The 1,153,433-nt window shown below is 36.6% G+C and overlaps 1 protein-coding gene, 5 long non-coding RNA genes, 2 other non-coding genes and 1 pseudogene across 22 annotated transcripts; 3 read left to right on the top strand and 6 right to left on the bottom strand.

The window, feature by feature from the left end:
• Window positions 1-148,281: 148,281 nt before the first annotated feature.
• Window positions 148,282-155,083, bottom strand: LOC134481508 (uncharacterized). The gene is made up of 2 exons (XR_010057048.1): window positions 154,944-155,083; window positions 148,282-153,151 (listed from the first exon to the last, which is right to left on the bottom strand). It is a non-coding gene; the product is annotated as an uncharacterized LOC134481508 (long non-coding RNA).
• Window positions 155,084-155,743: 660 nt separating this feature from the next.
• Window positions 155,744-588,661, top strand: Brinp3 (BMP/retinoic acid inducible neural specific 3). 4 transcript variants are annotated; one of them, NM_173121.2, is made up of 8 exons: window positions 155,744-156,132; window positions 177,188-177,473; window positions 357,512-357,702; window positions 387,064-387,254; window positions 439,973-440,078; window positions 454,013-454,249; window positions 521,159-521,381; window positions 587,191-588,602. In NM_173121.2, the coding sequence occupies exons 2-8, from the start codon at window positions 177,238-177,240 to the stop codon at window positions 588,305-588,307; spliced, it is 2,301 nt and encodes a 766-aa protein (NP_775144.1). In that variant the 5' UTR covers window positions 155,744-156,132; window positions 177,188-177,237; the 3' UTR covers window positions 588,308-588,602. The 4 variants fall into 4 exon arrangements, with proteins under 4 accessions (NP_775144.1, XP_017454169.1, XP_017454171.1 ...); XM_017598680.3 differs by lacking the exon at window positions 155,744-156,132 and adding an exon at window positions 157,281-157,822 and having other exon boundaries at window positions 587,191-588,661; XM_017598682.3 differs by lacking the exon at window positions 155,744-156,132 and adding an exon at window positions 158,077-159,146 and having other exon boundaries at window positions 587,191-588,661.
• Window positions 190,685-190,791, top strand: LOC120096447 (U6 spliceosomal RNA). The gene has a single exon (XR_005492853.1). It is a non-coding gene; the product is annotated as a U6 spliceosomal RNA (small nuclear RNA).
• LOC120096403 (U2 spliceosomal RNA) lies at window positions 432,612-432,794 on the bottom strand. Its single transcript, XR_005492830.1, has one exon. It is a non-coding gene; the product is annotated as a U2 spliceosomal RNA (small nuclear RNA).
• On the bottom strand, window positions 562,198-618,356 carry LOC120096273 (uncharacterized). 2 transcript variants are annotated; one of them, XR_005492529.2, is made up of 4 exons: window positions 616,288-618,356; window positions 614,761-614,928; window positions 563,929-564,076; window positions 562,198-563,365 (listed from the first exon to the last, which is right to left on the bottom strand). It is a non-coding gene; the product is annotated as an uncharacterized LOC120096273 (long non-coding RNA). The 2 variants fall into 2 exon arrangements; XR_010057047.1 differs by lacking the exons at window positions 562,198-563,365; window positions 563,929-564,076 and adding an exon at window positions 600,592-602,983.
• A 12,329-nt stretch (window positions 618,357-630,685) lies between these two features.
• On the bottom strand, window positions 630,686-738,017 carry LOC134481509 (uncharacterized). Its single transcript, XR_010057049.1, has 3 exons — window positions 737,922-738,017; window positions 717,111-717,174; window positions 630,686-630,867 (listed from the first exon to the last, which is right to left on the bottom strand). It is a non-coding gene; the product is annotated as an uncharacterized LOC134481509 (long non-coding RNA).
• A 65,692-nt stretch (window positions 738,018-803,709) lies between these two features.
• On the bottom strand, window positions 803,710-906,557 carry LOC134481510 (uncharacterized). 10 transcript variants are annotated; one of them, XR_010057058.1, is made up of 5 exons: window positions 906,259-906,535; window positions 905,993-906,122; window positions 883,388-883,474; window positions 851,132-851,206; window positions 803,710-803,764 (listed from the first exon to the last, which is right to left on the bottom strand). It is a non-coding gene; the product is annotated as an uncharacterized LOC134481510 (long non-coding RNA). The 10 variants fall into 10 exon arrangements; XR_010057056.1 differs by lacking the exon at window positions 803,710-803,764 and having other exon boundaries at window positions 850,936-851,206; window positions 906,053-906,122; window positions 906,310-906,557; XR_010057055.1 differs by lacking the exon at window positions 803,710-803,764 and having other exon boundaries at window positions 850,936-851,206; window positions 906,310-906,557.
• Window positions 864,236-891,574, top strand: LOC120096274 (uncharacterized). 2 transcript variants are annotated; one of them, XR_010057060.1, is made up of 4 exons: window positions 864,236-864,546; window positions 873,225-873,439; window positions 883,449-883,756; window positions 891,117-891,574. It is a non-coding gene; the product is annotated as an uncharacterized LOC120096274 (long non-coding RNA). The 2 variants fall into 2 exon arrangements; XR_005492530.2 differs by lacking the exon at window positions 873,225-873,439.
• Window positions 906,558-1,038,162: 131,605 nt separating the features above from the next.
• On the bottom strand, window positions 1,038,163-1,041,219 carry Arpc1b-ps1 (actin related protein 2/3 complex, subunit 1B, pseudogene 1; annotated as a pseudogene).
• Between the last annotated feature and the right edge of the window lie 112,214 nt (window positions 1,041,220-1,153,433).

Consider the following 1,153,433-nt stretch of genomic DNA (forward strand, 5'->3'; position numbering starts at 1 on the left):
TACACATAAGCAGAGAATCAAAGAGTGGTTCTGATATGAAGGAAGGGATGGGAGATGTAGGTGGTGTAGACTCACAAGAAAGCAGATGTGCAATATCAGAAGGTCTAGAGATCCAGTGAACAATATGAGAAATTGAAATAAGAAAATGTCACTTATTTTGATATTCCTGCTAAGTTCCTTCTTGCTATAACAGACAACAAATACATGCAATTATCTAGTTTGAAGGGCATAGTAGTTAGTTCATTATTAGTATTTTGTCACTATTTTGAAGGGAGTTGCCAAATATTTAACCAATACTGGTTTGAACAGGTTCTTTTTTCTATAATAAGAAATAAATGTATTTAACATATGAAAGTGTAAACAACTTCTCTAATTTGCATCATCACCCTATACGTGGCTAAACTTAACAAAGTTTAATTGAACTGCATGAGCAACAAAACACATTGTGGATAATAATCCAGTCTTGACAGAGCTCTCTTTTATTAATAACATGGTATCATGAACTAAGAGTTGTTTTTTTCTCAACAGAAATTAAGTATAGAAACTATAATTCTGCATTTTCTGTAAACTTTGTGTAATAATAGATTTCTTCATTTTTTCATAGTTATTCATTTATATTAAATGGATGCTGATGTATCTAAAATTACTATACCAATAAAAAGCATAACCATACTTGAATATATTATAGATTCTAGTGAGTATAATTGAAACCAAATTTCATTAAAGTTAAATTAAGTATTCCAAAGAAACACTGAAGCAAATTAATATACAGACCATGCCCTTGAAATATTGATAACTCTATAGATACTCAAGTGGCAGCACATTCTCATGAAGATATTATTCTTCTTTACTAAGTGCTTAAAATTTAATTTTCTATTCTGCCCTGTTAATTATTGATAGCAAGAAGCTCTCATTCTGTAATGCATATATGCAAACATGTATACTCAGAGCTTCATCTAGAAAAGAACACTGTATAATTTATTTCATTTAATATTTCTTACCACTCATCTACAAAGCCTTGAAAACACAATGGTCTGTTACATAAGATGTTCTCAATTGCATCAAAATCTTCTGAACTTAACGCTAACTTAATAGATGGAAGTTTTTAATTGATACTGAGAACTTACCCCAATACTTATAGTTAGAGTTGTCTTCAATCATAGAGAATAACCTACCATTGTTATTTTCCTAAACAAATATAATTTATAACTTTATTCTAAACATTTTATCTGCCAGTAAATATGGATATGACTCATTAACAAAGCTTTTGATTTTAGTAGTCGGCTGTTATAAAAATCTACAATAATTTAAAATTCAGAGGATGCATGAACTTTGGGTACAGAGCCTCAATTAGTATATCTACAATGCAATCTTTATAAATAAGATGTGGGAAATGAGGTAGAAGTGATAGAAAAATTTTAAGAACCATAAGACCATACCTGTTGTTTGACTTACTTTCTAGACGCAAAAGAAAGAGGAATCCATGAAATCTTAATAATTGGGTACTTAACTCTGACCTAGGTCCTCTGCATACATGTTATTTTGTCTGCATACATGCTTGGTGTTTCTGTCAGACTCCTAACAGTGGTGTGGAGGATGTTTCTGACTCTTTTGCCTGCTCTTGGGACCCTTTTTCTCCTACTGGGTTGTTTCATCCAGCCTAGAAATGAGGAGTTGTGCCTAATTTTATTGTATCTTGTTATGCTATGATCTACTGATATCCTTGGGAGGTCTGTTCCTTTTTGAAGGGAAATGGAGGGAGGAGGACTGGATCTGAGGGAAAAGGGAAGAGGAGAAAAGAGAGGGAGGAGGGAGGGGAAACTGTGGCAGGGAGGGATTGAAAACAAAAGGTAAGAAAAAACTGAAAATCACAATATAAAGATAAAGAATCCAAAAGAAAAAAAAAGAATAAAATAAACCATCAAGCAAGAGAAAAAAAGAAAAGAAAAGAAAAAAAAACAAAACAAAAACAAAAAACAGACACTCATAATGACAGCAGTAACCTACCAAGTTGGAGGCAATTTTGAAGTGTTACAGGCAATCGATAGAGACAGAGAGGAATAATAAGTTTTATTTAAGAACAAAGCTTATAATTTATTTCTTTGTATTTACAAGCATGGTTGAGAGTTTTATAAAATTCTTTTACAAGTATTTTGTTATTTATATCCATGAGATTTTTCAAAGCAGAGAAAGGGAAAATCATGATATGATAGAATAAATTAGTGATAACAAATATTTTTAGCATACAAAATGGAACTGCATGTACAATTTGTCTTATAAAGTTTCTATTGCTGTGAAAAAACACCATGACCAAAGCAACTTGGAGAAGAAAGGATTATCTGCCTTAAAATTCTCCATTGTTAAGACAAGTCAGAAAATGAATTTAAGACAGGAACCTGGAGGCAGGAACTGAAGCAGAGGCCATGCAGGAATGCTAGTCCATAGGGTGCTTCCTAGGATTCTTCAGCCTGATCTCTTATAAGAGGCAGCACCACTTACCCAGGGGTGGAATCACCTACAGTGGGCTGAGCCCTCCTACATCAACAGCTTTTCAAAAATAATAATAATAATATCCATAGACTTACCCACAATCTTTTTCCAGGTGACTCTAGCTTCTACAAAGTTGAAATAAACAAATAAAAACAAAACAAAAACAAACAAACAAGCAAAATGCTAACCAGGACACTAAAGAAGGGGAAAGATTATTAATTGGAAAAAGAATGTACACAGCAGCCATATTGGCAAGATTTCATCCTGACATTAGAAATTTGAGTTTAACGTCAATTCCAAAAAATTTTATTCCTGTAGAAATATTATGTTAAGAAAGGCTGGAATATACTAGGAAAATGAAAAAAAATTCCAAAATGAGAAGCTGTTTCTTATGTTTGAAGTAAATAAGAAAATGTGCAGATCCAAGTATCTCAGAATCCTCAACATCGGGGCTGCTGAAAAGAAAGATCAAGGATTTATAGCCATCCTGTAGCATAGGAAAGATCATGTTTTAAATACTAATCACAAAGCCAAAAGATATTTAATTATTATCTATACACTTTAGTCTTTCACGTTTAAATTTCATTTTATGGAAAGTGTCGATGCAGTCCACGGAACTTTTACAGAGCACGGATGAAATAAATGTCTTTAATACTATTTATCTAACCTCATTCAGTATAAATAAGGGTCAATCAAATGAATTGATATTTATGTCATTTTAAAGGCACTTTAACATTATTTAACTCAGCACTTCAACCAGTGGTGATATTTTTTTTAATGTAAGTTCACCTCACTATTTTCACTTTTTGCAATGTACTGAGAAAATGAGTTTGGGGGCCTCATTTTCAAGAATTACTTAAATTTGCCGTAAAGGCTGTGAATATGAATCTAAACCTTAACTGCCGCCCCACTTTTCCTGATAAACACATCTTGCTCAAAAACAGAATTTTAAAGTAGTTTTAAAGAGTTTTAAAGCCAATAGTTCTGTATAATTTTTCCGTGCACAACATGGACTGGATCTGTATATTTTACTGCCTTTGTCTGCTATGGCCATCGGGTTGGTGGTTATTTCACCTGTATTCATAGCACATAAACAAACCCATCGTATGATGAAAGGTAGCTTGCCGCACCAGAAATATGGAAGAAGATAATACTCGAGAGTCAAAGTACACTTCAAGAAATACAGCTTCCCTGTGCAAATCGTGCCCCCGATAAAGGTTTCCTTTTTTATCAAAGGTGCTTACCATAAATGTTCAGTTCATCCCTGCCTCCTTCTCTGTAATTCTTTGGCTGTGTCTTTTTTGGAATAACTCAAACTGAGAGGCCTAACTCAGGTGACATTTTCTCCTTTTAAAATGTTAAACCAAAGAATAGAAGTACTTCATGCATAAAATATATGATGTTCTCAAAGGTTTAATACATCGTTGCAGCTTTGACTTATTTCAATATATTAATAACCCCTTCCTTTTCTGGTTGATATTTTCTATATAATTAGAATGAAGTTTCAAAGGAATGCATTACTTTAATGAAAAATTCAGGTTACATCTGCAGAGTTTAGGAAAATAATTCTTTTGTAATTACATTTATTTGGTATATGGAGGTTTTATCTCATTGTATGTCTGCATAACACTTGTGTGCCTTTGTCTTGTGAAAGTCAGAGGAGGAGTGAAATTCCCTGTACCTGGAGTGACAGACAATGCTGAGCCACCATGTGGTGACTGGAAATTGAACCTACATCCTCTGGAAGAGCACCTTTTAGCTACTGTGCTGTATCTTCAGATTCATGACACAAATCTTCATAGGTACATATTAGAACCATGAAATTATGATATGCTGTTAATTTATAAATGGGCATATTTAAAGGAGCTATCCCTCAAACATTTGGATAATCCCCACTATCAGAAAATAAACAATAATATTAATGATGTAGGTTGTATAAGATCCTTAATATTTATTATGAATCCACAGCTAGAAACCTTTTTTTTTATATAGTCTTTATTTTGAAGCTAATTTGAGATTACTCAAGATGTAGCTATACTATTCCTGGGCATACATGCAAAAGATGTTCCATTTTATCCAAAAGGACAATAACTCTATTCATAGCATGCATTCATAAGAGCCAGCGTTTTAGTTATGGTTTTATTTCTGTGAAGAGACAACTATAGCTATGCCATGTCTTATAAAGAACATTTAATTTGGGCTAGCTTACACTTTCAGAAGTATAGACCATCATCATCATGGTGGGAAGCTCAGTACCTTGCAGACAGACGTGGTGCTGAAGGAGGTGAGAGCTCTACATCTTGATCCTCAGGCAGCAGAGAGAGAATATTCCTCACTGGCCACTGCTCTAATATTTCATATCTAAAACCCAACCTCCACAGTGTTAAACTTTGTCCAACAAGGTCACGCCTCCTAATAGTGGCAGCCCCTATAGCTATGCATTAAAACACAAGAATATATGTGGGCTATCTCTACTTTTACCAAAGCCAGACACAAGAAACACCCTAGATGTTATTCAACCAATTATTGGATAAAGAAAATGTGAAATATTTACACAATGAATTATTCTTATTCAGGACATGGACATCATGAAACTTGAAGACAAATGGATGGAACAAGAAAAATAATCATTCTGAGTGAAGTAACCCAGACTCAGCAAGACAAAAATGATATGGACATTAGCAAAAGAGTGAAAGATAACCACAGATACAGAAAGGTCAAATAATAATGAGGACACAAGGGGAGTTGACTCATGTATCTTTCTGGGAATGGAAAATTGAACAGGTTTATTTTGTGTGTGGACTGGGAGCCAGTGGCAGGGAGTATTGAGAATACTAGGTAAAATGATTGGAATTGTGGGTGGAAGGCATTTCCGGGGATAGAAACCTAGTGCAATGGAAACTTCTAGGTATCCACAAGGGTGACTATAGAGAAGACTCCTGGTAATAGGGACTACAGAGCCTGAACAGGCCATCCACTGTAATCAAGCTATGTTCCCAGTAGAAGAATTAGAACACCAACCCAGGAACAAAATCTGGGTGAAATAAATAAAAGAATTGAAGAGTCAGGTAGTTTGTTCTACTCTACTTTGACAGGATTCCAGCATGATTTATGCACATGAATTGAGTCACTGCTTCTCCACAGGCTTTGGAATTTGAACACTTGATTGTAAGTTGGTAGCCTGTTTGGAAAAGAACCCTTAGCCTACCACACCTTGCTGGAAGAAGTGTATCAATGGGGCAGGTTTTTGAAGGATTATATTTAACTCTCATTCCTTGTTTCTTCTCTCAGCTTCCTGTGCTTATGAGATGTGATCAGGCAATAGCACCAATAGCTAACCCACCAAAGTGCCATGCATTACCTGGCATATACTTCTGGGCAGAACCGCAGTCTGGTGCAATCCCTAGATTATAGCCATTCTGTGATCTGCCCAATCCCCATACTTAACCCACATCACACAGCGTCTACATTGGTCATGTCTTCTTAGTACTGGCTGTACTGGAGCCAGCCTTCCAAGCTTGATCATGCACATACTGTATATCTGCCCAGTCTGATCAGTTTATTTTATTCTTTATTTATATAATTATTACACTTTTCATCAAGAAAATATGCTTGGTGTTTCGAGTTGCAGAATAAAACCAGAAGGCCAAATTCACCACTTCATTCACAGAAGTACTTGTTTCTCTTAATGTTACCTTAAGCTTATATATTATGTCACTGTTTATTTCAGAGACACAGAAACAAATGATCAACAGGTACGTGTTTATCTATATGTAACTATTGCATCCTACTTAATTCATACCACATCACCAGATATTCCGGTCTACTCATGTAGTATGTGAGAGCCTATTGCTGTTCCTTAAAATACATGGCATAGAATAGTGCACACTCTATAATCTTTGATAATTAAATTTATACTTTCCAATAACATACATTTAATAATATCATACTTTATACATCTTCAAATATCAGCACCTACAACAATGCATATGGTGTTATGTTACAGGTATTAAATTATAATATGTTTTCAATCATTTTTCAGTATCATAGAATATTTCTTACATTCTATATGTATCATAGATGTAAGTACAAACTCACATACATTGTCTTTCATCACTCTCAGTGTGATAAAACAAATATTAAAGACATAAATAAGAAAACACACAGAGCTCTACAGTACTAAAAACATATATCACCATTTTATTTGATTCAAGGTAAAGGAGATTAAAATTATTACTATATTACGATTAATATGGAAATACTTAGCAGGAGAGTGGGTTTTTTTTTGAGTTAAGATATTTAAAATGAGATAAGCCACTATGCTAAATAATTAGAGAAAGAAGAGAACTAGAGGTGGGGGGGATGCAAATTTCACAAAATAGAGAAGGTATTTAACAGATTTTTTTCCAGAATAACAGAGCACTGGTGGAGTGATGAGAGATAAGAAAGAGTATTAGGGTCACTTAAGAGTATACATTTGTGAAAAGTTATGTACAAGCTATACATCTTTATTTTATCTTTAATACAGTGGACAAAAATCACTCTCACAGGCACTCCCTATTCCACATACATATCTGCCTGAACATGTGACAACACATTTACATTATTTTAGGTCAGTTTCTTTGTTAATTATGAATTACAAGAAGGCTAAAATAGAAAAACAATTATATCCGGAATTTAGAAACTATTCTGATAATTATTTTGTTGGTAACTATTTAACTGACATTCTACCAATCAAATACATATTCTTATGAAAATATTGACATTTGCTAGATGAATACACAAATCTAAATCATTTAGTACAAACTTAAAGTTTTTGAAATTATAACAGTCTTCGAATCTCTCTTTATTATTATTTATAAAGTATCTAGCTTAGTTTGATTCTATTTGCCCACTTAATACAACACATTTTAATAAATAGCTTACATTCATAATATAATAAACTATATGCTATAAATACAATCCATTTTACAAAATAAACTACAAAATGTAAATTATTAATCATGTTACCCCAATCTATAAGTTTAAAAATGATACCTAGTTTGTTTGGTCTATTTCATTGATTATAAAAGTAATCTCAGGAGCAAAATTTTAAGTCATAAGACAAGCTATGTGGGGAACAGTTTCTCTGAAATAAGTAATCAGCATATATATATAATCAAAAGAACAGTTCTTGCTTTTAATTTTCATTCTGTATAAATAGCAGTATGAAATTAGCACACTGGGAACTCAGACATCACTAACATGACCCTCCAATGACTATAAACACTTCACAGAGAGATATAGCTTTATACTAATTACTTTTTCAATGAGCAACATTATCAGAAAAGCATTTCCATTAATATTTCACCTTGAAGATCAAAATGAAAATTGTATTCACATAACACTTTCCCATAAATGTTTCTGTTTACACGACATCCATTATTTTCTTTCTGAATAAGCAGATTCACTGCCATTAGCTTGCCTTAGCTGTGAATATATTTCAGTTCAGCACATAGGAGCAGGAAGTAAGATGCCTGGAACATAGCCATAGTGTGATTTTGTCCTCTGTTAGATGTATCTTTTATTTAGAAAAAAAATAGATCAATTGCTGACTTGAGAGAACCATGTAAAGAGAATAAAATTGTTTTGCAACTCAGCTTCAAACAGCACTGATAGTATTAACAGAAAATTGAATATACGCACACTCATCTTTTTTCTTTCTTAATTGTAGTGAATTTGTACCATTCTGTTACTGCTTTCAAATTATCTGGAGTGAATTTCATAAAACTGAAACATTTAGCTATGTTATATGTGAGCAAGTAGGTTGAACATTTCATAAGTCAAATTTCATATAAGTTGAATTCTACTTTGTCTTGTCATTTAACATAAGCTACATTTGTATTATACATATATTATTTTACAGTTTATATTAAAGCTAGTAGTGATAGTTAGTTTGAAATGTCAAAACAATCTAGAAGCCACCTGGGAAAACTCTCAATGATGGGTTGCTTGGTTTTGAATGGCCTGTAAGCATCCCTGATAGGGACATGTTTTGGATGGATTAATTGAGGGGTGGCAGGGACCCACCCTGAATGTAGGCTGCACAATATTGTTAGAAGGCACTGGATTGTAAAACACCAAAACTTGAAGGCATATGCATATGTGTCCATCATCTTTCTTTCTGCTCTTTACTGTGGATGTGTCTAGATGTTTTAGGGTTTGTTCCTTCATTTTTCCCTTGAAGTCAGACTGTAACCTAATGTATCAGCGACTTTTGTGCTGTGATAAAATGCCATAACCAAGGTAACGTAGTAGAAAAATGTTATTTGGTTTATTATTCCAGAAATGTAGAACTCCACTATGGTGCAAGTGTCAGGAATACTGTCAGGATCAGGAAAATTAGAACTTAGATCACAGGAAGCAGAGAGTGTGAACTGGAAGTGTCATGAAGCTTTTAATCTCAAATTCAGTCATATACTTTTTCCAGGTGTGCTGCTCCAGGCATACCTTCCAATACAGTGTCACCATCTGGGATTCAAGTATTCAAATACAAAGGGCTATCAATGAAAATTTGTATTCAAATCATTATACAAAGAATTGGGAGTCATCTTTTCCAGTATATTTTACCATACCAACTGAATTGAAACTAAAATTCTACTTGGTTTAATACATAGGAAAAATCTCAGAGCACAATAAGAAAAAGAGAGTTTGCTTGCCCTGCCATCCCCAATAGCCTACTGGGACCCTAAGACCTGAGGGTTGGGTCAGAAGCAACATGCTTAGAAACTTCCCCCAACAATTCCTTCCCAATTGGGTCCAAGTGGGGCACAGCCAACCTAGGTGACTTTTGGACTGTGCCATGACCTCCATTTTTTAGCTTAAAACAAAATCAGAAATGAAACAAGGTTCATAACAAGAGACACTGAGGAAACCCAAAGGATTAGTTAAGTCTTACATTTAAAGCCTCTCCTCCACAAAATTGAAAAAAAAATTAAATGACATGGATGATCTCTTTGATAGAGTCCACTTTACAAAATTATATAAAGATCACATAAACAATAAAAACAATCCTATAATTCCTAAGGAAATATAAGGAATCAGTAAAAGGCACACACACAGAAAAAAAAAAATTCCCAGGGTCAGATGATTTAGAAACAGAAGGAGCATTGCTAAGCTCACTATATAAAGATACAGTCAACCAGACACATAAACCACAGAAAAACTCAACAAAGAAACAAGATTTCAGACCAATTTTTTTGTGAATATCAATGCAAAAATATTCAATAAAATACAAATTTAATCCAAGAACACAATCGAAAACATCATTTGCTTTAATCACATAGTTTCATCCAGGGATGTATGGGTGAAATATATGAAAATCCATCAATGTAATTACCTCATGAACAAAGTGAAAGAAAAGAAAACACATGATCATCTCATGGGATGTTGAAACAGCCTTTGACAAAGTTCAGCATCCCTTGATGTTAAAAGTTTCAGAGTGATCAGGGAGACAAGGCACATACCTAAGCATAGTAAAGGCATGTACAGCAAGTCAATAGCAAACATCAAATTAAATGGAGAGAAACTTAAAGCAATTCCACTAAGGAATTTAATAAGGGAAAAGACAAGGCTGTGTACTCTCATATCTCTTCAATAAAGTAATTGAAGTTCTAGTCAGAGAAATAATAAATTTACATATATATATACATATACATATATATATATGTAAATAAATAAAGGTAAAATAAGTTACAAATGAAGTAAAATTATCATTATTTGTAGATTATACATGATAGTTTGTACTTGTGACACCCAAAATTCTACAGGAGTACTTCACAGCTGATAAACTTCTTAAGTGACTGGATATGAAATTAACTAAAAGAAAAAGTAGCCCTCCTTTATACAAATGAATAATGGGATGAATAAGAAATCAGGAAACAACACTCTTCACAACAGCCACAAACAATATAAAATATCTTGAGTGGACTCTAACCAAAAAAGTGAAACAAGTTCTTTAAAAGGGGAACAAGAATACCCTTGGCAGGGAAGAGAGAGGCAAAGATTAAAACAGAGACTGAAGGAACACCCATTTAGAGCCTGCCCCACATGTGGCCCATACATATACAACCACCCAATTAGACAAGATGGATGAAGCAAAGAAGTGCAGACCGACAGGAGCCGGATGTAGATCGCTCCTGAGAGACACAGCCAGAATACAGCAAATACAGAGGCGAATGCCAGCAGCAAACCATTGAACTGAGAATAGGACCCCCGTTGAAGGAATCAGAGAAAGAACTGGAAGAGCTTGAAGGGGCTCGAGACCCCATATGTACAACAATGCCAAGCATCCAAAGCTTCCAGGGACTAAGCCACTACCTTAAGACTATACATGGACTGACCCCGGACTCTAACCTCATAGGTAGCAATGAATATCCTAGTAAGAGCACCAGTGGAAGGGGAAGCCCTGGGTCCTTCTAAGACTGAACCCCCAGTGAACTAGACTGTTGGGGGGAGGGCGGCAATGGGGGGAAGGTTGGGAGGGGAACACCCATAAAGAAGGGGAGGGGGAGGAGTATGTTTGCCCAGAAACCGGGAAAGGGAATAACACTCGAAATGTATATAAGAAATACTCAAGTTAATAATAAAAAAAAAAAAAGTGAAACAAGAACTTCAAATTTCTGTAAAAAGAAACTTCAGAAGATATCTAAAGATGAAAGGATCTCCTATGCTTAAGAATCAGCTGGATAAAAAACAGGGAAAATGGCCATCTTACCAGAAGCAATCCACAGATTCAATGCATTGCCCATCAAAATTCCAACACAATTCTTTACAGACCTCGACAGAACAATGCTCAACTTCATACTGAAAAATTAAAAACCCAAGATACCTAAAGCAATCCAAAAAAAGAACTTCTAAAGGTATCACCATCCCTGATCTCAAGCAGTACTACAGAGCAATAGTAATAAAAATTGCATGGTGTTCCTATAGAAAAAGACAGGTTGATCAATGGAATCAAACTGAAGACCATAAAACAAACCTGCACACCTATGGACGCTTAATATTTGACTACGCAGCTTAACCATATGATAGAAAAAGACAGCATCTTCAACAAATGATGCTGGTATAAGTAGATGTTTGCATATTAGAAGAATGCAAATAGATCCATATTTATCACCATGAAAAACCACTAATCTAATGGGTCAGTTGAGGACACCAAGCCTTGGCTGTGAAACGCGAATGAATGCATGCAATGTAGACAGTTCTTATGGCAAGGTCTGAAGAATTAGGTCTTGACACGGCAAGGACCAGTGGGGATGGGATATTCATGTAGAATCTCTTGGCCTTTCCTAAAGGAATTCTTGGTTCACTTTTGTTTTACATTTTCATTCTTTTTTTTTTCTTTTCTTTTTTTTTATTAACTTGAGTATTTCTTATATACATTTCGAGTGTTATTCCCTTTCCCGGTTTCCGGGCAAACATCCCCCTCCCCCCTCCCTTTCCTTATGGGTGTTCCCCTCCCAACCCTCCCCCCATTGCCGCCCTCCCCCCATAGTCTAGTTCACTGGGGGTTCAGTCTTAGCAGGACCCAGGGCTTCCCCTTCCACTGGTGCTCTTACTAGGATATTCATTGCTACCTATGGGGTCAGAGTCCAGGGACAGTCCATGTATAGTCTTTAGGTAGTGGCTTAGTCCCTGGAAGCTCTGGTTGCTTGACATTGTTGTACTTTTGGGGTCTCGAGCCCCTTCAAGCTCTTCCAGTTCTTTCTCTGATTCCTTCAACAGGGGCCTATTCTCAGTTCAGTGGTTTGCTGCTGGCATTCGCCTCTGTATTTGCTGTATTCTGGCTGTGTCTCTCAGGAGCGATCTACATCCGGTTCCTGTAGGCCTGCACTTCTTTGCTTCGTCCATCTTCTCTAATTGGGAGGCTGTATATGTATGGGCCACATGTGGGGCAGGCTCTGAATGGGTGTTCCTTCAGTCTCTGTTTTAATCTTTGCCTCTCCCTTCCCTGCCAAGGGTATTCTTTTTCCTCATTTAAAGAAGGAGTGAAGCATTCACATTTTGATCATCTGTCTTGAGTTTCGTTTGTTCTAGGGATCTAGGGTAATTCAAGCATTTGGGCTAATAGCCACTTATCAATGAGTGCAAACCATGTATGTCTTTCTGTGAATGGGTTAGCTCACTCAGGATGATATTTTCCAGTTCCAACCATTTGCCTACGAATTTCATAAACTCGTTGTTTTTGATAGCTGAGTAATATTCCATTGTGTAGATGTACCACATTTTCTGAATCCATTCCTCTGTTGAAGGGCACCTGGGTTCTTTCCAGTTTCTGGCTATTATAAATAAGGCTGCGATGAACATAGTGGAGCACGTGTCTCTTTTGTATGTTGAGGAATCTTTTGGGTATATGCCCAAGAGAGGTATAGCTGGATCCTCAGGCAGTTCAATGTCCAATTTTCTGAGGAACCTCCAGACTGATTTCCAGAATGGTTTTACCAGTCTGCAATCCCACCAACAATGGAGGAGTGTTCCTCTTTCTCCACATCCTCGCCAGCATCTGCTGTCACCTGAGTTTTTGATCTTAGCCATTCTCACTGGTGTGAGGTGAAATCTCAGGGTTGTTTTGATTTGCATTTCCCTTATGACTAAAGATGTTGAACATTTCTTTAGGTGTTTCTCAGCCATTCGGCATTCCTCAGCTGTGAATTCTTTGTTTAGCTCTGAACCCCATTTTTTAATAGGGTTATTTGTTTCCCTGCGGTCTAACTTCTTGAATTCTTTGTATATTTTGGATATAAGGCCTCTATCTGTTGTAGGATTGGTAAAGATCTTTTCCCAATCTGTTGGTTGCTGTTTTGTCCTAACCACAGTGTCCTTTGCCTTACAGAAGCTTTGCAGTTTTATGAGATCCCATTTGTCGATTCTTGATCTTAGAGCGTAAGCCATTGGTGTTTTTTTCAGGAAATTTTTCCAGTGCCCATGTGTTCCAGATGCTTCCCTAGTTTTTCTTCTATTAGTTTGAGTGTGTCTGGTTTGATGTGGAGGTCCTTGATCCACTTGGACTTAAGCTTTGTACAGGGTGATAAGGATGGATCGATCTGCATTCTTCTACATGTTGCCCTCCAGTTGAACCAGCACCATTTGCTGAAAATGCTATCTTTTTTCCATTGGATGGTTTTGGCCCCTTTGTCAAAAATCAAGTGACCATAGGTGTGTGGGTTCATTTCTGGGTCTTCAATTCTATTCCATTGGTCTATCTGTCTGTCTCTGTACCAATACCATGCTGTTTTTATCACTATTGCTCTGTAATACTGCTTGAGTTCAGGGATTTTTTGTTATTCCAGATGAATTTGCAAATTGTTCTGTCTAACTCTTTCAAGATTGGAATGGTATTTTGATGGGGATTGCATTGAATCTGTAGATTGCTTTTGGTAAAATGGCCATTTTTACTATATTAATCCTGCCAATCCATGAGCATGGGAGATCTTTCCATCTTCTGAGGTCTTCTTCAATTTCTTTCCTCAGTGTTTTGAAGTTCTTATTGTACAGATCTTTTACTTTCTTGGTTAAAGTCACACCAAGGTACTTTATATTATTTGGGTCTATTATGAAGGGTGTCGTTTCCCTAATTTCTTTCTCGGCTTGTTTCTCTTTTGTATAGAGGAAGGCAACTGATTTATTTGAGTTAATTTTATACCCAGCCACTTTGCTGAAGTTGTTTATCAGCTTTAGTAGTTCTCTGGTGGAACTTTTGGGATCACTTAAATATACTATCATGTCATCTGCAAATAGTGATATTTTGACCTCTTCTTTTCCGATCTGTATCCCCTTAATCTCCTTTTGTTTTCTGATTGCTCTGGCTAGAACTTCAAGAACTATATTGAATAAGTAGGGAGAGAGTGGGCAGCCTTGTCTAGTCCCGGATTTTAGTGGGATTGCTTCAAGTTTCTCTCCATTTAGTTTAATGTTAGCAACTGGTTTGCTGTATATGGCTTTTACTATGTTTAGGTATGGGCCTTGAATTCCTATACTTTCCAGGACTTTTATCATGAAGGGGTGTTGAATTTTGTCAAATGCTTTCTCAGCATCTAATGAAATGATCATGTGGTTCTGTTCTTTCAGTTTGTTTATATAATGGATCACGTTGATGGTTTTCCGTATATTAAACCATCCCTGCATGCCTGGGATGAAGCCTACTTGATCATGGTGGATGATTGTTTTGATGTGCTCTTGAATTCGGTTTGCCAGAATTTTATTGAGTATTTTTGCGTCGATATTCATAAGGGAAATTGGTCTGAATTTCTCTTTCTTTGTTGTGTCTTTGTGTGGTTTAGGTATAAGTGTAATTGTGGCTTCGTAGAAGGAATTCGGTAGTGCTCCATCTGTTTCAATTTTGTGGAATAGTTTGGATAATATTGGTCTGAGGTCTTCTATGAAGGTTTGATAGAATTCTGCACTAAACCCATCTGGACCTGGGCTCTTTTTGGTTGGGAGACCTTTAATGACTGCTTCTATTTCCTTAGGAGTTATGGGGTTGTTTAACTGGTTTATCTGTTCCTGATTTAACTTCGATAACTGGTATCTGTCTAGGAAATTGTCCATTTCCTGAAGATTTTCACGTTTTGTTGAATATAGGTTTTTATAGTAAGATCTGATGATTTTTTGAATTTCCTCTGAATCTGTAGTTATGTCTCCCTTTTCGTTTCTGATTTTGTTAATTTGGACGCACTCTCTGTGTCCTCTCGTTAGTCTGGCTAAGGGTTTATCTATCTTGTTGATTTTCTCAAAGAACCAGCTTTTGGTTCTGTTGATTCTTTCTATGGTCCTTTTTGTTTCTACTTGGTTGATTTCAGCTCTGAGTTTGATTATTTCCTGCCTTCTACTCCTCCTGGGTGTATTTGCTTCTTTTTGTTCTATAGCTTTTAGGTGTGCTGTCAAGCTGCTGACATATGCTCTTTCCTGTTTCTTTCTGCAGGCACTCAGCGCTATGAGTTTTCCTCTTAGCACAGCCTTCATTGTGTCCCATAAGTTTGGGTATGTTGTACCTTCATTTTCATTAAATTCTAAAAAGTTTTTAATTTCTTTCTTTATTTCTTCCTTGACCAGGTTATCATTGAGTAGAGCATTGTTCAATTTCCACGTATATGTGGGCATTCTTCCCTTATTGTTATTGAAGACCAGTTTTAGGCCGTGGTGGTCCCATAGCACGCATGGGATTATTTCTATCTTTCTGTACCTGTTGAGGCCCGTTTTTTGACCAATTATATGGTCAACTTTGGAGAAAGTGCCATGAGGAGCTGAGAAGAAGGTATATCCTTTTGCTTTAGGATAGAATGTTCTATAAATATCCGTTAAGTCCATTTGGCTCATGACTTCTCTTAGTCTGTCGACATCACTGTTTAATTTCTGTTTCCATGATCTGTCCATTGATGAGAGTGGGGTGTTGAAATCTCCCACTATTATTGTGTGAGGTGCAATGTGTGTTTTGAGCTTTAGTAAGGTTTCTTTTACGTATGTAGGTGCCCTTGTATTTGGGGCATAGATATTTAGGATTGAGAGTTCATCTTGGTGGATTTTTCCTTTGATGAATATGAAGTGTCCTTCCTTATCTTTTTTGATGACTTTTAGTTGGAAATTGATTTTATTTGATATTAGAATAGCTACTCCAGCTTGCTTCTTCTGACCATTTGCTTGGAAACTTGTTTTCCAGCCTTTCACTCTGAGGTAGTATCTGTCTTTGTCTCTGAGGTGTGTTTCCTGTAGGCAGCAGAATGCAGGGTCCTCGTTGCGTATCCAGTTTGTTAATCTATTTCTTTTTATTGGTGAGTTGAGGCCATTGATATTGAGAGATATTAAGGAATAGTGATTATTGCTTCCTGTTATATTCATATTTGGATGTAAGGTTATGTTTGTGTTCTTTCATTCTCTTTGTTTTGTTGCCAAGACGATTAGTTTCTTGCTTCTTCTAGGGTATAGCTTGCCTCCTTATGTTGGGCTTTACCATTTATTATCCTTTGTAGTGCTTGATTTGTAGAAAGATATTGTGTAAATTTGGTTTTGTCATGGAATATCTTGGTTTCTCCATCATTGTTAATTGAGAGTTTTGCTGGATACAGTAACCTGGGCTGGCATTTGTGTTCTCTTAGGGTCTGTATGACATCTGTTCAGGATCTTCTGGCCTTCATAGTTTCTGGCGAGAAGTCTGGTGTGATTCTGATAGGTCTGCCTTTATATGTTACTTGACCTTTTTCCCTTACTGCTTTTAATATTCTTTCTTTATTTTGTGCGTTTGGTGTTTTGACAATTATGTGACAGGAGGTGTTTCTTTTCTGGTCCAATCTATTTGGAGTTCTGTAGGCTTCTTGTATGCCTATGGGTATCTCTTTTTTTAGGTTAGGGAAGTTTTCTTTTATGATTTTGTTGAAGATATTTACTGGTCCTTTGAGCTGGGAGTCTTCACTCTCTTCTATACCTATTATCCTTAGGTTTGATCTTCTCACTGAGTCCTGGATTTCCTGTATGTTTTGGACCAGTAGCTTTTTCCGCTTTACATTATCCTTGACAGTTGAGTCAATGATCTCTATGGAATCTTCTGCTCCTGAGATTCTCTCTTCCATCTCTTGTATTCTGTTGGTGAAGCTTGTATCTACAGCTCCTTGTCTCTTCTTTTAGTTTTCTATATCCAGGGCTGTTTCCCTGTGTTCTTTCTTGATTGCTTCTATTTCCATCCTCAATTCCTTCAACTGTTTGATTGTGCTTTCCTGGAATTCTTTCAGGGATTTTTGTGTCTCCTCTCGATGGGCTTCTGCTTTTTTATTTATGTTTTCCTGGAATTCTTTCAGGCATTTTTGCGATTCCTCTCTGTAGGCTTCTACTTGTTCTCTAAGGGAGTTCTTCACATCTTTCTTGAAGTCCTCCAGCATCATGATCAAAAATGATTTTGAAACTAGATCTTGCTTTTCTGGTGTGTTTGGATATTCCATGTTTGTTTTGATGGGAGAATTGGGCTCTGATGGTGCCATGTAGTCTTGGTTTCTGTTGCTTGGGTTCCTGCGCTTGCCTCTCGCCATCAGATTATCTCTAGTGTTACTTTGTTCTGCTATTTCTGACAGTGGCTAGACTGTCCTATAAGCTTGTGTGTCAGGAGTGCTGTAGACCTGTTTTCCTCTCTTTCAGTCAGTTATGGGGACAGAGTGTTCTGCTTTCGGGCGTGTAGTTTTTCCTCTCTACAGGTCTTCAGCTGTTCCTGTGGGCCTGTGTCTTGAGTTCACCAGGCAGCTTTCTTGCAGCCGAAAATTTGGTCTTACCTGTGGTCCTGAGGCTCAAGTTCGCTCGTGGGGTGCAGCCCACGGGCTCTCTGCAGCGGCAGCAACCAGGAAGACCTGTGCCGCCGTTTCCGGGAGCTTCAGTGCACCAGGGTTCCAGATGGTCTTTGGCTTTTTCCTCTGGCGTCCGAGATGTGTGTGCAGGGAGCAGTCTCTTCTGGTTTCCCAGGCTTGTCTGCCTCTCTGAAGGTTTAGCTCTCCCTCCCACGGGATTTGGGTGCAGAGAACTGTATATCCGGTCTGTTTCCTTCAGGTTCCGGTGGTGTCTCAGGCAGGGGTCCTGCCGCTCCTGGGCCCTCCCCCACGGGAGCCCAGAGGCCTTATACAGTTTCCTCTTGGGCCAGGGATGTAGGCAGGGGTGAGCAGTGTTGGTGGTCTCTTCCGCTCTGCAGCCTCAGGAGTGCCCACCTGACCAGGAGGTTGGGTCTCTCTCTCACTGGGTCTGGGAGCAGAGAGCTGCTTCGGGCCGGGATCTTACATTTTCATTCTTAACACTGTGATTGGAAGTCTTTACTTCTACTTTGTGACATACATATCCCCACAATCAGAGAAAGAAAGCTTAGGTTGTGGTTTATCCTTCTTTGTCACTAAGGATCATGGAAGTGGAATAAATCAATATTCCACTGTTAAGAATGGTGTGTGTTTGAGACAACACAAGGCCCTGGTTTAGGTACATCAGCTAATATGCTGATGTTCTCTTCCAATGGAATCTTAGTTCTAATAATTTTGCTCACGAACCTGTTCCAAATAACACTTGGTTACTTTTCAATGCAATCTATTTTCCAGTTTCTTTTAGCTGTGTTTCTAATATGCCCAAATGTAAAAGGTTTTTAACAATAAGCACATTAACCAATTCTTCATCAATATGGAAAATATGTGATATAATTAAATTGTCTCACGGTTTTGAAGTTTTCAGTCCTAAATCATTATACTCCATTGTTTTAGGCAATCTACAGAAACGATCTGTAGAATACATAGTATAGAAATACTGGGAAGAAATAAAAAATTAGAAAGGTCTTGTTGGATTGTTAGTTCCAAGACTTAATGGGAACATTCAGAGGAGATCTAAGCAAGGACCAAAAACTGACTAATGTTACTAATTTCCTGTCAGCCCTTTGCATTAGAAGAATTAAGGATATGGGGAGATGCCAGATGCAAATAGTTAAATGAGAATTCCCTTGTTAGGTAGTTTATCATCTTTCTATACTATAACTATAATTGGTACCAACCACGGTCACTCAGTTATGTACCATTGCACTGAGTTAGATATTAACTGATGAACCTATGCTTTCTATCTCTTGCTATAGTTCATGGGTTGATAGGAAACCTTAGAGGTTGAGTGAAGGAAGGGAAAGAGAATAATGTGCACATTATTGTCAAGCATAGGAAGTTCTTGAAAGAGATAGTACATGAGAAAATGGAGAAAAAAACATGTAAAACCTTTTCAGGTGTTACAAATTAGATGTGTAAATAAAGGTGACCTGAATTGTCTCACTACCAGAGTGTGAACTCCACCCCTTGGCCAATGTCTTCTTTTGCCTATTCCATACATCCTTCTTTATGTTCTGAGCCCCACCATGGCTGGACTCAGGCAAATCAAAGATCACAACCTAAAACCAGACACTCTAAATATAATAGAAAAGAAAGTGGGGAATTGCCTTGAGTGCATTGGTACAAGAAACAACTTTCTGAACAGAATACCAATAATTCAGGTACTAAGATCATAATATAACATACAGTTAACATAAATGGGACCTCAGGAAACTGAAAAGCATCTGGAAGACAAAGGACACAGTCAATAGGGCAAAACAGCAGCCTACAGACTGAGAAAATGCCGTCACCAACTCTATATCAGACAAAGAGATAATATCCAAAATTTACAAATAATTCAAGAATTAGACTCCTGTAAAAAAATAACCCAATTTTAAAATTGGGTACAGAGCTAAACAGAGAAATCTCAACTGAGGAATCTCAAATGGGTGAGATGCATTTAAAGGGCACCAAGGGGAGGAGAATCCCCATGGTCCTATCAAGGTTGGACCTCCCAGTGCAGGAGAGTGTCTAGGCAGGGAGGCAGGAAGGGATGGGTGGTTGGGTAGGGTAAATAGGATAACATTTAAAATGTAAATTAAAAAATCCAGTAAAAAAAAGAAATGTTCAAAATCCTTAGTCACTATGGAAATGCAAATCAACACAACTCTGAAGTTCTATCTTAAATCCATCATAATGGCTAAGATCAAAAAGTCAAGAGATAGCACAGGCTGTGGAGAAAGTGGAATGAGGGAAACACTCTTACACTCTTACTAATGGAGTGCAATCTTGTACAACCACTCTGAAAATATATTTGGTCAACTCAGAAAATTAGGAATATTTCTAATTAAAGACCCAGCCATAACAAAAACTCCTGGACAGGTACACCCAAGATACTCCACCATACTACAAGGATGCTTTCTGTACTAAGTTCTCAAAATACTAAACAAACAAAAACAGTCAAAAGAATAGTATCTGGGAGATGAAGGTAGAAATACTACAGTAGAAAATTAAAAATACATGCTTTGTAGTTCTTTTCTTTCTTTTTATTAAGATTTTGTGCATTTAGTATTTTGATTATTGTGTGACAGGAGGATTTTATTTTCTGGTCCAGTCTATTTGGTGTTCTGCAGGCTTCTTGGTACATTTATGGCCATCTTTTTCTTAAGTAAGAGATTTCTTCAATGATTTTGTTGAAGATATTTTCTGGCTCTTTCAACTGGGGATCTTTACTCTCATCTATTTATATTATTCTTAGGTTTGGTCTTTTCATTGTGTCTGGAATTTCCTGCATGTTTTGGATTAGGGACTTTTTCACTTGTATTTTTTGACCACTCTGTCAATATCTTTTATGGTGTCTTTGACACCTGAGATTTTCTACCTCTTGTATTCTGTTGGTGATGCATGCATCTGTAGCTTCTGATCTCTTTGATAGGTTTTTCATCTCCAGAGTTGCCTCAATTTGTGATTTCTTTAATATTTCTACTTCCATTTTTATGTCTTGGATAGTTTTGTTCAATTTCTTCATCTGATTGTGTATTCCTGTATTTCATTAAAGGATTTACGTGTTTCCTCTTCAAGGTCTGCTATTTGTTTGTCTGTGTTTTCCTGTATTTTTTAAGGGAGTTATTTATATCCTTTTTGAAGTCCTCTATCATCTTCATGAGATGGGTTTTTGTGTCAGAATCTTGTTTTTCAGGTGTTAGGGTATCCAGGGCTTGCTGTGGTTAGAGAACTAGGCTCTGGTAGTGCCAAATTATATTGACATCTGTTGCTTTTGTTCTTGTGTTTGCGCTTCACCATCTGGTTGTCTCTGGTATTAACTTGCCTGGTTTTCTCTGCTGGAAGTCCATTCATTATGGGAGGTAGAGCTCTATTACCTGGGTTAAAGCAGGGATCTTTGGAGGCAAACAGTGCTGTCTCTGATTAGGGGAGGCTTCCTAAATCCCTGCTTAGAACAGGCTTCCTGTGACCATGGTTATTGCAAATCTTCTAGGAGACAAGCATTCTGTGCTTTGTAAGAGAGGGGCAGGTGTGCCTGACTGGCCAGAGAAGAGTGGCTGATAGGAACAAAGATGGGGCTCTGGCAGACAGGACATGTTCTGAATCACATGAGCTCTGTGGTGGTTCCAGCTGGGAAAGGTATTAGAGAAAGGGAATCTGACCTGTGTCCCTGAATACAGCAGATCTCCTGGGAGACAGCAGGCTGTGGGGTATGGATGAAGGGCCTGATTCCATTTCATAAACCTTTCTTTATTATGATTATGGTTATTCTGGAAATTATGTGACAATTATAAAAACAAAATGGCAAGGACTTTCTCTACCATTGGCCAATAAAAATAACAGCCTGTTAGAAGCAAATCACATGTTTCAGAAAAACCAAACAAAAACAAACATAAAACTCTTGATGGTCTTCAGAGAAAAAATGAAGAATTTCAAGACTTCCACTATTATAATGAGAAAAATATCACAGTATGTTAGGGTGTTAAAGAATGTCCTGTCCCCATTTACTCTGTAGTGTCAGGAATAAAAATACCTACAAAAATTACCCAGTGTGGCTTTTAAAAAAGCTGTTCGTGAGTACACACACATACACACACACACACACACACACACACACACACACATGCAGCAGTAATTAGTGAAAAAGAAATCATACATATGGAAGTCAGTAAGGCTTATGAGAGTTTTTGGCTGGGGGAAATAGAAAATGATATAATATTATTATAATTCCATAACTAAAAGAGTTAATTTAAACAGAAGTAAGTTTAAGGTTTAAATATATGATTGATTGTATATAGCAATTGATCATACTTAAGCCTATCATTCCAATTACTGTGTGGTCATACCTTCCATGTATTCTTCATCAGCATTTTTATAATTCAGTTTTTCTACCATAGGTCTTTTATACTCCTCTTTTTCCATCATTACCCTTCTCACCATATTCAGATATTCATTAAAGTACTTTTTATTCTTGGACTACTAAGTGCCATAAATATGCCCCCATATCTGACATCAATAAATAGCACAGTCAAATAGCATGTCTAAGTTAAGAAAGGCTTTATGTACATATTTGGGTTATATATGGCGATTGATACTTGGTTGAAAAAATAAGCAAGCATTAAGGACACCAAAATTTTTAAAACAAGTGAAGATAATAAAGGTTTATGAGAGATGAATTATATCTTCACAAATCTATTGGATTAAATGGCCATTAGTTTTATATCACAGTTTTTGTAAGCAGAAGATTATAAGTGGATAAGTATAAGCTAAAATCTCCATGCAGTTGAAATCTAAGAGACTTAAGAAATTTTGTCTTTGTCTCCATCATATTTCTTCTATATGATCTTCCTTATCCAGTACCAGGAATATTTACAGTCATGGTGGTCTCAGAAGCATTTTCATGGAGTTCAGGTTTCTGTGTCAAATTTTCTTGGCCAGAAACAGATGACTCAAAGTCTGTTAGATCTTTACTATAATACAATGTGTTCTGTAATCACGAGAAGCTTAACTCTTAATATGAGGACTGTAAAAATAATACTGGAAAAGATACTGGGGGGAGTGCTTGGGGATTTAGCTCAGTGGTAGAGCGCTTGCCTAGCAAGCGCAAGGCCCTGGGTTCGGTCCTCAGCTCTGGAAAAAAAAAAAGATACTGGGCTCTATTTTGTGTTATTAGTGTTTTGGAATATTTTTTCTTTTCTATCAAGAATATGTTTTAAAGGCTAGTGAGTGTCTAGAGTCATAGAAAATTCAAAATCTTCTAAATATAATTTTTTTCTAAAAGTACATGATTTAAGTGAAGCTTAAATTGTAACTGATATGGTATTAAATAACAACAATAATTACTAATAAAACAAAACACCCATGAACATATAATGTTGCAAAATTGCCTGCCTCTAATTTTTTTGCCACTGGAACTCAAATTAAATAAAAATGAGGAATACTGAAAAATGAAGTACTATGATATTCTCAGAGTTGATTTATCACTGGAATCACTATTACCTGACTAATGGGCAGAGTGTGGATAATTGGATGGAGTGATTTGTGTCCTTGGTAGAAAAGGATAGATCATCTGAAGTTTCCATTGTAATACTTAAAAGTCATATTGTTAATAACGTATGCACTGTGTATGTCAGATTGCAGTTGGACACAGATAATTCAAATGATGTGAAGACCAATTGAGTATAGGAAGAGAAAATGCATACTGGCATAACACAGTGACATTTTTAGATAAACAGGTTCTGAAAGTTATTTAAAATTTTCATATTCAGTGCCTTCTGAGGAGACTGTGAGGATATTCTTTCAGAATACTTTACTATTAAACTCTAGCTCAAGTAAGTCCTTGTTATGTGGGTTCTTTTTCAATATACATTTTATCATGTAATTGATGTTATATGTAATGTTATTTCTATAATTCCTTTATATTTTTAACCTTTGTTATATATTTAGTGATTTGACAGTAAGTATTATGAACCAATCTTATACAGACAGATATTACATTACTGTTGTTTAAGAATTTCTCTGATTAACACTATTAATAAGTTATTTATTACTTTTCTAGCTTTCTCCACACTGTGATATAATCATCAAAACAATGAAATACCTTTTTTCATTATGATAGAGGCTATCTAATAGTAAAATAGGGTCATTTAATGTATCAGAAAATTGCCTGAATTTTAAATAATTGTGTTTGAAATATATAATGCCATCTCTTTCAATTTCAAACATTCTGAGATAAATTCTTCAGATAAATACTTACTTTAATTTTTTTATCCAAAGAAACCTATGTGGAGAGTTTAAAGGCTATATTACTATTCACTAAACAAGAGACTCAGGTATTCTATATTATCCTTCTTTAGTTTATTTTTTATTACTTTTCTTCCCACCTTCCTCCTTCCATTTCTCCATCAGTGTGCACTCTTTCTTCCCAGTTCTTACATTATTTTTTGCCTGTTCCTCCCCCTCTTTCTTCTCTCTTTCTCTACTTTTCAGCCTCTCATTATAATATTGTTCATAACAGATTTATAATATAGATTGTGTTAAAGCAATCACTTCCTCTGGAGCCTCAGAAGAGAGAACTACATTACTAATTCTCACCAATATAATTTTAAGAGAAGCAGATCTTGAAGCTGTTTGAAGTGTACACCAGTAGTATTATTCTGTTGTGATACCTGAGAAATGGTATTGGCAAAATTTAAAAAAAATTGATCCATAAACATAAATCAATTTTAAAAGATGCTTAAATTTGTTTTAACAAAAATCAACAAGTATTTTTTACATTATGAGCCCTTTGATTTAATATAAAAAGTATTAGAAATTTGCATTTATTTTTTCAAATCCTTAAATTCTAACAAATATTTAAATTCTAAATCTTTCAAATTCTGGAGCCATGCTTAAGAATGTAGTCTTATGAATAAAATGTAAAGAGCAAAAGGAATATTGCTAGTGGGGGGAAGGCAGAGATGGTTAGCCTTCATTAAATCATTACTGAACTTAAGAATCAAACAGAAAATATAACTATTGTGGCTACATGAATAAGTTTTCCGAGAGGTTTCACTGCAGGGACAAACAGGTTGGGAAATAAAAATTTCCTCTCATTTCTTTTCAGACACTTAATGCTACAATGGTAGCAAGGAGTTTCTTCTTGGGTTTTAGTTTCCCTAATAAAAGAATATAATGATGGACTCAGAAGGATTCTCAAGGACAATTTTATTGAGGTTTGAAAGAAAAGCAATAGGACAAGCAAATTGTAAATCTTGGCAGCTCCCAGGAGATGGATAAGAATAAGACATGCTTTTTGAATTAGGGTCGAAGATAGCTAGCATGCTCAATAATAGAGGCTGACAAGCAGATGCATGGTGATAATTGTGATGAGGAGCTTTTGAGAGTGAGTAAGAAAGCCGACAGTGTCAGAGGAAGCACACTCTTAGTTTGAGATGATATAATAAAAGAGAAAGGAAGACAGAAAAAAAAAAAGATAGTTGTGCTTTTTGAGTTAAAATGCAGAAAGCAAGAAAGCTTAGTAATATGCTGGTGAAATCATTAAAAATGTTGCGTGAAAGGAAGGCTAACATTATGTTTGAAGGGGATCATTATTTCTTCCATCCTTTTCATAGGACTCCAGGTGAATTAGCTTTCCTGTAGGATTTCTGTAAGATAAGTATTGAGGTTTGGTCGTACTGTCTATTATATGCAAATTGTGGGTACCCAAGACCTGGGAACTGTATTTAGATCTATGTGAACCTGCCATGAAATTATTTCTGATTGGTAAATAAAGATGCTGACAGCCAATACTAGGCAGAAGAGACATAGGTGGGGTTTAAGTTTCCCTGGCTTTGGGTCAGAGGAAAAGAGAACCACCAAAGGTTAGTACTGATAAAGACATGGCCCTAAAGGCTGACCAATTGCAGTTAAGAGCTGACCACATATAACATAGTAAGTAATAACATAGGGTTATCAATAGGAAAATAGATTCTACTAGCGCAGAGGTTAGGAATCTGCTCTTGTGCTGCTTAAGGTTTTTTGCAAATATGAAGGTTGAATGTGTCTTTTATTCAGGAATTAAACAGTCAAAAGAGGGACAAAATCCTTGGCTTAGGAGTCTCCATTTGTACCCAGAGCTAAATCTGTTCCCTAGCACTCCGGACCCATAACATGTCCAGAAAAATCTCGTCTCCCATGAGTGCTCTCATTCCTAAGATCACAGGCTCATAGGCCCACAGAAGGAACAAACTCCAGACAGAGACAGCAAGGCCAACTAACACCACAGACAACTGGATGGCAAGAGGAAAGTACAAGAAAATAAGCAAGAGAAACAAAGACTACTTGACCTCATCAGAACATAGTTCTCCAGTGACAGAGAGTTTTGGACAATGCAACACACCAGAAAAGCAATATTTGGATTTAAAAATCACATCTCGGGTTGGGGATTTAGCTCAGTGGTAGAGCGCTTGCCTAGCAAGAGCAAGGCCCTGGGTTCAGTCCCCAGCTCCGAAAAAAAGAAAAGGAAAAAAAAAAAGAAAAAGAAAAAATCACATCTCATGATGATGATGATAGAAAACTCTAAGAAGGACATAATTAAATACCTTAAAGAAATACTGAAGAACACAGTAAACAAGTAGAAGCATTAAAGAGAAAACACAAAAATCCTTTAAAGAGTTAAAGGAAAACACAAGCAAATAAGTAAAGGAATAGAACAAAATTATCCAGCATCTAAAAATGGAAATAGAAACAATAAAGAAATCACAAAGAAAAATAACTTTGGAAAAATAATTGCAATCATCACCAAGAGAATAGAAGAATAGAAATGAGAATCACACTTGTGGAAGATATCATAGAAAACATTGTCACAGCAGTACAAAAAAAAAAATCAAAATGCAAAAACTCCTAACCCAAACATTCAGGAAATCCAGGACACAATAAGGAGACCAAAACTAAGGATAAAATGTATAAAAGAGTACTAAGATTTGCAACATAAAGGACCAGTAAATATCTTCAACAAAATTATAGAAGAAAACTTCCCAAGCCTAAAGAAAGTGAGGCCCATAAACATATAAGCAGCCTACAGAACTCTAAATTGATTGGACCAGAATAAAGAATCCTCCCTTCATATAATAGTCAAAACACTAAATATGCAAAACAAAGAAAGAATATTAAGAGCAGTAGGAGGAAATGTCAAATAACATATAAAGGCAGACCTATCAGAATTACACCAGAGTTCTCATCAGAGACTATAAAAGCTAGAAGATCCTTGGCAGATATCATACAGAAACTAATAGACCACAAATGACAATCCAGGCAAATCACTACAATATCCAGCAAAACACTCAATTACCGTAGATGAAGATAGTCCATGACAAAACAAAATTTACACATTAACTTTCCATACATCCAGGCTTATATGGAATAATGAATGGAAATCCACCCCAAAGAGGAAAAGTACACCCTAGAAAATCCAGAAAGTAATTTTCTTTCAACAAACAAACCAGAAGATAGCCATGCAAACACAATTTTACATTTAACAACAAAAATAACAGGAAACAACAATCACCGTTCCTTAATATTTATCAACATCAATGGACTCAATTCCCAAATAAAAAGAAATAGACTAACAGACTGGATACAAAAACAGGAACCAGCATTTTGCTGCATACAGGAAACACCTCACTGACAAAGACAGAAACTGCCTCAGAGTAAGAGCCTGGAAAAAGTAGTCCAAGCCAATGGCCTCAAGAGACAAGGTAGAGTAGGTACTTTAAAATCAAATAAAATCAACTTTCAACCAAAAGCTATCAAAAAAGATAAGGTAGGATATTTCAAATTCATCAAAGGAAAAATCTACCAAGATGAACTCTCAATCCTGAATACCTATGCTCCAAATGCAAGGGCACTTACATTCATAAAAGAAACCTTACTAAAGCTCAAAACACACATTGAACCTCACACAATAATAGTAGAAGATATCAACACTCCACTCTCATCAATGTAGAGATCACAGAAACAGAAACAAACAAACAAACAAACAAAAAGACACAAAGAAACTAACCATAGTTATGAACCAAATGGACTTAAGAAATATTTATAGAATATTTCATCCTAAAAAACAGAATATTCTTTCTTCTCAGCACCTCAACGTAGCTTCCCCAAAACTGACCTTATAATTGGTCAGAAAACAGGCCTCAACAGATAGAAGAAGATTGAAATAATACCATGTATCCTATCAGATCACAATGGACTAAGACTGGTTGTCAATAACAACAAAAATGACAGAAATTCACATAAACATAGAATCTGAACAATGATAACTTGGTCAATGAAGAAATAAAAAAGCAAGTTAAAAACATTTTAGAATTTAATGAAAATGAAGGCACAATATACCAAAAATGATGACACACAATGAAAGCGGTGCTAAGAGGAAACTTATAGCTCTGAATACCTACAAAAAGAAACTGAAGAGAGCATATACTAGCTGCTTGACACCACACCTAAAAGATCTAGATCAAAAAGAAGCAAATGCACCTAAGAGAAGTAGACTGCAGGAAATAATCAAACTCAGGGCTGAAATCAACCAAGTAGAAACAAAAAGAATGATACAAAGAATCAACAAAACCAGAAGCTGGTTCTTTGAGAAAATCAACAAGATAGATAAACCCTTAGCCAGACTAACCAGAGGCCACAAAGAGAGTATCCAAATTCACAATATCAGAAATAAAAGGAGAGACATAACAACATAATCTGAGGAAATTCAAAAAATCATCAGATCCTACTATAAAGGCTTGTAATTAACAACATTGGAATATCTGGATGAAATGGAGAGTTTTCTAGACAAATACCATGTACCAAAGTTAAATCAGGCTCACACGAACCATGTATAATGTCCCATAACTCCTAAAGAAATAGAAGAATTATAAACGTCTGCCAAACAAAATACCTCAGGACTAGATGTAAGTTTAGTGAAGGACTCTATCAGACCTTCATAGAAGATCTAACACCAATACTCTCAAACTATTCAACAAAATAGAAACAGAAGTAACACTAGTCCCAAAATTATTCTTTGAGGCCACAATTACTCTTATACCTAAACCACACAAATATCCAACATAGAAAGAATAATGCAGACCAATTTTCCTTATGAATATCAATGCAAAATTACTAAATAAAATTCTGCAAACCTAATCCAAGAATACATCAAACAGTCATTCATCATGATCAAGGGATGCAGGAATAGTGCAATATACAGAAATGCATCAACACAATCCACTGTATAAACAAATTCAATGTAATAAAACCACATAATTTTCTAATTAGATGCTGAGGAAGCATTTTACAAATTTCAACACCCCTTCATGTTAACAGTCTTGGAAAGATCAGGAATTCAAGGCCCATGCCTAAACATAGCAAAAGCAATATATAGCAAGCAAGTAGCCAACAAGCTAAATGGAAGGAAACCTGAAGTAATTCCACTAAAATCAGGGGCTACACTATGCTGCCCACTCTGTCCTTATCTATTCAAAATAGTACTTGAAATCTTAGCCAGAACAATTAGAGGACAATGGGAGGTCAAAGGGATACAAATTGGAAAGGAATAAATCAAAATACCACTATTTGAAGTTGGTATGATAGTATATTAAGTGACCCAAAAACTCCAGCAAAGAACTCCTAAGCCTGATTAAAAAAAAAAAAGAAAAAAACTTCAGAAGAGTGGCCAGATATAAAATTAACTCAAATATATCAGTAGCCTTCCTCTACTCAAATGATAAACAAGCTGAGAAAGAAGTAAGGGAAATGACACCCTTCAAAATAGTCAAATAACACAAAGTACCTTGGTGTACCTCTAACCAAGCAAATGAAAGATCTGTATAACAAGAACTTCCAGTCTCTGAAGAAAGAATTTGGAGAATATCTTAGAAGGTTGAAAGATCTCCCATGCTCATGGAATGACAGGATTAATATTGTAAAAATCCCTATTTTCTCAACAGCAATCTACAGAATCAATGCAATCCCCGTCAAAATTCCAAATCAATTCTTCATTCAGTTAGAAAGAGGAATTTGCAAGTTCATTTGGAATAACAAAAAACCCAGGATATAGGAAACTATTCTCAACAATGAAAGAACTTCTGGAGGGATCACTATCTTTGACTCTAAGCTGTATTACAGAGGAAGAGTGAACTGGATAGTATTGGTACAGAGACAGGAAGGTACATCAGTGGAAGAGAATTGAAGACCCAAAAGTGAACCCACATACCTTTGGTCACTTGGCCTTCAACAAAGCTGATAAAACCATCCAGTGGAAAAAGATAGCATTTTCAACAAGTATTGCTTGTTCAACTGGAGGTCAGCATTTAGAAGATTGCTAATTGATCCATTCTTATCACCTTGTGCAAAGCTCAAGTCCAAGTGGTTCTAGGACCTCCATATAAAACCAGATAAACTCAAAGCAACAGAAGAGAAAGTGGGGAACATCCTTGAAAACATGGGCACTTCAGAAAATTTTCTGAAGAGAACACCAATGGCTTACACTCTATGATCAACAATCGACACAATGGACTTCATAAAATTGAAAAGCTTCTGTAAGGCTATGGACATTGTCGTTAGGACAAAATGGCAACCAAGAAATTGGGAAAACATCTTTGCCAATTCTTCATCCAATGGATATAAGAACTCAAAAATTAAACTCCACAGAATCAAATAATCCTATTAAAAATATTGTACAGAGCCAAAAAATAATAAGAAGCATTCTCAACTGAGAAATATTGAATGGCTGAAAATCACCTAAAGAAATGTTCAACATCCTTAGTCATCAGGGAAATGCAAATCAAAATAACCCTGAGATTCTACATCACACCAGTCAGAATGGCTAAGGTAAAAAACTCAGGTGATAAAACATGCTGGGAGGGTGTGGAGAAAGAGGAACACTCCTTCATAGTTGGTGGGATTGCAAGTTGATACAACTACGCTGGAAATCAGTCTGGAGGTCCTCTGAAAATTGAATAATTGACTACCTGAGGACCAAGCTATACCACTCCTGGGCATATGCCCAAAAGATACTCCAACATGTAACAAGGAAACATGCTCCACAATGTTCATAGGAGCCAGAAGTTGGAACATACCTAGGTGTCCTTCAACAAAGGAATGGATACAGAAAATGTGGTATATCTACACACTGGCATGCTGCAAAGCTCTTAAAAAACAATGACTTCTAGTAAGAGCACCAGTGGAAGGGGAAGCCCTGGGTCCTGCTAAGACTGAACCCCCAGTGAACTAGTCTATGGGGAGAGGGCGGCAATGGGGGGAGGGTTGGGAAGGGAACACCCATAAGGAAGGGGAGGGGGGAGGGGGATGTTTGCCCGGAAACCGGGAAAGGGAATAACACTCGAAATGTATATAAGAAATACTCAAGTTAATAAAAAAAAATTAAAAAAAAAAAAAAACAATGACTTCGTGAAATCCTTAGGCTACCAGATGAAACTAGAAAATATCATCCTGCCTGAGGTAATCCAGTCACAAAAGAACACACATTGTGGAAAGAAACAGACCGGATAAACAGTTCTCTGCACCCAAATCCCGTGGGAGGGAGAGCTAAACCTTCAGAGAGGCAGACAAGCCTGGGAAACCAGAAGAGACTGCTCCCTGCACACACATCTCGGAGGCCAGAGAAAAAAGCCAAAGACCATCTGGAACCCTGGTGCACTGAAGCTCCCAGAAGGGGCGGCACAGGTCTCCCTGGTTGCTGCCGCTGCAGAGAGCCCCTGGGCAGCACCCCACGAGCGAACCTGAGCCTCGGGACCACAGGTAAGACCAAATTTTCTGCTGCAAGAAAGCTGCCTGGTGAGCTTGGGACACGGAAGCAGAATTTCTCTAGGAGGCACGGTCTGTGTTTACCAGAAGTCCCACACCCGCAGATCCCGGCCCGCAGCAGCTCTCTGCTCCCAGACCCGGTGAGAGAGAGACCCAACCGCCTGGTCAGGTGGGCACTCCTGAGGCTGCAGAGCGGAAGAGACCACCAACACTGCTCACCCCTGCCTACATCCCTGGCCCAAGAGGAAATTGTATAAGGCCTCTGGGCTCCCGTGGGGGAGGGCCCAGGAGCGGCAGGACTTCTGCGCCTGAGACACCGCCGGAACCTGAAAGAAACAGACCGGATAAACAGTTCTCTGCACCCAAATCCCGTGGGAGGGAGAGCTAAACCTTCAGAGAGGCAGACAAGCCTGGGAAACCAGAAGAGACTGCTCCCTGCACACACATCTTGGACGCCAGAGGAAAAAGCCAAAGACCATCTGGAACCCTGGTGCACTGAAGCTCCCAGAAGGGGCGGCACAGGTCTTCCTGGTTGCTGCCGCTGCAGAGAGCCCCTGGGCAGCACCCCACGAGCGAACCTGAGCCTCGGGACCACAGGTAAGACCAAATTTTCTGCTGCAAGAAAGCTGCCTGGTGAGCTTGGGACACGGAAGCAGAATTTCTCTAGGAGGCACGGTCTGTGTTTACCAGAAGTCCCACACCCGCGGATCCCGGCCCGCAGCAGCTCTCTGCTCCCAGACCCGGTGAGAGAGAGACCCAACCGCCTGGTCAGGTGGGCACTCCTGAGGCTGCAGAGCGGAAGAGACCACCAACACTGCTCACCCCTGCCTACATCCCTGGCCCAAGAGGAAACTGTATAAGGCCTCTGGGCTCCCGTGGGGGAGGGCCCAGGAGCGGCAGGACTTCTGCGCCTGAGACACCGCCGGAACCTGAAAGAAACAGACCGGATAAACAGTTCTCTGCACCCAAATCCCGTGGGAGGGAGAGCTAAACCTTCAGAGAGGCAGACAAGCCTGGGAAACCAGAAGAGACTGCTCCCTGCACACACATCTCGGACGCCAGAGGAAAAAGCCAAAGACCATCTGGAACCCTGGTGCACTGAAGCTCCCAGAAGGGGCGGCACAGGTCTTCCTGGTTGCTGCCGCTGCAGAGAGCCCCTGGGCAGCACCCCACGAGCGAACCTGAGCCTCGAGACCACAGGTAAGACCAAATTTTCTGCTGCAAGAAAGCTGCCTGGTGTAAGACACCAGGCTCAAGACACAGGCCCACAGGAACAGCTGAAGACCTGTAGAGAGGAAAAACTACACGCCGGAAAGCAGAACACACTGTCCCCATAACTGACTGAAAGAGAGGAAAACAGGTCTACAGCACTCCTGACACACAGGCTTATAGGTCAGTCTAGCCACTGTCAGAAATAGCAGAACAAAGTAACACTAGAGATAATCTGATGGCGAGAGGCAAGCGCAGGAACCCAAGCAACAGAAACCAAGACTGCATGCCATCATCGGAGCCCAATTCTCCCGCCAAAACAAACATGGAATATCCAAACACACCAGAAAAGCAAGATCTAGTTTCAAAATCATATTTGATCATGATGCTGGAGGACTTCAAGAAAGACATGAACACACTTAGGGAAACACAGGAAATCATTAATAAACAAGTAGAGGCCTACAGAGAGGAATGGCAAAAATCCCTGAAAGAATTCCAGGAAAACACAATCAAACAGATGAAGGAATTAAAAATGGAAATAGAAGCAATCAAGAAAGAACACATGGAAACAACCCTGGATATAGAAAACCAAAAGAAGAGACAAGGAGCTGTAGATACAAGCTTCACCAACAGAATACAAGAGATGGAAGAGAGAATCTCAGGAGCAGAAGATTCCATAGAAATCATTGACTCAACTGTCAAAGATAATGTAAAGCGGAAAAAGCTACTGGTCCAAAACATACAGGAAATCCAGGACTCAATGAGAAGATCAAACCTAAGGATAATAGGTATAGAAGAGAGTGAAGACTCCCAGCTCAAAGGACCAGTAAATATCTTCAACAAAATCATAGAAGAAAACTTCCCTAACCTAAAAAAAGAGATACCCATAGGCATACAAGAAGCCTACAGAACTCCAAATAGATTGGACCAGAAAAGAAACACCTCCCGTCACATAATTGTCAAAACACCAAACGCACAAAATAAAGAAAGAATATTAAAAGCAGTAAGGGAAAAAGGTCAAGTAACATATAAAGGGAGACCTATCAGAATCACACCAGACTTCTCGCCAGAAACTATGAAGGCCAGAAGATCCTGGACTGATGTCATACAGACCCTAAGAGAACACAAATGCCAGCCCAGGTTACTGTATCCAGCAAAACTCTCAATTAACATTGATGGAGAAACCAAGATATTCCATGACAAAACCAAATTTACACAATATCTTTCTACAAATCAAGCACTACAAAGGATAATAAATGGTAAAGCCCAACATAAGGAGGCAAGCTATACCCTAGAAGAAGCAAGAAACTAATCGTCTTGGCAACAAAACAAAGAGAATGAAAGCACACAAACATAACCTCACATCCAAATATGAATATAAAGGGAAACAATAATCACTATTCCTTAATATCTCTCAATATCAATGGCCTCAACTCCCCAATAAAAAGACATAGATTAACAAACTGGATACGCAACGAGGACCCTGCATTCTGCTGCCTACAGGAAACACACCTCAGAGACAAAGACAGACACTACCTCAGAGTGAAAGGCTGGAAAACAACTTTCCAAGCAAATGGTCAGAAGAAGCAAGCTGGAGTAGCCATTCTAATATCAAATAAAATCAATTTCCAACTAAAAGTCATCAAAAAAGATAAGGAAGGACACTTCATATTCATCAAAGGAAAAATCCACCAAGATGAACTCTCAATCCTAAATATCTATGCCCCAAATACAAGGGCACCTACATACGTAAAAGAAACCTTACTAAAGCTCAAAACACACATTGCACCTCACACAATAATAGTGGGAGATTTCAACACCCCACTCTCATCAATGGACAGATCATGGAAACAGAAATTAAACAGTGATGTCGACAGACTAAGAGAAGTCATGAGCCAAATGGACTTAACGGATATTTATAGAACATTCTATCCTAAAGCAAAAGGATATACCTTCTTCTCAGCTCCTCATGGTACTTTCTCCAAAGTTGACCATATAATTGGTCAAAAAACGGGCCTCAACAGGTACAGAAAGATAGAAATAATCCCATGCGTGCTATCGGACCACCACGGCCTAAAACTGGTCTTCAATAACAATGAGGGAAGAATGCCCACATATACGTGGAAATTGAACAATGCTCTACTCAATGATAACCTGGTCAAGGAAGAAATAAAGAAAGAAATTAAAAACTTTTTAGAATTTAATGAAAATGAAGATACAACATACTCAAACTTATGGGACACAATGAAAGCTGTGCTAAGAGGAAAACTCATAGCGCTGAGTGCCTGCAGAAAGAAACAGGAAAGAGCATATGTCAGCAGCTTGACAGCACACCTAAAAGCTCTAGAACAAAAAGAAGCAAATACACCCAGGAGGAGTAGAAGGCAGGAAATAATCAAACTCAGAGCTGAAATCAACCAAGTAGAAACAAAAAGGACCATAGAAAGAATCAACAGGAACAAAAGTTGGTTCTTTGAGAAAATCAACAAGATAGATAAACCCTTAGCCAGACTAACGAGAGGACACAGAGAGTGCGTCCAAATTAACAAAATCAGAAATGAAAAGGGAGACATAACTACAGATTCAGAGGAAATTCAAAAAATCATCAGATCTTACTATAAAAACCTATATTCAACAAAATTTGAAAATCTTCAGGAAATGGACAATTTCCTAGACAGATACCAGGTATCAAAGTTAAATCAGGAACAGATAAACCAGTTAAACAACCCCATAACTCCTAAGGAAATAGAAGCAGTCATTAAAGGTCTCCCAACCAAAAAGAGCCCAGGTCCAGATGGGTTTAGTGCAGAATTCTATCAAACCTTCATAGAAGACCTCATACCAATATTATCCAAACTATTCCACAAAATTGAAACAGATGGAGCCCTACCGAATTCCTTCTACGAATCTACAATTACTCTTATACCTAAACCACACAAAGACACAACAAAGAAAGAGAACTTCAGACCAATTTCCCTTATGAATATCGACGCAAAAATACTCAATAAAATTCTGGCAAACCGAATTCAAGAGCACATCAAAACAATCATCCACCATGATCAAGTAGGCTTCATCCCAGGCATGCAGGGATGGTTTAATATACGGAAAACCATCAACGGGATCCATTATATAAACAAACTGAAAGAACAGAACCACATGATCATTTCATTAGATGCTGAGAAAGCATTTGACAAAATTCAACACCCCTTCATGATAAAAGTCCTGGAAAGAATAGGAATTCAAGGCCCATACCTAAACATAGTAAAAGCCATATACAGCAAACCAGTTGCTAACATTAAACTAAATGGAGAGAAACTTGAAGCAATCCCACTAAAATCAGGGACTAGACAAGGCTGCCCACTCTCTCCCTACTTATTCAATATAGTTCTTGAAGTTCTAGCCAGAGCAATCAGACAACAAAAGGAGATAAAAGGGATACAGATCGGAAAAGAAGAGGTCAAAATATCACTATTTGCAGATGATATGATAGTATATTTAAGTGATCCCAAAAGTTCCACCAGAGAACTACTAAAGCTGATAAACAACTTCAGCAAAGTGGCTGGGTATAAAATTAACTCAAATAAATCAGTTGCCTTCCTCTATACAAAAGAGAAACAAGCCGAGAAAGAAATTAGGGAAACGACACCCTTCATAATAGACCCAAATAATATAAAGTACCTCGGTGTGACTTTAACCAAGCAAGTAAAAGATCTGTACAATAAGAACTTCAAGACACTGAAGAAAGAAATTGAAGAAGACCTCAGAAGATGGAAAGATCTCCCATGCTCATGGATTGGCAGGATTAATATAGTAAAAATGGCCATTTTACCAAAAGCAATCTACAGATTCAATGCAATCCCCATCAAAATACCAATCCAATTCTTCAAAGAGTTAGACAGAACAATTTGCAAATTCATCTGGAATAACAAAAAGCCCAGGATAGCTAAAGCTATCCTCAACAATAAAAGGACTTCAGGGGGAATCACTATCCCTGAACTCAAGCAGTACTACAGAGCAATAGTCATAAAAACTGCATGGTATTGGTACAGAGACAGACAGATAGACCAATGGAATAGAATTGAAGACCCAGAAATGAACCCACACACCTATGGTCACTTGATTTTTGACAAAGGAGCCAAAACCATCCAATGGAAAAAAGATAGCATTTTCAGCAAATGGTGCTGGTTCAACTGGAGGGCAACATGTAGAAGAATGCAGATCGATCCATGCTTATCACCCTGTACAAAGCTTAAGTCGAAGTGGATCAAGGACCTCCACATCAAACCAGACACGCTCAAACTAATAGAAGAAAAACTAGGGAAGCATCTGGAACACATGGGCACTGGAAAAAATTTCCTGAACAAAACACCAATGGCTTATGCTCTAAGATCAAGAATTGACAAATGGGATCTCATAAAACTGCAAAGCTTCTGTAAGGCAAAGGACACTGTGGTTAGGACAAAACGGCAACCAACAGATTGGGAAAAGATCTTTACCAACCCTACAACAGATAGAGGCCTTATATCCAAAATATACAAAGAACTCAAGAAGTTAGACCGCAGGGAAACAAATAACCCTATTAAAAAATGGGGTTCAGAGCTAAACAAAGAATTCACAGCTGAGGAATGCCGAATGGCTGAGAAACACCTAAAGAAATGTTCAACATCTTTAGTCATAAGGGAAATGCAAATCAAAACAACCCTGAGATTTCACCTCACACCAGTGCGATTGGCTAAGATCAAAAACTCAGGTGACAGCAGATGCTGGCGAGGTTGTGGAGAAAGAGGAACACTCCTCCATTGTTGGTGGGATTGCAGACTGGTAAAACCATTCTGGAAATCAGTCTGGAGGTTCCTCAGAAAATTGGACATTGAACTGCCTGAGGATCCAGCTATACCTCTCTTGGGCATATACCCAAAAGATGCCTCAACATATAAAAGAGACACGTGCTCCACTATGTTCATCGCAGCCTTATTTATAATAGCCAGAAAATGGAAAGAACCCAGATGCCCTCCAACAGAGGAATGGATACAGAAAATGTGGTACATCTACACAATGGAATACTACTCAGCTATCAAAAACAACGAGTTTATGAAATTCGTAGGCAAATGGTTGGAACTGGAAAATATCATCCTGAGTGAACTAACCCAATCACAGAAAGACATACATGGTATGCACTCATTGATAAGTGGCTATTAGCCCAAATGCTTGAATTACCCTAGATCCCTAGAACAAACGAAACTCAAGACGGATGATCAAAATGTGAATGCTTCACTTCTTCTTTAAATGAGGAAAAAGAATACCCTTGGCAGGGAAGGGAGAGGCAAAGATTAAAACAGAGACTGAAGGAACACCCATTCAGAGCCTGTCCCACATTTGGCCCATACATATACAGCCACCCAATTGGACTAGATGGATGAAGCAAAGAAGTGCAGACCGACAGGAGCCGGATGTAGATCGCTCCTGAGAGACACAGCCAGAATACAGCAAATACAGAGGCGAATGCCAGCAGCAAACCACTGAACTGAGAATAGGTCCCCTATTGAAGGAATCAGAGAAAGAACTGGAAGAGCTTGAAGGGGCTCGAGACCCCAAAAGTACAACAATGCCAAGCAACCAGAGCTTCCAGGGACTAAGCCACTACCTAAAGACTATACATGGACTGACCCTGGACTCTGACCCCATAGGTAGCAATGAATATCCTAGTAAGAGCACCAGTGGAAGGGGAAGCCCTGGGTCCTGCTAAGACTGAACCCCCAGTGAACTAGTCTATGGGGAGAGGGCGGCAATGGGGGGAGGGTTGGGAAGGGAACACCCATAAGGAAGGGGAGGGGGGAGGGGGATGTTTGCCCGGAAACCGGGAAAGGGAATAACACTCGAAATGTATATAAGAAATACTCAAGTTATTAAAAAAAAAAAAAAAGAACACACATTGTATGAACTTACTGATAAATGGATATTAGCCCAAAAGCTTGGAATACCCCAGAAACAATTCACAGAACATATGAAGCTACTGAAGAAGAAGATCTAAATGTGGATGCATCAGTCCTACTTAGAATGGAGAACAAAATATTTATGGGAGGAAATACAAGGAAAATGAGTGGGGCAAAGTCTGAAGAAAAGGCCATCCAGAGACTGCCCCACCTGGGGATCCATCCAATATGCAGCCACTAATGCCAGTCACTATTATTGATCCTTGCTGACAGGAACTGGATATGATGTCTCCTGAGAGGCTTTGACAGGACCTTATTGATACAGATTGTGATGCTTGTAGTTAACTATTAGACTGAGTATGGGAACCCTAATGGAGGAGTTAGAGAAAGGTCTGGAGGAGCTAATGCTGTTTGCAATTGCATAGGAAGAGCAGCAATATCAACTATCCAGCACCTCCCCCCAGAACTCCCAGGGACTAAACCACCAACCAAAGAGTACATATGGAGGGACCCATGGCTCCAGAATCATATGTACCAGAGAATGGAATTCTCTGGCATCAACAGGAGAAGAAGTCCTTGGTCCTTGGAAGACTCTTTTCCCCAGTGTAGGGGAATGCCAATGTGCTGAGGTGGGAATGGATTTTGAGAGGGGGACTTTCCTCACAGAAGCACGCATATCTAGGATGGGAGATGGGGGATCTTGGAATGGGGTATCATTTGAAATGTAAATACATAAACGATTCCCAAAAAAATCAAAAAATACATTGGGTCAAGTGTAGCAGAGGATGGCCTTGTTGGGCATCAATGCCTGGAAAAGTCCTTGGTCCTGCCCAAGTTTGATGCCCTAATGTAGGGGAATGTCAGGGCAGGGAGGCAGGGAGGGGTGGGAGGATGGGGAAACCTACTCATAGAAGCAGGGGGCAGGGGGAGGGTATAGGAGTTTTATGGACGAAGGGAAACTGGGAAAAAGGAGAACATTTGAAATGTAAATAAAACAAATATCTAATTTTAAAAAACGAAAATCATCTGAGTTACCCTTGGACAATGGGAACAAAATGTGAAGTAACTATTGCTTGCAGTAGTGTGGAAAAGTTATGGACACCTTAGCTTTACTCTGCCTCTTGCATTCTTCCTCATGGTTGATTTTCCTTTTTATTTATTTTTTTGTTGTTGTTTGTTGTTGCTCTTGGTGTTTTGTTTTTGTTTTCATATGAGCTGCTTTGTCTATATATGTGTTGAAGTTAGAGGATGAAAACCATAATCAGGATATATTATATGCAAAAATCCATTTTAAGTAGGAAAAATAAAAAGATAGTAAAATATTTTAAATTAAAAACAACAATGTATGTTTATGGGCATCTCTTTCTTTAGGTTAGGGAAGTTTTCTTCTATGATTTTGTTGAAGATATTTACTGATCCTTTGAGCTGGGAGTCTTCACTCACTTCTATACCTATTATCCTTAAGTTTGATCTTCTCATTGAGTCCTGGATTTCCTGTATGTTTTGGAGCAGTAGCTTTTTCCGTTTTACATTACCTTTGACCGTTGTGTCAATGATTTCTATGGAAACTTCTGCTCCTGAGATTCTCTTTTCTATCTCTTGTATTCTGTTTGTGATGTTTGTATCTAAGGCTCCTTGTCTCTTCCTTTGGTTTTCTATATCCAGGGTTGTATCCCTGTGTCCTTTCTTTATTGCTTCTATTTCCATTTTTAATTCCTTCACCTGTTTGATTGTGTTTTCCTGGAATTCTTTCAGGGATTTCTGTGATTCTTCTCTATAGGCTTCTACTTGATTATTTATGTTTTTCTGCATTTCTCTAAGGTAGTTCTTCATGTCTTTCTTGAAGTCCTCCAGCATCATGATCAAATGTGATTTTAAATCTAGATTTTGCTTTTCTGGTATGCTTGGATATTCAGTATTTGATTTGGTGGGAGAATTGGGCTCCGATGATACCATGTAGTCTTGGTTTCTGTTGCTTGGGTTCCTGGGCTTGCCTCTTGCCATCAGGTTGTCTATGGTGTTACCTTGTTCTGCTATTTCTGGCAGTGACTAGACTGTCCTATAGGCCTGTGTGTCAGGAGTGCTGTAGACCTGTTTTCTTGTTTTCTTTCAGCCAGTTATGGGAACAGAGTGTTCTGCTTTCGGGCCTGTAGTCTTTCCTGTGTACTGGTCTTCAGCTGTTCCTGTTGCCCTGTGTTCTGAGTCCACCAGGCTGGTCGCTTGGAGCCAAAAAGTTGGTCTTACCTGTGGTCCCTTGGCTCAAGTTGCTCTGGGGGACTGCTTTTGAGCTCTCCATGAGGGAGGCAACCAGGAGGGCCTGCACTGCCTTTTCCCAGGGCCCCTGTGCACAAGGGTCCCAGATGGTGTTAGGTGTTTTCCTCTTGAGTCAGAAATGTGGGCAGGGTGTAGTCTCTTCTGACTTCCCAGGCATGTCTGCCCCTCTGAAGGTTTAGCTCTCCCTCCCACGGGATTTGGGTGCAGAGAACTGTTGACCAGTTCCCTTCAGGTCCGGGCGGTGTCTGGACTGCAGGGGATCTGCTGTTCCATATACACTTTCCAGAGGCCATATACAGTTTCCTGTTGGGCCAGGGATGTGGACAGGGGTGGGCAGTATTGGTCGTCTCTTCCGCTCTGCAGTCTATACATGGACTGACCCTGTCTCCAACCTCATAGGTAACAATGAATAGCCTAGTAAGAGCACCAGTGGAAGGGGAAGCCCTTGGTCCTGCCAAGACTGAACCCCCAGTGAACGTGATTGTTGAAGGGAGGGTGGTAATGGGGGGAGGATGAGGAGGGGAAGCCCATATAGGGGATGTGGAGGGGTTAGGTGGATGTTGGCCCGGAAACCAGGAAGGGGAATAACAATCAAAATGTAAATAAGAAATACTCAAGTTAATAAAAATTAAAAAATAAATAAATAAATAAATAATGTTATAAAATAAACAATGTAATTTCCATAAAATTTCAGTACTCTCTTGCACAGTATTCAAAGAAATGAATGCAGAAATGTATTTGGAAACACAAAAGAACATATATACTGAAAGTAAATTTCTCTCTAGCATTTATTTTTTTTTATTAACTTGAGTATTTCTTATATACATTTCGAGTGTTATTCCCTTTCCCGGTTTCCGGGCAAACATCCCCCTCCCCCCTCCCCTTCCTTATGGGTGTTCCCCTCCCAACCCTCCCCCCATTGCCGCCCTCCCCCCATAGACTAGTTCACTCTAGCATTTATTTTAAACCTATTATTTTTATTTATTTTCTTGAGAATGCCAGGTAAGATAGTTTGATATTCTTTTGCCTACCCCAATTTCTCCCAGATCCTCACTCACCTCCCAAACCATTCAACTTCATCTTTTTTTGCCTGATTAAACCAAAACCAGAAGAAGATTTTTCATTAATTGAGGTTCAAAAAATGCCCTGGTTTCAATTTTTCATACAGTATTTTACAGTTAAGCCTATCCAGTTATAATGCTACATTTTCTAGTATTACCCAGAAAGAAAAGTGAGGTACAATAAAAAGCCAACCATGAGGGGCAGACTCATCCTCAAAAACACCCAAGGATGTTAATCCTTGTAACATTATCCCCTCAAGAATTGATATCCAAGAGTCATGTAGATGTGTTAAAAGGAGGCATAAAAGCATTCAGCATCTCTACTCTAGCTGATTTTCAGGGCTTAGAGGTAGATCATCGTTTGGGCTACATTGTTGCAGGACCATCTGAGTGTTGATTCAGTATAAATCAGAGGAGATTAATTTAAGATAGCAATTGAGAACACAGCATCCAAGGATGAATGGCAGAGATCCAATACTAAAGCTGTTCAACAAGGCCATGAGTTTCTTTTTTTTTTTTTTTTTTTTTAATCTCTGGCTGAGATTTGGTACAATGTTTCCAAAAAGCTAAAAAAAAATAGATATAACAGAAATTTTCAAAGTGGTAAAATAATGTTACTAATGTTACTCATATGAAAAGATAAGTACAGATTAGAGACTGAGAGACTTACACAGTTAGGAATGAACTTATAAATGAGAATAGTCAAGGGCTCCATCTACTCTTTGGGACTTTCTTGGACAATATTCAAGAGAAAGAGAAGTTTAGTTATAAAATAAGGGTGGCTCTAAATTTTAAGTGATTAATTAAATCATATAATGATTTTGTGTTGTACATGTCATATCACTTCCAAAAATGCACCTGAGTTGAATTATGTGCACTGAATCATATATCCACATCTAGTGGTACATAAATCATTTTCTTTGTAGATTCAATTGAAGGACGCTGAATACCTTTCACTGTAAACACTTAAAAGTAGTTTGAACCTGAATACATTGGGAATACACTGGAAGCACATGTGTAAAACTGATTATTGTTTGTGGTTGAAAAACATATATATTATTAATGAGAAGATTTGGCTGTGTAGTCCTATACAGTTTGAGGTTCAAGCAGATTCTGAAGTTTCTAGGTATATTGCTTCAATAGAAGTGTGTGTGTGTGTGTGTGCATAGTGTATGCAGATAAAAGATGTAGGCTTCCAAATTCATTTTTGAAAGGGGATAGTTTGGTGTACACAATCAAAACAAAACACGGTCCGAATATATTAAGGTATTTATTCTCTATATTTCTGCTGTTTTTTGGACTGAAAGCTTGGTCATTTTCTGAAGTACTGTATTCAAGATAGCTACATAAAAGAATAAGAAAGATAATGAGACATTAGACCAGAAACTAAAGAGTATAAATTTTTCTGCCTTTTACATAAAATATGGGATAGGCACAATATATTTCTAGGTTCTGAACAAAGACATGTTGAGAATGGTCATTTTGAGGAGCCTGCCCACAACTGCGCATGCAGTTTCATTTTCTGTTTTCGTAATTAAAAGAATACAGAATGATGAACAAATAATTAGTGGAGAGGGGGTGAGGGAGGGAGGGAAAGAGGGAGGAAGGGAGAAAGACAGACAGAGAGAGAGAGAGAGAGAGAGAGAGAGAGAGAGGGAGAGAGAGAGAGATTTAATGAAGGCTAAGAAAGACTGTTCAAGGTTATATTTTTATCATTAATAAATTAAATTTTTGATCCAGAAGTCATCCTGAGACCGGAGGACAGTCTGCCACCTCTACACACCTCTGCCCACATCGCAGGATGAAGGCACAGTGCCTCTGGACCCAGGGATATAGGAACAGACAGCTGCTGCTACCTGTGGTTCCTGTCTGGGTGCAGGACCCAACTGAACCTGCCAAACAGCCCCCTGAACCCAAATCCTGTGATGGGGAGGGCTGGACCCTCAGAAGTGTGGATACTCCTGAGAAGTCAGAGGAGACTACCCTCTGCCCACAGTCCAGACCCAAAAAGAAATCAAATAGTGCTAACTGTGCCCACTGGGTGCAAAGACCTATGAGCAATCAAGTACAGAACCTTTGAGTTCCGCCCGTGCCTACAGCTGGAAGACAGTCTCCAGGAGCACCAACATAGATGAGAGCAGAGGTAAGACCCACTTTTCTGCTACCAAGTGACCTGCCTGGTGGATTCAGGATACACAGAGGCAGAAGTCCTCTGGGTCAGGGCACTTCCTGTTTCTGACTCTGCCTGGAAGTGAACTGATACCATTCCACAGTTCCCTGCACCCAAATTCGTGGGGAAGAGAGCAATCCACACAAAGGGCAGACATCCTGAGACTACAGGACAGACTGCCAACTCTGCACATCTCTGCTGACATCCCTGGTTCAAGGGGAAACTGCACAGTGCCTCTGGCCACAGGGATGTAGGAACAGAGAGCCACAGGTACCCATGGTTCTGTTCTGTGGCCAGGAACAAACTGAACCAGCCAAACCGCTCCCTGCACCCAACTCCTCTGGGGGAGACAGCTGGACCCTGAAAAATGTGAATCCTCCTGAGAAGTCAGAGGAGAATACCCTCTGATGACAGTCCAGATCCAAGAGGGAATCACATAGTGCCAACTGTGAACTGTGTGCAAGGATCTACGAACAATCAGGGGCAGGACCCTTTGATTCCTGCCAATGCTTAGCTCTGGAAGATAGTCTCCAGGAGCTTCAACACACAGGAAATCAGAACACCTGTTCTCAGGAAAGACTGAAAGAAAACTGGAAAACAGTTCTACAGGAGTGCTGACACACAGCCTACAGCAGGGTCAAGTCACTCTCAGAAACAGCAAGGCAAGCAAACACCAGAGACAACCCAATGGCTAGAGGCAAGCACAGGAAGCTAAGCAACACAAACCAAGACTATTTGGTATCATCAGAGACCAGTTCTCCCACCAAAGAAAATATTGGATATACAAACACACGAGAAAAGCAAGATTTAGATCTAAAATCACATTTTTTGATAATGATGGAGGACTTTTCGAAAGACATAAAGAACTCTCTTAAAGAAATTCAGGAAAACACAAGTAAACAAGTAGATGCCCTAAAAGAGGAAACACAAAAATCCCTGAAAGAATTCCAGGAAAACACAATCAAACAGGTGAATGAATCGAAAATGGAAATAGGAGCAATAAAGAAGGCACAAAGGGAAACAACCCTGGATATAGAAAACCTAAGAAAGAGACAAGGAGCAGTAGATACAAGAATCAAAAACAGAACATAAGAGATAGAAGAAAAAATCTCAGGGATAGAAGATATCATAGAAAACATCGACAAAACTGGCAAAGATAATGTAAAAAACAAAAAGCTCCTAGCCCAAAACATACAGGAAATCCAGGACACAATGAGAAGATCAAATTTAAGGATAATAGGAATAGAAGAAAGTAAAGATTCCCAAATTAAAGGACCAGTAAATATAGTCAACAAAATTATAGAAGAAAACTTCCCTAATCTAAAGAAAGAGATGCCCATAAACATACAAGAAGCCTACAGAACTCCAAATAGATTGGACTAGAAGAGAAATTCCTCCTGTCACATAATAGGCAAAACATCAAATGCACAAAAAAAAGAGAGAATATTAAAAGCAGTAAGGGCAAAATGGCAAGAGACATATAAGGGCAGACTTATCAGAATTACACCAGACTTATCACCATAGACTATGAAAGCCAGAAGATCCTGGACAGAGGTCATACATACCCTAAGAGAACACAAATGTCAGCCCAAGTTACTGTATCCAGCAAAACTCTCAGTTAACATAGAAGGAAAAACCAAGATATTCCATGACAAAACCAAATTTAAACAATATCTTTCTACAAATCCAGCCCTACAAATGATAATAGATGGAAAACTCCAATACGAGGAGAGAAACTACAACATACAGAAAGCAAGAATATAATTTCCTTACAATGAAACCAAAAAGAGACAAACAAACATAACTGCACCTTTAACAACAAAAATAACAGGAAGCAACAATTACAATTCCTTAATATCTCTCAACATCAACAGACTCAATTCCCCAATAAAAAGACATAGACTAACAGACTGGATACATAAAGAGGACCCAGCATTTTGCTGCATGCAGGAAACACATCTCAGAGACAAAGACAGACACTACCTCAGAATAAATGGCTGGAAAACAACTTTCCAAGCAAATGGCTGAAAAAAAAACAAGCTTGAGTTGACATGCTAATATCAAATAAAATTGACTTCCAACCAAAAGTCATTAAAAAAGATAAGGAAGTACACTTCATATTCAACTAAGAAAAAAATCCACCAAGATGAACTCTCAATTCTAAATATTTATGCTCCAAATGCAAGGGCACCTACATTCATAAAAGAAACCTTACTAAAGCTCAAAGTACACATTGTACCTCACAAAATAAAAGTTGCAGATCTCAATACCTCATACTAATCAATGGACAGATCATGGAAACAGAAATTAAACAGAAACATAGAGAGACTGACAGAAGTTATTAACCAAATGGATTTAACAGATATTTATAGAACATTCCATCCTAAATCAAAAGGGTATACCTTCTTCTCAACACCGCATAGAATCTTCTGCAAAATTGAGCATATAATGGGTCACAAAGCAGCCTCAAGTGATATAGGAAGATAGAAACAAACCATCCTATCAGATTATCACGCACTAAGACTTGTCTTCAATAACAATAATGACAGAAAGCCCACATATACACGCAAGTTGAACAATGCTCTACTCAATGACAACTTGGTCAAGGAACAAAATAAAGAAAGAAATTAAAGACTTCTTAGAATTTAATGAAAATGAAGATACAACGTTCCCAAACATATGGGACACAATGAAAGCAGCACTAAGAGAAAAACTCATAGCTCTGAATGATTGCAAAAGGAAACAGGATAGAATATATGCCAGCAGCTTGACAGCACACCTAAAAGCTCTAGACCAAAAAGAAATAAATAAAGCCAAGAGGAGTAGAAGTCAGGAAATAATCAAACTCATGGCTGAAATCAACAAAGTAGAAATGAAAAGGACTATACAAAGATTCAACAGAATCAGAAACTGGTTCTTTGAGAAAATCAACAAGATAGATATAGCCTTTGCAAGACTAACCAGAGATCACAGAGGGAGAATCCAAATTAACAAAATCAGAAATGAAAAGGGAGACATAATGACAGAATCTGAATAAATTTTAGAAAAGGATCAGATCCTACTACAAAAGCATATATTCAACAAAACTGGAAATTTTGGAGGAAATGGACAATTTTCTACAGAGATACCAGGTACCAAAAGTTAAATCATTAACAAATAATTCATTTAAACAACCTCATAATTCCTAAAGAAATAGAAGCAGTTATTAAGAGTCTGCCAACCCAAAAGAGCCCAGGACCAAATGGGTTCAGTGCAGAATTCTGTAAGATGTTCATAGAAGACCTCATAACAATTCTGTCCAAACCATTCCACAAAATAGAAACAGAGGGAGCACTACCAAATTCCTTCTATGAAGCCACAATTAGTCTTATACCAAAACCACAGAAAGACAAAACAAAGAAAAAGAATTTCTGACAAATTTCCTTCTGAATATTGACACAAAATAATCAAAAAACCAGGCAAGTTAATATACCAGAGACAACCAGATGGTGAAGCGCAAACACAAGAACAAAAGCAACAGATGTCAATATAATTTGGCACTACCAGAGCCCAGTTCTCTAACCACAGCAAGCCCTGGATACCCTAACACCTGAAAAACAAGATTCTGACATAAAAACCCATCTCATGAAGATGATAGAGGACTTCAAAAAGGATATAAATAACTCCCTTAAAAAATACAGGAAAACACAGACAAACAAATAGCAGACCTTAAAGAGGAAACACGTAAATCCTTTAACGAAATACAGGAATACACAATCAGATGAAGAAATTGAACAAAACTATTCAAGACATAAAAATGGAAGTAGAAATATTAAAGAAATCACAAATTGAGGCAACTCTGGAGATGAAAAACCTATCAAAGAGATCAGAAGCTACAGATGCTTGTGTCCAAATCCAAGAACACATCAAAATGATCATCCATCATGATCAAGTAGGCTTCATCCCAAGAATGCAGGGATGGTTTAATATATGAAAATCCATCAATGCAATCCACTACATAAACGAACTCAAACAAAAGATCTAAATGATCATTTCATTAAATGATGAGAGAGCATTTGACAAAATTAAACACCACTCCATGATAAAAGTCCTGGAAAGATCAGGAATTCAAGGCCCATATCTGATCATAGTAAAAGCAATATACAGCAAACCAGTAGCTAGCATCAAACTAAATGGAGAGAAACTGGTAGCAATCCCACTAAAATCAGGGACTAAACAAGGCTGCCCACTCTCTCCCTACTTATTCAACATAGTACTTGAAGTCCTAGCCAGAGCAATCGGACATCGAGCAAACCACTTGCTAACATTAAACTAAATGCAGAGAAACTTGAAGCAATCGCACTAAAATCCGGGACTAGATAAGGCTGCCCACTCTCTCCCTACTTACTCAATATAGTTATTGAAATTCTAGTCAGAGCAATCAGACAACAAAAGGAGGTCAAGGGGATACAGATCGGAAAAGAAGAAGTCAAAATATTACTTTTTGCAGATGATATGATAGTATATTTAAGCAATCCCAAAAGTTCCACCACAGAACTACTAAAGCTGATAAACAACTTCAGCAAAGTGGCTGGGTATAAAATTAACTCAAGTAAATCAGTAGCCTTCCTCTACACAAAGCAGAAATAAGCTGAGAAAGAAATTAGGGAAATGACACCGTTCACAATAGTCCCAAATAATATAAAATAACTTGGTGTGACTTTAACCAAGCAAGTAAAAGATCTGTACAATAAGAACTTCAAGCCTCTGAAGAAAGAAATTGAAGACCTCAGAAGATGGAAAGATCTCCCATGCTCATGGATTGCCAGGATTAATATAGTAAAAATGGCCATTTTACCAAAAGTGATCTACAGATTCAATGCAATCTCCATCAAAATAACAATCCAATTCTTCAAAGAGTTAGACAACAATTTGCAAATTCATCTGGAATAACAAAAATCCCAGGATAGCTAAAACTATCCTCAACAATAAAAGGACTTCAGGGGAAATCACTATCCCTGAACTCAAGTAGTATTATGGAGCAATAGTGATAAAAACTACATGGTATTGTCACAGACACAGACAGATAGACCAATGGAAAAGAATTGAAGACCCAGAAATGAATCCACACACCTATGGGCACTTGATTTTTGACAAAGGAGCCAAAACCATCCAATGGAAAAAAGAAAGCATTTTCAGAAAATGGTGCTTGTTCAACTGGACATCAACATGCAGAAGAATGCAGATCAATCCATGCTTATCACCCTGTACAAAGCTTAAGTCCAAGTGGATCAAGGACATCCACATCAAGCCAGATACACTCAAACTAATAGAAGAAAAAGTGAGGAAGCATCTTGAACACATGGGCACTGGAGAAAATTTCCTGAACAAAACACCAATGGCTTACGCTCTAAGATCAAGAATCGACAAATGGGCGCTCATAAAACTGCAAAGCTTCTGTAAGGCAAAGGACACTGTTGTTAGGACAAAATGGCAACCAACAGATTGGGGGAAAGATATTTACCAATCCTACAACAGATAGAGGGCTTATATCCAAAATATACAAAGAACTCAAGAAGTTAGACCGCAGGGAGACAAATAACCCTATTAAAAAATGGGGTTCAGAGCTAAACAAAGAATTCACAACTGAGAAATGCTGAATGACTGAGAAACACCTAAAGAAATGTTCAACATCTTTAGTCCTAAGGAAAATGCAAATCAAAACAACCCTGAGATTTCACCTCACACCAGTCAGAATGGCTAAGATCAAAAACTCAGGTGAAAGCAAATGCTGGTGAGGATGTGGAGAAAGAGGAACACTCCTCCATTGTTGGTGGGATTGCAGACTGGTACAACCATTCTGGAAATCAGTCTGGAGGTTCCTCAGAAAATTGGACATTGAACTGCCTGAGGATCCAGCTATACCTCTCTTGGGAATATACCCAAAAGATGTCCCAACATATAAAAAAGACACGTGCTCCACTATGTTCATCGCAGCCTTATTTATAATAGCCAGAAGCTGGAAAGAACCCAGATGCCCTTCAACAGAGGAATGGATACAGAAAATGTGCTACATCTACACAGTGGAATAATATTCAGCTATCAAAAACAACGAGTTTATGAAATTCATAGGCAAATGGAGGCAACTGGAAAATATCATCCTGTGTGAGGTAACCCAATCACAGAAAAACACACATGGTATGCACTCATTGATAAGTGGCTATTAGGAAATTACCCTAGATGCACAGAACATATGAAACTCAAGGTGGATGATCAAAATGCGAATGCTTCACTCCTTCTTTAAAAGGGGAACAATAATATCCTTGGCAGGGAATAGGGAGGCAAAGATTAAAACAGAGCCAGAAGGATACCCATTCAGAACCTGCCCCACATGTGGCCCATACATATACAGCCACCCAATTAGACAAGATGGATGAAGCAAAGAAGTGCAGGCTGACAGGAACTGGATGTAGATCTCTCCTGAGAGACGCAGCCAGAATACAGCAAAAACATAGGCGAATGCCAGCAGCAAACCACTGAACTGAGAACAGAACCCCCATTGAAGGAATCAGAGGAAGGACTGGAAGAGCTTGACGTTGCTTGAGACCCCATATGAACAACAATGCTAAGCAGCCAGATCTTCCAGGGACTAAGCCACTACCCAAAGACTATACATGGACTGACCCTGGGCTCCAACCTCATAGGTAGCAATGAATAGCCTAGTAAGAGCACCAGTGGAAGGGGAAGCCCTTGGTCCTGCTAAGACTGAACCCCCAGTGAATGTGATTGTTGAGGGGAGGGTGGTAATTGGGGGAGGATAGGGAGTGGAACACCCATATAGAAGGGGAGGTGGAAGGGTTAGGGGGTTGTTGGCCCGGAAACCGGGAAAAGGAATAACAATCAAAATGTAAATAAGAAATACTCAAGTTAATAAAGAAAAAAAGAAAAAAATCTCTAAGATCAAGAATCAATAAGTGGGACCTCATAAAATTGGAAAGCTGATGTACGGCAAAAAACACTGTCATTAGGATAAAACAGCAACCTACAGATTGGTAAAAGAACTTTACCAATCCTACCACAGCTATTATCCAATATTTATAAAGAACTCAGAAGGTAGAGAACAAATAGCCAATTAACCCTATTAAAATGGGGTACAGCGCTAAAGGAAGAATTCTCAGCTGAGGAATATAGAATGGCTGAAAAGTACCTAACAAAATGTTCAACATCCTTAGTCATCAGAGAAATGCAAATCAAAACAATCCTGAAATTCCACCTCACACAAGTAAGAATGGTTAAGATTAAAAACTCAGGTGATAACAGATGCTGGCAAGTATGTAGAGAAAGAAGAACACTCCTCCATTGTTGCAAGCTGGTATAACCACTCTGGAGATCAGTCTGGAGGTTTCTTAGAAAATTGGACATAGTGCTACCTGAGGATCAGCTATACCATTCCTGGGCATATACACAAATTATGTTACTATGTCATATAAAGACACATTCTCCACTATGTTTTTAGAACCCTTATTTATAATAGCCAGAAGCTGGAAAGAACCCAGATCCCCTTCAACAGAAGAATGAATAAAGAAAGTGTGATACATCTAAATAATGGAGTGTTAATCAGTTATCAAAAATAATGACTAGATGAAATTCACAGGCAAAAGGATGGAACCAAAAAATATCATCCTGAGTGAGGTAACCCAATCAAACTCGCACAAACACACACACACACACACACACACACACACACACACACACACACACACACACACAAAACAAGACAAAAAAAAAACAAAAAATAATCCCACACATGGTATGCACTCGCTGGTAAGTGGATATTAGCCCAATTACCCAAAATACAATCCACAGACCACATGAAGCTCAAGAAAAAGGATGACCAAAGTGTGGATGCCTCAGCCCTTCTTAAAAGGGGGAACAAAAATATTCACAGCAGGGAATATGGAGACAAAGTTTGAAGCAGAGACTGAAGGAATGGCCATTTAGAGCCAGTCACACCTAGATGTATATATACAGCCACCAAATCTAGACAATATTGATGAAGCCAAGAAGTGAATGCTGACAGGAAAGTGATATAGCTGTCTCCTGAGAGGCTCTGAGAGATTGTGACAAATAAAGCAGTGAATGCTAGCAGCAAACCATTGAACTGAGAATGGGGTCCCCACTAGTGGAATTAGAGAAAGTTTTGAAGTAGTTGAAAGGGCTTGCAACCCTATAAGAACAATACCAACCAACCAGAGCTCCCAGGTATTAAACCAATACCCAAAGACTACAAATGGACAGACCCATGGCTCCAGCTGCATACGTAGCAAGGAAAGGCCTTGATGAGCACCAATGGTAGGAGAAGACCTTGGTCCTGCCAAGGCTGGACTCCCCAGTGTAGGAATATGTCAGGATGGGGATGCGGGAAAGGGATGAGGTAGTTGGGGAGGGGATACACTTATGGAAGAAGGAGAGGGGAATGGGATAGTGGGTTTTTGGACTGGGAACTGGGAAAAGGAATAACATTTGAAATTTAAATAAAAGATACCCATTAAAAAAAAGAAACTTGAAAATGACAAGTGAGAGGGAAGTAAAAAGAGCTCACATTACAAAGGTAAAATGAAAGTACCCACTAGAGGAAGAGCTCAGACTTATTAGAAGAACGTTTATTCTCCAGATTTCTTATAGATCATATTATTAGAACATTGTAAATGAGGGGAATTCCAGAAATGTGTCACAATCTATGAATAATAAGACTTTCCATCATTCAGTGGGATTTCAGATGATGTCATGACAACAAATAGAGGATAGAAACAGAATATTGTTCGAATTGTTACTGATACTGAATTGATAAAGCATCGAAGAGCTACACATGGTCTCCACCAGTCCTGTTGGTCCCAACCACTCCTGAGTGGCCTGTCCACCCTGCTTCAGTTACAAGAGTTGCCCTAAAGTGACACAGATCACCAATGAAATAAGGCCCCAGTCACCAGGCTGATAACTTCTTCCTTATTGCGTGTAGAATAAAATCAACTAAGATTTTATATGAAAATAACATAATGCCAATTATTCATCATAAATTTAATTCATAACATTATTCTCCTTTCATTAAAAGCATAAGAGGAAAGTCAAGTATTATAGTAACTTGTCTTTAAAGAAATGTTTCCACTAAAATGACTATTTAATGATTTTATTTCATGATAATAAGATGAAATTTAATTAATATTTGTAAAAACTAATGTGACATATTTTAAAGATAATATGCAAATACATCTGGTAAGTTACTTATCTTCATAGGCCAACATCAAATGAAAAAAATTCGATAGTAAAAATATCTAGAAGGATAAATAATGACTGTTTGAGGTACAAAACACTTATTTTCAGACACATCTATCTTTTAGAATTTCTATAGTCATGGAGTACTTCATGGTTCTATTACTAGTTTAAAATTTTTTCTATTAGTAATTGACAACATAAATTTGCATTTGCCTTTTATGAACTAATTGAAGTTTCAAGAAATATATTTTATATTTAAGGGTTATAGCTTGTTTATGGTTATATATGATGTAAGAAATCAAAAAGAAAATATTAATTCAAATGATTATAAGCAAGTAGTTGATATGTCCTTCTATGTAGATTAAAGAAAATGTTATATATTTCTAAGATAATGCTGCATTTGTCTTACATTAATTCCACTTAATAATTTTTCCTTATAAAATAGCAATCTAATCAAATAGTGGTTTCACACAAAACTCAAAATGAAAATAAATCAAGTTCCTTCGGATACACTTTGCAAATCATTATTTTTATAAACTAACCTAGACAAATTGTACAGGCTTAGCACTGGAAGAAATATTTCCATTTGAGCTACTACAAGAGACACACATAATATATTCTCACAATATTTTTATTCTCTTACTTTGTTAGCTTTCAGCATTTGAAGATTTATACTACAGAGCACACTACAACTTTTTATATTCTCAGTACAGCAGTGGCAGACAGGGATTTCAAAAATCTTCGAAACATGCTTGAATGAAAGCAGAATGCAAAGAACATAAGTAGTTAGACTTAAAAGAACAGTATACTGACTAAGCCAGTAAAGAATTGTTGCCTAGTCTTCCTGGCCCATACTTCATGATGTCCTGGGGTGAAAAATAAATAGCAAATCACAAAAAAATTGTGAGTATAGCTCTCAAGTGTTACCTCCCACTTTTCAGCACAGATCTTGATAATGAATATATGTATTCTACCCATCTTTAACCCTAGATCTAAATATTATATAAATACTTACAAAGTAAGTCATGTCTTATCCCATCAATTTAAAACTTGACCCTTTCTCTTAGGATCACTTTCATTCTCTCTCTCTCTCTCTCTCTCTCTCTCTCTCTCTCTCTCTCTCTCTCTCTCTCTCTCCATGTGTGTATAGAACAGGATTATCTGTCTATCCATCGGGCTCCCTGGCCATCTATTTATCTACCAATCTACCTACCTATGAAATTTTAAGAGTAACCAATTGGAATCACTTACAGGGGGTAGAAAGCAGTTAGTCTAAAAAATTGTATATCCAATCAGGAGAGACAGAAGAAATCTGGATACTTGGTTCAAGAAACTAGAAGAATCAGAAAGAGAGAAGACCACATCTCCCCTCTACCTCCCATGATTATGTTGTTTAGGATTGAAGAATCTACACTTTGGTCTTCCTTCTTCTTGAGCTTCATCTGTTTTGTGAGTTGTATTGTCAGCGCTCCAAGCTTTTTGCCTTAATATCTATTTATCAGTTAGTATATACCTTGTGTGTTCTTTTGTGACTGGTTAACCTCACTCAGGATGATATTATTCCATCCATTTCATGAAGTCATTCTATTAAAGGGGGTGGAGGGAAAAAGGGGGACAGGACCAAGTGTGCGAGGAGACAGAGATGATCAGAGAGTCAGGAAATTGAATAGAGGTGTGCAGCAGTGGGAGATGGGGAACTGGGGGTAGCCACCAGAAAGTCCCAGATGCCGGGAAAGCAGGAGGCACCCAGTATCAATCAGGGCTAAGATTAGCTTGAAACACCTTACAAAGGGGAGAGAGAATCTATAGAGACCATATCTAGAGGTTAGGCATTGCCACTGCTTGAGGGATGGAGACATCTAACCTTCTCGAAATTTTAATTTGCTCCTGTCTAAAGAAAATGCAAGGACAAAGAGTGGAGCAGACATTGTAGGAAAGGCCATCCAGAGATTACACCACCAAACCCAAACACTATTGCCTAGGTCAAGACATGCTTGCTGATATAGCTGTCTTATGAGAGGCTATGCTAAAGCCTGACCAATACACAGGCAGATGCTTGCAGACAATCATTAGAATAAACACAGGGATCCCAAAGGAGGAGTTAGGGAAAATACTGAAAGAGCTGAAGGGGTTTGTAACCCCATAGGAAGAACAACATTACCAAACAACCAGACCCTCCAGAGTTCCCAGGGACTAAACCAACAACCAAAGAGTTATCATGAACGGACACATGTTTCCAGCTGCACATGAAGCAGAGGATGGCCTTATTTGTCATCAATGGAAAGGGATGGCCTTGGTCTTATGAAAGCTTGATGACCCAGTGTAGAGGAAGGCCAGGGTGGTGAGTGGGTAGTGGGTGGATGGGTGGGGGATCATCATCCTAGATGCAATGGGGAGGGGGATGGAATAGGGGGTTCATGAGGGGGAAACTGGAAGGGGGGATAACATTTGAAACGTAAATGAATAAAATAACCAATAAAAATAAAGGAAGGAAGAAAGGAAGAGAGAGAGAGAGAGAGAGAGAGAGAGAGGGAGGGAGGGAGGGAGGGAGGGAGGAAGGAAGGAAGGAAGGAAGGAAGGAAGAAAGAAAGAAAGAAAGAAAGAAAGAAAGAAAGAAAGAAAGAAAGAAAAAGAAAGAAAGAGAGACCAGCAATCTGATCTTTGCCAATGGCTGAAGATTTGGAAGGTATCGACCATAAAGGAGAATAATTAGAATGGTGGCTCAGGATATGTCAGGATTAATTTGTTCTCATCTAGAATTTGAGGATGTGATAATAATAGAAACATTATAAAAATACACAATTCTTCAATGTTGAAGATAAAATATATTTGCTGTTCAATCTCATTGGAAGACTGAAAGAGGTAGATTAGAGTGTTCATGAGAGACTATACTGTTTATAGTTGCAATTGCTCAGACACAATGGTGACTGTATTCTCTTTTTATTTAATTTCCTTTAGATAATAAGGCTAGGATTTAGTACTCCCCACATTCAGAACATGACCTCTCTAAACCCAATGCTATTCCACATTAGAAACACTCTTGAAGTAGTATTTGGAAATATGTTTTATTCAATCTCTTTCATATCTCTCAATACTGTCAAGTTGACCATCAATATTAATCATCGTAACTGTTTTCTTCAAAAATTTTCCTGAAGTCTGTGAAAGAAAGCCCCTGTCCTTTTCCCGACAATATGAGTTTTTTAAGTCCTATCTAGAAAAGCATAGAGAAATGCCACAATAACAATAAAATCATGAAATGATACTATAACAACATTAGTATGCCTAAGGCAATTATGTTTTCTTTTTGCCATTTATTATACCGTTATGGCTTCTTTCACTTCTCATGAGAATTTATTATATTTAAGGATTTAATGCTGCTATTTTCTATAAAAATAAACTTTGGGGGAATTGCTAGTGACTTATGGAAGAAGCAACATTGGCCTTTACCACAGCAAGCAGCATAATTAGTGATCCATCACAAGGCATTGGCCTTAGAAATACATAAAGATAAGGCTTTTCGAAATACTAAGATAAAATATGTGATAAGTTAAGAATTTTATACATGACCAAGGAAAATACAAACTCCTGAGTAGTTGGAGGTATGAACAAAGAATTAAGGCAGAGACAAATCATATTGGAACACATATGACAAGAGGGAGCATTGAGCTATCTTATTCATTTGCTATCCTAAGTGGCATTTTTTATCTATTCATAAGTGATTGTATGATTTTTGTCCTTGTAAAATATCATTAAAATATTTATGAGTTTTATTGGATTAAAAATTTCTTATCAGGGTATGTTAATTGTACTCAATTTTTTCTAAAAGTATACTTTATTAATTATTTACATTGATTACCACTAAAGATAGAAATAAAAATGTAAGGATTGAAGTCATCTATGACATACTCACATGCATATATTTTTATATAATATATTATCAAAGACTAGTAATATATTTATCTCAAAAACTTTATTACTTTACTTAGAGTTGATGGCAATGTCTTTACCACCCAAGTCAATACTTCCCAGAAAACAATGTTCATTGCTCATTATGTTGCCCATGCAGTATATCTTGCATCATGTGCTAACATCATACAAAGAATCGAGGGAAATCAAAAGAAATTCAGACAGTGAATATGGGTGAGCAAAAGTAATATTGTGAGAGATTCAATTATTCATAGATAATTTGGATAGAACTTTGGGCTGATATTACCTGGAGGTTAACTGCCAATCATAGTGCTTGTTAGAGATTACACTACATACGTAGGAAGGTCACTTGGACGTTAGAACAATCACTCCTCTTTCTTCACGCCTTTAATTCTTAACAAGTCTAGGAATGTATATTAAGATCATTAATTCGTTATATAAAAAATAGAGGTTTAATATCAATTATGGTTCTACGAATGAGAAAAAATTAAGTTGATTTCAACTCTATATTGTTAGGTAACCATTGTCTTCAAAGTTAAATTCATGACATAAGACATGAAAATGTGTTTGGATTAGTACATATTATTGGGTGACTCTGAGTTACAAATAATGCATAAGGAGAGGAGTAAGCATGATTCTCCTGGGAGTTATTTAATCAAGAACGAGTACATATTTTAATTCTCAACTTCATGCTCCCTGGGCCTTTCATCTGTTTATCTCTTTCTATGATTAACTGCCTATAGTATGTTATGTGTATTTATCCTGTCTGTTATACTAGCTGTGCGTCTGTGTGGTAAGAGTGGTGTCTGTCTGTCCCTAACAAAGGGTTTCTCCCTATTTTAGTGAGCAACATAGAAAATATCATATGGGGAAAGAATGAGATACAGAAATATTTAAGATTTAATAATAAGGAATAAAGTCACTGTCTCCTCAGGATCCCAACTGACCTCAGAAATAAGCATCATTTTTTATGAGTCAATATCCTTAAAGGATTTTCTTCAATCTTTTCGAAAGATTTCAGGAAGGTGCTATTATCTTCTGTATTTACTGTTTTTTAGTAAATGATACACAAGTATAACTGAATCAATGGCCTAGAAGAGCACATAATTTCCAAGGAAAATTAAGGGGTTCTTCAGATTGTTCTTTTAGAAATATAGAAGTATGTTAAAGAAACATTTTGAGTACATAGTAGGTTAGCATTCCTACGTTTTAAATGACTTCAACATGTATTAAGATTTGTGACTCTGAGATGTATCAAAATTTTCAGTCTTTTAGAACACGAGAGCTGTTTCCAAAATAGTGTATTGCCACAGTCATTGGCAGAAATTGTGACATTTAAAAAACACTTTAATTTTAATAATAATTTTTAAATGATCATTTTCAACATGAAAATTTATCAAATTATATTCATATCTAAAATTTAATGAAAAACGAATTGGACACCAAATTAAATGGAAAACTCAAAACACTTTGATTTTCAAGAAAAAAAGTAATTTTTCATTACATATTAATATAGATTATTTTTAAAATATTGTAAGAATAATAAAATCACATGTATACTTAGTTTCGAGAACTATGTAGAAGTGTTCTGATAGTATCCAAAGCTTAAACAGAATGAAATGCAAAGCCCTTCTATGGAAAACCAAAATTTTCAAAGATTTTATTCTAGAAAAAGTAGTTTTGATCTGCTTTAGTCCCAGGATCTAGAGGCTTAGCCAAGAGGCAGTGGGATCAAAGCCTGTCTCCCTGCACTATTTCAAAAAGAGAATGGTTAATCATATTTACTAAAAGTGGGGGGAAAGACCACAAAAGTATATCTCAGACTGGTGCAGATGAAACCTTCGAATGGACTTTGGAAGAAATGATGTATTTTCATGCAGTTTTTAGAATGAGCATGTCTTACTGAATTATTTTGATATTCTTTAAAAAGAAATGATGACTATAGTTCAGTTTTATATAACTATTTGAAATGATTTTAGCATAAAATCTTTTTCATGTATGCAAATATTTTTCAATTTTTTTCATGTTTAAATAAATGTTTTAATTCAAATCCAGACAGAATATAGTTTTCTAATAAAATATTTAATGATAGGGACACTTACACTTATAAATATTTGAATTTAAGATCGGGTAAAATTTCCTTTCATTTTAATTGTCAATGTCAGTAAATTATATAATATGCAATATTTAAACTTCAGTAATTCTTAGTCATTATTGTTGTGTATTTGTAAAGAATTATAATCTTCTTATGGCAACAAGTTAAGTAATTAATCCTTTTCTGTTTCCTAAGCTAATTTATATATGATGAAAATCATAGCAACAAAGTGCATTTTAATTTCAATCTATAATTAATGCTGATATTACTACTAAATTGAAATTTCCATTACATTTCTAATGAATGAATGGTAATATGTAATGATTTAAATATTAGTCCAAGTGTATCATAAGGTGTTTGAATAGAACTAGAATGTTACATTTATGCATTTATTACAATTTTGATGTACTTTATTTTAGTTAACTCTTCATTTTTCTGTATCCTGTGGGTGTGGATGTTTATCAGATAAATAATTTGTCTTTTTGTCAATATGTGTTTTTCTTTTTTTCCCTCATGATTCTTTTATTCTCTCTCTCTCTCATAAAAATATTTTTCATCATTATCAATTAGATGCTAATTTAAACAAGAGTAAGATATTATTTTATACTTTAGGGAGAACTAATATGATTCACTTATGAAGACAAAATAAAGTGAACTCCTGTATATTGTTAATGCCACTATCAGCGGTAGTTTGGAGAGTACGAAGAGGAGGAGGAGGAGGAGGAGGAGGAGGAGGAGGAGGAGGAGGAGGAAGAGAGACAGAGACAGAGACAGAGACAGAGAGACACAGAGACAGAGACAGAGACAGAGAGATAGAGAAATCGAGAGACACAGGGAGATACAGAGAGAGACAGAGTGAGACAAAGCGGCCGACACAGACAGATTCAAAGTCAAAGACAGTCAAAGACAGAGATACAAGAATCTTGGAACCCTCTCTAAAGGAGATGTCTATCAACTCTTTTCCCTAGGAGCTCTAGGAACCCTGCCAAAAAAGAAGATGCAAAAGCAGTAGAGGGTACAGAGAAGAAGGACAGATGTGACCAAGAGAACAGGGGCCTCTAGAACAACTGAGAGTTCATTTGAAGTCAGATACTGAAGCAGCAGGAAGCATGCTCATAGTCTACATCCAAGCAGCAGCAGGGCACACTTGGGTCTGTCTCCAGTATTCAGCACATATGCTGTAGCTTTAAGTTTAGTAATTTCATGGAAAGCCAGAATGTGTAAATGAGTGAAGTCTCTGATTCTTGTGCCTTTTCTTGAGACTCTTTAACATTTATGTTGGCTTTTCCTGTCCAAATTTGATATGATAGCTTTCAGTTTATCTTAATATATTTTATTTTGTTTGGCTTCATTGTTTCTTAGGAGCTTGGTTTTTGTTGTTGCTGTTGTCATTTTATTTTGTTTGACTTCCTAATGAGAGACATAAAGTGAGTGGGTCAGGATGGGAGAGGAGGTGGGAAGAAACTAGGAGGAGTAGAGCAAAGGGAGTTGTGTTCGAATTGCATTGTACTAGAAAAGAATCTGTAGGAGAAAGTGAGCCAAGCAGGCCCAGCCACAATGCTGGTGCATGTACCTCTAAGCCAACCTAGAATCTGCCTGCATGGCTGATGCTAGATCAGTCAGTGACGAGCCAATGAGAAAAGAGAAAGCCACATCTGGCTACTTGAGAGACAATGAGATGTTAGGAGCGGGTATAAAATTTTCTCCAGTTCCTCAGTCTGCTTTTGCCTCTTGTCTGACTCCTGATGCCTGTGTCATTGGTTCTGAACCATCCTATTCCGTCACCCAAGAGTCTTGTTCTGGGTCTCAAGCAACATCAGTCTATATTTAATAAAAGGGGAAAAAGCCTTCTTGGGGATTAAGAAAAGAGAAAATGTGCTACAGAAATACTGAACAGAAAATGACCATGTGATTCACTAGTCTTACCCTTGAATTTACAACCACAGGGTGTGAAATAAACCTGTTGAAGAGACTACCATGTTTAATGACATATATTCAAAACAGCCAACAAACGAAATCAACCTTACATTTTAGTAGTAGATAAATGGAGAAAATGTATATATTTATATAATTACTATGTAAATTATAATGTTTGGTCTCAGGGTTAATATGAGAGATTAAAAATGAAATCAAGGAATTTGAGTTTACCTCTGACGGTGTCTAGAAACATTTGGACATTTTTGCCAAGTGCTGACAATAAAATTGACATTGTTTATGAATATATTGTTACTCGATAAATTGATTTTGTGGAAAGACACAAACATACATTCATATTTCTGATATGAAGTTTACTCATGTATAATTTTTGTGTACTTGTATTATCAGATATTAAAAAGCTATTAAAATATGTAATTGTATTTTTAAAATATGCTTTTCATTGCATTCTATAAGTGTGTGCACCTCATCTTTTAATAAAAAGACAATTCCTTTTAATAGTAAAAGTACCTAAAAATAAGACATTGTCCTTTTGCATATATGATGGCTACTAATTTGATGAAACATTTTTGTTGGTCTCTAGTAACAAGTTTTGTCTTAGAGTATACTATGTCTAATAAAGATAGCAACTCTTTTATGTCTGTACTATTTTGTTTACATTATGCTCCAATATTAAACAATCCTCTAAATATAGTAAGCATTTTGGATTTCTAGCAAAATCTCATTAATTTAATTTTCTAATGTGCACAGTCAAGCTTTCAACTTGAACAAATTTAGCATAGGGGTACATGTAAAAGTGAATGTGCCTTTACACTAATTTATCAATTTTTATCTTGCTAGATTCTATAAATTTTACTTCAATAAAAATTTCAGTGCATTATTTTACATTTAGCTTTATTTTGGCACAATTGTCAAGTGTTAAATTTATTAGTTATTTTATTAGTTATAAATTATTTTTATTAGCATTATAATAATTGTTTAATCTAGAATGAGTTATTTCTCATATACTATAGTAACGATTTTAACTACTGTTTTAGCATATATCCCTAGCATTGTAAAATATATGCTTTTAAACATATAGAGGCATGTAAATATACTTGTATTCTGTCTATATTATTGTGTGAGGTGTTACCTCTTTGGTATAATTTTACCTGTGATTCAGTTACAACATATATCACTTCACCCTCATAGTGAGGAATTTTTTCAGTATTTTTCAGAGTTTGAAAAATATTAATATGAGTATGTTTTCCATTTGAGAATGGTTTTATTTAAATTTTATTCTTAAATAACAAGAAAAAAATTTTTTTACAGAAAGCTTCTCTGTAAGGCAAAGGATATAGTCCATAGGACAAATTGGAAACCTATAGATTGGGGAAAAAAATCTTCCCTACTCCCACATCCAATAAAATGCTAATATCAAAAATATATAAAGAACTCAAGAAGTTAACCACCAAAAAAACCCAAACAACCCAATCAAAAAAATGGAGTGTAAAGCTAAACAGAGAATTTACAACAGAGAAATCTCAAATGGCTGAGAAGCACTTAAATAAATACATAATGTTCTTAGTGATCAGGGAAATAAAAATCAAAACTACCCTGAGACTCCACCTTTCATGAATCATAATGGCTAAGATCAAAAACTCAGGGGACAGCAGATGCTGGCGAGGATGTGGAGAAAGAGGAACACTCCTCCATTGTTGGTGGGATTGCAGACTGGTACAACCACTCTGGAAATCAGTCTGGAGGTTCCTCAGAAAATTGGACATAGTACTTACTGAGGACCCAGCTATACCACTCTTGAGCATATACTCACAAGACGATCCACCATGCCACAGGGGCACATGTTATACTATGTTCATAGAGGCTTTCTTTGGAATATCCAGAAGGTGGAAACAACACAGAATTCCCACAACAGAAGAATGAATACAGAAAATGTGGTTCATTTTCACACTGGAATACTGCTCAGCTATTAAGAAAGAGAACATCCTGAGTTTTGCAGGTAAATGGATAGAACTAGAAAATATCATCCTGGGTGAGGAAACTGAGACCCAAAAGCACATGCATGGTAGGTACTCAGTAATAGGTGGATACTAGCCATAAAAAAATAGAGAATACCCAAGATACAGTCCACAGAACTCAGAAAGTTCAACAAGCTGAAGGGCCCAAGTGAGGATGCCTCAGTCCCACTTGGGAGGGAGAAGAAAGCAACCACAAGTGTGTGTGTGTGGGGGGGGAGATCTGGGAGAAAAATGGGATTAGGGGAAGGGAACATAATCTGATATTGGTGGGGAAAGAGAACTGAAACCCCGAGGGCCAAAAGAAAAAATAGAAACAGGCAATCTCAGGAGGAAGGATGTGAGGGGGACCCTCCTGAAAGTACCAGAGACATGGGAGGTAAAAGATTCTCAGGACTTAAAGGGAGGGGCCTTAGACAAAATGCCCTACATGGGGGAGAGGAAACTTGTAGAGACCACCTCCAGGAGAAAGAAGGGCATCAAGTGAGGGATGGAGATGTCATCCCACAGTCAAAAACTCTGACACATAATTTTTCCTGTCTGAAAGAACTGCAGGGGCAAAAATGGAGTAGAGCCTGAGGAAAAGGAGGTCCAGCGACAGGCCCAAAGTGGATCCAGTTCAAGAGGCCCCAAGGCCTGACACCACTTCTAAGGCTATAGAGTACTCACAAAAAGGAGTCTAACATTAGTGTCCTTCGAAAGTCCCATAAGGAAGCTGAAAGAGTCAGATTCAGATATTTACCAACCAATGGACAGAATCTGGTGATCCCTATGGCTGAATTAGGGAGAGGCTGGGAGAAGCTGAAAAGGAGGGCAACCCTGTAGGAAGATCAGCAGTCTCAATTAACCTGGCCACCTGAGATCTCTCAGACACTTGACCACCAACCAGGCAGCATACTCCAGCTCATATGAGGCCCCCAAAGCATATACAGCAAAAGACTGCCTGCTGGGTCTGGGTTTAGTCAGAGAAAATGCACCTAACCCTGGAAAGACTAGTGGCTCTTGGAAGTGAGGAGGTCTGGGGGAGTGGGTAGGTGAGGGTGGGGAGACATCCTTCTGGAGACTGGGCAAGGGGGTGGAGGTAGAGGGGAGGGAGGAGGAATACAGAACAATCAGAGGGTGGACCAAGAGTGGGATAAAATCAGGAGTGTAAAAAAAAAGATTAAATACAAATTTTTATAAAGAATTTTTTTTTACAAAGTACAGAATGGTTATTGTTCTTCCAACATGTCAAGTATATAATTTCCCAACTTTTTTTTAAGTATCCATCTATTTTGTTCATGTTTCTCATTCCTGAGTCTGTAAGTCTGGCTTCTTTTTCTTTATCCTCCAGGTGTTTTACTATAGTACTAATATTTTCTTTGAAAACCTCATACATGAACACTGTATTTACCTAATATGCCTTAATTGCTTTGTCCTCTCACCTCAGTTTTTGATTTGTTTCTTTATTACTATGTCATGTATATACATAGAAAAATTAACTGTATATTAAACCATAGCTGCATAGTTTATGTATACATATTTTATATTTACATTTATGTACATCGTATATGTCATGCTAAGTTCACTTAGCTTTACTCCTATGTACATGTCCAGCACTAGCCACTTATCTTGGGCAACCTATGCAGGAGTATGTCCTGAGAGAAAAATGATTCCCTTCATCAGCAGTTCTTATCAACCACATCTACTTTGTTGATTATACATCTACAATTATGGGATTAATGTGAAAAATGCTTTACCGACTCTATAATAACTATTAAACCATTGTTTAACTTTGTAACTACTAAACTTAGCCATGGTTATGAAGGTTGTTGCTTTCCTTAAGTTGTCAGTAAACTGCACAACAGTGCTTGTCTGTCAGTTATTTAACATTTCTGTGACTTTTCAAGTTATTCTAATTGAGTTCCAGCTTTTCTCCTTCAAGGTTGTCCCTGAATATGCATATCTCTTGCTTAGTCAATTAAGTCTTCTTACAAGAAGCTTGAACTTTGGTGACACTTTGAAGAGTCTGCAAAGTTTACTTAGCTCTCCCTCTCATTTATTCTTGCTAAGTATCTATTGTCTCAACAGACTTTGTATAGTTTGCTAGCCAGACAGTAATATATGGAAGTCATTGCTCAAGTTTATTTTTTATTTCCACATTATCAAATTTTTAAACAGCTTCTGAGACTGCACACTTCAGTTAGTAAGGCAGCAGGTGTGATGGTTTGAGTGTGCATAGCCTACGGCGTGGCACTATTTGGAGGTATGGCCTTGTTGTAGTAGGTGTGTCATAGTGGGTGTGGGCTACAAAACCCTCATCCTAGCTGCCTGAAAGTCAGTCTTCCACCAGCAGCTACAGATGAAGAGTTAGAACTCTCAGCTCTCAAACATGCCTGCCTAGATGCTGTTGCCATACTCCCACCTTGATGATAATGGACTGAACCTCTTTACCTGTAAGTCAGCCACAATGTAATGTTCTTTATAAGACTTGCCTTGGTCATGGTGTCTGTTCAAAGCAGTATAACCCCAAACTTAGACAGCAGGTTTAATGTTTTTCTCTGCCCACTAAGTCATCCCAGATTTTATTTGTTGAAACTCTATTTCCCAGATGAAGCTAGGTCGGCTTGCTTCAAAATACTGCTAGATTTTATCTTCATGCTGTGAAGGAGGGGCTTCCATCAAGGAGTTAGTGGAAGTAAGGAGAAGTAAGCCAAGGAACACATAGTTCTGAAAGGTGTTTTTCACATAGTTGTGAAAGAGTGAAACAATGCACGGTCTTCTTCAGTAAAAGATAAGTGAGTTTTCAGTGACACCAGAAAGATATTCTTTTCCATTTTCTTCACTTTTTATGTTGAGTATGTTTTTTATTTACATTTCAAATATTATCACCATTCCAGTTTCCCATCCATAAACCTCCAACCTCATCCCCCCTTTTTGTATGAGGGTGTTCCCCTACCCAACCACCAACCCCTTCCCGACTCCCCACCCTGACATTACCCTACACTGGGTGTTCCAGACTTGGCAGGACCAAGGGCTTCTCCTATCATTGGTGCCCAAAAAGGCCATCCTATGCTACATATGTAGCTGGAGTCATGAGTCTGTCTATATGTTCTCTTAGGATAGTGGTTTAGTTCCTGAGAGCTCTGGTTGGTGCCCACCCTGACATTACACTGGGGGGGGGGTCCAGACTTGGCAGGACCAAGGGCTTTTCCTATCATTGACGCCCAAAAAGGCCGTCCTATGCTACATATGCAGCTGGAGTCATGAATCTGTCTATATGTTCTCTTAGGATAGTGGTTTAGTTCCTGAGAGCTCTGGTTGGTTGGTATTTTTGTTCCTATGGGGTTCAAGCTTCTTCAGCTCCTTCAATCCTTTCTTTAACTCTTTCAATGAGGAACCTGTTTGAAGTTGAATGGTTTGCTGCAAGCATCCGCCTCTGTATTTGTCATAGTCTGGCAGAGCCTCTGAAGAGACAGTTATATCAGGCTCCTGTGAGTATGCATTTTTTTTTTTTTTGGCATCAGCAATACTGTCTGAGATTGGCGGCTGGATCCCTAGGTAGGACAGGCTTTGAATATATTCCTTCAATACCTGCTCCAAACTTTTTCTCCTCCTCCTATGAATATTTTTGTTCCCTTTTTTAGAAGGTCTGCAGCATCTGCACTTTGTTTGTCCTTCTTCTTCTTCTTCTTCTTCTTCTTCTTCTTCTTCTTCTTCTTCTTCTTCTTCTTCTTCTTCTTCTTCTTCTTCTTCTTCTTCTTCTTCTTTTTATTAACTTGAGTATTTCTTATATACATTTTGTGTGTTATTCCCTTTCCCGGTTTCCGGGCAAACATCCCCCTCCCCCCTCCCCTTCCTTATGGGTGTTCCCCTCCCAACCCTCCACCCATTGCCGCCCTCCCCCCCCATAGTCTAGTTCACTGGGGGTTCAGTCTTAGCAGGACCCAGGGCTTCCCCTTCCACTGGTGCTCTTACTAGGATATTCATTGCTACCTATGGGGTCAGAGTCCAGGGACAGTCCATGTATAGTCTTTAGGTAGTGGCTTAGTCACTGGAAGCTCTGGTTGCTTGACATTGTTGTACATATGGGGTCTCGAGCCCCTTTAAGCTCTTCCAGTTCTTTCTCAGATTCGTTCAACGGGGGACCTATTCTCAGTTCAGTGGTTTGCTGCTGGCATTCGCCTCTGTATTTGCTTTATTCTGGCTGTGTCTCTCAGGAGCGATCTACATCCGGCTCCTGTCGGTCTGCACTTCTTTGCTTCATCCATCTTGTCTAATTAGGTGGCTGTTTATGTATGGGCCACATGTGGGACAGGCTCTGAATGGGTGTTCCTTCAGTCTCTATTTTAATCTTTGCCTCTCCCTTCCCTGCCAAGGGTATTCTTTTTCCTCATTTAAAGAAGGAGTGAAGCATTCACATTTTGATCATCCGTCTTGAGTTTCGTTTGTTCTAGGGATCAAGGGTAATTCAAGCATTTGGGCTAATAGCCACTTATCAATGAGTGCATACCATGTATGTCTTTCTGTGATTGGGTTAGCTCACTCAGGATGATATTTTCCAGTTCCAACCATTTGCCTACGAATTTCATAAACTCATTGTTTTTGATAGCTGAGTAATATTCCATTGTGTAGATGTACCACATTTTCTGTATCCATTCCTCTGTTGAAGGGCATCTGGGTTCTTTCCAGTTTCTGGCTATTATAAATAAGGCTGCAATGAACATAGGGGAGCACGTGTCTCTTTTATATGTTGAGGAATCTTTTGGGTATATGCCCAAGAGAGGTATAGCTGGATCCTCAGGCAGTTCAATGTCCAATTTTCTGAGGAACCTCCAGACTGATTTCCAGAATGGTTGTACCAGTCTGCAATCCCACCAACAATGGAGGAGTGTTCCTCTTTCTCCACATCCTCGCCAGCATCTACTGTCACCTGAGTTTTTGATCTTAGCCATTCTCACTGGTGTGAGGTGAAATATCAGGGTTGTTTTGATTTGCATTTCCCTTAGGACTAAAGATGTTGAACATTTCTTTAGGTGTTTCTCAGCCATTCGGCATTCCTCAGCTGTGAATTCTTTGTTTAGCTCTGAACCCCATTTTTAATAGGGTTATTTGTTTCCCTGCGGTCTAACTTCTTGAGTTCTTTGTATATTTTGGATATAAGGCCTCTATCTGTTGTAGGATTGGTAAAGATCTTTTCCCAATCTGTTGGTTGCCGTTTTGTCCTAACCACAGTGTCCTTTGCCTTACAGAAGCTTTGCAGTTTTATGAGATCCCACTTGTTGATTCTTGATCTTAGAGCGTAAGCCATTGGTGTTTTGTTCAGGAAATTTTTTCCAGTGCCCATGTGTTCCAGATGCTTCCCTAGTTTTTCTTCTATTAGTTTGAGTGTGTCTGGTTTGATGTGGAGGTCCTTGATCCACTTGGACTTAAGCTTTGTACAGGGTGATAAGCATGGATCGATCTGCATTCTTCTACATGTTGACCTCCAGTTGAACCAGCACCATTTGCTGAAAATGCTATCTTTTTTCCATTGGATGGTTTTGGCTCCTTTGTCAAAAATCAAGTGACCATAGGTGTGTGGGTTCATTTCTGGGTCTTCAATTCTATTCCATTGGTCTATCTGTCTGTCTCTGTACCAATACCATGCAGTGTTTATGAGTATTGCTCTGTAATACTGCTTGAGTTCAGGGATAGTTATTCCCCCTGAAGTCCTTTTATTGTTGAGGATAGCTTTAGCTATCCTGGGTTTTTTGTTATTCCAGATGAATTTGCAAATTGTTCTGTCTAACTCTTTGAAGAATTGGATTGGTATTTTGATGGGGATTGCATTGAATCTGTAGATTGCTTTTGGTAAAATGGCCATTTTTACTATATTAATCCTGCCAATCCATGAGCATGGGAGATCTTTCCATCTTCTGAGGTCTTCTTCAATTTCTTTCCTCAGTGTCTTGAAGTTCTTATTGTACAGGTCTTTTACTTGCTTGGTTAAAGTCACACCGAGGTACTTTCTATTATTTGGGTGTATTATGAAGGGTGTCGTTTCCCTAATTTCTTTCTCAGCTTGTTTCTCTTTTGTATAGAGGAAAGCAACTGATTTATTTGAGTTAATTTTATACCCAGCCACTTTGCTGAAGTTGTTTATCAGCTTTAGTAGTTCTCTGGTGGAACTTTTTGGATCACTTAAATATACTATCATATCATCTGCAAATAGTGATATTTTGACCTCTTCTTTTCCGATCTGTATCCCCTTGATCTCTTTTTGTTTTCTGATTGCTCTGGCTAGAACTTCAAGAACTATATTGAATAAGTAGGGAGAGAGTGGTCAGCCTTGTCTAGTTCCTGATTTGAGTGGGATTGCTTCAAGTTTCTCTCCATTTAGTTTAATGTTAGCAACTGGTTTGCTGTATATGGCTTTTACTATGTTTAGGTATGGGCCTTGAATTCCTATTCTTTCCAGGACTTTTATCATGAAGGGGTGTTGAATTTTGTCCAATGCTTTCTCAGCATCTAATGAAATGATCATGTGGTTCTGTTCTTTCAGTTTGTTTATATAATGGATCACGTTGATGGTTTTCCGTATATTAAACCATCCCTGCATGCCTGGGATGAAGCCTACTTGATCATGGTGGATGATTGTTTTGATGTGCTCTTGAATTCGGTTTGCCAGAATTTTATTGAGTATTTTTGCGTCGATATTCATAAGGGAAATTGGTCTGAAGTTCTCTTTCTTTGTTGTGTCTTTGTGTGGTTTAGGTAAAAGAGTAATTGTGGCTTCGTAGAAGGTATTCGGTAGTGCTCCATCTGTTTCAATTTTGTGGAATAGTTTGGATAATATTGGTATGAGGTCTTCTATGAAGGTTTGATAGAATTTTGCACTAAACCCGTCTGGACCTGGGCTCTTTTTGGTTGGGAGACCTTTAATGACTGCTTCTATTTCCTTAGGAGTTATGGGGTTGTTTAACTGGTTTATCTGTTCCTGATTTAACTTCGATACCTGGTATCTGTCTAGGAAATTGTCCATTTCCTGAAGATTTTCACGTTTTGTTGAATATAGGTTTTTATAGTAAGATCTGATGATTTTTTGAATTTCCTCTGAATCTGTAGTTATGTCTCCCTTTTCATTTCTGATTTTGTTAATTTGGATGCACTCTCTGTGTCCTCTCGTTAGTCTGGCTAAGGGTTTATCTATCTTGTTAATTTTCTCAAAGAACCAACTTTTGGTTTTGTTGATTCTTTCTATGGTCCTTTTTGTTTCTACTTGGTTGATTTCAGCTCTGAGTTTGATTATTTCCTGCCTTCGACTCCTCCTGGGTGTATTTGCTTCTTTTTGTTCTAGAGCTTTTAGGTGTGCTGTCAAGCTGCTGACATATGCTCTTTCCTGTTTCTTTCTGCAGGCACTCAGCGCTATGAGTTTTCCTCTTAGCACAGCTTTCATTGTGTCCCATAAGTTTGGGTATGTTGTACCTTCATTTTCATTAAATTCTAAAAAGTTTTTAATTTCTTTCTTTATTTCTTCCTTGACCAGGTTATGTTTGTCCTTCTTCTTTAGCTTCATGTGGTCTGTATATTGGGTAATCTGAGCTTTTGGACTATTGTCCACTTAACAGAGAGTGCATACCATATGTGTTGTTTTGTGATTGGGTTATCTTACACAGGATGATATTTACTGGTTGAATCCATTTTCCTATGACTTTCGTGAAGTCATTGTTTTAATAGCTGAGTAGTATTCCACTGTGTAAATGTACCATATTTTCTGTATCCATTCCTCTGTTGAAGGACAGCTGGGTTCCTTCCAGCTTCGGACTGTTATAAATAAGGCTACTATGAACACAATGGAGCATCTGTCCTTGTTATATGTTGGAGCATATTTTGGGTATATGCTCAGGAGAGGTATAGCTGGGTCCTCAAGTAGTACTATGTCCAATTTCTGAGGAATCTCCAGGCTGATTTCCAAAGTGGTGCTACCAACTTTCAATTCCACCAACAAAGGAGGAGTGTGCTCCTCATTCTCCACATCCTCGCCAGCATCTGTTGTTACTTGGTTTTTGATCTTAGCCATTCTGATCACAGTGAGGTGGAATCTCAGGGTTGTTTTGATTTGCATTTCTCTATTGATTTAAGATGCTGAACATTTCTTTTTTTTTTTTTTTTGGTTCTTTTTTTCGGAGCTGGGGACCGAACCCAGGGCCTTGCGCTTCCTAGGCAAGCGCTCTACCACTGAGCTAAATCCCCAACCCCTGAACATTTCTTTAGGTACTTCTAATCCACCCGATATTTCTCAGCTGAGAATTCTTTGTTTAGTTCTGTACCCCATTTGTTAATAGGGTCATCTGACTCTCTGATGTCTAACTTCTTGAATTCTTTGAATATATTGAATATTAACTCTCTGTGGGAGATAGGATTGGTAAAGATCTTGTCCCAATCTGATGGTAGCCATTTTATCCTAATGATAGTGTCCTTTGCCTAACAGAAGCTTTGCAGTTTTATGAGGTCCCATTTGTTGATTTTTGGTCTTAGAGCATAAGCCATTGGTGTTGGGTTTAGAAATTTTTTCCAAGTACCCATGCATTCGAGGCTCTTCCCCACTTTTTCTTCTATTAGTTTGAGTATATAGTTTGAGTACATTTGTTTTTTTTTTTTTTTCTTTTTCTTGGAGCTGGGAACCGAACTCAGAGCCTTGCGCTTGCTAGGTAAGCACTCTACCACTGAGCTAAATCCCCAACCCTGATTATATTTGGTTTTATGTGGAGGTCTTTGACCACTTGGACTTGAGCTTTGTACAGGGTGATAAGAATGCATAGATTTCCATTCGTCTACATGTAGACCTCCACTTGAAGCAGCACCATTTGTTGAAAATACTATTACTATCTTTTTTCCACTGGATGGTTTTAGCTCCTTTATCCAAGATAAAGTGATCATGTGTATGTGTTCATTTTAGATCTTAAATTCTATTCCATTAATCTACCTACCTGTCTTTGTACCAATGCCACACAGTTTATTGTTCTGTAATACAGCTTGAGGTCAGGGATGGTGATTCACCCAGAAGTTCTTTTATAGTTGAGGATAGTTTTCCTCATCCTGTTTTTTTTAATTTTTTTTGTTTTTGTTTTGTTTTTGTTATTCTGAATGATTTGCAAATTGTTCTTTCTAACTCTATAAAGAACTGAGTTGGAATTTTGATCAGGACTGCATTGAATCTGTAGATTGCTTTGGCTAGAGGGTCATATTTAAAATATTAATCCTGTCAATCCATGAGCATGAGAGATCATTCCATTTTCTAAGATCTTCTTCAAATTCTTTCTTCAGAGACTAGAAGTTCTTGTCATACAAATATTTCACATGCTTTGTTAAAGTCACACAGACGTATTTTATATTACTTATTACTATTGTGAAGGGTGTCATTCCCTAATTTCTTTCTCACCCTGTTTATACTTTGAGTAGAGGAAGGCTACTGATTTCCTTGAGTTAATTTTATATTAGCCAGTTTACTGCAGTTGTTTAGGAGGCCTATTAGTTCTCTGGTGGAACTTTGGGGTCACTTAAGTATACTACCATATCAACTGCAAAGAGTGATATTTTGAGTTCTTCCTTTCCAATTCGTATCCCTTTGATCTCCGTTTTTTGTCTGAATCCCCTGGCTAGAAATTTGAGTACTATATTGAGTAAGTAGGGAGAGTGTGGGCAGCCTTACCTAGTCCTGGATTTTAGTGGGATTTCTTCAAGTTTCTCTCTATTTTGTTTTATGTTGGCTATTGGTTTGCTGTATATTGCTTTTACTATGTTACATATGGGCCTTGAATTCGAGATCTTTCCAAGACTTTTAACATGAAGGAGTGTTGAAATTTGTCAAATTATATCTCAGCATGATCATGTGGATTTTTTCTTTGAGTTTGATTACAGTAGAATATGTTGATAGATTTCTGTATATTGAACCATCCCTGCATCCCTGGCATGAAGTTTGCTTGATCAGGATTGCTGATTGTTTTGATGTGTCCTTTGATTAGGTTTCTGAGAATTTTATCGATTTTTTTGTGGATGTCATAAGGTAAATTGGTCTGAAGTTCTCTTTCTTTGTTGGGTGTTTGAGTGTTTTAGGCATAAGCATAATTGTTGCTTCATAGAAAGAACCATGTATTGTTCCTTCTGTTTATATTTTGTGGATTATTTTTAAATGTATTGTTATTATGTCTTCTATGAACATCTGATAGAAATCTGCACTAAATTCAGCTGGTCCTGGCCTTTTTCTTTAAGAGACTTTTAATAAATTCTTCTATAACTGTAGGAGTTATAGGATTGTTTAGATGGTTTATCTGTTCCTGATTTAACTTTGATACCTGTTATCTGTCTAGAAAATTATCCATTTCCTCAAGATTTCCCAATTTTTTTGAATATAGGCTTTTGTACTAGGATCTGAAGTTTTTTGAATTTCCTCAGTTTCCGTTGTTATGTCTTTCTTTTCATTTCTGATTTTTTTAATTTGGACACTCTGTGCCCTCTGGTCAGTCTGGCTAAGGGTTATTCTAGCTTGTTGATTTTCTCAAACAACCAGCTCCTGGTTTTGTTGATTCTTTTTATCATTCTTTTTGTTTCTACTTGGTAGATTTCAGCCTTGGATTGATTATTTCCTGCCATCTACTTCTTTTGGGTGTATTTGCTTCTTTTTGTTCTAGCGTTTTTAGGTGTGCTGTCAAGCTGCTTCTGTATGTTAACTCCAGTTTCTTTTTGGAGACACTCAGAGCTATGAGTTTTCCTCTTATCACTGATTCTTTGGGTCTTATGAATTTGGGTATGTTTAGCTTCATTTTCATTAAATTCTAAAAAGTCTTTAATTCCTTTCTTTATTTCCTCCTTGGCCATGTTATCATTGAGTAGAGCTTTTTACAATCTCCATTTGTATATGGATTTTCTGTCATTTTTTATTGTTATTGAAGAATAGCCTTTGTCCATGGTGATCCAATAGAATGCATGAGATTATTTCAAATCATCTTGTATCTGTTGAGGCTTGTTTTGTGACTGATTATATGATCAATTTTGGAGAAGGTACCATAAGGTGCTGAGAAGAAAATATATTCTTTTGTTTTGGGGTGAAAAACTCTATAAATATCTGTTAAATCCTTTGCTTCATGACTTCTGTTAGTTTCTCTATGTCTCTGCTTAGTTTCTGTTTCCATGATCTGTCCATTGATTAGAGTGGGGTGTTGAAATCTCTCACTATTAGTGTGTGAGGTACAATGTGTGCTTTGAGCTTTAGTAAGGTTTCTTTTAGGAATGTAGGTGTCCTTGCATTTGGACCATAAATACTCAGGATTGAGAGTTTATCTTTGTGGATTTTTCCTTTAAGTAGAAATAAGTATCCTCCTTTATCTTTTTTGATAACTTTTGACTGAAGTTGATATTTTTAATATTAGAATGGCTACTCCAGCTTGTTTCATTATATTATTTGCTTGGGAAATTGTTTTTCAGACGTTTTCTCTGAGGTAGTGGCTGCTTTTGACACTGAGGTGTGTTTCCTGTATACAGAAGATTGCTGGTTCCTCTTTATATACCCAGTCTGTTAGTCTATGTCTTTTCATTGAGGAATTGAGACCATTGATTATAAGAGATGTAAGGAATAGTGATTATTGTTTCCTGTATTTTTTGTTCTTAGAGGTGAACTTAGGTGTTTGTGTCTCTCTTCTTTCATGTTTGTTGCAAGAAGATTACTTTCTGGCTTTTTCTAGGGTTTATTTTCCTTCCTGGTTTTGGAGCTTTCCATCTTTTATACTTTGTAGGGCATGAATTGTAGAAAGATATTATGTAAATTTTGTTTTGTCATGGAATATCTTGGTTTCTCCATCTATGTTAATTAAGAGTTTTGCTGGATATCTTAGCCTTGGTTGGAACTTGTTTTCTCTTAGTGTCTGTATGACATCTGCCCAGGATCTTCTGGTGCTCATAGTCTCTGGTGAGAAGTCTGGTGTAATTCTGATAGGTCTGCCTATATATGTTACTTGAACTTTTTCCCTTACTCCTTTAATTTTATTTGTTTTGTGTGTCTGGTATTGTTTTGACTACTATATGAGAGCAGCAATTTCTTTTCTGGTCCAATCTATTTGGAGTTCTGTAGGCTTCTTGTATGTTTATTGGCATCTCTTTCTTTAGGTTAAGGAAGTTTTCTTACATGATTTTGTTAAAGATATTACTGGCCTTTAAGTTGGGAGTCTTCCCTCTCTACTATTCTCATTATCCTTAGGTTTGACCTTCTCATTGTGTCCTGAATTTCCTGGATATTTTGGGTTAGGAGCTTTATGTGTTTTACATTTATATTTATATCTTGTTGGTGATGACATCTATGACTCCTGATCATTTTTCTAGGTTTTCTATCTGCAGGGTTGTTTCCCTTTGTTATTTCTTTATTATTTCTATTTCTTTTTTTAGATCCTGGATGATTTTGTCCATTTCCTTCACCTATTTGGTTGTGTTTTCTTGTAATTATTTTAGGAATTTTTGTGTTCCTTCTTTAAGGACTTTTATTTCTTTACCTATATTGTCCTGTATTTCTTTAAGGGTGTTATTTTATGTCCTTCTTAAAGTACTCTATCATCATCATGTGATGTGATTTTAAATCCAAATCTTGTGTTTCCAGTGTGTTCGGATATATAGTATTTTCTTTGGTGGAAGAACTAGATTCTGATGATGCCAAATTGTCATGGTTTCTGTTCCTTAGGTTCCTATGCTTGCCTATAGACATCTGGTTGTCTCTGGTGTTAACTGGTCTTGTTGTCTCTGACACTGGCTTGACACTCCTTTAAGCCTGTGTGTCAGCACTCTTGGAGACCAGCTTTCTCCCAGTTGGATCTGGGTACAGAGATCTGTGTTTCAGAATCGGCTCTGGGTGAAAGTGAAAACTGGAAGGTTCCTGTCTCAGACTGCTCCTGGGTTCCTGTGTCCTGAGGGCTCCAGCATGTCCCATGAAGCAGAAGTGGTTTACCTCTGCCCTCAGGTGTGTCAGAGCTCCTGGATACTGGCTTTCAGCTCTGGGTGAAGGCAGAGAACTGAAATCTCCTGTCTCTGACTGCTCCTAGTTCTTGTGTCCAGAGGACTCTAGGTGAGTTCCTCTTGGTCCAGGAATGTGAGCAGAAGTGGTGTTCTCCCCTGAGCTCTGAAAGTCTGAGAGTCCAGCTCTCTACCCCATGGAATTTGGGTACAGAGAGTTTTGGGATAAGGTCAGCTCCAGGTTATTTTAGGGGACACTCATCAACTTTATTATGCCCACACCATCACGTGATTTTGAACTGTGTGCTTCTGGATGTTTTCATTGTTGCAAGGATATGATTTCAGACTTGCAGTTGGAAAGCATTGCATATGGTTTATTATTATTATTATTATTATTATTATTATTATTATTATTAATTTACATCCCTAATACTGCCCCCTTGCGGTTCCCCCATAACAGAGTCCCTTCCCCTGTCCTCCCTTTCATTCTCCTCTCAGGGGCATGTTATGCCTCTGGGTATCCCCCTACCCATGTGCATCACTGTGTATATTTTACTTCGTGTTTTTTTTTAAGACACCTGATAAAAGTCTCCATGGAAACTTTATTTTAATAATAGCTCTTGAATCAAATAATCACATGTCAATTTTTGCCTATTACCATCAGAATATAAATGAGTGCTTATTAATAGATATCTTAATCCTTTTTATATATGCTATCCTATTGAAAAGTAGGTATTACATCTCCCATGAGAGACTGAGTTAGATACATCTATGGGAAGTTATGGTCAAATTATTCCAGAGCTGTTATAAAACAGGATTTGTTTGCTTGTTAAATGGTCATAATATCCTCAAGTTTTCCTTATTTCAAATGAAGTATGTCAGCAATAAGTAAAGGACAGATTAAAAATGAATGTTTTCTATTTTGCAGGTTGATTTTTAAGACAAAACAACCTTGGATGGACTACAAATAGAAAAGAAAGATATTCATAATAAAATTTATTCATGTAAAAGCGAGCATAACATATTGTACAAAGAAAGAGCATTTCAAAGGGGGAAAATATACTAAACATGAGTTTTTCAGGATCTGAGCCAACATGATGAAAGCCACAAGTAAGAAAGACTAGGTAAGACACAATGACACATAATTTGGTACTTATACGATTGTATGATGTTTCACTAAATGAATAATATGAATATACATGAAACTTTAAGCTATAAAACTACTGCAAGTAAAAACTGAAGAAATACTGAGTGTAGGCTATGATTCATTTTAAACAACTTCAAAAGCACGGACCAATAATTAAAATAAATACCCACATGGTATCATAAATAGCTAAGCAGTTTCTGCACAGAGAAGGAAACAATGGATAGACTGTAGAGTCAGATATGAAATGGGGTGGCATGTTTCCTTAGTATGTACCTGACTAGGGTTGAGGTGCAAAGGATAAGAAGAACTGAAACCCAAAAAGTAGGCTGGGAAGTAGACCAGTTTATATAGTGTCTGCCTAGCAGGTATGAAGCACTAGGTTTGATCTCTAGTTCCAGGTAAGCCACACCATACTCAGTTACATTGTGAATTTCACTCTATCCTGGCTTATGGGAAAAAAATGACTGTAAAGGCAAAAACACTAGTGAATAAAAGTGTTAATTATAGTTTATCCCATTCAGAAAAATTCCGACGAGGAAGGATTCAATTCAAAAGAGAGAAGACACTGAACAGGGCAGCAAAGAGACTATAAGGCTTTCTCGAGTATAGGAAACCAAGTACTTTTAAATATTTTTAATGAAATCAAGAGAAAAACTGTGAATCTTGATGGGCACGAATTCAATCAAGCTGTGATAACCAGCTGGGCAGAAGGAACAGGCATGACTATGCAAGGCAAAATAAAAAGTGTTTGAAAGAAGTCTAGCCAGGAAGAGCATTGCTGCATGCTAAACCTAGATGAAAATCAAAGCATAAAAATAATTAGAAATTCCCACTATGGATACAGATCTATATGTTTCCTCTTAAAATAATATTCTTCACTGTTATCCATCAATGAAGACTTGGTATAATTTTTTTTAAATTAGAATGTTTCAATGCAGTCATTAGTTAATATAATGTATTCTTTGGGATTTGCCAAAATATCTTTCACAAAATAATAGACTTTTAGATCTATTTTATCATCTATGATTTCTTTCATGGTCCGGGAAACACAAACACACACACACACACACACACACACACACACACGCACACACACATATATAATATATATATGTATATATATATGCAAGAGAGCTTACTACCATCACATTCTTAAATCATAATTCTTAAATATATTCTGAAACTTCCTCATACCCTTAGATTAAGTGTATTTCTTACCATTGTCAAAGAAGCTTTTTATTTCAGAAATAAACAACATTTCAGAAAATAAACTGGTCTTCATAATTCAGAAATCCACAGAGTATGGGTAGCCTTGCCCCAGTGAATACATGTACATAGAAATGTATATTTAAATTGATATTAGACAATAAAATTTCAGGCTTTATTCCCACATAATAAAAAATAAAAGAATTAAAATAAATTGATACTACTTGGTCTCTTATCCAATCAGATTAATCATATTAAGGTCTTTTCTATGATAAAAATCAATGCAGAGTAATAGAAGCAAATTTAAAGCATCAATAATCAGTTAAAATGAATAGTTATAGGCAGAAATATGTAAAATATTAAATAGGTCATTTGGTGTTAGATACAGTTATTGAAGTAAAATCGAAAATTCAGACACAGACATATGTTTTTATGGTTCAACAGCAGATGGATATCAGAAAGATCTCTATGGACAGGAGAAAGTTTTTGATTAAATAATGATGGGATATTCCTGTGAGGGAAATAATTATAGAAGCATTTCTAACTGAAATACTGTAATATTTAAGGCAGCATTATATGACTTGTTAATGTATGTCTTTATGACTTTGGGGTAAACAAAGTTTCTTAAAAATATTTAAAGCATACATGGTAGCAATATAATTATAATACATGTGCAAACAATTTTAAACTATGTAGTAGCTAGCCACCATGACTGAATGAAAGAAAGTGATCCCACCCTGATTCCTACTAGGGGCTCCCAAAGAGCAGCTCATGACCCAGATGTAAGACTGGGACCCTCCAGTTTTCATGTTCTCTCAAGACTCAGGACTAGTCCATACTGCCGGGGGAAACTAAGTCCATACTCCTGACCCAGCTGTCAAAGACATCAAACTGTAGACAGCAAGCAGAATACCTAGAACACAGGCCGTCACTCCAAACACCAGAAAAACAGGAAATCCAGATTCTCAACTGACGCTACGAATTACCTCCTCCTGTACATTGTAAACACTTCTGCTGAAAGAACAAAGGTTACGGGTGATGTGTGCCACCAACAACCTAAATCTATATATAAAATGTGAATACAGAAATTAAAACATGGACAATTCAATCAACATGGAAACCAATAATAGCATGTCTAAAAAAAAAAATTTCAAAGCCTACGGTAATGGCCACTAATGAAAATTACATGGAAGAAAATCCAGAAAAAGAAGGCAAAGAATGATTTTACCAAAGTCAAGTAACTCAAAATACCCAGGGAATGGAAACAGCCCAGATACCCTTCAAGTGATCAATGAATACAAAGAAATATTATTCATCTCTTAACAATGAGATTATTAAATTTGCAGGTAAGTGGATGCAGCTAGAAAAAATATTCTGAGTAAGGTAACCAGACTCGGACTCATGATCCTTATTTGATCTAATGTCCCTATACTGCAACCCCCAACTCCAGTCGGCACCCTTTGCTACCTGATATGCCATGTTTGCCAGGAAGCCACACAGACTACCTTTCGTCTGTCTCTATTACCCCCTGATCCCAGTATAATTACCAGCTTTTCAGCAGAACACCAGTTGCAGCCTTCTTTGTCTTCTGCTCTCATTTACTGTAGATCCCAAAAATCTTCTCCTTCTAACCTCCCTCCTCCCACTTGTTGCTTGATCCAAGTCACCAACTCCAGCGGACGTTCTTGGTAACACCCAGACCACTCCTGACAGAGAAGCAGGTAAGCTGCCTGTGGATTTTTTCCCTTTCATTCTGATCCTAGACCTTACTCCTTAGTTTCATCCTCAGTACCATAACAGATTTTCAAAGGTACGGTGGTTTCTTAGGCTTGTCCCAGGGAGAGCATTAGAATGTTGGCCTTGTTGGAGTAAGTATAGCCTTGTTGAAGTAAGTGTGTCACTGTGGGTGTACACTTTAAGAAACTCATCCTAGCTGTCTGGATGTCAGTATTCTGCTAGCAGCCTTTAGATGAACATGTAGAATTCTCAGTTCTCCCTGCACCATGCCTGCCTGGATGTTGCTATGTTCTCACCTTGATAATAATGGATCCCTGCTACCTGCCCCTACAACCTGCCCAAACATCTTTATTATTCTTCTAAGAACTGTCACACTTCCTGCAATCCCTGATGGACCAGAGTCCAGTAGAACACATTTGTCCCCTGCTCCACCTCACCATCCATGGTCTGACTTACCCAGACATCTGATAACCCCAAATAAAGCAGCACACACGTTATTTAGCACATATAAATAATACATTAACCTGGAGAACACAGATATAACTATTAGGGACAATAAGAATATTGCCAGCAAACCAATAAAAAGTATTGAAAAAGGTATGGTTGAGTATTTAAGTGGAAAGGAAACCAAAATATTAATAATGAAAATTTTATATTACTAAACACAAAAACTATGAGTCACTCACTAAGAGCGTGTGTATAAAAATGTGTACCGTCATAGGTAATTACAATATATGAACAAAGAGGTATGTACATTGATTTAGGTTTTGTAATCATATGTTTAGCAAGGTTGGCACGTGTTATAGGTTATATTTTGTCAGCATGCCATAAACAGGAGTTACTAGGAAAGAATGAATTTCAACTGAGGAATTTGCATGCTGGTCTGTCAGCATAGATGTTGTACATTGTCCTGACTGATGATTGATTTGAGAGGGTCCAGTCCCACTGTGTGCTGTGACTAAATATGTCATCCTGAGGCCTGTGAGAATGTTGGCTCAGTATAAGAGAGCGACCAAAATCGTAAATAGCATCTCTCTTCAGCCATTGTTTGAATCCTTAACTCCATGTTCCTGTTTTGATTTCCTGCCCTGGATTCTTCAGTAAGAGACTGCATCCTGTAAGTGGAATAAATCCTTTCTTCCAAACTTTTTTTCCAGTCATGGTGCTTTTAAGCAGTATAGAGGAAACTGGGGCTATAAAAAAAGAAAAACATTCTCCCCACCACCCATATCCTGGCAGCTGCATATTTCCATTCAGTCCCTTAGCCCTTTGGCTTCTGTCCTACCTTTCTGCATACCTGATCCTTCTCTTCTTTTCCCCTGCTTTTTTTCTCTCCCATCCAGGTCCCTCCCTCCCTTTGGCTCCCATGACTATTTTGTTCTCCCTCTCAGTAGGATTGAAGCATCTTCACTTGGGCCTTCCTTCTTATTTAACTTCTTAGGGTCTGTGGAAGGTATCATGGGTATTTTGTACTTTTTCACTAATATCTACTTATCAGTGAGTACCTATCATACATGCCCTTTCGGTCTGGGTTATCTCACTCAGAATATTTTCAAGTCCCACCCATTTGTCTGCAAAATTCATGATGTCCTCTTTTTTAACAGCTGAACTTTATTCTAGTGTGTCAATGAAGCACATTTTCTTCATTCTCCATTCCTCAGTTCAGGGACATCTAGGTTACTTCCAGCTTCTGATTATTATGAATAAGGCTGCTTTGAACACAGTGGTGCATGTGTTCTTGAAGCATGATAGAGAATCCTTTGGGTATATTCCCAGGAGCAGTATAGCTGTAACTTCAGGTAGAACTATTTTCAATTTTCTAAGGAATACCAGATTGATTTCCAGAGTAGTTGTACCAGTTTGCAATCTCATCAGCTACAGAGGTATATTCCACTTTCTCCACATCCTTGCCAGAATGTGCTGTCACTTAAATTTTTGATCTCAGCTATCCTGCTTGGTATAAGTGGAATATCAGGATCGTTTCGACTTGCATTTCCCCGATGACCAAGGATGTTGAACATTTCTTTCAATGTTTCTCAGCCATTCCTCAATTGAGAATTTTCTATTTAGCTGCATGTCCAATTTTTAATTAGGTTATTTGATTTTTTGGAGGTTAACTTCTTGAGTTCTTTATATATTTTTGATATTAGCTCTCTAACAAATGTAGGGGGAGTGATAGGGTTTGGGGAGACCCTCCAGAAAGTTCCAGAGACCTGGTATGGGGGAGGATCCCAGAACTCAATGTAGGTGACCTTAGCTAAAATGCTCTTCATTGGGGAGATAGAACCTGAAGAGACAACCTTCAGTAGTTACACAGGGCCCCCAGTAGAGGGATGGAGACACTAACATACCTTCAAAATTTTTTGACTCAAAATTGTTCATGTCTAAAATATAGACAGGGATGATAATGGATCAAATTCTAAAGGATTGACTGACAGTGACCGGTCCGACTTGGGATACATCCCATGGTCCAACAACCAATGATGCACACTGTTGCTGATGCTATGTTTTGCTTGCAGATAGGACCCTAACATGGCTGTCCTCTGAGAGGCTCTACCAGCAGCAGACTGACTAATACAGGTGCATATTTTTACAGTCCACCATTAGACTGAGGTAAAAAAATCCCAATGGATGAGTTAGCAGAATGATTGAAGGAACTAAAGGGGATGTCAAGCCCATAAGAAAACCAATAACGTCAAGTAATTTTGACTCCTGGAGCTCCCAGAATATAAGCCATCAACCAAAGGACATACACAATCTCATCCAAGGCCTTCAGAACATATGTAGCAGACAACTGCTTGATTGGGCTTCAGTTGGAGAAGATGTGGCTAATCCTTGATTTCCTAGGGAAGGCGGATGGGGGTTTGGGGGTTCACCCTATCAGAGGTGATAGGGGAAGAAATTTGGGAGGAGGGACTGATAGGTGGGCAAAATTCTGGATGTAAATAAATAAAATAATTAAAAATTTAAAAATTTCACACTTGATATGTACTAAATTTCCCTACTTGGTAAAAGTTTAAGTAGCTGATGAAGCCATAATTACATATTCAGATTTTAAATAAATATATCTTCAGATTTTAACTAAAATGTCAAGATCTGGGAGTAGCCTCAACTGAAAGTCTGAAACTTCCTCATGAAATTGTGTTAAGCCATTTTGATAGATAATAACATTTGTAGAGTTGAAAAAAATGATGTCACAATTTTCAGAACACTTTGACATATCCCCCTCAAGTTCCTCAAGGTGGGGGTATAGGAAACTCTGATCACATGTCTTGACATTGGACTCCCTAATGAATTAATTTGAATCAATAAATGATTTAGCCAGGGTGATATATTTCAAGATTTCATGGTGTTACTTATCATTTTGGGGTTGAATTTGTCCTTTACTCCATTAAATTAGGTTATGCTTTCACAGCCATTATTCACAAAACCACAGGGTGGGCTTGGTAGATATTTATGTTATACACATGAATGTCATTTTATATGTTTTCAATGGATTTGATGAAACTGTTTATGATTAATAAAACGGACTTTTTTAAAACATCAAACCCCTCCCCCGAAAAAAAAAACAAAAACAGAAAACAAACAAAGAAAAAGATAAAAAAAAGAGAGGAAGTAAAAGAAAACTGCCCTTATGTCAAATCCAGATAGGTTACCTATCTTGGTAAGTAGGTGTGCAAACAGACAGAAGACAGTTATTGAATTTATGCTGAATTTACTGAATTGTTATAAGTTTCCAATTCTTATAGTATCAAGATTTGGTGGAGATTTAAAGGGAAGAACAGAATTCAAATATATCTGGTGGGAGCATAAATTAGAAAATAATTTTGGAAAATAATACATTATGTAATAAAACAGAATATCCTCTAAAAGGAAAACTATTCTCAGCAAAATGACATTTTTGCCAATAGTCTTAGAAATATATTTATCATTATCTCGAAGCAATAAATATTTATTAAATACCTCAATCCAACATTGCATGTTATATATCTTAGAAAGACTTTTCACATATGCACAACACACATAAACAAGAAAATTCAAACCATCATGGCTTTCAGAAGTAAAATGCAAAAGTAGTTCATATGTTTATTGATAAAAGAATTGACAAGCAAAAATGACGTATTAATAATATTTAATTCACTGTATCATAAACATCTATATGAAAGTTGGAATTTGTACGATTAAGTTTTGCAATCCTAATGCTCTGAAATTAACAAGTTTCAGAGATGTAATATTATAATTTTAAATTTTTGTAACGTAAGCAAACTATAAAATATCATGCTTAGAAATATATGTGTGCATATACGTATATTAAATACATATATATTATAGGGGCATACACACATCTAACATTTTATAAAAGAATATAAAGTTCCAAGCCATGGAATTCAGATTTTAGGAAATGCAGAGAAAGATTAGAGGCATACCCATTGGATTCTCACTTAATAATTTATTAAGGCCTTAAATTCCCATTCTTAATCTAAGACGTAGTTATATTGATGAATCACTTTTAATTGTGATTGCACCCCATGTCTTTTTAAGGAGTACACTCAATATAGCCATGGTATAAATGAATAAGATTGGTGACAGAAAAAAAATTAACTAGGAGAGTAACTTCAGTTTTGGCTACAGTGAATTCAAATTTGCCCTGTGCACCTCCATTTGTATTTCAGCCCAAGAAATGTGCCCACTGTGTTTTAGCACAATAATCTTGGCTCTAATGCTCTCTTTGTGCAATACCATGACTTTCAACTATGTCTTCTGACTACCTATATACTACATACAATTTGAGGATAGTTTTCTGAGCAATGTAGCAGCAAAGCAATGTGTTTGAGCTGTGATGCACATGTCTACACTCCTGGAGTTCATGTTTATTTCTGATTTGAATGTTTTGAACTGCCATTCTTTCTGGTTAAGGCTCCCAGCGAAATGTCCTTTCTGTTTAATTTTGTTTTGTTTTGTTTCATTTTGTTTGTTTGTTTTATTGAGATGTAGTATCAATAATTTTGATGACATTTTGCAGTAGGCTAGAAGGTGACATGGCTTGGGGATGTTCTTCTTGATGTTGTGGGAAATGGTGCTTTGCCTGACAATAGACATTTATATCTTGCCACTGGTTTAATAATGCCTTTCCTATTAGTACTTTATTTACTTTTCCGCAAATCATTCAAAAGTATTATGAGGCAGAGCATTTATTTGTCGTTGTCAATTTTATCCTAACGTAATTCCCTCTATTTTGCTGATGGTTTTTATGATGATGCCAAGTATTTGTACTTACTGTTTGGCAGTATCACTGAGTCTTCAGAAATAAAGTCAATTGTCTAAATTGCTCTATAATTGTTTCAAAATAATAAAATGAATCTATACTTTTCCCTCCTAGACTTATAGCAGAATTTTACATTCAGTTACGTGAAACAGAGATATTTTCACATTATAGAAAGTATAAGAATTATATATGTAAAACCCTTGGTCCTGCCAAGGATGGACCCCCAGTGTAGGGGAATGTGTTTGTGTGTGTGTGTGTGTGTGTATTTTAATTGTAATAATAAAGTTATTAAAAATCTTATTTCTTCGCAAAATAAATAAACATATATTTAAAGGAGCCCTAGAGCCACTTTTAGAACAGAGAATGCATGCCATGCTCTTTTTCCATTTTCTTTTCTTCTGTTTTTTGCGTGGTGAGGGGGCATAAAAATCTCTTACAGACCTATACAACATATAATGCAGTGTTCTTTCTCAAGTATAAAACAATATTAATTACCTCTTTAGATAATCCTACTAGGAATGCCATATATAGTATTGCTATATGGTAGGTCCCCACTCCCCCAACACAGCTGAAATCACAGCTGTGTTACCACTTTCCTTTACCTCAATAAAATCTTTCAAGCATTTTATCATTACTAACAATGTGATGAATATCACAGAGGAAGCTAACTGGCCTCCAAACCACTGTTGTGTTTAGTGTGCTTGTGTTATGCTAAATTTATCTCTAAGGAACCCTGTCAATTAACTGAATTCTTCAGAGCAGGGATGACTTTTCTAAAGTGTGCCTTTAAAAAAAAAAAACTGTTCAAAAGAAAGGGCTATGAATCATTGCTCTTATCTTTCTTCATGCTTGTTTTCATGAGGACTATGAAACATTGCAAATCCTTTCAGAAAATGTCTATGTTCTTTACTGCTATACTTCACCAATACATTGTCTCTACATGCAGAGTGAAAGGAAGTACAAATTAAGCCTAGGCTCGTTAGGTATAATTAGACACCACCATAACAGCAATAGTCATTTAGCCTCCAGTTTATACAGCCTAAAGTACAGGTTATCAAAGTCTGAGCAATCAATCTCCAACAAATTTACATAATGCAGTGCAAGATAAATTCAGACAGTTTTGTGCACTGTTAAATGCAGTTATTAAAGAAATAGGCTTACCTGTATTAGCTGTCTCCAAGTATTCTGAGAAATATTACTGCTAATATATTTTTCATTTAATTTTGGGTTCCTTTAACTAAGAACTACCTAAAACTGAAAGCAGAATTTTCTGGAAACTATTAACACTATAGAAAACTACAAATCCTTCAATTTTTAGCTTTTACTTTTGGGGTACTTTCAGACTCAACTACTTGAGTAGTTTATACATTATACTTTATGCATTATTTCAACAGCCGTTGTCCATGTTTCATCAAAATAGTCTCCCAACTTCCCTGAGTATTTTAAACATGCTCCTTAACTCTGATATAGTTTGCTTATAATTCCAGCATATTTTAAGGACCTTCCTTGGAATCCAAAGTACTTGGTGGTGGGTGGTGTGGGTTAGAAACCTGGTGTAATTTAGAGACTGGAAACATCATTTAACCATAAAGTATATGTTATGTTTATTTTTAAGAAAAGGAAAGAAGGAATAAGTTTGATGGATGTGTGGTAAGGTATGTGTGGGGTAAGGTGCTGCTTCTGCGGGCCACAAAAGGACCAGTCACAGGACAGTTTAGTATAGAGTAGAGTTTATTCAGGGCATGGGCAGAGGAGTAAAAAAAAAAGGTAGTAGAGACAAAGGAAGAGAGAGAAAGAGAGGGAGGGAGGGGAGGGAGGAGAGAAAGGGGGAAAGGAGGAGAGGAGAGGAGGGGAGGGGAGAGGAGAGGAGAGGAGAGGAGAGGAGAGGAGAAGAGAAGAGAAGAGAAGAGAAGAGAAGAGAAGAGAAGAGAAGAGAAGAGAAGAGAAGAGAAGAGAAGAGAAGAGAAGAGAAGAATAGAGGAGTAGAGGCCAGCAAGGGGCAAGGAGCAGGTGGGGAGAAGGGGTAAGGGAATGGGGAGAGAAGTGGAAGGGACAAGAAGGCAAAAAAGAGAGGCGGGAGCGAGCAGCCCCTTTTATAGTGAGTTTGGCACATCTGTATGTTGCCAGGTAACTGGGTGGTGGAGCGTAGACAAATGCTAACGGTGTAGGCTTTGGAATAGGGAATCAAGCACATCTAGATTCTGATGGGCATGTCTAAACAAAGATTTTAGTAGCAATATGTGAACTTTATATCTAAATTCCATTTTTCATTGATTCACCTCTATGCTCTAAGGAAATTGTCTATTTTTCGTTAGCATCACCAAACATAAACAAAATCAAGAGTTTGTTCTTGAGTTGGGGATCTCTGATTGTTAAATGAAAAGCCCTTTTCCTCGTGTTCTGCTAACAAGGGGCACTCCACATTCTGCAACTGGCAACCAGAAAGAGGTACTTCTGTGAGCTTATGCCTACACTTGACCTGACTTCATTCCGAGTGTTTTGTATTTATCAGTGGACAATGGACTGCAAATGTAGGGTTTTGGTTGGTTTTTTTTTTTTTGATTTTTTTCTCCATCTTTATTAAATTGAGCAGTTCTTATTTACATTTCAAATGTTATTCCCTTCCCCGGTTTCTAGGCCAACATCCCCCTAACCCTTTCCCCTCCCCTTCTATGTGGGTGTTCCCCTCCCCATCCTTCCCCCATTACCGCCCTCACGCCAACAATCCTGTTCATTTGGGGTCCAAACTTGGCAGGGCCCCTTCCACTGGTGCCCCTATTAGGCATTCATTGCTACCTATTAATTTGGAGCCCAGGGTCAGTCTATGTATAGTCTTTGGGTAGTGGCTTAGTAGCTGGAAGCTCTGGTTGGTTGGCATTGTTGTTCATATGGGGTTTCAAGCCCCTTCAGCTCTTTCAGTCCTTTTTCTGATTCCTTCAACGGGGGTCCTGTTCTCAGTTCAGTGGTTTGTTGCTGGCATTCCCCTATGTATTTGACATATTCTGGCTGTGACTCTCAAGAGATATAAGTCCGGTTCTGGTCAGCCTACAGCTCTTTGTTTCATCCACCCTTGTTTATGTATGGGCCACATGTGGGGCAGGCTCTGAATGGGCGTTTCTTCTGCCTCTGCCACTTTGCCTCCCTATCCCCTACTAAGAGTATTTTTGTTCCTCTTTTGAAGGAGTGAAGCATCTGCATACAGATTCAATGCATTCCCCAACCAATGCAATTCCAATCCAATTCTTCCAATTGATCTAATGACAGATCAATTTGCAAATTCATTTGGAATAACAAGAAACCCAGGAGAGTTAAAACTATCCTCAACAATAAAAGGACTTCTGGACGAATCACTATCCCTGAACTCAAGCAGTATTACAGAGCAATAGTGAAAATAAACTGTATGGTATTTGTACAGAGACAGGCACATAGACCAGTGGAATAGAATTGAAGACCCAGAAATGAACCCACACACCTATGGTCACTTGATTTTTGACAAAGGAGCCAAAAACATCCAATTGTAAAAAATAGCATTTTCAGCAAATGGTGCTGGTTCAACTGGAGGTCAGCATGTAGAAGAATGCAGATCAATCCATGCTTATCACCCTGTACAAAGATTAAGTCCAAGTGGATCAAGGACCTCCACATCAAACCAGATACACTCAAACTAATAGAAGAAAAAGTGGGGAACCACATAGAACACATGGGCACTTGTAAAAATTTCCTGAACAAAACACCAATGGATTTTGGTCTAATATCTAGAATTGACAAATAGGATCTCATAAAGATACAAAGTTTCTGCAAGGCAAAAGATACGGTTGTTAGGACAAAACAGCAACCAACAGATTGGGGAAAGATATTCACCAATCCTACAACAGATAGAGGGTTTATATCAAAAATATACAAAGAACTCATGAAGTTAGACTGTAGGAAGACAAATAACCATATTTAAAAATGGGTTTCAGAGCTAAACAAAGAATTCGAAGCTGAGGAATGCCAAATGGCTGAGAAGCACATAAAGAAATGTTCAACATCTTTAGTCATAAGGGAAATGCATATCAAAACAACCCTGAGATTCCACCTCACACCAGTGAGAATGGCTAAGATCAAAAACTCAGGTGACAGCAGATGCTGGCGAGGATGTGGAAAAAGAGGAACACTCCTCCATTGTTGGTGGGATTGCAGACTGGTACAACCATTCTGGAAATCTGTCTGGAGGTTTCTCAGAACATTGGACATTGCACTACCTGAGTACCCAGCTATACCTCTCTTGGTCATATACCCAAAAGATGCCCCAACATACAACAAAGACACATGCTCCACTATGTTCATAGCAGCCTTATTTATAAAAAAGCTGGAAAGAAGCCTGATGCCCCTCAACAGAGGAATGGATACAGAAAATGTGGTACATCTACACAATGGAATACTACTCAGCTCTCAAAAACAATGACTTAATGGAATTCATAGGCCAATGGATGGAACTGGAAAATATCATCCTGAGTGAGGTAACCCAATCACGGGAAAACACACATGGTATGCACTCATTGATAAGTGGATATTAGCCCAAATGCTTGCATTACCCAAGATGCACAGAACACATGAAACTCAAGGATGACAAAAATGCAAATGTAGTTTATATTGAAATGTTTTTTCTTAAGTAAGCCATGGAAAATAAAGATATAGCACTCTTGGAACACTGTCACTTCTCCTGCAACCTCCTTCATGTCTTCTGGAAACTCTTTGCTGGTGAGCAGAGAGTTCTGGGGCTTAACACGTTCCATTTAAGCTTACGATAATATTACACTTGTCCTTTCAAAAAAAAACCTTCACCTTTTGGTAATCATCAAGTTAATTTTATCTAAGTACAAGCCTAAAGCCTTATTGAAAAAAGTCTGCGTAGATTTTGAATGTAATCATGATCATATATTTGCTTCATGGTTTTCATCTCTTGAAGATTATCATTTGGTTCTGAATTAAGTTCTGTTTATAGGAGCCTTTTGTGCAATCTTGACTCTCATTTAACTCTTCTGTCTCTTTCTTTCACCATGGTTCATTTCGTTTTTATGACTTTTCCTCAATTGAGACACACCACAGTGATAAGAATGTAAGCAAATGCAACTACTGGAGAAATAAATGTTTGAATACATGTATATATGTTTGCCTAAGAAGATCAGAGATCAAAATATACCTTCGTTTTCACTATGTCTAGTCTAGTGAGGAATGGGGTATCATGTGTGGTTGAGGGTTTAACAGGAGTCTATTGCACTGCATCAAATATATTATTTATGATAGCGGTTGCTCTAGAGATAACATACTGATAGAAAAAGTCCTGAATAAAAAATTTATAAGACAAAGTTCTAAAATTTGAAATATATATTTAAAGATTTCTTTCATTATTTCAGCTAGAGAAGAAACATAAATTCTCTTGAATTGTTGGTGATTATTTACATGAATATCAATGTCTATTTAGATAGTTCAAATCCTGTACCAAGTAATTTATGAATTTTAAGGTAATTACAATGTAGTGATGGCCCATGTAAGTGTGGTAGATACACATGTAACAGAAACATATGGTGAATGAATGAATTTTTGGTCTCACAACTTCCTGTTATGATTGTTATTTGAAAATAATTTAGAATTAAGGTAAATCTAATTAAAAGTGTAGCCATATAGTTATAAACATACTTAAGACAAAAACATTAGACAATATTTTCTCTTGACTTAGATAATTCATGAAGCTGAGTTTATTAGTTATTAGGAATTTATTTTTATTGAGATTGAAATAACTTTCTTTTAAGACATAAAAAGAATTGTACTGTAGGAAAAAGTAAAGGAGTATAGTTCCAAACTCACCATGTCACATATCTCACATATCAACAAAAACAAAGATACATACACATGAAGAGAGAGAGAGAGAGGGAAGGAGGGAGGGAGGAAGGGAGGGGGAGAGAGAGAGAGAAAGAGAGAGAGAGAGAGAGAGAGAGAGAGAGACTTAGGGATGAAAGCATCCATAAGAAGTACAGACACACACCAATACATACACACTAACACTGTTGCATACTAAACAGAAAAATCAGGCATAGATACAATCAGACACACAAACGACACTGATATACCAGCCAAATATAGACACATACACTAATGCACTCATATATAGTAAGGCTTAGTTTGTATTTTTATACTCAGAGCTTTAAAAACGGAAAGTTTTGGAAACATATTTTTAAATTCAAACATATGCTGTGAATCTTTTTCAAATACAGAAGATGGCTGCTTCTTATCCTTATTTAAGTTCCCAAATAGCTTTGTAATACATTTTAAGCTACTGGAATTATACAACATATTGCCAGTAACAGGTGTGGAATGTCCTATATTGTCTTTCATGTTTTTATATTCCATATAAATATAGCTTAAATAAAGCCCTAATATGTATGTGAAAATTGTTTTAAGAATGTTAAAACTATGACAATAAAGGCAGATAAATAGAATACCTTAAACAAAAGTCTGGTATCCAGGGCCCTTAGGTAACTAATGCCACATATCTGAAACTCTACACTTTAAATTTTTAAGTTTTGTTGAATACTGTATAAAGGGTTTCCTTATTTTTACTAATTTACTCTAACCCTGCCTTATAATGTTTTACATACTAATTGTTAATAAAAGAATTAAATGGATATAATTTAGTCACATATTCCTGTCGGTTTTTCTAAGACACTAAAATGAAGAATCCAAGTAAAGCTTTATGTCCTTTCCAGAAGGTAAAGTACAAAAAGACTTAGTTACATGTCAGAGATTTCTGAGCCTGATGGTGTAATTTGATAGAGCCGTTCCTTCATGGGACCAAGTGTTCTACTATCTTTTCCTGTGTGCAAATAATTTAATGTGGGTCCCTCTATTTGTTCTTACCTGATATAGGAGGAAGCTTCTCTTGTGATGGCTGATACTGATCTGCGAGTATAGAAGGTAGAAGTCATAATAGAAGGGAGAGTCAATTTGGATGAAAGACACCAAGCCTGTAGGACATTGAAACTTCACTGGCATGACCTGGGCTCACAAATGTTTAAGCCAGTTGGTGTACCATTGTTGAGAGGGAAAGTAGATACAATCCCTGATCCCTAAACCAGAAACTATCTCTCACTTATAACCACCTACAAAGGGAAAATTAGTTTTCTATAATTCTCGCTGGGAATGCATATCACACTTAAGGACAGGGCCCACACCCAGCAGTAGATGGTCAAAATAAACTTAATTGTTTGGAGGACTCTCCCCACTCACCATACTTTCTCAGTCTGTTTGTTTGGTTTGGGTTTTGTTCAGTTGTTTGTTTATGGTTTTTGTTAGTGTTGTTTCTTGTTGGCTTGTTAGTTTTCATTTGTTTGTTTATTTTCCTTACAGATTTTGAACATATATTTAATATATAAATAAACAGACCATGACTAATATTAATTTCCTGATCATCTCCATTGTTCTGCTGCCACCTTTGATTCAAGTTTACTAGAAAACTTTTATGGAATTTTGAGAATTACTACAGTATTACCAGACCAGCCATTAAGTGTTCAAAAAAATCTATATTTTATTTCTAATAGTAAGATGAAGTGGCTGTTTTAATGAATGCTTACTAAATTAGCTTCCTCCTGACTTTCAAAATGAACACATCCTTCACCAACATTTCTCTAGTGCCTGTAAATAAATTTAACTTCTGCTGTTAATGCAATCATTCCTAGTTATTCTTCAGACGATTACAACACTATTTCCTACTAATAGTACATAACATCATTAAACTTATTATACGAGATAGCATGATATCATCTTATGTAGATCACAGCTTTAAAGTATTTATTTAAAGTTAAAGTTGTATAGAATTCAAAAACCTTTTCATTCTGTTCTGATCGTAAGTTAAGGGTAGTGTGTGTATGTGTGTGTGTGTGTGTGTTTGTGTTTGTGTGTGTGTGTTTGTGTGTGTGTTTGTGTGTGTGTATGTGTTGTGTGTTGTGTGTGTATGTGTGTATGTTAATGTGCATGCACTAGTGTGTACATGTATGTGGGAGTGTGTGTGGGCAATCCATCCTATTCCTCTACTCTTCTCTAATGTATTTTTTGCTATAAGGAAGAAACAATGTCTGTTCTTAAGTTAAACACCTGGATTACAGTAGACTGACTGGCCACCGGGTTCTAGCCCTTACTGTATCTAAACTTTCAAATTCCCGAGATTATATGTACACACCAGCAAGCTATACCATTTATGAGCATGGTGGGCAAACTGTCTTCATGTTTGTAATGCAAGCACTCTTTGAATGAGCTGTCTACCTAACTCACAGCTCCTTCTCTTTTGTTTTATATTGTATATTCTAAAATAAATTATTATGCATTCTGTAAATTTGAATTAAGATTTTCCTTTGCAGAGGATACAAGTTATTTTATCAGAGAGAAGAAAAAAAAAGAAAACCTCTAACAAAGATAGCTTAATTTTTTAACCTTATCATCTCAAACTTATACTAATCTAACCACTATTAGCATTTAATACACAAAACAGGTAAATGTAAATGTCTGTCCACAGATATGTTATTGTTATAAAATTTTCATATTTAATTAGGTACATAATAAGTATTATATACAATCTAAAATTTATGATAGATGACTTAAGTGCAAAGAAAAATATGTAATTTAAATAAATTATTTTATCAATGTGGCTACTATCTTAATTACAATTTGGTATATTAAAAGGAACTTAAAATCAGAATCCTTTCTCCCAAAGTTCTATGTAAATCATTACAATAATACCTAAGATATTTATTTGTAAAATTTAAGGAAAAAGCTATTTTACACATGCAGTCCAAGATTAACAAGAGTTCCAGTGTCATAAGCTGTAAAAAGAAATGGTTACATGAAAATTTTAAACACTGTATGTCAACAATCACATGTGGTTTTGTATGGTTTGCACATGTGAGTGTGTTCACAAGTGTATGTGATACATGGTGATTTGCATATGCTTGTCCCATTCAGTGGCTGAGACCACTTGTTGTCTCCTTTTGATTTCCTCATTGTTACTTTAAAAGACAGTTTCTCTTTCTGAATCTTGAGCCCACTGAACTACTTGGCTGATGAAGATAGTGAGTCACCCATCTCAATTACCCAGGTCTATGGTTATAGATACTCCAATTCAGTACCCAGATGTTATGTGGAAATTTGGTATGCAAACTCAGATTCTCATTCATAAATCCATGACGAGTCTTATTAACTAGCCATCTACCCATGTCCACAAATTAAACCATTTTAGAATAAACAATAAGTCAAAAAAGGTGCTTTTCAAGTCAGTGGAAAAGCACTAATATTTATAAAATGGAATTTTTAAGCTGGAAAGAAAGATGTCTTGAAAACTTGACAAAGAATATAAAACTCACAAAGGAAAATTTCTACTAATATTGTATATATAGAAAGAAGCTGGTATCCGATGGGGGATAATAAAATGAAAGTTCCAGTCTGTACTTATTACTTACTAAAGGTCATGAAAATTATATTTCTTTTTCTTAAAGCAGGCAGACAAGCAAATCAAATATCTCATTTCTGGTTAGTGCTGAAATGAGGAATAAGTCAGCAAAGACCACTCACTGAATGATGGGAAGAAAGGAGCTTTCTTTAGCTTTTCTTAGAAACAGCATTTCCGGAGAAATAAAATTTAAGCAAACACTCCATGAAATGAATCGTTGAGTCATATAGTGAAGGGAAGACTGAGGTATGGAAAGACAGTGGCTGAATGTCTTGGCATATTAACCAGCTGTGAGGGGCAGCAAGAAAGTCGGTGAGTCAGACTAGGAAAGTTTCACAGAGGGCTTTAAGCGGAGGCCTTGAACAGAACTTTTAATTTGAACACCTATAGTGTTTAGAGCTGGAAAATAAGAAGGCAATTGAATATATTGCTATTTGAAAAGAAATAAAAAGTAACCGATAAGTATTTTGTGTGTGGTATGTAGCAAGTACAGAATTAATTTTACTCTTATAATCTATGGCTGCTTAACATGTGTTTTTACGAGTCTGGGAAAGGTGAAAGGGACGAGAACCACATTGGTAGTTAAGGTGTAGTAGATCAGGGAGGGAGTTCAGTGGGATTGAGAAGAAATGGCTGAGCTTTAGTTTGCACAAGATATTTTACTACAGTGAGAATATATCCGTTTTTTAAGTTTAAAACAACCAAAATGAATGTGAAAACAATATAAATATTTATACAATATTTCGGTTGAACAATGAATACAGCAATATACCAACATTAAAAATTACCATTCAGCCTCAGATAGAATTGAGAGAATAAAAAAATAAATGGTTTTTATTGCTGAATGTTAAATTAAATAATTAGATTGTATTTTAAGTACTCGTGTAAGTACTGGAATATAAAACCATTTAGAAGAATACAGTTGATATCCAAACATTCTTGAATCATCTGAAGCTTCAGCTTGGTTAAAAAATTCTTGGTTTTCTCCCATTAATACCAGGAGTTTGTTTTGAAAACTTGAAAATTCCTCATAAATACTATCTTCTTTCATTAGTTTTAAATAGGATGTCATCCATCTGACTCATAGGATTGATACAAGGACTCATTAGATAGTGTTTATGCAATATTTTGAAGATTAAAATGTTAAGTATTATTATGGTTATTACTTCCCCAGTGACTCATATGTGTTCCTAACGGAATTGATCTATTATTTGGCTGACAATCAACATTTCAAATCTTCAAGCCGCTGAAGGGAGCTTGACTCTTTAGCAGACGCAGCCTAAAATAGTTTTCTTTGAAACATCCTCTGTAATCAGAACTCTGCGAACTAAATCTCCCTCAATCTAATATCACCCTCGAAGATTACTCAATCAGAACTCAAGTACTCTAAATTATTTCTCCAGTGATTAATTCATTTTGTCTAATAAATACTTCTTTAGCATAATGCCTATGGAATTATGATCAGAACTTTTCAAAAAGATTTGAAAAGAAAACTTTGAATTCTAAAGCTATCATTTAAGAAGATAAAACATTTTTGATTGCATTACTAAATATATATTTTCAAAAAAGTATTCAAACAATTGAGAGAGACATGCTGTCTAATAAGGCCATATAGGTAGAAAAGCCCTTGGTCCTGTGAAGGCTGGTTTCCCCAGTGTAGGGGAATGTCAGGGTGTTGAGTTTGGTGTGGGTGGGTGGGAGTGGGAGCATCCTCATAGACGCAGGGGGAGGGGGAGGTTGTGTGGGAGATGGGGAAAGGGGATAATATTTAAAATGTAAATACATAATATATCCAAGAAAAATAAAATTAAAAAAGAACAGAAATGCTGTCTGCATTTCCAGTGATGAGTATATCCCCAAGTAACTTTTGTCATCAATTCTTGAGGTTATTTAAAAACATACAATGATTACATCAGAACTTTCAGTTATTGCTGCTTTCAGTTCTCTTTCTCTTCTCTTTCTCTGTCACCTGTCTCTGTCTGTATGTTTCTCTCTCTCTCTCACTCTCTCTCACTCTCTCTCTCTCTCTCTTTCTCTCTCTCTCTCTCTCTCTGTGTGTGTGTGTGTGTGTGTGTGTGTGTGTGTGTGTGTGTGTGTGTGATTATACTATATGCGGGGCAACAGTGAATAAACCCAAGACTTCAGAATTTATGGAAGGATGGATTCTTCAAACGCTGAACCTTTTCTGAGGGAAACATTGTTTAAATGATGTGTTTAAGAATATTTTACAGCATATACAAATGAAATAAGACTATAAAATGAGATTTTACAAAACTGGCAAAAATAATAAAGGCATTATAAGTCATCTGTATTGCCTAAGGTTAGGTATTATTTATAACAAATTTATATGCTGGGAGTTTATGAAAATTTGAATAAATCACAAAGTAAATGCAATTTCAAGATACAAGATGATTTCCTCTTTCAAGATGACAAAAAATAGTATAAATAAACCAGTTAAAAATTTTAATATCCCAGGAGCGGCAGGACCCCTGTGCCTGAGACACCACCAGAACCTGAAGGAAACAGACCGGATAAACAGTTCTCTGCACCCAAATCCCGTGGGAGGGAGAGCTGAACCTTCAGACAGGCAGACAAGCCTGGGAAACCAGAAGAGACTGCTCTCTGCACACACATCTCGGACGCCAGAGGAAAAAGCCAAAGACCATCTGGAACCCTGGTGCACTGAAGCTCCCGGAAACGGCAGCACAGGTCTTCCTGGTTGCTGCCACTGCAGAGAGCCCCTGGGCAGCACCCCACGAGCGAACTTGAGTCCCGGGACCACAGGTAAGACTAACTTTTCTGCTGCAAGAAAGCTGCCTGGTGAGCTTGGGACACACGGAAGCAGAATTCCTCTAGGACCGGGCACGTTCTGTGTTTACCGGAAGTCCCACACCCGCGGATCCCGGCCCGCAGCAGCTCTCTGCCCCCAGACCCTGTGAGAGAGAGACCCAACCGCCTGGTCAGGTGGGCACTCCTGAGGCTGCAGAGCGGAAGAGACCACCAACACTGCTCACCCCTGCCCACATCCCTAGCCCAAGAGAAACTGTATAAGGCCTCTGGGCTCCCGTGGGGGAGGGCCCAGGAGCGGCAGGACCCCTGCCTGAGACACCGCTGGAACCTGAGGGAAACAGACCAGATAAACAGTTCTCTGCACCCAAATCCCGTGGGAGGGAGAGCTGAACCTTCAGAGAGGCAGACAAGCCTGGGAAACCAGAAGAGACTGCTCCCTGCACACACATCTCGGACGCCAGAGGAAAAAGCCAAAGACCATCTGGAACCCTGGTGCACTGAAGCTCCCGGAAACGGCGGCACAGGTCTTCCTGGTTGCTGCCGCTGCAGAGAGCATGTGGGCAGCACCCCACGAGCGAACTTGAGCCTCGGGACCACAGGTAAGACCAAATTTTGTGCTGCAAGAAAGCTGCCCTGGTGAACTCAAGACACAGGCAACAGCTGAAGACCTGTAGAGAGGAAAAACTACACGCCCGAAAGCAGAACACTCTGTCCCCATAACTGACTGAAAGAGAGGAAAACAGGTCTACAGCACTCCTGACACACAGGCTTATAGGACAGTCTAGCCACTGTCAGAAATAGCAGAACAAAGTAACACTAGAGATAATCTGATGGCGAGAGGCAAGCACAGGAACCCAAGCAACAGAAACCAAGACTACATGGCACCATCAGAGCCCAATTCTCCCATCAAAACAAACATGGAATATCCAAACACACCAGGAAAGCAAGATCTAGTTTCAAAATCATTTTTGATCATGATGCTGGAGGACTTCAAGAAAGACGTGAAGAACTCCCTTAGAGAACAAGTAGAAGCCTACAGAGAGGAATCGCAAAAATGCCTGAAAGAATAGCAAAAATCCCTGAAAGAATTCCAGGAAAACATAAATAAACAAGTAGAAGCCCATAGAGAGGAGACACAAAGATCCCTGAAAGAATTCCAGGAAAACATAAATAAACAAGTAGAAGCCCATAGAGAGGAGACACAAAAATCCCTGAAAGAATTCCAGGAAAACATAAATAAACAAGTAGAAGCCCATAGAGAGGAGACACAAAAATCCCTGAAAGAATTCCAGGAAAACACAATCAAACAGTTGAAGGAATTAAAAATGGAAATAGAAGCAATCAAGAAAGAACACATGGAAACAAACCTGGATATAGAAAACCAAAAGAAGAGACAAGGAGCTGTAGATACAAGCTTCACCAACAGAATACAAGAGATGGAAGAGAGAATCTCAGGAGCAGAAGATTCCATAGAAATCATTGACTCAACTGTCAAAGATAATGTAAAGCAGAAAAAGCTACTGGTCCAAAACATACAGGAAATCCAGGACTCAATGAGAAGATCAAACCTAAGGATAGTAGGTATAGAAGAGAGTGAAGACTCCCAGCTCAAAGGACCAGTAAATATCTTCAACAAAATCATAGAAGAAAACTTCCCTAACCTAAAAAAAGAGATACCCATAGACATACAAGAAGCCTACAGAACTCCAAATAGATGGACCAGAAAAGAAACACCTCCCGTCACATAATTGTCAAAACACCAAACACACAAAGTAAAGAAAGAATATTAAAATCAGTAAGGGAAAAAGGTCAAGTAACATATAAAGGGAGACCTATCAGAATCACACCAGACTTCTCGCCAGAAACTATGAAGGCCAGAAGATCCTGGACTGATGTCATACAGACCCTAAGAGAACACAAATGCCAGCCCAGGTTACTGTATCCAGCAAAACTCTCAATAAACATTGATGGAGAAACCAAGATATTCCATGACAAAACCAAATTTACACAATATCTTTCTACAAATTCAGCACTACAAAGGATAATAAATGGTAAAGCCCAACATAAGGAGGCAAGGTATACCCTAGAAGAAGCAAGAAACTAATCGTCTTGGCAACAAAACAAAGAGAATGAAAGCACACAACCATAACCTCACATCCAAATATGAATATAACGGGAAGCAATAATCACTATTCCTTAATATCTCTCAATATCAATGGCCTCAACTCCCCAATAAAAAGACATAGATTAACAAACTGGATACGCAACGAGGACCCTGCATTCTGCTGCCTACAGGAAACACACCTCAGAGACAAAGACAGACACTACCTCAGAGTGAAAGGCTGGAAAACAACTTTCCAAGCAAATGGTCAGAAGAAGCAAGCTGGAGTAGCCATTCTAATATCAAATAAAATCAATTTCCAACTAAAAGTCATCAAAAAAGATAAGGAAGGACACTTCATATTCATCAAAGGAAAAATCCATCAAGATGAACTCTCAATCCTAAATATCTATGCCCCAAATACAAGGGCACCTATGTACGTAAAAGAAACCTTACTAAAGCTCAAAACACACATTGCACCTCACACAATAATAGTGGGAGATTTCAACACCCCACTCTCATCAATGGACAGATCATGGAAACAGAAATTAAACAGTGATGTCGACAGACTAACAGAAGTCATGAGCCAAATGGACTTAACGGATATTTATAGAACATTCTATCCTAAAGCAAAAGGATATATCTTCTTCTCAGCTCCTCATGGTACTTTCTCCAAAATTGACCATATAATTGGTCAAAAAACGGGCCTCAACAGGCACAGAAAGATAGAAATAATCCCATGCGTGCTATCGGACCACCACGGCCTAAAACTGGTCTTCAATAACAATAAGGGAAGAATGCCCACATATACGTGGAAATTGAACAATGCTCTACTCAATGATAACCTAGTCAAGGAAGAAATAAAGAAAGAAATTAAAAACTTTTTAGAATTTAATGAAAATGAAGATACAACATACCCAAACTTATGGGACACAATGAAAGCTGTGCTAAGAGGAAAACTCATAGCGCTGAGTGCCTGCAGAAAGAAACAGGAAAGAGCATATGTCAGCAGCTTGACAGCACACCTAAAAGCTCTAGAACAAAAAGAAGCAAATACACCCAGGAGGAGTAGAAGGCAGGAAATAATCAAACTCAGAGCTGAAATCAACCAAGTAGAAACAAAAAGGACCATAGAAAGAATCAACAGAACCAAAAGTTGGTTCTTTGAGAAAATCAACAAGATAGATAAACCCTTAGCCAGACTAACGAGAGGACACAGAGAGTGCGTCCAAATTAACAAAATCAGAAATGAAAAGGGAGACATAACTACAGATTCAGAGGAAATTCAAAAAATCATCAGATCTTACTATAAAAACCTATATTCAACAAAATTTGAAAATCTTCAGGAAATGGACAATTTCCTAGACAGATACCAGGTATGGAAGTTAAATCAGGAACAGATAAACCAGTTAAACAACCCCATGACTCCTAAGGAAATAGAAGCAGTCATTAAAGGTCTCCCAACCAAAAAGAGCCCAGGTCCAGACGGGTTTAGTGCAGAATTCTATCAGACCTTCATAGAAGGCCTCATACCAATATTATCCAAACTATTCCACAAAATTGAAACAGATGGAGCACTACCGAATTCCTTCTACGAAGCCACAATTACTCTTATACCTAAACCACACAAAGACACAACAAAGAAAGAGAATTTCAGACCAATTTCCCTTATGAATATCGACGCAAAAATAATCAATAAAATGCTGGCAAACCGAATTCAAGAGCACATCAAAACAATCATCCACCATGATCAAGTAGGCTTCATCCCAGGCATGCAGGGATGGTTTAATATACGGAAAACCATCAACATGATCCATTATATAAACAAACTGAAAGAACAGAACCACATGATCATTTCATTAGATGCTGAGAAAGCATTTGACAAAATTCAACACCCCTTCATGATAAAAGTCCTGGAAAGAATAGGAATTCAAGGCCCATACCTAAACATAGTAAAAGCCATATACAGCAAACCAGTTGCTAACATTAAACTAAATGGAGAGAAACTTGAAGCAATCCCACTAAAATCAGGGACTAGACAAGGCTGCCCACTCTCTCCCTACTTATTCAATATAGTTCTTGAAGTTCTAGCCAGAGCAATCAGACAACAAAAGGAGATCAAGGGGATACAGATCGGAAAAGAAGAGGTCAAAATATCACTATTTGCAGATGACATGATAGTATATTTAAGTGATCCCAAAAGTTCCACCAGAGAACTACTAAAGCTGATAAACAACTTCAGCAAAGTGGCTGGGTATAAAATTAACTCAAATAAATCAGTTGCCTTCCTCTATACAAAAGAGAAACAAGCCGAGAAAGAAATTAGGGAAACGACACCCTTCATAATAGACCCAAATAATATAAAGTACCTCGGTGTGACTTTAACCAAGCAAGTAAAAGATCTGTACAATAAGAACTTCAAGACACTGAGGAAAGAAATTGAAGAAGACCTCAGAAGATGGAAAGATCTCCCATGCTCATGGATTGGCAGGATTAATATAGTAAAAATGGCCATTTTACCAAAAGCAATCTACAGATTCAATGCAATCCCCATCAAAATACCAATCCAATTCTTCAAAGAGTTAGACAGAACAATTTGCAAATTCATCTGGAATAACAAAAAACCCAGGATAGCTAAAGCTATCCTCAACAATAAAAGGACTTCAGGGGGAATCACTATCCCTGAACTCAAGCAGTATTACAGAGCAATAGTGATAAAAACTGCATGGTATTGGTACAGAGACAGACAGATAGACCAATGTAATAGAATTGAAGACCCAGAAATGAACCCACACACCTATGGTCACTTGATTTTTGACAAAGGAGCCAAAACCATCCAATGGAAAAAAGATAGCATTTTCAGCAAATGGTTCTGGTTCAACTGGAGGGCAACATGTAGAAGAATGCAGATCGATCCATCCTTATCACCCTGTACAAAGCTTAAGTCCAAGTGGATCAAGGACCTCCACATCAAACCAGACACACTCAAACTAATAGAAGAATAACTAGGGAAGCATCTGGAACACATGGGCACTGGAAAAAATTTCCTGAACAACACACCAATGGCTTATGCTCTAAGATCAAGAATCGACAAATGGGATCTCATAAAACTGCAAAGCTTCTGTAAGGCAAAGGACACTGTGGTTAGGACAAAACGGCAACCAACAGATTGGGAAAAGATCTTTACCAATCCTACAACAGATAGAGGCCTTATATCCAAAATATACAAAGAACTCAAGAAGTTAGACCGCAGGGAAACAAATAACCCTATTAAAAAATGGGGTTCAGAGCTAAACAAAGAATTCACAGCTGAGGAATGCCAAATGGCTGAGAAACACCTAAAGAAATGTTCAACATCTTTAGTCATAAGGGAAATGCAAATCAAAACAACCCTGAGATTTCACCTCACACCAGTGAGAATGGCTAAGATCAAAAACTCAGGTGACAGCAGATGCTGGCGAGGATGTGGAGAAAGAGGAACACTCCTCCATTGTTGGTGGGATTGCAGACTGGTACAACCATTCTGGAAATCAGTCTGGAGGTTCCTCAGAAAATTGGACATTGAACTGCCTGAGGATCCAGCTATACCTCTCTTGGGCATATACCCAAAAGATGCCTCAACATATAAAAGAGACACGTGCTCCACTATGTTCATCGCAGCCTTATTTATAATAGCCAGAAGCTGGAAAGAACCCAGATGCCCTTCAACAGAGGAATGGATACAGAAAATGTGGTACATCTACACAATGGAATATTACTCAGCTATCAAAAACAACGAGTTTATGAAATTCGTAGGCAAATGGTTGGAACTGGAAAATACCATCCTGAGTGAGCTAACCCAATCACAGAAAGACATACATGGTATGCACTCATTGATAAGTGGCTATTAGCCCAAATGCTTGAATTACCCTAGATCCCTAGAACAAACGAAACTCAAGACGGATGATCAAAATGTGAATGCTTCACTCCTTCTTTAAATGAGGAAAAAGAATACCCTTGGCAGGGAAGGGAGAGGCAAAGATTAAAAAAGAGACTAAAGGAACATCCATTCAGAGCCTGCCCCACATGTGGCCCATACATATACAGCCACCCAATTAGACAAGATGGATGAAGCAAAGAAGTGCAGACGACAGGAGCCGGATGTAGATCGCTCCTGAGAGACACAGCCAGAATACAGCAAATACAGAGGCGAATGCCAGCAGCAAACCACTGAACTGAGAATAGGTCCCCCGTTGAAGGAATCAGAGAAAGAACTGGAAGAGCTTGAAGGGGCTCGAGACCCCAAAAGTACAACAATGCCAAGCAACCAGAGCTTCCAGGGACTAAGCCACTACCTAAATACTATACATGGACTGACCCTGGACTCTGACTCCATAGGTAGCAATGAATATCCTAGTAAGAGCACCAGTGGAAGGGGAAGTTCTGGGTCCTGCTAAGACTGAACCCCCAGTGAACTAGACTATGGGGGGAGGGCGGCAATGGGGGGAGGGTTGGGAGGGGAACACCCATAAGGAAGGGGAGGGGGGAGGGGGATGTTTGCTCGGAAACCGGGAAAGGGAATAACATAAGGAAATGTATATAAGAAATACTCAAGTTAATTAAAAAAATGTAAAAAAAAAAACCAAATTGGTCTGAAGTTCTCAAAAAAATTTAATATCTACTATTTCCAATAATTCGAATTTATTTTAAGAATATCAATGCATTGCTTATAATAATGTTTTGGTTGAGATCCTGAGGATTGCACTTAAAATTTGAGAAAAGACACATGTCCATTGCCATCACCATTACCACCTTTCCTTTAAATTTGACTCATAAAGATTTTCACAAAATTATCTTAAAATTACTTTAAACTTGTATATACATCATGGCAAGCAACTGTCAAAAGAGTCTTTCCACTTAATCCAGTATCACTGCTTTTCGCATGGTCTCTGGCATTCCTCAATTCATTTGCTCAAGTTTATAGACCTTATGTTCTACATTTGTGATGCAATAGGCTTCACTCTGACATTATGCAGTTTAAAAAAATATGTAATCCAATTTTATCTGACATTATCTTTTAATAAAATCTATTTGTACATTGGCATTTAATTGAGCAAATAGAACGGACACATTTTTCTTTTATAAAGTTTTATAGATACTAATTTTGAATTTCTATTGTAAAAGAGTGATGGTAACAAAGCTTGCTTAAAAATCACTAATTTAAAAGAAATATATGAGGTTTCATAAATCCAGATGTGACTTACAATTATATTATTTTATTTTAACCTTCTCAATGAAATTAGGGAGGGTGACACTGAGACAGCACAAGAGGGAATGACACTTTGCTACAAACATGGTCACCTAATTTTTATCACTAGAGCTACACTGCAGAAGAGAACTGACTTCTACAAAGGTAACTTCTGACCTTTATACTTGCACTGTCATGCACGCATCCATTTAGGAGTGTGCGTGTGTGTGTGTGTGTGTGTGTGTGTGTGTGTGTGTGTGTGTGTGTGTGTTTGCGTGTGCTTTATTTGTTTACCTACCTGTCATTTGATAGACATCAAGGCTCTTTAACTATTATGAAGAGACAGGAAATGATTATGGCCAAACAAGTTTCACTGTAGTAGAATACTGACCCCTTTGAGTATATATGTAAGTCAAGAAATTGTATAACTGGATCATGTGGTAACAAATTTTTAGAGATTTTTGCTTTCCCACAGTGTTTACCACTAACTGTAAATATGAATTCTCCTTCCCCAGATGCTCTACAACATTTTTTATCAGTAACTTTTCTCTTTTTTCTTTATTTAAATGGCTACTTTATAACTACATTTCAAATGTTATCCTGTTTCCTGGTTTCCGGGACATAAGCCCCATAGCCCATCCCCTCCCCTTCTTCTATAAGGGTGTTTTCTTCCCCAACCACCAGTACTTCCCATACCCCTCAATATTTCCCTACACTGGGGGGGGGCAGAATTGGCAGGATCAAGGGCTTCTCCTTCCATTGGCGTACAACAAGGCCATCCTCTGCTACATATACAGGTCAGTCCATATGTAGGTTTTTGGTAGTGGTTTAGTCCCTGGGTGCTCTGGTTGGGTGGCATTGTTGTTGTTTTGGGGTTGCAAACCCCTTCAGCTCTCTCAATCCTTTCTTTAATTCTTCCAACAGGGATCCTGTTCTTAGGTAAATAAATGGTTTGCTGCTAACATTCACCTCTGTATTTGACAATCTCTGACTGTGCCTCTCAGGAGACAGCTAAATCTGAGTTCTGTCAGCATGCACTTCTTAGCTTCATTAATCTTAGCTAGTTTTGGTGGCTGGAAATATATGGGCTGAATGCCCATGTGGGGAAGGGTCTGAATGACTGTTCCTTCAGTCTCTGCTCAAAACTTTGCCTCCATATCCCTTCCTATGAATATTTTTGTTTCCCCTTTTAAGGAGTGGATCATCCGTACTTTGGACATACTTCTTCAGTTTCTAGCTGTCTGTGGATTGTATCTTGGGTAATTCAAGCTTTTGGGCACTCATCAGTGAGTGCATAGCACGAGTGCTTTTCTGTGATTGGGTTATCTCATTTAGGATGATATTTTCTAGTTCAATCCATTTGCCTATGAATTTCATGAAGTCATTGTTTTTGATAGCTGAGTAGTACAACATTGTATATATGTACCACATATTCTTTATTCATTCCTCTGTTAAAGGGCATCTGGTTTTTTTCCAGATTTTGGCTATTTTAAATAAGGCTGCTATGAACATAGTGGAGCATATGTCTTTGTTGTATGTTGCAGCATTTTAGGGTGTATGCCCAGGAAAGGTATAGCTCAGTCCTCAGGTAATGCAATGTCCAATTTTCTGAGGAAATTCCAGACTGAATTCCATGGTGGTTGTACCAGTTTGAAATTCCACCAACAATGGAAGAGTGTTCCTCTTTCTCCACATTTTGTTATTGAAGAACAGCCTTAGAGTGTGGTGGTTTATCAAATCACCAAGATGCATGGGATAATTTCAGTCTTCTTGTATCTGTTGAAGCCGGTTTTGTGACCGATTACATGGTCAGTTTTGGAGAAGGTACCATAAGGTGCTGAGGAGAAGTTATATTCTTCAGTTTTAGGATGAAATGTTCTATAAATCTGTTAAATCCATTTGATTCATAATTTCTGTTAGTTTCTCTATGTCTCTGTTTAATTTCTGTTTCCATGATCTGTCCATTGATGAGAGTGGGGTGTTGAAATCTCCTGCTCTTATTGTGTGAGGTGCAATGTCAGCCCTAAGCTTTAGTAAGGTTCCTTTATGTATGTAGGTGCCTTTGCATTTAGAGTATAGATATTTAGGATTGAGAGTTCATCTTTGTGGATTTTTTCCTTAGATGAATATGAAGTGTCCTTCCTTATCTTTTTTAATGACCTTTGGTTGAAAGTCAATTTTATTTGATATTAGAATGGCAACTCCAGCTTATTTCTTTAGGCCATTTGTTTGGAAAGTTGTTTTCCATCTATTTACTCTGAGGTGGTGTCTGTCATTGTTCCTGAGGTGTTTTTCCTGCATGCAGCAAAATGTTGGGTCCTCTTTACCTATCCAGTCTATTAGTCTATGTCTTTTTATTGGGGAATTGAGTCTGTTGATGTTGAGAAATATTAAGGAATAATGATTGTCACTTCTTGTTATTTTTATTGTTAGAGGTGGAATTATGTTTGTTTGTCTCTCTTTTGGTTTCAATGCAAGGAAATTATATTCTTGCTTTCTGTATGTTGTAGTTTCTCTCTTTGTGTTGGAGTTTTCCATCTATTATCCTTTGTAGGGATGGGTTTGGTTTTGTTATGGAAGATCTTGATCTTTCCATCTATGTTAATTGAGAGTTTTGTTGGATACAGTAACTTGGGCTGGCATCTCTGTTCTCTTAGGGTCTGTATGACATCTGTCCAGGATCTTCTGGCTTTCATAGTCTCTGGTAAGAAGTCTGGTGTAATTCTTATAGGTCTGCCTTCATATGTCACTTGACCTTTATATGTCACTTACTGCTTTTAATATTCTTTCTTTTTTGTGTGTGTTTGGTGTTTTGACTATTATGTGACAGGAGGAGTTTCTTTTCTGGTCCAATATGTTTGGAGTTCTGTAGGCTTCTTGTATGTTTATGGTCATCTCTTTCTTTAGATTAGGGAAGTTTTCTTCTATAATTTTGTTGAAGATATTTACTGGACATTTATGTTGGGAGTCTTCACTTTCTTCTATACCTATTATCCTTAGGTTTGATCTTCTCATTTTGTTTTGGATTTCCTGTATGTTTTGGGGTAAGAGCTTTTTGCATTTTACATTATCTTTGATGGATGTGTCAATGTTTTTTATGGTATCTTCTGCCCCTAAGATTCTCTCTTTTATTTCTTGTATTCTGTTGGTGATGCTTCTATTTATGACTCCTTGTCTCTTCCTTAGGTTTTCTATCTTCAGGGTTGTCTCCCTTTCTGCTTTCTTTATTGTTTCTATTTCCATTTTTAAATCCTGGACAGTTCTGTTCAATTCCTTCACCTGTTTGGTTGTGTTTTCCTGTAATTCTTTCAAGGATTTTTGTGTTTTCTCTTTAATGGCTTCTATTTGTTTACTTGCATGGTCCTGCATTTCTTTAAGATAGTTATTTATGTCCTTCTTAAAGTCCTCCATCATTATCATAAAATGTGATTTTAAATCTGAGTCTTGCTTTTCTAGTATGTTTGTATATCCAATATTTTCTTTGGTAGGAGAACTGGGCTCTGATGATGCCAAGTAGTCTTGGCTTATGTTGCTTAGCTTCCTGTGCTTGCCTCTAGCCATTGAGCTGTCTCTGGTGTTTGCTTGTCTTGCTGTTTCTGAGAGTGACTGGACCCACCTGTAGGCCTGTGTGTCAGCATCCTGTAGAACTGTTTTCCCATTTCCTTTCATGCTTTTCTGAGAACAGGTGCTCTGATTTCAGGTGTGTAGGTGGTCCTTGTGACTGTCTTTCAGCTGTAGGTGCAGGCAGGAACCAGAAGTGTCCTGCCACTGACCACTCCTAGGTCCTTGCACCCAGGGGGGACAGTTGGCAATTCCCTTTTCAGTCTGGAATGTGGGCAGAGGGTAGTTTCCTATGATTTCTCAGGAGCGTCCACACTTCTGTGTGTCCAGCTCTCTCCCACACAGGATTTGGGTGCAGGGAGCAGTTTGGCTGGTTCAGTTCAGTCCTGGGCTCAGACCAGAACCGCAGGTATTGGTGGTTGACTGTTCCTATATTCCTGTATCCAGAGGCACTGTGCAGTTTCCCCTTGGACCAGGGATGTGGGCAGAAGTGTGTAGAAGTGGCAGTCTGACTTGTGGTCTCAGGATGTCTGCACTTCTGAGTGTTCAGCTCTCTTCCCAAAGTGATTTGGGTTCAGGTAACTGTGGGGTGGTATCAGTTTTCTTCCGTGCAAAGCCAGAAACAGGAAGTGACCTGATGACTTCTGCCTCTGTGTGTCCTGAATCCACCAGGCAGGTCACTTGGAGCAGAAAAGTGGGTCTTACATCTGCTCTCAGGTATGTAGGTGCTCCTGGTGTCTGTCTTTCAGCTCTAAGCACAGGCAGGAATCCAATATCTTTTTAAGAGGTAAATTTAATGAAATATGCAAGAATTTGGTGTGGTGACAATGAAAATTAAAAATGAAAATATAATTATAATTCCAAACTTGAAAGAATGAGAACAACACTGGAGTTCCATATGTACTTGAAACATCTTTAGTCATATCTAATATTGCTTTTAAAATCTCATAATCAAAACACCACCTGATTTGAGAAAGTACAGCCATTCCAAGTATCCCAGCACTCATTACTTTAAATGAGCAACAGAGTCAGAGGATTTATATTCCCCTTTATCTGTAGTTATTTATAATCACATACAACAAACATATTCCTAGGTGTAATTATCTATTCATGACTCATATGATAACAAAAAGCTAGACAAGATCTTAATGAAATTACAGTAACACATCAGCAGATTCTGTGGGCTTTCTACTTTCTTCTGTACATATATTGTGGGAAAAGAAAGAGTGCCTTTCATATTTTACTCTAGTAAATCTTTTTTTACACGGTGTGTGTGTGTGTGTGTGTGTGTGTGTGTGTGTGTGTGTGTGTGTGTGATGGTTTACATATGCATGGCGCACAAAAAGGCAGGATTAAAAGGTGTGACCCTGTTGGAGTAGGTGTGTCACTGTGAGTGTGGTATAAGATTCATTATAGCTGCTTGGAAGTCAGTATTCTGCTAGCAGTCTCCAGATGACAATGTAGAACTCTTCACTCTGCCTGCAACATGCCTGGCTAGATGCTGCCCTGCTCCCACTTTGATGATGATGGGCTGAAATCTCTGAACCTGTAAGCCAGCCTTTATAATGTTGTCCTTTAAAAGACTTCCCTTTGTCTATTCACAGACAGTGTGTGTGTGTGTGTGTGTGTGTGTATGTGTGTGTGCGTGTGTGTGTGTGCAGTGCTATGGGTATATGTACATATCTATACACAGATGCCATGCCACATGTTGGTCAGAGTACATTTTGCAGGAGTCAATACTCTGCTTCCAGGAGTCAGACTCAGGCTCTTCTGTCTGATGACAAATGTCCTTGTCCATTGAGTCCTTATGGCAGACATAAATAATAACAACAACAACAACAACAACAATAATAATAATAAACAATAGTAATAATAACAACAACAACAATAATAATAATAGTAATAACAATAACATCAACAACAAAAACAATAATAGTAATAAAATAATAATGATAATAATAATAATAATAATAATAATAATAATGTCTTTGTTCCACTCCCTTTGGATCTTTGTTTTTGTGTATGCAACTGGTCAGAGTGCTACAGAACACAGTTGTCCCCATTTTCTATACTTCTATTGGTTGTTTCAAATATAGCTGGGTCACTCCATTTTAATCTAATATAATTCTGCTTAAATTACTTTAGACACACTTCTTTCTCAAATATTATATGGTATCCCAAATTGTGTGCTATTACCAATTATTTATTAGAATAGATTTTAAGCTACTACCAGGCACATAAATATTACTATGACATTCACAAATATATATTTATTTACTTTCCAATTTCTTAAGGTTCAAAATAACCCTAAGATTTATGAGGAGGAGAAATAAAATGGGGTTATTTTGATGATTTTTTCCCCAGAGAAGTGGAAAACAAGCCATTTTAAAACAGCATGTGAGCTACCTTATCATACAGCTTACAATTTCTGCTGCCTCTTTTATTTGCATGTTACTAAAAAAATTATTTCTGTAGATTGCAGACTATATGTTACCATGCCCACTTTTGAAATGGTACTTAGGTAGTCATGTAAATTCTTAAAAGAGGAAATATTTTTAAAAGATATTTAATTTTGGCTGTCCTAACTGTAATTTTTGAAATTCACCCTTGACATCTATTCTAAATCTAGCATGCACATTTTTTCATCATGTCAAAACATTTTCTGTATTTCAGAGAAGAAACATGACTTATTTTATTGTTGTTTCTGTCTAAAAACAAATATAAGTAATAACACAAATCCATGCTGTTTTGCAAGTATGGGCAAGGCTCAGAGAAGAGCAACTTAGCAGGCATTTGTAGAAAGCAGATTTCCAGGAAGCCACTTCAGCTAGTCTCCACATACCCTATCAGTTCAGAACCCTGGCCATGTTTGTTCTCTTAAATACTGGTATAAATCTGTAACAGCTCAGGAGCATAGGTATCAAAGCCCAGAGGGCAGCAATGTATTGCTCTGACAGTGCAAACAAAAGGAACAACATTAAGGTTTGTGCAAAGAATTCTGTGAGTTCTTGCAAATCCCCCCACAGTTACTTGTCACAAAGTCCACAAATGTATGGCCAGAAACAAGTTTATCTAGAACTAAATCAGTTACTTATTGCTCCCTCAGGTATCGGTCTGAAATGTTATAGTCTAATTTTAATACTCACTTGTGACCAAAATATTGTCTCAGGAGTTCCATTTAAAATTGAGCTACAAATGATGGATGTGTGTGTGTGTGTGTGTGTGTGTGTGTGTGTGTGTGTGTGTGTTAAAACTTGTCTATGGGGCTTTAGACTCAGAACTAATTTATTTTCCTTTTCTATTTTTCTAAAAGACTCTAAAACCATTGTAAGACTGTAGTTTTTTTCCTTTACTTCAAGTTGAAGACACTTGCTTTCTAAGAATAATATAAACTAAATGCTATCTTTAACAGCAGCAGTGAACAGATACCATTGTCAAAAGTTTAGGTGGCAGAAGAGAAGACTATATGGATTTAGGAATTCACAGGCTCTTTTCATAAGGCCCACTGAGAGATTAACACATAGCAATGATGAATGGACTGAATTTGGACTTAGTATTTGAGCACAAGGAATGAGAAGTTTAAATTTGAATAATGTGCTCACAGGAAGAAATTTCTCATGCCTTTTGTGTAAATCTATAATTTTACATGTATTTTATTGTATCACTTGGGAGTTTTATGCATAAGTACTGTACTTATATCATTTACGTGATAATCTATGGCATTTCCAACTCACCTGGTGCCTCCAACTCCTAAATTCATGAATTCATGACCTCTTCTTTTGTACCTATTTTCTTAATGTATATGTGTATGTGTGTGTGTATTTGTGTGTATGTGTGTGTCTGTGCATGTGTAAATATTGCTGAATCCATATAGTGTTGCCTATATGTGTATGACTATGTTCAATGATGACAACTTTGGATTGAGTAACGTGTAGAAGGATGAACTTTCTCTTTTTCTCTATCATATCAACTCTTAATTGAATATACTCTTTTAACTTAAGAATGGGATGGATTGGTATTTACCATGTTCATTTTGTAATGTTAACTATTGTTTTATTGGGCAGTCATTTTGTCCTTGAGACTTCAGCTTCTTTCTTCTGATCTTTTCTGTGGTTTACATTTCTCCATCTAACACTCAGGGAGATAATTCTAACAACCCAGGGCCATGGAATACTGTTCTGTGCAATCTTCAAATGAAGCACATCTCAATTTCTCAAAGTAATCTTTACTTATTCTACACCACCCCATTCATATCATTGTTGCTTCTCTACATTGTATACATGGCATAAAATTAGCTAAATTATTTCTAGCTAATTGTGTTCACCATATTCTGTGTTCATTATTGTCAATAAAGTTGTTAGAAAAAATACATCATTTATATCATTACATCAAAATCTGATCACTTTCAGTTATCAAAGGTTATTTATATTTGACCTTGTGGAAAACAATCCCAATGTTGGGAGGGTAGGGAAGGGGGTTGGAGAGCATGATCATATGTGGTATTTAGAGAGGGAAATTTAGTAGGTTAAAAAGGAAATGACATGAAATTTTCAAAAATTTAATAAAATGCTTGAAAAACCTATAGAGGAACATTAGAGTTCATGTTTTTTGGTAAAACTATTATTAGAAGTTCATGCATCCTATGTGATATATGCATAAATAGCTCATATAAATATTACAGATTGTTTTCTGTTTGGTGTTCATGAACAAACACAACTTAGGTAGGAAAAGGTTTATTTCTCCTTATATATTACAATGCATCATGGAGGGAAGTCAAAGGAGTAACTTAAAATGAGAGCTTGAAGCAGAGGTTATAGATGATGTGTGTATTAATTTATGATAGTAGTCTTTTTTATTTAATTTTATTTATCTACAACCCTATGGCACTTGGCCCTTTCTCCTCTCTCTACACTCAAGGCAGTTTTTCTCTATGAAAAAAAAAATGTTCAAAAATTAAAGACCCAATGGAATTGTATTTTCCATATATTCATATTACTTAGCTTCTGAAAAAGATTTCTATTCTCAGTGTTATCAAAAGATAATGTTCCTAACTTTCCAGACACTTGAGGTCCCAGGGAGTGAGGAGATCTGATGGGGTGGTGTGGGTGGGGTGGGGACATCCTCTTGGAGCCAGGGGAGGAGGTATGGAATGTAGAACAGTCAGAGGGTAGACCAGGAGGTGGATAAAGCCTGGATTGTAAAAACAGAATAAATAAAAAGAGAAAATGCAATATTTCTGTATTTTGGCCATCTTTAGTCTTTCTCTTTCCTCTGTAGTAACAAATTGTTTCATTTTCTTATACGACAGGTTCTTCCCATTACTAGGTTCAGTGTCGTTTGTAATGGTTAGTATATTGTATGCTGAAGGCTTCTATAGTTTTTTGTGTTAAAAACTGGACTGCGGGCCTGTTATACAGTTACAAGTTCTCATAAAATTTGGGAAGTGATATATAGTAGGGGGTAACTAAGTAATCAGGGGCATAACCTTGAATACATCATATTCTCAACTGGTATGTCTACCTATCTATCACCTATGTATCATCTATCTATCTCTTTCTCTTTCTACGTTTCTCTTTTCCTCTGCGTTTTTGTAGCAATTAATGAACAACTATACTTCACCATTCACTTTGTATTATGGTATCATACTTAGCCACCAGCTCCTCATACACTGAAGTCAAAGAACCATGGACATAACTGATTATTTTATGAGCTCAAAACAATCTTCTATTTGTTTAAATTGTTTTTTTTATATTACCACAAAAACAGAAAGCTAAAATAACACATTAAGTCTAGAGTTATACTGTCATTGTTTGGATTAATTTAGATAATTGTTGTCTCTCTCACCTTGCCTAGGTTAATAGGTCAGTATTTTCCTAAAGTAAATTGCAAAAATTGTGTCTACCACCATAATGTTTCAGGAGACTAATTAATTTATGAGAAACATTGAAATATATTCAATAGAATGGAACAATTACAATGATTGAATATTATAGTCACTATTTTTAATTAGACATTTATTTTAAATATCAGTTGAATTTCTTTCCTTCATATCTGTTCTTGATATTAACATCTCTGCTTTTTAGATCATTCTTTATCATAATTATCAAACTTATACATGAGTAACAATACTATAATTGATAATGCCAATACATTTTAAATTTTACTTGTCTGTACTTTAACATATTTAATAATCCTTCTCTCCTTTTTCCTTTTTCTTTCCTCAGTCTTCAAATATTACCAATTTTTAGTTATTCAATATTCTTCTTAATTTAAGTGAACAAGACAAAAAGTTTGTTTATCCTTGTTTTGTAGATGCTATTGATTAAAATATTCCCAATTTGGCAATAAAAGAAATATTAAGTGAGGTGCTGATTTCCTAGAAAACAGGATTTGATTGATTGATACTTAGAAGATGAAGGGTTACTGTTATTCTATTTGAAAACTTCAAAGGACATTCAGTTGTATTGTTACTTTTCTGAACATTACTTTTATTAGGATGCTGATGACAAAAATATAATGTTTCCAATAATCCTGTTAAATCCATTGTTATCAAATAATTACAATTTCTAAAAATTTCAGGGAAGTTTGTAAAAAGGGTCAGGTAGTAAAGATACTTGCAGCAAAGCCCAGTGAGCAGTGTTTGATCTCATTAATCCACAACAGTTAATCCCAACTCACTCAAATTGAACTTTAAACTCCACACAAGTGCCATTGCTTATGTGGGATTCTGCCTCATTTCATGTCAGAACCACACACTAATTATAGTTAATTAATTAACTAATTGAAGAGAATTGGGGATTTAGCAGACATTGCTACTTCATCTGATTACTATATGTATTAATTTATATTGATAACAAAGTTCCCAAAGTCTATGATATAATCATGATCATAAATAATACATCATAACATAAATATCTCAAGAAACATTTTCAATAAAATAAGACAATACCAAACAAACTATCATAATATCACCAAAGCAGAAGCAGTCAACAGCACTGACCACTGTTTTTCTTCCTAAATATTTATTTCTACATGTTTTTTGTCTCATTCTATCTTTAAATGCTCAGATATATGCTAGATCGAGCTTCAGGACCCTAGTGGGGGAGCTGGTGGAAGGACTGGTGAAGCTGAGGGAAATTGTAATCCCATAGGAGGAATAACATCAACTGACCAGACCACCCCATGCTCTCAGGGATTAGATGGCCAACAAAGGAGTGTACAGGGATGGATCCATGGCTCAAAATACATAGATAGCAGAGGATGGCCTTATCTGACATCACTGGGAAAAGAGGCCCTTGGTCCTGTGGAAGTTTGATGTCCCAGCATAGGGGGATGCTGGAAGAGTGGAGCAGGAGAGGGAGATTGTGAGGTTGGGGGCTTATTGAGGGGTAACCTGAAAGTGGGATTTCATTTGAAATGTAAATTGAATGAATTATTAATAAACAATAAAATATAAATATAAAAATATTCAGAAATATTTTCAATGTGATAAACAGAATCATATTTTAATTAATGTATAACATGTAACTTTCCTTTGCTACATAATTTCTGCATAAAATGTTACATTATTAATAAAATAATAATTTCTAATTTCTACTTTCTCATTCCCTATACAAACCCATTGGACTGTGTGATAAGTGCTTTCTTCTAGAATACTTTAGATATTCTTGTTTCTATTTTCATACATCTTTCAAATATGTTTATTATTCCCACAATCAATATTTGTTTGGATTCCTCTCTTGATTGTGTTTCTATTCTTGGAAGTTTCTATTAATGATTTCATGCTTTCATTTGTTGGCATTTTCCTAGTGCTATAAAAGGTATTCAGACTGTCTCTCCTGGTTAAATATGTTTGAGGATATTTTCAAATATGTGCATATTTCTAAATTGTGTATTGTAAGGAATCACATATTTTTGTTCAGGTATTTTTCATTTATTTAACTTTTTGCACCAGATTTGATATGTGAGAACTGTGTTGATCCTCATCATGTTTATCCCTTCCTAACCTTTCTCTATCCCTTATGTGCTTATGACTGAATGACTGATGGGTTTTCTTTAGTAAGACAGACTCTTCTATTCTCAGCAACTATTGATTTCCTGTAGCTCTTCATCTAGTTGTGGGACCAGTGAAATTTTCTCATCTCTGCTAGCATGTAGACTGGTGCTGTCATTACACAGGCCTTGTTTAGTAAACCATATTGATGAATTTCACAGTACATTGTCTCGGCCCTGTCCCAAAAACTCAATTAGGTTTTTCTCTAGTGCCCTGACTCTTACACTCTTTCCACTGTCTCTTCCAAAATGTTCCCTGCTCATTAGATATTGAAGTTGTCTTATAGATGCACTGTGTGAACTGGGGACTCAGTACCTCTTGATCACTTATTATTTGTATATTGAGCAGTTGCATATCTCTGAGTTAGCTTTTGTTTGATGAAAAAAGAAGCTTCTGTGATGAGGTATGAGAGCAATACTTATTTGTAGGGATCATATTAGTGTATTGAAAACACAGTTAGAAACTGTGTTTGGGTGCTGGAGAGATGGCTCAGCAGATAAGGGCACTGCTTGCTCTGCTAGAGGACCCAGGTTCAATTCCTAGCTCCCACGCGGCTGCTTCCCACTGTCTGTAACCTCAGCTCCAGAGGATCGACCTTTATACAGACATACATGCAGAAAAACACTAATGTATATAAAATTAAAAATAAATAAATTAAATTTAAAAAAGAAATTGTTTGGTTTAGAAAGTGTGTTCAGTGGTTTTATCATATTCTCTTTCTCAAATATACATATCTCTTTTAACTTTCTTTCCCTTCCTTCCTTCCTTCCTTCCTCCCTTCCTTCCTTCCTTCCTTCCTTCCTTCATTCCCTTTCTTATTTCCCTTTCTCCTTTTTGCTACTTGTTTCTACTTCCTCTCCCTCTCTTCAGGTGTAGCAGACTGTGGAATCTCTGTTACATTCCTCAAGAATGCTAAATATTAGTTTTTTTTTAATAAAAGGAAATGTTAACCATGGTTTATTTCTATGCAGTTTAGTTTTCTCTGAATATTCCTCATAAACTTTATAGCCTAACTACCTCTTTAATGTTCTTGAAGGGGGAATAATGTTACTATTTATAGATTTTTCTCATTGTTCATATCAGGAATGCTGGACTCAGTTATGTAGCTAATCCTCACTGAGAGATGTCTTCAGTACATTCATCATCTGGATAAGTTCAACCAACTTTATGCACGTGGATAAGGATTTAGAAGCTGTTGCTTTTAGAAGCTATAAAAGTATTTTAAAATATTTATTTCATATTTTTGTATGATTATTTTTTATGATCTATTAGGCATTTCCTCACTATACAGTATTATACTCTAAAGAAACATGTGTGATTGATCGTTCCTCATAAAACACGTTTTCTTTAATGACTTCTCACACATTGAATGTGCCTCTAAACAGAAGTCATTGCAGGCCTTAGAAGTTTCCACCTCAAACTCCATATTACAGTTTCTGAAGACTTAGTCTAGTTTAGTTTTATTTCACATATCATGGAACTAAGTTTAATATCCCATAGAGGGTTAACCCCTTGGGATTCATAAATCTTGGACGTGCTTGCTTTTTCTCATTCTCGGTAATGCTTAGTTTTTCTATGTTTACAAACTCCCTATTGTTAGATATATCAGCGTCTTCCAGAACTTATTTTCTGCTTCTATTTCCAGCTGGTAAGCTTTGGTCTTCATCAAACTGTCTCATTATTTCCATGTTGTATACAACACAACTCTCCTTGCTTTGGAGTAGAGAATATCTTAATATAGTGTTCAGTTAAATTATCCAGTAATAAAATAAATGTAGTGGAAAAAAGATTCAGTGTATAAATTAGCTACTATGTTCATTGTGCAACTCTCAGAAGCACACATGTAAAGTTCGGTTTTTGTAGCACTTTGCACACTGGTAACAAAATAGTTTTTTTTTCCAAAACTGAATTGTCAGGTGATTATACTCATTTGTTCTGCATAAATGATGCATTTCCAAATTAAATCTCACATGGATTTGTTTAAAGGTAATTCAAAACTGACTTGTATTAAAAATCTCACCAAATTCAGTGACGGAGGGTAGTTCATTGAATGTATAAATAAAATTAGCAAATGTGAAAGAGAAGATATCAGTGCTCCCTAAAGTATTCTTAAAAGCATTGGTTAAAAAAATGTTGCAAAGGCTTTAGTTATTTCACTATTCAGTTACAAAATTATATGGATTGTTCCCTCTGAATTACGAGAACAGATATGAACTGCCACAATAATTATAAACAACTTTATAAATAAACTGAACTTAAACAGTATTAGTATGATATATTATGTTGTATAATCTATCTAAAGAGTAATTTAAAAGTAACTGTAACTGGATTTATTTGGTTTTTATGTGCCCTGGTCTCTCTGTTTGTCTCTCTTGCCTATTACACATAAGAATACATTTCTTTGCCTATGTGCATTCCTTTTTCTCTCACATCCAAGACTATATAGTCTATCTATTCATTTTATTATCTTAGTTAATACATGGCATTTTTTACTTTAAAATCATCTCTGATGTTGCCTGAGTCAAATCCATTGTATCAACTTATCTTATGCAGACTATACATACTAGTTATATAATGTTCTTAATACTTATAAAGGTGATTTATTAATTATATTATTAACACCTTACTTTTATTCTAAAAGTATTTCTGATTGAGGGAAAGTATAGTCTTTTCTCTTTGCTTTAAAAATACAAGAAATATATTTCAATATAAACTGTTTTTCTGCTTCGTGTACAAAAAGCTAACATTCTGAATATAAGATATTTATGAAGAGGCACGGCAACGATTAAGTGATATATTCTTTCAGTATAGAAGGCTCTGTGTGCATCCATTACTATAAAGCTCTGCATAGACTATAAATTCAGGAAGCACAGCAGAGAGAAAAGAGACCCCACAGTGATTCAACCAACCCTGGCCGTTAATTGTGTGCTCTAAGTGGCATATTGGGAATCTTAGGAAGTTTCTTTGCCACATAGGCAAAAGAAGATGATTGGAACAATAAGATGCAAGATGAGAAAGTGCTGCTACCCTGTGAAGTCAAGTGACAAGAACATTGTGATTGACTGTGTGCAGGGCCACTGTTAAATTGAGCAGAATCAAGACTGACAGAAAACTCTGAGGTTGGCAATCAGTAAGTCACATTTTGTTACATGCACGAGGACCAGAATATATTTTATGAAACATATAGTGAAGGAAAATGAGGGCTATGGTGGGGAAGGAGAAACCGTATTACAGAAGTATTTCAAAGTTAAGTTTGCCATGCTTTGGGATAAGTGAAAAAACAGTATGAATGCTAATGACAAAATATTCTACAGCTGGTAAAAGGTAACAGTTAACATATTAAGATAATATTATGAGAAAAATGAAAAAATCCCTAATCTACAACTCAAGTCATTAAGTAATCAAATGGAACATTTTTTGCTCTCTTTTTTTCACTTTCTCTGTCTTTCTCCTTGTGACAGTGAGTGTTGTGATCAGCACTAGCGTCAGACATACTATGTAGCCAAAGATGATTTTGAATTCTTAGCCACAATTTTTGAATTCCCTGAAACCTTCCAATAAAAGATTTCATATATGTGAGAACAGGATTTACTGTCAAAAAAGGGATAAAATGAATATGAAAAGTGACTTATGTCATTATGTTATTGAATATGGACTTAAAGGGGTATATGTAAGCCACAGTGCAAGGCCATTTCAACAAGAAAAAGAAAATTCAATGCTACACAGTATATGATATTCAGAACATCTTAAAGAGTTGGAATTAGTGAAGCACAAGCACCAGAATGTTTGTATTAGTTGGCATTATTCTAGCATTAATAAAACTACAAATCAACATTTTGCTAATATACACATAAAATACTGTATAGATTTTAACAAATCTATATTAAACCAAATTTTAAATCAAATTTTAACAGTGCAAGAAAATGATGATACGCCATCATGTATCAGTGCTTACTCTAGAGATGTAAAAGTAGTTTATATTCAAAACTCAGTGTCATTACCTTGTAAGGAGAATACGGAAGGAAATGTCTCTGACTCAGTGACTGAATTTTTGTCTAGAATGATGATCATGGCTCTGTTTTTAAACCTCAACATCATGAAATTGACAGAAGAATGATATGTGTATATATTGTAGAGGCAGAAAAATCACTGGAACAAATTCACCATCTTATGAACTATTCTTATCTCTGGCAACAGAACTTCTCTAATTTGATGATGGCAAATATAAAATATCTGGAACGAATAACTAATAATATTTGCTTTAAAGTGATGAGTCAACTATGATTTGTCATACCATTAAAATGTAGCATTGACTCTAACTAATACAATAAGACAACAGGAATAAAAAGAAATGCTGTATATATACAAATAGGAAGTAAAGATCATTCAAAGATGACACATGTGTATAGAAAGTAATAATTATCTTTGTGAAATTTTGTAGTGAATGTAATAAGATCACAAGAACAAAGGCAAAACATTAAATTCAATGTACATTAAAAATAAAATCTAAATGTAAATAAGAATGTGTATTTTAATTAAAATAATACAAGAAGATAAAAAAGGGACATTTACATCTTTCATTTGTAGAAGGTAAATCTCACAAGCATGTGGAGCTTAATAAAGAAGAAGGACTATGAAACACTGAGAAAGGATATCAAGGAGGAGGTTATGGAGTAGAAGTTTGAAGCAGGTAGAGGAAGTGTCAATGGAGATTCACTACATTTATTAATGTGAAATACACATGTATATATAAATATCAGAACTATTACACTAATAACGTGTGCAGTACTAGAAACTTGCAGGTATAGTGATGGAAAGCAAACATGCACACTGAGTCAGTTAACTCAGATCCAGAACTGAGCATAGCGTGTTCTCTCATGTAGGGAGATCCTCTCTTAAAATTTTAGTGTTGTGGATTTTACTTTGAACACCTATAGAAGTCAGGGAACAAGAAAAGAATAAGGAAAGATGTCTTAAGGAGGGCAAGATGGTAGCAGGCACATAGTGTGATGATCGAATGAACACTGGACATGAGAATGTTCAAGTAGAGCTTCGGGACATCGATGGAAATGGACAAGCTAGAGAGGAGCAGCTAATCATAGTAAGTGATCTATGTAAAAGTCACATGGAAGCCTACTGCTCTGTAAGCCAATTAAAGTTTATGTCCAAATAATCAGTTATAAAGGAGATAGTATAAGTAGTAGGATGATGCTATGGCTCAAAATCACTATGTATTAAACAAAATTTCCAGTGCCAGGTGTCACGTGCTTCCTTATAGACTGTTGAAGCCCCACTGAATTCTTTCTCAGGAAGGCATCAGTGGCACTCAAAACAATACAGGCTGTTGTAATTCAGTTAATTGCTCATCAGGACTAAAAGATGAAATCTTGTCGCTGAAGACAAGAAACACCATGATTGAAAGACACAGAGAAAGAAGGCTAGAACAGAACTGTAAGGATCTTCCTTGCTGGCTAGCCTTCATAGTTCCAGAAAATGCTATGTAGGCTACTGTAGCAGAAAGGGCATCAGCAGTTAACTAACACTGAATTATATGAGCTACTGTATAAACTTGCCAGACAAGATGTGCTCACTGATAAATAGTGGGATAGCCCATGTAGGATTAAAAACATACTACTCTTTGATTAGATTTAAGACCATATGCATAGAAGGTAATATATGCAGGGTACTCTAAACCCAATTAAAAAACAAAAAAAACAAACAAACAAACCCAGACAAACCTAAGGCTGGCAACCATGGGACTTAGGTCAGAAAGAAATATTGCTTATTAGCCAAATAACACCAAACTACAGTCTAAATATTTTGCTTATAGCCATAGAAATGACACTCTCATACTTAATTAGAAACGTTTCTCTTCTGAGTTAATGGCAGAGAATACAGATGACATAGCATCCCAAGAGGCTCAGGTTAGAGTGTTTAGTGCTAACAAAGGACATTTATACACTATTTTTGTTTGTTCGTTTGTTTAAAAATGCTCAAGAAACATTGTAAAATAAGGGAAAAGAACATAATGGTATGAATCATGATAATGGTTTTAAAATAGTAGTTTTAGCATGACACAACCATTGCAAAGGACCAAAATATTTGCCTAAACTGTCCTCCAGTAGGATGAACCTTATGCACAAGACTAATCATGGATTCAACAGCTAATCATGGATTAAGGAGGGGCTAATGAGGCCAGACTTCTCCCCATTGAACTCTTCACTGGTGGATTCAGAGTGTGGGAGGCTATAATTACTTGGAGGTCTGTGCCAAATGGTGAACCCACCAGGTTCTAGTGAATAGTTTCAAATCTGTAGACACACAGAGAGTCTTAACTAAAATCAGCAGGTCAGTAAACTAAACGAAAAGGGGATCTGTAATATTCTGTATCGGAGCCCAATCACAAAAGAACACACATGATATGCACTCACTGATAAGTGGATATTAGCCCAAAAGCTTGGATTACCCAAGATCCAATTTACAAACCACATGCAGCTCAAGAAGGTCAAAATGTGGATGCTTCAGTACTTCTTAGAAGGGGGAACAAAATACTCACAGGAGGAAACTGAGAGACAAAGAGTAAAGCAAAGACAGAAGGAAAGTTCATACAGAGACTGCCACACATGGGGATCCATCCCACATGCAGTCACAAACTCAGTATCTACTGGGGATGCCAAGAGGTACAAGATGACAGGAGCCTGATATAGCTGTCTCCTGAGAGGCTCTGCTAGAGCCAGACAAATACAGAGCAGATGCTCTCAGCTAACCATGGGACTAAGCACGTGATCCCCAAGGGAGGAGTTAGAGAAAGGATTGAAGGAGCTGTAGGGGTTTGCAACCCGCTAGGAAGAACAATATCAACCAACGAGACACCCCAGAGCTCCCAGGGACTAAACCACCAACCAAAGAGTACACATGGAGAGACCCATGGCTCCAGCTGCATGAGTAGCAGAGGATGGCCTTGTTGGGCAACAATGAAAAGAGAGACCCTTGGTCTTGTGAAGGCTTGATGCACCAGTATAGGGCAATGCCAAGGCAAGAGGGGGACAGGAGGGAGTGGGAGTTTGGGTGAGGGAGCACCCTCAAGGAGGCAGGGTGTGGGTGGATGGGATGGGGGTTTCTGAAGGGGAAACCAGGAACAGAGATGATATTTGAAATGAGGATAAAGGAAATAGCCAATAAAATTAAAAAATATATTCTTCATGGGTTTGAGAGTGTTGGGGGTGATATACATAGTATAGTAAATAATTTCCAGTATGTATCTATGAAACTTTCAAAAAACAAATGTAGTCAATAAACATATTCTTTAGTGAAAAGTTACGAACAAAACGAATTGAGTTTCAGTGTGAAAAGTAATATGAGTCCTAGTAAATACCATTATGTGAGGAGAAAATACTCAGTCACATAAAGAGAGATACTGCCAAATCTCATTAACATGTGAAGTTAACAATGGTGTCGAAGAAGCAAAAGTTGAGTCCTCATTACCAGAATTTGGGATGGTATGGAGGCGGGAGCAGAGGACAGAGAGAACATAGGTCACACGTGTGCAAGAGCAAGTTCATTGGGAAACATTTTCTAATTGTTCTATTGCACATCATGATAACTATGAATGGCAATGAGTGAACTGTAACAGATAGTCAGGTTGATTTTGAATGTTCTCTATGAAAAAATATAATGATGTGATAGATCCCTCAATCTGTTCCAATAATGATACATCAGAGTAGATTGCTACAGCACTTAGATATGTAAAACTATTATGTATAAATTGAAAATTAAAACTTATTTATGAATGACTTTATGAAATTCATAGGCAAATGGATGGAACTGGAAAATATCATCCTGAGTGAGGTAACCCAATCACAGAAAAACACACATGGTATGCACTCATTGATAAGTGGCTATTAGCCAAATGCTTGAATTACCCAAGATGAACAGAACACATGAAAATCAAGAAGGATGACCAAAATGTGAATGCTTCGCTCCTTCTTTTTTTTTTTTTTTTTTTTTTTTTTTTTTTTTTTTTTTTTTTTTTATTTACTTGAGTATTTCTTATATACATTTCGAGTGTTATTCCCTTTCCCGGTTTCCGGGCAAACATCCCCCTCCCCCCTCCCCTTCCTTATGGGTGTTCCCCTCCCAACCCTCCCCCCATTGCCGCCCTCCCCCCATAGTTAACTGGGGGTTCAGTCTTAGCAGGACCCAGGGCTTCCCCTTCCACTGGTGCTCTTACTAGGATATTCATTGCTACCTATGGGGTCAGAGTCCAGGGTCAGTCCATGTATAGTCTTTAGGTAGTGGCTTAGTCCCTGGAAGCTCTGGTTGCTTGGCATTGTTGTACTTTTGGGGTCTCGAGCCCCTTCAAGCTCTTCCAGTTCTTTCTCTGATTCCTTCAATAGGGGACCTATTCTCAGTTCAGTGGTTTGCTGCTGGCATTCGCCTCTGTATTTGCTGTATTCTGGCTGTGTCTCTCAGGAGCGATCTACATCCAGCTCCTGTAGGCCTGCACTTCTTTGCTTCATCCATCTTGTCTAATTGGGTGGCTGTATATGTATGGGCCACATGTGGGGCAGGCTCTGAATGGGTGTTCCTTCAGTCTCTGTTTTAATCTTTGCCTCTCCCTTCCCTGCCAAGGGTATTCTTTTTCCTCATTTAAAGAAGGAGTGAAGCATTCACATTTTGATCATCCGTCTTGAGTTTCGTTTGTTCTAGGGATCTAGGGTAATTCAAGCATTTGGGCTAATAGCCACTTATCAATGAGTGCATACCATGTATGTCTTTCTGTGATTGGGTTAGCTCACTCAGGATGATATTTTCCAGTTCCAACCATTTGCCTACGAATTTCATAAACTCGTTGTTTTTGATAGCTGAGTAATATTCCATTGTGTAGATGTACCACATTTTCTGTATCCATTCCTCTGTTGAAGGGCATCTGGGTTCTTCTTTAAAAGGGGAACAAGAATACCCTTGGGAGGGAATAGGGAGGCAAAGTTTAGAACAGAGGCAGAAGGAACACCCATTCAGAGCCTGTCCCACATGTGGCCCATACATATACAGCCACCCAATTAGACAAGATGGATGAAGCAAAGAAGTGCAGACCGACAGGAACTGGATGTAGATCTCTCCTGAAAGACACAACCAGAATATAGCAAATACATAGGCAAATGACATCTTTAAACCACTGAACTGAGAACGGAACCCCCGTTGAAGGAATCTTAGAAAGGACTAAAAGAGCTTGAAGGGGCTTGAGACTCCATATGACGAACATTGCCAACCAACCAGAGCTTCCAGGGACTAAGCCACTACCCAGAGACTATGCATGGACTGACCCTGGACTCTGACCTCATAGGTAGCAATGAATAGCCTAGTAAGAGCACCAGTGGAAGGGGAAGCCCTTGGTCCTGCCAAGACTGAACCCCCAGTGAACGTGATTGTTGGGGGGAGGGTGGTAATGGGGGGGAGGATGGGGAGGGGAACACCCATAGCGAAAGGGAGGGGAGGGGTTAGGGGAACTTTGGCCTGGAAACTGGGAAAGGGAATAACTATCAAAATGTATATAAGAAATTCCCAAGTTAATAAAGATGAAAAAAATTATGTGAAAAAAGTAAAAATGCAGTATAGTTGTACACGCAAAACTACATATATAAAGTTTTAAAGAAAATAGAATGTTTGGTAAACAATTATATAAAAATTGAATTTTAAAACCTTTTTATTGGATTTTTTCAAATTTATTTAAATTTTTATTGGATTTTTTTATTTATATTTTAAATGTTATCCCCTTTCCCGGTTTCCCATCCATAAACCCCCTATCCCACCCTCCCTCCCCCTGCTTCTTTGAAGGTGTTACCCCACCACCACCTACCCCTTCCCTTACCTCCCTGACATTCCCCTACACTAGGGGGTCGAGCCTTGGCAGGACCAAGGACTTCTCCCATTGGTGCCCAACAAGGCCATCCTCAGCTACATACGCAGCTGGAGACATGTGTACTCTTTGGATGGTTGTTCAAACTCTGGGAGCTCTGGTTGGTTGAGACCCTGGGAGCTCTGGTTGGTTGGTATTGTTGTTCATATATGGTTGCAAACCCCTTCAGCTCCTTCAGTCCTTTCCCTAACTCCTCCAAAGGGAATCCAGTTCTCAGTTCAATGGTTTACTGCGAGCATCTGCCTCTGTATTTGTTATGCTCTGGCTGAGCCTCTCAGGTGACAGCTGTATCAGGTACCTGTTTAAAACCTTGAATTATCGAGGAAACAATGACATTAACCATTAGGAAAATTGTAAAGACTGGAATGCATGGGGGTGTTTGCTTATTATTGGTAAGTTCTGTACCTTCTTAGGAAATCATCTTTGGTCGCTCAGCAGCTTCACATCTGGACTGTAGAAACATTTTTCATAATTTAGTTTAAAAACATGAATATACAAATGGAAAGATTTACACATCCTAAGACATGAAAGTTATTATTCATAACAGGTGTCAGATGATTGCTTTTCATAGTGATGGGATATGTTCTGAATGTCTGTGTTGGTAGTAATTACTGTGTGTGTGTGTGTGTGTGTGTGTGTGTGTTTATGTGAAATTCATGTGTAGCCTTATATTTTACCTTTATTAGAATGTATGGTTAAATGAGCATATTTTAATATGTACAAAAAATGTTTAAAGTTCATTAGTACCTTTATCCAATGATAATTTATTCTGAAGAAGTCATAAAGAATATTTTAAGTCTTGATAAAACAATGCTGTTACTATGTACTTAAAACAGAAGGAACCCAAACAACATGTAAAATATTATAAAATCCTTGCGGAATTAGCAATAGAGTTAGGAAAAGGAATAAATTTCAAGCAGAGAAGAGTAATAATTCAACAGGCTTTTATTCCGTGCTAAACCTTGTCCAGGGCACTAAAATAGGTTTTGGATACACAAATTCTCAAAATAAGTAAATGCTTATATACTTGTCATTGATTAATTCCATGCCAAAATTACCTTTAGAATAAAAAAAAGTTTTATTCTATTGTTGCATTATACTATACATTATATTTAAAGCTGTATGATATATCCCCTTATATAGGGAAAATTACATATTTAATAAAAGTGCTAGCTTTTGAGGGTGTTCAATTATGTTAAATCATAATTAAACCTGATAACTTTTACCACAGCAGCAGCTTTAGCTTTGAGTGTCTCTTTGCACAGCAGCATTAAAAACTAACAAGGTATAAAATCATGCATGTTCAAAATGAATTTACTGGGCAGAGATTCAAAATCAATAGCAGGAGTAAGGTGTGTTTCCATTAGTATCCTACTTACACAGTGCATCATTGCCCTTACATCCTGTCCCCACACATGAAAACAAACCAAGAAGGACCGGAGCATAGAACAAAACACAAGAGGCCCTTGCCAAGAAATTTGCTGGAAGTTCCTAGCCAAAGATACATATTAACCTTGTTATATGAAAGTATGAAATATTATAAGCAATTAATACTAGGAATGATTGTATATACTTTAAAAGGGCAATATGTAATCCCAGAGGGCAATACTGCTAATCATAGGTTACATACACACAGCAAGTATTTATTGTTGAACATTAAGTATGCAGTTGCTGTCATTCACTATGGCCGCCCTAAATTGGCATTTCATCTGTTTCTGTCTGCTGGAAATGAAACAGGAAAGATACAAGAAGTATTCCTTAAGGCCTTCATCTGCAGAGATCTAGAAGAATCTATAAACTTCAGTCCATATACTCAGGGTATTTAAACACTTCAGATTAAAATTTCAAGATAATTGATTTATTCAGAAGAGCACAGGAGGAAATGAAATTAAGTAGCTCTTCCCTTTTTCCTTCCTTTTTCCCATTCCTCATACAAACATCTTTTCCATTCCTTCATAAAATTTTCTCTCCAAACAGAACAAAAAAAGTGACATCTGCCTTCTTCTCTTTCATATGTTAATACACTTAAATTCTATAAGATGCATATTAGGGTATCATTCAAAAGGTAGTATATTTTTCCTATATCTATATGAATTTATTGCATAAAGATAAGTACAAGGATAGTAGAAAAATACAAAAAGACTAAGGAAAAATATTCTATATCAGTTCCATTAATATCAATAAAAGTATTAAAAATACTTAAGGGGTATTACAGTAACTAGAGTTATTTCAAGCCTTCTCATTTAATCGTATCAGTGAAAGAGTCTTGCTACCTTGCCAATTATTGATCTAATATGTGCTGACCTCTTCAAAACAAAGTTGTCTCAGGAACTTCAGAAAAACTGGGCATAGCTTAGTGTTGTGAATTTCAGTACTAATAAAGAAAAAGACATCTGGGCTTCTAATTACACTAGTCAGAGGCTTCTACTTTATTGAGTGTATACAGACTGATGTGGTAGGATGAAGGCTAGGTTCTCTGTTCTGCTGATTTATCTTGACTCCATCATACTAAATGCTACTGTTTGTAGTCACACCCTCCAAAATGAGGCATGGTATTTTGGAGGAAATCTTCCTAAGACTCAGGATATTCTAAAGGTGGCTCATTTAAACTCAGGAAGGAAATAGCTCACCAGTCAGAAATCCATGAGATATATCATACTCTCAGTTTTCTTCCCTTTTAGGCCTTTATTTAGGCAAGGAAGGAGATTCTCTAACCAGTGGATATGTTTGCAAATCAGGCAAATATTTTCATGAGTGAAAATCCATGGTAGCCTGTACTTTCAGTAAGGAATCTGCCTGTGAGTTAAAAATGCTCCCAATAAATTGTAACTCTTACTTATATTCATACAAACACACACACACACACACACACACACACACACACACACACACACACGATGAAAGCCTGATTTGAATTGATCCTTTGAAAAGTTAAATAAAACACATTAAAATTAAAATCCAAAGAAGGGATGCATGAGTAGTATCATTATAAGACTTTTGAAGTTACAACTGTGGTTAGGTTGTAGAAAAATTGCTTTAGATGCAAGCGGGAGATCTGTGCATATTCTAAGTGAGAAACACTGATGGTTTGGGTTGATGGTATTGGGTTACAATGTAAGAGATGTTATCACACTGAGTTGTTTATTTCATAGATGCACCTGGTAGCTATTAAAGAGAAAAAAATGATTCAAGTTTGATTCATATAGCTATATAGATAATAATAGTGTAACTGATATGTGAACACTTAAAGGTAATTAAGGCTTGAAAAAAACAAATGATGGTTTCAGTTTTGAGTTTACTATCTTGCAGGAATTTATGACTTTGTCCTAACAGGATACAGTACATGGGCATTCCTTACCTTGAGTCAAAACTACCAAGGGAGGTTGAAGACAGTAGCATGCACTTTCCAGTAAGTAGTTAATAGGATTTCCTCACGTAGGCATTAGAAACAACTGTGACTCCTTGAAACAGAAGAGTGAATCTATTGGAAGGATCCTATTAGCTCAAGGATTCTTTAATGTAGCATTTAATCAAACTCAAAATAATATATAAAAATGATAATAAAAAGATGTTGAAACTAAAACAAATATTACACCAAGGACCAGAAAGTACACCCAGTGTGGTGACAATATTGATACCCTACTGCTTTGCTCACTACCCATTTGACCTGCTCTACCTCAGCACATCTGATGTTTGCTCTTGCTAAAGTTTCTTCTGTGACTACTGCTACCTAAACTGAAAATGAGATGCTACTGCTGTGTTTGTTGCTAACTCAAAAATGAATCCCTGACTGTGTGTGGTGATTTGTGTTTCTAGTTGGAAATTTAAATCACTAGGTGTGTGCATCTGATTACCCACCTAAAACATATGCTGTGCTGGAATCAATCAACTCTACAGCTTTTCTGAGTCCAAATCAGTGCTTTTCAGGGAGGATTCTTCACCCATGGAAATGGATTTCCAACAACAAGCAACCAATATTTCAACAATTTAGCATTATATGTATTACACTAAGTATATGAGAGATTTAAAATAAAACTCTAAAGGAGGAGGGATAGCAGAAGAAAATGAGAATAATACAATCTATTTAGAAGTCACTTCACTTGATATGTATGAGTCAGAAATTGTCTCAGGTAGGAAGACAGAGTTGGAACTCTTTTCCATTATTGTCCCTACACAACAAGGTAGAATTTGTTGACTAACTTAATGGACTGAGCACTCTTTCCTTATGATTTTCTTAATAATTGTATATGATACTTAAGAGCACTTGAGTTGTTTTCTTTATGGATACTCTTTTAAACATCATTTACTCTTAAAAGAGAGAATGTAGTGAAGACTGATGAAGTAAGCATTCAAGGTCATTAATCTTAAATATTAGAGAAAATTATTGTTCATTGGAAGATCCATAAACATTCTGCTAAAACGTTGCACATATCACATATGTTGATATTTTGGAGAAATGGCTTTAAAAAAGGCGTGTAATGATCAGAAGTGCTTAGACACATTCAACAAAATTAATCTTGTATATGAAATAAAAAGAGGATTTAGAGGATGTGGAGAATCAGGTGGAAAAGGAACCCGATGATGATGATGACAAAATACAGACGAGCATTTCTGTCCATCACGTAAAGGCACAGGAAGAAGAGACGTGACATGAACAACCCTAGAAGAAAATTCTTACCAGTACCTGTTCAAACTGCCTCCTTAAAATTATGTATTTTTCAGACCTACAATATTTGTTGTTTAAACCCCACATGCTATGGTAATTTGCTATACCATCCCCATTCCATTCACCCACTAATATATTTTTTTTTACTTTTACCCAAATTTATTCTCTTGGTTGTTTCAAAATGTAAAAATACATAGCATTGTACAAACTCTTATTGAATAGTGGAGGAAATCCTACATCCTTAGCTATGTTATATGAAATACAGGAGGATCACGATGGCTGCAGACTTTTGTTGCATGAAAGAATAAAAACGACCTGTTGCCTGAGTTAGGGTTTCTATTGCTGCAAGGAAACATCATGATCACAAAGCAAATTGGGGAAAGTGGGAGTTATTTGACTTACACGCTGCTTTTCATTATTGAAGGAATTCAGCACATAAACTAAACAGAGTGGGATCGTGGAGGCAGGAGCTGATGCTGAAGCCAAGGGCTCATGCTTCTTACTGGCTTTCTTCTGGTGGCTTGCTCAACCTCCTTTTTTATAGAGTCCAGAACTACTTGTCCAGTGATGGCATCACCCAAAATGGCATGATCACTAATTGAGACAATACTTTACTGCTGGATTTTATGGAAGCATTTCAATTGAGGCGCCCTCCTTTCTAATTTCTCAAAACTAGCCAGTACACCTGTATTTAAAATGTGTTATGATTGGAACACAGACAAATAAATAACTATCTTTGTTTAATCTTAATGTAACAATGAAATCATGTTTACTACTTTCTATGGGCCAATTATTTACTGACAAGAAATTGTAATGTTGATATTTAGGAAGTTTTTTAATATTCATACTCAGTAGTTTAATCACCATGAACCCATTAAAATATCAAATTCTTTTCAATGTGCATGTATCAAATTGCATATAGATGTATGTCTGTCCATTGACATTTCATGCATTTTTCCTATAATTAGTCAAGAAAATACCAACTCATACCCTATAATAATGTATTAGATTTAATGAAGAAATATCAAGTTTCTCCAATTCCCCAAATCTTTTAAATACATATTTGATGAATTTAGTATATATTTTTTAATATTTTGCTAATGAGATGGCTTATTGGTTAAGAGAACTGGATACTATTTCAGAGGATCTGAGGTCAGTTCATAGCACTTACATGGTAGTTCACAACTGTATGTACTCCAGTTCTAAGAATATTACTCATTCATGTGTGGTACATAGTCAAACTCCTTGGAAAGAATAAAAGCCAAAATAAATTAAATAATTAATAAAATTGAGTAATTAATATTCATTTGTTTACTGCTGTTTAACTAAAAAGTTGTCATATTATGTGATAGAAATGTCTATGGCTTATTATAAATATCTATTATGGTTTTATTTAAGGATCTTGTTTTCAGTATATTAATGTAATCAAAATATGATGGAATGTGAAAGAAATTTAATGCATTTATTGGTGTATTTAATTATGAAAGGTATGAGGCCTCCAATGTTACCCTCATAAACTATTTATAATAAAGTTTTATGTCATATTTAGAATTAAATTAAGTATGAAAAAATAAAGAAGCTAAAACACAGAATTACAAATAACACATGGTAAATACCTACTTTTATGTTTATTATATTTGAGAAAATAATGTCTTCATTTAAAAACTAGAAGCTTATTTACTTTACAATAGATACTAAAAAAATTTGCTGTTATTAGTAATTTAAGTGTTTAATTATCTATATTATTTTACAACATAAAAGCATGAATAGTTACAGAATTTCAATTATAATTTGAAGAACTCAATTAGAGTTGATGAAAGTGACTAATTAGATTGGATAATCATCATACATTTTTGAGCTGAATATTTGGTATGGAAATTGAAGGACAACTGCAAAAGAATTTTGAGAGAATGAAAGAAAATATGGCTACAATTCAAATTTCTTTCAACATTTACAAGTTAGTATCAATCAGCAACATCCTACAGTTGTATAAGGAACTCACAATCATCTGTCCATGAATATCTTTCAGTATTCTGAAAAAGAGACAACATGATACTATTCATTCAGAAATCTTTTTAATGATTACATGAAGAGTGGATTTTATTTTATTTTAATTGAACTATGGGGAAATGGGGGTGAACAGATACTAGAAATGGTTGGAGTACAGTGTTAATTTTGTATACATTTCATTATAAAGGCTGTTACAGTGCAAAAGATTTCCGAATAGAAAGGTATGTGGACTCTGGAAGGTAAGAAAAGAGGAAGTGTAAAGACACATATTTGGAGGTAAGTAGGAGCAAATAAGTAGACAGAAAATAAAATTTCAAGAAGTTGTTCTAAGCACATATAAATTCAATAAATAGACCATAGAAGAATTATAGCTAAGGAAATGGAAAGGTGGCTCAGTAGATAAGCCCAGTGCCTGCTCTTAAGGCAGACCTGGGTAGGTTTGGAAACACCCATATGAACGCTCACATCCATCCATAGCTCCACATTCAAGGTATCTGATGTCTTTTCTGGCCTCTACAAACACAAGGCACATTCACAAATGTGAAGGAAAACACTTTACACATAGAATTTAAGAATAATTAAAAAATAACTCAGCCCCAAACCTGATTGCATGAGAATGAACTATACTCTATCTTAATCACTGATCAAATGATGTTTTATCTTAAAGGCTACATTGTAGTTAAAGAAAGAGTATTATATTAAGTATTGCTAGCTATTCAAAGACAATGCAGATCAAGAATTAGCCACTGGACAGATTATATATCCTCTAAGTCCTACTACTCATGTGTAGTATTCTTTCCCACTGTCACCAACAAAACTTAACTATTAATCAACCACTGATAATTTTCCTGACTTTGTAGTTTGTGGTTTCCAAAATGGCATGTGTTTGCAATCAAAGAGTGTATCGTTCTCACTAAGTGGAATTCATTTAGATTTTCTCCATATATTATTTAATGTGGTGGCCCACTCATTTGCTCACTGTGTTGCATAGTGTTAGCTCGAGATAGTATTTTTCTAAATTCGCTTTTTTGAAGGATATCTTCCGTGCTGCCAAATTGTCGCAATTGAGAAAAATAAGCTCCTTGTGAAAATACCAAAGGATGTCATTGTTTAACTCAATGACAAAACTGTACTAAATTTCCTGAGAATTTGCCAAACTGTTGTCCGAAATGCCTGTCATTTTGCATACTCACCAGCAAAAAAAGAAAAAATAACTCATTTATTATACATTCTCTTATAATTTGCTTTTGTTTTACTTTAATTCAGCTTTTGTAACAGAGGTGCTTATGTTTAATGACCTCTTAATTTGCATTTCTCTAACAGGGTAAGGCAGAGCTATTTTCTTTTCTTACTCTCTTTCTTAGGACAAGTTGATTTTATTTATTTATTTTTTTTTTTATCTTTCACAATGTGCAATGGCAAATGCCGTAAAATTACAGGGAAAACTCGGCAGGCACAATGAACTGAAATTAGTGATATCCTGGAGCTCAAAACTAATCAGCAGCAGCCAGAGGAAAGGTGAGACAAACTGGACTTGCCACAGAGCAGTTTCCCTCTATCCCTCTACACTCTGAAGTCGCTACTTTTGTTTCACACATTCAAGCTCAGGGCTATTGATTTCTCTTCTCCCATGGCAGCTTGCACAGCACCTTCTGATACTATGAGAGCTAATCCTCAGGGAAGTGGCTCCTTGGTCAGTTCCAGCCAGATTTCTCCAAGTTATGTCTCCAAAGTATGCAGCGTCCATATTAGAGGGACTTTGTGTCAAGTTCTGAGAGGCATCCAAGGACAATAACAAGGATATTTATTTGTTTACAGTGTCTCCAGACTTCTCTAAACAATAACTTAAATAGAGTTTCACCATGCTAGGCCCTGGTGCTTTTGTTAGGGAGTCTACTGCACTTGAGGGGAGCATTTTCATCCCAAGTGTCATGATTTCATGTAAGTTATTCATATGTATAGAGACGCACATGCATGTGTTTTAAATAAAATTGAAACAATGCAGCTTTTTTTTACAGTCAGGTTTAGTGTTCTTCATCCCAATTGTCTTTCCTTCCCTTTATGTTGCCTTTCTGCCCTCCACCCTAGATAAAGCCCCTCTCTCCCTTGTCCATTCCTCACTTTACAGCACTGATTATCTAATTGCCTCTCTAGAGACCCATTGATCCCATTCTGTGTGACTGGTATCTGTTTTTATTCCAGTTGATGCACTACCATCTAAAGACTCAGAACTATGGTCTACAGATAAACAAACAAAAATCATGTGCTATTTGTTGTGTTTTCACCATCAGCATATCTTCCCGTTCTAACCATTCACATACAGGATTCATGGTTATATTTTTCTTGACAGTTGAATGAAATCCCATTGTGTATTTGTGCTATATTTTCATTGGCCATTTTTTATTGGATATTTTTTATTTACATTTCAAATGTTAGCCACTATTCCAGTTTCCTGTCCATAAACTCCCTCTCCCATCCCCCTGCCCCTTCTTCTATAAGGGTGTTCTCCCACCCAACTACCCACTGCTTCTTGCTTTCTGCCCTAACATCCCCTTACATTGGGAGGTGGGGGTGGGGGTCCAGCCATGGCAGGACAAAGGGCTTCTCCTTTCATTGGTGCCCAACAAGGCCATCCTCTGCTACACATGCAGCTGCAGCCATGGGTTTGTCCATGTGTATTCTTTGTATGGTGGTTTAGTCCCTGCGAGCTCTGGTTGATTTGGTATTGTTGTTCTTATGGGTTGCAAACCCATTCAGCTCCTTCAATCCTTTCTCTAACTCCTCCAATGGGTAAGCCATTCTCAGTTCAATGGTTTGCTGAGAGCATTTGCCTCTGTGTTTGTCATGCTCTGGCAGAACCTCTCAGGAGACTGCTGTATCAGGCTCCTGCCAGCCTGCACTTCTTGGCATCAACAATATTGTCTGGGTTTGGTGGCTGTATTTATTAATTGAATAACATTTGTGTCATTCCAATTACTAGGTATTGTGAAGACAGAGGCAATAAATGTGGCTGAATAAGAATGTAAGGAGTTGAATGTTGACTCTTTTGGACATATAACCAGGAGTGATAGAGGGGCATGATGATCTGCTTTTACCTTTTTTTTTTTTTTCCGGAGCTGGGGACCGAACCCAGGGCCTTTGAGAACGACGTTCAGAGGACAGGACTGAGAACGACTTAACAGGACTCTCGATTCTGAAGAACCCAGCATCAAACACTATTTTGTCAGCTGCCGTTGGTATCTCTGGAACTGCAGCCTGGGCTTGTGCTTCCTGCCGCAGCCGGTCTTTCATTGCTGCGTTCTTTATGGCGGCGAGACGACTCCTAGCTGCCGTTCGTCCGTCTTCGTCCTGCTTTGCTTTGCTTGTTTTACCAGGCACAATTTTTTTCCGGACGACTTTTTTGCTTGGATTATTGTTGTCTTTCCATCCAGACTCCTCGAGTTTCATCAGGTTGTTGAACTTTTGGGTTACATCATCGACCTGAAAACTAACCATATCCCAGAATCCATCCAGACCTGTACAGGTGGTCTCCTTTTCCCCGCGTTTATATTCACAATTATCCACCAGTCCTTCGAACTGTCTGAATCTCTCCATGATAAGGAGTCTTGTTTGACCAACCGCTGTCCGGATAAGATCTTTAGCATCATCGGGAATGTCCAGTTCTAGCTTCTTCTCCCAGTCCAGGCAGTGTGAGTTTAGTCTGTCAGTTTCTGATTGGAGAATTTTTCTGAAATACGGCACGCCGTGCTGCGGCTGACCCGTCTGACTGTCACCTGCTTCAGATGATGTGATTCCTTTCACTGAGCTAAATCCCCAACCCAAGCTTTTACCTTTTTGGAAATCGTCCACACTCATAATCATAGTAGTTACCAAATTTGCAATTTTACCAATGGTAAGGGAGGACTCCCCTTTCTATGCAAATCAAAAAAGCAAAAAACAAAAACAAAGCAAAACAAAAAACTCTCTCATTTTTCATCCAAGTAGCTTCTTTCTGTAGCAGATAGATGCTACTACAACTATCCTGAACTGTTTCTTGTTGGAAAGGCCATAGAACATAGAAGAGATCTTACTAGGACCCCTGTTAAACAATAAAGTTTCCAACTGTGTTCTAATTATCTATTGTCTATTGCTATTGCTATATCCAAAGACTATATAGCTCAAACTGCATGAAAGAAATTTATTTTTACAACAAATGAAGGACATCACAGAAATCCACTGATCAAAATGCATAAAATTAGGGATATACCTAGTCCCAGCTCCAAAAAAATGCTGGGTATTGTGTGTATGTATGTATGTATGTATGTATATATATATATATATATATATATATATATATGAAGAGAGATCATGAATTTGAGAGGGAGGGAGTAAATACAAGGGGTGGGAATAAGTGCTAAGATGGAAAGAAACATTATTAAAGCTCAAAACACATATTAGAATCTAAAGTGTAATAGTGGGGGGACTTCAACACCCTACTTGGAGCAGGTCATTGAAAAACAAAATCAGCAGAGACACAGTGAAAATAACAGACAATATAAATGAAGTGATCTAACAGATATCCATAGAACCTTTCACCCAAAACAATATTCTTTCCTCTCCACTCCACAAAGAACCTTCTCCTAAATTCCTAATATAATTGGCCACAAAGCAGGCTTCAATAGATACAAGAAGATTGAAATAGCCCTTTGTATCTTATCAGATGATTATGGTTTAAGGCTGGACTTCAACAACAGACAAAACAAAAAGCCCACATACTAATGGAAATTGAGTAACGCTGTATTTAATAATCACTTGGTCAGGGAAGAAATAAAGAAAGAAATTAAAAAAACTATAGAATTCAAAGAAAATGAAGCCACATCATACCCAACCATGGGACACAATGAAAGCAGTGCTGAGAGGTAAGTTCATAGCAGTAAGTGCTTTCATAACGCAATGTAACAACACACCTGAAAGGTCTAGAGCGAAAAGAAGCAAGCACATCAAGGAAAGGTAGGTGCCAGGAAATAGCCAAAGAAGAGCTGAAATCAATTAATTAGAGACAAAGAAAACAATACAAGTAATCAACAAAACCAAGTGCAGGTTATTTCAGAAAATCAACAACATAGAAAATCCTCAGGAAAACTAACTAAAAGGAACAGAGACAGTATCCAAATTTACCAAATCAGAAATGAAAAGGAAAACATAACAACAGAAGCTGAAGAAATTTGAAAAATCATCAAGTCTTACTTCAACAGGCTGTACTTCACAAATAGCTAAATCTAAACAATGTGGATTATTTTCTAGTCAGATACCAGAAAATTGGAAATAGTTTTACCTAAAGACCCAGGTGCACTGCTCCTGGCCATGTACCCCAAAGGTGCTCTGCCAAGTCCTGCATTGCCATGGTAGGGACGGGATGATGTGGACACAGCTCCTTGGACAGAGCCAGCAGGCCGTGTTTAGATAGAAAATTATTTTTTACTTCATGTTCTTCCTTCAGGAAATATTCTCCCCACCAAAGTTGTAGGAAATGTTCTCCCTGCCATGGTAAATGACTCCATGATAATTAGAAACAGCACAAGTCTGGGAGTTGAGGGTTTGTCTAATGTCTCACCAAAATGATAGAGTGCTTTGACCTTCAGGACAGTCCTTAAAACACAGAGTGGGGATCTAAAACCATGAGTTCAAAATGTATTATTTCTCAACTCTGCGAACTATAATGCTTAGTGTGAATTAGTTGAGAGGCTTCTTGTACCTAAAAAAATCAGAGACACTATAAGCCATCTTGTCAGAAAGATGCAAAAACTGGCAAATCCAAAGGCAGGCAGATTCCTGAATTCAAGATCACCCTGGGATAGAGGGAATTTAGGTCCTGGAGTGATCATAGTGGTAATCTTAGAATGGAATCCCACGTAGCTAAATTTATAGAAGCTAGTAGATGCCTGAAATCATTTGCAGTGTTAAAAAAAAAAGTATTTGCTGTCAAGGGTCCAAGGTCATGTGATGCTGATTCATGGTATAATCAAAAGGAATCTGGGTAGTGACTGAATTGATATGTAAATACAAGACTGAGCTTTTGGTCTTCAAAAGATGAGCTATCCAGGGAGTTTTTAGAACAGCAAGAAAAAGTGGTCTGGAGCAGAACACAAAGAGAAAGAGAAAGAGAGGTCTGGAAAATCTGTCTCAAGCAGAGCGTAGGCCATTAGTTTTAAACCCACAATTTGACTTCCAGTTGTTTGTTTCTTGTTCCATGACATCCCTTCCTTCAGGATCCCCTCTGGAAGCTGAAGCTGTCCCTTGGCAATGCTCCATAATACCATAAGGACACATGTTCCACTTATGTTCATAGCAGCTTTACTCATAATAGCCACAAAGTGGAAACAATGCAGATGTCCCTCAACTGAAGAATAGAAGCAGAAAACATGGTTCACTTACACAACGGAATATCAGTTAGCTGTTAAAATCAAGGATATCATGAATTTTCCATTCAAATGGATGGAACTATTAAATACCATCCTGAGTCCCAAAAGGACATGCATGGTATGTACTCATTGATAAGTTGAATAGCCAGAATAAAGTACAGAATACCCCTGATGCACGACACAGAAGTTCCCAAGCAAGGATGCTTGAATCTCATTTAGAAGGAGCAATAAAATAGTCAAAGGAGGCAGAGGGAGGAAGGGAACTAGTGGAAGAGTGGATGGGGAGGGAAATGGTCAGTATCAGGTGTCAGGAGCGACAGGAGAGAGAGTTGGATGGATAGGAGAATGAATGGAAATCTCCAGCTGCCTGAGGGTAAGGAGATGGTGAGAATTTCTAAGAAGCACCAGAAACCTGGTGTGAGTGAGACTCCCTTGAATCAATTCAGGTGAACTTAGCTGATAAAACTAAGAGTGGGGACATGAAACCATAAGAAGCCACTTTCTGTAGCCAGGCAGGACTCCCAGTGGAGGATAAGGACACCAAACCACCCACAAAACTTTCAACCCAAAATTCGTCCTGTCTAAAAGCAATGCAGGCACGTAGAAGGAGCAGAGATTGAAGGACAGACCTACTAATTTCCAGCCCAATTTGAGACCCATTGCATGGTCAAGCACCAAAATCCCTGACACTATTAATGATAATCTGTTATGGTCAAGACAGGAGCCTGGCAAAACTATCCTCTGAGAGGGTCTACCCAGCAGCCGACTGAAACAGATACTCATAGCCAAACATTGCAAGGAAGTCAACAGCTCTCATGGAAGAGTTGGGGTAAGGATTGAGGGCCCTGAATAGGAAGGGAACTCCACAGGAAGACCGACAGAATCAACTAGCCTGGACCCTTGTTAGTTCTCAGTGACTGAGCCATCAACCAGAGAGCACACATGGGCTGGACCAAGGTTCCTGGCGATTAAGGCTGCCTTGTCTGGCAGCAGTGGGATAGGTTGCATATAACCCTATAGAGACTTGATGTGTGTGCCAGGGTGCTCACTCTCTCAGAACAGGAGGGAATGAAATATGGGGAAGGGGTTCTATAAAGGGCAGACTGGAAGGAGAGACAAAGGTTTTGACGAAAGTAAATGAATTAATTAAAATTTTAAAAATTAACAAAGAAAGAAATCGGTACTATAATATACCATATAAAATAAACTGAATAACACGATGGAAAGAATACTAATATAGTACTCAGTATTAAAGACCCAGAAGATGATACATGAATTAAACAGAATCTAGCCCAGCAACATGCATGTGATATATTTTCTTATTTCTTATTGTCTGTTATAATGATATAAATGCATCTTTCATAAATAGAATGTTAGATGAAAATACTGACATCACTCAGAAAATACATGAGGACATAGATGCTTAAAGGGGCTGAGGTTCCTTTAAAATGGGCATCATAAAGACTGGGAAGCCTTTTAAAATTTAGCTACTTTCTTATAAACAGTTACTTCATATTATGGAAGTCCCAAGCCTCTATCTGAGTCTTTTTTAAGTTACAGATTAAATTCCTGAGATCCTTGGTGAAGGACCAGTAGCAAACTACTTCTTTGTGTAAATACCAGGCTTACATCCTTTGAGTTCATAGGTGGATAGTTTTCCATTTTTCACCATAAAACATGAAGACTGGATAATATATAAATTGATCACTAGTAATGTAGAAGAGGTAGGAAGTCAGCTACCATTTATTGTACCTGGATTCGTTGCTGCTTATAAGAAGGCTTAGTAGTTTTGTGACCATGTATGTAGATGGTAAATGAGGATAAATTGTTTGAAACACAAGCCAGCTCAGTTATGCATTATGTATGAGGTTGATCAATACTGTATGGCAAATGATGGCTCCTGTAATGTGATTCTGATGGAAGGCCACCACAGGAAAGGGGCACAGACTTCTCTTTCCAACCACCTGCCATTCTGTACGTTGATCTCATCTGGACATTAGAAAAGCCAGATTCAGCATGGTGGCTGCCATGACTGGAGATGGAGCCTAACAGGCTTCTTCCTCTGCTGAGTTACTTACTTGGACTTTTACCAATCACCATCTGCTTCCCAAAGAAGAGCTGGGGAACTTGACTTCCAAACAGAGGAGCTACAGGCATTTATATGAGCATTAAAATTGTTTTTTTAAAGAAAATAACAAGTATTTTTAAAAAAATAATGTCACTTTCTCAATGAAACCTGTAAGTTCCCTTTTGGCATTGATTAATTCAAGTAAAAGAACAAAGAAAACCAGAAGATTCGATCACGTTTTTTAAAAAAATTCTAAACAATTTCTAATAGCATCTATTTTTTTCCACTTTTGTTTTGTATCAGAAGTAAAAATCACTCCAACTGCATATGTAAGAGGATGGCCTTGTTGGACACCAATGGAAGGAGAAGCTCTTGGTCCTGCATTTGCAATGTTAGACCCCCAGTGTAGGGGAATGTCGGAGGGGGGCAGGAAGGGGGAATGGATGGGGAAGGGAACACCCTTATAGAAGAAGGGGAGGAGGAAGGGATAGGGGCCTTATGTCCAGAAAACTGGCAAAGGGAATAACATTTAAAATATAAATAAAAAATCCAATAAAAATAAAATAAACACTAATGACTCAAAAAAAGTGTACATCATGCTCTTAAACATCTTTTTAAATGTTTTTTTGTAACTCTAAACACATTCAAAGAGCAGCTCATCCAAAAATGTTTTTCTTCCAAATTTCACAGCACATGTTGTCAGTATTTGATAATAACAAGTACATCTGCTTTAGGAAGCTGTCAACAATGTTCTACCAAATCTTACAAGACACAAACTACCTCCTATTTCTGCATTTGCTTATTTTATAACACATGAAATAAGTCACCAGTTTCGTAGAACATGTTGGGAAAGAAAGAAGTGGGGTTCACTTTTGATTTTCTTCTGACCTCCCAGCAGAGTTACTTTATATCAAATAACACATTTTCAGGTATTTGTTGCATGATTTGTGATTGCACTTAAATTTCAAGAAGGATGTCTTAAAGAGTACACTCTTGAAATGACTGCAAGACTTAGGATTCTTAGCTAAAGAAGGCTGCAAATTCTCAACAACATTCTTTCATAATGATCATGTGACCTTATGCCTATCAAGAATAATAACATTGGGTGGAGATGATTCCCAAGCATTCTTCAAACATGAAATTTTTTATGCAAATATGAATTGTATAACTTTGTGAACATTTTTTTAGATTGCTTTGCTATATGAACTTATTTAACCTAGCTTCCCAGTAAATTCTGTGCTATGTACCAAATTCTCCCATACTCTTTTGTTTTTGTTTCTTTACTATTATTAACTTCAAGCATATTACTATTATTAACTTCAAGTTATCCTAGATTTTACCCCCTGTCTTTTGATTAAAAACTATATTTTCTATATGACTCCATAATTCTGTAGATTAGAATCAAATAAGTCTTCTTGTCTATGAACACATAAGGTATTTCATACATTTAAAGAGTCAGGAGAGGTACCTCCTTATAGACCAAACTCTTGATATTTGGAAGGGTCAAACACTGGAGTCTGCAATATAAGATCTTCATTTTTCTTTGTCTTTCCATTGAGAGGTGTCGAGTTCCTATCCAAGAGTACTCTATTAGACTTCAGATCCCCTGCCACACTTTTACTTATTTATTATTTTCTTTTTAAACTTTTTTAATATCAGTACACTGTAGCTGTCTTCAGACACACCAGAAGAGGGCACCAGATCTCATTACAGACGGTTGTGAGCCACCATGTGGTTGCTGGAAATTGAACTCAGTGCCTCTGGAAGAACAGTCAGTGCTCTTAACCACTGAGCCATCTCTCCAGCCTGATGCTTGTAATCTTAAACCTTTGTTGCCTGCCACACTTTTAGATGTCTACATTCCTTTGTTCTTTTTTTCAGCTTTTCATCTTTTGGTTCATAGCCAAAGAAAAAGTTTAATTTCTTCTTTCAGTCTTTGGTAAGGTCTCTGTTATCCATCTTAACTCCATTGTAGGCCATGATGTGTCTGAGGAAAGCACAACATGAATTTATGGGCAGAAAAAAGAAACCACTATTCTACCAATCATGTTTGGTGAAGTCTTTATTTAAGTCATTTGTCTAGTTTCGTTTTTTTTAATGGTTGCCGAGTTTTATATGATAGATGTATATTTTAATACCAAGTATTTGGAAAAATTATCTCTAAGTCTTTTGCCATTGTTCTACTTCTTAACTATCCTTTGCTATAAAGGGGTTTTTAATATTAATGATGTTCAACTTACCATTTTTTCAGGAAATATTTATCAGTTATATCAAAAATATTTTCTAAACTCAAGATCATCTAAATATTTTATATGCTGTTTTCTCATATTTTTATAGATTATGCTTTTATGTAAAGTCATACATCTACTTTGAGAAAGTTTTGTGAAATCTATAGTGTCGATATCTAGATTAACTTTGTGAGTACATTTGTTCACTGTTGGTGTATTAGCATGTGGATACCTAGCTGAATAATACAAAGGAATTTTGTGAGAACGATCAGGGAAAACAGATACACATTTGTTTAAAAAGTAAATATCCATATAGTCTATTAGTTTATAGAATGATCTGGTCTCCTTTGTTACCTACTTGCCTCTTTTATTAAACCTTCTGCCTTATTCACAGAAGATCTGTGAATTCCTCCCTTTATATTAAATATGAAATCCAATGATTCAATCATTTAGAAAAATACTTTGGAGTGATCAAATCAACATACCATGTTGCTTTCTTTATGTTGCCTTTATCTTCCCAGATTTAAGATCAACTCTACTGTTCAGCATTCTTTGTAGCAATGTGTGGCCTGTTGGGAAACTGTGCAATTTAAGATTAAAATCTACAATGTCTAGACACAGTTCCTCTGAGCTTGGCACAAAGTAGAGTTCTCCCTTTTTCCAATACAGTTTTCCGTTCTCTGAACTTGTCTGAGGAGCAGGACATCCCCCACCACAAAATACTCTCTCTCTCTCTCTCTCTCTCTCTCTCTCTCTCTCTCTCTCTCTCTCTCTCTCTCTCTCTTTCTCCCTGGGGAAGGTCGTGTAACCCCTTGGCCCCTTGGCAAGCTTAAATTCAATTTCCTCTTACCCAATAAGAACTCACCCATCAAGTGATCAAGTGCCTGGGATTCCTGAAATGCCTGCCTATCTGTGCATATGAGGCTTTCACAGCAAGTTAAGCTCCAGCCACAGGTTTTACATTCACTCTGAAAAACCCTTCCCACTCTCCAAGGTTCATATAAAGCCCTTGGTAATCCTGGAAAACGTGTAATAATCCAGCTACTTTACTCAAGATTGTTTAAAAGACCTGTTTCATTGTGTATCATCTGAAAAGAGAACTGTAACACTAAAATCCTCAGAACACTCCACTACTCACCCACTCACTCACACAAGTCTTGGACCTAGATCCTGCAGATGCCACCTGTTTCTAACTTTGCTTCATGCTTCCAGTTTTGTGGCAGCATACCTAGAAACATTCAGAGAGGAGAAAAAGTCTCTGAACCGCAGCTGGTCCACAACATGCATACTACAGTGGTCCTGTGAATATTCTGTTAGTGGACTTTGAATGTCCATAAAATCTCCTAAGAGATGTGCCTACATTTGCCAAATTCAGCCCAAAAAGTTTAAAAACTTGTTACCGTGCTGAGTCATGAGAGGATACCTTTTTGGATCACTGAAGCCATGTGAATTAGAACACTAAAGCCTTTCTAGAAACTTATCTGAATTCTGTGAAATAAAAAAGTAAAACTTTATTTTGAGTTCTTATTTATAGCATTCACATTATGTAGAAAATAGCTTCTATTCTATCTACTTCAAATATTTCTTGTTAAGGTCTAAGAAATTTCAAGCTATGGTTTAAAATGATGTGTAAAGAAATTCAAATCTTTACAGAAGAAGTGATATTTGATTCTAAGGTAATTATTTTCTCTAATCATTAATAGAATGGTTTCGATAATATTTGTAGTCTACTTAGTGTCTTTCTCACTAATTGTCTCACTTGGCCATTTCTTCCACCCCCTAGGAAGCCCTTGGCCCACTAATAACATCAACTTTTGTACTTTTGTTTGTTTCTTAAAAATGGATTATTAAAGAAGTAGGTGTAATATAGAGTGGAGGAAAAATTGTTCATATTTATTATTTACTTACCTTACTCCTCAACTAGAGCTAAAATACTACAAATTATTTTTATGCCCTTGAAACACTAAAACCTCTACAGGAGGTTATTCATAGGCAATATTGAATAAATGATGAATAAATATTTGTCAAATAGCCTTTTAGACTTATTCTTTCTTCCATAAATATGGAATCAATTTTACATTTTCTTTAGAAGATAATTCTCTATAAATTCATTGTTTTTCCACAGAACCAAAACTAGATATTAATTTTAAAGGAATAATTTCCATCATCCTAGAAGATATCTATTTCTTGAGAAAAGAAAGTAGAAGCATTAAGGAGACTTAGAGCTACCAAGAGAATTAGCAATCAAGTACTACAGCTTCTCCTTATTTTCATTAAAGAGGGTAAAGGCCTTCAGAGTTCATAAGACACTATAATTAATGATGCATCCTAATTAAGTAAATGTTCAGTTAGCTTTCTTGATTGTATACTGTAAAAAGTATAAGAAGAACAGGATCAAATAGCTTTAGGACACCCTATTCATGAAAATTACTACCCCTACTCCCACCACACACACTGTCTGCCATTCTCTTGTGTCCTCATTTTTGATGTCCTTCCTTCCATTCTCCCTTCCTTTATTACTTTTTTATACTTGTTAAATATTAACAGCATCTGCATAGAATCTATTTTACTTAGTGTCTTTTCTTCATCCTGTGTCTGCTAATTTCCAAACAGCCTTGAATGATTTGAACACAAATCTGTCCTTCTCTCTCTTTATCTCCTCTCTCTTTCTCTGCCTCACATCTTAGTATATTTATCTGCTATATGGATAGTTCTTTGAACATTAATAAAAATGTATGCTAACTAGTATATTTGAAATAAATTCATGCAATCTTATATGCTCTTATCTATTCAATTTGTAGAAAATAGTGTTTTGGTTCGGTTTGGTTCTTGTGTGTGTGTGTGTGTGTTTGTTTTGTCTTCCAAAATCTAAATGGGCCCATTGCTTCTAGAAACTCTAAAATTGTTCTTCCTTTCATTTCCAGATTCCAGCATGTTCTCAATCAGAATGACCTGGCTTACCTAACTCCAAAATCAGTGTACCCATTATACTTTTATACTTTCTTTTCTGATTCATACACGGCGCCCTTTCCCCACCCCGCCCTCTGAGGTTTCCAATTAGAAACGATATAGCCGATACATTACAAGGTGCATGTTATAAAGTTTGGAAAACTACTTTGGTCATGAAACAGCATTCGCATTTTTGAGATTTAGGATCTGCATATTTTAAAGTACATATGCATAAAAGAACCTTAAGAAGTTTGGTTCATCATTTTTGTAATATTTCTATATTTGTTTTTGTTACCTTGTATATCATACAATTATATTTATAGGTAGCCGGAATTTGCCTATTTGTATTATTCCCTATGTAATGATTATGTTTTAGCCATAACACTACTGAGTAGTTAGGAGTAGTTAAATAGCTGATTTAAGAAGATAAAATTTGTCAATCTCATAAACCCCAAATAGCAAAAATGTTGCATAAACTAGTTTTAAAATTCAGATCATTATGGGTTGGGGATTTGGCTCAGCGGTAGAGCGCTTGCCTAGGAAGCGCAAGGCCCTGGGTTCGGTCCCCAGCTCCGAAAAAAAAAGAAAAAGAAAAAATTCAGATCATTATATTACAGTATTTTATTTTTCTATGAAAATATTTTATTTCCTAGAAGCAAATGAATAATTTATAGGTAAAGAACACGCTAATGTTATTAACAAAAATCGCTGAAAATTAATAATTTTAAATTTTTCTTTTTAAAACTGGGAGAAATGCAATATGGTGTATAAAAATAACTCAGTCAGGGCTGAGGAACTGGTGCACTGGTAATCAGTGCATAATGGTTTTACAGACATCCTAAGTCTATTACTAGTATCAGACTGGAAACAATGACATGAATCTCAAGTTTTAGGGTAATCCAGAGCATCTGGAATCTATGATCATACACACACACACACACACACACACACACACACACACACACAATTACAAAATCAAAAATAATTAAAGTAAAAATTAAACAATTCATTGATATCTCAGTAATATTTTTATTTTAGAGATTATAATTACAATATTTCTTCCTCAAAAGGAAAACCCAATGTAGTACCTTCTTGCTTTTATTTTCAAACTCATAGCTTCTCTTTTCAAAAACTGTTATTTCACAAATTTATAATTTTGTTTGCACATGTAATGTTTAAATACAACCCTCTCTGTATGTACAATGTTTTCAGGGCTGACCGTCAATATTTGATAACCAATTGGTATGCTCTTCCCTGGGGAAAGACTTTTGTTCCTGCTCTCAGCAACCCTTTATTGATTGCTGTTCTAGTAAAGGGTTGAGGACTAGAGGGCTTTCACTGTCACACTAGTATATCTAGAGGTCTTGTTATAGACTGGTTTGACTGTGTAATTCACACATTGAAATAAAATTTCTAGTGTGATTGCTCTTGGAGAGCCAGTCATTGTAGATTGTGGTCAATTGAATTAAGGAGTAATGTTGTCTTTTATCCTTCTGTTTTTCTACTTTGCTTTCTAAGTGTGTGTGTGTCTGTGTGTCTGTGTGTGTGTGTGTGTATGCATGTGTTTGTGTGTGTGTTTATGTATCTGTGTCTGTGTCTGTATCTGTGTGCGCCTGCCAATGGGAAAGTTAGGTAAGCAATCAGTAAGACTTCTACTGCAAACCAGAAAGAAGAGCCCTCCCAAGGACCATATCATAGATTACTTCACCTGGGGCTTTTAGTCCATATGATGAGAAAAATAAAGTTCTGTTGTCTGAGACTTCCAACATAACATGTTTTATCACAGCATCCTGAAAAGACAGCTTAAGCCAGAAGTTAATAAATAATTTTCGTTTTTTTTTTTCTGGGGCTGGGGACCGAACCCAGGACCTTGCGCTTCCTAGGTAAGCGCTCTACCACTGAGCCAAATCCCCAACCCCTAATAAATGATTTTCAATTTCCTTATACCTTACTTCTCCATATTTTAAAGATTTATTCATTTATTATATGCAAGTACACTGTAGCTGTCTTCAGATACACCAGAAGAGGGCATCAGATCTCTTTACAGATGGTTGTGAGCCACCATGTGGTTGCTGGGAATTGAACTCAGGACCTTTGGAAGAGTAGTTGGGTGCTCTTAACCCCTGAGCCATCTCTCCAGCCCTACTTCTCCATTTTTAAATAAGCATGTGCTTTGCTTCAAAGAATGGTAAAAAAAAATCAAGTTAATAACATGCCTAATAACACATTAATAATCCAGAGTTGCTTATGAAGTTTGACATTTCTAATTTGGATCACTGGGTAATGGATAACAAATACTGTAAAATTATTTTGAAATATAATGCTTCATTCACTAACTGTGTTTGTAAATAAATAGGAAAATTAAATACAAGCTTTATTTAAAATGGTGGAGAGTTTAGTGAACTAGTTAGTTGCAGCCTTTAGGAAAACATTACTGAGCTTTTTCTCTACATTGAGTACTGTGCTAGATATTAGGAATATAGAAGGAGGACAATAGAAAGATCATGAAGGAAACTCAATTTGGATTTGTCTTGTCCCAATGTTGAAACAGAAGTTGACAGAATCTTATTGGAAATACGGTCAGCTCTATACTAATTACATGAATATTGCAAACCCATAGGAAGAACAAAGATATCAACCAACCAGACCCACCAGAGCAACCAGGGACTAAACCAAAAACCAAAGAGTACACATAGAGTGACCCATGACTCCAGATGCATATGTAGCAGTGGATGGCCTTGTCAGGCATTAGTGGGAGGAGAGGCACTTGGTCCTGTGAAGGCTTGATGCCTCAGTGTAGTGCATTGCCAGGGCAGGGAGGCAGGAGGGAGTCGGTGGGTGGGGAAGCACCTTCATAGAAATAGTGGGAGAGGGGATGGGATAAGGGGTTTCTGGAGGGGAAACCGAGGAAAGGGGATAACATTTGAAATTTAAATTAAAAAAATATCCAATTAAAAAAAAAGACTTGGTATGAGCACACAAACACATCCAGCATTGCAAACTCTACTTAACAATTGTTTGTAACAGATTTTCCATAAGTCATAGATAATATTTTTAGCTAAAATATTTTAATTTGGTAAGGGAGTAGCTTGGACATTTAAAAAGAGGGATTGCAACCCCATAGGAAAAACAACATCAGCTGGCCAGACCACCAGTGCTCCCAGGGAATAGACCACCAGGGAGGGAGGGATCCATGGCTCCAGATATGTAGGTAGTAGAGAATGGCCTTGCCTGACATCAATGGGTGGAAAGGCCCTTGGTCCTGTGAAGGTTTGATGCCCCAGAGTAAGGGGATGCTGGAGGGGTGGTACAGGAGAGGGTAGGTGGCTGGGGAAGCACCTTCATGGAGATAAAGTGGAAAGGAGGTTGTGGGATGGGGGGGGTTGTGAAGGGGTAACCAGGAAGTGGGATAGCATCTGAAAAATGTTTAGATTTCATTTTGTTATTTTTTTTGCTGTTGCTGTTGCTGTTGTTCCTATATATTTTATAAGAAACATTTGGCAAATAGATTTTGATACTCATATTCACTCCAGGCTTGCTGAATAAATGAATATGTAAATAATTGCATAAAATGTTCCAATCTTGACATACATAAAAGATGAAAATAAATTTTTATTGATTTCTGCTTTTTAGAAAATTAAGCAATTTTAAATGACTTAAGTTTTGGTGTTTTGTTATAAATTGGAAAGTTTCTAATTATTTTAATGAAATATGTAACATTCTACATGTTTTGATTATGGGGCCATATATCTTTTATATGAGGATTTTAGATTGTGTTTCTCTTTACAAAAGTCCCATCTTCTATGTAGATTGGAAATTTAATAAGTAAATTAGATGCGACTTAATGGAGTATTATATTGCATCTAGCTTGCCTTTCCACAGTTTTTGGTGTGAGGCTGAAATAGTCCAAAGATAGAACAACACATAGATAGAACATAGAACAGATAGAAAATTGGAGGCACTCCATGATTAATCAGGATTATGATATTAAATATTTTCTCTTCCTATGGAGGATGGTGGAAGAGTGTCTATACCATAAGCTGGAGCAGAAATATAAATAGTAGCTTCCTAAATATTCTGACATAGCTAGCTGCACATCATTGGTCTTTGTAGTGTTTTTCCTTCCTTCCACGGATTCTCTATCTTAATCTCAAATGATGCCTCCTATAAGGACTACCGAAGGATTTAATTAATATAGAATTCAGAGTAGCTGAAAAGCCCAGGAAACTGCAGGTCATATCTCTTAGATCACTAGTTGGCATATGCTGATAATAACCATGTCACCTATAGTTCTTAACTTCTCCGTTAGTGTGAGAGAACAGACTAAATTATCTTTATGAACTAGCTAGTTCCAAAGCATCTTTGACTTGAGATTCAAATTCACTGAATCAGGTTATTTAACAGCACCTTGATCTTATAGAATTAAATGTGAAGATTGGAGTACACAGAGGCACCAAGGCAACTTTGGATACTTTCAATGTGAAAGCTCTGAAGACAAAGTAAACAGCACAGATACTAAAGTGAATGAATTTCAATACCACAGTGAGGACAAATATGCATGCATAAATATGTGTCAAATATGGCTTTTTCATATGCAAGCAATAATATATATGTATATATTCAGTATACATATACATATATACATATACATATATACAACTTTTCCTTAATGGGTTCCTTCTTTTATGTTTTATTATAAATTAGATTTAATATAAATATTTTTCTGAGATATAGATATTTTCTATATAAGCAAACTGCAACTTGATTTCTGTAACTAAATATTTATTTTGAGAGCAATGGGGAGATAGCACAGCAGAGTGAATTTTTACCACCAAGCCCCAAAGTTGAGGCCAATCTTTGAACCCTACATGATGGAAAAAAGTTACTCCCCTTGTGAACTTCTGTACACACACACACACATACACACACACACACACACTGTAAAAAGAGTTAAAAGAATATGAATATGTTTTTCTGGGATGGGTGGGGGGCTGCTGAACAGCAAACCCAGACACAGAGATGCAGGTATTTGCATAAGATGCTCTAAGGCTACATTGCATCTCAAGCACTAACTCCTTTGAATATTGTTTTGGAAGTTTTTTTAGTGAGGTAATAAGAGAAATGTGTTGATTTGTACATATGAAGGAAGATAAGACAAAAAGGCAAAGAACACCCTTCCCTAGCAGGAAGTCCACTAAATATACAGCTTCAGATGAGCACCTCGAAATGGACGAAGCTACCTTCTCAGCTTGAAATTAAAATATCTTACCTTCTCAAGGCATTGTAAAAAATACACTTGCTCTGAAGCCAGAAGACAGGGGATACAATGTCTATGACATTACATGAGGGTATAGTTAAGTAATCATATAGTTTAATATCGTATTCAAGCATGTGCATGAATTAATGATCATTGGAAAATTATAAAACTTTTCTAAAATTTCTAAGACTCATAAAATGAATCTTTCTTCTGTCCTTTAAAAAAATTTAAGAACATTACACACACACACACACACACACACACACATACACACACCACATACACACTGTTTGCTTGTTGAGTCAAGGTATTACTATATAGTCTAAGCTTGCCTCAGATCTACACAACTACAAATACAGAATACAACAGTGCATCACTGTGGATGCCTATAAAATGAAACTTTGTTTCAATTGTCTGACAAAAGTCAGACTGGGTCCTAAATAAACAGCACATTCCTCTTAACTGTCAGTTGGGTAAGTGCCCTTGCACAACATTCTGTGGTTCTCAGTATGGACTGCACAGAACACAGTTGTTAAGCTCTATTGGTAGTGAACGTATCTCGTATCTCAAGGTGTGGATATCAGCTCTTTCTGTGGCCTTGGGTCCTCTTGGCAGAATTTGTCAGCCTCTGTAATAAACACAGAGAGACACAGAAATAATCCATCTTGTTAGAAAATGAGACACCAAAGAAATTTTCTACCTCGTCAGAACATTCAGCACAGCCTGCATCCTAAAAAGGAAAGGGAAAGTTCTATCACCATGTCCTTACTAAATTTTTGCCTTTAACAGTCTTTGACAGTAATACACACGATAGATACTTGAGCACACCTATTTCAGTTTGCTTCTGTTTCATGGCACATAGCTCTCTTTCTTTATGTTATAGTACTGACGTCTACAGTGATGGTTATCATAAAAGAAATTCGGCTTTAATCAATAGAATTTTAGTATATATTTCTGTTGAGGCACCAGTCTTCACAGTTGCATAAGACATGCATATTGACACTAATTAGCTTGTCTTTCATTATTGAGGTTTGGAGACAGGGTACTACACTAGGATTAACAACAGAGGAAAAAATTAATATATATGTTTTTGCCAGTGAAAGGTAATTCAAAATTGCAGTGCTTTTTATTTGATAGCATCCTGGGATGTTTTGGAACCAAAATAGTCAGCTTGCACTCTTAATCCAAGTTCATGCCAGTTTCAAGACTTGTTATCCTCCACAGTTAGCAGAATGAAATAACAGTACCATCAAGAGCAGCTCAGCAACTTCACAAGTTTGTACATGCCCTCCCTTCAAGGTAACCATTCACAAGTGTAGGTGCTGGAGACTCTTGGCAAGCAGAAAGCTTCATCCTGGCCAGCAAATATTCACTTGGGACAGTGGGACAGATATAGGAATTGGAACTAAGATTGCACACTTGATAAAAGGTTTCTAGTGTCATCTTTCCAGTAAAACATTAAAAGATAACCAATATCGTTATTGCTATCGCCGGAACAGTACTCGTTTTCAAACAGAGTGTACTCATAGTATATTTAATATGAGCTGCTATCCCAAAATTCACTTCATCTCCAGAAAATAAAGAGTTAAAAGTGAGATGGATCCTTAAGAAACCGAAGATACTTTACCTGTGAGTATTTTTATACAAGATAGGAAGGACCTTAAAGTGTTGCTATTGTTTCCAAAACGACCCCCCCCCCCGACCAATCCCCCCTTTAACTTCACATTTGCAGGCTTCTACTCTCCCAGGAAAGAGGAAAAGAAAATTTCCAGTGACCCAGCTCCTCCGTGATTTACATACAGAAAGGATATAAATGAATGGAGTGGGGGATGGGTCCCTGAGAAGCAATTTGTTGCCTTTTCAACCGCAGAAAACAAGATTACTTATGAAGAACATTTTTATCCTCGGTAAATGATTAACCCTTCCACCATTCAACAACTCGGTTTCTACAACAAATAAATCGATTTCCAGGTTACCTTCTCTTCCCATTTCTAAAACAGACAGATACATAATTTGTAAGCTTCAGCAAGACTGAGCTGGAATCCTTGGTTAAAGATTCTAGTACCTGACTGTACTCTCTACACACCTTCTGGGTCATTCATAGAATTTCTAAAGATAAGGACCCAGAATCCTCCCAAAGAAAACATGTTTAGCAGGGAGGTGATCGTCATTCCGTGGAATAAATAAATAAATAAATAAATAAATAAATAAATACAGAAATAAATCGGTTACAGTTTTATCAGCCTCAGTGAGTCAAGTTCCCCGGTGGCCGTAGATTTCAGAGAGAAGAGAGGAGAGGAGGAGAGGAGGAGAGAGGGAAGGAAGCAGGGAAAGAAAGGTTGAGGAATAGGTTTAGAGAGAGAACGGGGAAGGGGGTTGGTCACAGAAAGGAAAACGAGAAGAGATCAGGCTAATCTTACCCAATCGATCCAGTGATCAGGTGATCGTTTATGCGGTATCAGGACACGAAAATGGCTCGACAATGCAATCCACAACAAAGCTATTTCTTTCTCTAGTTTAGCTCGATAACTGCTGGAATCAAATTCAAGGCAGACATGGCACAGCCGGCCACTGGTGCACCCCTCCTACCCTATCCCCAAGGGACCAGGGACAGTTCTCAGACTGCCCTAAAATCTAGCTTCTTGGAGCATGGTCTCTGCGCAGGGGCTCAGGACTGAAAGCAATTGCCTTAATCGCAGGCAGCATGATTTAACAAGGAAATGGGACCTAGGAGGGCTGCTGCCGCCTAGGTACCCCATCACCCACTTCTGGGTCCTCTTGCTAACCCTCCAAAGCGTAGCGTCCTCGAAAACTCTGAGTGACTACGACCTTCAACCATTCACCTCCCAGCCCCTGCCTATGCAAAAATCGCGGAGGATTAGATCAAAGCAATGGGACCGGTCCTGCTGGTTTATTTGGGGTGTGTGTTATGTCAGATTGTCTTACTATGCCTGGATCAGTTTCTGCAAGGGAAGCGATTCCAGGCAAGTGCTAGTGAAATGCACTGATGGAATACTATTAATCCTAATGATAACGTTCTCAGCGCAGGTAAACTCTGAAAAGAACTGTGAGTGGGAAGATCCTGCAGGATTTCCGAAGCGGTGCTCTCCTGAATTCTCATTGGATCATCCCTCCCCAGCAGCCTAAATCAGTGCTGCCGCTCTCTGAGGATGACTACAGCCTAGCTCACTAGTTGTCTACTCCCTATTTCCAACAGACCCTTTCACCTCTCTTTGCAGATCTGTTTGTCTTATCCATCCCGTTCTCTTGGGTTACTCAGCTTCTGCCTTTTCTCACTGTGTGGGGACGTGCAGTTAAGTAAATTTGTTCGCCTGAGGACCATAATAGGAAAGGTTCCCACGGTTACCCATTCTCAGTTAAAAAAAAAAAAAAGCACTTTAACATTTTTGCCTCCTTTACTTTTGGGTTCTTGGCCCCTTCAGTAAGTGGCTTTCACTTGATTAGATGCCACCAGGAACTACTGGGTGTTTCCAACTCCTAGTGTCCTGCAGCTTACAAATCTACACTGCTCTGGAAGATCATGGGATGTCTCCTTGAATTGTGGATGTATTTCTCTTACAGTCATCTGGCTTCATTGAGTTTCCTCCGGTAAGTGTTTCTTTACATATGATGAATAATATACTACTTGTGTTATTTTTTTTATTTTTAAAAATAAGCATAAGCACTACTTTTTCTTCAACCTCTCTCTCTCTCTCTCTCTCTCTCTCTCTCTCTCTCTCTCTCTCTCTCTCATTCTGTCTGTCTTTATACAGTTACTTTCAGATTGCAAATACCTATGTGTGTGACCATTGGTACATGCTGTAACTAGTAAGATGTAGCCTGTAAAATAACGTGCCCCAATACTTCCTTAAAAAATAAAGAAAAAAGAAAATCCCCAACTATATACAAGTTTCTATCAGGTAATGTGGACATTACCTCCCAATAATGTACCCCTCCTGGAACACAGCATAGTATCATTTGAAGAGGTATTTTTTTCTATTACTCTATGAAAATGCTTCAAGGAGAGCTATTTCTGAAGGAGAACTGGTTATTTATGGGTTTGGGAAAGTTCACTAGTCTCAGTGACGTTCAGAAGCTGGTCCAGGTCAGCATGTGTTCATCCCATCCTAAACAACTGAATGGTTGAGGGAGGACTTTGGTTAAGTGTGTCTATTGATTTAGTAGGATCCTAAATACTATCATCGCACTCTATGACAAGGAAGAAGAGTCCGAGTTTTGAGGGCATCGTTCTTTATACCATATCCAAATTGTACCTGGGCACATTATTTTGGTCATCGTGGTTCCTGTCTGGGCAGCATTTTGCAATGCATTTAGGTTTTGTGAATTATGCTGGGAACAGTTAATTGGTCAGGGAGGTCTCCCTTCAGATGAAGAGAGCTATCAGAAGCCACTGATTATCTGGGTTCTAATACATTGAAATTCAGGGAGGGACTTTACATGAAAAATGTAATTGCCTCTCTCTTCACACTTGCCCACCCCTGCCCTCAGTTTTTAATAAGTATGTTAATATGCTCGCTGTGTTGGGCTTTTATGAACATTTCTATGGGCTTTAACTGATGATCCTTCTCATTCCACCGAGTTGCTTTGAGGATCATTTAAATGTTGGATTTTACTTTACATATGGCCAAGAGTTTGGTAATTACCAATCACAAACATGCACACGTCCATAATCTGTAAAGCACAAAATTTTGCCCAATCTCCCTTTACTTGGGTGGATGGAGATGAGGATATATTGTTCAAGCTTCTCCTTCCTAAGTTATTTTTAAGGGGGGGGTGTTCTTTTTAATTTCTGGGAAAGAACTGTTCCAGTCATTGATGGCTGACGCGACAATCTAGGCAATGATTTCTTTCTTTTTAATTCAAAAGCCTTTAAAGCTTCCAGACATAAAAGTACTCCAGCTGCAGCATCGCACCATCCCCCTCCCCCGACTCAGATTCCAGGGCTTTCCCCCTTGCTTCCCACCGAGTAGGAGAGGAATTGGGGCTCACACAGTGATCTGCACCTCTTGGCGTCCCTCACCCAGCGCTAGTCTACCTGCTGCCTTTGCCAGTTCGGTCCGTCCTGCCTGAGAAGCCAGGGCCATTAGCGTCCGTGACTTCATTTGAAGAAAAGAGGCTTTGGTGTAATTCGCCAATTCAAATACCCTCTCTAGAGGACTACTGCTGTTGCGCAGGGGTGGAGGGAGAGAGAGAGAGGAAGGAGAAAACTTTCAGTGCAGTCAGACCTTTTTCTGCTTAATCAGTGTGACACAGTGAGGCACAGACGTTCGCTGTCTAGGTAAGTGCGTTTTGCTGTGTTAGAACCCGGAGCTCAGCCTTCTGTGAGGGAAATTGACAAGAGAGACAGGCTCTTGCAGCCAAGAATGCTTTAACCAGAGGGCTAGCAACAGGCGAGTGTGTCTGGAGATTTCGCGGCCGCCCTAGGCTACATCTAAGCCTCCTGGGTTCTGGGGACGTGGAGGGCAAAGCTCCTAGTAGCCAGGCTGGTCCAGGGCTCAGTGGTGGTGCGGGAGCATGAGGGTGGGGATGGAGTCCCCGACCCGCTGGCGCAGGCAACGCTCTGCCCTCACCCCTGCGGCTCGCGGTGGACATTTGCAGCCTATGAGAGTGAGGTTTGCAAGGGTTTTCCACCTTCCACAACGTCGAATGTCCAGTTTTCCTGGGCTCCTAAACCTCTTCTGTGAGAAAGAAAGACTTGCTTTTTCTGTAATCTCTTACCACGGTTCTGTGTTGCAATGTCTTTATTATTTTCCTGAGCTGAATCTAAGCACAGAGCGCGATGCTTCCCCCGGATACTTGTTTTTAAAGCCCCGATCATTGTTATCTGTCTGTTTAGTAGACCTCAGGATAGCTGAAGGACTTTTTTTTAGAACAGTGGTTAAGTATTACTAACCATCACTATTGCCTTTCCTTCCTTCACTAACTCACAGAATCCGGAGGGCGACCGGGTGAAGTGAGTTGGATTTCAACTTGGAGCCAGGGATTGGAATGCTATATTATCCGCAGTCTGAGAGGCTCAGGTGCTACACGCTTTTGTTAAAGCCACTGTAAAGTTCTCTCTTTATTTTGCTCACCCCCTTTCCCTGGAGGTGGAGTTGAGAAAAGAAGACCCATTTCTGGGCTCTCTGCTCCGGTGCTGACCACCAGGGAGGGGGTGGCGCTTTTGGGCTGCGGGTTTCTGCAGCTTCTGTAGCCAAACAGGAGAAGAGAGTTGAAGTCTTTGATGGCTGGTCTAGTCCCTAAGAGTTGAAGCTGAAAGCCTTGTACTTTCCTGTAGGTTCAGAACGTGATCAGTTTCTCCAGCAGAGCAGGGACCTCTTTGTAAAGGGAGCCTTGGTGTGGAGATTCAGGGTAGGTTCTACTTGTACGGGTAAAATGCACTTTCTCTTCTGTGTGAGCTGTCAAACAGCTGTTGGAAAAGAGGAGGAGGTGACCCGGGTTACAGATTAACCCTAGCATTCCTTGCAGAGGATAGCCAGACAAATGTGTGTAAGCAAGGAAGAAAACCCCAAGCTGTAAAGCTGTCACAGCAGTGTGGAGACAGATGATTCAGAATTTGGGGACTTTTTCTTTGATTTGCTTGTCGTCATGCAGTTAACCAGGTAAGGACTAAATGTCTATGTGATATCAGCAACCTTAAGTCTGGTTTTGACCTATTCGGACCTACAGAAGACATGCATTTTTTTAGTTGGTTCTAAGATCCATAACTTCTTCATATTCGCATTCATGAGTATATTTAATATCATTCAGTGATTCAATGTGCATTCATTTAAATGTTTAATGTGACTTTATTTAAATGTAAAACTGTGCTACAAAAAAATCATAAAATGGACCTAGGGGAGAGGCAGTGATTGGGAAGATAGAGAATTAGAGGAAGGGGTGGGTAGTCATAATGAGTTATGGAAGTGGCATTTGCAGAAATGCCTTATACCATGTCTTTTGCTGAGGTCACAAACCTTCCTATACAGAGGGCAAATGGAGAACTATTGAAGGCCTCTTGAACTGAAAAAGTAATTGTGACACCTTGAGAGTATTTTTTGTGGACACCCTTATGCTATCTTCTCAAGCTTGAAAACAAAGATGCTCGGGTATTGTATTAAATTGATTTGTAAAATTGGAGGAGGAAGAGGAGATTACCCAGAGGCACGCTTTTACATGAACCCCAGATACACATATGTTTAAGTCTAAGAAAAATAACTGAAAAACTGAAAAGGGGGGTTATGGAAACACACCCAAAATGAACTTCCTTTATTTTTATTCAAAGTTTGGTAGATATGTAGATTGAGCAATTAATAGATTTCTTCCACTATCATGTTTAACTCAATTAAAACAATAAATCTGCATGGTCTAAAGTGTTTTTTTAAATTATTATTACTGTCCTTATTTTGTTATATTCTGGCTATAGTTGAAGGAGCTGAGAATTTGCAGATATTGAAGCACGAACCCAACAAATTAATAAGACACCATCATAAAACCATACCAGTTGCTAATAGCATTTTGTCTAGTAAATTATCTTTACAATATCTGTGGAAATAACTTTAGTGCTTACATTTATTGACGTGGACTTCTGAATCAATATTTTTTTCTGCTTGTGAGGCTCACAGATAAAATATTGAATAAGTAAGAATAATTGCTACTTTCGGTTGGAAAACTGCAAAGTTATAGTACTTTTCTTAGTTTGAAGCAAATGGTAGTTTTTACCACACAAGAGAAAGCCATCAACACATTTCAATTTGCCAATTTTTTTTTTGCATTTTAGCCTTTGGAGTTTGTTGTAAAAGAAAAATACTTATTATGTCTCTATGTGGATGTTTTCATCTGTATTCAACTTTAAATTGATGGGGAATATACTTATATGAAATATTGTTTAAGTCATAATCTAGCAGTGAAATATACAGGGTATCATTCAAGGATCAATTTCATTTACTTTTGACCAGATTAGGTATTATTTCATCCTCTCATAGGCTATCTTGTTTTAAGAAAAAGTAACATAATTGTATAAATATATGATTTATAAGTTATAGTACCTGTTGATTGTTTTCAACAGAAATGATTGGTGTACAACAGCTAAGTAGATCAAGTCTAAGTCGAAAGAGGTCTTTATATTAAGGTGTAGATAGGCCAACCTATGATATAAACATGCACATACCACCCTTACAATTAAGACTGGTGTGTTATTAAATGCAGTATAATTGTTTTCTCAAATAGTTCTTCACAGAAGTCTTCTGCAAGAGGGAGAAGAAACATAGTTGGGGACTTTTATAACTTTTATTTCTTACTGTTAGAGATTATTTTCTTATTATTTTTCAAATGTGAAGACACTGGTTAGAGCAGGAATCAAAACATTTTATTAATATAGAATATTGAACTTAATATCGAAATATTTCCAGCATAAATGTGACTATGATAACAGTATGTGACAAGATTAACATAAATCTATTTTTTATAAAAGAAAAGCCCGTGTGTGTTTGTAATTATGTTCAGGATTTAGGATCAGTGATATAATTTTCAAAGACTCTTTCCATTATCTTGCTTCCCCTCTGAAGAGGAAGTTCACAGGAAAGGTTGATTGTTGGTAGACTTTCTCCTGTATCTCCACTTTAGTTCTACCTCACTTATATTGTCCTAAGAAGACTTGTTCCCATCAGTTTTAATTTATTTTTCTCACTTCTCACAAGAATAAGAGAGAGGAGAGAATGCTTTCTAAAGGCATGCCAAGATAAAATTGAGAGAAATTAAAGGCAAACATGTTGCACAAATATCACGATTCATCCACTCAAAAGATTTCCACAGCTTTGAATTTCTAAGTCTCAACATAGTGTTATAACTTCCTAAGAACAAAGGCTGACTTCAGTATTTTAATGTGACTATGAAGTAGTCCAGGTCTATGGTGTACCAACTGAGTTTTACTATTATTCCCCTTTTAAAGAGTAAAATACCAAAATTGTTGAGGCCCCACAGCTATGGCTTCATTGACAGCATATTTACCTGGGATTTTATATTTTTATAAAAGTCAGACACTTTTAGAAAATGAGGCTTTTAATTGACTGCCTTCTTGCTGTCAATTAATGAAAGAAAATGCTGATTCTTAGTGGATTTATATTTATTCGTTTGATAATGTTCATCCTCAAATGAAATAAAAAGTATTTTCATATAATAATATTAAAGTAGGAAAAACTAAAAATTGAATTTATAGTCTCTTTTATATATTAATAGTTTACTAAGATGAAGGCAGATGACACCTAACAGTCAGTGCATTAATTTAGTAACTACTTGGTGAATTTCTCTTAGACAACTTGGAGTATTTTTCTGAACAGTATTACAATATATAATTCTGCATATTATATTATTTTATGACTTTGACATTTAAATTCCCATTGATGGAAAAAGATAGAAATACTATTTTCTGTTTTAATATTTTTGTTTTTAATAACTCATGTTAATTGCTTAAATGATAAAAAAGTATAACAATGTTTATTCTGTTCTATGAAAAAGAATTGAGTCTCTGAAGTTGAAATTTAATCTGAGTACTAATGGACTTTCCATTCAATCAATACCTGAAAGGTTTAGTTAGAAATAGTTCATGGCTTTCTTAATGGTACCAAGTGGCAAAAATAACCCCTCACAATGGTCTTCAAATATAATTGACATTTACACTTTCAGGCTCTTATATCTTTTTCAAGACTATTTGGTGATCCATAAAGAATATTTGTATTCAATTTCTACCAAATATTTCTATCTTATTGAAAGGGTTTCACTGACAATTATTTTATGTTATGAATCTACTGTTCTTAATAAAGTTTAAAGTAAATAAGGGAAAGAGTTTTCAAGTGGCTACTAATTTATATTCAAAGTAACAAATTTTCATTCTTTAACAAATGACATAAGCACAATTGTGGTCCAGTAACAATTTTATTTTTCACAAGGATTAATTTACATAAATAATACATTTGATGGATGTGTTACATTACTACATATTTCAGGATGAAATTAGTGTGTTGTTTAGATGTTTATTTTCAATTAATAAAATAGAAATTGAGATGCAGAAAGTGACATATAATCTACTTACTTGAGAATACACCTATTCTAAATCTATTATTTTCGATCTTAATTTATTATTTGTAAAAGTTTATTATGCCTACAGTTTAAAATACACTTATCTGTAGTCTGACCTATTTTATAAATTATTTTAAGTATTGTTTTAATGTATAAACCCTAATTTGCCCAGATGCCTTAAGAGCACCCAAAGTATAAAAAATTCTCCTTAATAGTCAATAAAGGAACTATCATATTATAGTTCCAGCAAATTAAATCTATAAAATACACATTTATTGATTGGATTAATAAATATATGAACATTACATTCAAATGCATTATAGCACTATGCTATGTAAGAATTATTCTCTCATAATGGTGTGTTTCATTTAAATTCCATTATAGATTTACTGTGAAGAAATACAGATAGACTTATTCTTCCTGAATTCTATATCAGCCAACCTCATCAGGATTGAGCTAGTTTTTATTAACTTTTCTGGACTCCTGCATCTTGTTAATTTTCAAATCTATCTCTAGAATATTACACTATTAAAAAACAATCTAGCCTTGGAAAGAACAGAACTGAGTAAGCATACACTTTAGACTGCTCAGTTTCAAAGAGTGGCCAGTATGTAACTTATATTTTTTTCTGTAGATTCACTTTAATATTCAAACAGAAATTTTATTTAAAATATGTTGCATGATATTCACAAACATAAGCTATTTTGGGGAAATATGTGTTTGAATATTATAGGTTTATTTAGCTGTCATATTTAAATATCACGTTTTTAATTGTTGTATTGTTGGTGGTGGTGATCTTTTGTCCCTTTTTTTTGCCTTAAATCCCCTAATTCAGGAAGCCAAAGCTAGGGGATCACTGTGACTTCAAAGCTAGGTAGCCTAGGATACACACAGTTTTACCCCAGTTTCAGATATGAACTGAGACCACGTCTGAGAAAATAAAACTAAATAAAGCAAAATAAATCAGGTTTATTCTAGTTGTTTATTATTGTGTAAAATTGGATACATGTACACTTTGAATGCAGGAATCTTTGTGGCTAATACAAGATGTACTAATTAACACAAGGCCTTCTATCACGGTTAATGTAAATATATAACACAACTAATGCAATTGGGAAGAGTTTGGGGTAGGTGATGAACTCAAGAGTCTATTGTGTCTTTAATGCGTAAAACTCCTCATGGTTTAAAACATAAGCTCTGAAATATAAACTCTGTAAATGCATATGGAAAAATGAAAAATAAACATTTAAGTACGAAATTCTTCTTCAACGGTTATGCCAATCACTTCAGTTTTATAAAAAAAGCCATGAAAAGTTGAATAAATGATCTTAAAAATGTGTGGCTTTCTCAACATTTTTTTGGATACCAACAAGCATCTTGGTATGTAAAGAAATTCAAGTTTACTCATTTCATTAAAATCGAATAGTTCTAACTTACAGTAATAATGTCTTATTCTCTGTCCCAACAGTTGTTAATATGCAAAGGCATAATTACAGTGTATTTCAAGAGTGTTATAGTGTTTGTAATTATATTATAGAATAATAAGAAGAATCAGTTTCCCCCAAATCATGTAGTATGTAATATAAATAAAAGTCAATTCACAGTGGCAATAGTAGCAAAAAGCAGATTCGTGTTGGTTACTGCTAATATTGCTCAAAAGGGAAGTTTTAATATAATGCCTTAACTTGTTTTTAGGTTTTTATTTTTTTTTTTTAATGGGGCTGGGGACCGAACCCAGGACCTTGCGCTTCCTAGGTAAGCGCTCTACCACTGAGCCAAATCCCCAACCCCGAATGCCTTAACTTGTATTTCAAAAATATACATCTGGCTCCAAAGATAGGGCTCAATATTTAAGAACATTTGCTACTCTTGAAGAGAAACTTGATTCAGTTTACAGCACACACACTCTGTCTCACAAGTATCTGTAACTACAGTTTAATGCGATCTGGTGCATTCTTCTGGCCTCTGTTACATGTAAATAAAACAATAATACAAGTAAAATAAACATTAAACATTAATAACTCGAATCCCCAACTAAAATATTATGATAGGATTTGTTTTGCCAACTCATAGAATGAATTCATTTCAAAGGTATCAGCCCACCATTCAAAGTCAATCCAAGATTAAATCTATCTGACTTGTTTCAAAATGTGAAAAAAGATAAGTGATTCCCATGAATGAGGACAGAGATTTAGAATACATAATGAAGAAAAAGATTCCTAGTGTATTGTTCGAAGAGCACCTAATGCAATTTTTAGAATTAATATTAAGCATTTTGTTTATTAAGTATCTTTTATACTTAACAGTGAGTTAATACATTTCTGGTTCTATACACTTTCTGCTCTCCTCTCCTTTCCATTATAACAATCCATTTCCACAAGTTTACCACAAAGAGAAGATTGCCATTATTTTAAATATAAAACACCTTTATTGAAGTACTATTTTTGAATAGTAAACTACATATTGGAAACAAATTTATTCATGTTTTATAATGACAGCAAACTTTAATATGGTGGGTTTATTTTGCATTTTTTAATCCAAACATAACCGTTGTAAGATTTAACATGTCATTGTTGAATTCATTTAAAAGATATAAAAATTTCCGGTGTGTTGAGCATAGGCTGGCATGAGAGCCAAAGACCACTACTGCCTTTATTGCATTTAAACCCATCCAGACTACAGCTAACTGAAGAATCAATTCTGATTTCAAGGAAGAGGCAGCTGCTCCCAAGAACTGTTTTGATGACCTATTAAAATACTTGTTTATCTTCAACGATCCCTAGTGTATAAGCCAAACAGAAATTTAATCTACCCATCCATCTTATACATGGCCATTTCATCACAAAACTGGTCAAAATTGGCTGACTATTTTTATTTATTGATATAACTTATTCATTAAAAAGTAGTTATTACTAAGTTAGACCTCCAGTAAGCATGGTTAAATACATTTATCTGTGACTATAATTGTGAAACAATTTCTGTTATGTTCTATCAAGTTGACTTCCAAATTACCGCTCACTGCATAACAACATAACAGAAGTATCTAATGGTAACTTCTCTATAATCATTAGACATGATTTTGTATACTTTGTTTTCTGTTTTCTGAATTTTCTTCAAATATTTGATGATTATTAAAATATGGAAGTTATCATATATACATATATTGTATGTAATGGAAATTTACATCGATTTTCTATTAATATTTACTGTATCATCATTAAAACCTAGTAACAGTTAAACTATTAGAGATCTTGAATAAATATTTGCAGTGTTGTTCTTGAAAATATCAAATTTTTCATTTTGAGGAACAGTATGCAAACAGATGTTTTTTATTAAAAAAAACTTAATTTCAGCTCAATATATTACTAACATCTGGTGATGTGAGACTATTTTATTAGCTAGTATGTTTGTCAACTAGGTCAGATACACTAGGGTTAGTGAAAAGTAAAAATATGTGCATTGCTTTTTGTCATGTAGGTGTTCAGAAGGTACTGGAGAGCACTAGATAAATTTTAAATATGAAATCCTGAATTAGTTTGCTCAGTGAAGATAGTCTCTGCTGCTTTTGTTTTTGATTCTTAACCAAGACTCTGTATTGTCAAGTTTTTATTGTGTGCATGAAGTCTTAGAAGTACAACAGAAGGGGCTGGGGATTTAGCTCAGTGGTAGAGCGCTTACCTAGGAAGCACAAGGCCCTGGGTTCGGTCCCCAGCTCCGAAAAAAAAAAAAAAAAAAGAACCAAAAAAAAAAAAAAAAAAAGAAGTACAACAGAAACATGGCTGATCTAAGTGATCTAAGAAATGGTAAGGCAGAGGATTACAAGTCTTTGTTTTCTGAAGTATTCTCAGTGCTCCTTAATCCATTAGAAGAGGTGTGATGCTTGCTTACCCATTTCATTGTTATGACTGTCCAATTCTGATATTGCAAATATATCTCTCTTTAAAGAGGATGACTTTTTAATGTTTCTTTACAGGGAAAACTCAATTGAAATATATATATATATATATTTCTATCATGTATATTAAAAGAAATAGTTAAAGAAACTTGAGAAAAAAAGTGTTAGAATTCTAACTTTACATGATTTCATTTAGTACACTTTTCAAAAGCATTCTAGATTTCTTGAATCAAGAACGTTTTAATTAGTAGCTCATTTAGTTTAATAAGTAAAATAAATGAAATACTCACAAGGACTTTCTTCATAAATTTTTTATTATAGCTAAGTATTATATGCGACATTCTGTAAGGACCTTCACCCTGTGGGATCCTGTTGTTGATAATAAAGGTATGCCAGAAGAAGAAAAATTCTCAGATCCATATTTCATGCTGTGTAAAATATCTTGGAATTACTCTGTGGAATCAGTGGAATCTGTAAATAGGAAAAAGAGAAATGTGGGCGCTAACAAATACATTGTGAATACTACATACTTAACTTTCTTTTACGTGGACAACAATTATCTGAAAGTTTTATCTGAAAACAATTGTCTTTAATTTGAAGGAGTTCTTCTACAACCTGAATAATGGTGATCCACTCAACATTTTTAAAAGCCAGATATTCCTTGAAAGTTAATTAAATTTAATATTTTTATGTATGTAGCCATTGAACACATTATTATTTACATTTTTAACAAAATAATTTCTAATTATGCAGTGACCTTTCTTTTGCAGATTTGGTAAACTCTGAGGTATTCTTGGTCCTTTGCAACACAAAAAATATTGTCTATTCAGTGACCCAATTCTAAAGTTTTCTGGCTGCATTTCCGTGTAGTTAGTCTATTACTAGTAGGATTTAGTTTAAAATAATAATTATTTCTTTTGCTGAACAAATTTATAGTAATTATTTTGCAAATTGTTTTAAAGTAACACTATTTTTAAAGCATTTCAAAATCTTTGCTGAATGACCATTGAGAATGCTAGTCATGAAAGTAAGAGCAAAATGATAATTATCTTTTGAGTTTCATAGATACTGGTAAAATACATTGCAGGAAAACATTACATAAACTTAGCCAAACTCCTCAAATTTCCATCAAAGTGACATTTATGGGACAAATTATTTCATTGATAATTTATTTTGATAAAAGTACAAAGATATGACTTTTAAGATGTAAGACTCCAAGAAAGGATAAATGGTAAAACCACCTTGAATCTTAATGTCTGCAATTGTTACTTCCACTCTGTTCCTGCACATATATTCTTTTAACCTTTATCTTAAATTGTCTTCTGTTTCACTGTTCTGATACTAGAATATATTAATTTTAATATATTACCAGTTGATTCTAAAGTTCTTCATGACACTTGTTAAAAAATGGTAAGGTATTACACAAGGGCTCTTTTAATGGGATTTTATAGTAAGAAAGTAATGTTTGATTCAGTTCTTAATAGAACAAAAAAAACCCCAGAGGATTGTGGTAGGTGAGTCAGTGGATGGTAAAGGAGCAGCGGGATGATCAGATGAAAGATGTTTGCTTAAAACATTCTTCAATGTTCGTCCATAGTGATGAGACATCACATGGAAAGTCCAAGACTAGGAACCCAGACATAAATATACTTTCCCTCTATGGAAAGTCCGGATTCTGCGAAAGTATAGGTAGCCCACAATGCTTGCAGAAAGGAAAGTATCAAACATAATGTAAGGACCTATAGAAATACATTTCAGAGAAGGCAGACTGGAGTCAGATCCAGAAAAATATCTTTATCACAGCATTCCTCATATTTCTTTAGTTTAAAAAAAGCAAGTCATTTAATTTTATGTGTATGACCGTTTTACCTGCATGGGTATGTATATACACTTCATGCATTTCTGGAGCTCATGGAAGTAGGAGAGGGCCTCAGATCATCTTGAGCCAGAGTTATCAGTGGCAAAGGGTCACTATGTGTCCTGAGAACAAATCCCACATTCTCTGGCAACAGTAACTCAGACTTGTAATAACTAGAATCCTCAACTACTCTTTTAAAATTAGAATTGAGTCCAATTAAATCAAAATTATTTTCTTAACATCTATTTCTGAACAGATTTCATTTGACTGTTGTTCTGTAGCTCCTTATGATTCCATTATTAATTTTACTATTTTTAATATGCTCAACCATGCTGAAACACCCATTATTTAAGGTATCTGGTAGCACAAATGGCTTTCACACTTTGTGTTTGTAAGACCATTTTCTCATGTGCAGGACACTGTTAAGGAATGAAACACACCTTCTCTTCATTCTTCCTAATCAGTCCTACCATTAGGCAACGGCATTTAATGCCCTCTTTATTGGTAGGACAAGATTGTATTGACAGGATCAAGCAGGAGATTACTTCCCTCTGCAGCATGTACTTCCCACAGGAATACTCACCCTCATTAGGACGGAAAGCACTTAGAGCTGTAATTCAGAGGCACTGTGTTGCCTTCTGAGTTAAAATAAATAAGTAGTAAGGGCCCTCTGGAAAATCGACGCTTACCAAAGGTAAATATATAAGATACACCCTTATATAGGCAGCTTCAACCTATACAATGTGAGTAAAGTGAGAAAATTCATATTCTAAAGTGGATGGGAGAAACACCAGTTAAGGACTTATAAAAATACAATCTAGAGAAGCTAGACCGGAGTCAGATCTAGAAGAGTATCTTTCTCACAGAATGTACAAATGCAGAATAATATAGAACTTGTAGATTAAACAGAGTGGGAATCTCTAGCATCAGAAGACACAGTGAACTAGTCTATAAAGTTGGGGGAAAGAGTCAAAGTCAGCATATCATCTAAAAATTTACTATGTGCAAAATAGCATGTACAGGGTTAGGAGTCACAGGGTGAGCTAAGCAAATGCTGACAAGAGTCTGTATGAGGAATAGATGAGAAACTCTATGAAAAGGCTATCGCCAGAATGCTGAAAATGTTTAAAGACTCCTGAAGAATCAATCTTGTATATCCTCAATTTATCAATCTAGTATATTCTTAATATTAATATTTGTAACTTATGTTAAATATATTTGCTAAAGAAAGTTATCATTTTATGCCAAAGGAATTTTAATTTCAATGTTCTGTCCTGATAGTTTTATTTGGTCCACAAATTACGAGTCTAGTTACCTTGATGACTATTGGGACAGCTTTCTGTTTGCGATTTATAGCTCTTCTGCTTTAAAATTTCACAAATACATTCCAATTTTTGAAAAACTTTATCAATGCAAAACAAATTAAAATTTTCTGTAGTTCTCATTTATGTCAAAGATACTGGAATCATTAGTGTTAGAATATGCCCACTTCTACATATTACTGTGTGATACTTCTAAGAAAATCACACAGATCAAGCGATCATTCTACACACCCACTAAAATGAAGAGAAGAAGGTAGTCCTGTATGTGTGTAAAATGTTGTAAAAGAGAAAAGATTATAACATATTCATAAATTCATTGTGTTAATAAAATGAAAATAATCTAGTTTATTTCACCAGTTTACAGTTCATCACCTTTCAAAAATCTCATATCCAGTATAAGTAAAAACAATTTTAGGGTATTTTAAGTCCAAACACTATCATTAGTATTTCACTAAAGCAGTAAATAAATGTAACCTCACAAACCACTAAGACACAAAAACAAATGCCAGCAAGCACACACATGTAGAAGAAAAAGCAACATGCACATACACAGAGAAACTTGCCACTTTATGCTTGTATAGGCATGTGGTTTTCAAATTTTAACATTTCTCAGTATTTGCCCCAACGCTGATTCATTTATTACAAACCTCATTTTTATAAAGAATACTCTGAGAAGTACTAACCCATACCACATTGTATATTTTCCCAAGAGGAAAATAAGAGAATATTATGTCATATGAGACAGTTCAGAAATTGTTAATTTGGCTGAGAAAACTCTGTAAGGAGCACAGTATTTCGTCAGTCCAATTTTTTTTTTCTCCTCCTTAATTATCAAGTTTATTCCAAGTTATCGATCCTTATAAACTTTCAAAGGAAAAGGAATGTTAAGCTTTCAAGTTTCACTCCTTGTTTTATTATTGTCGAAGTTAAGAGTGGCAACACAGTGGAATATGCATGCAGAGCCTCACTGAGATCTATTCTTGGTTGTTCTTGAAAATAATCTGTTTGATGGTAACACCTGTTTTTTTTAATCAATAGAAATTATAAGGAAAATGGCATAGTCAAAATGTTTCTTGTGTTCTCGGATCATGATAACATTCCAGATCTTGATATGCCTCTAAGATGGTGTTGTTTGGAATATTTGATCACTTTTATACTTGTATCAATGATTTTTAATACCAAGACTGTTTTGCTTGTGGCTGAAGTTGTGTGTGTCTTCTCTGCAGTTAAAAGACCTTCCTGATATAGCGAGGAACTAGGTTCAGAATAGAAATATTCCTGTAGTATATTCCTCGTCAGAGAAGCAGTATTCCTAGTCACGAGTGACCTACAGCCATCTACAAATTATCACATTTTGCACATTGTAGATGTGAGCATTCTAGACAGATCATAATACTCATCTGTATGGCTTTCTAGATTATGAGCTATATACCACATTGAAATTAAGCAATCTCTGTTCGGGAACATCATTGAAATATTAGAGCTAAATATATCATTCTTAATTCATTATTCATTTCTTATGAAGTTATATACTTAACAGACATTTGTTTCTGAGTCACTGTTTATATAATATCCAAAAATTAAACTACATTTACGTATTATATAAACTATTTAATTCTTAGAATGTTATAGATACATTATTTGACTCTACATTTTAAACATCTTCTATAAGTGAATATATTTTGTAAACATGTGTTTTTTTAAATCAATATATCACTCGAAGGTCTGTATATTTATTTTATATTTTCTGCAAACTTTCACATTGCTAAGCATAGAAGCAAACGCTGTGGAATAGTGAGCTTTAAAAGCTTCTCTAGGGCCTTCAATAATATGTGATCTTTCCCTGGCCTTTTACTGTTCCTTAAAATTTATGACTCTGTATGTGAGTTGGGCAGCAAGGTGTAGGGGAGAGAGAAAGAGAGAATGCGTGAGTGAAAGATGTATTTATTATACCGTACTTTCAACTCTCCTTGGGTTTTCCCATGGTTGAAGTTAAGTAGGAAAGTTTGATGGTATTATTTTGTGAAAATATTTTGTGTATGAGCAAAAGTCAACCTTAATGAAAAAATATATTTTATATGGAGAAATTATATAGTTGCCATGTTGTTTCCAAAATAATAGTTATTACTTAGCATCTTGTAAGTTGATGAAAAATACATTGCAGTGTCAAAGATGATACTCTTGGATATGGCCCACCAGTTGATAAAAGAAAACAAACAAAGAAACAAACAAACAAACAAACAAATCCACACGTTCAATCGGTGTTACCAGTATGTTCGCTGGAACATGCTTAACCTTAAAGAAAACTGAATCCTTCCCCTCCCACACTCTTTCCATAAGCCATTGCAGAGAATCATACTCTGGCCTCCTTATTAAAACTTTTTTTAAAAATTGGATATATATTTTTATTTTACATTTCAAATGTTATCCCCTTTCCCAATTTCCTTTCTGGTAACCCACTATCCCACCTAATTCTATGACAGTGCTCCCCCACCCTCCCACCCACCCACCCACCCACCCAGTCATTCCTGCCTCCTGCCCTGACATCCTTCTATACTGCGGCATCAAGCTTTTAAGACTTCTCTTCGATGGCTTCCTGCCCAGGCTATTCATTTGGAGAAAGGGAGGGTCATCAAAGAAGCCTTCTATGTCCCTCTTTCTCAACTGTGAGTCTGCAATCATTGATAAGAGTGCAAAAGTAGCTTCCTTGATGAGAAATCCTTAACATTGGGTTTTATATTCGTACTTTCAGTCATATTAGAAATTCAATATTAATATCATGTAAAATGCTTATGGTATTTAAATTTTGTGAATTTCTTTTTTTTAAATTATTTATTTTTATTAGTTAATCATTTTTTCACAGTCCAGACTTCATCCCCTACCTGGTCTGTCCCTACTCCTGACCGGTCCCCAACCCATACCTTCACCCCCCTTCCCCTGTCTCCAAGATATCCCCACCCTACTCCCTGGGGTCTCAAGTCTCTTGAGATTTAGGTTAGACGAGGCGGTCATCTGTTGTTGCATGGTTGGTGCCTCAGTGTCTTAGATATCTACGGGGTTCTGGTGAGTTGACACTGCTGGTCTTTCCCTGGGACCGCTCTCCTCCTCAGCTTCTTCCAGCTTTTCTCCAATTCAACCACAGGAGTCCCTGGCTTCTGTCCATTGGTTGGGTGCTCATATCTGCATCTGACTCTGCCAGCTGCTTGTTGGCCCTCTCCGGGGCAGCCATGTTAGGCTCTGGAAGCACATTACAGCATCAGAAAGGGTCAGGCTTGGGGCCTGTCCTAGAGCTGGATCCCAATTTGGTCCTGTCATTGGACAACTTTTCTCTTGTGCTCTTCTCATTTTTTGACCCTGAAGTTCCTTCAGACAGGAACAATTTTGGGTCAGAGCTTTTGACGGTGGGATGGCAACCCCATCCCTCCATTTGATGTCCTGTCTTTCTTTCTGCTGGAGTTGGACTCTACTACTTATGCCTCCCCACTGTAGAGTACTTCATCCAAGATTCCTCCCTTTGAGTCGTGAGAGTTTCTCCCCTCCCAGGTCTTTGGTACATTCTAGACAGTCCCCCCACCAAATACCTCGTGAGGTTGCCTGTTTCCATTCTTTCTGCCGGCCCTCAGGGCTTCTGTACTGTTCCCCACCACACTCCATCTCACGTACAGTACCCGACCATGTTCCCCTCCTCACCTCCCTATCCCCTCTCCTACCCAGATCCCGCTGTCCCTGTCACTGCACCACCCCACCCCAGTAAGTCCATTCTTCTCCATCCCACGTGGGATTGAGGCATCTCACTTGGGTCCTTCAGCTTTTCAACCTTCCTGAGTCCTGTGGGTTGTGTCCTGAGTATTCTGAGCTTTTGTGGCTAATATCCACTTTTTAGTGAGTACATACCGTGCACGTCCTTTGGGGTCTGTATGCATTTTATATCCTTATTTTACATAAACTTAAGGTATTGAAAATGGAAGCAGGATCACAGAGAGCTAAGGAGGAATTGTTAGTGTCTACTTGAATGTCTGTAATAGGCAGTATAGTATTTATTATTATTATTATTATTATTATTATTATTATTACTATTCATTATGCCACATATCATTTTAACACGTTTTGCAGCATAGATTTTTTAAAAGCTTTGAGATTTTGCAAATATATTTAGAACACATAACTGTCAACATACAGTATTATATGAAAATGTAATTTATAAGAGTCTTACAGGTAATACATATTTTTTAAAAAGTGAGAGTTTCAGTATATACTTCTTTTTTGTTATAGAAAGGACATCTTAACAATATGAACTATAAAAATACATATCACACTATAATGCAGTCTTTTTCAATTTGATTTTTATGTTATCTTCTCTTTTTCTTCATTTTATTTTATTGTTCTCTTTTCCAAAAACAAAAGCAAACAAAAGAACCCAAAAACAATTAAAGGTTCTAGAAAACATTGTGCATCAACAATTGACAATTTTTTTTCCATTTTTAGTCAGTTAGTTTCATAGTTTTTCACAGTGAGGTCAAGATCACTTTACAGCTTTTTTTAAATCTAAGGAAGAAACTTGATTATTACCTTATTGATTTTTTGATTATTGGATCCTGAAATAGTCCATCTACTGTAATACATTTATTCTCAGATATTATCTGCAACTGTCCCAGAAAACAAAGGGCAAAGCAGCACTATGTAATACTTTGGAAACTAAGTCATAAAGACATATTTTATAGAAGGATTGGTGTGGTCTAACATTCAGTCTAATAGGGAAAGGTCAGTGAGGTGTGCCCAGCTCAAGTGAGGAAACCAAGGCACAATGGCAGCTTCAGAACTTACGAAGATGTTGCCACGGCCATCATGAATTAAAGCCAGGTCCTTTTACTAAACCTGGACTGCCCAGATGCTGGAAAATGTTTCTTGAAGAAGTTGAGCATTAATTTTTGGTGCTTTCATAGTATCATTTTTCAAGTTATTAGTCACTCAAATCATTTTTGTTTATATATTTTCAGCAGATTTGTCACAAGTATAATTGTTAATCAGAAGGCTCTGAAAGAAAGTGAAACTATAGATTCTTTCAAATCAAAATAATTTCCTTTCATATTAGATATTAAATACACATTCAAAACAAATAATATCTTTAAATGTATGTTCTGAGTTCATTTGAGAAATACAAATTCTTATTGGGAAATTTAAAAATCCAATTCTTTTTAAAAATAGAGTAGAAAGTCATGAATGCTTGCCATAGATGAAAAATATTTGTTTATACCAGGAATATTACACCATATACTACAAACTAATGAATGCAGATTAACAGCAAAGTAATTAAGATATATTCCCCATATAAGTGAGATAATGTGTAAATACATTAATTTTACCCAAGACATTTGGAAGTTGTGAACTGATTGATTTGACAGTGATGTCTATAAATTAGCAATTACTATGAAATAATTCACGTATGTTCCTACCTCTATCATACCCTGTAAGACCTAGTAATGAACTGCTTTAAAAGTACTTCTATGTGATAATTTTCTATGGTTACAAAAGGGTTTTTCTTAATTAGCAGAATGGAGCTATTTAATGAGATTGGGAAAGTCAGCATATTTTGTAGACACATCTGTAGAGTTCACTATTGTGATCCAGGTCAGGTGGTTTTGTTATTGCTATTAGATATTTTTAGTTACAAATTATTGCTAAATAGCTCTTTTATCAAAGCAGCTTAAGATTAAAAGAAAATATGGGGAGATGCAGCTAGAAGAGTAAATTAAGACTATCAAATTCCCATTTCAAGGAAAAAGACACACAAGCAATTAAACAGTACTTTACTCACTATTATGAATTTTGGTTATGTTATGAAAAGTTCTTCTGGCTAAAATTTTTGCACCAAAACTTTCTATTCATGGCAATGTGAACTCTTTATAATGTCATTTAAAAAAATAGATGAGAAAGAAAACCAAATTCAGGTAGAATATGTTGTGTTTAATACATAGGCATTATGCACTATCTGCATCCTGGCATGAAATTATTTGTAGGATTACACACTGTGGGTAATATCTGGGAATATATGTCTCTTATTTTATTCTTGGATGGGTATAATATAATGTATTTAGTTTCAAAGTTTGTGAATATTCTATATTATTTAGTTACTGTGTTCACAAGAACTATATACATTTATATATGGCTAAGACACCATATATACGTGGATCTTTTAAATCCTCAAAAAAGAATGCAATTATAATTTTCCCAGCGATAAAGACAAAGGTTTAAGTAAATATGAAAAATATATTTCTGTACTAATGATTTCCCTTCTTATTCTATCATAAACATTGACCTATCTGCTATTATCTTTCTATATACACATGCTTGATCGTGTACAGATTGTGTATTACTGTTTTCTGAGTAATTATTTTATTCCAAATTTATAGATTATTTACATATTATCTGAATAATTTATTTCAAATGCATTTCTCAAAACAGCTAAAATAGCTAGGTTTAGTGGTACACACACTAAAGAAACAAGAGACAGAGACAGACAGAGCTGGAGGCCAGCCTGTTCTACATAGATTTTTGTCTCGAAAACAAAACAAACAAAAGCAGATCCCCTGAAGTAATTATGAGAGCTGGTTATGGCTCAATCAGCTGAATTGTATTCACTCTCAAAACTAACTAACTAACTAACTAACTAACTAGCTAACTAACTAACTAACCAACCAACTAACTAGCTAACAGCTTAAGCCAGGAATGGTAGCATGCACATACAAAAACCCAGCACTCTTATGAAGAGAAGAAAGACAGAGAGGGGAAATCCAAAAAACCCCTAGGCAAGTCTTACCCGCATTTGTACAGAATAGCCTACCTTAAAAAAAGTGGAAGGCATTAAGAACACATATTTGCGGTTGTCTTCAAAGTTCACACTTGCACGTTGGCTCATGTATATGTGTATTCAGACACATTAATGCCACACACACATATACACACTATATCTATCTACATCTAGCATATATCTATATCTATATCTATGTATCTATATATTTATGTTTATATATAAAACAAACATATAAAATAAATTTAAAATAAAATATCAAATATACCTATTGTCAAAACTTATGTGCTCATTTATCTGCTTCATTTAATATAAATTTTATATAATTTTATATAATAATAAACAGATATAATTTTTGTTATATAGAATTTTTGCAAATACGTTAGCAGAAAAATAAATATTTACTCAAGTTTATTATTGCTTAAGACATTTAATGAATAATCCACTGGATGGCATTGTTATGACATGGCCTGTAATTTACTTAATAATTTTACTTTCTATTGAAGTAGAAATTTAGATACAAAGTATAAAAAATATATAGCCCTGAAACAAAAGTTAACTGATTTTCTTCTTATTCAAGTCTGCTATCCTTTAATTAAAAAACATTTTAAGATGCTATCTAAGATAAGAAAAGCTTGCCAGCTCAGCAGCTCGGCTGATGTGTTCTCTTGCAGGGTAACTAATTGCTTGTGTTTTCTGTCTAGGTGTTGAAGGAAAGCTGAGAGGATGAAGGCTCTAAGTCCCCAGTGGAAGCATGATATGGCGGCGCAGAGCTGGTGCTGAATTGTCCTCTCTGATGGCTCTATGGGAGTGGATAGTACTGAGTCTTCATTGCTGGGTTTTAGCGGTTGCTGCTGTCTCTGACCAGCATGCCACAAGCCCCTTCGACTGGCTCCTCTCTGATAAGGGACCCTTCCATCGCTCACAGGAGTACACAGATTTTGTGGACAGAAGCCGACAGGGATTTAGCACAAGATACAAGATATACAGGTATGAAGGGAAGGCAATTACATATACCACACTTGGAGGCTGTATGTAAATAAGGGCTGTTCCAATGGAAAGTTACAGAAGGGTCACCGATGAGTAATGTCCACAGTAATGCTTTTTTACCATTTAAAATTGTTCTTGTAGGTGTGAAAAGTTATTAGAAAAAAATGGGTATCTGGATATGTAACTCTTTCCAATTTGAATATATAAGCCAGTTGTCTTGCAAGCCACTTCTTATTATATAGCCTGTACTTTTTAAATTACTTAAAAAACACTTTTATTAGTTTATGGCACACTTCTTCCCCCAAACGGGAATCAAATCTTGTACTTGTCACTGAGAAATTTTGTCAATTTATCCTTGTTTACAAGAAAGTAATAGTATAGTCTTAAACTTGAAGAAAAAGCAAAAGTATTAATATAAAAGAACACCAGACAGATGGATATGATAGCAAACAAAACAAAAAAGTCTCAGATGTGTTCGCTAACATTTACCATTTTTTTTCTAAATCTGAAGTCTAAGTATGCTTAGACAAAAGAAAGTCATATATTGAAACAAGCAAGAGCTTTTTATTCCCACACAGCCCAGAGATTCCTTTGAACAGATGATGTACTAGGGGTCACTTTAGTGAATTATGTCATATCCTTATTTGCCATTAAGAATGTTTATGGCAATTATTGCTTTGGATTGTTTCTTTGAGGAAGACTTGGTAATTCCCAATTCTTTGCATTTATGAAGAATAAAATTTAGCTTATCATGTTTTCTGTCTGTGACTACCCAGAAAATGTTCTATAAATATTTTATTTTATCCAGTATGTGCACCAGAGGGCAGTGTGTTTCAGGTCTGTGCATAGTCTTTTATATAGAATTAAGAAAAAATTTATAAACCTTATTTGCAGATCAGAGTTGCAGAAGATCAAAGTATACACGAGTTCCATTTATTTTTTTAATTTTCCCTTAAAAAATTGCCTTAGATCACAGAAAGTACTAGCATGTCTAAAAACAGGAAAAAAGCCTTATTCTGAACCTTTAAGCAAAGTGACATGTATTAAAAACCTTCTGTCTAAATTTATCAGACCAGAAAGGGCGTGGGATTTCTGGATACGCATTTTTTGAATATTTTCTGGTTTAAGAAGCTCCCCTTAAGAAACTCTGCTGGATATTAAGACTGTGAATGTGTAACATTTGAGCAATACAAGATTTTTGACAGACAGGCAGACTGCCAAAGGAGCATTGGCCTGTGTTGTACTGGGGTCTCTCTCTGGAAATCTAAGTTATCTTATGTGTTTGTTTTGGTGCCTTGGCCTCTTGGCTAATCATGTGTGAATTGCAGACTCTTTCTACATGTTTCTTAAGGTTTTGAGTTGACTCAAAATCATTATTTGGGTCATGACATTTAAAAACATAAAAGAAAGAAAACTTTTGGAGTGTCTCTGCAAGGCTCATGTACTGTTTGGTCTTTGGGAAATTTAAAATGATTTTTGGTTTATCTTCCTCATGTATTTTGTGTGTGTGTGTGTGTGTGTGTGTGTGTGTGTGTGTGTGTGTGTGTGTGTGTGTCTTAAATAGCATGTTTAGATGATAAGTAGATGTAAAAACATGAAGGTTTAAAATCCACCTGTTTCTGAGCTGGGTTACAGTGTTTTAAATGCCTTTGTTCTTTTCTAATGATGCAATTGTCATTGATAATTGCCTTGAAATAAAAAAATACAACCCTTTCACTGGAGATTTTCAGTGTTGGTGAGAAGAGGTACTTAATTGGTCAAACAGTATTTCTTTATGTAGAAAGGTTGCCCTATAACTCTCCAGACAATGTTGTAGATGCAAACATTTATTTTGAAGAAATTCTTGAAAGAGTAGACAATCATAGAATTAGGTACTAGAATAACTTTATAGAGGTTGTCCTTATTTTTCTTAAAAGTCAGTTTTAGAGGTTGGGCAGTGGGGCACATGCCTTTATTCCAGAACTCAGAAGGCAGAGGGGGAGGCAAATCTTAGCGTTCAAGGCTAGTCAGGGTCCACAGAGCAAGCACCAGTACTACACAGAGAAACCGTGTCTTGAAAAAAAAATGTTACAATGACTTTTTAAATTTTCGCATATATTTGCCATAAATACTGATATGGAAATTATAGATATTAACAACACAGATGGAAAATTAATATATTCCACATTAGCTACTTGGCTTATCATTTTAAAGACCATATGATTTTCTAAAGTAATCAGCCATATCTACTATTGCTGATGACTGCCATAAAATCCTTCATGTGGCATGTTATATTGCCAAATCTTCTGGAAGGCATTAGCTCTGCATTTAGAACGTATTAAGCATGTTAACATAATTAGGTCAAGTCTCTTTCAGTTGTCTTCCCTCATTTCAGCTCCTTTTCTGGAAGCATATCTTTTCTTTCACTTCAAATACTAGAGCAAGATGAGATTATTAAAGATCACTGGTTTCACATACCCCAAAACAATATTAAAATGTTTTCTCCCATTTCAAAAAGGCATAGTTATTTTTCATAAAAAGGGCCTCAGTCTACATTTATTTTAAAACCAGCCAATTTAAAGATCTATTAAATTTTATTTCTGGAAATTATGGGAGCAGTGTCTCACTGCAGACATGTAGCTCTCTCTTTGTTGTAGAACTCCCTTGGCTGTGTAGTAACAATGCAAATAACTTCCTTCTGCCATGTTAGGAATAAAACTTTACAAGTGTAAAGTGGTAGATATTTGTATTACAACTGCTCACTGTATAATATTAACTGCAAAACCTTTGTTATCTATTATTACACTTTACTTCAATGGTTTGCCAATTTTTTTGTTTACTAAATTGGACATGTCTGAAAGGAAAAGGAAGTGCATGAGAACTGATACTGAAGATTCTATGCACGACTCCAAAAGTCCTTTATGGCTTAGAATATAGAAAGATATAGAATATTAATATGGATACGTCTGTTCTTTGGTTGTAAGTTAGAAATAAGAGTTTTAAACCATCTTTCATGCTTACATATGGTTTGAAGTAAGAACATACAGAATTAAAAGGTAAAGTAAGAGTCTTTGGACTTTCAGCTCCAGTGGACCAAGAACCAATTCCAAGCATTTACATGGTGGCTCACAATCAACCATAGTTCTAGTTCAAAAGAATCCAATACCATTTATGACCTCTGTTGGCACAACATTAGCATGTGATACGTAGGCACAGCTAAGCAGAGCACCCACAAAAATACACATAAAATAAAGTTAACTAAATCTTAAAAATAATGAAAATAAGTAATAAAACCAATTACACTGTAGAAATGTTTGCCTGTAAAACATAAAGTAGAAATATAATTACTTGGTTTTTAATAGCAACTTAACTGCATAGTTATATGGTAAAGATCTCTAAGGCAGTGAGTCCAGGAGTATTTGCAACACCAGTGCATCAATTTAACAAGGTAAATTGATAAATCTCCATTAATCAACTTAACAGCTTATAAGAAGCTAAAATAAGGACTTTTTCATATCAATAATGCCAGTCTGATGTCTCTTTTGAACCATTCCTGTGTGTTTCAAGCTCACATCCCTCAGAAATTTTGTTCCTATAATAGAAACATTACACAGAGTTAAAACTTTGAATATGGTTTTTAAAAGTTCTTTTCAATTTCCTTATCTGTTTCTTTAGTAAACCACCTGCAGAAATAAACTGTGATGGTATGTAGATGGTTTTCATAGAATTCAAAATAAGTTAGATAAGCAAAACTATTATAATTTTTATTTTTTGCTTTCTGAGAGGAATTGTTCAAAGAATGCTGTACATCTAACAGTAGAAAAAAATTCATTCTGTGCTTTACTGTTTTTAACCAACTTCCTGAATAAATTCTTAAAAGGGATCTGACTAAATCTATTAATAAATACAAATAAATTATCTTGTATTTTTTTCCTGAAGTTTAAATGCAAATAAAGCAATGATGCCTGCCCAAAACAGCCTCACCGAATCATATCACGTACATTAAAGAGTATAGATATAAGTACTGTCTATCTTGAATGTCCTTGCTTGTATGCTGTTTATATAAATCCATATGTACATATAAATGTACATACATGTATATCATACATATACATATATCATACTACACATTCATTTTGTTACACATATTTAGATAAAATAATTTAGAAGAAAAAAATCTTGCAGTGGTTAGCTCTCTGGAAATTATGTACACATACATGGCTACTTCATATTTCACAGATTATGTAGCCAATGTGGGTGGGTGATTAATTAAACAAATAATTCTTTGTTAGAAGTATGATTACATAAACGTAAGTCCAATATATTGTATTAATCTGTGCATAAATATATATTCTCATAATAAAACAACATTTATTAAAACAACAAAAATTCCAGATGAATAATTTGTAATAATTTGTCTTTATAATATTGGGAAACTTAAGGATATCTTAGATCATGAGGCAATACACTCATATCTAGTTATCACTCAGGAACAATGACATTGACATGAATATAGCAAATATTAATGGCAGGTTGTGCTTTATGAGAAAATTTTAAGTGAAGGGAATACAATACATTTATACATAATATGATTAAACAAAAACTAGCAGCTTGTTAGGAACATTAAAATTGTTATTACTTATGCTGAAATGAGAAAATCTAAGATAATGATAAAAACATGAAGTCATTGTTTTTAATAGCTAAGAAGTATTCCATTGTGTAGATGTACCACATTTTCTGTATCCATTACTATGTTGAAGGGCATCTGGGTTTTTTCCAGCTTCTGCCTATTATAAATAAGGCTGCTATGACAAGAGTGGAGAGTGTGTCCTTGTTATATTTCGGGACATCTTTTGGGTATATGCCCAGGAGTGGTATAGCTGGGTCCTCAGGTAGTTTGAATTTAATCATTCCACTCTTTTACATCTCGAATGATATCCTCCTTTGCAGTTACTCCTCAATAAACCCACATCCCACATCTGCCCTCTCCTCCTTACCCTTTGCCTCTCTGAGGGTGCTCTCTCACCCACCAACCTACTCCTGCCCCACCACTCCTGTCTTAACCATTTGGTCAAGAGTGGCAGACAGGAAGGCAAATCAAATCCACTAGCGAGTGTCATCATTGCCTTCAGGTGCCTACATGCTCAGAAAAGCTGTCAGGTGCTGCATAAAAAGGGACGCAGTCTTCCCTTGTCTGTGGACCGAATTTGTGAAGGAGTCACACTGCAATGACTTCTTCATCATATACATAGGAAAATGATATTCACATCAATAAAAGGACACATGAATCTGATAATTATACCATATGCAATATTGTGAAATATGTTATTTGTAAAGAAATTTATTTATATTTTAATTGATTTTTGTCATGTTCCTTTACATGTTAAATCTGGAAAGTCTAGGAGGAAACACATGAGTAGTGATATTAAGCATTATTTCTCAGTGAGATGGAGATATGGGTCTATGGATAAGGTCCTTGCTTTATAGACAGTAAGAACTCTGTTCTAATGCTCAACATCCGGGGAAATCCAGATATGGCATTGTATTTTCAAATCCTCAGTAAGAGACCCTATCTCAAAAAATAAACAGGAGATTGATAGAAGAAAGTAAATTATGTCAAATTCTGGACAGTACATGTTGAGAGGCTGCATGTGTAAGCACATCCTTCTACATGCATCTAAACACAAAATACACCAAATACATATACAAATACACCTGTGCACAGACACATACACACATAAAGTGTCTCCATTTATATCTTAGCAACATGTAGGTTGTGACAAAATTCACTTTATGAAACCTAATGCAGAGAAATAAAATCAGGCAATAACACAGTTGTATTTGTAGTCTACAAATATTTGGGTGGATACCCTAGTTACTGAAGGAAGTAAGAAAAAAATCTTTTACCATGGCAAGCAAAGGAATCTTAAAACCCAGTGGTAGGGTACACTTGTTTATATTCATTATATACAAACCCAGATGTTCCTTAACTATTAAACACACTTAGAAGTATAGCATTGCATTTTAAAGTTTTCAAAATGCTACTCTAAAGATGAATAGTTATCAATATACAAAAATTAATTTTAAGAAAATCAGTTAGTTGCTCTGAATTTCGAAAGTTCTAGAATACTTGGCAGCAAATAACATTTTATTTCAGTAATAATGGAAATTCAAAAATCTTTGAAAGCTTAGTAAAATAACTAAAACTAATCCATAAAAGTTTAGACATCAAACAATTTTTGTTGAGTAATAGTGATGTTACTGTACTTGTACAAAAAAGAAAAATGAGCCCTAGTGAAGTTAATTTCCCAGTTTCCAATAACTGTAAATGGAATTATAAGACTCTATCAAGATTATGATAATAAATAATTATAATAATACAAATAATTACAATAAAGAGGATCTGTTCCTGATTTAACATTAACTCTTTGTGAATGTAATCAAGTTTTATTTCAAATCAGGGACTTCTATAAAATACCTTAGAAGTCTTTTAGAAAAGGAAAATCTATTTTTGCGTTGTGTGGTTGTTTTCTTTCACATGTGGTGGCACTAAGTGCACGATAAAATGATACTGAATCCCATGTCACAAGTCATTCCCTGATGGCATGTACCCATAGGGCTTTCTTATTCTCGGATATCACTGCCACCTAAGCAATCTGCTAACTCGTATCAATCAGAATGCAGAAACTGATTTTATCTTCATTTTTCTCTTTGTACTTCCATTCCTTGAGCAAGCCAATAATTTTCCTGTCAGAGACGTCAACTTTACATTTACATCTGCCTGACTTAGAACGCAAAGCTCATCTCAGCGAAATATCCTTTGTCTTAATGATAAGCACGTTTTAGTTTTTCTCCTACCCTTTGGGATTAATCAGTTCTGTTAATGCAGATTGCTGAGATGATGGCTTCCTTGTTTTTTTCCTATTTTATTATACTTTTTTAACCACATCTGTGAATTAACTACTCAATTTCATATATATATATATATATATATTCAATGTTAAGATCAATATTTCTGTAATAAATGCATAATGCGAAGACATAAGACTGTGTAGATCAGTATTTTACCTCAAGTCAATTTCTGTGTGTAATGTCTGCACTTGCTTGTCTTTTACAAGTATTTTAAGTATTTTATAAATACTTCTTTCATAATAACGTAAGAGTTGTATACGCTGCCATGTTCCTGTCTGTTTGCTCCAAAACCTGTTACTTTTCTTGGTATCTCCAAGTCTTTTGTTTCTTATATATGGTTTTTCAGTGGTTTTCATATAATGAAAGCTATTGGACTTAGTGGTTGATTTTCTGTAAATAATTTCATTAGTCTGAAGCACACAGCACACTGCAGTGATAAATTATGGACATTCTAGGCAGAGTTTTACCTATAAGTAAACACAATTGCTGAGCACATTTATACAGTGAATCTACCAGTAAGATTAAATCATGTGATTTACCTCAAATTTTGTTATTTAATCTTAATTCAGAAATTGACTCTACCTAGACATTCATACTGTCAACATGCATTGGAGATGTTAGTATAATTCCATTTAAGAATAAATTCATTAATTCAAGACGTTAAGGATTATAGTTGGATTTCTAAAGAGTATATTCTTAAATTTGAGTGTAAATTAAGTTCATTATTATATTTAAGAATATGCTTTTTAGATAACTAGTTAAATCTTAAGGGTTTTTATTTTAAAATTGTATTCATATATTTTGCTATTGAGATGAAAACGTGTAAAAAATATTGCCAGTTCATGTGGTTAATTTACACGTGGTTAGTACTCATGAACTGGGAAGGAACAATTGCAACTTTAGTATTAAGTAAATAAGTTGATTATTTGGTGTGTCTGGTTGCATGTCAACATTATCCCTGATTCTCACAGTCTATAGTTACTGTTTTCCAAGTTAAATAGCCCAAATCATCACTGTTGTCTTTCATCATCACTAGTCTGAGTCTTTCAAGAAGGGGAGGGGGAGGGGTTAGAGGATGTTGGCCTGGAAACCGGAAAAGGGAATAACATTCGAAATGAAAATAAGAAATACTCGGTTGGGGATTTAGTTCAGTGGTAGAGCGCTTGCCTAGCAAGGGCAAGGCCCTGGGTTCCTTCCTCAGCTTCGGGGGCGGGGGGGGGGGAGGGGAACAGACAAAATAACAAGAAATACTCAAGTTAATAAAAAAAAGGGATACTAATCTTTATATTTTGAAATGGGTAGTACTCAAGAACTTACTGAATTTTGTTAGTCTGCACACACTCTTCTTGTATGTTCACTTTCTTTTCCACATTTTTGAAAATAGTTTTTTTTGTTGTTGTTGTTCCTTTAAAAACAATTGCAAGAGGCAGGAAGAATAGCTAGGCCAAAGACTTGCATGTCCTTTCTCCAGCTGAGATTTCCCTGGCTGCTCACTTAAATAGATATTAACAGCTCACTAATTAAACTACCTCTTCTGTCAGCCTGAAATTAGCAACAGCTTAAAAAAAATAGCAAAGGCTCCACTTTCCTGAGTCTGTTGTGCTGTCTTATCCTAAAGACACACACAGCTATTATTGAAAAACAAGCTAGAAAATTAGACTTAAATAAACACACTGGATTAAAATGAGTTAAAATGTTTCTTTACAAAATGCAATCATTCAAAGACTGACTGCAACATATAAAGTGATGTTTTGATATAATACTAAATTCAACATTAAAAAGGGATTTTTTTGTTTCCTTTCAATTTTGAACACAGAATATTTATTATAAGAAATTAATTTTTATTAGACATGACCTCTCATCAATATTTTCTGAATCTTTGCTTTTATCATATAATTCATTGAAATTTATTTTATTTTTATTAATTGATATTGTGCATAAAATGCTATGCATTTATTTTGGGCATATCTCCCGTATAATAAAAAAAGCAGAGGTAACTGTCAATAGATCATAGAGCTAGCTAACTGGCTTTATAGAAGTGTTTATCGTTGACAATGCTTCATCCCTGTGTGCTTTCTTCCCCAGCTAGCACACATGCTAGGAACTAAGGAAACTCCCTATAATTACTTCTTGTGGCTTTGCATTCAAGCCAAATCGATCCGTTTATCTTTTTGACAGAATCAAATTCATATTACTGACATCCAAGAAAATTTCACTCTTTGTGAAAGGTGAAAGTTCAAAACTGTGAAGTAGGAAAAACTTAAAACTTTAACCGTAGCTCCAATACCAAATTATTTTGAGCTTTGTTTGACATGAAAATGAATTTTGTGAAATATAAAGCTTAATAGATTGACCTGATTTCTCTAGTTTACTTCTAATGCATCTTTTACCAAGTAAACTCATAACTGCTTCTAAAATTAGAACTATAAAACACATGAATAAAAATGATTAAGTCTATTGAATGGCAAAATTAGTTTTAGTGAAGTTAATAGAGTTATTTTCATTGCAAATTGTACAGTAATCAGACCCCGAACACACAAATAGGTCAGATTTTTCGTAGTGTGTTTTATGTGAACGTTTTCTTTTAATAAAAGACTTCTTGGGAAGAAACTTTGGACATTACACACCAAGTAATAAGAATCAATGGGAGCAAATGAAAGAAAAACCTTATTTATGTATGTCATAGTTTTGTCAAATCCAAACTTTCACACACAAGTATTTGATGTTTAAAATTTGCAGAGTGTAGACATGCATAGCCATGCACGTAATAAAGTGGTAGTGTCTTAGACTCAGGTGTTTCCTCATGACTGGTGAGTTCCCTTGGAGACTTGTAGAATCACTCTCTCATTCATCCTACACCCAGCTTATCCACAGACCTGCTTTACTTTACTATACCTTATTTTGAGTTTGTAAAGCTCTCCTACTAAAGTAATCTTACCGAATATACTTTCTCTTTATCCTGTCTTCTTTTCCTCATAAATTTAAACTAGCATTCCTTCCTGTTATATATTCAATGACTTGTTAGTTTTTAATTCTGACTAGCATTTTATTATAGCTTTATTCACTCATGAATTCATAAAACTTGATTTGAGATGCCCACTCCTCCCTTACTGCTACCGTGTTACTCATGCACTCAACTCAAAACACGAGTGATAAAGAGATTCTATGGTAACAATAAATTCTATTCAGTGCAATGCAGAACAAAATAAAAAAAAATCCCTGCGAGATTTCTGTTTCATGACAGAAGGACAAGAGATTGCAGGGGTTACAAGAAGCTGAAATCATGACTGGTCTTGCACTTTGGAATCTGATAATTGTATACCTGAGACTGTGATGGTGTTCTTGGCACTTTATTTATTCTTGGTTTCACTATGCTAAAAGCTAGCAGTGTTTAACTTACATTACGTCTTCAGGAGAAACCTTTCTTCATTCTTACTGGGGCCCTTCTCCCTCACTGTACACAATGTTCTCCTCATATACACAAATGGATCAGCCTCATGTGTACCTTGCCCAGAACTGATGCTCTCATACTGGTTAAAAGGTACAGAATCTCATTTATGTCAACATATGTCCACATGAAAGTCATCTCAGTGGTTTTAATATTAAGGATTTAATGGTAAATAAAATAAAGATGTAATTTAAAAAAATATTGAGTGGTTAAGTGTATGTATGTGTTCCATAAGAATATAGGACCCTTTGAAAGTTGGAAGAGTGTATTTGATCCCCTGGACTTAAAGCTATGAGTAGTTGTAAACCACTGTGTGGGTGCTTACTCTTCTTCCAAAGCAGTAAATGTTCTTACTAACTGACCAATTTCTCCAGCCCCCTAAGAACTTTATATTTAAAAAAGAAACCAAGACAATTTCTTTAAAGAAAGGATGGATTTTGATAGTAAAATATGAGTCTCTACAAAGTCTGGATCATTATCTTTTTTTTTAACATTTATTTATTTATTATGTATACGTCATACACCTTTCTGCCTCCATGTATGCCTGCAGGCCAGAAGAGGGCACCAGACCTGATTATAGATGGTTGTGAGCCACCATGTGGTTGCTGGGAATTGAACTCAGGACCTCTGGAAGAACAGACAGTGCTCTTACCTCTGAGTCATCTCTCCAGTCCTGATCATTATCTTTTTGAAAGCAATTAAGAGAATATTGACTCAGGTGACATTGATGAGGAAGCATTTTGGCTTAGTTTACACTGACAAAGAGAAGAAAATAACAACAGAAAAATAAAAAAAGAGACATTTTGAAAAGATCAGGTCATAATTAAATAACTGAAAAATGCTAAAATGATATATGGAATGCTCTATCATATGGGCTCATAATAAAAATAATTTTTTCATACTCTTGTTTCAAGCAACTGAAGACTATGCTTCAGTTACACAATGATCAATTGGTAATTCTGTAATGAAGCTTGAATTTGAGAAGGAAAGATTAATTTGGATTCTCTCATTTTAGCATTTAAATGTACTATGAAAATTTTCCAAGGAAATTTTATATATAGCTAGATCTATATATACTAAAACATAATTTTAATATATACATTATTATATTAAAATCATATTATATATAAAAATATTTATTAGGTGTGTGTGTATTCACATGGCCCATGATCTTCATTTTAACGTTACATTAATAAGCATATTATAAAACTTAAAAGGATAAATTCTAACAAAACTAATTTTCCAGTATTCAGCCTTGATCTATTTTTGCTATCCAAGTTTCTATTAATATAATTGAAAAGATGACTTTGGTAGCCCATGTATTTTGAACATTTAAAGAGCATACCAACAAGACATTAAAATTTTGAGTTTGCACAAAGAAGAACTTCAGGCTAGGATGTATAAAGCTTTGTTACAAGAAGAGGTTTAATTAAAGGTTTAATACAACAACTGTGTTAAAACAAATCAATCAGTAAACATACAAATACATAAACTACTTGAATCTTTTCAAAGTTTATAAGTATTTGAGCCTTGATTTGTTTAATACTGACTTCTATATAAAGCACGTGAAAATGAGTGCAAAGCTGACTTTGTTGTCTTAGAAGGAAGTGTTGCCGATGCTTCCTTTCTCTTTCATAAGCAAACCCTAGGGATTCTGTAATGGTAAACATTGTTATTTGATGCTTAAGTTCCAAAGTCTTTTCTGGGATTACAAAATGACATTTATAGTGATATTAATATTGCTGTAGGATCTCTGTGTACAATAATTTAATGCCTCATAAGACTGTGCTCTTGGTCAAGTATTCCCTAGAGGATTAAATAAAATGTCTAAGGTATTTAGTTTATTTAATAAGCTATACCACAAAACCTTAAATATTTTCACTGTAATGTATCAATGTGAATGTCTTCTGAAGAAACCAATTTAAGTTACTTGGGAAGTTTATTTTTCTTCTTTAAATAGTAGCATAAAAACATCACAGCAAACATTTAAAAGCTATTTTCAAAGGCATTAATTTTCCTGAAGTCTCTAAGCAGGCGTCAGGATGTTTTGCCCTACAGGAAGGCTGGTATTATAAGAATTATGCTAACTTGTATTACTTACTTGATAATCTGCCAGTAGGGTGTAAGACTGTAGACAACCTGAGAACAAATGTAGTTCTCATCTGTTATTATGGTTCCAGGGTAGAGGATAAGGTCATGGACATAACATATGCTCAATAAACACTCAAACAAGCTTCTAAACTTCCAGTAGGTGGCACTGTGCATCTAGGGTTCAGTAATCTCAACTCATCCTTGGTAATAGCATCTCAATCCACTAAATCTCAGGGTCTACTTTCCTTGTATGATTTCCTATTGAATAGACTGTAGTGTCCTCGATTTGAGTTTTTGCTGTTATTCCATTATGAAGGATGTGTTATTCAGATAATTTTACATAACCTTAGAAAATTGTAGTACTGTAACTATTCATTAAATATTTTGAATTTCCTATTATCAATCTATGAGTTTATAAGGTTAATATGGCAAATGAGAGCTGTTTTCAGATAATTTACCTTATCTCAGTAGGAATGTTGTTTTATATAAGGAAATCATAGTATTTACCATCCAAAGGAAAAGTCGTTATACACATAATAGTTCGTTATTTATAGGATTGTTTCTTTAATAATCAGTACAACTGTAGAAATGTATCCCTTTTCTCCTTTAGCACACAAATCTGAAATCAATAGGTCAGTGTTGTGTTTTTCTCATTCCATGAACCCTTAATCATCATTTGTTTAAACAAAAATAGGAAAATAAAGGCCCTAATATGTATACAAAATTTAAAAGTTACCTTGTAAAGAGGGTAGAAAACTGACTTCAGAGAAAGTTATAAGGAGTGCTCGCTTAAGCAGCACATATACTAAACTTGGAAAGATACAGAGAAGATTAGCATGGCCCTTGCGCAAGGATGACACGCAAATTCGTGAAACGTTCTCTTTTTCTCTTTTTAAAGAATGTTATAAGGAGAAAATGCACAAATATTCTTTCCATCATTAAAGGGGAAAATAAGTTCCAACTAGTTTAAAGGAAAAGTCGAAAAAAATACTGAAACTAAAAAATAAATTTATTATTAGTCTACTCTATTGTGATAAGAAAAATTTCCATTCCATAAAACCTCTCCCACATTCTTTTTATTTAAATCACTGTATTATTTGCATTTCAAGTAATATCCCGCTTCCCAGTTACCCCTCCAGAAACCCCCATCCTGCCTTCCCTTCCCCTTTGCTTCTATGCCGGTGCTTCTCCATCCACCCACTCACTCCTGCCTCACCTACCCTACAGCCATAAACCTCTACAGGACTAAGGGCCTCCCATCCTGTTGATGTCAGATAAGGCCATCCTCTGATACAAATGTATCTAGAGCCATGGATCCCTCCACGTATATTTTTGGTTTGTGGTTTAGTCTCTGGGAGCTGTGGGCAGTCCAGTTAGGTCTTCCTATGGTGTTGCAACCCTTTCAGCTCCTTCAGTCCTTTCCCTAACTTTTCTACTAGGGTCCCAGGCTCAAACCAAGGGTTGTCAGTGAGTATCAGCATCAGTATTAGTCAGGCTCTCATGAAGTAGCCACACCAGGCTCCTGTCAACAAGTGCTTCTTGGCACCAACAATAGTGTCACGGTTTGGTGTCTGCAGAACCTCTCCCACATTTGTCACCATTGTCTAAAACTACAGGACTGTATAACTTCTCAAATGCTGTGGAAGGAATATGACCTTCGATGTCCTTAAATGATTAGATAAATTGTTTTAGAGACCCAGGAAGGTAGCCGCCATCTCTTTAAATGTCCAAGTTAAATTAATGCTTTCTTCTAAAATACATGGGATAGTATTAAAAGTTTATAATCTGCCTATGTGATTCACTTTTTAAATTATTGGAAATTATTGACTTGGAAGAAGGAGAGAGAAGAAAATAGAACAGTAGAGTTGCTATTTCTACCAATATATACAGAGTTTATGAAAGCTGACAATGATAGATTTGTAGTAGTTTATGCCAACTGAAAAGTGTAGCTTAGAGTAAACTTAATCTTCTTGACCATTTTAACTCTACCGGAACATGATCCATCAGTTTTAGCCATTAAAAAGTATTCCAGTTAGAACTGGAAAGATGACTCAATGGTTAAAAGAATGTCCTTTTATTCCATGGAGGCACAATTTGTTTTCAATACTGGTTAGGTAGCTTGTGACTACTGCAACTCATTCTTCAGTGTTTCCATGGCTCTGGCCTCCTTGTGCAGCTGCATAAATGTACACACACTCTCACACAGACACATCTACATAACACAATTAAAATACAAAATAAACATTATAAATCAATTAACGTAAGAATTGTCTTTTGCACCCTAAGCATATGATTTAATGCACCCTTTGTTGGAATTTCTTGAAGTGAGGTCATTCTGCCTGTCTGCCTGGCAGTTTCAGGCATTTCTAAAAGATGGATTAAACTGGACTTCAGCTGAGGAACCCTAAAAGAGATTAACACTCCCATCCTGTGGAGATGCAAACTTTAATTCAATCCCACCTGCTACAATGGGCCGTATAACTGCAGGCTAAAGCAGATAATTCTTATTTCAAGAATGTTAGGCTGATGCCACAGGCTCTTCCACAGTAAAATTGTAGACTCTGAGACCAGCGTATTGCTCTTGAAGTTGTGTGTTTGTAACAAATGGAAGCGAAGGCTCAGTAATTAAAAGGGCCTATTGGTTTTGTATGCATGCAGATCATGGGGCTTTAGCCATTCAGAAGAACCCAGAATGAGAGTAGCAAAGTTTTCAATTGGTTTGTCAGATGCACATTGTGGTTCGTAAGAGTGTGTTATTTTGGAAATAGACAGCAACTAGAAATTTTATGATTTTCACTTGCAATAAAATACTGTGATCTCTGCTTTTTAGATGGGAACTAAGCTCAGTGAGTCATAATATGACTTATGAATGAGACTAGAAATACAATGACATCACAGGTTCTATTTGTTTCTTTACAATGCTTTGTGACTTACAAACTTGCCTTTTGGAGTTTTTATTTTAGAGTGTAGCAATCCTAATGTTTTTCTGTGCATATTTGAATGTGCTTTACCACTGTGTTCTCTTCCATTTTCATTACTGTCCTCCCTAATTGGTATTTTTTGGTAAAACTGAATTTTCACCAAGGTGCTTCTGTTTATGGCCAAATTGTGTTATTTATTTTCAATTATTGGATGAATATAGATACACATTTGGAAAAATTCTTAATACTGCATGTTTGCATTAATTTGATTTCTACTATTAGAACAAAGACAGGAACACTAAAAATACTGTAGTTTATTAAAGAGTTTTCAAAAATGCCTGTCTTTATTTTATTTACAGAGTTCTTTTTGGGTAGAAAATGAATCAATTTTGTACAGTTTAATAATCTATTAAAGTAATTATCATAAAATAACACTCAGATGTAATTTCTATATAAACTGTTACCTTTAAACTTGGATTTAAATATTTGGTTCCAAACTATACTTATAGAAAGTCAATTATACTTTTGGAACCAGTCAATTAAGCAGTGCTCATTATTTCAGTCTATCTGTCAAGTTTAGGCAATAATTTCTCCTTTTTTCAGTGTTATCTCTATTTTATATAATATTCCAATCAAGAAATATAGTATACTTTCCAAAATGTCTCTACTAATAGTTAAAGCACAGCATTAATTCATAACATTTTATCAATTATTCACTTCTCATAGTTTGTAATAATTACCATGTTACCAATGGTTCAATGAAATAGTACAAATCATAAATAATTTTGTAGACATACAGAAGTCATGTTAAATTTATTTCAATACAATACATTTGAGTTGTTCACATCCCTGGCACCTCCATTTTTTATAAATTATTCAGTAAGTTTGAACAAATGCAGTGTACAGATATTCTCCAATGGAAAGGAAAACATTTGAATTCTTGTTTCAAAAAGCTATGGCACATTTTGTCATACTTCAACATTCTACACTAATAAAATGTGAAATGTCATTGTTGCTTTTGAATGTGATGGTTTTTAAATGTCACTAAAAATGTAAGTTGTCCCTATATAAAGCTTGAAAATGCAAAGTTTTGATAAAACTTTGGTGAAAATAAGAGTATATAAGATACTCTAATGTGCTTTAGCATTACAGTTCTTACATGGTCATAATACCTGTATTTTCTCTCCCTTGAGAAGTGACCTTCTGACCTTTCTCTTCTGTCCTAAAGACATTCAGCCCTTACACAAACCTTCCCTCATTTCTAAGAAATGTAAGAACTGTTAGACTGTCAGTTTGGATGGAGGCCATTTCCTACTTAAATTTTTGTCAGTTAAACTTGACATTGATGTGAGTCCTAGTTTCCCTAAATCCTGGTTTGGAAAGAAGTCAGCGTTCAACTGGGTTGGTATTTGGATCAGTTACCATATTGCCCCCCTTTCCTCACTGAGCCATGCCACACCACAAGTTATTTAAAGGAACTTCTACCAAAATGACTAATGAGTGTTATGACTTTTATTTTAATTAAATAATTAATTTAGCGGGAAGCTTGAACTTGTTCTGCTCCTGCCTCAGTGTCTTGACTACTGGAATTACAGATATGTATGACTTCACCTGGCCTGACGACTTTAGGAGTTTAAAATGCTTTCTTTCTGTAATTTACCTAACCTTGATAAAAGAGAACTTTGAAGTAAATATCTATGTCGAATAATAATGAACTTATTCATCATGAAGCAAAAGGGAAACGATCAGGCTTGAGTGAAGTCAGTTTTCATTAGAATTTTCCTAACACTCTAATCTATAGGATATTTTTTCAATGAGAAAAAAAATACAGTCTCACTCAATAAGACTGTGGTAATTGATTCTGAAGATTATCATAAATATCATGAAAATAAAAATGCCTAATATTTTTTAAAGACCGGTACACACAATTCATATTAATGTAGTTGATATAAAGTAAGTTTATGCCCTATGTTGAACCTCAAGAGACAAATGTTGATTTGACTTAATTCTGCACGTGATCTATTTTGAAAATCCAGTGCATTCAATTTCGTTAACAATATGGAAGTAACTGAACATGTGTTAATTAAAACTCTAAATTTTCATTATTTCCTTGTTACTTTAGTAACTCAAAAGCTTGAACAAATTATTTAAACTCATTCACTGCTTCCTTTGTCACCAGTTAGTGGACAGGATGGTATTATCTGCCTTAGAGCTTTCTTAGGATGATTCAACAAAATAACATTTGTCAGAAAACAATTGAATGACGAAAAGCCATAACTTGTTGTAATTGTAAGTTCAACTTGCCATCTTACATGATAAGTGCTGCTCTTTATAGTAAGGTTATGTTTCCTTCTGTACTGACACTGCCATTGACCCCTTTACTCGTCTAATGCTTTTTAGACTCTTCTACTCTCTTTTACCTTATTAATGGATATCCCATTTTGGAAGAAACCATTTAGATACAGGGTCTTGTTTCTAATCACAGTTATGATCCTCTTGAGATTCTGAAGAAAGCCTTAAACTGTTCTAGTCTGATGTAGTAGCCAACAGTTCTAATTTCAGCATAATTTTATGAAGATTGCTGCAAGTCAAAGACCAGTCTGAGTTATATAGTTATTTCTAGGATGGGTAATTACAAAGCAAGATTCTGTCTCAAAACCACAAAACACAGTATCAAGATATTTACCAATCCTACATCCGATAGAGGGCTAATATCCAATATATACAAAGAACTCAAGTATTAGACTCCAGAGAATGAAATAACCCTTTTAAAAAAATGGGCTACAGAGCCAGACAAAGAATCAACTGAGGAATATCGTATGGCCAAGAAACACCTAAAGAAATGTTCAACATCCTTAGTCATCAGGGAGATGCAAATCAAAACAACCCTGAGATTTCACGTCACACCGGTGAGAATGGCTAAGATAAAAAACTCAGGTGACAGCAGATGCTGGCGAGGATGTGGAGAAAGAGGAACACTCCTCCATTGTTGGTGGGATTGCAGACTGGTACAACCATTCTGGAAATCAGTCTGGAGGTTCCTCAGAAAATTGGACATAGTACTACCTGAGGACCCAGCTATACCTCTCCTGGGCATATACTAAAAAGATACTCCAACATATACCAAGTTCACATGCTCCACTATGTTCATAGTATCCTTATTTATAATACCCAGAAGTTGGAAAGGACCCAGATGCCCTTCGACAGAGTAATTGTTACAGAAAATGTGGTACATCAACGGAATGGAGTGTGACTCAGCTATTAAAGAAATGACTTCGTGAAATTCATAGGCAGATGGATGGAACTAGAAGACATCATCCTGAGTGAGGTAACCCAATCACAAAACAACCAAATGTGGTATGCACTCACTGATAAGCAGATATTAGCCCAAAAGCTCAGAATACCCAAGATACAATTTACACACCACATGAAGCTCAAGAAGAAGGATGACCAAAGTGTGGATGCTTCAGTCCTTCTTAGAAGCTGGGAACAAAACTACTCACAGGAGGAAATACAGAGACAAAGTTTGTAGCAGAGACTTAAAAGCCATCCAGAGACTGCTCCACACAGGGATGCATCCCATATAGAGCCACCAAACCCAGATAACATTGTGGTTGGCAAGAACTACATGCTAACAGAAATCTGATACAGCTGAGAGGCTCTGCCAGAGCTTTACAAATACAGAGATAGATGGTCGCAGCCAATCACTGAACTGAGAACAGGGTCTCCAGTGGAGGAATTAGAGAAAGGACTGAAATAGCTGAAAGGGTTTGCAAACTAAGAAAAATACAATATCGACCTAAGAGACCTCCCACAGCTCCCAAGGATTAAACCAGCATCCCAAGAGAACACAGGGATTGACGTGTGGCTTCATCCACATTTGTAACAGAGCATGGCCTTGTTGGGCATCAGTGGGAGGAGAGGGCCTTAGTCCTGTCAAGGCGTAATGCCCCAGTGTAGGGGAACGTCAGGGCAGGGAGGTGGGAGAGACTGGGTTGGTGGGTCAGTGAGCATCATCATAGAAGCAGAGGGGTGGGATGGGACAGTGGATTTTTGGAATCACAGAACATGGGATAATATTTAAAATGTAAATTAAAAAGGGAATAAAACACAATAGTACTTTTGTGTTTCATTATTACCCAACCTGAATATATATTGACATTCATGTGAGAACAAGACCCAAATTAAAGTCTAAGCGAGTATAATACAAAAGAAGCCAATGAAAACTGAGAGAATTAAGGGAATCAAGTTTGAAAATGGCACATTAGGGTATGAGTTAATGATACCATGTGCATTCATTCTTAAAAACTCATCTTTCCCTGTCTTAGAAATCAACCTTCTGGGAATCAGAGAAAGGTCTGGAAGAGCTTGAAGGGGTTCGAGACCTCATATGAACAACAATGCCAACCAACCAGAGCTTCCAGGGATTAAGACACTACCCAAAGACTATACATGGACTGACCCTGAGCTCCAACCTCATAGGTAGCAATGAATAGCCTAGTAATAGCACCAGTGGAAAGGGCAGCCCTTGGTCCTGCCAAGTCTGAACCCCCAGTGAACGTGATTGTTGGGGGGAGGGTGATAATGGGGGGAGGATGGGGAGGGGAAGCCCATATAGAAGGGGAGGAGGAGGGGTTAGGGGGATGTTGGCCCAGAAACCAGGAAAGGGAATAACAATTGAAATGTAAAATAGAAATATCCAAGTTAATAAAGATGGAGAAAAAAATTTAAAAAAAAAGAAAGAAAGAAATCAACCTTCTGAAAGCTGGAATTTATCAGAGATCTGAGATGTACTATAAAGTCTCAAACCTCTCATGTAATTTAGATCTTCTACTTCTCTGATGTCATTTGATTGTTTTTATGTAAATGGGTTTCATGTGCTTTTATAGATGATAGCTTTAGTTGCCATTCTCCATGGGTGGAGATATAAACAAAAATGAAGTATGATATTTAAAGACACATAATACGGAATGATTATGGGATCATCATATTCAAGATATTCTATGATTTGTATAGCTCTCACAGAAGAGTAATTTTGTTTTTACACTTATTTATTTGCATTTGTCTATGTGAATCTGCTTGTGCCTCCAGCCACACATGTATGTGGAGATACTTTCACCAAGCAGGACACCAAGTGGGATTAAAATCAATCCATCATGCTGAGAGGCATGTGCCCTTACTTGTTGTGACATACGTATTACATGACACATTAATACATTAAGCTTTGTATTGTTCAATGGCGTCTTTATAGATTTGTTTCTTGTTTTCCTAATTTTCAGTTTGTCTTTGGATTAACTTCCAAAAAGGTTTTGTTAAAGTGAAAGAATAATTAGACTATTTTTTTTTACTTCTGTACCTCAAAATATTTCAGTCTCACAATAAAAATATGATTTAGGTCATTGCCACAGGGATTTTTTTCTTTGTCTTCTAGTTACTATATGAGCTCCAAACCCATTGTTGTTTGAATTGCACACACTGTACTATTTCAGAGGTTTCACAATTTTTATGTCCTAGTCTGACTGCCCTTTGTATATTTTGCAGTTTTCATGTTGCATATGAAGTATCAGCATAGCAACATCTCAACATCTCACTAGTTTCCACATAAGGGTACCACCTTAGACTTCTACATCACCATTCCCCTCTAATTAATCTTCTCAGTGATTTTTTCTCTTATCTGCACATAAATGACATTTGGGTGATCAGAAGGCCATCATTTGTATATTCTTAAGCTGTATACAGGAAATTTTGGCCTACTTTAAACTTATTAATAGATTTTGTCTAAAGGCTATAATGTAAAGCAGATAAATTGGTTTCCAATTCATAAAAAATATTTAATGTATTGTTTAGTTCTACCATGAATTTTAAATATGGTTTAAAATAGATTTTTGTGACTTTGAACCTCTAGTTTATGTTGTTTGATTTTAATAAATTCACAGTGAACGTCTAGTAAAATGTCTTAAGCTATATTTGAGAAAATTTTATTCACAAAAATTTGAATTTTAGATACTAGAGTGCAAATTTAGAAGAATGATTTTTAAAATTACACCTCAAGGGATAATTGAGTCTTTAGATAATCTCTAGAAAATCCCTTGATAAAAGGTGATGGCAAAACAAAGCAAACAGTGACTTGTGGATGAATTAATGTTCAGATGGAGAAAGTATATTTCTTGAGAAAGTTGCATCTCTTTTTGGAATTGAATTAATGAAATTATCTAAAACAGAATATATAATTGCTACTTTGATTACTTTGAAATAATAAATAATGAAAGAAATGGGGAAAAGCACTTTTAATCTCCAACCTGGTATTAGGGACAACACTCAAAGGCATTTGGTGATATATTTTCCAGGAGAATGACAATTTAAATCAGGAGAAAAAATGAGGTTCTCCTTTTGTGATGTGTCTGGATGGACAAAAACCCAGGAGAGTATACATAAAGCCAAGGACAAAACAAGAACCTGGTGAGAGTAGGTTCAAGTGTGTTTAGAATAGTTATCAACAACAACAACAACAACAAACAAAAACATATGTTGTAAAATCTTTCAATAACTTGAATGTTCCTCAGCTGTACATGCTGAAATAAATATAATTTGTGAATTATTTAGTCAAGACTAATTAGAGTGACTAGTGGGAGAGTAGTCAATAAACATAAAATCCATACCACAAGATCCATCAAACTTACTCTTCCAGGGATAATCCATGGTTTCCTATGTATTATGTTTATTGACTACTATACAGCATGTGTACTCAAAATCCATACCACAAGATCCATCAAACTTACTCTTCCAGGGATAATCCATGGTTTCCTATGTATTGAGTATACATGCTGTAACAAGGAGTTGAATAGTGGAAACAATTCCTAACATCCTTTGCAAAAACAAATCTTACTGTAAAAGGTAAAGAGACAAACCAACACAAATCATTTTAAAGAAAAGATATATTTTCAGGCATAAGTTATTAAGAGTAAAAAGACATTCTTTTTCAAAAAGGAAAGAATTTCTGGTCACAAAAATGTTATTTTGACGCAGAAGATAATTATCCATGGCTGATGTAAGACATGGGTTTAAAACATCACCACGCTTTCAGAATACAATTTGGAGTGATAGATACCAAAATTCAGAAGGGTGAATTTTACTTGAGATTTTCCCCAGGGAATATTCATGCAGTGGGCAGCACAATTGTCCACTGTCAAGTTACTTACAAGAACCATATAGAGAACACTCTATACTAATTTTGGTACAGACTTGCTTTCTCAGCTCACAGAATTTTAGTCTACATAATAGAAAACCCTTAACCTCTAGGGCCTAATAATTTAGAACTGTAAGTAAGAATTACAATACAAGGCAACTTAAATCTGCATAGCTCAGATGCAAAGATAAACGAGTTAGCTGGCAGGAAATTCAATATCTTAGAGTATCTTCTATTGTTCCAGGGTCCACTTGGCATTTCCTATGGAGCATACCCTTTAATTTTCATATTCACCAAAGAAATATCTATTATTTAGATACCGTGAAGGAAGATGGGAAGTTGTGAAATAACTTGATCATAATAGAGTACTTCAAAGTACAGAGCTTCACACAAAACAGGCATTTAGAAGCTGCTTTTGAGAATTGTGTTGACTCCTAACGTGGATTCCTAAGGGGGGAAAACAGAACTTCAGCAATGAAAATCTGCATCCTGAAGAATAACAGGTCCCGACACTCTAATTTACCATTTAAAAATAGATGATCGTTTTCCACAACTAGATATAAGACAATGATGTGTTCATGATGAGGATAGCAGGCATGTTAATACTTCTTAGGCATAACACGATTGAGTAACACATAAAACATTTTATTACTCAGTTCTTTGTGACTATAGTGAATACATCTGCTTTTCCACTTTCTTTGTTTCTTTAATTCGTACACTGGAAACAGGTGGCTGAGCCTTGTCTGTTTGGGTTGTGGGAGCATACTGTTTTGACTTACATAACTTCATTAACATTCTAACAATTTTATTTTTAACAAATTGCTTAATAACTATACCTCTTAATGATAGTTAATAAAAATTATGCCTAAGAATAATTCTATTTTCTGGAAGGAATTTGGTACACTTTATATCTTTTCTTGTAGTGTAATTTTTACATGGATATATTTTTAATTTAATTAATATATTAAACATAATTAAGTAAGAGTCTGTAACAGGCATGAGATGTAAGGATCACAAAACCTTGGTGGGATAAAAAAATCAAGCACACATTACTTATATTAGAACACTAATGTTGCCACAGCAACAAGGACATTTCATTTTTTTAGACTTTAATTTTATGTGGTTGTCTGCAGGATTAAAATATAAAATAGGGATATTTTATTTGTTCCTGTAGAAACAAGCATGAACCTTAAGCCGTTTTCATTTTCATCACCATAGCATATTTCCCAATTAAGAGATACATAGAGGCTTTTACAGTCTTCACACTGACCTGTATTCCTCTTTATCTTCAAGTCCTGTAATGATATATCAATATACAATTTCAGAACTTTTATGCATTGCTAGACACTGCACATGCCAAAGCATTTAAAGTTTTGCTGATTAAAAATAAAATTCTGGGCTTTTTATTATTTATTGGCTTTTCATGGGAGTGAGATTTATTGGCTTCCTGTTGAAATGAATACTGTTAGAGAGGAAAATTTTATTGCAATGATTTTGTTTGAGCCATTTACCTTTCAGGAAGGCACAAATCAACATTGTTTGGGTCTAATGGTTATTGATTTGGAAATAATTCTAACAAGTATACTTCGTTAAGGTCAAAGAAAGGTTTTGCCAACTTAGCTGTTGTACAACGTTATATGTTGCCTCAGCCTCTTTCTACAGAATCTATTTAACTTAACTCAGTTTATAGTTCATGTTCCTGGGACAGAAGTGAAATTAAAACCCTTTTAATACTATTTGATATTTCTTGGGAAGTAAGCTAAGATTTCTCAGAGTAAAAATGAGTGCCATTCTTTGCTAATCAACAGCTCAGTCATTTTTTTAAACAGACTGGTGCATCCTTAGTAGCAGTCTTAATCTTATTGTCTATACTGTGGGAATAAACTGATCAGTAGAGAGTACAGAAGGGAAGCCTGGCACCTTGTTTATGGGAACGAACATAAGCTAATTTGATATACCATCTTTGTTGGCTTCATAAGCTATTGACTACTAGCAAGCTTCTCTTATTATTTTTTTCATTTGCAGTTATTTGACATGTCAGTTTTGCTTGTGTCCGTCCTCAATCTGATTCTTATTTATCATTGTAGTTTTTTTTTTATTAACTTGAGTATTTCTTATATACATTTCGAGTGTTATTCCCTTTCCCGGTTTCCGGGCAAACATCCCCCTCCCCCCTCCCCTTCCTTATGGGTGTTCCCCTCCCAACCCTCCCCCCATTGCCGCCCTCCCCCCATGGACTAGTTCACTGGGGGTTCAGTCTTAGCAGGACCCAGGGCTTCCCCTTCCACTGGTGCTCTTACTAGGATATTCATTGCTACCTATGGGGTCAGAGTCCAGGGTCAGTCCATGTATAGTCTTTAGGTAGTGGCTTAGTCCCTGGAAGCTCTGGTTGCTTGGCATTGTTGTACTTTTGGGGTCTCGAGCCCCTTCAAGCTCTTCCAGTTCTTTCTTTGATTCCTTCAATAGAGGACCTATTCTCAGTTCAGTGGTTTGCTGCTGGCATTCGCCTCTGTATTTGCTGTATTCTGGCTGTGTCTCTCAGGAGCGATCTACATCCGGCTCCTGTCGGTCTGCACTTCTTTGCTTCATCCATCTTGTCTAATTGGGTGGCTGTATATGTACCCTAGATCATTGTAGTTTCTTGTTCCCTTGAAGTTTTCTCTCAGCTTATCCATCTTCCCTTTAATTGAAATCCTCTTTTGACTCTCTGGTTTTCTTACCTGCACACTGTTTTAAAAACACGTGGCCACGGTGCATATTCCTTCCCACCAACTGGCACAGTACTTACAGTTTTTTCCAATGTTATGGAAAATATATGTACTTCTGGGAGATGATCTTCTAAATAGAATATCTTTAATATAGATTTAACTGTAAATTCAGATAATGATAGAGCTTCTCTACAATAGATTTTAAATATCCTAAATTCTTTAAAATCAAAATGATTCCATGCTTATAACCAGTAAAAACAACTGCCTTTAGTATCACTCAATTCTCCTATGGACAGCAGGGAGACAGGATGTTGGGCAGAGTTCCTGCCCTACAAAACATTTAAAAAATGGCTATTTTATTTATTTGCATTTCAAATGATATTTCCTTTCCAGGTTTCCTATACAAGGCCACTATCCCATCCCTCCTCCCCTGCTTCTATGAGGGTGCTCCTCTACCCACCCACCCAATCACTCCCGCCTCACCGCCCTGACATTCCTCTACACTGGGGCATCAGGCCTTCACAGGACCAAGGGCCTCCCCTCCCATTGAGGCTACATAAGAACCCTTTAACCCCTTCAGTTTAATTCAGGAATTTCCGGATGGTACAGAGGTGAGATGTTATAGCAAACCAATATATAGATAAGAACCATTTATGTGACTATACACACATAAGAAAAATGCATGATATAGTTCACAGAGTAAGAATTAAATAGGCTAAATGTTTTCAACATAAAATAATAAAAAGTGTTTAAAGTAATAGATTTATTTGGACTAAATTAAACATTGAACAGTGCAGACTTCTATCGAAAGATCAAATGGTGCCCAATGTATATGCATGTTTTTATTAATAGGTAAGCTTCCTTTCACTTTAAAGAAACAATCTATGTACTTCAAATATTTGTCATCATAAATTACTAGCAATGTTCTTCCCCATTTTTCTTGGCTCTGTTGTCCTTAATACAATTCCTCTCTTCCTGTTCTTAAACAGCCCTGGTCAGCATCAATTTGCATTTCAAGGCTTAGGGTTTATGAGCGGATGTAGAAAAATAGGAATGAAAATCATAAGAATATGAAGAGTTTACATGTACACACTTTAACAATGTATATAGTGATATAGTCATATTCAAAAATCAGTCAATAAATACAGACTGAAACTACATTAGCATAAGCATAATATATTGTCAACATTGTATTACAATAATAATATGTTATTAAACCTTCATGGGACAACAATATTTTCTTTAAAATAAAACTGTTCTAGTAGTAATTTAATAAAAATAAAGTCCTTAGAATTAAATCTGTTACTGTGAGATAAGTGTGTATGGTTTGTGTACTGGAAGAGTGCTATTTTGATATTTTAAAATCTAACAAAGAAACCTGTAAAGAAGAACACGAATGAACACATTAAATTATTAGATGGCTTAATCTATAAGAAAAGTTCTATTATATAACATAAATAGGCACAAAGGATTATATGCTTAAAGGACTACAGAGTTTTCCTTCTCAAAATGTCAAATGTTGAAAAAGCACAATAATTTGAGATTCTTGGGTGTAGCTTACTTATCTGATGTCAATGTTACAAGACTTAGGAAGGGACATTTAACACTTTATGTCTATGTATATTGTATGTATTTGTAAGGTAGAAAAAGTATTACCTCTTTAGCACTATGTTAAGTTAATGTAATTCAGTCTGCGTGGTAGATTGGGCTTTTCACAATTCTAGAGTACAGAACTATGGATCTACGCTAGCTTGTTTTTGTTGTTGTTGTTGTTGTTGTTAGAATTTTATATTGATTGAAACATATCATTTGAAAAAGATGGGGTACACTTCCAGAAGTAAGAATCTACCACTGTCCAAATAAAAGCATAGAAAAATATTTAGTCCTTCATAACTAACACACTGCTCAAACACCTTTTCATTGCTCACATGTCACCCTATGGGAAGTTGCAACAATCTTAATTATGAAACCCTTCTCATCTTGGGGGGACCACCAGGGATGAGAAATGTTTTGAATGTAAGTAAAAGCAATATTAATTTTAAAAAAGCAGGAGGAAGAATCTTGTCATCCGGGGAGAAGTCATATAGAACAAAATAATTTCTTCATTTTTTTTCTCATTACCTGTCTAGGTCCAAATTCAAGCTTCTTGCTGTTAAAAAAAATCTGATACAAAGTTCTAGGTTTTCTGGGATTGAAATCAATATAGAATTTGAAATGCAAAATGTGAGGATATACTGGATTTTAAATATGATAATAATGCCAATGTTTTTGTTTTATTTTGAAAATCACCATTATTTTTAAATATGAGATGTTGATGGAATTTTATATGTGCAAGCTATTTGAATTATCCCTAATACTTTTATAAATAGCAATAATAATAATAGCATAAATAATAATATATATGTAATATAAATAATAAATGATAATAATTTATAACTATTGAATTTTTTAATTGGATATATTTTTATTTGCATTTCAAATGTTATTCCCTTTCCCGGTTTCCCAGACATCTCCCTCCCCTTCTTGTATAAGGGTGTTCCCCTCGTCTTCTTTGATAAGGGTGTTTTCCTCTCCAACCACCTCCCTTTAGTCCCCAAACATTCCCCTACACTGGGGGGTTCAGCCTTGGCTGGAACAATGGCTTCTCCTTTCACTGATGCCCAACAAGGCCATCCTCTGCTACATATGCAGCTGGAGCCAATGAGTTAGTCTATGTATATAGTCTTTGGGTAGTGGTTTAGTCCCTTGGAACTCTGGTTGGTTGGCATTGTTGTTCTTACAGGGGTGCAAACCCCTTCAGTTCTTTCAATCCTTTCTCTAATTCCTCCAAAGGGGACCCCGTTCTTAGTTCAATGGTTTGCTGCTAGCATCTGCCTCTCTATTTGACATGCTCTGGCTGTGGTTCTCAGGAGACAGCTATATACAGTTCCTGTCAGCATGGACTTCTTAGCTTCATCAATTATTATCTAGTTTGGTGACTATATACACACACACACACACACACACACACACACGCACGCACACACACGCACGCACACACACGCGCACGCACACACACACACACACACACACACACACACACACACACACATATATATCTGTTCTGTATACCCATATGGGGCAGGCTCTGAATGGTCATGCCTTCAGTCTCTGTTCCAAACTTTACCTCCATCTCCTATCCTATGAGTAATTTTGTTCTTTCTTTTAAGTAGGACTGAAGCATCCACACTTTGGTTGTCCTTCTTCATGATGTCTGTGGATTGTATTTTGGGCAATTTGAGCTTTTGGGCTAATATCCACTTATCAGTGAGTGCATACCATGTGTGTTTTTCTGTGACTGAATTTTTAAATGATTTAATGATATAGAACCATGCTTTTGTTTTTGAGATTCATAGGTAATTAGAATGTTATGATAGGTTGAGTTCTAGATTATAAAGGTTCCAACTATGTGGCATCTCTGCACTGAAAATGACTAATCAATTAGGTTTCAAAGATCAGTAGCATGTGAATGGCTACAGGTATAAATAACATTTAATACTCTAGTTATAACCTCATTTAACTCTTGAATTCTACCATAAATATAATGATGGCTTTTACTCCTCTGATTGGAAAACTTTTATAAAATAGGTTTAATAATTCACCCAAGACATATATTATTTAGCCACCAAATTGGAACACAGATAGTCCTTTCTTGAAATGTTAGTGATTCAGGAAAACAAAGACAAGAAAGGGAAACTTTTCTTGAAAAGAGAACTGATTGGGCATCTTACTGATAAACCTTTTAGAAACAATCGGCAAGGTTTTAGTAGCTAAAAGAGAGAAATGAATGCGGATAGCATTCCTAGCACACTATCAAGGAAAACTAGTCACAGAAAATCTAAGATTTTGAATAATAATATACTCATTATTTCATAGTCATGCCCACTTTTTCTCTCTGGAAATCCATTCATTAGTACATTTTACAAATGAAGGTAGAGTTCATGGAAACTGAATGATTCGTTCAGAAGCAGAGACCAATGGACAGTAGTGCCTGGACTACAGACCTGCATACCCAGATGGCAAGATCACCGGGAAAGGCTTTCACACCATTGCTGCTTTGAAAATCAGAGTGTTAGCTTTTGTTTGCAAGTCTGGAGTAACAGGACACAATCCTCACATTTACTCTCTAAGTCCTCAGGACTTTACCTGCATTTGAAGCTTCTAGATGAAGTAACATTTTCTATCAATGGAACTAATTTAATTCTTTGTTTAGGTGAAGATTTTGTTTAAATATATTGGTGATGAATTTAAAATTATCCAAGTATTTTATGCAAATCGTTGATACCTAATGTTTGCCATAGTTTTAGAAACAACCTACAAAAATTATTAAATTTTTATGTTTTAAAAGATTCATTTCCATGAATTGACCCTGTCTGCTAATAAAATTCCTCATTTAATCAAATTTAAGCAAATTAGACATATTTATTATATGGTCATATATTATAGTGGTCAGAGCACTGAATTTTATCTATTTCTATAAGCACATGTTTTAACATTTAACATAGCATCATAGTCACCACTGAAAAATATATGAAGCAAATTTATGTAAATTTTAACATAATAGCGCATGTATTAATTTTTTAATATTATTTTTAAAGTCTTATACATTAAACAGCTCAACCATCATAGATGAACTATACAATTTGACCAGAACCCTATTTATATCCTTCCTTGTTTTCTTTTTTTGCCTTTTAGGATGTATCAACTCCTAGTAATAACAATTTTTAAAATGTACCAGGCAATGCATATTAAAGTAATTTCAGAGTAGACCACATTATTTTACAGTCATTGTGCACAAATATAAATTTAAAATCTTTAAAAGAAAATTCACTCAAATACCCTCCAGAAATTTAGGTGGATAAGATACTCATTATCCTATCATTACAATTGTATGCACCACGGAAATGGGGGATTTGTGGTGAGAATTGCAGCAGAGAGTGGAGAACCTGTGAAAGAAGTCATATTGGATTACAATGGGAATACCTTCTTTTCCAGTTGTAATTAATATTGGGTCAGAGGTTTGTGCAGTTGCCAGCAGAATAGTTAGCACCAGGATGCTAAGCATTCTTCCCTGCATACTGAGGGAGAGTACTGCAGCGATTACATTCGCCAAGGTTATATTGCAGAGACATCACAGCTCTACTCTCAAGGGGTTTCACAGAACAAGCTCATTCTGACCTCCTTATGATATCCAAAATAGAAATTTTAGATTGTGGAAAGTTAGAAATCCCACTGCAAGGCCCACTTTGCTAACATCCTTGTTCAACCACAGTGAAATAGAAAATCTCAGCTTTTTTGCCTGTACCCTTGTAGGAGGTAGCTCTTTTCACCAGGGTAAACCGTGGTTGTGGGAGCTTCTCCTTTTTTGAACTGCAAAATAGGTGATCTTTCAAAGACACTTAATAAAATTAGAGCATTGGAGTTTCCATTTTTTTTCTAAACAGAAGGGAACAAAAAAGAAATAAACCTGGGGAAATTGCTAGGCATGTGGAAAATTTGTACATTAAGAAGTAACACTTAATGTGAGTTGTGACACTTTTGTGAAGTGTGGTTTTATTGAAAGAGAACAATGCATGGATCATTTTGGCTAGTCCTAGATTATAAATAAACTGATTTTAAAGATTTGACTAGCCTTCTTCTAGTAAGGATTTAAGAAATTTTACTGCACTGCCTTTCATTTGTAATTTAATTTTTTATTTTGCCCATATGCAATCAGCATTTGCATCCTTCCAAGCATGGATGCTCTCTAATTTTTAGACACATTCCAAATGCACATTGTAGGATATAACACAGGGAGCTCTTGATGAAGGTGATTTTCAGGGACAACTGGATATATATAGTTGTAGACAAATGATTGACAGAATATTTCATGTCAGTAGATTGGATAAGACTTGGAATACTCAATGTGTCCATTGTTGCTTTAAGATACTAACACATGTTCCTCCTTGAAAAGATTTCGTTTGGAAGACATGGCCACCTGGGGGACCATCTGCTTGCTTACTGAATCTTATTTAAGATTCACAGATAGATTCATTTTTTATAATGAATCTACTTTCGCCTTGAAATTTGGTTTGCTTGAAAACATATACCAACACAGCTGATATTTGTTTAACCTCTCAAGAGGAACAAATTATTTTAAAAGACAGACTGTTACTGTCAGTGGTGTGGAACATAGTGTTTCTTACTGTTGCCCTGGGTAGCCTCAAGAGCTCCCTCACTCTATTATGAAACCCAGCTTAGGCCAAATCAGGATTCATTGCTTGGACACAGAAAATAATTTCACGACTACTATAAAGAGAACATTTAAAAGAATGCCAGCAGCAAACCACTGAACTGAGAATAGGTCCCCTATTGAAGGAATCAGAGAAAGAACTGGAAGAGCTTGAAGGGGCTCGAGACCCCAAAAGTACAACAATGCCAAGCAACCAGAGCTTCCAGGGACTAAGCCACTACCTAAAGACTATACATGGACTGACCCTGGACTCTGACCCCATAGGTAGCAATGAATATCCTAGTAAGAGCACCAGTGGAAGGGGAAGCCCTTGGTCCTGCTAAGACTGAACCCCCAGTGAACTAGTCTATGGGGGGAGGGCGGCAATGGGGGGAGGGTTGGGAGGGGAACACCCATAAGGAAGGGGAGGGGGGAGGGGGATGTTTGCCCGGAAACCGGGAAAGGGAATAACACTCGAAATGTATATAAGAAATACTCAAGTTAATAAAAAAAAAGACATTTTAATAATGTTCTTAAACACATGGGTCTGGAAAAAGTCAAACACCAACAGAGTATACTCAAATGTGAGTATATACATCCTAAGAGATTTATATGGCCAAGTAATTATGCACACCAACTATTTCTATGGCCCTTAAATTATGTATCAAAAACTTACTAGTACATGTTTTTGTTGGTATTTTTTCCATCTCTTTTGGTAATTAGGTTTATAGTTCATAGTTTTATCTGGGGATGATTTAGATAGTACTATAGCATGATCACGTATAACAAATAAATGTTGTAGAAGGTGCTGAATAAATATCCTTTCACATGAACAGGGATTTCCCAGATAATTTTAGTAAGAAAGGAGAAGAGTCCTTAAATTATTGTTAATTATGCTGGAATTCTTGCCTGACTGCTGTTCACAGGCTTTAACAGCCCCCAGTGTAAGTAAGGTTCCTTTCCATTGTCATGTCTCAATATGTTCTTGTCTTTTCTATCCCGCTTTACATCTAAGTGATATAAACTTACTAATTGGAAGTGATATATTTTCTAAAATGTGATTTTATTCTCTTGTAGTTAATGTTAGTGAATGTTTCAATTTGTGTCATTTTGCTATCAGTTTGCTGTCAGAAATTTTTTCTTATCAGTTCATTGAGCATTTAATGTGTGCACATGTTTGTGTGGGTATATGTATGACTGTATATTTGTATGTGTGGGTGTATGCATGTGTATATTTAAATGTATTTATGAGCATCATCAGTAAGAAAATGATACTGAGAAAATGTGTGAAAAATGTGTGAGAAAATGTGTGAAAACTGTACAGAAAAGATACAATTTTGCATCTTTGATTAGATTTAGATTAGCACTTCTATGCATAATTTTATTCTAAGTGCTTGTATATTTGAATAAAAATTATAGTTAAATACAGATTAAGTAGGTTGCTATTACTAAACATTACTTGTGTGATAATTCTACCATATTTGTTTTCAGTTTCATAGTTTCAAATCTGATCTTAACAATGGATCACAACAACCTGACCACTATAGCATGGTACTCTGAAAGCTAGAGATCACATTGGAATATATTTTTTAAAATTTTAGATAATATTGTATCAATTATTTTAGCTTGTCATTTCTATTACTGGACGTATATATTCACTTTTACATAGAGTTTTCTAGACATGAGACCATAACAGTGTAGAATAATGGATCATCTATATTTCTGAAAGCCAGCAAGGGTAGTAAAATATTTGTCAAACATTTTAAATTTATGTATCACATTTTATACCTATACAACAGTAATAGGAAGGAGCATATCAAATTTACTGAATCTTAAATCTATGAATTTAATCTGTAAATAATGGTCATGAAATAAGCATATAGAGATAACACGATTAAAAAGTTTTTTTAACTAGTTTGTATTTTTTAAAATGTCATGGTGTGAAATATCCAGTCCTATATGTTTCTCATTTTAAATAAAATAATTTGAATTTTACATTTAAATAATGATTATTTATATTTTAGTAATCCTTATTCTCCTAGGCATTTCAGTGATATTCAGCTGGAAAACAGGTGCTCAAAGAAAAATTCATGAATGGACTACTTGTCATTTTTTATGGTGAATCTTCAGTATCAGGAAAACACATTTTATAAAAATGATCTTCATTTGGAGAAAACATTCCATAGGACTCTACTTATTTATTTAGAACCTAAATTTTCAAAAGAATATTGTTAGTAAGAGGATACATTTCTCCTACTTCTCCTAAACTATATAGAATTGTTCTCAAACTGATCTCCAATAGAGAAATATGTACAATTCTATAATAAAAGATTAGGTAACATTTCTGTTCTTTTCATGGTTTTATACATTTTTAAATAAAAGCATAGAGCAAAATGAAGCAAATTTTAGCAAACAATATTGTTTCCCCATTGTTTTAAACCCATGTGAGGTTTGAAAGAGAATGACTGACATTGCCTCATGCTTATTCCCCTGTTATTGTGACTGCTTGGTAAGGAGATGTGACCCCTCTGAAGTAGGCGTGTCTTTGAAAAAGTGAGTCACTGTGGGTAGGTTTTGCAGTTTCAAAAGCCTATGCCAAGCCCAGTCTTTCCCTCTCCTGATCCCTTTTTTTCTCAGTCTCCTCCCTTCCTCTCCCTCTCCCTCTCCTTCTCTTTCCATCTCCTTTTCATTCTCCCTCTGTTTCTCTCTGTGTCTCTGTCTGTCTGTCTGTCTGTCTGTCTGTCTGTCTCTCTCTCTCTCTCTCTGTCTCTCTCTCTGTCTCTCTCTCTAGCTCTCTCTCTAGCTCTATCTCTTCCTCCTGTCTGTGGATCAGGATATAAACTCTCAGCTGTGGCCACAGCATCATGTCAGACCTTCCTGCCTGCCACCACACTTCCTGCCAGGAAGATCATGGAGTAACACTCTGTAACAATCAGCAAGCCTCCAATTAAATGGTTTATTTTAAGTTTCCTTGGTCATAGAATCATCTTCACTGTAATATATTAATAACTAAGACAACTAGGTTCATTAGTGTAGGGGAATTTTAATCCAGCAATATGGCTGCTTTGGCAAGGGATCACATTCAAAGACCCTTTAGCTCTATGTAATCTGGATGGAATGCAGACACACCACAACTTTCATCCCTTTGACAAGAATAAAGAAATTCCCTAAGTACACACCTTTGATCTAAAACTGTGAAAGTAATGCTAAGTTGTAGAAGGAAGCATCCACATTTGAAAATGGCATCTAATTGAGAAGTAGGCAAAGTGATAAATCAGAGAAAGATTTGATAAAATGAGTCAGAGATAGGATACACCCAGCTCTCATGAGAAGAGACAGGAAAGAGAGGCTACTTAAGAGAACAAAGAGAAATAGTCAGTCAGGTCAATGCAATTGAGGTAAATGTAGTTGCTTCCATTTATTTTGTGACATTAATGCTGTGCAGGTCAAAAGAGGCAGTTGAAGACAGAGAATAAGTAGGACCCAAAAGATTAGAACAAATTTCTACAGCTAGTTTAAGGCCAAGCAGTCAAACTGAATCAGTCAGGTTGAAGAAAAAGTTGGGCCAGAACAACTGAGTTGAACCAGTCAGCCAGAGTTCAGAAAGAATTAGAAAGGGTGAGCTTATTCAACAGTAAGCCTCTGTGATGACAATTATATATGCTGAATAAAAGTTATTTTTGCACATTAGTGCCTGGAACATTCTTATTCAGTCACAATACAATAGTAAAATAATGCATGTTTACGTTCAATAAAGGAAAATAATACTAAGAAGAGACAGTTGTGAAAGATATGGAGAAATCTGGGAAATGGTGTAAACAATGTGAATGAGATAGACTGAACCATATATCCATTGGCATTGGGGATATTTTATTTTTAAAAGACATTTATGAAGTAAGAGTAAGTTTGTTTACAGATATATGTTTGTGGCAAATATAAATAAAAGCAGAATAATTTAATGTTGAAATATATCATTGCACATTTGCTGGCATTACTATGCCAAACTATCTTACACATGGTTAAGAATGCACATGCACCCATATACATTACACATCAGCAATGAATATGGGGACAGAAGTGTAAATACGTGAAATATGCAATATTATCAACATGACACCAGGATCAAGCATTCTGCCGAGGGAATTTCAATCCAGGAGACACTGGGCAGTGCCATTTGAATCAGGCTGTTGATGACACAATCTCTATGTGGGATCTGTGTAAGTGACAAGAGCAGAAAGGAGAAAAAGGAATTTCTATACAGGAAGGACAGAGAAATTATGACACTGACAATAGGAGATATCAGTAGAGTTAAAAGCAGTAGGAAGCCAATTACAATCAATGATGTGTAAAGTCGATGTATTAGATACACAAGAGCAGAACGCTGTTCTTAAATTTAAGCACCTGTGAGAGGACTGAGTCCATTGTTGTTCCAAATCATTTGTACTTGCACACTATTTTGGGTGTTTGTATGCTACTTGGTTGCTTTTCCTTGTGTCACCAGCAACGTGGTTTTAATATGCTTTTCAAAAAGAAGCATTAAATTGTTTGAAATATAAATAGTAGCATACATCTCTCAGCACTTCTTTCTCCTGTTTCTCATTTTTATATCAAATACATTCTCTTATTTTTATCCAAAGAGATAGACTAGCTTATCTTATAAGACAATAACTCATCCACTTACAATAAGCAGAAGTTACAATTTTACTATGTTATTCTCTTTTCTTTTACTTAAACCCATCTGTACTTTTTTTTTCTTTTTTTGAGTGAGAGAAGGTCTCATTCTACCCTTCAACAAAGACAGGAACTTGCCTTGTAGATGAGACTGGACATCAAATCATGGCAGTCCCTAGATTTCACCCTTCAGAGTACTGAGATTTCAGGTTCTGAACTACCACATCTACTAACTATCTATGTTTAGTTATTTTTAGTGGAGGAGGGTTAATTGTTAAGGGTTTGCCATATGTTAAAGGAAGATGTGCAACCATGTGTGTGTGCAGGCACACACATTTATATAATAAAATATATAAATTTCATCAGGTAGTTCAGTCAGAGCTTTATTAACCACGGAAAATATGCTCATGATGGCTTTCATTAATATTTAAATAGATGTATTTTCTTAGTTAGGGTTTTACTGCAGTGAACAGACACCATGACCAAAGCAATCCTTATAAGGATAACATTGAATTGGAGCTGGCTTATGGGTTCAGAGGTTCAGTTCAGTATCATCAAGGCATGAACATGGCAGCATCCAGGCAGGCATGGTACAGAAGAAGTAGATACGTCTACATATTCAACTGCCGGCCTTTAAGACTGACTTCCAGTCACCTAGAAAGTCCGATGGTGTAAACCCACAGTGGCACATCTACTCTAACAAAACCACACTTTCTCCACCATGGTCACACCATCTAATAGTGCCACTCCTTGGGCTGAGCATATATGCAAACCATCACATGTATCTTGTGACATAGAACTGTTAAAACTGTTAACTAAGCATATCTCTTTAATGAACTCAAGGTAAACTTTACCAAATCAGCTAATGTAGATTAAGTAGTACATATGTATTGTTTCTTTATTTCTTTATTCATTTCTTTATTCTTATATTTATATTTTAATAGAATTTTCTGATACACAGAATAAATTCCAGTGATATAATTTTGCATTATTATCTCATTTTAAAGTAAATCAATTTTTAACTGCGGTATATAGTTAAATATAGTTTCAGGAAACAGAGTTGTTGCAGTTTGTTTTAATGGACCTTGAGTAATACTGCCCATTAGCTCTCAAGTCTGCCAAAAAAATAAAGACTCTTGAATATTTAAGTATAGAATAGACAAGTCAGTTTGATTCTTTTCTTCTTCTTTTCCTTCTATGTTGAAAGTTACTTTTTAAGAAAAGTGAAAGCAGATAATAATATATCTTTGTGTATTATATACAGCCCTGTATTATTTTTTCTTAAAAATTGGTTTTCACAGGATAACTGATTTAAAAATAAAACACCTTATCAGCATGTTTCTGCTAGCACTAGATACCTGGCTATAAGCACATCTGCACTTCTGCCTGTCTGTGACCACTTTTTAGAATAACTCTGACATTTCATACTTCATTATGGCAATGTGTAACTAGGACTATTTCTCTTAATTTCAAGGCAAAGTGTATCATCATCATCATCATCATAATGCAAGACCCTACTACCCTTGGATGTTTTGCTTTCCAACTTTTAATTGGGGCTGTAGGCATGACAGACAATGAGCAGGTAAAAAGCCAGTGTAGAAAAATTCCAACCACTATATGAGCCAACAGGCTTCTGAATACAGTGCTAAATTTCACAAAGCAGGATAGGGAACATACCATGCATGTCCTTTTGTGTCTGAGTTACCTCACTCAGGATGATATTTTCTAGTTCTATCTATTTGCCTGTAAAACTCAGGATGTCCTCATTCTTAATATCTGATTATTGCATTGTATAAATGAGCCACATTTTCTGTATCCATTTTTCTGTTGTGGGGTATCTGGGTTGTTTCCAGCTTCTGTCTATCACAAATAAGGTCATATGAAACATAGTGGAACATATGTCCCTATGGTATGATGGGGTATCTTTTGGGTATATTTCCAAGAGTGGTATTGCTGGGTCTTTAGGTAGGTCTGTTTCCAATTTTCTGAGGAACCTCCAAATTGATTTCCAGAGTGATTGTTTCAGTTTACAATCCCAGCAGCAATGGAAGAGTGTTCCCATTTCTTCACATCCTTGAGACCATGTGTTGTCACCTGAGGTTTTGATCTTAGCCATTCTGACTGGAATAAGGTAGAATCTCAGAGTATTTTTGATTTAAATTTCTCTGATCACTAAGGACTTTGAACATTTCTTTAGGTGCTTCTCAGCTATTCAAGATTCTTCTGTTGTGAATTCTCAGTTTAATTCTGTACCCCACTTCTTGATTGTGTTATTTGTCTTTTTGGTGGTTAGCTTCTTGAGTTTTGATATTAGCCCTCTATTGGATGTGCAGTTTTTGAAGATGTTTTCCCAATCTGTAGAATGCCAATTTGTCTTTCCAGTCTTGAGGTCCCATTTATCAGTTCTTGATCTTAGGGCATAAGCCATTTGAGTTCTGTTTAGGAAATTTCTCCCTGTGCCAGTGAGTTCAAGGTTCTTCTCTTCTATTAGATTCAGTGTATCTCCTTTTTTTGCTGTGGTCATTTATCCACTTGGACTTGAGCTTTGTGCATGGTGACAAATATGGATCTATTTTAATTTTTCTACACACAGACAGCCAATTAGACCAGCTTCATCAATTGAAGATGCTTTCTTTTTTTCATTGTGTATTTTTGGCTTCTTTGTCAAAGATCAGGTGTGGGTAAATGTGTGGTTTTATTTCTGGGTCTTCAGTTGTTTTCCACTGATGGAAGTTTAGAGGTCTGATGGGGTGGGTAGGGTAGGGGCATCCTTGTGGAGATGGGGGTTCGATGGGATGGGATGTGGAAGAGTCAGTAGTGGAATAAAATCTGGAGTGTAAAAAATAAATAAATAAATAATTTTTTAAAAGAAGGGTAGGAAAGTATCAAGAAAATGCTGTAATAGCTACAGGAACTTAAAACAAAACTTGTTTCTCTCTGAATTATAAAATTGGTCCTATGTAGATTGTTTTATTTCTATTTAATCAAATAACATAGTTTATGCATTGGAAAGTTGGTGTATACTTGATATCTAATAACTCTTAAATCACCTCTAAAACAGCTTTATTTGCTTAATTAGCAATTTCATTTTAATGAAGTTTTACTGTGGTTCAGAAAGTTGTTCTCCACTTGAATTTAGAAGATTTCATGTACTTAACTGTCAGTTTCCTAGCAACAGAAAGAAGGAGAGGCAGCATATAACTAATTTTAGTTTCTGAAATAAGCATGTTAAGTAAATCCTGATCTTAGTCCCTCATACAGCGTTCTCTGATTAAGACACAAGGGAGAATATAGAAGAAAGCTCATGCTTTGATGGCCTTGAACATTGCATCGTTCCTTGCTGAAGACCAGTTGTAAATGAAAACCTTTCGAAACTTGCAATTGACCAATTAGAACACTGTGGCTCCTAAAAAATGGATTAATGAATGTGCTCTTTATGTAAATCATGTGTTACAGATTTTTAAAAATTTTTTGAATCTATTTTTCTTTTCCTTTCTTTATTTTATATTTCTTTTCATTTCTTGAAAATGTTTTTTCACATAAGATTTCCAAAAATAAAGTTTTACATCCTTCTACTCCAAGTTTCTTCTTTGACGCCTAACTGGATCTTTCCCATTTTTGTCTCTCAGTAGAAGACAAAAAGGTTCTATAGGAGAATGATTAACTAAAATAACAAAATAAGATAAAACAAGATAAAATAAAACTAACCCATCAGAATAGGACAAACAGAAGGAAAAGATCCCAACAGAAGGCATAAGCATCTTAGACCCACTCATTGGAATACACAGAAATCCCAGAAATCACTAAACTGGAAGCCATAATATGTGTGCAAAGGAGTTGAGTCAAAGGAGAGATGAAAAATTTATGAGTGAAATGAAAAGTAATGAGTGTTCTTTTGTTTGTTTGTTTGTTTGTTTGTTTGTTTTTATTTGAAGGAAAAGCCATGATAAGACATTCCTAACTAGGAAGCCATCTGCAAAGATGTCTTTGGGTTCTTTTCAGTTGGTCGGCCCCTTCTGGCCATGCTGCCTGGCCTTAACACAGGGTTGTCTATACCATTGCACCAGTCTTGCAGTCAGAACTCAATTATACAGCAAAACATGTGTGCCTGCTTAGGGTTTACATTTGTTCTTTGGTAGCCTGCAGAATAACTTTCTGTCCCAAAGAAACAGGTGAAAGCTCTCTCTAGGCAAAAGCTCAACTTCTCTGAGTTTAAAGATGAGTGTGTGGGTGTTGTTTTCAGCTTTGAGTCCCTGTAATTAGTATATGGAGAACAACCTATATTTTTGAGAACAGCCTGGGTTGTTTGAATGTTCTCATGGGGTGCTTTTAGTAAATAAGTCAATTATATCTAACATAGTCTCAGTAATTGAAGCTTCATTTGGTGACAAGGGATGGCCAGTTGGTGCTGTGACCCCTATTATTCGGCGATTTCTTTCAAACTTCCTTCATGTATGTTCATATTTTAAAAGGCTTCTACTGTATTAACACACTAATATTCAAAACGTCCCTAATTTTAGCTATCACCTCCTCATATTCTCTCCCTCTCCCCGCACCTTTCTATTCAATCCTTCTGTCCCGTCTCCCATCCACCATCCATAACTCTCTATTCTATTTCCTAGAAAGTTCCCTTAGAAAGACCCTCCAACCCCAATTCACTTACTCTGTACCTAACTTCCATAGTTCACTAAATTTTTAGAGTTCGTTAATCACTTTCTTAACAGCCAATACTCACCTATATCCACTAACGCTTTATTATATATTTTTCTGGCTCTGTGGTACTTCATGAAGAATGATGTTTTCTAGCTTCATCTATTTAACTGTGAATATCATGATTACAGTTTTTGATAATTTGAGTAGTTTTATCTATTTATCTATTAAAGAGCATCTTCGTTGTTTTCAGTTTGGAGCTATTTTGCATCGAGCAACTATGAACATAGTTGAGCAAGAAGAGTCTGTCGACAAAGCACCCTTTGGCATAGCTATATCATGGGATAGGTCAATTCCTTCCTGAGGAACCACCGCTTTGGTTAACATAGTGGCTGTAAAAGTTTGCTCTCTCACCAGCAATGAACAAGTGTTTGTTTGCTTTCTCCACATCCTCATCACCAGCATGAGCTGTCATTTGTTGTATTGCACTTAGCCATCCTAACTGGTATAAGACGAAATCTGAAGGTTGTTTTGATTAACCTTTAACTGAGGACTAGGGATGTTGCACATTTTTTAAGTGTTTCTCAACTATTTCAGCTTCCTCTTTAGAGAATTTAGATCAGCACCCCATTTTATTTGGGTTACTTGTTTTCTTGTTATCTGGTTTTTGAGTTCTTGACATTTTTTAAATATGCATACAACATATTTAATATATAAATATATACATATTATATATAATATGTTATATATACAATCTTTTCTCGTTTTGAAGCATGCCACTTTGTCTGAATAATGGTATTATTTGCCAAAGAGTTTTTCAGTTTCATGAGGTCCCACTTATTTGTTGTTGATCTTAGTGACTGTGATAATGATTATCTCCTCAAAGGTTAAAACTTTTATTTTAAAAAAAATGGTGTGTTCATGTGTGTGTGTGTGTGTGTGTGTGTGTGTGTGTGTGTCTGTCTGTGTTTTTGTGAAAGTGCATTAAGTACTAGAGCAAGTCAGAGAAGTGTATCTGATCCTGTAGGACGGAAGTTACATAGGGTTTTCAGCTGACATGTGGGTGCTGGAAATGGAACCCTGGTTCTTTGGGAGAACAAGTGATACTCTTACTCATCTTAACTGGGCCATATTTATGAATAAATGACTGTTTATTTGTTTATCTGTCATAGATTTAAGACATAATTTCATTGTAGGACCACATTCTATCATGACCATTTGTGGCATCTATTCTAGGAATTTTTCTTCTTAGATCAGCCTTCCTGTCTTCTACTTCAGGTTTTAAAGTTTAGTTCACTGGAAACATTTTCTGAATATTTCTTCAGATGCTACAATTTTTAGGAACATTCTTCAGTGTGGTAGTTAAGCCTAGAGGAAACCAAAGTCCATGTCCAGAAAAGGGCTGGCAAAGGATATGAAAGACCATTTTTATGGAGGGTGTTCTTATTCATTTAGTAGCCAAAATTAGAATTGAAATAGAAAAAAAGGAAAGGCTTTATACATGTCCAAAGTAGACCTGATTATCCTTCAGCTTCAGATACTTATAGACATTTATCCACTATAAGTATGAAAGAAATATAAGCAAAAATTTAGATGACAGATATCTGAAGAACTGTGTAGTTCTCTGGAGTACTGAATACAGTTGTGCTTTTGTCTGTTATCATTTAATCAGAGTTTCAAGCTATGTGCTATAAAATGTCTATTTAGAGGGGCCAGACTTGAATTTAAATTCTGGAGCATATTAAATATGTGAAAGAGAAAATAGAATGAAATGCTTGAAAGAAGTATTGATTTTGGACCTAAGTGATAATTAGTTAAAGCCTCATTTTCAAATACTGAGTTAAATTTAGATTCTTAATTTTATCATGTTCATAATTTTCTTTTGAATGTTTTTCTCCATATGAAAAGCAGTAATTACCTTTAGATAAAAAATGTTCACTAGTTTGGTTTTAGAAAATTTACTGTGCTTGTCTTTATATTCATTTCTGTAAATCTGGGGCCATTGAATGTTATCTGTCAATACATATAATATGTTTCTGAAGACTTGTAAACTAGAAGTGGGAAAAATTCATTTTTTACCTTGTCATACCTTACCAGCTAAAGCGACTTATTTGGGGCATTCTGACTTGAATCTCAATTATTCTACTAACCAAGAAGTTATTCAGTTACCAAACTCAGACTCCTAAGGGTAATATATTTAAAAAATTATATAGTAAAACGCTACATGTACAACACAGATATTAGTGGACAGATTGCCACTTGTCACAATGTAATCAGGAGTTCAATTTAAAAGATCTGTATGCATATCTAATTCCTCTTGTTTTAGCAACACAGTTTGAACAAATCGAGTAACTTTGAACCAAGCATTTAAGTAGAAAATTAGTTTATTTGCATGCTGTCCTAGCTGATGGAGTAACAAACTCAGCTGTCATTAGCTCACCAGAGCAATCCTTTCACCTTTTCCTGACTAGAGGCATAGGCTTGCTGAAAACCACCTTGCCAGTGACTCCTTCAGTGTACCTACAGTCCACTCAACGTGGGTTTGGAATCCTTTGCCAGTTCTTAACTAAGCATCCACTCTTCCTCGAACCTGTTGATATCTTCCCCAACTGAGACACATGTTTCTGTCTCTACCATACTAAGATGGGCAGTGAGACACAGATGAATTGTAGCATGCATGGATCCTGAGAGAGACTGGACTCATCCAAGGGAGTCTCTCCTTCCTTGCTCTTTCTTTTCTACATACGTTTTTGATCCAGATGATACTTACAGCAATCCTTGGCAGAGATGCTTCGTCAAAATAATGTAATGTTAGAGTTAAATATAAAACCAACCAACCTACCAACAAACAAACAAAAAACCCCAAACCCTATAAAATGCCTATTTTCATAGTCATTCTATTTTGGCTATTAATGTCCAATATCTTCATGTTAGGTTTTCAGAAGAAAAGAATAGTAATTACATTAAATTTACTGACATAAAAATTTTGATATTAGCAGCCAAATTAACTCTTGATATATAGAATTACTATAGTGATTAATTTGGCCAGTAGTTCCTTAAAGATAGGGGGTTATATTCTGGAGAATGGAGAAAAATAAGTCTTATTTGAAAATTCAAAAGCTAATATATAATGTGGCATTAATCTTTTTAAATTTTATTTATTCAATCACTTTACATCCTAATATTAGCCCTCTATCCTCCCAATCTCCCTCACAGAGATCTTTCCCCCCTTTTCCCAAGGGGGAATCCCCTGGGTATCACTCCCCTTACCCCTTCCACATACAAACCACATAAATGTCCTCACCCATCACTACAGAGCTAGGCATATCGCCTCCCACTGAGGTCAGACAGGGCAGCCCCACTAAAGCATTGAGATCCACAGGAAGTCAACAGGTTCTGGGCCAGTCTCAGCTCTACTTGTTAGAAGATCTGCACGAAGACCATCTCCCTCATATTTGCAGGAGCCATAGTTCCAGCCCATTCTTGCTCTTTGGTTGATGGTTCAGTCTCTGAGATCTCCAAACATTCCAGCTTAATTGACTCTAATGGTCTTCTTATAGAGTTCCATCATGTTTGGGTTTCTCAATCCTTCCCCAAACTTTGCCATAAGACTCACAAAGCTCCAATTAATGTTTGCCTGGAGGTCTCTGAACATCTCTTGAATGGCTGCAGGGTGGAACCTCTCAGAAGACAGTTTTTCTAGGATACTGTCTGCAAACATAACAGAATATCATTAATAGTGACAGGGATTGGGTTGTAACCATGGGGTGGGTCTCAACTTGGTGCAGTCATTGATTGGCCATTCCCTCTGTTTCTGCTCTCTCTTTGTTCCTGTAGAACTTGTAGGCAGGACACAGCTTGAATTTAAGGTTTTGTGGGTGGGTTGCTATCCTTATCTTTCCTGCCTAGCTACAGTAAGTGGCCACTTCAGGATCTACATCCTCCACTCCTAGGAATCAAAGCTAGAGTTGCCACATAAGTACTTGGGGGCCTCCCCCCATTCCAATTCTCTTGCACTTCCAAGAGACTGCTTTCTCTCTACAGCCAATTTCCATATCTCTCTCCTGCTTGCTCTATACCTGATCCCTTGACCCCATCCTTGGTACCCTTAACATCCCCTCCCCCATACAGTTCTCTCCCTCCATCCACCTCTAATATGTATTTTATTGCCATGTCTGAAAAGAGTCAACTGTCTTCCCTTGGGCCTTTCTTGTCATTTGACTTCTTTGAGCTTGTGAATAATATAGTATAACTATCTTGTAGTTTATGACTAATATCCACTTATAAGTGAGTGTCTTTTTGGGTCGGGATTACCTCTGGGATGATATATTCTAGTTCCATTCATTCACCTGCAAAATTCATGATGTCCTTGTTTTTAATACCTGATTAGTATTCCATTGTATAAATGAACCACATTTTTTTAAAATCCATTCTTCAGATAAGGGACATTTAGGTGCTTTCCAGTTTTTGGCTATTACAAATAAAGCTGCTATAAACATAGTTGAAGAAATGTCCTTGGGGGATGGTGGAACACCTTTTGGGTATATATGTCTAAAAGTGGTATAACTGGGTCTTGGTGTAGGAATATCCTCAACTTTCTTTGATTTAGCCAAATTGATTGCCAGAGTATTTGTGCAAATTTGCACCCCCAGCAGTAGTGGTAGAGTGTTCCCCTTGCTCCACTTCCTTGGCAGCATGTGCTATCCCTTGAGTTATTTTTATTTTATTCGTTTTTTATTCTTTAATCCCTTTTCACATTCCAGACTTCATTCCCTGCTCAGTATGTCACTCCCAACCACTCCTCATCTCATATCTCTTACCCCCATTTTCAAAAGGATGTCCACACCACCCATCCCCACCCCACCACCAGGCTTCCCAACTCCCATGTCTCTCAAGGATTAGGAGCATCTTCTTTCACTGAGGCCTGACCAGGCAGTTATAGTCTCATATCAGCTGATGCATGCTGCCTGGTTGGTGGCTCAGTGTCTGAGTGATCTCGTGGTCCAGGTTAATTGAGACTGTTGGTCTTCCTTTAGGGTCACCACTCTTCTCAGCTTCTTCCAGCTTTTCCCTAATTCAGCTGCAGGGGTCATCAGCTTCTGCCCACTAACCAGTGGGTGTAAACATCTGTAACCTATTTTTTTTTTTTGCTTCTTTTTTCGGAGCTGGGGATCGAACCCAGGGCCTTGCGCTTCCTAGGCAAGCGCTCTACCACTGAGCTAAATCCCCAACCCTTGTAACCTATTTTTAATCAGATTATTTAGGTTGTTCTTTAGCTTCTTGAGCTATTTATGTACTTCAGATATTAGCTGTCTGTCAGATGTAGGGTTGGAGAAGATCTTTTGTCAAAGTGTAGCCTGTCTTTTTGCCCTATTGATGATGTCCTTTGACTTACACAGGCTTTTCAGTTTCACGAAGTCCCATTTATCAATTGTTTCTCTTAGTGCCTGAGCCATTGGTGTTCTGTTCAAGACATTATCTACTGTACCAATGATTTCAAGGCCATTCCCTAGTTTCTGTTCTATTAGATTTAGTGTATCTGATTTTATGTTGAGGTCTTTGATACACTTAAGTTTTGTGCATTCTTCTACAAGTAAACATCATGCTAGGCCAGCACCAGTTGAAGAAGATGCTCTCCCTTTTCCATTGTATGGTTTTGGCTTCATTGTCAAAAATCAAGCATCGATATGTGTGATTTATTTGTCGGTTGTCAATTTGATTCCATTCATCAACCTGACTATTTTTACAGAAATACCATGCAGTTTTATTGTCATTGTTTTATGGTACAGCTTGAAATTGCAGATGGTGGTCCTGCCAGAAGTTCTTGCATTGTCCAAGATTGGTTTAGATATCTTGTGTTTTTGTTCCAGCACTAATATTAATAATAAAATGGTCTATTGTAATTTGGCAGAGAAAATGTTGAAATTCTAAGGCCAAGGGAAGTATGGGAATGATGTAGAGACAGTTGACATGTAAAAAGTTAATATAAAACAACTGAAACATAAATAAAACGTACACTATGCCAAACTATATGCAAAAAGACTCTAAATCCTATCAATACTATTATGCATAATATATGCTATATATTATATGTCCCGTGCAATACTAAATAAATAGTCAGAAAGAAAGTTGGTTTTATAACATTTGTAGGAAAATGGACAGAACTGGAAATTTGTGTGTTATATTCATAATTGTTTTTTGAAAAATTTATATACTTGTGATTGTGAAAACTTCATTGTATTATATACATAAGAAAAATGTGGTTGAACCTGGACAGACATTTCAGAATATCAAGAGGAGGATATACTACGTCATTTACTACATCCATTGAATGACTAAATTTTAATTGCTCTTAGAGGTTCCTCTCTATCAACAACATGCATTCATATAAAAATTAAGGATATAAGGGATTACAATGATACAAATTTTTCTTTTTCTAAATCTTATTTATTTATTTATTTGGCAACAGGTGCTATTTATTGCTGAGACATCTCCAAAGTCCCAAATCTTGTTTTTTTTTTCCACAAGAAAATAGGTTTTATTACATTAATTTAGTCTGGATTTTTGATTTGTTGTATTCATTGTGACTGTGGTTTTTTTTTATATTTTTCAATAAAAGCATGCTTTCTATTTTGAAGTTATATTTGAAATTTTTATTAACATATTATTTTTTTTATTAACTTGAGTATTTCTTATATACATTTCGAGTTTTATTCCCTTTCCCGGTTTCCGGGGAAAAATCCCCCTCCCCCCGCCCCCCTCCCCTTCTTTATGGGTGTTCCCCTCCCAACCCTCCCCCCTTGCCGCCCTCCCCCCAACAATCACGTTCACTGGGGGTTCAGTCTTAGCAGGACCCAGGGCTTCCCCTTCCACTGGTGCTCTTACTAGGATATTCATTGCTACCTATGAGGTCAGAGTCCAGGGTCAGTCCATGTATAGTCTTTGGGTAGTGGCTTAGTCCCTGGAAGCTCTGGTTGCTTGGCATTGTTGTACATATGGGGTCTCGAGCCCCTTCAAGCTCTTCCAGTTCTTTCTCTGATTCCTTCAACGGGGGTTCTATTCTCAGTATTAACATATTATTAATTCTTCACTTCTTTTTACCCAAGATATATTTTTACTTATATGATATATACTGATTACAGTTTCCCCTCCGTCTACTGCAAGTCCCTCCCTTGCTCCTCCCCTCTCCTATGAATTCATTTCCTTTCTCTCTCTTGTTAGAAAATAACAGACTTCTACATAATAACAACCAAACATGAAAAAAATACAATAAAGTAAAGGATAAATTATCTCACTGAGGCTGAACAAGGCAACATAAAGGAAGAAAAAGAACTCCAAGAGATGACACAAGTATCTGATACCCATTGGTTCACACACTAAGGGGTACCACAAAAATATTAAGCTAAATGCTGTAGTACAGAGGGAGATGACCTGGTGCAGACCTATGTCGGTCCTGTGCTTACTGTTTCAGCCTTTATGTGTTCGTAAGTGGCTTACTTAGTTGATTGGAATGCATTTTTCTCCTAGTGTCCTCTATCTCTCTGGCTCTTACACTCTTTTCTCTTCTGTGGGTTCTTTGAAGGAAGGGAGTTGGCGGAGACATCCCGAGTAATGATGTGTGTTCCACGGACTCTTTTATTCATATATTGTTTGGTTGTGAGCTTGTTTCTGTCTGCTACAGGAGGACGGTTCTTTAATTTTGACTGAAGAAGGCATTGGTCTGAGTATAGCAGGATGTCTTTAGAATTCATTTTATTGGTCCCTATGTATGTATGTATGTATGTATGTATGTATGTATGTATGTATGTGTGTATGTATGTGTGTATGTATGTATGTAATGACCAGTAGTGTTTGGTTTTACCCCAGATCTGGTTTATCTAGTCTCCGGTTCTTGTTCACCCAAGCAATGTTAGGTATTGGTGCCATATTGTAGAGTGGGACTTAAGTCAAATCATATATTTTCTTGTTACTCCTAAAAGTGCTTCCCCAATTGGCAGATTGTAGGTCAAACATTAAGTTGTTGGATTGATTTTTACATTTCTCCTTTGGTAGCCTGCCGGATAACTTTTGGTCTAAAGGGCACTTGAATGTAGGGCTAAAGGCTCCACCAGCTCAATCTCTCCATGTTCTGTGAGTTGTGTGGGTGCTGTCCTCAGCAATAGCATCTTGCTCTCAGTTTCCTGGGAGCAGCAAATATTCTGAGCAACAACAGAAATTTCCATAGGATCCGCTCACTTTGGCCAACAACTCAATTGGCACTAATATGCTATGAATAACAGACAACACATTGCTCTTTATTACAAAAAGGTTAAATTGATAGTGTTAATATTTTTATTTTAAATTTTAAATGTTGGATAAATTAAAGCTTCACATTTTAAATAAATACATTGCCAAACTAATAAATCCTGTTTATCTTTGACTATTAATTCAAAGCAGTAATTTCAAGTATAAATTTCAGAGCCTGTATCATGGAGACCGTTAACTAGGAATGCAGGGATCTGCATTCAGGTATAAGAATGAAGACATAAAGACTGTAGTAAGGTTTGTGTCAGTTATATATGTAGACAAACAAATTTATTAATGTCTACTGGGACAACCTACTTTGTTAGTGCTACAGGTTTTTTTTTTTTATTTAATGATCAAAACCTTCCAGTAAATATTAAGACTAATGCATTGTGAAAGAGCATTGTGAGTTCAGTTGTGATTTGATCAAACTAGACCATCAATAAACACTCATTGGAAGCTTTGGTTTTGTGCGGATTCACTTTTGTTACAACAAAAATGGCAATTAATGGTAAACTGATTACTAGATGAAATTGTTTTCTGATGTTAATTTGGACTTAGGAAACACCTGCCAGAGTCAATTCCTCTGATTTTGATATTGGTGACATTTAACACACTTTGCAACATCATAAGTCTTTCAGAAACTTGTACATAAATACTATTTTCAGAATTTCCAATTCATGATAATGAAGCTACATCTTCTACATACAGGATGTTTTTCTCTTTTTAATTAACTTGATATATGTCACAGCAGGAAAGAATATATCCCAGCCCATTTAAAAGCTGTATCAAGTTCTTGAAAATCAAGTAAGGGGAAAACCGAATAAAATTCACTCCATTTTATGTCACCTTGAGATTAAAAACTGAGCTGTCAGAAGACTCAGCCGATAGCTCTGACTCTTGCAGCGGCATTTGAATACAGGCTTAGCGAAAATAGTATAATGTGATTTGTGTCAGGCTTTATGAAACATGGTCCTTAGAATATTAAAGGAAAATGATGCAGAAACATGAAAGTTAGGTTATTCTCTGTTAATTTCTCAGTGTATCAAAACCAAGAGTCTAGTGTAAAAGATGTGTCTCAGAATTTTTGGCACTAGAATGAACAGAAGATCCGAGAACCTGTGTATACAACAGCCAGAACTGTTCATGTTAATTTATGGAGCAGTTCACAATGGATCGTGTAATAATTTCAGAGCACTTTCTAGTTTATAATAAAAAAATTGAATCTAGTTCTGTTAGTCTAAAATCCATTAATATTTGTAACATAGCTAATAATTTGGAGATCTATACAATTTACAAAGAAATAATTAGCTAAAGTATAGTATACCCTCAATATCAGAAATCATTATTTATTCTTGAAAGTCACTAATCACTTTGACCCTATGATCAAAATAAGGTGATTAAAAAGAGGGTGTTAACTTGGTTGCCTAATCTTTAATAGTAATACTTTGATATGTATGAATTAATTTTGTTTTCTGTTTTTAATATATTTTCAGCAATTTAGCTGGTTGACATAAGGATGTTTGCAAATGGAATCCATATATCCCCCTCTGGAATCCCCAAAGCCTAAATTAAAGACTAAAATGATATTATTGCATAATTTTGGCATATTTTAGAATATTATGTCTGCTATTTTCTCTTCTAGTTTGGATTCATTTCTCTGTCTTACTTGAAGATGTGGTATTGCATTAATTTTTATGATAAGCTTCTAAGCTTTGGTTTTGCTTCTCCCAGAATCTTCAGAGCTTAAACCATTTAGTGGCACTCAAATTAAAAAAGATGTGAAATGCCAATGATTCTTTGAAAATATGTTTTGTCAGTAAAAACTAAAAAATCTTTTTATAATAAACTCAGAAATAATCTATGGAGAGGATAAGTGTGGTGTTTAATCATGTCAAAGAATGTGAAAACAATCCATTCATTTTTGGTTGATGTGTTCATGTTTGGCTTTCTGGATTACAGACATACTAATTTCTTTGCAGATACCTTGAAAATTATTATATAGATTATTTAATAGCAACCATCTACATAAAGGGTTCAAATGAAACCTTTCTGAAAACTGAGGTGCGGTTACTGTCCAGAAAAGGATATCAGAATAGCTATAAAAAACTTGACGTTAAAAATACATAAATGTCACCATAAAACTATGTGGATTATTGGATGGGACACTTAATCTTTTTAAATCTAAATTTTCTCACCCGTAAAATTAGGTTAATAATTTATCTTTTCTGGCAAACCGGCAGAGCTTTTCTACAGCTGTATGATGTAGTGTATAAAAGAGCCTTCACATTTTTCTAGTACTTTATAAATGTGAGGTAATATTATTATTCTCTTGTTTCTTTTATTTTATCTGAAGATCATGTTTCCTGTCATGTGTTCAAAATATCTTATCTTTCTTAAAATGTTAATAGTAGAGAATGTTTTAGCAATTAAATTTACCTAAGCAAAGAGACGTAGGCATGTCAATAGGCATATCATTTTCAAACTTATAAAACACCTGTAATGTTTTTTGGGAGATATTTATTTTGTTTTACATGTTTGAGTACTGTGCCTGTATTTATCCAAGTGTTTTATTTGCATGTGAAGTGTACATGGAGGTCCAAAGATGGCTCTTGATTCCTTGGAAATGGAGTTAGGGACGGTTGTAAACCACTGGGGGTCAGTGGACATGCTCCCCACAGGCTTATCCATTTCAGAGCTTGGTCCTCGGCTGGCATACTGCTTAGAAAGTATTAATAAGAGAAATGGGGAAGTGTCTCACTGGGTATAGGCTTTGAGATTTCAGCTCTCACATTGCTTTCTGCTTGTGGATCAAGATAAAATTCCTTAGCTACTTCTCAGCGTTATCTACACATGCCACAGTGTTTTCCACTTGGACTTTAGCCCTTTGGACAGATTAATATTAGTGTGTGTGTGCGCGCGTGTGTGTGTGCGTGTGTGTGTGTGTGTGTGTGTGTGTGTGTGTGTGTGTGTGTTGCTGTTGTTGCTGTTGCTTTAAAGTTGCCTTGGTCACAGATTTTTGACATGATAATAAAAAAGCACACCACTATGTCTGTGTCAGAACTGAACCTGGTACGGCTGCAAGAGTAGGCAATGCTTGTAAGCACTAAACCACCCTTTCTTCTCATCATTATTTTTTTTATTAAGACTTTATTTGTAATAGACCCCAAATGAAAATAATGCAAATATATAGCAATTCATAAATGGATCAATAAATTGTGGTTTATCCTTACAGAAGTGTTTTTTGAGCAATCAAAAGACATGCAGCTCTGATAAATGCTATAAAGGATCAATTTGGATAATAGTATCACAAGGAAGAGTGACCATATCAGTTTTTCACAATTCCATTTTTCTGTCAAAACAAATTTATTTTGAGAGCACATGGATCATTTCCATAAAATGTTAGTCCCACGTCATAGAATTTTTTAATATTTGATTAAATGTTCTGAAATTAGTTAAAATATAATTTTTGTTTGACAATGACATTTATGCACTTAATATACTCTGATTCCTAACTCCAATCTTCTCTTTTCTTTCCTCATTGTTATCAAATCCCCACACTCCAGCAATCTGATTAAGGCGGAAAGTTGTGTTTATCAATGTGTGTACATATCAATATTTAAAACGCAGCTTGACCCAGTGTACCAGTCACTAAATAACAGTATTCCATTGCCATCAAAGACTTATAATTTCCTTCACAATTTTTTATAACAGATTTACATTATTGGACATGGATTGTTTCCTGTGGATCTAAAAATCCAATCAAAAAGCAGTTGATTACTCTCTTAACTCTATTGCCAATATTGAATATTTGGAATCATCTTGCTTTTATGAATTATAGGATTTATAACAGTGTAAAACCATCAATGAGCATTCTGTCAGAGACATTCAATCTAACATCATCCACAATTATGAAAGCTGCTAGGAAGTGGCTTGCAAGCTCAGTTGTACATAGTTTTTTCTCTCTCATGCCCTCTAGCTATGTGGTGCCTTCAGCAATCATGCTTTAAAATATTTATTGTTTTCTTAGCCCAAGATTTTGATTTCTAATTTCCATATTTTTTCTATGATATATAATAGTTTAAATAATAATAATTATTTAAAGAATGAAGAAGATGCTTCTAACAAATCAATATGTATATAGTGTTTCAAGAAAATATGGGTATAATAATTAAGAATGTTAAAAAAACAGAGAAAAGTGTATAAATAATTAGACAGTTTTTACTGCTTCAAAATAATACTTAAATAAAAAATACACAATATTTTAAAATTTGCAACCAAAATACATAACCTACACAGAATTTCTTAATTTGGCTCTTTAAACCCAGCTCATGTGATGTTGTCAACTCCTTCTGGTATGCAAGATTCTGTCAGTGGATATGATCAGGCAGCTTCTATATTCACTCTGTTAAAAAATAGAATCAAGCCTGGGGCTATACAACTGTGTCAGTGTTTCCATTAGGATTCAAGTGATTTGCTTAGCACAAATTAAAATGAGTTACCTGATTACAACCTGAATAAATCATCACTACTTAAGCCAGATTATCATAATTGAGTTTAGAAGGAATTCTAGCCTAACCTGTTTATCTGTGCTCATCATCCTAGGACAAAAGACAATGAACATTTCAAGTAACTTTTGCAGAGTTCGTTCCTTCAGAAGTTTATGTTTTCGTGACAGCAGGAAAAAAGATTGTGCAATAGACTGAAAAATTACAGTGTTATTTGCTGTCCTGTATGTCCAGTGGGAATGTTCTTGCCCCTTTATGGAATAACTCCATTGAAGTTATAATATTCCTGTCTTTGTTTACACACTTGTTTGTTTGTCTTTTAAGAAAGTCTTTAGTGTTAACTAGCAATCTCAAATAGCATTCTTTCCTTATTTTATCTTCCCAACCCCAGCCTTCTATATTGGACCGGAAGGAACCATTCCTGTTCCAATATTTCCCTCCTCATATTATATCACTGCAATATGGCTTGCCTTTCTTTCTTTTTTGCCTTTCTTCCCTCCTTTCTTCCTTCCTTTCTTTCTTCCTTCCTTTATTTCTTTCTTCTTTCTTCCTTCCTTCCTTCCTTCCTTCCTTCCTTCCTTTTCCTTTCTTTTGATTTTTGGAAATAAATAACTTAACAGCTGCCAAGATAAAAGGAGTGATCTTTCTTTAAGCGTGTGATTCTTGGTAGGTTAAGCAGGCTCAGTGGATGGGAGCTCTCTAAGACAATCTAAGCAGCAGTGATAGGATTCTACGTATTTTTTTCAAAAATAAAATTAATGATAAACATATAGTGGCCATAGAATAAAGGATGAAGATGGAAGGAGATAGAAATAGGAGATGAGTTATCAAATATTTTATATGAAATTCTCAGATAATTAATAATTAAGAAAATAGTTTAAATTAAAATTTATTTTATAATAATTTTATATAAATAGACTTTTGAAGACTTTTATGATAGAAAAGTCAGCACATCATTTTTCAATGCAGTGCTTTCTAAGTTTAAAATATTTTATCGGCCATAGTATAGAAACATTAAACATGAGTGGTGTACTGTAAAGAATAATGTAAATTTCCTCATAGGTTCAGCACTGTTCTACGAACCTAAGACATTTTCATCTACTGTATGAATGGATAATTTTAGTGGCTCTGTCCTCTGGAGAAGAGTTTAAAGATTTTAATATAGAGCTTTAAAGAATTTTCTTAAAATAAAATTGTATTTTTAAATTGATAGTTGCTATTAAGTATAAAGCTGATGTAGCTAATTTTAATTTAGAATGAGGAGAAGCTGTTATAGTCCATTACAATTTGAATGTTCATGTGTCTAAAAGTCTTTCAGTTGATGCATGTGAGAACTCATAAATTGCATTTATGTATATAATTTTGAAAAGGCCAGATACTTTGATAGTGTAAAGGCAAATATATTTTTTCTGTTTAATTTAACAGTGCTTTACTTCAAGCCCTCTATGGCAAAATATCTTTTGGGTAAAATATCACAAGTTTTAAGTTTTATTTTAATACACATTCACATACACATACGACAAATACTTATTTTAGAATGTATCATGCAGATTTGTTAACAGTAAAAGGTATTAACCCTAATGAAATTGTAAACAGCTCTATGGAAATGCACTATGTAACAAGCTTCTAAAACATATGTAAAACAGAATTTAACTGAAGCTTCCCCACACAGGATACACTGCTTTGCCAGAAGCTGTATGCCATTAAATAAAGACCCAAGCACCAGGGGTGGAATTATTTGCTTTTGAGTCGTTTGTTAAGGGTCCTAGAGACTCTTAAGACATTAGCTGATACTACCAATATATTTGATTTCCCACCAGAACTTGATGCTGGAACATTCTGGCTGTTGATACCACACATATTAGTTACTGGGCACAGATAACTCAAGTTGATATTCAACTTGAAGCCTCTGCCTAACGAGTTTGATTTCATACTACAAGAAAGTGCTAAAGACTTTGCAGGATTTATAAAAACAAAGAAATATTTTTACTAAAATTTAAATATGTATGAATGTACATAAGTATTTATTTACTCACAAGGAATTATGAATTTTTGTTCCTTGAAGGACTGAGAACAAGAGTGAATAATAACTTCTAATTTTTATTTCAAAATGTTACATTAAGAAAAAGAAAATAAAGAAAATATCAAATAAAAAAGAAAAAGAAGAAAGGTTGCATTAAAAAACAAAAATTAGGCTAGGTATGAAAAATCAAAGGTCATAGGTTCAGGGCCTACATGCATGCCATATTAGTTTTAATCTCTGCTAATAGAAGAAGAAAATTTTAAAGGGAATATATATTTAAAAGTACACATTCACCTCTGATATTAGCAATCACGTGTTTGACCATAACTGGTTCACTTCCTTTAACAGAAAAACCTTTCTCGAGACCCCGTATGAACAACAATGCCAACCAACCAGAGCTTCCAGGGACTAAGTCTCTACCCAAAGACTATACATGGACTGACCCTGGGCTCCAACCTCATAGGTAGCAATGAATAGCCTAGTAAGAGCACCAGTGGAAGGGGAAGCCCTTGGTCCTGCCTAGACTGAACCCCCAGTGAACATGATTGTTGGGGGGAGGGCGGTAATGGTGAGAGGATGGGGAGGGGAACACCCATATAGAAGGGAGGGGGAGGGGTTAGGGGGATTTTGGCCCGAAAACCGGGAAAGGAATAACAATCGAAATGTAAATAAGAAATACTCAAGAATACTTAATAAAGAAAAAAAATGAAAAAAAAACCTGTCTTTCATTAGCTTGAGTCAATTAGATCGTTATCAGTAAAGGTTTAACAGTGTATTCTATCTCTGCTACTTAAACTATATGTTTTGAGAGAGTTGTTGAGTTCACCTTCAGCTTATCTGTATCTACGGGGTCTTCCCATTCAGGAAGTCTTTACTGTGGCCAGGACCTATCACATTATAGAACACCCAAGCTTTCTCACTGTCAACATGTCAGAACCTATGGCTTTAATAAAAAGACATATGATGCACTTTAAAGGTGTATACTTCAAGTAAGGGCAAAGCACTGTTTGTTCTTCTAAATGTTATGCTTTTCTCTGCAACACCTGTCAAAGTTTGTGTATTTCCTCAGACAGATTTCCCTCATGCCACAATGTGACAGCAGGCAGAAATTGAGACAAAACTCCTTTGTTCACTGTTTGTTAAAAATGAGGATCTCTCATTCATAATCTTAAACTACACGGCTTTTCTTCTAGTGCCCTGGTCCGACATATGCAGATATGCAGGTATCTATCTGTCAAATAATTAATAGGGAATTACAATATATTTTAATGTTGAGCTAGGATTTCAGAATTGTATCACAAATATGGATTTATATGATCCCAATGGTTAAATTAATCACAATGAATTGAACGAGTTATGGGTAAGATCTGTTTTGCTGACACTTGCTGACTTCCTTTACAGGGAAGAAAAGGAGCACTGCTTGTGTCCTGCTAAAATGATGAAGGAGATAGAAAGTGACAACTAGGGAACAGTACTACCTCTTGCTAGCATGAAGTGAAATGTGTGGATACATTAGCATTTTATGTTAAAGAGCTTGGGGAAAATAGAGGTAGTCTATGGTCTGCTAGTGAAGGAACAAAAAATACACTATTTGAAGTAAATATATCTTTTTTGAATTACATACTTTAAAATAAAATATAATTATATAACTTCTCGTATTCTTCATAATATTCTCCAAACCCTCTCATTTCAGTATTATCTCTATCAGTTTCTTCCTTATAAATTATATCACGTCTAAAATTTTCTTTACCATAGTAATTTTTTCATGAGAATTTTTGCCTACCTTAAAACAGTTACAAGATCCTCTAATACACTTGTAACTTTAAATTATATGACTTGTTCATAGCTATCTAGAGTTAGCTTACATATATCATTCATCTGTCTAATAATAGTTAAGACCACAACCTCTAGAAAGCACCAATGATTGATGGAATTTGGAGTATAAGTTTCAATTAAAAAAGAGTTCCAGCAACCATTCATTTATCCTACTAGATATGTAAGGCAGAGGTCAATAGGGATGATAGGGATGTCTTCACCACTCCCCTTGAAATCTTCCATTCAGACTAGATTGTCAAGGACACTGTTACTTGTTGAATTAATGAATACATTTTGGATGAAATGTGAAAAATATGTGCATAAACTTAATACTAAATTTGAAAGCTGAGTGTGACCATCCATAAGGTAAAGAAGGAGAAATTTAAATGATAAGCGTAAAGGATTCCAAAAAATAATGATCCAAACAACAATTTCATTTTTCATCTCAGGAAATGAATGGAATGAAATTCATATGAAATCGATAGACTTGGAGGAAGTCCCTTTGAAGACCTCATTATGGAAATCCTTCCCATTTCCTACGCTGCCTATTCCTGTTCAGTGTGGATTTAATGTAGTAAACTGCTATGTAGTCCAGATTTATTTTCCTGCCTCATTTTCATAAAACTACTGGGGACTGACTTAATTTTCTAAATATTGAAAACTGTGAGAAAATCTACACAAGAACTATTTTTGGTTATAAGGATGTATTTCAGTTCATGCTCAGGTTCTGTCACTTCCATTTTTAGCTTGAAGGCACAGTGACTTGAAAGGTCATAAAGAATCACAGATTGGCTCCTTTGGGAAAAGTCTCCTTTCAGCCATGGACTTTGGCAGCTTCAATAAAAATAAAAATAATAAGTAAATAACAACCAACCGAATAAATAAATGAATCCAAGAAAAAAATCTACTAAACTAGTCTAGAAATGTCATCCACTCTTCTTTACAAATAATACTGCAGGACTTTTTCCTTGTTTGAGAGAATGAAAGATTTACTTTTCCTGCTTTAAATTTGATAAAAGTGAGAAAGGAAAAGAACATGCCTATGGAATAAAAAGATAGTAAGTGAAAATATGAATAACACATGGAATATGCATGTATGAAACATCAGTGATTTTATATTTTACATTTGTAATATTGATAATTAAATGTGAATACCCCATCCGACTAATGTGAATATCCTGTTTTATATATCAGTTACTCTCAGGTCAATTATGTAAACCATATATATGACTGAAAATGGATACAAACATAAATTCTGCATAGGATATAATAGAAGCTCAAATATGTGAGTTATTTCAAATTTGTATCTATCATATTTCATGAGACACTAGAAGTACCTTTTTTTTGCATACAATTTTTCTGTTAAGGCAGAACCCCTGCTATTACCCTTGATTTCTAGAGTCTGGTGGCACATAAAGGGCCACAGTCTATGAATCTGATTTATAGTAAGAGGAGCACCAAGGACAAACAGTGGCCTGACAGAATTTTGGTTCAGAATGTAGCCTAATTCAGTATAAACCCTAAGTCCGGGGGAGAACAGACAATGACAGTGTTATTCAGTGAGAAGTCAGTCACAGACCACATGGACCTTAGTCTACTAGAATGACAAATAGCAGTCTTCTGACTTCTCCTCTGCCTGTGGACTTCCTCTCTTCCCTCCACTTCCAAGTGAAATGCCATTTCTAATGGAGACAAGTTAATGGAAATAAAAATGTGCAACTTTTTTATTTATAAGTTGAGTCAATATGGTAAAGAGAAATACTTGAGTCATGGTAAACGCCTGAGAAAGTACAGGTCAATTCCGTGTTCTTTCCCTTGCTACTGCTGCCCCTCTCTTAACCCAGCCTGGCAGGTAGTGTTTTCTCAGAAGTGAATGACGATGTATAAATTATGAAATGGTTTGGTAATTTATAAACATATGCACTTGTCACTCTGCATTCCGTGTTGCATATAAGTGTAATATTGAAAGAAATGTATTCAATGTATTCAGAGGAAAATAAACAGTTGGATGAGTGCTTTCTGGATTGGCATGCAGAATTTAAGACTAGTTAAAGCTATTGGTTTCCTTGCAAACCAATAAATACCTGATCTGTGATCTGGGAAGAATGTAATATTTAAACCTGTTCTTACAGGTCCAGGTTCAATGAAAGAGTAAAAAACTGTGTCAGGGAATATTGGTAAATTTGTACTAGTACACAAGGATGATTATATTTTGTTCTACATAATAAATATATGTACTATAATTTTTACAATTTATCAACACTTACATAATTGATTTGAGGTGGTGTACACTTTAAAACAACATTTAGAGTATGGATTTCCTTATCAATATCAATTTGTTAGATGGTAGACTGAACAATTATTCACCTCATCATCTCCTAGTTCTCTACATCTACAAAGAAGCGATGATAGTGTCATACCTGCCTTCTGCATTTGTTAGACAAACAGTATAATGGATATTCAGAACTTTGCTCCCAATGAATTATATTATCACCACTTATTATGAATGATAATTTGAAGTATTACTCACTAATAATGAATCACTTGGTCCCTCTAAATTTTTAGAGGTCCAACCAGAATTCAGCATGGTTGATCTAAACTTAAAGGAGACACACTTGTGGCAAAACAATTTGAACAGTCCTAGTTGTATCTTTCTATAAAGAAAAGAAGTGAAGAGAAATGATGGTAATCTTGAGTCTAAACCAAATTGATCAGCAGCACTGGAGAAATGAAGAAAAAAAGCCATTCTGTAACTTAACCATAAAACATATCATTTGTAAATTGCAATACAAACCATCTATGAATAAATGCCAGAGAGGACACTAAGATGATTTGACATTTACAGTATTTTATTGAAATGTATTAAATATAATGCAGGGCATGGTAGCATTTATAACCTCATGGTAGCATTTATAAACTAACAGATAAGACGTTCTGCTAAGAAGATTGTCTTACAATCCAGAAAGTGTGTTGCTTCCTATCTTAATGAAGAAGTAGAATAGATGGGAATCCCACTAAATAATCATCATTTTTCATCTTAAATTTTTTTCTTACCATGATTACAGAAGCTATTCAATTTCAGTCCATAAGGAATGGCAAATAGAAGCTGTTCAATTTGTTTTTTAAATACACCAAACAATGCATCACTCTATATTTTCTCATGCTTACATCTTAGTTATTGTCTTCTACATTGATGTTTGTAATCAAACAATTCAAAACTGATGGATTCATTCCTTTGATGATTAGTTCAAGGCATCATCTCTAAAATACATTATTTAGCAAAATGACAGAAGCAATAACCATCTAGACATAACTCACTAATACACTAATTACATCACCACATACACCCTGCAGACTTTAGTCTTTGTCATCTACTCTCCATTAAAACTACTGGATTAAACCCTCTTCGATGGACTTCGTGAATATCTATTGGGAAATGATGACATTCTAAGCTCTCTACTAAAAAAAAATGCCCATAAAATTGCAATTCTTTTATGAATTCTTTCCTTTCTAGACCTCAATTCCTTTTTTTTTTTTGTACACTAGGTCCATGTGCTCTCCTGGAAATCACAGAAAATCATAATTTAAGTGAATATTTGTAAGGCAAATTTTATAATTACAAGAATATGAAAAAAATATAAATACTTAGACGGTTATAATTTGCTTCAAAATAAAAATTAGTAATGAGCTTGGAAATATAATATTTGAAAGAAGGAATTTTGATTGTGAAATGCATTATATACTTTACCTTTAATTAAATTCTATTTTTTAATCCTCTTTGCTAGATTTAATTAGGTATGGCTCCTTATAGTAGTAGATACACAACACTTCAGCAACTTTATTCACAGGCAGGATGAGACCCACGAGACAGCTGCTCTATTGCTGGTAAAGAAGTTTGTGCAGTTTGCAATAATGCTCATATAGAGTCTGCTATTTTTTGGCACAGTCATCCTCATTGTCTCTTTAAAAAAGAGAGTTAGCAGTTGATAAAACCATTGCACAAATACATTACCATCTGAAGTCAGTATTATTGGAAGTAATGATTTTTAATTGTGCTGTGTTTAATACTAATTTTTATTAAAAAGTAAATTATATTCTGTTTAAAAATTCTTAAATACTTTACATTAATTAGACTAAATGAATTTAAGAGAGAGAAAAAGGGAATATCTTAAAGTAGTATGCAGTGTTATACCTGTGGAAGACTTGACACTCTTTAACACTTTATGCATATTCATGGTTTAATTTGTTACTCTGAATCCAGCCCGAAGGAATTATGATGATCAATTTACCAGCAATAGTACATCCAGCTGACAGAAAAGCTACTCGAATACAACACAACTGACATCAGTTGGGTTGTATCGATTACAGTTGAGTCTAAAATAATAGACTATTTGAAAATGTATAACTCCTCAACAAAAAGGGTTTCAATTCAAAATGAAATGTTAAAAATGAAACACTTGACATCATTTCTAAGAATACTTTCCAATTCCTTTAGGGCATAGAAAAATATTTAAATGCTTAAAACTAAAATGTTACTGTGAATACACATGACTAGACATCAAATTCATTTTGAATAATTAAATGCAATTTTTAGCAGAACTTTTACAGTTATGTATCCAGGCAATAAATTTTAACATGATTTAAATTTAAATATCTAGAACTATAAGCTATATACAAGAAAACTCCTTTAAAATAAATATATCTAGGATTAGTTTTGAACATATGACTCTACTAGACAATAAAATAGGAGTACAGAGAAATATTAAGTTTGTCTGGATTTTTGTACCATACATTGTACACATGTACAGGCACAGCCAGAAACACACAGAAACATAGACACACACACACACACACACACACACACACACACACACACTCACAAACACACACTTGTGTGTGTTTAAGTATACATATGCAGGCATACATGCTACATGCTGTGTATATATTAGTGAGATAGACAACATTAATATTTTAAACCAGAGTTGGTTCATGTGCTAAGTATATTGATATATCTGCTAGGATCATGCTAAAGTCTAGAAGGGTAACACATGGTATCTTCTTCCCGTATTTATGCAGATCTACTTCAGATAAGATCCAGTCTGTTTGAAATGGTGTACATGGATTTTGGTTCCTGTGACAATCTTAGAGAACATTTTAATCATCTTTTATGCACTTACAAAGCCTTTGGCAAACAATATGAATATGGGAAAACACATGCATCCTTGTTCACATATATAATTGCTGACAAATTTAGTAATGGAGTGTGTGCCGACATTCTTCTGTTAATAAAACAGAATCATCTGCAATATGTCTTCTACTATAAATGATATACACTTTTTAATAATTTATGGTATTCTCAGGTCCTCAGCAAAGTGTCTTTCATATGAGTAGCATTTTCTTTAGACACATTCTATTCCAAAATTGCAATTAATTACTATAATTACTAATTATTAAGAAAATAAATTAACTAAGTCTTATTTAGTTGACTCTATAGGACTTCTTGTGGTGTCCTTGACTCCTCTGTACTCTTCCACAAGTGTCCCTGAGCTCTACCCAATATTTGGCTCTGGGTCTCTGCATCAGTTTCTATCTGTAGCTGGAGGAACTCTCAGAATACAGTTAGGTTAGGTTCTTGACTGCAAACATAGCAGAGTATCATTAATAGTGTCAAGGCTTTCTTACATTGATGGGATGGGTTTCAAGTTGGGACAGTCATTGGTTGGCCTTTTCCTCAGTCTCTGCTCCATTTTAATCCCTGTGCATCTTTAGGCTGGACAAGTTCTTTTCCACTGGAAGTCTTGCCTAGCTAGAGGAAGTAGCCACTTTAGTCTCTGTATCCCCTGCCTGTAGGAATCTCAGCTTGGGTCACTGCCAAGACTCCCTATAGCCCTCACCCATCTCAGGTCTCCAACTTGTCCCAGAGATGCCCACACTGATTCTGCACCCCTCCCCCCGTAACAGATTTTTATAGCAGATATGCAGCCAAGTCTTCATATGCGTCCCCTAATAATTGGAGTGGGGCTGTCACTGGCCCTGTTCCCTGCCTTTAGATCTCCTTCCCCTAAGTGGACTGCCTGGTTGGGCCTCAGTGGGAAAGGATGCTTTCAGTCCTGCTGGAACTATTTAGTGGGGTTAGTAACCAAGGGGGACTTCAAGTTCTCTGAGAAGGGAATAGCATAATGGGGTTGGATTTGTAAGTGCAAGACTGGAAGGAGAAGAGAGAGAAGATCTGCGATCAGAATGTAAAGTGAATAAGAAAACTATTGGGAAAAAAAACCTTATTTGGTAAATTATTTCATTAATTGTTTTTATACTATATAAACAATAAAAATGTAACTGTCTATAAAATGGAAATTTAATTAATTTTGCCAATGCCCAGTGTGTATTTTGTATTCTACTTTTCCATTGATAACTGAGGTTATTTTTACTCTACAATAGCATGAGTTTTACATTAAGCCTTGAAACTTGAGAACTCTACAAGAAAGGACTACTTTGAAACTTTCATTCTTATGTTTATTGAAAAATAATATGAAGAATAAAAAAGCATGCAAATAATTTAAATCATTATTGACTACAGTGCCTTTTCAATAAAGATGTATTAAGAAGGATCTAACCTTTAATATTTTTTAACTTGACTCTGCCCCTCTACAGTACATTGTGAGTCATCCTGACTACAATTAGCATCCTGCTTACAGGACTCCAGACACATTAGTTTTAGCAGAGTAAAGCTTCAACCTTTACCTCTTTTGTCCAAAATGCTTCTTTTATTTTTATGAGTAAACATAGAATAGGAAAAGTTCTAACACAGACAAATGCTAAGATGAAATGATGATAAATTCTTTGTGTTTAAGTTAGCTCCTGACCTGTTTGTTGAGAACTCTATAGAAGACATTACCAGTAGTGCAATAGCCAACAAGGTTGACATTATTCATTATTATTTTATTACTTTAATTTCATATTTGTTATGAGACATCATATACTGACCACAATATAAAATATAAAGTGCGTTTTAATGGGAGTATTAGTCATTGGGGAACAAAACCTTTCTGAAGCTAATCTCTAAGGAGGCTTTTAATTTCACACTTTAGAGTGCTTAAGTAATATTGTGCTTCATTTTCACTTGATGCAGTTGGCTATAGTCACCAAGAAAATGACTATGCTTTCAAAAGAGAGGCTATGCAGTATTTAATATTTCTTTGAACATGGTGTTCACAAACAAATTAGTAATTTCTCCTCTCCCACTATTTATGATGAATAAACTGATACAAGAAACCTTGGTTTATGCTAGAAGAAGGCAGAAACAGACATGGTATTTTTCTCTATTACAGATGGAAACAGACTTGCCACGAGTATTCATCAGGTTCAAGCTATCTTGTAGAGCATTCCCATCCCATAGTCCATATATATCAATTCAGGAAGTCTAGCTCCTAAAACAAAAACTGAGGGAAAGGATCATTTTTATAAATTACAGTATCCAATAAAACAATATAGGTTTTAGATTTGTTTCTTTTTTATTGGCTGCTTTCTGTATCTGCATTTCAAATGTTATCCCCTTTCCAAGTTCCCCTCTCTCCCACACTCCCTTCCTCTGCTTCTATGAGGCTGCTTTCCTTCCCAACAACTAACTTCCACCTCAAGACCCTGGCACTTCCCAAAACTGTGAGCTTCTCCTCCAATTGATGCTACACAATGCCATCCTCTGCTACATATGCATCTGGAGCCATGGGAATTTCCATGTGTACTGTTTGGTGGTTTAGTTCCTGGGAGCTCTGAGGGGTCTGGTTGGTTGATATTGTTGTTCTTCCTATGGGGTTGCAAACCCCTTCAATTCCTTCAGTCCTTTCTATAACCCCTCCATTGGGGTCCCCATGCACAGTCCGATGGTTAGCTGCAAGCATCCTTATGTATATCAGTAAGGCTCTGGCAGAGTCTCTCAGGAGACATCTGTATCAGGCTCCTGTCAGCTAGCATTTATTGTCATCAGCAATAGTGACTGTGATTGGTGGCTGCATATGGGATAGGTCCCCATTTGTTGCACTCTCTGGATGGCACAAGCTCTGTTCCACTATTTGTCCCTGTATTTTCTTCCTGTGAGTACTTTGTTTCTCTTTCTAAAAAGGACTGAAGCATCCACATTTGGTCTTCCTTCTTGAGCTTCATATGATCTGTGAATTGTATCTTGGGAATTCTGAGCTTTTGGGCTAATATCTACTTATCAGTGAGTGTGTATCATGTATGTTCTTTTGTGACCGGGTTACCTCACTCAGGATGATATTTTCTGGTTCCATCTATTTGCCTATAGAATTTCATTAAATCATTTCTTTTAATAGTTGAGTAATAATCCATTGAAAAAATTATCACAATTTCTATATTCATTACTCTGTTGAATGACATCTGGGTTTTTTTCAAATTCTCACTTTTATAAATAAGGCTACTATGAACAAGTCCAAGTGGATCAAGAAATTCCACATAAAATTAGATACACTGAAACTAACAGAAGAAAAAGTGGGGAACAGCCTTGAAAACATAGGCACAGGGGAAATATTCCTGAACAGAACACCAATGGCTTATGCTTTAAGATCAAGAATTGACAAATAGGACTTCATAAATTGGAAAGCTTTTGTAATACAAAGGACACTGTCAATAGGACAAATTGCAACAAATTGATTGGGAAAAGGTCTTTACCAATCCTCCATATGATAGAAGGATAATACACAGTATGAACAAAGAACTAAAGAAGTTAGAAATTAGGGAAACGACACCCTTCATAATAGACCCAAATAATATAAAGTACCTCGGAGTGACTTTAACAAAGCAAGTAAAAGATCTGTACAATAAGAACTTCAAGACACTGAAGAAGGAAATTGAAGAAGACCTCAGAAGATGGAAAGATCTCCCATGCTCATGGATTGGCAGGATTAATATAGAAAAATGGCCATTTTACCAAAAGCAATCTACAGATTCAATGCAATCCCCATCAAAATACCAATCCAATTCTTCAAAGAGTTAGACAGAACAATTTGCAAATTCATCTGGAATAACAAAAAACCCAGGATAGCTAAAGCTATCCTCAACAATGAAAGGACTTCAGGGGGAATCACTATCCCTGAACTCAAGCAGTATTACAGAGCAATAGTGATAAAAACTGCATGGTATTGGTACAGAGACAGACAGATAGACCAATGGAATAGAATTGAAGACCCAGAAATGAACCCACACACATATGGTCACTTGATTTTTGACAAAGGAGCCAAAACCATCCAATGGAAAAAAGATAGCATTTTCAGCAAATGGTGCTGGTTCAACTGGAGGTCAACATGTAGAAGAATGCAGATCGATCCATGCTTATCACCCTGTACAAAGCTTAAGTCCAAGTGGATCAAGGACCTCCACATCAAAGCAGACACACTCAAACTAATAGAAGAAAAACTAGGGAAGCATCTGGAACACATGGGCACTGGAAAAAATTTCCTGAACAAAACACCAATGGCTTAGGCTCTAAGATCAAGAATTGACAAATGGGATCTCATAAAACTGCAAAGCTTCTATAAGGCAAAGGACACTGTGGTTAGTACAAATCGGCAACCAAAAGATTGGGAAAAGATCTTTACCAATCCTACAACAGATAGAGGCCTTATATCCAAAATATACAAAGAACTCAAGAAGTTAGACCACAGGGAAACAAATAACCCTATTAAAAAATGGGGCTCAGAGCTAAACAAAGAATTCACAGCTGAGGAATGCCGAATGGCGGAGAAACACCTAAAGAAATGTTCAACATCTTTAGTCATAAGGGAAATGCAAATCAAAACAACCCTGAGATTTCACCTCACACCAGTGAGAATGGCTAAGATCAAAAACTCAGGGGACAACAGATGCTGGCGAGGATGTGGAGAAAGAGGAACACTCCTCCATTGTTGGTGGGATTGCAAACTGGTACAACCATTCTGGAAATCAGTCTGGAGGTTCCTCAGAAAATTGGACATTGAACTGCCTGAGGATCCAGCTATACCTCTCTTGGGCATATACCCAAAAGATTCCCCAACATATAAAAAAGACACGTGCTCCACTATTTTCATTGCAGCCTTATTTATAATAGCCAGAAGCTGGAAAGAACCCAGATGCCCTTCAACAGAGGAATGGATACAGAAAATGTGGTACATCTACACAATGGAATATTACTCAGCTATCAAAAACAACGACTTTATGAAATTCGTAGGCAAATGGCTGGAACTGAAAAATATCATCCTGAGTGAGCTAACCCAAACACAGAAAGACATACATGGTATGCACTCATTGATAAGTGGCTATTAGCCCAAATGCTTGAATTACCCTAAATGCCTAGAACAAATGAAACTCAAGACAGATGATCAAAATGTGAATGGTTCACTCCTTCTTTAAAAGGGGAACAAGAATACCCTTGGCAGGGAAGAGAGAGGCAAAGATTAAAACAGAGACTGAAGGAACACCCATTCAGAGTCTGCCCCACATGTGGCCCATGCATATACAGCCATCCAATTAGACAAGATGGATGAAGCAAAGAAGTGCAGACCGACAGGAGCCGGATGTAGATCGCTCCTGAGAGACACAGCCAGAATACAGCAAATACAGAGGCGAATGCCAGCAGCAAACCACTGAACTGAGAATAGGACCCCCGTTGAAGGAATCAGAGAAAGAACTGGAAGAGCTTGAAGGGGCTCGAGACCCCATATGTACAACAATGCCAAGCAACCAGAGCTTCCAGGGACTAAGCCACTACCTAAAGACTATACATGGACTGACCCTGGACTCTGACCTCATAGGTAGCAATGAGTATCCTAGTAAGAGCACCAGTGGAAGGGGAAGCCCTGGGTCCTGCTAAGACTGAACCCCCAGTGAACTAGACTGTTGGGGGGAGGGGGACAATGGGGGGAGGGTGGGGAGGGGAACACCGATAAGAAAGGGGAGGGGGGAGGGGGATGTTTGCCCGGAAACTGGGAAAGGGAATAACACTCGAAATATATATAAGAAATACTCAAGTTAATAATAAAATAAAATAAAATAAAATAAAATAATATTTAAAAAAAAGAAAAAAAAGTTAGACCCTAGAGAATCAAATAACATTTTTAAAAATGGGGTACAGAGGTCAGGAAAGAATTCTCAACAGAGGAATATTGAATGTCCTAAAAGCACCTAAAGAAATGTTCAACATCCTTAGTCATCAGGAAAATGCAAATCAAAACAACTCAGAATCTACCTCACACCAGTCAGAATGGCTAAGATCAAAAACTCATTTAACAACAGATACTGGCTAGGATATGGAGAAATCCCACTGTTGGTGGGATTGCAAACTGGTACAACCACTCTGGAAATCAGTCTGGAGGTTCCTCAGAAAAGTGGACATAGTACTACCTGAGGACACAGCTATAACACTACTGGGCATATAGCCAAAGAGCCAAAGGATGCTCAAACATATAACAAGGACATATGCTCTACTATATAGTTTCCAAAATGTCAATTAGAGCTCTTCAACTTTAAATATAACTATTTTATTGTAAATGTGGTAGATCATGCCTGAAATTGAACACAGTAAACTGAGGTAGGATTAATTTGTGTTTGAAGCCAAATGGAGCCCTATACTGAATGTGAGGCCATCCCCGAGCCATTAAGCATTTGATGATCAATTGATTGAAAATCAATCCCCATATGTCATAGTGCACCCTATGAAATGTCCTTATACCATCTCACAGACACATCATAGGAAGAGACACAAACTAGAGTCTATTTTTCTTTTGTTCATGCCATAGGTGGAACAAAGAGACCTAGAAAATTAGTCCATGGCTCATTTCTCCTGGTCAGAAGTCATACTTTACTTCAAGCAAACTCTGAAAATCTTTTCACTTTATCAATGTCCACAGTTTACATTACCCACTATAAAGTATCCATGCCTGAGGCCCATTTTGAATGTAAGTCCAACTCCGTATGCAGACTCAACAGTCCAACTTTCTTCCACCTCAAACTTCAGGATGAGAGGTTATTTATCAGGACACCGATATACTTACATGCAATCCTACACTTGCATGTTTCTCTTCCTCTGTTTTGGAGATTTTTGCAACCTGTTCTTCCTTATGGACTTGCAGCGTTCATAAAAATTCCCCCTCACAATTCACAAAAATATTTTTCTTTGGCATTTGTTTGAACAATTAAAATGGATAATTTCTTTTCAATTTATATTATTTTACTGTTTTTTCTTTCTACATTAGACTTACTATGCAAACACATATAAGAAACAGGACTCTTTTTATTCTACTTTGTCTTTTATATTGCAAATTAACTGAGGTGAGACACTGTAGGAAGTCTTATTCATTTCCTCAGTGAGAGACGGTGTAAGTAATAATATTGGAGAATGGGAGAAATGCCAGATGTTACACACACATGGTGATTGTCATGAATTGGAGGTGGAATGAGGAAGAGAGATGTGTCAAGGATGACACTACATGCCTTATCTGAGTGATAGCAAAAATCAAATTGTCATTTATTCAGAGGAGGAGGAATACTGAAAGATGATGTTTTGGAGGAGAACATTAACGCATATTTTTGGATGTATTAGGTTGAAAACCCATTAGACTATCAAGTTGAAATATCCAGAAAGAAGATACGCATCAGCCCAAAGTGCACACACACACACACACACACACACACACACACACACAGACCAAACAAAACCTAGAGTAGATATTTATACTGGTGTATCTATCATTGGCTCTTAGATGGTATTTATAACCATAGACCTGAATAAGGTCATCCAATATGGCAGTATAAACATACTACAAAAACAACTGAGTTTGAGCAGTGCACAGATTTTAGCCTCCATCAAACATAAAAACTCTTACTTAACAGGAGTAGCAATGTCCCTCACTGCACAGAAAGTGATTAGTAAGAAGCAGGTAGCTGAAATTACACTAAATGAGGAAATATGGAAAGCATTTCTTCAAAGGTGTGAAAAATTGCAGGGATTCTTACTTTATTCAACCATCTATTGAGCAGAATATTGGAAGCCTTGACAGAAAAACTCTAAGCTCTAAAAGATCCTACTAAAGCAATTTCAGAATGATGACAAATCAAGATAGAGGACTGAGAACCAACATCAATAAGACAAAAAGTAGCAGGTGTGGTTATGTTAGAAAAAACGAACTACTCAAAATGAATTAAGGGGACAATCCCTTATTTATTTATTTATTTATTTATTTATATTTATTTATCTATCTACTTATTTTTGAGACAGGATGTAAGAAGCAGGATGTTTCTGCCTCCCAGTGCTGGAATTAAAGGCCTGCATCGCCACCCCCAGAAGGAATATATTCTTATATAAAATAACCTCCCCCAAACTCCTACTATGTTAGGAATTTGCTTAGCCGAAGAGGCAAGTAAAAAATGCCTTAAATGCCTTAAAAATGATAAACATCAGTGATCACATGTGAGGAAAATTAAAATCTAGCAACCAACTGAGGAGTGAGTTATATCAATCTATAGAGAGCTCTCTCTATGGGTATAACTGAAGAGGACAATGAGACTAAACTATCAAAACTGTAAAATTTGCTTAACAAAATGGTATGATTATATAATAGCTCATTTGAAGCCTAGTTCTCCTTTCACAGTGATCAAGACAAGGTAGAAAAATTGAAAGTTAGAGTTAATGGGAGTTATTTGAATCAGTGGTGCTATGAAAAGGTTATAAGACCTTCAGTTGTTTTCTTTTGCCTCCTTTATCTAACTTGAGCAGTTTATATCATGATAAGCTGCAATCCACAGAGACCTAATGTTTGCAGTGATAGATCTGCACACTTGTTCAGAGAAACAATGTAGTTTTTAACACAATAAGCCATTTTTATAACTTTCTTATCTCATGTATTTTTATAGTAAAGAAAATCTGAATAGCACACAGAAGTAGCAATTATACACCGATGCAATTATAATAGATTTCCCCAAACTATTAAACGTGTACCTAAAATCCAAAAAGAAGTAGAAAAAAACATGTATTTTAAAACAACACTGAAAAAAAAACCCACAACATTGATATATACTTACTAAAATATCCAATCTCCAGGCTAGTCTACAGTGGTGATTTGAATATCATCCTAAAATAAATCTGGTAGCATTAGAATTCCATATTTTAAGCTGTAATACAAAGCTATGTTTGTTTTGCAACATTGTTCAATTAATATTAATATTATGTGTTAACAACATAGCAACCAATGGAAAAAATATTCTAAAAAAGGAGCACATTTGAAAATTATCACAGAGCTGGAAATATAACAAATGGGATGAAGATAGTATCTTCAATAAAGTATTTGGAAAGCTAGATATAAACATGCATATAAAAGAAACTGGACCATTATTTGATACCATGCATAAAAGTCAAAGTAAAATGACAATGCTTTAATCTACGAGGGTTAAATCTACTCTTATAAGAAAGTGACAGGGGAAGGGGAGAAGGCGATGGATGCTGGCACTCTCAATACATAGCATAGATTATTTTTATTGCTTTGGTAAGATTCTTGATAAAAGCACTACAATTAAGTAAGGGCTTTATATTGACTCACACTGTGCAGGTAAAGTTAACCACCATAGAGAGGATATCATGGCCGAAGGAGCTTGAAGCCTTTCATCCACTATCACCAAGTGGGGAGATATGAATGCTAGATCAAGCATTATTCTTATCATATATTGAGTCTGGGACCTCAGCCATTTGGAAGTTGTTGCCAACATTCAGGCTGGGGTCTTCTTCCTCAATTAAACTATTCTGCAAATGTCTTCAAAGACACATAGGTGCCTGTCCATTGGTGATTTTCAACTCAAACATGATGGCAGTAAGATTAACCATTAAATAAACACACACGACACCACACAAAGACACTCAACCCAAACATACTCAACACACATACACACAAACACACACACACACACACACACACACACACACACACACACACACGCACATTCTTAAGCAAACAAACAAACTGATAGGAGCTGAGAAAGTAAAAAAGCTTCTACAAAGCAAAGAGATAGAAGAGCCTACAGACAGAGAGAGTAATTACAGGCCACATATAATATCATGGATTATACCACGTAAAGAACTCATTAGAAAACAAACCATGAATGATAACGATCAAGAGATATTAATACGTTTGCATTAAAAACATGCAAATTGTAAATAGAATAAGAAAAAATATCTCCATCATTTTTCATTGGTGAGAAGAATCCTCAAGCCACAATATTTCATTATGGTTTACTAAAGTGTCTTTGTAAAAGAAAGTGAATGATAATTTATTGTTAAAGACATGAAAGAAATTAAAATCCTTGAAAGCAATTAATACTAGTTATAATTAATAAGTCACTAAATAAATGTACACATATCTTTAATATGTAAAAATACTAAAATAGAATTGTCATTCAATGTGAATATTTACCAAAAATGTTTTAAATTAATATGCTGAACAGATGTATACACTTCTATGCATAGTGTAACTTATTCATAACATTTACAATTCCCAAGATATGGAATCATATTTATAACATATGTCTACTGACATATGCTGGACAAAGAAATATATATTCACAGTATACAATTCATATGATATGTATATATATACACATAGGTAATATATATTGTGTATATATGTATATGTTCATACACACTATCCATTTGTGTATTCTGAATTTATTTATATTTGTATACATTAGACTTGACACAGCTTAATGAAGAAATGAGTTCTATGACCTGTAATTATATGGAAAGAATTGAAGATGATCATGGTAATTGAAATTAAGTAAAACAGAGTGAAAAATATAGTTGGATTTTAAAAAGAGCTATTGTTAGGTATACTGGCTAAAGGTTGTGGTGTGGAAGTAATGATGTGATGATAGCCACAAAGAATGTTTGTTTAATAATACATATTTTAAATTTACTATTATGTACTTCTTTGGTTGAATATAGTAATGTATATGAATCTGTGTGTGGGTAGAGGACATGTTTGAGTGTGTGTGTGTGTGTGTGTACGTTTGAAGACTTTGCATTTAGGCATGTATGTACCTGTTAAAGCCAGCAGAGTAGATGCTATTAATCAAGGAACCTTCTGTATTGTGAGACAAGGTACCACTGTATATTGAAGTTCATTGATTAGACTAGTCTTGGGAGCCAGCAAATCCAAGAAATTCATCTGTCTCTTCCTCCTTAGCATCAGGTTTACAAACATGTACTGCTATACCTGGCCTTCCCATCACTGAACTAGGAAATATATTAAGGTCCTTTTACTTGTATAAGCACCTTGTTAACTTCAGCATCATTCCAGGTTAAGAGGGTACATTTGAAGTATTAGATATGGTGGTTTCCTTCTCATTATGATCATAAACCATTATTTTTATGTTTAACATATATTCATACATTCACACACTCATAAAGAACAACCTACACATCAGCTACATATGTGCAGGGAGGCATAGAATTATTCTTTGGCTGATGGTTCAGACTCTGAGCCCCAAGGGTCAAATTTAGTTGACACTATTCGTCTTGCTATCAATTTCTATTCCATTTGGGGCTGCAATTCCTCCTTCTATTCTTCCGTAACAGTCCTCAAGCTCCATCTTCTATGTGACTGTGGGTGTCTATATCTGAGTCAGCTTCTGGGTAGAGCCTCCCATAGAAAAATATTCTGTCTGCAAGTACAACAGTGTGTCACTAATAGTGTCAGGGACTGGTGCTGGCCCAAAAGACGGGTCTCAAGTTGGGCAAATTATTGGTTGGCAGTTCCCCCAATCTCTCCTTCGTCTCCAGTGCCTGAATTTCTTGTAAACAGGAAAAAGTTTTGTTGACCAAGCCAGATCAGTCAATTAACAGGATCTCAGGGGAGGGAGTGAAGATTGAAAAGATAAAGACAATTAGACAGCATTATAACATGACCCCAGCAAGTTCTGAAGCTGAGGCTTTTTATGGTCTGCTTTTGTATCATTCTATGTACATATAAAAAATATGGTCTGTCCTAAGGCCTAAACTAAGTAGGCAAAAACCAAAACAAAACAAAAACAAAAACAAACAGGACAATAATCAGAGCAATTGAACAAGGCAATAAACAAAATTCTGGGGTCACTATGTCTAGGGATACAAGATACAAAACCAAGATACAAGAAGTACAATGCAATCCTCGGCTGTATTGCCTTGAGCCTACTTTGCTGACCCAGCCCAATGTTAAATTCTTGCCAAATTCCTAGAAACTGCCCCAAAAGCTCTCCACATTTTGTGTGTGGTTTGGCATCTCTATCATTCCACTGGGGTTCCTGTCTGGCTACAGGAGGTAGCCTCTTCAGGTTCCATATCTCCAAGACTGTTGACAAGGCTATTGATTTTTGGGAGCCTCCCTAACTCCAGTTCTCTCTGTCATCCTGGAAATGTCCCTGTAAGTTTTATATTTCCATTCATTTTCATGGTCATCTATCCACCTCTCCTGTCCTCCAATCTATCCTGAAAAACCCCATTCTCCTCCTATTCCCCTGTCTATTACAGTTCCCTCTCTCAATCTGTCTCTTGTGACTTTAATTCCCCTTTCTAAGAGAGATTCAAGCATCATCACTTAGGCCTTTCTTCTTGTTTAGCTTCTTTGGGTTTGTAGAGTACAGCAGAGTGTGCATGTTTTATGACTAATATCCAGTTATAAATGAGTACATAACATGCATGCACTATTTTTCTGGGGTGGTGGTGGACTGGGTTACCTCAATTAGGATAATATTCTCAAGTTCCATTTATTTACATGAAAAATTCATGCTGTCTTAGTTTTTAATAGCTGACTAGTATTCCACTTTGTAGACATGCCACATTTTCTTTATCTATTTTTCACCCGAGGGGTATCTGGGTTGTTTCCATTTTCTAGCTATTAGGAATAAAGCTGGTATGAAAATAATTAAACAAGAGTCTTTGTGGTATGTTGGAGCATCTTTTGGGTATATGCCCAGGAGTTCTGTCTTGAGGTAGAATTAATCAGTTTTTTGAGAAACTGTCAAAGTGGTTGTACAACTTTCCCCTTCCACCAGCCATGAAGACATGTTACCCTTACTCCACATCCTTGACTGCAAAATGCTATCTCTTGAATTTCTTTGTCTTTTTTGTGTTTTGTTTTTAATCTCAGTCATTCTGATGGGTATAAGATGAATCCTGGGAATTGGTTTGGTTTGCATTTTCCTAATGACCAAGAACTTTCTATATTTCCTTAAGTGCTTCTCAGCCATTCAGGATTTATCTGTTCAGAATTCTCTGTTGAGCTCTGTAGCCAATTTTTAAGCTGATTTATTTGGGTTGTTGGTGTCTATGTTCTTGAGTTCTTTTTAATTTAGGATATTAGCCCTCTGTAACGTAGGGTTGGTGAAGATTCTTTCCCATCTGTAGGCTGCTTTTTTTGTCCAATTGACAGTATTCTTTGCCTTACAGAAGGTTTGCAGTTGCATGAGGTCCTGCTTATCAATTTTTGATCTTAGGGCCTGAGCCATAAATATTGTCTTCAGAAAATTGTCTCCTCTGGCTGTGTGTTCAATGATATTTCCCAATTTCAATTCTATGAGACTTAGTATATTTGGTTTTATGTTTATATTTTTGATGTACTTGGGCTTGATATTTGTGTAGAGTGATAAATATGGATTTATTTTTGTTGGTCTATATGTAGTCATACAGTTAGACCAGCGCTATTTGTTGAAGGTACTTTATTTCATTGTATAGTTAGGGCATCTTTACCAAAACCAAGTGTCCATAGGTCTGTGGGTTTATGTCTGGGTCTTTGATTTGATTCCATTGATCAGCATGTTTGTTTCTGTACCAATACTACACAGTTTTTTTAATCACTATTGATCTGTATAACTTGAGTTCAAGGATGGTGATTCCTCCTTAAGTTCTTTTATTGTTCAGGATTGTTTTGTCTATCCACGTGTTTTTTTTTTTTTTGTTTTTCTTTTTTTGTTTTTGTTTCCATATAAAGTTGAGAATTTCTCTTTCAAGATCTAGAAAATATTGTGTCAGAATTGTGATAGAGATTACATTGAATGTATAGATTGCTTTTGATTAGATTCCTATTTTTACTATGATAGTCCTACAAATCCATGAGCTGGGAGATCTTTCCATCTCTGTTGTCTTCTTCAATATCTTTCTTCAAGGACTTGAAGTTCTTGTCATACAGACATTTCACTTGCTTGGTTAGAGTTACACCAAAGCATTTTATATTATCTATGGCTATTATAAAGGGTATTGTATCCCTAATTTCTTTCTCAGCCTCTTTATCATTTGTATCAGGGTCTACTGATTTCCTGGGGGGAATTTTACAACTTTGTTTTTTTTTAATATGTTGCAAGATATCTGAGCAGGCCCTTTTAGAGTCTTTGTTGAGAAGTTGGGTATAATTCTGTTAGGTCTGCCTTTGCACGTTACCTGTACTTTTACAATACTTTCTTTGTTCTGTAGAATTTGTGTTTTGATTATTACATGCCAGGAAAATTTTCTTTCTTGTTTCTTTAGTTTAGGAAAGTTTTCTTCTGTGTTTTTGTTGAAAAATATTTTTGGACCTTTGACCTAGAACTCTCCACCTTCTTCTATGCCTATTACTCCTCAGTTAGATCTTTTCATAGTATCCCAGATTTCCTGGATGTTTTGTGTCAAAAATAGAGCACTATTGGCACAATCCTTAGCAAGAAGCATACTTGCATACATATAGTTTTTGTACCCATACTGTTTGAAAAAGTGTAAATGCTGACCTAAAACCCAGTGACATTTACTACATGATATAAGGATGCTTATTACAACAGTATTTGTTCACAGAGTCAATTGAGGTCAATGTCATTTTTATCACCCAGGCCAAGACATAGTTTCATACAGAGAATTTAACAAATTAATTAGGTGGTCTAATAGCAGAACTCATCCAGGTCTTTTTTTTTTATTAACTTGAGTATTTCTTATATACATTTCGAGTGTTATTCCCTTTCCCGGTATCCGGGCAAACATCCCCCTCCCCCGTCCCCTTCCTTAATGGGTGCTCCCCCCCAACCCTCCCCCCATTGCCGCCCTCCCCCCACCAGTCTAGTTCACTGGGGGTTCAGTCTTAGCAGGACCCAGGGCTTCCCCTTCCACTGGTGCTCTTACTAGGATATTCATTGCTACCTATGAGGTCAGAGTCCAGAGTCAGTCCATGTATAGTCTTTAGGTATTGGCTTAGTCCCTGGAAGCTCTGGTTGCTTGGCATTGTTGTACATATGGGGTCTCGAGCCCCTTCAAGCTCTTCCAGTTCTTTCTCTGATTCCTTCAACGGGGGTCCTATTCTCAGTTCAGTGGTTTGCTGCTGGCATTCGCCTCTGTATTTGCTGTATTCTGGCTGTGTCTCTCAGGAGCGATCTACATCCGGCTCCTGTCGGTCTGCACTTCTTTGCTTCATCCATCTTGTCTAATTGGATGGCTATATATGCATGGGCCACATGTGGGGCAGACTCTGAATGGGTGTTCCTTCAGTCTCTGTTTTAATCTTTGCCTCTCTCTTCCCTGCCAAGGGTATTCTTGTTCCCCTTTTAAAGAAGGAGTGAAGCATTCACATTTTGATCATCTGTCTTGAGTTTCATTTGTTCTAGGCATTTAGGGTAATTCAAGCATTTGGGCTAATAGCAACTTATCAATGAGTGCATACCATGTATGTCTTTCTGTGTTTGGGTTAGCTCACTCAGGATGATATTTTTCAGTTCCAGCCATTTGCCTACGAATTTCATAAAGTCGTTGTTTTTGATAGCTGAGTAATATTCCATTGTGTAGATGTACCACATTTTCTGTATCCATTCCTCTGTTGAAGGGCATCTGGGTTCTTTCCATTTTCTGGCTATTATAAACAAGGCTGCAATGAACATAGTGGAGCACGTGTGGGACCGAACCCAGGGCCTTGTGCTTCCTAGGTAAGCGCTCTACCACTGAGCTAAATCCCCAGCCCCCTCATCCAGGTCTTATGGTGTGAACTTCATTTGATGTTTCATTAGTATAATCTGAGTTATACTCTAACATAATAAAATCCTTATTTTCGTTTAATTCACATGATTGATACATGGTTCATTTATTATCTAAAGGAATATCAGAGAGCTCTACTAAGAGACTTCAAATTTCAGTGGTAGTTTTTGTTAGGTGGAAAAAAGCTATTTAGATAACATGCTTTTAAAAGAAAAGTATGCTGCTTGAAGGTAATTATGAACTTTCTCTCTTTACTATTAGATGCTATTATCAAGTGTCACATCACTGTCCTCTAAAGATGGCAAGTCATGTCTTGTGAATGATGTCATGTTTTATTCTCCTATAAAACAAATCTAGTTTCCATATCACATGACTTATACTGTTTAAACACAAAGCAATTGGTGAATTGAGAAAAGAACACTACGTTTGTCTTAAAAAGTATCCAATTTGGCATTTTCCAGACCAAAAAATGAGAGAGAAAATATATACCATGAATGGATATGTGCCAGGTAACTAATTTCAAGGGCCTCCTTTTATATCCCAGTCCACCTGCAGTGTTTGGAAGACATAGATCAGTACCTTATCTATTCTGGCTTCTCAATTTGCCAAACGAAAGCAGGCAAAGCATTTGAGATAATTAAAAGTGAGACTGTGTCGACACAACTGCAGGGAATTGAACTGATTGTGGCATCTCTTCTTTGATGATTGGATGCTGGGGTCTGTCATGCAGCTTGGTTCTGTAAGACTACTTATTTTGCACCTTCACCCTGGTCTTAGGTAGTGCACAGTCCTGTGAATGCTGGCTTTAGCCACTTTGTTGGCTACTTTTTGAGAGAAATAAGCAATGATGGGATTTTAAAATTATTTTACTTGAAATTCATTAGATGTGCTTTTGAGTTGTGAAATGGAGAGAAGGCTTTGAATTCTATATTCTAAATGACAGAAAATTAATTATTATGTATCTTGCTGTGGCATGTGCCAAAGTAGGCTGTTATTTTCTAAGCAACATTAAATAATGTGCAAGAGCTACATTCTTTTCCTTTTAATGAGTCAATCTTGGTTCAGCATAATCTTTCTAAGTTTTTTATTCATGTTCTTCTATATTACTAGATTAAAGTATGAGTTTGCTGGGACTTTTAAGTGATTTCCTAAATTCTTACTTCCTTAGAAGCTATCGGATATGCAGTTGGAACCAGAAACAATGTTTTCATTTGTAATGGTGTTTTAGGAGAGAGAATGTAAATCCCAGCTGTGTGACAAGGAAAGATGTGACAGGATTTCTAAGCATGAAGTAATTAAGAAAAGTTGTGAGCACTGAAAAAAAAATCTGAGGGCTCTAGAGAAAGTGCTTGCTATGCATTCTGTTCTTTTCTCTCATATTTATGTCACAGAAAAGTGCAGTGTAGAATAGGAACATTTATTTTACATAATATTTTGGGAATAGGGAATATTCGAGGAATAGGATGATATTTTATTGGAAGAAGTTTTCTAAATATTAAGAGAGAAATGTATTATCATACCAGATTTTCCGGTGAATATATAGTGTGTGATAGACATAACCTATGCATTGAAGTGCACATATAACTATACTTTGTAGTAACTTTTATTTATCCTAATCTTTGTCTGAAAAATTTATACTCAAAACTATACCAGCATGTAAATTATCATGAAAAAGAAGGTAATTGTCCAAAATTATCTACACAAAATGGAAAATGCTATTAGATTATATCATTGGATGTAATATTAATAATACTGAGTATTAATCCATACAGATTAGCCTTACAAGATAATAGGTTTTTAATGAGGCTAGGCAATCATTATTATTTCTTGATATATAATAAATAACTTGTAGAAAGTTATGAACTCTTTTTATGATTCAATCACAACAAAGAGTTGGAATAAATCTCAGTCATTGGCACAAATATTTATTACCAATTAAATTATTTAAGGTAAAATATAAGCAAACATTAGTTTCTAGAAATTAACAGAAGATATGAATATATTTTTGCTATGCATATGGTGCATTTTAAAATAGTGAATGAAAATTATATGTACGATTTAAAAGAATACAGCTATACTCAAGGAGGACCTTACTTAGCACAACGGCTTGTGCTCATTTGAGCTTAGGTATCATTAGTCCCTCTTTCTTTCTACAGAATTTCTAGAAACTCCAGAAAGTTCAGTAGGACTATACACATAATGAATAAAAACTAAAGGGCATACTTGTTTGTTTTATGAACCAAAAGTACATATAGCTAAAATTACGTATTAAAGATATAGTAATAATTAAATAATTACTTATTTTCACTGTTTCTTGAATGATATTTTATTATATAAGAAAATAAGTTATTAATATAACTATTGGGTGATCTTTCAGAAGTCTTACTAAGACTAACAACAAGAATAGAGCTCTTAAAGAGTTATCTCCAATTATTTACTGGAGGGCTCAAATCTACAATTAGCTCCAATGCTTTTATCGTGTATTATGAAAGAATTTCTTAAATGGTACCTATTTTTTTTATAGATTTGCTTGACAGCTCTATTCTGAGCTATATTTTTGTTTAAAGCTGTACAATATTCATCAAGATATAAACATTATAACTTGTAATGAGTCATAAGAGTTTAAGAGAATGTTTCGATCTCCAGCTTCCTATTTCAGGGATTCACTTCAGCACTTCTGCTGCTCTTTACTAAGGACTGAAATTCTGATCTATCCCTTTAAAATATGTGGTAAATCTGCCACTTGCATAGCTTCACAAATGGAAGCAGAAATCCTAATGGTCCTGAGTGAAGTTCAAGAATGCTACTGGCCTAGGACTTTCAGACAGCATGAGTTAAATACAACACCTGCTTTGGGAGCAGTTTGTGGAGATGTTCACACGTTCAGTTTGTGTCACAACTGACAGATGAAACTCAGCTACGAAATCCTAATATTTTAGAATGCTGGCAAATGTGACCAATCATTGAACCTTGGAGTGGGGTTATCCAAAGGACATTTTCATTTTCATAGACAGAAAACAAATCAGCATTCACCTCCCCAAGAGAATCAGTCTTAACAAATGCCAGGCCAGTAAATGTAAGCATCCATCAGTAGATCACTGGGATGTAGCATTTTCACAAGAAAAATAGAAAAGCCTTTTAGAAAAACCTTTAGGTGGCCTGTTGTTATGAGAGGGCTACATTGTTCTCAACTTCAGTCTTCAGTTAATTCTTTCCATGTACAGAAAAGAGAGCAATATAGAATTATTCATTTTATTAGGTCAACATGCTTGGTTTCTTTTACACTTAAAAGTTCCTAGAATGCACCCAGAACAACAGTGTGGTAAGAATCCTGTATGGAAACCTAAATGAAGCCATAACGATGGAAAGGGATCCTTGTGCTTAATTCAACTTACAGAATTAGGATTTGAAATCAAGAACAGTGAAAGTACAATATTTTTTTATTTGTTTTTTTTTAATATTCGGTTGACAGGCATTTATTCCCTTGATAAATTTTAGAGTTTTATTTATATTTCTGAATTATTTGTGAGTACATAGACTGTAATGAATTTATATATATATATATATGTATATATATATATATAACTTAAAGTAGTATTTCCAATTATCAAGACTAACAACTTTGATCCATGAACATAGCTTATTTTTCCACTTAAGTGCAAATATTCCTCTGAAGTATTGAGTCTATTTCTCAAATATTAATCTTCTTTGTATCAATGCATTCAAAGGACATTCTCTTTTTTTACACTATTATAAATCTCTTGAATTGTGCACTATTAGTTTATAGAAATACAGCTGAATTTTGCTTAAATTTTGAGTCCTGTATCTTACTGAATTAATTCATGCCAAAAGGATGTGTGTGGTCTATGTATGTTTTGAAAAATTGTGCCTTTTAATTGAAAAACAGGAATTTCACTTCTCTGTTGAATACTACACCATTAATTTATTATTTATTTATTTATTTATTTATTTATTTATTTATTTATTAAGCCTAAGTACTCTGGCTAAAATTTCCAGTATTCTGTGTTGTACGCTGGTGTAAGAAGACATTCTTCTCTTATTGCTATTCACAGGGAAAAAAATCTCTTTCCTATTTAATATTGTATTATGAAGACAAGTTTTTGAAGGATTTAATGTTATTGTTGTGTGATGAATAAAATAAAAAAGTGTAGAAGCAGACCTTTCTATTTTAAAACAGCTACAGTATTTTGTTTAGGAGTGTGAAACTGAGTACAAGGAATATGGGTATTTTTCATGTCAGATGACCGTACTTCCTTCCAACAAGGACAGGATGCTAAAGGCATGGACTATGGAGGAGCAAAGTCCATTATCCAAATGTAGATATGTGAGTTAATTATACTACCAAAAATTAAAAATTTAGTTTTCTCATTGTGCTGCCTCTTTGTCTGTTTGCAGCCGCCACATGTGGCTAGATGCAACTAATTAGAATAGAAATATGGAATAATTTCATAGTTAAAGAAAAGTTTACTGACCACAGGCTCCAGGGTCTATATTCTTGTATTTGTAAATCTTCGTGTCTCAATGCCCAGTATGAATAAAATGTTTTAAATAAAGAAGCATACGAATTAATTCTAAAATCCTACAGTTATCTCACAAACAAAACATACTTAGGTGTCAATACTGGTTAGATGTGACAGTTAACCTAGTCTCAACCTCAGTAGATTTTTATTCAGATAAGAATTTGGTGAAGGGCATATTTGGGGTGTCTATGAGTGTGTGTCCAGATTTATTTTATTGATGGAAAGCTAAGTAATTATTATCTATGTAGGAACAGCATTGTATACATTGGAGTCCCAAACTAAAAATAACTTTAGTAAATGGGGAGACACATTTGGCCTTCAACTTCCCTGATTCTTACCCGCTCCAATCAGAATAGAGCTGTGCTAGTGTGCTTTCCCTGCTCAGACAGGCTGGCTTCTCAATGTGGGTGAGCTAAAATATACTCCTCCTTTCCTTGTTTCTGTTTTGCATTCTGACACAATGACAACCTATCTAAGTAGCATGGGTGTATAATTCTATTTTGTTTTTGTTTGTTTTGTAAGTCTGGATTATGTACACAACTCAGAACGTTTGACAAGTAAACACTTTTGCTAATTATGTGCATTTTTGTTAAAAACTTATATTCATGACAGTTTTTTTCACAGCATTACTTCTAAGCATTTAATAAATACTACTGTGATGTCAACCTTTGTTTTGATTTCTTATTAAGAAAGCCCTATTGGAAAAACATTTATTTCTTCATGGATATGATGGGTGATAACAGATTTCACAATGTGGGTCATTACGAGAAACAAAAAAATGCAGTGCTCTGAGAAACATATTCTGAATTCCTCCACAATCACTAGGTAATATTCATTATAAATACACATATAGATGGAAAATGATTCATTTCTCAACTCTAATTTGTTGATGAGTGCTTTAAAATCCGAGTTAAATTCCCAGATTAAATATAGAATTCGATCATATGTGTTGCTTTAATTTGCACCAAACATTCCACATGTACCACAAAACCCCACATTCTTATAAAAATATTTACTAAGAACATTAGTTACCCCAGAACACCCAAAGATAAGCATTTTTGGTATGTTTGTTTTGACTGTTTAGAATTTGCTTCTCAGCCAGCTAGTACCACATTGGAAATGTTGTTCCTGGATGAGCATGCACATTTGTGCATGCAGCACTGCAGGGAAGGAGCAACTGTGCAGCAACACTTGGAAATTTTGGCAGCCCACGAGTTCTTCAATATTCAAAGATGTCCATAGTCATCAATCGCTTTTTGTTGTTGTTGTTAAGTTTCAAAGAAAGAAATTGTGCTCAGTAAGATTGATATAAATTGTGCCTAATTTGTAATTGATGATTTGATTATGATGCAGATTACCTTTGTTGAGCTGTGAGAGTGTCATCAGAGATGATTTGTTTCTTGATGAGGGAGAATGTTATAGCTAGATTGCCAATTTATTTATTTACTTGACTGTTCTCAGAGTGATGACAAACTCAGATGTCAAATAGTTGGGAGTTCTTTTGAAAATATCCTTTAATAAATATTGTAATAAAATTCAAAGTAACTTTCTTAACTTTCATTTTCTGATAGACTTTGCTTGTTCTACACATTTATATACTGAATTGTGTCCATTTCACTTCTTATCATTTCTCATTCTCTATCTCCTTTTAGTATGTACTTTTTCTTCCCAACATGCCCTCTCTTGTGAATGTCCTACTTTTTCCCACTGAGTTTCATGTTTCATTATATTGCTTTCATGACTAGTATCAAGGTCTCTCTCTCTCTCTCTCTCTCTCTCTCTCTCTCTCTCTCTCTCTCTCTGTGTGTGTGTGTGTGTGTGTGTATGTGACAGAGAGACAGAGACAGAGAGACAGAGAGAGATAGAGAGAGAGAGGTGGGGAGCAGAGAAACAGAAACAAAGACATATAAACACAGATAGGAAATATTTACAATAACACAGGCAATGCAAAGGATTTTAGTCCAGCAGCATGGCTGCTCCAACCAAATCGCACATTTGTCCAAAGTCTTTGAATATGATGCTTTGCCAGAGCAGCCATGTTGCTAGACTAAAATTCTTCTACAGGGAAACGTATTGGTTACCACAACACTGAAAATATATGATACTTTCCCTCCCAGCATCCCATGACTACTCTTAGCTGCTCAGTAAAAGGTAAATGTTATTAAATTGATACACAGTTTTTTTTGACATAATGATGGAACAAATTAAGGTAGGGTCTGTTACTTATAATTATTTCGTTGTCAGTGAGATGAACCTTTTAGATCAAAAGAATGCTAAGGTTTCAACATAATTCTTTTCCCTCAAAAACTAACTTTCACATTTAGATATGGGTCTTTGTGTAAGTAACTGAGATTAAAAAGAAGTCATCATAACGAGTCTTCATGAGTGAGTATTAAGGACTTAATAAGAGGGAGGAAATAGACTCTACAGCATTTAGGAATGTCTCTTGCCTTACTCTACAAGACTTCTCTCTAATTTCCTGTTTGTATCATCTTCTTATCTTTCCATCTCCCCTTTTCTCATTCTTCAGCTCCTATCTTCTCATCTAATTCTACTACTCTAACTCTCCTCTTCCTAGTCTCTCAAATATTATTATGACTCAATTTGCAAGGAAGAGGTGAAGAGAAAGGTACACTTGACAGACTCAATGCTCTGTGATCTTTCTGACTTCCAAATTTTGAGCTAAAGATGAGGAATTTCTTTTGAAATTCTCCCAGTCTCCCTATATTTCATTACAATAATGAAAAAGTCCCAATATACTGACCTACCCATAATGATATCTATATAGTTTGGAAAGAATTTCATTTCAGGCTGTTACAGTTAAAGTATAGTAGTCCTCTATACATTTGCAAACAACTGACTTATGATAAGAATACAAATGGCCCAAAAATGTGAAGCAATGAGTAGTATTGGTTAAACTGGTTAGCATAGGCAAAAGAATGAAACTGGACTCCAGTCTCACAGCAGATATAGAAATAAAATAAAAACTTCTAAAGGCTTGACATAAGACTGAAGTTTTAAAATGATTTAATGAAAGAAAATTAGGTCCTGTAGAATTTTGTATTAAAATCACTTGGCCTTGGGCTTTTTATGATTTGGAGGTTTCTAATCACTGCTTCTATTTCCTTGGAGTTTATGGTACATTTTAGATAATTTAAATGATCTTCATTTAACTTTGGTACATGGTGTCTGTCTAGAAAATCTTCCATTTTTTCTAAATTTTCCAGTTTTGTCGAGTATCGACTTCTTAAAAAAAAAAGAAATGCAGGGACAAAAATGGAGGGGAGACTGAAAAATGGCAGACCAGTGACTGGTCCAACTTGGGATCCATCTCATGTGGAAGGCACCAAACCCTCACACTATGTTGTGATTGTGGAAAAAAAGGCTACCATGGCTGTCCTCTGAGAGATTCTACCACAGCTGACTGAGACACATGGAGATACTCACAGTAACCATTGGACTGAGGTCTGGGACCCCTATGGAAGAGATAGAAGAAGGACTGAAGGAGTTGAAGAGAATGGACGCACCATAGCTAACCTGAACCCAGTCGGTCAGATCTACCACAGAGTAAGCCACCAACCAAGAGCATCAAGGGGCTGCTTTGAGGCTCCTTGTTCACATATGTCAGAGGACTGCCTAGTCTAACCTCAGTGGGAGAGACTGCTACTAATCCTGTAGAGACTTGATGCTCCAAGAAGGGTCAGATGACCTTGAGGGTGCCTCAGAGGTCAATAGGAAGAGGATGGGGGAAAGAGTTCAGCGAGTGGAACCAGGAGAAGGGCAACATTTGGGATGTAAATAAATTAAATAATTAATAATTAGAAAGAAAAAAGAAAATTAGGGAGCAATTCCATAGTGTTGGTCTTGTAAATGCCAGTTTCTAATAAGATTCCCAAAGCAGAGACAACAAATGTAAAATATACTGAGGAATCACATGATAATGTAATTTTCTTATAGAAATGGCCCTGTAGCAAAATGCTTATTTTATTTTCATATAACAAAGTTAACAATAAATGTGGAAACTAACTTTACAGACTGAAAATAAAATGTTGATATTGGGTCTGTTGATATGTACTGTAATGCTAAATTGTGTACCTGAAGGTCTAGGTCTAGAAGTGAATTTTTACATTCACAGTCTTTCTTGGTGCAAACCTTGCTCCTTAATTTAAACCTATTGGTTAAACAAAATCGGCCACAACAAATTGGAGAGACTAGACATAGGTGGTATTTGAATTACTTAGATGGAGTGGAGAAAAAAGGAAGAGAAAAGCTAGACCAGAAGGAGAAGGAGGAAGAATGAGGAGGAGAGGAAAAAGCCACCACGAGGGAAGATGGACCATGAACATGTGGCCAGGAGATAAAACAAGTATTTGGGGTAAACCACTGGGTGGTAGCCAGGCCAGCAGTTAGAAAAGTAGACCAGGGGTTACCACAAGTACTTGTCAAAGTCAAACAAAATAGCAATAGTCTGAATCTCATTAATTTGTAAGGATAAGTTTAAACTGGTTGTATTACAACAAAATGTGAAAAATATGGATTTGAGAATAACTTAAAAATATTTAAGAAATGCAGGAATTCAACAAATAGGAAATAATTTGATTTTAAAATAGTTAAGGGTATCAATAAATATTCAGCCATGAGTATATGGGAAAATAAAAGGTCCTTTGATCATCATGGAAATGAACATTAAAATTACAATTAATTTCAACCCAAATAATAAAATATCCGCTATCAATTATAATGGGTATTGATTTCTGGCAAGGGTCAAGAGAATAGGAAACACTCCGAGTTTAATTATCTATGTGTGTTGGACTGACCTAAGGCCTGCAAAAAGGTACCAAACCCATTGTCTCTTAGCTAGGCAAGCTTCTCGATATTGTGCCCAAATATCCACTATGTATTTAACTGATGATTAAGCCTAGAGTCTCATGCATGCTCTGTTATAATCCTATATCCTGTCCTGTAGGATGGGTCTTTTTGCATACAATGCTAAATATAGATACTACTCTAGTTTCAGTATCAAGGAACTAGGTTTGCATGCTTTCATGAATATTCAAATTTAGGAACTCTCTATTAGCTATTTCTTCAGAACTCATTTTTGACATTTATTTTCTGGGTAAAATTCTTCTTTTTCCTTTTCTATCACAGATGTTCTTATATATTTTTGGTATATTTAGAACTTTATTTCTTCCTAAGGTTAGTTATGAGAGTTAATTATTTAGGGAAGGTACCTATTTTTCTAACCTTTCTGGTCTATTTTACAGTTGTATATTTCTAAAAAATATCTTTTGTTTCTATGGTTATTTGTTTTGGCTCATGATTTATTCTCTTAGTGTCTTAATTAGACTATCTGATCATTTATCCATTTAGTTATATTCAAATAATAGTCTTAAGGAAATAAATTTGCTTATATAGCTGAACAAGCAAATGTTAATTAAATTAATGCTCTGCCAATGTAAAGAGGATAGAAATGGCTTGGAGCCTTTCTTGCATTTACCCATAATTCTTTTGAAATTTTTTAAATGATACAATTTAGTGGGTGTATGGTATTCAATTATGGCGAGAAGTATTGCACCAGATGTGAATTAACCAAAGATTTCTCAACAAAACTACATCAAAAAGAGCTAAAGTCACTCAATCAAATTTTTGAACAAAATAATATGTGTGTATTTACACATATGCCCTTTAGTGATGATTAAGTATAACTTGCAATGTCGTCACAAGATATGACATTTTATAAAATTTATTTTTGTGGAATTTAGATATAGATGTTTGCAAGTGTTTTTGCTCAGTAAGCTCATTATTCATATGCATGTCTCCTAGGTTAATCATCTTGCATATAAGCTAGATGAAAACGTGCACGAATACTTCTAAACACAAAGTGCCTCCATTTTTCATGCCGGTTTTAACATATTGGCTGAGTTTAAAGCATTTTGGAAACCAGGCGTCTTTGATACATGTTTTATCACTGGAAAATCATAGATCATATATCTAGTATTACTTAGAAGTTCTTTGTATTCTTAAATATTAACATATTAATGAATAAAACACTTCCATTTATCTTAAAGAAAATTTGAACACTTCATAAACTTGTTTGTCAGGTTTCAAATGATGTCTGATATCTAATTACAGAGCTGTTGTTCTGATAATAGTTTATAGTCTTAGGGTCTTACAATGGTACAGGGACTATATTACTATGCAAAAAAAATACAGTACTGCTGAACCCATTATAACACCAGCAAAAATTATTTTTTCATCTCAGTTGTATATTTTATTTTAACCACTAATAAAACTACCATTTATATAAATATAGCACATGACTAATACAAATGTACCTTTAGATAAATTTTTTCTGTATTTTGGTCTGAAGCTCTCTGAAATAGTTTCTTTGGACAAAGCCCTTTTGTGTTCTGGTATTTCCAGATATACTGGTTATAGTTCTTAAAGTGTTATTTCAGTTCTACATGTTATTTTTAAAAAATCCATTCAAAATTCTGTTCCTATGCATCCTCCCATCACTCTTTACAGCTTCATTAGCATTTTCAAAGATGTTTCCTCACAAATCTCAAGGTTTGAAGGCAAAGAGATAGCTATGCAGATAGAGACATGGATGTTACATACACATCACAAACTTTCTGAAAAATGATACATTGTTTGTTTCTGTCATGGACATAAATTTACTTTTATAAGGAAATCATGGCTAAGGTATTATAAGGGCATATAAACACATGACACCATTATTTTTACTACTCAGATCAGAAGCTTCTTATGCACAACACATGTCTGTATAGCAAATATATATTCTTTTCTTCTTTACTTCTTTCTTTCCTACTTTACCTCCTCCTTTCCTTCTTTCTTCTGGTCTTCCTTCTTTCCCACTTACAATGTTTTTATCCAACCCTTGCTCTCACTAACTCTTTTGTGACATCCAGTGTGCCATCTCTAATGTTATAATGTACGTGGTCTGAAGAGTGGATTATTGGAAGATATAACATACAAACTTTTTCTGACAATTAATAAATATCAGTTGATCACCACATGTTGTTAGAAATGGATTTTTTAAATTTTTATTACAGTTTCACAATACTTCATACTCAGATATCATGGGGTTGATTAGCTTCATAATAAGAATAAATTCATATTTGCATAAAAAATCAAATAGCCATATCAAAATGACTTTGTAGTATAGAAAGTTTGTTGTTTTTTCATGCAAGCTCACATTTTCTTGAAATGAATAACTTTTCTTTCTGTCATAAATGCCCTTGTATTTTCTTAAGTAAAACTCTTGGCTGTAAATTTATTATGAGTCAACTAGATTCCTAATGGTCAATCATGATATTCAGAGTTTATAAGCTATGATAAAATAGAATAATTAAATTTAGAGAGAAAAATTTAGAGAGAGGATCTTTGTCACTCACCCATTTTTTGTCTCCTTTTTTTTTTCAAGAAATTAATTGGTACTTTTCTAGATGGTTACCCCAATACCAGAATTTAAAATGCTCTAACCTACACAGCAGGAAAATTTTTGAAGCATTATTAAATTTTCATTATGAGTTCTATTATGTTTTATTAAAGTTTGCTTAAGATTACTCAATATATCTTAAAGGTAATCAATACCCTAGAATAATATTTTTATGCTATTGCAATTTTTAACATTTTATATCAGTCATTAAAATAGCCTATTGAAAATTACTCTAAAATTAAATTACCATTTTATAGTGTCACATTATGATAGTTATAATTTGATACACATTGTTCCCAAGTAAGATTATTCTTGATTGTTATTATTTTTAGCTGTTGTAAAATTTACTCTATTTAATTGTTATTATTGTCTGTGATATTGAGACTAAAATATGTACTTTTGTCATGAGTATTTATGTACTTTAAGGCTTTTAGATCATGAAGATGAGCCTTCAAATATTGCTTCAAATGATGTGTGAGCAGTTTCTGTATTACAGTAGTTGAATGTATGCATGATAGGGATATTTGATATAAGAGAATCACAATATGCATACAAAATTAAAACTAAAAAACCCTTAGAACTTTACATTTTTTGATTGATAGTTGAGTAGGAGGAGAATTATTTTCTCAGAAATATTCTGAATATCATTTAAAATTTATCTTGAAATTGCTTGAGCATTTTATCCAAGATGTTAATTTCCTCCCAGAAGGCAATTATGAATTCCATTTCACAGAAAATTTAAGATATTGCTTTTTACCACAGATTCCTTAGAGATATTCTAAGCATTATACTCCAAGATCACTTTTATTTTGTGTTTTCCCTAAACCTAAGTCTAAACTTCTTCTGTAGACATATCATTTCCAAATCAGTATTTCTACATGGTTCCACTCTCCTCCATTAACTAGACCTGTATGGTATCTGTGGCTGTCATTTGGCTTCCTACATTTTTCTAATGCCTTAATTTCCACCTCAACCATAAACTTTTATTCTGGTCTGGGTTCTCTAATTGGAACATCTATACAGTTCTATTATAACTGCACAAACTCTATAGTATTGTCTCTCTTATCTACTCCTGAAAACACTGCAAGAGAATCTTTTCCAAATGGTATATGACCAGTCAAAAGTCCTTTTACAATAGCATAGAGGCTCCTCAACACATGTAATAAAATCCACACTTATAAAAACATAATTGAAATATTTATTATTGACCCCTTTGTTGTATATTTTATTATCTTCAGTAACTTACTTGATAACTCTGCTTTCTAATAAATTACCTACAAACCACTCATGAATACCAACCCTTACTTGCTCTCTGGCTCTGGAGTTTGTGTAAGTTACCTAGGCTTCTGATAAAAGTACAGCAAGGCTAAAACTAGAACTTGGTTGAAATGTACATTTATTTCTCCACCTCATGAAGCTCACATGAACAGGTTTTTCTTACTGTCTATTGTAGGTGCCCTCAGAGCCCTTGAATTTTCTCAGCTCAATACTAGTTCATATCTCCCTGGCTCCCTCCCTCTTTCTATCATTCTGCCTTTAGCGTGGACCTGTTTTCATTGAGTGCTTTTCAGATGAAGTTGGGTAATGTTACATTGGACTAATCAAATATAGCTTATGTCTTACCCAGTCTTAGAAGGAGAAACTCATGACATTGTTAGTTCTTTCTGCAATTACAAGGAAATTCAAAAGTTTAGACAGGCTAAAAAAGCAAATTAGAGCCATCCAGTTTGAAAGTATTATATAATTAGGCTGCACTTCATTCCATAGGAATAGATTAAGTATGTTGACTGACTGAACAGGACATATTGAAAAAGAAAGAATAAAAAGGCAGGAACAAAGATCAGATTACCATCTTCAAAGTGCGTTCATTTTATTGTGGAGCAAGTATATAGGATGGTACAAATAAAAATAGGTCTTGTTAACATCAGGCTTTTTGATGTTACACTTTTTGTAAATAGATGACAGAAGAAGGATGGCATTACTAGGCAATTTGACTCAAGTCATGTAGCAATTTTGAATTTTCATCAACTATTTTTTCTAATTTATTTGAAGGTCAGATAAATATTTTAACTTGAGTTTGATTTTGCTTTAGACTATATGCATACTATAAGCATTTTTGAACTCTATTTTTCTTTTTACACCAAGAAAAAGACTAGTTATGAAAATAGTTTCCTGTAATTTTTATTTAAAGGAGAACAGTTTAGATTCTGCTTACAAAAAAGTAGACAGAATTGAACTTGTTATGAAAGCACGGTATAACTTTCTATATAATTTTATTCTTCATCTTTGACCTTGATGATCATGCAATATATATATATATATATATATATATATATATATATATCTTTTTCAATTAATTTGTTCAGGTTAGAAAAATATACAAAAGAGAGGAATACTAAAATGAATAGCTGTTCTTTAATTTTAGTATTATAAGGTTAATATTAGAAGGTAAGTAAGCAGATAAAACACAAAAACATGAAGGCCCTAATACAGGATACCAACAAAGTCTCTTAAGTCTTTGAATAAAATAATATATAAAACATAGAATATATTTTAGAAAATGATAGGCTAGAATAATGAGTAGGCTAAAATGGTAACAAAATACTGGCCTAAAGACGTAATATTTTATGTTACTTATTTTTTATGTATTTCACTCCCCAGCAGCATAGAATGTAGTGCTAATTCTAATGGTTTTCTTTTATTCATGCCCCTAAAAACTTACAGAGTTTTGAGACAATAAATATTTCAAAAATTTTAGTGCTTTGACAAATCTGTCTGAAATGAAATGGGAATAAATAAAATGTAAATAAATGAAAAATAAAATGTAGTTACAGTTAGTAACATGAAACACATACCTTCTTTGTCAAGTAACACCCATTGTACTAAGCAAAGTCAAACTCTTCCAGACACTGTAAAGCAAGATTCGAGAGATGAATGAACCAGGAAAAAAAATCAGTAATTTCCTATGTTCTTGATACAGTGTAGAGCCTATTCTCATTTCAAACATCTCATCAAAAACATCCTGGTTGCATTAAGTGGCCCAAATTTATTGCTATTTTTAATAACTTGACCTTTTCCTTAGTCATCGTTCCTGCATGGATTTGATAAACCTGAATGACTTCTGTGAGAATGTTGCACATCCTCCTTTGAGTTGTGCCTACTGTTCTCAAATGGTGGTAGTCAGAGAATCTGTTCAGCCTGAGAGAATGGCTCAGCAGTAATCACAGTGCCCCTCTATCTGTTCTGTTCTGCTCTGTTCTCTGCTGTAACAACTCTGTTCTCTCTCTTCTCACAAAGGACGTGGTTTCCTTGATGTGTAGATAATGAACTTATTCAACCACATTTTCCATTGCAAGAAAGAATAATTACTCTCTTACATGAACTCAGCCAGACATAAGAGCAGAACGAGAAAAAAAATTCTCTTACATAAATGTAGTAATATTTCCCTAAAGTTAAATGTACACATGCATTCTATGTGTGAGAGAATGTTTGTATAGACATTAAATTATAAATTAAAATTTATAAACAAGCATTTCTAGCAAATTGATATGTTTTGCAGATAAATATTCATTTACTATTATACAAAGTATTTGAACACCATATATTTACACATTTATATGTATAAATGTGACCCAAACGTGAACAAACATCACACTCTTCTAAATGGTGCACTTAAAGTACCAAGTGGAACAATGTAGACCCATTTATGTAAGGCATGCTGTTAACTGGCTTTCTTTGTACTTATGGATTCTACTTTTTTCATGCTTCTTTTAGGCAAAAAAGTTTATTCCCTTTTGGGTTCCTTTTCCTCAAGAGCTGTCATCGCTCATGTTTATGTTTGTAGTATGAACACTCTCAATTTCATTGGTTTCTCTTTATTTATCTCAATAAAGAGGTGAAATTCTCTGTGGGAACAAACGAAACCAAAAAAGTGAGGATCATGCATGCTGATGATGCCCTCTCTCAGTGAAATAGTGTGGAGATATAAACGTTTGTTGAATTTTAGGTACATGACTACGAGGAATTACTACTATTACAAAAGCATCAAAGGTATTTCATCAACTCTGGCTGTTTTCTAAAATCCTGTAAAAATATCAAAACTCTCATTTCGTTGGAACTGTCCCTTGACACTGAACTTCCTGCCACCAGCTTTGGCTCTAAAATAACCTGTAATTACTTTGATAAATTGAAAACTCATCAGATTTCTAAAGGCAATAAAACCATTTTGTTCAATAGAGATAGCAACTATTTTGCATTTTTCATAACACTGACAGCTTCTTCTTTTGCAAAACTATCTCTTGATCCCCCCAGCAGTTCATACAGTTGTTGAACCTGTTACTAAATTCTTGTCAGGAATATTTGCTTTCTTCTTGCTGTTGTTTATCTTTCTCTCTTTAAAATATAAATATTTTAATGCTTGTGTCCTTGTGTCTATCTTTCTTCACTATTGTAGCATATTTTATATAATTTCCTTACCCAGGGGATATAGATGAAATTGCTACCCAACACAGCCTGTATATTCAGCCTATACTTCCTCCCAGGTTTAGGTTTTTTATTTCTAACTATCAACCATCAGTGCTCAAAAAACTAGTGTTATGAAATATATTTAATATTTATCTCATATAATCTCATTTCCCCAAATAGAATTTATCTGTACATCCACAAAAGCAGAAATGTAAAATTATGAATTGAATGCTTTCTGTGAGAAATAGACTATTTGCTTAGATCTTATCAGTACCTTTGCAAGAATGAGATCATGTTGCTTATTTTCTCAGTCAAGGTTAATCATTTTGTTTTTCAAAATATTACCACAATTGTATTAATATTTTCACTAGAATGAGATTGTTTAAACAACAAATTTCTTGATAAGAGACATTAATGTTCAAAAGAACCTCAGGGACTCTTCCCAGACTCCAGACTGCTTTATCAAAATCAGGATAATTGTACTTCTGCTCCCCTATTTAGTATGCGTGTATGTGTGTGTGTGTGTGTGTGTGTGTGTGTGTGTTAATATATTTGTGTTAGTATGTATGTTTGTATGTATGTGTGTATGTATGTATGAATGTGTATGTATATTTGCTTTATTGGTATATTTTCATTTACTTCCTCATTCCTTTCTTATATTGCAAACTATTTTGAAAGTGCTTATGAAAGCAGCCATGATATGGTGAAATATAAATCACATATCTCCACCATGGAAATGTTTAACTTGGTTGTAGAAAATGCTATTGATTGACTTTTCTATAGATTCTCATGTGGTCACAAATTATTTTTCCATATGAAAAAACTATTCTTAAAGAAATATATAATTTTAGAAATCCAGTGTCCAAAACATGCAATGCATGTTAATAAAATATCCATTTTAATTACTCCAAGGTTCTAGAATATACACAGTATATAGCTCTCTTGTTTCACTTTCATGATGTCTAAATATTTTCTCAGCCATCTCTGTCTCCACAGTAGAATGATGTCTACAGGCCATCATTTCCTGGGAGAATAATACTCATGCTGGTGTGCTAGCATAGAGAACCAACAATGTCCACTTCCAGTATAAAAATTCTCCAAGCTTGGATAATAATTATACAGTTGTCCTAATTACAAGGAATATTTATAATTCAATTATAGTGTCTCACTGACATTTGAAGAATAGCCCACTAAAAAGTTTGAGTAACTGCTGCTAGTTGTTACTACTTATTTTGGATGTGTTGAACACAAGTAACCACTGAAAAGAATGAATTTATTTCATTATTTAGTCTATAGATTGTGTTTAGCTATGATGATGATGATGATGATGATGATGATGATTGATGAGAGTATGTCACACTTTTAAAACTGTAATTCATGATGCATGCAATGAGGTTGCTTTTATTTACAATGAACTGTTTTTATATATTGTAATGATCTTGTAGTGGAAAGAAAGCGTCTCGTTGTGAAGTCTATTACAAGAACATAACCAATCCTGATATCTCCACATCCATAGGCATCTACGAATCTCTATATTGAGAATTTCCCAGGGGTTGGGGATTTAGCTCAGTGGTAGAGCACTTGCCTAGCAAGCTCAAAATCCTGGGTTCGGTCCTCAGCTCCAGAAAAAAAAAAAAGAGAATTTCCCAGAGGAAGGAAAATAACATACTGATTTTACTATTCCCCTAAGTATAAAATGAAAGAAAATATTACAGATTAAAATCACTGTTTTAATCATAAGGAATTTTTTGAATAAATGCAAAATTTGGAGCTTTCATATATTTCTTATGAATTAGGAACCAGGGGGATTGCTGAAACTTAATAATGTAAAAAAAAAAAAGAAAAAGAATTATGTACTATCTCCCAGCTTCAAAGTTCATAGAAATTCCATACAAAAAATGATAAATACCCTCTGTACATGTACTAATTATGTCCACTAATTTACTTCAACTTTGTCTATAGTCTAAATGAAAAAAGACAACTTAAGCAGTGGAGGGCTATCAATACTGTTTGATTAATTGCTTCAACATACATGAGACAAATAGATTTAAAATATACATAATTCTGAGTCAGCTAATAAAACCTGGAGTGTTTAAATGAAAGATGTTTGCTGAAAAAGTGCATGCTGAAAGGGACCGGATATAGATCTCTCCTGAGAGACACATCCAGAGCATGTGCAATACAGAGGTCAGTGCTAGCAGTAACCCAGTGATCTGAGAACAGGACCCCCTTGGAAGGGAATCAGAGGAAGGATTGAAAGAGCTGAAAGAGCTTGCATCCCCATAAGAACAACAATGCCAACCAACCAGAACTACCAGGGACTAAACCACTACCAAAAGACTATACATGGACTGACCCAGGGCTCCAACTGCATATGTTAACAGAGAATAGCCTTGTTGGAGCACCAGTGGAAGGGGAAGCCCTTGGTCCTGCCAAGATTGAACCCCCAGTGCAGGCGAATGTTAGGGGTGTTTAAAGGGAGTAAATGGGGGGGCACACCCATATAGGGGAGGGGGAGTAGGTGGGGGCTTATGGACAGAAAACTGGGAAAGGGAATAACATTTGAAATGTAAATAAAAAATATATCTAATAAAAATAAAATTTCAAAATAAAGATGTTAAAAAGATGTTAGCTGTATGTGTACATATTTTATATGTATGTATATATGTATATATTTGTGTGTGTCTACCTGTGTATGTGTGCAATTTTACGTGTATAGGTATGTATTTCTCTCTGTGAGTGAGAAAAACAGAAAGCAAAATGAGAGAGAGAGAGAGAGAGAGAGAGAGAGAGAGAGAGAGAGAGAGAGAAGAGAAAAGGAGACAGGCATGTTTGAGATGTATTTTATAGGTGGCAGAAAAATATTTAGTAATTTAATGAAGCAATAATGTACAAGAGTACCAAACATCTAAGAAGGAAATATTGTTTGCGCAAGAATAACAGGAAAATGCATCATGAAAATAATTAAATTAAAATAATTGAATTTAAATTAAAATAATTGAATTAAAATTCAATCAATATATCTACTCTATTTTTAATTTTTATATTAGAAAAACCATGTCTTCACTACATTCATTGAGCATAAATTTCTTAAACAACCTTTCTATCTTACACTAGATACTAAGGGTTTAGGCATTAAGGATGCCATTTCTAACCTCGAAACGGTAAAACATCATTCTTATTTATCAAACTTCTTTTCTGCAGTGTTATCTTGAGCTGGATAATTCTGTGGATTTTTGATGGCATGCATGTTGTAGGATGTTTAGCAGTAACCTTCTCCATTCACTTCCACTAATTCTTCGGTGTAAATTAATAATTAACTTTGGTGTGTTTCTTCAAACCACAACCTTAAGCGGGGAAAAGGTAGGGAAGACAAATAATGGAAAAACATAATCTAGTAATAGCACAATTACAAAGCCTGCTATGAGATACTGAAAGCATTGTTTGTATACTGGGAAGAAAGGGTAATAAAGAGGGCTGGAATCTCAGGATGGTAGGAGGATGAAGATGTATGCGAATCTTGAATTAGTTTCTCAAGTGTTAAAGATGTTAAATTGTTTTTCTGCCAGCACATCCAGACAACTTATTAAATGAGAGAAATAAAAGGAAACTTGTATTACCAAAATCATGACCAAGGTCCAGCATTCTAAGGATATTAAAAAGAAAGGATTGATTCCCCATAAACAGAACTAATATCTGGCTATTAAAGGTGGAGATATTCCCCTGTTGCCTATGTCTGTTATGTCTGTTCCTGCTGTCCTGTTCGAGTATGTTTAGATAGCCTTATTGTTGAGACACAAGTAGAATCTTCCCTGACATTTCAAGCATATGTCATATATATTATATATGCACTATTCTTCTTGTTCTTACAATCTTTCTTTCCTCTCTGTTATCTTCCCTGAGTCTTAGTGTTAGTGTTGTGATCTACATGTTGGGTGTAGTACATCCTCATTGCCTTCTGACAGGTTATTCTTTCTTTAATGGTTCAATTGTAAATGCTTAAAATCTGATTTAATTTTTCAGTCTGTCGCTATGATTGTTATCTACATCAGTGAAAATCACAATTTAACCAAGCACAGCAGCCACTGAATATTCACTAACAATGTAGACAGAACTCCAGCATCATGCGTCTTACAAAATTCTTGGTTCTATTTTGACATGGATGAGGGCAAACTTGGTAAGGAAATTCTGGCATAAAGTATTATTCTGACAATATTTTAATCTTGCTGAAGAATACTAAAAGGTATTAACCTTTGGCTCTTTACTTTATGAATTTCTATAACTAATTATAGGGAATTTTATCTTACAATGCTAGACTTATTTCTACTCTATTAAACCATGTACCTCATTATGAAAAGTGTGGCAGTAAGTAAAATGTGGAATATATTTTAAATAAAAGGCTTCTCTTTGTGAGTCTACATATATTATTTTAATTGGAATATTTAATAAGTGAAGAGAATCATTTCTGCTGTTCTTGGGCAGCAAAGATAATGCATCCTTTCTAAATAGCAAGCACCTTTGTTGGCCACAAGACCCACGTATCTCAGAAAATGTTTGACTGAATTCTAACATTCATCACATTTAAATATGTACATGATTGGGTTTGTATGAAGGAGATGAGATTGTTTCACTACAATTAACCTGGAGAATAAACAGATGATTGTATTTATACTCTAAATAAATTAAAAACCGAAATTTATCTTTTTACGAGATAAGGGTAGTGAGAAAGGTTATCAGAAAAGTCAGGAATATAAGAATTGGTGGGATAGAAAACATACACTGTTAAGTTTTGAGACAGTTCATAAAGTGACATTCCATCGTTTAAGAATACATTTCTGTAACAACTATCTTGTTACTAATCATTGAGCTAAAGTAGACTAAACAAAATCTATATCTGCTGTGTGTGTGGGTGAACATATCCTCTTTTGTTTTAAGACACATCTTACATTGTAACACAGTTGTCCTTGAGCTAAGGTAGACTAAACAAAATCTATCTATAACTTCTGTGTATGTGTGTGAACATAGCTTCTTTTGTTTTAAGACACATCTTACATTGTAACACAGTTGTCCTACACAATTTACTAGTGAGTGGAACAGGCTAGTATCTAACGCCTGGTGATCTTTATCTACCTAACTCAACCAGAAATCATTGCTGAATGATGTACTGTAGGTAGAATCTTTTCTGTGGATGCTATTTTAGAATGTAGCTTTGCTTCCCCCGAGTAATTACAGTCCTATAGAAGACCAAACTTCAGGTGAGCTGCACCAGGTGATAGAATACTTTTCAGTATCACTTTATGTATATCTCATGTGTATATTTTTTGTTTATATTTGTGTTATTAAATAGGAATTTGTCAAATATAATAGAAGGAAATGCCTTTGATTATAGATATAAAGAAACAGCTTCAAAACTGTTGCAGAGTGGAGAATTTCAAATCATATATTATGTTCTCTAATTATAAGTAAACAAACAAAAGCCATGGGACCTTCTGTACAAGACTCCTCCTCTGGTGTCTCTGTTAGTTAATGCCTAAGACATTGCAACTAAGATCATCTACATTTTCAACCCACTGAGAAATAGATTTGCATCTAAAAATTCTAATCTTTTTATCTAGAGCAATAGTTCTCAATCTGCATGTCATGACCCCATTGGCAAATGTCTATCTCCAAAATATTTAAATTATAACTCAAAACAGTAGCAAAATAAATAATAACTATGAAGAAAAAGAAAAGTAAATTTTTGGTCATGGATCCCCACCACATAAAGAACTTTATTAACGTGTTGCTGCTTTAGAAATGTTCAAAATCACTGATCTACAGCTATATGTGGTACAGGTAAATTATTTATAACGGAAAATCACAGAGAGGTCCACCTTGTGACATCATTTTCTGTTTCTCTTTCCTTCTCTTCATTGCCTGGAATCTTTCTGTGGCATATCTGAAATCTCTTTAAATTATTCTAAAAGTAATAATACAAAGGAGTTGAATTAAAGTAGATTATGAAAACAAAATAGGAAAGTCTCTTTCAGTGAGTTCTTAAATGGAGGAGTTTAGAGAAACTTCTCCTTTGTGGTGGTGATTTTCTGGGGTTAGTTGTTATCCACATATCATTCCTATCTTATTAGCACTGATTCATTGATTGCCTATTTGGTTACCAGTCAACAGGCTTGTAAACATGCTCTATTCTCAAAATATAATAGCTATTTTAGTGGGCAACATCGTTTATACTAAAGACATAAATGTGTCATAAGTTCTTAGTTCATCTCAGAAAATTGTAGGAATAAATATCAGTAAAACCGATGATATGCTTCAGAAAGAGGCAATGTGCTGTATTTTATCTTCTTTTGAAGTAGGCAGAGAGTGAAAGTTAAGCTTGCATTAAGTCATAGTTCACCTGATGTAACTATAATAAAGACAGAAATTGAATATTCCACTGTTATATTTTGGATAAAAAGAACCAGGTTTTATGAAGACAGATGCTGCATGTGGATAAATATAATACACTTGTGGGGAAATAGTTAAAAACATAGGTATCAAGAATACAAAAAAATCCTTAACTCCTTTGCAGAAAAGCAATAATTGATACCCCAGAGATAGTTAGGCTGTCAAACAAATCATGATTGGGCAACTATGGATACAATAAGGACAGGAAATCTAGACTCAAAATCATGCAATTCCTTTTGGATCCAAGATCTCCCTGACTATAGCTGCTTTTTTTGCATTTTATAGTCATATTGCAATACATACCCACATCTTGTATTTCCTTTTTAAGATTATAGTATAATTAAATTATTTGTGCCTTCAAACCCTTCCATCTAGCTCTCCTTGTTCTTTTTTTTATATTCAAGATCTCTTTTTCATTATGTATATGAATAAACATGTATACACATATTTACTCTTACACATACCCTGCTCAGTATATATAATATATATATATATGTATATATATATATATATATATATATATATATATATATATATAAATTTTACTTGTGTGCATGTAGATGACCAACCACAGCTGTTATATCCTTGTTCCTCTTGAGGTAGTGGAATGGGAAGGACATCAGCGGGAGCAAGACTTGGTCTTGTGAGATATTTAGGGCTGCTGTTTGATAATAAAATGTTTACATATTTTAAGTCTACGTCACTTTGCTCTGGTAGCTGACCTGCCTGTCAGAGTTCCTCTGAGGCCAGAAGCTATATCCTAAAACAGTGGGAGATTAAGTAAAATAGCCTTGGTTCTATCTCCAGCAAGATCTGCATGACTCTAACTCCTGGCTTGCTAGTTGAAGGTGCAAGAAGGAAAGGGACTCCTTAAAAAGTTATTTTTACCTTTATTTCTAAGTTTTTCAGTTCTCCAAAAACATTCTATGAATCTCAAACAAAAAGTTATCTGTAAAAAGTTCTTCAAAAAGTTCTCTAAGAAAGTTCTTCCTTACTCTCTAAAACGTTCTCTCTGATCTCTTCTTCTAATTTGCTCTGATGTCACAATAATGGCCTTACTCTAAATACTATTACTTCCAATGTTATGTATTCACTTCTAAGTTCTTCTTGGGTTCTATCTAAAAAGTTCTCTCTCTTTGTCCTCAGCACTTATACATCTTTCAGAATACATAATCACGAAGTAAAAAGTTCACCACAAGTTTACACATAAATTCAAATCATAAAGTTTAGAAAAAGCTTATAACATAATGTTTACATACATATACATTAGAAGTAATTATCTGGTTAAATATTCTTTATTTATCATAAACTCAACTAGGTCATTGAATGTTAAAAACCAAAATTTTTGAGACTAATTCATAAGTGAAGTTTTGTAAAGATAACTCCAGTCAATATTTTATCTTCTGTCCTTGTACTATAGTAAACAATTAGTTCCCATTTTATTACCTTTGGTTAATGGTTTTACAATCTCTTGGAATGTGCTCTAAATTGCAGATGCATGCTTGCTACCTCTTAAGCAATTAACTCATAACATCTGAAAACTGGCAGAGTTTTCCTTGAGGTTTTGTTTATTAAAGACCACATAATAGGAGTTCTATTATAAAAGAGCCTAAAGTTACTAATATAATTTTAGTAATTCATATAATTTTTTTTTAATAATTAAGTAATCATTTGTCTATACAGCATCACTACAAGATGGTGGTACATCATCATAGGTTTGCAGAGATGTGCTCAAATGGGTGAGACATTACTTAGTGATTATTATATATATTTAATAACAGGAAAAGCATATTAATAGCAGTAATTCTTCCTAAAATAAAATATCTTTGCCCTTGCCTCAAGAAGAAATTTTGTCATTAACTCTGACATTCTATGGTGGAAACATCTCAAGAAGATCTACTGCTAGCTTTTAGCTTCTCCTTGATGGCTCCTCGCAGGCATTCAGACTGGTCATTTTGTATTGGATATCCTACTAGTGTGCCATTCACTGAAGAGTACTATTTCTTGTACTCTCAGCATTTTTCATTGCCTATAGCTAGTTTTTTTGTGTAGGCTTCAGGCTCATGGGATTTTCACATCCACCAGAGCATGTCTATTTTGTTGTTCATGTATAGTTTCTGAGTATTCAGCCATGTTGAAGAGACTTTATAATTGTAGCTTTTATGTTACCCAGAAGATACACTCTCATAACAAACTCTCTGATCATTTGGCTTTAATGCCTTTGATTCCTCTTCTGCAATGGTTTTTTTGATGCTTAGGTATCTGTCAAGTTTTGTAGATGTATCCATTGAGACTGGGTTCTACGACAGCATTTCTATTGGCTCTGTTCAATGTAATGGGGTCTGTCTTTTGGAAAGAGAAAATTATTTGATGATGAGGGAAGAGGGCTACAATAATGTGGACATAAGAAGCAACATTTAGAGTATAGGTTAGGGCTATGCTGTTTTATGAAAGTAGTGTTGCAGGATCGTCTCTAAGACACATGACTTCACTGGCTCTTGATGGTTGGCTAGTTTTCCACTATCAGGAACAATTTGGTTATGTTGATCAATCTTAAGTATAAATAGAAAGGCATTATTTACTGAAGAAGCATGTATATTAGTACAGCACCCTTAATCATATCTAGCCAGGATGTTTGATATGGTTTATAAAAATCATAACTGGATAGAATTGTTAGTTTCATATTTTCTTAGGAAGATTGCATGCAGACTTCTGATTCTATGAAAGATACTCCTCAGGAAGAAATCATTCAGGTCAAGTGCTCAAGAATATTAGTGCCCTGTATCTAAAGTGTCTGATATATTTAGTCTTATATCTTCTCCCTCTTTGGGCAACTGCATGACATGTTAGAGATTTATCACACTGATTTAGCTTTTGCAGGAAGATTTTTCAGCTAAATTTAAAAACAAAACAAAAGAAAACAAAAGCAAAAAAAGCAAAAAAAACCACTATATATATTGTGAACATGTTTGGAGAATAACACCAAGAGTTTTCAAATTGATGCACCATACCTCTCTTCAGTATACTTTTGCAGTCTGAGTGACCTTAGAATGCTCAATTATCTTCTATATTAACCCCAGCCCTGGAAATATTAAAGTAAAAAATTCATTGCAAAAAACAAAATTAGCACAATTGCCCAGTGTCTTAGTTTTACCACTATGAACAGACACTATGACAAAGGCAACCCTTAGAAGGACAACATTTAATTGGGACTGACTTACAGGTTCAGAAATTCAGTCCCTTATCATCAAGTAAGGCAGCTTCCAGGAAGGCATAGTTAAGGCGGAGCTGAGAGTTCAACATCTTATTACAAAGGGAAATAGGAGAAGACTGGTTTCTTGTCACCTAAAATTAAGGTCTTAAAGCCCATGACCACAGTCACATACCTTCTCCAACAAGCCCACACCTTTCCAACAATGACACATTTCCTAATAGTACCATTCCTTGGGCCAAGCATATACAGTTACACAAGTAACTACCATAAGATGTTCCAAACATAAAGTTATCTGAATATTTCTCTAATTATTGTACTTTCTTTTTTATTTTTAAATGTATGACTAAAAGGCAACCAATCTTATTTTGTAAAAATTTATCTTTTGGTTACTAAAAGACCTAGCTTTGTAGTGTATTAATGGGTTCTGAATGTACCTATACTTTCATGGTAATTTTACCTAGTTCATTAAATATATCAGTTTAGTAAACTGAGTGCTGGGTACAGTAATTATGGTAGTTACATTGACTATTATTTTTATTGCTTTTAGTAGAATGATAGAAATTACAGTTAATATCATAGTTGACCAAGCATTACAACAAAGCACCAGATGAACACTCCATTTGCATCCTGTGTCACACCCGTTTGTGTTCCCTGAGCAGATACTTTCTGACGGACTCTATTTTAGTGGAGTAAATGTGTACACATTATAGGGCTAAACTGAATACCCCAGAGAACCTACCAAACTCTATAGCAGATTTAATATCCTGGATGAGGTCAAACTGAATTTGTAATCACTTACTATCACAGAATTATGACTTTTGTTATTTCTAACCTTAATGTATTTTTAAAAGGAGTCCTAAGAGAGCAAGTTATTTTTATGTATATCTGCCACACAACACTCAATATTTACTTCTGTAAATGTACATTATCTTAAAGATTTTCTAAATGAAAAATTTCCCCACAGTTCTCCAATGTTCTCAATTTATACCAAAATGAGAATTGAGTACATGAGTGATGCATTGTTATTTTTTCTGTCTTATTCACATCCCCCTCAAACTCCTTCTCTTCCCCTATACTCATTTACAAGAAAATGAGCTATTATGTAATTATTATTGCCATAAACATGTGATACATTTACATATACACATGTACAAACACTAAGTCAATATAGTGTTGCTTATGTGTGCATATTCAACACTTCTTCAACTTTATGGCCTCAATTTTCATGTCCTTATTTCAATAATTTACTGACTAATACATTACCATGTTTTTATAACATTAATTCATTCCTGACATATTTTTTCCACTAAATACGGTTAAAAACACATTAGAGGTCTGTTTGAAGACATACACCAGTCCTTTAATTTCCACTAAATAAAGTTCACAACCATTAAACTTTACTTCAAAGCCTTTCATTATATAGACATTTCTGTATTTATTCTAGGCTACAGGCAAACAGAAATATTTGTCATCTGAGACAAGCCTTAGAAGTCTGTTATATTTGCATTTATCCATTTGATTCTTAAAATAAGCTTGGGTTACCAGAGAAGAGCTAGGGAATTTTCTTTTTTCTTTTTTCTTTCTTTTTTTTCAAAACTGATAAGTCTGATTCTTTAAACCTCAGTCCAAAGACTTGCAAGAGTTGAGATATGAGCTGCAAACAAAAGAGATATGCTGCAATGAAATCCTCAATTTATGAATGTAGAAGTTTATAGTTTAAAATGCATTCTTCTCTCATGCAACATAACCACACAGCAATTTTCCACTTGCCCAAGTCTCTCAGTTTTTCCCCCTCATCTCTCCTAAGTCCTCGACTCCTTTGTTTGCTTTTAGCATAGAGCAGGCCTTCCACAGATACCAATCCAACCAAGCATAACAAATCACAATAAGACTATGGACTAGGCACAAAACCTCATATCAGAGCTGGACAAGGCAACAGTAGGAGGTAAAGGGTCCAAAGAAGAGAAGGAATAATAGAAACCTCTACTCCTAGTGTTTCTTTCCCCCCTCCTCCCTACTCCCCGTGTTAAAAATCTCACAAGCACTCCAAGCTCCAGGACCATAACATATATATACAAAGGACCTAATTCAGACTCAGGCAGAGCCATTGACTGTGGATTCACTGTCTGTGAGTCACTATTATCCTTGCTTAATTGATTCTGTAGACCTTACTCTTTTCCTGTCTTTGACATCTCTGGCTCCTACAGTCCTTCCTCCCCTCCTCATCGGTGTTCCTAAAGGCTGCCTAAATTCTGCTCCTAGGTCTCTGCATATGTACCCACAAACTGCTAGATGAAGGCTCTTTGATGATGCTTGGGCATATCCATATGATTTATGGATATAGACGAGGGATGATGCTTTGTGGGCGTTCACACCTCTCCTGAAAGGGTTTAGGTAACTTCCTATTCCATAATATGAAAAAATATGTGGGGATATTAAAAAGTACAAAGTTTCAAAAGATAAATGAAATATTTTATTTTATTCGCAGTGAGTAAAAGTAAGTTTAGGACAAGGTTTAATGCATTTGGATGTATCTAATGGCTCCAGATAAAACACCTTTGGAATAAGATGACTGTATTTGGGGAGATACTTAGGATGGTCACAGCATATCAGCTTCTCTTATGAGAAAAGTTGTGATTATTTATGTACGGGAAGAATGCTAGCTTGCATATAAGACCTTAAATGTGCCTGTGTTAACTTATTTGATAAAAAGTTTGTGCTCGTCATTTTTTTTTGTAAACTTTATATAATGTCATCTGGGTAAAAGGGGTCTCAGTGGACAAATTTCTTCCATCAGATTGGTCTTGAGCATGTCTATGCAGCCTGTTTTTTAAATTAAAGTTTGATGTGGGAGGGCTTAGATTAATGTTTACAGTGGCATCTTGGAAAGATGGTTTTGGGACTCATAGGGAAATGAGCTGAGCACATAGAAAAAGCAAGACTGAATGCAGTTTTCTTCCATGGTCTCCGTTTCAGTTCCTGAATCTAATCTCCTAACTTGAGTTCCTTCCTTGACTTCCCTCAGCGATAGTCAATAAATTGATATAAACTGGGTTTTTTCCCCAAAATTGCCACGGTGTTATTGCAATCATAGAAAGCAAACTAGGACAGAAATATTACAGTTGAACATTAATAAAATTGGTCATAATTTGACATATGTCACTATTCTATATTACATTATATTATTCTAGATTATTGACACGACCTAATTGTACTCACCAGAGTTCTTATAAATGGATGTTGGATGCAGAATTTTCAGGAAAAATTCGTTGAACAGGTCCTGCTGACGTTAGTGACCTTAGAAAGATAGCAATACAAGGTTTGGCCTAACAATGAGAGCTTCTAGGCATCAAAGAAAAAATCATTTATATCAAAGTTGATGCTACATGTCATCTCATCACCATAAATGTAGCCTAATTAAATTAGCCTAATAATTAAATTATATTTGTGATACCCATATATCTGTGTTTGTGTGTGTTTATATTGTTTATATGCGTCTGTTCATATTCTTTCAACTTTGTACCATTGCCATTGTTTCTGTTTCATCTATAACTATAAACTTTGAGCTTTAATTTCACAAAGCACTTGAAAATTAAGAAAGTGGCTCAAGACCCCATATGCACAACAATGAGACAAGCAACCAGAGCTTCCAGGGACTAAGCCACTACCTAAAGACTATACATGGACTGACCCTGGACTCTGACCTCATCGGTAGCAATGAATATCCTAGTAAGAGCACCAGTGGAAGGGGAAGCCCTGGGTCCTGCTAAGACTGAACCCCCAGTGAACTAGACTGTTGGGGGGAGGGCGGCAATGGGGGGAGGGCTGGGAGGGGAACACCCATAAGGAAGGGGAGGGGGAGGGGGATGTTTGCCCGGAAACCAAAGAATTATTATTAAGTATTAAATAAATTAAAAAAAAAGAAAGTAAATTGTCTCATTGTGTAACATTCCTTCAAGATTGAAAGCATACTAGCAAATTTCTTTTTGTTTTTAAAGATTTATTAATTATATATAATATATATGTATATACATATTCATATATATGCTATCTTGAAACACACCAAAAGATATCATCACATCCCATTATAATGGTTATGAGCCCACATGTGATCACTGGGAATTTAACTCAGGATTTCTGGAAGAGCAGTCAGGGCTCTTAGCCACTGACCCATCTCTCCAGCCCTCTATAAAATTTTTTAAATAAAAGATAACTAAAACAAAATTTAATTATTTCCATGAAGAATCATAAAGGAAAAATATATATATGGATAAAAACAACAATCTTAAAATATACTTACCCTGTTATAACTTGAAAATATAAAATAAGAACTATACCCTTTAAAGCAATAATATATATCTTACTGTGTTTTACACTTGTGAAAGCATGATATTATATGATGTAACTTTTCTTAGTTACAATCCTTTCAAAACATTTCTTACTCTAAAATGGCAATAAGTTGCATCATGAATTGGTAGAGTGTGTTTATTTATATAGAATTTATTGGATAATGTGAGTAACAGTATAAGTAAGCAAAGAACAGCTCACTAGACTAAAATTAATGCTACTATACTATTTTATAAAATAGTAATAATAAATTAGTGTGTTAAATGCATAAATTTTTTAGCTTACTTCATTTTAATGTGACCAATATTTGGTATACAACATCAATGTTCTCTGCAAATTATTGTCTTGGAACAATGTTACATATATTATATACTGTACAATATGTATACATGTATAATATTTATACATGTATAAAATAGACACATAATATTGCATACAGGAGGAGTGCTGATATGATTATCTTGTTCTAGTTCTTTATTATTAGAAGCTAAAATGAAAAAGAACACTTAACTTTCTATGGGCTTAAAATTGCCTGCCATTGTTATTGGATAGACGGAGCATTGATAGAATGATGCTGGCTGTGAGTTTGCCTCCTATAACCATTTTTTGTGGCAGTTCTTAAGAAGGGAACATTAAGTACTTTTTATATCTGTTTGAACATTACTATTCTATGTTGAAGACAGGGTTGTCTTGTGTAATCTTGGATATCTGTAGTTCATGGCATCCAAGAACTCTATGACCCACCTGCCTTTTCATTCTCAGTGCTGGGATTAAAGGCCTGCCTTTAGTCTGCTGCTGAGGCTTACAGCAAAATATTGTATTTTAGTTAGTGTGCTCTTTATTTGGGTCCATCATTTATTTTAAAAAAAGCATGTTTCATTTGGGTTCCTTTCACAATATTTACTTTTTCATGAATTTCCTACGTATATCCTAAATAATCCACCTAATTTCATGTAGGGAATTATCTGTATTTTCTTGTAAATCAATGAATGTGTCACGAAACATTGTTGAATTATTTATCAGATATTTTACCCATTTGTAATTCCTGATAATCTTCCACTAAAGAGTAATAGTATTTTGATATTTCATAGTTTTATTATTTCATTTTTTGTATTTCTACAATGGCAACCTGTATATTTAATTGATTGAAGAGTTCAGTGACTTTAATTGGATAGCCTGATTACTAAGTCTTCTTCACTGCTTGAATGTCTATGATTTTGCAATATTTTATTGGTATTATTCCTTTCTGAGAATAATGATGTAATTTCTCTCTAGATCTTTTTCTCTTCTCTATCTAATGGTCACTGCACATACCACAGAAGTGTTGTGGGAAAAGAGGTGTCTCTGTAATGAAACCAAAGTGTTTTACCTTTTAGAAATTTGGGAAAGTGTGGCATAGTAAAGGGAGGATGTGGAGAACTCTGCAGTAATCCATATTGAAAGTGGAATAGCCTCTTAAGTGACAAGGCTTTCTTTGGATATAATTGTCATTACATCTACTGCTCTTCATGACATCTGGAAAAAATAATCTGGCTTTAAGTGTAGAGTATTTAACATAACCCTTCAGTCACAATGTCTTTCCATTTTCATCACCTGCGGATAGATAGGCAAGTATCATAATACCTCCTCATCCACTATCCAATCTTATCAGAAGTATTCACAGGACAATCTAGGGTTGGACCTGTGAGGATTGTGGTGGGAATTTTGATATTTATCTCTGTTGCTATTATGGATTTTCTTGCCTAAGCATTGGACATCAGACAAGACATATCTCTGCATATGTGAGATTATGAGAGTAGTCACTGATATTCTTATCTTTACTCTTCCATCTCTAGTCTCACAGGGAAGGGTCCATAAGCAGAGTTGGAAAAGCTCTACTGATGACTCCTTTGACTCTACAGATTCAGGAAAAAAAAAGTCTTTCCTTCTAATTCTCAGCTACCGTAACCTCTAGGGCATGAGCTAGAGAGTAGCAGGAGCGCCAGACAAAAGTTCCCTAAGATGAAATATTCAGAGGATTTAAATGAATAGAATATATATAAATCATGACTAATGTGCTCTCAAACTTCACAGGCTGTGTGCCTTGGATTACAACAAAAGCACATGCAACACCAAAGATCTTGTTGAAGACCACTCCCAAGGCCACACATAGGTAGCATATTTTTAATCTGTTAGTGAGGAAAAAGACCCTTTGTCAGTTAACTAAGAACAGAGTTCTTTATCAGTGCTTGTTGAAACAGCATGAACCACACGATTGACAGCTTCATTATTTTTTATTTTTTTTCACTTTCTTTCTTTTCCATTTTTTATTGGATAATTTCTTCATCTACATTTCAAATATTGCCCAACTTCCAAGTTTCCCCTCCAGAAACCTCCTATCCATTCCCCCAGCCCCTGTCTCTATCAGGGTGCTCCTCTATCCCCCCACCCTCTCCCTCCTGCCTTCCCACCCTGGCCTACACTGGGGCATTGAGCCTTCACAGTATGAAGGGCCTTTCCTCCCATTGATGCCTGCCAAGGTACCTGCTACATATGCTGCTGGAGTCATGAGTAGCTTTCTGTGTAGTCTTTGGTTACTGGCTTAGTCCCTGGAAGCTCTGGAGTGTCTTTTTGGTTGATATTGTTGTTCTTCCTTTGGGGTTGCAAACCTCCTCAGCTACCTCACTCAGTCCTTTCTCTGCCTCCTCCACTAGTCCAATGATTGTCTGCGAGCATCCACCACTCTATTTGTCAGGCTTCAGCAGAATGTGTCAGAAGACAGCTATATCAGGCTCCTGTCAGCATGTACCTATTGCATCCCCAATAGAGACTGGGTTTGGTGACTGTATGTGGGATAGATCCCACATGCCTGGCAGTCTCTGGATGGCCCATCCTTTTGTCTCTGCTCCAAAGTTTGTCTCCATATTTCTTTCTCTGAATATTTTGTTCCTCCTTTAAGGAGGACGGAAGCATTCACACTTTGGTCTTTCTTCTTCTTGAGCTTGGTGTGATCTGTAAATTTTATCTTGAGTATTCTGAGCTTATAGGCTAATATCCACTTTTCAGTGAGTGCATATTATATATATATATATATATATATATATATATATATATATATATATATATATATATTCTTTTTTGGTTTGGTTATCTCATTCAGGATGATATTTTCTAGTTCCATCCATTTGCCTATGAATTACATGTAGTCAGTGTTTTAAATAGCTGAGTAGAACACCATTGTGTAAATGTAACACATTTTCTGTATCCATTCCTCTGTTGAGGGACATCTGGGTTTTTTCATGCTTCTGGTTATTATAAATAAGGCTGCTATGAATATAAGGGAGCATGTGTCCTTGTTATGTGTTGGAGCATCTTTTGGGTATATGCCCAGGAGTGGTATAGCTGGATTCTCAGGTGGTACTGTGTCCAATTTTATGAGGAACCACCAGACTGATTTCCAGAGTGGTTGCACCAGCTTGCAATCCCACCAACAATGGAAGAGTGTTCCTCTTTTCCACATCCTTGCCAGCATCTGTTGTCAACTAAGTTTTTCTATCTTAGCTATTCTGACTGGTGTGAGGTAGTGTCTCAGATTTGTTTTGATTTGCATTTCCCTGATGACTAAGAATTTTGAGATTTCTTTTTTTTCAGTGACAGATCCTTTTATTTTATTTTTTTATTAACTTGAGTATTTCTTATTTACATTTCGAGTGTTATTCCCTTTCCTGGTTTCCGGGCAAACATCCCCCTAATCCCTACCCCTCCCCTCCTTTATGGGTGTTCCTCTCCCCATCCTCCTCCCATTGCCGCCCTCCCCCAACAATCTAGTTCACTGGGGGTTCAGTCTTAGCAGGACCCAGGGCTTCCCCTTCCACTGGTGCTCTTACTAGTATATTCATTTCTTTAGGTGCTTCACAGCCGTTCAATATTCTACAGTTGAGAATTCTTTGTTTAGCTCTGTACCCCATTTTTAATAGGGTCATTTGATTCCCTGAAGTCTAACATCTTTGTATATATTGGATATTAGCTCTCTATTGGATGTAAAATTGGTAAAGATCTTTTCCCATTCTTTAGGTTGCCGTTTTGTCCTATTGACAGTGTCCTTTGCCTTACAGAAGCTTTGCAACTTTTTGAGGTCCCATTTGTCTATTGTTTATCTTAGGGCATAAGCCATTGGTATTCAGCTTCAGTTCTTTAACAAGTAGAATTCCAAAGGTAACTGTTTATGTATTGTTGGAGAAGACCTTCCCTGTTGCCTAAGTTACTGAAGAGAAGACACCTCATTTTTATTCATGTTATGCCATTCATTTTCATAATACAATATAGTGAGTTAGACTGATATTGACCTGCTTAACAGGAACATTGGAAAGACTATGATGCCACACAAACTGGAATGAGCAAGCCCAGAACTTTGTTGCATTTGTAAAATGGGCTGCTTTTCTACTAAGTTCCTGTCTTCAAGACTCCCTGACTTCTGTGGAAGAAAATACTGATTCCCTTTTCCTTGCAATGCTTCTGTGAAGATTTATGTTGATTATCTAGTCAGTCAACAAGACAGTGCTGTTTGGCAAAGTTTCCATTAGCTAGAACTGTCAGTATCTTCACTGATAAGAGTTCTTGAGGCTCTCTTTCACATTTACGCCTGCTTTGGGGAAACACTCATCCCACTTCTGTAGGCCAGTATTGCAGGTGTCTTGATTCTTTATTTCCTCTATCAAACTGCTGCCCCAGATCTCTGAATCTTGAAAGGTTTCTATTTTTCTTCTGTTGATTTTCATGTTCTCCCACAATGACCCAAAAATATATCTATTTACCTGTCACATCAGTTCCTCTTTGTGGAGATGAAGGTGTTTATTTCTCCCTTGAATGAGCCATTGTTCTGCCCTGCACTGATAGCATCCTTCCTAAAATCAGATACTGTAACTTAGAGCATGTTAGCTTTATGTCCTCAGACTAAAAGGGTATCCTTTAGGCTAAAAATGGTAAGTATAATCTAAAAGATCAGTACAGACTTGAAAATCTAAAGCCCAAGCTAGTAATTTCTTCCTGTATTATACAATTTATTTCATGCATAGATATAAGAAGAAATAGTTCATAATGTAAAACTAAAATACATGTAATGAAAAAAATGTTGATAATGATTATAGGTTATGTTCATATATGTGTAAATTCAAAGACAAAGCTATAGAAGCTTTCAGACTGCTGAGCCATCGAAAACTGGAATGTCCTACTCATTTGAATTAATTTCTCTTTGATTAATTTCTGGTCAAGTTTGGATCATCAATATATGTTCACAACTTCATGTATCAAGCTCTTAAGAGTTACAGATACAAGCACATCACACAGATTAACTTGTATTTTGGCACTTTGCTTGTGTTTGTGGATAGAAAACAAATTCAGCTCTTCTTTTTTCTTTAAAGATTTATTTATTTTATTTTATGTAAAGGGCTACACTGTTGATTTCTTCAGACACACCAGAAGAGGGCAGTGGTTTCTGTTACAGATGGTTGTGAGCCACCATAGGTTTGCTGGGAATTGAACTCAGAACCTCTGGAAGAGCAGTTAGTGCTCTTAACCGCTGAGCCATCTCTCTAGTCCCTCAACTATTCTTTTTTAAAGGAAAGATTTTTAAATCCAAATTGATAAAAAAAAAAGAAAAATGAGCACAGCATAGGAAGGATTACTGGTTTCCTCTGATTTTTCTACAGATCATCCATGAAAACATAGCATCTTTTGTCTTCGTTTTCTCCCTAGACGCCTTGAGTTATTAGCATTATACAACATTGTATGTAATTCTTACTTTTGCTGATATCCACAGAATCCTAAAGTTACTTCATCAAATATTTAGTGTGCTTCTTGGGGATATTTTTCTAGGTAATATAATTTAAGTAGGTGAAATTCAAAAAAAAGACAGAACAAAGATGAGAGGAGATAGACATGCGTAGAGCACTACTGTCTAGCTTGGGAGAACATTATTTACTATTTACTACATAATTTGAAAAAGTGATCCTGAACGTTGCACACATTGTTATAATCTTTATTCCTTTAAATTTTGTTCACAGCAGCTTCTGCTGAAGTTTAGAGTTTCAAACATGATTGAGCTAGAAAATTCTTCCCTGCCGGGAACCTTTCGTATTTTTAGAAGATGTTGTTCAGGCTCTCACGGGAGAAAGGGCAACAATAGCTTTGAACCTTGTGAATGTCAATTCCAGCTTGCCTGGCAAGGTGTACCCAGTTATATATTACTGACCTGACTCCTATAAGGGAAACCATATTAAAATTGGGTTTGAGGTTGATTCATCAGGCTGGTATCCATTCCTGGTACTCTCAATGCTGCCTCTCACCCCCTAAAAGTACTTTCTGACTTTGAAGTTCATAAGCTCTCGTAGTGTAGGTCTGAGTCTGCTCCTTCACAGGGCATGGCAGCTTGGGGAGGCAGAACACAGGGCTTTTGAGTGTGTTTATCCCACAGGCAGGTGCTGGGCTATAGGGAAGTGCTTAGACACTGCTCTGGGAGTGGGAAAGCACAGTCTTAGATGTGGGAAAGCCAGAGCTGGTTCGGGAAAAGAAGACCACGTGCTTCTCAGACTCTTGGACATTCAGGCTTCCCTGGGCGTCATGAGAACAGAGAACAGAGTCAGGAGCCACAGACTGCGAACAATGTCTAGCTCAGGAATGGGGGTAGCAGGGAGCTGAGACTTGTATCAGCAGGGATGATGGTACTTAGCTTAGCCCAGGCAGGCTTGGTGGTGGCTATGACTGGGAGCTCAGAGAGGCCTTGGGTTATTAGGCTGCCTGTTTATTGTCATGACAGAAAATGAGTGTATAAAACCATACCCCACTTCTCAGAGTGGGCCTGAGAGCAAATACCTTTTGCAGAGAGGAATGTTTGGGAAAGGGAAGCTTATATGTTAAGCCCTCTGTGCCTCTCTCATTAGCATGGAGAAGTCTGTTTTGAGCCCATCCCACCATGAGACACATTTCGTTTATGTGAGAAGCATGGCATGTGTCTGGCAGGGAGCTGGGAGTCACAAAGTCTCAGGTGTGTACCCACTGAATCCTCGGGTCTTGACGTGCTCTACCTTATCAAACTTCCTGGCACGACTTTAAGTTCCACAAGGCAAGAAATTTAATAACATGGTTTGGTTATTGTGACATTGTAAAAAAAAAGACTTCTGAATATTCACATTTGTATAGACTAATGTTACTCTTAGTACTAATGAGAGTGTGCTTTTCCTGTGGATGGTTGTGAATGCAAAAACATGATTCTGAGAATATGTGGGAGATGAGGACTCCATAAATCAATATATGTCGATTACTCTCTCCAACTCTCAGGGTAAATTATGAAAAAGGAGCAAGAAGGAGAAAGGTCTGGGAAGGGATGTGGAATGTCATATATGTGAATGGCATAGCCATTACAGCTAAGACTTTGTGCTTTATGCATGTAACAAGTGATCATGTCAACAGCAAATCATATAACAGGTAAGAACTCCAGGGATTTTTTTAAGCCTTTCAGCTGAACTTTTTGATACTTCTAAGAAAGACGAAATCATTGTCTAGAGTTCTGTCCCAGTGTTGAGACCACAAACCTTCAATCCATAGTTCTAAATTCATGACCACAGACATTACCATAGTTAAAGAAAATGAATCATAAAACAATGTAAAAATATATGAATATTTGAAACACTGTTATGAAGAGGAGGGAAGTCTTAATGGTCTCACAGAGAATTAAGAAAAGTTACAAGGTGATAAAAATTAGAATGCTTTAATATACACATGAAATGTCAATGCAAGTTAAATTTAAAACGAAAGAGAAAATTACTGTCTTTTACATGTTTCTGAAGCTTATCTTCCCTTAAAAACCTATTGTTTAAATCACAATTTTATAATTTTTCAAAATTTGTTTTCAGTGTGTGACATTTGTGTGTGGACAGTCATGGCACACCACTTTGGTTTTCTCCTTCTATCTTGTTGAGGTAGTTTTTTTTTTTTTTTCATGCTATAATTCTAGGCTATCAGTTCCAACATTTTGCACAATGTTAGCCTGCCTCTGTCTCTATTGTTGAAGTGAGACACCACCAGGAAGACAATGGGACACCACCACCCTACCTTTATAATATGGGTTCCGGATGTTTAATTTAGGGCATTATGTTGACACTACAAGCAATTTTACTAGCTGGGCTCTGAGCCATGTCCCTAGCCTCAAAATATTTCTTCCTTTATATTTTTCTTTTGTTATGACTGCTCAATTACATCATTTGAAGCTCTAAGTTCATAGAAGTAATTTATTTAATAAGTTTGTCAAAATATCATCAAATGAATTCTCTTGTACTTACAAAAAAGATTTTTTATGTCTCATTTTCTAAGCTTTGTATATACTACCTAAAGTGTTATAGGTGATATTTAAAACTATTCAATAATTACTATCACTAAATGTCTCATCACTATTCATTTTATTGTTCTGTTGATCAAACCAAAGTTCAAATATACAGTAGGAAAATAAAGTGATTATTATATTTAATGTTATTTAAACAAATTCTCTTATCCCCCCTAAAAGGGACTGCTGAACAAATATTGGCCTTTTTCAACAAACATGTGCTGTCAAAAAGAAAGGATAGGATGAAAAACTATGTTCTATCTTCCTTCTGTGTTGTGTACTCCTATGGATGTGTGCACATATTTCTGCAACTGCATGTGCCAACATTCGTGGACACTGAGGTTGAAGTGAAGAAAGCTGTTCTGATCTTCCACTTCAGTAAATTTTATACTGGGTCTCTAAGGCAAACTATAGTTCCTTGCTACAGTCCTCATTAGTCAGCACATGCTAATAATAACATTTCTACTTTCCAAGGCTAACTTACAGGGGGTCAACCATCCACTAGGTCTGTATGTAAGTTTTGGTTGGTGAATTTATCATTATGACAGGCACATCAACTACTGAACTAATACCTAGGCATAAAAGACCATAATTACAAGTGGTATCTCCGTGTATTTTGTTCATGTGACTTGGAAACTGTGTCTGTTAAATTTCACACTGAGTAGTTAGTGTCTAGGACATAGATACATTAGTGTTATAGACAGTGTATGTGATCCCATTGAAGAATAACATGATTATTGCAACTACCATGCTGATTTACATTCTACCTATATTTCCCCTCTTTAACATCATCATTATTATTATTATTATTATTATTATTATTATCATCATCATCATCATCATCATCATCATCATCATTATCATCATCAACATCATCATCCAGTTTGAAACATCACAGAGATTGTATAAATATCGATCTTATATACGGATCTTCTTTATTGTGACCTAACAAAACAACATAGCAAGTTGTACTGCTATAAAGAAAAAAAAGTCTAGTTCTAGCAAGTTTTTCTAAATATGTAATATTCTGTTTTTAAAAGCAAACTGGACAATTAATTAATTACTATACAGGATATGACACCTGGGAATCTAATTTAGGTTGTTAGGCGTAGCAGTGAGTGCCCTTATTTATTGATCTATCTAACTAGACATAAATTTGTATTTTTTACTTTTTCATACTTTGGAACAAGCAGGGGTTGAATTCAGTTGTACTCAAGCTTTTAGCAGTCATAAGAAATCACGTACATTTGTTGATTTACTCCTCCAAGTACTTTACTATACCAGAAGGTTGCATTTGCAAGAGTTCTTTGGATTTCCTGTTTATTGATGTGGGAATTCACATTGCAGGACAATGGGTACGTAGCGTTCATATATTCAAGTGGTTAAGCTGTAAAGGGATGTTTATCACTGAAGACTTTTCATGAGCAATAATCATGCAGGTGTCTTGTGATTCTGTCTGGCTTGTCATGTTGGCCTTGCTTCCTTGTGAAGTCTCAGTGATATGAGTTATAACATTCAACCACACAGAGAAATTAAATAACCAGACTTAATGCAGATAAGTAAAAAGCAACAAATAAAAAAATCTCAGGAATAATTTCACAATAGTTTCATCCTTCCTCTGCCGACAGACTATTTTATGTGATAAATGGTGTCGTTTGTTACTTATTCAGCTGAAAGTATCATGTAACGGCTTAAACTAGTCTGAACTTTCCTTTCTTTAGTTCCTTCCTTTCAGTTCAGAAAGGAAGTGAACTTTCCTTTTTCCTGAAGAAAGGAAAAAACTATCCTTATGATAGTTAGGATTTTACTATCATATTTTGCTTATAAATGTTATAGTTTTATATGGGTATCTCCCTTCTACTGTTTGAACACTAAATGTCACCATGGTACTTGAAAGAGCCTTTATTACTATGTCATGTTTCTTGATCACTTCAATGAGTAATAAAATGTTTATTATTTTTTCAGTTATGATAGTTATTAATAATCATTATTATCTTAAAACTTCATCTGTTTTGGAAGGTAACATGAATACTATTTGGTTTCTGTCAGGTCACTGTTTAAAACATGCATGTAAAAAACAGGCATTATCTATGGCAGTCATTCAATAAATATATCTACATTAATTGGTAGACTTTCCAGTCTTCTAGGTCTAATATACATATTAATAGACCACAAATTTTGAACTGATGTAATCATTTTAAGATCTCGGAAACCCTAATTTGTTTTAGTCAAATAACTCAATACTCAAACAATTTCAAGTTACGTCATCAACTATGTAAGGGAGTCAGTCAAGGGAATGAATGAACGGGATGATTCATTAACTCTTGAACGAAATGATTATGATATTTTGGAAAGTTTGTATGTTATTTCTGTCCATCATACAGTTTCAAACTTAAAAATATACAACATTATCACAAGTGGTATAAGACTTCCTGCTGTGCTGGACATAAGCACATTCTTCCATTCATTCTTGAAATTGATTGGAAGGTTTGTCATGCCTCCTCTGCAGATCATTGTGCTAACTCTCTCAGATCCTATTAGCTACAACTGTCCAAGCGGTACCTGCTGTGCTGACTCCTGGTATAGTTATGTACCATACCTATACCATAACTATCAACTCCTGGATAAGATTCATTTAATACAATTTCTTCTCAGTCATGTTCATCATGTTTATCTTTTTGGTAAGTTATTTACTACCATGATTGACAGTATATTGAGACCTAACAGCATCCGTACAAGATGAAGGTTGTTGACCTTGCTTCTAGACAAGGAAATGAAAAAAAATGGGTGTTTATTATATGAGTCTTTTTTTTTCTGCACCAAATTAGGGACAGATTATTGTTGTTCGTCTTAATTCTTCTTTTCCCCTATTCAAAAATTATTTTTTTATAGGATGAAACCAAATTATCAGAACTAAATACTATGTTCTCCTGAAGTGGGACCTTTTTCAATATCATGCTTTATGTATAGAATACCATTGATTTGAAAGATTGTTGGACAGAATGTCAGAATGTGATGGCATGGGCCCATATACTCAGTTTTTGCAAGACTAGAACATGAGTATAGGTCGATCTGTTTCCTTAAATAAAAACACAGCATGGTTTCATTCATACCTATGTAATGTTCAGCGGAATGCTAGTAACCTTTATGTAACTCAGATGTTTGCAATGGGGTATTGGGTTTATGTCAAATATTAGTATTAATTTATTCTTCTTCACGTGTTAAACTAATTCTGTCTTTCAAAGTTTTAACCACTATATAGTAAAACTGTTTTGCCGAGATGTAGTAGTCTGATTCTGAACTCCACGAAAGATGAAAATATATATTTATATATTTAACATTTTTATGAATATAAAAATATGATTTAAGATTTTCATGAATTTTATAGTAATTCCTTTAAAATGTGTGCACATGAATAGGGATAATAAAACGATCAATATTTAAATAAACAGTGATGTGGAATTTCTATTATTTGTTACTGTCTATTTTCACCTATCTTTGTTTTTTTTGGGGTTTTTTTTTTGTTTTTTTGTTTTTTTGTTTTTTTTTTTCGGACCTGAGGACTGAACTCAGGGGCTTGTGCTTGCTGGCAAGCGCTCTACCACTGAACTAAATCCCCAACCCCCATCTTTGTTTTAAATCGTTGACTAGTTTTTTAGGAAATCTGCTGAACAACCCTCCTAGTACCATGTGTCAAGTACACAAAAACAAATCACATGCGTTTACTAAAAAAAAATTCCCTTGTAGAGAAAATAAATATGTTAAAAATACATTCGGATATGAGCATTATTCAGAGAAACCCAGGGGCATTAAACAAGAGAAAAGCTGAGAAGTGGTACCAGGGATACCAGCTGAGGAGCATATGCATCACTGAGGAGGCAGAAGACAGAAGCTCGTGAAACAGCAACGCTCAGGGACAGGATCAAGCCAGCTGGACGACAGAAAAGCATAAGGGAGAGATTTGGCTGAAACTGTTATTTTTAAGCCATCCGTTGGTAAGGACTGTTCTAAAACTCTGTGACTAGCCATCACGACAAGTTAAGGTGAATGAGTCAAAGCGATGTTGTGTAAAGGCAGAGAGAGCTTCATTCTGCCATCATTGCGTGCCCCTAACATCTTTATAAATATTTCTGTTTTAAAGATTATACTAATTCCTAGGGCTGAAATTGTTTGTTTAATCGAATGAGTGATACCTAAAACTTAAGCAAATGATTTTTTTAGGCCAGATGAGTGAATCAGAAGCCTGAGCTGGCATCCTAATTCAGGAATCAACTGAAATAAAAAATAAAAATCTCTACATTTGTATTGATGCCAAGCCACAGTGGCAATTACTTTTATTAACAACAGATAATCCATGGGGCCGGGACAATTATAAACATTTTTATTTTTCTGTACAATTATTCCTCTCCTTTGGCCATCTCCTACTGGTATGTTACCTAGATAAACAGGCTACAATATGAAATTCCATTGACAGCTGCCAATATGTAAGTTTACATTTATATGAAAAAAATCATCACGAGCTAAATTGTTTCCCCTAAGCAATTTATTTAAGAATGTGAAGGGGAAATTAAATAGTAAAAATATTGAGACCAAGGGAATACTTTCAATAGAAATGAAAGAATTAAACTACAAAAATTGGTATTTACAATTTAATTTTTGTGAAAAATTAATACCACATAAAGTTAAATGAATTTGACATAGAAACGGAATTTGATTAGAATACCTAGAATACAAAAAAAAAAGGAAAAAAAATTAAGCAGTGAAAACTCCACTAAACAGTACTGTATTATGTATTCTTTAGAAATCTGAACAGTACCATATTTTGTCTAGTTATAAGGTGAAACATAATCAAGTCACTCTGAGAATGCCTTCCCTCGTCCCAGGAACTACTGAGACAAAGAAAGAAAACTGTTATGTTCTGTGTTTTCTTAAAATGGGTAATACTTCCACTCACTCATTTATCCCCCCAAACATGCATTGAAGGTACATAAGGTTGTTCATTCACAGGGCATATTTTTTCCATGAAACCTGCCTTCTCTCTCACAGATATAACTCTGGGCATGTTTTTTAATTACAAGTGATGAGAACGTAACACAAAATTTTACTAAAACAAATTTTAGCAAAAATCAATTGAAGACATGAAAGAGTATATTTGCTGAAACCAATAATGATCTGGGGAAGATAGAGCAATGGAAAAATCTAGTGGCATGAATATGAATTAAGCACACAAATATATTGAACAGTGATTTTATGCAGAGGAGTCAATGGAGGTGAACGTACAGATGTTGTTAAAACATGTCGTTTTCAAAATAGCAATATTACACATAGTTTAATTCCATCTGTCTTTAATAACAATGAATAGTGAGGATCAAAATTGAAAATCTGAGGGAAAGGAAGTTATGAAAATTGGTTAGATCTCAGGCATAGTTTAAAAGGAAAAATACAAAAGTGTATCGCAAGAGAGTGTAGCAGCAAACTGGACAATTAGATGAACTTCATGGACTTAGCACAAAATGGCTTCACTTTCTATCATGAAGAAAGAAACACAAATGTCTATGGACAGGGCTGAAATCTGGGGATGGTCAGTGAATGACAAAGACTTATGTACTGTCAGGAAATAGATGGGTTTGGGACAATTATAAGTAAGGACGTCTTCATCATACATTTTTCCAAGTTTAATTTCTTGTAAAGGTCACATACTATTTTTATTTTAAGGATTATCCACAGAGAAGTTACTGCTGAAAAAAAATAGTTTAAATGGCATAAAAACTGTAGACATACCTTAGCATGCCAGTGCAACCAAAACTTCACAAAACTAGCTCTTATAACCATCCTCATGGTTCCTTTCTTTGAATATTCTTTGAATATGAGAATACTTAAATTGGTAAATTTGGAATATATTTGGTATAATATTTATTATTCTATCATAAGTTAAATGCAAGCATCCTCTTGCCACTGATGGGTCTGCTATGGGTATTAGAGTTGTGCTGACCCACAGATACCTTTAGCTCTATATCACTGAGTTGTCAGAATTTAGGAAAACTTATCGACCGCAGGTGTGCATTTCTGTGAAGTTGTTTTTATTCACTATCTTTATATCTTCTGCACACGTTCACAACTTATCTTCACTTCTGCTTTACCATAAATCTCTCTGTGGTCATCAGTGATTTGTTTTTTGTTAAAATTCGATGTCTATATATCAGAATAACAGTTAAGAGACAGCATCTACAACGCAGCTGCCTGTATTAAAGATGAACGGGGATAATCTGGGCATGGAGCCTGCTTCTAAAAGCCACAGTTTGCTCATCTCTGAGGAGTAATGAACGGAATCTTCCTCACGGATGTCCAAGGATGTCTGTGACATAGTTTTATGAGCTACCAGAATAAGTAACTATTCAAGTTTCAATGACACAGTTTTTTGCCATTTGTTGAAGTCTGTTGTTAATCATTGTTCTGGCCTGCAGATGCACAAGCTGTGAGACTAACCACTTTGCCATGGGCTGCTCCTATATGATTTTATAAGTATCAAGTTGCTGCCTAGGATTAATCACACATATAATTAATGCCAATATATTTTAATATACTAAGAATGGGAACCTTCCTCATTATTTCCCCAAACCTTTGGCAAAACAGCACATTTGAAAATGTTTGAATTAAAATTTTACTATAAAAATATTCCAAATCAGAAAATCTCATACAGCCAAATCAAAATGCAGACAGCAAAAAAAGCTTATTTTGCTGTTCTAAGACTGTATAAAGTTCAAAATGCTAATAGAGGCATATAAACTAAATACTATACTTAGATAAAATGTGTCCATTTGTTTTCTGTGCTGAGCACGAATCATGGTCATAACAGAGTAAATATTAAATGAACTGCATAGTTTCTGGAGTTGATGGCAAAGTCAAGACTAATCTACATACCTTCAAATAATAAATATGGACTATCTGTAAAGTGTATACAGGGCAGTATATAAAATATATGATGACTTCCATATAGAGTGAGAATATTAATGTAAAAAATAGGCTGAAAAAAGCAATAAGATCATCCAACTAGAATATGGACAGGAGCTAAAAGGAATGGAAATGGGCTTCTCAATTAGGAGGAAAATTAGAAATATAATGGATCATGGATAATAAGGAATTACATTAGTCAACAAAATGTTTTTAAAAAGTCATAGTAGAAAGCATAACCAAGCACTGCACTTCACATACAAAAGTATGATACATATTTTGACCATATGTGTTGGTGGCTTTGGTTATTAATTGATCCTCAGAACTCCATCACTTTGGAAATTTTACATAAAGCAAGCACAGAAATGGATGCCTCTCTAGCATGACCTGAGTCTCTGAGATTAATTGCAACAACGCAGGAAGGAAGCTCTTCTATTTTGTACAGAACGCATCTATCTGAGCAACTGAGTTTAACCTAATAGAGTATAAGGAACTAATAATAATTTAAACTAATAGAGTATTGAGCAGTGTTTATCATGTATTAATCCTGTATTCTAAATTCATTATAATAATAATTCTGATCATCCTGAGGCAAGAAGTCAGAGTTCATAGACAATGATAACTGTGTTCAAAACATAGTAAGCAGATTTACCTGGCATGCCAAGAAACTGTTGATGGCTAGTGTACAAACTACCTCACAATGGCAACTTTGTATTTTTCAGTGATAACCACACGGAACTCCCTGATGTGAGTTATGGCAATAGACAGATAAATCATGTGGACAGACTACAAAGGAAGTTACAAGATATCATTAAAAAATTATATATATATATTACTGTCTATAACTTAATGATGTAGAAAATACCTAATATTATCCTTCCTTTTTCTCATCCCCAGATTACATAATCTCTGGTTCACCTTCTCAAACTTCCAAAAGTTTAAAATTAAGGTTATGTACTAAGTCATACATATTTTTATAAAGAAACATGCTTGACAAGTGTAAAAAATGTTGGCATCTAAAATACATGCATTGAATAATTTTACTCTCTGTCAACAGCCTAGGCACAGTTAGTTCAGGAAATGTATTCACACTATAGTACTAAATTAAGCTACTCCACCGTTCTCTAATACAATTTATATGTCATAGTTCATAGTTAAGTGTCCCTTTAATTAAACCTCTTTCCTAAATCCCCTCACATTTTGTGTTCTTTGTAAAATGCCATGGCATTAAATTTACTTATGAAATGTCTTTTTTAAAGGATAGGGAACTACCTATAGCAAACTGTCTTTACTTTCTCCCACTAAATGAAACAACATGAATATTGGGTAGACATTTCCACTGTCTCAGGAATTGCATGTACTTTTTTTGTACAGTCTTATTTGATTTTTAAATGTTTTTAATTAAAATAGAAATAGATCACTTTTCATTTTCTCCCTAAAGCCATTTTTATTTGCTTTTGTTTTGTTTTCATTTTTCTTTTGCTTTATTTTTATTTTTCTACACTCCAGGTTTTATAATCCTCCAGGTCTTCCCTTAAACTGTTCCATACGCTATACCTGCTCCCTGCACCCCCTGTCTCCATGAGGATGTCTCTACCCCACCCACTCCCCACCAGACCACTAAACTTCCTGGGGCCTCCAGTTTCTTGAGAATTAGGGGGTTCAGCAGCTTCTGCCCATTGGTTGGGTGCAAATATCCGCATATGACTCTTTCACCTCTGCTTTTTCGGTCTTTTAGAGGAAAGTAAAGATAGGTCCCTTTCTGTGAACTCCACAGCCTCAGTAATAGCGTCAGGCCTTGGGGCCTCCCCTTGAGTTGGATCCCATGTTGGGCCTGTTACTGAACTTCCTTTTCCTCAGGCTCTTCTCCATGTCTGTCACTATAGTTCTTTCACACAGGAACAATTATGGGTCAGAATTTTGACTACGGGATAGCAACCCTATCCCACACTTGATGCCCTCTCTTCTGCAGGAGATGGACTCTACAAGTTCCCTCTCCTCACTGGAGGGCATTTCATCTAGGGTCCTTCCCTATGAGTCTGAGAGTCTCTTAGCTCCCAGGTTTCTGGTACATTCTGGAAAGTCCTCCCAATCCCCTACTTCCCCAGGTTGCCTCTTTCCATTCCTTCTGCTGGCCTTTGGTGCTTCAGTCCTCCCCACCTCAGTACCAGATTATATTCCCTTCTTTCCCCTCCCGTGTCCCCTTTCTCTCCTTCCCTTCCCCCTTGTGGTTGCTTTCTTCTCCCTCCCAAGTGGGACGGAGGCGTCCTTACTTAAGCTTTTCAGCATATTGAATTGTTTAGTTCTGTACTTCTTTTTTGGGGGAAGGGGCGGGGAGGGGTTATATCCAATTATTTTGAGTACAAACAATGCATGTCCTTTTGGGTCTGAGTTACCTTACTAAAAATGACATTTTCTTGTCCCAGCCATGTGCCTACAAAACTCAGGATGTCCTCATTCTAAATAGCTGAGTAGTATTCCATTGAGTAAATAAACCATAATGTTTGTATCCATTCTTCTGTAGTGGGACATTTGGGTTGTTTTCCAGCTCTGGCTATCACAAGTTATGCCGCTATGACCACAGTAAAACAAGTGCCCCTGTAGCATGGTAGGGAATATTTGGGGTATATCTATTTCCAGTTTTCTGAGGAACCTCCAAATTGATTTCCAGAGTAGTTGTACCAGTTTACAATCCCACCAGAAATGGAGGAGTGTTTCTTTTTCTCTACATCCTCACCAACATGTGATGTTGTGATCCTTACCAACCTGAGGTTTCGAACTTAGCCATTCGGATTTGCATAAAGTAGACTCTCAGGGTCGTTTTGATTTGTATTTCTCTGATCATTAGTGACTTGAACATTCTTTAGATGCTTTTCAGCCATTTGAAATTTCTCTGTTGTGAATTGGTTTAGTTCTACACCCCAGTTTTGATTGGGTTATTTGGTTTTATGTTGGTTAGCTTCTTGAGTTCTTTTTTTTTTTTTTAACTTGAGTATTTCTTATTTACATTTCGAATGTTATTCCCTTTCCTGGTTTCCGGGCAAACATCCCCCTAACCCCTCCCCCTCCCCTTCTTTAGGGGTGTTCCCCTCCCCATCCTCCCCCCATTGCCGCCCCCCCCCCCAGTCTAGTTCACTGGGGGTTCAGTCTTAGCAGGACCCAGGGCTTCCCCTTCCACTGGTGCTCTTACTAGGATATTCATTGCTACCTATGAGGTCAGAGTCCAGGGTCAGTCCATGTATAGTCTTTAGGTAGTGGCTTAGTCCCTGAAAGCTCTGGTTGCTTGTCTCATTGTTGTTCATATGGGGTCTCGAGCCCCTTCAAGCTCTTCCAGTTCTTTCTCTGATTCCTTCAACGGGGGTCCTGTTCTCAGTTCAGTGGTTTGCTGCTGGCATTCGCCTCTGTATTTGCTGTATTCTGGCTGTGTCTCTCAGGAGAGATCTACATCCGGCTCCTGTCGGTCTGCACTTCTTTGCTTCATCCATCTTGTCTAATTGGGTGGCTGTATATGTATGGACCACATGTAGGGCAGGCTCTGAATGGGTGTTCCTTCTGTGTCTGTTTTAGTCTTTGCCTATCTATTCCCTGCCAAGTTTTGGATATTAGCCCTCTATCGGATATGGAATTAGTGTTTTTTTTTCCCAATCTGTAGCTTGCCAATTTGTCTTATTGACTATGCCCTTTACCTTACAGAAGTTTTCAGTTTCATGAGGTACCATTTATTAATTTGTGACCTTAGAGCATGACCCATTGGAATTCTGTTTAAGAAATTTCACCCGTGCCAGTGAGTTTAAGGCTCTTTCTCACTTCCTCTTTTTAGATTCAGTGTATCTGGTTTACAGTTGAAGTCCTTGATCCACTAGGAATTGAGTTTTGTTTAAGGTGATAAATATGGTTATATTTTTATTTTTCTACATACAGACTTCCAGTTAGACCAGCACCAGTTATTGATGATGCTATCTTTTTACCATTGTATATTTTTGGCTTTTTGTCAAAAATCCAGTATAAGTAAGTGTGTGGTTTTATTTCTTGGTTTTCAATTCTATTCCACCGATCAACCTGTTTATCTCTGAACCAGTACCATGTAGTTGTTTCACTATTGCTCTGTAGTAGAGCTTGAGGTCAGGGATGGTGCCATTTTCATCCCTCTTCCCTCGAATCCCTCTGATGTCTTACACCCTCTCTAACTGCATTTTCTTAATTCTTGTGCTGTTTTGAGATTCTTCAAACTGGTGTCCGAGACTTCACATGTCTCCTCTTCCTCCCTTTTCTCAAATTCTACACTATACATTTTTATTTTTATAAAATTTTATTTTTAATGTTTGAGGGTAGTAATCGGGGGAGGATGTAGAGGGGAACACCCATAGAGAAGGGGAGGGGGAGAGGTTAGGGGGATGTTGGCCAGGAAACCTGGAAAGGGAATAACAATCGAAATGTAAATAAGAAATACCCAAGTTAATAAAGATGAAAAAATTATATTCTTTAAAGCACTTAATATTTTTATCACTGATTGTATGTTCTCTGCATTTAGAAAATGTAACATTTGTGAATTTCTAGATTTGTATTCTCCATCAAAATTATAATTTTTAACATAGTTTGATCATTTGAAATAAATTCATTTATTTAAAATAAAGCATTACTTTAAAGATCACACACACACACACACACACGCACACACACATACACCAACACACACACACAAAAGCATGTCACAATGTAATTTATACAAAAGTCACCCTAAAATGTTGAGGAACTCTTAACATAATTACCTGTTACTCTTAAGGGAATTGCATTTGATGAACAAAGATCAGCTAATTGGTCACCTTATGATCCCAAACTAGACATTTTTATTTTCTTTTAGGTGTATGAATGTATTGTTTAAATGTGTTGAATACGTGCATCAGATGGAAGCCATGTTCACAGAGGTCAGAAGACAGCATTAGATTCTTTGGAACTGTAGTTAGAGATGTTCGTGAGCAGCCCTGTGTGTGTGCGTGCGTGTTTGTGTGTGTGTGTGTGTGTGTGTGTGTTTGTGTGCCTGCACACATGCACATGCACATGTGTTGACAGCTGACAGTGGCCTCTGCAGTAAGAGCAACTGTGCTGCACTGCTGAGTCATCTCTCCAGCCCCCTATTCTTGGTATTGAAAATAAATGTTTAAAACTATTTTATTTAGTTAATCAAGTATCTATATGGTAAATCCATAAAGTTGGAGCAATATGAGGCTCAGAAGTCAGATTATTCTGAGTAACAATGGTGTATGCCTTGTTTCTATGTGCTTGTTTACCCCATTAAATCATATTTTTCTTATTTTGTATGCATATAGCTTATGTGTATAGCTCAGGTACACACATTAAAAAATTTATAAGGATACAACAAGAAATTGCATACAAATGACCTACAGAAATATCTGCAATGCATAGATCATTAAATACTATTACTGTGGATCATATTGTAGGAAAATGAAAATAGCACAAAATAACTGGGTAGGTATTCATATTACACATTATAGGGGTTTATTGTTTATGTAGATTGCCTATTTGTATATTTCCTTGCTAAGTATATATAATTATCACAGCAAATGTGAAATTCTTTTAATTTAAATTGGTCTTTTTTTCTTGTTTTATTGGATAACTTATATATTTCATTCCAGATGTTAGCCGCTTTCTGGACATTAAAACCTGCCAATTTATTCTTTGGTTCCTCCCTCTCCCATACTCTTTCCCCTGCTTCTATGAGGATGCTCCCCCTCCCACCCACCCACTCCCACCTTAACACCCTAGCATTCCCCAATAATGGGGAAATGAGCATTCACTGGACCTAGGAAGGGCCTCTCCTCCTATTCTCCTATTGATGTTAAACAATGTTATCCTCTGCTACATACATGGCTGGAGCCATGTGTCCCTCCATGTGTTGGTTGGTGGTTTAGTCCCTGGGCTCCGTTGGTTGATATTGTTGTTCTTCCTATGTGGTTGCAAACTCCTTAAGCTCCCTCAGTACTTTCTCTAACTTCTCCATTGGGGTCCCCATGCTCGTCTGATGATTGGCTGCATCTTAATCAGTTCATCAGTTTCATATTCTTCCTGCTCCCCTCTCTTTATTTTCATGTCTGTTCTCTTTTCTGAGTCCCATTTCAACTATTTTACCTATTTCTTTGACTTTGACTTATCCATTTATTTTACACATTTTCTACATAGATCTGAATAGATATCATCTGATATTATGTTCTGATTTACACAGTACAACAAAGGTTTCTCTAGGACATTAAAGCCTACCAATCTATTTTTTGGTCTGATAGCCATATTTACCATCATATTAAATATGGCTTATTCATATTGGAATGAAATTGCATTTTTTCTGTTTTCCATTAGATATAAAAGACTTTTGTCACTGTAAAATAAGAATTTATATTAAAACAATTTAAAAATCATAAATTGAAGTTGATAATTTCATATATATAATGATACAATCTTTAATTTGATATTTTTCTTTAAACTCCAACTGAATAGTGTGATTATCGTACTGAGGCTTTAAGTTACATATTGCCAGAAAAGTCTGCTATGATACATTTTGTTGACTATTTCTAATTAAATGTCAGAGAATATAAGAGAACTACACTATCGCATTCTGTGTCACTGTCTGAAAACTGGAAAGAAAAGTCATATTCTTGTCTTTTTCCTTCTGTCCGATTTTATTTAAGAAGCTGGTTCAATATTTCAAAACCTTTATTGTAGAGATGTTTGTTCTTTCCTTAAAATACGTTTTGGCTTCTTGAACTGAAAGGTCTCAATGACACTGGAATGAATCATTTCAGAAAATGGCCTGAGAGTTTTGAAGGGGGACAGAAAGAAGTTCGATGTGACAACTCAAGGTCTGTTTCATATCCTCTTTCAAGGAACGAGGACAATCTGTGATATAACTGAATCTACGTCTGAGAGCTCTGAACACTTAAGCTGTTTTACTCATTCCAGAAACTTCTGGTTGAGAGGATATATTTAGGAGATCACTTTGAAGTATGAAGTATCTTTTTCCTCAAATATCTCTGGGGATCATATAAAAGTATTGTTAGAAATTCTATATTTTGACTTCTCTTCACTCAGCTGCCATTTCAAACTTTATTTTAGCTCTTTGAAGCTCGTTCCATTTTTACAATATCTCTAAATTATAGCTAATTTTAAACTGTGTTTGAATTCTTATGATGATAATTATATTTAAATTTATAAAAACACAATTTATAGACGATCATCATAGTCTATTAAAGTTTGGCACAATTTCAAATGTGGTTAGTTACTTGAACATACTATACATGGTTAGTTACTTGAATTATGAAGTGTTTTTTATCTAAGGTGATCTACGGAAATCAAATTGTATATTTTGGTTCTGTCTGGCCACTCTCATCTTAAATGTTTTGTTCAGTCAAGGGATAATATGCACAGAATTGCTCCTGTCTAAAGTAAATACGTGGATGAAGAGTAGAGCAGAGACTGAAAATAACAGTCATCCAGAGTCTGTCCCACCTGGGGATCCATCCTACAAAGTCCAGACACTACTGCTGATGCTAAGAATTGCTTGTAGGCAGGAGCCTGATATAACTGTCTCCTGAGAGGCTCTGCTAGAGCTTGAACAATGCAGAAGGAAATGCTTGCAGTCAACCATTGGTCTGAGCACCGAGACCCAATGGAAGAATTAGTGGAAGGACTGAAGGAGCTGGAAGGGTTTGCAACTCCATAGGAAGAACATCAATATCAACCAAACAGACCCATCTAAAGCTCCCACAGACTAAACCACCAACTAAAGAGTACACATGGGCTGACCCATGGCTCCACCTGCATATGTAGCAGAGGATAGCCTTATCTGCCACCAATGGGAGGGAAGGCCCTTTGTCGTGTGGAGGCTTGCCAGGGCAGGGAGGAGGGAGAGAGTGGGTGTGTGGGGGTGTGGAGCACAGTCATAGAAGCATGGGTTGAGGGTCTGGGATAGGGGGTTTCTGGAGCGAAATCCGGGAAAGGGGATAATATGCTTTCAATGTACAGTTCAGAAGTACTTAGAACATAGAACATGGAACCTATTTCTTTTTATCATTAAAGGAAGAAATATAACTTTAACTTACATTCTATTGAATTTCTGGTATTCATTTCATTTTCTGAGTGTTATGAAGAAAAATTTATTAAGATCATTCTTATCTTTCTACCTAGCCACATTCCTTGTCTTTTGGCTTCCAAACTTTTAGCTCTTAATAATGACATCTGCTGCCAACTTTTTAACTGTTATTGCTTACCTCATTCCCCTTTCTCCGGGCTCCTGGAATCAATCTTAGCTCCATCAGCATGCTCTGTGCTTCCATTTATCCATGTCCGTGTCTGATTCTCCTTTTCAGCCTTGGATGCTTTTTCACATTTCTCATTTATGAAAATCTTTGTCAGATTTCAAGGCAATGCTTAAATGCTGTGTCTTCTGTGCACCCTTTCCTGATATCCAAGATTAAAATAAATCTCCAATATCTTTGAACCACACGATTTATGACTCCCTTGGGTGAAATTCTGTGCTTGCCTTTTCTTTAGTTGGCATACTTAGGGGGCTTCTGCTTCAGCCAAGTGTCAGCATACAATAACTGAAAATACATATTTTGAGGCAAAAGTATCAGCGTCTCGAGTCAAACTCTCAGTGTTGAAATGGTTTATGATGAGAAAAAGGAGAAACAGAGAAACAAGTCAGTTTCCTTTTGCTTAGATATTATAATGCTTACAATTAAAGAATCTGCATGGAATTTTAAACACTGATTTAATATTGTTACTTGAATTATATTGTTTCTAAAATTAAACTGCTGCTTTGTTTCTCATAACCTAATCTGCCATTTCTTCTCCATCAGTGAGTTTTCAGTATCTCAAAGAGAATAGATGTAAGGAAACAAATACTGATTTGGGAATGTGAGCAATAAGGAATTTTATGTGAAGATGTGAAAGTGTTAAGTATGTCCACAGAAGTTTGTTCGCTGATTGTGTTTTATAGCTGAGGTAGAGAAACAGAGAGAAGAGATTTAAAATAAGCTAAAAACTGAGAATATTTTGGTAATCCTAAATTACAAAGAATAATGTATTGTTGGTCCCAACTTCTGAGAATCTTACATTGCAAAAGGTGGAATGCTATTATAAAATATATAAATTTTATATATAATATATATACATATATATATTATATAAATTAGATACTATTGTATATTAGATACTTCATATTTTCCCCAAATATTCTTGGTCAATAAAGAATGTGTGCATACTTCTAGATATGCATAAAATGTGCTAGAACTTAATTTATCAGAAAACAAGGCTAATCAAATTCAAAGCTCTAATCTGCATCTCTAGACAATGATTCTATGAAAATACAGATCCTTAGAACTGAGAAGACCGTAGCAGGTAAAAGCACTTAAGATATGAGTGTGGAGACATGAGTTTAAAGATGCCCCAATATATAACAAAGACACGTGCTCCACTATGTTCATCGCAGCCTTATTTATAATAACCAGAAGCTCGAAAGAACCCAGATGCCCTTCAACAGAGAAATGGATACAGAAAATGTGGTACATCTACACAATGGAATATTACTCAGCTATCAAAAACAATGACTTTATGAAATTCGTAGGCAAATGGTTGGAACTGGAAAATATCATCCTGAGTGAGGTAACCCAATCACAGAAAAACACACATGGTATGCACTCATTGATAAGTGGTTATCAGCCCAAATGCTTGAATTACCCTAGATGCCTAGAGCAAATGAAACTCAAGACGGATGATCAAAATGTGAATGCTTCACTCCTTCTTTAAAAGGGGAACAAGAATACCCTTGGCAGGGAATAGAGAGGAAAAGATTAAAACAGACACAGAAGGAACACACATTTAGAGCCTGCCCCACATGTGGCCCATACATATACAGCCATTCAATTAGACAAGATGGATGAAGCAAAGAAAGGCAGGCTGACAGGAACCGGATGTAGATCTCTCCTGAGAGACACAGCCAGAATACAGCAAATACAGAGGCGAATGCCAGCAGCAAACCACTGAACTGAGAATAGGACCCCATTGAAGGAATCAGAGAAAGAACTGGAAGAGCTTGAAGGGGCTGGAGACATCTTATGAACAACAATGCCAAACAACCAGAGCTTCTAGGGACTAAGCCACTACCTAAAGACTATACATGGACTGACCCTGGACTCTGACCTCATAGGAAGCAATGAATATCCTAGTAAGAGCACCAGTGGAAGGGGAAGCCCTGGGTCCTGCTAAGACTGAACCCCTAGTGAACTAGACTATGGGGGGAGGGCGGCAATGGGGGGAGGATGGGGAGGGGAACACCCATAAGGAAGGGGAGGGGGAGGGGTTAGGGGGATGTTTGCCCGGAAACCGGGAAAGGGAATAACACTCGAAATGTAAATAAGAAACACTCAAGTTAATAAAAGTAAATAAATAAATAAATAAATAAGAATATACAAAGATAGAAAGGGAGAATGCATAATATTTTCTATGTGAAATGGCATGACTTGTACTTGTATGAACATCATGAGAAAATGAAGATATTTTAAAACTATTTTTGATTATAAAATGTTATTTTAAATCGATCTCCTATGCAGTACATATCTCTATATAGTGGAATGTAGAGCAACACAAAAAATGAAATTTTAAAATTAAAGTCTCCTTGAATCTCTTAACTTTAGAGAATGGCACTATTTTTTTTTATACTTTCAATAAATATTTCAGGCAGAACTTTTTTTTAAGTTCCATTGTGATTAGTTACCACATTTTGATTATCTACCTGTGTCTTGAATCTTAAAGCATTTTGCATTTGCATTGCCCTGATGACTAAGGGGGTTGAAAAAAATGTTTAAGCGTTTATTGGCCCTTGATTGTTTGGTCTTTTGTTGTTTGAATTTTACATTTCCGATATTGCTCCACAACTGTCTGTTGTAACACATATTTTCCATAATCAATTTGTAGTCTTTTCATTGAAATGGTGAATTGCATTTGCTGGCTGTTATTTTTATGTTTCATGTAATATACCATTTGTGTGTGTGTGTGTGTGTGTGTGTATGTGTGTGTGTGTGTGTGTGTGTGTGCATGTGCGTGTGTGTGCATGTGCGTGTGTGTTGTTCCTTAGAGAAAATATTACTTCTTCCTCTCCCTATATTTTGTCTTATGATTTTTCTCTAGTAGTTTCAGTTTCAGTTTCAGTTTCAGGGCTTTTTTAAATCCGTCTTTCCTAAGGTTTTTCTTTCTTTTTTTTTCTTTTTCTTTTTTTTATCTTAAAGTGAGAGTCATGTGTTCTATTCCATTATCTGCTTGCAGAAATTCGGATTTCAGTACATTGAGGCAGAGACGGTCTTTTCTCAAACATGTGCTTGTGTATTTTTGCCCAATAATGTAAACTCACTTTGGTAGTACATATCTGTGTAATACCGTTTTGTAGACTTGTGTCACCATTGTGCTGTTCCTTTCTTACATCTCCTTAGTAAAATCTAAGATCAAGTTTTGTGATTGCTTCAACATTTTGTTTTAAGTTACTTTCGTTATTGTGGTCTTTGTATATAAATGTATAATAGTCTTCTTGGTCTAATAAAAGAATGTCAGTGAGGATTTGATTGGAATTCCCTGAACGTGTATTTATTTTTAGTTAATTTAACAATTTGCCATGGTAATGATTCTGTCAATCCATGAACACAGAAGTCTTCCTACCTTCGAAGGTCTTCATTTTCTTTAGGTGATGTCTTAATCTATCCTTTTAAGAGGTCCTTCTTCTCCTTCCTTAGATTTATCTCTAAACGTTTAACTATTTGCAAGCTTTGCTATGCTGTTTAGTTGAACATAAGTTTTGTTCAACAAGATAGAAACTATACTTGGTACTAGAAACCTAGCCCATGTTCCCAGAGACAGGGAAGTCATCCGTATCACTGTTGGATGAACAGCTGCACTTTAGTAAGCCAGCAATATTTTCAAATACAATCTGAACAATTATCCTTGCACGACAGATTTTGATTTTGTACTCTACTACTTTGATAAAAGAATCTATTAAGATTAAATTTATGCAGTGCACACTTAATGCCCCTTACCTTCAGAATCATGGTTTTGGTAAATAGTGATAATGTTATTTCCTTCATATCTTTGCTGTTTTTAATTCCTTTCTCCTGTCTTGTTGCTATGGTTGGAATATTTAGCTTTTCACTGAATAAAATTTGTCTTCTTGTCTCACTCTAGATTTAGAGAAAATGTCAGTTGGATAAAATATAGATCTCTTGAATAACATTTATTATGTTAACAAATGTTCCCTCTAATTCCTGCTTCTATGAGGATATTTATTTTCTCTTTCAATTTTCAAAAGTTATACAGATGTTCTTGCTATAACTCTATTTAATTTTTACAATATTATCCCTACTCTTCCCAGATTGGCAAACCATTTTAAATTATCTTTACTTTTCTTTTAGATTACAGCTTTAGTTTTGTTGAAATTTTTTTTATAAAAAGAATGTGTTTCTTAGAATTTTTAAGTTGAATTTGTTTATTTATGGAAATTTTAAAAGACAAATTCTTGTTAGGTAACCTTGGATGGCCTGAAGCTGGCCACATAGCCCAGACTAGCCTTGAACTTATAGAGACCAACAGATTAGTGTGTCTGTGTGTCCCAAGCACTGAGGTTAATCGCACGTTTCTGCATGCCTGGCAGAGTTAGGTTTTATTGGTTTTTTGGGGGGGACATGAAACATCTCTGTTATTGTAAAGCAGTAATAGTGTCTTGATGGCCTTAAATAGTGAGATTCCAGGGTCCTATACTGTATGAATAGCAAAAGATGAGGATCTTGGCCTTTGCTTTTCCAAGTTTTCTGCCTTCTGTCTTCTTTCCAGAGAACTAAATGTTACACCATGAAAACAACAAACTCATAATCAACTTTATCTGAGTTTAAGAAACATCTTACTTTTCTAAACCTTAGCTCAGATATTTCTTCTATAGAATTCTATTCCTTTTGTTTTCTAGACTTTTTTCCCACCCATTCTGAGGCTACTTATGTGGAAGAAACTACTTCCTTTATTTAACTGGAAGCTTTGATCATTGTGTCTGTCTTTGGTTCTGCATTCTCAGATTCCTAAACAAGACAAGAAAGGATGCTTTTTCTCTGCAGAAAGTGTTCTGCTGTAAAGATGTCGGTGCTCATAAATTTGTTACATAAATTCTTTACTCTGAAAATGATTAATTAAAAATATAAAATGATGCTTTTGCTTGCTGAGACATATCATCCAATAATAAAACACAGCTAGTTCTGAATTATAATTTTTAAAGAACTGTTTACATTTGCTTTATGTATGTGCACTTTATGCGTATTGATGCTTTTTCTGCATGTATATTTGTGTACCACATAGATGCATAGATAAATGTCCACAGAATCCCCGAAGGGGCATTTCAATCCCATGGGACTGAAGTTGACATTTGTGACCTGCTGTGTGTGTGCTTCCCATGAAATGCAGGTCCTCTGGAAGAGCAGATAGTACTCTTACCCATGAGCTATCTCTTCATTCCTTGTTTTGAATTTTAAATTTAATTTATTTGTTTTTTCAAATCTTGGTTTATATTGTGGAAATTACTATGATTAGATTTAAAGAAAATTAATTTTATTTTATGTCTCTTAAAGTGTGTCTTCTTCCTTCTCCCTCTTCAACTCCCTCTCTCTGTTCCTCTTCTGTTTTTTCCACTGATCTTTATAAATTAAATAGAGTGATAGGACTTTGGTTTCAGGATTGCAGAGATAAGATTATTCATAATGTCAGGAAGACAGAACTTTATTTTAGGACCAGTCTTGGACTACAGAGTTATTCCAAGTTAATCAGATCTACATTTTAACAGGTACATCAAAACATAATATTGTAGATTTATAACTGGATTTTAGGTAATATTTCAATACATGAATATATTATGTATATAGTCAGATTAAGTGTATCTTTCAAATTTTTATAGTTGATGCATATTAATATTGTACACCTTCAGTAATATGCCCCTAAAAGAGACAGTTTCTTTTTTAAAAATGTAAAGTTACTAAATATCCTATGGAAAACAGATTGTTTTATTTCAATCAAAGGAGCTTAAGTGATCTTCATAATTGTTTTGTAATATTTTCTGGGGAGATATGAAAAAATCAGATAACCCAAGTTGAGTGATAATACCACTAAAGTTCAATATAGTGAATCAATTAGTTCACTGTGGTCACTTTCAGGACATGGGCTAGGAGTTCTGTAGAGGGACAAGGATGACCCAAAGCCAGATGCAATAGCAGAACTCTACACTGTGTGGATGGTGATGAATAAGAGCAGGAAACACTGCATATTCTGTACAACTTGAAGTCATATGGACAGACTGAAAAACTTCATATCCATAACAGTCTTTACTGCTTGTATAACCTCAGGGATGGGGAGGAAATGTAATGGTCACATATTGCAGGGCTTTCTGAGACTTAAAAATTCTCTGCATCACAAGAAACAATATCTCAGAGCTCTCTGAGGCCTAAGGGACATCTATCTCTCCAAGAGTGAATGCTTTAGTTAAGAAAATTTACAATACAGTATTTCTTTGGTATCACATAGTTCCCTTGAAAATCATCATCATTTATTTATTTAGAATCGTGCCTTCAAATTTTGCATCTTACTGTTAAGTGAAGTTGTAGATAGAACTTGGATAGAACACGGGTACTAATTTAAATGGGACATCCATTCATGCTAATACCATTTACTTAAATAATCTGAATGTGGTTTATAAGTTGTATGTATATAAATACTCCACCTATTTTGAAACAGAATTAAGAAAATCCATTCCTGTTGATAAAGAGTTTGAAGTTTTATATAGAGTTTTGTTTCTCTCCAAAAACTCTATTCATTCCTGTGTTTGATCAATGAGAATATCTAACAATAAGAATATTGTCTCTATACTGGCTACTGTGATTTTTTTTTTAATTTGAGGAATTCCTTTTCCTCCTTGGTGCTCTCTCATACTGTTCTCTACATATCAGGGTACACCACATTTCTGCCACCTTGTATGGGTTTATTATTAGGTTACAAACATTTGAATTCAGCAAAACTGATTTATATCCTGGTTTAAATAAACCTGCTCTCCTTGCCTCATATCTGATATTAGGATACAAACCTTTATTTACCATTTATACAACTTTCATGATAATAATTGAGTATAATGAATAAGGTTATTGTAGACTCTACTTAGTAAATATGCATAAAGTTCCAATTTATAATAAACAGGGTTTCATAACCAGCATTTAAAGTAGTAGCATTTGAATATGTATATGAATTTATGTTATATATGAATAATAATATAAAAGAAATTCAAGGAAGTATCTTATACTTTGTTGAAATCAAAGATAGTCTGGAAGAGCTACATAGTAATGTGTTATTTTCTTTAACAGGATTATAATAAGTACGCATTCTGAATATTTTAGTTTTAAGTATAACTTATACAAAAATAAATTAAAATAAAACTCTTTGATAAGCTACATGATCAAAATTGTTTATTTGGGGTCTTAAAGCTCTTTGGGAGCAGAATCATATGATTATTAGTATTTTCTTTCTTCATCTATCTAGTTTTAAACATACAACCGTTATTTTATTTAAAGGTAGTTTCTTCCACAGTAGATGAATACTTGCTAACTCTAAGTGAATTGCTCCTTGAATTAGTAAGTCAAGAATAATTAAATTATGTATGACTTTACTTGATTTTTAAATTTATTATTACAATGTCACTTGCATTTGAAATATCTAGAGGGAAAGGGAAGATAGTTATTTTTGCTGAGTCTGTAATTAGAACTGAGTCATCTTCCATTGACGGGGCAAATTACCGGCAATTTTCCAATTTGCCAGATTTTTGCATGTATCACATGAATAATTGAATAATGAGAGTGAGCCAAATCTAGGGTAGTTAATTTTAGTTGGGTAAATTCAGTGCCATCTGGACTTCTGGCTTTCCTAACTTTTAATTGACCTACTTCTTTCAAAAGAATCCCAGTACCCAATTTGTAAAATAGATGTTTAAGTTCAAACCAGAATGCATCAGGCCACATGTTAAAATACTTAATTACTTCTTATTCAAATCACAACAAATAAAATAAGAAACTGATATGCAGTGTTAGAAAGCTCATTTAAAGCTCATTTCAATTTAATAATTGCCCAGTAAGTTAGCTTGTTTTCCTAACACATAATTTTGTTTTCATAACACATCAGTTTTAGTATTTAAAGTTTATTGTTTTCAATTTACCAAGCTTTAGATGAATGATCAATCTAAGTATATTTTTAAAAATAGTGTTATCTACAAATTCAGAGACTTTTCACTATTATGAGAGTGGTTAGGTTTCTGTAAACCATAAAGTCTTTATATCACTATATTTATTTGATGTTAATAGGGATGGCAAAATATTAATTTTTCTAAAAGCTTAATTTAATTATTCTTTGGAGATCATCTTGGCATGAGTTTCTTATTAAATATAAAAGTTAATTTCCATCTGCTACTACATACTCAAACTTATAATATTAAAATATGCTACCTAATTATAAGACTTATCTTTATATTCTTTATAAATGTAAAGTTGTGCCTTGGGATTCCATCTCTTACTTGAATAACAGTATGCCAGTATGCTTTACGTGATAAATTTAAATTATCATTTTTCTCTGGTTGCTGCACTAAAAGCAATGATGTTGCACACTGAAAGCATTAATAGATGTCTCCACATTAAAAAATATTTTGTGATCATAAATAGTTTTATATTCTTATAAACACACAAAATTGTATGCAGTAGATAGCTGAATAATTTTCTTTATTTGGAAAATAATTTATTTAAGATGAGAATATATACAAATATCTAGGCACAACGTTTCATTGAGCAAATCTCTGTTCCTGAGACTCTTTACTAATGCTTAAACTTAAGGCCTGGTAATCTACGAATAGTTACTTTTATATGGGTAATAGAGGATATGGAATGATGTAAAATGAAGTTTGCAAGTGTGGAAAGTGTTTTTAAAAATTATCTGAAGATAAATTGTAGGTAACAAACAACAAACTAATTTAAATTGTTGGTATACTTATTTTGTCTTATAGAACTAAATTTTTGAATTGAAAAATAGAGCTGCCAGGCAAAGTTTTTAGATGACCCAGGGATCCAAACAAGCAAATGAGACTACAGCCTCACAAATATCCATCAGTAGGAGTGTAATTCCACTAATTGTAGGAATAGGCAATAGGTATCCCTTCTCATGGAAAGCTACAATTACAAACTACAAATGTTAAAAATGAGCACGTGATAATGCGAAAAGAAAAACGAATATAAGCAAACGAAAACAGCGACAGAAAAACCCCACCCTGTCCTCCTCTCTACTCACATCATCAAAATGTGAGTGGACATTTTAGACTTCGGACTTGACCCTTGCAAAGCTAAAAGGTATGATCCAACCAACAGATAAAATAGTTCTACTATAGGCAAGTTCAGTAGGAATCCAACATGAGATCAATACCACTGTTTTGAATAATACTAGATCTCCTATGTGAAGCTGGAATTTCTACCTGAAATGAACCTTAAATAGACACCCTTAACGAAGTCTCAAAGGAAAACAGATACATAAGATTTTGATCTCAGCAAAGCACATACCAGAAATGGTTTAACACACACTGTTCTTAGAATCATTATACAAAGCTACTGTATTCAATTTGAGTCCTAATTATATCAGAATGTAGTAGAACAATACCAGAAGAGCAGGACAATTCCCTTTTTCAAAGAGTATCTTTCTCCACTGAGATTCAACAGAGGTAGAAAATGGAGACTGGTTGTCTCACAGTAATGGAAAATATTACAAAAAAAAATCAAAAACAAACAAACAAACAATAACAACAACAATAACCAAGGTGCAAGGGGAAATCATCAGATTCAAATAGGGATTACTGCCTTCTAAGTTCATTTGATAAACTCTTATGCTTTAATTACAAAGCAAAATAATACAAATGTAAATTATGATGAACAAGCACAATAATGAATCAGAGGAAAAAAGGTCAGAAATCTAAGAACTAACAAAAAAATTTTAAAAGAAGTATAAATTATGTCTGTAAAAGAAATCTCCACTTTTAAGCACAAGGGGCAAATGAAAGTTCTTATCAGGTCTGTGGCATTAATCAATAAGGAAAGATACAAATAATGGAAAGTTAAACAAAACACCACAAAAGCTGAGAATTAGCATAAAGACAAATTGTCAGAGAAGGAAATAATAAATTTGTAACGGGAGGAATTTCTCTTCCGGTCCAATTTATGGGGGGTTCTGTAGGCTTCTTGTATGTTTCTGGGCATCTCTTTCTTTAGGTTAGGGAAGTTTTCTTCTATGATTTTGTTGAATATATTTACTGACTCTTTAAGTTAGGAGTCTTCACTCTCTTCTATACATATTATCCTTAGGTTTGATCTTCTCATTGTGTCCTGGATTTCCTGTGTGTTTTGGGGTAGGAGCTTTTTGCATTTGACATTATCTTTGAGAGTTGTGTTCTCTATGGTATTTTCTGCCCCTGAGATTCTCTCTTCGATCTCGTGTATTCAGTTGGTGATGTTTGTCTCTACAACTCCTTTTCTCTTCCTTAGGTTTTTTATATCCACAGTTTTCTCCCTTTGTGCTTCCTTTATTGTTTTTATTTCCATTTTTAAATCTTGACCGGTTTTATTTAATTCCTTCACCTGTTTGTTTTTTGTTTTTGGGGTTTTTTTGTTTGTTTTGTTTTGTTTTTTTGTTTTTTTGATTTGTTTGTTTTTTTTTTTTTCCTGTAATTCTTTCAGGGATTTTTGTGTTTCCTCTCTAAGGGCTTCTATTTATTTACTTGTGTTTTCCTGCATTTCTTTAAGTGAGTTCTCTATGTCCTTCTTAAAGTCCTCCATCATTAACAAAAAATATGATTTTAAATCCAAATCTTGCTTTTCTGGTATGGTTGGATATCCAGTACTTTCTTTGGTGTGAGAACTGGGATCTGATGATGCCAGGTAGACTTGGTTTCTGTTGCTTAGGTTCCTGCGCTTTCCTCCAGCCATTGGGTTGTCTCTGGTGTTTGCTTGTCTTGCTGTTTCTGAGAGTAACTTGACCCTGCTGTAGGCCTCTGTGTCAGCACTCCTGTAGAACTGTTTTCCTGTTTTCTTTCAGCCTTTCCTGAGAACAGGTGCTCTGATTTCAGGTGTGTAGGCACACCTGGAGACTGTCTTCCAGCTCTAGGCAGTCTCAGGATGTATGCATTCCTGGGTGTTCAGCTTTCTTTTCCCACTGTGGGATGGTATCAGTTCACTTCCGGGCAGAGCCAGAAACAGGAAGTGCCCTGACCCAGAGGACTTCTGTCTCTGTGTATACTGAATCCACCAGGCAGGTCACTTGATAGCAGAAAAGTGAGTATTACCTCTACTCTCAGGTATGTAAGTCCTCCTGGAGACTGTCTTCCAGTTCTAGGCACTAGCAGGAATCAAAGGGTCCTGCCCCTGATTGCTTTTAGGTCCTGGCACCCAGGGGGCACAGTTGGAACTACTGGATTAGCTCTTGGGTCTGGAATGTGGGCAGAGGGTAGTCTCCTCTCACTTCTCAGGAGTGTCCACACTTCTGAGGGGCCAGCTCTCTCCCCCAAGGGATTTGGATGAAGGGAGCAGTTTGGCCTGTTCAGTTAGGTCATGAGGGCAGAGCAGAACCATGGGAAATAAACAAACAAATTAATTAATTAATTTGTAGAAAACAGGGAAAGTTACCAATAAAATATGAGAGGGAAAAATACACTCTTTAGACAAAAGGAACACTGCCACAAAGTAAGGAAAGGAACCTGTTTACCTCTGGCACTATTTTAAAATAAAACATCTATAACCTGTGAATATTACCAACAAAGACAGTAAGATAAAATTCAAAGTAATATAGATATACACAGTAAAAAGGAAATTATTTTTTATTAGAGATCATAAATTCATAGGTCCTAGATGTTGAATAAACACTATTATAAATTCAAGAAATGCACACTGAATAATACCATCATCAAACCTTTATATAGGAAATAAAAAAGTTTACTTTTCTTAGCAGTTAGAGAGAAATGATATTTTACCCACAGCAGAAAAAAAAATAACAGAATGGGCTGAATTTTACTTTAGAGATCACATGGGCTAGAAGGAAGAAACACTGAGTCTTGTGATTATCAAGGGAAGCAGAGTAGACATACTAAATAAAATATAAAAATAGATATCAATTGAAAATGAAAAGAGAAAAATGAATTTTCTAGATAATGGGCAAGTTCTAGAAAGATGTCAGCAGCCAAAGGAAAAATAATAAGCAAAGAATGATGAAATATAAAGAAAAATTATAAGGAAGAACACAATTGTAGGTAAATATACTTTAGTTCTACGGATTAGTCTGCATTATACTTGCCTAGTTGTATCAAAAATCATTGATATTTTAGGACTCCAAATTCAGAACAATTTAAAAATAATTGTCTATCAAAAGGAAGAAAATTAGATAAAGAGAGATGAAGGATTTTTTGCCATGGACAATATTCTAATTCCTGAAACTGTAATAGCATTTTCCTATAATATTTATTATGTGAAACCACTTCGGAAAAGTACACAAATTATTGAGACACCATTATTAAATACACATCAAAATGGAGTTCTAAAATTGTTTATGTAATGTTTAGGAAAATAGAAAAATATTGAAACAAGAAGACGACTTATGAGCTCAGCAGGAAATGAGTTTTTGATGCTCTGTTGGTGGTCAGCAGTCCATTTCCTGAACATGCATAAGCCAGTTCACAACCACCTGTAATTCTAGATTCACCGAAGGCATTCACATGTATGTGTCATATACACTGATAAATAAAAATAATTCTTTCTTTAAAGAACTACATTTTGTTCATAGCCACTGCATATAAACTAATACATTACTATGGCTAGAATAAGAATCATTCATATTTCTATTTAGCTGCAAATTTTAATTACAGATGTATTAGTAGAACAGAGTAAAGTAAAAGATATATCACTTCAATATTAAGTAAAACAAAGATTATCTCCAACAACTCTTTCCTCCCCACCTCCTTACACACCCTCTTCCCTCCCTCCATCCTCCTCCAACCTCTATTTTATTTTGTCTTCGGAAATTCAAGGATCCTCCCTTGGGCCTTGCATCTTACTTAGCTTCTGTGGATTGTAACATGGTTATCTTGTAGTTTATGGCTAATATCTGCCTATATATCAGTACATTCCATGCATGTCTCTTTAGCTTACCTCACTCAGAATATTTTCTAGTTCCATCCATTTGCCTTCAAATTGCATGATATCTTTGTTTTTAATAGCGAGTAGTACTCCATTGTGAAAATATACCACATTTTCTTTATCCTACTTTTGTTTCAAAGTCATTCTGGTTGTTTCCAATTGCTGACTATTACACATAGAGTTCCTGAAAACATAGTTGAGCAAGTGTCCTTGTGGCATGGTGGAACAACTTTTGGGTATGTGCTCAGGAATGGATCTGGAGGTAGATCTAGTTCCAATTTTCTAAGAAGCCTCCAAATTTATTTCCAGAGTGGTTGTACAATTTTGCAATCTTACTAGAAATGGAGGTGTGTTCCCCCCTTTTCCACATTCTATCTAGCATGTGCTGTCCTTTGAGTTATTGATCTTGGCCATCCTCACAAGTATAAGATAGAATTTCAGAGTCATTTTGATTTGCATTTCCCTGTTGACTAAAGGTTATGAATATTTCATTAAGAGCTTCCTGGCCATTAGAGATTCCTTTGACAAGAATTTTCTACCTAACTCTGTACCCCATTGCTTAATTGGGTTATTTAGTTTGTGGCAGCTAATTTCTTGAGTTCTTTATATATTTTGGATATTAGCTCTCCGTCAGATGTGGGGTTGGTGAAAAAGCTTTCACATTCTGGAGGTCTCAGTTTGACCATATTTACAGTGTCCTTTGTCTTACAGAAACTTTTTAATTTCATGAGGTCCCTTTTATTGTTTGTTGATCTTGTACCTAAGTTGTTGATGCTCTGTTCAGTAAATTTTCTCCTGTACCAATGCACTCAAGGATAGCTTTACTTTTTCTTTTATTAGATTTAGTGTATTTACTTTTATGTTGAGCGTTTTCAGGCAGGGATTTCAGTGGAGGGAGAGGAACACCAAAAATCCACCAAGGTTTGAACTCAAAATTTGTTATCCCGACAAGATGTGCATGGATAAAGAAGGAGCAGAGGTTGGGAGAACAGCCAAAGAATGACTAGAACAATTTGAGACCATCTGATGGGAGACAACCAGCCACTGAAACTATTAATGACATGCTATGGTTATAGACTGGGGCTAACCATAATTGTCATTGGAGAGGCTTCATCCAGCAACTTCTGGAAACATATGTAGAGACACAGCCAAGCATTATCCAGAGCTCACAGAGTCTTGTGGAAGACTGGGAGGAAGGATTTAGGAAGATTGAGGGGAAAAGGATGACACAAGATGTACAGAGTCAACTAACTTGGGTTACAGGGGCTCACAGAGACTCAACCACTAACTGCAGAGAAAGCATGGGCTGAACATAGGTGTCACATGCAGCAGATGTGCAGCATGGTCTGCATGTGAGTACGCCAAAAGGTGGAGAGGAAACTGACCCTGTTGATTCCCTTCTGATACGTTTCTACAACCTGAGTTGCCTGGTCTGGCAGAGAAAGGAAAGCTGGAACAGGAAAGGGGTGGGGGGAGTCTGAGGGTGGAACTGGGAGGAGATGAGAGGAGGCTGTGATAGGTATATAAAAGGAAAAAGTAAATAAATTAAGAGAAAAATAAAACAAAGGTGAAAACCCACAGGGCAAAGTAGAATATAGAATAAGAAAGTTAGGAGCTAGTTTTCCACTATAATGATAATGATAAAGAGTTAATACGATGTCGATGTCTTCAAATGGACTTAAGATGTAGGAAACATAAGTACTTGGCAGACTGAGACCTGCACCTCACCAAGACATCATGTTACAGCTGATCCTTGTCTTGTAGGTTATTTTTTTCCATCTTTATTAATTTGAGTATTTCTTATTTACATTTCGATTGTTATTCCCCTTCCCGGTTTCTGGGTCAACATCCCCCTAACCCTTCCCCCTTCCCTTCTCTATCAGTGTTCCCCAACCCATCCTCCCCCCATTACCACCCTCCCCCCAACAATCACGTTCACTGGGGTTCAGTCTTGGCAGGACCAAGGTCTTCCCCTTCCATTGGTCCTCTTACTAGGCTATTCATTGCTACCTATGAGTTTGGAGCCCAAGATCAGTCCATGTGTAGTCTTTGGGTAGTGGCTTAGTCCCTGGAAGCTCTGGTTGCTTGGCATTGTTGTACATATGGGGTCTCAAGCCCCTTCAAGCTCTTCCAGTCCTTTCTCTGATTCCTTCAACGGGGGTCCCGTTCTCAGTTCAGTGGTTTGCTGCTGGCATTCGCCTATGTATTTGTTGTATTCTGGCTGTGTCTCTCAGGAGAGATCTACATCCGGCTCCTGTCAGCCTGCACTTCTTTGCTTCATCTATCTTATCTAATTGGGTGGCTGTATATGTATGGGCCACATGTGGGGCAGGCTCTGAATGAATGGTCTTGTAAGTTATTAGTGAGTCACTCTGTGGACTTGAGAGCAGGGGAGCTGGCAGGGCACCCTCCACAGATTCCTCTCAGGCCCAGAACCAGGATTTTGAATTGGCCAACACCAGTATCTACCCTGTCTACGAACTGTTGGAGTGTATGAAGGGAGCAAGAATACATCCAAAATTACAGGGTCTTCATGACAGAGGACAATAGGATATCTGAAAGGAAACCCAGATTGATACAGTAGTAAAAGCCTGAGTCCTCACATCAGACCAATGACTCATTACAATATACATTTGCAAGAAAGCACATAGTGTGAGAAATACTGTGACACACTATAGATTGCAGAAGATTTTTTTCTCTGTTAGTGCAGGGAGTGGAGTTTTCAAGGGCAGAGGATGGGTATAAGGGAAGGAATGGATGAGTAAGTTTAGGGTACATGATGTGAAATGTACAAAGAACCAATAAAATTGAAAAAAAGAAGATATGTGAAACACAGCAGAATAAAAAGTTGTCCTTAGACAAATCTCTACACAGAGGAGAATTATGATCACAGGGTTCATTCTTAAAAATTAAAGTAAGTAATCATTGTGGAAGTAGCAGAGTGTTCATAAAATTTCCAAGCTTTCAAAAAATAAACAAATTCATGTTTCTCAGGAAGGTGTGGGATTTGGGAACATTCATAAAATAATTAAATATTTTTCATTGAGTATACATTGAATCATTGATTATTCAAAGTTCTGGCTGAAGTAGTGTTGACAGGGAAATAAAGAATCAAAGTAATTACATTTAGAAAATAAGAAAGAAGACAAATAATAGGCATGAGTTATTTTTTCAAGAATCCTAATAGTAAGTGAAACTCAAACTATGGAAGGAAAAAGTCAGAGTTGGAATGTATAAATTTAGATAGGCAAAGAATAAAGGGGAAAAAGTGAAGATAGGTTGTTAATATTATAACGACAATAGTATTTTCACTCATAAATTGATCAGTAGGTTGAGTCACTGATGAGGAAAGACCACTCATGAGCACCTCCCAATACCTCAACTGTGGACTGCTGATGATGAATTGGACAAAGCTTCCAATGCAAGTTACTATAAAGTAGTCATACAGGACTACACATGCTGCTAAATCCTTGAATTTGCCAATGTCCCATTTTTTGCTAGGATCTCAGACACAATTTTGGTACAAACTTATGTTTATTTTTTTCTTTTTAAAAGGTTTCCTTTGATATATATATATATATACATATATATATTCCTTTTATTGGATTTTATAATTTACATTTCAAATGTTATTCCCTTTCCTGGTTTCTCAGACATAAGCCCCCTATCTCATCCCTCTCCCCTTCTTCTATAAGGGTGTCCCCCTCCCCAACTATTCCCTCCTTCCTTCACCCCAACATTTCCATACACTGTGGGGGGGGTCTAGCCGTGGCAGGACAAAGGGCTTCTTCTTTCATTAAGGCCCAACTAGGCCACCTCTGCTACATAAGCAGCTGGAGCCCTGGGTCAGTCCATGTATAGTCTTTGGGGCAATGGTTTAGTCCCTGGGAGCTCTGGTTGATTGGCATTGTCATTCTTATGGTTCTATACAAGTTGCTTCGGCTCTTTCAATCCTTTCTCTAATTCCTCCAATGGGAGTCCCATTCTCAGTTCAATGGTTTGCTGCTAGCATTCTCCTCTGTATTTGTCATGCTGTATTCACATGTGGGGCAGCCATTGAATGGCCATTCCTTTAGTCTCTGCTCCAAACTTTGCCTCTATATACCCTCCTACGGATATTTTTATTCCCTTTCAAGGAGTGAAGCATCTGCACTTTAATTGTCCTTCTTGAGCTTAATGTGGTCTGTGTATTACATCTTAGGAAATCCAAGCTTTTGGGCTAATATTCACTTATCAGTGAGTGCACCATCTGTGTTTTCCTGAGATTGGGTTACTTCACTCAGGATGATATTTTTTAGTTCCATCCATTTGCTTATGAATTTCATGAAGTCATTGTTTTTGATAGCTGTGTAGTACTCCATTGTGTAGATGTACCACATTTTCTATATCCATTTTTCTGTTGAAGGACATCTGGGTTGATTCCAGCTTATGGCTATTATAAATAAGGCTGCTATGAACATAATGGAGCATATGTCTTTGTTGTATGTTGGAGCATCTTTTGGGTATATGCCCAGGAGAGGTATAGCTGGATCCTCAGGTAGTACAATGTCCAATTTCTATGGAAACTCTACATTGATTTCCAGAGTGGTTATACCAGTTTGCAATCCCACCAATAATGGAGGAGCATTCCTCTTTCTCCACATCCTCACCAGCATCTGTTTGTCTCCTGAGTTTTTATCATAGCCATTCTGACTGGTGGAACTAAGTGTTGTTTTGATTTGCATTTACCTGATGACTAAGAATTTTGAGCCTTTTTTAGGTACTTCTCAGCCATTCCATATTCCTCAGCTGTACCCCATTTTTTAGATCCATTTGATAAGATATAATTGCCCATGTAAACATACAAAGCCTGGTACTATCCATCCCTTAAGAACATTGATAACAAACTCGGTGTGACTTTAACAAAACAAGTAAAAGATCTGTACAATAAGAACTTCAAGACTCTGAAGAAAGAAATTGAAGAAGACCTCAGAACATGGAAAGATCTCCCATGCACATGGATTGGCAGGATTAATATAGTAAAAATGGCCATTTTACCAAAAGCGATCTACAGATTCAATGCAATCTCCATCAAAATACCAATCCAATTCTTCAAAGAGTTAGACCGAACAATTTGCAAATTCATCTGGAATAACAAAAAACCCAGGATAGCTAAAACTATCCTCAACAAAAAAAGAACTTCATGGGGAATAACTATCCCTGAACTCAAGCAGTATTACAGAGCAATAGTGATAAAAACTGCATGGTATTGGTACAGAGACAGACAGATAGACCAATGGAACAGAATTGAAGACCCAGAAATGAACCCACACACCTATGGTCACTTGATTTTTGACAAAGGAGCCAAAACCATCCAATGGAAAAAAGATAGCATTTTCAGAAAATGGTGCTGGTTCAACTGGAGGTCAACATGTAGAAGAATGCAGATCGATCCATGCTTATCACCCTGTACAAAGCTTAGGTCCAAGTGGATCAAGGACCTCCACATCAAACCAGATACACTCAAACTAATAGAAGAAAAGCTAGAGAAGCATCTGGAACACATGGGCACTGGAAAAAATTTCCTGAACAAAACACCAATGGTTTATGCTCTAAGATCAGGAATCGACAAATGGGATCACATAAAACTGCAAAGCTTCTGTAAGGCAAAGGACTCTGTGGTTAGGACAAAACAGCAACCAACAGATTAGGAAAAGATCTTTACCAATCCTACAACAGATAGAGGCCTTATATCCAAAATATCCAAAGAACTCAAAAAGTTAGACCACAGGGAGACAAATAACCCTATTAAAAATGGGGTTCAGAGCTAAACAAAGAATTCACAGCTGAGGAATGCCGAATGGCTGAGAAACACCTAAAGAAATGTTCAACATCTTTAGTCATAAGGGAAATGCGAATCAAAACAACCCTGAGATTTCACCTCACACGAGTGAGAATGGCTAAGATCAAAAACTCAGGTGACAGCAGATGCTGGCGAGGATGCGGAGAAAGAGGATCATTCCTCCATTGTTGGTGGGATTGCAGACTGGTACAACCATTCTGGAAATCAGTCTGGAGGTTCCTCAGAAAATTGGACATTGAACTGCCTGAGGATCCAGCTATACCTCTCTTGTGCATATACCCAAAAGATGCCCCAACATATAAAAAAGACACGTGCTCCACTATGTTCATCGCAGCCTTATTTATAATAGCCAGAAGCTGGAAAGAACCCAGATGCCCTTCAACAGAGGAATGGATACAGAAAATGTGGTACATCTACACAATGGAATATTACTCAGCTATCAAAAACAATGACTTTATGAAATTCGTAGGCAAATGGTTGGAACTGGAAAATATCATCCTGAGTGAGGTAACCCAATCACAGAAAAACACACATGGTATGCACTCATTGATAAGTGGCTATTAGCCCAAATGCTTGAATTACCCTAGATGCCTAGAACAAATGAAACTCAAGACAGATGGTCAAAATGTGAATGCTTCGCTCCTTCTTTAAAAGGGGAACGAGAATACCCTTCGCAGGGAATAGAGAGGCAAAGATTAAAACAGACACAGAAGGAAAACCCATTCAGAGTCTGCCCTACATGTGGCCCATACATATACAGCCATCCAATTAGGCAAGATGGATGAAGCAAAGGAGTGCAGGCCGACAGGAGCCGGATGTAGATCGCTCCTGAGAGACACAGCCAGAATACAGCAAATACAGAGGCTAATGCCAGAAGCAAACCACTGAATTGAGAATAGGATTCAGTTGAAGGAATCAGAGAAAGAACTGGAAGAGCTTGAAGGGGCTTGAAACGCCATATGTACAACAATGCCAAGCAACCAGAGCTTCCAGGGACTAAGCCACTACCTAAAGACTATACATGGACTGATCCTGGACTCTGACCTCATAGGTAGTGAAAGAGCGTACCCCAAAACGGGAAGCCGCGTCTCTTGCTCTGATCGCGGGGTGGGGTGCCCCCAGGAATCACGAGGAGCCATTCTTGATGTAACAGCAAGAGGTAGCTTTATTAACGAGATCCCACGTCTTAGCGGGATCCCGGGTCGACACGTATCTCACACAGGAGACAGAGGAATCGACCCCGAGCTTCCAAACTCGGGGGTTTTTATAGGGGAGGTAAGGGGCATTCGCGCGGTTACACATGATTGGTCAATTCAAAAGGTGCACGGTTACTTTCAGCGCGAAATGACATCAGCAAGGAGTATGTGTTATCTAGCAGCTCGGCAGGCAGGTAGGGTGGCTCATCTCACTCAGGGGGGTGAAGGAAGGGGAGGGTGTCCTTGGGGAAGGAAGGATGGTCAGTGCCCTTGCGGCTGATAGCTGGTTTGGCAAGTCCTATCTCTGGCTCTCCCACAGGCACGTCCCGCCCTGCACATCTGGACTCTGACAATGAGCAACCTTTATGAAACTCTAGTTCTGCACATTCGGGCTCTGACAATGAGTAACCTTTATGAAACTCTAGTTCTACAGTAGCAATGAATATCCTAGTAAGAGCACCAGTTGAAGGGGAAGCCCTGGGTCCTGCTAAGACTGAACCCCCAGTGAACTAGACTGTTTTGGGGGGAGGCCGGCAATGGGGGGAGGATGGGGAGGGGAACACCCCTAAAGAAGGGGAGGGGGAGGGATTAGGGGGATATTTGCCCGGAAACCGGGAAAGGGAATAACACTCGAAATGTAAATAAGAAATAATCAAGTTAATAAAAAAAAATTTAAAAAAAGAACATTGATAACAACTGTAAATACACAGAGCGAGATCTTTACATCAGCCTCCATTGTCCTGCCAAGGTTTCTCAGCCTCTCCTCCTCTATCTCTTCCTAAGCAACCCAGTCTCCTCCCTTTCCTTCAAACTTCTCTCCCACCCATCTTTCCTTTTCCTCCAATGACAGGCCTCCTTCTATCCTGTACCTGCCCCTCAACTGTACTTTACAAATCAATTGGGAGAAGGTTCTGGTGAAGTCACCTGATTCCTGAGTATGTGACTTTGCAGCTGTCCTTGGGGCAGTGGAATTAGCATCAAAATACAGATAACTTCAGGGCAAGCCACAACATTTCCCCGTTTTGTCCAGTTAAAAAGCTTGTTCACTTATATGTAAATTGAGTATAATTATTACCATTCTACAATTTATAAAGCATATGATATACTCAACACCCAGTCCATCACTATATCAGTTAAACAGAACATTTAGTTATTCATTCCAGCTTAAAAAAGGCTTAAAATCTATATCTTAGCTAAGTTGTATACTATATGATAACTATCCAATAAAATATGTATATTTAGAGTTATGCTGTCTAATAGGCTATGAGACTATTATCAGTCTTTAACCCTGTCAGAAGTCTGAGAATGACCAAATATCTATACAAAGAGGAAACCTAACATGGCTTCTAGAACTGAGAGGTTGTAGAGACAAATCTCCACTAGTACAGTCCCCTGTTAGTAACATGTGAGCACAAGTCTTCCACCTTCAGGCCCAAAAACAACTTACAGACTCTTGAAATGCAGATTTTGAAGTGCTGATCACCCTATCTTGGCAAATTTTATCAGTCAACTATTCTGCATAATTTGTCCTTTTTCTGGACAGGCAATTTTGTCTAGTGGCTGCCCAGCCACAAAGTATTGCCTCACTTGGATATAGAGATGTTCAAATTCTTCATTAAATCTGCCAAAGGGGAACTGTTAGGGGCAGATATGTCTCAACAAAAGATAAAGAACTTTAAATCTCAAATTATGTGGATTTCTGACGTTTTTGAAAACCATCTATCTATATAAGACAATCTGGACTGTTATCTTTATATCTTAATAATATCTTGAAAGTTTTCTCATAAAGTCAGTAATATGTTTGCTATTTGGCGCTTAACTCACATGTGAAATCAACTCAGAAGTTTGTAATGACATCAATAGAAGGACTGGCTCTAAACCTTGAACTTTTAAACTTTTAACAAATAAATTCTATTTCAAAGCAAAGATATGATTTTAGCTTAGTTAGTAAATGAGATTACAACTGTATAACTCAATCTAGATAATTCCTCCCTGTTAAATTACATTTCTAAATTCCTCATAAAAACAACTTTAGAAGAACTACTCACAGCCCCCCCAAAGTCCAGGGAATTGGGGCAACAACTCCTCTGTAACTTCGTCAAGCTGTACATGGACATTGAGATATCCTTGGGGGTACAGGGTAGGAAGAATGAAGCAAATTCTGTAGCCGATGTGTCCTGACTGGACCCAGATGAAAGTCCTTGAAACTAGGAATCCAAGTAGGCACACTCTGTGAAATACAACTCTCAAGAAAAAAAGTTTATAATCGATATATCTTTTTGTTTGATTCCTCTGAATACAGTTTTCAGGAGGTCTACCTCTATTAAATCTAATCAGTATGACTCTGTGAATTTTTCAGAGCCTAATCACACTTTTTAAAAACACAAAGACAAAATCTTTCTGCCAAAATACTGTGTTTCTTAGTCTGAAACCAGAAAAGTTTGTATCTTGCACTCTCTCCCAGAGTAATAATATTACCATAAAACTCAAAGTCACACCCTTCATGAAGATTAAATAATTTTTTTTAAAAAGGGAGCAAGCTAAACAATGAGCCTGATAGGCTTTTGTACTCTATGATATCAGGAAATGAAACCAAAATTCCCATGGATCCCACGTTAAGAGAATTTGAGCTTCCTGTTGTGATAAATATCAAAAGTCACCACAAACCCTCGCTAGCCAGCATCAAGGAGCCACATGGCCTTTAGTGGAGTAATCATAAAACAAACTAAACACCTTTTTTCAATTCTAATATCAATAAGCAACTTATCAAACCAGGGCTTTAGCCCAAAATATATCCATCTGTTAAGCTCTCTACCTGGAGCTACAGATTTTTATTTATAACTTCTATAATATATGTCTGCATTTACTCTCCCTGGTGTTACAGACATTTATCACAACTCTCTACTTGGAGTTAGTGACCACTTTTTCGCTATCAAAGTTTCGAACCATAGATGAAAAACCCCATGTGATTCGGGTAATCTCTTTACTCTTCTTAAAACAAACTTAACACCTTCTATCAATTCTAAAACCAATAAGCAACTTAAAACTCAGGACTTTAGCCCAAAATATATCCATCTGTTAAGCTCTCTACATGGAGTCACAGATTTTCTTTAACCTTAATAACTTCTATAATATATGTCTGCGTTCACTCTTCTTGGTATTATAGACATTCATCACAACTCTCTACTTGGGGTTAGTGACTAATTTTTTCCTATCTTAAGTTCTGAACCATGGATGAAAATCTCCACCTGATTCAGGTAATCTCTTTACTCTCTACTTTCTAAAAACAAACTTAATCACCTTTTAATAATACCTGTAATTAAGAAGTAGCTTGTCTAACTATGATATCAACCCAAAATTCCCGTGGAGCCCACGTTAAAAAGAATATGAGTATCCTGAAAGACTTTCTAAACAACCTTTAATCTCTAACTCTCTGAGCTGCCATTAGTTATCACACAGTAGGGGACCTACAGCCTACCAGCCCAGGCTGCTTCCCTGTTTCTTTGTTTGAATCCCCACCCTAGAGATATTATATGACTTAATATGGTGCTGGTCTCCTCATAGAAAATAAAAACTTTCTCTCAACTCTTAGGATTACTAGTGGATTCTTGTCCATCACATTGGTTCGCCATCTGTTGTTGTAAAAATACAAAAATAAAAAAGTATTGTTGGTCTTATATCCTGCTGGATCCAGCACCCCAGTGCCCCAAGATATCTATAGATATCTTGGTGGAAACACATCCTAACTCCATAGCAGCCCAGTGTCTCCTCCCACCACACACTTTCCTACACTCTCAAACCCTCACATAAAAGAACACGCAACACAATAATATTTGATTCAGTTGATAAGATATAATTGCCCACATAAACATACAAAGCCTGGTACCATCCATCCCATAAGAACATTGATAACAACCTGTAAATACACAGAGTGAGATCTTTATGTCAGCCTCCATTGTCCTGCCACGCTTCTCTTTGTACCCCATTTTTTTTATTAACTTGAGTATTTCTTATATACATTTTGAGTGTTATTCCCTTTCCCGGTTTCCGGGCAAAAATCCTCCTCCTCCTTCCCCCTCCCTTTCCTTATGGGTATTCCCCTTCCAAACCTCCCCCCATTGCCGCCCTCTCCCCAACAGTCTAGTTCACTGGGGGTTCAGTCTTAGCAGGACCCAGGGCATCCCCTTCGACTGGTGCTCTTACTAAGATATTCATTGCTACCTATGAGGTCAGAGTCCACGGTCAGTCCATGTATAGTCTTTAGGTAGTGGCTTAGTCCCTGGAAGCTCTGGTTGCTTGGCATTGTTGTACATATTGGGTCTCGAGCCCCTTCAAGCTCTTCCAGTTCTTTCTCTGACTCCTTCAACGGGGGTTCTATTCTCAGTTCAGTGGTTTGCTGCTGGCATTAGCCTCTGTATTTGCTGTATTCTGGCTGTGTCTCTCAGGAGAGATCTACATCGGGCTCCTGTCGGTCTGCACTTCTCTGCTTCATCCATCTTGTCTAATTGGGTGGCTGTATATGTATGGGCCACATGTGGGGCAGGCTCTGAATGGGTGTTACTTCAGTCTCTGTTTTAATCTTTGCCTCTCTCTTCCCTGCCAAGGGTATTCTTGTTCCCCTTTTAAAGAAGGCGTGAAACATTCACATTTTGATCATCCTTCTTGAGTTTCATTTGTTCTAGGCATCTAGGGTAATTCAAGCATTTGGGCTAATAGACACTTATCAATGAGTGCATACCATGTATGTCTTTCTGTGATTGGGTTAGCTCACTCAGGATAATATTTTCCAGTTCCAACCATTTGCCTACGAATTTCATAAAGTCATTGTTTTTGATAGCTGAGTAATATTCCATTGTGTAGATGTACCACATTTTCTGTATCCATTCCTCTGTTGAAGGGCATCTGGGTTCTTTCCAGCTTCTGGCTATTATAAATAAGGCTGCGATGAACATAGTGGAGCACGTGTCTTTTTTATATGTTGGGGCATCTTTTGGGTATATGCCCAAAAGAGGTATAGCTGGATCCTCAGGCTGTTCAATGTCCAATTTTCTGAGGAACCTCCAGACTGATTTCCAGAATGGTTGTACCAGTCTGCAATCCCACCAACAATGGAGGAGTGTTCCTCTTTCTCCGCATCCTCACCAGCATCTGCTGTCACCTGAGTTTTTGATCTTAGCTATTCTCACTGGTGTGAGGTGAAATCTCAGGGTTGTTTTGATTTGCATTTCCCTTATGACTAAAGATGTTGAACATTTCTTTAGGTGTTTCTCAGCCATTCGGCATTCCTCAGCTGTGAATTGTTTGTTTAGCTCTGAACCCCATTTTTAAATAGGGTTATTTGTCTCCCTGCGGTCTAACTTCTTGAGTTCTTTGGATATTTTGGATATAAGGCCTCTATCTGTTGTAGGATTGGTGAAGATCTTTTCCCAATCTGTTGGTTGCAGTTTTGTCCTAACCACAGTGTCCTTTGCCTTCCAGAAGCTTTGCAGTTTTATGAGATCCCATTTGTTGATTCTTGATCTTAGAGCATAAGCCATTGGTGTTTTGTTCAGGAAATTTTTTCCAGTGCCCATGTGTTCCAGATGCTTCCCTAGTTTTTCTTCTATTAGTTTGAGTGTGTCTGGTTTGATGTGGAGGTCCTTGATCCACTTGGACTTAAGCTTTGTACAGGGTGGTAAGCATGGATCGATCTGCATTCTTCTACATATTGACCTCCAGTTGAACCAGCACCATTTGCTGAAAATGCTATCTTTTTTCCATTGGATGGTTTTGGCTCCTTTGTCAAAAATCAAGTGACCATAGGTGTGTGGGTTCATTTCTGGGTCTTCAATTCTATTCCATTGGTCTATCTGTCTGTCTCTGTACCAATACCATGCAGTTTTTATCACTATTGCTCTGTAATAGTGCTTGAGTTCAGGGATAGTGATTCCCCCTGAAGTCCTTTTATTGTTGAGGATAGTTTTAGCTATCCTGGGTTTTTTGTTATTCCAGATGAATTGGAAAATTGTTCTGTCTAACTCTTTGAAGAATTGGATTGGTATTTTGATGGGGATTGCATTGAATCTGTAGATCGCTTTTGGTAAAATGGCCATTTTTACTGTATTGATCCTGCCAATCCATGAGCATGGGAGATCTTTCCATCTTCTAAGGTCTTCTTCAATTTCTTTCTTCAGTGTCTTGAAGTTCTTATTGTACAGATCTTTTACTTGCTTGGTTACATTCACACCGAGGTACTTTATATTATTTGGGTCTATTATGAAGGGTGTCGTTTCCCTAATATGTACCCCATTTTTAATAGTGTTATTTGGCTCTCTGGAGTCTAACTTCTTGAGTTCTTAGAATATTTTGGATATTAACCCTCTATTAGATGTAGGTCTTTTGAGCTTTTATTCTCTTAATTTCTGGCATGATTTTGTAGTACTGCTCATCTCCTTTAACAGTAATCAACAATAATCCTGCTTATCCACTCAGTTTTTAGAATTCCAGTTTCAACAAAATGTGAATTTACTGTTAATGTCATTCTCCTCTTTGTATTGATAAGATTATTTTATTTTCTGGGGCCTTTTTATTCCAAACAAAAAAGAGTAATTTGTGTTGTACTAGAATTTCTCATAGTGTTTTACGTATGATAGTATCATTCACTTATTATTTTTTTTCTTTTGCATGTCTCTTTTTCACTCTTCTCATACCTGTAAAAGTAACTTTGATTCACCTGGTGTAATTATTGTCTTCAAAGGCTTACAACTGAATAAGCTAACACTTTCTAATTATTTCTGAACTCTATAGATGGCTCGTTCAACTTAGTTCTCCTAGTTCAAACTCCTCTTTAAGCTGACTGATTCCATCTGACTTCTCCCAGCTGCTGACTGAACTGCTCTGCTTGGACTAAAATGAACTCTGACTCTAATCTTCTGGTCCCTTCTTATTCCCTTTAACTGCCTCTGTTGGCCTGCCTTGACCTGCATGACCTCAGAAACAAGCTCAGCTCCAGTGCACTACACTCACTGCACTGAATCCCAGTTTACTCCACTTCACTAAACTCAGCTGACTAAATGGAACTGACTCAACTCTCTTCCTGTGTTCCCCTTATATAGTTCTTCTTTCCTGTGCCATTTTCATGGGAATTCTGTGAAATCATTCCCTGATTCATCATTTTTTCTGCCACTCCATGAGGTGTACTTTCAAACACTGCTGCTTCCTTCTACAAACTCACTTTACCTATATTGCTTGGGATTGAAGGTTTGCACATAGGGTATGTCTGTATTCCAGACACAGCAGCCACATTGCTTGATTAAAATCCCTCTCTCTCTATATATATATATATCCCTACCCAAATCCCTCCCATGCTTCCCATATATCTATTCCCAAAGTATTATTGAGGTCTGGCACAGTCTCTGAAATCCAACTTTCAATCAATGATGTTGTACATTTACAAAGTAGTTAAAGGCATATTGCTGTTTCCACACATCTGAGATTCAAGCTCATGCTGGTGTACAAATTTGAATAACTCTCTGTAGCAAACTTATATTGTTTCCAGAAAGGAGCATATTCTCCAATTTAACCTCTTATGTTCAGTAATTCACACACTGATAAAATTCTGTCTTCAATTACCATATAATTTATCTGTCAGCTTTCTCTGTTATGTTTACTTTTTGGTTCATCATTCCAGCAAGCATTAAATTGCTTCAGGGTTTCTGTGGGAAAATATTTTTATACTTTTTTAAAAGTCAAATCAAATATATTTATTTCTATTGACCAGCATACAAACTGAGCACAGGGACCCATATGAAGGAGTTAGAGAAAAGTCTGAAGGAGCTAAGGGAGTTTGCAACCCCATAGGAAGAACAACAGTATCAACCAACCAGACCCCCCAGAGATGCCAGGGACTAAATCATCAATCAAAGAGTACACAGGGAGGGACTCAGGACTCCAGCTGCATGTGTGGCAGAGGATGGCATTGTCTGACATCAATAGGAGGAGATTCCCTTAGTCCTGTGAAGGCTCATTTCCCCAGTGTAGGCAAATGCCAGTGTGTTGAGTTGGGAGTGGGTCGGAGGGAAAGCATCCTCATAGAAACAGGGGAAGGGAGGATGGGATGGGAGGACCCAAGAAAGAGGATAACATTTAAAACGTAAATCCATAAACTACCCAATAAAATGAAAAGAAACTGAGTTTGTGAAAACCTTTGTCCTACCTGTCATAAAACTGATAGATATATATGACACTGTACATCCTCATGTAGCTGAGAGTGTATGGTTGTTTCCCACAGAATACGTAAGTATAATGTTTGAATTACCTACCACTGAATTCTCCTGCAGTTTCAAGTAAAGATAATGTTTTAATGAAATTCAAAGGGAGGCAGAGAGTGGTAGGCAGACACAGAGAAAGATACACCGATTCAAATAGACAAGGAGATAGGAGGGAGTAAGAGGAAAAGAATAAAGATACAGACAGACATTGAAACAGAGGAGAGAGACTAGATAGCAAATAAAGAAGAAGAAAGAGGAGAAAAATGAGAAGAAACTGATGCTGTCATTACAAACATATTGTTACATAATAATTAATGGTTTCCAATTTTATCCAAATACTTTCAGTCCTCTCCGACTCCAGTTCTCTAACCCACAGAAAGGGTAGCTGAGAAAATGCATTTCTGCTAGTCTTTGAGCCCTCTAAGTTTTACTCACTTTAAGTCACACTGTTATTTTCTCCAACAAGTATATTTTAACTCCTTGTGCTGATTCAGGGTCTGCATAATGATTGAAAACTCTGAAGTATACATATGAATTTTTAATGAATGAAATTGACATAAATAGAAAACTCATTAGTGAGTATGAAGAAGTTAATTTATAAGGGAGAAAAGGATATTAATCAATTAATCCATTGGTATATATCAAACACATAAATTAATAAATATATTCATAGGAAACAAAATATGCTGGTGTGAATGCACAGAAGGCATATGACAGATTAGTTTCAGCTAATGTTAGTTAGAAGGCAATCAATAAGAGAACATTCAGATTTTGAAACTTGTATAATGTTAATGGTACTTTCAAAATTTAGTTAGCGTGAGAATTAAATAGGAAAAGTAAACATGTGCTAACATAATTTATGTTTTGCAATCCAAACATATCAGTAATATTAAGAGTTAGGTGATACAAGAATTTTTTAAAATGTTTGCTCGTGTACACAGTGCAAACATTCTAACTGTAGGTTAACTCAAAATGAAAAGCTGAAATCTAGAGAATGAGTAATTTGTACAGTTAATGAATTACATTTTACTCCATATTTATCTTATCAAAATGTGCTATATACAACTTCTATAAGATATAAAATATACAAAGTTATGGTCAAGTTGCAATAAATTACATCTTAAATCTATCAACTAGTGTAATTAAAATTTATTTGTCTCGATTCTATACAAACAAAATAAAATATTTAGATATTTTATTATGATAAATATAATTTTATAATTTAATGTATATATTTAAAATATCTTGAGCTCAATAATCATATATTTAGGACTATGTTCAGCAAATTGTGAACACATTTTATTTAATTCAATAGCTTCTAAAACTGAATATTGTAACCAAGTTTTATTCAATGTAGTGAATATTTGAAATTGAGATGCAAAGACTTGGAGTTTTATTTCCTTCTTTTTAAAAATTACATTAAAATGACGTTGCAAGGTCCAAAGTAAACTCTGTTTCCCCAAATTCTTTTGATTAGTCAAATGCTAGCTATTTTGTCTATGATCTTTCCCCTCCTGTGATTCTGTCTGTGTCTTCATCTCTAGCTCTCTGCTCTTTTCCTTTCAAACCTCCGAATACCCTGCTCCTGTTTCTCTCATGACCATGTCCAGTCTTATGCCTATAATCAGTCTACGGATTTCTTTCTCTTTGGGACTCCTCCAGATGTTGCTGGCTGTTATACTACTTGTCATCTATAATAGAAACCATAACTGTACCATGGTTACATACATAACAACCATATGTTTCATTTATACAATTTCAAACTTATAGTTATGTGTAATAATTGTATAATCTATTGTGTCACAGGGAAATTTTACAAGCAACCACATACTACACTTTCAGAGTGCCTCCATACTTCCAACTGTGTCCTTCTGCTGATCTTTGTTCTTCTAGATCATTTCACATCTACAGTCACATTTGTTCATAAGGTTTAATGAATGTATATAAAAATTCAGAAACACAAATAAGAAAAATATCATACGGCCTGGATTATATGAGACTCGCTAAATTTCTTAATGTCTCCAGCTATATGCATTTTCTGGAAAATAGCATAATGTCATTATTTATTGCTATAACAAATATATTCTCACAGAACATACACACAACAAGAGTACACACAAATGAATATATGTCACTTTATATTCAGTCATTAATCTGATTGCATTGGTGTTGGGCACAGGTTTGCTTGCTATTTAGCTATTATGAATAATGCTGCAATATTTCTGTCATATAAAATCATATGTGTAAATTGCCATATCTGGGTCATATGATAGACTTAATTTCAGTTTCATGGGAAACCTCCTTACAGATTTTCACAGCAATTGACTAGTTTTTATGTTGATCAGTAGTCTACGTGTAGTTCTTCCACATTGTCTTAGTTATACTGTTGAATACATTTCTAATTGGTGAGATCTGATGTATTTATTGTCTTAATTTGTTTTAATTTTTCTAATGAGATTAAAATTTTTTGACATTATTTTTACTTTTTATTTGAGCCAGCTGTTTACCTTTGTAATATGCACGTAAATCATTTAACTACAATTGTATCTAAACAATTTTATTTTTATTTTCTAAATTTTTTATTAGATATATTTCTTTACTAATATTTCAAATGTTATTCCTCTTCCCGGTTTCCTGTCCATAAGCTCCATCCTCTCCCCTTCCAATTTTTACATTCCATATTTAATCTTCTGTCCAATGTATAGATGGAAAAGATTTTCTTACATGCTATAGGTATTCTTTCTTATATTAACTCTTATCTCTACACAAGCATTTTAGATTTTATACAGATAATCTGGAGAAATGACTTTGTGCTTAAAAGCATATCCTTCTCTTCTCAAGAACACAGGTCTTGCTCCAGCACAGAATTGTTTGATTTAAAATCGCCCTTGCTCTGGAGAATCTATTGTTCTCTTCTAGCCTCTGAGGACATCCACTCACATATGACATATACCACATAAGTAAAAGTAAGTCTTTTAAAGAAAACCTATTGAAAAACTAAAAATGCGTTACAAAAAATTGTAACAAATATGAATAGTATGAGTACCAAAGCCATATATTTATTAGGACATGTGACAAAATAGAAGTATAAAATGTGTGGAATTAAAGGATGCAAATAGAAATATCATTCAAACGCAGCAAAAGCAAGGTGATCGTTAAAAACACATGGTAGGGTAGAATTCAGACTAAGTAAACTTACAGGATTTTTTTCACATAGAATAAAATAATAATATGTAACATAATAGTCTACAATGTGATTATAGGAATCGTGTATTTAAGACTAGATTTAATAAAGACAGTTAAGTAGAACAAAAGGTTGCAATTTAAATTAGTAATCCCAAGTAATTATTTTACAATTCTTTTGTTTATCATTTGCTAAAATAATTAAATCATAATCTGGCTATAATAATATAATTTAATAACTCAGCATAAGCATAGCAACTGACAATTGTATAAGACCCAAAATAGCAGCCAAATGCCACATATACAAGCACAAACATAAAGTTAGTGAAAATAAATACTTTAAAGTTTCATTTCATTTTATTTTTTCTGTATGTGTGTTTAGCCTGCATGTATATCTATACACCATATGCATGCAGTGTTCATATATGCCAGAAAAGGCTGACAGATCATGACAGATTAGCATTATAGATAGTTAAGGGCAGATTTTTGTTTCTGAAAAATTAAACTTGGGGCAATTGGAAGGTCAACAAAATGTTCCTAACTGATGACATCTTTCCAGGACAACAAATGAATCATGTTTCAAATCATGAGGACAATATTGCTGATTTTTGATATTTTTACCTGAGCAACTGTGGTTTGTAAAATATACCTATATTTTACATTGTTTTATCTTTTTGTTTTAAAGTCTCATAAGTGAATTTTTCTATTAATGGTTATTTGTATAAATAAAGAGCCTGACAAATACAGAGGCAGATGATCATAATGGAGGAGTTAGAGAAAGGTCTGAAGGAGCTGAAAGGGTTTGCAACCCCATAGGAAGAACAACAATATCAACCAGCAAGACACCAGAGCTACCAGGGATTAAACCAACAAACAATGAATACACATGAAGCAAACCATGACTATAGTTGCATATGTCGCCTAGGATGGCCTTGTTGGACATGACTGGAAGGAGAGGCCCTTGGTTCTGTGAAGGCTTAATGCCCCAGTGTAGGGGAATGTCAGGGTCTGGGGGGTGGGAGAGAGTAGGTGGTTGGGGGAACACCCTCATAGAAGCAGGTGGATGGGGATGGGATAGGGGATTTATGGATGGGAAACTGGGAAAGGGGATAATATTGAAATGTAAATAAAGAAAATATCTAATAGAAAATTTAAAAATGAGCTTGTTTCACTCTTCTGCAAAAAGATTTGTAATTTTTCTCAGATTCGTTATAAAGCTGTATTGTTCTAATCGTAACTTTCATGACTTTATCAAAAATCAGAGAGCAGTAAACTTGGATCTGGATTCTCTATTCTATTCCATTGATCTTTATCATGGATTTCAGTCCAGTGCCAGGATATAGTTTTGGTCGACTTTGTTGTTACTCTTGCTCTGCAATGTAACTTGGAGATGATTCAGCACTGTGGTTTGCTCAGGATAGCTTTAGATATTTGGTGTATATTGTGCTTTCCTGAGAATTTTAAAATTCTGAAATCATTTCTGAGCAAAAATAGTATTGGAGTTTTATAGTTATGCCCTTTGAGTCTATAGATTTTATTTTGTCTCTTAAGCATTTGCAAAATATTAAAAATATTTATTTTAGCAACTAATACACATGGGAAATCTTCCCATCATCTAATGTCTCTTTCTATTTCGGTCATTAGTTTTAGATATTAATTGTAAAATTCTTTTACTTCTTCTGATAAAAGGGTTTATTTTAAGGTTTGAAATACATTTATTATTTAACGAAAAAGTTATGTTTTGGGCTCATGTTTTCCAAGACTTCCAAGATTTCAGCCCATTGTTTAGTGCCTTTTGTCAGGATTGAGAGAAATGCAAAATGACTCTTGCCTGCTATATAATCAGTTCCACCTCTCAAGTTTCCTTTATCATTCATTCTAAGATCTTACAACAAAAGTTGTATTAATAATATTTTATACCACACAGAATGGTTAATGATATATACAAAAACTTTGGTACTACTTTATTTAGGTCTGAAGTGTCTCCAAAAGTTTCTTGCTAAAAATCTAAGTTGGCAATCGTACCGCTATTACGGTAAAACCTTGAGGAAGTGAGGTCTGGTGGATTGAAGTGAGGCCATTAAATATATGGTCTTAAAGAAGTTATTGCAATACTGTTAGATTTAAAAAAATAAAAAACAACAATATCAACCAATGAGACCCTGCAGAGCTCCCAGGGACTAAACCACCAACAAAAGAGTACACATGGGGGAACCCATGGCTCCAGCCTCATATATAGCAGAGGATGGCATTGTGTGGCATCAATAGGAGAGGTCCTGCAAAGACTTGATTCTAAAGTGTAGGGGAATGCCAGGGTGGTGAAGTGGGAGTAGGTGTGTGGGAGAGTGAGTACCCTCATAGAATCAGGGGGAGACTGGATGGGAGAAGCAGGAACCTGGAAAGGAGATAACATTTGAAATGTAAATACATAAAATATCCAAAAAAAATGTAAGAGTTCATTTTTTTCATAAAACCATTATGTTCTATAACCTTTTAATTTTTAAATAATAATTACTATATATAATTTTCTTTAAAAGATAGACATCTTTTATCATTGTCTGTATTGTAATTATCCTGTAAAAAAGCTGTTGTTGACCTTTGTAACCTCATGATTTAAATGATTTAGGACACATCTACAGTTAGTCCTAATTTGAGATGGAGTTAAAGATAAAAGGTACCATTAGTAAATGTCTCAAAAGAAGTATTATAGAAATTAGAAATTATTGAAACAATGTTAATTTTCAATTTGGAATTATAATTCTATAATATGTTTTGTTTTCCTACTAGCCTTTTAATTGCAATCTATGTTGCGGACCAGTGAGATCGCTACTTGAATATAATTGTTTTTTTTTTTAAGATTTATTTATTTATTTCATTTATGTGAGTGCAGTGTTACTGTCTTCAGAGATACCAGAAGAGGGCATCAAATCCCATTAAAGTTGGTTGTGAGCCACCAGGTAGTTGCTGGGAATTGAGCTCAGGTCCTCTGGAAGAGAAGTCAGTGTTCTTAACCATTGAGCCATCTCTACAGACTTTAATTGAGTTTTAAAAACTACTTTATTTATCTTTTCTTTCAAACAAATAATTACACATGGCATTATAGCTTAATAAACTATGACTTCAGTGTGTTCAGATATTTAATGTCAAATTGCTTAGTGGTAAAACATACTTCTCATTTAATTGTAATAATTTTGGGGCTTTAATCAGAAACTAAAGAAAGTCAATACTGTTACATACAATAAATAGTATTCTATAATGTATATATTGCCCAATTTTCCTATCTATTTATTTGTCCAGTAATGAACATTTAGGTTAATTTTAATTTCTAATTATTGTGATTAGAGCTGCAATGAATATGCCTGAGAAAGTCTTTATGCAATAGGACATTGAATCTTTTGAGGACATGCTAAAGAGTTACATAAAGGGTTTATTTATTTTTGGTTTTTAGAGAAACTACTACATTGATTGATACAGTGAGTAAAGAAGTTTATAATCTCACTAACAGTGCATCATGGTCCCTGTTTCCTCATATACCCTCCAACATTTGTTGTAGTTTGTTTTGTTAATATTTAACATTTTGATTAAGGTATTATTAATTCTTCAGGTGTTTTGACTTACATTTCTCTTATTGCTATGGAAAAGAAATACTCTTAGAAATATATTTTAATTTTATTTTTCTTCCTTTGACTGTTCTGTATTGAGGACCTTGGTCCACTTTTAGAATGGGTTTTCTTATTATTTTATTTTGATTATTTGTTTTTCCATGCCAGTTCAGTCAGTCAGTTCAGTTCAGTTCAGGGTATCAAGGAAGAGAGTGAGTATTACAGAAAGAAATGAGCATCAGATAGCATTATTATATGAACCCAGCAAATGCTGAAGCATGTTTAATTTTTTCCAGTTGGCTTTTATATCATTGAAGGTATGTGCAAAGGATATGGCCATTTCCAAGGCATTAAAAAAATTAAAGTAGTAGTGAGCCTGACACATACAGAGGCAGGTGCTCACAGCCAACATTGAACTGAGAATGGGGTCCCTAATGGAGGAGTTAGAGAAAGGACTGAAGGAGCTGAAGGGTTTTTTTAACCCCATAGGAAGAACAACAGTATCAACCAACCAGACTACCCAGAGCTCCCAGAGACTAAACCACCAACCAAAGAGAACACGTGGAGGAACCCATGGTTTCAGCCACCTATGTAGCAGAGGATGGCCTTATTGGGCATCAGTGAGAGAGGTTCAATGCCCTTATGTAGGGGAAAGCCATGACAGGGAGATGGGAGGCGTTGCGTGGGTAGGTGTGGGAACATTCTCATAGAGGCAGGGGGAGGGGAAAGGGATAGGGGGACTCCAGGGGACAAATCAGGAAAGGGAACAACATTTGAAATGTAAGTAAAGAAAATATCCAATAAAAAAGTAGTCAAGGAACAAATAAGGCTTATACAAAATAATCAAGGAATTAACATGGCATAATCAAAGGTCCCATGGTATTCAGGGACTTATCAAGATGATCAAGAACTTGAGCCTATTTCTTTGTTTTAGCCCAATGTCAAATTCTTGCCAATATCCTTGAAGTGGCACCAAGAGCTCTCCTCATTTGTTCACAATTCTGTTCATCAAAACCATTAGGGAGTTCTTATTTTGTATATGCTTTTACCAGCCACATGGAAAATAAGATCACCTTTAAAATCAGAAAATGAGAATGGTAAAAAACAATCTAATTACATGTATAACATGTATAACAGCTACACACAACAAAATTATGGGAAATATCAATCATTTCAGGCATTCCTTGAAATTAGTATGTATTTACAACTGCAATTACAAGGTTATTGTTACTATCAATTGCAGGTCACTTTATAATTCTCATGTTGAATTTATTCCTCCAGTACTACTTCCATTATATATTTGTTTTAATATTATTCCTCTTAATTAAATGAGTATTGATTAAATTAAATTATTATCCAGCATGAGTAAGAATGTAAAAACTGATGCAGTTAATAAATTTGAGTAATTAGGAAAATACTTTCACTTGATAAAAATTACTAGTTAGAGATAAATCTGATTTGATACAATGCATTATCTTGCTTTGTCAAAATTTTAGCCAGCTTTCCTATGCTACTGTGCTCAAATTTTTCAATATATACTAAGACTAATTCTCTACTTTTGAGAAATCTGAAACTGAAATTGCAGTTGAGTATTTTTGATATAAAATTTAGGTATGAATACAGGAGGGCAATGGTGATGTGGAAATTGTCTGACTTTAACTAAAATGTATTTTCATTGTGCATTCTTTTACTCCAAACTTTCATAAGATGAGTAGTAATAAAACCATAGTTGACATTGGAGGTAAATAAATGTATGCATATGCAAGAATAGATATTGCAAGTCAGAATATTTAGCAAGCAATCATGTCACTAATGAACTAATAGGGTATTCTTAGATCCAGAATAGCCATTTCAAGGAAGTGTTCTGTTTGAACTGGTTAAAGTTTTGTACTTTATAGAATAGTTGTGCTTCTAAAGGAGCTGATATATATTAAATTCTAATCATTATAGCTCTTTCTTTTAAAGAATTAGAATAGTTAGAATCTGTGTAGTCTCTAAGAAATAATGAAGGACTTAGTAAGTTTTCAGAATGTTATTTGCTTAGGCATGCAACATCTAGATTGAATTCTGAGATGACCTTAGGTAAAGCATTCTCATGTTGACAATCATATGTAATCCCACATTTTCCATGTTTTCCATAGAGCATGACCTGGCTTTGTTTGAAGAAGTTATGGTAGATGGTAGAGTCACTGTTGTTTCTTCATGAGAGAGAAATTAAAACTTCACTCTCATTCTTCCAATTCATGTACAGATATTAACTTCCAATTTGATTCTTGCATTTTTTTCTGATGTCAAAATGATCTGTAATGAGACTGAATATATTTCTAGAGAACAAACGAACAGGAAAAATAACAAAAGCTTTAGTCTTCATGAATTTACATGATTATGTTTATTTTTAATCCATGCAAGTTGCTTCAATCTGCAAAGTTATGTTGACAAATAATCTGTGTCCATAAAAGTATTAGAAAAGTAAAATCAATTGATGTAATACATTCAAGTACTGGTCAAATAAACCTACAATTGTTTTAGGAAACAATAGCAGATGCCTACTGATCCCAGGCCCAAGAAGGAAACAATGGATATTCACAATTTTCTCAGAGTAGTTGTAGTCCAAAGACAATTTCCATATAAAGAATGTTTTCTTTTATCATCTCCTATCAGGATTTTTTTTAAATTATCTGAATTGCCAGAAAAGCATTACAGAGAGTACAAGATATTTTGTATCTTTACACTACAAATATTTCTAAGTAGAAATAAGAGACCAATTAGATAATCTCAATTTCTATTTTTCTACATATATTAAAAATATTAAGTATACAATTGTGTATTATTTTATCAGACTCTTCATGTACATTACTTGGATACTAAGTTAATCTTTATGTATATGTGTATATGTATATGTATTTGTATGTATGGTGTATTCTTCTTTTGGTACATGACATAGAGAAAAAAATAATGATCAAGGTTAAAGGTGTGTTTTGTCCAAAATAAATGATAAAAAAGTGAATTGAGAAGACCTTGGTCCTGCCAAGACTGAACACCCCCAGTGAACATGATTGTTGGGGGGAGGGCGGTAATGGGGGGAGGATGGGGAGGGGAACACCAGTATAGAAGGGGAGGGGGAGGGTTAGGGGGATGTTGGCCTAGAAACCAGGAAAGGGAATAACAATCGAAATGTAAATAAGAAATACTCAATTAATAAAGATAAAAAAAATCTAAAATAAAAAACGTGAATTGAGACTTTAAGCTCATAGGACTTTTTAAACTGACATATTAAAATCCTGGAAGGCTGAAGCATACTCTTTTAAAGGAATTCAGTCCTTGTCTGTTCATATAAGTATGTAAGGTATCTAAATCTAAGAGGAGACAATACGTGCCAAATAAAGTTACCTAAGAAAATCTATATCAAACAACAGTCATGAGAAATTTAAGATATAAGAATGACTATGTATTTGTATTTTATACAGAAAAGGAAATTTTGGACCTTTTCAGTTCATCTTTATCATTTAGATTATATCTCAGTATATTCCTCAAGTGCATGTTTAATTGCACTTTGCTTAATTAAATATACTATTTTAGGTTATAATGTAAGTACAGCCATCAGACATGTGTATGGGCTACCATGTGCTCTTTCATTTTTACGTATGACTACATTAAAACATATGTCTGAATCAGGAGAGACATTTTCACCTCCTCAAGTATTCATCATTTAAAAATTCTTTCTGCAGCTTCTCAGATTGTATTTTACATTAAGTATCGATACACTACTTCTCTCAGTAGTAGCTACTGTCCAGTATCACCCAAGACTTCCCTTTTGTTCTCCAGCTTTTTGCTGGAATTCTTTTATTTATATGTAAGCAACTTTGAAACACTATTTTGCATGAGTGAGGTCATGTGATTTTTGCCTTTCTCTCACTGCTATGTTCTACCTAATTTTATCACCTTCAGTTCCAGTTGTCACAGAAACAGGATTTAATTTCTTATTGCTGAATACAAAGCTACAGTTTGTAGTTGGTAAGCATCTGTTCTAAAGATATACTTTAGAGTATATGTCCATAGAGTGAGAATATGTCCATATCATTGTTTAACAAATAACTTCTCATGTTGTTATTATGACATCTTATTGATATATTGAGCGAGATAAATATTTTACTTAAAATTATCTCACTTTAAAGTATTTAAATGAATATCTCTACACATTCAATTGCACTATGTATTTGTAATATGAAAATATTCAGTCAAAACTTCTGTACAAGAAAATTTTATAATATAAGAATTTAACATCAACTGAAGATTAGGTAAAAAGACATGTGTGTGTATGTATGTGCACATTAGCACATGCATATGTTTAATATTTTAATAAAACCAATTGTTAAAGGCCATGTGTTTAATAAAAGACTGCATAGTGAATGGATTTTGAGAAGAATATACCAAATTACATAGATAGCAATTTTCTTCACACTGTAGTTCCTTAAACAGCAAAATTTGCATTTATCTTTATTATTAGCAATAAATAAGAGAATAATGCAATTTGCAGGAAAGTGAAGAATGTTAAAAGAAATATGTGTAGAATTAGGTTTTAAAGACAGAAGAAGCATGAATGTAAAGTGGGAGCATTTGAGAAGATTAAGGCAAGTAGGAGAGATTGGAGCTAGAAGAGGGCAAGTAAAAATAAAAATGATGTTATTCACATATGGACAAGTTGTATAATAAATTCCCCATGCATATAATCAACATATAATACTAAAATACTAAATTTATTGTTTTTAAATGTATAAAGTAATTTCCACCTAACATGCCATTAACCAGTAACTCTAGAGTAGATATCAAGGATCTTAATAACTGCTGAGTTTAAGAGCTCACACTGAAGCATCCTTGTTTGAAACCTTTTAAATAAATGTTCTCATAGGCAAGTTAGTAAGATTTCCTAAAGTTAAGGAAATTTATTAATTTATGTTTGGGACAATGCCTTCTCCTTTTTCCTTAGTGAATCTGGTCTTACAATTATTTTTCCAAGATTAGGTATTTTAAAATACATTTGGAAAATATGTGCAGTAAGGAAGGTGGGGGTTCGACTTCTTAGTCCTAAAAGTGTCTACATTGTTGCTCATTAACCTGTGTAAATCCTTCTCTTTGTTGAGCAGTCCTTTCTCCTTTGAGTATTGCTTTACATAGTTCCTTTCTAGAGTTTCTTTCTACAGCAATTAATTAAAAAAATAGGACAGCCCCATCATACCATTGGCTGTTAGTGGAAACAAGCTATGTAGTTCTCTGAACATGTTACATGACTATTGTAAAATGTAAGTCTATGTCTTACCTGTTTCATTTAGTCACTTCACTAGATAGGAAATTGTACAATGGGTGAAATGGTAGGATTTATTCTTTACCGATATCTTGTATTGTGCATTTTTATGTCTGACATACTGAAGCATTTTTGTAAGAAATACAAATGTAAATCAATAGCTTCTCTACTTAAAAATACACCGGATAGGGGTTGGGGATTTAGCTCAGTGGTAGAGCATTTGCCTAGCAAGTGCAAGGCCCTGGGTTTGGTCCCCAGCTCCGAACAAAAGAAAAAAGAAAAAAAATAATCCGGATAATGTAATATCAGTTTATCTACTTCACCATAGGATTTTCCTATATTTCTGTTTGACTTAACTGAAGCTAAATATGCGAATATTTTTATATTTTACTAATCTTGGACATTTTATATATTTATATTTCAAATGTTATCCCCTTTCCTCCCTCCCCCTGCTTCTGTGAGGATGCTCTCCCTCCCACGCATCCACTCCAACCTCAATGAACTGGGATAACCCTATATAGGAAAAATGAGCCTTCACAGGACAGAAGGCTTTTCCTCCTATTGATGCTGGACAATGCCATGCTCTGCTACATCTGTGCTGGAGTCTTGAATCCCTCCATTTTGTATTCATTTAGTTCCTGGGAGCTTTGGTGGGGCCTGGTTTGATGATATTGTTGTTCTTCCTATCAGTTGATAGCTCCATTGGTGTTTTGTCTATCTCCTCCATTGGGGTCCCCATGTTTAGTTCAATGGTTAACTGCAATCATCCTCATCTCTATCAGTAGGGCTCTGGAAGAGCCTCTCAGGATACACATATGTTGTCACTTATCAGTGAGTGCATACCATGTATGTTATTTTGTGACTGGTTTACCTCACTCACCATGCTATTTTTTAGTTCTGTCCATTAGCCTAAGAATTTCATGTAGCCATTGTTTCTAATAGCTGAGTACTCCATTGTGTAAATGTATCACATATTCTGAATCCATTCCTCTTTTGAGGGACACCTACATTCATTCCAGCTTCTGGCTATTATAAATAAGGCTGCTATGAACATAGTGAAATATGTGTTCTTGTTTTATGTTGGAGCATCTTTTGGGTGTATGCCCAGGAGTGGTAGAGCTGGGTCCTAAGGTAGAATTATGTCCAATTTTCTGAGGAACTGCCAGACTGATTTCCATATTACAGCATGCAATCCCACCAAAAATGGAAGACTATTCCTATTTCTCCATATCCTCCCAGCACCTACTGCCACCTGCATTTTTGATCTTTGTTGTTCTGACTGATGTGAGCTGGTATCTCAGGGTTGTTTTGATTTGCATTTTCCTGATGACTACGGATGTTGAGCATATCTTTTGGTTCTTCTCAGATATTTGGTAATCCTCAGTTGAGAATTCTTTTTTTAACTCTGTACCCATTTTTAATAGGAATATTTGATTTTCTGGAGTCTAACTTCTTGAGTTCTTGGCCTTTTATCAGATGAAAGATTTTCCCAATCTGTTGGATGCCGTTTTTGTCCTATTGACAGTGTCCTTTGTCTTACAGAAGCTTTGGAATTTTATAAATTCCCATTTGTTGATTCTTGATCTTAGAGCATAAGCCATTGGTGTTCTGTTCAAGAAAATTTCCTCTGTGCCTATGTATTAGAGGCTCTTCCCCACTATCTCTTCTATTAGTTGCATTGCATCTCGTTTTAGGTGGAGGTCTTTGATCCAATTGGACTTGAGCTTTGTACAAAAATATAAGGATGGATTGATTTTCATTCTTCAACATGCTGACATCCAGTTGAACCAGTACCACTGTCTAAAAATGCTATCTTTCTGTCATTGGGTGGTTTTGGTGGGACAAAGATCAAGTGACCATAGGTATGTGGGTTCGTTTTTGGGTCTTCAATTCTATTCCATTGATCTACCTGCCTGTCTTTGTACCAGTACCATACAGTTTCTATCACTATTGCTCTGTAATACAGTTTGAGGTCAGAGATGGTGATTCCACCATAAGTTCTTTCATTGTTTAGGATAGTTTTTGCTATCCTCGGTTATTTGTGATTCCAAATGAATATGCAAATTGTTCTTTCTAACTCCATGAAAAATTGAGTTGGGATTTTGATGGATATTGCATTGAATCTGTATATTGCTTTTGGCAAAATGGCCATTTTTATATATTAATCCTCTAAATTCATGAGCATGGAAGATTTTCCCATCTTCTGAGATCTTTGATTTCTTTCTTCAGCAACTAGGAGTTCTGGTCATAGAGATCTTTCACTTGCTTGGTTAATGTCATACCAAAGTATTTTGTATTATTTGTGGCTATTGTGAAGGGTGTTATTTCCCTAATTTCTTTCTCAAACTGGTTTTTTCTTTGAGTAGAGGAAGGCTACTGATTTGTTTGAGTTAATTTTATATCCAGCAACTTTGTTGAAGTTATTTATCAGGCTTAGTGGTTCTCGGCTGGAACTTTTGGGGTCACTTAAGTATACTATTATATCATCTGAAAATAGTGTTATTTTGACTTCTTCTTTGCCAATTTGTATCCCTTTAACCTCCTTTTTTTTCTAATTGTTCTGGCTAGGACTTCAAGTACTAATATTTAATTGGAAGGGAGAGAGTTTGCAGCTTTGTCTAGTCCCTGATTTTACTGGGATTGCTTCAAGTTTCTCTCCATTTAATTTGATTTGGCTACTGGTTTGCTGTATTTTACTATATTTACTATATTACTATATTTATGCATGGGCCTTGAATTTCTGATCTTTCCAAGACTTTTATCATGAAATGGTGTTGAATTTTGTCAAATGCTTCCTCAGCATATAATGGAATGGTCATGTCATTTTTTTCCTTGAGTTTGTTTATATAGTGGATTATGTTGATGGATTTCCACATATTGGACCATTCTTTCATTCCTGGGATGAAGCTTACTTGATCATGTTGAATGATTGTTTAGATGTGTTCTTGGGTTAAGTTTGTGAGAATTTTATTGATTTTTTCATCAATATTCATGAGGAAAAATGGTCTGAAGTTCTCTTTCTTTATAGGGTCTTCATGTGGTTTAGTTATACTCATAATTGTGACTTCAAAGAATGAATCTGGTTGTGTTCTTTATGTTTCTATTTTGTGGTAATAATTTGAAGAGTATTGCTATTAGGTCTTCTTCGATGGTCTCATAGAATTCTGCACTAAACCAATCTGGTCCGGAGGCTTTTTTGTTTGTTGTTTGTTTTATTTTGTTTTTTGGTTTGGAGACTTTTAATGACTGCTTGTATTACTTTAGGGGTAATGGGAATGTTTAGATGGTTTATCTGATCCTGGTTTAACTTTGGCACCTGGTGTTTGTGTAGAAAACTGTCCATTTAATCCAGATTTTCCAGTTTTGTTGAGTATATGCTTTTGTAGTACAATCTGATATATTTTGTTAATTTCCTCAGTTTCTATTGTTATTTATCCCTCTTCATTTCTGATTTTGTCAATTTGGATATGTCCTTGTGAGAACCATCCTTCCGGTTTTGTTGATTTTTGTATAGTTCTTTTTGTTTCTTCTTCATTGATTTCAGCTTTGGGTTTGATTAGTTATGGCTGTCTACTCCTCTTGGGTAAATTGGCTTCTATTTGTTCTAGAGCTTTACACATGTGCTGCCAAGCTGTTAGTGTAGGCTCTCTCCAGTTCTTTTGGAGACACTTAGGACTAAGAGTTTTCCTCTTAGCACTGCTTTCATTGTATCCCATAGCAAGTTTTTGCATCTTGTTCCTTCATTTTGATTACATTCTAAAAAGTCTTTATTTCCTTATTTCTTCTTTGACCAAGTTGTCACTAAGTAGAGCATTTTTCAGCTTCCATGTGTATGCGGACTTTCTGTTGGTTTTGTTGTTATTGAAGATCAGCCTTAGTCCATGATGAGCTGATGGAATGCATGAGATTATTTCAATCTCCTTGTATCTATTGAGACCTGTTTTGTGAATTTTTGAGAAGGTACCATTACATGCTGAGAAGAAGGCATATTCTTTTGTTCTGGAATGAAATGTTCTAAAGATGTCTTCTAAATCCTTCTAGTTAGTCTCTTAATTTCAGGGTCTTTATTAGTTTCTTGTTCCATATTCTGTCCATTGATGAGAGTGGTCTGTTGAAGTCTCCTACTATTATTTTGTGTAGTGCAATTTATGCTTTTAGTTTTAGTAAACTTTCTTTTATGAATATGTGTGCCCTTGCCTTTGGAGCATAGATGTTCAGAATTGAGAGTTCATATTGATAGACTGTTCCTTTGATGGGTATGAAGTGTCATTCTGTAAGTTTTTTTTTTTTGTAACTTTTGGTTGAAAGTCAATTTTATTTGATGTTAGAATGGCTACTCCAGCTGGTTTCTTGGGACCATTTGCTTGGAAAAAATTTCCATCCTTTTATTTTGAGGTTGTGTCTATCTTTGTCACTGAGGTATGCTTCCAGTATGCAGCAAAATGCTAGGTCCTTTTTACATAGCCAGTCTGTTGGTCCATGTGTTTTAATTGGGAAATTGAGTTCACTGACATTAAGAGATAGTAATAAATACTATTTTCTGTTATTTTTGTTGGTAGAGGTGGAATTATGTTTGTGTGGCTCTCTTCTGTTGGGTTTCTTGTAAAAAGATTACCTTTTTGCTTTTTCTAGGGTATAGTTCCCCCTCTATATTTTGGAGTTTTTCATTTATTATCTTTTGTAGTGCTAGATTTGTGGAAAGATATTGTGTAAATTTGGTTTTGTCATGGAATATTTTGTTTTCTCTATCTATGGTAATTGAGAATTTTGCTGGATATAGGAACCTGGGCTGGCATTTGTGTTCTCTTAGTATCTGTATGACATCTTTTGGCTTTCATAGTCTCTGGTGAGAAGTCTGGTGTGATTCTGATAGGTCTGCCTTTATATGCTACTTAACCTTTTTCCCTTACTTCTTTTAATATTATTTGTTTGTTTTCTGTATTTGGTGTTTTGATTATTATGTGATGGGAGAAAGTTCTTTTCTGATCCAATCTGTTTGGAGTTTCTGTAGGCTTCTTTCAGATGAAGGGCATCTCTATTTTTAGGTTAGGGAAGTTTTCTATAATTTTGCTGAAGGGATATTTACTGGCCCTTTAAGTTGGGAATCTTCATTCTCTTCTATACCTATTATCCTTAGGTTTGGTCTTCTCATTGTGTCCTGGATTTCCTGGATGTTAGGAGCTATTTGGTTTTTGCATTTTATTCGAATATTTTGTCAATGTTTTCTATGGTATCTTCTGCCCCTGAGATTCTCTTTTCAATCTCTTTTATTCTGTTATTGATACTTGTGTCTACCCCCTGATCTCTTTCCTAAGTTTTCTATCTCCAGGGTTGTCTCCCTCTGTTATTTCTTTATTCTTTATTGCTTCTTTTCCCTTTTTTAGATCCTGCATGGTTTTTGTCCATTTCCTTCACCTATTTGGTTGTGTTTTCCTGTCATTCTTTAAGGGAATTTTGTATTTCCTCTTCAAGTATTTCTACTTGTTTAACTGGGTTCTCCCATATTTCTTTTTTTTTTTTTTGGTTCTTTTTTTCGGAGCTGGGGACCGAACCCAGGGCCTTGAGCTTCCTAGGTAAGCGCTCTACCACTGAGCTAAATCCCCAGCCCCCATATTTCTTTAAGGGAGTTATTTATGTCCTTTTTATTATATAAGTTATACCTCTGACAAAGCTGTGAGGGCACAGGGACTAAATCTCCACAGGAAGTGACTGTAAAAACTGAAAGTAGAATTTTAGTGAAGCAAGAACTCAAAGTGCGTAATAATAAACATTGAAAACTTAAAAAAAATGTTGTTTAACAACATCATGAGATGTGATTTTAAATACAAATAATGCTTTTCTGGTGTCTTGGGATATCCAGTGTTTGCCTTGTTGGGAGAACTGGGATCGAATGATGATCTAATGATGACAGAGTAGTTTTTGTTTCTCTTGCTTAGGTTCTTGTACTTGTCTCTCCCCATCTGGTTATCTCTGATGTTAGTTGTTCTTGCTGTCTCTGACTGAAGCTTGTCCCTACTATGGGCCTGTGGACTTGTGAGCCTGCGATCTTTGGAGTGAGATTCCTCCTGGCAGACCATCTCTCCTGAGCAGGTTTTGGGTCCGAGAGTTGTGGGATGGCCCTAGCTCTGGGTGCAAATGGATACAGGAAGGGTCCGGTCCTCATCCACCCTGAGGTTCCTGATCCCCAAGTGCTCCTGGAGTGTCTCTCCTTTTACAGTCAATGGAGAGAAACTGTGTTCCCCTCTGTGGGCTGTGGGCTTAGGAGGGAGACAACTCCTGGCAGACCAGCTCTCTACAGGCAGGTTTTTTGTCAGAGGGCTGTGGAATAGCCACAGCTTTGGGCACATATGGTGACCTGAAGGGTAATATTGTAATGTACATCTTGTAATAACTTTACATTTCTGTCATTGTCATTTTAGCTATCAATTTATGCATTATGAAAAAATCATTTAAAGAGAAGTTGAATATATTGCATACAATGAGTTTTATAAAGAAGAAACTAAAATGATCAGTATTACAATTGTTCATTTTGATGACAAAAAGTAAGCCTTCCAATTCTAATATCCCTTAAATTTGAAGATTTTCTATTGTAACATGAATTGGAAAGATATCTTGGAAGTGGTCAAAATAATCATTTTTATTAAACTTTGCACAATATATTACCTTAGTTTTTCTTTTTCTTTTTTCATTTTTATTGGTTATATTATTTACTTACATTTCAAATGTTATCCCCCCTTTCTCTCCGCAAACCCCCAATCCTCTCCTCTGCCTCTATGAGGGTGCTCCCTCACCTGCATACCCACTTCTACCTTAGTGCCCTAGCATTCCCCTACTCTGGGTTATCAAGCCTCCACTGGACCATGGGATTTCCTTCCCAGTGATGCCAGATAAGGCAATCCTCTGTTACATATTCATGTCCTTGGGAAAATATGTCAGTGGAAGGTATTCAGTTTCAGTTCCATATTGCTGTTGCTGTGAGTTGTGTTTAAGGAAGAACTCTAGTTAAGTGAATCATAACTGTGCCCTCTTCTAGTATATGTCCTGGCATATAAGCTGCAGTCATTGTAATGAGTGGCCCAGTTAACCTACCAAGATAACTTTTTGAATGAAAACACTTAGATTGTACAGTTGTGAATAAAAAATAAATTTGCTTTTCAGGGAGTTTGGCCGTTGGAAGGTAAATAACCTTGCAGTTGAGAGAAGAAATTTCCTTGGCTCTCCTCTGCCTCTTGCCCCTGAATTCTTCCGCAATATAAGGCTTTTGGGACGACGACCTACACTTCAGCAAATCACAGAAAATCTTATCAAGAAATATGGGACTCATTTCTTGCTATCAGCTACTCTGGGAGGTAGGAGACTTTGAAAATATCTGTGCTTGTATTTGCCTGTAAATAAAACTGTATATTTACTGCAGAGAAGCATTTAATCCATATCACTGCTGTAGAAACTCTTCATTATCAAAAATGTTGATGAAGTGATCAGTTAATACCTTCTACAATACACTCACTTTAATGATGAGAGAATTCCTTGCTATCTTCCTAAAAACTGCTTAGAGATCCAATATACATAAAGTTTTGTGTGTGTGTGTGTGTGTGTGTGTGTGTGTGTGTGTGTGTGTGGTGTATGTATATATGTATACATAAATTGATATGGTAAATTATGTTTTCAAAATAAACAGTTTCAATGCAGGTGAAGGGCATCACGTCTGGTAACAGAGAAAACTAATGATTTCTTGGAGTATGTGGTAAATTTCTGTAATATTTTAAAACTGCTATTTTAGAAGCCTATACTTGACCTCTGATTTCAGAAATGAGAATAATATAAAAGCAGATTATTAATCTTAAAATTAAGTCATTCACTAATTTTGTATATTAGTAAGATTATGAAACCTACTATTAAGCATAGTTGAACATGAGCTTAGCAATGTAATTAAGATTCAGCAGTATCTTCATTTGGCAGGATATTTGAATGATCCTGAAGGATGTTTAAGGAGATAATAAGTAAGAAATGAACTATGGTATTTTTCATAAAAAGGCTTTTCAATTATTTACCTGTTTTCCACAAGTTAGAATGTACACTGTAGAAATTGGTATTTTGGTTTTATTATGAGACTGGTTGAATAATTTGGATAAACAAGCTAAGAGAAGAGTATGTTCTTCCTTTTTCCCATGAATCAAAAAAGGTGACTGTGCTAATGGTGTCTATTCTGTAGAAAACTGTTTCTTCACAGGTCTTAACAATACAGGATAAAGTCTTTTTCTTTGTTGTTGTTCTTCTTGGTCTCCCAAACCAGTCCGTCAGAAATTCAAGCAGATAGTTATTTCAGAATATATCCTTAAGTCTTCACCTTGTATGTGTGATACTTACAGCAAATCATCACATAGATGAAAGTCTCTAAAGTATATCATAGAAGTCTTCTGTGGTTCATTCTTCATGCAGTATATTTGACAACCTGAGACAATATATGATCCTTGTTTTAGTGGGAGTTACTAAGTTGGCACACACCATAAATAGAATCTTTCTGTGGTTTATAAATCCCAAATTACAGATCAAGAGCTAGATTTCATCTCAAACATCATGTGTGATTCTTCTTAATATATTTTAGCTCCAGTGCCCTTTAATTTATTGCTTAAATGTAAGTATCTTAGATGCCAAGTGAGATACACAGTGTTAGTGTCATCTGAGAACAGTAAACCTCATTATTCTGTATTATCTTATCATCATTTCCCTTGTTCACAGAAACTATACTGATTCAAAAATACTTGGTTTACTAGTTAATGTTTTATGACCTCTTTTGTGCTTACTTTTAAAAACAGTTTGTCATTTTTTTCACTCAGTAGTTTTTGCTACAAGGTAGGCTTTTCTTTTTTATTATTATTATTAACTTGAGTATTTCTTATATACATTTCGAGTGTTATTCCCTTTCCCGGTTTCTGGGCAAACATCCCCCTCCCCCCTCCCCCCTCACCTTCCTTATGGGTGTTCCCCTCCCCACCCTCCCCCCATTGCCGCCCTCCCCCCAACAGTCTAGTTCACTGGGGATTCAGTCTTAGCAGGACCCAGGGTTTCCCCTTCCACTGGTGCTCTTACTAGGATATTCATTGCTACCTATGAGGTCAGAGTCCAGGGTCAGTCCATGTATAGTCTTTAGGTAGTGGCTTAGTCCCTGGAAGCTCTGGTTGCTTGGCATTGTTGTACATATGGGGTCTCGAGCCCCTTCAAGCTCTTCCAGTTCTTTCTCTGATTCCTTCAACGGGGGTCCTTTTCTCAGTTCAGTGGTTTGCTGCTGGCATTCACCTCTGTATTTGCTGTATTCTGGCTGTGTCTCTCAGGAGCGATCTACATCCGGCTCCTGTCAGTCTGCACTTCTTTGCTTCATCCATATTGTCTAATTGGGTGGCTGTATATGTATGGGCCACATGTGGGGCAGGCTCTGAATGGGTGTTCCTTCAGTCTCTGTTTTAATCTTTGCCTCTCTCTTCCCTGCCAAGGGTATTCTTGTTCCCCTTTTAAAGAAGGAGTGAAGCATTCACATTTTGATCATCTGTCTTGAGTTTCATTTGGTCTAGGCATCTAGGGTAATTCAAGCATTTGGGCTAATAGACACTTATCAATGAGTGCATACCATGTATGTCTTTCTGTGATTGGGTTAGCTCACTCAGAATGATATTTTCCAGTTCCAACCATTTGCCTACGAATTTCATAAAGTCATTGTTTTTGATAGCTGAGTAATATTCCATTGTGTAGATGTACCACATTTTCTGTATCCATTCCTCTGTTGAAGGGCATCTGGGTTCTTTCCAGCTTCTGGCTATTATAAATAAGGCTGCGATGAACATAGTGGAGCACGTGTCTTTTTTATATGTTGGGGCATCTTTTGGGTATATGCCCAAGAGATGTATAGCTGAATCCTCAGGCAGTTCAATGTCCAATTTTCTGAGGAACCTCCAGACTGATTTCCAGAATGGTTGTACCAGTCTGCAATCCCACCAACAATGGAGGAGTGTTCCTCTTTCTCCGCATCCTCGCCAGCATTTGCTGTCACCTGAGTTTTTGATCTTAGCCATTCTCACTGGTGTGAGGTGAAATCTCAGGGTTGTTTTGATTTGCATTTCCCTTATGACTAAAGGTTTTGAACATTTCTTTAGGTGTTTCTCAGCCATTCGGCATTCCTCAGCTGTGAATTGTTTGTTTAGCTCTGAACCCCATTTTTTAATAGGGTTATTTGTCTCCCTGCGGTCTAACTTCTTGAGTTCTTTGTATATTTTGGATATAAGGCCTCTATCTGTTGTAGGATTGGTAAAGATCTTTTCCCAATCTGTTGGTTGCCGTTTTGTAAGGTAGGCTTTTCTTAAACTATTTGTTCATTAAATAACCAAATAGAATTATACCAGGAGTCCAACATTGCATAGTTTTCTGAAAAATATAAGACTTGATGATTATAGATAGTGGATTTCTAATCATAAGTGAAAGGAAAAAATATAAAATGTGTGAACTTTACAAAGAATCTTAATTACAGAGAATCGGGATCCTAGGAAAGGGCATGTAAAGCATGGGTTGATTGGGAAAGGATAGAGCTGTCTCATAGTTTCAGGATGTCAGACTATCATGCCAAGTCATGACACTCAAAGTGCAGCATGCAAATGGTGGGCACAAATAACAAGTCATTGAATGTGCATGCAACTCTCCCATTCCCTCCTTCCTAGGTAAGTATTAAACAAACAACAGATAGAGACAATAAATATATTCCAAGTTCCATTTGTCTCCCCTTTAAACTGACAGAAGACATTAACATTTCGAAGAGCAACATCAATTGAACTTTTTCAAATGTTTGGCAAGCCCTGCTTTTGCAGCATATACTTCAATTTCAATATGTGTGACATTTATGTTGCACTATATTTTGTGTGCATATGTATATTTTCATATATGGATATGCATATATGAGTAAAAAGGTAAAATACTACCACAATTATGATTTTGAATAATCTGTGTTTATTATGCTTTGTAATATTAGTAATAATTAATGTAATAATAAAATCTGAAGTATGAAAGTAACATTGTTTCTCTAACTTCTACTTTTAAGAAATTGAATAATTTAAGGCATACATAAGGCTTCCTTACTCCTTTAACAGCAAAGCAGAGTAGCTAGAATAATTCCTTTGTAAAAAACCGAGTTTACATTTAGGGAAAACAGAAAGACATGTGGCTACTGTAGAAAAACATCGTTAATATGTTTTTCAAATTTTGTTATTTTTACTTAATTATTCCTTTACTTTTATAATATGAATCGTCCATTTTGTTTTTTGTCTTGTTTTTTTTTATTGTTTTGGTTTTGATAATAATTAAATTAAGAAAGCAATCAAAAGACAATTAATATTTATAGGTTAGAAGAAGCGGCATTTGTAGAATATTATTACTACTTAAACCAATTTAAGAATCAGTGACAGGGCCCCAATGTCTGTGCCAGTGTTGACCTCTATGGAAAAACAAATCTTAATAGTTGTATGGCATCATAAAAAAAAGTGGCAAATTTGTAAAGTCATGTTGACATTTTGAACAACAATAAGACATTGAGCAGGAAGCAATACAGCTTTCTGATTTAAAATGCAGTTCAAGGCTACAGTAATTCCTGATGACTACTTTTTCTCTCACAACTGTATGTGCTTCATTTGTGTGTAAGTCATCTTCACTAATTGCTTTGGCTCCCTGAATTGAAGTCCGGATCCCAACTTCCTGATAATGGAAAAAAAAAACTAGAAATTAAAGGTCATGGACTTTATCTTTTTTTCTTTTTTTTTCTTTATTTTATTTTTTTATTAGATATATTTACTAACATTTCAAACGTTATTCCCTTTCCCGGTTTCCTGTCCATAAGCCCCCATTCCCTCCCTTTCTTCTCCCCAATATGGGTATTCCCCATATACATCCCCCTTATTGCCCCCCATATTCCCCTGCACTGGGGTTCCAACATTGGCAGGACCAAGGGTTTCTACTTCCCCTGCTGCACTAACAAGGCTTTTCTCTGCTACATATGCAGTTGGAGCCCTGGGTCAGTCCATGTATAGTCTTTCAGTAGTGGTTTAGTCCCTGGAAGCCCTGGTTGGTTGGCATTGTTGTTTTTATGGGGTTGCAAGCTCCAGCAACTCTTTCAAAGGTGTCCTATTCTCAGTTCAGTGGTTTGCTGCTAGCATTGACCTCTGTATTGGACATGCTCTGGATGTGTCTCTCAGGAGAGATCTATATCTGGTCCCTTTCAGCATGCATTTTTTAGCTTCATGAATCATATCTAGTTTTGGTGGCTGTATATACATGGGCCACATGTGGGTCAGGCTCTGAATGGCCATTCCTTGAGTTGCTGCTCTAACTTTGCTTCCATATCCCCCTCCATGGATATTATTCTCCTCTTTTAGAAGGAGTGGGAGCATCAGCATTTTGGTCATCCTTCTTGAGGTTCCTGTGGTCTGTGGACTGCATCTTGGGTAACTCAAGCTTTTTGGCTAATGTCCACTTATCAGTGAATGCATACCAAGTGTGTTTTTCTGTGATTGTGTAACCTCACTAAGGATATTTTCTAGTTCATTCCATTTGCCTATGAATTTCATGAATTCATTGTTTTTGATAGCTGAGTAGTATTCCATTGTGTAGATGTACCACATTTTTTGAATCCATTCCTCTGTTGAAAGGCATCTGAGTTATTTCCAGCTTCTGGCTATTATAAATAAAGCTGCTATGAACATATTGGAGCATGTTTTTTTTTTGGATGTTGGTGCATCCTTTGGGTTTATGCCCAAGAGAGGTATAGCTGGGTCCTCAGGTAGTGAAATATCCAATTTTCTGAGGAACCTCCAGACTGATTTCCAGAGTGGTTGTACCAGTTTGCAATCCCACCAACAATAGAGGAGTGTTCCTCTTTCTCCACATCCTCACCAGCATCTGCTGTCACCTGAGTTTTTTATCTTAGCCATTCTGACTGGTGTGAGGTGGAAATTCAGGGTTGTTTTGATTTGCATTTTCCTGATGACTAAAGATGTTGAATATATCTTTAGGTGTTTTTGGCCATTAGATAATCCTCAGCTGAGAGTGTTTTGTTTAGTTTTGTAACCCATTTCTTTATAGGGTTACTGGGCACTTCGGAGTCTAACTTCTTGAGTTCTTTGTATATTTTGGATATTAGCCCTCTAATGTAGGATTGGTAAAGATCTTTTACTAATCTGTTGGTTGTCATTTTGTCCTAATGACAGTGTCTTTTGCTTTACAAAAGCTTTGCAGTTTTATGAGGTCCCATTTGTAGATTCTTGATGTTAAAGCATGAGAGACTGGTGTTTTGTTCAGAAAATTGTGCCCAGTGCCCATGTGTTCGAGACTCTTCCCCACTTTTTCTTCTATTAGTTTGAGTATATCTGGTTTGATGTGGAGGTCCTTGATCCACTTGGACTTAAGCTTTGTACATGGTGGATGATAAGAATGGATCGATTTGCATTCTTCTACATGCTGACCTCCAGTAGAACCACCACCATTTGTTGAAAATGTTACCTTTCTTCCATTGAATGTTCTTAGCTCCTTTGTCAAAGATCAAGTGACTATAGGTGTGTGGGTTCAATTCTGGGTCTTCAATTGTGTTCCACTGATTTATCTTCTTGTCTCCATACCAATACCAAACAGTTTTTATGACTATTGCTCTGTAATACTGCTTGAAGTCAGGGATGGTAATTCCCCCCCCAGAAGTTCTTTTATTGTTGAGTACAGTTTTCGCTATCCTGAGGTTTTTGTTATTGCAAATGAATTTGCAGATTGCTCTTTCTATCTCTATAAAGAATTGAGTAGGAATTTTGATAGGGATTGCACTGAATCTGTAGATTGCTTTTGGCAAAATGGCCATCTTTACTACATTAATCCTGCCAATCCATGAGCATGGAAATTCTATCCTTCTTCTGAGATCTTCCTCAATTTTGTTCTTCAGCGACTTGAAGTTCTTGTCATACAGATCTTTCACTTGCTTGGTTAAACTCATACCAAGATATTTTGTGTTATTTGGGACGATTGTGAAGGATGTCACTTCCTTAATTTCTTTCTCAGCCTGTTTATCCTTTGAGTAGAGGAAAGCTACTGATTTGTTTGAGTTAATTTTATACCTGGACACTTTGCTGAAGTTGTTTATCAGGTTAAATATTTCTCTGTTGGAACTTTTGGGGTCATTTAAGTAAACTATCATATCATCTGCAAATAGTGATATTTTGATTTCTTCCCTTCCAATTTGTATCCCTTTGACCTCCTTTCACTGTCTGTTTGCTTTGGCTAAGACTCGAGCACTATATTGAATAAGTAGAAAGAGAGTGAGCAACCTTTTCTAGTCTCTGATTTTAGTGGGATTGCTTCAAGTTTCTCTCCATTTAGTTTGATGTTAGCTACTGCTTTGCTGTATATGGAACTTGAATTCCTGATCTTTCCAGGACTTTTATCATGAAGGGGTGTTGTATTTTGTCAAATGCTTTCTCAGCATCTAATGAAAAAACCATGTGGTTCTTATCTTTGAATTTGTTTATATAGTGGATTACATTGATGGATTTTCATATGTTAAATCATCCCTGCATCCCTGTGATAAAGCCTAATTGATCATGAGGGATGATCACTTTGATGTGTTCTTGGATTCGGTTTGCAAGAATTTTATTGAGTATTTTTGCGTCAATATTCATAAGGGAAATTGGTCTGAAATTCCCTTTCTTTGTTAGGTCTTTGTGTGGTTTTGGTATAAGAGTAATTGTGGCTTCATAGAAGGAATTTGGTACTGCTCCGTCTGTTTCTATTTTGTTTAATAGTTTGGACAGTATGGGTATGAAGTCTTCCATGAAGATCTGATAGAATTCTGCACTGAACCCATCTGGACCTGGGCTCTTTTGGTTGGGAGATTTTAATAACCGCTTCTATTTCTTTAGGAGTTATAGGGTTGTTTAGATGGTTTATTTGTTCCTGATTTAACTTTGGTACCTGGTATCTGTCTAGAAAATTGTGTATCCAGGCAGGTTACTGGGTAGCAGAAAAGTGAGTCTTAGCCCTGCTCTCAGCTGTGGTGGTGCTTCGGGAGACTGTCTTCCAGCTACAGGTTGGACAAGAATCAAACATTCCTGCCCCTGGTTGTTCCTGTAGGTCCTTGGACCCGGCGGGCACAGTTGGCACTATGTGATTCCCTCTTGTGTCTAGACTGTGGGCAGAGGGTATTCTCTGACTTTTCAGGAGTTTCAGCACTTCTGATGGCCCAGCTTTCTCCCCCACGGGAGTTTGGTATAGGGAGCTGTTTAGCCGGTTCAGATAGGTCCTGGGCGCAGACCAGAACGGCGGGTACCAGGGGCTGTCTGTTCCTGTATCCCTTTTTCCAGAGACACTGTGCAGTGTCCCCTTGGGCCAGGGATGTGGACCGAGGTGTGCATAGGTGGCAGTCTGTCCTGAGGCCTCAGGTTGTCTGCACTCCTGGGTGGTCCGCTCTCCGACCTTTTCTATTACATTGATATTTTTTCTTAAATGTGCCTGTAGATTCTTCCACAGTTTTCATAGGTTAAAGTTAGTAATTGATCATAAGTGAGTAAAATTATTAAATAGGTTAAACATATACACTATATTTAGATAGTTGACTCTGGAGAATCCCAGGCAAAATTTAAATTGTAGCTGTTGTAATTGAAGTAACCCTGTTTTGTTTCACTTTCTGCCCATTTGTTTCATATGTCTTACCTGATAAAGCACACAACTCTTATATTCTGATTTTTTAAAGAAAGATGAGATTTATAATAAAACTTAAATACTCTCTGTACCTGTCCTCATTTTCTTTCTTGTCCTTTCTAAAATATTCAGAATAATTAAAATATCAACACATCCTAGAAATGTCACCTACCACCCACTCACCCCATCCTCTCCTGCCACCAGTTTCCTTTTTTTTTTTTCTCCTGGCCCTCACTCCTGGCCTCTCCCTAAACCAAAGACCAGGGATAAGGGAGGCTCCAGGGACTCTATGGTGGTGATTCATGTTGAGCCTCTTAGCATTGGGGAACACTGAGTCTGAAGTGTCCACCTCATTTAGCCAGGCAGAAACTCCAAATGGAGAGATAAGTACACCAACCTACCTACAAAACCTGTGACCCAAAATTTGTCATGCTTACAGGAAGTACAGAGACAAAGTTGGAACACAAACTGAGAGAAAAGGGCAAGCAATGACTGGCCCAACTTGAGATCAATACCATGGACAAGACTGACACTATTGACAATACTCTGTTATGCTTGCAGACAGGAACCTAGCATCACTGTCCTTTTAGAGGCTCCACCCAGAAGCTGATCAAAACAGAAGCAGAGACCCAGAGATAAACATTAAGTGGAGCTTTGGGGGTCTTGTGGAAGAGTTGGGGGAAGAATTTATGTACCCCAAGAGATAAGAATCTACAAGAAAACCAGCAAAATCAACAACCTGTAATCCTGGGGCCTCCCAGAAACTGAAGCACCAACCAAAGAGTATATATAGGCTGGACCCAGGCCCCTGCAAACGATGAGCAGATGTGAATCTCGGTCTCCATGTGGATTCCCCACAACTAATGTTGGCTCTGTCTTTGACTCTGTTGCCTCTCTGTGGGCCCTGTTCCCCTAACTGTGCTGCAGCAGTGAGAGAGAATGTGCCTAGCTCTGCATTGATTTGATGCGCCAGAGTGAGTTGGTACACAGGAGGTATTCATAGGAGTAAGGAAGGGGGAATGAATGCACAGAAGGAGTGTAAGAGACAGATACTGGGAGAAGAGATGGGGCTGAGATCAGAAAAAAAATGAATGAATGAATGAATCAATCAATGAATAAGTGAAAATTAAATTGAAGAAAGATACTATTCAAGGAGTTAAAATATTTTATAGTGAAATGTAGAAAAAGTGAGCATGACGAATACCCATATATGAGCAAACATTTAAAACCAAAGGTAACTGTACTATAATTAATTTAGAAAAGAAAAGATTATTTTCCCCAGAGTTTCTTAGTCCATCATGCTTTCAACTTAGATATAAAAACTGGATACTATACTTGAAGTTTTTGATAGGATGCTTTATGATCAACAAAGCTGTTGATTGAATTACCTTCCTTTAGAGAAAATCAACTATACAAAACCTGCTTCTATATGCATCACTTTTCCTGCGTGTTTTATTTTTATTGCTTCCATATCGCTCATTAATGCTGTAATGCCACTTGCTGCTATTTTGTACAATAGTATCTAAACCCCACCATTGTTTAAATTTCTAATATAGTTCTTCATTTTAAAGACTCTATCTTGAAAAATATTACAATACTTGGATGTAATGATTTCCAGCTATGGAATAAATATCTTGACTGCTTTGTTATTCATTTAATATAATATATAACAAATTTAGTAATAGGATTGTGTCTATATAATGCATATGGAAAATAAAATAACAAATAAAGGAGAAAAAACGAGAGCTTTAAAATTAAAAGTATTGATTCAGTTAGAGAAGCAGTAATTTGAAATATTATTAAAATTGATTTCTGATTTCAAGTCTGCAAGTACAGTTAAAAATATTTTTATGAAAATATTTATTATTTCATAAAATATCTATATCATATGTATAGAGTATTTCTAAGTAGATCCGATTGATAATTTCAGAATTACATAATTTACTTGGAAAGTCAGATTAGTATTGGAAATATGCAGTTACTTCTATGTTCCTTACATCTTTCAAGAATTGATAAAAGCAGTAACTGTTGTCTGTTCTTACACCTGACAGCTCCACTCCCTGCTAAACTCACAAGAGCTGTAACATTGACTCTACCCCTCTTTCCACTTCTACCAGAAGCCTTTATTTCATTCTATTGCAATTTTATGAAAGGAGTAAAACAAAGGTTTAGGGAAACTGTGTGTGTGTGTGTGGGGGGGGTTTCTACATGTAAATCTAAGCTTCATTGGAGGTCAGAAGAGTGATCCTTTCCTATACCTGGTAGTATAAGCAGTTTTGAGTTGCCTGACAGAGTCTCTGACAGTCAATGTCAGGTCCTTGGTAAGAGTAAAAAGCCCTATTTATCACTAAGCCATCTACCACAACCCCCTCCAATTACTTTTGTAACAGATGTATTATTACTTGTATAATTCTTATTTATCTTAGGAACAAACAAATGTGTTGCTCTTCATTACTTCAAAACACCTTTTAATAGTTTTTGTTCTGAGTGATGCATAAAATATTTCTAGTACAAACATCTTTTGATACACAGGTTCAATAAAAGCCATAAAACTATTTATCAGATAACACTATATTTTTTGTAAGTTTAAAGACTTATGATATTTATCTGAAAGAAATTCTTGTGAGGATGCATTTTTGTTTACCTTATTTCAAAACCTCATCTTTTTTGCCTTTTGCATTTTTTAGAGTTTAAGTATTTTATTTATTTACATTCCACAAGTCGTCCCCATTCCCGGTGCTCCACTCCCCAAGTTAATCGTCCCATCTCCCATACCACCTCGTTGGCCTCATAGAGGGTAGTCTCCCACTCACCTCCCCACCTCAACACCAAACTCAGCTTCCATTTTCCCTAAGGGAACCAGTTTCCACAGGATTAAATGCAGTCTTCCTATATCCATGTGTCCTGGGGCCCACACCCACCCGTGTATGCTTCTCAGTTGGTGACTTAGACTCTTGGAGCTCTGAGGGGTCTCCATTATTTGACACTGTTGTTGTACCTGTGGAGGTGTAATCCCCCCTCAGCTTCTTTAATCCCTCCCCAAACTCTTCCATAGGGGTTCCTGACTTCAATCTAATGGTAGGCTGTAATATCTGCATTTGTTTCAATCTGCTGCTGATAGAGCAGAGGACAGCCATGTCAGGTTCCTGACTGCAAGAACAATATGACATCAGTAACAGTGTCCAGGTTTGTTGTGTGCACATGGGAAGGATGACAAGTTGGTGCTGTCTCTGGATGGCCTTTGATTCTCTGCTCCATTTTTGTTTCCACCTTTCCTTTAGACTGGAGTAATTCTGGGTCAAAATTTTGGAGATAGGTGGGTGGTCCCCTGCTTCAACTGGAGACCATGTCTATGTATTGGAAGTGGTCTCTTCAGGTTACATCTCCCCACTGTTGGGTATTTGGACCATTGAGTCCTGGTAACCTCTCCCATCCCAGGTCTCTGAGATTATCTAGAGGTTCCACTTCCCCTCACCCTACATTGCTGCATATTTTGATTCATTCTACTGGCCTTCTGGGATTCCCTCCTGTCTTCCCCTGATTCTGCTCCCCTTCCCCCTTGCCTTCCCCTCTCCCACCAAGGTTCTTCCATCCATTTTTCTCCCATGATAATTTTGATCCCTGTCTAAGTGGGTTTGAGTTATCCACATTTGGACATTCTTATTAAACTTCCTGTGGTCTGTGAGTTGCATCATGGGTCTTCTAATCATTATGACTAACTAAGATCCACCTACCAATGAGTACGTGCCATGCATGTCTTTTTTGGGTCTGGGTTTCCTCACTCAGGATGATATTTTCAAGTTCCACCCATTTGCCTGCAAAATTCATGTTGTCTTCCTTTGTAATGGCTGAGTAGTATTCCATTGTGTACATGTACCACATTTTCTGTATCCTTTTTAGTTGAGGGACATCTGGGTTGTTCCAGCTTCTGGCTATTACAAATAAGGCTGCTATGAGCAGAGTAGAGCACCTGTCATTGTGGTATGGTGGAACATCTTTTGGGTATTCTCTGTTCTACTGTTGTAAAGCAACACCATGACCAATGCAACTATTATAATGGAAAACATTTAATTAGGCTTGCTTAAAGTTTCAAAGATTTAATCTATTATCATCCTGGTGGATTTAATATAAGTATGAAGGCACACATTGGAGCAGCAGCTGAGAGTTACATTTTGATACATAGGCAGAAAGAGACTGTAAATTTATCATGGGATTTTGAAGCTGAACCCCAGTGGCACATATGTCCTCCAATAACACCATACCTACTAATTCTTCTAGTCCTTTCACATAATGTCATCTTTTAATAAAGCATTCAAATATATGCCTATATGGGTCATTGTTATTCAATTTATGACATTCTTATTTTATAAATTCAAAGTTATATTAAAAATAAAAGAAAATAAAGACTAAAAATAAGGGGATTATAATCAGTTGTTTTGTGATAGTATTAGCTAGTGGCTGTGAGAACCATATGATTTCTTTATTTTGGATGTTAAGATGTTGAAGAAGGCTTCTTTTGGACTACCCTGTCTTCAGAGAGAAATGGTACAGAGTAGGTATAAGTATTCTGTGCTTTTAACCCTTTCTCCTGCATGATGACACACAACTGGTTCTCATAGAATCAATGTGTTCTCCCTCTTAATACCACAAGAAATATATCATTTTCATATGCTGCTTACAGACCTCAGTAATTGGCCCATGAGCCATATATGTTTTTTCACCATAAAAATGATTGCATAATAAAATGTAATGTGATGAACTATTCTGATTGATTTAACCCCAGAATTCATGTAAAGGTTGAAGAGTTTTTTATTTGCCTGTTTTGTTTTTTAATTGATATTATAATTATAAAATTTGTGCCTTCTGCTTACCAATTAGATGCTACTATATACCTTCCATCAATCCTTAATCTGACATGTTTTTCACTCTTTAATACAAACAAGATATGTGCATATAAGTATACTCTTAAATCTAACCTCTTCCATCCATATAGTGTTATTTGTAAGAGTGTTTTCAGGGTTGAACATTTGGTACTGAACAATCAATTGGTGTACTCTTACTTTAGGTATACAAATATTTTTCCTGTGTGTATGCATATGCACCACATATATACCTTATGCTTCTGGAATCCAAATCAGGGTGTTAGATCACCGAGGCTAGAATTAAGGAATTTTGTCAGTTGTCATGTAGATTCTGAGAACTGAATGCAAGTCCTTGGAAGAGCATCAGATGCTCTTAACCAATTACTCGTCCCTCCAGATTCTTCATGCACTTTTTATTCTATTAATTTACTATTCTAATTTCTTCAGAATATTATTTCTACCAATAATAATATATACACACACAAGAATGAAAATTGATCAAAACCATATAAAAAGTGTAAACAGTATAGGAATGTTTTAATTTCTATTTCCTTTTTGGAATTAACAGAGCCTATTTGCATGTCAGGACCGGAAAGAAATAACTAAATGATATAGCTCAGAAGTATACAAGGCTGTCAGCTAATCATAGTGAAATAGAAAAACTGCGGTTTGGTTTTACATTTCTGTGATACAGTGTCCATAAAAGCATCCTTCAATTTGTGCCTTTGTTGTACATAAACCACCATAGAGCATCAGTTGGAGAAGGCAGCTGCATGATTTCCATGTAGAACAATCACATCTCCTATCTGCTGTCATTCATCAGTTTTGTGTTCTAGCTGACTTGGAGTGTTGAAACGCTTTCAAAAACACAGTCTCTGTTTGCACTGTGCTACTAGTTGTCCTTTGTAACTCACGTTGTGCTTACAGATAGCAGCAGTTTTATCCATGCATTTTTAATCCATGAATCCTCATTCTTCATGAGGTACAATAAAATTAGGAAAAAGAATAAAGTATTATTTATTATATTAATATTTGCTTTTCAAAAGCTACTGATTATTGTTTAATGTACACAAAGATTTCAGAGAAGATATTAGCTCTCATTTGGAACTGAGGACACTACCACCTTAAGCAACTTTAATAAAAATCTCAAAATCATCAAAGAAACCATGGTAAATGATAACAACATATCCTTCATATATGATAGCAGTACCATGCATGCTGCTCTCATTAGATCACATTCTCTTTATAATTACTTATTTAATGAAAATATATATGTATATATAGTGTCTACAAAGATATTTTATTTTAATGCTTATGGTATGAAGTATCTATTGATGATTTTACATTAGAAGAAAACATTAATCTGTGATTTATCCACACCAGTGTGACAAAAATAAAGAAGATATATAGCTCTCCTTTAAATACAAAAGAAAGATGCTTCTTACTCATTCATCTCAGGCCCCCATTTCTCTATGCTCACCTATGTTTCAGTATACATTATCCTGTATGCCATCATACAGAGTGTATTTTGAGTCATTCTATCTGAGAGAGTGGTTATTGAATCTTTCTATTTTTGCGGGGAGTCTAATGTTGGTAAATATTCTTAAATCAATGAACATTATTGAATAAAAAAGGAAACAAACAACAACATCATTAATAATAACCAAAACCCCAGACCCGGTGAGAGAGAGACCCAACCGCCTGGTCAGGTGGGCACTCCTGAGGCTGCAGAGCGGAAGAGACCACCAACACTGCTCACCCCTGCCCACATCCCTGGCCCAAGAGGAAACTGTATAAGGCCTCTGGGCTCCCGTGGGGGAGGGCCCAGGAGCGGCAGGACACCGGCCTGAGACACCGCCGGAACCTGAAAGAAACAGACCGGATAAACAGTCCTCTGCACCCAAATCCCGTGGGAGGGAGAGCTAAACCTTCAGAGAGGCAGACAATCCTGGGAAACCAGAAGAGACTGCTCCCTGCACACACATCTCGGACTCCAGAGGAAAAAGCCAAAGACCATCTGGAACCCTGGTGCACTGAAGCTCCCGGAAGGGGTGGCACAGGTCTTCCTGGTTGCTGCCGCTGCAGAGAGCCCCTGGGCAGCACCCCATGAGCGAACTTGAGCCTCAGGACCACAGGTAAGACCAAATTTTCTGCTGCAAGAAAGCTGCCTGGTGAACTCAAGACACAGGCCCACAGGAACAGCTGAAGACCTGTAGAGAGGAAAAACTACACGCCCGAAAGCAGAACACTCTGTCCCCATAACTGACTGAAAGAGAGGAAAACAGGTCTACAGCACTCCTGACACACAGGCTTATAGGACAGTCTAGCCACTGTCAGAAATAGCAGAACAAAGTAACACTAGAGATAATCTGATGGCGAGAGGCAAGCGCAGGAACCCAAGCAACAGAAACCAAGACTACATGCCATCATCGGAGCCCAATTCACCCACCAAAACAAACATGGAATATCCAAACACACCAGAAAAGCAAGATCTAGTTTCAAAATCATATTTGATCATGATGCTGGAGGACTTCAAGAAAGACATGAACACACTTAGGGAAACACAGGAAAACATTAATAAACAAGTAGAAGCCTACAGAGAGGAATCGCAAAAATCCCTGAAAGAATTCCAGGAAAACACAATCAAACAGTTGAAGGAATTAAAAATGGAAATAGAAGCAATCAAGAAAGAACACATGGAAACAACCCTGGATATAGAAAACCAAAAGAAGAGACAAGGAGCTGTAGATACAAGCTTCACCAACAGAATACAAGAGATGGAAGAGAGAATCTCAGGAGCAGAAGATTCCATAGAAATCATTGACTCAACTGTCAAAGATAATGTAAAGCGGAAAAAGCTACTGGTCCAAAACATACAGGAAATCCAGGACTCAATGAGAAGATCAAACCGAAGGATAATAGGTATAGAAGAGAGTGAAGACTCCCAGCTCAAAGGACCAGTAAATATCTTCAACAAAATCATAGAAGAAAACTTCCCTAACCTAAAAAAAGAGATACCCATAGACATACAAAAAGCCTACAGAACTCCAAATAGATTGGACCAGAAAAGAAACACCTCCCGTCACATAATTGTCAAAACACCAAACGCACAAAATAAAGAAAGAATATTAAAAGCAGTAAGGGAAAAAGGTCAAGTAACATATAAAGGGAGACCTATCAGAATCACACCAGACTTCTCGCCAGAAACTATGAAGGCCAGAAGATCCTGGACTGATGTCATACAGACCCTAAGAGAACACAAATGCCAGCCCAGGTTACTGTATCCAGCAAAACTCTCAATTAACATTGATGGAGAAACCAAGATATTCCATGACAAAACCAAATTTACACAATATCCTTCTACAAATCCAGCACTACAAAGGATAATAAATGGTAAAGCCCAATATAAGGAGGCAAGCTATACCCTAGAAGAAGCAAGAAACTTATCGTCTTGGCAACAAAACAAAGAGAATGAAAGCACACAAACATAACCTCACATCCAAATATGAATATAAAGGGAAACAATAATCACTATTCCTTAATATCTCTCGATATCAATGGCCTCAACTCCCCAATAAAAAGACATAGATTAACAAACTGGATACGCAACGAGGACCCTGCATTCTGCTGCCTACAGGAAACACACCTCAGAGACAAAGACAGACACTACCTCAGAGTGAAAGGCTGGAAAACAACTTTCCAAGCAAATGGTCAGAAGAAGCAAGCTGGAGTAGCCATTCTAATATCAAATAAAATCAATTTCCAACTAAAAGTCATCAAAAAAGATAAGGAAGGACACTTCATATTCATCAAAGGAAAAATCCATCAAGATGAACTCTCAATCCTAAATATCTATGCCCGAAATACAAGGGCACCTACATACGTAAAAGAAACCTGACTAAAGCTCAAAACACACATTGCACCTCACACAATAATAGTGGGAGATTTCAACACCCCACTCTCATCAATGGACAGATCATGGAAACAGAAATTAAACAGTGATGTCGACAGACTAAGAGAAGTCATGAGCCAAATGGACTTAACGGACATTTATAGAACATTCTATCCTAAAGCAAAAGGATATACCTTCTTCTCAGCTCCTCATGGCACTTTCTCCAAAATTGACCATATAATTGGTCAAAAAACGGGCCTCAACAGGTACAGAAAGATAGAAATAATCCCATGCGTGCTATCGGACCACCACGGCCTAAAACTGGTTTTCAATAACAATAAGGGAAGAATGCCCACATATACGTGGAAATTGAACAATGCTCTACTCAATGATAACCTGGTCAAGGAAGAAATAAAGAAAGAAATTAAAAACTTTTTAGAATTTAATGAAAATGAAGATACAACATACTCAAACTTATGGGAAACAATGAAAGCTGTGCTAAGAGGAAAACTCATAGCGCTGAGTGCCTGCAGAAAGAAACAGGAAAGAGCATATGTCAGCAGCTTGACAGCACACCTAAAAGCTCTAGAACAAAAAGAAGCAAATACACCCAGGAGGAGTAGAAGGCAGGAAATAATCAAACTCAGAGCTGAAATTAACCAAGTAGAAACAAAAAGGACCATAGAAAGAATCAACAGAACCAAAAGTAGAAAATCAACAAAATAGATAAACCCTTAGCCAGACTAACGAGAGGACACAGAGAGTGCGTCCAAATTAACAAAATCAGAAATGAAAAGGGAGACATAACTACAGATTCAGAGGAAATTCAAAAAATCATCAGATCTTACTGTAAAAACCTATATTCAACAAAATTTGAAAATCTTCAGGAAATGGACAATTTCCTAGACAGATACCAGGTATCGAAGTTAAATCAGGAACAGATAAACCAGTTAAACAACCCCATAACTCCTAAGGAAATAGAAGCAGTCATTAAAGTTCTCCCAACCAAAAAGAGCCCAGGTCCAGACGGGTTTATGCAGAATTCTATCAAACCTTCATAGAAGACATCATACCAATATTATCCAAACTATTCCACAAAATTGAAACAGATGGAGCCCTACCGAATTCCTTCTACGAAGCCACAATTACTCTTATACCTAAACCACACAAAGACACAACAAAGAAAGAGAACTTCAGACCAATTTCCCTTATGAATATCGACGCAAAAATACTCAATAAAATTCTGGCAAACCGAATTCAAGAGCACATCAAAACAATCATCCACCATGATCAAGTAGGCTTCATCCCAGGCATGCAAGGATGGTTTAATATACGGAAAACCATCAACGTGATCCATTATATAAACATAGTGAAAGAACAGAACCACATGATCATTTCATTAGATGCTGAGAAAGCATTTGACAAAATTCAACACCCCTTCATGATAAAAGTCCTGGAAAGAATAGGAATTCAAGGCCCATACCTAAACATAGTAAAAGCCATATACAGCAAACCAGTTGCTAACATTAAACTAAATGGAGAGAAACGTGAAGCAATCCCACTAAAATCAGGGACTAGACAAGGCTGCCCACTCTCTCCCTACTTATTCAATATAGTTCTTGAAGTTCTAGCCAGAGCAATCAGACAACAAAAGGAGATCAAAGGGATACAGATCGGAAAAGAAGAGGTCAAAATATCACTATTTGCAGATGACATGATAGTATATTGAAGTGATCCCAAAAGTTCCACCAGAGAACTACTAAAGCTGATAAACAACTTCAGCAAAGTGGCTGGGTATAAAATTAACTCAAATAAATCAGTTGCCTTCCTCTATACAAAAGAGAAACAAGCCGAGAAAGAAATTAGGGAAACGACACCCTTCATAATAGACCCAAATAATATAAAGTACCTCGGTGTGACTTTAACCAAGCAAGTAAAAGATCTGTACAATAAGAACTTCAAGACACTGAGGAAAGAAATTGAAGAAGACCTCAGAAGATGGAAAGATCTCCCATGCTCATGGATTGGCAGGATTAATATAGTAAAAATGGCCATTTTACCAAAAGCAATCTACAGATTCAATGCAATCCCCATCAAAATACCAATCCAATTCTTCAAAGAGTTAGACAGAACAATTTGCAAATTCATCTGGAATAACAAAAAACCCAGGATAGCTAAAGCTATCCTCAACAATAAAAGGTCTTCAGGGGGAATCACTATCCCTGAACTCAAGCAGTATTACAGAGCAATAGTGATAAAAACTGCATGGTATTGGTACAGAGACGGACGGATAGACCAATGGAATAGAATTGAAGACCCAGAAATGAACCCACACACCTATGGTCACTTGATTTTTGACAAAGGAGCCAAAACCATCCAATGGAAAAAAGATAGCATTTTCAGCAAATGGTGCTGGTTCAACTGGAGGGCAACATGTAGAAGAATGCAGATCGATCCATGCTTATCACCCTGTACAAAGCTTAAGTCCAAGTGGATCAAGGACCTCCACATCAAACCAGACACACTCAAACTAATAGAAGAAAAACTAGGGAAACATCTGGAACACATGGGCACTGGAAAAAATTTCCTGAACAAAACACCAATGGCTTATGCTCTAAGATCAAGAATCGACAAATGGGATCTCATAAAACTGCAAAGCTTCTGTAAGGCAAAGGACACTGTGGTTAGGACAAAACGGCAACCAACAGATTGGGAAAAGATCTTTACCAATCCTACAACAGATAGAGGCCTTATATCCAAAATATACAAAGAACTCAAGAAGTTAGACCGCAGGGAAACAAATAACCCTATTAAAAATGGGGTTCAGAGCTAAACAAAGAATTCACAGCTGAGGAATGCCGAATGGCTGAGAAACACCTAAAGAAATGTTCAACATCTTTAGTCATAAGGGAAATGCAAATCAAAACAACCCTGAGATTTCACCTCACACCAGTGCGATTGGCTAAGATCAAAAACTCAGGTGACAGCAGATGCTGGCGAGGATGTGGAGAAAGAGGAACACTCCTCCATTGTTGGTGGGATTGCAGACTGGTAAAACCATTCTGGAAATCAGTGTGGAGGTTCCTCAGAAAATTGGACATTGAACTGCCTGAGGATCCAGCTATACCTCTCTTGGGCATATACCCAAAAGATGCCTCAACATATAAAAGAGACACGTGCTCCACTATGTTCATCGCAGCCTTATTTATAATAGCCAGAAACTGGAAAGAACCCAGATGCCCTTCAACAGAGGAATGGATACAGAAAATGTGGTACATCTACACAATGGAATATTACTCAGCTATCAAAAACAACGAGTTTATGAAATTCGTAGGCAAATGGTTGGAACTGGAAAATATCATCCTGAGTGAGCTAACCCAATCACAGAAAGACATACATGGTATGCACTCATTGATAAGTGGCTATTAGCCCAAATGCTTGAATTACCCTGGATCCCTAGAACAAACGAAACTCAAGACGGATGATCAAAATGTGAATGCTTCACTCCTTCTTTAAATGAGGAAAAAGAATACCCTTGGCAGGGAAGGGAGAGGCAAAGATTAAAACAGAGTCTGAAGGAACACCCATTCAGAGCCTGCCCCACATGTGGCCCATACATATACAGCCACCCAATTAGACAAGATGGATGAAGCAAAGAAGTGCAGACCGACAGGAGCCGGATGTAGATCGCTCCTGAGAGACACAGCCAGAATACAGCAAATACAGAGGCGAATGCCAGCAGCAAACCACTGAACTGAGAATAGGTCCCCTATTGAAGGAATCAGAGAAAAAACTGGAAGAGCTTGAAGGGGCTCGAGACCCCAAAAGTACAACAATGTCAAGCAACCAGAGCTTCCAGGGACTAAGCCACTACCTAAAGACTATACATGGACTGACCCTGGACTCTGACCCCATAGGTAGCAATGAATATCCTAGTAAGAGCACCAGTGGAAGGGGAAGCCCTTGGTCCTGCTAAGTCTTAACCCCCAGTGAACTAGTCTATGGGGGAAGGGCGGCAATGGGGGGAGGGTTGGGAGGGGAACACCCATAAGGAAGGGGAGGGGGGAGGGGGATGTTTGCCCGGAAACCGGGAAAGGGAATAACACTCGAAATGTATATAAGAAATACTCAAGTTAATAAAAAATAATAATAACCAAAAACCAATACGAAACCAAGCCAAACAAACAAACACACATGTCATGCTTCTGTCATGTGGGATAAAGCATGATTTGACTTTTATGAGAAAGTATTTAATAGTATTTTCCATTTTCACCTGAACAGTGACAATAGGAAAAATGTCTTAGAAGTATCCACTCAGAGAAATCATTTTCAGGATATGATAACATACTACAGTTAGACAACCCTAAAAAGTTTATTACAAGAAAATTAGAAAAGAGGCTACAATTATGAAAAATTAGTTTATATTAGAAAATGGGCTTTGGTTCAGAATAATTTTGTTTTGTTTTCTAAATGTTGCATGGATCCTACGATTAAATTTAAGCTTATAACTAAACATGTAGATACATATATGCTTGCAATAATAGTGCTAAAATAGGTCATTAATTTGAAGTAGGGCAGGGAGGCAGCTAGGAAACTGTCACTGATATACAGAAAACTGCAGTAAATACTGTGAATACTTTCAAAATTTGTCTAAATAGAATGACTTAGAGAAAGGATTAAAAGAGCTTGAAGGGGCTTGAGACCCCATATGAACAACAATGCCAAACAACCAGAGCTTCCAGGACTAAGCCACTACCCAAAGACTATACATGGACTGACCGTGGGCTCCAACATCATAGGTAGCAATGAATAGCCTAGTAAGAGCACCAGTGGATGGGGAAGCCCTTGGACCTGCCCAGGTTGGATCCCCAGTGTAGGTGATTGTTGTGGGGGGGAACAGTAATGAGGGTGGATGGGGAGGGGAACACCCATATAGAAGGGGAGAGGAGGGGTTAGGCACAGGAAACCTGGAAAGGGAATAACATTTGAAATGTAAATAAGAAATACCCGATTTAATAAAAATGGAAAGAAAAGAAAATAAAGAAACCCACAGCCATGCATCAGGCAGAGCTCAGGGAACCCCATGGAAGAAGGGGAGGAAAAATTCCAGAAGCCATAGGGATCCATGGACACCACAACTAAACCTACAAAATTAACTAACCTGTGCTCATAAGGGCTCACAGAGACTGAACAAGAAACCAGGAAGCCTGCATGGGCCTCACCTAGGCCATCTGCATATATGTTATGGTTGTTAGCTTAGTGTTCTTGTGGGACACTTAACAGTGGGAGCAGAGGCTGATTTTGCCTGCCTCCTGGACCCTTTTACTGGGTTGCCTTGTCCAGCCTTGATAGAAGGGTCCATGCCAGGTTTTATTGCATCTTGTTAGGCTGGTTTTGGTTAGTATCCATGGGAGGCCTGCTCTTTCCTGAAAAGAAATGGAGGCGGAGTGGCTCTGATGGAGAGGGGATGGGGGAGGGACTGGGAGGAAGGGAAAATGGTGATTAGGATATACTCTACAAGAGAAGAAAAAATAAAAGAAAATCTATATGGAAAAAAGAATTATATTCTAATCTTAATCTTGCTTACGAATTTATTGATTTCTTCAGAAAAACTAATTGTGAATGAATTTGTTTTAAACCAAATGGATTATAGAAGAAATGTTATAAACACTTATTCCATTATGATTTTTTTCTAAATGGATTTAAAAACTACCCATTCTATGTGAAATATTTGCAAAAAAATAACATGCCCATACATTTGAATGTAGTCATCTTAGGTAAAACCATTCTTAGCGTTGAATGCAACCTAATTGTAAGTAGATTGTAAAATAGCACTTGGTCTTTCTACTTATATCCATATTTAGAAAACGGCTTTTGAATTGATTTACAAAAATGAGTTACAATCCAAACTTCTTGAAACAAATATACCGTGAACATGTTAATATTAACATTTGGTGTTGACCTTAACTTATTTTTTCTATTTGTGTTTATTGGTATACCATGTAGAGAGTAAACATTAAACTGAGCATATCTCTTAAGTTGAGTAGGTACATGGAGAGCAAACATAATGCTAAAATCAATAAAAGTAGATGATTAGATTTTGCAATTCCAAGATCACTTGGGTATGAAACTTTATTAGTCAGAGTTCTCAAGAGTCAAAGAACTTATGGAATGTCTGTATATATTAAGAGAATTTATTGTGATGACTTACTGCATGTCGTCCAAGTAACCCAACAATGGGCAGCTGTGGACCTAATTGTTTCTCAGTACCACAGGCTAGTTGTTTAAGCTGGTCTTCTGTAGAAGTAGGTTCCAGAAGATGATGTGCTGCCAAGTAAGCGAAAGCAGTTGAAGAAGAGTGAATCTTCCTTTTTCCAATGTCCTTATGTAGGCCTACAACAGAAGGTGTGGTCCACATTAAAGGTATGTACCACTGCACCTGCTTGTGTGACTTGCTTTGTCCCAGGCTGACCTTGAACTCATAGATCTCCTTGCCTGAGACCTGGGATTAAAGTCCTACAGTACCTTGCCTGGAGCTCAGCTTTTCTTGACCACTATGGCTCAAGGTCTTGATGCCAACATCCAGGCCAGAACCCTGTGTCTTCCATCCTCAAGGCCTGGGTCACAGGCGTGCCCTCTAATTCTGGATTGTAGTTCATTCCAGATATAGTCAAGTTGACAACCAGGAAGAGCAATTACAGAAGCATTGTGAATAATGTATGCTTCTCTCTGTATAATATAAATCCTTGAGAGATTGTTCTCCCTGTGATATATACACCAGTACCATCAAAGTTCTAAAGATCTACTGAAGAATAGGTATCTATAGAATTTCCACCACATTTTGGTATCAAACTCCACTTACACTTAGCTCATTGTTCTGCTTCTACCCATCTGGCATGGGTCAAACGCTCTCTCCATGTGTACTACCTACCCTAAGGCAGTCTATCGACACCTTTACATTTTCACTTAGCATTGTCAAGCCCATTCATGGGTTTCCCTCATTTGGTGCTGTGGCAAGGCAAAGCCTGCCTCTCCAGAATATGTGATCAAAGACTTTTTGTATAGCTCAACTTTTAAGAATAGATTCTTTCAAGACTTGCCAGGCCACCCTTCTTGCATTTTAAAGTAACAATATGGGATTACTCTTTCATTGACAGGTTTTCTGAGCCTAGGTCTCCAAAACATGTGGCTAGATGTGAATCTTAGTGCTATGGGCTTCTCTTGAGGACAGAACCAGCAATTCTTCAGTTGTACTTTCAGAAATGGTTCTATGTTTGTTTATTTCCCCACTCTACAACTCAGGGAAAATGCTATGACCTCTGTGTTCCAAGTGTTTATTGGGTATTTTTTATGGGAGGGAAATTTTTTTAATAGAACTCATTAGTATTTTCATTCACCAGATTGATTACTTGGCCACAATTCTGCTTTTGTGACCTTCATGTATAGGTATTTAGAAATTTAAATATAAATGATACTTTATCTATTTTCTGAGGTTGACATGTATCTTACCAACACATTAAATGTTCATATCTTTGATTTCTTTGGAATTTATCCTTAAAGTCATACTATATATCAAAAGGCAATTTTGGACTCACAGTGTGATTTAATGAAAGGTCTACCATTTTCCAATAAATTAAAATAGTCATGTTACGCTGAACTTCTGTTTCAATTTTCTACTATGTCTTGCATTGATACTACTTTCCTTGAATTATCTAGATTTATGGATATAATTCTCAGAAAAGTATTCTTGATGATTTTCAATTAATATTTTTCATTTAGAATTTAGAGGTGAAAACCCCAGTTCTAGGTTAAATATGACTTGTTCTATTTTTAAATAATTTTACATTGAAATGTATATCAATTTATTATTTATTGATAATATGTTCAGGATGAATAACCAAGTTACCTGTTACAGTCTGGTTTTGTGAGTTTTAGGACTATTTTCTGAGTATTGAACTATTTTCTACATTTTAATTTTTAGCGTTCATGAGCAATAATGTGTAATAAGATTTTATCAGTGTGGTTTTGTCCATTTAGTTATTATTTTTATATAATTTATTTATATATAATGTCTATGTTGTATTTATTCAAAAAGATCTCTTGCTATCAGTTTTCTTGAGCTGGATCTACTAATTCCAACTGCTATTCTACCACATGGTGTGCAAGCAGCCTTCTCCTGGCTGTCCCCTTTTAGTCACCCATTCCACACTGTCCCCTACGTGGTAGTACCATGCAGGCACACGCACACGCACACCCCCCCCACACACACACATCCACCACCCCCCCACACACAGACACAGACACACACATACATCTCGTTCTGTGAGCCCTTGAGCATTCTCACTCAGCGCTGGCCGTAGAACCTGATCCGAACGCACCAACTGCCTCTCAGCCATTTCTTGCACACAATGTTCTCTTAGCCTGGTAAAATCAAAGTTCCAGAAACTTGTAAGTTAGCAAATAGATTTACATGTTAAATTCCCAGTCCGTAATATATCCACACAACAAATTTACTGACAATTAATAAAGATTTAAACCGCTGATCTGGACAAGACAAAATTGACACAATCCACCTGTATCTGGGTAAACCTGCTCTGTTGTCTCTATCCTGATTTTTCCTTGCTCCTCTTCCTGATCCCTCCTTCCAAGACTTTTCCCCGCCTACCGTTCCTTCTCATCCAATGATAGGCTAAACCTTATCCTTGACCCCCCTTCCCCCTTTGCTGCATAATGACATCATCCTACATTTCTGTATTTGAGTGAACAAATTCGTTCATTGATCTTTTTAAATTTCACACAAGTACAACATAATAAATCACTTTTAAAAGTTTTAGTGACAATATTAATTCAGCGTGCATTGTTTTTGTATGTTCCTCGTCATTGCAATTGTTCGTGTCTCTGTGTTTATGAGTTTATGTCTGTGTGTATATTTATGTATTTAGACAGACTTTCATGTAGCATACACAGGACAGGAACTCAGTATATTGCTGTGATAAAGATCTTGGCACCTGACAGCACTGAAGGAGATGAAAGGGATTGCCACTCCATAGTAAGAACAATATCAACTAACTGGACCACCCAGAGCTCCCAGGGACTAAGCCAATAACCAAATGGTATTCCTGGAGGGAACCAGGACATGTGTAGCAGAGGATGACCTTACCTGAAATCAATGGAAAGGGGAGGGAAGCTTGATGCCCCAGTGTAGGAGGATGCTAGAGGGGTAAACCTAGAGTGGGTGAATGGTTGGGGCAGTACCTTCATAGAGGCAAAGGGAAAGGGGGAGAAGGGTGATCAGATGAGGGTTTGTGGAGGGGTATCCGAGAAGGGGGTATCATTTGAAGTGTAAACGAATAAAATGATTACAAAAAAATCTTATGTCTAAACCGTGTCAGAATATGTCTCTGTCAAAGATGTATGTTGAGCTGCATACATGATATACGGTAAAGCTCATTAAGATGCATGAGAAAAAATTGAAATCAATGTTAATTGATACAAATACATCATATGTGCATGTATGCACACATATAAAAATAGACCAACTAATTAAAATGTGATCTGTGTGGTATACTCACTCAGACACAAATGACTATTGATACTTGGAAGAAACAGCATTACCAATGCCTAGGAGAAAGTACCACACCAAGGAGGTATATTATGTTACACTCAAACTGCTTACCTTGTCTGGCCTCAGTGGAAGAGGATGCACCTAATCCTGTAGTAACCTGATGCTCCAGGGAAGGTGGATGCTGGTGGCAGATGAGGAGGGGGTGGATGAGTGAGTGAGTGGGACAGCACCCTCTTCAAAGCAAAGGAGAAAGGGGATGGGGAAAAGAAATTGGGAATGGAGGACTGGAAGAAGAAACAACATTTGGAATGTAAATGAAATAATAATGTTAATATATTAACAATAAATATAAAATATTAAAATAAAATAAAATATTAAAAATTTAAGCAGACTTACTGGTTTATGAAATAATAAAATATTTCAATAAAAAATACAGAGAGCTCAAAAATTATTTTTACTTCTTTCAGCATTGATTTTTTTTTATATGTGTCAATTTTACATATGTTTTTCTCTTCCCTTGAGGAAAAATATATGTTAACTAGTTGTTAGTGTATTTGCTATGTGTGCTTCTGAAGGAAGCTGTTTTGAGATTTATCTACATTTCCTATGTTTCAGAATGGTTTGTAAACTTGTTTTGTTTCTTAGTTGTCTTATTTTATATGAGATTCTTTTTGTCATCACACATTTAGTCTCAGGCTTACATACTTATACATTTCCCTGAACCACATCGCATACATTTATCACTATAACCATTTCTCTGTGCTCTGTCATAGCACCAGCCTTTAAACCTTGGTATCAAGTTTTCCTAGAAAAAAATTAATATTGCCTACATCACTTACCATAGTAAAATATTATATATTAAATATTTTACTTAGGTTTTGAAGAAGGAAGTGGAAGGGGTAAATGATATAATTACAATTTCAAAAATCATTTTAAATCATTTCATTCCTTTAATGTTTTGTATAAGCAAACTTTTTGTTAACAGATTACTATGACCTGCTGTATTACAGAGGTCTAGGAGTTCAAGTACCCTGATGATCCCACGAACCATGCTATTGTAAAATATATATCATCTTTCAGATAGAAAGGGAATACATATTTCATTTGTGGAGGATCTTATCTGACCTTCCTTAAGCAAAGCCTAACAGTTTGTAAGTGGGCACAGTGCCACCACAACAGATGGATTCTTAAGACACAGAACATGCAGCCAGTTTGGCAATCGTGTTAGATAAATATGCAGTGTTGCAAATGTCCGAGAAGAAAAAAAGTTGTTCATATCAAACTTAGATAATTTGGGAGTTGTTCATTAGCATTTAGTCTTTACAAACCATAGCTTCCCTATAACTCTCAGCAAGTCTTGTCTCATCGTCTACCGTCTAAAGTCAGTTTCTACAAGTTCCATGAGTTTAGTCATGTACACAGTGCGCTTGATAATTAATTCACCAGACTTTAATACATAGTAAGAAGGAAACTTGTATTTCTTTCTTTTTTTTTTATTAACTTGAGTGTTTCTTATTTACATTTCGAGTGTTATTCCCTTTCCCAGTTTCCAGGCAAACATCCCCCTAATCCCTCCCCCTCCCTTTCTTTATGGGTGTTCCCCTCCCCACCCTCCCCCCATTACTGCCCTCCCCCCAACAATCACGTTCACTGGGGGTTCAGTCTTAGCAGGACCAAGGGCTTCCCCTTCCACTGGTGATCTTACTAGAATATTCATTGCTACCTATGAGGTCAGAGTCCAGGGTCAGTCCATGTATAGTCTTTAGGTAGTGGCTTAGTCCCTGGAAGCTCTGGTTGATTGGCATTGTTGTTCATACGGGGTATCAAGCTCCTTCAAGCTCTTCGAGTTCTTTCTCTGATTCCTTCAACAGGGGTCCCGTTCTCAGTTCAGTGGTTTGCTGCTGGCATTCGCCCCTGTATTTGCTGTATTCTGGCTGTGTCTCTCAGGAGCGATCTACATCCGGCTCCTGTCGGCCTGCACTTCTTTGCTTCATCCATCTTGTCTAATTGGGTGGCTGTATATGTATGGGCCACATGTGGGGCAGGCTCTGAATGGTGTTCCTTCTGTGTCTGTTTTAATCTTTGCCTCTCTATTCCCTGCCAAGGGTATTCTTGTTCCCCTTTTAAAGAAGGAGTGAAGCATTCACATTTTGATCATCTGTCTGGAGTTTCATTTGTTCTAGGCATCTAGGGTAATTCAAGCATTTGGGCTAATAGCCACTTGTATTTCTACTAGCATATATACAGGCGCATGAAACAGAACTTCTGTTAATTTTAAAGTATAAATTATATACTAATTATATTTTATTATTTCAATCTTGCTATACTATTTCTGTTGTAAAAGGTATGGTTTGATACAGTGCTACAAAACTTCACTTAATATTTTATTGTAGTTTGCTTTGAGGTCTATACATATTCACTGAGTTAAACTACATGACAATGGCAGTTTGATTAATGAAACAGTCCTTTAACATGTCTGCATTTAACGTTTACTAAACATACGTTCATATGATACTTCTACGTACCTTAGAAAGAAAACCATGAAAATTTAAAATATTCATTAAAAAAATTTTTTTACTAATTGTTTCATCATTGGATTTTATAGGTATTCATTCTTGGTGATAAGTATAAATCTTATTTTAACTGGGGAATACAATCATTTTTTATATCCTTAATACAGGAGAGGAGTCACTCACAATTTTTGTGGACAAGCGGAAGCTGAGCAAACGACCAGAAGGAAGTGAAACCAGCACCAATAGTTCGTCTGTCACCCTTGAGACACTACATCAATTGGCTGCTTCCTATTTTATTGACAGGGACAGCACCCTTCGCAGGCTTCACCATATCCAAATTGCATCTACTGCCATCAAGGTAAGCCTGGACTTACAAAATCATTGTCCCTTTCCTTCGTATTATACCATTTCTTTATTTCTTTTTCTTTTCAATTTTTACTTACATTCTCACAGTTTTAACCGCTTTCAGTCCCCCCTTCCCCAGTTTCTCATCCAATTCCTCCTCCCCCTTGCATCTAAAAGGATGCTACCCCACACATAGCAGTCCACCCCCTTCCCTGGGGACTCAAATTTCTGAAGGATTAAGCACATCTCCACTAGGGCCTGACCAAGCAGATTCCTGCTATGACTGTGCCAGTCTATGTCTGTGCCCATAGTTGGTGGCTCCATCTTGGGCTTCCCTGGGGTCTGGGTAAGTTGAGAATGTTGGTCTTTCTATGGAGTAGCTCTCCCTTTCAGTTTCATCAATCCTTCCCTAATTCAAACATAGGGGTCCCAGCCTTCAGTTCAATGGTTGGCTCTAAACATCTGCTTCTATGTCAGTCAGCTGCTGGTAGGGCTTCTCAGGGGGCAGCCATGCCAGGCTCCCATCTCTAATCACACCTGAGAATTAGTAATAATGTCAAGCCTTGGTGCACCTCCATGAGATGGATCCCAAGTCGGACCAGTCATTGGACCACCTTTCCTTCAGTCTCTTCTCCTTTTGTGATCCTGCAGTTCTTTTAAACAGGAAGAGGTCTGGATCACAAATTTTTACTGCGGTTTAGTAACTCTGTCCTCTTGAGGCTACAGGAGGTGGGCCTTTTGAGTTCTGTGTACCAATGTTTGGCACTTTGGCTAAGGTCAACCCCATTGAGTCCTTAGAGAGCTGTATCCCCTTTCTATGACATCCTTCTGGATATTTCTCTGACCAATGATTTAAATGATGATTTTAAAAGTGCGTTGTGATTTTTCAAATGATTTTATGTATAAAGTATAATTAATTATGATGTAGGTGATGAAGTAATTTCAATTGATAAGTAGGGTGTTTTTTTTTCATTTTTATGACGAAGTGTAATTAAAATTTACTTGTTCTGAGACTTTTTAGGATATGTAAAATATTTGTAAAATAAACCTTAAAAGGCATATAAATTATCTTTGCAATTGTTCCTAATGTTATATTTTAAATATATCAGGATGTTTTATTATGATTAGAGTGACTCATAACACACACACACACACACACACACACATATATATATATAGAGAGAGAGAGAGAGAGAAAGAGAGAGCTGAGTTAAATATATGAATTTCTTGCAAAGTATAACATGATATAGAATTAATGAAATAATATCTCCTCACTAATGTCATTTGACTTTGTACATAGTTAGGTTGATTATTAAAACTGATAAAATAATAAAAGATATAGGCAAAATTATCTAAAAAATTTAAATAAAAGAGAAATAGAATAGGGTTTTGATGTGTGAGATACACTTTGAATGATATTTTTATGGTGTATTAGGCTAATTGGATTATTATATTTAGCAAATAGCAAGATTAATAATAACTAAACAGAATAGTCACAATAATTTCTCAGATGAAATTATCCACAAAAATAGATAAAAAGTATAATAGAAAAAATACCAAGTACAACATTCGTTGTTTAATGAAATTAATATGGATGTGTTCATGTCCTCACGCCTGTAACTGAAAGGGTATTACTTGGATATTTGATGAAATGCAATATGTGGACATGAATGGATGTATGTACACACACACAAATACACAGGCACACACACACACACATACACACATACACACACTGAATCATATCTATTAAAGATAATCTTGGAAGATATTGAAATACCTTTTGAAGAAGAATTATCAAACAATATGGAATGTTCTAACATGTTAATATTTAATGCATTTAATATAAAAAGTTGAAATTTTTCTGTATGTGTAAATTATAAAATATAATTCTCTCTAATTTATAATTTATATAATGTAGCAGTAAACATTTAAATGTCCAGCTTACACCAAAGAACTGTGCATAAATCAATAGTACATTGTATAAACAAATACAGAGCTAATATACTAGTTGACGTAAAGCTGAAAAGTAGGATATTGTTAGAAACTTTGCTTGCAGATGCTGAAAAGTAATAGGCTTTCTCAGAAATCAATTTTAACAATGAAAACAGCGTGTTATAATATAATTTCTAATAGAAAAAGCATGGATGTACGTTTATTATACAGTTATTGACTTTTTGTTCATTAAAAGTAGAATTTTTTATTACTCCTAAGTAAAAACCGTTCATCCATACTTCATGACTAAACTTAATGAATTTTTACCCGTAGAGTTTTTCTCTCACAAAAGAAATACGTCATTAAAAGTATATATTTTAATATAGCAGGCAACTCCATATTGGAAATGTTTAATTTTTCATTCTCAATAAATTATGTTGGAAAGATACATTTCCCCATACTTTACAGTGTAGTTGTGTAACATAAATTAGGCTCAAAAGGAGGCTCTGATAAGGAAGGATGCATCCAGGGGCAGCTCTGAAAGGCAAAAAAAAAAAAAAAAAAAAAGAAAATGTAACCTTGTATTTGGAAGCTGACACTCTAACCTTGAAACATGAGCACCTCAGATTAACCTTCCAAATGTGTGTGTGTGTGTGTGTGTGTGTGTGTGTGTGTGTGTGTGTGTGTATCCAGATTTTGAAGATTAGCAGAAGTCAAGTCTTAGGAGAAAAGAAAAAAAATAGCAGAAGAAAAGGAATGAAGAGGTTATGAATAGAAAGAGTTATATTTTAGGTTTAAGTTATTTTAGAAGTGAAAATGATACCTGTGTCAGATCCCACTAGTATGTCTCTGCCCTTAGGCATATTGGTCAAGTGTGCAAGGGTGAAAGGCATAAGGACTGAGAAGGAGGCAAATGCATCTTTCTGTACTTTGTTTTGTCCTCAAAGCTAATGATTTTCAGAGGAAGTTGTAATTTTTAAGTGACTGGTGATGTCTGAGGCAGGGCAGATATATTCTGGGACACTGACACATTATGCTACTGAGCTGGTTCAAGCTGTAATGAAGCCCAATGCTGTGTGTCCACATGAGCCTCAATTTTACTGCCCTCTTAATGTACAAATACGCTAAAAAGGGTACTTACATGGATTAAAAATGTCTAACGTGCTTGTGTATGATCATACATGTAGTAAACGATGCATAAAAGGCAAGTAATCATGGTAGTGGTGGTTAAAGGGCATTGGAAGATGTGTTCAATGGCATCCAAATACAAACAAAATAAATGGCAGAGAGCTACTTTATGGAAGCCACTCCAATTGATATCCATCACAAATCACCCTTCTACACATAAACAAGTGAATAAACAATGAGATAACAAAAATAATAAAATCAATGAAGTGAAGTAGATAACTGAATACAGAGGGTTATGATAGTGTGTTAAAACTAAACTTAATTTCTTCATTAAATCTCTAGTTTCCATTAATTATTTTATATATTACAGTATTGTATTAATTACATTATATTCATTATATGATAGCTTCTTTATTAGAATAAGAAAATGCACATTCTCCTGGTTTGATTATAATGTGGGTATTCAAAGTACCATGTATTGGGCATTTTAGTTCTTGAATACATGTTGAATGGTTTTGCCTCTCAATTCTCAGAATTTAAAAAGGCAAAGTACTGCTAAAAATAAACACAAATGAGATTATCAGACATCAACAAAAATACAATTAGATCTGCACAATCGTGCCAACTTTATTCATGTGAATTTTTGAAAAACACAAAGGAGCTCAGCAATTAGCACTAACTACAAGGTGCATTCCAGAAAATGAAATACAGCAATTTGTTGCGTTTATCTCCTATAATTACAAGAGGAAATGGGAGCAGTAGCTCATTAATGCAGCTGTAAATTTCAAAACAGAGGCTCAAACTGCTGCAGAGCTCAAGAATATTCCATGTAAGTGTGATTCATATATTGATATAAAGTTGTATTTCTCAATAAATCATTCATTGTAATGTCAAATAAATGTCTAGAATTGGTTATTGCTTTCTAAAGGCTCAAGTCAACTGAGTTAACCGAGACATAATTTCGCTAATATGGCTTTACTTTGAAATAGCCTGATAAAGTTCAAAGTTTTAACAGGGATGTTAATGAGAAAATGAAAATAAAATTTATCTGGGGAGGTAATAGAACCAAATATCAATTTTGATTATACATATGCATTATGTTAAATGATTTTTGTTATTGCATTAATCTCTATAAATTATTCAGTGAGTAAAGTTGAATTATTTGATAGAATTTAATTAATGGTTTTAGAATAGTATAATTGTTATTTTCTTGAAATGTTTGATGTATTGCTATTTCATTGTGGGCTGTATCTTGTAATAGAACAGTACTTACTCTAATAGAGAATAATATCAGATAATTTTCTAATTTTCAGCGTTGATACTTTAAAGAAATGCAGAATAATATACAGTGCATGCTGAAGTTAACTCAGTTTATGAGTGTTATTTCATATTTAGAGTTTTACAGGTATAGTTCAGAATGGTTGCACATGCTTTGTTTTCCTAAATTGCACATCATGATGTCTGATGGTCCCTGTCAATTTAATGAAATTTAGGACCACCTGTAAGCATGTAAGCAAGCAAATTCTCTCTCTCTCTCTCTCTCTCTCTCTCTCTCTCTCTCTCTCTCTCTCTCTGTGTGTGTGTGTGTGTGTGTGTGTGTGTGTGTGTGTGTGTGTGTGTGTGTGTGTGATTGTGGCTCAATTATCTACCTCAAGCTGACAGGCATCAGTCCACAGACTGGGGTTGGTCACAGTCTCTGTACAAATGAAGATCTAGGCTGAGGGTCAGATTTCAGTACTCTCTGCTTCTTGATTGAGGATTATATACAGTCTAGATTACTGAGCTCCTCCAAGATCCTTTCATGTTGACTAGTCCAGTAATATTTGGACTGTAACTACTGTAACTAAATATAGTCACTAAGATAAGAAAATACAGTTATAGATAATAGTACGAGGAGGAAAGTATGTTTTAAGATATGTCAGTTATCATGAGAATATTAGGGAAAATGAAAGTAGAGATAAGACAATAAAATTTAAAACTCAAATAAATACAACTTACTCTTACAGTTTCAATAAGCACATGAAATATACGTATCTTTAGGTATACTGCTGAAACTCATAAGGTAGATCAGCACAATAGATTTTCAAAACAAAAGTAATAAAATCCTTTCGATTCCTCTTATTAATCTTGAGATTTAAGTATAGATTATCATTTATTCTCTGCACATAGGAACAGAGGCATGTGGGTTGCTCTGAGTTTGGGGCCACACTGGTCCCTGGAGTGTGTCTTAGCAGAGCTAGGGATGCAAGAATTATCAAAACCATACACGAAATAAAACAACAAAAGGTAAAGACATGAAAAAGGCTAGAGCATTCAAGTAATTATAATCTCTGCTTAAGTATTAGAAAAGAGCATTTTAGAGGAAATAACTGGAAAGATTTTTTTAAAAGAATATCAGTTAATTAGCCTAGAAGAAATAGCATTTTTAATAATTATGTCAACAAAAGAGATTCAGCCCAACTAAAGGACAAGAAACATTTAACAGTTTCAGATATTAACATCTTACGCCATTTTCTTATTACTGAAAGGAGGGATGTATTCAGCAGTAAAATAATAGATAGGTGAATGTCATGCAAGCCATTCACACATTAATTAGTACCAAAAAAGCAATATAGGAAGCCTTTACATATTTAAGAAATGACAAAGTGTGCACAGGTCAAACACAAAGTAAAAGGAAATAGCACTGAGGAGATAGATGAGTGAATAAGGTTCTTGTCCAAAGTATGAGGTTCTGAGTTCAGATCCTTAGACACCACATAAACTCAGATGCTGTAAACCAGTGTCCACTCTCCTAGTGATCCTTAGACAAGAAGGGAAGCAAAGCCGAATGACAGAAGCACATGGGACGTTTACTGTGGCATATGAATTGGTGCACAGATGTGAGTCAGTCTCTCACATGGTAGGAGGTAAAGGGCCACTCACAGAGAATAAGTAGATGATAGATGTGCAAAAATATGAATAACCTTTGGAGAGAGATGAGCAATTTAGGGCAAATGAAAGGATTATCAAATCTAACCTGTACAACTTTTAAAAAAGTTTTTTTTTCTAACCTTATAGCAGCTTATAAAATATTAAGCCAAAATTGGCAGAAAACTGAATATGTGTCATGAAATTAACAAAAAATGCCCATATAAACAAAAATGTATGAAAAATATCTAAAAGTAAAACAGGAGTAAATAAAAATGGAAGTTAATATATTATGAAAAAAGGAACCTTGAAAAAATGCAATGAAAATATTTTTGGAAGTTCAATATAAACCTTCCCATCCTGTTAAGACATTAGAATCCATTAAAAATACTTGTAGAAATTGCAGTGAGGGAAACCAAAGTATAACCACTATTTTAAGGAATCATTTTGAAGTTCAGGCACTCAAGGCATCAAGCTGTTCCACCTAAATGAAGCTTCAATATCTAGTCCTCAGTCAGAGTCATTTTAAAAATAAAGGCTACACCTTCTCTGATGGATCCACTCAATTCATATTCTGTGAGGGCAGAGATGAGCATTCATAATCCCTTTCTCAAATGACATTAATCAGATGTGCTTTTTTTATTTCTGATGAAAGAATTTGGGTATTAGAAGAAGCTGAAGAAAATTTTATCAAACTACTTCTAGACACACTGATCTAAAGAAACAATAATTTCCTCCATAATAACATTCAGGGCAGCTATAATAGGCTCTTTAGTTCCGAAATTTATGGTGACATCTTTCTTATTTTTATAATACTACAAGAATAAGTCTATTGGTGTGTTAATAATTACAATTACGTGAAAATTAATTTAACTCGTTTTTGAATGAAATGCATATCCTAGTCATCCTGTTTTAAAGAAGTCAGGACTTTAGTTTTAGGTTGTTAAAATCTTGATATTTGTTTTAGGTCAATAAACTCAGACAAATACATTTCATTTAACATTTATTTGGAGATTGAGTGCACAGTTTAGCAGCATTGTGCTACATACAGGTCGTATCTTTCTACTAAAAATCAGTGTTGGCTTATTATAAACAATAGTCTGGAACAAAAACTCTCATGGATAGTAGTTTCAGTCAATAAAATTGTGAACACCATATTTTCCCACATACAAGTTAAATTGATAGTTCCTAATGGAATATCGAAGGGAAAAATATAAAGTAATTAAGCTAGCAGTCTGCTTTTTAGTAAGGGTAAGCTCATAATAAAGAGTTACACTATGCCGAAAAGGTTCTCATTGGTCGTTGCTCACCCTTCTAAGTCTTAGTAGGAGGAATGAATTCAGGTGTATTAAACGCCTGAGATATTCATCAGTGATTCCCTTCATGTCTGAGTTGGTCTCCTAACTAGCTTTATATGACTTTCAAATTTCTGAAACTCCCAGGGTAGTTTTGTAACTCTTTCAAGATCAATATTCAACTCCAAAGAGGTCAAGATGAATTTTCAAAAGAAGAGATTTTTTTGAACAATTAAAATATATTCTAACAAATAAGAGAATTGATCAGAAGCATAATGCAAAACCTCTTCTGATTGAATAAAAGAAAATTGCATTAATTTTTACATGTTTTAGAAGAGTTTGTGAATGATACTATAAATATTATCATATGCAGGAAATAGAAGCTATTATTTTACATTAAGTATGTTTGCAATGTATTGTACTACAGTGAAGAGACACCATTTACTATGCTTTTATCTATGTCATTATTGCTGACTTTGAAGACAGATTTGGGGTGTTGTAATTCTATATACCATAAAATTTATATAAAATATCCATTTCAATAAATTTTAGTGTAGGAAACCCTCTCTGCTCATTTCATGAGGAATCAAAGGCACTCTATGACTATAACCACACTCTTATGCCTACTAACGTAACTGACCACATATTTTTGTCTCCTTGGATTTCCCTGTTCTAAATTTTCCTGGAAGTGGCAACAAGGAATATTTATAGAGTTTTAAAATTATCTCTTGCATTTGGAATAGTCTTTTTGAGGACTTCTGTAGTTGTAGCATGAACTAGTATGTTTCTGATATTTTAAGACTGACTTATATCCCATATTATACTCCACTTCCTGACTGATGAATGTGATTTAGTCTTAAGATTTCATAAATTTTACTACAAATATTAACATAAGGTGAATAATTAATTAAATCTTTCCTGTTCTCATTAATACATGCTGAGGAGTTGAGTTTTTTGGTCTTGTTATAGATTTGTATTTAATTAGCTCAGGAACTACCAGATTGTGCCTTTGCATTTTAGGTTAATCTATTGTGGATGGAAGTTACCATTTCTCCACTTCAGTGTCAGTATGCAGCATTTATATAACATTTTGTCGTAGTTATGTTTGTGGCTTTATCATCTCTTTGAAAAGCATTCTCTGAGAGAAGTCAATGTCAATCAACTTTTCATGTACTTATTGGTCAGTCACATATCTTCCTTGGAAACATGAGTATTCAAATCACTTGCTAATCTTTTCTGCCCTTAATACTTATATATATATATATATAAGTATTATATACATGTATATAATACATACATATGAAACATAATTACAATATTAAATATTTAATGTGTAAATGTTTCCTTTACTCTGAAAGTTATCTTTTCAATTCCTTTATGATATTGTAAAACATATATTTTTATTTTGAGGAAGTCCAATTTGTTATTTTTTTACTTTTGTTACATATAGATTCACTTTGATATCTAGAAATTCTGTGCTAAATTAAAGGTCTTGAAATTTTGTACCTTCACATTATCTTCTGTGTCATATGTACTTTTGGTTCTCAAGGTCATCATCTTGGTTCATTGTAATTTAATTTATGGTGTTATATGATATTAGGATCCAATTTCAATCTTTCAATTTTTGTTGTCTGACTGACAGTTCAGTGAAGAGAGATAATTTGCTGTTTAACAACCTGACATATTTGTCATAACTGTGATGTTTGATTAATGATATCAATTTGTGACTGTCAATTTGATTCCATTAACCTGTGTTTCTTTATTCAGGCTAGAGTATTACCAGCACTAGGTTTACAGTTGTACATTCCCAGGTTTGTTTCATCTGTTTCTGGGAATTAAAATTGCAAACCTGTCAAAGTGAGGTGGGTGCTTAATCAACTGATTCATGACTTTTGCATCCAATTTGCTCTTCAATTCACTTTATTTTAGTAGATGGCTTGAGATATTTCTTAAACATGTATATGAAAGTCCAACAGAATAGCTTACAAAGTAAGGGTAAAAATTATTGCTTAATTTTTCATATTAAGAAGAGAATATGTACTCTTGGGATTATAGTGTCATCTGTGAAATTTCAATGGTATTCTTTTACATGTGCAAGTCATAGCTTGATGATTGTTTTTTCAATTAATCAAATTTTTGAATGATTTTTTTATTGCGATAACCACCAAGTCATTAATTTTCTGAGTCACTTTCAGTAATTTGTGATGTTCTAGATATATTCTCATGTCATAAAATTGTATAACTTTATGGTTTACCATTATTATAGAAATCATTACTATCCTTTGGATTTTTATATATTTAGAATTATTACTTGTTATTTTTTCTTGAGTTTTAGTTATTTCAAATATCCATTTCTCTAATATGTGACACTTTTCTTCTTAAATTAATCTAGCATAGCTTTATTCTATTAAATGTTTTGCCACATTGTTGAAGAAATACATTGCATTCTCAGATATTTTCTTTCTAAATTTGTTATTAAGTTATAATTCAATCTTTATTACTTTCCACCATCTTCTTACTTCTTTTCATGTAATATCTCTTTTTGAATATAGGAATTTGTAAGTACTGATTTTTTGGCGTTTTATTGTATGTGAATGTCTGAGTCTGTATTTATTTTACTACAGTACATGATGTGATATTTCTGTATTTACCTTATATAGCATTTATTGAGCATTTTCAATGTGTATTCTCTTGTTTGTAGATAAGTTGAGAAGGCATCTCCCTCTGTTTTATGTCACAATCACCTCTTAACTGCTTTTTATATTTCTCAGTATCCATTTTGACACAGTAGAGAGTACTTTAGAGGTCTCTAATCTCAGCTATTCCCTGCTATGTTCCTTCATGTTCCTTGCATGTACACTATTCACTGACTTACACGCATATTCACTATTTCTTATCTCTAGCACTTTAAACCTATATGAAACTATTTGGGCATCTTTTTTTTTAAAAAAATGCATCCAGAACAGAGGTTTCACTAATTTTCTCCATCTTTATTAGCTTGGGTATTTCTTATTTACATTTCAATTGTTATTCCTTTCCCAGTTTACAGGCCAACATCCCCCTAACCGCTCCCTCTCCCCTTCTATATAAGGAGGCTTCCCCTCCCCACCCTCCCCCCATTACCACCCTCCCCCCAACAATCACATTCACTGGGGGTTCCATCTTGGCAGGACCCAGGGCTTCCCCTTCCACTGCTGCTCTTACTAGGCTATTCATTGCTACCTATGAGGTCAGAGTCCAGGGTCAGTCCATGTATAGTCTTTAGGTAGTGGCTTAGTCCCTGGAAGCTCCGGTTGGTTGACATTGTTGTTCATATGGGGTCTCAAGCCCCTTCAAGCTCTTTCAGTCCTTTCTAAGATTCCTTCAACAGGGGTCCTGTTCTCAGTTCAGTGGTTTGCTGCTGGCATTCGCCTCTGTATTTGCTGTATTCTGGCTGTGTCTCTCAGGAGAGATCTACATCCGCTCTGGTCGGCCTGCACTTCTTTGCTTCATCCATCTTATCTAGTTTGGTGGCTGTATATGTATGGGCCACATGTGGGGCAGGCTCTGAATGGGTGTTCCTTCTGACTCTGTTCTAAACTTTGCCTCCCCAAACTCAAGAAGGATGACCAAAATATGAATGCTTCACTCCTTCGCTAATTCTTATCATTGCTATTACATTATTTATACTCCAGATAAAATTGGCATCACATTTTCCATTATTTCTGTAGTGCTGACATTAGTGTTTAAAATTATTATTCTATGTCAATGTGTGTTTTGAATCTATGTCTGTCTGTGTACCATGTATCTACCTAGTATCCAAATGGAAGCCAGATAAAGCAGTATATTGCCTGGTACTGGAATTACATATATTTTTGTGATATTACATATATACTGAGAACTGAACCAAGGACCTATAAAGGAGCAATCTGTGTTCTTTGTTGCTAAGCCATCCATATAGCTCTTGGCTATTTTCAAATCTTTTCTGTTCAATTCAGCACCTAGTTCCTTGTTAAAATAACTGATTCTGGTCTTTTTGCTGGGTAAAGGTCACTATTTTCCATTCCTTTCTGTACTCTAAATGTTTTTGTTAGAAAGGAAATGTTTAGGTAACATATGCTTTAAATCAGAGCACTGTGAACATTCTCTTCCTGCGTCCATTGATGACTATCGTTATTAGTCTGTTCTTTTGAGACTACTGGATAATTTTAAGAACACTAATCCACACTGAGGATTGTGTAAGTCCAGTACTAAGTGTTTAAGGGATGTAGGGTTTGCCACTATTACCCCTGCTCAGGTGTGAGTTACAAAGGCCTTCCTTTCCTCTTCCTTTTTGGCCATACTCACTTCTTAGATATTCCTTACTATAAGTGTGCTTTCCTGTTATTTGTAGCTACTTTTTTTGGATACATGTTGCCCATAAAGTATTCCAAACATACATTGGCTCCTGTGAAATGTTTCCCAGGGTTTATATTTTACATTAGATGGCATGGATGATGTCTCAGCCATCTTACCAAGCAAGCTCAGTCAATCATTAGGTTCTCCAGAGAGGGAAGGATTAAAAAAAAATAAGACCATTAGACAAAAATGTAGCATGACCCAAGCCAGTTTTGGTGCTGAAGTGTGTTTATTTTTTTTTCAATCTTCTTGTATACCGCTTTAAATATGTGCAAAATACTAGATATGTTCTGAGTGGAAGAACATGCAAAGCAGTAAACAAAATCCTATAAACCCCATTTCTAGGGGTTAATTAGAATGACCAAGAGAAAAGGAATGCCATGGATTCGTCAGCTGAGCCCTCTCTGAGTTTTTGCATTAAGTCAAATGTAAGCATCCTTCATCTGAGCCTATTTCCTGAGTCCTAGCTGAGTTTAGTTCTTTGTCCTGGGCTGATGTCTACATCCTGCTGCATGTGTGGTTATCTGAAAACAACTTTTTGAAGTAAACTTTCTCCTTCCACAGCTTTAGTTGTGGGGGATCAGTCTCAGGTCATCAAGCTGGGCTATATGCTGAGTCACAGTAAAGGGTACAGGAAATGGATTCTTAAATTCAATAAGTGACCTTTTACTACAGAATTTTGTGTTCTAAAATCCTTAATGTCAGCCAACATGTCCTGTGCAAGTGCTCTCCTGGAGACTACATATAAAATAAATTGGCCAGGTCTTATGTCTACCAAGATGCTTGATAGAACCAGATACCATCACAACCTTCATATGTCCACCTGCATGACCAGAATATATAATATTTCAAAAATTTTTAGTACTTTAATAACTTCTAATTATTATTAAAATGTATTCCCCAAAGGTAAAAGCAAGTAAGTACAGCCTAACTGTTAAGAAATTACCCAGAAAAAAGAATGTATTCCTATTGGAAAAGCAAATTTTAGGAAAGAAAGAAGAAAGGAAGAAAGAAAAAATACAAGGAAAATGTACTTACTATGTAAGTGTAAGGATTTTAACATTATATATCCGTGAGCTTGTGTTTTCTAGGCAGGATAATAGAAGTGAAAAAATTATACTATGTGTTCGCTGAAACTTCAATCTCATAGCTGCAGCTAAGTGTAATCAGAAAATACAGGTAGCACCTTTCTCGTGGTATAAAAAGTATTTTAAATAAAACTATATCACACAGTAAGTGTAAAATTACAATGGAGGCTGAGGAGTGAGATAACCAGTTAGGGTCCCAGGACACAAAGGGATTTCAGCGTGGAAAGTTCTCTCAATGGTATAGTCTCAATGAGGACCAGAAATCCTATAGCCTTAAGTCTTAAGTCTTTTCTGGAACCGTGTTAGCCTTACAGTATGCATTCAATGTGATAAGGAATTCATCTTCACCTAATTTCTCTTTTTCTTTTTCTAACACTTAGGTTAGTGAATTACTGTGTTTGACAGACCAATTTCAGTATCCCCTCCTCCTCTTGTCTTGATTTGTCCTTTTATACTGTTGAATACATAACATTTTATTACCTCTCAAGCTCTTTTCAATGAATATTACCCTTTATCCTTTTAACATATTTATATTTATTCAGAAAATCACTTGCTCCTTTTAATATTTATACATGAGTTTTTAAGCCAGAATGTCCAAGTTCAAATTTTAGCTGCGTTTATAATAATCCACATGAAACTTCCAACTTCAAACGTGAGTGTTCAGCACCAGGCTAAGTATAGGACAGATTTGTTGAGGAAACAAATGATTTGTTGTGTGTGAGTCTAACCTTTCACTGGCTGAGCCAACTCTCCAACCTGAGTCGTCATCCTTTGCCAAGATGTTAAAACAATGTATAGAAAATAAGATTGTAAAAAGTATATTAGATACTCAATATAAAACATTTTATCCAGCACTCACTTTCCAGCATTTTATACTCTGGTTTCTCCTTCTAAACTCAGGATTAGAAAGCCAGAGTGATACTAAAGAAATTAAATGACATCACCATGAATGGGCAGAAGTTTAATTGTGGTCAGGGAGGATGGCAACCCCAGAGGGTCAAACTCCTAAAATGAGGTAATTACTTATAACAAAGTCATAAATGTGGAAATAACTTTCATTTTCACAGAAATCACAAATGGCCTTTTGACTCATCAAAATCCTGATCCCTCTGTTTCTCAGCCAAATAGTAATAAAGTAATGGTCAACTCAACAATATTTATTTTAAAATAGCTTATTTTAATGTATTCTCAAGGTTTGCACTTGCTTTTACTACAATTCTGCATATTATACTTTACATCTCTAAAGATCAAAAAGCAATATAGCTGAACATTAAACTCACCAATGTATCAATGGAAAATTTCCCTAGTTTCTGCAATGCTTGACCAATGAGATTAAAAATACTGAACATATGCATTGAGTCATAGAGTAAGTTCAAAAAATTTGTTCAGTATATTTTATCAGATTGGTGAAGAAAAAGTTTCTGTAATCAAAAGGCTCAGAAAAAATGTATGTGTTGTATGTGATTGGGAATTGGGAGGAGTGATAAAAGGTAAATGGTGGTTGAGATGTAATATATGAAAGAAAAATAAAGAAATATGATATGAAGAGAAGGAAGTATAAGTATTTATACTCTTGTTTCAAAAGAATGAAAAAAGAAAGAAAAACCAAAGAAAGAGAAAAACAAAGAAGAGTTAAGAAAGGAAAACAAAACAAACAGAAAGTGAGAAAATGTGTGTACTTAAACTGTAAACAAATGTCAAATTATTAAAGCCTTTCATTGAATTTTCATTGAATTGGCAACCCTTCCACATAAGAGAATGCATTTTTAGTGACATGAATTAAAATAAATTAAATTATTTAAAAATTACATTTTTATTTATCATCTTTTTCTGATTACATGAGCAGCTGACATCATTTCCACAGCACTGGTAAGAGAAGACCAAGGGTTGCTCGTGATTGAAAAATATGCCATTGATTGTTTTACAGCTGTCTGTGTTTTTGCCCTCTTTAAATAATAATTAAGAAATATATTATTACTGAAATGGATGGAAGAAAAGGAATTTTAAATTCTATGTCTTCCACACCGCCCTGATAGTATATCTGCACAGCGTTCTCAATTTGTTGCTTTGTATTCTTCCCGGGTGAAAAAAATGAGCAACCAAGAGAAATACATTTTAATTTCCTTTGTTCCACACCTTTGAAAAGAGCCTGCGCCACAAGATGTCAGACACAGGCGTGTATGCCAACCTTATTTTGTATCTCTGATTTAGTGGTACAACCAGACTAGTGATTACATGACGATCTTACTGGTAAATGTGCTCTGCTGTATCTGTTTAACAATTTGTAATAGGAAGATAATCATAGTCACAGTGCTGCCTAGAAGAGCAGCTGACCTAAGAAGTGACATATATTAAGGATGGTCTAAATGTTAATTTGATTAATTATGGCAGCAGTTTTTAACAATGAAGTCATTAAGCATCCCCAATGTATAAAAATACGTTAGAGTAGAAATTAAATGAAATCATCTTACTATTTGCAAAGTAAGTTTCTTACTGGAGCAGTAAGAAATACAGTTTTTATTTTTGAATTTTTCTTCACTGTTAAGTATTAATTTTGGGCTCCAATAATGGTGAGAGTGCTAGTGAAATTACAGATACATTATTTATTAAATATAGAAAGTCTTGTTTTGTCTTCTATTTTTAAAAACATGGGATTAAAAGAAAACTTGATTTTACCACAACCCAAATCATAGAAATTTTTAAAGCACTGAGAAATTGAAGGAAAAATTCTTTCAGATTGGTCATCTTCAAATCTTTGTAAATTGTCATGGGATATAAAATAGCTAAATGCAGTGCGTCCTGATATGGAATCTCATGGAGAAAAGGTAGTATGACAGCAATCTCAATAATTGTTATGATAATTAACTAAGGACTGCTAATTATATTATTGTTATTAAATGTAAGTCCTGGCACTAGAGAAATGGATCAGGGGTTAAAAGCACCTGCTGTTTTTGCAGACTCACATAGTGGGACACAGCTCTCTGTACCCAGTTCCAGGGTATACAACAGTCTTCTCAATTTGGAAGTTTCTAGGCAAATATTCATACACATCAAATAAAATAACAATAAATAAAAGTCATCCCAGACTGGCCATATTAGTACATTTTTTAATCAAAGGACTTTGGCAACAGGCAGGAGGACCACAAAATAGAAGTTAACATAGACTACAAAACTAGACTTGGATGCATTACTGGAAAAATAGTTGTTATATTAGCAGCAGTGCCAAAGGCTTCAGTTTATTTTTTAATCAGACTAATTAATTTTTATAACATTCAAATAGCTGTTGTCCTGCACAGCTATAGCAGCATCTCTACTTTAAATACTGAGATTGAAATAGAAAATTGGAAGTTTATAACAGTTTCTAAAATCCAGATTTTGAAGTATAACTTGTTATTTTAATTCTCATTTCAGTGTTGAAAGGCTGTCCCATTGCAGCACTGAGTTCTGGAGGTGGGAAACACCACAGTGAAAGTTGCCAGTGAGAATAATCTTGCCAAATAGTTTAGGAAACTGGGAATTGAGCACATGAGAATTATCGATATTATATAATGGTCACAGGAACCAGCATGGTTTTAAGTTATTAGTTTTATTTCAGAATCCGGACAACAGAAAAGAGAGTGGATGATTTCCACAATTCACCAATGAGAAGCTTTATAGTTCTGAAAAAGTGTGATATCTGATTTATGGCATCCTAAGCTATGCTGTCTCCAGTAAAATTCACCACAGTTGCTTAGAAGAAAACAAACTGTGGTAAGAGACAGGGTAGCCAATTGTCTCAGCAATGTGGACAAATACGACCGTACTAAAGAGGGAAAGAAGCGAAGTAAATAAAGTGATAAGCCGTGTTTAGTAGAAAATAAAAACAGCTACAAAAAAAAGAACAAGAAATTGCAAACATATCTTTAAAATATGTATATAGAGACCATTGGGCCTAGAGAAATGACTCAGCACTTAAGAGTGATCACTGCTTTAGGAGAAGATTCTGGTTCAATGCTCAGCATCCAAAGGGTGAATCACATCTGTCAACAACTCCTAGTCCTGAACATCTTTTACCCTCTTTGGTTCTGTCCTACATGGGCACCAGATGTCCATGTGGCTCAGAGACAGGCATGCATGCAAAGCACACTTAGACATTAAAAAAAATGTATTTTTGAAGAGACTATGCACAAATAGCTGCTAGTTAAAGAACATGCTATTGTAAAAATTATGTATAAAACATTTTTAATGTTCTATGCTAATGTAGCACATTTTGTCATTTATGATTTAAGAAAATACACCTCTGTGGCAAGGCCGACATCTGTATTTCCATTTTGGGATAGCCTCAAACACAAGTTCTTTTCAAGTGTTAGTGTAAGAGAAAAAAATGCAATAGTTTTACTAGGTTTACATTAAAATCTTAATGGTTGTAAATTACTTTGCTTTTCACCATACTCTCTTATTCTCTGTATTTGCCCTTCAGCTTTCTCTTCTGTGACTTTCACTCTATCCTGAACAAGGATCTAATGTAGGCCCCTTTTCATCCCTTCCTCCTCCTTACTTCAACAGGAAGGTTTTACATTCTGCTTGAATTGTAGTCCAAAATTTATTTTTTCCTACACTTTCTTAACTGAAGTTCCAAGGATGTCTGACATGCATAGGTTTTCTTGTTCCCAATTATATCTGTTGTCCCTGAGTGTGCAGTTTCTTCTATTGGGTGATGTACAGGCCCTGAATCCTACTGAACCTTTACCTCACTGACTTGAGCAAGCATATCCGATTCTAGGAAATGCGTAGAAGGTAATTAGTAAACAAAGCCACCTCAGAAAGCTTACATACACGTGACTATACAAACAAGAGTGCCAAAAAATAAAATAAAATAAAATAGTTATTGACACAAATATGAAGTTATCAAAGGGCATTTTAATTTCTTCTTTACAAATCTAAACATTTAGCATATTATAGTTTCATCTTAAAATTTGAACAGGTTTCTTCAGGAATTTAAAATAGCCTTATCTATATTTAATGGGTACTTGGTAGTATGGTCTGTAACAAATGTATTTTCTCAGGAATATTTTCATTGTGATACTTAATGTCATCTCAAAAGATGATATGATATGCCTAGACTTTACACTGCACATTACTAATTTCCTCTAAGTGCAACAGCAGAGACTGGGGTTAAACTGCTTGTACATCTTAAAGTGCATTAGCTTCCGAGCATCTTTCCCGTTATGTGTATGACTAGTCGATATGAGTTCTTTTCTTTTCTAATCCAGACAGAAATTTGATTGGCCCTTAAGTGTATTTTCTTCACTTTGAAACTGCAGACTTCTGTTACCATTTTGTGAGTCATTAACAGAATTTTTTTTCCTTAAAAAGATTCATTCTTTTAAATTTAGAGGTTTCAGTGAGAACTGTAATAATCCTGTCAGGCTTAAAATATATAGCATTAGTCATTTGTGACTTACGTCAGTAGAAAATGTTGGAGTCCATTTCAGTTAGGTGCATGAGAAATGGACTTTCACCTTCACACAACTCAAAGTGCCTGAAGCAATTTAGCTCTTTCTCAAACAAGTTCACCTTTGGTCTTAAAGTTTGAAACCTCGTCTGAGATGTAAGCATACCTAGAAAAAAATTGTGATTTACACAGGAGCCAGAAGAGATACAATCATTCCCTTTTAAAATTAAGTACATAAACATATCTTAACTTATAATCAGTGTGGTTTTATTAAGGATGTAAAAAAAATCAGTCCTTAATTTTCAATAGTACCTTCTCTTTTCTTCTTCTAAAAGGTAATAAAATATCTAATTATACCTCTTGTGAATATTTTTAAAACAAAATTTTACACCTGTGATTTTGTAATTGCTAGGAATAATTAAATGTTTAGTTCTCTAGTTCATGGTGAATTGCTCTGGAGATTACTAATTACTCAGTTAAGGTGCTTATACAGGGAATGCTAATACACACTGATGATAGGCTCAATAAAGTGCAGAATTTATATATTATAAATGCAAGTGGTACCATTGTTGTTCATGTGGTATTTATTCAGAAGAGACAGGATTCTGAAAAGTCAAAAGCAATGAAACCAAAATAGAATTAATCCAAGAACCTATATTGATTTTTTTCCGGAGGGAGTGGGTAAGGACTCTCAGAATCTATAACTTTAAATCTCATGGTGTCATTCTCTTTCACATACTCTACTGTTCTCATCAGAACCTCATGTGAAGTATTCCAATGTTCTTTTATTTGAACCAGAATCAAAATGATAAAATAATCATTAAGATGTTTTGAAAAAAGGAATAATCTCAGGAAAAATTTAGAAAGTCCAATGTAAGCCTCCAAAGAAGTATAGAGTGTACAAATTATTTCTGAAGTTTTAGCAAATACTCAAAAATAATAAACTAAAGGAGGACTATTATAGAAAGAATTAAAAATAGTATAGAAAGAATATATTTGAAAATAAATTATTCTTAATGGTAAAGTTTTTTTCTATGCAAAAAAATGGGGGGCTGGGGATTTAGCTCAGTGGTAGAGCGCTTGCCTAGGAAGCACAAGGCCCTGGGTTCGGTCCCCAGCTCCGAAAAAAAGACCAAAAAAAATGGTGTTTTCGGAATGAATGTTAAAGCTAATAAAGTACTAAGATAAGTAAGGTGAAAGCTTGGATAAGAGCTTCGAGACCCTCTACCTCTCCACACACAGCGGTATGGATAGATGCATGGTGAGACTCCATGTGCCAGTGATATGTTTGCCTCAGAATGAAGGCAAATTCAGAGATTTGTGGAAGCTGTAAGATCATGCTCCATTCATAGGTTTACCAAGGAGAATTCAGGCAATGCGAAAACAACAGCAAAACAGTACAACTATATAAGAAATCCTTCTTTAGATATATGTTAACTCAGGAGTAAAGTAAGCGCACACGTGATGATGTTCTCTTTGCAAAGACTAGAAGGTCCTAGAATGTTTTTTAAAAGGATCAGAGCAAGGAGAAGGTAGAAGTTGGATTTCAGGAAAATGAAAGCATATCTTCAAAATCTTTCAGATTATGGAGTGGAGATAGCTCGGCGTTCAAAGCCCTGCTGCTGTTCAACAGGACCTAGATTCCACATAGCAGCTCACACTTCTATGTAATTCAAGTCCCAGGAGATCTGACGGGAACCATACATTTTCCAAGATTGTACATTTAGGCAAATTCTAAAATACAATGCAATAGAACCACTGTTTCACACACTCAGAGTCCCATAGAAATACTAAACTGGAAGCTGTAACACATACGTGTCAGACCTAGTGCAGATCCATGTAGGCCTGTGTTTGCTGCTGCACTCTCTGGTAGAGTTTGCACAGTTGATTGAGAGGCCTTGTTCTCCTGGTGTTCTCTATCCTTTCTGGATTTTAATTGTTTTTCTTCCCTCTGCTGCTATGAGATTGCAGGAGCTCTGAAGTGATGGTTATGATGGAGACATCCTATTAGATCTTTGTGTTCCAAGTATTATCTGCTATCTGCATAACATCTGGCTGTGGGTCAACATATCTATTCTTATCTGCTGCAAAATAAAGCTTCTCTATGAGCATAAGATAATATCACTAGGAGTCAGTTTATTGATGATTTTTTTCATCTATTGTGTTTGGTTTTTCCTAAGTCTCTGGCTGTCTAGTCTATGGTACTTGCTCCTGTAAGCAATGTCTGGAATGGGTTCTTATGTGTTCTGTCTTGTGAAGTCTGCCTCGATTTAAATCACATGTTGGTAGGCTACATCCTCAAGTTCTGCTCAGCATTGCCCTAGCGTATCGTGCAGTCAGGACAGCTTTTCTATCAAAGGTAGCTGGTGGATGTTTATGTTTAACAAGTGTTTGCTAATGATAATTGTAAATATATCACCTTTCCAGCTGTTTCTAAGCTCTGGATGGCTGTTTCATTTTAGATCTCATGCCTGAAACTCCTCAGCAATCTGGCTGACTCAAAATGGTTTCTCTCAGCTTTTGATTGAATTTCTCTGCTTAGCCTCAAACTAACAAAAGTGACCTTTTCTAATCTTTTGATTCCTTCTCACTGTCTGTCTCATTCTGTCTTCACCTATGTCTAACTTGTTCACTCTGCAACCTGTCTCTGTAAAATTATCCCAGTAAATTGCTCATTCTAACTCTAAGAAGAAGTGAGTTGGAATTTTGTTGGTAATTGCATTGAATCTATAGTTTGCTTTAGACAAATAAGCCATTTTTACTACATTAACCGTGCCAATCCATGAGCATAGGAGATCTTTACATCTCCTGAGACTTCTTTCTTCAGAGACTGAAGTTCTTGTCATACAGATCTTTTATTTGCTTGGTTAGAGTCACAAAAAAAGTGTTTTATATTATTTGTGACTATTGTGAAGGGTGTCATTTCCCCTAATTTCCTTCTCAGGATGCTTATCTTTTGAGTAGAGAAAGGCTACTGATTTGTTTGGGTTAATTGTAGATCCAGCCACTTTGCTGAAGTTGTTTATCAGCTGTAAAAGTACATAACTACAGATTCAGAGGAAATTCAAAAAATGATCAGATCTTACTATAAAAACCTATATTCAACAAAATTTGAAAATCTTTAGGAAATGGACAATTTCCTAGACAGATACCAGGTATCGAAGTTAAATCAGGAACAGATAAACCAGTTAAACAACCCCATAACTCCTAAGGAAATAGAAGCAGTCATTAAAGGTCTCCCAACGAAAAAGAGCCCAGGTCCAGATGGGTTTAGTGCAGAATTCTATCAAACCTTCATAGAAGACCTCATACCAATATTATCCAAACTATTCCACAAAATTGAAACAGATGGAGCCCTACCGAATTCCTTCTACGAAGCCACAATTACTCTTATACCTAAACCACACAAAGACACAACAAAGAAAGAGACCTTCAGACCAATTTCCCTTATGAATATCGACGCAAAAATACTCAATAAAATTCTGGCAAACCGAATTCAAGAGCACATCAAAACAATCATCCACCATGATCAAGTAGGCTTCATCCCAGGCATGCAAGGATGGTTTAATATACGGAAAACCATCAACGTGATCCATTATATAAACAAACTGAAAGAACTGAACCACATGATCATTTCATTAGATGCTGAGAAAGCATTTGACAAAATTCAACACCCCTTCATGATAAAAGTCCTGGAAAGAATAGGAATTCAAGGCCCATACCTAAACATAGTAAAAGCCATATACAGCAAACCAGTTGCTAACATTAAACTAAATGGAGAGAAACGTGAAGCAATCCCACTAAAATCAGGGACTAGACAAGGCTGCCCACTCTCTCCCTACTTATTCAATATAGTTCTTGAAGTTCTAGCCAGAGCAATCAGACAACAAAAGGAGATCAAAGGGATACAGATCGGAAAAGAAGAGGTCAAAATATCACTATTTGCAGATGACATGATAGTATATTGATGTGATCCCAAAAGTTCCACCAGAGAACTACTAAAGCTGATAAACAACTTCAGCAAAGTGGCTGGGTATAAAATTAACTCAAATAAATCAGTTGCCTTCCTCTATACAAAAGAGAAACAAGCCGAGAAAGAAATTAGGGAAACGACACCCTTCATAATAGACCCAAATAATATAAAGTACCTCGGTGTGACTTTAACCAAGCAAGTAAAAGATCTGTACAATAAGAACTTCAAGACACTGAGGAAAGAAATTGAAGAAGACCTCAGAAGATGGAAAGATCTCCCATGCTCATGGATTGGCAGGATTAATATAGTAAAAATGGCCATTTTACCAAAAGCAATCTACAGATTCAATGCAATCCCCATCAAAATACCAATCCAATTCTTCAAAGAGTTAGACAGAACAATTTGCAAATTCATCTGGAATAACAAAAAAACCCAGGATAGCTAAAGCTATCCTCAACAATAAAAGGACTTCAGGGGGAATCACTATCCCTGAACTCAAGCAGTATTACAGAGCAATAGTGATAAAAACTGCATGGTATTGGTACAGAGACAGACAGATAGACCAATGGAATAGAATTGAAGACCCAGAAATGAACCCACACACCTATGGTCACTTGATTTTTGACAAAGGAGCCAAAACCATCCAATGGAAAAAAGATAGCATTTTCAGCAAATGGTGCTGGTTCAACTGGAGGGCAACATGTAGAAGAATGCAGATCGATCCATCCTTATCACCCTGTACAAAGCTTAAGTCCAAGTGGATCAAGGACCTCCACATCAAAGCAGACACACTCAAACTAATAGAAGAAAAACTAGGGAAGCATCTGGAACACATGGGCACTGGAAAAAATTTCCTGAACAAAACACCAATGGCTTATGCTCTAAGATCAAGAATTGACAAATGGGATCTCATAAAACTGCAAAGCTTCTGTAAGGCAAAGGACACTCTGGTTATGACAAAACGGCAACCAACAGATTGGGAAAAGATCTTTACCAATCCTACAACAGATGGAGGCCTTATATCCAAAATATACAAAGAACTCAAAGTTAGACCGCAGGGAAACAAATAACCCTATTAAAAAATGGGGTTCAGAGCTAAACAAAGAATTCACAGCTGAGGAATGCCGAATGGCTGAGAAACACCTAAAGAAATGTTCAACATCTTTAGTCATAAGGGAAATGCAAATCAAAACAACCCTGAGATTTCACCTCACACCAGTGAGAATGGCTAAGATCAAAAATTCAGGTGACAGCAGATGCTGGCGAGGATGTGGAGAAAGAGGAACACTCCTCCATTGTTGGTGGGATTGCAGACTGGTACAACCATTCTGGAAATCAGTCTGGAGGTTCCTCAGAAAATTGGACATTGAACTGCCTGAGGATCCAGCTATACCTCTCTTGGGCATATACCCAAAAGATGCCTCAACATATAAAAGAGACACGTGCTCCACTATGTTCATCGCAGCCTTATTTATAATAGCCAGAAAATGGAAAGAACCCAGATGCCCTTCAACAGAGGAATGGATACAGAAAATGTGGTACATCTACACAATGGAATATTACTCAGCTATCAAAAACAACGAGTTTATGAAATTCGTAGGCAAATGGTTGGAACTGGAAAATATCATCCTGAGTGAGCTAACCCAATCACAGAAAGACATACATGGTATGCACTCATTGATAAGTGGCTATTAGCCCAAATGCTTGAATTACCCTAGATCCCTAGAACAAACGAAACTCAAGACGGATGATCAAAATGTGAATGCTTCACTCCTTCTTTAAATGAGGAAAAAGAATACCCTTGGCAGGGAAGGGAGAGGCAAAGATTAAAACAGAGACTGAAGGAACACCCATTCAGAGCCTGCCCCACATGTGGCCCATACATATACAGCCACCCAATTAGACAAGATGGATGAAGCAAAGAAGTGCAGACCGACAGGAGCCGGATGTAGATCGCTCCTGAGAGACACATCCAGAATACAGCAAATACAGAGGCGAATGCCAGCAGCAAAACACTGAACTGAGAATAGGTCCCCTATTGAAGGAATCAGAGAAAGAACTGGAAGAGCTTGAAGGGGCTCGAGACCCCAAAAGTACAACAATGCCAAGCAACCAGAGCTCCAGGGACTAAGCCACTACCTAAAGACTATACATGGACTGACCCTGGACTCTGACCCCATAGGTAGCAATGAATATCCTAGTAAGAGCACCAGTGGAAGGGGAAGCCCTGGGTCCTGCTAAGACTGAACCCCCAGTGAACTAGTCTATGGGGGAGGGTGGCAATGGGGGGAGGGTTGGGAGGGGGACACCCATAAGGAAGGGGAGGGGGGAGGGGGATGTTTGCCCGGAAACCGGGAAAGGGAATAACACTCGAAATGTATATAAGAAATACTCAAGTTAATAAAAAAAAAAAAAAGTTCTCTGGTGGATTTTTTTTTGGGGGGTGTCGCCTAAGTATACTATCATATCATATGCAAATAGTGATATTTTGAATTCTTCCATCCAATTTGTATTCCTTTGATTTCCTTTTGTTGTCTAATTGATCTGGCTAAGACTTTGAGTACTATATTGAATAGAGAGAGAGAGTGGACAGCCTTGTCTAGTATCCGATTTTAGTGAAATTGCTTCAAGTTTCTGTCCATTTCGTTTGATTTGTAAATTCATTTGGAATAATAAAAAACCCAGGATAGTAAAAACTATTTTCAATAATAAAAGAACTTTTCTGTGGGAATCAACACACTTAACCTCAAGCAGTATTACAGAGCAATAGCAATTAAAAACTGTATGGTAATGGTACAGAGGCAGGCAGGTAGATCAATGAAATAGAATTAAAGACCAAGAAATGAATCCGGACACCTGTAGTCACATGATTTTGAGAAAGGAGATAAAGTACTTTCAACAAATGGTGCTTTTTCAATAGGCAGTCATCATGTAGAGTTTAAATTGATCCATTCTTTTCTCTTATTGGATAGTTTATGTATTTACATTTCAATGTTATCTCCTTGACTCACTTCCTTCATTCCCTCTCCCCCCCTCCCCCTGCTTCTATGAAGATGCTCCAACTCCTACCCACCCACTCCCAGTTCAACAGCCTGACATTCCCCTACACTCGGGAAACAAGCCTTCACTGGATCAATGACTTCTCCTATAAATGTCAGACAATGCCATCCTCTGCTCCATATGCGGTTTGGGCTATTGATCTCTCAATGTGTCCTCTTTGGATGGTGCTTTAGTGCCCGAAGCTCTGGGGGGTTAAGCTCTGATATGGTTGTTCTTCCTATGAAGTTCCCAACCCCTTCAGCTCCTTCAGTCCATTTTCTAACGTCTCCATTGGGGTTCCCAAATTGATCAATTCTTATCTCCTTGTACGTAGCTCAAGTCCAAATGGATCAAAGACCTCCCCATAAAACTAAATACACTTAAACCAATAGAAGAGGAAGTGGGGAAGAGTCTCAAACACCTGATTATAGGGGTAATTTTCCTGAACAGAACACCAATGTCTCATGCTCTAAGATCAAGAATCAACAAATGGACCTCATAAAATTACAAAGCTTCTGAAAGGGAAAGGACACTGTCATTAGGACAAAATGACAACCAACAGATTCGGAAAGATCTTTACCAATCCTGTATCCAATAGAGGGCTAATATCCAAAATATACAAAGAACTCAAGAAATTAGACCCCAGAGAGCCAAATAACCCTATTAAAAATGGGGTACTGAGCTAAACAAAGAATTCTCTGAGGAATATTGAATGGTTGAAAAACACCTAAAGAAATGTTCAATGTCTTTAATCATCAGGAAAATGCAAATCAAAACAACTCTGAGATTTTATCTCACACCAGTCAGAATGGCTAAGATCAAAAAATCAGGTTACAGCAGATGCTGGTGAGGATGTGGAGAAAAAGGAACACTCCTCCACTGTTGGTGAGATTGCAAACTGGTACTACCACTCTGGAAATCAATCTGGAGGCTCCCCAGAAACCTTGACATAGTACCTCAGGGTACTACTTGAGGACCCAACTATAACACTCTTGGGCATATACCCAAAAGATGCTCCAACTTATAACTAGGATACATGCTCCACTATGTTCATAGCCGCTTTATTTATAATAACCAGAAGCTGGAAAGTACCCAAATGCCCTTCAACAGAGGAATGGATACATTTACACAGTGGAGTACTACTCAACTATTAAAAACAATGACTTCATGAAATTCTTAGGCAAATGGATGGAGCTAGAAAATATCATCCTGAGTGAGGTAACCTAGTCATAAAAGAACACACATGGTATGCACTCACTGAAAAATGAATATTAGCCCAAAACCTCATACTACCCAAAATAAAATTTTCAGACTACATGAAGCTCAAGAAGAAGGAAGAACAAAGTGTGGATGCTTCAGTCCTTCTTAGAAGGGGAACAAAATATTCACTGGAGGAAATATGGAGATAAAGTGTAAAGCGGAGACTGAAGGAAAGACCATCTCCAGAGGATCAATCCCATATACAACTTCCAATCCCAGACACTATTGTGGATGCCAAGATGTGCATGTTGACAGAAACCTGATATAGTTGTTCCCTGAGAGGCTTTGCCAGAGCCTGAGAAATAGCAAGGCATATGCTTACAGCCAACTATTGGACTGGGAACACAGTCCCCAATGGAAAAGTTAGAGAAAGGACTTAAGGAGTTGTAGGGATTTGCCACCCCATAGGAAGAACAATGATATCAACCAACCAGATATCCCAGATCTCTCAGGGATTAAACCATTAACTAAAGAGTATACATGGAGGGTACCTATCGCTCCAGCTGCATATGTAGCAGAGGATGGCCTTGTTGTACATCAATGGTAGAAGAAACGCTTGTTCCTCTGAAGGCTCGAATCACCAATGTGGGGAAATGCCAGGGCAGGCAGGTGGGAAGGAGTGGGTGGGTGGTTAGTTAAGCATTCTCATAGATGCAGTGGAAGGAGAGATGTGATAGGGTATTTCTGGAGGGGAAACCAGGAAAAGGGATAACATTTGAAATGTAAATTTACAAAAACCTCCCATAAAAGAAAAGAAAAAATTATCCCACTAGAAAATGCCCCAAAACTCCAGGAACTGAATTGTCAGCAACTGAACTTCCCCGTACTCAACACCACTGCACTATTTCTCATTTTACTCCCAACTAAAATTAAACGCCTCTTCCTGAGCTGCTGCTATTGAATTGCTTTTCTCCTGACCATTGGGCATGTCCTTTCTCTAGCATATTGTGCCAAATCTTTCTCTGATTTGTCACTTTTTCTGCCCCTCAATGTTTTGGGGATTAAAGTTGTAAATTAAAGAATTCCAGTCTAAAGTGTCAAGGTGTGTTCTAAGAGCACGTGTGAATTTCAGGCCAATCATACCCATCTAGAATGTCCGTGGATGTGATTGAGCAGCCATGTTGATGAACTAAAATTCTTTTACTATTGATAATAATAATAATAATAATAATAATAATAATAATAATAATAACTATTTTCATCATACATATGGTTTCTATATGGCACTATGGTATATAAAGATGTTTCCATACAATAGATTACATGTTTAGAAAACGATATTTTTCAGTCTTTAGCCTGCCTATCTAACATATTGAATTATTGACTCATACCTACCGTATGAACGATCTTGAAAGCAGGACTAGAAGTTCAAGGTCGTTCTGAACAAACTAGTGAGTCTGAGGCCCAACATAAGAAAAGGAAGAACAAGCTTGTGCTTATCCAACCATCTGAAATACAAGCACTGTGTCCACCAAGCTAGGAGAGATACATATGTGCTGTTAGTGAACAAGTGCAGTCAGAGAAAGAAAAACACAGTAAAGATAGTATTTTTCCCTAATTTTCAAACGATCATGGTGTGTTTGCAAATATTTTTCCACCTTTATTATTTGTCTATTGACATTTCAAATGTTGTCCCCCTTCCCAGTTTCTTCACAAACTCCATATTCGGGCCCCCTTCCTCCTGCCTCTGTGAAGATTCTTCCCCACCTGCCCACCCACTCCTGTCTCAGCACCCTAGCATTCCCCTACCCTCGGTTATCTATGCGTTGGTCCCTAAAGGCTAGGCTCACAACTGAAATTGTATGCAAATAGTTTAAATTGATTAAATTATCTGCATTTCTGTCACTATGCCACTATGTGCAACACATCTTGAATTTTGTGTGTTTTCTTCAAATTTATTGTAGGTACTTAGAGATTGTTTACTTAATTCTTTACATGTGATGTAATTCAGGTCTGTTGATTTTGGATGATTTCCTTATGAAAATGTGAGCATTAGACAAGAATATATGCCCCCAGATTTTTTATTAATATTTTAACCTGGAAAAATATATTAAAAGAAACATAGCAGGACAGGAACTTATTGTTAAGATGTATAGGTCCATAAGCTAACTAATTAAATCTTAGTTGAATAATAATAAACAAAAGTAGAATTCCCTTTGGATTTTATGTTTAATACTATGATATTTGACAACGGAATATTGCTTTGTATTATTCTAGTTTGTTTTAGCTTTACCTTTGTTTATTATTGTCATTTTTTTCTGTCTTGCTTCTTTTATGTTTGTTTGAAATCTAAGGAGATGGTATGGATTTGCATGTGTAGGGAAGTTGAGAGGATCTGAGATGAGCTCAGAGAAGAGAAACTGCAATCAGAAAATTTTGCGAAATAAGAAAATCAACTTCAAATAATAATTAGAATAAAATATACTCAGAAAATGAATATGTATTAGATATAACTAATTTTAGAAAACTTCTTTAATGACACTCTTCAAAAAATTAATAAATGTGATTTTTGTTTCAAATTCTTTTTTTTCAGTTTTCTTTTTTTTGAAAGACATTTTTTCTTCCTCTCCTGTCACTCTTTGCTCCCCATTCTTTCCCACATTCCCCTGCTCTCTTTCTCTCCTCCACTTCCTCCATCCCCTCTCTCTCTCATCTCTTTCCTTTGCTCCCCTTTCTCACACATCTCTCTTCCCTCTTACAAACCTCTCTTCTTTTTCCCATTTGCCCCATGTTTTCTCTTTTCCTTTTTTACTCTGTCCTGTTTCTCCCTTAACTCTCTTTCTTTGCTACCTCTTCTCTGTCAGTCGCTCTCCTCTTTCTCCCCCCGTTCCTTTGTTTTCTCCCCCTTTTCTGTTTTCTCTCCTCTTTCCACAATGTCCTTCTGTTCATTCTCCTCTCTCATGTGTCCCCACTAGACTCTAGTCTCCTCCCACTCTCTTCTCTTTCTCTCTGCTCTCAAATCTCACTCTCCCTTTTCCTTCTTTCTTTCACATGCTCTCCATTTTATCTCCTCTCTCTCCTCCCTCTCCATTACTTACCCTCTTTCTTCTCTCTCCCTGCTCCTTTTTTTTTATTATTAACTTGAGTATTTCTTATATACATTTCGAGTGTTATTCCCTTTCCTGGTTTCCGGGCGAACATCCCCCTAATCCTTCCCCCTCCCCTTCTTTATGGGTGTTCCCCTCCCCATCCTCCCCCTATTGCCGCCCTCCCCCCAACAATCACGTTCACTGGGGGTTCAGAATTAGCAGGACCAAGGGCTTCCCCTTCCACTGGTGCTCTTACTAGGATATTCATTGCTACCTATGAGGTCAGAGTCCAGGGTCAGTCCATTTATAGTCTTTAGGTAGTGGCTTAGTCCCTGGAAGCTCTGGTTGCTTGGCATTGTTGTACATATGGGGTCTCGAGCCCCTTCAAGCTCTTCCAGTTCTTTCTCTGATTCCTTCAACGGGGGTCCTATTCTCAGTTCAGTGGTTTGCTGCTGGCATTCGCCTCTGTATTTGCTGTATTCTGGCTGTGTCTCTCAGGAGCGATCTACATCCAGCTCCTGTCGGCCTGCAGTTCTTTGCTTTATCTATCTTGTCTAATTGGATGGCTGTATATGTATGGGCCACATGTGGGGCAGACTCTGAATGTGTGTTCCTTCAGTCTCTGTTTTAATCTTTGCCTCTCTCTTCCCTGCCAAGGGTATTCTTGTTCCCCTTTTAAAGAAGGAGTGAAGCATTCACATTTTGATCATCTGTCTTGAGTTTCATTTGTTCTAGGCATCTAGGGTAATTCAAGCATTTGGGCTAATAGCCACTTATCAATCAGTGCATACCATGTGTGTTATTCTGTGATTGGGTTACCTCACTTAAGATGATATTTTCCAGTTCCAACCATTTGCCTACGAATTTCATAAAGTCATTGTTTCTGATAGCTGAGTAATATTCCACTGTGTAGATGTACCACATTTTCTGTATCCATTCCTCTGCTGAAAGGCATCTGGGTTCTTTCCAGCTTCTGGCTATTATAAATAAGGCTGCTATGAACACAGTGGAGCACGTGTCTTTTTTAAATTTGGAGCATCTTGTGGGTATATGCCCAAGAGAGGTATAGCTGGATCCTCAGGCAGTTCAATGTCCAATTTTCTGAGGAACCTCCAGACTGATTTCCAGAATGGTTGTACCAATCTGCAATCCCACCAACAATGGAGGAATGATCCTCTTTCTCTGCAACCTCGCCAGCATCTGCTGTCATCTGAGTTTTTGATCTTAGCCATTCTCACTGGTGTGAGGTGAAATCTTAGGGTTGTTTTGATTTGCATTTCCCTTATGACTAAAGATGTTGAACATTTCTTTAGGTGTTTCTCAGCCATTCGGCATTCCTTAGCTGTGAATTCTTTGTTTAGCTCTGAACCCCATTTTTAATAGGGTTATTTGTCTCCCTGTGGTCTAACTTCTGGAATTCTTTGTATATTTTGGATATAAAGCTCTATCTGTTGTAGGATTGGTAAAGATCTTTTCCCAATCTGTTGGTTGCTGTTTTGTCCTAACCACAGTGTCCTTTGCCTTACAGAAGCTTTGCAGTTTTATGAGATCCCATTTGTCGATTCTTGATCTTAGAGCATAAGCCATTGGTGTTTTGTTCAGGAAATTTTTTCCAGTGCCCATGTGTTCCAGATGCTTCCCTAGTTTTTCTTCTATCAGTTTGAGTGTATCTGATTTGATGTGGAGGTCCTTGATCCACTTGGACTTAAGCTTTGTACAGGGTGATAAGCATGGATCGATCTGCATTCTTCTACACATTGACTTCCAGTTGAACCAGCACCATTTGCTGAAAATGCTATCTTTTTTCCATTGGATGGTTTTGGCTCCTTTGTCAAAAATCAAGTGCCCATAGGTGTGTGGGTTCATTTCTGGGTCTTCAATTCTGTTCCATTGGTCTATCTGTCTGTCTCTGTAACAATACCATGCAGTTTTTATCACTATTGCTCTGTAATACTGCTTGAGTTCAGGGATAGTGATTCCCCCTGAAGTCCTTTTATTGTTGAGGATAATTTTAGCTATCCTGGGCTTTTTGTTATTCCAGATGAATTTGCAAATTTTTCTGTCTAGCTCTTTGAAGAATTGGATTGATATTTTGATGGGGATTGCATTGAATCTGTAGATTGCTTTTGGTAAAATGGCCATTTTTACTATATTATTCCTGTCAATCCATGAGCATGGGAGATCTTTCCTTCTTCTGAGGTCTTCTTCAATTTCTTTCTTCAGAGTCTTGAAGTTCTTATTGTACAAGTCTTTTACTTGCTTGGTTAAAGTCACACTGAGCTACTTTATATTATTTGGGTCTATTATGAAGGTGTCGTTTCCCTAATTTCTTTCTCGGTTTGTTTCTCTTTTGTGTAGAGGAAGGGTACTGATTTATTTGAGTTAATTTTATACCCAGCCACTTTGCTGAAGTTGTCTATCAGCTTTAGTAGTTCTCTGGTGGAACTTTTTGGGATCACTTAAATATACTATCATATCTTCTGCAAATAGTGATATTTTGACTTCTTGTTTTCTTATCTGTATCCCCATGACCTCCTTTTGTTGTCTGATTGCTCTGGTTAGAACTTCAAGAACTATATTGAATAAGTAGCGAGAGAGTGGGCAGCCTTGTCTAGTCCCTGATTTTAGTGGGATTGCATCAAGTTTCTCTCCATTTAGTTTAATGTTAGCAACTGGTTTGCTGTATATGGCTTTTACTATGTTTAGGTATGGGCCTTGAATTCCAATTCTTTCCAGGACTTTTATCATGAAGGGGTGCTGAATTTTGTCAAATGCTTTCTGAGCGTCTAATGAAATGATCATGTGGTTTTGTTCTTTCAGTTTGTTTATATAATGGATCACGTTGATGGTTTTCCGTATATTAAACCATCCCTGCATGCCTTGGATGAAGCCTAATTGATCATGGTGTTTGATTGTTTTGATGTGCTCTTGGATTCGGGTTGCCAGAATTTTATTGAGTATTTTTGCATCGATATTCATAAGGGAAATTGGTCTGAAGTTCTCTTTCTTTGTTGGGTCTTTGTTTGGTTTAGGTATGAGTGTAATTGTGGCTTCATAGAAGGAACTCGGTAGTGATCCATCTGTTTCAATTTTGTGGAATCGTTTGGATAATATTGGTATGAGGTCTTCTATGAAGGTCTGATAGAATTCTGCACTAAACCCGTCTGGACCTGGTCTCTTTTTGGTTGGGAGACCTTTAATGACTGCTTCTATTTCCTTACAAGTTATGGGTTTTTTTAATTGGTTTATCTGTTCCTGATTTAACTGCGGTACCTGTCTAGGAAATTGTCCATTTCCTGCAGATTTTCAAGTTTTGTTGAATATAGGCTTGTATAGTAAGATCTGATGATTTATTGAATTTCCTCTGAATCTGTAGTTATGTCTCCCTTTTCATTTCTGATTTTGTTAATTTGGATACACTCTCTGTGTCCTCTTGTTAGTTTGGCTAAGGGTTTATCTTGTTGATTTTCTCAAAGAACCAACTTTTGGTTCTGTTGATTCTTTCTATGGTCCTTTTTGTTTCTACTTGGTTGATTTCAGGTGTGAGTTTGATTATTTCCTGCCTTCTACTCCTCCTGGGTGTATTTGCTTCATTTTGTTCTAGAGCTATTAGGTGTGCTGTCAAGCTGGTGACATATGCTCTTTCCTGTTTCTTTCTGCAGGCACTCAGCGCTATGAGTTTTCCTCTTAGCACAGCTTTCACTGTGTCCCATATGTTTGGGTATGTTGTACCTTCATTTTCATTAAATTCTAAAAAGTCTTGAATTTCTTTCTTTATTTCTTCCTTGACCAGGTTATCATTGAGTAGAGCATTGTTCAATTTCCTCGTATATGTGGACATTCTTCCCTTATTATTATTGAAGACCAGTTTTAGGCCATGGTGGTTTGATAGCACGCATGGGATTATTTCTATCTTTCTGTACCTGTTGAGGCCCGTTTTTTGACCAATTATATGGTCAATTTTGGAGAAAGTACCACGAGGAGCTGAGAAGAAGGTATATCCTTTTGCTTTAGGATAGAATGTTCTATAAATATCTGTTAAGTGCATTTGGCTCATGACTTCTCTTAGTCTGTCTACGTCTTTGTTTAATTTCTGTTTCCATGATCTGTCCATTGATGAGAGTAGGGTTTTGAAATCTCCTCCTATTATTGTGTGAGGTGCAATGTGTGTTTTGAGCTTTAGTAAGGTTTCTTTTACGTATTAGGTGCCCTTGTATTTGGGGCATAAATATTTAGGATTGAGAGTTCATCTTGGTGGATTTTTCCTTTGATGAATATGAAGTGTCCTTCCTTATCTTTTTTGATGACTTTTAGTTGAAAATTGATTTTATTTGATATTAGAATGGCTACTCCAGCTTGCTTGTTCCGACTATTTTGTTGTAAAGTTGTTTTCCAGCCTTTCACTCTGAGGTAGTGTCTGTCTTTGTCTCTGAGGTGTGTTTCCTGTAGGTAGCAGGATGTAGGGTCCTCTTTGCGTATCCAGTTTGTTAATCTATGTCTTTTTATTGGGGAGTTGAGGCCATTGATATTGAGAGATATTAAGGACTAGTGATTATTGCTTCCTGTTATATTCATATTTGAATATGAGGTTATGTTTGTGTGCTTTTCTTCTCTTTGTTTTGTTGCCAAGACGATTAGTTTCTTGCTTCTTCTAGGGTATAGCTTGCCTCCTTTTGTTGGACTTTACCATTTATTATCCTTTGTAGTGCTGGATTTGTAGAAAGATATTGTGTAAATTTGGTTTTGTCGTGGAATATCTTGGTTTCTCCATCTATGTTAATTGAGAGTTTTGCAGGATACAGTAACCTGTGCTGGCATTTGTGTTCTCTGAGGGTCTGTATGACATCTGTCCAGGATATTCTGGCTTTCATAGTTTCTGGCGAAAAGTCTGGTGTGATTCTGATAGGTCTGCCTTTATATGTTACTTGACCTTTTCCCCTTACTGCTTTTAATATTCTTTCTTTATTTTGTGCGTTTGGTGTTTTGAGTATTATGTGACGGGACGTGTTTCTTTTCTGGTCCAATCTATTTGGAGTTCTGTAGGCTTCTTGTTTGCCTATGGGTATCTCTTTTTTTAGGTAAGGGAAGTTTTCTTCTATGATTTTTGTTGAAGATATTTACTTGTCCTTTGAGCTGGGAGTCTTCACTCTCTTCTATACCTATTATCCTTAGGTTTGATCTTCTCATTGAGTCCTGGATTTCCTGTATGTTTTGGATCAGTAGCTTTTTCCATTTTCCATTATCTTTGACAGTTGTGTCGATGACATTGAACCTTTACAGGACTAAGAGCTTTTCCTCCCATTGATGCTAGACAAGGCTATCCTCTGCTACATATGCAGCTGGAGACATAGTTCCATCCTTGTGTACATTTTGGTTGGTGGCTTAGTCCCTGGGGACTCTGGGGTATCTTGTCAAAGACAGAAACACACATTTATAGAAAACTTCACAAACATTTTAATACATATGAATATAAATATATAAATACATGTCTATGAATGTGTATATATACTCATTATATATTATATTATATATTATGTATTATATATAGGATATATGATACACACTGTAATCAGAATATATTGCATGAATACACACATATATTTGTATACATACACACACACCTGACATATACACACACAGACACACAGACACACACATACACACACACACATACACACACACACACACACACACACACACACACACACACACACACATGGAAAGAGAGCTTTTGCTCCTATAATATAAATGAAATTTGTGTATGTTGTACCTCCTGGAAAAGGCTATCATTACTGTAATAATGCCACTTACAAAGCTGGTAAATGGGAATCTCAGATATTGAGATAAACATCATGGCTATAATGTAGTTTCTTTGATTTTTTCTAACAGTTTGATTAAGCATACTATCAATATGATCTTTGCAATTTATTGTTTTACACACTCAAATGTTGACTTTTAGTGTCACTATGTACAGATGTTTTAAAAATGTAAAGTGAAGGAGAGTAGATGATGAATTCATTTCAAGTACTAGTTTGAGGTCGTTCCTACAGTTTATTTCATTTTACTCCGGGCAATGAATTAATTTGGAAAGGATTAACCATTCATTCACCAATTACCAAATGGTATATTTTTTTGCCTCCTCACTGATAATGGATTGGTAAATAGCTTTAGAGAGTGACATAAGACCTAATAAAGACAATAAATATATCTTTTAAAACACAAGAAACACATGATTATCAATGTAAATAAACCAATAAAATTATTTGTAACCCTAAAAAGTAGCTCTAGATTGAACTAGGAGAAATAATTTTGATATGGTTGGAAAGACACTTCAAATTATCTCACTGAAATCACAGCTCTGGCCTTGCATCTGCTTCAAAGCATGAAAAAGAGTTATGTGGTCCAAGTTCATCAAAATTTCTTTTGTTATTCTACATTATCACAATTTTTATGAGATACTAATTTTGTTCTGCAATGTTATATTGAAAAAAATAAAATAGATTGAAATGAAGGACTAAGACTATTTCTCTCCTTCATACTTTGATTGCTGTTTTGTGGATTTTATTATTTGGAAAGATTAACCTTCCCCAGAGGCCATAGCTAAGACCAATGTGGAGACCCAAGTTCATAGATGTAGGCCTTTATAACCACAAACTGCTCTGTGGCATGATAATTTGTTGTTACTGCAACAAGACTTTCCTTATTTCCAATAAAGCTTCCAAACAATCTGAGAAATACCTCAGGAGTACAGAAGGCTCTTTGGGAATTGGGTCTTTAAAGAAACTAAGTAGTCAGGAAGAGACAACGCAAGGGATAAGGATACATGGAAAAGATGTCAGGAATAAGAGAAAGATGTGTGCGAGTTCACAGTGGATTCATTTTACTTTTTTATTTCTTCCACCAAACTGATAAATATGTTTTAAAAATGAATAATTATTTTCATTGTATGTTATCATACTTTCATTAATGCTTAAAGATATGAATGTTATGTTAATTATACATTTCAGGCAACATTTTAAATAAAATAAAATTAGAAGACTGAAGCAATAAACAATATGCTAAGATCTTATAAAGAAATTTGATCTGTATATTGATTATTTATATCTCTTAGAATTTCAATAACACATATACAATTTATGTGCCTTACATGAGTCCTCTATACCAGTATAAATTTTGTGTTTTTCTGAAGACACCCTAGTGCTGACTTTTGGTGATTATCATAGCCAAAGGAATTTGAATTTCCACTTACTTTTTGTGAGCAAAGCCAATTTTACACAGATTAAAATAAAATGACAGAACTGTTTCTGTGATAGCCGGTTGCAACAAGAAATCTACTTCTGTCTTGCTAATGATGCTCAAGTCCAAAGCTTTTCTATGCTGTTCTCATCAGTTCTCTTGGGTGCTCATTTAATTGGGTGATAAATGGATGGATATGACAGTCTCAGTATGAAAGTTCAGTCAGTCTTTGTGTGCACACATTATTTGTCCTATTACAAAAAGATAACTGAAGTCGGAAGCTGCTGAAAAACTACTTAGAAATATGTGGTACTGCTGGACATCAAAAGGCACAAGCAATCAGAACTTTAATAAATATTTCAGAATATTAATATTAAATATGCAATTTCAAAGGAGTAGTGGGAAGTTTTGTGTTAAGGCTTCTTTAAAAAGCAAGAAAGTCTAATCAGCTACTATCATTGGTGTCTTAATAAACTGCAACATTTTAGGAGACTGTTCCTGACATTCTGACAGTGACAGATTGGCCAGGGTATACTTTCTATTAGCTCCTAGCTATGTTGGTCTGTCAGTGTCCTTGATTCAGCAGCCTCTGTCCTCTAATGCAGTGATAGAAACTTCATGCAAATGCTTGACATTTACTCTCGAATATTTTCAGTTACCCTGTCAAAGAGAGCAAGATAGAAAACTCAGATTCTAATACATACCTTCTGGAACATTAACTTAATTCTCACTATCAGGTCAAGGCTTCATGCTCAGAATCCAGTTCTCCACTGTGGAGGTCTGTGTCTTTACACAAAATTAATAAAGCATTTAGTTCTGTCTGGGTGTTGAGATTTTGTTTTTATCTTGTGATATGGTGGAATGTAGACCAAAGACTCTGCTGGCCTTGTTTCTTCATTATTCCACCTAATAAGGACAGAAAATATTCAGGTTCAGGACTATCTGGGAGTTTTTTAATCTCAGGCCATTGAAGGCACTGGGAAAAGAAACCAGAAAACCAACCAAGAGCAGCCTAAACATAAATCACTATTTGCAGGGCTGAATTTTTTTCTAATCCCTGTTCTTGGAAGATTTATTCATAATAATTGAGAATCCAGATAATGAATAAGCTCAGTAGTTTTATTCATAAAAGAACTCTGATTACACTGTGATATTTGTTCTCTGAACTTTGATCTAGAAATATTATTTACTATTCAGTTTTAAAGTTGCTGGTCAGTTCTAAAAGGATAAAAACCTGACATTTGGGACAAGTGAGAAAACACAGTGGCTACAGTTACTTGATTCCTTTAGTACCGAGTTCAGTTTTATCCTGTGAATCCATATTGTGTACACGTGCTGCTTCAGCAAGTTGTTCACACCACACCCCCACACACAGATGAAGAATGAATAAATGCATAAACAGACAATAAGGTTATGGCCCATAGATAAGCAAAAAAGAAAACAAAAATCATATAATATTTTACTTTTCAATTCCGTTGCATATATAAAATAAGTACAATAAGTTGATGGCTTGTAGTTTCTGTCCTGTTTCTGTAAAATTTAATTTATCTGTTCCAACAACACTAGCAACGTCATGACTTACATATTACTTTTATTATATGCAGAAAGCATTTCAGCCCTGTCCTGCCCTGGGCAGACTGTGATCTCTGCATGTTTCCTTTTGCAGGGAGGTTTTACTTCTCTTCAGGGTTTGTATTGAAGATATCACATGACTCCCAGACAGTTGTAGTATACTAACAAAATGCCTTTTAGGGGTTTATAACAGAGCATACAGTCACACTTACACAATACCATCAATTACAGCTATCACAAACTTAGCCTATGTCTTCTGAATGTATATCCCAATAAGCAACTATAAAGTCTTTCTTTCTCTTCTTTTCTCCAGTTTTTTGTTGTTGTTGCTATTGCTGTGATTTAATATCTAAGAGTAAAAAAAAATAACTTTCATAGGTGTGAGCCACAAGTTTGGCCTCTCCAGGACCCACCAAGTAGTAAACATTTAAGTTCCAGGGAAACCATGGTGCAAGCACAAAGAAATCCCGCTTTTATTAGGGAACCTGGTTTTGACTCGATTGTGTCCAGTTTACCTATTACAGATCACGTTAATAGACACTTCAAGAGCATCTAAAAACATTTTTTTCTAGCCCAGTGTGTAATTTTATTTTTTAAATGTTTGCTCAAAGAGTGCATACAATCTCTCTCAATAGATTGACATGTGGTTCTTTGTGGGTGGGAAGTCGCAGTATTTACTTTGATGGAGGATAATTTGCAGGGTATAGAAAAGTAGGACAATCATTGTAGCCTTGCATGGAACCATAGAGGCAAGAACAAGAAGAAACCACTTTGAAATAATTGTGTTCCTACAAGGTAAACTCTTCAGTATCTACAAATAAATTCATGGCCTAGCTTTTTGTAGCAGTCTTCTCAAGCTATAACTGTTTCCTTTACATAAACTTGTTCTGCTCCACATAGTTTTTATTTTAATACTATAATAACTTATGCTTATATTCTCTGATTTGTATATATCTAATGGATATATGTTGTAGTGTTTGTGATATCTTTTTGAGGCATGGTCTCACTAGGTAGCCTTGAGCGCCCTAAAAATCCTATATAGAATAAGCAGGACTTCAACTCACACAGATCTTCCTGCCTCTGCCTCGAGAATGCAGGGATTAAAGATATGTGCCATCACGCTTAGTTATATCTTTTATTCTTGCATATTTTATGTATTTATATTCCAACTGTTATCCACATTCCCAGTTCCCCCTCTTCCATATCCCCTCCTTCTGCTCCTATGAGAAGGCTCCCCCTCCTACCCAACCACTCCCACCTCAACATCCTGGCATTCACCTACACTGGAGAATAAAGCCTACACAGGACCAAAGGCCTCTACTCCTGTTGATATCAGGCGATGCCATTCTCTGATAAATGTGCAGCTGGAGCCATGGGTCTCTCCATGTGTACTCTTTGGTTGGTGGTTTAATCCCTGGGAGCTCTGGTGGGGGTAAGGGGTGTCTGGTTGGTTGATATTGTTGTTCTTCCTATGGGGTTGCAAACCCCTTCAGCTCCTTCAGTCATTTCTCAACTACTCCATTGGGGTCCCTGTGCTCAATCTGATGGTTGGCTCCAAGCATCCTCATCTGTATCAGTAAGTCTCTAGCAGAGAATCTCTGGAAACATCCATATCAGAGTCCTGTCAACAAGTACTTATTGACATCAGCAATAGTGACTAGGTTTAGTGGCTTCATATGGGGTGGGTTTCTAGGTTGGGCAGTCTCTGGAAGGTCTTTCCTTCAGTCTTTACTCCACTCTTTTTCCCTGTATTTCCTTTAGATAGGAAAAATTCTGGGTAAAATTTTTGAGAAGGATGAGTAGCCCCAGTCCCCAAACAGGGTCCTTGCCTAACTTCTGGATATGGTCTCTACAGGTTCTCTCTCCCCTTTGTTAGGCACTTCAGCTAATCTCATCCCTGTTGGGTCTTGGGAACCCCTTGGTTCCCTAGCATCTAGAACTTGCAGGTAGCTACCCCAAGTTTTCCATCCCCCATTGCTACAAACTGCTGTCCATATCCTGACCCTCTGTGTATCATCCCTGTCTCCTCTTATACCTGGTATTGCCCCCTTTTCCTATGTCCTGCCTTACTTCCTCCCAAATCACTCCTACCCCTACCTCCTGTGAGTATTATGTTCCCCCTTCTAAGTAAGATTGAAGCATCCACACTTTGGTCCCCCTTCTTCTAGAGCTTCATATGGTCTGTGAATTGTTTTTTGGGTATTTCCAGCTTTTGGGCTAATATCCACTTATCAGTAAGTGCATACCATGTGTGTTCTTTTGTGACTGGGTTACCTCACTGAGGATGATATTTTCTAGTTCCATTCATTTGCCCTATGAATTTCATGTACTCAGCTATTGATTTTAATAGCTGAGTAGTACTCCATTGTGCAAATGTACCACCTTTTCTGTATCCATTCCTCTGTTGAAGGACGTCTGGGTTCTTTTTAGCTTCTTGCTATTATAAATAAGTCTTATATGAAAATAGTGGAGCATGTGTCCTTGTTATATGTTAGAGTATCTTTTGGTTATATGACCAGGAGTGGTAGAGCTTGGTCCTCAGGTAGTGCTATGTCTAATTTTCTGAGGAACAGCCAGAATGATTTCCACAGTGGTCGTACCAGCTTCCAACTCCACCAAAAGTTTCATGTATCCAAGCTCCAAACACACACACACACACACACACACACACACACACACACACACACACACACACACAAACACACACACACACACACCACGAACAAACAAACAAACAACAGCAACAATAACAAAAACTCTTTGAAGAAGTTTCCTGAATGACCGTACATGGCTGGACAGATAGATGTCTCTGAGTCTATAGATGACAGGAATGCAGTTTTCAACATCTATACAGAGGGCACCCAAGGTCACTTTTATTGTCAGCTCCATGGAATCTTATTCTTTGCTGTAGACACAGAGGTATCTGAAATATTCACCTGTGTATGTTACCTCACATAGACACACAAATGTATACACATTTTTAACAATACCTAAATAAAGCAATTTGGAAACTTACAAAGTATTTTTGATCCTGACTAAAATGTAACCCAATAAGAACATTTCAAATACCTTTTAAAACACTTTCAAGTAAATAACTTGTCTGTATTCATCTCAAGGGGAGGCTTCAAGGTCTGACACAGTTACTGGTCCTATGGTGTACTTACAAACAGGAGCCTAGCATGGCTGTCCTCTGAGAGACCCAACAAGCAGCTGACTGAGACAGAGGCAGATATTTACACCCAACCAATTGAAAGAAGACAGGGACCCCCATGGTTCAATTAGATAAAGACTGCAAAAAGCTGAGGAGGAGGGTAACATCATAGGCAGAGCAGCAGTCTCAACTGACCTTGACCCTGAGATCTCTCAGTCACTGAGCTACCAACCAGGCAGCATACACCAGCTGGTCCTAGGTTCCTGACACATATATAGCAGAGGACTGCCCGGTCTAGCCTCTGTGGGAGTAGGTGTGCCTAACCCTTGAAAGATTTGAGGCCCCAGGGAGTGAGGAGGTGTGGCAGGAGTGGTTGGTGGGTCTGGGAGAAAGGAGTGGGGAGTTGGAATGAGTAAGGGGAGTTGGAGATCAGGAGACAGGGGTTAGGAGGAATGAGAGGAGAAGGGCAAACTTGAGGGGGGGGTAAATAGGAGACTGTAAAACATTTAAAAAATAATGATAAAGTCTGAAAATTAATTTATTGGTAAAAGTGACTTCTAGAAATATTTCTGAGAGATAAAGAAGTAGATCCAACATGGAATCCCAGTCCAATGTTAAAAGCTTAATAAATGTTGAAGTAATAAATGACTATCAAAAGATAAATGAGGGGTTTGGGGATTTAGCTCAGTGGTAGAGCGCTTGCCTAGGAAGCGCAAGGCCCTGGGTTCAGTCCCCAGCTCCGGAAAAAAAAGATAAATGAAACAGGTGTCTTTAAATTCAGTATTCAGATGTCATGCTAACCAGAAGAATCCTAAAGCTACACCATGAATTGAATAAATAATATTGCTTTTGCTCTATGTGGTATCATCAGTATTTAGTGTTTTATATATTTGAAAATTTTAGGAATAGGTAAGGTAGAATATTGTCTATGTGTAGCAGAAAAGATTTATGATTTTTGTAACTCCCATAGAGCCTAGCCTTAAAATTTGTGTTTTAAGTTGATGGTTTTTTTCTCCAAGATAATCATTAAAGGTTTAGTCCTTAAGTACTTGCTCATTTACACTATAGGTACTGAATTCTTACCCTATTCTAGATATAGTATAGTTATTAAGAACAAAGTGAGAGCTAAACACACAAGGGATATAATTATAATTATATAATTTGCATTATAATTTTATGATTGTCATATTATGATAGTCATAATAAAGCAAAAAAAATCTATTGTAAGAAGGAGGAGTGAGATAGCAAAATGCCTTCAATACTTCATCCTTGATTATTTTCATAGTGCTTTCAATAATGTTTGAAACATAATTTCTCATGAGTATTTTACCAAATGAGTTTCTGGAATATTTCACTTAATCTCTCCAGTTCCTGTTTGATTGACTGACTGTTGATTGATTGATTGATTGATTGATCGATTGATTGATTCAGAATTTTACGTGTATAGGTGTTTTGGCTGGTACTGTCAGATACCAGAAATGGATCTTAGGTCCCTATAGGTAGAGTTACAGATGATTATGTGTCATCATCTCAATGCTGGGAACTGAATTTAGATATTCTAGAACAGCATCAATGTTCTTAAGAACTAAGCTGTCTCTCTAGTCTTTGATGAATGAATTATTCTTAGGCAAATGCATAAACAGGCAAATAGAAATCCAAACATCTTCAGATGTATATGACTTTTATCTTGAAAAAAATATTAACAGATTTATTAATAAAAACCTACTAACCTATTAATCAACTTAGTTTTTAGTACATAACATAAACACTGATCAGAGAGCTCAAAATATGACCATTTCAGCTGCTGCTGTTTACATCAAAAAGAAAGTTACCAGAAGTTAACAAATCGTATCTATTTACTGTTACCTCTACACTGAGGAACTACCATCCCGGTCTCTAACACTAAATTACATTGCCTGATTCATTTAATATGTAACAATGGAGCACTATCTTTACTTGTTTACTCATTGTTCTTCCATTCACTTAATTTTCATTTAATATAAATATCTGATTTAACATAGCATTACTTCTGTAACATTACATTTCTGAGAATTCTCTTTCTCATTTTATGCCATTGAATTAAATATTCTGCTATAGAAGTCAGGCTCTCAATTTGCTTTTACATTATATTAATAACAGATAGCAATTGTGACATTATGGTAAATTGCAGTGCTAACAGGTTCTACATACTGAGAATGTCCTCACAGCAAATGACTTTGCATAGATTTTAGCATGTTCATTGTTACTTTATCCTCAATATTTAGGCTATTTCTTTGTCTACATATGAAGACATTCTTCAGTGGAGTTCTTAGAAAACAGTAATTTTGAAATATTGTTAACAATGTTCATTTTCCTTTTTTTTAACCATTTGTAAAGCACATAATAGTACACCATAACCCAAAATTGTTCCTGTCTAAAGGAAATACTGGAACAAAAAATAGAGCTGAAGGAAAGGCCATGCAGAGACTGCCCCACCTGGGGAATCCATCCCGTATACCGAATCCAAACCCAGATACTATTGTGGATGCCAAGAATTGCTTGCTGACAAGAGCCTGATATAGTTGTATACTGAGACGCTCTGCCAGAGCCTGACAAAAACAGACAGGGATACTTGCAGCCAACCAATGGACTGAGCTTGGGGACCCCAATGGATGAGTTAGAGAAAGGACTGAAGGAGATGAAGTGGTTTGCAACCCATAGGAAGAACAATATCAACCAGCCAGACCCTCCAGAGTTCCCAGGGACTAAACTCCCAGTGAGTACACACAGGAACCAGGAGGGCGGGGGGCGGGACTCTTGGCCCTGTGAAGTCTTGATGCCCCAGTGTAGGGGAATGCCAGGGTCATGAGTTGGGAGTGGGTGGGTGGATAGGCAAGCATCCTCATAGTAGTAGGGGAAGGAGGGATGGGAGGGGGAAAGACCAGGAAAGGGTCCTCTGAAATGTAAATACATAAACTATCAAAGAAAAATAAACTACAAATTAGATACTTAAACAATAAATATAAATAAAAAATCCAGTAAAAAATGAATTGTTAATCTTTTAATTTTTTTTGAGAATTTAATACCTGAGTAGCACTGTATTCACATTATTTTACTCTTTTTTTTCTTCATTTAACATCTGCCTTGTTCCCCTGATTCTTTCTCAGGTTTTTTACTCTTTAGCTTCCTGCCTTTTGCCTTATATTCTTGCAAATGGGTTACTTGGTTTGTACCAACAGTCCATTGTTTCATCTGTACAAAAGCAAAGCTACATATGATTACTCAAAAACTACTTTGGTAGAATCAGATTCAATTGTGAAATACAAGTGGATCTTTTCAATAAGAAAGGTTTGCATGAGGTTTTATATAGTTCTGGTAGATCAATGTGGGGGAATCTAGTAGAATTACCTTGATAGCTGAACCTTACTCATGTTTGCATATGGGAAGTACTGGTCTAAGTCAGAGTTAAGAAACAAAAATAAACAAACCAAAAAATAAATAGAAAGATACTTACATACTAGATATGTAAATATACAGATACACATTAAGACAGGAATATAGAAGGGAAATGGGATAGAAGATTTCAGAAGAAATGGAAGGAGAAAGGGTTTGATATCATCAAGACACAATTTTATATCTTGATGAAATTTTCAAAGAAAAATAAAACCAATATAATAAGAAATAAAAAAATCTGAGAAGAAAAAAATGACTGTGAATGTGTTGGTGCTATGAGTAAACAATAGTTCTGAACCACAAAGTCTCATTTCAAATATTTTCAAGTATAATAAAACTCCGACAGTAAACAAGTAAACGCGGTGAAAATATTAGCAGTTGTTCCTCTGGGCTAGTCATTTATCTAGTTACCTGTATTTCCAACACAGACATTTATTACTGTTTTTATTGAAAATGGCAGGTTGAACAAATAATAATATTGCTACTCTCTATGTCTTGTAGTCATGTAACCAAGAAGTAGTACAAAGATGACAAGACACTGTCAGGGGAAAGAGACGCATTGATGTCTTTTTCAGAAAAGAAAAGGAAGTAAACAAGAAATTCTTTCCTTTGAGTATTTTCAAACTTTGTTAGAAACATTAGATATCATAAGATGCAGATTTTACACTTGATCTTAGCCAAAAGGCCGAGAAGCGATGAGAGATGCAGATTTTAAAAACAATATGCACAGTTGATTAAAAATGTGATTTATGTGACCATACATTGTATTGAATTTATGAGAAGCAATAATCACTTTTGTCGAAATGTCCTATTTTTATTTTAAATTTAAAAACCTCAAAATAATATTATATATAGAGAATCATAATACTAAGAATCCGTGGTGATAAAATTATTATAGCTTAAATTAATGTATAATTAAACAAAATATATGCTTCTTCATATATTTATTATTGTCCAAGGCAATGTAATTTATACTCAACATAAATAATTACACTTTTATTTAATGTTACTTTTGAAAACTCCTCAGTTAGGCACAGAATAGTTCATTTGGTTTTTCTGGGAATTATTTTTCCCTGCTATGTTATTGTACTTCTTCCCTTAACCAACATTCTGTACTTTTATGCCAATTGTAATTCTCATATCATTGTTTACTGACTTGTAGATTTTACAATGAATATAAACATGTATACATATATAAATGTACATGTATATGCATATATATACATGCATTACATATACATATAAATTCCATGCTAGATGATAAGCCTAATTGGGAATTATTAAGATGTAAGAATGTATTTTTCCAAAGTATCTATTGATATAAAAAACAATGCTATATAAAAGAGTACCATGTAAATAAAACCCATGGTATTAAAATAGAGACTGGCAGGTAGATCAAAGGAATCAAACTGAAGACCCAAAAATGAAGGCACACATCTATGGACACTTGATATTTGAGAAAGAATTGAAAACCATTCAGTGGGAAAAGACAGCATTTTCAACAAATGGTGCTGGTCTATCTGGCTGTCTGCATGTACAGGAATGCAAATTGATTCCTTTTTATCTCCTTGTACAAAGCTCAAGTACAAGTAGATCAAGGACCTCCCCATGAAACCAGATATATGGAATCTAATAGAAGAGAAAGTTGGAAAGAGCCTTGAACACATTGGCACAGGAGGAAATTTCCTGAACAGAATAACAGTGGCTCAGACTCTAAGATCCGTAACTGACAAATGGGACCTCATGAAACTGAAAAGCTTCTGTAAGGCAAAGGACACTGTCAATAGGATAAAATAGTAACCTACCAATTGGGAAAAGATCTTTACCAAACGTACATAAGATAGAGGGCTAATATCAAAAATATTCAAAGTAGTCAAGAAGTAAGATTCCAGAAAACCAAATAACCCAATTATAAATGGGCTACAGGACTAAGCAGTGAATCCTCAGCAGAGGAATCTCAAGTTGCCAAAAAGTGCATAAAGAAATGTTCAACCTCCTTAGTCATCAGGGAAATGCAAATCAAACCAACTCTGAGATCCCATCTTACATCAATCACAATGTTTAAGGTCAAAACTCAGGTGACAGCAGATGCCAGTGAGGATGTGCAGAAAGAGGAACTCTCCACCATTGCTGATGGTTTTCCAAACTGACACAACCACCCTGGATACAACCACAATTAGATGGTTCCTCAGAAAAATTCGAAATAGTTTTACTGAAGTCCCAACTCTACCACTACTGGGTATATACTCAAAAGATGCCACATTCATATCACAAGCATATATGCTCCACTATTTACATAGCAGTCATATTTTCTATAACCAGAAGCTGGAAACAACCCAGAGGTTCCTCAATTGAAGAATGAATACATAGAATGTGAGACATTTACATAATGGAATACTACTCAGCTGTTACAAATGAGCACCTCATTTGAAATCAAATGGAAAGAACTAGAAAATATCTACTTACCTGAATAAGGTAAACTAGATCCAAAAGAACATACATGCTATATACTCACTGATAAGTGAGTGTTAGCTTAAAAGTTCAGAACACTCATTACTCGTGATTTAGCCCATAGACAATATGAAGTCTAATAAGAAGAGAGGTCCAGGAGTGGATGCTTCATTTCCATTTAGAAGGGGGAACAAAATAATCATGGAGTTCAGAGGGAGGGCGGAACTTGCAGGGGAAGAAAGTGGGAGCAGGTTCAAGTATAGGGGGAGACAAGCGAGAAGCCCAAAGGGCCAAGACAATGAATAGAAATATGCAGCAGTTTACGGTGAGGCCAGGGGTATGCTTAGAGCGTCCCAGTTACCAAGGATTTAAGATTCCTGGACCCTGTGAGGGTGACCTTAGCTGGAATGCCCAACAGTGGAGAGATGGAATCTGAAGAGATCTCCTCCAGTAGTTAGTCATGGCCCCCAGTTGACGGATGGGCCGCTCATCCATCTCAAAATTTTGAGCCATACTTATTCCTGTCTGAAGGAAATGCAGGGACAAAATGGAGCAGAGGCTGAAGGAAAGGCCATCCAGAGACCATACCAGCTTCAGATCAATCCCATGTGTACACACCAAACCCTGACACTATTTTTTTATTACTTTTTTTATTAACTTGAGTATTTCTTATTTACATTTCGAATGTTATGCCCTTTCCCGGTTTCTGGGCCAACATCCCCCTAACCCTTCCTGCTCCCCTTCTTTATGGGTGTTCCCCTCCCCATCCTCCCCCCATTGCCGCCCTCCCCCCAACAATCACGTTCACTGGGGGTTCAGTCTTAGCAGGACCAAGGGCTCCCCCTTCCACTCATAACTACAGATTCAGAGGAAATTAAAAAAAAATCATCAGATCTTACTATAAAAGCCTATATTCAACAAAACTTGAAAATCTGCAGGAAATGGACAATTTCCTAGACAGATACCAGGTACCGAAGTCAAATCAGGAACAGATAAACCAGTTAAACAACCCCATAACTCCTAAGGAAATAGAAGCAGTCATTAAAGGTCTCCCAACCAAAAAGAGCCCAGGTCCAGACGGGTTTAGTTCAGAATTCTCTCCGACCTTCATAGAAGACCTCATACCAATATTATCCAAACTATTCCACAAAATTGAAACAGATGGATCACTACCGAATTCCTTCTATGAAGCCACAATTACTCTTATACCTAAACCACACAAAGACCCAACAAAGAAAGAGAACTTCAGACCAATTTCCCTTATGAATGTCGACGCAAAAATACTCAATAAAATTCTGGCAAACCGAATCCAAGAGCACATCAAAACGATCATCCGCCATGATCAAGTAGGCTTCATCCCAGGCATACAGGGATGGTTTAATATATGGAAAACCATCAACGTGATCCATTATATAAACAAACTGAAAGAACGGAACCACATGATCATTTCATTAGATGCTGAGAAAGCATTTGACAAAATTCAACACCCCTTCATGATAAAAGTCCTGGAAAGAATAGGAATTCAAGGCCCATACCTAAACATAGTAAAAGCCATATACAGCAAACCAGTTGCTAACATTAAACTAAATGGAGAGAAACGTGAAGCAATCCCACTAAAATCAGGGACTAGACAAGGCTGCCCACTCTCTTTCTACTTATTCAATATAGTTCTTGAAGTTCTAGCCAGAGCAATCAGACAACAAAAGGAGATCAAGGGGATACAGATCGGAAAAGAAGAGGTCAAAATATCACTATTTGCAGATGATATGATAGTATATTTAAGTGATCCCAAAAGTTCCACCAGAGAACTACTAAAGCTGATAAACAACTTCAGCAAAGTGGCTGGGTATAAAATTAACTCAAATAAATCAGTTGCCTTCCTCTACACAAAAGAGAAACAAGCTGAGGAAGAAATTAGGGAAATGACACTATTTCTAATTCCATGTTGTGCTCGAAGACAGAGGCCTGGCATGGCTGTCATCTGAGAGGCTCTATCAGCATCTGGGACTGATATGGATAGCCATTGGGGCATTACAGCCAACCTCAGGGTCCCCTACGGATTGGAGGAGCTGAAGGGGATTGAACCCAATAAGAAGATCAGTATAAGCTAACTAACTAACTAACTAACTAACTAACTAACTAACTAACTAACGAAAGAGTCTACTCTGTGGCACCAGCTACATATGAAGCAGAAGATTGCCTGGTCTAGCCTCAGTGGGATGTGTTGAGGTTGGTCCTGTAGAGGTTTGATTTTCGAGTAGGGGATGCTTGAGGGGTGAGATGGGATTGAGTGAGTGGGTTGGGGAGCCCCCTCTCAGAGGTAAATGAGAGGGGGTAAGGGGTGGAGGGAGGGCTTATAGAGGGGGTCCAGCAAAGGGGATAATATTTGAAATGTAAATAAATAAAGTAAGTAATAAAAAGTAAAAAAAACAATTAGGCAAAAATAAAATGGTAAGAAGGAAGACCATGCTTTATCCTTAGGAGATATCTGTGTGAAAGTGTGTGTTCATGCATGTGCACAAGGCCCTGGGTTCGGTCCCCAGCTCCGGAAAAAAAAATATATATATGAATATAATCTGTTCAGTCATTATGTTAGTGGTATATACATATGATAACAGGGTTAGCTACTAGGTGTTGAGTAACTTGGGGTCTCTGCCCTGGGGAAAACTTTTTGCCCTGCTATCAGTATTTCTCATTTAACTGTTGTTCAATTTCTACTTTGAGCTGTCATTAACAGACCCCTCCTTCCATGTTAGCAATATATGGCTGTCAACCTTGTTCGGATCTTGTTAGGCATACATGTTAATGAGCCTTCATGGTTGTAGTTTCTCCGGTTTTTCTAGGAGAAAATCTCCCAGCAAACTTCTTCCTCCTCCTGCTTTTAAATAATTTTCATTTCTTTACCTCTATGATACCTGTGTCTTAGGAAATGGAGTGTTGATGTATGACTTGATGCCATAGTTTTTCTTGTTCTCTGACTTTTAGTGAACTGTTTTTTGTTGTTGTTGTTTGTTTTTTGTTTTGTTTTTTGTTTTGTTTTCTTTAATGGTTTTTATCTTTTGCAAGGAGAATGAAGAGTGGACTTTCATTAACTGTGGGTATAAAGATTAATATTTAGAAGGTAGTTAAGAAATATGATGGTTAGGAAAAGTGATAGATGTAAGTCCTTCTCCAAACATCCTTGATTTCGTTATGTAGGCCTAGGTAGTTTATTAGATTTTTCAGTGGGAAGGATGATTCCTGCTAATTGAGGTCATTAAGTACAATAAGACAACTGTACTTCAAAATGTGCATGGGAGTATTGTGTTCTTTGGTATATAATGCCACAATGGGTCTGTTTTAGATTCATGAGCATAGGAATAAATTGTTTCCCTCCATTTATATCATGATAGGAGTTTTCTCATACCTTGGAATCTAGTTGTCTATCAAAAGGCTTTTTAGGTCAGATCCAGTTCAGGTCTTCAAGATTACATGTTCAAAGGCATAGTATCTTCAGATAGGGATTCATGCCAACTTCTAGGTAAAAAGGTAGAGTCAAAGAGGAAGACTCATTGTGTGAGTCTCTTGGACAACTCTGACCAACCACCGAGAAGATTTCTCAAGCCTTGTCTTTGTCAGATTGTCTATAGCTATTGGGAGAAATACTGTTAGCACAGATAGGAAGGTTTTAGTTCAACTCCATATGTACACATTAGTTAGTATCATGTTTATCTATATAAATTAGCAGTGGTAGTAGTTTTTCTTGGTTTAATTAATGGTATACATTTCATTTAATATAAATAAACATAAGCCTCTATCATTTGTTCACACAATTATAGTAATATTTCTTTGATACAGGAATAGATCTCTATTCTGTAAAACTCTAGAACTGTAAAATAAATGAAACTGTAGAAAAGAAGTTGAAAGAAAAATTGAAAACTACCTGAAAGTCTCTATTCAAATTTTCTACTTTTGTATCTTCACTGAAAATAATAAGAAAGTCTGAAGAAAATGTACATAAAAACTCAGTGCCTGAATCAAATATGTGACTACCATATTCATACAGCAAGTTCTCTATAGAGAAAATTTTAACAAGGTTCAAGTTTACCTGTCACAGTTAGTGAAGTTTTACTTCCCATGTCACATGCTACATAGCACTTCCTCTCCCCAGGCCATCAAGCACATGGCTAGTCCATGTACAGCCATTCCCAGTACTATGAGCCAAGAAAAAAATTTATACTGTGATAGATGATATGATTCCTTGCTTTTAATATGTCCTGTCCCTAAACAAATAAAATAAAATACTTTGACACTATCATTCCCACTTTCTAAAACACAAACTTTAATAAATTACTGTTTGTCTTTCATTTTATTTTTATCTATAAAATGACACCTGGTTTCAAAACAGACTATGAGAAATATACAAAATATTAATATTTCAACTGATGGCTAAAATTCATGTTGTTTTGGTATATTTATTCTTTATAGATTATGGATGTGTTTGAAAACATTTGCTCAATAATTTAAGATTTAAATTTATTTCAATAGTATTAATCTATTACTCGATTACAAGTAAAATATTTGTGTATGCTATTCCTAGACTATTCCTAAGCCTGGTAAGGCTTGTAGAATTCACCTATCATATAATACATTCTAAAATAATTTCTTAATAAAAAGTGTTGTAACTTAGTTTTTAAGTAATTTAAACACTGACTAATCAGCAAATTCTCTCTTGGTATGTTGACAAATTTATACATATAACAATATATTTTAAAAATGTGTATTCACTATATGAAATTTCTCAACTCCATACTAAAACTTTGCCATGAAAGCTACAGCCTTCTTAGTGTGTCTTTCCACATAAGGTTTATCTTGAGTATAAATAAATTAGTCAGTAGAGAGAATGGAGAAAACTGCATTCAAACTTGATCAGAAGAGGGCCAACTAAAGGGTAAAGACTTTGAGTTAACATGATATCTGAATAGGGACACTGACCTCATACTGAGCAGATGAAATGGAAGAAAAATACCTGCATTCATACAGGTGGATATATTTACATTTGATTTAATAAAATTGATGGTCAATTTTTAAGTGTCTCAGGATGTCACTTTAATTTACAAGTGCTATAAAAAATAATTGCTACAGAAGTCAAAAATTTCCAATAGCTTTAAGTTGTATGTCCTTTTACTATATATTTCTTACATTTTCTCGAAGTGAGCTTTATATGTATTAAAAGGAGGAATGAAAGTGCTGGAAACATGTTTCTTTACTCATTGTTCGCTTTGAACTCCCTCTTGCCATTGTCTACTGTGTATCACAACTTTAAGTGATGTTTGCCATCAAATACTACAGTATGAAACAAGGATACTCTACAGCAAGAATGTTATAACAGTATGATTTATTTAATAAAGTTAATGTTTTTCTTTTTTCTTTTTTTTAAATCAGGTGACAGAAACACGGACGGGTCCTCTTGGCTGCAGTAACTATGACAACCTAGATTCTGTCAGCTCTGTCTTGGTTCAGAGTCCAGAGAATAAAATTCAGTTGCAAGGTACGTAGATAAATTTACATGAATTCTTTATGAGTCTAGATGATAGGCTATGCAGCTATAATTCGTTTTGCATTTATAGAAATAAGCCATTTTGTATTGAAAAAAAATGACTTAAAAGCACTTGATCCTTTACCAGAGGACCTGAGTTGAGTTCTTAGACCCCAAATATGAATACTTATCGCCCTCTGGATTTCTGGATCTTGGGGATGGGAAACCTCTAGCCTTCTTAGACACCTGTACTGTTGTGTGCATAACTAGACATAGACACACAGATTGCATATGATTACAAATAATTTTAAATCTTAAAAACGGAGAAGTCCAGGCATGTACATACTAGGATTTCAAAGTTATTGACAACGCTAATCTAACAATTTTATTATATCTGGATGATGTAGATCATGTGGAGAAATATCAACTTATTTTTCTTCACAAATTAAGTAGTAATAATTATTAATTCTTATATGGAGAATAATTTTATTGTAAATGCCAACCACTGTTCTCTACTAAGAGAGTATATATATATATATGCTTGCATAGTCCATGTAGTCCATGCCTTTTTTATTATTTTTTGTATAATTGGTAATTATTGGTATTATTAATTATTTCTATTCATATTATAAAATATGACAGGCAGTTTCAATTTAACTTAATACAGCAGACAATGATGCCTTAGATTTCTGGTGAGTAGAGGTATAGACGATATTATATCAAGTTGTTCATATTCTCATTATTTAACTTCAGGAGGATTTGTGATTGTTGGCATATGTCCTTTTATTCACTCACACTCTAGAAGGTGATTAAATGTAGGTCTTTAGCAAAAGACCTGGAAATTGTGTGTGTGTGTGTGTGTGTGTGTGTGTGTGTATTCTCAAAAGCAGACATAAGAATGTACAGTTCTTCATTCTTAAAAGCAAGAGATAGTGCAACTGACTCGAGATGACACAGTTGTGATGAACACTTGCTGCACGTGGAAAACTAGGATTTGATTCCCAGCATTCACGTAGAAACTCAGCCTCTGGTTCCACCTTCAGGTCATGTGATGTCCTCTTCTGACTATGGTAGGCCACTTCATGCAAAAGATATCCTCACACATTCAGACAAACACCCACAATCATAAATAAATACAATATGTAAATATTTTCTAAAAGAAAAAAAACAGAAATGCACATTATCATCATAAGTATTATTGAAATGACCTGATAGCCCCAATGAAGAACTGTGTTGATCAAAATGGGAATTTATTGAGCAGAATTAATTTTCTGTCATTTCTATTTCATTTCCCTTTCAGAATTTTATACATTATATATATATGTATATATATGTGTGTGTGTTTTGTTTAACATAAAATCATTTAGAAATTACACTCTATATTCTAATTATATGAATGTAAAAACAAAATATATCCATAATAATTTATGTTCAAAGAATCCTAAATGGTTAATAATTACTATTTACTTCAAATATTATAATTTAAAAAATTTATTTGATCTTTATTTTTTGGGGGGGAATAAATGAGGCATTTTTATTTATTTTTTCACGTTTTTCATTGGATAATTTTTTATTTACATTTCAAATGGTATTCCCTTTCCTGGTTTCCCATCCATAAGCCCCCTATCCCATCCCCTCCCCTCTTCTATGAGGGTGTTTCCCCTCCCCAATCACCCCCCATTTCTGCCTCCCCACCCTGACATTCACCTACACTGTGGGGGTCCAGACTTGGCAGGACCAAGGGCTTCTCCTCCCATTGGTGTCCAACAAGGCCATAGATGAGGTATTTTTTTTAATTTAATTTTATTTTTTTTTATTATTAACTTGAGTATTTCTTATATACATTTCGAGTGTTATTCCCTTTCCCAGTTTCCGGGCAAACATCACCCTCACCCCTCCCCTTTCTTATCGGTGTTCCCCTCCCCACCCTCCCCCCATTGTCCCCCTCCCCCCAACAGTCTAGTTCACTGGGGGTTCAGTCTTAGCAGGACCCAGGGCTTCCCCTTCCACTGGTGCTCTTACTAGGATATTCATTGCTACCTATGAGGTCAGAGTCCAGGGTCAGTCCATGTATAGTCTTTAGGTAGTGGCTTAGTCCCTGGAAGCTCTGGTTGCTTGGCATTGTTGTACATATGGGGTCTCGAGCCCCTTCAAGCTCTTCCAGTTCTTTCTCTGATTCCTTCAACGGGGGTCCTATTCTCAGTTCAGTGGTTTGCTGCTGGTATTCGCCTCTGTATTTGCTGTATTCTGGCTGTGTCTCTCAGGAGCGATCTACATCCGGCTCCTGTCGGTCTGCACTTCTTTGCTTCATCCATTTTGTCTAATTGGGTGGCTGTATATGTATGGGCCACATGTGGGGCAGACACTGAATGGGTGTTCCTTCAGTCTCTGTTTTAATCTTTGCCTCTCTCTTCCCTGCCAAGGGTATTCTTGTTCCCCTTTTAAAGAAGGAGTGAAGCATTCACATTTTGATCATCTGTCTTGAGTTTCATTTGTTCTAGGCATTTAGGGTAATTCAAGCATTTGGGCTAATAGCCACTTATCAGTGAGTGCATACCATGTATGTCTTTCTGTGTTTGGGTTAGCTCATTCAGGATGATATTTTCCAGTTCCAGCCATTTGCCTACGAATTTCATAAAGTCGTTGTTTTTGATAGCTGAGTAATATTCCATTGTGTAGATGTACCACATTTTCTGTATCCATTCCTCTGTTAAAGGGCATCGGGGTTCTTTCCAGCTTCTGGCTATTATAAATAAGGCTGCAATGAACATAGTGGAGCACGTGTCTTTTTTATATGTTGGGGCATCTTTTGGGTATATGCCCAAGAGAGGTATAGCTGGATCCTCAGGCAGTTCAATGTCCAATTTTCTGAGGATCCTCCAGACTGATTTCCAGAATGGTTGTACCAGTTTGCAATTCCACCAACAATGGAGGAGTGTTCCTCTTTCTCCACATCCTCGCCAGCATCTGTTGTCCCCTGAGTTTTTGATCTTAGCCATTCTCACTGGTGTGAGGTGAAATCTCAGGGTTGTTTTGATTTGCATTTCCCTTATGACTAAAGATGTTGAACATTTCTTTAGGTGTTTCTCAGCCATTCGGCATTCCTCAGCTGTGAATTTTTTGTTTAGCTCTGAGCCCCATTTTTTAATAGGGTTATTTGTTTCCCTGTGGTCTAACTTCTTGAGTTCTTTGTATATTTTGGATATAAGGCCTCTATCTGTTGTAGGATTGGTAAAGATCTTTTCCCAATCTGTTGGTTGCCGTTTTGTCCTAACCACAGTGTCCTTTCCCTTACAGAAGCTTTGCAGTTTTATGAGATCCCATTTGTCAATTCTTGATCTTAGAGCGTAAGCCATTGGTGTTTTTTTCAGGAAATTTTTTCCAGTGCCCATGTGTTCCAGATGCTTCCCTAGTTTTTCTTCTATTAGTTTGAGTGTGTCTGCTTTGATGTGGAGGTCCTTGATCCACTTGGACTTAAGCTTTGTACAGGGTGATAAGCATGGATCGATCTGCATTCTTCTACATGTTGCCCTCCAGTTGAACCAGCACCATTTGCTGAAAATGCTATCTTTTTTCCATTGGATGGTTTTGGCTCCTTTGTCAAAAATCAAGTGACCATATGTGTGTGGGTTCATTTCTGGGTCTTCAATTCTATTCCATTGGTCTATCTGTCTGTCTCTGTACCAATACCATGCAGTTTTTATCACTATTGCTCTGTAATACTGCTTGAGTTCAGGGATAGTGATTCCCCCTGAAGTCCTTTCATTGTTGAAGATAGCTTTAGCTATCCTGGGTTTTTTGTTATTCCAGATGAATTTGCAAATTGTTCTGTCTAACTCTTTGAAGAATTGGATTGGTATTTTGATGGGGATTGCATTGAATCTGTAGATTGCTTTTGGTAAAATGGCATTTTTACTACATTAATCCTGCCAATCCATGAGCATGGGAGATCTTTCCATCTTCTGAGGTCTTCTTCAATTTCTTTCCTCAGTGTCTTGAAGTTCTTACTGTACAGATCTTTTACTTGCTTTGTTAAAGTCACTCCGAGGTACTTTATATTATTTGGGTCTATTATGAAGGGTGTCGTTTCCCTAATTTCTTTCTCGGCTTGTTTCTCTTTTATATAGAGGAAGGCAACTGATTTATTTGAGTTAATTTTATACCCAGCCACTTTGCTGAAGTTGTTTATCAGCTTTAGTAGTTCTCTGGTGGAACTTTTGGGATCACTTAAATATACTATCATATCATCTGCAAATAGTGATATTTTGACTTCTTCTTTTCTGATCTGTATCCCCTTGACATACTTTTGTTGTCTGATTGCTCTGGCTAGAACTTCAAGAACTATATTGAATAAGTAGGGAGAGAGTGGGCAGCCTTGTCTAGTCCCTGATTTTAGTGGGATTGCTTCAAGTTTCTCTCCATTTAGTTTAATGTTAGCAACTGGTTTGCTGTATATGGCTTTTACCATGTTCAGGTATGGGCCTTGAATTCCTATTCTTTCCAGGACTTTTATCATGAAGGGGTGTTGAATTTTGTCAAATGCTTTCTCAGCATCTAATGAAATGATCATGTGGTTTTGTTCTTTCAGTTTGTTTATATAATGGATCACGTTGATGGTTTTCCGTATATTAAACCATCCCTGCATGCCTGGGATGAAGCCTACTTGATCATGGTGGATGATTGTTTTGATGTGCTCTTGGATTCGGTTTGCCAGAATTTTGTTGAGTATTTTTGCGTCGATATTCATAAGGGAAATTGGTCTGAAGTTCTCTTTCTTTGTTGTGTCTTTGTGTGGTTTAGGTATAAGAGTAATTGTGGCTTCGTAGAAGGTATTCGGTAGTGATCCATCTGTTTCAATTTTGTGGAATAGTTTGGATAATATTGGTATGAGGTCTTCTATGAAGGTTTGATAGAATTCTGCACTAAACCCGTCTGGACCTGGGCTCTTTTTGGTTGGGAGACCTTTAATGACTGCTTCTATTTCCTTAGGAGTTATGGCGTTGTTTAACTGGTTTATCTGTTCCTGATTTAACTTCGGTACCTGGTATCTGTCTAGGAAATTGTCCATTTCCTGCAGATTTTCAAGTTTTGTTGAATATAGGTTTTTGTAGTATGATCTGATGATTTTTTGAATTTCCTCTGAATCTGTAGTTATGTCTCCCTTTTCATTTCTGATTTTGTTAATTTGGACGCACTCTCTGTGTCCTCTTGTTAGTCTGGTAAGGGTTTATCTATCTTGTTGATTTTCTCAAAGAACTAACTTTTGGTTCTGTTGATTCTTTCTATGGTCGTTTTTGTTTCTACTTGGTTGATTTCAGCTCTGAGTTTGATTATTTCCTGCCTTCTACTCCTCCTGGGTGTATTTGCTTCTTTTTGTTCTAGATCTTTTAGGTGTGCTGTCAAGCTGCTGATATATGCTCTTTCCTGTTTCTTTCTGCAGGCACTCCGCGCTATGAGTTTTCCTCTTAGCACAGCTTTCATTGTGTCCCATAAGTTTGGGTATGTTGTATCTTCATTTTCATTAAATTCTAAAAAGTTTTTAATTTCTTTCTTTATTTCTTCCTTGACCAGGTTATCATTGAGTAGAGCATTGTTCAATTTCCAAGTATATGTGGACATTCTTCCTTGATTGTTATTGAAGACCAGTTTTAGGCCGTGGTGGTCCGATAGCACGCATGGGATTATTTCTATCTTTCTGTACCTGTTGAGGCCCGTTTTTTGACCAATTATATGGTCAATTTTGGAGAAAGTACCATGAGGAGCTGAGAAGAAGGTATATCCTTTTGCTTTAGGATAGAATGTTCTATAAATATCCGTTAGGTCCATTTGGCTCAGGACTTCTCTTTTCTGTCTACATCTCCGTTTAATTTCTGTTTCCATGATCTGTCCATTGATGAGAGTGGGGTGTTGAAATCTCCCACTATTATTGTGTGAGGTGCAGTGTGTGTTTTGAGCTTTAGTAAGGTTTCTTTTACATATGTAGGTGCCCTTGTATTTGGGGCATAGATATTTAGGATTGAGAGTTCATCTTGGTGGATTTTTCCTTTGATGAATATGTAGTGTCCTTCCTTATCTTTTTTGATGACTTTTAGTTGAAAATTGATTTTATTTGATATTAGAATGGCTACTCCAGCTTGCTTCTTCTGACCATTTGCTTGGAAAGTTGTTTTCCAGCCTTTCACTCTGAGGTAGTGTCTGTCTTTGTCTCTGAGGTATGTTTCCTGTAGGCAGCAGAATGCAGGGTCCTCGTTGCGTATCCAGTTTGTTAACCTATTTCTTTTTATTGGGGAGTTGAGGCCATTGATGTTGAGAGATATTAAGGACTAGTGATTATTGCTTCCCGTTATATTCATATTTGGATGTGAGGTTATGTTTGTGTGCTTTCATTCTCTTTGTTTTGTTGCCAAGACGATTAGTTTCTTGCTTCTTCTAGGGTATAGCTTGCCTCCTTATGTTGGGCTTTACCATTTATTATCCTTTGTAGTGCTGGATTTGTAGAAAGATATTGTGTAAATTTGGTTTTGTCATGGAATATCTTGGTTTCTCCATCTATGTTAATTGAGAGTTTTGCAGGATACAGTAACCTGGGCTGGCATTTGTGTTCTCTTAGGGTCTGTATGACATCAGTCCAGGATCTTCTGGCCTTCATAGTTTCTGGCGAGAAGTCTGGTGTGATTCTGATAGGTCTGCCTTTATATGTTACTTGACCTTTTTCCCTTACTGCTTTTAATATTCTTTCTTTATTTTGTGTGTTTGGTGTTTTGACAATTATGTGACGGGAGGTGTTTCTTTTCTGGTCCAATCTCTTTGGAGTTCTGTAGGCTTCTTGTATGCCTATGGGTATCTCTTTTTTTAGGTTAGGGAAGTTTTCTTCTATGATTTTGTTGAAGATATTTACTGGTCCTTTGAGCTGGGAGTCTTCACTCTCTTCTATACCTATTATCCTTAGGTTTGATCTTCTCATTGAGTCCTGGATTTCCTGTATGTTTTGGACCAGTAGCTTTTTCTGCTTTACATTATCTTTGACAGTTGAGTCAATGATTTCTATGGAATCTTCTGCTCCTGAGATTCTCTCTTCCATCTCTTGAATTCTGTTGGTGAGGCTTCTATCTACAGCTCCTTGTCTCTTCTTTTGGTTTTCTATATCCAGGGTTGTTTCCATGTGTTCTTTCTTGATTGCTTCTATTTCCATTTTTAATTCCTTCAACTGTTTGATTGTGTTTTCCTGGAATTCTTTCAGGGATTTTTGCGATTCCTCTCTGTAGGCTTCTACTTTTTTATTAATGTTTTCCTGTGTTTCCCTAAGTGTGTTCATGTCTTTCTTGAAGTCCTCCAGCATCATGATCAAATATGATTTTGAAACTAGATCTTGCTTTTCTGGTGTGTTTGGATATTCCATGTTTGTTTTGGTGGGAGAATTGGGCTCCGATGATGGCATGTAGTCTTGGTTTCTGTTGCTTGGGTTCCTGCGCTTGCCTCTCGCCATCAGATTATCTCTAGTGTTACTTTGTTCTGCTATTTCTGACAGTGGCTAGACTGTCCTATAAGCCTGTGTGTCAGGAGTGCTGTAGACCTGTTTTCCTCTCTTTCAGTCAGTTATGGGGACAGAGTGTTCTGCTTTCGGGCGTGTAGTTTTTCCTCTCTACAGGTCTTCAGCTGTTCCTGTGGGCCTGTGTCTTGAGTTCACCAGGCAGCTTTCTTGCCGCAGACAAGTTGGTTTTACCTGTGGTCCCGAGGCTCAAATTTGCTCGCGGGGTGCTGCCCAGGGGCTCTCTGCAGCGGCAGCAACCAGGAAGACCTGTGCCGCCCCTTCCGGGAGCTTCAGTGCACCAGGGTTCCAGATGGCCTTGGTGTTTTCCTCTGGCGTCCGAGATGTATGTACAGAGAGCAGTCTCTTCTGGTTTCCCAGGTTTGTCTGCCTCTCTGAAGGTTCAGCTCTCCCTCCCACGGGATTTGGGTGCAGAGAACTGTTTATCTGGTCTGTTTCCCTCAGGTTCCGGCGGTGGTGTCTCAGGCAGGGGTCCTGCCGCTCCTGGGCCCTCACCCACGGGAGCCCAGAGGCCTTATACAGTTTTCTATTGGGCCAGGGATGTGGGCAGGGGTGGGCAGTTTTGGTGGTCTCTTCCGCTCTGCAGCCTCAGGAGTGCCCACCTGATCAGGCGGTGAGGTGTCTTTCCCACAGGGTCTGGGAGCAGAGAGCTGCTTTGATCTTTACTTTTACACTCCAGATTTTATCTCCCTCCTATCTACCCTATCAAATGACAATGTACTTACATATATGAGATAAATATTTTTAAAACATATAAAATATTTTAATACTGTAAATTTGATAGACCTCATTATTTATTTGAGGTTTAAAGTTACCTGAATATTTTTGTTACTTAAAAAGAAAAGAGTGCTAACACCACTGTTTTTTCTATATGGAGTTTTTTATTTGATGTGATATTTAGTTTTCCATCAATATATTACCTCTGGTCGAAATATACAGTAACTCTAGAAAAATATCTTCATTTATTTAATGATTTTGAGAAATCACATGTGAACAACGTACTGATTTCATCATCTGTGAATCATTGTACAATTTCACAGTTGAAATAGATGTTCTGTGAGTAAACACATTTGACTACAAGCCTGAGAATAGAGAACAGAGTTGTGTTTCTGGTGACCAAATGATGGAGAGAGGACCAGATTCAAACGTTTTCTATACCTGCATGCACACATGCACACACACATGCACACATGCACACACACATGCACACATGCACACACACATGCACACATGCACACACACATGCACACACACATGCACACACGCACACACACATGCACACACATGCACACATGCACACACACATGCACACATGCACACACATGCACACACGCACACACACATGCACACACACATGCACACACACACACGTGTGCATTTTGAAAACACACATATTTATGAGTAGTTCTTATAAGAGTTTATATTGGAAAGAATTTTGTTTTACAGACGTTCATGTTAAAATTATAATATTGTAATTATTATGTAGTATAAAATATATTATATTTATGTTGATAGTGTAGTACAGTAGTCAGGTTTAAGTAATTAATAAAGATATAATAATGAATAAATATTTTGGAATACTGATTATGAAATAGAATTATGAGTTCAGTGATGGATTTCAGTGCATGTGCATTTATGTGTATGTGTGTGTAGAACTGCACATGTCCTATGCGTCTCTTTTGTATGTAAGTCTTAATGAGCTTTCTATTCTATATTCTTCACATTTTAATATTTACTTTAGTTTTTCTTTCTTTTTTAATTTATTTATTTGTATTGGATATTTTTTATTTGCATTTAAATTGTTATTTTCTTTCCTGGTTTTCCATCCATAAGTCCCCTATCCCATCACCCTCCTCTTCTTCTATAAGGGTGTTCATTCTCCCCAACCACACTCCCTTCCTCCCTCCCTGCCCTGATATTACCCTGCACTGGCGGGTCTAGTATTGGCAGGACCAAGGTCTCCTTCTTCCATTGGTGTCCAAAAAGATCATCTTCTGCTACATATGCAGCTGGAGCCATGGGTCTCTCCATGTTTAATAGTCTTTTGGTAGTGGTTTAGTCCCTGGGAGCTCTGCTTGGTTGTTATTGTTCTTATGGAGTTGCAAGCCCCTTCAGCTCCTTCAGTCCTTTCTCTAACTCGTTCAACAGGGACCCCATTCTCAGTTCAATGGTTTACTGCTAGCATTTGCCTCTGTATTTTTCATGCTCTGGCTGAGACTCTCAGGAGACAGCTATATTTGGCTCCTGTCAGTATGTACTTCTTGGCTTCATCACTACTGTCTAGGTTTGGTGGTTGTATATATTTGGGCTGGATACCCATATGGGGCAGGTTCTGAATGGTCATTCCTTCAGTCTCTGTTCCAAACTTTGTCTCTATATCTCCTCCTATGAAAATTTTCCCCCTTTTAAGAAGGACTCATTAAATATACTATGTTCACACAATTTTTATGCTACTCTCCTACTGCTCCATCTAAAATTCATTGCCATTTACTTTAATTATTATTATATATTTATATGATTGCATAAGCAGATAAATACAACCTGCTGAGTTGTTGAGTGCGTGTGTGTGTGCATGCCTCTGTGTGAGTGTGCGTGTGTGAGTGTGCGTGTGTGTGTGTGCATGCCTGTGTGTGTGTGAGTGTGTGTGTGTGTGTGTGTGTGTGTGTGTGTGTATGTGTGTGTGTGTGTGATTTGACTGCCTGTTACTGTGTATATATCAGTTATCTGGTTTCTGCTGTATACTGATTATTTTTCAGAAGTCACTGATTGTAACTCTTCATCTAGGGATGTTTTGGGTTCTCCTCCATCTGTGTTGACATTCCAGGCAGTTTAAGCTTTTTCAGGTGTTGCTTAGATAGCCTTATTGTTGAGATTACATGTCTTCAGGTTCCCAGTCATAAATAGGAGACGTCCTGAACATCTGGCCATTGCAATTTTTCCAATGTGCGTAATATCAGTTATTCAGCTCATTTTGAAAAAAATGTGATTTCTGAAATAGTTTCTGTTTATGAAAAAAAAGTTTCTTTGAAGAAGGGTGAAAGTTCTATCTGTTGTCATAAGGATAGTTCTTTAGAATGATGTTATATGTCATACTGATTTAGGAAAGTAACAATAGTATATTCTCCTCTAGTTTCTATGATGTTTCAGGCCATTAGGTAGTTGCTGAGGTTTACAGTATAAATCCTAAGGAGACCTTAAGCCCACCTCTCTTTTGTTGTTGTTTTTCAATTTTATTTAATTGTTTTTACACTCTGGATTTTATCCCCCTCCTGGTCCACTCTGACAGCTCCACATCCCATCCCTCCTCCCGCCATCTCCCTGAGGATATCCCCATCCCCTAATCTCCAGCTCCCACCCTACCAAACCTCCTCACTCCCTGTGGCCTCCAGTCTCTTGAGTGTTAAATTCTTCATCTCTGACTGAACCCAGACCTCGAAGTCCTCTGCTGTATATGTGTTGGGGGCCTCATACCAGCTGGTGTATACTGCCTAGTTGGTGGTCCAGTATCTGAGAGATCTCAAGGGTCCAGGTTAATTGAAACTGCTGGTCCTCCTACAGGGTTGCCCTCCTCTAAGCTTCTTCTAGGTTTTCCCTAATTCAACCACAGGGGTCAGCAGCTTCTGTCCATTGGTTGGGTGTAAATATCTGCATCTGACTCTTTCAGCTGCTTGTTGGGTCTTTTGGAGGGCAGTCATGATAAGCCCCTTTTTGTGAGCCCTCCATAGCTTCAGTAATATTTTCATGCCTTGAGGCCTCCCCTTGAGCTGATTCCCACTTTGGCTCTGTCTCTGGACCTCCTTTTCCTCATTCCTTTTTCCATTTTTGTCCCTACAGTTCTTTCAGACAGAACAAATATGGGTCAGAGTTTTTGACTATGGGATGGCAACCTTATCTCTCACTTGATGCCCTATCTAAGGTGAAATGCCCTACAGTGGAGAGAGAGAACTTATAGATTCCACCTCTCTGTTGGTTCTTATTGACTTAACTGAATCTTGGTGGATCTTTGCCATTCTGATAATTGCATTTCTTAGGTGATGAAGAGAGGTAGGATGGCCTATCTCTCTTTACAGCTGACACATACCTTACAGATAATATTTTAAGAGATGTCAGGTGGGTTTAATTAATGGACAAGAGGAATTTTCTAGGTCAACTTTAAGGTAGCATTTCCTTTTTCAAATATATAGTTACTGCAGCCCTCTGATATGTTTCGTAATGCTAAAATCAATATTTTTCTTTATAGATTCTTCTTCCAATATCATCAGAGTACCCCAATGATTAAGTGTGTCAGATGTAGATAATTTAATTGCACAGACTTCTTTCTCATATAGAAATCTAATCTGTTAAGTTTAAGTTTCTTACTTGCCCTTGTTATTGTCCAGGCACATTGAAACAACATTATGTGATGTCTTTGAATCTCTCATTAATTTGTGATTTATCGTGGTCATCCTATGACATAAAAATTAAATATTAGAATGTTGAAAACAAGTCATGTGTCACGTCCATGGTCAAATGCTGTCCTTAGTGATCTGTTTTGTTCTCCTAGGGCTAATATAATTATTACCCAATTAGTCATACCTGGTGAATTACATATATTACTATTCAATATTTGTTAATTTACATTCTATTACATTACTAGTGTAATATTATTTTTATTAAATTACTTCCCATGATAGGAGATTATCATGTCCGTCATTTGCACATCCACAGTGTTCCAAGCAAATGATCTTTCAAATAAATTTTCCAATAAATATTTCTATTTAAATTAAAAAAATTAAAATACAACTCCAAATAAATATGTAGAATCATTTTACTGGCAAGTACATGGGATTATTATTTAACAGATAAAGGAACATGGGTAAAAATCTCAATTTTGTGTGAATTTCATTTTCTCCTGAATATTAATGTTTAATTTGGTTTATAGGTAAAAGTCAAGGTGAAAATAATGAATATATTTTGTCATGTAAGAAATGTAAATATTATTGAAACTTCTGTACTTAAAAATTTTTTTAATGTTGATGCAATTCTCTGAATGTTTATTTTTACTTTTACCAAATGGTTCCATCTGTTTTGCTTTTTTCCTACTTTTTGTATATGTTCATGTAATATACGTAGGCTTGTATAAGCACAAACATGTGTCTGTGGCTACACATGTGCCCTAAAATATGTGAACATGTTTGGACATGTTTGTGGGGACATTCCTATCGAACTGTTTTAGTTACTACCTTTTTTTCTTAGGCCTATTATCTTCCCATTTTCCCTTCCTATTTCTCTCCTTTCTACCTTATTTCCTTCCTCCCTTTTCTCCCTCTCTCTATCTCCCTCCCTTCTTAACTCCCTCTCTTCCTATCTCCTTCTTTCTTTCTTTCTTTCTTTCTTTCTTTCTTTCTTTCTTTCTTTCCTTCCTTCCTTCCTTCCTTCCTTCCTTCTTTCTTTCTTTCCTTCCTTCTTTCTTTCTTTCTTTCTTTCTTTCTTTCTTTCTTCTTTTCTTTCTTTCTTTCTTCTTTCTACGATATATGTAGCTCAGACTAGCCTCTATCCTGTTTTATAAGTTAAAGTGGCCTATAATGCTTTATCTCTTAGCCTCTTCCTCTTAATTGCTGGTAACAGGCACGTGTTATCATATAAGACTTTGTTAGAATATTTTCCTCCTTTAAAATGTTTTTTATGTATTCAGAAATTGTGAAAAGGAAACTATTTTTCTCAAAATATATTCAATGGAAAGTTTCTAATATTAGGTTTAATGTTTATTTCAAATAGCAACTCCCTAAAGACATGGTAACTACCAAACTGGCATCTAATAAAGTAATGAACTGTATCAGTAGAGATGACTTGCACACAACAAAGAAATGGACTGTGAAGAAACTCTGTCAGGCCATCTGCTCCTCTCAGTCTCTGTCCTTGTTCCTAAACAAGAGAATCATATAAGATAGGTTTCACTGTATCCTATGTTAAGGCCTGCCCTCCTGACATTGACCCACTCTTAGAACAAAAGTAATGATATTATTTTATTTTAGTTTTGGCAGAGTGATAGTCTGAAAGTATAATGAATGTATTGGAATTAATAGGCAGCTAAGGGTGGTCATGATTCTTCAACTATGTAGGTTTAGTATAAACTTTGTAAAACATTGTCAAATGCCCTAATATATTTCATCAAAGATTCATAAGATTGGTTTATAAAGAATAGAATAGTAATCATTTGTGTAAAATTTGAGATTCTATATTCCTGTAGCCATCGAGCATAGAAATTGTGTAGGCAGATAATTTTCCTAGTATTTAAAGAGATTTACTTCTTAGGTTAAAATACTAACATTTACCATATCTACACAAGGTGTTGTAAACAAGTGTTTTCTGATTATGTTTGAGGCCACAAACTTGATCTCTTCATTTGTCTTTCAAGGGCTTCAAGTTCTCCTTCCCGACTACCTTCAGGAACGTTTTGTACAGGCAGCGTTGAGCTACATTGCTTGTAATTCTGAGGGGGAGTTTATCTGCAAGGAGAATGACTGCTGGTGCCTCTGTGGTCCAAAATTCCCAGAATGCAATTGCCCCTCCATGGATATTCAAGCCATGGAAGAGAATCTTCTTCGAATAACTGAAACATGGAAAGCCTACAACAGTGACTTTGAAGATTCAGGTAAGACTGACATTTCACTACAGTAAACTTAGTCTTGGTCCCAAATATATGAGGAAAGGGCTGATTACTCCTGTTGAAACGATGTTTTATTTTATACTTGGAAAGTTTATTTATTTTTTATTAACCTCGTAAGTGGATATTTATATTGCATTGTTACTGCTCGATAAGTGTTTTACTAAGGGTATTGGGGGTTTATGTATTGCTTATATGAGATTGGTATTTGAGTGCAACTTGTTCTTGATTTGAAGTTAACCACATATTAAGAAATTGTCCTGTCATTTTAATATTTGTGGTTGTCATCTAATGCTTTTCATGTTTCTCTGCAATTGTCTTGGAGCTCTTGAGCTTCACTTGTGAAGAAAAAGTTGTCAGCATGTCCTGTGTGCCTTCCTAGTCTCATGGCTCACCATAAATTGACCACATTTTTAATTAAATCTAGAGCCATTTGATGTTAATGGTCTGCAGGTTTTCCATTATTTTTGATTATTTGGGAATGCATTACATTCTCTTTTCAATCTGCTTTTTATTAACTACACAACTTATAATCATATGTGTCTGCTTTGAGAGTGTACATTTTTAAAATGCTGACCTTAAAACACTGGAAGGTGAAAACATTCTTTAAAGTAATATAAAAATGTTTAAAGATAGTGTATGATAATGAATAACAAAGCCAAAAATAATAAATCTAATGTATTATGAATGATAGGATTTAGTCAAAATGTACGATGCATGCCTGATCCTCAAGCAAGCAAAGTGAGACATGACATCATACACAACAACAATAAGCAGCACTGGGGAGAATCAATACCATTAGGTCTGTTTTTGTCAAAATAAAGAATGAAGACATAGGAACAGAGAACAGACATTGAGTTTCAAGGGAATAGTTGGTTTTTAACACAGTGTTTCAGTTAGGCCCGGACAATAAGATTTGAGAATAACTGTATAGCTTTGTGACTATAGGAAAAGAGATAGATTGTATATTTGAAAAACTTCTTGATTGAACTCCTAATATTATCAATAAAAGTCTTCTTTATTGTGCGGGATAATGGATACTATACTTAGATTTGATTTAGTTACTCCACATTAGTTCTGCATATCTTAACACTAAATTGTATATCATAATTATAATTTGTCAATTTGTAGTAAAATATAATTGAAAAAAATAGCAGAGTTGTGTTAGAAGGATAGACTTGACAAGAAAGAAGGGAAAGATGGAAAGTACTGGAGAGAAAAATGATGAATGAACACTGACTTCCTGCAAGTGCTTTTCCATGGGGCACATTTATCATTTCATGGCAGATTTCAAACCTGAGAACCCTCCTAGCCCTTGGAAAAGGTTTCTGCCTCAGGGCAAGTAAGCCGCACAACCTCTGCAGGCCAATTAGATTGTAATGATTATATTGGGAATGCACAGTAGTCAGGAAGTCTTTATAGTCTTTGCCTTAATTTCAGTCTAGATGTGAAAGCTGATGGTTAGATAGTTAAACCAATAAAGCCCGAATTAGTTAACTGGAATCGTATCCAGTGGAATGCTACAATCATGAATACAAGGTTTGAGAGTAAATGTGGTACAGGGCTGTGTAAGGAGAGGTGTGAAGCAAAGCATGATTGCAGCGTTGAGTTTGACTTGAGGGATTTTAACATGATCAGCTCTTATGGTGATTTCTGAGAAATAGAACATATTAAAAAATTACATGGTGGCCTATTGAAGATGAAAGTAGTTTCCAAAATGTTTATGGGGACATAAAATTTCACAGCGTTTTCTTGACTGAATAAAATATTATGCAGAATATCGAGAAATGTCAACCCACATATGCCAAACAGATTCTAACAGACACATAGACAGACAGACAGATGCACGCACACACATACACACACACACACACTACACACTACACATTTATCATAATGTACTTTTATTTCTCGGCTCTTTTTACTGTTCTACTGGGCTATTTTTCTCTCTTTCTATTCTAACTCCATGCTTCCTTGCTTTTTTCAGCTTTTAATATATTTTTAAGTTATATAAGCAGCATGCTTCCTTCTCTTTGATTAAATTCCCTGTTATTTGGCATGAATGTGTGGCGCGCGCGAGTGTGTGTGTGTGTATGTGTGTGTGCATGCGTGCATGTGTGTGTGTGTGTTTGTATGTGTGTTCTATATATTCTAAACAATTTTACCTATGAAACATTCATGATATGATTGTCTAAACCAGACCTACACAATGACAGCATCACTTGACTTTCAAACATGGATGGGGGAAATCTCATAAGGCTGTATCCGTTGACTCTAAGGATACTAATACTATTAATTAAAGAAGAATTCGTCATGAATTAAAGAGAGATTGGTGCCAGAACCAGGAGTTGGAAATGGAGAGTAGAGTGGAAATTGTTTAAATAGAGTACTCATTAATGAAAGTATTAAAATATGTAAAAAAAAAAAAGGGTCATGACAACTCTGTGATAATCTGAGTTAATTTTGTCCGGTTCTTGTGTGTCCTTTTGGTTCTTGCCTGATTGCTTTTAGTGGATCTTGTGGTACTATAATGAATGGAAAGAATAAAATAATAGAAGTGAATTTATTTGCCTTAATCCATACCTGATCTGGAAAACCATGCAAGTTCCTCATATTTTGAATATTTAAGCTAAAACATACTATAAAACATCATAGGAGACAAGATTCATCAAAATAAAATAAAGTGAGCCTGATATATCTGCTTCCTGAGAGGCTCTGCCAGAGTCTGGCAAATACAGATGTGGATGCACACAGTCAATAATTGGACAGAACGTAGGGACCAAAATTGAAGAGTGGGGGAAAGGACTGATGGAGCGGAAAATTTTGCAACCCCATAGGAAGAACAAGAATATCAACCAACCAGACCACCCAGAACTCTCAACAAAAGTACACATGGAGGGACCCATAGCTCCAGCTGCATATGTATCAGAGAATGGCCTTATCTGGCATCAGAGAGAGGAGAGGCCCTTTGTCCTGTGAAGGTTTGATACCCCACTGTAGGGGAATGCCAGGGTGGTAATGTGGGAGTTCATGGGTGGGTGGATGGATGGGGGGGAGCACTCTCATAGAAGCAGAGGGAGGGGGGATGGGATGGGGGTTTGTGTAGGGGAAACCAGAAAGGGGGATACCCTTTGAAATGTAAATAAATAAAACATCCAAAAAACACCCTAAAAACAGAAAATATAAACAAATATCTATAAATATTATAAAAGCAGAATGAATAGGTTCTATGCTTCCAATTAAAGAGTGAACTATAAAGACTAGTCATAGGAATGGAAGAAAATTTTAGAAAATGATCAGGAAAGGGTATAATATTTAGAATATAAGGAACTGTAAAATCCAAGAGCAGCAATTGACAGAAATCTACCTAAATCATTTTTCCATAAAACATGATATATGACTTGACAAAATTATGTTTTAAAAAAAGCTTAAAATTTCTAATCAGGGAGGCAATGAAAACTAAAGCATCAAGACATACTTTATTCAGTAAGAATAGCTGTAGTCATCCAGTGGGATATAGCAACTGCCAGTGGTGTGCACTGGACCTTTGCATACAATGAGGATATGAAATAGCAACCCTATAAGAAAAGGAAAGATGCCAGTTCACCCAAATCTTAACATCGAATGCTCCATGAAGTCACAGAACCATCAAAGTCCTACTACACTATATCAAAAAATGAAATTTAATCACTTTCAATATATGTGAAAATAGAGATGATTATGTTTAGAGAAATAACTGAGGCACATAAATATAAATTCCATATGATTCGATTCAAAAGTAAAATTTAAACAAGAATTCCAGTAAGTGAAAAAATAGACAAACAGATGAGAGCAGAAAGCTTTCTCAGAATGTGGTAGAAGTTCTGGTGTGCTATTGTTTAATACTGTCATGATGGCTAGTAGATGAAAGGGCTTTGAGGTTTTCATAATAAAGTCCTGGTACAACAGAAGCAACGATGATCTGGATATTATGCAAGGCACATGTGTACTGATATGAAAAATCATACTTTATGTGACAGTTAAAATATCCTTAACAGATGGTAGAAACCCAGACATTGAAAATTGAAGATGTAAATACTGAAATGAGCAGCTAAACTCTTTCTGCTTGCCATCATAATGTTGTCTGAATGAAATAAAGGGCAAGAAGCATAAGATAAATATGGTAAAATATTCACCAGATGTGTAGAATCAAAATTTGGGATAGGAAAGTGTGTAAAGCATCATAAGGTGCTATTGGAAAGTAATAAACAAATTACTTTTTTTTAAAATAAGTTTTCTTATTGGATATTTTTAATTTACATTTCAAATGTTATTTCCTTTCCTGGTTTCCTGTCCATAAGCAGCCAATACCATTCTCCTCCTCTTCTTCTATAAGGGTGTATCACCTCCCCAACTATCCCCCCTTCCCACCTCCCCACCTCCCCACCTTAACATTTGCCTACATTGGGGGGTCCAGCCTTGGCAGGACCAAAGGCTTCTCCTCCCATTGGTGCCCAACAATGCCATTCTCTTCTACATGTGCAGTTGGAGCCATGAGTCTGTCCATATGTAGTCTTTGGGTAGTGGTTTAGTGATTGGGAGCTCTGATTGGTTGGTATTGTTGATCTTATGGGGGGTTGCAAGTTCCTTCAGCTCCTTCAGTCCTTTCTCTAACTCCTCCAATGGGGACCCTGTTCTCAGTCCAATGGTTTGCTAGTAGCATTCGTCTCTGTATATGTCACACTATGGATGTGACTCTCAGGAGACTGCTAATTCAGGCTCCTGCCTGCCTGCACTATTTGGCTTCTTCAATATTGTCTAGTTTTGGTGGCTGTATTTATATATGGGCTGGATCCCTAGGTGGGGCAGGCTCTGAATGGCCATTCCTTTGGAATTCTCTGCTCCACACTTTGTCTACATATCTTTTCATATGAATATTTTTGTTCCCCCTTCTAAGAAGGACTAAAGCATCCGCATTTTGGTCATACTTCTTCTTGTGCTTCATGTGGTCTGTGGATTGTATCTTGGGTAATTCAAGCTTTTGGTCTAATATCCACTTATTAAAGAGTGTACCATGTGCGGTTGTGTGTGTGTGTGTGTGTGTGTGTGTGTGTGTGTGTGTGTGTGTGTGTGATTGGCTTACTTCACTCAGGATATTTTCCAGTTCCATTCATTTGCCTATGAATTTCATGAAGTCATTGTTTTTGAAAGCTGAGTAGTATTCCATTGTGTAGATGTAACACATTTTCTCTATCCATGATTCTGTGAAAAGCATCTGGGTTCTTTTCAGCTTCAGCCTATTATAAATAAGGCTACTATGAACATAGTGGAGCATGTCTTCGTTGTATGTTGGAGAATCATTTGGGTATATGCCCAGGAGTGGTGTAGCTGGGTCCTCAGGTAGTACAATGTCCAATTTTCTGAGGATCTTCAAAACTGATTTCCAGAGTAGTTGTACCAGCTTGCAGTCCCACCAAAAATGGAGGAGTGTTCCTCTTTCTCCACATCCTCAACAGTGTCTGCTGTCATATGAGTTTTTTTTTTTTAATCTTAGCCATTCTGACTGGTGTGAGGTGGAATCTTAGGGTTGTTTTGATTTGCATTTCCCTGATGACTAAGGATGTTGAGCATTTCTTTAGGTGTTTCTCAGTCACTCGATATTCCTCAGTTGAGAATTCTTTGTTTAGCTCTGTATTCCATTTTTAATAGGGTTATTTGGCTCTCTGGAGTCTAACTTCTTCAGTTCTTTGTTTATTTTGGATATTAGCCCTCTATCAGATGGAGGATTTGTAAAGATCTTTTCCCAATCTGTTCATTGCTGCTTTGTCCTAATGGTAGTGTCCTTTGCCTTACAGAAGCTTTGCAATTTTATGAGGTCCCATTTGTTGATTCTTGATCTTAGAGCATTAGCCATTGGTGTTTTGTTCAGGAAATTTTCCCCAGTGCCCATGTGTTCAAGACTCTTCCCCACTTTTTCTTCTATTAGTTTGAGTGTATCAGGTTTGATGTGGAGGTCCTTGATCCACTTGGACTTAAGCTTTATACATGGTGATAAGAATGGATTGATTTGCATTCTTCTACATGCTGACTTCCAGTTGAACCAGCACCATTTGTTGAAAATGCTATCTTATTTCCACTATGTGGTTTTACCTTTTTAATCAAAGATCAAGTGATCATATGTGTGTGTGTTCATTTCTGGGTCTTTAATTTTATTCCACTGATCTATCTGCCTGTCTCTGTACCAATACCATACAGTGTTTATCACTAGTGCTCTGTAATACTGCTTGTGGTCAGGGATAGTGATTCCCCCAGAAGTTCTTTTATCGTTGAGGGTAGATTTTGCTATCCTGGGTTTTTTTGTTATTCAGAACGAATTGGCAAATTGCTCTTTCTAACTCTATGAAGAAATGAGTTAGAATTTTGATGGGGATTGCATTGAATCTGTACATTGCTTTAGGCAAAAAATAAGTTTTATCCTAATTAAAGGCATGATTAGTAAACCAAATTTCATTTTAGTAAAACATATGGGAGTCACTGAGTAAATCATTGAAAGCAATGATGATTGGAATATGGAGTAGGAAGCATGCACTTGGAATGCATGTATGGTGTGTTGTTGTGCAGCATGAGCTGAGTGGCATCATGCTCACGGTCACAATGGAACGAGTGTCTAAATATATCTGAAGTATGATGTTACAAATATTGATCATGTAATGTGGGAGCTAGAAGACAGGGGAAGTGACTGTGGGAGACTTCCTCTAGGTCATGAAAGACCTGTAGTAGTCACGATCTCACAACAACTAGAATTGCCTGCATTTGCAAGAGTCTGACAAGATTATACCTGAATTCTCTCGTGCCACTTGTCTCTTGGCATCCTCTGGGGAAGAGACTGCTATCGTCTTTTTTTTTTATGGCCACAGATTATCCCCTCAAGTTTTAATAAATAGTTCAAAACCTATAGCCATGTAGACCCCCTTGGTTAAGCTCATTAGATAAGAAGGAACACAAGAGACAGGAATATGGGGGAATACGAAAAGTGGTTAATAGGATTAGAGCATGTGTGAAAGGTAGGTAAAAGATAGACAGAATGTATCATGTTGCTGTATGAAGTTGCAGGAGAATAAATTTGATAAAATTATTTTAAAAGCAATTCCCTACACAGTCATTTAAAAACTACACTTCTATATCTTACTGCTGTTTCGCCAACTACCAGAGAAATTAAACAATAAATTGTGTTTTTGTAAAACAATGATAGTTAAAATTATTTTGTTTTATAACTTCTAGAACTTAAAGATGCAAGACATAAGAATTTGTCATGCTTACATTTATTGGAGAAAATCAAATCCTTTTGTACTTTACATAAAGAGACAAAAGCCAAGCCCCAAGAAAATAAGGGACACATTGTAGTTTATTTTTAAATGGTTGATTCGATTTAACTTGAAAAATAAAACAAATGCTAGTAATTAACAGACTAAATATATTTTCATTGAAACAGAGATATATCAGAGTGTAATTCTTTAATTAGGAGGATAATTATCTGAGTTTAGAAGTGTTTTTCTCAGGTACCAATAACAGCATGAAGTATGTCAGGGTGCATACCACAGTAATTTAAACTGCTAATTGCAGTCACCACACAAAAAACGAAAAAGAGTAAGTTGCAAATTTCATCAGGTCGAGATAACTTGTTTGTAAATGTTTTTCTGTTAGCTATGCTTACAATTTTCACATGTAAAATCCAATTTGTAGATTAGAACAGCATGCTTGTGTATCGGTCATTTTGTTCTGTTATATGCAAGTCTTAGAAAATATACTTATTACAACCTGTAAACAAAAGTGTCAGGCAGTTTTAAGGACAAATGTACTAATTTTTGAAACTTGCAATCTGTGAATGTATTCAAAATACTTAATTACAGGAAAATGTTCATTTGAGTTTAGAAGAATCTTTCTGAGGGTAAAATAGCAATATGGGGTATTTCACAGTGTGAACCACAGAAATTTATAAGGCTGATTATAAAAATAATATAGAATGCATTAATTCTTTACATTTTCAGACAATGAAGCATTTATACTAAACGATGTTGATACTCAGGTACATCGGGTCATTACAAATGAAGAGAATAAAACATGACTAATCATATACTCTTTCATTTGCAATAACTATTATTTATTTGGTATGCTTAATTATTTGAAAAATAACAGTTATATTTTCATTAATGAAAATCTAATATTTTCTCATGTTTGGGTCAAGATTCCCATCCTTTATGGAGAAAATTAGAATATTTAAGTCTTGCCTACATATCTAGTTTTCATTTAAAATTAAACTATTAAATGGTTTACCAAATCTGCCCAAAACAAATAAACACAAACAAATGGCATTATATTCTCTATTACTTTTTAAATTTAATTATTTTTATAAGTAAAAAACTTATTTATATAGGGAAGGGTTATAGAATACAGGAGTTTATTACAGGTAATTGTCTTAAAGGAAAAAAGTTTGTTTGATATAAACCTAAGTATTTTAGAAAGATTTTGACATGACACTTTGAAATACTTCTGTTATCACTTGGCTTAACAGAATCAAATGTGTGATATGCAGTCAACAGTATTTCAACAAGAAGATGTCCTATTACATTAAAGGATGTTTATGTGGTGTTCTAAGAATGTCAGTTAGAGAACACCTCATAATGACATATGTCTAGGTGTGACTTTTGGAGAGTGTTGGGCATTTAAACATTTGATATGAAATTTTGATGAACTCCCTAAGGAAAAGACTATATGGAATGTTGTGTTTCAGAAAGGCTCATGTATGTTCATCTACAAATTTAAGATTTATTCATGCCTCTGAGTTTCCTGTACAATATTTTTCAAATTTACCTTCTTTAAAAATTTCACCTCAGGTAACAGTCGACTATCACCTTATAAGAAAATCAAAAACACAAAATAAACCAAAAATGTTTTCTGGGGAAGGGCACTGCACAAATAAATGACAAATAGTGTCAGAAGGCATTTCAGAAGCTATGACATTTAGAACAAGCTTATTAGATCCTATTTCATTTTAATCTTCCTCCCAAATAACGGGTCATATTTTCCTTACAAATCAACATTTCGGGTGCAGCAGTGCATGATGGATGGTATATACTTGTATACAGCATGACCTCAAGTTGATTCCTGCTAATGATAAAATCTCTTTCCCTTGTATAGAATATTATTAAATACATGTGAACATCTGAGTGTCTGCTAACTCCAGTAATATTCTCTAAAATTTCCAAGAGAAGAATGATTTTTATTTTTCCCAAGAAGTTATGAAAATTTATTTTCATTTGATTGTAGTGCTGAAACTACAATCATTATGTACCATGTCTTTCTGATTTTGCCTTAAGTCTTCCCTTTATCCCTTTGGGTGAATCTCAGAATTAATACAAAATCATAGATTTCCTGACAAAATTATGCACTAATTGTTATCTGCCCTGGAATATGTGGATATGACCAACTCACATCCTGGGTATAGTCATCTCAACTCTGGGTGTCAGTCTGGATGGATATATATATATATATATATATATATATATATATATATATATATATATATATATTGTTTTACCTGGACAAAAATCTGTAACTATATGTAACTGTAAGGAATTCAACTGTAGGTAATTATGGTATACAAATTTTTCAAAGCATACACTCTAAGGATATTCAATGCGGTATGAGAATTGAGAATCCCATGGGTTCATTATTTTCAACCAGACAAATGTACCATTAGCTCCAAAATTGAATGAATTCTCTTAATTTTCAAAGTTGAGAAACACATGCATGTTTCTAATACTTCAGGTTTAGAACATATTATCTTTTATTTTTCAGACTTTTACTTGTTCATTACATATATATATATATATATAGTCATTACACACACACACACACACACACACGTATATATTACAGAAAACCATCTCTGAACTAAGGCCCTACAGTTTGTTAGCTACACATTGCTTCCCCATGTCTTATTGACCATGGGGTTTCTTTATCTTGTTATCCATGAACATGGGCTACCAGTGCTGTCACCATGTGGAAGAACAGCTCATTGTCATGTAGAATGATTCTGTACCACAACTAACTATAAAGTTTTTAGAAACAGAACTGATTTTTATTCCTCATGCCCTGATTTTATTGAAAATATATTATTTTAGCTACTGTAGATAATAGTTTTATAAGTTATTTTTCCAGTAGTTAACTTGTGTCATATTTCCAATTTCAGACATTCTAAACTTTCATTGATATCTCCATAAGCCATTAAGTCATGCTACAAGATTAGACTTTTCACTGGGGACTAGTATTTATCCTTGCATTTCTGGTTCAAATTTCTGTAGAAGTAAGACCAGTGTGACAATACTGTAATGGAAAATGACCCTATAATCCTAGATAAAAAGAAATGCAGTTTGCAATTTGCATTCTATACCCACCAGAGCTTAATTAAACTCTGTTCTTCATTTTGCTTATTGCTGACATCAGGGTCAAGAAAACACCACCATGTAATGGTTTGGTGATGGGTAAGATACTGTCAATTTCCTTCATCTCTCAAGTGAATCTCTCTTAACTGTATTCATAATCATATTTTATGTTGTAGCCTGATTTGATAGGAAACAGGGAAATAACATTTACCAAGATCACTGAAGAGTAAGAGAAAGAGTGTCTCTGCAAAGTCAAAATGCCAGCTGGATTTTCAAATAGTAGACTGGAGCTCATAATCTGTGCAGTTCATCAAGTCTCACAATTTTATAACACAGGGGCAATATACAGATTTTCCCTTTCTAATAAGATTTTCTTAATTATGCATACTAGTAGGAAAATGAACTGTATTCAGGCTTAAATGAGCTATGATGTATTTTTCTATGGTATCTTTAATTTTGATATGAACTAAATAGCTAAAACAAACCACACTAACTTTATTAGTAACAAGCCACATGACTTTAGCAGGTCACTTGCTCTTTGAAAATTTCAGCAGCTTCATTTTTCATGTAGCAATCCTATTTAGACTGATGACCTAAAAAGAAAATTATTCCACTCATTAAACTACCACAAACAATGCTGTTTTCATGTACATTATATTGTTGTGGCCATTATTCTTGTGTTTACAACATAGTTCCTTAAGGGAACTTAGTATGTTAGAGTTAAGACAAGAAAATAACCTTTTTTTTAAATAATACCAAGTTGCAAACTAAATTTCTCTAAAAATAACATATTTTAACTGACAGTAATTTCTCTTTGGCTCTGCCATAATCTGTAAACAATTTCCACATAAAATATAGTTTTTAGGTCCAAGAAAGGCAGAAGAAAATCAAATTGGTTTTCTTGTTATTGGGTTTGATTGGTCTTCCCTTGGATGGTATTTAACTGTTCAGTATTTACTATATTATGAAGAACACCTTTGACATTAACAAATTTTATTTTGCAGTTCAATTAGTTTTTGGTCTCATCTGAAGTAGGATGTCTATAGACTGCCAACCAGGTGTTTTGCGCAATGTTGCTTGATTTAGAGGGAGTGTTCTTGCCAACTACCCCGTACCTGCTCCAGTTGGCCCTCATGACTCTTATTCCTGTCAAAATCAGTTCTAGCCTTTCAAGAAGATGAAAGGGGTTTGACATTTCCGTGGGGCAAAGAAGAAGACATTTCTTTTGTCATTACACAAAACCTAGTAATGTATGCTATACAAAGTAAACACATTATAAATCATCATATATGTACTGATTTTTAATTTATTTTTACTGGATATTTTATGTATTTACATCTCAAACGGTATTCCCTCTCTCCCTCCCTCTCACACCTTTCACCCTGCGTCTATGAAGATGCTTCCATTCCCACCCACCCATTCCCACCCACGCCCACCCACCCACGCCCACCCACCCACGCCCACCCACCCATTCCCACCCACCCATTCCCACCTCACCACCCTGACTGGCATTACCCTACACTGGGGCATCTAGCCTTCATAGGACCAAAGGCCTCTCCTCCCACTGATGCCAGATAAGGCCATCCTCTTCTACATATGTGGCTGGAGCCATGTGTCCCTCCATGTGTACTTATTGGTTGGTGATTTAGTCCCTGGGAGCTCTGGTTGGTTGATATTTTTGTTCTTCTTACGGGGTTGCAAATCTCTTCAGATCCTTCAGTCCATTCTCTAATTCTTCTATTGGGGTTCCCATCCTCAGTCTGATGGTTAGCTGAAAGCATCAAATTTACTGTTTATTACATAATAAAATATAGGTGTAATATGTGATGAAATATTGACTGTGGCTTTGATTTCCTCAGTTGTCTTCTTTTGCTTTTCTGAGGATGGCATGATAACTGTCACATTTGCTTTCAACAAGTGTGCCCTCAAAAATAATTATAAACAATATAAATATTTTCTGTGTTATTTTCAATGCCATACATGACTTTTGAATGTTGGGCTTTGATGTGTCTTTTTTTTAATGTAATTTGTTGTTTAAATATGGACTAGTACATGAACAATGCCTTTAAATGCCATTCAGAAAGAGTTAGAACATATAGATAAAGCAGAGAAAAAAAGAAATAATTTTGTTTTTAATTGCATTGACATCATAAAGATGTCTATCCATGGAGTTGATATAGGTTGTTCTGATTATTTCAGTTATATTATTCTATATGTAAGCCATAATTTACTCAAATACATGTTATAATGAGAAATAAAGTCTTTAGGGATTATGCCTAGCATCATATAAACAAGATAAACAGTGACCTCATTGCATGTTTCATTGCTTAATATCACAAAGCCTATGGGAAGGTGAATGAATATAGCAGCATAGTCAGAGAATTTAATCGGTGACTCAGTGGTCACCTGAAAGTATGTCTGAGAGTTTGTCTATTAATTTCTTTCCACTTATATGATTATTCATTTTAACTCCACCCTCTGGCAAAGTTTATTGGTACTCACTGTATTTTTTGCTTGCATAGTAACCTCAGGTGGGCGATGTAGATTTTAATGAACTCCTCCACTGTAGTATGCTTGGCACTTCATATCTAATCTATTATTTTATAAATCTTAGACACTTAGAATATATATATATTATATATATATTCATTTTTTGTTTTAGTACATCTCAAAGTCTTCTCTCACTCCACTCCTTCCAGTTAGATATTTTTTGCCATAATCAATCAGCTAAAAGACATACATAAGATTTCTTTTCCATAGCTGCATAATCATGTTCACTGCATTTTATATGAAGAACCTATAGTTATTCAGCGACAAAACATCAATATATTGAGCTTCAAGTTGGTTTTGCATGAATGTGTGTTGGCACCATCTTAAGGAATTATTATCAAGTCATGATTTATCATAAGAAGCATTTTGTATTTAGTAATCCTAGCTTTCAAAATAAACACTTCAGATTTAAAGAAAGCTCACCGGAGATATAGTTCAGTGACAGATCACCTGTGTAGAATGCTAAGGTTCAATCTATAATGTTGCCAAGATTTATAGAAAAAAGTCAAGCTCACTAAAAGAAGTTGATATGAAAAGCAAAATTGCAATTCACACTCTTCATCCAACAGACATATCACACATAAAACGTGATAATTGATGAACCACCATCTTGAAGCAGTGTGGCCACATGACTTGTTTGGGTAAATGGACTATAAATGAAAACAGTGCCGAGCACTGAAACATGGAAGACTATAGAAAAATGGCTGTGGCTAGGTTTGGGTTGTGTCCAAAAAACAACTAGCGGCATTCAAATTGGGAAGGACAGCCACTCTGTGTTGCCATAGGGGGACAATGAAAAGTCTAGTCACCTATCCTCTGAGGAAGGCTAAAACTCAGACATTTTTGTTATTCTTGAAACCTTAAAATATTTTAGCAGTGTTTATTTTTTTGTCACAATCTAATCTATGTTGAATTGGCATTAAGATATTACATATTTTCTTTCTGAGTATGAAAAAACAAAACCAAACCAAAGATCAGTATTTATGATTCTGTTGACATGTTCAATGAAAAGAATCATTTTGTGTATTTTTAAGTTGCATTAGCTCCAATGGTAGTGACAGTAAATGTTTACTGTATTTTCCAAAATATCTGATATACTAAGACTATCATTACAGGGAACTCTGAGAGAATGTAAAGGGTAAGGACCATTTCTGGCCTTGCTTTTCCTTACTTGTTGTGGCTGTTATTTTAAACAGGGCTGAAGCTCGTGCTGTCTAAATAGTTGTATGAGGACAAGGAAATTACTGAACTCCTAGACCTCCAGTTTCAACCTCCCACATGCTGGGAATTACAGGTGTGTGCTTTAATAGCACAAAATCAATTTCAATTTAAAGTAATCATTTCCCATATTATGGATTAAAATTAAAATTAATAAATCTGGAAATAAGAAATCATAAGTAGTCCTTTAACATGCTGGTAATAAATTGGTAATAAGTGCCAAATCCCCCAAAAGGAGCCCAAACTAAAATTACCCTTATATAGAACACTATCCTTTCAAGAAGAAGTGTTAATTTTATCTTTACATTTCTTTATTTGACAACTTCTGTAATACAGATTAAATTATGGCTACTCTGCTACAATCAAAAGAATCTTCATGTGTGGAGTGATTCACAGCTGGTGCCACAGTTGAGATGTGAATGTGTCAGTCATCAAAAAACAAAAGCACATACAGATGGATTCAAATGTGGTGGTATATTTGAAAATATTAGGCATTAGTGAGATGCACCTTGCTGGAGGAATAAAGCTACAGAGAACTAACCCTGTAAGAACTATTATTTCTCTGGGCTCCACCTTCTTCTCTTGTTCCAAGCTGACATATGTAAACACTTTACTCCAGTGCCTTTTCTCCTCATTACACATGGGACTAAATGCAACAGAAGATGGGGTCATGAGCCAAATTCTCCAAAACCAGAAGCCTCACAAAATTGTATTTACTGCAGTCTCTTCTTTCCCCTATTTTGTCATGAAAACTAAAACTTACTACAGCAGCACTTAACTGAGAAAGTAAGAGGCTTTGGATTGAATACCAAGCATAAACTATACCAAAACATGAAAGCCATCATGATACAAGAAATTATATGAAGGCAATAAAAAAGATTCACAATAATATAGTTACAGAAAGCAAGAAAATTGACTTCCCTTATGAAAAGTGCCACTGATCACCAATTTGTGATGTTTGTGTATTTTTTTTAGATACTTACAGTGAAGCTGTATTTCATTCTTAGCTCATTTATAAAGTGACAGCAATCACTAAAGGTAAAACCGACGCGACATTTACTGTGTGAGCTAAAATTTACCATGCTACCTTCACAAAATCATTAATATTTTCTATTTTTAAAATAGTCATCATTCAAAGTAACTTACAAAAACAGTGATTTTAAAAACAGATTTTAATATATTCTAATTATAATATAATATAGTTATATTATAATATAAACATAATTATGTTTATAATGTTAGTTGAATAGCATTATTTTCCATACAAATCGTGTTCATAACACCTTGTCTTGTAAAGTCACAGTATGTCTTCTTCTGCCACAATTCAAGATTTTTATATGCATCAGTAATTGTAAAGTTGTGGAACATCATATGTTGATTTACAGTGTTTACTCTCTCTTACAGTATATTTTTCTTTAGTTTGAACAACACTTCTCTATTTTCATTTAGTGACACCTATATAGAACACGCATAGCAGCTGCCACACAGCTAAATGGTCTGTCACTGAGCATCCCATTTACTTTCTGTTATCTTGCTAGCAAGATCTTAACAGCTACCATTAAAGAAGAAATAACCCTTGTACTGGCAAAGTTAGTGCCGTGCTGAAAGAGTTGACAAAGTGTTAGCGGAAAGATCTTGAAGTTAATTGGCAGTAAAACAAATGTGTGGTGTTCTGTCCAGGTTTCAGGAAGCTGTGTTATGTGAACTTGGATCAAGTATTGTCCTACAAAGGTTGAATAGATTTGTCACCCTGGCTATGCAAGACATCACAGAATAACAAGATAAATTTTCCCAAACACCATTGAAGCATGAAGCCATGTCTCAACTCTTAAAACTGACAAGACTGCAGGTCACCAGCTTGTCAAGCCTATCTAATGAAGAATCTTCTATTTCTTTAGACTCAGTATTGATTGCTTCCATTCTGCCCCAGTGATGGAGAACTCAGTGTATCACAAAGCTGAAGATCTTGACTTTGCACATGTCTAATTAAGTAAGACAGGATTTACTTACTTTGAAATTAAATTATTTTCTATCTCCCCACACATTTTTCTCTCCCCAAATAACAAGTTACCATTTTGTACAGAAATGCCTGTCCTTTTAACTTCTGTCCATTAGTCTGAGTCTTTCAGAATCAACACACTTTTTTTTCTCATTTATAGATCTGGCTTTACCTCTTGCACCCAATTCTGTCATTCTTGCACATTCATCTCGTAAGTTTAATCTCATTAGACTACATTATTTAACAGAATTTTTGGACTCTCAGTGATTCTGTTTCATGGTAGGGAAATCGCAGTATGTAATAGGATTCAGTTGCCGAGGCCACAGAGATTCACAACATTGAAAGTCTATTTACACTACACATTTCGTGTATATACAAGATCATCTCTGCTTTGTTCTGTACATTTTAAAGACATGGGTTAAGAGAATAATCTCTCAATTAAATGCAGGAAGATCTGCAATTGTGGCAGGGGAGGGGAGGAGGATAGAAAAATAAGGATCTTCACTATCTCGAAGGTCCTTTACAAGGACATATATGGTATATGTCTTTTAAGCTTAGAGTTCTTTTTGTTGTAGTATTGTATGCAGTAAATTAGAAAAAAATATCTTAGATTGCAAACACAGGTTAACAACTTAAAAAAAATCAACCAAACTTCCTACATTATAACTTGAGTCATCAAATTCGGATAGTCTGTCTCAAGAAAATGAAACCATCAAATTGAACCACTCTATGCTTAGCAGGCACTGACTTACATCACATACATATGTGTGAGAAATATTTCGCATTGAAATTTCCTCGTGGTTTTACATTTCAATGTTAGGAAAATGTATTAGACATTAACTGGCATTTCCTAACTCTCTAATATTTGAGTGTCTCCTAAACAAAACCTGGAACATTAATTATTAGTTTATTCAGGTTATTAAGTTATTCTTGCTCTGTCAGGCAGTCTCTTCATTCTTCAGAAGCTATTGCAATTATTGTCCTTTAATTTCTCTCAGCCCTCTGGTCTACATTTCTGCATATTGAAGTCACTTTTTTGAGTTTTGGGGCAAGCAATGGAACACAGCTTATCTTGTTTACATTTTTAAACATATTTATATTATAGAATTTGTATTTATAGAGTTTATTTCTCAAACAAACTAATTATACCTTGCTGTATGACCCTTCTGTTCATTATGCAATTGAAACGTCTGCATTATTTCTACCATTTACTTCTTAGAGTTTTCTCATAAGTAATCCAATTACAAATAATGTTACCCAGAGAGGAGAAGGGTCTGCGAAGCCTGATGTCTTCTGGTCTGTTTACCCGGACACAATAAGCTCTAGGGAGTTATCTTTTTTCTCAATGTGAAATTCACTCAGCATTTGTCCAGTAAAATATACTTGAAAAAACGTGCATTTTATTTTAGACCCGTGACTGTGCTACAATCCTACTAATGCAAGTTAGACATTTTAAATAAATCACAGTCTTCCTCGTGAATGACAGTTTGTAATTAAGAATGGCAATAATCCCAAGACAAGTAAATATCAGACATGTAAATCTCCATCATCCCATGTTATTTCTGATGAGATCTTTCATTTGTCAAGAGTATTCACAACTGTTTCTTTTGAAATATATTTAAAATTCTGCAGTAAGAATAGCGATAACTGAAACGCTCTATACTTTGAGCCTGGTCTTTGTTTTCTTTATCTCCTGGTTATCTATCTTCTTTCTGCTAAAACGCATGCTTATACTTTGGAGGTTCTCAGATGAAATATAATATATTTACTATGAAGAAAATCTCCTTAGGGAAACTACATCTGTTCAACAATCTTTAAAACAATGCTTGCACTTCTCAACATTTTAAAAGTCAGAGCCAGCTTTGATGATAATATTCTCAGATGTGAAAATCCTTCCCAAGAGGCAAGAGGGCTGTAGAAGCATCTACTTAGTTGGAGTTACAAGAAATACATTGATTCTCGAAAAGCAAACACCATTTGTATTCCATTTTTTAAATGTTATTTGTTCTCTTTGTTCTCAAATCCCCCTGGTATTCTTTAAAGAATTAAACACAGATTTAAAAAATAAATCAACTCATACTTAAATTAATTGATATTATGGTTACCAGATTATGTAATATTTTAAAGAACTGTATACCCACGTAATGTGACGGTTATAACATATCTCATATCAGAGTCGAAGCATGTCTAATAATAACTGGTGGAATGGCCTGGTGTACAAGATAGGCTTTGAATTGTAAAGAAATCATTGTAGTACAGAATAAGCGAAAGGGGGCTGTCAATCAATGTGGAACTTTTATTTCCTAGAAATTAACCCCGTAACAAAATAGCATGTAAAACATGCAGCTGCTCATGTCATGTTTACCATCATAATAATCCAACTGGGCAAGAAGTTCTGGAATCTCTCCATGTATTTTGTGAGCATTACTTCTCTAGGAAACTGAGTGTGTGGTCAAATTTCATTTGTTTGTTTTCTTAATTTTTTATTGTCAGAAATTTATATTTTTTAGTATGTAGATTATGTTTTTAGCTACATCTTATTTTCTATGACTACCAAGGAAAAGCACATGCTACATGAAATTCTTCATGCTTCAGGAGCAAGTCAACACTAAGCCTTTGCCCCTTTGTGGATCCTGTGCTCTATGGGTAGAAAACAAGATTTGCATAATACGGTCAATACTTGAGGATATTTTGTGACTTTTCCCAACTTAAATTTTCAATGTCTTTCATGATTTAATTAATCTTAACATAATATTTTCCATGTTTAATACCAGAGAAGTTTGCTGGCACTGGCTGCTTAAGGAGGGATAGGTATGTATTCAGGAGTAGATAGAAGTGGCTTAATCAGGACTTAATCAAGGTTGCTTGGAGAACAGCAAGTTTATCTGGAAACTTAGTCTTCTGCATTTCTTTCCAGTGTAAATGAAGTTATACACTGGACTGTGTAGGAAGATGTGTGTGAAGCACTACAGGTCTTGTGGATCAGTGGAGAGGATCTCTTTAGGAAATGGACACTTCTACCATGTCCAGGGAACAATTGGGCATTGATTTGACTCTGATCAAGACTCTCCAATTATATGACTGAGAATGAGACCAGCAACTATAGTGTGTCACATGACAATGTGGAGACCTTGGAATTTTCTTTTCTTTTGAGATAATATATATGTATTGTATGGAAAAAGTATTGTTGATTTTTTTCTCTGTCACATTGTTCTTCAGGAAGAAGGACAGTTTACTACTGGTAGGAGACTACCACATGCTTTATCTCCTTTCTTTGACTTACTTTTGTCCACTCTTCCTCTGTGTTTTGATAAAGTAAATACCTTCATCATCAGAATTTTATCTATCCAACATAGCTTAATAAAAAACATGATATTTATGAAATTGTAATAGATAAATATCACAAGAATTTTACACTTATTTTTTAGTAAAAGGACTGTCTCTTCAGTATTGGTTCTATGGTAGCTAGGGTAGTATTTTCTAGCTATTCTTTTATGCATTGTATATTCATGATATAAAACTGAATACAATGAGGCTTGTATAAATGTAAGAAATCTGTAGTTCTACTTATTATGACAGTATGTCTATATTTAATTCTCCTTTACCTGGACTCTTGTGCATGAGTAAGTTTACAATATATAAGTCGATAAATTTCCCAGTTTTTACTTGTGTTCTTCTAGTGGATGATCATCTTTAAAATAGTCTAAATATGGCTCTATGATATGTCCTCAAAAACTTTAATGCTATTTTAAGAAAACTTCACAGTGACTTAAAGTTTTCTGGGACATACTCTAAAGTAAGTGATGGTTAATAATTCCTGTTGCGCACAGCAACAGTGACAAACACAACCATCAATAATTTGTTCATGACATTATTTTGCTTGGTTTATATCAGCAGCCACTTATTTGTTTCTCTTGTGGAATGTCCAGTAAATGTCTCGAATACCAAAGAGAGAATCCTTCTACTAGAAAAAGAAATGTCAAATTCCTGGGGTATTACACTTCCATAAATATAATTTTTATTCTCTTAGGCTTGGTGGGATATATACAATTCTGATGATGATGATATTTACTTTTTCCTCAGAAGAAAGTATGGGAGGAAAGCCATACCCAGTCTGTAGGAATAAAGGACTTGGCCTGAGAGCAGATCATGTCCTTCTCTGTTCTAACTATCCCCAGGCCTACGCCTGGGTGCTTCTAGCCTCGGTGCAATCTAATCTTTCAAGCTAACTGATTCAACCTTTATTCTTCCAGCAGATGTTCTTCTTTAAAATGCTCTAAATATGACTCTAGGATAGGTTCTCTAAAATTTTTGAAGCTACTTTAAGAAAAATTCATTGTGACTTTGAGTTTCCGGGAAATAATCTAAATCTAACTGCCTTCTCTCAGCTTCTGACTGAATTGTTCTGCCTGGCTTCAAACTAACTTGGGCAATATGTTCTAATCTTCTGGATTGTTTTCATCTTCTTGTTCATTCTGTCTTTACCTGTGTCTGTTTTTTTCTACATGTCTGTAAAACTGTCTCTGTAAAAGCTGCCATATACACTCAGTATACCACCTCCCTCTAGCTATTCTTAAAAGTAACTTTCTTCTTACTTTGTAATTCTTCTGTGTTGGGCATATCCTATCTCCAACTCATTCAATTAAATGTTTCTTACACTTACCACATTTTCTGCCCTTCAATTAGATATCACTTTAAAACATGGCTACTTCCTTCTATAAACTAATCTTAACTTCATTATTAGAGACAAAAGGTAGGCACAAAGGATGCGTTTGTATTCCAGTGAGATGATGCTGCAATCCAGTGTGTAATTACATTAAAGGTGGAGCTCAGGGACCAAGAAGGTCTTTGGGTTTTATCTCTTATCAGAGTAACACTGTTGCTGGATTAAAATTACTGTATAATGCCCTATTAAGAAAATGTTAAACTGTTTAATTTGAAATATGGTTAAATATTTGTAATGAATATGAATCCTATAATTCTACAGGCCCAGAAAACATCACAAGAAATTTCTAGGATATCAGTGATGATGCACCTATCTTCTATCAGATGAGAAATCAACTTACTTGATGTATCTGACCTGCAAAAACTAAATCTATCTCGTACTGCTGCTGATGACATGCTGATAGAATAGGAGTTGGATTGGTGGAACTGTGAAATTGTAATGATACTTAAATATTATTCAAGCAAGCACAACAGAAACTTTAGGGTCAGGTCTGGTTTAACCTGTTATATGTTTATGGTGCTACCTTCTATATCGCACATTCTTAGTTTCCAAGGACATATTGGAGCACCAAAGAATAGTTACTTCTCCACAGTTCCACAGAAGGCCCTGGGTAAACTTAGTTGGTCAGAAAACTAAAAACAGCACCAGCGCAACAATCATAAAGGGCATATATCTGGTAAAAGAATTACAAATTGTGAAGGGATGCTGATAAAGAAAGTGTGTGATAGCAATTGTAATGCACTATAAATGTGAATGAAAATATCAAAGAACAAATTTAATGAATAAAAGCTTTATAAATCAGAGTGGTCCAAGAGATATGAAAGCCTCTGTCAGTCTTTCATCAAGTTGATATTTAAAATATCTTAGCTGCTGCCAAGACTCACTTGACCTGATACTTTGTACAGAGACAATGTTTAACATGTTATCGATAAGTGAGGCTGCAAATTAATTTACAAAGAAGTAAGTAGAATGAAATTGAGGAGAAGAATTATTTGGAAATATGGGAGTAAAGAACAAGGAAATAAGATTTCTTGAGGAAAATAAAGTGAAAACGATATGGCTCAGAAATCATAAGTGTGTTTTTACAATAGTGGAGCTCAAAGAACAAAGTGAAAATCAGTGTCTATAGGTAAACAAATGCTTTTCTTCATATCTTTCTATATAAGGAAAATAGTTTGCCCGACATTTCCAGGGATTCATTCTAAGACAAGTTCTCTCTCACTGAGCTGCAGTGTCAGTCCCCAGAGGAATTTACACATACAGAGGAAAACGCAAAAACAAACTAGAGAATAACATTAGTTTAAAAATATTTTTCATGAGTAAAGCAGTGTCAGAGTACCTGAGAGAGAGTAATATAAAAACTTCGTTATAAAATGTAAGGACTCAGTAGAATTATCAAATACATTGGGCTAGTATTATATATTACTTTTTTCACTAAGGGACTAATTTCAGAGTCATATTCTTCCTGCATCAAATGAGATGAGCTGTGGAGAGACAGAGTAGTAAACAGTAAATGCAATAAGAAATAAACTCCAATTATTTTGTGGGTGTTTCTGTAAATTTTGCAGGAATAAATGCAAACCCATTTATCCTCAGCCACATTTTTGTCCATGTCCTGGATGTAGCTTCTCGCACTTTTGCCAATGAATTACAGACATGATTCTTACATTGTATATGTGGTATTGTGTAGGCAACAGCGCTTCAAGCGTTGTAGGGTTTGTGTCTAAACTTCCTGTTGAAGGTAAACAAGAGAAGGAAACAGAAATGGTTGCTTCCCAAAAGTTGCAAGTAACCTTGTAAACATAGTTCGACATGCTGTTTTCCCCTAAAGTGCCTGGAAAGCTCCTTTGAATTATTTATGCCAGCCATCTGTTCCTTGCTTTTCATTTCTTCCAGAACAGACAAATCTCATGGCCTTTAGACTTTAGCTACTACTACTAGCATATGAGCATCTGGTTTCTTATCAAAAATCCATACTGAAGCTGTTTATCCTAAATCGGGGGATTCCATTATTATCTCTGGGGCTCTGACAGAATTAATCTGTTTAAACAGTATCTTCCTTCAAAACAGGTGCTTAAGTGGCTAATCTAATGGTATCATTTTAACAACAGTACTCAGAGTAAAGAACTTCACATTTATTCTGTCAAAACAAAATAAAAGAACTGTAGGCATTAAGAAATCTTGTGTTGTAGAAACAGTGCCTGGGTGTCAACATATGGCTTTCTGACAAGGCCATCTTAATCAATGAAAAATCTCCATCTATAGTGTATCCATTGGAATTGATATTTTTAAACAGTTTGGTAAAACATTTTCTCACCCAACAGTGTATAATAAATAATTGCAAGTTTGGTGGTTTGGGGAGAATAGAAATTTCATCTCACAGTTCTTTGAGCAAAAAGATTCACAGCCAATATCCCAAAAAGAAACAAAAAAGAAAAAGAAATAAGAAAGAAACAAACAAACAGCAGCAACAATAAAACTAGTCTGCATTGTCTGCAGAACATTACTCCTTACCTCTTTCTGTTTGTGGTAGCTGCCTACATTCTTTTGGCTCTTTCTTGGCTGTTTAGGTGGTTGGTTAATTTGGTTTGTTTATTTGTTTGTCTGTTTGTCGTACTTTGTTTTGTTTTGTTTTGTTTCTTTGATATATCAAATCATCCATGGTCTCTGCTCCCTGTAACTCCACTTATTCTCTGTGCTACTCCCATTTTATCTATCCATAGATGATCTTTTGGTTGGCTTAGGGACTAAGGCTATGCTTGAGATTAAAAAATACTGTGCAGACAACAATATCAGACAAAACAGGAAGAGAGTAATTGACTTAAACTCACTAGAACAAAAGTTGCTTGGCCTTCTAAGCACTGTGTGAACCTCTAGGAAAAGCAACAACAACTACTACAACAACAACAACAAAGGCAGTGAAAGATGGAGCTTGGTCTATATTTTTAGGCTATGTGTCATTTGGTGTCCTCTAATAATGCCTCAGAAGTAGAAACCTGTTCTTGATGGTGAAATTCAAGAGATTACTATCAGGTCTTTGGGAAATACTATTTTTAAAAATTTTTACTTTACTGGATTTTTTAAATTTACATTTCAAATGTTATTCCCTTTCCCGGACATAAGTTCCCTATCTCATCCCCCTCCCTTTCTTCTATAAGGGTGTTCCCCTCCCCATCCACCCCCCTTTCCCACGCACCCCCGACATTCCCTTATACTGGGGATCCAATCTTAGCAGGACCAAGGACTTCTCTTTCCATTGATGCCAACAAGGCCATCTTCTGCTACATACGCAGCTGAAGCTATGGGTCTGTCCATGTATAGTCTTTGGGTAGTGGTTTAGTCCCTGGGAGATCTGGTTGGTTGGCATTTCTTGAGTTATAAAGTACTGCAGAGGCTGATTCATTTAAAATTTAAATTGCCAGAGAAAGAATTAAATTTTGTAAATTTTCATAGGGAGAAATTCTAAGTAAAATGTGACAGGACCTTTCCCTAATGAATAAAGAATTCAGGGGATCAGCATTGACAAGGAAAAGGCGGGACTTCCGGGTCAAAGTGGGGAAGAGTAGAGACCAGAAAAGGTGACTAATTTTGGATACGGAGAACTTGGGAGGGGGGTGGGGAACATATAAACCCGGGTTTAGATGGTGCATCTGCCAGGATTCTCCACCAGAGGATTTAACTTACTATGGTTTACAAATAGGATGATAGTTGCTGCACCCAGAGATTGAGTTAACTTTTGATTCTAAACTAAATTTGTGTGGTTATGGTGGGGCTCCCCAGTCGGCCTCGGGAATTTGAATGCATGGTGCTGGTTTGACAGCAACCTGCCTTGGAAACTTACTGAGTTGTGTGGAGAGATTTCAGAAATCCAAGTCAAAGAATCTCTAGAAATGAGGCCTGCCAGTGCCCTAAGGTGATAGTGTGGGTGCTTGGAGGGTGGAGGCAGCAAGACTGCCAGGGCCAGCGATTAGCCTGAGTTAGCGTGGGATTCTGCCCTTTTGTAGTATTCCCCTACTATAGATGGTGCCCAATGTCCCATGTGAATATTAATGGAGCTGAAAACACAAATACTGTCTAGGATCATGTCAAGTTTTGTGTGGAAATCATGTCTGCAAAGATGAGGATACTCCCAAGTACAGAAACAATTTCAGGTTGAATGCTTGATAGGTGACTAATAGGACTTTTTATAAATATTGATAACCTACATACTTCAGAAAGTAAGGAATCCTGTAAAGTTGTACAAAATTCCCCGATTTAGTTTCTATATGAATCACAAAACTGAATGGGAAAGTTGATTACCATTTTCTCTCGTGTCTCTTAAAATATTATTTTATAATTTTCTAAAAACTAATATTCCCATTTTAACACATCAAACATTCCTCTTTTTTCCTCTTCTACTGAAAATTTTCTCCAAAAAGCCCACATTAACTCACTTCGTATCATCATAATCACACTAAAGGTTTCCATAAACAATAAAAGATATTACACAATTAATATAATTCAAACTAATGTACAGTAAACTGACAATACTTAGCCTAACCTGAATCTTTATTTTCACTTGCAATGTTAATATTATACCCAGAAAGAAAAAGAATCTTTTGATTGGCAGAAATATTATCACTAACCAAATCACAGTTAGAAAAAACAAAGAGCAAACAGACAAACAAACAAAACCTAAGTATTCCAGGACAAACCAACAGAAGGAAAAGGTTCCTTGATCTCTATGGGGAAGGATTTGATGGAGACATCCTATTTAAGGCTCTGTCTGCAGAATGTCTAGTTAGGGGTCTTTGTATTTCATTGCAGAGAGAAGCTTCTCTGATGACGGATAAACAAGGCACTGATTTCTAAGAAGAGCAGAATATCATTAGTAGTCTTGTTGTGAGTAGAGGTTTTGTCTGTTTAGTCTAGTAACATTTGCTTTTTATCCTTGGTCCACATGCTCTCTAGTCTTATGTTCCTAGTTTTACAAACAGCAGTGTAAGTTATGGGTTCCACCTAGTCGACTGGACCTTAAGTTAACTTGGTTATGTGTTCGTTACTCCTAGAGCTTTGTGTCACCATTGCCTAATCATATCTTCCTGGGAATACAATGTGATAGTTTTGTTGCACCCATTATATATTATTTTGCTATATTAAAAGTGAATGGATGGCTATAGGAAGGAAGGAATGAAAAGCTATTTCCTAGGGATAAGTCTAACACCTGAACTGTTATTTATATCTTCTGGCACATGAAAAATTAGTTTTCTTCCAATAGAACAATACTGGGTATATCAACCACATCAAAGATGACCTCATAGTCTGAAATAATTGCCCACATGTAACAGACTCTCATCTTTGTGTGTGCTTTTATGTGGTTCTTGTTTAGTGGCCTTTTGTTTGTTTGGTTTTTTTGTTTTGTTTTTGGGGAGGGTGCTGTTTCACTTTTGGTTTTGGATTGGTTTGTTGTGGTTTAGTTTTGAGGGCTTCTATAGCTTTATTGGGTTTTGTTTCTGATTTTGAGAAATAACTTATTGGATGGGTAGGGAGGAGGAGAAGATTCTGAGGAACATTGAGAGAGGAAGAATATGATAAAAATATTTATATTTGAAAATAATTTTAAAAAATAGAAATATAAAAATGAAGCAAACCAAACATTATCGAAGTAATAGAGCAAAATATGTTGAAGGCTGGCCATAGCGATTTGCTTTAATTCCTTTTCAAGAATTACAAAACACATGCCCACTTAGCTTAATAACTTCTAGCATTAAACACATAGCCACTTTTCTGTTTGTTTCTTATTAATTTTCCTTATTAAAATGCACTACTGATTTTTTTCATTGTAATTCTCCTTAGGCTAGTGTTTCTTAAAAACTCCATACCCCTGGCAGGGTTAAAATTCATCCTTATGAAAAATCTTTAAATTAAAAGACTTCTGACTGCTAATGTACATCATAAATTTTCAAGAACAGGCTCTTAAGTCTATTGTCTGTGAAAAATACTTTTCTACTACCTGGCATCAAACGGAACACATTAGTAGGCTTAAGTACATAAAACACAGAAACAGAACTGTTTGCTTTTAAGATGTAATTTGCTTTCAAAACAGGTGTTAATGTTACTACTTTCAGAAATAACATTTTCAAATATTCCTTAGTAATCCAGTGGAATATTCAACCTTATATATTTTGGATAAACAGAATAAAATATTTATCTATTTTAAGGGTATAATTTTTCTTTTTTTGATTGGATAGTTTGTGTATTTATATTTCAAATGTTATTCCCTTTCCAGTCTCCCCCTCTACTTTAGCCCCTCCTCCTGCTTCTAAGAGGATTTTCCCCCATCCGCCCACCCACTCCCACTTCAACGCCCTACCATTCCTCTACACTGGGGAAAAGAGCCTTCACAGGACCAAAGGCTTCTACTCCTATTGATGCCAGACAATGCCATCCTCTGCTACATATGCAGCTGGAGTCATGGGTCCCTCCAGGTATACTCTTTGGTTGGTGGTTTAGTTTCTGGGAGTTCTGGGGGGTCTGTTTGGTTGATATTTTACGAAACACAATATTTGGATGATTAAAAAATATTTCCTTTAAAAATAAACACCAGGAGCAAGAGAGATGGCTCATGTGTTAAAAATCACTTGCCATTCTCAGAGAAGAGTTGAGTTTGGTTCTCAGTATACAAACAGCAGACCTTAACCACATCAAACTTAATGGTATTTGATTCTTCTGATCTCCATGTGTCTTCACTAACATACATATAACCATAACAAGATTCACATATATTTGCACAAACAAAAGTAAAACGTCTTTAGAAAATAACCTTCAAATATAATTTGAAAAATAAATATTACTTTTATATAAAATGAATAAAATGGCTCTTTTTACTTAAAATTATACTTGTAAATACTTTCTATTAAATGTTAGAAAGCAGGTCAGATATTACGAATGTCAAAGCTCGTATTTTTAATCTGCTTCCAAACTATTCATAAATATAAATCATAGAATAAAAATCATAGAATAAAAATCATAGAATAAAAAATCATAGAATAAAAAGTAAGACAGTAGGAAAATAGCGAATTTTGAGGTTGCTTATAAAGTTTGAATTTTTGGAGCATGTAATATAATTACATAATCCCTCCTTTTGTTCTCCTTTCATATTTACACAAATCTAGCTTATAACGCTTATAATTGACTGTTTTTCATTAATATATTTAGTACTAACATAAAGTTTTTAAAAATTCCCTCTACCTCTCTGTTAATAAAAACTTTTTGGAAAGTAAAATATAAGTATTATGAGTAAGTGTTTATTACTACTACTACTACTACTCCTACTACTACTACTACTATCATTGTTATTATTACATAGGAAGTTATTTTTTAATAACTTTGAGACTTTTCTTTTTTCCAGAGTTTCTTTTTGCATTCATTTATATATTCATCAATTTATTCACTTTAAATCACACCCTCCCCTCCTCTTCTCCTATTCGCATCCTCACAAACCCTGAGATAAGGGGAAGGTCTCAGTGGATACCATACTGCCTGGCACATCAAGTCCCAGCAGGAATAAGTGCATTGACTCCTACTGAGACCAGACAATGCAGCACAGCTAAACGAAGGGGAGACAAAGGCAGGCAAGAGAGTCAGAGACGGCCGCCATTCCAACTGTTAGAGGACCCTCATGAAACCAAGCTGCACAACTGCTACAAATGTGTAAGGCGGCATATGTCCAGTCCATGTGAGATCTTTGGTTGGTAGTTTAGTTCCTGTAACCCCCATGGCCCAGGTTATTTGACCCTGTAGATCTTTTTATGGTGTCTCAGAACACTCCATCTTCTGCAATCCTTCACCTAACTTTTCACAAGACTCTATGAGCTCTGCTAATATTTGGCTGTGGGTCTCTGCATGTTTCAATCAGCTGCTGAATGAAGCCTTTCAGGAGACTTTCATGCAAAGCTCCTATCTTCAAACATAGCAGAGTATCAATAATAGTGTCAGAGACTACCTGTATCGCAAGGGACGGATCTCATGTTGGGCGCTTACTGGATGGCCATTCTTCAATCTCCGGTCCATCTTCATCCTTCACATCTCGTGGGCAGGATAAATTTTGTGTCAAAGGTTTTGTGGATGGTTTGGTGTCTGACTCCCTCCACTGGAAGTCCTGTTTGACCACAGGAGGTGACCACTTCCGGCTTCATATTCAGGCTGCTAGGAATCTCAGCTAGGGTAACTCCTCATTCTACCTGGAGCCTCCCAAGTCTCAGGTTTCCAGCTTCCTCCAGTTCCTTCCCACTGATTTCAGTTTTCTCTCACAGCCTTCTCCTGCTCTGCCACTGCACAGTTGATCTCCACCCCTCTTTCCTCCTCACTCCCTCTCTCACCTAGTTGTTCCTTCCTTCTACCCTCCTCCAGGGTCTATTTTACTTCCCCTTTTGAGTTAGAGTCAAGCATCCTCCCTTGGTTCCTCCTTGTTACTTAGCTTCTTTGGGTCTGTAATTTTAGCATGGATATCCTATATTTAATGGTCAATATTCACTTATAAGTGAGACTATACCGTGCATGTACTTTGGGTCAGGGTTACCTCATTCAGAATATTTCCTAGTTGCATCTTTTTGCTTTCAAAGTGTATCATGCCCTTTTTTTTTAATAACTGAGTAGTATTCCAATGTGTAATTGCACCACATTTTCTTAATCCATTCTTTGGTTGAGGACATCTAGGTATTTTTATTTTCTGGCTATTACAAATTAAGTTGCTATGAAAATAGTTGATCAAGTGTCTTTGTGGTGTGGTGGAATATCATTTTGGTATATGCACACGAGAAGTATAGCTGGTTCCTGAGGTAGAACTATTATCGATTTTCTGTAAAAAAAAAAAAACACCCAATTGCTTTCCAGAGTGGTTTGCCCTTACCGCCATGAGTAGAGAGGTGTTCTCCTTGCTCTACAACCTTGTCAACATAGGAGACCTTTTGATTTTTGATCTAAGCAATTCTGACAGATATAAGATGGGACATCAGAATCATTTTGATTTGCATTTCACTGTTAACTAACGGTGTTGAATATTTCATTAGGTGCTTCTCAGCCCTTAGAGATTCCTCTGTTGAGAATTCTCTGTTTAGTCTGTACCCCATTTTTAATTGGGTATTTGGGTTTGTTGGCATGCAATTTCTTGAGTTCCTTTTACATTTTGGATATTAGACCTTTCTCAGAGGGAGAGCTGATAAAGAACATATCCGGTTCTATTGTCTGCTCTCTTGTCCTACTCATGGTTCTTGATAGGCTCAATATAATTATTTTACCTGAAGAAAATAATCTTGAATTTCCTTTTTAATGTAGTCCTTTATCATTTTTTAATAAATAAAATGACAATGTGAATTATGAAAGACAAAAATCACCTCATGAGTAAATGAGACTAAAATAAAAAATTTAAATATTCTGAGACTATCTAAAAACTGTATGAGCTAAATTATATGAGCTTTAAGAAGTGTGTTCTAAGTAAGACATATAGCATTAAATGCTAAATGTCAGTACACATTAAAAAATATGTGATTCTCTGTGCTTGTGTGTGTGCATGTTGTGAACATATATGCATAAATACGATATCTATATCTACCTATCTATATTTCTAAGGTATATGTAGAATGTATATATATATATATACATATATATATATATATATATATATATATATATATATATATACAATTTAAGAGGAAGGGGCCATGAATTTCAAAGAGCAAATGGTCTGTGCAGGGGACAATTTTGAGTGTTGAAATGGAAAGCAGAATGATGTGATTATATAATGAAAAAACAAATATAATATTTTTAAAAAGAGTGAGTAGTGAAGGAACAAGAAATCTTAAGAAGATAATACAGAAAAACATGTAAATAATAAAAACTAATTTTATAAAAAATTCAAGCTTAAGAGGTATTATTTCTGACTGCTTCCAAGATTCAAAAAATTATATCAATAACTGTGGGTTTTAATCCAATCAGATCTCTGAGTTGGAGACCAGTCTGTTATACAGAAAAAGTTCCAGAATAAGTGGGACTACATAGAGAAACTCTACCTCAAAAAAAAAAACCCAAAATAAATAAATACACGAATACATAATTAATTAGAAATATTTAAGAAGATGGTATAATTTCAACTCACTTCTTCAGTTTTATCTTGATACTTAATTTCATCAAAGACAGCAGAAACAAAGAGAGAACATATTAGCCAACTCCCTATTTGCACATAAGGGATCAGCAAAGAGTAGTCCTGAGCCAGTGCTTACAACCTAAATTCAAGAACATAGTAGAAGTGACCTTCACCATAATCAGTGAGATTCATGCAATGTATGTAAGTAAATAAAAACATCATATTCAGCATATTAAAATAATAGTTTAATAGGTATCACAAAAGCATTTGTCAAAATTTAACATCCCTTTATTTTAAAACTTTCTCTAGAAATAAAGAATAAATCACGCTGTAACAGAATAAAGTGTCAAAATTAAAACCCCACAGCAGATGTTCTACTGAATGGTAAAAATTTGGAATCCTTTTTTGGGTCTGGACCAAGGCCAGTCAGGGAAGTCTTGATTCTTCTCTTCAGCATGGGACTGGAAATCCCAGCCAAGGAAACTAAACAGAGGAGACAAATAAATCACCCAAATTAGAATGGAGAATGAAGTTAAGTTGACCTTGATTGCAGATAACAAGATCTCATGCATTGAAAATCTTGAAGGCTTCACTAAAGTATCTCAGAAATCAATGTATTCAATAAAATCGCAAGTTTAAATATCAACATATAAAATTCAGTAATGCTTCTCAACATTGGCAAAAAAAAATCTCAGCCAAAAAATAAAAATGACAATAAACAAAACAAAAAATAACTATAGCTGTTGAATCAGAACAGGAATCTTTTTCTTGTAAGAAAGACAATTGTTTTGCAGTTAGTTACTAGCATAGGTCAATTGAATAAAACAGTTGGTTTCACAGGTGTGTTTCCTTATCAGCCAACACCGTAGCTTGACTATGCTTATCCATCCTCTATTCTCTCATCTCACCTCGCCCTGTTCTTATACCAAGTGCTTCCTAGCTCCTAATAGTACCTTTTCTTCATACAATCATGTATTTTGTACTTGAAGTTTTTACATATGATAGAAAACATGAAATGTATGCCTTTATATGTCAGGCTTATCTGACTTAAACCTGACTTCTAGTTCCATCAATTTTCCTGAAAATGACGAAATCCCATTCAGTTTTTTAGGTGAATAGTACTCTGGTGTACACACACACACACACACACACACACACACACACACACACACACCTAAACACACACACACACACACACACCTAAACACACACACACCTAAACACACACACACACACACACACACACACACACACACACACACACACACACACACACACACGGAGGGAGAGCAGTCAGTAATTATAAGCACTGAGCCATCCTCTATGTTTTCTACAATGGCTTTGTAAATGGTGTCAGCTGTGACAGCGTTGCCATCATGGCTGCATAGCAGTTTCAGCTGTGAAAGCACCATCACCCTGAATAATGCGTCTCTGGCTTTCTAGTATACTGATAGCATTGCTCTTTCTATTTGCCTGTTTGTTTTGCCTTTTTCTATACCATATTTGTCCTCAGTTACAACTCTAGTAAAAATTTCTGGGAAAGGGATTGGGATCATTATTAGAGAAGGCTTTGATCTCTTTGGGAAGGAACTTCTCTGGCTCAACCCAGCAGACAACCAAGCATAATGGGACAAAGATTTCTGAATGCTGGAGGGTGACTACCTTAATTGTTCTGGGAAATTTAGCCAATCTATGATAATTAAGTTGAACCAGGAAATATTTGAAACAAGAAACGTCTTTGAGAAATCTGAAGTTTTAGTAGCTAAGAGAATTGAAGTCCTCAAGGAAAAAGAATAAAAGGCCTTAGGTCACTAAGATCAGAAATATTCATAGAAAATACAAGGGACAAGTAGAGGAAGTAAAAGATGGGTTTTCTGGATTTGTGAGCAATAGTGAGACCCCATAAGAAGAGATCCCTAATAATAGAACATTTAATCCAGAAATATTCGAAAAATGATATATATTATATATAGATAGATAAAATTATATATATATATATATATATATATATATATATATATATGATAAAGGATGAAGAGAAGAATTTGGACCCCATGAGGGGGCAGTTGAATTAGTGAACTGAACATACTGGAAAGATTGGAACTTACTGATTTGAATCCCTGGTACTGCTGGCCTAAAAAAATAGGGTTCAACATCTAAGAGACCGAATTCAGGCTTGTGAAGGAGCCTTGGGAAAAGCTACAAGAGAAATTCACATTGCACATGGAAAAAAATTGGAAAGCATTGTACAAATACATATTTGGGTGAGGTTAATAAAGAGATTTTGCAATTTTAAGTCAAGTAAAAAATATTGCTGTGACTTATTTACCACTTCTCTGTTTTCATGTTAATGCTATAACCATATGACCTGTGATTGGAAGTTATTCTGAGAGCTAAAACTTAATATATAACTTGTTTGACACTGAACTGTGATTTTGTGTGTGGATTGTGCTTTCTGGTGACATTGTTACACGTGTGTTTTGGGGAAAAGATAATAAGCTTGACGAAACAATGAAAAGGCTTTTGATTATGTATTATTGTATAATAAGGAACTGAGCGACCAATAAAAGAATGAGGTGGATGAGAGAGAGGGCGAGAGCGAGAAAGAGAGAGAGAGAGAGAGAGACAGAGAGAGAGAGACAGAGACATACAGAGACAGAGACAGACAGAGACACAGACAGACACACACACAGAGAGACAGAGACATACAGAGACAGACAGAGACACAGACAGACAGACACACACACACACACACAGAGAGAGAGAGAGAGAGAGAGAGAGAAAGCTCTCTCCCAGCTCAGCTTTAGAGCATCTATGAGTTACCTGTCTTCTTGTACTTGCACCTGCATTTTTTCCTGAAACTTATTTAGGCCAATTTATCCTCCCATTCATTTTTACCAAGGGTGGGGGTATTTTTTATTTACATTTCAAATGTTACCCCTTACCCACAACCATTTCCCCCTCAGACATCCCCAATTTCACTCCTCCTTCCCCGACTTCTATGAGGGTGCTCCCGCACTCTCCCACCCATTCCCTCCCAACTTCCGCCCTGCCATTCCTCTACACTGGGGCATCAAGCTTTTACAGGACCAAGGGTCTCTCCTGTCATTGATACCCAACAAGGCCACACTCTGCTACATATAAGGCTGGAGCCATGGTTCCCTCCATGTGTACACTTTGATTGGTGGTTTAGTCCCTGGGAGCTCTGAGGGATCTGGTTGGTTGATATTTCTGTTCTTCCAATGAGGTTGCAAACCTCTTCAGTTCCTTCAATCCTTTCTCTAACTCTTCCATTGGGAACACCATTCTCCATCCAATGGTTGGTTGCGAGCATGTGCCTGTGTATTTGCCATGCTTTGGCAGAGCCTCTCAGGAGACAGCTATATCAGACTCCTATCAGCAAGGACTTCTTGGTATCTACACTAGTGCCTGGGTTTAGAGGATATATATATATATATATATATATATATATATATATATATATATATATATATATATATATCGGATTGATCTCCAGGTGGGGCAATCTCCGTATGACCTTCCTCCCATTGTTGAGAACCAGGAAAGGACTGAGGCTGGTCCTTCACAAAATGGCATTTCCTATGCATAGTGTTAATGGGAGGTTTTTTTATTTTTATTTTTTTTTTTATTTTCCACATCAATGTCAGTCTCAGTCAGTCAGCCAGGCAGTCAATCAGTCAGTCAGTCAGTCTGTCTCTCTCCCTCTCTCTCGCTCCCATATTTCCTTAGTCTCTTTTGTACTCACTATTATCACAGAGAGCATAAAGAAAAGTATGGTTTTACGTTGGAAAATACTTCAGCACTTTCTTCACAGATTTTTGCTTGTATTCTCCACAGAATCATTGTTTATCCAAATTATTACATGGATTGGCTAGCCACCCTTTCCTACAATATTAAATGCTTTCTGTCACAAACAAGCGCTCACAAGTAAGCGAGCACATCAGAGACAAGTTCAGAAGCTAAACTCATGTCATTATTTTTTGATAACTTTACTTATTTATATTTTCTTGAGCAGCAAGGATATAAATGTTGCTAGGTGTTCCAACTTGTCATTTTACAAATAAAAACTGTAACTAAATGAAACAGTTAGGAGATTTGCTAAACCACAATAAAGCACACTAAAAGAGTTGGTCAGGTGAATAATTTAAATAGAAGAAAAGCACATGAGAAATTAGAACATATGAGGAATGCTCAGGACAAAGAAATATGTTCAATTTCGTCTCAATCAAGATATACAAGCAGGACAGAATAAAATTGTTTGCAAGTAACAAAAGTTACTAAGTTTGACCAAGATAAGTGTTAAAATGCTTACTGTGAATTTCACTTTTATTTACTTAGATGAAGTGATGAGATGCTATGCACGCCCAAGCTGTGCAAATCCATGACTTTGGCTGAGCTCAGAGAGTTTCCTTCTCTTTTCTAACTATGCAGTCTAATCTTCCAAAAGGACATATTCAATACAACTTCATTTAGTTTCTAACTGAATTGCTCTGCTTTGCTTCATATTAACTTTGGCAAAATGTTTTAATCTTCTGGCTCCTTCTCATTGTCTAGATAATGCTGTCTTAACATTGGTTTCTCTTTTTCTATTTGCCATCTGCCTTTGTAAAACTGTCCCACTAAAACTCATACACTCACACACATACACACACACACACACACACACACACACTCTACCCATCATTCATCACATACCTTTTTACTCTCTTTCTATTCCTAAGTGCTTCTCTTCCTCTGCTGTTAAGAGTTAGTTGTGTCCTATCTTTGAATCAGTCTGTCAAATCTTTCTATGATTCATCACTTTGTCTGCCCTCAATAGAAGTCACCTTTAAACATGACTGCTTTCTTCTACTAAACCTACCTTCATATTTAGAGATAAAAGATGTGTACTAAACTTGTGTCTGCAATGTAGCCAGATCATACTGTAAACCATAATGTCTCTGGAATCTGACTGAATCATATTTTTGAAAGCTATCCTTTTCCAGAGCAGCCATGATGCTGGGTCCTGCTAAGACTGAACCCCCAGTGAACTAGTCTATGGGGGGAGGGCGGCAATGGGGGGAGGGTTGGGAGGGGGACACCCATAAGGAAGGGGAGGGGGGAGGGGGATGTTTGCCCGGAAACCAGGAAAGGGAATAACACTCGAAATGTATATAAGAAATACTCAAGTTAATAAAAAAAAAATTCCTCTACAGTTTACAAAGTTGAACATGGTCCAAATTGGGAAAGCTCAAAGAAATCTATAGGAACATACATGCCAAATCAAAAGCTGAAAGCAAAATGTAGAAAGAAATTCAAAAGATTAATCATACATCTTGAAGAACAAAAAGAAGTGACTTATTTCTGATAGTAATGGGAAAGACCTATCACCCAGTTTCAGGAACAAAACCATTTATTTTTTTTTTCACAAACTAAATGGGAACAAAAACTAGAGAAAATATGAGCATGTGCAACTGATGTCCTTTTACTCATGAGCTTTCTATAATATAACAAAAAGAAGAAAAATTTTAATACAATCAGAAATATTATTTGATATTTGAAAGAAAATTATTAATTATGTTATTGTTGTAACTGAATCACAGTGATAGCTCTTAAAATGAATTGATTGTTTTAAATTACCTAAAATTAAAATATCATCAATAACAGGAAATATCGGGGTTGGGGATTTAGCTCAGCGGTAGAGCACTTGCCTAACAAGCGCAAGGCCCTGGGTTCGGTCCCCAGCTCCGAAAAAAAAAAAAAAAAAGAATAACAGGAAATATCTTTACTATGGGTCCACAGAAGCCCTTTTTAAATTCTAGGGCATCGTGCTAAGGAAAAAGGAACCAGTCCTTAACATCATAGACTTTTCTTCTTTTATTGGTTATTTTATTTATTTGCATTTTAAATGTTATCCCCTGTCCAAGTTTCCCCTCCACGATCCCTTTATTCCCTCCTCTCCCCCGCCTCTATGACTGTGCTCCCCCAACTGCCCACCCACTCCTGCCTTATAGGCCTAGTGCTCCCCTTTCCTGGGTTATCAAGTCTCCACAGGACCAAGGGACTCCCCTCCCAGTGATGCCCAGTAAGACAATCCTCTGCTATGTATCTAGCTGGAGCCATGGTTACCCCGTGTGTACTCTTTGGATGGTGGTTTAGCCCCTGAGAGCTTTGGGAGTTCTGGTTGGTTGATATTGTTGCTCTTCCTATGAAGTTGCAAATCCCTTCAGCTCATATAGTCCTTGCCCTAACTTCCCCATTGGGGTCGTGTTCCTTATATGATATATTCAAATGGTACAGATAAGAAGAACAATCACTTTTTCAGAAAGTTTCAGAAAGGGTTTGTTGTTTATATCCGCTATATGTCTAAAATGATGAAATATCCTTCTATCTTTACATTACACAGTGATTATAATGTTTTCATATACTCATAAAAACGTATTACACATAGATATTGGTATATTTACACATAAACCTGTAAGTGTATATCTGTATCAGTTTCATCACTTGTTCATTGTGTTGTATGGAAATGTAGGATGAACATTAACATAGTTTACTTGAATTGTACATGCACAGGATTTTGTATTTTCATTTCTTTCATTTGCATATAATTATTATTCTCCTTTTTACTAGTCATTTGAGATTTATATGCAGTGTATTTTTATCATATACACCTCCCTTCCATTTTACCAGACTATAGGTCCTCTTTATAAAAAAAATTCAAGTACAATTTGTACTACCCATTTAGTGTTAGAAATTCTTAGTACTATGGCTGTCTATAAATACATATCTTCTCTGGATTTAATTATCTTTAAAATATTATGTGAAACAAAGGAGCTTAGCCTGGAATAACTACGAGTTAAAGAAGATGCATCCAGTAATTTTCCCTCTGCTATGAGAACATCTGTGACAATCTCACAGCATAGTAAAACTTAAACCCTCACAAAGGTTACAGGTCTATGACTGACACCAACTTTCTTTCTCAATGTCAGTGTGAGAAGATTCTCTGTACATTCTATGTCCATTGAAGGAGCAGGTGAGAAGCAGTGGTAACTGTTCTCAGGGGATATTGTAGACCATGGAGATGCATTTAGGACCTAGCCTGTAAAGTTTCTCAGATGAACCCTATAGTCAGGAAGGGCGACAGCTGCCTCTTCCCCTTTTACATGCCAAGTGATGGTTTACTGTGGCTAGACAGTTGGGCGTAGGTTAGAATTGGGACAAAATATGGCATCATTTTTTTTTCACTTCCTGGATGAGGACAAGGTGAAGGAGGGCAGGCACATTATTTACTGGAGGCCCATTTCTGGGCCAGAATTACCAGCATGTTCATAATGCATGGAGCTGTGAGGAGCTGCACACACATGAGCACTTGGCTTCACAAGTCACAACTATATTTCTCTGGTGGACTAAGTAACCTTCAGAGAGGACAGATGACTTTTGGTGACACTGCAGAAATTGAGGTTTACGTGTCTGACTCTAGAGCTTACTCACTGAGATACAGTTCTGTGATAGAGAAAGAGATAAATTTATCAAGGTCACAGGCCAATATTAAAGTTTTCTGACTCGATAATATTAAATACATTTTCCTCAAAATGTTTTTAAATGCAAATTATATTTTTATCTATTTTCTTTGAAAGCTTTCTTGGGGGATTTTTATTAGATTATATTAATTGAGGATTATTTTTAATAATTTGTTATAAGGATATAATACATTAATAACTACTGTTTTTATTATAGATAGGGACTAGGTGGATGAATAAGAGACTCAGGTTACTATAGATATTGGAAAAGACCTGGGGATATCGCATGTAAGATTACAAACAGTCTCTGGAGTTTCCCAATATAATTATGTTTTCTTCATTATTTTGTAAGGGTGTTAATTGCCTGCTAGCAGTTTACCTCCCATGCGACTCTCGAGAAATGTAATCAATAGTAAAAGCAGAGGGACCAAGCTGCTGTAGTTTCTGTGACCAATATCCTTTTCTTCTCCCTGGCAAGGTGTTTCTCTTTTAATAAAACGAACAGGTGCATATGTAGGAGGTTTCTTCAGAAAGCCACCAGCTAAATCAGTACATCTGATGGGTCTCAAATTAAAATGTGGCCAATCAGAACCTTGAAATATAATTGCCTCATTTTCAAACTTAAATACATTATAGGCCTCCTGCTAGTGCTGCACCTGGCAAATCTCCTTATTAAAGTTGTGAAGGGAAGAGTTTGCTGAGACATTTTAAACATTATGCTGACATTGTAATAAAAGAAAGGAGGGAGGAGGCATGATCTAATTCCACTGACGTCTGCTCGGATTAATATAGACCATTACTCCTGCAGAGCAGATAATCGAATCTCATTCATGGAAATAGTTCAGATAATTTTTCACAAAGTAAAACCCATTACATTTGAATATATCACCTTGCTGAATAGTCTTCAGTTTCTCTGAATGCTTTTATTACTCAGCTATCGTTTCAGATCTTGCTTGACACAACACATGTGTCTTATATTTGTTGTTTATTATGCATGTGCTTTTATACCTCTCTGGTGTTTTTTTTCTATACTTTTGCACACTCCAGTAAGTAATGGGGAGAATCCAAATGAAAGTAAAATCCAGCGTCTACCATTGTGCTGCAAAAAATAACATTCCATCTGAGGTGTGACCTATTTTTATAGACAAACAAAGCAGGTAGAAATGAGGATTTGCATTTTTGTCATTATTATTTTAAGCAAAAAAAATGTTGCTTTTGTTACCTTTTATTGTGAATAATAAAAAGTAGCCTTGGCATGCTGGTCTGAGGTCTATGTATGTAACATCAATTATCCAGGACAAATATATTTAAACTATAACTGCTTAGAATTATTTTTATTGTATATTTTATTTATTTACACTTCAAATGTTATGCCCTTTCCTGGTTTCTTGTCCATAAACCCCTTATCCCATCCCCCTTCCTGCTTCTATGAGGGTGCTCCCTCACGCACCGCTTACTGCCTCACCATAGAATTCTGACAGTACCAACAGCAACATTCAGTAACATTCTTAAATAATATGACCAATGATTGATCGATGGAAAAGTTCCAAACCTAAATACAGTAAAAAGGCAGAGTTCTGTTGTGTTTCAAAGTTATTATACATGCATGTGGTGACACAGTGATCTGGGCAGAGTGCTGAGTGATATGTGCAAATCAACTTCTAAATGTGTGTATAATACTCGAGACTTTAGAAAGATAATTGAATATTTATATCATTTAGCATTCGAAATTATATAAACTTACTTCATGATATGTCTGGAGAAGTATTCTTCCAAAAGAAATTAAGTAAAATGAGGCATACTCGTTAAATCAATTACAAATTCTTGTTCAGTTTTCATAGCATGTGTAGTCACAGTATTTTAAATATTACCTTGTAGGATTTTCGTGATATAACATTATGTCTATTTTATAATGTTTCCAATTTCATTACCGGTATAAGTTAAAGAGAAATCAATTTTTTATTGATAAAAAGAAAAGTAACACCTTACATCCCCCAAATAACTAAGTTACATAGACTGAGTTGTTCCTGTGGTTAGTGTTACTATATAACTTTCTTTTCTTGCTAGGAGAGGAACTGAATACTTAGAGTGGTCTACTTACATGACAAATGATACTGATTTTGTCCTTGTCATCAGTCAATGCAGCAGTAAGGATAACTGTCAACTCATATTACCTCTTCTTATTGCTTTCATCTGCAATTATTTTCAGGGAGGAACAATTGTCACTTGTAATTTCAACATTATGGGCAGGTTAAAATGAAATGTGTTTGTGTTTTGTGTTGTTGAGTAATGGCTAGGTTTGGCCATTTATTTATATAGCATTCATACTTCCTTTAAGACACGAAAGAGCCTATGTCCAGAAATTCCCAGCCTCCTTCAGTTAACAGAACTGAAGCATTAGAAAGTTAAGAATAAGGACGCCAAAGGCCAAAGACTATACATTTAAAGAGATACACACACACACACACACACACACACACACACACACACACACACGTTTGATATAAATTTGCTTTTTAGTGTAACAAAGATAAAAATTCAAGAAAGAAAACAAACATAGAAGTCTTTAGAACTGTAAGCGAACTTCCTAACACTGAACATTAAGTAAATGGAAAACCTCAAGAATGTTGAAATGAGACCTAGTCTAGTTTCTGTCCCTAATTGGAAGATAAAATCCTCCATTGTGTTCACCAGAAGGAGTTGAGAACAGCAATGTCTTCTTTCTGTCTTCCACGCACAGCCTTCATGGCCTGTATTGTTTACGATGGCTACTACATCCCTTTTACTCCATTGACATTGAATATGGGAAAAACCTAATTCATTCTTTTGGTTTTCCTGATTGTGTAGAATACAGAAGCCATAGGTAACTTGCATTTGTAGACTCTCTATAGCTATCAGTGAACTTGTCCTTTGTCCCTTGGGACATCTCTCTCAGGGTAGGACTGATAATGATCGGAATGTGAAAAAGAGGAATTGGTAATCAAAGGCCAGCAGTCTGAGGGCAAAGGGGGTTTGCCACTCATTCCGTCTGCTTCTTTCTTTTTCCTGCTCTTGATACGGCATGCTCATATCCTACTGATACTACTTAATGGTATTGTTTATGGGCCAAGGAAGAAAAGCAAAACATGGAGAGCTGCTCTTCACTGATATTGAAAACAACAAGGCCTTAGGGTTCTGTTACTTAGTCTTATGATCTTTGGTAATTTATCTGAGAACCCTTAGAAATTATCATTGATCTATAATCCTGAAAAGGGACAAAAACCTCATTGTTGTCTGAACCATTTAAGATTCAGGGAATAGCTTATTATGGAAGTCAAATAGAGACTTTCCTGAAAATAAGGCGTGTAATTGCCATGGATCTATGATGTGGAACTGTCCAAAAGACAAACAGATACACTTGTGAAGAGAAATGGTACATGATACATGAATAGATTAGCAAAGAGATACTCTTCTTAGTTTCTTCTTATTCCATGAGAAAAAAGAATGGTATATTTCAATGTTTTTTTTTATTAACTTGAGTATTTCTTATATACATTTCAAGTGTTATTCCCTTTCCCGGTTTCCGGGCAAACATCCCCCTCCCCCCTCCCCTTCCTTATGGGTGTCCCCCTCCCAACCCTCCCCCCATTGCCGCCCTCCCCCCATAGACTAGTTCACTGGGGGTTCAGTCTTAGCAGGACCCAGGGCTTCCCCTTCCACTGGTGCTCTTACTAGGATATTCATTGCTACCTATGGGGTCAGAGTCCAGGGTCAGTCCATGTATAGTATTTAGGTAGTGGCTTAGTCCCTGGAAGCTCTGGTTGCTTGACATTGTTGTACTTTTGGGGTCTCGAGCCCCTTCAATGTTTTATTCTTAGTTTTCAAATACTAACTTGTCAGCACTGAGATCATATGCATTCAAGTAACTATAATCAGATTAAGCAGGTCCCATTTATGCATTCAATCATATATTTCAACTAAAAAAAGATACCATTGTTTCAAGAGTGAAGAAATCTAGTCATATATGAGAGGGTTTCGAATTAAAAAAGAAAAAGAGGAAACTAATATAATTTTAATGTAAAAAGTTTACACAATGCAACACTTTTCACTTGGCTCTTAAAAACAATGTCTTCATGAAATTCTTAGGCAAGTTGATGGAACTAGATAATATCATGCTGAGTGAGGTAACCCAGTCACAAAAGAACACATGTGATATGCACTTACTGATAAGTGGATATTATCCTAAAAGCTTGAAAAACTCAAGATACAATTTGCAGAGTACATGAAGCTAATGAAGAAGGATAAAGTGTGGATGATTCAGTCCTTCTTAATAGGGGGAACAAAATACTCACAAGAGGAAATACGGAGACGAAGTGTAGAGCAGAGACTGAAGGAAAGGCCATCCAGAGACTGCCCCACCTGGGGATCCTTCCCATACAGAGTCACCAAACCCAGACACTATTGAGGATGCCAAGAAGTGCATGCTGACAGGAGCCTGATATAGTTGTCTCCTGAGAGGTTCTGCCCAGAAGGTGAAAGATACAGAGGTGGATGCTCACATTGGACTGAGCACTGTAACCTAAATGGAGGAATTAGAGAAAGGTGGTTTGCCACCGTAAGAAGAACAATATCAACCAACCAGATCCCCAGAGCTCCCAGGGACTAAACCACCATGGAGTACACTTGCAGCAACCCATGACTCCAGCCTCTTATATAGCAGAGGATAGCCCTGTTGGGCATCAATGAGAGGAGAGGTCCTTGGTCTTGTGTAAGTCAATGCCCTTGTGCAGGAGAATGTCAGGGCAGGGCGGGGAATGCTAGGGTGCAGAGGCGGGAGCAGTGGCTAAGTGAGTGGGGTAGCACCCTCACAGAAACATGAGAACATGAGAAACATGAAACCTGGAAAGGCAATAACATTTGAAATGTAAAAAAAGAAAATATCCAATAAAAAAAGGAAAAAGTTTAAAAACCATAACTTAAAATATTCAAAAGTTTAACTTTCTTTAGGTGAAATCTCTATGTCAGTTTGTGCAGTAAAACCACATTTCTAAGCATTATTTTTTTCCAAGAATTCAATACGATAAAAAAAGAACTCTCTTTACTTCCAAGAGTACAGGCTTTTTAGAATGAGACACAAAATATATTGTGAAGTAAAAACCCAATGGAACATAAGAATGAATGTATTTTCATTTTATTTCTCTGTGTTTTGCCCTAACAGATGAAAGATGGCTAGAGGTTTTAAAGTACTATATCTTTGGTAAATCATTATTACAAAGCTTGCACAATAGTGAAGCCTCATTTTATTGAACATTTATTTGGGAGTTTGAGATATTAGCCCTACCGTAGATCAATCCCTGTGATAACAATTTCCCTAGCATTGCAATTTGCCATTTCAGTTTAATATTGCCAGTGGTGTGAGACCTGCTATTACATTTATGGCCTAGATTACTATTGAAAATATTGTTGGGAGAAAGAAGTAATATTGCCGTGATTTTATCATTAGATCACTTTTTTTATACACAATAGCAGAATTCCACAAAAGCTCCAGGTTCTCAGGCCATATGGTATCATTTATATCTTTATGACCAGCTATTAGTGTGTTCCACTAAGAACAGTATTAGTGATTTTGAGAGATGTGGTCAGAGTAGTTCACTGTCACAGCAAGCAGCATAAATATGCCACTGTACTTCAAAATTTCAGAAGCTTATTTTAGGGGAAACAAAATAGCAAATAATTGTTGGAGTTTTGCTCCACAGTCCTATAAATGTCCAGAACAATTTGTAGTATAAAATGGTAATGCTATTAAAAGAATGCAAGAGTAGTTCAATACAAGTTGATTCACAAATTTCACTTTTATTATTATATTACAATTTTTATAAAGGAATTTTATATAACTGGAGAATCAAAATAACAGAATTTTTCTAGAGTGTACTATGAATATGGGCCATTTTGCTATAATACACTTAATTTCTTTCATAAACATATTTTATATGTTAAATACAACATATCATTTACTACTTAATATTCAAACTTAGATTTTGTTACTGAAATATAAATAATATATGATAAAATAAATATCTGTGTAAATTTATATGTGCATGATTATATAAATGGTCATATTTACTGAGAAGTATTACTACCTTTTGTTCTAAAGCATTTCATCACATCCACTCAAAATTGTCTTCCACATAGAAGAACTCTTTTGGGATAGTGAATATTAGCAGCATCAACTATGATGTTGGCAAAAATAATCTCCATTTGATACTCTGACTTCCCATAACTATAAGAAAACCAAGAACAAACTTCATTTGCAGAGAATGGCACAGGAAATTATAAGTAAAATATAATACGGTTTACAAATATGTTAGCCTCAGGGTATTCTTCCCAAGAGCAGTTCCAAAGGAACATTGTCTTAGTTAGGGTTTCCATTGCTGTGGACCGACCCCATGACCAAGGCAACTCTTATAAGGACAACATTTAATTTGGGCTGGCTTACATGTTCAGAGGTTCAGTCCATTATCATCAAGGTGGGAGCATGGCAGCATCCAAGCAGTCATAGTACAGGAGGAGCTGAGAGTTCTACATCTTCAACAGGAGGTTGCTAGGAGAAGACTGGCTCACAGGTAGTTAGGATGAGGACATTAAAGGCCATGGACACAGTGACACACTTACCCCAACAAGCCCACACCTGCTCTAACAGCACAACACCTCCAAATTGTGCCATTCTCTGGGCAAACATATACAAACCATTACACACATCATTAGAAATTGATGGCACCTGAAATACTTACCTAAGTCTCTTAGTTAAAATTTCAGCAATATGGAGGACTCAGAGATCTTCATTTTCATATCCATTTCAATAATACAGCAGAAATCTGTAGAAGCTACATTGTTTGATGTATCATAACAAAGTTGATAATGAAGAAAGCGTAGCCACTGTATATTTGCCTTGAATTATAAATTAAAATGATTTGCCAGATCAAAATAATGTTGATTTCTTGAGACAATTTTTGGTTAATTAAATATCATTATTCCTGAAAAAGATTATATGTATAATGTCTAAGAATCTTGCTTTTTATTCATTACTAAACAGAAACCGATTTTGATATTATAATTGTCTATAAAAAATACTCAAATAGAAACTCAATGGCATCCTCGATTGTATCTAAAAAGAACTATATGGGAAACTTGCGAAGGGATTTTTTGGCCAGGTTGCCTAAATTCTTCCATTGTGTTTCTTCCTCTCATGGTAGAGCAGTCTGTATGCTAGCAGCTGGGAGATTGCACTTCAGTTTTCTATCCAAGGGCCATGAGATGGAGACTGGGGTGCTTCCTTTTCTGTTGATCTCTCCACACTTTTGAAACACGCTGTAACAGTTGGAGTTCAGTACTTCTCCAGAGACGAACCAATATGCCTGGAAGAAAGAACATCTCTAAACCTGAAAACAAATGTGAGCGCACTGGGATGTTCATCATATACACCATTGTTGCTGTTTTTCTGACATTGAACAGAATTTTGTTATCTATCAACCAAAACTAACATGGATTCTCTATCTGGACCAATTGTTGTGCAAAACAAAATCAATGCAATCAATGCTTTGTTTTTTTATAAGAGAATAATGAAAACGATGAATAACCTAGGCACAAGGACCTCACTGCCCAGTTTTAAGTCACTGCATGTATTAAGGAGAAAATGTTTTTGTTAACAAATTTGAATTTATTTTGAGTGATACAAAAAATAGTGTTACTATAGGCTTAAGCCAATATATTCATACCTAACTCACTACTTATATTTATATGTTGTAAACACTCAATATCCTTCCTTCTGCACATTTAAAATACAAAATGCAGAATTTAAAAAATGGTAAGATAAAAATCTTAATGTACTCTATGTGTATCATAAAAGCTATCAGTTAATCACTGTCCTCCCTACATCTCAAATGCCTGTCTACTCTCTTTAGCTTTTGTAACAAATCTGTTTATTCCATTTTTTTTTAAATTTTTTTCAAGTCTTCATGAATGAGATTATATATATATGCCTGTCTGTGGTTTTAGAAGTTATACTTTTATAGTTTAGGCTTATCCTATACTATATATGTTATGTATACTTTATGCCCTAAATATACTTTAGGCTTATCCAAATTTTACAAAATAATAGAATTTACTTCTTTCTCACCCTGTTCTATTGTGTATTTGCACTATAATATAATGAATTCATACATACATGCATTTATACATACATAGACATAAATAAATTTTTAGAAGACAAAAAAATGAAAATAACTATCATGCCATGGGGGAGTAACTCACCCTTTCCTTTAATATGCTGTGAGATGCCTTATAAACCCTGTCTTGCTATGTCAGCCCTCTTCCATTTTATATATCCTCAAAAGTATTGTCAATTCTAGAGAAAGGCATCTTCGAGACTCTTCTTTTTTATCTCCTGATAGATGACTTCAAGAAATGTGAGAGAAAACCTATGCCCTACTCTTCCATGATTGCAAATCCTAAGCATTTAAGAATATAGAATTTGCAAGACATTGATTTAAAGGGCGATTTTTCCAATTATTTTTTACAAGAAAAACCATGAAAACTTTTCTTTTTATTTAATATATTTGTTACTAAGCTGGACAACAATCTTGACCAACTTGTTTGCATGCATCTTCTTACTTTGGCTTAATAATGTCAACAGAGATATCAAAGAGTATAGCCTCCAGGTTGCCACAGTTTTGGACTGTCAACATCATATATTAAATATATTCTCTTTAATTTCAAATCCAGAGCAGTGTATATGTTAGGCCAGTGTTCTGCTACTGTGATCCATTACCAAACCCAGATTTTTTTTTTAATGAGGAGCCACAAAGTCTTAATTCACGCATAGGAACAACTCTATACATTCAACAACATGCACAGGGTTTCTCATGTTCTAATGTCCTTGCTGACAATCAGTGCCCTTTGCCTAATTGACACGACCTTTGATAAATTTACTGAAGAGAGATAGTATCTAATTTTCTTGATATCCTTTATTATACTAATAATTTATGCTGTGAAGAATAAATCTTTCATATGTAGTTGAACACTTGTATGCTTTTATGTCAGAAATTTCTTTAAATCGGTTATTTATCTTTAGTCATGAGATTTTAACTTCTTTCTTTATTCTAAGAATGTATCTCTTACCAGAGAAAGATACCGAATGTATTCATGAACCTACTTGGCAATCTCTTTAATTTGTTAATTCTTCGTTTTTCTTGGCTATGTAGATATTTTGGTTTTGGCTTTATTTCTAGTTGTTGGAAAACTTTATAGGAAAAGGAAAAAGAAAAAAGAAATCCATTGCTCTTTCCATTATCTTGCCGAGTTTTCTCTAAGCTTCTCTCCATCTCTTTCACATTTCAGGTTATATACTTAAGCCTTTAATCCATTTTGAGTTGATTTTATCTCTGGTCAAAGATAAGGCTCTACTTTCATTCAACTAAGTGTGGAAAATCAATTTTTCTAGCCCTGTGTACTGTTCTTTTCCTTATGTATATTCTTAGCACTTTAAAAATACCAAAGTGACCATAGGTGGACGGTTTCATTTTAAGGTTCCTGTGCTCTTCTGTTATTTTCCGTGCTGGATTTTAAATAGCACCATGTGTTGAGTGTTACTTCTCTGTGGGAGACTTTGAGATCACGCAGTGTAGTAACTGTGTCTTCAGCTCACGACTGCTATGCCTCTTCCGGGATTTAGACAGTTTGAGATGAAAAAAATGTCATGAAAGGCAGATGCCAGGAAAGTAAAAGAAAGGTATGGGAAAGAAAGAAAACTGGAGGGGAATCTATACATGTTTATTTGCAAGAGTCTTCTTAGTGTAGAGAACGAGGAGAATACATGCTTGCTGACTGAGAAGTGGAACCAGATGAGGGAGAGGAGTTTGCACTTTGTTGTATACTGTGGCTTCTCTGCAAAATTTATTGTTCAGTTTAAGAAGGAAAGAGCCTTACTCTCACATGTTCAGTGACATAAGTTTTCTGAGAACGATGGTTTCTAATTCATGCTATGGTTCCAAATCTAATGTGAGTTTTACTTCAAGGACTCAATACAAAAATAACAGACAGAATTTTTCAGCTTATTCCGGTGACAATAGTGCCAAATAATTTTCTAAAAAACAACTTTAAAAACAATCTGCCAACGGTGTATAAAAATTCCTCAATACAGTCTATGTGTTGTTTTATTATAGAATAAATAGAGTACATATAATAGAAAAAAAAAACAAGTTCCTTGCAAAATTTAACTAATGTGGAGAATGCCCTGGAGGAACGTGACACAATATAATATATTTGTCTGAGTACAAATATAGAGTGCTTTCAACAACTGGAGAAATAAGAAAAGTCATCTGTAATTGTGGAAAAATAAAAATAGAGCATATCTGCTAATAAGAGAAAGACACATGTATTTGAATACTTGAAGGAGAAGCTAATTTATATGCAGAAGCTGGATATATATTTGTCACCATAAGCACTCAGTCTGTCCCGTTAGAAATTTCATCACCTTGTCTTTCTCCTTTGGTATTTAGGTCTTTTCACAAACCTCCCTTGTAAAGGGTGGAAAACCGCTAAAGCCCAGCAAAAAGCATCTCTAGTTTCCTGTTCTGTTTTTCCTAATTGTGTGTAAGGACTTGAATCTGGGTGCTATGGAAACATTCCCACCTAATTATGGGTTTGTCTGCACAAGGTTTTATTCTGTTTCTTTTCTCTGAGTATTGACTATTTGAAGGTGTACCTAAATTTATTCAAAAGGTTCTTCCTTTGAACAAACAGTAGCAATAATATGTATTATTAGTAATTAATAATAATGATTAGTAATAAAATCAGTCAATTTACAAGAGGCAAGGGGTGGTAACAACTAAATTAACTCATCAATTTATCCCTTTTATTAGTTATAGGTTGTTTTCTTATACAATTTAATAGGAATAGAGATACTCTGCTCTTCTCTTCCTCCCATTTCCTACTCTTTCACCTCTTCTCATCTCCTTTCCCATCTGGATGCTAACAAGGACCAGCTTAGGAGTTGTTCTGAGAGGAGGGATGTGGGAGGGATACAATTGACACAAAGTCAAATGGTCTTTTACTAACTGACAGCCTATGTTCCATTCAAGATGGCTTCCTAGATAGGTCTCTGTAGATAGTGTTTGGCTCTCTAGTCTGCTGGAGACAGCTCCTTCTGATTGAGACAGTTCTCTTGCTAGAAAAAGAAAATTTCAAAAAGCTCTCTGAATAGCTCATGGATTTTCTGACCAAAGTCAGAAAAGCTGTTTTAAAAATTCTAGGATTTTCCAACTAAGTCCCAAATCCTATTAGAAAAATTCTAAAAGTAATTGTTGGGTTTTCTAGTCAAAATAAAAAAGCCAGAAAACATTCTAGAAGAGCTGTGTTCATTCTTCAGACAGCCTTTTCTGGGTAGCTGCTAGAAAATATTATGAAATAGCTGTGTTAATTCTTTAAGTAGTTTTTGGGGCTTCTGAACAAGGTCAGGAAATCATGTCATACTCTCCCAAACATGGCCAAGTCAGACTAGGCAGGATTCTGTTTATCATTAGAATTCTAAGAGATAAAAACAAAACATAACAACAACAAAAATATGATAAAACAAACAAAAAAACCATACTGAAGTTGCATAAGACAAACTGACAGAAGAATAACAGACCTACGAGAAACCACTTGTTTCAGAGACCCATTTGTTTATACATTCAGGATTTCCATAAATTTCCTAAGAGAACACAATAGTGTATGTGCATAGGACTTGCTGGGGACCCAGGTAGGCCCTGTGATTGACGCTACAATCTCTATAAGTTCATGTGAGCATTGTTTAGTAGTTTTAGAAGCCTTTCCTCTCCCTCACTCATTTTACCTCCTCTTCCTTGGGGTTCCCTGAGCTCCAAGAAGATGGATTTGGTCGAGATACCAGTTTATAGACGTGTGTTCCAAGAAGGTCTCCCTCTGTTCAGTGTCTGGCTGTAAGTCTTTGCATTTGTTCGCATGAGTTTGCAGGAAGTAACTTTTGTAATGATGTCTGAATGATGCTCTCATCGATGATGATAGCAGACTATATTTAGGTGCCTTTCACTGATATTTTTTTCCTTTCCTCTTTCTGTTTTTCCCCAGTAGTATTTGATTTTATCCTAGATTTCTGGCATGTGTAGCCTCTAATTCTTAGTCAACCAAACAGTGCCAGGTATGGGTTCAATTTCATTGCCTAGGCAAATTAGGTATTAGTTGGACACTCCTACAATTAAGTGTTGCTTGCTAGAATACACAAAGACTAGTGTAGAAGTCTCCTTTTTCTCTCTGACAAACCCAAAGTTTTGGCTTCCTGTTTTTTCCATCCTGCATTTTTTACAAATGTTTGGATCTCAGGGCAGCTTTCATTGTTCATGTAGTTAGGCTGCTCCCCTTAGACATCGATGAGGTGATATGGAAGTTGGGGAAATTGATACAATGTCACTGAATCATGGTAACTACTTCTATTTTGTGGCTATGATGAAAAACTCAATATAGAACTGGTAGACTTGAATGCTCAGAGGAAAGCTTGATATTTGGAAATAGTTCCTTATTTGGCCTTTGATTCATACTTTTTTCTACTTTGTATAACACCTAGTCACATGCGGATTAATGCTTTGTCACTATGAGATCTATACATAGTATTTTATCACCTTAAAAGTTTTTGCTGTTTTGCATTTAACTCAGGATATTTCTTTGTGTGTTGGTTTTAGGTAGAACTTGTATTCCCTGTTTTCACATATATGAGGATCTCTCATATACTGTTTTGATTTTATATATTCTGTGGGTCACTGGCATCATATTTTATATCATATGAATAAACATTTGAAAAACTAATCTGGCATGCTTTTATACTTAGTTTCTACCATTTACTTATTTGTTCATTTTGTCACATGGTTATGTCACATAAAATATGTAATGCATAGGCTAATAATAATGTAGAGTATTAGGAACTGTGCAAGTGAAGTAAAGAAAATTAAGACACTGCTTTCACTCTTGCTGTTATATATAATTAACATTTTTTTCTATTTCCTTAGGCTGATTGTTTTCCTTTCTGAATTTACTATGTACAATGAAACTATAATTGAAATTAATTTTGCATTGCTTGAAACAAAATCAGTCTGTTCTAAAGCATGGTTATTATAAGATTCCAGAAGATAAAGTTGTGGAAAATCCACTGAACAAAAGCACTTTATAAATATAAAGGATTTAATTTAATATCTTTGTCAACTCTTGGAGTATTTCTGCTTGCTAAGCGGGAACTTTTTTTTTTCAGATAGGGTTTGCTCTAGGCTTTATCTATTATTACCAGTATCAGTTTGCATAGTTGTTGAAACTTGATAAAACAGAGTTTTTGAGGAAAATGAAGATTATAATAACACCCATCTCTCTACTTTGGCAGGGATTAACCAAGATAACCTACATACATTTCTCAGAGGAGTATAAGAAGCATAATAGTAGATGAATAATTAACAAAAATATAGATAGCAGTTTTTGCTAATTATGTAAAGGAATTTCATTGATTTCATAACAATCTTCCTTAGCAAACATGGATATCCTACATTAGTATATCTATGATCATCATAATTATCTATCAGCATGGTGATTGGCATATAGTACACACTAAATAAACATTAGTTAAGCTCTTGTTTAATTATTTACTCTAATTACCCTTGAGGCCTTAATTAAGTGTAGGTCTCAGTTTTCTTTTTGAAACAGAACTTGACTACAGCAGGAAAGGAATGTATTTAAGAACAATGAAGTGGGAAGCTCAGATTATCAAGAGGACTGAAAATATTGGCTCAGGGTCTATGGCCCACACAGTTCAAAATTCACATAGCAGATGAAATCTCTGGACGACACCTTTGGAAGACATGAGGCTACATTTGAAGCATCTGCAATTTAATACAGATTATTAAAGTTATCTTTACAGAAAATGTCACCAGATAATTCACTTTATGGAACTCCTGGGCTTTGTCCATTTTTTTTTAAGTTAAGAAAAGCTAAAGAAACAGTATTTCCTCTCTTCATATGTTTCTAACATTGTGTTTCTATATTTTATATATTATTTGAAAATAATCTTCATTTCGCTCATTATATTCTAGTTATGGTTTTCCCCACCCCAAATCATCCCATATCCCTTCATCCTCTGTATCCCGTCAAATTCCTACCCCCTTTTTAAATCTCTCATGAGAAGGTAAACAGGTCTATAAAAATAATACTGATAAAATGAAGTAAGATAAAGCAAAAATAATCGGAACAGAACAAGAAAAACAGAGTAAGAGCCTAATGTTAAAAATAAAGATAAATTATTTATTAAAATCTAAGATGGCAGACCCTGTGAGAGAGAGACCCAACCGCCTGGTCAGGTGGGCACTCCTGAGGCTGCAGAGCAGAAGAGACCACCAACACTGCTCACCCCTGCCCACATCCCTGGCCCAAGAGGAAACTGTATAAGGCCTCTGGGCTCCCGTGGGGGAGGGCCCAGGAGCTGCAGGACCCCTGCCTGAGACACCACCGCCGGAACCTGAGGGAAACAGACCGGATAAACAGTTCTCTGCACCCAAATCCCGTGGGAGGGAGAGCTGAACCTTCAGAGAGGCAGACAAGCCTGGGAAACCAGAAGAGACTGCTCTCTGCACACACATCTCGGACGCCAGAGGAAAAAGCCAAAGACCATCTGGAACCCTGGTGCACTGAAGCTCCCGGAAACGGTGGCACAGGTCTTCCTGGTTGCTGCAGCTGCAGAGAGCCCGTGGGCAGCACCCCATGAGCGAACTTGAGCCTCGGGACCACAGGTAAGACCAAATTTTCTGCTGCAAGAAAGCTGCCTGGTGAACTCAAGACACAGGCCCACAGGAACAGCTGAAGACCTGTAGAGAGGAAAAACTACACGCCCGAAAGCAGAACACTCTGTCCCCATAACTGACTGAAAGAGAAGAAAACAGGTCTACAGCACTCCTGACACACAGGCTTATAGGACAGTCTAGCCACTGTCAGAAATAGCAGAACAAAGTAACACTAGAGATAATCTGATGGCGAGAGGCAAGCGGAGGAACCCAAGCAACAGAAACCAAGACTACATGGCACCATCGGAGCCCAATTCTCCCACCAAAACAAACATGGAATATCCAAACACACCAGAAAAGCAAGATCTAGTTTCAAAATCATTTTTGATCATGATGCTGGAGGACTTCAAGAAAGACGTGAAGAACTCCCTTAGAGAACAAGTAGAAGCCTACAGAGAGGAATCGCAAAAATGCCTGAAAGAATCCGAAAAATCCCTGAAAGAATTCCAGGAAAACATAAATAAACAAGTAGAAGCTCATAGAGAGGAGACACAAAAATCCCTGAAAGAATTCCAGGAAAACATAAACAAGTAGAAGCCCATAGAGAGGAGACACAAAAATCCCTGAAAGAATTCCAGGAAAACACAATCAAACAGTTGAAGGAATTAAAAATGGAAATAGAAGCAATCAAGAAAGAACACATGGAAACAACCCTGGATATAGAAAACCAAAAGAAGAGACAAGGAGCTGTAAATACAAGTTTCACCAAAAGAATACAAGAGATGGAAGAGAGAATCTCAGGAGCAGAAGATTCCATAGAAATCATTGACTCAACTGTCAAAGATAATGTAAAGCAGAAAAAGCTACTGGTCCAAAACATACAGGAAATCCAGGACTCAATGAGAAGATCAAACCTAAGGATAATAGGTATAGAAGAGAGTGAAGACTCCCAGCTCAAAGGACCAGTAAATATCTTCAACAAAATCATAGAAGAAAACTTCCCTAACCTAAAAAAAGAGATACCCATAGACATACAAGAAGCCTACAGAACTCCAAATAGATTGGACCAGAAAAGAAACACCTCCCGTCACATAATTGTCAAAACACCAAACGCACAAAATAAAGAAAGAATATTAAAAGCAGTAAGGGAAAAAGGTCAAGTAACATATAAAGGCAGACCTATTAGAATCACACCAGACTTCTCGCCAGAAACTATGAAGGCCAGAAGATCCTGGACTGATGTCATACAGACCCTAAGAGAACACAAATGCCAGCCCAGGTTACTGTATCCAGCAAAACTCTCAATTAACATTGATGGAGAAACCAAGATATTCCAAATCTAAGATGTGTGTGTACGTGTGTATGTGTGTGTGTCTGTGTGTGTGTTTGTGTGTGTATGTGTGTATTTGTGTGTGTGTATGTGTGTATGTGTGTGTGTATGTGTGTGTATGTGTGTGTGTCTGCGTGTGTGTGTCTGTGTGTGTATGTGTGTATGTGTGTGTATGTGTGTGTGTGTGTGTGCGCGTGCATCGTGCTTTTGTTATCATCTATTGATCAACAGAAGATCTGCCATTAAGTCTTATTTGCACACCCAGTGATGTTATTGTACATTTTTTTTATTTGTGAGAGAAGTTTCCTATGGTGTCACCTCTTGGACTTTGGACAGGGGACTGCACCCACTTCCTCTGTCAGCACTTAAAAAATTTGCTTAAATTATAGTTGTATCACTTCATTTTCCTTTTTCTTCCTCTATCCCTTCCCATCTGCCTTCCTCCAACCTCTCCTATGCCCTCTTTATTCTTACTTAAATTGATTGCTTCTTTTTCTTAAATTATTGATAATGGTGAGAAAACAGATTGATAGATGATGCACAGATAGACAGACAGATAGACATTACCGTATACATTCAACCTGATGAAAGTTTTTATTCTGACTCCAATATATGGTTTCAGTGGTCTCTACTTTTTATTATATAACTGGTTAAATTGATGCTCTATCCAAGTACAATCAGGATCAACAGGGTTTTGGAGCAAGGCTTGTTTTTAGTCCAGATGTTCAGATATGGATGGGCTGGTAAATGGTAATGTCTGCTCATGCTTTTCACAGCTTTTCAGTCTCACGTCCTCTAAAAAACATGATCTATAATGTCAAGGAGAATATCTACCCACCTGTGACATGACTGCTATGTAACCAACTTGAAAATGTGTTTAAATTTACAATACTTGTCATGTCTGGTCTATGACACCAACTGTTATATGTGTTCTCTGTTCATAATGCTAGAATACATCCAAATCCACACGCATTGTATATATGAATATGAAGGGGCTTTATCCATCTCGCCTGGATTCATGACACAAGTAAGAATCCACAACAGAAGCTTAGATTAGAATCATACTCTTCTTAAATCATACTCACCATAAGAAGTTACATTCAGGTAGAATTTGAATTTTCTAATATGGAATAGAAATCAAATTTCTCTGATTTTGTTTAAATGGGAAGGGATAGAGGAAGGAAAAGGGAAAATGAAGCGATACAACCATAATTTAAGCAAAATTTTTAAGTGCTGACAGAGGAAGCGGAAGCAGTCCCCTGTCCAAAACCCAAAAGGTAACACCATAGGTAACTTCTTTCATAAATAAAAAAAGTAAATATGTAATAATATGTTATAATAGTAAACATATAAACAAATAATATATCTTTGGGCATTGCTGAATGGAATACAGAAAAAGCCCAATTCATTTAGTATTTTTTTCATGTGTTTATATGTTATGCATATTTGTACAGCATATATCTGCCACATTTATTTTACTTATGAATTCTGTAGCTTTTGAAACCCAATGAATTTGACATTAGCAGTTAATGTTGTCTTCAGAAAAATAGTTTACTTTATAAAGATGTGTTTCATTATGAAAGTCTAACTCTTTAAATGCCTTAGCCTGATAATTTGATGGGAAACTTTATTTCCACTTTTTCAGTTGTCCTATCTTTCTTTTTAATTCTAGTTCAAATCAACTGTCTGTTGACTGATCTTGGCATGTTTTGCTGAGAATTTATACAAACCAAGAGAGGCTCAAGAAATATTCTGCAGTTTTGTCCACAGAGGTTATGATGTAATCAATAACTCTAATGTTTTGATAGCCTTGATTGCTGTTAGTTTGTTGTTGAAGTCATCATCATCATTGTTTTTTCTCATTGAATACCTCCTGACACCATTCCCCTTCCCTCCACTTTTCCTAGCTCCCATTAAACTGTCCCCACCTGCTGAGATGCTCTGCTCCTCAGTTTCCATTAAGAATAAGAGAAGGCCACTCCAGGATATTAACTGAACACAGCCCAAAAAGATTAAGACTAGGCAGGAAATTGTATATCAAAGTTGGATAATGAAGTCAACTAGGAGGAAATGCATCCCAGGGCCAGGCAAAAAAGGCAGAAACATCCCTAATCCCTCTCTTAGGAGTCCCACAAAAGTCTCAATCTAAATATCCACAGCATATATGTTGAGGACCTACTAGAGACCCATGTGGTCCATGTGCTTGTGACTTCAGCTTCTGTGAGCCCCTATGAGCCCTCCTTAGTTGATTTTATGGGTTATGGTCTCCTGGTTTCCCAGACTGCTCTCAATTCTGTAATCCTTCCTTTCCTTTTCTTTGGGGGTTCTCTAAGCTTAGTCTTCTACTTGGCTTAAATTTTCAAAATGTAGATCATAGCATTTGTGTGCAACATATGGAAGAAAATTGATGAAATTATATTTTAAATTAAAATAAAACAAATTAAGAAGAAAGTAAAAAACATGAAAATAACATCTTTTTTTAAAAAAAGATTTATTTATTGATTTATTATATATAAGTACACTCTGTCTTCAGACACACCAGAAGAGGGAATCAGATCTCATTACAGATGGTTGTGAGGCACCATGAAGTTGCTGGGATTTGATCTCAGGACCTCTGGAAGAGAAGTCAGTTCTCTTAACCACTGAGCCAACTTTCTATCCTGCAAGTAATATCTTAAGACAAGAGTAGAGTAGATTATTGAACAGACCAGAAGATTTTCTGGCCCCTCGTTCATCCCTTTGATTTGTTTTTCTATGGGAAAAAGATAAGAAAAACAAGAATGTATATGTTGGAATTTTGAGTCAATATCGCTTCTTCCATATAGATCCATCTGTTCCCTGTCCTCACACATTCACCCATCAGTGTTACTTCTAACTTTAATGTAAACTTTAATCTAGTGGCCATTTACATTTAATTTTGAGTACGAAGTTTGTTTGAAGTTCTACAACATTAGGAGATAAAATATATTTTTTTAAATCACTGTCTTTGAATTCTCTAACATTCATTCAGTACTTTGTTAAAAAGAAAGAAAGAAAGAAAGAAAGAAAGAAAGGAAGGAAGAAAGAATGAAAGAGAGAAAGAAAGAAAGAAAGGAAGGAAGGAAAACTATGTTTGAGATATTTTGCTTTTTTCTTTTATTGAATTTTTAAATTTACATTTTAAATATGACCCCCTTTCCTGGTCTCCAAAGACAGCTATCTCATTAGGCCCTGCCTATTTCTATAAGGGTACTCTCTCACAAACTCACCCACTCCCTCCCATCTCCCCGTACTGTCATTCCCCTACACTGAGGCATCAAGCCTATTATTCCTGCCATTGATACCCAACAAGGCCCATCCTCTGCTACATATACAGATGAAACCATAGGTGCATCCCTGTATTCTCTTGGGATGGAGGAAGTCTGGTTAGTTGATATTGTTATTTTTCTTATTGGGTTGCAAACTCCTTCAGCTCCTTCAGTCCTGTCTCTAACTCCTCCATTGGGAACCCTGTTTTCAGTTCAATGTTTGACTCTGAACATCTACCTCTATATTTGACAAGCTCTGGCAGAGCCTCTCAGGAGATAGCTAAATCAGATAGTAGTCGTTGACCCATCTCCTGGCTTCAAAACTTTCAAACTCTGATATCAGTTTAAAATAGGCAACTGGACTCAGATGTCATCTGAGTAATAAAATTTCAGCTTTGATGAGTGCATATTGTATATCGCTCATCAATATTCCACGTTTATCATTGTATCTATTTACAGTAATTTTTCCAGTGTGTCCTAGGAATTAATATATTCTGTTCATTTTCTCCTTTTAAGCTACCTTGTAAGATTGTCTCTGATACCTGCTCATCTGTCAGCATAGATTCATTTCCTAAAGGAAGTAAAAGGGTTTTAATTGAGTTCAACTGATAAAGAATTCATTAAAGGACTGTATGACATATAAAATCACCAAGGAAGGGAGAGAAACACTTTCTTCCATGACATCGTGAAAAAACAGTAATTTTTTCCATAAAATATATCTAGTAGGGCCATCAATGTTACAAGCTGTGGACAGAATGCAAAAGATACTATTATCATTGGTATTCTCTTGTTCCCCTGAGAGAAAATATATAAATCTGGGTGAATTCAATTGAATCCCATAGCTTTAAAAAATATCTACCAACTCGGTAATTTCAAGTACACTCTGCAGGTGAAAATAGAGCGTGTTCTGCTTAGGAATTTCCTTAGACATTGAAGAGATATAAACAAGAAAGGTGTTCATATTCAGCTAAATTGTTGAAATATTATATTGTAATATTAATGTATATGATTCCTTTAAAAGAAGTATAAAACAATAAAAAGCATAATTTATTTTAGATAGCTACTAAATGTTGCTGTGAAATTATAAAAAATATTGTCTTTTACCCCATATTAGATCCAGCACTGCAGTGCCCCAATATATCTGGTAGAAATCTTCATCTCAGTCAACAAAGCGTCTCACCTGCTTTTCTCTATCCCATATCACACTGCCGATGGCTTCTCTCTGAGCCTGGCAAGAATCTCTCTGCCCATCCTGTTCCCAAGACAGGTTGTCACCATGACAGACATACGCATGTCTCCAGCCAACATATACTCTCTTGAATTCGATGAAATTGCCACATGAAAGAACACACAACACAATAACCTCTGATCCAATTGATAATATTTAATTGCCCACCTAGACATACAAAGCCCTGTACACATCCATCCCTTAAGGATATTCATAACAACCTGTAAATGTGCAGAGAGGAATCTTAACATCAGCCTCCATGTTCTCTCAGCTGCTTCTCCTCTCACTCCAGTCTCCTCACCTTCTCTAAAACTTTTCTCCCACCCATCCTTCCTTCTTGTCCAATGGCAGGCCTCAATCTATCTTGTACCTTCCTACACCTGCATAATGACATCCTCCTGCAACTAAATACTTAGGATCTGCTCTGGGTATACACTTTTGATTTACTTACAAAATTGTAGCCTCATAAAATGTGTCATGCACCAGATATCATTTATCTAATTTTGCTGATTTGATATAAGCTCTATTACCGAGTCTGTTAGTATATTTTAAATAGACTTATAGAAATATATAGTCACCTCTGGGTGTACCAGAGGCATCCTATAGAATATGGACAAATTAATTTGGATATACATCATTCAAATACTCCCTTGGGAATGTTTGTGGATAAAAGTTTTTTAAAATAAAACAAAATAAACAAATAAAAAGCTAACTTGTAGTGGGAATTATGTTGTGATAAGAAGCTGAAGGAAGTAAGTGAGTTTTCTACACAATGGGAATATGACTATCAAGGGTAAAGAAGCAGTTGCATTAGAAGGTGATCTGCGGGGTTGGGGATTTAGCTCAGTGGTAGAGCGCTTGCCTAGGAAGCACAAGGTCCTGGGTTCGATCCCCAGCCCCCGGGAAAAAAAAAAGGTGATCTGCGTTGCAATTACAATGAAGTACAGTGGAGAAATACTTTGAAATCAAAATGTCAGCTTTAAAGCTAGGGTTTAATAAATGTCTATGGTTGTTTGTTTTTTCACTGTTGCCATTTGTTTGGTCTTTGTTTGTGTTAACATAGGTTACAAAGATAAAACAGTAAAGAATTAGTGTATAAAAATCAGCCAAGATAGAATGCACCTGCTTAGGTAAAAATGTGATATGGTACTATGTTTGTTTTAAAAAATGATGGTTTGCCTTATCATTTCCTGTGTAGAAAATTTTGTTTTCCAGGGGATTGATATAAATTCACTTCAAAGAATTGTTACAGTTAAAAGCAGAGAAGGTGACATTGAAGAGGCTGGATTACGAATATCACAGAAATCAGAAGCTATCACTCTTTTTGATTAAAAGCAGCTGTTTCCATGCTGTATTGTTTATATTGACAAGAAAATTCAATTCTACTACTGTTGGCTAACTTATCCAACAGATATGCATATTTATGTGTATATTTATATGTCCTTAGACATTACTTGTTTTACTTATCTTGTAAACATAAAATATTCATAAAACCTATAGAAAACCCAATACTCTTATATTATCACTTTTATTATTCTATTATCACAGTTTTAACAATTCTATCTATAAATATCTATAAATTAGAAGTCACAAAAGCATGTTTCCTTCCTCAATCTTAAATACCAATAGCTAATTTTTAATGGAATGAGTATCAGTTTGGAACTATTTACATGAATTTATAGATGAACACAATTTTTCTGGATAGAAGAAAATTATATGGTATTACCACTCTAGAAATATTCCACTGTGAAAATGTTTTATGAACATTTTTGAAAATGTATTCCATAGCAGTTCTTAACACATTACACTGAACATTACAAATTACGTTATAAAAATATACAGGCTAGTGTTTTCCATGCCCACCAATATAGGCAAAAAAGTGTGCCAAGGTATACATATACATGTTGATCGCCCAAAAGTACTAAAGATATACAAAACACATAGAGTTATAAATCCTAAAAATGTAGTAGCTTAAAAAACTTACCTAAAAATTAAATTGTGAAATCAAAGTTCAAATGAATCACACATAATAACTATGCTAAAAACAGTTACAGGAAGGGTCATTTGAAAAAAAAATACTTGTCTTAATTTCAGATTAGCTCTGTGCCTACTTAGGGAATGGTAACATTTTGTAAAACTGTTACTTATCCTAATCTGTTTGCCTGTACAGAGTTTGTTATGCAATACATTCCCTCTATATCATTCTTTGTTTCCTGTGACTTAGTCTTGTTAGGAGACTGAAACCGGATATAAATTGTACCAGCACAGATGCTCATTAGCATTTTCCTTTGTTATATTTGCTGTTATCTTTATTATTGAAAACTATGCTGTAGAAGAAGCACAAATAGCCAGTAAGTATTTTAAACCTGTTCCACATACATAACCATTAGGGAAATAAAAAATGCAACTACTTTGAGGTCACATCTAAAAGATGAAAAGAAATGCAGCTGTGGGTGTGAAAAAGAGGAATACCGACACATAGCGTAGGGAATATAAATTATTACAGACATTATGGAAGTCAGTATAGATGTTTGTTTGTTTTTCATTGTTAAAATGGCCGAGTACATAGCACAGATATACCTTACCTTATATATACTCAAAGGATTCAGTCTCCTTCCTCGGAGGCAGCTACGTTTATTGATGCATGGTTATTCATAATAACTAGAAAAATGAAACCACTCTAAATGTCCGTCAACAGATGGATAATGAAACCATATAACCTCACCATGAAAGTTGACTCAATTTTAGAGAAAAATGAGGTTGTCTAGAAAATAGATCAATATAGAAAACGCTTGTTACCTGAGAAGGCTCAGGCTCAGGACTCAAATATCACATGTTCTCTCTCATACACAGATTTTTGATTTTACTGAATACATGTATGAACATGTGTTTGAGTACAGTGCAATCTATGAAATTAGGTGTTTTCAAATGAGAATAAAGAAGCACGAGGAAGGGTAGGGGAATAGGATGCAGGTGACACAGAAGCAGAAGGGAGATACACTAGAAACAGACATAAAAGAATAAGTGAGATGAGTTAGAAGATGGAAAGAGAAAATCAACAATGTTTAAAATGTCATAACAAACCTTAAAAGATGTTATGTGTTAATTAAAAAAAAGAATACCGTTAAGAACCAGGCACAGCTAACCACTGGACTGAGCACGGGGACCCCAGTGGTGGAGTTTGAGAAAGGACTGAAGAAACTGAAGGGCTTTGCAACCCCATAGGAAGAACAACAATATCAACCAACCAGATACCCCAGAGCTCCCAGGGACTAAACCACCAACCAAAGAGTACACAGGGAGGGACCCATGGCTCCAGCCGCATATGTAGCAGAGGATGGTTTTGATTGGCATCAATAGGAGGGGAAGCTCTTGATCCTCTGAAGACTTGTTTCCCAAGTGTAGGGGGAATGCCAGGGTGTTGAGGTGGGAGTGTTTGGGGTGGGAGTGAGAGCATCTTCATGAAAGCAGGGGGAGAGGAGGTGGGGGAAGGGATAGGGTAAGGGCATAATATTTGAAATGTAAATACATAAATTATTCAATAAAATAATACAGGCATGATGGTCTAGTCTCATAATTCCAGCATCAGAAGCCTAAAGCATGATAACCACAAGTTTAGGAACAGTCTGTGGTATGAATTGAGTGCTAGGCGGGTTTTGGTTATACTGCCTCAAAGCAAATAAGACAAGAATGCTTTCATTCATCCTACAATGAGCAGGAAATTATATTCTACCAATGAGTCACCTTGTTTCAAACACTAATAATGTCAAGATAATAAATACTAACTTTAGGCTTATAGTTTTTTTATTAATGTAAAATTTTTTGTGTATTCCATTCAAAACTTTAAAACCATGTAAGAAGCTTCTTTTAATTGGATAGTTTTTAATTTACATTTCAAATGTTAGCCCCTTCCCCAATTTCCCATCCATAAACCACTTATCCCATCCCCCATCCACCTTCTTCTATGATGGTGTTCCCCCACCCACCTACCGATCCCATCCCACTTCCCTGAACTGACATTTCCCTATACTGGAGCATCCAGCCTTGGCAGGACCAAGGGCTTCTCCTTCCACTGGTGCCCAACAAGGCCATCCTCTACTACATATGCAGTTGGAGCCATGGGTCTGTCCATGTGTACTCTTTGGATGGTGGTTTAGTCCCTGGGAGCTAATATATTTTGTGTTAGTTAAGCTTTTTGATGAGGTAGTGAGTAGGACTATGTTATTTTATAAAGCAAGTACATATCTGTCCTTCTCTTTTTTAACTGAAATCTTTATCATACTCAAATTGTTGTGGCCCATATTGGCTTGATGGTATATTTGAAATTGGAAGAAAGAAAGTTGAGTTTAAATATATCAGGTATTGTTAGTGTGCCTCAAGTTGCCATCATGCCGAGGCAAGTATTGTGCTTTGTGGCATACAGGATGTGCAAGACCAAGTATCCAAATCTGAGGATCAGGTAGTCAAAGGCAGGAAATGTTAACTATGGTAACTGGTGAATACATCCAAAGAACGTCTGCCATTGTGAATCCAGGTCTCACTGAACATCAGCATGATCCAGAAAAATAATCTTTGGAATGGTGGGCACTGCAGATGTAAAATGCTTTAATAGAAATATTCATTGGCCAGGAAAGGCAATAATCGGACACTCAAAAATGGAACAAATTAAGCTGCTCATCACATGCCTTAAAACAATTCTTTTACAAACATTTTCCCGAAACACTTTGAAAATCATTTTTACTAGACCATGATAAACCTGAAGAATTTTAAAAAATTAAAAGTATACACATTGAACAAAGAATTATTCTGACATTGGTGAAGAACTCTCCATTAAACTTTACCTACTTCAAATGACCAATACTAAACTGAACAATTTTATGTAGTTGCTGCACACTTAAAAATATATTTAAACAATAACATATTTGTTATACAAATTTATTATGTGAGTGGTTTTATATGACATTTAGATTTCATTTTTAAATTTATCTAAAATGCCATAAATATGATGAGTTTTTCTTGAGATTTCTTATCATTTTATTTTTAGTACATGGATGTTTTTGAATGCACATACAGTATTTGTAGAGAGTATAAGGGGATGTCTGGTCCTGTGGAAGCTTAGATGGGTATGGGACTCCATGTGAGTGCTGATAATTGAACCCAATGGGAAAGCAGGTAGTACTTTTAACTACAGAGCCACACCTCTAGTCTCTGATTAGTTATTAAGTATTTACCACATTAACTGCAAATAGTGCCTTATTTTCTACATAGTGCTGTAAATTAAGATAAAATATTTTGCTACCCCTACTTTTTCTACTTTGTTCTATCTCTCTGTGTAATTTTGATTTATGTAATAGTTCCTGAGTTCCTTTCGAAATTCCCTTTTTTCAATCTATAAATATTAATTTTAAAGAATGCCAAATGAGACAAAAATATTTTGATGACATTTCCAGAAAATCCTTTGAGTTAGTTCTAGGTAAAATACCTGTCAAAAATTGAAGACGCTTTATAGCATTTGAAAGTAAGGCATATCATTAATTAGTCACTGTTTAAAATGAGATGAAAGGTTTACTCACACTTGCTGTCATAGATTGAAACATCTGTATGTTCTGTGCACAACAGGTGTTCAATAACTATTGTGGGTGACTGTCAATGGCGGCTCCTAATGACTTCATAATGAAGTAATTATTCATGTGTCATGTGAAAACTACTTCACCGAGATCATGCATTGATAATTTTCAGCAGACACACAGTATTGCAAACACTCCAGTGAGATAAGTAAATTCAACCTTATAAGATTCTTTCATCTCATTGAAATTTCCTGATTCAGAACCTTTTTGAATACTATGATAACAAAGAGTACAATTAGCAATCCATGATAAGGTCTCACTGGAAGAGTCAAAGTCAAAGACGACAATATGAAGTGAATGATGATTTTTCAGAGTAGTGGCATCTGTTCTGTGACTATCGAAGGGACATTTTCAATGACTGTGCATCAATTTTTTTTTAACCTAATGGTGGGAAACTTCTTACAAAAGACATATGGAAGCAAATTTCATAGTATTGTCAAACCAAAACGTTAATCTATTATTGATACTGTTTGATTTGAAACCTATCTAATGCAAATAAGGTATAAAGCCTCATCCAATTATATTTGTCATATTGTGAAGATTGTTCCTTTTTTTAAGCCTTTCTCCTTTTTCAGGTAAAACTCTATACACTGAATACCCTAATGATGTGATATTGAAGTATGCTACGCATCAGTGATAAAACTATCCTCTAAATATTTTTCAAATAATTTTATTAATTCTTTGAGATGTTTTCCCTATATTCTTCCCCTATACATTTCAACATAACCCCTCACTCAATTCTGTGTTCTATTTCCATTTCTCTTTTTCAATTCACAGAGTTGAGTTTTTCTCTTACCCAGCTAATTATGAATAAGTGGTCCACCTTGGGATATAGGATACACTAAGTATCACACCATTAAAAATATAAAAGACTACTGCCATTTCCTTTCCTGGCAGCTTTTGAATGCTAATATTTCTTCAGCCGAGATTTTGTCAGGTTTGAGCTTATACACAGTTTACCCATGCTTTCCTAATCTCTGATGGCATCTGTGCAACTTCACTTGTTTTGATTAGAATACTGTTTAGTATATAAACTGCCTCTGCTATATCTTCATTCCTCTCTGTCTTCCATGAAGATCCTGTGCCTTGAAAGAGCAAGTTTAACATACACTTGGGTCCTGCCCAAATTATTTATTCTGTAATTGTTCTGCAAATGTTTGTCTCCATGTTGGTTGTGATTCACTTCAAGAAGCTTTTCTCATGAGAGTTGAGATCTACTCTCTGGGTATACCCCAGAGTCATAAAGAATCACTTTAATAGCCTATCTATTAATCAGGATAATAATAGTAGGTTCTGATACATTATCTATGACCTATCTAGCTATCACTCTTGTTTACTTTTAGAGCACTGTATAAAAATTCTGTCTTCTATAGTATGTCTTAAACTATTAGAAATGTGATTGTTTGAGTCTATAATATACATGTTTTTATTTGCTTTTGTTATTTGTTTTCAAAAATGATGTAAGTATCTATGTGAGAGAAAAACTATTTATTGCAATACTTACTTTTCTGCTGAACTGGTATGCCACCTTTTACTCCATAATATCTATTGTGGATTTCTACCCGATTTCTTATTTGTATGTTCTATGTAAATAACACACAAACACTGTAATTTAGTGAAAAGGTTGAGCTGGGAAGACTCTGAGCTAAACACATATTCCTTCAACCTATAATCCCTTCAAATGCAAAAATCTATGCAAAAAATCCATGCAAATGCCCATCAGTTGTCAATGTGAAATCTGTTCCCCTTTTGCACCATCAGTCTTACTCAGGGAGCATGGGGAGAGTCTCGAAAATAAACTGGATTTAAATTTTCTATCAAGACTATTGTTCTTCTGTAAATTATTTCCATATTCTTTCATGAAACTGCTATTTTAAGAAGATTAAAACAAATGATTTTAAAACTCCCCCAAATCTCATATTTTAACAATTTGTTAGGCACTAATATTAAGCTATTAGCACTTACTTTTAAATAGGTTCAATGTGTTTTGGTCGGAGAGAAAGTACTTGTTACATAATTAAAATGTGGTGGCTTTTTTTTTTTTATGTTTTTCAGATGAATTCAAGTTCTTTATGAAAAGACTACCCATGAATTATTTCCTCAACACTTCAACTATAATGCATTTGTGGACAATGGATTCTAATTTTCAGCGCCGCTATGAACAACTAGAGAACAGCATGAAGCAGCTTTTCCTGAAGGCACATAGAATTGTACACAAGCTCTTTAGCCTTAGCAAACGGTGCCACAAGCAGCCTCTCATCAGCCTGCCAAGACAGAGGTAAGAGTGGGATAGCATGACAACTGTGATTCTGTCCTTAGAGCTGAGGTCTACTTGTTCCTCAGAGCAGGTGTGCTGATACAGACAGCGTTTTCTTTTCCTTGATAGACAATTTAAAAAGTGTAGATTCTCGTGTCTCAAAATAATGTATTGCACTTGTGTTCAAAGGAAGAATTCAGTGGGAAACACATAAACTGACATCTCCTTTGTTTTGTTTTTCTGTTACTGTAATCAAGCAATCAATCATTATACTTTACATTTCATGGTAGTCAGTGAATAACCCTGTTTTATGAAATAGAATAAAAAATGAATACTCACAGTTAAACTGGGAGCATGTGAAGTAGGCAAGAAACACAAACTGAAATTTCTCCATATCTAATTTTGAATAACACAATTAAGGTTTTGCTTTATGAGTATTTGGAAACCCATAATCCATAATTTTCACTGCACAGACTTCTAATGTATAATGCAGATGTTGTAATACTTAAATATTTGTGCCAGAACTTATTTTACAAATCTAATTTGAAAGGTTTTATATTTTTCAAAGAATTGTGGAAATAAAAGCCATAGCTTTACCTATTAGAAGTCTGGTTAAAACCAACCAGAGCTTCCAGGGACTAAACCACTACCAACAGACTGTACATGGACTGACCCAGGGCTCCAACTGCATGTGTAGCAGAGACTAGCCTTGTTGGAGCACCAGGGGAAGGGTAGCCCTTGGTCCTGCCAAGGTTGGACCCCCAAAGCAGGAGAATATGGGGGAGCAGTGAGGGTGGATGGATGGGAGAATACCCATATGGGGGAGGGGGAGTGGAAGGGATGGGGGCTTATGGACAGGAAACCAGGAAGGGAAATAACATTTGAAATGTAAGTAAAGAGATATATCTAATAAAAAATTTTTAAAAAAGAATAAAAAAAGGTCCGGTTAACATACATCAAAAAATATACATTAAAAAATACATCTTGGGGCTGGGGATTTAGCTCAGTGGTAGAGCGCTTACCTAGGAAGCGCAAGGCCCTGGGTTCGGTCCCCAGCTCCGAAAAAAAAATACATCTTTAGCAATATTTCCATAATAAAAATCTTAAAGATTTTAATCGAGCTTCAGTCATTAAGAAGAAAAATTTATAGTTAAAAATATCTTACAAATATCAAATAAGCCTTTAAATTAAACCTCTATGAAAGATTTGATTTAAAGCTAACACAAGTGGTATTTTCCATTGCTTATACTTCAAACATAAAGAAATATCTGCCATCTGAATTAAAGATTATGTTTTAGTTATGTAAGATATATATGAGTGAACATTTACACTGTAATCTTCACCTGTCTACAGGCTATGTAATGCTACAGTTTTGTAGAGTCTACAATTTGTCCCCATAGATCTGCCCATTCTTTTTATTCTTTTTCACTTCAGATTTTACTCCACTCCTGGTCTAACCTTTGACTGTTTCACATACCATAACTACTTCCCGCCCCCAGGCACCATCTCCATGAGGATGTCCCCATTCCACCCACCCACCAGACCTCTAAACTCCCTAGGGCCTCCAGTCTCTTGAAGATGAAGTGCATCTTCTCTGACTGAACCCCGACCCGGGAGTCTTCTGCTGTACATGTGTTGGGGGTCTCATCTCAACTGGTGGTCGGTGATCCAGTGTCTGAGAGATCTAGGGGATCCAGTTTAATTGAGAGTACTGGACCTCTTGCAGGGTTCCCCTCCTCAGCTTCCTTCAGTTTTCCCCTAATTCAACCAGGGTTTTATTCAACCAGCTTCTGTTCCTTGGTTGGGTACAAGTATCTGCTTCTGAATCTTTCAGTTGCTCATTGAGTCTTTCGAAGGGCAGTCACGGTAGGTCCCTTCTTATGATCTCTATATAGCCTCAGTAATGGTGTCAGGTCTTGGCGCTTCTCCTTGAGTTGGATCGCTCTTTGGGCCTGTTGCTGGACCTTTTTTTCCTCAGGTTCTTTTCCATTTCCGTCCCTGCAGCTCTTCTGACAGGAACAATTATGTATCAGAGTTTTGACCTTGGAATAGCAACCCCATCCCTCACTTGATGCCCTGTTTTTCTGCGGAGGTGGGCTCTACAAGTTCCCTCTCCCCCAGTGTAGGGCATCCCATCTAGGGTTCCCTCCTTTGAGTCCTGAGAGTCTCTCACCTCCCAGATCTCTGGTACATTCTTAAGTTTTATATAAGTAGAATTATATAATATATGGTCATTTTGTAATATATATTGCTGGACATTTCTGTTTTCCTACTTACATTTTCGATTGACACATGTATGAATTCCCTTGTACATCTTTTGTTACGTGAATATGTGTTTTCCATCTTGCTGAGTATGTACTGAAGCGGGGCATTGCTGAGTTACAAGGTAATTATATTTTAACGTTCTTTAGAAGCTGCCAAAACTCTTTACCCATGAGCCTGCATAGCGTTTTTTAGTTTTAGTTCTCACACTACATCTCCTTTCCCTTCAAACCATACCAAAAGGTGTCCATTTCTGCTGTTTGATTACTAAAACTTGTTTGTCTGTATGAAATTGATGCAATGTGTGTGTGTCTCTGTGTGAGAGCATGTTTTCATGTGCATGTATGAGTGACTGATACTGTTAGGTACCTTAGCTTCTTATTATTTGTCAGTGCTTATTTACATAGTGCAATCCATATACCTCAATACTTTTACTCTTTTATGTTTTCTGAATTCCTTTCCTTGATCAGCTCCATGAATTTATTAAATCTTTATATTTCATCTTTTGTTTACCTGCATTATTTTTCTCATTTCAGTGTTCCTTAATGTAATTTTTTTTCTTTTTCTGTACTTTGTTTTGTTTATTTAGTGTGCTTCATCTTTTTAAATTGCTTGCTGTAGGGAGAGAACATGATATTTGAAAATTTTCATTTTTAATACAGGCTTTCACGTTAATAACTTTCCTTGTGATTGTTCATATCAATTGTATGTTTTGTAAGTTTTATTAATTCCTTCCAAATATAAAATTTTAATATATCTGTACAATTTTGTTAATGTGTGCTGATAATTAATTATGGCCAAGAAATGTATGACACTTGGTTATAATTAATTTTAATATTTATGCTTATGAATCAGTTTTTAAAATGCTTCTATTTATTATTTTATTCCAAATAAGAAATCTAACAAGGTGAAAGGATTAAGAAGTAAATTGCTAGGAAGCTTACAATAAAATTGATTTTAACATTATTTTTAAGTTAACTGAAATCAGATACATATACATATGCATACACATATATTTGGGACATAAGGAATATTTGAACAAGTGGGATGGCAGTAATCAGTGTCAGAGTTCAACATAATGTGGATAAAACTGTATTTAGTGAGATTTCTAAAATAAAGGATCATAGCAATATCATTTTTTAAATTAGTTTCATTAGCATAGTGGTACTTTATTTTCCAAAACAAAGAGTGAAGACTTCTTGAGAGTTGAAATATAGCTTTGAATTTGTATTTTTTCTTTTTATTAATCATTCCATTTGTTTACATCTCAAATGATATCCCACTTCGCGGCCACCCCTCCACCAGGCTCCCATCCACATCCGCCCTCTCCCCTACCTTCTGCCTGTATGAAAGTGCTCCCCTACCTACCCACACTTTCCCACCCCACCACTCCAGCACCCCTTTATACTGGGGCATCAAGCCTCCCTGGGATCAAGGGCCTCCCCTCCTATTTGCTGTCACGCAAGGCCATCCTCTGCTACATATCTGGAGCCATGGATTCTTCCAGGTACTCTCCTTGGTTGGTGGTCTAGACTCTGTGAAAACTGGGTAATCGGGCCAGCCTATGTGTTTCTTCTAATGGGGATGCAACAACTCTCCTCCCCTCCAGTCCTTCTGCCATCTCCCTTCCAGGTTCCCGGAGCTCCATCTGATTGTTGGCTCTAAGCATCCACATCTGCATTGGTAGGTTGTCAGCTGGACTTCCTCAGAACTTGCCACATTAGGTTCCTATCAGCAAGCACCTCTTGACCACAGCAACAGTGTGGGTTTTGGTGACTGAAGACATGATAGATACCCAGGTAGGGTGGTCCCTGGATGGATGAAAGTAGAAAATATCATCCTGAGTGAAGAAACTCAGATCCAAAAGAATACATATGCTATATACTCACTAATAAGTGGATATCAGCCCAAAACCCACAATGCCCACAAACAACCCACAGAACATATGGAGAAGGAAGACCAGGGTGTGGATGGTTCAGTCCTGAATTTGTATTTTTCATGAATGGCTTCCAAATACTATAGAAAAGAAGTTTTATTTCTACTATTCTTCCTTTCTATATTTCAGTGGAAAATATTAAATGCCAATAAGAAAAATGTCTCCCAGTGCAATAGTAGTATATTAAATGAGACTGTAATTTGTAAGAATATTTTTAATGTAATTTAAATTTTTACTCATTTACTTTATATCCCACTCATTGCCCACCATGCTGGTCACCCCTTCCCACAATCCTTGCATCATCCTCTCCCTCACTTCTCTTCTGAGTGTGTGGGGCTCTACTGGGCATCCCTACACCCTGACACTTCAAGTTTCTGCAAGGCTAGGTGCTTCCTCTACCACTGAGGGCAGAGAGGGCAGAGAGGGCAGCCTAGCTAAAACATATCCCATGTGCAGCCATAGATTTTGGGATAGCATCCATTCCAGTTTTTTGGGACTCACACGAAAACCAATCTTTACTTTTGCTACATATGTGCAGGAAGACATATGTCCAGTCTTGTTGCTTCTGTCTCTGTACCGTAGAAAGGAGGGATACCAAGACTTCTTTTTAAAGCAGTTTATTTAGGAACCTTTTTTTTTCCTGTATGTAAGCAGCAATCTTTTTTTTTCTTTTCTTCTCTCTTTTCTAAGCCCCCAAGCACACTCCCTTATATCCTCCCTCAACTCTGCCTCCTCAGTCTATACTGTGTAATCTCAGTTCATAGGTCCATGTCACATGGCCTGATCTTGCATCATGGTGCACCTGCGCAGCTCTCACAAAGGACGTGGCTAGTTTCAGGTGTATGGGGAAGTCAGGTGCCAGTCATGAGACTTAGCTGCAGTCCCCGGCGCCATCTGGAGACTGCCACCACACCCGCTCCCCACATCTCCCCCTTCTTTATGTTTTTGGCAGAGAGAATGCCTGTCTTAGGTTGTCCCATGCAGCAATGCCCCTTACCCATCATCGGGAAACAAACAGCTTAGGTTTGATCCCTGTCTTAGGTTTGTGACACGCCCAGGGAGTCTTACCCATCATTGACTACTTCTCTAGCCTGTCAAGCCACACTTGAGGAGACTGTCCTGTCTCCACTGCTGTAAAAGCCTGTATCATTAAAGCTTGAGTTCTGTGCTGACGAAACTGTATACAGCACATGCACCAAAAGGCCAGGACACTAATAAGAATCAGGCATAGGGCAAGTCCAGCAAGACTAGCCCATTCTTTTAGCCGTGAGGCAACGGTGGCAATCTAATTGGCCAGTCCTCCAGCTAAGGACATGCTCTGTGTCAGCTTGAATCATCCTTTGTGGTGTGTTGCTATGGTTCTGGTCCACTGCCTTGTTGCCTGTGGGTCTGGAAGCTTCAGCTGTTAGGAACCAGAGGCTGGTTAGCTTTGAGGCTGCAGAGGGCTCTTCATGCTGTAGCAGACTTTGTGATGTCATAGCTCTGGCCAACACCTTTAAACTTCCCCTTTCCCACCACTTCCACGGTGACCGTCCACTCAAATGGAGATGATATGGACGATGGATCATCTCAATTCCTGATCTAGTCCATCAAGGTGTTGAGACCAAATTCCTGTAAGATACTGAGATATATTACGGGATATCTGAGCAGTACAACTGACATTCACAAATGGTATGGAGGTGACACACAGTCCTGAATATTTCCACTCACAACCAATTGCATTAACTCCATCATAATATCCACTTGTTCCTGGAGCAAATCGACCCTTTGATACAGCAGCAAAATTCCCGCTTTCAACTAACTATTAATATTACCCTGAACATCTAAAGCGTCTGCAACACCTGCGGATAGATTACTTACAGTGCTGCAGTCTGTACTACGGAGGTAAGGGATATGGCACAGCAATGGCTGCAGCGGCAGAAACTGCTATAGCAGTAACAATGGCTGCAGTATTGCCAAAAACTCTCCAGATTTCCGGGTGTAAGCTACGTCCCTCTGCCCCTCCCAGAGTGTACGGAGGCGGATGAGGCTGCCCTTGAGGCGATGGTTCTACCTTTAGTTTCATTTTCTCTAAGATGTCAGCGATGCTTTCCAGATCGTCTTCCGACATTTCCCCCTCGCTAGAATTTCCTTTGGTCTCTAATTTTTGAGAACGTTCCTCCCTAACCTGATTTAGGGCCTCATTTCCCTTTTGGAGCTCCGTGCCACACCTTTCCTCATCCCCTATGCAATTTCTCACTAATCTCCACACTGGCAGCACTCCTTTTGGTAAAACCCCCTGCTCCTTGGCAATCCTCAAATCTTTCCCTAATTTCTTCCAACTGGGCATTGTAAGATGTCCTGTCACCAGAAACCACGGAGTAACCTGGTCCACTGCTTTTAAAAAATTCTCTACTATTTCTTCCTTTAGCCTGATTCCTTATGCTTTTAACAAATCCTTGAGGGCTTGGCGAACTTCCTGAGCTGATGTTGAGTTCCCCGTTGTGATTGGTGCGACTTGTCCCAAAACCGGGAACCTTATAGTCTCAATCCGAGAGCTTAGCTCATCCCACTTACCTGGGAACTTACCGGCTAGCCACCCTGGCTGCTATGAGTTCTGAATGAATGTCCGGTATGGGCCACCAATTGTCACTTCTGTCTCTGTCCCAAAGAAAGGAGCGACACCACGACGTTCTTTTCAAAGCAGTTTATTCAGGAACCTTTTTTCTGTATGTGAGCAGCAATCTTTTTTTTTTTCTTTTCTTCTCTCTTTCCTAAGCCCCCGAGCATACTCCCTTATATCCTCCCTCAACTCCACCTCCTCAGTCTATACTGTGTAATCTCAGTTCATAGGTCCACGTCACATGGCCTGATCTTGCATCATGGTGCACCTGCGCAGCTCTCACAATGGGCGTGGCTAGTTTCAGGTGTGTGAGGAAGTCATGTGCTAGTGATAAGACTTAGCTGCAGTCCTGGGAACCATCTTGGGACTGCCGCCACACCCGCTCCCCACACAATCTTTGTATGTTCTTTGGTTTTTGGTTCATACTTTGAAAGCCCTAAGATTCGAAGTTAGTTGACTATGTTGGTATACCTGAGGAGTTCCTATCCCCTCATTGCCTGCAATCTGCTCTTTTCTTCCATAAGCATCCCCAAGTTCTATCCACTATTTTGCGGTGGGTGTCTATATTTGTCTGAGTCAGCTCCTGGGGGGAGTCTCTCAGAGGACAATATCTTCCTGTCTGCAAGAATAACAGAAAGTCATTATTTGTGTCAGGGATTGGTGCTTTCCCATGAGGTGGATCTCAAGTTAGGCAGGTTATTGGTTGGCCATTTTGTCAGTATCTGTTCCATATACTATGCCTGTATTTCTTGAAGACAAGATACATTTTGGGTTGAAATTTTTGTGGGTGAGTTGGTGTCTCTAGTTGCTCCACTGGGGTTCCTACCCAGCTATAGGAGGTGAACTTTTCAGGTTCTGTAAGCCCAATGTTGTTAGCAACAGCTAAGGTCACTCTCATATGTAAAGAGATGTTATAAAGAGAAAGTGAATAGGTTATCATGCATTATATAGTCACAAGTGTTCTCATGCATGTTTACACAAAATTTCAACTCACTATTCATAGGAATGCCCCCAAAAATCGGATATATCAACTTAAATTATCCAAACAGAGCTTTGATGTCCCAATACAGAAAATTGAATTGTTTTCAGGAAGTCAATCAGCTGTCTTCTTTCTGTCTTTAACTTCCTAAACAGTTGGCTTTCTATTGCTGACTAAAATCAACATGGAAAGAAAAGGATATATATACTTACACTTCTAAGTCACATTTCATTGTAGAGGGACGTCAGGCCAGGAACTCAAGGAGACACTGGAGACATGATTGTGGGTGGATACTACTTATTTACTTTTTCTTTCTCTGCTTTTATTCTCTGATAGCTTTCTTGTGCAACATAGTCTGACCTGCCTAGGGTTGCTGCTACCCACTGTTCGCTGAACCTCCCACATCAAAAAATGAAACATGACATTTCCTTGCAGAAGTGACCACATTCCACTCTGATCAATTACAGCATTTTTTTCAATAGAGTTTCTATCCTCCCCGGTGACTCTTTGTTTTGTCAAATTGACAAATACCTATATAAAACACTTTGGATTCTAGGATACTTCTAGATTGTAGTGATATTATAAACTAAAACAGTAAAAAATACCAGTAACCCCAGCAAAATTAAATGGAAAGGATTTACCTTGTCTTAAATAAGAGAAAATAATCTAAATCCAAGGATGCTGAAATAAATTACATATGATAATGTGGCTTGGGAGGCAATCTGTGTCAACAGGAATGTTCTAAAGAGCCTGTTCTGATTAACAGGTCTGTACTGTTTTAATATAGGGACACTCTGTTTTTCTCAGAAACTATTCAGTATCCCAACTGCATTTTGAAATTCAAATATATAAATAGATTTATGCATCAATGCATATAAATAATAATTATATATATGCACCTATTGTACTATATTAAAATTAAAATCGAGAGATATTTAGATATGTTTACTAAAATCATTGAGATGAGCAATAGTAAGGACACTATTTTTGCGATGCACAACGCTTTGATTTTTCCACATTTCAGTATGATTTCATTGCTTATCTGAATTCTCAGGGTTGTTATATATGCAAGCCTTCTAAATTGTACTTGTAGATTTCTACAGACATTTTGCAGCAACAAACACTATAATAGACTTTGCAGAAAATTGGAAATAATATTATTTGACCAAACAACAAAATCAATAGCTAATAATAAAATATAAAATATAAATTACACCATTAACCTTTTTATGTCAACTACACAAAATATTTTGTCCATTATCTACTTTGCATTGATTTTCTACTCATGCAAAGAAAATTATGCATTAGTCATTGTAAAATGTAGGCTTACTTAGCCATAACAATCTCTAAAATAATGGCCATGATACCATAATAAAGCATTTAACTTTGTCGCTATTTTGGACTTATAAAATCTTCTCTAGCCTTGTTGGGTCACCAGGGGAAGGGGAAGCCCTTGGTCCAGCCAAGGTTGGACCCCCAGTGCAGAGGAATATGGGAGCCGAGCAATAAGGGGGATGTATAGGGAGAATACCTTTATGGGAGAGGGGGAGGGGAGGGAATGTGGGCTTAAGGACAGGAAACCAGGAAAGGGAATAACGTTTGAAATGTAAGTAAAGAAATATATCTAATAAAAAAGTTAAAACAAAAACTTCTCTATTCAGGAAGATGTAAGTTTCATAGATAAGATACAGGATTTCCAATTTCTTTAAAATTATAATTTTATCATTGACCTTAAATATGAGTCTATTGGTCTTAATGTGACAGCTTCATTCATTTCTATTTAAACAAAAATGCTCTATATATTTGAGTTTGAATGCTGGGAGCTTTATTTTGGACTCTGTCTTGTAAAAATCATTTGTCATAGAAAGATATATCTTAGCACATAACTTTACAGATGCATGGTCCTTTTTCTTAGCAACTGCTACAACTCAGTGTACACTACAGGTATTCTATTTTTTTCAGTTTTATTGATATGTAAAATTATGCTCTAAATCTTAAGTCCTTAAATATTTAATGTGTCCATGACACATTAAAATTCTTCATCAGATATATAATAAATGATGAAACCTTTTATTGTACAAGTTTAGCCCTATGTAAGTATGCGCTAACAGATTTTTTTTTTGTGCACACCTTTCATATTTGTTATTTGCTTTTAGCAAGATGTTACCAACTTTTGCTTTAGGGGCAAGCAGTGAGACTGTAAATACAACACAGATATTCCTTAGACACCTGTTAAGAAGGATAGAGTCCAGTTTCTTTAAAGATAACATGTTTGAATTTGTGTTGCAGTTCTTTTAGAGTGGAACAAAATCCATCGGGCTCAGTCATACTTATTGGACACATATTACTTTACCCAAATTTGTATTCCAACAATAACAAGACCTTGCAGAATGACCTCCAAATCCCTTAATATCACATAGTCTATGATATTGTTAAAAGTGGCATGTATATATTAATACAAGGGACCTTGTCCTCAAAGCTGCGTTATATAAAACTGTATAAGATTTTACGTTTTTACATATATGCTGAAAGAAGAATATTTTACTGGTGAATTGTATCCAATCTGTGAGGACTCACAGGAATGTTCTTGGAAATAATTTAAATATTTCTTTTATTCTTCTTTTAAAATTCTTTTCTCTTATAATACATCTTGATTGCAGTTTCCCTTCCCTTCCATCCCTTAGTTTGTTCCTTCCACTTCCTCTCTCCCCCAGATCCATCCCTCCTCTGACAGGCACAAATCTTCCAGGGAAATTAACTAAACATGACAAAATAAGCTTCACCAAGACCATGTACATACCACCTCATCAAGGATGGATGAGGCAACCCAGCAGGAGGTAACATGTCCTATAGGCAAGGGAAAGAGAAAGAAATAGCCAGTTCACTGAAGTTCAAGAAATAATTACATTGTGTTTTGAAAACACAGAACTCATTTTATTATATGTGGGTAGTTCCTCAATATTTTCATTTACTATGCTTCATACTTGAATTTTATTATGAGATACTGACCCAATTTCTGCAAGAAACGCAAGGCTAGTTGACAGAATGCCTCGGTAAAATGAACTAAAAAAGACAGGGAAAGCAATTTGTCTAGGAAAGTAGGAAAATGGGGATAGTGATCGTCTATTGGTATAAGTAGACTTCAGAACCATGGCAAGTCTTACACAGGAAAGTATTTAACTGGGGCTGGCTTGATTTTCTGAGGTTTAGTCCATTATTGCATTGGTAGCCAGCATGGTGACATGAAGGCAGATAGGTGCTGGAGACGGAGCTGAGATTTCTACCTCTGGACTGCAGGCAGCATGAAAAAACCAGGCCACTGGCTTGAACTTCTGAAACCTCAAAGCCTACCTACAGGGACACACTGCTTCGAACAAAGCTACACATACCCCAACAAAGCCGCATCTCCAATAATGCCACTTCTTATGGGGTCATTTTCGTTCAGACCACCACAGTGGTTTCACCCATTCTTTGGCACGACACAACCTACAAACAAAACTCAAAAATAGCTAAAAGTTGTCATTTCACTCACTGTATTGCTAATTGAGATTAGTGGTAGAAAATAAAATCAGCAACCAGAAATCAAAGTCTTTGTACTTCTTCACTCTAATATTCCATTTGGGCTTTTCTTAATAATATTTTCTGGCCAAAATAATCTATTACCAAAAAAGTAACTTAAAACTAATTCATACTTATATACAGAAACTTGGCATTCACCTCAGTTACTTTTCTATTCCCCTGAAGAGATACCGTGACCAATGAAACATACAAAAGAGTGTATTTCATTTGGGAGAATCATGATTAAAAAGGGTTATATTCTGTGATCATCAAGGTAGGGTGCATGGAGGCAGGCTAGTTCTGGAGTAGAAACTGAGAGCTTACATCTGATGTACAACCAGATGGCAGAGAAAAAAATTATTCTGAAAAAAATAAAAAACAAACAAAAAATAACGACAATGATAACAACAACGACAACAAACAAATGAACAATACAAGTGGGAATTGCATGGTCTTTTCAATGACAAACCTTTCCCAACAAGATCATATGTTCTAATATGTCTCAAACGGTTCTCCTATTTGGGGACCAAGTATTTAAACTTATGTGCCTATGGGGACTATTCTCATTCAATAAAACACTTGTCAGTCCATAATTTGAAATTTTTTAGTCAAAATGTAGCCCTAAAATAAAATGAAAGTGTGACACAACAGAGTTTAAGCTAATCGTCTTTAACTCTTTGGAATGGACAAACGATCTATGAAGTCGACATTTAGTATTCCCAGTTCTTCGTACTGAGACAGTGTTCTGAAGATGAACTATAACATATTCAAGTACATTTCTGCGGAATGCGAAAAGAGTATCCACATAAAATGATCAGTTTGAGGACAAGAAAGAAATAGAAAGAGTGGTTCTGATGCTTTGATCCGGAACCGGTGTTTACTGATGCTGAAGGTCTTTACCTTCAGTTGGTTTTCAAGCTATTAACAAAGTTGCCAATGGTTGAGCAGGAGGCAGGACAGTAAATGCTGTACTCCTAGGAACCAGAGAGAATGGGGAATGAGAGAGAGGAGAGGGGAAAGCAGTAACAGCAAGAGAAAAACCAACCAGCTATGTGAGTTTTCCAGTAAGAGGTTGCTGACCACTTCCCAGACTCGGCCTTCAGTAGCAGGGTTAGAACGTGCGCATGCGTGTGAATCACCAGGAACACAAAGTAAGCTGCCAAAAATCCCACAACATAGAACAATACAGACATTTCCAGAGTCTGAGCAGGCACTTAGTCCACAATCATAGACGTCTTAAAATAAAGTCCTTAATTCCCAACATAAAGAATCTCCCTTTTGTACCCTGTTTGGAGAAGAAGCATTTGTTTAATATAAGATATAAGCCTTCAAAACAAGTCTGGAAAACTCCCACTTAATCTTCAGTTTATAAAAAAATAAAGGCTTTTTACAGGTCAGGGGAGATTTGAAAATTTATGATGTATTTTTAAACTACTGCATAAAAATATATATTTTAAAGGAGTTTTGACAAGGTTAGCTGGAAGTAAATAATAAAAAAAACCAACAAAATAAACAAAACAAAAAACCTCTCTGCAAAAAGCAACAACGTATGTCTCCCAAACACTATGCCATTTTAAATTTAGAAATAAACTTTAGTATTTATTTAAATAAGAACTTTATATCATAAATATCCATTGCCAAATCCTGCTTACCTCCAGAAATCATATAATTAACATTGTTTAGATATAATTTCACAATTCTGCTTCAGTTGTAAAATTTCAACTTGAAACTGGCATGTCTTTCACAGGAAAATAGAGTTATTAATACCCTCATCCTTAAAGACACAGGACATTAGTAGCATAGTAATGTTGATCCATTTTAAAATGTATTTTATCTCATTACTTTTAGGATGTTCATTCTAGATACTCTGAAATTATTCATTTTAATATATTAAAAATATTAATATAAAATATATATTTCTTTTATTGGATTTTTAAATTTATGTTTCAAATATTATTCCCTTTCCTGGTTTCCTGGACATAAGCCCCCTATCCAATCTCCCTCCCCTTCTTCTATAAGGGTGTTCCCCTCCCCATCTACCCTCTCTTCCGGCCCCCCACCCCCAGCCTTCCCCTACACTGGGGTTCCAACCTTGGCAGGACCAAGGGCTTCTCCTTCCATTGGTGCCCAACAAGGCCATCCTCTGCTACATATGCAGCTGGAGCCATGGATCTGTCCATGTATAGTGTTTGGGTAATGGTTTAGTCCCTGGGAGCTGTGGTTGGTTGGTATTGTTGTTTCTTATGGGGTTGCAAGCACCTTTTATTATATATTTTCTAATCATCATGGAGAACTCAAACTAAAAGTAAGCAGTATGTTCAGTAACACCCCATGCACAAATGAAATAAGAGAAAAATTTACATATTTAACTCTTAAGGAAATTTCTTCTTTACAAAACATTCTTAGATTTCATATAAATAGTATTGGAAATCTAAAAGTAATATATTAAATTTTCACTAGGTAAATTTAGTAATAAAATTTATTTTCTAAACTTTTTGGGTTCTACCAGTGATTCTAAATCTTCCTAAGGCTGTGACACTTAATACAGTGACTTCCCCAACCATAAATTTATTTTGTTGCTTCTACTTGACATTAACTATAAATCTATCACAGTTATTAATCTTATTGTGAGTATCTGGTATGTAGTATGTCTGATATGTGTCCCTCCATACACATAATAGGGTATCTTCTCTCAGTTTGAAAAAAACATCTGGTAACATTTTTGAATATTGTTTTCGGGAATTTTGTTTTTGTCTTGTTATTTCTTTTTGTTTTTTGTTTTTGTTTGTTTGTTTTTTTCCTATCAAATGAGCCTAGTGGACTGGGCAATTACTATTAAGGTACTTTACACTTACACATATGCTCATTTGACAACTCCATTTATAAACATGGGGATTCCCTAACTTTCATAGGATTTAACAACCTTCATGTAGAAGATAAAATAAACTCAAAATGTCTTCAATTCACTCCCTGTATATACATGCTGACACACTGTTGCTAAAATAGTATATGACAAAATCAATTTTTTATCTGTAAGTATTAAAGTAAGAAACTTTTTTCTACAGGCAAATGGTTTTACTAGTCAGGGAGGTAAAAATGAAATATTACCAGGAGATATACATATATATATGTATATAAATATATATAAATACACACACACACACACACACACACACACACACACAAAGAGCTAACCCTGAAAAAATATCTTTGAAGTACTTGATTTAAGATGGCGAGCACAAGTTATAAAGAGAGTGAATACATTCAAAAATCAATGCCAATTGAAAAAAATCCTCTTTCTCACCATATAAGAGCACTTCAGACAGCAAGAAACAGAACAACACAAAGGAACATGGGTGGGGGTGGGGGATTGAAGGACAGCCTGTTTATTGTACTATTAAAAAAGCAGGCAGACTTCTTGTAGGTTTCTCAAAGGAAACAAAGTGTTTAACTTCTAGGGCAACAACTTAGAAAAATCTATAGAAAAATTAGTTCATACAAATAGGAAAATTAACTCCAAATGAATCAAACATCAAAACAGGGCAAATACAAGGAAAGTCTACCCAAGTTCAGGTGTAATTTGTATGTATACTTGTACATACTTCACATATATAACTCACACATAGAGAAACACACTTAAAAGACCATCCACATGTACTTGCTACATTATGTTCAATGGAAACATGAATATATACATGTTGGTAAACTATATTTAAGACATAAGGACCATTCATGATTACGATGTACCACAATTGCTATTAGAAGTGAACCAATGGAGATCTTTTTGCTTCATGGGTACTAAAACAACCAACCACAGAAGAAATGAGTACAGATTTCTATGGAAAACATATTGAAGAAAACAAGCTAGCAAGAAGGAAACCCTGATCAGCATGCCATTGTCACATCTGCTTGTATAACAGATGGAGGGACTCTTTATGGCCATGAACATTTTTCCTTGATGTGCTGTCACAAACAAATCTGCATAAAAGGTGATAATTTTGGAGCAAACTCCCTATTGAGAACTGTCTTGTTAGATAGCAACCAATGTGTGTTAAGCACGGACTGTGTCAAACACTGCTCCAAACACTTTACATGTTTTTCCTAACTTAATGCTGTATTTTGGTGGTGCTATTGCTCTAAGAATGTGTTTAAGAACTTTGAGGTTTAGCTTTTGTGAACAGCCTTGTTAACTCAACATTTCAAGGAATTTGGAGACCGTTTATTTCAGGAACTACCACTAGGTCATGTAAAGAAAAACGAGCAAATAAAATATACCTGTTGAGATTAAAAATTATTGAAATTAAAACTAAAATGAATGCAATAGTCTGTCATAGAAAAGGAAAATGATTGACCTGAGTATAGGGGTAAGATAGATAACTCACTGGATAAAAACACTCACTAGTCTAACAGGACTAAAGGACAAGGTTGGTTCTCAGGACCTACATGGTAGTTTACGGTTATCTCTAACTCTCAAGTTACCGGGCATCCTATACCATCTTCTGATTTTGTGGTCACCAAGCCCACATGTACATATAAGTGCAAACATTCAGAAAAAATACACACAGATATAAAAAATTAAGATTATATATACATATATGCACACACATACATGTACATACACCCAAACATACATGCAACTGATGAGCCTGTTTTTGTTAGTGGTTATCAGTTTTTCTAAGGCTAATGGGATTGCTTTCTTTCTTCACTTACTACGTTGTTGGCTTGGGATTGTACCATGTAATGTTTAATACATTAAAGTATTTCCTTCCATCCTACTTTCTCCTAGACTACTGTGAAGACATATTTTTAAAAAATTTCTGTATCAACTGACATGATCATATGTTTATCACATTAATTGATTTATGTATGGTTAACCACCTCTATGGATCTGAGATAAAACCAACTTTATTGTGGCAGATGAACCTCTAGTTGGCAATTATTTTACTGAGCATCTGTTCATTTATGCTTGTCAAAAATATTGGCCTGTACTTTTTTTGTTGTCGTTTTCTTCTTCCTCTTCCTCTTCCTCCTCCCCTTCTTCTGCCTCCTCCCCCTCTTTTTCTTCATTTGCTCATTCTTTCTCCTCTCCCTTCGATTTTCCTCCTCCTCCTCCTCCTTTAAATACTTTTAGTATTATATTAATGCTGGCCTTTTAGGTGGAGTTAAAAAACGATCCCTGTGTTTGAATATTTTTTTACAGTCTAAGAAATATTGGTAGTAGACATTCTCTTTAAATTCCAGTAGAATTCAACTGTAAATTCTTTTGACCAAGGTATTTTTGGAATGCCTTTTATTACTCACTTGATATTCTTATTTGTTGATTTTATTTAAGATAGTAATATCTGCTGCATGAACCTTGAAGCATATTTTAAAAGATTCTCTAACTTTAAAGGGGTTTCCATTTTTAAAGCATTCCCTTAGACTTTTTTACTTTCTCTGGTGTCTGTCCTAGCATCCCAGCACTTATCTCTAGTTCTCTTAATTGTGGCTTCTTCTCTCAATAACTTCTGCGAAGTGATCTGTACAGTCCAAGCTAACTGTAGCTCTCACCTCCACCGAAGTTCTGTTTTCCATTTCTTTTTTGTTGTTGTTATTGCTTTTATTGTTTGCGGGGGTTGGGGATGGGTATGCGGGGGAGGGGGTTTACAGAAATCCACAACTGGTCAAATTCTGAGAAAAACTGACCATGAGTTACACAACCACAGTTGGCAAATCTACAATATAACTCCTATAAATATTGCTAAGGTTTCACTGTCAAAAAAAAAAGGGGGTGGATATAGGATAAAACCCCAAGTATCAGGATATCTACTGTGAAATAAAATATTCTATATAAGAGAAGAAACATATATTCATGAAATCCCAACAATCTGATTATTTAAAGAAAATATGCAACATCAAAATAAATTAACAAGGCATTTTCTAGCATTCAAATTCAATTAACCTGGAATTCTTGCTTCTGCTTGTCATAAAATGTGTGCCAGACAGTTACTTTATGAACATGAACCTATTATCTGTATTTAATCGCCTGAAAGCATAAAACTCTATGGTAAACTTGTAGTCAATTTTATTTACACAAACCGGAAATTTTGGACCAACACCATTTTCACATTTTTTTTCTTTATCACAGCAAGTCTTTTGTAAGGTAAAATGCTGAAATGAAAGCTGAGGGATATGTTTTCTAACTTTGCAAAATGAAGTGAACTGTATTTCAAAACAAGGCTTAAATACTGAAATAGTCATACAATTTGAAGACAACAAAATTTGCATCCTCTTGTCTCATTCATCACAAGTACTGGTGGCCTCTTTAATCACATAGTGTAACCCTATTCATATCAACAGTGTAAGACTCTCTAGTTTGCCAAGATTCACAGGTGCCGCTGGCAGAGAATGTCCCAATAGACCGCCACTCCTGCCTTTCAGAAGAGAACAAATCTCTATTCACAAGTGAGGAAAAAACTTACAACAGGGAGTCTCTTTTAAAAAAAATATTTGAAGCCAGTTCAATTTGGAATTTGAGCAGTTGTACCTCCTTGTAAAACAGGTGCAGAATGATACACTGACTCTCTTGTAAATATCTTTGAAAAAAAACCTTCCCTCAAGCGTTTTGATGTCATGTTTTAGTCTGTGAGATCTGCTGTTCAGACTTCTTCCAAATCAAATGTATCAAATTTGCAGACTGCACACTACTTTTTTTACCAATAAAAATATAAAAACAAAACTGACTTGTCATTTGAAATTTTAGGTATGAAAATACTAATACATTTTATAAATTTGGTCGTTCGTTAATTAGAACAAACAAAAATGATCTGAAGTTTCTCAAAAAGTAAGTTGCTGTGATCCTTGGCTATTTTCAAGATGATGACACACTGTCGAGGGTTTAAAACTATAACCATTCTGTGAAGTATTTGTAGTGTAGGTGAGGAGAAAGTGTAGTGGATCGGGCTCATCTGTAGTCTAATCAACTATAATATCGTATGCCTTAATCATTAAAATCACGTATCAACTTTAAGGCTGTTTCTTTATCTGTACACAATGACTTACCTGTGTGTACTTGATGAATTTGATATTAGGATAGAACTTGTAGGAGATATAAAAATATATTTTTCTCTAAGTAAGTTATGAGAAATAGTCCTTTCAGATTTTATCCCTAGCAAATATATTTTTTGAGTCCAATGACTTATTCACAAAAGAATACTATTAGCGAACCAATTGAATGACATCACAGAAGTACACCATGAAGTAACAGAGCTCCACTCTAACTGAGCAGCTTTATTACTAGTTCCTCTGAGAATGTACTTGTATAATAATATGGAAAAGTTACACTCTAAGAAAATAAAATAAACATATTGAAGAGAAATGAATAAAAATCTGAACAGACATTTTACCCAATCCTATACATGAAACATTGATAAGAAACTGCAATAATATTATTGTCACCCTTGATTCTGGATAGTCACTTTTCAGGCTCCTGATAGGTAGAAAGTATGAAATCTCTAAGATCATTAAATACTTATAAATGCAAGTACATTTGTAGCTGAAATGGCCACCTTGGAAGACTGTGTATCAGACCGTGTCAATTCATTTACATCCGATCATTTCCCTTTGCATCCCAGTCATTTCTTTGACGTGTACTAATATCTTGAACTACCTCTAAATGCATCTCCAGCCCAACTGCTTTCCATGCGGTCAAGTACAATCATATTTTCCATCTAACAGTGACATCATAGCTGATCTCCATCACCTTCCTCAATTATGATTATGAAAACATGGTACTGCTACAACTATGACTATAACACCACAGCTTGCCCACATCATTTCTCTTCTATAATTATAAATGTGATATTATGTCTTTCTGTGGTCATTCTGATCCTACAGTTATGACTGTGAGGTCACAGTCATCCCACATCACCTCACTTTTTTTTTGTTCTTTTTTTCGGAGCTGGGGACCGAACCCAGGGCCTTGCGCTTCCTAGGCAAGCGCTCTACCACTGAGCTAAATCCCCAACCCTCACCTCACTCTTGTCTTTGCCTGAGTATTACCTTTCTCCACAGAAGTCAGTAGACCTGACATGTAAAGCATTCAGTAAATTCTTTGCTGTTTCACTCAGGCTATAATTTCATCAATACTTATAGTTATTATAATCTTAATTCATAACTCTGCTGTAACCCCTGATGTTTCACATGAGGCTTAGAATACATGTCTGTTGCATAGTTTTATGTAATTTCTAGTCACTTTTCTCTCTTCTCAACGATCACGTTCATGAGAATGTTTTACCTAGCCTACTTTTCCATTCTAGTCATCAGACATCAAATGTCCAAGAGCACATTACTATACTGTAGAATGTAAAGCCCAGAAGGCAGAAAAAGGATTGAGTAGGAAGCATGCACCATAGTGCTCTAACTAAAAAAAGGCAAGAATAGATGAGTATGTAAAATAAAAAAAATCATCTTTGAAAATACACCAAACAAACAAACAAACTTGAGAGATAAAATGCACCCAGTTGAGGAATGGGGCCACCCAAATACCTCAAAAAGATAACTCCAGAATTATTCCTGTCAAAAGGAAATACAGGGAAAAAGATTAGAGAAGGAAAGGCCATTCAGGGAAGGAAAGACTCCACCTAGGGATCCATCCTATCTGCAGTCACCAAATCCAGACACCCTTGCTGATGCCAATAAGTGCTTACTGACAGGAGCCTGGTGTAGCTCTCCCTTGAGAAGCTTCGTCAGAGACTAACCAATGCAGATGCAGAGGTAACCAGCCAAACATCTGACTGAGCGCAGGGACCCCAGTGGAGAGGTTAGGGCAAGAACTGTAGGAGCTGAAGGGCTTTTCAAACTCATAGGAAGAACAACAGTATCAATAAACCAGATCCCCCCAGAGCTCCTAGGGACTAAACCATCAACCAATGAGTACACATAGAGGGGCCCATGGCTCCAGCTGAATATATATCAGAGGATGGCATTGTCAGGCATCACTGAAAAGGGAGCCACTTGGTCCTGTGGAGGCTCAATGATCCAGGGTAGGGGAATGCTAGAGTGCTGAAGCAGCAGTGAATGGCAGATGGGGAGCACACTCATAGAGGTAGGAGATGGGGAAGAGATGGGGAGTTGTGGCAGAAAACTGGGAAGGAGGATAACACTTGAAATGTAAATAAATAAAATAACCAATAAAAATGAAAAAATTACACTGCATTGTTAAAACTTATGTATTAGAAATGCAGTAATAACAAAATAAAGAGACACATCATTCAGGCTTTTAGTATATTCTTAAAGGTAAATAGGTGATTAGAAAATTCGTATAATGTTGAATTCTGAATATTTAACCAATCGTAATTATTTTATGTAAACGTGTAATTTTTAATTTTCTTTAATTTTTAAAATCAGAATAACGGGTTAAATATCGGTATAGTATTTTTATTGTATTATCCTTATTTCGTATCCTCCATTTAAAAAAAAATAGATTCTTTTCTTATATATCCTGAATAGTTTCCTGTCCCCCTACTCCTCCACATTCTTCCCCAATTCTCATCCCATATAATCTCACTTCATTTTTGTCTCTCATTAGAAAGTTGCAGGCTTCAGAATGGTAACAACAAAATATAACAAAATAAAATATACAAAAATAAAACACAATTCATGACATCGGTGTTCGATGAAGCAAGGCAAAAAAATGGAAAAACATCCTCAAAGCAGGAACAAGAATCAAGAGATCCCCTTGTTTGCACAATCAGGTAATCCATGAAAATGCTAAAGTGAAAGCTGAGTACATAGCATAGGCCTGGTGCAGGGTGCAGACCCATGTTGGACCTGTAGTACTTTTAATGAAGTGTGGTTTTGTAGATTCTCCTCCTCGGTCATTTTCCCACACCCCATTTCCCCTTGATCTTTATTGCAGGCTTCTGTGCAGTTTTCTTTTCCTGTACTGTGTGTACTGTTGCCATCCTCCATCCTTACTATTGACCCACTTTTGCCATCACTTGTTCTGATTTCTAGGTTTTTGGCATATACTTAGCTTTGTACTGACATGCACAAAGTGCATATGTGTACATGCTCACTCTCTCTCTCTCTCTCTCTCTCTCTCTCTCTCTCTCCCTCTCCCTCTCTCTCTCTCTCTCTCTCTCTTTCTCTCTGTAGCTGTCTCTCACTTCTTCTCTCTCCCCTCTCTGGGGTCCACAGATACACAAACACTCATACATATTTCAACAACATTAAGTATTTTTCTAATATAGTGTACCTCTTATTCATTGAAAATTATATTTATTCTACATCTTCTAAACTTCCCTTACATTCCTTAATGAGGTACCTCTAAATTTCCACAAATGGTCTCCATATCATATTATATCATGTGAAATGCCACTGATTTTTACAGATAATTTTTTTTCAAAATGCGTATGCTTATTTTCAAAAGACATATTAGGTGTTTAGCAACTATTTCATTAAAAATTTATCATTATGTAAGTAAGCTTCTGGTTTATAATACCAACCTATGAAAAATGTTAATTTCTCATGTCAAGGGAAAATTTTTATGATAAAAACTATAAAATAATTATTTGTAAAGACATACATTATTTTCAAATTTATTTGCACAGAGCAAAAATATTTTGGAGATCCATGTTTTTAGATCTGTGCCTTAACTGTCAGACCAATTGCAGATGTGAAATCTTGCCCCAACTGGAAGACCCAGTTTCAACCTGTATCCTGCAAGAACATTGTCAGAAGTTCATAAATCTCTGCCAGGTAGAAATCTTCAAATATTTATTAATTATCTTAATGGCATGGTATTTGAGCTTCACCACAGCTTATGCCCAAGATGAATGACAAAAACAAAAACCTTTTTAAGACATAGACTCTGGAAGAATTTAGTTATCCTTTTCTCCTTGGTAACTCGTGTAATGCTAACTCATTTTTCAGGGTTTCTTTTAAATTTTTTTATTATATATTTCTTTACTTACATTTCAAAGTTTATTCCCCTTCCAGGTTTCCTGTCCATGAGTCCCCATTCTCTCCCCTCCCCCTCCCCCATACTGGTATTACCCCTATAGATCCACTTTATTGCCCTCCCCCATATCCCCCTGCCCTGGGTGTCCAACCTTGACGAGACCAAGGGTTTTCCCTTCTACTGGTGCCCCAACAATGCTATTTTCTGCTTCATATGCAGTTGGAGCCCTGGGTCAGTCCATGTATAGTCTTTCAGGGTTTCTAATGATGGTCTATTTCCTAGAGGAAGGACTTCATGCTCAATACGTGTTTTGTGTATGATATGAAGAGAAAAAATGAATAATCAGGAGTGGTGCTCTGAAAGTAAAAGTAGCCATGTTTGGGTTAGTAGGGATGGGAAACCACCCCATCTTCATCTCAATACTCATAGTTCTATTTAATATACCCCCTCAGTAATACTAAGCAGTGGATATTTTACACTTTCGATGAGTTGCTTCCACAGGTATCTGGGGTAACATCATCTTATAAATATGATGGGGGAAACATTCGAAAATCATCTGTCCTTAAAATACTCCAAATAGTAGCTTTTGGATTCCTTGCCTACAGCACTATTAGTCATCTGCCCGTGATGGTTCCTAGCTTTGTAACTGACTGGAAGATGCAATCCCCAGATGTAAACCCACTTCGTGGTGGTACACCAAAACTCATGACAACTGTTAAAATTAAAAGAAGAAGTTAAGATGAGAAAAATAAGATAAAACAGTAATGGTTTTAAATATTTACCAAAACAAAATGGGTGTTCAAAAAAATAGAGTTCATCGGGAAATATGGTGTGCTGGCATCAGTAAACTCCCAGCATACTTTGCTGTGGACCTGTTATTAACAGCAAGTTTTCCTGCTTTAACATGACAAAACGTGGTAAATGCGATCAAAGAAACACGCATAAAGGCTCTGAATCTGATTCACTGCTTATCCATATAAGGAGATTGGAATAGTTTTATGAAACATTTATTTTATAGCGCGCGCGCGCACACACACACACACACACACACACACACACACACACACACACACACAGACAACAGTATCTAAGCTCGGATATTTTTGTTTCAGTTGTAGACTTGAGTACTCCTTGAGTAACAGGAAGGCAGGCCATACTAGCAGCTAAAGACTGTGCTTTTAGTTTGAAGAGAATACTGATGCATTTCATCAAAATTCTGTATCTGTCAGCTCTCTTATTCATTCTCAAAACTTGCTACTCAGGAGATAAACAAATTTAATGTTAAAAAAAAAACAGAGCAAGATGGAAGACAAAACTGCAAACGCAGAGCAGAATTGGTGTTGAGATATGCTTTCGGAGTTGTTCCTGGGCATGCATCCATCTAATGTTTCATTTTTCTTTGCTTGTAAAATTCTTTATGTGTAAGCATAACTATAACAATATTGTGTATTGACATAGTCTAAGGATAAGTCCATGAGTCTAAAACAGATTCGTGCATTTTAAAGGTACTTTCTCTGAAGAATGACTTTTGTTCAGTGTGTTTTCTTCCACACAATCAGTGATAAATGGTTAATCAGCACGAAAAAATGACATTCAACTGTGGAAATTTAGAAACTGTAGGACATGGTTTTAGAAACTGGCATCATTTCCTGAAGGACAATTAGATTTCATCTGATGTTTAGAAATTATGAAAGTGTTTTAAATGCCCACATGCAGGTTTTGTTGTTGTTTTTTTTCTTCCTTTTTAAATAGGTCATGATGTTTAGAAATTATGTATGGGTGTTTTATACATACAAAGACCATCAGTTTTTTAAAAAATCTACCTAGCTCATAGTTGTGAAATGTATGTACAAAATTTTACTGCCACTAGTTGTTCAGTACAAAACTAGTATAACTTTATCAACACTTTATAACTCTTAGGGATGTATGCAAAAGAAGTAGAGAGTAGTGCCAAGCAGATACCTAGGAGCAACCTCTAGTTTGTTAACATCATACAGTTTCTAAGTGTCAATCATGTTTGTCAATATCGTGCTCACACTTCACAATAGGCATGCTACTCTAAACACAGATTGGCTTATTGTCCTCCGTTTTCAGAAACTGCACCTGGATTTTTAAAGCCATTTAAAAGAACATAATGCTGTAATTATCTACTGCATGAATTACAAGTATCCCCCAAACCAATGAATAATGTAGCAGCACACACTGACATGATGATGCGATGCTTATTCGAATGTTGATGGCTGAAAATATCTCTTTACACACTCTTAATCTACTGGAAAATAAAATCGCCGTCATTTTACTTTAAGAAGACACTTCTGTGTTGTTTTTGAATTACTAGCTAAGCCAGATTAATTTCAGAATGAGTTTATACAGAAGAATCTGGAAGAAAGAAGAAAAGGGGAAAGATTTATTTTCAGCCTTCTACTTCTCTATGCCTAACAAGGTGTCATCCTTCTATGCTGACAATAAAGGAATGGTATTCAGACAAAGGAACTATCAAACAAAATTGAGTCTTTTTTTTTCTTGTGTTTTGGCTGGAGTTGAAGTGTGTATAAATAAAATCACAGTGAAATTTCAGTTCCATCTGTTCTGTACAAACATGGTATGCTTAGCCAATTAAATCAGACCTTTCAACTGCTTACTCATATGAAACTATGGTCGGAGACATCAAACCGATATTGAATAATCTAAAATTTTGTACTGATTATTGTGAAAAATTATGTTAGCATAAAGATTTCATTCTATTCAGCATATGTCAAGCCTTCAAAAATAAGTGGACTCTATAAAGGATTCCCTAGTACTATTCAGATATTTTCTTCAATAACCCTTGCATCTTATGTGCCAGAAAATTGGGTTTTATGGTATGTTATTTTCTTTATTATTTGACCTTCTTGGGTTATGGGCAAAAGTCCCTGATTTTGTGGTTAGGTGTTAAGGACATGATTTATTTACAAATGATGCATATAAAATGTGAAATTATTTCATCTCTTTTTTTTAAAGATACACAGCAAATTTCCAATTTATATGAACAGGTTTCTGTACCATATTCTTTTTTAGCACTGTAAATATTAATAGACAATTATAAATTTTATTCATTAATCAATTTCTGTTTATTTGCTGTACTTGAATCAGTTTATCAATGATAAGCCTTAGGAAACAGAGTTTGATAGATTCGATTGTGTTGTCAATACAATAAATAAAACCATAGAGTTTCTTTACAAAAATTATAGAAGAAAAAATATAGATAAACCTGAAAATTGAAAATTAGGGTTTTCGTTGAAGGAATCAGAGAAAGAACTGGAAGAGCTTGAAGGTGCTCGAGACCCCAAAAGTACAACAATGTCAAGCAACCAGAGCTTCCAGGGACTAAGCCACTACCTAAAGACTATACATGGACTGACCCTGGACTCTGTCCCCATAGGTAGCAATGAATATCCTAGTAAGAGCACCAGTGGAAGGGGAAGCCCTGGGTCCTGCTAAGACTGAACCCCCAGTGAACTAGACTATGCGGGGAGGGTGGCAATGGGGGGAGGTTTGGGAGGGGAACACCCATAAGGAAGGGGAGGAGGGAGGGTGATGTTTGTCCGGAAACCGGGAAAGGGAATAACACTTGAAATGTATATAAGAAATACTCAAGTTAATAATAAAAAAAAAAGAAAAAAGAAAAAAAAAGAAAATTAGGGTTTTTTAATAAAATAAATGCTAGCTTCCTGGGTAAATAATCAGTGTTATTCTCGTGTGTGTGTGTGTGTGTGTATTATATGTACTGTAATCATGCAATATGATTCTTACAAAAAAGGAATAGAAATTTTGTTTTGGATATTTCCTTTATTTACATTTCAAAAGTTATCCCCCTTCCTGGATTCCCCTCCAGAAACCCCCTGTCACATAGATGCTCCCTAGCTCCTATGAGAGTGCTCCCACACACCCACTCTCTATAGCTTACCTGCCGAACATAACCATACACTGAAGCAACTTCACAGGACCAAGGGGCTCTCCTCCCACTGATGTCCAACAAGGTCATCTTCTGCTACATAGGAAGCTGGAGCCATGGATCTGTCCATATGCACTGTTTTGTTGGGTCTTTAGTCTCTGGGAGCTCTCGGGAATCTGGTTAGTTGATATTGTTTTCCTTCCTATGGTTTTGCAAAACCCTATTCAGCTCCTTTCATTGGTTTGCTGTGAGTATCCGCCTCTGTATTTATTAGGCTCTGGCACAGCCTCTTAGGAGACAGCTATATCAGGCTCCTTCAGCAAGCTCTTCTTGTCATCTGTAATATGGTCTCTATTAAACAAGATGGGTCAGTCTCTGGATGGCCTTTCATTCAGCCTTGGCTCCTCACTTTTGTCTCATTTCCTCCTGGGCACATTTTGTTCCCCCTTCTAAGAAGGACTGAAGCATCCACACTTTGATCTTCCTTCTTCTTGAGCTTCATATGGTCTGTGAATGCTATTATGGGTATTCCAAGCTTTTGGGCTAATATCCACTTATCAGTTTGGCCAAACCATGTGTGTTCATTTGTGACTCAGTTTACCTCACTCACTATGATAGTTTATAGATCCATCCACTTGCTTAAAACTTTGATGCAGTCATTGTTTTTAAAAGCTGAGTTATACTCCATTGCGTAAAATTACCATATTTTCTGTATCCATTCCTCTGGTGAGGACATCTGGGTCCTTTCCAGCTTCTGGCTATTATAAATAAGGCTGCTATGAATGTAGTGTAGCATATGTCCTTGTTATATGTTGGAGAATCTTGTGGATAGGCACAAGAGTGGTATGTTGGGTCCTCAGGTAGTACTATGTCCAATTTTCTGAGAAACATCCAGACTAATTTCCAGAGTGGTTGTACCAGTCTGCGATCCCACCTACAATGGACACGCATTCCCCTTTCTCCACATCCTGGAAGGCATGTGTTGTCAGCTGAGTTTTTGATCTTAGCCATCCTGCCTGGTGTGAGGTGGAACCTCATTTCCCTGATGACTAAGGATATTGAACATTTCTTTAGGTGCTTCTCAGCCATTTGATACTCCTCAGTTGAGAATAGTTTATAACTGTATACCCCATTTTTAATAGGGTCATTTGGTTCTCTGGAGGCTTACTTCTTGAGTTCTTTTTATATATTAGATGTTAGCCCTCTATTGGATGTAGGACTGGTAAAAACTCTTCCCAACCTGTTGGTGGCTGTTTTGTCCTACTAGCAGTGTTCTTTGCCTTACAGAATCATCGCTGTATAATGAGATCCCATTTGTCATATGTTGATAATAGAGCATAAGCCATTGTTGTTCTGTTCAGGAAATTTTCCCCAGTGCCCATGTGTTCAAGGATCTTCCCCACTTTCTCTTTTATTAGTTTCAGTGTATCCGGTTTTATGTGGAGGTATTTGATCCACTTGGACTGGAGCATTTTACAAGGCCACTTGGACATGTTGTGTCTCAGGAACTTGTGCTGCAACACAGAACAAAGCACATCACACCAACAATTCCAGCTTGCCCGGCCAGATTGTTTTTAACAAACAATTTTCTATTGTTTTTGATTTCTATAGTAAAATCAGAAATACCTAATATGAGCTCAGGCTCTTCCAACTGTGCCCAATGCAGCACTTAAATGGGGTTATTTCATGAATAAATGCCTAAGTCATAAGTTCGGACTTATTCCTTGACTAAGTTGTATCTTATTTAATACCCATTTATTCTATTCTATAAATGTCACATGTCCAGTTACTGCTTCTCAGTTTCATGTGCCTGTCTCTGAGTTTTGGACAAAAACTCCTCTCCCACCATACTCAATCCTAGAAATCCTGTCTCTGTAATGGAGCATCTCCCCTGCTCACTTCCTTCCTATGCTTATAGGTCAACAGCATTTTCTTGACAGGGGAGACTTCCTCACATTGCACAAAAGAGTCTCTATAGAACTTAATTTAAGAAAATAACCTTATTATTTGTGGCCCTTAATAACTTTTGAATATCCATGTTTCCATTCCCTAATTTTATTCTTCCCACAATAGGAACTTTGGGTTATAGTGTGTTTTTTTTTTTTTTTTTGTTTTTTGTGGGTTTTTTTTGTTTTTTTTTTTTTATTAACTTGAGTATTTCTTATATACATTTCAAGTGTTATTCCCTTTCCCGGTTTCCGGGCAAACATCCCCCTCCCCCCTCCCCTTCCTTATGGGTGTTCCCCTCCCAACCCTCCCCCCATTGCCGCCCTCCCCCCATAGTCTAGTTCACTGGGGGTTCAGTCTTAGCAGGACCCAGGGCTTCCCCTTCCACTGGTGCTCTTACTAGGATATTCATTGCTACCTATGGGGTCAGAGTCCAGGGTCAGTCCATGTATAGTATTTAGGTAGTGGCTTAGTCCCTGGAAGCTCTGGTTGCTTGATATTGTTGTACTTTTGGGGTCTCGAGCCCCTTCAAGCTCTTCCAGTTCTTTCTCTGATTCCTTCAACGGGGGACCTATTCTCAGTTCAGTGGTTTGCTGCTGGCATTCGCCTCTGTATTTGCTATATTCTGGCTGTGTCTCTCAGGAGCGATCTACATCCTATAGTGTGTTTTTTAATCCAGTGGATTGAGAGCAATACTACCATATTTCACTTCTGGATCAAATTACCGAGGAGTCCTGTAATTGCCTTTAATATTTAGTTTTATCCCAGTTTACTAGTTTTGAAACTCCATGTTTTATTAGTGGACAATTTTACTCTGTTGACATATAGATACCACAAAGAGAAATGAACTCCACCCACCTGTAAGAAGTCATTTACCACACACTCTGTATTGTAGTAATCGGATGTGAACGTTCCGTCTTACCTTCTCAATCTCCCTTTATTTCAGGGACCCCTAATACAAGAATGAGTTGTCCACCCATTTGCCTATGTTTTAGCAATTTTTAAAAAGAATTGATATGAATGACTATTATTATTTTTTGATCGGTAAGGTAATTCATTTGGCCAGCATGAAGGTTCCTGTAATTGCTGCAACCCCAGTTATTCAAGTAATTGCAGGAGAAACATAGCAAAATTAGTGTAATTGGACCAATCTGTGCATTCAGAACTGAAAATGAAAGAAGACAGAAGGAAAATAAATTCGTGTTGATAATACTAATATTTATGAATCTCTCTTAGAAAAAGCCTACCCTCATAGGTGTTATTAAATGTTTTAAATTCCTGTGTTGCATTTTTAGGCAGATAATGGAAAATATTTCAAAATAGTTTAAAGTTTTCACAATTTGTTGACCATATGTATTTTTAACGAATCATTCTCTTTTTAACTTTTAAATTTTTCTTCACTTCACATCCAGATCACAGCCCCACTACCTCCTCTCTTCCCAGGCCCACCTTACAAAATCAGCCCCCAATTGTCCCCATTCTTTCTCCTAAGAGAAGATGAATTCATTTTGGGTATGACACCACCCTGGAGCATGTAGTCTCAGCATGTCTAGGCACATCGTCTCCCACTGAAGCCCAACCAGGTAGTACATGTAAGAATGATATAACCCTGTCACCACTTGTTAGGGGACCCACACGAACACCAAGCTAAGCATTTGCTAAAAATATGTAGGGGGCCTAGGTCCAGCTCCTGCATGCTTCCTGGTTGGTGGCCCAGGCACTCCGAGCCCCCATGCTCTTCGGTTAGTTGATTCTGTTGGTCTTCTTGTGGTGTACTTGACCCTTCCTGCTTGCTCATCTCTATCCCCCACTCTTCCACAAGACTCCCTGAGCTAAATTTGATGTTTGGCTGTAGTCTCAGGATCTCCCTCTATCTGCTGCTGGATAAAGCCTCTCGGGAGATAGTTATGCTATTTTCCTGTCTACAAGCATAGCATAGTATTATTAACAGAGACAGGAATGGTCTCCTTTATATAGGATGGGGCTCACATTGGGTCAATCTATGGTTGGCTGTTCTCCCAGTCTCTGTTCAATCTTTACCCTTATGCATCTTGTAGGCAGGACAAAAAGTTTTTGAAGGTTTTGTGTGTAGATTGATGGTACCCTCCCTCCTCTGGAAGTCAAGCCTGGTTGTAGGAGGTGACCATTTTAGTTTCTATACCCCTTCTGGTCTGAATCTAAGCTTACTCTCCCTAAGACTCCCTGTATGCTCCCCGAACTCAGACGTACAGCTAGTCACCATAGATATCCCAACTCTCCTAATCATGTCACTTTCATTCTCACTCCCATGCCTCTCTTATCTCTCCTCTCCCCATTTCTGATTGTCATCCCCATATTCCTGTTCACCTCCTTTCCTACCCTGTTCTTTCTCTTCATCCATCTTTTATGACTATTTAGTTTCCTCTTCTGAGTGATATTCATTATTCCCCAGTTTCTCTGGCTCTGTGGATTATAGCATGTTATCCTGAACTTTATAGCTAATGTTCACTTATAAGTGAATACATACGATACCATGTATACCTTTGAGGCTCTCGGTTACCTCATTCAGGATGATATTCACAAGTTTGTCCAATTTCCTGCAAATTTTATGATATCCTTGATTTTAATAGCTGAGTAATATTCTGTTGTTTAAATGAAGCACATTTTCTGTATCCATTCTTCAGTTCATAGACATCTAAGTTGTTTACTGTTTCTGGCTATTACAAATAAAGCTGCTATAAACATAGTTGAAGAAGTGTCCCTGTGGTGTAATGGGACATCATTTTGGTATATTTCCAGGAGTAGTATACCTGCCACTATTCCCAGTTTTCTGAGAAACCGCTAATGTTCCATTTCATAAAAAAAAAATAATTGTAGTAGGAATTAATGTGATTTATCTGTTTTATATTTATAAAATCAATCACAATTAATTATTAATATATGTTAATAAAATAGAATTAGAATAATTTAAAAAACTATCACTACCTGTTTATCTCAGGAATAAAAAGAAGTTAATTTGAAATGGTGTTAAATATATCAATTAGTATTTCAATTAATTGACTTTAAATTATGTAATTTAATAATTCACTCACATTTTTACACAATGCCAAGATTAATTGAAGTTATGATTCACCAATTTGAGATATAAATAAATTTACTCTTTATGCTCAAATTAGAATACTTCACTCCTGTGATTCTTTTGAGGGTTATTAGAATAACTGATTAAGATTTGTTATTTCACCATCCCGGGAATACTACTAAATCACAATGTTTGTCTATGTTCTAACTTGAAGAATTCCATCACATGCTGTTAGGTACATTTTTAAAAAGAAAAAGAAAATGTAGGTCCATAAGCAATAAATAAATGTAGAGGCAATTTCACGTGACATTAAAATTTATGAAACACCTACAAATGTGGAGAGATCCTCTCTAAGAAAATCTCTCTCAGGAGGTAATATTTGACAAATACATAATGGGTCCATAAAACTACATATGTATGCACAATGGTGAACAGTATAGGCAATGACATTGAGTATCATTTCACTGCTGAGGAAGAAACTTGTAATATTGAGGTAGAATGTAGATAGGCTTACAGATCAATTACAGCTCCTGATGCCTGCAGTGATGTGTTTATAGGTAGAAACCAGAAACACAAACGGGAAAAAAGGTTTTCGCAGAATCTCTGGAAAGGGATCCTGGCCTATAGCTTTCTATGATTTGGTAGTTCCTTCCATGGACCCAATATGAAGAAATACTGTAGCACAGTCACATCCAAGTATTTGTTCAAATGAAATCAGTGTAATGCAAAAATATAATATTATAAGCATGGTTGTACATGGTTATTCTGGAATAACTACAATCCACATGAGGTCAAAGACTCACAATTGAATCCAGAATTCTGCTTATATCATTGTCTTTTGTTAACACTTAATTCTACCAGTCAAATCAATGTCAGCTTTTTATTAAGCATATGCTAACATGTGACAAAAAGGACTGAAATGCTAACATGTGTAAAGAGAAATATCTCTCTTACAATATTTCTCTTACATATGAGTAAGAGGGTCAGGCTGTAAGTGGGTTCCTTCGTTAGGGAGTCCTTGTACATCTTTCTGTTGATCGAGGTCTTCCAAGCAGATGGATTTTAGACCATGTAGAACAGATTTCATCTACCACTATAGTTCTGACAGTCCTGCTTTTTTTTTAATGAAATTTTGGTCCCGAGCTGACTATATAATGCAGTAGACACCTTAAGTTATCCTTAGATAATTGCCACTGCAGAAAAAGCTTAGACTATTTGCCCATTGGCTGACTGTCCTTGTGCTATCCTAAAAAGTAAAATTCAGACAAATGTTATTAAACAAGTTTTAGTGTCTATATTCTCATATCATTGTAATTTCATTTGTCAAATGTTACATTCTTTTTCTTAAAATATAGCAAATTCCTTGAGATATAGTCAGATGAACTGTGCAGAAATCAATTTTGTCCTCTGGCTGTCTTAATCACATTACTTGTACATCATTATCAACAAGGTCCTGTTGCTTATAACAGTTAGAAGAAAATGTACCACATACTCTCCAAGGAGAAGTAGATATTTCTTAAAAGCATTTAAATTAAAAAAATAGATGTAGAACACTTAGAGTCTTCACAAATTGATATGTTTTATGATTTGCATTTATAATCAATCTCACTTGCTTTTGGTACTCAATGACTAGACTCTTTGTTCTAGTTCATTTTTAAACCTTGAAGAACTGTGACCTTTATGGTGCAAAAAGGACTCTAGTTAAGACTTTGAATACTCATGTCTGAGGCCTTGTTCTCCTTCTAATTATCTCTGCGACCTTGGGAAATTATCCTTGCCAACCTGGTTTCAATTTCCTCATCTGCCAATGAAGGTGTTGAACAAGGTGATCTCCAAGGTCCTATCTTGCTCTAATTTCCATGATTGTCTGACTCATGGTACTTTGTGAATGCTGATCTAATTAATTTTCTTAGTCACCTTCACGACACTCTGAGGAATATATTTTCTTGTGATGTTCAAGAAGCCAATCCCTGTATCTGCAAAGATTTTAGTTAAATATAAACACTAATTCAGGGTTTTCTTAGCCACAGAGTTGAGCTCATGAAAATGTACAATAATTGCACAAAACAACTACAATCTCCTCTCCTTCCAACATCAATTTTCCCTTCTCCATTTCTAGAATCAGCAATGAAATGATGCCGATTTAGTCTGTCTACCACAGTGTTACACATAATGCTTCATGCTCCGAATCTGCCTCTTAAATGCATACAATAGATAAACGCTCCTTCTAAAATTGTTCCCAGTGATTTAAATTGGAATGATTTATTTAAATGCCATAATGTATCACTGTTGTTATTTTCACTGTCAATAAATATCCACTAAACAGATTCTATATCCTGTAAATTCGTCTGTACTACAAAAAGGAAAACAAAAGCTGTCCCATCAGCTCTAAAAATTTAGGTTAATTTAGGGATATATGAGCATAAACTACATATAGTGCCTACATATTTTAAATGACTTCAGAATCTGAAAGCAATAAGAAAACTGAAGACAATTTGGAAATTCTTCATTCACTGTATCCATTAACATAAGGCTGGAACTCAAGCAAAGCTTGATAGCTTTATACAACTATATAAACAAGAAAATGATTTAAACCAACTTACGGCAGTAAGCATAATGAGGTAATGCTTAGAAGAAAATAGAGAGATAGAGGATAGTAAGGTTAAAGTTTCAACAATTTCAGAGAAAACTCCTTTTCAATTCGAGAAAATCATCAATTCTTCTATAAGAATGGAACTCTTATCCAAGTGCCTATCTCCCTCATATTGCTGGTACCCATCTCGCTTGTCTCTAAAAATATTGTGCATATTATAACAGACTTTGTAGGGTAATATGTGTAACAGTTCCACTGTGCCTGGAAGAGAGTTTTCCTAGTGTCATCTGTGTGTCAAACTTAGTACTACCTGCATGTATTACTATTTATACTATTATTGATTATAATTTTTAATACTAGGCATTGTACTTACTTAGATAAATGCTAAGACTGTGCATTCTATGACTGGAACCAAACATCACTCAAATGTCTGTAAAACAGAATCTCCACTGATTTCTAAGGATGACCTGCTGAAAGTAATGGTCACATATTGTGTGGCTTTATAAGTAGATATTTGATTTCTCAAGATTTTTAAACTCGTGGTAGCTGCTAAGAATTTGGGATTCATAACTTAAGCTTCATTATTACAATATCTCGGTATACTGTCATGTAGCTTCCTTACCATGTTTATCCATTTGCTGTCACCTAACATATAAGTAGAAAAATACTTAATTTAGAGTCTACTCAGTAGTGTTTGTCCTCATCTACGCATTAGCAAACATGCAAGATTCTGTTTACTTTATTTTTTTAATTTTATCTTAATTTTTTATTATTCACTCTACATCCTGCTCACTGCCCCTTCCCACTCAATCTCTCCCACAATATTTCCCCCATGTACCCCTCCTCTTCTCCTTTGAGCAGGTGGGGGCCCACTAAATATCCCCCAAACATGGCAGTTCAATTCTATTCAAGGCTAGAAACTTCCTCTCCAGTGAGGCCAAACAAGCAGCCCATCTAGATCATGTCCCATGTATGGGTAACAACTTTTGGGATAGCTGCTGTTCCAGTTGTTTGGGACCCACTTGAAGAAGAAGCGTAGCATCTGCTGCATATGTGTGGGGACGCCTAGGCCCAACCCTTTATATTCTTTGGTTAGTGGTTCAGACTCTGATATCCCCAAGGGCCCAGGTTCGTTGACTCTCTTGGTCTCGCTGTTGAGTTATCATCTTTGGTGGTTGCAATCCTTCCTCATATTCTTACAAAAGAGGTTCCAAAGCTGCATCCACTGTTTGGCTTTGGGTCTATGTTTCTGTCTGAGTCAGCTGCTGGGTGGAGTCTCTCAGAAGACAGCACGCTCCTGTCTGCAAGCATAACAAGTATCATTAACAGTGTCCGAGTTTGGTGCTTTGACCACAGGATGAGTCTCAACTTGGGCTGGTTATTGCTTGGCCAGTCTCTCCATCTCTGCTCCATCCCCAGTGCCTGCAATTTTTGTAGACAGGATAAATTTTGGGTTGAAATTTTTGTGATGGGTTGGTTTCTATATTGCTCCATTAGGGTTCCAGCCTGGCAACAGGAAGTAGCCTTATCAAGTTTCATATCTGCAATGTTATGAGTCACAGATAAGTTCACACCTATTGATTCTTAGATAACTCCCTTGTCTAGGTCTCTGCCTCATTCTGGAGATGTCCCCACTTCATCCCCATCAGGTGAAGATTTCCCTGTAATTTTTGAGATCATTGATCCATCTTCCTTGTCCTTCCCCACACCTGATCCTGAACACCCCATTTTCAGAACCAACTTCTTCCTTCCTAGTTCCCTCCCATCATCTGCCCTTATCACAGTTTATTCACCCTTCCAAGTGATTTTTTTATCTTTAGTAACTTGAGTATTTCTTATTTACATTTCGATTGTTATTCCCCTTCCTGATTTCCGGGCCAACATCCCTCTAACCCCACCTCCTCCCCTTCTGTATGGGTGTTCCCCTCCCCATCCTCCCCCCATTACCGCCCTCCCCCCAACAATAACGTTCACTGGGGGTTCAGTCTTGGCAGGACCAAGGGCTTCCCCTTCCACTGGTGCTCTTACTAGGCTTTTCATTGCTACCTATGAGGTTGGAGCTCAGGGTCAGTCCATGTATAGTCTTTGGGTAGTGGCTTAGTCCTTGGAAGCTCTGGTTGGTTGTCATTGTTGTTCATATGGGGTCTCTTTGTTTTAGGATGAAATGTCCTATAGATATCTGTTAAATCGGTTTGCTTCATAACTTCTGTTAGTTTCACTATGTCTCTGTTTGGTTTCTGTTTTGATTATGTACAGGTATCCCTGATTTCTCTGGTACCTTTATTATGAAGTGATGTTGGATTTTATCAAAGCCTTTTTCAGCATCTAGTGAGTTAGTCATTAGATTTTTTTTCTTTCTGTTTGTTTATATGGTAGATTGTGTTGAACAATGTTATATATTGAGTCACCCCTGTGTCACTGGCATGATGACTACGTGTTCTTGCTGAATGAAATGTTTTGTGCTTCTGGATTTGGTATGAGAGTATTTTATTGAGTGTCTTTGCATCAGTGCTCATAAGAGAAATTGTTCTTACGTTTTCTTTCTTTTGGTGTCACTGTATTGTTTAGGTATCAGGGTGATTGTTGACTAATAGAATGAGCATGGCCGTGTTCCTTCTGTTTCTATTTTGTGATTATTGGGATTAGCTCTTCTTGAAAGTCTGTTAGATCTGGCCCTGGGATTTTTTTTTCTTAGTTGGGAGACTTTAGTAACTGTTTCTATTTATTTAGGGGTTAAGGGACTGTTTAAATAGTTTACCTGAACTTGATTTAACTTTGGTAAGTGATATCTAACTAGAATATAATTCATTTCATTAAGATTTTCTGATTTTGTGGAGTATAGGCTTTTTAAAATATTTTATTAAATATATGTCTTTACTTACATTTGAAACGTTATTCCCCTTCCCGGTTTCCTGTCTATAATCCCCTATTTTCTCCTTTCCCCCTCCCCCATATGGGTATTCCCTCGATGCATTTCCCTTATTGTCCACCTCCCATATTCCCCTGCACTGGGGGTCCAAACTTGGCAGGATCAAGGGCTTCTCCTTTCCGTGCTTCCCCAACAGGCTACTTATGCAGTTGGAGCCCTGGGTCAGTCCATGTATAGTTTTTCCTTAGTGGTTTAGTCCCTGGAAGCTCTGGTTGGTTGGCATTGTTTTTATCGGGTTGCAAGCTCCTTCAATTCTTTCAATACTTCCTCTAATTCCGCCAAGGGGCATCCTATTCTCAGTTCAGTGGTTTGCTGCTAGCACTGACCTCTGTATTGGATATGCTCTGGATGTGCCTGTCAGGAGAGATCTATATTTGGTCCCGTTCAGCATGCATTTTCTAGCTTTGTCAATCTTATATGGTTTGGTGGCCCCATATATATATGGGGCACATGTGGGTCAGGCTCTGAATGGCCATTCCTTGAGTTGTTGCTCTAAACTTTCCTTCCATATCTCCTCCTATGGATATTTTTCCCCTTTTAAGAAGGAGTGGGAGCAACCGCATTTTGATCATTCTTCTTCTTGAGCTTCCTGTGGATTGCATCTTGGGTAATTTGAGCTTTTTGGCAGAATACAGACTTTTGAAGTAAGACCTAATAATTATTTGAATTTTCTAGGTGTCTGTTGTTGTCTCCCTCTTCACTACTGATTTTTTTTTTTGATTCTGTCTCTCTGTGTCTTGATTATTTTGCTTAGGATTTTTCTTTCTTACTGATTTTTTTTCAAAAACAAAACAAAACAATCAACAATAAAAAGCAGGTCTTTGTTTTCTTGATTCAATGTATTGTTTTCTTTCTTTCTTTCTTCCTTTCTTCCTTCCTTCCTTCCTGTCTTTCTTTCTTTCTCTCTCTTTCTTTCTTTCTTTCTTTCTCTCTCTCTCTCTTTCTTTCTTTCTTTCTTTCTTTCTTTCTTTCCTTTGAGGGCTTTTAGCCATCTGGATGGTTTTGATCCTTGGATGTTTTTCTTGTCGTAGGTATTGGAAGGGCACTAAGTCTTGATGATCCTGGTGCCACAGACCTCTGACTGATTTCCTTTGGCTATATGTTTCTAAACCTGCAGGTTTTTATGTTTCTGAACTTGTAGGTCTGAATGGTTTATGAAGCTAAGGGCTGATGAGGATGGGTAGAGAGATGGCAAGAGAATAAAGGTCTCATGGAAGCTTGACTTGGCCCAGAGAACTCATCAATCAGGAGGGAAGATAGGTGAGGGAATGCAAGGTAACCTGTATAGTTCATGAGTTTCAGGTTTGATGGATGTAGTAGGAGAATGGGAGTAAACCTGATGTGTCAGGCTGCTTAGTGCCACAACCTTCTATTTATAAATATAGTCATAATCTGAAAATCTTACAATAAATTTAACAGGAGAAGCTATTCCACCAACCTAGTATTGAATTCATATCTAGATTTATGTTTCAAATGTTAATATTTAATATATCAATGAACACATTTGTGAGTTAAGACTTTATAGAACGGACAATGGAAATAATAAAAATATGAGTAAATAGAAGTATTTGTCATTGTGCATTTTGAAGTTGGTGCGACTTATTATAGGGAGGATGCTTGAGAAGATAGGGAGTTGAACTGAAGCATCAACAACCCTGTCCTCCTTACTGCCTGTGTACATGAAATTTTCTACTATAGGTCTGTTCTACCACTGTCTTCTGCTGTTCTGTTTTGTGTCCTTCCTTTCGGTACTATCTCTGATGGTTATTTCAGTACACATACTTCATATTTGTAAAACTCCTGAAAAAAGTGGCATAGATTGGCTTTTATTTTATATGACATATATTATATGATTATGAATTTCTGGTATACTAAGAACATGTAATTTTAAAAGATTTAATTTGCATCCTAATGCTTCCATTCCCACTCTCTCCACACAATGTTATCTAAAACGTTGCCTGACATATAATCACAACTTTATAAAAGCATTTCTTGCTTAAATATGTTTGCTTAAATATGTTTTCCATAATTGAACTCCTTAAAATTGTCTATATTTTCATATATTGCTACTTTGAGAGATCAAAACAATGATGTAACATTTGTGGATATGATTTTCTTTGTACCTCCACAATCCAATTTTATTCAAACATTTTCGTAGATATTGATTTTGAAGTTTTGGGGCATTCATTATGATTTGATCTTTTTGTTCCATTAATGTGCTATTCTTTCTTTGATGGGGATGAAGTAGATTAAAGTGAGTACTCACCTTCTTCCATTCATGTGTTCTAGTACTGAGCTACATCTGAAACCCTTGTTCTTTTTTTTTATAGAGTACAATTTGTTTTATTCTGTGCATCAAGTTCATTAATTCTATACACAGTATTATTAAATTATGCTTCATATGTTACTAAACAGACCTTTTGTGTTTTAGCTTATATTATTATGCTATTTAATTCTCTTCTTAAAGTTACATTATAAGGAGCAACTTGTAGAAGCCATGATGATTGTAGCTTTCTACCATGAGCAGAACAAACTAGAAATCCAGCTTGTTCTGTGGCCTTTCCAGACAGTTTCCAACTTTTGCTGTTTTCCTGATTTGTTCACCTTTCCATGTACAGTTTCATTGTACAGAATTTTCACCTTGACTGAGAACATCATTTACCTTTCTAAATGTTGGAGTTCTTTTAAAATCTACCACGTTTAATGTTGACTCTAGTATATGTCATTGTTTAACTTACTACTTTTCCCAGATGTAAAAATGGCTTTATATGTAAAATTATGACTGTTTAACAATATAGTATCTCAGAAAGAAAATGTGTTTTTCTATAAACAAGTAATTATGGATGACTTTTATATTTTGTCCCTGAATATCTTCCATTACTCTTCTAGCACTATAAAATCTAGCCAGCTAAAGGAAACTTGCTGACCAGTTTCAGCTTTAGATCTCTGTCTACTGCCCCACATGGTGCAGCACTAGTGAATTATCATTTAGTTCTGATGTGCAATCCAGAATAATGGCAAGAAACTCTAGTATTTAGGACACACCCAGGGACTCCCTATCAATTTACTGAATAGTATTATACATACTATTTCATTAAATGCCACCTGCCTTCAGAGAGTAGAATTATCCACCCATTTTGATTAACTCTATTTGAATTTTCTTTTAAAAATGTATCTTTTTATTGGCTTATATTCTAAATATGGCATTGTCATTTTTCTTCAGTTTGGTTAACCTACTCCACTTAACCCTAAGTCCATGACTCACCACTACTCTCACCCCTTCTTAAGCCTTTCCATTTCTAGTAACTGACTTCTACAATCATATTACATGTATAACACAGTCAATAGCAGAGCTAATTTAAAACAAATGGTAAGAATTCATAAAGATTCACACACTCCTCCCAAAATGCAATCTTAGTAAATTTCTATTTCTAGATTGTTAATTAGAAATATGGAAGCATTCTATCATCATAAGCATTCTAAAATCTATACCCATAAGAGGGGGCAATTTTACATAACCAACTACATTTCTTCAAAGAGTGAGATGGCAATGAAGTAAAAAAAAAAAAGAAAAGAAAAGAAAAGAAAAGAAAAGAAACAATCACTGAATAAGCCTGACAGTTTATAACAACCTAACAAACCCATTTATGATCTGTTTGAGACCTTAATTTAAAAATTTAAATAAAACATTTTATAATAAAAAAGGTAATTAAATATTTACTTGAGTTTAAGGGATCCTTACCAATAGATTGTTGTTATTTTTATTGTGAGACAGAAGATTAATTACGGTTTGATGAGTTAAATTATCTTTCTTAACACTAGATTGTTTAACACACATTGAGAAATACTAGCAATATATATCAATGTAAAATATCATGAGTTCTTAAAGATGCATCTAAACTACTAAACATGTTCAACTAAAAATGTGGAAAGTGGAAGTAAATGTTTGTAATAAAATTTGTGTGGGTGAAACTATTTAACCAAATCATGCCTACTTGGTATTTTACATAAATGAATAAAGTCACCATATTTGTTCAGATTTCAAATAATTACTTATTATACTAATAACTTAATATGTTATGAACACATTGTGTGTATTGTTACATATACTTTATTTGTAGTGGCAGATGATCATTACACAAATATGAATGTGTTAAAATAACACGATGATTATTATTAAATTACATGAGATTCTTAGCTCTAACCTGTAACAAAGCAGTACAGAAAAAATGATTTTCAAATTCTGTTAAGACATGTTGTAAATGTCAATGATATTTTGCACAAGGAGTTTAAATAGTAAAACTAATGACTGCACTTCACCAAATGTAACTTAATTTAGATAAATGATTCTTTTAAAAATTTTGATTAACTTTTAAAATTTTTGTGGCCTCATACCTTAACAACTACTTTTACATTCATGCAGAAAAATTGGAGTTTGTAATTTAACAGAAATTTAAAGAATGAAGCACTACAATTCATTAAGCTAAATCAAATCTGTTTCACATGCAAATAGGAAAATATTTTGTGGCTTCAATCTGTTCCTGAATTTCTACTCAGGTAGCTACTTCATAAATAAAAACTCATATTTTTCTCACTTGATTTTGAGTTAGAAAGTCTATTAAGAAAGGTAATGCAAATGTGTTCATTTGAAATTGTCTTTAGTCTCGTTAGAATGCTATGTTTACACCAACCGCTGACATTGCAAGAACACTTGAGGACACTTTATCCCAGAGTGAGGATCTGTTATATAGTAGTCATGCTACTTTGAATCTAATTTTCCAAACAAATAACAGAAAGAACAGCAGGTGTTTTCATCTAACCCCATTGGTTATGATTAGAGATATTACAAAACTATGAAAATTGATGTTGACATACCACTTTGAAAGCTAATTTCCAAGGGCGTGTGACATGTCACAGTATATCTGAAATTTGTGTATTCCCACTTGACTGGGCTACATATTATTTGTTAGAGCCTTTAGTTCTAAGAGCAGAGCTTGTCAACTTCGATCAATGTACAGCCATTAATGGTAGCTTTTAACCACTTTTGCAAAAGGCATACAGTTTCAATTAGTATATTTTCAGGAGGTCCATGGCATTAATTCTAATGATAAATCTAATGCTGCCAGAATACATTGTACCACAGGATTTAGACAAAACTACCAAGTGTAAGCAGCACCATGCCTAGATTTTGAGAACATCTTCATCTTTTCCCTGATTTTACATTACACTGCACAGCAGAGAGCACACACAAATATCTTCAATAATCTGAAATAAAAATAAGAATGGAATCAATGAATTAATGAAGTTATCAAAACTCCTCATATGGTCTTGAACTTTGGGAGATAAATTGCCTGGCTTTCTTACTCAGGGGATTTCTCAAAGAAGCACACATACATCCAAATCTTACTTTCTTGACAATGTACAAGAAAGTAGATATAAACAGGGAAAATGTTGAGATATGGACATTTTTGTTCACTTTATTCAACATGATATCAGAGATAGGAAGTGAATTATTCCTTCCTTTTAACTCTAAACTTTTAAGATTATAATTATAATATTTCTGTCTTACCCATCCTCCTCCAACCCCTCCCAAATACCTACTTTGTTCTCATTTCCGGTCATTGGCCTCTTCTTTAATTAGTATTGTATGCAAATATTTGCATATAAATATTTGCATACACATTTTCATAAATGTTATATACATGTACATATATACTACTAAATACAACCTTGTCATCCCACATTTGTTATTTGTATGTATGTTTTCAGAGTTGCCTATTTGCCAATGGATAGCCAATCAGTATGGTATACTCTTCTCTGGGACAGACCTCCTCTCCCTTTCACAGCTTTCCGCAGTTGCCTATAGTTCTGTTTGTGTGGAGTTGAAGCCCCATGAGTTTTTCCTCTTCGACTTTGACATGTCCATTCCTCTATTTCTTGTTCAGCTCATGTTGTGGGAGTCATGGTGGTGACACACTGTGGATGTAAATTCTAACATTACAAGGAGACACATATCACAGCCTTATCATCAGACTTTGACAATATTTCTGAACCCTTTTGATTAAAAAGCCGGGGCCTTAGGTGAAGGTGTATTTTGTTAGATGTGTATATTTATCTATGATATAAGAATAAATATTTATAAATTCTAAATGTGTATAAGAAACATCTGTCATGGGGTTGGGGATTTAGCTCAGTGGTAGAGCGCTTGCCTAGGAAGCGCAAGGCCCTGGGTTCGGTCCCCAGCTCCGAAAAAAAAAAAAAAAAGAACCAAGAAACATCTGTCACCTGTTAGAACTCCTAGCAATATCGTGGACATCTCAGACTGACAAGGAGTCCACTCCAACTTGTTCAAGGAAAGTACAGCCTTGGAGATTCTTTAACATTTTCTGCATTAGGGATACTAACCATAATGAAGGTGTCCTTAGCCTTATGTTTCCATAATTGCTTAACTTTAGATTATTTTTTAAATTATTAAATTATATATATATATATGTATATATATATACATGTCAGTATGTTTTTTCTTTCCTCCTATGTTTTATTAATTTGGCTATGGAAAATAACACTCATAAGTTCTTACAATACAAGTATATCAATATTGAGTACAGTAACATTCTTAACTTTTCATTATGGAGGCAGTGAGTGCTGTACAGAACATGCTATAAGAACTGATATCCAGATATTGCTTAATTTTACATGAGAAAAAAATCTAGAGTGCTGATGTTTCTTTCATTTCATCATACACTTGCTTTATTCTAAAGCTCTTTGCCAACTAAATTCTAATTTTAAACACCAAAACTGTTAGAAAGGGAAAGCAGTATAAAGTGAATAACTGATGATTGACGAGTACACTCTACAGTTGGATGAAATCAAGATAAGATACAGGACATTATTTTAGCAAAAATGTATCTACTTTCTGAAAACTGACTCCACTGTACATAAAAGAATGTTTAGGAAATTCAACAAAGCAAAACTCAATAGATTATATTTACTTATATTGACAAATTATGCTGTTTACAATTTTTTACAGTTACTTCCTATATTTTAGTATAATCTATAGAGTGAATGCTATTAACAAGATACTTTAGTAAGGAATACAGTCATGAATAATTAAGATAAAATATGTTATCATAATAATTGGAACCTTAGTGAAACTGTTTCCTTAAAAAAATCTTTTTTTTTAACTGCTCAATGAGAAAAAGAATTTGGAGAGGTAGCAAAGAGAGTTTGAATCGACAGTAGCTGTGGAAAGGGATGGTAGATAATGTATCATTTATTAAAATGCCAATTTACAAATATTTAGGTGTAGTAAAGAAGCTTTATAGATGCCCAAGGGAGTCTATGAGTAGAAAGCAATGAATGCTAATGCCTATTGAGACAAGTACTTACTTCCAATATCAGATTTCAAACCAGAGAGAATGGAACATAACCAGAGTGGATAAGGAGTTCATATGCAAGCTGAGAGCAGTACCAGAAGTTAAAACAAAACAGCTTTAGAGATTGCTCCAAGGTCTCTCATGTTTAGTCTAATAAGGTGCATAGAAGTTCATATAAAGAATAACATGAAATCATTTTGGTGCTATTAATCCTTCAGTTTTTTTCTTGAAAGGTTCAGTGTACACACACAGGCAAATTCATTTCTGAAATACTTGAAAAGAGAAGAATATTCATACTTTCACTTGCAAAGCATTAACAAACTCTTATTAACTAAAGTTTAAATTTCCTGTCTCCTATGTTGTAAAAATGTGTGATATTTTTAGGTCTAATATAACTATTGTCTAGGAAAAAACAGAATTTTATAGTTTTCTACAGAATTGAAAAGGTTCAAGGAACAAAGTAATTTAATAATAGTACAGCATAAACTTAGTTGGCGTAATGAAAGAACAATTTAGGGGTATGAGAGAAAGGTAAGCAGTTAGGAGACTAAGTTCTCTTAAAAACAACAGGCCTTTTCATGTTAGGTAGGATAGCATTTGCTTATAACTCCAAATATACTTCAGTTGAATACCTCTTCTTTACATCATATTAATTTACACGTGGACACATTAGAGGATGCACACACTCTCATGTACACAAACACAAATCAACGACAAGTTAACTTTATGACAAAGAAAGGACAGCACATCCACAAAAATAAGTGATACCTCCTCAAATTAAATGTTTATAATGTCTGTGAACTAACCAAGGCTGGGTCCACTCTAGATCTCAAGTCTGTTCACCATCTGGCCATTACGTTTGCCACAGGGTATAATGTATACCTTCATTTTATTCTGTGCTGGAATTAAGAAACCTGTTCTTATTTCTAATCTCTGCTTATAAGTGACAAAATATTTCCCTTAATTTTAAATATTTTTTCAACCAGCTATATTAATGTGGAGTTGATACATAAACAATACTCAGTAAATTTCAAGAAATGAAATGTTAATCTATTAATACCCTCTTATGACTACTACACAATAAGAATTACAAAAAAGGTTTTGAACTTGGTTAAAACCACACTTCGCACCTTCATGAACATGCTCTCCATTAATAGCAATAGGATTTAAAGCATTTTACATACGTGATTGAAGAAATTTAACAGAAGACTGTGTTTAAAAAGAAGTATAGTAAGAAACAGAAAGGAAAAAAAATATTTGGCTGAGTCATGTTTAATACCTTTTAAGTTTTATAATGTTGGGTGGACAGGGCTAGTGTCTGCTAAGGGTAAACAATATGATGTCTTGATAAATGTGCCGTTACTCAAATCATTTTCACAACGAAATTAGCATGGCTGTGACCTACCAAGCTGTGCGACAGAGCTCTTCAATTGAAATTTCTTATAACAGAAAGTCTGTACTCTTTGATGCTTGTATGAAGAAAAAAGCCCAGTGTGTTATTTTCTTTTGACATGAAGAGCTGTGCTGTGAATACTGAATTGAATGTTGCGGGTTTGATTTAATCCTTGGTTCTTTCTTGGGAAATGTAAGGCTTCAGCACAATTCTGAACGAAACAACTTAAAACAGTGATGTATAGCAACATGTTTCTTTCCATTTAGAGGACTGGGAAGAAGCTGCACTTCAGATCATTTACTGAAGTGATATATGTTGGGCTAAACTAAATTGATGAGAAAAACATTTCTTATAAAGATCCAAATTCTGTTAAGAGCACACAGATTTCTCTTCCCTAGAATAAGGTAAAACATTGGTGAGATTAAATTATTTACTACATAGTCCTTGTTTTTTTTTTCATTCTTCTCTTATAACACAGAACTACATATAAATTTTTAGTGCAAATAATGATTTATAAATATACACGAAATACAACATTGGCTATTATGTAGATGAAATTCCTAATATTCCTAGTAGTCAATTATTTCTATATCCTATTCTTCATTCACATTAGTATCATTATATCTAAATTTAGAATATCTTCCCCTGACTTTAAATCCACATTCTCATTATTATGCCAATATGTCAAGAACAATAGCATCATGTAGTATGTATAGACAAAGCCAAAAAACAAAAGAAAACAAAAAAATCCATGCTGAATTTAAAACAAACAGAAAACAAGAAAACAGACATCATTTTGTGTACTTTCAGGTTTCAACCCAAGCAGTACTGACCTTGGAAAAGTTTTCAGATAATTTTAATAATATTCTGGAACGTCTTACTTCTTCCCTACATTTTAAAAGCTGAGGGACATGGTTTTGATCTATCGAACTAATTGGACCTTTATTCTATTCCAGATTTTTAATCTTTATATATATTTTTTAAACATCAATTTTAAGAATTTTGTCTGCTTGCCTTTCACTGTAGAGTTACTAAGTCAAGCTTGTTTTTCAAAATTTTTGTTTTGTCATTTTTTTATATTTAGGAAACAAATTTCTTCAAGTAGAATGATTTCTGAAACAAGTATCTAACCCTTCGTATATAAAAAGCATGTACTTTTTCACCAAATAATAGGAATTTAATTTCTTCCTATACTTTTAATTAATAAAGCATCTAGACACTATCTCCAAAGCTTTCTAAGAATCTCTGAAATTGATAACCCCTTTAATTTTATTCTTAGATTATTATTATATACACACATACAGATATGTAATGTATGAGTACAAATATGTAAATATAACTTTCTGAGTTTTATAGTTTGTGTATATGTGGCTTCATAGAATTTCTCTGAATTTTCTCCATTTAGGAAGCTGATGGCCAGAATTGGGTTTTGATAATCAATAAAGGAGTTCATCTCTGAGATAGAAATTCTACCATACCTAGCTGTCTTTAGTTGCTTGTAGTTCTTTGTCTAGGTCTTGGAACCTGTGTAATTTTTCTCCTTTCATGCTAGCAATGTCTTTTGACATTGCCATTGTTCTTATTTTATTTATTCAGCTAGGGAGAATATTTTATTTCAGACATTCTGGTATCTTTTTTTTTTCATTCTGGTATTCTTGCTTTGACAAACTTTTTGATACCTCTTTTGCTGTGTCCCCTGAGACATAAATGTAGAGCTATACATGCGTCCACTGGGGTTTGTTTTCTGATCTGTTGATCTCTGTTATGTGTTCTGATGTGATTTTCTGTGATGATCTCCAATTTCTGTAAGAGAAGCTTCATTGGAAGGGACATAGCTACATCACATGTGGATATAAAGACAAGATTTATAATACAGTTAATGATTGTGCTATTCTTGAACAATGGCATAATAGAACTTTGACTAGGTTTCTAGTGCCAGGAGTTATTTCCTCTTAAGTGAATTTTCAATTCAATTGCACAGTTACTGGTTACCAACATGTGAGTGACTGTAACTTATTGTATCTATAAGGCTACCTTGCCATGCTCATCTTTGTTAAGTTTCACAGGTGTTCACTTGTTACTATCAATTTATTGTTTTCCTCCTTGGTCAGCTTGCATTATATTTTCTGGGACTCAGTAGGCCACAGCACCATATTTGCCTTTCAAGTTAGATCCACTTGGAAGAATCCCAATTCATAAGCTTTAAGTATGTGGTGTTTTCAGCAATAGGTACTTAGTTCCAACCACTGAGAAACAGCCAAAGGATGTATCAATAGTTTATATTGCTTTTATCATGCCTTGACCAACATTTAAAAGGAGTTTTTTTAGACATTTTTTTGGGGGGTGGGGGGTTGTGATTCTATGTTCTCATAGGGAGCACTGTCAACCCATATGAGAAGTGGAATATCTTTCTGAAAGTATATATTATTTTATTTTTTTCTTCTTCCTTGGATTCCTCATTAACTTGCTGTCTTGAATTCACAAAACACTTCCTTATGCCTGAGGCATGATATGCATTAACAGAGTAAATACCAGCAAGAGAAATGACCAATGCTGCTGATTTGTTTCAAGAATTTGAACAATGCCAAACTCTTTCACTTAGATTTTGGATTGTATCGAAACTAAGTCCCATACAGGTCTTTGGGGTTATGAGAAACTGGGAAAGTAGTTTATTTGTATTTAGTATATTATGCTGAACATGTTGGGTTTTTTTAGCTTTAATAACGAATTCATCACTATTGTGTTGTCAGATGATAGGGAAGGAAACCTACATCTGAATCATTGTTCTGTGGCTGTGTTCTATTTTGCCTCTCAGCAGTACATTCACTAACAAACTGTATTTCTCTGATATATGGGTGTACATAAATTCACACACATATACACACATACGGATTCATGATGTGTATGTATATATATATATATATATATATATATATATATATATATATATATATGTGTGTGTGTGTGTGTGTGTGTGTGTTTGTGTGTGTGTGTGTGTGTGTGTGTGTTGAAACATAAAACGTTTGAATGATGTACATTGCTTAGGTAAAATGCAATTATCATAAAGCCCAAACCACTTCCCTGCATTTGTTCTCAAACTGTGTGCATGTATGTGTTAGTCAGGAGCAGGCAATTTGTTGGTAGGGCATATGCTGGCTGTAAATGCACAAGTCAATGTGCATTTACAATATAAATTGCACATAGAAGTGATCCTGAGCACATGGAGGCTGGCAGAAGACATTGAATGACCAGGCTCTGTTAAGTTGTACTTCATTCCTTCAGGACACAGCCTCTATCCAATCTTCTAGCCAAGCTAACCACCAGGAAACCTCAACAATATTCTTTCCTGTGTCACCTGCAGCATCCTCTGACCATCTTTACATCGGAGGAAAAGAAACCAGTCAGAACTCTTTTCTAGTGCTGAGCACTGCATTGTGCAATGCCTGAACAAACATACAGACAGATGCTTTGTCATAGCTTTAGGTAAGGTTGAGGTCTATGTTATTGCACATGATGTACAGAAGTCTTGGAGGACTGATTAAATACTATATTGCATGTGAAAATGACCTGGCAAGCCCAGGGTTTACAAATAATAATGTAAACTGATTTGTTGTTTATTTTTATGTTATTTTATTATCTTTCCTAAGAGTCTAGGCAAAGATCTGCATACATTATTACTTTCATTTTCAAAAGAGACTTATGATCAAGAGATAAAAAAGGCAAAGGCAATAAATTAACAGGAAAGGGATATAATGAAACTTTTAAAACAGTAAATGCCTTATTTTCATATACTTTGCAAGTAAATTTACTCTCAAAAAGTGAAATGGAGGCAAGTCTAGATGGGGCAAGTATGAACATGGATTTTCATCCTGACAGCAGAAATGACTAAGCTCTGGAAGTGACAGAAATTTCCGTCTATATTTCTGACATTTGATAACAGGCTCCCATCTATAATTTCATGGTTTACCCTTCAAGTAAGAGAGAAGAGAAATTCTGAATTCCTGTTTGATTTGTGTTACCGTTGATAACATCCAGAAAGACTCATTCTTGTTACCAACCAGATGATATTTTCTTAATCGAAAGTCTTATCACTTCAGTGAGAGAGATGTTCCATACTGTATAAGTCAGCCTGAAAGCAAAGATTAAAGTATTGTCTCTTGTATTTGTGTGAGGTTTCTTTTTTTTGAATAGTTGTAAAAGGATCATTTGAAATAATTCATCATTTGCTTATCACGATTAAGAACTTATGACAAAAATTAGTAGCCACACCAGACTTCTCTTGCCATCTATCAGTCTTTTGAGTCATACTGAGTCTACTTTTCAAATGTAAGATAATATCATAATTTTAGAAAACATCACCAGAAAATAGAAATTCCCTTTTTCTTAATTAAAAAGATCTATGTATCTTATGAAACATGAGTTTAAAGCCTGTGACACAAGCAGGTTGAGGGCCAACTTTTAAAATATGTATGTTAAAATCTTTTAACAGGCATAAAGTTTTTCCACCATCTTAATCATGCATGAATGCATATTAACCAACCACATACAAGCGAATATTATTTTATTCCCAAGAGAATAATGCTTTTTAGAGCCATATACATTCAATGGTGGTTTGTGTTACAAGTCTCCGTAGCACTCATGCTTCTAACCAGATTCCATTTCCACCACAAACCAAATTCATAAAACTCATTGATGATATGATTTCAGAGATATTTTTGGATGGAAGTTGATTTTAGACGTTTTGTGTTTGTCTAACTTCAAACGAACGTTCAGCACTCGTACCTGCACATACATTAACATTTCAAGGTGATCACTACATGGTTTCTAAAAAATTATAACCAGTATGTAATTGATAATTCAGTATAAAATAAATAATGTTTCTTGGTGACATAGATGTCACATAATTTTTTATAATTGTACAGGTTAAGTCAGATTTGTCACAGCAGAAAAGCTAGGTAAAAACCATATTATTGTCTTATGAATTCTGAGCGATGATAGGATCAGAGCCAGAATATTTTGATTTTATTTCCTTCCCAATTATGATATTCTGTAGCTAAATACACTTACAGTTACCACAGATATAAACTTAGCATGGAATCTGGGATCAGTCTCTTTCCTGCAAAAGGATAACTTTGCTTTGAAATGATCAGGAATATCTCTATATTAAGCTGTCCTATATCTATCGCATTCACTTAGCTACCCCATTTTAAATATTCATTAATTTGCCATCATTTATTCTGAGATTATATTTATTCTTCTAGTTTAGGAATTAGAATATATGATTTTTCAAAATCATTTTTACATCTATCACCTTTGTATCATTGAAGCAGCAATGCAGTCAGTCTTCTCAAAGCCTCCTGTGCACTGTCACTCCAGATACACACAAAACGTTCAGTGAAAACTTTGCCGAATGTTAAAATGAGTGGATAACTCATATAATTTTGGTGACTTCCATTTGTTAACAATGTAGGTAATAATTGGTGGATGATAGTTTATTTGTTTGGCAATTATAACAGTACTGTGCTGCTAATTATCAAGATGCCCTTTTTTTTATTATTAACTTGAGTATTTCTTATTTACATTTCGAATGTTATTCCCTTTCCCGGTTTCTGGGCAAACATCCCCCTAACCCCTCTCCCTCCCCTTCTATATGGGTGTTCCCCTCCCCATCCTCCCCCCATTACCGCCCTTCCCCCAACAATCACATTCACTGGGGGTCCAGCCTTGGCAGGACCCAGGGCTTCCCCTTCCACTGGTGCTCTTACTAGGCTATTCATTGCTACCTAAGAGGTTGGAGTCCAGGGTCAGTCCGTGTATAGTCTTTAGGTAGTGGCTTAGTCCCTGGAAGCTCTGGTTGCTTGGCATTGTTTTTCATAAGGGGTCTCGAGCCCCTTCAAGCTCTTCCAGTTCTTTTCTCTGATTCCTTCAACGGGGGTCCTATTCTCAGTTCAGTGGTTTGCTGCTGGAATTCGCCTCTGTGTTTGCTGTATTCTGGCTGTGTCTCTCAGGAGAGATCTACATCCGGCTCCTGTCGGTCTGCACTTCTTTGCTTCATCCATCTTGTCTAATTGGGTGGCTGTATATGTGTGGGCCACATGTGGGGCAGGCTCTGAATGGGTGTTCCTTCTGTCTCTGTTTTAATCTTTGCCTCTCTACTCCCTGCCAAGGGTATTCTTGTTCCCCTTTTAAAGAAGGAGTGAAGCATTCACATTTTGATCATCCATCTTGAGTTTCATGTGTTCTATGCATGCAGGGTAATTCAAGCATTTGGGCTAATAGCCACTTATCAATGAGTGCATACCTTGTGTGTTTTTCTGTGATTAGGTTACCTCACTTACCCACACTTTGTCCCATGTGCCATGATGCACATCCCACTCTGAAGAATGTCCTTGCCTCTTAGGTGAGAAGGTACATGTGATAGGCTAGTTAAATCAGATTCTAGTAAATACTCAGGGAATTTTCTCTAGAACCTGGAACCTCACAGCTGAGCAATGGAGAGAACATAAGAGGAAAGCATGGTCAATGTTTGAGGGTCTTTCTTTGCTGTGGTTCCTTAGGATCCACGAATGAAAGACATACATGTGCTCATGCACATGCACACACACACACACACACACACACACACACACACACACATACAGAGAGAGAGAGAGAGCTCATGTTTATCCTGGCTTAGCTGCTGGGTTCTGGTAAGACTCCCATAGCTAGTGTACCTTTTCCTTTACTCCTTGCTCAACACTCTTAATCTACCATTAGCTTAGTTCCCCAGTTACCTTCTCCTTGGTCAACAACCTACATCTGTGTTCACCTTAGTTTTGTTTCGAATCTCCCTCCTGCGGATATAGCCAATGGTCACTCCACCTGAGATTTCACATGGCTGGTGACTCTCTCTCCCTCTGAAGCATGGCAAATGTCTCCGATGTCTTCTAGCCTGCTTGGGGAAACCTGGGAGTCCTGCCTTTTCTACCCAGTGATTGGTCAATGGCATCTTTATTGATCAATCAAGAACAAGTTGGGGAATAGGACATGCAGATCCCATATCAAAAGCATCAGAATCATCCCCTATATATATACATATAGATATATGATAGAGATATAAATCAGATATTGATTAGCTAAGGTAAGGATATAGATATGGATATAGATATAGATGATTCAATGTAGGATATGGGTATTGGTACAGGCATGGATATGGTAATAGATATGAAGGTGTATATTTTGATAGATATGGTAATGAATATAGATAATATATATAAATGATATGCATGTATTTATTTGTGTGTATGTCTATGGGTGTTTCTAAGACAGTTCTTAGAGAGTGCAATGATTGTGACATGACTAATATTTTAGAACTAATTGTAGTTTATCAAGATGATGAAACAATTTTATGGATTCCCATGCATTTATTTTACCTTATATTTATTAGGATTTACAAGGCCTTCATCTGAAGAAAATGCCTACAAGGACCATTTTGCATATAGGTTATTCTTGTTAAAGATTAGTCTATTTGAGGAGTCATGAGCCAATAAAGTAGAGTTAAAATCAGAAAAATCAATATGGTTCATCTTTAAATTTGGCACAAGTGTGGAAAGATACAGAGATTTTAACAGTCCATAATAAAACTGTCTGGATGTCATTGCAATGTTTATGAGGAAAAGTGAAAATTTGTGAGTTTTTTTGTACATGTTCATAGATATGACTCTATGCAATTCAAAATTAATTGTTAAGTGAGCTATTTTAATTTACTTTCTGTTGCTGTGGTAAATATTCTGAGCATAAGAACAAGGTAGAGGAGAAAATATTATTTGACTCTTTTTTCTAGGTCACAGTCTGTCAAAAAGGAAGTCAGGTCAGAAACTGAAGTAGAAACCGTGAGCATTGCTCATGCTTAGCCAAATCTTTTATACAGTCCACTTACCTAGGGAATAATGGCACCTACAGTGCTCTGTCCCCCCTCACACTCACTCCAGTCAATCATCAATCCAGATGATTTCTCAAACAGTATGAGCTGGAAAAGCCCTTAATTGAGATTCTGTCTTTCTAGTCCAATTTCGTTTTATCAAGCTCAAAAGTCAAAATTCAGAGTTCGTTCCTGTGACTATGTAGCTTAGATGTCGGGGTCCTGTAAGAAATTATTTCACTTTTCATAATTTATACTTTTATTTTTGATCATATATTTGCACTTCTGACAACTCCTCATAGATCATAGATTCCACTCTTCACTAAACAATTCTCTTCATATTCTTTCTCTTGAAATGAAGCATAAAAAACAACATGAAAACAACACAGCAATGATAACAAAAAATAGATAAGAAAACTGATTGTCCCTCTCCTTGCAGTTATTAATCTTCAGGTTAGGTGATAGACTTTGCCCATACTTGCCCTTCTCTGTATTGGAAGATTTTGTCTCTTCTATGTGAGTTCATATGTCCATGAGCCTCTTGATGTCTGGAAACTGTCTCCTCAACGTTTCCCCCGATATCTACTTCTACAATAGTTTTGTCCCTTTTCTCCATGTCCTCTATGTTTGACATCTCAACTAAGGTCAAGCACATTGATTTCTAGGAGCCTCCCGCTTCCCAGGTCTCAGGGACAGCTTAAAGATTCCACCTACCCATCCACTCTCTGCAGCTGCAGATTTCCACCCATTCTCCTGGCCTTCTGGACCTCTTTTCTGTCTCTTTCCATACCTGATCCTGCACTCCAATCCCCTCTAACTCCCCAAACCCATCCAGGTCCCTTCTTTCTGCCTCTCATTTCTTTTTCTTTCTTTCTTTCCTACTTTCTTTCTTTCCTTCCTACCTACCTCCCTCCCTCCCTCCTTCCCTCCCTCCCTCCCTCCCTCCTTCCCTCCCTCCCTCCCTCCTTTCTTTCTTTCTTTCTTTCTTTCTTTCTTTCTTTCTTTCTTTCTCTTTTCTTCGTGACTCCCATTCATTTTTTTTCTTTCTTGTTTCTTTCTTATTTGGTTTGTTTTGTTTTGATTTGGTTTCTTTTTTGTTTTTTGAATTTTGATGTAGGGTTTCTCAATGTAGCTTGGGATGGCATTGCAACTCATTATTTAGATAAAGTTGAGCTTCAATTCACAGAAATTTGCCTGCCTCTGCCTCTAGAGTGCTTGGATTAAAGGCATGTACCACAACTCCCAGCTTCAAACAATTCTTAAGCAATAATATACCACAAAATGATGGTAGTGATTTAACATTTGACATGATCTGTTTTAACTTTCTACCCTTAAATTTCATTGCCTGTCGGAAATAAGAATGGAAGAAGTTTTGTATATTATCTCATGTAACTCAGATACATAATCATGTTATTTATATTTCTAGTTCTTTTCATTGAACATTGGCATCAGTGCAGATTGGGCAAGCACTCTACAACTGACCTGTATCCCCAAACTGATTCCTGAATTATCTGCATTCAAAAGTCAAACTAAGTACCTAAACTGAACTTGTACTCACCTTTCTCTTTTCTTTATTTTTGTTTTTCTCTCCATTAATTTACATCTCAAATGATATCCCACTTCCTTGTTACCCCTCCAAAATCTCCATCCCACATCTGCCCTCTCCTCCTTCCACTTGCCTATATGAGTGTGCTCCCCCATCCACTCACCCTCTACCACCCCACCACTCCAGCATCCCTCTACCCTGGGGCATCAAACCTTCCATTTATGTCAGATAATACCATCCTCTGCTACAGGCTGATCATCAGTACTCCATTATGTATGGGTAGCTGTCATTATAGGCCTATAATCTGCGCCCTGGTCTATTTAGAATTCTTCTACTGATATACAGATTTTAAATCTATTAGTGAAATTTTCATTGTATTAAGAAATTCTCAGATAGCATTTCCAGTTAAATAGCAAAACTTTACTTATTCTACTGTAATTTAGTTTATCTCCTTCTTCTCAAAGAAATCTAAACACATATAGAGCAACATATATCAAACAAGCAAAAGAATAGATTGTTCCCTTTTTTTCATATGTAACTTTATCCAGAGTATACAGTTGGTTCTATTTTAGGTTAACCTATTCAACTTCATTGTATTTGTTATATTTTTATTTGAATTTCCATGAATAATTTACTTTTCATACACTATGTTAAAAAAGTTCTAGCTCTAATACAGTCAATACCACATGATAAGCAAAGTGTTCTACTGTGGATCTAAACACTCATCCTCTGCAGAAATTCTGGATTCATATATTAAGAAGTTTGTTTAGATCTCAAAGACTATTAATAGTGATATAGCAAGGTCTTTCAGAGACAAGTTGATAAACTCATATACCTGGGCCAATTACAAAAAAATCTATATTTTATAAAAAGTTCTATATTATCCAATTATACATTATTATTATTGTTGTTCCAGGAATTCTTTCATGATCACTTACCCAATCATTTGCATTTTACCTTGAACTTTGATTAGATGTCATTGTATTCAGTTGTCGTATATTGACTTATATTATGATTACTTTATTTAGCATAATTTCATAAATTCACATATATTGATGTCTGTATCAGTAACATCTTTTTGTAACTTATGAACATATCTGTAAAGCATTAAATACATTTATAGCTTCCCTTTATACTAAAAACCTCATTATTTATGTTTTCAAATTACATTGTAAATTGTTTACAAACAATTATATGAGATATGAGAAAAGTTCCATGAATGTCACTTTCAGATCATGCTGTCTGAAAGTGAAATGATGTCTTCAATTCTGTCTCAACCCCAGTCTCTGTCTCTGACTGTCTCCCTCACGTCCTTCCCCCTCCCTCTCTTCCTCTACCATTTTCTATCCTTCCCGCTCTCTACCTCTCCCTCCATCCCTCCTTTCTTTCCTGTCTGTTTATCTCTTTGTCTTTGAATCTGTTTGTCTGTCTCTGTGAGTCTCTGTCTCTCTGTCACTGTCTCTGTCTCTCTGTCTCTGTCTCTGTCTCTCTCTCTCTCTCTCTCTCTCTGTGTGTGTGTGTATGTGAAAAACTCACAGTGAGCAGGATAGTTTGAAAATGAAGTTTGCTTTTCTCAGTGTATAATTATGTCTAAGAGCAACACTGTTCTTTGTCAATTGTATCAGCTTGAGGCATAGGAAGCTTTGCCAAGGCTGAGCTGTCCAGGGCAGTGGAGTGAGGACAGAGAGTGTGACAGCGCGTTTCACACCCTGATCAGTGTGTGACTGAGCTAACAATCAGCTTATGATTGTTTAAACGGCCATGGGTGTTTAATCCCTAGAATTTATATTTAGTTTAAGGTATTAAGGCCTAAGAAGGACAAATCTATGAAAGCTAAAATGAAATGGCCTTCCCCAAGGAGTAATCCTTAATTTCAAAGAGATATGGAAATTATATTGTTTAGGTTTAAAATTTAAGATACACATTGCCCAGATTTGAAAAGCAATAAAGGATTAGAAGGTTGGAATAAAAGACCTTTGAAATAAGATTATTAGTGCTCAGAGAGGATTTAACCAGAGAAGAGGTAATTGTTTTCGTATCAACCTATGTTCTAATACCTCAGTACAAACTATTAGCATCTACAATGTATGTTCAGGAATTGTGCTATTTGCACAAACTTCTAAGGGCCTTTGAATCATCACATGAAGACAGCATGCACCTTGGAGTATAGTTCAGTTAATGACAGGCTTCCAATTGCAGCAAAACTGTAATGTAGGCACAGTGTATAATATTAATCATAAAGACATAAACTGTTAAAGAGAAATGAAAAGGCCCATTTTTCTGGGGAAAATGCAGTTATAATAAAGAAATTGCCTACAATGACATTTCTTTAAATATTGAAAGAGTAACAGCAGTGTTGATCAGAGAAATAAGATTTTACATTACTTTCCTGTTAATTCTGCATATACAATATCTATTCCACTATCAATTTACTTTGATTCTTAAAACATTTCTCTGTCTTATTTTGTTCTATGTCATCATACATGGTAAATAAAATAAGTTTCAAAGTTGGTAGTTGACCCCAGAGAAAATACCTTTAAGCAAGCTTTCTGCATTTTGGTCATTACATCACAAATAAAATAATTATTTTAAATATTTTTGATGTAGTCTTGTATGTCAATAAATGGATTTTTCCCATGCTTATCAATAAGACATTTTTCTTCTACAATATTGAACACTTTTAATACTCCTTCCATATTTTATTATAATCTTAAAAATGTAATATTTAAAAATAACATTTATAGTTCCTTTTATGAGTTTATATCCATTTTAATGGTCAATAGATGTATGCTACCAAGGCATTAAAATGTATGGCTCAGAGTAGAATTTTGATATTGTATTAAATCTTAACTAATAACCGTGAAGAATATATTTAAGATTGTTTTTTATGAGTGGCAAAAAAATATGAACTGGCTTTTGTGTGAGGTCTTCATGAGACAGTCAACTCATATTGGTAGAAAACAATAAGATTTTCTTATTAATCTAGGGCTTTGTTTTTGCCTTATGACAAAGTTAACATGAGAGATAATTTGTCAATCATTAAGTGCCTCTCAGTTGTTGAGTAATATTTTAAACAGATTTAGATTTATTTAATAAGTTGTTTTCCCTTTGTAGCACTCTTCTCTAACTTTTGAGAAAATTTGCTTACACACAAATTCTTTCCCTGATGGACCATTCTCCTTTTACTATGTCTGTGTACTTAATTTTGGTTGGTTCTTTTTCCTGGGTTAGTGTCCAAGCCTCTTTACTACACTTTTTCACAATCCATATTTTTTCTACATTTTGATTCTTTTTATCTTACCTCCCTTCCAATCATCTCTCCAAGTGTTTCTTTCTCTCTTTACTCTATGAAATGCTCTTCTTCAATTTTATTTTTACTTTTATTTTTCTCTAAGATACTATACAAACAAATTAAAGGAACAAATTTTTCCTTTCCCTCTCCTTCCTCTTCTTTCTCTTCTCCCATTGGAAAATATCAGGCCTCTCAGGGTTGTCAACTCAACGTGGCATAACAAGCTACAAGACATTACATCAAGACTAGACAAGGCAATCTAGCAGGAGGAAAAGGATCACAGAAGCCTGTAAAGATGTCGGCGACAGCTCCATATTCACACCTTTAGAAGTCCTATAAGAACACTAAGCCACCCAGCCATCAAAGACATGCAGAGGTCCCAGGTTTTTTGATTCCTGCAAGTCCATATATGTTCCCATCAGTTAATTGATTTTTGAGCCATGTTCTCCTGTCCCAGATCCCTACAGCTACAGCAATCCTTTCTCTCCCTCCTTAGCAATACAGTCTGATACCCACCCAACATCTGGATATGAGAGTACATTTGCTACCATCCAGGAGTTAGAAGTCTCTTTGATCTCTTTGAAGACAATTCTGCTAGGATCTGGTCCCGGAACACTGTAGTTCAAAGGTTCCGTGACTGGGCTGGTGTTCTAATCTCCCCATTTGAGGTTTGCCTGGCAACAGAAGATGGGCAGTAAGGCTCCATGTCCCCCATTACCAGGAATCCCTTCTATGGTCACTTTGGAGATGTCATGGCTTTTACATCTCCGTTTCACCACTGAAATGCACCCCACCTTCAAACACCTCTCCCAGTATTTTGTCCCCCATCCCACTCATCTAATCTCTCCTTGCTCCTAATCCTACCCACACACAGTCTATCCACAAAATCCATCTTATTTCCCCTTTCCAGGGAAACACTTGTTGCCCCCTTAAGCTTGCCTTGCTACTTAGCCTTTCTGGATCTGTGAACCATAACGTCATTATCTTTTACTTGACAGTTAATGCTCACTTATAAGTGAGAACATAACATATTTGTCTTTCTAGGTCTGGGGTTTATTATAGAGGATGGCTTTTCCTAGTTGCATCCATTTGCCAGAAAAATTCAAAATAATATTGCTTTTTTAAGAAGTGTAAGGTACCATATTTTTTTTATCCATTCATCAGTTGAAGGATGTCTAGGTGGTTTCCAGTTTCTGGGTTTATAAATAATGCTGTGCTAAACATGTTTGAGCTAGTGTCCATGTGATAAGATAAAGCATCATTTGGGTAAATGTCCAGGAGTGATGCAGCTGGATCTTGAGGTATAACAGTTCCAATTTTCTGAGAAACCCTCATATTAATTTCTAAAATGACATTCAAGTGTGCACGGCCACTAGCAGTGGAAGTATGTACCCCTTGCTCCACATCCTTGCCAGCATGAGCTGATATTTTTGGTTTTGATCTTAGTCATGCTGACAAGTATAAGGGTGGATCTTAAAGCCATTTTGATTTGCTTTGACTTGGTGCTGAGGATGTTAAACATTTAAGTGTTTTTCAGCCATTTGAGATTCCACTGTTGAGAATTCTGTTTAGATGTTCCCCATTTTTAACTGGATTACTTGGTTTGTTGATGTCTAGTTTTTGAGTTATTTTTAAATATGCATTTTGGATATTAGCCTTATATCAGATGTGAATCTGGTGAAAATCTTTCTTCATTCTGTAGTCTGCCATTTTGGCCATCCTGGCCATACAGAATCTTTTCAGTTTCCGGAGATATTATTTATTATGTCCATCTTAGTGTCTCTGCAATTGGTGTTTAGTTCAGAAAGTTGTCTCCTATGCCAATGCCTTCCAAGCTATTCCCACTTTTTCTTCATCAGGTTCAGTGTATCTTGTTTTATGCTATGTTTTTGGTGTAAATGAACTTAATTTTAGTGCAGGGTGATATATATATATATATATATATATATATATATATATATATATATATATATATATATATATACATTTGCTTTCTTCTACATTCCTACATCCCATGAGACCAGCACCAAGTGTTGATAAACTTTTCCCATTGTATGTTTCTGGATTCTTAACAAAAACCAGGTACCGGTAGATTTATTTCCAAGTCTTTGGTTTGATGCCATTGATGAATCTGTCTGTTTTCAGGTCAATATCTTGTAGTTTTAAATTTTATATCTGAAATACAGCTTGAAAGCAGGGCTGGGATACATACAGAAGATTGTTTATTTTATAGGATTTTTTTAGCTGTCCTGAGATTTTTGTGTTTACAGATGAAGTTGGGTATTGTTCTTTTAAGATGTCTGTCTGTGTTCTATTTTTATGTGGATAGTGTTCAATCTATACATTGCCTTTTGAACCATGGCCATTTATATCATGTTAATTGTAGTTATCTCTGGTCATGGAAGATCTCTCCATTATCTTATATATTCTTCAATTTCCTTCAACAAGGATTTAAAGTTTAGAACACACAAGTCTTTCATTTGCTTGATTAGAGTTACCCCAAGATATTTGATATTATTTGTGCCTATTGTGGATGGTGAGTTTTCCTTGACTTCTTTCTTACCTTTTTGTTACATATATAAAGGAGGGCTAAGGTTTTCTTTTTATTTTAGTTAAATGTGTATCCAAGTACTTTACTGAAAAAGTTTATAAGCTATAGGAATTCCCTTGTAGAATATTAGCAGTCACTTATATATACTCTTATCATTGTAAATAGAGATACTTTGACTTCCTTTCAAATTTGTAGCCCCATCATCTCCTTTAGTTTTATCAACTCCTTGATCATGGTACATGTGCATTTTATTGTGTTCTTAGAATCATTTGTTGAGTATTTTATTGAGTATTTTTATATCAGTGTTCATGGGAGAAATTGGCATGAAATTCTCTTCCATTTTTGAATCTTTGTATGGTTTGATTATTAGTTGACTCATGAAAATATCTTTTCTGTTTCTATTTTGTGGAATAATTGAGAAGTATTGATATTAGCTCTTCATTGAAAGTCTGGTAGAATTTGTGCTAAAACATTCTAGCTCTGGGCTCTTTTGATGTTGGGAGACTTTTAATAACTCTTTCTATACACTTAATGGTTATAGGTCTATGAAAAAATTTCATCTAATCTTGATTTGATTTTGGTGAATGGTATCTATCAAGAAAATTGTCTATTTCTTTCAGATTTGCCAATTTTGTGGAGTACAGATTTTTTGAAATATAACCTAGTTGATTCTTTGAATTTCCCCTATGTCTATTGTTATTTCCCCCCATTTCTGATTTTGTTAACATGGATATTCTCTACCTGTCTTTTAGTTGGGATAAGAGTTAGGCTATCTTAATGACTTTCTCAACGAATCAACTATTTGGTCACCAATTTTCTGTGTTGTTCCCTTTTTTCTATTTTATTGATTTCAGTCCTCAGTTTGATTATTTTCTGCTGTCTACTTCTGTTGGGTATGCTTCTTCTTCTTCTTCTTCTTCTTCTTCTTCTTCTTCTTCTTCTTCTTCTTCTTCTTCTTCTTCTTCTTCTTCTTCTTCTTCTTCTTCTTCCTCTTCCTCTTCCTCTTCCTCTTCCTCTTCCTCTCCTCCTCCTCCTTCTCCCCCTCCTCCTCCTTTTATTTCTAGAGCTTTCAAGTGTGTTAAGTTGCTCATATGAGACTCACCAATTTTTATGTGAAGGCACTTAGCGCTATGAGTTTTCCTCTTAGCACTGGTTCCACAGTTTTCCATAAGTTTGGGTATGTTGTACAATCATCTTCATTAAATGTTTCTTGTATGCAGCAAAATGATGGATTCTGCTTCCTTATCTATTCTATTAGCCTGTGTATTTTTACTGGGGAATTTATTCCATTGATATTGAGATACATTAATGACCAATGGCTCTGTTAATATAAGCTCTGTATGTTCTATGTCAATTCCTATTATTTTGGTAGTGGTGGTGGGAGTAGTGGTGGTGGTACTGTGTATGTTTGTGTGTGTGTGTGTGTGTGTGTGTGTGTGTGTGTGTGTGTGTTGGAATGTTATTGTGTTTGTTTGTTTCCTTTTTTGAGTTTTAGTAGTGTGAGATTTATTGCACATGTTTTAATAGGTGTAGTTAATCACCCATCATTGGATTTTTCCTTTTAGTAACTTATATAGGGTAGGATTTGTGGGTATATACTGTTTAAATTTGATTTTCTTATCAAATGTTGTTTTGTCTCCATGTACAATGATTGAAAGCTTTTCTGAGTATAGTAATCTGGTCTGGCATCTGTTGTCTCTTAGTGCCTGAAGAATATCTGTCCAAGGCACTGGGCATTTAGAATCTTCACTGAGAAATTGGGTATAATTCTAATACGTCTGTCATTATATGTCTTTTTGACCTTTTATCCTTACAGTTTTTAGTAGTCTTTCTGTAATCCATATGTTTACTGTTTTCATTATTCTATTGTGAGTGAACTTCCTTTACCTGCCCAATCTATTTGGTGTTCTACAAGGTTACCTTAATAGATAAGTTCTTTTTTATGCTAGATAATTTTCCTCTATGATTTCATAAAATATATTTTCTGGTTTGTTCATCTAGATTCTTTTCTTTCTATTCCTATTGTTCTTATATATTGTCTTTTCATAGAGTCCCAGATTACCTGAATGCTTTATGTTGGGAATTTTTTAGATATAACATTTTCTTTTATCAACGAAGCTATTTCTTCTGTTGTATCTGCAATGTCTGAGATTTTTTTCTTTCATCTCTTGTCTTCTGTTGTGGCTGTAGTTCTTGTTTGCTTACCTAGATTTTCTATTTTGAGAATTCCCTCAGTTTGTGCTGCTTTTATTTCTGTGTCCATTTTTATGTATTGAACAGTTTCCTTTTACCTATTTGTTTGATTTTTCTTGCTTTATTTGCGCTCTTTAAGGGATTTATTGATTTCCTCCATATATTTACTTGTCTTTTCCTAGATTTCTTTAGAGATTTTTTTCATCTTCTCTTTAAGGACTCCTTGTGTCTGCATAAAGTTGGATTTAAGGCTATATTTTGTTTGCTTGTTTGTTTCTTTGTTTTGTGCTTCAGCTGTGTTGGAATATCCATGTCTTTCTGTCCTAGGGTAGCATTGTTCTGGTGGTGACATATTCCCCTGGCTATTGTTGCTGTGTGCTTACACTGGCATGTAAGCATTTTAGGACTTGGTACAGATTTCTGAGTTTTTCTTTATTGGATAGGTGTGTTTTTCCTTTATTTCTGTTTCTTTTTGTCTTCTGGAATTTGTGGTTTGTGTGTGTGTGTGTGTTCACATTTGATTTATTTGTGTGTATCTGTCCAAATTCGGGGATGGATGTCTGGTAGTTAGCTTAACCTTTAGAGCAGCAGGTTTCCTCTTTCCTAGTTGGTTATTGGGATTCTGTGATAAGGGGGTGGGATTTGTGGGCAATGACTGAGTGGAGGAGGGCCAATGTTGGGCTACCTATCTGTGGCTCTTTAGTCAGGTCTGCTTTCTGATCCAGAGAGAGTCTATGCCTGAGTTTGCTTATCTGTTGTCTTTTCTGACTAGCATTTCATGCACCTCCACTTCAAACTACTGTGCCCTACAAGGAGAAGTCTTCCTTCATTGGGGCCTGAGGCATAGCAACAGGACAGGATGGACAGTGGTGGAGTGTGACTGGGGATTGTGGAATGAGTATTTGGGTACTAAATCTAGGGAGTGTGGCACTATGAACTACTTTTATGTAAATGTCAAGACCAATGACATACATTTGTTGAAAAGCTGCAGAAGACCTGCCTGATTCCCATCAATATGGTAGAAAATCTACAGGGTTTAATTCTTAGTGGTCAACCTCGTAAGTGGTAGTTTAACTGATCCAGGAATCTCTCTGTGTTTGTGAATATACATATAAATATGAATCAACAAAAGGACTTATTTATTTGCCTTGCGCTTTATGAAAAAAAGAAAAAAGAAATATAAAAGTCATAAGCTACATTGGAATTTTGAAGATAACCTATTTTGAACTTTTGAAAGTTACAGAATTATATAACAAAACTAAATTTTACTCTGTTGGGAAAGGCTGTGTGAACTTTTGAATACATTTGAAACATCTAGTATGCAATGCTGAAACTCACTGAATATTCACTTTTGACTCCTACTTACACCAAGATTTCACTGAGAGTTAAAGAAAAAGAAAGATTATTTGATTTATTTTTTCTTTGAAAAATATCTCTTACCTAGTAACATGGAATTGAGTCAGCACAGGGTAGTTAGAGCGCAAAAAGGAGAGGAGACTGTGAGGCAAAGCTCTCCTTGCTCTCTCTCCATAGCTGGTGCAGCATTTGACTTAATGCTGACCTTCTGAATTCACAGATGACAATCTTAAAAGCAAGAAAATGAACATGATCTTTCGTCAGCATGTCTGTGCAATCACAAATGGTCTAAATACTGGGTGGGAAAAGTTTAAAAGCTGAAAAAGTAATTGTTTTCTCTCAGTATTCCTACAATTCTTTCTACAGTACACTACGATTGTGGTCTCAGGCTTTAGCCGTAGGCTGATTTATTTGTTCTTCTGTTCTCAAACATGATTAGAGTTTAAAGGGATGGATGAGTCTGCTCTAAGAATTTACGCCTTGGTTTCAGGGAAGCAAATAAAATCTTCAATTCAGGTGGGATTTACATTTTATACATTTTGTATCAGAGAAACATGTACAAAACTAAATATCCCAGCAGAAAATTGAGGGGAAAAAAAGGGAGGAAGGATGGAAGTAAAAGTGGGAAGAGAAATAAAGAGAGGGAGGAAGGGGAAAGAGAAGAAAATAAAATGAAGGGAAAGAAGAAGAGTGGAGGAAAGGAAACAGAATAGAATAAACGGGGAAATTACTCTCTGTACCTCCAGGCCACTGCAGAGACATAACTTTCATTTGTAACATTTGGGCACACTTGTAGTAAGGTTTATCACAGAGTTCACCATAAAAATATTTAGAAAAACTCAGATATACAATTCCTTAGTCCAGTTTTGACTACTAAAACAGAATGTTACAGACTGGCAAGTAAGTAATAAAGAAATAGCAATAACTGTCTTGTATTTCTATAGCCATGGTATTCAAAAGCCCATGTGTAAGCAGGCTAAAATATGTATCTGTTGTTGCCATTGCTCTTCTTGTTATTGGTGGCAGTACTGTTGCTGTCTATCCTAGAGGTTAAACGTGTTCCTTCCAAAGGAATGTATTCTCACTGACAATGGAATAAACTCATTAACGAATATGGTAACACCCAGAACCAAATGGCTTCTCATAAGATTCAATGCCTGACAGCAGTATTTTTTAATAGGTTTCAAACAATAGAATAGTTTCTGGAATTTGGTTAGTGGTTTTTGGTGTGATTAATATTAAAGAGAAAATTGTTTGGTTTTGTTTGTCCGTCTCCCTCTCCCTCTCCCTCCCCCTCTCCCTCCCCCTCTCCCTTCCCCCTCTGTATGTATGTGCATGTAAAATGGTTCTTTTATATCTTTACTGGATGTAGATTTGGCAAAACATGCAGGCTGTAGTAAGCTTGGATTTACTTTATGGCGGTAGTCACATGTCACATAGAATCTAAATATTTATTTAGGTTCATTTTGTTTTATATTTCTAGAACTTCAACCTACTGGCTCACTCGCATCCAGTCTTTTCTCTACTGCAATGAAAATGGCCTTCTGGGTAGCTTCTCCGAGGAAACCCATTCCTGCACATGCCCCAACGACCAGGTAGTGTGCACAGCCTTTCTGCCCTGTACCGTGGGCGATGCCTCGGCCTGCCTGACCTGTGCACCTGACAATCGCACCCGCTGTGGCACCTGCAACACGGGTTACATGCTGAGCCAGGGACTCTGCAAGCCTGAAGTCGCTGAGTCAACAGATCATTACATTGGCTTTGAGACCGACCTGCAAGACCTGGAGATGAAATACCTGTTGCAGAAAACAGACAGACGAATAGAAGTCCACGCCATCTTTATCAGTAATGACATGCGCCTCAACAGCTGGTTTGATCCTTCCTGGAGAAAGAGGATGCTCCTGACCTTGAAGAGTAACAAGTACAAGTCCAGTCTGGTCCACATGATCTTAGGTCTGTCTTTACAGATTTGCTTAACTAAAAACAGCACGTTGGAGCCAGTGCTGGCTGTTTACATCAATCCCTTTGGAGGCAGCCACTCCGAGAGCTGGTTTATGCCTGTGAGCGAGAGCAGCTTTCCAGACTGGGAGCGGACTAAATTGGACCTTCCACTGCAGTGCTATAACTGGACACTGACTCTGGGAAACAAATGGAAGACATTCTTTGAGACAGTACACATCTACCTGAGGAGTCGCATCAAAGCAAATGGCCCCAACAGCAATGAGAGCATTTACTACGAGCCTTTGGAGTTTATTGACCCATCCCGGAACCTGGGCTACATGAAAATCAACAACATCCAAGTGTTTGGCTACAGCATGCACTTTGACCCAGAAGCCATTCGGGACCTGATTTTGCAGCTGGACTACCCCTACACTCAGGGATCCCAGGACTCGGCACTTTTGCAACTACTAGAGATAAGAGACCGTGTAAATAAACTCTCCCCACCTGGTCAGCGACGCCTGGATCTGTTTTCTTGCTTGCTTCGTCATAGACTCAAGTTGTCTACTAGTGAGGTGGTGAGAATTCAATCTGCTCTTCAGGCATTTAATGCCAAGTTGCCAAACACAGTGGATTATGACACAACCAAATTATGTAGTTAACCTTAAATGTCAAGCACAACCCAAAATCTTGGAGGAGTTTTTACAGTGCTTTTGTGGAAGTTTATGTTTGGAAAAGTAAATTTAAATTGTCTTTTCAATATCTGTCTTATATCAGTCAATAACGTTGGATGGCAATTTACACACATGAACTTGCTGACAATGAATATATTATACTACAGTTTTGGTTTATGAATGAAATAAATACTGACACCAGTCTAGAAGACATTCTACTTTTTACAATAAATTTCATTTGTAATTTTATATGTTCCGTGGCAATGCTTTTGTGCATTACATCCTCTAGAGGGAACATAAAAAGATATAAATAAAATTTTGTAGCTGAACAGTTATTAACAAGAAGTGCTGTGGGATTCATTTTTTTTTCCATGAAATGAGTTCTATTTGATATAGTTTGTAGAAACCTGGGGAAAATTCACCAGGACATTTTGAATGGAAACTGTTAAGGGTTCCTTTTGATCATCTTTTCTGAAAAACCAAATAAGTGAACTGTTTGTACCCAGGTTCTTTCTTTTGGAGACAAGCAGAATAGCTGAAGGATGTTCATCAGCTGTGTAAAGAAACCAAAGCAAAAACCAATCATCATTATGATTGATATAAAAATCAATTCTTTTTTTTTTCTGGAGCTGGGGACAGAACCCAGGGCCTTGCGCTTGCTAGGCAAGCACTCTACCTCTGAGCTAAATCCCCAACCCCAAAAATCAATTCTTAAATAGATATCAACACATTTCAACAAACATGCATCAAAATGAGATGATTAAAAGCCAAAGTGCAGAGAACATATAAACCAGTAACATCCTCTATAATCTTTCACTAATTCCAATTCTAATAACCAGCAATTGATATTGTGCAAATAACTATGAATAATGAAAAAAATTGTGATTTCAGCATCTTACAAATATCTATAAGATAACACTTCTAGATTTCACGGGTTAAACTTTAAGGGTATAAAAATGCTCATATAAATACTTGACATGCAAATAATCATATCATTGTGAGACTCACATTACTAAAATACAGTTGATGTAGAGACCTTTCATAACTACCTTAAATGCTTATTTTGAATGTAACATTGATTTTTCATGTCTGTCATACAAAAGTAGACATATTAAATTATTTTTCTATAAATTCAAATTTCATTATAATAGAGTACATAATTATTAGAACATATTTTGTTATCACTAAGATCTTTTCTAGATATAGCTTATAGGCTTTCCTTACTGTATAACAAAATGAACTATGAAGACCAAATTTATTTCATTTTATTTTATTTTTTTGGTTCTTTTTTTCGGAGCTGGGGACCAAACCCAGGGCCTTGCGCTTCCTAGGTAAGTGCTCTACCACTGAGCTAAATCCCCAGCCCCCCAAATTTATTTTCAAGTCATATGTCATCTTTTCTAAGAACACAAAAAGAGACATTCATGAAAAAAGCGTGATATTTAAATAAAACAATGAATGAAATAATATAAGCATTCTGCACATATTCAAGACTCTTGAGATACATATCTTCAGTTAAAAAATAAGTTGCTTGATCCTATATTATATATTAATACTGTCTGCAAGGCAAAACATGATGCCCAATGTCCAATACCTTCCATGTTATCAATAATTTAATAGAAAATTCACATCAACATTAAACCTTCAAGTCTTCTGTGACCACAAATACTGCATTGGTAAACATTTGCCTTTAGACTATCCCCTTCCCTTTGTAGCAACGATTGGGAACAGTTAGTTAAACTCTTTAAGACCACAGAGCTAGAGCAGATTCTTCTAGAACCAATTTGATAATTTTGATCTTAACCACTGATTTTTAAAGGAACCAACATATATAGACAGTAACACAGGGTAACAAGGAAATGAGTTGAAACCAGATAATGTAGCAGAATATTGGAACTCACAGCATTCCTGAAAATACAATGAAGTTGTTATTTACCAGATATAGTCAATCACCCTCAGCCTGTGCATACTCATCAATATGTTTACAATGACCTTTACAAAATCATCATGGTGTCAGCTGATCTAAGACTCTGCCATCCAGAAATTATCCCAGCACCTTTCACAATTACTAATGGTTTCTATAAAGCAATCTTTCCCAAGTAACTAAAAATGTGCAATGGTTTTACATCTTTTATTGCATGACTGAATATTCCATGGACAGTGTAAGGGACAGAAGAGGAGATGATCCCAAGACCACAGGTAAGAAAGTGCTTACAGACTTCCAGTAATGGCAAATATAAACTAAAAATCATATTGAATGGAATAAAATATGATTATCTCCAACCCTCCGGTAAGTCTTTTGAATGTCTTAATGGCCTCTCTGGATGGCAAAGAAAAGAATTCATTCCTTTCTCTAAATTGTATTTCTATGATAATGAAGAACACTGTATGTAAACATACCAAAGAAATTCTTAAGTGCTGATACATATTTTAAAGGATATATTGCCAATACATGACTACCAGTTATTAATTAGCCACATACTATTAAATCTCAAGAAATGTGCAGCAGGTTATAGACAACATAATAATAAATTATGCATTCAGAGAGTAAAGACCATAACAGCATCATTTCTGCTGAACTGGATTATATGAAAGCATTTCTTCTTGTAGTTTAAAGAATTTTAGAATTGTTTCTGTTTGAGACATATTATCCTATAGCCCTGCCTGACCACTGTGGCCAGGAAGGGCATGAGTGTTTGATCCTCTGCCTCTGCTTCTGCCTCTGCCTCTTAAATACTGAAGAACTTAAAATCTATAATAAAGATAACCTTTCTTTCAAAGACCTATTTAAAGCAAACACATATTTTTAAAGAGTGTATTAGTTTGACTTTCTTTTTTAACTCCATTTCTGTAAACAATTTTTGTTTTTTATTTACATGTATGTATGTACGTGTTCCTGTGTGTGAATTTAGGTGTGTGGAGGGACATGCAGAAGATAGGAGGCAGCAAAATTTCCCTGGAGCTGAAGGTATAGGCTGTGGGGAAGCTAAACTCCAGTCCTCTATGAGAGCAGCCAATGATCTGAACCACCACTCTGTCTCTACAGTTCCTGATATTAGCTCCTTGATATTTTCACTGCATATCTCTAATGACAAGCTGAATGAATTCCATGAAATTGACGTTCTGGAAATGAAAACAAAAATATGGAGAATTTGATTTCTCTAGGGAACGCTCCATTCTCCCACATACATTGATTACCATCATAGTTTGACCTAATTTGCTATTCCCTGGGATAGCCAATGGATTTTAACTAGATGAAATCTTTACCAAAATGACCTAAAATCAATCAATCAATCAATCAATCAATCAATAAAGAAAGAAAGAAAGGAAGGAAGGAAGGAAGGAAGGAAGGAAGGAAGGAAGAAAGGAAGAAAGGAAGAAAGGAAGAAAGGAAGAAAAAGCTGGTAACCCTCCAGAGTTTATTTCAACAAAATATGCTGCTAGGTTCCTTGGTTTTCTCTATATTTTTATGATTCCTGTAAAATAGAAAAAAATATTTTTAGGCTTCTCTTGAGCCTTGTATAGTCCTGCACTCAAACTCATCTCATTTATGAGGAAGGAAGATCTTCGTGTTTCTTATTAAAGTGAATGACACAGATAGCACTCTCTTATGTGAATTACAATGAAAGAGGGAGCAATAAGAGACAAATAATAAAAATTTAAAGAGAAAAACAAATCCTAAAAAACACATACATTTTTAAATTTGGAACTTTTTTCTTCTGAAGCATTTTTCCATCTTTATTAATATATATATTAATATATATATATATATATCAATTCAAATGTTATACCGTTCCCCCGGATTTCAGACCAACATCCCCCTAACCCCTACCCCTACCCTTCGGTATGGGTGTTCCCCACCCCATGCTCCAGCATTACCGACCTCACCACAATAATCACGTTAACTGGGGGTCCAGAATTGGTAGAACCAAGGCCTTCCACTTCCACTGGTGCCCCTACTAGAATAGTCATTAATACCCATGCAGTGGGAGCACAGGGTCAGTACATGTACAGTCTTTGGGTAGTGGCTTAGTCCTCAGAAGCTCTGGTTGGTTAGCATTGTTGTTCATATGGGGTCTCAAGATCCTTCAGCCCTTACAGTCCTTTCTCTGACTCCCACAACAGTGGTCCTGTTCTCAGTTCAGTGGTTTGCTGCTGCCATGCACCTATTAATTTGCCATATTCTGGCTGTGTCTCCCAGGAGAGATCTACATCCGGTTCCTGTCAGCATGCACTTCTTTGCTTCATGCATCTCATCAAGTATGTTGGCTGTATACGTATGGGCCACATGTGGGGCAGGCTCTGAGTGGGCGTTCCTTCAGCCTCTGTTTTAAACTTTGCCTCCTTATCCCCGCCTCAGGGGATTCTTATTCTCCTTTAAAAGAAGGAGTGAAGCATCAGCACTTTGGACATTCTTCTTGAGTTTCATGTGTTCTGTGCATCTTGGGTAATTAGAGAAAATGAGCTAATATCCACTTATCAATGAGTGCATACCATGTGTGTTTTTCTGTGATTGGGTTACCTCACTCAGTTCCATCCATTTGCCTATGAATTTCATAAAGTCATTGTTTTTGATAGCTGAGTAGTATTCCATTATGTAGATGTACAACATTTTCTGTATCCATTCCTCTGCTGAAGGGCATCTGGGGTCTTTTCAGCTTCTGGTTATTATAAATAAGGCTGCTATGAAACATAGTGGAGCATAGTGTTTTGTTGTATGTTGGAGCATATTTTGGGTATATGCCCAAGAGAGGTACAGCTAGGTCCTCAGGCAGAGCAATATCCAATTTTCTGAGGAACTTCAAGACTGATATCCACAATGATTGTACCAGACTGCAATCCCACCAATAGTGGAGAAGTGTTCCTCCTTCTCCACATCCTCGTCAGCATATGCTGTCATCTGAGTTTTTGATCTTAGCCATTCTCACTGGTGTGAGGTGGAATCTCAGGGATGTTTTGATTTGCATTTCCATTATGACTAAAGATTTTGAACATTTCTTTAGGTGCTTCTCAGCCATTCGGAATTCCTCAGCTGTGAATTCTTTGTTGAGCTCTGAACCCCATTTTTGAACCCCATTTTTAATAGGGTTATTTGTCTCCCTGCAGTTTAACTTCGTGAGTTCTTTGTATATTTTGGATATAAACCCTCTATCAGATGTGGGATTGGTAAAGTTATTTTCCCAATCTGTTGGTTGCTGTTTTGTCCTAACCACAGTGTCCTTTGCCTTACAGAAGCTTTGCCATTTTATGAGATCCCATTTGTCAATTCTTGATCTTAGAGCATAAGCAATTGGTGTTTTGTTCAGGAAATTCTCTCCTGTGCCCATGTGTTCGAAATGCTGCCCTAGTTTTTCTTCTATTAGTTTGAGTGTGTCTGGTTTGATGTGGAGGTCCTTGATCCACTTGGACTTAAGCTTTGTACAGGGTGATAAGCATGGATCGATCTGCATTCTTCTACATGCTGACCTCCAGTTGAACCAGCACCATTTGCTGAAAATGATATCTTTTTTTCCATTGAATGGCTTTGGCTCCTTTGTCAAAAATCAAGTGACCATAGGTGTGTGGGTTCATTTCTGGGTCTTCAATTCTATTCCACTGGTATATCTGCCTGTCTCTGTACCAATACCATGCAGTTTTTATCAGTATTGTTCTGTAATACTGCTTGAGTTCAGAGATAGTGATTCCCCCGGAAGTCTTTTTATTTTTGAGGATAATTTAAGCTATCCTGGGTTTTTTGTTATTCTAGATGAATTTTCAAATTGTTCTGTCTAACTCTCTGAAGAATTGGAATGGAATTTTGATGGGGATTGCATTGAACATACAGATCATTTTTGGTAAAATGGCCATTTTTACTATTTTAATCCTGCCAATCCATGAGCATGGAAGATTTTTCAATCTTCTGAGATCTTCAATTTTTTTCTTCAGTGGCTTGAAATTTTATCATACAGATTTTTCACTTGCTTGGATAAAGTCATACTGAGGAATTTTATATTATTTGGGACTATTATGAAAGGTGTTGTTAACCTAATTTCATTCTTGGCATATTTCTCTTTTGTGTACAGGAAGGTTACTGATTGATTTGAGTTAATTTTATACCCAGCCACTTTGCTGAAGGTATTTATCAGGTTTAGTAGTTCTCTGGTGGAACTTTTCAGATCACTTAAGTATACAATCCTATCGTCAGCAAATAGTGATATTTTGTCTTCTTCCTTTTCAATCTGTATCCCTTTGATCTCCTTTTGTTGTCTGATTGCTCTGACTAGGACTTCGAGAACTATATTGAATAAGTAGGGAGAGAGTGGGCAGCCTTGTCTAGTCCCTGATTTTAGTGGGATTGTTCAAGTTTCTCTCCATTTAGTTTAATATTAGCTACTGGTTTCCTGTTTATGGCTTTTACTATGTTTAGGTGCAGGCCTTGAATTCCTGTTCGTTCCAGGACTTTTATCATAAAGGGATATTGAATTTTGTGAAATGCTTCCTCAGCATCTAATGAAATGATCATGTGGTTTTTATCTTTCAGTTTATTTATATAGTGGATTATGTTGATGTTTTTCTGTATATAAATCACCCCTGCATCCCTGGGTTGAAGTCTACTCGATCATGATGAATGATTGTTTTAATGTGTTCTTGGATTCAGTTTGCAAGAATTTTATTGAATATTTTTGTTTTGATATTCATAAGGGAATTTGGTCTGAAGTTGTCTTTCTTTGTTGGATCTTTGTGTGGTTTAAGTGTAAGAGTAATTGCGGCTTTATAGAAGGAATTCAGTAGCACCCATCAGTTTCAATTTTCTGGAATAGTTTGGAAAGTATCGGTATGAGGTCTTCTATGAAGGTCTGATAGAATTCTGCACTGAACCCATCTTTATATGGGCTCTTTTTGATTTGGAGACTTTTAATGACTGCTTTTATTTCTTAGGAGTTATTGGGTTGTTCAAATGGTTTATATCTTCCTGATTTAACTTTGGTTCCTTGTATTTGTCTAGGAAATTGTCCATTTCCTCCAGATTTTCAAGTTTTGTTGAATACAGGATTTTGTAATAGGGTCTGATGATTTCGTTAATTTCCTCTGTATCTGTCATCATGTCTCCCTTTTCATTTCTGATTTTGTTAATTTGGACACACTCTCTGTGTCCTCTGGTTAGTCTGGCTAAGGTTTCATCTATCTTGTTGACTTCCTCAAAGAACCAGCTTTTGGTTCTGTTGATTCTTTGTATAATCCTTTCTGTTTCTACTTTGTTTGATTTCAGCTCTGAGTTTGATTATTTCCTGCCTTCTACTTCTCCTGGGTGTATTTGTTTCTTTTTGTTCTAGAGCTATTAGGTGTGCCATCAATCTGCTGATATATGCTCTCTTCTGTTTCTTTCTGCTGGCACTCAGAGCTATGAGTTTTCCTCTTAGCATAGCTTTCATTGTGTCTCATAAGTTTGGGTACGTTGTACCTTCATTTTCATTAAATTCTAAGAAATCTTTAGTTTCTTTCTTTATTTCTTCCTTGACCATGTTATCATTGAGTAGAGCATTGTTCAAATTCCATGGATTTGTTGGCATTCATTCCTTATTGTTATTGAAGACCAGCTTTAGCCCATGGTGGTTTGATAGGACACAAGGAATTATTTCTATCTTTCTGTATTTTTTAGAGGCCTGTTATGTGCCCGATTATTTTGGAGAAAGTACCATGAGGTGGTGAGAAGAAGGTATATTCTTTTGTTTTATGATAGAATGTTCTGTAAATATCCGTTAAGTCCATTTGGTTCATAACTTCTGTTAGTCTGTCTATATCTCTGTTTAATTTCTGTCTCTATGATCTGTCCATTGATGAGTGTGGGTTGTTGAAATCTCCTACTATTATTGTGTGAGGTGCAATGCGTGCTTTGAGCTTTACTAAGATTTCTTTTCTGTATGTCTGTGCCCTTGAATTTGAGCATAGATATTTAGGATCAAGAATTCATTTTGGCGGATTTTTCCTTTGATGAATATCAAGTGTCCTTCCTTATCTTTTTTGATGAATTCTGGTTGAAAATCAATTTTTTTCTTTTTTCCCTCCATCTTTATTAACTTGTGTATTTCTTATGTACATTTCAATTTTAATAGATATTAGAATGGCTACTACAGCTTGCTTCTTCAGACCATTTACTTGGAAAATTGTTTTCCAGCCTTTTACTCTGATGTAGTGTCTGTCTTTGTCTCTGAGGTGTGTTTCCTGTAGGCAGCAGAATGCTGGGTCCTCATTACATATCGAGATTGTTAATCTGTGTCTTTTTATTGGGGAATTGAGTCCATTGATGTTGAGAGACATTAAGTAATAGTTATTGTTGCTTCCTGTTATCTTCATATTTGCCTGTGAGATTATGTTTGTGTACGTGTTTTGTATTTTTTGTTGCAAAACAATTAGTTTCTTGCTTTTTCTAGGGTGTAGTTTGCCTCCTTGTGTTGGGCTTTACCATTTATTATCCTTTGTAGGGATGGATTTGTAGAAAGATATTGTGTAAATTTGGTTTTGTCAAGGAGTTTCTTGGTTTCTCCATCTATGTTAATTGAGAATTTTGCTGGATACAGTAACCTGGGCTGGCATTTGTGTTCTCTTACTTTCTATGACATCTGTCCAGGATATTCTGGCTTTCATAATCTCTGGTGAGAAGTCTGGTGTAATTCTGATAGGTCTGGCTTTATATGTTACTTGACCTTTTTCCCTTACTGCTTTTAATATTCTTTCTTTATTTTGTGCATTTGGTGTTTTGACTACTATGTGAGGGGAGGATTTTCTTTTCTGGTCCAATCTATTTGGAGTTCTGTAGGCTTCTTGTATGCTTATGGGCATCTCTTTCTTTAGGTTAGGGAAGTTTTCTTCTATGATTTTATTGAAGATATTTACTGGTCCTTTGAATTGGGAATTTTCACTCTTTTTTATACCTGTTATCCTTAGGTTTCATCTTCTTATTGTATCCTGGATTTTCTGTATATTTTGGTGTAGTAGTTTTTTCTGTTTTACATTATATTTGACAGTTGTTTCAATGATTTCTATGGAATTTCTGCTCCTGAGATTCTCTCTTCTCTCTCTTTATTCTGGTGATGATACTCGCATCTGTGACTCCTGATCTCTTCCCTAAGTTTTCTATCTCCAGGGTTGTCTCCCTTTTGTGCTTTCTTTATTTTTTTCTATTTCCATTTTTAACTCCTAGAATGTTTTGTTCGTTTCCTTCTCCTGTTTTGTTGTTTTTCCAATATTTCTTTACGGAATTTTTGTGATTCTTCTTTAAAGGCTTCTAGTTGTTTACTTGTGTTGTCCTGTATTTCCTTAAGGGAGTTATTTATGACTTTCTTAAAGTCCTCCATCATCATGATAAAATGTGATTTTCAATCTAGATCTTGTTTTTCTACTGTAGTTGGATATACAGTGTTTGCTTTGGTGGGAGACTTGGGCTCAGATGATGCAATGTAGTCTTGCTTTCTGTTGCTTGGGTTCCTGCTCTTGCCTCTCACAGTCAGGTTGTCTCTGTGTTACATTGTTTTGCTATTTCTGACAGTGGCATGACCATCCTATAAGCCTGTGTGTCAGGAGTACTGTAGAACTGTTTTCCTGTTTTTTTTTTTTTTCAGTCAGTTATGGGAACAGAGTGTTCTTTACTCAGGCATATAGTCATTCCTGTCCACAGGCTTTCATCTGTCCCTGTGGACAGGAACCAGATGTTCCTGCCCCTATTTCTCCTAGGTCCCTGTACACAGGGGACCTGATGGAGCTAGGCGCTTTCCTCTAGAGTCAGAATTAACTCTTATACCTAAACCACACAAAGACCCAACAAAGAAAGACAACTTGAGACCAATTTCCCTTATTAATATCAATGCAAAGATACTCAATAAAATTTTTACAAACTGAATCCAAGAGCACATCAAAACAATCATCCATCATGACCAAGTAGGCTTCATTTCAGGAATGCAGGGATGGTTTAATATATTGAAAACCATCAACGTAATCCACTATATAAACAAACTGAAAGATAAAAATCACATGATCATTTCATTAGATGGGGAGAAAGCATTTGACAAAATTCAACACCCCTTCATGATAAAAGTCATGGAAAGAACAGGAATTCAAGGCCCATATGTAAACATAGTAAAGGCCATATACAGGAAACCAGTAGCTAATATTAAACTAAATGGAGAGAAACTTGAAACAATCCCACTAAAATCAGGGACTAGACAAGGCTACCCACTCTCTCCCTACTTATTCAATATAGTTCTCGAAGTCCTAGTCAGAGCAATCAGACAACAAAAGGGATACAGATTGAAAAGGAAGAAGACATAATATCACTATTTGCTGATGATATGATTGTATACTTAAGTGATCTGAAAAGTTCCACCAGAGAACTCCTAAACCTGTTAAACATCTTCAGCAAAGTGGCTGGGTATAAAATTAACTCAAATAAATAAGTAACCTTCCTCTACACAAAAGAGAAACAAGACAAGAAAGAAATTAGGGAAACGATACCCTTCATAATAGTCCCAAATAATGTAAAATACCTCTGTGTGACATTAACCAAGCAAGTGAAAGATCGGTGTAATAAGAAATTCAAGCCTCTGAAGAAAGAAATTGAAGAAGATCTCAGAAGATGGAAAGATCTTCCATGCTCATGGATTGGGAGGATTATTATAGTAAAAATAGCCATCTACAGATTCAATGCAATCCCCATCAAAATACCAATCCAATTCTTCAGAGAGGTAAATAGAACAATTTACAAATTCATCTGGAATAACAAAAAACCCAGGATAGCTAAAACTATCCTCAACAATAAAAGGACTTCCAGGGGAATCACTATCCCTGAACTCAAGCAATATTACAGAGAAATAGTGATAAAAATTGTATGGTATTTGTACAGTGACAGGCAGATATACCACTGGAATAGAATTGAAGACCAAGAAATGAACCCACACAACTATGGTTACTTAATTTTTTACAAAGGAGCCAAAACCATCCAATGGAAAAAAGATAGCATTTTCAGCCAATGGTGCTGTTTCAACTGAATATTAGCATATAGAAGAATGCAGATCAATCCATTCTTATCACCCTATACAAAGCTTAAGTCCAATTGGATCAAGGACCTCCACCTCAAACCAGATACACTCAAACTAATGCAAGAAAAAAGTGGGTAAGAATCTCGAACATATGGGCACAGGAGAGAATTTCCTGAACAAAACACCAATTGCTTATGCTCTAAGATCAAGAATCGACAAATGGGATCTCATAAAACTGCAAAGCTTCTGTAAGGCAAAGGACACTGTGGTTATGACAAAATAACAACCAACAAATTGGGGAAAGATCTTAACCAATCCTACAAGTGATAGAGGGCTTATATCCAAAATATACAAAGAATTCAAGAAGTTAGACTGCAGGGAGACAAATAACCCTATTAAAATTGGGGTCCAGAGCTCAACAAAGAATTCACAGCTGAGGAATATCATATGGCTGAGAAACACCTAAAGAAATGTTCAACATCTGTAGTCATAATGGAAATGCAAATCAAAACAACCCTGAGATTCCACCTCACACCAGTGAGAATGGCTAAGATCAAAAACTCAGGTGACAGCATATCCTGGTGAGGATGTGGAGAAAGATGTGGGAGGGGAACACCCATATAGAAGGGGAGGGAGATGGGATAGGGGGAGGTTGCCAGGAAGGGAATAACAATTGAAGTGTAAATAAGAAATATACAAGTTAATAAAGATGGAGAAAAAATTAAATAGAAAAAAAAAGAAATGTGTGGATTTCAATAGTCTCCTCTGGTTTCCCAGACATGTCTGCCCCTTTGAAGGGGTAGCTCTCTTTTCCATGGGATTTGGGTGCAGGGAGCTGTTTAACCGTTTCTGTTCAGAATGGGTTGCAGTCTGGACTGCAGTACTCCTGCAGCTTTACTGTATCTTCCTGTGCCCAGAGGCACTATACAGTTTCCTCTTGGGCCATGGATGTGGTCAAAGGTGGGCAGAAGTGATGGTCTCTCCTACCCTACAGTCTCAGGATTGCCCTCACCTCTGTGCGATCACCACTCTCTCCCACTGGGTTTGGGGCACGGAGTTGTGACCAGGATCAGTGAGGTTCGCTCACCAGCTAGAAACTAGAAGTGTCCAGGTCCCCGAGTAATTTTGCCTTTGTGTGTTTCTTTATTTACATTTCACATGTTATTCCCTCTCCCTGTATCCTGTCCATATACTCCCTATCCCATCCCCTATCCCCCTCCTTCTTTAGGGTGCTTCCCAACCCACCAACCCGTCCCTGCTTCCCCACCCTGACATTCCCTTACACTGGGGGGTCCAGCCTTGGCAGGACCAAGGGTTTCCCTTCCCTTTGGTGCCTAAGAGAGGATTTCTAACTGTCACATTAAATATAGTCAATGTGTTGCTTTCTTGTTTTAAAAATGATCACATAACTCCTGAATATCAAGCAAATATACTTTGCGAGTTTCATATATTCAACACATTACAGACTGTGGAAGAGACCATAAATTGCTGAAATTATAAACAATCTGAGGGAGAATATACGACATAGATTCCACAGATTCATATATTTCAGCACTGATACTTGTTAGAATTACAATCACATGGATTAAAAACACTATTAGTTCTACATAAAGTCACTAGTATTGTGGAAAGAATTTGAATAAGATCCAGGCTTGTTAATGTGGCTAACACTACACACACACACACACACACACACACACACACACACACACACACACACACACACTTTTCCTTTTGGTTTAAAATAGCACACTGTTTTTAGCAAGTAATCTGCTATTAATAAATTAAAAATATAGAGCTAAGCTATTTTTCATGAATCAATAAAGAATTGTGTGTTGAAACAAAAGAATATTTAATAGCTATTCAACATTCCCTTAATTTGAAAAACAAAATCCATATGGAATGTCGTCAAAGTCAAATAAGTCCTCACATTATGGAAATAATAGACAATGAAGAAAGCAAGTTCAAGAAATATAGAAAACTGAATATTTAAAATGCTAGAAAACTATAAAATCAGATTTTAAAACCCAGCAGCATGGTGTAGCATGGACCTGTATTCTCAGCCCTCAGCAGGCAGGGGAAGGAAGATCTCTTTGAGTCTGAGTCCAGCCTGTCTACATAACCAGTTCCAAGATAGACAGGGATACATAGAGAGATACTGTCTCAAAAGAAAAAAGTAATAAACATGTATAGGGTTTTTAAGAGGCTTTTGTATATTTTCCAGATCAACATTATTGATAATAATATCAGATTATACAGAGTAGGAGAAATATTACACTTGTTTCTGAATCATTATTTATTTAAATAATGCTTCAGAAGCAAAAAACTGAGATTTTCCTCAGACTGCCTACTATAAAAGTGATGGATATTAGTCATACGGGGGTATGCTTTAAAGATATCCAACCTGTAGGATTTTTATAACCTGAAAACTCACAGCTTTCCCTACCCATTTGTTGTGTCTTTTCTGTATTCTAGTATTTAATATTCTGCTGTCTTTCACTCCACCTACACAGATTTACATTTCTATATACTATATTTCTGATAATCTAAGGAAAACCTTTAAAGAAATAACTCAATCATCATCCCTAATTATTCCAGCACTTGACAAATATGTTTTCATAAATAGAAAATTTCACAAATATCTCCATTAAATTTACATGAAGCTGACATCATAATTTTTAATAACCTTGTAAATTAGAATATCCATGTCACATCATTTGATGCTTATGGCAGGAAATCCAAGTGTGATAAAATTATACAAGTAAATGAATTTCAGACAGAATAAAATATCACATTGGAAATTATTTCATGCACTCTAAATCATTTTAGCAATTAATAACTAAAATATTTGTCAGTCTAATGACTAGTCTATATACCTTCTGTAAAATAACTGCAAAGCATTTTTTACTCATTAACCATCTAGACATTAAGGTATTACCCTTGAGGAATGGTGTACAAGAGGACTTCCATATGAAATTGCAATCCTTATGTATTTATGATTCCTCTATTTCTGTCAGAAGCATTACAGTGAGAATAATTGTAATAGAGCTTTCAAAAATACAAGACTAAATAAATAAGTACCAGAATTTTGAACTCATTCTTACACTTTTCTTTAAAATTACTACATACATGCACCCTTACCAAAAGTTATTAATTGCCAGGTTATTTTTTATACAAGCAGTATAATGATTTCGTACTTTTTGTTCACTATGTTTTTGAGAAACATCTACTCCCATTCTTTTCCCATTCAGTCTACAAGCTCAATGTATTTTCTGGGGCAATTTTCAAAATTGACTTAAATGAGGAACAGCATATAAAATAAATCCTCAGGTTCTCTATAAAGGGAGGGGCAAAGTTAATATGGAAATAGTGCATCTACATTTCTAGTAAGCTATATTTGCAATATACGAATAAGGAAATGGTGTTAGGTGCATCTGTGGATCTAAGATACTGTATTTACAAACATAATCACTATGAAGCATTATCATGTTTTACTAACATTTGAAAGCCTGGTATGCAATTTGCATTTACCTATAGCATGGTCAAGGAATTGTTGAGGATTTAGTTGCAAGCACTCCCTCATGGACACTATTGATTCACAGTGCTCCTCTGAGTCAGACTCTTCTCTGCTGCTTCTTTATGCATGACTTTACTTGAGAGAGAGAGAGACAGAGACAGAGACAGAGACAGAGACAGAGTCTCTTGTCATCTTGATTGAACATCTTTATCCAAGTTACATACTTTTTATTCATGTTTTATTGTGCTTGTTATACATTCCAAGATCTCAAGGTCTTTCCTAATACCCTAATAGACTACATTTGGATAAAGCAATACTTCTTGGGGATTTCAACTCTGCTCCCTCACTCTTTACCCCACCAGGCATTACCCAAGTTCTTTATGCTACATAATCTCTTCAGCACTTCTGTTTCAGGAGCTTTGATAATTCCATTCGTTGGGTTACTCTGTAGGTCTGTGTAAAAGAATAATTGCTTACACTTTCAATTTTAAATGTTTATAGGGGAGCGCTTTTTGAATAAAGGAGTGTTGCTGTGATGGAAACACACAGCTCATCTTCTCCCTTTAATTCCCCTTGGTACCTTTCCAAGCCTTTCTCTACTCAGTTACTGAATGACCACTGAAGGCAGAAACCTTTTAAAATGCAAATTTGCTGTGTGTCTCTCTATAGAGTAAAAATACAACTTGTTAGTGGGCATGGGCATGTAATGTTTTTCTTAATGCAGTTCTAGGGTATTACCTGCCTGATTCTTCCACTGAATTTATTTCATCCTAATACAAATCTATCTGTGAAAAGTGCTTGTGGTGCACAAAATCCTAAATGCCTAGATACTTTTTCTTTCTTTTCTTTTATTGAATAATTAGACACAAAATTGAATAATTAGACACAAAATCCTAAATGCCTAGATACTTTTTCTTTCTTTTATTGAATAATTTCTTTAAATTTCATATCCCCTTTCATGGTTTTCCTACGCAAACTCCCAATCCCATCCAATCTCCCCCTGCTTCTGTGAGGGTACTCCCCAACCCACAAATCCACTCCCTCCTGCCTCCCCACTTTGGCATTCCCTTACACTGGTGCATCAAGACTTCACATGACTAAGGACCTCTCCTCCCATTGATCTGCTATATATGCAGCTGGAAGAGCCATGGATTGCTCCATGTTTACTCTTTAGTTGGTGGTTTTGTCCAAGGAAGCACTGGAGAGGAAGGGGGTATGGTTGGTTGATATTATTGTTCTTCCTAGAGGGTTGTAAACCACTTCAAATCCTTCAGTCCTTTCTCTAACTACTCCACTGGGGTCCGCATGCTCAATCCAAGGGTCAACTGTGAGCATCTACCTCTTTATTTGTCAGATTCTGGCAGAGTCTTTCTGGAGGCATCTATGTCAGCATGTACCTACTGGCATCCACAATAGTTTCTGGGTTTGGTAACTCTAAATGAGATGGGTCTGCAGGAGATGCAGTCTCTGGATGGCATTACCTTCAGTCTTTGCTCCAGACTTTGCCTCCATACTTCCTCCTGTGAGTATTTTGTTCCCCCTTCTAAGAAGGACTGAAGCATCCACACTTTGATCTTTCTTCGTCTTGAGCTTCATGTGGTCTGTGAATTTTATTGGGTATTCCAAACTTTTGAGCAAATATCCACTTATCAGTGAGTACATACCACGTGTGTTCTTTTGTGATTGGGTTACCTCACTCAGGATCATATTTTCTAATTCCATCCATTTGCCAAAGAATTGCAACCCACATAGGAAGACCAATATCAACCAACCAGACTTCCCAGAGGTCTCAGGAATACAACCACCAAAGAAAGAGTACACACGGAGCTACCCATAGCTTCAGCCACACATGTAGCAGAGGATGGCCTTATGGGGCATCAGTGAAAAGAGAGGCCCTTGGTCCTGACAAGTCTTGATACCCCACTGTAGGGAAATACCAGGTCTGGGAAGAAGGAGGAGGGAGTCGTTGGGTGGGGGAATACCCTCATTGAAGCACGGGGAGGGGAGAATGGATGGGGAGATTCTGGAGGGGAAATGGGGAAATGGGATAACATTTGAAATGTAAATAAAGAAAATATCCAACAAAAGAAAAGAAAAAAAGAATTTCATGAAGTCATTGTTTTTAATAACCGAGCAGTACTCCATTGTGTAGATGTATGACATTTTCAGTATCCATTTCTCTGTTCAAGGGTATCTGGGTTCTTTCCAGCTTTTGACTATTAACAACAAGGCTGCTATTGAACATAGTGAAGCATATATCATTGTTATATGTTGGAGCATCTTTTGGGTATATGTCCAGGAGATGTGTAGTTTGGACCTCAGAAAGTACAATGTCTAATTTTCTGAGGAACTACCAGATTGATTTCCAGAGTGGTTCTACCATCTTCTAATCCCACCAAATCCTCTAGGAGTGTTTCTCTTTCTCTACATTCTTGCCAGCATCTGCTGTAATCTGAAGTTTTTATCTTAGCCATTCTGACTGGTGTCAGGTAGAATCTCAGGGTTGTTTTGATTTCCATTTCTCTGGTGATTAAGGATGTTGAACATTTCTTTTGGTGCTTCTCAGCCATTCCATATTCCTCAGTTGAGAATTCTTTATTTATTTCTGTACCTCACTTTAAATAGGCTTATTTAGGAGTTGGGGATTTGGCTCAGTGGCAGAGCGCTTGCCTAGGAACCGCAAGGCCCTGGGTTCGGTCCCCAGCTCCGAAAAAAAAGAACCAAAAATAAATGAATAAATAAATAGGCTTATTTAATTACCTGGACTCTAATCAAGCATGTGAAAGATCTGTATGACAAGAATTTCAAGTCTCTGAAGAAAAAAAAATCGAAGAAGAATTCAGAAGATTGAAATAGTTCCCATATTCATGGTTTGGCAGGATTAATATAGTAAAAATAGCTGTCTTTCCAAAGCGATCTACAGATTCATTGAATTCCCACCAAAATTCCAACTCAATTCCTCTTAGACTTAGAAAGAGCAATTTGCAAATTCATTTGGAATACTAAAAAGCCCAGGATAGTGAAAACTATTCTCAACAATAAAAGATTTATTGGAGAATCACCATTCCTAAACTCCAGCTCTATTATAGAGCAATAGTGATAAAAAAAATTAAGGCATGGTATTGGTATAGAGACAGGCAGATTGATCAATGGAATAGAATTGAAGACCCAAAAATGAACCCACATACCTATGATTACTTGATCTTGAACAATGGAGCCAAATCTATCCAGATCCAATGAGGGGGAAAAAGATAGCATTTTCAAAAAATGGTACTTATTAAACTGGAAATCGGCATGTAGAAGAATGGGAATGAATCCATTACTTTCACCTGTACAAAGCTCAAGTCCAAGTGGATCTAGCACTTCCATATAAAACCAGATACACTGAAACTAACAGAAGAGAAAGTGGGGAAAAGTCTATAATACATGTGTACAGGTGAAAATTTCCTGAAAAGAACACCAGTGGCTTATGCTCTAAGATCAACAATCAACAAATGGAACCTCATAAAATTGTAAAGTTTCTGTAAGGCACAGGACACTATCAAAAGGACAAAATGGAAGTCCCACACCCGCGGATCCCGGCCCGCAGCAGCTCTCTGCTCCCAGACCCGGTGAGAGAGAGACCCAACCGCCTGGTCAGGTGGGCACTCCTGAGGCTGCAGAGCGGAAGAGACCACCAACACTGCTCACCCCTGCCCACATCCCTGGCCCAAGAGGAAACTGTATAGGGCCTCTGGGCTCCGGTGGGGGAGGGCCCAGGAGCGGCAGGACCCCTGCCTGAGACACCGCCGGAACCTGAAAGAAACAGACCTGATAAACAGTTCTCTGCACCCAAATCCTGTGGGAGAGAGAGCTAAACCTTCAGAGAGGCAGACAAGCCTGGGAAACCAGAAGAGACTGCTCCCTGCACACACATCTCGGACGCCAGAGGAAAAAGCCAAAGACCATCTGGAACCCTGGTGCACTGAAGCTACCGGAAGGGGCGGCACAGGTCTTCCTGGTTGCTGCCACTGCAGAGAGCCCAGGGGCAGCACCCCAGGAGCGAACTTGAGCCTCAGGACCACAGGTAAGACCAAATTTTCTGCTGCAAGAAAGCTGCCTGGTGAACTCAAGACACTTGCCCAAGGAACAGCTGAAGACCTGTAGAGAGGAAAAACTACACGCCCGAAAGCAGAACACTCTGTCCCCATAACTGACTGAAAGAGAGGAAAACAGGTCTACAGCACTCCTGGCACACAGGCTTATAGGACAGTCTAGCCACTGTCAGAAATAGCAGAACAAAGTAACACTAGAGATAATCTGATGGCGAGAGGCAAGCGCAGGAACCCAAGCAACAGAAACCAAGACTACATGCCATCATCGGAGCCCAATTCCCCCACCAAAACAAACATGGAATTTCCAAACACACCAGAAAAGCAAGATCTAGTTTCAAAATCATATTTGATCATGATGCTGGAGGAATTCAAGAAAGACATGAACACACTTAGGGAAACACAGGAAAACATTAATAAACAAGTAGAAGCCTACAGAGAGGAATCGCAAAAATCCCTGAAAGAATTCCAGGAAAACACAATCAAACAGTTGAAGGAATTAAAAATGGAAATAGAAGCAATCAAGAAAGAACACATGGAAACAACCCTGGATATAGAAAACCAAAAGAAGAGACAAGGAGCTGTAGATACAAGCTTCACCAACAGAATACAAGAGATGGAAGAGAGAATCTCAGGAGCAGAAGATTCCATAGAAATCATTGACTCAACTGTCAAAGATGATGTAAAGCGGAAAAAGCTACTGGTCCAAAACATACAGGAAATCCAGGACTCAATGAGAAGATCAAACCTAAGGATAATAGGTATAGAAGAGAGTGAAGACTCCCAGCTCAAAGGACCAGTAAATATCTTCAACAAAATCATAGAAGAAAACTTCCCTAACCTAAAAAAAGAGATACCCATAGACATACAAGAAGCCTACAGAACTCCAAATAGATTGGACCAGAAAAGAAACACCTCCCGTCACATAATTGTCAAAACACCAAACGCACAAAATAAAGAAAGAATATTAAAAGCAGTAAGGGAAAAAGGTCAAGTAACATATAAAGGGAGACCTATCAGAATCACACCAGACTTCTCGCCAGAAACTATGAAGGCCAGAAGATCCTGGACTGATGTCATACAGACCCTAAGAGAACACAAATGCCAGCCCAGGTTACTGTATCCAGCAAAACTCTCAATTAACATTGATGGAGAAACCAAGATATTCCATGACAAAACCAAATTTACACAATATCTTTCTACAAATCCAGCACTACAAAGGATAATAAATGGTAAAGCCCAACATAAGGAGGCAAGCTATACCCTAGAAGAAGCAAGAAACTAATCGTTTTGGCAACAAAACAAAGAGAATGAAAGCACACAAACATAACCTCACATCCAAATATGAATATAAAGGGAAACAATAATCACTATTCCTTAATATCTCTCAATATCAAAGGCCTCAACTCCCCAATAAAAAGACATAGATTAACAAACTGGATACGCAACGAGGACCCTGCATTCTGCTGCCTACAGGAAACACACCTCAGAGACAAAGACAGACACCACCTCAGAGTGAAAGGCTGGAAAACAACTTTCCAAGCAAATGGTCAGAAGAAGCAAGCTGGAGTAGCCATTCTAATATCAAATAAAATCAATTTCCAATGAAAAGTCATCAAAAAAGATAAGGAAGGACACTTCATATTCATCAAAGGAAAAATCCACCAAGATGAAATCTCAATCCTAAATATCTATGCCCCAAATACAAGGGCACCTACATATGTAAAAGAAACCTTACTAAAGCTCAAAACACACATTGCACCTCACACAATAATAGTGGGAGATTTCAACACCCCACTCTCATCAATGGACAGATCATGGAAACAGAAATTAAACAGTGATGTCGACAGACTAAGAGAAGTCATGAGCCAAATGGACTTCACGGATATTTATAGAATATTCTATCCTAAAGCAAAAGGATATACCTTCTTCTCAGCTCCTCATGGTACTTTCTCCAAAATTGACCATATAATTGGTCAAAAAACGGGCCTCAACAGTTACAGAAAGATAGAAATAATCCCATGCGTGCTATCGGACCACCACGGCCTAAAACTGGTCTTCAATAACAATAAGGGAAGAATGCCCACATATACGTGGAAATTGAACAATTCTCTACTCAATGATAACCTGGTCAAGGAAGAAATAAAGAAAGAAATTAAAAACTTTTTAGAATTTAATGAAAATGAAGATACAACATACCCAAACTTATGGGACACAATGAAAGCTGTGCTAAGAGGAAAACTCATAGCGCTGAGTGCCTGCAGAAAGAAACAGGAAAGAGCATATGTCAGCAGCTTGACAGCACACCTAAAAGCTCTAGAACAAAAAGAAGCAAATACACCCAGGAGGAGCAGCAGGCAGGAAATAATCAAACTCAGAGCTGAAATCAACCAAGTAGAAACAAAAAGGACCATAGAAAGAATCAACAGAACCAAAAGTTGGTTCTTTGAGAAAATCAACAAGATAGATAAACCCTTAGCCAGACTAATGAGAGGACACAGAGAGTATGTCCAAATTAACAAAATCAGAAATGAAAAGGGAGACATAACTACAGATTCAGAGGAAATTCAAAAAATCATCAGATCTTACTATAAAAACCTATATTCAACAAAATTTGAAAATCTTCAGGAAATGGACAATTTCCTAGACAGATACCAGGTATCGAAGTTAAATCAGGAACAGATAAACCAGTTAAACAACCCCATAACTCCTAAGGAAATAGAAGCAGTCATTAAAGGTCTCCCAACCAAAAAGAGTCCAGGTCCAGACGGGTTTAGTGCAGAATTCTATCAAACCTTCATAGAAGACCTCATACCAATATTATCCAAACTATTCCACAAAATTGAAACAGATGGAGCCCTACCGAATTCCTTCTACGAAGCCACAATTACTCTTATACCTAAACCACACAAAGACACAACAAAGAAAGAGGACTTCAGACCAATTTCCCTTATGAATATCGACGCAAAAATACTCAATAAAATTCTGGCAAACCGAATTCAAGAGCACATCAAAACAATCATCCACCATGATCAAGTAGGCTTCATCCCAGGCATGCAGGGATGGTTTAATATACGGAAAACCATCAACGTGATCCATTATATAAACAAACTGAAAGAACAGAACCACATGATCATTTCATTAGATGCTGAGAAAGCATTTGACAAAATTCAACACCCCTTCATGATAAAAGTCCTGGAAAGAATAGGAATTCAAGGCCCATACCTAAACATAGTAAAAGCCATATACAGCAAACCAGTTGCTAACATTAAACTAAATGGAGAGAAACTTGAAGCAATCCCACTAAAATCAGGGACTAGACAAGGCTGCCCACTCTCTCCCTACTTATTCAATATAGTTCTTGAAGTTCTAGCCAGAGCAATCAGACAACAAAAGGAGATCAAAGGGATACAGATCGGAAAAGAAGAGGTCAAAATATCACTATTTGCAGATGACATGATAGTATATTTAAGTGATCCCAAAAGTTCCACCAGAGAACTACTAAAGCTGATAAACAACTTCAGCAAAGCGGCTGGGTATAAAATTAACCCAAATAAATCAGTTGCCTTCCTCTATACAAAAGAGAAACAAGCCTAGAAAGAAATTAGGGAAACGACACCCTTCATAATAGACCCAAATAATATAAAGTACCTCGGTGTGACTTTAACCAAGCAAGTAAAAGATCTGTACAATAAGAACTTCAAGACACTGAGGAAAGAAATTGAAGAAGACCTCAGAAGATGGAAAGATCTCCCATGCTCATGGATTGGCAGGATTAATATAGTAAAAATGGCCATTTTACCAAAAGCAATCTACAGATTCAATGCAATCCCCATCAAAATACCAATCCAATTCTTCAAAGAGTTAGACAGAACAATTTGCAAATTCATCTGGAATAACAAAAAACCCAGGATAGCAAAAGCTATCCTCAACAATAAAAGGACTTCAGGGGGAATCACTATCCCTGAACTCAAGCAGTATTACAGAGCAATAGTGATAAAAACTGCATGGTATTGGTACAGAGACAGACAGATAGACCAATGGAATAGAATTGAAGACCCAGAAATGAACCCACACACCTATGGTCACTTGATTTTTGACAAAGGAGCCAAAACCATCCAATGGAAAAAAGATAGCATTTTCAGCAAATGGTGCTGGTTCAACTGGAGGGCAACATGTAGAAGAATGCAGATCGATCCATGCTTATCACCCTGTACAAAGCTTAAGTCCAAGTGGATCAAGGACCTCCACATCAAACCAGACACACTCAAACTAATAGAAGAAAAACTAGGGAAGCATCTGGAACACATGGGCACTGGAAAAAATTTCCTGAACAAAACACCAATGGCTTATGCTCTAAGATCAAGAATCGACAAATGGGATCTCATAAAACTGCAAAGCTTCTGTAAGGCAAAGGACACTGTGGTTAGGACAAAACGGCAACCAACAGATTGGGAAAAGATCTTTACCAATCCTACAACAGATAGAGGCCTTATATCCAAAATATACAAAGAACTCAAGAAGTTAGACCGCAGGGAAACAAATAACCCTATTAAAAAATGGGGTTCAGAGCTAAACAAAGAATTCACAGCTGAGGAATGCCGAATGGCTGAGAAACACCTAAAGAAATGTTCAACATCTTTAGTCATAAGGGAAATGCAAATCAAAACAACCCTGAGATTTCACCTCACACCAGTGAGAATGGCTAAGATCAAAAACTCAGATGACAGCAGATGCTGGCGAGGATGTGGAGAAAGACGAACACTCCTCCATTGTTGGTGGGATTGCAGACTGGTAAAACCATTCTGGAAATCAGTCTGGAGGTTCCTCAGAAAATTGGACATTGAACTGCCTGAGGATCCAGCTATACCTCTCTTGGGCATATACCCAAAAGATGCCCCAACATATAAAAAAGACACGTGCTCCACTATGTTCATTGCAGCCTTATTTATAATAGCCAGAAGCTGGAAAGAACCCAGATGCCCTTCAACAGAGGAATGGATACAGAAAATGTGGTACATCTACACAATGGAATATTACTCAGCTATCAAAAACAACGAGTTTATGAAATTCGTAGGCAAATGGTTGGAACTGGAAAATATCATCCTGAGTGAGCTAACCCAATCATAGAAAGACATACATGGTATGCACTCATTGATAAGTGGCTATTAGCCCAAATGCTTGAATTACCCTAGATCCCTAGAACAAACGAAACTCAAGACGGATGATCAAAATGTGAATGCTTCACTCCTTCTTTAAATGAGGAAAAAGAGTACCCTTGGCAGGGAACGGAGAGGCAAGATTAAAACAGAGACTGAAGGAACCCCCATTCAGAACCTGCCCCACATGTGGCCCATACATATACAGCCACCCAATTAGACAAGATGGATGAAGCAAAGAAGTGCAGACCGACAGGAGCCGGATGTAGATCGCTCCTGAGAGACACAGCCAGAATACAGCAAATACAGAGGCGAATGCCAGCAGCAAACCACTGAACTGAGAATAGGTCCCCCGTTGAAGGAATCAGAGAAAGAACTGGAAGAGCTTGAAGGGGCTCGAGACCCCATATGTACAACAATGTCAAGCAACCAGAGCTTCCAGGGACTAAGCCACTACCTAAAGACTATACATGGACTGACTCTGGACTCTGACCCCATAGGTAGCAATGAATATCCTAGTAAGAGCACCAGTGGAAGGGGAAGCCCTGGGTCCTGCTAAGACTGAACCCCCAGTGAACTAGACTGGTGGGGGGAGGGCGGCAATGGGGGGAGGGTTGGGAGGGGAACACCCATAAGGAAGGAGAGGGGGGAGGGGGATGTTTGCCCGGAAACCGGGAAAGGGAATAACACTCGAAATGTATATAAGAAATACTCAAGTTAATAAAAAAAAATAAAAAAAAATTAAAAAAAAGGACAAAATGGCAAGCACTTGATTGGGAAAAGTCTTTACCATTCCTATATCCAATAGAGAGATAATATCTAATATATCCAAATGACTCAAGAAGCTGTTTTTCTGAGAAAGTGACCTGTCAACAGTTAGCAAAATTTTCTGTCCAGGATTATTGATTACCTTGAAAACTTAATACAACTCATTTTTTTCATTTGTGAAACAGAACAATTTTTCTTCAAAATCTCATTAGTAAAAGAACAACAACAACAACCATTTACTGAGCTACTCTGCATTTATAACAAGGTCAAAATACTAATGTAAGCTTTCTTATATTTTATGCCTATATTTATGTTAGTATATCTTTAGAGATGGGGTACACACTCTTCATCTACATTATATTATGAAAAATTTGATAACTATGCAATTAAAATATCCATTAAATAGAATAATTTATAAGTCTAGGAAAAGGTTATTGGGTGAGTAAGTGAATGAATAAATGAATGATGTTGAAGGATGATTTAGAATTTAAAGATGCAATGAAAATCATTTCTATGTATAATGTTTATCTCTATGCTATTTATTCTATAGTAAACTTGAAATCAAAATACCAAACCCACAATTATAAGAAGTTATATATTCTTCCTAATGTAAAACATTGTTTTATCATTCAACTAGAATTTAACTACCACTGTGCTGAAATAAAGGTTGATTTCACTTCTAGCCTCCAAGCAGTTTCATCTGAAGTGTTGTCTCTTAGTATTTACAAAAGCTGATATTTTAAACTTCTATTGCAAATGAAATATTAATGTCTTTCCTATACAAACTGCCTTAAGGAGGTATGAAGATAGATAATGACTAGAATCCAGACCATACTCATACAGCCATAAAACCCATACGATATTGCTGATGCCAAGAAGTGCATGCTGATAGGAGCCTAATATAGCTGTCTCCTGAGAGACTCTGCAAGAACATGACAAATACAGAGGCAAATTCTAGCAGCACACCATTGAACTAAGAATGAATAGGGTCCCTATAGGAGGAGTTAGAGAAAGAATTAAAGGAGCTGAAGGGGCTTGCAACCCCATAAGAACAACAATACCAACCAACCAGGCTCCTAGGTACTAAATCACCACCCAAAGAGTACATACACATGGACAGACCCATGCCTCCAGCTGTATATGTAGCAGAGGATGGCCTTGTTGGGCACCAGTGGGAGAAGTTCTTGGTCCTGTCAAGGCTCGATGCCCAAGTATAGGGGAATGTTGGGGCTGGGAGGTGGGAAGGGGTATGTGGTTCATGGGGAGAACACCCTCATAGAAGAATTAGGGGTAGGGAGTTTAGGAAATTGGGAAAGGGGATAACATTTGAAATGTAAATTAAAAAATCTAATAAAGAAAAGAAAAGAAAGAAAATTATCTTTTTGGGCTTCACAGCATTTCCTTAATCCATTTTAGATTTTTCTTTATTGAAAATATATTCTTTTCATACAGTATGTTCTGATTAGTTTTGTCAGACTACTTTAGCCAGTACCTCCTTATCATCCCTCCCTCCTGGATCCACACCAATTCTTTCTCTCATTAGAAAACAACAGATAACAAATCTGCTTCTAAGAGATAACAACAAGTAGTAAATAAAACATACTAAGATAAAATGAAAACTTCACCTAAAATTTGGACAAAACAAAGCCCATGCATGAGAAGGCAAAATAATCAGAAACCCATCTTTTTACACACTTACAAGTCCTAAAGCAAAAGCTATAATAAAATATATATACACATGTATACATATTCATATATACATATATGCATATGTACATATATACACACATACACAAGTACACACATACATACACACATATACATGTATACAGGTATGCATGTATACACATACACATATACATATATGCACATATGCACATAAGCACATACATACATATGATCTGATGAGGACTTGTATGGTCCCTTTGCTTGCTGCTTCAGTCTCTGTGAATTCATATGAGATTTGCTCAGTTGACTTAGAGGATATTTTTCTCCTTATGTCCTCAATCACTTCTGGATCTTACACTCTATTTTCCTCCTATTCTTTAGGATTGCCTGAGACCTAAGGGGAGAGATTTGATGAAGACTTTTTATTTAGAGCTGTATTTCAAAAGCTCTCTCTCTCTTTCTCTCTCTCCCTCCCTCTCTCTCTCTCTCTCTCTCTCTCTCTCTCTCTCTCTCTCTCTTTCTTTTTTTTTTGTACAATATCTGGCTATGGGTCTCTGAGTTAGTTTCTATCAGCTGCAGGAGAAAGCTTCTCTTATAATAGCTGAAAATGATACTTGTATATTAGTGTAGAAGAATATCATTCACAGTCATTATTGTTATATTTTTCTTATCTCTTTTCTACAGACAAGTAGTAGTGTTAGTTTCACACCACATCTCAGGGTCTCTGAGCTATCTACTCAGTTTAACACCCTTGCCCATAAGGAAAATTCTATCACTATCTACCTGTCTAAATGACTAACTCAAGTGACAACTGATACTGATGAAGGTTCTGAACAAGGGGAACACTCCTCCATCTGCTAGTCAGAGTGCAAACCTTTACAACTACCTATGGAAATCAACATGATGTATATTCAGAAATTTGGAAGTAGATCTATTTCAAAATCCAGATATGTCACTCTTGGGCATATCCCCAAGAGACACTTCATCTGACAGTTGACTACTTTCTCAACCATGTTTAGTGCTATCCTAGGAAACACCCTAGATAGATGTTCCTCTAGTGAAAAATAGATAAAGAAAACATGGTATGGGGCTGGGGATTTAGCTCAGTGGTAGAGCGCTTACCTAGGAAGCACAAGGCCCTGGGTTCGGTCCCCAGCTCCGAAAAAAAAAAAAAGAACCAAAAAAAAAAAGAAAAAGAAAACATGGTATGTTTAAAGAATGGAATATTATGCAGCTGTTAAAAATTACACTATGGGGTTTCTAGCTGATGACCCAACCTTGCTGATCCAAGCCCACAGCTCCCTGCTCCCAAACCCCATGGGAGAGATCGCTCATCGCCCAGACGTGTCGGCAATCCTGAGACTGCAGAACAGGAGAGATTGCTACTTTCTGCCCACCTTTGCCCACATCCCTTGCCAAAGACGAAACTGGATAGGGACTCTGGGAACAGAAAGATAGGGCAAGTCAAGCTGCAGGAGCCTTGCAGTCCGGACTGTGCCCGGATCTGAATGGAACTGGTCAAACAGCTCCCTGCACCCAAATCCCATGGGAGGGAGAGCTAGACCTTCAGAGGGCAGAAACACCTGGGAAACCAGAGGAGACTACTCTAGAGGAAAACACCTAGCACCATCAGGGTCCCCTGTCCACAGGGACTCAGAAGTAGGGGCAGGCCCTTCTGGTTGCTGCCCTCATAGAGAGCTGAAACCCAGCCACAATGAGCGACTTCAGGCCTGAGACCAGAGGTAAGACCAACCTTTTTGCTCGAAGTGACTTGCCTGGTGGACTCAGGAAACTGGAACAGCTGAAAGCCAGTAGACAGGAACAACTACACGCCTGAAAGCAGGACACCCTGTTCCCATAACTGGCTGAAAGAAAACAGGAAAACAGATCTGCAGCACTCCTGACACAGCCTATAGGACAGTCAAGCCACTGTGAAAAATAGCAGAAAAAGGTAACAAAAGAAGCAACCTGATGGTGAGAGGCAAGATAAGAACTCAAACAATAGAAACCATGACTACATGACATCATCAGAGCAAAATTCTCCCATTAAAGCAAACACTGAATGTCCAAACACACCAGAAAAGCAAGATCTAGATTTAAAATCACATTTTATCATGATGATGGAGGACTTTAAGAAAGACATAAAGAACTCCCTTAGAGAAATGCAGGAAAACACAAGTAAACAAGTAGAAGCCCTTAGAGAGGAAACACAAAAATCCCTGAGAGAATTATAGGAAAACACAATCAAACAGGTGAAGGAATTGAAAATGGAAATAGACAATAAAGCAAGCACAAAGGGAGATGACCCTGGATATAGAAAAGAAAGGAAGAGAAAAGAAGCCACAGATACAAGCATCTCCAACAAATACAAGAGATAGAAGAGAGAATCTCAAGAGTAGAAGATTCCATAGAAATCATCGACACAACTATCAAAGATAATGTAAAACAGAAAAAGTTACTGGCTCAAAACATACCGGAAACCCAGGACACAATGAGAAGATCAAACATAAGGATAATAGGTAGAGAAGAGAGTCAAGACTCCCAACTCAGAGGACCAGTAAATATCATCAATAAAATCATAGAGGAAAACTTCCCTAACCTAAAGAAAGAGATACCCATAAATATACAGGAAGCCTACAGACCACCAAATTGATTGGAACAGAAAAGATACTCTTCCTGTTACATAATAGTCAAAACACCAAATGCACAAAACAAAGAAAGAATATTAAAAGCAGTAAGGGAAAAAGGTCAAGTAACATATAAAAGCAGACCTATCAGAATTACACCAGACTTCTCAAAAGAGAGTATGAAAGCCAGAAGATCCTGGAGAGATGGTCATAAGAGAACACAAATTACGGCCCAGATTACTGTATCCCCCAAAACTTTCAATTAACATAGATGGAGAAATCAAGATATTCCATGTCAGAACCAAATTTACACAATATCTTTCTACAAATCCAGCCCTACAAAAGTTAATAAATGGTAAAGCCCAACACAAGGAGGCAAGCTACACTCTAGAAAAAGCAAAACAAAGAGAAGACAAGCACACAAACATAATCTCACCTCCAAATACGAGATAATAGGAAGCAACAATCACTATTCCTCAATATCTGTCAACATCAATGGACTCAATTCCCCCAATAGAAAGACACAGATTAACAAACTGGATACAAAATGAGGGCCCAGCATTTTGCTGCCTGCAGGAAACATACCTCAGAGACAATAACAGATACTACCTCAGAGTAAAAAGCTGGAAAACAACTTTCCAAGCAAATGATGTGAAGAAGCAAGCTGGAGTAGACATTCTAATGTTGAATAAAATCGATTTTCACCAAAAGTCATAAAAAAAGATAAGGAAGGACACTTCATATTCATCAAAGGAAATATCCACCAAGATGAACTTTCATCCTAAATAAGTATGCTCCAAATACAAGGGCACCTTCATACGTAAAAGAAACCTTACTAAACCTTACTAAACCTTACTAAAGCTCAAAGCACACACTTCACCTCACACAATAAGAGTAGGAGATTTCAACACCCAACTCTTCTCAATGGACAGATCATGGAAACAGAAATTAAACAGAGACATAGAAAGACTAGCAGAAGTTATGAACCAAATGGACTTAACATATTTATAGAACATTCAATCCTAAATCAAAAGAATATGCTTTCTTCTCACCACCTCATGATACTTTCTCCAAAATTGACCATATAATCAGTCATGAAACAGGCCTCAACAGATACAGAAAGATAGACATAATCCCATGTGTCCTATCAGACCACCACAGGCTAAAATTGGTCTTCAAAAACAGTAAGGGAAGAATGCCCACATATACAGGGAAGTTGAACAATGTTCTACTCAATGATAACCTGGTCAAGGAAGAAATAAAGAAAGAAATAAAAGACTTCTTAGAATTTAATGAAAATGAAGGTACAACATACCCAAACTTACAGGACACAATGAAAGCTGTGCTAAGAGGAAAATTCATAGCGCTGAGTGCCTGCAGACAGAAACAGGAGAGAGCACATATCAGCAGCTTGACAGCACACCTAAAAGCTCTAGAACAAAAAGAAGCAAATACACCCAGGAGGAGTAGAAGGCAGGAAATAATCAAACTCAGAGCTGAAATCAACTAAGTAGAAACAAAAAGGACTATATAAAGAATCAACAGAACCAAAAGTTGGTTCTTTTAGAAAATCAAGAAGATAGATAAACCCTTAGCCAGACTAACCACAGAACACCGAGAGTCTGTCCAAATTAACAAAAATCAAAAATGAAAAGGGAGGCCTAACAACAGAATCATAGGAAATTCAAAAAATCTTTAGTTCCTTCTACAAAAGCCTATATTAAACAAAACTTGAACATCTGGAGGAAATGGACAATTTCCTAGACACATACCATGTATTGAAGTAAAATCAGGAACAGATGAACCATTTAAACAACCCCATAACTCCTAAAGAAATAAAGGCAGCCATTAAACTCTTCAAACCAAAAAAAGCCCAGGTCCAGATGGGTTCAGTGCAGAATTCTATCAGACCTTCATAGAAGACCACATACCGATACTATCCAAACTATTCTAAAAAAAATTTAAACAGATGGAGCACTACCTAATTCCTTCTATGAAGCCACAATTACACTTATACATAAACCACACAAAGACCAAAAAAACAAAAAGAACTTCAGACCAATTTCCCTTATGAATATCGATGCAAAAATACTCAATAAAATTCTTGCAAACCGAATTCTAGAGCACATCAAAACAATGATCCATCATGATCAAGTAGGCTTCATGCCAGGTATGCAGGAATGGTTTAATATATGGGAAACCATCAACGTAATCCACTGTATAAACAAACTGAAAGATAAAAACCACATGATCATTTCATTAGATGCTGAGAAAGCATTTGACAAAATTCAACACCCCTTCATGATAAAAGTCCTGGAAAGAACAGGAATTCAAGTCCTATACCTAAACATAGTAAAAACCATATACAGCAAACCAGTCGCTAATATTAAACTAAATGGAGAGAAACTTGAAGCAATCCCACTAAAATCAGGGACTAAACAAGGCTGTCAACTCTCTTCCTACTTATTCAACATAGTTCTCGAAGTCCTAGCCAGAGCAATCAGACAACAAAAGGATATCAAAGGGATATAGATTGGAAAGGAAGAAGTCAAAATATCACTATTTACAGATGATATGATAGTATATTTAAATGATTCCAAAGTTCCACCAGAGACCTACTAAATCTGATAAACACCTTCAGCAAAGTGGCTGGGAATAAAATTAGCTCAAATAAATCAGTAGCTTTCCTCTACGCAAAAGCAAACCAAGACAGGAAAGAAATTAGGGAAATGACATGCTTCATAATTGTCCCAAATAATATAAAATTCCTCAGTGTAATTTTAACCAAGCAAGTGAAAGATCTATATGATAAGAACTTCAAGCCTCTGAAGAAAGAAATTGAAGAAGATCTCAGAAGATGGAAAGGTCTCCCATTCTCATGGATTGGCAGGATTAATATAGTGAAAAAATGGCCATTTTACCAAAAGCAATCTACAGATTCAATGCAGTCCCCATCAAAATTCCAATCCATTTCTTCATAGAGTTAGACAGAACAATTCGTAAATTCATCTGGAATAACAAAAATCCCAGGAGAGCTAAAACTCTCCTAAACAATTAAAGGACTCCCAGGGAAATCACCATCCCGGAACTTAAGCAGTAATTCAGAGCAATAGTGATGAAAATTGTATGATATTGGTACAGAGACAGGCAGATAGACCAGAGGAATAGAATTGAAGACCCAGTAATGAACCCGCATACCTATGGTCACTTGTTTTTTGACAAAGGAGCCAAAACCTCCAATGGTTGCATTTTCAGCAAATGGTGCTGGTTCAACTGGAGATCAGCATGTTGAAGAATGCAGATCAACCCATTCTTATCACCCTGTACAAACCTTAAGTCATAGTGGGTCAAGGACTTTCACATCAAAACAGATATACTCAAACTAATAGAATAAAAAGTGGGCATGAATCTTGAACACATAGGTACTGGAGAAAATTTCCTGAACAAAACACCAATGGCTTATGCTCTATGATCAAGACTTGACAAATGGGATCTCATAAAACTACAAAGCTTCTGTAAGGCAAAGGACACTCGAGGGCTTATATCCAAAATATACAAAGAACTCATGAATTTGGACTTCAGGGAGACAAATAACCCTATTAAAAATGGGGCTCAGAGGTAAACAAAGAACAGTTTGAGGAATATTGAATGACTGAGAAGCACCTAAAGAAATGTTCAACACCTTTGTTATAAGGGAAATGCAAATCAAAACAATCATGAGAATTCACCACACACCAGTGAGAATGGCTAAGATCGAAAACTCCTCAGGCGACAGCAGATGTTGGTGAGGATGTGGAGAAAGAGGAACATTCCTCCATTGTTGGTGGGATTGCAAACTGGTACAACCATTCTGGAAATCAGTCTGAAGGTTCCTCAGCAAATTGGACATTGCACTACCTGAGAACCCAGCTATACCTCTCTTGGGCATATACCCAAAGGATGCCCCAACATATAACAAAGACACATGCTCCACTATGTTCATCGCAGCCTTATTTATAATAGCCAGAAGCTGGAAAGAACCCAGATACTGTTCAACAGCGAAATGGTTACAGAAAATGTGGTACATCTACACAATGGAATACTACTCAGCTATCAAAAACAATGACTTTATGAAATTCATAAGCAAATGGATGGAACTGGAAAATATGATCCTGGGTGAGGTAACCCAATCACAGAAACACACACATGGTATGCCCTCATTGATAAGTGGATATTAGCCCAAATGCTCGAATTACCCTAGATGAACAGAACATGTGAAACTCAAGAAGAATGACCAAAATGTGGATGCTTCACTCCTTCTTTAAAAGGGGAACAAGTATACTCTTAGTAGGGGATAGAGAGGCAAAGTTTAGAACAGAGACTGAAGGAACATCCATTCAGAGCCTGCCCCACTGGTGGCTCATACATATACAGCCACCATACTTGATAAGATGCATGAAGCAAAGAAGTACATGCTGACAGGAACCCGATGTAGATCTCTCCTGAGAGACACAGCCAGAATGTGGCAAATTAATAGGCTAATGCCAGAAGCAAACCACTGAACCGAGAACAGGACCACTGTAGTAGGAATCAGAGAAAGGACTCTAAGAGCTGAAGGATCTTGCGACCCTATATGAACAACAATGCCAACCAACAAGAGCTGCCAAGGACTAAGCCACTACCCAAAGACTGTACATTGACTGACCCTGGGCTCCAACTGCTTAGGTAGCAATGAGTATCCTAGTAAGAGCACCAGTGGAAGTGGAATCCCTTGGTCCTGCCAAGGCTGGACCCCCAGTGATCGTGATTCTTTAGGCATGGCAGTAATGGGTGGAAGATGGTGAGGGGAACACCCATATAGAAGGGGAGAGTAGAGGTTAGGGGGATGTTGGCCTTTAACCGGGTATGGGAATAACATTTGAAATGTAAATAAGAAATACCCAATTTAATAAAGATGGAAAAAATTACAATATGAAATTTGTAATCAAATGTAAGTATCTAGCAAGTCACCCTGAGTGAGATAACAGAGACCAAAGAAAATGAATATGGTACATATTTGCTTATATGTAGATATCAGTCATTAAATAAACCTAAATCCAAGCTAAAATCTGTAGACATATAGAGTTTAGGAACCGAGGATAGGACCAGGAGAGATACATTGATAACCATGTGAAGGATAAATTGAGTGGAGTTTAAGCATAGAATTGGGGCTGAGCTGTGGCAATGGGTGATCTGGTGGAAATGGGGAAGGAAATGGGGTTGACAAAGGGAGATCTATGCAAGACAGCTAGAATGAAAGGTTATTTGTGGACTGTTGTGAAAGCCTAACAGTAATTTTTTCCTAAAACATGAAAGAGATCCTAATGCCATTTCCAAATAATAAGGTTGAGAGACTACCAACTTTCCATCTGCTGTCACAAAACAATGCTTCCAGTACTGGGACTCGGTTATAATTAATTGAGCTTTTAGTCAAAGGCGGTACATGGAAATTCCCAAATACTGTAAGTCCTTACCAAAACAGTCTCAATAAACTGAAGAACATGGAAAGAGCAACCCTGTACCCATAAGTTCAAGTATCTTGGTTCAGAATTGTACTCTACAGGCTACCAAAAGAGAAACATAAAAACCAACCCAGTCACAAATCCATCGATGTATGATGTCTCCTGACTTCAAAATATGCTCGGGCAATAGTGGCATAAAGCTTGTAAGAGTACCCAAACAATGTCTGATATGACTTAAAGTCTTCTCTATGAGACAGAACCATATTTGCCACTGCTTGGGTAACCAAGCATAGTAAATGCATTCATTTAGTTATCAATAAAATATTTCAGATAAGTGCACACTTATAAGGTTATATTACTAAATATATTTCTATATGTGTTTTAACACAAATATTTATATTTATTAATTTTTGTATCAAACAATCCTTTTCTTGGGTATCTTAAGATAATGAACAATAAATGCACATTTTCATTATTAAAATAATTAGGTTACCATAACATATATTTACAAGTCTTCAGACTATTTAATATTTTTATGATGACAGTACATATTTACAAACTTACAAAGCCTGTCTTCCTATTACCATTAGTGAAAAATTTGTGCAAATTTTGGAAATAATGTGCTACAATTTAGAATGTATGAAGTTAAAATATGTAGAAATGTTTAATTGTAGAAATTTTTTAATTTGTAGAAATTGTTTAAGTGACAGGGAAGTTTAAAAAATTTGTGAAATGCATGTCTTAGCTTAACTAACAAAATTTTATGATCACACTGACTCCAGGAATTGGACACGAGGTTGCTTTACTGCCTTGATGTTCTTTGGCAAAATATATTTTATAAAGTGACAGAATAATTATTATACAATGAATATACACAGCCTAATATCCACTATATGAGAATTCATTTTTATTTTCTTTATACTTACCCCTAAATTTTCTAAAATATTATTATCCCACATGATAAAGCATTAACTTAATAGGCAGTCCCAACAATTCTTCTCTGAATGTATAATACATAATCATTTTGTTTTACAACTATAAAATCTGTATGATTCACTTATGACATGAAAGGAAAATACATGAGGCGGCAAAATAGTAATAAAAGGAGGATACAGTGATGTCTACACTATTAATTCATTTTATTTTTATGTCTTCATTTTACAATAAATGGATTAACAGGTGGTATAAGATTTCAAAATTTTCTATCTTCTATATGTGCCATTGTGAATATTTTTCTATAAACCTAATATGAATTATAATACAAATATGTGATACATATTTAGCTAAATATTTTTAAATATACTTAGTATAATTAGAGTTAAATTAAAAATAATACAGAAAAATGTGTGCCTCTATATGTTAGTTCATATCTTCTATTTCTTCATTAGGAAAGCAGGGATTGGTGGTCACACATTAACTATTGTGAGTGAGTTTCATACGATCTTCTCTTCACAGGTAAACAAAGTAAATATTTACACTTAATGTCGCTTACCCTAAAATATCAAGACTCTGGTTATTCACTTTCTCTTTTTAAATTTTTGTCATTAACTTATTTATTTATTTATTCACGCTGCATCCTAATCAAAGTTCCCCTAGCTCTCTTCATCTCATCAGACACTGCCTCTCCCAATTTCCTCCCTCCATTACTTTCTCACATTCTCTGAGGAGAAGAGGAAGCCCTCCCACGGGTACCATCCCATGCTGACCACATCCTCCCCAGCAGGTGCTGTTCTTTGAGCTTTTGATCTTAGACATTCTAAAGGGTATAAAGTCATATCTCAGAGTCATTTTGATTTACATTTTCCTGATTACTTGAGACACTGATCATTTCTTTAAATGTTTCTAGGTCATTTGCGATTCCTGTGTGGAGAATTCTCTGTTTACCTCTGTGCCCCAATTTTGATTGGATTATTTGTCTATCTTCTTCTATTCTTTATGTATTTTGTATATTAGTGTTTGATAGATGTAGGATTGGTGAAGGTCTTTTCCCATTATTTGTGCTGCCATTTACCTATTGATAGTATCCTTTGCCTTAAAAGGCTTTTCAGTTTCACGAGGTCGCATTTTTTTTCAATTTTTAATCTTAATGTCTGGGCTAATGTGTTGTGTTCAGAAAGTTATTTCCTGTACCAATCTGTTCAAAGGTATTCCCTACTTTCTCTTCTACAGGTTTTGTATATCTGGTTTTATGTTGAAGTGTTTTAATTACTTGGACTTGAGGTTGTGCAAGGTGATAGATATGGTTCTATTTCCATTCTTCTACATGAAGACATCCAGTTATACAAGCAACATCTGTTGAAGATGCGTTCTTTTTTCCACTATATGATTTTGGCTTCTTTGTGAAGGCTCAAGTGCTTGTAGGTGTGTAGGTTTATTTTGGGGCCTTTGATTCAATTCTATTGATCATCTTGTCTCTTCCTGTATGAATAGTATGCAGTTTTCATTGCTATAGCTTTGCAGTACAACTTTAAGTCAGAAATGGTGATACTCCCAGAAATTCTTTTATTGTACAGGATTGTTTTTCCTATCCAGGAGTCTTTTTTTCATATGAAGTTGAGAAGTTTTCTTTCAAGTTCTGTAAGGAATTGCTTTGGAATTTTGATGAGAATTGCATTGAAACTGTAGATTTTTTTTGTGTGGTAAGATTGGCATATTTAATATGTTAATTCTACAGATACATGAGCATGAGTGATCTTATATTTGCTTCAATTTCTTTTTTCAAAAATTGGAAGTTCTTGTTATGTAGGTCTTTCACTTGCTTGGTTAGAGTTACACGAAGAAACTTTATTGTGAAGGATGTTGTTTCCTAGATTTACTTCTCAGCCAGTTTATTTGCATAAAGAACTGCAACTTTTTTTTTAAGTTAATTTTGTATTCAGCCACTTTACTGAAGGTGTTAATCAGTTTTGAGGTTATTTAATAGTATTTGGGGGGAATATTACCATACCATCTATGAACAGCACTACTTTGATTTCTTTTCCAATTTCTGTCCTCTTCAAGTCTTTTAGTTGACATATTGCTCTAGTTAGAATTGCAAGTAGTATACAGAAGAGATATGGAGAATGTGGCTAGCTTTGTCTTGTCCTTGGTTTTAGTGGAGTTGGTTTAAGCTTCTCCCCATTTAGTTTGAAGCTCACTATTAGCTTGCTATATATTGCATTGATTGTATTTAATTATGTACCTTATATCCCTGATTTCAGGAAGAGTCTGAATATGAAGAGTGCCTGGATTTTGTCAAAAGCTTTCTAAGCATCTAATAAGATGATCACATGGATTTTTCTTTCAATTTGCTATATGGTGAATTTTATTGATGAATTTTCATATACTGACATCTCTGCATCCCTGGCATGAAATGCATTTGATGGTGGTAGATGATGTTTTGTATGTGTGCTTGGATTCACCAAGTGGGGATTTTTATTGAGTCTGCCTAGTCACTTCTAACCACTGAATACCAATTTTATTTTTAGGACTCTTTTCAAAGCATAATTACCACAGTTCTACACAGACATGGAACAGAATTACCATGGTGCTACTCAAAGCACTTGGAACCGAATTGAAGCACTGCTCAAACACATGGATGTGTTTATTTTATAGAAAGACAGAGAAGTTTGTACCATGACTTATCATACCGACAGACAAGAAGTTCTTACCTTTGAGTAAATATTCCTGATGTCATGAAGGCTTTCCCAGCCAAGATGTTGTGACTCTTTGCAAGCCCCCCCCCAAACCACAAAGAAGTTGATTCTGAAGCAATTACACCAGGGTATTTATATTTAATCTCAAGCTCACACTCACCTCTGTCCCTGACTCAGGAGGACTGGAAAGTAAAGCTCTGAGTCCAGTTTCAAGCGAGCCTTTATAGAGGTAAGCAAACATGCAAGGGGATTTCTAGCCTGATACACATCTTATTGGGGGCCTATTGTGGAATTTTGCTGCTCTTTTTAAATAATTGACTGGAGACAAACCATACCTTAACTTCTACCTTCCACCTGATTGTAGTTGTTAGGAGCTAATGATGTTGTGGGGCAGGCTTGTCAATTGAAAACTGGTGCTGAGCTCAAATTTGTTTGGGAGGACCCTAGAAACTGGTACTAGACACAGGCTTGTTAGGGAGTAACATGGAAACTAGTGCTAGATGCAGGCTTGTTTCAGAGTAACTTGAGTTCAACCTTGGGTCAGGTTCTCTAGGATGGAGTCTGAATCCAAGATCTGGTCCCTCAAGGTAAGCACGGCCTATCCCCAAAGCAAGCCCAGCAGGCATGAAGTCTGCTCTGTACTTGCTGAGCTCTATCTTCAGGTCCACATTTCGGGATGCAATCACAGATCCCCGCTCAATTCCTAGTGGTGCAACTCTTCCTGCATTGCTGGAGGCCTGAAGCCACCATGAAAAACTTTCTCCTGCTTCCCTGGAAGTATGCTGTCACCCAGAACAACCAGGGGCCTGCTATCATCTGGGACTACCAGCTCTGCCTAGAGTCACAGTGGCCTGCTACCCTCAGGGAGAACCTTTACAAAGTCTCAAAGACCTGTGATGTGAGAGGCTACCAGGACTCAAGTGGGATGACATTATCCAAAATGCTCAACAGTGTGAAGCTGAAACTGGGAGGGATCACCTCCAGTTGATATACATGCCCCCCCCTCAGGTGAGTCAGGGTACCAAGCACTTATCTTCAAAAATTTTAACCCAGAATTGTTCCTGAAAGAATGGCCACTCAGTGACCAACCCAGCTTGGGACCCATCCCATAGGCACCACCAAATCCTGACATGACTACTGAGGCCATATTGTGCTTGCGGACAGGAACCTGGTATGACTGTCCTCTGAGAGGCTCTGCCATCAACTGACTGAGAAATACTGATACTTACAACAAACCAATGGATTGAGGTTGGGGACAAATATGGAAGCATTTGGGGAAGTACTGAAGGAGCTGAAAGGGATTGCAACCTCATAGGAAGAACAAGAATACCAACTAACCTAGACTTCTCAGAGCGCCTGGAGATTAGCCAAAAGCCAAGGAGCATACAAAGCCTTTTTCATGGCCCTGGGCACATGTGTTGCAAAGGACTGGATGGTAATGGTATGTCCTCAGTGAGAGAGGATGGGCTTAATCTCATGGAAACTTAATGCCCCACAGAAGATAAATCCTGATAGGAGTGGGGATAGGTGGACATGTGGGAGAGTACTCCTTCAGAGAGACAAGGAGATGGACATGCTGTGAAGGATTGGAGGAGGTGTCCAGAAAGGTAGACAACCTTTGGAATGTAAATAAATAAAACAATTTAATAAGTACAAAAAGAATATTAAGAGCTTCAAGGACAAAAGGCCAAATAACATATAAAGGCAGCCCTATTGGCATTCGAGCTGACGTCTCCACAGAAACTCTAAAAGTTACAAGGGCCTGGACAGATATTTTGCAAATTCTGTGAGAACATAAATGTCAGATCATACCTAGCAAAACATTAAATCACCATATGTAAAGAAACCAAGACATTCCATACAAAACATACTTTAAACATATTTCCACAAATCTAGACCTACACTGAATACAAGAGAAACTCCAACACAGGGAGGATAACTACACCATAAAATGCACACACACACACACACACACACACGCACACACACAAATAATTTCATACCACCAAAACCTAAGGTGAGAAACACACAAACACACACACACACACACACACACACACACACAGACACACACTAATAATTTCAACAGCAAAATGATGGGTACTAAAATCATTGCTCATTAATATCTCTCAATATCAATAGGACTAATTCACCAATAGCAGGACAAAGGATATCAGAATGGATGCATAAATAAAATCCATTATTCTGCTGCATACAAGAAATACATCTCAGTAACAAAGATAGGCAACACCTCAGAATTCTAAAGTATTAAAAGGTTTTGAAAGCAAATGGACACAACAAGCTTGAGTAGCCATTATCATATGAAAAGAAACAGACTTTCAGCCAAAACTTATCAAAACAAATGGAGAAGTATACGTCATATGCTTCAAAGGAAAAATCACGTAGTCGATGTCTCAAATCTGAATATGTAAGTCTTAAATCACACATTAATCCCCACACATTAATTGTAGAAGATATCAACAATGGACCTCTCATCAATGGACAGGTTATTGAAACAACAGAAAATAACTGAAGAAATAATGACACTAATATCTATGATGGTTATACTCTTTCTAGAACTTTTGCTTACTAATAACCTGATTGCCTTTAAATTTTCTCATTTCTACAAGTACTTATCAAAATATTCATTCGTTTACCAAAAAGCTTCTATAAATTTGTCCCATAAAAAGTTCTGGGCAATAAATATACAAATGATTTTAAATATGATTATTGCTTTTGAGACTCATTTTGGTAAAAATTAAATCAATTAATCAATAAAAACAGAGATAGTGGAAAACTTCTTGCTAAAATAAAAAGATTAGTAAAACTATATTAAATTTTCATATAACTGCACTTTTAAATTTTCTAAATTTTGCTTCCTTTCACTTTCATATAAATAATTAAAACGTCACATGCCTTCAACTTTGAGTTCAGCAGTCTTGTGTCCAGATGATGTCTCTACAATGTTGGCATGTTTACCTTAACAGTAGTTCACTAATATGGCCAAAGCACCCAAAAAATATTTTTTGAGAAGTGTGCCATTTTTGCCTGATTGATTTAAGTAAAAGTTGCATGTGACAAAAGTCACATTGAGATTGAATTCATGAGATATGTAAGCTACAAGAATCTAATTTTATGAAGAACATGATTGATTCTTTCACATGTCACAAAAATACAAGATATCATTATTCTTTCCTCCACATTTGATTATATTGAATTTAACAGCAAAATATGTGCTTTTTAATATATGTCTTGGTTGGTAATAAAGCATTTGGCTAGCTTGTCTAGAAATGTGAATTCAATACCCTGAGACCCTGGAAAAACAAAAAAAAATCTGCTTTACAAAATTGTTCTTTGTATATTGTAGTTGCATAAGTGGGAAAGGGAGGGAGGGAGAGAGTGAGAGAGGAGAGAAATAAAATGTAAACAGAACCATAGTATATTTACTATATACAAAATTTGGACTGGCTTATATAATGATAAATACAATGAAAACATTGATCTCAAATAGCTATCTTTCAGAATTTCTAGAAATGGAATTCCTATCACCAGTCAAAATTGATCATTGAATTACATAGCTTGTATATTTTGTCCTTGCAACTATTGAAAGCCTGAAATTGCAGAACTACACACAGCAGAAGGAAAAACCACACACATAAAATAATAGTTAATAAAAAATAAAAATTAGTAGTAGACACCAGTTCAAATATCTAGGACATCAGAGATTATCAATATGCAAACCAAAAAAATTCTAAGTGTGACTGTTGTGTCCTTATCTGAGTCATGTTTCCCCTAGAAAAGGGATGAGATCAGAAGACAGATTTTGGAGGATATGTGTATCCTGATAAAATTCATCAGAGTAAGGTTTGTTATGCCTTATTCCTCATGAAATATAACAATGATTTACCACTATGAGTCAAGAAAGAGATCTTCACTAAACATTAAATTGATTAACATCTTGACCTTGGAGTTCTGTTTCAAAAATAACTTTGTGTTGTATATAATCTATCTATCCTATAGTATATTGCTTTTAAAAGTACTATTATCCTAAGATATATAAACATATCAAATTCAAGTTATACAGAATAGAATGGAAAAAGATCTATTTAAAATAGTCTGAAGAGAAATACACTGTAACTAAAAATATAGCAATGTAATGTTATTTTAATGCTGTATATGTACAAAATTAAAATTTGGAAAGATAAAATTTCTCATACTATTATATTACCCTTTAAAAATCTGAGAATAAAATAAGGGATTATTATTAAATTAGTAAAACCGGAAAATTCTTGAGAAGAATTGTTTTTTTACTGTTTATTCTGTAAATTCCTTCAGAAAACACCTAGTTTAGAAACTCCTATTACACATGATGGACACTGGGATGGAATTGATGTTCATTAAAAACTGAAAATTATTTTTTATCTCATTTTATTTTGGTCAACAATAACTTATTAAAATTGATTTCTCATACAATACCCACCTACTACAGTTTTTCCTCACTCCACTTCCTTTAGCTCAATCCTACTTCTCCTCTTCCCATGATTTACTCCTCCTCCTTCTCCTCTTCAGAAAAGATCAGAGAGAAAACAACCTGTTTGGACAAAACAATATACAATAAAACAAGGAAAAAATGCTCATATCATGCTGGAGATAACAACCCAATAGAAGAAAACGAGTTCCAAGAACAGGCAAGAGTCAGAAATGTACTTGCACCAACAATTAGTAGGAGTCCTGTAAACCCATCAGGCTAACAACTGTAGCATTATGCAGAAGACCTATTGTAGACTCTTGTAGTTCCGATGCTTGCTATTTTTGTATCTGTGAGTCCATATGAGTTCTGACTAGTCGATTCCCTGGTGCCTCCTGGCCTCCATCTGCTCTGATTCTTATAATCTTCCCTATTCCTCTTCTGCAGGGCTTCTTGATCTCCCAGAGGAAAGAGAGGTGTTTAAAGATAAGCAAGTAAGAAGAAAACAAAAACAAGCTTTTTATATATTCTTGGAAGTATTTTTGGTAACAATATGTATTATCTCAATTTCATTTACTACTTTTCATTGTAGAACACTTCCAAGATAAGGAGACTTGATAATGTGTCTGAATTGTGACCCAGGTAATGCTGGTAGCACTTTTTTTTAACAATTCTCTTCTAACTTGCTGGAAACAAATAAACAAACAAAAAACTTATCTTGAGATCAATCTTCCTCTTGGTTTGCCTGTGAATGATGGTATAGAAAAAGCCTTGCAATTTCATAGTCTAAGGACATCAGAGGCTGCCGCTATCCCCAAAGTGATTACTTAAAGGCAATCCATGCATTCATCATGTTTAGAACCCAATAGTGTAATAATAAAATTATCCTATTTGATTGTTATGTTATTGTAGGTCTTTTTGTTTAGCCATTATTCTTATTAACATGATAAAGTCTTTACTGCATTACTTTATATGGAATGCATTCTGCAATTGAATATCTGACCATGTATTTCCACATTAATAAGCAAAACATTCATATGTTGCAATTATAGAATTCCATTTATTTTTTGATCCATTTACTGCTCTGTATAGTATTTTTAGGGATATTTTTCAGAAGTCCAAACTGTATCCTTGTTTATGCTTTCAAAGTATTTCACTGCAATTCTTTTGATGTTGCTTGTTTTGAATTTCACATCTAAGTATATGGAGTAATCAAAATAACCATCAGCTACTTTCTGTTGAGAAATAACACATAACTGTGATTATTTCACACCCTAAGCTTGCTTTGTTATATACTAAATGACTCCACAAAGCTATACTTTCAATGTTTATGTCACTTTCGAAAGCACTACTCTATTATTTGGGTACATAGAAGCACATGTAATCATTCGAATGCTGTCCTTTTTCCTTTAATATATGTCATCTCTGTTATAGGGCCTACAACAGAGAGAAGAGTATAAATAGGTACGTAGGTAGGTAGGTAGGTAGGTAGGTAGGTAGGTAGGTAGGTAGATGGATGGATGGATAGATAGATAGATAGATAGATAGATAGATAGATAGATAGATAGATACATAGATACATAGATACATAGATACATAGATACATAGATACATAGATACATAGATACATATAGATACATAGATACATAGATACATAGATACATAGATACATAGATGAAATCGATGCCCAATTCAGCAAGATTTTACTACGATTTACTTAATGTCCTGGAATTATCTCTACTCTGTATGATTTAATGAAATGTTATATATACTCCTGAAAATAAGGTATTACAGGAGTATTACTCATCTGTTTTATTTTTCCTGAGCAGAGAATTTTGCAAGAATTTTCTTGTTTTCAGAAACTTTTACTCAATAATAATATTGGGTCAATATTTTCTCAATGGCTGTGTCATGACTTATGCTCATCTAGTGAAATATTTGAGTTTATCTTATTCCATCAGTTTAATTATTCTATGGAAAATTTGCTTTATTCAACTAAATTATAGTAGTCATCCACATTGTTCTTGTTAGTGCTGAATTCTAGAAATGAAATGGTACAAAATATAAGCAATGTGTTATGCCTTTTACAGAGAACTATGTGTTTTCTTCTTTTAATATTAGAACACTTGTGTTTTAGCTTAATGTGTTCCAGTAAAATACTACAAATATATTAAGGTTTTAGTCACATTGGTAAATACTATCAAAAAGAAGGAAAGAAAGGAAGAAAGGAAAAAATGAAAAAAGGAAAAGAGGAAGGAAGGAAGAAAGAAAGAAAGAAAGAAAGAGAGGAAGAGAGGAAGGAAGGAAGGAAGGAAGGAAAGAAGGAAGGAAGGAAGAAAGAGAAAGAATAAGTGTAATTGATTGGTATATGCCAATTTCTTCACAACTGCCTACATAAATTTCAAGATTCAAAACAACAATATATAAATAGTGACAAAAGGAACTTTTTTCAAGAGTTAATGGGTTCCAGTGGTCATGGTGATGGATTAAACCAAACATTGGTCAGTTCTAAGTGTGGACTGATTAACCAGTGCCTGTGAGACACATGATAGAAGCTGACGTGCACTTGCCTGGTTGAATCTTGGTTTGATATTCTTGGGTTTTATCTCTTTCTCACATTTTATTTTCTGAAACACAAAGTTACATTTGACCTTAATGAGTAAAGGACCAGAAATTAAGAGCATATGCATACTGAGAATGAAACAGTTCTCCATTTTTCTGATTTAATGGGATTAGTGACCAATTATATGGGATAAAAGAAAGTTGTCCTTTGTAGTAATTAATGTAATTTTTGTCCCATTTAATGGGAGATATTGTCAGTTGCCAATTTTCAGGTTATATGTATTTCCAAGAGTTCATTTTTTATGAATTTGTCTCCATACTATTTCAGTGCTCACACATTTAAATATTTATTTGTTATTCTTACAGATGTTAATTAAAGCTGTTTTGGTATTAACCTGCATTTGGTATTTAGAGTGTTGTACTTTGACTGATAAAGATGTTTATCTGATTTCATTTATTGATACCTTTTATTGTTTTAATAGCTATGGCTATTTTTCTTCCACATATGCCTGTGTTGGCCCCATGCGAATTACTGGTGCTCAGGGAGGCAGCAGAAGAGCGTAATGGATCCTATTGAGCTGAAGTTACAGGTGGTTTCGAGCTACCATGTGATGCTGGGATTCAAACTCAGGTACTTTGGAAGAGTAGTCAGTGCTCTTAAGGACTGAGTCATTCCTCTGCATCCCCATGCATCCCCATGTTGAAGAGTTTTACTATTACAGGGATTAGAACTAAAATCATATTGAATACACGGTATAGTCTAAGAAGTTCAGAGTAAATTGAGGTAGGGTTAAGATAGAAGGTATAGTCATCGTCATTTATACAGTGGATTTGAAATTTATAGACAAGAATCCTTTCTTTCCTATTTATATGCATGGAAAGATAGCTAATAAGCTAGATTATTAGTAGTCATAAACAGATATACAAACAGTCGTGAGAAACAACAGATGGAAATCTCCTAATTTTCCGTTTAGCAAAAAATCCAGTTCTTTCTTTTGAAGTAATTCCAGAAGTAACATATTAATTAATGCAAACATCGATAATGGCAATGTGATAGTCTCATTCTCCTTTATATTGAATTTATTTATTTTGTTGTATTTATCCCTAGTGATTGTGATGATGCATTTGATAATACTTGGTGATTTAATTTTATCAACTCCAAAACACAAAGACAAAAAGGCACTACTAATAAATAGCAAACAAAATCTAATTTATTTGTTCTATTAGTTAATTTTTCCTTTCTGTGGAAGAATGACCTAACAAAGTTATCTCTAGGGTAGACACATTTACCATTAATCACAGTTTGAAGGTAGAGACATGAAATCCTTCTTGGCTGAGAATGCGTGGTGGCAGGAGCCTGAGTCAGATCTTTATACTATATATAGAGAAGACAGCTGTTTCTCAGAAGGAATTACCCTTGTTGGCACAGTACAGCATTTCAGGCACATTTGAAGAAGATCTTTCCACTTTAATTATTAAAACCCAGAAATTCCTCAACACACATGCACATAGATTTGTCTTCTGTATGCAGTCAAGTTTACATTCAATACTTACTGTTACATACATCAAGAATCGTGTTAAAAATATAGTAAAAGTAATTGAAAATAGCTTACTAGCACGCCATCATCTAATTTGGTAAGGGAAATATGTATCTCAATGGCCAAAGCTATATGGGTTTCTCATTGAATGGGAGTTTAATTCTCCCTTGTTAGCTGAACAATTTAATTTAAAGCCTACATAAATAGAGTGAATTTGTCAAATGTTTTAGAAAATGAAAAAAAATGGTAAATTCATTAGCAAGAATTGTGTACCACCAGTCAGAGACTGGTGAACTCAGTCACAAGACTACAGTCTAATTTGTCCATTAACAGTTGTTCAAACCATAATGTCTATTGTTGTCAATAATGAAAACATGAGAATCAGTAAAAATAAGGTATACTAAATGAATCATTAGGTTAATTTTGCATGAAGATTTATATAGAGAAAAAATGTTAGTGTTGCATAATATAACAATTGCAAAAAAAAGTATTGCAAAAACTTAGAAAAAAGTTTTCATTCCAAACTCTATAAATGACAAATATTTTTATTTAAACATTAAATGTTTTTTCTTCCTAAAAGAGATTATCAAGGTACATATAGTGCCACAAACTGTGATTTCTATACTTGTGACATTGAGGCATGAAGATCATAAGTTTCATGGTCACCCAGTGCGTTCAAGCCCAGCCTAGGACAGCTTGGGTCCTTTCTTAGAAATAAATAAATTAAATGATGGTCTGTGTAAATGGCTCAACAGTTATAGCATTGCCGGGTAAGCAAGAGGACAAGAGATGAGAGTACTGGAAACCAAACAAATGCTGGTCAATCACATTAACCTATCTATAATTAGAGTTCAACTGGGAATTCCTTGAGTAGGCCCGATAGGACAACTAGACAGTTAGTTCTGCCTTTGAGAGCTTAGTCGTCCTCAGTTTTTGAGGTTATAAGATAACAATCTCTACCTCCTGATCTTTATTTTCTTGACTATAGTTAAGTCTTCCTTTCGAGGTCAGCATGTCGAAGAATGAAAATTGACCCATTTTTATCTCCTTGTACAAAGCTCAAGTCCAAGTGGATCAAAGACCTCCACATAAAACCAGATGCACTGAAACTAAGAGAAGAGAAAGTGGTGAAGAGCCTCAAACACATAGGCACAGGGGAAAATTTCCTGAACTGAACACCAATGGCTTATGCTCTAAGACCAAGAATTGACAAATGGAACCTCATAAGGATGCTGTCAATAGGACAAAAGGCAATCAAGAGATTGCTAAAAGTTCTGTGAGAAAGACATAATGCTCGCTCTCTCTCTCTCTCTTTCTCTCTCTCTGTCTCTCTCTCTCTCTGTGTCTGTCTCTCTCTCTCTTTCTGGTGTGCATGTGCACACACATGCACATGGATGCACACACACACACACACACACACACACACACACACACACACACACACACTTACGTTTTGCCAAAAAGCATTCATGAACCCCAAAAGGCCACCAAGGAGCCTATTCCTAAGCAACTATGTTAGAGTCTCTTCAGTCTCAAGCTTGGGTTCTCTGCCAACCCTGTCATAGCAGAATGGAAAAGTAGAGTAGCCCCGAGCCCTCATCAGGATAAGATTTTATAAGGGAATGGCAAGCATTCAAGGGGATGTAAGCCAACAGGTGAGTGCTTTGAAGCAAAACCATGAACAATCACAAATGGTAGGAAAGTACATCTGAATCAGACTAATCTTTGATTAACTGTCGGCTAGGAGGTAGCTAGGGATTAACTCTAAGGAATTGGTCAAGCACAATTCACGGATTTCTTCCCTGTACTTGGGTATAGCTTAGGTTCAGCTGCAGGTCAAATTCTCAGGCTCTTTTCTTTTAAGATGGAGGCCACTCTGCTGATGGAGTAGGTATGGCCTCTTGCATGCTACGAGCATACACACCCTCAACAGAGTATATTTACATATCAATTTATATGCATGTATATATGTATTTAACAATAATAATTAAATTAAAATATTCCATGCATTCAAGAGGAAGTGTTGAGGAATTGAGTAATAATTAAAAGGAGCAGAGCACAGGAGGAGTGGCGTGAATAGAGCACATGCATATGAAATTATAAAGGAAATTAATCTCTGGGTCTTGAAATATAGTTAAGTGGCAAAATGCTTTCATAGCATGCTATGGCTCTGAGTTCTCTTCCTAGTATCAAACATAGAAAATAAGCAAACAGAGAAGGCTATAAATATCAGTGTCTTCTGGACTTGAAAAAACTTTGTATTCATGAACTCACAACAACTGTGGGTAACTGCATAAAAACCACATCAGTCAACACTTTGTCATGGATTGGAGAGGGGATCATGAAACCCTATCTATAGCTGAGAAGCTGTTGAGGGTTGATTGACTGCCAGAAGAAGGAACAATAGTATATTTCAGGGTTAAGGTGTCTACAAGGTTGACTTGTGCTCCAGTGATGTTCCTACACCGAAGTGTGAAAAATAACTCCACTAATTCTACTCAATGGATTCAAATTTTTAAAGGGAGAGCAGAAGATTAGGAGAATAAATGGAGGGAGAAAGTTGTGAGTGGTTATGATAAAAATACATGTATTCATCTATGAAATTGTACAATAAAACATACTAACAGTAGAAATCAGAGAGAGGGCCAGAGAGAGAGAGAGAGAGAGAGAGAGAGAGAGAGAGAGAGGCAGAGCCAGAGAGAGACAGAGAGAGAGAGAGACAGAGAGAGAGGGAGGAAGGGAGGGAGGGAGAGAGAGAGAGAGAGAGAGAGAGAGAGAGAGAGAGAGAATAAAATAGAGGAGGAGAAAGACATAAAATAACATATTCAAAATTTTTATAGTTCTTCCAATAGCTGTTTAATGACATTGTATGAATATTCTCTTTATACACACATTAATGTATGTCTAGGTTTGCTTCTTTCTTTTTATTTTCTTTTTTTTCTTTTCTTTTTTTTTTTTTTTCGGAGCTGGGGACCGAACCCAGGGCCTTGCGGTTGCTAGGCAAGCGCTCTACCACTGAGCTAAATCCCCAACCGGTTTGCTTCTTTCTAGAAAACGGTCCTACACTTCTTAGTCTTATGGAGGGACACTGAAAGTAAAGCAAACAAAAACGAACTAACTAAAAACAATGAAACATAAAAACAAAAACTAAAAGCAAGCAAGCAAGCAAGCAAGCAAACAAAAACCACAGGCGACTTGTCCTTCTTAGGACCCCTTTTAAAATAAATTGGTGTTCTCTTGGATAAAAAGGAGAAGACATGATAAGACTATGAGTGATATTTGACACTAAGAGTTCAAGGCCAACTCACTTATGCAGAAGTAAGGTATTTTTGGAGGAGGATCTCTAAAAAAAAGAAAACACAAACTAATGGAAGGGACAAGGAAAGCTCATTTAATTATATAATCTATTCATTTGATCCTATATTTCTCAAACATTTAATCTCATGACTGAGATACCTGATTAGAACATTATACAGTCTGTTCCGTGTGGAGGAAACACATAAAGACAAGTGGAAATACAGTGTCCACTCTTACAATACCAACAGTATTACTCAAAATTAATGTTATCAGAAACCGTGATTGGATTTAGAAGAACTCTTTGTTATTAAAATACAATTAGGATGACTTATGCTTAGTTATAGAAAAACTCACAGATAGCCTAAAAAATTTGTTATCATCAAAATGAACACACAGCTGGAAGAGAAAATAATTTTCAAAGGAACCAAATGAATTAAAGGTTCAAGTCATTTTTCCCTTTACTCAAACTTTGATATGTTAGACATTAATTCTTAGAAACAGTATCAGAGTTTGCATGACTTTCAAAATGAATAAAATATCATGACAGTATAATTTGAAAAGGATTATATTTGTGAGAGAGAGGATTGAATACGTTTTCCCAGAGGCATTATAAATACATCTCTGAATCCACAAAATCTAGTTCAAATGACAAAATCCCAATTAGTATTTCCTGCCGTGCTCAAATAAGATGTGGAAATGAAAATTAATTTTATATTGGTTTTCTTATTTTTTTAATTTCTCCAATTTCTAAGTTCTTATTAAACAATATGACTGCTAAATAGAACAGCCAAACGTAGATAGCCTACTTCCATCCTGCATATTGCTTATTATACTTGCAGTTAAACCAAATATTATGTAATCAAGTGGCTAGTCTTGAATTAATTTTATAGGAACACAGAAATGGCAAACATATTTATCACTGCAAGTGCAGATTAAAGAATCCCTTACCATTTACAACCTTCTAAAAAAATCTATACTTCTTATAACTTTTTCATTATTATAATAGTAGATTAAAATTTTGCTTATGTTTTTATCATCTTCTGTTAAGCTATATGTCCCATAAACACTTAAAGAATGATTTTATCATGCCGCTGTTTGTTCACAATGAGATATAAAAAAGTATTTAGCAGGTTCAGAATGATAATATGTTATTATCTAGTGAAATAATTTACAGCAGATATTAGACATTCAAAATTGCTAGGAAGCTAAGTGACTCCTTGATCAACTTAATGAAACTGTGCTGTCTCACAGTGTGTAGCATTTACACTTGAATCATTGCTGGCTACATAGAGGGGAATATCCAAGACCGTGTTTTAATGGCCAGAAATTTTCAAAGAGAATTCAATTAAAACAAAAGAAAAACAAAGCAATTAAGTAGCAGTTTTCTACATTGAAAGAATAATTGACTGGAATCAAATGCTAACTCCCAGGTAAAAGAATTTATGTTAAAAATAGATCCTTTGAAAAAAAATGTGTAGATGTTGTAAACTAATAATTTTTGCTCACTCATGTTAGAATTTAACCCAGAGAAATCTAATCCATAAAAATTGATCAACTAGGGATATATTTGATGTGATGTGAGAGAACTCATCACTGGAAAATATCTTTAGTATTTAGAAAATACCCAATAACATTTCATAATTGGAAGTCTAACACTGAAAGATACCAATTCAAATATCTGCAGCAAGATTTTAAAAACGTACAATCACTTTTTCAAAGAGTGTGCTTAAGAGAAATATTAGCACTTCATAATGAACACAGCAATAATTTGTATTCTATATGACAACATGTCAATTAAAGAAATGAAAGATGATTTGCTTGTGAAATTACATGGAGGATTCTGGCTAATGTGAAGATTCTTCATGAACAGACCACAGCCTAGTTTATACACCAGGCTATTTAAATTCTGAGCATCCTACAATCCTCAGTACCTGAAGATGTTTGGATCAAAGTCCAAAAGTTCTAATCTTGTGGATAGCACTTATAAATGTTAAACTTCTGAGCCATAAAGTGATTGCAAAGTTGAAAAGAGTCCATAAAACTACCAAGCAACCCTCAAATTTGATAACAGACTATGTATAGGCTAGTGGTACTCCTGAACTCTCTTAGGCATAGTAAGATAATATTTTATACAATTTAGGTAATGGACAGATAATACAGTTCACAAAGTTTTCTATGTATTCATTTTCTTGTTCTCTTCCTGTAAATAAAATGCTTAACAAGAAACGATGTGTGTGACAACTTACATGGTACAATGATTCCCTTTATTTACAGTTATACTTTCTGAGCCACACAATGGAGCTTAATTGGCTACCCACTTAACAAGCTTGCATAAGGCCTTATAGGGCATGATACAGACTGGTACAAGCCTTGGGTTCAATACCAGCATGATATAAACTGGTACAGTGACACACACCTGTAATTCCAACATTCAGTAGCCTGGACAATATAACATCTATTCTCAAAAATCAAGCAAATAAAACAACCACATCCAAAAAGCATACCTATACACAATTTCACTTCCTACAGATCCAGATACTCTATAATATTCAAAGAACAGAAAAAGAAAATTTTCAGAAATGAGCAATATTTTAAATTTAAATAATTTTATGATATGCCATTTTATTCATATTGTCCAACATTATCCACTGAAGGATGTGAATTTTACATTGCCAAACTTTTATTAGTCATTGTAGCTGCTTCTTCAATATACTATTTAGATACTGTCATGATGAAACACTGCGCATTCCAGAGATCCAGTAAAAGATATTGGTATCCTAATGTTGTATTATATCCCTCTGTCATTCACATTGGTTCGTCCTGCCATCTTGGTATTGCAGAATGGCATGTGAAATCAAAACTGTAAGCATTTTCCAATATCATCATTAGAAATACAAAAAATGATACATGATCTTTATCACAGTTTAATTTTATTAATTCTACCTTATCATTAGAATAAATATATATATATTCTAATCTTGGTTATATATATGCTGTTCTTGGTTGTCAACTTGAATATATCTGGAATGAACTACAATCCAGAAATGGAGGGCACATCTGTGACCTGCTAGAGGCTGGAAGATACAAGCTTTTGATCCAGATCCTTAGGTGGGATGACGCATGTTCTTAATCTGGATCAGCATAATTTTAATGCAGATCTCATAGCACACATTTAATCTGGAGGCCTAATAAGGACAGTGGAAGAAGGAAGGGTTCTTTGGTTCTTTGCCTGGTTTTATGTACTTTGCCAGCATATGTATTCGAGACTACTTCTTCAGGATTTCAGCTAATTCAGGAGACAAGCTGAAAAACATAGCCTCATGGGACTACCTTCCAGATTCTTGGACTTTCCATTCACATCTGGCCATTGTTGGCTTAATTGGACTACTACCTGTAATTCATGTTGTACTTCTCATCTTTAATAATATGAAGACTGAAAATCCGGAAATATTGAACCCAAATAAATGTTTCTTCATTAATTTTCTCTTCTCAGTTTATCTCCACGTCTGTTCAATTCTTGGAATTTCCTTCATGATTGAAGCTGCATTTTAAACTAATGGCCTACCTGGCTTTGCTTCAGGAAGACCTTGACCTTGCCACATAGGGCCAAACCCAACTGTTCTCCAGTTTTCCTTCTTGCTTTCATATGAAAAACGCCTACACATTGTAAGCCAAATTCTACTGCCAGAAAGATGTGCAATCTTTCCCTGTATGGAATACAGCTTGTATGTCATCCATCTAGAGATGTATTTTCCAGAAATTTTTACTTTGGAGATCCTGTTCCCTTTACACTTGTATTTTTTTTTCTTTGTCCCAGAAAAATCAGTATCCATCATCCCAGTAGGACACACTTTTTTAATGATTAAAGTATTTATTTACTTTACATTCAATTGCAGCTTCTCCTTGCTCCTCTCCTTCCAGTCTCTCCTCCCCATTATACTCTCTGCACACCTGTGCCCCATGCACACCTCCTCCCCTTCTCCTCAGAGAAGGTTAGGCTTCCCATGAATATCAACCAGCCTTGGCATACCAAGTGGCAGTAAGACTAGACACATCTATTATTAAGGCTAGACAAGGAAGCCCAGTTAGGGGAAAGGGATCCAAAATGCAGGCAATGTAGTGAGAGATAGCACTTACTCCTATTGTAGGTGTCCCACATGAAGACCAAGCTGCACAGCTGTTACACATGTGGGCCTAAATCTATCCCATGCAAAGATAGTTGCTCTCTGGTTGGAAGTTCACTCTCCCTGAGCCCGTAAGTTCCCAGGTTACTTGATTCTATGGGTTATCTTGTGGTACCTTTGACTCCTCTGTCTCCTTCAATCCTTCCTCTCCCACTTTCACAGGACTTTCCAAGCTCCACTTAATGTTTGACTGTGGGCCTCTCATCATTTCCACCAGCTTCTGGGTGAAGCCCCTCTGATGACAGGCTAGGCTCCAGAATTCAAGTACAGCAGAATATTAATAATAGTGTCAGGTGTATGCTCTGTCTCATGGCATAGGCCTCAAGCTGATCCAGTCATAAGTTGGTCCTTCCCTCAGATTTAGCTTCATGTTTTACCTCTGTACATGTGCCAGGCAGGACAAATTTTGGGTGTAAGATTTTGTGGCTGGGTTGTTACTCCAGTCCCTTCACTGGAAGTCTTGGTTGGTTAGAGAAGATGGCACAATATCTCCCAATGCTAGGAGTTTTAGCTAGAGCTACCCTCATAGATTCCCAAGAGTTCTCATGGTCCTAGACTTTGAGATTGTCTCAAAGATAGCACTCTACTTCAATCCAGTTGTCTTAGGGGAACAACAAAAATCACAGTGGTCCCAAATATAAAGAAATATCCTCATGTAACTACCAAAGCAAGGTAAAGACCAGTATCACAAGAACATCAAAACTTTGTAGAAAATATCAAAACATGGAAAGATTTTCCTTTCTCATGGATCAGTAGGACTAACATAGTAAAAATGGAATCCTATCATAAGCAATTTACAGGGTCAATGTAATTTCCATTAAAACTCCAGTACATTTCCTTACACACCTTGACAGAATACTCAACTTGCTAAGAAAAGACATAAAAATTTCTGAAGAGCTAAAACATTACTGCACAATTAAAAATATTCTGGCATCAAGCTATACTACAGAGAAATTTTAATAAAAACATAATACAGACATAAAAACAGATGCTTATCAATCAAGTCGAACCAAGAACCAGAAGAATTCCACACACCTATGGACACTTGGGTTTTGATAAAGATTCCAAAACTATACAATGGTGAAAGAAAATATCTTCAACAAGTGGTGCTGGTTAAACAGGATGTCTGCATGTAAAACAGTGTAAATAGATCTGTACCTAACACCCTGCACAAAACTCAAGTCCAGAAGGATCAAAGACCTCCCATAAAACTACCTGCATTAACTCTGAGATAAGAGATAGTGGGAAATAGCCTTGAATGCATTGTCACTTCCAACAACAAATTCCTGAACAGAATGCAAAGAGCTCAGACACTAAGTTCGACAATTTAACAATGGAAACTTTTGAAACTGAAAAGCTTCTGTAAGTCAAAGGACACCATCAAAGAAAAAATAACAGCCTACAGACTGGAAAAAGGTTTTCACCAACATATATGACTGAGGGCTGATATTCAGAATATAAGAACTCAAGAAACTAGACACTAATAACTCAAGTAACCCAAATGAAAGTTGGGTACAGATATAATAGAGAAGTTTGAAATGGAGAAAACTCTAATGTCAGATAAGCACGTAAAAATACACATTTTAATTCCGTATTTTCTTTTTTTTATTGTGTTTGAGACATGGACTCTATTATGAAGTTCTTCCTATCCTGGAATTTGCTATGTAGACCAGGCTAGCCTCAGAAACATGGATTAAACCTACCTATGCCTCCTGAGGGCTGCAATTAAAGTTGTAGAATACACACCCAACTCAATAAAAAAATCACACATATACCAGTGTACTCAACCAGTTAAACACAAAAAATAAACAAAATGGAAACATTTATATTTTGTTCTTTTCTTCCCTTCTGATTCTTAGCAATAAACAGTTGACACTTTATTATATTTTAATAAATATGATATTTGAGAGAATAATTTAAATAAAATAAACATTGAAATATTTTTGTGTAGAACATAAGTAAGATATACATTTTAAGATACAGTATGATATAAAATCTATTATACATATCAATAATTACTTATAAGTTATATATTATATATAATATATATTTAATGCTGGTAGTCCAATATACATACTTTGTATATAATGCATCTATTATGATTGAGTACATCCCACTTATATATGTAAAAATATACATCTTTTTAATTTAAAAAATTATGGAAAGAAGATTCTTCTTTTTTTTTTTTATTAACTTGAGTATTTCTTATATAGGGTGTCGTTTCCCTAATTTCTTTCTCGGCTTGTTTCTCTTTTGTATAGAGGAAGGCAACTGATTTATTTGAGTTAATTTTATACCCAGCCACTTTGCTGAAGTTGTTTATCAGCTTTAGTAGTTCTCTGGTGGAACTTTTGGGATCACTTAAATATACTATCATGTCGTCTGCAAATAGTGATATTTTGACCTCTTCTTTTCCGATCTGTATCCCCTTGATCTCCTTTTGTTGTCTGATTGCTCTGGCTAGAACTTCAAGAACTATATTGAATAAGTAGGGAGAGAGTGGGCAGCCTCGTCTAGTCCCTGATTTTAGTGGAATTGCTTCAAGTTTCTCTCCATTTAGTTTAATGTTAGCAACTGGTTTGCTGTATATGGCTTTTACTATGTTTAGGTATGGGCCTTGAATTCCTATTCTTTCCAGGACTCTTATCATGAAGGGGTGTTGAATTTTGTCAAATGCTTTCTCAGCATCTAATGAAATGATCATGTGGTTCTGTTCTTTCAGTTTGTTTATATGATGGATCATGTTGATGGTTTTCCGTATATTTTTTTTCTTTTTTTTTTTATTTATTTATTTTTTTTTATTAACTTGAGTATTTCTTATATACATTTCGAGTGTTATTCCCTTTCCCGGTTTCCAGGCAAACATCTCCCTCCCCCCTCCCCTTCCTTATGGGTGTTCCCCTCCCAACCCTCCCCCCATTGCCGCCCTCCCCCCATAGACTAGTTCACTGTGGGTTCAGTCTTAGCAGGACCCAGGGCTTCCCCTTCCACTGGTGCTCTTACTAGGATATTCATTGCTACCTATGGGGTCAGAGTCCAGGGTCAGTCCATGTATAGTCTTTAGGTAGTGGCTTAGTCCCTGGAAGCTCTGGTTGCTTGGCATTGTTGTACTTTTGGGGTCTCGAGTCCCTTCAAGCTCTTCCAGTTCTTTCTCTGATTCCTTCAATACGGGACCTATTCTCAGTTCAGTGGTTTGCTGCTGGCATTCGCCTCTATATTTGCTGTATTCTGGCTGTGTCTCTCAGGAGCGATCTACATCCGGCTCCTGTCGGTCTGCACTTCTTTGCTTCATCCATCTTGTCTAATTGGGTGGCTGTATATGTATGGGCCACATGTGGGGCAGGCTCTGAATGGGTGTTCGTTCAGTCTCTGTTTTAATCTTTGCCTCTCCCTTCCCTGCCAAGGGTATTCTTTTTCCTCATTTAAAGAAGGAGTGAAGCATTCACATTTTGATCATCCGTCTTGAGTTTCGTTTGTTCTAGGGATCTAGGGTAATTCAAGCATTTGGGCTAATAGCCACTTATCAATGAGTGCATACCATGTATGTCTTTCTGTGATTGGATTAGCTCACTCAGGATGATATTTTCCAGTTCCAACCATTTGCCTACGAATTTCATAAACTCGTTGTTTTTGATAGCTGAGTAATATTCCATTGTGTAGATGTACCACATTTTCTGTATCCATTCCTCTCTTGAAGGGCATCTGGGTTCTTTCCAGTTTCTGGCTATTATAAATAAGGCTGCGATGAACATAGTGGAGCACGTGTCTCTTTTATATGTTGAGGCATCTTTTGGGTATATGCCCAAGAGAGGTATAGCTGGATCCTCAGGCAGTTCAATGTCCAATTTTCTGAGGAACCTCCAGACTGATTTCCAGAATGGTTTTACCAGTCTGCAATCCCACCAACAATGGAGGAGTGTTCCTCTTTCTCCACATCCTCGCCAGCATCTGCTGTCACCTGAGTTTTTGATCTTAGCCATTCTCACTGGTGTGAGGTGAAATCTCAGGGTTGTTTTGATTTGCATTTCCCTTATGACTAAAGATGTTGAACATTTCTTTAGGTGTTTCTCAGGCATTCGGCATTCCTCAACTGTGAATTCTTTGTTTAGCTCTGAACGCCATTTTTTAATAGGGTTATTTGTTTCCCTGCGGTCTAACTTCTTGAGTTCTTTGTATATTTTGGATATAAAGCCTCTATCTGTTGTAGGATTGGTAAAGATCTTTTCCCAATCTGTTGGTTGCCGTTTTGTCCTAACCACAGTGTCCTTTGCCTTACAGAAGCTTTGCAGTTTTATGAGATCCCATTTGTCGATTCTTGATCTTAGAGCATAAGCCATTGGTGTTTTGTTCAGGAAATGTTTTCCAGTGCCCATGTTTTCCAGATGCTTCCCTAGTTTTTCTTCTATTAGTTTGAGTGTGTCTGGTTTGATGTGGAGGTCCTTGATCCACTTGGACTTAAGCTTTGTACAGGGTGATAAGGATGGATCGATCTGCATTCTTCTACATGTTGCCCTCCAGTTGATCCAGCACCATTTGCTGAAAATGCTATCTTTTTTCCATTGGATGGTTTTGGCTCCTTTGTCAAAAATCAAGTGACCATAGGTGTGTGGGTTCATTTCTGTGTCTTCAATTTATTCCATTGGTCGATCTGTCTGTCTCTGTACCAATACCATGCAGTTTTTATCACTATTGCTCTGTAATACTGCTTGAGTTCAGGGATAGTGGTTCCCCCTGAAGTCCTTTTATTGTTGAGGATAGCTTTAGCTATCCTGGGTTTTTTGTTATTCCAGATGAATTTGCAAATTGTTCTGTCTAACTCTTTGAAGAATTGGATTGGTATTTTGATGGGGATTGCATTGAATCTGTAGATTGCTTTTGGTAAAATGGCCATTTTTACTATATTAATGTTGCCAATCCATGAGTATGGGAGATCTTTCCATCTTCTGAGGTCTTCTTCAATTTCTTTCCTCAGTGTCTTGAAGTTCTTATTGTACAGATCTTTTACTTGCTTGGTTAAAGTCACACCGAGGTACTTTATATTATTTGGGTCTATTATGAAGGGTGTCGTTTCCCTAATTTCTCTCTCGGCTTGTTTCTCTTTTGTATAGAGGAAGGCAACTGATTTATTTGAGTTAATTTTATACCCAGCCACTTTGCTGAAGTTGTTTATCAGCTTTAGTAGTTCTCTGGTGGAACTTTTGGGATCACTTAAATATACTATCATGTCGTCTGCAAATAGTGATATTTTGACCTCTTCTTTTCCGATCTGTATCCCCTTGATCTCCTTTTGTTGTCTGATTGCTCTGGCTAGAACTTCAAGAACTATATTGAATAAGTAGGGAGAGAGTGGGCAGCCTCGTCTAGTCCCTGATTTTAGTGGAATTGCTTCAAGTTTCTCTCCATTTAGTTTAATGTTAGCAACTGGTTTGCTGTATATGGCTTTTACTATGTTTAGGTATGGGCCTTGAATTCCTATTCTTTCCAGGACTCTTATCATGAAGGGGTGTTGAATTTTGTCAAATGCTTTCTCAGCATCTAATGAAATGATCATGTGGTTCTGTTCTTTCAGTTTGTTTATATGATGGATCATGTTGATGGTTTTCCGTATATTTTTTTTCTTTTTTTTTTATTTATTTATTTTTTTTATTAACTTGAGTATTTCTTATATACATTTCGAGTGTTATTCCCTTTCCCGCTTTCCGGGCAAACATCCCCCTCCCCCCTCCCCTTCCTTATGGGTGTTCCCCTCCCAACCCTCCCCCCATTGCCGCCCTCCCCCCATAGACTAGTTCACTGTGGGTTCAGTCTTAGCAGGACCCAGGGCTTCCCCTTCCACTGGTGCTCTTACTAGGATATTCATTGCTACCTATGGGGTCAGAGTCCAGGGTCAGTCCATGTATAGTCTTTAGGTAGTGGCTTAGTCCCTGGAAGCTCTGGTTGCTTGGCATTGTTGTACTTTTGGGGTCTCGAGTCCCTTCAAGCTCTTCCAGTTCTTTCTCTGATTCCTTCAATACGGGACCTATTCTCAGTTCAGTGGTTTGCTGCTGGCATTCGCCTCTATATTTGCTGTATTCTGGCTGTGTCTCTCAGGAGCGATCTACATCCGGCTCCTGTCGGTCTGCACTTCTTTGCTTCATCCATCTTGTCTAATTGGGTGGCTGTATATGTATGGGCCACATGTGGGGCAGGCTCTGAATGGGTGTTCGTTCAGTCTCTGTTTTAATCTTTGCCTCTCCCTTCCCTGCCAAGGGTATTCTTTTTCCTCATTTAAAGAAGGAGTGAAGCATTCACATTTTGATCATCCGTCTTGAGTTTCGTTTGTTCTAGGGATCTAGGGTAATTCAAGCATTTGGGCTAATAGCCACTTATCAATGAGTGCATACCATGTATGTCTTTCTGTGATTGGGTTAGCTCACTCAGGATGATATTTTCCAGTTCCAACCATTTGCCTACGAATTTCATAAACTCGTTGTTTTTGATAGCTGAGTAATATTCCATTGTGTAGATGTACCACATTTTCTGTATCCATTCCTCTCTTGAAGGGCATCTGGGTTCTTTCCAGTTTCTGGCTATTATAAATAAGGCTGCGATGAACATAGTGGAGCACGTGTCTCTTTTATATGTTGAGGCATCTTTTGGGTATATGCCCAAGAGAGGTATAGCTGGATCCTCAGGCAGTTCAATGTCCAATTTTCTGAGGAACCTCCAGACTGATTTCCAGAATGGTTTTACCAGTCTGCAATCCCACCAACAATGGAGGAGTGTTCCTCTTTCTCCACATCCTCGCCAGCATCTGCTGTCACCTGAGTTTTTGATCTTAGCCATTCTCACTGGTGTGAGGTGAAATCTCAGGGTTGTTTTGATTTGCATTTCCCTTATGACTAAAGATGTTGAACATTTCTTTAGGTGTTTCTCAGGCATTCGGCATTCCTCAACTGTGAATTCTTTGTTTAGCTCTGAACGCCATTTTTTAATAGGGTTATTTGTTTCCCTGCGGTCTAACTTCTTGAGTTCTTTGTATATTTTGGATATAAAGCCTCTATCTGTTGTAGGATTGGTAAAGATCTTTTCCCAATCTGTTGGTTGCCGTTTTGTCCTAACCACAGTGTCCTTTGCCTTACAGAAGCTTTGCAGTTTTATGAGATCCCATTTGTCGATTCTTGATCTTAGAGCATAAGCCATTGGTGTTTTGTTCAGGAAATGTTTTCCAGTGCCCATGTGTTCCAGATGCTTCCCTAGTTTTTCTTCTATTAGTTTGAGTGTGTCTGGTTTGATGTGGAGGTCCTTGATCCACTTGGACTTAAGCTTTGTACAGGGTGATAAGGATGGATCGATCTGCATTCTTCTACATGTTGCCCTCCAGTTGATCCAGCACCATTTGCTGAAAATGCTATCTTTTTTCCATTGGATGGTTTTGGCTCCTTTGTCAAAAATCAAGTGACCATAGGTGTGTGGGTTCATTTCTGTGTCTTCAATTTATTCCATTGGTCGATCTGTCTGTCTCTGTACCAATACCATGCAGTTTTTATCACTATTGCTCTGTAATACTGCTTGAGTTCAGGGATAGTGGTTCCCCCTGAAGTCCTTTTATTGTTGAGGATAGCTTTAGCTATCCTGGGTTTTTTGTTATTCCAGATGAATTTGCAAATTGTTCTGTCTAACTCTTTGAAGAATTGGATTGGTATTTTGATGGGGATTGCATTGAATCTGTAGATTGCTTTTGGTAAAATGGCCATTTTTACTATATTAATGTTGCCAATCCATGAGTATGGGAGATCTTTCCATCTTCTGAGGTCTTCTTCAATTTCTTTCCTCAGTGTCTTGAAGTTCTTATTGTACAGATCTTTTACTTGCTTGGTTAAAGTCACACCGAGGTACTTTATATTATTTGGGTCTATTATGAAGGGTGTCGTTTCCCTAATTTCTCTCTCGGCTTGTTTCTCTTTTGTATATAGGAAGGCAACTGATTTATTTGAGTTAATTTTATACCCAGCCACTTTGCTGAAGTTGTTTATCAGCTTTAGTAGTTCTCTGGTGGACCTTTTGGGATCACTTAAATATACTATCATGTCGTCTGCAAATAGTGATATTTTGACCTCTTCTTTTCCGATCTGTATCCCCTTGATCTCCTTTTGTTGTCTGATTGCTCTGGCTAGAACTTCAAGAACTATATTGAATAAGTAGGGAGAGAGTGGGCAGCCTTGTCTAGTCCCTGATTTTAGTGGGATTGCTTCAAGTTTCTCTCCATTTAGTTTAATGTTAGCAACTGGTTTGCTGTATATGGCTTTTACTATGTTTAGGTATGGGCCTTGAATTCCTATTCTTTCCAGGACTTTTATCATGAAGGGGTGTTGAATTTTGTCAAATGCTTTCTCAGAATCTAATGAAATGATCATGTGGTTCTGTTCTTTCAGTTTGTTTATATAATGGATCACGTTGATGGTTTTCCGTATATTAAACCATCCCTGCATGCCTGGGATGAAGCCTACTTGATCATGATGGATGATTGTTTTGATGTGCTCTTGAATTCGGTTTGCCAGAATTTTATTGAGTATTTTTGCGTCGATATTCATAAGGGAAATTGGTCTGAAGTTCTCTTTCTTTGTTGTGTCTTTGTGTGGTTTAGGTATAAGAGTAATTGTGGCTTCGTAGAAGGAATTCGGTAGGGCTCCATCTGTTTCAATTTTGTGGAATAGTTTGGATAATATTGGTATGAGGTCTTCTATGAAGGTTTGATAGAATTCTGCACTAAACCCGTCTGGACCTGGGCTCTTTTTGGTTGGGAGACCTTTAATGACTGCTTCTATTTCCTTAGGAGTTATGGGGTTGTTTAACTGGTTTATCTGTTCCTGATTTAACTTCGATACCTGGTATCTGTCTAGGAAATTGTCCATTTCCTGAAGATTTTCAAATTTTGTTGAATATAGGTTTTTATAGTAAGATCTGATGATTTTTTGAATTTCCTCCGAATCTGTAGTTATGTCTCCCTTTTCATTTCTGATTTTGTTAATTTGGACACACTCTCTGTGTCCTCTCGTTAGTCTGGCTAAGGGTTTATCTATCTTGTTGATTTTCTCAAAGAACCAACTTTTGGTTCTGTTGATTCTTTCTATGGTCCTTTTTGTTTCTACTTGGTTGATTTCAGCTCTGAGTTTGATTATTTCCTGCCTTCTACTCCTCCTGGGTGTATTTGCTTCTTTTTGTTCTAGAGCTTTTAGGTGTGCTGTCAAGCTGCTGACATATGCTCTTTCCTGTTTCTTTCTGCAGGCACTCAGCGCTATGAGTTTTCCTCTTAGCACAGCTTTCATTGTGTCCCATAAGTTTGGGTATGTTGTACCTTCATTTTCATTAAATTCTAAAAAGTTTTTAATTTCTTTCTTTATTTCTTCCTTGACCAGGTTATCATTGAGTAGAGCATTGTTCAATTTCCACGTATATGTGGGCATTCTTCCCTTATTGTTATTGAAGACCAGTTTTAGGCCGTGGTGGTCCGATAGCACGCATGGGATTATTTTTATCTTTCTGTACCTGTTGAGGCCCGTTTTTTGACCACTTATATGGTCAATTTTGGAGAAAGTACCATGAGGAGCTGAGAAGAAGGTATATCCTTTTGCTTTAGGATAGAATGTTCTATAAATATCCGTTAAGTCCATTTGGCTCATGACTTCTCTTAGTCTGTCTACATCTCTGTTTAATTTCTGTTTCCATGATCTGTCCATTGATGAGAGTGGGTTGTTGAAATCTCCCACTATTATTGTGTGAGGTGCAATGTGTGTTTTGAGATTGGGAAGGTTTCTTTTACGTATGTAGGTGCCCTTGTATTTGGGGAATAGATATTTAGGATTGAGATTTCATCTTGGTGGATTTTTCCTTTGATGAATTTGAAGTGTCCTTCCTTATCTTTTTTGATGACTTTTAGTTGAAAATTGATTTTATTTGCTATTAGAATGGCTACTCCAGCTTGCTTCTTCTGACCATTTGCTTGGAAAGTTGTTTTCCAGCCTTTCACTCTGAGGTAGTGTCTGTTTTTGTCTCTGAGGTGTGTTTCCTGTAGGCAGCAGAATGCAGGGTCCTCGTTGCGTATCCAGTTTGTTAATCTATGTCTTTTTATTGGGGAGTTGAGGCCATTGATGTTGAGAGATATTAAGGAATAGTGATTATTGCTTCCTGTTATATTCATATTTGGAAGTGAGGTTATGTTTGTGTGCTTTCATTCTCTTTGTTTTGTTGCCAAGACGATTAGTTTCTTGCTTCTTCTAGGGTATAGCTTGCCTCCTTATGTTGGGCTTTACCATTTATTATCCTTTGTAGTGCTGGATTTGTAGAAAGATATTGTATAAATTTGGTTTTGTCATGGAATATCTTGGTTTCTCCATCAATGTTAATTGAGAGTTTTGCTGGATACAGTAACCTGGGCTGGCATTTGTGTTCTCTTAGGGTCAGTATGACATCAGTCCACGATCTTCTGGCCTTCATAGTTTCTGGTGAGAAGTCTGGTGTGATTCTGATAGGTCTCCCTTTATATGTTACTTGACCTTTTTCCCTTACTGCTTTTAATATTCTTTCTTTATTTTGTGCGTTTGGTGTTTTGACAATTATGTGACGGGAGGTGTTTCTTTTCTGGTCCAATCTATTTGGAGTTCTGTAGGCTTCTTGTATGTCTATGGGTATCTCTTTTTTTAGGTTAGGGAAGTTTTCTTCTATGATTTTGTTGAAGATATTTACTGGTCCTTTGAGCTGGGAGTCTTCACTCTCTTCTATACCTATTATCCTTAGGTTTGATCTTCTCATTGAGTCCTGGATTTCCTGTATGTTTTGGACCAGTAGCTTTTTCCGCTTTACATTATCTTTGACAGTTGAGTCAATGATTTCTTCGAATCTTCTGCTCCTGAGATTCTCTCTTCCATCTCTTGTATTCTGTTGGTGAAGCTTGTATCTACAGCTCCTTGTCTCTTCTTTTGGTTTTCTATATCCAGGGTTGTTTCCATGTGTTCTTTCTTGATTGCTTCTATTTCCATTTTTAATTCCTTCAACCATTAGCTTGTGTTTTCCTGGAATTCTTTCAGGGATTTTTGTGTCTCCTCTCTTGGGCTTCTACTTGTTTATTTATGTTTTCCTGGAATTCTTTCAGGGATTTTTGTGTCTCCTCTCTATGGGCTTCTACTTGTTTATTTATGTTTTCCTGCAATTCTTTCAGGCATTTTTGCGATTCCTCTCTGTAGGCTTCTACTTGTTCTCTAAGGGAGTTCTTCATGTCTTTCTTGAAGTCCTCCAGCATTATGATCAAAAATGATTTTGAAACTAGATCTTGATTTTCTGGTGTGTTTGGATATTCCATGTTTGTTTTGATGGGAGAATTGGGCTCTGAAGATGCCATGTAGTCTTGGTTTCTGTTGCTTGGGTTCCTGCGCTTGCCTCTCGCCATCAGATTATCTCTAGTGTTACTTTGTTCTGCTATTTCTGACAGTGGCTAGACTGTCCTATAAGCCTGTGTGTCAGGAGTGCTGTAGACCTGTTTTCCTCTCTTTCTGTCAGTTATGGGGACAGAGTGTTCTGCTTTCGGGCGTGTAGTTTTTCCTCTCTACAGGTCTTCAGCTGTTCCTGTGGGCCTGTGTCTTGAGTTCACCAGGCAGCTTTCTTGCAGCAGAAAATTTGGTCTTACCTGTGGTCCTGAGGCTCAAGTTCACTCGTGGGGTGCTGCCCATGGGCTCTCTGCAGCGGCAGCAACCAGGAAGACCTGTGCCGCCCCTTTCGGGAGCTTCAGTGCACCAGGGTTCCAGATGGTCTTTGGTGTTTTCCTCTGGCGTCCGAGATGTGTGTGCAGAGAGCAGTCTCTTCTGGTTTCCCAGGCTTGTCTGCCTCTCTGAAGGTTTAGCTCTCCCTCCCACGGGATTTGGGTGCAGAGAACTGTTTATCAGGTCTGTTTCCTTCAGGTTCTGGCGATGTCTCAGGCAGGGGTCCTGCCGCTCCTGGGCCCTCCCCCACGGGAGCCCAGAGGCCTTATACAGTTTCCTCTTGGGCCAGGGATGTGGGCAGGGGTGAGCAGTGTTGGTGGTCTCTTCCGCTCTGCAGCCTCAGGAGTGCCCACCTGACCAGGCGGTTGGGTCTCTCTCTCTCACGGGGTCTGGGAGCAGAGAGCTGCTGCGGGCCGGGATCCGCGGGTGTGGGACTTCTGGTAAACACAGAACGTGCCCGGTCCTAGAGGAATTCTGCTTCCGTGTATCCCAAGCTCACCAGGCAGCTTTCTTGCAGCAGAAAAGTTGGTCTTACCTGTGGTCCCGAGGCTCAAGTTCGCTCGTGGGGTGCTGCCCACGGGCTCTCTGCAGCGGCAGCAACCAGGAAGACCTGTGCCGCCCCTTTTGGGAGCTTCAGTGCACCAGGGTTCCAGATGGTCTTTGGCTTTTTCCTCTGGCGTCCGAGATGTGTGTGCAGAGAGCAGTCTCTTCTGGTTTCCCAGGCTTGTCTGCCTCTCTGAAGGTTTAGCTCTCCCTCCCACGGGATTTGGGTGCAGAGAACTCGATTCTTCTTTATATAATACATACCACCTCAGTTTGCCTCCCTTCATTCCTTCCAGCTCCATCCTACCATCTCTAATCCCTAGAACCATTCTCCCTTCCTTTCTCTTCAAAAGGGAACAGGATTCCAAGAGAGAACATCCAGACACTACGAAACAGGATACAATAAGACAAGCTGAAGGCCCTTGTGTATAGACTAGACAAGGCAAGAAAATAGGAGGAAGAGTCCTAAGAGCAAACAAAAGAGTCAAAGAAAAAACTACTTCCACTGTTAGGAGTCCCACAAAACCACCAACCAAACAACTATAATATATAAAGTAGACCATGTGTAAACCCACACAGGCCCCCGTCCTTTACCCTACAGTGTCTATGGGCCCATATGAGCCTGATTAGCAGATTTGATGGGCCATGTTCTCTTGGAGTACTCCATTGCTTCTAATTCCCAACAGTCATTTCTTTTCTTCTTTCTGAGGGTTCTGCAAGCTGCAATGGGAGAAACCCAATGGAAAATTCCAATTAGACTCTTTTTTCATATAATGTAAGCTGTGGGTCCCTGCATCAGTTCTCAGCAGCAACTGGAGAATATCTCTCTGATGACAACTGGACAAAACACTGATCTATGAGTAACACCCATAAAGAAGGGGAGGGGGAGGGATTAGGGGGATGTTTGCCTGGAAACCGGGAAAGGGAATAACACTCGAAATGTAAATAAGAAATACTCAAGTTAATAAAAACAAACAAAACAAAACAAAAACAAAACAAAACAAAAAAAGAAATATCTCTAAGTATCTCTCTCTCTCTTTTTCCATCTCTCTCTCTCTCTCTCTCTCTCTATATATATATATATATATATATATATATATATATATATATATATATATATATGTAGTTTGCTTGTTTGCTTGTTTGTTTTCAAATTTGGTTCTACCCCAGGGGTCTAGTCATTCCAATATTTGATTTCTAGCCATCACGGTGGTATTTGAACAAATGTTTCCTTTTGTATTCTTTCTTAACTTCAAGTAAAACAAAGAATTGATTCATTTAGTTTACTAATTGCTAAATAGTGACTGAATTCCAACCAAAGAATATATTAAGAGTTATATACAAAGTGAATATCACTTTTGGTATTTACAGTATTTTCTTTATGCTCCAGGTACATTGTAAAATGCCCTCATAGGCTTTCTTAAGTCACTTAAATATTCCCTTTGTAAGCTTTAATCTATGACATAGATAAAACATTCAAAAACTTATACAAAAAGAGGTTTTGCAAGATTACCCTAACTTTTATTTTTGTTTGGCAAAAGACACATTGAATATATATGATCTTAGTGTTGCTTAGTGTTTGGATGATATAAATGATGATACTTAGATAATCAAAGTGTAGATGCTTCAATCCTACTGAGAGGGAGGAACAAAATTGTCACTGGACTTGGAGGGAAGGACCTGGGAGGGAGAGTGGAGGAGGAGGGAACAAGGGGGTAGGAACAGGTGAGAGGGTGAGGAAATTGAGCAGAGGTCTGTGGCAATGGGGATGAGAAACTGGGGGTAGACACTAGAACATCCCAGATGTCAGGGAAGCAAGAGGTTCCCAGGACCCAATGAGGATGTCATTAGCCAAAATACCCAACAAAGGGGAGATAGAGCTTGTAGTGACCATGTCCAGCAGTTAGGCAAGGCTCCTGGTTGAGGGATGGGGCCACCCACCAATCTCAAAAATATTAATCCAGAATTGTTCCTGTCTAAAGGAAATGCAGAGACAAAGAGTGGAGCAGACATTGAATGAAAGGCCATCCAAAGACTTCCCCATCTAGGGATCCATCCCATTTTCAGACACCAATCTCAGAAACTTTTGCTGATCCCAAGAAGTGTAATGCTGACAGAAGCCTGGTATAGCTTTCCACTGAGAGGCTCTGACAGAGTCTGACCAATACAGAGGCAGACACTCACTGCCAACCATTGGACTGAGAACAGAGACCCCAAAGGAGTGGTTGGGGGAAGGACTGAAGGAGGTGAAGGGGTTTGCAATCCCATAGGATGAATAATAATATCAACCAAAAAGACCCAATTCCAGAGCTCCCAGGAACTAAACTACCAACTAAAAATTATACATGGTAAGATCCATGGCTCTAACTCCATGTATAGGAGAGGATTGCCTTATCTGGCATCAGTGGGAGGGCTTTGGTCCTGTGGAGGCTCGATGCTCTAGCATAGGGGGAAGCTATGGGTGGGTGGGTGGGGGAGCATCCTCACAGAAGCAGAGTCGAGGAGGTTGGGACCAAATAGGGTGTTTGTAGAAGAGAAACCTGGAATGGGACAACATTTGAAACATAAATAATTAAAGTAACCAATAAAAAAATAGAAAAAACTCTATTTTGTGCTCATCACTTAAAAAAATCAAAAAAATGAAGAAACAGCATATTTACCTGTTGTATTATTTTGATCCCATGATCCTTTATATAATCATTAATCTTTTGAGCCCAGCCCTGTATGTTAAAATGGACAATACATCTAAGATAAAAGAGTATTATTTTTTACTTTCAACATGTTGAAGCATGGGCAATTTGATATATTTATTGTATCAAAAATTTTATATTGCTAAAAACTATTCCTAATTTTAGTAAAATGCATGTAATTTTAAATATAATAAAAGACCAAATGATTATAAAATGCAACTGTAGAAAAGTTTCTAAAATAGTGTGCTTGAAAAAAACTGATGAACTTCAACATCATAAGAAATTACTTGGTTGGTTACATATTAAAGTGCTTATTTCTAATTGACTGTATTAAAAGGAGACTAAATACACTGTACAATGAACATTGTTGTCAATACGGTTTTTTGTCTTAAGTAAAATGTTTCTGTGACAGGAGTGTGTGTGTGTGTGTGTGTGTGTGTGTGTGTGTGTGTGTGTGCGTAAAGTAGCAATTACTGTCTTAGTTTAATGAGTTTAATAAAACTTAATGAAACATCTTCAAAATTAATGGAGCAGTCTAAAGTGCAAAAGAAAACAAAGATTGTACTATCACTAGAACCAAACATTTGAAAAAGTCAAATGTTATGGTTGGGAACATGATTGAGTATAACTAGGAAAAAGAACATTTAGAAGGAAGTCTTAGGTTTAAACAAATTATGGAAAGTTAGATTCTGAAACTTCTCTCTTTACTTTTTCTCCCCTCTATCCTTCCTTTTGTTCTATCTAGCAGGAGAGGAAGATAAATGGGAAAGGGAAGAAACAAGGGGGAGAATTTAGAAACAATAAGATAAAAAGGTAGATTACTGGATCTACTTTTAGACTAAGGAGTATTAACAAACAAATAATTTTACATTTGGTATAGACTTTGTATATTGATACAGATTCAGGATTACAATGTAACATGTATATATATATTTCACCTCTTATTTAAGGTATCGCACCTAATTCATTCATTAAAAATGCAATATAAAGTTCTAGTCATTTGGAAAGCTGCTATTACAATCTGTTTAGGGTAATTAAGAAATGCAAATTGTATAGCCTAAAAAGACATTATACGGTGGCTAATGCAAGTTATGAGAGAAAATGATTTAGGTACAGAACTTTGGACTCATCAAGATAAGACAGATATTGGAATACATTCTTCAAGCTTACCAAATGCATGTGGATTGAACATTGTGAATTCAATTTTTATCTGACATTTTTCATAAATGTACCTATTATATATAGTTGATTGATGTTAGAGAAAATTTATTTTATAAAATGTGAGAAGTAGGGATATTCTCTTGTATGCATGGACACATAACCTGTCAATGAGGATTGCTGGCTTTGGACTCAGTCAGAAAAGATACACCTGTCCCTCAAGCGACTTGAGACCCCAAGGAGTGTGGTGGGGTGAGGATGAAAGGGTGGGGACATCCTCTTGTCAGTTTACAATGCAAGGTCCAGGACAGTAAAGCTTAGGCAGTGAAGAAGTTGAAAAACAGAAAGCTGGTGATAATATGATAGAATGGGGGTTCGTGGGGGCTTGGTTTCCATCTCCAGCATGAGCAGAAGTCAAAGGCGCTGGCCACGTGACTCTGTCTTTAGAGTCGAATACAGAAAGGACTACTGGAACAATTGATGCTGGTTAGCCTGAGCTAAGATTTAGTGATCATCAGGAAGAGACCACAAACACAGTATGCACTGACTAAGAAGTGGATATTAGCCCAAAGCCATATGAAACTCAAGAAGAAAGACCAAAATGTGGAAGCTTCAGTCCTTCTTCCTAGAAGAGGAAACAAAATACTCAAGGGAGGTAGAGGGTTGGAGAGACTTGTAAGGAAAAGAAGTGGAGGAAGGAAAAGGGGATACAAGATTAGGTATGAGAGGCTGTGGGGATTATATAGAGAGGATCAGAAATTTGAACAGAGGTATGTATCAGTAGGGGATGGAGAACTGGGGGAAGCCACCAGCAAGTCCCAGATGCCAGGAAAGCCAGGGGCTCCCAGGACCCAATGAGGATAAGATTAGCTGAAATGCCCAACAAAGTGGAGGGAGAATCTGTAGAAACCATACCTAGAAATTAGGCAAGGTTCCCAGTTAGTGGATGGGACCACCGACCATTCTCAGAAATTTAACCCAGAACGCCTCCTTTCTAAGGGAAATACAGGGAAAATGAGTGGAGCAGAGATTGAAGGAAAAGCTATCCAGAGACTTCCCCACCTGGGGATTCATCCCATAGACAACCACCAAACCCAGTCACTATTGCTGGTGTCAAGAAGTGCTTGCTGTCAGGACCCTGATATAGCTGTTTCCTAAGAGGCTCTGTCAGAGCCGTAATAACACAGATGAAGATACTTGCAGCAATCCCTCTGACTGAGCATGTGGACCCCAATGGAGGAGTTAGAGAAAGGACCGAAGGAGCTGAAGGAGTTTGCAATCTCATAGAAAGGACAACAACATCAACCAACCTGACCCTGCACAGCTCCCAGGGACTAAACCATCAACCAAAGAGTACACATGAAGGAACCCATTGCTCCAGCTGCATATGTATTGGAGGACGGCATTGTCTGGCATCAATAAGAGAAGTACTTGGTCCTGTGAAGGGATCCCAGTGTAGGAGAATGCCAGGGTGGTGAGGTGAGAGTAGGTGGGTGTAAGGGGGAGCATCTTCATAGAAGCTTATAGGAGGAGGATGGGAGAGGAATAACATTTAAAATATAAATACATAAAATATGCAATAAAAAGTGGGAAAACTAGAAAAAAATAATATCAGCATAGAAAAGGAGAGAGAGAGGGAGAGAGAGAGAGAGAGAGAGAGAGAGAGAGAGAGAGAGAGAGAAAACCAAAACTACTGAGGTGACATCTGAGAAGGGTTTTCTGAGAGCTCAAAGAAGCTGTGTTCAGGGATAGCCAAGTTTGTACCTCATGCCACAACTGAAGTTGGCAATGTGTAAGAATCACTCAGGTGATACTGATTTTGAAGGCATGAAGGGGTCATGGAGAGCAGCTATGTCTTGGCACTGTGAGAGGTCAGAGAAGGTCACTGCTGAAGGTGCTGCCTCAGTTGTATTTGACGGACCAGGACTGAAAGATTGTGCAAAGAAATTGAGGTTTGACACCGTGAAGAAAACCTATGAGAGGCTCTTGGTGAACCTTAACTGTAGCAGAAGACATCAGTTCATAGGAGATTCAAGTACCAGAGGATGATCGCCTAGAACGGCAGCAGCAGTAAAGAAACATCAACCAAAGCTTAGAGAGTGCTACGCTTGGGCCCAGGAGATCATGTGTGGATCTTAGACATTAGAATAAGAAGCTGTAATATTGAAGTTGGTTGGAGATGCCAAAGTGTTTGCCATGCCAGAGCTGTGGGCGATCTGCGGAGGAACTAGCCCAGGAGAAAGAAGTTTGTTTCCGTCAACAAAGATGAAAAAGGAGTTGAAGCTCTGAAGAGCACTTTGACATCAGACATGGAGATACGACGTTTGGAATTTGCCAAGCTGGTTTTCTGTCTTGCTTTGGAGATTAGAGTTAAGTGATTGGATGAATCTTAGAAGAGACCTTCAACTTTTAACATTGTTGAGATAGTTATGGTGTATGAATACATTTGAAATTGGACTACATGTATTATGCATTATACTATGTTTAGGTATATAGTACCCATAGATGCATGTTTGAATAAGCCTATGGGGCTCAGGAAGAGGAATGTGGTGGTTTGAATAAGCTTGGCATTATTTTGAGGTGTATCCTTATTGGAGTAGATTTAACCTTGTTGGAGGAAGTGTGTCAGTGTGGGCTTCAGTTTTATCACCCTTTTTCTAGCTGCCTGGAGACCAGTCTTTTAACAGCCATCACATGAAGATGTAGAACCCTCAGCTCCTCTTGCACCATGCCTTCCTAGATGCTGCTATGATCCAGCCTTGATGATAAATAATGGACCAAACCTCTGAACCTTTAAGCTATCTCCAATTAAATCTTATCCTTTTAAGAATTGCCTTGTTCATCATGTCCATTCATTCACAGCAGTAAAATCATAAGACAGTTACACCTAGGAGAGACAATCACAAGTCACACTCCCTATTTCCCTGTTTCTCACTTTTTTTTTGCCTCCTCTTTAACATTGATACCTGAAACTTAAGCACAGCAGTTGCATAGAAATATATTCTTTTGGACTTAGATATACAACCCTGAATTTTGATTTGTTAACATTGTCTATAAAATGGAATCCTATGTTATAAAATGATTCCTTGATGAGGGTTGACAAATACACTTATGTGTATAAGAACAAACATTTAGAATATACTTGTAGATTGTGCTGCTTCAGGAAAATGGTGTTTTTTGTATCTCCACTGAGATTTATGACTTTACTAACCCTAAGTAATTGGCCACGTTCCCAGTGCCAGTCATGACTTTCTTCTAATTGAGCAGACATTTAGTCCAAGTAGAGAGCTGTGGTATAGCAGCACTGAAACTTTATGTCTAGAGTGCCATGCTGTTAATTGTTGTGATTCTTATTTATTAGGGCTAGCTAGGGCCATTGGTTGTTTTACTATCTGGAAGCTTGACTGGCACCTCTGTTATCCTAAAAGCTAGTCTTCAGGAAGAATGATATCAGGTCAGTTCCTGCCCAGTGTATAGGTCTTTTCCTTCTTAATTAAAAAAATATTTCTGTAATGGAGATTGAAACAGTCCTATCACCTATTCACCTGTGGAGTGTGTGTGTTTATACATATACATAATATAATTATACACACATATATATGTATATATACAACTTTGTGTGTATATATGTGTGTACTGATATATATGTAACATTTGTATATGCACATGTATATATGTGCATATATATATATTACATATATATTTCTTAATGGTGCTACACTGAAAAGCCCTGAAACAATGAACAATGTTTGGTGAGATATAAACATTTAAAATTAAGGTTGAGATAGATTATATATGGCAGGATGTTGATGATGCCAGTATGTTGTGAATATACTAAAATCTGTGGAATATACTAAAAAATAGACAGCATTAGAGTTCAAATATCCCATTGGAGGGCCTTTTCAAATTTTGACTTTTCATGTCATACTTTTTAATGTAAGCCTTTGCACTAAGTATAACTTAGAAGTATTTTTAGTGTGATATCAATTTATGAATGGTTATATGGACACTATACCATAAAAAGTCACTTAATTTCTATAATCAGCAAAATATCAACATGTCTTCAGTTATGGCAAAATAGTATCTTAAAGAACAGAGTAATTTTTCTATTATTGGACATAGATATGTTTTATATACTATATCCTGATTACTCTATCCCCTCCCTCTACTCCTTTCAATTCTCTCCATCTCCCCTTGTATCCAGAGGCACCCTACTTTGTGTTTCTTGCTTTAAAACAAAAAGTCTTCTAAAGGATAATGATATAAAAATAAAACAATATAATGTGGTAAAACAGAAACAACATTGGAATAGGATGAAAAAAATCCAAACAGAAGGAAAAGAAGGCTAGAGAAGACCCAGAAATAAATAGAGATGCTGAGACTCGCTCATTCTTGTGATCGCATAGGGCTCATGTACTTGGTCACATGAGCAGAGTCAGGTATGGCTTCCATTTCATGACCTTGGTTTTAACTCAAAGCAGATATTGGACCACAGAGATTTTAAATAAAATGTTTTAAGCCAGCAAACAGATTAGCAATATGATTGCTCATTTAACACATATTATTTTAACATAGATAAAAGTTCAAACTGATGATACATTAGACTTTTCAATATTAGCTATTCCATGCTTTTGAGCATTGTTTATTGGGCTCCTTGTTCACTAATATCAAACAATTGACCAAGAAAAATAATGTTTGATGGTTGTGATTCTCTGTGAAAGCAAAAGACTATCAATGTTATCTCAGTCATAAGTTTGTCTATTTGGAGAATCAATGAGATTATGTAAACATGTGGTTTTTTATTTATTTGCATATAATTGCATCACTTTCTTTCCTCAGATCCCCTGAGATTTCCTGGTACCAACCTCTCCTCTGCTTCCCTACTCTCAAATTGATGATCTCGTTTTATCTTAATTATTGTGACACACATAAACTGACTTTGAAAAGAGAAAGATAAAATTTTGTTTTTATCTTTGTCATTTTTTACCTTGGTTCTGAATATTAACAAAACACATATGATGCCTCTAAAATATTGTGTAGCAATATAAATGTTTTATTTACTAATTTCTTGATCTTGTTATCTCTGTGAGGACAGAATGAGGCATTGAAATATTATTTCCCTGACGTAAGAATATTTTCTTAGTTACCACTGCCTTTTAATTGAGGACATTAACACGTACTAACAACAATTGTCTCTATTTTTCTACTTCTGCTAAAGATATTCAACCAATGAAAACTCATAACATATTCATTAAGAGTAAAAAGTTTACAAAAGTCGCTATTAATTATAGTTTTGTAAAATAAAAAAAAAAAACTTTCAGTTTCTAGTGGCTCCAAGAAAATGCATTTCCCTGTCCACATGACTATGAGCTTGACTGAGTAATTTGTGTTGCGTAACAGAGTGAGAAGCAACTGGATGTAAGTGAAGGATCACTGCACACTCGAGTGATTTGACTACGTAGGGGGTCTGGTCATCATGTGTGAAATGAAAATTTCCTCCTGGCAACTGCTATAACTTCAGCCTGGAGCCTGACCAGACATGCTGAGCAGAACGTCATCCCACAGCTGCCTGCAGCAATCCATGCTGACTCCTTTTCTGAAGTAGAGCCATAGAGCTTAAACCTAAGTCCATCAAAGATGGCCACTGACCTGCAGACAAGAATGCTGGACAGATACACAGAACATGTTAAGTTGAATACAAAATAATTGCTTTTGCTCAGCACAGTGACAAGATTTGACTAATAGAAACAACAGAATATAATGAATTTACGAATGGAGTAAATTTTAACTCACCCCAGAAATCGGCCTTGCATTGTGAGATAATTATTTATAATTATACTTATTTGTAGTGTCTGAGCTCATTTGGTTAGTAGAGGCACCAACAATTTAATACACACTAAATTTTCCATATGTTTGTTTAGCAAACAACTAATAATTTCACTGTGAAAAATCTTAGTTGTGTTGTTTGTTTTGTTTGAGACTGCATCTTGCTATACAATTCTAGCTCTCCTAGAAATCACTATGTGACCATTCTGGTATTGAACCAACAAAACTCTGCCTGTCTGTCTCCCAAGTGCTAAGATTAAAGGAATGAATCACTATTCCCTGCAGTAAAAATCATAGCTTTAATTCCAGGGTAGAAGGTAGACTTATCTGACCAAGACTAGAATAAAAAATATCTTAACAAAGCAAAGGTCAGAAAGGCTTTTTGCTGAATATCAAATATTCGGATTGTCTGAGCTCACAGTCCTGTAAGCAAAGTCACTGTGTGTGTATTTAGTCATCTTCCTCAAGTTTTCCCATTGGACTTAGGAGTTCGGCAGAGGTAAAAGGATATACATTGCCTGAAACTATTGCTTTGAATTATAAACTGCCTTTTGTGGCTAAGAGTATTCTATCATTTGATGACATCCAAGAACCTGGCAAGCTACCTTGTTAGCATGAATCCAGAAGAAAATCTCAGATATGTCAGAGTCTTGACCATGTTCCCAAGATTTAGCAGTTAAAGAAAGATTTGCTTTAGACAAGGTTTTCTTCAAAAATAAACATGGTTCTCATAGTTCTCTGAATAAAAAGGAATGAAGATTTAAGAAAACCTGGAGTGCATATACATTAAGGTATTAAGTACTAAGTGAAGCATTTGGTGTGCATCATAGAGAAATTGAAAACACTCAAAAATGTTTCTGTAAGAAATATTAATTTCAATAAGGCTTGGGAGGTACAATACAAATTTGTTATTCATGTAGCATCTTATATTAACTACTTAAATGTCAGAAGTTTATCATGCTTTTTAACTTATATAAAATGTACCATGTTTTTAACTTACATAAGAAGTACATGCATATATATTCTTATAAACAGGTTTAAAATTGGATCTGTAGTTATAACATTATTACTTATATACTAGTGTATTAAATTCCATTGTATAATAAATCTCAATAATTTAAAAATCTTATTTACCAGAAGAAAACAAATAAAACAAAAATGTGACATAAAAAAATTGTACAGTTGATACTCACACCTGAAGGTTCCGTCCCATAATGACTTTAGTTTCTCACAGATTTGTAAGAATATCCTAAAAAACATAGCAGTCAAAGTAACAGTTAAGTTTAAATGAAGATACACCTAATGGTTGGGAAAAGAAACACCCATTTCTGAATCAAAATAGTGTCGAGAGTAAATTGCTTTCTTATGCATTGGCTGACACTGAGGGCTGCAAACCTACCCAAAGCATAACACTATTGCTATTGTTGTTGGATAAGTCAGGAATAAGTGGATTATTAAAAACATGGTGTACTTTTGGCAGGACATGGAGAAAACAGGTGGAGACTGAACTAGCAGTCCCTTTCTCTTTGAATGCCTTTCATAGGACCAGAATTTGGAGGTGCAATTGCTATTATTTTTTTAACATGGATGTGAGGTCAACTGGCTTTTAAGAAGTTCTCTTTATGCCCATAGGTAACTACTTCCTTCCAGTCTTGATCTGTCATGGACAGAGAGTCCCTTTTAACAAGGGTCAGCATGCTTCACAGGTAAAAAATAGGCCATTTCTTCAGAGTTAGCATCAATGGCTCTAGACCAATGATCATTCTCCTCAGAGCCCAGAGAACCCTACAGGACCTAATGTCGCCCCTGTGCTATAACAACGTAAGGGTGTAAGAGGCAGAAGACACCAATCGCTGTGTAGCCATTTTATCCTAATTGAAACATATTACTAAAACTCAGGAAGGAAATACAGCCAAGGGTCTCTAGCAGCTCCTGAAACTTGTAAGTCTCAAAAGAACTGTTCCCAGAAGTAGTAATGATGGTTGAGGAGAGGAGAGTTTCCTACCAAATGAGCTGCCTGCAAGTGGTCCAGGAAGCCCCAGGGACTCAACTTTTGTGAGGAATTGCTCACACTAAAGTGGCCTTTCATGATGATGCTGCCTTTGTGTCTCCTATGTTCCTACAAATATTTCCTCACTGATACACTACTGGGAGAAATCCCAATAATAAAACTACTGGTTCATAAAACAGGTTGTCAAGTCTGGGCATCAGTGTCCTATATGAGGCAAATAGATGTGTTGTCATGTCTCTAAAGTAGAAAGATGCTCATACAACTGCTCATGAGGGCATTTGCTGGATAGCTGGAGAACTGACTGACCACAGTAATACACATAGAAAGGTTAATGTCACAGTATATGTCACTTACTCCAAACCTATCATTCTTAAAAGATCCAACTGAATACAAGGAATGATTTGCTTTCCTTCTGCATGTTTATATGTTTATTGGAGTCAGTGGTCTAACAGTTTAATTCAGAATGTACTCAATGAAAGTCAAGACTTGCTGGCAATGTTGCTTATATCTCACAGGTTTCAATTTTTAATGGTTAATTAAAACTGTTTTAGAGAAAATAAAATTGATAGTTGATGAATGATCATTAGATCTAAAATATCTGACCTTATAAAATAAATCTTACATACATTATAAAAGCATTTAAGTTTAATTAATTTAGGAATATATTAAATAGTTGTATGGGAGAAATCAGCCTAAGAATGTAAACAGATATAGGAAGAAAGAGGAGAGAGAGAGAGAGAGCAAGATTCTCTTTTAAAGCATAAAAAGAATATATTTAGTAAACCTAAAAGAACCATCTGAAAAATATATAGGAATTACCATTTAGTTATTATATTAACTTAGTGGGATTTCAGAAATAGAATATTACAGTGTTAGAACCATAATTCACAGCTATGAGTAAGGGCTTTGAAATGTGCTTTATACTTGAAAAAAATAGAGTATATTTGTATCCAATAATTTAAGTGATGGCACCAGGCAGTTCTGCCACAAGAACTCAGTTGTATTTATAAGCCTGGCTTTTCTGTAAAAGGCACACATTGAACTCTCATTTCTTTGCTTCGGGGCATCAGCATATAAATGTTTCCCAGCGTCACACAATGTTTTCTTTAAAAATACTGAAATACAATTGACAAATTCTCTGCTAGCTTTAAAACTGGGAACATGCTCATTCTTTTTAACACAAAGTGTGCTGTACATCACGTACAGTCAGTATCCAGAAACCGTTGTTTAAGATTAGTTTTCAGTGAGTAAACTGGTTGTTAAATGACACAAATTCCTTGAAAATTGCATTTTCTTTCAAATTGGTCTTCCTGTTTATCTATAATTTACTCAGCTTACACTTAAATCAGTTTTATTGATCAGTCTAAAACTCCACTTAGACCAATTCTATGAACACTTGAGTTTCAGGATAAATAGTGGACAACACTTAATTCAACAGTTTTCATGTCAGCATATATCTGTAACATCTCTTTGATCACCCATTTCTCAGTCTTGTTTTCATAAAACCTTAAAGCTTCCAGTTCCAAGAAAGGCTAATGACATACTTAACAGATAGTGCAAAATTATCTACAAGTTACTTGTAAGACCAGTTGTTGAGTAGAGTGATAGATTTGATTACTAAATCTATCAGTTATTTACTAAAAGACCTCATATCTCTTTATCTTATAAGAAGAAAGTAATAGAAAGTTATTGTGCTTAATCCATAAAGATAGCCATATATGTGAAATATATTTAGAGATTTCACATTTTGTTACATATTAAAAAATTGAATTCACTACTTAGTCAAGTACAAATAAGGAACAAACTAATGAGAAACAAATTCCATCAAAAAGTTAAACAAATTTGCATACATAAACACAATTATGAGTGAAAGCCTTTGGATTTTTAAAAAAAAAATATTGAAAAGCACCCATAGAGAGTCCAGTTATCAGCATCTAATAGGATACTTGCTTGGGCTGTGGGTCTATTCTATATCAATTTTAGAAAATTGTGCCTCTGAGTCATTTTTATAAAGTAATAAGAAATGTTAGGGAGAGGTCAGTGAAGGAGATGGATGAGGCGGGGAACAGGGGGTTCAGGATCAGTTGTGGGGAAGGACAGGATAGCCGGTTAGATAGCCATGAAGATGTATATAGAGCTGCACCTGACAGGTGTGAGGAGGTAGGCATCATTTCCAGGACAAGGCAGAGACCTAGGATAAGGTAAGGAAGGCACCTAAGAATCAATGGGGGTGGACTTAGTTGTGACTACACTGGGGATATGAAAACAGAAGAGGCCACCTCCTGTAGCCAGACAGGAACCCCAGTGGAACTATAGAGACATTAAACCATCCTCAGAACTTTCAACCAAAAATGTATCCTGTCTACAAGGAATCCAGGCAAGGGAATAGAGCAGAGACTGAGGGAGTAGTCAACAGATCATGGGCCCAACTTGATACCCATCGAGTGGACAAGCACCACTTCCTAACACTATTAATGCTACTCTATTAGGCTTACACTCAGGAGCATGTTGTCCTTTGAGAGGCTGCACCTACAGCCAAACAGTGAATGGAGTCTGTGACTTCATTTGGGTCCAGAATAACTGGAATTGAGGCAATCCCGAAAGCTGTTCCCCGTATGTAGGATGTGTTCTACTAGCTGGGACACCATGTGTGCCCTCAAGGGGTGAGAAAGCACCTACCCTGCAGACACTGGAACTTCCGGGGTGGGGAGATACCCAGGTGCACCACGATCCACTCAACGGAGAAGGGGGGAGATGTGGGAAAGATTGATGCAGGTGTAATCAGGAGAGGGTAGTGAGTAAGATGTAAAGTGAATAAATAAAAAAGAAAACTTAAATTAAGAAAGAGAAGAAATTTGTTCACATGTGATTTTCACATGCCATTGTCAAGGAAATGGATAAATGAATACATAGTGTGTGTGTGTGTGTGTGTGTGTGTGTGTGTGTGTGTGTGTGTCTGTGTGTGTAGAGTATAATGCAGATTTGTCACACTTAAATCAAAACCACAAACACCATAGCATTTCCTTAATTAAAAACATTTAGAATCTTTACTCCCTTTTAATTTTTATTTGAAAAATATTTACCGGGATATCAAGCCTCACACTTTTTGTTAGATAGTTAACTTTTATTAAAAATTTGTCAGCATATCAACACTGTACTGGATTTAAATTTTTTCATTACTTAAGTTATTCATTTATTTATCCATCTTGATCACAGCTTTTCATATTTCATACATATTATTTACAATCCATTATAAGCAGCCACAGTACAATTTTACTTCATTTGATATAAATTTCTTCTGGATAGCTATTTTGCAAGGAGGAAAATAAAACTACTATTTTGAGAGCTAATTGGTGGATTTTCTTATTTTCTATTTGATAAAAGAAAAAATAAAAATTTTAAAGACCTAGACATTACTAAATATAAATATCGTCTGGCACAGGTGTTGAAGTTTTACTAGAAAAAAACTGAATCATCTTTTCTCACATTGAATTAAAAAGTTGAGAGAAAGAATTTTAATGATTTAAGTTCACTGGTTTCACTATTGTTGATATTTGATTGCATGTCTTGAACAAAAGTTAGTATATTGTGCTAATTTTGATCCTCTCATGACTATCTCTATTGTCTCTGAAATTTATGATTTCTTAATTATTAATACTGTACATATAAATTTGATAATATTTAGTACATTTTAACAATTATTGTACTGATACATACAATTTGCCAAATCTATTAAGTGTTGCTGTTGCTAGCATATAAACGTGTTTAGGGATTACGACTTGGGAATGAATAACTTATCAGGAAACTCATGTCTGAATAAGGATTAATTCTCCCAGTCTATGCAGCATGTAGGGGTCAAGCCTTGTGTGATTTCTCCCATTCATGTTGACATAAAAACTGGTGTTTTAATTATGTAGGTCATTGTTAGGTGAACATATTATGAAGATTTTACGGATGTAGCTAATCAAATATGCTACCTATCACACAGTAGAATTCTATTCAGCTTGGAGCAAACAAACAAACAAAACCCACAGTGACTGAGCGATTGGTAGGTACATGAGTTGAACCAGAAAATATTATATGGCGTGATGCAACCCAGACCCTGAAAGACAAAACACAAAAACATGTGTTCACTTCCTGTTATTTCATTGGGTAAATTAAATTCCTTCCCTCCAACATGAAGTCTGTAGTATAAAAATCTCCACATCACTAGCATATTACATGTGCACCAATAGCACAAATGAATGAATAGATTTAATCAGAACAGATCACATTACTTGATTATTTTTATCTCAGTAGTCTTATTTCTTTGTACCCTCTAGATATAATATAGCTTTAGATACTCATGTTTTCTTCCTAAGGAATCAGAGTTTACTTTGCACAGTAGCAAGAATCATTATACTCTTTTTTCTTCCCTAGTTAACATTGTTTATTTCCTGGCATTAAAGCTTAAATTTGCTAAAAAAAATAATAATTACACATAGAACATCACAGTGAAAATATCAGTATAATCTGTGGCCTGTACTTTTCAAAGGGTTTTTATAATCAAAACACAGAATTTTCCTTTCTATTACTCTGAAATGAATTTAATCAGAAAAGAATTTAACCCTAAACAATTCTAAGGAGAGATGAAATGAACTGTTGTTAGACAGTAGACTTAGATGGATTTTGGCAAAATACCAGGTTCTGTTTGTATTTGGCTAACCAAAGGATATGGTCAGGGAGGACTAGTAAAGAAGAACTGAAAGGATACATAATTCTTGTCGGCTTAAGGTAGCTGGACTGAGCAATTCACCCAACAATGAAACAAAATATTAGAACATAAAATATGTTCTGATTCAACAGTATGAGGAAAAGTAAAAGTACTTTTAATGTTATCCAGGTTTAGTTAATTCGTTTTAGGATAAATGTAATTTTTAACATATATATTAAAAAGCATCTGTTTTTAAAGACATTAAACTGGACACATCATGAGTTCATAAAATAAAGGGGGAAGAAAGTAGCATAATGCAATTAATTAAAAAGACACGGAGGACTGGAGAGGGAAAAAAGCAGTCGAAATATTTTAAAACTAAGAATCTCCACCATTTATACATTATTTCCTTTATGTTTCTCTAACTATATTTGTTTCTTTCACATGTATGTAACACATGAAATCACTGTCTCTCTCACTACCTTATCACTCTTGTCTACTTCCCTCACTAAATATCTTTCTCATTTTCATGATTAGTCATTGTACATAATCATCTGTTGAAATTAACCACAGCTGATGTCATGGCCATAAATTTTGGAGCTTTTGTTGGGCCCTGGAGAACACAGTATTAAATGTGAATATTACTGTTATTTAAAACACAGGTCAGGGGTTGGGGATTTAGCTCAGTGGTAGAGTGCTTGCCTAGCAAGCGCAAGGCCCTGGGTTCGGTCCCCAGCTCCAAAAAAAAAAAAAAAAAAAAAAAAAAAAGAACCAAAAAAAAAAAAGAACCAAAAAAAAAAAAAACCAAACAAACAAAAAAAAAACCAAAAAAAACATAGGTCAGAAACAATAGCAAAACCAGAATACTATACAGAATACTATAAAATGAAAAAAAAAAACAAAAAAACAAGTCCTGTTTCTGCATTTGTAAGTCCATTAGCTTCTGTGTTGTTCCTTGCTTGTTTTGTTATTTTTCAATTTTCCTTTACCTTCTTTTCATTTCCTTTACATGCTGGTTATTTTGTGATTGTTGAAGGCCAAGAACTGCACAGGAAAGACATACTCTACCATTCTTCTGGAGATCCTTTAGTTTGTTCTTTACTTACATTTTTATTCAAACATATATCATTCCATACCTACTTCTTCAATGAAACAATGCTGCCTAAATTGTCTGAGAAAAACAATCTAAGGGTTATGAATGTGATTCATATTACATTAATCAAAATCCTTTCATATTCTTCTTAGACTGAGACATCATAGCTTGCATTCTACTTTGATTTTACTTCAGTTCATTTAACTTATTCCACTGAGAGTATCTTATCTGGTGGTCAATCTTATTTTTATTAAAAATTGCTCATTGTAGAATACCATTACATCTTCCAGGTCACCTCCAGCGACATGAGTGTATAAAATAATTATATGGGGTGGGAGAGATGATTCAGTGGCTAAAAGAACTTGCTATAACTGAAAAAGAGCTGGGTCCCAGCACCACAGGCTGAGGTATAATCATCATTCCTTCCAGTTTAGGGAAACCCAGTACATTTTCTACTCTAAAGCTACCAGGCAAGTATTTACATACAGGCCAAACACTCACTTATAAAATCAATTAAGTTAATCTTTTAAAAGAGGAGTTCTGCGTTTCTATCTGTGTAAAACATATTTTGTCCTTAATGTCTTTATCTTTTAGATACTTAAGTATTGAATATCTAAAATAACCATCTTTCTTTTTTTTATTAACATGAGTATTTCTTATTTACATTTTGATTGTTATTCCCCTTCCAGTTTTCCAGGCCAACATCTGCCTAACCCCTCACCCTCCCCTCTCTATAGGTGTTCCCCTCCCCATCCTCCCCCCATTACCACCCTCCCCCCAACAATCACGTTCACTAGGTGTTCAGTCTTGGCAGGGCCAAGGGCTTCCCCTTCCACTGGTGATCTTACTAGGATATTCATTGCTACCTATGAGGTTGGAGCCCAGGGTCAGTCCATGTATAGTCTTTGAGTAGTGGCTTAGTCCCTGGAAGCTCTGGTTGGTTGGCATTGGGATCTCGAGCCCCTTCAAGCTCTTCCAGTCCTCTCTCTGATTCCTTCAACGGGGGTCCCGTTCTCAGTTCAGTGGTTTGCTGCTGGCACCCGCCTACGTATTTGCTGTATTCTGGCTGTGTCTCTCAGGAGAGTCATCCGGTTCCTGTCGGCCTATGTATTTGCTGTATTCTGGCTGTGTCTCTCAGGAGAGACATCCGGTTCCTGTCGGCCTGCACTTCTTTGTTTCATCCATTTTATCTAGTTTGGTGGCTGTACATGTATGGACCACATGTAGAGCAGGCTCTGAATGGGTGTTCCTTCTGCCTCTGTTCTAAACTTTGCCTCCCTATTCCCTGCCAAGGGTATTCTTGTTCCCCTTTTAAAGAAGGAGTGAAGCATTCGCATTTTGGTCATCTTTGAGTTTCATGTGTTCTGTGCATCTAGGGTAATTCAAGCTAATTGAGCTAATAGCCACTTATCAATGAGTGAATACCATGTGTGTTTTTCTGTGATTGGGTTACCTCAATCGGGATGATATTTTCCAGTTCCATCCATTTGCCTCTGAATTTCGTAAAGTCATTGTTTTTGATAGCTGAGTAATATTCCATTGTAATAATCATCCTTCTTGATTAATTGTCATGAGCACATAAACAGGCTTCATTTCCACATTAATCCTTGCAGAGTGTGAGAAACCTCTGTTTTGTTTCCTATTTGCATCATGTTTCTATTTTAGAGAAATTTTAGAGAAAATCTTCTTCATTTCCTCTTTCCATTCTTTACTTCTCCTGGTCTTACAAAATTCAAATCACATTTCGCAATTGAATTTTCACTTATATTTTTCAATTAATATATATGACACTGGAATTGGTTGGAAAAGTGGATTTCAAGTTATAGAAGACCAAAACTGCAAACTTAGACTATTATCTACTACAATTGAATGTGAAGCTATATGTTCTGTTTTGAAATAGAATAAATAATTTTTGACTGCCAAACCAATTCTATAGAGATTACTGGAAATGTTACTTTGGAGTGAACAGAAAATCAATGTCTAATGATGATAAATAACTATCCTATTGAACATGGACGGAAAATTGAAGAGAGCTTTAATATAAGAAACAAAAATTGGTATTAAACACTGTAAAAACTGTTCGGTATCTACTACACATATCTACTACACAACAGTCAGAATGGCCAACATAATAATATAAATAATAGAAAATTCTGATATGTGTGGGGAGCAATAGTATGTATACACTATTTGTCATGTGCAAACTAAAAGAGCCACTTTGCAAACCAGCCTGTATTTTTCAAAAAAAAAAAAAAGAAGTAGAAAAATAGCTAACATATAAACCAACTGTACTGCTATATCACCCGCAGCCATATACCAAAAGGACTCCCCATTCTACTACAGACATATTTGCATATTTGTGTCCCGTTCTCCTCTATTCACAGTAGGTAGAAATGAAATCAGCTTAGATATCCATCAATGGAGGAATAGATAATTGAAATGTGGTGCATAGGGGTTGGGGATTTAGCTCAGTGGTAGAGCGCTTGCCTAGCAAGCTCAAGGCCCTCGGTTCAGTCCCCAGCTCCGGAAAAAAAAAAGAAATGTGGTGCATATAAACTCAATTGAATTCTATTCAGGTATAAAGAAAAATCAAAATTTTAGGAGATTAATGCGATCAGGAAAAATTATATAGAGTGAAATCACTCTGCAGAGAAAGTCAAACACTGCATGTTCTCTTTCCAATGTGAATAATAGATTCCATGTTTTTAGATTTTTTTTTAAATTACCATTCTTTAGAGCCCTGAAAAATATACTGAGACTCTGGGTTAGAAATGGGATAGCAGAAAAGGGGTTGTATAAAAATGGAAGCAGTCATACGATTAAGACAGAAATATGGATAGAAAACAAGAAAGTGTAAGAGTTTATCTAATTTAAAACAATATTTAAAGTGATGTTGGCTGATTTTCATTTCAGACCTTATACATTATCTCATGAAAATAACAGTGCGAGAAGTTGCTGGCAAAGAAATCCTTAGAGACACCCAAAACGTTATATGATATAGACATTGCCATTGATTATTTACAAAGCTGGGAGGCAAGACCTGATTGTTGTAAAGGTTCCCTTATTGTTGTGGGAGAATATGTAGAAACAATGCTAAAACAGAGCTAGAAGTCTCCCTACTGCTGCCTAGCCTTCATAATGCCAGAAGTTATTATGCTGACATAGAGAAGAAAAGTCAACAAAACGGGGGGATCTCTCCCAGCTGTAGATTGCATGCTACAATACCAAGTTGCCAGGAAAAAGATGTTTACTGGTTCAATAATGTATGATTGTAATGTGTAAACCAACTATTTACTAATTGCTGGAAAAGTCATATGCACTACAGGTGAACTACTCCTTTTATAGTCCCAATAAACATACTGTCAGATTGCCTCTTAAATATTATATGTATATTCACAGACTAGTGCTGTCATCAGTCTAAATAAAAGACACTTTCTTTTGTAGGGAACAGAAATGCATATCTTGTCTTTTTATCTGAAAAAACATGATAGCTGATTATTGCACATTTAAAGAATAACCATATAATGTAACCCAGGAAGCAGAACAGAGGAGTAATTAAAAATAATATATGCGCCAAAATATAAGAAAATAAGATGTAGTAAACCCACATAGCTATGACCTGACATTTTGACTCATGTATGTGAGGTTACCTACATAGACCTGCAGAAGACTGAGACAACACATGTGCAAGTCCTAAGTAGGCAAGGAGCCAATGTTGCCCCAACAGAACTAATGGTACTCAGTAGTGTAGGAAGAGAGGAAGTCAATTTTGTGTTTCTGTGTGTGGTATTGACATTGATAAATTACTCCTGTTTCCGTGGATGGCTTCACATCCATGCCCTAAGAGTAAACAAATTTACTGCAAGAGTAAACAAAGTAAACAGAGTTACAACAGAAAGTAACCTGTGATTAAACCAGAAAGAACGAATGGTAGAAGAAAACTGGGGTGGGTAAATGTGGGAGCCTAAAATTAGATGCCAATCTCTCACTTTGTACAGAAATCAACTTGAAAAATATTAGTGACCCTGGTATAAGACTTGATTCTCTGAAAATACTATCAAAATAATGTAAGAAACAGTTCAAGATATTGGCACAGCAAAAATGTCCTTGGGATGATGATTAAAAATTGAGAATAAAAAGAAAATAAGTTATGAGATTGCATTAAATTAAAAGCTTCTACATAGCAATGAAAATAACAGAGCAAAGAGACTATGTGTAGAAAAAAGAGAAAAACATCATCCTACTAATAATCTAATGAAGGTCTATCAGTAAGAACTTATTATAAACAAAAAAATCAAAATAATCTGAATTAAATATTCAGTATCTTAATCAATACTTCTTAAAAGAAAGGTACCCATGGTGAATAGATATGTGAAAAACCTCAATAGCATCAGCATGAGGAACTACAAATCAAGGTTATAATAACATTTCATCTTACCACAGCTAATATGGTTTTTATTAAAAAGAAATGAAATAAGGAATATTGGCAACAGCATGTAGTAGAAGGAAGTCTTGAACATTATTGAGGAAATAAATAGTTCCAGTTACTGTGGGTAACAGCAAGAGAGTTCTATTACAAACAGCAGGGTGGGGGTTTAATGTACAACTAAAAATAGAACTATCATAGAGTGTGGCCACAGTTGGGTAACTATCCAGCTAAACTAGATTCTACATATAAAAGATAACTTATGAGCCAGTAAAATGGTTCAATTCTTAAAGCTCTTACTTCACATCCCTAACCTCAGTTCCATCCTTGGAACCCACATAGAAATGGAAAAAAAAAAGAATTGACATCATATAGTTGTCCCCTGATCTCTGTATGTTTGTATGTATATCCCAATACGTACTATATGCACAGAATGGGCTATTACATTATCATAAAGTAGGAGTCCTGTCTGTTGCAACAGTAAGAGAAAATTCTTAATGTATTGGGTTAAATGAAATAAACTGAGCAGAAAAAAATCCTCTCTTGCTTACTTTTATGGAAATAATTTTAAAATGTACAATAAAGAGAAAAATGGAAAGTTTTGAAAGAACAAATATGTGATTATTGCCACAAAAAGGGGGAAAATAGAATAGTATAGAAAAATAGATAGTTGAGATCATCATATTATGAATGCATGTATGAAAATATCACAGTGACTACCATCAATTTGTAATTATTATAAATTAATTATGATAAAACTTGCTTATCAAGTGTTAGGAAGATGTCTCAAAGCACAAAGGAACTTTTCCTCAAGACTAATGGGCTGAGATTGATTCCCAGCAGCCACAGGGTAGAAAGAGAATTCTGGCTCCTGAAAGTTGCCCTCTGAATTCCATGTGCAACTTATCCAGCTCACATATATACTAGACAAACAAAGAAAGTATCAGCAATGTGTATAAATGAATAAATTTTTAGTTCTGGATTAATTAATGTATCAGGAAGGTGTTAAATTATTGTTCTTTAAACCATTCATAGAGGAGATGATAACCTGCTCTTATTGGCCACTTTCGTAACTGCTAACCCAAATCATTTCCATTTTGTCCATACTTGTATCAGTATAGACACTTATTTTATATATAGCAAAAGTCTTGCATACATGATTTAAGAAGGATCATAATGATTGGTCACTGTCCACATGTTCAAAATTATTAACTGCAGCCTGTTTTTCTAATGAAACCTTTATACTTCATAAGATAATGGTGGCTGTGAATTCCTTGTGGATTTCTTCTAGATTCCAGTGAATAAACACAGAAGTAGAAAAGTGGGGTTAGAGAAAAATGTCCTGGCTTGTAGTGCACCCTTCAGTCCAACTATGTCACAAATCCCTGCTTGGTAAGGTTTTATGGAGAGTAGGCTCATTTCCTAAATTTAATTTTATATGTGAATAAATTATAAAAGTCATCGATTTATCAAAGTAAGAGTTGCTAACAAAATCAAATGCTTTGATACTACATCAAAAACGATAGTAAATGCAGCATTTCTGTGTGTTAATATTATACTTGCTAAGTACTAACACATTTACAAAACATATTAGTGTACACAAATATCAATGGATATCCATATTATGAAGGGCTTACTTTAGAATTTTACTGAAATAGTTTAATGCAATTTGAAAATAGAACAATGATTGAATAGGATTAAAATGACTGATATAAAACAAAACAAAAACAAACTTACCTACACCTATAGACAGCTTGACTAAAGGAGTTCTATCATTATCAGGCTCACAGGAGGGACAGGCATCAGTCAGAGACAACAAGCCTAGTTATGACCAGAAATAACCAGATGGCAAGAGAGAAGTACAAGCACATAAGTACGAGAAACTGATGCCACTTGGCACTATCAGAACCCAATTGTCATAACATTGCAAGTATCCTAAAGTACTTGCAAAGCAAGATGCTGTCTTAAAATTCTGTCTCATGAAAATGATAGAGGACCTTAATCAGGACATAAATAACTCCCTTAGAGGACTCTTTTAAAGAAATAAAGGAGAACACAAGTAAACAGGTAGTATCCCTTAAAGAGGAAACCCATAAATCCTTTAAAGAATACAGGAAAACACAATCAAATAAGTGAAGGACATGAACAAAATCATCCAGGATCTACAACTGGAAATAGAAACATTAAAGAAATCACAAAGGGGGGCAATCCTAGAAATGGAAAGCCTAGTGAAAAGATTAAAAGTTATAGATACAAAGCAAGCATCACCAACATAAGAGATAAAGATGGACTTGTGAGAATTACACCAGACTTCTTATCAGAGACTAAAAGTCAGAGGAACTTAGACAAATGTCATGCAGACCATAAGAGAACAGAAATGTCAGCCCAGAATGTTATACCCAGCAAAATTCTCAATCACCATAAATGGAGAGACCAAGATATTCCATGACATAAATCAAACTAAAAAATATGCTTCCATTAATTAAGTCCTACATAGGAAAATAGAAGAAAAACTCTAGAACAAGGAGAGAAAATACACCCAAGGAAAACAAAGAAATTGATCATGTCACAACAAACACAAAGAAGAGAACAACATAAACATAATACTACCTATAACAACAAAAATAACAGCAACCAACAAAAATTGGTCTTTAGTATCTCTCAACATCAATGAACTCAATTCTTCCAAAAAGACACAAGCTAACAGACTGGATACAAAACCCATCATTTTGGTGTATACAGAAAACACACCTCAGTGACAAAAACAGACATTATCTAAGATAAAAAGGCAAGAAGAAAATCCAAGAAAATGATCCCAATAAACAAGCTGGAGTAGCCATTCTACTATCCTATAAAATAGAATTTCAACCAAAATTTATAAAGCAAAATGGAGAAGGTCACTTCATACTCATCAAACAAAAAAAAATCCAACAATATGAACTCTAAATTCTGAATATCTATGTCCCAAATGCAAGGTTACCAATGTTTGTAAAAGAAATGTTACTAAGTCTCTGCTCCCAGACCCCGTGGGAAAGAGACCTCACCGCCTGGTCAGGTGGGCACTCCTGAGGCTGCAGAGCAGAAGAGACCACCAACACTGCCCACCCCTGCCCACATCCCTGGCCCAAGAGGAAACTGTATAAGGCCTCTGGGCTCCCGTGGGGGAGGGCCCAGGAGCGGCAGGACCCCTGCCTGAGACACCGCCAGAACTTGAAGGAAACAGACTGGATAAACAGTTCTCTGCACCCAAATCCCGTGGGAGGGAGAGCTAAACCTTCAGAGAGGCAGACAAGCCTGGGAAACCAGAAGAGACTGCTCTCTGCACACACATCTCGTACGCCAGAGGAAAACACCAAAGACCATCTGGAACCCTGGTGCACTGAAGCTCCTGGAAGGGGCGGCGCATATCTTCCTGGTTGATGCCGCTGCAGAGAGCCCGTGGGCAGCACCCCACGAGCGAACTTGAGCCTCGGGACCACAGGTAAGACGAACTTGTCTGCTGCAAGAAAGCAGCCTGGTGAACTCAAGACACAGGCCCACAGGAACAGCTGAAGACCTGTAGAGAGGAAAAACTACACGCCCGACAGCAGTACACTCTGTCCCCATAACTGACTGAAAGAGAGGAAAACAGGTCTACAGCACTCCTGACACACAGGCTTATAGGACAGTCTAGCCACTGTCAGAAATAGCAGAACAAAGTAACACTAGAGATAATCTGATGGCGAGAGGCAAGCGCAGGAACACAAGCAACAGAAACCAAGACTACATGGCATCATCGGAGCCCAATTCTCCCACCAAAACAAACATGGAATATCCAAACACACCAGAAAAGCAATATCTGGTTTCAAAATCATATTTGATCATGATGCTGGAGGACTTCAAGAAAGACGTGAAGAACTCCCTTAGGGAAACACAGGAAAACATTAATAAACAAGTAGAAGCCTACAGAGAGGAATCGCAAAAATCCCTGAAAGAATCGCAAAAATCCCTGAAAGAATTCCAGGAAAACACAATCAAACAGTTGAAGGAATTAAAAATGGAAATAGAAGCAATCAAGAAAGAACACATGGAAACAACCCTGGATATAGAAAACCAAAAGAAGAGACAAGGAGCTGTAAATACAAGTTTCACCAAAAGAATACAAGAGATGGAAGAGAGAATCTCAGGAGCAGAAGATTCCATAGAAATCATTGACTCAACTGTCAAAGATAATGTAAAGCGGAAAAAGCTACTGGTCCAAAACATACAGGAAATCCAGAACTCAGTGAGAAGATCAAACCTAAGGATAATAGGTATAGAAGAGAGTGAAGACTCCCAGCTCAAAGGACTAGAAAATATCGTCAACAAAATCATAGAAGAAAACTTCCCTAACCTAAAAAAAGAGATACCCATAGACATACAAGAGGCCTACAGAACTCCAAATAGATTGTACCAGAAAAGAAACACCTCCCATCACATAATTGTCAAAACACCAAACGCACAAAATAAAGAGAGAATATTAAAAGCAGTAAGGGAAAAAGATCAAGTAACATATAAAGGCAGACCTATCATAATCACACCAGATTTCTCGCCAGAAACTATGAAGGCCAGAAGATCCTGGACTGATGTCATACAGACCCTAAGAGAACACAAATGCCATCCCAGGTTACTGTATCCTGCAAAACTCTCAATTAACATAGATGGAGAAACCAAGATATTCCATGACAAAACCAAGTTTACACAATATCTTTCTACAAATCCAGCACTACAAAGGATAATAAATGGTAAAGCCCAACATAAGGAGGCAAGCTATACCCTAGAAGAAGCAAGAAACTAATCGTCTTGGCAACAAAACAAAGAGAGTGAAAGCACACAAACATAACCTCACATCCAAATATGAATATGACGAGAAGCAATAATCACTATTCCTTAATATCTCTCAACATCAATGGCCTCAACTACCCAATAAAAAGAAATAGATTAACAAACTGGATAGGCAACGAGGACCCTGCATTCTGCTGCCTACAGGAAACACACCTCAGAGACAAAGAAAGACACTACCTCAGAGTGAAAGGCTGGAAAACAACTTTCCAAGCAAATGGTCAGAAGAAGCAAGCTGGAGTAGCCATTCTAATATCAAATAAAATCAATTTTCAACTAAAAGTCATCAAAAAAGATAAGGAAGGACACTTCATATTCATCAAAGGAAAAATCCACCAAGATGAACTCTCAATCCTAAATATCTATGCCCCAAATACAAGGGCACCTACATACGTAAAAGAAACCTTACTAAAGCTCAAAACACACATTGCACCTCACACAATAATAGTGGGAGATTTCAACACCCCACTCTCATCAATGGACAGATCATGGAAACAGAAATTAAACAGTGATGTCCACAGACTAAGAGAAGTCATGAGCCAAATGGACTTAACGGATATTTATAGAACATTCTATCCTAAAGCAAAAGGATATACTTCTTCTCAGCTCCTCATGGTACTTTCTCCAAAATTGACCATATAATTGGTCAAAAAACGGGCCTCAACAGGTATAGAAAGATAGAAATAATCCAATGCGTGATATCGGACCACCACGGCCTAAAACTGGTCTTCAATAACAATAAGAAAGAATGCCCACATATACATGGAAATTGAACAATGCTCTACTCAATGATAACCTGGTCAAGGAAGAAATAAAGAAAGAAATTAAAAACTTTTTAGAATTTAATGAAAATGAAGGTACAATACCCAAACTTATGGGACACAATGAAAGCTGTGCTAAGAGGAAAACTCATAGCGCTGAGTGCCTGCAGAAAGAAACAGGAAAGAGCATATGTCAGCAGCTTGACAGCACACCTAAAAGTTCTAGAACAAAAAGAATCAAATACACCCAGGAGGAGTAGAAGGCAGGAAATAATCAAACTCAGAGCTGAAATCAACCAAGTAGAAACAAAAAGGACCATAGAAAGAATCAACAGAACCAAAAGTTGGTTCCTGAGAAAATCAACAAGATAGATAAACCCTTAGCCAGACTAACGAGAGGACACAGAGAGTGTGTCCAAATTAACAAAATCAGAAATGAAAAGGGAGACATAACTACAGATTCAGAGGAAATTCAAAAAATCATCAGATCTTACTATAAAAACCTATATTCAACAAAACTTGAAAATCTTCAGGAAATGGACAATTTCCTAGACAGATACCAGGTATCGAATTAAATCAGGAACAGATAAACCAGTTAAACAACCCCATAACTCCTAAGGAAATAGAAGCAGTCATTAGAGGTCTCCCAACCAAAAAGAGCCCAGGTCCAGACGGGTTTAGTGCAGAATTCTATCAAACCTTCATAGAAGACCTCATACCAATATTATCCAAACTATTCCACAAATTGAAACAGATGGAGCACTACCGAATTCCTTCTATGAAGCCACAATTACCCTTATTCCTAAACCACACAAAGACCCAACAAAGAAAGAGAACTTCAGACCAATTTCCCTTATGAATATCGACGCAAAAATACTCAATAAAATTCTGGCAAACCGAATTCAAGAGCACATCAAAACAATCATCCACCATGATCAAGTAGGCTTCATCCCAGGCATGCAGGGATGGTTTAATATACGGAAAACCATCAACGTGATCCATTATATAAACAAACTGAAAGAACAGAACCACATGATCATTTCATTAGATGCTGAGAAAGCATTTGACAAAATTCAACACCCCTTAATGATAAAAGTCCTGGAAAGAATAGGAATTCAAGGCCCATACCTAAACATAGTAAAAGCCATATACAGCAAACCAGTAGCTAAAATTAAACTAAATGGAGAGAAACTTGAAGCAATCCCACTAAAATCAGGGACTAGACAAGGCTGCCCACTCTCTTCCTACTTATTCAATATAGTTCTTGAAGTTCTAGCCAGAGCAATCAGACAACAAAAGGAGATCAAGGGGATACAGATCGGAAAAGAAGAGGTCAAAATATCACTATTTGCAGATGACATGATAGTATATTTAAGTGATCCCAAAAGTTCCACCAGAGAACTACTAAAGCTGATAAACAAATCAGCAAAGAGGCTGGGTATAAAATTAACTCAAATAAATCAGTTGCCTTCCTCTATACAGAAGAGAAACAAGCCGAGAAAGAAATTAGGGAAACGACACCCTTCATAATAGACCCAAATAATATAAAGTACCTCGGTGTGACTTTAACCAAGCAAGTAAAAGATCTGTACAATAAGAACTTCAAGACACTGAGGAAAGAAATTGAAGAAGACCTCAGAAGATGGAAAGATCTCCCATGCTCATGGATTGGCAGGATTAATATAGTAAAAATGGCCATTTTACCAAAAGCGATCTACAGATTCAATGCAATCCCCATCAAAATACCAATCCAATTCTTCAAAGAGTTAGACAGAACAATTTGCAAATTCATCTGGAATAACAAAAAACCCAGGATAGGTAAAGCTATTCTCAACAATAAAAGGACTTCAGGGGGAATCACTATCCCTGAACTCAAGCAGTATTACAGAGCAATAGTGATAAAAACTGCATGGTATTGGTACAGAGACAGACAGATAGACCAATGGAATAGAATTGAAGACCCAGAAATGAACGCACACACCTATGGTCACTTGATTTTTGACAAAGGAGCCAAAACCATCCAATGGAAAAAAGATAGCATTTTCAGCAAATGGTGCTGGTTCAACTGGAGGGCAACATGTAGAAGAATGCAGATCGATCCATGCTTATCACCCTGTACAAAGCTTAAGTCCAAGTGGATCAAGGACCTCCACATCAAACCAGACACAGTCAAACTAATAGAAGAAAAACTAAGGAAGCATCTGGAACACATGGGCACTGGAAAAAATTTCCTGAACAAAACACCAATGGCTTATGCTCTAAGATCAAGAATTGACAAATGGGATCTCATAAAACTGCAAAGCTTCTGTAAGGCAAAGGACACTGTGGTTAGGACAAAACGGCAACCAACAGATTGGGAAAAGATCTTTACCAACCCTACAACAGATAGAGGCCTTATATCCAAAATATACAAAGAACTCAAGAAGTTAGACCGCAGGGAAACAAATAACCCTATTAAAAAATGGGGTTCAGAGCTAAACAAAGAATTCACAGCTGAGGAATGCCGAATGGCTGAGAAACACCTAAAGAAATGTTCAACATCTTTAGTCATAAGGGAAATGCAAATCAAAACAACCCTGAGATTTCACCTCACACCAGTGCGATTGGCTAAGATCAAAAACTCAGGTGACAGCAGATGCTGGCGAGGATGTGGAGAAAGAGGAACACTCCTCCATTGTTGGTGGGATTGCAGACTGGTAAAACCATTCTGGAAATCAGTCTGGAGGTTCCTCAGAAAATTGGACATTGAACTGCCTGAGGATCCAGCTATACCTCTCTTGGGCATATACCCAAAAGATGCCTCAACATATAAAAGAGACACGTGCTCCACTATGTTCATCGCAGCCTTATTTATAATAGCCAGAAAATGGAAAGAACCCAGATGCCCTTCAACAGAGGAATGGATACAGAAAATGTGGTACATCTACACAATTGAATACTACCCAGCTATCAAAAACAACGAGTTTATGAAATTCGTAGGCAAATGGTTGGAACTGGAAAATATCATCCTGAGTGAACTAACCCAATCACAGAAAGACATACATGGTATGCACTCATTGATAAGTTGCTATTAGCCCAAATGCTTGAATTACCCTAGATCCCTAGAACAAACGAAACTCAAGACGGATGATCAAAATGTGAATGCTTCACTCCTTCTTTAAATGAGGAAAAAGAATACCCTTGGCAGGGAAGGGAGAGGCAAAGATTAAAACAGAGACTGAAGGAACACCCATTCAGAGCCTGTCCCACATTTGGCCCATACATATACAGCCACCCAATTGGACTAGATGGATGAAGCAAAGAAGTGCAGACCGACAGGAGCCGGATGTAGATCGCTCCTGAGAGACACAGCCAGAATACAGCAAATACAGAGGCGAATGCCAGCAGCAAACCACTGAACTGAGAATAGGTCCCCTATTGAAGGAATCAGAGAAAGAACTGGAAGAGCTTGAAGGGGCTCGAGACCCCAAAAGTACAACAATGCCAAGCAACCAGAGCTTCCAGGGACTAAGCCACTACCTAAAGACTATACATGGACTGACCCTGGACTCTGACCCCATAGGTAGCAATGAATATCCTAGTAAGAGCACCAGTGGAAGGGGAAGCCCTGGGTCCTGCTAAGACTGAACCCCCAGTGAACTAGTCTATGGGGGGAGGGCGGCAATGGTGGGAGGGTTGGGAGGGGAACACCCATAAGGAAGGGGAGGGGGGAGGGGGATGTTTGCCCGGAAACCGGGAAAGGGAATAACACTGGAAATGTATATAAGAAATACTCAAGTTAATAAAAAAAAAAAATGGGGTTCAGAGCTAAACAAAGAATTCACAGCTGAGGAATGCCGAATGGCTGAGAAACACCTAAAGAAATGTTCAACATCTTTAGTCATAAGGGAAATGCAAATCAAAACAACCCTGAGATTTCACCTCACACCAGTGAGAATGGCTAAGATCAAAAACTCAGGTGACAGCAGATGCTGGCGAGGATGTGGAGAAAGAGGAACACTCCTCCATTGTTGGTGGGATTGCAGACTGGTAAAACCATTCTGGAAATCAGTCTGGAGGTTCCTCAGAAAATTGGACATTGAACTGCCTGAGGATCCAGCTATACCTCTCTTGGGCATATACCCAAAAGATGCCTCAACATATAAAAGAGACACGTGCTCCTCTATGTTCATCGCAGCCTTATTTATAATAGCCAGAAAATGGAAAGAACCCAGATGCCCTTCAACAGAAGAATGGATACAGAAATTGTGGTACATCTACACAATGGAATATTACTCAACTATCAAAAACAACGAGTTTATGATATTCGTAGGCAAATGGTTGGAACTGGAAAATATCATCCTGAGTGAGCTAACCCAATCACAGAAAGACATACATGGTATGCACTCATTGATAAGTGGCTATTAGCCCAAATGCTTGAATTACCCTAGATCCCTAGAACAAACGAAACTCAAGACGGATGATCAAAATGTGAATGCTTCACTCCTTCTTTAAATGAGGAAAAAGAATACCCTTGGCAGGGAAGGGAGAGGCAAAGATTAAAACAGAGACTGAAGGAACACCCATTCAGAGCCTGCCCCACATGTGGCCCATACATATACAGCCACCCAATTAGACAAGATGGATGAAGCAAAGAAGTGCAGACCGACAGGAGCCGGATGTAGATCGCTCCTGAGTACACAGCCAGAATACAGCAAATATAGAGGCGAATGCCAGCAGCAAACCACTGAACTGAGAATAGGTCCCCTATTGAAGGAATCAGAGAAAGAACTGGAAGAGCTTGAAGGGACTCGAGACCCCAAAAGTACAACAATGCCAAGCAACCAGAGCTTCCAGGGACTAAGCCACTACCTAAAGACTATACATGGACTGACCCTGGACTCTGACCCCATAGGTAGCAATGAATATCCTAGTAAGAGCACCAGTGGAAGGGGAAGCCCTGGGTCCTGCTAAGACTGAATCCCCAGTGAACTAGTCTATGGGGGTGGGCGGCAATGGGGGGAGGGTTGGGAGGGGAACACCCATAAGGAAGGGGAGGGGGGAGGGGGATGTTTGCCTGGAAACCGGGAAAGGGAATAACACTCGAAATGTATATAAGAAATACTCAAGTTAATAAAAAAAAAAAAAAAAACAGAGACTGAAGGAACACCCATTCAGAGCCTGCCCCACATGTGGCCCATACATATACAGTCACCCAATTAGACAAGATGGATGAAGCAAAGAAGTGCAGACCGACAGGAGCCGGATGTAGATCGCTCTTGAGAGACACAGCCAGAATACAGCAAATACAGAGGCGAATGCCAGCAGCAAACCACTGAACTGAGAATAGGTCCCCCGTTGAAGGAATCAGAGAAAGAACTGGAAGAGCTTGAAGGAGCTCGAGACCCCATATGTACAACAATGTCAAGCAACCAGAGCTTCCAGGGACTAAGGCACTACCTAAATACTATACATGGACTGACCCTGGATTCTGACCCCATAGGTAGCAATGAATATCCTAGTAAGAGCACCAGTGGAAGGGGAAGCCCTGGGTCCTGCTAAGACTGAATCCCCAGTGAACTAGACTATGGTAGGGAGGGTGGCAATGGGGGGAGGGTTGGGAGTGGAACACCCATAAGGAAGGGGAGGGGGAGGGGGATGTTTGCCCGGATACCGGGAAAGGGAATAACACTGGAAATGTATATAAGAAATACTCAAGTTAATAAAAAAATTATAAATTAAAAAAAAAGATTCCATTGTTATATGTTGTAGATCACAGACTCAAAGCAAAGCAGACTTGTTTATGTTAAATTCTAAACAAGCTTGTACTGGTTTACCACATACTTAGTGATGTATTTGCACTAAGCATTAACATTCTTTAAAAAGTTGTTTAAGGAAAAAAAAAGAAATGTTACTAAAGCTCAAAACACACATTGAACCTCACACAATAATAATGGAAGACTTCAACACACCACTCCACCAATAGATGGGTCATTGAAACAGAGACTAATCAGAGACACAGTGAAACTGACAGAAATCATAAACCACATGAGTTTAACAAATATCAGCAAAACATTCCACCCTAAAACAGAATAATATACCTTCTTCCCAGCACCTCATGGTACCTTCTCAAAAATATAATCAAACACAACACAAGCCTCAACTGATACAAGATTGAAATAAACCCATGCATTCAATCAGATTCCCTTGGACAAAGGTTGGACTTAGAGTAAAAAAATTATCCACATAGTCCTAGAAATTGAGCATCTCTCTATTCCTTTAAAACTTGGTAAGGGAAGAAATAAAAAAAGAAATTGAAAACTTTCTAGAATTTAACTAAAATGAAGCACTGCATACTGAAATTTATGAGACACAATGAAAACAGTGCTAAGAGGAAAATTCATAGCACTGAGTACATTCATAGAGAAAATGAATACATACAACAGCAGCAAATTCATGGGATACCTGAAAGTTCTAGAACAAAGGGAAGAAAATACACAGAGGAGTAGAATATGGGAAATATTCAACCTCGGAGTTGAAATCAACTAATTAGAAACAAAGGGAAGTATATGAAGAATGAACAAAACCAAGAGCTAGGTGTTTGACAAAGCCACAAGATAGATAAACCCTTAGCCAAACTAACTAAAGGGCACAGAGTTCACATACACATTAACAAATCAGAAATGAAAAGGGAGAACTTAACAATTAAAACCTAGGAAATTCAAAAAATCATTAGATTCATCTACCAAAGCCTCTATTCATGAAAAATGAAAAATTTAGATGAAATGAATACTATTCTAGACAGATACAAAAGTTTACAAAGGACCAGATGAACTATCTAAACAGTCCTGTAATCCCTAAGAAAATAGAAGCAATTATTAAGAGTCTCCCAGCCAGGAAAAAAAAAAGCCCAGGTCAGATGAGACTTCAAAGAAGAACTAATACCAATACTTCTCACACTATTTCACAAAATATGTACAGAACAGACACCACCAAATATGTTCTCTGAAGCCACAGTTACACTGCTACCTAAACCACACCTAGACCCATCAAATAAAGAGAACTTCAGAAATATTTACCTCATGAATATTGATGCAAAAATAATGAAGAAAATTCTCACAAAGAGATCCAAGAACACATCAAAACAGCCATTCATCATGACTGAGTAGGTGTTATCTCAGAGATGCAGAAATGGTTCAATATACAGAAATCCTTCAACGTATTCAACTATATAAACAAACTCAAAGAAAAAAAAACATTTCAATCTCATTAGGTGCTGAAAAAGTCTTTGACAAAATACTACAACCTTTCATGTGAAAAGGATTGGAGAGATCAGGAGTTCAAAGTCCAAACCTAAACATAATAAAAGCAATATACAGTCAACCAATAGCTAATATTAAACTAAATTGAGAGAAAATTTAAGTAATCGCACTAAAATCAGGAACAAACCAAGGCATCCCACTTTCTCCCTACTTATTCAATATAGTACTCGACGTTCTAGCTCTAGCAATTAGCCAACAAAAGGATATCAAAATGATACAAATTATAAAGGTAGAATTCAAGGTATCCCTATTTGTGGATGATATGATAGTATACATAAATGACTGTAGAAATATTACCAGAGAAATAGGAACAGTGAAAGGGAATGCTAGAGGGGTAAGGGGGGAGTAGTGGGTTGGTTGGGGAGAATCCTATTAAAGGCAAAGGGGATGGGTTGGGGGTTGAGATGGGGTTTATAGATGGAAGACAAAATTGCACATAGGAAACAGAATTAGAAATGTAAATAATTATTATTAAAAATAGAATTTCAAACACTTCAATCTGCGTCCCAGAGCTAAGGCTGTGCTCACTGTACACATATCCCACCCGGAGAGAGCTGGTCTCCCGGGAACACTGTCACTCCAAAGTTCACAGGTAAGACCCACCAGTTCTCTCCAATAACTGGCCAAAAAGAGACATGCCAGGAGACCACAGGGAACAGGAACCACAGAGCAACTGGGGACAGGATCCTTCCTGTCTCCTTCTGTGCCCCAGAGCTAAGGCTGTGCCACAGCTCTCCTTACCCAAGTCATACTCGGAGAGAGATGGACTCTCAGGAGTGCTTATCCACCTGAGATCACTGCTGCACAGGCTCACAGAAGGAATAAGCTCCAGTCAGAAAAAGAAAGACCAAGGAATACCAGAGATAACCAGATTGCAAGATGCAAGTGCAAAAGCCTAAGCAACAGAAAACAAGGCTACTTGTCAACATCAGAACCCACTCCTCCCAACACAGCAAGTCCCGGATACCCCAACACACTAGAAAAAGAAGTCGTAAACTTAAAAATCACATCTCATGATGATAATAGAGGACTTTAAGAAGGATATAAAGTTCCTTAAAGAAATACAGGAGTACACAAGTAAATAGGTAGAAGCCCTTAAAAAGGAAATAAAAATCCCTTAAAGAATTATAGGAAAATACAACCAAACAGGAGGAGGAATTGAACAAAACCATCCAGGACCTAAAAAACAGAAATAGAATCATTAATGAAACTTCAAAGAGAAACAGCCATGGAAATGGAAAATCTAGGAAAGAGATCAGCAGTCACAAATGCAAGCATCACCAACAGAATACAAAACACACAAGAGAAAAATCTCAGATGCAGAAGATTTCACAGAAAGCATTGATACACCAGTCAAACAAAATGCAAAATTCAAAATGCAAAAGGCTCCTAACCTAAAATATCCAAGACAATATCAGAAGACCAAACCTAAGGTTAATAGGTGTAGAAGAGGGCAAGTATTACCTACTTAAACGTCCAAATATATTCACCAAAATTATAGAATAAAACTTCCCTAAAGAAAGAGATGTCCATGAACATAGAAGAAGCCTTCAGAACTCCAAATAGACTGGACTAGCTGAGAAGCACCTAAAGAAATGTTCAACATCTTTAGTCATCAGGATAATGTAAATCAAAACAACCCTGAGATTCACCTCACACCAGTAGGAAAGACTAACATGAAAAACTCATGTAACAGAAGATGCTGTTGAGGATGTAGGGAAAGAGGAACATTCCCTCATTCCTGGTGGGATTTCAAGCTAGTACAACCATTCTAGAAATCAGTCTGGCAGTTCCTCAGAACATTGGACATAGTACTAGCAAAGTACTCAGCTATATCACTCCTGGGCATACACCCAAAAGATGCTCCAACATATAACAAGGACACGTGCTCCATTATGTTCATAACAACCTTATTTACAATATATTACCAGGAGCTGGAAAGAACCCAGATATCTTTCAACAGAGTGATGGATAAAGAAAATGTGGCACATTTACACAATGAAGTACTACTCAACTGTGAAGAAGAATGACTCCATGAAATTCACAGGCAAGTGGGTGGAACTGGAAACTATCATCCTGAGTGAGGTAACCCAATCAAAAAAGAACACACATGGTATACAATCACTGATAAGTGAAAATCTCCAGAAATAGGGAGACAAAGTGTAGAACAGACAGATGGTAAGGTCATCCAAAGACTTCACCAACTGGGTATCCATCAGATAAGCAGATACCAAACTCAGACATTATTGCTGATGCCAAAAAGTGCTTGCTAATAGGAGCCTGATATAGCTGTCTCCTGAGAGGCTATGCCAGAGCTTGACAAATACAGAGATGGATGGAGCAGCCAACCATTGGACTGACCAGGGGACCCCAATGGGGAATTAGAGAAAGGAATGAAGGAGTTAAAGGGGTTTACAACCCCATAGGAAGAACAATAATATCAATCAACCAGAATCCCCAGAGATCCCAGGGACTGAAACAACAAGCAAAGAGTATAAATGGAGGGATCCATGGCTCCAGCCACATATGTAGCAGAGGATGGCCTTGTAGTGTATCAATGGGAGGAGAGACCCTTGGTCCTGTGAAAGCTGGATTACCCAGTGTAGGAGAACACTAGGATTGGGAGGCAGAAGTAGGAGGAGGGGGCATGGGATAAGGAGTTTCCAAAGGGGACACTAGGAAAAGGGATAACATTTAAAATGTAAATAAATGCAATATCCAAAGAAAGAAAGAGTTAAAATAAAAAATTAAAAAATAATAAAAAATAGAATTTCGGGGTTGAGGATTTAGCTCAGTGGTAGAGCGCTTGCCTACCAAGCGCAAGGCCCTGGGTTCGGTCCCCAGCTCCGGAAAAAAAAAAAAAAAAAAAGAAAAGAAAAAATAGAATTTCAAAAAAGGGAAATAAGAACATTTTTGAAATTATGTATTACCCTATGTTGAGTTAGTGCAGCATAGTGGTTGAATAGCACTAACCACACAGAGACTAAGCTCATTTATACACATGTTCGATAGCATTTATTGGCACCTAATTATTCACAGGTCCTAGAACTGAAGAGCTGAAAACATCCTAGAGGGTTAGACATTTGCACAGCTGTACTGCTCGAGTTTCCTGGGTTTAAAATAGTGCTGTCTCTGGTGTTTTCATTCCTTTTGCCCTCCTTTCCAGCTTCCCCATCCTTAAAGTCAGTGGGCAAAGCTTAGACCTCAGGGCTTTGCCTAAGAGAATCTACATTAATTACTGCTCATCAGCATTCATCATGATGACAGCTCCTGTTAGCTGTGCTGTTTATTTTCTTCTCACCTTTTCTGCTTGGCTGTGAAATGGAAGAATTTTATGGTTCTTGAGGGAGCCATCCTTCTCTGTGACCAGCTGCTTTAACAGGGAAAAAGTCTCCTAGCTTCACTGCTGCACTGGCTTTGGTAATTCCTCATAAATGAAATGGCCAAGAAGCAACAATTAAGGATCTCCTTTAATCAAGTCCATTCAACTCAACAGTGTAAAAGCAACCTGAAAAATCTCTAACAAAATCTTGAGCTCTACAGGTACCTAATACTTTTCAGAGCTGTTAATAGAAATTGTTAAGTGTCAAGATGGCATTAATAAATCACTTGACTTTATAATAAAATATCAATTGAATTGTTATTTATATTACTTTCATATCAGGGAGGAATATCAGATTTTTAGATTAGTTACCTTTTTACCACTACATACTTTATTATGTCTTTATTATTATAATTTTTCTATGGGTTTATGTAATTATATCTTTACTATTATACTTTTCTGTGTAGGTTCATGTATTTATGAACATATAGGTGCATGGGATTCCCACACTTTCAATTAAAAATTTACATATAGAGATTAAATTTACACTAAATTGAAACTTAGCCTCAAATAATCAAAAGAGACTTAAAAATACTGAAATTATATCAGTGAAATTTTTGCTGTTATTTTTTGGTAATAAGAACTATAGTAAGGTTGAATATATATATATATATGTATGTATATATGTATGTGTGTGTGTCTGTGGATAGATAGATAGATAGATAGATAGATAGATAGATAGATAGATAGATAAAGGTTTTGTTTATTTTTCTGTTCACTTTTCACATAGTCTGTTTTTTTCATCTCCCTTAGAATAAAATAGTTAACAAGATGGTAAAACAAAACAGAACAAAAAACAAAAAACCAATAAACCCAGATGTCATAACGAAGAATTTAGCACAGGAAAATCCCTGCATTTTAGAAGTCCTCAAGTAAAATTATTTTTAAAAAAGCAGTTGCTTACCTCTTTCACAGCCATAGCACTATTGACTGTGGCACTGATGGGATGTCTTGGTATTGTTAACATACATGGTCCTTAGCTGAGTAAGATCTTCAGTGACTTTTCAGTCCAGAGGCTTACCCTTTACCTGCTAGACAGAAGGGAGGGAGCTTCCAAGTCAGTTCTAGCCTGCTTTTTCTGTATCGTAACATCGTCACGTTTAGGACAACAAAGAGCAATCACCATATATTGTTTTGGGGACTCTAGGACATATCTTACTTTGCCAACAACTTATAAGAATGTATCCCATACTGGGCATTCAACTTTGTAAATCATCTGTATTTTCCACGATAAAAGACTATCCTGTAAGAGTCTTCTCTTTTGATTTTGACTTATCTCCCAGTGTTTTGGTCAGTTGGTGTTTCTCTCCTTCAGTTTTGTTACTTTGACATCTATTTTATGGTGTTTTATTAATCATTCTTTTATTTATACTCAAATTTAAAGAAAAGTTGATATTTTAAGAAAAAGATCTGTATCTTTGTTGGTAAATTACATGAAGTTTCTTTGATACATTGCACTGTTTTGGTTGATGATTTTGATAAATGTTCACTGTTTATCACAGGGTCATTACATCGCATCCTCTGATTTGAACATTTTCTTCACTATAAGACATCTAAATGCTGCCTTTTCTACCCTCCAAGTTTCTATATTTTTCCTAATATAAAGACTTCCTAATGATTGAGTGCTTATAAACATACTGTGCCTTTCTACACTATTGGTGAACTCTGATCTCATGGCTTTTAAATCGTCTGTTAATATTAGACCCCGGGAATCTAACCTTCAGCTCCCGAAGGTGATGCTTCCAAATTGTTAAACAGGAATTCCTGACTTTCTTTATTTTCACACAAATTTTTCCTATGTCTACATAGAAATGTAAAATTCAGAGTATAGTACATCACTTTCAGGGATCATTTATACAACAAACGAGGCATGCTTTGAATAGGCACATGCCCAAATTTGCTGAAAAATACTTCTTCGAGCAGGGAGTGAAAGACTTGCTCATGTCATTTCAAAAGAAAATGAATTATAAAATTTTCTCCTGTCTTTTTTTTGGTAATTTACACCTTTGCCTTAAGGAAGATAACTTTGTCTTTGAATCTGCATCTTCATCAGTATTCATCAAAAGGCCATAAAGTATATTTGCCTTGAATGTGTTTGGTTGGAAGAAAATCTTCAAAATATGCAAGCTCATTCTATTCTAAAAATTTAACACAATGATTCCTTTTCATATGAATTCTCCTACCTGGAGTCATCACACAGAAATATCTTCCTCGCCATCCTAACCCTTGACTATTTTTATCATCATTACCAAAGCATCCATACCCCTCAACTTTTCATCAGTATTCTCTGCAACTATTCTATCTCATTATTTTCAAGATACACATTACTGTGGAAAATTTATTTTTGTTAGAACTTGGCATGCATTAATGTTATAATATATATAATAATATATTATATATTATATATTATGTTATAATGTTATAACTTGCATTTTCAAATAGAAAACTCAGCAAATTATGCAAACAGAAAAGACATACCAGGGCTGATGTGGTAAAACTGAAAAATGACAGAACCCTGGCAGTCACTAGTTCTGGCTCCAAAGGGACCAATGGAACTAGTGCCAATTTATCTCAGATTAGTATCTCTCCCAGAAGCTCTCTGCTAGCTGCAAACACTCTGGTTCCAGCCACCCAGTAAAATCATGGTTCTAAAGCGACTGGCCTATTGGGACTCCCTGCCACGGGCTCTGCCCACACTCCCAGCAACTGCCCTCTGCTGGTTAAGGTACAAACTCCCACCTACCCGATAAAATCAAGACTCAACAAACTGTAACCCAAAAATCAGATTTATATGTCAAATTCTCAATCCACAATACATCCTCACAATAAACTTACAACAAACTGATGAAGATATCAGTTTGCCCACCTAAATAAGAAAAATTTCCCTACAGAAATTCGTCTCAGCTACTATGGCAATTCAAGACCACCCAGATCTGGGTCATCCTACCCGGACTCCATCTTGATTCTCCTCTTTTCTCCTTCTCTCCCGCCTTACAAAGCTTTGTTCCTGTTGTATTTCTTTACTGTCCAATCATGACCTTGATGTAAATTTTCTGCCTTCACCTGCATAATGACATCAACCTACACCAGGCCTCCTTGTGTATTTCTAAAACCTAGAAAAAATTGATGTATAGTAGGTAACCAGAGTTCTTTTTCTGTAAAAGAACTTTTAAAAAATCTATTTGTACATATGTATATGCTGAGAAAATTCTATAATTACCAGAAAACTGTGATAACTATGCACTACAATTTGATTTGCCACAGACATTCTCTTTTCTATAAATAGGATGACTATATTGATCTGAAATATTGAATTACAACTTAATTTATATTTCCTGTATAGATATCACCTGAAAGTTATTTAAACATCTGCCATTATCAATAAGGAAGCATTTTTTGTCATTTTATCCTATTGTAAGTTCAGAGGGAGACTTCCCTGCTGAAAATCGTTTCTTGTGATGTATGCTTTCTAAGTGTCTCTACATGATTTCTCTCTATGCACGACATCCCCTCCACAGAGAATATTATTTACCCAATACTCTTTACACTACCTCAAAGCTGCGAGCACTTTCAAGGATCTCACTAACAAGATATAAACACAGCATTTATCATTTCTTATGTATTGTTCTTTTCTTTGAAATTCTTTCCCCTTAAATTCAAAATTCATACTCTTTAAAGGTTCCTTACAAGGAAAAAAGAAAACTAAATATGAGAAAAATCACACAACTCAATGGGTTCTCTTCCTTTGAGCTCTGCGGGGTTTCCTATTTTTCGAAGACTTTTGAGTAAAAGAAGCAATTTAGCCTGTTCCTTCTCTGAGTCATATCCCTTGGGTAAAGCCCATTAAATAGACCTACACAGAAAACCAGCAACATATTTAGCTGCAGTCCACACTATTGCCAGTATTTTGTTTGAAATTTACAATAGCATTTTACCATCATCTTTATAACACACTGCAAATGTCACTATATGTTTCAAGTATCATTGAGTTATAGAACCTTATAAAATATGTGGCAATGAAAGAAAAATTATCATTCAAATAACAAGGTAATATGTCGTTAAAAATACATCAAAACATTGAAGTAGCCATTTGTTCTTTGTTCTCCTGATCAAATATTGTCGAGATTATGAGAAATGTCAATTAGCTATTCATGACTTTCCCTTTTAATATTGCTGCTAATAGAATATATAAGAAACCAAAAGCACATAAGAGTATATTTTATGTAAGATATTAGATGTGAAATTACAATAAAAACACTCAGTAATCAAAAATACTTTTATTTCAACCCTCTTATTTAAAATACAAAATTAAAGGGAATATGTCAAAGCAAAATATTGATTGAAATGTCTAGCAGTTACTATGTTAGTTCTAAACTGAGCCCCTTGCCAGATTTGCTCGTTCTTTGCTTTGATACCTCTGTGTTAATTTAAAAGTCACAGTTCAGTCTACATTATCAGTTCCTGTCATTGCTTCTCCCTTATTTTCTGGATTTTTGTTTGTTTGTCTGTTTGTTTGTTTCCTGGACTAACTCCATAATCTAATTGCAACAAGCATTAATAAAACTTGGTAATGATGTCTAATCTTTCATTAAGTTTTCAGGGCCACGACGAATCAGGAAATGTGTTCGACACTAAATGTGTTTGACTACGAATGATCTACCTAGGCTCATAGAGTTCAGTGCTTGGTCACTAGGGAGTACTGCTACTTGGCAGGGATTGGGAGGTGTGGCTTAACTGGAGTAGTTGTGGCTTTGATGGGAGAACAGGTCCCTAGGTGTGGGCTTTGGGGTTTTATGTGTTCAAGTAGGCCCAGTGTCTCAATCTCTTCTTACTGCCTGGCAATATGGATTTACAACCCTCAGGTACCTCTGCAGAACCATGTCTGACTGTATGTTGCCAACGCTTCCTACCATGATGATAATGAACTAAATCTTTGAAACTTTCAGCAAGCCCCAGTTAAATACTTTCCTTTATAAGAAATTCAGTAGTCATGGTATCTCCTCACAGAAATGGAACACTAACTAGGACACTAAATGTGCTGTCATTTTAATGGTGATGGTCTTAATATAGAACTCTACACACTAAGGACCAAAGGAAAAAACACAGTCACCCACCATAGGAATTCAAGGAAGAGAAAAATAATTTTAATGGGGATTAAATCATGCCTCTCACACAAAGATTTTTGTCCACAGTACATCTTTCTTGTAGATATGATTTATCAGTACTCCTATATATGAGAATTGTTTCAGTATTACATTACATCAGAACCAAGTAATCTGGGAGTAGTACAGACAATGTCTACCACAGCACAAATAGTCCCATGAGATGTGTATTGATGTAAAAGAAAGTAGTCAATTACCTTTGATAGACAATATGTCATAGTAAAACAGATTTTCTCAGAGGTCACACATGCAGAAGTGCTTTTGGTAACAAAGTAGTATTTCTGTATGTAAGAGTTAAATTGTAGATGAATTGAAAAGTTTGAAAAATGCCACCATGATTTGAGGTCTCTATCACTATATATACAGTATTGTTTCTTCTCTGTTGAACATTTTTTGTCTAAACTGGATTTTGGTTAGTGGCCTGATAAATATGGAAACTTGTATATTATTTTCTCTGAAAACATATTAAATGTGGGACCACTGAAGCAATTACCCACATATCACGATAGTTCTAAAGGCACTTCACAAGAGCTGTCAGACAATTTTTCCTCTAGTCTGAAGCTTAAATATAATTGTTGAGTTTTGTAACACTAACCTTCCTTAAGTTTTATCTTTACTGTATGTTTAGCCCATCTGTTCACTTGTTAGTTTAATTTCACTGAAGCAGGCAGTTGACTTCACAATTACTGTGTGAAGACCTCAGTGCTCCTCATCACTGTGCATGTGGAGCTTTGGCCTGAAGACGTGGAAAAAGAAAGGAGATCACCATTCTTTCCGAAACACATCCTAAATGACTGTTGCCATTATGGAAATGTTAAAGACAGCCTATTTAGAACAGAAAAGGTGAGCTTGATACCATGTGAGCATGTGTGATACTAAGACACTGAACCATGCAGATGTTAGTGCAAGAACTCCAACATGAAGTGGATAGCCACTAAAAGTCACACAGCACAGTGTGCAAACTGGATCTCCAAAACACATTGTGATTAAAATAATAAAGTAACATAAAAGCTATTTTTAGAGAAATGGTAGCTATTTCTGCTTAACTGGTTATATCATCACCAGTGCTAGGTTCTTTTTTTTTTTAATCTAACTTATTCACAAGATATGGCATTTATATTTATTTCTCTGTTGATAAAACTTCTGATTTTGGTAAAAATGTGACCATTAATCACTCTCAGTGACAAACATTAATATTGTATAGTGATATTTCAAGTTTGACATCAGTCATAATTAATATTTTATACAATTTATCTTAAGACTCATAATTTGCATAAAAATTATTTATCCTGCTCCTGCAAAAACACTTTTAAAATGATTATCTTTCCTTAGAAAATGTATTCTGGTACTTTGTGGAAAAGAAAAAACTTAAATGCATGGTTTTATATTACTCTATTTTGTTGTGTTCATTGGTTAAAAGATATTACATAGAAAAAAACTATATACTTAATTTTTAGAGAATGGTAACATATGAATATAATCTATAGAAACATAAATAAGCCATTTTCATTTGAATAATATTTAAAACATTTTATTATATTTAAATGAGAATCTATATAATCATGCATTTAATATCTGGCCCTTAATTTGCATTACTTTGTTATCCTAAACTTTTTTCAATATCAGCTATTAGAAGGATTGGTTCTGCACAGGGACCTAGGAACAGTAGGGGAAGGACCCTTTCTGTTGCTGCTCTTGCCGAGAGCTGAAAGCCAGCTGCCAGGAGTGACTACACACCTGAGAGCAGAGGTAAGGCCAACTTTTCTGCTCCAAATGACCTACCCAGTAGACTCAGGACACACAAAGGCAGGCACTTCCGATTTCTGGCTGTGACTCAAACTACTTTAATCATGTCCTACAGCTCCCTGCTCCCAAATCCAGAGTGAGAGAGATCTGAACACCCAGAAGTGCAGACCATCCAGACTGTGGGATAGGACAGACTGTCACCTCTGCCCATCTTTGCCTATATCCTGGGCCCAAGAGGAAACTGCATAGTGCCTCTGGACGTAGGAATATAAGAACAGTCAATCTGCAGGAGCCCAACCATCCAGATGTGAGCCCAGATCAGAACTGAACTGGTCAAACAGCTCCCTGCACCCAAATCCCATGGGAGGGAGAGTTAGACCCTCAGAAGTGCACACATTCCTATGAAACCAGAGAATACTCTATGCCCACATTCCTGACTCAAGAGGAAAACACCATGTGCCATCTGTGTCCCCTGCACACAGAGACCTAGGAGCAGGGGCAGGACCCTTTTGGTTGCTGCCCTCATGTAGAGCTGAAAGCTAGCCGCCAGGAGTGACTACACACATGAGAGCAGAACACTCTGATACCATAACTGGCTGAAAGAAAACAGGAAAACTGGTCTACAGGATTACTGACTCACAGGCCCACAGGAAGGTCAAGCCACCATCAGAAAGAGCAAAACAGGCTAACACCAGAGACAACCTGATGGCGAGAGGTAAGCTCAGGAACCCAAACAACAGAAACTAAAACTACTTAGCATCATCAGACCCCAGTTCTCCCATCAAAACAAACACTGCATATTCAAACACACTGGGAAAGCAAGATCTAGAGTTAAAATCACATTATATCATGATGATGGAGGACATGAAGAAGGTCATAAATAACTCCCTTAAGGAAATACTGGACAACACAAGTAAACAAATAGAAGTCCTTAAACAGGAAAGACAAAAATCCCTTAAAGAACTACTGGGAAAAAACAACCAATCAGGAGATGGAAATGAACAAAACCATCCAGGAGTTAAAATGGAAATAGTAGCAGTAAAGAAAGCACAAATGGAGACAACCCTGGAGATAGAAAACATGGGGAAGAGATCAGGAGTCATAGATGTGATCATCAGCAACACAATTCAAGAGATAGAAGAGGGAATCTCAGGGACAGAAGATACCATAGAAAACATTGACACAACTGTGAAAGATAGTGTAAAACAGAAAAATCTCCTAGCCCAAAACATACAGGAAATCCAGGACACAATGAAAAGACCAAACCTAAGGATAAAAGGTATAGAAGTAGGGAAAACTCCCAACCTAAAGGGCCAGTAAGTATCTTCAACATTATCATAGAAGAAAACTTCCCTAACCTAAAGAAAAAGATGCCCATAAACATAAAAGAAGCCTACAGAACTCCAAATAGATTGGACCAGAAAAGAAATTACTCCTGCCACATAAGAGTCAAACCACCAAATGCAAAAAACAATGAAAGAATATTAAAAGCAGTAAGGGAAAAAGTTACATGTTAAGTAACATGTACAGGCAGACCTATCAGAATCACATCAGACTGCTCACCAGAGACTGTGAAAGCCAGAAGATCCTGGACAGATGTCATACAGACCTTAAGAGAACACAAATGCCAGCCCAGGTTACTGTATCCAGTAAAACCTTCAATTAACATAGATGGAGAAACCAAGATATTCTATAACAAAACCAAATTTACAGTATCTTTCTACCAATCCAACACTACAAAGGATAATAAATGGCAAAGCTGAACACAAAGAGGTAAACTACACCCTAGAAAAAGCAAGAAAATAATCTCCTTGCAATAAAACCAAAAGAAGGGAAACACACAGACATAATTCCACCTCCAAACATGAAAATAACAGGAAGCAACAATCATTATTCCTTAATAGCTCTCTACATCAATGGACTCAATTCACCAATAAAAAGACACACATTAACAGACTGTGTACGTAAAGAGGACCCAGCATTTTGCTGCCTACAGGAAACAAATCTCAGAGACAAAGACGGACACTACCTCAGAGTAAAAGGCTAGAAAACCAATTTCCAATCAAATGGTCCAAAGAAGGAAGCTGGATTAGCCATTCTAATAACAAATAAAATCGTCTTTAAACCAAAAGTCACCAAAAAATATAAAGAAGGACACTTAATACTCGTTAAAGGAAAAATACACCAAGATGAAACTCTCAATGCTAAATATCAAATACAAGGGCACCTACATACATAAAAGGGACCTTACTAAACCTCAAAGCACACATTGCACCTCAAACACTAATAGTAGAAAACTTCAACACCCCACTCTCATCAATGGACATATCATGGAAACAGAAATTAAAAAGCAATATAGAGTGACTAACAGAACTTATGAACCAAATGCACTTAACAGATATTTATAGAACATTCCATCCTAAAACAAATGGATATGCCTTCTTCTCACCACCTCATTGTACCTTCCCCAAAATTAACCATATAGTTGGTCACGAAACAGGCCTCAACAGATACAGAAAGATAGAAATAATCCCATGCATCCTATCAGATCACCACGGTCTAAGGCTGCCCTTCAATACCAAAAATAAGGAAAGAACGCACACATATACATGGAAGTTGAACAATGCTTTACTCAGTGATAACTTGGTCAAGACAGAAATAAAGAAAGAAATTAAAGACTTCTTAGAATTTAATGAAAATGAAGATACAACATTCCCAAACTTATGGGACACAATGAAAGCTGTGCTAAGAGGAAAATTCATAATTCTGAGTACCTGCAGATAGAAAAAGGAAAGAGCTTGAGAGCACACCTAAAAGCTCTAGAACAAAATGAAGCAAATATACCCAAGAGGAGTAGAAGACAGGAAATAATCAAACTCATGGCTGAAATCAACCAAGTAGTCAAAAAGGACTGTGCAAAGAATCAGCAGAACCAAAAGCTGGTTCTGTAAAAAAATCAACAAGATAGATAAACTCTTAACCAGACTAACCAGGGGGCACAGAGAGTGTGTCCAAATTAACAAATCGAAATGAAAAGGGAGACATAACAACAGAGTCAGAGGAAATTCAAAAAATCATGAAATCCTACTACAAAAGCCTATATTCAACAAAACTTGAGAATCTGGATGAAATGAACAATTTTCTAGACAAATATCAGGTATCAATGTTAAATCAGGAACAGATAAACCATTTAAACAACCCCATAATTCCTAAATAAATAGAAGCAGTCATTAAAAGTCTCAATATAAAAAGATGTATGCTAACAAAAACCTTAAACCTGTATCAATATATAAATTCTGTACCAATGTAAGAAATTATAACTTCACCGTCCCATCAAATGTAACGATTTTTAAGCGTACAGAGACTGGAGAGCAGATGCTATCCAGAAGGTTCAGGCCTGACTGAAGTTCGGACTGGATCCTCTGAATGGCTGGATGAACCGAGGTCATTGTGAAGAACCACCTATTCTGAAGCTATTCTGGGAGCAAGACTGTGGAAACAGTTTCAGGAGTCAGGAACCTGCAACATTAGGTCATCTCAGCAGCCCTATCCTGTTCGATTTCTTGAAATTTTCTTTTCTGGGTGTAACCAAGATCTTCATGGGTTCTTCCAGTATCATGTCTGATCGATATCACTTTGGAAGGAGTCCAAAGCCTTTCCTTCTTTCTAAGGTTCCGTCTTGGCTGCTCTGGACTCAGACCTGCATATCTCTCAGGTTAAGTTTCCTGACACCTATCCGACCCCTAAGCTCTCTGTCTGCCACATCTTAGAAGTAGCTTCTACACCCCTATTTCTTCCTTTTTTTGCTTTCTCTTTCTCTCTCCTATCTTTCTCTTCCAAAAAATGACACATATAATTATTTTATCCTACTTAATGAATAGCATTAACTTCTTGAAATCAAAATAACTTAAATATTGATGAGTATACAGGAAAACTCTAAAACAAGCCAATTAATATATGGCATCTATAATTATCATCAAATAAGAGCATATTTTGAATTAATAAGCGTTTTATGAATTTTTAAATATTAGAATAGCATTCTTCTTTTGTAGCTTTCTGGAGTTTTTGTAACTGTTTCATTTCCACTTTAGCTTCATTTCCCATGCTGCGCTTTCTTAACATCACATTTTTCACTTTCATATACAAAGGGATAAAGGTCACATTTTCTCAAAAATACTATCAGTATTCTTTGAAATACTTAATTACATGATGTGTTGCTACCTAAAATTACTATATGTCTTTCTGCACAGTTTGTGTTTTCTGTTCAATTTCTGCACAAACTTAGGACGAGTTATTAAAGTTAAATTGCCTTGACCAAATACAAAGTCATGATGGGAATTTACTTTGGAGTTACATTAGGTATCCATAATGGTTGTTCTCATAGAAAGCTAATTATTATTTCATGCTTCACTATTATCCTTGATGACAACATGATGAAAATATAGATATATCACCACATACACCAAAGCTTAGGATGGAGGCAATGAACCCTCAACAAGAATCTAATGGATGATATAGAAGTAGGTCATCTTCGTCTTCTCTTCTCCACATTTGCAGAATACATGTTCCATAATATGAAGGACGTTAAAATCAAATCCAAAGGAAGGGTCAGTTTTCTTTCTCTCTCTCTCTCTCTCTCTCTCTCTCTCTCTCTCTCTCTCTCTCTCTCTCTCTTTCCTGGCTGATTGTTATTTACGTGTCAAATGTTGTCCTCCTTCCAAGGCTCCCCTCTGCAAATTCATCACCCCTTTCCTTTGCCTCTAAGATGGTACTCTATGAATTACCCACCCACTCTTGCCTTAGCTCTCTAGCATTCCCTTTTGCTGGGGCAACAAACCTCCAAGAACCAAGTGCCTCCCTTCCCATTGATGCCAGATAAGACTGAGACCATATGCTCTACTACATATGTAGAGGAAACCATGGACCCATCTATGTACACTCTTTGGTTGATAATTTAACCCCGAGCTCTGAGGGGTTCAGTTAGTTGGTACTGTTGTTCTTTCTATGGGGTTGCAGTTCCCTCAGCTCCTTCAGTCCTTTTCTAAATTTTTCCATTGGGGTCCACAGGCTCAGGCCAATGGTTGACTGTGGGTATCTGCATCTGTCTTAGTCAAGCGCTGGCAAATCCTCTAGAGGACAGCCACACTATGTACCTGTCAGCAAGCATTCAGTGTCAGCACTTGGCATCAATAGTGTCAAAGTTTTATGTCTGAGTATGATTCCAAGGTGAGATAATCTCTAGATGACCTTTCCTTCAGTCTCCGCTCCATTTTTTGTCCATGTGTTTCCTTTAAACAGGATCAATTCTGGGTTAAAAATTTTGAAATGGGTGGGTGGCCCCTTCCATCAAACAGAGGCTGTGACTATCCACTGGAGGTAGTCTTTTCAGGTTCTATCTTCCCTTTGTTGTGTATTTCAGTTAATGTTATCACCACTGGATCCTAGAGCCCCTACACCTGTGGCATCTGGGACTTTCTGAAAGGTCAGTTCTTTTCCTTTGAAATATTAAATTACATTTTTAGAAAGAAGTCAAGCTAATCTCTTAAATCTTACCATACCTGAAATATTTCAAGTCTGTCCTCTTTATCTCTGTCTTAAAATTTTCATGGATAACTCAACTCACTTTTATAGTAATTATAATATTCATAATCATAAATGAAAACATTAAATATTTTAAGTAGGAGCTCATTATTTTGATCTAGATTATTTTAAATACAATGTAACATATTTTATTATACATAGCCTATGCCTATAATTCTGTAATGTATTTGATATTGGTATGAGCACTTCGACTGAGACATATGAAGCTTTGGAGAGTGGATAGAAGCCCTATCATACAGAAGGCTGGATTCTCAAATGTAACAAATGTGAAAAAGAAAGCTGACCTTACAGCAGATTTTTTTTCCTTGAACAGGTACAATTGTGGTAGCTTCCACTGTACATAGACTTCAGAATTTGAGCTTTTCAGTCTTATAGCATGACATCTTAACAGAAACCCCTTAGGAAATTCAAAATCCTCTTGTCCGAAAATGACAGAATCATTCTTTCTTCTGCTTCTCGGGCTTCTATTTTCTTGGACTGAGCAGCTGCTCAGTCCTATTGTTTTATCTAATTCTTAAGCATAGAGATAATCATTACAGTCTCATCAAAACTCTGTTAGGGAACGGAAATTTTTAAGTTCCCTTTTGTAAACATGCAAACACATGCACACATGCACACATACACACACACACACACATATACACACACACAAATGCACACACACAAACACACACATACACAGAGAGAGAGGAGAAAGAGGGAGAGAGGGAGAGAGAGAGAGAGAAAGAGAGAGAGAGAGAGAGAGAGAGAGAGAGAGAGAGATCCAGAATGGTATTACTCAACTAAAAACTGCCCACATAGATTCGAGATAAACCAATCAACCACCATAACATATGTTTGCAGATTTCCATAGAGCAATTTATCACACATTATTACTACATGACAGTTGAATTAAACTGAATGTAATAAGATACAGTAATATTTGGAATTAACTAAGCATGTGTTTGCTTTCTTATTGGCATTTGTGAATCAGTGTTTTAGGAAAGAATCCAAGTGTTCTGTATGAGGCTTTTTTTTTTAAATTAATGCTGTGAACTGCATTTTCTAAATTAATTATAGAAATGATGAACTTTAAAAAGACCTAAATGCAATGCCACTTTCAAACACAGGTGTCCTTGAAGATACTACATTGAAGAACATGAAAGTTATGATTCAAAGGTCACTGAAAATACATTTTACACTATGTTCATCTAGGCTTAATACTATCTCTGCCAAAATTTCCATTCTATATATCTTGTGAAGCTGAGAAACAATTTATTGCTGCAAAATCTAACTCAGAGATACTTCACTGGAAACATTGGCAACAGGACAGAATATGTCACTGGCTTCACAATTTCAGTTGCAGAGACAGCATCATCTTCAAAGGAAGAAGCAATTGATTCATACAGAACACACTCAGGCTGATTCTGTAATTAGGGGATGGTTTGAATGCAAAGCATGTCCTAAGTGTTATGCAGAATTAGAATTAGTCTCAGAAAGATGCCCTAATGTGGTATTGTAAAGACAGCAGATGTCTGACAAAATACAATTTCTATAATTATTTTAGAATTGTAACTCTTTTAAGACAATTTAGCATTGTTATTGAAGCATGACTCTTGAAATTGTCATTAGCAAAATGGTGTAAATATTTACAATTTTATGAAATAATTTACCAAGAACATAAAAAATGAACATTCAGAATTTTCCCATAGCACAAGTTGCAGCAATAAGTTTCTCCCTGCAATCTGTACTAGTTAAAAATGACTGTAGAAAGGAACTTTACTATATCCAGCCATTTTTGACTATCTCAGTCAATCCAAGAACTACACATTGTGTTTATATTTTAGCATGAATGTGTACTTATTTTTAAAAATATACATAAGTGTGTAAACATATCTGAAAAACACAAGATGAAAATAAATGCTGTTTTTGAAGGCAGCTTTTTAAAAATTCTGTATAGTTCTGTAAAAAAATTTAGAATAAATTTTTGTAACATTTATTTACTTTCTAATATTTTTCCCAGATTCCTGCCCTCTTCTCTTCTCAAAAACATTTCTTTCCTTCTTTAAAAAGTTCATTGACATTTCTTTCTACTGCTTAGTAAAATTGAGTGTGTGATCTTCTACTATAGTCAGGTTTATTTAACTGAGGCTATACTTTTAGAGAAAACTGTATCTCTGTCTCCCAACAGCTAAATATTATCAATACCTCATAGCCAGGGATGAATGTTTTACTTTATTCTATGTGGATTTTGTTGGGATTGGAGCTGCACAGTGTAAATGTAAGTTTCATTTATTTAACTTTTATTGTCATCTGGAAGGCTTACTGGTGAATAAGCTCAATCTAATTAATTGTGAACTCTGGTTCACTGGTACACCTCAGCTTTCTGCCTCAAACTAACCCCCAAACTGACTGATTCAACCTGGCTGCTCTCAACCTCTCACTGAATTGCTGTGCTTGGCCTCAAAATAATTATGACAATTTTTTTTCTAATCTTCTAATCCCTTCTCATTCTCTGACTTCAGTTTCCTCTGCTGTCCTGACATGCACTGACCAGCATGAACTCACAAAGGAACTCAACTCCCCTACACTGTATTCACTGTCCTGACTCCCATCTGACTGACTGATCTCTTCTGCACTGAACTCACCTAATTGAGCAGAATTCAGGGCCAACTTGTGCTCTCTTGCAGTCCTTGTAAATAGACTCCCTTTCCTGTTCATTCTCTTTGTTTTTTACATTTTTTTTATTAACTTGAGTATTTCTTATATACATTTCGAGTGTTATTCCTTTTCCCGGTATCCGGGCAAACATCCCCCTCCCCCCTCCCCTTCCTTATGGGTGTTCCCCTCCCAACACTCCCCCCATTGCCGCCCTCCCCCCACCAGTCTAGTTCACTGGGGGTTCAGTCTTAGCAGGACCCAGGGATTCCCCTTCCACTGGTGCTCTTACTAGGATATTCATTGCTACCTATGAGGTCAGAGTCCATGGTCAGACCATGTATAGTCTTTAGGTAGTGGCTTAGTCCCTGGAAGCTCTGGTTGCTTGGCATTGTTGTACATTGGGGTCTCGAGCCCCTTCAAGCTCTTCCAGTTCTTTCTCTGATTCCTTCAACGGGGGTTCCGTTCTCAGTTCAGTGGTTTGCTGCTGGCATTCAACTCTGTATTTGCTGTATTCTGGCTGTGTCTCTCAGGAGCGATCTACATCCGGCTCCTGTCGGTCTGCACTTCTTTGCTTCATCCATCTTGTCTAATTAGGTGGCTGTATATGTATGGGCCCCAAGTGGGGCAGGATCTGAATGGGTGTTCCTTCAGTCTCTGTTTTAATCTTTGCCTCTCTCTTCCCTGCCAAGGGTATTCTTGTTCCCCTTTTAGAGAAGGAGTGAAGCATTCACATTTTGATCATTCCTCTTGAGTTTCATTTGTTCTAGGCATCTAGGGTAATTCAAGCATTTGGGCTAATAGCCACTTATCAGTGAGTGCATACCATGTATGTCTTTCTATGATTGGGTTAGCTCACTCAGGATGATATTTTCCAGTTCCAACCATTTGCCTACGAATTTCATAAAGTCATTGTTTTGATAGCTGAGTAATATTCCATTGTGTAGATGTACCACATTTTCTGTATCCATTCCTCTGTTGAAGGGCATCTGGGTTCTTTCCAGCTTTTGGCTATTATAAATAAAGCCGCGATGAACATAGTGGAGCACGTGTCTTTTTTATATGTTGGGGCATCTTTTGAGTATATGCCCAAGAGAGGTATAGCTGGATCCTCAGGCAGTTCAATGTCCAATTTTCTGAGGAACCTCCAGACTGATTTCCAGAATGGTTGTACCAGTCTGCAATCCCACCAACAATGGAGGAGTGTTCCCCTTTCTCCGCATCCTCAGAAGCATCTGCTGTCACCTGAGTTTTTGATCTTAGCCATTCTCACTGGTGTGAGGTGAAATCTCAGGGTTGTTTTGATTTGCATTTCCCTTATGACTAAAGATGTTGAACATTTCTTTAGGTGTTTCTCAGCCATTCGGCATTCCTCAGCTGTGAATTCTTTGTTTAGCTCGGAACCCCATTTTTTAATAGGGTTATTTGTCTACCTGCGGTCTAACTTCTTGAGTTCTTTGTATATTTTGGATATAAGGCCTCTGTTGTAGGATTGGTAAAGATCTTTTCCCAATCTGTTGGTTGCCGTTTTGTCCTAACCACAGTGTCCTTTGCCTTACAGAAGCTTTGCAGTTTTATGAGATCCCATTTGTCGATTCTTGGTCTTAGAGCATAAGCCATTGGTGTTTTGTTCAGGAAATTTTTTCCAGTGCCCATGTGTTCCAGATGCTTACCCATTTTTTCTTCTATTAGTTTGAGTGTATCAGGTTTGATGTGGAGGTCCTTGATCCACTTGGACTTAAGCTTTGTACAGGGTGATAAGCATGGATCAAACTGCATTCTTCTACATGTTGACCTCCAATTGAACCAGTACCATTTCCTGAAAATGCTATCTTTTTTCCATTGGATGGTTTTGGCTCCTTTGTCAAAAATCAAGTGACCATGGGTGTGTGGGTTCATTTCTGGGTCTTCACTTCTATTCCATTGCTCTATCTGTCTGTCTCTGTACCAATAGCATGCAGTTTTTATCATTATTGCTGTGTAATACTGCTTGAGTTCAGGGATAGTGATTCCCCCTGAAGTCCTTTTATTGTTGAGGATAGTTTTAGCTATCCTGGGTTTTTTGTTATTCCAGATGAATTTGAAAATTGTTCTGTCTAACTTTTTGAAGAATTGGATTGGTATTTTGATGGGGATTGCATTGAATCTGTAGATCGCTTTTGGTAAAATGGCCACTTTTACTATATTAATTCTGCCAATTCATGAGCATGGGGGTTCTTTCCATCTTCTGAGGTCTTCTTCAATTTCTTTCTTCAGTGTCTTGAAGTTCTTATTGTACAGATCTTTTACTTGCTTGGTTAAAGTCACACCGAGGTACTTTATATTATTTGGGTCTATTATGAAGGGTGTCGTTTCCCTAATTTTTTTCTTGGCTGGTTTCTCTTTTGTGTAGAGGAAGGCTACTGATTAATTTGAGTTAATTTTATACCCAGCCACTTTGCTGAAGTTGTTTATCAGCTTTAGTAGTTCTCTGGAGGAAGTTTTGGGATCACTTAAATAAACTATCATATCATCTGCAAATAGTGATGTTTTGACTTCTTCTTTTCTGATCTGTATCCCCTTGACCTCCTTTTGTTGTCTGATTGCTCTGGCTAGAACTTCAAGAACTATATTGAATAAGTAGGGAGAGAGTGGGCAGCCTTGTCTAGTCGCTGATTTTAGTGGGATTGCTTCAAGTTTCTCTCCATTTAGTTTAATGTTAGCAACTGGTTTGCTGTATATGGCTTTTACTATGTTTAGGTATGGGCCTTGAATTCCTATTCTTTCCAGGACTTTTATCATGAAGGGGTGTTGAATTTTGTCAAATGCTTTCTCAGCATCTAATGAAATGATCATGTGGTTTTGTTCTTTCAGTTTGTTTATATAATGGATCACGTTGATGGTTTTCCGTATATTAAACCATCCCTGCATGCCTGGGATGAAGCCTACTTGATCATGATGGATGATTGTTTTGATGTGCTCGTGGATTTGGTTTGCAGAATTTTATTGAGTATTTTTGCGTCGATATTCATAAGGGAAATTGGTCTGAAGTTCTCTTTCTTTGTTGGGTCTTTGTGTGGTTTAGGTATAAGAGTAATTGTGGCTTCATAGAAGGAATTCGGTAGTGCTCCATCTGTATCAATTTGTGGAATAGTTTGGATAATATTGGTATGAGGTCTTCTATGAAGGTCTGATAGAATTCTGCACTAAACCCGTCTGGACCTGGGCTCTTTCTTGTTGGGAGACCTTTAGTGACTGCTTCTATTTCCTTAGGAGTTATGGGGTTGTTTAACTGGTTTATCTGTTGCTGATTTAAATTCTGTACCTGGTATCTGTCAAGGAAATTGTCCATTTCCTGCAGATTTTCATGTTTTGTTGAATATAGGCTTTTATAGTAACACCTGATGATTTTTTGAATTTCCTCTGAATCTGTAGTTATGTCTCCCTTTTCATTTCTGATTTTGTTAATTTGGACACACTCTCTGTGTCCTCTCGTTAGTCTGGCTAAGGGTTTATCTATCTTGTTGATTTTCTCAAAGAACCAACTTTTGGTTCTGTTGATTTTTTCTATGGTCCTTTTCGTTTCTACTTGGATGATTTCAGCTCTGAGTTTGATTATTTCCTGCCTTCTACTCCTCCTGGGTGTATTTGCTTCTTTTTGTTCTAGAGCTTTTAGGTGTGCTGTCAAGCTGCTGACATATGCTCTTTCCTGTTTCTTTCTGCAGGCACACAGCGCTATGAGTTTTCCTCTTAGCACAGCTTTCATTGTGTCCCATAAGTTTGGGTATGTTGTACCTTCATTTTCATTAAATTCTAAAAAGTTTTTAATTTCTTTCTTTATTTCTTCCTTGACTAGGTTATCATTGAGTAGAGCATTGTTCAATTTCCACGTATATGTGGGCATTCTTCCCTTATTGTTATTGAAGACCAGTTTTAGGACGTAGTGGTCTGATAGCACACATTCGATTATTTCTATCTTTCTTTACCTGCTGAGACCCGTTTTTTGACAAACTATATGGTCAATTTTGGAGAAAGTACCATGAGGAGCTGAGAAGAAGGTATATCCTTTTGCTTTAGGATAGAATGTTCTATAAATATCCGTTAAGTCCATTTGGCTCATGACTTCTCTTAGTCTGTCTCCGTCTCTCTTTAATTTCTGTTTCCATGATCTGTCCATTGATGAGAGTGGGGTGTTGAAATCTCCCACTATTACTGTGTGAGGTGCAATGTGTGTTTTGAGCTTTAGTAAGGTTTCTTTTACGTATGTAGGTGCCCTTGTATTTGGGGCATAGATATTTAGGATTGAGAGTTCATCTTGGTGCATTTTTCCTTTGATGAATATGAAGTGTCCTTCCTTATCTTTTTTGATGACTTTTAATTGAAAATTGATTTTATTTGATATTAGAATGGCTACTCCAGCTTGCTTCTTCTGACCATTTGCTTGGAAAGTTGTTTTCCAGCCTTTCACTCTGAGGTAGTGTCTGTCTTTGTCTCTGAGGTGTGTTTCCTGTAGGCAGCATAATGCAGGGTCCTCGTTAAGTATCCAGTTTGTTAATCTATGTCTTTTTATTGGGGAGTTGAGGCCATTGATGTTGAGAGATATTAAGGAATACTGATTTTTGCTTCCTGTTATATTCATATTTGGATGTGAGGTTATGTTTGTGTGCTTTCCTTCTCTTTGTTTTGTTGCCAAGATGATTAGTTTCTTGCTTCTTCTTGGGTATAGCTTGCCTCCTTATGTTGGGCTTTACCCTTTATTATCCTTTGTAGTGCTGGATTTGTAGAAAGATATTTTGTAAATTTGGTTTTGTCATGGAATATCTTGGTTTCGCCATCTATGTTAATTGAGAGTTTTGCAGGATACAGTAACCTGCGCTGGCATTTGTGTTCTCTTAGGTTCTGTATGACATCTGTCCATGATCTTCTGGCCTTCATAGTTTCTGTCGAGAAGTCTGGTGTGATTCTGATACGTCTGCCTTTATATGTTACTTGACCTTTTTCCCTTACTGCTTTTAATATTCTTTCTTTATTTTGTGCGTTTGGTGTTTTGACAATTATGTGATGGGAGGTGTTTCTTTTCTGGTCCAATCTATTTGGAGTTCTGTAGGCTTCTTGTATGTCTATGGGTATCTCTTTTTTTAGGTTAGAGAAGTTTTCTTCTATGATTTTGTTGAAGATATTTACTAGTCCTTTGAGCTGGAAGTCTTCACTCTCTTCTATACCTATTATCCTTAGGTTTGATCTTCTCATTGAGTCCTGGATTTCCTGTATGTTTTGGACCAGTAGCTTTTTCCGCTTTACATTATCTTTGACAGTTGAGTCAATGATTTCTATGGAATCTTCTGCTCCAGAGATTCTCTCTTTCATCTCTTGTATTCTGTTGGTGAAGCTTGTATCTACACCTCTTTGTCTCTTCTTTTGATTTTCTATATCCAGGGTTGTTTCCATGTGTTCTTTCTTGATTGCTTCTATTTCCATTTTTTAATTCCTTCAACTGTTTGATTATGTTTTCCTGGAATTCTTTCAGGGATTTTTGTGTCTCCTCTCTATGGTTTTCTACTTGTTTATTTATGTTTTCCTGGAATTCTTTCAGGGATTTTTGCGATTCCTCTCTGTAGGCTTCTACTTGTTCTCTAAGGGTGTTCTTCACGTCTTTCTGGAAGTCCTCCAGCATCATGATCAAATATGATTTTGAAACTAGATCTTGCTTTTCTGGTGTGTTTGGATATTCCATGTTTATTTTTGTGGGAGAATTGGGCTCCGATGATGCCATGTAGTCTTGGTTTCTGTTGCTTGGGTTCCTGCGCTTGCCTCTTGCCATCAGATTATCTCTAGTGTTACTTTGTTCTGCTATTTCTGACAGTGGATAGATTGTCCTATAAGCCTGTGTGTCAGGAGTGCTGTAGACCTGTTTTCCTGTTCTCTTTCAGCCAGTTATGGGGACAGAGTGTTCTGCTTTCGGGCGTGTAGTTTTTCCTCTCTACAGGTCTTCAGCTGTTCCTGTGGGCCTGTGTCTTGAGTTCATCAGGCAGGTCACTTGCAGCAGAAAAGTTGGTCTTACCTGTGGTCCTGAGGCTCAAGTTTGCTCGCGGGGTGCTGCCCACGAGCTCTCTGCGGTGGCAGCAACCAGGAAGATATGTGCCGCCCTTTCTGGGAGCTTCCGTACACCAGGGTTCCAGATGGCGTTTGGTGTTTTCCTCTGGCGTCCGAGATGAGTGTGCAGAGTGCAGTCTCTTCTGGTTTCCCAGGCGTGTCTGCCTCTCTGAAGGTTTAGCTCTCCCTCCCACGGGATTTGGGTGCAGAGAACTGTTTATCCAGTCTGTTTCCTTCAGGTTCCGGTGGTGTCTCAGGCTCAGGGGTCCTGCTGCTCCTGGGCCCTCCCCTACAGGAACCCAGAGGCCTTATACAGTTTCCTCTTGGGCCAGGGATGTGGGCAGGGGTGGGCAGTGTTGGTGGTCTCCTCCGCTCTGCAGCCTCGGGAGTGCCCACCTGACCAGGCTGTGAGGTCTCTCTCCCACGGGGTTTGGGAGCAGAGAGCTGCTGCGAGCCGGGATCCGCAGGTGTGGGGCTTCCCTACTTCTTATTTTTAACATTATTTATAATTACATCATTTCCTCTTCCCTATCACTCCACCAAATCCTCCATATATGTTATGTTTCTCTTTTTCCAATTGTTGCCTATATTTTCATTAACTGCATATATGTATATACCACACACACACACACACACACACACACACATACACACACACACACACATATATATATATAATCTGTTCAGTCTATGTAATGTTGCTTGCTACCTTCAGGGTTGATCATCTGATATCATATAACCAATTGCTGAGCTGTTCCCTGAAGACTTTTTCTCTAGATCTCAACTTTTCTTTCTTACAAACTAATTTATGATATAGTGTTGAATCAATGTATTCCTTCTGCATCCAGATTAGCATATTTATTACAGTCCTTGTTCAGCTTGTGTTTATGTAATCATTTATGTGAGAATTTATGTATGTGGTTTGGAGGCACTATCTCTTAGCATTCTTTCTGTGCTCTCTTTCACAATGTTCCTTAAGAACTGGGTACAGGAATTGGTTTGTAATTGCATCTCCTGGGATTGGACTACATAATTGTATTTTGATTGGTAGTGGCTTTCTTTAATCTTCTTTGTCTGTTTCAAAGAGATTTTTCTTCATGACCCATAAGGATTATGCCTACCTGTGGCTATAAAGTTAATGGTACCATCTTGTTAGGGATTATACTGATTTAATAAACTGATGGTTATGGTTTCTCCTACAAGTTCTATGACTTCAATAAGTATGGGTAGTTGCATAAACAACTAAGTAGACTCTATGTTTAAATAAGTGAAATGGTCAATATAGTCTAAAGTCTTTGAATTTTTTTCCTGAGTGGAACAAATATTTCTTAATTTGGCATAAAGTCATGAATTCACACAAGAGAATTCATCGAATTCTAAGTGGATCAGCAGATTTCACTTTTGTCTCTTTAATAAATATGATCACCATCTTTTGCAGACTATTTAACTTATTTATAATGACAGTGTTAGGATTTCCATTTTGAGCCTTATAATGATCTACTAAATGTAATTATAATAAATAAATATAAAATTGTTTCATTTTAGTGGTGAATATGTTTTTCATTTTAAACCTCTTTTAGCATCTAGAATACCTTTAATGTATATTCATGAGTGTGTTCTGGAATTTAGGTCAGGTTCTTTCCTGTTTAGTTGTTCCCTGTATGTTCTAGGCTAATTCCTGTCTGAAATTGTCATCTTGCTGGAGGAGTGTGGGATTACAAATACATTTCCCACATCTGGTTCATTGATATGATGTCTGTGGTGGAATTCAAGCAATTAAAACTGCTCAGCTATAGCTTTAACCAACTGAGTTCCCTCCAAGCTTCATCTATATCTAAAATAACTTATTCATAAAAATCAATTATAATATATTATTTAAAAGGTACCTATTGAACAGAATGGAGATTAGAGAGGAGATATGCTGAAAATAGAGATCACATTATGTTTATATAGCATTACTAAAAATAAAATGATTATATGTCTTTTACAACAGAGGAGGATTGGTGCCTCTGATGTTTCTAGCTTGTTTGTTTGTTGTTGTTTGTTTGTTTGTTTACATTCCTTAAAAGTCCCTGCTTAATAACACTAAAATATTTGTTTTTTTAAGAGGGGGAGTAAACTTTTTTCTTATGAACAAATGAAGCATTTTATTCCCAATGATATTTAATATGATTAATGTATACTTATCTGACAAAGTATGTAAAAATAATATGACCCTAAAAAAAATCCCATTCTTTTGTTTCCTAATTCATTTTCAGATTAGTGGTTTTAAAAGAAACCTACAAATTATGATGTCTACTATCTCAATACTGTTGTGTAGATGGCTGGATGCTCCTTTCATTTTCACCATGTCAGGGTAAAAGAAAATTCGATTGTCCTGATACAATAAGATTACCCAAAGGATACATATCAAAAACTCTCAACATAAATGGAGAAACCAAGATATCTCATGATAAAAACAAATTTATACAATATCTTTCCTCAAATCCAGCCCTACTGAAGATAATAGATGGAAAACTCCAACACAAGGAGGGAAACTACATCCTAGAGAAAGCAAGAAAATAATCTTCTTTCAACAAACCCAAAAGAAGATAGCCACACAAACATAATTCCACCTCTAACAACAAAAATAACAGGGAACAACAAACACTATTCATTAATATCTCTTAACATCAATGACTCAATTCTCCAATAAAAAGACATAGACTAACTGACTGGATATGTAAAAAAAAAAGTCAACTTCTAAAATCTAAATTCTGTTACTTTGGGCTAAGAGCTAAGGTATTTTTATATAATTCTCCTTATAGTCATAGCAAGAAAGCCATGTAAAAAAGATGTGTGGGCACTGAGATCGAGAGTACCATCTTCATATGTGTGAGCATTGAGAAAAGGGGCATCATTTTCATAAGTGTGAGCACTGGGATGAAGCACATCAGCTTCAGCCAAGAGGCAGAAGGAGCTCTGGGACTCCTACATTAATATCATCTACTTCAAACCTTTCAAGTTACATTAAAATTGATAACCCAACAAAAATATCTTTATTTGTAAATTTCTTGAGTTGTTATTCCCTATTTATAAAAACACATACCAGGCACCTCTTCCAAAATGTGTCCAGTGTACTTGTGAATCACTGAAAGCAGCAAAAACATTATCTGAAAGCAGAAGAAAATTCAGAAACAACCATTGGATTCAAATAAATCTTTTAGTCGAAGAATAATTTCAGACAGACTAGATGAGGGCAGAGGACATGTTTTTAGTATTCTAATTCAAGTATTAAAAATCTGAGCCACTAGGATGTGTCAATATAGTCACTAGTCATACAGAAAACTGGTGACTCTGAATTTAATTCTTGGAACCTAAGTGAAAGTTGAGGGAGAGTCAGAACTCGATTGAATTGTCCTCTGACTTCCAGATGCAATGTGGCACATCATAGGCTATACACATCCACATATAAGTATTTCAAATGTGAAATTTGTAATGAATTATATTTCATATATTCTCAATACTATAATACTACATTAACATTTGTCATAAAATAGAGCAATAGTAATTGCTAGAAAAATGACTAGATTTTATTAATCTTATAAATGCTATATTTCTTAATCACATGGGGAAAATATGCCCATTACTGTAATTAAGCATTCAAAGTTTCAATTGCATAATAGTAAATACAGCTATGTTGTGGTTTTTATTTAGATGAAATAATCTTTGGAAATTCTCATTGTAAACAAATACCGTGTTTATACTCTTTGTATTAAATCCATGCTGTTCCATAGAGCCGACTCTGCAAGTTTTACTATAATAGAATACAATGTCTAGAGTGAGTGAATGTTTAGATAAATCAGGATTCTTAAAAAATTGAAAATTCATTTGGGGTAACAAAATACCCAGGATATCGAAAACTGTTCTCTACACTAAAAGACATTCTGAGCAAATCACCCTCCCTTACCTCAAGCTGTGTTACACAGAATTCGTGATAAAAGCTTCATGGTATCAGTGCAGAGACAGACAGATAGATCAATGGAATAGAATTGAAGACTCAGAAATGAACCTACATACCTATGGTCACTTGATCGTTGACAAAGGAGCTAAAACTATCCAGTGGGGAAAAAGACAGCATGTTCAACAAATGGTGTTGGTTCAACTAGAGGTCAACATGTAGAAGAATGCAAATTGACCTATTCTTATCTCCTTGTACAAAACTCAAGTCCAAGTAGATCAAAGACCTCCACATTAAACCATATACACTCAAACTAATGGAAGAGAAAGAGGGAAAGAGCCTCAAACACATAGACACAGAGAAAGATTTCCTGAACAGGACATCAATGGCTTATGCTCTAAGATCAAGAATCTACAAATGGGATCTCATAAAACTGCAAAGCTTCTGTAAAGCAAAGGGTAATAGGACAAAATGCAAAAGATTGGGAAAAGGTCTTTACCAATCCTATATTCAATAGAGGATTAATATCTGATATATACAGAAAACTCAAGAAGGTACATTCCAGAGAATCAAATAATCCTACTAAAACATTGACTACAGAGATAAACAAAGAATTCTCAACTGAGGAATACCAAATGTCAGAGAAGCATCTAAAGAAATGTTAGACATCCTTAGTCATCAGGGAAAAGCAACGCAAAACAACCCGGAGATTCTACCTTACACCAGTCAGAATGGCTAAGATCAGGTGACAGCAGATGCTGGCAAGGATGTGGAGAAATAGGAACACTCCTCCATTGTTGGTGGGATTGCAAGCTGGTACAACTACTCTGGAAATCAATCTGGTGGTTCCTCAGAAAATTGAACATAGTATTATCTGAGGGTCCAGCTATACCACTGCTGGGCATATACCCAAAAGATGCTCCCACATATAACAAGAATTCATGCTCCACTATGCTCATAACAGCCTTATTTATAGTAGCCAGAAGCCAGAAAGAACCTAGATGTCCTCAATAGAGGAATGGATAAAGAAAATGTGTTACATTTATACAATGGAGTACTACTCAGCTATTAAAAACAATGACTACAGAGACACCGCCGGACCCTGAAGGAAACAGACCGGATAAACAGTTCTCTGCACCCAAATCCCGTGGGAGGGAGAGCTAAACCTTCAGAGAGGCAGACAAGCCTGGGAAACCAGAAGAGACTGCTCCCTGCACACACATCTCAGACGCCAGAGGAAAAAGCCAAAGACCATCTGGAACCCTGGTGCACTGAAGCTCCCGGAAGGGGCGGCACAGGTCTTCCTGGTTGCTGCCGCTGCAGAGAGCCCCTGGGCAGCACCCCACGAGCGAACCTGAGCCTCGGGACCACAGGTAAGACCAAATTTTCTGCTGCAAGAAAGCTGCCTGGTGAGCTTGGGACACACGGAAGTAGAATTTCTCTAGGACCAGGCACATTCTGTGTTTACCGGAAGTCCCACACCCGAGGATCCCTGCCCGCAGCAGCTCTCTGCTCCCAGACCCGGTGAGAGAGAGACCCAACCGCCTGGTCAAGTGGGCACTCCTGAGGCTGCAGAGCGGAAGAGACCACCAACACTGCTCACCCCTGCCCACATCCCTGGCCCAAGAGGAAACTGTATAAGGCCTCTGGGCTCCCGTGGGGGAGGGCCCAGGAGCAGCAGGACACCTGCCAGAGACACCGCCGGACCCTGAAGGAAACAGACCGGATAAACAGTTCTCTGCACCCAAATCCCGTGGGAGGGAGAGCTAAACCTTCAGAGAGGCAGACAAGCCTGGGAAACCAGAAGAGACTGCTCCCTGCACACACATCTCGGACGCCAGAGGAAAAAGCCAAAGACCATCTGGAACCATGGTGCACTGAAGCTCCCGGAAGGGGCGGCACAGGTCTTCCTGGTTGCTGCCGCTGCAGTGAGCCCCTGGGCAGCACCCCACGAGCGAACCTGAGCCTCGGGACCACAGGTAAGACCAAATTTTCTGCTGCAAGAAAGCTGCCTGGTGAACTCAAGACACAGGCCCACAGGAACAGCTGAAGACCTGTAGAGAGGAAAAACTACACGCCCGAAAGCAGAACACTCTGTCCACATAACTGACTGAAAGAGAGGAAAACAGGTCTACAGCACTCCTGACACACAGGCTTATAGGACAGTCTAGCCACTGTCAGAAATAGCAGAACAAAGTAACACTAGAGATAATCTGATGGCGAGAGGCAAGCGCAGGAACCCAAGCAACAGAAACCAAGACTACATGCCATCATCGGAGCCCAATTCTCCCACCAAAACAAACATGGAATATCCAAACACACCAGAAAAGCAAGATCTAGTTTCAAAATCATATTTGATCATGATGCTGGAGGACTTCAAGAAAGACATGAACACACTTAGGGAAGCACAGGAAAACATTAATAAACAAGTAAAAGCCTACAGAGAGGAATCGCAAAAATCCCTGAAAGAATTCCAGGAAAACACAATCAAACAGTTGAAGGAATTAAAAATGGAAATAGAAACAATCAAGAAAGGACACATGGAAACAACCCTGGATATAGAAAACCAAAAGAAGAGACAAGAGCTGTAGATACAAGCTTCACCAACAGAATACAAGAGATGGAAGAGAGAAACTCAGGAGCAGAAGATTCCATAGAAATCATTGACTCAACTGTCAAAGATAATGTAAAGCGGAAAAAGCTACTGGTCCAAAACATACAGGAAATCCAGGACTCAATGAGAAGATCAAACCTAAGGATAATAGGTATAGAAGAGAGTGAAGACTACCAGCTCAAAGGACCAGTAAATATCTTCAACAAAATCATAGAAGAAAACTTCCCTAACCTAAAAAAAGAGATACCCATAGACATACAAGAAGCCTACAGAACTCCAAACAGATTGGACCAGAAAAGAAACACCTCCCGTCACATAATTGTCAAAACACCAAACGCACAAAATAAAGAAAGAATATTAAAAGCAGTAAGGGAAAAAGGTCAAGTAACATATAAAGGGAGACCTATCAGAATCACACCAGACTTCTCGCCAGAAACTATGAAGGCCAGAAGATCCTGGACTGATGTTATACAGACCCTAAGAGAACACAAATGCCAGCCCAGGTTACTGTATCCAGCAAAACTCTCAATTAACATAGATGGAGAAACCAAGATATTCCATGACAAAACCAAATTTACACAATATCTTTCTACAAATCCAGCACTACAAAGGATAATAAATGGTAAAGCCCAACATAAGGAGGCAAGCTATACCCTAGAAGAAGCAAGAAACTAATCGTCTTGGCAACAAAACAAAGAGAATGAAAGCACACAAACATAACCTTACATCCAAATATGAATATAACGGGAAGCAATAATCACTATTCCTTAATATCTCTCAATATCAATGGCCTCAACTCCCCAATAAAAAGACATAGATTAACAAACTGGATACGCAACGAGGACCCTGCATTCTGCTGCCTACAGGAAACACACCTCAGAGAGAAAGACAGACACTACCTCAGAGTGAAAGGCTGGAAAACAACTTTCCAAGCAAATGGTCAGAAGAAGAAAGCTGGAGTAGACATTCTAATATCAAATAAAATCAATTTCCAACTAAAAGTCATCAAAAAAGATAAGGAAGGACACTTCATATTCATCAAAGGAAAAATGCACCAAGATGAACTCTCAATCCTAAATATCTATGCCCCAAATACAAGGGAACCTACATACGTAAAAGAAACCTTACTAAAGCTCAAAACACACATTGCACCTCACACAATAATAGTGGGAGATTTCAACACCCCACTCTCATCAATGGACAGATCATGGAAACAGAAATTAAACAGTGATGTAGACAGACTAAGAGAAGTCATGAGCCAAATGGACTTAACGGATATTTATAGAACATTCTATCCTAAAGCAAAAGGATATACCTTCTTCTCAGCTCCTCATGGTACTTTCTCCAAAATTGACCATATAATTGGTCAAAAAACGGCCCTCAACAGGTACAGAAAGATAGAAATAATCCCATGCGTGCTATCGGACCACCACGGCCTAAAACTGTTCTTCAATAACAATAAGGGAAGAATGCCCACATATACGTGGAAATTGAACAATGCTCTACTCAATGATAACCTGGTCAAGGAAGAAATAAAGAAAGAAATTAAAAACTTTTTAGAATTTAATGAAAATGAAGATACAACATACTCAAACTTATGGGACACAATGAAAGCTGTGCTAAGAGGAAAACTCATAGCGCTGAGTGCCTGCAGAAGGAACAGGAAAGAGCATATGTCAGCAGCTTGACAGCACACCTAAAAGCTATAGAACAAAAAGAAGCAAATACACCCAGGAGGAGTAGAAGGCAGGAAATAATCAAACTCAGAGCTGAAATCAACCAAGTAGAAACGAAAAGGACCATAGAAAGAATCAACAGAACCAAAGGTTGGTTCTTTGAGAAAATCAACAAGATAGATAAACCCTTAGCCAGACTAACGAGAGGACACAGAGAGTGTGTCCAAATTAACAAAATCAGAAATGAAAAGGGAGACATAACTACAGATTCAGAGGAAATTCAAAAAATCATCAGATCTTACTATAAAAACCTATATTCAACAAAATTTGAAAATCTTCAGGAAATGGACAATTTCCTAGACAGATACCAGGTATCGAGGTTAAATCAGGAACAGATAAACCAGTTAAACAACCCCATAACTCCTAAGGAAATAGAAGTAGTCATTAAAGGTCTCCCAACCAAATAGAGCCCAGGTCCAGACGGGTTTAGTGCAGAATTCTATCAAACCTTCATAGAAGACCTCATACCAATATTATCCAAACTATTCCTTAAAATTGAAACAGATGGAGCCCTACCGAATTCCTTCTACGAAGCCACAATTACTCTTATACCTAAACCACACAAAGACCCAACAAAGAAAGAGAACTTCAGACCAATTTCCCTTATGAATATCGACGCAAAAATACTCAATAAAATTCTGGCAAACCGAATTCAAGAGCACATCAAAACAATCATCCACCATGATCAAGTAGGCTTCATCCCAGGCATGCAGGGATGGTTTACTATACGGAAAACCATCAACGTGATCCATCATATAAACAAACTGAAAGAACAGAATCACATGATCATTTCAATAGATGCTGAGAAAGCATTTGACAAAATTCAACACCCCTTCATGATAAAAGTCCTGGAAAGAATAGGAATTCAAGGCCCATACCTAAACATAGTAAAAGCCATATACAGCAAACCAGTTGCTAACATTAAACTAAATGGATAGAAACTTGAAGCAATCCCACTAAAATCAGGTACTAGACAAGGCTGCCCACTCTCTCCCTACTTATTCAATATAGTCCTTGAAGTTCTAGCCAGAGCAATCAGACAACAAAAGGAGATCAAAGGGATACAGATCGGAAAAGAAGAGGTCATAATATCACTATTTGCAGATGACATGATAGTATATTTAAGTGATCCCAAAAGTTCCACCAGAGAACTACTAAAACTGATAAACAACTTCAGGAAAGTGGCTGGGTATAAAATTAACTCAAATAAATCAGTAGCCTTCCTCTATACAAAAGAGAAACAAGCCGAGAAAGAAATTAGGGAAACGACACCCTTCATAATAGACCCAAATAATATAAAGAACCTCGATGTGATTTTAACCAAGCAAGTAAAAGATCTGTACAATAAGAACTTCAAGACACTGAGGAAAGAAATTGAAGAAGACCTCAGAAGATGGAAAGATCTCCCATGCTCATGGATTGGCAGGATTAATATAGTAAAAATGGCCATTTTACCAAAAGCAATCTACAGATTCAATGCAATCCCCATCAAAATACCAATCCAATTCTTCAAAGAGTTAGACAGAACAATTTGCAAATTCATCTGGAATAACAAAAAACCCAGGATAGCTAAAGCTATCCTCAACAATAAAAGGACTTCAGGGGGAATCACTATCCCTGAACTCAAGCAGTATTACAGAGCAATAGTGATAAAAACTGCATGGTATTGGTACAGAGACAGACAGATAGACCAATGGAATAGAATTGAAGACCCAGAAATGAACCCACACACCTATGGTCACTTGATTTTTGACAAAGGAGCCAAAACCATCCAATGGAAAAAAGATAGCATTTTCAGCAAATGGTGCTGGTTCAACTGGAGGGCAACATGTAGAAGAATGCAGATCGATCCATGCTTATCACCCTGTACAAAGCTTAAGTCCAAGTGGATCAAGGACCTCCACATCAAACCAGACACACTCAAACTAATAGAAGAAAAACTAGGGAAGCATCTGGAACACATGGGCACTGGAAAAAATTTCCTGAACAAAACACCAATGGCTCATGCTCTATGATCAAGAATCAACAAATGGGATCTCATAAAACTGCAAAGCTTCTGTAAGGCAAAGGACACTGTGGTTAGGACAAAACGGCAACCAACTTATTGGGAAAAGATCTTTACCAATCCTACAACAGATAGAGGCCTTATATCCAAAATATACAAAAAACTCAAGAAGTTAGACCGCAGGGAAACAAATAACCCTATTAAAAAATGGGGTTCCGAGCTAAACAAAGAATTCACAGCTGAGGAATGCCAAATGGCTGAGAAACACTTAAAGAAATGTTCAACATCTTTAGTCATAAGGGAAATGCAAATCAAAACAACCCTGAGATTTCACCTCACACCAGTGAGAATGGCTAAGATCAAAAACTCAGGTGACAGCAGATGCTGGCGAGGATGTGGAGAAAGAGGAACACTCCTCCATTGTTGGTGGGATTGCAGACTGGTAAAACCATTCTGGAAATCAGTCTGGAGGTTCCTCAGAAAATTGGACATTGAACTGCCTGAGGATCCAGCTATACCTCTCTTGGGCATATACCCAAAAGATGCCTCAACATATAAAAGAGACACGTGCTCCACTATGTTCATCGCAGCCTTATTTATAATAGCCAGAAAATGGAAAGAACCCAGATGCCCTTCAACAGAGGAATGGATACAGAAAATGTGGTACATCTACACAATGGAATATTACTCAGCTATCAAAAACAACGAGTTTATGAAATTCGTAGGCAAATGGTTGGAACTGGAAAATATCATCCTGAGTGAGCTAACCCAATCACAGAAAGACATACATGGTATGCACTCATTGATAAGTGGCTATTAGCCCAAATGCTTGAATTACCCTAGGTCCCTAGAACAAACGAAACTCAAGACGGATGATCAAAATGTGAATGCTTCACTCCTTCTTTAAATGAGGAAAAAGAATACCCTTGGCAGGGAAGGGAGAGGCAAAGATTAAAACAGAGACTGAAGGAACACCCATTCAGAGCCTGCCCCACATGTGGTCCATACATATACAGCCACCTAATTAGACAAGATGGATGAAGCAAAGAAGTGCAGACCAACAGGAGCCGGATGTATATCGCTCCTGAGAGACACAGCCAGAATACAGCAAATATAGAGGCGAATGCCAGCAGCAAACCACTGAACTGAGAATAGGTCCCTATTGAAGGAATCAGAGAAAGAACTGGAAGAGCTTGAAGGGGCTCGAGACCCCAAAAGTACAACAATGCCAAGCAACCAGAGCTTCCAGGGACTAAGCCACTACCTAAAGACTATACATGGACTGACCCTGGACTCTGACCCCAGAGGTAGCAATGAATATCCTAGTAAGAGCACCAGTGGAAGGGGAAGCCCTGGGTCCTGCTAAGACTGAACCCCCAGTGAACTAGTCTATGGGGGGAGGGCGGCAATGGGGGGAGGGTTGGGAGGGGAACACCCATAAGAAAGGGGAGGGGGGAGGGGGATGTTTGCCCGGAAACCGGGAAAGGGAATAACACTCGAAATGTATATAAGAAATACTCAAGTTAATAAAAAAAAAAAAGAAAAAAAAAAGAAAGAAAAAAAAACAAAAAAAAAACAATGACTACATGAAATTCTTTGGCAAATAGATGGAAATAGAAAATATTATCCTGAGTGAGTAACCCAGTCACAAAAGAACACACATGGTATGCACTCACTGATAAGTAGATATTAGCCCAAATGCTTGGAATACCTAAGAAATAAATCACAGATCACAAGTTCAGGAAGAAAGAAGACTAAAATGTGGATACTTCAGTACTTCTTAGAAAGAAGAACAAAATACTCACAGGAAGGAAGTACAGGGACAATGTATGGAGCAGGGACTGAAGAAAAGGTCAGAGACTGAACCTCCTGGGTATTCATCCCATGTGCAACCATCAAACCCCATCACTATTGCTGATGTCATGAAGTGTTTGCTAACAGGAATCTGATATGGATGTCCGCTGAGAGGCTCTGCCAGAGCCCTACTGATACAAATGAAGATGCTTACAGCTAACCATTTGACTGATTTTGAGAACCCCAATGAGGAGTTAGAGAAAAGACTGAAGGAACTTAACGTGTTTGTAACCCCATAGGAAAAACAACCATATCAACCAACCAGAGCTTCCAGGGACTAAACCACCAATCAATGAGTATACATGGAGGGAGCCTTTGCTTCAGCTATATATGTAGCAAAGGATGGCATTTTCCAGCATCAATCATAGAAAAACCCTTGGTCCTTTTAAGGATAGTCTCCCCAATGTAGAGGAATATCAGGGCTGTGAGCTGGAAATGGGTGGGTAGGGGTGGGAGCATCCTCATAGAAACAGAGAGTAGCAGGTATGAGAGAGGGGGGAAGGGGGAATAACATTTTAAATGTAAATACATAAAATAGCCAAGAAAAAAATAAAATAATTCAAAAAATTGCTTGAAAGTCTATTTTAAAAAAGAAAATGATCCATTAACTATACAAAATAAAGCCTGGCACATCTTACTAATCACATTTGATTCAAGTTTTGAGGTTAGTTAGTAAAATGCAATTAAAATATAAAAGCAAATTTGTTTTTAATTATATTTATTTTGAAAACCTCATTAAAGATTTTCCATGGTTACTTTTGAAAAACAGAATTAAATAAAAATTCTGTTTTTACAGTTTACTCATATACATGAAATAAATAAATCTTAAAAAAAATTATATATTTTATTCTTAATTAATAAATATTATATAAGAAATAATTCACCCTTTCCTAAAACTGTTACTTATTTCCACAATCTCTTGCATCTTCTATTCATGGTTTAGGTTATATCTTAAATGAATTAGGGAGTTTAACTTAACAGAACTTATAAGACAAAACTCTTTACGAACATATAGAAAGGACATTTCTTTGAATGACTTACAGGCTTTGATCTAGCTAATCCAACAGTAGCAGCCCATGTATAGAAGGTCTAAAAATCTAGTTGTTTTGTCCATAACACTGCAGAGCAGGCAAAGAGACCCACTTCCATTTTCCATACACTTTTTATACACTTCTATCAGAAGATGTGGCCTAGATCAAAAGAGCTGGATTAAAGATGTGTCTTTCCATCTCAAAGATATACATTAGAGGTAGATCTTCCCACTTCAAATGATTAAGTACAAATCCTTCAGAGGTGTGCTCAGTGATTTTTGGATATTAGGAAATCCAAGATATAGTCAGGCTGACAACCAAGAATAGTCATTACATACTGATTTAGACTTACAATTTGTCTCACCATCCACGTGCTAAAGAGGATTATTCAATTTTACTGTAGATGTTACACTATATTCTGTAAGTAATTAAAGGATAATAAGCAATGATAATGGCTTGCAAACTTGTGTAGTGGGGAAAGTAAAACATGAACACAAATAACTAAAGGACAATAAAAACGATTGAAGTCTTTAGAGAGCTATAAAGTAAATGCAATCACACACCTAGTGAGAGTTTAATTTTAATTTGTGAAAGAAGTTTTGGGGAGTACATGATTTCAGGATGAGGGTTTATCTTAATGACAGTGTGAAGTCAAGAAGTAGGCATGAACATAAATATCTCTTGTTTTCCAATTTTATATTTTAATTCTTTCACAAGTTTCTGCATTAGACAAATGTATAAATACAGGTGGGTTCATGAAGGATAACCAGAGTTCTTAGACAGCATGGCTTTATATGGCTGTCACATGACTATTTTCTAGAAAGATATGATTAAATATTTGTTTACTTCACATATGGACCAACGATGGAACATAAAAATAATTCCAACAATGTAACCTTAACAGCCCAATGAATTTGCGGTTGTTACTCAGAAGACAATGAATGACTGCAGCGCAGCTACACCACTTAAAGATCCAGACTAGATTGCAATACCAGGCTGTGTGTTACAAGACTGTAGAAAAAACCTGGAAATTTTTAGTGTAAACAATATTAGTAATCTTTTTGAGATTCTCAAAAAATGGTCAGAAAAAAGAATAAGGTCCTACAAAGGACATAAACCTTGAAGCTGGTTCATTGTTTCTTTATGTCAATCATTAACATTTGAAAGGTTTGTCATCTCTCTGTCATAACTTCAGAGTATATATTAATTACACTGATATGTTTTTTCATATCTAACATAAGAATTCATGAGATATTTGGGTGAGGGCCTCTTTAGTCATGTTCCTACAAATACTACGATCCTTCTTTTAGCCACAAAGAAATATATTTTACATGGTGAAAATTCATAAGCTTCAACTAGGTAGAAGTTATAAAAATATATGGAGATAGGGTTTGTGTATAAAGTAAAAAGTGAAGGTAATCTAATTATTTTTGAGGGGGATAATGTATGTATGTGGAAAGTATAAGGAGATACTCATCAAGGGACAGTGCTTATTTATAGCTCAGGTGCACTAACAAGAAAATGTCATCAAGACCAATTATACACATGTGTAGTGGAAACACTGGTGAGCTGAGATGTGTCAAGTGGTAGAGGGTTAAAATCTTCACCTCACATTACTTGAACCTCTATATATTTATTTTTTACATCTAATTTCTATAAATTTAATTTCAGAATGTGTTTCCTCGAGATAATTAATCAGTTATTTCATAGTCCTACACTAGAGTAAAACAATAATGATGGTGGAGGTGAGTAAAATCATTTATGAGATAATATTCAAGTTTGTTTCATTTTTGAGTGATTTTACATGTTGTTAGATGTGGGGTTATAGTCATAGGAGGAGTATAATATTTAAAGTAATGGTGAAAAGTTGAAAATGAAGCAGTAGTTTTCTAACAATTTTCCTATTTTCCTATGCTGAGAAACATGTCCCACTGGATTACTTCTGCACAGAGAAGAAAATACATTAAGGGAAAAATGATAATGAAGAAAGATGGATGAAAAGAAACAGGCAAGTAAAGAAAAATATTAGTCTATTATTTGTTTTTGCTTACCATTTTCTGAAAGTTGCTTGTGTATAAGTGAAGTAAAGCCATGTAAATGTAAACAAGAGAATGTCTTCAAGGCCTTGGGTGAGTACTTGAATTATTCATTTGTATTTCTGCTTTGCATTTCAAAGATTAAATTTTAAAGTATTCAGTTTTATATTCCTTCCAAAAAGTGATGAATATCCTTTTTAGTTCAGCATCAGTATGAAGACAAAAAGTTTAGATAAGCAAATGAATTAATTTTAACAAACGATCAGCTTTAACACTTAAAAGACATGTGAACTCGACAGACTTTAATATAATGCACCCTAAGAAAATAATCAGAAGTATATATAGTAGATAAACTTCTTGAAATTCTAGACAGATAGTAGGCAAAATATTTTATGCTTTTAAGGTAAACGGTGATGTCTATTTGGACTAAAATTGGGTCAGCCAAGATACAGCTAATTCCAAATTTTGAATCTATATATTGCTTGTTAAAAGCTTGCATTCCAATCCCTTGTGAGTCTTCTTTTCCCCAGATTCTGATTTCTACTATGATGTTGAATGTTAATTTAGAGCATGTTTAGATCATACATATTTCATTTAATTTCCTATAGTGTCTGGTTCTTGTAAAAGTGGGCAAAATACAATATTGTGTAACATATATTTTATAATTTTATTCTATTTATTGTAAATAGATTATTTTATGACATAAAATTCTCTGATTATACTTTCTTGTTTCTCTCCTCCTAATTCCTACGACCTCCTCCATCCAGATCCATTCCCCTTTCTGTCTCTCATTAGAAAAGATCAGACTTGTAAGGGATAATCATAAAATAAAATAAAAGATAGGATAAAACAAAAACTATCATATCTGATATACACAAGATAAACAAACAGAAGGAATGATCCTGAGAAAACGCTCAAGAATTAGAGACTGACAAATTTGCACACTCGGCATCCCATAATGATATTAAATTTGAAGCCATGATATATTTGCAGAGGACCTGGGGACAACCCAGTCAGACATGGCACGTAGCCTCAGTTTATGTGAATTCATAGAAGATTTCCTCATGCCGATTTAGATGGCCTTGTTTTCTTCATGTCCTCAATCCTGTCTGACTATTTTTAAAGATTTATTTATTGTATGTATATGAATATGCTGTCACTAATATATCAGAAGAGGGAATTGGATTCCATTACACATGGTTGTGAGCCACCATGTTGGTTGCTAGGAATTGAACTCCTGACCTCTAAACTGCTCTTAACTGCTGAGCCATCTTCCTTTCACCTATTCTTGGAGTTTCCTGAACCCTGAAGGGGAGGATATTAATGAGAGATCCCATGTACAACTGAGTGCTCTCAGGTCTCTCATTCTCTGTATGATATATGGCTGTATGCCTCTGTGCTTATTGACATCCATTGTGAATGGATTGTTCAATGATGGCTGAGCAAGGTACTGATCTATAAGACAAAATAACATAAAAAGAATTTTTATCACTATTTTTTATTTTATTTTGATGTTGTTGCTGTTTTAACCAATGGCATTTGGCCCCTTTGCTATCAGATTTCTGATTATTGGTCCCTCAAGCAGTATCAGATATGGATTCTATCTCTGGAAGTGGGCCTTAGTTAAATCAAATATTGGCAAGTTACTCTCTCAAGTTTCATTGCCCTAGGGAAGGCACACTAAGTAATACATCACTGTAGGTAAAAGGATAGAAACTAGACTGGCATTTACTTTTTCCTTTGATAGAATCTACAGTAACTTCCTGTACCAAAGACACTAGTATGTAAGGGTAGAGGTTTTATGGAGGCACTAACTTGAATTTTCCATTAGTTTGAATGTACCTGGTTTTATGTGGAGGTCATTGATCCTTATGGACTTAAGCTTTGTACAGGGTAATAATAATGGATTGATTTGCATTCTTCTAAATGCTGACCTCCAGTTGAACCAGCACCATTTGTTGAAAATGCTATCTTTTGCCCACTGAATGGTTTTAGCGCCTGTATCAAATAGCAAGTGACCAAAGGTATGTGGGTTCATTTCTAGGACTTCAATTCTATTTCATTGATCTACCTGCCTAGCTCTGTACCAATACCATACAGATTTTTATCACTATTGCTCTGTAACACAGCTTGAGGTCAGTGATGGTGATTCCCCCAGAAGTTCTTTTATTTTGGAGGGTGGTTTTCTCTCTACTGGGTTTTATGTTACTCCAAATGAATTTGCAAATTGCTTTTTGTAACTCTATGAAGAACTGAGTTGGAATTTTGATGTGATTGCATTGAATCTGTTGATTGCTTTTGACAAAATGGCCATTTTTACTATAATAATCCTGTCAATCCATGAGCATGGGAGGCCTTTCCATCATCTGAGATCTTCTCAATTTCTTTATTCAATTTCTTTATTGAAGTTCTTATCATACATATCTTTCACTTGCTTCGTTTTAGATACACCAAGGTACTTTATATTGTTTGGGACTATTGTGAAGGGTCTCATTTCCTAATTTCTTCCTCAGCATGTTTATCCTTTGAGTAGAGGAAGGCTACTGATTTGTTTGAGTTAATTTTATACCCACCCACTTTGCTGAAGTTGTTTATCAGGCTTAGTAGTTCTCTAGTGGAACTTTTGGGGTCACATAAGTATACTATCATATCATCAGCAAATTGTGATATTTCTATTTTTTCCTTTCCAATTTGTATCCCTTTAACTTCCATTTGTTATCTGATTGCTCTGTCTAGGACTTTGAGTACTATATTGAATAAGTAGACAAGGCAGCCTGATTTTAGTGGGATTGCTTTAAGTTTCTCTCCATTTAGTTTGATGTTGGCTACTGGTTTGCTGTATATTGCTTTTACTATGTTTTGGTATGGTCCTTGGATTCCTGATCTTTCCAAGAATTGTAACATGAAGTGGTGTTGAATTTTGTCAAATTGTTTCTTAGCATCTAACGAAGATGTTCACATGGTTTTTTAAAAGTTTGTTTACTTAGTGGATTCCATTGATGGATTTCTATATATTGAACAATCTCTGTACCCCTGGGATGAAGCCTACTTGATCATGATGGATGACCATTTTGATGTGTTCTTGAATTCTGTTTTACCGAATTTTATTGTTATTTTGCATTGATATTCATAAGGAAAATTGGTCTGAAGTTCTCTTTCTTTTTTAGGGTCTTTGTGTGATTTGGGTATAAGCATTATTGTGGCCTCATAGGAGGAATTGGGTGGTGTTCCTTCTGGTTTTATTTTGTGGAATAGTTTGGACAGTATTGGTACTAGGTCTTCTGAGAAGGTCTGATAGAATTCTGTGCTAAACCCATCTGGTCCTGGAAATCTTTGGTTGGAAGACTTTTAATAACTGCTTCTATTTCTTTCTTTTTTCTTTCTTTTCTTTTTTCTTCTATGAATTATGGGACTTTTTAGATGGTTTATGTGATTCTAGTCAACTTTGGTAGCTGGTATCTATCTTGCAAATTGTAGATTTCATTCAGATTTTAAAGTTTTACTAAATATAAGCTTTTGTAGTTATATCTGATGATTATTTGAATTTCCTCAGATTGGGTTGTTCTGCTTCCATTTTCATTTCTGATTTTGATAATTTTGATACATTCTCTGTGCACTCTGGTTAGTCTGTGTAAGGGTTTATCTATCTTGTTGATTTTTTCCAAGAACCACCTGGTTTGACTGATTATAGGGTCAGTTTTGGAAAAGGTACTATAAGGTGCTGAGAAGAAGGTATATTCTTTTGTTTTAGGATGAAATGCTCTATAAATATCTTCTAAATCCATGTGGTTCATAAATTCTCTTAGTTTTCTATATTTCTGTATAGTTTTTGTTTCCATGTTCTGTCCATTGATAAGAGTGGGCTGTTGAAATCTCCCACTATTATTGTGTGAGGTGAAATGTGTTCTTTTAGCTTTAGTAAAGTTTCTTTTATGCATGTAGGTGCCCTTGTATTTGGAGCACAGGTATTCAAGATTGAGGGTGTATCTTGGCAGAGTTTTCCTTTGATGAATATGAAGTGTCCTTCATTATTTTGTTTTTTTTAGATAACTTTTGGTTCAATGTCTATTTTATTTTATAATAGAATGGCTACTCCAGATTGTTTCTCGGGGTCATTTGCTTGGAAAATATTTTTCCAGCCTTTTACCTGAGGAAGTGTCTCTTTTTGTCACTGAGGTATGTTTCCTGTATGCATCAAAATTCTAGGTCTTTTTTACATATCCAGTCTGGTAGTCTATGTCTTTTTACTGGGAATTAAGTTCATATGTAAAGAGATATTAAGGAATAGTGATTGTTGTTATTTTTCTTGTTACAGGTGGAATTATGTTTGTGTGACTCTCTTGTTTTTGGGTTCCTTGAAAATAGATTACTTTCTTGCTTTTTCTAGGATGTAGTTCCCCTCCTTGTGTTGGGGTTTTCCATCAATTATCCTTTGCAGGAATGGATTTGTGGAAAGATATTGTGTAAAATTTTTGCCATGGAATATCTTGGTTTCTCCATCTATTTCAATTGTGTGTTTGGCTGGTTATAGTAGCCTTGGCTGGCATTTGTGTTCTCTTATGATCTGTATGACATCTGCCCAGTATCTTCTGGCTTTCATAGTCTCTGGTGAAAAGTCTGGTGTAATTCTGATAGGTGTGCTTTTATATGTCCTTGACCTTTTTCCCTTACTGCTTTCAATATTCTTCCTTTGTTTTGTGGGTTTCGTGTTTTGACTATTATGTGATGGAAGGAATTCCTTTCGTGGTCCCATCTTTTTGGAGTTCTATATGCTTCTTCTATGTTTATGGGCATCTCTTCCTTTAGATTTGGAATGTTTTCTTCTATAATTTTGTGATAAGTTAAGTTAAGTTAGAAGTCTTTGTTCTCTTCTGTACCTATTACCTTAGGTTTGATCTTCTTATTTCATCCTGGATTTCCTGGATGTTTTGGCTTAGGAGCTTTTTACCTTTTACATTACATTTGATGGTTGTGTCAATGTTTTCTATGGTATCTTCTGCCCCTGAGTTTCTCTCTTCTATCTCTTGTATTCTCTTGGTGATGCTTGTGTCTATGGCTCCTTATCTCCTTGCTAGGTTTTTTATCTTCAGAATTGTCTACCTTTGTGCTTCCTTTATTGTTTCTATTTCCATTTTTAAATCTTGCATCATTTTGTTCAATTCTTTCATTTGTTTGGTTGTGTTTTCCTGTAATTCTGTAAGGGATTTTTGTGTTTCTTCTTTAAGTGCATCTACTTGTTTATCTGTGTTGTCCTGTCTTTCTTTCAGGGAGTTATTTATATTCTTCCTAAATTCCTCTATCATCATCATGTGATGTGGTGATTCCCATTGGACCCTTTGGGCCAACAACTCAATTTGATATTAAAAAGTGATAGCAAGCTCTTTTTCCTCAGACACAATCTCCTAGTCTGGTCTCTAGTGCTTCAACAGAACAACAGCTACAGGCCCCCAACATTCACATCTTCTATGTATCATACAGATCATCTCCTCTAACTTTCTTACCCCTTCTCATCACTTTATCCAAGACTCAGAGAGGTTAGGGAAAAAGGAGTGTTCTATGGAGGTCAGATGGATATCCCTTGGAGAAGGTAGTGTTGTAGAATTTACAGAGGGACTGGGGCTATGTAAGGATGAGAGAAACAATGGTAATTCAAGCTCAAGTTAGATGGGGTAAATGGAGTGAAATTGGGTGGAAGAAAAGAGTTTCTCTAAAGATGGCTGGAATTGGAGGCCCTTTGGGGGCTAGTATGAAAAACTAGCATTGTGAAAATGTTCTTGAATCTGTGAAGTTGATCCTATTGAGGAAAGATAATAATGGGAGATGGAGAGTCTCAACCTGCCCTCTCTAGTAGCCAGATAAGACTTCCAGTGGCTAGAATGGATTGTATTAAATTTAGTTGCTGTCAAAGTGGGTCCCATGGAAATTCTCAATCAGCCCAGGCTGTTACTAAGACAAAGGACTGTTCTCTCTAAATTGACAGTGGGCCCACATTGTCCAGGATGACACCCACACAACACATTGAATGGGAAAAAGTTCAGGTGATGAATACATGGAGTCTTCACTCCTACATTCTAGTCTCGTTGGTAGATAAAGTTACTCTGCATGGTACTAATAGAGTAACTTGGACGCAAACTCAACTGCAAAACCTTTAACTGCAATTTGTCCTTCTTATAAAATATCCTAGGGCAAAGGTAGCACACAACTTCTGGGGATAATAAATGTCTGATTGTCTGATGCAATGTAAAGTCTACTCTATGGTAAGGAATCTCATATCTGACACTGTTTGAATAACCAAGAAGCAAAGACTAGATCAGATAGCCCCCAGAACTAGGATAAAACCAAACACACACACACACACACACACACACACACACACACACACTTGTGTATGTGTATTTGTAGATCATCATGACAATGATTGGATTATGCTCCAGTGACCGATGGGAACACATGCTGAGACCTACAACCAGACAATATAAAAAGATAAAGTATAAATTTGAGGTTTCGATCAACTCCCTCTCCTCAGAGCTCGAGAAATCCCATGGAACTGGAACAATCACGGGAGACAGAAGGAATAGAGGACACTAGGAGAACAATGCCTTCTTATTCAGAACGACAAGGTACATATTAGATCAGAAATAAAGCATCAAACTCAGGACCCACATGCATCTATACAAGTACTCTGTGTACATATTGTATGTATTTGCTTAGTATTGCTGCTGGGCTCCTGATCGTGAAAATGAGTATATCTCTGACTTTTGTGCCTGCTTTTGGGATTCATTTGCTCCTGTTGGTTCGCTGTGTTGAAGTTTGATATGATAGTTTTGCTTAATCTTATTAGTTTGACTTTTTTGTGTATTATTATTATCTTTTATATGCCTGTTCTTTTCTATCAAAAAAGAAATGAAAAAAAAAAGAAAGAAATGGCTCGGGAGAGGAACTGGGAGGAGAAGAGGGAGAAAAACTGTGATGAGAATATATTATATAAGAAAAGAATCTATTTTCAATCAAAGAAAAACATATATGTATATTATTTAAGGAATGGCTATTGTCAAAATCACTATAGATAGCAAGTATGAGAGGGAGCATATTTTTTAAATGAAACTTCTACACAGTGCTGGCAGGAATTCGAATTAGTATAGCCTTTATGAGAAACAATATGGAAATATTTAAAATAAATGGAACTTCCATTTGATATGTAATCCCCATGACTGGATATTTCCCCAAAAGAAATAAGTCATGTGTGCCTGAAATAAGAATTCCCTCATGTTTATAGCAGCACTATTCATTATAGCCCAAAGCTGAAACAACACAATTGTTCCATCAGTTGATCAACAGTTTCTTTACAATATAAATATATCCAATTGTGTAATAGTAGCATATAAAAGGAATGGAATTCTGCTGCGTGTGATGTTGCTATCATGCTTGGAAAAGGGGAAATCAATCAGGTAAAGAAAACCAAACACCAGAGAAATAATGTGTGGAATCTAAAAAAACTTTTTTCAAGGCAGTTAAAAATAGAATTGGGAGAGTAGTTCAGGAGAGTGAAGTTGGGTGGCGAAAAATTAAAGAAGGAATTAAAACATATAAAGACGGAAATATAAAATATAAAATACAGAGCCTTTAACCAGTTTTGTATATTAATCAAACAGTAATATTAAAAAAAAAACTATCAGTGGGAGTTTCCTTTTCCATTCCTAGGTATTTCTAAATAGTGTTAAAATTTTCATGTAATCATTGTAGTCACTAAATATAGTTCAAATTTGAAGTTTTCTTCTGCAAAGTTAATTTATTAAAGCATTCTCATTAATTCAAATTTCTGCACATTTGTGTTTTTTTTCTTGATCTTCTTCTTCGATAAATTACAGTTCTCTCCGTCTGCTACATTAAAATAAGTTCCTGTCAAATGTACCAGTATATTTGAGAAATATTAAATATATGTTTTTCAGGAATATGCTGCTACTGTGTTCGACTTCATGGATTTGAGAATTTAAATTTTATATTAAGTTCAGTCATGTTCTCTTCATTCAAAATTCAAAAAGCCTCAAGTAACTTCTATGACACCTCGCATATGCGTAAGAGGTATAAGAAACTGAGAGAGCGCAGCCAGAGTCTCCGCTGGAAAGCAGAGCATGGCAGTCCTCTGAGTTAGCACTATGCCAACTTTTAAATCCTTGACCGGAGATAAGAATCTGGACTATGAGCTGATGGAAGACAAGTGATACTGCCTGGGGGCATATGTTTCATTCCATTCACCCCATGCTCCCAAAGGATGTGTTGGAAATTATTATTGTTAGAACATTTTAGTGATTTACAGCCCAAGGAATAAAATACTCAGAGATAACTGGATTATTACTTAAAGGCCAATGTAACAGACACTTTTTAGAGACCTTCTGTTTATTTGTACATTTAAAAAGAGTGATAATTTTTAGGCTATGAAATATTCTGCATCTGTCAAAATACATGAAAACTTCATAACAGAAAATCATGAAAGACAGAACAGTTAGCATATAAAAGCTAAATGCATATGTGCTGGAAATTTAGCTTTAGAGGTACAGCCAGCCAATCACACCAGGACAAGTTAAACCCTCAACCCTACACAAAATGAGGTGGTGAAGCCACTGGGCCTGTGAACTCATCCACTCCAGAGATTAAAGCTAGTAGAACAGGACTTCAGGCTTACCTTCAATATCAGCCACGTCTGAGTTCCCCTGGGCTACACTAGACCCTGTTCCAAAAATGTAAAAGACAATTTATGAGGGGGGTTTGCAACCCCATAGGTAGAACAACAATATCAACCAACCAGACCCCGCAGAGCTCCCAGGGACTAAACCACCAGCCACAGAGTACATATGGAGGGAAACCTATGGTTCCAACCGCACATGTAGCAGAGAATGGGCCTTGTCGGACATCAATGAGAAGTCCTTGGTCCTGGGAAGGCTTGATGCTCCAGTGTAGAAAAACGCCAGGGTGGGGAGTTCAGAGAAAGTGGGTGGGGGGGTGGGGGAGCACCCTTATGGAGGCAGGAAGTGGGGAAATGAGATGGGGGGTTTCTGAAGGGGAAACTGAGAAAGGAGATAATATTTGAAACACAAATAAAGAAAATAACCAATAAAAGAAAAGAAAAAATAAGATATATAATTTTTACAGGGACAGAGAAACAGATCCTTGGTGTCATCTACAGCAGCTTAGGGGTTTTCTTAATCTTTGAGAAATGTCAGACAAGGAAAAACCTGACACTTTGGTCTGTCTGTTGAAAAGATTCCAGAATGGCATAGTATGAAACAGACCTGCAGTTTATCATAAAGAAATTTCAGCATGAATTTTTCAGACCAAGTGAAATAGCCTTGGGAGAAGAGTAAGATTTCTAAAAGTGTGGATATAGGCTTCTCAAAGAGGGACATAGTCAAGTGTCCAACCATTACCTACACATATCATTTTGGTAGCTGCAAAGTTACATCTCAAAGGGTTGCTTTGACTCTCTGACTCATTCTTTTTTATTCTTTTCAGTAAATGAGAAATATGGGAGTTTCCTGGATAACATAGGTGAGATTCAAGTTAGATAATAGCAAAACAGTTTCTACTAGGGATTCACTGTCATATGACTTCATAAACGACACTTACCTTAAAATGAGTCTCTTAAGCAAAGGCATACTTTATTCTACCTCGACCATGTATGAAATCGTGACAGGTGAGTTGGCCAAAGGTCTGAAAACTATAGGAGTGTAAAGCATATGCCTGTACCACAAATGTACTTCTGAGTTTGCAAAGCACTATTGAGGAAAGCATGGAATGAGACTATAGCCAGCTGTTTGGCAACTGACAGGATTATGGCTACATCTTCCTTGAAAATAAATGATTTAGTAATCCAGAACGGAAAAACACAGTTTGGATGGAAAAAATAGTCTTATTTTAATAAATCTGGGTAAGCACAGGCTGTAAAACCTTCAATGATACCGAAGAAAAAATATATATCTGTGTACTAAAATTCTAATATTGCGTTAGAACATGGGACATAATTAAGAAACAAAGAAGCACTTATTATCATATTAATATATTCTAACGAATACTATTTTTTGTTTACACTCTGCAGTCTGAGATGTTTATCCGCAATTTGTTCAAGATTCTTTTTCAATGTAGTGATCTATTATGCAGATTTCAAGTGGTTTGGCACTGAAAATAAGATGAAATAAGGAACACACAAAGATTATCAATGAAATAATGGTTTACATTTTGCTATAAAACACTCAGTCAATTTTCTTCCAGTTTAATTAGTTTTGTCATTTTCTGTACTTAGTGCGTGTAGACCCTATGCCAGCTTTCCCCCCTTAAGAGTAGCCAGCGCATTGTGCACCAGACAGGACTAGAGAGAGCAAAGCTAGTGTGTTTGAGTCCAATGTAGGCTTCCATAGCAGTGAGTCCACAGGTAAACGGCATAATGTCCTGGAACAGCTTTGGACAACTGCTTCAGTTTATTGAGAGGGAAAGAGGGTCTCTATACCCCTATGAAGGTGAGCAGGTTATGTGGGGCAAGGTTTGTTTGGCCATGTACAATTTGGAAGATAGTTCATCTGCATGCTCAGTGGTTAGGACTTCTGAGGGGGAGAAATCTTATAAGGTTAAACATGGAATGAGAACTGATAACTGTCAGAATAGCAAATTCTTACTAGGACTGATCGTGGGGCAGCCAACTTTCTGGTACCAGGTTGGGAAAGGAGGGAGCCAATGTCTGCTGTCCTCTTCTGAGTTATGAGTTGAAGCTCACCTAGGACACTCCTATTTGCCCCAATCTTTTAACCTGAACCATTGCAGTCTCACAACTGCATATCATAACAACCTAGAGAATTTCTAAAACAAGCTAATTTGAAAATAATTACGTGTAAATCTAGATCACTAACAACCATAAACACTAACAGAAGAATTTCTGAACAAAATGCCAGGATTACAGTAAAACATTGGTAAGAGAATAAAATAAATCAAATTTAGTCATGAAATCAAGGCTCCTATAGCAGAGGAAATTGCAGCTCGACATCTAAAGATTATTAAAAGCTGAAATTGTAACTTGGTTATTTGTGCTTTAGAAAGGAATCAGCACCATATTTGATGCTTTTGGTAAGGTAACTTGAAATAGCAAATTTACTATAGTAAGAGAAAGCGTGCAACTCACAGTAATATTTAAATACTTGTACTTTACCATAGTTAAAGAATAAAGTGATGTTTATAATAAAATTTAAATGTTGAGTAAGATATCTAAAATTCTATCAATTTATATACTTTGCTCTGATTTACCATGAAAATAGCTGTATGCGACACAGCAGCCCTAAGACAGATCTTATTTACATCTGTTAAACACAGCTAACAGTGCATGGTATATTTTGTTTCAATTGTTTCTCTGACAGAAAATGCCATTGTAACATATTTCTTTATATGTTGTGTAACAACATAAGGGTATCCTTACCATTTTATGAGAATTCATATTTTACTTATTTGTTTTAAATGACTTCTCAACACTTTTGTAAGTATCCCATTGTCTTAATTATATTAATGAACTGACAGAAAAGTGTAGATTAATGTGTGTGTGCGTGCATATGTGTGTGCATGAGTATTTGTATGCATGTATGTGTGTATGTGTGTGTGTAGCCAGTTCCTTTTATGTAAATCTGATTTATTATTACTATAAGTATATTTTATATTTTGTTTTATTGGGAGCCAGTCAAACAAAATCGTTTCAGCCTGGCTTTGAGCATGGAATCTGTCTAACCAGCTGTGCTCACACATATACACCATTGAGTCTCTGTCTATGTTACATGAATGATATAGAACTCTAATTTGCTAGAATTTAAACTCAATCAAGTGAAAGTATATATGATTGTCATCTTTTCAATGTCTCTTAGCAAAAGTTTAATTTTATTAGACATTCTACATTTTAAATTTCATTTCAATAGAGAACTGATATTTTTCATAATTCCTAATTTATGGTTAATTTTCTTCCATTAAAATACTAATTAGTAGCTATAATGCTCTTTTACGAGAAAGCAACTACTACTAATTTCCAAGTACTTTCAAATAGTCTGTTATATACTTATGCATCTGGAAATGTTATGGGGAAAGAGCACCTTCTGAAATATTTGGTTCTCAAGAGACTAACTTAGTGGAAAAATGCAAAAGAAAGATGGATAACAGCTAATATGTCATTCTTTTCATGTGAAAATGTGCAGAGAAATGTGTTCCCACATGGGAGAGAAATAAATTCTCTCTTTATGGTCAATAGACTTTCTTCAAGTCTATTGGTGAGCTAAGCATGTGGATGTCATTCATACATACTCAATGGATGGAGTTCAGTCTATCATGGGGACTGGAACTGCTCATCCAGTTTAGTGGAGACTAAGAATGGATATGGTTAACTCATTAGAGCATTCTTATATTCTTTAATATTATGAATCTGAAGTTAAACAGAGAACGACAACATTGTCTACACCCTGCAATCATTTTATTCTTTAAATGCATTGTCTCCCTTATAGACTCCTGTAATATGTTAGCTACTCTCGAACCTTCCTAACCTCTTAATTACTTCCATTAAACAGAGAATTGGTAGGAGGTTAAAAAAATTCCAAAATATATAATCTTTTAACATTAGGAAAATGCTCAGGACATTAGGTAATAAACTTCAGAAATTCCACTTTCCCACTCATTGTGTAAATATTATATATTTCTATTTCCCCTGGTTTTATGTGGGAGCTTTTTTAAATAGAAGAGGAAACTGTTTTGGTTTGATCATTTTCTCACTCTTGTTCTGCTCACCATACTTTGCATGGCTGTATTTATGAACCTGCCTGTATCTTGTCCATGCGTGATCTATATCTGAAGCCTGGGTTTAAAAAGTCAGAAATGATTTTCTACAGTTCACGGGTCAGATAAATATGTGGCAGATGCATTTTTGCCATGAGTCAAGAAACATAGTTTTCATGAATCTTTCATATGTACACTAGTCTAAAAAAAGTATGTTGTGAAAGTAATTAAGAAAATTGGTACAATGTCTATATATTAATTTTTTATAGGATAGTGATATCAGAATATGAATTAATTTAATATAAACTCGGTAAAATTCAAAGAATGTACTGTAAAAATATGACAGTTTGTTCTTCTAAGAATACTAGGCAAGATATTAACTGATACTCTACACACAGATAGTATTAATATATCTTATTACCATATCAAATTTACAGGCATTGAGCATCCATGAATCTGTGGGGCAAACAGATACTAAATCTTTAATAAATGTCTAGCATAGAAAATATATTTTAGTGTCATGGGATTTTAGAATATAATTGTTTGAATTTTCTAGTGAACATAGGCAAGTAGTTGTTATATTCTATTCTAAAATACATAATTTGTAGCTGTAATCGTTCACTTTACTCTGTTCATGCTCACCTGAGCCCAGTGACTATTTGAGTTCTAGACACTCTCTAAGCCTGTCTGACCTGCCTGTCATATCACTTTAGAGGCTTAATTGGTGAGGTCATGCCTGAATACTTTTTAGGAAGATTAAGGGCCTGGATTTCCTAATACTTTAATTTTGCTTCACATGTTAATTCATCATTTGAGATACAAAGCACAGTGGGGTTACTCTCTCCAGGTAAGCTTTCACAGAAATAATTGTGAGCAGACTAGTCATGACCTTGGTTTTATCTGTGCTCAATTTTTGATCTAAAACTTCAGTGAACATCAATTTTGAAACCATTTCCAAGTACACTGAGAAATAGTGTTTGAAGCTTGGGACCATAAATTCTCCTTGCGATATTTCCCTGTTCAGGGTAGATTGAGTAGGATTAAAGGGAGCAGTCATGCACTCAGGGTTAAATAAAAAAGGTATTACACTCGAATGGTAATTTAGGTAGGACGGATGTTTTTCACATTACAGACAGAGGTAAAGCATGGCAGGAAACTATTCAGAGGGGAAGATAAAGGGAAATGATGCTTTAAGCCTCTCTGACCTACAAACAGAAAGAAAAGCTGTTATTAACTGAAACGAGGAGCACATATAAGACAGAGGACAAACAATCTCCCCAGCGATCACCTGTGGAAGTTAGGTGCAGTTTGCGTCAATAGATATAAAAGTTCAGCAATGGTGAATGTGAGTAGCAAGATTAAGTCAGCAATTGATGAAGAAATCTAAGTCTGAGTTTACCTTAATATCTGTTAACTCTGAGGACACATATGTGGGAAATTGTAAATTAAAAACAGTAGGAGATAAAGTTTGAAATGATCAGACCACAATTATTGAAAACTGTAAAGTTTTAGCATTTTTAGGGAAAGTACAGATTCAACTTTGGACTGTAAAGATATACAATAATGTCTGCTTTAAAAATGTTTTATATACACACTTTGTTATATTTACAATTAAGTATATGTTATATGATCTCTGAGGAAAAAATTAATGTGGGAATTGCAGGACTAAGGGAATCCTACAGAAAGGAGGTAGAAAGGACCCATGATACACAAACAGCCAGGGTATACAAAGAGAACATCATGAGGAAATGACACCTGAGAACATTTGCCATACTCGCAGACCAGTGCTGTGGTCAGCCACCATCATAGAAGCTTCCTCACACAGCGGATCTTAACAAATACAAAGACCCTCAGCCAGACATTAAGTAGAGAGTAAGACACATAGGGCCACTGAGCCCTAAACTGAATGTCTCCTCAATTTTCTTTTCTGAGGGTTCTGGGATCCCCAGAGAAGAGATGGAAAGAGTGTTGAAGTCAGAGGAGATGAAGGATACCATGAAAATGAGGCCCCCTAAGTAAAAAATATCTGTGCACATATGAACTCACAGAGAATGAGGCAGCATGCACAGGTCTCCACAAAATGGAGTCCTAGAGATGAAAGGAGAAATGACCATGACCTCATCCCTATCTCAGGAACAATCTCCAACAGATAACATTTGCCAAGGAAAATTTAATTTTCTCTGTGGGGCGGCTAGTTGTGAAAGATACCCTGATTCCTGGCCAGGACAGGTCAAATCCCCAGGGACCCTAAAATGGATGGCAGGCACATTCCCAGTCTCCCAGATCAGGGTATCACTAGCCGCAGCCCCCCCCCCCACAAACCCCTGTAGAGAGGTTTGAGACAGAACAAGTCACATAGAGCAAAGCCTCAAGCCCCTCCTCCACAGCTGAGGACATGACCACAGGACAGGTTGGCTTAAGACAGATCAATCATAGAGACAGGACCAAACCCCTGAATATGTAGATGAGGTGATCCACCCAGAAATGGCATTAGTCAGCAATAACAGGTCTGAAAAGAAAAATAGAAATAAAGAAAATGCATGGATTATTTCCAAATAATTTAACTTACATGACTCAAGGATCTTGGTGCAAGGTGGTAGTACAAAGTATTTTCTATATATGACCTTACACATTGCAGAAGTGAGTATCATTCAGGTATATGATGGACTGAAATTGAGGAAAATACTAAATGTGTGCTCACAATAAATACTGAATTGAAAGAACGACTTCATGTCATTTCTTTACTAAATGTCATCAAACTTTTGAAGAGTCACATATACCAACTTACCTGTTTGACCTCGAAAAATGTTTCCAAAACTGAGGGTCACTTTTAAATGATGTCATGAGATATATTTGCGTCAGGTTTCTTGTCTATAAAATAGTACTTACCTATTATGGGAAGCAGCAGGTCTTATTATAGTTAGACATAGCAAGGATTAGATGCATTTAAATCCCAATATTGATTCAACATACATGTACTTCCAAATCACTGTGCAGACATAGTATTTTGAATTCTATTCTAGGAAACTTGCTAGAAAAAAATGGGCCAAAATACCAACAGTTGCTCTCTATGATCTGGATAAACAAAATAATTTCTGGTAATTTGTAACTAGACATACTCACTCATTGGTGAGTTTACTAAATATAAAAGATCAGAAATTGTTTTGGTTATATACAGGTTTGTAGAACTTTGGAACTGGGTGGGGGTAACTGGAGCAAGAGTGGGTTTAAGTCATGTCCAATCCAGGAACTACCATCTTCAGAGCAATAGGAAGTGGGATCAAAATACACACCAGCTTTGTATTTGAAATAGATCATCTAGGCTTGCAAAATAGCTAAACAGGTAAGAGGGGATAAAGGCACTTGTCAGTAGACCTAAGGTCCTAAATTAATTCCCCTTTCTTCCATGTGTAAGAGAGAATTGAATTCATACTACAGTAGGTGTGTACTTAAATATGTTTGTATATGTGATATATATATATATATATATATATATATATATATATAAAATCACAAAACAAATAAATAACCAAATGTAGTAGCCTTAGTTATAAGAGCCAGAAGCTGGAACCATTCCAGATGTCCCTCAAAAAGGGGAATGGGTACAGAAACTGATATATTTACACAAAGGACTACCTCTCAGCTATTAAAAACAATGAGTTCATGAAATTTGCAGGCAAATGGATGGAACTTGAAAATATAATCCTAAGTGTGGTAACCCAGTCAAAAAAGAACATATATGGTATATACTCACAGATAAGTGGATATTAGGAAAACAGCCCCAAAGACCCACAATACAACTTATAGACCATATGAAGCTCAAGAAGAAGAAAAAGCAAGTGCGGATGTTTCATTCCTTCTTAGAAGGGGGAACAAAATAATCATGGGTGTTAGAGGGTGGGAGAGACTTGGGAGGAAGGAAGAGAGAAAAAAGGGGGCAGGATCAATTGTGGGATGAGAGAGGGGAGATGTACAGAGGGTCAAGAAATTGAATGATGAGGTGAGTAATAATGGGGAATGGGGATGGGTGTAGTCAAAGTCAAGAAAGCAAAGAGGCTCTCAGGACCCAATGGGGATGACATTAGATGAAATACCCAAGAAAGGGAAGAGAGAACCTGTAGAGAGCATAGGGAGAGGTTAGGTATGGCCCCCTGTTGAGGGATAGGACCACTCACCATCTCCAAATTTTTAACCGAGAATTACTCCTGTCTAAAGGAAATACAGGGACAAAGAGTAGAGCAGAGATTGTAGGAAAGGCCATCCAGAGACTGCCCCACCTGGGAATTTATTCCATATGTAGTCAACAACCCAGTCACTATTGCTGGTGTCAAGAAATGCTTGCTGATAGGAGCCTGATCTAGCTGCCTCCTGAGAGGCTGTGCCCGAGCCTGACAAATACAGAGGTGGATGCTTGCAGACAACCATTGCACTGAGCACAGGAACCCTAGTGGATGAGTTAAGGGAAGAACTGAAGTAGCTGAAGGGATTTGCAATCCTGTATGAAGAACGACAATATCAACAAACCAGACTCCCCAGAGCTTCCAGAGACTAAACCACCAACCAAAGAATACCCATGGCTCAGGGTTGGGGATTTAGCTCAGCGGTAGAGCGCTTGCCTAGGAAGCACAAGGCCCTGGGTTCGGTCCCCAGCTCCGAAAAAAAGAAAAAAAAAGAATACCCATGGCTCCAGCTGTATGTGTAGTAGAGGATGGCCTTATGTGGCATCAGTTAGAGGGGAGGCTCTTGGTCCTGTGAAGACCTGATGTCCCAGCACAAGGGAATGCTAGGGTGGTGAGGCAGCAGTGTGTGGAGAGGTAGGGCAGCACCCTCATAGAAGCAGGGGGAAGGGATGGAATAGGGGTTTTGTAGAAGGAAAACCAGGATGGAGAATAACATTTGAAATGTATATAAATAAAATAGCCAATAAAATATTAAAAAAACATAATACAGTAAACTATGTCATCTAGAACCTCACAGGCCCTCCACAGCACTCTGACTCCATCGTAGGTTCTCCCAAATGACAGGCAACATAGTTTCTACTGCTTTATGTCTCCAGGAGGCAAGAACTCTCTATAGGCTTCTAGAAGGTCAACCTTGAATGCACAGGGGCTATTGCTGACAAGTATGCAAAAACAAAGCAACAGAACAAAAACAAAAACAAAACAAAACGAAAAACCGGGTTGACTCTATGAGGAAGTAAAAGGCTAGAAAAGGAATGGTCAGCCACACTGCCTTATTGCCACTGAGCCCTCATCTCTAGTACTAAGGTTGTGGCTCTAGGCTCTGGATTGGCTCAAACTCACCCAACCTGCATCTGACCTCTAAGATTGCTTAAAGAAATACATCTACTAGAAACCCAGAAATGAGAGCTATGATGCTAGGTAAATTTATTCTAGGAAAATAAAAAGAATATCCACCATAATCTTCACAAGGGCCTATTCATGTGACAAAGTAATGCAAAATGTATGACCCTGAGACAGGATCCCAGTCACAGAGCCATTCAGAATCATAAGCATTAGTTTCCAAACATCCTTTCCACCTCCTGCTAATTTGGAAACTATCTATAAGAGCTGACTACACAAAGAGATCCTGTTTTCCGCTTAGTCATGTGGATTTGTTTGTGTGAGTTGACTAAACACTGTATTTCTTTCCTTGGGGGTGTATTTACTTCAGGTTCTCATCAAAGCAGTTCCTACTAGGAAAGGGCTCAATTTTCAAGTTGGTTGTACCCGAAGTCAGAGTTGGAGCAGCCATCTATTCTTATTTTGATATTCTCACGTTCTGTAGAAAAGGAGCACCAATGATAAAATAGCAGCACATCCTGCCTACTGTTCCTCTCTCCCACCCCAGGGTTAATGCACTCAGTTCTCTGGGCATGTACATGCTTTGTTTTCTGGAAATTGAATTTTTTTCATGCAATATCTTCTGATTACAATTTCTCTTCCCCCATCTTCTGTCAGATCTTCCCAGCCCACCAACTCAAAAACATGTACTTTTTCTCTCTCATTAGAAAACATAAAGACACAGACCAGGGAAGCAGACTGACACCAACTATGGAGGCATTCCACCTACTCTTTGCCCCCATAAGGACCAGACGCTCTCTGAAAACTCCCCAGCCAAGCCTGAAAAGCAACTAAACCAAGGAAGAGGAAAGATAGTTCTAAGAATTGATCAAAGCTCTATATGCCCACACACACACACACACATACACACACACACACACACACACACACACACACACACACACACACACACACAGGGTGGGAATGGAATTAATACTAATGCTCCTCAAATTACTCCACAAGATAGAAACAGAAAAAATGCTGTCTAATTTGCTTCCTGAGGCCAAGTAACCCTGACACCTAACCCACTTAAAACCCAAAGAAGGAAGAGAATTATAGGCTAATTTCCCTTAAGAAGACAGAAACAGAAATTGTCAGTAAAATATTGACATCCCAACTCTAAGGACACATGAAAAAGATCATGCACTATAATGAAGGAGACTTCATGGAAGAGATCATGGGTGGTTCACTATATAAAAATCAGTAAATATAATATTCCATTTAAACAACCTGAGAGACAAAAATACATGATCATCTCAGTAGATGAAGAAAAGATCTTTGACAAAATCCAACAGTCCTCATGATAAAGATACTGGAGAGATTAGGAATACAAGGGACAAAATTCAACATAATAATGACAGTTTTAACCAAGTCTAAAGCCAACATTAACTTAAATGGAGAGAAACTCAAAACAATTTTATTGAAATCAGGGAAAAAAACCAGGATTGCCCACTTTCTTCATACCAACTATTATATTATCTAAGTCTCAATTAGGCAACTGAAAGAGATGAAGAGAAAACACATGGGAAAGAAAGGAGTCCAAATATCTTTCATCTTTCTTTAGAGATTATGTGACAATATACATGTTACCCTGGGGATTCCATTTAGAAACTCCTGCAGCTGATAAATGCTTTCTTCAACATAGCAGCACATAAGACTAACTCACAAGATCAGTAATTTTACAATATAAAAATGACAGATTTATAGACAAATAAAAGAAACACCACCCTTTACAATAGCTCCCCTCCCCCACATACCTATACACACATACGCAGGCATTTTCACATCCACACACCTGACTTTTGGTAAAGAAGCCAACCATATACGCTGGAAACAGACAGTGTCTTAGATAGAAAATTATTGCTGTGATAAAGCACCATGACCTAAAGCAACCTTGAGAGGAAATTTCGAATTCGGCTTACACTTACACATCACTGTTCATCATTGAGATAAGTTAGGACAGGGACTCAAAACAGTACAAGAATCTGGAGGCAAGGGCAGATGGAGAAGTCATGGAGGAGAGCTGTTCAGTGATCTCCTACACAGGGCTTGCTCAGTTTACTTTCTTAGAGATCCTAGAATGACAAGTTCATGGATGGGTCCACCCACTGTGAGATGAGCCCTCCCACATTAATCATTAATTGAAAAGTATCCCCACAGGGCCACAGGACTGCTCACAATACAATGTCATGGAGGCGTATTCTCAATTGAGGCTTCTTCTTCTCTGAGTTTCTAACTTCTGTCAGGTGACATTAAACTAATCAGGAAAGACAGCATCTTCAACAAATGACACTGATCAAACAAGATGGTGCATATAGAAAAATCTGAACATATCCATACTAATAGACCTTCACAAAACTCAACTATAGATAGATAAACAACCCCAATATAAAACTGGTTACAATGGCCTTTCTGCTGGGACAGACTGCTAGCTAATCTGCCCGCTGGAAGAGGCTCTATTCTGAGGCATACTAGAGGACCGGCTGCACTCAGAGCATTTGGTAATAATAACCCACCTGAATCTCACAGCTGCTGCTAAGAGGTCAGTGTACTAGGGAACGCAGCATCCCCAAACCCTAGCCTGCCAAATACCACACTCCTTCTGCATGGCCTTTTCTTCTAAGAAAGACTGCTAGCTAGTATGCTTCCTGGAAGAGGCTATCTCCTGAGGCATATCAGAAGATCGGCTTCACTCAGAGCATTTGATACCACATCCTGATGCATCCCAGGAGATCTGTTACACCCAGGGCATCTAACACCACAGTTTGAAAGCATCCCAGGAGTACCTCTGTACACAGGGCAACTGGGCAACCAACACCACAGTCTAAAGGCTTCCCCGGGACTCTGTGGCATACAGGGCAACTGACCCAAAAGACTAAAAGTCTCACTGGAGTTCTGCTCAAACAAGGAAAGAGAAGACATAGTTTATAGGCTCCCTGGAGAACAATTTCACACAGGACAACAGTTTTCCTCTTCTTCTGAAGACCCAACAGTCTGAAGACATCTCAGGAGATCTATTGCAGCCAGGTAAACAAATTTGCAGCTTCTCTGCCTTTCAGGACACCGTCCAGTTGGAAGGCCCCACAGCAGATCTGCTACAGTAACCCAGGGACAAAAGAGGCAAACTCCAGATAGTCACACAGACCAATAAACACCAGGGATAACCAGATGATGTGAGACAAGTACAAGACCAAAAACAACAGAAGCCAATATTCATGGCTATCATCAGAACCCAGTTCTCTCACCACAGCAAGCCCTGAATACACCACCACACCTGAAAATCAGCAAGCTGACCTAAAATCCTATCTCATTAAGATAATAGTGTCTTTTAAGGAAGATATAAATAACTAACTGAAAGAAATACAGGAAAAAACAGGTAAACAGGCAGAAGCCCTTAAAGAGGAAACAAATAAATCCCTTAAAAAATACAGGAAAACACAATTAAACAAGGGAAGGAATTGCATCAAGTAGTCCAAGACATAAAGTGGAAGTAGAAACAGTAAAGAAAATGCAAATGGTGGCAAACCTGGAAATGGAAAACCTAGGAAAGAAGGCAGAAATTACAGATATAAGTATCACCAACAAAATACAAGTGGTAGAAGAGAGAATTTCAGGTGTAGACGATACCTTAGAGGAGATTGACACAACTGTCAAAAAATTCAAAATATAAAAACATCCAGGAAATTCAGTAAATAATCAAAAGACCTAATCTAAGAATAATTGGAATAGAGAAGAACAAAGATTCCCAGGTCAAAATATCTGAAAACATTTTCAACAAAATCATAGAAGGAAGCTTCAACATCCTAAGAAAAAGATGGCCATAAAGGTACAAGAAGCCTAAAGACCACCAAAAAAAATGGGACATAATAATCAAAACACTAAATGCACAGAACAAAGAAAGAATATTCAAAGCTGTAAGAGAAAAGGGTCAAGTAACATACAAAAGCAAACCTATCAGAATTATACAAAATTCTCACCAGAGACTATGAAAGCCAGAAGAGTCTGGTCAGAGGTCATGCAGACTCTAAGAAAAGACAAATGCCAGTCCAGGCTACTATATCCAGCGTAACTCTCAATCAACATTGATGAAGAAACCAAAATATTCCAGGACAAAACCAAATTCAAACAATATCTGTCAACCAATTCAGCCCTACAGAGGATCCTTGAAGGAAAACTCCAATACAAGGAATATACTTTCTCCAAAATAAAAAATAAAAAAATAATAAATAAAATGAAATAAAATAAAAGGCAAAATATTAAGCATCTTGCAACAAAGTCAAAAGGAGAGAACCATAAGCACATAAATCTACCTACAAAAAATATATATAACAGGAACCAACAACCATTGTCTTTAATATCTCTCAACATTAATGGACTCATTTCCCACATAAAAAGACATAAGCTAGGAGATTGGATATGCAAAGAAGATCCAGCATATTGCTGCATACAAGAAACGCACCTCAATATCGAATGCAGACACTATCTCAGAGCAAAAGGATGAAAAAAGGTCTTTCAAGCAAATGGTTCCAAGAAACAAGCTGCCATCCTAATATCCGATAAAATAGATTTTCAACCAAAAGTTATCAAATGTGATGAGGAAAGACACTTCATATTCATCAAAGGGAAAATACACCAAGAGAAAGTCTCAATTCTGAACATCTATGCCCCAAATGCAAAGGCACCCACATTCATAAAGGAAAATTTACTGAAGCTCAAAACACACATTGAACCCCACACAATAATAGTGTCAGACTTCAATACCCCACTCTCACCAATGGACAGGTCATTGAAACAGAAACTAAACAGAGACACAGTACAACTAATAGAGGTTATGAACCAAATGGATTTAACAGATAGCTACATAACATTTTATCCTAAAACATAAAGAAAACTCTCTCTTTCTCTTTGCTCTTCTCTATTCTTTTGCCCTCTTCCCCTGTCAATTCTCCTCACCCCGCCCCCCAACCCCTCCACTTGCTCATGGCCAGCTTCTATCTATTCCTTTACTCTTCTACTCTTCTTCTCTTCATTAAACCTTTCCATGTGGAAAAAACTACATAAAGAATACACCTTCTTCTCAGTACCTTATGGTACCATATAATTGGTCACAAAACAACGCTCAACCGATAAAAGAAGACTGAAATAATCCCATGCACCCTATCAGACCACCATGGCCTAAGATAGGTTTTTAAAAACAACAAAAACAAGAGAAAGACCACATACATGTGGAAACTGAACAACTCTCTATTCAATGATAAGTTGGTCAGGGAAGAAATAAAGTAATAAAATAAAGACTTCCTGGAATTTATGAAAAGGTTGACACATCATACCCAAATTTATAAGACACAATGAAAGCAGTGCTAAGAGAAAAATTCTTAGCAGTAAGAGCCATTGTAATGAAACTGGAGAGATCTTACACAGGTGTGCAACTTCACAGCACACCTGAGAGCTCTAGAACAAAAAGGAGAAAACGCATCCAAGAGGAGTAGAAGGCAGGAAACAGTCAAACACGGGGCTGAATTCAAGCAAATAGAAACAAAGAAAGCAATATAAGGAATTGACAAAGGCAAAATCTGGTTCATTGAGAGAATCAACAAGATAGATAAACTCCTAGCCAAACTACCTAAAGGGCCCAAAATCTCAAAATCAGAAATGAAACAGAATAACAACGGAAATGGAGGAAATTCAAAAAAATCATCAGATTCTCCTACAAAAGCCTAAACTCAACAGATACAACATACCAAAGTTAATTCAAAAGCAGGTGAACTTTTTTTTTTTTTTTTATTATTAACTTGAGTATTTCTTATATACATTTCGAGTGTTATTCCCTTTCCCGGTATCCGGGCAAACATCCCCCTCCCCCCTCCCCTTCCTTATGGGTGTTCCCCTCCCAACCCTCCCCCCATTGCCGCCCTCCCCCCACCAGTCTAGTTCACTGGGGGTTCAGTCTTAGCAGGACCCAGGGCTTCTCCTTCCACTGGTGCTCTTACTAGGATATTCATTGCTATTCATGAAACTTTTTTTTTTTTGTTCTTTTTTTTTTTCGGAGCTGGGGACCGAACCCAGGGCCTTGTGCTTCCTAGGTAAGCGCTCTACCACTGAGCTAAATCCCCAGCCCCGCAGGTGAACTTTCTTAACGTTCTATATCCCGTAAGGAACTACAAGTCATTAAAAACCTCCTAACACAAAAAAGGCCAGGGCCAGATGAATTTAGTTCAGAATTCTAACAGACCCTCAGAGAAGACATGATATCCATATTGTTCAAACTGTTCCATAAAATAGAAACAGAAGGAACACTGCCTTATTTATTCTAAAAGCCATTATTACTCTGATACCTAAACAACACAAGGACTTGACCAAACAAGAGAACTTTATTCCAAACTTGCTTATGAATATCAATGCAAAAATACTCAATAAAATTCTTGCAAACAGAACCCAAGAACACATCAAAACCATCATTCACCATGATCAATTAGGCTTCATCCCAGGGATGCAAGGTGGGTTCAATATATGAAAATACACTTATGTAATCCATGATATAAACAAATTCAGAGAAAAAATCGTATGCTCAATTCCATAGATGCAGAAAAAATTTTGATAAAATACAACACCCTTTCATGTTAAAAGTATGAGAGATATCAGGAATTCAAGGTCCATACCTAAACATAATAAAAGTAATTTGCTGCAAACCAACAGCCAATATCAAATAAAATGGAGAGATACTTGAAGCAATCCTACTAAAATCTGGGACAAGACAAGGATGCCCACTCTCGCCATATTTATGTAATACAGTATTTGAAGTGCTAGCTAGAATAAGAAAACAAAAAGAGATCAAGAGGGATAAAAATAGAAAATGAAGAAATAAAAGTCTTACTATTTGCAGATGATATGATAGTATACATAAGCAACCCCAAAGAAGTTCTACAAGAGAACTTTTCCAGCTGATAAACAAGTTCAGCAAAGTGCTCAGATATAAAATTAACTCAAATAAATCAGTGCCCTTTCTTTATACAAATGATAAACATGTTGAGAAAGAAATTAGGGAAACAACTCCCTTCACAATAGCCATAAATAATATAAAATATCTTGGGGTAACACTAACGAAACAACTGAAAAATCTGTATGACAATAACTTCAATTCTTTAAAGAAAGAAATTGAAGATCTCAGAAAATGGGGAGATCTCCCATCCCATGGATAGACAGAAAAAACAGTAAAAATGACCATCCAACCAAAGATGATCTATAGATTCAATGCAATTCCCATCAAAATTCCAATACAGTATCCAAAAACATGGAAAAAGCAATTCTGAAATTCAACTGGAAAGACAATAAACCCAGCATAGCAAAAACAATTCTTAACAATAAAAGAACAACAGGTGGGAGAATCACCACTGTAACCTTAAGCTTTATTACAGAGCAATAGTGATAAAAACTACATGGTAATGGAACAGAGACAGACAAGTTAATCAATGGAATAAAGTTGAAATAGAAAATAAAAAAGAAATAAAACCACATACTTATGCACTCTTGATCTTTGATAAAGAAGTCAAAAATAAACAATGGAAAAAAGAAAGCATCTTAAATAAATGGTGCTGGTCTGACTGGATGTCTGCATGTAGAAAAATGAAAATAGACCTATAATGTCACCATGCACAATGCTCAAGTCCAAGAGGATCAAAGACCTCAAAATAAAACCAGATACACTAAATCTAATAAAAGAGAAAGTGGGAAAGAGAGTTGAATTCATTGGCACATGGGGAAATTTCCTAAACAAACTCCAATAGCTCATGCTCTAAGATCAATAATTGATAGATGGGAATTCATGAAACTGGAAAGCCTCTGAAAGGTTAAAGGCATAGTTAATAAGACAAATCAGCAACCTAAAGACTGGGAAAACCATCTTCACTAGCCCCACATATAATACACACACACACACACACACACACACACACAGACACACACACACACATACACACACACACTATATATATATATATATATATATATATATAGATATAGATATAGATATAGATATAGATATAGATATAGATATAGATATAGATAGATATATATGTATATACTATTGAAGCTAACAACCAAAAAAAACCAAACAACTCAATCAAAACACAAGGTATAGAGCTAAACCAAGAATTTATAATAGAGGAATCTCAAATGGCTGAGAAGCACCTAAAGAAATGTTCAAAGTCCTTAGTCATCAGGCAAATGCAAATCAAAACAACCTTGATATTCTATCTTACACCAATCTGAATGGCTAAGTTCAAAACCTCATGTGACAACACGGGTTGGCAAGGATGTGGAAAAAGAGGAATATTCCTTTATTGTTGGTGGGAATGCAAACTGGTACAACCACTCTGGAAATCACTTTGGAGGTTTCTCAAAAGTTGGAATTATGTCTACCTAAAGACCCATCAATACCACTTTTGGGAATATACCCAAAAGATGCCCCACCATGCCACAGCAGCACATGTTCCAGTATGTTCAAAGGGGGCTTATTTGTGATTGCCAGAAGCTGGAAGTATCCCAGATGTCCCACGAAAGATGAATGGATACTGAAAATGCTGTTCATTTACACAATGGAATACTACTCAGCTATTAAGAAGGAGGACATCTTCAGTTTTGCAGGCAAATGGTTGGAACTAGAAAATATCATCGTGAGTGAGGTATCTCAGACCCAAAAGGACATGCACAGTATTTATTCACTATTATGTGGATATTAGACCAAAAAAAAAGTAGAGAATACCCACGATACAGTCCATAGAACTCAAAATGTTCAACAAGCTGAAGGGCCCAAGTAAAGATAGCTCAGTTCCAATTGGGAGGGAGAAGAAAGCAACCACAAGGGGGAAGGGAAAGACTGGGGAGGGAATGGTGAGTGGGGGAGGGAAATGATTTGTTATTGGGTCAGGGGAAAGGACTGAATCCCTGGGGGCCAGGACAAAGAGTGGAAACCGGCGACCTCGGAGGTAGGAGGTTGGGAGAATACTCCATAATGCACCAGAGACCTGGGAGGTAAGAAACCCTCAGGAGTGAAAGAGGGAGACCCTAGATTAAATTCCCTACAGTGGGGAGAGGGAACTTGTAAAGCCCCCTTCCAGCAGAAAGACAGGGCAACAAGAGATTCTGGGGTTGGTATCCCACAGTCAAAACTCTGACTCATAACTGTTTCTGTCTGAAAAAACTGCAGGAAAGGAAATGGAGAAGAGCCTGAGGGAAAGAAGGTCCAGGATCAGGCCCAAAAGGGGATCCAGCACAGGTGTGGGTCCCCAAGACCTGACACCATTACTGAGGCTATGGAGCTCTCCAAAAACGGGACCTATCATGACTGCTCTTCAAAAGACACAACAAGCTGCTGAAGAGTCAAATGTAGATATTTGTACCCGACCAATAAACAAAAGCTGCTGACCACTGTGGTTGAATTAGGAAAAACCTGGAAGAAACTGAGGAGGAGAGCAACACTGTAAGAGGACCAGCAGTCTCAATTAACTTGAACCCCTGACATCTCTCAGACATTGGCCACCAACCAGGTAGCATACACCAGCTGATATGAGGTCCCCAAAACATATAGAGCAGAGGACTCTCCGGGTTTGGCTCAGTCTGAGAAGATACATATAACCCTTAATGGACTGGAGGCCCCAGGGTGTTTAGAGGTCTGGAGGGGTGGTTGGGGTGGCAACATCCTAGTGGAGACAAGGGTGTTGGGAGGAGGTATGCAATGTGGGACCGCAGGAGGGTCGACCAGGAGGGGAATAAAAATTTTTAGTGCAAAAATTAAAAAAATAAATTTAATTAAAAAATACTGTTTAAACTGAATCTGATAGAAGGGAAAGTAAGGGATAGCTTGAAATCATTGACAGAGCAAAATCTTTTCTAAGCAGACCACTGTTAGCACAAAATCTAAGGTCAACAATTAATAAACATAACCTAGTAATCCTGAAAAGTTTTTTCCATGATAAAGAATACTATCATTAAATTGTAGTCTGAAGAATGAGAAAAATTTTTACCTCATACCTGATAGAAGGCTAAGCTACTAACATACTTTAAAAATCACAAAAACTAGATATCTGAAAATAGGTAGCTCAAGTAAAAATTGGGATATAGATCTAAAAGAGTATTCTCAAAAGGAGAAACTCAAATTGCTAAAAAAAAGAAAATCACGTAACAACATATTCTACATCCTTCTCCGCAGGGAAATACAGACCAAACTATTTTGATATTTTATTTAGAGCTGTCAGAAAGGCCAAAATCAATGAAACAAATGACAGTGCATCCATTTCTGTCAGAAGCGCAAATGCCTACAGCCACTTTGGAAATCAGTGTGGTAGTTACTGTGGAAGATGGGAATTGATTTACCTCCAGAATCTGCTATGTCAATGTTAGGTATATATCCAAAGAATTCTTTATCCTAACACAGATAAACCTGTCCAACCATGTTCATTGTTGCTTTATTCGTAATACCCAGATATTGTAAAAAATCTAAATTCCATCAAAGAGTGATGGATAAGAAAATGTCGTACATATATACAAGGAAATACTATTCTGCTGTTAAGAAATGAAATTTGCAGTTAAATTTATGGATTGAAATTTTAAAAAAACCAAAAACTTTTGTCTGGTAACTCAAACCAAAAAGACAAATATGGTATGTATTCACTTCTAAGCAATTGTTAGCTGTTACACCAAAAAATAAGCAAGCTGTGGTCCATAGAACTACAGAGATTACATAGAGTGAGTGATTAGGGGAAGGAACAGATCTAGGAGGTAGAAATAGATCATTGTGAGTAAACAAGGGTTAGTACTGGAACAAGAGGAGTAAATAAGGAGATAATCTGGGGAATGATAGAACGAATATGGATAATGTCAGCTAAAATTGATGGCCATTTGAGGAGTCATTTAGTAAACTAATATTGGGAAAGGCAACATATATAATAGGTATTTAAATGAAATTGTCAACTTATTGGAAAAACAGAGCCCCAACTGGTCATCTGTCTGTCACCACCCATTGAAGTTCAAGTACTGGTAATAGTTTACATCTAATTGAAGTGTTGGCAAATGACATTCCATGGGAAACCCTAAAGCTGACAGGCCATTGCCAAATTTATAGGTTGCCCTCTACAAACTGGCAGCAAGGTCTTGTTGGTGAAAATAGTAACTAATAAGACAGTGACAATGGAGAAGTCAAGCTGAGTCCTACCTAGAGCCATCATACCTACTGGGAAGTTCTTCATGCTAGAAGGAACTTCACAGTATCAGAGGAGAACTGTAACCACCAAACAACTACAAATCCTTCTTCCAGGATATGCTAGTGCAATGTTGGCACAAAGGTTGTGAGAATGACCACTAATGTCTAATTTTATTTAAGGATTACTTTGTGAGATGAAACTCATACTCAAACCTGCTTAGGTGACAAAGAATCTAAGAAGAGATAGCAGAGAGACCTGGGAATAAAGCAAACACTACTGTTTGACAAAGGGGACATAACAATAAAATGACTCCTGATTACATTGTTCTGTATTCATACATCAGTGCTGTGCTTAGCTATCTTCAGAGAAGTTTCCTTCTCTGGTGGGTGAGGAAGAAAGCAGAGATCCACAGTAGAACAATATGCAGAGAGTGAGAGTTCTTGGAATACTCAGTACTAAATAGAATGTCTCCATCACGTTCCTCTCTCAGAGCTCAGGGAAGTCTGTGGAAGAGGAGGCAGAAAATCAGTAAGAGCCAGAGGGCCAAAACAAGAGGAAGAATATGGCTCAGAGAAGGAACAGAAACCAGAGATCCACTGTTCCATGCACTCGGGAATCCCATAAAAACACAAAACTTGAAGCCATGATATATATGCAAAAGGCTTGTAAGGTAAAAAGAGGGAATAAAAATATAAAGAAATACAAAAAAGTAAAATTTAAAAACAATATAAATTTAAATCTATAAGAAAGGATTGAAGGAGCTAAAGGGGCTTGCAACCCCATAAGAACAACATTGCAACCAACCAGAGCTCCCAGGGACTATACCACTACCCAAAGAGTACACATGGACTGACCCTTGGCTCCAGCCAATGGCCTTGTTGGGCACCAATAGAAGGAGAAGCCCTTGTTCCTGCCAAGGCTGGACCCCCAGTATAGGGGGATGTCAGGGGGTAGGGGAGGTGATTGGGGAAGAATAATATGCTTATAGAAGAAGGAGAGGGTGATGGGATAGGGGGCTTATGTCTTGGAAAGCAGGAAATGTAATAACATTTGAAATGTAAATAAAATATCCAATTAAAAAATAAAAAGTTTAAAACAATGAAAATAAATTCCATGATATCAGAAAAGGATCTCTAAAGATACATTTGGTTTCATTTTCTGTGGGCCATCTGCTGGTGGGCCTGTAACCCAGCCTTTAGTCCTTTGTGTCTCTTTTGGAAAAATCTATACTTTTATTTGCAGGTGATTATCAATTGCAGACTTTTTTTTCACTTGGTCAGGGATGGGGGCATTTATTCACTTCTTCTTTCAGCCTTAGAACCTCATCTGGTGAACTGTGAAAACCCTGTGTGTTTCTTTAGTCTCTGTGAGTCTACATGTGAGTGGATGTTGTCAATCTACAGGGCCTTGTTTCATTGGTATCCTCCTTCCTCTCTGGTTCTTACACTTTCTGTCTCCTCCCTTTGTGGACATCTCTGACCTCTGAGGGAGAGGATGTAACGTAAATATTCCATTTAAGGCTGAGTATTCTGAGGTATCTCATTTACTATAGTTTCTCTCTATGAGTCTCTCTGATGCAGAAGGATGCTTTTCTGATGCTAGCTGAGAAGACACTGATCCTGAATGAGCCCTATCTTGTACAATCTCCAGAACCAGGCCTGGCTAGTATGTCTGTGGTAGTAAAAAAAATTTTGAGTGAATTTACTGAAATGCCTGCAGGAATATAAGGATTGTCTCCTAAATCACATTTGAAGAGCAAAATTTCAAAGAATAGATAACTATAAATAGAATTCAATTAATGAAAGCAAACTAAGCCATACATAGCAGTACATACCTGTAATCACGGGATGCCGAAGGAAGAATACAAACTTCGGTTTTATAAGTCTATTGTTATATGTTGTATAAAGAGCTAAAAAGGACAAAAATGCCAAAACGATAAAATTTTAAGAAGGTAGATAGGTAAATTTCTTTAATTTGGTACCTATGTGTCAAATAATTAACAGAATCATTTTATTATCCCCTACATAAAAATTAAGAAAGATATATACACATAAAGTATAAATGAAATAAATGTAATCATATAATAAAGCACAGTATATCAAAACTATATAATAACCCAAATTATAATATTCACAATTAAAATTTATTAATTTTCTAGCAAGGAAAACAAGTCAATTTAAAAAGTAAAACCTTTCAGCCCCTTTAGGATAAGGACATTATTATTTTAAATTTTCTTTATTGTTATTGTTGAAGGAGGCCTCTGTCCTATAACATGAATGTGGAATTTAGAGAAAAATTCTGGGAAGTTTATACTCTCCTTTCAATTTTATTTAGATTCTAAAGATGAATTTAAATTGTCAGAATTGAATACACAGTCCTTTACTCATAGAGCCATCTCACTGTCTATAAATATTATTTTGAAACAGTTCAATAAATTCTTAAAGAAATTAAAACCACATAGTTTAGTAACACCACTCTTCTCTATCTCGCATTACCTGACTCTGTATTCTGTCTTTGTTACCCCTTCCCTGCTCCTCCAAATTCCACTCAAGAGGCATATTTAAGCTTTCAAAGTTTCTTTCAGTTATCACTTGATTATTCCCAAAAGACTTTCCTCAAACACAGATGCTGTTTTTTCTCATGCAGAATCTTATAATAATTTCAGAAAAGGTCAATTCCACACTGATTAGCAATATGAAGTCAGCATCTCTCTCTGGGAGTGAAAGAAGTCTGGAGAGAAACATGAATTTTGACTCTAGCTACAAAACCCCCTTCTTCCTTTGATGCATATCACAGTGCCATAGTAAACCATGTAAAAGCACTAAAACAAGGGATATACGTGTGTGTGTGTGTGTGTGTGTGTGTGTGTGTGTGTGTGTGTCATTCCCAAAATTATATTATGAATTTGAAAGCAAGCAAACAAGGAGGTGGGTATGTAAAGGTTTGAAGGGAAGAAAGAGAAAGAAAGAAAGAAAGAAAGAAAGAAAGAAAGAAAGAAAGAAAGGAAGAAAGAAAGAAAGAAAGACAGACAGACAGACAGATAGAGATAGATAGAGATATAGTTATATCTACAAATATATCAAACATTTTAAGAGAATAAACTCTTAAATAATTTAAGACAATTAGGTAATGGTGAACATAGATAATAAAGTTCATGCAAGTACCAATTGTATAATACGCCCATCAAAAGAGTATTATTTATTTATTTTTATTAACTAGAAGAGTGTAGAAGACAAAAACGCTTGAGAACTCTAGGAAGTAGATTTGTCCTGAAAAGATTAAACTCTCTTTTTCATTTTGACCTTCTTTACTTTTTTACAAGATGTAATCTATTCATATCAGTTGCATTATATCTCACTCTTGGGGCATCTGATAATATATTTCACACACACTACAATTATCTCTTATCTTTTGCAATTTGGGTGTAATATAGGCTAATAAAAATATGTCTTAAAAATTGAGATTTCCTCAGTGCCAATTGTTATGTCCCTAATTTTGTTTCTGGTTGTATTATTTTAGAAATTCTCTTTCATTCTAGTTAGATTAACCTTTTACTTTAGATAAGTGTTTGTCTAAGTGATTCTTCACTAAGAACCAACTCTTTGTTTCACTGACTTTGTACTGTTCTCTTTGTACTGCTCTCTATTCTCTTGATTTCAGTCCTCAATTTAACTACCATTCTCTTTGTGTGTGCTTACCTATTTTCATTGTACTGATTTCAAGTGTGCTATTACATTACTAGTATGTGATCTCTCCAATTTTTTTTTATGTATGCACTTAGTGCAATGCACTTGTCTCTTGAGATAACTTTCCGTGTGTCCCATGAATTTGACTATATTGTGTATTCATTTTCAGTGAGTTCTAGAATGTCTTTAATTAGTTTATTTTCATCTTGACTCATTTTTCATTCATTCGAACATTGTTAAGTTTTAATTAGTTTTTAATCTTGCTGCTTCTGTTGATATTGATATCCAGCTATAATCCAAAGTGGTCTGATAGGATACTGTGTCTTGGGTGTGTGGCCACTTTTGGAGAAAGTTTCATTAGGTATAGAGAAGAAGAATATTTTTTGTGTTTTGGTGAAAGGTTCATTTTGTTTTTAAAGACTGTTATGTCCAGTATTTCTTGATTTAGTTTCTGACTAGATCACAGGTCATTTGATAAGAGAGGGGTACTGAAGTCTGTCTCTATCAGTGTATGAGAGTTAATATGTGATTTAAACTATAGTCATTTTTCTTTTACAAGCTTGGGTTTGTGTATGTTTAGAGTGAAGATGTTAAGAATTACAATGTCATTTTGGTGGATTTTTTCTTTGATGAGCATGCAGTATCCTTTACTATGTCTGCTGACTAGTTTTGGTTTGAAGTCTATTTGTTAGATATTACAATGTCTCCAATAGCTTGCTTCAGAGGTCCATTTGCTTAGGATATAGTTTCCCAACCTTTTCCCCCAAGTTAATGTTTATCATTAATGTTGAGATGTAAATATTGGATGCAGCAAGAATCACATACATTGTACAAAAATTACATATATTCTTAGACTGTTTGTTTCCATTATGGTATTCAGACTTGAGATATTGAGAGATATCAATGACCAATGTGTTGAATAATTTTATTTTGTTGTTGTTAATAATGGTAGTATGTATGTGATATTGTTTAAATTTGACTTTAACCAGTTATAACAAGGCTCACCTGACCTTGGAACACTCCCAAGCACTCTGCTGTAATCCCAAATACCCAACCTGCTAACATGCCTTCCTGCTCCTTCTCCTGTCCCCATTGTCTTTTCATAATCCCTACCATGGAAATAGGATAACCATGATACTCAGAACAGGTAAGAAGCCCATCCAAGCTACTTAGCACCTTCCAGGTCACAACCAAAATCCACTGCCATATCCCTGCAGCAACACTGGCTTATATCTTCTGCTCAGGTACAGGCCATGACAGTACCAAAGGTTAGCTGTCCTAAGTCCAAACCCAACTGACTGAGACCCCTTGTTGTACCACAGGTTATGGAGACAATCATGTATAGAAACACAAAGACAAGAAGAGCAAAGAAGAAACAGAAACAAAGGAGCAAAGCTTATACCCAACAAAGACAAAATAAGAAATTTGTACCTAGACCTATATTCATCTTAAACCTAGATGACCATCTAGATGCCAGTGTAAGAATAGAACCAACAAAAGCAGGGGTCATATGGAACCACCAGAGCCCTGCTCTCCTATTACAGCAATGCCAGCATAAGAGAACAACATAGAGAAAACGCAAGAAAATATCTTTAAAGCAAACTTTATGAGGATTATAAAGGTATTTAGATGGGTTATATATTATCCTTTAAAGAAATCCAGGAGAACTCAAGCACACATTGGAAGAAACAAATCCCTTAAAGGAATCCAAATAAACCAACAAAACAAAACCAACCAGTAAAAAAAGAAAAAATAGTATACAACTTCACAGAATCTCAAAAGGGAAACAGAAGCAATAAATCATTTTACACAAACTGAGGAAATCTCAGAGGTAGAAAATATAGATAAGTGATCAGGAACTATAGACCCAAACATCACCAGCAGAATACAAGAAACTGAAGAGAGAATCTCAGGCATAGAATATGCCATAGAAGAAATTGAGGCATCAGTCAAATAAATGCTAAATCAAAAATATTCTTTTTTTCTCCATCTTTATTAAATTGGGCATTTCTTATTTACATTTCAATTGTTATTCTCTTTCCTGGTTTCCAGGTCAACATCCCCCTAAATCCTCCCTCTCCCCTTCTATATGGGTTTTCCTCACCCCATCCTCCCCCATCACCACCCTCCACCCAACAATCCCGTTCACTAGGGCTTCAGTCTTGGTGGACCAAGGGCTTCCCCTTCCACTGGTGCCCTTACTAGGCTATTCATTGCTACCTATGCAGTTGGAGCCCAGGCTCAGTCCATGTATAGTCTCTGGGTAGTGGCTTAGTCCCTGGAAGCTCTGGTTGGTTGGCATTGTTGTTCATATGGGGTCTCAAGCCCCTTCAAGCTCTTTTAGTCCTTTCTCTGAATTCTTCAACGGGGGTCCCATTCTCAGTTTGCCTATGTATTTGCTGTATTCTGGCTGTGTCTCTGAGGAGAGAACTACATCCGGTTCCTGTCAGCCTGCACTTCTTTTCTTCATCCGTCTTATCTAGTTTGGTGGCTATGTATGTATGGGCCACATGTGGGCAGGCTCTAAAATATTCTTAACACAGCTGTTTCAGTCCTTCCCCTAATCTTCCTCTGTGTCTCCTGGTTCATTTTAATGGTTGGCTGTGAGTATCTGCACCTGTCTTAGTTAGGTGCTGGCAGAGCCTCTTAAAGGACAACTATTTCATGCTCCTATCTGCAAGCACTTCTGGCATCAGTAATAGTATCAAGGTTTGGTGTCTATAGATGGGATGGATTCCAAGGTGGGGCGGTCTCTGGATGGCCTTTCCTTCATTCTCTGCTCCATTTTTTTATCCCTGCATTTCCTTTAGACCGGAACAATTCTGAGTTAAATATTTGATAGGAGTGGGTCACTCCATCCCTCTACCGGGGGCATGCCTACTTTCTGGATGTGGCCTCTTCAGGTTGTATTTCCTCACTCTTAGGTATTTCAGCTAATTTCTTCCCCATTGTGTTCTGGGAGCCTCTCCTATCCCTGGCATCTGGGACTTCCTAGTGGTGCTCCCACAAATTCATCTGGAATAACAAAAAATGCAGGACAGCTAAAACTATCCTCAACAATAAAAGGAATCCCAGGGGGATAACTATACCTGAACTCAAGCAGTATTACAGAGCAATAGTGATAAAAACAAAACTGTATGTTATTGCTACAAAGACAGGCAGATAGCCCATTGGAATAGAATTGAAGACCCAGAAATGAACCCACACATCTATGGTCACTTGATTTTTGACAAAAGAGCCAAAAGCATCCAATGGAAAAAAGATAGCATTTTGAACAAGTGGTGCTGGTCCAACTGGAAGTCAGCACGTAGAAGAATGAAAATGGATTCATCTTATCGCCCTGTACAAATCTTAAGTCCAAGTAGATCAAGGACCTCCACATAAAACCACATACACTCACACTAATAGAAGAAAAAGTAGGGAAGAATCTCAAACATATGGGCACTGGAGACAATTTCCTGAACAGAACACCAATGACTTATGCTCTAAGATCAAGAATCGACAAATGGCATCTCATAAAACTGCAAAGTTTCTGTAAGGCAAAGCTGTTGTTAAGACAAAACAGCAACCAACAGATTTGGAAAAGATTTTTACCAATCCTACAACTGATAGTGGGATAATATCGAAAATATACCAAGAACTTATGATGTTAGACTGCAGAGAGACATATAACCCTATTAAAACTGGGGTACAGAGCTAAACAAAGAATTCACAGCTGAGGAATATCAAATGGCTAAGAAGCCCATAAGGAATGTTCTACATCTTTAGTCAGCAGGGAAATGCAAATCAAAACAACTCTGAGATTCCACCTCACACCAGTCAGAATAGCTAAGATCAAAAACTCAGGTGACCCTGTACAAAGCTTAAGTCCAAGTGGATCAAGGGCCTCCACATCAAACCAGACACACTCAAACTAATAGAAGAAAAACTAGGGAAGCATCTGGAACACATGGGCACTGGAAAAAATTTCCTGAACAAAACACCAATGGCTTATGCTCTAAGATCAAGAATCGACAAATGGGATCTCATAAAACTGCAAAGCTTCTGTAAGGCAAAGGACACTGTGGTTACGACAAAACGGCAACCAACAGATTGGGAAAAGATCTTTACCAATCCTACAACAGATAGAGGCCTTATATCCAAAATATACAAAGAACTCAAGAAGTTAGACCGCAGGGAAACAAATAACCCTATTAAAAATGGGGTTCAGAGCTTCCTGGTTGCTGCCGCTGCAGAGAGCCCCTGGGCAGCACCCCACGAGCGAACTTGAGCCTCGGGACCACAGGTAAGACCAAATTTTCTGCTGCAAGAAAGCTGCCTGGTGAGCTTGGGACACACGGAAGCAGAATTTCTCTAGGACCGGGCCCGTTCTGTGTTTACCGGAAGTCCCACACCCGCAGATCCCGGCCCGCAGCAGCTCTCTGCTCCCAGACCCGGTGAGAGAGAGACCCAACCGCCTGGTCAGGTGGGCACTCCTGAGGCTGCAGAGCAGAAGAGACCACCAACACTGCTCACCCCTGCCCACATCCCTGGCCCAAGAGGAAACTGTATAAGGCCTCTGGGCTCCCGTGGGGGAGGGCCCAGGAGCAGCAGGTCACCTGCCTGAGACACCTCCGGTACCTGAAAGAAACAGACCAGATAAACAGTTCTCTGCACCCAAATCCCGTGGGAAGGAGAGCTAAACCTTCAGAGAGGAAGACAAGCCTGGGAAACCAGAAGAGACTGCTCCCTGCACACACATCTCGGACGCCAGAGGAAAAAGCCAAAGACCATCTGGAACCCTGGTGCACTGAAGCTCCCGGAAGGGGCGGCACAGGTCTTCCTGGTTGCTGCCGCTGCAGAGAGCCCGTGGGCAGCACCCCACGAGCGAACTTGAGCCTCGGGACCACAGGTAAGACCAAATTTTCTGCTACAAGAAAGCTGCCTGGTGAACTCAAGACACAGGCCCACAGGAACAGCTGAAGACCTGTAGAGAGGAAAAACTACACGCCCGAAAGCAGAACACTCTGTCCCCATAACTGACTGAAAGAGAGGAAAACAGGTCTACAGCACTCCTGACACACAGGCTTATAGGACAGTCTAGCCACTGTCAGAAATAGCAGAACAAAGTAACACTAGAGATAATCTGATGGCGAGAGGAAAGCGCAGGAACCCAAGCAACAGAAACCAAGACTACATGCCACCATCGGAGCCCAATTCTCCCACCAAAACAAACATGGAATATCCAAACACACCAGAAAAGCAAGATCTAGTTTCAAAATCATATTTGATCATGATGCTGGAGGACTTCAAGAAAGACATGAAGAACTCCCTTAGAGAACAAGTAGAAGCCTACAGAGAGGAATCGCAAAAATTCCGGAAAGAATTCCAGGAAAACATAAATAAACAAGTAGAAGCCCATAGAGAGGAGACACAAAAATCCCTGAAAGAATTCCAGGAAAACACAATCAAACAGTTGAAGGAATTAAAAATGGAAATAGAAGCAATCAAGAAAGAACACATGGAAACAACCCTGGATATAGAAAACCAAAAGAAGAGACAAGGAGCTGTAGATACAAGCTTCACCAACAGAATACAAGAGATAGAAGAGAGAATCTCAGGAGCAGAAGATTCCATAGAAATCATTGACTCAACTGTCAAAGATAATGTAAAGCGGAAAAAGCTACTGGTCCAAAACATACAGGAAATCCAGGACTCAATGAGAAGATCAAACCTAAGGATAATAGGTATAGAAGAGAGTGAAGACTCCCAGCTCAAAGGACCAGTAAATATCTTCAACAAAATCATAGAAGAAAACTTCCCTAACCTAAAAAAAGAGATACCCATAAACATACAAGAAGCCTACAGAACTCCAAATAGATTGGACCAGAAAAGAAACACCTCCCGTCACATAATTGTCAAAACACCAAACGCACAAAATAAAGAAAGAATATTAAAAGCAGTAAGGGAAAAAGGTCAAGTAACATATAAAGGGAGACCTATCAGAATCACACCAGACTTCTCGCCAGAAACTATGAAGGCCAGAAGATCCTGGACTGATGTCATACAGACCCTAAGAGAACACAAATGCCAGCCCAGGTTACTGTATCCAGCAAAACTCTCAATTAACATTGATGGAGAAACCAAGATATTCCATGACAAAACCAAATTTACACAATATCTTTCCACAAATCCAGCACTACAAAGGATAATAAATGGTAAAGCCCAACATAAGGAGGCAAGCTATACCCTAGAAGAAGCAAGAAACTAATCGTCTTGGCAACAAAACAAAGAGAATGAAAGCACACAAACATAACCTCACACCCAATTATGAATATAAAGGGAAACAATAATCACTATTCCTTAATATCTCTCAATATCAATGGCCTCAACTCCCCAATAAAAAGACATAGATTAACAAACTGGATACGCAACGAGGACCCTGCATTCTGCTGCCTACAGGAAACACACCTCATAGACAAAGACAGACACTACCTCAGAGTGAAAGGCTGGAAAACAACTTTCCAAGAAAATGGTCAGAAGAAGCAAGCTGGAGTAGCCATTCTAATATCAAATAAAATCAATTTCCAACTAAAAGTCATCAAAAAAGATAAGGAAGGACACTTCATATTCATCAAAGGAAAAATCCACCAAGATGAACTCTCAATCCTAAATATCTATGCCCCAAATACAAGGGCACCTACATACATAAAAGAAACCTTACTAAAGCTCAAAACACACATTGCACCTCACACAATAATAGTGGGAGATTTCAACACCCCACTCTCATCAATGGACAGATCATGGAAACAGAAATTAAACAGTGATGTCGACAGACTAAGAGAAGTCATGAGCCAAATGGACTTAACGGATATTTATAGAACATTCTATCCTAAAGCAAAAGGATATACGTTCTTCTCAGCTCCTCATGGTACTTTCTCCAAAATTGACCATATAATTGGTCAAAAAACGGGCCTCAACAGGTACAGAAAGATAGAAATAATCCCATGCGTGCTATCGGACCACCACGGCCTAAAACTGGTCTTCAATAACAATAAGGAAAGAATGCCCACATATACGTGGAAATTGAACAATGCTCTACTCAATGATAACCTGGTCAAGGAAGAAATAAAGAAAGAAATTAAAAACTTTTTAGAATTTAATGAAAATGAAGATACAACATACTCAAACTTATGGGACACAATGAAAGCTGTGCTAAGAGGAAAACTCATAGCGCTGAGTGCCTGCAGAAAGAAACAGGAAAGAGCATATGTCAGCAGCTTGACAGCACACCTAAAAGCTCTAGAACAAAAAGAAGCAAATACACCCAGGAGGTGTAGAAGGCAGGAAATAATCAAACTCAGAGCTGAAATCAACCAAGTAGAAGCAAAAAGGACCATAGAAAGAATCAACAGAACCAAAAGTTGGTTCTTTGAGAAAATCAACAAGATAGATAAACCCTTAGCCAGACTAACGAGAAGACACAGAGAGTGCGTCCAAATTAACAAAATCAGAAATGAAAAGGGAGACATAACTACAGATTCAGAGGAAATACAAAAAATCATCAGATCTTACTATAAAAACCTATATTCAACAAAATTTGAAAATCTTCAGGAAATGGACAATTTCCTAGACAGATACCAGGTATCGAAGTTAAATCAGGAACAGATAAACCAGTTAAACAACCCCATAACTCCTAAGGAAATAGAAGCAGTCATTAAAGGTCTCCCAACCAAAAGAGCCCAGGTCCAGATGGGTTTAGTTCAGAATTCTATCAAACCTTCATAGAAGACCTCATACCAATATTATCCAAACTATTCCACAAAATTGAAACAGATGGAGCCCTACCGAATTCCTTCTACGAAGCCACAATTACTCTTATACCTAAACCACACAAAGACACAACAAAGAAAGAGAACTTCAGACCAATTTCCCTTATGAATATCGACGCAAAAATACTCAATAAAATTCTGGCAAACCGAATTCAAGAGCACATCAAAACAATCATCCACCATGATCAAGTAGGCTTCATCCCAGGCATGCAGGGATGGTTTAATATACGGAAAACCATCAACGTGATCCATTATATAAACAAACTGAAAGAACAGAACCACATGATCATTTCATTAGATGCTGAAAAAGCATTTGACAAAATTCAACACCCCTTCATGATAAAAGTCCTGGAAAGAATAGGAATTCAAGGCCCATACCTAAACATAGTGAAAGCCATATACAGCAAACCAGTTGCTAACATTAAACTAAATGGAGAGAAACTTGAAGCAATCCCACTAAAATCAGGGACTAGACAAGGCTGCCCACTCTCTCCCTACTTATTCAATATAGTTCTTGAAGTTCTAGCTAGAGCAATCAGACAACAAAAGGAGATCAAGGGGATACAGATCGGAAAAGAAGAGGTCAAAATATCACTATTTGCAGATGACATGATAGTATATTTAAGTGATCCCAAATGTTCCACCAGAGAACTACTAAAGCTGATAAAAAACTTCAGCAAAGTGGCTGGGTATAAAATTAACTCAAATAAATCAGTTGCCTTCCTCTATACAAAAGAGAAACAAGCCGAGAAAGAAATTAGGGAAACGACACCCTTCATAATAGATCCAAATAATATAAAGTACCTCGGTGTGACTTTAACCAAGCAAGTAAAAGATCTGTACAATAAGAACTTCAAGACACTGAGGAAAGAAATTGAAGAAGACCTCAGAAGATGGAAAGATCTCCCATGCTCATGGATTGGCAGGATTAATATAGTAAAAATGGCCATTTTACCAAAAGCAATCTACAGATTCAATGCAATCCCCATCAAAATACCAATCCAATTCTTCAAAGAGTTAGACAGAACAATTTGCAAATTCATCTGGAATAACAAAAAACCCAGGATAGCTAAAGCTATCCTCAACAATAAAAGGACTTCAGGGGGAATCACTATCCCTGAACTCAAGCAGTATTACAGAGCAATAGTGATAAAAACTGCATGGTATTGGTACAGAGACAGGCAGATAGACCAATGGAATAGAATTGAAGACCCAGAAATGAACCCACACACCTATGGTCACTTGATTTTTGACAAAGGAGCCAAAACCATCCAATGGAAAAAAGATAGCATTTTCAGCAAATGGTGCTGGTTCAACTGGAGGGCAACATGTAGAAGAATGCAGATCGATCCATGCTTATCACCCTGTACAAAGCTTAAGTCCAAGTGGATCAAGGACCTCCACATCAAACCAGACACACTCAAACTAATAGAAGAAAAACTAGGGAAGCATCTGGAACACATGGGCACTGGAAAAAATTTCCTGAACAAAACACCAATGGCTTATGCTCTAAGATCAAGAATCGACAAATGGGATCTCATAAAACTGCAAAGCTTCTGTAAGGCAAAGGACACTGTGGTTAGGACAAAACGGCAACCAACAGATTGGGAAAAGATCTTTACCAATCCTACAACAGATAGAGCCCTTATATCCAAAATATACAAAGAACTCAAGAAGTTAGACCGCAGGGAAACAAATAGCCCTATTAAAAAATGGGGTTCAGAGCTAAACAAAGAATTCACAGCTGAGGAATGCCGAATGGCTGAGAAACACCTAAAGAAATGTTCAAGATCTTTAGTCATAAGGGAAATGCAAATCAAAACAACCCTGAGATTTCACCTCACACCAGTGAGAATGGCTAAGATCAAAAACTCAGGTGACAGCAGATGCTGGCGAGGATGTGGAGAAAGAGGAACACTCCTCCATTGTTGGTGGGATTGCTGACTGGTAAAACCATTCTGGAAATCAGTCTGGAGGTTCCTCAGAAAATTGGACATTGAACTCCCTGAGGATCCAGCTATACCTCTCTTGGGCATATACCCAAAAGATGCCTCAACATATAAAAGAGACACGTGCTCCACTATGTTCATCGCAGCCTTATTTATAATAGCCAGAAGCTGGAAAGAACCCAGATGCCCTTCAACAGAGGAATGGATACAGAAAATGTGGTACATCTACACAATGGAATATTACTCAGCTATCAAAAACAACGAGTTTATGAAATTCGTAGGCAAATGGTTGGAACTGGAAAATATCATCCTGAGTGAGCTAACCCAATCACAGAAAGACATACATGGTATGCACTCATTGATAAGTGGCTATTAGCCCAAATGCTTGAATTACCCTAGATCCCTAGAACAAACGAAACTCAAGACGGACGATCAAAATGTGAATGCTTCACTCCTTCTTTAAATGAGGAAAAAGAATACCCTTGGCAGAGAAGGGAGAGGCAAAGATTAAAACAGAGACTGAAGGAACACCCATTCAGAGCCTGCCCCACATGTGGCCCATACATATACAGCCAACCAATTAGACAAGATGGATGAAGCAAAGAAGTGCAGACCAACAGTAGCCGGATGTAGATCTCTCTTGAGAGACACAGCCAGAATACAGCAAATACAGAGGCGAATGCCAGCAGCAAACCACTGAACTGAGAATAGGTCCCCTATTGAAGGAATCAGAGAAAGAACTGGAAGAGCTTGAAGGGGCTCGAGACCCCAAAAGTACAACAATGCCAAGCAATCAGAGCTTCCAGGGACTAAGCCACTACCTAAAGACTATACATGGACTGACCCTGGACTCTGACCCCATAGGTAGCAATGAATATCCTAGTAAGAGCACCAGTGGAAGGGGAAGCCCTGGGTCCTGCTAAGACTGAACCCCCAGTGAACTAGTCTATGGGGGGAGGGCGGCAATGGGGGGAGGGTTGGGAGGGGAACACCCATAAGGAAGGGGAGGGGGAGGGGGATGTTTGCCCGGAAACCGGGAAAGGGAATAACACTCGAAATGTATATAAGAAATACTCAAGTTAATAAAAAAAAAATAACAATTAAAAAAAAATGGGGTTCAGAGCTAAACAAAGAATTCACAGCTGAGGAATGCCGAATGGCTGAGAAACACCTAAAGAAATGTTCAAGATCTTTAGTCATAAGGGAAATGCAAATCAAAACAACCCTGAGATTTCACCTCACACCAGTGAGAATGGCTAAGATCAAAAACTCAGGTGACAGCAGATGCTGGCGAGGATGTGGAGAAAGAGGAACACTCCTCCATTGTTGGTGGGATTGCAGACTGGTAAAACCATTCTGGAAATCAGCCTGGAGGTTCCTCAGAAAATTGGACATTGAACTGCCTGAGGATCCAGCTATACCTCTCTTGGGCATATACCCAAAGGATGCCTCAACATATAAAAGAGACACGTGCTCCACTATGTTCATCGCAGCCTTATTTATAATAGCCAGAAACTGGAAAGAACCCAGATGCCCTTCAACAGAGGAATGGATACAGAAAATGTGGTACATCTACACAATGGAATATTACTCAGCTATCAAAAACAACGAGTTTATGAAATTCGTAGGCAAATGGTTGGAACTGGAAAATATCATCCTGAGTGAGCTAACCCAATCACAGAAAGACATACATGGTATGCACTCATTGATAAGTGGCTATTAGCCCAAATGCTTGAATTACCCTAGATCCCTAGAACAAACGAAACTCAAGACGGATGATCAAAATGTGAATGCTTCACTCCTTCTTTAAATGAGGAAAAAGAATACCCTTGGCAGGGAAGGGAGAGCCAAAATTAAAACAGAGACTGAAGGAACACCCATTCAGAGCCTGCCCCACATGTGGCCCATACATATACAGCCACCCAATTAGACAAATGGATGAAGCAAAGAAGTGCAGACCGACAGGAGCCGGATGTAGATCGCTCCTGAGAGACACAGCCAGAATACAGCAAATACAGAGGCGAATGCCAGCAGCAAACCACTGAACTGAGAATAGGTCCCCCGTTGAAGGAATCAGAGAAAGAACTGGAAGAGCTTGAAGGGGCTCGAGACCCCAAAAGTACAACAATGTCAAGCAACCAGAGCTTCCAGGGACTAAGCCACTACCTAAAGACTATACATGGACTGACCCTGGACTCTGACCCCATAGGTAGCAATGAATATCCTAGTAAGAGCACCAGTGGAAGGGGAAGCCCTGGGTCCTGCTAAGACTGAACCCCCAGTGAACTAGACTATGGGGGGAGGGCGGCAATGGGGGGAGGGTTGGGAGGGGAACACCCATAAGGAAGGGGAGGGGGGAGGGGGAATTTTGCCCGGAAACTGGGAAAGGGAATAACACTTGAAATGTATATAAGAAATACTCAAGTTAATAAAATAAATAAATAAATAAATAAAAGCAAAAAAAAAAGACCTATGAAGCGTTCCCCAGTGTAGGGGAATGCCAGGAGGGTATGTGGGAGTGGGTGGGTGGGAGGGGGAGCACCCTCGTAGAAGCAGGGGGAGAGGAATGGAAGAAGGGGATTCCGGAGGGAAACCGGGAAAGTGGATAACATTTGAAATGTAAATACATAAAATTTCAAATAAAAAAGTAAAAACGAGGTTAAAAAAAAAAAAACTCAGGTGACAGAAGATGCTGGACAGGATGTGGAGAAAGAGGAACACTCCTCCATTTTTGGTGGGATTGCAAACTGGTAAAACCATTCCGGAAATCAGTGTGGAGGTTCCTAAGAAAATTGGACATTCCACTACCTGAGGACTCAGCTATACCTCTCCTGGGCATATACCCAAAAGATGCTCCAACATACAACAAAGCCACATGCTCCACTATGTTCATAGCAGTGTTATTTATAATAGCCAGAAGTTGGAAAGATCCCAGATGCCCTTCAACAGACGAATGGATACAGAACATCGGTACATCTATACAGTGGAGTAATACTCAGCTATCAAAAACAATGACTTTATGAAGTTTATAGGCAAATGGAATGAACTAGAAAATATCATTCTGAGTGAGGTAACCTAATCACAGAATAACACAAGTTATGTACTCATTGATTAGTAGATATTAGCCTAGATGCTCGAATTACCCAAGATGCAATGCACAGACCACATGAAACTCAAGAAGATGACCAAAATGTGGATGTTTCACTCCTTCTTTAAAAGGGGAACAAAAATACCCATTGGAGGGGATAGGGAGACAAAGTTTAGAACAGAGACTGAATGAAAAGCCATTTAGAGCCTGCCCCACAATGTGGCCCATACATATACAGCCACCAAAACTAGACAAGATGGATGAAACTAAGAACTACAGGCTGACAGGAACTGGATATAAATCTCTCCTGAGAGATACAGCAAGAATATATCAAATACAGAGGTGAATGTCAGTAGCAAATTACTGAACTGAGAACAGTGCCCCCATTGGAGTAATTAGAGAAAGGACTGAAAGAGCTTAAGGGGCTTGAGACCCCATTTGTACAACAATGCCAACCAACCAGAGCTCCTAGGGACTAAACCACTACCCAAAAACTGTACATGGACTGACCCTGGCCTCCAACTCCATAGGTAGCAATGAATAGCCTTGTAGGGGCACCAGTGAAAGGGGAAGCCCTTGGTCCTGCCCAGGCTGAATCTCCAATGAACAGGATTGTTGGGGGGGGGGCTGTAATGGTGGGGTGGATGGGGAGGGGAACACCCATATAGAAAGCAAGAGGAAGGGGTTATGGGGTCTGATGGACTGCAAACCGTGAAAGGGAATAGCATATGAAATGTAAAAAAGAAATAACCAGTTTAATAAAAATGGAAAAACAAAAAGAAAGCTGAGGAAGTAGCACTGATTTAACTGGCAGTCTGTATGTAGAAAAATGAAAATAGATCCATATTTGTCACATTTGCACAATGCTCAATTCCAATTTGATCAGACATCAACATAATACCAGATAAACTGGATCTAAGAGAAGAGCCTTGAATTTGTTGACACGGGGGAAATTTCCTAAACAGAAAAAACTCCAATGTCTCAGGCTCTAAGATAAAGTATTGATAAATGAGACCTCATGAAACTGGAAAGCTTCTGTAAGACAAAGAATATAGTCAGTAGGAAAAGACAGTAACCTTCAGATTGGAAAAAAAAATCTTTACTAACCAAGCATTGGGTAGAGGGCTAATATCCAAAATATATAAAGAACTCAAGAAGCTAACCACCAGAAAACCACCAACCCAATGAAAAAAATGAGGTATAGAACAAAATGGAGAATTCATAACAGATAAATCTCAATGCCTGAAAAACACCTAAAGAAATCTTCATAGTCTTTAGTCATCAGGGAAATGCAAATCAACCCTAAGATCCTACCTTATAGGAATCAGAATGGCTAAGATCAAAAACTCAGGTGGCAGCACATGCTGGCGAGGATGTGGAGAATATGGATCCAACCACTATGGAAATCAATCTGTAGGTTACTCAGAAAATTGGAAATAATATCTACCTGAAGATCCAGCTATATCACTTTTTGGCATATACCCAAAAGATGTCCCACTATGCCACAGGGGCACATGTTCCACTATATTCATAGCACATTTATGTCTGATAAGCAGAAGCTGGAAAAAACCCAGGTATCCTGCAACTGAAGAATGGATACAGAAAGTGTGGTTCATTTACATAATGAAAGAATTATCAGCTATTAAGAATGAGGACATCATGAGATTTGCAGAGAGGTAACTCAGACCAAAAGGACATGCATTGTATTTCATCACTAATACGTGGATATTAGCCAAAAAAGTACAGAATATCCAGGACACAATCCATAGAACTAAAGAAGGTTAACAAGTTGAAGGGCCCAAGTGAGAATGCCTCAATCTAACTTGGAAGGGAGAAGAAAGCAATCATTGGGGGCAGAGGGAGGGAAAGACCTAGTAGGGAGAGGGAACAGGTAGGGGAAGGGGAGAATATGATCAGGTATTGCAGAGGTAGGGAGGACAAGACTGAAGCCCTGAAGGCCAACAGAAAGAATATAAGCAGGCAACCTCAGGAGGTAGGAGTTGGGAGTCCCTCTAGAATGGACCAGAGACCTGGAAGCTGAGAGACTTCCAGGACTCAAAGGGAGAGACTATGGATAAAGAGATCTACAGTGAGGAGGAGGAATTAGTAGAGTCCACCTCCAATATAGGGACAGGGCATTAAGTGGAGTGATCGTGTTGCCATCCCACAGTCTAAAGCTCTGACCCAGATTTGTTCCTGTCTGAAGGAACTGCTGGGACAAAACTGGAGAAGAATATGAGAGAAAGGAGATCAAGTGACAGGTTCGAATTGGGATCTAGCAAAAGGAAAGGCCCCTGAGGCCTGATACTTTTATTGATGTTGTGATGTGCTTGCAGACTGGAGCTGCCCTCTGAGAGGCCCAACCAGCAGCTAAAAGAGTTAGATGCAAATATTAGCACCCAACCAATGGACAAAAGCTAGAGACACCTGTGGTTGAGCTGAGAAGAAGCAGTTAGAAGCTGAGGAGGAAGGCAAACACATGGGAAGACCAGGACTCTCAACTGACCTGGACCCCTGTGATCTCTCAGACACTGAGCCACCAACCAGGCAGCATACAACAGCTGATATGAGGCCCCAGACATATATACAGCAAAGAACTATCTGGTCTGGCCTCAGTGAGAGAAGACGAACCTAACCCTGGAGATTCTTGAGGACTGAGGAAGTAGGGAGGTCTGGTGGAGTGGACACATGCTCTTGCACATGGGGGTATGGGGAGGAGGTATTGGATGAGGAGCAGTTGGGAGGCAGAGAGGAGAAGGATGAAGACTGGACTATGAAAAAGGGTTATAGAATAAAAAAATAATGAAAGACAGAAAAAATATAAACTTCCAACTAAAAGAGTTGAGGAAGTACTCTTCATATTCATAAAAGGAAAAATTCAATAAGATGATGTGTAAATTCCCATCATTTGTGCCATAAACACAGAGATAACCTCATTTCTAAAAAAATATTACTAAAGTTTAAATCACACATCAAATCTCACACATTAATAGTGGAAGAATTGAGTATTCCATTTTCACTAGTAGATAATTCAGTGAGACAAAAATGAAACAGAGAAATATTAGAGCTACCAGATGCCATGAAACAAATAGAACAGACATATACAGAATATTTCACTGAAACACAGAAAAATTTATCTTTGTATCACTTCATGAAACTTTCTTTAAAATTGGCCACATACTCAAAAAACAAAGCAAATCTTTTGTTTTACTTATGGGTTAATATTATTTCTAGGTTTTGTGGGTCTTCAACAATGATTTCCATAGTAGATGTACACATGAACATTTCCAATATTAATGAATTGAAGTTACTCTGTCCTCAGATCCTTGCAAACATTTGATTAGTATTTTTTTATAAAAGTTTGTTATTCTCATTGGGATAAGTTTGAATCTCAAGGTTTAGAATGTGAAATACTTTTTGGAAATATTGATGACAATTTGTGCTTCTTTTTTAATGAAACATTCTCTTCATTTAGTTTACAGTTGGTCAAGTTAAGGAGGAAACAATATTTAAAATAGGTTATGAAAAGCCAATGTGGAATGCAACAATGAAGCATTGACATCACAAGACGTGATCTACTTTTCAGAACTTGTGTGACATCTCAGTCCCCCCTCCCTTTTTCATTTATTTATTTATTCACATTACAACCCTATGGCAGCTACGCCCTCATCCTAGTCTCACCCTTACAAGTTCCCTCAATTCCTCCCTACCCTACTCCTCAGATAAGGGGAAGACCCCGTTTAGTACCACACTGCCCTGTAACATCCAATAGCAGTAAAACAAAGGGCAACCTCTTCCACAGATGCCCAATCAGGCAGTCCAGTTAGGGGAAAGGGATCCAATGGCAGGCAGCCGAGTCAGAGATATCCTCCACTCCAATTGATAGGAACCCATATGAAGACCGAGGTGCATAATATATATGGGGCCAAGGTCCAACCTCTGCATGTTTTTGGATAACAGTTAAGTATCTCTGAACCCCCATGGGCCCAGGTTAGTTGTCTATGTACATTTTCTTGATGTGTTATTGACCCTTTCTGCTCACTCAATTCTATCTCCCACTCTTCCACAAGACCCTGCTGGCTCTATGTGATGTTTGGCTTTGTATCTCTGCATGTTTCCATCCATAGCTGGATGAAGCATCTAAGGAAGGAGTTATGCTAGGTTCTTGTCTGCGAGCATAATTGAGCTTAATAATTTCAGAGTTTGGCTCTTACCCATGGGATGGGTCTCAGGTAGGTCCGTTATTCATTTGCCATTTCCTCAAGAGCTGCTTCATTTTTATCTCTCTTAATATTGTAGGCAGGACATAGTTTGGGTTGAAGGTTTTAGAGGTGGGTTGATGTCCCTTCCTTCCACTGAATGTACCTCTTAGCCAGAGGAGGTGGCCACTTCACTCTTCATATACCACATTGGTAGAGGTATAAACAAGGTTCACGCCCATAGACTCCCCAGAGCCTTTCGAATCACAGGACTCTTGTTAGTACTTGAGATGTTCCCCATAGATTCCTGTTCTCACTCATAGCCCTTTGCCTCCTCCCATTTCTCCGCCTCTACCCCCTACCACACTTCATCCCCTCTCCCACACAGTTCCCTCCCTCCTTCCACCATTGATGATAACTTGTTTTTGTTTCTAAGTGAGATACACACATCCTACCATAGGCCTTCCTTAATACTTTGGATCTGTGGATTGTAGTATGGCAAAACAAATCTTGAGATATACAAGAATATTGACATAACTCCTGTGTTCTATCAGATTACCTCAGATTAAGTTTGATATCAACAACAGAAACAACAGAAAACTTACAAACTCATGAAAACTTAGTAAGTCTCTTTGGAATGATTGCTAGGTCAACACAAAAATAATGAAAAAATTAAAGTTATTAAAATTCAATGAAAATGAATGTATAACAACCCAAACTATGGTACATAATGAAAGCAGTTCTAAAAGGTGAGTTCATAGCACTAAGTGCCTTCAAAAAGAATTTGGAGAGAACTCATATTAATAGCTTAATATCAAAACTAAAAGCTCTGTACTAAAAAAAACAAATATACCCAAGAGCAGTAGACAGAAGGAAACAATGAAACCGAGGATTGAAATCAATAAAATAAAACAAAACAATGCAAGAAACAATGAAACAAAGATTTAGTTCTTTGAGAAAATCAACAAGATAGATAAACTTTTTTCCAAAGTAACTAAAAGACAGGAAAAAAATCCATAATAACCAAATCTAAAGTGAAATAACAACAGATACCAAGGAAACCTAGAGAATCATTAGGACTTATTTCAAATCTGTACTCAACAAAATTGAAAAACTCTAACAAAAAATGAAAATTTTTGGATAGCTACCACTTATAAAAGTGAAATCAATATCATATAAACAATTTAAATAGTCCTATAATTCCTAAGGATATAGAACAACCATTAAAAATCTTCTGGGGGAAAAAAGCCAGTGGCAGTTGGTTTTAATATAAAATACTGCCAGACTTTCAAAGAAGATCTAATACAAATATTTTACAAATTATTTCATAAAATAGAAACAGAAGATACAATGCCAAATTCATTATATGAGAACACAGTCACCCTAACACCTAAACCTCAGAAATACCCAACAAAGAAGGAGAATTTCATATCAATTCCCCTCCTGAATACTGGTGCAAATATCTTCAATAAGATACTCAAAAAAAAAATTCAGGCAAAAAGTCTAAAAGATCACCCACTGTGAACATTTAGGCTTCCTCCCAAGGATTCAGATATGGTTCATCATATGAAAGTCTGTGAATATATTCCATCATATAAACTAACAGAAAGAAAAACATGATCATCTCATTAAATGCAGAAAAATCTTTTCACAAACTCAACATCCTGTCATGTTAAAAATCTTGGCAATATCAGGAACAAGTCACATATCTGCAACATAATAAATACAATTTATAGAAAGCTTATGGTCAACATTAAATTAAATGGAAAGAAATTCAAAGCAATTCCACTAAAATCTGGAATAAGACAAGGTTGTCCATTTTCACCATATAGTACTTGAAGTTCTAGCTATAGCAATAAGACAACTACAGGAAATATATTTCTTACTAAAGGATATATATCCAAAAATTCTACCAGGGAACTCTTACAGCTGGTGAATATCTTCCAAGATGTGATGTGGCTGGATACAAGATTAACTCTCCCTGCCCCCCACCCAAAAAGCAGTAACCCTTCTGTACACAAATGATAAACATGCTGAGAAAAAATCAGGGGAACAAATCCCATAACAATAACCAAAAATAATATATAAAATATCATAGGGTAACTCTATTAAAACAAGTGAAAGGCCTATATAACAATAACCTTACATTGAGATTGAAGAACACAACAGAAGTTGAAAAAAATCTCCCATACTCTTGGATTGATATAATTAACAGGAAAACTGGCTACTTTACCAATTCAACCTACAAATTCAACACAATTCTTTACAAGCTTTGAAAAAAAAATACTCAACCTCAACTTCATATCAAAAACAAAATAACAGGAGAGTAAAAATAATCCTTTATAATAAAAGAACTTCCAGAAGTATCATCATCCCTCCTTTCAAGTTATACCACATTTAGAAAAACCACATAATATTGTTATAGAAACAGAAAGAATGACCAATGAATTGATTCAAAGACACAGATATAAATTGACACACCTATGGACACGTGAATTTTCATAAAGAAGCATGAAATATACAATGGAAATTGAAGGCATCTTGAACAAATAGTGCTGGTCTAAGTGGATGTTAAAATGTAGAAGAATGAGAATAGATCCTTATTTATCACCCTGAACAAAACTTAAGTCTGAGTTGTCAAATATCTCAACATGAATCCAGATACATTAAAACTGAAAGACTGGGAAATACCCTCAAATCCTTGAATGAATTGGCAAGGAGATAAAGTCTTGAACAGAGCACCAATTGCTCAGGCACTAAGACTGACAATTTATAAATGGGACTTCATGAAACTGAAAAGCTTCTATAAGGCAAACACTGTGAGACCTAGTATTTTTCCACCAGCCTCAGACAGAACCTCCTATCCAGGAGGGAGGGCAGGTCTGACAGTCCCAAAGGTTACCAGGAGCCTGTCTAAACAGCAGAACTGTCTGAACATTATCTAAAAGAAATGCAATTCAAGGACCCCGACACTGCCCTGGTTTGTAGCAACCTAAAGGTCGCCAATGCCCCGTATGCCCAGTCTCTATCTATCACTGTAACCCTACCTTTATGAAATATATATAACTGTACTTTACGGATTGTTCGAGGTTTGCCTCTCCTTGAGAGGTATGTGGACCCCAGCTAGTTGGAAATAAAAAAAAAATTCCTCATGCCATTACAGTGGTCTCTAGTCTCACGTCTCATTCACAGGAGTGTATTGGGTTGAGTCTTACAACACCATCCAGAGGACAAAATGGCAGCCTACAGAATGAAGAACATTAATGGCACAGAGCTTGTAAAAGTCACGAACCCATGTCTGATTTGACTTAACACTCCCTGGGTGTGTTAAGTACCAGTACCAGGTGTTAGGTACCAAGTAAAAGGAACCTGGTCTAAATAAAAAAAAAAGTCAAAATGAAAGAATCCTACTGATATTCTGTTATTCTGATACATCAGTACCTTATTGAACCATTGAGCCAGCATCAGGGAAGTCCACTCCTCCTGAAATAGATGGGAACAGACACAGAGATTCTCATGCTTTTCCCTTGTGGGTCTTTTTTATTTTTATTTTTTGGTGGTTTACTTTGTTCTCCAACTTCAATGGTATAAACTTTGTTTCATATTTCTAAATTTAACTTGTTATGTTTTGCTTTTATCTCTTGGAAGCCTAGAATTTTCTAACGAGAGAAAAGGACCAGATTCAATGGAATGGGAAATGGAGAGGAACTGGAAGGAATAGAAACAGGGAAAATATATAATGAGGATATTTTGTTTTAATTAATTAATTTATTCATTCACTTTATATGCTCACCATATTCACCCTCCTTCATCTTTGCCCAGTCTCACCCTTACAAATGGTTTTGCCCCTCCCAATTATCATCTCCCATTCTCTTTAGAGAATGGGAAGCCCTCTTTGGGTACCAAAATGCCCTGAGACATCAAGCTGCAACAGGACTAAATACATTCTCTTACACTGAGGCTCAACCAGAGAGTCCAAGTAGGAGAAGGCAATCCAATGGCAAGCAGTAGAGTCAGAGATAGCCACACTCCAATTTGTCAGGGGACCTATATGCAGACCAAGCTGTACATCTGCTACAATGTGTTGGGGTCCTAGGTCCAACTCTTGCTCATTGGTGGTGGTTCAGGCTTTGTGAACTCCCATTAGACAAGGTTACTTAAATCTGCAGTTCTTCATGTGTTTCCTTGAGTACTCCAGATAGTTCAATCCCATCCCCTACTCTTCCTCAAGACTCACCAAACTCCATTGGATGTTTGGTTCTGTGTCTCTGCCTCTGTTTTTATCCACTGCTGGATGAAGCCTCTAAGGACAGAGTTATGCTATACTTCTGCCTGGAAACATAGTAGAATATTATTAATAGTATCTGGATTTGGCTCTCTCCCAAGGGATTGATCTCATGTTATAGCAGTTATTGGTTGGCCATTCCCTCAATCTTGTCTCCATTTTTATCAGGACATATCTGTAGGCACACAAATTTTGGGTAGAATGTTTTGTGGATGGTCTTATGTCCCACTTCTTGTACTATCAGTGTGCCTGACTACAGTGGGAGGGGGCACGTCAGTCTCCATATTCCCAGTGGCTATGAGTCTCACCTAAGGTCACCTGCACAGAATCCAGGGAGCCTTCCACATCCCAGCTCTCCATTCTCACTCCCTGTTCTCTCATGCCCCAACTTTCCCCATATCTGATCCCTATCTATTTCTCCTCTTCAACCACTCTCCCACACCGTTACCTCCCTCCATCAATCTCTGATGTCTATTTTATTCTCCCTCCTGAAGAAATTTCATGGATCCTCCCTTGTGCCCTCCATTTTAGTTTCCTTGGATCTGTAGATTGTAGTATGGTTATCCTGTGCTTCATGACGAATGTCCACTGATAGGTGAGTAAATGTCATGTGTGACTTTCTGGGTCTGTGTTAATTCACTAAGGATAATATTTTCTAGTTCCATTCATTTGCCATCAAGTTGCATAATATCTTTGTTTTTAATACATAAATAATATTCTATTCTGTAAGTACATCGTATTTTTTACCCATTCTTTGGTTAAGTGACATCTACATTATTTTCAGTTTTTCAGTATTATGGATAAAGATGCTATGAATATAGTTGAGAAAATGTTCTGGTTGTATAGTATTATTTGAGAAAGGAATCTATTTTTTCTTATAAAAGTGGACAAGTCCTCTCTGTACCCACATCCCATGGGGGAGAGAACTAGAATCTCAGAAATGCAGAGAGCCCCGAGAGCTCAGAGGAGAACCGCACTCCTGTTTCCTTTCCTGACCCAAGAGGAACCTACCGAGTGCCCCCTCTGGATACAGGAATATAGGAGCAGTCATCAGCAGGAATCGTCTGATTTCTGCCTGTGTCTAGAACTCAACTGAACCTGTCCCACAGCTCCGTGCACCCAAATCCCATGGGAGAGAGAACTGGACTCTCAGAAATTCGGACAATCCTGAGAGCTCAGAGGAGACAAATACTTTTGCTCACATTCGTGACCCAAGAGGAACCTGCCTAGTGCCCTCTATGCCCTATGAGTACATGGGCCTAGGAGCAGTCAGGAGCAGGACTCTTGCGGTTTCTGCCTACATAAAGAGTACCTACACACCTGCGAGAAAAGGTAAGACCAACTCTTCTCCTCCAAGGGACCTGCCTGGAGGTTTCAGGTCACACAAACCAAGGAGTAGATATCTGATTCCAAATACAGCTGAAAGAAAACAGGTCTACAGGAGTGCTGACACACAGGCTTGCAGGAAGGTCAAGCCACTGTCAGAGACAGAAAGAAAAGCTAACACCAGAAACAACCTGATGGCAAGAGGCAAGTATAGGAACCTAAGCAACAGAAACAAAGACTACTTGGCATCATTAGAGTCCAGTTCTCCCACCAAAGCAAATACTGGATATCAAAACACACTCAAAAAGAAAGATTTGGATTTAAAAACACATCCCATGATGATGATGGAGGACATTAAGAAGGACATATAACTCCCTTAAAGAAGTATAGGACAACACAGGAAAACAGGGAGAAGCCCTTAAAGAAGAAGCACAAAAAAAAATCCCTTAAAAAATTACAAGACAGGTGGAGAAATTGAACAAAATCATCCAGGGTATAAAAATGGAAATAGAAGCAATAAAGAAAGCACAAAGGGAGACAACCCTGGAGAAAGAAAACCTAGGGAAGAGATTAGGAGTCATAGAGGCAAGCATCACCAACAGAACACAAGAGATAGAAGTCAGAATCCTAGTGGCAGAAGTTACCACAGACACATAGAAAACATAGACACAACTGTCAAAGATAATGTAAAATGCATAAGGCTTTAACCCAAAACATCCAGGAAATCAGGACAAAATGAGACGATCAAACCTAAGGATAATAGGTATAGAAGATAGTGAAGACTCCCAAATTAAAGGGCCAGTAAATAACTTATACAAAATTATAGAAGAAATCTTCCCTAGCCTAAAGTACGAGATGTTCATAAACATGAAAGAAACCTATGGAACTTCAAATAGATTGGACCAGAAGAGAAATTCCTCCTGTCACATAATAATTAAAATACCAAACACACACACACACACACACACACACACACAAACAAAAAAACAAAAAAACAGAATATTAAAAGCAGTAAGGGAAAAGGGTCAAGTAACAAATAAAGTCAAATTCTTCAGAATTGCACCAGATTTCTCACCATAATTCCACCACTAACTATGAAAATAACAGGAAACAACAATCACTTTTCCTTAATACCTCTTAATATCAATGGAAACAATTCCCCAATAAAAAGACATAGACTAACAGAATGGATACATAAATAGGACACAGCATTTTTCTGCATGCAGGAAACACACCTCAGAAACAAAGATAGACACTACCTCAGAGTAAAAGGCTGGAAAACAACTTTCGAAGCAAATGGTCTAAAGAAATAAGCTAGAGGAACCGTTCTAATACTGAATAAAATAGACTTTCAACCAAATTTCATCCAAAAAGGTAAGAAAGGACCTATTCATCAGAGGAAAAATTCACCAAGATGAACTTTCAATCCTAAATATCAATGCTCCAAATGCAAGGGCACCTACATTCATAAAAGAAACTTTACTAAACTAAAACCATACATTGCACCTCACACAATAATAGTAGGAAATTTCAATACCCAATTCTCATGAATGGACAGAACATGGAAACAGAAAATAAACAGAGACATAGAGAAACTAACAGACATTATACCAAATGGATTTAACAGATATTTATAGAACATACCATCTTAAAACCAAAGGATATACCTTATTCTTAGATCCTCGTGGCACCTTCTCCAAAATTTACCATGTATTTGATCACAAAACAGGCCTCAACAGATACAAGAATATTGAAATAATCCCATCTACCTTATAACCATTATACTGGCTTAGATCCAAATCTAAAGGGACAGAACTTTTCGAGCAGGATGGCAGGATATGGAGCAAGGGGAACACTTGTTCAGTCCTGATGCAACTTGTGAAACCACTCTCACAATCAATTTGACATTTTCTCAGAAAATTGGCCATAGTCTTCTCTCAAGACTCAGATATCCTGCTCATAGACATATATCTGAGAGATGACCCACTATACCACGGAGACATGTGCTCAATTATATTCACAGCAGCTTAATTCGTAATAGCCAGAAACTGGAAAATACCTAGATGTCCTTCAACTGAAGAATGGTTAGAAAAAGTGTAGTTCATTTACACAATTGAATGAATACTATTCAGCTATTAAGAAGAAGGACATCTTGAAATTTGCAAGTAAATGAGTGGAACAAAAATTACCGTCCTGAGTAAGCAAACCAGACTACAACATGGTATGTACTCACTTATAAGTGGATACTAACCATTAAGTACAGAATAATAACCCTACAATGTATAAACTCAAAGAAGGCAAGTAATAAGGAGGAACTAGAGGAGGATGTTTGAATCTCACTCAGAAGGGGAAATAAAATAAATATCTGAGGTCAATGGAAGAAGGAAAGTAGATGGGAGAGGAGGAGTAGAGGGTAACAGGGCGTGTGGATTGATACCCAGGGGTCGCCCCCTTCTAAGAGAAGAAGGGAAGAAGGAAGGGAAGAGAAGCTGTGTGAGGGTCAGTCCAACAAGTTGGGGCTGTGCTCTGGATGTAAAGTGACTAAATAAATATTATTTATTAAATCTTCAAATATTTAATATTAAATATTTCATATACATCTATATATACAAATAAATCAATAATACATTTCAAATGTATGTATATATACAAATTTTACTCTGAATATTTGATAAATATTACTTAGTATATAACGATGATCATCATGTATGTAAATTAAGTGTCTTAATATTTTGCTTTAACGTTAAAATTTCATTTTTAAGACTCATGTATAATTTCTATAGGTCTTCTGAATCAAGATATAAAATTGGAATTTTAATGTATACCTCCAAAAATTAATCACAATTGTCACATATAACATATTACCAATAGAACCTCACCACTGGAAAGTTAGTTAGCTCCTGGGTTATGGTTATGTTTCATATAAAACTGGACGTCTGTGTGAGCCAGGCAGAAAAAAATTATTTTAAAATATATTCTCAACAAACTGATTTGACATATACAGACTCAAACTTTAGGTAAAAAGTATATACCCTTCAAGTATTAACATTTGTAAACATTTCTAACACTAACCAAGTTTTCTTTCTCCATTTTCCTCAATAGAAACATTTAAAAACACTTGCTAGTATAGAAAGACTTCCATAATATTGTAAAAATCGATTTATTTAGGTAACAAAGGTTGAATCTAAGGTATTATGTCTGCTAGGTAAAAACAAAAATTGTTATTTTAGAGAAATTCTGTAAAGATAAATTAGTAGGCATCTTGAAACTTTAAAAATGAACAGCTATGATTTATTCAAATAAGCTACCTTTCCTGATAAAAACTCAGGAGAATTATTGTTTTCTTTATATGAATGACCCTGTGAATTCTATGAAAAGAATGGGGAACGTAGATAGCTGTGTTATGCTCGGTTATAACCTGCATTGGGTATAGCCTATCTCCAATTATTTTAATGTAACATCGCAGTCTATTTCCTGCCTGATGTTTTCTTTCTATGCATTTCTGAATGCCTCTGCTTAACAATTTTAAATTGAATTGTAAGGTAACGACAGACATAATTTAGGTTACTGGAAGTCAATTAACTCTTCATGATACTTGGGAGAAATTGGCTTATACAATTGTAATTTCAGAAAATAAAAACTTTCACTTTTGTATAGAGGCTGTTATTACAGAAGAATTTGGGGCTACAACCTTGGCAGAAAAGGCAAATAATCTCTTTCTGTCTTTTACATTGTTGGCTTAAAAGTATCCCCTAGCCTGGGAACTTACTACTAAATCATGTAGCATGTTCAATGATTTGGGTGGCTTTAGGGACTGCTTTTTTAAAAAAGGATTAAACCACTGATGACTTTAGCTTTTAACCTCAGTCATAAAATACAAGTACTCTTCTATATCCTTACAATTTAAATGCAAATAGTCTTTAAACAAAGCTAATCTTGAGGGCTTTGGGATAGTGAATGATAAATGGAAGGAGATCTTATAAAGTCTGAGAGTGTACAACTCTGATTTCTGTTTCACATCAATCATCTCCCCACATGGGTCAACAATTAAAATAGTTCAGTGCTTTGAGGAAGTTGGAGCAGGTAGGTTCATCATTCAGCTGCCCATGGCTCTACCCCAGGGAGAAGCCAGCTGATCCAAAGGGTAAATGTTAATTGAAAAATGTGTAAAGGAGACTGAAGATCCTCTAATTTTTTTATGTTTACTTACCTGCAGAGCAAAATCTAAGCTGTACCCAGAGAGCTTAATATTTTTTTTGTAATACAGTGCAAGCTCTTTTGGAATGAAAAAAATCAATTTGTTTCATTGCAAAATGATTGCCCTTTGTTGTGTTTATTTATGAATTTATTTATGAACATTTAAATAAGAAGAGACAATTTTAATTGGTATTTTCTTATCCTCTAAATATTTTTTGAGATATCAACAATGGTTAATTTTCAAAAGTAGGAGATATTGTGTGTTCTTTATCAAAGCTATCCACCTTTTTCGAGAAGTTGATTCCAGATCTGGAACAAAGAAAATATCCACTGAGGCTGGGATACTTTGTTGTTCCAACATAAAAAAAAAAACAAGCAAACAAAAACAAAAAAACAAAAAACAAAAAAAACTGTTCAAGGAAATTAAACAATATTCAGGACAAGAAAGTTATTTGCATGGGTCAAGGACCAGGTAAAGAATAGTGGTGATAATGTGATTTTATTCATACTGACATGAATCAGCTAATCAATCAATCCACCAGTCAATAAATAAGCAAGTAAATGAATAGAATTCTTTCATACAAAAGTTTAATCAATATGAGAAAGGCCACAGAATCAAAATGCATCAATATATGATATAACATTCAGGAGAAGACAGGATAAGGAAAATCAGATATTAATATTAAAAGAATAATTTTAGTTAGATTACTTTAATGTAGTCATCAAACTAATATTATCAGAATGAGATACCCTGAAATAATGCTTCCTATGATATATCATAATGAAAAATAATGATATTTTTAAATACTCTGACCAAAAGACATGCATTATTCAAACTGAGAACAAAGTCTAAACTGTGATCCACCTATACTCATCAAAGCTGTAATAGTCAAATCAAACAGGTGTACTATAATTTCATTAGTATATGGTTTCTTACATAGAAAGCTGGTGACATTTAAGTCTAAGACACGTAGACTTTTACTATTTTATGGGCATTATTATCTTTCCCTACCTTCTTTTCTCTGTGAATATCCAACGTGATACAGGGAATCAGTTAACAATCAAAAGATTGGAATGTATCTTGCTATAGATGTACTAGGACTTTATAGGGATTTGTTAAATCATTCTTGTACCTTTCATATTAGTTTGAGAGTATAAAAAATCTTGGAAAGTTATGATTGAGGATTTTATTACTCAGCTATATTGACAGAGATAAGAAATCAACTGCATCACAAACTCGAAAGCATTAGTTTATTACCACATTGCAAAGTATAAAAGTGAGAACACAATTGCTCTATAAAATAGACATACAAAATGCACATAAGCAATAGGGACTATATATTACAAACAATGGTATTTTGAATCTGCAAATAAAATTTTTAAGTAATTCATTTGTGAATTTAAGCCCTGAATTATACTAGCAAGTGACAATGGATACACAGAGGAATAATTCATATTGAAGCCTAATTTACTTAGTGATATTTTTTCTTTAGTTTACTTGTTGACATCATTATCCAATTGTACCAGGACATATTTACTACAATATAGAAAATGATCAAATATTGTTGTGGGTTCTTTAACATTTTGTAGGTATAGAAAGAAAATTAATAAGATTAACAAAATAACAGTCAAAGAGAGAGAGCATAAGGTAAACCCTGTACCACTAACTTGGACCATCCAAGTTCGATCCCTGGGATGAATATTTAGTTGTGAAAGTAGAGAACACCAACCATCTACTCTAATTTTTGTAGTTGGGAAGATTACAATGTACCTCCAACTACAGACCCTGTACTGTAGAACTCCTGAACTTATTTTCTTAGTTTTTCTCTTAGCATCTTATTAATCTACAATATTGCTCCTTTTGCCCCAAATCAACAACAGTTCCTCATCATGTGCCAATAGGATAGCCTCTGTAATATTTTTCCATGCTATCAACACCCCATGGTCACAATCTGTTGCTCATTTTGAAAGCAGATTGAATGGAATTTCTTGCTTAAATTACAGAAGTTTCTCTCAGAATTAACAGATAGACAATTCTCTCTCTCTCTCTCTCTCTCTCTCTCTCTCTCTCTCTCTCATTCTCTCTGTCTCTGTCTCCTTCTCCACCTGCTCCCCATTTCCACCTCTCTTACAACTAAAAAAGAGTAAAGACAAACTCTTGACTGGAATATCCTGTACTATATGAGAGAAAATCAACTCTACATTTAAAATTGACTGTACATTTATACATCATTGGGAACTGATATATATATATATATATATATATATATATATATATATATATATATATATATATATGTGTGTGTGTGTGCTTTGGTGCCCAGGTGTCAAATCAGGTGGTCTTGGATGTTTCAAATACAAGAGCAAGATGTCAAGCAAAGAATGTCAACCATTACACATTCTAATTCAAAACCGTGCCATCTGCAATCCTCATAGGTAAATAAACAGTGCTCTAGAAATTACGACTTTTCTTTCCTCAGCTACCACTGGAACCCAAGCAGCAGGGATGGATAAGATGGCGCTTCCTTTTGACTTTCTCTCTAAGTCCATCTTGTCCATTTCCATGCCACAAATTTCTGTGATTATGCCTCACATATCTGTGTGAACATTTTATTCCATGCCTTGTAAAGACATCCCACTGTTCTAGAGCACCCAGGCTGTGAATGCTCTAATATAAGAAATGGATGAAAATGAATACCCATGCCATATTAAAACACAAAGTGCCAAATCACACACACACACAAAAACTGAGTCCTCCATAGATCCATTAGAAAGTCGGGGCACTAACAAATATATTTCCACACACAATATAAAGAAATTACTGATTAAAAGACAGAGTTGTCCAAGACACAAAACAAGATGGGGAATAAGACTAGGAAGAAAGAAATTCAAATAGGCAAGAGTTAAATGGACAAATGTTGAAAGAAATGAAGTCAAAGGAGAGGTAGAAAAGGTACTCATTGTAATGGTAAATATAACAAAATGATGGAATATTAACAATAAAAAGTAATTTTATATTCTTTGTGTTTTGAAGTATTTCCAAAGATTACCTGAAAACAGGATCTGTAAGTTAATTAACCAGTTTAGAGTCAGAAGATTTAAAATGTAATATAGGCATATTTTGTTAGGTTGAAATATAGATTTAAATTTTTGGTCAAAGTTATATAAAAGGCTTTATATAGCTATATAACGTTATATAAAGACTGTGTGGGATTATAACATCCTCAAGGGCCAGTGAAATGGTTCCATGGGTAAGAGCTTGGGAATGACCTTACATCACTGTGTTGCAACATTATAATGATAATGAATTGATTTCCTAAAATAGTGAATAAGCTATCTAACTTCATTGATTTTATATATAAATAAAAATGATTTCACATGTAACATTAGATTCCAGGTCACATAATCATGTAGCTGTACTTTAAAATACAAGAAAAATAGTAAATTTGATCTTTCAAAACTAATTCTCTGGAAATTAGAGAATATGGGGGAACAATGTCCTGAATTCATACGTATTCTGACAAAAGTAGTATGCACAGTTAGTAAGGGTTATTCTATATGATTTACCGAATATTTAAAATGAGACCCTCCATTCATTTTGCAAGTTATTACAACTTATATAAACTTTGCATATTGTACCAGGAGGCTAACATTTGTAAGAAAAGCTGTAGAGCCATATTTGTCACCATGCACAAAGCTCAACTCCCAGTGTATGAAGGACCTCAACATAAAACCAGATACACTGAGGCTAATAGAAGAGAAAATGGGAAAGAGCCTTGAATTAATTGGCACAAGGGGAAATTTCCTAAACAAAACTCTAATGGCTCATGCTCTAAGATCAAGAATTTATAAATCAGACCTCTTGAAACTGAAAAAGCTTCTTTAGGGCAGAGGACATAGTGAATAAGACAAATCGGCAACCTAAAACTTGGGAAAAAAATTTTTACTTACCCCTCATCAGATAGAGGGCTAATATCCAAAATATATAAAGAACTCAAGAAATTAACCACCAAAAAAAACCCACAATATAAAAATGGGATATAGAACTAAATCAAGAATTCACAACAGAGGAATCTCGAATGGCTGAGAAGCACTTAAAGAAATATTCAAAGTCCTTAGCCATCAGAGAAATGCAAATCAAAACAACCCTGAGATTTCACCTTACAGCAGTCAGAATGGCTAAGATCAAAAGCTCAGGTGACAGCGCATATTGGTGAGGATGTGGAGAAAGAGAAATTGCCCTTCTGTTGCTGGTGGTTTTAGAAACTGGTACAGTCACTGTGGAAATCAATTTGGAGGTTCCTGCAAAAATTGGAAATGACCTACCTAAAGAAACAGAAATACCACTCTTCGGAATATAGCCAACCACAGGGGCACGTGTTCCACTATGTTCATTGGAACCTTATTTGTGATAGCCAGAAGCTAGAAACAACCCAGATGTCCCATGACAGAAAAATGGATACAGAAAATGTAGTTCATTTACACAATGGAATACTACGAAACTATTAAAAACTAGGACATCCTGAGTTTTGCACGCAAATAAATGGAACTAGAAAATATCATCCTGAATGAGGTGACTCAAACTCAAAAGGACATGCTTGGTATATACTCACTAATAAGTGGATATTAGCCAAAAAAGAAAAAAAGTGCAGAATACTTAAGATAAAGTCCACATTACTCAAAAAGTCAACAAGCTGAAGGGCCCAAGTGAGGACGCCTCAGTCCCACTTGGGAGGGAGAAGAAAGCAACTATAAGAGGAGAGAGGGGGACAGGGGAGGAAAAGGGCATGGGGATTGGGGGAGAGGGGAACGTGATCTAGTATTTGGGGGGTAGGGAGATGACTGAAGCCCTGTGGACCAACAGAAAGAATGGAAACAGGCAACCTTGAGAGGAAGGAGGTTGGGAGGACCCTCCAGAATGTACCAGAGACCTGGGAATGAGACACTCTTAAAGGGAGGGACCCTAGATGAAATGCCCTACACTGGGGAGAGGGAACTTACTGAAACCACCTCCAGTAGAACACAGGATATCAAGTGAGGGATAGGGTTGCTATCCATAGTCAAAATCCTGACCCATAATTCTTCCTGTCTGAAAGAAATGCAGAGATGGAAATGGAAAAGAAGTTCCAGCGACAGGTCCAAAGTAGGATCCAGCTCAAGGCTGACACTAAGGCTATGGGGTGTTAACAAAAAGGACCTATCATGACTGCCCTCCAAAAGACACAACAAGCAGTTGAAAGAGTCCAATGCAGATATTTGCACCCAACAAATGAACAGAAGCTGCTGACCCCTCCAGTTGAATTGGGGAAAAGCTGGAAGAAGCTGAGGAGGAGTGCAACCCTGTAGGAGGACCAGCACTCTCAATTAACCTAGACACCCTTGATCTCTCAGACACTAAATCACCAACTAGGCATCATACACCAGCTGAGATGAGACCCCAAACACAAATACGGTAGAAGACTCCTAGGTCTAAGTTCAGTCAAAGAAAATGCATCCCCCAGTGAACTAGACTGTTGGGGGGAGGGCGGCAATGGGGGGAGGGTTGGGAGGGGAACACCCATAAGGAAGGGGAGGGGGGAGGGGGATGTTTGCCCGGAAACCAAAGAATTATTATTAAGTATTAAATAAATTAAAAAAAAAGAAAATGCATCAATCGCTCAAGAGATGCAGGCCCCAGGGAGTTTAGAGGTCTGGTTGGGTGGGTGGGGTGGGGACATGGGGTACAGAGAGGACATATGTGTTGTGGAGCAGTCATGGGGTGGACCGGGAGGAATAAATTCTTGAGTGTAAAAATAAATAAATAAATAAATAAATAAATAAATAAATAAATAAATAGGAAAAATCCAACCTTACCAAATTCATTGAGTCTTTTCTTTTGTATGTAAGACTGTGAGCAATTATATATGAAATACTAAAGTTTACAAACTAGTCAGGGAGATTACTATGTACACCTGAAATACTCTAAGACATTGAGGAACACTAGGTTCCATGAGGAACTATAACAGAAAACTCTCAGATACAAAGAAAGCTCATAGAAAGACTGATGAATTTACAACACTTTCCTTTTGTAATAAGAGAACACATACAGTGGTTAAGCTGAAAAGAGGTCCATCCATTAGGTCTAACTTAATATATTTGAGAAATTTCTGTCTGCTTTCTAATTTTGTGTCAGATTTATTACTTAAAATGAATAGCAAATAAGGTGTGTAACCAACAGAACACTTGCTAAGATAGTATGTATCATGTCATGGGTCCAGTCCATAACAATAATACAAATATAAACACCCACACACACACACACACACATACACACACCCGGTGGGGGGGTGGGAGAGTGGGAGGGAGGGAGGGAGGGAGGGAAAGAGAGAGAGAGAGAGAGAGAGAGAGAGAGAGAGAGAATGAATTATATTTTGTTTCAGGACATACTGAATTTTTATATCTGCCTTTTAAAAATGAGGGTTAGTTTTATCTTTTATTTATCACTGATGCTTTATACTTATTAATATAAAGACATTATATAGTATATATTAATGTAAATTATATAATGTACCTTAAACAAATAAATAATGTACATAATTATAGGTAGCTGGTTAATTTAATCAATGTTTCCAAATATTAACTATATATCTTAATGCCATGTTATTCTTTTGTGTTTCATGATCAACTATAAAACTTGTACTTTTATTTCTCGCTAAATATTAGTAAGCACAACTTAAACGCTAGAGCTGTGTTTTTATAACAGTGAACAAAACAGACACATTCCTGAGAGTATAACACCTCAGTATTAGTAGGTTAGTAGGATGAATACTGGGTTTAGGTGCTATTCCAAACAGTTCCTAAGTGTTACAGGAAAAAGAGTAGAGAAGATGAAAACAAGAAAAAGGATGATGTTAAAATTTAAGTAAAAGTTCCAAGATATGGTGTAATGAGGAAACAAAGTAATTTCAACTGATAATAGAGATTTAGAGGGAGATGTCTTTACAAATATTGAGTATGGGGTATTCCAGAAAGACGATTACCCATTGCAATGTCCTGGAACAGAAATATGAACAGTGTTTTAAACAAAAAGCAAGACGTTACTAAAACTGGATATGAACACAAATATGAAAAGGAATATAAAATATCTTAGGACTTTTTTTACTATAATAAATGTAATGCAGAAGTTTTCAATCTTTCCAATGCTGCCACCCCTTAATACAGTTCCTTATGTTTGGGTGACCCCAACCATTAAATTAATTTTGTTGCTATTTCATAACTGCAACTTTGTTACCATGATGAATTGAAATGTAAATATCTGATATCCATCACATCTGATATGCGATTGCTGAAGGGGCTGCAGTCCGCAGGATGAGAACTGAGACAATGCTTGGAACTGGGATGCACCAGAGATAGTAGTTGAGAGACTTTAGGAGAAAATTAGGCAACGATAATGAGAAAATGTAAAGCTATGTGTGTGTGTGTGTAAATATAGAATCAAGGTATTTTCATCCTAAGACTGGCTATGAGAATGAAAGGAGAAAGAGTTAAAAATCTTAATAAGCACACAGATGAAAGCAGCATCTTTGACTAGAGGAAAAAACAATTCACATGTGGGAATGATCTGCACAACAACTTCTGTTAACTCTGACCTGTGCGCTGCAGTTCAGTATTATGCATGGAGAGTTTGCATTTTAAAATCTGAGATAGGTTTACAATTTATGAATTTCCATGTGCATGTGTGTTCTAAAGGCTGAAAATTATATAGTACTAATAGAAGACTTCAAAGAGGTGAGATTGAACCATAATTATGCAGTTTTGAATGTTCTAACACTAAAGAGTTAAAACAGAACAGAGGTGAATGAATCATATAGACAAGAATAGATAAAAATTAAGTGCCCTACCTTGAATATTAAGTTATGAAAGTATATTAAAGTGAAAAATGTAAGCTTCCTGCCCAGTGCTCTAGACATGTCAGATACAAAGATGACTGAATGTTGCCCTTTGAATTTAGCAATGAGACTTTGTTGGAAAATATGAAAAGAACGTTTTTAGAAGGTATTTTGGGGCTGATATTCACTTATCATTGAGTACATACCATGTGTGTTCTTTTGTGACTGGGTGACCTCACTCAGGATCTTTTCTAATTCCATTTATTTGCCTAAGAATTTCATGAAGTCATTGTTTTTAAAAGCTGAGTAATACTCCATTGTGTAAATGTACCACATTGTCTGAATCCATTCCTCCATTGAAGGACATTAGCCCCAAAGTTCAGAATATTCAAGATTCAATTCACAGACCATATGAAGCTCAAGTATAAGGAAGACCAAAGCATAGATGCTTCAGTCCCTCTAAGAGGGGAACAAAATACTCAAGGGAGGAAATACGGAGACAAAGTGTGGAGCAGAGACTGAAGGAAAGGCCATTCAGAGACTGCCTCATCTGGAGATCAATCCCATATACAGACACCAAACCTAGACAGTACTGGAGATGCCAAGGAGTACTTGCTGTCAGGATCCTGATACAGCTGTCTCCTGAGAGACTTTGCCCAAGACTGACAAATACAGAGGCGGATGCTCACAGCCATCCATTGAACTGAGATCAGGGTTCCCGATGGAGGAGTTAGAGAAAGGACTGAAGGAAGCTGAGGGGCTTTCCAACCCATAGGAAGAACAATATCAACCAAACGTGGGTTGCTGTCCATATGCAGGTGAGAGCAGGTACAAGATAAGACAGGAGCCTGTGACTGGGCTGTGGAAAGGAAGGCAGGCTGAGAATTTTACAGACAGGACAGAAAGACCGAAAGGTGGAGGAGGAATAAAGATGGAGGAAGAGATTTCGCATGGCTTTAAATAGCTTTGAATATCTTATAAGGGATGGATAATTACACAACAATTTATCTTATCTAGTTGGGCTGTCTATATTAATATCAATATCAATTATCACTGAGTTCGTTGTGTGGCTGTTTTGTGGGGTGAGAATTTACTGATATAAATCTAACTGATAAATAAGAGCCTCTAGAGTTTTGATTTTACTGGGTTGGGTTACTGGGATTTGCGCCAGCAAACTACAGATGGCTGCAAACGTGAGCAGGATCTGGCACAAGAGAACCTTAAGATGAGTGGTTACTACATGGGGCTTGCCATGGAAGCGGCGAAGCTGGCACTGGTGTGGGATGGTGCATTATTGATATTTATCGCGACAACCAACCAGACCTCTCAGAGCTCTCAGGGACTAAACCGCCACCCAAAGAGTTGCATATGAGGGGACCCAGGGCTCCAGCCGCATATGTAACAGAGGATGGCCTAGTCAGGCATCAATGGGAGGAGTAGCCCTTGATTCTGTGAAGGCTGAATGCCCAATGTAGGGAAGTGCCAGTGCAGGAAGGCGGGAGTGGGTAGGTGGGGGGAGGACACTCATAGAAGCACGGAGAGGGAGGATGGGAAACCAGAAGGGAAACCAGGACAGACGCTGAATATAGATCTATCCTGTGAGACCCAGCTAGAGCATGTCAAATACAGAGGCGAATGCTAGCAGCATTCACAGTGGTTACTGAACTGAGAACGGGACCCCGGTGGAAGAATTAGAGAAAAAACTGAAGGAACTGAAGGTGTTTGGAACCTCATAAGAACAACAATGCCAACCAACCAGAGCTTCCAGGGACTAAACCACCATCCAAAGACTATACATGGACTGACCCATGGCTCCAACTGCATATATAGCAGAGGATGGCCTTGTTGGGCACCAGTGGAAGGAGAAACCCTTGGTCCTACCAAGGTTGGACCCCCAGTGCAAGGGAATGCCAGGGGGCTCAGTAAGGGGGCTGGATGGGGAGTAGAACACCCTTATAGAAGAATTGGAGGGGGAGGGGATAGGGGGCTTATGGACAGGAAACCAGGAAAGGGTAATGTAAATAAAGAAACATATCCAATAAAAAACATTTGAATTGTAAATAGGTAAATTATCCAATAATAAAAAGAAGATATTCTTGTACCAGATTATAAACCTACCATCGCCTATACAAAGTATAGAATAAATATAACATGCTCTAGGAGAGGTTTTCAGCACCTGTAGGAAGACATTGTATATTGGTGGATGGGTTACAGACTGGTGGATTTGGAGAGTGTTTTATTGTTTAATTTTTCTTAGTGAAGGAAATCAACATAAGAAAACAGAAATGGATGAATCCTTATTCTGATCAACATTGCTTATGATTTTATTATATTTTCCCTATTATTGTTTATATATTTTTTCATGGCAATGTCGGGAAGTCTATGTGTACTTAGATTTAGTGATGCTTAATGAAAATGAGCATTGAGACACTGGAGAGCTGGCGCAGAGGTTGTGAGAACTGGCTATTCTTTCAGAGGTCCTGAGTTAGATTCCTTGTAGTAACATGGCAGCTTGCAGTTATCTATGAGGAGATCTGATGCCTTTTTCAGATGTGCAGTCATGCACACAAAGCACTCATATACATAAAATAGAGTAAAATATTTATTAAAATGAGCACCAATTCTTTTGAGAGACTACTGAATTGAGCTGTACTTCATGTTGCATGCACACCATCCCTTATTAAATTATTTAATATTTGTAAGACCATGTCTTATTAAATTATTTATCTATTTGTAAGACCATGAGGTAATTAAAATATAATAATATAGAAATGTCTATGTAATACTCAGAAACAAATAAATAAAAGACTATGTAACCATAAGGAGACTATGAAGAGGTGTATATCTGTTTCTATGTATGTGTATGCACACCTGTGAAGGTATGGTTACAATTGAAGTTTTCATAGATACAAAAGAAAAATGGAAATCGTTTAAGCATCCCTATGATTATTACAGACAACAATGACAAAGAAAACAGCCCTGACTTTCATTGCTCTTTACAAACAAGGTGGTTCAAAGAGATGTGTGAGCTTTTTCAGTCTTCATGAGAATTCTGTGAGATTGATATACTTTTCATTTCTTTAGAGATAAAAAAGCACGTTTAGAAATGTACTTGTCCAACTGCAAACAGCAAGTAGGCAGATGAACTGGAACCCAGAGCACACAGTGAATGCGAGCCTATAATTCACTTTTGTTTAGGACACAGCTCAAATAAAACAATACCACAAGAATGCACAATAGCGTTGTTTTTCAATGAAACATTTGGAATATCAAAGGTTCTTCTAAAAGACTCATTTTAACGGAAATGACCTTTGTGCTTAAGCAGGGATGGAGGTTTGGGAATCCTAGTCAGCGATGCAGAAGATTGATGACAATGCCAGTTCATAAGGAACTGTTCACTAGCAAAACATTTAATAAGGTGTTTCTCCTTGACTGTTATGATGGTATCGGTACCTATGGGAAAAGATTGATGTGAAAAGAGTGTTATTCTCTTAACTCCTTCAATAAGAACTTTCAGAAGATACCTCTCTCCTACCTGAAGGAGAAAAATATGTTATTGCCCTATAAGTGTGAAAGACCTTTAAACAATGTACATTTGAATTATAATACCATTCTCCTCTCTCTCTCTCTCTCTCTCTCTCTCTCTCTCTCTCTCTGTGTGTGTGTGTGTGTGTGTGTGTGTGTGTGTGTGTGTGTGTGTGTGTGTGTGTGTTTTAGGGGAAGGGGTTTAAAGACCAGGTATTTCTGTGTAGCCCTGTCTACTCCCGCTTTCTGGAACTCTGTAAGTCAGCCTGGTCGTACCTGAGACACTGGCCTCCTCTGCCCCCCAAGTGCTAAAATTGAAGGCATGAACTACTTTTGTCTTCCTAAAATACCATTTTCAAATAAGTAATTTTTTTTGTACTTTTCCATACTATTTTTTAATGATAACATTATTTGATTCCTAAGGTGGGTTTCTAGGTTCGAACTTTCACTAATTTTGTTTACAGATGAGGAAACAAGAGCTTAGGGTTCTAGCAAAGTAACGGAAGCAATAAGCTGAGCTGTCATCAAAGCTGTTTATCATCTGTTTTGGAGCAGAGTATACACATCTGACAGGCCTGCAATTTTTCTACAACTGCTGACCCTTACATTTGATTCTCAGAATGTTGTATTCATCTCAGTATTTCAGTTTTTTTCATCCTTTCTAGAAGAGTCTGTTTACATAGTAAGTCCTGTTTTATTTGTTGGTTGTGTTTAGTAAATTTATTAACATGCAAAAGGATGACTATTAATAGCTTCAAATTCTCTTTGAATTTTGGAACAATTTGTCCTTGTATTTATGCTTCCAATTAAGACTTTGTTTTCTGTTCATTGCATAAGCAAAATGTTATCTGCTTTATGTTTTCTGACTGGTGTCAAATACTCAATCACTTTAAAAGTAGGGGTTAAAAGAGAAATAATCCTTCTAAAATAGCCATATTCTTTCCTATAATACATACACATATGTGATATTCTAAATAAAATCACATAATGGGAAGACACAGAGCCCAAGTTGTATATCTCTTGTCACCAAATGAAGACTCAGGTACCAAGAATGGGTTAGATCTAAATGACTTTTTGGATAAAGATGTTTGATAAGAACCCACAAGTGACCTAGCCTGTTTCCAAGGCTATTGGTGGCTCTTGACAAACTGATAGTAAGGCAAGATTGCTGTAGATAATACTTCACTCATGGAACACAGAGAAGTAGATCTGGTGCCAACCCATGTCCTTCATACCTATATTCATAGTACTCTAAGTTACACAGCATAAAACCTACCCAGCTACAAAGTGGCCTCCTTGCTATAAATGTATAATAGGGCCACACAACTTGTAAAACTAACCAATATTTGATTTGAGTTAACTTCATGGGATTGAACTCAGACCCAATGTTCAATGGGTGGCCAAGAATTTGAGATTAGGTGAGTCAGGTACCTGGGGGAAAACCAGAGTTGAGCTGGTGCATACATGACCTCATTGAAACTAAGGCAGGATGCTTAGGTCTGCACAACTCTGCAAAGGTGGGGTCTTCGAGATGAAAGCAGAGGATACAAGCCCCTAACCATAACTCAGAAGTGTTTTTTTTAATTGGTAGTTGCTTGCAAATAAAAGATAAGTTCAGGAAAACTGAGTCTCACTCAGAGAAAACAAACTAATGTTAAGGGTAGGCCATATGTCTAGGTGTGGATAGCCAATAAAAACATCAAATTCAATGGCTTTTCTCAAATTTCTTGTTTCATAATCAAGTGTGAAGAAAGAAAGGAAGGAGGGAGGGAGGGAGGAAAAGACAAGTTATTAAAAAAGAAAAAGCAAAAGGACCCGAAATGAACATGACTGTTCCTAGGTATGGTAGAGGAAAAAGCGTATTATAGATATGTGGGAGAGCATAGAGACAGGTAGGAACCTCAGGGAATGTCCAGAGTGTTCATGACCCGGAACAGGGTCATTTCCAGGAAGAGGAGGGGAAGGGAGAAGGGTGAGCGCAGAATTAGAGGCAGTAGCCCAGGTACAAAACAAAACAAAACAAAAAACAAAAAAGGTACCAAAAATCTTTGGATTACATAGGGAAGGAAAAGTTCAGGGTAAAGGAGAGGGTATGCTAAACATACCTTTTAACAAGTAGGGGATGAGGAATGCTGGTAGACCCTGGCAGCCAGGTAGGCTTTGATATGTTAACTAGGAACTTGAGCCATTTGTTCCAGGTTTGAAACCTAACAATAATGATGTTGTTTGTTTGCTTTTTCTTTATTTTTGTTTTCTACATTACAGGGTCTATGCTTGTGTATTATAGTTTCCAAGATTCCAGTTTGGGGTTTCCTGAGTGTGTGACCTATATGTGTATCTTATGCTGTTTTGGCTAACTTTTGGTTGATTGATTGGTTGTTTTGACATATTGCAAATCATTTGGTTTTGACTTTTCTAATTTTATTTTATCATTGTTCCTTAGCTGCCTGTTTGTCTTCTACAAGGAGGCAGAATGTGTGTCAGGCCAGATGGACGAGGAGGTGGGGAAGAACTGAGAAGAGTGAGGAGTGGGAAATGTATTGTTAGAAAAAGTCTATTTTCAATAATGGAAAAGGAATAAAAGAAAATCACCATGATGCTAACTATGTATTTCTTTCCAAATCAGCCCCAATCGGAATATGATAGAGGTCCAAATGAAGAGACAAGAAACAAAAAAATGTTTTCCAAGATTCCCTCCTTTATACAAACTGAGTTATATTGTTTTTAAAACAAAATCTTAAGTGTTTGATTTACCAAATGAAAACTTAGGAGCCAGACCTTGTGGTAAAAGCCTACTATCTCAGAAGGGCAGAGAAAGCACCCAGCTGACCCTCCTACTCCACTAATATCCCAAACAGAAAAAGCTTTTTCCTTACTGTTTTAAATACCTTTTCAGCTCAAAGACACTCCTTTCTCTTTCCTGCATTTTTTTTATCTTCACCCCCTGTCAACTGGTTGCTTGCTCTACCTCGTAACCTATTTATTGTGCTCTTGCTTACAGAGGACTCTTGGGCTAAAGAGATGTGCTAGGGCTAAGCCATACCACAAACAAGAAACAGGCTTTTCCAGACTTTTCACAATCTGCAATCACATATCCTGCAACATTTCCCCATTTTTGTCTAAGGTTCAAAATGTGATCAATTATCCTGCAATAGATTCAGATATTGTTATAATAAAATAATGAGATTAAAAGCAAAAAAAGAATTACCTTGAGTAGCAGAGAATTGACATATGGGAAGGGCTAGCCTGGGGAGGGGAAACACCTGGTCAGAAGAGAAGAGGGGGAGATATGGGAGGGGGTGATCAGGACGGGCACAGTGAATGGGATGTAGAGTGACTATGTATGTATTTTTTAAATTTTAAAATTAATTTTTTAATTAAAAAAATAGTGGCATTCCTTTACAATTAGAAGATGATTGACAATCATAGAGCATAGTGCACTCTCTATATTTCTATTTTAATTTGTTCTATTTTTCATATGCTTAGACAGTATTCTAAGCTTTCTCATTTCATTGAGCCATGCAAACAAATTATATTTCCAGCCTTGAGTTGCTCTCTGAGGAGATAGAACACTTTTACTTGGCAAGGTAATTATTTTGGAGAAACTAATGTTTTAGCCCATCATATTCCACAATAAAGAATGATCTGGTATTGGAGGATTGATTAGCTATCATTTGTTGCTTCATTTGGGACTGTCTGAATATGACAAATAAAATCAATCAAGCAAAAATGCGGATGAAATATTTGTATCTACCTTTAATATATGTGCCTGGTGCTAATATAAACACTGACAAGAGTCTAGGGCTAAGGCTGCTGTTTACCACTCCCTCAGTAACTATTGGTATTAATAGCGATGTGGAAACTGAGAAGCTTTATGACTAAAATGTCTGATAATCCAAATGTTTTTAGTATTTCCCTTAACATACTACAGGTTCCTTTAATTTTGCTAAAAGAGAAGATGAAATAATAAAATTAAACGAGAGACTGAAAAAGAGATCCAAAGCCTTTGCTGTAAGAAATCTGTACATTCATACAAAAGTGAGTCACATTTTGTCAGAAAGGTTTTCATATCGAAAAGATCAGAAGCCTCACCAAGCCCACACAATTTTTTTTAAAACTGATACCGTTTGCCAAAATATCCTTACAATCAAATAAAAGACCACACCAGGGTTACTTTTCAATTCTATTTTTGTGACATTTTAATATAGACATTCCTTCAGATAATACATGAGTCTCCCACTATGATATCAGAAGTGCTGACTGAAAAAGATATTTAAATTCAGAACACAGACAATGAAAAATCCCATTAATATCTTATACAGACACATGCGGGATGTCTTTAGAGGATCAGAAGTTTTATGTAAAGACTGGTTCCCTGAGAAGACATTCATGTCATCAAAAACAGAACTTCAGTGATAATTTAGGTCATTGCCAAAGCATGAGTTCTTCTCAACTGTTTAAGTTCATGACATAAATAAGAACACTGCAGGCTGAGGGACCCAGTTTTAGCATGATACGTGTATGTCCCTAGCATAAATTCCGGGCACTATTCCAAAAAATTAATGAAAGATTCAAAATTACTCTTAAAATTTTAAAAGTAGAACATAGTCAATTGCAGAAAATAAGGAAACTGTCCAATCTGAATTAGAACACTGCTCCAAAAATTCAGGTAAAATTTTTGTAACAACAAAATTAAAGGCCCCGCTTCTGTGTAGTCCTGTTAAAGAAGATTATTTGCTTAGGTCTGTTAAGTCAAGTTAGACCCTGGGAAGTCCTTAAAGGTTCCAGGAGAGGATCAAGTCACAAAATTATGCTCTGAGTTCTGCACATGCCCCTTAGCACAATCCAGGTTCCCTTTTTAAATAATAAGTTTGTTTTAAAATTAGAGTATTAGAAGATACTTTATGATATACCTTCATTTATTCAGTCATTTAACAAATGTTTAAATATGTGACATTATTTAATTATATAAACAATCACAGTGTGTTTATTCCTTGTAAATAAATGCAATATTTAGTTAAGTAAGTTCATCAAGTTTTGCATTGATTTGCTTTTCTTTTGTTTGAAATTTCAGTGTTGACTTTGAATGACAAAATCAAATTATGAATTTTAAATTGTGCAGGATTAATTTGGTTTTCTCAGAGTGGTCCAATGTGTACATACATCTATATTTGATCTCATTTCTTTATTCTAATGATAATTGACAACCTACAACAGTTTTAACCAGACTTATATAATAGTTCATTCTATTTTCTACCTGAAATTATCTCTTCTTCCTAAATACTTTGACACCCCCAATTTTATTCTTTTCTTTGTTTCATTGTTTCTTCTTTCTTTATTTGTTCCTTTGTTTCTTTGTGTGTGTGTGTGTGTGTTATATGTACATTGATATGAGTGTGTAAATCAGAGTACATTATTCACCTTTGTAAATTTAAAGGCCACAGCTTAATGAAAATCATCTTCATTATTCATTCTCCACTTGATATCTATCTATCCATCCATCCATCCATCCATCCATCCATCTATCTATCTATCTATCTATCTATCTATCTATCTATCTATCTATCTATCTATCTATCTATAGCTATGCATGCATATCTATTCTTTTGTTTTTATTTATTCACTTTCTATCCATAGCACTGCCCTTCCTTTATTTCATTTCCTCCAACAGTTTTTCCTTCCTCTCCCCCTCCCATTGTCCTCTGAGAGGCTGGAGACCCCCAGGGAACCTGGCACCTCAAGTATCTACCAGACTAGGCACATGCTTTCCCACTGATGCCCAGCTAGGAGAACATATCCCACAAACAGAAACAGCTTTTGGTAAAGCCTCTGCTCCAGTTGTCGGGGATCATTAAGACCAAGCTTTACATTGGCTACACCTGTGAAGAATCTGGTGGTGGTGGTGGTGGTGGTAGTGGGCTCTATTTCCAGCCTGCATATATTCTTTGGTTGGTAGTTCAGTCTGTGAGAGACCCAAGGATCTAGGTTTCTTGACTCTGTTGGTCTTCCTGTGAATTTCCTCTCTCCTTTGGGGCCTGCAATCCTTCCTCCTACTCTTCTATAAGAGTCATCAAGCTCCATTCACTGTTTGGCTGTGGGTCACTACATTCATCTGAGTTAACTGCTGGGTGGAGCTGCTCAGAGGACAGCCATTCTAGACTCTTGTCTGCAAATATTACAAAGTATCATTAATAGTATCAGGAATTGGTGCTTCCTCATGAGATGGCTCTCAAGTTGGCTCAGTTAAAGAGTGGCAGTGCCCTCATTCTCTGCTCCATCCCCAGTCCCTTCGTTTCTTGTAGACAGGATAAATTTCTGTTGAAAGTTTTGTGGGTGGGTTGATGTCTCCATCACTCCACTGTCAGTCCTACGAGGCTAAGAATGTAGCCTCTTTATGTTCTTTATCCCTACTGCTATGAGTCTCAGTCAAGGTCATTCCCATTGATTCTTGGGTGCCTCCCATACCTTTGGCCTCTGTCATGTCCTCTTGATTCCCCTGACCTCCCTAACCTTATCAGTTGCATATTATCATTCATTCTCTTGACCATCTGGACATCGCTCCTACCTTCCCCACACCTGATCCTGAACACCCTCATGCTCTTTCCCTCTGGTCTCCCAAAGTGTCCCTCCATTCATTTGCCTTCTATGATTATTTTATCCATGCTTCAAAACTCCTTGGTACAGTAGACAAATTCTGGACAGAATACCAATGTCTCAAGCTCTAAGATTAACAATTGATAAATTGGACCTCATGAAACTAAAAGGCTTCTGTAAGGCAAGAACACTGTCAATAGAACAAGACAGCAGCCAACAGATTGGGAAAGGATCTTCACCAACTCCCCATGTGACAAAGGGCTAATATCCAAAATCTATAAAGAACTCAAGAAGTTTGACACCAACAAACCAAATAACTCAAGTCAAAAATGGAATACAAAGCTAAACAGAATTCTCTAAAGAGGAATCTCTAATGTCTGAAGTGCAATTAAGGAAATGTATAACATCCTTAGTCATCAGAGAAATGCAAATCAAAACAACTCTGAGATTCTATTTTACGCTCATCAGAATGGCTAAGATCAAAAAACTCCATTACTGGTGGGAGTGAAAACTTGTATAATCACTTTGGAAATCAATTTGGTGGTTTCTCAGAAAACTGGGAATAGTTCTACTTCAAGACCCAACTATACATCTACTGGGCATATACCCCAAAAATGCTCTTCAATTCCTTAAAGATATTAGCACAACTATGTTCATAGCAGCTTTACTTATAAGCCAGAAAGTGGAAATAATGTAGATGTCCCCCAACCAAAGAATAGATAAAGAAAATGTGCTACATCTGTACAACAGAATACTGTTCAGTTATTAAAAACAAAGACATTATTAATTTTATAGGCAAATTGATGGATCTTAACAATATCCTAAGTGAAATAACCCAGACCCAAAAGCAAAATACAAGATATTCATGTTATACTCCATAGACCCAAAGAAATTAAAGAAGGAAGCCTATCTATTTTTGAGCTAAGGTTTGTCACTGAACCTGGAGCTCATCTACTCAGCTATGCCTCTGTCCATATGTGTGTCTGTCTGTCTGTGTGTCTGTCTGTCTGTCTATCTATCTATCTATCTATCTATCTATCTATCTATCTATCTATATCTCTCTCTGTCTCTGTCTCTCTCTCTGTCTCTTTCTCTCCCTCTGTCTCTCTCTGTCTCTGTCTCTCTCTCTCTACATATATATACATATACATATATATTACATATATAATCTATTGTATTTGAGATATGTATTTTTTACTGAGCCTGGAGCTCATGTAATGAGCTACACCTGCTTTTATTTTCTCCAACTTTATTAAATTGGGTATTTCTTCTTTACATTTCAATTTTATTCCCTTTCCCAGTTTCCAGGTCAACATCTCCCTAACCCCTCCCCCTCCCCTTCTATATGGGTGTTCCCCTCCCCATCCTCCCCCCATTACCACCCTCCCCCAACAATCCTGTTCACTGGGGGTTCAGTCTTGGTAGGATCAAGGGTTTCCCCTTCCAGTGGTGCTCTTACTAGGCTAATCTAGTCCACAGGGGGACCACATCCCCAAGTGCTTAGGTTACAGACATGGCTGATATGAATAACATTACATGGGAACCGGGAATCCAAACTTAGGTGCTCATGCTTATTCGTCATGAATTGACTGGATCATTTTTTACTCCTTGCCATTAAAATTTTACATTATATTATGTAACAATTTTATATAGTTAATTAATAAATACAGATACATTCTATTATGTCTGGAAATTCTGTTTGGCTTTTCTGCTTTAGTTTTACAAAGTTGTGAGATAAAATTAAGTGTTTTGTGACTAGCATGAATGCCCTCTCTTCTCACTCTTAATTTTAACCAAATGGGATGTTTGAGAGGAGTAATGTTTTTATTATTTCCTGAGTGTAATCCTGTGTCTAGTTTTACTCTATAATAATGGAAATATTACCTTTTCCTATTCAATGTTAATATGTAGTTCCCACACAGTCACTGTCATTGAAACCTGGTGTCAAATACTACTTCAGCCTCTGCCTTCTCCAAAAGATAATGAATGATTTTCTTCAAAAAAAATAGCATGCGTTCGTATTTTACTTCATAGAGAAGGATAAGATCATGTTGTGTATTTATGTTATACTGAAATATACAGAAAAATAATAAAAGTTACCTTACAAAACTAACAATGACTCCAAAAAACAAATATGCTCAAACAGATGCCTATTTAAGGGCACCAGCATATATAAAAAGATAAGGACAGGAGAGGGATTTGAATCTCTTAACTCTACACTCAATTATTTTATCCAACTGTTGAATTCATGTTGAATAAGGCAAGAGATAAATTCTGTGCAACTTTAGCTTTGTTTTATTTATATAATTAAAATATTATACCAAAGTGAGAGCAAAACCTAATTGCTTAATTGGCCTCCTTGCTTTGATTCTATGTTAATGAATATTATTTCCTATAGAACCTAAGGAACACTAAAGCTATTTTCAATGTCACTGTGTTTTGTTTCTAAGCTACATATTAGCTATTTGTCAAGAGCACAGCAAACATTTACTTAATGTTTAAAGAAATGAACTTTCTGTGACCATGCTTATCGGATATTATTTTTTAAACTATTAACATTGATCCAAGGATAAGTGTTTACACTAATATCATATGGTACATGAAAGTTTATTATGACGAAATTTTCTCTTTAGAAGTAGCACATGGATTCGTAGTGCATATGAACCATTAAATCTATACAATTATCCTCCTAAAAGTTACATCTATTAATACTACATTATATTCAATGTTATTCAGGAAGTTAATTATATAACTTCTAAGGTTATATATATATATGTATATATAATAAAATGTGTATATATATAATAAATATACTTATATAAATTGTTTGTATGATTTTGAGGTTATTTGTGACATACCAATAGATTCAATGAAAAGTAAGAATAATTTCTACATTTGAGAATAAATAGTAGTACAGACCCAAATTCTTGTAACTGACTGAATCTATGTTGTTCTATTTTTATAAATAATCCATAATCCATAGGAAACATGGACTTATTCATTGAAAAATAATTTAGAAATATCATTTATCAGTAAAAGGTATGTGAATGACTATTATCTATTTACACACTTTTTCCATAAAAATTCTTGCCTACAAATGTATATTTCACACTTAAAAACAATCTTGCAAATATATCTAATGAAAAATATGTATATCAGCACATAAACTTATACCGACACAACTTTATTTGTTCTTTGATTATAGTAATTAAGTCACCATTCTCTGGATAATTTTCATTTAAGTTTATTTTCCCATTATTTATTCTTGTTTTGGTAAATACCTTAATATTTGTTTATGTAGTACATTATTCTGCAGTGCTATAGTCTGGATGCTTTTGTCTTCCTCCAAATATAGGAGACACAGTTTCCAAATGATGGTGTTTGGAGATAGGGTCCGGGGAGGTGACTGATTCATATGGGTGCAGCCCTCACCCATAAGTATAGTGCTGTATGATGAAGAGAAAAAGGGTAAAGTTTCCCTGACTCTTCATTTGTGTCCTTTTTCTCTCTCCCTGGCCCTGCCATATCCTTCTAGGCCATATTAGGATACAAAGGAACAGTTGGCTCCACCCACAAGGTCATTGCCATCTCTAACTAATAGTTCATTATCACAGCAAACAAACTAAAGGACAGAGAGTACAGGCGAGAAAATCGTACTTATTCTTTCTATTCATTGTGGGCATTGAGTTTGTTCCATGCTTCATAGTCCTATGTCTTTTTTGTTATTTTTGTTTTTGTTTTTAAACATAGTAGTAGTACTCATGTTAAAGCAATTTTATATTTTCAGCACAATTATATATTTATTATTATTTCAAATATGAAGATGAATACGTGAAATGTGTCTTCCTTTGGGTGCAATTTGTTTCATTTAACATAGCGTTCTCTGATTCATTGCATTTTGATGTATATGAGCAGATATGGATAAGTAACAATCCATTTCCTGTGAGTAATATATTTTCATCATCTATGAACCTGTTAATGAGTTATTTGGTTAGTTCTTAGTCTTTGAGTATTGCTCAAGTAAGTATAGTATCTGAAAATACCATGAACAAAAGTGGAACAAACTCCTATTTAATTTTCTCTCAAAAAAATGACATAACTTTCATTGGTATCTCAAAGAAAAATAGTTGGATCACAGGGCACTTAAAATTTAGTGTTTTGACAACTGCCATACTGTTCTCAATAGTGTCTTTACATACGTACATACATATATATATATATATGTATATATATATCAACAGTACCCATGATTTCTTTCTCTACTCTGTGCTTGCTAGCATTTGTGCTTATAATTCCCCTTCCAACTGGTGTAGGAAAATTGCAGGTTTGATTTACATTTCCCTGATGCCCAATGAAATAGCATATTTTCATATATATTTCTCATCATGCATACAGAACTAGATTCTCAAAGACCAAGCAGTTTCTCAACTTTACAAGATAACGATGAATTATTTACTAGAAAGGTTTATCAATTAACAATTACATACCCACACACTAGGAATTTCTGAGATATGGTCTGCTATTTGTATTGACAAAGTTTACTTATTTATTTGTATTTATTTGCATTTTCATATTTTACTGAGCAGTATAAAATAGAACCTCATTAAGGTCTCATTTTGTTTAGATTAATAATGAGATTCAGTTTGTCTTTCTTCTGGGAAATACTTGTGCAGGATTGGCATTCTTCTGAATATTTATATGGTGAACTGATGCAGGCCTCGGCAAGGCCCTTAATATCTTTGGGTTTTGTCCTTGAACTCATGCAGGCCTTGTGACAAGTTTCACAGCTCTGTGACTTCTTGGCTGAGTCAAAGCTAGTGACTATTTTTAACATTTTATCTTGAAGCGGAGTCATGAACAGAAGAAGCCTGGCTATTAAACTAATGGACTAGACAGTTTTCACCCCAGAATATGTATCAGAAATGTGTACTTTCACATTGAGATTTTCTAATCTGCCTGTAGTGGTCAACACAATATATAACAGATACCATCACCACTTTATCACTCCTGGGCTCTATTTAAATTGGAGAATAAGAGAAAAAATTAGCAAATAAACAACAAAAATGAGAAACAATTTTTGTCACTTTGTCATTCAGCAGCAGAGTTCAAAAGCATTCTTTTCCCTTAAAATTTTATTATGTTGTATGTTCAAGTTAAATGCATGACAAATACTTCCTCAATTTTATGAGTTCAGTTAAAAGTCACCTTTAAATGAACAGAAGATTTTGAATTTAATATATGTAGGTTAAAATAATCTTAACTGAATGGTGATAATTTCTTATAGATAGGGAAATAAATGTACCACCTCAAAATATAGATTAAAATAGTAATCATTGTCATTTATATTTTTTCTATTCATTTAGTATCTTTGTCGATGGCATTTTGAGTTAAATGCCGATGGCTTGAAATATGGATAAGTTGTGAAAGAACTCATCATTTTTATTTTCCTATAGACAAAAAAAAATTGATACTCATTTTGCTATTTCAGTCCTAGGTCAAGCCCTGTGTTTGTGTCCATCTATTGCTGGCTACGCAGTTCTCTTTCTATCAAATTTCTCATTTGTTCACTTTTTACATGGTCTGAATTATTACAACTTAAAATAGTTCTTAGGTTTAAGAGACGCCCAGTGAACAGGATTGTTTTGGTGATGGCAGTAATGGTGGGAGGATGGGGAGGGGAACACCCATATAGAAGGGGAAGCAGGGGATTAGGGGGATGTTGGCCTGGAAACTGGGGAATAACAATTGTAATGTAAATAAGAAATACCCAATTTTAAAAAGATGGAGACAAAAAAGAGATTTCTTTTTCTACATTTTTCTTCTTTAGGGAGACTTAAACTTTTTATAATTCTTTGCTATCTTACATAGATTTTACAATCCCTGAATCCTTAGTCTAGTGTGAACTTCTAGAGACCAATATCTTTACAATATACTTGTAGGCTAACCATTGGCACAGAAATGTACCTCATTGTTAAGAATTTAATGTTTAGTAACATTTTTACAATTTTTTGCACACCATACATAGCAGTAATTTTAGGTAATTTAAATTTTTTAAATGTTGCTATAAAAAGTGAATTTTTATATTGGTCTTATTTCAATGCAGGTTAGTATCAATGCAATCATTTTTGTACATATGTACATATGTAGTGCTTTCCCTTCCTGATTTCTATGATCATACTAAATGCAAGTGACCTCTTTCTAATCTTTATGTTTTATATGTTTTTCTGTATATTTATTTTCCTTTATTCTAACTTTTGCTCCTTCCAGTATTGACTGCAAATAGCAGTGGTGAGACTTGCCCTTACTACACTTTAATAACACTTCTTTAGAATTATGCATATTAAAACCATTTCAATGTATATTTGCCAGGTGTTTAATTTAGGCTTTCTATTGCTGAGATACAACACCATGACTAAAACAAATTTGGAACAAGAGGCTTCATTTCATTTTAAAACTGTAGATCACAATTTATCACTGAAGGGAATCAGAGCAGAAGCTGAAGGCAGAAACCTGGAGGCAGGAAATGATGCGGAGGCCGTGTACAAATGCTGGCTACTGGCTTGCATCCTGCCTTCTTACATGATCTAAGACTGCTACCCCATGAGTACCATGATTGGCAGTGGGCTGTACCATCCCATATTAATATTCATTAATAATATGTAAACTAGAGTAACCTACAGACAAATATTTTAGAGGCATATATTGGATGAGAGTGTCTCTTCCCAAATAACCCTAACTTTTCTCAAGTTGACAGAAAAGTACCCATGATTATAGAGACATTTTAATCCAGCAACTCTATCAAGGTATCACACCAAATGACATTCTATGTCTATGTGATTGCTCTGGAATACAAACATTCCACACACCTTTAATTTGTCTGATTGGAATACAGACAAGCTCTTAGTAAACACCGTTAATCCCAAACACTGTAGGTAAGGTTAGTTCATAGAAGGAATCAGCCCTGTTTGAAAGTCCTGTCTAATTGTGGCGCAGACAAAGTGATGAATCAGAGGCAGGTATCAGTGATATTTGACAAAATAAGTCAGAGATAGGATATAATCAACCCTCATGAAAACAGACAAGGGATGGTACAGCAGACAGACAGACAGACACACACAGACACAGAGAGACAGACAGACAGACAGAGACAGAGACAGAGACAGACAGAGACAGACAGAGACAGAGACAGACAGACAGACAGACAGACAGACAGATAGAGACAGAGACAGACAGACAGAGACAGACAGACAGACAGACAGAGACAGACAGAGACAGAGACAGACAGACAGACAGACACACACACAGACACAGAGAGACAGACAGACAGACAGAGACAGACAGACAGACAGACAGAGACAAACAGAGATACAGACAGACAGAGAGATAGACAGACAGAGACAGAGACAGACAGACAGAGACAGAGACAGACAGACAGACAGACAGACAGACAGACAGAGACAAACAGAGATACAGACAGACAGAGAGATAGACAGAAGAATCTTTACCAGAACAGTTATATAGAGTTTGCAGGTAACCTAGAGAATGAAACAGAACCGGAAGATTAGAACATATTTTTGGGTCTGGGAATTGACACACAAACCAGGCATACACCAAATCTCAGTTAAGCAAGAATATTGAATGCACACCATTATAATGAATGTACACTTTGAACATAAGGGAAAACCAAATTATGGAACTGGTCTGTCCTCAGGGCAGGCTTTTTCTATGAAAAACCAAGTTCACATGTTTGAAGGCAAGCAGTGCAGTACTAGGCAAAGTATTATCAGACAGCCTTTAATCAGACTGGTCCTGAGTAAATTAAGAAGGTTGGTGACAGGTGGTGAAAAGGGGAATTTCAGAATATTGACATAACAGGTATAAGTGATTCAACCATAATTTTTTCACTTATTGGTAACATTCTTTAGTGTTAGCTATGGATAATTACATTTGGAAAGTAGAATCTGAAAACCTGAACTTATTTTATCTTATGAATAAAACTGAGACTGTATTTTTAAAAAAGGCTACAGTTACACTAAAAAGAGCAGGCCTCAACACATTTTGTCAGTTAGTTTGAGGACAAGCAGAACAATACAGTCAGAAGTTTAGAGAAGCCAGATTGAATTAGTCCACTTGTAAAGGAGTTTTGACTAGAACAGCTGAGTTGGTCCAGCAAGTCAAAGTTCAAAAAGAATAAGAAAGGGTGAGCTTATTCAGTAGTAAGCCACTGAGATGACAATTACATTTTGCAAATAAAAGTTACTTTTAGAACTGTCATTCAACATGGTTGGAGAGGAAGAAAGTCCACCAACGTTGCAGAAACTCGAGGACGTCTCTTAGAAACATTAAGTAGGACAGGAGACATATGACAGAAAAGGAGAGAGGAGAAATTTGCCTGCTATCTTCCCCAAAGGAAGCATCACTTCCTTCAGTTTCGCTGGATGCCCAGAGCAGGGAACAACACGGGAGCTTCTGAGACAATGAATCACAATAAGGCACCCCAAAAGACAATTTTATTTATATAGACAGACTTTTCTGGTATTAAAAACTGGGAAACTCCATTTCCGACCTCTTAAGACCAAGGGTAGGATTTGAACAAATAGAAATGTTGCTTGTGAGGGGAACGTCAGAGTCAGGGCAGTAAGGTGGATGGATAGGGGAGAACACACATATGGGGGAGGGGTGGGGATGGGGGGCTTATTGATAGAAAACCAGGAAAGGGAATAGCATTTCAAATGTAAATAAAGAAAAGGGAATAACATTTGAAATGTAAATAAAGAAATATAGCTAATTAAAAAATAAAGATAATAGCCATTCTAAAAAAAAAAGAGAAGAAAAGAAAAAAATTGCAGTACTTATTATTACAACTATAACCACCTAAGTAAACCCTAACTACTTTCATTTGCAATCTTTATGTATTTTCTCTTTCAAAAGACATAAAAAATAGATGTTCAACAAGAAAAAAATAGTTGTAATAGAACACACTCTTGAGAGACAAATGGCAGAGAGGGAGTGAGAGAAAGAAGATACTTAAATGTGAATCTATGGTACCAAATGAAATCAAGGATCAAGATAAATAGCCCATTGAACCTTCCCCATAAAAAGAAAACATGTTTTCTTTTATCAGAATAAAATACATAAGACATATAATACTCATAGGAAATGAAATACATTACCTAACCAACTATAATGTGGTAAAAGTAACTTTTATTCATTGGATGTAATCGTCGTCTTGAAGACTTACTGCTGAATAAACTAACCCTGTCTTGTGTTTTCTGAACTCTTGCTGGGTGGTTCAAATCAGCTCTTCTGGCTCAAGACTCCTCAACGAGCTATCTGATTCTAATTGGCTTCTCCAGACTTCTGACTGAAAAAATGAGTCCACAATTAAGAGTACTAGTTTCCCTTTGTGAGGACCTAGGATTGATTCCCTGAACCCATATGGCAGCTTTTAACTGTATGCAATAATTACAGTCTCGGAGTAGCTAATTACCTCTTCTGGACTTCATGGGCATTTCACTTACATGATGCATAGATTAATACACGTAGACAAAATACCCATGAACATAAAATAAAATTACATAAATTTTATGTTTTATCATAACTTGAAATACATGTTCCCTGTAAGGAGAGGTGCTGATACGAAGGACTACTTCCCTAGTTGGTTCTTAATTTGTAAATAAAGAAGGCCGGAAGCTAATTACCATGCAGAAGGTAAAGGTGGGACTTCCGGCTCTCAAGAGGAAAGAGAGGCAGGGAATGAGAGAGGGTCTTTCCTGCCTTGCATTGGAATGAGGAGCACACAACAACAAGATCATGCAAGATCTATGGACAGAGAGGGCCCGCGGCTCTGCTGTGTGCTGGTTGCCAGAGATGTTTGTCAGGGGCTGATTGGAATAGGCCACTGAGTTGGAGAGGAAGGAGAGATACAAATGGTGGTTTGGTAAGAGCACACATTTCCAGGGAGGAGGTATCTGCGCCCAGCAATTGTGGCACAAAAGGCAAGCTGTAAAGTGACAAGCTCAGTGTGTGTCCTTTATTCATGGATTCGAAGGTCCCAGGAGTGGGCACCTTACACTGCCAATCCCAGAGCAAAGGTGGGTAGGACAGAGAAGCTGGGTCAGTGCTGGTGGCTGCAATCCATCTAAGCCAAGTAGAAGAAAGGGAGCAGGGAGTGGGCTGGGTAGCATGCCTGAGGTCCTGAGAAAATTGGGTGTGTTTATAAAACACAGTCTCCCATAATTTAGTAGTTGCAGAATTATATACTAATATTTTCATGTAATCTTAAAATTATTTCCGTTTCCTTATGTATGTAAATTTAAGAAGAATACTTATTGCATTAAATATTTCATATACTCATATTTCGTATTTTGTGCTTCTACAAACACTAATACCTCTTAGAGTTTAAGGATTTGTACAATGTTACTTCTAAACTTCACTGAAGATTACTCACATTCCCGCGAGCCCCAATCATTGTATGTGAATTTATAACCTTACCTAATTCTATATGGTTTCTGATCGTCATAATGAAATATTTTTCCTAAGATTTATTTGAACTGTGAGCTTCTAAGAAGTAATTTTGCATCTAATTTTTTAAACCTTCCTTTTTCTAATCTCTAGCTAGAAACAATTCTTGATGCAAGTTAATCCTCCTTGCTACCTAAAGTACCTGGGGAGCTCCAGAGTGCTATCTGAGCCCTCATTACTTAGGCCTGGGTCTTCGTACCTGAATCCTGAATTTTTTATTTTTGCATGGCTGTGATATGAGAATTTTTTTTTCTGCCAGGACACTTTTATAGCAATATTTCATAATTGCACAAACTTTCAAAATCATTAACAAAGAGAATGAAAAGGAGATTCTGCAGTAGCATTGTGGTTTTAGTTTGAAAAAATCAACAATTGCAACAAATTGTTCTTCATTTTATAGCAATAATTTCTTTTTTTTTCTTTTTTTTTTTATTAACTTGAGTATTTCTTATATACATTTCGAGTGTTATTCCCTTTCCCAGTTTCCGGGCAAACATCCCCCTCCCCCCTCCCCTTCCTAATGGGTGTTCCCCTCCCAACCCTCCCCCCATTGCCGCCCTCCCCCCATAGACTAGTTCACTGGGGGTTCAGTCTTAGCAGGACCCAGGGCTTCCCCTTCCACTGGTGCTCTTACTAGGATATTCATTGCTACCTATGGGGTCAGAGTCCCGGGTCAGTCCATGTATAGTCTTTAGGTAGTGGCTTAGTCCCTGGAAGCTCTGGTTGCTTGGCATTGTTGTACTTTTAGGGTCTCGAGCCCCTTCAAGCTCTTCCAGTTCTTTCTCTGATTCCTTCAATAGGGGACCTATTCTCAGTTCAGTGGTTTGCTGCTGGCATTCGCCTCTATATTTGCTGTATTCTGGCTGTGTCTCTCAGGAGCGATCTACATCCGGCTCCTGTCTGTCTGCACTTCTTTGCTTCATCCATCTTGTCTAATTGGGTGGCTGTATATGTATGGGCCACATGTGGGGCAGGCTCTGAATGGGTGTTCCTTCAGTCTCTGTTTTAATCTTTGCCTCTCCCTTCCCAGCCAAGGGTATTCTTTTTCCTCATTTAAAGAAGGAGTGAAGCATTCACATTTTGATCATCCGTCTTGAGTTTCGTTTGTTCTAGGGATCTAGGGTAGTTCAAGCACTTGGGCTAATAGCCACTTATCAATGAGTGCATACCATGTATGTCTTTCTGTGATTGGGTTAGCTCACTCAGGATGATATTTTCCAGTTCCAACCATTTGCCTACGAATTTCATAAACTCGTTGTTTTTGATAGCTGAGTAATATTCCATTGTGTAGATGTACCACATTTTCTGTATCCATTCCTCTGTTGAATTGCATCTGGGTTCTTTCCATTTTCTGGCTATTATAAATAAGGCTGCGATGAACATAGTGGAGCACGTGTCTCTTTTATATGTTGAGGCATCTTTTGGGTATATGCCCAAGAGAGGTATAGCTGGATCCTCAGGCAGTTCAATGTCCAATTTTCTGAGGAACCTCCAGACTGATTTCCAGAATGGTTTTACCAGTCTGCAATCCCACCAACAATGGAGGAGTGTTCCTCTTTCTCCACATCCTCGCCAGCATCTGCTGTCACCTGAGTTTTTGATCTTAGCCAATCGCACTGGTGTGAGGTGAAATCTCAGGGTTGTTTTGATTTGCATTTCCCTTATGACTAAAGATGTTGAACATTTCTTTAGGTGTTTCTCAGCCATTCGGCATTCCTCAGCTGTGAATTCTTTGTTTAGCTCTGAACCCCATTTTTTAATAGGGTTATTTGTTTCCCTGCGGTCTAACTTCTTGAGTTCTTTGTATATTTTGGATATAAGGCCTCTATCTGTTGTAGGATTGGTAAAGATCTTTTCCCAATCTGTTGGTTGCCCTTTTGTCCTAACCACAGTGTCCTTTGCCTTACAGAAGCTTTGCAGTTTTATGAGATCCCATTTGTCGATTCTTGATCTTAGAGCGTAAGCCATTGGTGTTTTGTTCAGGAAATTTTTTCCAGTGCCCATGTGTTCCAGATGCTTCCCTAGTTTTTCTTCTATTAGTTTGAGTGTGTCTGGTTTGATGTGGAGGTCCTTGATCCACTTGGACTTAAGCTTTGTACAGGGTGATAAGGATGGATCAATCTGCATTCTTCTACATGTTGCCCTCCAGTTGAACCAGCACCATTTGCTGAAAATGCTATCTTTTTTCCATTGGATGGTTTTGGCTCCTTTGTCAAAAATCAAGTGACCATAGGTGTGTGGGTTCATTTCTGGGTCTTCAATTCTATTCCATTGGTCTATCTGTCTGTCTCTGTACCAATACCATGCAGTTTTTATCACTATTGCTCTGTAATACTGCTTGAGTTCAGGAATAGTGATTCCCCCTGAAGTCCTTTTATTGTTGAGGATAGCTTTAGCTATCCTGGGTTTTTTGTTATTCCAGATGAATTTGCAAATTGTTCTGTCTAACTCTTTGAAGAATTGGATTGGTATTTTGATGGGGATTGCATTGAATCTGTAGATTGCTTTTGGTAAAATGGCCATTTTTACTATATTAATCCTGCCAATCCATGAGCATGGGAGATCTTTCCATCTTCTGAGGTCTTCTTCAATTTCTTTCCTCAGTGTCTTGAAGTTCTTATTGTACAGATCTTTTACTTGCTTGGTTAAAGTCACACCGAGGTACTTTATATTATTCGGGTCTATTATGAAGGGTGTCGTTTCCCTAATTTCTTTCTCGGCTTGTTTCTCTTTTGTATAGAGGAAGGCAACTGATTTATTTGAGTTAATTTTATACACAGCCACTTTGCTGAAGTTGTTTATCAGCTTTAGTAGTTCTCTGGTGGAACTTTTGGGATCACTTAAATATACTATCATGTCATCTGCAAATAGTGATATTTTGACCTCTTCTTTTCCGATCTGTATCCCTTTGATCTCCTTTTGTTGTCTGATTGCTCTGGCTAGAACTTCAAGAACTATATTGAATAAGTAGGGAGAGAGTGGGCAGCCTTGTCTAGTCCCTGATTTTAGTGGGATTGCTTCAAGTTTCTCTCCATTTAGTTTAATGTTAGCAACTGGTTTGCTGTATATGGCTTTTACTATGTTTAGGTATGGGCCTTGAATTCCTATTCTTTCCAGGACTTTTATCATGAAGGGGTGTTGAATTTTGTCAAATGCTTTCTCAGCATCTAATGAAATGATCATGTGGTTCTGTTCTTTCAGTTTGTTTATATAATGGATCACGTTGATGGTTTTCCGTATATTAAACCATCCCTGCATGCGTGGGATGAAGCCTACTTGATCATGGTGGATGATTGTTTTGATGTGCTCTTGAATTCGGTTTGCCGGAATTTTATTGAGTATTTTTGCGTCGATATTCATAAGGGAAATTGGTCTGAAGTTCTCTTTCTTTGTTGTGTCTTTGTGTGGTTTAGGTATAAGAGTAATTGTGGCTTCGTAGAAGGAATTCGGTAGGGCTCCATCTGTTTCAATTTTGTGGAATAGTTTGGATAATATTGGTATGAGGTCTTCTATGAAGGTTTGATAGAATTCTGCACTAAACCCGTCTGGACCTGGGCTCTTTTTGGTTGGGAGACCTTTAATGACTGCTTCTATTTCCTTAGGAGTTATGGGGTTGTTTAACTGGTTTATCTGTTCCTGATTTAACTTCGATAACTGGTATCTGTCTAGGAAATTGTCCATTTCCTGAAGATTTTCAAGTTTTTTGAATATAGGTTTTTATAGTAAGATCTGATGATTTTTTGAATTTCCTCTGAATCTGTAGTTATGTCTCCCTTTTCATTTCTGATTTTGTTAATTTGGACGCACTCTCTGTGTCCTCTGGTTAGTCTGGCTAAGGGTTTATCTATCTTGTTGATTTTCTCAAAGAACAAACTTTTGGTTCTGTTGATTCTTTCTATGGTCCTTTTTGTTTCTACTTGGTTGATTTCAGCTCTGAGTTTGATTATTTCCTGCCTTCTACTCCTCCTGGGTGTATTTGCTTCTTTTTGTTCTAGAGCTTTTAGGTGTGCTGTCAAGCTGCTGACATATGCTCTTTCCTGTTTCTTTCTGCAGGCACTCAGCGCTATGAGTTTTCCTCTTAGCACAGCTTTCATTGTGTCCCGTAAGTTTGGGTATGTTGTACCTTCATTTTCATTAAATTCTAAAAGGTTTTTAATTTCTTTCTTTATTTCTTCCTTGACCAGGTTATCATTGAGTAGAGCATTGTTCAATTTCCACGTATATGTGGGCATTCTTCCCTTATTGTTATTGAAGAGCAGTTTTAGGCCGTGGTGGTCCGATAGCACGCATGGGATTATTTCTATCTTTCTGTACCTGTTGAGGCCCGTTTTTTGACCAATTATATGGTCAATTTTGGAGAAAGTACCATGAGGAGCTGAGAAGAAGGTATATCCTTTTGCTTTAGGATAGAATGTTCTATAAATATCCGTTAAGTCCATTTGGCTCATGACTTCTCTTAGTCTGTCTACATCACTGTTTAATTTCTGTTTCCATGATCTGTCCATTGATGAGAGTGGGGTGTTGAAATCTCCCACTATTATTGTGTGAGGTGCAATGTGTGTTTTGAGCTTCAGTAAGGTTTCTTTTACATATGTAGGTGCCCTTGTATTTGGGGCATAGATATTTAGGATTGAGAGTTCATCTTGGTTGATTTTTCCTTTGATGAATATGAAGTGTCCTTCCTTATCTTTTTTGATGACTTTTAGTTGGAAATTGATTTTATTTGATATTAGAATGGCTACTCCAGCTTGCTTCTTCTGACCATTTGCTTGGAAAGTTGTTTTCCAGCCTTTCACTCTGAGGTATTGTCTGTCTTTGTCTCTGAGGTGTGTTTCCTGTAGGCAACAGAATGCAGGGTCCTCGTTGCGTATCCAGTTTGTTAATCTATGTCTTTTTATTGGGGAGTTGAGGCCATTGATATTGAGAGATATTAAGGAATAGTGATTATTGCTTCCCGTTATATTCATATTTGGATGTGAGGTTATGTTTGTGTGCTTTCATTCTCTTTGTTTTGTTGCCAAGACGATTAGTTTCTTGCTTCTTCTAGGGTATAGCTTGCCTCCTTATGTTGGGCTTTACCATTTATTATCCTTTGTAGTGCTGGATTTGTAGAAAGATATTGTTAAAATTTGGTTTTGTCATGGAATATCTTGGTTTCTCCATAATGTTAATTGAGAGTTTTGCTGGATACAGTAACCTGGGCTGGCATTTGTGTTCTCTTAGGGTCTGTATAACATCAGTCCAGGATCTTCTGGCCTTCATAGTTTCTGGCGAGAAGTCTGGTGTGATTCTGATAGGTCTCCCTTTATATGTTACTTGACCTTTTTCCCTTACTGCTTTTAATATTCTTTCTTTATTTTGTGCGTTTGGTGTTTTGACAATTATGTGACGGGAGGTGTTTCTTTTCTGGTCCAATCTATTTGAAGTTCTGTAGGCTTCTTGTATGTCTATGGGTATTTCTTTTTTTAGGTTAGGGAAGTTTTCTTCTATGATTTTGTTGAAGATATTTACTGGTCCTTTGAGCTGGGAGTCTTCACTCTCTTCTATACCTATTATCCTTAGGTTTGATCTTCTCATTGAGTCCTGGATTTCCTGTATGTTTTGGACCAGTAGCTTTTTCCGCTTTACATTATCTTTGACAGTTGAGTCAATGATTTCTATGGAATCTTCTGCTCCTGAGATTCTCTCTTCCATCTCTTGAATTCTGTTGGTGAGGCTTGTATCTACAGCTCCTTGTCTCTTCTTTTGGTTTTCTATATCCAGGGTTGTTTCCATGTGTTCTTTCTTGATTGCTTCTATTTCCATTTTTAATTCCTTCAACTGTTTGATTGTGTTTTCCTGGAATTCTTTCAGGGATTTTTGCGATTCCTCTCTGTAGGCTTTTACTTGTTTATTAATGTTTTCCTGTGCTTCCCTAAGTGTGTTCATGTCTTTCTTGAAGTCCTCCAGCATCATGATCAAATATGATTTTGAAACTAGATCTTGCTTTTCTGGTGTGTTTAGATATTCCATGTTTGTTTTGGTGGGAGAATTGGGCTCCGATGATGGCATGTAGTCTTGGTTTCTGTTGCTTGGGTTCCTGCGCTTGCCTCTCGCCATCAGATTATCTCTAGTGTTACTTTGTTCTGCTATTTCTGACAGTGGCTAGACTGTCCTATAAGCCTGTGTGTCAGGAGTGCTGTAGACCTGTTTTCCTCTCTTTCAGTCAGTTATGGGGACAGAGTGTTCTGCTTTCGGGCGTGTAGTTTTTCCTCTCTACAGGTCTTCAGCTGTTCCTTTGGGCCTGTGTCTTGAGTTCACCAGGCAGCTTTCTTGCAGCAGAAAATTTGGTCTTACCTGTGGTCCCGAGGCTCAGGTTTGCTCGTGGGGTGCTGCCCAGGGGCTCTCTGCAGCGGCAGCAACCAGGAAGACCTGTGCTGCCCCTTCTGGGAGCTTCAGTGCACCAGGGTTCCAGATGGTCTTTGGCTTTTTCCTCTGGCGTCCGAGATGTGTGTGCAGGGAGCAGTCTCTTCTGGTTTCCCAGGCTTGTCTGCCTCTCTGATGGTTCAGCTCTCCCTCCCACGGGATTTGGGTGCAGAGAATTGTTTATCTGGTCTGTTTCCCTCAGGTTCCCGCGGTGTCTCAGGCAGGGGTCCTGCCGCTCCTGGGCCCTCCCCCACGGGAGCCCAGAGGCCTTACACAGTTTCCTCTTGGGCCAGGGATGTGGGCAGGGGTGAGCAGTGTTGGTGGTCTCTTCCGCTCTGCAGCCTCAGGAGTGCCCACCTGACCAGGCGGTTGGGTCTCTCTCTCACCGTGTCTGGGAGCAGAGACAGCAATAATTTCTAATCCAAGATTTTTCTCTAGTAATAACATAAAACCTTTAATGATCCAGCAAGTGGAAGCCTATGGGACTAGATACCCTTGACATGTAGAAGCTTCTCCTTAGGTGTTCCACTATTGTCTGTATAATGCTTTCTGTTCCATCTCTCAGAGTTCTTGATCCCTAGACCACAAAGAGAGCTCTTTTTTATTTATATGACAATATCAAGGTCCTGCAGAACTTCAAAAAGTGCCAAAAGAACTGATCAAGGGCCAGATATACATTCCTGGCTGGATAGGAAATAAATTACATCGTTATACCCAAATAAAGAAGATGGTTGGAAATAAAATGTTCATTGAGGGCTTGCCCAGCCTTAAAAATGGATCCGCTACTTCTGCTAACACTTTAATGGGCATGGGAAGTAGCATTAGGACAGAAAACTGGGAACTCTGTGAAAGGCACCTTTACTACCCTGAAGAAGGGGAATAGGACTTATCTCTAGGAGGAAATAGGCTTGTGTGCTTTTGTAATAAAATAGGGATTCTGTGGAATCCGATATGCACACTATTCTTTAAAGTCTCTCATGTAGACTGTGAAATATGTCTCTCCCTTAAGTCATAGGGTCTCCTCTTAAAACTTTAATTACTCACAGTCCCATTATACTCTTGCCTTTAAAACTTAGAAAGAATGAATAAACAAACAAAAGAAAGAAAAAAGGAAAAAAAGAGAGGGTGGAGATAAATAGCAAAAAAAAAAAGAAAAAAGAAAAGAAAAAATGTTTCATACAACTTCCAAGATCTTAGTTTGTACCCCTATGATGCTAATATTTTTCTGTGCTCACTTGATTCTTTGTAACATCTGTAAAATCCAGCGATTAAGTATGGACTTGTGTTTTTATTTTCTCATCCAACATCTACATTTGTTACTCGTGGAATTTTGTAGTGATTTCTTGCAAATTAAAGCATTGATCCCCAGGACAGAAGAGAGTAGACTGTAAGATTCTATAGTTAAAACAAAACAGAATAAATAACTTACAAGTCTGAGAAAGGACAAACAAGATTTACTAGGACCAAGATGCTGTTAAATGCTCCATGAGCTGTACCAATTACTGGCGAGAGAAGAATTTCAGATGGCCAAACTGCCTGCAAGTTTTGCTAAAAGGTACAGTGTTAAGCTCTCATGAGTGGTCACTAGTTGGGGTTTTAATGATACAGCAGCCATTTAGATATCTACATGCATGAAGGCATGTCTATTTTTGGAAGTAACCCCAATAAAATCAATCAATTAAATAGACTTGGATGGAATCATTTCTTGCTTTGCTGTGAATAGCATATCTGTTGTGAAAGAATTTGTTCATGTCTCCCCAGGGAAAGTAACACAGCAGAGTTGGTGCTTAAAGGATATTATAACAAAGGGTAAATAATGACACAGTAGTTTCATGGCACGTACAGTTGACAAGGAGAGTTATAATTGATGCTGGTACCTGTGAAGGTAAAGCACCACATGGGACAATATTGATATAGCTATTTTCTTTTTCTTGTGTGATATGTGATGACACACATTCTTGATGCCTGAGATGCACAACAGGTTACATGGTCAGGGCACAAATAAGAAGTTTAGCTTTATGCAAAACTTGTTTATCATCAAATGCATGTTCTTCATATCACTGTGCACTACCTGCAGTTCTCTCTCATTGTAGATCAGGATGAGAGTTATATGCCAACTATTATTACTCTTGCTTACGGTGGTGGTTTGAATAGTTTTTGCCCCAAAGATTCATGTGTTTGAATGCTTGGTCTGAGTGGATGGCACTATTAGGATGTTTGGCCTTTTATTGGCACTTCTTGGAGGAAGTGCATCGCTGTGTAGGTTTTTGATTTTGCTGTATATTTTTTCTTTTTTTTCGCTGTTGTTGTTTGTTTATTTTGTATTGTTCTTTTTGTTTCTAATTGATTGAGGTCACTGTGATTTTGAATATTACTGCGTATTCTTCGTCCACCATTTCTCCTTCTTCTTCTCCATCTCCTCCTTTATGCCACTTGAGATGTACTTTCATTTCATTAGTATGAAATTCTCCAACTTCTTTATGAACACACATAGTGCTATGAATTTTCATCTTAGCATTTCTTTCATTGTGTTTCATTAGATTGGGTATATTGTCCCCTCAATCTCATTAAGTGCTAGAAAGTCCTTAATTTCTTTTTTTTTTTTTTTTTTGCCAACCCAGTAATTATTGAGTAGAGAGTTGTTTTCTTTCCATGGGTTTTTAGGTTTTCGCCATTACTGTTGTCGTTGTCAAAGTCCAGCTTTAATCCACGGTGATCTGAAAGGATGCATAGAGCTATTTTAATCTTTTTGGATCTGTTTAGGGTTACTTGTGACCAATTATATGGCCAATTTTGGAGATGATTTCATAAGGTACTGAGAAGAAGATATATTATTTTTTCCCTTGTATGAAATGGTCTATAAGTATGTTAGTTCCATTTGATTCATACTATCTCTAGTTTTATTATTTCTCCATTTAGATTCTATTTTGATGACCTGTTTGTTGATGAGAATAGTCTGTTGAACTCTCACGCTATTAATGTGTAGATATCAATGTGCAATTTGAGCTTTAGCAATGTTTCTTTTATGCATTTGGTGACCTGTATTTGGAGCATAGATAGTCAGAATTGAGACATAGTCTTGTGGATTCTTTTCCTTTGATAAGTATGTAGGGTCCTTTCTGAACTGTTCTGATTTTTCTTTTTTGAAATTCTATTTTACTAGATATTAGAAAGGCTAGTCTAGGTTATTTCTTGGTTCTGCCTGCTTAGAAAACATTTCTCCAGTCCTTTAATTGGAAGTAATGTCTATGGCTTTTTGCTGAGATCTGTTCATTGTAGAATGGTAGATTCTTCTTATGCATACATTCTGTTATTCTGTGTCTTTTTATTGGGGATTTGAATCAACTGATATTGAGGGACATTAATGACCAATAATTATTAATTCTTGTTATTTTCATGTTGAAGTTGGATTTGTGTGTGTGTTTCTCTTTATTTCTTTTAATGCTGTAAAATTACATATTTCTTGTGATTTTGAATGTTATGTAGGAGTTTTCCTTCTAGTATCCTGTGGAGGGCTGGGTTAGTGGAAAGATATTGTTTAATTTTGGTTTTGTTATGGAATATCTTGTTTTCTCCAGAAATGGTGATTGGAAATATTACTGGGTATAGTAAGGGTCTGTAAGACATCTGCTCAGGCCTTTCTGGGTTTTAGAGTTCCTCTTAAGAGCTAGATGTACCAACCAATGGACAGAAGCTGGTGATCCCTGTGGTTGAATCAGGGAAAAGCTAGAAGAAGCTGAGGAAGACCGGCAGACCCAATGAACCTGGCTCCCCGAAATTGCTCAGACATTGAGCCACCAACCAAGCAGTATACACCAGCTAATATGAGGCCCCCAACACATAGATAGCAGAGAAGTGCCTGGTCTTGATTCAGTTAAAGAAGATGCACCTAGCCCTCAAGAGACTTGAGGCTCCAGGGTGTAGGAAGGTTTGGTGGGATCGGGGTGGGGAGTTGGGGGTTGGAGATAACTTCTTGGAGACAGGGGAGGGAAGGTATGGAATATGGAACAGTCAAAGGGCAGACTGGGAAGGGAGTAAGGACTAGACAATAAAAAAGATTAAAGAATAATTTTAAAAAAGCCTGTCGTAATTCTGATGGTTTTGCCTTTATGTTACTTGCCCTTGTAGTTTTTAATATATTTTCTTTATTCTGTGTATTTAGTATTTTGATTACTGTGTGGTGGTAGGATATTCTTTTCTAGTCCAATTGGGGGGGGGTTCTGTAAGTTTCTTGTATGTTTATAAGCATCTATTTCATTAGGTTAGGAACGTTTTCTTCTATGATCTTGTTGAACATATTTTCTGGGGTTTGGAACCGAAATCTCCTTTTACTATTACTATTTACTATTTTTTTGTATTATTCTTAGTTTTGGTCCATTCATAGTGTCCCAAATTTTCCGGACATTTTGTGTTATGAATTTTATAATTTTATAGATGTTGCATTTTCTTTGATAGATGCACCAATTTCTTCTGTTTTATCTTCTATACCTGAGATTCTCTCTTCCTTCTCTTGTATTCTGTTTGTGATGCTTATGTCTGTAGCTCCTGTTCTCTTTCTAGGTTTTCCACCTCTAGGAGAGCATCAGTTCATGTTTCCTTATTTATTCGTTTCCTCATGTCTAGGACAGTTTTATTTATACTCTTCAACTGTTTAAGTCTATTTTTCTATATTTCTTTATATTTATTTGCTTCTTGTTTATTGTCTCTGCCGGTTTGAATATATTTTGTTGGTGTCCAGCCCCAGTGGTTCTTTTTGTTGTTTTGTTGTTGTTGTTGTTGTTGTTGTTGTTGTTGTTGTTGTTGTTGTTGGTTCTCCTTGACAGCAGAGGGGGAAGCCCATGGTAGGGATAAAACTTGATCTTAAGACATATTTAGGGTTGCTGTATAATAATAAAAATCTCACCTATCTTAAGTCTAAGTCACTATGCTTCAGGAGCTGACCTGCCTTCTCAGATCCATTAGGTTAAGAAACTGTTTAGCACCTCATTATAAAATGTCAGGGAATTAAGTAAAGTAGCCTTTGTTCTATCTCAGCAGGCATTACCCGACTCTAATCCCCAGCCTGTTAGCTGAAGTGCAGGAAGTAAAAGGGACACTTTGAAAAGTGATTTTTAACCTTTAACCTTTATTTCTGAATTCTTCTGTTACGCATAAAGTTTCTACAAAATTTCTCCTCCAAAAGGTTCTCCCTAAAAAGTTATCAATATTCTCCTCTTATATTTCTTTCCTTTCTGCTCTCCTGTAATCTTAATATTCCTACCCTCAATGCCTTTTTTTCCAATGATATATTCATACTTCTAAGTTATTCTTGAATTCAGCTTTGTCTAAAACTTTTTCTTCAGTTCTTTCTAAAAAATGTTCCTCAGTTCTGTCTTCTCTCTTTGTCCTCAGCACTTACGCATGTTTTAGAATACATGATCACTTTAGTAAAAAGCTCACCACAAGTATACACATAAATTCAAATGACAAATCAAATAAGAATTTTAAAACATTGAGCGTTTACTTGCATACTCATTAGGACTAACCATCTGGCTAAGCATTCATCATTTGTCCCAAGTTCAGCAGGTTCATGGAGAATTAGAAACTGTAACTTGTGAGATTAAGTTATTAATGAATTTTTGTGTAGATAAACCTAGTCAATATTTTTATACATATTTTATCTTCTGTCCTTGCAACTATGGTAAATTCTTAGTTCACATTTTAAGACCTTTGGCTAATGGTTTTACAACCTCTTAGAATGTGTTCTGAGTAATAAATGTCTTCTTGATCTCTCAGAAGCAATTAACTCATGGGATTGGGGACTGACAGGGTTCTCACTGCAGTTTTGATTATCAGAGAGAACCTAATACTAGGCCCACTGTAAAAGAGATTAATAACTGCTAATATAATTTTAGGGATTCTTAGAGAGTCATAATTAAGAATTAAGTATCTATTTGTCTACATAGCATTAATACAAGACAGTCTATCTTCATTGTTCTGCAGAGATCTGCTAAAAAGAGTGGGATGATAGCTATTCTTGTATATATTTCATAATAACAGGAAATCATATTAATAACCATATTAAAAGCATATTTAAAAGTACGCATCTTTCCTAAAGGGATATTGTCCCAGGCCTTGCCTATAGGAGCAAATTCATCCTAGATTTATTATATTATTATTATTATTATTATTATTATTATTATTATTATTATTATTATTATGTCGAAAGAGCAATCTCTGGAAGATCACCTGCAGGTTTTAGCGTCTCCCTGATGACTCCTGTGTTTCTTTTTTTTTTTTTTCTTTTTTTTTTTTATTAACTTGAGTATTTCTTATATACATTTCAAGTGTTATTCCCTTTCCCAGTTTGCGGGCAAACATCCCCCTATGCCCTCCCCCTCCTTATGGGTGTTCCCCTACCAACCCTCCCCCCATTGCCGCCCTCCCCCCATAGACTAGTTCACTGGGGGTTCAGTCTTAGCAGGACCCAGGGCTTCCCCTTCCACTGGTGCTCTTACTAGGATATTCATTGCTACCTATGGGGTCAGAGTCCAGGGTCAGTCCATGTATAGTCTTTAGGTAGTGGCTTAGTCCCTGGAAGCTCTGGTTGCTTGACATTGTTGTACTTTTGGGGTCTCGAGCCCCTTCAAGCTCTTCCAGTTCTTTCTCTGATTCCTTCAACGGGGGACCTATTCTCAGTTCAGTGGTTTGCTGCTGGCATTCGCCTCTGTATTTGCTGTATTCTGGCTGTGTCTCTCAGGAGCGATCTACATCCGGCTCCTGTCAGTCTGCACTTCTTTGCTTCATCCATCTTGTCTAATTGGGTGACTGTATATGTATGGGCCACATGTGGGGCAGGCTCTGAATGGGTGTTCCTTCAGTCTCTGTTTTAATCTTTGCCTCTCTCTTCCCTGACAAGGGTATTCTTTTTCCTCATTTAAAGAAGGAGTGAAGCATTCACATTTTGATCATCCGTCTTGAGTTTCGTTTGTTCTAGGGATCTAGGGTAGTTCAAGCATTTGGGCTAATAGCCACTTATCAATGAGTGCATACCATGTATGTCTTTCTGTGAATGGGTTAGCTCACTCAGGATGATATTTTCCAGTTCCAACCATTTGCCTACGAATTTCATAAACTCGTTGTTTTTGGTAGCTGAGTAATATTCCATTGTGTAGATGTACCACATTTTCTGTATCCATTCCTCTGTTGAAGGGCATCTGGGTTCTTTCCAGATTCTGGCTATTATAAATAAGGCTGCGATGAACATAGTGGAGCACGTGTCTCTTTTATATGTTGAGGCATCTTTTGGGTATATGCCCAAGAGAGGTATAGCTGGATCCTCAGGCAGTTCAATGTCCAATTTTCTGAGGAACCTCCAGACTGATTTCCAGAATGGTTTTACCAGTCTGCAATCCCACCAACAATGGAGGAGTGTTCCTCTTTCTCCACATCCTCGCCAGCATCTGCTGTCACCTGAGTTTTTGATCTTAGCCAATCGCACTGGTGTGAGGTGAAATCTCAGGGTTGTTTTGATTTGCATTTCCCTTATGACTAAAGATGTTGAACATTTCTTTAGGTGTTTCTCAGCCATTCGGCATTCCTCAGCTGTGAATTCTTTGTTTAGCTCTGAACCCCATTTTTTAATAGGGTTATTTGTTTCCCTGCGGTCTAACTTCTTGAGTTCTTTGTATATTTTGGATATAAGGCCTCTATCTGTTGTAGGATTGGTAAAGATCTTTTCCCAATCTGTTGGTTGCCGTTTTGTCCTAACCACAGTGTCCTTTGCCTTACAGAAGCTTTGCAGTTTTATGAGATCCCATTTGTCGATTCTTGATCTTAGAGCATAAGCCATTGGTGTTTTGTTCAGGAAATTTTTTCCAGTGCCCATGTGTTCCAGATGCTTCCCTAGTTTTTCTTCTATTAGTTTGAGTGTGTCTGGTTTGATGTGGAGGTCCTTGATCCACTTGGACTTAAGCTTTGTACAGGGTAATAAGGATGGATCGATCTGCATTCTTCTACATGTTGCCCTCCAGTTGAACCAGCACCATTTGCTGAAAATGCTATCTTTTTTCCATTGGATGGTTTTGGCTCCTTTGTCAAAAATCAAGTGACCATAGGTGTGTGGGTTCATTTCTGGGTCTTCAATTCTATTCCATTGGTCTATCTGTCTGTCTCTGTACCAATACCATGCAGTTTTTATCACCGTTGCTCTGTAATACTGCTTGAGTTCAGGGATAGTGATTCCCCCTGAAGTCCTTTTATTGTTGAGGATAGCTTTAGCTATCCTGGGTTTTTTGTTATTCCAGATGAATTTGCAAATTGTTCTGTCTAACTCTTTGAAGAATTGGATTGGTATTTTGATGGGGATTGCATTGAATCTGTAGATTGCTTTTGGTAAAATTGCCATTTTAACTATATTAATACTGCCAATCCATGAGCATGGGAGATCTTTCCATCTTCTGAGGTCTTCTTCAATTTCTTTCCTCAGTGTCTTGAAGTTCTTATTGTACAGATCTTTTACTTGCTTGGTTAAAGTCACACCGAGGTACTTTATATTATTCGGGTCTATTATGAAGGGTGTCGTTTCCCTAATTTCTTTCTCGGCTTGTTTCTCTTTTGTATAGAGGAAGGCAACTGATTTATTTGAGTTAATTTTATACACAGCCACTTTGCTGAAGTTGTTTATCAGCTTTAGTAGTTCTCTGGTGGAACTTTTGGGATCACTTAAATATACTATCATGTCATCTGCAAATAGTGATATTTTGACCTCTTCCTTTCCGATCTGTATCCCCTTGACCTCCTTTTGTTGTCTGATTGCTCTGGCTAGAACTTCAAGAACTATATTGAATATGTAGGGAGAGAGTGGGCAGCCTTGTCTAGTCCCTGATTTTAGTGGGATTGCTTCAAGTTTCTCTCCATTTAGTTTAATGTTAGCAACTGGTTTGCTGTATATGGCTTTTACTATGTTTAGGTATGGGCCTTGAATTCCTATTCTTTCCAGGACTTTTATCATGAAGGGGTGTTGAATTTTGTCAAATGCTTTCTCAGCATCTAATGAAATGATCATGTGGTTCTGTTCTTTCAGTTTGTTTATATAATGGATCACGTTGATGGTTTTCCGTATATTAAACCATCCCTGCATGCGTGGGATGAAGCCTACTTGATCATGGTGGATGATTGTTTTGATGTGCTCTTGAATTCGGTTTGCCGGAATTTTATTGAGTATTTTTGCGTCGATATTCATAAGGGAAATTGGTCTGAAGTTCTCTTTCTTTGTTGTTTCTTTGTGTGGTTTAGGTATAAGAGTAATTGTGGCTTCGTAGAAGGAATTCGGTAGTGCTCCATCTGTTTCAATTTTGTGGAATAGTTTGGATAATATTGGTATGAGGTCTTCTATGAAGGTTTGATAGAATTCTGCACTAAACCCGTCTGGACCTGGGCTCTTTTTGGTTGGGAGACCTTTAATGACTGCTTCCTTTTCCTTAGGAGTTATGGGGTTGTTTAACTGGTTTATCTGTTCCTGATTTAACTTCGATACCTGGTATCTGTCTAGGAAATTGTCCATTTCCTGAAGATTTTCAAGTTTTGTTGAATATAGGTTTTTATAGTAAGATCTGATGATTTTTTTGAATTTCCTCTGAATCTGTAGTTATGTCTCCCTTTTCATTTCTGATTTTGTTAATTTGGACGCACTCTCTGTGTCCTCTGGTTAGTCTGGCTAAGGGTTTATCTATCTTGTTGATTTTCTCAAAGAACCAGCTTTTGGTTGTGTTGATTCTTTCTATGGTCCTTTTTGTTTCTACTTGGTTGATTTCAGCTCCGAGTTTGATTATTTCCTGCCTTCTACTCCTCCTGGGTGTATTTGCTTCTTTTTGTTCTAGAGCTTTTAGGTGTGCTGTCAAGCTGCTGACATATGCTCTTTCCTGTTTCTTTCTGCAGGCACTCAGCGCTATGAGTTTTCCTCTTAGCACAGCTTTCATTGTGTCCCATAAGTTTGGGTATGTTGTACCTTCATTTTCATTAAATTCTAAAAGGTTTTTAATTTCTTTCTTTATTTCTTCCTTGACCAGGTTATCATTGAGTAGAGCATTGTTCAATTTCCACGTATATGTGGGCATTCTTCCCTTATTGTTATTGAAGAGCAGTTTTAGGCCGTGGTGGTCCGATAGCACGCATGGGATTATTTCTATCTTTCTGTACCTGTTGAGGCCCGTTTTTTGACCAATTATATGGTCAATTTTGGAGAAAGTGCCATGAGGAGCTGAGAAGAAGGTATATCCTTTTGCTTTAGGATAGAATGTTCTATAAATATCCGTTAAGTCCATTTGGCTCATGACTTCTCTTAGTCTGTCGACATCACTGTTTAATTTCTGTTTCCATGATCTGTCCATTGATGAGAGTGTGGTGTTGAAATCTCCCACTATTATTGTGTGAGGTGCAATGTGTGTTTTGAGCTTTAGTAAGGTTTCTTTTACGTATGTAGGTGCCCTTGTATTTGGGGCATAGATATTTAGGATTGAGAGTTCATCTTGGTGGATTTTTCCTTTGATGAATATGAAGTGTCCTTCCTTATCTTTTTTGATGACTTTTAGTTGGAAATTGATTTTTTTTGATATTAGAATGGCTACTCCAGCTTGCTTCTTCTGACCATTTGCTTGGAAAGTTGTTTTCCAGCCTTTCACTGTGAGGTAGTATCTGTCTTTGTCTCTGAGGTGTGTTTCCTGTAGGCAGCAGAATGCAGGGTCCTCGTTGCGTATCCAGTTTGTTAATCTATTTCTTTTTATTGGAGAGTTGAGCCCATTGATGTTGAGAGATATTAAGGAATAGTGATTATTGCTTCCCGTTTTATTCATATTTGGATGTGAGGTTATGTTTGTGTGCTTTCTTTCTCTTTGTTTTGTTGCCAAGACGATTAGTTTCTTGCTTCTTCTAGGGTATAGCTTGCCTCCTTATGTTGGGCTTTACCATTTATTATCCTTTGTAGTGCTGGATTTGTAGAAAGATATTGTTAAAATTTGGTTTTGTCATGGAATATCTTGGTTTCTCCATCTATGTTAATTGAGAGTTTTGCAGGATACAGTAACCTGGGCTGGCATTTGTGTTCTCTTAGGGTCTGTATGACATCAGTCCAGGATCTTCTGGCCTTCATAGTTTCTGGCGAGAAGTCTGGTGTGATTCTGATAGGTCTGCCTTTATATGTTACTTGACCTTTTTCCCTTACTGCTTTTAATATTCTTTCTTTATTTTGTGCATTTGGTGTTTTGACTATTATGTGACGGGAGGTGTTTCTTTTCTGGTCCAATCTATTTGGAGTTCTGTAGGCATCTTGTATGCCTATGGGTATCTCTTTTTTTAGGTTAGGGAAGTTTTCTTCTATGATTTTGTTGAAGATATTTACTGGTCCTTTGAGCTGGGAGTCTTCACTCTCTTCTATACCTATTGTCCTTAGGTTTGATCTTCTCATTGAGTCCTGGATTTCCTGTATGTTTTGGACCAGTAGCTTTTTCTGCTTTACATTATCTTTGACAGTTGTGTCAATGATTTCTATGGACTCTTCTGCTCCTGAGATTCTCTCTTCCATCTCTTCAATTCTGTTGGTGAGGCTTGTATCTACAGCTCCTTGTCTCTTCATTTGGTTTTCTATATCCAGGGTTGTTTCCATGTGTTCTTTCTTGATTGCTTCTATTTCCGTTTTTAATTCCTTCAACTGTTTGATTGTGTTTTCCTGGAATTCTTTCAGGGATTTCTGCGATTCTTTCAGGGATTTTTGCGATTCCTCTCTGAAGGCTTCTACTTGTTTATTAATGTTTTCCTGTGTTTCCCTAAGGGAGTTCTTCACGTCTTTCTTGAAGTCCTCCAGCATCATGATCAAATATGATTTTGAAACTAGATCTTGCTTTTCTGGTGTGTTTGGATATTCCATGTTTGTTTTGGTGGGAGAATTGGGCTCCGATGATGCCATGTAGTCTTGGTTTCTGTTGCTTGGGTTCCTGCGCTTGCCTCTCGCCATCAGATTATCTCTAGTGTTACTTTGTTCTGCTATTTCTGACAGTGGCTGGACTGTCCTATAAGCCTGTGTGTCAGGAGTGCTGTAGACCTGTTTTCCTCTCTTTCATTCAGTTATGGGGACATAGTGTTCTGCTTTCGGGCGTGTAGTTTTTCCTCTCTACAGGTCTTCAGCTGTTCCTGTGGGCCTGTGTCTTGAGTTCACCAGGCAGCTTTCTTGCAGCAGAAAAGTTGGTCTTACCTGTGGTCCCGAGGCTCAAGTCCGCTCGTGGGGTGCTGCCCAGGGACTCTCTGCAGCGGCAGCAACCAGGAAGACCTGTGCCGCCCCTTCCAGGAGCTTCAGTGCACCAGGGTTCCAGATGGCCTTTGGTGTTTTCCTTTGGTGTCTGCCTCTCTGAAGGTTCAGCTCTCCCTCCCACGGGATTTGGGTGCAGAGAACTGTTTATCCGGTCTGTTTCCCTCAGGTTCTGGTGGTGTCTCAGGCAGGGGTCCTGCCGCTCCTGGGCCCTCCCCCACGGGAGCCCAGAGGCCTTATACAGTTTCCTCTTGGGCCAGGGATGTGGGCAGGGGTGGGCAGTGTTGGTGGTCTCTCCCGCTCTGCAGCCTCAGGAGTGGCTACCTGACCAGGAGGTTGGGTCTCTCTCTCACAGGGTCCCGGGGCCGAGTGCTGCTGCGGGCCGGGATCCGCGGTGTGGGCCCAATTAATATTTTTAAAGACCTTCCTAAATTTATTCAATTATTATATTTTATTATACTAGATCATCTTTCATTTTCAAAGCTACAAAATATCATCAATTCAGCTGAATATAACCAGCCTAAATTGTTTATAATCACAACTGAAATTTTATATCTAAGAGATATTGTCACTTCTAAAAGACATGTTTCTTCTTCTCATTATAATGGTTTGTACCAATTTAGCATCAGAAAAATGAAGAATTACTAAATGTGTAACCAGTTAACTTTTTTTTAGGTACCTTATATATTATAATGAATTCTTCAGATTTTTTTTCTGATATTAGTTCAAAGTTATGAAAATATCAGTGAGTTTTTGCAGTCATTATATGCTTATGCATAGTGTAGGTCATCAGGATTTAGTTAGCATTTAATAGCAAATATTCCATAGAGTTATGGCTAAACCATCGAGTATCACTATGATGTGTACACTATGATGTGCACACAGATTAAATTAACAGGAAAGGAAACCCACGAGCACATTAGAGAATGATTTACTATAAACTATATGTTGTAAAATATTTCTTTTTTTTATTAACTTGAGTATTTCTTATATACATTTCTTTTTTTTTTTACTTTTAAAATTGTGATTTATTTCTGTAAAGATAGCCACATAGTTCTTCAAAACCTAAGACATCGACCTAGGGCTGTTTCAGTAATGAGAAAATACGTACACTGCTATGTTAACATCCTCTGCTCTTGTGAATAGACAGCACTGGAACTTCCTTACACACAGCACTCCTAAAGTGCCAGCTTCATCGAGACAGCATTGTTTCCTTCCTTCCATCCAGATAGGAAAGGATGACCTTGTCAGCTGTGTGGTGTTGGAAGGTTGCGTCCCTCATAGCTCCAATTCCCGAACTGCTCTGTTAAGGAAGCAGCTGAGCGCTCAATTTCTTCCCTGCTTTTTCTGACCTAGCCATCTCTTCATTGTTGGCTTGTTTTTCTAAGTCGTTAATAAGGGCAAAGACACAAAGAACATTCATTATCTTCTTGTTACGTTTTTGTTTTTGGTTTTTTTTTCTTGAGATGATCTCACTGTGTAGCGTTGCTTGTCCAGGAAATCAGTGTGAGGACCAGGCTGACCTCAAATTCATAAAATCCTGCTGCTTCTGCTTCCCCAATGCTAGGATTTTAGACATATGCCACTACCTTGTCACAGAAATTCATAATATCAATGGCCACTTTGTTGATGGCAGACCGCAGCGATCTTGACCTGGACACACTCTCTTGACAAATGATGTAGGACCAGCCTCTGAGAGTCCAGTGAGCCTTCGCAGCCTTGTCCTTTTCCTCACTGCCGTGGCGAGTATGTTTAGCTCTTAGGTGTTCAGTTGCTGCTTTCTGCATCTCTCATTGGTGGAACAATAGGTAGTGCCTGCACTAGTTCCCATAGCCCCATTTTCACAAGAGTCTGAGTTTGTCTGTGAGGAATAGGAGGTCTCCCTAGTGCTCAGAAAGAGCACAGACCGAGAAGATGTCGGTGCCTTCGTGAACATGGTCACTGTCCTAGGATGGAAATACATCTCTTTTTTTGCATTTAAAAGTTATAAAAACAGTATAGAAAAATTAACATTCTTCTTTTTATAGGTTATTTTATTTATTTACATTTCAAATGTTATCCCCCTTTCCCATTCCCCCACATTAATATTCTTTTTTTTTTTTTTTATTAACTTGAGTATTTCTTATATACATTTCGAGTGTTATTCCCTTTCCCGGTTTCCGGGCAAACATCCCCCTCCCCCCTCCCCTTCCTTATGGGTGTTCCCCTCCCAACCCTCCCCCCATTGCCGCCCTCCCCCCATAGACTAGTTCACTGTGGGTTCAGTCTTAGCAGGACCCAGGGCTTCCCCTTCCACTGGTGCTCTTACTAGGATATTCATTGCTACCTATGGGGTCAGAGTCCAGGGTCAGTCCATGTATAGTCTTTAGGTAGTGGCTTAGTCCCTGGAAGCTCTGGTTGCTTGGCATTGTTGTACTTTTGGGGTCTCGAGCCCCTTCAAGCTCTTCCAGTTCTTTCTCTGATTCCTTCAATAGGGGACCTATTCTCAGTTCAGTGGTTTGCTGCTGGCATTCGCCTCTATATTTGCTGTATTCTGGCTGTGTCTCTCAGGAGCGATCTACATCCGGCTCCTGTCGGTCTGCACTTCTTTGCTTCATCCATCTTGTCTAATTGGGTGGCTGTATATGTATGGGCCACATGTGGGCATATACATTTCGAGTGTTATTCCCTTTCCCGGTTTCCGGGCAAACATCCCGCTCCCTCCTCCCCTTCCTTATGGGTGTTCCCCTCCCCACCCTCCCCCCATTGCCGCCCTTCCCCCAACAATTTAGTTCACTGGGGGTTCAGTCTTAGCAGGACCCAGGGCTTCCCCTTCCACTGGTGCTCTTACTAGGATATTCATTGCTACCTATGGGGTCAGAGTCCAGGGTCAGTCCATGTATAGTCCTTAGGTAGTGGCTTAGTCCCTGGAAGCTCTGGTTGCTTGGCATTGTTGTACATATGGGGTCTCGAGCCCCTTCAAGCTCTTCCAGTTCTTTCTCTCAACGGGGGTCCTATTCTCAGTTCAGTGGTTTGCTGCTGGCATACGCCAGCAGTAAAATATTTCTAATTTTGTTTTCCTTAATTATTCATCAAATCTCCTTTACTTGTTTTCATTAGACATCCTCATGCCTCTATTTTATGTAAGTAAAAGCATCAGAGGTTTTCCAGGGAAGTTGAGTTCAGGGCATGGTAGTCCCTCACTTCTCATTTATGCAACCAGATAATTCACTGGGTCACAGGCTCCTTGCACTGTAGTGAAACTTACGTTCTCTGTGTCTAATTGGGTTGATTAGGTTCAAGTATGGGAAGCAGTCATCCTGTGAATAGTGAAATCCTGAAGATAATTCTTCTATGTGTCTTTGAAGTACTCCATCTTAGGTCTCCAACCACTTACAAAACTTGACATTGTGGAGCTACATCCCCTATCTTTCATGGGATTTGGGGGTTCACACACTCCTTTGGGCATGCATTTGTTAACAAATCATATGTATGTATATGTGTTTGTGTATGTGTATATCTATATGTCTATATCTATACATAACACACACACACACACACACACACACACACACACACACACACACACACACACATGGCTTGTATTATAAAATCAGTTGGCCAAGATCTCCAGGTTATGGTAGATTTCCCTCAAATTAACAATGTATTTATGGTAGAAAATGAACTTCCAATTTTATCCTCTAGATCTACAAAATAGCCAAAATATTGAAATGTAAGCATGGGATGAGTCTTACCAAAATGCTTCCTTATTAAAATAATCATTGAGGATTTTTGTCTCACTTGAAGTTTTTCAGATATGGCTTTATTATCTATTTATTTCCTTATTTATTTTTAGTCCCACTCTTGCTGATACTTTTGATAGCATGAGTGATGTATCCAAGTGCTAGCATCAATTAGACCTTACCTAAAAGTCAGTGTGTGTGTGTGTGTGTGTGTGTGTGTGTGTGTGTGTGATTGTGTTTTCAGTTTCTAAATTATTTGGTGCATGTACTGTGTGAAGCAAATCTTCATGACTGTGCTAAGACAATAATGGTTATTAGTAAAGTTCCCTTTTTAATAATTAATAATTTATTTATTTTTACATTCCAGATTTTATTCCACTCCCAGTCTATCCCCCAACTGATCAACATCCCATACCTTCTCCCCATCCTACTCCCATCCCCCCAACTTCCCCCCTCAAGTCTTCACAAGGATGTCTCTACCCCACCCACCCTACCAGACTTCTAAACTTCCTGGGGCCTCCAGTATCTTGAGGGTTAGTCGCAACTTCTCTGACTGAACCCAGACCTTGGAGTTCTCTGCTGTATATGTGTTGGAGGCCTCTTCTCAGCCGTTGCATGTAGCCTGGATGGTGATCCAGTATGTGAGATATCGTGGGGGGTCCAGGTTAATTGAGACTGCTGGTCCTCCTACAGGGTTGCCCTTCTCCTTAGCTTCCTCCAGCTTTTCCCAAATTCAACCAGAGGGGTCAGCAGCTTCTGTTCTTTGGTTAGATTCACATATCTGCATGTGACTCTTTCAACTGCAAGTTGGGTCTTTTGGAGGGCAGTCATGATAGGTTCCTTTTGTGACCACATCACAGCCTCAGTAATGGTATCAGGTCTTGGGGCCTCCCCTTGAGCTTGATCCCACTTTGGGCCTGTCGTTGGACCTTCTTTTCCTCAGGCTCTTCTCCATTTCCGTCTCTGCATTTCTTTCACACAGGAAGAATTATAGGTCAGATCTTTGGTTGTGGGATAACAGCCTTTTCCTTTACTTAATATCCTGTCTTTCTCAATGTAAAGTGGATTTAAAAGTTTCCTTTTCTTCACTAAGTAACATATTAGACTAAATATGTCTTTTATAAGTTGTGAAATCTTCAATTATTTTTTATTGATTTCTTCAAATCTCTGTCACCAAGGTATGGGAAAAATCTATTCAAATAAAGAAGATAGACTAGACAGACAGTCTGGCTAGAAGAATAAAGGGAGTGAAAGAAAAAATAAGGCTGAAAAACTCTTAAAAACCTTTCTCTGTGTTGTTATTTAATCTAGGGGCATCACACACACTTGCTAGTGTTCCCCCATAAAATAGCAACCCAACATTGTGACAGAGTCACAAATGACTTAATCTGTAGTACTTTCTCTGCATCTCAAGACAGGATGTATCATTAGATGTTCCTGCTTCAATGTCTAGAGTCTTGTGATATTAGTATCATTGTTATTAACTCACTTACTTTAACCTGAATTTTTCACCTGTTTTAAAGAATTTGTTCATATCCATAGATATTCTGCTTTTGTCTTGATATAAACTAAATATTAGTAAACAGTATTTGAAATGAACTTTTGCCATAATCTGACTTTGCTCATTGCAATCTCTGCTTCCTTAGCATTGTGTTCATATTTATAGCAAAATTTTGCCTAAAATTAAATTGAAAAGGTTATCTGGAAGGTTCCACATTTTCACCTGCTTCATCAGATGTGATACTCACATATAGGTTATGTCCATAGAAGAACTTATAACACTAGCTGTGAAGTAGTCTAGTCAAAATATTTCTTCACACTTGTTTAATGTCATGAACTGCAGTTAAAATAGAACAAAAACTTTAAAAAATCCAAATATAACTTCAAATTTTGTTTTTCTTCATGAACACATATTTTTTTAAACATTACCATGACATACTGCAATTCTCCCAATAATTAGGACATAACATCAAATATACTGGTTAGTTCAAAGTACGTTTCCCCTTTCCTCTCTTCTCCAACCCAGAAGCAGCCTCTTTTCATGTGCTCCTAAAAGAGAATTCAGTTAAGGCACAGTAATAGAAGAGATGCCAAGAGTTTAACCAGATCAAATAAAGACCACAAGATTATATTCTAGAAAAAAGATTGGTAAGCAGTATAGCAATACCCCTGTTTTAGCAACCATGGGACTTGCATGTTACCCTCTCTGTTATCCTCTCTCTTCTTCCTCCCACATGGTGAGTACTTCCAGGACATGGGCCTGCTGTTTTTTGGAAACCCATGTTACCCAGCAGCTAGTCTGCAACAAATAGTTGTATATGATGTGAGAATGTGTACAGGTGCTTAAGTAAGAATAAAGTTAAAATGTTCCATGTTCCCAGTTTATGTAATCCCTGTTACAAGCCAGGGAATCAAGTTTTAGGTACTAAACAGCACCTCGCATTTTAAATCAGTCTTATTTTCAAGGTACATGGGGAAATGGATGTAACAAAAAGAGCCAGCTGTTGGCCTTTCAATTAAGAAAAAAGAAAAATAAGCTTGAACAGAATGACAAAGAACCAACACCCAAGTCTCTATGATGTAGCAAACAAAACCAAAGATACAACAGATGCTGCCTCCCATAGCATCACAGGATTTGCAGAGAGGAACCTCCCTTGAAAGTTTGCCAGTGAGAATATGCCAATTTTTGATTAATTCAGATTTCTCAAGAGCTCAAGCAAGAAACCTACTTGCTGCTGTAGTGCTAGAAGCAATGTTCAAGTAATCTAAAAGAAACAAAACTAAAACTCCTTATGGCTATGAACACAATATAAAACTTTCAAGGAAAGTTTAAGAAAATTCACTTAGGAAAGTCCTGAATTACTGGTGATGGGAAGCACATTACTACCTACACAGCAAAGAGTTATCTTTTCATTTGCTTTTACTGGCTCATAGGCATTATCCACAGGGCTGGCATTTCTTAAATAGAGCTTCTTTACAAGTGTATTATGTGCTTTGATCATGCTCACCCTTTGCATTCTCTTCCTTTCCTAATGCCCAGTCTTTCTCCTCCTGGAATTCTCTCTCTTTCTCCTTTTATATCATACCATGGTTTAATTTATCAAAACCAAAGATTTCCAAAGAAGAAAAAACATCACAATGTTTTCCTTGCTAATACTGATTTATTTTACTTATAGATATTATAACACTCAATTCATCCATTTCCTAGCAAATATCACTGCGTTTTTCCATAAAACTGGACAGAACTCCTTTACATATATATAAAGTTTCTTTCTAACTCCCTCATTTATAACTCTAACATTTAGGCTGATTCTATATCTTGGGTCCTACGAGGAGTAGTGCGATAAACATGGGTGGGTAGGTATCTATGTTATATATTGGTCTAGAGCCTTTCAAATGTATGCACATTGAGTGGTCTAGGGGGCTAATATGGTTCTAATAAATTTTTTAGGACTCTATTTATTGAATCCCATAGAGAGCACACTGCTACCCAAGATTTTCAGTGTATAAAGTTTCCCTTTCCCCAATATTATTCTCAATATTGGTTACTTGTTTTCTTCATGGTCACCATTCAGAGTGTGGTGATGAGTCTCTATCTTTAAAACAAAGCAAAACTGTAGCTCTACTACTTTGTCAGATGATACCTCTAATAATTTTTACATATTTAGTATATTCAATGTGATTTTATCACAGTAATTCTAGTAAAATAGTCCTCAAATGTTGCTTCTTTATGTAAACAATTCTCTATGCATAGTATTATGTATATATAAACATACATTCATGACTAAGTAACAATATTTATGGATAACTAAGATCCAATGTGCACATATACCACAATTTCTCAGTAAATACATGATGGTGTGAATATGAAGTATTTTAACCATATGGAAATCAATATAGAAGATCCAGGAAAAACAAAACAAAACAAAACAAGAAACTAACAATAGAAATACAATTATTCTAGGAATAAAACCCAAAGCTACCATTTGAGACATAAAATTCCAAAAATGATAAGTCAGTTTATCACAGAAATACTTGCATATCTGTGTTTCTGCCACTACCATTGGTGTTTTGCACCTGGCTTTTCTCAAGTACTCTGTAATTTGAGTATATTTTTTGATGTAATCTTTGCTAAGCAATACTAATGTTTGCTATTTTCTCAAGTCTCTCCTCAATTCTCTAGCATATGATTGTTACTCCATATAGCTTCGTTTAGTGAATAAGTGGGCTATGAAAAGTAAACACAGAGACTTTAATTACTTAGTCACATATCTAAAATTGTTAGAGTGCAGATTTCAGTTTAGAAATTAAAGTCTCTGAGTCTAATTATTACATAATTAAGCATCTTGTAATACTGCTTTTGTTAATTATGATAATTTTGACAAATAAAAAAAATCAGTACATGTAGCTTTGAATAGCAGAACAACTTGTGCAATCTAACTGAAAAGATATTTGGTAGTTTGTATCACGGCTTGAACTTCACAGCTTTCAACTTTTCAGCTGAATTTTATACTTTGTATGGAAGAAATTTAAGCAAAAGTTTAATTATTTATTTGGAAATTATTTTATATAATAGAAATTGAGAGATATGACTAATGTAAATATAATATCCACTAGAACTCATAAAGTGTCTAAAAATCAATTCAAATAAGAAATTGACTTATCTACAAAAGAGAACTTTTAAAAATTAAAAAGGGCAAAAATAATTAAAAATGGCATTTTATATTTATATATTTACATTAAAATGTATTTACACAACTTTGTAAATTTGACCAGAAATGATGGAGGATATTGATAATTTTAGAAATAAATTTACTGTGCTGTGTCATGCAGTCATCCCTGGAATACTTTTGTATCTTTGTTTTATAGGTTGTTCATCTACCCTCGAATGGTACATCTCACTACATCTGTAGAGATACCCATGTTTTCACTATTTGGAGAATGAAGGAAGAGATAATTGTATATCTTCGACGTTTCTGATTTCCAAACCTGTGAACAAGCAGCATGAAATGATTACTTGTGTGATGGGCAAATGTCAGAGTCCACCTGAGCCATCAAATCAGAAACACAAGAATGAGGTCTAGTGCTCTCTTTCTATCATCCTCCCAGGCAAGCCTTGTATGGCTAAAATTTCTAGATTCTAACAATATTTTTAGAGACTAGAGAAGTATGCCAGAAGGAATAGTGCTGCATTGCATAAAATAGCAGTAATGTCACAGACCTATAATCCTCGCACCCAGGCAGTGAAGAATGTGGAAACTAGCCTAGAAAAAAAGAGATCATGTCCTGCCAAAAAACAATCAAACAAAACTCCAAGCCTAAGAAAAGAAAAATAAAAAAAAAATTCTAGAAATTTAAAAAGGTGAATGTAATGTTCTTCTGGATATGTCAATCACCATTCTGGGTAACAACACACTGAAGGCAGGCTCCAAAAATAAAACCTGCTGTTATAGCGACAAAAAAAGGTAATCTTTACAAAATTGTGTTAAAAACAAGGGAGACAGAAGGAGACTGGGTAAAGAGCTACTCTGAACACTCTATTGACATCCATAACTGTAAATTTTAAGAACTGTGGCAATTTCCATAGGAGTATATAGTAATGAGGCACCATATTAGATGATACCATAGCATGTAGTAAATTTCATTGTGTGCTATGACACTTTTGAGTGACTTTCTTCAAGGAAGCTGTTGAAGCTGGTGTCTCCAGACAAAGATTGAGCACAGCATAGTAGGTAGCAGGCTTTCCTTATATTTCTGTGCACTTCTTAAAATAAGAAATGCTATTATAATAATTATAGAAAAACAATTCCTCAATAGTTTTAATTAGTAAATTAGTTGTTAAAATATGTCTTATAGGAAAATTAACTTGAAAGTAAATGTGTAAATACTACATTTTTATTTTTATAAATAAATTTTTAAAAAACGTAATTATAATTACATCATTCCCTAATTCCCTTTCCTTGAACCTTTCCCAAATATACTACCTTGTTCTCTTTAAAATCCATGGGCATTTTTTTTTTACTGAATATTTTCATATGCACATTTGTGTATAGGCATACACATTGCTAACTATAGAAATTTACCCACTGCATTGGTCTGCATGATGTTCCTTGTGTGCTCCTTATACCCACTAGTCCTTCCCAGTGTTGTGAGACCTCATAGTGGCCTTACCTCAGGAGCGCAACCCACAGACCACAGATTGACAAAGTGGCCGCTGCAATAGCGTGAGGTTTTTTTTTTGGGGGGGGGGGCAGATCAAGGTCATTTTAATGAAGGTTGAATAGGACTGAAGCTGTAGTATGTATATATTGTTCCTGGTGTTTTGTATCCATTTTTTTTTACTCTTTTTTTTAACACTTTTTAAATTAACTTGAGTATTTCTTATTTACATTTTGAGTGTTATTCCCTTTCCCGGTTTCCGGGCCAACATCCCCCTAACCCCTCTCCCTCCCCTTCTTTATGGGTGTTCCCCTCCCCATCCTCCCCCCATTGCCGCCCTCCCCACAACAATCACGTTCACTGGGGGTTAGCTTGAGGTTTTTTAATCCACATACGTGGGATTGCTCATCCACACAGGAAGAGGCCACCCGGAACCCAAAAACACACAACTTTTATTCCTTACAGAGGGCAGACTTCAGCAACAGGCTTAGCTGGCCTTTTCTTATTGGTGGTACACAGGACAAAGGATCTGGTCAGGTATTGGCTGGCCTGCTCAAGGGGTTGTTCTTGGCTCAATTAGTGGCTTTCCTTGTCCAGCCCTACACCTGGCCTTGGAGAATCACTGGGAAAGGGCTAAGTTGGCACATCCCTTAGAGGGGTTTTAACTGGGAAGTCGGGCAGGGTCAGGATGACGTCTTGTGCTTGTTCTCTGGATTTACCACAGGGAGGGGTAGGGGGTCTTTCTGAGAACAGTTGTTACTGTCTTAATCAGCTCATATCACTTGGACATCCTGATCTCAGATGTATCGCTCAGAAAGGTCACAAGTTTGTCATAGGCATCCTGACCACCAGATGTATTTCTCAAAACCTTGTTTTTATAAATTTGTTTCTCACATCTATGAAACTTTATTTCTTCACCAGCATGGCTGGAGGAGATTCACAGCAGTTCAGTGTTCTGTTTTATTTTGTTTTGTTTTGTTTTTCCCATACGGTTTAAGCTATGTCAAAATGATACCATGCCTCTGATAAGCATTCTGATAAAGAATAACATAAAGATATATAAGCCTTATGTGACAGAAATATTCAAATAGTTCAGATGATCGCGATGTTTTCTTAGTCACATAGGTTTGTGGGGTTTAATGGTGTGCTTCATGGAGGAACTTGGTAGAAATTCATATTCTTGGCACCAGCCAACATCTATTCAATTAGAAACTCCACGAGTGGAGCCCAACATTTTGTCGTTAAGAGAAAAAAAAATTAAAACCAGCGCAGGTGCTGTAATGAAGGGCAAGTTTAAGAACCACTGACCTAGATAATTACTTCACCCAAGTGCTTTGTTTCCCTTCAACAAACATATCAGTAATTGCTACGGAAATGCATTAAAAACTACACTCATCATGCAATTATGCATGATATTCAGAGGGCAGAATGATTTGGACAAGAGAATAACATGGATAATCCTATGTCTCTCTTTGGCTGTTACATCATACTCCGCCCACCATATTTTCTGTGTGCTAGAGCCCCTAATGAGAACTGAAATTGACTGCCTCTTGTTGCTGCAACTTTCTTTCCCTGCCCACTCTGGTGAAGGTGCTAATGAGCAGTGAAATAGCCTGGAGGCAAACAGTAGGAGGGAGGAGGCAGGGAGAGTCCTGTCTTTCAGAATATTTGAGCGAATACTGTATTATCAGAAGCATTCTTTCCCCCAAAACCTCTTCTCCCTGTCTTAAAATTTAATACTTCAATATAATTTCATTGTTAAAGACTTTATGGTAAAATTTGGGGCTACTGTAGTGGCAGTATTGTGGCAGGAGAGGCTGTCTGTCCTCTTGACTGCCTTTGTTTAGCCTTTTCTTGGTTGGATTTCACTAGTTATTGCTGTTTATTCTCTTTTAAAACTGCTAACAACCAACCTTTTCATTCCTTTTCTCTGTGTTTTTCTAAACTTTCATCTTGCTGTTCAATGGGCTTTGAGTACTATTCCAAAGACCTACTTAATACCAGATGAGAAAGAAAGGAAAATAAAATAACACTAAGCACCAAGACACTATTAGAGATTTAATTCTAAAAGAGTTTCAAGGTTTGAATCATCAAACAAACCTTGTTCTGAAAGGTTTTATCTGACTACTCTTTCCTATATTGCTGTCTGCAATGTTGTGGAAGAAAAATCAAAATCTCTTACACTTTCTTTTGTGAGTTAGATTGAAAAGAAAAATAAAACATCCCATGATCCACCGAGTCACAATAATCCTATACTCTTCTTTCTGTATTCTCTTTTGTATTTGATTCAAAAGATAACCCTTCCAAAACAAATCTTCTATATCATTATCTCATGAATCTTTAAAGCAATTTCGTGAACTTTTAAAAACAGGTAATAGTATTGAAATTTTTCTAATATTTATGAAGTAGAGATTGCCTTGAGATAACTGGCATGTTGACACCATAGTATTGATAAAATCTTCATTATGCTCAGCATTGAGGCTGTAGTCATCCCAATTTTCAATGTTATCATGACTTCAGTAATCCTAGTTCTCTTCCTGCAAGGTTGGATTGTGTGTACTACTGTTGTGATTCAGTTCATTGACCTGTTAGATAATTTCATAGAAATCACAGCAGGACAAAGAAAACAGAAAAGATTTCAACCACTTTAATAAGATTTTCGAGGTTTTACAACATAGGCATGTGCATAGTGTTTTATTGTAAACAATGAGCAGCTCTTCTTTAAGTGTTCTTTAAAGTTTAAGACAACTTTGTTTGTTTTGTAAATAGAATATTTTGTGACCCTAACCCTAACCTTATCATATCCACCAGTGTGTTTTTTTTCCCACACAAAGTTTGAACTTTAATTCTAAGAAAAAGTCTACACTATTGGACATTACTTCTGAAAATAATGTAAATGACCAAGATCTCAGAAAAAAATAATGATGATATAAAAGATTAATGTGTTCTTATTCTATGTTAGCTTTATAAAGAGGTCGAATAGGCTATACTGCAATGTGGTCTTTGGGAGCAGGGGAGCAGTCTTACGTTATAATTTTATGCTTTTAAAATTATCTGAACTCTTTACATGTATCAGGTACCTATAAAAATGTATATGATAAGAATGACGTGTAAAGAATTTAAATTGTATCAAATATGTTCAGTCTAAAACTATAACCAAAAAATACATAAAAATAAAACATTTTGTGAGATGCTGGAGAGATGTTTAGTGGTTATAAGCACCATATATGAGAAGAGCCAGATAGCCGTTCCCAGCACCTATATGGCAAGTTACATTCATCAGTTTCATAGAATCTATCATCCTTTTCTGGCCTCTGTGGTTGTTACATGCACATGGTCTATATACACATGGGAAAAAATCCTCATGCACATAAAGTAAAAATGAGAAATTTATTGTTGTTTTGTCCTTCCATAAATTATTTATTTCTATTCACTTTCTATCCCAGTGCCAGCCTCCCTCCTCTCTTTCCAGTCTGACCCTGACAAATCCCTTCCACATTACCCCCTCAGAAAGGGGGAAACCTCTTTGGGTACGATCCCACTCTGCGATATCCAGCAGGACTAAGCCCATCTTCTCCCACTAAGGACTAACCTGGCATTCCAGGTAGTAAGAGAATTGGATCCAATTGGAGGAGACAGAGTCCCAGACAGCCCTGCTGGAGTTATTGTGGACCTACATGAAGGCTAAACTGCACATCTGCTCCAAGTGTGTAGTTGGCTCAGATCCAACTCACTTGTGCTTTTTGGTTGGTACTTCAGTATCTGTGGACTCCCATGTGCCCAGGTTGTTGTCTCTGTAGATCTCCTTGTGGTGTCCTTGACACCTCCTGCTTGCTCAATTCTATTCCCCTACTCTTCCACAAGGCTTTCTGAGCTGCACTTGATTTTTGACTATAGGGCTTTACATCTATTTCCATCTGTGATAGATTAAGTCTCCCAGGAAACAGCAATGCTAGGCTCCTGTCTACAAGCAGAGCAGAGTATCGTTAATGGTGTCATATGTTGGCCTTTCCCTCAGTCTCTCCTTCATCTTTATCCCTGCACATCTTGTAGGCTGGACAAATGTAGGGTTGAATTTTTGTGGGAGGGTTGATGGCTCCCTCCTTCCATTGGAAGTCCTGCCTGACTACAGGAGGTTGCCATTTCAGTCTCTACACCCTCCACTGGTAGGAATTTCAGCTAGAGTCACCCTTATACACTCCCTGTAACCTCTCTGATCCCAGGGTAATTTTTGTTTTCTGAGCACAAGTTTGATTTTATAGTAGATAGATTCATTTCTTTAACTCATGTCACAAGTTGCAGTGAGAATGAAGGTTTACAAAAAATACTTTATCAATTTACCTTCTGACTGTGATTTTAAAGTGTATTATGTTAGTTAATGTTTCTTATTTCTATGTCAAACCATTGCAAAAAGCTACTTGGAAAGAAAAGGGTTTATTTCATTTTACAGCCTGTAGTTTTCCAATCAGGGAATTTAGACAGGAACTCAAGGCAGAAACCTAGTATCAGGATCAGAAACAGAAGCCACCGAAGTTGTTCTACTTATTGGCTTTTTACTCATGCTTTCCTCAGCCAATTCCTGTAGCACACAGGTCTGCCAGCTGAAGGATGTGTGCTTAGTCAGGGAGCCCTTGCACATAAATCATCAATCAAGAAATGCACCATAGGCTTGCCCACTGGCCAATCTAGTTGTAGTATGTTTTCCAATTGAGATATCCTTTCCAAAAATGATCTTGTTTGTGCCAGTTTTCATAAAATTATCAGGTCAATATACTGAGGTTCTTTATTAAAGCTGATAGTTTATTACAATGATATTTCGTTATGATATGCAAATATTTCCTATGCAAAAAAGCCTAAAACTAGGAACATTAATGGTTATGGTGTTTTGAAATTAGCTCTATAGCCAGTAAATATAATTACTATACCATAAATGAGGCCAATTATACCTCAGATACTTCAACTGTCCGAGGTGTTCTTAGGTTCAGCTTTCTGGAAACCAGTGGAAGTTGTTCTTTTTTTTTCTATGAAAGAGTAGAAAAGAGGTATTTTTGGAAATTGAACTTAGCCTATAAACATGTTGAAAATATCTATATTTTTATAGCATTATTTATGAAACAGAAGCACGTTTGTCTAAAACATTTGCAGGCAATATGTCAATACCCATTTTTAATCTCTGAATTCTAAACAAGGATATATTTGTTTGTGCCTGTCATTGGGCAGAGTAAACAAAAGCAATAATGTGTTTTTAATAAGCCAATGTTAGCTTTGCTTTTAAATCTGTGAAAGCCTAACTCCTTAAAGCCAGCAGCTGTTCTCATAGAGCAGAACTGCTGCCAGCCTATCAAAGTAAGTCCTACTATTTCTAATTCAGGCTTATCCACATGCTTGGAGAGTCACAAACATCTGGGATTCCAGAGTTCTCTTTCTACATTTAAATAAAACCTGGAGTATTATTTTTTTAATACTTTAGCTCTTAAAAATAAAAAAGATAATTGACCATGTTTATTAAAATGGCAACCTTAAAGGCAATCAGCTATTATTTTTATTGGGTACAAAGTACCTCAAAACACAGTGGCCCAAAGAAACATTTTAAGAGGTTTCAGAAGCTACAGATCATCAATTTAAATAGAGTGTTATGTTATATTATGGTTTTAGAGGCTGATCAGAAAACTCAAAATCGCGTTGAAATGATGCCTTCCCTATTAATGGTAGACCACCAATCAGAACATAAAGGAAATGGCAAGCCTGATAGTAAGTTAAGGACCATGCCATCACTATTTTGCTGGCACCTTTTGTACATATGCAGGTTCTAGGCTGGAATGACCTGACCATAATGATCCAACACTTGTGGTCGCTTCTCATATCCTGGACAAGTCAGGACCTCCTCATATCATGAAAATGCTCAGCTGAAAGAACTTCATATACAGGGGCTGAGCACTGCAAGTACAAGTTCATGAATAATCAAAGATGTTTCACTATCTTTTCAGATACTGCATAAAAATCCTTCGGCATCACTTCAACATACATTCATCATTGAAAGAGAACCTACTATCACAACAAGTGCATTGATCCTATTGCCTGAGAGTAGGATTATAAAGAAAACACAGGGACTCGATTTAAACCATCTTCATATGCATACATTTCAATTATACTTTTCTGATGATTCCAAACCTTCATTCCACTTAAATATGAGTTAAATAAAGTCCAAGGGGAAATAGATATAAATTTAGAAAGACCTCACATCCTATGTATTTATAAAACTTCTAATGATTACAAAATGTATTTATACATACAAATATATAATACACAAATTACACATACATGCATGAATTTATGCTTTTAATACTTTTGATACTTTTCAATTTGCAAGAAAAATTATTTTATCACTTCAGATGTGGTTACTTATCAGGTATAAAAAATATGTCCCTTACCTATGGTCACTTGATTTTTGACAAAGGAGCTAAAACCATCCAGTGGAAAACAGACAGCATTTTCAACAAATGGTGCTGGTTCAACTGGCAGTCAGCATGTAGAAGAATACGAATCAATCCATTCTTATTCCCTTGTACAAAGCTCAAGTCCAGGTGGATCAAGGACCTCCACATAAAACCAGATACACTGAATCTAATAGAAGACAAAGTGAGCAAGAAACTCAAATACATGGGCATAAAGCAAAATTTCCTGAACAGAACACCAAAGGCTTATGTTCTCAGATCAACAATCAACAAATGTGACCTCACAAATTTTCAAAGCTTCTGAAAGACAAAGGACACTGTCAATATGACAAAATGGCAACCAACATATTGGGGAAATATCTTTACCAAATACTACATCTGATAGAGGACTAATATCCAATATAAACAAAGAACTTAAGTTAGACTCCAGATAATCAAATAACCCTATTAAAAAGGGGTACAAACTTTTCAGGAGTAGGATTCAAACTACCTTCAGGGTAGACTGTGACATTAATGCAGCGTCCTATACCACTCAGCCATCCTGAAGATGTGTCTTAAAACTAGAAAATATCATCCTCCCTGTGTGACCCAGTACCCTGAGTAGACATTGGAGCTGGCTCTGCATCCAGTCCTAAAACACCTAGCAGAAGCCTGATTCCCAGGTATCCTAACACACTCAGGTAAGGAGACCACAACATCTGTCCCAACACCAGAAGTAACTGGATCCCCAGGATCCAGAGATGCAGAGACCCAGGCAGGGGCACGGGTCCCTTCCAGTCTGAACCAGTGCCCCGAAGAGATCTTGGGCTCTGGCTCTGCACCAAGAACCAAAACACCCAGGGAAGCTGGACTCTCAGGTGCTCTAATATGTCAAGGATCAGAGGTACTCTGAAACAACCAGGATCACAGAACCACAGAATCACAGAGAAAGCTCAACTCCCAGGAGATAAGAAACAACCAGGGTCTCAGACACAATCAGGATCTCAGGATCACAGGATGCTAGAATTATAGGATCAAAGAGACAGCTGGACTCTGAGGAGTACTAACACAACCAGGATCACAGAATGGACAGGCTACAGTCAGAGACAACAAGGGCAGGTAACATTAGAGATAACCAGATGGGGAAAGGCAAGTGCAAGAACTTAACAACAGAAACTGAGGAAGGCTACTTGACATCATCAGAACCCAGTTCTCCCATCATTTTAGCAAGTCCTGGATACCCCATCACACTGGAAAAGCAAGATTTGGAATTAAAATCACATCTAATGATGATGATAGAGGACTTTAGGAAGGACATAAATAACTCCCTTAAAGAAACACAGGAGAAAAAGGTAAAAAGACAAAAGCCCTTAAATTGGAAGCACAAAATTCCTTAAAGAATTACAGGAAAACACAATGAAACAGGTGAAGGAATTGAACAAAACCATCCACGACCTAAAAATGGAAATAGAAACAATAAAGAAATCTCAGAGGGAGAGGACCTTGAAGATAGACAACCTAGGAAAGAGATCAGGAGTAATAGATGCAAATATCACAAACGGAATACAAGAGATAGAAGAGAGAATCTCATGTGCAAAAGATACCACAGCAAACATTGAAACATCAGTCAAAGAAAATGCAAAATGCAAAAACCTCCTAATCCAAAACATCCAGGAAATCAAGGACACAATGAGCAGACCAAATCTAAGGATAATAGGTATTGAAGAGAGTAAAGACTCCCAAATTAAAGGGCCAGTAAATATCTTCAACAAAATTATAGAGGAAAACTTCCCTAACCTAAAGAAAAAGATGCCCATGAATATACCAGAAGCCTGGAGAACTCCACATAGACTGGACCAGAAAAGAAACTCCATCTGTTGCATAATAACCAAAACACCAAAGGCACAGAACAAAGAAAGTATACTAAAAGCACTAAAGGAAAGTTCAAATAACATATAAAGGCAGACCTAACAGACTTACACCAGTCTTCTCAACAGAGACTATGAAAGCCAGAAGATCCTGGGCAGAAGTCATACATACTCTAGGAGAACAAAAATGCCAGCCCAGGCTACTATACCTAGTAAAACTGTCAATTAACATATGTGGAACAGCCAAGATATTCCATGACAAAACCAAACTTACATAATGTCTTCACCCAAGTCTAGCCCTAAAAAGGAAATAATAGATGGAAAACCCCAACACAGGGAGGGAAACTACACCCTAGAAAAAGCAAGAAAGTAATCATCTTCCAACAGCCCAATAGAAGATGACACAAAAACACAATTCCACCTTTAACAACAATAATAAAAGAAAGCAACAATTACTTTTCCTTAATATCTCTTAAGATCAATGAACTTAATTCTTCAATAAAAGGACATAGACTAATAGACTGAATAAGTAAACAGGGCCTAGCCTTGTACTGCCTACAGTGCAATGAACTTCAGTGACAAAGACAGTCACTACCTCAAAGTAAAAGGCTGGAAAAAAATTTCCAAGCAAATGGTCCCAAAAAGGAAACCCATTCAAATATTGAATAAAACCAACTTTCAAGCAAAAGTCATAAAAACAAAAACAAAAAAAAAATAAAAAAGAAACAAGGAAGTACACTTTACATTTGTCAAAAAAATGTACCAAGGACACTTTATACTTTTCAAAAAATAATCGACCAATGTGAACTTTCAGTGTTGAACATCTATGCTCCAAATGCAAGTGTACCCACATTCATCAAAACAGTCATTCATCATGGTTTAGTAGGCTTCATCCCAGGAATGCAGGGATGGTTCAATATTCGGAAATCAATCAATGTAATCCACTATATAAACAAAGTAAAAAAATAACATATTCATTTATCTCCTTAGAGGCAGAAAAAAAATTGAAAAACTAAAACACCCCTTCATGATAAAAGTCTTGGAAATAATACTATTCAATATAGTACTCTAATTCCTAGTCAAAGCAGCTGGACAAGAAAAGGAGGTCAAAGGGATACAAATAGGAAAGGAAGAAATCAAAATATCACTATTTGCACATAATATCATAGTATGCTTAAGTAACCCCAAAAGTTCCACCAGAGAACTCTTTAACCTGATAAACAACTTCAGCAAAGTTGAGGAAGACAACCTTCCTTGAATAGAGGCGAACTGGTCTTCTGTCAAGGGTATTCGAGTAGCTGCGCTGGCCTGCTAGAACCTGCAAACAAGCTCTCAAGGTCCACCACCTCTTCTATAAAAGTCTTGGAAACATCAGGAATTTAGGGCCCATACCTAAACATAGTAAAAGCAATATACAGCAAACCAGTAGCCAACATCAAATTAAATAGAGAGAAACTTAAAGCAATCCCATTAAAATCAGGGACTTAAGGCTGCCTTGCCTATTAAATATGGTACTCTAGTGGGTATAAAATTAAGTGCTCAGGGGAGAGGTTTGGTGAAAATGTCCCTCTTTGGCCTCACGTAGCAGCCTTTCTCTTGGTGTTTGAGCCAGACTTTGATGTATGGATATCAGTAGAATGTCATCAGGAGTTATTATATCTCTACTTTCCTTCAGCAGAACATTTGGTTTTCTTAGGTCTGTGGCCTATCTAGCCCCAGATTTTTGGCCACAGTGCTGCCATGTGTTCCGTCTCGTGGTGGGCCTTAACTCAATCAGATTTCAGCTTGTTACTCCCACCAAATGTGAATGCTGGCTAGGCAGTTCACCATTGTAGAAGAATGAGTGGATAATTTGACCACCTTTCTAATCTGATAGTGTGCAGAGTCCCTTCCAGCATTATGAGTACTGTTCGGTAGGGATGACAGCTCTATTTAAAAAACTGCTTGACTCCTCCATTTTAAAGAAGATATCTTGGAGCTTTCATCATCAACAGAACCTTTCCATCAGGTCATGGAAAGCTATCAATAACTATGCAATAGCCAAACTGGAGATTTCCATGATAATTTTAACAAGATACACCCCTTAAAAACAAGCATATCATCAAGTCAAGAGGAATTAGATATCAAGCACTCTCAAAAGTTTTCAAAGCCCTCTTTGCATTCCTTGCATCCCCTGATGTCGTAAGATATTTCATCCTGCCTTCTTGTGGTGTAATTTTGTGTTTGCTTCCTCTCACATTTTCTATGCATTATGTGCTTGTATGTACGCCATATATTTCACTGACTTCTTCCCTGTTGTTTCTATCAATTTGTTACATTTTTTCATATTTCACTAAAAACTAATATTGTTGACTCATGTATTTACGGTCATCTACATTCTCCCTAGTTATCAATGATTACAAATAAATCTAGTAGAAGCCCTGTACATGGAGTTTATAAAGGCACAGTGCTAGCTCCTACAGAAAATGGTCTGTACGTACACAATGGGTAACTCATTTGGTGTGGATCTATTGAAATCTTCAGAAAACAAATTGACCTGCCATTTTATAAATCCACCAGCAGTGAATACATTATATATGTATTAAAATGTATGTATTTTACAAACTACATATGCATGTAATGTTCATATGTTTTGAAACATTATAATTTGAAAAAAATGGTACATATTACACATTTATTATTTGGCCTACAAATGCTCATCAATCTGAGTTCTTTAGAAAATTATAAGATACAATCTTATATATGACTCCTTTTTCATATACCTATGGTTATATTATGGTCATTTTCTTGCTTTCAATATTTTATTCCAATTCAGTAGTTAGCAAAGACTTTAGAATTATCTTTTGCTGAGGAACTTTTTCTTAATATGTGTTTAAAAAATTCATAACAATTTCTCAAGAGACAATGAAATACAGGTGAATACACAAGCAAACAAGCATGTGTGTATGTGTGTGTGTGTGTGCATGCATGCCCACGCACACACATAGACACATAGACACACAGACACACAGACACAGACACACAGAGAGAGAGAGAGAGAGAGAGAGAGAGAGAGAGAGAGAGAGAGAGAGGGAGAACCTCTGCTTACTGCTAGAAAATTTCTCAAAACAATTGAAAATCTCTTTTAGTGAAATGCAGTTGTCTACCCCTTGTCATTTTTCAGTGTTCCTGTGTAATTCTATCCATTTATAAGATGACTATAACAAATGTGATGCTTTTAAAAATATAATTTATTCTTTATACGTGCACTAGTGCTTTGTCTGCATGTATGCCTGTGTGAGAATGTTATACCCTGGAGTTACAAACAGTTGCAAGCTGCCATGTGTGTACTGGGAATTGAACGGGGATCCTCTGTAAGAGCAGTCAGTTCTCTTAACTGCTAAGTGATCTCCCCAGCCCCAAATAATGATACTCAAATAAATTAATAAAATATTTTTAAAGTTATGTCTCTTAAAAATAGTCATGCATTTCTGGCAAGATTTTTCTCTTCCTATATTCATGGTTAAAAGCTAGATTTTTCTGAGTAAATATTTTTAGCTAAATCAATCTTTATATTTCTTATACAGTTGAGGGAGACACATTTACAGACTCTCAGCAAGATACAGAAAATTAGCATATATGTAATGACAAAAATTAATTCATAAATGATCCCCATACAACTTCTCTTTCCACAAACTTAGATGATAGATCAGAGCAAGGAATCAGAGAGGAAAGAGCTTTATGACTCCAATTACAAAAGAGAATAAACTCAAATCTATGTGACAGATGATTAACTTACAACATAGCATAGCTAAACAACTGTTGTGAATTATATATTAAAGTGTTATGAAAACGTCTATTGAGGAAGCTATCAAAATACTTCACTTATTTTAAGAGGAATGATGAGGACTTCCCTGCAGTAAGCCTTTAATGAAACCCCTTATTTTGTGATGAAAGCATTAGCTGGTTTTCATAAACTCTATGACATTAATAACAATACAATGTCAAAAATCTCAGAGATGAAAAGAAAGAAATCCACTCTAAAGTGAGAGGGAATCTAAATGGTTTTTATCTCCTTTAGTAGAATAATCAGTCGTTTTATAGCATTGATGGTACATGTGCTTCGTAAAAATGGTCCAGGCATTGTGTATGCAGTCCCAGCAGAGAGTGGCTTCTCACACTCATTGGAAACACAGGCCAGAAGCTAGGTAGGCAAGGGAAGGGTATCAGAGGTGGCTTCTCAGCACACAGTTCATGGGTGTGTGGAAGATCAAGCCCAAATATCTGGACTACTGCTCTCAGGAAAAAACTGGCACTAACTTTATTTTTGTCAATTAATAAGAGCAATATTAATAATGACAATAATAATACTAATAATTAAACTCAGAATTGTGTATCTGAGCATGCATGTGTGTGTGTGTGTGTGTGTGCGCGCGCGCGCGTGTGTGCATGTATGTCTCTGACTGTGTGTGGATGTGTGTGAAATGTAAGGTACTGCACTACCTGGCCTCTATTCACAGAAGACTGATAATTTATTTCTGGAAAAGTCTTTGCTTTCCCACCTCTGTGCTTTTCTCAATGCTCTTTCCCTGCAAAAGGAAATTCTTTGTTCGTACAGAGGTCTTCTCCTTAAAGCCTGAATTCAAGCTCCTCAGCTGTGAAGACTCTTGTGAAGCATTATTTTTAATCTAGTGTGCTCGACTGTGCACTGCAGTGCCCCAGGAAGCCACCTCAGAATTCAGAGGCTGTAGAATATTTTAAATTTTGAGAAAAACAATAATGCCTGACATTTGTCAGACAATAAGAGCAGCTGGTTCTAGATAGCTTGCTGTGTCAGTACTATATTAAGCTAACATGCCTTTGATCGCATCAGCATATTATGCAAAGCTAAGCTTTTGGCAGTTGTGGTAGTAAAATGAAACAACAATGCCAAGGTCTGGGTGGAAGAGCTAGAGAGGACAGCACTGTTCAGATGACACTGAACAGGGAAGCATTAGTATATTGTACCGGGCCACCAATTCTATTCTACAAGTAGTTTGTGTTATTTAAGAATGACTTTTAATTTCAATTTGTACACATTATTTATTAAAATAATCACTATGTTTTAGTAGCATAACCATTTATGAAAAATTTTTACATTGAGTTATTTAAAGGACATACTATTAAAGAATCTTTCTTTTGCTCGAATGATATCACAGAAGACTACTATGAAGCTACGATTCACTAATGACACCTCCTGTTTTCAAAACCATCATGGATTCAGATGCAGAATACTCTGGGAAATTCCATAGAATGAATCTAGTAAAATATTATTTATTTTATCCTATAATATAAACATTTATTTTCATTTAGGTAAAATGGAATGGAATTTTGGATGGAGATTGCATTGAACATACAGATCTTTTTGGTAGTATGAGCATTTTAGTAATCTTTGGTCTTAATGCTTCATAAAGTTTTAGTTAAGGGCTCCATAAAGTTTTAGTTAAATAAGATGAATAAGTTCTGTGGGCTGACACTGTACATTTAGGCAATGAGATGGCAGAATGCACAGAGAAGTGTTATGAATAGGGTAGATTTCATGGTAATTATTCTCAACACAAATGAAACAAAAAAACCACTTAATCCATATTATGAACACAAGAAAGAGCTTACAGAAATATATGTTTTATGTTATATTGACTGTAATGATGGACTCACAGATGGATATGTTCAATATTAAGTTTTACTCATTAAGGATCAATATTTACATATAAACTATAATTCATTGAAAGTTTTAAAAATAAAATAAGATATTGTAAGCTCCCAGTTTTCTATCAAGATGATTTCTTTGTGCAAGTTTAAATACCAAATATTTCTTGAGCAATTATCAGGGTAATCATACCTAAAAAGTCTTTTTGGAGTTTTTTCGTTACAAAACAAAATCTTTTTTCTTTTCTTTCTTTTTTTTTTTTGTTGGATATATTTCTTTATTTACATTTCAAATGTTATTCCCTTTCCTGGTTTCCTGTACATAAGCCCCATCCCCTTCCCATCCCACATAAGGATTTCCCCCCCAATCGATCCCCCCATTACCATCCCCCTCTGATATTCCCCTCCACTGGGGTGTCCAACCTTGGCAGGACCAAGGGCTTCCCTTTCTACTGGTGCCCAACAAGGCCATCCTCTGCTACATATGCAGCTGGACCCATGGGTAGGTCCATGTACAGTCTTTGGGTAGTGGCTTAGTCCCTGGTAGCTCTGATTGGTTGGCATTGTTGTTCTTATGGGGTTGCAAGCTCCTTCAACTCTTTCAGTCCTTTCTCTAATTCCTCCATCAGGGGGTTTCACTCTCGGTTGAGTGGTTTGCTGCTAGAGTTCACCTCTGCATTTGACATGCTCTGGTTGTATCTCCCAGGAGAGATCTATATCTGGTTCCTGTCAGCATGCACTTCTTAGCTTCATCAACCTTATCTAGCTTTGGTGGCTGTATATGTATATACAGTCTCTGCTCTAAACTTTGCCTCCCTATCCCCTCCTATGGATATTTTTGTTCCCTCTTTAAAGAAGGAGAGAAGCATCTGTGTTTAGGTCATCCTTCTTTAGTTTCATGTGGTCTCTGGATTGCATCTAGGGTAATTCGAACTGAGGGGCTAATATCAGCTTATCAATGAGTGCTTACTGTGTGTGTTTTTCTGTGATTGGGTTATCTCACTCAGGATGATATTTTCCAGTCCCATCCATTTGTCTATGAATTTCATAAAGTCATTGTATTTGATAGCTGACTAGTATTCCATTGTGTAGATGTACCACACTTTCTGAATCCATTCCTCTGTTGAAAGGCATCTGGGCTCTTTCCAGCTTCTGGCTATTATAAATAAGGCTGTGATGAACATAGTGGAGCATGTGTCTTTGTTGTATGTTGGAGCATCTTTTGGGTATATGCCTAGGAGAGTATAGCTGGGTCCTCAGGTAGTGGAATGTCCAATTTTCTGAGCAACCTCCAGACTTATTTCCAGAGTGGTTGTATCATTTTGCAATCCCACCAACAATGGAGGAGTGTTCCATCACTATTCCTTAATATCTCTCAACATCAATGGACTCAAAGTCCCCAATACAAAACAAAATCTTAACACACTGGTTTTTTTAATATCATGAGAACATGTAGACTCTCTAGAAGTCATTTCTTCTAAAATTTAAATTTCAAAATTACCATAAGTTAAAACACTAAGAACTCATAGAGATCCACATTACATGTTGATTTTCTTTATTCTCCGGGTTGGTATTAAAGTAATTTCCTTCTGTCCTAATGTTAATGTACCTCCCGTTGTTTTTCCATTATGTTACAGACATCATGTAATATTTTGGCCATGTGTAATTTTTTATAAACTTGGTATCGATAAGTTATCACAATTGTCAATATGATGGAAAAATGGAGTTTTGAAAATTACAATGAGATAAACAGAATTTTTATATTTTTATTTTCTATAAATCTGTGGTTACATTTGTTAACTCATTTACCTGATATAAATTGGGAATGTTCTCATGCTAGGTAATAATTTGCTCATTGATATTATGACAATGAATACATGCAAAATACCAGTAAGTATATTCACATCATATTTCAAAATGTACAACAGCAAAGTGCAATAATCTTGAACTCTACTGACTGACAAAAATCTGAAGATGTATGTAATGAGATGTAAATTCTAACAATCATATTCACTAGAAGCCTAATTTCTTGAAAAGACAGTCTCCTCCCTCACCTATGCTTAATACTCTTTCAGTAGTGGAATTCCCATGCATGCTTATATTGTAGAATAAATCTAGTAAAATATTACTAGAATTTGCCACAGTATTCTGCATCTGGTCTTGATGGTTTGAAAATAGATTTCATTAATAAATCTTAGCTCCAAAGTAATCCTCTGCAATATCATTAGAGCAAAAGAAAGATCTTTAATAATATGCTCTTAAACAGCTCAATCTGAAAAAGTAACAAATTCTTCTAGATTCTTTACTCGGTTACCTTGAGCTAGGCCCAAGTTTTTAGTTCTGGAATCATCCTGATTTGATTATGGTCTTGTAGTATATTTTAACATCATATATTATTATATTATTTTATTCTCTTATCAATTTTGCTTTGGTATCTGGGTTCACTAAAATTCTAACTAAATATGAAATGTCTGCAAAGACTAAAATTTTTCTATAATCCAGATTTACTAGAATCTGTGTATCACTTTCTACTTACAGATACATAGCATGTAATTGTAGGAATTATTCTTTTAATCCCAATCAAGGAATTTATTTCTACTTATGTGTAGTAGAATCCTCTCTATTTTATATAGAGACATGAATCCCAAGCCTTTATTTCTCTCTCTCTCTCTCTCTCTCTCTCTCTCTCTCTCTCTCTCTCTCTCATACACACACACACACACATATATATGTGTGTGTGTGTAAATTTAAATGTATAAGAGAGTTAAATGTAAGATGTGACTTCATCAAACTTCTAGCAGAAAACAATAGGAACACACTGAACTAGTCAAAGGACCAAGGCAAGATAGACAAATGACATTTTGAATTTCATGAAAACAGCAATTTTATGTAATATATTAGGGAAAGGACTCCCACTGAAGAATGTGGGGAAATGTTTGAAAGCTACAGTCTGAGGAGGAGTTCATCTTAATGTATAAAGTGTTCACATATCTCAAAAACAACAAACCCAAAGGACCTGATTAAAAAATTGGAAGATCAACCCATCTTTATTCTAAAGAATGTGTATAAATGCTTAACAAATTCCTGAAAAGCTATTTAACTTGTTGAATCCTTAACAAAATCCACAGTGGTATTTCATCACAGTGCAGCTAGAATGTCTATTTTAAACAGTCTAAAAGATAAATGTAGGCTATGATGTGAAGAACATAGAGCTTCACTATGATGTTGGTGTTAATGGAAATCGGGGTAGCATTTTACAGAGGCAGCTTGGAAATTTGTCAAAATTAAAACAAAATAGAGATGTAAAGTAAACATTTTTTAGAAAATATTTTATCAATCATTTTATTAGTTTAAATGTTGAATGATATCCCCATTTCCATTTACCCCTCCACAACTTCCCCATCCCATTCCCTTCTTTCCCCTCCCCTTTACCTCTATGAGGGTGCTCCTCCAATCACTCACTCATTCTTACCACACTAGCATCCTCCTAAGTTGGGGCATCAAGCCTCCATAGGGATCTGGAGCCATGGATCACTCCATGTGTATATTCTCTTTGATTGGTGCTTTAGTCTCTGGGAGCTCTCGGTGGTCCAGTCATTTGTTACTATATAGCTCTTCCTATAGGGTTGCAATCTCCTTCAGCTCTTTTAGTCCCTCCTGTAGTCCCTGGGGAACAGGGTGATGATTGGCTGTGAGTCTCTGCATCTGTATTGGTCAGGTGCTGGTAGAACCTCTCAGGGAAGAGCCTTACCAAGCTCCTGTCTGCAAGTGCTTCTTGGCATCAGCAATAGTGTCAGGGTTTGTCGTCTGCAGATGGGATGACTCCCTAGTTGGGGCAGTCTCTGCATGCCCTTTCCTTCTGTTTCTGATTCAACTTTTGTCCTGCCTTTGGACAGGGACCTTTCTAGGTTAGCACTTTTGAGATACGTAGGTGGCCCCAGCACTCAACTAGGGCCCATGACTACTAGAGGTGGTCTCTATAGGTTCTATCTCCTCTTTGTTATGTATTTCTGCTGAAGTCATTCCCATTGTGTCAGGGACTTTCTAGTGGCTATCCCCAGTTCCCCATCCCCTACTACTATATATTTCTCTTCAATTTCCTGACCCTCTGAATTTTACTAATGTTTTTATGATCCAAAGAAAATAATATACCCAGGATGAGAAAATCGTGGCAAGTCTATGGTTGTTCATTTGTGGCTTTGTTTCTAAAGTGCAGCTGTACCCACCGTAACGAACAGATGGAAGGAAAGAGTGAGTGGAGTGAAGGCAAACAATATGGTTCTCAAACATAACTGCACATCTCAAAGTCATGTAACACTTGGTGTTCTGTCAATTCTGACATCATAGATGGAACTTGAAAATACATCACTGTGGATTGTTGTCTATACGCAGGTAAGGGCAGGCACAAAAGTAAGGTGGGCACATTTCCAAGTATGTGGGTATGTGATTTGGTTGGTTGGGAAATGCAAGAACTTCCTTTGACCCACCTGGCATTCCCTGTCTTTGCACATTGCTGTTAGAGTGTCAAATAAAGTCTTTAATGTCCACATTAATGAGAGCTTTAATCAGGGATCTCAAAGCAACAATGAAAAAAGGACAGCGAAATTTCTTTGTTGTCCATTCTCCTGCAGATAGAATGCTTCCTAAATTATCATTAGTGATGAATGGAAACATCGGCACTAATTGTTGAATGGGGTAATTATATTTTGTATGTTCAATTTATGATGAACTTGTTATTTGCATTATGTGACCAAATGGTTTTGAAATAATGGAACTTAATGGCTAAAGCCTTTGCTGAGTGTAAGAATGAAGCTATAACTATTACTTAATGATCCTACAAAAATATTATCCTAAGGATAACACTTCAAAAGTCAAATGGAACTATAATCCATATTTCTCAAGGTAAATGTTTTCTAATTCATTTTGAGTAATCTTTTCTAAGTTAAAATTTAGATTCTCAATTATGTTCAAACATATCAAACCATATTGTATTTCAACTAATATTTTATGTATGTATGTATTTAGTTACATATTGGATAGATGTGCACATACAATTATACCATCAGAGCAGGCATGTTGTTACAGAACTTACATACAATTATACAGACACAGTGCACACACATATATGCATATACATTATGCATGTATGTATACAACCACTATATATAATATGAATATATATTATACTATATATAACATATATAGGTAATGTAAATACATATATATATATATATATATATATATATATATATATAGAGAGAGAGAGAGAGAGAGAGAGCTTTAATAAAATATGTGAAAACCAACTATTTTGGCCAGCACAAAAATGAAATCATTTTATATTTTCTCTCAGGGATGTTTTTCAGTATGTTCTCTATAAACATACTGAAAGTTTTCATAAACAAAATATACATATTTAACAGAAAGGGGAGAAAGTTTTGGAATCACAATAATTAATGTAATTTATTATGTTTTCATTCCTATAAATTAATACAGCATAAACAGCTACTTTTAGAATCAAGAGAGGTTCAAGCTTATATTGTATCCTTTTTATAATGTAAGAAAGCAATTTTTTCATACTTACTTCTTAAAAAAAGTGAAAATGAAATCTATACCATGGCCACTAAAAGAATAATTTGTTAAAGCACATGAATTTATTTTTATTTGAGATTATTCTATTTCTTGTTTTTAAATCCAGGTATAACACATGAACTCATTATGAAATTATTGACATTTATAACTTATTTATTTAAAAAATACTCCATTGTACAAGATTATTCATGTTTAAGTACAAAGAAACATGCACTTGGTTAGTCTATTCAAATGTGATCATTCTTGAAGAACACTTCTATATCTGTTCTTTCATGAATATTTATAGAATCTCAAGCAGAGGCAGAGTTAACACCTTGAATTTTATGATTACAGTTTTGTTAACAGCTCAGAAGTTTCATGCTCTCCTTTGAGATGCCTTGTCTCTGATCTATTTTTGAAAAATTGGGTAAAATAACTTTATTAATATTTAAACAAATAACAAATCTTTGCAAATAAAACATAAGCTGCTTTGGTTGAATCACTCTGGGTTCCAAGCCCTTAAGAATATACTTTAAATATTTTATGCTGGAGATTAAAATTAATTGATTTCTTTCTTCTAAGACTCTGGTGCCTCATGATTGCACTTACGAATTTACTAACAAATTTTGAACAAAAATATGTTTATTATAAACTTCTATGGGAATATGGATGTAAATCAGACACTAAAGAAGTCACCAAAACATAATTAAAAATATGTCTTGAAGTCTTCTCTAAGATGTTTAATATGTTCCACATTTCTGTTTGTAATACTGGTTTTCCACAAGCTCATGTCTGTGAACAAATTTGTAGTGTGGTATGTTTTACCACTCCTAGGGAACAGATTAAATAACTTATTAAGAACTTTCATCTACCACAGTATAAGAATCAATTTGTACGGATATTTGAGTACATTTATCTACCCATAGATTATGAAACTTCTAATTGATAAAGAATTAAAAATTATTTGTGTCTCTACTTTTATCTGTAATGGGCTACTGGACATTATTATTGTGCATAATACAGCATTTCCCAGTTTTAATTTTTATTCATTTACTATCTGAAATCAGGAACTAATTTATTTCTATCTACTGATGAACTCTAGCTTCAAACTTAGATTCATGTACTTATGATAAATGGGTCAGGCATGGGATGTTTTAAATACTGAGGACTTACATAGCAACTGTGGCTTGGGGTCTGGAAACCTGTCTTTCCAGTCAAGGAAAGAAGTGGAGTAGGATAGGATATTATATTCTGAAGAAATGCTACCAACTATGCACCAACCTGGAAGTTCAGCATAAGTGCCTCAAGGAGGTCTCTGCTGATGAGGAGTATAACGTCAGTCATAAGGAAGCCATGGTTGCTAGGTTTGCATACACGGGATAACTTTTCAGAAAGACTAGTACATTTACACACTGCCAACTTTCACGTTCAGGACCAGAGGAAGGCTTTACAGAGTCCTCAGAACCTAAAGTTAGGTAGAGTCTTATTAATTTTCAGTGGGACTGAGTTCTTGGTCAAATGGTGCAGTTGGCTCATGTTAAAAAATAAGTGTTCACTCAGAATTTCTCTTGCTGAGAATGTAACTAACTACTTTTAAACAGAATTTCTTAAAAAAAAAACCTGTTTTCTCAGCTTTGTTCTTTTACATACTTTCAATAGTGTTTAAAAGACATCTGTAATGTGAGACACATACAAATATATTTTGAGAAGTTATTATGTAATGCAACCTGAAGAAATAACTGACATAGCGCTAACACATAATTTGCATTATTTTTGATCATTAATTGGCAATGAATAAGCACATAAGAAAAGACCACATCTCCCCACACCTGGGCTTGTACACACACACACACACACACACACACACTCAAAATAATCCTATGATTAAATATGATGACTAGTGTCAGTTCTCCAGGTTCATTTTAAACTTTTCATGCCCTTTTTATCACTGCTATGATATAGAATAATGCATTCATAGCAAACTCCATAAGTTAACATTTTTCTTGTCTGTTTTTAAGCACGTTAACCTTTAGTCTTCATTTCAGAAAATATTAAAGAGTATGTGCTGCTTTTGTTCTCAACTCAGGGTTACATCCCTCTTCAGGGAAGTTTTTTTTAGTCAGAAACATCTTTCCCCCTAAGCTTATTATCGAGTTAGCGTGGACTTTTTCAATTCTTACTTCAATAATCAGGATATATTTGGAACAATGTCTCAAATGCTTTCAATTACTAAAATCTCCCTAAAATGACTTGCATTCTCTATGCTAATATTTTATTGGCCTTTCTATTACTCAGGTCTGAAGATGTGAACCATCCTTAGGGTTCTTGCTTTTTGCACCTTAAATCAGACAACTAGTTAAAATTTTATTACTTTGCTATTAATGATTTATTTTTCTATATTTTTTCAAATTCTTTTGCACAAATTATCTGTAGAACCATAAAAGTCTGTGTTCTAGTCCTATTGCTTCACTGATTTATAAATACTTTAAGCAGCTTTGCTGGTTTTGCATACAAACTCTATCAGTCAGGTGTTGAAGCAGGCATGTTGCCAGTTCAAGGCCAGGCTCAACTAAACAGAGCACTGGAGGCTGGTCTAGAATACAAAAAGAAAGTTATCTCTAAAAAACTGAGCCATCATTTACCCTTCTCCCTAAAAGCTTAACTATTTGGTCACAAGTGTATCACTATAATTATACAAAACCTGTGTAAGTCTGGATGTGACCATTAGGAGATGTAAAGGAGAGCTATCATGACATCAGCTATCAGTGATGAGGTCTATTATGAAATGGCAAGTAGGTCAGCTAGAATGTGGAAGATGAATCAATTAAATCATCACTAATATAAATAATTCTGGAATGGCCAGCAGAGAAAATAGAAAGAACTACAGTGGGGGGGGGAAACAAGAGAGTGAAGGAGTACAGGCAAAGAGATTAAGCAAGAAAACATTTCTAAAAATTAACCCCAGATACGCTATTAATACCTCAGGTCAATATTTCAATAATAATAACAACAAAATATTTGTTTATTTTTGCCATAAAAATACCCACCACACAACTTAGATAAGTGACCATAAAAATAATCTTGGAGTCTATCAGTAGATGTTTAATTTCTCAAAACCCATAATAGAAACACACGAAGGAAGAATATTCTTGAGAATTGAGAACACTGAAGAATCTCAAATGATAAGATGGTATAGATTATAGAATTTAATACATAGTATTTCTTTCATTACATTTTTTCTTTTAATTAATTGATTAACTCTTACACTCCAGATTTTATTCCCCTCTCGATCCACCACCCGAGAGTTACACTTCCTATACCTCATTTCTCACCCCCTACACTCTCTCCCTGCAGTCTCCACAAGGATGTCCCCACCCCCTCCTACCTCACCAGGCCTCTAAACTTCCTGGGCCCTCCAGTCTCTTAAGGAGATATCCTCTGCTGTATATGTGTTGGGGGCCTCATCTCAGCTGGTCTATGCTGCCTGGTTGGTGATCCGGTATCTGAGAGATCTCCCCTCCAGGTTAATTGAGACTGCTGGTCCTCCTACAGGGTTGTCCTCCTACTCAGCTTCCTCTAGCTTTTCCCATTCAACCAGAGGGATCAGCAGTTTCTGTTCATTAGTTGGGTGCACATTTCTGCATCTGATTCAGCTGCTTGTATCTTTCTGAGAACAGTCATGATAGGTCCCTTTTTGTGAATGCCAAACAGCTTTTAGTAATGGTGTCAGGTCTTGGGGCCTCCCCTTTAGCTGGACCCCACTTTGGGCCTGTCACTCTACCTCCTTTCCATCCCTGCATTTCTTTCAAACAGGAAGAATTATGGGTCAGAGCTTTGGCTGTGGGATAGCAACCCCATCCCTACTTGGTGCCCTGTCCTGCTGGAACTTATTGTGGAGGCAATAAGTTCCCTTTCTCCACTGTAGGGCTAGGGTTCCCCTCTTTGAGTCCTGAGAGTATTCCCTTCCCAGGTCTCTGGTATATTCTGCAGGGTCCCACCAACCTCTTTCCTCGCAACGTTGCTTGTTTCCTTTCTTTCTACTGGCCTTCAGGGCTTCAGTCCCCCTCCACTCCAATACCAGATCATGTTTCCCTCTCCCACCCCCACCCCTTCGCATCCCCTTCCACTTTTTTTTACCCACTTGTGGTTGCTTTCTTCTCCCTCCCAAGTGGAACTGAGGAATTCTTACTTGGGCCCTTCAGCTTATTGACCTTTGTGAGTTCGTGGGTATTCTGTACTTTTATTTTTTAAATAATATCCACTTATTAGTGAAAACATACCATGCATGTCCTTTGAGTCGGAGTTACCTCACTCATGACATTTTCTAGCTCCATCCATTTGCCTGAAAATCTCAGTGTGTCCTCTTTCTTAATAGCTGAGTAGTATCCCATTGTATAAATGAACCACATTTTCATTTCTTTTTTGTTTTTTTGTTTTTGCTTTGATAATTTTCATTGGATATTTCTTTACTTACATTTTAAATGTTATTCCCTTTCCCGGGGTCCTGTCCATAGTCCCGTTATTTTCCCCTTCTTCTACAAGGGTGTTTCCCTCATGAACCACATTTTCTGTATCCATTCTTCTATCGTGGGACAACTGGGCTGTTTCTAGCTTCTGGCTATAACAAATAAGGCCACTATGAACAGAGTGGAACATGTGCCCCTGTGGCATGGTGGGGTATCTTTCGATGCCCAAGAGTTGTATTGCTGGGTCTTTAGGTAGATCTATTTCCAATTTTCTGAAGAAGCTGCAAATTGATTTCTAGAGTGGTTGTAGCAGTTTGCAATCAAACCAGCAATGGAGGACTGTTCCTCTTTCTCCACATCCTTGCCAACATGTGTAGTCACCTGAGGTTTTGATCTTACACATTCTGACTGGGATAAGGTGGAATCTCAGGGTCATTCTGATTTGCATTTTTCTGATCACAACGGACTTAGATTTCTTTAGGTGCTTCTCAACCATTCCAGGTTCCTGTACTATGAATTCTCTGTTTAGTTCTATATCCCATTATTAGCCCTCTACCAGATGTGGGATTAGTAAGGATGTTTTCCAAAGTTGCTGATTTGTCTTACTGACTATGTCTTTTGCCTTACAGAAGCTTTCCAGTTTCATGAGGTCCTATTTATCAATTCTTGATCTTAGAGTATGAGGCATTGGAGTTCTGTTTAGATATTTCTCCTTGTGCCTATGAGTTCAAGGCTCTTTCCCTCTTTCTCTTCTATTAGTTTCAGTATATCTGATTTTATCTTGAGGTTCTTGACCCACTCAGAATTGAATTTTGTGCATGGTAACAAATATGAGTCCATTTTCATTTTTCTACATACAACCAGTTTGACCAGCACTATTTATTGAAGATGCTTTCTTTTTTCCATTGTATATTTTTGGCTTCTTTGTCAAAGATCAAGTGTTTATAGTGTGTGGTTTTGTTTATGGGTTTTCCATTCCATTCCATTGATCAACCTGTCTGTCTCTGTGCAAATATCGTTCAGTTTTTATCACTATTACTCTGTAGTAGAGCTTAAGTATAGGGATGGTGATTTTCCTAGCTGTTCTTTTATCGTTAAGAATTGTTTTTGTTATTCTAGGTTTATTGCCTTTCCAGTTGAATTTGAGAATTGATTTTTCCATGTCTTTGAAGAATTACGTTGGGAATTTGATGGTAATTGTGTTGAATCTGTAGACTGCCTTTGGTAGGATGGCCATTTTTACCATGTTAATTCTGCCAATCCATGGGCATGGGAGATCTCCCCTTTTTCTGAGATTTTCTTCAATTTCTTTCTTGAAAGACTTGAAGTTATTGTCATACAGATCTTTGAGTTGTTTGGCTAGTGTTACCCCAAGTTATTTTATATTATTTGTGGCTATTGGGAAGGGAGTTTTTTCCCTAGTTTTTTTCTCAGTCTGTTTATCATTTGTATAAAGGAAGGATATTGATTTATTTGAGTTAATTTTATATCTGATCACTTTGCTGAACTTGCTTATCAGCTGAAGAAGTTCTCTTGTAGAATTTTTGGGGTTGCTTATGGATACTATTGTATCATCTGTAAATAGTAACACTCTTATTTCTTCTTTGCCTATTTTTATCTCCTTGATCTTTTTGTTGTCTTATTCTAACTAGCACTTCAAATACTGTATTGAATAAATGTGGAGATAGTGGGCGTACTTGTCTTGTCCCAGATTTTAATGGGATTGCTTCAAGTAGCTCTCTACTTAATCTGATATTGGTTGTTAGTTTATAGTAGATTGCTTTCATTATGTTTCGATGTGGATCTTGAATTCGTGATCCCTCTAATACTTCTAATATTAAGGGGTGTCGTATTTTGTCAAATGCTTTTCCAGCATGTAATTTTTTTCTTTGAGTTTTTTTATATAGTAGATTACATAAATGGATTTTTGTATATTCAACCAACCTTGCATCCCTGGAATGAAGCCTACTTGATCGTGGTGAATTATGGTTTTGGTATGTTCTAGGATTCAGTTTGCAAGAATTTCATTGAGTATTTTTGCACCGATATTCATAAACAAGATTGGTCTGAAGTTCTCTTCTTTGGTTGGGGCTTTGTGTGGTTTAGATATCAGAGTAATTGTGGTTTTATAGAATGAATTAGGTAGTGTTCCTTCTGTTTCTATTTTATGGAATAGTTTGAAGAATATTGGTATCAGGTCTTTTCTGAAGGTCTGGTACAATTCCAAACTAAACCAACCTAAATCAACCTGTCCCTGGATTTGTTAGTGTTGTTGTTGTTGTTGTTGTTGTTGTTATTGTTGTTGTTGTTGGGGGGGGGTTAATAACTTCTATTTCCTTATGGGATATGGGCCTGTTAAGAAAGTTTACCTGCTCATGATTTAACTTTGGTATGTGGTATCTTTCGAGGAAACTATCTGTGTCATCTAGATTCTCCAGTTTTTGTTGAGTATAGGCTTGTGTAGTAGGATCTGAGGATTTTTTGAGATTCCTCCATTTCTGTTGTTATGTCTCCATTTTCATTTTTGATTTTGTAAATTTGGATACTGCCTCTGGGCCCTTTAGTTAGTTTGGTTAGGGGTTTATCTAGTTGATTCTCTCAAAGAACCAGCTTTTGGTTTTGCTGATTCTTTGAGTTGTTCTCTTTGTTTCTATTTCATAGATTACAGCCCTGAGTTTGACTATTCCTTCCTTCTATTCCTCTTGGGTGTATTTGCTTCTTTTTATTCTAGAGTTCCTAGGTGTGCTGTTAAGTTGATAGTGTACGATCTCTGCAGTTTCTTTACTAATGTACTTAGTGCTATGAATTTTTCTCTTAGCATTGCTTTCATTGTGTCCCATAAATTTGTGTATGATGTGTCAAAGTTTTCATTAAATTCCAGGAAGTATTTAATTTCTTTCTTTATTTCTTCCTTGACTAAATTATGAAAGTTGTCAGGTTTTACATGTTTGTGGGTTTTCTGTTGCTTTTGTTGTTGTTGAAGACCAGCTTTAGGCCATGGTGGTCATTATATCTTTTTATATACCTATTTTGCAGGAACAATGTTGAGAATATGCTGTTTATGAAGACATGGATGTTCAATATGAACTGATAAAGACAACCACACAAGATTCATTTGGGGCTGGAGAGATGGTTCAGGAGTTAAGAGAACTGGTAGCTCTTTTAGAACCCACCACCAAAATTGTAGCTGAAAACTGTTTGTAACCACAGGCACAGGGGATATAAAACACATGTGAAGTACACACACAAATGTAAGGAAAACATCCAATTACATAAATTAAAATAAATTTAAAAACATGTTTCCCAGTAGATGAATGGCTAAAGAAAATGTACTGGATTTACAACTGAGCATTTAAGGAACATAAAATCATGAAATTCATAGACGAATGCCTAGAACTGGAATTAATTATCTTGGGTGAGGTAACCCAGACCCAGAAATATAATTGTGGTATGTATTCATTAAAAGTTGATATCAATTTTTAAGTAAATAATAACCAAGCTACAGAGAGTAGAGAAAAACTGATAGGAAAGAAAAGTAGAGTAGGTAGTTATGAATAGATAGGGAAAGGATAGGAACAGTAATATCAAACAGACGGAATATATGACAAGACTGCTAAAATTAATGGCATTTCCTTATGGAATAGATTTCTAAATGTAATAATATTTTTCATGGAATTGTCTTCTGAAAGTATGCTTCTATATTGACAGTAGCATAATACATGAAGAAATGTTTCACTTACTACATGAAATTTTAAGAGTTTCTACTAACTGTACTCTTAGGAAAAAGCAATATCTACTTTTATAATAACTGAGGACAAAAACAATCATACCAGAAGCTTGAAAAATAACATTAAACAAAATTAACTTCTTCTTCTTATATGTTTGTAAAGTATTCTTCAATATCACTATTTATATTTATTTTCAAGTCTCAAAATTGTAATATTGAATACTAGAATATAATGATGAAAGATATGGAAGCACAAAATTAAAAATGTAAAATAAAATTATGTAGCATTTTATAAAAGTGTTTGATGAAAGACCAATTCATTTGTAAATATGTTAAGTATCAGATTTTAAATTTTTTTCGTATTTATCTATAATATAGGGAAGGGCTGTGTATGAGAAGACATCTGTGATGCCTGTTGGTTCTAAAGACCTTAAATTAGGGTTGGGGATTTAGCTCAGTGGTAGAGCGCTTGCCTAGCAACCGCAAGGCCCTGGGTTCAGTCCCCAGCTCCGAAAAAAAGAAAAAAAAGACATTAAATTAGTAATATTTACAAGGTTTGACATATTTTATATTGTTTCATTAGTCTTAACTGCAGTATTCATAATTAGTCCTGAAATTGTAGGGTATTACATAAAACATGCTTCAAATATTCTATACAAAGATATTAAAATTTATATTATTTTAACTAGTAAAATGAAATAGACCATATACTATAAATATAACATGACAGCTGTAGGAAGCAATTTCATCAAGTAGCTTAGGAAGAGGTAAAATAGCTTGAGACTTTTCAATTTACTTATTGTTTACCTTGATAGTATTTGTGCTCTTTAAATATTTTGAGGAGTATGGTACCTATTGATGTGTATGTGATTTGATTGGTAGCTGTAATGCAATCACTAAAAAAAAATGAAAAGTATTTTCAAACGGGCAATAGTATAAAGAATATACCAAGTTTGTCTAGAAATTTAGTACAGATTATAGAGAGAGACTACAGGTTGGTAAGGCTATGTGACAGAATGGCTTGAGGTATACTTGCAACTTTGGAAATATAAAAATAAAACTAGAATTTAGGAAGACCAAAACGAATAAGATAATTTAAAAATAAAGTTTAAAAGCAACAAGATATATGAACAGGGCCTTGGAAATAATTATACCTGTGTTTTCATAGTCATTAGACACTTCTGTGTCTCCAAGCTAATATTCTAGTGAATCCAAAGGTGAGACCAAAAAAAATGTTTCTCTTTTCAAAAAACACCTATATAATATTCCAATAATGGTCACAAACCTAAAAATGTTTGGGTTTGAGTATGAAGCATTCCTTTAGGTAACAACATTTTGCTAGGCTATGTTCACTAAACATATAGGCTGGTCTTAGAGGAAATAGGCCACTGGTAACACATTTTCAAGGTTCTCTCTCATTTTGCACCCTTCTGTTTGGTCTTCTTATTGCCCTTTATGAGTGGAAGACACACCTGCAGGACATGCTACACCCACTGTGATGTTTGTTCCAAACTAGCAGCTCAAAACAATCATGGAAAACCCCACTCTGAGCCTGTGAACAAGATAAATCTCTCCTTTAAACAAGATACTTATGTCAGGTATTTGGTCACAATGATGTAAAAGTACCAATGTAATTTTCCCCAGAAATTATCTCCTCAATATGTTTCTTTATATATAAACTTTATAATAACATTTAAGTTTGGAGAGTTATAGTGATCCTGTTTATATGTAAATATGGTGACTTTCTTTATATCTAAATCCAGCAAGTAAAAACAAAAAGACTATAGTGATGTTAGGTAATTAATGCCCCTTTACCTTCAAACAGAATATCCCTGCTTCTCATTTTACTTGAACTGCTTTGCACTAGGCAAAAATCAACTCACTATCATCTGTTCAAAGCAGTAACGCATGTATAGCTCACATGAACTCAAAATGGCAGTCTGTCTGTAAAAGGAGAAAACCGAATAGATGAGGGGAATAGTAGAATCCTCACAGTTGAAAGGCAATTTGAGCAGCTGCTAGGATTGAATCAATGAGCTCTGAAGGTGATTGATCAATTACGCTAGCTTCTACAGGAACCCCTTTTACTTCCTGCTGATTTTAGCAGCATGATGAGACCAAAATGGCCAGGAGCAATCTGGACATCCAATTTAATGCAGCCATGACCATGTTTCCTGGTGGAAACATTTCTCTTTTGGGAATAGAATTAATTTATTGAGCTCAATATTATAGGAGCATAGGGAAAACAAGCACTTTAGCAGGTAATTTGACTTTATTCTGAGAGTTGCAGTCTTTTTGATTGTTGGAACCAAGCTATTTAGTCACACAAGGAACATTATCACATATGGATTACTATATTAAGGAGGTATAAGTGGTATTTTTAGGATAAAATCTTGTTCCCAAATGTTCTAGTTCAAGGCATTCTCATAAGTAGAGTATATTAAAATATCCAATCGCTTTGACAAATACTGTCTTTTCATTGGCAAAACATGTTTTTAGCAGAAAATTTATAGGTGTGAGCCAATTGCCACAATTTTATCATACTAGAAGTGTCCTGTGGCAGATTATATATATATATATATATATATATATATATATATATATATATATATATATACATATATACACACACACATATACACCTATGGCAGTAGGTATAGTAGATTTCTTTAAATGCATAAGTTGTAGTTATGGGAGGAAATACTGTGGATATTAAGGACATGCTCATCTGTAAGAACAAATCCTTACCACCACTGTGATAAAGGAATGTACAATCTGTCAGCAGAGGCTTGCTGACACTTTGCAATATATGAATGTAGACTACATCATTGTCTCTGTCATTTGCAGGTTAGGTATTTAGCTGTGACAGTAGCTACATCATTCTGGCACAAGAACATCATATAGTTGAAACCATACATAGTTTACAACTCTATCCTCATGGCCAGTGTGTCTATGTTTATTGAATAAACACTGCTACTAGATCTTCAATGCAATAATCTTACAGTAACTTTCAGTGTAGGATACACAGTGAGAAGACTAAATTTCCTAACCCTAAAGAATTACTCATCCAAATTTTCTGTCCAATAAGTTTCTTGGTGAAGATATATTTATGTGTTCAAAGGGACGATTTTAGCAGAAGCATTTGATAAATCTGTGAAACACATTAAGCATAATGTGAAGGTTGTAATGATCTTGTTCATTTATTAATATGGCATTTGAATTTAGGAAAGATTTTAAAGGGATACTGCCTGATAGCTGTTACAGTTGGTAATGACATGAAGTCTGCTTCTTAGCAGTTTAGATAAATGAGAAGTAGAGCAATACCATGAGATAATGGAATGGCATAAAACAATATTCACTTTAGTTAAGAAATACTTCAGATTATCTTTTTATTGCTGTATCCACATCCAAGAGAAGATGTCATAATATATAAACAGAATCATTTTAATTTTCAAACTTGAAATAATGTTAGAAGCATTGTAGGATTGTGAAAGTTGGTGATTATGATGAATTTAAAAATAACTAAAATTTGTCTAATATTTACATGTATGTTTCCTTGAGGTACCTGTCTCTTTCTACTCAGTCTGACCTTGTTTTGTTCCCTTAAGCAACTACAACATTTTTCAATGTGGACTTCTTTTCTACATTTGAAGCATGTTTACTTTCTTGTGGAGAATTTCAAACCATTCCTTTACCGATGATGAGTGACCTGTGGCTAAATTGTCCCTATTTTCCTTACTATCCTGCCAAATAATAGACATAACCACCATGCCCAAGTACATCTAGCTACTGACTGATCACTAATATATTAAGACTTTTATCAGAGTAAACACAATTCAAATTAGACAGCAATGAATTCCTTCTATCAAATAAAGCCACAAAGTAAGTGGTGGTTATTTGGGGCTATTAAACGTTGGCATGACTTAATTTTGTTTGTTTTAAACAATAATAATAATCACAACAAATGACTTTCAGGGAAAGTTAGAATCCTGTGGGTTTTTTTTTCTTTTTAGAGAGGGAGTCATACTGGTAAACCTGGCTGTCTTGGAATTCATTATGTACACAAGTCACAGAGTAGCAGAGATGGTTAAGCGTTTCCTGCTATCTGCTGATGATCATTTATTTGGAGAGTGCTCATGCTCCTTGATTCTGACATTTGCTAACTTCTCTACAAAGTATCTCTTTTAGACTCCCTCGTCTTTCACTTTGTAAACCTGTAAATGTGTTACTTCCAAGCCCTGAACATATATTTGTATCATTATCTGGACAAGCCTCTGTACATAAGAGAAAGACCCCAGAATCAACAAAGATTGATAAATGAATAATCTATATTATGTACAGAATGTTAGTAGAAATATTTTAAAAATTAGTAGACGTATGTATACCTCATCAGACATGGGTAACATTGACAGGCATGGGTTATGCCTATAGCGTGATCCTTAAATCCAAGCAGGTGATTGTTTGATATCACCAGAATTTCAGAGTCACTATTGCAACTTTAAGAGGTCATTGTTGCATTTAATAGGCATTAAGACTGAATATGATTGTCAATTGCTTCTCAATATTCATATCATGCTGAGTTAAGTTGTGGTTCATAGGCATTACAGCTGGTAAGACTGTTGATCACTTTTCTTTTTTCACAGCTTATCTCGTTTTGTTTAATGATATGACTAGTAGTATCTATTCCTAAGTGAGAAACAACCAGGCACATTTATCAAAAAGATGTACTATGGGATTTCCCTCTACTGGAGCTTTTTTTTTTAGAGCCACATTTGAATTTCCTGCCAACAGAATTCCCAGATTGCTATAAATTACTTGTCAGAAGAAGATACAGAAATTAGGCTTTCAACATCTTTAAATTGGTTTATTCTACACTATTTTCTCTTTGGAGATACACAGAAATGCCTTTTCATTTCACATACAAACCAAGAAACCAAATCCGTGAGTCCACTTAAGTCTAGGTTGCTAAACCAGTTGTGGTTCCTTACAGAGAAGCATGGATGCATCTAGAATTTGCATGACCCAGATATGATCACCCCTTATAATTTGGGTGATGTTTCACATAATTTATTACAGACTCCTCTGAAAGCTACAATATAAAAGTGTCTCTTCTCTCTCTACAGAACATGGATTTAAACAACTTTTTGGAGAACCCACAACTATTGTGAATTTCATAATTTTATTTCCTTTTCCTATGAGACAAAGGAAACATCTAGCGTAGTGACTCTTTAAATCATAATCATGTTCATGTTATATATACCTTCTTCTCGATAAGTTCATGAACTTATTGTATTATATTAATACCTGCTTCTTTGGTTCTTCATACAATGTTTCTAGAAAGGAATCCCCCTCAAGCAGAAAAAATAAGGTTAATATATCTCAAGCCAATCAAAATGCATATCCCATATTTCTGTACTCTGTTCTCATCCTCTTTGGCACTACATCCCTGCCCTAACCAGCACAGGACCAGATGTTATACATCCAGGAACAACCACAATGTACTTAACAATGTTGAACTTATTTAAAATGATCTTAAAACCCACTTATCCTTCAACAGATTCTTCATAATTTATCCTAACACTTTCTGGTTTCCCTTCCTTTGGCTATCGATCAACCTTTTTGTTTCCCTAAAGGGAATTTGTGGTATTGAATGCTTCCCCTTGGGAAATGCAACTATAATAATCTCCTGGCACATTTGGTAGTCATCTTCTGTTCTGTTGACCTTGCTACACTATACATTCACTGGAAAAATATAGTTTGAGGTCTCAGTCATAATGTATTTTTCTTTACTGATTTACTAGACAAAATGCAGTTTGGTGTTATATCTATAATTTTGAAGGGAGAGACAAGTATCACCTTGACATGTCCCTTTAATGTTAGAGGCATTTGCTGATGCCACTAACTTGTGGGTCAATGTGGTCAAGCCTGTCAGGTATGACATTTTCACTTGATAAATGCTTCTTGCTCCTGATGATAGCCAGTTCCTGGTGGCAGTTCAGATGTTCATGGGTTAAATGTCAGAAGTCTCTAATAGGGCCCAGAATTAAGATTAAAATTATTTTTGAGATTAAGAACATTTATATTGATAATCAATACAGTGTACCCCACAATTTTATATAGTGATATGCACTTCATCTACACAAAACTGTCAAAAAGTGTAGAGAAGCTTCCTTCTGTTACCAGGAAAGATTTTTTTTTAGCAGAATAAATGTACATTTCTAAAGCCCTCGATATGACTCTGTGGAAATAAGAACACCTTCCTTTAACTGAAAGCAAATGACTCACAGGAAAATCCATATAGGAATTTCATCTTGCCTAGAGAGGGAACAGTAACCTCACCTGAATTCAGAGATTCTCTGTGTTCTAGGTCACACGTGGTTGTTATCACCTCCTACAGGTCTGTGGGTGTGATGGAAGACTGGCCTCTATTCACCATTCTCAGGTCTAAATTTTCAGGTAATATGAGGCCTGAGTAGGAATTTTTTTGTATTTCATCCCTTCAGACTGACATAGATAACATTAGGGACAGAACAATTCTCATTATTCCTTTAGCATACTCCTCATTGTAATTAGAAGTTCCTTGGCTGGTGAACTGTGTTTTTCAAACACCCATGTTAATAGTGTATTTGCACTGTGCCTAGCTTACAAAGAACAAAACAAATAGCTTTATATTTTACATAATTTGGCTAAAGTGGTTTCTAATTGTAGCTATATTATTAGATAAAAGTGACATTTTTTGGTGATTTAAGTTTGTTATCCCTTACTAATGATAGTAATTATGAGTTCATGTTCTTTTGAGCGTTTTTATATTATTGATATCTTTTCAATATTTCTGACATGTGTTTGTTCATTATCCTTTTGCTTTATAGTCCCTTCTGTCTAAGATGTAGATTTGATTTTTTCACATCAACACTATGCTATTTTACTTATTGTTGTTTAACAGTAAAAGTACCTATTAGGTAGTAAGATTTATTTTATTTGTCTTATATAGTTTAAATTGTTGTAGATCCCGTGTTCTTTTTGGAGATTTTTTTATTTTTCTTCGCAGTTTGCTAGAAAGATCTAGAATTACATAAATTTTATGTAGGGAAAATCTGTATTTACAATTGTGCACTGCTTTCTAGGGAAGTGAAAGACACTAAATGTTATGAGTGTTCAACGACATTGTTCTACTTAACTGAAGTTGGGTATTCTATACCCTGAATAAAATCCAGATATTTCTGAGGGGAAAAAAGTCCTGGTTATGAATAGCTTAGATTTTTGCTCACCCTTTTCTTTTTCTTTAAAATTATTTTATTTCTTTACATCCCAAATTTGCCTCCTATGCAGAGTTCTTCACCCTCTTCCTGTTCCCACTACCCCTCCCCTTCTCATCTGAAAGATGCTTTCCCATAATTTAAATATCTTCCAAGATGTCTCTAGGTGGATGTGGTTAAATTTTCATTAAAATGTCTTCCTTACAGATACTGTGCCCAGAAGTAAGCTTCCTATTTCATTTTGTAAATTGATTGTTTACACATGTGAAAAGGATGTTAACTATTTGCTGGCATCTGTTGTAATGGTATGAAAAAATGAATAAGAGTATAACTCTTGGTTAAGACCAAGATTATTTTAGGCCGTGCCATACACAATCACACCGACTGAATCTGAAGAATAAAGAATGTAGGTAAATTTTAGAAAAGCTACAAAACATCTCAGTCGGAATATGTGCATTACTGTCTGAGGATCTACTTCAGTGCTTGAAGAACCTATGTGGCACACACTAGGTTGTGTGTCTATGCAGCATCTGCATAGGTAGGTCCCTATTGCTTTTTGAATGATGCAGTGAACTCTCGTAGATGTTAATTTGTCTACTTGAGACTGTCTCTAAAAAATAAACGAATTCAATTTTTTCTTCTATCTCTTTCCATTTCTAACTCTTATAACTATCTCTTATTTGCCATGTCTAATATGAAAGTTGGAAGAATGGAAGACAAAAATAAAAAACAAATGAACATGTGTAAGTTCTTTGGAACTCAATGAGTAGAGGTATAAATCACATTGCTTTATTTTACAAATGAGAAAACCGAGAAAGTAAGCAACTCCTTAAAATTCACAGCCACAAAATGCATAGCACCTTCTCCCCAGCTTCCAGGAATGTTCACTGAAGTGAAGGGCTTTTCTAGTTTACAATTTAAGGGGCTGACACATTGTCAGGAATGAATAAGCATTAGCCCCATAGATGCTTAATTTTTAATGACTAAACAATACTTTTATGCTTTCAATACTTTTCTTTAAAAATAGTATGTTTTCTTATGATATTCTTACACAATAGCAATTATATTTCCTTTATCCATTTCCTTTTCTTTCTACCTTTTCCTCTCCCACTTGTCCTGCTTTCACTAATCCCTTCTCTCCCAATAAATAGTACTCACTTCTCTTCTGTCACATGTAGGCAGGTTTCTGTACTTTTATTTATTCAGGATTTCTCTAATCAGATATGGTTTTTACTCTTATATTTCCATTTCTACATTCACAACACACACACACAATCATCTTGGGTGAGCATTTAAGAGAAAATATGCAGCATTTATCTTTCTGAGTCTATCTTGTATCCTCTAAAAATCTCTAGTTCATCCAGTTTCCTAAAACTGTCACAATTTTATTCCTCTTTAGTAGAAATGTAAAGTGTTATATATACATTCACTATCTTTATTTTATCTGTCCATCTGCTGGTAGACTGGCAAATGCTATTACAAGAAATAAAAAGGTAGCTTATAGAATGGAAAAAAAAGGTTTTGCCAACGCTATATCAAAAAGGATACTATAAATATCTAAAAGAGTAAATATTTTTAAAAAATCATCCAATCACTAATTAAGTTAATGAACTGAGTAAGCAGTTATCCAAAGGAGAAAAAGTAAACAATAAATAAGCATTTGAAAACTTGATCAGCTCCCTTACTTATTATTGAAATGCCAATGCAAACTGTTCTGAGTATTCATCTTAACCTAGTCAGAGTGATGCTCATCAAGACAAGAAATGTTAATACACACTGGTGAGAATATGGGGAGAAACACTACTGGCGGGAGTATAAACCACTGAATCCCCTCTGGAAATCAGTGGAGTTTCAAAAAAGAAAAAAAGAAAAAGGAAAAGAAAAAAAATGTTGGGAGCTATGCCCTTAAAACCCTCCATTATTGATGTTAATATTATAGTTAGAGTTTGGTATGACTGGGTTCATTAAGAGGTCAGGCCAATGGAAAATTCCCAACTAGCTGCAGAAGGCTAACACAAATATGGTGGTCAGGATGCCTAATGACCTGACAAACCTGTGACCTTTCTAAGACACCAATATACAGTTGATGTCAGCCGTTTACCTGACCACAAGAGCACAGTGTCCTTGGCTTGCATAAATATTTCCCGCTCCAAACCCCCCTCTGTCACCCCTGCTATGGTATAAATTCAGCCTTGGGAAAAAATAAAGTTTGTCACCTTGATAAGACTCTTGTCTTGGTGTCCTTCTTCACGTCTCTTGTCCTCCATTCTCTCCTAGGTGGTCCCCAGTCTCTGCTGACTGCCCTGCAGGTCAGGGAAAGGAAAGAAAAGAAAAAAGAACATAACCACTAAAACTACATCTATGTCATGACCCACCATTTGGGAACTTCTGCGCAGCTATTCAACATAGTCCAGAGATTTGCTGCACTCATCACAATTAAGTAGAACCAGAATAGATGTCTTTCAAGACAAAAGGATAAAAATGTGATAATACCTAAGGAAAACTTGTACCTGTCAATATATTGTGAATTCTTACATTGACAGCACTACTGGATGTGTTCCCCAAGACATCTGAAATTGCACATGGTAAATATCCTCCTGATAGCTATTTTCTGTTGTCTCCTTTTTACTTTCCACATACCTCAATCTAAAGAACAGTTTAGGTGAAATCTTATCTTTTTGTGCAACACATTTACATATTGGGCTGTTTCTCTGGATTGTTAATTGACTGATGGATCTTCCTTCAAATTGTTGTCTCTTCCTTTCTCAACTATACCACTTTATTTTTCTTAATTTTGTAAAAAAAGAAAGAAAAAGAAAGAAAAAAATCAGTTTTCCTCACTACTTTGGTTTTTATACTATTTATTGTTTCTACTATATTCTTGTTTTGTGTGATTCTGGCAGATAAATTAGAGAATTATGAATCTCATTACAAACTGGCATACTAATCTCATGCTATGATCTTTAACACCTTAATAGGAAACGCAAAATTCTAAATGCTACATTTTATCTTTGTGGATGTTTTCCTTAAGACTCAGTTCAGAATATTTAAGTTGGTGGTTCTCCTTTAATATATTTGACCACATGGCAGTCGAGTGTTTTGATGAGTGCTGAATGGGGTGAGTACAGAAATTGGTTTTGCCTAAAGTTGACTCAGAAAGGGCTAATAGAAATGTGAATTATCCAGGAAGTTTGCTATAAGAAAGCATCTCCTACCACTGTTAAAGCTTCATACATAAAGTCTCGTCAACGTTTCTACCCCAGAAGGAGTGGAATGAGGACAATGGTCATGCCATGGGGAACAGTGGAGATACCACAAGGCCTGAACCCTCCACAGAGTACTATACGCATCTAAATAATGCTGAGGATAAGAGGACAGATTTCCCCATGGAAGAGCACATCACTTGTTTTTCCAGTACCAAATAGTCATCCCTGAAAATATGTGTACATGTAATATTATATTGTCTGAGCAGGTAGACTTAGTAGTACTATATGGACTGTTCAGATTATATTTATTAATGTATATGTATTTAAATGCATGCACATGTGCACCTACACACACAAATTGTGGTTAAACAAAGAAAACAACAGCAAACTGCTTTCCTGAAGCTTTGCAGTTGTGTGCTTTTCTGATTAAATGTTGATTTTTCTCCTCTGAACTCTTCATTATTATGCTACACATTATTTTTCATTTGTTGTTCTAACATTGAACACACAACCTACATTGTAAAGTTAACTAGTAAAATTGAAACTTTTCCCAGTATATTTTATTATGACACCTTTTCCATCATTTATAGTACATATTTATTTAACAAAATACATGAAAATGATCTAATATTGACATGTACTCTAATTACAAACTCCAAAATTAGACTTTTAAATGATACTTTATATAATTAATCAATTGCACAAGAATAATACAAAAATTTATTTAAACTGGATTACACTTTGTGATATCTATGTGAAATTATATTAGTGTCAAGTGGGCAATGGAGCCAGATGATACAAGGTCACATTCAATATAATTGTTACTTGGTATAATTAATATGACAGTTTCTTGGTAAACTGTATCCATCAAAATTAATGGGTTTCATGTGACATTTCATAAATGTTAAGGTTATTGGGGATGGGACTCTTTTCATAGACCACTTTGGTCTTGGCTATTCTCCTGCCTCTAACACTCAAGTGCTGTGATTACAGGATTGTATAATTTAGTCTGGCTCAAAGACATGATCTGATGTGAAGAAAATGAAAGGAACTTCTCTGATATCATGGCCTGACAAGAGAGTTCCCACTGACAACTATTTTCTGGCTAGCTCTAAATTTCTTCTTTGTAAATCTTTTGAAATACATGATAATATTTCATCATGCTAGGGCCTTTACCCTACAGGAAGAGGAAAAGATCATTTTAAGCAAGAGTGTATAAAATTGCGAAGTGTTGGTTGGCAGTGGGCTGAGGGAACAGTGGTTGCCATGCATGGTAGAGCTGAAGATGAGGTCTTTCCCTGGTATGAGAAGAGTTAGAATACCATATGTGTTGACTGCCTGATTTTCAAGATTTAAAAAGAAAATTAACCAAGGTTAGGATAAATGCACCTCCTGAAAATTGACAATAAAATAGTTTTGGAGGAGACATACATCTATATCAGTAAAGTTAGTTGTAACTTCTTGAATTCTAATAGTAATTATGTTACCCCCCAAAAAAATTGTTTGCCAGAGGATGCCTGAACATAGCTTTTAGGAACATGACCCCAGTTTGTTCTTACTGGTAAATAAAGATGCCAACAGCCAATAGCTAGAGAGAGAAGAGGTGGAAATTTAGGATTTCTGGGCTTGGGAAGAGGAGGAAGAGAGAGAGAGAAGAGGTCCACCGTTCTGGGAGAGTGTGGAAGAGAGGAGGGATGCCATGCCTTAGAAGAGTGCAGGGCAGAGAGGCATAACCACCATGTGAAGGAACAGGGAGATCAAGGCCCAGAGGGCTGCCCAAGAGGGTGCAGGGCAGCCAAGGTAGGACATAGAATTAGTAAGCAATAACTCGTGATTAACCATATGGAAACTAGGTAGTAGCCCAGGTACTGTACAGTTTAAGGCATAATAAATTATAATGGCTATGTGTGTGTGTCTTTCATTCGGGAACATAAACCATTTGATATGGGCTTTATTAGAAAAGTATCAACATTTAGTTCCTTATTTTAAATTATAAAATCATTGTTCCACAAGCAAATATTAACTGTTCATAAGAAATATATTAGGAGATAATTACTTACGTTGGGGATTTAGCTCAGTGGTAGAGCGCTTGCCTAGCAAGTGCAAGGCCCTGGGTTCGGTCCCCAGCTCCGAAAAAAAAGAAAAGAAAAAAAGGAAGTAATTACTTGGCTCCAAGAGCATAGGTAAGGCCTGTGGTTGTATGAATCCCATGAGTTATGTACAATTATAAGTACAAATACTAAAAATATAAGTAACTTCTCTCATTTTCAATGATTTTCTACACTCATCACCACATTTCCCAAGAGATTCTTTTTCAGAAGAGGAAACTGAAGGGGACTCTATGTGGAGTCAGTGTCTGCAGCATGGCTGCACAGAGTTCTGCATACTCAGATAGGTTCTATTAGTGGTGCTTCTCTGAAGTTAATCACACAGAATACGACAGGCTTGTTTGAATCATTATGTTAGAGTTACCTCTGGCTCTATGCAGAGAAAATAACCATTAAGCAAATAAGCTTCAAAGTACAAAAGTGGAAGTAATCGAAATATTATAAAAATTAAACATGAAGCACTTGTTCAGGCTGAAATATAATATTGTGAACATAACAGTCATTTTACAGAAGTGTGTGTGTGTATGTGTGTGTGTGTGTGTGTGTGTGTGTGTGTGTGTGTGTCTGTGTATTAGTGAAACAGTTCTTTGTCTTTCCACAAATACCCAACATTAAGAACAGGACAAGTTTTCAGAGTTCATACTGTCTCATTTCAACCCAAGGACAATAGTGAGGAAATAACCATACTTTATTTTTTTGTTCTTTTGAAATAATGAGTCTGTTCTGTTGAAGAGCCAATGTACTCTCCATTTTAGTACTCCAAGAGCATTTCAGATAAACTGAGAAGATAAATTTCAATTCTAGAAGAGGCTTAATAGTAGAAATGAGAGTAAAATTTCTGTAATATTTTATTCTGATGAATTCAAATCTTCATAGGATTTTTCTTACATGTTCCTTTGGAGAATACTGATTTAATCAGTAGGCTTGAGTTGAGATCATGGAGGAAGTCCAGCATAATTGAAAAGACTGAAATTATTAAGTGTTTTTTCTAACTTTCACAATTTAATCTACTTATATTGTCTTGTGAAGAGAGAATGACCTAAAAAATTTCTGCTTTTTTGGATTTAATAAAATTATATGCAATTTGATGCAATGTTTGATAAATGTAATTAGAGTTATATGTATTTCTCTCCTATGCTTAGTTGGATCTTTTGTAAATGTTGTTACTTAATGCCTATTTTTAGTTGTCATTGTGAGTATGCATATTTACATATCTACCAAGTCAACTTCACTTCTCATTCTAAAAAATTTTTAAACTTTCTAGTATTTTATATGCTTCAGATATGTCATATTATGACATGGTTTCTCTTTGGGCTGCTTTTAAAAATAAAACTTAATGCATGCATAGATACTGCATTTTCAATAAAATATGTTCTATTTCATGTTTTCCCTATTATGCTAATAATAAATACTTATTGAGTTGTAGTGAATATTTTTTTTTCTTTTCCGGAGCTTGGGACCGAACCCAGGGCCTTGAGCTCTCTAGGCAAGCGCTCTACCACTGAGCTAAATCCGCAACCCGACAATGTTTAATACACTTAATACTCCTATAACCAGAATAAGGTATATTCTTGGCTTAAGTGGTGTACAAATGCTTGCCCTGGTAACAACTATCAGATCAGCCTGGAAAGTTAGAGAGAAATTAACACAAATGCTGTCTGTTATATAGCTAGGGTCAACTTCATAGGCCTAATTTTAGTGTAGAATTTTTGTAATGTAGAGATTTAAAAGATGACTCTGATGTAATTACTCAATGATTGTTAAATGTGAAAAGAAATTAAAAAAAAACACTGTAAACGATTTATTTGATTTAACTGTGGCAGTTCAGGTGAGAGAAAATGATACGTTTTACCTGAGAGGTTACAATAAAGACTGTGGCAATGAATAATAGCTCTAAAACAAAAAGAAGCAAATACACCCAAGAGGAGTAGGAGGCAGAAAATAAGTTCAAACAGTAAACTGTGTGCTGCGTATGGCAGAACTGGACTAACAGGGCTACTCAAGCCACATAAGATCATGCATCTACATTATCATAACCTGAGTTTTGTGCATTGTTGGATTTTGCTTTGCTTTGAAATGATTGTATTAGTGACCTTGTCCTTTCCTCTAGTAATACAAAATTATATAGGTTCCTTTTTTCTTTTACAGGAACACACAGCTAAGTTTTATTTTTCATTTTTTTTCTTTTTTTTTTTCGGAGCTGGGGACCAAACCCAGGGCCTTGTGTTTGCTAGGCAAGCGCTCTACCACTGAGCTAAATCCCCAACCCCTTCAATTTTTAAAAAGACATTGGCCATTTAATGTGTTGACCATTTCAAAGACTGTGGGAATTTAAAGTTGTACTACAGTTTATATTATGATATTAATTTTTTGTTCTTGAGAACAAACAAGAAAGAAATGTCTTGGTTTAAGTGATATGACTATGTGGCGAGGCTGACAAAGAGTGGAATGTCATATTTAGCTTCAGTTGTAAATTTGAACACACTTGAGGATCTCTATTAAGAAATTGTCACAATCAAACGTATGTGTTATGTTTATATGTTTGTGTTGTATTTTTATGTCAAAGTTACTGAAAATTTAACATTTATATATTTGAAACATCTGATTAAATATAATATCAATTTTGCATCTTCTATTTTGATTTTTCTTTTTATCACCTGAATACAAATGTTTATGCTGACTACACAAATTACGTCTTTTTACTTCTTGGTAACATTCCACTTTCTATCATGACTTTGTTCAATGAGCTGCAATTTTATTTAATGTCACCCAATCAATAATAATCTCTGCTAATAAAATATCTTGTTCTGATTTTTCAAAATAGCCTTTAAAATTCAGAGTAATATTCTTCATATATCTTTTATGTAATAGTTTGTATTTCTGACCTCTCATCATTTAATACACAACTCACATGAGATATCGATCCTTGTAATGTGTCTGTTACCTGTCAACCTACCATTCCTCTATGCATGTTTTTTGTACTCTTTACTCAAGTATTATGAAATTTTGATTTCTTTGGTAATGAATGTCCTTAGTTTCTGTTTAGTCCAATATAGCAGTCAACACTTACATGTGGTAGTTGATTACTTTGTATTTCTGTACTTAAGCTTAGGGATTGAATATTTAACATTATTTGTTTTATGTAATATCTGTTTGATGTTTTCCATTTTGATATACATGTTTCATTGACCACCTTTTCTTTATTGGTACATCAAACATCCCATCTTTAAATCTGGAGAGCTCTTTAAGATCTTCTTCAGTTCCTGTAGTTTACTGAAATGCTCACATAATTCAAAATACTATTACAATAACAGCTAAAGTTTTCTAGCTTGACATGATAGAAAGTGAAATAGAAGAAGAAAAGGGCACAATAAATAGAGTTTAGGAAAAACTGGACTATGACCATCTTCCAAAATTTTTTAGTAACATTAAGGTAAGGCACACTGAGTATCAAAAATCATGACATCTCATGAGAATCTCCTTGTCCAGAGGCTGATTAGCAGTTAACTATATAGATAGAGCTAAGAACTAATATTCCGACATTTATCTTTAACCTTGCTTAAGATGGATATGACATTATTGGCCAAGACAATTAAGGACAATTGCATTCTCCATATATGTTATTTAGTATAGACTGATAGCCAACCCCACTAAGATGCTTTTTATTACTGGCATCCTATCAGGATAAATAGTATCAATGAGATCACAATGGCAAAAATCAATATAAGTGTCTCTGACGATTCTGTATTTGGATCCAGATATACATTTGTATATGTAGAAATACAGTTGAATAAGTTGATAATTAAAACACTGTAATCCACTGTCTCATACATATACATATGTATGCCTTGTATTCATGAGTACAGCACAATACACACACACAACACACACACACACACCTGCATTCATGCACGCATCATAATGTGCATACTCATACCAGCACCATTATATTTTAAAACATAGAAATGTCATATTTATTAACGTAACTAATGAGTAAATATATCAAGAAAGTGAAATAAGTATACTGTTTCAAAGAGACACCCACAAGGCTTTGTTCAATTTCGCTCTCTTCAGTATATCCCACGAACATGAAAATCCCCAAATTGTTTAAGGTTAATGAATGAAACAAGAAGATAAGTTACTTGCGCCAAAAGTTACACCAGCCTACCCCAAAGGACAATAAGGTTTTGTAATGATATAGTGACAAGTATCGAACTAGATATCTTTATGATGTATGAAATAAGACAAGAATGCAAAACTAGTGTCATATAATTTGTGTTTAGATTCTAAAAATATTGGTTTCATAGAAATTTTGTGTAGACCTTTGATTGCCAGAGGATTGAGAGGAAAGTAGAATGAGTAAGGGTAATCAGTGCATAATAATTTAACGAACAGGGGGAATAAGTTCTGAGATGCTATTATACTTTAGGGTGAGTGAAGACAGAAATTGTGTCACAAACACACACACACACACACACACACACACACACACACACGTGCACGCGCGCGCGTGCATGCACACAAATATGTTCATTCATTGTGCAGCCATAGCAGATAAAAGCTGTCTTGGGGATGTCCTCATTGGTTTTATCTCCAACATTTTGATATGGGGTCTCTTTCTCTAAATACAGATCACACTGCCCCTAAACCCAACAAGTTAAACAGATCTCAGCGTCTTCATGGCTCTGCTTCACACCAAGTTCTTTCACAAGAACTCAAGATCGGTACTCCAGCCTTCATGTTTGTATGGAAAACACTTTACCTTAGCCATGCATCTCCTTAAAATGATGATCAATCTTTGAAGATGTAAGTGTTTTTATCTTGACTCAAAATTTGTGTATTATATTTTACTGATATGGACCAGGAGGGGGATAAGGACTGGACTGTAATGAAAAGATTAAAGGTGAATATATTTTTCAAAATTATAAAACACAATTCCTTCTGCAACTCAAACAGAATTTAGTTAAACATACAAATCATGACAAAGATATTAACATGTATTTGGGTACTGGTAAAGAAATAAGTTTTAAGGAAACAAGGTGATGAACATGATCCAGAATATGAGGTATAAATGAACAATGTGTATTATGTGAAGGAAATATAATAATTTTCAATACATTTATGAATATCAAATACTGAATTTTTCTGATAATTAATGCTTTTTAGCATTTATTTACATTGCATGGTTGTCATCACTTGATAAAGTTTAATTTTGAGTTTTGCTAACAACTTTATAGAAATTGTTAAAATGCATATTTCCTCAATTAGCAACATTGTGTCTACATTTTCTCTGGTAAAACGACTACTGTGAGCCTATTTTTCTAGTTAATTGGCAATATAGACCCTAATCACCAGAGCATTTATAATTTATCAGAAAGGAAAGAACATTTGATTTTATTTCCTACGAAATCACATAGGGAGTGTGGAGATCTATAAAACTCTAGTAGGTTAAATTATCCTGCATGACTGTGCTTATATATTATCTAAAAACACATTTTCTCTCTGCCTAAAGAGAATTCACAGCTCAGTGTATCTTCAACATGGTCTTTGCTTTGGACAGATTACTGCTGCAGTAGCCAAAAAGCACTTGAAAATGTCTAAAATTAATTTTCACTCAACTTGATATATTGTCTTATTTAACCACAGCAGTGTTGGCACTTGCATAAACATATTTGTGACTGTGTCAGTACATGTCAAGTGAATTGGAACAGTGAAAACGTTTAATCTGTATGGACGAGAATTTCATCTGATTTTCAAGTGTTCGTGTCCTAGTGTAATGAATGAGCTATGACTGTTGGACTGTTCTGTTCACATTGCTTCCCATCTCAGTCAGGATGGAGCTATCATGACAGATGCACTTTCACTCTGTGCTCTTTAATATTGTCTTTGTAAAGTTTTGAAATAGATAGAAAACTGGAATAAAGACACATTAGTGTATGATAATTATTTCTCCAAAATAAAATAAATCTGGCACCACAGAAATATTTCTCTGATACTTTGGCTTATGTATGTCTGGTTAAAATGAATTTGATCATGCAAAGTTTCTAGTATAACTTTCTATTTATATGAATATCATGCATGTATCATATGAAATAATTTCAAAATGTTATTATGTTTTTTAAATAATTCTCATACTTTACACATATTTATGTTGTGTATACTGCTAATGATGTATATATTGGATGCATTCTCTATAAACTGTAAATTGTTGGAGTCTGATTTTATGTTTTCCATTAAAGATATTTGTGTGTGTGTGTTTATGTGTTTGTGTGTATGTGTGTGTGTGTGTGTGTGTGTGTGTGTGTGTGTGTGTTTCTATGAGAGAGTGTGCAACCACAGGCAACAGTTTGCAGGGCAGGGTTCTGAAAGGTCTGTCCTCCCATCAGATTTATTTTTTTAACCATCATGTGCAACTTAAGTAATTTTATGACTGAGCTTAATTGGCAAGGATTTTTGCTAATTAGATTTTCTACTTTGAATGTAGGTTTGATGTTATGAGTCACCAGACCGTTAGAACAACATTTTTAAAAATACACTTTTGTGCTAGTTAATTCAGTGTTCTGCCTGGCATTTAATTGATGAGTATTTTCTAGATTAATACTTTTAAAAAATATATTTACACATACATTACATAATATTCTTTGTGTAATGATTTTCAGTGTGACTTTATGTGTGGGAAGCTGCTCTGTGTTGCAGGAGAGCTGTTAGGTTATGGCTTTGAATGGTGGCTTTCCGTGAATTAATACAAACAGAGATGTGTGAAGAAACATTTTTTTAGGAGCTAATAAGAACTGACAGCAGCAAGACAACCTTAGTGATCAAACGTGTGATTACCAGCTGCCAGCGGAAATTGTAATAGCCTTGCTATAGTACCTCTGAGAACATTTAAAAGAAACAAAATAGAAAGAAATCAGAAAAAAATTGTTTTGTAAAGACAGTGAAAAGCACAATGATAGAGAAAATACAAGCAGAAGAGGCATACAGTTTGCATTTTCTTATTAATTGCAATTCTTTCAGCAGAGTTAGGCTACAAATTCTCACTCATAAAGCATTTGACCCAAGGATTATAGGTGTCATTTCAGAAAGTAATGCTTTTTCATATTTTCATATTTAATCTGCAAGAGATTTGTTACATTGTTTGATATCATAATTTTACCCTTTATGAATTAAGGGAATGTATTTTCCTGTAGGCATCTCGGTTAAGGAGCTGCAGCTCAATATAATTCTGGGTTATTTTTAAATGGTGAAAATAACTAGAGACAATATTGTAGACTATGCTATTTTCATAAGGCTAAAGAATAAGTTTATGTCCCTAATCATTGCATTATGGTTATATTTTATGGTTTATTAGTATACTCTGCATGTCTGTTTTGTGTTCTTCTTTTATGTTGAGTGCTGTTTAAACAACTTATATAAAATGAATCCTGGTGCTTTTTATATTAAAAATATTCATATTCTTAATTACTCAGCGCTAAGTTAATGGAGATGATTTAATGTCTCCTAGCATGGTATTTGATTTAACTTAGCTTCTATCAGGTGGCTAGAGGTACTGACCACTTTATTTTGCTAGCTGCTGTGCTCTGTTAGCTCCCTGCCAAACCAGCCAAGTAATGGTGTTCTGCATGCACAGAGGTCAATATTTTGGTACTTAGTTCCATGAACACTAGGTAATTCTATAAGATATGATTCTGAATTCATTTTATTCTTTATAAAATCAATCCATATTTTAATTATAGTCATCTATGCACTTACAATTATTTTATGAATGTATATGTTATATACATGTATGCGTAGACGTTCATGTGTGTTAGTTATTCACCCTTCTACATACACATATATACATTTAATTTGTGCTTATTTTTTCAAAACATCTCAAAAGCTTACCCTATTTTTGAAACTGCTCACACTAGTGGTAATGGTTTCTACTAAGTAACTGCAAGGGTAACAATTCCTTCTTAAAATGTAAATGGGAGAACCAGAATAATAAATACGTTCCACAGGAGTCTTTGGTATACTTGTGTCAGCATTCATTAATATTATGTTTATCAGATACCAGAACTCTGTTGTGATGGCACATCGAGTTTGTAAACTGTTTTTGATAGGATGGTCATTTTCATATTATTAATTATTCCTATCCATGAGCATGGAAGGATTTTAAATTTCTGAATAAGACAGCTAAGTTTTGATGAGAACTAGAAAGAAGGTAAATAGCTATGTGGTTAGACAGAAGAACACAACTGTTTTTACTTCACTAGGAGATCACTGTGGGGTTTGGAGCAGAATGTCTGGGTTTTCTGGAGTTCCTGTTAGGAATAATACCTCTAGGTAAAATATAATCTTTTCTTGATATCATTGAAGACAACATGAGTAATAGGCACAGGCGGTCATCAAATTATAAATGTAATTACTAACTTAGGTCATTCACCATTTGCATATCTCTAGTTCAACTGAGAAATAATTTCCTTTACATGTTTATACTTAATCTGGTGCAAGCTTTATGCTGTGCTTAACAGATTTTAGTTTTCTCCCTATTTTATTTTGTTTTTATTTCTATATTTGGCCTGGTTTTCACATAGAGTTTTACTCTGTAACTTAAGGAGGCTGCACTCAGACTTCCTTAAGTCTACTTCTTCCTCTACCTACCACTTTAGAGATCAAAATAGTATTTTAGTATTATAGACACACTTCAAGAACTGTGCCTCTAAGCATTGGAATCAATGAATTGGATTCTAACAACTGCTGGGTTACTTCTTAATTTTTCTTCTGTTTTGTTTTATGAAATTCACAACTCAAGATGAAACCAAGGCAAGGTAAATTAAACAAGGACAGCAGCAGCATACACCCAAACCCTCTTGGATGAGGCTAAGACACAAATCCAAAATAAATAGGGATCAAAGATCATGAATTCAGACTAAAAGAATTCAGAGAACGGTGATGTCACCAGAGAAGTAATGGGTAAGTGCGATCCAGTAATTGCACTATGTCAAAAGCAGCTATCTAAGGAGTCTCCAGTATTTCTAACAGACTGAAAATGCACTGATGCTCACACAACAAACATGATGTACAGACAGAAGCCAAACGCCAGTTGATATTAGAAGATTAATATAAATTGAAATAATATGCTATATGATTAAGAAAAATAATATATGCATAATGAATAGCATGCAGATTTATATTTACAACATTATAGTGGAAATGAAAAGAAACCTTTATCGCCAATTATGAAAATAAAAGCAAGGCATTCTTTTGGGTGTCCTATGAGCAAGTATCAAAAGTACATTTTTTCTTAAAGTTAAGACAAGTAAAAATGATATTTGAAAATTTTGTGCAGCTATCCAGTCTGCATTTTAAATATCGACCACACAGACATGTGAGGTTCTGATTAGATGCTATCCTTCTTCAGGCAAATAGACAAATTATCAATGCACTGTTGCTTGCAGGCTGATACAAAGCTGTAGAGCTGGTACTACAAGATTATGGGTGAATACAATTTTTTTGACCCTGGTCTCATTTACTAAAGTTGCTATTGAAACTCTCAGCAATTGTTGCCTCAAGCAATCTGTAAATACAGGATAAATTATGTAAATGGTAACATCACTTTATTACATTTCCTTAGAGTGGCCATTAATGGCGTCTTTACACAATATATTCACTGTCGTGCTGCTAAAAGTGCATTTTATAGCCAAGGTTATATGTCAAAGGCTCTTTTTTAACTTCATAGCACTGATTGAGATTTTATGCAATTATCTCTCCTTTATCCAATAATGGAGGAAAACTCCTGTTTTCATCAAAGGAGGCAACAAATTATCAATTTTTCACTCCCATTGGGGTTTTGAGGATATGATATTGTTTAAAGATATTTTGTGGGATGTCTTTCTTGAGACATAGACTCTGTTTCTAAGAAATTATAATAAATAAATAAAAACAAAAATATACAATGAAAAAATAGGAATGAAATATATGCTGTTGGGCAATGACTAAGTATTTTCTGGAATTTTTAAATCTAATTTTATTCATTATTGAGAAGAAGGTTGTCTCAATCTCATGAGATTCTAGAATGTGCTCTAAGGATGTTGAGCACCAAAATGGGAAAATGGTAGCCTTACCCAGAAAAGAGGAGTAAAAGAAAGATGAGGGTAGGGATACCAAAGGAAACTTTTGAAACAAAGCTTTTTAAAAGATTCATGGTTTAAAAGTAATATGCAAGTAGATAAATTGTATGATTTGAAATATTAAAGAGAGGGAATACAGGAAGTTTGAGCAGTTGGGAACATGTGAAAAAATATCTTCAATATCTCTTTGGAAGAAGATTACTTTATAAGTGTGTTGCAATGAAGTAACAAACATTCTAACATTCTTTTTATTCCAAAAATTTCTTTCATTTTCTAGTAATTATTAACTGTCCTCCGTACCTATAAAGAGATAAGAAACTAAAAAAAAATAAGGAATTCAAAGAGGGCTGCATAGAGATTATATAATATACAGTCAATGTTTATATTATAAGGTATTATCTTCATTTAGCCGACAAAATTTAGACTGTACGTGGGCAGGCCTTCATCTTCTTCCCTTGCTCCCCTTTTGCAGGAAGTAAACAAAGTCCAGACAAGCAGAGAAAACTGTAACTTTTCCATATGTACATGAGTGATTGAAAGACAGAATGGGTATATCCATGAACAGTTTTCTCTCTCATGCAACAAAATAGTAAAGACATTTTGTCTAGATTATTTATAATTCAGTTCTTGAATTCTATTCTAATTAGTAAATTAAATTCTTCTACCACATGAATCACCATCACCGTGTCCTGAATCCTCTATGTTACAGTGCTGATCCTGTGTCTGTATCCTATCGAACTGAAATTTTGGAACATTTCTCATTCCTTGTTTCATTCTTGCAGGCTTAAATGGCCCCACACCCTACCTTCTTTCTGTCTACATCATATGACAATACCATATCATATCTATAACAGTTCCCAACATCTGTGATGCAAACTATTCTGTGATGACAAGAATGCAGGCGCTACAATTAAATTTTGATTTCATATAATCTGTAGTGTCACATATGGAAACTAGGTAATAGACTGTAAAATAAATGCAAGATAAATCAAGCTAGTAAATGAGTAAGTAATGAGAGGTTTGATCTCCTCAAACCATGAAAGAAAAAAATTAATGACAATTATCAAAATTTTGTAATATATTACTTTGGAGAGGTAAGCTAAGTCTCTTTTAATTTTAAAATCTTTAAGTGGTAAACATACTAAGCACAATTAGAGAAGTTATTGGTTTAAGTAATTACATGAAATTTTGTTTGCCAGAATTCATTTCAAAATTTGATTTATATGCTCATCATACATATAAAATATGATTTATTTTCAGGATGATTTGTGAGATTTTTGTATTGGTTATTTTGTGTACATATCAACTGTTGTTCCCCTTCCTGGTTTCCCCTTCACAAACACCCCAATGCCATCTCCCCTTCTCCTTTGCTTATATGAAGGTGTTCCTCTACCCACCTAACCACTCCCGCCTCACCTTCTAATATTCTCCTACACTGGGCATCAGGCCTCCACAGGACGATAGGCTTCCCTTTTCATTGATGTCAGATAAAGCATTCCTCTGCTCTATCAGTAACTGGAGGCAAGGGTCCCTCCAATTATACTCTTTGGTTGGTGGATTAGTCCCTGAGAGCTCCAGACTTTCAGGTTTGTTGATATTGCTGTTCTTCCTATGGGGTAGCACGCCTCCGCATCTGTATTGATCAGGTGCTCTCAGAGCCTCTCAGGGGACAGCTATACCAGGCTTCTGTCAGCAAGCACTTCTTGGCATCAGCAATAATGTTTAGATTTGGGGTCTGCAAATGGGATGGATACCTAGCTGGGGAGATCTGTGGATGCCCTTTCCTCCAGTTTTCGCTCCATTTTTTGTCCCTGTATTTCCTATAGACAGAAAATATTCTGTGTTGAATATTTTGAGATGGCTATGTGGCCATATCCCTCAACTGGGTGCTGTGCCTATGTAGTGGAAGTGGTTTCCACACGTTCTATCTTCCCTTTGTTGGGTATTTCAGCTAATTTCACCGCTTTTGGGTCTTAGGAAACTCTTGCTTCCTTGGCATATGGGACTTTCCAGTGATTAACTCCAGTACCCCATCCCCCTCTGCTACATACTTCTGTTCAATTTCCTGGCCCTCTGTATATTTCTCCTGTCTCTTCCCATACCTGATCCTGCACACCCGTTTCCCTCCTCTCTATTCCTCCCAAACCCCTCCCACCCTCTACCTCTCATGATTATTTTTTTAATCTTCTAAGTAAGATTGAAGCATTCACACTTTGATTTTCTTTCTTCTTAATCTTCATATGGCCTATGCATTGTATCATAGGTATTCTGAGCTTTATGGCTAATATCTACTTTTCAGAGAGTACATATCATGTGTGTTCTTGTGTTTCTGGGTTACTTCACTCAGGATAATATTTTCAAGTTCCACCCATTTGCCAGTGAATTTCATGAACTCTTTGTTTTTAATAGCTAAGTAGCACTCCATTGTGTAGCTGCACTACATTTTCTGTATCTATCCTTTCATTGAGGGATTTCTGGTTTTTTTTCAGCTTCCGGTTATTATAATTAAGGCTGCTATAAACATACTGCAGCATGTGTCCTTGTGATATGTTAGAGCATCTTTCAGTTACATGCCCAGAAGTGGTACAGCTGGGTCTTCAGGTAAATCTATTTCCAATTTTCTGAGGAACCAACAGATTGATTTCCAAAGTGTTTTAACCAGCTTGCAATCCCACCAACAATGGAGGAGTGTTCCTCTTTCTCCACCAGCATCTGCTGTCACTTGAGGCTTTTTTTTATTCATAGTCATTCTGACTGGTATGAGTTGGAATTTCGGGGTTGTTTTGATTTGCATTTCCTTGATGACTAAGGATCTTAAACATTTCTTTAGGTGTTTGTGTTTCTCAGTCATTCAAGATTCCTCTGCTGAGAATTCTTTGATTATCTCTGTACCTCATTTTTAATAGGGTTATTTGGTTCTCTGGAGCCTAACTTCCCAATTTCTTTATATATTTATATATTTTGGTTTTAGCCCTCTATCAGATGTAGGTTTGGTAAAGATCTTTTTCCATCTGTAGGTCGATGTTTGGTCCTATTGACAGTATCTTTTGCCTTACAGAAAATTTTCAATTTTATGAAGTCTCATTTGTCAATTGTTGATCTTAGAGTCTGAACTATTGATGTTCTGTTCAGGAAATTTTCCCCATGCCAATGTATTTGAGCATCTTTCCCACTTTCTCTTCTATAAGATTCAGTGTCGGGTTTTATGTTGAAGTTTCTTATACACTAGGACTTGAGCTTTGTAGGAGGAGATAAGAATGTATGCCACCAACCCCAGCCACTATTACTGATTCCAGGAAATGCTTGCTGGCAGAAGACTGATATGAATGTCTCCTGAGAGGCTTTGCCAGAGCTTTACTGATATAGATTAAGGTGCTTGCAGCTAACCCTCAGACTGAGCACAGGAACCCCTATGGAGAAGTTAGAGTAAGGACTGAAGGAGCAGAGGATGGCATTGTCTGGCATCAATAGGAGAAGCCCTGGGTCCTGAGTAGGCTCCATTCCCCAGTGTAGGGAAATGCCTTAATTTTGAGCTGGGAGTTGGGTGGGTGGGGGGAGAAGCATCCTCACAGAAGCAGGGGAAGATAATAAATAAATAAATAAATAAATAAATAAATAAATAAATAGATAAATAAATAAATAGATAAATAAATAAATAAATGTATCAACCTACATGCTGACCACCAATTCATTTCTGAGTTCTTGAAATAGTTCTAAAAACATTCTAGAGCAGGTAAACAATGTAAATTTCACAGTATAGCTTTAACTTCATAATATGAGAGCAAATTCTTAGTTTCCTGAAATTTCCATAACTTTAAATTTATCCTATCTACTATAACATTTGGAGTTATTTAGCAACTTGTAAATTTTAACTCTGTTAGCGTAGAAAATAAATGTTTAAGGTGTCTAACAAATTTTACCTTTCCCATCATTATTAGACGCACTTTGGAATCAGCCAGCAGGTTTTAGACTTTGACGATTTTGAAACAGCTTTGAAATACAACCTTACTCTAATATATATTATGCTATTATCAAAAGCTGTATTTTAAGCCACAAAAAGTCCATCATAAAATTTTTTCTGATTATTTTTCAAACATGTATAATCATGTGTATTAAAACATCTCTTTTCCTTAAAGTGTTGCTACAAATTGTACTTAAAACTTTAACCAAGATTCTGTTGTGTGGGCATAATACAGTAGTAATAATAACTCTGTGGTTACTAATTCTACACAACCACATGTGTAGTTTTTCAAACTATGCTATAGAGTGCTACTGTTATGTTCCATATGCCTTTCTTGTACAGTATTAAAAAAATCAAATTAGGTATGTGTTCCATTTTGCTGATTGTGTTTACTGTGCTTTGATGCAAATATAGTATTTATAGGAAATTATTCAAAAATAATATCACATTTTAAAATATCGATTGTCTACTGTATTAATCAATACTGGGGAGGGCAAAGTGTTCATTATCCATTTAAATATATAAATATAGTTGTATTGCTCATACGGGAGTACACAGTGCCTGCTCATGTTAAGCACTATGTGGTCACTATCTCCCTTTAGTGACCATCTCAAGGTTAGATTCAGTTCACAAATGTATGTTTGTCATATTTATATACACACTTTAAAATGACATTTGGAAAAAATTGACTCAAGAAGTGTGTTCTGCATATATCATTTCTATTTTAAATTTTCTATCATTATTTTTCGACATAAAATATATCTAGTCATAACCAGAGGGAAACTCAGACAGTGCCTGCCCTCTCATGGGAGGACATCTTTCCACATTGACAGGCAATTCTGTCACAGGGCAAGATGATTTATCTCCTCTGATTTCATTCCATAAAGACGCCCTATACAAGGTGAAGTGATAATTTTCCTCAGAGTTAACATGTCCAATGTCTCATTTTTCATTCTAGTCCTTGTGAAATGACATCAAACACTAAATTGGAGACTAATTTTAGTGGTGAGGCTTGGCTGCCTGCCCACTTCTCTGGGAAAACAATCAAATTATCTGTACTTTTAACTTGTAAAAGTCGCATAGCACATGACCATGAGCTCTTTTAACCCATGCTGAGAAACCAGAAGAAAACAACATATGATGAAATAATATTCTTGGAAAACATTACTGAGATATGAAAATGTTACATTTTTAAAGGATTGTCTGTATGAAGGTAAGGGGAATGATAGGAAAAGGAAGGCTGTTGTCAATATACATGGCAGACACATAAGAAAATAATGAATTATTTTATGTGGTTGGAAAATTAGAGCAATAATTAACTAAGTTTTCAAATAGTTAATCTATGCATTGCCTTAAGTACTTGGATTTGTCATCATTTATTTTAAGTAGAGTAGTACTTTAAAATTTTGTTTTCTGAATTTAGTTATTTTTGCATATAAAATCGTGGTGGTTTAGGGTAATCTTTAGATGGAAAAAACATGTTTGCATGTTTGGTCACTCTAATTTGAAACTACATAAGCAAAATATTACTTATTTTGCAAATAATAATCCTACAGCATAACAACTTGTAGGTATTATAATAGTTATAGATAAATTAGGGGTCCAGAGGTTACATATGAAAAAAACTAAACAAACAATAACACAAAAACAAAGTCTGTATAACTACAAGAGTTCAATGAAACATATGGACTTTGGATCTGGTTATTTTAGCTGCATAGTATTTTTTATTTGTATATTCTTTATAATGAAGTTTTAATTATTGAGCAAACTGTAGTAAGAATATTTATTTTGTACTTTGCCATTTTGAACATTTGAAATAATTTGCTTTTGAAAATACATGTATTTTGAACACACAGAATATAACTTTTATATACAAATAAGAAATTTATTCCAAGAGAAAAATGCCATTAATAATACTACTGACCAAAGTGAGTAGAATATCAGTGTAAAACACTGATGAAAAAAATTAAACATATATGTGAATAAACACGCACATATTATATATATATAATATTACATATGTATATACTTGGTTTACTAATTAAAAATAAGATAAAATTATTAATGTAACTAAGGAAAAGGTACATGGGAGGGGTTAGAGGAAGAAAAAAATGGAAAAATTACACAATTACATTATCATAATAAAAAATAGAAAAGTGAAATGGTTTAAGAAAGGAAATAGGGCTGGAGACATGGCTCAGTGGTTAAGAGCACTGACTGCTCTTCCAAAGGTCCTGAGATCAGATCCCAGCAACCACATGACAGCTCACAACCACCTGTGATGAGATCCGATGCCCTCTTCTGGTGTGTCTCAAGACAGCTACCATGTGCTTACACAGGATGAATAAATAAATCTTGAAAAAAAAGCAAAGAAATAGACCAGTTTTAAAAGAAGACATAAATGTCCAGTAGACATATAAAATTTTTAAACTTCACTTTTATTCAAAGAAGTGCAAGTCAAGGCAATACCATAATGTAATATCTTCTTACCAGAATCAAAATGACTACTGGCAAAATAATATATTTACATGGTAAGGCAATCTAGAAAGAGATAGAGGGGCAGGGACTCATTTATTGCTGCTTGAAGTAATCATGATAGCGATTATGGAAAACAGAGTCTGTGATGTTGAACTATGTCAACTTTACAGGATGGATAATTACCTAGGACTTTAACCTCTGTTCACACTTTAAAAAGTCTTTTTATGTTTACTTTATCATGTTAAAAATTCACCTAAATATGGATGGACTGCACCATTCAGGAACTAATACCTCTGCTTCCTGACTATGAATGTAATGTGAGCAGCCAACTGCTGCTATGATATCTTAGCTATGACAGACGGCAACTTCCTCAAATTGTGAGCCCAAAATAAAATCTTCATTCCTTCAATCATTTTTGTCCAGGAATTTTGCTACAGGTATTAGAAAAATAACAAATACCGAGATTAAAATCAAACAAACAAAACCCCCAAAAGCCAGGCACAATACATGCCTATAATATGATCAATGGAAAACCATTGGTAGCTGGGTCTTTGTGAGTTCCAAGCAAACCAGAGGCTACATGAGGAGACCCCCAACTAACCCAATTATGGTGAAATGCTTACATTACAAAGACAATTAAGATAATATTCTTCATATTAGACAAAATATAAAATATAAAAATGGATTCTGATTCTGTTCAATGGTCAATGGATAAATAAATAAAACAGGGAGGATGATATTAGAGCTACACAAAAGCCACCAAAACTAATCACAAAAAAAAAATCACTTCATGTTCTTATTTAGCATCAAAAGGTATGTATAGGGGGAATACCCATATGGGGGGAGGGAGAGGGGAGGGAATGGGGGGCTTATGGACAGGAAACCCGGAGGGGGAATAACCTTTGAAATATAAGTAAAGAAATATATCTAGTAAAAAGTAAAAAAAAAAAAAAAGGTAATTGTTGGTGAGGGCAAGCTATGGACCATTAAGAAAGATAACCCGGATGTAAAACTTCCCATACACGAAGAAAATTATCTTTTTAAATAAGAAATACTTTTTTGCCTTTATTATTTTTTTCTTCATTTTCCCTTATGGGGCATGCCAGAGTCACCTCAACCTTGTTCCCCTTCCTGCCTCATGCAGAGAAGCACCCTTTACACCTGAACAGCAGAGGTGTAAAACCTTGTACCTAGAGGCCTTTTGAAATTAGCTGGTGGCTCTCATCTGCTTCATTCTGCCACCTCAGGTTCCACTGAGTTTGGTTAGTAGTGCTTTGTGAGCAAATTAGTGAGGCGGCTGAGCTTAATCCTCTACATAAAAAGGTATTTGGGAATTGAATCTTGTGAATCAGAGATAGTGGTTGAAGCCCTCCTTGCATTTTTGTAGTTGTCTTATTTCAATTTTTCGATTAAAATCAGAATTACTGTTTTCATTTTATCTTTAAAAATGGATTAGAAATGACACAAAGTCGAGACACTTAGATTTGTTGCAAGCAATTCTTGACATTACTATAAAAATAATTTGTGATAAAGCTATTATGCCTAGGTGTTTGCTTAACAAGTATGTAAAAAGTAACTAAATTCTTGTAATGCAAATTCACTCATTTCTGTCATGGGAACAACTGTCTAGATTTTAGACTGGCATGTGATTTGAGTCTGTAATATATAGCGACTGGATTCAATACCCTAGTTTCATGTGAAACTGTTAGGATTTCCTTGATAGCAAGTTATCACCTCTCCTCCAAAGCTACCTGTATTTCTCTTAGTGACTTTTGGCCCCACAGCTTTATTACAATCTGAAGAAAGCATTACATTCAGAACCATATACTTCTAGGAAAAGCCTCTGGAAGCAATAAAATGTGGTCTGTAAAAATCGACTATTTTTATTAAAGGTTACAGTACATTTCTAGGTTTTGCTTAGTGACTCACCCACAAACTTCCCATAGAGTCATTCATATCTCTTAACCCAGATAATCACCAATCAGTTTCCTTTTCTGAACGTTTCATGTAAATGGGCTCATCTGCTGTATCATATTCTGTATGAACAGCATTCTTTTTTTGTTTGTTTGATTTTTTTCAGGACACCTAAAAAGAATGTTCTGTGTGTTTTACTTTACACTTCCCTACTTATTAAATCTTCAATTGTGTCTAATTCTTGACTTTTGAAACCATGTGTCTGTGCTTTTTGAGTACTCATATAGAAGAGCTTAATTTGTCTCACAGTTCTGGAAGATTCTTATCCCACTGTTGTTATTTGACTGAACTTAGAGCGGGCTCAACAATAAGTCCCAACTGTTAGAGTGACCACTGAAAATTAAGGGCTTGTCTGGCATCAATGGGAGGAGAGGACCTTGGTACTGTGAAGGCTCGATGTCCCAGTGTAGGGGAATGTCAGGGCAGGGAGGAGGGAGGGAGTGGATGAGAGAGTGAGGGAGCATCTTCATATATGCAGAGGGAGGGGGAATGGGCTAGGGTGTTGCCAGAGGGGAAACCAAGAAAGTGGATAGATAACATTTGAAGTGTAAATAAATAAAATATCCAATAAAATAAAAAAATAAAATGAATAAAATTATCAGCCAAAATGTTTAAATCTGCAATTGCTTTAATGGGACAATAACAATTTAGTAACTTGAAATTAGAGGCACTATTTTGAAAGAATATTCATAATAAAATTCTTCTCAAAAAGAATGTTGAATAGTTTAGACATATTTTAGGAAACACAGGAAATTGAACATATTTTCAGACCTGTACTTTGAACGTGAAGAAACTGATAGTTCTTTATTCTGACTAATTTTTTTTAATCTTTATTAACTTGAGTATTTCTTACTTACATTTCAATTGTTATTCCCTTTCCCGGTTTCCGGGCCAACATCCCCCTAATCCCTCCCCCTCCCCTTCTCTATGGGTATTCCCCTTCCCATCCTCCCCCCATTACCACCCTCCCCCCAACAATCACCTTCACTAGGGGTTCAGTCTTGGCAGGACCAGGGGCTTCCCCTTCCACTGGTGCTCTTACCAGGCTATTCATTGCTACCTATGAGATTGGAGGCCAGGGTCAGTCCATGTATAGTCTTCAAGGCTTCCTTCTGCAAGCAGGAAAAAAGGGCAGCAATGTCATTCAAGAAAGACATTTCCTTACCCTGATACAGGATTCCACCTATGTCAGAAGAACAGTTCCTTAACAGAGTGGAGATTGACTTGGCCAAGCCCTTCTAAAAATACCTTGGGTATGACGTGTCTATTGCACGCATAGCTCACAGTAACGATGGCTACCTGTAGCAGAAACTGTCATTATTCCATCAAGGATGGGTTTGTACAGGAGCTTCTTCCAAATTGAAACTTTCTAGGGGGAATGAGGCCCAGGAGATTTCTTAGGCGAGTGAAGTTTCACCATGTCTGAAGAAGTGGACATTAGCAAGATTACGGAAGGGCTCTCCATAGCTTTATACTGTCAGTAAACACTGCTCATGGAGGAGATGCTGAACAACCAAGCCAAAGCCAGAAGAGTTCTAGAATCTATCGAGTTAACTTCCGGTTGAGCAAAGGGCTCTGGGATTGAAGGCTTGGTGAGACATCGCCTGTGTTTGGGTGGGTTTTTCTGAAATGCAGCTACATTTTCAGTCTTCCTTGCTTCTGTGAGTAACCCCTCGCCCAAATCTCCTTAGAAACACCAATAAAAAGTATTGATTTACCAGTTAGACTTTGCTGCAACCATTAGTTTTATAGAGTAACGGTTCTTTTGCCAGACTGAGTACGTGTGTGTGTGTGTGTGTGTGTGTGTGTGTGTGTGTGTGTGTGTGTGTCCCATATCTCCCCATGAAATTTCTGCTACACAGAGACCCCACCTCAAAGAAATATGCTATTGGCATGTAATTGTTTCTCTTTTGGAAGTGGAGAAATCGTATTCTTCAATGCTGCTAAGTTGTCCTTGCTCAAGTAAATAACTTCATATGTGCACACTGTCAACTTTACTTAAATGAACACACAGACACACACACACACACACACACACACACACACACACTATAAACATGAAAGTAAGAAAGCAGAATTGGTTTGGTATAAGGGAAAAGGTGATGACAGCATGACAGCACAGTTAGAGCCACTGCAAACACATCCATCCTTATTGGTGGTTCTGAAGTGGCTGATTTAGCAGCAATTTTGTTCATGACACTGTTGGATTTCAGGACTCTAGAGAGAGTGCAACGATAAGAATCCAAATCAAGATACAAATTTGTGTTTTTTTCAAAGGTATTTCCATAATAAATAATTTTAAAAGACTTGTAAGAATTTTTGTAATTTTGAAATTATAAGAAAGTTAAGTTTGATAGCTCCTCAATTACTTTTTACATTATGTAGTAGAACCTGACCTGCAGTCATTAAATGATGTTTTGTCTCCACAAATATATTGTATTTAAGCACTTATTACAGAATGCTGAGTAATAAAGATAACACACACATTCCTAAACCCTAAATAGTGGTAAAAGCACGTCACAATATAAATATTATTTAACTATTACAACATATCAATGAATCACAAATTATCAATACTTTTATTTCAAACATGGGAGCTGATACTTGAAGGTTATAAATCAACTACCAATATCACGCAGGTTATATGTGGAAAATCATGCTTGAGAACATGAATTACAACTCCAGAGGCTTTCCTACTAACCGCCTTATCTTCTATACCTCCAGAATTCCTACCCTCTGCCTTTTAGGCACAGTATATTTAGGTCTGTGGTAGCCCCATCTGTTCCTCTTTAGATCTGCCATGCTTGTGTTTGGTATATCTTTATGCTCTATAGCTTCTATTTCGTTCACTGAATTTTATTTTTAGAAAAGCTGATCTCTACAACTTGGCTTCTTGTTTCCCTCACTGACTTTCAAATGATTTATAATTTGAATATAGCATATATTCATATATATTAATATAGCATATATTCATAACCATCCATGGAGTATTATATAGTATTTAGAAAGCCTCAAACTATGTCATTTCATAGTACCTATTTTAAAAACAATATGAACCTTTAATTTCATACTTTCTAAAATTACTATCAATTCCACAAGGTTAAAATAATAAGCAAATAGCCTTGTTGGGGCACCAGTGGAAGGGGAAGCCCTTGGTCCTGCCAAGGCTGGACCCTCATTGCAGGGGAATATAGGAGGGCAGTAAGGGGGATGTATGGGGGAATATCCCTATGGGGGAGGGGGAGAGGGAGGTGGGCTTATGGACAGGAAACAGGGAAGGGGAATAACATTTGAAATGTAAGTAAAGAAATATATATAACAAAAAATTAAAAAAAGAAAATAAAATGTCACACATTGTTATATGAAAAAAAAGAATAATAAGCAGACCCCAATTTTCAGAAAATAAAATAGTAGCCAACTGTTTCCTTTACAAAGTATACTGTTTCAGTTTAAGGTGATTGAATTTAATGTTGGTGGAATCTCAGTAGCATCCTAACAATGATTCATATTCTTTGTGTACTTTTAGTAGCAGAAGAATATTTTTTACCTTATGATTGGTCATCTTATTTTCAGATAGCTAAACAATAGCATCTATATTATTACTGGAGAATAAAGTACTTGACTATGAGCCATGATTATATTTTGCCTTTCACAATTGTCGTTTTTGCTTTTTCCTTAGCATAGGTTGAATATTTCTCAATTCTCAGAAAGATTATCATAATTCATTTTTAAATCACATATTATAACGAATATACCACAGATTTATTGTCATAGAAAACACATTGAACATTTTCAAAGTTTATCAGCTTCTTCGTCTCATACTACAATGTGCTAATATCACCTTGACTACCAAAAGTAAGCTTTATGAAGACAAACTATTTACATTGGTTTTCAACCTCAATCTAGTTCAGAATCTTTATGTTTTTCAGTTTTAAAGTTATTAAGAAACACTTATCTTTCATCCCTCAAATTGGGTACATAGTTGCCCTATGTATTTCAAGTTCCACCAGTTCTGTGAAGTTGCTATTCTATAAAACTGCTATCACTTAAATATATAAAATAAAGAGAAAATATGAACAAAAGTATCCAAAAGGGATTGAAATTACAGGCTTTTATAGCAAATCCATTTGGTTTGACACAACTTTAGAAAGAAGAAGTTAGAGAAGTTAAAAGGCAGCTTGCTCAAACCAGTTTTCACTAAAATGGCTTTCACAATATTCACATCTGTTCCATCAAATTAAGTTTGCAACTGTTACACTTTGGCACTAACATTTTCCGGGTGAGCATTTGTCAACGCAGTGAAAACAGGCTCATTTAGTGCTTTTTAAAGAAGTCATGTATACAGCATTAAAGATGGTTTGGCTGTTGTGTTTGCTTAAGTTCATCCAAATGCTAAAACTCTGTTTTTACTCCTTTGGAGACAAAACCTCTGGCTAGCTCAGAATTGCTTCTTGTTTCTGGTTTGCAATTCCATTTTCCAATGTTCACTTACCCTGTGAGTGTGATTTGCCTCAGCATGAAACATCATGCTTATTTCAAAGTCGACTCCCTTCATTTTTCTTTCAAGACTTTCAGTGTTTCTAAGAATGTGCTCAGCAGGGAATAGCACTTTACTGATGCTCTTCCTTTGCTGCTTCAGCTGACAATGTCTGTGTTTACACAGTGAGTGACATTCAGAGGGAGAATAGAAAAATCCCATTAATTTGGATTGAGTTTTCCAATCTTTTCTTGTTTTCTCATCCAAAAGCAATTGTGTGAATGAGGTTCAAATGCCTCTAAAAACAATTTAGTTAACATAAGTATGTTAATCATCAGGTAATGCTGAAAGAAAATTGTTTAAACACACAAACTACAGGGGAAATTAAAAGAAACAAACAAAAAAATAACAGTGGGCAAGTATCCACTGGTTGTAATTGAATTGTTTTAATGTAAACTAAATGAAATCTTTGAAACAAAGAATGTAACGAAAAATAATGAGAATGCTTTAGGGAGTTTTTCCGAAAACGATAAAAAGTATTTCGTGATGAGAGGTATGTCATGAATACTAATTTTATAAATAAAAGACATGGTTATTTGGTCTGTGGCATAAAATAGGTCTTAAGAATCCATATTCGGTATAAGGAATGTCACTATCTCAGTGCTAATTATGGAGGTAAGATAATTGAGGGGTTGGGGATTTAGCTCAGTGGTAGAGCGCATGCCTAGCAAGCGCAAGGCCCTGGGTTCGGTCCTCAGCTCAGACAAAAAAAAAAAAAAAATTGAAAGTTTTAGTCTTGATCATTCATTTGCTAGCAGGATGTAGAAAGACATATTTGTGAATGAGTCTCAAATATTTTACCAATGTTGCAATTACTGCTGTTTTCATGGTTCATCAGCCTTAGTAAAAATGTAATGAGCTAAGAAATAAATAATGTCTTCCATGTCTCTTCTTCTGTATTTGTATTGGTATCTGAATCAATTCCTTAAAAAACTGATGTTCCATCATACTTCGAGGCTCATAGCTCTGCAAAAGAAATCCAATGTTTTCCGCTAAAGGGTAATGTACCCCTTTTCTATGAAGAATTCAGCGCCTTTGTCTGTGCAGATTATGCATTCCCAAGAACCTCACTTGTCAACACATTAATGATAGATGTTAAGTAAGGGTGTATTTGTAGGACCTCTTGTTGATCATTTGAGATGAGCTTCCTGAAGCAAGGCAGAAGACACAGAGCAGAATTCTCTCTCAGTTTACACAGGAACATAAATTAAAGGTGTATGACCAGAGAGTTCATGTAGCTTTGAAATAACACGTACTCATTACTTGCATAGTGGTTCAAACCAAACCAATTCTTAAACTTACATCAAAGAGACGGTAGGATTATTACAAAGTACAGATGAGTTTATGTGGTAAGAAGTTCATGGTTTATAAACAGACAAAATGGCTCAGCTGCTGAAGGTACTTGGCTGCAAGAAATATTATAAGACTTCAATGGCCAGCCTGATGTGGAAGGTGAGAACTGACTTCTGCAGTTTATTCTGTGACTTTCATATCATACAGATATACACTTACATACACTTGCAAAGACACATACACACACAATAATGTGAGGAAATATATTAAAGCATTTATAGATTATGGTATTCATGTGTATGACTGTTTGCCTGAGTATATATTCCCAGAGAGGTCAGAAGATGGCATCAACCCCCAGAAGTAGAATTACAAGTAGTTTTGAATCACCGTGTAAGTTTTGAGGAACAGTTAGGGGTTCTCTGCAAAAACAAGTGCTCTTAACTGCTGAGCCATCTATCTCCCTAGCCCAGATAACATCTGGAGTGTCATGATTTCTTATCAAAGTAAACCACTGACATTTACTGTATCACCAATAATTTGGGAAAGTTAAACACTTTTTATAGAAGGATTGGACAAGGAATATAAACTGACATTTATACTTTGGCAAATATTACTATCCGATAACTTTTTGTAATGGAGTATATTGGACAAACTAATAAATGGAACCCTGTCTCAGACATATGGCTAACGAGCTGTACATGGACTTACAGTTCACATTCTACTTTCTAAATACATAATTTTAATGGATATATTTGGCAGGTGATGGAAACATTGGAAACTTAGGTCATTGAAGAGTAAAACTTATCATTTAGAAAAGGTCTTGAGCGAAGCTAAAGCTCCTGCCCTCCTCATATGGTGATACATCTTAGAATTAATTAGGAGATGGGATGATGGAGTGGCAAAAAACTGATGCCTCTTTTACAATACTAAAGGACTCAATGTATGTCATCCATTACAGAAAAAGATAACTGAAAAGTAGTAGAGAACCTGATCATAGGATAGACTTAAGGAATGTTGTCATTACAGTCATTGAGTTGCTAATAAATTATTCTCACAGCTAAGCAAGTGAGGGATATCCTGGAAGAAGTTGTGGAAAGGGAAGTATAGTTAAAATGCATTTAACTATATTTTTTACTTCATTTTTTACTTTACTTTTTACTTTTTTTGCTTTATTTCTTTTTTTAACACAAGATTTTTAAATTATTTTATATGTATGGGTGTTTTGTCTGTATGTATCCCTGTGTATTTGTGTGTGTGTGTGTGTGTGTGTGTGTGTGTGTGTGTGTGTGTGTGTGTGTGTGCCTGGTATGCTTGGAGGTCAGAAAAGGGAAAACGGGAATCTGATTCCCCTGGAACTGTAGTTACAGGAGGCTGTGAGACATCTTATGAGTACACAGAATTGAACCATAAATCATGCATATTATAAAAAAGAAAAATATTCATTATTTCCAGCCTTCACATTTCAAAATATTGCTATCTCTACTGTAATGTTTTTATAGTTTATACATGCATATAAGAAGAATTTTAATCCACCACAAGGCTGCTGTGGAAAGTGATCATATCCAAAGACATTTTACGTATGTGTGATCTGGCTGGAATGCCCACATGCTATAACTTTAACCCCTCTGGAAGGAATTCAGACACACCTTACTACACACCTTTAATCTAAAACAATCTATGTAAGGTTAGTTTGTAAAAGGAAACAGACTTGTTTGAAAGTGATGATGTCTAACTGAGAGAGGACAAAGTGACAACCAGAGAATGATTTGACAAATATTTTCAGTTACAGAATGAATATGTCTATCACCCACAAGAACACAAGAAAGAGAGGAAATTTCAAAGAGTAGAATGGTGGTAGTGAGCAGTTTTAGTTGAACAGTTTTACGGAGACAGACTTCAGGTAAAGACAGAACTAGCCAGAGAATGAGCAGGCACCTGAAGATTAGAACAGATTGAGGAAGTTAGTTTGAGGCCAAACACAGAAGCTCAGCCAGAAGACAAGAGAATCAGTTTGAATCAGTTAGCATAGAGTGAGTCAGAGCAGCTGAAATGAACCAGGCAGGCAAGGTTCAGAAAGAGCTAGAAAGGGTGGGCTTATTCAGTCATAAGCCTCCGTGACAACAATTTTATCTGGAGAATAAAAATTTACTTTTACATGCACATATGGATATATTATTTAATATATTGTTATGAATAGGTAGAATATAGTTTTAAGATTCAAATGACAATTGAAATACCCAATCCCAAAATTTAAGATAGTGTTAAGAGAATATTTGTTAGAGTAAAGGCTTAAGAGTTAAGAGCACTTACATGAGATTTGAGTTCATTTTTCAGTATTCCTGTTAAGGCCTACGTAAAATGTTAAAGCTTATGTAACAGTTACCTGACTTGACTGCCATTATGGGGAAACTTTGTCATATGTTTCTGCTGTTAGAAAAGCTTCTAATGTCAAGATTGATCACATACTGTGACATGTTCTGTGCCCTTGGAAATCATTCATGATTAGAGTCAACATATTTGAAAGAAGAGAACTTGAGCTCAAAAAAATAATCTATGAATAGAAATCACAGAATCAGCACGTAGAGTAGTAAATGCAAGTATGGTAGGGAATGCTCTTAATTATAAGGTTGAGATTTTCTTTATAATTTATAAAGGTTAATACCTAAATCTTAGATTTTAACTAAAGTTAATATTTCATATAAAAGGTTATTGGGAGCTTGTCATCTCAGAAATTCATTATTCCTTGGATAATAACAATTCAAGATAAATCTCATTTTGGCTTACCACCTTCGCCAGTATAATGACTCTTCATATTTATAATATAGCAATAATATTTAAAGAAAAGAGGTTAGTAATTTGAAAATAGTAGGGGGGCACAAGAGGATCTCGAATAAGGAATAGGAGGAGTTGATATTACTTAAGTATAGTATTCAACTATAAATTTCTCAAAAACATTTAATTAAAAAATATATTCCCTGATTAAACTTTGGTTAGTGTAATAGATGTCAGACTTTACATTCATTGGATTATTTAATATTCTCTCAAGTACTTTAAAATTATTAAAAATTTAATTATTTATAGAGATTTATTACAAATTTTCAATATGCCAGAATTAAAATATAACGTCTGAGTGACTTCTCTTAGTTTTTCTGTTCTTCTTTATTTCTCCTTTCTTTTTCTTTTAAAACTCATTAATCCTAAAATTGCAACTACATAATACTATAAAAAAAATCACTCCTGAGACCATCTCTAAATGCTTATTAAAAACAACAGTTATTTGATAGAATCACAATTATTATATAAAAATACATGTGTGAACTGTATATTGATAACTTTTATTTTCCTCCTTCATACACACATACCAAGTAATTTTTATGATATACTGGCAGCTTACAGACATAGAGAAAGTCTTTGTCAATGGAAAAGTTAATGAAAGTAAATAGGTCTCCCAAGAATTAAGGATTAAATTTATCCTGGAGTAGCTGTTCTAATATCTAATAAAATGGGTTTTCAATCAAAAGTAAACAAATTAGACAGGGAAGGACACTTCACATTCATCAAAAAAATCCAACAAAAAACATCTCAGTTATGGGAACCCACATTCATAAAAATAATTACTGAAGCTTAAATCATAGACTGAACCCCATGCATTAATAATGGGAGAGCTCAACACCCCACTCCCTTTTTTTCACCCCACTCTTAAAATTGGTCATTGAGAAAGAAAATAAACTAAGAAATAACAAAATTGCAAAAGTAATGATTCAAATGTGTCTAAGAGATATCTATAGGATATTTCACCCAAACACAAAAGACCTTCCCAGAATCTCACAGAACCTTGTTCAAAACTGTCTATATAGTCAGTTACAAAGCAAGTGTCAAGAGAAATAGGAATATTGAAAAAAACAATACATCCTATCAGATCACCATGGAATGAGGCTGTATTTCAACAACAACAAAAACAGCCCCAAGACTACATATTCATGCAAACAGAAAAAAATCTTTTTTTTATTAACTTGAGTATTTCTTATATACATTTCGAGTGTTATTCCCTTTCCCGATTTCCAGGCCAACATCCTCCTAATCCCTCCCCCTCCCCTTCTTTATGGGTGTTCCCCTCCCCACCTTCCCCCCATTGCCGCCCTCCCCCCAACAATCATGTTCACTAGGGGTTCAGTCTTAGCAGGACCAAGGGCTTCCCCTTCCACTGGTGCTCTTACTAGGATATTCATTGCTACCTATGAGGTCAGAGTCCAGGGTCAGTCCATGTATAGTCTTTAGGTAGTGGCTTAGTCCCTGGAAGCTCTGGTTGCTTGGCATTGTTGTTCATAAGGGGTCTCGAGCCCCTTCAAGCTCTTCCAACAGAACAACTCTTTATTCAATGATTACTCAGTCAGGGAAGAAAGCAAGAAAGAAAACAAAGACTTTCAAGAATTCAGTGAAAGTGAGGTTATCACATATCCAAACATGTGATACACTATGAAAATTGTCCTAGAAGACATGTGCTCTCATAAAGAAATTGGAGAGTGCTCATACTAACAAATTAAAAGTACATCTGAAGACAATAAAAAAGGAGGAAGAAGAGGAATTGGAGGAGGAGGAGGAGGAGGAGGAGGAGGAGGAGGAGGAGGAGGAGGAGAAAGACTCCCAGGAGGTATTGATGGCAAGTAATAAATTAAGGGCTGTAATTTATCAATTTTAAAAAGAAGAGAACAAAATCAACAAAACCAAGAAATAGTTCCTTAGGAAAATCAACAAGATATACAACCCATTAGTCAAAATAAATAAAAGACAGAGAGACAGTAACCAATTTAACAAAATCAGAATTGAAAAGAGACATATAACAATAGACACTGAGGAAATTCGAAAACTCATCTTGCCTTTCTTCAATAGTCTGTATTTCACAAACTTGGAAAATCTAAATAAAATGGATTATTTTACACCAATAATCAAAACTAAATCAAAATCAAGTGAACTATAGGAATAGTCCTGTAACCCCTAAGAAAATAGAAGCAGTCATTAAAAGTCCTCCAACCAAAAATAGCCAAGAGCCACATAGTTTTAGTGCATAATTCTATCAGACTTTCCAAAATGAGCTAATGCCAATACTCCTCAAACTATTCAACAGATGGAAACAAAAAGGCCACTGCCAAGCTCATTCTATAAAACCTATATCACCCTGATACCTAAACCACACAAAGACTCAACAAAAAAGAGAATTTTAGAGCAATTTCCCCTATGAACGCTGATCCAAAAATACTCAATAAAATACTTGTAAACTGTACAGGAGAACAGATCAAAGACATCATCCACTATTATCATGTATGGTTATCCCAGGGCGATTTAATATACAAAACAACAAAACAAAACAAAAAACAAAAATCAAACAACAACAAAAACCAAAACCAAAAAAAAAAAAAAACCCAAAACCTCCATCAACGACTGACCCTGGGCTCCAACCTCATAGGTAGCAATGAATGGCCTAGTAAGAGCACCAGTGGAGGGGAAGCCCTTGGTCCTGCCAAGAATGAACCCTGAGTGAACGTAATTGTTGGGGGGAGGGTGGTAATGGGGGGAGGATGGGGAGGGGAACACCCATATAAAGAGGGAGGGGGAGGGGTTAGGGGGATGTTTGCCTGGAAACTGGGAAAGGGAATAACATTCGAAATGTAAATAAGAAATACTCAAGTTAATAATAAAAAAAAGTGAAAGAAAAAAAGCAATTGACAAAATCCAATACTGCTTTGTGAAGACATCTTGGAGAGAGAAGGAATACAAAGAGCATATCTAAATACAATAAAGACATTTATGACAAGCCAATAGCCAACATCAAATGGATAGAAACCATAAAGCATTTCCACTAAAGTCTGGGGGAAGACATGGCTGCCTACTTCTCTCCCTATTTCTTCAGTATAACACTTGATAGATAGAACAGCAAGACAACTAAAGGAGATCAAGGGAATACAATTTTGAAAGGAAGAATTCAAAGTAGATATTCACAGACAATATGATAGTATGTATAAGTGACCTGCAAAATTCTACCAGAGAACTTCTACAGATAAACAACTTCGTCAAAATGGATGCATACAAAATTACCTCAAAGAAATCATTAGTCCTCCTTTATACAAGCAATAACCTGACTGAGAAAAAAATTAGGAAAAGAGTAGACTTCACAATAGCCACTAATAATATAAACTAACTTGATGTAACTCTAATTAAACAAGTGAAAGTTTTGTGTGACAAGAACTTCAAGTCTCTGAAGAAAGAAATTGTGGAATATCTCAGAATGTGGAAAGATCTTTCTTGCTTATGGATCAGTAGGATTTATATAGTGAAAATGGATATCTTACCCAAATTAATAGACAGACTCAAAGCAGTCCACATCAAAATTTCAGTGCAATTCTTCACAGATCTTGAAAGAACAATTAAACTTCATATGGAAAAACAACAACAGAAACAAGCCAGGACAGCTAAAATAATCCTGAACAGTAAAGATCTTCTGGAGGTACCAGTACCTCTGACTTTAACCTCTACTACAGAGCAATATTAATAAAACCCTCATGATATTGGTATAGACACAAAGAGGCAGTTCAATGGAATCAGATCAAAGACCCAGAAATATACCCACATACCTATAGACAATTGATTTTTGACAAAGAAGCCCAAACCATATAATGGAAAAGGGAGAACGTCTTCAACAAATGGTCCTGGTCTAGGTGGATGCCTGTATGTAGAAGAATGCAAGTCTAAACCAATGAGAGACCTCAATGTTAAACTGTATATACTAAGTCTCATAGACAGGAAACTGGGAAAGCTTTGAACTCCTCTGTAGAGAAGACAAAATCCAGAATAAACACTAATGGCCTAGGCAATAAATTCAAGAGTTAATAAATGGGACCTCAGGAAATAATAAGCTTCTGTAAGTCAAATTACACTGTCAATAGGACAAAATAATAGCCTCAGATGGGAAAAGATCTTCAAAAGTCCTACATAAAACACAGGGCTAATATCCAAAATATATAAAGCCCTCAAGAAGTTAGACAGTGACAATCCAAATAATCAAATGAAAAAATGGGATGCATGTGGGGCAAGTGGAACCTTTCACCAGACACAAACTGGGGATGTCAAGTGGATTCAGAAACCCTGGTAAGTTCTCATATTGGAGTTGGTTTCTGAATCGGGAGAGGACTTGAGTAGAAGGGCTGATATTGGGTTGTAAAGTTAATAAATAAAGAAATTAAAATAAAATAAATCACTCTAAACTGTAAAAGAAAGGAATAACACTCTATTAGGTATTTAATCTTAAATGCATCTTAAAATATTTGATCATATTTCTTATTCCATTTATATTTAATTTCCCAAAGTAGGCATTCCATGTAGATATAAAGTTGACTAATTGTTATTTAGAACTGGATATGTGGAGAAGATGATAGTAACTGCTAATAAGTAAAGGTCTTCTTTATATTTTATATTTAATGATAATACCTCAATGTTGATTTCAGTGTTAGTTGTTCAAGACAATGAATATAAAAACAACAAAGCACATGTAAAGTTTTCAATGAGTCAAGTTTTTATGTGATTTATGTTGCTTCAATATATGTTTTCAATAGGTTAGCTTTCAATACATTAATAGTCCACATTATATTGATCTTCAGGATATTAAAATGCCAAGGTGCTTTGTTTCCTTATTAAAAGAGTTCATTTTTTCTAAGAGGTACATGTTTGTAAATGTCTAAGGAAATTTAAGAATCGATAGAAAAAGTACACTGCAACTGAAAAGATGTGTGTGCCATGTTTTCATTTCTCATTCAAATTCTCAAAACGAATAAGTAGAAGGTATTAGATTTTTGGGAGAGATCTCTGGACTTCTGTAGACTTGATGATTTAGCATAATAATGATAGCCACTTAATAGTGCACATAGAGGAAGAGGAAGGAGAGAAAGCCAGCACAATTTGTACATTAACCATATATGGTCCATACTTGGGGAGGAAAAATTATGCCATTCTTCTGCTTCAATGATGGTTTGGTCTATTGACTGATTATCCTCCTCCTGCTTGAACAAGTGCCAAGGGAAAAATTGAATTTAATACAGCACTCTTGAGAAAGGTAAGTGTATAACTTTACTTGCTCAACCCTTGTCACACAAGAGTTTGGTGAAGCTAGCAGTACAAGTCATGTGACTTGTATAAGGTCAACAGTGAATGCGGTGGGAACCACTGAAGAGGTTCATTGGTGTACATTATGCATTAACAAATACAATAAATACACACTACATGGGCTGTATTTTCAAACTGAGAATTCAATATATTTGAAAACTCAATAATTGTTCATAATTACACAGAGCAAACACAACTTACAGGAAACAAGCTGTGGTGCTTCAAACAATAGAATTTAAGAAACCAGGTTTCTCTTGTTTTTATGAATAGAACAGAATGAGATTTGTTTGATTTTTCAAAGGGCTCCATCATACTAACTCTGCCTCTTACGTCAATTGATGCCACCAGTCCATTGTTTGCTGTAGCCCTCTGATTTATCACGTAACTGAAATTTTATTAAACAGTTCTGTCTGGTATATTTTATCTGTCTAAACTCACCTAAAAGTGTTTCAGCACAGAGGAAAATGACCAGGGTAAATTTCATTGCATTTGGAGGCCTTTCTAGTGATAAAAACAAATGACTAATAGCCAGTTAGTAAATGTCAACTACAAAGAAAATGGTAAAGCACGGACAAACCAATAAATATTTTTGCAGTTGTTTTGACAAGTGTGTAAAAGTGACAAGGAATTAGAGATTTTTTGTAATAGCATTGAATCTGCTCAGTACACATACATGTGAACATCTAGGTGCAAGCATTTTGATAGTGCTGAAAGAAACAGTTTATAAAGAAAGGTATATACATACATCAGCAAACAAATCCTCCCAAATTGCCTGTATTGGTGTCAAAAGGACAGATGTTAAATCTGTCATTTTAAAAACTCGTTCCTTACGATTTAGTGTATTGTTGTAGTACTTTGGTCCAGGTCTTTCCTCTCTGCTTTCTGCTCCAAAAAACATAAAACTCAGAATCACACTGTACTTACAAATTCCCTTGCAATATATGTAGGCTCTTCTCTGACTAGATCATATCTCAAATTAACCCATTTATTTTAATATACCTTATTACCTATGCTTATTACCTATGCTCACATACCACAATTCTGTCTTCTCACATCTTCCAATGCAAAACTCCCAAAATTCTTTTTCCTTCCAGATGCTCCTCATCCTATTTCCTGCCTAAGCCATAAGTCATCAGATTTATTATTTACAGGTGTCACATCCTTTCAGACATAAGATATTCTCTCTACATATTCTAATACATATTATTCCAACAATGAAACTGGATGACATCATTCAATTATTTTTAACGTTACAAGGAAAGACAGTGTTTATATTTTATTTAAAAGGTAGAACCTATAGTTCCTATTTTAAGAGACTCGCATTGACTGAAACAAAACACAATGTCCTATCATTATCTGAGTAAAAACTTATTTAACTTTTTAGCAAATATTATGATCCAATGAAGTGGGAGAGGGTGTTTTATTAACATATACCAGTAAGTAGATATTAAGAGAAAGGCCTGAAGTTATATTTTCTGACTACTTTTATTTAGTATCGAATAGAGTTCATTCCTGGCATGGGGAGAGAAATTAAGAAGGTAGTAGGTGTAGAGAAAGACAGAGAGAGGGGGAAAATAAGAAGGAGGAGGAGGAGGAGGAGGAAGGACAAGAAAAAAGAGAAGAAGAACAAGAATAAGAAGAACAAGAAGAAGAACAAGAAGAAGATGAAGAAGGAGAAGGAGGAGGAGGAGAAGGAGAAGAAGAAGAAGAAGAAGAAGAAGAAGAAGAAGAAGAAGAAGAAGAAGAAGAAGAAGAAGAAGAAGAAGAAGAAGAAGAAGAAGAAGAAGAAGAAAAGAAGAAGAGAAGAAGAAGAAAAGAAGGAGAAGAAAGACCTAGAACAAAAACAAGAACAAGGACTAGAACAAAAAGAAGAACAAGAAAAAGAAAGAATAAGAACAAAAGAACAAGACATGATCAAGTAGAGAGAGAGAGGAGGAAGAAAATGGGAAGGGAGTAGTGGCAGGAAGACAAGAGAAAGAGCTTCTGACTCCTTTTTAATATGAGATGTCTATATTAAAATGGCCTAAGTCTCCAAATAAAATATAAACATAATATTATCAATATATCCACTTAAAGTGTCTCACCTAGATTTGACAATGTGTGTAAAGACATAAGAAATCTGAGATATGATACAACATATCTAAAGGCTGCTTACTTTGGCCAAGTCTGTTACTTACTATCATTTGTAGAACCAATGTAACCTCATGCTTCATTACCTATTATAGTAAAAGAAACAAACAGCTATCATGTCTATTAACAATCAAACTCCTTTTAAAATTCTTTTACACTCTTTATATACTGACATTTGAAAATATTTTGTCATAATAATACATGAAAGTATCTGTTATCTTTAAGATAATTTATAAAGTGATATTGAAGCTTACATTTTTCATTTTTAACTGCCCACAAATTATAAAATTATGTTATTAGTACTTATTATTAGTATTTCAATAATTAATAGTTTGTACCAACTTTATAATTAACATTTGTAATAGTCTGCACAGTGCACATAGCAAAATTAGAATAGTTCTTCATATCCTTAAATTTATTATCTAAATTTTTCTCTAAATTATATGTACAGACTGAGCAGTCTCCATTTCAATAGACTGCATTAAATACCTCATTATCTATGGCTTTCACACTGCTCTCTCTTCTTTAGCATAATGCCTTGAAAATAATAAATATTTAACTTTGTTTTATTACATCATTTATTTGTCTTAGATTTCTGCACTACACATTAATTGACTAATATTATTTTCATAATTTTCTTCAAAAATTTTATTTGTTCTACAGTGATTATAAAACTATTGACTATTTTCTATTATAAAACATCCAAGCTCATTTCTTGAAAAATATAAAACTAAATAATATAATTTCTAAAATTAAACTGAGATGATTTCATGCCTATATGAAACACCACAATTTCACTGACTATCATCTATTGGCTTGTTTATGTTGATGCATATTTTAAAACTTTCAAAATATTTACATAAATTATTTAAAGAAATAAAAATGCATTGCAATATTTATATAGATATGGTCTAGATAATGCACAAATATTCGTTCTCTAAATTTAAGAATTTCTTTTGCGGTTTTGTTCTTTCAGTTTGTTTATATAATGGATCACGTTGATGGTTTTCCGTATATTAAACCATCCCTGCATGCCTGGGATGAAGCCGACTTGATCATGGTGGATGATTGTTTTGATGTGCTCTTGGATTAGGTTTGCCAGAATTTTATTGAGTATTTCTGCGTCGATATTCATAAGGGAAATTGGTCTGAAGTTCTCTTTCTTTGTTGGGTCTTTGTGTGGTTTAGGTATAAGAGTAATTGTGGCTTCGTAGAAGGAATTCGGTAGGGCTCCATCTGTTTCAATTTTGTGGAATAGTTTGGATAATATTGGTATGAGGTCTTCTATGAAGGTTTGATAGAATTCTGCACTAAACCCATCTGGACCCGGGGTCTTTTTTGTTGGGAGACCTTTAATGACTGCTTCTATTAACTTAGGAGTTATGGGGTTGTTTAACTGGTTTATCTGTTCCTGATTTAACTTCAGTACCTGGTATCTGTCTAGGAAATTGTCCATTTCCTGTAGATTTTCAAGTTTTGTTGAATATAGGCTTTTATAGTAAGATCTGATGATTTTTTAAATTTCCTCTGAATCTGTAGTTATGTCTCCCTTTTCATTTCTGATTTTGTTAATTTGGACACACTCTCTGTGTCCTCTCGTTAGTCTGGCTAAGGGTTTATCTATCTTGTTGATTTTCTCAAAGAACCAACTTTTGGTTCTGTTGATTCTTTCTATGGTCCTTTTTGTTTCTACTTGGATGATTTCAGCTCTGAGTTTGATTATTTCCTGCCTTCTACTCCTCCTGGGTGTATTTGCTTCTTTTTGCTCTAGAGCTTTTAGGTGTGCTGTCAAGGTGCTGACAAATGCTCTTTCCTGTTTCTTTCTGCAGGCACTCAGCGCTATGAGTTTTCCTCTTAGCACAGCTTTCATTGTGTCCCATAAGTTTGAGTATGTTGTACCTTCATTTTAGATGCTGAGAAAGCATTTGACAAAATTCAACACCCCTTCATGATAAAAGTCCTGGAAAGAATAGGAATTCAAGGCCCATACCTAAACATAGTAAAAGCCATATACAGCAAACCAGTTGCTAACATTAAACTAAATGGAGAGAAACTTGAAGCAATCCCACTAATATCAGGGACTAGACAAAGCTGCCCACTCTCTCCCTACTTATTCAATATAGTTCTTGAAGTTCTAGCCAGAGAAATCAGACAACAAAAGGAGGTCAAGGGGATACCGATCAGAAAAGAAGAATTCAAAATACCACTATTTGCAGATGATATGATAGTTTATTTAAGTGATCCCAAAAGTTCCACCAGAGAACTACTAAAGCTGATAAACAACTTCAGCAAAGTGGCTGGGTATGAAATTAACTGAAATAAATCAGTAGCCTTCCTCTACACAAAAGAGAAACAAGCCGAGAAAGAAATTTGGGAAACGACACCCTTCATAATAGACCCAAATAATATAAAGTACCTCGGTGTGACTTTAACCAAGCAAGTAAAAGATCTGTACAATAAGAACTTCGAGACACTGAAGAAAGAAATTGAAGAAAACCTCAGAAGACGGAAAGATCTCCCATCCTCATGGATTGGCAGGATTAATATAGTAAAAATGGCCATTTTACCAAAAGCAATCTACAGATTCAATGCAATCCCCATCAAAATACCAAACCAATTCTTCAAAGAGTTAGACGGAACAATTTGCAAATTCATCTGGAATAACAAAAAACCCAGGATAGCTAAAACTATCCTCAACAATAAAAGGACTTCAGGGGGAATCACTATCCCTGAACTCAAGCAGTATTACAGAGCAATAGTTATAAAAACTGCATGGTATTGGTACAGAGACAGCAGACAGACCAATGGAATAGAATTGAAGACCCAGAAATGAACCCACACACCTATGGTCACTTGATTTTTGACAAAGGAGCCAAAACTATCCAATGGAAAAAAGATAGCATTTTCAGCAAATGGTGCTGGTTCAATTGGAGGTCAACATGTAAAAGAATGCAGATTGATCCATGCTTATCACCCTGTACAAAGCTTAAGTCCAAGTGGATCAAGGACCTCCACATCAAACCAGACACACTCAAACTAATAAAGAAAAACTAGGGAAGCATCTGGGACACATGGGCACTAGAAAAAATTTCCTGAACAAAACACCAATGGCTTATGCTCTAAGATCAAGGATCAACAAATGGGATCTCATAAAACTGCAAAGCTTCTGTAAGGCAAAGGACCCTCTGGTTAGGACAAATCGGCAACCAACAGATTGGGAAAAGATCTTTACCAATCCTACAACAGATAGAGGCCTTATATCCAAAATATACAAAGAACTCAAGAAGTTAGACTGCAGGGAGACAAATAACCCTATTAAAAAATGGGGTTCAGAGCTAAACAAAGAATTCACAGCTGAGGAATGCCGAATGGCTGAGAAACACCTAAAGAAATGTTCAACATCTTTAGTCATAAGGGAAATGCAAATCAAAACAACCCTGAAATTTCACCTCACACCAGTGAGAATGGCTAAGATCAAAAACTCAGGTGACAGCAGATGCTGGCGAGGATGCAGAGAAAGAGGAACACTCCTCCATTGTTGGTGGGATTGCAGACTGGTACAACCATTCTGGAAATCAGTCTGGAGGTTCCTCAGAACATTGGACATTGAACTGCCTGAGGATCCAGCTATACCTCTCTTGGGCATATACCCAAAAGATGCCCCAACATATAAAAAAGACACGTGCTCCACTATGTTCATCGCAGCCTTATTTATAATACCCAGAAGCTGGAAAGAACCCAGATGCCCTTCAACAGAGGAATGGATACAGAAAATATGGAACATCTACACAATGGAATATTACTCAGCTATCAAAAACAACTAGTTTATGAAATTCGTAGGCAAATGGTTGGAACTGGAAAATATCATTCTGAGTGAGCTAACCCAATCAAAGAAAGACATACATGGTATGCACTCATTGAAAAGTGGCTATTAGCCCAAATGCTTGAATTACCCTAGATGCCTAGAACAAATGAAACTCAAGACGGATGATCAAAATGTGAATGCTTCACTCCTTCTTTAAAAGGGGAACAAGAATACCCTTGGCAGGGAAGAGAGAGGCAAAGGTTAAAACAGAGACTGAAGGAACACCCATTCAGAGCCTGCCCCACATGTGGCCCATACATATACAGCCACCCAATTAGACAAGATGGATGAAGCAAAGAAGTGCAGACAGACAGGAGTCCGATGTAGATCGCTCCTGAGAAACACAGCCAGAATACAGCAATACAGAGGCGAATGCCAGCAGCAAACCACTGAACTGAGAATAGAACCCCCGTTGAAGGAATCAGAGAAAGAACTGGAAGAGCTTGAAGGGGCTCGAGACCCCATATGTACAACAATGCCAAGCAACCAGAGCTTCCAGGGACTAAGCCAATACCTAAAGACTATACATGGACTGACCCTGGATTCTGACCTCATAGATAGCAATTAATATCCTAGTAAGAGAACCAGTGGAAGGGGAAGCCCTGGGTCCTGCTAAGACTGAACCCCCAGTGAACTAGACTGTTGGGGGGAGGGCGGCAATGGGGGGAGGGTTGGGAGGGGAACACCCATAAGGAAAAGGAGGGGGGAGGGGGATGTTTGCCCGGAAACAGGGAAAGGGAATAACACTCGAAATGTATATAAGAAATACTCAAGTTAATAAAAAAAAAGAATTTCTTTTGCTTGTAATCTAATCTGTATGCTCCAATGTTTATTTTGTCATATTTTTCATTTGACCTTATTCAGATAATTTCATTTAGGTCTTGGAAATATTCATGACTGTCTAATCCTGCATAAGAAATGAGGTTAATGACATCTATGCTTCCATATCTGAACTAGGACCCCACACACTCATACAAAGAAAGTGGGAGAATCTCTTGAGAAATTTAGAAAGCAGGCATTTACTCTACATGTAAAAATATATTTTCCCAGCACCAGATCAAAATCAAATATTGGGAGCCTCATAACTTTAACTAAAACATTAACTTTGACTAATAGTAGATGAACAATACTCTGTAATGACATTGCAGTTACCAGTATATACAAAGGCTTAAAATGACAAGATTAGTAAGCTTTAATTACTGCTATGTGTATTTAAAATTAGCAGGGCAGCAAAGTACAACAGAATTAAGCTCAGAAAATTACTAAAGAAACAAGCAAAAATGTAGCAAAAATATTCCCAAAAGAGGGAAACAAAACTTTATTTTTATAATACATTACCAAAATGTGAATTTTGTTTTAAAATGTTGTCTTTATCAGTGTTCAACTGCTGTGATGAATTTTACTTCATTATCATCATGGCAGAAAGCAGGGTGTCACACAGGCAGAAATGGTGCTAGAGATATTAGACAGAGATCTATTTCAGGAAGACCTGCAGGCAACAGGAAGAGTAAGAGCTCCTAGGCCTGGTTTGAGCTATGGAAGTTTCTAAAAAGGCTACACCTAAACCCACAAATATTACCATTTCCTAAGCATTTAGATACATGAGGCTATGGTCTTATTCTTATTCAAACCGCCACAAATGTATTGTTAAATTAATACAAAAATTACAAGGATATGGTATATATTGTGTTGATTTAATATGTTGATATATTGTATAAGGTTCAAATTATAAATTTTTACTAATTCCATTGGCATACATGTATAAATTATCTTACTTGTATTTTCATATTTTAAGGGTTTATATATGTACAGTATGTTTATATCATTTCTTCCCTCTAATTCTTTCTTTGTCCTCATATATCTCTCTCAAATTCATGGCCCCTTTTAAAATTTATCATTGCACTCTGAGACTTGCAAATACATGTGCATGTGTACATGCACATACTCATAAAGAAGTTAATATATACATAACCCTGCTGAGTACCTTTAGTGTTATACCATATATATGCAGCTGTACCCAGATAATTACCATCGGTGTATCCATGAATAAAATTTAAAAGGCTCAAAATTATCTTCATTGTCTCGTGGATGTAGCCTAAATCATCTTGTAGTTCTGAGTCGTGCCCAATTACAGCAACTTGGTTTCATCAGCTCTGAGAGGGCTGGAGATCTGAGGTTATCTTTAATTCCCCCTTCAGCTCACGCTTTCTGCCCTGTTTCATCTATCTGACAATGTTTCTCCACATATACTCTATTTATCTCTCTGGTTTTACTTCATTACACCAGAACTGAATATTGATCTCTTCCTGAAATATTCCCTCCATTCTTTGGTGATTCTGCAGTGTTGGCTGAGGCCAAACTCCATGTACATCTTGTTTAGTAGAAACATTAACTATCACCTAGTCTCAATGCCACTCTTTTTTATTTTTATTTTTGGTTAAGAAGACCTAAGAAGAATATTAATGATTTCACAGATGAAAGTGCAGACTTTAATCTGTCTGCTTTAGATGGTTTCAGGAAAGGATTATCTAGTCACATGTCTGTTTGTCTGTTTTCCCTGCAATAACTTCAGTATCTCTTTCTGACTTTTATTTACTTGACATATAAAAGGACTGAGAATTTAAAAAATTATCTAATTTTGTCATTAGTCCCTTTCTTCCATCCAGAGCCATTGTGTACTTTTTTCTCTTTCCAGTCAAAAATCTTAGAAATATATACTACACAGAAATTCCTTTACATAAATATCTAGAACCATCGCTTTCAAGATTGGCTGTACCCATCATTAGAGGGCAGGATGGATAAGATTCTACAACTATATTGGCATGATGGTCAAAGGACCTGCTGCTAAGTCTGAAGACCTGAGTTAGATCCCAGGTACTCACATGGTGGGATGGCAGAAAATTTGCCACAGTGGAGAATTAGAACTCCTTCCTTGAATTTCTAATAACAAGTTTCTTAAAGTCCAAACTTTATATTTCCTTAATGATAAGTCTTCCTCTAAGATGGCTTAAGATTTGTGAAGAACTTCTTTATTTAGTGAAGAATCCTCACCACCAGGGTCCTTCCATTTAATTTTCTATCTCTAGTGTGTTCAAGCTAACCCAATAATTACTTTCCAAAAAATTGTATTGAAAATCCCTCCTGTATCTACCAACCAACGCCCTGTTTTGATTCTAAATCCATTTCCACAGTTGTATGTAGTTTTTATGTATACCAATCCACTTTGCAGAATGACGTTTGGCTTTGCTTACTTTTATCTAAATTACATTACTTACGTGTGTGTGTGTGTGTGTGTGTGTGTGTGTGTTTCTGTGTGTTTCTGTGTGTGTGTTTGTGTGTGTGTGTGTGTGTGTGTGTGTGTGTGTGTGTGTGTGTGTGTGTGTGTTGTGGTGAGCCAATGCCTCCAATGCATGGTTACAAATAGAATTTAAAAGACAAGATCACTGTGGACCCTAGGAGTCAAATTTACATGGGTAAAAAGCATGTTTACCTGCTGAATAACTTAGTCAGTCCTTATCCTAGATTTCTATATTTACTTTTTATTTAGGTATATCTGTGTGTCTGTACATTGGTAATCTATAGTGTTTGACTGCCGACGGAGACTGGAAGAGTATATCCAACCCCAGCAATTGGTGTTAAAAGCAGTTTTAAGTGGTCCAGCCTAAGTGCTAGGAACCAAACTGCAGTCTTCTGGAAGAGCAGCAACTGCTTTAAGCGTTGAGTCATGTCTTCCGGACAGCCTAATTTTCTATTGCAGACTTCCATAGTACATCAGCATATATTCTTTTCAATTTTATTTTATGGATAACATTCATCTTTGGATTGTGTCTGTGATAAATTACATTGTACTGGCATTTTCCTGACTAGTCTTATGGTTAAGTTTATTCAGAATAATTATTATGTTGTTTGTTGTAAAGATATGGTGTGGTAAGTAAAACTACTGTAGTTATTTGTATGTGGGCATAAAAAGATAAGTATGACAACCGTCTATGTCTTTATTTAGCTAAAACTCCAAGAAAAGAGAATTCTTTACTTCTTAAAAAATAGATTATATACCTTCAAAATTGAAAATAAACATAGATAAATTTCAATTAAAAATATTTTCCTACATTAGAATGCAAGCTTTGTGAGACACTGGAGGATTGATAAGTTCACATTTCAATCTGCTGATAAAAGCAGACCATCCGTAAATACTATTAAAATGAACATATTATTAAAATATCATATAATTCTTTTTATTATTTACCTCCAAATTGAAGATATTCATTTGAAGATAACCCTCTTCATTTGTTTAAAGATATTATTATTCCATGCAGTTTTATCATAATGCAAATCACTGTAACAACAATAGCAACATAATCAACAAAAATGCTAGCGATAGATGATTTTAATCAGAAAATTTTATGCCAACATTTGAATAGAAATTTCAATAAGAACCTTTTGTTATCACAAGAAACAAATTTTATGGGCATGCTGAATTATAAACTTATGCTTAAAACAGCTGGATATTTCAATTACATACATATCAGCAAGATATTGTCAGATTATATTAACATTGCTAATTTGAATATTGCTACATGATGTTCATTATTAATTTCAAATTGTTTTTAATACATTTGTAAGAACAATAATAATTCACATATATGTTTTAAATTTTATAAGCAACAATAATATAAGTTCTAAGACAAGATAGGAAGTTTGTTAGTTTATATATGAGCAAACAGTAGATTTCTATTAAAATAATATTATGTATTTGTAAGATTAAAAATTATAGAAGTGTTATTTGTTTATATTATTTAATAATTGAAAGACAAACATTGATTCTCCAGAATAGGTTTTAATGAAAAAATTATCTCTAAAAACTTGTTAGCAATAGTTAATGTTCCTTATGACTATCTGTTATCAAATAATCAATATTTAAAAAGACTAACAATTCTTTAAATTATCCTTATTATATTTCTGCAAAAGTCACAGTGGGACATCAAACCAATTATTGCAACTTAGATCTAAGACACAGAGAGCAACACATAAGAGGTGTTGGGAAGAATGAAGCACCAGAAAACAAAGAAGTCTGATGTGAAATTTTATTCTCTGTAAACAACAGGGGGGTGACACCCATGAAGCCTAAGTAAACTGAGAAGGCTCTTTACAGCGATGTAGAGAAAATCTCTTGTGAACCCTACGGAAGCATCATCTATCAATAACAGTCTGATCAGCCAATGAGCTGAGGCAAATAGGAAGTGGGTGTCCTGGTAGAGAGTCAGGCTACTGAAGAGAACAAATCACAGAAGACAGACACATGAACCTGAGAAGAGGTAACCAACCGTGTGGCACCCATAGAATAAAATAAATGGATAATTATGTTACAAGCTAGGTACTTATTTACATATAACTAAGTCTCAGAGTCATTATTTAGGAAATGGGACATGGGTAAAAAAGTACACAGACAAAAATGGTGTCCAACAAGGGGTATGTTATTCAAACGCAGGGCCTGAGAAAGCTCAGAACAAAGTATAACAGGTTATGATGAGACTGGAGGCATACCCTTACATCAGGGAGTATTCATCCAGCAACTGATAGGTGTAGAGATAGAGACCCACAGCCAAACACTAGGCAGAGATGAGCGAACAATGCAGAAGGGGTGAGCAGATGAGGGTGTGGGTGATTGAAGACGTCAGAGCATTTGAGCTCAGCACAAGAAAACCCACAGAATAGACTACGCAGACCTCATCTGGGCTTAAAGATACTGAAATAACAATCAGAGATAATAATTTAATTATAGCATTTGTCACACCTATTTCCTTCCTTTAAACTTTTCAACATACCCACCTCACTCTCCTTCAAATTCATGGCCTTCTATTTTATTGTTATTTCACACACATAGCACCTTTCTCTTCATTTAATGTCATATTTATTGTTACTTAATACTTATTTATACTTACTATATTTATTATTTTTGTGCTTGTTTTGTGGTGATTTATATAAAGAAGTAGGGAGATGTTTGCCAGACTGAAAAATTCAAATAAACAAAGTTGAGGAATGATCCCGGTGACAGGAATTTGTGATTGGTTCTTCATTTTTTTGAACAATTCCCGAGCATCAAAGACTCTGACTACCAGGTAAAAAGCAACTTGACATCTGGTGTGCTAGGATTTTCCTTCAGGGTAGTATACTATGACGGAGACTCTGAGGATGCAGAAGGTCCACTTGTTCTTATGCTTATTGTTATTACTGAGTGATCTCTTTCTAACTTGAAATCAGTGTTTCTGGTTTTGTTTTGTTTTGTTTTGTGTTTCTTACCTGTTGTCATGTTTGTTTGTTTGTTTGTTTGTTTGTTTTTCTTGTCTGAGCATATTCACACCTAGTGGCAGATATTGTCAAAAGCCCCACACTTCTCCCAACTTGCTGTCATTGGTCATCCAGGCAAGTTTATTCCAAGACCATATTCTAGAATGCTCTGGCAACTTCAGCTGAGTTTTGCTATCAAGCCAGAACCACACCACACAATTCTCATTTCACAACAGATCTTGCAGAGTTTCCTAGTCACTAATTCTATGTCCCTCCAGCTTGCTCATATTCAGACCTCATTTTCAGAATGGACAGAATGAAGCTGGCAGCGATTGCTGTCTCATTCCCAGTGTCAGAATCACAGCTAACGAGATCGGGTGGTACCTTCTGATGGTTGTTTCTCTGCAGAGCATGACTTACTTCTTGTTCATTTTATTATTTACACAGTGCTACTTCTGATCCCCTTAACAAACCCTGTATATTTCCAAAGATTTTCATATAAGTACTGATTTGAGACACAATCTCCTTTACATTTCTCTGGCTTGCTTCTTCATGAGTTCAACTGCCAGGAGTTTCCATCATATTTAATCTGCTTTGAAAGTAGTTATAATTCCTTTCAATTTTCATGAGTATATTCTGATTGTTCATCTGAAGTTACAGCGAATTTGTGGAAGTTTCTGGTTATTTCCTTGATTTTTTTTTATTTTGATTTTTTTAAATTTTTTTTTCATTCATTGGAATCAAAAGCTGTCCAAAGCCATTGGACATTTTGTTAAGCCTTAGCAATCACAATCATCTCTTTCTAGTCCCTGCACCATATGTGTGAGGTAATACAAAATAAAAATTTCTACCTAGCTCATATGAATAGAATCCCTTTATCTTGTTACTCTAGAATTTTATGAGACTGACGCGCTACCTACTGCGCTAACGAGGCTCCTTTACTCTAGAATTTTAGAAGCCTAAGTACTTAGCCTTTTCCTGTCATTTATTTTGGTTGTCATATGCATTGATTAAGGCTGAGTGTTCATGATGTATAAACTAAATGGAAGTCATAATAAGTTTTTATAAGTTTTGTTGGTCTGATCTAATCTTTATAAGTTTTGTTGGTATCCATATATCTATTTCCTATAGATGCATAAGCATAATCATCTCCTCATCTTAAAATTATTGCAGGCTTCCATTCTAATGTCAACACATTCTTATAGTGCATTGGTTGGCCTAGTTCCTCAGTTTTTTTTCTTTTCTTTTTATCTTTTTGGATAACTTAGTGTCTCTCAGCTGCTGCTGTTCCTTTTCTCCTAACATTAAGAAAATTGAGACTTAATAATGCATTACTTAGTCTGTCCCTGGGGGTTTTCATTCTCCCTTTCTGTTTAATAAGCATCTTTTTCAAGGTATGATTGGCTCTTTCTATAATTGCTTGTTCTGTGAGATTGTGTTATACCAGTAACATGCCTTATCTTATAATTTGCAAAGAATTGCTTCATTTTATTGGATACAAATGAGGGAGCATTGTCAACTTTAATTTATGCAGGTATCCCCACAATTGCTATTATTTATAATAAATGTATAATTACACAATCAGCCTTTTCAGATCTTAAAGCAGTAGCCCATTGAAGCACTGAGAATGTGTTAATAGTATTGTGAATATAACATTGCTTTCCAAATTCTGCAAAATGGAAAACATGCATCTGCCAGATATCATTTCTTTTGGTACCTCTAAGATTATTTCCAACAGATAATGGAGTTTGGTTTTCACATGTAGGATATTTTTAAAATTTTTTTTTGGCTTTTTGCCAAGTGATGACATTTTTTTTCTTTCCCATTGACATGATGTTTCTCATAAAATTTTGAGGCTTCTTACACATTTCCCATTAGTAATTGGTCAATTCCATCACTCCCTTGAGCTAATGGATGAGACCAAATATGACTAATGTATAATGGGTGGTTTCTACTTCTTTTTTTTCTTTTTTTTTTTTTGAATTTAAGTAGCTTTTTTTTTCTTTTTTTTTACATCCCCCTCCCCCTCCCCTTCCTTATGGGTGTTCCCCCCAACTCTCCCCCCATTGCCACCCTCCCCCCCATAGTCTAGTTCACTGGGGGTTCAGTCTTAGCAGGACCCAGGGCTTCCCCTTCCACTGGTGCTCTTACTAGGATATTCATTGCTACCTATGAGGTCAGAGTCCAGGGTCAGTCCATGTATAGTCTTTAGGTAGTGGCTTAGTCCCTGGAAGCTCTGGTTGCTTGACATTGTTGTACATATGGGGTCTCGAGCCCCTTCAAGCTCTTCCAGTTCTTTCTCTGATTCCTTCAACGGGGGACCTATTCTCAGTTCAGTGGTTTGCTGCTGGCATTCGCCTCTGTATTTGCTGTATTCTGGCTGTGTCTCTCAGGAGGGATCTATATCCGGCTCCTGTCGGTCTGCAGGTGTGCTGTCAAGGTGCTGACAAATGCTCTTTCCTGTTTCTTTCTGCAGGCACGCAGCGCTATGAGTTTTCCTCTTAGCACAGCTTTCATTGTGTCCCATAAGTTTGGGTATGTTGTACCTTCATTTTCATTAAATTCTAAAAAGTTTTTAATTTCTTTCTTTATTTCTTCCTTGTCAGGTTATCATTGAGTAGAGCATTGTTCAATTTCCACGTATATGTGGGTATTCTTCCCTTAGTGTTATTGAAGACCAGTTTTAGGCCGTGGTGGTCCGATAGCACGCATGGGATTATTTCTATCTTTCTGTACCTGTTGAGGCCCGTTTTTTGACCAATTATATGGTCAATTTTGGAGAAAGTACCATGAGGAGCTGAGAAGAAGGTATATCCTTTTGCTTTAGGATAGAATGTTCTATAAATATCCGTTAAGTCCATTTGGCTCATGACTTCTCTTAGTCTGTCGACATCACTGTTTAATTTCTGTTTCCATGATCTGTCCATTGATGAGAGTGAGGTGCTGAAATCTCCCACTATTATTGTGTGAGGTGCAATGTGTGTTTTGAGCTTTAGTAAGGTTTCTTTTACGTATGTAGGTGCCCTTGTATTTGGGGTATAGATATTTAGGATTGAGAGTTCATCTTGGTGGATTTTTCCTTTGATGAATATGAAGTGTCCTTCCTTATCTCTTTTGATGATTTTTAGTTGGAAATTGATTTTATTTGATATTAGAATGGCTACTCCAGCTTGCTTCTTCTGACCATTTGCTTGGAAAGTTGTTTTCCAGCCTTTCACTCTGAGGTAGTGTCTGTCTTTGTCTCTGAGGTGTGTTTCCTGTAGGCAGCAGAATGCAGGGTCCTCGTTGCGTATCCAGTTTGTTAATCTATGTCTTTTTATTGGGGAGTTGAGGCCATTGATGTTGAGAGATATTAAGGAATAGTGATTATTGCTTCCCGTTATATTCATATTTGGATGTGAGGTTATGTTTGGGTGCTTTCATTCTCTTTGTTTTGTTGCCAAGACGATTAGTTTCTTGCTTATTCTAGGGTATAGCTTGCCTCCTTATGTTGGGCTTTACCATTATTATCCTTTGTAGTGCTGGATTTGTAGAAAGATATTGTTAAAATTTGGTTTTGTCATGGAATATCTTGGTTTCTCCATCTATGTTAATTGAGAGTTTTGCAGGATACAGTAACCTGGGCTGGCATTTGTGTTCTCTTAGGGTCTGTATGACATCAGTCCAGGATCTTCTGGCTTTCATAGTTTCTGGCGAGAAGTCTGGTGTGATTCTGATAGGTCTGCCTTTATATGTTACTTGACCTTTTTCCCTTACTGCTTTTAATATTCTTTCTTTATTTTGTGCGTTTGGTGTTTTGACAATTATGTGACGGGAGGTGTTTCTTTTCTGGTCCAATCTATTTGGAGTTCTGTACGCTTCTTGTATGTCTATGGGTATCTCTTTTTTTAAGTTAGGGAAGTTTTCTTCTATGATTTTGTTGAAGATATTTACTGGTCCTTTGAGCTGGGAGTCTTCACTCTCTTCTATACCTATTATCCTTAGGTTTGATCTTCTCATTGAGTCCTGGATTTCCTGTATGTTTTGGACCAGTAGCTTTTTCTGCTTTACAGTATCTTTGACAGTTGAGTCAATGATTTCTATGGAATCTTCTGCTCCTGAGATTCTCTCTTCCATCTCTTGTATTCTGTTGGTGAAGCTTGTATCTACAGCTCCTTGTCTCTTCTTTTGGTTTTCTATATCCAGGGTTGTTTCCATGTGTTCTTTCTTGATTGCTTCTATTTCCATTTTTAATTCCTTCAACTGTTTGATTGTGTTTTTCTGGAATTCTTTCAGGGATTTTTGCGATTCCTCTCTGTAGGCTTCTACTTGTTTATTAATGTTTTCCTGTGTTTCCCTAAGGGAGTTCTTCATGTCTTTCTTTAAGTCCTCCAGCATCATGATCAAATATGATTTTGAAACTAGATCTTGCTTTTCTGGTGTATTTGGATATTCCATGTTTGTTTTGGTGGGAGAATTGGGCTCCGATGATGCCATGTAGTCTTGGTTTCTGTTGCTTGGGATCCTGCGCTTGCCTCTCGCCATCAGATTATCTCTAGTGTTACTTTGTTCTGCTATTTCTGACAGTGGCTAGACTGTCCTATATGCCTGTGTGTCAGGAGTGCTGTAGACCTGTTTTCCTCTCTTTCAGTCAGTTATGGGGACAGAGTGTTCTGCTTTCGGGCGTGTAGTTTTTCCTCTCTACAGGTCTTCAGCTGTTCCTGTGGGCCTGTGTCTTGAGTTCACCAGGCAGCTTTCTTGCAGCAGAAAAGTTGGTCTTACCTGTGGTCCAGACGCTCAAGTTCGCTCGCGCGGTGCTGCCCACGGGCTCTTTGTGGCGGCAGCAACCAGGAAGACCTGTGCGCCCCTTCCGGGAGCTTATGCAGCCTCAGGAGTGCCTACCTGACCAGGCGGTGAGGTCTCTTTCCCATGGGGTCTGGGAGCAGAGAGCTGCTGTGGGCCGGGATCCGCGGGTGTTGGACTTCCGGTAAACACAGGACGTGCTGGTCCTAGAGGAATTCTGCCTCTGTGTGTCCCGATTTCACCAGACAGCCTTCTTGCAACAGACAAGTTGGTCTTACCTGTGGTCCCGAGGCTCAAGTTTGCTCTCAAGGTGCTGCCCATGGGCTCTCTGCAGCGGCAGCTACCAGGAAGACCTGTGCCGCCCCTTCCGGGACCTTCAGTGCACCAGGGTTCCAGATGTCCTTTGGTGTTTTCCTCTGGAGTCCGAGATGTATGTACAGAGAGCAGTCTCTTCTGGTTTCCCAGGCTTGTCTGCCTCTCTGAAGGTTTAGCTCTCCCTTCCATGGGATTTGGTTGCAGAGAACTGTTTATCCGGTCTGTTTCCTTCAGGTTCTGGCGGTGTCTCAGGCAGGGGTCCTGCCGCTCCTGGGCCCTCCCCCACGGGAGCCCAGAGGCCTTATACAGTTTCCTCTTGGGCCAGGGATGTGGGCAGGGGTGGGCAGTGTTGGTGGTCTCTTCCGCTCTGCAGCCTCAGGAGTGCCCACCTGACCAGGTGGTCGGGTCTCTCTCCCACGGTGTCTGGGAGCAGAGAGCTGCCGTGGTTTCTACTTCTAATGAGCTGTTTTAATTCTATAAATATCAAAGTTAATTATGAGTTGTCAAGTACAAATTCAGCATTCTCTATATGCAAAACAACTCTTCTGTATATAAATAATCAGTAATTATGTTAAAAGGTTTAAGATAGTATAATAATACCATAAGGATAGCATACAATTCTTATTTTTTTTCTTTTTTCTTTTTTTTCAGAGCTGGGGACCGAACCCAGGGCCTTGAGCTTGCTAGGCAAGCACTCCACCACTGAGCTAAATCCCCAACCCTACAATTCTTATTTTTCAACAGATGTATCTGGACTTTTGACCAATTTCTTATTTTACCTGACTTATCATCTGCCATCCCCATCTTTTTTCTATCAGTATAAAATGTTGGTGACTCTGGAATTGATGTTCTTTTTGCCAGAAGTGGAAGAATCCAATTAATTCTTTTTATAAACCTTATACATTTGCCTTTTGGATAGCTATTATTAATTTCACCCAAGAAGTTACTACAAGCTTTTTGCCAATCATCATTAATCACCCATAATGACATAATCTTATCAATTGTAAGAGGTACAACAGTTTTAGCTGGATCTATTCCTGAAAGCTGGCATAGTCTTATTCTACTTTTTATAATTAATTCAGAAATCTTCTATATATGTCTTCAATTTTTAACTTTGTTTTTGAGTTAAGAAAATCCACTCCATACTACTCTCTTCCCTTTTCATAATGAGACCAGTAGAAGGATGAGTTGAAGGTAAATTAATCAGAATACAATCAAATTTAAGATAAATTTTATCCACATACACCTCTGGCAGTCTTTGTTCTATATGTGTTAACTCTTTTTTTGATTCATCTGTTAGACATCTTAAACTGTTTAAGTTTGAATCTCCTTGTAATGTTTGAAGCAAATTACTTAAATCATACATACTTTGTCCAAGTGTAGCCCCCAATCATTTAATATCTCCCATTAATTTTTGAAAAAAAATCATTTAGAGCCTGCAATTGATTCCTACAGAACTGTACAATTTTTGGTTGAATATTTTGTTGACTGATTTTGTAACCCAAGTAACTAAATGAATCTCCTCTTTGAATTTTCTTTTCTGGAGCAACTGTAATCTCGAGCTTGGTAAAATACTCTAAAATGTCTTTGTCAGAATCAGCCAACAAAATGTCATCCATATAATGATAAATTATAGATTCAGGAAATTGCTTATAAATAAATTCTAATAGTTGCACAAAATACTGACATAAAGTTGGAAAACTTAATATTTCCTGTAGAAGTACATTCCTGTGGTATCTCTTTAGTGGATGACTAATTTTCAAAGTAGGTACTGAGAAAGCAAATCTTTCTCTATTTTTCATGCAAGAGTATTGAGAAAATATAATCTTTCAAGTTAATTATTATGATAGGCCATGGTTTTGTTATCAAGGATAGTAAAAGAAGTCTAGGCTGTAAATTGCCCATTGGTTGAATTAACTAATTAATTGTTCTTAAGTCTTTTATCATCCTCCATTTACCTGATTTCTGTTTTATTACAAACAGAGAAGAATTCCATGGACTGATAGACTCTTCTATATGTTGAGCCTTCAGCTGACTTGTACCAGTTGTTCAAGTGCCTGCAATTTTTCTTTTGTTATGGGGCTACTGCTCTTTCCAAATAGCTGTTTTGATAACCAATTTAGGGGCAAGGCTGTTGGTATGTCAGCAGTAGCCTATTTTATAAATTTGGAAACTCATTTCCTGTGATATCCTGTCTTTGACAATGGGCACAGTTTGTGATTGTTCTCTATTAATATCTAATATCTTCTCCAGGAGCATCTACCATATCAGCTCTAATTGCTTTACTTGCTGTCCCTTGAATTGCAATCATATTAGTTTGAGTACCCCATTTTTGTAAAAAAAAAAAACCACAAACAAACAAAAAACATTTCCCCATAAGTTTATGGTTATGTCAGCCACATAAGGCTTTAACTTGCCCATTTGCCCTTCTGGTCCCACACAGGTAATCCACTGAAAATTTTGACTTATTCATGATAAAATAACCTTACCTATAAATTGTGTGTAAACCTTCTTAAGTGGCCAATCTTGATTCCAGGAGTTTTATGAAAATATACTAACATAAGCTCCTGTATACCTCAAGCCTTCTATGTCAACACCATTCATTTCTACCATTGAGTTGGATCTCTAATCATTGTCCATTATTTGCTAGAAGATACACTTTCCAGTACTCCCCAAAGTTCCAGTCCTTTCTACTAGAGCAGCCTTGACCTTGATGTGAGATACAAACAAGTGTTGAACAATTCTGTACTCCACATCAATTCCCTTTTTCACATATACCATAATTTTTATTTCTTCCTTGCTATTCCCATCTATTGTTACTAGTTGCACAATAAACCCCTGAGAAGTTATTCCATCTTATCCCAAGATTTTCCCACTGTCTCTGAAGGTAAGGTACCATAGACACTAGTGGTCAACTTACAAAATTCTACTTTGTGTGGGTAATGCAAGAAACGTATCTGCGGTCAAATACAAAACTGATATTCCTCCTGTATCATCTATAAGATCAGAAATACCTAACATTGATTTTCTTGTCTGTTGGTATTTCCTGCCTGACCAAAGGAACATGGTTCATATTTCTTGCTACAGGGCCTCAAGCTGACAGTCTTGGTTTATTTCCTGATTGCAAGAGGCTACCTCTTATGACTCTTTTAGATGAATGGTCAGTTGCCCAATGTTTACCCTTTCCACAGAGACTAAAATACCTTGGAAACCTGTGTGGCTCATATTAACCAGAACCTAACAATTTGTCATAATAATAATTGTCATAATAATAATTAATATTGTTATTTCCTATGATTACCATATATTCTAGATTCATTGTACATATCATTTTGAGCTATGAATCTTTTGCCTTAAAATTTTTTTGGAAATGAAGCACCTAAAAGTAAACATTGAGTACTTTGATTTCCTGATATTTTTAGTTTTGATTTGCCCCATGATATTGGCATTGTACTCCTTAGAATCAATATCCATTGTTTTCCTTGTCCATTCATCTATAGAAACTCCTTGTGCTATCAATGGTATGCTCTTGGTAAGTTGGTAATTTTTTTATTGGATATTTTTTATTTACATTTCAAGTGTTATCCCCTTTTCCAGTTTCTTGTCCAAAATCCTCTTTTTTTGTTTTGTTTTGTTTTTTTTGTTTTGTTTTTGTTTTTGTCCAAAATCCTCTTACCCCATCCCTCTTCCCAACGCTTCTATGAATATGTTTCCCCACCCAAACACCCAACTCTTCCCACCTCCCATCTTGGCATTCCCCTACACTGGGGCATCAAGCCTTGGCAGAATCAAAGGCTTCTCCTCCCATTGATGTCCACAAGGCCATCTTCTGCTACATATTCAGCTGGAGCCATGGGTCTATCCATGTGTACTCTTTGCATGGTGTTTTAGTCCCTGAGAGCTTTGGTTCATTGGGATTGTTGTTGTTGTGGGGTTGCAAACACCTCCAGTTTCTTCAATCCTTTCCCAACTCCTCCACTGGAGACCTTGTTCTCATTTCAATGGTTGGCTGCCAGCTTCTGCTTCTGTATTTGTCATGCTCTGGCAGAGCTTCTCAGAGATAGCTGTATCAGGTTCTTGTCAGTATCCACTTCTTGGCATCAGAAATATTGTCTGGGTTTGGAGGCTGTGTATATATGGGATGGATCTCCAGGTGAGGCAGTCTCTGGATGAACTTTTCTTCAGTCTCTGCCCCATAGTTTGTCTTCATATCTCCTCCTATGAATACTTTTGTTCCCCCTTTTAAGAAGGACTGAAGCATCCACACTTTGGTCATCCTTCTTGAGCTTCATGTCATCTGTGGATTGTGTCTTGGGTATTCTAAGCTTTAAGGCTAATATCCACATATCAGTGAGGGCCTACCCTATGTGTGTGTGTGTGTGTGTGTGTGTGTGTGTGTGTGTAGTTTTTGTTGTTGTTGTTGCTGTTTTTCTTTGGTGGTTGGGTTACCTCATTCAGAATGATATTTTCTAGTTCTATCCATTTGCTTATGAAATTCAAAAAGTCATTGTTTATAATAGCTGAGTAGTACTCCATTGGGTAACTATAACACATTTTCTGAATCCATTCCTCTGTTGAGGGACATCTGGGTTCTTTACAGCTTCTGCCTATTAGAAATAAGGCTGCTGTGAACATAGTGGAGTGTGTCTCCTTATTATATGTTGGAGCATCTTTTGGGTATATGCCCAGGAGTGGTATAGCTGGGTCCTTGGGTAGTACTATGTCCAATTTTCTGAAGAACCTCCAGATTGATTTCCAGAGTAGTTGTGCCAGTTTGCAATACCATCAACAATGAAGGAGTATTCCTTTTTCTCTACATCTTCAACCACATCTGTTGTCTGCTTCAGTAGATTTGGGTAAGCAATAGTGGTGACATGACTTAATAGGAACAGCCATGCCTCAGCTTTCGCTTGCATCAGAATGAGGGACCACCAGGAGCAGCAGGAATAATTCTTGACCATGCCTCTCTCAGGCAAGTGAAGATAAGCTAAGAAGAAAGAACCACAAGCAATGCACAGGTAGCTGTACCACCAAGACAATCTCAGTCTCTGTCACTCCATGGAGTCCTATATATATCCTCCAAATCTGTCCTTCACAGGCATTGCCTCAGCATGTGTATTCAATCTGCCAGAGTCCACTGAAGTAGCAAGAAACTGCAGTACACCACAAGTATTTTTGTGCATTTCTCTCTATGTAGTTTTGACAAATGCAGCTCAACTATCCAAAGTAAGGCAGAACAATACATGTGTGTTGTTAGCAAAGAATCCTTCCTCACCTGTCCTTCAACATACTTGCTTTAACAGAACATCCTCTCTCTTATGTCTGTTTCAGCAAAACTTTCCTTCCTGAGTCTACTTTAATCTTTTACACCCATGTCCACTTTAACAAACATTCCTTCTACATGTTTGCTCCACCACCCAACCAACTTTCCCAACAACCCTTTAGTTTCCACTTATAGTTCCTTTCAAAAATTCTGGGTTGTAAAATGTAGTTTTCTTTCTTTCCTTCCTTTATTATTTTATTCTTAAATATTTGTAATCACCCCCCTAGGTCTGCCCTCTGACTGTTCCTCATCCAATAACCTCTTCCCATCTCCAAGAAGATGTCCCCATCCTCCTACCCCCACCTCCAACCCAGACTTCCCCACTTCCTGTGGCCTCATATCTCTTAAGGGTTAAAATTTAGTTTTCTACTTCTGGTATTTAGCGGGGGGGGGGGGGGAGGGAGTCCGAAACCAACGGATCCCTGCCCGCAGCAGCTCTCTGCTCCCAAACCTGGTGGGAGAGAGACCTCACCGCCTGGTCAGGTGGGCACTCCTGAGGCTGCAGAGCGGAAGAGACCACCAACACTGCCCAACCCTGCTCACATCCCTGGCCCAAGAGGAAACTGTATACGGCCTCTGGATTCCCATAGAGGAGGGCCCAGGAGCAGCAGGTCCGCTGCATCTGAGACACCTCCAGAACCTGAAGGGACTGACCAGATAAACAGTTCTCTGCACCCAAATCCCATGGGAGGGAGAGCTAAATCTTCAGAGAGGCAGACATGCCTGGGAAACCAGAAGAGACTGCACTCTGCACACATCTCTGATGCCAGAAGAAAACACCAAACACCATCTGGAACACTGGTGAACGGAAACTCCTGGAAAGGGCAGTGCAGATCTTCATGGTTGCTGCCGCCGCAGAGAGCTCGTAGGCAGCACCCCAAGAGCAAACTTGAGCCTCAGAACCACAGGTAAGACCAACTTTTCTGCTCCAAGTGACCTGACTGGTGAACTCAAGACACAGGCCCACAGGAACACCTGAAGACCTGTAGAGAGGAAAAACTACACGCCGGAAAGTAGAAAAATCTGTCCCCATAACTGGCTGAAAGAAAACAGGAAAACAGGTCTACAGTACTCCTGACACACAGGCTTATAGGACAGTCTAACCACTGTCAGAAATAGCAGAACAAAGTAACACTAGAGATAATCTGATGGCGAGAGGCAAGCGCAGGAACCCAAGCAACAGAAACCAAGACTACATGGCATCATCAGAGCCCAATTCTCCAACCAAAGCAAACACGGAATATCCAAACATACCAGGAAAGCAAGATCTAGTTTCAAAATCATATTTGATCATGATGCTGGAGGACTTCAAGAAAGACGTGAAGAACTCCCTTAGAGAAACACAGGAAAACATTAATAAATAAGTAGAAGCCTACAGAGAGGAATCGCAAAAATCACTGAAAGAATTCCAGGAGAACATAAGTAAACAAGTAGAAGCCCATAGAGAAGAGTGACAAAAATCCCTGAAAGAATTCCAGGAAAACACAATCAAACAGTTGAAGGAATTAAAAATGGAAATAGAAGCAATCAAGAAAAACACATGGAAACAACCCTGGATATAGAAAACCAAAAGAAGAGACAAGGAGCTGTAGATACGAGCTTCACCAACAGAATACAAGAGATGGAAGAGAGAATCTAAGGAGCAGAAGATTCCAGAGAAATAATTGACTCAACTGTCAAAGATACTGTAAAGCAGAAAAAGCTACTGGTCCAAAACATACAGGAAATCCAGGACTCAATGAGAAGATCAAACCTAAGGATAATAGCTATAGAAGAGAGTGAAGACTCCCAGATCAAAGGACTAGTAAATATCTTCAACAAAATCATAGAAGAAAACTTCCCTAACCTAAAAAAAGAGATACCCATAGGCATACAAGAAGCCTACAGAACTCCAAATAGATTGGACCAGAAAAGAAACACCTCCCGTCACATAATTGTCAAAACACCAAACGCACAAAATAAAGAAAGAATATTAAAAGCAGTAAGGGAAAAAGGTCAAGTAACATATAAAGGCAGACCTATCAGAATCACACCAGACTTTTCGCCAGAAACTATGAAAGCCAAAAGATCCTGGACAGATGTCATACTGACCCTAAGAGAACACAAATGCCAGCCCAGGTTACTGTATCCTGCAAAACTCTCAATTAACATAGATGGAGAAACCAAGATATTCCATGACAAAACCAAATTTACACAATATCTTTCTACAAATCCAGCACTACAAAGGATAATAAATGGTAAAGCCCAACATAAGGAGGCAAGCTATACCCTAGAATAAGCAAGAAACTAATCGTCTTGGTAACAAAACAAAGAGAGTGAAAGCACACAAACATAACCTCACATCCAAATATGAATATAACAGGAAGCAATAATCACTATTCCTTAATATCTCTCAACATCAATGGCCTTAACTCCCCAATAAAAAAGACATAGATTAACAAACTGGATACAGAACGAGGACCCTGCATTCTGCTGCCTACAAGAAACATACCTCAGAGACAAAGACAGACACTACCTCAGAGGGAAAGGCTGGAAAACAAATTTCCAAGCAAATGGTCGGAAGAAGCAAGCTGGAGTAGCCATTCTAATATCAAATAAAATCAATTTTCAACTAAAAGTCATCAAAAAAGATAAGGAAGGACAGTTCATATTCATCAAATGGAAAATCCACCAAGATGATCTCTCAATCCTAAATATCTATGCCCCAAAATACAAGGGCACCTATATACGTAAAAGAAACCTTGCTAAAGCTCAAAACACACATTGCACCTCACACAATAATAGTAGGAGATTTCAACACCCCACTCTCATCAATGGACAGATAATGGAAACAGAAATTAAACAGAGACTTAGACAGACTAAGAGAAGTCATGAGCCAAATGGACTTAACAGATATTTATAGAACATTCTCTCCTAAAGCAAAAGAATATACCTGCTTCTCAGCTCCTCGTGGTACTTTCTCCAAAATTGACCATATAATTGGGCAAAAAATGGGCCTCAACAGGTACAGAAAGATAGAAATAATCCCATGCGTGCTATCAGACCACCTCAGCCTAAAACTGGTCTTCAATAACAATAAGGGAAGAATGCCCACATATATGTGGAAATTGAACAATGCTCTACTCAATGATAACATGGTCAAGGAAGAAATAAAAAAGGAAATTAAAGACTTCTTAGAATTTAATGAAATTGAAGGTACAACATACTCAAACTTATGGGACACAATGAAAGCTGTGCTAAGAGGAAAACTCATAGCGCTGAGTGCCTGCAGAAAGAAACAGGAAAGAGCATATGTTATCAGCTTGACAGCACACCTAAAAGCTCTAGAACAAAAAGAAGCAAATACACCCAGGAGGAGTAGAAGGCAGGAAATAATCAAACTCAGAGCTGAAATCATCCAAGTAGAAACAAAAATGACCATAGAAAGAATCAACAGAACCAAAAGTTGGTTCTTTGAGAAAATCAACAAGATAGATAAACCCTTAGCCAGACTAACGAGAGGACACAGAGAGTGTGTCCAAATTAACAAAATCAGAAATGAAAAGGGAGACATAACTACAGATTCAGAGGAAATTCAAAAAATCATCAGATCTTATTATAAAAGCCTATATTCAAAAAAACTTGAAAATCTGCAGGAAATGCACAATTTCCTTGACAGATACCAGGTACAGAATTTAAATCAGGAACAGATAAACCAGTTAAACAACCCCATAACTCCTAAGTTAATAGAAGCAGTCACTAAAGGTCTCCCAACAAAAAAGAGCCCATGTCCAGACGGGTTTAGTGCAGAATTCTATCAGACCTTCATAGAAGACCTCATACCAATATTATCCAAACTATTCCACAAATTGAAACAGATGGAGCACTACCGAATTCCTTCTATGAAGCCACAGTTACTCTTATACCTAAACCACACAAAGACCCAAAAAAGAAAGAGAACTTCAGACCAATTTCCCTTATGAATATCGACGCAAACATACTCAATAAAATTCTGGCAAACTGAATCCAAGAGCACATCAAAACAATCATCCACCATGATCAAGTAGGCTTCATCCCAGACATGCAGGGATGGTTTAATATACGGAAAACCATTAATGTGATCCATTATATAATCAAACGTAAAGAACAAAACCACATGATCATTTCATTAGATGCTGAGAAAGCGTTTGACAAAATTCAACACCCCTTCATGATAAAAGTCCTGGAAAGAATTGGAATTCAAGGCCCATACCTAAACATAGTAAAAGCCATATACAGCAAACCAGTTGCTAACATTAAATTAAATGGAGAGAAACTTGAAGCAATCCCACTAAAATCAGGGACTAGACAAGCCTGCCCACTCTCTCCCTACTTATTCAATATAGTTCTTGAAGTTCTAACCAGAACAATCAGACAACAAAAGGAGGTCAAGGGGATACAGATAAGAAAAGAAGGGGCTGGGAATTTAGCTCAGTGGTAGAGCGCTTGCCTAGGAAGCGCAAGGCCCTGGGTTCGGTCCCCAGCTCCGATAAAAAAAGAACCAAAAAAAAAAAAAAAAAAGAAAAGAAGAAGTGAAAATATCACTATTTGCAGATGATATGATAGTATATTTAAGTGATCCCAAAAGTTCCACCAGAGAACTACTAAAGCTGATAAACAACTTCAGCAAAGTGGCTGGGTATAAAATTAACTCAAATAAATCAGTAGCCTTCCTCTACACAAAAGAGAAACAAGCTGAGAAAGAAATTAGGGAAACGACACCCTTCATTATAGATCCAAATAATATAAAGTAACTCGGTGTGACTTTAACCAAGCAAGTAAAAGATTTGTACAATAAGAACGTCAAGACTCTGAAGAAAGAAATTGAAGAAGACCTCAGAAGATGGAAAGATCTCCCATGCTCATGGATTGGCAGGATTAATATAGTAAAAATGGCCATTTTACCAAAAGCGATCTACAGATTCAATGCAATCCCCATCAAAATACCAATCCAATTCTTCAAAGAGTTAGACGGAACAATTTGCAAATTCATCTGGAATAACAAAAAACCCAGGATAGCTAAAACTATCCTCAACAATAAAAGGACTTCAGGGGGAATCACTATCCCTGAACTCAAGCAGTATTACAGAGCAATAGTCATAAAAACTGCATGGTATTGGTACAGAGACAGACAGATAGACCAATGGAACAGAACTGAAGACCCAGAAATGAACCCACACACCTATGGGCACTTGATTTTTGACAAAGGAGCCAAAACTATCCAATGGAAAAAAGATAGCATTTTCAGCAAATGGTGCTGGTTCAACTGGAGGTCAACATGTAGAAGAATGCAGATCGATCCATGCTTATCACCCTGTACAAAGCTTAAGTCCAAGTGGATCAAGGACCTCCACATCAAACCAGATACACTCAAACTAATAGAAGAAAAACTAGGGAAGCATCTGGAATACATGGGCACTGGAAAAAATTTCCTGAACAAAACACCAATGGCTTATGCTCTAAGATCAAGAATCGACAAATGGGATCTCATAAAACTGCAAAGCTTCTGTAAGGCAAAGGACACTGTTGTTAGGACAAAACGGCAACCAACAGATTGGGAAAAGATCTTTACCAATCCTACAACAAATAGAGGCCTTATATCCAAAATATACAAAGAACTCAAGAAGTTAGACTGCAGGGAAACAAATAACCCTATTAAAAAATGTGGTTCAGAGCTAAACAAAGAATTCACAGCTGAGGAATGCCAAATGGCTAAGAAACACCTAAAGAAATGTTCAACATCTTTAGTCATAAGGGAAATGCAAATCAAAACAACCCTGAGATTTCACCTCACACCAGTGAGAATGGCTAAGATCAAAAACTCATGTGACAGCAGATGTTGGCGAGGATGCAGAGAAAGAGGAACACTCCTCCATTGTTCGTGGGATTGCAGACTGGTACAACCATTCTGGAAATCAGCCTGGAGGTTCCTCAGAAAATTGGACATTGAACTGCCTGAGGATCAAGCTATACCTCTCTTGGGCATATACCCAAAAGATGCCCCAACATATAAAAAAGACACGTGCTCCACTATGTTCATAGCAGCCTTATTTATAATACCCAGAAGCTGGAAAGAACCCAGATGCCCTTCAACAGAGGAATGGATACAGAAAATGTGGTACATCTACACAGTGGAATATTACTCAGCTATCAAAAACAATGACTTTATGAAATTTGTAGGCAAATGGTTGGAACTGGAAAATATCATCCTAAGTGAGGTAACCCAATCACAGAAAAACACACATGGTATGCACTCATTGATGAGTGGCTATTAGCACAAATGATTGAATTACCCTAGATGCCTAGAGCAAATGAAACTCAAGACAGATGATCAAAATGTGAATGCTTCACTCCTTCTTTAAAAGGGGAACAAGAATACCCTTGGCAGGGAATAGAGAAGCAAAGATTAAAACAGACACAGAAAGAACACCCATTCAGAGCCTGCCCCACATGTGGCCCATACATATACAGCCATCCAATTAGACAAGATGAATGAAGCAAAGAAGTGCAGGCCGACAGGAGCCGGATGTAGATTGCTCCTGAGAGACACAGCCAGAATACAGCAAACACAGAAGCGAATGCCAGCAGCAAACCACTGAACTGAGAATAGGACCCCCGTTGAAGGAATCAGAGAAAGAACTGGAAGAGCTTGAAGGGGCTCGAGACCCCAAAAGTACAACAATGCCAAGCAACCAGAGCTTCCTGGGACTAAGCCACTACCTAAAGACTATATATAGACTGACCCTGGACTCTGACCTCATAGGTAGCAATGAATATCCTAGTAAGAACACCAGTGGAAGGGGAAGCCCTGGGTCCTGCTAAGACTGAACCCCCAGTGAACTAGATTGTTGGGGGGAGTGCGGCAATGGGGGGAGGATGGGGAGGGGAACACCCATAAAGAAGGCGAGGGGGAGGGATTAGGGGGATGTTTGCCTCAAAACCGGAAAGGGAATAACACTCAAAATGTATATAAGAAATACTCATGTTAATAAAAAAATAAAAAAAATAGTTTTCTGTGATAACTTTTATTTAGATTCTCACTGTGTTGAAATGCAATTAAAACTCTCCTTTTTCTGTAGTTCTAAATAGTTTTTCTTCTTTTTGTGTCCAGAAGAACTTGAGTGTTACTATATGTAAACACTTCTCTAATAGTCAAGGAATGATTTTAACCAACCAAAGCAATTTAAATATTCTCTTTTATATATACTGGTGATATAATATCTCCATTAAGTTGTTTATTGTGTAACATATGTCACTGAATAATTTTTGATGATTCAGGTAACGAGGATCTAAATAACTGAACTGTATGAATGTTGTTTGCTTTTTTCCGGTCCCAATTCATTTATACTCAGTTATGCTGGCTTCAGAATATTCTTCAGAAACTGCTCTCTACCCATACCAGTGCCATGAAAGGAACTATCTTCTGGTGAAGGCAGGGAGACATCCCATTTGATAATAACAAGGCTTGACACATGTTAACTAAAAGGCCCAAAGTTACTATTAGCATCCTAATTTGGGGATAAAGATTGCTGATAATAGTTATTAGTAACTAAAAGTAAGAAAATTCTCCCATGAAATATACACAGTATCAACTCAAAAAGCAGTGCTGCGTTGAAATTTTTCATTCCCCATGGACCTTCACAACTCAGATATGATCATTATCTGAGACATTTTTCTCACCTATTGGACTTGCAGTGTTTTTAGATCAAATTGGTGAAATGTATAAAGCTTCACTCAAAAAGACCTTACCCTGTCATCCCTCAGATTCCAACAGATGGCTCTACCTATATCTCTCGAACCCTGTTCCTTTTCATGTTCCTGCTCCAGAACACATCTTCTCTGCCTTTTTCTTCCAAAACTGAACCTCTAATTATTTATCAGAAACATTCTGTTCTTCCTGGTGGTAGTTCTTATCCTTAGGCACATAAATTATCTATATTTCTTGAAGCATGAAACAATTCGAGAACATCATAAATATACTTTCTTACCTTCTAGATTTAGTAAAGAATTTCTGAGCTAAAAAATAAAACCACAGTGAAGTTTCAATGGCATCATGCTCTGTGGTTTTTTAATCCACACTTGAGAGAATCATGATCCTCCTGGCCTATCTTCCTTTATTCAGAATTTTAGCACAGACAATTCAATAGCCCTTAAAAGTTTTAACAAAGTGCCAACTCTGTAACATCCCTACTTTCCTGAAATAAAAATAAGTTTTCACTCTAGTCCATGAATGGAAAGTCATTATTGAAACTGACAGTTATTCCCAATTTTTTGAAATCCTTGAACTACTTTATGTTTCAGGTGATATGAAGACATTCACAAAACCCTTTTGTGAAGCACATTTTCACAAATGAATTACCAGTATGAGTTTTTTGCAAAGCTTATGCGAATTCAATTTAAATTAGAGAAGCAGGGAGATAAAGGCTAATGAGTCATAGAATGAGAGAACACTGAAATTTATAATTTAATTAAGGAGTACACAATTCTTTTACATAATGGTCTTTCTTTCAAACATAAGAATTTGAAGAACATTGATTCAGTTTTTGTTCAATAAAATAAGATTAGTATGTGGGCAGAACTCATTAGGTAACTTTATAAATTTATGTGTGTATTGTGTTGAATTTTCAACCTTTTTTTCAATATTCTGTTATTTGTCCTTATGCTTAGACTGTCATTTAAAGAAAAATTTAACAAAATCATATACACTTTAATTTTGATATTCAGTATGTCAGTTTAGACTTATGTATACTGTTGTGATTTTCCAGGGCTAACAGCTTTTATACACACTGTGGATTTCTGAAAATTTGACCTAATAGGTCCTAGTTTGAACGATGACTCATTGGAAAAAAATTTATTGCAAAAAGTGAAAGAAAAAAATGGCTACAATTTACTTGTTATTATAAATATATCATTTTAACCAAGTAATGTATAAATATTGTTGGCAATATTATTTGATTAATAAGGACACTATTGCTATGCTCATGATAGAATCTGGACTTTGAGTTTTACTCATTCTTGGCATTTACTGTTTTCACAGTATTTTCATCCCCATTATTTAAATCATTATTAAAATCAGCCCAATTATAAATTTTGACACAAGATTTTACCACTCACTATGGATAATTTTTGTTAACATGCAAAATAACAGTGTGTGTTTGTGAGTCTGTGTTCTGTGTGTGTGCGTGTGCGCGCACGCTTGTGTGTGTGTGTGTGTGTGTGTGTGTGTGTGTGTGTGTGTGTGTGTGTAAGTCCATGTCCTTGGGAGACTTCTGTTGATATGCTTTCAATTGTAACACCACCGTGTAGACTCATAAGGCAACATACATACAAAATTTAGCAATTGGCTATGTTACCACTAATCTCTTGTTAATGTTGTCTTTGTTCATAAATATTTAAAAATCATATAATAGTTTCATTAATAATTTTTTCTTAATGCTACTGATCTTCATCTTTAGCTTAATTCAGTGACTCATTCGCATGGACAGCTCTGTTCTTTATTATCAACCTATAATTGCTAGTTTAAATAATCTATCTTTCCTATTTTGTCTTTTCAATTCCACCTTCTGTCCTTAATTCCTTTCACTCAGTTGCAACTACTTAACAACCTTGTCAATAGTTCCCCCAAATAATTATTTAAATTAAATATTTTCAGCAAATTTTTTTTGCACCTTGTAGAAAGAAGAGGTAAGCACTTACAGGCTTCAACTTTAGAGCTTTCTGCTAGATTTTGAGACCTATCTTGAATATTAGTGGTGATATGGTAAAACTAAATACACATGATTTCACTTAATACTCTTCCTAAGGTTTTTCTATCATTACAATAATTTTTATTGTTGTTTGATTTTGAAAGTACAATAAAGCAACATGTGTTAGATTCTATAACATGGATCTTTTTTGCTTAAAATTTGTTGATACTCACTTTATATATTGTTCATATATATGTATATCTATATAAGAACAGAGTCGCTTTCTTCAGACAAACCAGATGTGTGTGTGTGTGTGTGTGTGTATGTGTGTGTGTTTGTGTATGAGGATATATATACATATATATATATATATCCCTCATTGCTAGAATGGAAATGATTTTCACATAGAATTTACTGTCTATTTTAGTAATTTCTATATCTTAGTTACATAAATAGTAATTGTAAAGCGGTGAAACTTTCTTGAATTAATTATTTTATTGTTTCTATGCTTATGTTTAAGAACGGTGCAATGGCTATTTTGTTGTTAAATTAAAAATAAACTACATTTCAGCTCAGTTGAGAAGCAAAGATGGATTTAAATGAAATGTTCTGTAGGCAATAGAACAGAAAAATTTGCATGACATATAGATTGCATATTGCTTACAGAACAACATCATGAAGAACATAGAACTAAAGGAACAATTTCCTTTAAAAGGAAGTATAAAAAATTTGTTTGTCCTTTAAAAAATGCAAAGCGATCTTGTAGTACAGTTGACTCTCTCGCAATGCAAAGGCAAAGTAGCAATCTGAACATGGTTGCCAGGCAACGAAGCTGCAGAAACCCTGTAAGTGAAGTAAGTTCAAGGCAGTTTCACACGGGGCAAAACCATCATACTTCACTCAGAGTCGATTCTAATTAAAAGAGACTATGAAGGCATAAAAATATTGCACACAGTCTTAATGTCAATATGTGCGCATACAGATAGGGTGAATCAATTTTGAGAATAGAGATGTTATTTTTTGAAGTTTCCACATGTGACATCAGTAAGCAAAGATGTAAAATACTATGTATTCCACTAAACTTGAAATGGCTTTTACCACTGTTGAAGGCTTTCAAATTAGTAATAAGAAAACACGTTTTCTAGAAACCAATACTCTTTTATTTCAAATAGTATACTTCCGTTGATTGGTAAAATAATGGTACAATGCCTTGGCTTTAGCTTCAGAGGAAGACCCAGGAGAGTGATTCTGAAGACTCTAACTTAGGTCATGCATTATTCATAAGTAGAAGAATACTGCAATTGTTAGGAAGGAGGTGCAAAACTGGAAGGAAATTGGTAAATGCCACCGAATCTGTTACTTTTCTAGTTCTAATTGTTTTCCAGACATGGAAACTATAGAAGAGGATTTCAAATAATTTATTAATTAGAGACAATCTTAGCAAGAAAAAAGTTATAAATAAGAAATTTGGAAGTGCTAGAATGTTTGTCATTTTAAGTTTTCAGATATTTTAGGGTTCACCTTAACAAAATCTCAGATACAAAGTAACTTAGTCCTGCAGTGACTTGATGTGCCAGGGCGTGGAGATATGGCTTGGAGAGAAGAGCTCCCCTTCTCCCAGTAGAAAAGGAGGGAGAAATGATGGTAGGAAAGGATAAAGTAAGGAGCTCGGAGGAGAGGGGGAATGATATAGGGATATAATGTGAATAAATAAATTAATGAGAAAAAAGAATTGCTAAACAAAATCACTGTGGCTAAGACTGGTGTATATGAAAGCAAATACTGAAACCTCTGGCTGGAGAATTGCCATGAGAACAGAAAAAGCTATAACGGCACAATTCAGAGTGTGTGCATGCCAGTGTAGCATGAGAGAATGAAGGGGGAGCATTACAATGAATGAGCTAAATGGCAGAAGTTTCGCTTCAAAATGATAAGCCTTTGTGGAGAACTGTGTTAAGTTAGAAGCCTGAGAAACCTGTTAGGAAGCTGCAGAAAAAGTTGGTGAAGAAACCCAGGATAAGAAAGATCAGAGGATAATAATAAGACATTATCCCCACAGTGTTTGACAGGGTAGATTACTATACCCTGCAATGATCGAAACGTGCCTGGCTCCTTTCCTTGTATTTGTGTTCTCTGTCAAATGGCTTCTTTAAAGGACTTCCTTACAAATTGCTGCGGCAACAACTTTCATTTCATGATCCTATTTGATTGAGTTTGCAGTAACGATTACTTTCTGAAATTACCTTGCTCATTCTTGTGTTATTTATTTACCAGCCTTCACCCTGGAATCACTGACTGCCTTGCAAGTGCCAAGGCTTCAGAGTCCTTCCCTCTTCGGTTCATCTCAGATCCGTAGCGTGCTGAAGGATCCTTGGAATAGTCTAGGCACTCTACGATTGTGTGTTGATGACTAAATGAGGGAGTTAAATGGCAAGGACTCGGTAAGTGATTGTTGGATAAGTAGAGAAATCACTGGGATGAATAAGGTCTCTTGAATACATGGAGCTTAAATTACAGCAAAGTGGTTTTGATCCATTCAAGTAAATTTCTTGCAAGTTTAAAAAGAAGTTTTGCATGTTGATTTTTTTGGTAGCATACCTTTTAAACACCAAAACCTAAGATTGAAGAATTTAAAACTGGATTTTTGACAATATAGTAAATCAATGACCCTGTCTACATAGGTTGTAAATATCATTTTAGTACTTTTTGCAAATTGCTAATGTCATTTCAATATAATTTCCTTATGTATAAAACAGTAACATTTAAAATGCTAACTATAAATTGAATATTAAATTAAATAACATTAAATGAAGTAATCCAATATTAAATAGGGTGTCTGGAACATTCTTATTTCTAATGATGAACTGGATTTAGTTATAACTTTAAAAATGTTATGATATCTGTATATAATAAAATTACAGAAGTGAGAGTGAAAATACCTAGTTTAGACTGTACTGTCAACTATACTCCCTCCTATTGGCACAGATCTGATTTGTAGCATTACTTAATCATAGGCAATACAGCATAAAAGTTGTAACTGCAGACTCTGGAGTCAGAATGCAATTGTGAATTCTGTCTCTACTAGTATTACAAATGCTTTGAACAGTTTACCAAAATCCAAATGGCTCAGTTAATAATCCGCAAGATGCATGTACTATCTGTACTACAAACCTCAACACCATTGCTATGAAGGCTATGAAAATTTACTGTTATGAAATTCTAAGTGTGGTATCTTGTACATCACTATCTGAAGGTAAATTCTTAAAAAAAATGGAAATTAACACTGTACTTTAAAATTAAATAAGACCATCACTGAAAAATAAATAATAGAGCAGACTACAAACTACCCATTGAATTCTTACTTTATAAGTATCTGTGAAATCAAAACTCACCTTTTCTAGATGTTGTCTAAAATATTTAACATATGAAAGTTTCAACACTGTGAACTTGGCATAGAATTTACATTTCACAAACATAACAAAAGATTTAAAAAGTGATGATCAATGGCGAGTAGAACTCCCACTATCTTGTAACGCACCATATTTAGTGTAGAAGTTCCTGACTCTGTCAGCAAGCTAAATGTGTTGATCAAAATTTTGTAGATCTGACAATTGTGCTCAATATGAATAAAATTGTGGAATCACGTATTTAAATAAATCCATGCATAGGTATGAATGCTTCATGACTAGACTTTAGTAACAAATCAGTTTGTATGTAGGAGTGTAGGCTTAGATTTTTTGAAACCTATTTTGATTAGGGTTCTTTAATTTTTCGGCCTCCTTTCTAGTACACTGAGCAAAGGTAGAGAAGAAAGATCATTAATAAGATAGAGTGGGTGGTGGTCCTGTTTAGAAGTAGTTCTTTTGGGTGATTCTAAATTTTATTATCAGGATATTGCTGTCTAGTTCAATAGCAAACACCAAACAAACGTTGCCTGATCCAGTAGAAATGGCAAGGCCCCTCCAAATCAATGTGGGTCAACCGAAGAGGCAAGAAGAAGCAGGAATACCATTTTTCTCTATGAAGTAATGAACAGCAAAGCACTGGATGGCTAGTGAAGATCAGTAAAGACCAGCAAAGAAGTGAAGCATTTGGATGGTCAGGGAAGCCCAAGAAAGCATTGCATACCATTGCAATGCAAACAAGTCTTACCCTCCATATTCTTTCCAAACACCACATGCCCTCTCAAGTAAGTCCTTCATCAAAACATTCTCTCATGTGTCTATTTCAGGAAAACATCCTCTCACAAGACAGCTTCCAAGAAAACATCACATAACAGAACTGAATGTCCGAAAAAAAACAGAAATATCCACTTAACAGAATGGATAATTAATTGATTAAAAACTAGTTATATTATTCTCAAAGTAATCTAAGAGCTAGTAGTGTTAAAGAACCTACTGCCATCTTTATGAATACATGGTATAGAGACATATGTTTTCTATAACTTGTCAATTTGCAAAATTATCTTGCTGTTTTTGTTTTTGCATTATTTCTACTTTTATGGTAGTGGAAAGTTTAGTTGTGCATTAAAAATTATTTATTTTTATATCATTCCTATTTGGAGCTAACTTTCAAGCTGACAGGATCTAGAAATAAACTGGGAACAAAATCTGTGTCTAGGAATTACCTCAATCACACTGGCCTGAGGACACAGCAGTGCCGGATTGTCTTGATTGTTAACTTCTCCAGATGACTGGTGCCTGCATCAGATGAACCTCCAAGCTGATAAATCCCAGTAAACCCTCACAAATCTGAACTTAGGATTCGTGGAAGTTGTCATATGTGCCAGCGGTTTAGCAAAATGTCTGAGTAATGTCGAGTCTGTGCTTCACTAGGGCCTGTGATTGTTTAAGTGAAAATCATGATAAACTGGTGCAAATTTCAATCCTGCATTCATACTTCATGTCCTTTGTCCCTTTACTGACTTTATAGTAAGCCTCTGTGGCTTAGCTTGGGAGTCAGCCAGGAGATAACTTTCTATGCTGTCTAATGATGTTGTGACATTAGGTCCAGTCAAAGATTTCTCCTGAGAGATGGAATGATCTTTTTTGACATCTTGGAATACCAGTAGTGGACTGGGATGATATAGTAATAGTAAAAGAAGACTGCATTGACACATGATGGTGTCAATAACATCAGTTTCCGATACAAAAATGGGCTGAGTATTTTCAGATCCTAGATAGGAATAAAAGTGTTAGAGCACATAACAGTAGGAATGGAGAGGAAGAAGACGATTGCCAAAAGAAAAAAAAAGACAAGGTTCAGGCCTCAGTCATTCTTTTCTAAGAAGTGAACAAGCAATACCAGCCTAGGCCAGGTCACAGCACCTAAGATCACTAATATTATTTGCTATAAAATTTCATGTTATTATTACTTGAGTCTAAGTGGTATAACACAGGCCACTATTAGAAGTAATGTGTCCCAACACCCAAGGATAGACAGCTGTAACTGTTTACATATACTGACCACATATTCTAGATGATGCTAGCTGCTTTTGAGTCCAGGATACTGGAGATCAGAACAAAGGGAACAAAACTAAACCTGGAGCATGTATAGCTGAAAGTGTCTAGCTTCTAAAAATGAAAGTTTTAAGCCTGGTTTTCAGGGCATGAGACTACAAGCCTCTGTATCTACAATCTAATCTTTCTGAATCAATGCTTCAGCTCTGTCAGTTCTTTCTCTAATTCTCTCTCTTTCATTGGGGTCTCCATGCGCAGTATGATAGTTAACTGCAAACTTATCCATTTGTATCAGTAAAACTCTGGCAGAGCATCTCAGGATGCTATATCAGCTTCCTGTCAGCAAGCACTTGGAATCAGCAATAGTGTCTGTGTTTGTTGGCTTCATATGGGATGGATTCCCAGGTGGGGCAGTCTCTGGGTGACCTTTCCTTCAGTCTCCACTCATTGTCACCATATTTCCTCCCATGATTATTTTGTTCCTCCTTCTAAGAATGACTGATGCATCCACATTTTGATCTTTCATCTTCTTGAGCTTTATATGGTCTGTGAATTTTATCTTGGGTAACACAAGCTTTTGTGTGCTAATTTCCACTGATCAATGAGTGCATACCATGTGTGTTCTTTTGTTACTGGGTTACCTCACTCAGGATGATATTTTCTAATTCCATCCATTTGCCTAAGAATTTCATGTAGTCATTGTTTTAATAGCTGAGTAGTATTCCATTGCGTAGATGTACCACATTTTACTTATCTGTTCCTCTGTTGAAGGATATTTGGATTCTTTACAGCTTCTGGCTATTATAAATAAGGCTGTTATGAACATAGTGGAACATGTGTCCTTGTTATATGTTAGAGCATTGTTTGGGAGGTATTTAACCTGACTGCCACTAGTCTATGTGAAAACTGGAAAGAATAATTAATCCTTAGGCTTCTGTTTCCTGTGACTGAATGTTTACTATCTCAGATATTCATTATTCCTAAGTTTTATTTGTACAAGTTCCTTAATGTCCTCTGAATCTTAGCTTTTGCAGCCAAGCAGGAGGAAATTGTTGACCAATTGTGTTTTAGTGAAATGTAGTGAGATTATCTTGAACAAGTCTAGGAGAAGGGTGCTGAATCTGGCAAATTGATGGCCAAGACTCAAGGTCATAAAAACAAAAGACAACTTCTTAATTGTAAATAGATGCTATACTCAGCATAGGTGTATTAACTTATTCTTGTGGTTTAAATATAAAATTGGAACTAGTCCCATCCAGAGCCCCTGAGTAGTAGATATTAATATGTGTTTGATTCATTAATAAAACCTTAAGATTTTAAATTTTAAGTCTTTCTTAAGCTGGAATGGATAACTAAATGTTCTGTTTAACTGATATAGTGATGGACTGGGTGTTGAATATATCATATGCTTTATAAATTGTAGAATGGGAATAATTGTACTCAATTTATATGTAAGTTAAAAGGCTTTTTAACTGGGCAAAAAGGGGGAAAAGTTGTGGTTTGCCCTGGAGTTATCTGTATTTTGATGTTAATTCCACTGCCCAAAGGACAGCTGCATAGTCACATACTCAGAAATCAGGTGACTTCACCAAAAACTTCTCCCCATTGAATTTGTAAAATACAGGTGAGAGACAGGTACAGGATAAAAGGAGGCCTACCATTGGAGGAGAAGGAAGGATGGGTGGAAGAGAAGTTTGAAGGAAAGGAGGAGGCTGGAAGGGAAAGGAAGAGAGGAGAGGTAGAGAGAGAAGCTGTGGCAGGACAATGGAGGCTGACGTTAAGATTCTGCTCTGTGTATTTACAGGTTGTTATTAATATTCTTAAGGGATGGATGGTACTGGGCTCTGTATGTTTAGGTGGGCAACTATATCTTAACAACTGGGGAAAAAAGAAATTTTACTTTTTAAGAGCCTCACTTCCTATTAAGCTTCTAAGATTTATGATTTAAAATGAACTAATAAAAATAATGTTGATCCAAAGAGATAATGTAATGTCTTACCTTGAAATAAGGCTAGTCCATGAAAGCATATTAATTTCAAAGTCCCCATGTTTGCCCTCTACATCAGCAAATCATGGTTTCATTCTCATAGAAAATGGTAAGCTTCTTCTAAGGATTATGGTGATGTCTATATTAGTAAATTTTATGGACAACGTTTATCCTATTTTTAATTATCTCCACAGACAACAACAGAGGTGAATTTAGTGAAACAATTATTTTGTCACAGAACTCAAATAAAACTTAAATAACTAAATTTCAGGTAGGGAAGTGATAATGAATGATACTCTCGGGATGTATTTACCAGAAAGGAAGGACAAATCTATTATACCCACAGCCAATAAAAAAAGGTAACAATTCTAATGCATATATTTTTCTCCAAATGTTCAAATTATTTAGAGAAAACTGAACTGACCTAGTTTTTGAATCTTGAAACCACATTTGGTTTGTGGTGGAAGATGGGAACATAGTGAGCAATGGCTGCAAGTCATGAGACATAATCATGAATACCCAGAAGCCATACAAAATTAAGAATAGCTAACAAGATCTGCTGCACTTGACTAAGGTACCTGTCCTCCTTACCTCCCTTCCCTTGTACCATCACCTTCATTTTTTGTTTTTCTTGTAGTTATTTTCCACTAATTCTAAGATCTACTTTTTCTTCTCTTAAATTCCTCCTTCAAATTCATGTTTCAATTTGGCCCCTTACGAAATATTCGTCGTAAATACTAAAACACCTAAATCAAAAGTACCAAGACATGTACATGGGGAGAGAAATAATTATGCAGGGAAGAAAGGGACGGACTACTTACCAGTATTAACCACTGAAAGTTTTAACACTTTGATACTTTATCTGAGTCCCACCAATGACTAAAATTATATCATATAACCTACCTTGAAAAAAAAAGAATTAAAACCCATGATCTTTACCTGAGACAAGGACATTATCACTGCTTGTCAAGGTGCTGTGCCAGTATACTGGCAATAAAGGCAAACGCTTGTAAAACCATGTCATTCTTCTTTAAGGATAGAATGGGAACGGGAAGTGCTAAGATCATTGAGATCCATCACCATGAGTCTATTTCCACACATGGTTTGCTTTAACTCAAATCTCTTACTAAAAAGCAATCTGATGTGAAGTTACATGGTAATGAGTAAGTATCACAGATGGTGATTTGTGCAAAAGCATGACTAATAGGAATAGCAAATCTGTATTCAGAGTCCATTCCTTTACTCCTCCCTTGGATGCCTTTCTCCACATTTCCAGTGAAATGATGCCATCTTGGGGGCCATTGGCAGCTTGAGAAGAGCTTAGTGATACTGACTAATTCATCCAAAATTCCCTGGACAACTGTCATGCCTCTCTGTTTATGAGCTTATGTAAGAGATAAGCTGATAGCCACAGCACATTTCTTTTCTGTGTGACTATTCAACTTATCCCCATGAATGAAATATCAAATTCTTAATATTTAATGGTTTCCTTATTCTCAACTGAAACATTAACAGCTGTTACCACTAAGTATATATCATTTATTGCGTTATTTAGTGTGTCTTATAAACATAAAGAACAACAATTAAGTCTACTCAAAGCTCTGACCTTGGCTTCTGGGATTCTACCATTACAAGGCATATAATAATACAACTATCCTTTGCCCTGATCTGCTAACTTGGGGCCGAGATGATGGCTCAGTCAGTAAAATTTTTGAAAGAATTAGGACCTGAATTAAACTCCAAGTACCCACTTTACAAAAAACCTCAATGTAATAACCCCAGGGTCTAACATAAATGCAAAAAAAAAAAAAAAAAAAAAAAAAGCAGAGATTGAGAACAACCCAGACTTACTGGCCAATCAGCCCTGCCTCACATGTGAATTTCTGACCAGTGAAGAGCATTATCAGACTGAAGTAAAAATAAATAAATGAATGAATATATAAATAAATAGATAGATAAAAATATTAATAAGTAACAAAAGAGTGGATGATACCAGAGATGTGATTTCAGGACTTTCCTCTGTTAAGTACATATCTACGATCATGTACCTTGATAGCAAATATATCCATCATAGACCATGCATACACATACATGAGAGAATATTTGTTTAAGAGCAGGTAAAACACACTTGTACCACAAGTTTGGAGCAAAGTAGTCAGTGCTGATTAAGTCAAGAACGTATGTGCAACTTGTCCGTGAAACCTTTCAAATCCCTTCAAGCAGGTAACATGTATATCACTCGCTTTCCATATTAAAGTGCTGTTGAACCTGCTTCTAAATTTAGAAGCTATTAATCTAGAGCTATGGGTTGAAATGACTCCATAATCCTGACATCACAGTATAAGAACCTATTCTCAACAGTTGAATGTGCAACTGTGTTTCTATAACAGGGTGCAGAGGGTAACAGTTCCTACTTCAAAGTGTGTTTGTCCTGTTAAAACAAAAGACCAGAGTGTAATAAGTGATAAAATATTTGTTATGCGGCTGATGATATAAAACACCCTGCTGTACCTGCTAATACTGTAAACTATATAGTCTAGAAATACCATTGATAATTTAAAGAAAATATATGTTGAGGAATAAAATGAGTTTGTATTATCTTCCTGGCAATAGCTAATGGAGGTTTTGAGATAGCTAGCTGAGGACAACAGACAGCTTGATTCAAAGAGTAGCAGTGGATAAATGTTCAAGTGATTCCGGGGATAATAGCTATTACCTGCTATGTGGGTGCATGAGACATAGTTTACCATTTATTCACTCTTGAAAATTATACAGAGGAGGAAAGAATTTTGGCTCATTACAGTACCAGTTTTTTTAATTTATTTTATTTAATCTGTTTTTTTAATACTCCAGATTTTATTCCCCTCCTGGTCCACCCTCCAACTGTGCTACATCCCGTATCTCCTCTCTGCTCCCCTGTCTCCATAATGATGTCTCTACCTCCAAAGACCCCACCCCACCAGAACTCTGAAGTCCCTGCCTCCAGGGAGGTTAAGTGCATCTTCTCTGACTGAACCCAAACTCAGAAACCCTTTGTTGTACATGTGTTTGGAGCCTCATATCAGCAGGTGTATGCTGCCTGCTTGGTGGTCCAGTGTCTGAGAGATCTCAGGAGTTCAGGTCCTGCTGGTCCTCCTACAGGGTTACTCTCCTCCTCAGCTTCTTCCAGTTTTCCCCTAATTCAACCAGAGGGATCAGTCGCTTCTGTTTATTGGTTGGGTGCAAATATCTACATCTAACTCTTTCAGTTACTTGTTCCATCTTTTGGAGGGCAATCATGTTATGTCCCTTTTTGTGAGTGCTCCATAGCCTCAGTAATAGTGTCAGGCATTGGGACCTCCCCTTGAGCTGGATCCCATTTTGGACCTGTCACTGGACAGTCTTTTTATCAGGCTCCTCTCCCTTACCATCCCTTCAGTCCTTTCACAATGAGAAAATTAGGAGTTGGGACATGATTCTGTTGGTAAAATGTTTTTCATGACTGCACAGGGCTCTGAAATACTGTATCTACCACACAATTAATCAGACAGGACTGTGGGCACTCCGAATTCCTTTCTCTCAAAATAGGGTAGAAATGCTTAAGGAATAAGTCCACAGCCAACCTCTAGCTTCCACCTACATCTACATACTCATTATAATTGCACAAACACACACAGACAAACACAGACACAGATACACACACACACACACACACACACGCACACACACACATTAAAATTATCATTGTAGCTCAGGGCACCAGGAAAACATTTTCATAACACTAAATCCTGAAACTTGAAATTCCTAAAGAGTAAGCACCAATACAAAGGAAAACTCTTCAGATATTACTAACTTCATGTTTGTTCTTGCTTCATCAAAGCATTAAAGGAAAGGAATATCCATTATCTTACCCTGTTCTTGAATTATATAAAGTAAATATTTCTCAAAATCAAATGGAGAGACAGACTATGAAAGGTTTACTGGGGTCAGCACAAAATCCATTTGTAACGATAGCATATAACACTTCAGAAATATTGCATTTGAAGGCGCTTCCATTAACATGTCTGTCTTGATGCATTTAAGATGAGAACACCGAGAAATTTCTAAAATTGATGTGATTGCATTGTTAAAAGTTAAAGTAAACAAAAGAACACAGAGTTCAACTTTAAGATTCAACAAAAAGTAAAAATATCCTTACTGATTGGTCAAAGAAATTATTGTATAAGAGAGATGTTTTTTCCTATTCTTTTTTTGAAGACAGTGTTTCTCTGTGTAGCCCTGGCTATACTGAAACTCATTCTGTAGAACAGGTTGGCTTTGAACTTACAGAGCTCTGCTTGCCTCTGCCTCCTAAGTGATGGGATTAAGGTTCTGTGCCACCGTTGTAATGACAGTGAAGCAGTTTATAAGCCAATTAGGTGTTATCATTGCAAATTGACATGAATCCTCTTTGTAGTACATGATTTGTTCTGGCATGGAAACAAGTATTTGAATTTTTGCAGTCACTGAACAAATGATGACAAATATGTTCGTGAATACATCCAGAAGAGGGTTATAATGAAGCTTCGGGATCTCTGCTACAGGCTTTATATGTTGTGTGATGAAGTTCTAACAGTTTGGGTTGGTGGAGGCTAGTGGTCTGCTAAGCTGATTCATTTCAAATGTGCTGATGGACAAAAAATGTTAAGTCACATATAGAAACTAAAGAAAATGAGGTATTCTTTAAATCTATGAGTGTGAAATGATGGAGAGAAAAGAAAATTAGTTCTGTTTTGTTTTTTTGTTGTTGCTGTGTTTTTACCCCAGAGATAATCAAAGTTATATCTTACTTCAAAATAGACAAATTGGCTTTTAGAGCATTATAGACAACTGTATGTAAATAGTTAAAATCGGTAAAATTCCTATAGTTACTTAAAATAATTTTACAAGTTTGTTTTGAAGGAATATTATAAGGAAAACAATAAAGAAAATTATAAATTTGGACTGTTGAAATAGAAAACCAGGTAAAATCCCTTCTACCAAACTCTGATAACCTGAGCTCAAGTTATCATAAAACATAAAAGAGGAGCTAGACAACTAACTCCATAAAGTTATTCTTTGATGTGAGAGAACCGTATAATATAAGTTACAAACCACTGAAAAACAAAATCAAGGAGAGACTAAAATTTCAAAAGACTTCTCATGGTTAGAGGCAATTTATAATGTCAAGATGTCCAAACTACACAAAATAACATGTAGAGGTAATGTCAAAATACCATTCACATTCCTCTTAGAGATAGAAAAACATCCAAAATTAATATAAAATATGTGCAGCCCTCAAGACTCAAAGTATTTCTGTGTAAAACTTGGGACATCTGCATGCTCTATTGCAAGACAAACCATGGAGCATAAGATCACAAACAGCACAGCATAGTATTCACATAAAAACAAACATGTGATGCAATGGAACATAGTAGGACATCTAAAACTATGACCAAGCAGCCACAGCCATTCTGTTCCAGACTAAAATGAAATAAAATTCACTGAAGTTAGAATGTACCTTCAACAATTGTTGCGTAATGAATGGTGAGGCGTAATTTACTTTGTAAAAATATTGAACACAAGAATTAAAGGCTGTACAAACTATTGACTACTACAGCTGAAACTGTCAGTCTACTAAAGGAAAATATAGGTGAAATATTTCAAGATAAAGACTCAGGCATTGATTTATTGAAAAAAGATTAAAATGCACAGGAAGTCGCAACAAATAGACCTATAGAGTTGTACTGAATTCAATGCTGAAGATACGACTATGAGGAAATATGGTGGATATGCAAATATGTGGGCCTGTGTTTAGATTCTCAACAACCATGTAAAAAATTGGGACTTCAACACATGACTAGGTAGCAGGAGAGAGGATAAACTGTAAAGATTGCTGAACAACCAGGCTAGTCAAATTAATAGAACTTTAATGAGAGCCACTGACTCCAAAATCACTGTGAAGACCATTTGAAGGAGGTGCCATGCACACAAAAGTGAATGCATTGCTGGTGAAATTGCAAACTGATAAAACCACTCTAGAAATTAATCAGGAGTTTCCTCAGAAAATTGTAAATAGAACTAATTGAATACCCAGCTATACCATTCTTGGGAATATACTCAAATGATTCTCCACCAGACCACAGAAGCACATGTTTCACTATGTTCATAGCAACCTTGTTTGTGATAGCTAGAAGCTAGAAAAAACCCAGATGTCCCATGACAGAAAAATGGATACAGAAAGTGTGGTTCATTTACACAATGAAATACTACTTGGTTATGAAGAATTTTGCATGCAAATGGGTGGAACTAGAAAATATCATCCTGAGTGAGGTAACAGACCCAAAAGGACATGCATAGTATGTACTCACTATTAAGTGGATAATAGCCAAAAAAAGGTACAGAATACCAAAGATACAGTCTACAAAACTAAAGAAGGTCAACAAGCTGAAGTACTCAAGTGAGGATGCCTCAATCCCACTTGGGAAGGAAAAGAAATCTGTCACTGGGAGGAGGGATGGAGGCTCCAGGGTAGGAAAGGGGACAGGGAGAGGAAGAGGGGAATATGATCAGGTATTGAGTTAGGAAAAAGGACTGAAGCCCTGAGGACCACCAGAAAGAATGGAAACAGGTGACCTTGAGAGGTAGGAGAAGTGGTGATCCTCTAGAATGTACCAAAGATCTTGAAGGTGAGAGTCTCAAAATTCAGAGAGAGAGATTACATAAAGTGCCTTACAATGGGGAGAGGGAACTTATAGAACCCACTTCCAGAAGAAAGACAGAGCATCAAGTGAGGGATAGAGGTTGCCATCCAACAGTCAAAATTCTGACCCATAATTATTCCTGTATGAAAAAACTACAGGGACAAAAATGGATAAGAGACTGAAGAAAAGAAGGTCCAGCAACAGGCTCAAAGTGGAAACCAGCTAAAGGGGAGGCCCCAGTGCCTGACACTTTTACTGAGGCTATGGAATGCTTACAAAAAGGGGCCTGTCATTACTGCCCTCTGAAAGACCCAAAAATCAACTGAAAGAGTCATATCCAGATATTTACTCCCAACCAATGGGCAGAACCTGGTGACCCCTGTGGTTGAATTAGGGAAAAGCTTGAAGAAGCTGAGGAGGAGGGGAACTCTGTAGGAGGGCCAGCAGTCTCTATTAACCTGGATCTCCAAATTCTCTCAGACCCTGGACCACCAATTAGGCAGCATATACCAGCTGATATGAGGCCCCCAACACTTATACAGCAGAGGCCTTCTAGGTCTGAGTTGAGTCAGAGAAGATGTCCCTAACCCTCAAGAGACTGGAGAGTCCAGGGAGTTTAGAGGTCTGGTGGATCACAGGGTTCAGAGCTAGGGACATCTTTGTAGAGACACGGACAGGGATAGGTAGGAGTTATGGGATGGGGAACAGTCAGAGAATGGACCAGGAGGGAGATAAAACCTGGAGTGTAAAAAAAAAATTATTAAATAAAATTTTAAAAAATTAAATAAAAACAAAGCATGAAAAACAAGAAAGTCAATGGACACTTCTACACAAAAATATACAAGTGTATAAACATGTACAGAAACATATACCATGCAAATGTACAAAAAGATGAAAAAATAAATTTAAAAATTTCTTTTTACCAATGAAATTAGAAGAGTAAAGAATCCACCTAGGGAATTGAAGAGAATATTCCCTAGCTATTTATGTAACAAGACAAATGTACATAATACATCTAGAAACTCAAAAAAAACAAAATACAACACAACAGATATTCCCAGTAAAAATAGAAAAATGATCTGAATAAAAATGCCTCAAAACAGAATTAAAAGAGACAATAAACTTACAAAGAAAATTTGAAACCATCAATGAAAGATTCCATCCTAGACATTTTAGAATGCTTTTGATGAAAAATAAGCAATGATACTTATGAATATAAAGATTATTAGGATGAGACTATTTATTAGAACAATCAACAGCCGCTATGAGCAGAGAATAGATATTAATTAGAAAAAGTAAGTTAAACAAGACCTAAACTAGAGCATACTCCCATAGAATTTAGCTTTCCTATTCATATGTTTTAAAGTAAAGGAAGTCATATTGCCAATGTGACCTAGGCTCCCTAATGCATTGCATCATTTTTTTTTGCATTTCATCATTTTTAATAGTAGCATAGGAAGAGAATCAGCCTAGGCAGCATGTGTATTATGTTCTCTAAAAGAACACACAAACACACACACACACACACACACACACACACACACACACACACATCAACATTCTCTTACAGTAGCAATCATCATCCTTTGGGGAGTCTGACAATTGGGTAGCTGCTCAGTCTACAAAGATAGGTTCACCCAAAGTCTGAATTTGTCACATAAAACCTGGACGGCTTCTAGAGAGCAGCTGTTCCTTAGTTTATGAGGGAAAGCTAGAATAGCAATTCTCATATCAGTGAAGAAATCAACAGTATCAGCAGCAACAAAGTACATCAACCAGGCTTGGAGAGAAAAAGTAAAGAAGGCAATAGGCAAATGACTAAGTCTCATTATGTCATACTTGTCATAGTCATTTGAATGAGAGATATGCATAGTCTCAGGCATTTGAATAGTTTGTCCCTAACTCTGGTACTGATTGAGAGACTTAGATGGTTATGGCCTTATTGGAGAAAGTATGTCACTGAAGGCAGATGTTGAGAATTTAAAGAATCGGAATATTTTTGCTTTGCTATCTTTATCTCATGCCTTCTTTCGAAGACCAAAGGTCTCAGAATCTGTTGCCACCCTATGCCTGTAGCTTAACCATCATGCTTCTTCACAATGGCTAACTCTGATCCCTCTGGATCAATCAGCCAAAATAAACACTTGATTCTGTAAGTTGCCTTGATCACGGTGTTTTATCATAGGATTAGGAAAGTAATTATTATAGCATAATTTAATCTGAACTGTTAGCAGGAGCTGTCCCCCACAGTGACCCTTGGGTTTCTCACATCAATTAAGAGAATTATGACATGATGAAATTTGCAGGCAAATGGATGTTACTAGACAAAATATCTTCCTGATTTAACCCAGACCCAGAAAAAGAAATATGGTACATATTTACTTACGTGGATATTAGCAAATAAGTAAATGTTTACCAAGCTACAATATCTAGGCCCAGGAATGTTAGGTGTGGAAACAGGTTCAAGGGAACACACATTGATTTACTTAGAAGGGGAAGTAGAATAGACTTGATGGGTAGACTAGTGGCATGTAGGGACAGGAGATGGAGGGTGAGATGGGGAGGGGTGAGGAGATATAGTAAAGGTAGATAATGAGGGGAGAGACCACTGAATTGAGTGAGCTGTGAGAAGTGATATAGAAACCTACTACAGTAGAAACTTTCTAAAATCGTTAGTGATCCTAGCGAGGTCTCCTAGTAAAAGTGATATGGAATCTCAATTAGTTATCTCTTTTCACCTAATGTGGCTTCCAATAACAGGACTATGTTTCTTTAATTGAATTGTTGGTAAAGGGGGGTCCTATGGAAATCTACAAACTCCCCAGGCTGTTGCTAAGAAAACTTAAGGAGTGGGCCCATTGCTGAGGACAAGCACCACACAATTCGCTGAACATAGAGAAATCAACCTGATGCCTAAATGGAATCTCCCCTACTTTATAATGTCCTTCATTTGGGATTGTAATCCACAGGCTACCAAAAGGCAAATGTAAACACCAACACAATCTCAAACCGTTTGATTTATAATCCTACCCTGCCTGCAAAATATGCTAGGGCAATAGTGGCAAAGAACTGGTGAGACTAGTCAATGAATATTTGATTTGACTTTGCGCCCACTCCATGAGAAGGAAGCCATTGTGTTAGGATACTTAATAACAAGAAACTTGATAACCTAGAGACCTAAGAAAAAATAAACATTAGCACTCTGAAAATAAGAGAACAGTAATTTTTCAAAGCATCAATAATATGATTCCTACTGATATGCTATACTCATAGATCAGTACCTCAACAGAGAGGCTTCATCTGGAGACAAATGGGAATACAGATAGACTCCCACAGGCGGACAGTACATGGAGAATGTCTAGTTGAGATGTCCCTATCAAATACCTACCCTAAAATCTCAGGGAATCGCATGGAAGAGGGTTAGAAAGTATTTAAGAGCTGGAGAAGATGGACGAAAATAGGAGAACATAGCCCTCTGAAAAAACTAAGGAAGGAATGTATGAGTTCACAGAGACTGAAGCAGCAAGCATAGGTCTTACATGGGTCCAGCAAGATCGTCTATAGAGAATGAGTGGCTCTCTGTCCCTTGTACGTACCCTTAGGACTCTTTTTCTGATGGATTTCCTTGTCCAACTTCAATATGATGTTTTCTGTTGCATAGTACATTTTATTTTATCATGTTTGGCTGTTATCTCTTAGAACCCACTTCTTTGCTAATGAAAAACATAAAGGTAATGGATCCAGAGGAGAGGAAAGGTAGTGAGGAGCTGGGAGGAATGTGGGAGGAAAACTATAATTGGAATTTTGTATAAATATAGAATCTATTTTCCTTTTGAAAAAAATTCTTTTATTTATTTGCATTCCAGTCATTGCCTACTCCTTGGTCCACCCTCCCACAGTTCCTTATTCCATTCCTCTTCCTCCTTCCTTCCAAGAGGTTGCATGCCAACATTTACTCCTTCCCTGGGTCCTCAAGTCTCCCAAGGATTAAACACATCTTTTCACACTGAGGCCAGACCAGGCAGTCCTCTGCTATATGTGTGTCTGGGACCTGGGACTAGTCCCTGTATGCTGCCTGGTGGGTTTCTCAGCTTCTGGGAGGTCACTGGAGTTCAGGTTAGTTAAGGCTATTGATCTTCCTATAGGGTTGCTCTCTGTTTCAGCTTCTTCCTTCCTTCCACTAAGTCAAACATAGGATTCCCTGACTTCATTCCCATGGTGTGTTGCAAGTATCTCTGTCTGTCTCAGCTGCTGAGAGAGGCTCTCAGAGGATAGCCATGCTAGTTTACTGTTTCTGAGCACACAAGTACTAATGTCAAGCCTTGGTGTCTCCTCCATGGGATGGATCCCAAGATGGGCCAGTCACTGGACAACTTTTCTTTATTCTGTTTTTGTCCCTGAAGTTCTTTTAGACAGAAACAATTGTGGGTCAGAGATTTTGACTGTGGCTTGGTAGCACCGTTCCTCTACTTGAGGCCCTGTTTGTCTACTGGAGGTGGACCCTTTCACTTTCCTCTTCCCATTTGCTGGGCATTTTAGCTAATGAAAGAAATACAGCAAACAGGCAAGCAAAGAGAGAATAATCATCACAGTTCCTCAGGTGGGGCTCCTAGTAAAGTAATTGTAATTTTTGTGAAGTTGACATTTTAAAGCAATCATAAAATTATACAACACCAAACACATGGATATAAAACTACATAATATAAGATAATAAAGCCTTATTAGGTCATTGAATTAGATGGGAATGTTAAGCAAAATAAAGCAGAAACCAAATAAACATGCTTATACCATATCAATTTTATTTCATACATGGAAAGAACCAACCTAACAAAAGAACAATCTTAGATGATCAGACATCAGGGTCTAGAGGAAAGGACAGGAACAGTGGAAAATAGAGAAGAAGGGGATGAAGTAGACAATTTATGAATAGATATAATCAGTATACAACATACCCACTAATTAGTAAACCATATCCGTTTGTACAGTTCAAATTAACCAACATTACAACTTCAAATAAGAAATAGGGCTTTTGTCATAAAATTATTTTCATACCTCAAATTAGTACATTTATTCAACATGCAAAAGCATCAATGTTAAAAGAGCATGTATCACTGAATGAATAATTTTATCTTCCACTTTATCTTCCTGGGTAAGAGGACATAAGGCTCTTCAGTCACATGTGCTGTGGTTTCTTTTACAAAAAAAAAAATCAATTGTAGCAAGGGGTCACTAGGTATACAGACCTAATGTTGGCAAACTTCATGCTTGTTTTCTGATGACCAGAAAGTAATGGAGAAGGCAAAGTTTCAAAGTTGTGTATAAACAACAACAACAAAAAAATCAAAACAGATTATAAAATTTTCCTAAGTACAAAATTAAATATTTATTTATTTTTTGTTCTTGGTAGTTCCTGGTTGGCTTTATATGAAGCATGCTGTTGTCCCTAGAGAAGCCAGAGTACACATTTGAAGTAGATAATATCATTGGCCTGGCCTTGGTCTCATATTTATCTATGAGAGCAGAGAGGAATAATACCATTATCTGAAAAGATAAGAGGCATCGGTGCTGGGTGCACAGTTTAATGGCATTCGGAATATCTGTAGCTCACTGTTCATTCATTTTGCAAATATTTACTGAATTGGTAAATGCTCTGCCATCTAACATACTACTCACCTGTCACCTTCTCTGAATGCCAGTTAGAGATGCACGTTCATTCTTTGCCAAGCAGCCCTATGATAATCATTACCTTTATTGCACAAGGCTTTTGGCTCTAAAACATATTTTCTGAATATTTACTGAATTGATTTCAACCACACAAAGATAACATTGACATTTAAGCTTATGTCCATGTCATATTTGAACATTCATTGTATTTCTATCAGTCCCCCCCCGTGTGTGTGTATGTGTGTGTGTGTGTGTGTGTGTGTGTGTGTGTGTGATCACACTGTAACCGTCTTGCAATTTACCAAATAACAAAATTTGGCATGCTTCATTATATTTAGGAAAAGGAAATCTTATTTGATTTTGTCTTATTAACATGTGAGAAATTGTGACTCAGTTAATGAAGAACTTTCCAGAAGAAAATAATCAAAATATTAGTATTATCCTTCTTTTTTTCCACATATCTCTTTATATAAAAATGTCATTATATATATATATATATATATATATATATATATATATATATAGAAACACACACACACACACACACACACACACACACACACACACTTTGAGAATGAACATGAGCATGTACTGGTAGAGACCAGAAGGAGCCATTTGATACATAGGTGGTAGCATAGGTGGTAAGTAGTAGTAAGGTGCCATGTCCCTGGAAGGAACAGAACCTGGGTTCTCTGGGGGGAAAAACAAACAAACAAACAAACAAACAAACAAACAATAAAACAAAACCCAAAACCAAACAGCATCAGGACTTATCTACTGAGCCAGCTTCCCAGTTGTTTAGCCACATTCTTTTTTATTAATCATTTTGTTTCTTTACATTTCAAATGATATCCTCCTTTTCCCTCCACAAACCCCTTATCCCATCCCCTTTCTCCACTTCCCCACCTCACTGCTCTATGCCCCTATGCTGGGGCATCAAGGTTTTATAGGACCAAGGGCCTCCCCTCCGATTGATGTCACATAAGGCCATCCTTTGCTACATATGCAGCTGCAGCCATGGCTTCCTCCATGCATACTCTTAGGTTGAGGCTTCAGTCCCTTGGAGCTCTGGGTAGTCCAGTTAGTTGATATTGTTTCTCCTATGGGGTTTCAGCCCTCTTCAGCTTCCCCAGTCCTTCCTGAAGTTTGTCCATTAGAGTCCCCGGGCTCAGTCTGATGGTTGACTGTGGTTGCCTGAATCTGTATTGGTCAGGTGCTGGTAGAGCCTCTCATTGAACAGCCCTACCATGTTCCTGTCTGCAACCGCTTCTTGGTGTCAGCAATAGTGTGGGGGTTTGGAGTTGGCAGGTGGGATGGATCCCTAGTTGGGGAAGTCACTGGATGGCCTTTCTTTCAGTCTGTTCCATTTATCCACATTCTTTCGAAGGCCAGGAAATAAGTATCTGATTACAGAAGGTGCTAGGGAAATAGAAGGCTTAAACTCAGAATCCAGAACTAACATTAAAATTATTTCTTAGTGTAAACTTGGATACTTTGGAATTATCATATTATTATAAACCATAATTTATGATATGATGCAGAGAAAGAAATTGTGTCTCTATGCAGAAGTTATAAACTGATTATGTATTCTAAAGGAAGCACTCTATGCAGATACCAAAGGACAACATAGTGAAGAGGAAAATCAAGGACACATACCAAACTAGTGTCAGAGTAGGGAAATCGAGCTATTTAAATAGTTTGGGCAGATATGAAGTGATGTTATTTGTAAGTAGCTGAAGGGTACCTGAGTGGTAGGGCGATATAGCTCTTAGATAGATTTTATGAGGCTCACATGAAACCTGACGTTATTCTATGAGTAATTACAAATTACTTAATGGTTAAAAGTAGGAAATACGGGAAGTCCCACACCGGCGGATCCCGGACCGCAGCAGCTCTCTGCTCCCAAACCCCGTGGGAGAGAGACTCCACCGCCTGATCAGGTGGGCACTCCTGAGGCTGCAGAGCGGAGGAGACCACCAACACTGCCCACCCCTGCCCACATCCCTGGCCCAAGAGGCAACTGTATAAGGCCTCTGGGTTCCCGTAGGGGAGGGCCCGGGAGCGGCAGGACCCCTGCGCCTGAGACACTGCCGGAACCTGAAGGAAACAGAACGGATAAACAGTTCTCTGCACCCAAATCCCGTGGGAGGGAGAGCTGAACCTTCAGAGAGGCGGACACGCCTGGGAAACCAGAAGAGACTGCACTCTGTGCACATCCAGGCGCCAGAGGAAAACACCAAAGGTCTTCTGAAACCCTGGTGCACGGAGGCTCCCGGAAGGAGCGGCACAGATTTTCCCGGTTGCTGCCACAGCAGAGAGGACTTAGGCAGTACCCCACGAGCAAACTTGAGCCTTGGAACAACAGGTAGGACCAATTTTTCCCCTGCAAGAAACCTGCCTGGTGAACTCAAGACACAGGCCCACACGAACAGCTGAAGACCTGTAGAGAGGAAAAACTACATGCCCGAAAGCAGAACACTCTGTCCCCATAACTGGCTGAAAGAAAACAGGAAAACAGGTCTACAGCACTCCTGACACACAGGTTATAGGACAGTCTAGCCACAGTCAGAAATAGGAGAACAAAGTAACACTAGAGATAATCTGATGGTGAGAGGCAAGCACAGGAACCCAAGCAACAGAAACCAAGACTACATGGCATCATCGGAGCCCAATTCTCCCACCAAAGCAAACACGGAATATCCAAACACACCAGAAAAGCAAGACCTAGTTTCAAAATCATATTTGATCATGATGCTGGAGGACTTCAAGAAAGACATAAAGAACTCCCTTAGAGAACAAGTAGAAGCCTACAGAGAGGAATCGCAAAATCCCTGAAAGAATTCCAGGAAAACACAATCAAACAGTTGAAGGAATTAAAAATGGAAATAGAAGCAATCAAGAAAGAACACATGGAAACAACCCTGGACATAGAAAATCAAAAGAAAAGACAAGGAGCTGTAGATACAAGCTTCACCAACAGAATTCAAGAGATGGAAGAGAGAATTTCGGGAGCAGAAGATTCCATAGAAATCATTGACTCAACTGTCAAAGATAATGTAAAGCGGAAAAAGCTACTGGTCCAAAACATACAGGAAATCCAGGACTCAATGAGAAGATCAAACCTAAGGATAATAGGTATAGAAGAGAGTGAAGACTTCCAGCTCAAAGGACCAGTAAATATCTTCAACAAAATCATAGAAGAAAACTTCCCTAACCTAAAAAAAGAGATACCCATAGGCATACAAGAAGCCTACAGAACTCCAAATAGATTGGACCAGAAAATAAACACCTCCCGTCACATAACTGTCAAAACACCAAACGCACAAAATAAAGAAAGAATATTAAAAGCAGTAAGGGAAAAAGGTCAAGTAACATATAAAGGGAGACCTATCAGAATCACACCAGACTTTTCGCCAGAAACTATGAAGGCCAGAAGATCCTGGACAGATGTCATACAGACCCTAAGAGAACACAAATGCCAGCCCCGGTTACTGTATCCTGCAAAACTCTCAATTAACATAGATGGAGAAACCAAGATATTCCATGACAAAACCAAATTTACACAATATCTTTCTACAAATCCAGCACTACAAAGGATAATAAAGGGTAAAGCCCAACATAAGGAGGCAAGCTATACCCTAGAAGCAAGAAACTAATCATCTTGGCAACAAAACAAAGAGAATGAAAGCACACAATCATAACCTCACTTCCAAATATGAATATAACGGGAAGCAATAATCACTATTCCTTAATATCTCTCAATATCAATGGCCTCAACTACCCAATAAAAAGACATAGATTAACAAACTGGATACGCAACGAGGACCCTGCATTCTGCTGCCTACAGGAAACACACCTCAGAGACAAAGACAGACATTACCTCAGAGTGAAAGGCTGGAAAACAATTTTCCAAGCAAATGGTCAGAAGAAGAAAGCTGGAGTAGCCATTCTAATATCAAATAAAATCAATTTTCAACTAAAAGTCATCAAAAAAGATAAGGAAGGACACTTCATATTCATCAAAGGAAAAATCCACCAAGATGAAGTCTCAATCCTAAATATCTATGCCCCAAATACAAGGGCACCTACATACGTAAAAGAAACCTTACTAAAGCTCAAAACACACATTGCACCTCACACAATAATAGTGGGAGATTTCAACACCCCACTCTCATCAATGGACAGATCATGGAAACAGAAATTAAACAGAGATGTAGACAGACTAAGAGAAGTCATGAGCCAAATGGACTTAACGGATATTTATAGAACATTCTATCCTAAAGCAAAAGGATATACCTTCTTCTCAGCTCCTCATGGTACTTTCTCCAAAATTGACCATATAATTGGTCAAAAAACGGGCCTCAACAGGTACAGAAAGATAGAAATAATCCCATGCGTGCTATCAGACCACCACGGCCTAAAACTGGTCTTCAATAACAATAAGGGAAGAATGCCCACATATACGTGGAAATTGAACAATGCTCTACTCAATGATAACCTGGTCAAGGAAGAAATAAAGAAAGAAATTAAAAACTTTTTAGAATTTAATGAAAATGAAGGTACAACATACCCAAACTTATGGGACACAATGAAAGCTGTGCTAAGAGGAAAACTCATAGCGCTGAGTGCCTGCAGAAAGAAACAGGAAAGAGCATATGTCTGCAGCTTGACAAAACACCTAAAAGCTCTAGAACAAAAAGAAGCAAATACACCCAGGAGGAGTAGAAGGCAGGAAATAATCAAACTCAGAGCTGAAATCAACCAAGTAGAAACAAAAAGGACCATAGAAATAATCAACAGAACCAAAAGTTGGTTCTTTGAGAAAATCAACAAGATAGATAAACCCTTAGCCAGACTAACGAGAGGACACAGAGAGTGCGTCCAAATTAACAAAATCAGAAATGAAAAGGGAGACATAACTACGGATTCAGAGGAAATTCAAAAAATCATCAGATCTTACTATAAAAACCTATATTCAACAAAACTTGAAAATCTTCAGGAAATGGACAATTTCCTAGACAGATACCAGGTATCGAAGTTAAATCAGGAACAGATAAACCAGTTAAACAAGCCCATAACTCCTAAGGAAATAGAAGCAGTCATTAAAGGTCTCCCAACCAAAAAGAGCCCAGGTCCAGACGGGTTTAGTGCAGAATTCTATCAAACCTTCATAGAAGACCTTATACCAATATTATCCAAACTATTCCACAAAATTGAAACAGATGGAGCCCTACCGAATTCCTTCTATGAAGCCACAATTACACTTATACCTAAACCACACAAAGACCCAACAAAGAAAGAGAACTTCAGACCAATTTCCCTTATGAATATCGACGCAAAAATACTCAGTAAAATTCTGGCAAACTGAATTCAAGAGCACATCAAAACAATCATCCACCATGATCAAGTAGGCTTCATCCCAGGCATGCAGGGATGGTTTAATATAAGGAAAACCATCAACGTGATCCATCATATAAACAAACTGAAAGAACAGAACCACATGATCATTTCATTAGATGATGAGAAAGCATTTGACAAAATTCAACACCCCTTCATGATAAAAGTCCTGGAAAGAATAGGTATTCAAGGCCCATACCTAAACATAGTAAAAGCCATATACAGCAAACCAGTTGCTAACATTAAACTAAATGGAGAGAAACTTGAAGTAATCCCACTAAAATCAGGGACTAGACAAGGCTGCCCACTCTCTCCCTACTTATTCAATATAGTTCTTGAAGTTCTAGCCAGAGAAATCAGACAACAAAAGGAGATCAAGGGGATACAGATCGGAAAAGAAGAGGTCAAAATATCACTATTTGCAGACGACATGATAGTATATTTAAGTGATCCCAAAAGTTCCACCAGAGAACTACTAAAGCTGAAAAACAACTTCAGCAAAGTGGCTGGGTATAAAATTAACTCAAATAAATCAGTTGCCTTCCTCTATACAAAAGAGAAACAAGCCGAGAAAGAAATTAGGGAAACGACACCCTTCATAATAGACCCAAATAATATAAAGTACCTCGGTGTGACTTTAACCAAGCAAGTAAAAGATCTGTACAATAAGAACTTCAAGACACTGAGGAAAGAAATTGAAGAAGACCTCAGAAGATGGAAAGATCTCCCATGCTCATGGATTGGCAGGATTAATATAGTAAAAATGGCCATTTTACCAAAAGCAATCTACAGATTCAATGCAATCCCCATCAAAATACCAATCCAATTCTTCAAAGAGTTAGACAGAACAATTTGCAAATTCATCTCGAATAACAAAAAACCCAGGATAGCTAAAGCTATCCTCAACAATAAGAGGACTTCAGGGGGAATCACTATCCCTGAACTCAAGCAGTATTACAGAGCAATAGTGATAAAAACTGCATGGTATTGGTACAGAGACAGACAGGTAGACCAACGGAATAGAATTGAAGACCCAGAAATGAACCCACACACCTATGGTCACTTGATTTTTGACAAAGGAGCCAAAACCATCCAATGGAAAAAAGATAGCATTTTCAGCAAATGGTGCTGGTTCAACTGGAGGGCAACATGTAGAAGAATGCAGATCGATCCATGCTTATCACCCTGTACAAAGCTTAAGTCCAAGTGGATCAAGGACCTCCACATCAAACCAGACACACTCAAACTAATAGAAGAAAAACTAGGGAAGCATCTGGAACACATGGGCACTGGAAAAAATTTCCTGAACAAAACACCAATGGCTTATGCTCTAAGATCAAGAATCGACAAATGGGATCTCATAAAACTGCAAAGCTTCTGTAAGGCAAAGGACACTGTGGTTAGGACAAAACGGCAACCAACAGATTGGGAAAAGATCTTTACCAATCCTATAACAGATAGAGGCCTTATATCCAAAATATACAAAGAACTCAAGAATTTGACCGCAGGGAAACAAATAACCCTATTAAAAAATGGGGTTCAGAGCTAAACAAAGAATTCACAGCTGAGGAATGCCGAATGGCTGAGAAACACCTAAAGAAATGTTCAACATCTTTAGTCATAAGGGAAATGCAAATCAAAACAACCCTGATATTTTACCTCACACCAGTGAGAATGGCTAAGATCAAAAACTCAGGTGACAGCAGATGCTGGCGAGGATGTGGAGAAAGAGGAACACTCCTCCATTGTTGGTGGGATTGCAGACTGGTAAAACCATTCTGGAAATCAGTCTGGAGGTTCCTCAGAAAATTGGACATTGAACTGCCTGAGGATCCAGCCATACCTCTCTTGGGCATATACCCAAAAGATGCCTCAACATATAAAAGAGACACGTGCTCCACTATGTTCATCGCAGCCTTATTTATAATAGCCAGAAACTGGAAAGAACCCAGATGCCCTTCAACAGAGGAATGGATACAGAAAATGTGGTACATCTACACAATGGAATATTACTCAGCTATCAAAAACAACGAGTTTATGAAATTCGTAGGCAAATGGTTGGAACTGGAAAATATCATCCTGAGTGAGCTAACCCACTCACAGAAAGACATACATGGTATGCACTCATTGATAAGTGGCTATTAGCCCAAATGCTTGAATTACCCTAGATCCCTAGAACAAAGGAAACTCAAGACGGATGATCAAAATGTGAATGCTTCACTCCTTCTTTAAATGAGGAAAAAGAATACCCTTGGCAGGGAAGGGAGAGGCAAAGATTAAAACAGAGACTGAAGGAACACCCATTCAGAGCCTGCCCCACAGGTGGCCCATACATATACAGCCACCCAATTAGACAAGATGGATGAAGCAAAGAAGTGCAGACCGACAGGAGCCGGATGTAGATCGCTCCTGAGAGACACAGCCAGAATACAGCAAATACAGAGGCGAATGCCAGCAGCAAACCACTGAACTGAGAATAGGTCCCCCGTTGAAGGAATCAGAGAAAGAACTGGAAGAGCTTGAAGGTGCTCGAGACCCCAAAAGTACAACAATGTCAAGCAACCAGAGCTTCCAGGGACTAAGCCACTACCTAAAGACTATACATGGACTGACCCTGGACTCTGTCCCCATAGGTAGCAATGAATATCCTAGTAAGAGCACCAGTGGAAGGGGAAGCCCTGGGTCCTGCTAAGACTGAACCCCCAGTGAACTAGACTATGCGGGGAGGGTGGCAATGGGGGGAGGTTTGGGAGGGGAACACCCATAAGGAAGGGGAGGGGGGAGGGTGATGTTTGTCCGGAAACCGGGAAAGGGAATAACACTTGAAATGTATATAAGAAATACTCAAGTTAATAAAAAAAAAAGTAGGAAATACTTGATTTGATTTATGTCCATGTTTGTTTCTTACATTGGATACAGTTATTCCTTCATTCTTCTGAATAGCATTTGCAAGATATATGCATTACTTTTATGCATTTACTTTTAACAACATTAAAAGTTGGTTCTTTACAAGCAATATATAGTTAGAATTTTTATCTCTCCTGATGATTCAATTTTAATAGATGTGTTCTATGTACCCTGCCATTAGACTTCAATATATAATTACTATTTAAATTTCATTTCTTTATGCTGTTTTCTTTTCTCCATCCTTCTTAATGTTTTGTTTCAGTTGTTTTGGTGTGGAGTGTTTTGAGTGTTCTTTTTGTGCTCTATGCTTTCTTCATTGGGATTAATTTTACCTCTTCTGTTTTTCTTAATCAACCTTATTTGCAACACCTTGGTCTTTTATTTATAATATTTGTTGTAATGACTAGAATTTGAATACATGAAAAATGAAGATACTACTTCAAGCAGAATACAGAAATCTTATTACTACCAGGAACATTCCTCTCCTTTTAGATTATAGTGGTCTTTTATATCCCGTTTGCGGGTGTTTCAAACGTCATCAAGCTGGTATGGAGGCTCAAGCTGGCAATCTAGGCTTTGAGTAGACTAAGGCAGATACATGAGCATGTGTTCAAAGCTAGCCTGGATTAAAGAGGGAGTTAAAGGCCTGCCAAGGCTATAAACTCAAACCATTTTCAAAACAAACAACACAAAACAAACAACAACTGAATAATGAAAAACCAAAACAACAACCACTTCTTCAAACAATGTTGTAATGAATGCTGGACTTCAAATATTAAACTTCCCTAAAGAGCCAAAGAGAAGAACACCTTGTTACACATACACATTTAATATTTTATTGATGTTATCCATTCCCAATGATCCCTGTTTCCTTCAGCGGTCCTTCATTTTTTCTAAGGGCAACCTTCAGTAATTATTTAGAAGATTCTCACACCCAAAGTGTTTCTTCCGCTTTCATTGAGAAGCCTTTATTTTCTGTTTGTTGTTGAAGAATATACTTCTTTTATGTAAATACTTATTTTTCTTTCATGAACTCATTATTGTTATCCACCTTTTCTTCTGCCTTTCTTGGTTTCTGATGAGGACTTAGCAGTCCTTAGAATTTCATTACTCTTCAAAGCTTCTGATTTCTTTGGAGACTTCTTCACATGCATTTTTCTATTGCTTGATTAACAGTGTTTGGATCTGGCTTCCCATAAGGTCCCTTGTTTAAATATTCTCGCGTTTCTTTGGTATGCCACCAATGTGACAGATATCAGTCAGTATTTCTTCACTTTCTCCTACACATGACCTCTGGTAGAATAGGATGCTTCTCCCAGAGTTTTAGACAGGGTAATAAAGCTAGTATTTTCTTATACCATGAAAAATCTCTGTTTTATATTTTTCAACAAAGAGCAGGGATCTTATAACCTGCTCTGACATACATGTTTGTGTATTGAATTCCTTTCCAAACTTGTCTAACTACTCCTTTGTGGTTACCACAGACACAGCGTAAGGGACTCCTCTTTTCTTTTGCATTTCAGGTTTCTATGGGTCCTTGATATTATCATTATCGTGGAGAAGAGACTATGTTCCCAGTATGTCTATTGTGAACCTCATATCCACTTTTGTGATTCAGGTCATTGGGTCCAGAGCAGGAGAAGATTCAGCATTATACTTTCAGAATTACCTGTGACATCTACTTTGCAAAATCCTTGCTGCTTCTTTTCTAGAATCTTCACATATCTACCTGAGTATTTCCCCTAAGTTTTGGAATCAAATACTCTGGGACGTAGGCTGTGTTATTATTAGTCTTTCTTATCTACAACTGCTAATTAATGTAACTTACTATGGGTTCTATCTACTAAGATACAATAGTTTTTAACATCAAAAAGGAAGTGGGTACACTCGTTATTCATGTGATTGAGGTAAAAGATAATGGTAATTTATAGTATTATGGTAATAATGAATAAAGGGAATAAGACATATTTTAGATATACTTTCCTTGATAAGACACAAAGTTTATAGAATTTAATATGAATAAAATGAGATGAGAAGTACTTAGGAGTAAAAATTGATATCTGACACTGACAAATCAAGATATGGCACTTCTGAAAGCTGAGAATAGATAGAATAGAGAAAAAGCATATCTGAGTAAAAGAAAAATAAAATAAAAGTAACTTTGAATCTGCTTGGAAGGATTGAGAGAAAATAAATTATTGTAGATACAAGACAGTAGTAGTTCATAATAATTAAATAGATTATGGCTTCTTCTATGTCTGGTTACGTCATATACATACACATACACATGTACATATATTTAAATGGTTTAACAATGAGTTCAAATTGAAGAGATTTAAAAGAAAGCATGTATTCTGGGTTTTCCTATGAGGAAAGGACTGAGAAACATAAAAGCAGTGATCCAGAGCCTACAAAATGGCACAGTAGGTAAAAGCACTTGCCACCAAGCCTCACAGACTGAGTTTGACTGCTAGAACTCACATGGTACAAAGACAGAACCTAAGCTTTTATGCAGTTTTTCTGACCTTACACACACACACACACACACACACACACACACACACACACACACACACACAGGGAGAGAGAGAGAGCGAGAGAGAGACAAAGACAGACAGAGAATGTGAGGGAGAGAGAGAGAGACTAGAGAATATTTATGCACCCATTCATAAATAAAGGAATTTAAAAAATAACCATTTCATAATAATAATGATATAATCCATATGTTTGAATTGTTCAAAATCAGTGATTCACACTTAATACAAATAGTAGAGTTTGACACAAAGTACATGATTTTAAAATGCCTCTTGGGTCCATTTTAAAACTAATATCAAGATGATGATAAAGACAATAGTCCTTGGGAGTCACTAAAACCAATTATATTGGGGACATGGAAGCTAAGTGAAATATAATTTTATTTTTTAAAGTATAGTTATGCCACTTTTCCCTTCTTTTTCCCCGTTCTAACTCTACCCATTCATGTCCCACTTGCTGTTTTAATTTTATGTACTAGGGCCTATTTCTGTTTAATTCTTGTCACAAACACACAAAGACACACATTCATTCATAAAACTATGTAAATATAGTCTGTTCAGTTGTTTACTGTTACATGTAAGGATATATGCTTATGATTTCAGGGCTAAATACTTGGAAATGGATAAGCAGTAGAGAAATTCTGTCCTGAGGAGTATTATTTTTTTTTGACTAGAAATGATAATTTTTATGTGTTTGCTTTTCCTCAAACATGTAGGAGATGCTTTTATAGAGACACTAGAGGTAAGAGCACTTCTTGTTCTTGGACAGCAGTGAGTTTCAGTTTCCAGAACCAACATTGTATGTCAGACCTGTCTGTAACTCCAGTTATAGGGGATGCAGTGCTCACTTCTGGACTCTGAGAGCACAGATACTCTGGTGGTGCATAGATGTACATGCAGGCAAAACAATAATACACATAAATAAAACAAAATGGTTGTTTCTTTCAATTCAGAAGAAATTGTATTTTTATCTGCTCATTTCCATAATGAATGGCAACAATCAATATTGAAATAGAGAGCATGCTATAAAGGCGAAAGACTAAAGAAGAAAGTAATAAATGAGAAACCCTTACAGATATTATGCTTAGTCTCTACTAAGACCTATAAGTAGTCTTGAGTTAATAATAAAATATGAAGGCTACCAACTTGAGAGTGGGGAAGGAACATGGAAGAAGTTGACTAGAATGCAAGTGAAAAGGGCTTGGTGGAGGGAAGGGTGTGTGTAATGAGATACAGTTCTATGTTAATTTTCAGTGAGCTAACTCAGACCCAAAAGGATATGCATGGTATGTACTCACTATTAAGTTGATAGTAGACAAAAAAGTACATAATTCTCAGGATAAAATCCACAGAACTTGAGAAGGCTAACAAGTTGAAGGGGCTAAGTGAGGATGCTTCAATCCCACTTGGGAGGGAGAAGAAAACAGTCACAGGACTGGGGAAGAAAAGGGAGGGAAGGAGGAACCTGGTGGGAAATGTGATGGGGAGGGGAATAGGGGAACATGATCAGGTCTTGGTGAGTATGTGGGCTAAGTACTGAAGTACACGAATTAGGAGGTGGGGAAACTCTAGAATATATCAGAGACCTGGGAGGTGAGAGACTCTCGGGACTTAAAGGGAGGCACCTTAGATGAAATTCCCTGCAGTGGGAGAGGGAACTTGTAGAGTCCACCTTCAGTAGAATGACAAGGCATCAAGTGAGGGATGGTGTTGCCATCCTACAATCAAAAACTCTGACCAACATTGTTCCTATCTGAAAGAACTGCGCAGACAAAAATGGAGAAGAGCCTGAGGAAAAGGAAGTCCAGTGACAGTCCAAAATTGAGATCCAGCTCAGGGGGAGGCCCCAAGGCCTGACACTATTACTGATTCTATGGTGTGATTCCAAATAGTGGCCTATCATGTCTGCCCTCCAAAAGACCCAACAAGCAGCTGAGTCAGATGCAGATATTTATACCCAACCAGTGGACAGAAGCTGCTGACCCCTGTGGTTGAGTTAGGGAAAAGCTGGAAGAAGCTGAAGAGGAGGCTGGCCCTATAGGAGGACCAGCAGTTTCAACTAACCTGGACTCCCTAGTGTCTCTCAGAACCACCAACCAGGTAGCATACACCAACTGGTATGAGGCTCCCAACACATAGACAGCAGAGGACTGCTGGGTCTTGACTCAGAGAAGATGTACCTAGCTCTTGTAAAACTTGGGCCCCAAAGAGTAGGGAGGTCTGGTGGGATAGGGGTGGGGGTGGGGGATGGAGACATCCTCCTGGAGAACAGGGGAGGTATGGGATGTGGAACAGTCAGAGGTTGGACTGGGAGGGAGAAAAAGTTCAGGCTATAAATAAAGATTAAAGGAAAAAAATAAAATAAAGTAAAATAAAAATAAAAACATTAAAACCAAACCAAAACAAGTGTTATTCTCATTCATGTTGTAGGAAAATGAATAGTTACCTACGTATTTTGAATGGGAAACACAGATGATCCATAACCACAGAACTCTGATATGCATCTGATATAAACATATCATGTAAACTCCACTGTGTTCATAACCATAGTGCTAGCTGATGAGAGGGAAAATGACGCGTGTCACTAGGAAATATGATATGGGTGCAGTATAGCGTATATCTATAACAGGACAATTTCTAAGTAAAGACTATATTGGGTGCTTAAAGATTCGTTTCAAAATATATTTTCATGCTTCTGATTGTGTTTTAAGGATGGACTTCTCTACCTTATGCACAATATTTTTTATTTCTTTCTGTAATTACATCTTAAAGGATTTGAATCACGTTGACAAATATAAAAATCAAAGTAATTTTTTAAAAAAAATCAAGATATGCGCTCTTTAATCTTCTGTCTACATTTTAAAGATAAATAAATTCATTTCTTAAAGTACTATCAGTGAAGTTTGAGTATTTTCATTTTCTAGCACGTAAATAATGATGTTGTGGGATACTTGGGTCTTAGTCAGAATTGACCACTTCAGCAAATGGGTAGGATATCATGCTAATGCCCCAGAGTTTTCAGTCTTTACTCCAACTGAAAAATAATCTGTGACTAAAATTTGCACTGAAGAGGTAGAGACAGGAGGATCGCGGCCAGTTAGGCAGCACAGTTAGACGATGTCTCAAAACAAAAACAAAAACAAAATGTGAACATTATCACTTGAGTAAAGAATTTTGTGCATCCACGTGCATTAAATAAAGTTACTGCAAAATACTAATAGGAAATTTTAAAAATTAGAAATGGGGAAGTGGGAGATAGATCATATTTTATTGGTAGCCTTTTGGTGTTCTCAATATTAAAGGAAAAAGGGTTAAGCATTAAATTTTGTTGTAGAATAAAATATTAGCCGAAAAACCATTTTTAAAAAACATAGTCAGGAATCATCTCATTTATAGTTGGAAGTTTTTAGTTACACTTGTCAAATGATCCAAAATAAAAAACAGCACTCTGTGTGCTTGCTCCTAAGTGTCTTTGTATACAAAGAAAGTCAAAATATATAGGGAGTCTGAAACTAGGAAGATTTGCTGACAGCAAAAATATGGCTTAACCTTATAACCATGGTGATGGTGAGACACAGACACTATGCTTTGGAGACTATAAATTATTCATATACATTACCACCATATAAATAATGGTTTATATAATATTAACAATAAAAGTGGCTCTTTTCAGTGTAAATCCCAATCTAAGTTTGCATATCTTTTATTTGTTTGAAAAAAAATCACTTAAATTTTACTTTGCACAATAAACATATTAAATATTTATATTTAATTGCACTCTTTAAAACAGCTTATAATCAGCATATGGAAAACCATTGAAATCTACATCAAATTTATTCACTGATAATTAAATATGTTTAGATTTCTAACATGAGGGATTCTTAAGGATTATTACAAAATAAAAATGTAGGCATACATTTTTAATTTTAAGTTACTAGCGACTGCATTGTATTCATAAAACAAGAGACATAAAAATCCAAAATACTTTAAGTAAAATGTGTTAATTTAACAGTTTCAATACCAAATCAAATACCAATTCAACCAAATTGATTTCACACTTTTTACCCACAGAAAGTGCATTAGTTCCTTTTAGTTGTTATGACAAAGTACTCAAGAAAAGCGACCTAAGGAAAAGGGTCGTTTTGACTGTAATCTGGGGTTGAATCCACCCTGGTGGTGCAGCTTGGAAACCCAAACAAGTCCAGCCATCGAGGCAGGAGCAGGCGGCAATTGGACGCATTCATCCACAGTCAGGGAACAGAGGGAGGGAACTGAAACACAAGATATTTCATTTCTGCTTTGGTATCCTGTTTTTCAACACAGATTTTGCTTTGTGCTAATGGACTTCAAACTGAAATATGTTCTCCACCACACTATTCTCCCAGGTTTCTCCAATGTCTTACTGAGAAAGCCCTTTTTTTTTTCAAAATTTTTTTGTGGGTGCACCAAACTTTATTGATGGTATTCAGGAGAGTAGGGAGGGCTCGCTAGCCCCCTTCTGTTATTATGGGGGTCTGGGATGGAAAGTGGGAGGGAGACTCTCAGTGATGGGGGCTGAGTTGGGATAGGGACTCCTCAGCAACTGAAGGCCTCTCTCTTGCTCTTGTGTCCTTGCTGGGGTGGGTAGTCCAGGGTTTTTTACTCCTTGGAGGCCATAAAGGCCATGAGGTCCACCACCCTGTTGCTGTAGTCATATTCCTTGTCATACCAGGAGATGAGCTTTACAAAGTTATCACTGAGAGCAATGCAAGTCCCAGCATTAAATCTGGAAGAGTAGGAGTTGCTTTTGAAGTCGCAGAAGACAACCTGGTCCTCAGTGTAGCCCAGGATGCCCGTTAGTGGGCTCTCAGACGCCTGCTTCACTATCTTCTTGATGGCGTCATACTTGGCTGGTTTCTCCAGGCAGCATGTCAGATCCACAACGGATACATTGAGAAAGAGTCATTTAAGGATCTTACTCTTACAAAGTAATGAACGTTAAATGACACCAGTAATTTTCACTAGCCTACATTTCTTTCCCAGTGAACATAGGTCTTCTGTATTTCAGATCAAAGTAGAAATGGAACTGTTGTTTTAAGGTCATGGTACCACGGTGGCACTCATCTCATTGGAGGCTGGGATTGCCTCACACACACACACACACACACACACACACACACACACACACAAACACTATACTGTTTCATGGATGCTGATCTACTGCATTTATCTCCCACCACATTCAGTCTTTTCAGTTCTTCTAGGTCACATTGAATAGCTGCTGTCCTCACATGATCTTGTGAAATAACAAAGGTCAGTGTCTTTACCTCTAGAAACAGGGTTCTTTTCTCCTTGGAATTCCTAGGAAGAAGCAATGCCTCTTTCCCATCTTATAGGGAAAAGAAAGGCAATTATTTCAGTGTGTGTTTTGGGCCCAAGTCCACTTGCACACGTGTTTTATTTTGAGTCAATAAAACAGTATTAGTACTAGCTATTGTCAACAATGCTTACCTGGATGCAGTGGTACATGCAGAAGCTGAGGCAACAGCAAGAGGGCAGTAGAGAGATCTTGTCTCAAAATAACAACCACGAAAATAAAATTTTATGCCAAAAACACAAAGCAAAATGTTACAAGCTTCTTAAATGGGTGAGGAAGATAAATGGCTAACTGCAGTAGAAAAGATTTTACAGATGCAATTTAAATTTATTTTTCAAACCTGAGGACCTTGTGATGAGATTGAGTTCACTTCAAGAGTAATTTGTTAAATGGAACCTTACTAGGGTGAGGCTGCTGCTCCTGGGGTGCTTCTGAGTTCAGACAGCGTGGCAGCTGCCCTTTCTTTGCCACTATAGCAGCAAGACTCCCAGCTCTCAATAGTGGCCTTGGGATGACTGACAGGAAGCTGTGGAGAAACGCCTGAGAAAAATAACCTCTGGCTCCAAGAATCCCAGAAATGAATACAATCACTGGAAGGCATTGTTGTAATTATTTGCCAGCAATTATTGCTTGACTATTTGAGAACATGTTTTATTTAGTTAGACTATTTCTTTCTAAAAATATGGCTGTCGGTTAATTACAGAGAAATTATAAGAGAGACACCATTATTTTAAAAATTATAAGTTCAAATAATTTGTACTTATGATTCAGTAATAAAAGCCTTGCACACGACCAGAAAAGAAAGATTGCAAATTACATATTCTAATTTAATTGATTTCCTTGTCAAGGATCATTTAATAAATTTCATTTACTAATTTTATATATTTCACCAATTTACCAAACTTCGCATTAGCAGAAATGATAACCATGTCATCACAAGAGAGACCCATTGAGAAATGGAAAGTTCAAAAATATAAATATTATATGTTTAACAACAGTATACATAGATATAGATGATAGATAAATAGATTAGATAGAGATAGATAGATAGATAGATAGATAGATAGATAGATAGATAGATAGATAGATGATAGATATTATATATGGTCAAGAATCACAAAAAGCTTGCAGGATGCTGGTGATTGACTAACATTAGAATTAACTAAAGATATATATCTTCTAAAAGGATCAAGTGGGATAAGCCTCTTCTAGTTAGCTTTCTTCCCTTTTCCCCATTTCAAAAGCCAGGACATTCAGAAGTCTTCTTTTCTTTTGATCTTGCTACTCTAACTGCTTTGGATTCTGTTCATACAAATGGTTGCAGTGTGTTTCTTTCCAAAGAAGATCAGGGAGCCATTATTTTTCCTATTCAGAGGGGCTGTTGATTATTTCTACAATAGGGAGAAATCAGAGAAATGTTGTAATATGGAAATTTAAAGTTTGATTAAATAGTCTATGATTATTTCTATTCGTATATGTCCAGTAGTCAATTTAGATGACTATAACAGGAAAAATCTACAAGATGTTATAAACCAATACAGAAAGTGAAATGCAGAACTAGAATTTACAGACTGTTCTCTCTTAAATGGCTGCTGCTACCTCCAAGGATCTAGGTGCCCATGGGCTAACCTAAATTGGGATGATATTTGGTTTAGAAAGCATTTACCTGAACTTGGTAACCTTTTTATTTTATGATGTTGACCACAGGACAAGATAAAATAAACTATATTCAGGATATCAGGAACAGGGAAACCTGTAGGCAGGTGTCTCCAAAATAGGAATGGCTCCCAAGAGTACCACGTACCCCATGATGTTAAATGAGGTTGCCCCAAACAGGAGCAATTATTTCATGATGAGAGCCAAATTGACCCCTCAAGGGACAGTGAGAAGCAGCGGGAATTCACAGTTCCCAGAATCAGACTTGTGGTAATGATCAAACCACCTTTGATCCATGACTGTTAACTATTCATACTTCCTGTCCAAACTCTTTGTCCCTTTCCCATTTAAACCTGAATCACTTCTCTGAGAACGAAAGCCCCCTAACCTCAGCCTACTCCCACTTGCCAGAATAGCTAATGAATAAATTCATTTCTCTCCATCCCTTACCTTTTTTTTTTCAGTAAGTTTAAGGAGAGTGATCAGATATGCTGTGTTGAGATTCCCTAAGATCACATCCCATTCTGGCCTACAGCACTGTCAAAAAATCTATTGACTATTTAAAAGTAAATAAAGATAAAGTAAACTATTGTACTATATGGGGATAAAAAGATTAATATTGCTAAATACAAAACACACTATTCATTAAAGAGATGATTCTATTTGGTACATTATAATTATGTCATCTCTAATCATCTGAGAATGTGTGAGAAATGAAGAAGCCACTAGGAATGTAAAAACAGTTTCAGCTTCAGACTTTATCTGAGTGTCATGAATCATGAAAAATAATTGATCAAACTTCTTTCCACACACAACACATTCTGTCTCTTGGTCAGCCAGCCTAGGTAAAATATATAAACATTTCTTACTAACCTTTGCTCTTTTTGGAAGTACGAAGATTAGATAAAGATTCTTCTCAAATGAATCAATTTTGAGTGTTGTTGGGAAATGTAGTTCACAACAAAACTTCTATAAAACCTCAAAGTTTTCATTTGAAGCATCATTTAATCTGGAATGTGATGTTAGTCTCAATCCCATAATCATTGAAAAGAGAAAAATAAATTTTCCCACTTTCTATAATTCAGGAGCCACAATCCGCTGCCTACATTTTCTCCATGAAAGCAATGACTAGCTCTCAACTGGACGCTGGTGTTTATCAGGCAAAGCTCATGCTGAATCAAATTGCCAATAGGATTGATCCTCTAGGTGAGCTAACTGGATTAAGAGAGTAATTGCAATATATATATATATATTTTTTACCACACAAACAGTACTAGCGTGAGCTTCTTGTCAACAGTAAGTTCATAATTTTAGATTTTCTGAAAGAAAAGCTAGTTTTTTTTGTATGAATGGTTAATTTTATAGACCTGGTTCCCTGAAAAAATAGTTATTTAATTTTAATAAGACCTCTATGTATTAAAGAAGCAAAGATAGGATTTACATGCTCTCCAATGTAAAGTATTTAAGAAGGGATATAAGATAAAGTCTACTGGAGACGTATTAAAAAATGGGGGAATAGTTGCCTTTATATTTGATCTGTACCTATACTAATAATGGTGTCAGAATTCCACACTAGTTGGATATATTAAGTCAGTCTCTGCACAACTAACTCTATTTTCTTAATTTCTTTTAATAGGGAGGGGTGTATCATAATTTACTTTCTCAATATTTATTCAAATAACATTTACACCACATAAATGAGATATAAATATAAGGGGCTCTGAATACTATATCTTTAATAATAATAAATAATTGAACCCCACATATGATAACCCAGAAGTATCATTATTTATGTTAATCCTGAGTGTAGCAACAAGAAATTGGAGAGACAGTAGTAAGCTGTGCATTCAGACCAAGAAAGCAGACAATAGCACAGGGTGCTTGTCTCAGATAAATCAAATGGGTTTCTCTGGATTTTTTCTTCCCTGGAACCACTTCCTTTAAAGGTTTAAAATGTAGCAAATACCAGTCTATAGGGGAAAGCAAGGAAAGGAAGGAAGGAAGGGAGGATGGAAGGAAGAAAGGGTGAAAGAAATAAAGAAAACAAGTAGAAATTACAGAAAAGAGTGTAATGCCAGTGTCTGCTGGTTCTGTAAATATACTATTATACTCAGTGAAAATAAGTCACTACCTTGAGAACCACAATTTAATCTCTTTAAAGTAATCTGTAATTTAAAAAGACCCTTGTATCTCTTAAAAATTAAGACAAATGAATTCACAAGCAACCATTGGAAACTAATGTTTCTCTTCTGCAAGAGAGCTACTTCCCTGAAGCTAAGAAGAGGTAAGATTGGGAAAGATTAGACTGAACAAGAGTATTTATAGAATTGAAGGCAGTATTTTAATGCACCAGATATAAGAAATAAATAGACAATGGTCTAAAGCCAAGGAGCAATTATTCCCTGTGGCTAAGGTTAGGATAAGGCTTGATTTTAAATAGGTGATATCAGAAACCTAGATGGAATATCCCCTTTCCTTTCATTACAATAGAAACAGTACTGCTAATGGTAGAGAAGACACTTGCTCAAGCTGCACAGGACGGCTTGCCTTCAAAGTTATACAAAGCAAACCAACTCAACCAAAATAATGGCTTTTAAACTAATTAAAAACAAAACTTGTTATCCTCTTTATGCGCTGAAAAAACTCTAATTGGAAACTGCAAGTCTTCTAACATCTGTTAAATGCTTTGTCACATGATCCAAAGTGAGAAGTTGCTTAACATATTTTTTCTTACACATTTTAATGTCCCCAAACACGACTGTTCTATTCTCCCGTAATTTCTTTCTATCCATTGAGCTCCCAATTAAAACTATTTATAACAACTAATTTCTAAAATTTTGTTGCTGTTCTATCTAGGTTAAGAATTTTTTTCCAATTAATTTTTTTAATTTTGAAAATAGCAAAACAGTTTTATAATTTTTTATTAGCAAATGAGAAATTTATATAAAAAAAACTTTCATACCCAAAATAAACTTAATGCAACCTAAATTCTATTTGTCTGTAACTAAGGTTCCATTACCTCAAATCATGTTAATTAATATACTGGTCCTCAAACATAATAGAATATTTGAAAGCAAGGAAAATAAATGTTTTAGAAACAGCAAACTGGAGGACACATTCTGATACAGCTGAGATCTTGCAATTATGAAAATAGATACTGTCAAAAATCAGTCACAATAGCATATTGGTATATCCCTAGATCAGCCTCACTTAGTCCCCGACAGAGAAGCTTGATTTTGGAAATTAATTCAGAGACCCACAACTGGATAATGTGCAGAGTCTGAGAGACTTCAGAAGACTCAGCCCTAACTGTGATGTCTTTATCAAATCCCTTGCAGTGGTTAACACTTCACTGGAGAAGCTCCATTTAGTGATGTTCCATTGGAGAAAATCAATTTTATATTTCACCAGGTAATAATTGCTTATAGTTTCCTGATTAGAGGTAAGTCATTGTGTCTACTTCCTCTTCTCAGTGCTAAGATTTGTCTTCTTGACTTGTACAGGTCTTACGTGGTTTCATATTTGATAGTCTTTGTGATTTCATATTTGTTTCAGTCTTCTTGTGTCTAGAAGATACTATTTCCCTGAAATCAGCCATTACCTCTGGCTTTTACACTCTTTGGCCTACAGGATAGGACCCAGGCCCACGGTTAGTTGACCAACACAAAAGAGATTTTATGGTTATTGTGAGTTTTGTTTGTTTGTTTTCTGTTTTTTTTATTCTTTTGATACTTTTTGCTGTATTTTTTCTTACAATTTGTTTTCCTTCTCACTGTTTTGCATTTCTCTCTCTCTCTCTCTCTCTCTCTCTCTCTCTCTCTCTCTCTCTCTCTGTGTGTGTGTGTGTGTGTGTGTGTGTGTGTGTGTTTTGAGAGAGAAAGGAGAGCTTCCTGCTCTTCCAGAGAAAACAAATTTGGTTGACAAAATCCACTTTAGCCAGTTTACCCTTTCTGTAACTCTTGATCGCTGACACCCAACACTGGCTCTGGTGTCCTGGTGCTTAATCCTATGGAAACTTGATGACCTAAAGAAGAGAGATTCTGGCAAAGGTTAGGGTCAGTAGGTGGGTGGGAGAGTATCCTTTCATAGGCAGGGGGTAGGGAGTAATGGGATGAAGAAATTGGACCATGAACAGGGTAACTTTTGAAATGTAAATAAATAAAATAGTTTAATAAATGTAAATAGAAGATCTAAAACTTGTAAGATGATTTTAACATGTACAATTTATCTGATTAGAATACCCTTGGGAGGGAATAGGGAGGCAAAGTTTAGAACAGAGGCTGAAGGAACGCCCATTCAGAGCCTGCCCCACATGTGGTTCATACATATACAGCCACAAAACCAGATACGATGGATGAAGCAAAGAAGTGCAGGCCGACAGGAACCGGATGTAGATCTCTCCTGAGAGACGCAGGCATAATATGACAAAAACATAGGCGAATGCCAGCAGCAAACCACGGAACTGAGAATGGAACCCCTGTTGAAGGAATCAGAGAAAGGACTGAAAGAGCTTGAAGGGGCTCGAGACCCCATATGCAATGCAACAATGCCAAGCAACCAGAGCTTCCAGGGACTAAGCCACTACCTAAAGACTATACATGGACTGACCCTGGACTCTGACCTCATAGGTAGCAATGAATAGCCTACTAAGAGCACCAGTGGAAGGGGAAGCCCTTGGTCCTGCTAAGACTGAACCTCCAGTAAACAGCATTGTTGTGGGGAGGGCGGTAATGGAGGAAGGATGGGGAGGGGAACACCCATAGGGAAAGGGAGGGGAAGGTTTAGGGGGATGTGGCCTGGAAACTGGGAAAGGTAATAACAATTGAAATGTAAATAAGAATTACCCAATTTAATAAAGATGGAGAAAAAAAGAACAGAAGAAGATGAAGAGGAGGAGTAGGAGGAGGAGGAGGAGGAAGAAGAAGGGGAAGGGGAAGGGAAGAAGGGGAAGGGGAAGGGAAGAAGGGGAATGGGAAGGGAAGAAGGGGAAGGGAAGAAGGGGAAGGGAAGAAGGGGAAGGGGAAGGGAAAGCAGAAGGGGAAAAGAGGAACAAGAAGAAGAAGAAGAAGAAGAAGAAGAAGAAGAAGAAGAAGAAGAAGAAGAAGAACAACAACAACAACAACAACAACAACAACAACAACAACAACAACAAGAACAAGAAGAACAATAAAAAAGGAAGAAGGAGGAGGAGGAGAAAGAGGAGGAATATAGTAGATGCTTTGAAAGAATTGGAGTAATGACCAATGGGTTTTATTTTTAGCCATACGATACTTGTTTACTACAAAAAATATCAACCCATATACTAAATATTAACATAAAAGTCTATTACAATATCAACTAATTTTTAAAAAGAATGAAAACCTGAGTCACCATTCATGAGTGTATTAGCAACATGAAAGGAAAATAGAAGGTAAATGTGTGTGCTATGTGTAGGAGTCTCTATTACAGAGCATATACTTTTAAAGTTCACTGACATATATAATGAAACTAGGGAGATATTGTTATTTTTAATCCAGAAGCAAAGATTGAGCTTAGAGTGTTGCTACATAGGTGTTTTGCTGCTAAGCTATATGCCCAGCCCTCATTATTACTAATAGATAAAAATGTGCTGTGTGAATTTTCTACTCCCAACAACAGTTTTCTATTAGCAGAAGTGAAGAGAAAATAATCAGCACTGTGAAGAAGGTCACCAGAATCAAACTTACATTGCACTATTGATTACCCTCCTTTATAGAATTATAGATAATCATTATCCTAAAATGTTTTTACTATGTCATGAAGGATACAACACAGTGATAAGAAATACATTAATATTAAAATGACAAAACTTTTCAAATGAACAAAAATGAATTTAAAAGACTTTTTATTTTGTAAAATAAAATAAGAAAATATTTTTGATAGCACACTGTGAGAAGATAACAAAAATATTTTACGGTTATGTTAAAATGCAGACAAAATAATGGAATGATTTTAATAGTTTCAGAGTTAAAAGTAATAATATTTTTCTTCAAAATATTTCAAAATATTGTGTCTTTCCTATACAAAATGCTAGATCTTACGCTTTGGGTCAATTTTATAAAAAGATAATATTATAGCATAAAGAGTTTCTAATGGTCCCAGAAATTTTATAAAGAAACTTTTAGTATCACCAATTATGATAACATTGAGTAGAATTAAATAATTTGTATATGAAAAAGTAAAACTTCTCACACACAGGGACAAAGAAAGGGAAGAAGACAGACAGATACACACACAAAAAGAAAGAGAGGGAGAGAGAAGGGGGAGAGAGAGAGAGAAAGAGAGGGAGAGAGAAGGGGGAGAGAGAGGGGGGAGGAGAGATTCTTTGATTGAACATAAGACAAAGTAGTGTGACTAGGAAATGGTTAATCTTGGAAGTACACACTTACTTGTTTTACATGTGAACACTTTGTCTGACTGTGTGTATGTATGTATATACACTATGTGAATTCCTGGTTCCCACAGAGGATGGAAAAGAGAGCCTTACATGCAAAAACTGAAACTAAAAATAGTTTTAAGGCACCACGTGGGTGCTGGTATCTGATCCTTGTTCTTTTACAGAGGCAATGTGTAGTCTTAAGACTTGAGTCATCTCTTTAGCTCTAGAAATATGGTGATTACATAAGACATGGGAAAGAGAAAAAATGACACCGCCAACTATTGGTTTTGTTGTTGTTGCTGTTTTGTGTTTTTTTTATTATTTTTACAACAAGATTTAAATAAAATTTAAATATAAATAAAATTGATAAATTGTGAACTCTCTTTCTCTAAGGTTCTATCTGTCATGCTTGTTTACATTTTAACTTACCTATAGCAAAGCTAATGGTAAAAGAACAAAAAAACCAAAGAAAACATAGAAGACAGAAACAGTAATAGCCAATAACACATAGCCAACAGAGAAATTACTATGAATCAAAATGCATTAGAGTTTATATCATCGATTTTCTCTTATAAATTACATTACATCTTGAATGGCACATTTATCCTGTCAATTGAAAAAATATTTTAGAAATTGTGTACTGTGTTCACAAGGGTATGATAAAATGTACAGTTTCATTACTCAGTGATAGTAAAGTAAAACATTGTCAGGAGTGCAATTTTAAAATATTGATATTTCTTGTAAAATAGAAATCTAAATTTCACAAGACATACTCTAGATATTTAAACTAAAAATTAAAGCAATTAGTTATATAAACAAATATTCATCTAATTGTATTATTGTAAGATATAAGAACATAGTAACATAAAAATGAAATGACATCCAGTCTATCTGTTCCCCTGAGATAAGGCTGAGACACATATATCAGTACCAAAATCTGTTCCTGAGAGAGCTGGACTCCCAGGAGCACTGTTATTCCTAAGTCACAGGTGAGACTGACACCTTCTGCTCCAATAACTGATGAAAGAGGGACCTGCCAGGTTTGGCAGGATTGCTACACACCAAGGATAATAGGCTCACAGATTCACAGGGTCACAGACTCACAGGAGGGGACAATCTCCAGTCAGAGAAAGCAAAACCAACTAACCTCAGACATAAGCAAATGGCAAAAGGCAAGAACAAGTATCTAATAAACAGAAACCAAAGCTACTAGGAATAATCAGAACCCAGTTCTCACACCATACCAAAAAATCTTGGATGTACCAATACACTGGAAAGGCAAGATTTGGATTTAAAATTACATCTTATGATGATGATAGAGGAGCTTAAGAAGGACAAAAATAACTCCCTTACAGAAATACAGGAGAATGAAGGTAAATAGGTAGAAGCACTTAAAAAGGGAACACAAATCTCCCATAAAGAATTACAGAAAAATACAACCAAACAGGTGGAGGTATAGGAAAAAAAATCCAGGATCTAAAAATGGAAATAGAACCAATAAAGAAATCACAAAGGGAGACAACCCTGGAGGTAGAAAACCTAGGGAAGAGATCAGTAACATTGACACTGTAAGGATGCACTTCTTGTCATCTGCAGTATTGTATGGATTTGGTGACTGTATACAGAACTGGGTCCCCAATGGAGGAATTAGAGAAAGGACTGAAGGAGCTGAATTGGTGTGCAACCCCATAGGAAGAACAACAATATCATTCAACCACAACCCCCAGAGATCCCAGGGTCTAAACTACCAACCAAAGAGTACACCTGGATTGACCTATGGCTCCAACTGCATATGTGACAGAGCACGGTCTTATTGGGCATCAATGGGAGGAGAGCCCCTTGGTCCTGTGAAGGCTTGATGCCCCAGATTAGAATGCCAAGGCAAGGAGGTAGGTGTGGGTGGGTAAATAGTGGAGCACCCTCATAGAAGCAGGGTAAAAGGGATGGAATAGAGGATTTCCGGTGGGCAAACTGGGAATGGGGAAAACATTTGAAATGTAAATAATTAAAATTTTGTATTTAAAAAAGGGAATGAAATAAAATTCTAGACAAAAAATTCCCAATGAAAATTAAAATTGTAGTAAAAATATGATTTATCTATGCAAATTAATATTAAAAGAAGTAAAAATTTTAATAAATTCTATGCAGATAAGCATGTTTTTTGAGGTGTGCAATAATGTTTCATAATATAAGATATAATGAAATATGGTCCACTTCTTCCAATGCTGAGCTGAATTATAAAAGAGGTACAACAGATGGATATATAATACATATTTTATGTTTTTATGTCCAGATAACTGGTCTTAGAATTGCATTAAGCAGTGATACACATAATCAGTATCTTCAATTAATTAGGAGATGATTTATAAGTTTTATTTGTAATTTGTGTGTATTTATGAATTTATTATAATATTTTTTCTAAATTTTATAAAAAGAACACCAGGTTTATAACATTGATAATAAGAAATCAAAAACGTTTAAATTGAATCTTTATATTTTATTTTGTATTGAATTATGCACACCAAATGTGAGGGGGGGAAGGAAGCTATCAGGAGAAAGGTCAGGGTTTTATATCTTGCTCCCACAGAATCTTCAAATATTTGGTCATGATTCCCAAGTGTTTGCTAAAGCAGTTCTGAACAGAGAAGTACAACAGTAGGTCAAATCCTTGAAATAACAACAGACAGGGCACCACAGGGAACTGGCTGGGTCCACTGATATCTTAGTAAAAGGAAGCAAAGGCATGCTTAGAACATTTTTACATAAAACAACTGGGGAAACACCATCTTTGAAGAATCTTGTCTTTGGATGTAATCAAACATAGACTGTCTTAAAGAGAGAGGAAATATCAAGCCAGCATTCATGATGCTTCCATGCACTGTGCAAGTTAAGCTGAAGAAAAATGTGCTGAATGTATGCACCTTTTTCAGAGCCAGTGCATGCAAAGTGGTCAGTTGGAATTGTCACAATAATGCTTTGCCGAATTCTACTCTTGATAGTTCATTTTTTACGTATATTTTTGAATATCCTATTTTTAAATGTTTATTATGAAGTTATTTTATTTCTCTTACAGGCCACAAAAATATCTGTTTAATATAAACAGATCTCATTGGAAAATAAGGTTTAAAATAATGTGTGAATAACATATATATAATTTGTATATACACTTAATTACTAGCAGGGTCACAGAATCATAAGTTCTTTTTCCACTTTTAAGATTTTAGTTAAATATAATTAAATCACTTTCTCCATTCTTTTTGTGTTTACCAACTCCCCCTATGTCCATTTCCTTACTTTCCCTCTCTTCCATGTCATTTCCTTTCTCATACTGATGACTACTTTTCAATTTATATTAAATCTCAAGCCAGACAAAGTCTCAGCAAGCAGAGAGGAGGTGGGATGGAAGTCCCAACTCTGGGTAAGGAAATATTTGCAGCTGACAACTTTGGGGAGAATGAGTCACTTTTCTTTAAGGAGGTGTGTTTAAAGTGTTTTCAAATGACTATCACCTAAATAAAAACAGGATTATTTAACTGCACAAAGACCATTATGAAAAGCTACACAGTAAAACTTTCTAACTTAAATATATAGTCAAAAGCATAACATCTTTCTGTTTAACTTCAGCTTAACCAAATTTATTGATTATATACAAATGATTAATGACAAAAGTTTATTTTCAACACATAGACCGTCTTCCAAAAGTAATATTTGAAATATGTACCTCAAAATTAAACAGTTATGTAGGTACTCAAATTTCTATATCACACATAAAGGCAATTGTTTTATATGCATAAAGTTTTTTTATAGATAAGCAACCATGGTCATGGGGATCTGTAAGCTAACTATAGGAGACACATAAATAAGAATATTGATACCTATTAAGAAAATTGTGGTTCCTCAGAAATTTGGACATAGTACTACCTGAGGCCCCAGCTATAAAACTCCTGGGCATATACGCAAAAGATGCTCCAACATAGAACAAGGACACATGCTCCACTATGTTCATAACAGCCTTATTTATAGTAGACCAAAGCTAGAAAGAACCCAGATGTCTTCGACAGAGAAATGGATACCGAAAATGTGGTACATCTACACAATGGAATACTACACAGCTATTAAAAGCAATGGCTTCATGAAATTCTTAAGCAAATGGATGGAAATAGAAAATATCATCCTGAGTGATATATCCCAGTCCCAAAAGAATACACATGGTATGCACTCACTGATAAGTGGAATTAACCCAAAATCTTCACATACTTAAGAAAAACTCCCAGATCATATGAAACTCAAGATGAAGGAAGACCAAAATGTGAATGCTTCATTCCTTCTTATAAGGAGGAACAAAATACTCATGGGAGGAAATTCAGGGTCAAAGACTGGAGCAGGGACTGAAGAAAAGGTCATGCAGAGACTGCCCCATCTGGGGATCCATCCCATATGTGGCCACCAAACCCATCACTATTGCTGATGCAACAAAGTTCTTGCCATGAGGAGCCTTACATGGATGTCTCCTGAGAAGCTCTCCCAGAGCCCTATTGATAAAGATGGGGATGCTTGCAGCTAACCATCAGTCATGGACATGGAGACCCCCATAGAGGTGTTAGAGAGAAGACTGAAGGAGCTGAAGGAGACTGCAACCCCATAGGAAGAACAGCAATATCAACCAACCAGACCCCACCAGAACTCCCAGGGCTAAAACCACCACCAGTGAATATAGTTGGAGGGACCCATGGCTCCAGTCACATATGTAACAGATGTTGTCATTGTCCAACATAAATAGGAGGGAAAGTCCTTGTTCCTGTCAAGTCTTGTTTTCCCAATGTAGAGGAATGCCAGGGCATTGAGGTGGGAGTGGGTGGGTGGAAATGGGAGCATTCTCATAAAAGCAGGAGAAGGGGTGCAAGGAGATAATATTTGAAATGTTAATACATAAAAATCCAAGAAAAATAAAATTAAAAAATGTTAGAACTGAAAAACAAGAAAATTGTGATCATTTTTCATTTTTGAAATATTAATATGTATGATGGAGTGATGGCTCACTGCTTAGTAGCACTTATTGTTGTTCCTGAAGGGGACTGGACTTGGAATTCTAGCACCTTTAGCATATTGATCACTATTGATTATAACTCTATATCCAGAGGATCTGATTCCTACTTTGTGTCACTTGCCTCACCTGTTAATCATATTATATCTTATAAATTTGTTAGCCAGAACATTCCATACATAGGACATACATAGCTTTAATATGAGCAGGTCATGCATGTGAGTTTCTGTGTGTACAACCAATAACGAGAAGATCACTTAGTGATCCATTTCTCAACATCTACCCATTTTACTAATTGATATACTGCCATATGTATCTGTATGTTTTTTCCTTGTTTGCAAGACATTTTTGAGTATCATAAGACTTCATCTTAGCATTAGTTTGGTAAAGGAACAAAAAGAACATGAGTTCAATAATTGCACAAGTATTATTTGAAACTGTTTTGAAAATAAATTATTTCAAAAAAACATTTGGTTTGTCAAAAGTATAAAGGCTTTGTTAGGTATAGCACTTCTGCAGTATGCTGCTATCAGAATGATTTCCTTAAATAGTGAATTGACATGTAGTGAGTGATATGTCAGGACATAAAGCCTATTATCAGCCTTACCAATGTTCAACCATTTATAGTTTTACATCAAGAGGAAAAATGAAGAGGGTACACATTTGCTTATTTCCCTTTCAGTAACTATTTGTTGAACCAAATCTCTTGGATACTGAGTATACATCACTACATCATGATTTCTGATCATCAATGAGTCCTTCATAATTTGAGAAAATTTCTAGTTTTGGCTTGGTGTGTGTGTGTGTGTGTGTGTGTGTGTGTGTGTGTGTGTGTGTGTGTGTGCTCTACATTTTTCAATTAGCCCTGGCTTTTCTTCTACATTGATTGTAAAAGCTTACCAGAAAAACAGCATAGTGTGTCAACTGGAAAACATTTCTAAAATCATTGTAGAGGACAAACAAAGAGAAATAACACTTAAAGGGTAGTGTAAAGCTCAGATCATAGCAGTAACTGTTTTAGTACACCAAAAAGATAGTGACAGTTGATAATAATTACATATAACCTCATATATGAGGAATGTTATTGAGGAAGGTTGTTAACATATAAATGATGGCAAACACGAAATGGTTAATATATTAATTTAATGGTATACTCACTCTACAATGCAAACCTATAGAAATATACCACATTACACCCTGTAAATAAATATAATTCATGTACAATAAACAAAAGCCAAATGAACAAAAGTTGTCACGAAATTATTTTGGGTAAAGAAATCATGTAGTACCCTAGAGCAGTTGACTCTCAACCTTTCTAATTGGTTCTGCAGGCCTTCATACACTTACTCAACCTGTTATGCTGAGCCCCACCCATAAAATGAATTTTGTCGCTACTTCATAACTGTAATTTTGCTACTGTTATGAATCATATGTAAATATTCTTAGAGATAGAGGTTTGCCAAGGCTCATGACCCAAAACTTCAGAACTACTTCCCTAGCATATGAAACAAATACTTTTACAGGGATGGGGGTGGGAGACACAAACCTTATAGGGCTCATTTCTGTGAGAGTTAAACAGGTCAATTTTATTAGCTCCAGTGAAATCTAAAGCTGAAAGAAAATGAAATCAAGGATGAGCATGATTCAAGAACTGAGATTACTGAGAGTTCTGATGGAACAGACTGACGTTTGAACTGTCCTACTTCCTTGACATTTTCCATATAAGGTATTTGGGAGATATTTCTGTAAAGTACCAGAGAGGGGACTATTAGTCTTGCAGGACATGTGGGTTTTCTTACAACAAAAATGTAGTCTCGGTCAATATGAAAATACAGGGCTTTCACAGTGTTCCAAACAAACTTTAGGTCTCAGAACAGCCTGCTGTCCAGAGCTGATCTGTACATATGACCGCAAAAAACTGATGTTTTTGACCATCATGATGACAATTATGACTTTACCAGTGTCTTTTTTATTATTTACATAGAAATTATTGCAAATTAATTTGAAGTTTAATAACTTTGAAACAATCTGGGTTTACTGACAGTCAACTAATACAGAAGGAGATAGTTATAATAGAAAATAAAAAAGGCCTAATTTTTTATTGATGAGTTACTACCCACCACTTTAATAATTTGACTATGTACTGTCTTAGGTTATCATTGCTATGATGAAAAAAAATCTATGACCAAAGCAACATAGGGTGAAAAGGGTTTATTTGGCTTATACACATATCTCACTCTTCATCACCAAAAGAAGTCAGAAAAGGAACTCAAACGGGAGAGAAAGGAACCTGGAGGCAAGATCATTGAGCACGAATCCATGCAGTGGAATTGTTTCTAGATTACTTCCTCTGGCTTGCTCAGCCATTTCTTATATAGCCCAGTACCACCAGCCTAGGGATGGAACAATGGTCTGGGCTTCCCTCAGTCAATCACTAAATAAGAAAGTACACTACAGACTTCTCTATAGACTCATTATATAGAGGCATTTTTTAAAACAGGCTGGCCTTAGATTAGCCTTGGACACCCATAGCCCAACCCCCTACCTCTCATTTTCCCTAACAATTTTTATTGATTATATGAGAATTTTACATCTTGCATCCCAATCACCCTTACTTCCCAGTCCTTCCAGTTCTGTCCACTGATCCCAGGTCATCCTCCCTGCCAAAAGAATAAGAAACACACACACACACACACACACACACACACACACACACACACACACGTCTAGTTTGAGACTCCCTCTTCCCAAATGACCTCAGCTTGAGTCAAGTTGATAGAAAAATATGTAGCACAGTTATATTAAGAAAACTGAGTAACTGCACATGGTAATTTATATGAAAAGCATTCTAGTTTATATGGCCAGGAATTTCTTCTGAGCAAATACTTCAAGAAAACTATAGACAGTTGAAAATTTTGTTTACAGAGTATTATCTAGTTAGCATTCTAAAATATTTTTGTGTCATTTTCTGTTCAATGTCTTTTCCACATATTGTTTTCATTTCTGTAAATTCCCTCCCCTTTCCTTCTTTCAATTAAAGCATTCGTGTCCTGAGAATGTTAACTAGTGTTGGTAAATAGAGTTTCTCATCTGAAAGACAAGATGTTTGACAACAATAGAAGTAGCTTGTCCTAACTTCTTCCTTTTCCCCTAAACTGTTAGGCTTTCAAAACTACTGTCACTGATTCAACATACTCCTCCACCATAGTCTCTCATTTTATTGGCTTGCCTTATGTGCTGTTTAGATCCATTTCATACATTTGTTTCAGGGTTACATAAGGTCTGCCAGATAAAATTGCTTTCCTTTCAGTTGTGGGGAATCTTGATAATGCTCAGTTTGTCTTGGTTATAAATGGCATGGATTTTCTAAATATTTTTATTTATTTATTTATTTTAACTTTTATTAGATATATTTCTTTACTTACATTTCAAAGGTTAATCCCCTTCCTGGTTTCTTGTCCATAAGCCCCCATTCCCTCCCCACCCCATACAGGAATCCCCTATACATCCCCCTTATCCCCCCCCCATATAGGGACCGGAAATAGATTTCTGAGAGACACATCCAGAAGATGTCCAATACAGTGGGCAATGTTAGCAGCAAACCACTGAACTGAGAAGAGGACCCCCTGGGGGGAATTAGAGGAAGTACAGAAAGAGCTGAAGGAGCTTACAACTCCATAAATATTTTTAACAAAAAGTTTTGGTTAGACCAAGGATAAATGAAAGAAAGTTCTTTTCGTTTCCATATATTAGATGCTCTTTGGGCTACTGGGTAATCTTAGACCTAGTAAGTCACTTACTTTACAGCTAGCCAAGATTTTAGTCATATCCCACGTTCATGCTAGTATCCAAGGATTGACTTCTAGGTCTTTGTAACTGCTTGAAAAGAAAAATAGAAAATCTGATTGCATTGAACTTCCGTGCCAATTCTCATTGATTGATAGTAGCTGCTCAGAGTAGAATGCTTAGACAAACTTTCTAAGGCTACAGGCATGTTCAGTTAAAAAGTGATGCTTTGGAGGATCAGTGACATTTGGGGAGATACAGATTGGACAGTGATATACACACCTTATTACACAACTTCTAAATTAGTATGATCCTGAGAGCAATTAACAAAGTACTAGTATGTAAGTATCAGCAGTTCCAATGAATATTGACTTTGGTCTCCCCATTCTTTCTGTTGGAATAGAGATGTATATATTTCATTCATAACACTTATTATGAATATATAATCACTTTCCTTGCTTAAATTCTTAGACCGAGTCCATAAACTGACTATAAAATGAACGAACTATGTGCTTCAAGTCTATTCTATGTTAAATTAAAGATAGTTAGCAAATACATGGGGGAAGAACAAATATATTAAAAAATTAGCCTGTAAAATAGGTGAAGCAATAGTGACGGCATGATTATCAGGCAATCTCTGGGTATTTTACTGGTATAATATTTACTGCAAATGGCAATGTTTTAATGGTTACTTGTTAGATAACCATGTGGCTTCTTGACTAGACGTTGTGAATATTATATTGAATGTTTTAAGTTTTCTGATTCTATTTGTAGTGCTATGTTTCCATGTTATAGGGTATGCAATCTACTTTATTCATTCTGAAATCTATTAGGTCATAAACTGTGAGATGGTATGAATTGTTAGAGAAATGTTTGATCTGGATTGAAAAACATAAATAGAATCAGGGTAAAACAAACTATATTATTTAAATCTACTGTCTAAATTAGGTTTCATGTTACTAATATCTGGATTACAAGAATCCCTCATCTAATATTCCATTTACTATTTACTGCTCTTTTTCATAAGACAGCTCCAAACTGTCTAATGTGGAGTCTTTCAACTTTAATATTTTAAACAACTAAATGTCAACAAAACTTTTATTGTTATAAATTTAAAGTAGGACATATCAAAATAAAAGTAAGATACATAGGAATGGTCTGGTGGAGCTGGCACACCCCTTTAATGCCAACACTCAGGAGGCAGAAGGAGGAAGAATCTCAGTGAGTTTGTAGGAGAGCCTGGTCTACAGAGCAAGTTCCACATCAGCCAGAGCTATTACACGAAGACAATCTCTATCAAAAAAAAAATAGCAAACACCACCAACACCACCAATAATAATAATAAGAATAAAGTAGAGGGTTGGGGATTTGGCACAGTGGAAGAGCGCTTGTCTAGTAAGCGCAAGGCCCTGGGTTCGGTCCCCAGCTCCGAAAAAAAGAAAAGAAAAAAAAAAAAGAATAAAGTAGAAAAGGCCAACATTGATCAAAAAAATCCTATTTCAGATTCCTGCTGAAATTTCTTTTGACAAATTCAGACTCCTTTGAGGGCTATAATTTGTATGCCATTTAAGTACCTTGGAATGTTCTTTGAAACATTTGTAAAACTTAATATTTAAAGTTTACTTTTGAAAACAAAGTATGCCTTTTTGAAAATTTAATTTAAAAATTTAAGCCTTTCTTTGCAGGTACATGTAATTCAACTTTAATATAACTTTTGTTTAAACGTTTATCAATTTTTAAAAGATTTTTGGGCATTCCTTAATTTTTCGAAGAATTTTTCACCCTTTATTTCATCACTGATATGTCCCACAAATATATCCTGCTCACTTTCAGTGTATGTTTTAAATTTGATGCTTTTAATAGCCTGAATTTAATCAGGAGAAAACACATGTCAAGAACCCAAGTATATGTCAGTAGGGGACACACTGAAAAAAATAACAGTTCACTGTCTCTCGATTTTTATAAAAAGTCAATGTAAGGAAAATATTTATGGAGCATAGCCCGAAGGGCATTTTGTCCATACACTCATTAAGTACCTCTTAAATCTATTTTTGGATTAAGTTTTGCAATTAGGATATCCCCACAGGATCTTCTCAGCTACTGAGAGCTATGGCCATGACAGAATCATTAAATTGAAGAACATTAAAAGAAACAGTGCAGGGAATTTGTCACTTTTTTCTTGACTAGAAGTTGAACATGTTTGTTGCTCTGTCATCCAAGGTCAATTTACAGTAATGTATTCCTCTTCAATTTCATTGCAAGAAATCTCAGCTTCTTATTCTCACTTTCTCTATGAAAAGAGAATAACACACTCTGCATGTTTCAGGTTCAAATATATCTAAGGTGATTACAGTTTGCTTCTTCAATTTCTTCATTTACTTAGAGTAACTGAAGTAGTATCATTAGTAAAGAGGAAAAAGAAACCTGCCTTTGGATAAGAATGTTAAAGCAACTATTGCAAAATGAATACTGGTGAATACATTTACCATTTTTTTTATAATATCATGAGGAATAGCAATTAGACATGTTCGTGTATCTAAAACCTAAGACAATACTATGTAAACTATATTAAAATATTTCCAAACGTCTAGAAAAAATGGCTCAGTAGGTAACTGTATTTGCTGCTTTGCTGGAGGATGTCATTTTGGTTCCTACTACATATTGATAACTTCAGTTCCAGAATATCTAGTGCCTTCTTCTAGCCTCTATGTCACCAGACATGCATGAGGTACACATGTATACATGCAAGCAGAACTTATACATTTAAAAACAAATAAGTCACTCACTGAAATAAATTTCTGTACCCTGTTATATATAGATTGTGGATAGGACAAGGCCATAGCATATATTTCTGGCCATTAGCTGTTTCAGAAAATACTAGGCAAAGGCTACATGTAGAATCATACTGCCATGCTTGGGGCACAGTAGGGAAATGGATCAGAGTTATTTTCAAAAAAAGTTTTGAGGGCATCTTCTTTGAAGGAAGTGATTGTAATTTGATACTTGTAAGAATTAGGTAAAGAAAAGGAATGAACAAAGAACTTTGAGAGCAAAGAATATGGTTTCTTCCTAGGGGTTTCAGTAAGATTGTAATGGATTTGTAATAATGTAATGCTAGACACATGCAAAGAAAGAAAAACAAACACTTGAAAGTGCTAAGACTCTGGCAGTAAATGATATGAAAATAAAATAATTTCTTCTTCTTCACTTCCATTTTCATAAACTGCTTTCTCTATTACTGGTAAAACCCATACCCTAAGGCTTGAATGCTAAACAACAGCATGTATGTAATCTCTGTAGTCTGTGGATTTGCAGGGCAGTATTTGATTCATCTCTTCAGACCAACCCTTGTCAAATAACTCTGTCATTGCATGTGAGGATTCTACCTGCCTTCAGAGAGAAAGCACTGCTGGGTGAGTTTAGGCAGTTGATATAGTTCTCATGTCTACATGTTAATTTAGTTTTGCATAGAGTTTTGGTTGCAAGATTCTAAGAGGAAAGAGATAGAAACTCCAAGATCTTTTGATGTCTGCACAGGTATTTTCATGTTACCATCTTTTTATCGTCTGTTTCCTAAGCATGAACACCACATTCCATACTCAAGGAGAGAGATAAATGATAGAGAAATAATTATCTACTAATAAGATAATAATTATACTCAAACTCCACCACCTGCTGCAGGCAGATGAGCTGGCCCCAAGTGCCTGATAGCCAGAGAACTGATTCTAACTCTTTTCTGGTTAGAGCAAGAGTGCTGGAGGGCTGACCAACTCTGCTTCCACACAAGGCCATACCCACAGCTGTGTTGGTCCACTCTAACACTATCCTGTCTATGAACTTCTGGAGTACATGAAGGGGCTGGTCCTGCAGATCCAAAGCTATAAGATCCTGACGACAGAAGACAACAACAGGATATCTGAGAGGAGTCCTGGTAAAGAGGAGTCCTCTGCTAGTGTAGCTGAACCCAGGCATCAAACCAGACCAGTGACTCATTACAATGAATATTACAAGTATAGCTGTTTGGGAAAAAAATAGGTATACTCTGTAATACATCATGACAACATGCAGCTTCCATAGCAAGATTATGTTTTGCTCTGTTTTGCTTTGTTTACTTATCTATCTGTCTATTCAATTATTTTTACTAGTGTTTTCTTTTGAGGAGGACGTTGCTAAGTCAGAGATATAAAGGGATGGGGCGATGAGTATGACAGGGGAGCATGATGTGAAATTAACAAAGAGTCAATAAAAAGTTTTTTAAAATGTTAATGATTATATAAGCTGTAGTAAATTTCAGTGCCAGGAAATATAGGTAAAATTATTAACCATTACACAATACTTTTATATTTTAACTGACAAATAATAATATAATGATCATTCAGCACATGTAGACATCAGGCAATGATCAGTTAAGGTTAAATTAATTTTCAATCTCTTTAAACATTTATCCTTTGACTATAATAGGAAACAGTGATGAACTCATTCTGCAGCCATTCCCATTTCTTCTGCCTGAACTTGAGGACACTTTTCTCCAAGCTTTGTGAAATCCCTCATACAAGGATCCCAGAGATTTCTCAGGCATTGGATCACCAACCAGGCAGCACTCACCAGCTAAGATGAGGCTCCCAACACATATACAGTAGAGGACTCCCAGGTCTGGTTTCAGTCAGAGAAATTGTACTTAACCCTCAAGAGACTGGAGGCCCCAGGAAGATTAGAGGTCTGGTGGGGTGGGTGGTGTGAGAACATTCTGGTGGAGATGGTGGGGATGGAGGCAGAGAGGAGGTATAGGATGTGGAACAGTCAGAAGGTGGACCAGGTAGGGAATAAAATCTGGAGTGTAAAAAATAAACAAACAAATAAATAAGCACACAAGTAAGTAAACAAACAAACAAACAATGAAAAGAGAACAACAACAACAAAAATGAACATCATGCAATGTTTATTTGCTTTATGACTTAATGTCTGTGAACTCTGAGGGGTTTGGGTTAGTTCATTTGTTTCTATATTTGATTTATTTTATATAATGTTGTCTCAGGCAACTCTTTATTATAGGTGTCTAGAATGTCATAATAATTTAAAGAAGTTGGTCTACCCAAGAGGTAAATGGTTTTATTAAATTACTTTATTTACATTCCAAATTTTGCACCATTCCCGTTCCCCATCACAGAGTTCTTTATCCTATTCCCCTTCCCCTTTGTTCCCGGGAGAATGCTCCCCCATCAACATCCCTTCATTTAACCACATACCCCTCCCAACAATTCCCTTCTCTGGGGCATCAAGTCTCTATAGGATTAGGCACATCTTCTCTTACCGAAGCAAGACAAGGCAGTCTTCTGCTACATATGTCCTGGAAGCATAGATTAGCCCATGTATACTCTTTGGTTGGTGACTGAGTGTTCCGGATCTCTGAGGGGTCAAGGTTAGTTGATAGTTCTTTCTATGTTGTGCTAGATACCTATCTGCAAGCAAACTATGGCATCAGTAATAGTATAAGTATTTGGTGCCTGTGCATGAGGTGGGTCCCAACTTCTGCCGGTCAGTAGATGACCCTTCCTTTAGTCTGTCCTCCACTTTTGTCCCTGCATTTCCTTATGATAGGAGCAATTCTGGGTCAAAATTTTTGAATATGGGTGGGTGGCATGAGATTCCATTGCAAATGGTTATGGTCTACCATGTGATTGCTGGAAATTGAACTCAGGACCTTAGAAAAGAAGTCAGTGCTCTTAACCACTGAGCCAACTCTCCAGCCCCAAAGTAAAAGATTTGTTTTAGAAAAATCTAGTTTAAAATGAAGGAAAATTTGAATCCTAAGTTGAAGATGGCAGGATGTACTCAATGCATAGAAAAACTTTGTTGTTTTCATTGAGAGCAAATTAATTACAGACATAGAAAGAAGGCATTCTCAAGGCAAAATTTCAGGAGGACTAATTCAAAGTTATTCACAAATGTTTGGAAAATGCATTTGTGAATGCGTAGTTTATGCAAGTGCATAGATTATACTAATATTTAATAAAATTAGCAGACAAAATCCCAAATCAAACTTAAAAATGAGAAGTAATATGAGTGGGAGGAGTGTGTAGTAGTAGTAGTAGTAGTAGTAGTAGTAGTAGTAGGAGGAGGAGGAGGAGGAGGAGGAGGAGGAGGAGGAGGAAGAGGAGGAGGAGGAGGAAGAGGAGGAGGAGTAGGAGTAACAGTGAGTAAAGAGATGGCTCAGTGTTATAGAGCACACACTGGTCTTGCAGAGGGATGGGATTTGGTGTCCAGCATGTCTACTGGATGGTTCATAGTTGTCTTTAACTTCAATATAAGAGTTGCCTTTTCTGAGATGCCAGACACTTGCAATCAAGTGTATATACCCTTACAGATATATACACATGTACCCATAATTAAATGTAACCATGTTAACAGTTAAAATTTTAAAACTTAAAAGTGCTTGTGCTTATCTCATTTAAAAATTTAAAGGGTAAATCTTATTCCCATTTCAAAGCTGATCAAACTAAAATTAAGTAGTTAGTCCAAAAACGTCTGATATGTCTACCTTAAAAAAAAGCTAAAGCACAAAGGAATGTTGTTCCCGTCTGAGAAGTGAGATGATGGAAACTGTGGTCCCTTTCTAAGGCCTCTTTCTTTCATCTGATACTGAAATCTTATGGAGAAAGAGAGACCTGTATAATCTCAAGCAAGAACTCCAGAGAGGGGATACACTTCCTCCTATAGAATGCTATCATTGTATTTCTATGACTGACTGGCTTAGAGCCAAAGAAATGTCAGGTTTATTACTGTAGGTAGCATCATTTGGCAAAGAGAATGTATCTACTCTCAAAAGGATATTCTGATTCCACACAGTGGATTCTTGTCTTTCAGCTCTAAACTCTACAGCATGTATAGAGTTCCTCCCTTTTACAATCATGCCTGAACGTTAAGAAGGCAAAGAGCAAGGTACAGCCTTTTAGGTGAGAATGAGACACCAATATCTCTAAGTGTACGTATGATGCTCTTTTTAAATTTGTGCTATACACAAAACATATTAAGAATTTGCTTGGGTTTCCAGGTCAGTTACACCTCAAAATATGGCAAGAAGTCAATGCTGGCTTTTTCTGGGTTTGAACATAAAAATTAAAACCTTCTTTATTTCTGACTCTTTTCTTCCTGGAACATCTCCAGGGAAGCTCCACTCAGCCCAGATTGAGTGGGTTAACCTGATGCCCTCAAGACTATTTGTCTCCATGGAATTCTCCTCATTCATCCTCAAAGGCACCTTTTCCTTCACAGGCACACGAGCAGGGAAGTTTTCATACAGAAAGAGAATTAATCATGTGTTTGTCATAGTGCACACAAAATAAGTCATTTGATACAATCGAGCAAACTGCTAGCTGTTAGTTCATTCCGAAGGAGTTCACAATACATTAGGTGTGTACTTCTCAGGAGGCAGGCATGATTGATGGCAAGGTAAAATATTTTAATTTTCAATTTGCACAAAACAGCACTCCACCTCAAAACCACATTTGAAAGAAATCCTGCTGTAGTGGGACAGCATTTAGTATGTTTCTATCAAGAAATCAAAGGCATTTTTTATCATATCCTGAATTATTCAAGGTCAGAGAGGTGGCAATGTGGATATAGATAACATTTTATGATAAACAATTGCAACTTCAGTGATATTTTAATGTATATTTTATTATTTTAAGTTATGTAATATTTTAAATCAATTTTAGCTCAAGAGTGACTTTTGCATCTTATATATTTTGCTATAGTCTTAACTGCTAATAACACTGATATTTATGTAAGCAAATTTACTCTCTTAAAATTGGCCCATGAGCTGGCAGAGAAACAATCTGAGAAAGGGAATCCATGAACTATATTCATCTTTAAACAGCCCAAGGAGAAAATAAAACCTGGATTTCTGCCAAGAAAGCTAATAAAGGGAAAAATAAATTAATTTCAGAAGCTTTAAAGGAATAACTACCACTAATTTGTAGGTATATTTGGAATAATTGATAGATAAATATTTTAAAAATGAAAACGCCTCCAAAGCTCCCTGAATTTATGCATATTGCCTTCCAGACAACTACACAACCACATTGGGTAGCTTTGGTTTACATCTAAGAATTGCTTTATGGAAAATAAATGCTTTTGAAAATTGAGGTATTGATTCAAGTAATTTATAAATGGTTTTACTCAAAGCTTTTCTTTTTATTTTGATAACAGCCAGAATGTTTTGCTATTTCAAACCATCCCAGAGAGCCTTTTGTCTTTGAGCTTGTAAAATGAGCTGTCTTAGTATCGTCTTCTGCAGCAGAACTGTGACTGGATGTATCACGAGTAGGGATGAGTACGGATATTTTCCTGAATAGCCTCAGAAGTAGAAATTGTCAGGTAACTAGTGTCAATATATTTTACCATATTATACAATACTTCATTTATGTTTCACAAGCTTTCTCAAAAGCATTCTCTGTATTAAAGGAGACTAGAAAAATTACACACACACACACACACACACAGAGAGACACACATGCACACAGACAGACACACACACACACACATGCTTTTTTTACCTACTTACCTTGAAATTTTAGGTTCTTTTCTTTCTTTATTTCATTCAAGAACAAATACATATTTTTTTAATGTTTCAATCAACAGAACACATTGACCAAGTTCTTTATTCCCATATGGCGCTGTCTTTATTACCCAGAAAATAGGTACATTCTCATCTTAACTTGAGCCTAGCCAATTTGTCCCTTGATGTACCCATTCTAGTACAATCTTGAAGCACTACTTGTAAGAGCTCAAGTGTGATAGCTATGGGTATAATATAATGTTCTATTGTCTTTGCTCAGCATCTAAAGAGCCATCAGAAAGCACAGGTAGCAGACAAATGGTTCATGTCATGACACATTATGTTTGGAGCTCATTATTGTTTCTGAGAATATTCAAACATTTTAGTACTCATTTTTCATAAAAGTAACCATGAATTATAATCCAGATATGATTCAATATTGTGTGTGTGTGTGTGTGTGTGTGTGTGTGTGTGTGTGCGTGTGTGTGTGTTTGTTTTAAATGTTAGTTTTGGTTTTGTCTCTGTTGTTCTGCTGGTATTACTTCCTATCATGCTATGTCTTATAACAACAACTTTGTGTTCTGTGAACAAAAAAATACAGTAACCCATGCCACCTAGTGTTAAGTGGATTGTCTAGTGTAAAAGGAAGTTTTTGGTTTCCTGCTGTCTACACACCTACAGAATTTGCAGGAATTGGTCAGCTCATTAGATTTCTGTAGCAGCCGGTAATATGAATTGTAAGTATTAAATAAAAATTCTGCATTGCACTTCTTGTAATAGGTATTTTGTTACTGTTAGATTATTAGATTTGGGTTTAACTGTTTTCTGAAGTTGACAAATTATGTTTTCATAACAACCACAGAAAAGTAGCAGGCGACATGGTGTCAGTAATTTTCAATCAGCCAATTTTATAATATAAACATGACAGAATGCTTCAGCATGGTGGGAGGAAAATGATTTTACTAAATTCTTAATTCCATTGAGACTGTTATTTGAAATTGGCAGCTAAGGGGATACTATATGAAAATTGCAAACATTCATGGTGCATGATTTGTGATGAGTTTTTTTATTGGATATTTTATATATTTACATTTCAAATGTTATCCCTTTTCCAGGTTTCTTTCCATAAACCCCCATCTCATTCCCCTCCCTCTGCTTCTATGTGGGTATTCCCCCACCCACCCATTCTGTCCCACCTCCTCACCCTGACATTCCCCTATACTGGCAGGATGAAGTGATTCTCCTCCCACTGATGCACAACAAGGCCATCCTCTACTACATATGCAGCTGGAGCCATGGGTCTATCCCTGTGTACTCTTTGGTTGGTGGTTTAGTCCCTGGGAGCTCTGGGGGGGTCTACTTGGTTGATATTGTTGTTCTTCCTATGGGGTTACAAACCCCTTTAGCTCCTTCAATCCTTTCCCTAACTTCTCCATTGGGATCCCTGTTCTCAGTCCAATCGCTGGCTCTGAGCATCTGCATCGCTATTTGTCAGGCTCTGACAGAGCCTCTCAAGAGACAGCTGTATCAGGTTCCTGTGAGCAAGCACTTCTTGTCATCCACAATAGTGTCTAGGTTTGGTGTCTGTATATGGACTGGATCCCCAGGTGGGGTAGTCTCTTGATGGTCTTTCCTTCAGTCTCTGTTCCCTACTTAGCCTCCTTATTTCCTTTATATAGGAGCAATTCTGGGTTAAAAATTTGGAGATGAGTGGGTGACCCATCCCCCAACTGGGGACCTTGCCTAACCTCTGGTTATGGTCTCTAATGGTTTTCCTTTCCCTTTGTTGGGCATTTCAGCTAATCTCATCCCTGTTGGTCCTGGAAGCCTCTTGCTTTCCTGGCATCTGGGACTTTCTGGTGGTTACCCACAGTTCCCCATCTCACATTGCAATGTGCCTTTGTATAGTTTCCCGAACCTCTGTCTTCAAGTTACACAATGCATGTGTTAGACAATAACAATTTTCAGCCAATATATACATGCACATGATTCATTTCCTTGTATTCTGTACATGAAAATCAATGCTTCAACAACATTTCATATAAATGTTTTTAAGCAAATTTTATCATTTAAAAATATTTGGATACTTACAAAAGTTTCACATTTTATTTGAAAATACGATTTTTTAACTATAAATATAGTTTTGGATAAGGCATCATTAATCATGACAAAATGTCATAATTGATACATTCATTACATTTCAATCGCTGTATCTTTATATTAGCAAAAATATGGACGTAAGGAGAATAACACATCCATTAGAATAAAATACTTCCAAATCCCATCTCTGATACTTACTACCCTATGTCCTTAGGCAAGTTAATTATCATTACTTTTCTCATCAGTAAAGGGAATAATAGTAATTTGTACTAAACAGAGTTAGCGTGAAGTTCAGTGAAGTGATACATTCAGATAGCAGCAGAATGCTTGAGGATATAGTTCAACCCAATGTGATACCTTCTCAATATTAATAACTATGCCCGTTGGGAGATTATTCTGATAAAGTCAGCTTTTAACCAACAGCGTGGATTAGCAATGCAAAAACTATTCAGAGCTTCTTTTCCATGACTTCCTTTTTTATTGAGGATATAAAGCCTGATTTGCTATAAGTAGTTATAAGACATGTGACCAGTAAGATGGAAATAAGATCTAAGTCTTGTAAAAATTTTTCTTAATTATCTTTAATCTTTTTTTCCAGGCCAGTCACTATCCTTCTCCCATTCGGTGCTCTGACAGTTCATCTCATTCCTCTCCAAGAGGATGTCCTCATACCTCCTGTGATGGTTTATATACGCCCCACCCAGGGAGTGGCATGATTAGAAGGTGTGGCCCTGTTGGAATAGGTGTGTCACTGTGGGTATGGGTTTTGAGACCCTCAACCCAGATGCCTGGAAATCAATCTTCCACTAACAGCCTTCAGATGAAGCTGTAGAACTCTCACCTCCTCCTGTACCCTGCCTGTCTAGATGCTTCCATGTTTCTTCCTTGATGGTACTAGACTGAACTTCTGAGGGCTGTAACACAGCCCCAATTAAATGTTGTTTAAGACTTGCTTCGGTCATGGTGTTTGTTCACAGCAGTAAAACCCTAAGTAGGGACACCTCCATAACACCAACACCCCACTAGGCCTCCCCTTTCCTTGGCGGAAGTCTTACAAGGGTTGGGTACATCTTCTCTCATTGAGGCCAGACCAGTCCAGTACTGCTGTGACGAGATAGTGTTTGCTGCCTGGTTGGTGACTCAGAGTCTGAATGCTCTCAGGGTTAATAGTGACTGCTGGTCTTTCTCTGGTATCGCCCTCCTCCTCAACTTTTTTCAGCCTTTCCCTAATTCAACCACAGGAGTCCCCGACTTCACACCATTGGATGGGTATAAGTATCTACTTCTGTCCCACTCAGCTATTTGTTGAGCTTCTTAGAGGGCAGCCATGTTAAGCTGCTGACTTGGAGCTTCCCCTTGAGATGGGTCCCAATTTGGGCCTGTCACTGAAGCTCCTTTCCCTCAGTCTCCTCTCCATTTTTGTCCCTGAACTTCTTTAAGATAGGAACAATTCTAGGTCAGAGTTTTTGACTGTAGAATGATACTCCCATCCCTCCACTTGATACTGTGTCTTGTCTTGTCTTGTTTTGTCTTTTTTCTTTCCTTTCCTTTCCATTTCTTTTCTTTCCTTTTTAAGTTCTTAATGTTGTTTAATATTTTATTGAGTTTTTTATATATTTACATTTTAAATGTTATCCCCTTTCCAGGTTTTCCATCCATAAACCCCCTATCGAATCCCCCTTCCCCTGCTTCTATGAGGGTGCTGCCCCATTTACCCTGTCCCACCTCCTTACCCTGACATCCTTTTATACTGGGGCATCGAGCCTTGACAGGCCATGGGCTTCTCCTCCTATTGATGCCCAACAAGGCCATCCTCTGCTCCATATGCAGCTGCAGCCATTGATCTGTCCATGTGTACTCTTTGGATGGTATTTAGCTCCTGGGAGCTCTGGTTGGTTGGACTTTCTACTGAAGGTGAATTCTACAATTTCCCTCTCCCTACTGTAGGTCATTTCATCGAAGGTCTCGTGCTTTAAGTCTTGAGATTCTCTCACCTTCTAGTCTCTGGTACATTCTAGTGGATCATCCCACCTCATACCTCCCTGGGAACCCTAAGGAGCCCAGCAGACTCCAGACTTACTTCCACCCCCATTCCTAAACCCTGCACAAACTCCACCCATTTTCAGACCTGCACCTTCCTCCTGGGCCAACCATCAGCTTGTAAAATTATTTTGAAGGGACAGGTTTAATTGCCATTTTTTAAAAAATGGCAGGAATGAGAGCAAAGAGAAAGTAAGAAATGGGGTAGGAGGAAAAGAATGTAGGAGAGACAGGGCAGGGAGGGAGAGAAGGGAAGAAGGAAGGAAACATTAAACATGGTTTTGAGCAGTGATATAAAAAGCAAGGCATCTGGATCAGTTAGACTTTCCAAGTCTTCTGGCTTACTACTATCCTTTCTTTCTCAATGATTATCATACATTGTCCTCCACCCCAAGGTATTTTATTTTATTTTATTTTTTATCTTTACTCTATCTCAAGCTACCTTTATACAGAGTTAAGGCAGTTGTGGAAAAACTCATCCCTCTCCTGTCTGTGTCCCCTGGGTTTCATTAAATTAATTTCAAAATAATACTCTTGCCTTAAGTAAGAAGGACCTTGCTTTTATTTTTATGATGAAAAGGGTTTGGGGGACTCTTTGTGGATTTGAGTCAACAAATACTGTGCGGGAATTTCAAACACTGAGATTCTTTCTACCAGAAACCCAGACCTTTTTTTTTTTTAAATTAAGTCATTTGGTTTATAACCTTATTTTAACTCCTGGTCATATCATAGCAAAGAATAACATAATTTATCTAAAAGACATTGGTACATCACTTACCATGTCTATGAAATATAGTTTTTCTTACTTCACAACTGTCTGTTAAAAGCTTGGACATATAGTCTTCATGAAGGGATTTTGAGAGATTGATTTTTATAATCATCTCAAAGATTTTATATTATCTTTATATACTTAGCTATGATATGTGCAGGCGATGGTTCACTGTCATCAACAGTTGGGCTTCAGTTACCATACTTATACAATACCATAAATCCTATTCAGCATTTTGAAAGAAAAATAAACATGACATTTTTGTAATTAAACATAAACTTCTTAGGACACCTTCACACAAATTAGTTATGGCTCCCTACCATTTTATTGGAGTTTTTCTCTTTTTCCTTTCAGATTCACATTTGTAATGTCTGAATCCTATAACTTAGCTGGAAAGACCTACCAATATGCAATATTGACACCAGTGTCATAGAAATAATGAAACATTTTCTAATTAAATTTGTTCTTTTCCAATGTTGAAATCCACTTGAAATCAGAGGCTTAATATGCATAGGTCTTAGAAGACAATCTACTACAATTAGTATCATAAATGTGTACAATATTAAGCAGACCACTAGTGAATAATAGTTATACGCATTGTTTAGTGTATATGTTAACCGTAATCAGTGAGTCTCCTTTTTGCGGAAGATGGAGTTTAATACATAAACACACAACTAGTCAAAATTCATCTCTAAATGAAAGTTTTATCACTCCTCTGGTCCCAAGGCTCTGGGGTCAGTTCTAAAAAAAGAATGGAAGGATGTTAATAGCCAAAACAATGGATGGCTACATAGAAAGAGTTTTCTCAACCTAGCTGGGAAGTTGCACATATGAACTCTCAATAGTTGAGACAGTATGCACAAGCTCAAGTCAGACAAAATTTCAGCACAAATAAGGAATTGTACTCAATGACTCACCACTAGCTGAAGAGCTATTTGAAGTTGTTAACTGCAGGTAGAGGAAAAGCAGAGTTTTCTGTAAGGATGTAATTAGTGGTAAGTTGATAACCCTCCAGTGAAGGGTCCCCATTCAAGAGCACAATTTGGATTATTTTTTTCTGATATCATATATCTTTATTGGCTACCATTATAGTATAAATCAGGTTCAACATTCTTCATAATTGAGATATTATTTATTTTGAAAAATTATTATTTTAAAAATTGAGATCATAATTATTTTTAAAAAATAAAAAAGACACAGCTCTGTTTTTGAAATGGATGAGGAACATTGGAGGAGCAGGGAGAGCAAGTAAAGAAGATCAAAATACATTGTAAGAAATTCTCAAAGAAATAATACAATGTGGAAAAATATTCTCTTTCCTTTATAAGGGATTTAATTATTCTAAGCAATTTCTTCAGGATACACTTATATTCTAGAGATTGGCATGTTTCATTTGAGGTATTATCACAAGCCATCATTATGTTTTAATAGTGATACTTATTAAAAATTAAAATTGATTAGAAACAGATTTATATCAATTAGGAGGGTTTAACATGTCTTAGGAAAACCTGCCATTGTTCACAATGATATTTGTCAATGTTCACATATTTGATATTCTGGAATATTGTTAAAGTGGTGAGCTTTCCAATATTGTACCCAGTTGGATTTCTGATACAAATTTCTCCAGATGGTAGCCAGTAGTTTATATTTTGTCTCTTTGTAGTTTATCTGCATCATTTTTTATCTAAGAATATGTTGTTGTTGTTCAGGAATGTGTTCAAAACTTCTGAGTAAGTTGGCATGATTTTTATTATCTCTACTTTAATATATGTATGAATTGTCTTTATTGGATGATGGTCTTATTCATGTAAGGACCAGAAAATTATTCAGATCCTGATGAGTTCCAATCACAAATTTGTACCTCCCAATCCTAGAACAGAGTCTGTGGCCTTTGCAGAGAGTAGTTTTCGGTTCTGCTGTACTCTTGCTTGGATTCTTGGCATCTTGCTTTGATGGATCACATTTTACTCCTGGGTTCTACTGCTTAAGTCCTTTATATTCCTTTTTTCTATTCTTAACTTGACTTCTCATACTAAATTCTTTAACACAGAGGATATATATATATATATATATATATATATATATATATATATATATATATATATCTCCTGTTCAATGCACAGCTTACACTGGGCAAACTCTATTCTGGCTTTACAACAATGCCTTAATTATAGAATTCTGCATTGTCTCATTCCCACCATCATGTTGAAAGCTGTCTGTTTTCACTTATGTCAACATAAGTTAATAATCAAGAAAGTTACCTCAGACTCAGTGTGTAATTCCAATATTTCATCTTACCTGCCTTATCTGGGACAGATAGCATTCAGCCACATCAGAAACTCAACATTTCATAAAGGAAATCATCTTACCATAATTCTTTCAATTTATCCCCTGCAAGATGATGCCCATTTCCTTATTTTTCCCAAGAGTTTCCTATGTTTATTAGAGAAAAATATCATTTAATGTTACAAAGACAAAAGTACTTACAGTTTTATTGTATTACAGCATTGCTTGTTTTTAAATAAATAAAATGGATTTGTTATGATAAGAAAAAGCCTTCTTACCCACTGAGATTATAGTATTTGTAATATATGCTACCCTATATTTCATCAGTAGAAAAAGCACTGGGTACAGAATATAATTGTTCTATCAATTAAATAATTTATGAAATGCATCCATTTCCAAGAAACAGAAGAAGAACAATACTAATCGTTGATTAGGAAGGAGATCATGACATGGGGCAAAAACATCTGAACACATGTTAAGGCAGAGAGTCAAAGTATACTTTTCTCTAAACACCTTGAGTTATGGAGTGTGTTGCCTTTATTCCAAGTTAGTTTCCTCACATATTTGATTGTCTCTGTGATTAAATGCTTCAGGGACTATCCAAGAACTATAAAGAACTGTACATACATTGTGCTTCATTGTTAATTTTTAACTATGGCTATTGAGTGTGTTGCATGTGCCACAAATGACTAGAAAATTGCATTAATATATACAAATATAGGGGAAAAAAAACATTTTCGTGTGTGCTCCCAAGATATCACTCATCAAAATACATACTTGCCAGGGAAGCCTTAAGGTCCAATTATATAATCTCTCATGTGTTCTGAGGTCCAGTTATTTGTTTAATTTTTTGTTTTTTTATTGTTTTGTTTTCTAAGCTAAGGGGGTAATAAAAAAATTATTAGCTTTGAATCCCACATTAGTTTCTCAGAAGATAACAGAAGTCTTTAGATTCAGCAATCTGAACATTTTATGTTTTTTTCTTTACAGCGTACAATTAAACATTTTATTTCCCCATTAGAACTTCCTAATGCTTACTGTGATATTTTGAGTAGACAGAGTTAATTTTGACAATGCACTTTATTTCTTTGTCCTGTGTCACAAGGACCACCAGGTAAAAATGGATTTAGCATTGGGATGACTAATGATAGTACCCTGATCAGAAAGAGGGGGAGTGGGATTACATGGTTTATAGTGTCTTTGGAAATGACTTCTTTGCAGTGGCAAATAGCTAAATGCCTACTTCTTTGGTTCTTACAGAAGATTATCTTCATGGGCAACTCTGTTGGGGGTCTTGTCTGAAGCTATCCATTTGTAGGTGAGCATTGTGATGCATTTGATGAATACGTCCTTGTGTTTTCTCTGTTATCCCTTGGAAAATCTAGTTCCAGGTCATCTCTGATTCTTTAGTTACGAGGTACAATTTCAAAGAACTTAGGCAGCTTTTCAGATCAAAATCAAAGCAAGACTGATAATGCAGGACATAATTAGATTCATTCATAAGTCCCATAAGTATACATTCAAAATGAGAGGAGGAAAACATGGGTGAAAACTGGCATTTAGTGCTGAGATGTTTACGTTGCCCACATTTATTTTACCTGACTAATAGTAACAATAATTTCATACAATTATGTATTAAATGTTAAGCTTATTTTGCTCCCCATGCCCTCCCACACTCTCCATTCTTGCCCTACCCTGTATGTATGTAGACATAACTGACATTTTAAAAATATTCATTCTTTTACTGATTGACACATATCTTGACTTTAGTTCAACTATTTTGAACATAACTATTTTGAACACTGCTAAATAAACATCATATGAAGTAGCATATGTCATGTGCTGACTTAGAGTCCTTTGCATATATACTTATCAATGGTATAGATCATATGGTAGATCAATGTCTTCATGATTTCTGTAGTTGTTGGACTAATTTGTATTTGCATTGTCACTATGTGAGTAAACATTTGTTTCTGTAATGTATTGTTTTCTACGGCTGGGATAATACACACACACACACAGACACACAGACACACAGACACACACACACACACACACACACACACACACACATACATCAGACATAGTCCCTGTCTTAAAATGTCTTCCCTGGAAATTAGAGAAGTTTGATACAATTAAGGCTATATAAATGTTCAGTATATTTCTACAAGTATTCAAAAGCTAAATTTGACTAAAGAGGTTTCTGCTTTTGGTTTTTGTTTTGTTTTGTTTTTTTAGAGTCAAATTTCACAATGCAACTCTGACTGCCATGAATTTTCTTTTCTTTTTTCTTTTTTACTCTTTTTAAAATTTATTTAATACTTAATAATAATTCTTTGGTTTCCGGGCAAACATCCCACTCCCCCCTCCCCTTCCTTATGGGTGTTCCCCTCCCAACCCTCCCCCCATTGCCGCCCTCCCCCCAACAGTCTAGTTCACCAGGGGTTCAGTCTTAGCAGGACCCAGGGCTTCCCCTTCCACTGGTGCTCTTACTAGGATATTCATTGCTACCTATGAGGTCAGAGTCCAGGGTCAGTCCATGTATAGTCTTTAGGTAGTGAATTTTCTTTTCAGACTAGCTAATCTGGAAATTCTGTAGACATACCTGCTTCTGACACTTCAGTGCTGAGATTAAAGGAATAGTCCACACCCATCAGCTAGAGATCTTGCTTAAAACATAAGAATCCCAATGTTACCTGTGTTCTAAAATTTTTCATAGATAATTCCACACTCATTTCTAATTTTTGTGCCATCCACATTTGATCCATGGTCCCTGAACCTTCTAGAAACTTAACAGATACTTAGAAAATTAAATATAGAAACCTAAAAAATAATTTTAAATAAAAGTTTCCATTGCACAAAAGGAAACATACAAATTAAGTTTTGGTATCTTTGTATTTATCTGTATTTATCTATTTTCTGACATACGTACAACTTTCATCAAGATAAACAATAGAAATCTCAATCAGAAGTAAAAGCGAAGCTAGAAATAAAAGAATCGTGATACAGATTAAATGGTCTATGTGATAAGGTTTTCTGAATACAAAGGATTTCTTCTTCACTTTTACCAAATAGGAATTCTAAAATAATTTGTAAAAAGTACTTTGCTTTCAAAAAGTTTCATTGCTACTTAGACAGAAGAGTCATAAAACATTTTAAAGTTTTATGTTACAAAGCTTTTGAAAGAAAAAATGCCCTTGATCCATAATTATGTTTCATTTCATAATCTGTTAGGTCCTATATCTCTATGCCGTTAAAGATCTGAAAGGGTAATTTGCATGTTTTGATGGGAAAAACTTAGGATGGAATTTTAATATCCTTTTGAATTTGATTAAAATAAAGGTGAAAACTTGAATCAGTGCATTAAATGTCTATAACGTACAGATCTGCTCAATATAGGGAATTTTATAGTTATAACCACTAAAATAATTCTTGTGTCAGACTGCAGTGGAACTTGAAGCCATTTCTTCCTGTTTGTGTGCAGTTGCCTTACTCCTCTTATGAGCTCAGCAAGTGTCCTTCAGATACTAATGTGACTCTGCTTTTTCAGGTTCAGTTTAAAGTTGTTAAGTTATTCTTACTTCTTTCCTGTAAATTTTTATTGCAATATTCTAGCACTAAGTATGTAAGTTTGTGGGGTGGATATTTATACATATTGACAACCTACATTAAAATAAGCAATATATTTTTTTACAGTAGATTAATCAAACAGAAAAATCTTCTCTTACTGAGTACCTCGAATACCTTATCTAATAATCTTTATATTTTCTCCTTTTTAGATGAATATCATTGTATAAAAGGAATACGTTATTCCACCTAGATCATTTTATTTTCATGTATGTGAAAAATAATTAACAGCAAAATATAAAAATACATATGAGCAAAAATATATGCACTTAGTAAGATTTCTTTTTGTACACACACACACATGCACACATGTATATAATAATCAAGCATGAATGGTGGCATATGCATTATTTTCTTGTTTTTAACTTTAATATTTTTGTAAATTATATAATATTCAGTAATTAGCAATAGCTTTCTTTTAAATCATTCTATTTTACACAATCATATCATCAAATAACATAAGAGTTTTTCTTTTTCTAATTCATATGCCTTTAATTTACACGTTCCTGTCTTATGTGTTAGGCCTTCTAATTCAAAATTAAAAGAAAAGAGTGAAATTATATGTTATTTTTATACAACTCTGAAAACTCTAAACGGTTTCATTAGGAAATACAAATCAATACTTAAATTTTTATGTATTTTAGGATGTTCACTTTCTAATTTCCTAATGTTATAAAATTAAGAATTTGATGAAGTAACAATATTTCTGAATTGTTACTGTAGATTACATTTACTTTCTTTTCATTTTTTTCCATTTTTATTAAATTGGTTTTTTCCTATTTACATTTCAAATGGTGTTCCTTTTCCTGGTTTCCTGCCATCAGCCCCGTAATCCCTCCCTCTCCCCTCCTATATGGGTGTTCCCCTCCTCATCTACCCCTATTACTGCCCCCCAACGATCCCCTACACTGGGGGGTCCAACCTTGGTAGGACCAAGGGCTTCCCCTTCCACTGGTGTCCCAACAAGGCTATTGTCTGCTACATATGCAGTTGAAGCCCTGGGTCAGTCCATGTATAGTCTTTAGGTAGTGGCTTAGTCCCTGGAAGCTCTGGTTGCTTGACATTGTTGTACATATGGGGTCTCGAGCCCCTTCAAGCTCTTTCAGTCCTTTCTCTGATTCCTTCAATGGGGGTCCCATTCTCAGTTCAGTGGTTTGCTGCTGGCATTCGCGTATGCATTTGATATGTTTTGGCTGTGTCTCTCAGGAGAGATCTACATCCGGTTCCTGTCGGCCTGCACTTCTTAGCTTCATCCATCTTATCTAGTTTTGGTGGAAGTATATATGACTTGGAAAGTTCACAAGAAATCCCATGGAACAATTGCAGGAACCAACTGTTTATTTATTAGCATAGTCATTGGGAATGTATCAAAATCACTTTAGATTCTCCAGTTCTTGAGGATTTCAACCACAGAGAGACACATTAGCTTTAAAAAGCAACAATTTTTCTTTATTAAAGAGGAAAGTTGATGAACTAAAAAAGAATATCACAGAAAATACATAATGAGCAACATAAAATTATATGTAAATCAGACACTGCACTTCCCATTAATGCATTTGATTTATCTACAATATGACATTTTGTTACTGATTGAACTTGTGTTTGCAGATCTATGATAGCTGTTGTTTCTTTCCCCATTTAGTGTACAAACCCCTCCACCCACATTGTATTTTATTTAACCAGAATCTATGTCATTGATATACTTCTAACATTTCCCCAGATTGGTTAAATTTTGCATTATATAATCTAAATCCAAACCATCCATCTGTCTCATTGAATTTTTTTTACTTATTATCTTAAAAGAATTACAATTCTGTTATTTCACCGTAGCTTAAAATTAGTTCAATGAGAAATTAAAGAACAGATAGAAAGAAAGAAAAAATGTAGTTCCCTGAGGACATGCCAGTGACAAATTATGCAGTGAAAGCAAGCAAGATGAACTGGTAATGTAGCAAGCAATGTGCTTTTTAAGAGAAACAAACTGTTTCCACTTGTATCTTAATAAATTACTTAAAGAATTTGAGGTAGAGCTGATTTTTTTTATTCCAGTCAAAATTGTTGCCTTTTCAAGCTCTTATTACTGTAGGTCCACACTTTGCGTAGACAAAAACGTAGTACCTGATTTAGATTAAAGAAAAATTAGAATAATCATCATAATAAAATTACAGTAATTGTTACTATTTAAAATTTCACTAAAATGTGCACATGTTGAGTGGGGAATTACAATTCTCTTTAGCGTATTACTTTTAATGTGTATCTGAATAATCCACAGTCAAAGTGCAAAATCTTCCACTCCTATTAGCCTGCCATTATCAGCACAGAATAGTCCTGAACATTTTTGTTAATAAATACATCAAAATATAGGGATTTAAAAAGCAGGGCATTTAGCCATTGGGGCAACCTTTCGAATCCTAACAGAATGTCTTTGAGAATCACAGAGCATGATGAAGTATTACACTCCATGTAAGCTTAGTTTGAGAGTACCGGCCAAGTCTTGAAGGAAATCTTACATATCATGGTTGGATGAATTAAGAACATGAAAGGTCTTCATTCTAACTAATAAAACCAAGTGATTTTTTAACCCATGTAGTCATCATATTAGCCTTTGCTCTGGTAGAAATCATCTGTTCAGAGATGTTATTTCCAAAACACAGACAACCATCTATAATACTGTAATGCACACATTAATGATCAGATGCATTTGGTGATATCTATTCATTGGATTGCAATATATCTCTTCCTCTTTCCCTAAGTTTATGTTATCTTAGAATCAAGAAAAATATCAGTTTCTGACTTCTTTCTCATTTACAGACTCTGCTTTAGTTTCTGGCACTAAATTGTTATGTCTGGAATAATTTGCCCTTTTCTTTATAATAACTCATACCAAATAGGTATGAAAATAGGATTCCAATATGATAAAGAAATAACTAATTTCAAATAAGTATAAAAATAAAGAATTATAATCATTCACTGACTCTCAATAGACATAGCTTCCCCCAATATTAAATACTATATATAAAAATTTAAAATGGAGATGTTATGACATATAAGAAAAAAGAACTACATGTTTTTCAATATACATTTACACAATGTGCAGGTCAATTCTGCAAAAGTTGAGAATATAATTAACCTGTATTAAATGCTTTAGAAGATCATATATGGAAAAAATTTGTTTCTGTTAAAAGTAATATGCATATTTAATAATTTATCTAGTAAAATCTTGCTTTACCTAAAAGAAAATTACTCCTCTTTCATTTTAAAAAAATGAATATAAATATCCCTGAAGGTTCTAATACCTGAAAGAGAACAAAATAACTGACAAGGATAATGTTGAAATCATAGCTAAGAGTCCAGCATCAATAGGAGGAAAAGCCCTGGTCCTGTGAAGGCTCATTTCCTAATGTAGGGGAATGCCAGGGCGTTGAGGTAGGCATGGGTGTGTGGGAGTGGGAGCATCCTCATAGAAGCAGAGTTAGGGGGTAGGGAGTATGGGAGGGGGAAGGGGTTAACATTTGAAATACAAATACATAAAATATTCAAGAAAAATAAAATTAAAAAAAAGAAAAGAAACCCTGTACATATTGGTGAGTCAAACAGCAAAAAGCCATCAATCTACATAGATAAGAAATTATCACTGAAGTTGTATTATTGAAAGAAATAAGGGAAAGTAAGGGCTTTAGAAAGAGTTAGTAGATAGTTAAAATACTTTAAACAGAAGCAAAAACAAACAAATCATTCTAAACTAGATCTATGTCTCCATATATAATACCAGTTTCAAAAGGATTGAAGATCATATCTGAAGGAGGAACTTTAAATAGAGGAAAAATACATGGAAGTTCATGTGTGATACTCTTTTTTTTTACATAAACTTCATGGAACAAATTTTAGGAGCTACCAAAGTGTTTCTCACATCAAATAGAGAAATTATTTATTGATTCATGAAAATAGACCCATATTTGTCACCGGGCACAAAGCTCAAGTCCAAGTGGATCTAGGACCACAACATAAAACCAGATACAGTGATTCTAATAGAAGAGAAAGTCGGGAAGAATCTTGAAGTCTTTGGCACAGGAGAACATTTCCTAAACAGAACTCCATGGTTCATGCTCTAAGATCAAGAATTGATAAATGGGACTTCATGAGATTGGAAAGCTTCCGTAAGGCAAAGGACATAGTCAATAAGAAACATCGACATCCTACAGATTGGGAAAAGAATCTTCACCAGCTCCACATTTGATAGAGGGCTAATATCCAAAATATATAAAGAACCCAAGAAGCTAAACACTAACAAGCGAAACAACCCAATAAAAATGAGGTATAGAACTAAACCAAGAATTCACAATAGAGGAATCTTGAATGGCTGAGAAGCACTTAAAGAATTGTTCAAAGTCCTTAGTGATCAGAGAAATGCAAATCAAAACAACCCGGAAATTCTACCTTACACCTGTAAGAATGGCTAAGGTCAAAGACTCAGGGGACAACACATGTTGGTGAGGATGTGGAGAAAGAGGAATGCTCCCCATTTGCTGGTGTGATTTGTAAACTGGTACTATCACTCTGGAAATCAATTGGAGGTTCCTCAGAAAATTGAAGACAGTCCTATGAAAAGACCTTGCAATACCACTCTTGGGAATATACCCAACAGATGCCCCACCATGCCCCAGGGGCATGTGTTCCACTATGCTCAGAGTAATTATTTTTTCTTCATGTTGAGTGGGTGTGGGTCTTGGCCTCATGGCTGCAAGTTGTCCTAACTGTCCTTTCACAAGGAGAGACCCATGTTACGTAAGCCAATGCTTGTTCCAGTAACTGAACTGCCCAGTTCTGTGAAGGAGAATCTGAGGCCTGGTCTCCTGAACTGAAAGTTTGCAGACTGTCACAGTGTCCTCGTATTTCAGGACAATTTACTCTTCTCAGCCTTTACAACATCCAGCCTACTACCTTTCCTCAGGGAACTGAGAGGCACCATAAAGTCATGCAAAGGCTGCAACTCATGCTGACTAAGTATAAACAGTTAAAAATTCATGAAGGAAAAAGTCTTGAAGGTTGTCCAGGATTTTTTTTTTTTTATTAACTTGAGTATTTCTTATATACATTTCGAGTGTTATTCCCTTTCCCAGTTTCCGGGCAAACATCCCCCTCCCCCCTCCCCTTCCTTATGGGTGTTCCCCTCCCAACCCTCCTCCCATTGCCGCCCTCCCCCCCATAGTCTAGTTCACTGGGGGTTCAGTCTTAGCAGGACCCAGGGCTTCCCCTTCCACTGGTGCTCTTACTAGGATATTCATTGCTACCTATGGGGTCAGAGTCCAGGGTCAGTCCATGTATAGTCTTTAGGTAGTGGCTTAGTCCCTGGAAGCTCTGGTTGCTTGACATTGTTGTACTTTTGGGGTCTCGAGCCCCTTCAAGCTCTTCCAGTTCTTTCTCTGATTCCTTCAACGGGGGACCTATTCTCAGTTCAGTGGTTTGCTGCTGGCATTCGCCTCTGTATTTGCTGTATTCTGGCTGTGTCTCTCAGGAGCGATCTACATCCAGCTCCTGTCGGTCTGCACTTCTTTGCTTCATCCATCTTGTCTAGGATCTTATAAGCAATTAAGTTTAAGTCATTCTTTATCACACTACAGAGGTGGGGTTATATCTTTTGTCCCTCTGATTTCTTGCCTAGTACAAATAAATAAACCTTTTCATAATTCTCAAAAGATTCATTATTAATACTGTTCTCCATAAATAAAACTACAAAAAATTTGAGTACAAATACAACAAAAGAGGAAATAGTTACTATGAAACAAATTACAATTAAAAATGTTAAAATTCTGTATAATTACTGTGTGTATATATCTTTGATGTGTTGTATGTTTGTGTATGTGTGTGGGGGGATTACAGTATGTGTATGTGTGTATTCACTTGCATTTGTAGGTGCTCCTATTTGCAAATGTGTAAGTTTGTGAAGGCCAGAAGTCTATGTTATAAAATTTGTTCTTTTACTTCTCCACCTTATTTTAGGGACAGGATCTCTCGCTAAAACCAGCTTCTTGCCAGTTTGATCTGAAAATTATGGACTTATGGTGTCAAGATTCATATGCCTCAAAGTGCATCGTTCACAGATATAGAATGCACTGCCATGTTAAGTTTTTAAAGAGTTCTGAGGATCCAAACTCAGGTCCTCAGAATTCCGCTGGGTCATCTTCTCAGCCTCTAGATGATTAATTTTGTTATCTTTTAGGGGAATCCAAAATTAAATTGAGGAATAACTTTACCTTCATTTAATTGATACAAACATAAGAGACTTATGTGTTAATTATTTTTGGAAACCAGCTGCTGAGAGTATAAATTAGATTTTTCACTTTCACAGTGAGGCATGATTTGTTAAAGTTGATTATGTACCAAGCATAGTTGTAACTCAGCTCTACTATTTATTGGCATATGTATGGAAAACTTTACACCCTGATTCACAGATATTTTCTCAACAATGTTAATTTCCAACCTAGTCACAATAGCCAGGAAATGGAAATCACCTGATTGTCCTTCGACAGATGAACGAATGAATGTGGCACATATATAAAAGGAAAGACTATTCATCTGTAAAGGAAATGAAATCATGAACTCTGCAAGTAAATGCATAGACTAAGATTATATTGAAAGGGAAAATGCAGCCTCAGAAATACAGGCCCCACATGTTCTCTTTTATCTAAGGAGCCTATCTCCCAATAATCAGATATATAAGGGGATGTGTACAGACTTTGAAGGAGGGATGAGGGACAAGCAAAACCAAAGTTGTTTTATCAGGCCTCATAAATCATATCATTTTATATTTACCTAAAATTATATACAGCATCTCTCTCTCTCTCTCTCTCTCTCTCTCTCTCTCTCTCTCTCTCTCTCTGTGTGTGTGTGTGTGTGTGTGTGTGTGTGTGTGTGTGTGTGTAGCTCAAAGAAATTTAGGCCATTTGCAATGACAATGCTCCCCACAAAAACATAGACTAACAAAAACTACAGTGCCAGACAGAAGGCTCTCTCCTACTGTTTGCAAGGGGGGCCAAATGACTTCCAAAAAATAAAGCCTACCGATGCATCCCTTGGTTATCATTCATGTTGAGGATGGGTCTCTCTTGGTGAATACTTGCACACAAACGACACAAGACTCAGATGGTTCTTTCATACAGTCTAAAGTCTACAGTTCCCCCAAATACTATACAAGGTCAAGGGCAGAAGTCAATTAAACAGTTCCACACAGGTGCAACAGCTATGAACCATGATAATACCAGGTGTAATGAGATATCCATAAGATTCATTAATTGGCTCCTGCATATAGGTGGTAACCTACAGTAACTTAATTGAATCTAATAGTATTATTAAAAAAATCAGATGTCACACTCAGTTATTTATATTGAAATGATCAACCAAAGACTGGCCTCAATTGAGATCCACCTCATGAGCAAGCACAAGTTTCTGACAGTATTAATGATAGTCTGTTCTGCTTGAGGACAGGAACCAAACATAGCTGTCCTCTGAGAAGCTCTACCCTGCAGCTGACTGATACAGATTCAGAGACCTACAGACAAACAATGGAATGAGCTTGGGGACTCCTATGGAAGAGTTGGTATAAGTATTGAAGGCGCCCAAGGAACTCCACAGGAAGACCAAGGATCTAACATAGACCCTTGAGGCTGAGAGGGAATCACCAACCCAAAGAGCCTATACAGGCTGGACTGTGGTCACCGACACATATGTTGCAAAGGTGCAGCTCAGCCTCCATATATGTCCCTCCGTATGTGTCCCCCAACCACTGGAGCAAGGGATATCCCTAAACCTGTTGCCTATCTGTAGAATATGTTCCCCTAGCTCAGCTGCCTTGTCTGGCCTCAGTGGGAGAGGACGTAGCTAGTACTGTAGAAACTTGATGTGTCAGGGTGAGGAGATACCCACGGTGGGGGCCTTCATCCTCTCAAAGGAGAATGGGAGGGGAACAGTGGGAGGTGCTATGTAAGAGGCAACCAGGAGTAGGAGCAGTGAATAAATTTAAAAACTATTTTATAAGTATAATGATATATTCATTTCTGATATATAAAGCCATCATCATTCTACTGTTATTGTCCAAATAGAAAATTATATCAGCTAATATGCTAAGAATTTATTTCCACTTGGAGACTACTGCATTCAAAGTGATTTGAAAATGATGACAAATTCAGCAAGAACAAAGAAACAGGTTTGTCATGTAGCTTAGTAATAGAGAACTTGCCTAACATCTGTGAAGAACAGAAAGAAGGAAATATGGGTATATATGGGATTTCAAAGGAAGGAAACCCTACAGCAAAAGACAAAGGGCCAGATGAGATGTGAAAAAAAGCAAGTTCTTAGGATGAAATCACAAAGCTTGAATAAGAAAAGGAAAAGGCAGTTCCATATTCAAACTGCTAAGAATAAAATCTCAGCGCACACAAGAAAAGACAGCACTCTCAATGGTGGCAAACAGCTGAAATCCATCATCTATCTTGGAATTACTACTAGGTTAACAACAGATTTCGCATCAGCACAAACATAGTTCAAGGGTATTTTATTTGCTGAGCACATAGTTCTTTGCCTACAGATTTATACTGACAACTAAATTAAAAAAATAAATTTATAAATAAACTAAGGACACAGAGATATTTACTATAAGGACACAGTGGATATTTGTTATATTAAACAAGGAAAACAGAAATCTTTGAGAACAAAGTAGAATGTAAGAAACAGTATAGAAAAATTATCAATAAGCAAGTCAACATGATGTATTGGCTAGTTTTGTTTGTCAACTGACACAAGCTGAAGTTATCACAGAGAAAGGAGCTTCAGTTGTGGAAATGCCTTCATGAGACCCAGCTGTAAGGCATTTTCTCAACTAGGGATCAAGCAGGGAAGACCCAGCTCATTGTGGGTGGTGCCATCCCTGGGCTGGTAGTCCTGGGTTCTATAAGAAAGCAAGCTGAGCAAGCCAGGGGAAGCAAGCCAGTAAGTAACATCCCTCCATGGCCTCTGCATCAGCTCCTGCTTCCTGACCTGCTTTAGAGCCAGTCCTGACTTCCTTTAGTGAGAAACAGCAATGTGGAAGTGTAAGCTGAGTAAACCCTTTCCTCTCCAAATTGCTTCTGGGTCATGATGTTTGTTCAGGAATAGAAATCCTGCCTGAGACACATGGAATTAGATGGTGTGTAGAAAGTAATAAATTAGTTTGTGACAATAAGAATAAATTAGCAGGAAACAGTAAGGTAAAGTCAATAGCAAAGAGTTAAGGGAAGGTAAATTAAAAACGAATAAAATGAATGATGGATATACCATCATGCCTTTCCTGCTTTTCTACCCTCCTTTCCCCTGACAATAAGAATAGAAATAGGACATTATGTTATAGGTGGGCAATCATCAATGTTATTGTGAGTGTGATGTCAAGAAAGAAAACAAAATTGATTTCAGTAAATTACCTGGAAGAAAAAAAACACCCTATATATTTGTGCTAATAAAAATCAAATGATTTAAAGTATATTCTCTTATCTTTTAAAGTAGAAGTAGAATAGCAAGATAACTTCATTCTCTGTTTTGTTTTTCTATGTTTTGTTTTTAATTTTTTTTTGGTTTCTTTTGTTGTTGTTGTGGTTGTGTTTTAATGTCTAGGTTTCAGTGGTACACACCTTTAATGCTGGAAATTGAGAGCTTTGGAGGCAGAGGCAGGAAAATCTCTGCATTGTGAGCTTGAGGCCAGCCTGGTCTATAAAAGTTAGTTCCAAGACAGCCAGAGCTACAATGAGAAAACCTGCCTCATATATACAAACAAACAAACAAACAACAACAACAAATGGTTTTTTCTGAGATGTTAAATTTTAAATTTTCAGAATTTAAAATGTTTAATCACATTGATTCATCTGTGTGTGTCTAGGCGTATATGTGGTTGTGTTTATCCAAGAATGCACATAGAATAACTTTCTGGAGTCAGTTCTCTTTTGTAATGTGGTTTTTGAGGAAGGAAGATGGTTAATGCCTTTCTGTTTCAATTATCTTCCTGGCCTCAACTTTGTTTTAATCATATATTTTTCTTCTTTTGGTGTAGAAATATTTGCTTTATGCTAGGCGTGCACATTACTGGTAACCTACCCTCTCAGCTCCTATTCACTGGCATTATTATGTTAAAAGACTGGTTAATGTACAATAAATAAATAAATATTAAGATTATAACAATGGGGAAGATTGGATTAGCAAATTATTTTTAGTGATAGCATTACAAATGAATTATAACATCTACATTTATGGGGTATAATAAGACTTCATCATATGTATGCAAACTGTGGCCTGAGTATGGAGAGGCATGCCACTTGTTCTTTAATCTAGTCAGCTGTCAATGTTGTAGTAAGGAGACATTAATAATATAGTCCCTTAGCTCTTTTAAAATACACAGACAATTATTATCAGTTTAAATCACTTGACTTTGGTTATCAGCATTCTGCAAGACCAGTGAGATGTATAATATCTTTTATGTCCCAATGTTCAATTTGTCTTTGAGTTCAATGCCTTTCCTGAACAATTCCAATAAAATACTACAATTCCTATAGGCAAAGAAATTATAGTATCAATGCATATATTTCGACTTGTTCCTTAGTTACAGCCAAAACTTTCCTTCCTTCATAAAAGTGTGTTATTCTTCAGGTAAACAGTACTAGTCACTCTACATTTCAATGTTCAAAGCTTAGAACTTACATGTCTTTATCTATTATGCATTGAGTTATCCTAAAGTTATGTAGCACTTACTTATTCTGAGCTAGTACCCTTGGATAGGCAAGTACTTTGTCAGGCATGAACCCATCAGGAACTCACAAGGAAAGACAGTGGAGTGTCAAAGAACCTGGGTTAATCACTCAGCGCTTCAACTCTTCACTCAATTTCAACTAATATCTTTCTCCACAGTAAAACACTCCTATATTTAAATGTAATGCTAGTGAAGATAGAGCCACTTAAAGTAATGCTGATTCATAAACACTTCAGTGATCCAAAAGTCTAATTTAATAGCGGAAGAAGTAGAGCTTTGAATGAAGGAAGGAGAAATTTTTCTTATCGGAATGCTGGCAGAAGGTGAGCACGTTCAATTGACTCTCATTTCTTGGGACATTTACTTGGATATCTTATATTTCTAAAAAATCAGGTCAAGTTTGTTATGTATGAATTCACTTTTGTGACTGATTTTAGTAATGAATAATATCTATTTCCACAACAATTATGAAAAAAAAAAAAAAAACACTTTCGGGGGAAAGAAATGTTTGCTAGGTCAGTTGGCTTTTTAAGCAATGTAGAAAGTATATATGGAAAAAAAAACCAGAATTGTTGCACAAATGAGAAAAACAAAGATTTTTTTCAACTTTCATATAATTTTATAATTAAATAAAATAATTTATGGAAGTACACTTTTAGTCGGGAACAATTGCTTCAAACATACCATCAACAAAAATTAGCATTTTATACAGAATTTTTTCCACAAACTTGGAGTTGCTTCTTTTAAAGACATATAGTATCATAATTCATTAAAGTGTTTCTTCCAGCCTTTCACTAAAGGCCTGTTCAAATGTAGTGTGTGGTGTGGTGGGTAGAGACATCCTCTTGGAGACAGTGTAGGAGAAATGGGATGACAAACTGTGGGAGGGCAGACTGGGAGGGAGACAACAACTGGACTGTAAAGAAATATTAAAGATAATTGAAAAAAAAAAGAATGTCCTATAGACTAGTATTTAAAACAGCATTTCATCCTAATTTGTGAGAGACAAATTAGTTCATCACTTTGACAATAACTTGTTTTAAATTTACTTATCTTTTTTATATGATTCTGGCATATTTGAGAAAAATTTAAACTACAAATTTAAGGTGATACTATTACAATCTTGTTTCAAAAATTTGAAAACATGGGCGAAGGCTGCTTTAAATATGAGTACAGTCCAGACACCTAAGCAGAATAGGTTAAAAGCAATGTGTGAGTATGTGTGTGGGCTTGAGGGGGAGTTTCAGGGGTGCGGAAGTACTAGTTCAGTAATTGAGTACTGCCAGGTTCAATTTCCAGGAGCACATAGAAGTTCTGGGGGATCTGAGACACTTTTCAGGCCACCATGAAGACTAGATACCCATGCAGTATACATACATACATACATACATACATACATACATACATACATACATGAAAAATATTCATACACAAAAACATGAAATGACCTTTTAAAATAATTGTTGGGTTTCACAAGCTTATACTTACAGATTCACCTAGTTAGATACAAGAGTATTCCTAAGGTTCAATAGCTAGCCAACCTTGCCAATCAGAGAGCTCTGAGTTCAGTGGGAGACACTCAAAAGGTTGAGTGAGAAATGATATAGAACAACACCCAGTGACGACCTCTGGTCTCCAGAGGCTTACAGACCAATGTATACTGTCATGATGTATACATACATATGAACATTTACATATACATGACACATCAGTGTTCACACACATTAGTTTGTGCTTCTACATTTTCATCTTCATAGATGCTCTCATATACTTTTCCAGAATTTGTATAAAAAAAACTGAAAGTAAGAATATAAGTACTGAACACAAATTCTGAGCAGAAAGTATGTCTTGTGCATATAAAACATGGAGAAAATAGAGAGAACGCACCGATACCCTAAGATTTAGAGACTCCTTCATTCACTGTGAATCTGGGGGAACATTTGATATAGGATGCTTAACATTGTATTCTTCTTGCAGCCATGAAAACCTATTTTTCATTTGGTATAAGATGATTGTGAAACGTCCTTTCCAAAGCCCAAATCTTTAATCAAAAAAACGTTGTAAAATATATCTTTCCAATTGGACATAAATAAACAAAGGAAAAAAACTTGAACAATTAATTTGGTTAAAATAGATAAGCACTTTTCTTACACTATTTTCATCAATCTACTGGTTAAATTAAAATAAAGTATGGAAGGAGGTTGTGATACCTGGTTTCATTTACCCATAAATATTAATAGGCAATTTTATGTTTCACAAGGTGATCCATAAATGAACCCCTGTGTTATCACCCAATATAAACATGCTTTATACAGAGGTAATAGTTTGTAAGCTATAAAACACATATTTAATTAAAATTCATATTATTTGTGTACAGGAACTAAAAAATATTTATTTAACAGTGATAGTGACATGTAAGTGAGAATTATGGGACCTTTCCCAAATAACCTAATTTGATGTTTAAACCCAAACAGTGAAGAATGTAGAACAGGAAATAGCCTGGGAGAAGTTAAGTAGCTTGTCTGAGGTCCAAGTATTGAGAGGCAGCAATAAATTCAGAAATTAGGTCTTTTTTATAAGGTCACTGCTTTCTTCATACTAATACTCTAATGGACCTTCTGTACACACAGAAAATTGATGCATCCTATAGTAACATATCTTGCATAAATAAAATGTATTATACTCACTGAACAATAAAAATGTTTTATTCCAACAAATTAAACTGTAAAACAAACAATTAATATTTTAATATTTAACTTACATTTTCCCATATTGTAAATAATATGTATTACATACTATCTTTACATATTTACTTTTTTAAGAATAAGACAATAAATCACATTCTCATTTTTTTTAATTTTCCCCCTTCCTTCCTGCACTGTATAATGGCTGGTAATATTCTCATCTTACAGAAATTTCTGTGCAGAACTTTCTGTCCTGGAACTCAGAGCTCTTTCTGGCTCTGCCTCCTGAGTGCTGAAATTTAAGACTTATGCAACTGCCACATCTGACCTAGTCTGTATTATATTTCAGAATGGCTTTGAAGACTAAAACCTGCTGCTACCTACAGTAAAATCATGATCAATCTCTTCTGGATGACCTTACTAGAATGACAGATTTTTTTTGCCTTATATTACTTGTTATGGAAGTTTAAATAGGGACAATTAGGTACATTCTGTGCAGGTGCAAACCCACTGTCCTCTACTTGTGGTGTTAACTCTGTCCTTGTTCAAGGACAAGCTAATATTGCAGACATTTGCATCAATGATCTTTCCTCTATGTCATAGTCACTTATTTCTATTTCTTCACTGTCACTGTCACTCTAGACAGGCAATATTTCTGTTGCTATGAATTCTTCAAGTCATGTCAAGCTCCTGTGGTGTTTATAGGTTATAGTCATGGCAAATGTATCCTCCTCTGTTTACTTCTGACAAATCTCTTTTCCTCACATCTTCTGACATTTGATTAGATTTGCATGTCTTGCACTGAATATTACTAACAATATTTATCTGGCTACTTTTCTTTTTTCACATTCGATGTGTTTATTGGCCCACATTTTGAAGCAGTTCATGACCAACATTGTGCTTTGGGTTTTTTGTCTTGTTTTTTTGGTTTGCAATGAATGAAAGCACGTTCTTTAAAAGACACGTTTTCGTTAAATGGGCAGGAAATTTCCCCACCTTCCTCTTCCCCTCTTTTCAGACCTGTACTGCACCATAGAAGCATTCAGCAAAGCAGCCTCCCCAACCCCTTTCCCTCCTTCCCAGCACTTGGGATGAGGACAGCACTCCTCACTGCTCCTTTGATCTTCATGTCCTTCAAGGCTGACTCCAAGCTCTTCACATCCCAGATGCTCATGTCACCACCATCTACGTCTGTGGTGCAGAACTGCGAGCACTTGGCCTTACCCCTGCTGAGTACCCAGATTTGACTGATGCTGTTCTTGTGCAGTGAATCCAGGCTGCACCCTGTGGCTGCACCCCCTTCAGAGCTGGCCTTCTTGAGGTTCTGGAAGCGTTCTCAGGCTGTCAGGCCACGCTGGGAGTTCTTCTTGGGCACATCCAGCGGGCCACCAAAGCTCAGTGTCCCCGCAGCATTGTCATAGGGAAACAGCACCAGGAAGCAGTTGTGGCCCGCTGCCATGAGACTATTTTCTGTGATTAAGGTGATAGTCAAGAGTGGTAATGTCTCAGAGGTCAGGGCTGCCATGGCCATCTTCTCAGCATCTATCAGGCACACAGTGCTGTCATGGCTGACCCAAGCAACTCGGCTCCCACTGGCCGAGAAGCAGACACCATGTACCCAGCCACAGCTGCTGCTCGATTCAAAACATCAGCTCCCCAAAGGGCATCTTGGAGCCCCATGGGGTATGGGATGGCCGTTTCTCCACCCCCTTGATATAGGCAGAGAAGATCCTGCACTTGAAGTCACAGGAAACTGCAGCCACAGTACATTGTTGGGATGCCAGTCCAGGCCAAGGACAGTGAAGTGGATGGGCTTTTTGATGTGCTTGTACACCCATCAATCATTCTCCTGCTCAAAATAACAGATGGAAATGACACGAAGCCACTGCCCACGACAAACTTGTTCTCACTGGGTACCCAGTGTACACAGCTCAATTAATCCAAAGTTGTCGCGCCCACCTTGGCCGGCAAGGAAGACGCAACAGGGTCGGATTCTTCTCAACAGCCCTTACTGCAGGACCACTTCATTGTAGACACGGGGACCACGAGCGGCATACAACAGTATGCTAATAATCTTTCAGGGATTGGCGGGGCACGAGTCACCCCACTATCACCCGACTGTCATCCCAGCTACTTGTCCTCCAGAGATTGGCACAGCATGAACCACCCCATTAGCATAGTACCGCCCAGGCCAGACTGATGCCAGGTGCAAAACCTGAGCATGCGCAGTACTGTTGTTCACCACAGGAGGGCGCCAGATCACCTCATTATCATACGGCCACCCTAGCAAGGGGACAAGCCTGCGCATGCACGGTAAGTTGCTTACATTCAGACGGGGCTGGATGTCGGTGCCATCTTTGTTTTACCCAGCTGCTCCCTACACCCAAGGATGACCAATGTGGGCTTCCACGTGCAGCCCTTCAGTGTCCACACATAGGCATTGTAGTCTGTGCCACAAGTCACAATGCAGTTACTCTCAGGGACCCAGTCGATGTTTGTCACCTGCCTACTGTGCTCCTTAGCTCGTGCACCTCTTTTCACTTGGCACTGCTCTTCTCATGGATGTGCACCTCATGGTTGTTGGGGCAGATGGGGATCTGAGTACAGTCCTTGTTCTAGGCATGGCGACTGATGGGCTCCACCAGGAAGCTGTGGTAGGCCGTAATCACTTGTCTCCTGGACCTCAGGTCTCCTCAGTCGCAGACTCTGCACAGTTGATGCTCTGAACCGGCTCTGAGACTTGCACAGTGCCGTGGCCTACATTTTTGATGTTATCTTTCAAAATCATCTATTATTTTGAATGACTATTTTTCTATTTTTAATTTTTGTTTATTTAGCATTCTCAGGGTGCAAATGTCTTGTGTATGGTACACCAAATATAAAATTTTAGCAATTTTACTTTCTATATATATTTTTTAAATTGGATATGTGTGAGTTCACTGGGATGACTTAGCCAGTATGTGTAGGGGCTTTCTTATAAGAGCTCAGTTTACTCAAGGGATGCTGCATCACCAGAGTGCCCAGTCTAGTGTATCACTCAGCGTTCTCTAGAGGAAGCGAACTGAAAGAACGAATAGTAGACATCTATAAAGGGAATTACTGTCTTGACAGTAAGGGAATTACTAGAATGGTTTACAGTCTGTGGTCCAACTAGTCCACAATGGTTGTCTAGTCACAGAAGATGGAAGGTTTTAGTAGTTGTCAAGCAACTTTTCACTATATACTGTGAAACCAAACAAGTAGGCTCTAATGGCGGGAAGGGATGGACCTTCCAGCAAGAATTAGAGCAAAGAAAAAGAGAAAGCAAACAATCTTCTTCCTTGTCTTTATACTGGCTGCCAGCTGAAGGCGGGGCTCAATTTAAAGGTGGATTTTCCAACCCGAACTAAAGATCATCTACCCACTTCAAATTGTTTAATTAAGGAAAATCCCCTCACAGGCGTTTTAGGTAATTGCAGATGTAGCCGAGTTGACAACCAAGAATGGTCATCACAGAGAGAAAGAATAGAAACTCAACGTTGGGTCAAGAAAACTTCAAATTGTAGGAAATCGGCCAGCTTCAGAACTTCTTCTCAGTAGTACTAATCAATGCTGCTTAAAAGACTTTGGCAAGAACCTTTGGACAACCCAAAAGGCTATAAAATCCAATTTGGCAATTGAGAGTCTGCCTTTCATCTGAACTTGATTTGTTCAAGTTGATTTGTTCATGTTGAAGCTTTGGGTTTTTCTTTTTCCTTCCCCCTTCCCTTTCCAGGTTTTAACAAAATAGTTTTTATTTAAGATGAGAACGTCTTCCTAGCTCTTTATATTCCCATGTAGCTCCTGACTTCCAAGTTCTTCATTATGTTGGCATTCTTTGTTTTCTATAAGAGACTTATTTTCTAATTGCCTTTATCATTGCAAAACCAGAGATCAGTAAAACTCTTCTAATAGAACTCATCTTATGTCTATTAGTGTTGCCAGCCAACTTGGCAGCATCTGGAATCACTTAGAAGACAAGGCCCCAGGAATACTCCTGATGATTTTTAAATTAGGCCAGCCTCTGGGAGGGTCCATGCCTGCAATGGAGTACCTTGATTAGCTTACTTGAGGTGGGCATGTTGCTAGGGAAAAGTTATTAGAATTTTAACAGAGCAAGCACTCTGGAAGTCTCAACAACTGCCTAGAAGAAAGGGATGGAGAAGAAGAAAGGGGAGTTGCAGTTTTAGAGCAGGATCTCTAAAGGTAGGATGTTTCAGATGCTGGTTCAGTGCTAGAGGTCAGCATTCAGTACTACACTGAGAGCGGCTAGGGGAACTTGAGAGTGAATGGGAAAGTCAGAAAAAGGATGCCCGGGCTATGGCCAATATTCAAATGGAAAATTTAGAAAAGGAAAAAGGAAAAATTAAGCTTCTCTGAGTGAGGACTCAGGAAACAAAGGCAGCTGCCCCAGTGGTACCTGATAGAAGTCATGTGAGTAGCTACCCCAACAGAGAATCTTGGTAAAGGACAGTAAGAAGGACGTAGATAGACCATGAAAGTGAGAGTGGAGACTTCCATGGGAGCTTCTTGTTTCTGGAAGGCATTTTAAGACAAAACAAAACAAAACCACCACTACCACCAACAACAAACACACATCAGGAAAGCCCAGATTCAGGTACCTAAACTATAGGGGAAAGGATAGGAAACTTGGACTCTATAAACTACCTGAGCAGTGTCTGGTTGAGAGTACTTCCAGCTTCCGGCCTCTCCCATGTTACTGTTTCTTAATCTGCATTTTGATCTGTGTTTCCTGAATGTTCAGTTCTTTGATCCTTCCAAGGAAGAAGCTTGGCAAACCCTTGACAGACAACTACCAGCATTTGCATAATATTCCAGATAAGCATATTTTCTCTTTTTTTTTTTTCTTTTTTTTTTTTTTCGGAGCTGGGGACCGAACCCAGGGCCTTGCGCTTCCTAGGTAAGCGCTCTACCACTGAGCTAAATCCCCAGCCCCAAAAAGAGCTGGTCATGGTAGTTTACATTTCTTTTTTTTTTTTTTTTTGGTTCTTTTTTTTCCGGAGCTGGGGACCGAACCCAGGGCCTTGCGCTTCCTAGGTAAGGGCTCTACCACTGAGCTAAATCCCCAGCAAGCATATTATCTCATGAAAGGATAAATAAGCCACCTCCCTCCACCTCCTAACCCCCCACCCTCATCCCCACTCCTTAGAATGTCTCCAGGTGGATTGACTTCCCTTGGATGAGGGTGGGAGACTTGGAAAGGTAATTGAATTGAATCTCCGCTCGATTAACTTTATTTGCCCAGAGCTGAGGAACGAACTGAGGCCTTGCGCTTGCTAGGCGATTGCTTTACCACTGAGCTAAATCCCCAGCCCCTTGACTGACTCTTAAAAGCTGAATACTATAGTGTCTAATGTTTAGAGTAGCTTAGAATGGCAGTCCTTCATCCAGTGTGAAAGAATAAACTATAAATAATATTCTTTTCTACCAGGTGAACTAGCTTTGTCTTAATAGGCTTAAAAGGCCTAAAGACTTATTTTCATATGACTATTTAAACCCTACAGGGACACTTCCTTTCCTAGTAATAGCAGGAAAATTTCAGGGTGGAAGGTCTATCCTTAATCACTTCTGAGATAGATAATATCTATTAAGCTACATAATGGAAGATCTATGCTAAAAATGGATAGCACCATGACATGGGCTGAGGTCCTATAGTGAGTAAAACTGTAAACCTATGTGAGGATAAACACTTACTCAGCCCTCTCTTCTTTGTGCCTACAGGCTCACTGTGACCAGATCTTTTAGGCTCCTCATGCCTAGCCTTTCCTGCCAAGACCGGGGTGTACCCTTGATCTGAGAGTTCCAGTGAAGTGTTACCTTGTTAAGGTCCTGTTATCTATGTATGTTGTCTTAGCAAAAGAGAATATAGCTAGTAAACACCTATAATATTTCAGTACCCCGTTACCTAAGAATCTCTGTCTTTTGTTCTTGTGTTTTGTGTGGACAGGAGAATTAGCAGAGGCTGGAAACTTAGGTATTAATTTTAAAAAGCCATTATACTGGACTAGTTTTCCTTTGGCTTGCTAAATTGGAAATGAAATGGAAAATGGAAAAAAAGGGAGTTGATGTATTATGTAACTATAAATAAAGTAATTCTATGAAAGAGCAGTGAGCCTGTTAGGTGTGAGCGTTGAAAAAGTAGTTTCAGGAATGCAAACGTAATGGTGGCTGGCAGAATGGCGTTTTGGAATAACAATTCTTTGTCTTCTATATTTAATGCCTTCTTTAATGAGCTTTTATTATTTAGTGGGACTGAATAACATGCCATGCAATGCATAAAAGCCATTCATAAAAGAAAAATCTCAAAGCAGAACATAATGATAGACGTTCAGTAAACAAGAACAGGTTAAAGAGACCGAATGAAAACTAAATGCCAAATCCCAAATGCACTCAGAGGAGAGCAGATAAATCTTCAGTCCTCAAACATCCCACTCTTGTGCTTTTAAAATTCTAAACTATTATGAAAAACATGTTGGGACTGGAAGGCACTTGTTATCTACAAAATAATAGCCTCAGGAAAGCTACATTTACATTCTTGCTGTATTCTCAAAATTGGTACTACACAGGAGCATCTGTTGTGGGTTCCCCTTCCTGTATCTCAGAATAATAGAAGATGCTGGAGTGTGGGGTGCTTTAAATTCCTAGTGGACATGAAAGTGCATAAAAACTATTTCATTCGTGAAACACTATAGTGTAGAGAGGCAGTATTCTGAATTAAGCAAGTTCAAAAAATAGTGCCTTGGTGCCTTTATCCTAAAGACACTGCGATGTATGAAAGTAGTATATATTGGGGGGTTCTGAATTTTTTATCAGTTGGCTCCTTGTAATTGTACTTTAAATTATATTAGTAATACAAATTTTTAAATTCTGCTTATGAACCAGAAGATATGGCTATATGTTTCCTTTCAAAGGTGCCCTATTTCTTATTCTCTTCTAACTCACCCTCACCATAAAAATAGTTTAGTCAAAGTACCATTTGTGAAAATATGATATTTATATTAATCATAGATTTTGTGGATGAAGTCTATGAAATATATTAATAGGTGAAAATAGAAGGAGAGAAAATTAGCATTTTCTTGGATCCATTTTGAATGAAATTCTTCAACTTGTTTTGAAAAGTTGTACCATTCTATAAGTAAACTGAAATGTATAACTTTATAATAAAATGTAACAAAATTAAAATGTATTTCATTTAGTTTTCATAATATTCCATTTCATATTTGTAGCTAGTTCTGTTAAAGCATATCTCATTTCACAAATATTTACTGGAGCTTATGTTCAAAGACATTGCGTCCAACATATGAACTGCTCACCTTCCTTTCTAAAACGTTATTACAATGCTAATAAAAGCAGAAAAATAAATTTATAGTTACAGAGTAGGGGGAAGCCTGAAGTAGAAAATGGGTTTCCAGATTTGGGGAAGATAAATGTTACACAATTTATAGCTAAGGGAAATGTAACTTAAATTAATTGGTAGAAAGTCTGTCTGCAACAGAAACATCTAGAACATTAAGCACGTACTCTGAGGAGAGAGCTGGCGAGGTCAAGGGCACTAGCTTAGACTTGAAAGGGAGTGGTATATACAGTTATTGCTGATTTTTTTCTTCATTTGTTTGGTTGTGTGGTGTCATTGACCGTTTTGTTTTTATGGGCAAAGAAGACTGGATAACATCCAACTACTCTGGAACAAATGAGCCCTGGAGATGTCAAAAAAACATTACAGCTAGAGTTAAGCAAATTGAAAGCTTTTTAGACTTTCACAAACATAGCTGCTTCCTGTTATATGAAAGAAAGAAAAAGAAAATTTCTCCAATCTACTTTCTATCCCTATTCTCTTCAAAGGTTCAGCTCAGAGAATGCCGAAAGCGGCCATATGCATGCACATGGAGTAGTGTTACGTAAGGTTCTTGCTGCTGTTTTGAGTGTATAGGCCAATCACGAAAATTGTGGGTAGAATTTCTCACAACTAAAATGTTCATATTATTTAACAACATTTGATTTTTGAATGCCTTTCTTCTCAGTTTATATTTCTGAAGTATTCTTTACTGTTAACAAAAGCAAAACAAATCCACAAAAACAAAAACAGGTAGAGTATCATTTGGGAAAGTTTAAGTTAAGGAGTAAGACCTGTTGAAGAAGAGGGTTATGGGTCTGGAAAGGTCTGGAGAGGTGATGTACTTCTGCACTTTCACTGGCTTTCGAGGTATATTTAAATTTTAAAGTATTTTTACTTATTTAGGATTTATGTTTTTAGAATGTACATATGTTTTGATCTGTGTGGGTAGATCCCACATGTATATACATGTCCACAGAGATTAGAAAAGGATATTTCATACTCTGCACCTAAAGTTACAGACAGTTTTTAGCTGCCCAAACATGGGTTATAGGTACCAGACTCCACTTCTCTGGAGGACTGACGAGGAATTTGGACTACACCACCGTCTCCATCCTGTGTAGCTTTCATATAGATAGATAGATAGATAGATAGATAGATAGATAGATAGATAGATAGAGATAGGTAGAGATAGAGAGATAAAGATAGAGAGATAGATAGGGAGAGAGTAGATAGAGATAGAAAGAGAGAGAGAGAGAGAGAGAGAGAGAGAGGAGAGAGAGAGATAGACAGACCTTTCCCACACACTGACAGGAAAACTCTGAATAAAGGCTAAAGTGTTCAGAATATTGATCTGATTGTTGTTGTTAGTCTATGCCACTTTTGGTATACATGTCATGGAGTTTAACACCTCCCAGAAAATAAATTTAATTATTATTAGTCCCATTTTCTGTTTCTCAAATGTTCTACCATCAAAGTGCTGGCGAGTGTCCAGAGTATAGGAAGTGTCAAATACAGAGCTGCTTCTGTTACCGCTCACAGCTGAGAAAAATCCTCAGAACCGCTCATCTTACCAAGCTAGGAACAGAATGTACGCACTGTGCAATAACCCCCAGATATTTAAGAAATTATGACTGGTAGGATGAAATATTGCTCCAGAGCAAGTCACAGCCTTTCTACTTTCACCCCATTTGTATCTTTGCTTTCCTTTTCTACTGTGCCAATGTGGCATACTGGTGAGATGAGAAAGCTACACAATTCATTGCTCCCTTGTTCGTGCAACCTTCCTGTAAGATAATGGACCTGGGTTAATATATATTAGGTAAAGCCATTCAAAGTGTCTTTCATTAATAATATCTGCTATGGATAGTTTTATGTCAAGTAAACACTGCTGAAGTCATCTAGGGAAGGGAATCTCAATTATGAAGATGTCTCCAAAATACTGGGTTAAAGGCAATCTTGTAAGGCGTTTTCTTAGTGAGTGATTGCTGAGTGGAGTTTGCACTCACTATAAGCAGTGCCACACATGGGCTGGTATTCCTGGGTTCTATAAGAATGTAGGCTGAACAGCCATGATGAGCAAGCCATGAAGCACCACCCAACCATGACCTGTGAATCAACCCCTTGATTCTCCCCAGCTTGTTTTGGGTCACATTGTTTCATCACAGCAATAGTATCCATAACTAAGACAGTACCAAAGTTAAATTTTTCCTGCTGCAGTAAAGCACCTCTTGACGGAACATCATGTTTTATCTTTTCAACATATTTGTTACAGTCTTAGTTTGTGTTCTATTGATGGGAGAAGACATCATACCTGGGGCAACTCATATAAAGGGAGAGGTTTAGCCTGTCATCCTGGTAGGAAGCATGGCAATACCAAAGCAGGCATGGTGCTGGAGAGCTGGGTGAGAGTTTTACCTCTGTATCTACAGGCAGTGGGAAAAGAAACCCACTAGGCTTGCCTGGGGCTTTTGAAATATAATAGCCTAACCTCAGTGACATTTCCTCCAATGAGGGCATACATCCTCCAACAAGGCACCGCCTCCTAATTCTTTTCTAGTGCAATTCCCTGGTGACTAAGCTTTCAATTATATGAGTCTATAGGGTCATTTTTATTCAAATCATCAGTCACTAAACAATGATTTTGAAAGTCAGTCATGGGCACATATTCTTTCTTTCATTCTTTTTATTACTTACTAAGTTATATTCTATTATATGGCTTCAGTAACATTTGTATACCAATCATCTTTTGATGGGCATGTGGTTCATCTCCAGCTTCAGATCTTACAAATATAGCTAAATTTATTAAACAGGATTGTACTCTGATTCTTGTTTAGTGAATTTTTATTAGAATAACCTCTTCTGTGGGAAGCACATAGTCAACTGCCAAGTAATTGCTCAATAATATAAACGTCCTAGCAATGGATAAGTATTAAGGTTACAACCTTGATATATTAGTAGGCATAGGTATTTTTGTTTTAGTCATCATAGTATGTTCTAAATATTTTTAATTTAATTTTTTAACACTCCAGATTTTATTCCCCTCCCGATCCACCCTCTGACTATTCCCCATCCCATGCCTCCTACCCCTATCTCCATGAGGATGTCCCCACCCAACTCATCCCAACGACCTCTCAACTCCCTGGAGCCTCCAGCCTCATGAGTTAGGTGCATCTTCTTTGACTGAACCTAGATGCAGGTGTCCTCTGCTGTATATGTGTTGGGGCCTCATCTTAGCTGGTGTATGTTGCCCGGTTGGTGATTCAATGTCTGAGAGATCTTGGGGATCCAGGTCGCTTTAAACATTTAGACTCTAATAACAGTTAAGGTATTTCTTCTGGAGAAAACCATTTTCAAGAAACTTCTGTTATGCTAGGAAGGTGTTACAAGTTTCCAGACTAATTATTGGATTTGGGTCAAACGAACTGCCATGTATAATCTGAGACTTTCTTGCACTGTCACTGGCATGGCCACCAGCCTTCAATAGAGTTCTGTATTCCAGAATCGTTACATGGAATTGACCTTCCCATGCAAATGTTAGTTGAAGAAACAGAGACTTGCCTACTTCCCAGAATTTTCAACCTAAAACTTTTTTGAGTACTTAACTTTCCCATTTTGTTGCTTACCATTGTATAATTGGAGTAAGGTATATTGGTGTGTGTGTGTGTGTGTGTGTGTGTGTGTGTGTGTGTGTGTATACATATATATGTGTATATATATATATATATATATATATATATATATATATGAAGATGATGAATATATAGATGTATGGCAAGGTCCTATTTAAAAACACAAAAAAAATTCCAGGGCTGGTAGTGCTATTATAGCAGAGTCAGTGTTTTCTTTAGCATGCAATAAGCCATTGAATAAAAAACAGAAAATATATTTGTGTGTGTGTGTCTGTGTGTGTGTGTGTGTGTTCAGGAATATGCTTAAATACATGGGTGTGCATATACATTCACATATATATGTATAGTGTGTGTGTGTGAGTGTGTGTGTGTGTGTGTGTGTGTGTGTGTGTGAATGGGAAACTAATCCTTAAAGTCAACAACTGGGATCAATCAACAACAGCAAATTGCAGGCTTTGGAAAGAGTCATGAATACCTCTTAATTAGCTTCTCACTTGATGATATGGTTGATCAACAATTAAGAGAAAATTGACAAAATGTTCTGAGCAAAGAGACTGTAGTGTTTCTCTGTAGAAGCATTTTCAAGTCTCTGCTTTTCAAAATGTGAAAGGCCCAATTGATTACAAGCACTTTAAAGATGCTATACAGATATCTTTGCAGAAACTGCAAAGAGCAATTCAGGGGTTATATTAAAAAATAAGAAATGTCCAGAACCCTGAAAATTGAACTCACGTGAGCTGAGGATGAAGTTGGATGTCTGTATTGGCTGTGAAACATTGCAGTCTCTTTGACTATGGAGAAATCTACCAGTGTTCCTGCATTGCCCTTGGTCGCGTGTGGCTCAAGGACAAACAAAGCTGTCCAGATATCACACTGACTGACTTTTTGGTTGCTGTTGTCCTTAAACAGGAGACTCTATTGTTTTCAGCAAGTGCTTCTAATAATCTCTGAACAACGAACTAGATAGACATAGCATTAATTTTGGTGAACATAATTAATTTCCTAAACACACACACACACACACACACACACACACACACATACACACACACACACAGACAGTAACACATAGTGTTGGGTTCACTTATTCTATGGAGAGCAAGAAGAAGAATGTAGAAACTAAGTTGATACTAAATTGCTGTCACAATTAGAGTTTTAAAATAGATTTTGCTTTTACTAATTTGGGATATGGATGTTATGGAAATTAGATAAATTGATTTATTAAGTATATTTTGTTTGTTCTCATTACATTAGTGTAATCTAGAGGCTATTACAATGCCATGGGAATGGCATTAGTTAACAAGTAAAACTTTTAAAACCAAGAATGAGATGATTCCAATTTACTTTGTTAGGCAATCCCTCTGTGGAATGCTGTCCACCAGCTCTGTGTTTAAGTTAAACGTTTCAAGTTAATTGGAAGTAAAGCATGATGACCATGTCAATTTTACTAAGACATGAGTCTATTATCAAAACAGGAAGCCATGAACATCCTCTGAATATAAACAGCTCCACTTAGACCAAAGGGATGATCACAAGTGGAGACCATTTGTCACTGACACTTTATGATGCACATTTGATTTGTCCTCTATCATGCTTCTGAACTGTTTTCCATTCTTACCCTCCATAGCCTTCCTCCTGTTACCATCCTCTTCCATTCCACATCATTGCTGAGGATAACTGCATCAGCTCCTACAGATACTGTGGTCTATTTAACTGAGACAGCAATATTAACAGTGTGCTGGTACTGACACAGATAAAGAAAAAACATCTCGCCCCAGAATACCTCTTTTTGCTCAAGTACTGAAGCTGGTATCACTGAGACAGAGAAAGTAATAGTGCAGTTGTCAAGATTTGAATGGCAGTCTCCTGTCAGAGTATCAGAGAGGTAGAGCTTGGCCATATGAAAAGTACTTATGGGACTCTGAATTCATTTGTGACTGGTAAATCATATTTCAGAAGGCAGTTCTAAGTACTTGAACCATATGAAGACAGATGAGCCATCTCAAGATGCACCTGGCTGATCTGGGTTTGACTTTTCTTATGTAAGAGAAATATCACAATGCAACGAGCAGGCAGTCCACATGCTCAGCAGATTCCCAGTCATAAATACCATCTGTCAAATTTCCCATTTTGCTTGTCTGTTTCAAAATCCTTCAAAACATAGCATTCTTAATTACAAGTCTAGTTCTAATTTATTTGAGGATATTTCAGAATCTCCCAACTTCATTTTGACTCTTGATTTAATAGGAGTTTCATGGAAAATACACCTTTCTACCATATTTTATTTGAATTACTAACAAAATAATGATGGTAATATAGCTGGGCAAAGTCAAACAGATACCAATTCATGAGAAATCAATGTTACTCTGATAGCAATGTATTTATAGTGTTATCATATAACTATATGACATTAAATAGGATTGTCTCATGATCTAGGAGGGGCCTGGATTTGCCAGCTGCAGATAGTTTAACTCTTGAGACTTTGGAGAAGAGATATGCCTGAGTCCCAAGAGGGGCTGAGGGTACTCTGAAAAAGAAGAGGATGGCTGCTGCTCCACTTGCTGCTGGCCGGCTGCTACTGGTTCATCCTGCTGCTGTATTTGCTGTTACTGTTTTTCAGGACTACTAGATATTCTGATAACAAAGACTGAGCTTGTTCTAAGGAAACTGGCAACCCTAATCAGTAGGAAGTAGCCACAGAAGTCTATGTCCCTTTCTTGTCTAATTTTCTTTCTCTCCTACTTAGTGTTGTGGGCTGGGGGATTAAAAGGGATTAGTATAGAATAAGAGTTGGACAGGAAATATAGAATCCAAAAAATAATAAAATAAACACAAAAAACTAGTAACAGAAGGTTGTCTATTGTGATAGAGAGGGGAACTATTCATCAAAAAAATGATATTGAAAACTTGGAAAAACAGAGCTTGTTTTTAGGAGTTTTAATGAAACTCACTCTCTTCTCTGTTCTCTTAAATATTTTATAAAGATCTACAGACCAGTTGGAGTCTGTAGATGAAGCTGAATGTCGTGAGGTTTCAAGTGATAGCATGATAATTTGAAAGTTGTACAAGCCACAACTTAGTCACAAATTAAATAGGAGAAGCGAAAAGACATCTAAAGATAGAAACTCTATGAAAATAAAATAATACATGTTTTTGTTGCAGGTGATACATTTAAATGAATTATAAATTATAATCAGTTCTTGCTGCTTTTCATCAATTTATAAGCTTAATAGAATATTGAGGTAATACTCAACATTATTGTAAAGATGTAGTCTTCAAGTAGTATTAACACCTCAACAGTTACAGTCAAAATATATATATGAAAGTATATATGAAAGTATTAATATATTTATATTTAAATGTTTAATACTACTCAGCCTCTCTAATTCCACTAGAGAGAATTTTTTAGTCGTTAAAGGAAATTTAAAGTAATAGATGATAGATCTCTTATTAATACTTTTATAATAAAATATCTCATATTTACCAAACCCAAGAGACATTATCAATAGTAATGGTTCCTGGAATAGATTTATTGAATTCAGTGAATTTTATCACATCCTGCTATGTATTCTTCAATTATCTGGAACCAAATAAGAGTAGCAGCACGTACAACTATTGCTATCCGTGAGCTAGAAATGTAGCTGTGGATTGTAAGGAACTGCAAAAGTTCTTTCTACTAAACTTCTGATTCTTTAGCATGCTATAAATCACACTTGCATTCTGACTATGTTAATACTCTGGCTGTCTATCAAAACAAAACTAAAGAAAATAAAAAGAGTCAGCCATTTGGATTATTCCTCAGTTCTTATGCCAAAATAGAAACTACACAACTTCAGAAAGATAGAAGGGGAAAAAGTAAAGAAAGAAGTAGTCCTTTCAGCTAATATAAGAAGGGCACAGACAAATCTATTTTTTCATTTTTAAAAATATTTTTCTGAACATAACTTGGTGAGGCAAGATATATAATCTTACATATTTACTCACAAAATTATTTCTCCTATTTTACAATTAAGCATGTTGCTAGAATATTCTAACAGAATGCCTTGACACTGCTTTAGCTATCTGATCAGATTAAGTTCCTCAATTGTCAATTACTTAGAAACACATACCTGTAGGTTGCATAGGCCATTTTGAGTTACACACAGCTCTGTGTGGCTATGCACATGTTTCATGTCCTCAGACAACTTTTAACTTAACAAAGGAGAAAGGCAAAGCAGGTAAAGGCATAATAAAATACCCGTGCTTCATGATTCACACTAGTATGAAGGAAATAAGGAGGGATAATTCAAGATAAACCCATAGATGGTCATAGAAAAACTTTCTGCGAGTGAATTTCTGAGATCTGAATAAAGTTAAATCATCAGATAGAGAAAAAGAAGGGGCAGGCAGAGGCACACACACATATTCAGAGAGTTGATTCATGGATACAGTGCTTACTTCCCTGTCACCACGTCTGATGAGTCCTGTTTGATTCTGTTAACATCTATAGAACAAAAAAAATAATGGCAAGTTATCTGCTCATTTTTATAAATGAACTTTGGAATGAAAACACATACACACACACACACACACACACACACACACACACGAAAGTCAATGCAATAATAAACAAAAATAGTATAGGTTCTTTCTAAACATGCTGATGAATAAGTCTCCATCTTTTTACCTACTCTGAATGGAGATTAGACGACCCCGAAACATGTTTTTATCCTGATTAACTAACATCTACTGCCCCAACTCTAGCTGACTCCAGCACAGTTGCCTAGTCTTAACCTTGCCTCCCAAACTTACAAAATTATTTTTACCCAACCCTCACCCTCTATCATTTTCTTCTTCTCTCTCTTTCCCTCCCTTTCCCACCCTCTTCTTCTCTCTCTCCTTTCCCCCTTCAATCTCTCCCCTTCTCTCTATTTATCTGTAAGGATTGGGGTTATGAGAGAAAGTATAACAAGCAATGGGAAAGAGTGCTACACTCTCTATAAGGTAAGTATTAATCAAGATTAAGAATAATTATAGAAGTCACATTGTTACTGAAAATACATTTCTTCATTTTCACACATTAAAGTTTTGAAATGATAGATACAGAAGTTTAGAACTTACAGAAGAAACAGTTGCTGGGAGGCATAGTGTTAACACAAGAATAGAGGGAAGATAATTTGGATTGTAAGGAAAATTTAGCATGCTAGACTAAACATAAATAACACCTATATTTCTAGATAATGTTAGTAAACACACTGCTGATTGAATAGGTGAATAGAGAGTGCATGGTACAGGTGAGTAATGTGGTACAAATGATTCTTGAATTTTCAACCCCATAAAAATGGGGGACAAAGTGTCTTTTGAAATATTAAGAAAAAATAGCAGAATAATTTGTTTAAATGTATCAGTTTTTGTTTGTTTTTTTTTTGTAAAGTTAAATAAATCTCTGTACATCCAAGCAGAGAGTTCAGAATAAACAAGAGGATATCTAACTTTGATGGTGAAAGATTATTTGTTGCAAGCGCTATTTTTCTTCTTAATGGAGATTAAGTCTGTGGCTGTGACTCAGTTTGGAAGAGAAATGAAGGTCCAGATATGATAATCCTGGAGCAACTTCAACACATGAAGATGGATAGAAAACAAGGAAACTCTTGAAGGAACCAGAAATACATAGAGAGTGAACAGTAGGCATTAATAAAACTTGGAGAAGAATGTTAGGTGCATAGCACTGCTTTGCCAACAAATTTCACTACCATGTGACGTTCTGCCAAATGATGATGGGTGAATCCAGAATCAAATTTGATGAACCCACGATTTCTGAGAACATAAAAACTAAGTTGTTCTGTCATGAATATCTTACCAACAGGGAAGAAATTAGACAGATCAGTGAAAATTCTAAGACGGTTCCTGAATAAAGATAAAATATATACAGAGAAAAAGGTAAGGTATAGTAAATGTATCCACATTCTAAGAAAAAAAATGTGTTAGGGCTACGGGCCACCTGTGAGAGAACACAGTTTCACAGTGGGCAGGATGGTATCAGGACAGAAGTTGGGTTAAGATCTTAGGTAAGGTTATAGTTTTATTAATGAGGAAAGAAAATGGTCCTATTTTCAGTAAGACATGTTCTACATGATCTCAATCTTATAGTTTAGGAGGACTTAGCTTTTAAGGGACATGTTGTATGAAAGAAATAAGAAAAAAAATAATTTGTAAAAACTGGAGAAAGTATATAGGGAGAAATCTTAAAAACAGTTGTGTTAAATTGGTTTTCAATTATAAGAAATTAATACAAGTGAACAGAGATGCCAATAAATCAGTTGTGGAGTTTATATAAAGTGATGTTTAGTTGCTATGGTGTTTGGTGAGAGGAATCATTAGATGCATTCATCTGTAGTACAGCTTTTGCCAGATTCTTCTGACTAGAGAGCCAACCAGAAATTATTTCAAAAGATAAAAGTGCAAGAAAACACAGTGTACCCATGATTATAGTTATTTTTCTCTGAAAAGGAGCTGGCATTATTACACAACATGATATTTTTCTTCTGCTTATTTTTGAATAGGTGTAACCTCTGATCTAATTCACACTAATTACTACTAAAAGTTTTACCCTGTCCCAATCATATTTTGTGCAATAATTGGAACCACACAACTCTATTGCCACTAAGCTTGGCTCATATGTAGTGCAGATAATCAGGCACAAATCTTATTTAAAGAAATACCAAGAGTAAGACATCTACAGAGAGAATAAAATCGAGAGTCAGTATGTTCTATCCTGGTGAATTTCTGTTCCCCCCACTCCATATTGCTTTACAAAATGAATCAAAATCTTAATCAAACTTGCTTCCAGGCAAGTCTGAATTAACTTACTGCCGTTTAGATGAATCTTGCTGAGAAGACTGAAATTATACAATATTGTGACATAAAAATAAGAGGGGCGAGTATCACATCAAAATTGCCTTATGAATGCTCTATTTGTCCTGACATGCTACTTTGTGATGCAGATATAGTTTGTATTAAGTGAAAAGATATGTGAGCCTTTGGAGGAGAAGATGTATATCATTGAAATGAATGTTAAATTATCGCTCAACTTTAGATGTTGTGAAATATGACAAGAACTTAAGTGAAATGAGGATAATTTAAAATGTAAACTCTGTATACTTTTAAAATGGAGATATAAACAAATCCAAGCTGGTTGAGAATTTGTTATTTTTCTTGTTATTTAAGTGCTCTTCTTTCCAATACATGCCGGTAATGTACTAAAAACTACTTACTACAGACGAGCAGTAAGGAAGAATCAAGGGATTAAGATACTGAGTGATAGACAGCACATGTCCCCTCCAAACAAGTAAAAAAGAAAGATCATGCCTTCTGTAGTATAGGAAATGACTTTTAAATGCATAGGGATTAGTGCACAGTGAGGAAGGCACTCTGCTCATAATTAGATGATTTGTGAAACAAATTGGTTATGTGTTAACCCTAAGGCAGAATTCATGTTTAGTTATCCATTTGAATAATGATGGCCAAAAAGGTTCACATATAAAAGTACTTCATGATACTCTCTTCCCTCAAGGCAATATCATTTCTAATCATTAAAATAATAGCATTTTTACATTAAATACCTCAAATTGTTGGAATAAAGGGTCTAATATGTATATTCTATATCAAAATTAAATTATTCCACTAATGAGTATTCAAATTTGTTGATTGCAATTATTATTGGAATAGATTTGATTTGATGATTTATATATGCATACATAGTGGTGTGTGTGTGTGTGTGTGTGTGTGTGTGTGTGTGTATGTATGTATAAAATATTACCAAGAAGATCACTCAGAACCTGAAAACATTAGATCTGTAATTAAAAATTCAACAATATCAAGAAGATCCAGTTATGAGAAATAAAATGATTTGAAACAAACTCAATTTCAATTCCTGCAGGATTTCTGGTAAGTATACTGGTATACTGCTATGAATACACAAGAGAATTCGACTGAATTCAACTCTTTAACATGGTTTTGTGTCATCATAATTTTCATATTTTCAGCTTTGACAAAGTTAAACATAATATGAATATTCTGAATATTATTTAGAATGAACTCTTCTCTAAGGAGTGTATGAAAATGTTTTATTGCATGGTCAGCTTGCTATGAAAATCAGTAAAATAATTTTCATTAAAGCAATGAGAAGGATCAAAAGTTGAATCCTAGTATAGAAAAATGTAAAGTAGAAAAATTAATAATTCTTTATTTATTATTTTTTGTTTTCACAAATGCTTTGATTTGAAATATTATAAATATATTTCAGAAAGTCAAGATGGCAAAAATTTGAGTTATTCAGTTCAATGTGTTATTTGAAAAGTTCAAATAAGCACCTATTAATAAAATATAAATTACTTGCATGGTCCAAAGGAATGCAAAATTATAGTCAGGAATTGTAATAGAATTTCCTAGGAAATGAACCCAGAAAAAAGCATTCATACTTTGTCTTCAGGATAATATTCAGCTATGGTATTTGCTGCCTTCAATGTTCATTGCTTGGCATGTATCCTGAATTGTTCTGTGGATTTGTTCATCATAAATTTCTAGATAAATGCACATAGAAAAATAAAAAAACAGTATCTATAGTCTGCTTCCCCATAAAAACTACAGACACTTTAATGAATTTTTCCAATTATTTCTCAACTTAAGATAACCAAGAGCAATGACAATGTTAAATAATACCTAGGAGTCTATGACATATTACTGGCCCACACCTCAAAAAGAGCTAACCCATTCTAGGTACTTGGATTTTTACTTGCTAGCATTGGAAAAGAATTGTTATATTGTCTTCTCATATCTCTATTTAAATTCCTTATATAGAAATGTGTCTATATCTACACTTATATGTGTATGCTAATCTATCTATTTATAAGTACATGTGTATAAAGTATATTCATCATATACATGGATGCTTTTCTTATAGCAATTCCTATGTGGCTTTTTCAAAAGTATTTTAACATTAGTTATCTATCCCCATATACCATTGTCCTGCCCTCCCATTGGACAACCTACATCCAATTTAATCCTTCTGATTTCATTTTTTATATTTTCTCATTATGAAACATTTCAAAAGGCTGAAGGAATTTGAAATCTTACATCACAAAATCTTAAAAAATATTTGAAGGAATAGATATTATTCACATCATTATCTTACATGTGCACTAAACATTGAATGTTGGAAATGTAATAAATACTTCTTATGATATAGTACACCCATTAAAATAGTTTAATAAAATTAAAAATGTATAATTATTGCATTCTTGAAGTGAGATACAGGAGCGTGGAAGGACATATTAGCAGGTAGGAAAGTGTACAGATTCTGGGTAGTACTGGATATTTTTTTCCAGCCCTCATTTTGAGGCAATTCACAATCACCTGTAACTCTAATGGATTTGATGCTCCTTTTGTTCTATGTGCACACTGAAATAATGTGCACAAAAAGACACATACATATACATATAATTAATTATCAGTTACATTTTTCATGCAATTAGTAATAAAGGCCTGTAATTCAGATAAAAGCACAAAAGAACAAGAACAGCCAAAGATTCCAGAGTGATATTAGAAATGCTAGAGGCCTCACAATACCTTGTAACTTATCATGTAGCCATTGAACCAATCTAACATAGAACAGGCACATAAACCAACTGAATAGAATAGAGATAATGAAAATAGAATTTAAAAATGAGTTAAAGATCAGAACAGATAGTTCTCAAATATGTAGTGTAAATACCCATGGGTTTATAAAAAATATTCAATGCTTTTAGGAAAGGCAGAAAAGAAAGACAAAATAAAATTGAGATTCTCAGTTACTTCGATGTCTATTACATTAAAATAAAATAATGCGGAGTTCATTTCAATGAACATTGATGTGGGTTAAAATAATACCACTACCCTGAAGGTCAGGATAGATGTTTTAAAAATAAAATAAAATTAATCACCAGACAGATCCAGATGTTCTATTCCTGGGGTATCTGAAGGAAAGGAAATAAGCTAAAAGAGAAAACCATATGCTCATTGTGACAGATAGTCTCAGTTGTTAAGTTGAATGGAACTAGAATCAACTAAATTGCAAGATGTGGGGCACTCCTGTGAAGAAGTTTTTTATTGGTTATTTTATTTATTTACATTTCAAATGTTACTCCTTTCCCAGGTAAAGCCCATATCCCCTCCCCAATCACCCTTTATCTGTGTATGTTTTAGGAAAGAGTATGATTACAGTAGATAGTGCTTGTATAAGGCAGATGAGGGCATTGCGTTCCCCTGGAGCGGGAGTAACAGGCAATGATGAGTTTACCTGAATTGGAATTGAACTGGGGTAATCTTCAAGAGTAGTATATGCTGATAATTGCTGCCCTATATCTAGCTTCATAATCCTGACAGTATATTATTTTTAATACAGCAAATGCTTATTTCTTAAATTTATTTATTATTATTAATATTATTTTTCTTTTTTTTTAATCAGTGTGAACAACCTTCCTAGCATCTGTAAAGAAAGAAATGGGTAAAGGGTACACTTTGGTACATTGATGATAAACCTTTAACCACAGCTTCTAAGTATTTTGCTTACTGAGGTTTGCTTTAATGTATATAATGTATAGTGTGATATAAATATGTTTATGTATATATGTATGTGTATGAGTATGCATATTTATATGAAGTTGCTAGTTCAACTCTTCTTCAGAAAATATAATATATATTATATATTATATATTATATATAAAATGTATTGTATTATGTAATAAATCAATATTAATATAATTTATTTAATTAATAATTATAAAGAATTATAAGTTAATATCAATATAAATTAATAGATTAAATATAAATATCTACCAACTGATTTTTGAAAAATTAGATATTCTTATCAGAAATAATCAAGTAAAAGCTATCTGTGCCCAGTTGCCTCAATTGCCACATTATTTAAGTTTTTGAAAATCTGGTTAACAAATAGAACTTGAGTACAACCCTTTGGGATTTCTTAATCTCCTTCTGAGAGAAAACTCTAGCTTTCTGATTTATATCCCTAGAGAATTAGAGATTAGCTTTCCTTTTCTTTCCTTAATTGCTTTAATCTGAAGAGATAATAGACTTTGTCTTGTATCAGGAAGAGTCTCAACCGAGTGAAGAATAGATCCCATTACTAACCTCCTGGGTACAAGAAAGAATGGAGGTGACCTCTCTAAGCATTTGCATGGCAAAATCAGTGAAACCCCAAACTAAGAAACCAACTCAGTTTTTTAGAGACCTGGAGGCCTAAGACATGCTGTATGCTTTATTTACGTACCAAAGCTTTAGTATTAAAACACTAGGTTCCTAGGAGATTTTCTCAAGGACAGTAGGAACAGGTATCTACCCTTAGTTTAATACTCGACAACTCTATTTCTCTGGTTAATTTGAAGGCGGGAGAGAAAAATAATTCTAATTGAATCAAATATTGAAAACAAGCCAGTAAGAGAAAATCTGCTTGTACCATTCCATGTGTTTGAATGCCATAGTATACATATGCTTAAAAATGTGAATGGACATCCCTTGCATGCGTAGATGCTCCAATGCGATTTACCAGCCTATGTCGTTCATGGTAATGATCCAGTTCATTCCCACCCTTCAAGAGCTCTCCTTCCAACAATATCAAACAATACCCTGAGGGTCCTGCACAGTCCTGCCACCACACCATTTCTGTGAAGTGTATTATACATTTTTATTCACTTTCATTCAGTCTATCCTTTTGTCACCACTACTGTATGTCTTCTCCATTCACTATTCATTGTGCAAAGGACCTAAACATTTTTAACACTCAAAAATGCCTCACAGTAACATTTCCATATAGTTTAGATAATATTTACATTACTTATATCTAATACCACAATACCCTAAATAAACAGTGGTTACACTCTATAATTTTAAGAAAGGTGTCCGTAGATCGTCAGAATGGAGAAGACCTACCTTTAAGCAAGTACTTTTCATCTGCCATATATAGACATGCTTGCTGTTGAATCCATGAATGATGTTTGACTATATAACCTGTGAAATACACTAAATATAAATATAAAATTAACTGAGATTTAGAAAATATCTGACATCAGGAGAAAATTAATATGCTATTTTGATTAAATTGAAAAATTACATATACTTGGAATTTGTGAGTCTAAATTCTGTCCAATGTGGAAATTTATTATTTTTTCTTCCTTTGTATTTAGAATATGTTTTGGCAGAAAAAAACATTTGATAATGTTAAATTCCAGTGATTTTGGTCCTTAAATTTTTATAAGAGAACTATGGAAAAACTATGTAAAGATTTTATCAACTTATAGATTTGTCGATATGCATTATAAGAAAATTTACAAAAAATAATGATTGTTGTTTGAACATTTATAAACCTGTTTTTGTTTTTACTACAATTTAAAAGGCAGTGTGAATCTTGCTGAATAATTAGAGACACTAATGATGATTACTCTCCCCACACCCTTTAACCAGGCCAGAACAAAATTAAGTTGTGTCATGCTGGGAACACTGCTGAGGTAATCATTTGAAAGGGCTGAGGAAGGGAATAAAGAAAAAGACACAGAAGACTGTTTTAATAAAATTTCAAAAAGAGTTTGAAGCTGCAGCCAAACTGTCAAAAGTTCTGGGGGGAGGGAGAGGGAATGGGTGTTATTTTGTAATAGTCAAAGGACAGTTATTTGGTCTTAACCTCCCTTGCCATTTGTGAAGCCCTATCTATTCTGTTAACTGGTAAATTTTGCCATGCTTGTTCTACTTATTTTTCCCATATGAATTAAGGCTTACATTTGTTGAGATAAGGATTACAGTCAGCCTCTGAATGATTTTATAAACTAGTAGCCATCACTGAAGTCTGATTGCTAAAGGATGGGGATCTTTGTTTTAGTTGTTAAGTCTTGTTTGTCTCCACAACTTAAACTTTGCAAGGTATTAAATATTGAGACTACCCTACCTTGGGATCCACCCCATGTGCAGACACCAAACCTCCACATTACTGCTGATACCAAGAAGTGCTTGTTGACAGGAGCCATTTATGGCTGTTCCCTGAAAGTTTCTACCAGCACCTGGTGAATACAGATGCAGATACTTATAGCCAATCATCAGACTGAGCCCAGGAACCACAATGGAACAGCTAGTGGAAGGATTAAAGGAGCTGACAAACATTGGAACCCCATAAGAAGAACAATATCAACTAAGTAGACTACCCATGGCTTTCAGGAGCTAAACCACCAACCAAAGACTAAATATGGAGGGATCATGGCTCGAGATACATATGTAGCAGTATGGCCCAATCTGACATCAATGACAGGGGAGGGAGGCTTGATGCCCTAGTTTAGGGGGATGCTAGAGAGGTAAGGCCAGAGGGGGTGAATGGGTGGAGGAGCAACCTCATAGAGGCAAGGAGGGGATAAGATGGGGGGTTGGTGGAGAGGTAACCAGAAAGGGGGATATCACTTGAAATTTAAATGAATATAATGATTAATAAAAAAGGATTTAAAAGTTAAAATTAATGAGTCTCAATGAATACAATTTATTTCTTATTCATTGTTCTCTCATATATTACACTTTGACCACAGTTTTCCCTCCCTCCTCTTCTCCCAGTTTTACCCCCCCACCCCCATCAACTTCTCTGTTTCCCCTTAGTAAAGAGCAAACCTCTCAGGGATATCAACCAAACATGGCATATCAAATTGCAATAAGACTGAGCACATCCACTCATATAAAACCAGTGAGACAAAAAGTCATGCAAAAGAATCAGAGATAGTCCCTGCTCCCACTGTTAGGAGTCCCACAAGTAGACCAAATGACACAACCATAACATATATGCAGAAGACTGGGGTCAGACCCATGAAGGCTTCCTGGTTTTCTGTTCAGGCTCAAGAAGCCCCGAGGAGGTAGATGACTTGATTCTGTGGGTTTTCTTGTGGTGTTCTTGTCCACTCCAGCTTCAACAATTCTTTCTCCTACCATTCAGCAGGATGCCCAGCACTCCCTCCACCTAATGTTTCTCTATGGGTTTATACCTCTGTTTCTATCAGTTGCTGGATGAAGTTTCTGTTAGCCTCAGAGTACAATATTATTAGGAATCACTTCATTGGCTTTTTTTAACTCTTTATTTTCTATCATGTTTAGTTCTTTCCTAAGTTACTAGGCTATCCAGCCTGCAGAGAGTGTCACTCTCAGGGCTTGGCTCTCTGTTCTGGCATGGGTCTCTAACTGGGCCAGTCATTGGCTGACTGCTACTTCTTGCTTGGCCATGGGGCATCACACACACACACAGACACACACACAGACACACACACACACACACACACACAAATGAGGGCAGATAGAGAGGCAGACACATTTTGAGTTTAAGGTTAGCCTAGAAGAGAGTGAGTTTAGGCTCAGGCCCAGGGATGGGATTAGTAAGTAAACTCATGTCAGGATCAACCAGCTAAGTTTATTGTTTCTGACTACAAGGGCAGGAAGATCTCTGAATCCATTTGCATTTTTTAAGGATTTTTTAATTTACATTTTAAATGTTATCCCCTTTCCAGGTTTCCCATCCCCCAACCCATGCTTATATGAGGGGGCTGCCTCACCCATCCACCCACTCCCTCCCACCTCCCTGCACTGACATTCCCCTACACAGGATCAATGACAGGACCAAGGGCCTTTCCTCTCATTGATGCCAGACAAGCCAAACTCTCTTACATATGCAGCTGAAGCCATAGGTCCACCCTGTGTACTCTGGTACTATTGTTATTCTCATGGGATTGCAAACTCCTTCAGCTACTTCAGTCCTTTATCTAACTACTCCATTGGGGATCCGTTCTCAGTTCAAAGGTTGAATCCTCCTCTGTATTTGTCAGGGTCTGGCAGAGCCTCTCAGGAGACAGCTGTATCAGGCTCCTGTCCGCATGTACTTCTTGGCATGGGTAATATTGTCTGGGTTTGGTGTCTGTTTATGGGGTGGATACCTCAGGTGGGGCAGTCACTGGATGCCCTTTCCTTTAGTCTCAGCTCCATACTTTGTCTCCATATATCCTCCTGTGAGCATTTTTGTTCCCTCTTCTATGAAGGTCTGAAGCATCCACATTTTGGTCTTCCTTCTTCTTGAGCTTCAGGTGGTTTGAGAATTGTATCTTGGATATTCTGAGCTTTTGGGTGAATATCCACTTATCAGTGAATGCATATCATGTGTGTTCTTTCGTGAGTGGGTTGCCTCAGTCAGTAGGATATTTTCTATTTCCATCCATTTGCCTAAGAATTTCATGAAGTCATTGCTTTTAATAGCCGAGTAGAACTCCACTGTGGAAATATACCACATTTTCTGTTCCTCTGTTAAAGGACATCCTCTGTTGAAGGTAATTTCCAGCTTCTGCCTAGTATAAATCAGACTGCTGTGAACATAAGGAAGCATGTGTCCTTGTTATATGTTAGAGCATTTTCTTAGTATATGCCCAGGAGTGTTAAAGCTGTGCCCTCACTTAGTATTATGTCCAGTTTTCTGAGGATCTGCCAAACCGATTTCCAGAGTGGTTGTACCAGCTTGTAATCTAACCAACAATGGAAGAGTGTTCCTCTTTGTCCACATCCTTGACAGCATGTGCTATCATCTAAGTTTTTGCTCTTAGTCATTTTTACTAATGTGAAGTATAATCTCAGAGTAGTTTTGATTTGCATTTCCCTAATGACTAAAGATGTTGAATATTTCTGTAGGTGCTTCTAGGCCATTCGATATTCCTCAGTTCAGAATTCTTTGTTTAGATCTGCATCCTATTTTTTAATTTTTTAAAATTTTTTATTAGATATATTTCTTTACACACATTTGAAACGTTATTGTCCTTTCCGGTTTCCTCCCCCATTACCTTCCCTTCCCCTCCCCCATACAAGTATTTCCCCTATACATCCACCATATTCCCCTGCACTGGGGGTCCAACCTTGGCAGGCCCAAGGGCTTCCTCTTCCCCTGGTGCCCCAGCAAGGCTCTTCTCTGCTACATATGCAGTTGGAGCCCTCAATAACAGACTCAATGAAAAATAAAACACATGATCATCTCAATGGATGCTGAGGAAGCATTTGACAAAATTCAGCACCCCTTCATGGTAAAAGTCTTGGAAATATCAGGAATTCAATGTCCATAGGTAATCATAGTAAAAGCAATATATAGCAAACCAGTAGCCATCATCAAGCTAAATGGAGAGAAACTTGAAACAATCCCACTAAAATCAGGGACAACAACAAGGCTGACTACTCTCTCCCTACCTATTTAATATAATACTCAAAGTTCTAGTAAGAGCAATTAGACAACAAAAAGAGGTCATAGAGATAGAAATTTTAAAGGAAGAAGTCAAAATATTACTATTTACAAATGACATGATAGTATACTTAAGTGACCCCTAAAAGTCCACTGTATTCTCTGCTACATATACAGTTGGAGCCCTCATTTCTTTACTTGCATTTCAAATGTTACCTTTCCCAGTTTCCTGTCCATAAGCTTCTGTTCCCTCTCTCTCTCTCCCATACGAGTATTCCCCCGATCCATCTCCCTTCCTGCCCCCTTTTATTCCCCTGCACTGAGGGTCCAATCTTGGCAGGACAAAGGGCTTCCCCTTCCACTGGTGCCCCAACAAGGCTATTCTCTGCTACATATGCAGTTGGAGCCCTGGGTCAGTCCATGTATAGTCTTTCAGTAGTGGTTTAGTCCCTGGAAGCTCTGGTTGGTTGGCATTGTTGTTCTTATGGTATTGCAATCTCCTTCCACTCTTTCAATACTTCCTCTAATTTCCCCCAAGGCGTTCTATTCTCAGTTCAGTGGTTTGCTGCTAGCATTGACTTCTGTACTGGACATGCTGTGGATGTGTCTCTCAGGAAAGATCTATAGGCACTCAGAGCTATGCGTTTTCCTCTTAGCATCGCCTTCATTGTTCCCCATAAGTTTGGATATTGGATATGTTGTGACTTCACTTTCATTAAATTCTAAAAAGTATTCCATTTCTTTATTTCTTCTTTGACAAATTTATCATTGAATACAGTGTTGTTCAGCTTTCATGCACATGTGGGGGTTTGGGTGTGTTTTGTTGTTGTTATTATTCTTGTTATTGAAGACCAGCCTTAGTCCATGATGATCTGATAGGATGCATGGGAATATTTCAGACTTTCTGCATCTGTTGAAGCCTGCTTTGTGACTGATTATATGTCAATTTTGGAGAAGGTACCATTAGGTGCTGAGAAGTAGGTATATTTGTTTGTTTAATGGTGAAATTTTCTATAGATATCTGTTATATCTATCTGTTTTATAACTTCTGTTAGTTTCACTGTGTCTCTGTTGAGTTTCTTTCTTCATGATCTGTCCATTGATGATAGTGGAGTGCTGAAGTCTCCCACAATTATTGTGTGATATGCAATTTTTATTTTTAACTTTAGTAAAGTTTCTTTTATGAATGTGGGTACCCTTGCATTTAGAGCACAGATATTCAGATTTTAGAGTTCAGCTTGGTAGATCTTTCCTTTGATGGGTATGAATTGTTCTTCCTTATCTTTATTGATAACTTTTGTTTGAAAGTTGATTTTATTCATTATTAGAATGGCTACTCCAGCTTGTTTCTTTAGACCATTTCCTGTTAAAAAGTTTTCCCAGCCTGTTACTCTTAAGCAGTAACTGTCTTTGTACTGAGGTGTGTTTCCTATATGCTGCAAAATGTTGGGTTCTCTTTATGTATCCAGTTTATTAGTCTATGTCTTTTTATTCGGGAATTGAGTCCATTGATGTTGAGAGCCTTTAGGGACCAATGATTGTAGCTTCCCTTTATTTTTCACTTTTTATAGAGATAGAATTATACTTGTGGAAATATATTGTGTAAATTTTGTTTTGTCATAAAATGTCTTGGTTTCAACATATATGGTAATTGAGAGTTTTGCTGGAGAAAATAGCCTTGGCTGGCATTTGTGTTCTCCTAGAGTCTGTATGACATCTGCCTATGACATCTTCTAACTTTCATACTCTCTGTTGAGAAGTCTGTTGCAATTCCAGTAGGTCTGCCTTTATATTTATATCTTACTTTACTTTTTCCATTACTGATTTTAATATTTTTTGTGTTGTGCATTAGTTGTTTTGACTATTACGGAACAGGAAGAATTTCCTTTCTGATCCAATCTATTTGGAGTTCTGTGGGCTTCTTGTTTGATCACAGGCATCTCTTTCTTTAGGTTAGGAAAGTTCTCTTCTATCATTGTGTTGAATATATTTACTGGTCCTTTAAGTTGGGAACCTTTGCTCTCCTCTATACCTATTATCCTTAGATTTGATCTTCTCATTGTGTCAATGATTTCCTGGATGTTTTGAGTTAAGAGCTTTTTGTGTTCTACATTATCTTTGATGGTTGTGTCAAAGTTTTCTATGGTATTTTCTGCCCCTGAGATTCTCTCTTCTACGTCTTTGGTATTCTATCAGTGATATTTGCATCTATGACTCCTGATCCCTTTCCTAGGTTTTCTATCTAAAGGATTGTCTCCCTTTGTGATTTCTTTATTGTTTCTATTTCCATTTTTAGATGCTGGATGGATTTTGTTCAATTCCTTCACCTATTTGGTTGTATTTTTCTGTAATTCTTTAAGGGATTTTTGTGTTTCCTCTAATGGCCTCTCCTTGTTTAGCTGTGTTGTCCTGTATTTCTTAACGGAGTTACCTATGTCCTTCTTAAAGTTCTCTAACATCACGATGAGTTGTGATTGCAAATCCAAATCCTGCTTTTCTGCTGTGTTAAGGTATCTAAGACTTGTGGTAGTGGGAGAACTGGGTTCTGATGATGCCAAGTGGCCTTGATTTTCATTGTTTAGTTTCATGCACTTGCCTCTCACTATCTGGTTATCTCTGGTGTTAGCTTGTCTTGCTGTCTGTGACATGCTTCACCCACTTGTAAATCTGTATGCCAGCACTCCTGGGAGACTAGCTCTCTCCCAGTGAGATGTTGGTACTGAAAATTGTGGCACAGTGTCAACTTTGGAAACAGATAGAAACCAGTTGATCCTGTCCCAGGATCCCCTAAGTTCCTGTGTCCTGAGGGCTCCTGTGAGGTCCCTTGGAGCAGAAGTAGTTATCTTTTCTGTGCTCTCGGGTTTATCAGCATTCCCAGGAGACCAGCTTTGTCTAGCACGTTCTGCATACAGAGAGCCCATTCATTTGCAATGTTTAAAATATTATGCTTGATATTTATTTCTATTAATCATGGAGATAAGGTCATGGAATAATGATTCTAGGGATAATCAAACCAGAGCCTGAAGTATATGACTGAATTGATATATAAATGAAAGACTGGCCCTTAGTCTAGAGAGCTGAGCTACCTGAATGAGCTGTTTAGAGAGATCTCTAGGGAAAGCTGTCTCATCCAGAACATGGACTATCAGCTTGTACACAAGATTTGACTTTGAGTCATTCTTTCTGCTATTCCTAAACACCCTGCCATTGGTACCCAAATCAAGCCAAGGCTGGTCCTCGGCAGCTGGCTAGTGACCCAATTTCTGTGCCACCTTTACCACAGAACATCTTGTATATCTTATAGGCAGGACAAATTGTAGGTCAATGGTTTAGTGGCGGAGTTGGTGTCAAGTCCTTCCACTGGATGTCTCGCTTCATTAAAGGAGAAAAACAGTTTCAGCTTTGTGTTCCCCTTTACTAGGAGTATTAGCTAAGGCTGAGGCATTCCAGATGGCTTAGTTATAATACTCAGGAAAACAGAAAAAAAGGAACATTTTTCTCTTTGTTTTATTGGATATTTTAGGTATTTACAGTTCAAATGTTAATCTCTTTGTCCCCTCTCCCATGCTCCCTTCCCCTGCTTCTATGCAGATGCTCCCTCTCCCACCCACCCACTCTCACCTCAACGCCCTGACATTCCCCTACACTTGGGAAATGAGCCTTCACAGGACCAAAGTCTTCTCTTCCGCTTGATGCCAGACAATGACATCCTCTGCTACATATGTGGGTGGAGCCATGGGTCCCTCCAAGTATATACTTTGGTTGGTATTTTAATCTCAGGGTGCTCTTGGTGTGGGGAGTTTGGTTGGTTGATATTGTCGTTCTTCGTATGGAGTTGCAAACCCCTTCAGCTCCTTCTGTCCTTTCTCTAACTTCTCCCTTTGGGTACCTGTGCTCAGTCCGATGGTTAGCTGCAAGCATCCTCATCTATATCAATAGGGCTCTTGCAGAGCCTCTCAGAAGACATTCATATCAGGCTCCTGTCAGCAAGCACTTCTTGGCATCAGCAATAGTGACTGGCTTTGGTGGCTTCATATGGGAAGGATCCCGAGGTGAGTGAGTCTCTGGATGACCTTTCCTTCAGTCCATCATTAGAGAATGAATGCAGTAAATGTGGTCTATTTACACAATGAAGTACAACTCAGCTATTAAAAACAATGACTACCTGAAATTCTGAGGCAAATGGATGAAATAGAAAATATCATCGTGAGTGAGGTACCGTAGTCACAAAAGAACACACAGGGTAAGCACTCACTGATAGGTGGATATTAGCCAAATGCTTAGAATACCCAAGAAACAATTCAGAGACCATATAAAGCTCAAGGAAAAAAGACCAAAATGTAGATGCTTTTGTTTTTCTTAGAAGGAGGAACAAAATACTCACAGGAGGAAAATGAGGGACAAAGAGTGGAACATGGACTTTAGGAAAAAGACTATTTTTAAATGTTCATGTTAATGTAGCACCTTGTCCAGTTTCAGATCATATGAACAAAAGATAATGTGAAAATTAGTTAAAATGTATCTATTTCTTAAATAGTCTTGATGTCTTCATGGTGAAATTTTATAAAATGCTTCATTCTATCCTTTTGAAATAGGAACTTCATGATCTCTTCTATAGGGAGATTATTCTATTTACAGATGGCCAAATATGCATTCATCAAATTTTACCTTTCCCCTTATCATTCCTATTCTCCTCTCCCTCCAGTAACCAGAATTTGACACTCAACAAGTTCCACAAGATCAAATTAATTAATATTCATATATATTTATATATACACATGCAGTATATATAAAATTATTAATGCATTTACATATGTGTATGTATAATGTATTTTTGTAGATTTTTCTTCTGTGCCTGCCATATTTCAGTTAATATAATGATCTCAGGTTCTAAACTGATTGCCACAAATGAAGAGACTTCACATTTTCGATTGTTGAACTATATTACATTGAATGTATGTGCCACATTTTTTATTCATTCACAGATCAGTGAACATGTACTTTGCTTCTCATTATTGTCTTCTGTGATTATTGCTACAATGAATATGAGTGTTCAGATGCCCCTTTGTAATATTCTATCTTATGTTCTTTATTCATAGGCTGCATTCTAGATGTTAAATTTTTGTGGGACCTCAACACAATTATTTGTTTGTTTGTGTCTGAGTGTATTTACACATGTATGTGGGTGCACATATCTCTGTGCACATATAGGAGTCAGACAAGCGTTAGATGTTCTATTTTGACTTTTCTGCCTATTCATTTGAGCAAGGCCTCAATTTGATTCTGGGGCTCACATTTTGTTGTTAGGACACATATTACAAATAAATTGTTATTTCTGTTTGAATGGAAAAACCCTTAGTGGTCTTTTTGTCTCTGCCTTCTTATGACCTGAGGTTGCCAGTATCTGTGGTGGCAAATTTGTTATATAAGTGCAGATCATGCGTGTACTCTTGGTTAGGTATCTAGTACCCTTTACCACTGAGCCACCTCTCCACATAAAGTATTGCTTTTCCTAACTTTACTCAAAATACTTATTTGTTGTCTTTTAGATAATAGACATTCTTCATGGGTAAATGATAGCTCATTTTGGTTTTGATAGTCAATTTTATAATGATTAACAATAATTAACATTTAACTTTTTATTTTTGAATCATTTGTGCATTTATCAGTCTATGCGGGATTCATACACACTCACCTGCAGGGGAGTAGTGATATTACGAATGTCAAAGGCTTTGAATCCCATGGGGCTGAATTACAGTTTTTTGTTAGCAACCCAGCATGGGTGCTGGGAATCATACTCCATTCTTCTGCATGAACAGTGCTCAATTATACAACTCTGGAGCACCAATATTGAACAGTCTCCATGTTTTTGTTGTTGTTTATTTATAACATATGTGTATTTGTGAAAGGTTTTGTTTTGTTGTTGTTGTTCCATTTTAAATTCTTTGTGAACTTTCACAAATATCTTGAAATATGCATTGAGGAGTCCCTTTAATTTTTTATGTTTGTTGGCATAATAAATCTGTTGGGCATTGAAAGATTATGCCTTTATTACAATATTCCTAATTGGCTTTGTTTATGCCTATCTTTCCAGAAATGCTAAGCAGGCTGCTTATATTCTCAGGCTTCTCTAGTCATTTACACAATTTCAGCTTTGGATGATACCCAAGTCCAGATTTGCTGGAGTCTGTTTTTGGTTTGTTACTACTGTTTGAGTGCTAGAGAGGAAGCCAAACCCAGGTTTGTTCCAAGTGCAAATCTAGGGTGTACTGTTCAGCAAGAAATGAGACTGTCTAAAAGTAGTCAACTGTCCTACCAAATCCAGGTATGTGCAGGCATCTTGTTCAAAGCATTGCCTTTCAGTTAGGTACTACAGAAATCACCCAGCATTGAACAACATGCCCTTTCATAAATGAGTCTCAAATTCTGTATCATCCATGTATATTTAAGTGTCTTATTTAGTGCAGGGGCAGGGTTAGCTCCCCATTTTTAGACACTTTGGAGAAATTAAAGTTAAATGAATATTACTATAGTTTAAATTTCTTATAAGGTAGTTTTAAGGAAATTATAAGTTATGTTAGTATAAGAATAAGAAATTTTACATTTTCTGTGATTGAAATCTTATATTGCATTTTAATGTTCTTCAAATACTACTTTACCATCTAGAATATATGTATAATGAACTGAAAATACAAGAAAATTATAAAGAAATATGTTCTTACAAATTTATATAAGGACTCTTAATTTTAATCTTGTATTTGAAAATATATTTTAAACAAAAATGAACACATCAACTAGTCAGTTAGCTGATATATGTTGAATGGTCTGATAAAAAGAATGGGATAATCAAAATGGTATTACTTGATGTAAACTTATGAAATAATATCCAACTTCTGCACGCCCTAGCCAATTAAAGGTGAGTCTACCATTTTACTTTTTTGTGAATTCTAGTAACTTTTATATTTTTGATATATTTCATGGTGAATATATTCATGCACACATATTTCTTTCTGGAAATTTGTGTACTGGAGGCTCAATACAGATGTTTTTCCTGTAAATGAATTAACTTCCAAAGAGCTATGGTAATATTCAAAAATAATCATGTTAACCAATGTTTGTGGAAAATCTATACCTGTAGTAAAAGCTGGATAACTGATATTAGTATACTGACTGAGTGGCCAGAATCAGAAACTCTCGAGCTATTAGTCACTTCATTAGCCACCCATCATCTGCTCTTGAGTCTGATACAACATGCTTCTGAGATCAGTTAAGCCTTTCAAATCTGTTCTTGGCAGACAATTAATTTATACACATTCAAAAATTATGAGTGACCCTGAAAGCATGTGATATATAAAACAGAGGTTTATTTACCTCTACAAACCAACAACTTATCATCTCTAGTGATATATTTGGTAGAGGTTTGGTTTTATTCCTTATTTGTACTATAAGTAGTAAATCTTAGGCAACTCCTTCCATATTGGAAGATGTTATCTGGGGTGAAAAATCTTTCTGTAAGACAGACATTGGAGATATCTGAGGCAACTTGTGCCTCTCATTTTATCACTGCTCCCAGGATAGGACTGATTATCCTGTCCTGCATTTCAATTCTTTATGGTCCAGTGTTCACCTCATAAATTTACCGTATTATTGTTTTGCTTTAATCACCAATGTGATATCCCATGTCATGTTAATACTAATTAACTTGCATTTTTTTTTTGGTTCTTTTTTCAGAGCTGGGGACCGAACCCAGGGCCTTGCGCTTCTTAGGTAAGCGCTCTACCACTGAGCTAAATCCCCAGCCCCTTTACTTGCATTTTTATATCAGTGCCTTACCAACCCCATATTGTAAGTGTATGTGACAGAGGACATCAGATATCTAGGCATAACAGGACAATGGTTATTATCATAGATAAGATGCAAACTTGAAACTCATTCTACCACTGGGAAGAAATAAAAAGGTTTCTAAGTAATATTATGTATTTGTTTTAATATTAGAACTACATAGAAGTCTAAGTGTATTCAACAGGACAAATAATGTGTGTCATACTGCAACGAAGTTGCATAGCACACATGTACCTTCCTTAGTATATTTTTCTCGAACTATGACTAAGTCTTTCATTTTATTTTATCTATTTCTTAATATACAACTGTATATTAAGTGTTAGGAATCAGGACAGATGATTTTGGAAATTTGGAAGATCCTAAGCCACAAGTGAGTCTGTAGAATTTAACAAAATACTGCACCAATGTCTTTCAATTATTGATTCCATTTCTTTTTGCATTCGTAAGTCAATTAAAATAAATAATGTGTAATTTATTCATTATTCATAGAATTTCTTGTTATAAAATAACTTATATTGCAGAAAGAAAATGATTTACCTTTCATGCATATAGTGAGATGTTTCATGATAGAAAGATAACATCAATTAGATTATAATTTTATAAAAATGTTTTCATTTTAAAAAATAAAACTGTTATTAATTTTTTAATAAATAGATTAAAACTCTCTTATTAGTGTTATCTCTGTGTAATTGAATGTAGGTCATTGTGACATTGTGAGAAGTGGAAAACAAATTGATCAGTTAGAATGGTTTGCTTCATTCAAGTGTTTAAGAGGCTAAGTTTCATATAATCAGCTTCACTTTTAACCAAAGGACCTTGTCCAATATAATTACTTTGAATCTGAAATTACATTAAACAGAAGAAGAAAGAGGAATTAGTGAAATCTAGTTCAAAACATAGCTACACTTCACTGACTCTCTGTTGATATCTAATTATTTTGTGCTAGTGGAACAAGGACAGATTAATGCTTGTGCACTAAGCTTGTAGAGTGCTCTACATGGATGTTTTCTGCCTAGCACTGAAATTCAGGTCTCATATTTAAGTATGAAACGATGAAGTTTTAATGATGTGGAGGTACTAAAATAAAATACAGTGGCAAAGTTGTTTCAGTAGGCTTTTAGTGTGTACCAAAATAAATTTTAATTGTAAACATACAGAAAAGGAATAGTTTTATTTTTAATGCCTTTCCCTCAGACTTACAAACTCTATGCTGAGAATTTAATTTTCTATGTCTTATCTTTCTCATAGTTTTCTTGATATATGTTATTCATCCGTGATAGAACTGAATGATTAATGAGTATATCTGTGCATTCTCGCTGTGCGTAGTTGTACCTCTAGCTCTTTCACTCTCTCTGTTTCTCCACTTCTTTCTGTTGTTCTCTGTCTCTCTTGTCTTAGTTGCTTTATGCCTCTGCCTTTTTTCAACATCTTACATCTTACTTTAAAAATCTTTAAATTTGAAAGTATTGTTTTTCAACTCCAAGAGCAATATATTTTAGTTAAATCATTTTGAATGACAGAAGTATGGACTACGTCAAGAATGAAAGCCTAGAGAGTTGTCATGAATGCATGACCATGAGATAAAGGAATACATAATGTTTCTGTTTTCCAATAGTGAAGTGCAAAAAAAAAATGGTTTTAAATGTAGATATTAAAACTTCACATTTAAAATGCAGAAAAACAAGTACTTGTTTTAAATTAGGCATCACATATCTTTTCTGGACAGATTTTGTAGTGGAATAGTGAGGGGTTATTACATAACATCCCAAGAAGTTTAAATTATGTGCGCAAATAGCAGGAGATTAGAACCTGCTCTACAGTGATAGGGTGTGTTTAAAAATTGAATCTCTGTAAATTTTGGATATAAGGCCTCTATCTGTTGTAGGATTGGTAAAGATCTTTTCCCAATCTGTTGGTTGCCGCTTCGTCCTAACCACAGTGTCCTTTGCCTTACAGAAGCTTTGCAGTTTTATGAGATCGCATTTGTTGATTCTTGATCTTAGAGCATAAGCCATTGGTGTTTTGTTTAGGAAATTTTTTCCAGTGCCCATGTGTTCCAGATGCTTCCCTAGTTTTTCTTCTATTAGTTTGAGTGTATCAGGTTTGATGTGGAGGTCCTTGATCCACTTGGACTTAAGCTTTTTAAAGGGTGATAAGCATGGATCGATCTGCATTCTTCTACATGCTGACCTCCAGTTGAACCAGCACCATTTGCTAAAAATGCTATCTTTTTTCCATTTGATGGATTTGGCTCCTTTGTCAAAAATCAAGTGACCATAGGTGTGTGGGTTCATTTCTGGGTCTTCAATTCTGTTTCATTGGTCTATCTGTCTGTCTCTGTACCAATACCATGCAGTTTTTATCACTATTGCTCTGTAATACTGCTTGAGGTCAGGGATACTGATTCCCCTGGAAGTTCTTTTATTGTTGAGCATAGTCTTAACTAGCCTGGGTTTTTGTTATTCCAGATGAATTTGGAAATTGTTCTAACTCTCTGAATAATTGGATTGGTATTTTGATGGGGATTTCATTGAATATGTAGATCGCTTTTGGTAAAATGGCCATTTTTACTAAAGAACTCAAGAGGTTAGACTACAGGGAGACAAATTACCCTATTAAAAATGGGGTTCAGAGCTAAACAAAGAATTCACAGCTGAGGAATGCCGAATGGCTGAGAAACACCTAAAGAAATGTTCAACATCTTTAGCCATAAGGGAAATGCAAATCAAAACAACCCTGAGATTTCACCTCACATCAGTGAGAATGGCTAAGATTAAAAACTCAGGTGACAGCAAATGCTGTCAGATGTGGAGAAAGAGGAAACTCCTCCATTGTTGGTGGGATTGCAGACTGGTACAACCACTCTGGAAATCAGTCTGGATGTTCCTCCGAAAATTGGACATTGAACTACCTGAGGACCCAATTATACCTCTCTTGGGCATATACCCAAAAGATTCCCCACCATATAAAAAAGACACATGCTCCACTATGTTTATAGCAGCCTTATTTATAATCGCCAGAAGCTATTATAAATAGAACCCAGATGCCCTTCAAGAGAGGAATGGATACAGAAAATGTGGTACATCTACACAATGGAATATTACTCAGCTATCAAAAAACAATGACTTTATGAAATTCATAGGCAAATGGATGGAACTGGAAAATATCATCCTGAGTGAGGTAACCCAATCACAGAAAATCACACATGGTACGCACTCATTGATAAGTGGCTATTAGCCCAAATGCTTGAATTACCCTAGATGCACAGAACACATGGAACTCAAGAAGGATGACCTAAATGCGAACACTTCATTCCTTCTTTTAAAGGGGAACAAGAATACTCTTGACAGGGGATACAGAGGCAAAGTTTAGAATAGAGGCAGTAGGAACACCCATTCAGAGCCTGCCCCACATGTGGCCCATACATATACAGCCACCAAACTAGGTAAGATGGATGAAACAATGAAGTGCAGGCTGACAGGAAACGGATGTAGATCTCTCCTGAGAGACACAGCCAGAATACAGCAAATACATAGGCAGATGCCATCATTAAACCCCTGAACTGAGAACGGGACCCCTGTTGAAGGAATCTTAGAAAGGTCTGAAAGAGTTTGAAGGAGCTTAAGACCCCATAGGAACAAGAATGGCAACCAACCAGAGCTTCCACGGACTAAGCCACTATCCAAAGATTATACATGGACTGACCCTGCACTCCAACTGCAATGAATAGCCTAGTAAGAGCACCAGTGGAAGGGGAAGCCCTTGGCCCTGCCATGACTGAACCTCCAGTGAACATGATTGATGGGGGGAGGGTGGTAATGGGGGGAGGATGGGGAGGGGAATACTCATAGAGAAGAGGAGGGGAAGGGGCTAGGGGGATGTTGGCCTGGAAACCAGGAAGGGAATAACAATCGAAATGTAAATAAGAAATACTCAAATTAATAAAGATGAATAAACAAAACAAAACAAAAAACAAAAACAAACAAACAAAAAATGCATCTCTTAAAGAAACATTTATCCAGTAAGGCCTATGATCATAGGTCTTCTGAAATGAGATTTACTGAACACCTAAATGGCAAATCTCAGATTATGAATAGAGTGTCAGGCCTTGAGGAACCAGGTAGAATAATTGCCTCAGCCAGTCTCAGAAAACGTATCTGAATATAAAACAAAAGAAAAGAAAAGAAACAAAGATGTCCAACAAGACATGCAGGAAATGTAAAACAGTAATTTAAAGATCAAACCTGTGAATAATAAGTATAAGAGAAGCAGAAGAGACCCACATCAAAGGCACAGAAAGTATTTTTAAGAAATTGTTAGTCTAAAGAAAGTATTGTTATTAATTCAAGAGAAATGCAAAGTACTAAATATATAAAACAAGAACAGAAACATTCTACATCATGTAATAGTCAAAAGAAACATCGAGGACAAAGAAGGGATATTGATAATGACTTCAGAAAGTCAAATAAAAAGGGAGATCAATTAAGATAACAGTGGAATTTTTTTTCCAGTGAAGACTAAGACACCAACATTCTACAAGTTAGAAAAGATCATAGGTGTTAGTCCACATTACCATATGGTGTAGAACTATCAATCTTACCATGATTTTAAAAAATGGAAGTTATCATCACTAAAACAGCTCTACAGAGAATTCTAGAAGGAATACTTATATCTGAAGATAATGTGAAAATAATCCCAAGAAGGTATAGGAAAATCCAAAATATTGAATCCAAATAGGGTAATAAAAATCATAAAAATAACAAAAACAACAGGAATTAAAATGGCTCTCCCTCACCCATGCTGAAGTATTGGTTTACTTCTCCTATGTAGGTAAGTAACCAGAGCTGCTGTAAGTTTTCATGTGCAGGGATCTGTCCTGTCCAATTGACAGCATTCTACATCTTTCCCCTTTAATATTGTCAAATGTATTATATCAAGTATATCTGCTACTATAACTATGTGTATATACAAGTAAATGGTAAAAATAGGAAACAATTGGATGATTTGGCAAATATTTACACATTTTATGCATAGGAATTATCTTCACGATAGGAAAAGACTCAAACAAAATATCAAAAAATATCCCTACTTGACACTTAAACAAATGACTGAGGAATACTATATTTAAAAAAATTAAAGTATAGTGTTTTTCTTACATATATTTTACTCTCCTTAAAATGTGTGTGGGTCATGGTATGTACCCACTGATGAGTGGATATTGACCCAAAAGCTCAGAACACAGATGATAAAACCCAAAAACCACATGAAACTTAAGAAGAAGGAAGACCAATGTGTGGATGATTCAATTTTACATAGAAGGGGGAACAAAATAACAGCAGAAGTTAGAGGCAGCAGCACCTGGAATGGAGAAAAGACGGGGGAAAGAAGATCAGGATCAGGAATGGAAAGAGACGGAATAAAAGTTCAGAGGGTCTGGCAATTAAATAAAAATATGTAGCAGTAGGGGATGGGAGATCTAGAAAGTCCCAGATGCCAGGGAAGGTAGAGACTTTCAGGATCCAACTGGGATGACTTTAAGCAAAATATAAACAAAGGGGAGATACTACTTGTAGAGACCAACTCCAGGAGCTAGGCAAGGCTCCCAGTTGAAGGATCTGGCCACTAACTCATCTCAAAAGTTTTAAACCAGAATTGTTTTTTCTTAAGGAAAGGAAGGGGCAAAAAATGGAGTTGAGACTGAAGAAAAGGCAGTCCTGGGACCACCCCTAGGGAATCCATCCCATCTGCAAACACCAAACCCCACACTATTGCTGGTGCTAAGAAGTTCCTCCAGACAGGGGCCTGGTATGGCTCTCCCCTGAGAGGTTCTGCGAGCACCTAACTAATACAGATGCACAGCCAACCATAGGACTAAGTTCGGGGTAACCAACGGTAGAGCTAGGAAAGGACTGAAGGAGCTGAAGGGGATTGCAATCCCAAAGGAAGAACAATATCAACAAACCTGAACTCCAGAGCTCTCGAGGACTAAACCACCAACCAAAGAGTATGTATGGAGGGATTCATAGCTCCAGCTACATATGTAGCAGAGGATGGCCTTATCTGACATCATGGGGAGGGAAGCTCTTGGTCCTCTGGAGGTTTGATATATCAGTGTAGGGGAATACTAGTGCAGTGAGGGGGAAGTGGGAGAGTGATTGGAGAAGCACCCTCATAGTAGTGAAGGAGGGGGAAAGGGGGATAGAATGGGGCATTTGTGAAGGGGAAGACAGGAAGGGGGATATCATTTGGAATGTAAACTAATAAAATGATTAATAAAAATTGAAATGCTAAAAAATGAAGAAAAATGTTTATATTATTGATACTTTCTGTGGTTTTGTACAATCAGGGGCAGTCTTGAATTGTGTTTTGAGCACAAAGGAGGATGGACTATTGTATATTACTATGTATTGAACATTTTTTGCAAGGTAATTTGTGGATATGGCCTCAAGGCAAAAAAACTGGAAAGCCATCAAGTATTACTTTCTGGTAATTGTATGGGCTGCAAAATACACTTTACATTTGCTTTCGCTGTGACATATTCTTTGTCATGACATACCAGTATCCGTAAAAAGACTAGTAGAAAAGAATCAGATTGACAAGACCCAGTTTGTCTACTGGTCATAAAGACAGACTTTATTTTGATAGCTCTGATTTACACAAAGTATACTTAAAGTGTTTACTAGAAATAAAGAGAATGTTGGTAGAGCAAGCCATCTAAATGGAGCTGTTGTGCCCTCCCAGGTCAGCACTGGGTTGGCAGCAGACACAAGACTTCCTTGTGGAATAGGGCCGTGGCAATGGTTCTGGGGGAAAAAAAAGTGATCAAAGTCCAGAATTTAATTTGAAAGGTGAATTAATCAATACATTGGTGTTTGTATTTGGGAGGCTGAGGGATAAGGAATAAGCATGATTTTGGTTTGAGTAGTTAGAAAAAGTACCTAACCCAACTAGGCTGTCCAGGAGATGTGGAGATTAGTAAGTAGTCGAGTGTTCTGTTCAGGAAGCATTTTGTTGGAGAGGCATATTCAATATTCAAAAAGGGCTGGCAGAATGGGCAATATCTATGCGTACCCAATTGTCAACGGGGGTGCAGAGGGTACCTGGAAGATAAAGGGGGACAAGAGAAACGAAGAAGGACGCCAAGACAACAGTCTGATCAAGGCGACAATTTTATTTTTTCCCAAGGCTGAATTTTTACCATAACAGGGGTAACAGAGGGATGGGGGAAGTAAGAAACTTTTACACAGGCCAAGGACACAATACTCATGTGGACAGCTGATATCAGCAGGATGTTGTTTTTTCAGAAAGGTTATAGGTCATCACATTGGGCATCTTGACATCAGATGTATTTCTCAGCAAGGTCAGAACTTTATCACATTATTATTCATCCTGACCACCAGATTTGTATTAGTCTTCTGCAGCTGGCTGGAGATTTTCCATGAACCCAGTCATACTTAACTCTAACCATTACTAACCATAATATTAACATCAATAATGGAGGGTTTCAAGGGCATCGCTCCTAACACATAATCACGATTTACTTAATGAATTAAATAAAGATTGTTTCATTTAAAATAAAAAATAAAATGTGTGTATGTGAGTGACAGACACACACACACATACATACATACACACACAGAGAGAGAGAGAGAGAGAGAGAGAGAGAGAGAGAGAGAGAGAGATGGGTTAAGGACTAGGAATAATTTATGTATGTCGATTATTAAAAAACCAACTATTTATTTATTTATTAAAATTTACTTATTTATTTTACCTTCTTAGTCAAAATATTGATACCAAGTTAAAAAGAATTTTCAAATATGATTAGAATGAACTTCCAATATAATCACACAGAATTATAGGTTACAGAACACTGATTTACATAAACAAAATCTAGCCAATGAAGGTTATGAATGTAATACTTCATTTTATGTACTTTGTAAATGGGATGACTAACTTTTTGGATTCCCAATTTTTAAGTATTTTTGTTTGTTTGTTTGTTTTTCTGTAGTCATAGTTTTCTGAAAATTTCCTACAATGTATTTTAGTCATAATCATTCCTTCCTCAGTTCCTTCAAAATCCAAACTTCATCGCCAAGCATGCATTTTTAGTCATTTTGGAATGGCCAAAAATTTACATAAAATAATAAATATTAAAGGGATCGTTTGAAAACGTTAAAATATCACATTATTTTTATTTAAATATTTCTAATAATAAATACATTATCTGTATTAACTTTAACCAATTCGGTAACATTAACCTTTATTCACTCAACTAAAAATACCAAGAGTATTTCAATGGAGAGCAGAAACCCTGCCAACTTCCAATCTGCTTTATACTAAGGACACAGATAAGCTTGTCCACTAAAAAGAAAACATTTGTCTTCTGTGGATTACATTTTAGTGCATAACTGCATCTGGAGATATTTTTATTCTTTTTATTTTTTTCTGCCAATTGTCTGTATGATGCCCATTTCTCAACTTTATTAATAATACTACAAACAAAGCAGTCACCCTAAAAACACATTATGGAGATAAGCCTGATTATTCTCATAGTAACATAGATTCTAGAAGTCATAAGAGCAATTTAAAGGATCACAAATACTGGAAAAATTATTGCCTAGTTTAGTTCATTTATTTTAATAGTTCCTTTCCTATCCCTGCTTTGTCCTGACCCCTGGAGTATGGCTGGCTGAATACATTGCCTGGGTACAAGGGTCACTTACTGTAAAAAATTTTAGAAAGTTCTGTGATCTACCTGCTTATATGTATCTGAAGTTCAAGGAAGCAGAATATCTAATGATTTTCTGGGTATGTTGAAAAAAAACCAAAACATGTAACTCTGGGGGAATGCTTCTTGGTATATAACAAATATTTTAATAACAATAATTATATGTTAATACAGATTTCTACATCTTCCCATACATTCTAAACTGTCTTAATTTTGCAGTATTAGATTTAACTTTACAATGTTATTTTTTTCAAAAGTAAATAAAATACCTTTACACATGAATTTGGTTCTCTGTAAGTTTAGATTGTCAAAAAAAATTGATCTGGGAATAAATGCTCTTTAGAATTCATTATAGTAGTATATATTGGTGAAGGGGTAACAAAAACATTAGGTATTTGAACAAGGGTAGAATGAAGACAGAAGTTAAGTTAAATTATGCTGACCAAATTAATAACTTCAAGTCTACTGAAAGCAACCCATGACTGTAAAGAGGTGGGACTCTAATGAAAAAATTTATTAATATAGGAAATGAATATATGATTTCTTGCCCTTAAGAAACCTTTGAAAGGAATTCTGGAACTCTTATTATATCTTTTATTCAGTCATTATATCAAATTATTTAGGTTGGAGTACAAAGACATGTGTGAAAATAACTAAAAATTTACTTAAATATTATATCACCATTAAAATTCTATAAATAGAAACATGCTTGCAATGTGTATAGTTTTTAAAATTAATCTCTTCTTTTTCAAGAAAACTAAAGGTAAAATGAAAACTAAATGTAACTAAATGTAAAAGTGCTAATAGTTTTCGAAATTTTATAATTTTGCATATATATATGAACCACATTGCCTTCAGGAGGCCAAACCATATCAATGATTTGTTGGGACTTGAGTATAAATGGGTGTGAGTCTGCATATAATGACTGAGAATTGAGTAGTCTTCTGGGAAAGTAGTCAGTGCTCTTAATTCCTAAACTATCCCTTTAGCCACTACAGAATTGTTTTCTAATTATGTTTCACGAAGAATATTTAACAGAATGAAATTCCAAGTCTCAAAATATTTTTTGTATATTAAGATATGGCTATATCTTGCAAGACTATGCCGTCTTGCTGTAGCTATTAATTATACATTTAAATTATTACTACATCTTTTAATTTTTCAAATATATTGCTATTCCTATATTTTCAACGTTCTTTGTAATGTATTTCTTTTTACATTTCCTAGTAAATTTAGCTAAATCAAAAGATATTTATTATAAACGTTGTGAATTTCAAATGAACATTTGAAAATCTATGAAGAATATTTTTAAATAATGGTGGTTACCTATTGACCAAAATTCATTTAAATATTCTAAATTACATGATAATGGATTGAAATTTAATCAAACATAATGTAAAACATATAAATATTCATAATTTTAGTATAGAGGCTGTCATCCTTGAAGAATTGAAATATAATGGGGACATAAATTTGGGAATTCGATAACAAATATTAGCGGAATGATACTTAAATATGGTGAAACAGTGTTCTCATGTGTGTAATAGGTTGCTTCCTCATGTGTGTAATTGCTTGTGTTAAGGTCAGTAGGAGAAGAAAGATAAAAAGCATAAGGAAGAGATATTATGCATTTAAATATCCAGTATTTTTCCTACATTCCTCTAGATTTAGAATTGCTGAATAATTTGGAACTTTTAGTAGAAAAATAAACAGCATGATAAGTCTATAATAAAATAAGTTAATATTACTATAATATAGTGCTTTAGATTTGTCTGTATGGTCCATGTAATTTGAAGATGCTAAAATAGCAAGGTATTAAATTACATCGATAGAGCTGGAACCCATATTTTCATTTCTCAACTCCAGAAAAAAGATCCTCACACTTTATACTTCATTCCCTGCGCAGCAGACCTTATTATGATTATTTTTTAATTCAGAGAAACAATCCATTTCATGTTGTTAAAATTTTCTTATTTACTTTTGTCAACAGTGTCTCATTCATTTATTTTCCTGTTAGATGAGAACTAGTGTTTTGGTTGCTTTTTCTTTATTAAAAAATGTCATATGCCTTTCTCCATATTTTTTCCATAATAAAATATTGAGTTTTCAAAAGATCGTATTATAATTGTGTATAGTAGAGACATTATGAATGAACATATCTAGGAAAGAGCTCAAGGAGCCTCATGAGACAAGCTAAAGGATTAATTGTGACTCCATGAATAGAATACAAATGTACCTGTTACACTCTATACTTGCCAAAATGCAACTCCAATGCATTTGTCAGTGAAGAAGTCTTATGAAAATTGCTAACCCTTTAAAATAATTGTGGAATTAATCGCTGCTGGAATCTCTGGTGAAATCCCAAAGAACTAGTTATGACATGCGTATTAATACTAAATAAGTTCGTCATGATTAATGTTATGACAATAAATACCAGAGGGAATTCATAGTGATCAGCTATTATCTTAAAGCATGGCTCCATAACTCAAATATTTTACCGTGAAATATAATCATTTTAATGATACACATTGTCTAGTAATTTTCTGTCCTTTGTTCACCTTAGTTACTTTCAATATGCTTTGTTTTTAAATACCCATTGTTGGAAAACATACCATTTACTTATTTTTTTTAAGAATATGAAGATTTTGACAGTACAAAACAATTTTAATTCATTCAGTTTTCACTTTCTACAACTTAAATTATGAATCCTTTTATATAAGCATAGAACTAAGTCATTCATCTTTTCCCTACAATGATATTTTCCTTCTTAAAAGAAATAAAATCTATGTGGCTTTTACACGTAAACATACATAGCAGACCATATATACTAAAGTACGTCATTTTTCCAAGGGAAAGCTTTACAGCATGTTTTACCGGGATATTAATAACAGAAATTGGAATCTGTACAAATACAGGTCAAACTCAACAGGTCAAGAGTTTTTGCTAAGCAAACTATTTTTACAGGTCATTCTCAATTTTCAATTATTGTCAACTTGCCAATTCTAATCACCGTTTTGACAGAAGCACATTTAAGGGAATTAATGTCTACTCTCTCCCCTGATATCTCATAGTGTAACTGTGCTAGAAGTTGTCTATTAATTTTATGTATTTTGAGATTTCTTTTTTGAAAATTTATTTTTTATTAGATATATTTCTTTATTTACATTTCAAATGTTGTTCCCTTTCCTGGTTTCCTGTCCATAAACCCCCAACTCCTCCCCCTCCCCCATAAGGGTGTCCCCTGCATCCACCTCCCTTACTGCCCCCCACCCTGGAGATTTCTTTCTCTTGTTTTATAGGGAGCTTTCTATCTGACTTTTCCTAATGTAAATAACTTACATATTACTCAAAATTTAACGATTCTATTTGAATTCTTCCCACCTCGATGTGCCATTTAGATATATTAATGCATGCCAAAGAGTTTTCAATGGTAGTGAGCTATATAATTTCTGCTTCTCATATGACAGAGTGACTGGTACTCCAAGGCTTTCTCCGTATTTTTACATTCTGAGCATTACTCTCATTATTTTATAACCTGTATTACTTTAAAATCTGTTGTTTATTCTCCTCAATAACTACGAAGAGCAATGTCTCTTTCTCCTCTCCTCTCTTAGTTGGGTCATTAGCAATGGCTCATACTGGGAGTAACAATGGCTCATACTGGGAGTAACAATGGCTCATACTGGGAGTAACAATGGCTCATACTGGGAGTAACACACAGTTTATGTTTGTCACTTGTAACATAAACTGAACAATAAATAAAGGTAATTTGCCTTATGTAGATCTATATAAAAACCACTATTTTAAAACACTGTAAACCACTGGTCCTTGAAATGTGTACTTAGCATGGTTTATCATGGCAGGTTCTCCATCTTCTAGGGCAAGTGCCTTATTATTGAGTCTAGGTTTTCTTTTGTCTTGAAGCTTAATCTTCTACATGCTGTGATCTATGTGTTAATTCTCTCCACATCTTAGGTTAAATCCCAATAAAGGGCAGGACGAGTATTAGAAACACAAAGAATGGTAATCATGAAGATATATGCAGTTCTAATTTGACCTCAGTTATAAAATTCTGCTGTCTTAAGAGATAATAAATGCCCATGGCTTATATTTTACTATTAAGCTTCATAACAAAAGCAAGAAGCAAATGTACTGGTATAAGAACATCATAAAGTGTAATATCCTATGATGGATCAAATCCTGAAAGAGTATGTGTCATTCCTCAGTGCATTCAAAATACTGGTTGAAATCAGTTTTGGAAACATAATTATGACAAAATAAAGGCATCAGGAAAATTGTGCACTTGATATTTGATCTCAGCTTTATGTAAATCTTTTGAAAAGGGGATGCATATTTTGAAAGGCTTGGGTATTTGAAATCTGTTGCTGTAAAATCCAGAAGCCAGGAATTGATTCCTACAGTTTGGGTTTATACTGCCACATCTATTCTATAACATGCACACACCTGAATGCAGGTGCAGGCTGCTAATAATACTTAAATAACTAAATTTGAATAAGTAATTGGAAGTCACAAAAATAAAATCTAATTTGAATTTAATTTCACAATCTAGTACTAGAATTTTACTCTACAACAGAATTCCACAGGAAGTGACAAGGATTGAAGAAATTAGCACTTGACCCTAATCCTGCCTAAGAAAGAACTAATATGTATTATTTTTGCTTTATTGTAAACAAAATTGACAATCTGTTGCCATTATAGATCCCACATAATATATCAAGAAAATGCAAATTACTATCTAGCTCCAATCTTTACATGCACATTAGTTTAAAAATATACCTCACAATAGTTCTTATGTATCAATGATAATTGTAAAAATATAGATGCTGTTTACAACTATTTTATGTCATATTTACTAACCTCAATCTTTACTACATAATTTAATAAAAATTCAACAGGACATCCAAAACCATGTCAATGATCTATGTACACAATATTACTTCTTATAGAGCAATTTTTAGAAAGAAAAATAGCTATGAATATGTTTCCTCATAGTATAAAATATTTCAACAGGAATTTCTTTAATTATCTTTAATAATCATAGTTTTGTGAAAATAGACTTTGTTTGCTCTGTTTGGATTTGAGCCTCGCATGAAAGAATTTTCATGTCCTGTATTACAATTTCTGTATCAAGTAACAACAACAACAACAACAACAACAACAACAACAGCAGGAGCAGCAGCAACACTCTCATGTGAGGTCATATACCCTTGATGACATTTACAGCTGGTGTTCTGTAAAATTGACATGATATCAAATCATCTTCTCCATATTTATGCTTATATGTATATACAAATGCTACTTTCATTCTAAAGTTAGAAGAGCATCTCTTTGCACTGAGCAATGATGAACGCAGACACTCACTGCTGCAGAAGTTACTGAGAGTAAACGACATTGAATACTAGCAATGGTGGGATAACTATGTCAGAAACTAGTCTAAGCATACATATTTCTCTTCAGGTGGTAGAAACATGCCTTGGGATGTTACAGAGGAAATTCTATGAGGGCTATTTGCTATTTGCTAGACTACATAGGATTGCAATGATTTTATTTATTTGTCACTCATGTTAAATGTTTCAGTAGCCATTTTCTTTTAAATAATATCTTATGCTTGAGTTCAAATGTCACTAGTATTAACTTATATGCAGTGAGAATAGTTGGAAATGATATATTTAACTTTCAAAGAGTATGTTGAATCAATTGTTCTATTTTGAGATAAATTTAGCTTGTTTAAGTAATAATCAAGGATCAGGAGATCACTGTGTATGCAGTACTTTAATGCAATCACATAATTATAAATTTAATTTAATGTCCAGTTTTATGATTCTTGTACTAATTATTCATTGCTGCTTAATAAAAATGTTCCTTTTAGTCAGAACTAAAAACTTGAAAATGTGATTAAATGTCTGTAGGTCCATTGTCTTCACAAAGATTTTGTGAGTTTTGAGAAATTCCATGTGCTGCAAAATAATGTTTAGCAAGATTTGAGCTCCTTAAAAGATTTAACTCAGAAAAGATCTGCCTCTAAACTCCTTGATATATATCATGTTTGGCAGGATGGAATGAAGTTAATTAAGTGTGGTAGGATTGCAAGCTCTAGTTCCATACTGGCTCTTGTAGACCATTGATTGCTGATACTCCATTTGTATTACACTTTGTAGGAAAGCACTTAAGAATTTTTCTTTTTTCAATCAGAGGCTGCATCATGAAGAACCATAGACAGATTAGGAATAAATAAAACATTTATAACCAAGTCTGACACATGGTAAGTCATGATGTTTACAATATCAACCGAAGCAAGTGTCTAAATGAAGGCTAACTTATTATGAGATATTATTCATGGACTAGAAAGTCATAAAACAGCTCTTGGGACCTATGATAGGTAGTAGCCTATAGCAATGGTGATTTTCAAGGGAAAAAATAAAATAAATAGAAATCAAACAAAGGCCTTGGTATTGAAATGATTTTAAACATTTGTTAGGTTTTTATGAACTTATCATTGTACTTTAGAAATTGCTTATGCTATTTTAACTTATATCTTGTTGATATTTTAATCAAATTTTATTAAACTATACATTTCTTTTTTACTGTCTACCCTTGGCTCAGTGACCTTTGCAGAAGTATGCTGACAACTGTTTAAGATAGGCTCTGAAAAGTAGTACAATTTTAGTGCAAGTTTTATTGATATAAAAGATATGTAGAACATAGTTTAAAAACATCAATGAAAATACAGTTCCCTAGTGTGAGTCCATAAAACAATTGATTATTTTTATCAAAATGTATTGACTTTTGTCTAACTCATATCTTTAGCAAGCTTAGGTTTATAGTTTTACCATGGATTCACAAAATCAGTCTACAAATAAACGCTTGATCACTATCCAATTCACCAAAAACAAAAAAAAAAAGTCATTCACATAACTGATGGATGAGGGTTCTGTCAACATTAATGTTGGTTCATAATTCTACTTTTTCAGAAAAATACAATGAAACAAAGGTTATTTGGAACTTCAGTCACTGATCAATGACATTGGTAAGTTCTTTACTGAATCAGGTGATAATGTTACTTACTAGGAAAATATTTTCACTTGTGCTTGTAGGATATGAATACCTCTCTTATTGACTATAGACATGCTATCTTCATAACTTTTGAGTAAACTATTAATATTCCCCCATGGATTAATTACTCTGAGTCACGAACAAACAAAAGAATCAAGTATTGGATTTCATAGTTTTCCCAATTCTTTCTAAAAACTGTCCTATCATATCTATATGGTCTCATCCAAGAGGATTTAGGCTAATACATTTTCAGAAAAAGATGATTAGTATTTCAGTATTATTTAGCTTGACAAGTAGTTAAAATAATTTTATGAATGCGGCTCAGAATTAACATAGCAACCAAATGCTGATTATTATATTTTGATTGAATAATATGGCATTTTATTTTAAACATTTCTTTCAATTATTAATTAGTTTACTTTAATTCTTGATGCTGTTTCCCTTCCCTCTTCTCCTCCTAGTCCTTCCTGCTCCACCTGCCCCCTTCCCCATCATCTGCTCCACATTTCTCTTCAGAAAAGAGGTGACCTCCCATGGATTTCTGCCATTTTTGGCATATTAAGACTAAGTACATCTTTTCCTATTGAGGATAGATGAGGCAAGCCAGTAGGAGAAAAGATTCCCAGTGGTTGTCAATAGAGTCAATGTTAAGGCTTCCTGCCACTCTCTAGGAGTTCCACAAAAACACCTAGGTACAGAACTGTGACATATTCAGAGGTCCTAGGTCAGTCCCATGCATGGTCTTTGGTTTGTGGTTCAGTCTCTGTGAGGCCCTATTGACCCACATTAGTTAATTCTGCAGGATATTGCATGGTGACATTTAACTCACTGGCTCCAAAGTCCTTCCTTCCCTTTCTCATAGGATTCCTTAAGCTCTGTCTAATGTTTGGCTGTGGGTCTCTGTATCTATTTCTGTCAGTGCTGGGGGTAGCTTAGATGACAGTTATGCTAGGTTCCTGTCTTCAAGTATAGCAGAATATCATTAAGAATGTCAGGTGTGAGTTCCCTCTTAGTGTATGTGTCTCAAGCTGGATCAGTCATCAGTTGGCCATTCCCTCAATTTCTGCTCCATTTTCACCTCTGCATTTCTTGTATGTAGGAAAAGTTTTAATCAAAGGTCTTGAGGCTGAGTTGGTGGTACAATTCTTTGCTAAGAATACTTGCCTGGTCGCAGAAGATGTCCTGTTCAGGTTCTACAACCCCTAATTCTAGGAGTCTTAACTAGAGTCACCCTCACAGATTCCTGGGAGTTTCCACTGCCTTAGATTTCTCTTTCTAGAGTGCCCCCCCACACACAATTCAGTTCTCACTTCCAGTGCTCTCTCTCCATCCTTCCTCTACCTGATGCCTTCTGTTCCTATTCCCACCCCATTTCCCTAAGCATACGATTTCCCTATCTACCCATGATGTCTATTTTATTTCCTTCTCAGTGAGATCCATGCATCCCATTAAGCCTTCATTGTTACTTGACTTCTTTGCATAGGTGGATTGTAACATGTTTATTCTTTGTGGCAGATAGATAGATAGATAGATAGATAGATAGATAGATAGATAGATAACATATGTTTGTCTGTCTGGGTCTGGATTACCGCACTCAGGTACTCCTTTTCTAGTTTCGTTAATTGGCCTGGAAATTTCATGATCTCATTTTTTAAAATATCTGAATAATAAGTACTCCATTATGTAAATATACAAAATTTTCTTCATTCATTTTTCAGTGGAGGAACATCAAAAATGTCTCTAGTTTCAAGCTGTTACTAGTAGAGATACTATGAAAATAGTTCTGTAAGTGTCCTTTGGTATAGTGAAGCAAACTTGGAGAAAATGCCCAGGAGAGATATAACTGGGTTGTGAGGTAGACCTATTCCCAATTTCATGAAAAACTGCCAACTTGTATTGCGAAGTGGATGTACAAGTCTGTGCTCCCAACAACAATAGAGAAGTCTTCATCTTGCTTCACATTCTCACTAGCATGAGATGTCACTTGGTATCCTTTGCTATTCTGAGAGGTATAAGTTTGAAACTCAGAGTCATTTTGATTTGAATTTCCATGATAACTGAAGATATTGAATATTTCTTAAAGTGCTTCATGGGCATTAGATTCCTCTGTCAAGAATTCTCTGTTTAGATCTGAATGACATTTTCTTCAATTTTATTTAATCTTTTTTAAAGTCCAGATTTTATCTCCCTCCCTATCCACCCTCTGACTGACTGTTCAGCATACAATACCCCCTCCCCTGTCTCTGTCTTCATGATGACGTTCACACTCCATAACCGCCCCCCACCAGAGCTCACTAGACCCTGGGGCCTCCAATCTCTTGAGAGTTAGATGCATCTCCTCTGACAGAATCCAGACCCAGCAGTCCACTGCTCTATATGTGTTGGGGGCCTCATATCACCTGGTGTATGCTGCCTGGTCAGTGGTCCACTGCCTGAGATATCTCTGGGAACCTGGTTAGATGAGACCACTGATACTCCTACAGGGTTGCCCTCCTCATCTTCTTCCAGCTTTTCCCTAATTCAACCACAGGGTCAGCAGCTTCTGTTCATTGTCTGCATATAAATATCTGCATCTGGCTCTTTTCACTGCTTTTGGGTTTTTCAGAGAGCAATCATGATAGGTCCCTTTTTGTGAGCACTCCATAGCCTCAGGAATAGTGTCCGGCCTTCCCTTGAGCAAGATCTCACTTTGGGCCTGTAGCTGGACCTCCTTTTTCACAGACTCTACTCCATTTTTGTCCCTGCAGTTCTTTCATACAGGAACAATTATGAATCAGAGTTTTTGACTGTGGGATGGCAACCCCATCCCACACTTGATGACTGTCTTTTTGCTGGAGGTGGGCTATACAACTTCCCTCTCCCTACTGTAGGGCATTTCATCTAAGGTGTCCCCCTTTCATTCCTGAGAATCTCTCGCCTCCCAGGTTTCTACCTTCTGGAGTGTCCCCCTCAGTTCCGACCTTCCAGAGTTGCCTGTTTCAGTTTTTGTCTGCTGGTCCTCAAGGATTCAGTACTATTCCTACCACACAATACCTGATCATGTTCCCTTCTTCCCCTCCATTTTCCCTTTCCCACCCAGCTCCCTCCCTCCCTCCTTCACTCCCTCCCTCCTCCATTCCTGTCACTTGCTTTCTTCTCTTTCCAAAATGAGATTGAAGTGTCCTCACTTAGACCCTTTGGCTTGTCAATCTTCTTGAGTTCTGCCCACTGTATCTTGGCTATTCTGTACATTTTCTTTGGTGAATATCCACTTATTAGTGAGAACATACTGTGCATGTCCTTTTGGTCTGATTTACCTCACTCAGGATATTTTCTACTTCTATCCATTTGCCTAAGAACATCATATAGTTATTGTTTTTAATAGCTGAGTACTATTCCACTGTGTAAATGAACCACATTTTCTATATCCATTCTTCTGTTGACGGACATCTGGGTTGTTTCCAGTTTCTGGCTATCTCAAACAAGGCCACTATGAACATAGTGGAACACGTGCCCCTGTGGCATAATGGGGCATCTTTTGTGGATATTCCCAAGTGTGGTTGATAGGTCTTTAGGTCGATCTATTTCTAATTTTTTTGAGGAGACTCCAGATTGATTTTCAAAGTGGTTGTACAAGTTTGCAATCCTACCAGCAAGGGAGGAATGCTCCTCTTTCCCTACATCCTCACGAACATGTGCTATCATCTGAGGTGATCTTAGCCACTCTGACAGGTATAAGATGAAATATAAGGGTCATTTTGACTTGCATTTCCCTGATCACTAAGGCCTTGAGCATTGTTTTAGGTGCTTCTCAGCCAATCGAGATTCCTCTTTTGTGAATTTTCTTTTTTTTTTCTTTTTTTTTAAATTTTTTTTATTTACTTGAGAATTTCTAATATACATTTCGAGTGTTATTCCCTTTCCCGGTTTCCAGACAATCATCCCCCTCCTCTCTCCCTTATGGGTGGTCCACTCCCCGCCCTCCCCAAATGCCGCCCTCCCCCAAACAGTCTAGTTCACTGGTGGTTCAGTCTTACCAGGACCCAGGGCTTCCTCTTCCACTGGTGCTCTTACTAGGATATTCATTGCTACCTATGAGGTCAGAGCCCAGGGTCAGTCCATGTATAGTCTTTAGGTAGTGGCTTAGTCCCTGGAAGCTCTGGTTGCTTGGCATTGTTGTACATATGGGGTCTCGAGCCCCTTCAAGCTCTTCCAGTTCTTTCTCTGATTCCTTCAACAGGGGACCTATTCTCAGTTCAGTGGTTTGCTGCTGGCATTCGCCTCTGTATTTGCTGTATTCTGGCTAGTACTCTCAGGAGCGATCTACATCTGGCTCCTGTCGGCCTGCACTTCTTTGCTTCATCCATCTTGTCTAATTGGGTGGCTGTATATGTATGGGCCACATGTGGGGCAGGATCTGAAGATGTTCCTTCAGTCTCTGTTTTAATCTTTCCCTCTCTATTCCCTGCCAAGGGTATTCTTCCCCTTTTAAAGAAGGAGTGAAGCATTCACATTTTGATCACCTGTCTTGAGTTTCATTTGTTCTAGGCATCTAGGGTAATTCAAGCAATTGGGCTAATAGCCACTTATCAATGAGTGCATACCATGTGTGTCTTTCTATGATTGGGTTAGCTCACTTAGGATGATATTTTCCAGTTCCAAGCATTTGCCTACGAATTTCATAAAGTCATTGTTTTTGATAGCTGAGTAATATTCCATTGTGTAGATGTACCACATTTTCTGTATCCATTCCTCTGTTGAAGGGCATCTGGGTTGTCTCCAGCTTCTGGCTATTATAAATAAGACTGCTATGAACATAGTGGAGCACGTGTCTTTTTTATATGTTGGGGCATCTTTTGGGTATATGCCCAAGAGAGGTATAGCTGGATCCTCAGGCAGTTCAATGTCCAATTTTCTGAGGAACCTCCAGACTGATTTCCAGAATGGTTGTATCAGTCTGCAACCCCACCTACAATGGAGGAGTGTACCTCTTTCCCCACATCCTCTCCAGCATCTGCTGTCACCTGAGTTTTTGATCTTAGCCATTCTCACTGGTGAGAGGTGAAATCTCAGGGTTTGTTTTGATTTGCATTTCCGTTATGACTAAAGATGTTGAACATTTCTTTAGGTGTTTCTCAGCCATTCGGCATTCCTCAGCTGTGAAATCTTTGTTTAGCTCTGAACACCATTTTTAATAGGATTATTTGTCTCCCTGTGGTCTCACTTCTTGAGTTCTTTGTATATTTTGGATATAAGGACTCTATCTGTTGTAGGATTGGTAAAGATCTTTTCCCAATCTGTTGGATGCCGTTTTGTCCTAACCACAGTGTCCTTTGCCTTACAGAAGCTTTGCAGTTTTATGAGATCCCATTTGTCGATTCTTGATCTTAGAGCATAAGCCATTGGTGTTTTGTTCAGGAAATTTTTTCCAGTGCCCATGTGTTCCAGATGCTACCCTAGTTTTTCTTCTATTAGTTTGAGTGTGTCTGGTTTGATGTGGAGGTCCTTGATCCACTTGGACTTAAGCTTTGTACAGGGTGATAAGCTTGGATCGATCTGCATTCTTCTACATGTTGACCTCCAGTTGAACCAGCACCATTTGCTGAAAATGCTATCATTTTTCCATTAGATGGTTTTGGCTCCTTTGTCAAAAATCAAGTGACCATAGGTGTGTGGGTTCATTTCTGGGTCTTCAATTCTATTCCATTGGTCTATCTGTCTGTCTCTGTACCAATACCATGCAGTTTTTATCACTATTGCTCTGTAATACTGCTTGAGTTCAGGGATAGTGACTCCCCCTGAAGTCCTTTTATTGTTGAGGATAGTTTTAGCTATCCTGGGTTTTTTGTTATTCCAGATGAATTTGCAAATTGTTCTGTCTAACTCTTTGAAGAATTGGATTGGGATTTTGATGGGGATTGCATTGAATCTGTAGATCGCTTTTGGTAAAATGGCCATTTTTACTATATGAATACTGCCAATCCATGAGCAAGGGAGATCTTTTCATCTTCTGAGGTCTTCTTCAATTTCTTTCTTCAGTGTCTTGAAATTCTTATTGTACACATCTATTACTTGCTTGCTTAAAGTCACACCGAGGTACTTTATATTATTTGGGTCTATTATGAAGGGTGTCGTTTCCCTAATTTCTTTCTCGGCTTGTTTCTCTTTTGTGTAGAGGAAGGCTACTGATTTATTTGACTTAATTTTATACCCAGCCACTTTGCTGAAGTTGTTTATCAGCTTTAGTAGTTCTCTGGTGGAACTTTTGGAATCACTTAAATATACTATCATATCATCTGCAAATAGTGATATTTTGACTTCTTTTCCGATCTGTATCCCCTTGACCTCCTTTTGTTGTCTGATTGCTCTGGCTAGAACTTCAAGAACTATATTGAATAAGTAGGGAGAGAGTGGGCAGCCTTGTCTAGCCCTGATTTTAGTGGGATTGCTTCAAGTTTCTCTCCATTTAATTTAATGTTAGCAACTGGTTTGCTGTATATGGCTTTTACTATGTTTATGTATGGACCTTGAATTCCTATTCTTCCAGGACTTTTATTATGAAGGAGTGTTGAATTTTGTCAAATGCTTTCTCGGCATCTAATGAAATGATCATGTGGTTTTGTTCTTTCAGTTTGTTTATATAATGGATCACATTGATGGTTTTCCGTATATTAAATCATCCCTGCATGCCTGGGATGAAGCCTACTTGATCATGGTGGATGATTGTTTTTATGTGCTCTTGGATTCGGTTTGCCAGAATTTTATTGCGTATTTTTGCATCGATATTCATAAGGGAAATTGGTCTGAAGTTCTCTTTCTTTGTTGGGTCTTTGTGTGGTTTAGGTATAAGAGTAATTGTGGCTTCATAGAAGGAATTCGGTAGTGCTCCGTCTGTTTCAGTTTGTGGAATAGTTTGGATAGTATTGATACGAGGTCTTCTATGAAGGTCTGATAGAATTCTGCACTAAACCTGTCTGGACCTGGGCTCTTTTTGGTTGGGAGACCTTTAATGACTGATTCTATTTCCTTAGGAGTTTTGGGGCTGTTTAACTGGTTTATCTGTTCCTGATTTAACTTCGATCCCTGTATCTGTCTAGGAAATTGTCCATTTCCTGCAGATTTTCAAGTTTTGTTGAATAGAGGCTTTTATAGTAAGATCTGATGATTTTTTTGAATTTCCTCTGAATCTGTAGTTATGTCTCCCTTTTCATTTCTGATTTTGTTAATTTGGACACACTCTCTATGTCCTCTCGTTAGTCTGGCTAAGGGTTTATCTATCCTGTTGATTTTCTCAAAGAACCAACTTTTGGTTCTGTTGATTCTTTCTATGGTCCTTTTTGTTTCTACTTGGTTGATTTCAGCTCTGAGTTTGATTATTTCCTGCCTTCTACTCCTCCTGGGTGTATTTGCTTCTTTTTGTTCTAGAGCTTTTAGGTGTGCTGTCAAGCTGCTGACATTTGCTCTTTCCTGTTTCTTTCTGCAGGCACTCAGCGCTATGAGTTTTCCTCTTAGCACAGCTTTCATTGTGTCCCATAAGTTTGGGTATGTTGTACCTTCATTTTCATTAAATTCTGAACAGTTTTTAATTTCTTTCTTTATTTCTTCCTTGACCAGGTTATCATTGAGTAGAGCATTGTTCAATTTCCACGTATATGTGGGCATTCTTCCCTTATTGTTATTGAAGACCAGTTTTAGGCTGTGGTGGTCCGATAGCACGCATGGGATTATTTCTATCTTTCTGTATCTGTTGAGGCCCATTTTTGACCAATTATATGGTCAATTTTGGAGAAAGTACCATGTGGAGCTGAAAAGAAGTTATATCCTTTTGCTTTAGGATAGAATGTTCTATAAATATCTGTTAAGTCCATTTGGCTCATGACTTCTCTTAGTCTGTCTACGTCTCTGTTTAATTTCTGTTTCCATGATCTGTCCATTGATGAGAGTGGGGTGTTGAAATCTCCTACTATTATTGTGTGAGGTGCAATGTATGTTTTGAGCTTTAGTAAGGTTTCTTTTACGTATGTAGGTGCCCTTGTATTTGGGTCATAGATATTTAGGATTGAGAGTTCATCTTGGTGGATTTTTCATTTGATGAATATGAAGTGTTCTTCCTTATCTTTTTTGATGACTTTTAGTTGAAAATTGATTTTATTTGATATTAGAATGGCTACTCTAGCTTGCTTCTTCCGACCATTTGCTTGGAAATTTGTTTTCCAGCCTTTCACTCTGAGGTAGTGTCTGTCTTTGTCTCTGAGGTGTGTTTCCTGTAGGTAGCAGAATGCAGGGTCCTCGTTGCATATCCAGTTTGGCTCCGATGGTGCCATGTAGTCTTGGTTTCTGTTGCTTGGGTTCCTGAGCTTGCCTCTTGCCTTCAGATTATCTCTAGTGTTGCTTTGTTCTGCTATTTCTGACAGTGGCTAGACTGTCCTATAAGCCTGTGTGTCAGGAGTGCTGTAGACCTGTTTTCCTGTTTTCTTTCAGCCTGTTATGGCGACAGAGTGTTCTGCTTTCGGGCGTGTAGTTTTTCCTCTCTATAGGTCTTCAGCTGTTCCTGTGGGCCTGTGTCTTGAGTTCACCAGGCAGTTCAATTGCAGCAGAAAAGTTGGTCTTACCTGTGGTCCCAAGGCTCAAGTTTGCTCACAGGGTGCTGCCCATGAGCTCTCTGCGGCCGCAGCAACCAGGAAGATCTGCGCTGCTGTTTCCCGGAGCTTCTGTGCACCAGGGTTCCAGATGCCGTTTGGTGTTTTCCTCTGGCGTCCGAGATGTGTGCAGAGTGCAGTCTCTTCTGGTTTCCTAGGCATGTCTGCCTCTCTGGAAGTTTAGCTCTCTCTCCTACGGGATTTGGGTGCAGAGAACTGTTTATCCGGTAGATCCCTTCAGGTTCTGGTGGTGTCTCAGACGCAGTGGTCCTGCTGCTCTTGGGCCCTCCTCTACGGGAACCCAGAGGCCTTATACAATTTCCTCTTGGGCCAGGGATGTGGGCAGGGGTGGGCAGTGTTGGTGGTCTCTTCGGTCTGCAGCCTCAGGAGTGCCCACCTGACCAGGCGGTGAGGTCTCTCTCCCATGGGGTCTGGGAGCAGAGAGCTGCTGAGGGCCGGGATCTGCGGGTTTGGGACTCCCTTTTGTGAATTTTCTGTTCAGTTCTATACCCCATTTTTGATTGGGTTTGGTGTTTTTGTGGTTAGCTTCTTGTCTTCCTGGTTGGGAGACTTTTGATGATTTTTTTCCTGTACCTTAAGTGTGATAGTCTATTTAGCTTTTTTGTATGATGTTGGTTTAAATTTAATACCTGATATCTATTAAAATATGCTCATTTATTTTATATTTTCCAATCCTTTTTGAGTACAGGATTTTGAAGTAAACCTAATGATTCCCTGGATATCATGGACCTGTATTATGTCTCCCTCTTAGTTTCTGAGTGTGTTAATTTGAATATTTTCTTTCTTCCTTTTAGTTGGTTTGGCTAAGCATTTGTCTATCTTGTTATTTTTCATAAAGAACCAATTCTTTGTTTCATTTTTGTGCTTTTTTGTTGGTTTGTTTGTTTCTATGTTATTGATTTCAGTCCTAAGTTTGATTATTTCCTGCCATTTACTCTTTTTGGCTGTAATAGCCTCTTTTTGGTCTAGAACTTACAGGTGTCCTTTTTTTTTCATTTTTATTAACTTGGGTATTTATTATTTACATTTCAATTGTTATTCCCTTTCCCGGTTTCCACGCCAACATCCCCCTAACCCTTCACCCACTCTTTTTCTATGGGTATTCCCCTCCCCATCCTCACCACATTACCACCCTCCCCCCAACAATCACATTCACTGGGGGTTCAGTCTTGGCAGGACCAAGGGCTTCCCCTTCCTCTGGTGGTCTTACTAGGCTGTTCACTGGTACCTATGAGGTTGGAGCCCAGGGTCAGTCCATGTATAGTCTTTGGGTAGTGGCTTAGTCCCTGGAAGCTCTGGTTGGTTGGCACTGTTGTTCATATGGGTTTCAAGCTCCTTCAAGCTCTTTCAGTCCTTTCTCTGATTCCGTCAATGGGGTCCTGTTCTCCTGTTAAGTCGATGCCACATGCTATTAATTTCTTTATGAAAGCACATGGTGCTATGAACTTTCCTCTACTGTGCTTTCATGGTGTCCCTTAAGTTTGGGTTTCATGTGCTTTCATTTACATTGAATTGTAAAAAGTCTTTCATTTCTTTCCTTTTTCCCCCTTGACCTGTGGTAATTGAAGAGAGAGTTGTTCGGTTTCCATTACGTTGTAGGCTTTCTATTGTTTCAGGTGTTGGAAACCAGTTAAATGGGTTGTTTTTTGATTTTTTTGTTTGTTTGTTTTCTTTTCTGGCCTTCTGGCTTAAGATTCTAGTGACAAGTGAGTCTGTCTCTGCTAGAGATTTTTTTGTTTTTTTGTTGGTTGTTTGGTTGTTTGGTTTGTGTGTTGGGGGGATAGTGTGGGCACGTGGGAGGGATAAGACCTATGAGGTACTCAAAATCATCTTGGGCTCCACAAAAATCATTTTTCTACAGAGGTTATGAGCCAGAATATGGAGTCCAAGTGATAGGGTAGAGTTTATGGCTGTTGTGTGTGCTTTAACATGAGCTAGCAGGCATAGAACATAAAGCCGGCTATTTCCTGGGGTCCCTGATGCTGCTGTGACACTGTGAAAGCAGGCAGAGTGTCATTGTATGTTTATATAGATTAAACTTTAATAAAGGTTGTACTTAAAATACAGTGATAGAATCTCTGAAAATTGCACAATAGGCTTTTGTGATCTAGCATAAGCCAATCTAATACAGGATAGATTATTTATACCACTTGGAAAACATGATTTCCATAAAGAGTGCTTTGTGCTTTTTTCATATTACTTTTATAAAATTTAGAAGCAAGCTAAAGATCAGTAGTTTTTGAACAACAGGTTTGTAATTTTTAATGTTAAATTATTTAAAAAAACAGTTAAAAACAAATGTAGATTACCATAATTTACAGGCAAACTGTTGAGACACAAAAAAGATAGAGATTAAGAAAATTTAGTAACTCTTTACTCATGATCACAATTCTTCATATTTTCCATTTGTAAAATGAAGACAAACACTACTTACCTCTTTGGGTAATTGACCACATTCAATTAATTACTATAAGCAAGTATTTATAGTGAAAAATTAGATCAAGATGAAGAAATCACATGCTATGCCAAGTGATATAATTTTAAGATGTTGTACAACAATCCTTAAGTTTTGTGCAATATTCTGTTCAAACGTTGTGACTTTTTCTTTTCAAACATACAGCTTTAAGGCTGGGGACAGTTCAGAGAAAATTTTCATATAATAGTGTCCCTTTCATGAGAAATGACTATAATTTTATTTCTACTTTTTTATTGTAGTGAAGTAGGAACAATAAATATTTGTGGAATTTAATATTTGTTCTCTAAAGGAAGACAATTCTGCCATACTAAAAGAAATAAGCTACTTTAAGATTATATTAGTAGTACATATCTATATCATCGAACATACAGCTTGTATAATTCAAAAGACACAGGTAAAGTAAAACAACTTCAATGGCAGGTTTATTTGAAGTAAACTTTAATATGGCTGTGTTTTAAAGGATCAGTGCTCTTCCCTGGGGAAGATGATTTTTCTTCAGCTCTCAGCATTTCTCAGCTGCATATAGTTTGGGTGGGGTTGAGGCCTTCTGTGCTTTTACAGGTGACATTGCCAAGTGTATTGTTGTCCCAGTTCAGCTCCTGTTATAAAGCCATTTTACTGATAGCTCATTGTTGTGCATTCTGACATTCTTTGGAGGGTTTGTAGGGAGGAAAGCAAAGGGGAATTGTGTAATTATAATTCAAGTTATAAAGTTAATAATTTAATAAATGTTTAGTACCATGATACAATAATGAAAACTATGCAGACTTTCATGAAATAATTTTCTATGTAAAAGGGTAAAACATTACTGTAAATACTTATCCTTTGCAGCAAGAAAGATCAGAAGAGTTATAGCCACACAACCCTTTGGAATGCTGTCTCACCTTTAAAGAAATTGTTAATTAATTTTGTTTTTCATATTTGTAACCTGCATTTTTCTATCATTCATTATGCATTTTTACTACTGTGGGTTTAATTTATTATACAAAAAGTAAATGACTTCTGATAAGCAACAATAAACTAACAAGGCATAAAATTCTACTCTCAGGATATATAGTTCATCATCAAAAATCAAACTCTTGTCATTAGCCAATAATCCTTATTCACAATTTTAGTAAAGATAATTGAAACAGTGTTTTAATGTCTGTTACCAATATTGTCCTATGAGTAGCAAAGATTATTATTTTGCAGATATGGGGGGAAAGGAAGTAAAATAACTGGTATGACCTGGGGTGACTTTGTAGCTGCCATAATACAAATTTCAAACTGTGTAGAGCCATAAAATACTTGCTGTGGAGAAATTTTAGGGCAGAGATTATCAGGGCTTAGGTTTCATCTGTATTAATTCATTGGCTTTAGATAAGTTGTTAACTCTCTGTATTTTCTTTTCATCACCTTTAATGAAGAGATAGTGATGGGGATTAACATACTTGTGATGCATAAATACATTAATATGGGGAAAGTATGCTAGAGATGCCTGACATTATCAAACTGAGTAAAGACATTTTATTCATATCATTTGCTGCTATTTATGACAGTCCTACTAGCTTATTCTGTATCATGTAGTTACAAATTTAAAAGAAAGCATGGCCTTTCTTTTAAACATATGATGCCCATTCATGTGCAGCATCAGGATTTCTTTTGATATTGATGTAAAAACAATGAAATTACATTTATTATATTTTTATAATCAAGAGCTATACACTAAAATAAATATAAATAAAATTATGATACAATACATAATCATTTTTAGTTAAGTGAAACGTGGATGAGGAAATTGCTTTAAAATACAAAATAAATTGTACAGATGAGCAGAATAATGAATGGATTGCTTTTTATATGCATGAAAAACAAGGACAGTATGGAATCCAACAAATTCAGTCACTTAGCTCTCTCTATGCAAACGAACATAATTTGTCAATAAATTTGAAAACAATTTAGGAAATGATCTTTGTGTAAGATTGCGAACCGATGATAAATTTAAAATAATTGAAATGAAATTATGTGCCAGTCAAATAAGTATATTTCACAGAAAGAAATAAGAAATAATGTTTTCACTATGTGAGGAGATTATTAATAATAGTATAAATTTAAAAGACAAATTCAAATGTTTTGGGATTTCTTTTGGTATCAGAATTACCATGAAAGATTACTCAAATTCTTTGTAGTAGCCTTTCTGATCTGAACCCTGTGCCCTTAGCAGACTTTGGGTGCTGACTCTGCACCCATTCCCACAATACGCAGAATAAGCCTGACTCCCAGGTGCTCTGAAATGCACTTGATCACAGGCTCACAAGAGGTACAGGTTCCTTCCAGCTTGAACTTTTGCCTGGAGCAAACCTAGGGTCTGGCTCCCCACCCACTCCTGCAACACCCTGATAAAATTTAACTCGTGGGAGCTGTGACACAACAGGATTTCAGGAGCTTGGTCACAGCAGAATTTTGGGATCCCAGAGGCAGCTAGACTCCCAGGAGATTGGACACAACCAGCATCTCAGAATCACAGGAACCCAGAGTAAGAGATCACAGAGACAGCTTGACTCTGAGTTCTGATACAACCAGGATCACAAGAGGGATAGGCTCCAATCAGAGACAGCAAGGGCTGGTAGTACTAGTGATAACCAAATAGTAAGAGGCAAGCAGAAGAACATAAACAACAGAAACCAAGGCTACTTTGCATCATCAAAACCCAATTCTCCCACTAGAGCAAGTCCAAGATATCCCATCACACCCGAAAAGCAAGATTCGGATTTAAAATCACATCTCATAATAATGATAGAGGACTTTAGGGAGGACTCACCTAAAAAAATACAGGAGAACACAGGTAAACATGCAGAAGCCATTAGAGGAAACACAAAAATCCTTAAAGAATTACAGGAAAACATAACCAAATAGGTGAAGGAATTGAACAAAAAGCATCCAGGATCTAAATATGGAAATAAAATCAATAAAGAAATCATAAAGGGCGACAACCCCAGAGATAGAAAACCTAGGAAAGAGATCAGGAGACACAGATGCAAGCATCACTAAAAGAACCCAAGAGATAGAGGAGAAAATCTAATTTGCAGAAGACACTGTAGAAAACATTAACACAACAATCAAAGAAAATAAAAAATGCAAAAAGATCCTAACCAAAAACATCTATGAAATTCAGGACACAATGGGAAGACCAAACAGAAGGATAGTAAATGTAGTAGAGAGCAAAGATTCTTAACTTAAGGGGCCAGTAAATATCTCCAACAAAATTGTAGAAGAAAATTTCCCTAACCTAAAGAAAGAGATGCCTGTGAACATACAAGAAGCCTACAGAACTCAAAAGAGACTGGAAAAGAAACTTCTACTGCTACATTATAATCAAAACACCAAATGCAAAAAGGAAAGAAAGAATAGTAAAAGCAGTAAGGGACAAAGGTCTAATACTATATAAAGGCAGAACTATCAGAATTACACCAGACTTCTTACCAGAGATTAAGAAAGCCAGAAGAACCTGGGCAGATGTCATACAGACACTAAGAGAACACAAATGCCAGCCCAGGCTACTATACCTAGTAACACTCTCAATTAACATAGATGGAGGAACCAAGATCTTCCAAGACAATACCAAATTTATACAATATCTTTCCATGAATCTAGTCCTACAAAGGATAATAGATGAAAAACTCCAATAAAATTAGTGAAAACACATCCTAGAAAAAGCAAGAGAATAACTGTCTTTCAACAAGCCCAAAAGAAGATAACCACACACACATAATTGCACCTCTAACCACAAAAATGACAGAAAGGAACAGTCACTTTTTCTTAATATCAATTAACATCAATGGGATCAATTTCCCAATAAAAATACATAATCTAACTGACTGGATACAGAAACAGGACCCAGCATTTTGCTGCACACAAGAAACATACCTCAGTGACAAAGACAGATATAACCTCAGAGTAAAAGGCTGAAAAGTATATTTCCAAGCAAATGGTCCCAAGAAACTAGCTGCATTATCCATTCTCACATTGAATAAAATAGACTTTCAACTAAAAGATATCAAAAACAAGGAGGAATACTAAATACTCATCAAAGGGAAAAACTACCAAGATGAATTTTCAATTCTGAACAACTATGCTCTAAATTCAAGGGCACCCGCATTCATAAATGAAACTTTACTAAAGCTCAAAGCACACATACCACCTCACACAATAATAATGAGAGAATTTAATACTCTAGTATTATCAATGGACAAATCAAAAAAAAAAACAAAAAAATCAGGCAGTAAACAGACACATAAAGAAACGAACAGTAGTTATGAACCAAATGGATTTAACAGATACCTATAGAACATTTTGTGCTAAAACAAAAGAATATACCTTCTCAGCACCTCATGTTGCCGTCTCTGAAACTGATCATGTAATTGACCACAAAACAGACCTCAATAGATACATGAAGATTAAAATATTCCTTTGCATCCTATCAGATCACCACAGGCTAAGGCTGGTCTTCAATAACAAGAACAACAACAAAAAAATCCCAGAAAGCCCACATACCATACACATGGAAGCTGAAGAACACTCTACTCAATGATAAATTGGTCAAGAAAGAAATAAAGAAATTAAAGACTTTTTAGAATTTTTTCTTTTAGAACTTAGTTTATTAAAATAGCTAAAGCTTAACAATGTTAACAAAGACAATAAGGCTAGCCATCAGTTTGAACTGTTAAACAATCTTTAACAGTTATTGTTAATGTGAGTAGACCATAGTAATTTTTTAATGAAAATCAAGGCATAACATATCCAAACTTGTGGGACAAAATGAAGGCAGTACCAAGAGGAAAACTCATAGCTCTGAATGTCTTAAAGAAACTGTAGAGACTATACACTAAGTGCTTGTCAGCACACCTGAAAGCTGTAGAACAAAAAGAAGGAGATACACCCAAGAGGAATATACAATAGGAGGTAATCAAACTTAGTTGAAATCAGCCAAGTAGAAACAAAGAGAACTATACAAGAGTCAGCTAAACCAAGAGCTGTTTCTTTGAGAAAATCAATAAAGCCAGACTAACAAGAGGGCACAGAGACAGTATCCAAATGAACAAAATCAGAAATGAAAATGGAGACAAAAATAACAGAAACTGATGAAATTCAAAGAGTTATCAGGTCCCGCCCCCCCCCCAAAAAAAACCCTGCAAAATCTGGATGAAATGGACAATTTTCTAGACAGATACTAGGAAGTAAAGTTAAATCAGGATCAGATAAACCATCTAAACAGTCCCATAATCCCTAAATAAATAGAAGCAGTCATTAAAAGTCTCTTAACCAGCAAAAACCCAGGATGAGTTTAGCTCAGAATTCTTTTAGACCTTAAAAGGAGACCTAATACCAATACTCTTAAAAATATTTCACAAAATAGAAACAGAAGGAACACTACCAATTTTGTTTTCTGAAGCCACAATTAAACTTACACCTAAACCACACAAACACCCCCCCAAAAAAGAGAATTTCAGACCAACTTCCCTTATGAATATTGATACAAAAATACTCAATAAAATTCTTGCAAACCGAATCCATGAACACAACAAAACAATTATTGACCCTGGTCAAGTAGGCTTCATCCCAGGAATGCAGAAATGGTTCAATTTATGGAAATAAATCAATATAATCCACTATATAAACAAACTCAAAGTAAAAAACCACAGGATCATCTCATTAGATGCTGAGAAATATATGACAAAATTTAACAGCCTTTCATAGTAAAAGTCTTAGAAAGATCAGGATTTCAAGGCCCATACCTAAACATAGTAAAAGCTGTATACATTAAACCAGTAGCCAACATCACATTAAATGGAGAGAAACTCGAAGCAATCCCACATAAATCAAAGTCGAGGCAAGGCTGCCCTACTTACTCAATATAGTACTCAATTTCCTGACAAGAACAATTAGACAATAAAAGGAGGTCAAAAGGATAGAAATAGGAAAGGAAGAAGTCAAAATCTCACTATTGCAGATGATATGATAGTATACTTAAGTGACCCCCAAAAGACACCAGAGAGCTCCTACAGCTGACAAACAACTTCAGCAAATTAGCTGAATATAAATTTAACTAAAAAAAAAAAAAAAAAAAAAAAAAAAAAAAAAAAAAAAAAAACTCAGTAGCCTTCCTGTGTTCAAAGGATAATTGGTCTGAGAAAGAAATTAGGAAAATAACACCCTTCACAATACTCACTAATAATATAAAAATATCTTAATTTGATTCTAACCAAGGAAGTGAAAGATCTGTATGACAAGAACTTCAAGTGGCTGAAGAAAGAAATTGAAGAACTAGGAAGGTGGAAAGACCTCCCATGCTAATTGATTTTCAGGATCAATATAGTAAAAATGACCAACTTACTAAAAGCAATCTACAGATTCAATGCAATTCCTATCAACATTCCAACTCTCTTTTTCTTAGAATCAGAGAGAGACATTTGCAAATTCATTTGGAATAAGAAAAAACCCAGGGGAGCAAAAAAACTATTCTCAACAAAAAACATAACTTCGGTGGTAATCACCATCCCTGATCTAAGGCTGTATTACAATGCAATCATAATAAAAATTTATATGGTATTGGTATGGAGACAAGCAGGTAGATCAACAAAATTGAAGACCCAGAAATGAACCTATGATCACTTGATCTTTTACAAAGGTGCTAAATCCATCCAGTGTAAACAACACAGTATTTTCATGAAATGGTGCTGTTTCAACTGGAAGTCAGCATGTAGAAAAATGGAAATTGATCCATTTTATTCCCTCTTTGTTAAATTGGGTATTTCTTTAAGTCCTTGTACAAAGCTCAAATTCGAGTGTATCAACGATGTTCACATAAAACAAGATACACTGAAAGTAATAGAAGAAAAAGTGGCGATGAGCCTCGAATACTGGGCACCGAGGAAATGTTGCTGAACAGAACACCAATGGCTTATTCTCTAAGATCAACAATAGACAAAATGGGACTTCATAAAATTGCAAAGCTTCTGTAAGACAAAGGTCACTGTAAATAGGATGAAATGGCAGCCAACAGATTAGGAAAAGATCTTTACCAGTTCTACAATCAAATAGAGGGTTAATATCTAATATATATATAAGGAGCTCAAGAAGTTAAGACTCCAGAGAATCAAATATCCCTATAAAAAATGGGGTATAGAGCTAAACAAAGAATTCTCAACTGAGGAATAGCAAATGGTCTAGAAACACCTAAAGAAATGTGTAACATCCTTAGTCATCAGGGAAATGCTAATCAAAACAACTCTGAGATCCCACCTCATACAAGTCAGTATGACTATGATAAAAGAAACTCATGTGACAGCAGATGCTGCCAAGGACGTTGAGAAGAGGAACACTCCTCCACTGACAGTGGGTTTGCAAGCTGGTACAAACACTGTGGAAATCAGACTGGAGTTTCCTCAGAAAATTGCACATAGTACTACCTGAGGACCCAGCTATACCACTCCTTGACATATATCCAACCTATAACAAGGATTCATGTTCCACCACGTTCATAACTGCATTATTTATAATAGCCAGAAGCTGAAAGGAACCCGATGTCCTTCAACGGAGGGATATATACCAAAAATGTAGTGCATTTACACAGTGGAGTGCTTCTCAGCTATTAGAAACAATGACTTCTTGAAATTCTAGACAAATGGATGAAACTAGAAAGTATCATCCTGAGTGAGGTAAACCAATCACAAAAGGACATAAATGATATGCAGTCACTGATAAGTGGATATTAAATCAAATGCTCAGAATATCCAAGATACAATTAACAGACCACATGAAGTTCAAGAAGCAAGACCAAAGTGTGGGGTGAACAAATACTCGCAGGAGTAAATATGGAGACAAAGTATGGAACAGAGACTGAAGGAAAGACCATCGAGATGCTGCTCACCTGTAGACCTATCCAATATTCAGTCACCAAACCCAGACACTATTGTGGAAGCTAAGAAGTGCTTGCTGACAAGAGACTGATATTGCTGTACCTTGAGAGGCTTTTCCAGAGCCTCAGAATTATAAGGTGGTTGCTTGTGCCAACCATTGGACTGAGAATGGGGTCCTTATGGAGGAGTTAGAGAAAGAACTGGAAGAACCGGAAGGGTTTGCTACCCCATAGGAAGAAAATCAATATTAACCAACCAGACTCCCCAGAGCTCCCAGGCACTAAATCCCCAACTAAAGAGTAGACATGGAGTGACCAATGGCTCCAATTGCATATGTAGCAGAGGATGGGCCATGTTGGACATCAACTGGAAGAAAGGCCCTTTGTTGTGTGAAGGCTAGATGTTCCAGTGTATCAGGATGCCAGGGGTGGGCGATATGGAGAAGGTGGGAGTGAGTGTGTCGTTTATTGGGGGAACACTTTCATAGAACAGGGGCAGAAGGCAGGGGTTTGGGTTTACAGAGGGGAAACTGGGAAAGGAGATAACATTTGAAATGTAAATAAAGAAAATATCCACTAAAAGAAATGAAAAAAAAATTCTCTGTAGTAATGGTCTAGATCAAATTAATCAATAAGGTGTGATTAATATTTTGCAGTACTATCAGAAGTAAGCACACTTTGAATAAACATTTCCACTTGAGGAATTTATCCTTCACGGATAGAGTATCTTGTACTATTACAGCCACTGCTGGGAAGTTACCATACATGGACATGGTATTTACATAATAAATAATTTACTAAACATTATTTGACACGAACAACATTACAATCCTCCTAATTAGTTCATGATTATATATCCACAATAAAGAACATAATTAACATGACAGGAGTGGGAGAAATAATTAACACTGAACAGAATCAAGAATCATAGGTACTTGAATGAAAAAATAAACTATTTTTTCTGTGAGGTCATCTACCTAATATGTGTATCTGGAAAATTATTATTATAAAGGAAACAAATGTACATATGTAAAAGAAGTAAGCTTTAAACATGATATAATTACTTGCAAATTCATAAAATCCTAAAAAGTCATAGAAATAGTGTTTGTTGTGTTGAAGAGAAATAGAAAATAAGGCAAAAAATGATAGTTTACAAATGTGTAGTTAACAAATGTGTTTTTACATACACAGTCAAATACAAATCATATAAACAAAAACACATGGGTCTAATCCTATCTTGTGACGTTATATCCATTTAAATTTTATTAATTAAATATGTATTGAGAAATTTTGTCCAATGGAAACAAATTAAAACAAAAGCCCATTCATACCTTAGAAAAGTAGATAGATAGATTAAAACACTTAACTAAATGTTCTCAAAGTTTGTCAAACAATGTGGAATTGAATGACCATATAACCATTCGTTTTTATTTACTTTCTTCTATCTACGATTTGCTTTATATTTCTCTTACTTATTCACATTTGTGTGTGTGTGTGTGTGTGTGTGTGTGTGTGTGTGTGTGTACTTAAGTCGCTGTGTATGTGTGGGTGTCAGAGACTAGCTTTAAGGAATAGATTCTCTCCTCCTCCCATGTTAGTTCCAGTGATCAAACTTAAATTTTCAAAGTTGGAGTCAACTACTCCTATGTGCTAAGCCACCTCTCATGCCCTTGAGATAGTTTAAACATGTGATAATCCATGCAGGGAAGACAGATGTGGCTTCTTCATTGTATCCTGGGTGTTTTGAGCACAGCTTACTTTTGATTTTATGAAATAAGTATTTAAATTTAGTCATTAGCACTATTTCTATGACACTAAATCCTTCGCACAATTTTATGGTCAAATATTTAAAATCGGTGGCAAAATATATGGAATATACTTAAACTTTTCATTTTTGGTTACTTTTGTATCTTTCCACGTATTTTTTTAGATACTTTTTTAAATGGGTAAATTTTCTTTTGTTAAATAATTTTATTTTTCTTGGAAATTTTATGTACTTAACATTTCAAATGTCCCCTTTCTCCCATAACCTCTCCCGTCCCCCTGCTTCTATGAGGATGCTCCCATTCCTACCCACCCACTCCAAACTCAATACCCTAGCATTACTCTACACTGGGGAAACAAGCCTTCACAGGACCAAGGGCTTTTCCTTCCATTGATGCTGGACAATGACATCCTCTGCCCCATATGTGGCTGGAGTCATGGCTCCTTCTGTGTGTACTCATGGGTTGGTGGCTTAGTCCCTGGAAGCTCTAGTGTGATTCCGTTGGTTGATATCATTCTTCCTATGGGGTTGCAAACTTCTTCAGCTCCTTCAGTCTTTTCTCTAACTCCTCCCCTGGGATCCCCTTGTTTAGTCCAATGGATAACTGCAAGTATCCTCATCCTCGGGAGGGCTCTGGCGGAACCTTTTAGGAGACACCCACATCTGCCTCTTGTCAGCAAGCACTTCTTGACATCAGCAATAGTATTGGGTTTGGTGGAAGCCTCTGGTAAATTTTCAAAAACATCCATTGGTTACTTTTTTTCTTAGTGTAATACTTTTTATTTATTAAGTAAATATATTTGTTCAGTTGTGTAACCAATTCCTTTTGGTAGCCTGCTGTTTTAGCTTAAAAAAAGACATTAAAAATTATGGAGAGATATGGAATAATGTACATTTTGGATAGAACTGTGTAATGAACAGAGAGAGACCAAAAAGCTGGTTATATAATTCATACCCTGGAAGTTTGCCCCTTAATAAAGGCATGATTGAGGTACAAGAATGTAGATACTATTGGATCATTGGGGCTCCCATATCTTAGCACAGTATCGGGAGGTGCAACTAGGAGGAAAAAGATGAGTCATTTGCCTTTTGCAGTTTGTCTCTGAATCTATTCCCTCCACATTTCTCACCCGTTTGCCATTAATTTAGCCTCATCACTCTACGGCACACTCATAGCTATGATTCTCTGCCTCACAAAAGGCCCACAGAAAATGGAAGTAATTGAAAATATACTGAAACTATCATAGACCCTGAAAAATGAAGTTTTTCATATTTTACTTATTTTTATCAGATGTGTAAGCACAGCCATGAACTTGACTGTCACAAAGAAAATGCAAAGCTCACTTACAGTCTTACTTTTATAAAACATTCAGAACGCTTTATACTCATGGACATTGTCACTAATATACTAGTAAATATATGTAGCTTAATTAGGGAGAAATATGTGCTGAAATATGATAAGTGAGTATAATCATGATGTTGCACAAATATGTTACAGACTGATTTCATGGAAATTTTTCTTTGAATGTTTTAAGTCATAAAATTATATAGCTTGCTGTTTTGTGGTAAAACCACCATACAAGACAGCAATCTATTAAACTAAATCAAGGTAATTATAATAAAACTCTGCAATGCATTTCATACAATACAAATGATGGATCATAGCTACACTCAAGAACAAAGGCAGTTGGTGATATATGACAACTTTAAGATTGTTCAATGAAACGCATACTTAAAATGAAATTAGTCGAAGAAATCTGTTAGAATTATCCTAAGACATACACTGGAAAGTGATAAAAAGAATTAAACATTATGAAGATTTAAAATCAATGAACAATAACAGACTGAAGGTTTAAAATTGTCCTGTTAATAGAAATAGCACAAATGATTAAAGACTAGATATGAAAATTGAATCTAAGAGGAGTGAATTTATGAATCAAGAGTTGGAACGTTCTCTATAATGAGCTCGCTATTAGGCAAAGTATTCATGAATTTGTACTATTTACCTTTTGTACTGACATTATAGTATGATTTCTAGTTTAAATCCCCAACATCATATTTATAGGTATTTAATATTTACTCTGGGGGGACTAAATAACAAAAGTGATTTCTTATTTTATATAAATTTGATATTTCCAATGTTCTGATTTTTTATATAAATATCTTCTAAGTTTTCTATACTGTGTGTGTGCATGTGCATGTGTTTATGTGTGTACATGTGTATGTGTGTGTGTGTGCATGCATGCTTGAGTGCATGCGTGTATGCATGTGTGTGTGCGTGTGTATATGTGTGTGCATGTGTGTGTGATGCTGCATACCGAACACAGAATCTTGATATGTCAGGCATTCTCTCTACATTAGATGATTTTCCAACAAAATTTATTAGCTTTTCATCCAAAGAATATTTAACATCCACATAGAACCTCAGGATTTTAATTGGACATCTTTGGTGGTCTTTAATAAATAACATATATCACTCTCATTTCTTACACTTAATAAACATTTAAAATTTTAAGAAAGTATAAAATACAAAATGTTGTGACTAAATTTTATTTAATAATCATTTCACTTAAAATTTTTGTTTCATTTTTAGCAGTAAAACACAGTAATAAAATAGTATGTTAAGAATGGATTCCATTGAGGTTGGACAAGGCAAACCAACAGAACGAAAAGAGTCCAAGAGAAGGAACATACATCCAAACTCCACTAATCACAGATTCAAGAGTCTCATAAAAATACTAAAAGGAAAGCCATAATGTATTCAAAGAATTCATTATAGACACACGTTGACCCTGTGCTTGATGCTTTAGACTCTTAGTTCATATGCATTTTTCTCAGTTGTTTTAGAGGGCCTGCTCCTCTGGTATTCTCTATCAATTCTGGCTATTAAACTTCTGTGTGGCCTATTCTGTGGGGATGTGGAAGTTATGAGAGAAGCAAATTTGATGGAGACATCCTATTTAGACGTATGTGTTCCATTGTGTCTTGCTCTGCATAGTTCTGGCTGTAGGTGACTGCATTTGTTCCCATCTGCAGCAAGAGGACGTTTCTCTAATACCTGAAAAAGCACTGATCTATGAGTACAGCAGAGCATCATTAAGATCATTTTATTACTACATTACCCACATCTTTTTCAGACCCTTAGTATTTGCTTTTTGCCTAGGTTGCTTGGTAATCAAATCTCAGATTCTTGTTCACCCATTTATTGTCAGATATAGGTACATCTTGTGGATTACGGCTTAAATCAAATCACTTTTGGGTTGATTACTTCCCCTAGCTTTGTGCCACTATTACCTTAGCACATCTCACAGGCACTAAACCATTGTAGAATAAAGTTTAGTGTCTGGGTTGGCATTTGTGCTATCAAAGGTGCAGGAATATAGGGTTGACACCTCCACATTCATGATAGGTCTTCAGCAATGGAGGCCGTTCTCTCAGTTTAAGGAGAATTGCTTATAGTTCTGGCAATAGCCAGCTTTGGGAATCTCCAAATCAGGGACTTTTTGGCCAACCAGATGGTGCTGGAAGCTTCCTTGTGTGACAAGAGATGGTCAGTTGGGATTTTGTCTCACAATACTAGCAATTTCCTTTAGATTGCATTCATACATGTATATACTTTAGGAAGTTTCTACTATATTAGTTATCTATACTACCATTCAAATCCTCTTTCAATTTATCAGTCCTTCTTCATATTCCTTCCCACAGCTCCGTATCCATTGCCCATCCCTACTTGATCCTACCATTCCCTCCACCTTCCATCAATATCTATCTGTGTTAGTTCCCTTTCAAACAAGATCTATCTTTTCTTTTGAGTTCCTTACTCTATACTTACCCTCTGTGGTTTTTTGATTATAGTTTTGTTATCTTTTTATATAACAGCTACCATCCATGTATAAATAAATGCATTCCCTATTTGTCTTTATGAGTCTGCGGCACCTCACTATAGATAATTTTTCTTGTGCCATCCATTTGCCTGATAACCTTATGATGCCACAAGCCCTCAATGATGGGATCTCTCTCCCTCTCTGCTCCCTTCCTCCCTCCCTTCCTCCTTCTCCCCTCTCCCCACTCCTCTCTCTCTCTCTCTCTCTCTCTCTCTCTCTCTCTCTCTCTCTCTCATTCTCTCTCTCCCACAAGGAGAGGAATCCTAAAAGTCCAACCTCTGTCTCCCTGCCCATCCACTGGCTGCCAGCCGCTTTATTTACCAGCCAATACCAAATGGGGCACAGTCCCTCAGCATCTTCTGTGTTGATGTGCAGATTCTCATGTAATTTTGGAGATCAAATAAACATAAGTAGCAGTGGACCAAATCCACAACATTACTTATACCTGTTGAGAGAGGACTGAGTATATGGCCTACTTAAGGACAGGACTAATGTTCAAGAGTAGTTGGCCATTGATCAACATATAAAGGAATAGATAGGGTTATTTTAGTTCTTGTTTGTTTGTTTGTTTGTTTGGTGTGTGTGTGTGAGAGAGAGAGAGAGACAGACAGACAGACAGAGAGAGACAGAGAGAGAGAGAGAGAGAGAGAGAGAGAGAGAGAGAGAGAGAGAGTGAGTTTTATTTGGTAACAGTTTGGTGGGGCATTTTAGTGTGGGAGGTTATTTTGGTGTCTTTGTTGTTATATTGGGTTTTTGTTTGTTTTTTGAAAAAAATCTTATAAGTTGGGTGGGCTGGGAGGTAAGTCTGGAAGGACTTGTGAGAGACATAGAATATGATAAATATTTAAATTTAAATTGTTGTTAAAAGGATAAAAAAGGATACAATAAAACATGTATGTGTGTATTATAAAAAGGTATTTATCAGAATGCCTTACATGAAGGAAACTAGACAGTCTAATAATGGTCAATAATATGCCTGAAAGTCTACAAATAGTATAACTGCTCATCCCACAAAGCTGATGCCTCCATAGACTGAATAAGGTACAAAGGTCTCTTAGATAATTTAAGAGCCCATCAAGTTAACAATCAATATCCATTAGATCATCATCATTTGTCATCCTTACTCACAACCATTTCCCTTATTTATGATTGATTTTTTTTAAAGAAGACAATTTGAAGTGCTCAATTCTGTCTCCATAATATAACTATTTTATATACAGACAAAAATGCATGGTCCATTCCAAGGTAAATGGAACAGTCCCACAGGAATACTTTTGCTTTTTAATATTGATAACTTATCTGACTTAATATTAATTTGATGACATTGAAGTAGTGATAGCCTTCCATTCCATGTTATAGACTTAACTAAATTGGATAACAAGAAATTATTGCTTTTCTTTCTATAATGGTGATAAGTCTGTATCTTTTGTTTATAAATATCTTCTTGTACATATTTTATATAACTCAACCATAAACATATACCTCAGTCATTCTTTGCTCTTCATATTGGCACATGACCCATAACTTCATTTTTGAGTTGACAGGACCATTTATCATCTGGCCTGAGTTGTATTACTGTTGTTCCCCATTAATTTCATTTCAATCAGATAACATGGTAATACATAGAGTTTCCCTAAAGAATTCCCAGGAATCCATACATATTCATTGTGGACTTAAATTTTCTTTTAGTAGTATTGATCAATCACATTGTAACTTCAAACACCATAACTTCTCTTAGTTCATTGACTTACAGACAACAGTTGATTAAGTGATAAGGAAATGATACTAAGTTATGGGTTAGTGGGATATTTGTTGGATCTGTGGCCAGAAATACTGCTTCTTTGCTCATCTACACTTTCTTGGCTAAAACAGCATTAAGTCAAAGGAACAGAAGTAATCATTTCTAGTGTATGATTAGGAATCCTTCCATTTCAAACCTTTCATTCCTGGAACCATAAATTCTGGCTATGGGAGAAATGGTATCATATAGTGAATACCTATTCAGAGACTACTCAGCCTTCTAAAGAACTCTATTCTTGAATCTAGGATATAATCACCTAGTCTACAACATAATTGCTTATTTAAAATGGCATTCGATGGTAAAAATAAAGGCAACTGTGCTATGGTTGTGGAAATTAGGGTAAAACTTATAAATTCCAAGAACATGAGTCCACTGATGCACTATTATAACATAAAATGAATTCCTTCATCAATCACAATGCTGTATGGAATACTATAATAATGGATAAAATATTATATGAGTTCATGAATGTAAGTTTTAGAAGTATTTGCTCAGGAAATGCAATTGTCCAGAAAAATGTTCCATTACAAAAAGAACAAAGAAACACATTTTCAAGGTGCAAGTGGTCCAATGTAGTCCACCTGCCATCAGAGCAGTCTGGCCACTTTGGAGGATGGTAATGTGTCAGGTGCTCTGTGTTAGATTTTACTGTTAGTAGATTTGTTACTCAGTAGCAGCTGTAGCAACATCAATGTTGGTATATAGAATTTCATGTTGATGAGCCCATGCACAACTTACATTTCTGCCATCATGGTATCTTTGTTTATTGAGCCATTGGGCAAAGATGAGGAAAATTGGAGAAATAGGATAACTATTGTCAACCTAAAAGACGATTATATCCAATTGATTATTTAAGTTTTACTAAAGTTGTCTTTGGGTGAGCATTTGGAAAAGACACAGTATTTTCACAAACTTTGTATATTTAAACTGATATATACACATATATTTTCTTCAAATGGCTTTTTCATTTGAAACACTGAAAACACAGTTTTCAAACTGTTTATTTCAAGGTCACAAATGTCTAACTAAAGCATTGGCCATATCTAATGGATTAGTATACAATCACACATTTGGCCATTGTTTCCTTCCAAACTTGATGTATGTCTTGATCATGCTCTGAAGATTTGTCCACTGTGAATATACCCTTTCACCGCTTCCCCTAAGGCATTTCCAATTAAGATGCTATGATACTCTCCTTGGCCACTTCTGATGTCCCTGTGTAGAATTCAAAACCAAATGTCAGCTAGGCCTCAATATTTTTGTTGTTGTTATTTGTTCATTGGTTATCAGTCTACTGACTACCTGTTACCATCCATAAGACTATATATGCATGCTTAGACACAAAGACATCATAACTGGGATAGTAATTGTAAAAATTTTGGCAACTTCTTCATGTAACTTACTTGTGCTGTCAATAGTTAATAGGGCCTGAACATATTTAAACAACTTTAGTTTGACGATAGATTTTTTTTTCCTGTTCAAATCCAACTTTTTGTCTAGGTAGGCTGGATAACACTTAGCTCATGATTGACATTTCAAGCCACATGGCAACATACTGACACATTGTAAAGTAGTTTCCAGTAAGGCCTCATAGCAGACTAAGTGCTGTCCCACAGCAGAAAAAAAAATAGCTGCCTGAAGATTATTGCAGGACCTCACTGTAAAATTCTAAAGACTTCTTTTATGATTCAAGTGTTACAGTCAGGAAAAGGCTATTTTATATGGCACTTATCCTTTAAGTATCATTAGTTCAGCTAAATATTAGGCACCAGTTGCATTACATAGAGTATTGCTACTTGGACTTATTGAAGCAACTACTCTTTCTACATACTGAACTAGCATCTTTCCAAGTTAGTCACTGTATGTACTAGAATAGAATATGCCAGAGAAAAATGTACTGCTGCACATTCTAACTGATCCTATTAAATGTTTTATCTTTCTCTTGCTTATAAGAGAGATCAGACACAATAAACTTATCTTTCATTTCAGGAGTAAGATCTCTGAATGTGGGTTAGAGAGACAGCTCACTGGTTAAGAGCACTGATTAATCTTCCAGATGACCTGAATTTAAATCCCAGCCACCAGATGGTGGCTCACAACCATCTGTAATGAGATCTGATGCCCTCTTCTGGTATGTACTTATATATAATTAATAAATAAATAATCTCTGAATGCCTATACTATTGGACTCTTGTGGTATTAAGGTTGTGAATTTTCACTGTTTCATTTACTATTCCTGTTTTTACATATGTCTTTTCAACAAGTAGAGAATATAAATCCTGCTCCCTAGGTCTACTCAGAAAACTCTCAATAAGTATGATACATTTTGGGAAGATGCTGGTAATCAAAAGCCCTTCAAACTAAGTTCTCTCTCTCTCTCAGACAGACAGACAGACACACACAAACATCAGACACACACAAATGCAAACACACAAACACACACATACACATACACATGTAGAGTTAAAGTAGAGTAGAGGATCACTTACAATCTTTGACAGTTTTAAACAAATGGCTATGGTGTGTCTAATAAACTGGTTTGGAAAAATAAAGACCATATGAAGCTCAAGAAGAAGGACAAAGTGAGGATGCTTCAGTCCGTCTTAAAAGGGGAACAAAAATATTCATAGGAGGGGATATGGAGACAAAGTTTGTAGCAGAGACTGAAGGAATGGCCATTCATAGCTTACCACACCTGGGGATTCAGCCCATATATATATATATATATATATATATATATATATATATATATATCCACCCAAACTAGACAATATTGATGAAGCCAGTAAGTGCATGCTGACAAGAGCTTGATATAGCTGTCTCCTGAGAGGATCAGCCAGAAAGCGACACAGAGGTGAATGCTAGCAGCAAACCATGCAGTGAGAACAGGGTCCCTGTTGAAGGAATTAGAGAAAGGATTGAAGGAGCTGAAGGGGCTTGCAACCCCATAGAAACAACAATGCCAACCAACCAGAGCTCACAGGGACTAAATCACTACCTGAAGACTACACATGGACAGATTCACAGCTCCAACTACATATCTAGCAGAGGATGGCCTTGTTGGGCACCAATGGAAGGAGAAGTCCTTGGTCCTGCCAAGGCTGGACCCTCCAATGTAGGGGAATGTCAGGGTGGAGAGGCAGGAATTGGGGGTGATTGGGGAGGGGGAACACCCTTTTAGAAGAAGGGCAGGAGATAGGATAGGGGTCTTATGGATGGAAAACTGGGAGAGGCAATGACATTTGAAATGTAAATAAAATATCCAATAAAAATTATGCCTACAAAAATAAATAAAGAGAGAGAGAGAGAGAAAGAAAGGAAGGAAGGAAGAAAGACATGAGTAAAGTCAATAGCTTCACACAAACTGTCTAGAGAGGTGTTCATTACTCAAATAATGGAACGATATCTGTTACAGGAGATATTACTGAAGTTGCCACTTGTTTAGGTTTATTATAATTAACTTAGTTCTTTAAAGGTCACCTGCCATTTGTGTAAGTCAACTAGAATTAAAGGCATATGTCGCAGTCACAACACTTGTATTGTTACCATCCGTGTATGCAGCACTAAACCTCAGAATCTCTTTACAGTTCTGGTTCACTACTTTCCTCTCTAGGTGCTGTGGAACATAAGATTCTAACTTGACAAATTTGTTCTTAGATGTGCTCATCTCTCTTTTATAGTCAGAAGCTCTTTCCTTCTCTCAAGAACAGAAATAATGAGGCTTGGCCATTTAAAATGGCCATTCGTTACTTGTGAAGACTGAATGTCTTCTCAAGTACATGAAGCTAGTTACCTAGTAGCGTGTTTGATATTGAATGATTGGAAGATTTCTAAAATTTTACTGTACCTCAGTCCATGTCTGAAGCTTGAAAACATTGGAGTCTAATGTCAGCTAGAATAGAAGTACAACATGACAGACATAGTCACGAACAGGAAGCAAACAGAAGGAAGTACTCTTTTGTTCTCAGGTACCATTAGAGCTGGAATGCCACAGATGTCTGACAGATCGACCCAGAGTCATGACCCATATTTGATTGTAAATCCCACTCCAATTAAAAATCAATACTAATTTTTATGGAAATTAAAATTACTCTGGTCATCTTTGTAATTGAAATATTAGCATTTGAATCACAGTCAATTTAATTATAGAGGTCTACTGAAATGAGCATGGGTAGGTATGATGCAATATATTATAGGCCTGAATAGAGCAAAGGGCATTTTGTCTGTGAGATAGAACATATATAAATGTATTTAAATGTATGTAAATGTGTATAAATGTACACACACACACACACACACACACACACACACACACACATTGAATGTTTGAACTCCTGATGACTGGTGATCAGGTCCTTGGACCGAGATTGAGATATTACTGTCTTGTCTAGCTTCCTCTGAATAGTTTGTACATGTTCTGTCTTAGACTGAACCATCGTAATGACATTCTTGATTGTACAGATCATAAAAATCACATTGTAAAATATCTTTACTTTTTTCATTATGTGAGCCAATTAAATCCATATTGCCAACTGAATGTTGTCTTAAAAACCTGAGTAATAACACAATCATATATTATTAAGTTTTAATTTTGTGCAAATGGAAGTTTAAAGTTATGTTGGATCTGATGTATTTTGTTAGTTTAACTAATAAGAAGCATAGCAGCAATACAAATGACTAATACTAAATAGTTTATACTAAAAAGTATAAACTATTGTTAAACAACTTAAACACTGACCATTCATTTAATCAAATTATAAATTTGTAATTTCAGTTATTTTTCTCTACTCTAAGCTATTACTGCTATTTTTTCATCCTGAAATAACATAGATAATATCACTAGATTGTATAAACATACAAGAGTTAATTAAAATTAAATACATTCACATTTAGTACATTTAAATTGTAAGAGTAAACACAATTCCAAATGTTATTCAAAACTCTAACAATGTTTATTTTTCTTTTGTAGTATTTTCGTTTCAAGGCTCATTTAATATAAATTATTGAAACCTGGTTTTGTTGCCCAAGGCTATTTTTCTGATAAAGCTTATACAAAATTAATAACACAAGGAAAATGACATGGAACATGCCAATGTGATGCTAAGGAGTGTAACTCAATGATAAAAGACACAAGAAAATACAGAAAGACTACCCCTAAAACCAGCGTAAAATTAATTAATTAACTACTTTTAATACACTATGATTCATATGTTGTGGTATATTTTTAAAAGGCATTTCTTTTATTCTGCACTAGTGCAGGCACCATAGGGCCACATGGTGGGATAATTTCTTTTTTTATTTATTTATTTTTTTTATTAACTTGAGTATTTCTTTTTTTATGTTTGTGTTTCTCTTTTTTTTTTTTGTTATTAACTTGAGTATTTCTTATATACATTTCGAGTGTTATTCCCTTTCCCGGTTTCCGGGCAAACATCCCCCTCCCCCCTCCCTTTCCTTATGGTGTTCCCCTCCCCACCCTCCCCCCATTGCCTCCCTCCCCCCAACAGTCTAGTTCACTGGGGGTACAGTCTTAGCAGGACCCAGGGCTTCCACTTCCACTGGTGCTCTTACTAGGATATTCATTACTACCTATGAGGTCAGAGTCCAGGGTCAGTCCATGTATAGTCTTTAGGTAGTGCCTTAGTCCCTGGAAGCTCTGGTTGCTTGGCAGTGTTGTACATATGGGGTCTCGAGCCCCTTCAAGCTCTTCCAGTTCGTTCTCTGATTCCTTCAACGGGGATCCTATTCTCAGTTCAGTGGTTTGCTGCTGGCATACGCCTCTGCGTTTGTTGTATTCTGGCTGTGTCTCTCAGGAGCGATCTACATCCGGCTCCTGTCGGCCTGCACTTCTTTGCTTCATCCATCTTGTCTAATTGGATGGCTGTATATGTATGGGCCACATGTGGGGCAGGCTCTGAATGGGTGTTCTTTCTGTGTCTGTTTTAATCTTTGCTTCTCTATTCTCTGCCAAGGGTATTCTTGTTCCCCTTTTAAAGAAGGAGTGAAGCATTCACATTTTGATCATCTGTCTTGAGTTTCATTTGTTCTAGGCATCTAGGGTAATTCAAGCATTTGGGCTAATAGCCACTTATCAATGAGTGCATACCATGTGTGTTTTTCTGTGATTGGGTTACCTCACTCAGGATGATATTTTCCAGTTCCGACCATTTGCCTACGAATTTCATAATGTCATTGTTTTTCATAGCTGAGTAATATTCCATTCTGTAGATGTACCACATTTTCTGTATCCATTCCTCTGTTGAAGGGCATCTGGGTTCTTTCCAGCTTCTGGCTATTATAAATAAGGCTGCGATGAACATAGTGGAGCACGTGTCTTTTTTATATGTTGGGGCATCTTTTGGGGATATGCCCAAGAGAGGTATAGCTGGATCATCAGGCAGTTCAATGTCCAGTTTTCTGAGGAACCTCCAGACTGATTTCCAGAGTGGTTGTACCAGTCTGCAATCCCACGAACAATGGAGGAGTGTTCCTCTTTCTCTGCATCCTCGCCAGCATCTGCTGTCACCTGAGTTTTTGATCTTAGCCATTCTCACTGGTGTGAGGTGAAATCTCAGGGTTGTTTTGATTTGCATTTCCCTTATGACTAAAGATGTTGAACATTTCTTTAGGTGTTTCTCAGCCATTCGGCATTCCTCAGCTCTGAATTCTTTGTTTAGCTCTGAATCCCATTTTTTAATAGGGTTATTTGTTTCCCTGCAGTCTAACTTCTTGAGTTCTTTGTATATTTTGGATATAAGGCCTCTATCTGTTGTAGGATTGGTAAAGATCTTTTCCCAATCTGTTGGATGCCGTTTTGTCCTAACCACAGTGTCCTTTGCCTTACAGAAGCTTTGCATTTTATGAGATCCCATTTGTCGATTCTTGATCTTAGAGCATAAGCCATTGGTGTTTTGTTCAGGGAATATTTTCCAGTGCCCATGTGTTCCAGATGCTGCCCTAGTTTTTCTTCTACTAGTTTGAGTGTATCTGGTTTGATGTGGAGGTCCTTGATCCACTTGGACTTAAGCTTTGTACAGGCTGATAAGCATAGATCGATCTGCATTCTTCTACATGTTGACTTCCAGTTGAACCAGCACCATTTGCTGAAAATGCTATCTTTTTTCCATTAGATGGTTTTGGCTCCTTTGTCAAAAATCAAGTGCGCATAGGTGCGTGGGTTCATTTCTGGGTCTTCAATTCTGTTCCATTGGTCTATCTGTCTGTCTCTGTACCAATACCATGCAGTTTTTATCACTATTGCTCTGTAATACTGCTTGAGTTCAGGGATAGTGATTCTCCCTGAAGTCCTTTTATTGTTGAGGATAGTTTTAGCTATCCTGGGTTTTTTGTTATTCCAGATGAATTTGCAAATTGTTCTGTCTAACTCTTTGAAGAATTGGATTGGTATTTTGATGGGGATTGCATTGAATCTGTAGATCGCTTTTGGTAAAATGGCCATTTTTACTATATTAATCCTGCTAATCCATGTGCATGGGATATCTTTCCATCTTCTGAGGACTTCTTCAATTTCTTTTTCAGAATCTTGAAGTTCTTAGTGTACAAATCTTTTACTTGCTTGGTTAAAGTCACACCGAGGTACTTTATATTATTTGGGTCTATTATGAAGGGTGTCGTTTCCCTAATTTCTTTCTCAGCTTGTTTCTCTTTTGTGTAGAGGAAGGCTACTGATTTATTTGAGTTAATTTTATACCCAGCCACTGTGCTTTTCATCTCAGTCAACAACGTGGCTCACCCACTAAACTCCATTCCATATCACACTGCTGATGGCTTCTCTCTGAGTCCAGCAACAATCTCTCTACCCATATAGTTCCCAAGGCAGTTTGCCATCATGCCAGATATACACATCCCAATTCTTTGGTGGCCCAGTGTATCCAGCTACCACACACTCTCTTGAACTCAATTAAATCATCACATGAAAGAACACACAACGCAACAACCTCCGATCCAATTGATAAGTTATAATTGTCCACCTAAATAAGATATAGTTTGTTCATCTAGAGATACAAAGTCCTGTACAGATCCATCCCTTAAGAATGGTCATACAATCTGTAGATATGTAGAGAGAAATTTTAACATGTGCTGCGATGTTCTCTCTGCTGCCTCTCTCTCCTCCAGTCTCCTCCTCTAAAACTTTTCTCCCACCATCCTTCCTTCTTGTCCAATGACAGGCCTTGTTCTATCCTGTACCTGCCTTCACCTGCCTAATGACATCATCCTACATTCATAAATATTTTTCACTCTTTGAAACTTCAAGGATATTTTTGTCCATGAATTTGAATTAATTTCTGCCAAAATATGTCATTCAAAAGGAGTTTCTCCTAAACATAAAAAGAACTAGAAATTATAGGAGGCATTTTAAAAGTTTCTAGCATTGAAGTCCTTGGAAAAATTCCCATTTGAACTGCTGTCAACACAGAGAAGTACTTTGATAAAAGTGAAGGAAATCACATACAGGATTACAATGGATGAATTTAACAAACGGAAAGAAAAAATGACGCAGTAACAGGGTGCAAAGAGAACACCAACAAAGAGTGCCATTCTCCATAAACTTCACATAGTTTAGCTAGCATGAAAAGTCATGTCTCCTAATTATAAGCAAGAAAAGGTGAGCTAAGTACAGGCCTTAGACATCCATACTGACATATGAAGTCCTGAACATTATACTCAGAACCCTGCCACACAGAATAAGGTGTAAGCTACATGTTAGTTTATGTTTGTTTTCTAGCCAGAAGACTGCACAAATCAGACTTTCCATAGCCTAGAGCATGGTAACATTAAAAATTTGTCTTTTTGAGAGGATCTAAAACCCTTGTATTCATTCATAATTGTTGACTTTAACAGGCTTTCCACCTCCTTTCTTAATTATCCCTGAAACTACACAGAAGTTGTAAAAATGAACTTAGCGTTGTTATGACAGGATGCACAATGCATATGCAAGCTCAAGCCAGACCAAATCACAGCATGGAGAAAGATGGTTGATTAAAAACTCCTACTCCCGCTGAGAAATTATTGGCTGTCAATAGCTGCTAGGATAGAGAGAGCCTGTTTTATTTAAAAGCTGCCCATTTAAATGGATCATGATCCAATGGAAGCCAACAACATTGCTGAATATATAGACAATAAAAGCTGTGAGAAATTCTCAAAGAATTCATTCTTAAAAGAAGAAATCTAAATAAACAGAAATTGTGATGTACACAAATGGAATAGGTCATAAGACAACTTTTTCTTTTTTCTTTTGTATTGGATATTTTTATTTACATTTTTTCTTTTGTTAGATTTTTAATTTACATTTAAATTTTATTCCCTTTCCTGGACATAAGCCCCCATCCCATACCCATCTCCTTCTTCTATAAGGGTGTTCCCCTCCCCATCGACTCCCCTTTCCTACCCCCTGACATTCCCCTACATGGGGGGGTCCAACCTTGGCAGGACCAATGGCTTCTCTTTCCATTGGTGCCCAAAAGTCCATCCTCTGCTACATATGTAACTGGAGCCGTGGATCAGTCCATGTATAGTCTTTGGGTAGTAGTTTAGTACCTGGCAGTTCTGGTTGGTTGGCTGGTTGTTCTTAAGGGGTTGCCTCTTCAGCTCTTTCAATTCTTTTTCTAATTCCTCCAACAAGGGTCCTATTCTCAGTTCAGTGGTTTGCTGATGGCATTAGCCTCTATATATGACATGTTCTGGCTGTGTCTCTCAGGAGAGATCTATACCTGTTCCTGTCAGTGTGCACTTCATAGCTTTATCAATCTTATCTAGTTTTGGTGATTGTATATATGTGGGCCATATGTGGGGCAGGCTCTGAATGGCTGTTCCTTCAGTCTCTGCTCTAAACTTTACCTCAAAATGCCCTCCTATGAATATTTTTCCCACTTTTAAGAAGGAATAAAGCATCCATGCTTTGGTTATCCTTCAACTTGAAGTTCTTGTGGTCTGTAGAATGTATCTTGGGTAATTTGAGCTTTTAGGCTAATATCCACATTCAGTGAGTGCATACCATGTGTGTTTTTTGGTGATTGTGTTATCACACTCAGGATATTTTCTAGTTCCATCCATTTACCTATGAGTCAATGTTTTTGATAGCTGAAAAGTACTCCCTTGTATATACATGCCATATTTCCATATCAATTCCTCTGATGAAGGGCATCTGGGTTCTTTCCAGCTTCTGGCTATTATAAATAAGGCTGCTATGAACATAGTAGAGCATGTGTCTTTGTTGTATGTTGGAGCATCTTTTGGGTATATGCCCAGGAGAGGTACAGCTGGGTCCTCAGTTAGTAGAATATCCAATTTTCTGAGGAACCTCTAGACTGATTTCCAGAGTGGTTGTACAAGTTTGCAATCCCGCCCACAATGGAGGAGTGTTCCTCTTTCTCCACATCCTCACCAGCATCTGCTGTCGCCTGAGTTTTTTATCTTAGCCATACTGACTGGTATGAGGTGAAATCTCAGGGTTGTTTTGATTTGCATTTTCCTCGATGACTAAGGATGTTGAGCATTTCTTCAGGTACTTCTCAGCCATTCAATATTCCTCAGCTGAGAACTTTTTGCCTGGCTCTCTGGAGTCTAATGTCTTGAGTTCTTTGTATATTTTGGTTATTAGCCATCTATTGGTAAAAATCGTTTCCCAATCCTTTGGTTTCTGTTTTGTCCTAATGACAGTGTCCTTTTACTTACAGAGTCTTTGCAATTTTATGAGGTCACATTTGTTGATTCTTGATCTTAGAGCATAAGCTATTAGTGTTTTGTTCAGGAAATTTTCTACAGTGCCCATATAATTGAGACTCTTCCCCATCTATTCTTCTATTAGTTTAAGTGTATCTGGTTTTGTGTGAAGGTCCTTGATCCACTTGGTCTTAAGCTTTGTACAGGGCAATAAAAATGGTTCAATTTGTATTCTTCTACATGCTGGCTTCCAGTTGAACCAGTACCATTTGTTGAAAAATGTTATCTTTCTTCCATTGGATGGTTTTAGCTACTTGGTCAAAGATCAAATGACCATAGGTGTGTGGGTTCATTTCTGGGTCTTCAATTCTATGCCACTGATCTACCTACTTGTCTCTGTACCAATACCATACAACTTTTTATCACTGTTGCCCTGTAATACTGCTTAAGGTCAGAGATGGCAATTCCCCCAGAAGTTCTTTTATTGTTGAGGATAGTTTTGCTATCTTTTTTTTTTTTTTGCAAAGATGGCAAAAAATTCAATTGTTCTTTCTATTCTTTCTAATTCTGTGACAAATTGAGTTGGAATTTTGATAAGATTGCATTGAATCTGTAGATTGATTTTTGGCAAAATGTCCATTTTTACAATATTAATCCTGCCAATCCATGAGCATGGGAGTTTTTTTTTTTTTCATCTTCTGACATCTTCTTCAATTTCTTTCATCAAAGACTTGAGGTTTTTTTTTCAGTGACATCAAATACTGGAAATTTTTTTTAAAAAATCCATCTTTAAGCCCATTCCTACCAGGATTGGCCTTTGTTCAATCCTACACTTCACTGGTAGTCCCAAGCCTCAGCAGGATGGATGGCAATTTTGACATTAATTCTGTCTGCCTCCAGAACACTCAGTTTAAATATGCTGTACAATAACAACCCATAATGACCTCAGGATGAAGCTACTTGGGTTGTTTGTCATCTCTGGGTATGAACCACCATTGAATTATTAGTGGCCAGAGGATTACCCCTAGAGATTCTCTCAAATTCAGTATCACAGAAACAGTGTCTAGTTAGATGAAGAGATATGTGCTTAATCTTGTTAGGCAGTAAAGAAATCTCTACTTGATAATGTCCATTGCCCAGTAAAGTTTCTAGTACCTGGTGATGATTTCTGACTGTTAACAAAATATTCTACCTATTCTGTCCTACAAAAAGGCTTAAAGCCATGAAATGCTCTTTTCAGTTACTCTTAAGATGTGCCATGAATACCATAATAGAATTGTATTTACAAAAATGTTGAACTCAGCATACTACCTTCTAAAACATCAAATGTTGTCCTGTAGGAAACCAAGACTTACAGCAAAGGCAATTGAATTAAGTATTTCTTAGGAAAGAGTATGGGTAGCCAAATAAGAGTAGATTTCCACTCATTGATTCTCAAGGATGGATTTTCACAGAATCCTTCTTTCATTGTGTTACCAGTGCCCTGTCTTGGAGGAGTAGATGATATTTATTTACTAATTTACTTATTTATTAATTAATTAATTCATTTACTTACATACTTATCCTGTGTCTCATCAGGCAAGTGTCACATGAAATGAGAGGGATGATGTGATTAATCTGCTTGTTCTTCTACCAAGGCTGGGTTGATGTCATTCCCTCTGGACATAGGGGTTGAATGAGAGAGAAGGTAAAACTTATTTGGAACTTGGGCCTCATAAAGAGATAGCTCTGAAGAGAGGTAGTCCTTGTAAACATTAAAGTCAGAAAGCCATGGGAAATGTAGGGGGAATGGGGAGTGGGTTTGGTGATGTAGCCCAAGGCAAGTTGACATATTGCTTTGAGTTCCCTATTTCATTAATTATAAAAGTATTGTTTGACCTTTATCAAACAGGCTCTGTGAAATCTACAGAAAATTTACATGGAAGTCAAAAACAGAGGAGCTATATTAGGCATAGATTTGTGTTATCATGGGTCCCAAGAGACTTGGAAGTGGTGGTACTGTCCTCTAAAATATGATGTGCCCACCTGCACAGATGCCAGCCGAAATTTATCCCAGCACAGAGGAAAACAGAAAGGTAGTGAGGAAAGTTGAGAAGCCCATGGACAATGAAGACACTGGTTCCTGTGGTTATAAGTTTCTGAAATTTGGTGGCAATGAGAGGACATTAGATAGCATAGTTTGTCTATGTACAATTTTTTGTGGATTTCTGTAGTTTTCTGTTCTTGAGGATAGATTCTCTCACTGAAAATACACAGTTGTATTATAAGTTATACTCAAGTGACCAGATCCTCAATTAGCCAAGCTCAATTTGATCTGTGGGAAAAACCAGTGTGTCTTTAGCATAGCATCCTACCTGCTATTGCTTGAATCTTGTCTTCCAACTTAATGTGTTTTAAAAGCTTGGACCTAGACAGCGATATTTAGAAGAAGTGAAACATTTAAGAAGTAAAGTCTTGACACTGCCGGAACCTGAAGGAAACAGACCGGATAAACAGTTCTCTGCACCCAAATCCCGTGGGAGGGAGAGCTAAACCCTCAGAGAGGCAGACACGCCTGGGAAATCAGAAGAGACTGCACTCTACATACACATCTCTGACGCCAGAGGAAAAAGCCAAAGACCATCTGGAACCCTGGTGCACTGAAGCTCCCGGAAGGGGCGGCACAGATCTTCCTGGTTGCTGCCGCCGCAGAGAGCCCGTGGGCAGCACCCCGCGAGCAAACTTGAGCCTCGGGACCACAGGTAAGACCAACTTGTCTGCTGCAAGAAAGCTGCCTGGTGAAATCGGGACACAGAGGCAGAATTCCTCTAGGACCAGGCACGTCCTGTGTTTACCGGAATCCCACACCCGCGGATCCTGGCCCGCAGCAGCTCTCTGCTCCCAGTCCCCGTGGGAAAGAGACCTCACCGCCTGCTCAGGTGGGCACTCCTAAGGCTGCAGAGCGGAAGAGACCACCAACACTGCCCACCCCTGCCCACATCCCTGGCCCAAGAGGAAATGGTATAAGGCCTCTGGGCTCCCGTGGGGGAGGGCCCAGGAGCAGCAGGACCCCTGCTTGAGACACCACCTGAACCTGAAGGAAACAGACCAGATAAACAATTCTCTGCAACCAAATCCCGTGGGAGGGAGAGCTAAACCCTCAGAGAGGCAGACACGCCTGGGAAACCAGAAGAGACTGCACTCTGCATACACATCTCGGACGCCAGAGGAAAACACCAAAGGCCATCTGGAACCCTGGTGCACTGAAGCTCCTGGAAGGGGCGGCACAGGTCTTCCTGGTTGCTGCCCCTGCAGAGAGCCGGTGGGCAGCACCCCACGAGCAAACTTGAGCCTCGGGACCACAGGTAAGACCAACTTTTCTGCTGCAAGAAAGCTGCCTGGTGAACTCAAGACACAGGCCCACAGGAACAGCTGAAGACCTGTAGAGAGGAAAAACTACACGCCGGAAAGCAGAACACTCTGTCCCCATAACTGACTGAAAGAGGGGAAAACAGGTCTACAGCACTCCTGACACACAGGATTATAGGACAGTCTAGCCACTGTCAGAAATAGCAGAACAAAGTAACGCTAGAGATAATCTGATGGCGAGAGGCAAGCTCAGGAACACAAGCAACAGAAACCAAGACTACATGGCATCATCGGAGCCCAATTCTCCCAACAAACCAAACATGGAATATCCAAACACACCAGAAAAGCAAGATCTAGTTTCAAAATCATATTTGATCATGATGCTGGAGGACTTCAAGAAAGACATGAAGAACTCCATTAGGGAAACACAGGAAAACATTAATAAACAAGTAGAAGCCTACAGAGAGGAATCGCAAAAATCCCTGAAAGAATCGGAAAAGTCCCTGAAAGAATTCGAGGAAAACACAATCAAACAGTTGAAGGAATTAAAAATGGAAATAGAAGCAATCAAGAAAGAACACATGGAAACAACCCTGGATATAGAAAACCAAAAGAAGAGACAAGGAGCTGTAGATACAAGCCTCCCCAACAGAATACAAGAGATGGAAGAGAGAATCTCAGGAGCAGAAGATTCCATAGAAATCATTGACTCAACTGTCAAAGATAATGTAAAGCGGAAAAAGCTACTGGTCCAAAACATACAGGAAATCCAGGACTCAATGAGAAGATCAAACCTAAGGATAATAGGTATAGAAGAGAGTGAAGACTCCCAGCTCAAAGGACCAGTAAATATCTTCAACAAAATCATAGAAGAAAACTTCCCTAATCTAAAAAAAGAGATACCCATAGGCATACAAGAAGCCTGCAGAACACAAATAGATTGGACCAGAAAAGAAACACCTCCCGTCACATGATAGTCAAAACACCAAATGCACAAAATAAAGAAAGAATATTAAAAGCAGTAAGGGAAAAAGGTCAAGTAACATATAAAGGCAGACCTATCAGAATCACACCAGACTTCTCGCCAGAAACTATGAAGGCCAGAAGATCCTGGACTGATGTCATACAGACCCTAAGAGAACACAAATGCCAGCCCAGGTTACTGTATCCTGCAAAACTCTCAATTAACATAGATGGAGAAACCAAGATATTCCATGACAAAACCAAATTTACACAATATCTTTCTACAAATCCAGCACTACAAAGGATAATAAATGGTAAAGCCCAACATAAGGAGGCAAGCTATACCCTAGAAGAAGCAAGAAACTAATCGTCTTGGCAACAAAACAAAGAGAATGAAAGCACACAAACATAAGCTCACATCCAAATATGAATATAAAGGGAAGCAATAATCACTATTCCTTAATATCTCTCAACATCAATGGCCTCAACTCCACAATAAAAAGAAATAGATTAACAAACTGGATACGCAACGAGGACCCTGCATTCTGCTGCCTACAGGAAACACACCTCAGAGACAAAGACAGACACTACCTCAGAGTGAAAGGCTGGAAAACAACTTTCCAAGCAATTCGTCAGAAGAAGCAAGCTGGAGTAGCCATTCTAATATCAAATAAAATCAATTTCAACTAAAAGTCATCAAAAAAGATAAGGAAGGACACTTCATATTCATCAAAGAAAAAATCCACCAAGATGAACTCTCAATCCTAAATATCTATGCCCCAAATACAAGGGCACCTACATATGTAAAAGAAACCTTACTGAAGCTCAAAACACACATTGAACCTCACACAATAATAGTGGGAGATTTCAACACCCTACTCTCATCAATGGACAGATCATGGAAACAGAAATTAAACAGAGATGTAGACAGACTAAGAGAAGTCATGAGCCAAATGAACTTAACGGATATTTATAGAACATTCTATCCTAAAGCAAAAGGATATACCTTCTTCTCAGCTCCTCATGGTACTTTCTCCAAAACTGACCATATAATTGGTCAAAAAACGGGCCTCAACAGGTACAGAAAGATAGAAATAATCCCATGCGTGCTATTGGACCACCACGGCCTAAAACTGGTCTTCAATAACAATCAAGGAAGAATGTCCACATATACTTGGAAATTGAACAATGCTCTACTCAATGATAACCTGGTCAAGGAAGAAATAAAGAAAGAAATTAAAAACTTTTTAGAATTTAATGAAAATGAAGGTACAACATGCCCAAACTTATGGGACACAATGAAAGCTGTGCTAAGAGGAAAACTCATAGCGCTGAGTGCCTGCAGAAAGAAACAGGAAGGAGCATATGTCAGCAGCTTGACAGCACACCTAAAAGCTCTAGAACAAAAAGAAGCAAATACACCCAGGAGGAGTAGAAGGCAGGAAATAATCAAACTCAAAGCAGAAATCAACCAAGTAGAAACAAAAAGGACCATAGAAAGAATCAACAGAACCAAAAGTTGGTTCTTTGAGAAAATCAACAAGATAGATAAACCCTTAGCCAGACTAACGAGAGGACACAGAGAGTGCGTCCAAATTAACAAAATCAGAAATGAAAAGGGAGACATAACAACAGATTCAGAGGAAATTCAAAAAATCATCAGATCTTACTATAAAAGCCTATATTCAATAAAACCTGAAAATCTTCAGGAAATGGACAATTTCCTAGACAGATACCAGGTACCGAAGTTAAATCAGGAATAGATAAACCAGTTAAACAACCCCATAACTCCTAAGGAAATAGAAGCAGTCATTAAAGGTCTCCCAACCAAAAAGAGCCCAGGTCCAGACGGGTTTAGTGCAGAATTCTATCAAACCTTCATAGAAGACCTCATACCAATATTATCCAAACTATTCCAAAAAATTGAAACAGATGCAGCACTACCGAATACCTTCTACAAAGCCACAATTACTCTTATACCTAAACCACACAAAGACACAACAAAGAAAGAGAACTTCAGACCAATTTCCCGTATGAATATTGACGCAAAAATACTCAACAAAATTCTGGCAAACTGAATCCAAGAGCACATCAAAACAATCATCCACCATGACCAAGTAGGCTTCATCCCAGGCATGCAGGGATGGTTTAATATACAGAAAAACATCAACGTGATCCATTATATAAACAAACTGAAAGAACAAAACCACATGATCATTTCATTAGACGCTGAGAAAGCATTTGACAAAATTCAACACCCCTTCATGATAAAAGTCCTGGAAAGAATAGGAATTCAAGGCCCATACCTGAACATAGTAAAAGCCATATAGAGCAAACCAGTTGCTAACATTAAAATAAATGGAGAGAAACTTGAAGCAATCCCACTAAAATCAGGGACTAGACAAGGCTGCCCACTCTCTCCCTACTTATTCAATATAGTCCTTGAAGTTCTAGCCAGAGCAATCAGACAACAAAAGGAGGTCAAGGGGATACAGATTGGAAAAGAATAAGTCAAAATATCACTATTTGCAGATGATATGATAGTATATTTAAGTGATCCCAAAAGTTCCACCAGAGAACTACTAAAGCTGATAAACAACTTCAGCAAAGTGGCTGGGTATAAAATTAACTCAAATAAATCAGTTGCCTTCCTCTACACAAAAGAGAAACAAGCTGAGAAAGAAATTAGGGAAACGACACCCTTCATAATAGACCCAAATAATATAAAGTACCTCGGTGTGACTTTAACAAAGCAAGTAAAAGATATGTACAATAAGAACTTCAAGACAGTGAAGAAGGTTATTGAATAAGACCTCAGAAGATGGAAAGATCTCCCATGCTCATGGATTGGCAGGATTAATATAGTGGCCATTTTACCAAAAGCAATCTACAGATTCAATGCAATCCCCATCAAAATACCAATCCAATTCTTCAAAGAGTTAGACAGAACAATTTGCAAATTCATCTGGAATAACAAAAAACCCAGGATAGCTAAAACTATCCTCAACAATAAAAGGACTTCAGGGGGAATCACTATCCCTGAACTCAAGCAGTATTACAGAGCAATAGTGATAAAAACTGCATGGTATTGGTACAGAGACAGACAGATAGACCAATGGAATAGAATTGAAGACCCAGAAATGAACCCACACACCTATGGTCACTTGATTTTTGACAAAGGAGCCAAAACCATCCAATGGAAAAAAGATAGCATTTTCAGCAAATGGTGCTGGTTCAACGGGAGGGCAACATATAGAAGAATGCAGATCGATCCATGCTTATCACCCTGTACAAAGCTTAAGTCCAAGTGGATCAAGGACCTCCACATCAAACCAGACACACTCAAACTAATAGAAGAAAAAGTAGGGAAGCATCTGGAACACATGGGCACTGGAAAAAATTTCCTGAATAAAACAAGAATGGCTTATGTTCTTAGATCAAGAATCGATAAATGGGATCTCATAAAACTGCAAAGCTTCTGTAAGGCAAAGGACACTGTGGTTAGGACAAAACGGCAACCAACAGATTGGGAAAAGATCTTTAACAATACTACAACAGATAGAGGACTTATATCCAAAATATACAAAGAACTCAAGAAGTTAGACCGCAGGGAAACAAATAACCCCCAAAAAAATGGGGCTCAGAGCTAAACAAAGAATTCACAGCTGAGGAATGCCGAATGGCTGAGAAACACCTAAAGAAATGTTCAACATCTTTAGTCATAAGGGAAATGCAAATCAAAACAACCCTGAGATTTCACCTCACACCAGTGAGAATGGCTAAGATCAAAAACTCAGGGGACAACAGATGCTGGAGAGGATGTGGAGAAAGAGGAACTCTCCTTCATTGTTGGTGGGATTGCAAACTGGTACAACCATTCTGGAAATCAGTCTGGAGGATCCTCAGAAAATTGGACATTGAACTGCCTGATGATCCAGCTATACCTCTCTTGGGCATATCCCCAAAAGATGCCCCAACATATAAAAAAGACACGTGCTCCACTATGTTCATCGGAGCCTTATTTATAATAGCCAGAAGCTGGAAAGAACCCAGATGCCCTTCAACAGAGGAATGGATACAGAAAATGTGGTACATCTACACAGTGGAATATTACTCAGCTATCAAAAACAACGACTTTATGAAATTCGTAGGCAAATGGTTGGAACTGGAAAACATCATCCTGAGTGAGCTAACCCAATCACAGAAAGACATACATGGTATGCACTCATTGATAAGTGGCTATTAGCCCAAATGCTTGAATTACCCTAGATTCCTAGAACAAATGAAACTCAAGACAGATGATCAAAATTTGAATGCTTCACTCCTTCTTTAAAAGGGGAACAAGAATACCCTTGGCAGGGAATAGAGAGGCAAAGATTAAAACAGACACATTAGGAACACCATTCAGAGCCTGCCCCACATGTGGCCCATATATATACAGCCACCCAATTAGACAAGATGAATGCAGCAAAGAAGTGCAGGCCGACAGGAGCCGAATGTATATCGCTCCTGAGAGACACAGCCAGAATACAGCAAATACAGAGGCGAATGCCAGCAGCAAACCACTGAACTTAGAACGGGACCCCTGTTGAAGGAATCAGAGAAAGAACTCGAAGAGCTTGAAGGAGCTCGATACCCCCTATGAACAACAATGCCAATCAACCAGAGCTTCCAGTGACTAAGGCACTACCTAAAGACTATACATGGACTGACCCTGGACTCTGACCTCATAGGTAGCAATGAATATTCTAGTAAGATCACCAGTGGAAGGGGAAGCCCTTGGTCCTGCTAAGACTGAACCCCCAGTGAACGTGATTGTTGGGGGGAGGGCAGTAATGGGGGGAGGGTGGGGAGGGGAACACCCATAAAGAAGGGGAGGGGGTGGGATTAGGGGGATGTTTGCCTGGAATCCGGGAAAGGGAATAACACTCGAAATGTAAATAAGAAACACTCAAGTTAATAAAAAAGAAAAAGAATGTTAAAAAAAAAAAGAAGTAAAGTCTTGAAAGAGTAAGTTACCTCATGTGGAAGGGTGAGGGGATAATCTTGTGATTATCTGTGGGACACTGACCTATCCTTTCTCTTTCTTATCTCTGGCTCCCCATGCATGTCTGCCTATCACATACTTCATATGCTGCCTCCCCACAGGTCTTAAAGACAGAGACCAAAAGAAACCTTTTCTCTTTCTAAGTTAGTTATATCTAGTGTTTTACTATAGTGACAGAAAACTGATTAACTCTCCCTTCTACTTCTATCTTGGTTTCTTTTTAATTTGGAGCCTCTTATGTATAAGAAGAAGGTCCAGTACTCTCATCTCTGAAATAAAAGCATCTTACTAGAAGGAAAGTAAGAATAGATCCCGCAACAAAACATTTCTTTAGAAAAATAGTCTAAACAATGACACTATAATATTCATATCGACCCAAGACTACACCTACAGAAAATGCTACAGGGTGCCATTGAAAGATAGAATATTCATGTAAAATATAGGAAAGCATTGAGTCATAATCAATCCATGGTAAAGTGATTAAACAAATTCAAATTGTAATTTTTTAAACTGTCCATGGAAACAATTAATATTTTCACTATTAAGGATAAAAATAGTTAAAAGCAAATATAAGTGAATCATTGTGAAAATTATGTGTAGAGATTTATAAAATGTAACAACAAAATTTCAAAGCATGGAAGAAGAATGGCATGTGAATTCAAAGTTAATATTCTTTCATTGTTTTTACTACCTTTGTAATCAGAGTTATAATTTAAAATGGCTTGCAATAATCAAAAGACTTTATCAGGCCTCGTAAAAGCTACAAAGCAAAATGCTATAATAAACCATAAAGAGTCAAGGACTCAATTCACTTTACTGTGCTCAATTAATTAACCACACAAGAGTTTCTGAATAAAGGGACAAATGAAAGAAGAACCACAGAAATGAACATTATTAAACCATAGAACATTTTGCAGTAGATTTTACTTATAAACAGTTTTCATTTTTAGAATCATACAAACATAGACTGAAATTCTGAGTACAAAAATGATAATACATGCCAATGAAGACCAGAAGAGAGCAAGTACAGTTTTTTCAGGCCTCACAAATCATACTTAATCTAAAAGCAATAGAAAGAGATATATAAGATTATTTTATAATGATAAAGGGGTATATTCACCATGAGTTCATAGCAAATCTGGATATATTTGTAAGTAGCAATGGGACCTATACATATAAAAATAAAATATTTTCAGAACAGTTGGAAGACATCATTCTGAAACAAGAAGATTATAGGGCTTAACCCAACAATCTTTTTTTGGATCATCATCCAGGCTGAAAATAACAAAAAGAATGGGAGAATTAGGTATATTCTATGTGTGATACTAGCCAACAGCTAGTAAATACTTTATGTAAGGTCCAGTGAATATGTATCATTAAAAATGGAACATCCTGTGGAATATACTCAGTAACAGGCAATAAAATATTCTACACAATTAAAACAATGAAGAATTAAAATGTATTTGCTTTCTCTGAATACAGTTTTAGAAAACTGGAAATCAATGTTAGTTACCTGATAATGGTCAAAATAAACAATTAAAAAATAAATTAAAAATGAACTTTTAAAAATCCTGTTAAATTATTACAGAAAGCTAACATAGAAAGCAGATCCACGTATCACTAAGAGGGAAGGTTGCAGCAGTCAACGGGCAGATCAGAAGTAGAAAGATTGACTTAGTGTGACTTGAACAGCCAAAAAAACTAGATTGAGACCTGGCCTCATATACTAAAATAATAATCTTTATATTAAAAAATACTAAAGAAGAAATAAATGAGAATGACAGAGAATTTCCAGTAGAGAAATTTAAAGTGGCCCAGAGTCTAAATTGGAGGTTTCCACAAAGTCCTTCCCTCAGACCTCTGAAATTCTGTGGAAGTGTAGACAAAAGGTTATAGGAATCAGAGAGCGTGGAGGATATCACAGGAACATGTACCACTGAATCAACTAAGTCGAGAATATAGAGGCTCACACAGACTGAAGCAACAAGCATGGGGCTTGCATGCAATCTGCACCAGGTCCTCTGGGTATATGTTGTGGTTGTTAGTTTGGTGTTTTTGTTGTGCTCCTAACAACGGGAGCAGGTGTGTCTCTGACTCTTGCCTACTCTGGACATTCTTTCTCCTGTTGGGTTGCCTTCTTCAGCTTCCATGGGAAGGTTTTTGCCATGTTGTATTATGTATGTTTTGTCAGGCTTGCCTGTTGACTCTTGGAGGCCTGCTCTTTTCTAAGGGGAATGAAAATAAGAGACAGTGTATCCTGGCAAATAAGGGAGTTAGAAGATTGCTAGGAGGAATGGAGGGAAGCAAAACTGTATTATATGAGCAAGGTATTGTATGAGAGAAGAGTCTATTTTAAATAAAAACAAAATGAGAGTAAAATATAAAAATTCAATGGGACTAATTGGAAGTTTTCAGTATAATGTTTAACAAATCGTTAGCATGAGTAAGTGCAAAAATAAAGATTGAAAAAGTAAACTAAATCTATAATATGGATATGTCGACTTGGCTTTCTTGAGAGTATGCTTGCTGTATAAGCCCAAAGACCGGGTTTGCATCTTTAGCATCCATATGTAAGATGGATACTTTCTTTAATCTCAGCACTGGGGAGAGAGAAGCAATACAGTTTGTGGTGCTTTTTTGCACAGATAATCTAGCCTAATTGGTAATGTCCCATTTCAGGTATTTCCTCTCTCAAAATATAAGGTGGAGAGAATTTGAAGAAGACCTTAACTTTGACATATGGCTTCCACATGCATATATAGATACAGACAGACACACATGTGCACACACACACACACACACACACACACACACACAGAGGCACACACAAAAAGATGTCACTTTCACTATATAGAGAAAGAATGAGAAGATATATTACAAAGCTCTAGTCTTCTAATTAGCAGGATGCCGGCATAAGACAAACCCATAAGAAATGGTAGAAAGCCTGTAAATAAATCTACAGGAAATTGATTCTTAGCAAACTAATTAAGAACATGTATTGAAGAAACAATAATCTTTAATAAATGGTGCTAGGAAAAAGTCTAATTTCTCTGTGTAGAAGAACGAAATGAGTTTTCTCTGTAGAGATGCAACCTGCAGAACAAAAGGAAATATTTGCAAACACTTTCTGAAGGGGAGACGCCTCTGCCTCCAGAGCATAGAGAGAACAGACACCAACATATTGAAACAATACTCAAAACCAAAAGCTAAGAACTCAAAAGAATATATATACACTGCCAACAAATCTATGATTTTAACGTTCAAAATATACGTAACCAACATGAAAAGTCAATCCCAAACCATAATAGTATAGTGTTATAATCCAGCTAGAATATCCATTAACAGCTGGAACATCCATTAACAAAATTAAAATAAAGTGTGCAAGCAGCATGTAGAGAAAATAAAGCCATTATACATTGGTGGGAATGTAAGTTCATATAGTTATGAATGGCACCTCAGACAAGCAAATAAATAAACAAGCAAACAAACAAAAGCACACGCTTTTAATCCCAGAACCTGACAGGTAGAGGCATGCAAATATATGAGTTTGAGACCAGCCTGATCTACAGAGCAAACTCCATGATGGCCAGGGCTACACAGAGAAATCCTGTTTCAAAAAATACCTAAAACAAGCAAATAATTAAATAAAATTAAATAGAAGTACAACAGATAAATAAACCTCCATATTAACAACAGGTCTATCACTTGATGCAACTTTTCCATGGCTGGAAAGAGAAATCAGATGTATCCATGTAGTATTTTATTGCAACACTAACTATAATAGTAAAAAAAGTACATATTTATTAACAAATGATTTGTTCAAGCAAATGAACTATTACTTATTTTGTTCTTTTCAGTACCTATGGTACTATGAAACCCAGTTATCAAAGAAGAAGATTTTGGACAATATCTAGCTTAAAAATATGTACACACAGACATACACACAAACACACAGATACACAAACACACAGACACATCATATCACATTTATGAGCACACTGACATGCACAATGTATTAATTTAGGTCAATGCATGATTCCTTATACATTTGAGAGCTATTGTTTATAAAGTATCAGAAAGCAACTGGCGAGGGGCATCATAGTCTCCTATCAGAATGTATATTCTCCAAATTATTTCTTAATGAAATATCAATGTGATAAAAATAGCCTGATTATATATGATTGTATTTTCTATTATAGCCTGGAATAGTCATACATGCCTGTGATTCGAGGAGGTTGAGGCATTATGATGGCATACTGGAAAGATCTTGTCACAAATTTGCAAGCAAAGGAAACATTCAAAGTCATTAATAGACTACAATTTTGAAAAATGTTAGTTTTGCTGTTGTTTATTAATGCATATATGATACTGAATAATAGAAGGCAGGAGTACACAGAAGCATTTGCAAGAGATTTCTGTTAATAAAGCTCATATGGATAATTGTCTCATTTACTGATTAAATAAACAAAAACTAAACCGAAGAGGCTCAATTTTTAACGTGTTATTTTGCATTCATACTATATATTTTATAGTGTTTTACTTCCTCTCTAGTAAACATGACAAAAGCAGAAAAATATATACTATGACTTTCTAAACTTATGGTGGTACAGTTAAAATAATTACATTTGTACTTAAAAAACATCATTAATTTATCCAAAAATATATAATGAAAAATCCATATGAAATAATGCTAATATCAACTTCAATTTCAAGATATTTACACTACCTAAAATTTAGATTCAGTAAGAGAACACAAATGCCAGCCCAGGTTACTGTATCCTGCAAAACTCTCAATTAACATAGATGGAGACACCAAGATATTCCATGAAAAAAACAAATTTACACAATATCTTTCTACAAATCCAGTGCTACAAAGGATAATAAATGGTAAAGCCCAACATAAGGAGGCAAGCTATACCCTAGAAGAAGTAAGAAACTAATCATCTTAGCAACAAAACAAAGAGAAGAAAGGCACACAAACATAACCTCACATCCAAATATGAATGTAACAGGAAGCAATAATCACTATTCCTTAATATCTCTCAACATCAATGGCCTGAACTCCCCAATAAAAAGACATAGATTAACAAACTGGATATGCAAAGAGGACCTTGCATTCTGCTGCCTACAGGAAACACACCTCAGAGACAAAAACAGACACTACCTCAGGGTGAAAGGCTGGAAAACAAATTTCCAAGCAAATGATTGGAAGAACCAAGCTGGAGTAGCCATCCTAATATCAAATAAAATCAATTTCCAACTAAAAGTCATCAAAAAAGATAAGGAAGGACACTTCATATTCATCAAAGGAAAAATCCACTAAGATGATCTCTCAATCCTAAATATCTATGCACCAAAACAAGGGCACCTACATACGTAAAAGAAACCTTACTAAAGCTAAAAGCACACATTGCACCTCACACAATAATAGTAGGAGATTTCAACACCCCACTCTCATCAATGGACAGATCATGGAAACAGAAATTAAACAGAAACGTAGACAGAATAAGAGAAGTCATGAGCCAAATGGACTTAACAGATATTTATTGAACATTCTATCCTAAAGCAATAGGATATACATTCTTCTCAGCTCCTCAAGGTTCTTTCTCCAAAATTGACCATATAATTGGTCAAAAAAGGGCCTCAACAGGTACAGTAAGATAGAAATAATACCATGGGTGCTATCAGACCACCATGGCTTAAAGCTGGTCTTCAATAACAATAAGGGAAGAATGCCCACATATATGTGGAAGTTGAACAATGCTCTACTCAACGATAACTTGGTCAAGGAAGAAATAAAGAAAGAAATTAAAGACTTCTTAGGATTTAATGAAAATGAAGGTAAAACATACCCAAACTTATGGGACACAATTAAAGCTGTGCTAAGAGGAAAACTCATAGCACTGAGTGCCTGCAGAAAGAAACAGGAAAGAGCATATGTCAGCAGCTTGACAGCACACCTAAAAGCTCTAGAACAAAAAGAAGCAAATACACCCAGGAGGAGTAGAAGGCAGGAAATAATCAAACTCAGAGCTGAAATCAACCAAGTAGAAACAAAAAGGACCATAGAAAGAATCAACAGAACCAAAAGTTGGTTCTTTGAGAAAATCAACAATATAGATAAACCCTTAGCCAGACTAACAAGAGGACACAGAGAGTGTGTCCAAATTAACAAAATCAGAATTGAAAAGGGAGACATAACTACAGATTCAGAGGATATTCAAAAAAATCATCAGATCTTACTATAAAAGCCTATATTCAACAAAACTTGAAAATCTGCAGGAAATGGACAATTTCCTAGACAGATACCAGGTACCGAAGTTAAATCAGGAACAGATAAAACAGTTAAACAAACCCAAAACTCCTAAGGAAATAGAAGCAGTCATTAAAGGTCTCCCAACCAAAAAGAGCCCAGGTCCAGACGGGTTTAATGCAGAATTTTATCAGACCTTCATAGAAGACCTCATACCAATACTATCCAAACTATTCCAAAAAATTGAAACAGATGCAGCACTACCGAATTCCTTGTATGAAGCCACAATTACTCTCTCTTATACCTAAACCACACAAAGACCCAACAAAGAAAGAAAACTTCAGACCAATTTCCCTTATGAATATCGACGAAAAAATACTCAATAAAATTCTGGCAAACCGAATCCAAGAGCACATCAAAATAATCATCCACCATGATCAAGTAGGCTTCATCCCAGGCATGCAGGGATGGTTTAATATACGGAAAACCATCAACCTGATCCATTATATAAAAAAACTGAAAAAACAAAACCACATGATCATTTCATTAGATGCTGAGAAAGCATTTGACAAAATTCAACACCCCTTCATGATAAAAGTCATGGAAAGAATAGGAATTCAAGGCCCATACCTAAACATACTAAAAGCCATATACAGCAAACCAGTTGCTAACATTAAATTAAATGGAGAGAAACTTGAAGCAATCCCACTAAAATCAGGGACTAGACAAGGCTGCCCACTCTCTCCCTAATTATTCAATATAGTTCTTGAAGTTCTGGCCAGAGCAATCAGACAACAAAAGGAGATCAAGGGAATACAGATCAGAAAAGAAGAAGTCAAAATATCACTATTTGCAGATGATATGATATCATATTTAAGTGATCCCAAAAGTTCCACCAGAGAACTACTAAAGCTGATGAACAACTTCAGCAAAGTGGCTGGGTATAAAATTAACTCAAATAAATCAGTACCCTCCTCTACACAAAAGAGAAACAAGCCAAGAAAGAAATTATGGAAACGACACCCTTCATAATAGACCCAAATAATATAAAGTACCTCGGTGTGATTTTAACCAAGCAAGTAAAAGATCTGTACAATAAGAACTTCAAGACTCTGAAGAAAGAAATTGAAGAAGACCTCAGAACTTGGAAAGATCTCCCATGCTCATGGATTGGCAGGATTAATATAGTAAAAATGGCCATTTTACCAAACGCGATCTACCGATTCAATGCAGTAACCATCAAAATACCAATCCATTTCTTCAAAGAGTTAGAACAATTTGCAAATTCGTCTGGAATAACAAAAAACCCAGGATAGCTAAAACTATTCTCAACAATAAAAGGACTTCAGGGAGAATCACTATCCCTGAACTCAAGCAGTATTACAGAGCAATAGTGATAAAAACTGCATGGTATTGGTACAGATACAGACAGATAGATCAATGGAACAGAATTGAAGACCCAGAAATGAAGCCACACACCTATGCGCACTTGATTTTTGACAAAGGAGCCAAAACCATCTAATGGAAAAATGATAGCATTTTCAGCAAATGGTGCTGGTTCAACTGGAAGTCAACATGTAGAAGAATGCAGATCGATCCATCCTTATCACCCTGTACAAAGCTTAAGTCCAAGTGGATCAAGGACCTCCACATCAAACCAGATACACTCAAACTAGTAGAAGAAAAACTAGGGCAGCATCTGGAACACATGGGCACTGGAAAAATATTCCCTGAACAAAACACCAATGGCTTATGCTCTAAGATCAAGAATCGACAAATGGGATCTCATAAAATGCAAAGCTTCTGTAAGGCAAAGGATACTGTGGTTAGGACAAAACGGCAACCAACAGATTGGGAAAAGATCTTTACCAATCCCACAACAGATAGAGGCCTTATATCCAAAATATACAAAGAACTCAAGAAGTTAGACCGCAGGGAGACAAATAACCCTATTAAAAATGGTTTTCAGAGCTAAACAAAGAATTCACAGCTGAGGAATGCCAAATGGCTGAGAAACACCTAAAGAAATGTTCAACATTTTTAGTTATAAGGGAAATGCAAATCAAAACAACCCTGAGATTTCACCTCACACCAATGAGAATGGCTAAGATCAAAAGCTCAGGTGACAGCAAATTCTGGCGAGGATGTGGAGAAAGAGGAACACTCCTTCATTGTTGGTGGGATTGCAGACTGGTACAACCATTCTGGAAATCAGTCTGGAGGTTCCTCAGAAAACTGGACATTGAACTGCCTGATGATCCAGCTATACCTCTCTTGGGCATATACCCAAAAGATGCCCCAACATATAAAAAAGACACTTACTCCACTATGTTCATAACAACCTTATTTTTAATAGCCAGAAGCTGGAAAGAACCCAGATGCCCTTTAACAGAAGAATGGATACAGAAAATATTGTACATCTACACAGTGGAATATTACTCTGCTATCAAAAACAATGCCTTTAAGAAATTCATAGGCAAATGGTTGGAACTGGAAAATATCATCCAGAGTTAGGTAACCCAATCACAGAAAAACACACATGGTATGCACTCATTGATAAGTGGCTATTAGCCCAAATTCTTGAATTACCCTAGATGCCTAGAACACATGAAACTCAAGACGGGAACAAGAATACCCTTGTCAGGGAATAGAGAGGCAAAGATTAAAACAGAGACAGAAGCAACACCCATTCAGAGCCTGCCCCACATGTGGTCCATGCATATACAGCCATCCAATTAGACAAGATGGAGGAAGCAAAGAAGTGCAGACCGACAGGAGCCGGATGTAGATCTCTCCTGAGAGAGACAGCCAGAATACAGCAAATACAGAGGCGAATCCAAGCAGCAAACCACTGAACTGAGAACAGGACCCCTGTTGAAGGAATCAGAGAAAGAACTGGAAGAGCTTGAAGGGGCTCGAGACCCCATATGAACAACAATGCCAAGCAACCAGAGCTTCCAGGGTCTAAGCCACTACCTAAAGACTATACATGGACTGTCCCTGGACTCTGACCTCATAGGTAGCATTGAATATCCTTGTAAGATCACCAGTGGAAGGGGAAGCCCTGGGTCCTGCTAAGACTGAACCCCCAGTGAATGTTATTGTTGGGGGGAGGGCGGCAATGGGGGGAGGATGGGGAGGGGATCACCCATAAAGAGGGGGAGGGGGAGGGGTTAGGGGGATGTTGGCTGGGAAACCGGGAATGGAATAACACTCGAAATGTAAAGAAGAAATATTCAAGTTAATAAAAATAAATAAATTTATATTCAGGATATTAACCACAAAGCCGTTTTTAATTTATTCCTTGCCTGATCTTGCCTTGTAAGCTACATTCAGTACAGTTTTAATACGTTAGAAGAAAATTAGGACCACTACTTAGACCTGATAATATTTCCTCTTGAATTTTAGATGGCACATATTTTTTGAAATTAGCATATTCAGAGTGCATGTTTTCAGTAATATAGGTCTGAATGAGCTACGTATTTCTGTGGTAAGGCTCTATGTGGTAGAAATTGGGATCAAAATCACTAAGATTGTATCTAAGACCAATATTGTCTTGAAACAAAGTCTGATTTTAGCACACAGGTGTTTTGTATTCTTTCATTAATTGTATACAAAGGACATTTATTCTGCCTGTCTAAGGGAACTCCATTTAATGATAATACAAACAGTAATTTTCTCATAATTTTCCTATAAAGTGTTTCATGATGTAACATGGCACTTTCTGAGATTTTAAGTTTGTAAACAGTTATTCTCTCATCTATTTCATTTCAACTATAGTTTCTCCTTAGTTCTTACCTCACATACCCCCAGATCCATCCACTCTTCTTCATGCAATCAAAAAAAAATAACGCAAACAAACAAACAAACAAAACGCAGGCCTTACATCAATCAAACACAGCATAACCAACTACAATATGACTAGGCACATACCATTACATCAAGGCTAGACAAGGCAACCCAGCAGGAGAGAAAAGTTTACACAAGTGGACAAAAGAATCATGGACAGTACTTGGTCCTACTGTTAGGTTTCCCAAGAGAAGTCCAAACTATTCAGCCACAGCACATATGCAGAAGACCTGGAGTAGACTCTCTAGAGGCTCCATGAGTCTCAGTCCCTTGATTCTGTGTGCTGTCTTTTTCTGGTGTGTCTTTGAGCGCTCTGATTCCTCTAACCCTTCCCCCATTTCTTCAGGACTTCTTTTTAAGAATTTTATTGGATATTTCATGTATTTACACTTCAATGTTATCCCAATTCCTGGATCTCCCTTCTCCTATTCCCCATCCTCCTGCTTCTGTGAGGATGTTCTCCCTCCCATACACCCACTCCCACCTGAACACTCTGGCATTTCCCTACACTGGGGAAATGGGCCTTCCCAGGACCAAGGGCTTCTCCTCCTATTGATGCCAGATGATGCCATCCTCTGCTACTTATACAGCTAGATTCAGGGTCATTCCATGTATAATCTTTGGCTAGTGTTGTAGTCCCTGTGAGCTCTGGAGTTGGGTCTTGCTGGTTGATATTGTTGTTCTTCCTATGAGATTGCAAACTCCTTCAGCTCCTTCAGTCCTTTCTCTAACTCCTCCATTGGGGTCCCCATGCTCAGTCTGATGGTTAACTACAAGCATCCTCATCTGTATCAGTAAGGCTCTTGCAGAGCCTCTCAGAAGACATCCATATGTGGCTCTTGTCAGCAAGCACTTCTTGGCATCAAAATAGTGACTGGGTTTGATGGCTGCATATGGGATAAATCCCCAGATGGGGCAGTTTCTGAATGGCCTTTCATTCAGTCTCTGCTCTAGTCTTTGTCCCTTTATTTCCTCTTGTGGGTATCCTTGATCTCTGCTTAATGTTTTTTTTTTTTTGAAATTTGAAGTCTTTATTGAACCAATTGCATGTTAGGTTACAAAGGTATTTCACTTTTCCAAAATGCTGTTTCTCTTTGTAGACCAATCTGGTCACAAAAGGCTACCTGGCTAAGTATTAGACAGAAACTTCTAAATCCCAGTGTGATCTTCTTGTGGCATTTTTCCAACAAATAATGCAGACCAAATTAAAAGATGGCCACCTCACTGGTCAGATGGTCCTTAGGTTAATGAGCAGAGGCTGACAGGCTGTCTCCTCACTCTTCCAAGAACCGCCCAAGTGCACACTGCAGAAGGAAAGTTTGTTGTGAATACCACAGGACAGAAGGACAGACAGCTCATAACTCCAGTGGAAAAATCTGCTTAATGTTTTACTGAGGTACTCTGCATCTTATTCCATCAGTTGCTAGATGAAGTTTCTCTGGTCTCTTTGATGATGATTCTGTTATCCCAGAAAACTCAATGGTTTGGGACTGGGTTGGTGTCTCAAACCTTTCCTCATTCTTAAAGTCGAGTCCATCAGATTAACCTGGCCTTTTTAAAAGTTTTTATTTTATTATATATTTTGAAATCTTCATACAGGTGAGACTTACTTACAACATTTGGACCCTTTTCTTTCTGCCTCCAACTGCTTCAGTGTCTCTCTTGCATTCCTTTTCAATATATCACTTCTTTTGCATTTCTTATGGGTACACACACACACACACACACACACACACACACACACACGTGCGCGCGCACACACAACAAAAACACAAACAAAAACACAAATACAAACACAAACACAAACATAAACACAAACACTCCTTTTACAGAGTCCCTTTAATGTTGATATCATGGACATGGTTTAGGGCTAAGAATTTGTATCAGGTGGTTTATAATGGGGATATTCCCTGAGGAAAACTGATTGCTCTCAGAAGCAATTGATCACCTGATCACTTCCTCTAAAGAAGGATAAAGGAAATTGACAATTTCACAAAACAGAAATGTTGTCTGGTGTTGTCCTTATCTAGTTCTTATTCAGGTAGCTACATTATGGAGATTTCATGACTTCAGCATTCCTATATTGACTGAAGGACACTATCTAGCAGCAGTTGTCTTTATTTTCTGGATATTACAATTATTCTGCTCTTGCTTCCAGAATATTCTCTGAAACTGGGGTATAACAGTTGCTTTGAAGATTTAGCAGTTGGAGCTGGGTACTCTATGGTAAGTCATTCTCTATATTTTTCTTTTGGCTATGGATCTTTATAGTATTTTCTTTGGTGATCCACAAGATGTGTACTCTTCAGTAGGTAGAGGGAATGATATTTAGAATATAGTCCAATGTTATTGTGGTTTCAAAAATGACAGTATATTAGACTATTTTAAATGTGTTCATATCTATTAAACTTGAAGTCTGTCTTGAAATGATTTTCGTTAATCATAAGGAGAAGTCTCTAAGAATTTGACTTGAGACATTTCTCTGATCGATATTCACTAAAAGAAGGCTGCAGTTCAGTGTCTCTCAAACATTCACCTATACTTGATACACAGAGATATGCTGTTAGTAAATAAGACAGCACAGGAAATTGCATGCCGGTACTGAAATCTTTCAAAGTAGCCACCACAGAGGGACATAGAAATCACAGAATATATAATTTTCTGGAAGTTTGCTGCGTGTCTCTATTTATATTGGTAATAGTTCCTACCAGTGCTAGAGTGAAAGAAACAGAATAATAGATTCCCAATGTTATTTTTCAACTGCAGAAAAAAAAATAACATTTCCTAAAACTAGCTCCATAATCAATCATCTCACTAGGAATCCTCACACTTTCATATAACACCTGCCTCTTGCCACTCTCCACCTTTTCCAATCTCAAAGGCAAGGCTTTTAAGGTTCACAGGCTGGTGACTTTGTGCACAGCAATCTTGTCTCTGCTTGAAGAAATTTTTAGCTGGCTTTTTCATGTGTGAAAGTTTATGGTTTGGGGCTTATTAAAGTAAAAACAACTGGTTACATTATTTCCAAATCCATCTAAATTTCTACATATCACCACAGCATATATAACAGAGTTAAGTGTTATACAGTATAATTTTCAAGTGTAGAACAAAGTAAAGAATAAATTGGCACCGGGGAGAGAGAGAGAGAGAGAGAGAGAGAGAGAGAGAGAGAGAGAGAGAGAGAGAGAGACAGAGAGAGAGAGAGAGGACTCATCCAAGGAAATATACAATATAATATAATAAATACTTGTCCTTTTTGTTTAATTTTACTTTTGTAAAATTAATTTACTTGTCTTTTTAAAAATAGAATGTTCAGGTGTGTTTGTAGTTATTGAGACATAATTTTTACATGTATAAAATTTGTATATTTGTCTCTTTAAATTGTCAAGCATGCCTTGGCTCTAATTTGTTACTTCCCATGATGTCCAGAAGATATTAACACCATTATAAATTCAGACAAGTGATAGATATTAATATAGTATTAATGATAGGAAGACAAGAAGGAGAGAGCCCAGCAGAGCTCTTACCTATGCTTATGATCAGGTATAAAGAAGGTTAGAAAATACCTTTCTAGTCAATTTTTTTGACTTAGGAACTACACTGAGTTTCCATATTCAAAATAGAATTAGAATGAATTGAAAGACACTAGTTATTTTCAGAGAACACTAGAAAAGCATATCAGTATTCTACCACACAGCATATTAGTTCTGTGGCAGATGGGAGGCATAACAGAGGTCTCTGAAAGGAGAGAGAGAGGGAGAGAGAGAGAGAGAGAGAGAGAGAGAGAGAGAGAGAGAGCGCATTGTGGACACAGAAACAAAGCAGAAATGTCAGAATAAGTTTAGCTATTCTGGCTAGGGACATGGCTCAGTAGATGAAGTGCATATGGGGCAAGCATGAGGATCCAAGATTGTATGTGCACATAAACAAACAAACAAACAAACAAACAAACAGAAAGCCCAGTATGACCAACTTTACCTCTGTAATTCCCTACCCATGACTCGACAAAGTATGAGTGAGGTGCTGAGAGTTAAGTGGAGGAAAATATTGGGCAAATTGGAGAAGGGAAGAGGAGGAAAGTGCAGTTAGGCCACAGGAATCCAATGAAAGATCCCCTTAAGCTAACTTTTCAATCAGCCAGCCAAATTGATGAGCTCCAGATTTTGTGAGAAATAAGGACTAAAGAAAAGTTCAACAGGAATCCTGGAAACATGCAGCTTTGATCTTTGACCGCAGCACAAAAGTTCACCCAGATTTTTAGTGCTGTATTGGGACAATATCACGAGGAGGTAAAACTCAAGTTTTCTTGCTTTGGTAATTGTGATTTGAACATGCTTGGCCTGTGAGAAGTGGCACTATTAGTAGTTGTGACAAGATTGGAGGAAATGCATCCCTGTAAGCAGAAATGTAGGGACAGGACTTTGAGGTCTCATATATATGCTCAGATCTGTAGAGTGCGATCCAGACCCTACTGGCTGCCTGTGGAAAGTAGTCTTTTCCTGGCTGCCTCTAGATATATATGTAGAACTCTCAGCTCTTCTAGGATCATGTCTGCATAGACACTGTCATGCTTCCTGCCATGACAACGGTAGACTGAACCTCTGAAACTGTAAGCCAGACCCAATTAAATTAATTCCTTTATAATAGTTTTCTTGTTCATATTGTTCATTCACAGCAATAAATCCTAAAACAGTAATTTTCCTTTTCCTTGAACATCACAAAAATACTACCGATATCCTTGCCAGTGTCTATTTTGTGAATTCAGTGGTTCTATCACACACTATAGAGACAAGATCATTCTTGCTTTGCTCTACTTGTAGTTTGCAAATGATGTGAGGGCTATATTGAATGAGAGTAAGCAAATCCAGAAAGACAGATACTATATGTTTTCTCTTCTGACTCTAAACTTTTAGATATGAGTGTATAACTGATTCCAATCACATATCCGAAGATTAATGGTAGAGTTAGGGAGCAGAAATCCTAGAAATAGGAAAAATGGGTTACAGTAGTATAAGTGACCTAGAAAACAATATAGGCTACTGATGATTCCTTTCTTTCCTTGCATACATTGAAGATATATCACTCTTGATGAAGAAATTATACACTCTGAATGAATACAGAGCATGTACAGGAAGGCATAGACCTGACATAAAACCTATTTAAAGGTTAGTTCTTATAGTATGGCAAGGAGCTCTCATGGGGACAAAAACAAAAAAAACAAAACAACAACAACAACAACAAAAAAAAAAAAAAACAGTGGTCTAGATGGAATACCTACAAGCTACAACATTAGCTTGAATATTGAAACAAAGTGTAGTTCCTAAGTCAAAAAATTGATTTAAGGAATAACCAACGACCATGTAACTGGACATAAGACCTACTCAGTAGCAGAGATTTCAAGCTGAGCAGTAAAATTAACAAGATATCCATGGCTAGTGAAGGCATAGAACATAGAGGAGAACCTACTACTTCCAGATTCCTAAATCAGTATAATTTCTAGTTGAATCGTAAATACATAACCTTATATTCAGCTATTTGTGGTTTTCTCTCTTATGAAAGAAAAATTTTTGCAGCAGGTGATCATGATAAAAATCCCAATCTACTCAAAATGCAGAACCATGAAAGATGAAAAAGCAAAAGCAAGAGCAAAAACAAAACCACCCCCAAAAAATATAGACCTCGATTACTCTACCTTCATTTACATACTTTAAGTAACTGTGTAAAGACCTTTCAAGATGAACATTAAAGGATTTCTCGATACTATACCAATATTGTTGATAACAATAGCCCCTACTCATCAAAGAACGGGATAACTACAATCTTGGAAGAATTAGAAAAAGCAAACTCTATTAGAACACTAGTAAGGGCAATGAAAAATTGAAAAGGAAAAAAAAAGTACAATCATCAAAATAAAAGGAATCACTTAATTCTCTAAATTACCACCTTGAATAAAAATTGTGACCATGTAAGTCAGATTTGCGGAATGAGTTATAAAAACAAGTCCCATCTATTCCCTCTATGAAAGGTTTATAAAAATGGAAAGAAGGAACCACAATGTCCATAAATAAAGTTCTAGATGTATTTGATACCAACATATAGAACTTTTTATTATTTTTTTTATTAACTTGAGTATTTCTTATTTACATTTCGAATGTTATTCCCTTTCCCGGTTTCTCGGCCAACATCTGCCTAACCCCTCCCCCTCCTCTTCTTTATGGGTCATCCCCTCCCCATTCTCCCCCCATTGCCGCCCTCCCCCCATAGTCTAGGTCACTGGGGGTTCAGTCTTATCAGGACCAAGGGCTTCCCCTTCCACTGGTGATCTTACTAGGATATTCATTGCTACCTATGAGGTCAGAGTCCAGGGTCAGTCCATATATAGTCTTTAGGTAGTGGCTTAGTCCCTGGAAGCTCTGGTTGCTTGGCATTGTTGTTCATATGAGGTCTCGAGCCCCTTCAAGCTCTTCCAGTTCTTTCTCTGATTCCTTCAACGGGGGTCCCGTTCTCAGTTCAGTGGTTTGCTGCTGGCATTCATCTCTGTATTTGCTGTATTCTGGCTGTGTCTCTCAGGAGCGATCTACATCTGGCTCCTGTCGGCCTGCACTTCTTTGCTTCATCCATCTTGTCTAATTGGGTGGCTGTATATGTATGGGCCACACAACACATAGAACTTTAAAAGTAGACCCTGTAACCCACCTTGATAAAATGTAAACTCAAAACAGGAGTCATACATATCTCAATAATGAGGAAAAAAGATTTCATGAATTTGAGAGGGAATAGGAAACAGAAAGTGTTGAAGAGAGAGAAAGAAATGGAAATTATGCCAATACAAATCTCATGTTTGGCCTTCCTAATATAATTAAAAAGAAATGAATTAAAATAGCCATTTTTATGTAAATAAAGTGCAAATTTTAAAATATATATCAAAATCTTTAATGTAAGAAAGAAAATACTGAATAAACCATGAAATCTTATGAATAACCACTACTACCTAGGGGATAACTTTTAGAAATAGGTACTCAGGTCTCAGGAAGTTCTAGAAGTCAATTCTCAAAAATTAAAATCATGAATAAGGAAAAAACAGTTAACAAATGTAAATAGAGTAGGTATTCTTTCTGAGGTATTTATTTGAGGAAAAATTAATCTAGGGTGTTTAAAGATCAAAAATTTCAAGAACCACTACCCATCCCCATAACAGCAACAACTAAAACACACAATGTAATTCAGTCAATGAATGGGCATCAACAATGAACAGTTTTCATTTACCAATGAGTACATGAAAATAAGCTCAGCGTCTTTAGCTCCTAGGAATCTACAAATCAATAGTTCTTTGAAATCCTCCCTTGTTCCAATCAAAGTGCCTATCATCAAGGAACCATAAAGTACCAAAGACTGTGTGATGACACAGAGTGACAAAAATTCATATATGCTGTTGTTAAGGGTGTAAATGCAATAACATAGGGGTCAGTTAGAAAATTATTTAATCATCCAAAATTAATATTAACATATCATACAGCTGTCATCTTTGTGGGTTCACACTTGATGTGATCAAAGACAACATACACTGGATGTGCCACATGCTTCTGTTTATTGTCAGAGTATTCACAACACATTGAAGGACAAGCTTCGTTGCCCGACTGTGGTTGACGAACTGATAAAACATAAACTGTGACATATACCTCTAGTGCAATATCATTTATCCACAGAGAAGAACAGGCTGAGAGTGTTTGAAAAGAAGTGGAGCAAAGAAGAGAACACCAAGCAAATGAAATATCATAAAGTCCAAAAGTCTGGTAGCTCTCTTTTCCTCTTATGTATGAAATAGTAGCAACAATGTAATAGACAAGAAGATATAAAGAACATAGTGTTCAGAGTAAGATCGTGGTAGAGTATAATCAAATGGGTAGATATAAGCAAAGTATATAGTGTCTTGTATAAAATGGTACCCATTATTTGCGTATTAATGTTAATATATGCTTTGAGTAGTCTTTTCTATAACAGATATGCCTACTGTGCTATTAATTTTTTGAATGAGGATCATGTATTTGTGCGTGGAATGAAAAGAAATCTACGTTGGTCAGTATTTTATGTGAAAAGTCATGAGAATAAATGTGAATTTGAAAACATGAAAACAGATTTGTTTGAAGAAAAGAAAACCCTCAGATTCTGGGACAGTGTTCTGGATTCATGCTTAGAAAGAGATAAAACTACATCCTTGCTAAAGGAGTAGATGAAATATGAGAGAGGCTTTATGTATGTTTAGTGAAGGTTTCTTTTGCTGTATAGAATGGCATGAGATTTAAAATGAGCTCAGAAAACTCCATAATTGTCAGTAACAAGAATAAATAAGGTTTATAGTTCTCCTCTTGCAAATTGCTGTTTCTGGAAACTGTGAAATTATAATGATCTAATCACTGTAGCAAGTGCTTCAGAAGAGAAAGAAATTCTGTTATAACAATATTAAAATGTTGCTGGTAATTGATACTGGCCCTTGGGAAACATCAACCAAGAGGACTGTTATGGATAAAATTCTTTGATTTTCTCTATTAGATTGCCTTGTAACTGCCGTCTGGAGCAATGAAGGCCAAGACAATACATGTCAGGCAGGGAATTTACCTACATGGGTCTCATCAGATGATCTCACTTTTAGGGTTCAGATTATGAGTAGAATTCAAGAGCATAACCACAGCTGAAAAGTTAAGAGGTATGCATTTTAGTAAACCCTGGGGCTAAGGGTATATGAGATGTCTTCAATGCACACTTAGATATACAGGGGGTGGGGGAGAAGCAGGGGCA

The sequence above is a fragment of the Rattus norvegicus genome, chromosome 13 (assembly GCF_036323735.1).
Source record: "Rattus norvegicus strain BN/NHsdMcwi chromosome 13, GRCr8, whole genome shotgun sequence".
NCBI lineage: Eukaryota > Metazoa > Chordata > Mammalia > Rodentia > Muridae > Rattus > Rattus norvegicus.

What these genes read in the sequence shown, in the direction of transcription:
- Brinp3 (NM_173121.2), top strand. Translation starts at nt 177,238, where the DNA reads ATGATATGGCGGCGCAGAGCTGGTGCTGAATTGTCCTCTCTGATGGCT. An exon ending in CAGTGACTTTGAAGATTCAG is followed by an intron (nt 454,250 to 521,158) that starts GTAAGACTGACA and finishes TATGTTTTTCAG; the next exon opens with ATGAATTCAAGTTCTTTATG. An exon ending in ATCAGCCTGCCAAGACAGAG is followed by an intron (nt 521,382 to 587,190) that starts GTAAGAGTGGGA and finishes TTATATTTCTAG; the next exon opens with AACTTCAACCTACTGGCTCA.